This window comes from Anabrus simplex, chromosome 2, assembly GCF_040414725.1.
Source record: "Anabrus simplex isolate iqAnaSimp1 chromosome 2, ASM4041472v1, whole genome shotgun sequence".
Lineage (NCBI taxonomy): Eukaryota > Metazoa > Arthropoda > Insecta > Orthoptera > Tettigoniidae > Anabrus > Anabrus simplex.
Genome location: NC_090266.1, coordinates 1080281700 through 1081226699, shown reverse-complemented (window position 1 = coordinate 1081226699; position 945000 = coordinate 1080281700). Strand labels below are relative to the sequence as shown.

The window sequence follows — 945000 nt, the reverse complement described above, 5'->3', positions numbered from 1 at the left end:
GTTATAGTAAGCCAAGATCAGCTTACTAGTACATAATTCTCTGGAAGACATGGCGAAAAAGTCCATTAAATACGAAAGATAAAAGCTTATTCATTTGGATAAGAATCTATTTTAATAATACGCTTTCAATGACTCCGTTTCATCATTAGTAGCTTACAAGAGGCGATGGTGATAACAAAGATAAAATTAATTATGCACTTTGTGTCAAACCAACAATAACTGCCGAGAGGACACGTCGCACTGGACATGCGTCACCTCGTGATCTGCAGGACTTTAGGCTGAGCAGCAGTCGCTTGCTAGTCCTAGGCCCATCAGGGCTGTAGCATCATGGGATATGTTTTATTTTATTGGCTTGTTTATTTGTTTGTTTGTTTGTTTGTGTCAAAATGGTGACATACATACCCGGACTATAGCTCTTTGTTACTTTGAAACTAACAATGATTCGCTACTTTAAGTAAATACATTCCCTAACTGAAAAAAAGTGTTAGGCTGACATTTTTTAGGATTCTGGAATATAATTTAACACGCTACGTAAGGGGGCTACTATACTATAGTTGATATTCATATGTGGTTACGGTATAGTAGTGCTTTATAAACATAACAGCAAAACTCATTTTAACATACTGTTGCATTTTCCCCATATATATGGTTCTTATTATCTAAGAGTGTCAAACTTTTGTCCAGAAAATTGGTCGATTAACGTAAAAGTGCATCTCCTGGAATAGATCTCTCGTCTCTACTTACATTTAGATAATAACTAACTGTGTCAAAATCCGATTCCACAATCTTGACCACAAATTTTGTGAGCCTGACCAACTACAATTTTTTGCTAGTTGCTTTACGTCACACCGACACAGATAGGCCTTCTGGCGACGATAGGAGAGGAAAGGGCTAGGAGTGGGACGGAAGCGGACGGGGCTTAATTAAGGTACAGCTCCGGCATTTGCCTGGTGTGAAAATGGGAAACCACGGAAAACGATTTTCAGGGCTGCTGACAGTGGGGTTCGAATCCATTATCTCCCGAATACTGAATACTGGCCGCACTTAAGCAACTGCAGCTATCGAGCTCGGTGACCAACTACTAAACACCCAATTGCGAGCACGTCTAACAGGACATTGAAACAAAACTAATTTACTGAATGTATATATAGGCACAGGATGACCAAGGATGGGTATCACTTAGTGAATAAATATTTTCGTCATTCGCAAATTCAGCTCAATCTGGTGAAAACAGAGATACCTTCTGCCTCCTTCTGTCGTGTATGTTTTTATAGAATCTTTCAATTTTGTGACATAAAATTCACGTTCAATATTTAAAAGTTTAAAGAAGCTATTATAGTTTACATGCCCATCTTAGGGGACTCCTTTTAGGTATTCAGTGTGCCCGACGTATCACTAATCAGCTGTAATCTGTCAACATGACTGGGTTTCATCTTCCCTGGTAACACTTCCAAATTGTCGGGGTATTTCGTTCGAACCACACACCATGTACTTCAATGGCAACCCCTAAATTATCTGTGAAAGAGTCCAAGTGAACTTGCAGAAAATTATCCCTTAAAGATATGATACAGCCCATTTCACGGAAACACATAACATTCCTTCGAAATAATCTGCATAGTCGTCTGGTTTCCTTTTCCCTAAGAAATACTTTGTGAAGTTTTTAAAGTACCCCGAGACATGTTTTTCTTTTCCTTCTAAAACCGCATCGAATTCTCTATCCTTCATAGATTGGCGTATTTGGGAACCATAAGAATGGCATTTTTGATTTTCACCTCACTAACGTTCGTAATCTTCTCTTTTACGTGCAGAAATATGCTGGCGTTCCTGATAACACACTTCGCAAAAAATTTATTTAACCCTAGATTGATGTACAAGGGTAGGAACTAAATGTTGATTGATTCAAGTAAATTTATATTTCACTCTTTTGGTCCGCTTCCAATTGTCTTACAGGTCAGTCATAGACAATGAAATGTGCCATTCAAAAAATGAATAGTATTTTGTGTAACCCAGCTGCAGTTATAGAAGAATGGCACTTACTTTTGCGTTCCTATACTGTATATCTTCCAGCGGATGTACTGTAGTTTAATATGTATTTCATATTAACGAAGCTACCTTTAATGTGAGAGATTGGACCATTCGAACCGACGGGAATGTGTTATCTTTACACAGTGAAACAGCTTTCAAAATAACTTTTAAGGAATCGGTATACATTCACCATCCGTCAGTACTACGAATCAATCCGAGAATTTAGAGGCCCGTTGATACTCGGCGATAAATGGGAAGATACGATTTAACATCTTTCATACTGTCTTCGTAGAGAACGGATCAAGGAAAACCAGTTATGCGACCTAGGGACAGGAAAATATTATTATCGTGACATTCCACATAAGACTGAGTAAGCTCATTGCGCGGTTCAGGCCGCATAGTTCTTAGCTGCCAGTCGGGAGAAGGTGGATTCAAAGCTTACCTGGAAATGTTATTCCGTGGTTTCCCACATTCACACCAGGCACATTTTGATTATAAACCTTAATTACAGCTACGGTCGCTCCCTCCCCATCGCTTCCTTCCCGTCCGATCGTCGCTATAATCCTCTCTGTGTTAGGATTTAGTGTGACGTTAAAACAGTAGTAAAAAGAACCCACAGGCTAGGCGTCAGTAAGGACATCCGGCCGTAAAACTCGACCAAATCCACGCACACGCGCGCGCAGAGGGAATATGAATGAACAAAAAAGGAAAAATACTAAGGATGGGGGGTAGTGGCTAACATTACAGTGAATGATTGAATGTAAGGTTGGTGGCGGAAGTTATTCTTATTTTAAGAGGAAGATCAATTAGACAACCACCCCGTTCTTAACACTAACTTGAATGGGAAAACGAAGTAGAGGGATCCTTCGAAGAATGAAAAAAGGGAGGAGAATGGCCTCGAAAATTGTGAAAGTGAAAAATCTTTTGACCTTGTAAACCTACTAAGGTTGGGGTCGGAAAAGTACATTAGTTAAGCAAGAGAATTCGGATAGGAAACGAGATCCATCGCATATCCGGTTTTTCCATGATGTGTTTCCTCCGACGGTATCAATTATGGTAAATCATACATGTTATCATAGTGCACGTAAGGATGCAGTAAAGCAAATACCTAGGTGTCAGAAGAAGGGGGGAAGGAACCCTGTGTGGCAACAACTCATGCCTCATGGTACAATACGTAATTCGTATTTTGGTCAGCTGGTTTGTGATTGAGTAGAACAGGGCGTTCCATGACTGGCAAATCAAGCACGTTTGAATGTATCTCATTTTATCGAGAAATATTTGTTCGACTTTCAATATAGTCACAGCACTGAAATTGCAATGTGTGAATATTAGTAAGGGTAAGGCTAAGTGTAGAATGCAGTGTAGTCCCATCAAAACTAGTTAGTACTTGTATCTAAATAGATATTGACACCCAGGAAAACAATAGCAAGTTCGATTTTGAGCCCGTTGGTAAAATTACTGAAATTTAAAACAGACTGTACTGTAGACATTTTGAGTGGTCGACGAGCTATTTGATTGGATATTTTGGCTGAAAAACTCCGTGTATGAGTACTGTGTGTTATTCACTATATCGTCGTTGCGCCCAGAAAAAACCGCTATGTGACAATATTTCAGCTTAGAACTCGGACCAGAAAGGTTCTTTCATCCATGCTTCAGTACTGCATCAACAATGTTAACGAACGTTCGCTCTAAGTGTTGAGGGTCAGTGTTTCTCCCCTCAACATTGTCACATAACAGTATTCCAAGACGCGACGACGATATTGTGTACTGCATCAATCTCCACAGTAGTGTGAGCAATGGCAGTGAGAGGTGGTATGATTTTTACCACGAAGCACAATGACCTTCATCTGCAATCATGATTATTTTCCTCCAGATTTCTGTCGCACTTCTTTCTGGACAAATTATTGCTTGGATGAAATGAAATGTCCTATGGCTTTTAGTGCCGGGACATCCCAGGACGGGTTCGGCTCGCCAGGTGCAGGTCTTTCTATTTGACTCCCGTAGGCGACCTGCGCGTCGTGATGACGATGAAGACAACACATACACCCAGCCCCCGTGCCATTGGAATTAACCAGTTTAGGTTAAAATCCCTGACCCGGCCGGGAATCGAACTCGGGACCCTCTGAACCGAAGGCCAGTACGCTGACCGTTCAGCCAACGAGTCGGTCATTGCTGGAATGTTACTGTACTACTACTAAAATCGAAACATGCTGGCTAAAATCTGCTACATGTTTCCAAGTATTTTTCTAGTGACAAAAATTTAACCAGCATCATTTCACAAATGGTCTTTATATGAAATTCCAAGTAAGTGTGAAACATATTATTTAATTTGATTACAATATGAGTATTCTGCTAGGTATTTGTTCTGCCATTGTGGTTCCCTGAAGCTTGACTGTTAGCTGCTAACGATCAGTAACTTAACAACGGTGCTGTACCTAGCTCCCTTACTGGAAGCATTTCCATACCGAGGCAGCGAGAATGGAAGGAGACAAGAATGATTGGTCATTAAGATGCGTTCAGGTACACGCCTCCTCTGTTGGTTGAAAGCCGCATACATTATTCATGCCGTTTAGGACATCAATACCAATATGGCTTGTGGAAGTGTTTCATCGTATTCTTTGAAAGTGTTTATTATCCACCTTGGACGGAAGAATAATTTAGACCTAATTCACTATATACAGTTTCTATTAAGTACTATGGTACTATAAAAATCTAACATTGTAAACCATTGTGAAATGTAGATTCCTGTTGAATCGTCCTTCATATTTACTAAGCTAATCTCTATGAATTACTGCTTTAATTGACTTTAATCATTTACTATTTGTTTTCTTTTGCTAGTGGCTTAAGGTCGCAATGACACAGATAGGTCTTATGGCGACGATGGGATAGGAAAGGCCTAGGAGTTGGAAGGAAGCGGCCGTGGCCTTAATTAAGGTACAGCCGAAGCATTTCCCTGGTGTAAAAATGAGCAGTCACGGAAAACCCTCTTCAGGTCTGCCGACAGTGGGATTCGAACCCACTATCTCCCGGATACAAGATCACAGTCGTGCGCCCCTAATTGCACGGCCAACTCCCCCGGTGCCATTGGTTTAGACCTAATTCGAGATTTTAGATGTTGATTCATTTTGTGTTTAGGTTACCCTTTCATTACTTTCATATTTCTGTTTGGTACAATTTAGTTCGGTTTGAATGTTGTTATTTGAATTTTTTCTTGATTTTTGGGTTCTGTTTCGGTATTTGGTTGTTCAAGTTTCTAGTTAACTCGACCTAACCATATTAGCGTGGTAATTACGAGGAGCGATCGTTACGAATTTTCATTCGCTCCCACCCCCGCCCCGAAAGAAAAGGTCACAGGTTTTAAGAAACATTCTACCGATATTTTGTGTATTCGATCATTTTTTTAAACACGTGAAGAATTTTTAATGTAGTTTTGGGGTAAATAAAATTAATTTAAGTGAAGCCCGAATGCGTTTAGCTTTCTTTCGGTATTACTCGTGGAATTATTTGTTTTACTCCGTTAATTAGCTGCTTAGAATAATACTCTATTCCCTTTTTTGGGCTACTTGGGACTTAGTTCCCTTGATATTTTTCTTCCTTCGTTCTTTTGTTTTTACCATTATTATTATTATTATTATTATTATTATTATTATTATTATTATTTCTGTTATTGGACCACGCCCACCTTTTGATTTTTGGTGATAATAAATGGAGATTGATCTTTTGATTTGTGATGCTGGACTGGTATTGATTGCTTGGGTTTTAACTTAGGTGTTACCTTGGTGATTTTCTTGATAAAAATTAACAAATTTGTCTATGCTTTCCATTGGGATCCTTTATTAATTGTCTAGTTAATTTATCACCCTACTTACTTAAGGGTGATTTCTGTTCAAGTGCATTGTGATAGTACTTCTTATCGTCCGATTTCAAACATAAGTTTTCAGGAAAAGGAAGTTTAAAGGTGAAACTTTCAAGTTTAAACTTCAATTATGCATTTTCTTATTTCAGATGGTTTTTACTTCCTCGTGTAAGTAGACAATAATGAAACTGCTAATTAATGAGAATTTCCCATGGGAACTAGGTGGTGTTGTGAAGGTAATTTTAATGTATTGTAAACTGTTTTGGTTATTCAGTTGTTTATTTAATTGGTCACTTGTTTAATTGCGTTCTCCAAGATTGGTATCACTTAGTTTTTGATTGTTCCATTAATTCAGTTAGATATCCCTCCCCTCTTTTAGGCAGTTTTACTTCTTTATAGTACGTCTTGTCACACTTCAAGTGATTATCATACTGTAGTATGGCAAGTAACCTATTTATTTCTTGTGTTTGTAATTAAACTTTGTTGTTTTGTTGTTATTTTCTTAGTTGTTCGGCTACAAGGAGATAACATTCAAGTTAGAAATTAATTAAAATTAATTCGATGGATGAAGCAGTACGCATAAAGTGGCTTGTGTCGTGCGGTCATGTGAAGCGAATGGAGGAGGATAGGCTACCGACAAGAATAATGGACTCGGTCATTGAGGGAAAGGGGAGTAGAGCGTGACAAAAAACTACGCAATAGGCAGACTCATTTTTAAACAATTTAAAGATAAGAGGTATGTCTCTAATTGTTGCCTTGGAGCTAGTTACAAATAAAGAAATGTGGAGGCGTTTACTAAATTCACAGAGGCATGCAGGCTGAACGCTGAAAGTCATAAGGTCATAATAGTCTATTATTAAGATGTATGTATATATGTATGTATGTATGTATGTATGTATGTATGTATGTATGTAGCCTATGTCAACTCTGCTGTGGGTGAAAGAAGTAGGACAAGTGTGTGGATGGTGTCCTGGGGAATATCTCTTCAATCTCTCAATAATCTAATCTAAGTACAATGAGTGAGGATCGTTTTATCGTTTTAGATATGTCTTACAAGCAGTTGCCATAAAATCATGCGAGTTTTTCATTAATGAACGAAGATGCAATATTAGCGTGTAATGTGTGAATACTAAGTTGATTCTTAAACACGACGAACGCTTATTTTGTCACTAAGTCGCAACGTTTCCAGATACTTTATCCACACTAATGAGAACCTGAGCTGAAACTTATCCCATCGAAACTGGTATTAACATTTTGCAATTGAAACAGATTTAGGAGAATAATGTCCTTCTCTACTCCACAAAGATATACTCTAAAGTACTTATTTAATGATAACCTGAGAGAATAAGTAAATTGGAATCAGTGGGTGGTATTTCTGATTATCCAGTTAACAGACGCTTGACCAATACAGTGAATAAGGACTGGATGTGTTACCCAATTAACATCCTTTCTTTTGTAAGTTCAGTATTGAGGACACCGCGCCATTAATTAGCGAGATGTTCTAGGAACACGTTTTGTTAAAATTAGAACAGTTTGTAACCAATTTTCCTTTAGAAACATTGAAGCTATAGGCTGATTCGATATGTGTGATGATAACGAACTAAATTTTATGGAACAATATCATTACTTTCCTGTCTCATTTTAATTTCGAGGACCATAACTGATCAGCAAGCACTGAGAATAAGTGGGCTTCAGTAGAGTATTTGGGTAGACTCATGCTGTTGATAGTGTTATCATTATCCACGGGACATTTAGTTCTACGTAGAATCAGAGCCACGGGGATACGAAATTGAATTTCTAAAGCTCCACATTTATTGTCTGTGATTTGAACCGTGACTGCCTTGATGATATTGTTACTGTTACCCTGTATTAAAATTTAAGTTAGTATCTGGTTTACGTCTATGTGAAGGAATTGCTCATCAGCTCGATTGTGTCCCCATGTTCATCCATTTGTGTATTCATTCAGCTGAATATTCAGGCTTGAACATAAACTTGTGTGTATGTAGCTGTAACATATTCTGGGAGTGTAAGCTAAAAGCTGATACATGTTCTAACAACGTGAACTGTAACATTTTCCTCTATACACTACACAACTTGCATACACTGCCAATTAGGCTATTTGAAGAGCTCATTATACGTAAGTTACTAAATTTACCATAAGACATTTACAGAATATAGCTCTGAGATAGTAATACTGACGCTTGTGCGTAAATCCTTTAACTTACATATTGTGCGAACTGTCAGTAAGTAGCCAGCCCCGTGGTGTAGCGTGCTTGCCTCTTACTCGGAGGCCCCGGGTTCAATTCCCGGCCAGGTCATGGATTTTTACCTGGACATGAGAGCTGGTTCGAAGTCCACTCAGCCTACGTCTAGGAAGCTAAGAATAACGGCCGGGAGGATTCGTCGTGCTGACCACACTACACCTTGTAATCTGCAGGTCTTCTAGCTGAGCAGCGGTCGCTTGGTAGGCCAAGGCATTTCAAGGGCTGTAGTGCCATGGTAGGGGGCTCAATCAGTAAGTTACTGAGTTCAGAGTGAGCAGCCGGGATGAGTGGTTCAGAGTGGCTTCTAGCCCCAAGTTGGTGGGTTGGTGGGTTCAATCCTGGCTCATTCCGGTGGTATATGAAGGTGCACTTATACGTCAGCATCATTCATATCACGCAAAAGAACTTCTGCGGGACAACATTTCGGAACCTCGGCATCCCCAAAACCCATAGCAATAGTTAGTGGAATGTTAAACCAATAACATTATTAAGATCAGATTGAACAAGATATACATTGACTTACTAGCAATCGGTAAACATTGCGATAGTGAAAAATTAAAAATAGTTGGGTACCACCGATGTCTGTCAGAACCGCAAGTTTGATGGAAATATACATCGTCAGTCATTCTAACATAATTAGGAGAAGAGAGGTAGGCATAGAATTGATACTCACGAAGACAACAATCGATTTGCTAATCATTGTCCATTCATATTCATCCCTGTAACGCATTAAAAACACATTACCGGGCGAGTTGGCCATGTGGTTAGAGTCGCGCAGCTGTGAGCTTCCATCCGGGAGATATTGGGTTCGAAACCCACTGTCGGCAGCCCTGAAGATGGTTTTTCGTGGTTTCCCATTTTCTCACGAGGCAAATGCTGGGGCTGTACCTTAATTAAGGCCACGGCTGCTTCCTTCCCACTCCTAGGCCTTTCCTGTCTCATCGTCGCCATAAGACCTATCTGTGTCGGTGCGACGTAAAGCAAATACTGTAGCAAAAAATAACCAATTCCGTCATAAATACGTAAGTCAGCAGTGACGTTCAATTTTACTACAAGGGAATAGCAACATTTAAAAAAATGTGTTTACGACAAATAAACACGTATCATTACCGTGGTCTGGCTTTAATTACTTTCAGTATAACATCACTGCGATTACTGCGGACGAGCGACATATCCTTAAACAACGAGTTCGTCAATATTGTGGCATACTAACTTCGATCAACATTATTATTGCTGTTTTAATAATGTTTATCAACGTCTTCTTACACGTCCTTTATTGAAAGTTAAAAATGGACAACATATGAAAAACGATGAAGCTCGTAGCTAGTGCACGGAGTTCTCAGTTGCACTCAAACGTAAACTACTTAAGAATTAGTTCTTCATACTCGTATGTAACAGAAAGTAATCCTATGCTAATTAGCAGGCCCCTTCAACACTATTCTTGATCTTATAAAACGTGTTGGTGTGTAACATCCGCGCGCCTGAGTTCATCTGGTTTTTGCGACCACTCTCTTCCTCCACTTTTTCCTACCTACGGCTTATGAGTAGACTGCGCATGTTATAGCTTGTTAGCCCTCGTTGCATGTTGGCAGTCACACTCAGACACGCCTAGGTGACCTAAAACACATGGTTCAACCGACACGCGATGTCGCACTTGTCCAACAAGTGAGCCATTGCAAACCATTTTGAAGTCAAAGTCACGTATCACGGGTATGGTGGAAGAATCTGAAGACAAATTCAGTGTCTGCGTATAGTCCATCCTTACTTAACAGAAGCAGCTCAAGACTATTTCCTCGTGGTAAGTACCTGGAGGTGTCCGGAGGCCAGCGCCACATACTTCCATACTGATTTGCAACGGGCTTCGGAGAAACATGTTTCCACCGAGAATGCCATGAATCGTATGCATGTGGGGTCCGCACGCTCAAGCAGGTCCTTACAATTTGTCCCCTTTGAGCTGCCCGTTGAAGGTGAGCACAAAAACACTACAATAGAGGATATGCAGAGTGGAGTTTCATTACGTATACGGGCCGAAAATGGGTTACCATGCACATCAAGACAATTGACACAAAAGTGTACAGACGGTATGGACAATTTGCCAGGCTTCATAACGACCTAAGAGAGGACCAAACACATAACCCGCTGTGGGTGGGAGACGCAGACGAAGAATACGCCCACGGTATTCCCTGCTTGTCGTATGAGGCGACTAAAAGGGGCGACCAAGGGATGATAGAACTAGAACCATTAAACTACATCTGATTTGTACCATCACGCGGAGAACACCATGGGCTGCCTTTACTTGCGAGTAGTACCACTATGTTAGGTACACAATTGGTTTGTGTTTAGTAGCAGCTGAGAGCTGAGTACTGTGTTTACAGTACCTGTAATAACTACCACTATATGCGGAACATTACATGCTTATGTTGCCTGTGATTAGAATTGTTATATGAGTGACACCGTAAGTCTGCGTTGCCTGTGATTAGGACCCACTATGTGAGGAACACCAAGGGAATACCGGCGCCTGTGATTATTAGACCTATGTGGGGAACACCATGGGTTTGCGTTGCCCATGAGTAGCGCCATTTTGTGAGAAACACCATAGGTCTGCATTACCTGTGCGACCTAAAATACTTGGGAGTAGTACCGCAATGTGTGATATCACGTTACTTGTGATCAGTACCGGCACATGAGAAATACGATGGTTCTACTTTACTTGCGGTAAGTACCATTATGAGGGTCCTATGACCTGGATTTTGCATCCGCTTTAGACAACAAATATCATTGATTCAAGATTGTGCTTTGGAAGCAGTCCCTTGGTAAGAAATACTACTGTTTTAAGATATTTTCTGGGAAGGCGGGGCATTGCGGGTTGGATCTACTGATTGTTTTAAGTACATAATCATGGTTCATCGTCGTCTTTTTGAATTCTACTCAGTGAATCGATTTTTGAATTATTTTAACTTTTAGTATTGTGAGTTGGATCCGCTGATTATTTTAAATTCAAATTCGTCCATTCATTACGTTTTGAATTCTGATCAGTGGATGACATTTAGGCTTAAAAATTTATTACATTCCGTCTCATCTCGTACGGTTAGGGGCCGATGACCTAGATGTTAGGTCCTTTTAAACAACAAGAATCATCATCGTCTTTATTGGCTGTAGGTCTTTTCTTAAACTTAACCAGGATGGTAGAATAACTTCCAGACGGGAGTATTACTATCACGTTCAATTCGTAAGCTGGAGGTAAACGATACAGAAATTACACCTGGTAAGTCCGTTTTCTAATACTAAATAATAATAATAATAATAATAATAATAATAATAATAATAATAATAATAATAATAATAATAATAATAATAATAGCACCGGGCGAGTTGGCCGTGTGGTTAGGAGCGCGCAGCTGTAAGCTCACACCCGGGAGATAGTGGGTTCGAACTCCACTGTCGGCACCCCTGAAGATGGTTTTCCTTGGTTTCCCCATTTTCACACCAGGCAAATGCTGGGACTGTAACTTAATTAAGGCCACGGCCGCTTCCTTCCCACTCCCATCCCTTTCCTGTCCCATCGTCGCCATAAGACCCATATGTGTCGGTGCGACGTAAAAGCAACTAGCAAAAAATATAAAAATAGCTATGGTATTTGGAGGTGCACGTATATGCCATGATTTACGGTTTTCGTCGACTTGTCTACAATTTCTTGGCAAGCGGTGTAGTATTATGGGATAAGAAGGAAAAAATGTAGTAAAACACTTGCTTTGTTTCAAAATTTCTTGAAGAACAAAACGTGAAAGGCAATATCTGAAACCGTACTACTCTCTGAATGTCTGACCTTCTGACAGGCGCATGGCAGAGCAAAATCAAGAAACCAAACCCCATTCGCAACAGCCCCAAAGAGCCATGGACTATCAAGCGACCGCTGCTCAGCCCGAAGGCCTACAAATTACGACTTGTGTAGTCAGCACGGCGAACCCTCTCGGCCGTTATTCTTGGCTTTCAGGACCGAGGCCGCCATCTCACCGTCATATAGCTCCTTGTAATGACTCAGGCTGGATGGACCTCCAATCAGCTCTTAGATCCCGGTACAATTCCATGTCCTGGGCGGGAAGCGAATCCGGAGCCTCCGTGTAAGAGGTAGGCACGCTACTCCTACACCGTGGAGTATGACGTTGTAGATAGGTAGAATACTATGTCATCGTGCTGCATGCCCAGGTTCTTTCTTTCCTTCATTTTCTTCACTGTGACATTCTTAAGTTATTCTGCTCCTGAAGTGCCTTCTATCTGAGACCCACAATCACGTCCTTCACTTTTATAGACCAAGACCAGCGTTTCTTAAAGGATGAGAACTGTTCGTATTTCCCTTCTCTCACCGTAGGTAGGGGGCGGTTATCTACGCCTGTGTTAAATGCTGGATGTCTTAAGAGGTTACTACACTGACGACTGTAACTTGAATCCTTCGGAGAACAGTAGCGTCGGTGCGACGTAAAGCAACTAGCAAAAAAAAAGAACAGTAGCAAGAATCTTCAGAATCATAGATGTGAACTGGATCTAGCTTTCCGTATTACAGTTAACTCCATGTTATGATTCTTTGATAACATTTTTAGTTTCTCTGAGCCTTCTATATCTCGGAATTCGATACCCTCCTTCTTCGGTTATTGAGGGAAAATTTCTGAGCCTACTGCCCTTTTATCTTTGCAGAAATAACGATCAATTACTTTTTATAACTAAAACTCGAAAATCACAATTTAAGGCCTCTTAGAACAGTAATCAAAGTTGCTGCCGCTGCAAACACCACCAGCGTCCTCATCAACATTATTTTATTCTTCGTCGACCTGGTCTTACTTATCACTTGCATATGAAGCAACAATAGCTTCGGACTCCTTAAAAACATTTGCTGTAGCATCTGCCTCTAAAGTACATTGATATTCTCCAACTTTATATGCAACCATTTAGATTTCGTGGTTTCGTGATATTAAAAGGAAAGAAACGTTACAAGCAGTCTAGGTGGTGATGGTGATAATTACTGTTTAAGAGGAAGTACCAATGGGCAACCATCCTCCGTATAACAGTAATAAGAGAGTAAAGATGGAAGGGGTCCGGAAGTTCGAAAAATGGAGATATCGGCCAAAGAAGGACAAGGGCCACGAAGGGCGTGAATATGAAACACTCCCTTTCACAAACCTAATACCGTTGGGGTCGGGAAAGAACAAGAGTTGACCAACAGAAGTTAGAAAAGATAGAGGAAAGTCAGGAGCTCAGCACAAGTAAATGGGGGACCGATGTTAGGCCCCTTTAAACAACAAGCATCATCATCATCATCATCATCATCATCATCATCATCATCACAAGAAAGTGGAAGCATTCCCAGGACTAAGCTAAGGGTCCCTTAGGTGCCGGCCTACGCTCCCAAGTTTAGAGTCCCTGGGGCCCCTTTTAGTCGTCGCCTCCTACAACAGGAATGAGATATAGTGTGTGTTATTCTACCGCCACCATACACATGGGATCAAGTAGTCTAGTGGACAGTCTACAATTTTTAAAATATTTTGTTCCATTCAAACTTGGTAACAAATAAGAGAGATGGATATTTATTTATCGAGGGTTAGATGGAAATACCAAGGGCACACTTGTACAACTTTCTGTCATCAATGTGTTTACATAGAAGCTCCAACATAGAAAATAAAACAAGAGTCCACGTTATGTGGAATGGATAGAGGCTCCGTCATTGAGTGGGTCATTTCTGGATGTCGTTCGCACCAGGATAAGTTTTGTGCTCTCTTGCTTGCGTTGTCACGAACACAAACAAAGCAAGTTTATTCTTCCCGTTGTCTTTTTCTTGTTTGACTATCCCGATATGTTGTGGAGCACTTTATACTTGTCATCCGCACGTTTCCATGTGACAATGACGGACAAAGCGAAGAGGTTACAAATAACAAGATGGTAAAGTCTGAAGCAAGTAAACAGAAAGAGCCGCGATGCGCCAAATGTGTATAGGTAAGCACGTAATTATTCTCTCTAATCCAGAAATACATAAATTGAGAATGTACTTTAAATAGTTCCTCGCACAATATTGTTCATTCTATAAAGATTTGAAAACTTTCTTTTTTTTCGATACCGGTACTCATCGGAAACATTGTTAATATAAGACAAAATTCTTTGTGATCTCATATTACTTTGGTACATTTTCCTGCCTATATTATGTTTTATTTTGTTTCATTTTCTTCTACACTGTTATTCTGTCTTATAATATGGCACACGTTTTTGCTATAGAATAGTATTAGTTAAGAGGGGCTCACAGGTTGTGAGACATACATAAAAATTACTAGACTCGAGTTAAGTTTATCATTACTTTCACCTATTTGCATTAGATACCTCTGTTTCAACATGGTTAGGAACCATGGTCTGGCTAACTTATCGCTACCAGAACTCTGTATTCTTATTCTTATTAATGAGGACGGAAAATTCATTATTGCATTAAATACTTCTATGGTTATCGGTATGAGCGTACTTATAATGATTTCACAGTACCTGTAGGTATAATGCTTTTTGCGTTAATGATAATCTTGGTGTAAAGTAAAAGACGGCTTTAAAGTATGAACTACTCAAAGTAAGAAAAATCAATCAATCAATCAATCAATCAATCAATCAATCAATCAATCAATCAATCAATCAATCAATCAATCAATCAATCAATCAATCAATCAATCAATCAATCAATCAATCAATCAATCAATCAATCAATCAATCATTTTCTGATTACACTTAATATTTACTGAAATGTTATTTTGGTAAAAATATGATCAAGTTGTCTAACTCCATTAGTACTGTATATCTAACATCTGTCTTCGATGATTATGTTAACCTACAATACAGTGAATAACAAACAAGAATTTACGGCAAACTCAGGTGAGAAACGCATAACAAGCTGTATTCCCTCAGAACCCTACCAGCACTATTAGCTGGAGACAGCCGCTGTTCTCTTGAAGAGGGAAGTATTAGGAAACAACTATCAAGAAAAACGGGAAAAATTGAAAATCAGAGAATGATTTTTCCTTTTCTTAACTTAATTTGATATCAGTTGTTGAAAGTTATTTCCATTTTCGTTTATGTAGGCTAGGCACCTTCGAAGTAATTTTTGTGACACGCGTTGCAATTAGACTTCTGTTAATTCACTAATTTCGTTTTCCAGGGCCTCAGCTGTACGTGGATTGTTTCGATAGACTATCTGTATCAAATTGCCGTACATATAAAGGTCACAGTTAGAAGCTGCGATCTGAGTTTCTCGTCATTCACCTTATTTAAAAAAAGCCGTTTTCTTTTTAAGGCATATCCAGTTCCACTCCACTTTTCAAACAAAAGAGAGACATATGGTTTTGATGGTATAGAAATTTCCTCAAACCGTTTGTAATACTTACACACTTACCTATCATAATATTTTTAAAGATATGTTTCACCAACAGACACTCGTTGCTCAATGGTGTACTTAACCATGATGGATAATTGGTACTATGAGCTTTATAATCACAATGACTGAGCGCGTAAAGTAAATCACATGTCTCAATAAAACAAATACAGATCTCTACTATCGACCGAGCCTTACAGGACGGAGGATGGTACAAGAAAGCTGTTGTTTCCCCCCGGGTAGCTCCTTGCTCGTACCTTGAATGGGGGAATATTGCCTGCCCTTCACGTTAGCTAGCTCTGCCTGGCTTTCTTGAATTTGCAGTAAACTCTGCTTCGGTGGTCTTTATACCTCAGAGTATTTAGCAACACGTGTACTGGCTATATGGAAATTTCATAACATAACAACTCCCAGTAACTCTCAATAACTATTTTACACTAAATTATAATTTATTACAAATTTATCAAGTTGTAAAAGAAAAGTACATTTGTGTGGATAATGGGAATATATATTAAATGAATCCTTAACATTCCCAATTATTTGATGAAACTGATTTACCATTCTCCTATTAGAAGAGTGTTATGTGGTAACGGAATTAGAAGAGGATGAAAAATCTACAACCTGTTTTCCAGTCAGGGATGTAATGAATGAAGCCCCCATCTTGCGGCTAGGTTAGGAACTGTGCCGGCTGCCGAAGCCTGTCGCACTCCTCTGAGGCAGTGATTGATGGCTGGCTGATAAAATGAAATAATAGTGGAGAGTGTTGCAGGAATGGAAGATGACAGGGAAAACCGGAGTACCTGGAGGCAAACCTGTCCCGCCTCCGCTTTGTACAGCACAAATCTAACATGGAGTGACCAGGATTTGAACCACGGAACCAAGCGGGAGAGGGCGACGCGCTGCCGCCTGGGCCACGGAGTGTTGTGAATTAGAAGGGAATCTGTCATTAAATTTCAAGATCATACTGGTGATTATTCTGTTCTAAATATTCTTATGAATACAGGCTCTGACCTGAAGAATGAAGATGAGAGGGGCAGAGACATTTCAGGTGGTATCGACAAAGAGTTTGTAGCTATATATAGTAATTTTGTAACAAAATAGGTTCTAAAGTATCGTTTTCAATGTAGACGGGCTGTATACCTCGCTTTATAAGCATGTAGCGCTCTTATTCTGATAGGTATTCTAAATGACACAGAATAACATACTATATTTCGCGGTCATTGACTTCGCTCTTCACCTAGAAACTCAAACAGGGGTATATAGGTAGTAACCCTACACTTATTACGGTAAGTTAAGCAAAAGCAAGAGAAACAAAAGGGGCGATAAGAGAAGTAACTTCGAACTCACACTTCTTCAGGTAAATCAATTTCACATCGAGTGGTAAAGGAGATAAATGTCATTGATTAATTAATCCCTGTGACAAAGCTTTGCAAAATATTGCCAGAAAATTAACTCGTAAGTAAAGCTAATGCAGTGAGCTCGCAGTTGCATTCAACTGTATTCTGTAGGAAGTCAGCTCTCAGACGAAACTATCTTTATATCGGTCTGTTTTCAGACCAACTTTGATTTACAGGAGTGAAAGCTGGGTGGACTCAGGATATCTTATAATTTAGAAGTAACAGACATGAAAGTAGCGAGAATGCTTGCTGGTACAAACAGGTGTGAACAATGGCAGGAGGGTACTTGTAATGAGGAGATAAAGGCTAATTTAGGAATGAACTCAATGGATGAAGCTGTACGCATAAACCGGCTTCGGTGGTGGGGTCATGTGAGGAAAATGGAGGAGGATAGGTTACCTAGGAGAATAATGGACTCTGTTACGGAAGGTAAGAAAAGTAGAGGTAGACCAAGACGACGATGTTTAGACTCAGTTTCTAACGATTGAAAGATAAGAGGTATATAACTAAATGAGGCTACAGCACTAGTTGCAAACAGAGGATTGTGGCGATGTTTAGTAAATTCGCAGAGGCTTGCAGACTGAACGCTGAAAGGCATAACAGTCTATAATGATAATATATGTATGTATGTATGTATGTATGTACGTATTTATGTAACTCGTTTCAAATATTCACATAAAGAAACAGTAACTGATTTAGACAATGTACGTTGTATCTTAAGTGTCTGAGCACTGGACACACGTTTCTCAATCTATACGTATAAAATAACTTGTCCTGACTCACTGACTGACTGACTGACTGACTGACTGACTGACCGATTCATCATTGCCGAGCCAAAACTACTGGACATAATGAAATGAAATTTTTAGGATACATTCATATTAGCATGTAGGTGCTCGCTAAGGGAGGATTTTTGGATATTCCGTCACTAAGGGCTGTGAAAAGGGGGGGAGGTGAATATTTAAAATGAGGATACCTATATCTCAAAAATTTAAATGTTTACAGATGTATCAATTGGTGTTTGGAATCTCCTTTAAAAATAAAGGAACATGTATTTTTTGTTTGAGAATGTATATATATACATACCAAATAATGTAACGATGTTAAAAACGTGAAAGCTGGTATTTGAAATCTGCTTTTAAAATAAGGAAACACGCAAACACGCATTTGCGGTGGCGGGGAGAAATTAACTTTTTAGAGGGGGAGTGAGAACGGGGATGATTTCCTTTTACGAGGATACATATATCTAAAAAACTGAAGATGTTACAGAAGTGATAATTGGTATTCGGAAGCTCTTTTAAAGAAAGGAGTACTGTTTGTTTTGGATAATTCACTTGAGTGGGGAGTGTGTAAGGAAGTAAAAGAACTGAATACTATTTCTGGAGAAATTTATAGCCCAAAACGGAAGGTTACAGACGTGGAAATAGGTATTTGGAATCTCCTTTAAAAATAAATAAACGCGCATTTTTTGGGTGGGGTGAAAATAACTTAACGGACGGGGGTGGAGTGATAGGAGTTTAACTATTTTCATGAGGATATTTATATCTCAAAACCTGAAGATGTTACAGGCATGAAATTTTGCATATGGAATTTTCTTTCAAACTAAAGGAACACGTAATATTTTGTGTATGGAAAATCCACTTAAGGGGAGTGAATTAATTGAAAAATTAGTTGAATACTTCGTATGAGGATACTTATACCTCAAAAACTTAAGATGTTACAGACGTGAAAATTAGTATTTGAAATCTTCTTTAACAACAAAGAAACACGCATTTCTGATGGTGGTGGTGGGTGCATCAACTTGGTGGCCGGGTCGGTGAAAAAGGAGTTTTTATTCCTTTTTATGAGGATACATATATCTCAAAACTGAAGACGTTACAGTCGTGATAATTGGCATTTGGAAGCGCCTTTATAAACAAAGAAACACGTTCTTTTGGTTTTCGGAAAATTCACTAAGTGGGGGGGGGGGCGGGGGGCGGGAGGGTGAAAGGAAGTGAAAACAATTAAATCCTTTTATGGAGAAACTTATATCTCAAAAACTTAAGGTTGCACACGTGAAAATTTTTATTTTTAATCACCTTAAAGAGTAAAGTAACACGCATTTGGGAGGGGGGGTCAACTTAACGGGCAGAGGTGAAAAAAGTGTTGAATTCTTTTTATGAGTATACTAATATCTCAAGAACTGAAGATGTTAGAGGCATGAACATTTATATTTGGAATGTTCTTTCAAGGTAAAGAAACACGTGTTCTTTTGTCTATGGAAAATCCACTTAAGGGGGTGAATGAATTGAACAATTCGTTGAATCCTTTGTGTGAGGATACTTATATGTCAAAAAATGAAAAGTATTGTCCGGCTGCATGGCTAAATGGTTATCGTGCTGGCCTTTGGTCACGGGAGTCCCGGGTTCGATTCCCGGCAGGGTCGGGTATTCTAACCATCGTTGTTTAATTTACTTGACACGGGAGCTGGGTGTGTGTGTTGTCTTCATCATCACTTCATCCTCATCACGACACGCAGGTCGCCTACGGGGCTCAAATCAAAAGACCTGCACCTGGCAAACCGAACACATCCTGGGATCCCCCAGCAATAAAAGCCATACGCCATTTCATTTCAACTAAAAATTTTAAAAACGTGAACATTGGAATTTGGAATCGGATTTAAAAATAAAAACACATGCACTTTTGGGGAGGGGAATGAAATTAACGGCTAGGAAGGGGGTGGGGGTGAAAAAGGAGTTGCATTACTTTCATGAGTATAATTATATCTCGAAAACTGGAGATGTTACAGACGTGAGAATTAGTACTTGGAATCTCCTTTAAAAATAAAGAAACACGCGTTTGTTTGTTCCGGATAATCGAAATAAGAGGTGTGGGGTTGAAAATAAGTAAATAAAGAGTTGAAATACTTTTATGAGGATACTTTAAAACTGAAGCATTTACAGACGTGAAAATTGGTATTTTGAATTTCCTTTCAAAATAAAGGAACACATATTCTTTGTTTCCGGAAAGTCCACTTAAGGCGGGAGAGGGGTGGAAGGAAGTGAGGAAGAAGTTGAATAATTCTTATGAGTATACATTTATCTCAAAAACTGAAGGTGTTACTGACGTACAGGCATGAAAACTGGTATTTGAATATCCTTTAAAAATAATGAAACACATTTGTGGGCTTTTTCCGGAAAATCCAATTGAGAGGCTGAAAAGAATTGGAAAAGCGTGTGAAATTTTAAGATGAGTACTGGTATATTTACATTATACGTCGTTTCGCTCCATGGCTATATGGTTAGCGTGCTGGCCTTTGGTTACAGAGGTCCCGGGTTCGATTCTCGGCAGGGTCGGGAATTTTAACCATCATTGGTTAAAATCTCTGGCATGGAGGCTGGGTGTATGTGTTGTCTTCATCATCATTTCATCCTCATCACAACACGCAGGTTGCCTACGGGTGCCAAATCAAAAGACCTGCACCTGGCGAGCCGAACCCGTCCTGGGATCTCCCGGCACTAAAAGCCATACGCCATTATATTTTACATTATATGTCAAAAACTTAACATGCTTGAGATAAGGAACTTGGCATTTGGAAAGTCCTTTAAAATACAGGAACCTGCACATTTTTGTTTTCGGAGAGGGCACTTATCAGGAGGTGAAAGTAATGAAAAATTGTTGAATTACTTTTTATGAGGCTTCTCATACCTTAAAACCTGAAAATGTCACAGACGTGAAAACTGATATTTGGAATCTCCTTTAAAAATAAGAAAACATTTATTTTTGTTTTCGGAAAATACACGCAGATGCGTGTTGGGGAAGGATTAATGGAGGGGTTGAATTCTTTTTAAGGAGATACCTATGTATTTCTCTAAAACTGTATATGCCACAGATGTGGGAATAGGTATTTTGAATCTGCTTTAAAAATATAGAAATATTTATTTATTTTTTGACTTGAGTGTTTCTCGCATGAACAGTTCTATGTCGCATGGTCATCTTAGCCCCAAAAGTTAATACCACAAACATGGTTTACAAAGAATTTCTGGGGTAAATGAAACTCAATTTTTGGGTGAGATTTTTTTGCTAGTGATTTTACGTCGCACCGACACAGATATGTCTTATGGCGACGATGGGATAGGAAAGGCCTAGGAGTCGGAAGGAAGCGGCCGTGGCCTTAATTAATGTACAGCTTCAGCATATGCCTGGTGTAAAAATGGGAAACCACGGAAAACCATCTTCAGGGCTGCCGACAGTGGGGTTCGAACCCACTATATCCCGATTACTGGATACTGGCTGCCCTTAAGCGACTGCAGCTATCGAGCTCAGTAGGGTGAGTTCTTATACTTTAGGAAATTTCAGATGCTCTCTTAGTACAATGCCGAGTGCCGAGAAACGATTACTCTGATCAAATTACGAAATCCACGCAAGCGAAGCCACGGGAAATTGCTAGTATATATAATTCTTTTTTCTTCGAAAAATAAATAAGATACTCTGTCGTTGTACAGATTTCTCCTTACAAGTTTTGCTGAATGCTTGATAAATATTCCAGTAGGAGTATTTCTGTAATATTCATCGTGCGTTGATTAATACTTCTGAGAGGGATTTAAGATAGTTCATCTCACAAACAGAAATATAAGGTAGAAAAATACATCAACTCGCAAGTCATGTAGCACGTTCGAGGTCGGTGAATAGATTTTGTAATCGAATTGAGCAAACAGCAAATAATCTAATGAATACTTCACAAGTCTGGACTTAGAGTTTTCATGACGATGGTTCTACGTTTTCTTTTACTGTTTGTTTTACGTCACACCGACATACAGACAAGTCTTATGGCGACGATGGGATAGGAAATGTCTAGAACTGAGAAGAAATAAAGCACGGTCTTAATGAAGGTATATATCCAGCATTCGCTTAGTGTGAGAATAGCGAACTACGGAAATCCACCTTCAGGGCTGCCAGCAGTGGGGTTTAAACCCACCTCTCAAAATGCAATCTTCAATGCTATGCGATCCAAACCACGTAGCTGACTCACTCGGTATATGAGGGTAGAATTAGAAAACTAGGGTTAGTTTGTCACGCCGGCCCCGTGGTGTAGGGGTCGCTGAGCAGCGGTCGCTTGGCAGGCCAAGGCCCTTCAAGGGCTATAGTGCCATGGGGTTTGGTTTTGGTTTGGTTTAGGGTTAGTTTGTCATCTCCTTCGATATCAGATGCCATCCCGTCTTACCGCATCAACAACTTGCACTCGAAATAAGAAACTGCTTCTGATGGACACGCCCTGGTTTAGTATTTGAATGTAAATTAGAAATCACAAGTGAGTGCTAAAGGTTTCACTAGTATTTACAATTTCTTTCTCTTTGCAATATTTTACGTTGACCTGACATGTATATGCATACAATTACGTCAGCCGAGTCGTTTTCTGGGTCGAATTATATGATTCAAAATACTATAAGTTCGGCTTTGATGCCTGGTTAGTTATACGATCGGCGTGTATAATCAAGATTGTTGGAAAACTATCTGAGTCTGTTGGCGTTCAAGAGTGCTTCTCGTATTAAAGCCTCATGTCATTATACTCATTGGTAGGTAAAAGGAACCTTTCAATGCAAAATTCCAGCACTCCATTGTTCCTAGTTGTTTGAATTTAAGCACTTATGTCAATGAGATATATTTCGCCTATGGAGGGGTGAAACCTAACCTACCACAGTGGCGTTCAACTACCGAATTTACCTGAATTTCCAAAAAAATATTCTTATGTTGCATTTCCCGCTGTGAAAATGAACTGACATATACATTGACATAATATCAAGATCGTTGGCTGAAAGTAAAATTGTATCACTTAACTTTATGAGTTGGACTTACAAAACGAGTATTGCACTATTGAGAGGGCAAGTAATACAGATTATTGGACAATTAAAGAGGTGCATTTCCTTCCTAGAGAACTTCCCACTTTACATCCTACGCAGAATCGAAAGAAATAACGTGTAATTAATCATCACGACAAAAATATATTAATTGCAAAACTAAAAACTGTCAGTGAATGAATGAGTTATTTTATGTTGGTCGCCATAGATGCACTAAGTATGAACGATGAAGCTGTTGCTGTTACCTGTATTTATTTCAGAATGTCCAGCAATGTATTTGATAATATTTTCAGTATAATTTGTCCTTGTGTTAATATGAAATCACATTACACAGTTTATTCATAGGAAATAATTTGGAACTTAAATGAAGTGGTATTTATGAAATGTTTGGCATATCATAATTAGATTTCCTCGCCTGAAATTTTATATACAACCTCTTCACATATACTGAGGATGGTCATTACAACATCAGCGATAAGTTTCCTTGAGGTTATGGCCATTGATTTTACGTCACACCGATCTAGATAAGTCTTACGGAGACTATGAAGAGAATTGGGCTAGTGCTGGGAAGGAACTGACCGTTACCGTAATTAAGGAACTGAACCCATAATTCTACCTTGCTGAAATTTCATATACAAGATGAAGTGAATCCATATTTGTACTGCAAGCTCTTTTCGCGTTCTGTGCTGTGTCAACTCACAGCGGGAAGCGGCTCACCATATATCGAACGAGGTCGGAACATTTCGGAGGACCTCGGGTAATTAGTAATGAAATTCTGGATAATAACCCTCATTGCGAAATATACGACACTCTCATTAGCAAAGAAATAAGAAATTAAGAATTTTGGGAAATATTTGATGAAGCTAAAATCCACAGGGTGGAAATGTATTTATCTAGGTTCGGAGAGAAGATAGCACCTATCTTGGCCGAGAAGAACGTATGTGTCAAGGACATACAGACGAAATGTGCGGGAACCCTCATGCAAGAAATTAATGAATTACGCCCGTTAAAGAAACAGGAAAATCAGCAAACAACACCATCATGACTGGAAAAATAGATGGAATATCTGAGGTGTGTCTCGAAAAAATCGGCCAATTGGTCATCAAATGGAATGATTGCATAACAGTAGATAACGCCAAGCAAAGCGTCCCTAGGAAATGCATAAATACCCCCCTCCTCAACCAAAAGCGTCAGTCATCATTCAATTGTCCCAGAGGGAGAATGTGCGTCAGGAGACATTATGAAGAAGATTTAAAGTGTGCAAAATAAACTAGTAGAATCTCTAAAGCCAGGTGGCTTGAGGGATGAATGTTACCAAGTTGCAAATGGTGAATCGAGACAAATGAGATATTGACAGGTTGTATTCAAGATATCCATCCTGGTCGGGGAAGAAAATCGTTAGTTATATATTTGTAAGATTCCTGAACTTCTGCGTAAGGAGACCACAGATTCATAGATAGCTCTTGCGAATTCTTGTGGACGATAATATTTTGGTAATCGGTAAGGGAGGACTTTGGTAGTCTGGCGGAGATGAGCTTTTATCTCATGGTCAGTCACACCTGTGAAACACCTGGATAGAAAGGAATGGGAGGTCACTGCAAACTGTATTCGTAGAGTTCTCGACACGAAGCGCGGTGGTTTAACTTTTGTATAAGTGTACAGAAAAAAAATTTATTATAAAGTTTTATATAACAAATTTAATGTTTGTTGCTTCTAGCCGAGTACAGAATCAGTGTATTTATAAGGCAGTGTTTAAGCGAAAAATGTGTCCTGCAATTATGAGAGGACCAAGCTCGATAGCTGCAGTCGCTTAAGTGCGGCTAGAATCCAGTAATCTGGGGATAGTGGGTTTGAGCTCCACTGTCGGCAGCCCTGAAGATTTTTCCGTGGTTTCCCATTTTCACACCAGGTAAATGCTGGGGCGACGTAAAGCAAATAGCAAAAAAGAAAAATTATGAGAGGCTAAGTCCGAGGTGGCCAGCATAAAATGAATCCGAGATAACACACGCCAACGACGAAATTACTGGTCTGTCTAATGTAAATAACATTTTATGTAGTTATAAATGTAAACGCTTATGCCTTTAAGTTAATTAAATAATTAATCATAACATCGCGATGTATATGTAGCGTGTGTAAAATGTGAGTGTTGTGACGACGGGGATATGCCTTGTCGTTATTCTAGTGTGGAGGCAAATGGTATGTCAACGCGCAAGGCTACAAAATATGTTTAAATTTCATTAAAACACTGAAAAGTGAAGTTAAATATTGCAATGAAAATCAATGAAATAATATTCGGGCCGGTGAAGGTTACAATAATGGTAACGATAAAATATCCATGTATCCCATAATAATAATAATAATAATAACAATATTCACGCCAGGATAAAATTTCATATTATGGTAATAGTGCGTTCAGCAGTTAGGTAAGCGAGACATGCGGTTTATATCGAAATCCAGTGAAGTATGATAAAGTTGGCATTTTGGAAAACTTGAATTTTGTGACGCCGTTTATTTGTGATATAGAAAATCACGCTCTTCTATTTTGCTCCTGAGGTCAGTAAAAATTTCTAGAGGTTAATTGTCAGATCGTTATAACGTTGTTTGTTCATGGGATCGCTTGTATTTAAAAAAATCACGAAAGAAGGAAATGGATTGTAACGGAAATGGAATTTTATGAGAATAGTTAGGAAGATGTTAAAGGCAGAGTAATCCTGCATTTTATGAGTAATGTAGAATAAGCAGAATTCCGAGGATAATAGGCCCTATATCTCGACTGAAATAATTTTTTGTGACGTGGTGATAGGTTGAGGTGTAATATTTCTGAAACAGGCTGTATGAGAGGAGCGATGTCCTGTAGGATTCTAGAACGTTTGATGAATGTAAAGGTTGTCAAATCCAAGTGAGCACGTTGTGACGCCCTATTTTAAGTACAAGTTGATGTTCTCCCATGATTACTATATTACGTAAGACAGTAATCAACGGCAGTTATAGTTTGGGGCAAAACATGATGGCCTGAGTTACTGGAAGCGAGCTGGAAGCTAGCAGTCAATCACACCCTGCACCCTGCTGAGTTAACGAGTTCTAAGTGATCGCTGTTTGCTGTGGAGAGGTTGCAAACCACTTTCTTCAGTCTTTACCATTTCTTCATCACATCAATCAAACCAATACAGATCTGCATTTACAGCAGTCGTCGAGGTGGCAGATTCCCTATCTGTTGTCTTTCTAGCCTTTTCTTAAATGATTTCAATGACATTGGAAATTTATTGAACATCTCCCATGGTAAGTTATTCCAATCCCTAATTTCCCTTCCTGTAAATGAATATTTGCCCCAATTTGTCCTCTTGAATTCCAACTTTATCTTGATATTGTGATCTTTCCTACTTCTAAAGACGCCACTCAAACTTATTCGTCTACTAACGTCATTCCACGCCATCTCTTCATTTTGAGTGCAGTAGACGATTTGGCAGCTCCGGATACAGTAGACGTAGTAAATCCTATAAGCCGCTAATAGAGACAGGGCTTCCGCTGGAGAGAATGGTGTGAGGCGAGGTCATCATATATTGTCCCCGACTATAAGTGTAAGTGACGGTTCTATTTGATACCTGCGAAGTGCATTTTGTGATAGCCGACCTCACGAACAAATTATACTCTAATACACGGTCAGGATACTTCTTGATTTTTGAAAATTGAATTCCGTTTTTTTGCTAGGGGATTTACGTCGCACCGCTACAGATAGGTCTTATTGAGTCGATGGGAAAGGAAAGGCCTAGGAGTTGGAAGGAAGTGGCCGTGGTACAGCCCCAGCATTTGCCTGGTGTGAACATGGGAAACAACGGAAAATCATCTTCAGATCTGCCGACAGTCCGATCCGAACGTACTATCTCCCGGATGCAAAACTGAATTCTATTCTGTATCTTTAAGAGACGAAAAGATCGCTGACCGGAAACATTGCCGTTGTGGAAATGAATTTATTAGAATGAGAGTTTAGCTTGCGTAGACGGATGGGAATTTACTTCACTGGAGAGTTCACGATGAAACATGTTTGGAGTGGTGACATTGCAGTTCAGCTGGAGCCTCACACTCGAGTTATGCTGTGAACATCGTAATGGTAGGGAATATTGTTATAAGTGATATTACGTAATATCAAACGTGATTTGAGTTTATATTTGTTTAGCGAACTTCACTGCATGTGTTGAGATTTACTGAGAAACAGATTGAACTATTCGAACACGTTGCTTAATTTCGATTTCACGCTATATTTTAAGAAATAGACACAGTAATATTTCAAGGTTCGACTTAATTTTTTGTAGCGAATTTCACTTCATGTGTTATAGTTTAAACGAGGATCAGATTTAAATATCCGGACATTTTGTTAAAAGTTTCTATTACGCCTGGAAGTATGAATGATGTGTAGAACTGTGACGCTGGCTCAACGATAGATTTAGGATGCCGCTTGTATAATATAACTTAAGGGTGAGCAGACACTGTATGATAATGCCGTGTGTTGACACATAGTTGGTTTTTGTAGGATTTTCACTACGAATGCAGGATCGATTCGTCAGCTATTAATATGTTTTATTTTTGTTTTTCGTTATTCACATTATAAATGTGAGACGTTGATCTGCCGATCACATGTAGTTTGGTTTAATGGGACAAGTGTAGGTGGACAGATTTGTAATTGTAGTCGTACTTATAGAAAATTTCCTATTGTTTGTTTTATATTGTGGATTTGTATTTTAACGAATTTAACAACGTAATTGTTTCATAACTTGAACGTTGGTTTAGTAAGAATATTTTAAAGTGATTTATCACTTTTATTTAACTTCAGTGTTTGGCATTTCTTCTAAACGCATAATGAGTTAATGTTTTCCTGCATTTCGCAGTTTTTCTCCGTCAGAACCTTGTAACGTAAGATCCCATCCGATCAAGTATTTATTGTTGGTTCCTTTTGAGCATCTGTTTAGGGTGATGTATATTAGCATCGGGAATTTTATTTTTGATTGTGACAATTGCTGATAATTTGTAATGAACACAATGCTTTCAAGTAATATTTCGCAACCTCTCCAAAGCAACTGACAGTCGATTTGGTTAGATTAAGGATCCATTCGTGGGGTGTTTCAATATCCGATAGGATAGTCGACTGGTGGATAACATTAATTAAATATGAATCTGGGATTTTACTTGTTGAAGGTGAGATTTTCCACGGATCGTGAGAATTAACTCTCAGTTATCGTTTGGATCAATGGTTCCCGATTTTCATTTTTTCCCTCTTTTCTGGTTTTTACTGTCCGCTAATTTTACACTATGTTTTCATTCCTTGAAAGACAATAATAAACAATTTCAATAAAAATTTACCACTCACTTTATGCATGGTGACTGCGTTAAAATATATTGTTAAAATTTTAAGTAAGGTTTCCTGCCTATTTAATAAATAAATTATCGTGATTTACATCGAATATATATTTTAGTAAGCACATTTTTGCTCCTCATTTGAATTAGTTATGCTCTTCTCGGAACCCTATCGTTTGGTAGGTGAAATGAGAGAAAAAACTCGCAACGACCCTAAGATCCAAGTGTACGATATTGATCTACTGAAGCAGCGAAAACAGACAACCAACAATGGAACGTTAAATTCGAGGGTTAAGTACAGCATTACCACTTTTACTCTGTGTAAGGATGCCACAGTTTGGTTCGAACCGACCATCTCCCGAACGCAGAGCTGTGTGACTCGAACTGGGCAGTGTATTTCAGGGGATACTGACGTGAGATAATGGGTAAAATATACCACACTACTGCATATCCGTTGGGTTATTTTGCATTGTCATGTACATTAGGAGAATTAGGCTTCCTTTTTGGCCATCGTGAAGAGATGAAATGTGTCCAGTATACGAAGATATTTAGCAAATTCAAGCTTGAAAAGTTACTTTTTGTTCCACTTCTTTACCAACCCTATTGTGGAAATACAGCCTAAAAAATGTGCACCGAATCATTTGTGCTGTGCGTCTCTGACAAGATTCCTCTGAATTTCATTTCTAATGAAATGTTGTTTTCCTTGAACAATATTCCTGCATGATAGGAGAGTTGATATCCCGGAGATACTTTAAAGTTATGTTGTTTGTTAGGACAATTAAAGCATTGAGGCATAAAAGTGGCTAAGTGTCAAAATATTCGAAGTGAGATAATAGTAGGTCTATTACTACTATGATAATAACTCCATGATTTGTTACAGGTTACCACAACAAATATTAATTTGGCTCTGTATTAGGGAACATGTGTTTCTCTCTAAATTACAGTAAATAGATGTCTGTTACGTTATCCGTCACGAAACTGACTGAATTTCCGTATAGCACCACCGTCGATTATGCAGTAGTTAGGAAACTGTAAGATCTGGTGGGAACATTGTAATGAGGCGTTCTGGGTGTAATGAGTGAGGTGGTTTTCGTTTATTTTCCTAAGTGAGTCAGCATGCCAAACGACCTTAAATAGCATTTTATTTTATCAAATTTAACAACTTCTCGAATGTACTTGAAGCATAATCAGAAAACGTTTTTATGCAAAACATTCTTCCATATTCTACGAGTATGCAACAGATGATTACGTCGAATAATTTATACAAAATATTATTTTCTATGCATCTTTACACAGCCTGTATTTATAGTCTAGGTAAGACATCATTAACCAAAATCACTTCATTTTTCCTTAACTAGTATTTTTGTCCATTTGTCCATGTCTAAATTGTTCAGTTCGTCTGCTAAAGGATTTTTTTACCAGTCTACGGTTGTATTTCACTAGAAAACTATCTGGATAATCTGAACTTCCCTGCTCAGTGTAAGTAGACACTGGTCTCTTGAAAGATTTTACGGTAATTGGTAAACTAACACGTATTTTAGATACAGCTTCAGATATTTAGCGTTTTACTTCGGAAAAGAATCGTTTTCATTTCTTTGAATACTCAGAAAATTAAATTTATGTACTTTTATCACTTGGCGATGTTCAACTCCTGCAGTTTTATGAAATTCCTAAGTTCAACGGTAAAGATAGCTGTTTTTACCCTGCCCTTCTTCTCAATTTGTGCAAAAGCATGGCCACGTGAGAAAAATCTTTGACTCAAAAAGGAAAAAGAGCTCAATGTTATTCGCCAGTTACATGTTTTGCAACAACACTGCGCTCATAGCGCCTTTAGTGTTGGATGATATTTGAACATAAACCGACTGACATTTACTGCAACGCCCATCAACTGTTTCCCACTGAAATATATATTAATATTTTATGGACGTAAAGCCACAACAACATAACACCATTCGATGCTCCCAAAAGAGTTAATTATAACAGATGATAAAGGTTAAACACTTCAGTAATTCTTCAGTAATTCTTATTAAAGTAATATCATGCAGTTATTTCGTGCCTTGTTTCTCCATTGCAGTTATTCTTGTAACATTTTGTTCATAGATATGTATCATATTATCTATGGTATCATCCAGCCGTCTCTGCATGATATTATTTTTGTATCCATCGCGATTAATCAACAGTAGAAAAATTTACATAATGCAGCAATTCCGACTCTGAACCTATCTCGTTGTATATCGTCATTTTGTGGCAACGCTCGAAGAATGCAAATATCAATTGGAATAACACAATTAGTGAGCGCAAATCAAATCATTCCCAAACTGAATTGGTAATCCAAATATAGTCTACTTTCTAAGGTGACTGAGGACTTTCCGTTAAGAAAAACAAGAAGGGAAGTCATGTGACATAATCTTATTGGTTTTATGTGGAATAGTAACAGTGTAATAAATGTCATATCAGTACATGGTTTTTACCGACACATAAATTATATTGATGGAAAGAATCTAACATGAGGAGATAATTTCAAGAATAAATGGACATTTTTAATGGTAATGTTCATATTTTGATGATATGAAAGTTATCGGTATAATGATAACATACTATATTACCGTTAATACATTTGTCTGTAGCCGGCATCAATTTGACAGTATTTATAGCATCAAACTTTTAGCTCTATTTCATTTATCTACAAAAGACTCGAACTTGTTACACTGCAAGTGTCATTGAAAGATTGACGTAGCCAACACTGTATAACTACACCGGCGGAAAATGAAATCCCAATACCAAGAATGAGTTGTGCTGGATAAAACAAAATCTGGTGGCGTGTTTGATACCTAAAACATGATGCATATTCAAATTTGAGCGCTAGCCGACGAAGAGTGGTGCTAGTAGTCATCGTCTGGTGTTGACGTTGTGAGGTTGATGTGATTCCAACATGCATTTATAGCGATGAAGTAGGGAGTATCAGCAGCTTACTGAGTTTGAACGAGGCCGTATATTAGGGCTACCAGATGGTGGATGGTTATTCTGCGATATTGCAGAAAGACTTGGAGATATCCACAGTCCATCGGAGTTGGCAAGGAAGGTCACGGTAAGGCATTGTAAGAAGAAGACTGGAGTCTGGCCACACACGGGCCAATACGGAGAGGGAAGACCACCGTATTCTCCGCATGACTCTGGTGGATGTTACTGCATCTGTATCAAGAGATTCACTTGGCACCAGCGTGACGCAGTGAACTGTAATAAATTGACGACTTGTGGGACAGCTCCGATCTATATGCCCTTTAGCGTTCATGCCACTAACTCAGAATAATTGCCTTCTGGGACTTCGGAGGGATAGGTGGTATCCTCAAATGAAAGCGGTTCCTGTCCTGGTGCCAGTGAGGGCCGTAGTTTGGCAAGGAGGATGTCTGGTGAGCCTGGCGCCTTCACACTGGACCTACACTAGGAGGTATGGTTTTCGGAGCGATTTACTATGACAGCAGGAGCACACCCATCGTTAACCCGAGAAACTCGACAGCGGATTTTTACGTCAGACTGGTGATTGAAACGGTTGTGCTTCCATTCATTCGCAGTATTCAAAGGGATATTTTAAAACAGAATAACGTTCCTTCTCATACCGCTGCTGTCACCCAACCTGTTCTACAGAGTGTCGAACAGTTTCCCTGGTCTGCGAGATCACCAGGCCTTTCGCCCATTGAGCACGTATGGGACATAAATGGGGCGACAAATCCAGCGTCATCCAATACCTGCATTAACCATTCCTGATTTGACTGACCAAGTGCAACAGGCGTGGATCTCCGTCCCAAAAAGTGTCATACGGCACATGTGCGACATAAAGCATGTAAGATTGCATGCTTGCATTAAAAATCGTGGCAACTACAGCGGTTTTTAATGTACCAACATGTCGCAAGTGTTGTCGCGCATACTTGAACCTGTGATCTGGATACTTAATCATATACAGTATATGTATGTTACCTAAACAATTGTTCAGCATAAAATTCATTCCACTAAATAAATGTATTCTTGGTGTCGCGGTTTCATTTTTCGCCAGTGTATTTCAATGTAGTCGAAATTTTAAATGCACTATAAAGATAGATTCTCTGCTGCTGTTGTTGGGACTTCACGGTCAAGAGGGACGTATTTATGTCTTATCCGATCACCCGTTTGACTGTATTGTATATACATGTCCACAAAAATGTTCTTAATTAGAGTAGTTCTAGGGATATAATAATAATTTTGTGTGGCTATTTCTATGTGAGTGCAGCCCTTGTAAGGCAGACCCTCCGATGAGGGTGGGTGGCATCTGCCATGTGTAGGTAATTGCGTGTTATTGTGGTGGAGGATAGTGTTATGTGTCGTGTATGAGTTGCAGGGATGTTGAGGATAGCACAAACACCCAGCCCACTGGCAATTTGAATTAACCAATGAAGGTTAAAATCCCAGACCCGGCCGGGAATCGAACCACTCTCTGAACCGAAGGCCAGTACGCTGAACATTCAGCCAATGAGTCGGGCAGTTCTAGGAATGAAGCAGCCATAACCATGAAAAAATATAATCCCAATGCGTTTCGAGTGCTAAAGCGTAGAAACCACCACCAATCAATTATTCCTAGATCAACCGTAGTGGAAATATAACACTTCTAACGCATGACTCAATTTGTTTACACTTGAAAGTACTCACTGGCCTTGCTTTGTCCATATAGTAAGCAAATTTCATGTTTTCAATTTTTATTGTTATGTTTCCATGATAGTGGGTTTTATCCCGTCTGAGATTGGTGATATTTGAGAATGTTAAAATATAATTTCGTGCCTTTGGATTCCAGTACGTAAAGATCTCTTGCCGGAAGTGAATCAAGACAATCTCGCGTCGCTTAAAATCTATAGTAATTTTATGATATTTCATTAGGTTTGCTGTTACTCTGCGAGTATATCCAATTATATTGTCTGCTTCTTTATAATTTCAATGGAATACCTAAATGTTGTTAAAATCTTTATATATAAACTCAGCTTCGTTGGAACTACAGCCATACCGTCTGGCTTCGTCATACACAATGGAATCTCGTTTGAAACAGGTTTTATTCACATAATATTCAATATAGAAAATACAATACCCATTAGCAGAAGGATATATTGGCAAAATGTGGTTATACTTGAAAGCTGGTATATGAAAGACTACCTAGTGTCATTCTTCAACTTGGCACACAATTATTTTCACTCCAAGAATGATACGTTGTAGGCTGCTTGTCGTGTTGAGACGAATGTCACTTGAAATAAAATTATCTACTTATGGATTATATGGAAATATTACGATGATCTCGATATTATGTCACTGTCCATCCAGGTGCACCACTAGAGCAATGTGGATTGTACCAGCATTTTCTGACTGATAGTACAAAATAACAGCATACCATAGTATTGTCTGGTGGAAGATAGAGGTTAGGTTTGAAGGGGAACAAAACACATCAAGAGGTCAAATTAAGAATTTTACTGTTGGCACACAACCGTCCAAAAGCAATTGTGGAACAATTGTGAAATAGGGAAAGCCTCGCTCATAATTCGTCAAATATGAAATCCATGGCTTTGCTAACCACCTAAAACAATTATGATTAAGACTTCTTACATGCAAGCAACTTTGTTACTCTATTACCATTATTATAAATCCTTCAGAATGTCACGTTTTCAAGAGAGTATTCTTGAAGACAATAGATCAAATATACGATACTTAGAGTAGACAATAGTATTAGATGAGTATGTTAATGACAACGAAACTGAAGACACGTTCCTTGTACAGATATAATATAAAATATATAGCATATAAAAGCTAATATTTTTCTCATCGTTAGCGTTAGTCGCTGTTTTATTATTTCCTTATTAGGATGGCATTATTCGATAGAGTACACATTGGAATAAATCATTGTGTATGATAATGTTACGAACGACTACAGTATTCTGAGTGAGCGTTATGTATCTTAGTTTCTTCTTAATATCGTACAAAGTATTTCCGTAAATAAAATGAATCTTTAATTTCTAAACGATTTTTTTACTATTTGCTTTACGTCGCACCGACACAGATATGTCTTATGGCGACGATGGGATAGGAAAGGCCTAGGAATGGGAAGGAAGTGGCCGTGGCCTTAATTAAGGTACAGTCCCAGCATTTGCGTGGTGTGAAAATGGGAAACCACGCAAAACCATCTTCAGGGCTGCCGTCAGTGGGGTTCGAACCCACTATCTCCCGATTACTGGATACTGGCCGCACTTAAGCGGCCGTGGCATTAATTAAGGTACAGCCCCAGCATTTGTGTGGTGTGAAAATGGGAAACCACGCAAAACCATCTTCAGGGCTGCCGTCAGTGGGGTTCAAACCCACTATCTCCCGATTACTGGATACTGGCCGCACTTAAGCGACTGCAGCTATCGAGCTCGGTCTAAACGATTTAAGGTATTGTCTGGTTTCAGGACCTTCATTACATTTTGCGCGGTAAATACTCGACAGATCATGATCAAATTAACTGAACACTACTTGGGGCATAATAACAACAGATTATATAAGATCCACTTTTAGAAGCATAATTCGGAGGAGTGATTGTTATTCTTATATGTTGCATACGTAAGTCGTTCGGTTTTTAAGGTATCTGTAACAAATGTGAATCAGTCAAGAAATACATATCTGGAAACGGAGATATTTGTCGGAGGAACACCGTGGCTCGTTGAAGTTAGTTTATTCGATCCTTTCAATTAGCTTTTCCATAAGGTCAACTTCATACTGCACCATCTTCCTTCACCACTCCCCATCTGTTACCTGGAACAGTGCAAGTAGCCATATTACAGGACAGGAAGCCAGTGTAACAATAAACTTTTTTACGAGCTTTTCTAAAGAATGCCAAGATTCCCTCCTGTGACGGCTACTCTGACGCATGCAATATGTAGACGCTACTGTGTGGAAGGGGTAAGAGAGTTTACGCCCTCATAGCAGCCGGGTCTGCAAGCAGTAACCACTAGCCCTGTTCAGAGAACTGCTTTAGAACTTTCATAAGGGCTTACCCACACTGCCCTCTTTGATATTCTAATCCTTCGACTCCTTCACTTCGGTGATATTCCTGACATGAATCACTAGGATCCGGTACCTCTTCAGTATGATAAAATTCCTCCCCACCAACTTGTTGAAACATGATCTGATAATAAAACTAGAGCAAGAATATTTACAAACTAGTATTATATATATTGCGATGCTCTCCAAATAGGCTACACCTTAACAAAAAGGTCAGATTGTAAAATCATATGTCATAAGGATTTCAGCCTACCTTGAACAACGGTTATACAATTTCACCTGTTACCTCAAAGTCAGGAAACATATATTTGCAGTGTCGATAACATTCAGCATTGCTTTAGAAAATGACTGAAAATTTTTCAAGAACAGAACAAATCATTTCCCCAAACCTAATCAAGCATTTTACAGATACCTGATTTAAATCAGCCTATCTATGCACCATTCACGAGGCAGTAACTCTTCATTTGAAAAGTGAAAACAAGACAGTTAATAATAATAATAATAATAATAATAATAATAAGAAGAAGAAGAAGAAGAAGAAGAATATTAATAATAATTCACTTCGTCTTCCCTACCATTGTACAGTTTCACAAATGGTTATTGCTATGAAAGGAAAGAATTGCCTGCAAAATATGTAAAATTCATGTTGAACTCAAATTATAATAATACCAACTGAAATAACTTCATGACAACAAGAATAGTAAAATTAATGAGGTTTATGTGTACTTCACAAACACAGTGGTACTGTTTCGGAAACAACACCTTTGATAAAAAACATCAAATATCTTGCTCCGTTACTAAAACCTTTTTTTAGAACTAAGCTTTCCCTCTTCTATATTGATAAGTGAGATAAACGGAATACGGCGTGTGTGTTTTGTGCTATTTCTGACAATGAGGTATTATTTTACTTTCATCTGTATGATCGAATGTATAATTCACCTGGACAAAGAAACTTCACTATACTGCGCAAGGACGAATATTTGTATATATAAAATAATTACCTGTAGTTCTTCGAAATTTATGATTATCCTGGATAACATCAACTACAAACTTTCTAAATCCAAAATCGGGGAACGAGGAAGACCATCGCAAGACCCACGAAAGCAACTTCTGGTTGTAATTTGGCTCTTAGCACCTGATTCGTACAGATCCGTTTCGTGAGAGTTAAAAATGCACTGTATGGTAATTCTGATCATATAATTAAATAGTATCATTCAGATGGTCATCTAAAATAAAATAGTTACGTATTACACATTGAACAAGGAAATCTTAGACAGTTGAGGTAAATAAATCAGCTGATCATTCATAACATGAGTATTCTTATAAAAATTTAATCATGTTACTTCCGCCGATTATTAAAATTGGTACTTATTTTTCCTGTTTTAAACGAAAATATCTCCTTCCTTATTCAGTACATAACGTCCTTCTTTGTCAATAACTAGAAAATAATTTGAATTCATTGCCATGTCAATATATTCGCATTTTAATATTTTACACCGCCACCAATGAAAGCTTTACTGCGCATGTCGAGTTAAATCTACCCACCTATTTACGCGGAGTAAAAAGAGTATACACTGAGTTAACTCGAATGCATTTTCTGAACACCTTGTAGAGTTAACTCTTTACTTTTGTGAACAGATAGAGTGAACTCAGAGTTTACTCGGAGTTGGAGAGTAGTATTTTGTGAACGCAACCCAGGCATCCTGAGCCGTAGCTTATGTGTGTAGGGCGTCAAGGTTGCCTTCTGCTCTTTCTCCAGTCAACAGGGTGGTGCTTGATTTTAGAATGTTACTGGGATGCGATATTCCAGTAAGATTACCCCTTTAGTTGTCACAATATCATATGTTATTTAAAGGTTAAATGTTTATTTAGCTTTTCCTCTTGTTGTCATGAAATACAATTTAAGACACGATTCCATTCTGGTCCTGGTGATTGAATGGTTAGCGTGCTAGCTTCTTTTAACTAAGCTGGTGGGGTGAGTTCCAGCCGATGTCATTGGAATTTTGGAAACGGGAAAATGGATAACACGCCGTGTCTGTCATATCGCCATGTAAATTATTATCCCCCGTGAACACATTAGGCTAAATTTAATTAGAATTCTGCAGTGTCTGGGCATTTTATGGAAATAAATGTCTACTTTCTTTTCATCTAATTTTTAAAAGCACTTGGAAGACAGATTTTGTGAAAAAGGATTAATTAATTAATTTATTTATTTATTTATTTATTTATTTGCCCCTCTCCTTCGGTGAGGGGTCAGAGCTGAGCCCACTGGCTCAGAGGATCCTGGGTTTAATTCCCAGCCGGTTGGGGATTTTAATCACGTCTGGTTGATCCCGTTGTTCGTGCCAACACACTCCTCCTCGTGTACACACAACATACCGCACTACCAACCACCACAAGGATAAAGAGTAGTGAAAACGTCCTGCCACGTCGGGTTGGCATCAGGAGAGCACCTGACCGTAAAACAGTGCCAAATCCACATGTACGATATAGTTCGCACCCGCAACCCCCCATGAGAGTGGAGAACGTGATAGAAGAAAAAAAGAATAATATTTATTTATTTATTTATTTATTTATTTATTTATTTATTTATTTATTTATTTATTTATTTATTTATTTATTATGGAAAGCAATCCCAATTACTCCCTCCATTTTAACAGTTTCGATTAATTGCATGTAATCAACTTCATCTTGCATACCGATGTGTGGCGTCATTTAAAAATTGATAGTAATTATTATTCCACCTTATCGATAGAATACACTGTGTGCCTTAAGCAAGTTCACAGATTAGTAGTAGCAGTAGTAGTAGTAGTAGTAGTACATGTTTCGTTTCATTATAAATGTACCGGGCGGTACACCTCCACGCCGCTAATTTAAAATGTGCGCCAATTGAAACTCCTCTGCTGGAGGAAGTCTGAACTTTATCTACGGTATTAATTTTCTACTTTCTCAGAAGATGTCACTACCTGGAAATTTTGGAGTTTTTGAACTGTGTCATTTTCGACGTATTTTTGTTTTGCTTGTAATAAGAAGTGTGAACTTTCTCTTCTAGAGGACACTACTGAAGATCAACAATAGTGCACCCTAGTGCGGAGTGAAAGAACTGTTTTTTTGGAGAAAATTTAATTTCAAAAGTTTGTTCTTTGCTAAATTTCCTTCAGTCATTGTTTAAGTTGGCAATATTAACCCTTTTTTTCCCCTTGTTTTGAATTTAGCCAATCCCGAATTTCTTGAATTAATTTTCCACCAATTATGTGTTTCTTCTTCATATTGTGTAGGGGTTTTCTTGGTTAGCCAATAAAGTTTTTGTGGGAGGGTGTTCTCATTCCCCAAACGCCTCGAACTTTCCGCGAGAGTATATAAACTGCTGATTTTAGGGTCTCCGGGCCACTTCTGTTCCATCTTTTCGTGTGTAAAGTACATAACAGGGGGCGGGAAGCGCCTCTTTCTTCGGCGGCAGTCAACAACCAGGTAATGGCCGATTAATTACTTCTTTTCTTGCTTGCTCAGCAGTTTAACTCTCGGGGCGGGTCCGAAGTTTTTCCATTATGTAACCTTCCTTAAAATGTAAAGAAACTTGTATCTATTCTATCTTTTAAACTACATATTGGGATAGAGAGTGCTTAACCCTCTCGAGCTCCCACTCATATTGTTTTGAGGTGAACTTATTTTCTCAACCTATTCTTCCTTAACATTATGTAAATTTGTTTCTTTTCTAAAGTCACCTCCGTAGTATGGGATTAGCCCTTGCATCAGTGGCCTAGAGCCAAATTAGGTTTTGAAACAAATACATTAGGAGTGCAGATCGCCTCCTCTCAAATTGTTATTTTAGAGGTCATGTAATTACCCTTTTTCATTTAATAGACCTCAGTAGGTTGGGTATGTTACCCCTGTGTCTATGTCCTGAGAGGACAACTTGAAGGTGGAGTTTGGTGTGGCCTTTGAGAGGCTTAAAGTTTGAGAGCGTGTGGCTCTTTCTTGAAAATTAAGTGTTGTATGCCTCGAGGAGGCTTTTCTGTGTAATTTGGAGCAAGTGCTCCTGAGCATGAATGGGGTTTTCTGCCCCTCTGTTAATACTTATTTTGAAGTAAGGTTGGGCTGATTGCCCAAGCATTGTGAAGTCGGGGCGCGAAGCCCAAATCCAGTAAATATTGTAACTACATTTTGTTGACTTGCTACTCTGTACCTGCCATGCTTGTTATTTCTTTGTTTTGAAAAGAAAATATAACCTTGTTAAATTTTAAATTAATTTTACTTTCGTAGCTTGAGACCTGTTCATCACCCCGCACCTTCTTTCACCTCTAACTGCCACAAAAACACGGTAACAATAAACATTATTAGCTACATATATTTTTGTTTATGTAAATACATTAGACTATATGAGCAAAGACGTAGGCTTTTCAAGATGATCTTAAGAACATACTTTACTACTTTAAACATATTCTATAAAGGTAATGATTGGCTGAGGGGCAGGAAGTCAAAGAGGGTGCTTGAAATTAATTACTAACTACAAACTTAATTTAACTTCTCACTAACAGGAGGTGAAGAGAAAATGCTAGAACTAGATCTGCCATTTTCCTGGTGTGAAAATGGGAGGTCATAAAAGCGACATTTAGAGCAGCAGACATTGGGGTTCCCATCCATCATTTTATGAATGTATGGTTACAGCCACACGATCTGTAATGCCGAGTCAACTCCATTAGTAGTAATAATTAAAATTCAGTGTGTTATTGCCACAAAATATTGTGCAAACTAGCAAACCGCTGTTTTCTGTATCAAGTCACCACTTATACAATACGCTTAGTTACTTCTCCGTCGGAACATGCCTCTCTATCAACTGTGATGGTTTAAAACTAGTGACTTCCACAAGATAAATAGTCATCTTTTCAGCACTACTTAAAACAGTGACTTTTCTCAAAGATAGATAGCACGAAACGCAAGTACATATCAGGCTTTCTTGTGTTATATTAAGAAATATGTGGTAAGTAGCGAACTTTACGGATATACTGTGTTGCAAAGTACACTCCACTTGTAACACTAGACAGAATGACATAAAGTTGCTCTAGGTGCATGCAATAATGTACTCAAGTAATGTTATCTATCTGCGCACCGAATGACAGTGGTGCAACCTGTTAGTGAGAATAAAACATCGAAATTGACACACAAGACACCTAGGTGGGGCCAACATGGAAGAATTTCATTTTGGCAAGCGACATAATCCAATATTAATATTTTTATTGTTATTATTAATGTTATTGAACTTTTATCCCACGAATTAATTTTACGTTTTCGGGAGACGTCCAGGAGTAGGAAATTTGTCCCGCTATAGTTTCCTTACGTGTCAGTAAATCTACTGAAGCTAAGTTGGCGTATTTTATCACTTTGAAATACACATGACCGAAACCATCAACTTGGGCGTAGAAGACCAGCGCTCTAACATCCGAGTCAATCATTCCGCTTCGATGTCTTATTGCTATTAATTAATTAAGTAATTTATTTATTTATTTATTTATTTATTTAACTTCCCCCATGAGGAGGCTGCCACAAAGACAAAGTATATCAGCTATACGATATTATGTTTTCCAAGTCATTGGTGAATTTGCTAGAGTGTGCCAGATAGAAATAACAACAATTCAAAGTCTAAGAAATACATTTGGAATGTGGCATGATGTACGGTTGGTCAAATGCTATGTAGATGACTGCGGAGTATAGGTACGGAACCTCGTATTGCGGCGATATCTGTCGTGAAGTCGTGTTGGGATGAGACAGAGTGAATCCCACGACTGTGCAAGAAATTTAAGAATTGTGCCCCGAGCTCCGATCATGAGTCCATGTACAGAGATGTTGTCTAGGTGATATTTAATATTATAATAGCTTACGGTTGCCTGGTAAATTTTCTTCTTCTTGGCGTCCACCTCTTCGGCCTGGCCAATGTGCGACTCAAAGCGTACTGTGGAATGTGAGATCAGTCCTTGCTTGCTAGCTGACTTAAAGGCTATCATGTCAATACGCCTGTTACTCCCATCGGTAGCCAGGCCAGGAACCTCTTCGTACACTGTGAAACCGTGATCTCTCAGCGAGTTCGCCATCACTTTATGTCGTATCGAATGATGGCGGGAATTTCTGAATACCTCCCCCGAGACGACAGGCGCCTAGGACATGGGCAAGAGTTTCGTGCTCTCCAAGGCAATGTCGACAGAGGGTGTTGTCCTGGGACGTTCCCTGGACGGAGCGAACGGCGCACACATTCGCCATCATATTGAAAGCCTTTATCTATCCCGCAAAGGATAAGCTTGGGTGATATCTTATACATTTTTTCTCTGGCGTGCATTACTGGAAAAGCCCAATTGCCGTCTTTTTGAGCAGCTTCGTCCATGACTGAACTTCTCTGTCTGGTAATATCCGCTGGACTTTCCTTACATTGGGAAGACGGCTACTTTTGGACAAAACTTGATCATTCATTTCTATGCCTAGATCTTGCATACAAGTTAGACACTCTTGCTGCGAGTTCTTAGTTGCATTAATGTAGCCGTTATTTGCAAGCGTTAATTTATTACAGATGTTAATATGCTTCAGTTTGGCTTCCCAAGTGGTACGAAACAAACCGAGGGATTCAGACTTCCTTTCGCTGTACAGCATGTGATCCGAAACGTCTGCTTGTAGTTGTAATATTTCTTTAGTTCCACACTATAATAATTCATCCTCGTCTGTCAGAAAAGTTTGAAGTATGTTGTTTGGGGGAGTAAGTTGGAATGCGTGAATAAGGGTGGGATATATTGAACTATTCAATATTGAACATTTCTGGTCGGACTGCAGCGATCGTGACTATTATAGTATTCTACTTACGAAAATTATCCTCCTGATTTTGAGCACATTGAGAGCATGGCAATCAATATTATTCAGGGACGGCAAAAGGGTTCCACTCTACCTAGGATTGTTGAACCACGAAGTTATTTCAGTATAGTCCTCACTATTTATCACCCGTAGACATCTAATGTCTATGGAAAAGGTAATATGGTTACTTCATTATGTGTAATTATTGCACAGAAAAAACTGAACTGATAATTACTTTGTTCCTTGCTCTCTGAAACAACAACAACATGCTAGATTGGTTCCGTGGTCTCGTGCGATGCTCGTTTAGCCTGCGTGACTGGCGGATGTGTAGCCTATCTCACGACGAACACAACAGCACAGCACCGGATTTAACGCGGAATTCGATAGCCGATATGGAAGCGTTGTGGAAAATTGAATTGAAATTGTTTTAGAAACCATCTGCTGCAGCTACCGGTGCTCAAGCCCGTATGATTCATATTTTATAGGCGTCTCTGTCTATATATAGTGTACGGACAAGAGGCAACCGAGGATATATTACGTCCCACTGAGCTGCTGCGTGATACATTTTACTGGTATTAGTGATCAATAGTCCACTGTCACAGATAGAGGGACGACACATTTGGTATTTAAGCTTTTTGAGAAGCTTGCTTTAAATCCCATTATTATTGTCCAGAAAAGCTTAATCAATTAGACTGCAGCGAAATCGTTATTATATATCATGTAATTAAAATTATAAATGTGACTGGCCAATGAAATTCAAGGAGCTAATTAGCTAAGATTTTCTGCCAGAATAACTTGGGTAACTTTCGGTCTATACAACAAGGAAGATTACGAACTTAGGTGATCTATTAATTACTCTTACCTATTCATCAAGAAGTTGACTTGGCACACCACATTGACAGTTACGTCTAGATTTCCTGTGTAGTTCTAGAAGTCAGCTTTCTCTAGGAAACAGTGGAAATTAATTAGAATAGTATACGTTTTTAAATATGTTGCAGGGAACAAACCAGAATAATAATGGAATATAGGGTTTGTTTAGGGGTGCGTTCTTAATATAAATAATAACAATTGAATATTATCGTTTTATGAAAGGAGATTTAGGTGAGGGATATTTAAATATGAACATTTCATAGGAGATATCACTTATATGAGAGATAGGAGTGCACAGAGTGAATCAGACATTGCGTATGTATGGAATGAGTTACTTTTTTGGGAATGTGAGAGAGAAAAAATATTATACTGGCACGTCAAATGATGAAGCTATGAATTAGAAAAATGCGTGTGTTATCTTCTTCAAAATATTTATTACCAGCATTTTCTCTTCTCATGACATTTCGTAATTGTAGAAGCACTAACTGTTCACATAAATCTAATATTGATCATGTTTGGAATTCTCGGAATAAACCCCGTTATAGCAGCTGAAGGAAAATAGCGTGTGGCATCTTTCAAGATTTTATGGTGACGATGGTGTAGGAACATGATAGGAATGGGAAGGAGCTCGCCATGGCCTTAACTAACGTGTAGTCGCACCATTTGCTGAAGTGTGAAAATGGGAATCCACGATAAAACCATCTTCAGGGCTGGGGTTCGAACCCATTATCTCCCGAATGCAAACTCACAGCTGCCCGCCCCGAACCTGATTGCCAACTTGCTCGGTGAATAAATACTATTTTAGGATATATATATCCTCATAAATTGTATATAACACATGAAATTAATTTAACCCTTGATAAAAAAAACTATTTGTCATTTAAAACAGCTATTTCCTAGAAAATATTATTTCCTACTGTTATTGGTTCAGGGTTGAAAACCGGTCTAGTTTCTTTATCTTTCCTTGAGAGTTAGTTATGAAATGATTAAATGAATGAGTGGAGAGTATTTTTCTTGGGAAAACCCCTACGGTGATAATTTAAAACTCCCAGAAAATATTTTAATTATAGATTTCTAGGATTCCCGGCCAGGTCAGGGATTTTTTATCTGAGTTTGAGGGCAGGTTCGAGATCCACTCTGTCTACGTGATAAGAATTGGGGAGCTATCGGGCGGTGATACAGCGGTCCCGGTCCAGAAAGCCAAGAATAACGGCCTAGAGGATTCGTCGTGCTGAGCACACGACACCTCGTAATCTGCAATCATTCGGGATGAGCAGCGGTCGCTTAGTAGGTCAATGCCCTTCAGGGCTGTAGTCCCATGGTGTTAGTTTGGTTAGTTAGTTTATATACCCTAAAGGATGGGGGGTTTAAATTATTTAATTAAAGTAGGCCTATATAATAGTGACTATGTTTGTGAGTGCCTACAGAAGCATCTACGCTTCAAAATACCTCCCCAGTCACCTCAAACTCAGAGACTATATTAGAGTATTAAAACGATATGTTGTCTACGCCTCTGAGTGACTCGTGATGACCAGGAAAGGACATCTCAGGAAACTGCAACTCAAAGAGGGGAGGATCCTGTGAAGAATACTGGGACCCGTAACAGAAGAGGGAGGAAACTACAGAATTCGGCACAACGATAAGCTACACGAATATCAGAAAGACATCGTCATGTGTATATAAGAGAAACGTGGCAGGTCTTCTATGGGCACCTAAACCGCATGAATCCCTGCAACTTTACCAGAAGGATTTTCGCTGTGGCAGATAAAGGGAAGGCGTCCAGGAACAAGTGGATCTGTTCCGTCCAGTCGGACTTGGAACAAATGGGGATCCCGCATGTGTCCATAGACGATCGCCCACAGTTTCTAAAAGCCATCCAGCGGGGTATTTTTCCAACATCACTTACTAGTAGGGAGAATACAGGGACCAGCAAACTTATGTGGATGGAAGAAAGAAAGCTGACTTACGGCCAGAAAATGGAGTACTGGAAGAGGTGAAAACAGAAGGCGCAAGTGACGGAAAGGTACGAGTCCCGTGGTCCTCAGTAATCCCAAAGGACGAAGAAAGGAAGAAAGAGAGAAGGAATGAAGGAAAGAAAGAAAGTGATGTTAAACAAGAAAATATTTACAAAAATAACCATCAGATAGGAGCACTTATATACTGTATGTATTCGGATACTTATTTTTAATTTTTTTTAATAACTCTATGTTAAGGCTGGGTATTTTAATTCTTGCAGTTACCTATTCCAGATCTATTGCCGTACATTCCCCACGTTTGTGATTGTCGTGTTTTTCCGTATAAGTAATTGTGCAAAAACAATATGCTCTTGGAGGTTTTCTAAAGAAATACAGCTATACGTATCACAGTTTGAAAGCGAGCACTTCATTCGATCAGGATTTCTGAGTTAAGTGTATGAAGTGTGGTCCATTGAACATTGACCTATTAAATGGTCGTACATCCGAAAGCATCTCGAAAAATGTTCTTCCGTCTCAGGCGTTACATGAACTTTACTCGTACCAAACACGATTGAACATACACGTGTCTTCCAGGAACCGAGAGCCAAGCTATCTTCTTGAAACTTTTCAACTCTTTTACACGAGAATCATTAGAGAAATCTCGTGTATTTTAAAGAAATTTTATCCCGTACCTCTCCGAATTTAGTCCAAGCACAACTTGAAACTAATTTTCTATTTTTTGTACTGCTAGAGACTCTCCTAATTTAATTCATTTTAACCACATTTTATTGACATTTTTTCTTGCATAAGCAGAAACAGTGTACGACCTTTTACTTGAGGTCGACAGTGTTGTACAATCATTAGCATTCACCTTGACACAATCATTATAGGCTTACTGGTTAGAGCCACAGTTTACCTACTTGTACGAGAGAAGCATTCAATGAACACCGATCGCTCTCCTATGTCACGAGCGCTCTGCTATTTCCCCAACGCTCGTTAGCTACCTTATTTTTTCCCTTTATCATGACCTTCGTCCGTAGGACAGTTGGCTATCATCAATGTACAATGAAAAAAATGCTACAGAAAATAGAAAGAAAAAGGGGCAAGTTAAACGACATATACAATAACAGAAAGGACCTACAACTGAGCGAAAGAGAAAGCAAAAAGCTTGAAATAAATACACTTGTTTGTTTAGATATTTACACCAGTTTTTGTCAAGTATGTTTCAGTTGCACTTTACACACGTAAGTCTGCAGTTATCAGTAATAGCTTAATATGTGTGGGCAAGGGAACCCGGAGGTGCACAAGGATAGCGAACAACTCTATGCGAAAGGATACAGTTCTACTGCACTCGAAGACGATGTGGTTCACATCTCCTGCATTTCCTGCTCTGCATTTCCTGCTCTACATTGTGCTGATTGGAGGACTCCATTCCTGTTGAGGTGAGCGGGGAATGAAGCATGTTTAAATATCATCCTAATGATAGTAGTTACTTGGCCTCTGGCCCATCTGACGTCTTGATACCATGGTTTGTGTGAAATAGCTGGCTGAATGCAGGCGTAGTATCGTCCTTTGTTTTGAGTAGTCCTGTTCCATGGAGATGTCCATTCAACATTCTTTTTTCCTTCTGCTAGTTATATAAAATCAGTACAGGGGAGGCTTAATGAAAGAAATAAGCCAGTGCGTGCGCCTTGTCTTGCCAGACTGTCAACCAGATCATTGTATTTAAGTCCTGAGTGCCTTTTCATCCATAAAAATGACACACATTAGCGGATGATTTCATGGCAGACGATAATTCTAATATTTCATAGATGTAGGGTGTGTTCGTATGTTCCTTCGAGGATGTCCGTATTTCCTAATAGCACTTTGAGAATCTGAAATGATAAGTATCTCATGAAAATTTTTTGATTGTGAGTAATACAGTGCCTCCCGGATGGCGACACTTTCAGCAGTGTAGATGGATGCTTCAACGGGAATAGAAAAATTACCGTATTCCTGTGTTCGCACGCGAAAACAAAAAGAAAAAAACTGAATCTGTAAGCTGTGCACCGTCAGAATAAATGTGGATGTAGTCTAACCAGGTGGATTCAATCAAATCAATTACGTTATTACTTGAAGCAGGGTTTTCTGGTAGGTATCTCGGGACATATTATGTGGAAGTTGGAGATATCGAGCAGGCGTAGTTAAATTGGAATGCCGGCATTGTGTGGGACTTCAAAGCCAAGGGTACACAGAACTTCAGTTCTGTGAAACATTCGAGAAGTCGAGGTGGACGTTTTCTCCCTGCTGGTTATGCAGAAAGTGTAAGATCTTGAATAACGGGTGATTCTCCAGAGTAGAACATTGAAGGAGAAATTTTGTTGCCATTATTTTCCTTCTCATGTGCGTGGGTAATTCATGAGCTTCGACCTGTAGATCATTTGTAGGCGTTGACGACATAGCACTAAGACATATTTTGGTAGGACGAAATTGCAAGACATTTAATTTCTCCAGGACAAAATTCGGAGCGTTGCTGTACACCATACTGCCTTAGTCAATAACGGTTCGTATCAAGGAGCGGTAGAGAATTAGCAAAGAGGCGGGAGCTGCGCCCCACCAAGTGCGGGTTAGAAACGAAGGACGTTCAGTGCACGCAGTGCCCGTCTCCGCTCCAAGTTAGTTTGCTATCAAAGTGCATCCCCAAGAGGCGGACAGTAGAGTTCACAGGAAAATAATATGTTCCAAGTTGAATTGTAGGAGACTGAAGAACCATTTTCTTTTTGGCGAATATAGTTACTGATGATTTTGAAAGAGAAAGTGCAAATCCACTCTGTGTAGTCCATTCTTGTAGACACTGTGACGCTGTTTCCAGACGCTGAAGACTAATTGTCAAATTCATTTAAGATGTGTAAGTGCAGACGTAATTAGCATATTGAAAGACATGGATGGCGGGACTAAATATTGCTTTCAAGTCAAAGGTGTAGATAGGAAACAATAAGGGACTTAATACACTGCCATGTAGGAGGCCTTTAGTGGCTGTACACGGTCCAATAAAGGTAGGTCTGTTTCGAACGTATATAGTGCGTTCTTTAGTCAAAGTCGCAATCCCGAAGATAAGAGTGCTTGGTAGTTTCAATGCTGCCAACTTATGCAGCAGTAGAGATTGCCATAACCAGAACTAATGTCCAAGCAATGTGCGGCCAGATAAACCCGAGTAAGGAAAGTAGTGGTGAGTATGCTGAGATGATCCATAATTCCACGTCCTCTTCGAAATCCATGTTGAGATACAGGCAGTAATCTGTAGTGTCCCAGAAACCACTCTTAACCATCCTTTCTAGGGTTTTAACCACGCAAGAGGATAAAACTATTGGTCTGTAAGATGTTGCATCTTGAGGATCCTTGCCGGGCTTTAATATGCGTAGTCCAGTCTTCCTGTAGTGGACTATGTCCAAATGGAATTAAAAATCTGGACAACGAGAATTTCAGATGATAGACGCAATTTACTAAGCATGGAGCATTGCATATTGTATTTTCCCGGAGCAGTATTGGTACAGGCTTTAGGTGCCCACTGAAACACATGCAATGTAAATGGTCGTGTGAGGAAGTGATTGGGATCGTCGCCGACGTCATCCATTGTACCTGTGGGTTTAGGCACAAACTGAGGTGTAATAATGTCAACAAACTGTTCTCCCAGCTCTGCAATGTTCGACGGAAAGATGTAGTGTGGATATCTGTCACGAGGCCCCTGATTTGCGACCATATTGTAGTTAGAGGGGTATCCTTATTAATATGTTCACAAGAACTCCTCCAGCTTTGACGTATTCGTTGTTTCATGTAACGTTTCACTTTGGCATTCGTCTGTTGGTACAACACAAAATCATTCCAATTAGTTTGGTGTCGGTATTGGTTAAAAGCTTGCTTACGCTTTGCAATCATCAATGAATATCCTCGGTCCCGCAGAGGGGTGGGGGTCCTCTTTTAAAATTGTATGGGTGTTTTCAGGTATTGAAAGGTGGGCGGCAGAATTTATTAATTTCAGGAAAGCAGTATAGCCTTCTAACGGAGTTAACGGAGTCCACTATAACTGGAAATCGTTGACGATTTTAGAATTGTAGGCGTACCAGTATGCAAGTTTTGTATTCCACTTAGTGGATGGGTAAATAGTGCACGGTGAAAGATAAAGAGAATGCAACATTATTTCAATCACATAATGGTCTGAACCTATGGCATGTGTAAAGATTTCCAGGACACTGTGTTCAAGAGAGTAGAAGAGCACAATGTAACATCAACAGCAGAAGGACGCTGTCCAAGTCAAGGGACGAGAGTTAGAGATCCATCATTTAAAATGAACAAAATAAATTCGTCGAGGGCATTTAATAGGGCAGTACCCGAAAAATCGGTGAACGCACAACCCCAGGCTTCAAAATGTGCATTTAGATCACCAAATATTAAGTGTGACGGGTCGAGTTTTGATAGCAGAGTGTACTATTCGTTAAGCTCAATCACACATCGTGGAGGGCAATACATTGATAACAGCGTAAATGGCTTGGGAGGCAAGTCCATCCGTACAGCTACGGCCTGGAAAGACGGCACATGTCTAAAGTTCAGAAGGATCATCTTATGTCGTACTTGAGAGGAAATAATGAGAGCTGCTTCACCGCAACCATCCACACGATCATCATTGTACACTCCGAAAACTATAAACCGCACCTTCAAACCTGGAGATGTCCAACTTTCAGATATTCCAACGACAGAAATCTGCCTGTCGTGAATCTCCTTTAATAAACTGTCTTTGTTTGCTGTCGAAGAATGAGCATTCCACTGTAATATTTTAGATTAATTCCCATTGTTAATGCACCGAGAAATCATTTCACGTAATTCTTTAGACGTTTGAGGGCGTGTCGAAAATGAGGTTATTCCTTGTAAAGTATGTAAAATAAGATTGTGAACATTGGATATTAAGACATCCATCAAAAAAGGAGAATTAATCTTTGAAACAGAGTTATCCACGTTCATTTGGGCGGGAATACGATGAGGTCTAGGTGTGCTGGGGTTGTGCCTGATGGGCCCTTGTGGAATTTCACGAGGGGAATAAAACAGAGGTGGTTTCTTATAAGCACGCGAGAGACGTGGTGGGGCTAGGCGCGGTTATTTGAAGGTAGTGAATCTATTAGAGCGCTGCGTTGGGAGCGAGGGGAAGGTCAGTTCATCTTCTATGGGAAGGGTTGATCCCACTACCCCTGCGTAAGGTTGGTGTTTAAAAACGTTGATTGCGTCCTTGAAAGTAATATTCTTAGTAGCTGATATTTCGTTCACCTTCTGCTGTTTAGAATATTCTGGACAATCATTACTTGTGGCAATATGTGCACCATTACAATGTACACACAGTAATTGTAAGGATGAACACTGTGCTACTGGGTGCTGATTATCACACTTAGCCATCTTCCCGTTGAACGACAGTATAGCCGAGTGTGGCCATACCGTAAGCACTTAAAACATTGAAGTACATGAGCAACATATGGGGCGACCTCACATCTCATACCGTCAATACACACACTGTCCGGCAAAAACTGGGAATCGAATTGTACTACACATATTTGAAGAGGGATATTCTCTTCTGTGCTATTTTGATTGAGTTTCTTCATCGTATGGCTTACCCTAAGAATGCTAATGGGGGAACAAATGTTTTGTAAGAGCTCTTCCTCACCTAGACGGACATAAACGTTACGGATAACTCCTTGGCCAGTAATTCATGAGCTGGATCATTAGCTTGCAATTGTTTCTCAGCAAACAGGGGAGACTCTACAAGTAAGTTAGCAGCCCGAGCTGTTTTTAAGTCAATCTTGATTCAGTTCCACGCATTTGGGCTATTGTTCAAAATGCCAGACCTAATTGTTGGCATACTACTGTAAAGCAATTTTCCTAATCTCATGGGATGAAATTTTCCAATATTGTCTGCCGTGCCATCTTCGTAAATATAGAATGAGACAGGAGAATCGTCCTTTTATCTATTGTTCTTGTTGTTCGCATAGGGGGAAGGCGATCTTTAACTGTACTGGGAAGTTTCTCTGATGGCAGCCAAGATATATGTTTACCTTGTAATTCAGGAGTGGGTGTCCCAAACTTTTTTTCTTTGTTGTGTGACTAGTGATCCAGCGGACGCTTCGGGACTGTATTGCTTCCAAGCTCAACTTATACGTCGTAATGCTGGCCTTCACTGAGGGTGAGCAGAGCTGCCTTCACTGTAGAATGTAAAAGAATGGAATGGCATATGGTTTTTAGTGCCGGGATTGTCCGAGGATACGTTCGGCTCGCCAGATGCAGGTCTTTTGATTTGACTCCCGTAGGCGACCTGCGCGTCCTGATGAGGATGAAATGATGATGTAGACGACAAGAAAGAAGGCGTGGGAAGATCCTCTATAGCATTGATTAGTTGACTAGGGGGAGGGCCTCCCTCCCCGTATGATCCACTGTCCATCAGAAAAACACGTTTCACATAAGTATAAGACACTGTAGGAAATAACTGAAATAGTACTAGATTCGTAACACGATCAAACAAGACGCTTGCTACACTGTGTTCCGCTCGCCCGAGTCAAATACGTAACCACTTGCGGGGAGCTCAGCTGGTACGACCTACGCGGTGCGCTCACGAAAACAGACTGTTAGCTACCTTACTTCGTTATTCATTGGAAACATTCGGTAACTCTCACAAGAAAGCGATCCACCTCCGTGCATTCGTGAAGAAAATACAGTATGTTGCACTCTATTGCAGCTGACTAGTTTCTTGGTACATAAATTTGAAGTTAAACAGTGTTCTAGGCAGTGTGTAAACATGGCCGGTTGAACACCGGTTTTAGACAGATTCTATGTGATAAATAACGTTGTTGCAATGCGGCAGCCATACTTATACGTAAACATCTTCTAAATACCGTTTCGTCAGTAGGCCCTATTTGTCTATCTGTGCGTGTGTGTTTTTACGTTCTCATACTAGTAGTACATTCAGCATTCTGCATTGTATATTGGGGAAAGATATTTATCGAATTTTGTTATCAGGTTGTCAGTTAGTTATGAGAGAATTTACCTGACGTGAGCTGTAGACTACTTCGCGGAGATAGCCAGCGAGTGAAGGCAGTCCCTGCTGTCTTGCTATCCTGTGTTGCTACCACACAGTATTCGCCTTTAATCCAGAAATTTTTCTGGATGCTAAAAAAAAAAAAACCAAACCCCATGGCACTACAGCCCTTGAAGGGCCTTGGCCTACCAAGCGACCGCTGCTCAGCCCGAAGGCCTGCAGATTACGAGGTGTCGTGTGGTCAGCACGACGAATCCTCTCGGCCGTTATTCTTGGCTTTCTAGACCGGGGCCGCTATCTCACCGTCAGATAGCTCCTCAATTCTAATCACGTAGGCTGAGTGGACCTCGAACCAGCCCTCAGGTCCAGGTAAAAATCCTGACCTGGCCGGGAATCGAACCCGGGGCCTCCGGATGAGAGGCAGGCACGCTACCCCTACACCACGGGGCCGGCGTTTCTGGATGCTAATGAACTCAAAGCCCTGCGCCGTAAATGGAAATCATCATGGCTCTTTCTCATATGTAAGAAATAAAGCAATGCAAACACGGGTTTCATTTCGGGTTCTGGACACGCATATTATTATTATTATTATTCTTGTTTTCGAATGGGTCTACTATGGACCACGTTAAGCATCATTCATTTACGGTTCTTCCTCTTTCGATCGGCCCAGTACTTCTTCATCCTTTCGGAGTGGGCTTCTTTACGTTCTCGTGACCAGTTGTTGCCGGTCCGTTTTTTGCGACTTTGATCTTGGAATCCCTTAATTTTGTTGATGAATTATTATTATTATTATTATTATTATTATTATTATTATTATTATTATTATTATTATTATTATTATTACATCTACTTCACATAATTCACACACTACAGCAGTTGCACAAGGTGATGGACAATGTTATGTCGCCACTGTACTTCACAACGCGTGTCCGATTGGCCATATATAAAGGTATATGGCAACAATGGAACGCAATAAGCCCAAAAGGGCTGAAGTCTTCTATTAACCCTGGATCCTCCATAGTGAATATCTATCGCCAAATCAATACGGAAAAGCCTCTTCGAGAATAGTAATAGTAATTAGTGGCACTTAAAACCTGTAACATTATTATTACTGCATGTCCGAAATATAAAGAATTTCGGAAAGTAATGGACTATCCTCTAATAGGACACTAGTTTTCGATGAGCAAAACGTATTTAATTTAATATAGAAATTTATATGAATATCTATCGATAGCAGATTGTCCATTTTTAAGGTATTATAAGGGGCAGTCAAATAAAATGGGTCACTTGCAAAAAGTATAATGAAACAGTTTATACCACAAACGTAATTACACCGAGCGAGCTGGCTGTGCGGTTTGGGGTGCACAGCTATGAGCTTGCATTCAGGAGATAGCAGGTTCGAACCGTATTGTAATCAGCCCTGAATACGATTCTCCGTGGTTGTATATTTTTACACCAGGCCGCTTTCTTACCACCCCTAGCCCTTTCCTATCCCATCATGTCCATAAGATATATCTGTGTCGGTGCGATGTAAACCAAATTGTAAATAAAAAGTAATCACCAGAACTGTTAAAAGTGGAGGATGAAACGGTCAATCCTGTGCCACACCAAGTTTGCCTTGTGTTGCACCATTCTAACATCGCATTTTTTTGGCGACGTCACAGACATATAAAACAGTATTAATCCCGAATGTGACATGTAATTCCCTTCTATTAGATAGATGGCGCCTCTAGCCATCAGAGATTGATGAAGCATTTCTCTTTTGCTATTCTTTGCCTTTTGCACTCTGAAAGAGTCAACAATTGATTTACTATTTTGCCCTACACGACTCTCTATCTACAGTCAACGTTCATAACTGTATAGAATAGTCGGGTTCAATCCTACGAGCTTTAAGGTACACTGACTGACAGAGCAAATGCAACACCAAGAAGGAGTGGTTCGAAAGGGATGAAAGTTGGGGGGAAAACAGAGACGGCACGGACGAATAATTGATGTTTATTTCAAACCGATATGCAGGTTACACAATGCGCACGGCATCGACTCAGTAGGATGTAGGACCACCGCGAGCGGCGATGCACGCAGAAACACGTCGAGGTACAGTGTCAATAAGAGTGCGGATGGTGTCCTGAGGGATGGTTCTCCATTCTGTGTGAACCATTTGCCACAGTTGGTCGTCCGTACGAGGCTGGGGCAGAGTTTGCAAACGGCGTCCAATGAGATCCCACACGTGTTCGATTGGTGAGAGATCCGGAGAGTACGCTGGCCACGGAAGCACCTGTACACCTCGTAGAGCCCGTTGGGAGATGCGAGCAGTGTGTGGGTGGGCATTATCCTGCTGAAACAGAGCATTGGGCAGCCCCTGAACGTACGGGAGTGCCACCCGCCGCAGCACATGCTGCACGTAGCGGTGGGCATTTAACGTGCCTTGAATACGCACTAGAGGTGACGTGGAATCATACGCAATAGCGCCCCAAACCATGATGCCGCGTTGTCTAGCGGTAGGGCGCTCCACAGTTACTGCCGGATTTGACCTTTCTCCACGCCGACGCCACACTCGTCTGCGGTGACTATCACTGACAGAACAGAAGCGTGACTCATCGGAGAACACGACGTTCCGCCATTCCCTCATCCAAGTCGCTCTAGCCCGGCACCATGCCAGGCGTGTACGTCTATGCTGTGGAGTCAATGGTAGTCTTCTGAGCGGACGCCGGGAGTGCAGGCCTCCTTCAACCAATCGACGGGAAATTGTTCTGGTCGATATTGGAACAGCCAGGGTGTGTTGCACATGCTGAAGAATGTCGGTTGACGTGGCGTGCGGGGCTGCCACCGCTTGGCGGCGGATGCACCGATCCTCGCGTGCTGACGTCACTCGGGCTGCGCCTGGACCCCTCGCACGTGCCACATGTCCCTGCGTCAACCATCTTCGCCACAGGCGCTGCACCGTGGACACATCCCTATGGGTATCGGCTGCGATTTGACGAAGCGACCAACCTGCCCTTCTCAGCCCGATCACCATACCCCTCGTAAAGTCGTCTGTCTGCTGGAAATGCCTCCGTTGACGGCGGCCTGGCATTCTTAGCTATACACGTGTCCTGTGGCACACGACAACACGTTCTACAATGACTGTCGGCTGAGAAATCACGGTACGAAGTGGGCCATTCGCCAACGCCGTGTCCCATTTATCGTTCGCTACGTGCGCAGCACAGCGGCGCATTTCACATCATGAGCATACCTCAGTGACATCAGTCTACCCTGCAATTTGCATAAAGTTCTGACCACTCCTTCTTGGTGTTGCATTTGCTCTGTCAGTCGGTGTATTTATACCACTTTTTGGTGTGTCATATACCGAACTCGATAGCTGCAGTCGCTTAAGTGCGGCCAGTATCCAGTATTCGGGAGATAGTAGGTTCGAACCCCACTGTCGGCAGTCCTGAAAATGGTTTTTCTTGGTTTCCCATTTTCACACCAGGCAAATGCTGGGGCTGTACCTTAATTAAGGCCATGGCCGCTTCCTTCCCACTCCTTGCCCTTTCCTGTCCAATCGTCGCCATAAGACCTGTCTGTGTCGGTGCGACATAAAGCAACTAGCAAAAAAATGATGTGTCTTAGTTATGCTGACATTGTGTTCTGAGATTCTTGTCCTGCAGGCTTTTCATTATTCATTTGCTGCAGACCTTATATGTATTTCGTTTTTTGCGTCTGCTTTTCGTACATTTAATCATACGTGAGGGCGGAGGATAACATCGATCTGTGTGAATGAGGTGCTTGCCTGTGGTTTTGATTTGAGACTTATTATTTTTCTTCGTGTCTACTACTGTCTTAGCTTGTTTGGTGTTGATATTGTTTAACGCTCATGCTATGCATTTCCTGTTTGCCTTGGGCGAGGCGATATGAATATATCATGTAGCGTGTATACTGTTTGACGGTCACGGTTATAACTTGATGAGCCTGCTCTACTATGTGGCGAGCCAGCGTTACGATTTGGGTATTTGAGTCAAGCTCGCGAGCCTGCGATTTTGCTTGTCATGCTGTACGGATTGTCTCGTTACGTGTCGTGACAACCACTACCTATTTGGCATTGCACATTCTGGTCTCCACGCTGTGCGTGCGTGTGTTTGTGTGGATTGACTGGTTAGATTTATGTCATTTTTCAGCAACAAACGGGTGTTATTTTATCACACCAACATTATTCTTTTTATTACGTTTGTTCTTGGCTTTACACGCCGGATTACTTGTTTATTTTAATAGATTTTTATTTCTGTTTGATCTGTTTAATTGTTAGATATGCTTATTGATATCTTAACTATGGCAATCTCTCAGCTTCCTTGTTTTGTTTTTGTTTTCTTTGCCGGGCCTACTTCTCGGTGTTTTTGTACCTTGGGATGCTGTCTCTTTGGAGATAATTGTTGTGCTCGCGCCCTTGAATGTATTATTGGTGTTCAAGTCTAGCATTACCGAATGCTTTGATTGTGCGGCTTTTAAAGTTATATTTGTTTCTTTCAAGCGTGTCCAATTTCTGACTCTGGAGAAAGGAATGCTTTGTGTCAAGTGTTAATTTACTTTTCTTTGAAAGATCTATTTTGATCACAATTGTTATCACATTTCTTAATGCCTCGGTTTCATCCTCGTTGATGATTACAAAGCAGAATTCTGTGGTTGAAATGTAAATCATTACTGCGGGTACAAAACTCTTTATGTCTCTAAACGTGTGTACCTTTTCCTCTGTATCCCCTACTTCTTTTTATGTTTACATATCCATTTGAATTTCATGTTATGTTAATAAACCTTATCCTTGTGATCCCAATATTTTATTGTGGGTATATACCTTTTCTATTTCTTTCATAAGTTTAAGAGGCACGAATTCAGTTCCAGTCAGTCCCTAGCCTGTTCCGACAGGTCCACGAGGTAAGTATTTTGTGTGCATTAGGGCGGGGTGGTGGTGGAGAGTTAAATCCTATTGTTAGAAAAAAGTAGCTGGTTGATGACTAAATCATATTCTCATCCTGTCACACTTTTCCTCGTCCAATACAAACCAATGTAAATGAATGTCTTTTTTCAGCTTCACAAAGATTCTAAAATCGAATATTGAGAGATCTGGGCTGTAGGGAAGATCCTGAAGTGTATCCACAGCCAAATCTCTGAAGCGCATCCATCACAGAGTTGGCACTGTGCGGGCGGGTGTTATCTTGAAGAAGGATAATGTCGTTCGATAACATGACCGAGTGTTTTAACTTTATGGCCCGCCTCACTTTCTGCAACGTGTCCTCATAGCGCTGTGTGTTGCTAGGGGCCCCAAGCTCGAGCTGAAGAACGATTTCGGTTTGCATCGGAATAAAACGTGTGTGACTAGGTGCAGACGTGTTTCCTTAGGTAGCCCACCAGGCTTTTTAACAATGGGATTGATCTCCTCATCACCCAGTGGGATAAATATCCTAACAGTTCTGCTAACATTTTTTTCGTACGAAGTATTCAAATATACTAGTTGGCAGGTGACACTTTTCATACATTACATATATATGTACATGTCAGGTTGACTGAAAGACGATTTCATATGTACTGTACCAGTAAAAGAGCCCGACTTTAAGATTTATTTTCAATGCAAGCATGGAATAGTTCTCAGGGCTAAACTGGATGTATAATAGCTAGGGCTTGGTACAGGAGGCAGGGTCCTATCTACAAGAAAAATTTGAATCTGATTTGATAAGAGTTTATTCATGTAATGTATGTTAAATTGCACATCACCTCATGGTAGATAGGGGTTGTCTTCCACATTGTCCTTCAAATGGCCTGGGTCTACAGCTCACCAGGCCGCACCGGCCGTAACACGTTCCAGAAGATGCCCAAGTACTCCGTCAAGATGCGGACGGACCATCCAGGTTGGTTGCACGAAATACGCCTCAAGTTCCTGATGCTCGTGAAGACCTCCGTTGGTTCCTGACGATGTTGAGGGTAGTCGCATTACCCAATTACAATGAGGTTGGTAGAATCCATGCAAACTCCGAAAATGTGCTCTTCGTCACTCGCAGAATAAATCAAAGTTCATGAAAACCTTGAGTAATGAGTTTTCTCACCACTAGTAAAAATCACGAGACAATGTTCATAAAGACTTTCAAGAATCCAGTCTATAACACTCATGGAAGTGACAAGTCCGTGGTCATGAAGACTTTCAATAATGTTGTAGTTCATCAATGAAATAAATTACAAGTCTCTAAGTATTCACTGGCAAAGATCACAAGTCTAGGCTCACGGAAACTTCTAATAAATTTAGAGTTCATCACTCGTGAATATTAAAAGTCTCTGAATAATCACTGGCGAAATGTTAGAGTCCAACGCTGCTAAATATGACAAGTCTCTGAATAATCACTGGCGAAAAGTTAAAGTCCAACGCTGCTAAATATGACAAGTCCTTGAATAATCACTGGCGAAAAGTTAAAGTCCGACACTGGTAAATATTACAAGTCTTTGGGTAATAACTTGGCGAAAAGTTCGAGTCCAACACTGGTAAATATTACAAGTCTTATTGGCGAAAATTTAGAGTTCAACACTCGTAAATATTACAAGCCTTACTGGCGAAAAATTCAGAGTTCCTCAACACTCGTAAATATTGCAAGTCCCATTTATAAAGACTTAGAAAAATTCAGAGTTTCTCAACACACGTATATATAACGTGTATCGTTTATAAAGGCTTAGAAGAATTCAGTGTTCCTCAGTGATACTATAACCACACGATGATAGCTTCCGACGATAATGGCAGCGAGTAGGGCCACGTTGACTACTCGACTGTCACTGACTTACTGAGATATCAGGCTATATTGTGCCCTCCTTATATTTGTTTTGGGGACATTACGTCACATATGCCGTGAAGCTGGTTATCTCCTGAATCCCTCAACGGATTTTCTTGAAATGCTAGCATTGCGACGTTTATGTAATTTCCTTTAAGATGACAGGTTGATCAAGTCACTACGCCAATTATCATAGGAGTTTTGAATTTCTTCTCCATCGAATATTCCGGAAGGTGTGACGCTTGAATCTGGAACATACTAGTTCAGGCTAGCTGCTCGTGGCATGACAGGCGAGTGATCTAACTAGCCCCTGCGGCTACGTCACGCGTACAGCTGTTCTCAGCTTGCTCGCTCGTCTTGCTGAATGTAAACAAACCAGGCTTGCACGGAGTAATTCGCGTGGTGATAAAATACGATCAACTCTCAAAAAAATATGCATTTTACAGGTCATCACCGGTACATTCCCCCTCCTTCTCAGGGAAAAAGAAAATACTATGAGGATTTTCTTTTAGTCTCTTTTCACTCAAAGTATTTTTTGAGATTGGAAGCGTTGTAGATGCCTTCAAGGCCGCCATCTAGTCTTGTGATTTTATAGAAAGATAAATCCAGTGATGAGCCGGCTGTGTTCGTCCAGTACGATATGGAAGTAATATGATGTCATGTCCATGCCTAAAAATATTATTTTTCCAAAAAATCCCTTAATGACATCTTTAACACCTTAAGTGCCACATATGCAGTACAAAATAAATCCATCCAGGCCATTCTTTTTTTCTTACTATAGAGTATAAAATATTGCATCTCATTACAGAAATGTACCTTTTAGTCATCTTGGGCCAAAATTGTAGTCGTAACATTGTGTTGAAATTGTGGTGACACATTGGTCTCACGCGGCCACTGACACTACCTTCCGGCTGTATAGGCCGCGTGAGACCAATGTGTCACCACGTACTCTAGCACAGTTCTCACCTTCCTGACATGCTGGTATACATCTGTCTCATTAGCTCTTGAACTACTAAAGAATAATACTCATATCTTTGGAACATTTAAATCTAATCGGGAGTATAATTCAACCGATGTTGCTGAAAGGAAGTTAGCAAGAGGAGAGACAATAGCCCGTGAAAGTAACACTGGTGTGGTTGTTCAGAAATGGCATGATAAAAGAGACGTGTTAATTTTGACAACTAAACACACTGGTGAGATGGTCACTATTCAGAGGAAGGGATGGTGAAGTGCAAAAACCACGGAGTGTTATAGAGTATAACACATGCAAACCGTGCATTGATTTATCAGATCATAAAAAGAGCTATAGTAATTCCCTGAGACGTGAAGTAAAATGATACAGAAAAATAGCTATAGAGATATTGATCAGCACAAGTACAGTAAATGCCATCTATATTTCCAATCAACTTGGGTATGAGAGTATATCTGGTACCCAGTTCAAAGAGGACATTTTTGAACAGTTAACAGGTACCGGTATCAAAGATCTTCACACTCCCCCACAAGTACCAAAGAAGCAGGTATTACACCACCGACTGGAGGATGTAAGCCGGCAGGGAAGACGGAGATTCAGTAACTGTTATGAAGAGATCCATCGGGAATCAAGAAGGCAATATGCCATGAGAAAGACTGTACAGTCTAAGTTCAAATGACCAGCCTGTGAAAATTTCTTCTGTTTGGACTGTTTCTTCAAAGGGCACTAATTTGTAGTGTGATTGTGAAACACAGTTTGAATTATATTTCTTCAGAAAGTCTCATTTGTTATACTTTAAATTCATATGCAAAAAGTGTACCAATTTGCGGTGTGATTGCGAATGAGACAAAGTTACAAATATTTTTTCTAGAAAGTTTCATGTCCTATGTTTTCAATTCGTCTATAAACCCTGATATGAGACAATGAACAATGAGTACACTGTACAGTACAAGCTTTTGTTATTTGTACACATGACACGATCTGAAAACAAAAATAATGTCGTCATAATTTATTTATTTTGGTTGATATATTACAGTGACGTACAGGCTACGTGGTGTCACATCAGATTCACAAATGAACAGGCCAAGAATAGATTCATGACGTACTGGCCACCTACTTTCATTTAACATACGTTTACATGTCAAGTGTGATGACAGTATGGCACCACGGGGTCGGAGACTTGGAGAGTGCGCGTGAGTCCACAGCGGACTCACGCGGCCCGAATGGCATTAAGCTCTGTGAGTCAACGTTGGTCTCACGTGGCACTCAAGGTGTTAAGCGGAGGAGGGTGGTCGTACTCAAGGACCAGCGGTCATTCAAGGCACGAGCGTCCAAACATAGACGAAGATTACCATCGGGTTTCCTTACTATGGTGAGCGGATTAATATAGGGCGTAACGCACTTTGAGATAAATACGTCAGCCTCCATCTGACGAATTAGTGTCCTGGTTTCATCCATGTACTTCTCGGGCACCGGGTATGGTTGCATTTATAGGGCGAAGTATCCTTGACGTTGAAGTGGTGTTTAAAACTCTTAATCCCTCCGGGCTTCTCGTCGAAGACGTCCGGATAGGACTGATATATCTCTTCCTCCGCCGCTGCTATGTTAGGGTGGTAATCTGGGGCTTCAGTTACACTGGAGATGTAGGTGAGAAAATCAGGCCCTTTGTCATTCAAAATTTCATCGATGGGTCCCTCCTCATTGGGATCACCATCTTCCATTGACATGGGTCCCTCTTCATCTTCGGGATCACCCTCTTCTTTCAGTACCTGGTCGACTGGGGCAGCATCGCCAATCACACCATCGACTTGTGTACGGTGTACATCAATCCCTTGAAGTCTAAAATCTTCACCGTCAACCAGCTGTAACTCTACAGATCCAATCCTACATAGATGAATAGTGTTGGCAGAATAGTCAATGGTAGCCTTATATTTAGACAGAAAGTCTGAACCCAAGATAAGTTTGAACTTCATAGGCGAGACTATCAGGAAAATATGTTCACACACTTCTTCGTTGATAGCAAACTCAAGGAAGACTAGCTGCTTACATTTGACATTCCTGTGAGGAATAATGCCCTTAATCCTAACTTGTGCTAACGGCAAAATGAGAAGGTTACATCGATCCTTGATCAATGTTATCAACTTGTCAGAAATTAGGGAAACTTGCGCTCCGGAGTCCACTAGCGATGATACTTGGAATTCCCCAATGGTAATATTGATGATGGGTAAACTTCGTTGAACCTGTTGTCGAATGGGTAATTCGTCTTCAAATACTAAGTCGTCATCAGTGTGCTAATAATTTATTATGTCTACGTGAAATGAACCGACCTCATTTTCAGACAATCTTATTTCCGAAATTTTTTTTGGCTGTGGATTCTGGGTTTTGACCAAAGGTGTTTTTTCTTTTATGGTATTCTTGGTATTCAAGAGAAGTCGCTCCAGGTTGATGACACTCTTGTTTCTTCTGATGGAGGTAGTCCTGCGTTTCCTTCCATCGTTGGTGCAAGTCAGAATTGTTTGAGTCTCTACTCTCTTGTTTTTCTCTTGTTTTAACCAAGTAGGTTTGGTTTGGTAGGGCGTCTGGCCACGGTATGGGCGTCTCCTAAACCCTCTATACCGCGGAGGTGAAGATGGAGTATCTCTCTCTTCCCTTCTATCCGCTCGTTCAGGACTTTTTCGCGGCTGTTCAGAAGTATTAACCTGAACTAGATGGGCGGCTACGTCCTTACTTTTGCTCGGTCTCAAAGTTCCCTGCGCATGAGCTGTATCAAGACGTCGCAAAACGGCATGTAATTGATCCAAGTTCTGTATGTTCGCTGCTACTAAGATGTCTTGAATGTGAGAAGGATACTGTAACGTAATGACCTGTTTGAGTTCCTTCTCAGGCAAAGGAGGGTCTAAGTACTGAATCTTCTTCAACTGAGATAAAAAATCTGCGTATCGTGAGGTGTTAATGGAGGTGTTATACCTTCTCGAATATAGTTGAAGTTTGATAACGTGTTGAGTTTCTGCGTTCCAAAAACATTCAATTAAAGCTCTCTCAAAGTCAGAGTATGTCTTGAAATTAGATTTGAATACGGAATACCAGGAAAGAGCCTTGCCTTCTAATAATCGGGCAACTGTTCTTAGCTTTCTACCCTCACTAATCTTGTGCTTTTGAAAATATTCCGCTACATTGATCAGAAACTCTTTAGCCGTATAATCTCCTTTACCGGAGAATTTAGGAGGTTTTCCTCTTGAATTTTAACGATAGTTGTCTGGTATGATATCTCTCCGACTCCTTCTTTCGAACTATGAATAGGTCTGGACGTATCTCGAGATTCAAGATTAACGACCTTAGTGGCTAGTTGTTCGAGATTACTCTTGACATCCCCCAACTGGAGTTGGACTGTTCCTTCGACTTGTTTGACATCGTTCTTTAATTCAGTTTTAAGTTCACCAACATCTTTACAAAACCGAGCTCGATAGCTGCAGTCGCTTAAGTGCGGCCAGTATCCAGTATTCGGGAGATAGTAGGTTCGTACCCCACTATCGGCAGCCCTGAAAATGGTTTTCCGTGGTTTCCCATTTTCACACCAGGCAAATGCTGGGGCTGTACCTTAATTAAAGCCACGGCCGCTTCCTTCCCACTCCTAGCCCTTTCCTGTCCCATCGTCGCCATAAGACCTATCTGTGTCGGTGCGACGTAAAGCAACTAGCATCTTCACAAATACGACTAATTTGTGTGGTCGTATTATCGGCTTGGTGAGTGAACCGTTTGTCAAACTTGCCCTGCTTAGGTTTTAATAAAGCAACTTTGTTTCCAACTCTGGAAATGTCATTCTTAACCGTGTCTCTAAGAGTATCTTGGACAGAAACAATTTTAGCCTGCATTTGCGAGAGCTGACCATGTGACTCCTGGAATTCGGCCTTAAAATCCTCAATGTCTTGTGAAAGCTGTTGGACTGAAGGAAGAACCTTCTTCAAATCCTCCTTAATAATTTCTATGACTTGGTCTTTAACAGTATTTTTCATTTCTTCGACATTACGAGTTAGCTGAGAGTTGATTTCAGTGAATCGATCATCAATTTTCTTATGAGACTCTGTGAATCTTTCGTCTATCCTAACACTTGCTTGATTGAAACGCGATTCTAAGTTCGCATTCATTTCAGTAAAGCGTATATATAACCTGGTGTCAGCTTCAGCTAACCACCTGTCTAAGTTGGCAAGGGTGGCTTTAGTTTCGGCATTAGATTCAATCAATTGCTTATTCAAGTTAGCAAGGGTAGTTTTAGATTCGGCATTAGATTCAACATTTGCTTGGGCTAAGTTATTTAAAAGTTGGTCTACATTGGCAAGATTAGTATTAATTTGAACATTAGCCTCAGCTAAGCTTGATAGATTGCTATTATTTTCAGCGAGGCGTCGCTCTAAACTAGCACATGTCGCAGTAAGTCTAGTCCCTAAATTGGCGTTAGCCTCATTCATATTACGCTCTAAGTTAGCACATGTTGCAGTAAGCCTAGTCTCTAAATTGGCGTTAACCTCATTCATATTAAGCCTAAGGGATTAAATTGCTGCGAGTATATTATCCATTTTATGGCAATTTTAATACCTCAAAATATGACGCTTAGAAATTTTCAATCATAAATTGAAATACCAGTGACTTTAAAAGTTCAAAACTCTCAGTTCAGCATATATCAACACATAGAAAATCAACCATGTGACAAGAACACATAAAACTCAAATTGTTTGCCACGTCCAGGGCATAAGTTTCACTTTGTAAAAAGAAACACCACGTCCAGGGTGTTGTGATTGTCTATTACTTGATAGCACTCTTAACCTAGCTATCGTGCCCCAACGTATAGGATGCCACGTATATTACCCTTCTTTCTGTACCAGTAAAAGAGCCCGATTTTAAGATTTATTTTCAATGCAAGCATGGAATAGTTCTCAGGGCTAAACTGGATGAATAATAGCTAGGTCTTGGTACAGGAGGCAGGGTCCTATCTACAAGAAAAATTTGAATCTGATTTGATAAGAGTTTATTCATGTAATGCATGTTAAATTGCACATCACCTCATGGTAGACGGTGGTTGTCTTCCACATTGTCCTTTAAATGGCCCGGGTCTCCAGCTCACCAGGCCGCACCGGCCGGAACACGTTCCAGAAGATGCCCAAGTACTCCGTCAAGATGCGGAAGGATCATCCAGGTTCGTTGCACGGAATACGCCTCAAGTTCCCGATGCTCGTGATGACCTCCGTTGGCTCCTGACGATGTTGAGGGTAGTTACATTACCCAAGTACAATGAGGTTGGTGGAATCCATGCAAACTCCGAAAATGTGCCCTTCGTCACTCGCAGAATAAATCAAAGTTCATGAAAACCTTGAGTAATGATTTATCTCACCACTAGTAAAAATCACGAGACAATGTTCATAAAGACTTTCAAGAATCCAGTCTTTAACCCTCATGGAAGTGACAAGTCCGTGGTCTTGAAGACTTTCAATAATGTTGTAGTTCATCAATGAAAAAAAATTACAAGTCTTTAAGTAATCACTGGCAAAGATCACAAGTCTAGGCTCACGGAAACTTCTAATAAATTTAGAGTTCATCACTCGTGAATATTAAAAGTCTCTGAATAATCACAGGCGAAAAGTTAAAGTCCACCACTGCTAAATATGACAAGTCTTTGAATAATCACTGGCGAAAAGTTAAAGTCCAACACTGGTAAATATTACAAGTCTTTGGGTAATCACTTGGCGAAAAGTTAGAGTCCAACACTCGTAAATATTACATGTCTTACTGGCGAAAAATTCAGAGTTCCTCAACACTCGTAAATATTGCATGTCCCATTTATAAAGACATAGAAAAAATCAGAGTTTCTCAACACACGTAAATATTACGCGTCTCGCTTATAAAGACTTAGAAGAATTCAGAGTTCCTCAGTGGTACTATAACCACACGAAGATAGCTTCCGACGATAATGGCAGCGAGTAGGGCAACGTTGACTACTCGACTGTGACTGACTGATTGAGATATCAGGCTATATTGAGCCCTCGTTATATTTGGTTTGGGGACATTACGTCACATATGCCGTGAAGCTGGTTATCTCCTGAATCCCTCGACGGATTTTCTTGAAATTCAAGCATTGGACGTTTATGTAATTCCCTTTAAGATGACAGGTTGATCAATTCGCTACCCCAATTATCATGGGAGTTTTAAATTTTTTCTCCATCGAATGTTCCGGAAGGTGTGACGCTTGAATCTGGAACATACTAGTTCAGGCTAGCTGCTCGTGGCATGACAAGCGGGTGATCTAACTAGCCCCTGCGGCTACGTCACGCATACAGCTGTTCTCAGCTTGCTCGCTCGTCTTGCTGAATGTAAACAAACCAGGCTTGCACGGAGTAATTCGCGTGGTGATAAAATGCGATCAACTCTCAAAAAAATATGCATTTACAGGTCGTAACCGGTACAGTACGTAGGAATATTATCGGAGATTTGACTTCAAATTTATTGTGGCGAAGTTTATAAGCAGACATATTAGCGTATTAGGTTTTAATTGTAATGAAGGGGACACGGAACGAAAACAAATGCAATATAACCCTTTTTCATTATTTTGAATTTTGTATCTTTGACCATTTCCCTTTCCAGTGGTGTATGAATTATGATAAACCTCTTGCTCGAAGTATTTTTAATTATTCTTTTGTTATATGATGCATAGGCTCCATGCTCTCGCAAGACAGGTAATTTTATATGTAGACTGTAGACTGATGGAAGCAGTATTTTTGATATATGTGCCAAGAGATTGGTAAATTTAAGTAGATGAGGGGAATGTACTGATGGGGATTTTCAGTGTTGGCAGCATTGTCATGCTTTTGGTTGTTTACTGTCATTTGTTTGCTTTGTTTCTTGGTTGATGTGATTACATGTGTTTATGGTTACTTCGGTGTTCTTACTGTATTTAGATGATCCAGTATGGCTTGTATTAATACTAGAGTGTTCAAAAAGCGTGTTCATTGGACGAAGAAGGCCAGAATTGGAGTGAACTTTGTTGCTGACCGTTTAATAACCAGTCCTTCTACTAGTAATGTTTGCCATAACCTTGCAACCCAACCAGAGAACTCCAGTAGTGAACCCAGTGTACTTGTACGAGTAAGTTCTGATAGAAAGAAAGTAGGTGAAGGTAGGGAGAAATATGATAGTTTGAACACTGGAAATGAATGCTGTGAGATAATTGATATATCACTGTTATCAGATGTACTTGGAAAACATGTGTTGTGTAAACATTGTTTGAGAGAGGGGATGAGTCTGAATGTCAAGAAACACATGGGCTTAGCAGCTGAGCTAGAACTGTTTTGTAAATATTGTTCATATGGTACTACATTCTTCAGGTCCTCTTTTGGTTAAAATAGGTAACAGTGAAATCAACAGCAAGAACAGTGGCACATATTACAGTGTAAATTTAAGGTTAGTTTATGGACTAAGAGCAATTGGTAAAGGAAAAACTGCAGGTGACTTGCTGTGTGGTGTGATGAACCTACCAAGTCCTCCTTCAAAAGTTTACAAATATAATATTGTGATAGGGTCTGTTGTTGAGGATGTGGCACTGAAGTGCATGAAGGAAGCTGTAGAGGAAGCTGTTGTAGAGAACATCAATGTGCGTGATTTGACAGTTGCCTTTGACGGTTCCTGGCAAAAAAGGGGTCACACCTCATTGAATTGTGTTGTTTCAGCCACAAGTATAGACATAGAGAAGATTATTGACGTGGCTGTAACTTCCAAACATTCTAGTTGTACTGGTGTCAACAATGAGCATCCAGAAACCTGTATGGCTAATTATAGTGGATTTAGTGGGGGAATGGAGGTGGCTGGAGTGAAAACTATTTTTGAGCGCTCTGTGTCATGGTCTAATGTTAGATGTATAAATTATTTGGGAGATGGAGACTCAAAAGCTTTCAAAGTTGTTGAGGAACTAAAACCTTATGAGGATTCTGTAAATATTAGTATATTGGAGTGCGTGGGCCATGTCCAGAAGCGAATGGGGTCCAGACTGAGTCGACTGAAATCAACATGAAGGGGAAGAAGTTGAGTGATGGCAAAACATTGGATGGTAGGAAGAGACTGACAGATTCAGTTATTGACATTATACAAAATTATTATGGATTGGCCATTGGGCAGAACACTGACAGTGTTGATAGAATGAGAAGGGCTGTCTGGGCACTATTCTGTCACATGTCATCAACTGATAACAAACCCCAGCATGGACTGTGTCCACAGGGAGCAGGCAGTTGGTGTACGTTCAACAGAGGAATAGAGGCAGGAGAAACGTACAGTCATCCTCACAGCCTGCCATATGCTATTATGGAGGAAATAAAACCTATTTTCAGGGATCTGTCAGACATTAACCTTTTGAAAACATGACTCCATGGTCGAACACAGAATTCTAATGAATGTGTAAATAGCATTATATGGAGCCTTTTGCCAAAAACTGTGTTCGTGTCAATACGGACACTTCATTTTGGTGTATATGATGGTATGGCATCATTTAACCAGGGAAGTATTACAAAACGTGAAGTGCTGCAAAGACTGCGGCTGAGTATTGGTTCTCATACTCGTGATGCCATGCTGCGACTCGACATGGAAAGACTGAGAAATGCTGAAATAGCTGTTAAAACTTGAATAAGAAGGCCAGACAAGTCAGGAAATCTAGTAAGAGAAGGCTAGAAGATGAAATGGAAGAGGATACAGATAATCCGTGCTATGGAGCAGGCATGCACTAAAGCTGGGACTTTAAAGGTCATTTTCTGAAAGTAATTGTTGTTAATACATAAGGAACATTTCCTCAGGTTGTGTGAGATACACAGGATTCAAACAGGGTTCCTTTATAATATAGTTGTGCACATGCTGAAAGAATTATTATTGTTGTGGGTCAGATATTTAGTATTTTATTAGAGTAAAAATTGGCAAAATATTGCCAAAATTTGTAACTTCCAAATAATAATTCAAAAATCAGAAAGTATTTCATATCACTCAAAACCAGTTATTTCAATACCAAGCCAGGATATGTAGGTACATGCTGTGCAATTTTCAAATTGATAGCTGTAATAGGTTTTTAGAAAATGTACCTTTGTGGAGCATGATTTAACATTGTAAGCATAGGGCGTTCTGTCTCCCCTTAACAATGGGATTGATCTTGTCATCCCCCAGTGGGATAAATATCTTAACAATTCTGCCAACTTTTTAGCCATACGAAGTATTCAAATATACTGTACTTGTTGCCAGGTGACACTTTTTCGTATATTTTATATATATATATATATATGTATGTATATGTCAGGTTGACAGAAAGACGATTTCATATGTACGTAGGAATATTATCGGAGATTTTACTTCAAATATATTGAGGCGAAGTTTATAAGGAGACATATTAGCGTATTACATTCTAATTGTAATCAGGCCTTGCTCCCTGCACTCCTACCCATCCATACGAATCGAAAAATTCCTGTAAAAGCACGTGTCAAGGTAATATTAAAAGGTAGTCAGATGTACACTAGCCTACGTAAAAATCGTATAAAACGTGACCGGGATGAAGGTAACTCTCTATAGAGTTTCATAAAAATATTGGAAATGATACATATAGTTCGAAAACCCCTTATGTTATTCCAAATGGGACACATACATTCTTTTCTTTATAAAATTACTTCGTATTTTAAATGAACATATTTAGCGTATAAATGAAATAACGACTGGATTTGTGCTGCTAGAAGTATGGAAGATGTAAGGGGATAGTTAATAGACGCTAACCAGTTATTGCGATGACGAATTACTATTCCGTTCTTATTCCCGATCAATATATTTTTGGGCAAAACACAATCTAAAGGTCTTAATTTAAATAAATCAGAAATAAACTAGCGAAATAAGACCGTTTTATTACTTTTATAGATGTATTATGGTGCTGTATTAACAAACTTAGTGCTGAACATAGATTTTTCGAAATATGTTCAGAATGCCGATTTACAGCATTTTGCATATTTCCATTTCAAATGTGTAATATCTTTAACTGAGCTGTAATTTTCTCCTCATCTTAATAAAAGTACGAAACTACAAAACACCTAAATATTTAGGACCGAGCTCGATAGCTGTAGTCGCTTAAGTGCGGCCAGTATCCAGTATTCGGGAGATAGTAGGTTCGAATCCCACTGTCGGCAGCCCTGAAGATGATTTTCCGTGGTTTCCCATTTTCACACCAGGCAAATGCTGGGGCTGTACCTTAATTAAGGCCACGGCCGCTTCCTGCCCACTCCTAGACCATTCTTGTCCCATCGTCGCCATAAGACCTATCTGTGTCGGTGCGACGTAAAACAAATAGCAAAAAAAATATTTAGGAGAAATTTCCAAATTACTTTTTTGAAAAGAACAGAACTCTTACGATTTCAAAAGAAGAAATTATAATCAAACTAAGGACATAAACGATAAGGCAAAACTTTTAGTAGTTTAGACGTTATTCAATGTTTAACTAAGCACCGTCGTCACTGTCGCTAGCTATACAAAAACGCGGTAGCTTAATTATGTCGTATTCACGGTGTTTGTGTTCATCTTCAGATACAAGAATAAAGTTTACATATAATTCGAGATAATTCTCCCTATCACTTGTACTTTGAACAACTTCAGCCAAATCAACTTCAACGAAGTCACATCTGCTGGTTATCGCTCTGTTACAATACTGCAGAGAAACCTGTAAGTAGTATGATCGTTCCAGGAAAGACAGACAGGAACAAAGAATTTAAAATTTGTTGCGGAAAAATGAGTTAACGCAAGTGCCCCATAATTATGAACACACCAGCTTCTTTTTACCACTGAAGTAAAACGTTACATTTTTTGTTCGTTATATATAACAACGCGGACTGCTTAAGCGATGACACATCACTGACCGGCACAATCAAATTTGGGTTTTGTTGAGTTAATTAATCATAAAGGCCAACTGATTGCACTTTGATTCCCACCCACAAACTTGAAGAAACGATGCGAGTCATAAAACGTAGTGCCGAAACGCTGGTACAGAGGAGGGAATAGAGAATTGTATCACCCGTTAATATAGCTACAACCGATCTCAGCTGCAGTTGTCCTTCCCTTTCCAAGTAAGTGCGTTCCAACCCGGCTGGCATCGGTGGCATTTGAGGATGTAGAGTGAAAATTCTTTCAATTCAGGCCTCCTGCATGTCAAAGGATTCCTGCGAGAGAAATTTTATGTATTCTGATGTGTCTTAAAATCTACAGTAAATGACAGGTTTCTATTCAAAACACGTTATATTTTTGTAAATTATTTTCGTAACAGTAGTAATGAAAATGGGAACCAGTGATCAATTGTAATGTATATGCATCTGAAGCTAATTGGATCAGACGCTTTATACCATAACTAGCAGGATACCCGTGCTTCGCTACGGTATTATAATGACATTTATAATGAAATGCTTTACGTTTTATGTATAATCCGCCGAAATTCGCGATCTAACTCGTGTTCTGAGAGAATCCGCCAAAATTCGTTATCTGACCCGTTTTCTGAGAGATTACGACAACGTTCTCCCACTTTTCAATCTTTCTTTCAAGCAGTTGATTTCCTACTTCCCGGGCTATGTCCAGGTATTCCACCGGGCAGTTGGGTCCCTAAACCTTTGCCATCATTTCATATAAGCATTTCAACATGGATCAAATCCTTGAGGAGATCCGGCGTGGTGTCGTCTTGGGTGCCTTGGCGGTACTGAAGCCGCGGCCGGTCTGCAATCGTAGTTATTACCCGGCCAGGAGCCGTTTCCAGCGCGGCCCGCACATTTTGACGACGGTCCAGAATATTATTATTATTATTATACTTATTATTATTATTATTATTATTATCATTATTATTATTATTATTATTATTATTATTATTATTATTATTATTATTATTATTATTATTATTGATGCTCTAAAACCCACAGCAAGATGCAAGACCGCTACTTGGCGGTAAGATACATCCTCTGCCATTGTCATTGCTGATAATGTGACCAGCACCATCGTTGCGCGTAGGAAAGTGCGCGAGATTTCTGGCGACACGAATGATATACTTCCGTGAATTATTGAACTTATTATAGAGGTGAACAATTGCACGGTCAATATCATTCATATCGTTTATTTCAAATGTGTTTAAAGGAATTGAATATAATTTTTCAATATTTCACCTCCCCCCCCCTTCATTGCCTTTTCCGAGAATACATGTTTGTTTAATTTTAAAGCAGATTACAAATTCCATTTTCACGTCTGCAAAATCTTTCGTTTTGGAGGTAACAGTATCCTCAAACACTTAATTCTACTAATTTTTTTTTAATTTCCCTCCTCCCTTTAGGTGAATTTCCAAAAAAAGGCGTATTCCTTTATTTTAAAGGAAATTCCAAATACCCAATTTCACGTCTGTAACATCTTCAGCTTTTGAGATATCAGTATCCTAATTAAAAGAATTCAACTCCATTTTCAGTCCCTTTTACACCACCACCCAAGTAGTTTTTCAGAAAACAAAAAATACATGTTTCTTTATTCTCAATAGAGTTAAAAAAATACTAGTTTTCACTTCGGTAACATGTTAAGTTTTTGAGATATACTGTAGAAAGGCTCATTTTAAAATTTCACCCCTTTTTAGTTCCCCTTAAGAGGAGTTTTCAAAAACAAACCACCTAGTTTCTTCACTTTTACAGGCGATTCCAAATTCCAATTTTTACGTCTGTAATATTTTCTGAGATATACTGTAGATATAATCTTTCTAAAAATTCACCCCAATTTGTCACTCCTGTTTAACCCCCATTAATTAGATTTTCCAAAAACAAAAAATACGTGTTTCTTTATTTTCAAAGGAGATCCCAAATACCAATTTTCAGGTTCGTAATACCTTCAGTCTCTAAATACCAATTTTTACATCTATATACTTTAAACGTTTTGAGATATAGATACACTCATTTTAAAAATTCACCCACCTTTTTACCCTCCCATTAATAATAGGTTCTCCGAAGGAAAAGATGGCTGTTGGAAACGAACCCAGGAAAGATTAAAGATGATCGGTTTATGATCAGAATAAGTACATCGAAAATATACAGCCTGTTTCCAGTCATTCGACAGGGTCAGGAATGGAATGAATAAAGCCCCATCTAGCGGCGACAATAGGAATTGTGCCGGCTACCGAAGCACTCCTCTGGGGCAATAATCAATGAATGACAAATGAAATGAAATATTGGACAGTGTTGCTGGAATGAATGATGACAGGAAAAACCGGAGTATCCGGAGAAAAACCTGTCCCGCCTCCGTTTTTTTCAGCACGAATATCACATGGAGTGACCGGGATTTGAACCACGGAACCCAGCTGTGAGAGGCCGGCGCGCTGCCGCCTGAGCAACGGAGGCTCCTTATAAGTAAATTATGAACAGTAAAATCAATTGGTCTCAGCTCCTTTTACACCCCACTGCCGTTAAATTTATTTACGCCCCCCCCCCCAAAAAATTAAAAGAAAGTGCGTTTCTTTATGTTTAAAGGAGATTCCAAACACCAATGTTCACGTCTGTTACCTTCAGTTTTGAGATATAACTATACTTGTTTCTTTAATCTTCTAAATACCAATTATCACTACTCTAACTTCTTCAGTTTTTGATATATGTGTCCTCATGAAAGCAATTCAACTCCTTTTCACTCCCGCCCCCCAAGACAGTTTCCCCACTAAAACGCGTTTTTCTTTGTTTTAAAAGGAGATCCAAATACCAATTTTCACGTCTGTAACAACTTTAGTTTTTATTAGACGTATGTATTCTCATTAATTATGTCAATTAATTTTTCAATTCTTTCACCCCCCCCACCCACTTTCATTGGATTTTCCGGTAATACGTGTTTCTTTACCCTTAAAGCAGATTCCAAATATCAAATTTCACGTCCGTAACATCTTCATTTTTGAGATATCAGTGGCCTAATTAAAAGAATTCAACATTTTCAGTCACTTTTACCCCCCCCTCCACCCAAGTGGTATTTCCGTAAACTAAAAATACACGTTTCTTCATTTTTAATAGAGATAAAAAATTCCATTTTTCACTTATGTAACATGTTAAGTTTTTTTGAGATATACTGTAGAAATTATCATTTTAAAATTTCACCCCGTTTTTAGTTCCCCTTAAGTGGAGTTTCCAAAAACAAATCACCTATGTTTCTTTACATTTACAGTAGATTCCAAATGCCCACTTTTTACGTCTGTAACATTTTACGTTTGTCAGATATTCTGTAGATATAGTCTTTCAAACATTCACCCCAATTTGTCACTCCTGTTCAACCGCCATCAGTTGGATTTTCCATAAACAAAAAAGACGTGTTTCTTTATTTCTAAAGGAGATCCCATATACAAATTTTCACTTCTGTAATATCTTCAGTTTCTGAGATACATGTATCCTCATTAAAGGCATTCAACCGATTATTCACCCATTTACACCGGTCCTATTGGAATTTACAGAAAAAAAAAAAACGCGTTCCTTTATTCTTAAAGGATATTCTAAATACCAATTTTAACATCTGTAAACATTTAAAGTTTTAAGCTGTAGACAAACTCATTTTAAAAATTCACCCCCCTTTTCTCCCCCCATTATTTGGATTTTCCAGGAACCAAAAAATACCTGTTTATTTTAAAAGTAGATCCCAGATACCAATTTTCAGGTGTGTAACATCTTCAGGTTCTGAAATATAAGTAGCCTCATTAAAGGCATTCAACCCATTATTCACCCTTTTACACCCTTCCTATTGCGATTTTCCGAAAACAAAAAATACGTGTTTCTTTATTTTTAAAGGAGAGTCTACATAGCAATTTTTACATCTATAAACTTTAAACGTTTTGAGATATAGATACACTCATTTAAAAAATTCACTCCCTTTTCACCCCCCATTAATTGGATTTTCCAAAAACAAAAAAAGACGTTTCTTTATTTTTAAAGGAAATCCCATACACCAAGTTTCAGGTCTGTAATATTTTCAGTTTGTGAGATATAAATATCCTCACTAAAGGCATTCAATCCCCTTTTCACCCCTTTTCACCCCTTTTCACCCCTTTTCACCCCTCCTATAGGGATTTTCCGAAAACAAAAAATTCGTGTTTTTTATTTTTAAAGGAGAGTCTAAATACCAATTTTTACACATGTAAATTTTAAAAGTTTTGAGATATAGATGCACTCATTTTTAAAATTCACCCCCCCCTTTTCACCCTCCCATTAATTGGATTTTCCGGAAACAAAATATACGTTTTTCTTTATTTTAAAAAAGAGATCGAAAGTACCAATTTTCATGTCTGTAATATCTTTAGCTTCTGAGATATAAGTACCGGTATCCCGATTAAAGGCATGCAACCACTTTTTCACCCTTTTTCACCCCTTCTATTTTAATTTTCTGAAAACAAAAAGATACGTCGTTCCTTATTTTTAAAGATGATTCTAAATACCAATTTTTACATGTGTAAACTTTTAAAGTTTTGAGATATAGATGCACTAATTTTAAAATTTCACCCCCGTTTTCACCCCCTTAGCGACGGAATATCCAAAAATCCTCTCTTAGCGAGCACCTACATCTGAATATGAATATATTCCCAAAATTTCATGTATTTATGTCCAGGAGTTTTGGCTCGGCGATGATGAATCTTTCATTCATTTAGTCAGTCAGTCAGGACAAGTTATTTTATATATATAGACTAGCAAGATACCCGTGCTTCGCTACGGTATTATACTGAAATTTATAATTGAATGTTGTTTTAGATATATAATCAGCCGAAATTCGCGATCCGAATAGTTTTCTGCGAGAATCCGCCAAAATTCGCGATCTGACTCGTTTTCTAATAGATTATGGCAAGTTTCCTCCCATTTTTCAATCTTTATTTCCAGCAATCGATTTCGTACTCCCCAGGCTAGGTCCAGGTATTCCACCCTGTCAGTTGGGTCCCTAAATCTTTGCCATCTTTTCTTATAAGCATTTTTAATATGGAACAAATCCTTCAGGAGATCCGTCCAGGACCCGTTTCCACCGCGGTCCGCACATTTGACGACGGTCCAGAACATTATTATTATTATTATTATTATTATTATTATTATTATTATTATTATTATTATTATTATTATTATTATTATTATTATTATTATTATTATTATAGATGTTCTGGACCCCACAGCAAGATGCAAGACCGCTACTTGGCGGTAAATTACATCTGCTGCCATTGTTATTGTTGAGAATGTGACCAGCACCAATGTCGCGCGTAGGCAAGTGTGCGGGATTTCTGGCGATACGAATGACATACTTCCGTGCATTATTGACCTTATTATAGAGGTGAACAATTGGACGGTCAATCTCATTCCTATCGTTTATTTCAAATGTGTTTAAATTTTTATTCATATGCCAGGAGAATCTACTGTAATATAAGAACGTTCTCCGAAGGAAAAGTTGGCTGTTGAAAACGAACCCAGGAAAGATTAAAAAGATCGGTTTATGATCAGAATAAGTACATCGAAAATATACAGCCTGTTTCCAGTCATTCGACAGGGTCAGGAATGGAATGAATAAAGCCCCATCTAGCGGCGACAGTAGGAATTGTGCCGGCTGCCGAAGCACTCCTCTGGGGCAATGATCGATGAATGACAAATGAAATGAAATATTGGACAGTGTTGCTGGAATGAATGATGATAGGGAAAAGCGAAGTATCCCGAGAAAAACCTGTCCCGCCTCCGTTTTGTCCAGCACGAATGTCACATGGAGTGACCGGGATTTGAACCACGGAACCCAGCTGTGAGAGGCCGGCGCGCTGCCGCCTGAGCAACGGAGGCTCCTTATAAGTACATTATGAACAGCAAAATCAATTGGTCTCACTTCCTTTTACACCCCACCGCCGTTAAGTTTATTTACCCCCCCCCAAAAAAAAATTAAAAGAAGGAGTGTTTCTTTATGTTTAAAGGAGATTCCAAACCCCAATGTTCACGTCTATTACCTTGAGTTTTGAGATATAAGTATCCCCATAAAAATAATTCGCTTTTTTTACTTCCTTTCACACTTCTCCCCCCCCCCCCCCCCTTAAGTGAATTTTCCGGCAAAAAATACTTGTTTCTTTAATAGTAAAGGAATTCTAAATAGCAATTATCACGACTCTAACTTCTTCAGTTTTTGATTTATGTGTCCTCATGAAAGGAATTCAACTCCTTTCCACTCCCGTCCCCCAAGATGGTTTCCCCCATAAAACGCGTATTTCTTTGTTTTTAAAGGAGATCAAAATACCAATTTTCACGTCCGTAACAACTTTAGTTTTTATTAGATGTATGTATTCTCATACAATTAAGTCAATTAATTTTAGAATTCTTCCCCCCCACCCCCTTTCATTGGATTTTCCGAGAATACGCGTTTCTTTATTTTTAAAGGAGATCCCATATACAAATTTTTAGTTCTGTAATATATTCAGTTTCTGAGATATATGTATCCTCATTAAAGGCATTCAACCCACTATTCACCCTTTTACACCCCTCCTATTGGGATTTACAGAAAACGAAAAAATACTTATTCCTTTACTTTTAAAGGAGATTCTAAATACCAATTTTTACATCTGTAAACTTTTAAAGTTTTAAGATATAGACACATTCATTTTAAAAATTCACCCCCCTTTTCACCCCCCCCATTATCCGGATTTTTCAAAAACGAAAATATACGTGTTTCCTTATTTTTAAAGTGGATCCCCAATACCAATTTTCAGGTCTGTAATATCTTCAGGTTCTGAAATATAAGTAGCCTCGTTAAAGGCATTCAACCTCTTTTTCACCCTTTTCCACCCTTCCTATCGGGATTTTCCGAAAACAAAAAAAAACGTGTTTCTTTATTTTTAAAGGAGATTCAAAACACCATATTTTACATCTGTAAACTTTAAACGTTTTGAGATATAGATACACTAATTTTAAAAATTCACCCCCCTTTTCATCCCCATTATTTGGATTTTCCAAAAACAAAAAAATACGTGTTTCTTTATTTTTAAAAGAGATCAAAGGTACCAATTTTCAGGTCTGTAATATCTTCAGTTTCTGAGATATATGTATTCTCTTTAAAGGCATTCAACCCATTTTTCACCCCTTTTCACCCCTCCTATTGGGATTTTCCGAAAACCAAAAAATACGTGTTCCTTTATTTTTAATGAAGATTCTAAATACCAATTTTTACATCTCTAAACTTTAAAACTTTTGAGATATAGATGAACTCATTTTAAAAATTCACCCCCCTTTCCACCCTCGCATTAATTGGATTTTCCAAAAACAAAAAATGTGTGTTTCTTTATTTTTGAAAGCGATCAAAAGTACCAATTTTGAGGTCTGTAATATCTTCAGTTTCAGAGATATATGTATTCTCTTTAAAGGCATTCAACACATTTTTCACCCCTTTTCACCCCTCCTATTGGGATTTTCCAAAAACAAAAAAATACGTGTTCCTTTATTTTTAATGAAGATTCTAAATACTAATTTTTACATCTCTAAACTTTAAAACTTTTGAGATATAGATGCACTCATTTTAAAAATTCACCCCCCTTTCACCCTCGCATTAATTGGATTTTCCAAAAACAAAAAAATATGTGTTTCTTTATTTTTCACAGCGATTAAAAGTACCAATTTTGAGGTCTGTAATATCTTCAGTTTCTGAGATATAAGTAGCGTATCCGGATTAAAGGCATTCAACCCCTTTTTCACCCTTTTTCACCCTTTTTCACCCCTCCTATTGGGATTGTCTGAAAACAAAAAAATACGTGTTTCCTTATTTTTAAAGAAGATTCTAAATACCAATTTTTACATCTGTAAACTTTTAAAGTTTTGAGATATAGACACACTCATTTTAAAATTTCACCCCCCTTTTCACCCCCTTAGCGACGGAATATCCAAAAATCCTCTCTTAGCGAGCACCTACATCTTAATATGAATATATCCCCAAAATTTCATTTCTTTATGTCCAGTAGTTTTGGCTCGGCGATGATGAATCAGTCAGTCAGTCAGTCAGTCAGTCAGTCAGGACAAGCTACTTTATATATATAGATTAGTGAATTCATTAACTTATTAATTAATGTCCTCCTCTGCGAACCATGTGACCTTGCCGCGGTGGGGAGGCTTGCGTGTCCCAATGATGCAGATAGCCGAGCCGCAGGTGCAACCATATCGGATGGGTATCTGTTGAGAGACCAGACTAACGAATGGTTCATCGAAAGGGGGGTAGCAGCCTTTCGGTTGTTGCAAGGGCGGCAGTCTAGATGATTGACTGATACGGCCTGGTAATAATACTCAACATGGCTTAGCTGTGTTGATACTGCTACACGGCTGAAAGCAACGGGAAACTACAGCCGTAACCACCTCCCGAGGACATGCAGCTCTCTCTGTATGAAAGATGTACTGATGATGGCTTCCTCCCGGGTAAAATATTCCGGAGGTAAACTAGTCCCCCATTCGGATCTCCGGGTGGGGACTACACGAGAGGGGGCGATCATCAGGAAGATGGATACTGACATTCTGCGAGTCGGAGCGTGGAATGTTAGGAGTTTGAATCGTTGTGGTAGGTTAGAGAATCTGAAAAGGGAGATGGATAGGCTAAAGTTAGATGTAGTTGGTATAAGTGAAGTACGTTGGCAGGAAGAACAGGATTTTTGGTCAGGCGACTACCGAATTATCAACACGAAATCAAACAGGGGTAATGCAGGAGTTGGTTTAATAATGAATAAGAAAATAGGGCAGCGGATTAGCTACTACGACCAGCATAGTGAAAGAATTATTGTCGCCAAGATAGACACCAAACCAATGCCGACCACAATAGTGCAGGTCTATATGCCTACTAGTTCAGCGGATGATGAAGAATTTGAAAGAATATATGAGGAGATAGAAGATTTAATACAATATGTCAAAGGTGACGAGAATCTAATTGTGATGGGAGACTGGAACGCAGTGGTAGGCCAAGGAAGAGAAGGTAGCACAGTAGGAGAATTTGGATTGGGACAAAGGAACGAAAGAGGAAGTCGGCTGGTTGAATTCTGCACTGACCATAATTTAGTCCTCGCCAATACTTGGTTCAAACACCACAAACGACGGCTGTATACGTGGACGAGACCTGGAGACACTGGAAGGTATCAAATAGACTTCATTATGATTAGGCAGAGATTCAGAAACCAGGTGTTGGATTGCAAAACTTTCCCAGGAGCAGACGTGGACTCTGACCACAACTTGTTGGTCATGAAATGCCATCTGAAGTTGAAGAAATTGAAGAAAGGAAAGAATGCAAAAAGATGGGATCTAGACAAGTTGAAAGAAAAGAGTGTGATGGATCGTTTCAAGGAACATGTTGCACAAGGACTAAATGAAAAGGCTGAAAGAAACACAGTAGAGGAAGAGTGGAGAGTCATGAAAAATGAAGTCAGTAGGGCTGCTGAAGAAATGTTAGGAAGGAAGAAAAGATCAACTAAGAATCAGTGGATAACTCAGGAGATACTAGACCTGATTGATGAACGACGAAAATACAAGAATGATAGAAATGAAGTGGGCAGAAAAGAATACAGGCGATTAAAGAATCAAGTGGATAGAAAGTGCAAGGTAGCTAAGGAAGAATGGCTGAAGGAGAAGTGCAAGGATGTCGAAGGCTGTATGGTCCTGGGAAAGGTAGATGCTGCATACAGGAAAATCAAGGAAACCTTTGGAGAAAGGAAATCTAGGTGCATGAATATTAAGAGCTCAGATGGAAAGCCACTTCTAGGGAAAGAAGACAAAGCAGAAAGATGGCAGGAGCATATCCAACAGTTGTATCAAGGTAACGATGTAGATAATTTCGTTCTGGAACATGAAGAGGCTGTTGATGCTGATGAAATGGGAGACCCAATTTTGAGGTCAGAGTTTGACAGAGCTGTGAGTGACCTAAATAGGAACAAGGCACCTGGAATTGATGATATTCCCTCTGAATTACTGACTGCCTTAGGAGAAACCAGCATGGTAAGGTTATTTCATTTAGTGTGCAAGATGTATGAGACAGGAGAAGTCCCATCCGATTTTCAGCAGAATGTTGTTATACCTATTCCCAAGAAAGCCGGTGCTGACAGGTGTGAAAAATACCGCACTATTAGTTTAGTATCTCATGCCTGCAAAATTTTAACACGTATTATTTACAGAAGAATGGAAAAACAAGTTGAAGCTGAGTTGGGGGAAGATCAATTTGGCTTCAGAAGAAATGTAGGAACACGTGAAGCAATCCTGACTTTACGTCTGATCTTAGAGGATCGAATCAAGAAGGACAAGCCCACGTACATGGCATTCGTAGATCTAGAAAAGGCATTCGATAATGTTGATTGGACCAGGCTATTTATGATTCTGAAGATGATAGGGATCAGATACCGAGAACGAAGAATTATCTACAACCTGTATAAAAATCAGTCTGCAGTGATAAGAATCGAGGGCTTTGAAAAAGAAGCAGCAATCCAGAAAGGAGTGAGGCAAGGCTTCAGTTTGTCCCCTCTCCTTTTCAATGTTTACATAGAACAGGCAGTAAAGGAAATCAAAGAGAAATTTGGAAATGGAATCACAGTCCAAGGAGAGGAAATCAAAACCTTGAGATTTGCCGATGATATTGTTATTTTATCTGAGACTGCAGAAGATCTCGAGAAGTTGCTGAATGGTATGGATGAAGTCTTAGGTAAGGAGTACAAGATGAAAATAAATAAGTCCAAAACAAAAGTAATGGAGTGCAGTCGAACGAAGGCAGGTGATATAGGAAATATTAGATTAGGAAACGAAGTCTTAAAGGAAGTAGATGAATATTGTTACTTGGGTAGTAAAATAACCAACGATGGCAGAAGTAAGGAGGACATAAAATGCAGACTAGCACAAGCAAAGGAGAGCTTTCTTAAGAAAAGAAATTTGCTCACTTCAAACATTGATATCGGAATTAGAAAGATGTTTTTGAAGACTTTTGTGTGGAGCGTGGCATTGTATGGAAGTGAAACATGGACGATAACTAGCTCAGAAAGAAAGAGAATAGAAGCTTTTGAAATGTGGTGTTATAGAAGAATGCTGAAGGTGAGATGGATAGATCGAATCACGAATGAAGAGATACTGAATCGAATTGGTGAGAGGAGATCGATTTGGCTAAATTTGACGAGAAGAAGAGATAGAATGATAGGACACATCTTAAGACACCCAGGACTTGTTCAGTTGGTTTTTGAAGGAAGTGTAGGTGGCAAGAACGGTAGGGGTAGACCAAGGTATGAATATGACAAACAGATTAGAGCAGATGTAGGATGCAATAGTTACGTAGAAATGAAAAGGTTAGCACAGGATAGGGTGGCATGGAGGGCTGCATCAAACCAGTCTATGGACTGATGACTCAAACAACAACAACATTAATTAATGTATGTTGGAATGAATGAATGAATGAATGAATGAATGAATGAATGAATGAATGAATGAATGAATGAAATACATTTTTTCCCAATTGCTGATGACCGACAAATGGGGGGAATTCCGCTAAAAGTTATTTCAGGTAGAATAATTCCATGTTGTTCCAATGGCATACTATTATTGGGTTAGAACCTACATGATTCAGTATTTATTTAATAATTTACTTAGTTAGTTTGTTAGTTATTAATACATGCAGTCACTTGTATATATAAGAAGATACTAAAGATGTTCCACAAAAAAGTTTGCAAAAATAGAATATACTTATATAGTAAATCCTTATCGGGCGTACGTACTATTAAGGTAAATGTTTTAATGTCCCTCTACCTAATTTTGCGATTCTTGGATACGCCGAGGTGCCGGAATTTCTCCCATAGGAATTCTTTTACTTGTAAGTAAATCTACCTACTCGAAGCTGACGAATCTGAGCATCTTCAAATACCACCGGACTGCGACTGGATCGAACCCACCGACTTGTGCTTAGAAGACCAGCACTTTACCACCTGAACTACACAGCTAAGATTTTTGTGTATCTTTAGTAATTAGAAAAACATCAACTTTTGAGATATTTCTTGTCTTAACTAAGTTATGAAATCTTGGTTATCCGTAGTGCTAGTTGCATACATCTTCTCTCTAGATTTCGTTTCTCACATTCCTGTGATACTAATTCATAGTTTTTTCTTCTTCTTCATCTTCTTCTTCCTTTTCTTCTTCTTCCTCTTCTTCTTCTTCTTCTTCTTCCTCTTCTTCTACATACTGTATAATTTAACAAGAATATAAAGATCCAAGTTAATTTTCAATTTTAACTATCTCTTTCCCATCTATGCAGTTTTTTAGTAGGTGTGCCTTTTCCATATCACTATTGCGATAAAATACATTGAATTTCCTAATTTTCTTGTCCTATGACTTCGTTCTCATCTACTCCCATCGACCATTACACTATTACCCCCTCTTTTACCTCGCTGTGTACCAAATACATAATAAAATATCTTTTACTTTTATCTGGGTAGAGCAAGAGTATGTTGGCGATGTCAACGAAATAAGGTTAAAAATATGTTTACAGAGCAGTATACCTTATGTATTTTGTATGATATACATTCCATATAATTCCTCGGTTGTTATTAACTAATTATTAACCGTGTGATCAATCGTTTCATGTGGAATTTATACGCAAACATCAATGAAAATAATCTTCATATTCTGTAAGAACATGGTGTTGTCTGGACTGGTTAGAACTGCTAAAAATGTTATGCTTAGGGGTTCAGATGAGAAGCGCAGATTATTGAAAGAATTGTGATCAATGGCTAAAGCGTGTGGAGAAAATATTTATTGGGATTATATACATATATAAGTTGGGATGTGTTCATTCCCTTCGCTTTTGTCTTTGATGATGCTGGCCTTTTACCCTCAACATTTTCCGGCAAGTTGGTCACGGAATGAGAAATCCATCTTCTCAGATCCATATTTCATAACGAAGAAGATAAGATGTTGCATTAAGACATTTTCTCCTTTCTACCTCATGTCATATTCTCTCTCCTTCGTTTATCTCCTCGCGTTATATATTTTATGCTCGCCCATTTTCCACGCTTTAATCTCGACTTTCTCTCGTACCACACAGCAGAATTTCCAAGAGATCCCATTAACTACTTATTCCTAGAACATGTTCCTTCTACTACCACGTTCTCTGGCTTAGAGAACTAACTTCGTAGTCGATGTATTTCTAGATACATGTCCTACACGCGACTCTGTCATTAAGGGAGGCAAAATTGGAGATTTTCGCGTGCCATGTCATTTCGTGTCAACATCCTTACATCTTTACGGTTGTTAGTCGATCTACTGACGTTATTTAAGTTGTCCCTATTTCCTTGATTTCTAGTGTAAGTTGTCACACCGGTGTTATAGTCACGAAGTCAGCTCATTATTCAGCAGCGTGTAATGAAACACGGATTCGTAATTTTCGCCAAAAGAATGTCGTGTACAATAATGCCAATTTTTAAATTCAGGCGAAAATGATTTTGGGTTCAATAATTGCATAAGTGAATTATGCTAAAAGTTATTTCACGTAGAATAATTCCATGTTGTTCTAATGGCATAAAATGATTAGGTTAGGACCTACATGTTTCACAAGTGTCTACAATTGTTGATGTCGTAAACTTTGGTCTGGGTAGACGTGGAAGTAAGGAGACCAGCTGCTCGACTAAGCGAAATGTTTTCAGCTGTCAGTGGAAGGATGGCTTGAAATGACGTTAGTAGACGAATAAGGAGACTGAGGGTATAACTCTTTTATAACAAGAGGAATTAGGGATTGGAATAAATTTATCAAGGGAGATGTTTGATAAAATTCTAAGTCCTTTGAAATAATTTCAGAACAGTTTTGCTATAGAAATGACAGAGAATCTGCCACCTGGGTTTCTGCACTAAATATAGATTAGTGTTAATTGATTGATTGATTGATTGATTGATTGATTGATTGATTGTTTGATTGATTGATTGATTGATTGATTGATTGATTGATTGATTGATTGATTGATTGATTGATTGATTGATTGATTGATTGATTGATTGATGTCAGCTTAGTGTATGTGTATTTATTGAGCAGGGCTCTTCGTCTATTCCTAAGCAGAGGGGTAATCTTCATACTTCTTGCCTGCTTGTATACAATACGGGTCCTTTACAACAGAATAATGCTGTCCAGTTGTGATCGTAATAATAGTAAAATGGTGGGTGTTCACCTGTCAATTTCGACACCAGGAAAACTTGACGGTACTTGACGTTAGATAAAAACCCTTACACACGACACAGTCTGGTGGGCCCAACCTGCAGGGGCCCTGTATGCTTGTCGGGACCGGTCGGGTCGACATAACTCATGCCGGGTGGTTGGTCGAGGTAACCACACCGTCCTCCCATTCACTAGTGCGACATGAGACATGATATCGCAGAGCGAACCAGCCCAATGCTAAACTGGGTCGTGTGGAGAGGAACACCCGATTTACCGCACCTATCTATCCAGAAGATCGACTCTACAGATTGTGTCATGCCTTAAGTTCTTCATCTGCCCCTCACGGAATAATGTAAGTCCACATCAGAAGGACGAAATGTTTTAATAATTTCGCCACAGGATTTATGGTGCAAACATTGTAAACGCGTGGTGTGAAATTGGAAATACTGCAACGTCCCGCATGTGTCAATACTGTACTTCAGAATGGTTTGAGTTATTAGTTTCAAAATTGTGTCGGTTATTTCAAATAGGTGTTTAAGAATTCACACTCATTTACATTAATCAATGTCTAACATTACACTCAATGAAGAGACATCAACGAAATCTGTTAGACAACTGCGCGATATACTTAGAACACGCGAATTTGAAGCTTGGTGTGCATATCCACAAAAAGGAAGAGGTGTTGAGTTATTTGCTCAAGTTCCTGCTGCTAATTCTTGGGTTGCCAGAAGAGATGGTTTAACTTGTTCGGAATGGAGGGAGATGTTGAAGATGACCGCGATGGTTGCAGCAGTACGGTCTCTGCCGGGACGTTCTACCAGCACAGGCCACTGCAGACAATGCAGTGAGTATGAAACCTTACCACATATGCTGGGGAGTTGCCCTAAGGGAGAACTGCTTAGGATAAAACGCCATAACATCATCAGAAACCTGATTGCTAATGCTCTTCGCCTCAAGAATCTAGATGTGTACGAAGAAGTCCACTGCCTCACCGAAGGAGGCAGCACTCGCAGGATTGATATTATAGCGATTGACAGACGGAGGAACGAAATAGAAATTATTGATCCTACTGTACGCTTTGAATCTTCAGCCTCTCAGCCGACTGACGTAGACAATGAGAAAAAGGATATCTATAATCCAACCATCCCTTTCTTTCTTGCGTCGTATAACCTTAAAAAAATTATGGTGACTGGACTTTTCTTTGGCGCTAGGGGAACAATTCCCAAATCTTTCGTCAAATGGCGACAAAAATATAAACTAGCGAGAAGCCTACAAGATGAGATAGTCGTCTCACTCATCAAATACTCCGTTTCGATTCTTCGTCACCATTTATTTGGAGTTCATGCCATTTAACATGGTTAATTGTAACCTACCATTTTTTTAAACATTAATCATTTTTATCTTCCCTCAAAATTGTTATTGCGTATTATTCTGTGTCTTATTGCAAATCTAGGGTGTCCTCGATCAGACTAAATAAATAAAATAAATAAATAAAGCTGCAAGTTTATGAAATCATAATCACTGCCTGAATATGACCAAAATACTTCTTCCTCGGAAACTGACAGTTACGTACAAGTTTAGTTTTACAAGGTCGATATACTCACTATGCTTTGTTACGAATACCAGAAAATGTGTCTGTGTTAGTTAAGTTATTAATTCTGAATTTTTTAATAGTGGAAAAATTATAGTGAAATTTTATCCGACATTGTTGTGGTATTTATTGTAATTCGATAGAAAGTACTTAACGTAATTATACAGTTCTATCGAGTGAGTTGGTCGTAAAGTTATTGTCGCACAGCTGTGAGCTTGCAATCGGGAGAGTGTGTGTTCAAATCCCACCATCGGCAGCACTGAGGATGGTTTTCCATGGTTTCCCATTTTCACACGCTACCGGAAAACTTCAGTGTGTTAGTGTGACGTTAAAAATGTAGCAAAATGTTCTAGATCATGATATTTGTAAGCAAGCTTACGCTAGGAATGCAATATATTAACCTTACACAACTACCTAAGTTTGAGGGAACGGTACATAGGTTTCGATAGTATTCGTTTTTGGGAAATCAAAGAGAAGGCTATGATGATCTATGAAGTGTAACAGAAGTCTATTCCAGAGCAATAATCATTCCCGGCCTCATCCTTCCTCTTCTTAACATTGTTCTTTAATTCTTTGCCATGACCTGTTCTGGTCAAAAAAAGACTTGATTTACATGATACATTTTTCTTCCAAATCTCGCTCCATTTCCTCTAACATCTGCGTCCCTGCGATTATATCATTCATAAAATTTAAAACTGCCGTCATTACTCTTGTTTTCAAGTTTTTAAGCACTCAGATCAGTCTGCTGAGGGATTTTTTGGTACTCTGTGTCTTGCCGTGTAAGCGTCTCTTCAGCACGCTTGTTCGCGGCAGTTTCCCCATAACATTGTTATGTTCATGAGTTCTTCCTGCTTCAGTACACATTACACATTTACAACATGAATAAGGGAATTTGGACTAATTTTGTCGACTAATAGTCCATACTGATCAGAAAAATGGGGTAAACAACTGTAAATTTGCCTTGCTTAGACGATGCTAGACAAACTTTGGTATGTCTGCAAAAAATCCATTTTCCAAACCCTATGTTCTCCCCTTTGAATATCTCTGTTGTGCCTGTGTAGTCTGCAATCAAGCAGGTTTCGTAACGTGGCCTACACACTACTTTTTCTATTGCCACGCTATCCCCAAATTGTTACAATTCATTGACTTTTGTGAAATGTTTAGAGACAATTTTTATCAGTGTATCTGATATACAGGATGAATCACGTAAATCTTGCCAACCCCAAAATATTTCTGAAATGGAAGATGTATTGATGTGCTGTTTTCACGGAAAAAACTTCTAATCTAGGGCTCATAATTGTAGCCCATACAAAGGTTTTAATAATCATTAGAAAGTGTATTTTTTCCACAGAAAATTATTTATTTTCAATAGGATTAATGTCTATTGACATTATCAAAATAGAACTAAGGTAAATTAGAATGTCAACGGGGTTTTCTTCAGGATTCTAGTACAATAGTTTACGAGCAATCGTAGTAAGGAAACTGTAAATACCGGGTTGTTGTCTGCTCCATGTGTCACCACTAACATAATAAAAAGTGAACAAGCAAATTCTTCGGAAAGAGAATTGGCCTTAAAAAGTTGAATTTAAAACGACGACCACCAGCTTCTACAGAAACTTCCAGTCTGCCATGTCAAGATTTATGTACACGTTATAACATTTTATCAGAAGTTTCAGTGCCGGCAACAGTAGCATGTCGTTTCATATCACCTGGTGTAGTCGGTATGTTCTTCTAAAGAGCGTATTTTAGGTTTCCCCAGAAACATCTAAAGGGTGTCAAATATGATGAACGGGCCGGCCTAGGTAGAGGTCTCCTTCGTCCAATCCAACGATTTGGAAACGATTGGTGAAGACAAGCTATACTACGTCGTGCACTGCACTATGCGCTGGACAGCCATCATGCTGATACCACATGTTCCTAAAACATCTGTGGAAGTTCTCTTAGGATATTGAGATCTTTTTGAGAATATAGTGCTAATTATATGAAAAAGGGCCTATGAGGTGATGGTACATTATTCCACACCACACATTTAAACGTTACGGTCGCTGGCGTTGCACGTGATGAACCCAACGGGGATGGTTTATGGACAATTACTTCAGAACATTACCGTATATATAATGTGATTTGAACCCCTTCATTGTTCTTCACGTTTTCTTATAGATATCCATATAATGCTAAATATGTTTTAGTTCCATTTAGATGTACTGGAACTGTTTTCAGAAATATAACATAGAGATGTTGGATTAAAATGAACACTAACCCACTAATGACGTAAAAATGCATGGTTCAAACGTTACTTTCAAGATAATTATTTTAAAAGGAAACAAACGAACTTCGGTAAATTAATATAAAAAACTCGCGCTGAAGCAAAGACAAGAGCAAAGCAGGTAGCAGGGTAGTCAGCGTATGGATTTGAACATTACTAGGTGAGAAACCAAATGCTACAGACTCTTTGTCAGTACTGTGATTTCAAATGTGTTAAAGTGGATGTTGGTATGATATTTTCACTGTGTGCAGTTATAACTTCAAAATTCATTTTCAATCCTTCAACGCAATCATTTTTGAATAAATTGAACCTAGTTATTTTAAAAAGTACGTTTAATTTAATTATGTTAAGATGTTTAGTTTACTTGTTTATTTCAGCAGGTCCGGGGGCATTACGTGTAGAAGGCGTGTCAGTTTCCCTGGTCTTCCATAGACCCCGAATAGATCTCATGGTAAATAAATAATGAATGAATTAAACATGACTATTTTCATCATATTATACCACAAGTCACTAGAGATGGGAGTTACATATCGTAACGTGATACTGTATCCTAATCCATAAAAGTAAGCTGTTCCAGAAATATTATGTTCCTCCGGAGACCCTAATACAAAAGTAACTGTCTCAGCGAAACGAAGGGAAGGGTAAGGAGTTTCTGATTGGCTAACGGATATTGGGAAGCATAGTAGCTCGCTTTAAGCGTGCACTTTTGCGCAGGCGCAAACGATACTTTTGTAACAGGTTTAGTGGCAGTACTGATATTCCTATCTCGTTACTTGCTGGTCGGTTACAGATGTGCTTTGTATTAGGCTTACCGGTGGTAATACATACAGTAGCGTAGTTCCTCAGAACAGTTGCACGTGGTCTTCCTACCTTTCATCTCGAGTTTCACTCCGTGTTCTGGACAATGAGTGAGTGGGTTTATTGCATCCGATACGATTTATGTGGACAATAACTCAATTACAGCAAAACGGTTCTTAGAAACGCGTTGAAATAAGGTACCCAATAATAATAATAATAATAATAATAATAATAATAATAATAATAATAATAATAATAATAATAATAATAATTTTTAAAAATTAAGAATTCTGCCTGTTCATTTAGTTCTGATAATGTAGGCTACATGGCACTCAAATATCAGGTCCTGAAAAGCTATCGCAAGTCCCATCACGTGAATCTGTGCGTCCTGAAATTTCGTTATCGACTGCAACCTGTGAAGCAGTGCAGCAATAGCTGCCAGCATAATTTTACCAGCACAAAAGAGGAGTGATATAGGCCTACAGTGGGAAAAAGAGGACGCTGGACACTGTTGTTTACCACATAACCACAACCTTCTGTAAATGACAAAATACGATTTTGGAGCATTTTATACTGGATTTACGGAGCGAGTTGGCTACACGGTGTGTGTTACGTAGCTGTCTGCTTGTATTCGGTAGATAGTGGATTCGAACCACATCCCCAAGATGGTTTTCGGTGGTTTCCCATTTTCACATCAAGCAAATGCTGGGACTGTTCCTCAGTTAAGGCCACGGTTGACCCCAACCTAGTCCTGTCCTATCTTATCCCATCGTCACCATAAGATCGGTCTGTGTCGGTGCAACGTAAAAAAACAAATACAAAAGTACTGGATTAAACTCTGCTCACCTCTTGCCTGGTAGCGCTGTTTTCGCATGACCCAGTCAGGCGGCAATTGACGTGTTAATGACACTCGTTCATCAACATATTTTATAAAGTCTGGTCCTAATGTCTGTTTAACTACAGATCCTTGGACATCTACGAATGCGCATAGCAGTCACGGCGCTTTTGATACATGAAGGTTTCGAAGTATTGGTTCTCGGAATGTAAATGGGTAATTGCAAACATTCTTCTAGGAATAGTTAAGAATGTGAGTGACGAGCTAGCGAAAGGGACAGTGGGAGAGAACAAAGCGAGATGAAGATATAGTACTGCTATTTATAAGTACTTACTAAGGTGCGGTTAGGGGCTGCAAGAGACAGCAGGTATAAGGAATGTTACTTCCAAAAGTTGACCTGCAACTTGTATTATGTTACTTTTATATCCTAATACTCCAACCTAATACTACAGTGTAACGGATACACAGGAACATGATACTGGAAAGTAACCACTTGTCCCATCCTTACAAGTCACCCTAAACACAAATTAACAGATTATTTCGGAAACAACACAAGTCAATGAACAGTGACTTTTCAGTAATTAGGAAACCTCCTTACAAGAATGTCCTTATCATTAACATACTGACTAATATATTAGGAGTTCTGTGTCATATTTAAGATTAGTTTGTCTATTTACTTCATAAGAAACAAAATTCTAAGTTAATCCTTTACATTTATTAAAAACCGTTGACATACTTCTTTCTAAAATAGGCACATGGTTCAACTAAAATTTAAAGATTTTACAAATATTTAGGAATACATTTAAACCTATAAACCGAAGAAAATAGTAACTAAAAGGTTATGCTTAAATGAGAAATATAGTACATACAAAACTGAGGGATGTATTCTATTACTCTATTTTGAAAATGTCATCACATCAACTTTTTCTTTCTTTGTGATCAACAATATTTTTACGGAATATTATGACACCGTAGGCCTTCAATAATAACTACACCGCCATTACTTGAATTTGAAATCCTCTTTCTGATGCTCAAGGGATGTCACAGCCTTCTTGTAATATCGTCGCCACCACCACTTAAAGTCTATTATATCACAACAATCTGGGATCAGTACTTCCAGTAGGTTTTTACTTCCTCCATGTGTGGGACGTTTAGTGCAGGGACAATGACTTACGTGGTACCAGCCTTAAGAGTAACTTTCCATGATCATCTGAAAGTCTCAATAATAAGCTGAGTTGTGTTTTTTGTGCTTAAAATTGTGAACGTACATAATACGGTATAAGGTAACTTCACTGTTAACTCAAAATGGCCAAAAAAGTTACTCATGTTTTCTCGGAAATAAATTATTCAAATGTCTTCTACATTCGCCTTATGAAAGACAATTGCTGTATTCTGAAGCCGTGTGTAACAGTGAAACTGAACTTAACTTCAACCATGTTCTATAACTAACCGAATGGGATAATGCTTCCTTATGACATCTTCGAAGAATTTACCAGTATCATTGTGATATTTTTGTATTTACTGGAATTCGTTCCTAGAAGATAATAGAAAGCGATTCTATATTGAAAAAACTCCCGAAGCAATACGAATTTCCTAATCTAGCTTTTGGATTTCATTCGCTAGATTGTTGGTTCGAAACCCACTGCCGGCAGCTATGAAGATGATTGTCCGTGGTTTCCCATTAAACACCATGCACCTTAATTAATGCCACAGTCACTTCTGTCCTAATCCTAGTCCAGTCCTATCGCATTGTCGCCGTGATACCTGTCTGTGAAGGTGGAACGTAAAATAGATCGGAAAAGAAATGATCTAGAAGACTTATCAGGAAAGTAGGATAAAGGTTTCAATTTCATTCCTCCCCGACTGAAGAGATAGAGGGTGCTTCCTGTCACAATACTCTGCTCGAACTCTGTACAAAATCTCCTTTTTCGTAGGCACAGTAGTTTTTTTGTGTAACATGGCGTCTAACTCGACGCTAGTTGATTCGAATCATATCGCATGCAGTGTCTTAGGAGGAAATGTCAACAAGACTGTAGGTTTTAGTTTTGGTGATTTTTATCGAGCTGGTTTCAGACAGAATTGGAGCATAACAGGTGACAGTAATGAAAGTGTTAGAGTTAACGGTTAGTCTTTACTTTATGGGAGGAAGAAAGATTTTCAACCTGGTGACGATATTGTTATGCTAATGTGTGTTCGTTACTAACGGCATTTCCTAATGGGAAAATAACAATATAAAATGCAAAGAAACGTATTGCCGGGAAGAGTGGCTCAGGCGGTTGAGGCGCTTGGACCGGTGGTGTTTGAAGGTACTTAAATACCTCAGCCTCGTGTCGGTAGATTCACTGGCAAGTAAAAGAACTCCTGCAGGACTAAATTCCGGCACCTCGGCGTCTCCGAAAACCGTAAAAGTAGTGGAATGTAAAGCCAATATTATTATTTATTATTAAGAAACGTACTGGTAGCTCAGAGTTTAAAAAATTAAATTACTTAAAGTAAGTGAAGATGTCTCGTAGGGCATATCAAAATATTAGGAGTTGGTAATTGACGATTATACAGTAATTTAATAAATGCCAGATACAAGGCACTCGGTAGAATGGAGAAAAACAACAAAAGCCATCTCAAATCGCTAAAATGAGTACTGCCAGAACATTAAATTAGGACTACAATTATGGGTGTTCGAATTGAGGGATTTTCCTATTATCACATATTTGAAAAACCTTACAGAACAGAGTTCGAGGAATATCATATACACTAGCGGTACCCACAGCTTCGCTCGCATTGAATTCAGATATAGAACTGATATGGGTATCCACAGGGTTTACATCTATATGGGAGGGGAATTTATTTTGGTAATAATTAAACATAAATCCGATAAAGTATTAAATGCGATGAACATACTGTGCCATACGCGCATTGTCATTTTGAACGACTGTAGCCTATTTTTCTATGGCTTGCTGCACAATTTCTTTCATTGTCCACCGCTTCACACTTTTTGAAAGTTTCTCCCGCAGAGGGAACAAACATAATTGCTGGTTTGCACTACTAAAGGCTACCAGAATCCATTTTCACTCTCAACCGCCCAGCTGCACCACGCTCAACGTGCGAGTTCTACGGGCCGTAAGCTTGAAATTCTCATTTAATAAGTAAAACGTAAGTTCTAACAAACTGTTCGGGTTATGAAGAAAATCCATACGGCCATTTTTGTTGGAAATGCCATTCCAAATCCTGCATGGGTGTTCCTGTTGAGGTATGACTGGAGTACCCGTAATTTTTTTTATCGGATGTAGGATCCGCATAGAGATAGGTATTTCTTCCTGGAAAACTGCTTGAGTTAGAAAGAAAATACATATGAACTTTCTTGTAGACTTCGTGAACTCTATTTTTAATTGAACAAACATTTCAGGCAGCATATTCACTTTGAAGTGTCCCAGACACACAATTTTTCCGACTTGCTTTACTTCTTCTAAAACTACCTGCTCGCCTGATAAGCTAGCATAGTTACGTATATAACCTATAAGAATTTGGGAGAATCTGGCTCAATGGCTGAGCGGTTAGTATGCTCGCCTTTGTTTCTCCTTGCCTCGAGTATGATTTCCGGCTGGGTGGAGGGATTTTAATGCTAAGCGGTTGGTTCCCTTGAGTCGGGAACTAGCTGTGATGTGCTCAACATTCATACAGGACGCGTACCTCACACCTTAGAATGGCAGATACAGCCCACTAACGTCGGAGGGTTCGCCTTCCAAGGACTGCAACTAGGCTAGCAACAGCCACACGACATAATAATAATAATAATAATAATAGTATTTTTTCGACTCCTTGGCGGAGTGATCAGCGTCGAAGCCTTCGTTTCAGAGGGTCTCGGGTTCGATTCCCGGCCGGGTTGGGGATTTTAATCACGTCTGATAAATTCTTCTGCCTCTGGGACAGGGTGTTTGTATTTGTTCCAACACTTTCGTCCTCATATTCAGACAACATACACTAACAACCACCACAGAAACACGCAATATTGATTACATCCCTCCATATAGAGTTGGCGTCCGGAAGGGCATTCGATCGTAAAACATTACCAAATCCACATGTGCGACATAGTTCGCACCCACGAGCCCACAAGTGTGGGAAAAGAGGTAGAAGAAAAAACATTCTTAATGGCATATGGCCTCTTGAGAGGCTTCATGCGGATCTGTCAAGTTGGCGCATATAGGCGACCTTCTAGTCTATGAGGATGGGGCCCTACCTAAGGTGAATTCTAACGTAGAAGACGGCGCACATACCTACACCCCGAGCCATGCGAATTTACCAATGAAGGTTACAATCATCGACTCAGCAGTAAATCGACCCCTCAGCCCGACGTATTGGAAATTACAAGAACGAATTCCATTGGTTTATACGAACTTGATAATTATGACAAACCCGCGGCCATGGATTTACTGGCATTATGAAGAACCACTTTTCAGTGCAATATTTTAATACTGCCGTCTTTGAAATGTTAGCTGAACGATCTAAAGGCACATAGCATTAAAATGTTTTCATATTAATAAATGTTATGCGTTACATGTATAAAGCTCTTCGTCGTAACTTGTTAAGTATGGAATGTCCGACTCGTTGGCTGAATGGTCAGCATAATAGCCTTCGGTTCAGAAGGTCCCAGCTTCGATTCCCGCCGGCTAGAGTATTTCAACCTTAAATGGTTAATTGAAATGGATCGAGGGCTGGATGCGTGTGGCATATTAAGCATTAGAAATCATCCTAGGAAGGGCCCTCATCTTCACAGACATGCAGGTCGCCTAATAGGCCGTCTACGAGAAAAATACCAGCAACAGGCCTGTCCAGAGGCCATACGCCATTATTATTATTATTATTATAATTATGGAACGAGGGATATGGTATACGAAAAGCATATCTTCAGTGCAGAATTAACCGCCCAGTTGAACTTACCTTGGATGAATCGTCAGGCATCATTTGGGGTTAATTTGCTCCCGAAAAAATCGTTTTGTATTCCCTTTTTTTCCTCTCCACTCCACTCAGTTGCTGCACACGGTCATAAAGATGTTTCCGGGTACCGTAATGTATGTTATGGACTAGTGAAACTCATTTTAATGATCAAAATCGACAGGGTATTGTGGTATTATGGACAGTTGTGGAATAGCTAATGTTTAAAACATGGGTGTGAGGGGAGGCCAACGAAGTGTCGCACAGTGTTTTGTATCAGCCATTAACCGCAGTAAGTACACAAGGTAGAGCCTGCCTATAAAGCACCTTGAATTACAGGGCTTGTGGCTTTAATTTGGCTCCTTTCCGGCACCTGGTCTTCCCGCCCATAAAATGTTCCCCAAGCCTAATCAATTTTAACTTGCACATTTTTCTTTTGCAACGCACTGTGACGCTGTAATTTACTACCTATTCTTCTTAAGAAGCAATTCTCGTAAGAAAGTTAGAAACGTCGTAGAGTTAAATACTGAAGGGCGAGAGGAGGTGTGGGGGAGGGAGATGGAGGTTACATAACTTTCAAGGAAGCTTTTCTTAAGAAACGGGGAAGTTTAACTAGGAGATGAATCAAATAAGGCTTCGTTAGACCGCTTTACTCAAAACAAGAGCGCTTACAGGGGGATAGATTTTTACACAAAAGCATAACACAGCACTTAGCTGGTAGTTAATAATACAATTAAGTTATTTATGTCTTCCGAAAAGCAGTTAAGTTATCACAGCTGACGTAAATACTGTCTGCGATTTAAAGCTGGAAATCCAAGTTTGTAGTTTTACGTAGTGGTTGCTATCATTCCCCTAGCAAATGGACACCAATTATACATGGAATTCGAACCAAAGGGACTTGTTTTCTTCTTTTTGTGAATTCTACAGGCATTGGTCGAGATTCGAACTGCGAAAACATTCATGTGATGCCAGTGAAAATACTACTCAGCTACAAGCCCGAAATGTATGTGTGTCTACCCATTAGTCCCGTCTTCCTGATACTGGGTAGGGGTTGTGGTGAGGTGATACTATGAGCCGTGCTTTTTCGGTCAGATGCCCTTCCTATCGCAAACCTCAGTCGAGGAGCTAATGAAGGTGAAATGAACGAAGGTGAATGAAACTGGGTAAACCTCCCGTGGGTGGGGGGGGGGGGCCGCAGACGAATAAGACACCTTCTATATCCCTACATGTTGTAAGAGGCGACTAAAAGGGGCTACCTCGGCGCGGGTATGGATTGTGGCTACGGGGCCATAAAATGAACCCCTGTAGTTGAGAGGGTTTGAATATATCCACAGGTAATACCTGACTGTCATAGAAGACAACTAAAAGGATCATGTGCCCATCGATCCAGTCTTTTTCCTTTCATATATATAGGTTTGCTTGTAGACCGATCAAAATTTGATGGACGCGCTGTTTGGGGAAGGGCTTCTTACGTTCGCGACTGCGCTTGAAAGCTCAGACGGTATCCCTAGGCGGTCGGTGGGAGAGCCATTTATTCGGCAGTAGTATCCGCATGACAACGCGGGTCTCCGCAGAGCCGAATACCGAACACCATATTATTATCATTTTCTTACGTTTTAAATATGCTTATCACTCTGTATACGCTATGGGACATATGCAATTGCGGGTAATTTGACGAAGTTGTATGCGACGAACGGCCCCGGGTTCGATTCCCAGCCGGGTCGGGGAATTTAAACTAATTGATAATTTCCACTGGCTCGGGCACTGTGTCTTTGTGTCGTCCTTAAAACAGAAAATAAAAAAGGAAATCAAGGAAAAGAGAGAAATACTAAAAGCGTCAGTAATTAAAATAAATAGAAGGTACTTGAGAATCTGGAGAAAATGCGCACTGCTCTCCAAGCAGGTTATTCTATCAAGTCCGACAATATTGGCGAAATCCCCGTCAAAGTGGGAGAGCAAAAATCCTAGAAAGTGACCACGTCTTGAACACTGACGATGAGTTGATTGAAGACAAGAAGAATCGTGGCGTGACATACGTCCAGCGCAGTCAACGGTGAAGACGTTGCTACAGGTGCCTTCGTTGTCTCCTTTATGTTGCCAGCGTTACCAGGAAAAGTCAAGGTAACAACCTGCCGTTACGATGTTATACCGTACATCCCGCCTCCCGTGTGGTGCTATCAGTGTAAAGGATTCGGACACGTGTCATCTCCTTGTTCGAGTTAGTCTATGTGTGGTACATGTGGAAGAGATGCTCATGATGCGTAAGACTGCAAACATCCGAACAAGTGCACTAACTACCCTGGACTTCATTCCCCTCGAAATGGACACCATTCTTGTCATTCTCAGTGAGAAGAATATCCAGGAGATCAAGGCACTGGATGGTCTTTCCTACCAGCAAGCGTGCCATAAGTTTAATTCTATGAATGCACCTGTCAAGACACTAAATTTCAGTATGATAACACATAATGTACAAAGTTCGTCGTTTATTCAAGCAGCATCTGTGAAGATCGCTGCGCCCAAGCTGGCAGTTGCTCCTATGGGCACCGCCGTAGAGTGGGAAAGATCGAAGGCGGCGTCATCTTAGCCGTCGTCTAAAAACAAGCCTGGGCCTGCGACAGCGGCGCCTAAGCCGGTGGAGGCGGCATAGCCGATCGAGGGTGGGAATCCCTCTCCCAGCCCGTCCAAACATGAACGGGAATATATTCCCTCCCTCCGGAGAGTCTTTGTTAGCACCATCGGATACTCCAGCTGGAAAACCTCCGCGCTCCGGTCGTGGGAGGAAAACCCGCCGCCGGAAAAAGTCGAAGAATCTCAAGGAGTACATCACCTCGTCTAATAATGAGGTGATGGACGTCGAGCATCTATCTCCATCTTCAGAGTAAGATGTTACTGTAGGTTAAGTAACATCTCGCCACCTAATACATAACACACTTTTAAGAAGCCCAGCTCTGACAATTATGACAAGCATTTTACTGAGCTACTCCAGCTAATCAATCAGTTTACGGCGGGCATAGTCTGTCTTCAAGAAGCTAATCTCAGACCAGGTCATTATACGGTCTTGAGAAATTTTAGACTACATTCGACAGAACGGGGTTTTGCTAACTGGGCTTCTCTTGGCGTTGGTATTTTTACACATTCTGATACCTGCAGCGAATAGGTTCAACTAAGAACTCAGCTTGAGGCATTTGTTGTACGTGTTTCGTTGTCTGTAATAACTTCGGTTTATAATGTTTATTTCCACCAGACCAGCCTCTTAATATCAGTGATCTAATTGATCTTATAGATCAACTCCCACCTTCTTTACTGTTATTGGGTGATTTTGACGCCCATCACCCATTTAGGGGCTCTGAAATACCCTGCCCCAAGGGAGTTGGATTTATAAATTTTGAATACAAGGTAACCAACGTATTTCAGCTTAGTGCACGGTACCTTCTCCCACATTGACTTTAGCCTGTTCAGCCGTTTGATTGTTCCCCCGCTTCGGTTGGATGTACATGATGACCTCTGTGAAAGTAACCGCTTTCCCTTTATTCTTACTTTGTTGAAACAGAAATCCTTCGCGGCTCCTCCCGGGTGGATACTTAAAGGTGCTGATTTCCCAAAATTCACATCATTAGCTGTCTTAAACGACGCGAATAGCCGGGGCGTAAACGATCATATGTCATAGAAGTTATTCTTTCTGCAGCTGAGGAGTCCACTCCGTCGTTTTCTGGGACTTCTCGTTGAGAACTCGTTCCTTGTTGGAACGAATACATTGCAGCAGTTATAAGAGAACGACGTGGTGCTCATAAACGCTATTGTAGGCTGTCTACTGTGGCCAGCTTGGCAACGCTTAAAAACGTCGCACTAAGGCGCGAGTTCTAATTCGGCACAGTCAGAAAGCTTCGTGGGAAAGATGTGTGTCTTCCATGAGGTCACAACACACCATCTGAAGTGTGGTCTATACTTCGACGCATTTCGGTAGTACATCTTCAGCACAGGGAATTTCCATTATAAGTAGTATCGTCACTGATCAACCCACGGTTGCTAATCATCTAGCAAGTCATAACACCGATGTGCCTGATTCCAAGAACTACTATCCTGAGTTCATGGCTCTGAAGCGAGAGGCAGAACGCCATCATCCGAATTTTTCCATTCAAGTTTAGGAGGATTATTACGCGCTCTTTACGGAGTGAGATCTCTGAAGCGCTTACGTGCTTTGCAAGGATACGGCTCATGGACAAGATAAAGTCAGTAACTACATGCTGAAACACTTCATCAGGGATGTCCTATTAAATCTTCTTGGGGTGTTCAACCCAATCTGGATAGAGGGTGAGTTTCCGTCATAGTGGCGAGAGGGAATAGCAATTCCTGTCCCCGAGCCTGACAAACATAGTAATAATGCAGGAAGTTACAGACTTATTTGTCTCACTAACTGTCTGTGTAAACTATTTTAGCAGAGGCTGAATAGCCGACTTGTGTGGTGTCTGGAGAAACGAGGACTTTTGTCCGAGTATCAGTGAGGTTTTCAAGCTGACTGCTCCGCCACTGACCACTTGGTACGCCTGGATAGTTCCACCTAGGATGTATTTCTACGAAAACAGCGTTAGGTGGCGGTTGTTTTCGATTTAGGAAAGGCCTATAGCACCCTTTCGGTACCGGATCAATGGAAATACCGATGTAATTTGCCTTACTTTTTTCTTTTTTTGCGAATTGTTTCTCCCTCCGTCTATTCCGTGTCCGAGTAGAGAGGGCATATTCGCACTATCCTGATTAGGAAAATTGAGTCCCACAGGGATCGGTTCTCTGCTTGCGATCACCATAAACGATACTATCGCTGCTGTTGGTTCAGCAGTGGTACCGCCGCATTTTAGCTCACAAAATATGGCAGTCGCAGAGCGACAATTACAGCAAGCTACTAGGAGGGTCGTACAGTGAACTCTAGAACATGACTTTCGGTTTTCAACTGCAACGACCGAGATTGATAGCTGCAGTCGCTTAAGTGCGGCCCGTATCCAGTATTCGGGAGATAGTGGGTTCGAACCCCACTGTCGGCAGCCCTAAAGAATGTTTTACGTGGTTCCCCATTTTCACACCAGGCAAATGCTGGGGCTGTACATTAATCAAGGCCACGGACGCTTCATTCTCACTCCTAGCTCTTTCCCATCCCATCGCCGCAACAAGACCTATCTGTGTCGGTGCAACGTAAAGCAAATTGAAAAAAAGGTGTAAGGAGGTAGAAGGAATCGGCTGTGGCCTGTGAGTAAGAACTGTCCCGGCATTTACCTTGAAGATGAAATGGGAACCCACGGAAAACCATTCTCAGGACATCCGACGATGGGGTTCGAACCCATTCGCCTCCAGAATGCAGAGCTTGGCTCCATAGACTTAGCGTGTTAATACGTGCTGCTTTTCCGTTCGGAATTCAAGCTACCCCCTTCCCCACCACAACACATCCAGGTTTTACGGCTAGTACGATTTTAAAAACATTGATCGGTGTCGCTCAGTCGGTAATGACTCGAGCCGTACACAGTATGTCATACAGAGCACTGGAATGTTGCGGTTAACGACCTCAAAACGAAATAACTTCGCTAATTGCGCTCATAGACAAAAATTTTCAGTTTTTTATTATATATTAACGTGATTATTCTTGCCATGTCTTCCGTTTGTTTGCATCATCACACAAGCGGCCGTTACTTCTGTTAAGAGAAAAGCGTCATATAAGAAAAAACTGAATAGAAAAGACATGACCTTTGCGAAGATAAGTATAAGGGTCCGTCTCTAAAGTTGAAATTTTTCTGCTAGTTTAAGGTCACACCAAGTCATATTATTATGTTTTCGGCGACTGAGCGATCGGAAAACGCGAGGATTACGGAAGTGGCAGCTCTGGCTTTAATTAAGTTACATCCGCAGCATTCGCCTTGGTTGAAACAAGGAAACCGCAGAATGCCATCTTCAAGAGCTGAAAATGGTGGGATTCAAACGAATGCACACTCACAGCTACAGGCGTAAACTGCGCTGCCAACTCACTTGGCAGAGATGAAATAAGAAGCTATGTAAAGATCTTTTCTAAGGTGGCCGACGAAATGACGCGAACCCTTGTCTTTCGAATACGGGGCAAATGCACCTAATTCTCCACATTATATTAATGTTTCACGAAAGAATTTTAGAATATCAGTTTTCGTTCTACGTTCGTGTTATAACTTATTTATGGTTAATACTTTTGCCGATATACTGTACTATCTTCACTAGTGAGTGCTTTAATAATTAACTTAGACTCGGCTCACATAGCCCTGCCTCCACCAATGTCTTGGGTGTAATATTTTGTATTACCTTTCAACCAGCTGACCCAGCTTCAATTAGCAGCTCCGTGGTTTCCCATTTTCACACCAGGCAAATGCTGGGACTGCACCTTCAATAGGGCATGGCCGCTTCCTTCCCAGTCCTAGCCCTTTCCTGTTCTATCGTCGCCATAAGACATATCTGTGTCGGCGCGACGTAAAACCAATAGCAAATAAAATTAGCAGCTCCGGCCGATGACCTTAGATGTTAGGCCCCTTTAAACAGCAAGCATTATCATCATCATCAATTAGCAGCTCTGCCTCCAGTTTAAAACTAGCTTTTCTGGAACTGGATGCACTAAGTCCCAAGTACACACTGTAACTAAGTAGAGATGTGTATTAAAGGACTATTTTCCACCATCCTAGAAGCGATCTTCCCAACGTAAACTAGGATCAGGTATTATCCGCACACTTTATTTTGGTGCATTTGTGTACGGGTGTGAGGAGTAAAGAGGGAGCTGTCCCGGTATCGATAGTGCTGCCTGGTGCTGCCAACTGAATGAAAATTAAATCTGAATTGAATCGACAATATGATCGATCGACATGAAATTTCTAAACCGTTATCATTTTAAGCCAACAACTATGTCACATACACATTATATAACATTATAAAACATTTTTCTATGCGAATCTTGTTCCTAGCATGTGTTCTATACTTTGGCTTTGTTGTGTAAACAACAACAGTACTAGTACGTAAAGTGTACGCCAGATGTCGCACAACGATGCTTAAGCGATTCATAGTTTGTGTTTCAAAGGTTGCCAGTACGAATCTCGAAGATCGCGGAGGTCGACCGATTCAGCTCTAGGGTGTAAATGCACCAAGATAAAGTGTGCGGACAATACACAGTTTAGGCGATCGCCGCTTTCCTTTCAGTCCTAGCAATATTTGATAATATAATATATTCACTAATACAATTAATTGTACTTTTCAGTGCAATAATATTAAAAATAAATAAAGAAGTAATGAATATGTAATGAATGCATACAATCAATCACATCAGTTGTTCAGAATACTAATATGGAACCAAAATAAAGAATAAATGGCGTAAGAGGCTTTTAGAGTCAGAGACATACTCGTATATCGTCGCTGCCGGGACTAAACCTCCTATGTGAAATACCTTAGCTTAGAACTTTGGCCGGTAAGGTTCTGTCATCTAAGGTGCAATATTGTGTGATTATGGACAAGGCATTCTCGCTCTTCATAATGTATGTGCTGCGGGTCAGTATATCTCCAAAAATATTATCACATAGGAGGTTTTGTCCCGGCAACGACGATATACTCGTACTGTACTGTATACTGTATGCTGTAATCCTGCATGAAAGGGAAGAAAGAACCGCCGTTACATGTTTCGATCGTCGAACAATCATTTTCAGGCCAAAATGATATTAATTATTTTGTCAATTACGAAATAACTCGTCGAACCATTTTAAAGCTATTTATGGTATGCTTCGAAATTGAGTTGTTGTATTGTTGACTGAAAATACTCCTAACAGCTGAAAGTTTTTCAAGGAGATCTGGAGTTTCCAAAGGTAACATGTGACACTCAAAAGTCAGGAGATAAATTCAATACTCAACTGTGGTATGCCAGCGGGTTTTTAGAGTACTTCATCCATAATGCTTACGCATTAAACATTAATAGTTTGTAAACATTTCATCAGTTGAGTACCTGAAATCTATTGAAATTAAACATTGGTTTTATCATGCTATGGTCCGACTCATTGGCTGAATGGTCAGCGTACTGGCCTTCGGTTCAGAGGGTCCCGGGTTCGATTCCCGGCCGGCTCGGGGATTTTAACCTTCATTGGTTAATTCCAATAACCCGGGGGCTGGGTGTTTGTTCTGTCCCCAACATCCCTGCAACTCACACACCACACATAACACTATCCTCCACCACAATAACACGCAGTTACCCACACCTGGCAGGTGCCGCCCACCCTCATCGGAGGGTCTGCCGTACAAGGGCTGCACTCGGCTAGTAATAGCCACACGACATTATTAATCATGCTATGAATATGTACGGTATATCTTGATACTTTCGCTACCAAGAATAATAGGCATGATTTGTTTTGGGGTCAGACTGTGTGAAAGAAAGAACCTGCAAAGAAACTCACACGTTTCACTAAAACTTTGCTCAGCTTCTTCAGAAGTGAACTATGAGTGACCACAAACACAACATTACAGATCCTCTACACTTTATCCCTTTCACGCGGAATAAACCCAACGGATATATCTAATATTGTTTTCCTTATATGTTGCTTTAAGTCGCTCCGACACAGACAAGTCTTATGGCGACAATGGGATGGGAAATGCCTGGGAGTGGGAAGGAAGTGACTGTGGCTTTAATTAAGGTACAGCCGATCATTTGCTTGGCGTGAAAATGGGGAACCATGAAAAATCATCTTCAGGTCTGTCGACAGTGGGGTTAGAACCCACAATCTCCCGCATATAAGCTGACAACTATGTGACCATACAAGATAAGGACGGCAACACAAACCTAACTGCGTTTTAACAGAATGTGTTCAAAATATGCACCTTCACGTCTGACGCATTGTTCATGACGATCATGTAGATCAGCTGGGTGCCCGTTAAGGCTAGCCCAGTGCGGCCGGGCTGGCCTGACGTAAATGTGGGCAGATTAAGTAACATGCATACGTCACAGTGAAGCGAGAGAGAGAGAGAGAGAACACACTTTGCAGGGAAGTTCAGTTGCGACTACGAAGCTCTCCTCCACTACACGACGAAAGGTTGATTCGGGTACAGTATTAAACATTAAAAAATAAAAATATATTTTGATGACAAGAAAACCGTCCTTTCGACATATTCCGGTTTGATGTATACTGCTCTTGTTATAAACAGTCATTTTTCTTTTCTTATATTTATACATTCTAAGAAAACTGACGCGTTATAATTTTTGTTACAATTTACAAAGATACAGGGTTCAAGGGGACAAGCAACGTTTTAAAATTCCTTGGTTGGGAATGGCAGTAAAACTCCTATTTTTCATTTAGTAAAACGTAATATATTTAACTAATTCAAGAAATTAACTGCTTTATTTTGCACAGTGTTATAGTATTATGTGACTTTCCGTGTTCACTGAATTTCTGAAAGTAATATTTAAAACTTATCTGGCGTCCGATGTTAACAGCTAGCCTCTAAATGGCCGGGGAGTTTCATCACGAGTGAGTGAGATTAACCTACAAAAACAACAACAAAAACAATAATAATGTAAGTTTCTCTACCAAATAGATATACTGTATGCCTTCAAATAAGTAACCTGACTGATGTTATTTCCGCTAAGCATGATTGTATTGTTGGTGAATTTTTCAGATCATTTAAACACAAGCGACCAAAAGCCACAGCTTATCTATTTTAACCACGTATTATATTATAAATGTTTCTAAAACATATTTTAAAATATAATACTGAAAATTGTAATCCAATACGTACATTACAAAATTATTTGAGGTTGTTGGCCCAACTCTTTGTTGTATGCTGTCAAAATACATAAACTGCAATGAACGTAAATAACGTATTTCATGCAACGTAAATTGAAAACGACGTGGAATTCTGCCCCCTTTCTTACAAGCCACAGATAATCCACCTTCACTTCGTATTATATTAGAAGCTAGCAATTACCCGCGGCTTCGCTCGCGTGGATTTCTTAACTTGATCAAACTAATCCTTCCTCGGCATTGTACTAAGACATTATCTGAAAATTCCTAAGGTATATAAACTCACCCAAAAATTGAGTTTCATTTACCCCAGGCGTACTTTTTAAACCATATTTGTAGTATTAACTTTTCGGGCTAAGACGACCATGCAACATAGAATTGTACATGTGAGAAACAGTCTTCTCTCAAGTCGAAAAAATAAATGCATGTTTCTTTATTTTTAAAGGAGATTCCAAATACCTATTCCCACATTTGTAATATCTCCAGATTTTTATATATACATAAGTATCCGCATTAAAAGTATTCAACCCCATGATCAGTCCTTCCCCCGACCCCATCCTCACCTATGTGTATTTTCCGAAAACAAACATACATGTTTCTTTATTTTTAAAGGAGATTCCAAATACCAATGTTCACGTCCGTTACATCTTCATTTTTTGAGATATAAGTATCCTCATTAAAAGAATTCAACTAATTTTTCAAATCATTCAACCCTCTTAAGTGGATTCTCCGAGGACAAAAGAACACGTGTTCAATTAATTTGAAAGAAGATTCCAAATACAAATGTTCATGTCTCTAACATCTTCAGTGTTTTATATATAAGTATCCTCATAAAAAGAATTCAACTGCCTTTCCACCCCAGTAGTTAAGTTGATTCTCCCATCCCCTCCAAAAAAGGCACGTTTCTTTATTTTTAAGGGAGATTCCAAATACAAATGTTCACGTGTGCAACCTTAAGTTTCTGAGATATAATTTTCTCCATAAAAATAATTTTTTTCACTTCCTTTCATTCTCCCCCCTCCCTTATCTGAATTTCCGGAAAACCAAAAATACTTGTTCCGTTATTTATAAAGGAGCTTCCGAAGGCCAATTATCATGACTGTGTCATATTCAGTTTTGACATATATGTATCCTCATATGAATAAATTAAACTCCTTTTTCACCGCCCCCGCCCCCAAGTTGATTTCCCCAAAAATGCGTGTTCCTTTATTTTTAAAAGAGATTCCAAATACTAATTTTCACATTTGTAACATCTTTAGTTTTGATATATATGTATCCTCATACAAGGAATTCAACTAATGATTCAATTAACCCCCCTAAATGAATTTTCCAAAGGAAAAAGATTACGTGTTTCTTTACTTTGAAGGAAAATTCTAAATACCAATTTTCATGTCTGTAACATTTTCAGTTATTGAGATATAAGTCTCCTCATAAAAGGTGTTCAACCAGTTTCCCCCTTTTTCACCCCCTTAATGGGATTTTCCGAAAACAAAAAAATACATGTTTCTTTATTTTTAAGGAATATTCCAAATACCAATTTTTACGTCTGTAAACTTTTACGTTTTTGATATATGCATATCCTCATTTTTAAAATTCACCTCCCATTTTCACCCCCTTGGCGACGGAAAATACAAAAATTCTCCCTTAGTGAGCACCTACACCCTAATACGTAGTACAGTCATTAAGTTCTGAGACTTGACGCCTTGAGTATATGCAACCATACTAAACTATATATTTCGCACGATGGCGCACTACACGGCGTACTCCTACACAGTACCACATCCACCCTCAAAATAGTCGCCGTCGGCCGTTAGGCACGTTTGGCGACGTTGGTATAGCTGCTGGAAGCACCGCTGAAATGAAACACCATGTTTCGTCTCCAGTTATTATCTGGTTGAGAAACGTCGGATCATCGTCAGCACTATTGGTGAGGTCACCACAAATTGTCATGCGATCATCATGTTGGTCTTGCGACAGGATTCTTGGCACACTGTGCTAGGTAACACGAGAGATGTTGAGGTCTCCGTCAGAATTTTGTGGCAAGTACATGGCTGACCCCTATTGGTGCTGTGAGATCGTCTACCGATTGCGAGAAGTTAACACTCACCAGCGTTGCAACTTCTTGGATCTTGCGTTCCGTTCGAACTGATTGTGGCCGACCAGTACGCCCATCATCTTTCAAACTGTCGCGTCCTTGCACAAAACCTCGGTGCCACCTAAACACAGCAGCGGTGTTGCCTAATTTCTGGCAGAACTTGATGAAATGATGTATGGCGTTTAGTGCCGGGAGATCCCAGGAAGGGTTTGGCTCGTCAGGTGCAGGTCTTTTGATTTGACGCCCGTAGGTGTCCTGCGCGACGTGATGAGGATGAAAAGATGATGAAGACAACACATACACCCAGCCGCTGTGCCAGGGAAATCAACCAATGATGGTTCAAATTTCCGACCCTGCCGGGAATCGAATCCGGGACCCCTGTGACCAATGTCCAGCACGCTAATAATTTAGCCATAGTGCCGGACGTATAACTTGGTGTTTGCCCGTTACTAAAACTGTGACATATCAAGGTCCGACTGGCGCATTCAAATCACCGTCACAACAACGACCGTACACCTGCTTCCAGTGCATGCACTCAACAGTGTCTTGCAGGGAGGTGAGACTAACTGACATGGTAGCATACCACGGTGCCACCTATGCGCTATAGTGCACCACAGCGTCATCATAGGTCAGTCTCAGAACTTAATGACTTACTACGTATAAATGTATCCAAAAAATTTCATTCCTTTATGTCCCGTAATTTTGTCTTGGCGATGATGAATCAATCAGTCAGTCAGTCAGTCAGTCAGTCAGGATATGCTATTTTATACAACGTATATATAGATGTTTCTAAAGCACCTCTTAAAATTCAATATTGAAAATTGTAATCCATTACGTACAGTCGACATTTATTTTAGGGTGTTGGACTAACTCTTTATTGTATGCTGTAAAATTAAATAAACTGCAATGAAAATAAATAGCTTATTCGTGATAACGTAAATTGAAAATAACATGGAATTCTGCCTCCTTCCTTTCATTATTTTCAGCTTCATTTCAAACTGGGAGTATCAGCTCAGTGATCGAGAGTGACTAGGAGAACTTCCCTCAAACTTCATGGCCTGTGGCGTAACCATGTCACTGTGTCTGAATAGCATGCGCTCATCGCCTGCGTGCCCGCCCACTTACAGTGCTGTGTGCCCGCGGGACGAAATGCCCAGCGTGAGCACCTCTGCTGTATATTTTGGTACATGTTGGTGAAAACAGTTTGTCACAAGGACACGAGAAATGACTATATTCTCTATATTCATAGGAGGGTCACCTGACCTAGAAGCTGATACACCATGCCTCGAATTACGAGAGATGCAATAGTCATTTTTGTGTCCTTGAGGCAACTTGTGTTCATCAACATGTTAGCTAATCTACAGGAAAGTTATGAGCAACGCGTGAGATGTGTCGGTGCACATTTTAAATGCATGCTGTACGAATTCAGTAAGGTATATGTTGCCGTTCTCACCTTTAATGTTATAATGGCGTATATTCGTAATCACAGCATACATTTAATGTAAGTACTGATTGTTTCGCCGCATGTTGTATTAAATGAAGATAAGTAAAAGTTCATTTATCTTTTCGATCACTGAAGATAGAATTTAGAACATCTTAATAGGTGCTTTCATAATGTATCATTCGCTGTCTGAATTAAAAGTAAGTGCAGTGTTTGGTTTTAGTGAGATTTCTCTTCTTTTCTTAACCCTCAAGCACACGCGCCAGATCTTAGGACGCAGACACACGCGTAGGGGTGCTTTCCACCCCACATATCGTTGTATTGTAAAATATGAATTACTGTATTAATTGGAGATTTTAAGATAGGTTATGTAAGAATGACTCTTTCTGCGGGGATCCAGCCAGATAAGTACTGAGGGGGGCGAGCACAGAAAAGTTACCCGTACATTTTACTAGGAAATAAAATGACCTGGGGTGGATTCCACCACATTCGCGTGTGTTTGAGGGTTAACCATAAGATGTATGAGGAGAATAATATTATTTTAAAATATGTCCTAAGTAAAGAAGAAAGTGAAATTTTACTACAAGCTTAGTCCAGCGATTTACTGTGACTTTTATATAACATCTCCAGGAGTTGACTTATTATTAGTTTCGTAGTTCGCGTGATATAATGATATCATATTGACAATATCAAATGTTAGAAACTGAGATTAGAGAAATTGAAAACTCACAAAATCAATCCCGGAAGTAAACTCTTAATACTGATCTCCGGGTGGTCATATCTGTTTCGACAATATTTATGACTTGAGAAATGAAGAATTATCCATAAATTAGTGTAAACTACAGATAGTTTTATAAAGCAGGAGTTATTAATATGAGAATTTGGACTAATTTGAAGTCATTAATCGTGAAAACGAACTCATGATACTTCAAGGAATTTCTAAACAAAAGTACGCGATTTAATCAAGAAGTTCTTGCGAGCATATTCTAAAAATTTCAATATTCGAATTTAATCTTTCCAGCTCTTCTTACAGCTAAAGGCTTCCAACGTTGAAAGTTATGGACTCTGAAAAAACATCACGATCATCACTGCCACATGGGTTATGCTGTAGACAAGATATACCAAATGAAAGAATCTGTTTATAGCAATGCTCTAAACTTTCCGAATGAGGAGGAAGAAGTAGAAGCAGCAGCAGCAGCAAGAACAATATTGAAATGGAAAAGTTTCTAACCTTAAATGGGAAGGTCAGCAATGATATTCTATTTCGTCCTCTGAACGCTGAACACATTTAAAAAACATCAATTTATTATGTATACAATATTTTGCTGGCATGTGTGTCCATCGGTCAATCGCCGTTGACTGAGGCGTATATATTCTTGACACTTGATTGATATCCTGATTTCGGTTTACTCAGGCTTTGAAGTTTGATCAGCACAAACACTCGCTTGTTATTTATCGCCCCATTTTCATTTAAAGCATAGCTTAGTGGTTGTCGACAACTAGTGCAGGCATGTCAAAGTAGTCATTGCGGTAGCAAACCCTCGACAACGCTAGGGAAGCTCATACATTACTTTACTTAGTACGCTATCGAGGTCGATAAAGCCATGCATGCAAAGGACATTTCAATGAGGAGAAGCGAGGAGGGTGATAGGTAGAGCTTTGTGTGTGTAGCTTGGGAGTGATTTATATGATAACGGCTGTACCCCTAACCCTACGTAAAGCCGTCCCTACTTGCGGCAATAGAATGCGAGTCACGTAGAGATCGGAAGTTACTTATCTTCCTCCATGGATATTGTTTTCAATGAGGGCAACACTTGTTTACAATCTACACTTAGAATGACACTCATTACGACCTCTGTTGTCTAAACCTGCTTTAGGTCGTCTAATAATAGTAATAATAATAATAATAATAATAATAATAATAATAATAATAATAATAATAATAATAATAATCCAGAGTCTGTATCCAGTCATTTGACCGGGTCAGCAATGGAATGATTGAATGAATGAATGAATGAATGAATGAATGAATGAATGAATGAATGAATGAATGACGCCCCCTTCTAGCGGCAAGGATGGGAATTGTGCCGGCTTCCGAGGCCTGACGCACTCCTCTGGGGCAATGACTAATGAATGATTAATGATATGAAATAATATTGGAGAGTTTTGCTGGAATGAAAGATGACAGGTTAAACCAGAGAACTGGGAAAAAAACCTGTCCAGACTCCGCTTTGTCCAGCACAATTCTCACATGGAGTGACCGGGATTTGAATCACGGAACCCGGCGGAGGGAGGCCGGCGCGCTGCCGCCTGAGCTACGGAGTCTCCAATAATAATAATAATAATAATAATAATAATAATAATAATAATAATAATAGGCTAATAATAATAAAAATAATATTAATAATAATAAATTGAATACTCTTGTCTTCCAAACATGACAGTAACTGCGGATAGAGCATTCATTTATTATAATCATTACTAGTATATGCAGTTAGTTATTCATATTGCAGTCCGACTCCTGGGGCGAATGGTCAGTCAGGGTGGGTTCGATTCCCGGCCGGGTCGGGACTTTTAATCACGTCTTGTTAATTCTTCTGGCTCGGGGAATGGGTGTTTGTCTCAACACTCTCCTCTTCCTATTAAAGCAGATATCACACTACCAACCACGAAAGAAACACGCAATAGTAATTATATCCCTCATTATAATGGTAGCGTCAGGAAGGGCACCAGCCATAAAACAGGGCCAAATCCACATGAGCGACACCGTTCGCTCCCGCGGCACGACAGGTGTGGGAAAAGCGGTGGAGGAAAAAGAAGATTCATAATGGAAATAAAGTTATTCCAACCATCAGAATGTTATTTAAATAAATTATTATATACTGTACTTACATATGTCCTTTAAATCCCTCTTGGACATACGTTTAATAATTAGACAGACTTAGATTTTGTAGATATTTCCTCGACTTTAACTAAGGTGAGGGGTCTGGAATACCCCATCATATATAACATTGGCTATCTATATTTTTTTTTCTATTTTCACCTTATTTTCATTTCTTTTCCGTCATTCATGTGATAATATTATATAGTTCAGCTGTTCTCCGTGGTTGCTTAAGTTTTCTGATTAATTACTTAACAACAGTGTAATTTTCAAGTTCGCTGTCTATTGTATCTACCTCTTTCCAATCTACAGGGTTATTTGTCCCTACAGTCCGTTGATGTTTTCCATATTTTGTTTTCATATTCTTAAATGGTATTAAGGTACTCGTAAAATATTATGCTATGTTTTTCTGTGGGATTGTCAATAACAGTGATGAAAATGAAAACCTATAACCTGTTTTCCATTCATTGACCGGGTCAGGGATGGAATGAATGAAGCCCCTATCTTGCGGCGAGGTTAGGAATTGTGCCGGCTGCCGAGACCTGTCGCACTCCCCTGGGGCAACGATTAATGACTGACAGATGAAATGAAATGATAATGGAGAGTGTCGCTGGAATGAAAGATGACAGGGAAAACTGGAGTACCCGGAGAAAACCCTTTCTCGCCTCCGCTTTGTCCAGCACAAATCTCGCATTTGGAGACCGGGATTTGAACCATGGAACCCAGCAGTAAGAGGCCGATACGCTGCCGAGTGAGCTAAGGAGGCTTCAATAACGTTGATAATGGCTTCAATTTTTTCTTAAATAGAGGTATAGTACATTTTGACACTACCAGAAGAGTTTGTGTTGTTGCAACTGCAGGCACGTAACTTATTCATATATCGGTCAATTAATTTTTCGAAATATCAACAAAATTTCCACTGTCCTAGTGGCTCAAAACGGCCACTCGTATTGCCGTATCACACGGCGTTCTTTGGACCATGTTCATTCCCTTTTGTGACCCCAGCCACACAACTTGTACTCTACGGTATACACAAACATGTCCATCAAATACAATGTAATGTGGGGTCCCTTAAGTTCGCAACGTGTTTATGGTAGGTGAACTAAGGACGGTTAAGGAGGTTTATATTTTCAAAGAAATAAAATACAAGTGTTGGTTATAAAGGAACACAACTAATGCTTTATTGCCTCCGTTTATAGAATTCAGTACATACAAATTGAAAATTGAAAAACCGCAAAACTTTTAGAAAATCAAATGAATGATGTCCGAATTAAAGTTTATTGGTGCCGGACTGAGTGGCTCAGACAGCTGAGGCGCTGGCCTTCTGACTCTAACTTGGCAGGTTCGAGCCTTGCTCAGTGCGGTGGTATTTGAAGATGCTCAAATACGTCAGCCTCGTGTCGGTAGATTTACTGGCACATAAAGAACTCCTGCAGGACTAAATTCCGGAACCTCGGTGTCTCCGAAAACCGTTTGAGTACTTAGTGGGACGTAATGAAATTATTATTATTAGTATTATTATTATTATTATTATTATTATTATTATTATTATTATTATTATTATTAAACTTCTTTGGTAATGATAGAAGTGGACTGGGCTCGGAAACGTTGTAGAGTATCGTCTTTTTTTTAATTTGTTTTGCGTCGCACCGACACAGAGAGGTCTTACGTCAAAGAACTCCTGCGGACGATATTCCGGCACATCTGCGTCTCCGAAAACCATCAAAAGTAGTTACTGGGACGTAAAGAACAATACCATTATAATCAAACGACTAGGTAGAGAAAGCTAATTAATTTGCGTGAAAATAGCTATGTTTCTCTGCACTGACTATGTATTCGAGGTCACTGAACTCATCTCTTGCATTGTCCATAATGTTTTTTTTTTGCTAGGGGCTTTACGTCGCACCGACACAGATAGGTCTTATGGCGATGATGGGGTAGGAAAGGCCGAGGAGTTGGAACGAAACGGCCGTGGCCTTAATTAAGGTACAGCCCCAGCATTTGCCTGGTGTGAAAATAGGAAACAAAGGAAAACAATTTTTCAACACACAAGGAGAAATAAAATTTATATGACCTACAGTTCATCGAAACTGAATACAAAATAAAATAAAAGCAACTTACTCCGTTTGATCTAATTTCCTATCAAAGTAATGTTTTTCATAATTTACACAGTTAAGTGGGACACAAAGTGATTTCCAACATATTTAACAGTACTTCTCATTTAGCCGGGCAAATGGCTCAACTTCATTCATTAGCTAACTCCAGTGTAGAGTTGCGAACAGTTTTATGTTTTATTTATGGATATGTAAGTTTCGATGGTATCCAATTACTCGAGTGCCTTCAGACTGAGGCAATTGGCGGTTTCCTTAGGCAACTCCCCGTACTTATTTTTCAGTGGATTGGGAGTAACGAATCACATGATAAGCAAGTCCCTGTTCGTGAAACGTCGGAAATATTTACGTGGATGTATTCCTCTCTTCTTCTAGTCCTCTGCAACTTTTAGTTGATATAGTCGTACATTGTTTTAAAAATGAGCTTTTTGTGCATCCGTGAAACGTAAAACGTTGATTTTTCCGTTTTGTATTCGAAAAGGTTTTGGTCACGAGTGTTTTTCCCGAAAAACTTACACTTTATAAAAGCCTTGAGGCGTCCTTAAACAGGTACCGAACATGTCATGCACATTCATGCAAAACAAATTATTTGATATTCGTAATCTACATTAAATTTTCTATCTAATAGCGTAAACCCGAAAATCCGACTGAGTGTTTCTCCCTAAGTAAATCGCAAGTAAATTATAGGCCTACAAGCACTCAATTTCGGCTCAATATACACTGTTTATAACTCTGTTTATGTGGTTAAATTAATTAGCAAAGCTCAGTGGTGTGTAACGAGGAGCTTTAATGTGGTTAAGCAATAAGAAATTGACTTGCGAAACCTGTAAAAACGGTATGTACAAGCATATAATATTGAATACTCGAATATAAAATTAATGCATTTTTTACTTAAATTGTAGCTGGATTCCCCCACCACAATCACGGTTTTTGCAAAATCTTCTATGATAGTGTCATAAAACACTTAATGATGCTGAAGGTTTGTTTTATCAGTTCCCTCTCCAGTGCTATTAGTGATAGGTTGGTAAGTATTTCTTGGTAATGAGTGTTCCGTGCGTAGTTTAGAATGTTTGTCAGCTTTGAGAAATTGTGTTCCACAGAAGCACAACTTGCGGGAATTGTTAAAAGTAATTGACACACTTTCGTCACGTCGCTGTATGTCGTCTCTGGTTTATTGGTTTTAGCAAAATTCAGGAGGTCATTAACCGGTTAGTGATGCATTTCGTTCGACATATATGCTGCAGTTAGTTGCGATTTTAAAGCAGTAAAACTTCAGCCGCGCTGAGTGGCTCAGACGTTTCAGGCGCTGGCCTTCTGACCCCAACTTGGCAGGTTCGATCCTGGCTCAGTCCGGTGGTATTTGAAGGTACTCAAATACGTCAGCCTCTTGTCGATAGATTGACTGGAACGTAAATGATCTCCTGCGGGTTAAATTCCGGCACCTTGGCGTCTCTGAAAACCGTAAAATTAGTTAGAGGGACGTAAAAATTAACATTAATTATTATTAAAACAGTAAAATAAGCAGAAGTGTAAGTGTCTTTCAAGGATTGATTTGGAAAAATACCAGCAAACACTTCTAATAGAAAACTGAAACTGATGTATTCTACTGTATTCAGAATTTTACGAGCAGCTGTAAATGGGTCTTGATCCCAATTCTCAACTGAGCTAGAAATTAAAAAAGAACGATTGGCTACGCGGTTTGGATTACGTAGCTGCCCGATGGAAAAGCCAGCCGTGGACGGTAAACCACCTAATAAGAAAGAAAGAATTCATTAAGGAGAGTTTTGATAAATGCCCAACATCTTTGAAATCATTTAAGAAAACAGTAGGTAAACAACTGAGTGGTAATCTGCCACCAGGGCGACAACCCTAAATACAGATCAGTGACGACTGATTGATCGTACGCAGATATGGAGCCCTTCTTTTTGCAAATAATTCAGCGTAAATCGTAAATATCCGCAACTGCACGAGCACTCTGTCCTACTTCGCCGTAAATTAAATCATGTCCAAATATTTCCACGAAGTGAACTGTGCCAGGGCTAAGTGGTATGTATTCACTAACTACAATCTGCTCATGTCGAACGTTGTAAGCATGAAGCCACACACATCGCTCCTCCCCTCCCAGCGAGGCTGTCAACCTTCTGTACCGATCTCCACATCGTGACTGTTTTGCCACACGTTCTTTACTATCATTAAAGTCTTTTTTCGCTAAACGCATTGAGATACAAGACAAATAACCAATCAGCATTTGTTTTGACACTTATTCCTAGCTGTTTCTGTTCTCCATCGCTTTCGAGCCACTGACCCTTTATATCACAGATTTCATTGCGGTCTTATAGCGTCACGGTGCTAGCTATAGGCCTGAAGCTTGCAACATTGTGATACTTTCCCCCAAAATCTGTTACTTATGTTAATTTGGTGCATCAGTTACCTTCCATCCTGTATTTTACGCGCGAGTATTCGTTATACTGTACGCATAAAAATTGAAAAATTACAAAACCCAGCGGGGCAGGTTCATTTCTGGCTCTGTCTGGTGATATTTGAAGGTGGTCACATAAGTCAGTCTCGTATCGGTAGATTTACTGGCTCGCAAAAGAACTGCGGGACAGCATTTCGGCACCTCAGCGTCCCCGAAAACCGTTAAAAATGTAGTTAGAGACACAATATCACAATAACAGTACTATTAAAACTTTAAACTGTACCTACAATATGGCCTATATAGGAAATCGTATGGTATAGGCCTACCTATTATTAAGCTTTGAATATATTTATATAAACTTGGATGTTGGTATATTTGTAATTAATAGACTCAAAAAGTACTGGACCTATTTCGCTGAAATTTTCACAGTTTGTTCTTATTACATCTGGGAGGGATTATGAAGTGGTTTTGAAGGAAATCGGATGGGTAGTTTTATTATTATGAGAAATTTTATGTAATTTTATTAAAATGCAAAGCCGCACCAAGATTGAATCGACTTGATGGACAAATTGTTGCTAGTCGACAGCAGCTTATGCTATATCCTGATAGTCCGTTAAGAAATGCCGTATATAGGAGGGTGTGAACACGTCACGGTGGTTTATAAAGTACCATACCTTGCTAGGAGCTTCATGAACGACCGTGGCTGTTATTTGAAAATAGCAATCCAACATGCCGTGATCGAGACGTACTTTCAATATATAGGACCAACTTTGATAGGTCTGCCCAGTTTGAAGAATGTAGCTCTCTATTAGACGTGTAAAAGAAACTGTGAAGCATATAGAATATCAAGAGTGTAATGGCACGAGTTATCACCCACTACTAACGAACAGCAAGTGGGGGTTCCCAACGAGCAAAGGCGAGTCTATGTAATCTGTATATAGATCTATATACATCAATGTCATTGTATGTGGATATTTATGTATTACATCTCCTAAACCACTGGAGCGATTTCAACCAAACTTGGTACACTTGTATTTTAGTATAATATCTCAGCTAGTATTACATATATGTAAAAATAGAATAGTTAAGAACCACGCTCTTATTTGGAAACATCAGTCAGTAACACACATAACACCCCTGACCAGGTCCTATGACAACAGAATCCAGGACACATGGAAGAAACACCAGCTGACACGACTACTTCCGACCTCACGATGTTCCCACCCCAGAGTGCTGAATGCCGACCTGAGCGTGACAATAGACACGGACTGGAAGCTAGTAAACGTGTGCCCAGCAGTCAGAAACGTTGCCTAAATTATAGTACTTATGTTACAAATAAACTTTTGAAGACTCCTACTTTGTATTTCAATCGATATTTTCGGATAAGCACAACTTACCGTCCGCCTCTGTGGTTTAGTGGTCAGTGTGATTAGCTGTCACCCTCAGAAGGCCGGGTTAGATTCCTGGCTGTGCCACGAAATTTGAAAATTGGTACGAGGACTGGAACGGGGTTGGCTCAGCCTCGGGAGGTCAACTGAGTAGAGGGGCTCGATCCTCGAAGTGATTTTCTGTGGTTTCTCATTTCTCCACCAGGCAAAGGTCGGGATGGTACCTAACTTAAGACCACGACCGCTACCTTCCTCTTTCATGTCAATCCCTTCCAAACTTCACATCCACCCTACAAGACCCCTGTTCATAGCAGGTGAGGCCACCTGGGGGAGGTTCCGGTGCCCCTTCCCAGTTGTATCTCCAGACCCAAAGTCTCACGCTCCAGGACACTGCCCTTGAGGTGGTAGAGGTTGGATCCCTCACTGAGTCCGAGGGAGGAACCAAACCTGGAGGATAAGAAAGAAAGAAAGAAGAAAGAAAGAAAGAAAGAAAGCAGTACATACCCAGAGTACTTACAAGGCACGCCAGTTCTAAAGCTCATTTCGAGGGAACAAGCTTTAAAACGTACCTGGGGTAGGCGATTTCATTCAGATACGAGAGGTTTTCTTGTGCACTGAGCGCCTATCTTTGTACAAAACAGTCGCCTGAATTCTGTCCACCGAGACTGCAATAGAACGGAGCACTCTGCCTTATAGCGAGAGATACCAGAGAGAGAGAGAGAGAGAGAGAGAGAGTCAGTGTGTAAGTGAAGAGGATTAAAGGTTGTAAGACGGGGCTTGGTAACCCAGTCGCTTTATTACGGACGGTTTTCTCAACATGGCAAACGGGGTTCGAATCCAGGCCAACGAAAGTAGGATATTTGAAATGAAAAGTCATATAATTGTGATTGGAATTCGTCGTAAAATTAAATGTACTGTGTGTGTGATTACAATATCAATAGTCGCGTAAAACTACAAGCTTGCATGGTTTTGCTCAGACTGTGAAAATGTAAACGAAATACTATTGTCAGGTGTATGGTATCTTGCGAGTGGAGGATTGCGGTATTTATTCCAGATACAGCTGCTTGGCACTTAATAGCGTTAAAATACGATATACTGGTTAGCTAATGGCGGAATATTTTAGCCCATTCATATCCTATTTAAAACAGTGAAATAAGTTAATGTAAAATGCATTATTATTATTATTATTATTATTATTATTATTATTATTATTATTATTATTATTATTATTATTATTATTATTACTATTATTATTATTATTATTATTATTATTATTATCTTAGAACTAGCCATGAATCAGCATGGATTACCTGTAGGTAAACGTAATTATAATAGTCATTACCCATACCATAAAGAAATTTATTACGAATGCGTAGGTTGTGACAGTTATAGATCTCTATACTCTGCACAGTTAATTGAGAAGTATATAGGCCTATATCAACTTCGTCACCAGCTTCTCCTCACAGTTGCTTCAAACGAAGTTGCTTCTTCATTCAAGTGGACGGTTAATCCCTTGTGCTTCTTATTACAGGTGTTTTAATTTCCTTCATAATCTGCTTACCTTCCAGGGTTGGTTTTTCTCTCGGACTCAGCGAGGGATCCCACCTCCACTGCATCAAGAGCAGTCTAATTACACGTAAAATTCTAAATTCTATTACCCGTGTTCACAAGCTTTACTGTTAATGTTATATTTGATATGTTAAATCAATCTTCTGTTCAACAGTTGCCTTCTGTATCACAGAACTTTAAACACCAACAATACTGATGCACGATTTTGAATATGAGATCGTATAGTTCGAGTGTTCTAACGTCAACTACGAAGTAAAATAAACGTATGGAATAACCATTCTGAGCGAAGCTTCCTCATCCCATGTTTACCAACCACTTGCTGGTGACCATGGTCGATAAATTATCATGGACGATTTCTGTATTTGGTAACCATGGTTTTTGTCCTCGATCTGGTCAAGATTAGTTGGAGTAAGGTGGTTTGGAAAGAATTACACCAGTCCGTAAAACATAGTTTGGAACACATGGAAATGAATGGTAGCTTCAGTTGTGTTTATTTAGAGGTTAGGAGCATCGTGTAAACCACACGGCGTAATTTCTTCGTGTATGAAATCAATGAAATATACTGATGTTACTATGTCCACCTCCACAGCGTAACTATTAACACTATCAGCTTCCAACTTTGGAGGCTCGGGTGCGATTCCAGGTACTTCCCGACATTTATGAATGGCAAGAGGGCTGTTATGCGTTTGAAATGGTACATGTAGGTCACCTCCGTTGGAGGGTGTCGCTGGAAAGAGCTGCACCACCTCTGAATAAGGTCACAATCACTTCTGCTATGATATCGATGATGTGTATGTTTATATTTCAATATTCGTGGTTAAGATTCGACACAAAACTGTATTTACTCAATCAACGCTATCGTCCCAATACTTTCCTTATGTCAAATGGAGTAACTACAGAAATCATCTTTAAAGATTCGTTAATTTATTCACAGCTGCTTGCAAACTAAACAGTTTAGGGGAGCGCAGCAGTGACATTGCATCCGGGAGATAGTGTGTTCGAGCCCCACTGTCGGACGGACCTCTTGTAAACTGCGTGGTAATGTGGTGAACGGTAGTATTGTGAGAGTTGCAGAAATGTTACTGACATCACAAACGCCCTATCCCCGAGCTAATGAAATCAACCTTTCAAGATTAAAAACCTAGGATCGGAGACTTGGATGTCCGAAGACAGAAAATGTGTTAGTACATTTCTCTACAACCCTATGGGCCTACCATCCACAACATAAACGGAGTCTACAATAAAGATGTATGCAGGGTGGTCGGAAAAAACTTGAACCAGATGTGTAAGCGTTATAGGAGTGGTCATACTGAAATATAATTTAAACATTTAATTCTATGTTTAGCTCTGTTTTCGTTTATCAGCTGTTGAACTCACCCAATTATATCCTGCTATTTGCTTTATGTCGCACTGACACAGATAGATTTTATGGCGACGATGGGATACGAAATGCCTGGGAAATGGAAGGAAGCGGCTGGTGCCTTAATTAAGGTACAGCCCCGGAATTTTCCTGGTGTCAAAATGCGAAAACACGGAAAACCATCTTCAGGACTGACGACAGTGGGGCTCGAACCCACTATCTCCCGATTACTTGATACTGGCCACACTTAAGCGACTGCTGCTATCGAGCTCGGTCCAATCAGATCCCTTCGTCGGGGAATTAGTTAGATGAAGTTCTGCGGTCGCGTCGTACGGCACAGCGACTTCCTGCGCAACATTTGAGACTTACTCTGCATGACGTGTTGCAGATTTTACTCCGAGCTGAAAAGACCAGCTCAGGACGGAAACCCGTGGCTACAGCGGCAAGGCTTGGCCTTTAGTATGGCATTTGATTGATGATGGCTAGGGCACAGGGTGTTTTGTGTTCGTGTTAGTATACTTCACTACATCTATACAGGCCTACTGCACATCATGCTATACCAACCACGACATAAACGTGAATGATGAATATATTATTTCACATTGGATTGGCGTCATGAAGTGCATACGGCCGTAGAACTCGGCCAAATTCACTGGAAAAAGTTCGAGAAGACGAAGTTGCAGTGAGTTACTTGGTGGTCGTAAACATTGCTGTAATAAGGACAAACCTGAGATAATTCTTGTGTCCTGGCACAATATTGTAATTAGTCTATGTTTAGAGATGACATGAACGAAGTGAAAATAAATAGAAAAGTTAGCTAGCACCACAATATACTGTAGAATGTGGTCGAGTGAATAGTATCAGCCAATAAATGGACGATTTCAATTAATTAATTAATTAATTTAGTTAGTTCGTTCGTTCGTTCGTCAGTCAGTCAGTCAGTCAGTCAGTAAGTCAGTCAGTCAAGGGCATTACAAGCCACGGCTGGTAAATAAGAGGCAGTATACCTTACATACGAACACAGGTACTATACAATATAAGAAAATAAAATTGAAATTTATATTTTTACCAAGACTTTTCCCACAAATCACAAAAAAATACCCAAATTAAATAATGCAACCTGTCTTTACAAACACTGGAGCCTTATACTAGTATGAAATCATTGGAAATAACGGATATCAACTAATGTTAAGTATTAATACTGAAACTATAAATTCTAATTGGATGGCTCAAACATAGCCATGATTCATTTGCACGTCATCGATCCAGGTATTCTATTGGATAAAACTACTACCTTATGGAAAAATAATCTGAAGATCAAGATTCTTGTGGAATTGGAAATATCTTCCGAATGTACCCCATTCTATATCTGGTGAATAGTTCAGAGTACACTGGAGGATACCAACCTACATTTCAAAGAAAGCAATAAGTGAATTCCTCGCTGACACTGGTGAACTTATTTAATTGTGGAACTAATTTGAATACTTTACTCAAAGTTCCGATGCGCTATTTAATGTTGGAGGAAAATGAGGCCCTTTTTGTTGATGCGCCACTCTTCATATTAATGTGAAGTTAAAATGCACTTGTACTGCATTCGATATTATACATTAAGATTGAAGTGAACTAAGTGAATATTCTATGGAATAATTTAAGAATGTGGTCATCGGATTATGGATTAACGTGCAGTGTAACGCTCACTGAAATGCCCAAGTAGAGTAATAAAGATGTGTATTTGTGGATTTTGTTGTTGAATATATGAAGTTATTAGGGAGGTTAAGTTTCAACTCTACTTGTTCTACATCGATCAGTCCCTGTATCCTTCTTCGTCTCGTAGTGGAGTTATTCAAACACATGTCCAAAGAATTAAAACTTCTCTGTTACTCAGTATAATGCAGGAGATTCACTGAAATCTACTTTGCATGAATTAGTAATGTACAAGTGGATACGAGGGATGTTATCTTACCAGTTGCGAAGGAAGGAATTGAGGAAATAGTAATCCAACATTGGATACTCGATCCACGAGGCTAAATATGCAGTATGGCATGTTTTTCAACTAGAAGGCATGTCCAAAAGTAACGACATTTTTTAAAATATTTAAGTGAACTGGAGTTAATTTTTGTTAATTCGGGTTGTAGGAAAATGTGAGCTTGAGTCACATAAACGAATTGGCACTATTGCTTAAACAGTTCGTTACATGTAGTTTTCGCTGCACTTGCTACCAGTATCCCGGAAGAGTTCGGCTCACCAGATGTAAGTCGTTCGATTTGACTCCCGTAAGTGACCTGCGCGTCATGATAAGGATGAAATAATGATAAAGATGACAAAAACACCGAGCCCCCGTGCCAGCGAAATTAACCAAATTGTGGCTAATATTTCCGACCTTACCGGGAAAACGAACCCGAGACCCCTGTGACCAAAGGCTAGCGCGCTAACCATTTATCCACGATGCCCGATAGAAATATTAGAATTATTGCAGTAAAATTACAACGATTAACGCCTCCTTAGATGAGTGGCCAGCTTAGAGGCATTCGGTTCAGAGGTCGTGGATGTTAGTCGTGCCTGATTAATTCCTGTAGCTCAGCTGCTGTTCCTAATATTCATCTTCATGAATATATGACATGTCACACACCAACGACGACAGAAACACTCAATAGGGAATATATCCTTGTAAATAGCGCTGGGTTCAAGAATGCCGTCCGTCCATAAAACTGGGCTTAATCTACACATAATGCTGACCCCGGGTAGTAGGAAGAGCAGAAATTTTACAACATATGTTTTTCATAAGATCGTGTAGTTATTGATCACGATCAACCAAAAGTCACTGTACCGTACCACCCTGAAACCAATAAAATCGAATACACATCTTTTGTTGCAGTCTGAGTGAAGGCCTAACTCAAGTGCTTGAGCAGAATCTACGACAAATATCCCTCGATGTACCAGATCCAGTCTTTCGTTATCGCACGTTTTATTGCTCTCCGCTTTTCATTCTTAAAATTACAGGTCCCTTCATGTTTTCGAACCGTCCAAATTCTCCTACCTTTCCTCTGATTTGAGGTTTTGAATAACAGGTAAACTACCTTGAGTATATTAGAATATGCCTAGCGGACATTTTAGAATATATCACCTCTTTACGGACAACTCTAAAATAACGACGTAAGGACTTCATGTCCAGGAAATCATGGCCAGAATTCTCTATAAATGGTGAATATGATTCTTCTCTTCATTTCCACATTCACCTAGCTCTTATTTCTTCGGGTTGAGAGGCATGGTTGGTAGAAGCGCTGCCCTTCTCAGACCAAGTTGTCGGGTTCGATCCCGGCTTAGTCCAGTGGTATTTGAAAGTGTTCAAATATGTCAGCTTCGTGTCGGTAGATTTACTGGCATGTAATAGAACCCCCGAGGGACACAATTCTGGCAATTCCTTACCTACGAAAACCGTAAGTAGTTAAAGTGACGTAAAACAAAGAGCACTATTATTTTATTAATATTATTACTATTATTATATGATGTCTTGACAAAACATTGATTGTAAGTCTCTAAGTCCTAATTATTCCAGTGTTATGACCATAGTGCTGTATACCATTTTACTCATTCCGATACCCACAAAACACTTTGTTAGCAGGTAGACTAAACAGCACCAAATTTGGCCGCTACTAAAAATCGGAGGATTCGCCACACTAGTAACCCAACAATCAGGGAAATCCTATATAGTGCTGGCCATGAAACGGAAGCATATATAGTATCTAGATTGTAGACATCGGTGAAATTCGATTCGTTCACGGACGCATAACAAATAAACAACAAATTGAGGAGGAAATTGCTACGAGGTTGTAAAGGAGAAGCATCGTCGTCGTCCTTCTCGTTGTCATCGTTGAAGGTAAGATCTTTCCCAATCCTAGGCGCGAACTAATACAGATACGTTCATTACAACCACGTCCAAGTCGCAGGTTACCATGCACGTTCCGCGAACACAAGCATGCAGGACTTGCACGTCTTTGAGGATGAGGCCCTGTGTAAGATGCAATCTAATGCTGAAAACGTCACAAACACCCATACCTCGAGCCATAGTAATTTACGAATGCAAGTTAAAAATCCCTGAACCGATCGGAAATCGAATCCGAGACCCCTTGAACCAAAGGCCAGCATGCTAACCATTTTGCCATGGAGTCGGACATAATAATAACATAATAATAATACTGTTGCTAGTTTGATGTCCCACTAACCACGTTTATGGATTTCAGAGACACTGATGTGCCGGAATTTTGTCCCAAAGGAATTAATTTACGTACAAGTAAATCTGCTGACACGAGGCTGACATATTTGATCAGTCATATACAGCAGGACTGAGCCGGGATGGAACCCGACAACTTTGGCTGAACCACGTAGCCCAGCGATTATACTTTACTAATGTATGAAGTTCAGTGTAGAATATCCTAAACTCTTGCTAAACATTTATCTTTAACAATCGCAATACATTTTAGAAATTTAGAACCCAAAATGACAGATGATAAAGAATACCAACATGACAAAGGCAATGCCACACAAGGAAACTCATTTTCATATCCCCCGGAGTGTACTTACGAGCGCCAGTCACAAATGCGGTACTAGAATATTAATCGTTATTAAATGTGACAGTCGATGCGAAAAGGGACTATGAATTCCCTGAACTAATTTTAAAGAAGTAAAAGTATTCCACGGATCAAACACGTCTACCATTTAAGTTATTGGAAGAAAGGTTATACTGAGACTTTGGGAAGTGTTGGATCTCCTTCAGTGTTCTAACTGTAAAATTATCTTTGTATTTCAATGATTACGTCTCGTAACTTATTTAATTGTCCTGTCTAGTTAGGGAGCTATTCCATCAGCTGACTCACTATTATAATTCCCCTGACAACAATTGTGATCATAACACGGCTTACGACATGCAGGTAGAGTTTGGTTTGTTCAGCATCCGTTAATCCCAGTGAAGCCTAGTTTCAATACTTATGGTAATTTGGGATTTTCACTCGGTCGAAACATGGTGAGTTTTAAAAATAATTGCACGGATTATAAAACTTAGGAAACGAACGAGAACACGTAGAAGGGAAGGAAAACATAAAACTAATCACATCAGTTATAACAGAACAACAAATTTAAACATTTTGCCACGCACAAGAATGAAAATATTTATTTTTTAATTTGAAAGTGCTAATTTAGAATCTGAAGTCCATTTTTCTGTATTTCTTCAAACTTTATTCTCAGAACACACGATATTTTTTAAAAAATTCCGAGTTTCGGTCTATATTCAAACTTGATCCTTTTTCTGCAATAAATTTGCCGGATTCACTACGTACGAACTGACGTCACCCAAGTTCCATGGAAGGAATTCCAAGTCGGAATGAAGGAAGTGAAACTTAAGAGACATATTTCATCCCATTAATTTGTAACTCCTCAAGAAGTCTTCCACCAAATGTCTGTAATGTACATGTAGTTCCCCAGAAAATTCTCACGTGCCGATTTAAAGACAAGCCAAGCCGTTCTCTCAGCTCAAGCGAGAGTCCCCTCGAAGACAGTGTCGTCCACCAGTTTTTGTATTTGTGGCTGAATACAGTAAATATGCCTTCGTTAGTTTTGCCCCACTCATCCTTTGAAGTTTATTCCTAAATAATGGAATTCCCCTCCTGATTTGTTTATTGCTGCACAAAATTCTTCATTAATCTCAGTTTTATATGCAGCGGTGGTAGAACGATTTTAGCTACATAAAAAAGTTGTAGGACTTTCACAATTTCGTGGCTATTCTACTTGCAGTGGGAAACAGGAAAAATTCCTTTAACCCTAGTTATATTGCTCTTAGCAAACCTGTAACATTTAGATCTGCATAGATTTGGCAACCATGTTCTGGATAGTTCACAGTAGTCATCAAACCGACGTGATACTGAATAACAAACACTCCCCTTAGTCCAAACATAAACAATAGTGTTAAATAGTTCAGTAAGTCCTATTGGGATAACAGGTTCATTTAGTATTAACATATGGGGAGAGTTCTGTATCTAATAGTATATTACTTCAACAACAGACGAAGTATTTGAAAGCATTGCTGTGACTTCTTGTTTCAGACTGACGCAGAATGGGTCTCATTCGACTATGTATGCTGGGAGGCGCACTGCTATTGGCTGCAGCTGGTTTGGCAACGCCTCCTACCTGCCGCGTGTCTGAATTCTTTTGCGACACCGGTCAATGTGTCGCATTGGATCGTTTCTGCGATGGAGAAGATGACTGTGGAGACAAGTCTGACGAACCAAGATATTGTTCACGTGAGTACACTGCACCGTCATCACTCTTTACCGGACATGCTATTTTCTCTGGACAGATAACAAGATAGTGTTACCTTAAAATATCTAAACGTCGCTTAATATCACTTGACGTGGTATGAAAAAATGTTGAAACTTCCTGCTTCTGTTATTCAACCTATTATGTCTATTCCACCACACATATTAAAAACTGTCCTATTAAACTAAATTATGAACTGTATGTTGGGTATTCATCCCGAAGGCTGATTTGATCATCCACAGCTCCGCCAATAGCTGTCATAGATAGCCTAGGTGTTACTGAAGAGGCATGCTGGTGAAATGAGGAGTGATGTAGTTTTCCCGTTGCTTTCCTAAAGGGGCCATAAATTGCTATTACATATCAGTCAGCCAAGCCCACTGAAATGCACGCACCAACCAACTCTCTGAGCGATATTTTCACACCTTTCATAACAGGGACTGGCTGCATAAGGAATGATATTAGAATCGCCCACAACTCGGTCACTTTCATTATGTCAGTGCCAAGGATGAGACTGAGACAAGTCAATGAAAGCCAGAAAATATATTATGACCCATACCAGAATATATAGTGCACTGTAAACACTACATATCACAAGCAAAGACATAATTATGAACTAATCATTAGTAAATGTTAATATTCATAAATGTTCATCCTGTAGATGGATCATTTGCTGAAAGGTATAATATGGTAGGGAGGGATTTTATTGAATGTTTGGTCTATGTCGACTACTTGAACGAAACGATAAGCTCTGTTTCAGAAATTAAAGAAATACAGTACTGAATACGATATTAGCCTATAATTAATATTACTAAGTCCAAACTGCTGTCAGTTGAGAAGAAAGCTATCAAAACTGAATGCCATGTACTGTAGGTAATACAAAACTTGAACGGGTGGATCATTTCAAGTACCGGTACTTCAGATGTGCATTCGCCCACGATGGTAGGATTATGATTGAAGTACAATTAAGGGAAATTCTGCAAGAAGGAAGTTATTTTTTCCAAATGAAATAATCCGTACGTTACTCTTTTCTTCAGGCCAGTTTTCCTGTACGAGAGATGATGTTGGATGCACTTTGAGTAGGCCTATATTATTCATGAAGTGTAAGTAAAAGGCATGAAACTCGAGCGAACGATTGTCGGTGCAAACGATTGGGAAAAGTGGCAGGAAGGCACTCGCAGTGAGGAAATAAAAACTGTCAGGAATGAACTCGGCGGATGGCGTTGTGTATAAGCACCGGCCTTCTCTACGTTCGGGTCATATAAAAGGAATGGAGGAGGATACGTTACACAGGATAATAAGAATATCGGCCTTGGGGGGTAAAAGTAGAAGGAGACTGGAAGGTAAGAGATGTAGAACCAGATGAGGGTACTTTACAAATTGCAAGTAGAGGCTTGTGGATGGGCTGGTCCATTCACATGGGCTTGCAGATTGAACACTGAAAGATAAGGAAGTCCATGGTGGACATGTATGTATGTATTTATGTAAGGGCATCATAACGAAGGGTGTTTGAGTCTTCAGCAGTTCCCTTTACAGTTGATGTATGTATGTATATTTAGTCCTCAGCCCGAAGGCTGGTTGGATCCTCAACAGCTCCACCATCAGCAGTCATAGATGGCCTAGGCATCGCTGAAGAGGCGTACTAGGGAAATGAGGGGCGAGGTAGTTTCCCGTTGCTTTCCTCACCGAGCCGGAAGTTGCTATTACATATCAGTCTGCCAAGCCCACCGAAATGCATGCACCAAGCGACCCTATGAGCAATATTTTCACAGCATTCATAGTAGGGACTGGCTGCACGAGGAGTGGCATTACTAGCATCACTCATACCTCAGTCACTTTCATTTTGTCAAAGCCAAGGATAAAGCTAAGACAGATCAATTAATGTAACAAAATTGCTCTAGCCCATACCAGAAGGCATAGTCCACTGTAAACACTAGGTCCCCCCCCAGCAAAGGCACTTACAGTTGTTACTAACGGGTATAGTTGGAATTGAAGAGTGGGGTAGTTTTCCGTTGCTTTACTCATTGCGCCAGCAGATACCATTGAAGATCAGTCTGCCTTGCTTACTGAAATGTGTGTACCAACTAAGTGATGCTGAAAATTATCATTGCCTTTCATTCAAGACAGTAACGGGCTTTGTGAGGAATGGAGTTGCTATCGTCTCAATTACGTCAGTACATTCGTGGACAAAGACCAGTCTAAGAAAGGTGTTATCTAGAAATGCGTTTACGTCTTATTTTTAACAATTAAATAAAATGAAGAGGAAACAGGCTCAATAGTTTTTTGCTATGGATATGCTACTGTATGATTATATTGTTGACTAGAAGTTACTAGAAGTTACTAGAAGTTACTAGAAGTTCGCTCGCGTGGATTTCGTAATTTGATAAAAGCTAATCGTTCGTCGGGACAGTTCTAAGACACTATCTCAACATCCCTAAAGTATAAAACCTCACCGAAAAATTGAGTTTCATTTACTCCAGAAACTCTTTGTAAACCACGTTTGTGTTATTGCCTTTTGGGACTAAGATGACCATGTGACATAGAAATGTACACGCGAGAAACAGTCTTCCCTCAAGTAAAAAATAAAAATGTGTCTATTTTTAAAGGAGATACCAAATACCTATTTCCACATCTATAACATCTTCAGGTTTTGAGTTATAAGTACCCCCACAAAAATAATTCAAACCCTTGATCAGTCCTTCCCCCACCCAAAATCCCACCTAAGTGGATTTTCCCAAAGCAAAAAAGACATGTTTCTTTATTTTTAAAGGATATTCCATTCGGCAATTACAACGTCAGTAACATCTTTAGTTTTTTAGCTATAGGTATTCTCATTCAAATAATTCAACTAATTTTTCAATTCGTTCACCCCCTTTAGGTGGATTTTTCTAAAACAAAAGAAGACGCCTTTCTTTATTTTTACGGGCGATTCCAATACCAAATTTCACGCCTGTAACATCTTTAGTTGTTGACATATAAGTATCCTCGTACAAACAATTTAACTAATTTTTCTATTTATTCACTCCGCCCCCCCTCCAAGTGGATTTCCGAAAAATGTTATCTATGCTTCTTCACTTTCACAGGAGATTTCAAATGACAGTTTTGTTACGTTTATGAGATACTGTAGATATAATCTTTTTAAAAACTCAGCCCTTTTTTCACTCCTGTTCATATCCCAACCCATTAATTGAAATTTCTAAAAACAAGTGAATACGTATTTCTTTATTTTTAAAGGAGACTGCAAATTTTCATGTCTGTAACATCTTCAGATTTTTGAGATATGAGCATCTTCCTAAAATGTATTCAAACACTTTTACACCTTATCCACCCCTTACTCGTGTTTTCCAAATACAAAAATACGTGTTTCTTCATTTATATAGGATAATCCAAATGTCAAGTTTTACGTCTGTAAACGTTTATGTTTTTGAGAGAGATATATATATACTGATTTAAACAATTGACCCCCCTTTTCAGCCCCTTAGCGACGGTATATCGAAAAATCATCCCATAGTGAGCACATACATTCTAATATGTATCCCAAAAATTTCGTTTTTCTATGTCCAGTAGATTTTCCTCGGCGCTGATGAATCAGTCAGTCAGTCAGACAGTCAGTCAGACAGTCAGTCAGTCAGTCAGTCAGTCAGTCAGTCAGTCAGTCAGTCAGTGAGGAATTGTTATTTTATATATATATATACACCTTAGATTATCCTGCAGTTCCTGTCACGTGTCCTACTGTCGTTCCCTAGTCAACAAAACCGAAGTAGCTACGTAGCAGTCAACGATTTGTTCTTAGGAGTGCCACACGACCACTCCATATTATGACGCGTGTCGCCCACCGCGTGGTAATTTCGTAGTATGACTTGCGGAATAAATATCCAATAAATTGATAATGGTAAAGATATACCCAGTACCTATCCTTCATGCGATTCAATTACATATAGGTCCACACTCAATAAAGTAAAATGCTTTAATTTTGCCTTTATTTCAAATACACATTAGCTTCTAAAATATCCGATATACATGTTCCTATGAACACCGTAATCGAGATAATTGTGAAAAGGACTTTACACATAGGCAGCTAAATGAGGATGATGACGAATGTTGCGCCTAGTCCTGAAACTAAGCAGCAATAACAATATATAAAGAATAAGATAAATACTTCTGAAATTACACTGAAGGAATCCTGCAATTTTAATGTTAAAAGTATTAACCTCCTTTGCTGTGGTACTAAGAAGTAAACGTCATTATCCAAGAACACTAGGCTCATATTCTTTCATCCATCCGGATTGTTAATTTAAATATAATAGTGTTATCAGAGCGCTTCCAGTGTTCTCTAGGCAAGACACTCAGTTGGTGAATGTCGAATGAATACACTTCCTAGAATCTAAATTTCATAAATATCTCAATAACTGATGACGTGGATAGTTTCAAAATTTTGGAACGTGGTTCGAAGATCAGTTTGATTTTCTTCAGATTCGGACATTTATATTTCTACGCACAGATAAACCTCTATAATTTAATATACTTACACACTTCAATAACCAAAATACGCTAGAAGTATCCAACAAAAATCAAATACATAAATATATGATTGGAGTACTTATCTAGGTGATAGTTGTTGCGTCACATGCTGCTGGAATTAGCCGCTACCTCCCTGGCCTACAACACGCCATAATGAGCGGTTAGTGCATATTCTGCGTTAAATCAAATCTTCCTTTCAGGTTTCCATTATTATCATACTTCTCCATACGTATTACCTGCAGCTGCCAAAACATAATTAAGTACATTTCCAACAATATACGTGGCATAGGAATCTTCAAATAGCTCAATAAAGAGAAATACTGACCTTAACACGGGATATTACAAGCACATTTTACAATAAAGACACTTATTCTAGGTTTAAATCTACTATGAAACACTTTAGTTTTCAGAGGACATTCTTGTGCGGTGTACTAAGGAATGTTCAGAATTTTCACACTTTCAAATATGCGGATACGCAAGAATTATCACTTATCACCACACGAATTACGTTTCACTTCACAAATTGTGATCATTAGTACACTGCACTATTCATATCCTGGCTTGCTCTACAGTAAACTTAACATTTAAACTGGCGGTTTAATTTTATGAACACAGTTATAAATGCCCCCAATGTCACGGGCTTCTTGAATGTTTCCATTTTTAAGAATACGTATTTACTTTGAATGTTACCTTCAACACAACTTGTAAGTATGATTAATCACCAACATAGCTACTTTGTACGTAACTTGACGTACAAGAAACTTGTGGTGAACATATGCAGTCATTTTTATAATAGACTTCAGCAAGGCGGACAAGAATGTCTACCGTTTGCTACAAAGATAGTAATTTAAGTGTAAGCCGAACGGCTCCCATACGTTAGCCGTGGAGTGTTGAAATACACATCTGATGTAGTAATTGCTCCCGGGACCATAACCATACGACTAAATAGTTCAAATGTGAATTATGGAATAAAATCTTTCCATACAATGCCCATAAATTCGATATTCCAATTATATACCGTACTGACATTAAAATAGGTGTCTACTTGATGAAATTTTCAAGACTTTGCATAACTCCCATTTCAAAATTAGGTGGAATGTTATACAGGGTGAAACGAAATTCGCGCACTCGGGCGTCGCAGCGCGACTCCTCACATGCCAGCAATAAAAAAATGTCTCTCACAAAAGTTCGTCCTGCAAGTATATCCAGCAGAAAATGAACGTTGAAGAGTGGCAATCTGGCAACACTGTAACCACATGTGCGGTAACTACCTCTGTCAGCACATACTAGTCGTGCTGTACAGTTGGTGCAGTGGATAGAGTTTTGGGTTAGCATGCAGGAGGTCGAAGTTTCGATCCTGGGTTGAGGCACACTTTTTTATTTGCTAATTTCCATCGGACATTACATACTGTAATAAACTAAGACACCGTGTCTTAGGTCACATGTATCCTTCATTTACAAAATTTAGTAACACTGAAACCGTTGTAACGCATCTAGTAGATGAAGTGGTTCGAATAAGTTCACGCCCACGACGTGGAAAGGGCGTCTTTCAAAGCTGACTAATGAAAACGAATGTTCGTGCATTTCTACGAGCGTGGTATGTAAGTGCAAATGGTTTCTAGAGGACCCGTTGCAATCGCTGTTGACGATTAAGATGCCAGATACCATACCACCTGGATTACATTTACGAAATAAAAAACATACGCCTCAAACCAGGATCGAACCCCTCGACCTCCTGCATGCTAACCCAAAACTCTATCCACTGCACCAACTGTACAGCACGAGTATTATGTGCTGACAGAGGTAGTTTACCCTACATGTGGTTACAGTGTTGCCAGATTGCCACTCTTCAACGTCCTTTTTCTCCCGGATATACTCGCAGGACTAATTTTAATGAGGGACATATTTTTTGCTGGCATGTGAGGAGTCGCGCTGCGACGCCCGAGTGCGCGAATTTCGCTTCACCCTGTATATCTCGTTTTTCCATGAATGTCGATTAGTGATAGATCTTTGCTTAAGAAAGGCCACAGAAGAGAGTTCAGTGCGGTCCTTCTGCGGAGTAACTTTATGCACAGGTTATAATTGCTTTTTACGTGCAGGTGAATGAAATATTGTTAACCATTTATTCTTGGGATGGTGATGTGTACAGTGGTATTTCAGAGGAATTTATTTAAAATCATCATCATCATCTTCATCATCTGTTTACCCTCCAGGTTCGGCTTTTTCCCTCGGACTCAGCGAGGGATCCCACCTCTACCGCCTCAAGGGCAGTGTCCTGGAGCTTCAGACTCTTGGTCGGGGGATACAACTGGGGAGTATGACCAGTACCTCGCCCAGGCGGCCTCACCTGCTATGGTGAACAGGGGCCTTGTAGGGGGATGGGAAGATTGGAAGGGATAGACAAGGAAGAGGGAAGGAAGCGGCCGTGGCCTTAAGTTAGGTACCATCCCGGCATTCGCCTGGAGGTGAAGTGGGAAACCACGGAAAACCACTTCGAGGATGGCTGAGGTGGGAATCGAACCCACCTCTACTCAGTTGACCTCCCGAGGCTGAGTGGACCCCGTTCCAGCCCTCGTACCACTTTTCAAATTTCGTGGCAGAGCCGGGAATCGAACCCGGACCTCCGGGGGTGGCAGCTAATCACGCTAACCACTACACCACAGAGGCGTTATTTAAAATCTCAGTTCCAAAATAGTAAGTCACTTGAATAGTCTTATTATACGGGGCCTGAATGAGACAGATATCAATAACCTACTAACCATGGGCGGTCTTGAGGTTTCATAACGCTTGTAGACTATACCATTGTCCGGTTCCCTTGCTAATTGGTTACCATGCTGGCCTTCGGTCCAAGAGGTCACAGTTTCGATTTACAGCTGGGCCGGGAATTCAAACCGTAATTTGTGTTTCCTCTGTATCGGGGACAGGATATTTGTGCTCTCTTCAACATCAGATTTCATCCTCGGTAGGGTTATTCCGTACTGAGGGACAAATCGCCCAAGGGCGTAGGTCCATATACTCTCTCCTGTGGCCAAACACCATTAAAACTATACCCTTTACCTACTTTATAGAGATCTAGTCGAAGGGTAACTCAGAAAATGAATCAGTAAATCTGCCTTAAGTTTGCGAAAACCTTCCATCAAAAAGTTATATCCTTCCCGAGACTGGAATAAATCACATTGGCGTGTTCCCCTTTCGATGTAAAAATTAAGGAGAAAATTTTCAGATGTTTATGCACATTACTTTCATATTGGTTGTTTTTCTGTGCTAAGAACGAACATTCCTAGATTAGAATGCGCGAAATCGCATCGGGGTTCCGTTTCAGGTCCTTTACTTGTCTCTGAATGCTATGGTAAAATTCGTACTTCTTTAGAACACTGCAGTGGACTATTATACAGTACAAAAGCTACTTAGAAGATTATAGAGCCGATTTGCACGCAAAGAAATGCTGTTGACGTCTATAACTGCAATGCAAAATTGTCAGATTGTGCTTGTTTTCAAAGATTATTGCATGTGTTGACATTTTATCAAACGATGAGGGAAATAACCACTACCGAAAAAATGCGCAGTTGGTAAACATAATATCGGTACACTCATCGAATGTGCACTCACGAAGAACGGCACCGTTGAAAGCCACGTCGATGATAATATTGAACGTATGTGAGGAGTATAGTTTCAAACACGACCAAGTCCATCTTTTTCACGTTCTGATGTTTTGACTTCCATGGATTCCTCTTTACAAGGTGAATACAACGGGAACGAAAGTGGGTTTCAGATCCGGCCAGATCACATTTAAAATTGCAGCAAAGAATGAGGTTTCATATCAAAGTCGGCCAAGTCCCTGTTAACCTGAACGGGGCAATAATCCTGCGCTATCCAGTCACATGTTTTTTCCGGTAATATGGCGGCCTGACGTTTGTTTGAGTCACATGTGGTGGTTTTGTTTGCGTGTATTTTAATAAATATTTTATAAATAATAAATATATAAATAATTAATTGGTCGTTATTAATAGTATTTATACTGTATTTGCTGTGCAATAAATGGAGGAAATTAATAAACGCCATACCAGAAAGCGGCCACGTGATCTTTCCACCTGGAAGCGCACGAGGGAAAACCAGCTGAGATGAGTACAATCAACAACGTGTTGTTAGTGGTGATTTAATCAAGGCTCGGTGATATGTTTCGAAGGCGCGATGGTATTCAATAGGTATAATATGAAGAAAATACATTGAAGTAGCTACATGAATCCACATATTTGCAAAATATACACTATTTAAATGTTGATTAGCCTCTACATTGGTTACAATGTTGGGTAATTTTACACAAACGTAATGTTTAAAATAATAATCTTTAAAGATTTTTCACTAAATCTTATATCGTTTTTAGTCATATTTTTTCTAAATTAAGTCAAGATGAACACAGTTGGAAAATAGGCTTAATCTAGATTTCTTTTTTCTTTAGGTATTAGGCCAAATTTTCTAATCTAAGTTTCAAAGATGGCCAAGTCCTCTTACGTAAGTTTCAAAATCGGCCAAGTCCCAGAGTTAGTTTCAAACATGGTCAAGTCCAAAGTTTAAATACATTTTTCAATTCTTGTAGTATATTTAGACTGTAAAATTTGTATGGTAATGAATCAGAAGCCTCTGCTAAGTAACATAAAGATTAAAGTGTCTGAATATATATGAATTAATACCCTAAACAAGTTTTTTGCCTCTCCTGAAAAAAAAAAAAAAAAAACCAGCTCAACGGACTTGGCCATGTTTGAAACTATACGCCTCATGTGTAGGCTTTTCACTGTGGTATCCAGCTGAATGTCATGCGTAACGCAGCACCGATCGATATATTTCCGCAGAAAATTGATTGAGTATTATGGAATGCATTTGGAGAATCAATAGTCTACCGGGCGAGTTAGCCGTGCGGTTAGGGGCGCGCAATTGTGAGCTTGCATCCGGGAGATATTGGGTCCGAATTCCACTGTCGGCAGCCCTGAAAATGGTTTTCCGTGGTTTCCCATTTTCACACCAGGCAAATGCTGGGACTGTACCTTAATTAAAGCCACGGCCACTTCCTTCCAACTCCTAACCCTTTTTGTATACTATCGTCGCCATAGAACCTATCTGTGTCGGAGCGACGTAAAGCCACTAGCAAGAAAAAGAAGAACAAAAACAAAGAATGAATAGTCTTTCATATAGTTTGCACTGTGTCACGTTGAGACGTAGTTTTATGTTGTCCGTGATCCATTTAGTGTAAATTTTATACTCTGTGAAATAATTCACATCTAGGGGTAATAAAATGGCGAAATGGCTTATGGCTTTTAGTGCCGGGATGTGTCCAAGGACTTCGGCTCGCTAGGTGTAGGTCTTTTGATTTGACGCTGTACCTGCCCAAGGCTTCAGTACATAAACAAAATACCATGGCTCATAAATATGATATTAGAATGGAGCATCTCCTATGAGCTTCGAACTCATCCCGGTATCGAAGTCCCATCTCCCCTACTAGAATAGTACGCTAGCTAAATTGGTAGAACATTACGGGTCTGAATGGATCGCCCGGTGCTGCGAGAACCTCCTAATAATCTCTATAGTACGGGAATCTTAATTATGAGAGGAATACTATTTCATTACTAATGAGAAGATAAACTGTATCTTATATCACAACTTTACTATGCTAGTGAAACACATCTTATTCACATGGATATGCCATACAATACATTTAACAAAAATAATATTCAGATCAATCTTGACGTTTTAAATGTTTGGTAGTCTCTTTCTGCACCTCATTCTACATTCAGTTATTTCAATCTTAAAGAGGCGTTTCCTCGTGGATTATTTAAACTTTACACTTGCACTTATCACATTGCGCATTGGCTATCACGATTACACATATTTAATTAGTATGGGCATACCCTGCTATAATTCTGTTTATCTGTCGAGAATTAATATATTGAAAATATACCTAGTTACGATACCCTAACATCGAATGAACTGAAGTAAACCGTATGTTTCTATGACTACATTTCTAAATATTTGAAGGTCATATCACGCCATTTCCCCAAATTAATCATTGCTGACTATGCAATATAATATACATGCTTATTGCATTGAGAATTCAGCAAATATCCAACATGACGTTATATACAACGTTGTTATTCTGTGTACGAACAATAGAGCGACTTCAAACATCCAATATCTCATGAATATACAATTTTGCACTTCCTGTAATAAATAGACAAACATAGGCACTTTAAATACACTTGGTGAAGTTGCAGAGGGTTCATTTCATTTGTCGGTAATAAGAGTGAGCACCAACTTTCACTGTATCCTGGGAATGAGCCTTGAATCTCCTGAGACATGGAATATGTTAACCTGGAACCTTATAGGGCTTAAATGGTTAAAAAAGAAACTGGTGGGATCGCTGATCTCATAATACTGGAGTTTAATCAATGGCGTTAATAATAAATGGTACCTTGGAATCATTGTTTCGAGGGGAACACGACAGATACTACTACTACTTTAACCTTCACAAACATAGCGAGCGCTCGGCCCGTCTGGTCTTTGCCAGGTATCATAAATCTCAGCCAGCTGTGGCCTGATCGACTTTCAAGCATAACGGACCGTCCTTCAGGGTCCCTTCAGATTCTGTTTCTTCGCAGCAAAATACATCATTCCTTTCCTGGCTACTATCACGACTCATTACACCTTATATCTACCTCTGGCCTTAATGAACTTATCTATGGCGCTTCATGCACTTCGCGCTTTTCATTTTAAGACGAAAGGAGCTTCATTTACATTTCACAATACCACGCCCTAGCTACAGCCTGGACAATTAGCTGTCGTTGCCTCCGACGTCTTAAATTCTAAACGGAGGTTTTCCTATCTCATTACATGAAGCATCAAATCAACAAATTGAGAAAGCTTGTGATGACTCCTGTTAGCTAGTGAATCGGTGATGATCTGAATAATGTATACAGAATATTTGCGCCCTGTTATTTTACAACACTTCACCCTTACCTAATCCTAGGTCCTTAAGTCTACGTCACGCACCACGAACCCTTATAAATAAACAGAAATGAAATATGGTTGCCATGAAGTAATATCTCCTATAAAAACCCATCAAATAAAGTGCTGCCATCTCGCTGGAATAGCATACGGACGATCTACGTTATATCCACATGCAAATCTACTGTTTTAGTATTTACATTTGGATACGATATTCAAATAGTATCAATAGCTTGAAAATGTACTCAGCCTTCAGCAACAACGAACACAGCTTTACAGAAGGGCACACCCATATATTTGCTCGTTTCTCATGATGCCTTCAGCGATGTGAAGTCCTTGGAGGACCAACTGATGAGTCACGAACATGACGGCTTGATCACGTACGAAGTTCCGGACGATCTCTGCTATACAAAGCGTAATTCCGGCAGGCAGCTAGATGTCTCGTTCTCTCTGCTATACAAGGCTAAATTCCGGCAGACAGCTAGATATCTCGTTCACTTGGACGTTCTTGTGGACTCCTTATGTAAATGAGGGGAAGTTGTTTAATGTGAATGCGTTAGTTTATAACACACATCACACATTAAATATATGGCTGATCTGCTCAATTACACGAGCACCCCAGCCTAATGACGGTTATGTCTCTGAATCCAGACATCATTTTCTCCTCACCTACCTATCCTCCTTATTGATAGTTACTCTAGGCCCTTAAGTTTCACTGGTTTACTTAGAAATGTCACTGGATACGCTGCTAATATGTTAACACACTCGTATTACATAACAATAATTCAGACATACTCCACTGCACTTAGTCATACGTAGGTCGAGCTCTTCTTACTGTGTTAGGGATATATATGACGAGGCACTGCCCTTATACATTGCCGGCAATGGGCCATTCATTCACTTTCCTAAATATTTCACGTCCGGTTTCTGATACACTCGCTCCACGCACTTAGCTAAATACGTGCCGTTCTAGTTTAGCCATATCAATGGCTCGATGCACAACCTCCTCATCACACTGACAACGGTTATCACAGTTTCGTACCGTTTCTACTAGATTTGTTAGTGGCACACTGTACCTTACACTGTACACGCAAATCGCTTAATAATATAGTGGTTACTTCCACATAAAATCACAAACTTTAACACGTCACTGTAGTATACTGCTCACACTTCAGAAAGATTCGTTCAGAAAGAACTCACACACTAGTCACAACGAACTGGTAACGAACTGATAACGAACTGAAAATGAACTGATGATGCCTGTTTCGCAGCTCCGTAATATATAGGCAAGACACTCTGAAGCTGGTGGAGAGGGAAAACACGCCTCTTTCTCAAAATGTGCTCCGATAATACGTGACGTACAGTAACGAACGGGATATTAAATTGTAGCTTTGTACTCCAATTTTCACTGAGTGATTTTTTTAAAACTGCTTCGTGGATTCTCGAGCAATCTTAAAAGCGTCCTTTAGTCTCTGTGGATGGACGGTGACGAGTGCAAGGGGAATCCTTGAGCTCGCTACCGCGGTCATGACCCAACATCTGGTAACCATTAAGGCGCACCCTCGTTACGGTAAAATTACCGTTCTTTCAATTATTTAGAGCACATCTCTGCTTCACAATTATGTGTAAAATTGTCTGATTCAAATGAATGTTTACATGTGACTATCCGTTGAGTATTGTGCGATTAGTATTAAATGTCTTGTTAAAAAACAATTGAATTCGCTGATTTGGTAGTGGTGAATGGAGGAGGGAATTACGATATAATGCTAGTTCTTACGTTGGGTATCCTCAATGAGCCCTACTAGTGACCTAGATTCTCAGTCACGTCTCTCAGTCTCTTTTCATCTCGCTTGCGGTTGGAGTGAGTATACTTCAAGTACAAGCGCTCCTGCAATGCCTCGCTGCTAATTATTAGCAACTAGAGTTGGGTCGCGCGAATCAGCGTACTGTCATTCGTGTCCCGGAATGGGTGGAAAAATCCTAACATGGACAATTTTTATCGTAGAATGACGCGGAAAACGGCATATTTCATCTCCCGGGTATCATGACGTACCATTGGTGGCGTTGTGAACGGTCAAACACCCATAGGCGACCTGCGCTTCGTGATGTGGATTAAATTATGATGAAGACGACACATACACCTGGTCCCCGTGCCAGGGTAATAACCAATTATGGTTAAAATTCCAGACCCTGCCTGGAATCGAACCCGGGGCCCCTGTGGCCAAACGCCAGCACGCTAACCATGGAGCCTGACACATTTAGGGGTGAATATATAGAATAGTTTTCGATGGGATGAGCTTTAAAAGAAATCGTTTCTCCCCAGAAACCTTCTGAAGTGTGTATTCATTCTTGTATCCGGCCCAGAATTCGTGAAGGAAGACTTTTCTTTCTCAGACAGACAACCATTTAAAACAGACGAAGACATTTCTGCAGGTGTCGTTTTTTATATTGGCGCTTACACTGTTGTCCACAATGACACTTGCAGGAAATTGTTTTCAATTTTGCATGTCACACGAGTTCTAAATTTTTCATTTTGTTCCTAGAAGCATATATAGAGTTTCTTTGGTAACTTTTCATCCATTGAAATTGTAACGTCCACGGCGTAGTAGTCTGTAGCACTATGTAATGATACTGCCGTCCTTTCGGCATGTTTCTCGCATTTTGTGGTTAACGTTCTTTCATAAGCAGGCTCATAGTTGAATTGATTCTGGTCACAGTTCCGAACTGAATCCAATTTTATGTATTCACTTACAATAACATCACTGACGCCAGTAACAAATGTTTCTGTACGTTTGATTACTTCTTATACTTTTTCTCCTTCTCCAATATTCGCATTCTTTGTTATGACGCGAAGTTATTTGAAACTGACTTTTCAATTCAATTTATCAGTAAAATGTACTGAAGCTTTGAAGTTAAACAGTACGATGTTTTGGCAGGTTCAGAGACCGAATGCTGGGAATACAGTGGAACTTCAATATCTTGAATCACCTCGGGATCCAAATTTTATTTCGAGTATCGACATTTCGAGATATAGAGAATACGGGTTTGCCGGGCGAGTTGGCCGTCCGCGTAGAGGCCGCGGCTGTGAGCTTGCATCCGGGAGATAGTAGGTTCGAATCCCACTATCGGCAGCCCTGAAAATGGTTTTCCGTGGATTCCCATTTTCACACCAGGCAAATGCTGGGGCTGTACATTCATTAAGGCCACGGCCGCTTCCTTCCAACTCCTAGGCCTTTCCTATCCCATCGTCGCCATAAGACCTGTCTGTGTCGGTGCGACGTAAAGCCCCTAGCAAAAAAAGAATACGGGTTTGAGCATGCAGAGCACATAACTTAATTGAATCATATGTATCTACGGACTTACGATGAATATATTATTTTAACAGTATTTAAGAATATCCAAACTCTATTTTACAACATCACTTTAATTATAACCCTTATTATAGAAACTTTTTAAAGGCAGGGTTCAATACATACAGCAGTGAAACGAGAAATATGCCTCGGTTAACACCGTTGGAAATAATCCGTTAGTCTCTTCTGTCTGTTCGTGTTAACCTTTCCTCCCTTCACGTTGAAATTTCTCGTCAATACCACGCAGCCGAATTTCTCAAATGGAGCTCGTCATTCGTGATTTCGGGGCTTGTTTTCGCACGTGACAGGTAATTAATTCACACCCGAGAAACAGCGAGGCTTCACTGATTTTCCCATCTCTAGAAGATTTAGTTTTTCGGTTCCCGTCATATTATCTCCCAGCATCACTGTAAACCTTTCTTTAATTCTTAACTAATCCTCAATAACCACAAATACCGTATTGCACAGTTAATGTTGCTCAAAATTCGAGTTACAGAGTAATTTTTTGTTTCAAAGGAGGAAATCTTTTCTTCGAGAAATCGATAAATTCGTGTAACCAAATTTCGAATAATAGAGAAATAAATACACATGAAGAATAGCTCAAACGGCCGGAAAATTTATGTTACTTCGAGATACTGAAATTTCGAGTAATGAAGGTTCGAGATATCTAGATTCGACTCTATTTCAGTAATATACGCTATACCATTTTCCTCGTGACTATCAACCTTGGCTTTTATATATTATTTCATGAAATTTACTCATCGCGTGCAGTTTCCCTTGACCATAATTAAAACTTTTATTTTCTCTGCTTGATTTTACAATACCACTTTAATATTACCTTTCGTTTTCAGTTTCGGATTTCGCTTCAGTGGCTTTTTATTTGTGTTGTACCCTCGACAATGATAAATTCTCAAAAATCTTGTCTAATAATTTTTCATCAAATATTCTGACTTCACTAGACAATTTGCTCTTTATGGGATGTGAAAGTTCATATTCACTGCGGCTGTTCCCTTCTTCTCCCGTAGAACTGTAACTATCTCCACTGCATTCAATGTGCTTCTTCTGCACCTACTCCTTCTTCTTCTTCTTCTTCTTCTTCTTCTTCTTCTTCTTCGAACGCTTTTCCCACACCTGTGGGGTCATGGGTGCGAACTGTGTCGAATATGTTGATTTTGTATCGTTTTACGACTGGATGCCCTTCCTGACTTCATCCCTATTTGGAAGGTTGTAGTCATTATTGCGTGTTTGTGTGGTGGTTGGCAGTGTGAGATGTTTTCTGGATTTGAAGGGAAGAGTGTTGGAGTAAACACAAACACCTAGTCCCTGAGCCATAAAATTAATCAGACGTTATTAAAATCCACGATCCGGCCGTGATTGAACCCAGGACTCTCTGAACCGAAGGCGTCAACGCTGACCATTCAGCCAAGGAGTCGTGCATTCACTGTACTGCTTATGGTTAACATAATCGCGATCTAGCATTAGGACACTGCCACTTAATAAATGGTTTTCATATTTTTTTCATAATAAAGGACGTAAGAAAGCGTGCGAATAACTCATCTACCACTCCAATACAATTTTCATTGTGCAACTAAAGTCGTAGTTTTAGTTCCACCAATCGCAAAACATTAAAGGGATTGTTTTTAGATTGATGCTTTCACGATTCATAATTGTAGACATTATAATAAGATTTTGTGGTGTCAGAAAACACGGTGAAATTATTTACGAAACTTGACTCCGAGTCTTCGGAAGAAAATCTCATCAGTTTACGAGCAAGAATTGTTTAATAATGAAGGTTGGAATTTAAAAATGCTTACAGCTGGTCAATGTTAAGTGGTACTCACTGTGTGCTGTCCGACTCGTTGGCTGAACGGTCAGCGTACTGGTCTTCGGTTCAGAGGGACCCGGGCTCGATTCCCGGGCGGGTTGGGGATTTTAACCTTAATTGGTTAATTCCAATGGCACGGGGGCTGGATGTATGTGTTGTCTCCGTCATCATTTCATCCTCATCACGACGCGTAGGTCGCCTACAGGCGTCATATAGAAAGACCTGCACCTGGCGAGCTGAACCCGTCCTGGGATATCCCGGCACTAAAACCATACGACATTTCATTACTGTGTGCTAGCCGTCCAACTAGGTGATGATCCCATCTTGATTGGACTGATTTATATTTGTCAAACCATTGTGTATCGTCTGTCTAACGCACAGACAACAAGATGTGCGATAACACCACCGGCGCAGAGAACTGCACGCAAAACGTGATGCAACGGAGCCCTATAGAGCGTTCCTGCGGAGTTTTACAGTCGAAAGGCTGTCAGCACTGAAACGTAGGCCACGTACATGACCTCCAACTACATTCTGGTGTGATCCTTTTAGTTCAAATTCTGGGGTGTTCCTTGCATGTGAAATTCTACGACCTCTTTATTGTGTAACTGTTGTAGTTTATGCATCAGTACTGGTTCCGAATATGTGTACATTATGTTTGCTTATTTTTTCTTCTCCTATATATAGCAACTCCCGTAGGTTGTTGATCGCGCAATTCAATATTTTGGTGAAACAATTTAAAGGACTCGTATGAGATAGTGAAAAGGAGACGCTGTAGTTATGTTGACTGGAAACCCCACTGTCCCTATTCTAATTGTGATAGGAGTAATTACTTCCCGGAATCAAGGCTACTGGGTAGTAATGTGCATCGTTATTTGTGCCAGCAAGGGCCTTCAGAATTGGCTCTAATAAGCAATGGAAATCGATAGACAGACGGGAGATGTGATGGGCTCATTACACCTCATTTATCTGCCGTCTCACTGCATCTGCTCCCATTACTATTTAAGAGAAACTGCTCTCTCATTCCTTACGTAGCTACCGTTGCTTATGTCCAAACATATTATTCCATATATTCTGTTCATTTCTCGTAAGAAGAAAATATTTCAGTGGAAGCTAATACTTTTTCTTATAAGTCGTATATAAATGTATCAACACTCACGTTTTGGCAGTTGTTATTGTCCCTCTTCTTCTTCTTCTTTTCTACTGCTTTTCCCACACCTGTGGGTTCGCGGGTGCGAACCGAGTCGCACGTGTGGACTTGGCCCTGTTTTACGGCCGGATGACCTTCCTGACGCCAACGCTATATGGAGGGATATAATCACTATTGCGTGTTTCTGTGGTGGTTGGTAGTGTGGTATGTTGTCTGAATATGATGAGGAGAGTGTTAGGACGGACACATACACCCAGTCCGGAGCCAGAAGAATTAATCAGAAGCTATTAGAATCCCCGACTCTGCCGGGAATCGAACCAAACCTCTGAACCGAAGGCCAGTACGCTGACCATTCAGCCAACGAGACGGACTTGTTATTGTCTCTCTATTGAGGAAAGATGATGGATCGAATCATGTTAGTTGCAGAAATTCATCTTGTTGTTTCCTCCTATCCGAAATGTATAGTGCCAATCTGGCAGAAGTAAATGTTTGGGCGTTATGACTTTTTCCCCTTTTTAGAATTACGATGCTGTATGTTGTAATATGAATTTAAGAGTCCAAACTTGAAATAAGGCTCACTCCAAGTGTTCTCTTGGGATTAGTTGGTATTTACAGGTAATACATTTTGCTGTGCTTCCGGGATTAAAATCCTCCATCTCCGAATGGTGATGCAGGTTTAGCGTGTTTGCCTCTTGCCTAGACGCCTCAGAATCGACTCCCGGCGCATCTAAGGAAATTAATTCTGAGCTGAGAGTAAGAACGGTGTTCAATTTGCTTAGTTTGATCATCTTAGTAGCTGTCTGACATTAGAGGCAATGTATGCGATCAAGAAAGCCAAGCAATAGACTGGGGATTTCATTACACTGACAATTATTTTACAAATGCTTTACATCGCAACGACACAGATAGGCTTTATGGTGACGGATTTACACCGACTGCGTGCACTCCAACACCTGCTGGACTACACTTGTCATTCCTCGCCAAGGCTATAAAATAAATGTTCATGCCATATATGTACTTTAAATCACCGAAAGGTATAAATTGAGATGCATATCCGAGTGCGAGGGTTGTGTCTCATTTTATAAAAAGAAAAACTGTGCGATAATGGTTGAATGATTTTTCATCGTTGATGCCTTAAATAAAAACCGTGAGTTTTAATATCAGTTCTAAAGAATTATTTCAGAAAATTCAAAGTACTGGGGTATATATAATGAGCAGCTGTATGTGGCATTCAGACGGATGAATGTTGTCACAGATGTTCAGATAGTCAATAATAAAACAAGAGGGCAAAGCCAAAATGGCGGTTGTGCATATACAAAGAACATCGCATAAACAGAAATACTGTTATAGAACGACGCAACTATCCACGCTAATTAACTGATTTTATTGAAGATCAAATTTTAATAAATTGCTTTCAACGGAGCGAGTGGCTGCGTGGTTTAGGTCACGTATCTTTCAGCTTTGTGTTCGGTAGATAGTGGGTTCGGACATCACTGTCGCTGCCCTGCAGATGATAGTCCATGGTATGCTGTTTTCACACCAGGCAAATGTTGGGGCTGTATCTTAATTAGGGACGTAGTCGCTTCCTTCCCATCGCTAGCCCTTTCCTATCCCTATCCCGAGTGCGAGGTTTGTATCTCATTTTATAAAAAGAAAAACTGTGCGATAATGATTGAATGATTTTTTCATCGTTGATGCCTTAAATAAAAACCGTGAGTTTTAATATCAGTTCTAAAGAATTATTTCAGAAAACTCAAAATACTGGGATATATATAATGAGCAGCTGTATGTGTGTCACTGGCAGGCAAAGCAAATTTTAAAAAAAATTGAATACCTCCCCGAAATAAGGATGTAACCAACAATTTTTGGAAAAAAAGAGATTTTAATGCAAATAGCGTGCATATTACGCCTCTATGTTGTGGTGTCATCTTATGTCTTACATTGGAAATTCAAGCTGTTTTACAGCCAGCGGAACTTTGTTCTCTGTGGTGTAATGATGGAAAATCTGCCAAAATGATGCACAGTGCTTGTCTTGGTTCATCATCAGGTACAATAGATCATTTAAATATAGGCCATAGAAGAAATCGAATGTACACTGACTGACAGTGACAATGCAACACCAAGGAGGAGTGGTTCGAAAGGGATGAAAGTTGGGGAATAAACAGAGACGGCACGGACGAATAATTGATGTTTATTTCAAACCGATATGCAGGTTACACAATGCGCACGGCATCGACTCAGTAGGATGTAGGACCACCGCGAGCGGCGATACACGCAGAAACACGTCGAGGTACAGAGTCAATAAGAGTGCGGATGGTGTCCTGAGGGATGGTTCTCCATTCTCTGTCAACCATTTGCCACAGTTGGTCGTCCGTACGAGGCTGGGTCAGAGTTTGCAAACGGCGTCCAATGAGATCCCACACGTGTTCGATTGGTGAGAGATCCGGAGAGTACGCTGGCCACGGAAGCATCTGTACACCTCGTAGAGCCTGTTGGGAGATGCGAGCAGTGTGTGGGCGGGCATTATCCTGCTGAAACAGAGCATTGGGCAGCCCCTGAAGGTACGGGAGTGCCACCGGCCGCAGCACATGCTGCACGTAGCGGTGGGCATTTAACGTGCCTTGAATACGCACTAGAGGTGACGTGGAATCATACGCAATAGCGCCCAAAACCATGATGCCGCGTTGTCTAGCGGTAGGGCGCCGGATTTGACCTTTCTCCATGCCGACGCCACACTCGTCTGCGGTGACTATCACTGACAGAACAGAAGCGTGACTCATCGGAGAACACGAGGTTCCGCCATTCCCTCATCCAAGTCGCTCTAGCCCGGCACCATGCCAGGCGTGCACGTCTATGCTGTGGAGTCAATGGTAGTCTTCTGAGCGGCCGCCGGGAGTGCAGGCCTCCTTCAACCAATCGACGGGAAATTGTTCTGGTCGATATTGGAATAGCCAGGGTGTCTTGCACATGCTGAAGAATGGCGGTTGACGTGGCGTGCGGGGCTGCCACCGCTTGGCGGCGGATGCGCCGATCCTCGCGTGCTGACGTCACTCGGGCTGCGCCTGGACCCCTCGCACGTGCCACATGTCCCTGCGCCAACCATCTTCGCCACATGCGCTGCACCGTGGACATATCCCTATGGGTATCGGCTGCGATTTGACGAAGCGACCAACCTGCCCTTCTCAGCCCGATCACCATACCCCTCGTAAAGTCGTCTGTCTGCTGGAAATGCCTCCGTTGACGGCGGCCTGGCATTCTTAGCTATACACGTGTCCTGTGGCACACGACAACACGTTCTACAATGACTGTCGGCTGAGAAATCACGGTACGAAGTGGGCCATTCGCCAACGCCGTCTCCCATTTATCGTTCGCTACGTGCGCAGCACAGCGGCACATTTCACATCATGAGCATACCTCAGTGACGTCAGTCTACCCTGCAATTGGCATAACGTTCTGACCACACCTTCTTGGTGTTGCATTTGCTCTGTCAGTCAGTGTATATTTTGGAATATTTCCTTTACTCTCTTTATTCTTGCTTTTTTATTATTACTGTACCGGGCGGTACACCTCCACTCCGCTAATTTAAAATGTGCGCCTGTGGAAACTCCTCTGCTGGAGGAAGTCTGAACTTTATTTACCCTATTAATTTTCTAGTTTCTCAGAAGATGTCACCACCTGGAAATTTTTGAGTTTGTGAACTGTGTCATTTTCGACGTACTTTTGTTTTGCTTGAAGTAAGAAGTGTGAACTTTCTCTTCTAGAGGACACCACTGAAAAACTACAATAGTGCACCCTAGTGGGAAGAAAAATAACTGTTCTTTGGAGAAAATTTTATTTCAAAAGTTTGTTCTTTGTTAAATTTCTTTCTGTTATTGTTTAAGTTGGCTGTATACCCCTCTCTTTCCCCTTGTTTTGCATTTGACCAATCCCGAATTTCTGTTATTAATTTCTGACCAATCATTGGTATCTTCCCCCAACTTGAATATGTTTCTATACCCTAGCCAATAAAAAGTTTGTGGGAGGGTGTTTTCTTTCCCCTAACACCTAGAACCTTCCGCGAGAGGATATAAACTGCTGATTTTTGGGTCTCCGGGCCACTTCTGTTCCATCTTTCAGTGTATTAAGTACATAGCAGGAGGCGGGAAGCGCCTCTTTCTCCGGCAGCGGTCAACTATAAGGTAATGGCCGATTAATATATTCTTTCTTTGCTAGCTCAGCAGTTTAACTCTCGGGGCGGGTGCGAAGCGTTTCACCATGTAACCTTTTCCTAAAATGTAAATGTAACTACTCTTTTCATCTATTCTCTGGGAAAGCTACATTCTGGGATAGAGAGTGCTAACCCTCTCGAGCTCCCACTCATATTGTTTTGAGGTGAACTTATTTTTCTCAACCTATTCTTCGTTAATGTAAAACATATTGTTCCCTTCTTAAGTCACCTCTTTAGTATGGGATTAGCCCTTGTATTAACGGCCTAGCGCCAAGTAGGTCTTAATCTAGTGTATTAGGAGTGCAAGTTCGCCTCCTCTCAAATTGTTATTTTAGAGGTCATTTAATTAACATTCTTTTCGTTTAATAGACCTCAGTAGATTGGGTATTTTACCCCTGTGTTTATGTCCGTTGAGGACAGCTTGAAGGTGGAGTTTGGTGTGGCCTGGGAGAGGCTTAAATTTGAGAGCGAGTGGCTCTTTTGAAAATTGTATGTTGTATGCCTCGAGGAGGCTTTTCAGTGTAATTTGGAGCAAGGGCTCCTAGGTATGAATGGGGTTTTCTGCCCCTCTGTTAAAACTTGTGTTTGGGGTAAAACTGAGCTGATTGCCCAAGCATTGTGAACTCGGGGCGCGAAGCCCAAATTCTGTAAATATTGTAACTACCTTATTTTGACTTGCTATTCTGTACCTGCCATGCTTGTTACTTATTTATTTTGAAAAGAAAATATAACCGTATTAAATTTTAAATTTACTTTACAGGCACTATAATTTCGTAGCTTGAGATCCATTCACACCCGCACCTTCTTTCACCTCTACCTACCGCTAAAACACGGTAACAATTACATTAATATTATTTGCTATCATTTTTGTTCCAAGTGCATGTACATCATTTCTCTTCTGTTATATACAAGTTATATACAAACGTAAGACATCTGTCTCTCTGTCTGTTAGGTCATCAGCCCAGAGGCTGGTTTGATCCTCAAATAGTGCCACCAATAGCTATGCAGTTTCAGGTAAACCACCAAAGAAACATGACAGCACTTAAATGAGGCGTACAAAGCAAGACGAGGAGTGAGGTAGCTTGCCAGTGTTTTCCTCACTGCGCCAGAAAGTGCTATTACAGCACGGCTAACCCTATGAGCAACACCTTTTATAACACTCAGACACACTGGTTGCGCTCTAATGCCATTACTCAGAACCACACATACCCCAGCAGCTTCCATATTATCACAGCCATGGATGAGGCTGGGACTTGGGTGGAAGCTACACTTTGCTCTGGCTGCGTCCTGAGATGGATGCAAAAGTACTGTATCCATCAAGGAATGACAGCAGACAAAGGTAAGACATACTTTCAGATTATTTCCCATTGTATCAATTCCAGAACACACATTATTTTTAAAACCGTAAGTTATAAAAATAAAATATTGTTTATAACAGATGAACGCATTTGTACACTTGCATCCGCAATTGGTTCTACTAGTGCATACCATGAAATAAACCACCAAAATCATTTTCCTCTCTACGGACAAGTTACTGGTTTGTTGATTACATCCTAATTCCGGGGGGGTCGTAAAATGTTTTCTCACTTAAATAAAATACAGCACGTCTAAACATTTTCAGTAAAGCCTTTAGTTAACCATTAAGCCAGCATAGAGTGCTGGAGTGAATTTCTCTTCTGGGTAGAATTAGAGTAAGCGTATTCCGTTGAAATACACACTGAGATTAAAACATTACAGATTTTAACTTTTAAAACATCAAACATTATTTCCTGATGGAATTAACCCGATGGCAAATGGATGGCACTCAGCAAAATAAACCATAAAAAGAGGATATATTCCTTGAAATTTCACATTTAATCTTGTGATAACCCACTCTTTTACACCACTGAGCGAATTGACTACGTGGTTCACCCGAGGTGCTTATACACGGTACTGATTTACCATATATTGAACGATAATTTTATGTTTACAATCCCACATTACCTAGTCATTGATTTATTTGCAGTTCCGTTGATTTTCCATAGCTGATTGTGGGCTGTTTTCCTTTGTGTCTATTCCTCGGAATTATAGTTGAATACGCAAGACGCAGCCGGCGTAAAATGTTTTCGGAGGTAGTGATCGGCAAAAGTGAGAAGCGCTACAAGTTAACAGTTAAGCCTAAAGAAGAGCAGTCAGTCGACTCGGTCAAACAACTATCAAAGTCGAAAATAAATCACACGGAAATTAAAGTAGGATTAAGTTATTTCAAAATCTTAAGAGACTGGGGATGTTTAATTGAGACGGGAAGCATAAATGAATTAGAATCATTAAACACAAATATAAACAATGCAGGTGGGGAGCAATTAGAAGTTAATGTACACCATTTAAGGAATCCTAGATTATTAACACATGATGTTACGGAAGACGTAACGAGTGAAACAACAATATTACTCAAAATTCAGAGCCCAATCGAGCAGAGGGTAACATAAAGGCAAAGTTTATTTTCAAGACAAAAAGTAATGTACTAAACTTGGTGGATCCGAAGGTAGGAAAGTTTTGTTGAAGACCAAATTGAAAATAGGCTGGCTGATATGTAGTGTCGAAGAATACATAGCTGCTAACAAATGTTTTAACAGATGTATAATCACGGGTATAAGGATTGCAGAGGACAGGAAACTTGCCCCTTATGCGCTGGTAATCATAAGGTACGGGTGTGCACCACATCTGATTATGAATATAAATGCATACATTGTATTACGTATCATAAATATAGCAAGAGCAAAATTTCTGAATAGATGGCATCCGGGAGATAGTGGGTTCTAACCCCACTGTCGGAAGCCCTGAAGGTAGTTTTCCGTGGTTTCCCATTTTCACACCATGCAAGTGCTGGGGCTGTACCATAATTAAGGCCACGGCCGCTTCCTTCCCATTCCTAGGCCTTTCATGTCCCATCGTCACCATACGACGTATCTGTGTCGGTGCGACGTAAAACAACTAGCAAAAAACTTTCTGAATGTCATTCGTCACTTGACAAGAACTGTCCAAGTCTGCAAGCGGTTTTAGAAAAATACATTCGTAACACTGATTATTAAATGGAAAGTCAATATGGTTATAATAAAAGAGAAAAAAATACCTGTTAAAAACAGATAATCACTTTGATCAGTCAACTGCAGTCAAATAAACCTTTAGCACTAGCGGGTGGTGACTGACAATCTAATGCAGTTCACCAATGAAGACGGGTCTGATATCCTGATCATTCAAGAACCATATATAATTGAAAATAGGATAATTGTTATTGCAAAACGCTAGAGAGTATATACTGCAGGTGTTGGATGGAAAATCGCCGCCGTAATCGCCATAAATAATGTAATGGATGCTCTACTTATTACACAGTTATCAGACGAGGAAAACGTTGTAGAAATAGCTTATGGTAAAGTAAGGTTCTTCATGGTTACCATGTATTATGATATTACTCAACAGCTATATGAAGAACTTGTCAAGACTGATAACATACTTGCCGGGCTGAGTGGCTCAGACGGTTGAAGCGCTGGCCTTCTGACCCCAACTTGGCAGGTTCGATCCTGGCTCAGTCCGGTGGTATTTGAAGGTGATCAAATACGACAGCCTCGTGTCGGTAGATTTACTGGCACGTTAAAGAAATTCTGCGGGACTAAATTCCGGCACCTCGGCGTCTCCGAAGGCCGTAAAAGTAGTTAGTGGGACGTAAAGCAAATAACATTAAGAATTATTATTAAGATAACGTACTTAAATTTTCAAGAGGATTGGGGGTACTTATTGTTGTGGACAGTAACTCTAGATCTACTACATGGCACGACAGACTAACAAACTCAATAGGCAGAATGTTTGAAGAATATCCGATCAGTAAACAGCTTTATATAGTGAACTAGCAAGATACCCGTGCTTCGCTACGGTATTATACTGAAATTTATAATTGAATGCTTATTGTTTTAGATATATAATCCGCCGAAATTCGCGATCTGAATCGTTTTCGGCGAGAATCCACCAAAATTCCCGATCTGACTCGTTTTCTATTAGATTTCGGCATGTTTCCTCCCATTTTTCAATCTTCCTTTCCAGCAATCGATTTCGTACTTCCCGGGCCAGGCTCAGGTATTCCTCCCGGTCAGTTGGGTCCCTAAATCTTTGCCATATTTTCCTATAATCATTTTTAATATGGATAAAATCCTTCAGGAGAACCGGCGTGGTGTCATATTGGTGCCTTGGCGGCACTAAACCCGCGGCCGGACTGCATTCTTAGTCATTACCAGTCCAGGAGCCGTTTCCAGCGCAGTCCGCACATTTGACGACGGTCCGGAACATCATTATTATTATTATTATTATTATTATTATTATTATTATTATTATTATTATTATTATGTGTTGGTGGAATGGCTGATGACAGGGAAAACCGGAGTATCCGGAGAAAAACCTGTCCCGCCTCCGTTTAGTCCAGCACGAATGACACATGTAGTGACCGGGATTTGAACCACGGAACCCAGCTGTGAGAGGCCGGCGCGCTGCCGCCTGAGCAATGGAGGATCCTTATAAGTACATTAATAACAGTAAAATCAATAGGTTTCACCTCCTTCTACACCCCACCACCGTAAAGTTTATTTACCGCCACCCACTCCCCTCCCAAAAAAAATTAAAAGAAGGCTTGTTTCTTTATGTTTAAAGGAGATTCCAAACACCAATGTTCACGTCTATTACCTTCAGTTTTGAGATATAAGTATCCCCATAAAAAAATTTATTTTTTCACTTCATTTCACACTACTCCCCCCCCCCACTAAGTGAATATTCCCGCAAAAAATACGTGTTTCTTTAATAGTAAAGGATCTTCTAAATACCAATTATCACGACTCTAACTTCTTCAGTTTTTGATTTATGTGTCCTCATGAAAGGAATTCAACTCCTTTACACTCCCGCCCTCCAAGATGGTTTCCTCCCAAAAACGCGTTTTTCTTTGTTTTTAAAGGAGATCCAAATACGAATTTTCACGTCTGTAACAGCTTTAGTTTGTATTAGATGTATGTATTCTCATACAATTAAGTCAATTAAATTTTCAATTATTTCACACACACACACACACACACACACACACCCTCATTGGATTTTCCGAGAATACGTGTTTCTTTACTTTTAAAGCAGATTGCAAATATCAAATTTCACGTCTGTAATTCCTTCATTTTTGAGATATCAGTAGCGTAATTAAAAGAATTCAACACCATTTTCAGTCACATTTACCCCCCCTCCACCCAAGTGGCATTTCCGAAAACTAAAAATACATGTTTCTTTATGTTTAATAGAGATAAAAATACCATTTTTCTCTTCTGTAACATGCTAAGTTTTTTTAGATATACTGTAAAAATTCTCATTTTAAAATTTCTCCCCTTTTGAGTTCCCCTTAAGTGGAGTTTCCAAAAACAAATCACCTATGTTTCTTTACATTTACAGGAGATTCCAAACACCCACTTTTTCGTCTGTAACATTTTACGTTTCCAAGATATTGTGTAGATATAGTCTTTCAAAAAATTCACCCCAATTTGTCACTCCTGTTTAACCGCCATTAATTGGATTTTCCAAAAACTAAAAAAATACGTGTATCTTTATTTATAAAGGAGATCCCATATACAAATTTTCAGTTCTGTAATATCGTTCGTTTCTGAGATATATGTATCCTCATTAAATTAATTCAACCCATTTTTCACCCTTTTACACCCCACCTATTGCGATTTACAGCAAACAAAAAAATACGTGTTCCTTTATTTTTAGAGGAGATTCTAACTACCAATTTTTAAATTTGTAAATTTTAAAGTTCTAAGATGTAGACACACCCATTTTAAAAAATTCACTCCCCCCCTTTTCATCCTCCAATATTTGGAATTTTCAAAAACGAAAAAATACGTGTTTCTTTACTTTTAAAGTAGATCCCAAATACCAATTTTCTGGTCTGTAATATCTTCAGGTTCTGAAATATAAGTAGCCTCATTTAAGACATTCAACCCATTATTCACCCTTTTACACCCTTCCTATTGGGATTTTCCGAAAACAAAAGAATACGTGTTTCTTTATTTTTGAAAGAGATTCTAAATACTAATTTTTACATCTATAAACTTTAAAAGTTTTGAGATATAGATACACTCATTTAAAAAATCACCCCCCTTTTCATCCCCCCCCATTAATTGGATTTTCCAAAAACAAAAAATACGTGTTTCCTTATTTTAAAGGAGATCCCAAACACCAATTTTCAGATCTGTAATATATTCAGGTTCTGAAATATAAGTAGACTCATGAAAGGCGTAGGACAAATTTTTCAGACTTTTCCACCCTTCCTATTAGGATTTTCCGAAAACAAAATATACATGTTTCTTTATTTTTAAAGGAGATTCTAAATATAATTTTCACATCTATAACCGTTAAAAGTTTTGAGATATAGCTACTCATTTTAAAATATTACCCCCTTTTCACCCCCTCTTAATTGGATTTTCCAGAAACAAAAAATACATGTTTCTCTATTTTTAAAGGAGATCCCAAACACCAATTTTCAGGTCTGTAATATCTTCAGTTTCTGAGATATAAGTAGCCTCATTAAAGGCATTTAACCCTTTTTCACCCCTTTTCACTCCTCCTATTGCGATTTTCCGAAAACGAAAAAATACGTGTTTCTTTATTTTTAATGAAGATTCTAAATGCCAATTTTTACATCTGCAAACTTTAAAAGTTTGGAGATATAGATTCACTCATTTTAAAAATTCACCCCCTTTTCACCCTCCCATTTATTGGATTTTCCAAAAACAAAAAAAATACGTGTTTCTTTATTTTTAAAAGAGATCAAAAGTACCAATTTTCAGGTCTGTAATATATTCAGTTTCTGAGATATAAGTACCGGTATCCTGATTAAAGGCATTCAACCCATTTTTCCCCATTTTTCACCCTTTTCACCCCTCCTATTGGAATTTTCTGAAAACAAAAAAATACGTGTTTCCTTATTTTTAAAGAAGATTCTATATACCAATTTTTACATCTGTAAACCTTTAAAGTTTTGAGATATAGATACACTCATTTTAAAATTTCACCCCCCTTTTCACCCCCTTAGAGAAGGAATATCCAAAAATCCTCTCTTAGCGAGCACCTACATCTTAATATGAATATATCCCCAAAATTTCATTTCTTTATGTCCAGTAGTTTTCGCTCGGCGATGATGAATCAGTCAGTCAGTCAGGACAAGTTATTTTATATATATATAGATAGATGAAGAATAAACTCTGTACACATTCCAAAGTAGAAGAGGGTCCAGCAATATCGATTTGACACTTGTTAATAATCAAACTGCTTACTGCCGTAGCGGGTTGGAAAATCATTGTGGAAGAAAGATGTTGTGATCATAATATTATTAAATAAATTGTTAGACATAGTAGTTACAACAGGAGAGAATTTGAATATTGCAGTATCAGTTATGTAGAGAAAACTGAGAATTATAAAACATTTGATGATAAACTGACAGAAGCAATTTCAAGAGGTTTCCATTCTGATTTGGACGTTGAAAGGAAGATTTGGATGGAGTGCTATCTTCTTTAATATCAAATGAAGACGAAACTGAATGTGCTGTATATACATTTTATGCGTCTTTCCAAACAGCATGCAATCAGTCCTCCAGAATATTAAAAACACCAAGAAAAATGACACATAGCCACTCTGTTCCTTGGTGGGCAAAAGATCTTAACATTATGAGCAAAACTATTGCATTTAGAAGAATATGCCAAGGGACAAAATACAACGAAGAGCTGAGAGATGATCGTAATACTCAGTGCTATGAAGAAACGGCAAAATATCAGTCGAAAATTACAGAATAGGAAATGAATTCTTGGAAACAAAACTATATTATGACATCTTCACTCAATCCATGGAACGAGGTGTACAAACTTTCCTTCGGTAGGAAGAAGCAAGGTTTAATCCTGACTACTCTACAGAAGTCTGATGGAATTCTAACTAGAGGTCTAAGTGATACAGTAAAATATATGCTTGAATGCCTTTTGCCAGCCGACAACGACCAGAATGAAGAATGACTCACAGTAACATGTTCGAGCTCAGATTCAGATTCAAACACCTGATGACCGACATTTAATGCCAGAGGAAATTAGATATTCTATAGAAAGCATAGATCATAATAAAGCTCCGGGTGAAGATGGCATCAGTAGCAGGATTTTCCTACGATCCTTTGAACAGTTTACCAAGCTTGTAACAGCTTTGTATAACGGCTGTTTTAAAATAGGATGTTTCACGAAGAGATAAAAAAGAGCTATCATAAAACCAGGCAAACAAAGTAGCAAAGAAGTATCTAAATTCCGGTTAATAAGTTTGATAAATATAGGGGGAAATGTACTTGAGAAAATTCTCAATTAAGAAATAATGCATCATATTTATACTAACAATCTTATGAATCACAACAAATACGGGTTTACTCCAAGGAACAGCCCCCATATATGATTTGTGTGAAAATGGGAAATTACGAGAAATCATCTACAGGGCTGCCGACTGTGGGGTTCGAACCCACTACCTCCCAAATGCTAGTTGACAGCTGCGCGTCCGTAACCGCTCGGCAAACTCATTCGGTACTTTTATGTCTGTTACCCTGCATTCACTGTCGTAAAGCGATGTTGATCCACCATCCATGCGAAAAAGTAATTTCCTTGACTTCTACTAGTAGCTCTTCGATTATTCTTACGTAGACTGAGTGGACATCGAACCAGCTCTCATATCCAGATAAAACGCTCTGACCTGGCCAGGTATTGAACCCGGAGCCTCTGTGGAAGAGACTGCGGGGCGGGCGAAGAAACAACATAATTTGTTTGGTATTTCTCTGTTACTTATCTTGAGAATTAGAGGTAACTTTTTTACCATACTCATTTACCCGTGTGGGTGTAAAAGCTTCTTATAACTTTCCTCCATTGCTGTGTGTGTAGTAGTGTGTGTTGTGGCAAGGTTAGAAGCCATAACGTATTGTAAATATAGTTCAATTGAAGTTTTTTTCAGTTAAAGTGAAAAAATGTGTCAATGAATCAAGGGCTGGATCTAGCTTTGCGCATGATCAATCTGTTGGATGTTTCCTTCATAGCCTACATTGTATGCCACGGAACGTAACTTGAGTGCAACCCGTCTGTAAACGACCGGAATTGTTCTTAATATTATTTTACAATAATAATAATAATAATAATAATAATAATAATAATAATAATAATAATAATAATAATAATATGAACTTTTGCACCGTTAAACTTATTTTCATTATTTTGATTTCTTGTAGAGTTATTGCGCTATTACTTAGTGCATACTAATATTGTAAGTCGTGGATAATCACACTGTTTTTTATGGATGTATTTTAAGGATGAAAAAGGCAATGAAGTTTGTGTATATGTATGTGTGTCTCTGTGGGTGTGAATAAATGAATCTGAGGAAAACTTGCACTTTCCTGTCACAACTGAGCTACTACGCGACAGTTCGTTTATGTGTAATGGACTGAGACTCTGTTTACGAGTAGTGTTGTAAAACGTGATGTAATATTAAACAGTTACCTTGGCGTATGACGTATTGACATGCCTCTAAATATTGTACTCGTCAACCATGCGACGTGCAGCTTTGTGTTGGACCAGAATAACAGTAGCGTTACACACTATCTCAAAAATAGCACATGCACTAACCGATTATTACTGACTGTAGCCGCATTGGTGAAAAGCTAACAAAGTACATCACAGATTTATGACGGCCACTTGATGTAAAATATTTTGCCATTTTTCTGCATATTTTGAAAAACTGGGAGCGCCTACTTCGATTCTCAGCGTGTCTTCGGAAAGATCTTCCTAGCTATATGGAAGGTCAGGTGAATCTGATCTACGAGATGGTTAGTAGAATCTGAGAAACTACATTGGAATATTGGATTACATCGATGATACGTGAAGCACTGTTAGATATCCGTACATCTAATCTCAAAGTGGTGAAGACGTCACTTTTTCATAAATCAACCTCTTGTAAATGTAGTGAAGAGCAATCAATAGTTCACCTCATGGAGTGCAGTTCATGCCCCCTGTCAAATGCATGATGGAGGACGTCTAAAAGCCAATATCTAATAGGGCTATCCACTCACTCGACCAAATATTGGTCTTAAAAATATCTATATTAAATGTTTCCTGGCATGCGTTCGTCATGTTTAAAGAATGAGTGTTGACAAAATGAAATAGAGACTTTAGGACGAGCACCGTTACTCGAAGAAATAGATCACTGCGCATGTGTCTGTAGATGGCTATGTAGTCAGAAAGATACCTGGCGTCGTCGGAAGGAGTTTGTGTGCTGCTTCTTCGTGCATAAGCTAAGTGACTAGGTACGGTTTTGCCATGCTTTCTTCCGGAATTACTCAGCGTCGGTTATTCAATTTATGGTGGCAGGTGATGTTAACGGAATCAACATTTAGCTTTATATCAAGGATATACACGGTAATTAGTGTGTATTACGCTGAACAGTGTTCAGATGTTGATGAGGATTTCATCATGAACGAGTAAGGATGTAGCAAAACCCGATCAGACACAATGGGTAGCTTGCAAAAAAAAAAAAAAAAAAAAAAAAAAAAAAAAAAAAAAAATTCAATCAAGGGATGCCGGTTAGAAAGCAATGGTGAGTCCGAGGAGCCGTTGAAGAATGGTTCCACCCTTAACTACGGACGTTGGCCGCTCGTGGTATCCCATCAAATGAACAGCTGGTACACTTCATTGAAGTGAACTATATACAGGGTGTTAGGTGTATACGTGCAGATATTTATTGTAGCAATAGAGAACGATGTGACGAACCACTATATATCAAACTTTTAGTAATCCTCGGAAGTTATTTTCGAGAGCAAAGGGGTACGATGTTTTTAGAATAGGTAGTATGCCTTGTTCTTGTGAATGAATAGCTTTCCTTTGATAACAGGCAAGTCACGCGCCATCCCTGCCAAACTGGTTTCTGTTCTGTTTATGTTTAAGAGCAAATGGACTACTGTGACAGCTGAGCGCTCCCTATTCAATGCCACGAGATGTTACGTAATATACTTGCCAAACTGGTTTTATGTTTACGAGCAACTGACCTACGGTAACAGCTGAAGGCTACCAGTCTACAACATGTTACGTTACATTATCGCCAGACTGGTTTGATGTTGTTAGTATTCAATTTCCGTCTTAGGGGTTTCAGACAACACTAGTTATCGGTTTCGGACCCTGGAGATGTATTGAATTCTCAGCGTTAATACTGGTTCATTTGCTGTTACGTCCTTTAGGGGATAGGGATATCTGTGGTCGTCAGCCCTGTGGTCTAGTGAGTATGGAAATGACCTGAAAACCTGTGTCGGTGCGCGACCTGTACGAGCGTGTGATATAATTATTGGTTGGGATACGCACGCCGGGACGTGAAATGCGGTACGATCCCCGTTGTGCATTGCGTAAAGGTAGAAGAAGGAAGACAGTTCCTTGCGCCAACGAACAAATGCATGGCATAGGATATCCATATGAGTAGAATCAGAATTGAATTATCGAAGCACATCGAACGTTTTGTTTCAAACGAAAAATGGACATATTATACAACTAAGTAAATTAAACGTACCTACATTTCGTGCTTCCTGCCTGGTTGAGTGGCTAAAACGGTTGAGGTGCCAGCCTTTTGACTCCAACTTCGCATGTTCGAACCTGGCCCCGTTCAGTGGTATTTGAAGGTGCTCAAATACGTCAGCCTCGTGTCGGTACATTTACTGGTACACCGAGCTCGATAGCTGCAGTCGCTTAAGTGCTACCAGTATCCAGTATTCGGGAGATAGTGGGTTCGTACCCCACTGTCGGTAGCCCTGAAGATGGTTTTCCGTGGTTTCCAATTTTCACACGAGGCAAATGCTGGGGCTGTACCTTAATTAAGGCCATGGTTGCTTCCTTCCCACTCCTAACCCTTACCTGCCCCGTCATCGCTATAATACCTATCTGTGTCGGTGCGACGTAAAGCAACTTGTCATTCGAGCCAAGACACCACTGTGGTTCAGAATATCCTCTGGTGCTTAAACATACGTTCACGGAGGTCATCCGAAGTGGTTACCTCAGTTCGGTATACTTTGTTTCACATGTCCCCCCAGGCATAACAATCCACTGGAATAAGGGCTGGCCAATTGATAGTTCCACATCTTCCTGTCTACCGTTGAGGAAATATCTGCACCATCGTGTAAAATCCACGTGGTTCGGCGTAGTCGAAGCGACACTTCCTCTGAAAGCTCCAGTAACGTACTGTATCTACTGTACAGGAGCAAGATAACATTAATAAAAAGATGTAACCGACCTCCAACTACACCCATCCTGATATTAATTAGAACCGGTGCTGGAAACTGCCTTGTCCTATTGAATGGGGATATTCCACAGCTCATGAGTGGGATATAGTGGGTTCCAACCCCTCTGTCGGCAGCCCTAAAGGTGGTTTACCGTGGTTTACCATGTTCACACCAGGAAAATGCTGGGGCTGTAACGTCATGAATGCCACGATCGCTTCCTTTCCGATACTAGCCCTTTCCCGTCCCATCGTCACCATAAGGAAAGCTACACCGATCAAATTTATGCAAGTAAGGTGATTGGTACCGGTCTGAGGGTCTGAGACCGTTGAGGTCCTTATCTTCCGATCTCCAACTTGGCAGGTTCAATCTTGGCTCAGTCTGATGATATTTGATGGGGCACACATACGTCAGTCTCGTGTCGTAGAAATACTGGCACGTAAATGAACTCCTGCGATATGAAATTTCGTCACCTCAGCGTCTCAGAAAACGGTATAAATAGTATGTGGGACGTAAAGCAAAATAACGCTAATAAAAAGACGATTGGTTTAAGAGACAGACTTCTCACTGCATCCATCCAGATATTAATTGAGAGCCGGTGCTAGAGGTTGCCTTGGTATACTAAATATTAAACACTCTTTCTATAAAAATTGCCTTATGTGTCACTAATACACTTGACAGAAATTCTGGATTGAGTGCTTGATCAATTAACCAGCGGCAGAAATCCACTCTTAAATCATCACCGAGCTTGATAGTAGCAGTCGCTAAAGTTCGAACAGTATCCAATATTCGGGATGTACTGGCTTCGAATCCCTCTGTCGGCAGCTTTAAGGATGATTTTCCGTGGTTTTTCATGTTCACACCAGGCAAATGCTAGGGCTGTACCTTAATTAAGACCACGGTTGCTTCCTTCCCGATCCTAGTCCTTAGTTATATCTGTCGCCATAAAACCTATCTGTGTCGGTGCGACGCACCGATACAGATAGGTCTTATAGGACGATGGGATAGCAAAGGCCTAGGAGTTGGAAGGAGGCGGCCGTGGCCTTAATTTAGGTACAGCCCTAGCATTTGCCTGGTGTGAAAATGGGAAACCACGGAAAACCATCTTCTGGGCTGCCGACAGTGGGATTCGAACCCATTATCTCCGGGATGCAAGCTCTCAGCCCAGCGTCTCTAACCGCACGGCCAACTCGCCCGGTAATAATAATAATAATAATAATAATAATAATAATAATAATAATAATAATAATAATAATAATAATAATAATTTTTTGCTGCCGGGCAGAGTGGCTCAGACGGTTGAGGCGCTGGCCTTCTGACCCCTACTTGGCAGGCTCGATCTTGGCTCAGTCCGATGGTATTCGAAGATGCTCAAATAAGTCAGCCTCGTGTCGGTAGATTTACTGGCGCGTAAAAAGAACTCCTGCGAGACTATATTACAGCACCTCAGCGCCTCCAGAAACAGTAAGAGTAGTTAGTGGGACGTAAAGCAAATAACATTACCGGTATTATCAGGTCATTAGGAGCTGAAAGGCAGGGAAGAAAATAGTAAAATATGCGTGGTGTAGGAGGAAACAAGATGAAATGTACTTCACCCGTGCCTACATCGCTCGCAGTAGTTTACTACAGGATAGTATGCGTAAGACCAGAACCAGGTCTCTTTGCGATAGCACTAGAGGACAAAGTGTGACAAACAGGTTTTGTGTATAAACATCAAACATGCACACCAAGAGACACACACACGCAATGTACCCAAACCAGTACAGTGTAGAATGAAGAACTGCCATGCTGTGTTCAAGGTCAATATCTAGCGTTTTAACAAGCACGTCTTCCGTGTGTTGTGTTCAGCTTGCGCCACGTACAAGGCAATCGCGAACTGAAACTCTAGATTTATAATTTTTGTTACCGCTACTTCAATTTTTCTGCTCGGATTTATGAGAATATCGAACTATCGAGACTCAAAATACTACATCGATTGAGAACTGAACTCCCAACTCAATACGCTGCAGAAATGGTGTAACATCTGACATGCCAATGTGAAACACGTAGCAATTGTTCAAGTGACCTCCCTGGACTACTCTGCAGGCTTCACTTCTCCGTACCCGGCGAGTTGGCCATGCGGTTAGGAGCGCACAGCTGTGAACTCACATCCGGGAGATTGGGGCTTCGAACCCCAATGTCGGCAGCCCTGAAGATGGTTTTCCGTGGTTTCCCAAGTTCACACCAGGCATTGTGGGGGTTGAACCTTAATTAAGGCCACGACCACTTTCTTACCATTCCTAGGCCTTTCTTGTCCGATTGTCGCCATAAGACCTCTCTGTGTTGGTGCGACGTAAAGCAACTAACAAAAGAAAATCACTTCTCCGAATCCAGTCTTCCGTAATATCCATTGGAGATCTGGCGGGCCAATTGATGGGTCCATGTCGTCCTATTCGCCATAGACCAAAGGACTGATCCAAATGATCACGCAGTAAGCGGCTTATATCAGGTGGTGGACCATCGTGTAAAAACCACATGTTTCGGCGTAGTCGAAACGGAGCGTCCTCTGAAAGCTCTAATAACGTACCTATGAGGAACTCCAGGTAAGATACCCCTATGAACTGTGCAGCTAAGATGATGATAATAATGTCATTGGCTTTACGTCCCACTAACCACTTTTCACGGTTTTCGGAGACGCGGATTTGCAGGAATTTAGTACGATAGGAGTTCTTCACGTACCAGTAAATCTACTGACACAAGGCTGACGTATTTGAGCACCTTGTCAAGACTGGACTCAGAAGGCCAGTGCCTCAACCGTCTGAGCCACTCAGCCCGGCAAGATGATTGGTGCAGCACTGCGTAAAGTGCTGGTCTTCTGAACCCAACTTGGGAGGCTTGGTCTTGGCTCAGTCCGGTGGTATTTGAAGGTGCTCAAATACGTCAGTCTCGTGTCTGTAGATTTATTTGCATTAAAAAATACTGCGACAAAAAAAATATTCTGGCATTTCAGCATCTCCGAAAACCGTGAAAATTAGTTAGTGGAACGTAAAGATATTATTATTATTATTATTATTATTAGTAGTAGTAGTAGTAATATTATTTTTACGGAAGTTCTAATTAAACGGGTCCATTACAGTCATCATTTTACCTATCGGTACTTACTGTTCAGTAATAAGCCTTCCGTTCGCCTCTGTGGTGCAGTGGTTAGTGTGATTAGCTGCCACCCCCGAAGCTCGGGTTCGATTTCCAGCTCTGACAAGAAATTTGAAAAGTGGTACGAGGGCTGGAACGGGGTCCACTTAGCCTCGGGAGGTCAAATGAGTAGAGGTGGTCCGATTCCCACCTCAGCCATCCTGAAAGTTGTTTCCCGTAGTTCCCCCCTTCTCCAGGCAAATGCCGGGATGGTACCTAACTTAAGGCCACGGCCGCTTCCTTCCCTCTTCCTTGTCTATCCTTTACAATCTTCCCATACCCCCACAAGGCCCCTGTTCAGCATAGTAGGTGAGGACGCCTGGGTGAAGTACTGGTCATTTTCCCCAGTTGTATCCCCGATCCAATGTCTCACGCTCCAAGGCACTACCCTTGAGGCGGTAGAGGTGGGATCCCTTGTTGAGTCCCATGAAAAACCAACCCTGGAGGGTAAACAGATTAGGAAAAAGAAGAATAAGCCTTCTATTAGAAATGCCCGGCGGCAATTCCACAGCAGGTCTTTTTCCTTCGAGCAATGTTCACGATGGATGCAACTACGGTTTTTGAAATTTGACTCATTAATAACAATTTCACTGAATACTTATAGCCTTTTCTTTCAGTGTCCACCGTCCTTTCAATGACCTAAAAAGTTTATGAATAAGCATAGACAACCCGCATTGTCTATTGTCAGAAGTTCGTCGTAGACTGTCGCAATAACAGCACAGAAATGTTGCGCCCATATTTCATTTACTTATTAACCATTTCCTTTCATTTTGTCAGCTTGGATCACTGAGTAATGCCATTGACGTCTTAAAAATCGCACACAAATACACAACACTTGATTCGCACGTATGTGCTTGTACGGATCTTCGACGTCACTGTAAGGATTCTGTGTACTTTTCACACAGAGTACCCTACACCGGTTTTCGAGTACAGCAAGTGACCTGGCACGTGAGTCATCCTCTTCTACTTGCCAAGCCTTTAGGGGAAGTGCACAACAACATGTGTTGGCCTGCGATAAGAAACAGGTTCAACAAGCCCTATACTCGGCTACTGTACTTCCGCTACGCGTGGACAGAATGACATCACCGGCGTATCCTGCTACGGCCGTTCAAAACACATTAGGTCCTGAAATATTTGGCTCAGTTATGGGCAAACTAATAGGACAAGGTAAAAAGTACATAGCATATATTATGAGATGTATTTTTCTTAGCCGACTAGCTTAATATCTGCACGTATACACCTAACATCCTGTATACAATCGTTACTAACTTTGAAAACAATTAAACTTCGTTATAATTCTTCCAGGTTACATTCCTTACCACACGACTGTTTCTTGGAGTTTCTCTACCACATTTTGTGCATCCTAGAAGTCAGGAGTGTGACTTGAGTTGCACAGTTTAACGATCGGTCGCCCTTCCTTATGCCAACCCATTATTTAATTATTATGTGATTCTGTAGTGGCTCGTAATGTAGTTTCGTGTAGTGCGGTGTGTCTAAATGGACAGATGTATTTTAACACAAATACAAACACTTAAGCCTTGAATCAGAAGAATTAATTAGACGTTCTTCAATTCTTCGGCCCAGGCGAGAATCGAAACCTCTGAACCGAAGCCAGTATGCTGACATATACCCAAGAAGTTGAACTCTTGACTGCCCAAATACCCATGTCGCAATACGTACGTCAAGTTACCCCTCGCCTAAATTCAGGTCATGTAGCGGATATTAGGTTTAGTACGTTTGCTGCATGAAGCAGTACAAACTTATAACAGATTTTCTTCAGGCAAGAGCGGCAGCAAGTTCTTAGTTTCCCACTCTCTTCAAATTACAATTATAAATAAATAAATATAATTATAAATATAAGAAATAGAGTTTGGATTATTTTAATGAGGAGTAGATGCTAACGAATTAGTTGTGGGTTTTATATTAAGTTTTACACTTTCCTAAAAGGAGACTTATCAAAACGATTCCTTGCAATCGAAAGCGTACATGCAATTTCTGTTTACTTACTTTCTTGCTTGGACAGAATACGTATGGATGTGTACTTCATTATTCCTTAAACTAGAGTCGCAGGTCCCATAACCGGCATTTGAAGAGAACATCTCATCCATATTTTCTGGAAACACATCAAACTAAGGTAGATATTATAATTTATTTGTATGCCTGGGGCTCTCTTCATAAAATTAATTAAAAATAAGGATATGAATGAGATACTCGAAAAAAACATACACTCACGTACGCGCGTAGCGTGACATTTCGAAACGTGGGCAATAGATCCTTCAAAAAAGTAATCAAGTTAAAATTAAGGAAGAAAATGTTTAAGTGGCCTACCTTTGGAGTATTACTGAGTGGTTTTCCTCGGATTATTACGGTATCCATCCTAACTGTGTATTTATCCCGGGGATCTTCACAGCCACTTCAGTGAAGTGCTTGTAGGAAAGGTAATATTCACATATTTAGTCCGAACAAATTTCGTATTGCACCTGTCCAAGGTTCCAGAGCATAATTTATCTTAATTAGCTTATGAAATGGCTGAAAGGATTGCTTTCATGAGACCCTCGAACAGTCCCTGGAATCGAAGTCCGTCACTCCTACTTGAGTCTATACTCGGCTGGCTCAAGAGCTTGGGTATGTGGTATGTCCGGAAATGGGCTTATACTGTTTAATACGAGCTCGATAGCTGCAGTCGCTTAAGTGCGGCCAGTATCCAGTATTCGGGAGATAGTAGGTTCGAACCCCACTGTCGGCAGCCCTGAAAATGGTTTTCCGTGGTTTCCCATTTTCACACCAGGCAAATGCTGGGGCTGTACCTTAATTAAGGCCACAGCCGCTTCCTTTCCACTACTAGCCCTTTCCTGTCCCATCGCTGCCATATGACCTATCTGTGTCGGTGCGACGTAAAGCAACTAGCAAAAAGAACCTGTTTAATTCTAAGTAGGGGGAAAGAGTCTCGGATATCAGAGGAATACGAATATACTACTAAATGAGAAGGAAGATCATCTATTTTTGCATAGACATTTTTAATTAGCTAAGGAAACATTTGCATAATACGATACATAAAGATATGCCGAAGTATTTATATCTATGCAATACATTAAATTCATAAATTAGGTTTGAGCTTTGGATGTCTCTTTCTGTCCATCTCAGATACGCATCTATCACCTCATAACCTTCAAATCACTGAAAATTCATTGAAATGGGGTCCCCTTTCAGTTCTATTTAACACTCGGAAAACCTTATTATATATCCTATTACAACACTTTACACATATCTCCACAAAAGCATATCTCCTTCACGGCACGAATCATTTTACTCAATTTATCATTCATTTTATACATCGCGATGCCCTGAGATCATGTTAGCTGAGGTTTACCACAAAATTCCTGAGCGCATTCTAAACACACGATAGTTATGTCACATTGTCTATGTTAATGACCGTGTCTAACTTATCGTACGGAGTATTAACTCCTTCATAACGTCTGCTTCACTGGATTATCTATACACTAACATTAACACCGAGCTCGATAGCTGCAGTCGCTTAAGTGCGGCCAGTATCCAGTATTCGGAAGATAGTAGGTTCGAACCCCACTGTCGGCAGCCCTGAAGATGGTTTTCCGTGGTTTCCCATTTTCACACCAGGCAAATGCTGGGACTGTACCTTAATTAAGGCCACGGCCGATTCCATCCAACTCCTAGCCCTTCCCTGTCCCATCGTCGCCATAAGACCTATCTGTGTCGGTGCGACGTAAAGCAAATAGCAAAAACAAAAACAAAATACCTAACTTTAACACATGATATTTCAACGATGTTCTTATAAACATTCATCGAAGTCGTAACTCGAAATTATCCATCAAGTTTTTCTGAGTTATTACTGTTAATATCATCGAAACAGTTGAAAGCTACGCATTGGTACCACTAGATATTTAGGCGAATACATGAGGTGATATTGTCTCATATGTTGAGACGACTTCTTTCAGGCTGTTTCGTGACCTCACTTCTAAGTCACGTGACATCTTTCTCGTTCCAGCTCTTTCGATCAGAGAAAGCGCGATCTCCACTTACAAGCGCTTGTACTCCCTCTTTTTCCCAATTGCGGGCAACGATAGGAGGGGCGCGCGAATCTACGGCGAGCGGCTCGAGTCCCGGAGCCGTCAAGAATATCCTCGTTTAGCGGCTATTTAACGTAGAACTGCGCGGAAAACAGCATATTCTCTATGCAGGATGTCTCTATATACATATGACGATGTCATGAACGGTTACAGTGTACAGTGTATCAATGAATTACCGTCCACTCTGTTCGAACAGCAGAAAGGATGGGAGTAGCCGCTGTTATAAAGCCTTTAGGCTTTCACCATTCCAGTGAGTAGGACTACTTTTTCTGTTTCAGTTATGTTGTACGGAGACAATGTTTTGATACAGCGAAGTGTTTACCAGTGGACTAACAGTTCCAAAGGGGTCGCACGAGCGTGACGGATGAAGAAGTATCCGGGAGTCCATCTGCAGCCGTAACTGATGCCAATATTGAACAAGTGCGTTTTATGACCTTGTATAACATAAGCTACGAGTGACTTGTTGATGACGTGGCAAAGCCATATACACCATATGCATCGTTCTGCACATGAAATCATGCGTAACAGGCTTAACTTTCACAAAGTCTGTTCAAGATGGTTTCCAAAAGAACTCAATGAAGAGCAGAAGGGCAATCGTGTGAGAATCGTCAGTACCAACTGGCCCGTCATGCTAATGAAGGTGAAACGTTTCTGAAACGGATCATCACTATATATGAAAAAAGGGTTCAACACTTCGAACCAGAGAGCTAACGTCAGAGCATGGAATGGACGCATCCGTTGAGGCAAAACTTTGTACCCTTATTGTTCTGAGAGTCTTCTTTGAATGTCTGCTACTGGTACACCCTCAGACCACTAAAATCGGATTACGGAACGCTGTTCCTCCTTGGTGCAAACAGAGAGTGGCCCGACCATCTTCGCGTCGCAACAGTGCAAGCTGTACTGGGGCCTCTTCCACGAACGAACTTTGCAACTTTTCACTTTGCACTTTGTACTTTTCAGTTCCGATTTTGTTCCACCATCACTTTTCAGATTTAGCTTGCAAAAGTGAAAAGTGAAAAGTGAAAAGTTAGGAATCTTTTCACTTTACAAGCCTGTTGTGTTCCGCCATTGGTACAGAAATGCAGAGTGCAAAGAAATGAAGTGAAAAGTTTTCATAAATCTTGCAAAGAGATGATTCCCTTTTCATCTGTTAATTAACAAATATGTACAATAGATTCTCGGCGTAGAATTTAGTTTAGTGATATAAACACGTTACGAAGTGAGCTTTTGTTAGCATCAAGTGAGGACAGTGATGAAGAATACAATAAGAGAACGTACAAAGACAGGATTAATTTTCATAACCTCGCTTCGACGGAATTTCGCGAGTGATTTCGTATTACCCCAACACAGGCTGACTATATTCTTGAAATGATCGATCATTTATTGAAACATGCAACAAAAAGAAGTCAATTCCTTTCCGAAAAAGAACAAATTCTTACATGCTTACATTGGTCAGTAAATGGTGCCCAGCTGCACGGTGTAGCAGCAATGCATGGGACATCAGAATCAATTATTTGCAGATCTGTTATCAAAGTCGTAGGCGTTATAGTAAATGTAATATTTCTTAACAGTACGTTGGCCTTATAATCCACATAATATAGCGATGGAATTTCTAATGAAGGGTGAATTTCCTTCTGTGTGTAGATGTGTTGACTGTACTCTCGTTAACATTGATGTGTGTCATCATTTGAGAGGTTATCTTTAAAGCTGCCAAAAAGTATGTCACGTTTCTCCTAGACAACATCCAGCACAGCCAGCTTCTTGTAATAACCTTTTCTTACCTATGATAACAACTTTAACGGCACGACAATTATACCGTCAAGTTCGCGGCGAAAAGGAAAACATTAAAATCATAGAGTATTAGGCCTATACAGTTTGCTCATGGAATAAACTCGATCGGATTACACATCCGCAAAGACTTTTCACTTTGCGAAGAAATTGAAGAAAAGTACAACCTAGTTCATGGTGGAACAGAAAGATTTTGCACTTTGAAAGAAGTGAAAAGTGAGAAGTGCAAAGTTAAAAAGTTGCAAAGTTCGTTCGTGTAACAGGCCCCTGGTCTGATAACGCTGAAATCTACCACAGACGTAGCCAACGGTGCCATCTGGCGGCCAGGAAGCAAGCACAAAATGCCATAGAGCAAACCTTAAGACAATTAGAGCAAAAGTGCAGATAATTATTGATTTGTCCTCGTATGTAAAGTGGAAAAGGCTGACAGGTCTGTTCTAAGTTATTCGAGAGATAATGAGCATGGCAGCTGGTGATATATTTGTACTGTCACTTAAAGTGAATGGCTAGAACTGGCATGTCAATATTCTGATGCTGTTTGTTTGAAGACATATGTGTGGGACGCCATGTCAATGACACAAATGAAACGTAAACTGGTTATATATGTGCTTGATTACATACACTTCTATATTTAGGATTTTGAAGTCTCGTGTACTTGACATACAACAAGGTAAGAAGTATCACCAAATCAGCATCCCAAGTATTTTGCACTCTATTCCACATGCTTATAATGTGCATGTCCCTATTAATACTGGAAAAAGAGGAATGCTTTCTTAAGTCCCCTCCCACTTATTGATCCACACTTACTACTTGTAAGTGGTTAAGTTTGCCACTAGTCCGTGTACGTTCTGACTCATCAGAAGGGGATATTGATTAAAGTGATTCCTCCAAGTTTATTCCGCTCTATTCTTTGAAACTACCTTGGACTGAGGAAGCGAGACAGACAATAAACCGAAAGGGAAAAGAACAGCGGAAAAATAAATGCAGATGTGTAAGGCTCTGGACGGGAAACGTTCATCGACGTTGTATGTTATGTTCTTTTTATTGTACTTTTATTACATTGGTTATTGGGACGTTACTATTATTATTCAATTATCTATCAAACAGTGAGTGACAAGTTTGCAAATATGCTGTTTTCGCTTCCTATGTGCCAAGTCATCTCAAATTGCCTATGTTATTCTCCGTTTAATTCTAAAGGTTAATAGTGGCAAACCGAGCTCGATAGCTGCAGTCGCTTAATTGCGGCCAGTATCCAGTAATCGGGAGATAGTGGGTTCGAGCCCCACTGTCGGCAGCCCTGAAGATGGTTTTCTGTGTTTTCCCATTTTCACACCAGGCAAATGCCGGAGCTGTACCTTAATTAAGGCCACAGCCTCCTCCTTCCACTTCCTAGGCCTTTCCTATCCCCTCGTCGCCATAAGACCTATCTGTGTCGGTGCGACGTAAAGCAAATAACAAAAAATAGTGATAAAACATGATATAATCCAGATAATTAAACAACTCTTTTTTCACTCACTGCAATTTTTAACTTTCGTAAGTAGGTGCCTGAGAGAGCTGGAGGTAAGAATGAAAATACAGGTTCTATCCACCTATTTACATTGACTTTGTTTGATTGATTGTTTGATTTGTATTTATTTATTTATTTATTTATTTATTTATTTATTTATTTATTTATTTATTTATTTATTTATTTATTTATTTATTTACTTATTTATTTATTTATTCACTTTTTAACTCTTTACTCTGTCAGCTCTGCTGAAATTTATTATGTTGGTGCGACGTGAAACAGGCAGCATAAGAAAATGAGTTTACTCACGTAGGGTTGTATAATTTTTTAAGCTTATTTAAGTGTCTCTCATAGTCCTTTAGTTTTCTCCCTTGAAACAACTATCACCACTCCCATTATTACCATTATCTCTAAACGGGAAGAAATGAAAATAAATCGTACCTAACGTGTTTAATCCAATTCCCATCCAGTCTTCTTCACATGTTGGCTTTAAGTGTAAACACAAGTTTATGTATATGGTCTGCTTTCTCAAAACACAGTGTTGCTCCATGGCTAAATGGTTAACATGCTGGCCTTTGGTCACAGGTGTCCCGGGTTCGATTCCCGGCGGTGTCGGGAATTTTAACCATAAGTGGTTAATTTCTCTGGCTCATGGGCAGGGGTATGTGTCGTCTTCATCATCATTTCATCCTCATTACGACGCGCAGGTCGCCTACGGCGTCATATCAGAAGACCTGCATCTACCGAAATGAACTTGTCCTCGGACACTCCCGACACTAAAAGCCATACGCGACTTCATTTCATTTCTCAAAACGCATACGTCAATGAAAAAAGTCCCGAAAGCTATATTCCAGCATGAAGTATTATCCTATTTTTGATTCATATTTGTAAAGCAATTTATTTTCATTCTCACGTACATGTAACAAGATGCATTTCATTTGTGTATTGCGCATATCGCTGTGGCGCCTGCGAAAACCGCTATGCGATAATGTAATGGAGAAGTGCTTACCTGCAGTACATATGTCATCAAAAGCGAACATTCCTCGAAACTGTTCGCACAATATTGAACCTTAGATGACATAAATTTACCGGCCGAAGTTCTAAGCTGATATAATTCACATAGCAGTTTTCGCAGGCGCTATGACGATATGCTTGTAACTAACATGGGAACTATGGTGTCCACCTACGTTATGTCATGAGACTGTATTTCAATTTATCAATTTGTAACAGACTAGCTATATTACCAGGAATGCCCGGGCAATTTATTGATTGTTTACTTTATTACCTGTTAATTATGTGTGAAGCGAATTTTTGTAGATTTCGTTATTGTGACGTTGACTGATACTTCGCCCCTTTCCACTTCCGCCCAGAGGGGTGCACACATACATAAATCCATAATGTGGGCCATTTTGGACTTTTTTCACCACTTCTCACTCCAAGCCGATGGGGGCTGAACTTGGACATAGACAGCATGTGGAGTGTCACTGTTCATCTCAGCGACTCCGAAATTATGGATTCGACAATATTTTCGATTATTTTTATATACCACCCCTCCCCACCTGCACACATAGGAGTGACTTACCGCCACGGTGCCTATTTTCAGACAGCCATATGCATAGAAGAATCTCTCCTTGGTTTAGCCTACATTTGCGCACGTGCCTACTTCGAATAGCAGGCCTGTATCCTACTGTAGAATTCTTGAGCTGGTGTTACCACGGTTACGGCTGGTAATTTTGTTCATACGATTCCTCAACCTCACTAACGCTTGTTTTTAGGCCCTTAAAACATGATTTTCGGGGCCTGTAGTTCCTTACGGAGTTCTGTTCTTCGCTTCGTGAGGCTTAAATGAGCTTTTTCTCGCCCTTGTGCTACAAATTCGATATTTCGTCTATATTAGCCTATAATGACTTTCATAGGCAAATTGTTGATACCTTGGGTTACATTATTTCAATTCCCGTAGGGAACTCTAACTGTTTGAAAATAAAATACACAAGACGAGTTGGCCGTGCTGTTAGGGGCGCGCGGCTGTGAGCTTGCATCCGGGAGATAGTGGGTTCAAACTTCACTGTAGGTAGCCCTGAAGATGGTTTTCCGCAATTTCACATTTTCACAGCAGGCAATTTTTGTACTATTATTATACAATATTATTCCATGGATGTGAAATGTGACATTTGTCTACGAGTCATATTGGTGCGTAACTTATAGTCCACCGCGAGAAGTTTCTGTACCGAACGGCCCCTAATCCATTTATATGGACCGTGATTATCAGAAAGACTCACAGTAAAGAAATCTGTTCTCATGTACCATGTACATCAGGGCCTCTCAGGGTGCATGCGCTTGGTGCATGCACTGTGCACGGTGCAAAAGACGACTGCGCTTGGTTGACCAGAGTGCAGCCCCCCACTCCTCGATTTGGAGCAATAGCGCTGTCTCTCTCTTTCCCCACGCCTGTCTCGCTCGCTCTCCCTGTCTCCCTCTTCCTCACTTGCACCGTAGCGTTCCAAATCCGAGCCGAGTTGAGACGAGTTGAGCCGAGCTTAGCCGAGTAGATCAGAAACGAAGCGTTGGTCCGAGTCGAGCCGAACGGGAGCGATGCACAGTGCACGGAGCTCTTGCGCCTCCATTTGCACGCGTGAGATTTTGGGCGTTTGAGAGGCCCTGATGTACATGATTAATCAATTTATTTCAATGTATTGTTGGTATCTATAAGCAAATTTGTAATATATGCGCTTTGGCTCTCTGGGAAAAAGTGTTAAGTCGTCATTTCGATATCAACTGATACCGTTTATAAAATGAGAGATTTACATTGTTAGTTCTTAAAGACATGGTGTTATGTACTTATTTGTATCATGCCATGCAGTAAGTATACCGTCCGCCGAGAGAGCAACAGCGGAGTGCCGTCATACCTGTCACAAGCAGAACCATTTCGCATGAGACAAACTATAACCGCAATAAAAGGAGCATTAAGAACGAACACACTCTTTTCTGAAGTTATGCCCAGAAAGTCACATTCACAGTATGTAGGGACTTCAGTGTGATCTAACTCCATAGGATTAACCACTCGCGATAGATGCGTTAGAATCTGTTCGATATGTCGGAACAAAAATAACAGCTAATATAAATTGTCTTTAAATAATTGTAATAATGCGCTATTGTATTTCAATCCCGAGCGTAATGCACAGTTGCTAAAAAATGAATGAATGGAAATGGATGCATGGTATTGTATAAACTGGGCGAGTTGGCCGTGCGGTTAGAGCCGCGCAGCTTTGAGCTTGCATCCTGGAGATAGTGGGTTCGAATCCCACTGTCGGTAGCCCTGAAGATGATTTTCCGTGGTTTCCCATTTTAACACCTTAATTCAGGCCACGGCCGTTTCCTTCCAACTCCTAGGCCTTTCCTGTACCATCGTCGCCATAAGACATATCTGTGTCGGTGCGACGCAAGGCCACTAGCAAAAAAAAATATAATAATTCATACCTTGGTCACTAATTTTTTATTTGTAGCCGTCGAAATCCTTATTATAGGGACAATTCACAGAAGGAAAAAGGAGCGTGTCATTTAGGGGAATTGAAAAAAAAAATATTTGACGTGTTTACTGTGTATTGCTATTTTATTACTAGTTTGTGTATCTGTCATTCATTAGAATTTGAATTAGGAAAGATGCCTGAACATTGACATTTTGTATCCTCGCAGCATTCGCTTATCTGGAATGAATCCGAGAATATCTGGAAATGAACACTTAAAATCATCGTGTTGCGGTACTGACCTCGTAATTTAGTCTTCTGACTGTATTCAAATTGCACGAGCTCTAGGTCTATAGCTAAACTCTTAACTTTCTAAATATGGGATGAAAGTATATGTATGTCAAGTAATATTTTCGCAGTATTGTTAGCAATAACATGGTTATTGTGAATGATGAATATATATAAAAGGAATGCAAGACATGAAGTGTCCCTGTCTTGATGACCAGTTTCATAGCACGATCATTTATCAGAGGCTGAACGCACTAAAACAAGGTAATTTATATATCTTTAGAACGGAAGTGATGTAGGGAACATTCATTGTAATAGTCGTCAGTTAAAACGTTTGTTTATACCATACCTAGAAAACGGACATTCGACTTACATTACGTGATTTCCAAATTACATTCACGTTTATGTCAGGCATAAATAGCGATGTCATAAATAAACACAAGCAGTTTGAACCTTAATGCCAGTTGATAACCGTGATTTTCTAAGTGTCATAATTGAAATGAAACTTTTACGGATATACATATATGGATATCGAGCATACACATTACGTAACATAACATTCGGTCATCAAACCTCTCCCGCTGGGCTGAGAGGCTCTGAAGTCAAAACGCAGGACTTGTGAGCCCACGTTGACGGTTTCAATCCTAGCTCTGTCCAGTGGTAATTGATGGTGCTCAAATATTCCAGCCTCTTGTCGGTAGATAAGAAAGCTCATCTGGTACAAAATTGCAGCAACTCGACGCCTCTGGAAACCGGAAAGAATTGTTAGTTGGACGAAACTAGCAACATAACTTAAATTTTATCCCAGATATCTCGTTTCCTCAGAATGTTCCAACACACTCTCTTCTACTTCATCATCGTGGCAAGTAAAAGGTTACACCTGTGAAAGGATAATCCTGCAGTTAAACGAGCTTGCACACATTACAGCGTTCGGCTATACTTCTTGAACTGTTAAAACATTATGTGCCTCCAACGCCCTTCTTATAGGCTTGTTATGCGATTCTCCTGCTTATCAGGAGCGTTCAGAAATTCATTTCATTAAGAGGATTATTAATTTAATTCAGTGTGGGCTACGTAAAATGATTACCTGTGGCAGTTTTCAAGGTGCTGATGTGGGATCTATGGTACTGCATATATTTAGAATTATTTGGAAGTAAGGAAGAGACAGATACTCCGGAGTGTCAACATATGATGATGATGATGATGATGATGATGATGATGATGATAATTCTTGTGTTAAGGAGCTAAACAATAAGCAATAACTATCAACAAAGAGAGCGTAGTTCATTACCCTGAATTATGTTTGCTAATTTTGCAACGCAGTATGACGATACTGTCAACATTTTATATCCTCACAAATGTACACTCCGACACGAGACTGCTTACTTCATGATAAGCGTGACTTTAAATACATTAGATAAGGAAGTTTAGAGCCCCACAGACCTTTTATCAAGCACATAAGAAGATAAATTTACTTGTGAAGCTTAGTTGCCCACAATAACCATAATTAAATTAGTTCGTTCCGTATAATAATTATTTATGTGTGTAGATGTTTTAATAATGCACTTAATCATTATATAAAAACACTTTACGGCCACTCGGACTCATGATCAACGTAGTGGCCTTCGAATCAGAAGGTCCGATGACTTTCGCCACGTCTGGTTGATTACTGTAGCTCTGGGTGTGGGTGCTTGTGTTGCTTTAATTCACATCTTCATTTACATACAACACATCACACTAACAGCCACCAAAGAAACACGCAATAGTGAATATATCCCTCCACATGGGTTGTTTCAAGGTTAGGCACCCGGCCATAAAACTGGGCTTAATCCGTATATATATATAGGCATCGTTAAGTACAGTAACTGGAAAATGCCAAGAAGGAAAATATTAAACGTAAACAATATTCCAAGATGAAAATTGAACACAAACTGAAAATTTTCTTTTCTACTCCTCAGAAATTCGTTTAGTGAATGATGGACTTTTCTATTTGAAATGGAGATCGAAATTCATTCAATCCCTACATTGAGAGTAGTTGCAAAGTTCATTATAATGTATTGAAGAATTACTTGAGAGAAATTTTCAATCGAAATCACAGGGGAGATAATGATTTTAATAATTTATCTCTGAAATGCCTTCAAAGTAATAATAATGACCATATTAATAATAATACCAATATTATTGCATTAGAGTCGCTGTAACTACATATTGATGTGTTTTGGAGATGGCGAAGTGCTGGAATTTCGTCCCACTCGATATTTCTACGCGGCGACAAGGCTACCGACACGCTGTTGCCTATTTGTGCTGCTTCAATTGCCACCGTACTGAGCCGCGATCGAATCTGGAATCCAGGCCTCTTAAACCAAGCGTTCAAACATCTGAGCCATTCAGCTCGGTGCTTTGGAAAATAAACCTATTTTTGTTATAGCTCATGTATGATCTCACATATGATTAACTTATAATAATGCCTAACATGTGGAAATCTGACAACATTTTTCGTTTATTAAGGTATATTATGGGAGATTGGACAATAGCAGTATCGTTGTAATAAAAAAATTCCTGTGGCCCTCACTAGCCTCGTGCAGGGCTTATGAAGTTACCCTGATCATCCCCGATGAGGCTTGGTAGTGTTTGCAACTGTAGAAACCTATAAAACTCTGTGCTTTCGTGGCGGACGATAATGTTCTATGTGGTGTGAGTTGGAGTAATGTGGGGAAGATCACAAACGCCCAGTCGCAGTGACAGGGATATTAACAACTTTCGATTAAAATCTCCGAAATTGAATCCATGACCCCATGGCCGTAAGTCATCCGAGGAACAGTATAACACTCCACTCTCGTATTGTGTTTTGAAATGGACATGCTAGCCTCTTTAAGTAAGAGGCTGTTGTACCTAATCATACGTGTCTGGTAAAATATTAGTAGAATTGGGGTGCGTGTTCAAAAGGTTTATGAGGATTATGTTTTGAATGATAATGTGCAAAAAGATAAAGTTTCCACCGAGAAGATGTCGCGTACTAGCACCCGAATGGAAGTCACGGTATCTATTCTTCCAGGTTATAACCAAATTATTGATTCAGTGTGTTAGTGCCTTGAACTGTATTTCAGTCCTCATTTCGGCCAAACATTTTTCCACTGTTCTTTACTTCATACTTTGCCCATTAAATACTCTTAACGAAGCACTGAATACAATCAGAAGGGGCGTTCAACCGAAATAAAACTAAATAGTTCTTGCTGAGGTTACGGATGGTGGAAACATTTTATCTTCCACCCGTCAAAGGGCCTTCATGGCCTGAACAGAGTTGAATTTGCTTTGCTTTGCTAGTTCTTGCTGACAATGTAATACGGGAGGTTTGTATCAATTTAGCAATGTTGTGATGAAATAACTATTACCCAAGTGGGTTATACTGCCACATAGAACGTTCGTTAACAACTCCATACTTCTATTTATAAAAAAAAAACACAATGATTTCTATCATTGAGATTAAAAAAAATTACCTTCGTTATTCATCGCTATGAAATTTGACGCGCATTTACAGTCAGAGAAAATAATGTGAAAGCATGATCTGGTGCACAGAAATGAAGCGTGTGTGAAGGAAAAATGAAGTACTGGGAATAAACTCAGGGAGCAAAATAATTTGATGATTCGAGTAGCTGATATGATTCTGAGTGATTGGAAAATTCAAAATAACATATCTAACACAAAGCATATTTATTCGAGTTTCCTTGAAAGGAACGCTCAAATTCGAAACGAAAAAGAAGAAATATAGTGCAGCAGATAGGAAATTCGTGATCAAATTAGTGTTGAAGGAAATGTAGTTATCCAGTACCATGACTACATGAGATCAACTTTGATTTCGAGACAGACAGCCGTTTGTTACTCATATGTAGAACATGTCCAATAATAATATTAAGAGGTAGAAGGAGGAGAATAATAATAATAATAAGAAGAAGAAGAAGGATGTGTGTTTGATGTTATACATTTTACATATTTTGCCGAAGTTCCAGGATTTTGCCCCACATGCGTTCTTTTATGTGTCGGTAAATGTATTCACACGGTGTTGGTATATTCGAGCACCTTCAAATACCACCGACGTGAGCCAGGATCGAACCCGCGAACTTGGACTCAGAATGCAGAAACTAAAGCGCATGAAGCATTTACAGTTGTGAAGCAGTAAATCTATCAAGTTTGTAGTTATAAGTGACTGTTGATATCGTGATCATAGTTTTACGTGGAATGCAAGCCACAGGAAAGAGAGTATTCATTTCAAAAATCACAGCCACCTTGATGAGAATCAGTGAAGATGTCATTCAGCTACTACGCCCTGAACTAATGATGTTTATAATATTAGAACATCATTTGATGGGGGTGGTGGATAGAAAATATTCACGGATAATGAAGCAATGTAAATTTATAAACTTAGATAAAGTTTTGGTAAAAATGAATTTGTTCCTGTGTTCTGTCTTATCACCAAAATATTAAATGGTTTTTATGTACAATTTTAATTGTGCGTAGTGGATATTATGCTTTATTTTCATCCTCTTGGTATTATATTATCTTTGTAGTTTGTTGGAGTACAAGTCAGCATGAGTGGAATGAAATTCAGAATTCTAGTGAAGTTTTGTTTCTTGTTTTACTTGAGAGCATTGAATATAGTGATGCACATCTTCATGCGTATGATAAATGTTTTATGTAGGGGAAATCATACCGTACCGAGCGTCAAATCACCATTGCTCATATCTTGTTTCCGCTACCCGCTGTGAAATGACGAACATTTTAATCTATTTGGAGGGTTTATGTAGCCCAACGTTCTTGTTTTATGACTAAACAATCGATCGAATAAATATTTACGAACCTACAGTAGGTGAACTTACACATAATTTTGCGCGGAAATTATCGTTTGGACTGGCTGTAAAATTAGTGGTATTTCCACAAAGTGAACGTACTCACCGAGCAGCAGACACATACGAGGCATTTATAAATATTGTTTCAATGAACGCTGGTCATCTCTAATAACCAGTCGCATGTAATCTTGAAAATCAATTGCCATAAAAACATAAATACATATTATTCAGGCATGTACCTTTAGTGTAAGGCTAATTTATTCGTACAATATACGTAATGCATTCGGAATGCAAAATCTACATACAGCTATGATGCATGTACTACAACTATAATTTACACTGTAATTCTTGGTACTTCGTTCGATTTATAAATGTGATAGGACCGTTTTTCATCAATCTCTGTACATATGTGCGTGATTGTATGTCTACTAGTGTGTGTTATTGCGCCATTTACTTACTGTACATGCTGAGTGGAGGTCGCCAGATATTTGCTATAAATCACTATTCATGCTGTACTTTGGACTGACGAAACACAACATAGCCTAATGATTTGACCGTTTAACAGATAATAGAGCCGAATAACATAGGCTATTATAACAAAATATAATGCTGACGATTACAATTGTCTTGCTGAAGAATATCTTCAAGAGGTATCAGAAATATTCCTTACCCATAAATTAAGTGATTATTATTCTCTTTACTACTGGGCGAGTTGGTAGTGCGGTTTTGAGAGCGCAGCTGTGAGCCTGCATTCAGGACATAATGAGTTCGAACCCCACTGTCGGTAACCCTGAAGATGGTTTTCCGTGGTTTCCCATTTTCACACCAGGCAAATGCTGGGGACGTAAAGCAACTAGCATAATTTTCTTCTCGCTGCAAACACAACGAACTTAATAACAAACATCTCAGTAGAAAAAGTAGCATCAAATACTATTTTACAAGATAATAACAACGAAATGAAGTGAAAATGTAATTTACATCTGATAAGGCATTTTAAGCGGCTGATAATATGAAGAGTGTAGTAAGGTTAGGTTGAATGAAGAGTCCCACCTTCCAAAACTTATAAGTTTTTACTGCTTGTTTATGTAATTATAAAACATATTTCACGTTAAAATCTAGCTACGTTATTTAAAAAAGTACATGTTTCGTAATGTGGAATATCTTCCGCTAGAAAAGATACAAAAACTGACATAAATGAAATAAAAAAACTTATGATAGTGATAAGCTTTGGAAGGTGGGGTTCTTCCTTCAACCTAACCTTAGTTGAGTTGATGGCAACAGAGGACAAAAATAAGTTTAATAAGTTGTGAGTTGTAGTAATTTCAAACTTCTGAAGCAAGACAAATCTAAATTGGTATAGCATACCGCTGAGGTGTGACAATAAGAATTGGCTTATTATAGAACATACGAGTACACTGTAAAACACAAAATTACTAATATCTCGCCGTTGTTTCCAACACAATTTACTTCATACTGCAAAGACAACAAATTTAATAACATACAACTGAAAATCTGGAATAAGATACCACCTACTGCTGAAGAAATTAAAGAAGTAATTAACAATCTGAAAAATAATAAATCTAGTAGAGAAGACTCTATAACAGCTGAACTTTTGAAATGGTCTCAGTCAAAAATCATTGAAGAGCTGCAGTTAATATTTGAAGATATTTTGAGAACAGAGAGGATTCTTCCAGAAGAATGGAAAGTGGCTCTAATACACCCAATGCATAAAAAAGGGGACAAACAAAATGTTGATAACTATAGAGGTATCTCTCTTCTGCAAATTGCATAAAAGGTATTATAAAAATTATTGCTCAATAGAGTAGAAACATTACTTGAAAAGCAACTGGGTGAGTATCAAGCTGGATTTCGAAAAGGTAGATCTTGTTCAGAACAAATATTGAACTTAAAATCCATAATTCACCATAGGATATTGAATTCAAAAGATATTGTTGTGACTTTTGTAGATTTTAAAAAGGCCTTTGACTCGGTTGATAGAAAAACCATAGATAAAACAATTCGTGGATTTGGAGTGAAAACTAAATTGAAATTTATGGGTGAGATATCTAAACCTATTAAGATAAATACAGGGGTGCGGCAAGGTGACGGTCTGTCACCACTTCTATTCAACTGTGTTCTAGAGAAAATTGTAAGAATTTGGAACGTAAAGCTTAAAGAGCATAACATTTTGCCGGTAACTTTGGGGAGAAAAACCAAAGGCATTGAAATAAATTGCCTAGCATTTGCAGACGATTGTGTTACATTGTCAGAAACCCTAACAAGTGCAACAACACAAATCAATCTCTTGGAAGAAATAGCCAACAAGACAGGTTTGAGAATCTCCACAGAAAAAGCAATATGTATTACAAACATCAAGAATGCTCCAAAATTTTTGGCAACAGATATTAGTCCAGTGGAAAGGGTAACGAAATTCAAATATTTGGGAGAAAAAATTCAAGAAATTGGTTTAGACAAATCTGCAGTAGAAGAAAGGGTACAAAGTATGGAAAGAGCATATGGTCTAAAAGATCTAAAAATCTTAAAATAGGGCACTACACTACAGTGGTGAAACCGGAATGCATATATGCAAGTGAATGGCTGGTACTGAACTACAGATTAGATAAACTTGAGGTACTAGAAAGGAGAATCATGAGAAAAATCCTAGGCCCTGTGAGAACAACAGAAGTATGGAAATTAAGATCTAATTATGAAATATACAGGTACATAGAAAACACAACAGAAACCGTAAGAAAAAGGCGATTGCAATTTTTCGGACATATTTACAGAATGGATGATTCCAGATTAACAAAAAGGATTTTCAGGTACCTTTGGGACAAAAAGGCAACAACTAGCTGGATTCAAGGTGTAAGGAATGATTTAGAAAGAAATAATATAAGGGAAAAAGAAACTCTATACAGAGACATTTTTAGAAAGAGGATAGTAAATATGTAAGGATTCTAAGGAAGATTGAACAAGAAGCCTGGTGCGAAGTGCTTCGAGGAGAGAAGTAAACAGCATAGTGAAAGGATGAAAGAATATTGGAAGGTGCGGAAGAGAAAACAACAAAGTATGAAGAACTGAATTGAAATTTTCACGTGGTCCTTAGCAGGCCTCTTCGGAAATAATAATAATAATAATAATAATAATAATAATAATAATAATAATAATAATAATAATCATAATAATAATAATAATAATAATAATAATGATTAAGTACCTCGAATGGTCTTAGAAGGCATTGTGTATTCAGGACCTGAAATTGAATATAAGGGTTGATGTCTTTTGATGTCCCTGGGTTTGAGCACTGTTACACTGCGTCGCGGTTCAAGCAAAAAATATTTTAACCACGGGAGGCAAGCACGTGATCAGGTGCTCCGATTAGGCAAGCTAGACCTCTGTTAGATTTTGTTCAACTGGAGTCAAGTTTTAATATAACATACTGGCATATAACATATAATGTTGCTGGCCTCAATACGCAAATTCATCAGCTATTAGAGCAATACGGGAATTTGTTTCATCGCAACAAGATCTCGGGATCATGTGGAAGTAATTTCATTACTGAACTAATTATTACTCGCGTTTATTCCCACAATCTAGACATCTAAGTTTAGAAGTGAGGAAGAAATCTGTGTTCCCCATCTCTTCATCTCCTTCCAGGAGAAATCCTTGTGAAAAAATTTCTCTGCGGAATTCCAATGAAGGGTTAGGTTATTTCAAATTGCATCGCAAAGATATTGTAAATGGCCATTGAATCACTTCGTGGGTATAAAAGGATAAAATATTTCATAGTATAAAAACAAAGGTTTCCTTATTTTATGGAGCTATTTTAACTTGAAACGTGATATGCATCTATAAAGCCCTTCATCTGCTGTGTCATTTGTATTCAAACTGCGATGCTGTGGCAACTCGCTTCTTACCTTTGAGTACCATGTTACTCCCTTCGTCCCAAATTATATTTTCTATATTAAAAATTCTCTTTCCGTTTTTAATTACTGACTGTTCTTAGTGGCCTACGTGTAAGATCTCCACTATGTCTGGAGTAAAAATAAACTTCTTTTAAGTACCGAAGAGGGGATTTCAGCGAGTATACTGCAACCCAGTAATACTGTACATCTGCGATCAGACCGAGGAGAGGAACTCTCTATTAGGATCGGCTAAGACGAGTTTGGTGGATCCTTGAGGACGAGGGTTGGATTCCTCGGTAGATCGTCAAGAAGATTGTTTTCGAAGAAGCCCTGAAATCACGGCGCGGAGTAAACTTCACATTTATGGGAATGGTGCTCAAGATGACATCCCTTTTCTCCTCTTCATTTCGGAGTGTACACTTCACTAAACTTATATCAATGTTTCTCTTGTCTGCCTTCGTAGCGTAACGGTTAGTGAAATTAGCTGCCGTCCTCGGGGGCCCGGGTTCGATTCCCGGTACTGCCAGAAATTTAAGAATGGCAGGAAGGATGGTATGTGGTTGAACTGGTGCATGCAGCTCACCTCCATTGGGGAGTGTACCTGAAAATAGCTGCACTACGTCTGGATGAGGACACGAGTTTACTTACTAATATTTCTCTTACATATTGAATCTGTTTATTACGATCTTAGCGATCATATTTTTTATGCTTGGTATAATAAGTCGGTAACGAACGATTCGTGTCCTTGATTAAGGTATAATTTGATCTTTTAAAGCATTCATTTTCTCCAGCTACCTAGTGTTTACTACACAAATTCAAAACAACAATGGAAATATTGATCATTAATCAGAGGTGACATAATAATACAATCATTAATGCTGGAGAAGTAGGTAGACTTTCGTTGTTTATGATACTACTCAGACCAGTATTTTACATCTACGTCATATATTCAAGTACCTTGTAAAATCACGGATGAAACGAATATTTATGAGAAGTTTAAGTTCCAAATAGACTACATTCTCTGAACAAAAGCATGCATTTTGATTAATTGGTAAATAGGAACCAATATTGAATCCAAGTGGAATGGTTAAGCAGTTACTTAGTTGTAGTGGGGAAAGGCAAATAAGTTACAAATATTTCTCTACCCAGTGCAGTATCAACCAAATCCAACAGTACTAAAAATAGGGTATATTGAAGAATGGCTAGAAAAGTAAACTCGAAATCAGACGTGCAACTAAGGAACAAAATATGACATCATTTGTGACATATCGCGGGTTTGGAAACAACAGAACGTATATAACAATGCTCTTCCTATCCATTATCTTCCTTAGGACTGGTCACGCCTCCCAACCGCATATCCACACCCATCAGAACAATTTTCGTTGTGTTAATTTGCCTATGCCTATGTGTAAAGAAATAATTCCTGTGTTAAAATTCCAGTGTCACAGATAGTAATATTCAGTTACTCTAGTTAATTTCTTATTACATTAAAAGTATAAATAAGTATTGAGATGTTACAGTCCATGTCAGCCCTGCTCACGCAGCCTAATAGCTGCGTGGTAATCTGTTAACCAATAAGTGCACACCTGAATATGTATGACCAGTATGCAAATCTGTTAATAAGGTGAGGATCTCCTGATATCCCACAGACCCACACGGTGGTAACAAAATTGAATTTATTATATTAATCCAGATGTCCTGGCCGAGATTCTAGGTATTACTAAAGTAGTTTGATTTCCTTTAAATATCAACTCAGTAAGCCCCTAAGTTCTATGCTCGTACTCAGCGAACAGTTTATGTTTATTTAGGTAAAATTTCGTGGTCACAATCACCATAACGAACAATAGTCAGCGGAAATGTGTTGCTTGGTATAGTCATTAAATAATCTCGGAGTTATAATATTAATTTTGGGGATATTTATAATCTGCTGACGCGTTTCGATCCTGCGACCGGGATCGTCTTCAGAGCAATAACAAATAACGTATAGGCAAATGTCACTCATTAGTAACTAAACTCAAGATGAGAGACCCAGCTATAAATATAGTTCACTCCAGGGCCTCCAGAGTCAAGGAGAAAGATGTTGACGATTAGCCATGATCTACTCAGTATGTAGCCGTCACCTTTGTTAACATTATTCTGGTGTTTAGAAATTTCCATCGCCTCACGAATTATTCATTTTTTTTTGCTAGGGGCTTTACGTCGCACCGACACCGATAGGTCTTATGGCGACGATGGGATAGGAAAGGCCTGGGAGTTGGAGGGAAGCGGCCGTGGCCTTAATTAAGGTACAGCCCCAGCATTTGCCTGGTGTGAAAATGGGAAACCACGGAAAACCATTTTCAGGGCTGCCGATAGTGGGATTCGAAGCTACTATCTCCCGGATGCAAGCTCACAGCCGCACTCCTCTACACGCACGGCCAACTCGCCCGGTACGAATTATTCTAGGTATAAAATGATTCTCCTGATAAATGACAGAAGTTGCATCAAAAATGAGTTGGTGGTCATTATGTATGCATGTTCTGCTACAGCAGACTTCTCTGGCTGGCAAAGACGTAAGTGCCTGCGATGTACTTTAACCCTTGCTCCTACATTCCTATATGTTTGGCCAACTCAATGTAGATTCCAGGATATCATGGGACAAATGAAAGGCATATTTTAAAGATCGTCTGAACGTAAGAGGACGTTTTTCTGTTAAAGACACAAACAAACGAGTGCTTGGGTAGGGCAACTGTAATAATAGTAATATTACACTCAGGTAATTAGAATAGGAGGTAAAAAAGAACAGAGTTATAAAGCAACAGGAATAGATTTAAGTAGACCGAAAATGATTAAATGTAGAAAGAAGGCAGGGATGGAATGGTTTCATACAGTATTAATGTTGGGAAGGAATATTAGTAAGGTAACTTCCGATTGAATGAGGGATTTCAAGAACTATCGAGGTTTGTCATTGATCGGTATACCAGACAAGGTGTTCACAGACATTTTGGGAGAGTAAGATTAATATTTAGGAGTAAGTTGGACGAAAGCAGTGTGGTTTCAGACTACAGAGGTGATGTCACGAGCAGATTTCTAGTATGCACTAAGTACATGAAAATGCCACGCGAAGGATAAAGAAGTTATATTTACATTTCGTAGATTTAGGAAAGGCATATGAATGAACGAGGGATTATAGATTTATCTGTAGATTATTAAAAGCAATCAAAGGCATTTTTATTGGTAATTGACGTGTAGTGAGAAATGATACTGGTAAGAGTTCTTCATTCAAGGTACTTACAGCGGTTTGGAGAAGGATGTGATCTTTCACGAGTGCTGTTCATAGTTTTCATGGATCATTTACTGAAATATATAAATTGGCAGAGAGGATTCGGTTGGGTATAATCGAAGTAAGCAGTTTGGCCTTTGCCAACTATTTGTCAGTAACGGCAAACTGTGCTGAAGGCCTACAACGTAATTTCTGGGAACTTACATGTAGGTGCAGTGAGTATGATATGAATAGCTTGTAAGCATATCCAAGAAGAATATTTTGTCAAGAGGGAGGAAACCTGAGAGGATGGAGCGTTAGGTCGAGAATGTCAAAATTGGACAGGTAGACTGCTTCAAGTAACTGAGATGTGTATTATCCTAAGATGGTAGTATATAAAGTGAAATTGAATGAATATGCAGTAAAGTTACAGCAGTGAGCTCGTACTGTATATGCGATCAACTGCATTGTGTAAGAAATAAGTTAGCTCCCAGAGGGAACTATATTTAGAACGGTCTATTTTGAGATCGACTTAGGTGTACGGGAATAGAAGCTGGTGGTACTCAGCATATCGTGTTCATTAGTAAGATGTAACAAACATGGAAGTAGCAGGACTTGCTTCTGATGCCATTAGGTGGGAACATTGGTAGCAGAGTAATTGCAATAAAGAGATAAAGGCTAAATCTATATAAATAAAATTGTAGGGGGTCCGCTGTCTGTAATTTCTTTTGTTTTGCCAATTTTTCAGATATTTATCCGTTTTAGGTCAACTCAAGACCGAATCGGTGGTTTTTACGTTTCGTGTCTGTTTGTTTGTCTGTTTGTCTGTTTGTTTGTCTGTCTGTTTGTCTGTTTGTCTGTTCCACCATCACGTCGAAACGGCTGGATAGATCTCAACCAAACTTCATATTTAGAGTATACTCAACCCGGGGAAGGTTTCGATATGCATATCGTTTTAAAATCTTTGAATACACGGGGGGTTTATAGGAAAACCAGAATGGTTTTTCCACCATCACGTCGAAACGGCTGGTTAGATCACAACCAAACTTCATATTTAGAGTACACTCGTCCCGGGGAAGGTTTCGATATGCATATTATTTTAAAATCTTTCAACAGACGGGGAGTTCATACGAAAACCTGAATGGTTTTTCCACCATCACTTCGAAACGGCTGGATAGATCTCAACCAAGCTTCATATTTAGAGTATACTCATCACTGGGAAGGTTTAGTTATGCATATTATTTAAAAATCTTTGAATAGACGGGGATTGTATAGGAAAACCAGAATGGTTTTCCTCCATTTTCTCTTATACTATTGATTTTCTGTAAACTTAGTTTACCGTACGTGAAACGTCTCTTCATTATAAACAACTTTCGTTATGTTCATAATTTACCTTACTCTTCACATGACGGAGAAATTTACAATTTTCCGCTGGTATCATGCTCTGCATTGAGTGACCGACAGACCGACAACGAACCTACAGCTTACCATGGCAACGTCTCTGACTGCATGCCGGCAGGGAAGTAACGTATTGCCATTTTCCTCATCATGCTTTTAAATTCGTGGTTGTTCCTTGGCTAGAATGCAAGAGAGGCGTCAATCGGCCTATCTGCGGGATATTGGCGGAATATCGTTGGATGTTATGACCGCCCTCGAATAGATTAAGTAATAACACCATTAGTCATCTACTTATTATTTGTTTACCTAAGAATCACTGCGCCTAAATTTCTCCTCTGTTACCGCTGCCCAAAGGTAGGTTTTGAAAGCAAATAACATTTCATGTTCCGGAATGGACTGGCGGTTTATAGGAAACCGAAATGGTGATTTTACTCTTCCACAATATATACAGAACAAGACCAACCTGACTGGAAATCAACCAAACGTGATGGAATTCCACCTCTAAACCTTTTTTTCATGTGCATTTTTTCGTCAGGATGATTAATAATGGAGATATTATGAATGGTCACTTTTGCAGGTTAAGTCCAGCGGACATAGCCCAAAAGGTTTTACATGGAGCAGATTCCTTATCTATATAAATCAAATCGTAACGACTGTGTGCCTCTACACTGACTAGGCGAAATTTTCGTACAGCTTTCAGTTTAAGGGGTAATAATGACCATCTCCATAATTTTTGGTTAATTTCCTGAAAGTCCTAATTTTTACCCGCCTCGCCCAAAATCCACATTGCGGCATAATCTGCCAGAAGAAAAAGAATATAATTGAAATTTGACAAAATTATACGTTTTAGCCTGTAACGAACGGAAAACATCCTAGATCATTAAATTTTTCACTTTTTATCCCCGAAGAATATCGAAATATGCAGGCAATTTTAATGATGGTGCAGACCTTCAGAAATTCCTGTCACATAACGGATTGCACAATCTCCGTTCAATTTGGAATGATCTACAACCTTGGTCTTATGACTTTTTGCCGTATCTGTATCCCTTTTACGTTTGATTTTTCTGTATTAATCGATGTTAAGTCAATTTGGAATTTTCACATGCATAATTCATACTTTCAATTACTTATATGAAATACAAAATCATCAAACTCTTTACGAATATTGGCCCACCCAGTAGCCATATGTGAGCCAAATGCTATGTATGTAGCTGTCACATAAGTATCCGAAAAGTAATGTAATGCGAGATAATCTTACAAAACCTCTACCCTGTTCCACGTTTCTAACTCAATCTGACCGAAGAATAGATGACATATCATAGGACCAGCCATTTAGGCCACTAAATCCGGCGTGTCTTATGGTATAATCCTTTGTCGATATGACGTACGTTTAGTAGCAGTTAATCTGTAAATGAAGGTCTTCAATATTCTAAACACGCATATACTTTCGTATGTCGATCTATATATATTCACTGATGTCGATTTTTAGCGATCGAGAAATGGTTGGTCTGCTATTGTAATCAGTACTCCCCACACCGATTTTGACTGGCAGTAGGAAAGGGTTCCTCCTCCAACTCCTGTGTAACTGTCATTAGTAAGGATGTCCTACAATTGTAATGAATAGTTCCCTTCTCGATTTGACTTGCAGAAGGCAAGTGAGCATGCAGTTTTGTTTAAAACTCTCCTACCCGATTGTGTTTGGCAGTAGGCAAGGGCGCCCGCCATTATAAAGAAATGTCCTCATCTAAAATGTGACTGGCATTAGGCATAGTGGCCTGCTATTTTGATGGAAACTCACCAACTTGGTGTGACTGGCAGTAAGCTGGCTGGCAGTAGGAAAATGGGCCTGGCATTATAATGATAACTGCACAACTCAATTTCGAGTGATAGTAGGGTAATTGCCTGCCATTATAATAGAAACTCCTCAACTGTAATGTGTCTGGAAGTAGGAAAAAGGGGGCTGCAATTTTAACGAAAACTCCCCAAATCGATTCTGTCCGCGTAGTAGGCAATGGGGCCTGCAATTATAATATAAACTTCCCAACTCGATTGTGAATGGCAGTAGGCAAGTGAGCCTGCCGTTATAACTCAAATCCGTAACAAACACTTTACATTGGAAACAACGTATTGGGACCTCTCCATGCTCTTTCTCGGATAACGCTAAGAGACATGCAATTTTAAAACAATCTTATTTACTGCATGTACACTATTTACTTCGATATTCGAATACAATGTAGAATACCGTAGCGAAGCACGGGTACATTCGCTAGTGTGATAATATTTTTGGAGATATACTGACCCGCAGCACATACATTATGAAGGGCGAGAATGCCTTGGCGATATGCATACAATTGCACCTTACATGACAGAACATTACCGGCCAAAGTTCTAATCTAAAATATTTCACATAGGAGGTTTCGTCCCGGCAGCGACGATATATAATTTAATTTTCCTTACTCCAAAATGAATAGTTACACATATATAGATACCAAAATTAAATATGTACTTCATTTCATGATACACAAAAAATGTCAACTTGTGAATGTAATTACAATAATAGAAACGTGCCTGTTCATAAATATTCGGAAATGATTCTTTCCTTCCTGCGAAGCACTTCAGTCAGGCGTCTCGGCATGCTATCTACGAGTTTTGTTGTGGTGGAATGGGACAATTTTTCCCACTCCTCTTTTAGTCATCTCTTCACATCAACTTTGGAATTTATGGGAAATTTCCGGATGTTGTTTTCCAGTATATCCCATAGATTTTCTATGGGGTTAATGTCAGGACTTTGTAGGGGAGGATTCACAACTTTAGAACAGTTGTACAACAACCATAGCTGTACGTTATGGGTCATATGTTTCGGGTCGTTGTCGTGATAAAATTTAAAACAGTCCCCAACTCCCATATTTTCTGCACTTTTCTTCAGGTTGTTCTTTTAATCTGAAGGTACTGGCGGTGGTCCATATTTCCGTCTATATAAAGCAGCTCACCTACTCCTTGAGCCGACATACAGCCCCGAACCATAAGATGTCCCCCTCCATGTTTTACCGTTGCCTTCATATTTCTTCAAAATATTTATTGGACTGTGTCCAAACTATGATGCGCCCATCTGAGCCATAAACGTTGAATTTCGATTCATCGCAGAAAATTATAGTCTTCCACCAGTGCATGTCTTTTCTAAGATGCTCCTTAGCAAATGGTTTTCGCGTGATCCTATTTATTTTATTGATATAGGGCTTCCTTCTTGCAGTTCGTCCGTGATAATCACTTCTATATAACACCCTCCGGATTGTACTTGCACTGATCTTTCCAAACTCGTTCTCAGCTGCAGCAGCAATTATTGGTTGTAGTAAGACGTGGATTTCTTTTCACTTTTCTTACTACTGCACTCTTCTCTCCTAGTAAGGACCCTCGGGCGACCAGTCTGTGACAAAGTTTCAATTCCGTCTTGCAATTTGTACCTGTAGATAATATCATTCACAGTACTTTGCTTCATGTTCAGCCAATCTGCGGTTTGTCGACATGTTTTCCCTTCTTCATGATGGAATATTACTAATTGCCTTTGGTCAAATTTACTGTTCTTTCCTCTGCGTTCCACTTTACCCGTGAATCGTTGCGTCTGCTTTTTGCATAACTGGGATCTGCCTGCACAGTGCATAACAAGTGCAAAGCATGCCTTGAGTAGCTAAACATCTCCTATCCGAAAAATATTGACCAGCAAATTTTCGTATTCCAAATAAGTAGAAGGTATTATTACTTTGTAAACTCATTACAAATAGCAATTGGATAATTACTGTACAGTACCTACGAAGTACATTAAATTCAGAGTTTAGTAATTTCGAATTTATTACCCGTTATTTCTTTAATAATAGCGGTAATACATGTATAGAATATTCTGTCCGAAAAATTCTGGCTGTCACTGTATATATAAAGGAAAGATTACACTTTATTGACACCAGCGGCAGTCTAGCTGATTTGTGTTCTTCGATTCAATTATTGTGTTATACGTTATGTCACCATTGTCATTCTGGAAAATCAAAATTAAAATCCTGTATACATATTTAATATCCGATACTGACGTGGAAACGATTTATTTACCACGTAATTTTGTTACGATTTAAAATATTTAAGCTTAAGGTGTAGTACGTGCTATCGGAAACGTGAAATGTTGACACTGCAGTGCGCGGTGTGTGACTGTAAGCTCGAATTCGTGACAGAGCGAATTCTGAACCCACCCTTCAGCAACCACAAAATACTCGAGTCTCACTTTATACCAGTCGAATACCTGGTCTCTATTTCAGTTAAGACCGCGGCCACTATCTCCCCAATTATGTTTTTATACAATAGTGTCACTGAAATCCTAACGGTGTTAGTACGACATGAAACACCTAACAGTATTAAAACGTATAATGCCCAAGTTTATACTATTCCTTTCTCACTTAGAGTATCATTTTGTTTATAGTATTGCATAATTATTGATCTACACAATCTTCTGACCGCTGCTTGTTGTGAAATATCCTCGTTACCTTGTAAACAAAACTACAAAAATACCTAAGATAATAGGCTTATGTTTTGATTGAAATTTGGAAATGTATCATGGTATATCCGAAATTAAAAATACATTTCTCTTCTTTTTTCTAATGTTTCATTTTTCACACCCATCCATTTTGGAATTCCTTCCTGATGCCACTCGTCAACAATAATATTATATTTCAGAATATTACGTGTTGTATTTCATGATGTCCACAAAATACGTTGAGGACTCTAATCATTTTACTGTAAATATGAAACTATCAGCATGTTTATGTTACTCTACTTTCAATGATAAGACGTTTGTGTAATTTCTGTACTTCCATGGACAATTAAATAGTCCGAAGGATACAGTGAACGTGGTAAATAAATATAATTCGTGCCAGTGTTAATTCAGAATCCCCTTGCTAATACTCTCCTGTGCTATGAACACGCATTCAGTAACAAATATTTTACCTGCCTTAATCTTCATGACAATTAATTTACTTCTTTCGGTATAAAGAACACACGATGATTCATTAAATGCTTTTCTTTTTTTGCTAGATGCTTTACGTCGCACCGACACAGATAGGTCTTATGGCGACGATGGGACAAAGGGCTAGGAGTGGGAAGGAAGCGGCCGTGGCCTTAATTAAGGTACAGCCCCAGAATTTGCCTGGTGTGAAAATGGGAAACCACGGAAAACCATTTTCAGGGCTGCCCACAGTGGGGTTCGAACCGACTATCTCCCGAATACTGGATACTGGCCGCACTTAAGCGACTTAAATGCTTTTTAGGGCTTAGGAAATTACGTTCAAGGTACTCAGTTGTTCACTGCAGTATGTCTAGCATTAGTCCCATTTCTTGATAGAGGGTCGGGGTTGAGGTGTGATGAATGTACATGGCATGTTTTACGGAAGGATGCCCTTTCTTCGCCAACCACATTTGAGGAGCTAATGGAGATGAAATGAATGATCGTGAATGAAACTAGGCAACGAGGTGGAAGAAATCAGCTGTGGCCTGCGAATAAGAACTCTCCCGGCATTTGTCTGGAAGTGAAAATGGTAAACCGCAGAAAACAATTCTCAGGATAGCCGACGGTGGGGCTCGAATCTTCGCGTCTCCCGAATGCAGAGCTTGGCTCCATGGTGATAACGCTTTAACACTCGCGGCCACTCCACTCGGTCATTATTATTCACTGCAGTAGATTGTTGTTAATGGTTGGCGAAGAAATGTGCTTCATGCATTGATATTTTGAACTGATTACTCTTTTGCGATCCATCTTGAGGTTATTCAACATAGTAATCAATAGCTCTTGGTGGTTGTGCTAAGTATTGACTCCATTGTGCGCTTTTCTTATCTATCCAGGAAGATGCTGCATTGGTCTCGAGAACCCGTATCTTAAACAGTAACCAGCATATCACAGTTAAACACCCCAATAAAGACACGTTAGAAGAGATCGTTATCAGAATACTTCACACACACACACACACACACACACACACACACACACACACACACACACACACACACACACACACACACACACACACACACACACACACACACACATTAATCAAATTTGTCCCCAGCTGGTGAAATGAATGCGCTACATCAAGATCACTTGAACTAATCTTCGAAGTTGTCAGATTCTTTTTTTCCTCGAAAGGCCTGGGTTTCTAAACATTCCCGAGACCCTGCTTCAAAAATTGAATCTGACAGTAGTTATTTTGAATGCGATTTTCCCAACTTTATTCAATCCTGGAAACTAATAGCATAGTATCTTCTTTCGAGTCCCGGATCTCCTTCCTCATTCGCAGGACTCATGAAATTGTAATTACGCACACAAGAACAGACTTGAAGGTTACCAAGACGGAAGATCAAAAGTATCCCAATCCCTAATGTGAATCAACAACAAGAAGCACAACAACGACGAACACCACTTGGTGACTTGTTTCGACTAATTTATTGCCAATAGTTATATAAGACTTTAACAAATAAGCAATCAATAAATACCTATCAACACCAGCAAGTCATTCACACACATCCTGAGATTAGTGCTTTTTCTTCTTGCGAGTCTTTAGTCTAAGCAGCATGGCTGACATTCTCCAACAACGATTAAAGGGAGCTGCATAGTCCAACGTGGCCGCAATACGTTATTATAACGAGACTAACAACTCGTCGGCACGCAATCTCTAGCAGGCTACAGCAGCTGCATGCCAGTAACTGGTAAGTGGGTGCTAAAAATCGTGTCATATGAGTCTAAACCACTACAAATGAAACTTTATGTGTATCCATACCCTTCACTTACTTTTGACGGAAATAATCAACCAACAGGGAAGCAATATTGGTAAGTGCTTTACAGAAGGATGGAAGAAGAAATTAAATCTATATTTATTTGGTAAGTAACAAGTACAATTGACACAGTCATTAGAGATATTCTACCGTCATTAATTAATTCTAATATCCCCGAAATCCGAAGTTGTAGTAAATTTTCCGTATATCCCAATAATGTGTGTATATTCTATCAAATTTTACGTGTTCAGATACAAAAATATGTCTTATAATTGAAAATTCAAAATACAAAAGGGACTAAATGTTAAAATCACGAGATTGATAAATGATCAAAATTCAAATTTATATGTTCCACAGAGCACGGGTACAGCATAAAATCTCATTTTTTACAACTACTGAACCGGGATGTGTGCATTACAACTCATATGATTTCAACAGATACGTAGTAAAGAGGACGCTTCGTAATAACACATGTAAGCTTTAAAACAGGCTAAGTATACGAGGTATTTTTTTTTCATTTGATGATGTAAATTAATATTTATCCGAATTCAAGTGAAAATAATGCAAAAATAACAATGTGATGACAAACGTATTGCAAAATGTTTAGGAAAATCCGACGTTACTATCAATTCCTCACTTTAGAAGAATGCTGCTTCTTACAGGCTAACATTTTCTACAATTATATTAAAATAATAATGCTGTGAAAATGAGATTTGCGTGTGTACGCACTGATAACCTTATATAAATTCATAGGAAATGTATATGTTCCACACATAAATACAGCAGATAATCTTTCAAAATTCCAGAAAAGGATACTCAAATATTTCACCGCGCACAAACTAACACATGCCACGTATTAAGGAACGATATTTTCGAAACGGAAGTAAATGAATATAAATGAATATCTGAAAAAATAAATGAATAGCAAATGAATAGTAACATGGGGTGAATTTATCCTCGTATTCTTGTTTTGTGTCCTGAAATAGGCACTCTATTTTTCCTCTGAATTTCTATGGTGCAAACCACTTCTACGTTTTCTTTCTACTGCTTACCTTTTGAATTGGCTTCGCAGTGTGAGTCGTGGTAGCTGTAAACTTGTATTAGGGATATGATGGGTTTGAGTTCCACCGTCGGCAGTCTTCAAGACAGTTTTCCATTTAACAACATTTAACACTAACACCACCGGAAGCATCAAAATTACCGCTATACGTTTGTCAAACGCTGTTTAGACTGCAGTTATTTATTGTAGGATAATGAGCTGCAGTGACGGTTCCTCATTGGTGGAGAGGATCATCCACAATAAGTGTAATTAATTTTGCATCATTGGATAGGGTGTTTTTAACGAGTATATCTTCAACCACTTTATTAATTATCATAATAAAATGTATTATAACACATGTCTGCGTTGCTCCCGTTGAGATATAATCGTCTGCTTATAATATTATTCTATCAACAACGGTAATGTTCAAAAACAAAACGATGGAACTTGGATATATTACGAACTGTAGGAGCATTGTTTCCTCCGCTGTTGCATGATATTCCGAAAGGTATGTCTGATGAGGAGTGTGTTCCAAGTATAGAGAATTTAAGAGGAGAAACTGCAGCCAAAGCCTACTGCCAATCAAGCGATCACCTGGACATCAATGATTCAGATCACGCTGAAAACCGATTGTTCAGGCTGAAGTTAAGTTGTTTCAATTATAGCAATCAGTGCAACAATTTTGGTGAAGTTTCTTGACTTATACCGTATTCAAATCGTAATGATGCTTCACATAGGATAAGTACTGCTGAGTTTTCAGTTATTCTATTGCATCCATAGAAACTAAACCATTAAACACGGTATCAGTAGGGACGTATTAACCGACATAAGAGCCCCAAGGTCAGGTAATACGATACTAGGTACTGATGGCATCACGTGGTGGACTGTAGTAGACTTTGGGAAGACTGCATTTGGTAGGTTTATTCGCCATAATGTCACGAAAGAAAATCCATAAGCTACACCATATTGAAAGTTTATTTTTACAATTTGTTTTACGTCATACCGACACAGATAGGTCTTATGGTGACGATGGGATGGGAAGGGTCTAGGAGTGTGAAGGGAGTGTCTCAAAAGAGCTGCACCAACTCGGGATGAGGACACGAGTTTACTTTACTTAATGCCTTGACCACTACCTCGCCAGTCCTTTCCCTCTCGTATCGCACTGTCACTGAAAACTTACAAGAGTTAGTGCACCGTGAATCTCATTGAAAATATAAACTACCTTTGTTTGCAAATTGTTTTACGTCGCAGCGACACAGATAGGTCTTATGGCGACGATTGGAGAGGAAAGGCCTAGGAGTGGGAAGGAAGCGGCCGTGGCATCATCTGAGGTACAGCCCCCGCATTTGCCAGGTGTGAAAATGGGAAACCACGGAAAACCATCTTCAGGACTGCCGATAGTGGGGTTCGAACGCACTGTCTTCCGAATACTGGATATTGGCCGCACCTAAGCGACTGCAGCTATGGAGCTCGGTAAATAAACTCTGCATTACAATACACATCGTTGAGAGGTACAATATTCGTTTTGTAGGATAATGAACAACCGAAAAGTAGGAGAGTACTCAGTACTTAAAACATATTCTATACATTTTACAAACCCATTAGATGTACAATGGCTACATTTGAGCAGTCATATGAAGCTCACGTGAGCGTCTCTGGATTTAAAAACCTATTATAAGGCATTAGTCTTGGTATTTATCTCCTGCAGACCTGTTTTATTTTTTCGAATATTGCAGTTGGCCCATTTGGAATTTCAAATCATCAATTGTTAATTTTTATTCAAATTGTAACGAATAATGCCCATGTACAGAATAATATGATGAAATGAAATGTCGTATGGCTTTTAGTGCCGGGATATCCCAGGACGGGTTCGGCTCGCCAGGTGCAGGTCTTTCTATTTGACGGCCGTAGGCGACCTGCACGTCGTGATGAGGATGAAATGATGATGAAGACAACACACATACCCAGCCCCCGTGCCATTGGAATTAACAAATTAAGGTTAAAATCCCCGACCCGGCCGGGAATCGAACCCGGGACCCTCTGAACCGAAGGCCAGTACGCTGACCGTTCAGCCCAACGAGTCTAACAAATGATGATAAATTGATAGTGCATGGTGTATTATAGATCCTGAGTCATTTATGTTATTCAATGTAGTTTACTGCATAGTCCTCTTATTGCCTTGGAATAAATTTAATTGAGAGACTTTAAGAGTCCCCGACTCTTCTGTTGGATTTGCTCGAGAAGACCCAGATTTGTGGAGTGAGTTATTTTTACTCCCCATTTCTGTCCTTAGAGTATGGAATATCATTTTAGATTTGAGAGATAGCTCATCAGCTAAAGTATGTGTTTGGTTCTTTCAGCTACACAATTGTAAACTACCAGTTATTCTCAACGTGCTTTCATCTTTATCCCTATCATTGACGATGATTAATTCTTACTGAAGTTCACAGTCGAGACTCATTGCTACGACGCAAACTATTATCCAGAGTAAAATATTTAACTCGTGTCCTCGACCCGAGGTAGTGCCGCTCTTTTTAGTTACACCCCAAATAGATGTGACCCGCATGCGTCATTATAGTAACATACCATCCCTGCTACCATTATTAAATCTCTGGCAGTATCGCGCCGGCCTTGAAGGATAGGAGCTACTAGCACTAAACGTAACACTACCGAGGCCGACATATGCAGAGTAGTCGGCGTGTATGGCACAGGGAGCACCTAGATAGCCTGACAATGAATCCAAGAGGTGGTGGTTTGTTACACAGGTGTGCTACCTGTAGTGCATCTCGTAGCTGTTGGAGGGTGGTTGCTGGAGGGTCCATGAAGCGAACACGGCAATCGAGGTCGTCGTGAAGATTGGTTGGTTTGATGTCTGGGGAATTACGGGGCTACGGAATTATTTTGAAGTCTTAGTCGCGTTCTTCCTCCGACAGCCTTGTGACTTGTCCCACTGCCTTGCTGAAAGACACACTGCTCCCCGGAAAACAATCATCATGTACGTGTGTATATGATACGCAAATCGGCCAGGAGTGCCTCCTGAAATGCCAGTCGTTCGAAATTATATTGTATTCCCCTGGCTAAAAACGGTTGCCTCTGCAAGCTCGTATTCTTCATGCGGTAGTTACAGGATGTTTGTTCTCCGCTGGTTCTCACATGACATGTCAAAATCCATCCCTTGGATGAAGCAGAAAACGAGGCTGCTTTGCGAAGGCAGACTTGCGTAAATAAATGGAGTTCCTATTCCCATACTGCCGTGTAGATTGAATCCACTTACGTCGATATACCTACGTTAGCACAACTACAGTGGTTACCCATTTGCTTCGTGTCCCCATACACAGCACGGTTTGCTGAGTAATCGTTTTGGACTCCTGTCTGTTAGTTCGATGGTTAATTTGGACAGCATACATTTCTACTTTTACGTGTCGGTCTGCCTTTATTTATCTTCCTATCCTACTTTCACGTCTTACGCCAATGGCACGTGGTGCTTCGCAGTTTCGACGTCGGTTGTTGCAATGGTAATATTTGGCCACTCACGGTACACTTTCACCACAGCTGCTCGCGAACTGTTCCCAAACTACGCTGTTGCAGAAGTACTACCACCTTTGGCCCGAAAGCCAATAATCATCCCTTTCTGCAACTCGGACACATCACCAATTTTACCCATTACAGCAATGAATGACATGAGTGTAGACGGCCATTATCCAGTACGCCAAATAGCCACACATGATGATTGTCAACGTCAATGAATGTAGACGTTAATCATAATAATGTAGCGTGACACTGGATTATGGTACCCTTTCCTTTACTGAAACTTAGGCTTGGGTTTTCATATTATATGAGGTGAGATGAAATGGCGTATGGCTTTTAGTGCCGGGAGTGTCCGAGGATATGTTCGGCTCGCCAGGTGCAGGTCTTTCAATTTGACGTCCTTAGGCGACTTGCGCGTCGTGATGAGGATAAAATGATGATGTAAAAGACACATGCACTCAGCCCCCGTGCCAGATAAATTAACCAATGATGGTTAAATTTCCCGACCCTGCCGGGAATCGAACCAGTGACCCCCGTGACCAAAGGTCAGCACGCTAAACATTTAGCCATGGAGTCGGACATTATATGAGGTGCAGTCAAATGAAAAAAGAACACCCCGCCAAGACACGTTCCGCGCAAAAGGTGGCAACACTCTTGTTACATATGGATACTGCCATCGCTGTGGGAGGAGAACTGCATAGTGACAACACACAGGTTCGCGCAGTTGTTGGGTTACGGATTTGTAGATGCGTGGGCTGGTCTAGTTTGTCCGTCCAGCTGCAGAAATGGAGGCCAGCTAAGAAGAGCCAAGAAGTGCGGTTGGTTTTCTGGTGGCTTAGGGTGCTGGATTACGCGAAACTGATCGTCGAATGTCTGCTGTGTATGGCGAACACTGCATGTCCATGACTAGTGTGCACGAGTGGCTGGGAGGTTTCATGAAGAGCGCACATCACTGCAAGACGATGCGCGCCCAGGACTGGCCCATCGAGCCATTTCTCCTGATGTGGTAGGGCGGACTGGTGGTCTTATCCAGGGAAACCGACGAATCACGGAGGCAGAAAGGCATTCGAGGCCATCGGTTTGATTCGGACGAGGAAATACAGGAGTGTGTGCGGTTGTGGATCGGTCAGCGGCCTACCTCTGTCTATAAAACTGAAATTGATCGTCTCGTCTCCAAGTGGGATAAGTGTACTAACGCTTTTAGTAAATACTTTTGAATAAAGCCATTCCATGGTCACTTGGTAGAGGGTATTCGGTTTTCATTTGACTGACCCTTATACAGTCTTCCTTATTTAGTGTATAAAATTAAACAAAAATAAAATATTCTGTTTTATTTTGTAGTGTAATTGTGGTAGTTTATATCATTCATGGGTAGTAAAGAAAACTTGCGAATACTCTCAATCAGTTATTTCGCTTGTTACGTAATCACAAAAGAATGTTTAAAAGTTTGTTTATGAAATGAGAATTTTATGTTAATACAGGCTGGCATTATTGTTATGCAGTAAAACGACGATAGCCAGGAAATCATGACAAATGGATGTACAGTCCCATTATTTAGCAGAGAAAACAGAGGTAAGGCTGTTTACATCGAGGGTACACCATACAGGAACTCAAGGCAGTTTTAAGGATATTTCAAGCAAGTTTGCAGTTTTACTATTGATTTCCTGATGGCATGTATGGTAGCGTCATTATGTGGCGGAATAAGTACCACAAGCACAATTTTTCATTTACAAGTTTTGAAATGTATTGATCAGGCTTCCAACCGCACCCAACTCGGTGATAAACTATTTAAAATGTCAATTCGTTATCTCACCACCAGATTAAAAAAATATAGCATACACAGTGTACATATCTACGGTTACGTGTCGATTGGCCATTATTCACCTTCATAGCCGACTTTCGGATCTTAAACCAACGGCACGGGGTACTTCTCAGTTTCCGGAGGTGCCGAAATTTGGTCCCGCAGAAGTTCTTTTACGTGCCAGTAAATCCACCGACCAGAGGCTGACGTAGTTGAGCACCTTTAATATCACCGGACTGAGCCAGGATCGAACCTGCCAAGTTGAGGTCAGAAGGCCAGCACCACATCCGTCTGAGCCACTCAGTCCGGAGTTACCTGCTCAGCAGTTGATTAATTTAGCCTCGTCCGAACCCATGACCTTAGATTAAGTCGCAACTTCAAGAAACAGTATACATATTCAGGAACAACATCGGAAGAAATAACTTTTGATGAATTTAACTCTCCAGAATAATACTGTGAGAAGTTTAATACAGAGAAAAGTATTCTATGTTTAACATTTCAGTATCACAGGATATTATTACAGTCCGCAGTATCGTGAATTATGGCATTGAATTTGAACTAGACATACGCCTTCAACATTATTCAAAGTGCTGTATGAATATTGACAGAGCTGTGTCCATATACATGGCGGACATTCAGAGTGGTTCACGTCATCACGAGATGTACAGCAAAGGACAGATTTTTACCGGCAAAGTAATAACGAAATGTAAACTTCTCCAACCAATAAAACTTTCCAAACTACCACTGTTGTGTACGGTTTATTTACTTATTTATTTATTTACTTTGTGTCTTACGTGTGCTGTGATGTAGCTCAGGCTAACTGTAATGACATGCTAAAGCTATTCAATCTCATTGTACGCCACTCTAATTATGCAGTGTTTCCAGACGTAGTGACAATTGTAAATAAATAGAACTATGAATGGAACAAAACTGAAAACCGAAGGCTATTCCTTTCGTAAGCAATATGTTAAACAGGAGTAAAAGATTCTCCATATAGACACTGTAGCTATACGATCAAGTCAGGAGGATATCACTGGTCTAAGGAACAGGAAGATAGAACGTCTGGAAATTAAGTGTCGTATGACATGCACTTAAAACAGTCTACATACAAAAATATATACAAACACAGGTTAAGAGTTTGACCAATCAAATTATAGGTATAATGAATTTGAACGACAATAAGTAAAGTAGAGAGGCATCTAAATGTACAGGAGAAAGTACATAGTTTTCATGGAGTACACTCGTTTAGGCAGATTCATGAAAGTGTAAATTAATAATTATAATAACAAAGTATCCAACTTACCAATTTCAATGGCTCCTAATGCGGAATTAATATTTCAAGGTGCACGACGAACGCAACATCAAGAGGTCGTTAATATCACAATAATTATGATGATAATAATGTTATTGTTTTTACGTCCTAATAACTACTTTTAACGGTTTTCGGAGGCGCCGGGGTCCGGAAGGAGTTGTTCCACGTGCCAGTAAATCTACCGACCCAAGGCTGACGTATTTGAGCATCTTCAAATACCGCCGGTCTAATCCAAGATCGAATATGCCAAGTTTGGGTCTGAAGATCAGCACAGCAATCGTCTTAGCCACCCAGCTCGGTGTTACTGTCTTTCAGCAGGTGACTAATTTGGCCTGGGATTATGAATCAGACACATGACATTTGATATATCGAGCTAAATTTAATACACAGTTCAAAAAAACAATACTTCACACCCAGGTATATTACCAAGTGAACATTTATTCTTTACCGTTGAAGTATACAAAAGAACATCGATGGATTCGCGTTAATGTTCAGAACACAAACGGAAATGTCCAAATATGGTCGAAAACAAAGTGATAACAATCCTCCGGGGTAGATTTTTATCACAGTTGGAGAGCTTCAGTATGGTGTACATCCTCCACGAGCATTTATCTCAGCTTGGCACCTACGTGGCCAATACTCTATATAAGTCGACGGAGGTCACGTTGCGGTATCAAGTCCCATTCCTTAATGAGAGCCTGTTCGATGTCTTGGAGAGTCTGTGGTGGAACAGGACGCCCACGAACACTTCTGTCAAGCCTATCCCACATATGCTAGGTGGAATTAAGGTCGGGACACACTGCTGGCCATTCCATCTCATGAATGTCCAGTTCTCGCAAGATAGCTCTGGCGATGCGCGCTACATGAGTCCTGCCGTTGTCGTGTATGAGTACGAATTCAGGGCCAACACTGTATGCAGCAACCAACACATGCTGAAGCAGTATCTGTTCGATGTACCCCGAAGCGATAAGACTACCACGGACGACGACAATATCTGTATGGCCATCAATACGGATGCCACCCCAGAGCATCACAGAACCATGTCCGAATCGGTCGCCTTTCTGGACAGCATTTGGCATATAATGCTCACCACGGCTCATCATAGCCCTATTTCAAGAAGACTGTTTGCAGGAAGATCTTCTGGTGCGATACCAGCTCTATTCTCTTCTGGGATAACTCTGCACTCCGTTACGACTACTAATTTCGAGATAACTCTCTTGGCGTGTGTCTATACATCACTGCAATCCGAAACCCTGCGTACTAGGATATATACTTTCCTCGAACCAACCATGTCAGCATCGATACGCTGCTGATACTTCTCGTCCAACATGTTGCGCATTCCACCGTTACGCCAGGAATATTAAAGATTCTTCGTGTTATTTTCTTTTATGACTTGGGCCAGGTAAGGCCTAAGTCTAACCCACAGGTTGCTGGGCAAAATGCTTATCTATTTCTTGCCCACATTGTTAAAAGAACGACCTGTCTTTCCTCTACAAAATAAATAGAAGAAATGCGTAAAGCATAGCAAAGAGGCATCTAGAGGAATTTGTCCACATGCCATCGGCTTCCTGAGTTCTTTGAATTATCCATCAGGTTGCGGAAATAGTCCTCGTGCTCGGCAAGGTATTCCTAGTCCCTGAGAAAATGATTTCACAACTGGGCTGCATTCTTCAGTGTGTCATCTATTTATACATCGATTCTTCCTCGTTATAATATCACCTATACGTTTTCTATGGCGTTCAGGTCCGGCGAGTTCGTAGGTCACTTTAAAACCGTAATCTCCTGCCTGCTCCGAAACTAGGCCTGAACTACTTCAGCTTGGTGCGCCAGATGGCTACGCTACTGGAAAGTGAATCCTTGGGGATAACGTTCTGGGTCAAAAGGAAGCAACGCATTCTCCATATGGCTGTTTAACCAACAGTAGCTGCGATATTGCACATGAATAATCCAATCCAAGTATGGCATGATAAAGTGTCCGAAACTTTGACGCCAGTGCACATTGCTTGGATCGTACCCGGTACAATACTCACGATACACTCTGATAGGGCCTTGCCAGTCACCTGACATACTTGTCTCGACGGAGAGGACGACGCTTCCCGAAATGGTTTTCCGTGGTTTCCCATTTTCACACCAGGCAAATGCTGGGGCTGTACCTTAATTAAGGCCACGGCCGCTTCCTTCCAACTCCTAGGCCTTTCATATCCCATCGTCGCCATAAGACCTATCTGTGTCGGTGTGACGTAAAGCCCCTAGCAAAAAAAACGACGCTTCCCGGATTCATATTCACCCAACTAACGACAAAAGCTTCAAGATACTTCGCATGCTCCTGTGTTATGGCTTCCTTCCCTACATCCTCCCGATTACGACTCCTCAAACGGTTGGTCCCTCTGTGGGTAAGTGGTAGAATGTTGGCGTACGTATCCCAAGGTTGTGGGCTCAGACCCGTCAGTGGTAGTTGGATTTTTGAAAGGCGAAAGGAAGTCCAGTCGATGCCTTGTGTCGTACGATGTCGATCCCTGGTGACCCATTTGGTGTTTAACGGAGAAGAAATGAATAAGCCATAGATCACCGAGGAGAGATCCGATTTACTATGTCAACTGCGACAAATCGTCGCTCAGGCTGCTTAGTTGGCGTCAAATCTAAATACCTGCACATGGTAGCTGAGGCCGTACGTTTATTATTATTATTATTATTATTATTATTATTATTATTATTATTATTATTATCATTATTATTATTATTATTATTCGTATACGCATGCACGTGGAAAGAAGAGTGATGAAGTGATTCCATAACATCAGCGGCAAAATTGAGTTAAATTGTACGTGAAAAGACAATAAACAGTAGCCTACATAGAGTCAAGACGTGATTCACACCTTTGACCTAGGGGTTCGGTAGCGAGCATGCCACCACTGAGCCAACTGGACAATTAGTGTTAAGCAATACGTGTATCACTTTTGTCATTATCTCCGTCTGTAACCGGACGTTATTTTGATTACTTTCGACGAAATGTGATCTACAGTATTTAGCATTCAATCTGACGATAAAATTTCGTGTTTTACGCTCCGGCTCATGGATGCAATCAACTAACGGCGTGTAACCTCGGTAGAGGCCTCGTGTATGTCTCGCAATTTGACGCCGTTTAGGCGATCTGTGCGTCTGTGAGGATGGGGCCTGACCTGGGATGATTTATAATGTTGAAGACGGCACAAACACCCAGCTCCCGGGTCAGAAAAATTAGCTGATGAAAGTTAAAACCTCCGGCCGCGATTCGAACCCGGGACCTCTTGGACCAAAGGCAACCATGGTAGCAGATATAAAGGTAACAATGGGATACGTTGACGGTAGACTTACAGAGAAGAAAATACCAGGCCCTCGGTCTGCGCTAAACAGTGTTTTGCATCCTTCCGCATACACAAAGTGGACTATCCGGGACTTCGGCAATTCATATGTGCCATTACTTGCTTCTAGTAGGCCTACTGTACATGTATTGGGCGGATCACTAGAGGCATTTCACAAATGAATCGTCATCATCGTTATCCCAATAGCACCAGGACAAACAACATCACCAACTGTAATCGAATGCCGTTTTTCACTGTGGCTGACTAAAAACTAAACGTTATACGATATTTATGTTCTACGATTTTAGTCATTTGTATATTATTTATATATCATCGCTGATCCTTGAATTTTCTTCCCAGCAATGGACTGATCATTCATATACGTTGGATCGTCCCGTATAGTTCCCAGTTCATAAAATTCCTGTTAGGTAATCAACTCAGGCCAAGTTACAAATTATTATCAATGTAGGGCCTACATTATATACTCAGTACAGGTATTATATTATACGGGTATCATAAATTTTCTTTATTTTACTGTACACGTATACCTAGGTAAGTAAAATGCAGTATGCACTTTCCCAAGGATGACGGATGTCATCATTCAAACCCCCTCCCTTCTTTGTTGCGCTGTCGACCGACGTGGGTGAAAATATACTATAACTTAATCATGTATAGACCCATCAATGGCTGCCGGAAGTTTAGATTCATATTGCTGCTAGTTAAACAATATATCTTCTGGTGTCAGAAATGTGACCATAAGAGTATTAAAAATCATAGTCAATTAATATTAATCGTCTTTAAAAATGTCTGTCTTACCTCGTGTTGACACATACAAACGTTTGGGAACGATGGAATAGGAAGGAAGCTCTAAATAATATACAGCCCAAATATGTTCCTGGTTTGAAAATGCAATATCACGAAAAATCATCTTCAGGGTTGCTGATAGTGGGGTTCGAACCCACTATCTCCCGAATACAAGCTGAAAGCTACTGACCCAAACCACGCAGCAATGTGTCTCAGTGGTACACAACATTTTTTAACCTTCAACACAAGCGTAATAATTAATAGCGAATCATTTACTATTCATTTCCATACATAAAAATGCTTTCAACCATTGTACTAAAATGTAGAACTATTTAACATTTTATGAAATTTTCTATTATACTTATCTTCATGTTATTAGAACATCTAGTACAGTGTTACGCTTTATGTCTTATTTTCTTCGTTCCTGTGCCGTAACGAAGGCGATAATTGGGTCACGTGAGAAAGCATGATAAAACAAATGCGTTAATCTGATAGGCGTTACAATCTCTAGTGTTCATTGCCCTCACAATTTCAACTGCTAAATCTCAAAATGCGAGGTTTTAACGAGTTCTGCACACGCACGTCTAAGCCGCTTGATATCTTATCGCAATACTGTACCCGCCCCCTGCCCCTGTCGGGTGCAATACACTGCAACAAGACGGTTACAACTCTTTATGGGATGACATATCATTGTAGAACTGTAAGTTCTGAAGTAAAATTCTTTGCTCAATGGTGTTTATGGCTAACACAATGACAGAAACGTAGTGGCGAAACTATCACGCCAACCTGCTTCGTTGTTGCCAAGGGAAATTAAGCATAGAATTACCCACCAGGGTGCTTTCCATATGCTGTTCAGGCGAACCTGACATACATGAACAGCAGATCGCCCTGGGAAACAACTCAATGGGACCAATTACGAGTAAGATATCCGCTTAGTTAGGTTCTAATTAACGATGTACCCGGTTTTCCTTTAGCACCTTCCTTTGTTCAGAAGAGGCTAGGAAACAAACGCTTTTTCCTATGGTCCACGGATTATAACCACAAAAAATATAACAGGGCACTATCGAAACTCTGGAATCCAGTCAACAAAAGGAGCACTATTTCAAACCGGAAAAGTAATTGTAAACAAGGTGCAACTTAAAACGATAATATTACATTGATTTAATATTGTTGGCACTGTATCCTTTGTAACTACACATGAGTGCAACTATTCCTCAGCACAAGAACATTTTGGACTGTACAGAAATTCACCATAACAACCCTCATGCTTGAAAATACGTGTATAACGTCGCACAATAACCGATGTGACATGCTGTAGCGCAAACAATAATCAGTCAGATGATTCCAAAGGAGAATAATAAATCGGCCGGCCGGATATTCCACACATTTTTCCATGTAATATAAGTACGCGGCAAGATCTGCTTCTAATAAAATTGTGAACTGGGCACTATACAGGCTACCTTCAATTATTGCAACTGTGTGTTGTCTGTCATTATACACATTAACACAATGCATTATGAAATAATATCACACGAATTTATCAAAAGATCTGTATTGCTCTAAACCTCATACCATACGAGACACCATATTTAAGAATTTGATATCAACGATTGCCGAATTCGTCGTTGTTCGGGCAAAAAGTCATATCTGTCTAGGGTCTTTACGTCACACCGACACAGACAGGTCTTATGGCGACGATGGGATAGGGTAGGCCTAGGAGTTGGATGGAAGCGGCCGTGGCCTTAATTAAGGTACAGCCCCACCATTTGCCTGGTGTGAAAATGGGTAACCACTGAAAACCATCTTCAGGGCTGCCGACAGTGGGATTTGAACCCACGATCTCCCGGTTGCAAGCTCACAGCCGCGCGCATCTACGCACATGGCCAGCCCGCCCGGTAAAGGTCATATCTCGCAATGCTCTTCCTATCAATTATCTTGCTTAAGACTGGTCACGCCTCCCAACTACATATGGATATGCAGTCCATCAGAACAATTTTCGTTGTGTACATTTTCGTATGCTAACGTGTAAAGGAAAATGAACCTTAAGTACATTATACTGTCGAAGTGCGTAAATAAGTCATGCAAACATACGTTCCTAGGATGTGGTAGAGTAACGTTCACTTTCCTTTAAACGCATGCATAGAAAAGTGAACACAACGAGTATTGTTCTAATGGACTAAATATCCATATGTGGCTGGGAGGCGTGACCAGTCCTAAGGAAAACAATGGATAGGAAGAGCATTGGGAGATACGACCTTCTGCCCGAACGGCGAAGAATTAATGATTTAAACAGTTTTCTTCCAAATTCAAATTTGAACACTAAGTTGTTATAATAATAATAATAATAATAATAATAATAATAATTATGATGATAATGGTAATGAAGTCTGGTCTCCAGAGAGGCCTGGTGACCTGTGCGTCCGTGAGGATGTAGCCATACCTATAATTAGTTATAATGCTGAAGATGGAGCCCGCATCCAGCCACTGAGCCAGAGGAATTAAATAACCCGGCCGTGAATCGAACCCGGGACCTCTTGGAACAAAGGCCAGTATGCTAACCAATTAGCGGTGGAGCCGGGCATAATGAGAACTGATATGAACATTTCAGAACTCCCTTATTCTTGCTCTGTGAAGAAATGTTAAAGGATGAAAACGTTTTAAATCATGATTTCCAAAGGAAAATGTTTGTATATAAAATGTTCAAAGAATGAAATGATCGTTTTCCACTTGGTGCTGAACAGAGTACGCCTGACTAAGCAGTGATAAGACCATCTACTGTATCTTCACTCAGCTGCTGTCTTCGCTATGAACAAACTTTAACGGCTAGGATTATTTTATCCGTGTTGTTTGTTTACAAAATATGAAATTATCGTCGCCATAAGACCTATCTGTGTCGGTGCGACGTAAAGCAAAATAACAAAAAAAAATATGAAATTCAATAATACTGATAATATTCCCTCTTCAGCACTATCCACCTCCCACGCACCTTCACAGCTGACACTAGCCAACTGACTAATCTGTTCGTGGCACTAACTCTGACAAGATTGTGTTAACTTTAATGAAAGTACACTCTTGAGCAGGGCCTCTCAAACGCCCAAAATCTCACGCGTGCAGAGCGAGGCGCAAAAACTCCGTGCACTGTGCATCGGTGTTGCTCGGCATGACTCGGATCAACGCTTCGTCTCTGGGCTACTCGGCTAAGCTCGGCTCTACTCGGCTACACTCGGCTAAACTCAGCCCGGATTTGGAGCGCTACGGCGCAAGTGGGGCAGAGGGAGACAGGCGGAGCGAGCGAGACAGGCGTGAGGAAAGAGAGAGTAAGCGCTATTGCTCCAAATCGTGGAGTGGGGGGGTCTGCACTCTGGTCAACCAAGCGAAGTCGTCTTTTGCACCGTGCACAGTGCATGCACCACGCGCATGCACCCTGAGAGGCCCTGCTCTTGAGGAACGTAAACTTTGAACACTGGACTAATAATAGATCGTTAAATGTGTACACAACTTAACATTAATGATTAGGGTTCGGAAGTCAATGACCCAAAGAACTACACTTCACTTTCTTCTTCATCTACCGCTTTTCCCACACCAGTGGGGGCACGGGTGCGAACCGCGTCGCACAAATGGATTTGACTCTGTTTTACGTCCGGATGCCCTTCCTGTCGCCAACCCTCTTTGGAGGGATGTAATATCTAATGCGTGTTTCTGTGGTGGTCGGTAGTGTGGTGTGTTATCTGAATGTGAAGAGGAGAGTGTAGGGACAGACACATGTACCCAGTCCCCGAGCCAGGAGAATTAATCAGAAGCCCGGCCGGAAATCGAACCCAGGACCCTCTGAACCATAGGGCAGTATGCTGACCATTCAGCCAACTAGTCGGACACCGAAAGAACTACAATATATGACATAAGAACTACCTAAATATGACCAAAAAATGTACAAAAAATGACTTAAGCATTTTAGGGATAGGTATCAGGTATTAGATTTTTACTGACATTAAACGTGCCAAGACCTGATGAGCAATAATGCAGCAGACACATTTAATCATGCAAACTGTCAGAGCTACAGTAGGAGTGTTATCTCTTTATACACTCATTTAGTAACATAGCCCTGAGGCGGATTTCTTCCCGTTTTCTAACAAAATTTAAACATTTCGAAATATTGGCATGCATTTGGGCATCTTTCGGCGTAGGTTTGTACAGCATCTCTTTCTCGTAATCGTGTCTTGTAAACATGCCACCTATTTGTTTCGAGAAAATAAAGAAAAATATATCTACAACAGTGTCTGGAAATCCTGTGCTTGAAACTCGCCATTGGTAACATGTATCCTGCAAAACGCGATGCCTTAATTTAAACAAAAATGCTCGACATTTTACCAAATATGACCTTATGTCACTAAAATTAGCAAAATTTGTCCAACACAAAAAAACGGCCGAAATATATGCATTTATATGCAACACAATAAAATGGCCCAAATATATGCATTTATATGCAACACAAAATTGTTTTAAACGGGGTCAGGAACCTATCATTCAGTAATTTTTCAGTTTTTTGGGTAAAATGAGCTCACGAAAGAAATGCGACTTTTCCTTAATATCCGAACCTTATTAAGGGCATATATCCATTTCCAAGCCTTAACAGCCTACTCTGATCCACTGAACACTTTCGTCACGTATTTTTGCGCAAATCGGATTGAACAAGAAATGTACTTACTTTCAATGAGTGATCCTACAGTACAATATAGCGCGTCTTTACTGTGATAACAATAACCCTCACCACGCGTATGAACAACCAGGAAGAAAGTAGAAGGTAGTCGCACCGACACAGATAAATCTTCTGTCGATAGGAAAGGGATAGGAGTGAAAGGGAATCAACCTTGACCTTAATTTACAGCCCCAGCATTTTCCTTGTGTGAAATTAGGAAACCGCGTAGAAACAGATAACTTGCGAATGTTGTCGGCAACTTGTACATTTCGGGAAACATATGCTGTTTACAAATGTTTATATCTTCTATAGCACAATTTGGAATGCTTATTTCTTTGAAATTCAAGTGCCATCATTCGAATTTAATCTAAAATGTGGCTTTACGTTGCACGGATGCAGATAGGTTGTATAGCGACGATGGGAGAAGAAAGGGCTAGGATTGGGAAGGAAGCGGCTGTGGCCTTAATTAAGGAACAGTCCCAGCGTCTGCCTGGTGTGGAAATGGGAAAACAGGGAAAATCATCTTCAGGACTGCCACAGTGCGATTCTAACCGACTATCTCCCGATTGCAAGCTCACAGTTGCGCGCCCCTAACCGCACGGCCAACATGCTCGGTTTTCTAATTTCTCTCCGTCAGGATTTTTTAGGGTAAAAGTGTCAAACAATTCTTCAAAATACCTTTATGCTTCGGAATTTTCCAACATGCTATTTATATCGTGTTAGTATAAATACTTCACGCCTGTAGTACTCCTTGTTGCTACGCGATATATTAAAACGATTAAAATTATTAATCGAGTTTGTATCCGGCAGGCAATGTTGTTGTGCAAACGCAGTTGCCTCTTTGGTGAGTTAAGAAATACGTATTTTTCTTCATCTGTTCCAAAGCAATGCGTAATGAGCGATACTTCTGTTGATTTGTAAATGGTCATGTTAAAACTATGTGATATAGGCCCTATAATGAACATAAAGAGAAGTTTGATATTTCTTTGTAATATGCAGTAGGCATGTACTCCTGTAAATCTTCCACACATCGATATGACACAATCGCATCTTTGAGCGTGCAAAGGTTGTGTTTGTGATATTTACCCCCACCTTGAATTATATTCCCATCTAAGTGTGCACGGGGAATGAAATGAAATGAAATATCGTAAGCCTCTTAGTGCCGAGAGATCCCAGGACGGGTTCGGCTCGCCAGGTGCAGGTCTTTTGATTTGACGCCCCGTGCTAGGGAAATTAACCAATGATTGTTAAAATTCCCGACCCTGCCGAGAATCGAACCCGGGATCACTGTGACCAAAGGCCAGCACACTAACCATTTAGCCATGGAGCCGGACTGCATGGGTAATGAAATGACGTACGACTTTTAGGGCCGGGAGTGTCCGAGGGCAAGTAGGCGTAGGCGACCTGCGTGTCGTGATGAGTATGAAATGATTATGAAGGTGGCACATACACCCAGTCCCCTTGCCAGCAAAATTAAACAATTGTGGTTAAAATTCCCGATCCTGCCGGGAATCGAACCTGGGACCCGTATGACGAAAGGCCAGCACGCTAACCATTTAGCCAAGGAGCCGGACAGTGTGCATGTGTGATGGATTCCAGGGGCATAAACTAAAAGTCTTGTTCATAACTCTGACATTAGCTAGTGACTGCTTTTACTTCGACATAACGAACACATGGTAAAATTTGTTCCGAATTACGTACATATACAGTCTCGTCTGCTAATACAGCGAAATATGTAGTAGTTCAGCTATTCTGCATGTCGTTATGGAATCAAGAGAGCCAACAATTTCGTTCTGATTCGGCCAGCAGGTGTAAGTAACATGATCTGCAGTCTCCTCAGTTGTTGTCTGACTCGTTGGCAGAACGGTCAGCGTACCGGCCTTCGGTTCAGAGGTTCCCGGGTTCGATTCCCGGCAGGGTCGGGGATTTTAACCTCAATTGGTTAATTCCACTGGGACTGGGTGTATGTGTTGTCTTCATCATCATTTCATCCTCATCATGACGCGCAAGTCGCCTACGGGTGTCAAAAAGAAAGACCTGCACCCGGCGAGTCGAACCCTTCCTCATATGTTTTCAGAATGCGATCCACTGAGTTGATCCAGTCACGTAATAAAGCGCGGAAATTATCTTCATTTTTCAGATGATCTTCACTTACCTCAAATCTGCCTGGATCTCTGTGCTCTCGTACAGATATTTCCTGCCTGTCATGTAGTGTGTCTTCATATTAGGAGATACTTCCTCGGGATTATTTGCTGCTTGGTTCGTTGTGGCCTGATCAGGAAACTTGTCAATAGGCTCAGCGTCCCAGACTTTCCATTCAGAACAATTTTGAAATGTAACAAGGACTCTTTGCGGTACGGTACAGTAACATTCTGTTATTGTCAATGAGTTCAACAATGGTCTTATATTGCGTCAAGGAGACGCTCACAAGTTGGCCTGTTGACTGTGATGTGGCCATTCCAAATTGTTTAGTTGCAAATTACAAACAAAATTTACAGAGAACCCCATCCTTCACCTTTGAATATGAACATCAGTTGTATTTTGAAGGCCAGGAGTAACAACTTTTACTGTCTTGTTTCCCATATTTCATGATCGGAAAATTGAAGTTAACGTCTGGAACACGTACATATGATATTAATCTGGCTTTATGTTTATCCGATAAATGTTGTCCTTGAACAATGATATGCCCATCACGCTTTCTGCTTCACAGTATATATATATATTTTTTTTTTTGCTGGGGGCTTTACGTCGCACCGACACAGATAGGTCTTACGGCGACGATGGGATAGGAAAGGCCTAGGAGTTGGAAGGAAGCGGCCGTGGCCTTAATTAAGGTACAGCCCCAGCATTTGCCTGGTGTGAAAATGGGAAACCACGGAAAACCATCTTCAGGGCTGCCGATAGTGGGATTCGAACCTACTATCTCCCGGATGCAAGCTCACAGCCGCGCGCCTCTACGCGCACGGCCAACTCGCCCGGTACTTCACAGTCTAGGGATGCAGATTACTGTATTACAGTAGTGGATGTCAAGAATGTGGTTGGTGTAATTGCATTTCAATTAGACAAGTTCGTGTCGCAGTAGTAGTTAGATTACCAGTCCTTTTCTTCAACGGAATTAAGTAATCTTGAAAAGTTCCTTTTTCAGGACATTTCATTTTAAAGTCTGCGGCAGATGAATAACATGCTCTCAATATTGTCGGCGTCCGACTCGTTGGCTGTATGTTCAGCGTACTTGCCTTCGGTTCAGAGGGCCCCGGGTTCGATTTCCGGTCGGGTCGGGGATTTTAACCTTAATTAGTTAATTCCAGTGACTCGCGGCCTGGTTGTGTGTAGCGTATTCAACATTAGAAATCATCCTAGGTAGGGCCCTCATCTTCACAGGCATGCAGGTCGCCTCACAGGCCGTCTACTAGAAAAGGACCTGCACCAGGCTTCTCCGGTGGCCATACACCATTACTTAATTAATATTGTCGGCACTTATAATAAGCTGAGTTGTGTGCTGAGAGGCGACAGTATCATGCATTGCTACCAAACGTATCACCAGCTTCTTAAAATTATACTACACTAGCTGTTACCCACGGCTTCGCTCGCGAGAATTTGGTAAGTTGATAAAAATTAAATGTTCCTCGGTACTGCACGAAGATATTATCTGAAATTGCCTAAAGTACAAAAACTTACAGCAAATTTGCACTTAATTTACCCCAGAACCTTTTTGTAAACCACATTTGTGGCATTGCCTTTTGGAGCTAAGATGACCTGGCTGCTGGCAGAGCTAAATCTGGAATATGCAATATGGAACTCACATGTGAGAAAAAGTCCCCTTTAAAGTCGAAAAAAGGGTTTCTTTATTTCTAAAGGAGATTCCAAATACCTATTTTCACGTCTATAACATCTTAGTTTTTGAGATATAAGTACCCTCATAAAGAGAATTCAACTCCTTCACATATTTTCAATCTCCAACTTAAGTTGATTTTCCAAAACAAAAGTACGTGTTTCTTTGTTTTTAAAGGGGATTACAAATACCAATTTTGACGTTTGTAACTGCTTAAATATGAGATATACTTTAGATATTCTCATTTTAAAAACTGTCCCACTCTTTGTCTGAGTGGACACCGTTGAGGACTTAGGTTCACAGGGTTCCGGGTTCGATTCCGGGCTGGGTCGGGGATTTTAATCGCGTGTGATTAATTCATCTGGCTCGGAGACAGGTTGTTTGTGTTTGTCCCAACACTCTCCTCTTCATATTCACTGAACACACCACATTACCAACCACAACAGGAACACGCAATAGTAATTACATCCCTACACACGGGATTGGCGTCAGGAAGGGCATCCAGCCGTAAAACAGGGTCAAATCCGCATGTGCCACTCAGTTCGCACCCGCAACTGCACAGATGTGTTAAAAGCGATAGAAGAAGATAATAATTTTTAAAATTCACCCGCTTTTTATTATTTCACCCCTTTAAGTGGATTTAAAAATGTGTTCATTTATTTTTAAAAGAGATTCCAAGTACCAGTTTGAACGTCTGTAACATCTTCAGTTTCTGAGATATATGTATCCTCATATGAGGAATTCAGCTCCTTCCTAACTTCTATCCACCTCCCCACCCCAAATCACCCCTTAAATGGATTTCCTGAAAACAAAAGTTGGTGTTGTTTTATTTTTAAAGAAGGTTCCAAATACCAATTTTCATGTCTGTAATATGTTAGGTTTTTGTGATATATTGTAGATAATCTCGCTGCTATAAGAATACTGGAGCTGACGTTACCATGGTTACGGCAGTTCATTACTTTATCCGATTCCTTGAGCAGGGGTAGTGTGGTGCCATTATCTCCATAACGGTTAGTTGTAGGGCCTTAAAACATGGTTTCCGGGCCCGTAGAGCTTACCGATTTTTGTTCTTTGCGTCAAAAGTCTTAAAATGAACTTGTCTCGTTGTTGTATGACAAATTTGATTTCGCCTATACTAGCCTATTATTTTTATATTTTTATATCCCCTCCGTCGACCCCCTCCGCTAGAATTGTTTTGAAAATAAAATACAGCCCATGTTTCTCACTGGCAATGTAGCTTTCTATAGGGGAAGTAATTTTTTAAATCGGTTCAGTAGTTTTTGAGTCTATCCGTTACAAACATACAAATTTTTCCTCTTTATAATATAAGTAAAGATATATATATCGATATATTAGCTCCACCATCCAAGAGAACTAGTTTCCTGTACCCAAAATTGACATTCGCGTGAGGAAAAGGACATGCTTCCTAGTCGAGCAAGTACCGCAAATTCCCGTATTAGTAGTGTTAATTTGAAAACTGTAAAGCGTTTCTTTAAAAGCGAAAAGAACTTTCTAGTATTTGTCGTTAGTGAAAACTAGGCGTTTGTTGGAAATGGGAAAAACATCAACCTGTGGAGGAAACTAAAGTACCTTTAGCCCCTTGCGTAGCTGCAAAACTGCCACCGCTGAGGCGTGTCTGGACCGGGGATCACTATCTGAAACTTTACATGGAGCTTTCCCTTGCATTCCTGACAGTCTGTTCATCATCATAATCATCATCATCATTATCATTATCATTATCATCATCATCATCATTATGTGATATCCCTGTATCAGGAATTGTCACTTCGGAACTAAACGAACACATTCAGCAAGTGTGATCTAAAGAGAGCATGGTTAGACCACGAACTTTATGAACACGAAGGAGATATATTTTTCTTCTCGAAGTTCAACCACAACGATAAACTGTAGTCTAAGAGATCAGTTATAAATCACCTACATCATGATTACAGGTACTACTTACGTTCGTAACTAATTCATCCTTTTGTATTAGTCCCGATACGAACAATTTCAGATCAAGTGTGTGAGCATAACTTTTTACTTTAATAGTACTCCCGATGGAAGGCGAAATCCCAGCCTCTGCAATCAGCATTAAGATTAACTTTAGAACAAAAGAATGAAATGGCGTATGGCTTTTAGTACCGGGAGTGTCCGAGGACATGTTCGGCTCGCCAGGTGCAGAACTTGTTTTGATTGGACTCACAAAGGCGACCTACGCGACACATACACCCAGCCCCAGCGCCAGGGAAATTAACCAACGATAGTCAAATTTCCCGACCCTGCAGGGAATCGAACCTGGGACCCCTGGGACCCCTGGCACCCCTGGGACCCCTGTGACCAAAGGCCAGCACGCTAACCATTTAGCCATGGAGCCGGACAGTAACTTTAGAATAATCAAAGCAGATTACGGACGCCCTCTAGCGCTTTGGTGAAAGTCGTGTGTTTCCAACGGCTCATTAGAAATGCAGCAGCATCATGCTTCTATAAAGAAAGTTTTTAGCGCAGAACCGAAAACTATACAATATGAGATAATAGACTGCATCTATACCTTCATTAGAGATGCTGTGAAAGAAGAAATTTTAGAAACCTCTTTCTTTTCAGTTCAGGTCGAGGATACAACTGAGAACTGATATCACAAAGAAATCGCAGTGTTCGGTGATACTTCGGTATATTACCCACAACGGTGCGCTAGTTGAACGCTTTCATGTTTTTTTGACGTTAGTTCGGACCGTACGGCGATTACTTTATTCAGCTTGCTGCAGACTGTATTGAGTGAAAATTCCTACAAAACTAAATTGATTGCCCAGTGTTATGACGGAGCTAGTGACATGGCAGGTCATCTAAATGGTCTTCAAACTAAGGTCAAGGAAGATGCCCCTCAAACATTATTTGTACACTGTTTGGCACACCGATTAAATCTAGTGGTAAAGCAAAGTATTACCAACAAATCAGAGTGCCTTTTTTTTTGCGAGTCTTGGTGGTATTCCTTCATTTATTCATTCATCAGCCAAAATAACTTTCGTCGCTGATTCGGTAATTGCAAGGCGAATACCGTCTGCTGTGGATACACGTTGGTCGTCACATGGGAAACCTTTGAGCGTGGTTGTCGAAGAGTGGGTGGGATTGAAATAAATTTTTGAAAGACTCATGCACGATCCTCAGTCAGGCGAAAAAAATCATTCGCCAATCAGAGGGGTTGTTTGATAACTTCAGTAGCTTCCAGTTCACATTTTTATCAATAGTATTCAATGACGTTTTTGAACTTGCTAATATATTATTTAATGAGCTCCAAAAGAGTATCTGGATGTTTACTTCTGCCTCTCAGAAATAAGACCCACACGGCAACTGGTACTAGGTAAAAGGAATGAAGAAACATTTAAAACCTGTTTTCGTACCGCTGAGAAGAAAACCAAAATTGAACTAAAAAGACTTTCTGGTTTAAAAACAGAAAGTTAAATTTTTCCAAAGTATCGAGTGCTTTATTTTCAGATACTGGATTTAGTCTCCGTAGAGATTGATACAAGATTTCAAGATATGCAGAAGCTCCAATTTCCTTGCTTAGGAGATAGCTCTAAGTTTGAAGAATTTTCCAAAATCCTCCCTCTTGATGGTCTGGAAACTTAAAAATCTCTTATCCCACGATATTTGACACACACAGGTTAAAAAATGAACTTAAGTTTATCTATTCTGATTCCATCAACAAAAATACCAGTTTGGAGGAAATCATTCTGTCGCTCAATAAAAATGAACTCATGGACGTTTTCAAAGAAGCGTATAAATGACTTTGTTTAATACTTACCATACCGTCTACCAGCTCCTCAGCAGAAAGAAGCTTTTCGTGCCTTAAGCGGATAAAAACCTACTAAAGGAATTCAACATCGCAGGAGAGGTTGACTGCGCTGGCAACCATATCCCTGGAGAAGTCACTGCTCAGCGACTTGATGGATACAATGCTCTTTTACGATGACATCATTGACAAATTCGCTGCTTCAAAGGACCGACGAATAGATTTAACGTACAAGCAATAGACGTTACCGAATGTAATATTTGTTTTTTAGTTAATGTTATAGTTACATTGTGATATTTCAAGTAATTGCATGAAAATTATACAGCGGATATTTGTAGACCATTATCTTACCAAAAGATCACCCCGATCGTTTTTTCCTCCTAGAGATTACCCAACACACCTATTCAAAATGTACACGTTTGCTGCAGATGCGAGTGCTGGGCTGCACCAAACTTACAACCCACGAGCCGCCACTGCTACCTGATCACAATAAGCGGAACTAGTCTAGGCAGAATTGGGTAACTCGGAGACTGGGAATTTCAAGTGCCTCATTCGCTTGTGCACTGTTGACACATGCATTGGTTCTCGGCACTTCTTAATTCTTGTTTGCACCATCACTGCACATAACACTCGTAACGCATTCACGTGAAGCAGAAACATATCTACAACTTCCAGTATGTTTACCCGCTGAATGACTGAATAACTGAGTGGACTGGAATACCGAGCCTGTTATCGAGTTTTGAGTTAGGTTGGCGCATACAGTTCACTGTTCAAATATCGCCCCTTTCTCACTGAGCAGCAATGAGTCTCGTTCTAGTCTGTCCAGGCTTGATCCTTTATGAGTTTCTGTCTGTTCGTTCCAGTAGCAGGCTCGTTTCTTGATCATACTATCTGATTATTAGGAGCGGATGTGTATAATATGATGAAATGACCGAGTCCAAGCTCATTGTATGGTTCTAATATAAGGTAAGTATAACAGTTTTCTAATCTGCAAAGTACTCGAAGAATTAAGATGCAATATACTGTATTATGATATTTCTAAAAAGTGACAGTAAAGTGTGGTATTAAAGAAGGAATATGTTACTCCAAATAATTATTCGAAAGACATGCAATTGATATTATTCCTCGTTCAATGATTAGAAATTTTAATGGGATGTGAGACTTTGTCAGTGGGTAGACTTTATATATATAATAAAATCTAGACCAAAAACTTTAGAAATACAGGTTCGCTAGTTCGTCACTTTCGCTAGTTTGCAGTAGTGGGAACGATTTGATTCCAAAGTAAAATGTAAATTTTTAATGCTGGTCTTCAGACCAAGGATATGAGCCGTTTTACTTGCACTTTTTTTAAAGATAAATTCGTTCCTAATGACGCTGGATATCAGAGAATTATCTCTTTGCAGTCAATAGAAATGCACATTCTGTAATCATTCTCTCAATAATGCGGTGAATAAGGTACTTCTCCGCTTTAAAGTACAATTAAGTAGTTCAGGAAAACTCAAGACGTTAACGGATGCAACGGGATAAGACCAGGAAATCCCTTCTAAGTAATCCTTTCCCTTCTCCCTCTCCCCTACAGCACCAGGACGTGAAGCGATGAGCGGCTTAAAATCCCTCCTATTCAATCATTCGAGTTCCTTGCGCATCTTCTAAAACAGCAGTAGAAGGAGCTTGGTTATGTCTTCCATATCGCTAGGCAGCAAGGGGACAAAGCCATGTATGACAACCCTCAATCCACTGGAACATACATGTTTTGTCGGTCCCATGCTCATCTATTTCCTACGTTCCTGAGGTATACTCTGCATATGGGAGGGTGTGAACTTCCCCTTAACAACGGAAGTAATCAATCAATTGACACCTATTCTTAAATTTAATTCTCCATAATAATATTCGTAGAAAATGTTTTTTGAAAATTAGGATCATAATTAGTCCTATGTAGATTTGTGACATGAAATCAGCATTTCAAGGATGGTATTGAAGTTTATCGTCGGTCTAGAAGACTAAAGATAACGGCCGAGAAGATTCGCGTACTGACCACGCATCACCTCATAATCTTCAGGGCTTCAAGCTGAGCGGTGGTCGCTTGGTAGGCCAAGGCCCGTCAGAGCTCTAGTGCCATGAGTTTTGTTTAAATGTTTATAGAATTTTTGGAAAAAATATGCAAGGTAAAGAAGAGGAGAACCTTCGATTATACGTTACCTTCAGTAGTTTATGTATTTCAGCAGGATGACGGTACTATACCATAAATATCCTGCAGTTTAGGACATTTATGCGATATTTCTTTTCAGATGTAAATCACTGCGTTTTGAATTTATCATACCTTGTTTCCGCCTAACATTGCCAGATCGGAGTGAAATCCGAATAGGTTCCAGAAACTGACCATAAACCGGAGATAACCGATTTAATTCTACACGGGATGAATTGAAAGTCGGTTTTTACTATTTCAGGAGCCACATTCCGAAGACACCAAAGCAAAATAATTTTCATAAACACAGGTTCCATTCATAATACTTAAGATTTCCATCAAATTGAACATTATCGGTAATATACGAATATTTACTTTCTTCCAGTATTAAACGAAGAGTAGAAGGAAATATGTAAATATCAGAAAAATACCTTTTCATTAGCAAAATTAAGCTATGAATTTAAAAAATATTTGTACGAACATTGCTGTATAAAAACATTGTAATTTATATTTAACTTAAAAATATGCAATATTTATTAACTTCTTTGTCAAAATCAGTTATAATGAACGTAACCCGTAGAGAACAATATTGTATTCAAACGAACCGTATTGCAACATTTTGAGTCGCCGTCCGATTTAACACACTGGGCTACCATGTGGTATTAATAATGAAAGTCTGGATGATAAATTAATCACCTCAAAACACGTGTTAATATTTAGAACTCTAGCCAGTTAAGAATACGTCCATTTTTGAAACATTTGTAAATTCTGCAGCCGGGGTGAGTGGGTCGGACGTTCGATTCTGGCTCAGTCCGGTGGTATTTGGAAGTGCTCAAATACGTCAGCTTCCTGCCTGTAGATTTACTGGCTTGTAAAAGAACTCCTGCGGGACTAAATTTCGGCATCACATATTTTCCGAAAACCTTAAAAAATGTAGTTTTAAAAATACCAATGTCTGCAGTTTTTAACTGAAATACATTCTACAAAGAATATTGTCGGATCAAATTTTCATTAGGACTGAACTTCGTAATGTGTGGCAATTCATTGTGAATCACCACGTAAAATGTAGGCAGAAATATATGTGAGGCGCTTTCGTAATTTCAGAAAAGTGATTGTAAATGGACGATAAATATAATGCTCAGAATCCTTGGATGAAGAATCTCTGTGTTTACCGATAATGTTCAATTTGATGCAAAGTACTATCTGCGCACCTATTCTGGATAGATTTACACCCTAGTGCTGAATTGGTCGACCTCGGCAATCTTCGAGATTCGTACTGGCAACCTTTGAAACACAAACTATGAATCGCTTATGCATCGCTGTGCGACATTTGGCGTACACTTTACGTACTAGTACTGTTGTTATTTACACAGCAAAGCCAAACTATAGAATTCACTCTAGGAATAAGATTCGCATCGAGAAATGTTATATAATGTTATATAATGTGTGTGTGACACAGTTGTTGGCTTAAGATAACAAAGGTTTAGCAAAATTCATATCGATCGATCATATCGATTCGAATCAGATTTCATTTCCATTCAGTTGGCAGTACTGCTGGAACCGGAATTGCTCCCTCCTTACTCCTCGAACCCGTACACAATTCTATCGATAAAAAGTGCGTAGATAGTAGAGGTACATATAGGATCGAAGATCTTGGAATTGTTTCTGAAATTTACGAGCTGCATAACGAAGTTCTGACATGGTCGATCGTGAGATTTTCTAGTTCTTTGGAATAGGCCTTCAGACCTAACGCTAAAGGATGTAGAGGTGTAGATGATAAATTGCATATTCTAGTGATGCGCGAATGTAAATATTAGTAAGTGCCTGATTATTAGAACTGAATATAATAGTTAAAAAATCTAGAGCTCAAGAGGCAAATTCACGATAAATTTCCAATGGGGAACTTCCCTATTGAATATTACTCTAGCCATACGAGCAAATAAACTAGGTAGACGACCTCTTTGTGAAATATTATTATCAATTAACTGGAATTCATTTCTGATGTAAACCGAGTGAATTTCAAGGCCATGTGGTCCTCAAGAAGTAGAAGTATATGTTTTGAATTCCTTGATTTGCTGAATGAGAACTGAACCTTCGTCCTTCCAGGTATACATGTTTCGTATTTACCATTGGCAAGGCGTCCCGTAATGAATGTAACTGTGGAATTAATATAAGGTAAAACGGGGTATGTGCTTGCGCGAAACGTGAGTAGTCGCATTCCAGATGTTTCCTATCAATGTAGATATTTAAGTCTAAGTATTTGAGATTCTTTCCGGAGTATCTGAAAAACTGAGCCTTAAATTCGGCACCTGTACTTTTGCAGTTTTTGCACTTTTTATTTCTCTATGTATATTTAATGTACCTACATTATAATCTTAGAAAAGGTAAAGGGTACAGAAAAAAGCAATGTAGTCGGCTATGCAGTAGCAAGAGAAACGTAACAAAAGCACAAAGTATGTCATGTCTGATGCTGAACACGAAATTATCGTTCATTGTGTGGCAGCTCAATAACATGTATAGCCACCTCGGGCACTGAAGTATGCTTGAACACGACGAGGCTTGCTCAGCACCAAATAATCGAACATGTTTTGGTTCTAATTATCCCTCGCATGGATAGTAGCCTCAGTCAGTTGCTAAATGTTATTAGGGGACGGTGGGCAATTCATCTCTTCAGTTTAATCCATGCATGTTTAACACAGTTCACGCCCACAGAATATGCCGGCCACACCATTCGTTTTATGCCGTGTGACTCGATGGGGACGAGCATTATCATCCGCTAGTTTAAGGCCCTCGTCTGCAATAGACGTAAATCAAGTAACTGAAGGCTGGAGGATGTCTCAGTATACAAGACTAGTCACGTTATCCTGGATTGGAATTACAAAGCTACGTCAATCAATCATAATCCCACCTCTAAGTAGAGAGGAACCCCCTTGGTGTTGATGGCGATCCAGGATGAAGGGTTAGTTCCACCTCTCACTGAGCTCTAGGGTTTGTGTTGTATCGGTTCAAGCTTAGGGTGAAAATAGAAGAGCGTACACTTCCCCGGTTCCTGATGCCATGGGCTATGAGTTGTTGTCCTTCTCACACCAGCTGACCAATAATGTGATTTAACAGGAACTTCCGGCATATCTGTCGTCCGTCATGCAGCCATTTTCGCACTGATCTGACACATTCTCTGCGGTGGCCATCCAAAGACCCTGGTGGAACGTGCTGGCAGTAGCATGGGGCCTACGACGTGCTGAAAGCAACAAGTACATATCTTTCCTGAGTTGTTTTGCGTGCACTTCCCGTTCGTTGTCAATCAGCAAGCGTTTGCTTCTTCCTGAACATTTTTTAAAATTGTGGGGACATCACTATACATCACTCGAGAGGCGATATCCATTTGTTGCCATCCTTCTTGCATCAATTAAAAATTCAAATGCGGTCAGTGGCAGAAAAAATGGTAGTTTTGCTATGTTTACCTCAGTCCTACACGTGCTGTCTATACAAGTTGACCTTAGAAGTAATGTCGTTAAAATGGCCAACACGACAAAAGTCTCCTATCGGACATGTATCGAACCTGATCTGGGTTTAGCGTTACTATGTGTCACAAACATTGGTCTACAGTATATACTGTATACGTATTTGAGGTACTGTGACATATACCGTATGCAAACGCAAAATGCAAAACTTGCTTTGAGCATTGCATTTCTTATTTTCCTCTCTTCATTTCTACTTGAGAAACACCAGTTTTTCTATTCCAGGCCGATGAAGAAATATATATGCACATTCATGAACTAGTTTCTGTTTTTTGGTTCCTCTGACTGAGATCAACTAGGAACAGAATTAACGTGATAAAATTGATGAAGTTTTCATTCACCCACTCGTGCTCTCATTTTGGGAAGACGTAATTGCTGCAGTTTAATATCGGTGTATTAAGTTGGCTGCTGGTGAAATATAAATCTCAGTCTACCTGAAAATGACATTTTAACACCTATTTATGGTTGATGATGCCATTAGTAAAAATACGAGCACTTTAATTTCAGTGCAATCTAATTTCCAAGCGGCAAGAGTATCAGATGGTAAGCAGCAATGAAGTTGATGCTACGTACCCCACGAACATTTCTCGCACTCTCCAGCTCTGGAAGAGACAGCCCCTCAACATAAATATGTTCACGGTCTCCACCGTAAAAGGAAATGCAGTGTTTATTTCGAGAAGAGCAATAAACTTGGAATGGGTTGCAGTTCTCATTATAGCAACTGTTCCAGTGTGAAATATCTCACGCATTGCCAGAAGCATTCGACCATTACGGAGCTCTATTTCTTCTCAAATGTTATAAAACCAAAAGATTCTCTGCCATTTCTCATGGTGGGGAATCTATTTCATTTTTACCTGTCACAAGAAATACATCTCGCTCAGTGAAGAAAATTATATATATATATATATACTAGCAAGATACCCGTGCTTCGCTACGGTATTATACTGAAATTTATAATTGAATGCTTATTGTTTTAGATATATAATCCGCCAAAATTCGCGATCTGACTCGTTTTCTGCGAGAATCCACCAAAATTCCCGATCTGACACGTTTTCTATTATTTTACAGCACGTTTCCTCCCATTTTTCAATCTTCCTTTCCAGCAATCGATTTCGTACTTCCCGGGCTATGCTCAAGTATTCCTCCTGGTCAGTTGGGTCCGTAAATCTTTGCCATCTTTTCCTTTAATCATTTTTAATATGGATAAAATCCTTTAGGAGATCCGGCGTGGTGTCTTATTGGGTGCCTTGGCGACACTGAACCCACGGCCGGACTGCATTCTTAGTCATTACCCGTCCAGGAGCATTTACCAGCGCGGTCCGCACATTTGACGACGGTCCGGTACATTATTATTATTATTATTATTATTATTATTATTATTATTATTATTATTATTATTATTATTATTATTATAACTATTATGTCCTGCTGGAATGGCTGATGACAGGGAAAACCGGAGTATCCGGAGAAAAACCTGTCCCGCCTCCGTTTTGTCCAGCACGAATGTCACATGGAGTGACCGGGATTTGAACCACGGAACCCAGCTGTGAGAGACCGGCGCGCTGCCGCCTGAGCAACGGAGGATCCTTATGAGTACATTAATAACAATAAAATCAATTGGTCTCACCTCTTTTTACACCCCACCGCCGTTAAGTTTATTTACCGCCAACCCCCCTCCCAAAAAAAAAAATTAAAAGAAGGCTTGCTTCTGTATGTTTAAGGGAGATTCCAAACACCAATGTTCACGTCTATTACCATCCGTTTTGAGATATAAGTATCCCCATAAAAGTAATTTACTTTTTTCACCTCATTTCACACTACTCCCCCCCCCCCCTAAGTGAACTTTCCCGCAAAAAATACTCGTTTCTTTAATAGTAAAGGATCTTCTAAATACCAATTATCACGACTCTAACTTCTTCAGTTTTTGATTCATGTGTCCTCATGAAAGAAACTCAACTTCTTTACACTCCCGCCCTCCAAGATGGTTTCCCGCATAAACCTCGTTTTTCTTTGTTTTTAAAGGAGATCCAAATGCGAATTTTCACGTCTGTAACAACTTTAGCCTTTATTAGATGTATGTATTCTCATACAATTAAGCCAATTAATTTTTCAATTCTTTCACACACCATCCCCCCCTCCCCCGCTTCATAGGAATTTAAGAGAATACGTGTTTCTTTACTTTTAAAGCAGATTACAAATATCAAATTTCACGTCTGTAACATCTTCATTTTTGATATATCAGTAGCCTAATTAAAAGACTTCAACACCATTTTCAGTCACTTTTACCCCCCCACCTCCACCCAAGTAATATTTCCGAAAACTAAAAATACACGTTTCTTTATGTTTAATAGAGATAAAAAATACCATTCCTCACTTCTGTAACATGTTAAGTTTTTTAGATATACTGTAAAAATATTCATTTTAAAATTTCACCCCTTTTGAGTTCCCCTTAAGTGGAGTTTCCAAAAACAAATCATCTATGTTTCTTTATATTTACAGGAGATTCCAAACACCCACATTTTACGTCTGTAACATTTAACGTTTCCGAGATATTCTGTAGATATAGTCTTTCAAAAAATTCACCCCAATTTGTCACTCCTGTTTAACCGCCATTAATTGGATTTTCCAAAACTAAAAAATACGTGTTTATTTATTTTTAAAGGAGATCCCATATACAAATTTTCAGTTCTGTAATATCTTTCGTTTCTGACATATATGTATCCTCATTAAAGGCATGCAGTCGCCATAAGACCTATCTGTGTCGGTGCGACGTAAAGCCGCTAGCAAAAAAAAAAAAAAAAAAAAAAAAAAAAGGCATGCAACCCATTTTTCACCCTTTTACACCCCTCCTATTGGGATTTACAGGAAACAAAAAAATACGTGTTCCTTTATGTTTAGAGGAGATTCTAACTACCAATTTTTACATCTGTAAATTTTAAAGTTTTAAGATGTAGACACACTCATTTTAAAAAATTCACCCCCCTTTTCACCCCCCAATATTTGGATTTTCCAAAAACGAAAAAATACGCGTTTCTTTACTTGTAAAGTAGATCCAAAATACCAATTTTCAGGTCTGTAATATCTTCAGGTTCTGAAATATAAGTAGCCTCGTTAAAGGCATTCAACCCATTATTCACCCTTTTACACCCTTCCTATTGGGATTTTCCGAAAACAAAAAATAAGTGTTTCCTTATTTTTAAAGGAGAATTTAAATACCAATTTTCACATCTATAACCTTTAAAAGTTTTGAGATATAGATACACTCATTTTAAAATATTACCCCCTATTCACCCCCTTCCCTTTATTGGATTTTCCAGAAAAAAACGCGTTTCTTTACTTTTAAAGTAGATCCAAAATACCAATTTTCAGGTCTGTAATATCTTCAGGTTCTGAAATATAAGTAGCCTCTTTAAAGGCATTCAACCCATTTCCACCCCTTCTCACTCCTCCTATTGCGATTTTCCGAAAACAAAAAAATACGTGTTTATTTTTAATGAAGATACTAAATACCAGTTTTTAATCTGCAAACTTTTAAAATTTGGAGATATAGATTCACTCATTTTAAAAATTCACCCCCTTTTCACCCTCCCATTAATATGATTTTCCAAAAACAAAAAAATACGTGTTTCTTTATTTTTAAAAGAGATCAAAATTACCAATTTTCATGTCTGTAATATCTTCAGTTTCTGAGATATAAGTACCGGTATCCTGATTGAAGGCATTCAACCCATTTTTCCCCATTTTCACCCTTTTTCACACCTCCTATTGGGGTTTTCAGAAAACATGTATCCTTATTTTAAAAGAAGATTCTAAATACCAATTTTTACATCTGTAAACTTTTAAAGTTTTGAGATATAGATACACTCTTTTTAAAATTTCAACCCCCTTTTCACCACCTTAGCGACGGAATATCGAAAAATCCTCTCTTAGCGAGCACCTACATCCTAATATGAATGTATCTCCAAAATTTCATTTCTTTATGTCCAGTAGTTTTCGCTCGGCGATGATGAATCAGTCAGTCAGTCAGTCAGTCAGGACAAGTTATTTTATATATATATATAGATGAAGATGCTAAATATAATTTTTTACATCTGTAAACTTTAAATGTTATGAGATATAGATGCACTCATTTTCAAAATTCACCCCCTTTTCACCCCCATTAATTGGATTTTCCAAAAACAAAAAAGACGTGTTTCTTTATTTTTAAAGGAGATCAAAAGTACCAATTTTCAGGTCTGTAATATGTTCAGTTTCTGAGATATAAGTATCTCATTAAAGGCATTCAATCACTTTATCACCCCTTTTCACCCCTCCTATTGGGATTTTACGAAAACAAAAATACATGTTTCTTTATTATTAATGAAGATTCTAAAAACCATTTTTTACATCTGTAAACTTTAAAAGTTATGAGATATAGATGCACTCATTTTCAAAATTCACCCTCCTTTTCACCCCCATTAATTGGATTTTCCAAAAACAAAAAAATACGTGTTTCATTGTTTTTAAAAAAGATCCAAAGTACCAATTTTCAGGTCTGTAATATCTTCAGTTTCTGAGGTATAAGTACCGGTATTCTGATTAAAGGCATTCATCCCATTTTTCATCGTTTTTCACCCCTCCTATTGGGATTTTCTGAAAACAGGAAAATACGTGTTTCTTTATTTTTAATGAAGATTGTAAATACCTATTTTTACATCTGTAAACTTTAAAAGTTTTGAGATATGGATGCACTGTTTTTAAAATTTCACCCCCCCTTTTCACCCTCCCATTAATTGGATTTTCCAAAAACAAAAAAAATACGTGTTTCTTTATTTTTAAAAGAGATCAAAAGTACCAATTTTCAGGTCTGTAATATCTTCAGTTTCTGAGGTATAAGTACCGGTATTCTGATTAAAGGCATTCAACCCCTTTTTCATCGTTTTTCACCCCTCCTATTATTATTTTCTGAAAACCAAAAAATACCTGTTTTCTTATTTTTAAATGAGATTCTAATTACCAATTTTTACATCTGTAAACTTTCAAAGTTTTGAGATATAGATACACTCATTTTAAAATTTCAACCCCCTTTTCACCACCTTAGCGACGGAATATCCAAAAATCCTCTCTTAGCGAGCACCTACATCCTAATATGAATGTATCTCCAAAATTTCATTTCTTTATGTCCAGTAGTTTTCGCTCGGCGATGATGAATCAGTCAGTCAGTCAGTCAGTCAGGACAAGTTATTTTATATATATATATAGATGAAGATGCTAAATATAATTTTTTACATCTGTAAACTTTAAATGTTATGAGATATAGATGCACTCATTTTCAAAATTCACCCCCTTTTCACCCCCATTAATTGGATTTTCCAAAAACAAAAAAGACGTGTTTCTTTATTTTTAAAGGAGATCAAAAGTACCAATTTTCAGGTCTGTAATATGTTCAGTTTCTGAGATATAAGTATCTCATTAAAGGCATTCAATCACTTTATCACCCCTTTTCACCCCTCCTATTGGGATTTTACGAAAACAAAAATACATGTTTCTTTATTATTAATGAAGATTCTAAAAACCATTTTTTACATCTGTAAACTTTAAAAGTTATGAGATATAGATGCACTCATTTTCAAAATTCACCCTCCTTTTCACCCCCATTAATTGGATTTTCCCAAAACAAAAAAATACGTGTTTCTTTGTTTTTAAAAAAGATCCAAAGTACCAATTTTCAGGTCTGTAATATCTTCAGTTTCTGAGGTATAAGTACCGGTATTCTGATTAAAGGCATTCATCCCATTTTTCATCGTTTTTCACCCCTCCTATTGGGATTTTCTGAAAACAGGAAAATACGTGTTTCTTTATTTTTAATGAAGATTGTAAATACCTATTTTTACATCTGTAAACTTTAAAAGTTTTGAGATATGGATGCACTGTTTTTAAAATTTCACCCCCCCTTTTCACCCTCCCATTAATTGGATTTTCCAAAAACAAAAAAAATACGTGTTTCTTTATTTTTAAAAGAGATCAAAAGTACCAATTTTCAGGTCTGTAATATCTTCAGTTTCTGAGGTATAAGTACCGGTATTCTGATTAAAGGCATTCAACCTCTTTTTCATCGTTTTTCACCCCTCCTATTATGATTTTCTGAAAACCAAAAAATACCTGTTTTCTTATTTTTAAATGAGATTCTAATTACCAATTTTTACATCTGTAAACTTTCAAAGTTTTGAGATATAGATACACTCATTTTAAAATTTCAACCCCCTTTTCACCCCCTTAGCAAAGGAATATCCAAAAATCCTCTCTTAGCGAGCACCTACATCTTAATATGAATCTATGCCCAAAATTTCAGTCAGGACAAGTTATTTAATATATATATATATTAAATATATTAAACTACGACGATATATATACATATATATACACCATCGTAGTTTAATCGGGACACTTCCGTGTAAGATATTATTGACGTCCATAATCAAATAATATAATAGTGGCTATGCCTTTCGCAACAAGCCAAGCTATTTTCAGCGCACCGATGCCATATAAATAGTCAGAGCATCATCTGCATCATTGTATGGCTGAGAGAGAAAATCCTATACAGAGAGCCATCCTTATACCAGGGATACTACAAAGTTTTCTGCATCCCTTCACAATTACTACACGTCTGAAAGACATCGGTCCCTCTCCCTAAATCGGAGTAACATAACGAGATGTGTGTTTACGGGCTAGAAGATAGCACGATTCGTGAGCGTCACTATCACTTCATTATGGGTACCTCGAATGAACCCGTAAAACCAGTACGGATTCGTAAAACACGTACTTTAAAACAGGAGGAGGACGCACAGATCGGGAGCACGGTACTGTACAGGCTGGGAAGTGGGCGCCGTAGGTCAACTCTCGCAGTAGCTCACATGGCAAGCGGGCGGGGAGATATTTGATAGTGGACAGTGCTCGAGGTAAGAGGATCGAATCCCACATAACAATATTGTTTAACAGCCAGTTGCCTGAGATGTGATAAGGTTGAATACTTGATAGCTTCCATAGACTGATTTGTTTATTTGACCTTGTAAAAGACCGTATGTATCGATGCATTGGATACGGTGTCGGGTTGGACGAGGATGAGAAGATGATGGTCTGTGGCCAGTTAGTTACGTCGTACAAGTTTCAAGCTTCGTAGACCACAGGTAGGGCAAAGTATGCCCAATTGGAACTATAACAACATGCGATGCCAGCTAAATATGTGGCTGCGCAAATTCCCGTCCTTCGAAGCAATTCACAACACACAGTTTATTCACTGCCTTGAGATGTATTTCAGCGAGGAGTATGTGAATATATTACTTAACTATGGAGAATCTAGACAGAAGGCATACCAGGCACAACGTCTATACCAAGAACCCTATCCGTATAGACGACAACCGACAAGCATGGTATTCCGGAGTGTGGAAACCGCCTGTGGGATATTGCATCCCTGGGAAGGACGCGACCTGTTCGAGATCATCACGTGACGTCTGCTGACATTGAAGAGGTCGTGTTTGACGCTATCCGGCGTAACCCTCATTCTAGTACACGGGCCATTACACAGGAGACGAACATCAGCCGAGTGTCTGTTATGAGGTTATTGCATACCCACCGTTTTCACCCATACCATCTCCACTTACACCAGGAGCTCCATGGCCATGATTTCGATGCCTGGGTGGCGTTCTGTCAAGGATCCTACAGCATGTGGACACCGATCCTGCTTTTCTAGCGACTTTATATTTACGGACGAAGCACGTTTCCACAATAATGGAGCCTTTAATCGCCACAATATACATTACTGGTGTCTTGATAATCCCCACTGGCTGCGATAGACAGCTTTTCGAGTACAGTGAGGCGTGGATGTATGGTGTGGAATCATGGGTGATCACCTGATCGTCCACATTCCTTTGAGGGCCATCTGACCAGCCAGCGCTATGTGCGGTTTCTCCAAGGTGAACTACCACCGTTTTTGGAACATGTGCCCCTCCTTGGACGATGCAGGACGTGGTTTCAACAAGACGGAGCTCCACCGCAGGCGGCGGTGGTCGTCCGGAGCGATCTCCATGCGATGTATCCTGATAAGTGGATAGGAAGGGGAGAACCTGTGCCCTGGTCTGCCAGATCGCCCGATCTTACGCCCCTGGACCATGTAAAACTACTGATGTATGCACAGGAGCCGGCCAGTTATTTTCACCTTAGGCAGCTCATTACCGAGGCGTGCCGATCCCTTTCACCAGAGATGATGTAGCGGGCCAGACGGTCCTTTCAACATCGTGCTCAGCTCTGTAGCTAGCACGGAGGTCGTCACTTCATGCAGGTGCTGCGTTAAACGACGTGGATTGCTGACATTCTGCCAAATCATCCCTAGCCTCTATTAACCCAGCTCCATACCAACGGCCCTTTTCAGGTCCAAATAAACTAGTCAGTCTGTGAAAAATACCGGTACTAATTATACAACCTTGCCACATCCCAGTCAACTGGCTTAAAATACTTGCATGGGACTTGAACCTTTTAACACTCGAGCACTGTCAACTATCACACATCCTACCGCGTGCTGGCCTTTTTAGCTACTTCGGCACTTGACGTACGGTGCCCACTTCCTAGCCTATACTTGTCACAGATCATCATCTCCACATCCTCGTCCAACCCAGCACCATACCCTATGCAACGATAAATACTGTCTTTTACAGGTTCAAATAAACAAATCAGTCCTTGGAGGCTATCAAGTACGTAACCTTACCATATCCCAGGCAACTTGCTGTTTAAAAAGTATTGTTATGTGGGATTCGAGCCTCTTACCTCGAGCGCTGTCCACTATCACATATCTCCCCGCCCGCTTGCCATGCAAGCTACTGCGACAGTTGACATACGGCGCCCACTTCCCAGCCTATAGACTACCGTGATCTTGGTTTGTGCGTCCACCTCCTGTTTAAAAGTAGGTGTTCTATGTACCTGTACTCGTTTTACGGGTTCATTCGAGGCACCCATAATGAAGTAATAGTGGCGCTCACGATTCCTGATGTCTCCTAGCCCGTAAACACACATCTCGTTATATTGCTCCGTTTTAGGAAGGGGGACCGATGTCTTTCAGAATTTGAGTAAATGTTCAGGGATGCATAAAAATTGAATCGCAAGGGGCTGGTGGACCACTCGATATGTATGATTTTGTACAATTTGGAGGGAATCCTTAAAAATCGCAGTTGACATATCTTGCAAAACTTTAGTAGGGAGACAAAACTCTTCGAAAATTTTCACAGATAAACGTACCTTACGCACCAGAAATGTACCAATTACTTCATAGTTTTTAATTTCATATATGTGTCCCAAATCACAAAAGCAATGTTTATAGTGCCTCTTCTCTTCTGTATCATTCTCTATGGACTGCTTTTCATTTCGTTTAAATCTGACTGTTGGACGTATAATGATGGCTTTGTTGGTTTTCCTATCGATGAATACGATGTCCACTCGTTGACTGGAATCTTCAGTTCACTTATATGTTACTTCCTCATGTACTTAGAACTGTTTTGCATTTCTAAAGCAGTCAGCTATATTTCCCCTGAACCTATTTCACCCGTTGATTCATAAGGGTTCCCCTTTGCTGTAGAAACCAGTAACTTGAGGAAGGGTTTATTTTCAGCCGTGAACACTACGATCTGCGACAAGAATTATTTCCTTTCTATGACGATCGTCCATTGAGAGGAAGATAGTCCCTTCTTTGTCTATTTTTCAGGGATTCTGTGGAACGCAGAGGTGAAAAAAGGTGCGGGCATAAACGGGTCGATAAGGAGTAGTCAAAAGATCAATTTAAAACTTTAAAATTGGAGCTATATTTTCTTCTTTATATATTTTGGTTTTCTTTTCAATTTACATTTCAGGTACAGGATTTACCTCATAAGCTAGGGTCGCAATTTTAGAAAATCAAAATAATCAACTAATAACCAGTTGGAAACCTTGAGCTTGAAGCCACCTAATTACTTTTTTACATGAGCGCTGCAGCTCCCTTAAACCAACAGTCAGGGAGATGGCTCTCCCAATTTTCACATCAGAGCTAAGAGCATAATTGCTCTACAGATGTATACTTTAGGAGTCTACTTCAGAAAATTCACACTTTCCAGGCCTATCAAAGGCAAAACCTGCATTTAACAAATTCAAACAATATTCACTGCATTAATTGCTCAACAGTCTGATATCTTTAACATGAAATGAATGAAATAGAGTTTAACAGGGGTAACAAGTACCCAGTCTATATGGCGTTTGGTAGAAACAAAAGGCTGAAGTTACTGGTCGAAAATCAAAATGGTAAGAAGCGAGCACTTGCACTTCTTAAAGTTTACCAGATATGCATAAAACCCTATTTTACCGAGCTCGATAGCTGCAGTCGCTTAAGTGCGGCCAGTATCCACTATTCGGGAGGTAGTCGATTCGAACCCCACTGTCGGCAGCCCTGAAGCTAGTTTTCCGTCATTTCCCATTTTCACACCAGGCAAATGCTGGAGCTGTACCTTAACTAAGGCCACGGCCGCTTCCTTCCCAGTCCTAGCCCTTTCCTGCCCCATCGTCGCCGTAAGACCTATCTGTGCCGTTGCGACGTAAAGCCAATAGCAAAAAACCCTATTTGTGCTTATGGACCGACGTTACAGAGGCTAAGCCTGTACTACGGAAGTGAATAGATGGAAAAAATTATTTCAGTTACAGATTTTATAAGATAGATATTAAAGGCTACCTCCAGATCGAGTTGAGAGGAAAGAAAAGAGGGTACCTAACTTTCTATTCCCTGATTTCGGTTAAGTTCTTCAACTAGATTGAAATTTTAATTTAAAGTTTGAAATTTACATTTGAGAAGATAAAAGTTACATTACTAAAGTTACATTACAAAGACTATCACATAGTTAAGCCGAAACTGCCATTACCTTGAGCTGGTGGACCTCCTGTAGATGGATGAGGGACCTTTCCTCCTACCTCCGTTACATACACACTCTAGACTGGAGCGATGCCTAAGACAACATGTTCCGAAGAGTACCAGCTTTCATAGCAGAGGGGAAGGTTCCAGAAAATTCTGGGCCAAGGCCCTGACTCACCCCCAATTCTCTTAGGATAATCAAATAAATAACAAAATGTTATCAGTCGTGAATAAGTCAATGTACAATTTGATTGGCCAACGCCTTAAGTTGGCGGGAAGAGATAGATGTGTTTATAAATTTTTAACATTAAAACAAACACCAAACATTCCAGTTTAGGAAATCTTGGCATACCTAATTACTTGATAAATTAATAGTTCATCTTCACCCCAGGGGGCACAACATAAATAGTACAGATATCTGACGAAAAATGTCCAAACTTCTTGTACTTGTAGTGGCAAAATTTATGTTGGGTGTATCTCCGATACATTCTATATCAAGCTATTATTATTCTTCTACTCCGCTGAGAGCTAGTACTGGGTTTACAGTACCTGTAATAACTACCGCTATATGCCGAACACTACAGGCTTACGTACCCGTGATTAGTATCATTATGGTAAACACCATCGGTCTGGGAGTTGCCTGTGATTAGTACCCACTATATGAGGAACACCACGGGAATACCGGACCTCGTGATTGTACACCAAGGTGAGGAGCACCATGGTTTGCCTTGCCTATGAGTGCCGCCATTATGTGAGAAACACCATAGGTCCGCGTTACCTGCGCAACGTACAATACTTGTGAGTAGTACCATAATGTGTGGAACACCGTGAGATTACGCTACTTTTGATTAGTACCGCAACATGACAAATACCATGTTCTACTTTACAGTACTAGCCATAAGTACCAGTGTGAGGGGATGTTGACCTGGATTTTGGACCTCTTTAGACAACAAGCATCCACGTTTCAAGATTGTGCTAAAGAAGCAGTCCCTTGGTCAGTAATACTACTTTTCATGATAGTTTCTGGGTCGGATCCACTGACTGTTTTAAATTCATATCCATCCATTCATTCTTCATCACATTTTTTATTCTGGCCAGTGGATGATTTTGAACTTTTAAATTGTCACTACATTTCGTATCATTAGGGGCCGATGACCTAGATGTTAGGCCCTTTTAAACAACAAACATCATCATCACCATTTTTTGAAATTCCTCAAAATTTGTAAAACAAATTTAGAATCAACTTGAGGTGGTTGCGTATGTTAATGTGTTGAATAAATTCTTCCCAGGAAGCTTTAACAGCACCCAAACCATGGGAGACTTCGATACTGACTTGACAAACAAATCTACTGATACAAAACGATTGATTGAATTGTTTACGTTAATTAATATGGTAATCTTACCCCTAAACCCTACACATCATTTTGCCTACTCACACACGCTCCTCGGACCAATAATCACTAATAATACCAACCGTATCCTAACCCCCGTCCAGGTGCTCATTCCCGGTCGTTCCCGACATGACATGATTTACGCAGCATATTCCTAAAATTGTCCCAATTTCAGACCGAAATAAATCTAATAAAGGGATTTTAAGTTTTTAAATGAAAAAAGCATTTAAGTTTGCTCTTAACACATCATGACACAACACTCAGTACATAAATGGCATTGGCGAAAAGGTAAACCATTTTAACGAACTACTTACTTTTTACGACCGATGTGCAACACTACGTACGAATTGGTAAAGAAACGTTCAAACCCACAGCTTTCCCAAGAACTATGCGACCAGGTGGAAATCAGAGACGCAGTATATAATAATTGTCTGAAATATCCTACATCAAACAATTTCGGAAACTATAAATAAAGTCCGAAACAGAACAACACGATTGATTAGAAATGTTAAAATACGCCACTCTTACGACATTTTGAACACTCACAGTTCTACTCAGGTCTGCTAATCCCTTTGATAAATGGGATTAAGAAAATAAAAACACAAATATCGACTGTTATGCACCACTAAGTTAGTTTACTTAATTTCATATTTTAGTTCACAATCCACTCAGATGATGAACAGAGCAAGGCAACAATAATCAACAGAATATCCCCAAAAGTAGGACATACTGGAGATCAGTTCTACTTTGATCATGTGACCCCAAGTGACATTAGGACCATCTTCAGTGAAATAAAAAAGGGTCCATTGGCCATGACGGAATGAACCTGTCTTTTATAAAACGATTCCTAGATATCATACTTCCAACAATCACGCCATCATCCGACCCTTATTAAAAAATAGAACCGTAAGATTCCCAAAGATTATCGTCCTATTAGCCTCCGTCCTGCACTAGAAAAGTATTGGACAAAATAGTACATAAGAAAATGATTGGATATTTTATACGCTACAAATTACTTGACAAATCAATCAGGGTTCAGACCAAAATACAGTACTGCCATGTCATTAGTGAATGTGACAAATTACATTCTACTAGTGTGGGATAAAGGATAAATGACTACACTTATTCTCTTCGACTTAAGTAAAGCCTTCACTGTGTAGACAGATGCACGTTACTTGCTAAACTCAAGACGATGAAATTTCTTTACATAACTTTTTCTTGGGTACAGTGGTAGTCAGCAGTGTGCATCAGAGAGAAATGGGCATGGTACAGTGCATATTTTTTCTCGCCACTTTTGTTCTAATATGAGCAATATGAACAATTTATCTGAGATGGTAACCAAGTGTAAATATCACCTATGTGCATGTGATGATTCATTATACATTCGCAGCTATGAGCTCGCATGTGGGAGATAGTGGGTTCGAATCCTACTGTCGGGAACCCTGAAGGTGGTTTTCCGTGTTTCCCCATTTTCACACCAGGCACATTCCTATGCCTTTCGTGTCCCATCGTCACCATAAGAGCTATCTGTGTCGGTGTGATGTAAAGCAAATAGCAAAAAAAAAACTCACTTATACCTTTATACTTTCATGGAACACAATCCAACCTGAAATTAGATACATTGGCAATCCGAGGGTACTTCAGCGGAAAAGTTTAATGTGGTAAATAAAACTATAGAGAGTATATATCTAAAATATAACAAAAGTAATATTAAGATCGTAACGATCAATAAGGATGCAAGTTTGCAGAGGTTAAGTAAATTAATTTTGGTGATATTTTGAAAGTGATGTTTAATAATGGTTATATCTATTCTATTTTTTCACATGGAGCGAATGCTGGGCTGTACCTCAACTTCTAGCACTTTCCTGTCCCATTACTGCCATTAGACCTATCTGTGCCCGTACGATGAGAAAGCCAATTGTAAAGACAGCATTATATTTATATTATTTTATAATTTGTATAACGATGTTTCATGATATCATTTTGTACTTATAAATCACACGCTAATCTGCAGAACACATGTATACCCAATGCTAAACTAAATTAAGCAAAAGCACAGACTGTTCTAGACGAATACAACATAGAATTTGTTTTGTAGTTTGGTATTACAATTATTCCTTTTATTACAATTTTGATTAACTTATCAGTGTCTTACAGAAAGCCACTTCAGTTATTTGTTAAGGAAATGCACTCTAAGGGATACATCAAACTGGGACAAATTTACTAGTTTAATATATTCACTTTGATCGTGCTACTCCCAATGTGCTGAAGCCATAAAGTCTTAGCCATGGTTGAAAACCCCAGACTACAAAAGTGTGTACGGAATTTACAGAATTATGGATTATTTTATCAATATTATGGTAGGTATTAGAATTATAATGAAGGGGCATATTTCGTTAATCACCGTCAAGTTAGTGACTAAAATACGCAAGTGGTGCGGTGTCTACATTCAGGAAGCGAGATTAAGAAATGCATCATGAACAGACGGTGACTGCCTGAATTTGTCTCAGAAGGGAGAATTCCTTAACATGAGTTTCGACATTTAGCACCTCCACGGGTTCCACTCGGTTCTTCGGAAAATTTCGGAATACTCCGTCAGTGCCATTTTGAGGCAACAGCCATGGGCTACCGTTGCAGTCAATGTGATCAGCTACAGAGGAGAATTATAATTTATCATGGTATCTGTTCATAGCATCTGCAGCATGATGTTCATCAACCGTTCACAATGCTAATCGTACGAATTAGGGAAAATCGCACAATGAGAACGAATGGGCGATATTATCAACAGTTTTCTAGATGCTTGGAAACCTCTTGCATGACATCATAATTGCCATAAGTGATGACAACCCTGATCAGTGCACCAAATTTCTTAGCTTACCCGGTACTGTATGGGGTCTCGTCGTTTTTAACTTTACCAATTTTATGTCCCTGTACATCTGGAGCTTCTGGAAATATATCTTTTAAATTTGTACGTCTCTTGTAAATGGAGGAAATGAATATTGAGATATTATTATTATTATTATTATTATTATTATTATTATTATTATTATTATTATTATTATTATTATTATTATTATTATTATTATTATTATTATTATTATTATTATACATCATCATTATAGACCGTTATGACATTCAGCGTTCAGTCTGCAAGCCTCTGTGAATTTACTAAATGCTAAATATCGCCACATTCCTCTATTTGCAGCTAGTGCTGTGGCCTCATTTAGTTCTATACCTCTTATCCTTAAATCGTTTGAAACTGAGTCTAACCATCGTTGTCTTGGTCTCCCTCTACTTCTCTTACCCTCCATAACAGAGTCCATTATCCTCCTAGGTAACTATCCTCCTCCATTCGCCTCACATGACCCCACCACCGAAGCCGGTTTATGCGTACAGCTTCGTCCATCGAGTTTGTTCCTAACTTAGCCTTTATCTTCTCATTCCGAGTACCCGCCTGCTACTGTTACCACCTGTTTGTACCAGCAATCATTCTCGCTGCCTTTATGTCTGTTACTTCTAACTTGTGAATAAGACACCCTGAGTCTACCCAGCTTTCGCTGCCGTAAAGCAAAGTTGGTCTGAAAACAGAACGATGTAAAGATAATTTGTTCCGGGCGCTGACTTCCTTCTTACAGAATACTGATGATCGCAACTACGAGCACACTGCATTAGCTTTACTGCACCCTGATTCAGTCTCACTTACTACAGTATATTACCATCCTCGGGGAACACATATCGTAAATATTTGAAATTATCTACCTGTTCCAGCTTTGTATCACCAATCTGACATTCAGTTCTGATCAATTTCTTACCTACCAACATCAATTTAGACTTCGAAAGGCTAGTTTTCATACCGTGGTATGGTAAATAACCTCCATTGCCAAAATCAGCAGGAATAGATAAAATTAGACCTGGAATCGTGCAGTATAGTATTATTCAAAGAATAATAGGACTGGCATGGGGTGTTAGAAGGTACCTTTTGATTGGACAAAAGCGGTAGTTGCAACTATCTATAAGCAAGGGAACAGGAAGGATTGCGACAACTATCGAGGTATCTCGTTGATTATTGCATCAGGCAAAGTATTCACTGGCATCTTGGAAGAGAGGGTGCGATCAGTCGTTGAGAGGAAGTTGGATGAAAACGAGTGTGGTTTCAGACCACAGAGGGGCTGTGATGATCAGATTTTCAGTATGCGTCAGGAAAGTAAAAATTGCTACAAGAGGAATAGACAACTGTGTTTATGTTTCATAGATCTAGAGAAAGAATATGGCAGGGTACCGAGGGAAAAGATGTTCACCCTACTGGGGGACTTCGGGATTAAGTGTAGATTATTAAAATCAATCAAAGGCATTTATGTTGACAATTGGGCTTCAGTGAGAATTGATGGTGGAATGAGTTCTTGGTTCAGGGTACTTACAGGGGTTAGACAAGGCTGTAATCTTTCACCTTTTTTGTTCGTAGTTTACATGGATCATCTGCTGAAAGGTATAAAGTGGCAGGGAGGGATTCAGTAAGCAGTCTGGCCTATGCTGGCGACTTGATCATAATGTAAGATTATACCGAAAGCTTGCAGTCTAATATATAGGCACTTGAAAATAGGTGCAATGAGTATGGTATGAAAATTGGACTTTCGAAGACTAAATTGACGTGAGTGGAATATAAATCCAAGGGAACTGAATGTCATATTGCTGATACAAAGCTATAACAGACAGAAAATTTCAAGTATTTAAGATGTGTGTTCTCCATGGATGGTAATATAGTAAGGGAGATTGAATCAAGGTGCAGTAAAGCTAATGATGTGAGCTCGCAGGTGCGATCATCAGTGTTCTGTTAGAAGGAAGTCAAGTCCCGGACGAAACTATCTTTACATCGGTCTGTTTTCAGACCAACTTTGCTTTGCGCGGACGAAAGCTGTGTGGATTCGAGATATCTTACTCATAAGCTAGAAGTATCATACATGAAAGTAGCGAGGATGATTGCGGGTACAAAGAGGTGGGAACAATAGAAGGAAGATACTCGGAATGAGGAGATAAATCCTAAGTTAGGAATGAGCTCGATGGATGAAGCTGTACGCATTAACTGGCTTCTCTATGATCAGATCCGTCATCTCCGCAATTTTCCTTCTGAACACTGTTCTGTTTTTAATATCTCCCTCCTCAATGCTACATTTTTTCAAATCCTGATGAATTCTTTCAGCCATGGTCTTTCTTCTCTCCTGGAATGTGAGGATCGTATTTTCTAAACGTTCCGGTCCCATTCTTCTCAGGTGTCCATAGAATGTCAGACGCCTTTATCTTATCGAGGTTGAGATGTTTTCACATTTTCCATACAGCTCTTGATTTGATCGCAAACGGGAGGTAAACTCATTTCCTGTTGTTTTCCTCTGAAATGTACGCTCTTTCATTTCTATTTCGGTAATCCTCTTTCTGGCAATTGTCTCTGCTGCATAGAGGCATTCGGGTTCATGTTCATGTACTTAGTTTTCTCAAAGGATATTGAAGTCCTGCCTTTTCTGCTGTTTCTTGTGAAACCTCTATCTGTGTAGTGGCAGTCTCTAGATTTTCAGCAAAGAATACTAAGTCGTCTGCAAATGCAAGGCATTGAAATTTAAGTCCAGCCCTTTTGTGTCCTATATTGATATAATTCGGGATATTTTTCTGACTCATTACATTTCGCCATTCCCTTATTCCCTTATCAACTTCTCCAAGACACAGTTGAAACTGACTGGGAAGCGGCCATCTCCTTGCCTCACACCAGTCTTGATTTCACACTGTTCTGATAGCTTTCCAAGGAATTTTACTTGTGACGGCGTGTTTGTCAATATCTGTTAAGTTATATTAGTAGTTTTGTCATCGATTCCATGTTCTTTCAGCACTTTTATTAAAGTGTCCCTGTCGACAAAAGTCATATGCCTTTTTGAATTCTACAAACGTCATACTTACCTTCTTTTCTGCTGCTAAGGTTTTAGTTTTTATTTAAGTCCTGATGGATATCTGCTCTGCACAGGACCGTGCTTTTCTGATTCGTGCTTGGTATTCACCCGAATCTTTATCTATGTGATTCTGTATTCAATTCTGGAGCGCTTTAGACAATACCTTGTATGTGGCTGACAGGAGTGACATGCCTCTATAGTAGTTAACATTAGTTTTGTCTCCTTTCTTATGTAATGGGTGAATGATAGCATTCTTCCATTAATCTGGTATCTTTTCCGTTCCCAGATCTTTTGGAAAAGTCTTATTATTATTATTATTATTATTATTATTATTATTATTATTATTATTATTATTATTATTATTATTATTATTATTATTATTATTATTTATGTGACATAAAAATGTGACCTCTCCTGTATGTAGTCGACCCTTCCTGTTCTGAACCTGTGTGCCATATATAGTAACTTCTAGGAAATTGCTCTAGCTGCCACTTTCCCTGCAGTTTGCCTACCCTTCTTACACCTATTCTGCGTGCCATCGAGCTGTAACACTTGTAACCTTATTCAGTTACGATAAATTATATTTTTTGGTTTGGTACACACTTTTCCCCGACTGTTACGATGGCAGTGTGTCCAGTCAGCAGCCATCCTATAGGCAGCCTATAAAAGAGCGCGTCATTTCCATAGCGGACGTCTTCTCTACGTGTGTGGGTGACATAAACTTCCCGTGTGCTGGCTGGAGGCAATGTAAGTTACATATCCAACATGTGTTAAGTTAGGAAGTGGATGGGTTTCAGTAAAACGGTATGAAAGAAGGGATAATGTTTAACTATAAATGGTATAAGTCAGAACCTTGATTCTGGAACGAGCATATAAACAAAGGATACAGTAAATTTACCATACAATTTTAAATTATCTTGTATGATGAAAATTTGAATATATAACTTTCTGCTTTTGAATTCTGGCTCTATCTTTCCCTATAAATCATGCTACTCACGGCGTACAGAAAGCAGACAAACAGTCGGAACACCACTTTATCGCCTATCATATACCTTTAATACTATCATTGTCCTACCCTGTAAGTCAAGCTTCTTACATAATATTGAAACCATATAAACAGAACACCACCACATATAACTGACCAACATAGTTACCTGAGTCCTGACTTCTCATAACTACGTAAGTTACCTACGTATTGAAAAGCAAGTCATGAAGATGGATTTGCTATATAACTTCTAGGGTCATCGTAATTTTGACCCGAGTGAACACTCCAAGGTAATTGTAGTATCCCACACATAAACTTATCTTTAGCCAGGATGAAAAAAGATCAGATACACCGGTCAGCGCATATATCTCAAGTAAATTAGACTAAACATTTGGGAAGATGTGCAATTGTGGAGAAACAAGGAAGGAGTTCAAACAGCAAAAGGTTACGTCCTCTCAATTGTATTCAAACAATTCATAATATTAGCTCGGGGCGTCCCACTAACTGCTTTTTACGGTTTTCGAAGACGTCGAGGTGCTGGAATTTAGTCAGCAGGAGTCCTTTTACGTGCCAGTAAATCTACCGTCACTAGGTTGACGTATTTGAGCACCTGCAAATACCACTGGACTGAGTCAGAATCAAACCTGCCAAGTTGGGGTCATACGGCCAGGGCCACAACAGTCGGGGTGTTGAGAGAGACGTCTGAATTACTTTCCGCGTAACAGGTGCAGATTAAATGAAAATTGATAGAAAGGGAATCGGTGTAATTAATCAAATCTAAGACGTTCATGAACTCCTAGAAAGAATTTCGTCATTCCTGTTAGGGCGCATAAGTGTCGAAATACTGCGATATTCAGTCTTTATACCCAGGTGAAGAAATTGATCTATGCGTCAATCAATCAATCAATCAATCAATCAATCAATCAATCAATCAATCAATCAATCAATCAATCAATCAATCAATCAATCAATCAATCAATCAATCAATCAATACTGATCCGCATTTAGGGCAGTTGCCCATGTGCAGATTCCACATCTGTTGTTTTCCTAGGCTTTTCTTAAATGATTGCAAAGAAATTGGAAAGTTTTTTAACATCTCCCTTGGGAATTTATTTCCATCCCTAACTCCCCTTCCTATAAACGAATATTTGCCCCAATTTGTCCTCTTGAACTCCAACTTGATCCTCACATTGTCATCTTTCTTACTTTAAAAGACACCACTCAAAATTATTCGTCTACTAATATCATTCCATGCAATCTCTCCACTTACAGCTTGGAACATACCACTTAGTCGAATACAGAGCTCGATAGCTGCAGTCGCTTATGTGCGGCCAGTATCTAGTATTCGGGAGATAGTGGGTTCGAACCCCACTGTCGGCAGCCCTGAAGATGCCTTTCCGTGGTTTCCCGTTTTCATACAAGGCAAATAGCCCGCTCCTGTCCCATCGTCACCATAAGACCTATCTGTGTCGGTGCGACGCAAAACCAACTTGTAAAAGCCAAAAGAAAAAAAAGGAAACTTAGTCGAGGAGCTTGCCTCCTTACTCCCAAGTCTTCCCAGCCCAAACTTTGCGACATTTTTGTAACGCTTTTTTCGGAAATCACCTAGAACAAATCGAGCTGCTTTTCTTTAGATTTTTTTCCAGTTCTTGAATCATGCAATCCTGGTGAGGATCTCTCATACCCTGGAAAAATACTCTATTTGGGGTTTTACTAGAGCCTTATATGCCCTTTCCTTTACATGCTTACTATAACCCCTAAATACTCCCATAACCTTGTGCAGAGGTCTGTACCCTTTATTTACAATCGCATTTATGTGATTACCCCAATGAAGATTTTTCCTTATGTTAACACCTAGCTACTTACAATGATCCCCGAAAGGAACTTTCACGCCATCAAAGCAGAAATAGAACTGAGAGGACATTTCATCTTTTTGAAACTCACAACCAGATTTTTAACCCATTGCTTATTGTCCATCTCACAACATTATCGATCGCATTTTACAGTTGCTCACAATCTTGTAATTTATTTATTACTCTGTACAGAATAACATCATCCGCAAAAAGCCTTATCTCTGATTCCACTTCTTTACTCATATATGTATATATATAAGAAAACAAAGTTCCAATAATACTGCTTTGAGGAATTCCCCTCTTAATAATTACAGGGTCAGATAAAGCTTCGCCTACTCTAATTCTCTGAAATCTATTTTCTAAAGACAAAGCCGCCCATTCAGACACTCTTTTCTCCAGTCCAATTGCACTCACTTTTCCAGTATTCTTCCATGATCCGCGCTATCACGCCTTAGATAGGTCAATCGTGTTACAGTCCATTTGACCTCCTGAATCTAGGATATCTGTTATATCTTGCTGGAATCCTACACGTTGACCTTCAGTGGCATAACCTTTCCTAAACACAAACTGCCTTCTATCGAACCAATTATTAATTTCGCAACAATAGCAATACTTACTTGGTACTAGGATAACGATAGGTATAGCTTAACTTAGAAAAAGGTACACTACCATCATATCTTCGATTTAATTTTGGAGATATCTACATTAACACTAGCTAATGCGAGCAAATATCTATTTAATTCAGTCAGATAAACACTAATACATAATACACTATTTAGTTTTAGTGGAACAGTAGATATCTATCTTTACAGGAGTGGTGGTAATTTCACGAGAAGAATAACAGAGCGTATCATTATATCCACATACTTATGCAGGGCATTTACTGCCATCTTCTCTCCTTGATAATTTTTATTCTTTTCACTCCAACATTCTTGAGAATATCTGACGTTCATGGCTGATGGTACTTCATCTGCTGCACTCTTATTACACTCATTCTCACAGGTACTGGGTACTTTCCCTTTACTCTGGGGAATGATGACTATATATTACTGCCCTTAAACTTCAATCAGTCATTGTGATATTTGCTTCAATGAACTAGGTGTGATTTAAAGGTAGAAGCATATTTAAAGCGATTTATTTACTGTATAAATGCAGTGAATATGCCTATAAAATTTCTTTAATATTTCTGATAATTGACAATAGTTTGAAGTTATTTTCATCCACAAAATATACGTAATACTACGGAAAATGCAATTCGTGCTACATACATAAATTTAGTGTCTACATATAAACACATGAGTAGTACAGTGTAAAATGAAAGTAGTCAATTTAAAATAATGCATGCAAAATTGTACTCAAAGAAAATAAATAATAAATAATACGGTATAGAGTTTTAAGTAGAATAGCTTCAATTATTTGACTGGAATGTTTATCAAGGTAGAGGAATGAACAACCATGAACTGCTTGTAATCAGGCATTCCCTCCGGAGGAAGTTAACCGGATAAATCTCCGCTTTTGAGGTCAAGTCATTTTACTTAGATATTATCAGAATACTGTCTCCAAAATTCACAAAGTATAAAACTAAAGAACATCTGCTTTACTTACGTTTATAATAAATTGAATTCTAATCACACCTCTTGGTGAGAAGACATTACCAATATTTAATCAGTTAAGAGGTAATAATTAGTGATGCGGAACTTCCACACATACTGTTAGCTTCTATGAAGAATTAGTGAAGTATGTTGATACTTTTAAACAAATCTTTACGTGAAGTTCAATAACAAAGATTATTGGTTTACATCCGATAATATGAGAGTCCTGGACTAAAATATCCTGGGAATTTTTTAGGACATGTTGATCATCTCCATTAGAGTGTATTTTGGAGAATAACTTATTAGTCTATTCTACGTCAAGGATATGTTTTCACCGTATACTTTGGCCTCTGGATTTCACATACTCAGTTTGAACTTCTTGTCATAGAGATTTACTCTGAGCGGTTTTACTGCGTTGCACCGGTAAAGTTTAACACGTTCTTATGCTTAAGGTATACAGTACGGTTAAATTGGGAACTTAGTGGTAGAAGATTTAAATTCAAGTTGCTGTGAAGCTCCGTGGAAAACACAGTGAAGCTTTTCTCCCGATTTCTCCACTAGGGCTCATTAGAGGAGAATGTTGGCAAATGTTAGATATTATCTGATGGCCTTGAAAAAGTGGCATTTTAATATTCACCAGTACAGAATTTACTAATGAACTCACGTAATACACTAAACAATTGACCGGATCCCTCCCTTCCTTTCCAGTTGGAAGAAATCTGTTAAAATGAACAAAATAATGTACCCTGCTCAGTATTTTAAAACTGTCGCTCGTATATTTCAATTAAGTGTCAAGGAAGATGTTAGATTGATACCGACTGTGGATCTATTTTCTTACTGGAGGGAAATGATATACATTTATTCAATCATTTCATGTGTCGCCCCTATTATAGTCGAACTCGCTCGTGAATATTTCCCCATTGGTAAGGCGATCTTGGTTATAAATAACATGTCTCCCTTCTACAAGCAGATACACTGCACACATATTTCAACGAAAGAAATACGACTCTAAGGCATTTACGCCTGGAAATGGGGTGCATTTCGTAAATCACGTAAAAGCCCAACCACACATGCCTGAGTGGCAAGATGCGAGCAAATTGTATTCTCCCTCCAATAAAACGGAAAGAAGAGGGTGCGATTTTCAGACATTATTACAACTGAAGTTTGACTAAACGGACTGGGGAAAGGTTATATTTCTTTAAACACTACCTCTTTTTAAGATTGCAAATTCAGGTGCAGAAACTCTTTTTGATTGTTAAAAGCTAGGTCAAGAAAAAAAGTTCATCTTACGCCAGTCATCCTATCTTGGAGTCGTTAGAGCCACCCTGGCTCATTTTAGCTTTTCCCGGGGGGTCTAGGGTGTGATGCTTTACCTGTCTCCACGAGAACTTCAAGGCGAAAATCTCACCTCACGATCTATTGTGATTAGAACCTCAACATTCCAGGTGAGAAGCCAGCGGATAAGCTACTGAGCTAATCACGTCTCCATCGGGCGCGATGGCCGTGCGGTTAGGGGTGTGCAGCTGTGAGCTTGCATCCAGGAGTTATTGGGTTCGAACCCCACTGTTGGCAGCCCTGAAAATGCTTTTCCGTGGTTTCCTATTTCACACCATCAAATGCTGGGACTCTACCCTAATTAACTCCACAGCCACCTCCTTTCGACTCCTAGGCCTTTCCTATCCCATTGTCACCATAAGACCTATATGTGTCGGTGGGACGTAAAGCAACTTTAAAAAAGTACGCCTCCCTGGTCAAGGAAATAATAAACGAATATAAGAACTATCACAAAATTCTTTCAATTTCCCTGCTTAGAATACAAATAAACAATGTTGTGACTTATTTTATTCATAAAAGGTGTAGTTTTACTCTACGATTACTTTCGAGAATAAAAGGAATATATTTATCTAGGTTACAAACACAATTTTAAACAAAACATTAACAATGCCGCATTAAAACAACTAATAACAGAAACTGAATCAGCTATCCAAAAAGTCCCTGACAATAAAAAAGAAACTGTAAGACACTTAGTAGCAAATCAAATTGAAAACATCAAAAACAAACCTATTAAAGAAAATAAAGAAAGTAGTACACAACAAAAAGTAATAACTAATCTAAAAACTAAAATAAAAAATAACAACTTGATTGTAACTAAACCAGATAAGGGTAACGTCACAGTTATCATAAATAAAGACGACTACATCCAAAAAACAATTGATTTCATAGAAAAAAATGGCATAAAGGAAATAAAGAAGGACCTCACCAAGAACTTAAACACAAAAATAAAAGAAACTCTAAAGGACACACAGTTCATAATAAGCGAAAAAGAGAAACAAAAATTAGTCCCGATGAACCCAAGGTGCCCAACTTTAAAGTCTCTCCCAAAAATTCACAAAGAGAATTACCCTGTTAGACCTATAATTAATTGTCGTAACAGCCCCACATTTCAATTATCAAAATTTTTACTTAAACACTTACAAAACCACATCACACTAGAAAATAGTAATTCAATATCGAATTCTCTGGAAGCTATTTCCAAAATACAATCAACAGAAATAAACGAAGAAACTGTAATGGTATCATATGACGGGACAATTATTCCAATAATCCTATTAAAGAGACCATAGACTTAATAGAAGGAAACTTAAAGAATCAAGACAGACTAAGTCACATAGAAATTAATGAAACGATAAACTTATTAACTCTAATATTAGAAAATAATTACTTTACATTCAACGGGAAGTACTACCAGCAAAACACAGGTTTACCAATGGGGGGCCCACTATCAGGTTTCTTAGCCAATATTTATTTAAATAATCTTGAGAAAACCATTTTGAATACATATCAGAAAGAAATAAATTTATGGGTCCGTTTTGTTGACGACACGGTAGTGTTTTTAAATGGAGACCTCATTACTCCCAAAACATTTCTGGGTTGTTTGAATTTGCTTGACAGCAACATTAAATTCACTATGGAGAAAGAAATCGATAAAAAGTTAAATTTCTTGGACCTCACATTAACAAAAACCAACAATAGGATAGATTTCGATATTTTTAGGAAACCCACACAGGCCATCACTACCATCAATAAAGATTCCAACCACCCAGGAATTCACAAACAATCAGCTTACAACAGCTACATTAGTAGATTACTAAAACTTCCCTTGAGTAATGAAAACAAACTGAAATAAATTAGAATAATAAAACAAATTGCTAAAGCAAATGGCTACAACCCAGAAATGATAGACAATATTATACGTAAGAAAGAAAATGGAGAAAAAAAGAAAAACCATGAGAAAAGAAAGAAAATCCATGAACGTAATAAATTTGTGACATTTACATATTTTGGAAGTCAAGTTTTAAAAATCGCGAATATATTTAAGAAATTTCAACTAAAAACAGCTTTCCGAACCAGAAATAAAATATCAGAACATATATATAATGCACACAGTGTCAATAAAAAAGATTACAGGCTCACTTGTGACGACTGTAAAAACTTTTATATAGGAAGAACCGGGAGAATCTTAAATCAAAGATATCAAGAACATTTTAAGGCAATAAAGTACAAGAAGTGTTCAGCTTTTGCGGAACACATTTATAACAATAACCATAGCTTTTTAGGGATTGAAAAGGACATGAAGTTAATTTTTAAAGGTAATTATGGATTTGAATTAAATACACGTGAAAACATTGAGATATTTTTAGCGCAGACAAGGGATCCAGATAAAGTTTTAAATGAAACAGTCGCAAGCAACATCTTGTTTACAATCTTGAGTTGACGTAAACATCAGGTGCTTCCTACGTAACCTTGAGGTGACGCAACATCATGTGCTTGCAGTGCGGTTCCGTAGTTAAAGCTGAACGCTTGTTAGTACTCGACCAACAGCCTGAGCACGAAGGAAAGCCAGCCTTACCGTGGTATGTCCATAAATTTTTATAACAACATTGTAAGTTTACATGTATTGATTTCATAATTTTACACTTGTTTTCTTTTTTTCTCATTTTACAGTTGATGTCAACAGAGCTACAAATTTAAACTCCTTTTTAACTCATTTTGACGACACACTTATGTGAAATTAAATTTAAATATTAACACTGATGATGGACCTTAGTGTCCGAAAACCGGTTATGTTTTAACAACGTGTGTGCTGATACGACTGTATATACCAATTATAATAATAAAAAAAGATTTACCTATGTTATTGTTAGTTTTCACTCGAGAATTGTTAATCACGTGAGAATGTCTCATCGTCGGTTACCATGATCTAAGAGCTGGCGTTTTTAATGGTTATCCAGATGACATCAGGTAAGAATTGTAGCCCTACACAAGACTTAATCATAGGTATTCATTCGCAGTAGAATATAATAATTACTTTCCGAATGCGTCAGTGTTGCACATTGTGGGTTCTTATGGCTAAAGTGGCTAATGCTAGAACCACAGGCTATGTCGCAATCCTAGCACATCAGATCCTGCTTGTCGTAGATCCAGATCATAGTGGTCAGAACTCCGGCTTTCTCGTTCTTTTATATGACATCTCTTAATGGTACCTTCGATGCTAGTGGTACTGGCCTCTATCAAGATATTGTTGATTCTTCGACAGTCCTACCATTTAACTCTAAGTACGTGTTGTCATCGACAGAACCATAATACACTTTCCTTTTTTCGATCATTGACTGGTATTTCCAAACATTTTAATTTTCAGTAGGCACTCCAAATCTCGAATCCTTAAGTAAGTCTTGGTGTCACTATGGCATTGTAGACACACGATTCGGTCTGGATAATGGGATCATTGTTCCCGAAAAGTTTCAAAGATACGACCGAATGCCATATTTGAGGTGATTTTGTCTTTCAGCGTTCATATTATCATTTGTTGGTAGGTGGATGCCAAGATTAAGAGAGTGCAAGTAATTATTAGTGTACCTCCCGGATACTGACCTACCTTCGTTTGGAATGCTGGGAGACTATGATTTTAAATGTAACTTACATGGTCCTCAGGCCACACCACTAAACTAACAATACATCCTTTTCCTATACGTAGGCCACGAACTGAAGTACAACCACCATGAAGTCAAGGAGTATTGAGTTTATAGACAATCATCCTCAAGCGAGACATATGTTTCCCTCTTAGGACTATGGATCACTCATTGGCTCCGTTTAATCATTGTCAATTAGGCTACAACCTGCGATAAAATCTCAAAGTAAAACAATTAAATGTTTGTTTACTATTATGAAGGTAGTCGCCAATTTCTTGGCTCTTCTTGTGGCATTCTGGACGGTTCTGCTGAGGTATATGAATGCTATTTTACTTCTTGACCGGAGAAGGAAATACGTAATCTATATATATATATAAACATGTACTGACTGACTGACTGACTGACTGACTGACTCAACATCGCCGAGCTAAACTACTGGACATAAAGAAATTAAATTTTGGGGATACATTTATATTAGGGTGTAGGTGCTCACTAAGGGAGGATTTTTGGATATTCCGACGCTAAGAGGGTGAAAAGGGGGTGAAATTTTTAAATGAGGAAATCTATATCTCAAAACTTAAAAGTTTACAGACGTAAAAATTGGCATTTGGAATTTCCTTTAAAAATAAAGGAACACTAATTTTATGCTTTCGGAAAATCCGATGAGTAGGGGGTGAACAGGAATTACAAACGGGGTGAATTTAAAAAAGGACTATTTTAGCAAATTATCTCAGATACCTAACATATTACCGATTTGAAAACTGGTATTTGGAATTTCCTGTAAAAGTAAAGAAACATAAATGTTTTTTTCGGAAAATCCACTTAAGGGGAACTGAGAAAGGGAGTGAATATTTAAAATTAGCATATCTACAGTATTTCTCGTAAACTTAACATGTTGCGGACGTGAGAATTGGTATTTGGAATTTCATTTAAAATAAGGAAACACGTATTCTTTGCTTTTCGGAAAATGCCCTTGACGAGGGGTGTGGTTGTAGAATTAAAAAATTAGTCGAAATATTTGTATGTATATACCAAAAATTCTAAAGATGTTACAAACGTGAAAACTGGTATTTGGAATCTCCTTTGAAAATAAACAAGCATTTTGGGGGGGTGGAAACAACTTGGTAGGAGGGGATGAAAGCGGAGATGAATTCCTTTTACGAGGATACATATATCTCAAAAACTGAAGAAGTTACAGTCGTGATAATTGGTATTTGGAAACTCTTTTAAAGAAACGTGTAGTTTGTTTTCGGAAAATTCACCTAAGTGGGGAGTGTGAAAGGAAGTGAAAATAAAAATGAATTCTTTTTCTGGAGAAACTTTTGTCTCAAAACTGAAGGTTACATACGTGGAAATCGGTATTTGGAATCTCCTTTTAAAATAAAGAAACACGCACTTTTTGGGTAGAGGGAAATCAACTTAAGCGGTGAGGGTGGAGTGAAAAATGTGTTGAATGCTTTTTATGAGGCTACTTATATCTCAAAAACTGAAGATGTTACGGACAGGAAAATTAGTATTAATAATTTAACAATTTAATAATCTTCTGAGTTTGGGGTGAACCAATTGAAAAATTAGTTGAATTCTTTGTATGAGGATACTTATATCTCAAAAACTGAAAAAGTTACAGTTGTGATAATTGGTATTTGGAAGCTCTTTAAAGAAACGGGTATGTTCGTTTTCGGGAAATTCACTTGAGTTGGGAGTGTGAAAGGAATTGAAAAAAATAATTCTTTTTCTGGAGAAACTTATGTCTCAAAACTGAAGGTTAGATACGTGTAAATCGGTTTCTTGAATTTCCTTTAAAGATTTCAAAGTAAAGAAACACGTGTTCTTTTTTCTTCGGAAAATCCACTTAAGGGGGGGAAAGAATTGAAAAACTAGTTGAATTCTTTGTATGAGGATACTTACATCACAGTAGCTAGAGATGTTAAAGATGTGAAAAATTGTATTTGGAATCTCCTTTAAAAATAAAGAAGCACGCATTTGCTTTTTACGGAAAATCGACTTATGTAGTGTGGAGTTGAAAATTAATAAATAAGGAGTTGAAATATGTTCTTGAGGATACTTTATCTTAAAACTGAAGCTATTACAGACGTGTAAGTTGGTATTTTGAATTTACTTTCAAAATAAACACGTATTTTTTGTTTTCGGAAAGTCCACTTAAGGCGGGAGAGGGGTGGAGAGAAGTGAAGAAGAAGCGGAATTATTTTAATGAGTACACATTTATCTAAAAAACTGAAGGTGTTACAGATGTACAAACATGAAAACCGACAGGCCTATTTGCAATCTCCTTAAAAATAATGAAACAAGTATTTTTTGTTTTCGGAAAATCCAGTTAAGGGGCTGAAAAGAACTGGAAAAGCGGGTAAATGTTTAAAATGAGTACCCGTATATCTACATTCTATGTCAAAAGCTTAACCTGTTAGAAACAAGAAACTTCCTATTTGGAAAGTCCTTTAAAAATACAGGAACATGTACTTTTTTGTTTCCGGTGAAGGCACTTAACGGGGGGAGGGGGGGCGCAGGCGGTGAAAGGAAGTGAAAAATAATTGAATTACTTTTTATGTGGATACTTGTATCTTAAAAACTGAACATGTTACAGACGTGAAATTGGTATTTTGAATCTCCTTTCAAAATAAAGAAACATGTATTTTTGGTTTCGGAAAGTACACTTAGCAGGGGGTAGGGTGGGTGGGGGGGAAGGACTGATCAAGGGGTTGAATTCTTTTTATAGTGATACTTATGTATATCTCAAAAACTGGAGATGTTACAGATGTGGGAATAGGTATTTTGGAATCACCTTTAAAAATAAAGAAACATGATTGTATTTATTTTTTCGACTTCAGAGAAGACTCTTTCTCACATATACAGTATGTCGCATGGTCGTTTTAGCCCCAAAAGGTAATACCACAAGCGTGGCTTACAAGGAATTTCTGGGGTAAATGAAAATGAATTTTTGGGTGAGTTGTTATACTTTAGGAATTTTCAGATAATGTCTTAGTACAATGCCGAGGAACGATTATTTTGTTCAAGATACGAAATTCGCGCGAGCGAAGCCGCGGGTAATAGCTAGTATACGTATACAGTAGGAAATGTGATTTGTTTCATATACTCCTCACAAGGAAGCCTTTTATACAGTAGACTTCGTTGCTTCTGCTTTTGCCCATAACATACCAAATACACTAATATGGTTTAAGTAAAAATTTACGTCAACTATAGCTTGTGGACGTGGTTCAGTATGTACCAGATCTAGCAGTCCTAATCTTTTGAGTTAATGAATAAACAATTGTTATTTAATGTTATACAAGGGATATTCATATTGGCTGTAACTATTTTTTTTTTTGCTATTGGCTTTACGTCGCACCGACACAGATATGTCCTATGGCGACGATGGGACAGGAAAGGGCTAGGAGTTGGAAATAAGCGGCCGTGGCCTTAATTAAGGTACAGCCCCAGCATTTGCCTGGTGTGAAAATGGGAAACCACGGAAAACCATCGTCAGGGCTGCCGACAGTGGGGTTCGAACGGCTGTAACATAATCTTTGGTATATCGCATAGTCACTCGCAAATAAAATTGCCGAAGTGGCCATTCATTTCACCTTGTACATGATTATGGATTAACCATGTGTAAATAAAATTAAGGAAATATTTCTCTTCAATAATTCTGCTCAATATGTATAATTTCATGGGAAACAAAATTTTCATCTTGTTATGAAAAAGGAATCGGCTTTAAAAAGGCTAAGATGAAGTTGATGTTTCAGTATTTCACGAGGAACGTCTATCAGTTAGTGCAAAGCGTAATAACTAGTGGTATATAAGTCATTCCTCTGTAATATACCAATACAGGGTTTATCAAAATTAAATACTCCACATTCTAGGGATGATAGAAGCCACGTGAAGAAATCAGAAACTGTGCTGTAAGGGTATAAATAAATTATGAATCTTATGCTTCAAACTCACCAATATTGCATATTCGGTCGAACATGACAAGACATGTGACAACACACAGTATATTTTTGTTTGTTTAGAGCAGAGCGAGCGAGTGTATGCGACTCCAATTGAATCTAAAGAAGAGCTCGTCGGTAGCGTGCTTGCAGATTCTTACAATCTACAGCACAAGCCTGGGGTCCTTGAACTTGTGCTACAGGCAATGATTCGTCTCAGAGCGTGTATTGGAGGAGAGGGTACACTCTTGTGCGGTTTATTAATTTTTCAATTTTCTTTACGTCGCACCGACACAGAGAGTTCTTATGGCGACAATGGTATAGGAAAGGTCTAGGAGTTCGAAGGCAGCTGCTGTAGCCTTAAGTGAGATACAGCCCCAGCATTTGCCTGGTGTGAAATTGGCGAACCACGGGAAACCATCTTCAGGGCTGCCGACAGTGAGGTTCGAACCCACTATCTCCCTATTGGAAGCTCGCAGCGGCGCGTCCCTAACCGCATGGCCAACCAACTCGATAGTTTCTGTAAAATATAACAAGTAAATTGACATGTAATAATTTTGCTCTCTACTACCTTAATATATATTTCAACTATTGATTTCTGACCCATAAAATAGAAATGGTCTGTTTTTATATTCTGTCATCCCTAGAAGTTTGAGTATTGAATTTTTATACACCGAGTAGATGGCAACAACGGGCATCACGCTATGAGGAATACCATATCTATAGTTAATGCTGGTTCCCCTAACTCTCCATTATATTACCTACTTCTTCCATTGCTTGCATTGATTTCAGTTACTGCACCTAGAGTAGGAAATCCAGTAATTAATGATTTTCTTACGTTTGATGAAAGTGCAATCTATCTTTCCTCATACAATGAAGAATATATTTTGTTCAGTGTACATCGATTCCCCTGTCATGGTCCTCCCTTTCTAAAATGTTCCATACGACATTGTAAGCGGAGAATACTTAAAGTTCAAGAAACTACTGCAATGGTTTCATAATCTTAATTCTACAAATATCATAAACTGGAATGCCATGAATTGGCGCGGCGATTAATTTATTATTTGATGAGTCGATTATATTTCACTCGCCGTGGGTTGAACGAAGTGATGCGATAGTGGGACATCTCTATAGTTGATGAACGAAGAGCGTTTTGAAACTTTCCGGGATAAATGATAAAAATCACTACTTGACTTCGCAAGTAGAGCAAAGTAAAATGTAATCCTTTAGTGTTCATAAGCACAACAATGTGTGATGAGAGCAGAGAAGATGGTTCCTCTTCCCATGCCTCCGATGCAAAATATTCTTGACTTTAATTCCATCAGCCACTGCCACTATCTCAAGAAGCAATTAACATCTTGAAATGTTTCCCACCCGCTACAAAGTTCGCACTCGTTTAGCGTGCAGCTTTATTCAGTCTTCACACTGTCTCTTACAAGGTCTTAATACGTCTTCTTTGAAGCCAGGTGCGTATTATATATGTATATATACACGTAACACCCATATAGGGGTGTTCTCCTAAGAGCAAAGTAGGCAAACTTGGACGATAAATCTTAGGACACAGTACTTAATTCGTCGTAAGATATATGTCTCCTCAAGCCAGGAATTAAACAATGAATTACACTTTATATGTAAAGAGGAACGAAGTGCCAGAGAAAGAAAGAAGGACGAAGAAAGGCGGGTGGCGTTGGAAGTGGAGGTGGGGAAGAAGGACGGAATGACAAACACACCAAGATTAAACTAAAGTGAGGGCATCCATTACTCAAGCTACGTCAGGCGATTGAGCCAGGCAAGAAGGAACCAACATTGTAAGGCAAGTTACCTCCACTTGGTGAATTTTAGCACCACTGCTGGATCAGTATTAAAGGAGGGCGTGTGGAAGAAGATAAAGGAATTCCAAACGTCATTATATAGAATCAAGATGTGAACGGATGTCTGCCGGCGTGTTAGTCCACATTGAACGGCATCTTATTACCGGCTGAGCTTTCGTCTGACGAGAACTAAGATTTTATACTTGATTAAAAGGTGAAAATTATGAAGCATAGAGCTCGCGCGTTTAAGATAGTTTTGGGAAAATATTTTTCAAAATATCGAGTAATCATTTTCCGCAAAATGTCTGTGGTAAGAGGCTTTTGAGGAAAATTGATTGGAAATGTTATAAGCATGCTTCTTAATTACGAGAGTTTTCAGTTGATCCCTAACTCGGAACTGATAAGGATATTATATTACATACGAAAGAATGCCAAGTTTTCCTTTAAACGCCTGTTTCTTTCTCCCGCGGAATACTGTTTTGTGTTTACGTGTGCACTTAGCATTTGAACTTAAGTGAGAATTTTCGGTTTTGCGCCGCTCGGCACTCCTACTGGCGACAAACCGTCGGGTGCCGTACGGCACCGCTATGCGCTCCTGTAGTGAATAGACACAATGCTATTTTAGTTGCGGTTTTCGAAGAAATTTGCTGACATACTCTCAGTACAATATATTTATAGATAGAAAAGGTATTATTATTATTATGATTCTTTATAATTTGAATGGATATACTGCAAACTGATGAGTAATTTTTTTCAAAACACACACACTGAATCAATTTTATGCAGAAACTTTCCAGTACTATTCTAACATCCTAATATATTTAAAAAATTGGAGAGAGCAGTCTTAAATATGCACAACAAGGCAATGAGCTTTACTGATTGCAAACATGGAACCTGACAAAACATTGTTGATGGAATCCTACTTGACACATCAAACACTCGGTGCATGACTGGAAGTTACCATTCTCCATATGGACATTTCCATCTTCACTGTGAATTACACACGATGTCATCTAGTATTTTGATAATTCCAAGTTCTTCGAAATCATTTCAGAAAAGGCTAGACAAACAATTGATAAGGAATCTGCCAAATGGGCAACAGCCCTAAATGCAGATGATTGATTGATTGATTGATTGATTGATTGATTGATTGATTGATTGATTGATTGATTGATTGATTGATTGATTGATTGATTGATTGATTGATTGATTGATTGATTGATTGATTGATTGATTGATTGATTGATTGATTGATTGATTGATTGATTGATTGATTGATTGATTGATTGATTGATGGGAACCCTTCGTCCAGTTTTTAGGTACCCATGTAGCTACTTGTCGGCTTGCATTTCGGGATTAGCCTAGGGCCCGTCTCTCTCTCCCTTCAACCACGGCATCCTCGGATCCATTTCCACTATCGCAATAATCATGGATGTTTTGTTGAAGAACCATTCGTCCCTACACATTCGATGTAATATGGAGTTCATCCAGCCGCATACGATCTCTGATCTGTTCTCTGAGGCTTAAAAACAATCGTAATATTTATGATTCATATTTTATTTAACTAACTCCTAAAATTGACATTTAGATTTCTTGGAAGAAAATCATCTGATTTCTTATTGTGTGTGTGATCTGAAAATGCTGGTTTCATACATTTTGTGACACATCGTAATGACATTGTACGGCAAGTTACCTCCACTTGGTGAATTTTAGCACCACTGCTGGATCAGTATTAGAGGTGGGCGTGTGGAAAAAGATGAAAACCAAACGTCATTATATAGAATCAAGAGGCGAACGGATGTCTGTCGGCGTGTTAGCCTATATTGAATGGCGTCGCATTCCTGCCTGAGCATTCGTCTGACGAGAAATAATATTTTATACTTGATTAAGCGCTGAAAATTATGAAGCATAGAGCTCATGCAATTAAGATAGTTTCGGGAGAATAATTTTCAAAATATCGAGTAATCCTTTTCCGTAAGATGTCTGTGATAAGAGAGTTCTTAGGAAAATTGATTCGAAATGTTACAGTATATGTATGCTTCTTAATGCCAAGAGTTTTCAGTTGATCCCCAACTCGGAACTCGTAAGGATATTATATTACACACGAAAGAATGTCACGTTATCCTTTAAAATCCTGATATTTTCTCCCGCGGAATACTTATTTGTATTTACTTGTGTACTTAACAATTACACTTAAGTGATAATTTTCGGCTTTGCGTCGCTCGGCAACCCTACTGGCGACAAACCGTCGGGTGCCATACGGCACTGTTAGGCGCTTCTGTACTCAATAGATGCAATGCTCTTTTACTTGTTGCAGTTTTCGAAGAAATTTGCTGGCATTCACTCAAAGCAATATATCAGTAGGTAGGGGTATTATTGTTATTATTATAATTTTTAATTTGATTAAATTTACTACAGACTGATGACTACATTTTTTAAAACACACACAGATTCATTGTTATGCAGAAACTTGTCAGTACTATTCTAACACATTAATATATTAAATGAAATGGAGACAGCAGTCTGAGGTATCCACAAGTAGGCAATGAGCATTACTGATTGCAAACATGGAACCTGACCAAATATTACTCCTACTTGACACATCACACACTCGGTGCCTAGATACGTTCTTCATATGTAGAGCCCTGCACGAATGTGGGTATCCACGGCCTTGGCGGATACAAACTGAATGGCAGTGCGGAGAATTTTTCTGATAATTTCCAAATCATGAAATGTATTAATTTTCACTCAGGTATACTCTTATTTCTTGCCTGTGGTTAGCCGTTCCTTGTTAGTGGTATGGGGGAATGTTTATGTATAAAGAACCTGGAGACCACAAAGGCGAAAATCTGAACGTAGCCTAAGTGGCTCTTGCCCGTAATTAATGGAAGGAAGGATCAAAGGTCAATACGTCGGTAGTTGTTGCAAGAGAAAATCCTTCATAGACCTGTGATTTTGGGGGATCCTATGGCATGTATCATGCATATTGTATTTTGTTTGAAGATCTATCCGTTTCAATACCTTGGGTGTAATATATTGTAGTTAAATATTTACAATATACGCGAATAATCATTCGCGGATGAGGATAATCATTCGCGGATGCGGATGCGGGTGCGGATGAAGGAAGTGCGGATGCGGATAACATTTTTTACATCCGCGCAGGGCTCTATTCATATGGACATTTCCGTCTTAACTGTGAATTACACACAATGTCATCTAGTCACTCAAAAAATTCCCAAGTTCTTTGAAGTCATTTAAGAAAAGGATAGACAAGCAATTAATAAAGAGTCTGCCAAATGGCCAACAGCCCTAAATGTAGATCAATGATGATTCATTGAATGATTGTTGATTGAGTAATACGCCTGAGAGGAAATGGAAATCTCTTCGTCCAAATCTTCCAGGCACTCATGTAGTTTCTTGGCGGCTTTCTTTTCGTGATTAATTCTGGGTCCTTCTCTCCCTTCAACCACGGCATCCTCGGCTTCATCGACTGTAAGTTGTCACCTCAAAATCGTCATCTTCGAGCAGTTGGAGGGCTTCTTGTAGAGTAAGAGCACTGCGCAAACACGAGGGAAGTGTGTGGAATAGACCATAATTTAAATTGTTATATTGTGTAGGTACTGTTGGATATTAGTGAGAGTATTATTGTACAGTTTGAACACAAGCAGGAAAGTTGTGTAGAGCAAAATAATCCACATTTCTATCAGATAACAGGCAATTATAAAGGAACTAACACTAAGGACTCATTCCTACGACGAACCTAGTGGTGCCAAATGGTATGTGACAAATATTTTGCGTCTTAGAATCATTGAATGTGACTCATGTACAAATAATGGTAAAGTGTATTACAAGCTGATGCTAGGAGATACTACATACTCACTAATATATATAAATGAAGAAAAAACACATAAAACACTGTATTCCGTGAGTCATTGCGACGAGAAAGTACACTATTCAGTTAATTGTCACAATAATCAACCTTCTGTTGTAATGACAGGGAAACAATGACTCTGGCACTTTGGTGGCAATCTCAAACGTGAGTTGTAACCAGCACAGTAACTGTTTAATTCGTTTATCATAGCAGTTTGGGAAATATCATGAAGCAATACCCAACAGTCCCGTATGGCACCCGCAGTCGCGAACTTCGTGATTCACAAAATGTGCTGTACTGTGATAGTGTCCGCCGTTTTATTGTAAGGCCTTGGGAGGTGAAAATTAGTGCTGGATCGACTTAGTGCCCCAGTGCTGGCCACTGAACAACAAATCGGGATCGAGCCAAGTGCGTTATACCAGCACTCTTTTCCGTTATCTCACTGGAGACCTCCCGACGGTGAGAGAAAGACCTGGGATGTGAACCCAGAACATTCATATTCGAGGGGACTAGTGACTTCTCCTTTCTGGAAGAGGGGCCGGATGAGCTCGAGTGGTGAAATTAAAGTTCAGCCAGAGAACAAGTGCTGTTTAGTGAGTGATGTTCAGGAATTCTGCTGTGGAGTACTGGGTCAGTCAATGGAAGTGACGGTTCAGTTCGCGTTGAGATTCAGGGCAGCTAAACCGAGCAGCGCGACGAGTGCAGTTCTCTCCGTGCAGTGAGTGTTCGTTCTGTTCTGTCTGTCGTCCAGGAGTAGTCTCTCGTTTCAGGCTACTGTGGGAGAACGTGTGTGTTTCTGGATCAGTTGTGAGTATACGGATAGTATACGACATACAGGATTATGACAGTGTGTTGTGCACGGGCTGCGAATGAATAGCTGTGACAGTGTACAATGAGTAAAATCAAACTGACTCAGACTACAAGTGGCAGTTCCGGAAGAGTGTGTAGTGAGGTAGTGTTTGTTTGCAAGCGATTGAGTGAACAACTAGTGCGAATGAGCAGTGAGATCAGAGAGAGTGCAAACTAACGTAATGTGTATGGAATGTGCAGTGTAGGTTGAGGTCCTGGTGTGCCTATGTAGTGTGTCAGCATTTAGTAGTTACTTAATGAACCTTAGTCATAGAATGTTAACGTTACCAGTGTTGTGTGTTTATTTAGCTACCCGCCTTCACGTTACATTATTTACCGATATGCTCCATAAAACTCAGTATTGTGCTCACCCAAAACCGGGAGGAGTTTTAATACTAACATGTAAGTTTTGCACGCCAATCGGTTAAGGTATCTTGGCGCATCATGATCAGAATGAAGACGCAACATTATCCGGGCATGATGATTAGATGCTGTTCTGTGACATGCCGCAATTACTAACGAGGTTGCACGTGAACAAGCGACTCGTCAATGTGCTAGGGTAGCACACCGTTCAATGTTATCAAGCAAGATAGCTCAGCCGGCCACACGCTGCACAGGCTGACACAGAAGTTGCTCACAATTGAACTTGCATTTCTTTATCGAATTTCCGGCGAGCTTTCACTCGAAGGAAATAAACAACGCTGGACATCGATTTTTGGTTCAGAGTAGTATATCCTCTTACAATTTCCGTAATTTATTTCTAGACATCCTGCATAAATCCATAGAGCTTTATTCTCATACGTGACAGTAGTTCTCAGTAAATTATAACTACATATTTTTGCATGTTTTTCGTGAGTGAATGTTTAGGAAATTTCATGAATGATATTTTTCCTAGAAAAATAACCAACTAAGTGAAGTTTCTACACCAAATCTATTTTCTCTAAAATTACATTTCATTACATTACATTTCATATTTTCAAACACCATTCTTTAATACTTGTTCTTGTTTACAGGTGCAATGCTATGACTATTTCTACTGTCATCTGAATGTTAGCTACATGTATTCCTGTCATGATGTAGAGTTGCTGATTTAGGATACGTAAGGCCGTAAGAAGCCGTAAGATAAGTAACATTCATATTAGACTGTAGCATTGGCGTGGCGTAGCGTGAGAATATCTTGTGTGTTGCCGTTTCGAAACTGATAAATTTGAGGAGAGAAGTGAGTTCTTTCGAGCATTCTACTATCATCTTAAGGAGCAAAAACCTTCTTTTCCGAATAGAACATCCAATTCACAGAATTATAAGAATAACAGTAATAATAAATGTGGAAAGAACCTGAAAGATTCGCCAGAGGTTTTTCTACCTTACAATCTGCTACGTTGCACTGATACAGACAGATATTATGGCGACGACGGGGTAGGAATGCGCTACAGTAGGACGGAAGTGTCCGTAGCCTTAATTATAAGGTACAGCTCCAGTGTTTACTTGATGTGAAAATGCGAAACCATGCAAACCAAACGTTGTGTTGCGCCTACTTGTACTTCAATTCAGTTCATTGATGTGTCTCTTTTCTCATCTTCCTTGCAACTTCCATTGATTTTAAAATGACTCGCTTAAAGAGAAATCTATTCTCGTTTTACCAGAACGCGTTAGAGAAACAACCGTTGCAACGTTATATTTCAAATTTTCATGACGCTCGCATAGAACAAGAAAATATTCCATATTATGGATGCCATCTGTGGTCCAGGTGGTTTTTCTTCATATTAAACACGCGAGCAAAATAGTCTTGAACATTTTTCACCACCACACAGCCACAGCGATTCTGTATACCATGATACATTAAGATGTATTTAGAAACCTCCATGTGATATTGTCTGCATTTTTTTTATTAATGAGTTGGTCTGGGATTCGATATAACATTACTTTTCTCATTAAATGCGCGTGATCATAAAAAACAGTTCAGAAGGCTTTCTGTAAAACAACCGCATCCATAGGAGAATACCTCCCCGCTCACTTCAGAAGCCATACTTGGAGAGTGTAAGGAAAGAAAGAGAAAAACTATTCACTCTTGTGTCTAACCGGCAAGTAATGCACGACACATTCTCACCATGGCACTGAAGGTCACTGACCCCCACGCTGGGCGTGTTTGCCGTTCATGCGCTGCAGGAAACATGTGGCGTAAATCGGAAATATTAAGGAGGTTTTTTATAATTAAATTCATACATACTATGTATTAGTTCAATTCGTCGGCGCTAGATGACAATAGTATTTTCTCTGACATTTGTTACGGGCGTGTGTTGGAGTTAGATTGCTGAGAGAAAACAAAAATTATATAAATCAGAATATACCAAATTACTATTTTTCTCGTGTGGTTCGGGGGATGGTGGGATCGAACACCACTGTCGACTGCCCTGAAGATGGTTTTCTGTGGTTTCCCATTATCACATCAGGCAAATGCTTGGGCTGTTCCTTAATTAAGGCCGTGGCCACTTCGTTTCCAGTCCTAAGCCTTTCCTATCCCATCGTCGCTATAAGACCCGTCTGTGTCGGTGCGACGTAAAGTAAATTGTAAACATAAACTATTTTTCTGTATGTTGGAAAACAGGGATGCAGAGGTACCGGAACGCTCCGGAACGGAGTCAGAAACCTGCTTCCCTTCGAACTGACGGAAGTAGTTTTGTTTTACAAGATAAATCTCCCGTAAAATTTCAAGGTCAAAAGTGAAGAACTCCCGTAACTAGTTTGTATTGCCAACTGTATTTTCTGCTTACTCTGCTTCAACAATCTGTGGAATGTGTGATGTTGAATATTACTATAAACTTCCAAGCGTAGTAGAACTTTTCATACCGAGCTCGATAGCTGCAGTCGCTTAGGTGCGGCCAGTATCCAGTAATCGGGAGATAGTGGGTTTGAACCCCACTGTCGGCAGCTCTGAAGGTGGTTTCCCGTGGTTTCCCATGTTCACACTAGGCAAATACTGGGGGGGCTGTATCTTAATTAAGTCCACGGCCGCTTCCTTCCCATTCATAGGCCTTTCCCCTCCCGTCGTCGCCATAAGACCTATCTGTGTCGGTGCGACGTAAAGCAAATAGCAAAAAAAAAAAAAAAAAAAAGAAAAACTTTTCATTTCTAAGTCAAATGAAGAAATTACTAGCAGTTATGAGTTATATCGTCCCTTTGTTTATTTTTGTTGTGTAGCCTACCTTGGTCCTTCTTAGTCCGGTTTTTGCTTCTGGATGTCTTGCGTGCTTATCAGGGTTGTAAAATTTTAAGTTTAATAAGCAGCGAATGTTCTTTTTACGAATATGAAGGAGACCTTATTCAGTTAATTTAAGAAATGGACGGACTGTGTGGAATCCGGAAAATCTACTCATAAAAAAAAGTTAAATAGTAATGGCCACGTTAACGTAAGTCATTTGTTCAGTTGGCAGTATTAGTTCTGTGAATGTAATTATTCAGCAGTTGAAAGTGAATCTTTGTCTTCATATCTAAAATGCTGAACTACTCAACATCAGAAAGCTTATTGAATGGCTGCCCTTGGCTAGTCATCTAAGAGCAGAAAATTGATTGCAAGGTGTTTTAGAACGGCCTGGAAATGGGTTTGGGCGTAGAAAAATAATCAGGGTCCCATATCTCGAAACTGGGCGAACACTAGTGTTACAAATTACGGAATCAGGCGAACACCGGTGTTACCTATTATGGAATCATGAAAGTGGAACTGCAAACACCAGTGAGGAAGACAATTGTTTATCATAAAAATCAAAGGCACACAAAACAGTTTCAGATAAAGTTAAACTTTCAGAGAAGCAACAAATACCACATCTAATTGGTCAAAAACTTAGTAAGAAGCTTGCAAGAACCAATAAGCCTTTGGTACAGCACTCGTTGTAGCAGAAAATTTCATGTAATATAATAAATAAACTGATTTAATAGGTCTCCAGGTAGCTAATAGACTGGACATGGGTATGGACCTCCTGAGTCATACATCATCATCCAGTATTACAACTAATTTAACGCCGTTATTTTTCTGTTTCATTTGCGAAAAAAACCCTTCCAAATTAGGAAATATATGGATGTATATATTTAATCTGTCGTTTCACGAGTGAGCCTGAATCCTATTTTGGTTACCACTGCAACCCTGCTTGTAATATTGATGCCACGCCCATGTACTGCACTGTAAAGTAACAGACCAGACGTTGTTTAGCCAAATAGAATAACTGTATTGCGACTTATAGTTCAGGGAAAGAGTGAGGCTCTTTACAAATAGAGGAACACATTGAGAGCGATGCTACTCCACATTGTACGCATGAACTGAGCCATGTTTTATAATGCATTGTTTGATAGACTTGAACATGTACATTGTATCTCAGTGGCTACATTATTTCTAGCTGATATATTAGTATTTATATTTTATTGCAGTAAAGAGAACACTGGTGAAAGCACTTCCTCCAGAGTAGATATTGTAACGTGAATTATGGCACAGTTTCCTGTTAAAAGAATTGTGGGCATATATCACACAACCCAATCACTAACACAAATGCACGCCCCACACATTTGAGAAGACAGTATTACATTCAGAAGTGCTGCTGTTGTTTGCAGTGCTATTTGAGTAAGAATGAATACCATTTTTCAATCAAAAATATCGTTACTGAGGCGCTGAAAGCATGTTAGCCTTGTTAGTTAATGTAATTTTATAAAATTCCGTTCTGATATATGCTGACCTACAAACCTGTAACTAAAGGAGACCTTCAGGTAGGGATCAATTATTCTCCTCCTTCGTCTTCTCCTTATTATTATTATTATTATTATTATTATTATTATTATTATTATTATTATTATTATTATTATTATTATTATTATTATTATTGATATATGAATATGTTTGTCATGTCGGGGATGAGGTGAGAGTTTATTTATGGCATCTTTTCCGGCCGGATGCCCTTCCTGTCATCATAGCAAATGAACTCGAACAGTCGCAGCATTTACCTGGAAGTGAAAGCTGGAAACCACCGAAATCCATTCTCCGAACAGCTGGCGGTGGGATTCGAACACACGCGTCTACCGAATGCAGAGGTTGGCTCCAGAGCCGTAGCGCGTTTACTCGATCGGCTACTCCGCTCAGTAGTAATATATATGAAAATGAAGAGGGGGATTTCGGAAATCCATTTTGAGAATACTTGAAGCTAGGATTTTTTCACTCATCTTATCTCAGTCGTGATTCCGAAGCTTAGTGTACTCCGTTACAGGTATAACGAACATTTAAGTAGAAGCCACGTTTCGAATACTAGTGTGCTAGGTAAACAATAGACTACTTTGATGACTATTCAGTTGATTTCTGAAGGCATTCATTTTTTCCATCCCTCATAATTTTTATACACTACTGGTGAAACGTTTGTGACCACGTTCAGATACTGTGAAAAGTCACCTAGAATCTAAACGATTGCTCTAGAATCTCAATTTTTTCTCTGAACACTTGCATGTAGTTTCATATATTTCGTCGTACTCATTGAAATTGGTTAGGTATTGTAGAAATTATGAGTTTCTAAGTATAAGAAAACCACTCCGCATTATCGCCACTTTTACAAAAGTTACGTAAGTCTTTACACGTAGGCCTATTGCCACCAGGAATTTATTATCGGACATGGAATTAGATAAACCTCATGCTCTACCGACTTTTCGTTGAGAATTTGTATATTTAAAAAATAACCTTAAAATGGGCTACTTTCCCTCGTCCTTCTCATTAACCCTGAGGTCACTGATCGAGCTATCGGATTCAGCTCCTTCCCTATGGGTAGTTCTAATTTTATTGAAATAATTTTACGAAAACCTTCCTTCTGTAGCACTGGACCTACCTTCGGTTGTCAACAGCGCGTGACAACGGGAAAGTCATGAGTTCGTTGAGGGTAAGTTGGGAGCATTGAATGTCATTTCAAGAGACAAATCATCTCAGGGACCATTAAGGGATAACATAATAGTAAAATGTTAATACATCAAGCGTCAGAAACATGATAAGCAACTAATAATATTTCCGTGTGGCTATTGTGGTGGAGGATAGTGTTATGTGTGTTCTGCGAGTTGCAGGGATGTTGGGGACAGCACAAACACCCAGCCCCCGGGCCATGTATTTATTTATTTATTTATTTATTTATTTATTTATTTATTTATTTATTTATTTATTTATTTATTTATTTATTTATTTATTTATTTATTTATTTATTTATTTTTGCGCGTAAACTAATGCACACCTGGCCCCCTAGCTATCACCCCTCTGTGTTTGTGGGTGGTAGAATAACATCCACGGTATCCTCTGAATGTCGTGAGAGGTGACTAAAAGGGGCCCAGGGGCTCTTAACTTAACTTGGGAGCGTCAGTAGGCGACACCGGAGCCTTTAGCTGAATCCTACATTGCTTCCACTTATTTGTGACCGGCTCGTCACTTGCATATGTCCTACCGGACCTCCCTTGGTCTACTCCTATTCTTTTCCGACACCGACTGTATTAAGTTCGCAGCCTTTCAATTTCACGCCCTACCGGGCGAGTTGGCCGTGGGGTTAGGGTCGCGCAGGTGTGAGCTCGCATCCGGGAGATAGTGGGTTCGAACCCCACTGTCGACAGCCCTGAAGATGGTTTTCCGTGGTTTCCCATTTCCAAAATAGGCAAATACTGGGAATGTACCTTAATTAAGGCCAAGGCCGCATCCTTCCCATTCCTAGGTCTTTCCTGTCCAATCGTCGACATTAGGCCTATCTGTAAAGCAATTAGCCCATGTCTTACTTTGATCGATGTCTTCATTTTTCGAAGTGTCGGACCATTTAGTGTTAACAGAATATGGTCGCTCAGTTGTTGTTCCTCGTAAAATAACAATAACCGCCACCAGATATGTCGTATAACCCGATCCGGCCGGAAATTGAACCGTGGACCGCTTGGACCAAAGGCCAGCACGGATACCATTTATCCATTGAAACAGACAATCCTAAAATTAAGTTGTTGGAAATTATCGTATTGAATATTATGAAGATAAAATTTCTCTAATTTTACATGGTGGTCTGGAACTTCAGGTGCGTAGTGTACTCTGAATCAGAGTTAGGTGAGGTAACATATACTGTAATATTGCAATAATGGGGTTGTACGTAGATGTAACTACTCCACTTTTCAATGAGAATATTAAATTTCATTATGAAGAAGTTATATTTCTTTCGTACTTCTCTCTCTCTCTCTCCCACGTCTCATCATTTCCTCGTCTAATTTCATTCGCCTCCGTTTCGTTCATACAAGCATAGACTACCGACCGCACAAGTCTTATTGCATTCTTACTTGTCACAGTTGGAGACAGGGTGCGAATTTAATTTTCACTCAAAGTCACTCGCAAACAAATCAAAAGAATGTTAGCTTGGCTTCTTAGTGTACAAAGCTACAAAGAGAGAAAACGAAGTTCAGCGTGTGGAAACTTCTCGATAAATTTGAAGTATTTCTCAGACGTTTCTTGGTTAATGAGCGTTCTAGCTGTATGGCTGTAAGACATTCATATAGCAGGCAGTTCAGCCATGACTAATGGAATCACTGCAATAAACAAAAGATTCAACTTGATCCGGTAACGTCAAAAAAGTCAATATGAAGAAGAACACCTTCAGTTTTCTTTTTAAGTTCAAACGGAATTAGTTATCATTTAAGAATCAAGTGACTCAGTCGTTATTTTCCGGAGAAGTTGCCTATAATATTATGTAACTAATATTCAGAATCGGAATAACATTTGAAATATAGGCTACATGATAATGAAAGGAACCGCCACGATCAAATAATAATAATTTACAAAAGTATGAAACAAACTTGACGATGCGATTATTTTTTCATTTGAATTATTTGAATAACTGATTTAATTATAATTAAATATACCAACTGTTTTCATCACAAATTAAGTAGCATTTTAGTCATCCGAGACGATTTCCAAATTGCTTATAGATGACTAGCAATTACCCGCGGCTTCGCTCGCGTGGATTTCGTAATTTGATCAGAGTAATCGTTCCCCGGCATTGTTCTAAGAGACTATCTGAAAATTCATAAAGTATAAAAACTCACCCAAAAATTGACTTTCATTTACCCCAGAAATTCTTTGTAAACCATGTTTGTGGTATTAACTTCTGGGGCTAAGACGACCACGTGACATAGAACTGTACATGCGATAAACAGTCTTCTCTCAAGTCAAAATATAAATACATGTTTCTATATTTTTAAAGGAGATTCCAAATACCAATTCCCAAACCTGTAACATATTCAGTTTTGAGATATACATAAGTATCCCCATAAAAGGAATTCAACCCCTTGATCAGTCTTTACCCTACCCCCATCTAAATGTATTTTCCGAAAACAAAAATACATGTTTCTTTATGTTTAAAGCAGATTCCAAATATAAATTTTCCCGTCTGAAACATTTTCAGTCTATAGGATATGAGTACACTCATAAAAAATAATTCAACCATTTTTCACTCTTTTTCACCCACAAAAATGTACAGGTTTCTGTATTTTTAAAGGACTTTTCAACTACCAAGTTTTTTTTCTCTAGCATGTTAAGTTTTTGACATATAATGTAAAATGGAATGGCGTATGGCTTTTAGTGCCTGGAGGTCCCAGGACGGGTTCGGCTCGCCAGGTGCAGGTTTTTTGATTTGGCTCCTGGGGGCGACTTGCGCATCGTGATAAGGCTGAAATGTTGATGAAGACAACACATACACCCAGCCCCCGTGCCAGGGAAATTAACCAATGATGGTTAAAATTCACGACCCTGCCGGGAATCGAGCCCGGGACCCCGGTGACGAAAGGCCAGCACGCTAACAATTTAGCCATGGAGCCGGACGACATATAATGTAGATATATCGGTACTCATTTTAAAAATTCAACCGCTTTTCCAATTCTTTCCGGCCTCTCAAATGGATTTTCCGAAAGCAAAAAGAAATACGTGTTTCATTGTTTTTAAAGGATATTCAAATACCAGTTTTCATGCCTGTACATCTGTAACACATTCAGTTTCTGAGATAAATGTATACTCATAAGAATTATTCTGCTTCTTCTACCTCACTTCTTTCCACCCCTCTCCCGCCATAAGTGGATTTTCCGAAAACAAAAAGTACGTGTTTCTTTATTTTGACAGGAAATCCAAAATACCAACTTTCACGTCTGTTACAGCTTCAGTTTTCAAGATAAAGCATCCTCATAACCGTATATTAACTTTTTATCTACTTATTTTCAACCTCACACCCCTTACGTCGATTTTCCGAAAAAAGACAAATGCGTGTTTCTTTATTTTTAAAGGAGATTCCAAATACTAATTTTCACGTCTGTAACATCTTCAGTTTTTGAGATATAATTATACTCATGAAAGTAAATCAACTTCTTTTTCACCCCCCTTCCTACCCGTTAAGTTGTTTCCCCCTGCCCAGACGTGCGTGTTTCTTTATTTTATAAAGAGATTCCAAATACCAATGTTCACGTCTTTAACATTTTTAGTTGAAATGAAGTGCCGTATGGCTTTTAGTGCCGGGAAATCCTAGGACGGGTTCGGCTCGCCAGGTGCAGGTCCTTCGATTTGACGCCCGTAGGTTACCTGTGCGCCGTGATGAGGATGAAATGGTGATGTAGACAACACATTCACCCAGCCCCTGTGCCAGGGAAATTAACCAATGATGGCAAAATTTCCCGACCCTGCCAGCAATCGAACCCGGGATCCCTGTGACCAAAGGCCAGCACGCTAACTATTTAGCCATGAAGCCGGACGACATTTTTAATTTTTTGAGATATAAGTATCCTCACACAAAGAATTCAACTATTTTTTTTTAAATTCATTCACCCCCTTAAGTGGATTCTCATAGACAAAAGAACACGTGTTTCTTTACTTTGAAAGAAAATTCGAAATATAAATGTTCATGCCTCTAACATCTTCAGTTTTGTAGATATAAGTATCCTCATGAAAATAATTCAACTCCTTTTTCACCTCAGCCCGTATTTATTTTTTTAAGGTGATTCCAATTAAAAGTGCAGTAAATTTCTTTTCTTGAATTTTCATCTCAGATTTGTATTCATCACATTTGCTGCATGTATCAGATCTTGAGTAGCCAAATCCAATGTTGAAATGATCAGTAAAATTTGTCCTGTAATATTCGTACGGCACTTTAGGGTACCCATCCGTGATATATATTTCGTGCATTTTTTAATATTTAAATATTCTGGCAAAATTTTAAGATTTTCAAACTCCAGTGACTCTCTCTTCCCTTGAATAACCTAATGTGGTTCAATACAGCACTTTTAGTTTCAACAGACAATTCTCTATGAAATTGCCATGCTTATCCCTCATGTCCTTCGGAGATCTGCCTGCCTTCCTGAGAGGTTTTTCTAGTCCTTCGACTCTCTACTTCAAGATCCCCTGTGAGGAAAGAAACGCCTTGTAACATATTGGAATTTATATTGATGTGTCATCTCTTACGAACCTAGTCTTGTATGAATATGAGTTATCATGAAACATTGTCTCTTCCGCTACTTCTTGATTCCTCCTCTTTGCGATTCTATTAACTGATATTAAACTACATAACTAAGAGTCTTGTTGATCCTTAGAATTCATGTCATTGAAGTATACGATGGCAACCACTCGCTCACTCACCTCTTCAAAACATTTAAGTACTTTGCACTTACAATCTAAACCTATTTCATTAGTAGCCAGCCTCAACTTTTTCATTACGTCTTGAACTAGTCCTGTCTTCTTCCTCTTCTTGTTGGACATCGCACACGAATACATTTCAGACATTGTGAATTAATAAATAATAATTATGTTATTTGCTTTAATTAATTAATTAATTAATTAATTAATTTTACGGTTTTCAGAGATGCCGAGGTGAAAGTATTTAGTCCCGCAGGAGTTCTTTAACGTGCCAGTAAATCTACCGACACGAGGCTGACGTATTTGAGCACCTTCAAATACCACCGGACTGAGGCAGGAACGAATCTGCAACGTTGGGGTCAGAAGGCCATCTCCACAACCTCCTGACCCACTCAGCCGGGCACATTGTGAATTAGGCCTAATGAAAAACAGAGTAATATTGCCACAAAATAATATGCCGCTAAGAATAACTTACAGGCATAAACAATGTGACATGGTTTTTATATGTTTGTTACAGCAGTGCTGCCAAGAGTGTAACATGAACTCATTACATTGTCAATTGTTCAGCAATGATATTGCACCTTCTTTTGCTTTGTGATATGAACATTCCCCTTTATATTCCTGTACAGCAATATCTCGAATCAGTATATTGTAGTGACCGTGCACCTTTACTTATAATTTTCACCATTATCTCAATCTTCACCAAAAAACTGACATTCCCCCTTTTTTTCCTGTGGTCTTCATATATATATATATACCTGGGATGATGTGTTGTCCCACAGCAGACGCAGTAATATAACATTTACCTCCAGGTCGTCTTATATGAGTACGACTGTGGACGTCTGCCAAACAGAACCTGGATTAGTTGCTATGATACGGATCCAGGCCACAGCATTCTAAGATTTTCGTTCATGATACCGTTGCAAATTATAGCGTCAGTGGCCGGCTGTCAATGGGCGCCGTAACAATTGACTTCCTTCCGCTATGTGACAGATATGGTCCGGGAAGCGAGAGGTGTTTCTGGCGAAGGTGCCATATCTCTGTGGATGAAGGACAGGCGACATTCCAGGCACTGCTTGTTCTTCTTCGCAGATGAAGTGGTCCTCTCTCCTGATGGTATATCAAGGTCAATATTGTGCCCGGCCGAAATATTTCGCAACTGCTCATGTCCTTTGCTGTATTCACCACCTCACAGATCTGCACGGCGTATAATACGTCTAGGCTGATATAGAGGTATTCTCGACTAACGAGTTGCTGCAGGTATTTCATTTCCCGTTGTTATTGTTGCTGCTTCATGTGAAAGGCTTGGGATATTTCCACGCGATTAGCGTGCGTTAAGTGTCATCTGATAACATGTATCTATGTGGTGTATGCTCGGGTCTTCTCCAGATAACTAAGATCTGAGTCATAAAACCTTGTTATGTAAATTACGAAGCACTGTATACATGAATTTCACCTTCGTAACTTAGTACATTCTTGGGGAGGGGTAGGGTGGGGGTGAGGGGAGGATTGGTGCCAGCGTAGTAGGCTAGCTATTTTACTAACCTAAGTGTTCTGGGTTCGAATTCCGGCAAATTATATTAAGATTTTCGCTAGGACATCCGCCAAGATTTTAAGAGGCATTACACAATTATAGGCTGTGGATTGGAGGGCCACGTGATCGATTTCCACTTCTGACGGTTCTGAATCCAGAGAGGATAATATCTTTTGGAAACATGTTATACCCTAATGGCACATGAGAAATCCGATAAGTTGAGTGGGTGCGGGGTTATGTAACTCACGTACATATCGTTCCTGTCCTTTCTTCACCTGACTAGGTCGTCGGAGAGCGCGTGTACGATCCTCTGGCCATAATAAATATAACTAAAATGATCTTGAAGATGTAATTGGACAGGAAGCGTCGTTGTGTGAGTAAATGAGGAACAAAGTAAGATAAACAAATTTTAATGAGCGAAAGCACGAAACGAAACTGTAAAAAGAAGTTCAAAATTACACATTGCGATTGAAATAAGAACCAAGGTAAGTTATAGGCCATGAAGTGGCAATAAAACTACAAATTCAAGGAGTCCGCGTGATAATTGCTTTTTCTTAGAGGAAATACGATAATTTCGAACAGGCCCTTTGTATAGAACGCTTTTTCACAACGTTAATAATTTATGATGTTAGGAGTAGTAATACTTCCCACATTTATAAATTATCACTATCAGAAATTCCCTCACATACGGGATATATTTACACATGTACATGGAAACAGGACTAATTATTACCTCCAAAATCACAGAAGTTATATGTGAGCCCGAATCTCACTAAGTTACGAATGGGACTGAACCCACAACTACTCTGTGTCTTTTGTGCAACAACACTTTCTAACGACAACACACATGACAATATATTAAAATACAAACAACACAAATAAGAACACAATTATACAACGCACAGTAAAACAACACATTCTGAGGCACCTAAAATTGAAAACAAGCTAATTGGAAAGAGATTCATTACACACGCAGTCTTCTTAAAGAAAGGATAGCCCCTCTTCAGGGAGTGCTGGGCTGTGTCATCGACCGCACGCAGAGTGGGGTGGGCAAGGTCGTCTTGACCCAACAATAAACGTAAGCAGAACCTTCTGCTCGGCCTAGTTTCACACAGCTGACACTGTCTCGACAAAATGGGACATTTAATCTTCCCCTTCTCTAAAAGCAGGTATAATTTTTACTCTCTGGGCCTCTCCATAATTCACATGGGATCATTCTTTCCTCATTCGCATTAAGGCCTAAGTGCCTGACCTCTTCTCGGGTCTACGTCATAAAATGAAAACACTTTCATACATCAATTCCTCACAAAATCTACGGAGTAATGTAACTCTTTGTCCCTATGTCCCAGGTTCAGATCGAGTGCACAGTTGTGGAAATACTCTGCTGGTAAATCTAGAAAATCGTTTCTGATTCGGCGATGAAAATGCATGCACACTGCTTAGCCCCTTTCTCTGAAATTCATGCACACACATATGATCACGCCAATCCTATCTTAAGTTATCTAACACTTCGTAATAAATTCCCATTCGACAGTTTAAGATGGCAGAACATTCCATTTTGAAGACACTGACTGTACGATTAACTACATAAACATGCTTAAAAGAATAAAATAAAGTGTTTACATGGTAACAAACCTAAGTTAGGTCTATCTCCCTCATAACTCATAAAGCAAAACTATAAACACTGTCTACACATGCAATAGTCCTGTGAATAATAACTAGTTGCCAGAAGGGCTTAACCAACATCATATTTACGTTGAAAAGTTGCCAGAAGGGCTTAATCAATACCTCACATACATTGAAAATTTGCCAGAAGGGCTTAACCATCATCTTATTTACATTAAAAGGAAACTATCTGCGAAAATTACTATCCCAAACTCATGCAAAGCACCTGTTCAACTCATCTTATTGCTGGTGACCTCATGACGCCTCCAATGGGGAAAGGCTATTTTATTTAGCCCATAATCAGGCAGCCGTCATCCTGGGTTGACAGTCCTGGTTTCAGCTGCTTGGATGGCTTCATGTCGACGCCGACTACATGAGATAAATGTAGGAAGGTCTCGTGCTATGTCAGCTCTTGAAGTGGATTCCAAGTCCTAACTGAAATCAAACGCCTAATTAGCCGACTGCGACGCTCGTGGGGTGCTCCTACTCACTCTCATTGACATTAAAGCGGAAACTATCGGTTTTAAAGCCAAATGTAATTGATATCTCTCTACTGCTCAATCGCACGCGAACTCAATTTTGAAGTAACTTCAACTGAAGGTAGAATTGATAGCCTATTAATCTGGCAATGGTAATACTAGCTGCTCGAGTCTATTTCTCTAGCTACACTCCAAATTTACATATTTGCATGGTTTTCCCACAAAGCTCGTATGACGAAGGTTTTTGTGTACGGCACTATCATCGGTCATACGGTTACTCACTCACGACCGCAATGACAAAAGTTAGAACGGAATAGTTTAATCAACACCTGTTCTTCAATAAGTTCATCGCACAATTATTGGCCGAACTGGTACATTCGCGACCGCGCTGTTGAAAGTTAAGTCTTTGTTCTATACAGAGTTTATGGCGCAATTTCTCGATCAGACCGACATACTCATGACCGCACTGAAGCAAACCTTGAAAAAGAATGAAGTGCCTCCCTCCATATCTCACTCTCTTGTAGGGAGCAGCTGGGCACACCACGTCAGAAGTTCACTAAGATACACACTTGAGATTGGTATATGGCTAGTCTTCTTCTTCCCACGGTGCACACGTGAACGCTGTATTGTTGAATTTATTGTTTATTAATGTCTCAAGACATATCATGACGTTCGGAAATTTACGGGGTCATTGCTATGGGTTTATTTTCTCTAATGACCCTCTGGGAGAGTAGATATAGTCTGATTTCCTCGATGAGGTAAGCCTGCTTCTTGCCGCTTTAATATTTAGCAAGATGCTATGGCGTTTCCCCAAACAACATTCAAGTATCTCTGTCTTTGTGTAGCATAATTCTTCTCGCTCACTCTTGGTGCCACGCCCGTCTCGGTGAACTACACGCAAACTATACCTTCCAGCATGGCTTCGCGTCAATTGTGAATTGAGTCCAATGATGCAATACCATCACTGCGTTAAATATCAATCTTTCATACCATGAACGATACGGTTCAGTGTCTGATAGTTTGAGAGATGGCGGTGTGGAAGGAAACTGATTATAATACCATGCATTGTCTCCGAGCCCTGACTTTGGTCTAGTGACATTTAGAGTTTATAATCTGGTCTCCATCACCAGCCACGTGTATACAGTGGTCTGTGAGTCTATACAGTTTGTCCAGATATACATAGATGAAAGAAGTAAACAGCCTAACGACTAGCTGATCAAGGATTAGATTTTTCATTTGTGTTCAATATTTGGAGGGATGGACAGGGAAATGTTGAGTGAAAAGAACCCGTGTAGTAGTAGTAGTGGTGGCAGTAGTATTAATGGCGACGATGGATACGATAGTGTTACGAGTGGGAAGGGAGCGGCCATGGCCTTAATTAAGGAACAGTCCCAGGCAGCATTTGCCTGGTGTGAAAAGGGAAAACAACGGAAAACCCTTTTCAGGGCTACCGAAATTGGGGTTCGAACCCGCTATCTCCCGAATGCAAGCTCCCAGCTCCGCACCCCTAAAAGCACGACCAACACGCTCGTTACATTAATATTATTATTTTTACTACTATTATTATGATTATTGTTGTAGTTATTATTACTGTACCGTGGGTACACCTTCTTCGGTCAGTTAAACTGCACGTCTTCTATAAGGCCATCTGTAAACAAACGTGAACTGGTGTACTACAAGGTACTTTTGTATTCAACAGCCAGGTGTCTATATCATCGCTTTGATTACTCCCTCTAGCGGGATGAACTCTAAGTATTTTACAAGGGAATGCTCATTTTTGCAGTTGGCAAACCTTAGGTTTTGAGGATTGTTTCATTTACAATCAAATTTGTCAACACTTCAGCTTGTTCATTCTTCAGTAGCAATCAACCTATCAGAAACTTGTAAATCTTTTCTCTAGCCAATTAAAATGGGGGGCGTGTACTGAAGTGTATCATATCAGTAATGAACTGTGGAAGCTTCCCCGTAAAATACTATAAAAGCTGCGCGCTATGGGGTCATATGGTCTGAATTGCTCCAGTGTGAGGAGGGTGAATTGACGTGAACCAGGAAGCAGGGGCGCGGGCGGCGATAGAAAGGCCCAGCAACTCAAGGTAATGGTAGAGTTTTCATTGCAATGTGATAGCCCTGCACATATTTTAGGGGAATATTTCAACCCGTTTTATTTATGTAGAATTATAAATTGTGTGGTTTAAATGCAGAATTTTCGGCAAGTAGGCAAGTCGGAGGAATCTATGCTATTCCCTACTGGGAAATATGTAATGTAAGGGAACCAAGAGTGACTACCATTTGTCGGTTCCCATTCAACTTGGCATGGGGTGACTTCCGTTTTCAAAACATTTACATTTTTAATCACATTTGGATGTAATATTTCTTATTTAGTCACCCCGGTATAGAATAGGTTTAGCTTCTGCAAGTCTGCAACATTGGTCCATAAGCCCACTTCGGGTTTTAATTATTTATATAAAGGATGGCAAGTGTTTCCTATTCAACCTCTTCTTTTTATATTAATGCCATTTAGTATGGGCAATCATGCCCCTGTTTATAGTGTGATTGTTTCTGATGTTAGTTCCCTTTAGGAACAGTGTGTTATAAACTATTGGTAAGTTGGTCTAAACACTTTATGGAGGACAACCAATATGTTGTCAAGTAGAACATACGTTCGCAATAAGAATTTGATGCCTCTGTGAGCCTGAACTATGAAATAGTTGGAGCACAGACTCCTACGAGTGTACTTTCCCAGAGCAAAATATGCTCTTTGTAAAATAACGCTCTTGTCTATATAAATCATCCAAAGCTTTAACATTTGTAAATTTTTTGCCTAATTTTCTGACTTTTAAGTCCTTGTTAATGCTAGAGCTGACGAGCTCATTAATATTGCAGTTATTCATTCAGATTTACTATATATAAAATTTTAAACTAGAAAAAAGGAAAGAAATAATATATCAAAATTTGTTGAGTTAAGTTCTGCTCTAGTTAATTCCTTATCCACCCACTCACACCAGGCGATTCTTATCCCTCTGTGATCCACGAAAAACTCGGATCAATAATAATAATAATAATAATAATAATAATAATATATTATATTATATTATATTATATTATATTATATTATATTATATTATATTATATTATATTATATTTACGGGAATATAGTGGAATTCAGAGGTGTAATAAGGTGGCGGAGTGAATGGGCGGACAAGGAAATGACCAGAGCATAATTTAAAGCATTACATTGTGAACATTTATTTCTTTCCTTCCCTTTTTTAACATTTGATAGAAAATTTGAATGAACAACAACAATATAATAATTGATATCGTCAGCTCCAACAACAGTGACATAAATTCCAAAAACAAGTACAGGACTCGAGAGAATCATTAACACAATAAACTATAAGGAATGAGGATTATAGCTCTGAACAGGTACACTATCGTTAAGAGCATGTTTGCTCCACTAATTTACGTAGCCTAGGAGTCTGAGCTCCGAAAGTTAATATAGTCTAGCCTCTCAGAGGCACAAGTTTCTTACAACGCACAAAATTATGAATGACAAACTTCAAATAATGTATTTACAGTCACTTCTGCTCGACAGTTTTTTCACTTCCTGTTCGAGAAACATAAACAGGGACAATGAGTGCCCATATTAAATAGCCATAATGTAAAAAAAAAAAACTGTTGATAATGATCGGCCATAAACGAAGTGCAAGAAGCCGAAAAACCTCCACTCCTTCTAGAAAACACTTAAAACCTTATGTGAGCTTATGGCTCCAAGATATAGAGGCTAAGCATATTCTGCACCGAGGTGACTAAATGATAAACATTAATTACCAAACGAGTTTAAGAATTTTAGAGGATTAGAAACTTTAGTCACAGCATAACAAGTTGAATGGAAATGAACAGAGGGAAATCACTCTTTGTTCCCTTATATTTCCCAGTAGGGATTTCAATACAGTCCACAGACTTGCCACAAATCTACATTAAACCATGAAATTAGAAATTTACATGAATAAAAGGTGTTTGGAAACTTTCCCTCATGCTATCTGCCGGGGCTATCACATGTAAAGAAAATTCTGCCATTACATTGAGTTGTTGGGCCTTCCGAACGCCAACCTGCCATCCCTGCCTCCTTAGTACACGCAGAATTCAATAAACTGGAGCGATGAAGAAAATATCACAGCCCTAAGGTGCCTTTCTTTTATAGCATTTCGAGGGGTAGTTTCCAGAACTCTTTACAGATAGGCTGAATGCCTGTACACAACCCTAATTTTAATTGGCTAGAGAAAATATTCCCCAGGTCCAGGAGTTCGAGGGGGCAGAAGTGATGACAACCTTGACATAAGAACAAAACAATCTTCACAAACTTAAGGTTCGCCACCTGTCACTGTACAAATTTCTTAAAAAATTAGTTATCATTCGACCCGCTAGGGGGAGCAACAAAACTGATGATAGAGACAACTAGCGGTCGAAAATCAAAGTATCTTGTGTAACATTAGTTCAAGTTCAATTACATAGATATCCTTAAAGAAGGCGTGCAGTTTAACTGGACGGAGAAGATGGGACCCCGGTACAAACCTCCACCCACTAAGGTTTTACGACGTTCTGAACAGTTCTGAAATCCTGAATCTTGGAGCACATTGTTTTTGGAAATATTATGTATATGTTGAAGTATTACTTGATGAAGGATCCTTTCTTGTTTATTTGTTGTAGTAAAGCAGTTTAGATAGTGTTTGCGAAGTGTTAGAATTTCGGGCCGTTGCACCCGGAGTCGACGGCGAGAGCGGCCGCCGCTGCCGGTGCCAGGATGGCGTCGCCCGGACCCCCAAGGTACCCTGAGATACTATCCTCCCGTATGTTGAGAGGAGCAGCCTAGGCGAAGGTCACCACGGATCAAGTAAAATTGATCGGCCCAAGGATAGGGTGGGCGGTTGGAGTCCAGCTTCGAAGCCACTCACAAAGATGACAGTCACAAAGAAGGCAGTTTACACGGAGACTCGGCCGGAATGATGCGGACCAATACCCCGTGCCGGCATCTCTTGCAGGTTGACACGACGTGGCCTCAAATGAAAGTAGGGCACTGTAACATTGAATTTTGGGGCAACAGTAACTAATTCATTGCCAGTGTTACATGTATCGTAATCTATAATCTTCATTTCCGTATTGACGAATTACACAATTAGAAATAGGAAAGGATTTCCACCTATCAATACTTATTCATTGCATTTATCATGCTACAGGACCGGTTTCGACACCTTTACATATGGTCATCTGCAGCCGAACCATACATTTATATCTATATCATGAGACATCTACGTCATATACAATTATACCTCATGACATAGATATAAATATATGGTTCAGCTGAAGATGACCCTATATAAAGGGATAGAAACCGGTCCTGTAGCATGATAAATGCAATAAATAAGTATTGATAGGTGGAAGTCCTTTCCTATTTCTAAGTGTTACATGTGGTGCGGGTAAAGTCGGCGAACATGGAGGACGAGTGTACTGAGTTTTTGACTCAGGTTTGGACGCAGGGACTGTAATGACAGAAATGAAATGAAATGAAATGAAATTCTCGAAGGGAATGTTTTATCAAATGTATTCAAGTAAACAAATTAACGACACAAACAAACAGGCAAACAAATGAAAGTTAATTAAGGATATAACTTAAACATAAGTACAAATTCTGACAAGAAACAGGGGCAGAAGGCCTCCTTATTCTTACTTTATTTACATAAAACTTGAACTACGTAGGTGGATCAAAAGGTTAGTTGCACTAACGCGCCGCAGGAACGCGCTGCGTGTCGCAAACGTGGGCACAGGATAGAAAATGACAGACACTGCCCACACGTCTGTTAGGCAGTTCGCTGTGGTGTCTCGTCTAGTATTGTGTGAATAGCGACCAAATGCAATGGCGCGTCAACTGGACATTCACTCCAAATATGAGGTGCGAGCGACAATCCGATTCCTATGGGCCAAAAGGAAGAATTGCACGGACATTCATCGTGAAATTAGTGCTGTGTATGTAGAGCAGGCCCTTTCTCGGCAAAGCATCGTAAAGTGGTATCAGCAATTCGAAGCCGGAAGCACGGATATCAAGGACAACCATCGCGAAGGCAGGCCCGCAACGTCCAGGACCCGTGCAAAGGTCAACAGTGTGAATCATTAGACAAAACTGGCGCATTAAACTAAGAGAAATCGCGACGCAGCTGAACATGTATGGCAGTGTGTTCGCCATTGTTCACGAGGACCATGGGTATCGTAAGCTGTGTCAAAGATGGGTCCCACGTCTTCTCACCGATGAGCACAACGGACAACGTTTCCAATCCTCCCTGGCATTTTTGCAACGCTATGCCGCAGGCGGCAAGGGGTTTCTGCGGCGAATCTTCACAGGCGACGAAACGTGGGTCCACCACTTCACCCCCGAAACGAAGCGAACATCAATGGAATGGGTGCACCCCCCATCACCACAACGAAAGAAAGCCGAGGTTCAACCTTCAGCCGGCAAGGTTATGGCGACAGTGTTCTTTGATATGGAGGGTTTGCTGCATGTGGAATTCATGCCGAAAGGAACCACGATCAACGCGGCGTCGTATTGTCAAACGTTGCACTGGTTGCGTAAAGCGATTAAAGAGAAGCGCCGGGTGAAATCGAGCGCCGGTGTAATTTTGTTGCACGATAACGCAACACCTCACAAGGCCCGCCAAACGAGAGAACTGCTGCAGCATTTCAAGTGGGAGGTCTGGCAACATCCACCCTACAGTCCCGACCTAGCGCCATGTGACTTTAATCTGTTCGGTAAGCTCAAAACGGAGCTCGGTGGTCGACAATTCCTGACCGATGAGGAGGCGAAGGCCGCTGTCTCCGAGTGGTTGCAGAACGCTGGAGGAAATTTCTATGCATCCGCCTTCGACAAGTTGGTTGTGCGTTCGCAGAAATGTTTGGAGTCTCTTGCAAACTATGTGGAAAAGTGACGTTACAGTGTATGTCGTTATAGTCGTGTTGCTGTTGTATAGGTGCTGTAATAAATGGCCGTAATGGGAAGTGCAACTTATTTTCTGAAGATGCTTAGAAAATAAATGTAATTAATTCATCGACATCAACACGTATAATAATAATAATAATACTAATAATAATAATAATAATAATAATAATAATAATAATAATAATAATAATAATAATAATAATAATAATAATAATAATAATAATTATATTATATTATTATATTTTATATTATATTATTATGATACACTGACTGACAGAGCAAATGCAACACCAAGGAGGAGTGGTTCGAAAGGGATGAAAGTTGGGGAAAAAACAGAGTCGGCACGGAAGAATAATTGATGTTTATTTCAAACCGATATGCAGGTTACGCAATGCGCACGGCATCGACTCAGTAGGATGTAGGACCACCGCGAGCGGCGATGCACGCAGAAACACGTCGAGGTACAGAGTCAATAAGAGTGCGGATGGTGTCCTGAGGGATGGTTCTACATTCTCTGTCAACCATTTGCCACAGTTGGTCGTCCGTACGAGGCCGGGGCAGAGTTTGCAAACGGCGTCCAATGGGATCCCACACGTGTTCGATTGGTGAGAGATCCGGAGAGTACGCTGGCCACGGAAGCATCTGTACACCTCGTAGAGCCTGTTGGGAGATGCGAGCAGTGTGTGGGCGGCCATTATCCTGCTGAAACAGAGCATTGGGCAGCCCCTGAAGGTACGGGAGTGCCACCGGCCGCAGCACATGCTGCACGTAGCGGTGGGCATTTAACGTGCCTTGAATACGCACTAGAGGTGACGTGGAATCATACGCAACAGCGCCCCAAACCATGATGGCGCGTTGTCTAGCGGTAGGGCGCTCCACAGTTACTGCCGGATTTGACCTTTCTCCACGCCGACGCCACACTCGTCTGCGGTGACTATCACTGACAGAACAGAAGCGTGACTCATCGGAGAACACGACGTTCCGCCATTCCCTCATCCAAGTCGCTCTAGCCCGGCACCATGCCAGGCGTGCACGTCTATGCTGTGGAGTCAATGGTAGTCTTCTGAGCAGACGCCGGGAGTGCAGGCCTCCTTCAAGCAATCGACGGGAAATTGTTCTGGTCGATATTGGAACATCCAGGGTGTCTTGCACATGCTGCAGAATGGCGGTTGACGTGGCGTGCGGGGCTGCCACCGCTTGGCGGCGGATGCGCCGATCCTCGCGTGCTGACGTCACTCGGGCTGCGCCTGGACCCCTCGCACGTGCCACATGTCCCTGCGCCAACCATCTTCGCCACAGGCGGTGCACCGTGGACACATCCCTATGGGTATCGGCTGCGATTTGACGAAGCGACCAACCTGCCCTTCTCAGCCCGATCACCATACCCCTCGTAAAGTCGTCTGTCTGCTGGAAATGCCTCCGTTGACGGCGGCCTGGCATTCTTAGCTATACACGTGTCCTGTGGCACACGACAACACGTTCTACAATGACTGTCGGCTGAGAAATCACGGTACGAAGTGGGCCATTCGCCAACGCCGTGTCCCATTTATCGTTCGCTACGTGCGCAGCACAGCGGCGCATTTCACATCATAAGCAAACCTCAGTGACATCAGTCTACCCTGCAATTGGCATAAAGTTCTGACCACTCCTTCTTGGTGTTGCATTTGCTCTGTCAGTCAGTGTATTATTATTATTATTATTATTATTATTATTATTATTATTATTATTATTATTATTATTATTATTATTATAGAGATCTGGGCCAGACATTGTGAATTCCATTCTAGGAGATTCGTGACTTTTATAGTACTGACCTAGTTTATGTAATTAACATTACTCATTGCCAATGGAATTCAAAAGTGTAGAAGAGGATGAAGGGAGTGAGGCCATGGAAAATAAATAACTGTATACATCACCGAAGAAACTAAAGTTATGTTGACGATGCCCTCTCTTTTGACGTTACACTATGTGTCCGTAAACAAAATACTAATATTTTTGAGGAAGGAGTTCCTTCAGCCCAAGATGGATGGGCATTTTCTTGGAAAACCCTTCAATAAGTGTCGGTCAAATGATGCGTGCTGAAAGAAGTAAGATGATGTATACAGTAAGAGCTACTTACTCATTTCTCCAAATAATTTTATCACGCAGCCAGGTGAACTCAATGAAATAGAAAATACTACTGTGGAAGGAAATGTGAATTAGGTAAAGCACGTGGAAAACTCGAAACCTTCCTTCATTCGCTCTAACACCATAAACATTCTAAAAGCCTGCCATATGTATATGGGTTAAATTTTGAAATTGACTGGGATAGGAATGGGAATGTAGTCATAATTCTGGAAGTTAATGTGTAAATAAAATATCATAGCATAAAACATTGGTGATGGATGGAGATTAAAATGATTTAATCCTCTGTTCAAAACAGCAGAGGCAGAATGCGGTTAGAAAAAGGTATTATATTTAGTACACAACTAAAGTGGGTGCACTAATCGTGAAACAGGCTAATAACGAGTAGAGTTTTTCCATCTTAATATAGTAAAGTGACGGTTAGGAATTCATTTTCAGCGTACATAATAAAGCTGAGAATAAAGGTGCGTATTTTTCTTCGTCCAAAAGAAAATATGTAGTGCCATTCTAAAGGAAGGAATTTCTATTCTCCAGATGCATTGCTGTAAGTAGATAGAGAGAAAGAGAGATAGAGAGAATATTTACTTATAATGATATGTCTAGTTAAGGTCAGTTTCCTACAATAGTCTATAAAGGAATTAATTTTTCGGTCGAAGTACACTACTTTAAAGGATACGATAAGACTAGGAAGGATTTTCCAACATAAGGAAACTTCTGAACATTTTAAAAGCATTTTCATATTGGATAGAAGTACTGGCATTGTGAGAAATTAAATGATGGTGTATTATGGACCGTGGCATATACAACTCATATGGACCTTGGCTATCCAAGATGACTGGCCGGAAATCGAACCTGTGGCCTCCGAGCAAGGGCAGTCCGCACTAAACCTACACCCGTGGGGCTGACCAATTTATTATCAAGGAGTTTCGAAACAGTTTTCAAACGTGAATGAGATTAAGCTGAATGTAATAACAAGCGCTTCGTGCGAATAAACACATTTGATGAAGCAGGGCGTATTAGTTAGCTTCGACGAGGAAGGTACGTGTTCGAATGCGTACGAAGAAATAAGGTCGATTTATTGTATGCTGTTGAAAAATGAACTCGATATTTAACAAATAACTTGTGCACAATCACAAGGTGTTTGAGCTGTAGATGCGAATAAATGACTGACGAGACATTTCTATGAAACAAATAGAATTGCAAATTAACCTATGAAGACATAACAGCCTTTTCTTGGACGTAGGGTAGTTGAAATTAAACCCCTTATTTAGACCGTCTATTTCCCATAAAATGGTATAATTTCTTTCATGTATATGGCTTAAGGATGCGGACTTCTAATTCGCACGCCATGGGATTCAGTTCATGATCCCATACTATTTCACGATCAATTAAAATTCTGAAACTGGACGAACTCAGCCTGGTAAAGAATTTTGAGAAGTTATGTGTTATAATTGAAGAAACAAGTAACTATACTTTTAGCCTGTTCCCTGTACAAATAATATTCATTTCTACTCCGAAGGAGAGAAGACGTTTATTTGTGGTCCGGAACCGTTCATAACATTTAGTTTTGTATGACGTGTATCAGCTCATAAAGTTAGATTTATTTAAAGTTATGACAAATGAATTCCGAAAAAATATGGCTTTGAAAATTGCGTATGTCTTAGTTTATAAAATTACCTTTGAAGTGCAGAAGCATTTCCGAGGAACGGACACCCATCACGTGTCGATAGTATTAATCTTACCATCGCAAGTTAAGACAAAGAACATTTTGAAATCATGGTTTGTCATTTTACATCTCAGGATTTAACTTTATCATTTCCTTACAGGTTATCACCATGTCCGACTGGTTGCAAAGTGCAATACCCCATAAACTGGATAAATGTATCCCTTCTCCCTGTTCTCGTCCCCTCATTTTCTCTTAAATCCTCTAACTCTTTCTCTCCCCCCTCCGCTTCTGTCAGCTTGTAGGCTACCTTTAACTTCATCTACCCAATTTCTTTGATGCCTTTTCTTTTATATCTTATTTAAGTACATGGCTGAAAAAAGGGAAAGGAGGTGCCTGACTATCATCTGTTCCGGAGCGTTTAGTTCCCCGACACTTACACGCGACTCCGCCGAGAATCTCAATGACAATAATGCTGCTTCTGAGCCTGTGCCAGTTACAGTACTTCAACCGATGTGTGATATAGTCGTATAAATTCCACATTGGCTCCCACACACTTCTCCGTGTACTTCGTACAGTAACATTACGAAATATAACAGTAGATTCAGTTCCGTTTAGGGACCACAAATCTCTTTTTTCTTTCTTGGAGCTTTCTCTGTTAATCTTTCGGACGAGTGGGCAGAAGGAAGGGTCTTGAGCGGAGTTCGAGTTCGTTTTCTGTGCCATAAAAAGGCGACAGAGTATGGAGGTGCATGCAGAATGACAGAGGTGGGGCGGAGCTTGTTGTCGAGAAGTGCCAAGGCGGGGGATGAACACACGTGAGATGAATCGAGGTGCAGATGACGCAATTTGAGTCTCCTTCGAAAGCTCCACAACGGAAAGGGAAGAAATCACCATGATTTTTAGTGAGGAGATGTCTAAACGTTTACTGATGAAGACAACAATCCTGCGTCATGTCATCTTCAACGTAAGCCAATAAGTTGAAAATTCAATTCTGAATGTTAGTATACTGTCGAACATATGGGTAATAATTTGCTTTGATAAGAACATTAGAAGCTACATGATTACATTAAACGCATGATCTGTGGTCAATGGGTTATTAACGGCAGAGAATTTATTTCAGTAACAAAGTTTAGCAGACAATGAATAGTCTTGTTAGGAAACTGCCGCATTACCTTTATTGGAGACACCGTTAGTGTGGTGTCCACTCCTCATTATTCTTTCCGAGCTAAGTGGCTCAGATGTTTCAGGCACTGGCCTTCTGTCCGCAAATTGGCGGGTTCGATCCTGGCTCAAGTGCTCAAATACGTCAGCCTCCTGTCGGTAGATATACTGGCACGTAAAACAACTCTTGCGGGACTTATTTCCGGCATTTCGGCGTCTCCGAAAATCGTAAAAGTAGTTAGTAAAACGGAAATCCAATAACATTATTATTATTATTATTATTATTATTATTATTATTATTATTATTATTATTATTATTATTATTATTATTATTATTATTATTATTCATGGGCACCTGTCTTTCTTCCTGTCTTTGGCAGAATCAACACCATCTATATATAAAATAACTTGTCCTGACTGACTGATTCATCATCGCCGAGCCGAAACTACTGGACATACAGGAATGAAATATTGAGGATACATTTATATTAAAATGTAGGTGCTCGCTAAGGGAGGATTATTAGATATTCCGTCGCTAACGGGGTGAAAAGAGGGGTGAAGTTTTGAAATGCGTGTATCTATATCTCAAAACTTTAAATGTCCACCCATCTAAACATTGGTATTTAGAATATCCTTTAAAAATGAAGAAACACGTATTTTATTGTTTTCGGTAAAAACAATAGAGGGGTGAACAGGGTGAAATAGGGGTTGAATTCCTTTAATCAGGATACTTATAACTCAGAAACTGCAGTTATTTCAGACCTGAACATTTGTATTTGGGATCTCCTTTACAATAAAGAAAAACGGATGTTTTGTTTTTTTGTTTTTGGGAAATGCGATTAATGGGGGGTGAAAAGGGGAGTGAATTTTTGAAATGAGTGTATCATTATCTCAAAACTTTAAATGTGTACAGCTGTAAAATTTGGTATTTAGAATCTCCTTTAAAAATAAAGAAACACGTATTTCGTTGTTTTTGAAAAAAACAATAGAGGGGTGAACAGGGTGAAAAAGGGGTTGAATTCCTTTAATCAGGATACTTGTAAGTCAGAAACTGCAGATATTTCAGACCTGATAATTTGCATTAGGGATTTCCTATAAAAATTAAGAAACGCGTATTTTTGTTATCGGAAAATCCAATTATATGGGGTGAAAATGGGGGTGATTTTTTAAAATGAGTGTATCTATATTTCAAAACTTTAAAAGTTTACACATGTAAAAAATTGGTATTTAGAATCTCTTTTAAAAATAAAGAAACAAGTATTAATTGTTTTCGGAATATCCCAATAGGAGGGGTGAAAAAGGGTGAAGAAGCGGTTGAGTGGCTTTAATGAGGATACTTATATCTCAGAAACTGGAGATATTACACTCCTGAAAATAATTATTTGGGATCTCATTTAAAAACAAAGAAATTCGTATTTTTTGGTTTTAAGAAAATCCAGTTATTGGGGGTTAAACGGAAGTGACAAATCGGGGGGAATTTTTAGAAAGACTACAGTGTATCTGAGAAACATAAAATGTTACAGACATAAAAATTGGTATTTGAAATCTCCTTTAAAAATAAAGAAATATGTAGGTTTTGTTTTCGGAAATCCACTTAAATGCTGGAGGGAAATTGAAAAAATAATTGAAATATATGTATGAAGATACTATTATCTCAAACCGAAAGATTTTGCAGACGTGAACATTGTTATTTGGAATCTACTTTAAAAGTAGAGAAACACGTAATCTCGGAAAATCTAATGAAGGGGACGGAGGTGAAAGAATTGAAAAATTAATTGATTTAATTGGATGTGGATACGTACATCCAATAAAAGCTAAAATTGTTACAGATGTGAAAATTGTTATTTGTATCTCCTTTAAAAACAAAGAAAAGCGCGTTTTTGTGGGGGAAATCATCTTGGGAGGCGGTGATGAAAAGGAGATGAATTCGTTTTATGAGGACGCATATCTCAAAAATTGAAGATTTTAATAATTGTTATTTAGAATATCGTTTACTATTAATGGAACATGTACTTTTTGCCGAAAATTTCATTTCGGGGGGCGGGGAGAGAGTGAAAGGAAGAGAAAAAAGTGAATTATTTTTATTGGGATACTCATATCTCAAAACTGAAGGTAACAGGCGTGAACATTGGTATTTGGAATCTCCTTTAAACATAAAGAAACACGTCTTCTTTATTCTTGGCGGGGGGAGTTGGTTAATCAAATTAACGGCGTTGGGGTGAAAAATTAGATGAGACCAATTGATTTTACTGTTCATAATGCACTTATTCTGATCATAAACCGATCATTTTTAATCTTTCCTGGGTTCGTTTTCAAAAGCCATCTTTCCCGGTGGAGAACTTAAGGTTAGATTACAGTAGATTCTCCTACCATATAAATAAAAATGTGAACACATTTGTAATAAACGATAAGAATGACCGTGCAATTGTTGACATCTGTAACAATGTCAATAATGCACGTAAGTATATCGTTCGTATCGCCAGAAATCCCGCGCACTTGCCTACGCGCGACAATGGTGCTGGTCACATTGTCAGCTATGACAATGGCAGCAGATGTAATTTACCGCCAAATAGCGGTCTTGCATCCTGCTGTGGGGTCACGACCATCAATAATAATAATAATAATAATAATAATAATAATAATAATAATAATAATAATAATAATGTTCCGGACCATGGGCACCCCCAAGTGGGAGCTCGCCCCCCCTGGAATTCTAAAAAGTTTTATGTTAAATTATTTAATATCATACCAGATTATTTCATAAACTGAACTTACTGACAGTCATCTAGCATCTGTTATAACCGGAAATTTCTGTAAACAATTTAATGTTGCTGACGTTATATTGGTTTTTATATTCAAGAAAATTCTTAAAGTGCCCCCCCCCCTTGGAAAAGACTTTGCGGGCGCGCATGTTCTGGACCCTCGTCAAAATGTGCGGACCGCGCTGGAAAAGAGTCCTGGCCGGGTAATGAGTATGAATGCAGTCCGGCCGCGGGTTCAGTACGCCAAGGCACCCAAGACGACACCACGCCGGATCTCCTCAATGATTTGGTCCATATTAAAAATGCTTACAGGAAAAGATGGTAAAGATTTAGGGACCCAACTCACCGGGTGGAATACATGGACATAGCCCAGGAAGTACGAAATCGATTGCTGGAAAGAAAGATTGAAGAATGGGAGGAACATTGCCGTAATCTCCCAGAAAAGAGTCAGATCACGAATTTCGGCGGATTATATAAAAACGTTAAGCATTCAGTTATAAATTTCAGTATAATACCGTAGAGAAGCACGGGTATCTTGCATGTCTAAGATATAAAGACGTCCAATGTAGTATTTATCTATCATTATTTGTAGCTTAAATCAACATCGCGGTGTCCTGGGATCGTCGGAGTTTGTAACTTGAGTATAGAGTCTACTAAATACGTATTTAATCCAGCCTTCTCTAAGCCCGCACCAGAGTAATATTTCCACGGTACGTTATGCTTAGTCACCAGGTTTTCTTCCCAACTATTCACTCACGTGGGGTTGGAATAACGTTTTGAAGTCTTACTGAGAGGATCTGAGACTGAATCTTAGCCCTTCCAAGGATTTTGCTCCTCGAAGGAGAGCTGGAATGGGATTAACTCAGTTTCACTAGGTCAGCTGAGGCGCTGTCTGATATAAGAGGGAATGGATGTGGTAAATAAATCCATTGAATAGGCTGGAGCCGTCGTCACGCTGACCATGAGTCCTCCAATGTATGCCGGTCAACCGGTTGGGTAGCAGTCCCTTGGCAGACCAAGACATTCATTTGTCTGTATGTGACACTAATCTCTCTTCTTCCCAATCCCCAAACTAAACTGAATACAATTACCCGCTCCGGGTGTTCCCAAACATTCTCGTGTTACTAAAGAGGGTAGGATGCAGACCATTGATTTCCGTATCCTGAAGAAACATCCATTACAAAGTAAACTAAGAAGTACCCAATTCAGAATTAATTAAAAGGCCGGAAACTACAGTAAATAGCCAGCTACATTGCAGGAACAACAAAAATAGGAAAATCAATCCATGTCTGTTAACAGTAATAATACAATTTTCGGTCTGATACCAAATTCATTCCTGGTTTATAAAATTAACATAACAAAAGGCTATCAGTAAAAAAACTACTTCCATTATAAATAAGGGGAAATAACCGTGGCGGTACTTTAACAAGTACATGAAAACACTGGAATATGAATTGGATAAACATTATAAATTTTAATAAAAATGAAACATTGGTCTGTTTTCTGGTCAACTTTGCTTTACGAGTGTGAAAGCTGCTTGGACTCAGGATATTTTATTCATAAACTGAAAGTAACACACATGAGTGAATGCTTGTATGAATAGGAGGAAAAATGTCAGGAGTATTCGGAATGAAGAAACAAGGGTGAATGTAGGAATGAACTTGGTGAATACAGCTGTGGGGTCACTTGAGGCGAATGGAGTAGGATATGTTACCTAGGAAGAAACGAACTTGACCATGGAGGACGAGTAGTATAGGTCTCCCAAATGTCAATGGTTGGACTCATGTTTTAGTGAGATATTGTAAGAGGTGTGAATCTGAACGAGTTCACAGAGATGACTGCCAATAGAGGATTGCGGAAACGTGTAGTTTTTCACAGAGCCTTGCAGACCAATTAATAATGAGTATGGAAGTGAAACATGGACGATAACTAGCTCAGAAAGAAAGAGAATAGAAGCTTTTGAAATGTGGTGTTACAGAAGAATGCTGAAGGGGAGATGGATAGATCGAATCACGAATGAAGAGATACTGAATCTAATTGGTGAGACGAGATCGATTTGGCTAAATTTGACGAGAAGAAGAGATAGCATGATAGGACACATCTTAAGACACCCAGGACTTGTTCAGTTGGTTTTTGAATGAAGTGTAGGTGGTAAGAACGGTAGGGGTAGACCAAGGTATGAATATGACAAGCAGATTAGAGCAGATATAGGATGCAATAGTTACGTAGAAATGAAAAGGTTACCACAGGATAGGGTGGCATGGAAAGCTGCTTCAAACCAGTCTACGGACTGATGACTCAAACAACAACAATGTATTTATGAATGACTTTTTTAAAATTTTCTTTACATCTCACCAACATAGATAGATCTTACGGTGACGATGCCATAGGAAAGGGCTATGAATGGGAAGAAAGCGACCGTGGCCTTAATTAAGGTACAGCCCTTACGTTTTATAGGTGTGAAAATGGGAAACTACGGGAAACGATCTCCAGGACTGCCGACATTGGGGATCGAACACACTATCTCCCGATTGCAAGCTAATAGCTAAGTGACCTAAACCGAACGACCACTTGCTTGGTATTATGAATTAAAATACTTATCAAAAGAGTTCAGATGATGATCATCAATAATGAACGTAAAACATGTAAAATCATCTTCCATGTACCAAAGTAAGTAAATCTAAGCTTTCTTAGAAACAGAAAACGAGCTCCAGAGATTACGTTCCTAATCTGTGACAATGTAACGATAAACATGGAATCGAACAAGGGATTTCACAGAGACATGCCGCTTTCCATGATTTGTTAGGCACTTACCTCATATGTTCAAGGTAGCGGGTTTATATCCGTTCACGATCCGTTTGGCATTTAAGAGTTCTTAAATGCGAGAAGTTCGAATTGGTAAATATTGTCACGTTGAACTACCACGCTCTAGATCGAAATTCTGCATTCCGAGGTCCCTTAATATGGAAAGTGTAATCGAAGGGCCGTAAAGAACTTAACATAGCATATTTCCTCTTTTACTCCTACCACATTTTCGCACGCCTGTGGGGTCGCGGGTGCGAACTATGCCTCACATGTGGATGTGGCGCTGTTTCACGACAGGATGCCCTTTCTGATGCCGGGCATATGTGGGGGGGATGTTTCTGTGGTGATTGATAGGGGAGTGTATTGTCTGAATATGAAAATGAGAGTGTGTTGCGACAAACACAACCACCCTTTCTCCGATCCAGAATAATTAATCAGACGTGATTAAAAGCCCGGCATGGCTAGGAATCGAACCCGGGATCCCGTCAACCGATGAAGTCAACGCTGAACATTCATCCAAGGAGTCAGACACGCACTTATTATGATTATTATTATTATCATTATTATCAATAGTATTATTTCCGTCAGCAATTTCATGAGATCCTTTGGGGCTATTCTTTCGAGGAACGTTTATGTCTCATTGTTGTAATATTCAAAACTGCACTCATAACATAACTGAAACATAAGCTGCAGGTTGACGAAGGATAAAGTTAGATGAATGTCGCTGTACCAGACGGGTTGTTTAATGTGTGGTGTACATTCTGGCTCCCGAGTGTTCTTACGATGAGCGAGAACTGTGAGCTACTTTCGTTTAAAAACACGAGACCGTTAGTTCCGACGAAACAGTGAAATGGAGATCAAGAGACGGAAAGCAGCATATAAAGAACTGTAGAAGGACAGGGAATAGGAAGCGGAAGTTGGACATAAATATTCTCCCTTGCTGGGATATTTTGATATTTCTATCTCGGACTACAATTTATAGAGAAAGTCTGGAAGCAAATGTGGAGCATTAACCGGCGAGTGCTTGGCTATTAAGGATTGTTTATTTCATGATAGTATGTTGTGAACAAGAGGCGTGGATTCGGTCCAATGATGGCAGGAATGAAAACAAGATCACAAACACGTGCAGTGAATGGAAGAACTTCGGTAATGGTTAGTCAGCACGCAAGTCAGCGACTTATACTTTCTACTTTCGTAATATTTTTCAAACGTCCTGGAAGAATATTTTTTAGAGTTCCGCCCATGCGGCTGATGTTTGCTCTGCAGTTACTGCTAGGAGGAACAATCACTTAATAGTATTGGAATGTCAGAAAATATAGATGGATAAATTTGAATGTCTCTAGAACGGGTTCAGTCAGTTTTAAAGTGAATCATGATGAAGCATTCACGATAACTCAACGAGATGATAATAACACAGAATATTCTGAGTGTAGTGAGGAATTGTTCGGTGAAATAGCGAAGTTGCAGGACATGTCTTGATGCGGACGCATGTAATCCATTACATATACCTGAAATATACATCATTATTCGCTTAGTATTGCACCCGTCCACCTCCCGAGTCCCAGACTAGCATTTATCTCAGGGGTGTCGGTTCATTATTTAAGTCATCAAATATAAATATAGCGGCATAATAGAACACGGGAATGAACGGAGCAATTTAAAATTAAAATGGGGAAAGCTCGAGTGTAAACTTGAATTTAAGGACTCCATGATAGGACTAGGAAGTGACTGTTAACTTTAAAAAGGGCATCATCTAACTACAATAAAAAGATTATGAGAATGGTTTCCTTTGAAATAATTTGCCAGAAGGAGCAGTTTATTACGCCACCCGGCGTACGAAACTTTGATACATTTGGCAACGATATTTAAATTCCCACACATGTTACATAAATAAATCACTTGCTATACCGCAAGTGGTATCAATATGTTGCTGGGTTGCTTCTGAAAGAAATTACAAGTGGAGTATAACTTACGGATCGATTCCATTTGAATCGAACCGTTGTTCAAGGATATAGCTTCCTTTTATCGGGAGCCCGAGCATAACGCATGCTACGGTCGGCTTCTCGATTTAACTAAGATGATGTACTCCGGCTATATACATTTTTCCGAGACCGGTACTCGGACTGGGTAATGTTTCTCGTGAATTACGAAAAATGGATTACACGGACAGTTCCTACCTTACGGTGTCCAGCTGATGCCATACCACTGAATTAGCATTTATATTTTATTTACACATGATCTGAGATGGTACAAAGTAGCCTCAGTAGACTACTGCCACAGATGGGATAACGAGAAGCGGTGGGAAATACCGTGACAATGACCTCCACTCGCATCGCGGGCGAAGTAAACAAACACACCAAGTATTACTGTAACTCGTCCCGTGCGGAAACCGTACGATAACGAGGTAACAAATGACTATAATTATTTATCATTCTTATTATTCAACATACGAATAGAGGGATGTTGTCACCAATTAATTTAATCCACTATCGTCAGAATATTCATTTATCTATGAAATTATCATCCTTGAAATTATTATTATTATTATTATTATTATTATTATTATTATTATTATTATTATTATTATTATTATTATTATTAACGATTCCTGGCACTGTCACGTTTGATTAATATCGTCATTATAATGCGGGACGCAAACACAGATGGTTATTACTGTTATTATTATTAGTATATCCCTCTTGTGGTTATTATTATTATTATTAAATGGGTGACCCAAGATATTATTATTATTATTAACGTCACTCAAGATATTTTTATTATTAATGTTACTCAAGATTATTATTATTATTAATGAATCGGTCACTTCCGCCAAAAATGCATTAGGATATCGTTCGCGATCACAATCATTTCACTGATCAACCAACGTCATCATTACTGTTATTATTATCACAATTTATTATTAATTTGACCGCGGCGATTTGACATCGTCCTAACATTGTTACAATGATTATCGGTTGCATATTATCATTTAGATTCCCGTTTAACATCTTTATCAACGCTCAATTAATTAAGGCGGTCCAATCCTTTATCTGCAATATTTATTATTATTATTATCACGACATCATGATTGTCATCACTCGTCATTACAATGATTACACTATACGATCATTTATGTGGACTCTGAACTCTCATTATCCTTAGATCCGTAGTATCTGAACGAATAGCGGTGCAGTCTATTTATTTCGTACATGCTGTCACGGGTTCGAATTCTACCCGCTACGTAACTCAGTATTTCTCTGTGACACTGCCCGTACATTTTACACTCATTTCAATATCCTAAGTGTCTCTCGTACGGAATTTATTTCCTTTTCTATCTCAATATTCCTTGATTCATTTATTTCTCACAGAATTATCAACTGACTTATTTATTCCACTTCTGACATCGTACGACCTTTTATTATCTGACTGCAGATTCTTTAACATTTTCTATCTCATTTTGATCTACGCCTTAGTTCGTTCTCCACAAATAATCGTAACATTTTGAAATTATATTTACCAAAATTTGACAATCATGGTTTCGTAATATTTGTCCTACGTGTTCCGGCTACTGAATTGCAAATTTAAGGCACGACATTTATTCGTAAAGAAAAATATTGGACCGTAATTTAAACCACACGTTCATTAACATGTACGGATTATTAGCACCGATCTTAAATTTCAATATTATTAATTGATCAAATTAAATTACCACACTCTTTAATTCCGAATTAAAAACGACCTCCCGTCATTAAATGATTCCTGACAAACTCAACACCTGATCACTTAAATTTATTATTACGCACGGCTCACTAAAAATTCCAATATCACATGAATTATTATTATATCCAAATTATAAAAAAGTAATTTTCTTCTTAAAAAAGTAGTTTTATTATATTTATTATTAATATTAATTTAAAAAAATTAATTTTCGCCTGTTACACGGTAGTCTACGTTTACTGTGTTTAACGCATAACCCCTTTTACAATTTCGATCTATTCTGGCACTAATCAATCCAGATATGATTTACTTGGAATATTATTATTATTATCGCTTCTCCCAAATTTTTAACAACTTCACTTTGAAAATATGAACATACTAATCAACAACAAACACAACTGGTATGACGAGGCTGGACTTTCCTTCAATGTCATTACATAGCTCGTTAAAACGACAAACAGAAAAGCACATATCGGGTCTATTTAACTATAATAACCAAAATAAAATGTAAAGAAAATTATTCTTGACTACAAAGAAAATATGAATGCATGCATGACTTAACGTACTACTCTATATCTACAAAATTTACATCTCCAACAAACTGAATACATAAAAAGACCCGATTATTTACATTGTTATTATTTACTACTGTCCGTGCTACAAATTTAGGATGGGGTCGTTAAGCGACTCATCTTGTTACAGAAGGTAACCAAGTCTAATCAAATTATTCCCATTTTTCCCATCACGATAACATTTCCCAAATATTATTTATATTATGTACTCATCTTAGTTTCTCGGTATTCCATTACAGCTTTGCAGATGAGAGGCTCCTTTCGTCCCCTCTCTGCATTTTACTCCTCCATTCTTGATGGCGTAATTCCACAAAAGATTTCCTGGCACATTACCATTTTACACTAATACCTTAATTATCACAAAACTTCACCATTGACAACGTTAACACTGAACACTTTACTTTTATAAAACAAATTAATATCCTAGACCCAAAAATTTAATATTTACACTATTTTAATCTTCGTCCAATTACCGCACAATGGACCTGGACACGTACGACGAGGTGTCAAATTTTACGCCCGTCGCGATTTATGTCGTCCGACGCGATACGCCCGTTTCATACGGCCTTCTTGAAGTGTTCATGATAGCGGTTCGATATTGCAAAGTACAGGCTATTATTCCCTTAAAGTACTGTTCGTCACACAGTCTGTTATTTACGTACTTATTGCGGTGCAATTTATATTACTCTCTTACAGTGCAATTAATTTACTTCACTGATATTTATAACTGACAAACACTGTCCTACGTTAACTATTTCCAGTTCATGTTGCTTGAGCGCTCTCACATTTTCTAAACACTGGCGGATGCTCGCGCCATTAAATGTTGAGTTACTGTACGCCTGTAGAATTCTAAGTTAGCTGCGACCGACGGTTCAACTCCAGAGATTCATTTCAAGTGTGTTGGCGAGGATCCCTTGTCCCGTATATATGGATGAAGCTTTCCCTCGCGGATTCATTGACGTCATACCCCTGAGGGAGGGGGTGGATTTTTAATATCGGTACTTACACTCCGAATTGGACGTTAAAATTTATATCAAATTAATCCACTCCGCTAGCATATTTGCTGGATTAAATATGAACTCCTGGTGATCACAGATTTAGGAGATACGGGTGGATTTAGCTCCTCATATTTCGCGCCTTTGGAAGCGTCCCTTACAACGTGGTCTTCGTCCAGCCAATGACATTCAAGCTGTCTGGTTTCCAAGAAATCCAGCCTTCAATTTATTTAATTTGCCAATAATTATTGATTATTTTTCCATGCGTGACATCTAATAAATTCATTACATTGCTCCGTGTACTCACAATAATTTATTACTGATTACTTTTGAAGTTACGAGAATATCTCATCCATCATCTCTTAAGATGGTATCCCTGAGTCTTCCATCAAATTTTAGCGATTGGCCGGCAAGCGGTCACGTGATTTAAATCTCCACCTGCCCGAACCTAGGCTAGCGAATGTCCTCGCAACCGCTGTAGTTTTCCATGACGTCACGGAATCTCCGTCCTGCCAAAAATATCCCAGCGCATTACTCATGTTGCGAGCTTCCTTTGTGTCACCTATCCCTTTCTCTTTCTGACCAATACTTATTTGTGGACTTGTATTTCCCTGTTCGCCAACTAATGAGATCCCCTGCTGTGAAGTAGCTAAATGTTGTTGTGTCGAGCTAATCCGTCAGGCTCCAGCCTGTCGTCTTTCCTCGCTCATATTTCGACACTACACAGATGAAATATTTTCAACTACACTTCTGTATTTCAATAAATGTACCATATATTATTTTATCAATCAAATCATGACTGACTATGGACCTATGTCACTCGGGTTCAGTATGCAACATCATTCCTAAAATGAAAAGGAGCTGATAGAAGAGATTTTATACCACCAGTCGCTGTCTTACAGTAAGCTATTAAAACAATAATAAGTACAGTAATATAAAAAACTAATAATTATTCATCCTAGGCGTTTGACAAGCCAATCCCTTTTGATTATTTGTGTCTGTTTTATCTATGTAATTGATGTTTCTCGAGTAGTGCACTTGTAGTCTACTGGTATTTGAGAAAGTCACCCCTGGGCTGAAAGTAATTATGAAAAATGATGTAGGTAAAAATCCATCTTTCTGCGCCGAAATCTGAGACCACCATCCCAGAATATGTAAATCTTAATCCAATTCAATTATCACCCCATGTGCGGCAGTGGGTGACTACCATTATATCTGTCGTCATCTCCACATCTTAAAACCCTTTCTGGCGAACTAGGCAAAATTGTTCCGTGCGGGGATTGTCCCTGACGTTCTTGAAGGATGGATTCCCGCAGTATTCATAAAACAAGAAAATTCGTAAATTTATATGAATTCAAATAATTTTATCTTAAAACAAGACACTTGTATTTATAACAGAATCAGAATTAAAACTGACTGGCATTATATTGCACAAAATTCACGCGAATTTACTGCGATATGGACCGCGGACGATATTAATGAGTTACCATGTCGTATGACATAAACCCGTTTTCAACTCCACAATTTGTGTTTGTGTTTTGTTTCTTTTTCTTGCTGAGTGGGATAACGTTAAAACTCAGATACGGGGGGACATAAAAGTGGTAGGAGTGAAAAGAAAGCGATCTAATTAAGGAACAGCCTCAGCAATAGGCTAGTTCACAAGAAACAACTGGCAATGAGCCTTTGATAACTGATGGCATCTCTAATCTTTGTGTAGAAATGATTTTGATATTCATAATACTTGAAAATTGGTTCGTTTTGTCCTGACTTCAAGAAAAGCATTCCTTCAAGAAACGTAGTTGAAATCAATAACAACCCACGCTTCCTTCACTGGCGTGAAAGAAAAGATTTTGTAAGGAAATATCATAGCTCAGCCCTGGAAAGGTAGTCTTTACTCTGTCTTCTCGAGCCATTTATCATCGTTTTACAAACCTCTAGAGATCCCACTTGATAGTTCTAGAGTGGAGAGGATGCAGGAAATGCGTGATAGAGCTAGCGTGTTATTCCCACGTAAGCCAGGGTGTCGCGGTATGAAAAATGGAAACGAGAATAAGGGTATGACAATAGAAAGTTGAGCACACGTTCAGTGTGAATGGAGACCGAGTTTAGCGGGTAAGAATAAGACGGAAAATTTGAATCTGTAATTACTGGGCGAGGATCACAACAGAACAGTTTGAAGTAACCTTTAATTTCCTATAAAAGTTGGCTTTGATTGGTTTTGATTAACTATTTATTATCCTATCTAAGAAATTAATCTAATATTGCATTCGAAAAAATATTGAAGACTTACATGAACATTACAGTCCAGAATTACTGCTCATTACATTAACTGCTTAGAACATAATAGACAGATTATTATTGTTGTTATTTTTCTGCTAATAGAAATTAAAACTGCCCTCAATTGATGAAATAACAAATACAATGAAATATGTATAAAATTCAATAACTTCTCTTTTGCCTGAGATTTGAATTTGACGAAATATACGAATAAGCTTCTTTTCTTGACAATATTCCAAAAGCGGAATACTTGAATATGAAGAGTGGCAGTAATCAGAAGCAATGTAAAAACCAGTAACTATCTTGTCAGTGAAATGCCGTATATTCTCTTGGAGTAATTTTTGTTTTATTTTAGCTAAATTTCCAATGCTATTGGTATTGCATTGTTAAATTAAAGTGATTGCTTAGTTCAAGATAGGTTCAACATATCTTAAAAAGTGCTATACGAAATCTTTATAGCTTACAGTATGTGCCGGTAATCTGCTGAACACTAGCAGAACTACTCACAGTGGCCCCGTACACTAGTTAACAAGAAATTGTCTCGTATCATCTGTTACTCTATGGTGCAGAAAGTCAAACACGAAACAATCTCCGGACAAACCATAAAGGCCCCTGGAAGAGCGAAATTTACCCGTAACCCCAGCAGTAGCCTGTTCCCGGCAGTTAGCGGAGTTGAGTTTTTAGTTTTAAGTGTGTCCCCCTTTGCCCCCACGAATTAACCTGGTGCTCATTTCTTGTTTTAATTTGTGTGAACCTCCAGAACCTCCACAACTGGAAACCTCCTTTCAAAATTTATCGACATTTTGAAGCAAAACAGATACCACTTCCTTTCGAGTGAACCGAGCATGCCTTTAGTGCCTCGACTGGATTGCCCCTGTAGGGAAATGTGCATGACAAATTGGTGGACTTCGACACGGGACTTAATCCCCAGTACATGAGACTAAATAACAAAATAATACTTATTGATTTTTATGAATTTGGGAAATCTCAGTGAGCTCTCTATATCCGTTAACATGCTTCCGCTATGGAGACAAGCTCTGCATTCGGAATACGAGTAGATTCGAACGTCAACGTTGGCTGTCCTGAGAATGGTTTTTTGAGGTTTACCATTTTAACTTCCAGACAAATGCTAGGACAGTTACTATTCATAGGCTACAACCGTTTCCTTTCAGCTCCTTATCAAATTGCATTCAACATCATTCATTTCATCTTCATTAGCTCCTTACGAGGGATTGGCGTTTGGAAGGGCATCCGGCCGTAAAGACATGCCATGTAATTTCATTTCACCTCAGCTCCGACACCGTACCAGGAAGCAAGACAAAAAGGTACATATACGTAACTACATATGAGTTGTCCAGTTCCATGGATAAATTATAATCGTGCTGGCCTTTGGTTGCGGGTTCGATTCCCGGCAAGGCCGGGAATTTTAACCATAGTTGGTTAATTTCTCTGGCACGGGGACTGGGTGTACGTGTCGCCTTCATCATCATTTCATCCTCATCACGACATGCAGGTTGCCTACGGGCGTCAAATCGAAAGACCTGTATCTGGCAAGCCGAATTTGTCCTCGGACACTCCCGGAACTAAAAGCCATACGCCATTTCATTTCATTTCATTTCATTTCATTTCATTTCATTTCATTTCATTTCATTTCATTTCATTTGAGTTCTCTATATTTACAATGATTACTCTTCTGTATGTGTCACCGGGCGAGTTGGCCGTGCTGTCAGGGGCGCGCAGCTCTGAACTTGCGTCCGGTAGATAGTGGGTTCGAAATCCACTGTCGGCAGCCCTGAAAATGGTTTTACACTGTTTCCCATGTCCACACCAGGCAAAAATACTATGGCTGTACCTTAATTAAGGCCACGGCCGATTCCTTTCCTCCCTTTCTTATTCCGTCGTTGCCATAAGACCTATCTGTGTCGGTGTGACGTAAAACGAATTGTGAAAAAAATAGTGTATGTGTCAAAGTTCGATCCTCAGATCTCTGAACAATGCAGCTTCCCGTTTCTCTTCTGAAGGGTTAAATGCTTCCTTCCTTGTTTCGTCTGGAGTAAAATTTGTCAAATTATCTGTGTTACAGTGCTGTAATGGGGTCTATGTTTGGGTATCGATTTCGGTAAATCATTTTGAGGGTCGAATTTGAATATATTAATAGATGTCAGTAGGGACAGGTATGGTTTAAAGCTTTTTCACGAAAATTTTAAGAACGTGCATGTAACTTTCTGTATTAAAAGCATCATTTTCACCATTATAAATTCTTCAAATATTTAAACTTATAGGCCAAATATAACAGAATGCCTTCCTCTGTGGATCTGTGATAGAATGACGGCCTCTTAAAAACAAGTTGACAGGTTCAGACACAATCGTACACGTATTTTGGAAGGTCGGTAAAGAGTCCATGCGGCACTCCACGTCGTACGACATCGGCTTGTAAACAATCTCTGGTAACGAATTTGTCTGCTTATCGTACAATATTAATTAAAACTCTCTCATAGATCGGCCATCAGGCACCTGGTTCTCCGGTACATTGTAGAATTGGTCATAACGACGAAATTGACACGCAAGCAGCATAAACGGCATGAAACGGAAGTGTCAGAACACGGTAAGTGAGGCCGTGTGTCGCACATGTGGATTTGACGCTGTTTTGTGGTCGGATGCCCTTCCTGACGCAAACCCTGCACGGAATCACTATTGCGTGTTTCTGTGGTAATAATAATTTCGTGTGGATATTTCTGGCCGGGTGCAGCCCTTGTAAGGCAGATTCTCCGATAAGGGTTGGCGGCATCTGCCATGTGTAGGTAACTGCGTGTTATTGTGGTGGAGGGTAGTGCTATGTGTGGTGTGTGAGTTGCAGGGATGTTGGGGACAGCAAAAACACCCAGCCCCCGGGCCATTGGAATTAACCAATGAAGTTTAAAATCCCCGACCCAACCCGGCCGGGAATCGAACCCGAGACCCTCTGAACCGAAGTCCAGTACGCTGACCATTCAGCCAGCGAGTCGGACTGTTTCTGTGGTGGTTGGTAGTGTTGTATGTTGTCTGAATATGAAGAGGAAAGTTTTGGAACAGATACAATCACCCAGTACCCGTTTCAGAAGAATTAATCAGACGCGATTAAAATGCCCGACCCGGCCGGGAATCGAACCGGGACCCTATGAACCGAAGACCTCAACGCTGACAATTCAGCCAATGAGTCGGACGGTTTGAGGTTGACTGCGCCTATGTGAAAACAATTGAGGAGTTATCTGACGGTGACAAGACGGCTTCAGCCTAGGAAGCCGAGAATAACGGTTGAGAGGATTCATCACACGACCACGCGTCATCTCATAACCATTAGGCTGTTATTATTATTATTATTATTATTATTATTATTATTATTATTATTATTATTATTATTATTATTGAACATAATAGGCTTACGTCGAAACTACGGACCATTCTGAACAATTGAAATGGTCACTCACTTGCATACAGTGTGATTCGTAAGTCACTGTACAAACATTGTGGGTGCAATTCAGGGGTAAAATAAGCATACCATGTTACTTACAATATTTCCCTGAAGTGATTTATTTTCGAGTTGGGATGCATAATGTCGTATCTTGCAAGACATTATAGGTATGGCCTAGTAAAGCTTTCGGACGTATCATTATCACCTACATAGCTATTCAAATTTAAAGGAATGAAGAAGAAAATGCAAACTTTGCGTGGCTTGCGAAAGAGATTTCTTGCACGACCAGAATACTTGTGACATCAATTATAGTCCCGTAAATTTTTCTGCTGAGTTTTTCCTTTCCACTATGTGTAATTATTATTCTGTTCACCAGCGACTACAGTACTGTAGATGGTTGTCATTTATACTCACTACGTACTGTTGATTACGACAAGAAGGGACTTTGTTTACTGTAAGTAGGTCTGAACGGAATCTATGACATTCGAAGTGCATTACGACAAGCACGTCTCTGCCTAAACTTTCATAGTCGTCATTTTGATTATGCTTTGGCGTAAATGGAATGTTTTTTTACCGTACGTAGTTTGTGTTGAACATGTAATTCCTTTGTTTTGTTAAAGTGTGACAGGAATTAATTTTGTTTTGTTTATGTTGCACTGGGCGAAATTACACTCTCGTTGCCGGGCTGAGTGGCTCAGACGGTTGAGACGCTGGCCTTCTGACCCCAACTTGCCAGGTTCGATCCTGGCTCAGTCCGGTCGTATTTGAAGGCGCGCAAATACGTCAGGCTCGTGTCGGTAGATTTCCTGGCACGTAAAGAACTCCTGCAGGACTAAATTCCGGCACTTCGGCGTCTCCGAAAACCATAAAAAAGTAGTTAGTGGGACTTAAAGCCAATAACATTATTATTACACTCTCGGTAGAATGCATTTACTGTAAGTTTACACTATGTACAGTACCTTAGTAGAATTTGTGATTATTAAATTAATAAACTCAGGGAGGAATGTACTTTGTTTGAGTTGAAAACCTCTAAATTAAAGCAACTTCGGAAAAGTTTATCGTACTCACAAACACGCACACACGAGATCCTGTCAATAATTGTGTACACTGTTTTATTTGCAAATTATATACACATTATACACACACTTTGTTTACTGTAAGTAGGCCTGAATGAAATCTGTGACAATGAAGAGCATAACGACGAGCACGTCTCTGCCTAAACTTTCAAGGTCGTCACATTTAATATGCTTTGACGTAAATGGAATTACGTTACCGTACGTAGTTTGGCGTAAATGGAATGTATTTTACCGTATGTAGTTTATGCTGAATATGTGATTGCTTTGTTTTGTTAAATTACGGCAGGAATTAATTGTGTTTTGTTTATGTTTCACTGGGCTAAATTACACTCTAGGTGTAAGAAGAAGAAGAAGAAGACTGCCACATTAGCATGTCAACCAACTACCAACATTACATAATCACAACTTGAGTTCACGCAGTGAATTCTTTAATGACTCCTCACTAACAACTCGCACTCCACCCAAGACGGTCCTTTATATACATTGCCTGGCCAGGCTTCTAGAAAAATATGACACAACATGTTTTCTCGTATCTTCTCGTGTATCCAGGAACCTATGTACAAATGGATAGAACATTCTGTAAAACTCTAGTGGCAAAGGTGCGTTGTACTAGATTATAACCCTGTGTTCCACAACATTACATTAGATTTATACATCATATTTACGGGTAATAATAAGTTATATACTATTAATTACGTATTCTTACATTAAGTAAAGTCGCAGTAGACTATCGTGCATAACCTCACATGTTGTGTTACACAAGACAAATCGCACAACACACAAATAATACATGATTTGACTACGATTTATACTAAATAAAGTCCGTACTGACAACATTTCGTACATGACTACGAAGTAATAATAATAATAATAATAATAATAATAATAATAATAATAATAATAATAATAATAATAGACGTAAACAACTTCATGGCCACACCTCACAAGTCATAATATTAAAAACAACAAGACCTACTAATCTAGCTCGATATTTTCAGTATTACCCATGGATTTAGAGAATTGCTTCCAAGTTATACTAGTCCATTACACACTTGCATCAAGTTTAATATGAGATTGTAATTTTATTTTGACCTGTATATTAAACCCCAAAAAAATGGTTCAGTGACAATAAATCACGCTGTATTAAGTCCAATTGTTTGTTCGCGAAATATTAAAATAATTGGCATCAGTTCCTTTCAAACCGCTTGTCGACGTTTTGAAACTGTTCATTAAATAACAGGAGTTATTCTTAGTATTGTGAGACTACTATTCAAATTTTCTAACGATATGCCATCTCCATTCTCAATTTTGAAACTCAGCATTAAAGATAGAAGTCAATTTGTAAAATATAAAAGCTCATTTTCAACGTTCATAACACACATGAAAAGGATTATACCTCATTCATATAGTTTTCTACAAAGTAGCAACTTCTGCAGATTATTTCTATCACTTTATCTTTAATTGACAGTAAATGAACTCATGAGATTTCTTCTCCCACCTCAGATACTAAGTTGTTTCGAAAGAACCTGTTCGTATTTAGGCCATAGAAATACCTGTTTTTAGAGATACATCTTGCAATAGAAAAAGTTCATGGCATGATGATATAGTTAGAGAGCTAGCCTTCTATACTCAAGTTAGTGAGTTCGATCCCGGCTCAGTCCGGTGGTATTTGTAGTTGCTGACATACGTCAGCATCAAGTGGGTAGATTTACAGTCACGTTAAAGTACTCCTTTCGGGAAAATATCTGGCACTTTGGTGTCTCTGGAAACGACAAAGTAGTTAGTTTGACGTAGAGTCAATTATATTATAATTACTTTAATAATAATAATAACAATAATAATAATAATAATAATAATAATAATAATAATAATAATAATAATAATAATATCGTTATATGCACCCTTCTCTCTTCTACAGTGTACTGAATCTCAGAGTCGCTTTCTCCCACAAATTTTGTCCTGGAGTGGCCAGCTGGGCCTAGGACGAAGGAAGATATTTACGGTAAATAGTATTACTGAAGTGTCCACGTTTCCAAACGTGTGTTGTCAGAAGTTAATATACCGTATATGAAGAAGACAATGACGGCGTATACTTCGTTCTGATGTCACCAAAGAGCGTGAAGGTTATGTGAATGATATTGATCCACGAAATATAACTGTAATATTTGTCACAAATGGAAGGTAATAATTGCTTTTACTCAAAGTCTCAAATCGCTGGTTGATTAAGGAATAATCCGAAATAATATAATTTAGAGAATACATACTTTACTGCCTTACAACTACTATTGCTGGTACGTCGCAGCGCTTCCGTAAGTGTTTTGTTTGTCTAACACTGTCGTCTGATGTCTTTGAGCACTGAAGTTCTTTGGTGTCGTTTTATTGATTTTTCTCATTCGATGTAATTTGAAGGGCTGTCACATAATGTGCCCTAACTGATTCATTAAACGAATTTTTTGCTATTTGCTTTACATCGCACCGACACAGTTAGGTCTTATGGCGACGAGGGGGTAGGAAAGGCCTAGGAATGGGAAGGAAGCGTCTGTGGCCTTAATTAAGTTACATCCCCAGCATTTGCCTGGTGTGAAAATGGGAAACCACGGAAAACCAGGGCTGCCGACAGTGGGGCTCAAACCCACTATCTCCCGGATGCAAGCTCACAGCTGCGCGCTCCTAACCGCACGGCCAACTCGCCAGGTAAACGATGGTTCAAGTATCATGCTATTTTTCTTTCAACAAAATACCCGCGCTGGACATGTGGAAAAAAATAAGAGTATTCACAGACATAGCACTCCCATTCATCGGTGCCAGCCCTGGACCTGTATTTGCCTGGACCTCAAGAAAAAACAAAAGACGGCGCGAGCAGCAGAATGCAAGACGTATGGACAAAGATAATGATAATTCACAGACATAGCACTCCCATTCATCGGTGCCAGCCCTGGACCTCAAGAAAGAAACAAAAGACGGCGCGAGCAGCGGAATGCAACATAATGGAGTCCGTTTTACAGCTCGTAAGTACGTATACATATTTCTCGCTAGTAACGACGGTAGTTCTTAATCAACCTCCGATTGGAGACTTTATTTGAGTAAATCAATGATTACCTTCCATTTGTGACAAATATTACAGTGATATTTCGGGGGTTCAACATCATTGGATCAACATCATTCACGTAACCGAGCGTGAATATGCGAACATCACCTAACGCATTACCTTCACCATGTCTTCAACGTTCAGAATGTTGACGTCACATATGAAAACGATACTTCATTTCACGAGTACTACGTATCCGACTGTCGAAGTTTTAACGTGGCTGAATGTGGCTGCCTACGTTCAACCGTGTATGCGACAACATTTAATATAATTCCATTAAAAAAAATAAACTTAGTATCCCTGTCACGGTAGTTAGTAAGACACGGGAACAAATTGCTCGTAGTCTCATGAACCATTTATTGTTATTCATCCTGGGTGAAAACCACTTTCCGCAATCTTCGATTCGTCAGAATATACTGCATGTTGTGAAGTCAGCCTGAAGGCCGATTGGAACCTCAATAGCTCCACCGTCAGCTGCCATGGGTGACCTAGCCATCATGGAAGAAGTTTTCTAGGGAAATGATGAATGAGGTAGTTTCCCGCTGTTTTTCTCACCGAGCTGGAGATTGCTATTACATGTCAGTCTGACAAACCCACTAAAATGAACGCACCAACTGATCCTATGAGCAACATTTGCACACCATTCATAACAGAAACTGGCTGCGCAAGAACTGGCATCATACATCAGTTATTTTCATATTGTCAGAGCCAAGTTCAATGAAGAGTGACAAATTTATTCTAGCTCACACTAGGAGACTAACTACACTGTACACATTACGTCTGGGCAGTAAAGACATTCAGTATATATATTTGAAGTGAAAAACAAGTGAGTCACCCTGTACTGACCAAAAGATTTTAAAGACTCCACTTATCTTCAAATATACATTTTTTAAGTTTTAAAATTTAGTGCCGATGTTTTCCGAGTGAGTTGACTACAGGGTTTCAGCCACGTAGGTGTGAGACGGCTTCCCAGTCCTAGACCTATCCTGTCCCATCGTCGTCATACGATCTCTCTATGTCGAAGCGACATGAAACAAATACGTTTTATTAACATTACATATGTATTCCACATGTCCATACATGTACCCTTCATGGACGCCATATCATGTACACCATCCAATATAACCTTTAGGTAGCATAATTTGATATCGAGTAAGCTATACGTACGCGAAAATGGAAATAATTCATTTCATTTACTGCAAGATACTTTTATTTGTTTGGTTGCTTGAGCGCTAAACGTAGTACATGTGCATGTCTCTTTTATATTGATTACTGTCCCCCAATAAAACGTACATCCCGCTAACCATTCCCGGATTAAAAAACCACGTTGCCTGAAATATATCTTTAAGCCAACTTCATGTCAAGTTAATAACGACTATAAATTACACTAACCAAAGTTAACTCCACCGTATATTAGCTGGAATTCTTAGAATAGTTCATTTATCCAGCTCCACTGACCTGCTATAAATCACAGAGTTTAATTCCATGAATACATGCAGTACAATGGCAAATTTAGAAATGATTTATTGAAGAAAATAATACTTCGTTACCCTACTTTGCGACAAGTGGTAACCTTTTATTAGTGTTCTCCTCTCTCCCTCATTTTCATAAATATAATTCTAGTAAGAAAACAACTGATTATAAACTTTCATTCTCATCACTACACCAGCTCATTCCCTTTCTTATTGCTCATATTTAATTAAATGTTCATCGAGGCAATACGTATATTTCTCTGTATTCTCTTCTGGAACGTTGAGACGAATTATGTATGTTTAGTAAGTGAGGTACATTTAATAAAAGTGCCTTTATATGCATATCACGATTCATTTCTCCGAGCAGTAGTATTCGTCCAGACAAATGCCGTCATGTTACCTTAAGATATAGCCCTCCTCCATCGTAGATCCAGTTAATTAGAAAATCGTAAACGAGCATAAAATATCATCTACCTCACTTACACGAGGCTGGGGTATTGCACATCACCATCAATTTAAGCCACGAGATTCCAGTATCTAGGGACTTGTTTGACGTAGCCAGACAACAGTGAATACCAAAGGACGTGCAAATTTAGTCTAAAAACGAAATAACTAATTGGATTAATTAACACGTAAAGTAAATACTTGAGTACTTCAATGAGTTTATCAATATCAATTGAATCATTTGAAAATCGATTGATATTTATAAGAGTTAGTGCAAATCGTGTAAGATATTTTGTACAAATATGTATTGGATTTAGTGTCCAGCTCCTTAGCACAATTGACAGCGTACTGGCTTTCGGTGCAGGGGGCCCTGGATTCCATTTCCGGCTGGAATGAGGATTTTAACTACACCTAGCTAATTACTCTGGCTTGAGGACTGGGTGTGTGTGATCGCCTCAATACATATCACACTACCAGCCACCACAGTGTCACGTGATATAGAATACATCTATCCACATGGAGATGACGTCAGGAGGAGCATCGATCGTGAAACAGGGATGAATTCACGTTAGAGCCGACCTCAGTTCATAGAGCAAAGAAGTAAAGGAAGAGAAATAGTGTTATATCTATTGAACGTTAACTGGCTGTAAAAAGGTGCGCTTTTGAACGAAGCACATTACTCCAACCCTCTTATTAACTTGTGTGTTCGTAACTCAGACTCACCATCAACCTCATTATTCCTGCAGTACCACATACGGTACCTTGCGTCTTGTAATTCTTTCCTATACCATGTGAAACGTACGTAGAACCTGTCACAAATATACTGATAAAGTGCTGCTAATTGGTTGTAATTGTTACTAACCTTGATAATACCTGAGGTACCATATATGAAAGCTAAATTTCTCAAATACTGGGAAGTAAATATTTCGAACTAATGATTAAAATGCATATCGCAGACCGAGAAGATTCGTTGTAATTAATATTTTAGAAAAAAAATCTATTTTCCGAGGTTTCTTCCTGGGACTGAATAGGTTGTGGCAGAATATTTCCTGATAATTATATCGATGTCTAAAAGTTAAATATGATCTAAATTTGTTTCAAGCTGTTCAGCACGATGTTGGAATTATACCCTTCATTACTATGTTACTCTCCACCCTACTTGGTATGAGACTCCTGGATGCAAATCGTCTTGATTTCTTGGCACTACAAGAACACTTCTCCATAATCAGAGAGAGTATTTAAACAATCTGCACGTTATGAGTCGTTACTGACATAGCGTATCCCTTTATTAATTTCATTTTAACGTAGGGATTTTAGTGCAGGAAATGTCTGAGGGCGTGTTCGGCTCGCGAGTTCTGTAGTTGTTTTCCGCGATGCACTCCATAGGGGAGAGCTATAGGTACTGCTGTGAGAGCAAGTTGTTTGTTTGTGTAATTGTACGGGCTAAGAATGGGAAGGAATTAGCCGAGGTCTTGAGAAATGTACCATCTCAGCATTTTCCTGGAATTGAAATGGCAAACCACGGATAGTCACTCTTCGGGGGTGACCAACGGGGGGGGGGATTCGAACCCACCGGTCTCCCTAGTACAGAGCTAGCAGCCGCAGTTCAGATGATTCCCGTTACTTCGTAACCTTGGTCAGCGACCAGAGTAGGCTTTGTTTTAACAGCGGCATGCTCTGATTATTCCCGTTACTTAGTAACCTTGGTCAGCGATTATAGTAGGCTTTGGTTTAACAGTGGCTAGCTCTGATTATTCCCGTTACTTGGTAACCTTGGTCAGCGAGTAGAGGAGTTTTTGTTTTAACAGTGGCTAGCTCTGATTATTCATGTTACTTAGTAACCTTGGTCAGCGATTAGAGTAGGCTTTGGTTTAACAGTGGCTAGCTCTCATTATTCCCGTTACTTGGTAACCTTGGTCAGCGAGTAGAGGAGGTTTGGTTTAACAGCGGGTAGCTCTGATTATTCCCGGTTCTTGGTAACCTTGGTCAGCGAGTAGAGGAGACTTTGTTCTAACAGCGGCTAGCTCCGATCATTCCCGTTACTTGATAACCTTGGTCAGCGATTAGAGTAGGCCTTTGTTTAACAGTGGTTAGCTCCGATTATTCCCGTTACTTGCAACCTTGATCAGATAGTAGAGGAGGCTTTGGTTTAACAGTGCCTAGCTCCGATTATTCCCGTTACTTGGTAACCTTGGTCAGAGAGTAGAGGAGGCTTTGCAGTGTCTAGCTCCGATTATTCCCGTTACTTGGTAATCTTGGTCAGCAAGTAGAGGAGGCTTAGGCTCAAGAGCGGTCAGTTTTGGATAGCCGTGCAGCTGCACATTTGGAAGGCGGAGGAGCTGGTCCTCACCGCTGGCTGTCCTGAGAATGATTTTCTATGGTTTACAGTTCTCCTGCGCTAAAGCAAATGCCGGGACAAATCATTTTCTAGGCCACAGCCGCTATCCACCATTACCCAGCATCAACCTTCTCGGCATCATAAATCACTTATACCCTTCAGGTTACGGAATGAAAGCTTGATAAAAGTGGAAACCTTCGTCGTGGTAAGTACTTTGATAAATGACGCCGTTGGCTAGTATAAGAATAGAGAGGTCCGGGCCAGTCTGTTGTCAATTAAACTCGGCCTATGAATACCTAATTGAATATTTTCTAATTTAGCTCGAACATTAATGAAGCCACCGAACTGAAGTACCAATATCTCAACTGATAAAGGCCCCGAGTGAGGCAAAGTAAGTATGTCTAAAGAAGACACGTTTTAGAAAACTATCTTTATTTCAGACCAGGTTTATAGTTTCTCGGGGAAATCTACATTTCTAGACGAATTCTGGCGTAGTTCCGATATTAGAGACCATGACTACTTTCTTTTCCATCATTGTCCCAATTAATTATAAATACACACCCCAGTATAGGATATTATACAGACTTTATTGACACTAAATACTAAATAACCACGTTACCTCAAGCCACTTACAATTTCAAATATAACGAGAAAAGTCATCCATCTCTAAGCGTAACACACAAGAAATTGAGGGTGGTGATGAATAGTGACGCGCGCACGCGCGCGCGCGCGTGTGTGTGTATGTGTGTGTGTGTGTGTGTGGTCGTCTTCACCATTGTAAGTAATCATAGGTAGACACGTAGGTCGCGTAAGGACGTCAGTTCGAAAGTCCCTAGAGGCCATACGCCATTTTCACTAACGAGATGTAGTCCACACTGCAGGTCACATAAAATCGTGCTCGGTTAACCATGAAGAACATGGCTTCGATTCAACGCAGGAAGTAGAAAATGTAAGAAACGAGATTTCCACTTCTGGAGCGTCACATGGCCCTGAAGTTCACTCAACCACCACCAAAAATTAGTATCACGTTAATTCTTGGGAGCAAAGGTGGCCATTCATAGGCCTACCACTACATCCTACTAAGTGCCGAGGTTAAAGAAAGTGGAAGCCTTTATCTTCCACTCCGCTACGGGCATTTATGGCCTTTACGGAGACGGCTTTGTTTCTTATAATCTCATTATGGACTAATGCGGAAGACACTCGTGTGAGTTCATTGTGAGCTGACTCGTAAGACCTGTTGTGATAGCCAACAACGGAGATAACAGAACTCTACCCCGGCAAGGGGCTCGGAACGGAAGCGTGACGAATTGACCTGTCAAATAACATCTTCCCTGCTGGGTACTGTGTGAACACGTCAACGTCATTCCAAATCTAAAACCTGGACTTGAAGGGCCTGCGCAGGAACCATTGTGGACAGTGAGGTTGTTGTCCTTTTGAACTTTTCGTAAATTTCTCAAAATCTTGGTCATTTTAGTCCTACCCAGATAATTTCATCATTAACCCTACCTGAACAAATATGTACTATTTGCGGGTTGAGCAGGACCTTGGAGATAATTAGGATTTTTCAGTATAGTTCAGGAAAAAAATATTGCTATCGTTGTCTTGATTTCGCTTAACAATTTAAATTGTAAATTTTTCAGTGCTTTTGCAACGAGTTATAGATAACAGGCGAATTTAAAGGTTCAGGATAACTCAAGCACTATAATAATAATAATTTCGTGTGGCTATTTCTAGCCGGGTGCAGCCCTTGTAAGGAAGACCCTCCGATGAGGGTGGGCGGCATCTGCAATGTGTAGGTAACTGCGTGTTATTGTGGTGAAGGATAGTGTTATGTGTGGTGTGTGAGTTGCAGGGATGTTGAGGACAGCACAAACACCCAGCCCCCGGGCCATTGGAATTAATCAATTAACGTAAAAATCCCCGACCCGGGCGGGAATCGAACCCGGGACCCTCTGAACCGAAGGCCAGTACGTTGACCATTCAGCCAACGAGTCGGTCAACTAAAGCACTCAAGCACTCCTCCGCAGGTAAAAGAAGTGAGACGAAAATCCTTACACGGCTGTGCTATAAGTGGTCGTCTTCTGTCAAGGGGTACACAGCGAAGTTATCTAACGTAGAAGAAGATTTAACGTAAGTTCTGAGAAATAATTCCTGTACATTAACAGGGTGTAGCAATAAGCTACGAACAAGCTTTCAGGTGATATTACTCACAGGTAGATGAAGAAAACATGTTATGTGTACATGGGGCCGGGAACGCCTTATTTCTGTTCGAACTCATTTCCTATAATTCCTCTAGAATCTATAGAGATATTCTGGTAACTATGGTGACGATGTTAACATTGTAGGTGAAGTTGAATGAAATAACTGAAAGTGAGATGGCTGTGCCGTTAGGGGCGAGCAGGTGTGAGCTTGCATTCGGGAGATAATGAGTTCGAACCCCACTGTTGGCATTCCTGAAAATGGATTAAAATGGTTTCCCATTTTAGCACCAGGCAAATGCTGGGGCTGATTTTAATTAAGGCCACGGCCGCTTCCTTCAAATTTCTAGCCTTTTTCTCTCCTATCGTAACCATAAGACCTAACTGTGTCGGTGCGACGTAGAACAAATTGTAAAAAAAGAAAGTGTTGATTGTTGTTTCATGTGGTTGAGACATTTTACCCCTCACTGTGTTACACACAACGCTAGTCGGTATGCATACACACCAACAGTGACATCTAACTGACCCCACTTGTATCCTAGCAAAAAATAAACCACAGTAATGGAAAAGAAAAGTTAAATCTCAAGCAATTCCTCTTCTTCTATCACTTTTCACACACCTCTGGGGTAGCAGGTGTCGCACATGTGAATTTAACACTGTTTCACGGCCGGATGCCCTTTCCTACTCCAACCTTCTGAGGAGGGATATAATAAATATTGCATGTTTCTGTGGAGGTAGGTAGTGTGGTGTTGTGTGAATATGAAGACGAGAATGTTGCGACAAACACAAACAGCCAGTCACCGAGCCGGAAGTATTAATCATACGCGAGAAAATCCCCTAACCGGCCGGGAATCGAACTCAGGACTCCCTGAGCCGGAGGCCTCAAAGCTGACCATTCAGCCAGGGAGTCGGACAATTAAATCTCAAGAAAATTTTATAATATTTACAAGTCTTGAAATAACATGAAACCGAGTCAACATCCTATGTCCAACAGTTTAATAACATCCCATATCCCCACTGTCAGCAGCACTGAAGATGGTCCTCCATTGTTTCCCATTTTCACGCTAGGAAAATGCTGGGGCTGTATCTTATTTAGGGCCACGGTCGCTTCATTCTCACTTCTTGCCCTTTCCTATCCCATCGTCAACGTAAGACCTATCAGTGTCGGTGCAACGTAAAGCAAAATTGTCAATCAACATCCCATATGAGTGGTTGCATCACCTACACTATGGATGTTCATTAGCGAGGAATCAAACAACCTGCACTCAAAACACATTCTAATTAAATACAACATCGAAAAGAAACCCGACTGGATGCTGTAAGAAGTAACCTACGCCAGACTTCCTAGGGGTATCACTTCTCACACAGATATTTTAACAAGACATGACATTATTAAAACGAAATATTAACTCGGCATGTTGTTATAAAATGAACCTAACTTAACACAGAGTTCTAAAGAAAACGTTTCCCTTATTAATTCTCGAATTTGAATATCATTTAAACCAAAATAATACATAACACAGTTGGACACAGTGGGACTATATCTACCCCGAAACTTCTGGACTGTACCATCACAGAAATAATCGGAACTGTGGGATCATCATCGAACATCACTTCAGGAGTTAATAATCCTCAGGGGCATTCACAGTATCATCCTGGATAAGGCTCCAACTGCACATATCGCACAACAATATCTCAGGGGCTCATAAGATCCACCCTGTACAATCGTTGTGCACAATACATCAAATCTCAGGAGCTCCATTGGCTACTCCAGAGGCCATTTGCTCAGTGGAACAAACGCAAATAGCCTGACATAGCATCCCACAATCCAGAAATAGTACATTTCAGTCCAATGCTGATAAATATACTCTCCAGTAACGTTGCGCCTAGACTTGGGCCTCAACTTTGTTCTGAACCAGGTCAAATACTCCTATAGCACTCCTAAAATCTCAGAGTCTGTTACTATACCGAACTCCCATGAGTCACATTCATTTAAGGGGAAAAATTATTATTTTTATTATTGTTATTTTTATCTTTAAAATGTTGAACTATAATTGACACAACACTGTGGACAAAATAAAACTTCTTGGATATAGCTAAGTTCAGCCGTCAACTGCACTAGAAGGAACAGGCTGCCCCTAAATGCCCACGTGCATTTTATTTATAACACAAAGTAATCGAAAATTAACCTTAAAACATCATATTCTAGGAGGGGGTAAATATGTCATGCAATTATACATTCCTACATCAAGGTTCATTTTCTTTACACACATGCATAGGAAAGTAAACACAAGGAAAATTGTTCTGATGGACTGCATATCAATATCTGGCTGGGGGAGGCGCGACCAGTCTTAATAGAAATAAATGGATACGAAGTGCATTGTGACATGCGCGGTTTTGGCACAGCAGGGACGATACATCCTTCTAAACATTACTAGATTAAAACGCCCACATCGTAGGAATCATACCATAAAAACCAAATTAATGTTAAGATAAGACTACATTTTGCACTTGAGCGAATGTAACTGCACAATGTTCTGATGTATACTGGTGAAATTATTAATGTGTACAATGATACAATGTATGGAATAGCATTGAAATATTTCATAGAATTTCGTGTTCCGAGACAATGTTATTATAAGAATTGTCTAGGCTTCGTACAGGTTAGGAAGTACTGGAAGTACGCAATAGAACAATGAAAATCGAAAATATGCAAAGAAAATTACATAGTAATTGAATACAATTGTCTGTTTGGAAACAGGATGTAAAGGCAATTATGGCTCGATACATGCGGCATCCAGGAGTACAGATGTATTGAATGTGGGAAGCGGGAACTGCGCAATATCTAGCAAAGCAGAGCAATTTCTGAACTCCCAGAATATAGCAGAATATACGAATCAGTCGGGCGAAGAATAATTGCATTGTATAAAATATCGTAAAATAATCGCGTCTACTATGAAAGATTAAATGGAGAGATTAGGTAGTATGAGACTTTTTACCTTTACTTTTAAATTTCGTTCAACGGTACACGGATATTTTTACAGTTTTTGTCAGCGCAATAAATATATTATTTATTATTTTATTTTAATACATGAACTTAACTGTATCAAGAAGACGCTTCGCGTCGTCCAGCTCAGCGTCATTTATTCTCTTCCATCTTACTGAGTTTTTCTGTTCGTTCCAGGAACTCAGATGTAAAAAATATTAAGGAACTTAGGTATCATTCATTACGCGGATATGTAAAGTTGAATGTTTGCTTCCGACTCCCAAAACTCATGGGTTCTGATACTATGATGGATGTCGTTGAAAAGGATGGAAAGCAAGTCCATTCGAAACTCCATGTTGCAAGAGGTCGGTATGCAACAGACTTCTGATAAAACGTTTCACATCTGGTGTTTACTCAGCATAGTTCATTAAAACTCAGCAACAGATCCCGCAACAGTGTTCTTATTTCTCTGCCGTTTGATTGAGGAAAACGGAACGTTAAAATCGGTACAGAGGAAACCTAGATGAAGTCAAATCAAAATATCTGGAGTACGGTACCTGAGGCCGTACGATTGTTTTTCTTCTTCTCTCCAGATTATTATTATTATTATTATTATTATTATTATTATTATTATTATTATTATTATTATTATTATTATTTTGTTTCTTAATCTGGTTATCGTCCAGGGTTGATTTTCCCCTCGGACTTAGGGAGGGATCCAACCTCTACCACCTCAAAAGCAGCGTCCTTGAGCGAGATACTATGGGTCGAGATATACAACTGGGGAGGAGGGCCATTTCCTCGCCCAGGCGGCCTCAACTACTATGCTGAACAGTGGCCTTGTAGGGGATGGGAAGATTAGAAGGAATAGCAAGGAAGTAGACAGGAATCGGCCATGGCCTTAAGTTAGGTACCATCACGGCATTTGCCAGAAGAAAAAGTGGAAAACCTCGGAAAACCACTTCAAGGATGACTGAGGGGGAATTGAATCCCTCCCTCCTCTACTCAGTTGACCTCCCGGGGCTGACTGGACCCCGTTCCAGCCGTCGTACTACTTTTCTAATTTCGCGACAGAGCCGGAAAACGAATTCGGGCCTCAGGGGACGGCAGCTAATCACACTAACCACTACACAACAGAGACGGTTATTATTATTATTATTATTATTATTATTATTATTATTATTATTATTATTATTATTATTATTATTATTATTATTTGCCACCAGATGTGCTGGCTGGGTTTCCCAAATAAAGGAACTGCAAGAAAAATACTTTCGCCTCAGTAGCATAACGATTAGCACTATTAGCTGCCTTCCTGTGTGGTACTGGTTCTATTCCCGGCACTGCCAGAAATGTAGGATTGACAGGAGAGCTGCTTTGCAATCAAAATGGTGCATGCATCTCACCTGAAAAAACATGCACCACGTCGAGAGGAGGACACGAATTTACGATTTTTATCAAAAATATTACTTCATTAAATCAAGTAAAATAGACTTAGTTGAATCTTTGTCTTTGAAACATAAAACACAACAGACAAATTTTTCTCCTCAGAAAAAAGGGCGTTATCTATGCTGAGAATATCTTCTGCAAAAGACTCTTTCTTCTTGTAGAGTTATGGAAGTAACTGTGGGAACGCATTTCAATCAAATTCTTAATGCAGTATCCTCATTCTTTCTCCTTCTTATTAATTTTCTTCCTAGCCATTTCCCAGTATTCTGGAGTCTGCACGAATAAGTAATTTGCCCAGTTTTACGGCCGTATGCCTTTCCTCTTGCCAACCCCATATAGAGGAATGAATTTACTACTGCAGGTTTCTGTGGTGGTTGATAGTAAGGTGTGTTCCTTTTTTTTTTTTTTTTTTACAATTGGCTTTACGCCCCACCGACACAAATAGATCTTACGGCGACTATGGTGTCGGAAATGGCTAGGAGTCGAAACGAAGCGGTACCTGGTATGAAAATGTGTTTGTGTAAATGATGATGTGTATTAAGGCAATCACATACCCACGTCGCCGAGTTACAAGAATTTATCATACGCGTTTAAATTCTCCAGTCCTACTGGGAATCTAACCCGGGGCCCTATGAAATGAAGGCAACTACGCTGACCACGCATCCAAAGAGCCAGGCAGTATTCTTATCCTTTATCGTTTTTGAACCCAGGATTACATTCATTGAAGTTGGTTTACGTTTTTAACGTCGAGCGGTTAACAACCTTGCATTCTAACTGCATGCAACGTCTGATAATCTATTTACCTCTATACTTTCTTCTAGTGAGTGTAATCGTTAGTTATCTGGCTCCGGTTCAGAAGATCCTAGGTTCGATTACCGACCATTCCATGGATTTTAATCTTAAATGCATATTTTCAATGGCTTGGGAACCAGATGTTTGTGCTGTCCGCAATATCCCTGCAACTCATGCATCACACACAATACCATCCTCTACTACAATAACACTGTGTACACTGAAGATCCTGTCCTTCCTCATCGGAGGGTCAGCATTACAGTACACGAGCTGCACTATGCTACATGATAAAAAGCCACATGGTAAAACGATAATGTATCTAACTAAAATTTTACTGAGTAAGGTAATGAGCATGGTTTTAAGGGTTGGTATTATTCGAGAATTCATCCGGAATTGAACTAAAAGATCCGTAGAAATCCACTTCTAGGATAGCCTAGAGAGAAATCCTAGCCAAGTTCTCTGTTAAGTTAATCTCACCGCATTAGCTCCCGTCTGTTCCTTACATCATACAACGATGTAATTCCCCATGGCTGAGCTGGGAATCGAAGGCATGGCAGCCTATTGGGAAGCTCACATGGAAGTTCCCTGGCCATTGGGATAGCATTCAGTGACGGAAAAATGCAACCCCTCTAAAGAATCCAGGCTGATCATATGTATTGCGCCATCAATTATCCAGTCTAAGTACTTTATTAAAACTCGGTAGGGTTCTCAACGTCGATGGTCAGTCTGACATTCATTCGATGTTAGTGACATAGATTTAATGCTGTGTCACCAACGTAAAACTTGTCACCATGTGTGATCTACCAATTTAAAAGTCTACGGCAATAAATCATGCAGTGCGTTCTATTTACGTTGGACTAATTGACATTTGTCAAAAAAGTTCTGTTCAAAAGCGTTTAATTAGGAACTAAATTATGTTTTAATCAAAAAGTTGGAGGGCTGTAGGAACAGATTGGTAATTATTTTCCGCGTTGCTGAAAATTATGAGAGGAAATAAAACATCCTTCAATGGATATGCTTTTCAATATTATTTAGTTCAATGAAGTCAGTATTCACGGCAATAAGTAGACTTTGGTGGTTTCTTAATTCGTTTTGCACTTCGTACTAAACATTTGAGTTAACACAGATGGCAATCTGAGACAGTTTCTGACACACAGTAGAGATTCTAGTCTCTACAGACGATAGGAAGTGAAGTAATCGCAGCTAAGAATTGACGCACTCATTGATTAAGCCCGTAATTAAATGCAGTGCGCGGATTTGAATTGGACATCAGTGAAACAAGCAACCCTACTCGCTGTATTATAGTAGTTTGAGAATGAAGAAATTGAAGTTCATGTGAGCATAGCTTAAATAATCCATTCACTATCTTCATTCTCTTGTTGAAATTACAGTGATGGACATATGGGAGACTTTAATAACAAAATAATCTCTATTTATTGCTTATAGATTCTGAATTTCGTGGATTAATTTCTTGAGGAAGACGAATAGTCACCATCATATCATGCGTTATAAATTGTAACAAAATATCATTTTATTCATGTTAAAAGTTTAACGTTTGTGGGTCCTAATTCTACAAATGAGCATTGGTTATCGGTTGAACAAATAATCGCTTCTTTTCCCATTAAGAGAGATAAAATCATAATGATCCTCAAAGAGTAGGTAGTGATGTATCTAATGTAGGATATATATAATTTGCAGTATCCATGAAACAGTGTCAAGATAATTAAAGGGAGAGGTAAGGAATTCATTTCTTTTCAGAGTAAATTTAATTTTCTCTGCTTTCAGATCATTTGCACCCTTTAATAAGAACATGAAATTGCAATCAGACGTGAATTATGTTTTACTGCTACGTTAATCTACGTGAGATTGATAGAATCTAACTTTAGGATGAAGACGATAAATACAGAAAATCAAATTATAGCAATGGTTTTTCAGATGTATTTATTGAGAAGCGAAGACAAATCTATATATCATTTATATTGAATGAAGCAAGCAATACAATGAACAACTGGCGTCCTTGTTAAAGAGCTTTGTCTTCTTTTCTCACTCTCATTTACAAAGCCCTCAGTGGCATATGTGATAAGAAGAAAACTTGAAAAGTTGAAACCGCTGAATTCCACATTCATTATAAACTTAAAGATTGACATCTCACTCAGATCAGCTTAGAACACTACAAGAAAAGAAGGGAATATGAACTAATCGAGACAGAGAGTGTAACTGATATTAGAATTTTGCTTTAAATTACTACAGTTGGTTTTACGTCGCACCGACTTCTTAGTCTCTTCGATTCTCTGTTATAATATAGTGGGTTATTACCATTTCATACCACCTTTAAAGGTACAAAGATGTTTTCACATTCCTCAACAATTGCTTTAAACACACCTCAGAGTATGTTTAAATTTTTTACTGTGTTCCACAGATCATAGTTATTATTTTAAAACTCCCTTATAGCTGTTTCATCCGCCATATGGTACTGCCTAATAGTCCTACATTTAATGCCTTCCTTTCTATCACATGTACTTGTAATTACGACAAAAACAGCTTCGTGGTCACAGATACCATCTATTATCGGTTTTCCTATAGAGCTCATCCGGTTTTTACCAGCACCACGTCCTGAATATTCTTCTTTCTATTTGGTTCCATCACATTCTGAATCAGCTGTCCTTCCCATATTAACTTATTTGCCATTTGTTAGTCATGCATCCTGTCGTTCGCATTACCTACCCAATTGACATTTAGTAAACTGAAATCACCTTATCAAATAATTTGGAATCAGCACCAGCGTGTGGTGGACCCGCTCTTGCACCAAGGACGGTGCAACAATTGCTTTAAACACACCTCAGAGTATGTTTAAATTTTTTACTGTGTTCCACAGATCATAGTTATTATTTTAAAACTCCCTTATAGCTGTTTCATCCGCCATATGGTACTGCCTAATGGAACATATACCAATTACTACCTTGAAAGATATGATTAAGTGTGACGTGGCCATAAATCGCCACATTATAGAACATAGATTCAGATACTTCGAATTGAAAACCTACAACCTGTTTTCCAGTCATTGACCGGGTCAGGGATGTAATGAATGAAACTTATATATGCTGTTATTACAATGGGGTCGCCACTCCCAAGGTGATTTATTAATGAGTGATAAATGCTATGAAATTATAATGGAGAGTGTTGCTGGAATGAAAGATGACGGGGAAAACCGGAGTACCAGGAAAAAAACCTCTCCCGCCTCCGCTTTGTCCAGCACAAATCTCACATGGAGTCACCGGGATTTGAACCACGTTATCCAGCGGTGAGAGGCCGATGCGCTGCCGTCTGAGCCACGGAGGCTCCATACTTCGAATTATTACTTTGAATTAAAATAGTACCGTGGTTACTCATCCAAAATGTACATTACTTCTGTCTTGTAAGGTGACTGGGCGCCAGACCAGAACTGAAGGCTCTAGGTCAAAATTTATATTTTAAAAGTGACACAAGATAATCTCAGGTGTAGAGTGATAGGACACTACCCATTAAGTAATAACTTGAGGAGCAAGATAATTAATGTAATCTGAGTTAATGAAAAAGCAAAGAAAACAATTTATTTAGGTGAAAGTGAAATGCTGTTAAATTACCAAAAACTGAAAAGTTACTGATCGAAAAGTGAAAAGTTAACTCTGCAAATGCTTGCTGCATTTTAATGAAACACTCATCGATTGTAGGCTCGATTATTTGGACATCCTTCTGATATGGGATGGTTGCGTGGTTCTTACCTTCCTTCATTTGGGTTGCTCATCTCGTCATCTTAGTATTGGCTTTGCTGTTGTTTGCGTCAATCAAGAGTTGAAAGACGTCTTATCTAACGTTACCACTCCCTATTATGCCAATATCTATAAAGCAGATGTCAGTCCTACTGAAACAGACCACCATGGGTACATAGAGTGGAGAGAATTCCAAGATAGGAATTTTTCCAAATTGAAATTATGCTTTCCCTAGATATAAAAATATATCTATGCCTGGTTGAGACGTAGTAGTTCTCTTGTCCGTTCCGGACTGGAAAATATGACTACAAGTAGTCGGATGAAGATACTCGCCATGTACAATGTGCCAGAAATCAAAGTACAACAGCTCTGGCGCTGTACTGCAATAAGTCATTGCTACCGCAAGTCAGAAGTAAGTCTCTCCCCACTGATCTGATATCATGTGGCTCTGCCTACTGTAAGTTGCAATACCAAGTGTGACTCTCGAAATACCAATGCCAGCTGAGACCGAGGGGCCTTAATCTCTCGTATTTACCAACTAACTGGACTCCTCCGTTGATGTATTCATTCATACTGAAGTTTACTCTCCCTCTCATACATCAATCAATCCCTCCATCAAATCCATTCTAGTAGCTTCTTCTTAACAGGACGAGCCTTCCCTCTTGCATAGCGTTCCACGCTAACTGATTCAAGGGGTTTGCCGTATTCAAATTGAAGCGAACAGGGAATGTCTTAACCGTTGGCCTGTCTGAAATTCCAGGAAAAAGCTTCATACTCACCCTCTTACCTTTCCTATGCTTTCACTACGGTACATACTCCAGTTCCGCGAGAAAATTTCTGCATCCATTATATCATTTCTCAGCCATGATTCAAATCCTACTAAAATACCTGATAAGTATATATCTCTTAAATTACATAAATCTATTCCTTTCCTTACAACACGTATACAGTTCCACACTATCATTTTTGTCATCCCTACTTGACTTCCAGATCCCTGTACCATAATAGCAGCTTCGTAGACCACCCCGTTTTCCTATAACTCTTCTAAACAAATTTCCTAACTTATACGTACCACTGCGCTTTATGTGAAGGCTATCTGAGCGAATATCCCTATCTCCTACCCACCCATTAAGATCTAGAAACCTCACTCAGAGTTTCCCACATTCCCACTCCATAGTCTCATTTAAATCCCCAATCACATTCTAGTCAGTATCCCTCCTACACACTATTCCACTGACAACATCCTACGCTTCCTTTAACTTCACCCGTGCTGCATTTACCAGATCCCAAACATCCTCAACTATTTTGGAACATATACCTGCTTGCCTTATGTTGTTGGTTTCAACGTCAAACACTACCACCTTCTCCTTTCCTCCACCTTCTCTTCTACTTTCCTCAAGATCTGCCCTAACCTAATTTCTGGATAATACCCTACCCTGGTTCCCTTTCCTCCACACACTTTCCCCATGTCTACCAATGGAATCCCATGACCAGAGCCTCAACTCTAATAATAATAATAATAATAATAATAATAATAATAATAATAATAATAATAATAATAATAATAATAATAATAATAATAATAATAATGTTATTTGCTTTACGTCCCACTAACTACTTTTTAAGGTCTTCGGAGACGCCGAGGTGCCGGAATTTAGTCCCGCAGGAGTTCTTTTACGTGCCAGTAAATGTACCGACACGGGGTTGTCGTATTTGAGCACCTTCAAATACCACCGGACTGAGCCAGGATCGAACCTGCCAAGTTGGGGTTAGAAGGCCAGCGCCTTAACCGTCTGAGCCACTCAGCCCGGCGAGCCTCAACTCTACCCACCTCATTCGATACCCTCCCCTCCTGGTCAGCCCTGTTCTAATGGACATAATTATAACTAGCTTCCGGAGTTATTAAGATGTTTATGCTAATATGTTAACGACCGACAGGGTTGGCTCTGCGGTTCGGGTCATGTAGTTGTTAGCTTGAATTCAAGAGATGGTGGATTGGTACCCCATTGCCATCATTCCTGAAGATTGCTTTCCATGGTAACTAATTTTCACTCTAGTCAAATTCTGTATTTATACCTTAATTGATTCCACGCTCACTACTTTTCCAATCCTAGAACATTCCTGTCTTTCCGTCGCTGGAAACATTCAATGGGTTAGTTTAATATTAAACTACTCACGAAGAAAGTGAGACAATTCTCATTGACACTGAGGTATAAAGCATTATTTGATTAGAGATCAGTACGGCTTCTTGATAATGTCTGTGATTTCATAGTTCCGTTCCATTATAAACTGCAGTTATAAAATTGCATAATGAAATTACGCAGTAAAATAATAGGAGTGCCTCTATGCCACTATCGCACCATACATTCGCTCCTAAATATTTCGTGAATATGGAGAAACAGTATAATTCGTATCTGAGGATTTTCCAGTTTACGCTAATGGAACGTAAATTGTAGCATAAAATAAACTAAAGTCCAAAAGTTAAGCATAAGTTACGAGTAAGCAGGACAACAGGAAATAGACCATAAATTGCACAACACATGCACCTACCTACCTACCTACCTACCTACATGCCTTACGTGTTCGCTTAGTATAGGAAAGGACCGAGCTCGATAGCTGCAGTCGCTTAAGGGCGACCAGTATCCAGTATTCTGGAGGTAGTGGGTTCGAAGCCCACTGACGGCAGCCCTGAAGATGATTTCCGTGGTTTCCCATTTTCACACCAGGCAAACACTGGGGCTGTACCTTAATTAAGGCCACGGACCGCTTCCTTCCAATTCCTATCCCTTTCCTGTCCCATCGTCGCCATAAGACCTATCTGTGTCGGTGGGGCGTAAAGCAACTCCCAAAGAAAGTATAGGAAAGGAGTTTTCTCTGCTTCCTAGCGGCGTAACCACAAGGAAAACACAGACAGTGCCTGCTCCCCATATTTGCTCAGTCATGTTTGCCTTGTTATAATGTGCGGTGTATAGCCTCGTGGTGAACGTGACAACGTAATCGCACAACGACGCCATTTGCACCCCGTTTTGTAGGGTAGAATACTCGGCCGCCTGGAAGCAGGCCAGACTCGGAACGAAGTCGCCGTATCCTTGAATGTGCCACGAAGTGTTATTTCCAGGCTTTGGAGGCGATTTCGAGTCACATGAGGTGTTAGTTGTAGACCAGTACCAGGTCGACCAAGGTAACCACCTCACAGCAGGACCGATATCTGACCTTAACCGTCCGACGAAATGGGAGTGCACCTGCAAGCCAATTGTCGGCGGAGCTTGCAGCCGTCTCAGGGGTTGCCGTTTCCCAGCAAACTGTGTACCGGAGGCTCAGAATAGCAGGGCTGTTTGCCCGACGTTCGGCGGTGTGCATTCCGCTCACTCCAGCCCAGAGACGTGGCCGTTTACTGGAGGACCCATCAGCATCGAAACTGGACCATGAATGAATGGAGGCATGTGCTCTTCACAGATGAATCCCGCTTCAGTTTGCAGAACGATTCCCGTCGCACATTAATCTGGAGAGAAACGGGTAGCCGATACAACCACAGGAACATCGTGGAACGGGACCAGTATGGTTGTGGTGGCGTCATAGTGTGGAGCGCCATTATGTTGAATGGCCGTGCGGACCTACACATCTTCATGGGTGGTCCGAGGAACACTGTTAACGCTCGGAGATACAGGGATGATGTACTGAGACCACATGTTTGACTCTTCAGAGGTGCGGTTGGTCCACACTTCCTCTGAATGGACGATAATGCCCGACCGCACCGCGCTGCTCTGGTTAACTTTTGGACACTAGTGTGTATTGATTATGCTTAACTTTTGGACACTAGTGTATATGAAAGGTATATTCCATTTGTATCCGAACAGAGAAATCCTATATTTTTAAAAACATTGGGAGTCTACGTTTCAGACTTCGTAGCAGTGGTGATGGTTGTTGTCGTCTAAGCTATACCAGGTCTAAATTGAGACTAATGTTGACAAACATCTGAGAAGACACAATTCTAGAATTTTCCTGCATTACAACTGGAAACATTTATTGTGGAAGGCTTTTGTCTTATGTTTAGTAACCGTCCATGTAGCTACGGTTGCCACCGTTTGAACATTGTGAACTACCCTCATCATTAAGTTATGTGGGGTACACGGAAATAAACAGATAAGAAGTTTAGTTATTTAGGCTAAAAAGATCTATGATTAGGATTGGGAAATAGAATTCCGTGTAATCTCAGCGTAATTAATTAGTTTCCATTGAAGAGATCATAGATGCACGAGACACATGCTATGTTGAAGTACCAATTTTCAGGGAAAAATTACGGCATCACGTCGTCTCTGAAAATTGGTAACAATTTTGAAGGGGTGTTAATATACACCACTATTTAGTAGTGCAATAAATACACATGCAAATACAATTAAGCATGAAATTTGTTTCACCGGACATGCTTACGTTATCCGTTAAGTGAAATGCTTCTACAAGACGAACATCAGTCTTAAATAGTATTTAACCGAGCTCGATAGCTGCAGTCGCTTAAGCGCGGCCAGTATCCAGTATTCGGGAGATAGTAGGTTCGAACCCCACTGTCGGCAGCCCTGAAAATGGTTTTCCGTGCTTTCCCATTTTCACACCAGGAAAATGCTGGGGCTGTACCTTAATTAACGCTACGACCGCTTCCTTCCCACACCTAGCTCTTTCCTATCCCATCGTCGCCGTAAAACCTATCTGTGTCGGTGCGACGTAAAAAAACAAAAAAAACGAATAGTATTTAGCATATTTGTAGCTTTTTTACCTTTTTGACATAACGTTTCATCCATCTGCTTCTTGGGTGCTTACTCGTATTACGATTTGAAATTCTTAGTGACGAGTAATTAGGGATCAGAAATTCACACACATTCTGCACATTATTTGGAGATGACTAAAATATACACCCCAGCCGATAATCCGATGTTTACTTTCAGGGCCATATAGTCAAAGGACATGATCCGAAATTTACTACGGTATATTTTTATTATTTTGTCAGAGCTGAGTTGCTCCCATGCCAAACCGGTGGTTTTCTTATCCAACGTTGCCTATTTCTCTCCCGGCTGGGGTCTTTCAGATTTCACATCAGTTGAAAAATTAGTTGGAGGGAAGAATGTATCGATATTTCCAGTTCCTTGGCTGCATGGTCAGCGTATCGGCATTCGATTTAGAGGTCTCTTGTTTCGATTCCCGCTGAGACGGGGACTTTAACTTTGTCTGGTTAATTCTCTAGCTGGAGAGCTACAAGTTTGTGTTCTTAATACGCATCTTCATTTTTACATAGAACACATCACACTACAAACCTCCGCAGAAAAATATAATAGTCATTACATCCCTCCACATAGGTTCGGCGTCAGGAAAGCATCCCACTGTAACCCTGTAAACAAAGCGCCAATCCTTGGTAACTGGGAAAAGACTTTTGGAAGATGAAGATGAAATGAAATAGCGTATGGCTTTTAGTGCTGGGAGTGTCCGAGGACAATTTCGGCCCGCCAGATGCAAGTCTTTCGATTTGACTCCCGTGGGTGACCTGCGCGTCGTGATGAGGATGAAATGATGATGAAGACGACACATTCACCCAGTCCCCAAGCCAGAGGAATCAACCAATTCTGGTTACTAAAGTTCCCGTCCCTGCCGAGAATCGAACGCGGGACCCTTGTGGCAAAAGGTCAGGACGCTAACCATTTAGCTATAGAGGCGCACAAGATGAAGATATAGAGTATGTATATAGGCCTATGTATGTATGTTTGTATGTCTGTGTGTTGAGCCTTCATCCCAAAGACTGGTTGGATCCTCAACAGATTCGCCATCAGCTGTCATATACGCCCTAGGCGTCACTGAAGAGGAGAAAGAGAGGTGTGATATATTTCTAGTTGCTTTCCGCACTGCGCCAATCCGTAACGTTTTAGGGCAGCATGTAGCTACATTAAGGGAGCCATGTTGAATATATCTTCAAATAAGAGCATTATGAACAGTTCTGGTGTTTTTCACTGCTGTTTGTTGAAGGTAAATTATATTACTCGAGTCATACTCCTGACGGCAGTGATCTCATAAGATTGTCATTGATCCATTTAGATATGTACTTTTATATATGAATAGTATGATGTTTTAGCATTCGTCGATGAACGTAGGGATCTATTTCCCCGAATACCCTGCCAATTATACTAAAATGAGCTCCAAATGATCATACTAGTGTCATTCCGAATGCATTAGAACTGTAATATCAGCCTTCATCCACGTACATTTGAACACACGACGAAGCGGGTAGGAAATTGAGATTGAGAGGTTTGATTCCACATATGGGAATATTTATACGGATAGCGTGACTGAAATGGTATTTCGGGTAAGATACGGAGGATTTATCGGTCAGTTCATGGAACGGTCAACTAAAAAAATGGTGCCCTGGTAAGTCAAAAATACATTATTATTGGATTTGTCCCGAAGGCCAGATATTGGGAGTTCATCGGCTGATCGACACTCGCGTTGGGGAGCTGCTCATAAATCTTATCAATTTTTGAATAATATGTCGTTTATTAGAACCTTGAAAAAGTGAAGAGGAGTAAAAAATTCCATTGACTCGACGGAAGGATCTTAAAATAGAAAAAAGAGCTCTGAAATGGCGATGTCAGTATAAATGTCATCCCTATCACGTAGTTAAAAGGGCACTGTATATATGTATTGCAATTTGCTTTACGTCGCACACACGTAGGTCTTATGGCAACGATGTGGTGGGGAAGGGCAGTTGAAAGGAAGTGGACATGGTATTAACTACAGTGCAGCCCCAGCATTTGCCTGGTGTGAAAACAGGAAGTCACGGAAAAGACGTCAATAAATTTTGGAAACATGATTTATTTTCTTCGTTATTAAGGTGGAGTAACTCTTTTAAAATCTATCACGATAATTCTGCTGTAATTACAAAATCAGTCACCATGTTTATTTTGTTACGAATGGATGCAAAAAAATACTGTTATAAAAATTAAATGATGAAAAGATATGACATGGCAATTAAAAAGCTGCTGATGTGACTAGGCTGTTAGTTATGGCCGATTGCGGTTATCACTGTAGTTCAGTGAATAGTGTTGTGAAACATAGCGCTGGCCCTACCACGTAGCACGTGCGGAGCCTACAGTAGATAATAAAGGGAATGCAGCCCTGAATGGGGCTAACTATTGACCTTTGCGTAGAGATTTTAAAACTCAAATCTCCAGTCAATCTGACCCTTTCGAGTTGACCGTGTGGGTGAATTATCCCTCTAGTCTGACTTCCTCTAGTTGCTACTTGAAAGGTCTATGAACTGAATAGTACTAGAGCTGGTCAGTAGTTTGAAGATACTTTCACATACCAAAGGTAAATGTCAGAAACGTACTGTGGGGAAATCCCCAGGAACCTAATTCTCCTAATATTATGGTCATTAAACCTGATGTTCATAGTTCTAACTGATAACGTATACACACGTTTCACTCGTTATAAGAGATTGAACTGACTTCCAAACATGTTCTAGGACACATGTGATTACGGAAGGTAAATGCTTTAAATCATGCTACGAACGAGACCTTCCTTTGATAAAGAAGTCTAAAGTCTCTCGATAAAACTCGTCTCACTAATTAATGTTTTGCTTAGGATGGCCTTTGGGGACCGTGTATTAAGTACTTCTTCATTGCACAATATCCTGTTTTGCCAGGTGTGAGTGTACTAAAAGTTGCCAGCCATCCCGTTCTCGTCTTCTCTTCGTGTTGTTTACCTCTGGGAGACATTTAGCTTGTTCTCCCTTCCTTGCTTTAATTCCATCTTCCGGCCCGACGTATTCCCACACCTTGAGACGCCTACCGCAACGAGACAAGTCCTTTGATTACATTAGAGCGAATAACTAAAAACTCAATATTAATGCAGAGTGTAGCACTCTGCACGCTACGTCTTTCCTGGTAAATTGTACAAATCCCGCAGTGTGCGACACAAGCCGGAGACAGTATTTAATCGAACGTCAAGGTATTATTCTAACACTTAGAATTTCAAGGTGCTTTTCTGTGAAGGAGTTGTGCTTGGAAGGAAGGGAATATGTTCTTACGGCGTGTTCAGTCAATAGGTTTTAGCACAAAAGACGGCTGTTTTCTAAGCGTCAAGGATAATACTCCTTGCTAATTCTAGCTTCAGAAAGTAACACGTGATAGAATGGCCCGTTACCTTTCGCTTATCAGTCTAGTTCAACGTGGCGCCTTATCTCAGATATCTTCAGGAGGCTGATATATCCTGCTCCAGCCTATATAAAGACGTTTCGTGAACCGTAGGCAGAGCTGGAGAGAGAAATAGATGCCATTCGTTAAGTAATATTTTAATGTTAGTCCGAGTGAATGGCTGCGCGATTAGAGTTACGTATCTGTCAGCTTGTATTTGGAAGATCGTGGGTTCGATCCCCACTGTCGGCAGCCCTGAAAATGGCTTTTTCTGGTTTCCCGTTTCCACACCGGGAAAATGCTGAGGATGTACCTTAATTAAGGCCAAGGTGGCTTTCTTCCCACTCCTAGCCTTTTTCTATCCCACCGGCACGATAAGACATATCTTTGTCGATGCAACGTGAAGAAAAGGAATTACTGAAAGTTATAACACTAGATTATTGATTGGTGATTACCGATCTTAGCCATAATAGCCTTCTTTTCATATTCTATGGCCCGTATACACGTTCTTACAAGGTAGGTACAAAGAATATGGTAACACGAGCTCACACGGAGAAACTTTATGTTAAAGACAGATTTAAGGTTACACTGTAGTAGAGCTCTGATCCGCGTTATTATTCAACTTTGTCATCAGTCTTAACCAAGCATTTGTTTTAATTGTGGTCCAAGGCAAACATGCCGGCATGGAAGAAATTCTGGTCTCGAGTCTCTGAAGCCACGTCATAACAGCATTCTAAACAGTTGTATCACTGTTGAATCATTTACCACCAGGGTGCTTCTTCAACCGTCCGAAGAGATGGCAATCAATAGATGCCAGATCGGTGTGTGTGTGTGTGGGGGTGGGGGATGGCCCAGTATCTCCCATCGTAAGCGCCTTAAAAATTCACGCCTGCTTTTGGCTGCACTGTCGTGCAGTACCAGGATGCCTTTCGAGAGAAGTCCAGGACCTCTCCTGCGAACTGCTACTCACAAAGGATCCAATGTGCTATAGGAACTTACAGGATTCACTTTCATCCCCCTAGTAAGGAAATCAATAATGTGGACCATCCTCCCTACAGTCCTGATCTGGTGCCCACTCATGACCATCTTCTCGGAACGTTGGAGAAGCACATAAGTGGTAAGCGATTAAGCATGTCGTCATGACGTCATGACGTGGCTTCTGGGACTAGACGCAGATTTCTTCCGTGCCAGCATCGACGCATTATTACACCATTGGAACAAGTGCTTGGGCACAAGTGGTGACTATGTTGAATAGTAATGTATATCAGTGCCCTACTGCAGTGTTTCCTTGTATCTGCCTGAAAATTGAATTGCCGCCGTGAGAGCTCTTGTTACATAGTTTTTGAAACAACTTTTCATTTATTATTTGTTTATTTATTTATTCATCGTTTAGAAAGTTACAGACTATTGTAGATTGAAAGAATATTTGTTAATAAAGTAATGGAGACAGGCCATGAATTGTTGACTCACATATTGAAACATGTAGAAAAACAGAAGGAATGGAAGATACGGTATTCAGTTTCGAAAATTGAGACATTAATGTAAATCTCACTTGAATACAAGGTTTCAACAAAATTATCGCAGAATTGGAATCAATGTACCAAGCATTTTGTTGTGAAATATGTGAATTATAATACTTGAAAGCGACATTTAAAAGTAAGAGAATAACTTATTAGTGCTAAGCTTCTCATACAGCAATATGAATCAATATGGACTAGTTTTCTTCTACCTTCAGCAACACGGTAGATTTGTTCGACGGTTGTTATTCCAGTGCAGTCGTGAATGTTCTTGAGACATGACGTTCTTTTTTCTGCCTTCTGCTCGCTGTCCTTCAGTTTTGCCTTTTAAAATCATGTGCAATATTGCACATCCTTCATCACATGCCCCAGTATGCAAATTTTCTGCATTGATGGTAATCAGCAGCTCTCTTTAAGGGTTTGTTCATTAGAGATATCCTAAATCCAGGAGAAATTTATCATTCCTCTATGAACCACATTTCCGGAGCTTCCAGCCTTCTTATGTTCGACGATTTCAAATGTTAACTATATATAAATATCTAAACCAGGGAATAAAATAAAGTGAGCTAAAATAATAAACAAAAAAATATTATATAACAATAATATTGTTACAGGAAAATTGGGGATAAACTACCTTGAATACAAAGACAAATTAATGTTGCCATTGAAGCTTTCACGGCCCGTACTTACAGACATGATACTGTATAGGCTTTTGGGCTTATGCCGTGTCAAAAAAATAAAGTGAAATTATTTACGTTTCGCAGAGAACTGTGCTCTGCGTTCTCAGAAGAAATCTCGACTGTCCTTATTTTCTTGACACGGCATAGGCCCAACAGCCTAAACAGTATCATGTCTAAGAGAAATTAAGTTTGCAACATAAGAATGTCAACGATCAATGAAAAACATTAAAGAAATGGAGTACACACGGTGTGGAATTTCGAGATCCACATTACACAGTCAAAAAAGTACAGATGGGTACGTTTATGTACCATTAGGAGATTCGAGTATAATCTCTCAGAAACTCCTACAGGGAACTATGGAACGAGTTCTGGCAAATTCTAATTGGGAAATCGTCCCTCACATACAGGAGCTAAGCTCAAACTAAGCAAGTGGGCCTAGTAGAAATTAACTCCTCAGGAAGAAATAGTAGGTTTTAGGAAGGACCTGAGATAGCAGAATATTAGGGACACAACGTTACACAGGATCCCAACTACGACAGAATTAACATGGCAACTTACTTGGGCATCATTACCCAATTTCCGAAATTGAAAACTATATAAGCTCAACCTACTCTGCAACTAGGAGCAGGGAATCTACATTCCAAGAAAACCCACAAAGATTATATTTAGAATAAAACCTACCCGCTGTAAAAGAAAGGTGAGGAGGACACCAAGGGTAACACACTCGAAGAGCCGTATGAAAGAAATTACAATTAACATTATGTGCCTTTGACAGCCTCGCACGGTGAAATCACGTACGGTCGACCAACGCTAGCCCTAAATTATGAGAAATGGCACAGATATTCCCTACATAATTTTTGAAAAACCCGGCAGTCCTACCCTAACAGTTACATCACAATATAAAGCCTATAAAATATTACCATAACCACGAGATGAGTCACAAAGTTAGTTCAAATCGTTACATTTTGCATATCCCCCAACCTTGCCATCATTTATCACACGCAAAGTGTATAAGTCAGCAGCACACGCAAAGAAGACGTCCACTAAGGAGCCGACGCGCTCTTTTATACGCAGCTGGCTGACTTCTGATTGGTACACGGTTAATGCCATCTTGACAGTCCGGAAACAGTGTGTACCAACTCCGAAAGTGTAATTTATTACGGTGACAAAATCTTGGGGAATAAGGGCCATATGACGCACAATATAGTGTACGAACGATAGACCAATTACAGGCGAGGCCGTATTTTCATGTACCAAGCGGGTGGCTTCAGTCACGTAGCTGTCTGTTTGCATTCAGGAGATAGTGGGTTTGAACCCCACTGTCGGCAGTCCTGAAAATGGATTTCCGTTGTTTCCCATTTTCACACCAGGCAAATGCTGGGCCTGTACCTTATCTAAGGCTATGGCTGCTTCCTTCCTTGTCTTTCCTATCCCATCGTCAGCATGAGACCTATCTGTGCCAGTAACGCAATTTGTAATAGAAATATATATATAGATAGATAGATAGATAGATAGGTAGATAGATACATATTTTCATGGATAAACTACTTTTTATTAATTGCACTCCCTCAGTATGTCCTCGTATCTACTGTACTATCCTCTCTTTGTCCCTTCTTATCCTCCTCTTCATGTTCGTTCACTACACGCCCTCGATATATTTCACGAGCCAGGTACGCTTCTTCCAGAAGTTAAAATTGAACGTGGCTGTTTGGAATGTTAGAACACAAAAGAGACTTGATATTTTACCACCACTGTATTACAAAATGTGCTACGGGCAAAGAGGAACCATTTGTTAACATAAAATGTGAATGTATAAAGATAATTAACTGTCTTACTTTGTAAAAGTAGGAAAAAAAAGCAGCGCACTTGACGGCTATTCCAATTTCATACGCCACAGTTGTGTGTTATTTACAGTTTGTTTTAGACGTCTAGCAGCAGGATTATTACTTGGTATTACCAGCTTTGCTACCTTGCGAGGTAAATATCATACGTCAAAACGACTTTTGTAATGATATTTACTCAGGCTAGATGCTACCTCCCAGTTACAGGATGGAAACAGGTAGTAGATGGATAGTAGGTGTCATTGAGTTGTTTGTCAATACAGTATTTCGGTACGTTGTTTCGTTACGGATATAATTCATTAGATGATTGAAAGTATTACAAAGCAAACTCCATGTTGTAAGCTCGTGCATTATAAAAGAAGTAAATGTACCAAATACACTTTCACAAAGGCACACAAAGGAGGACCATAAGTAATAACAATCATTCATCTTTGTATTTGTCTTTGAATAGGTTTGCACAGTTGAATCGCATTCTAAGTTAGCGTATCCCATATTGTCTTCATTTCTATAAAATATTACATGAGTATCTGATGAATAAATGGTTGTCATAAAGAGCATTGGTCACTGTTAAATAAGAAAACCTGCATTTTCTAGGAAATGATTGACGTAAGGTACTCATCCCAAAGTGTATTTTCCCTCTGATACACAAACAGGAGAGCTTGGACGTACTTCATAGCGACTATTATACTTGCGACAATACTTTAAAGGCATAAAAACGTAAATGTACAAATGGAAACCTGTGCTTGGTTTTGTGGAATATGAACTATGCAGATTATGTCTGTCTGTCGTAGTATAGAGAAACAGAAACATGTCTATAACTGACGGAATTGTGCTAAATTTTTTTTCTCTTTTTCTTTACGTCGTAGCGACACAGATACGTCTTATGGCGACGACGGGACAGGAATGGGCAAGGAGTGGGAAGAAAGTGGCCGTGACATTTATTAAGGTACATACCGAGCTCGATAGCTGCAGTCGCTTAAGTGCGGCCAGTATCCAGTATTCGGGAGATAGTAGGTTCGAACCCCACTATCGGCAGCCCTGAAGATGGTTTTCCGTGGTTTCCCATTTTCACACCAGGCAAATGCTGGGGCTGTACCTTAATTGAGGCCACGGCCGCTTCCTTCCCACTCCTAGCCCTTTCCTATCCCATCGTCGCCATAAGACCTATCTGTGTCGGTGCGACGTAAAGCAACTAGCAAAAAAAATGTAAGGTACAGCCCCAGCATTTGCCTGGTGTGAAAATGGGAAACCATGGAAAACCATTTTCAGGGCTGCCGACAGTGGGGTTCGAACCTACTATCCCCCGAATACTGGATATACTGGCCGCACTTAAGCTACTGCAGCTATCGAGCTCGGTCTATTTATTATTAGGAAAACAAACATTTGCTTTTCACTGACAAAGGGAGCACACGCATTAACTCTTTGAGGTATCCATATATTACCTCAGCATTTCAGCAATGCAATCATACATTTACTTATATTAAAACGAATGGAATTGCAATGTCCTTTGCTTTCTATTTCGTTCAATAATACTTTGAAGTTTATAGCTGATGAAATAAAGTACGTTTTTACTTTCTGACTAACGACTCAGTCACAGCTATTGTCCGATCGGAATTCCATTTAACAAGCGAGTGGCTACGCGGTTTGGGACATGCAGTTGTCAGCTTGCACTCGGCAGATAGTGGGTTCGATCCTCAACATCGGCAGCCCTGAAGATGGTTTTCCGTGGTTTCCATTTATGCACGAGGTAATTGTTGGGGCTGTACCTTAACTAATTACATGGCCTCTTCCTTCCCAATCCAAGCCCTTTACTATCCTGTTGTTGACTTAATATCTGTCTCTGTTGGTGCGACGGAAATAATTAGTAGAACATGTGAAGTGTATGTTTCCAGTCTGCAAGAAGGAGATAGCCTATAGTTTGTTTACCGTGTCTAATTCGTACGTGAACGGATGCAACGAGTATGGTGAGAATTCCAAAACTTTCCGCTTCCATCGAATTGCAGCACTACCGCCGCCATGAGCCCTATCTGTGTCGGTGCAACGTAAAACAAATAGCAAAATAAAAAGGAATTGCAGCACTACGGATACAGAGGCAATCTCTGCTTTCGTGAGTCGAGTGGGTCCGAACCCAACCGTCGGCTGTCGTCAGAATAGTCTTCTGTGGTTTCCCATTTTCATTTCCAGGATAGTTCCCGTTCACAGTCCACAGTCCAATCCTTCTAATTTCTTACGCAATTTCCTTCACCATAATTCTTTTCCTGGGAATGGTTTTCTGTGTTTTCCCAATTTCTATTCCAGGAAAATGCGGGACAGTTCTTATTCATAGGCCGAATCCTTCTACCTTCCCAACCAAGCGCTGAAGGAGGTCCTGTACACAGTTTACCGTATGTGCCGTTCAGTTTTCATGGAGCTTGATGGCTTTGTTCAGAAGACTAGGACGTTTCAGTACAATTCGGGAGATAGTGAGTTTGAATCTCACTGTCGACAGCCCCGAAGATGGTTTTCGATGGCTTCCCATTTTACACACCTGTACCTTAATTTAAGCCACGGTCCATTCCTCGCCCTTCCCAGCCCTTTCCTATCCCATCGTCACCCTAGGACTTACCTGTGTCGGTGCGACGTATATAAAATTGAACAATATATCTATAGCACCATGCAGATGCTTAAAACATCACAACGCCCTGCAGCCATTTTGATTTCTACAGTTGAGATCCAGATAACTGCTTCAACTGCCACTCCATATTCGGCAGAGCAAAACTAAATTAACTAAACTAAGAAAGTATTCCTCCAGACTGTATACAGATAAAAATCGTAGTACGCGTTTCCAACCATCACCCAGATAACTGTGCAATGTGTCACATAAATTTAAACCACATATTTATCTGGTAGTCGTAGTACAAGTACTTACTACAGAATATATATATACTATTATCACGAGAGAAAGAAAGCGAGTTGGCCTTGCGGTTAGGGGCGCGGAGCAGTGAGCTTTTATTCGGGAGATAGTGGGTCTCATCCCCACTCTTGGCAGCCCTGAAGATGGTTTTCCGTGGTTTCCATTTTCACACCAGGCCTCCTTCCATCTCCTAGCCCTTTCTTATCCCATCATCGCCATATGACTTATCTGTGTCGGTGCGACGTAAATCCGATTTTTAAAAAATCCCGAAAAATACACAATCTAGGTGGCGTAAGGTGAGGTATGTTCGTGACAGAGGTAAGTTGGTGATAAATCTTTGAATATGGTAAGTATCATGTCTTCGCTAGAGTGCGATGAAGACCAATGCAAGTAGCTAGAGACATCTGTTGAGAACTAGTAGTAAAGTTGGAATTCTTAGTCTTCAGTAGGGAAGCCAATTAAACTTATTCAAAGATTTATCACGATCTCACCTGCATCACTGACATACTTCCCTCTACCCTACTTGAAGTGATCCAGTTGTGAAATGAAATGGCGTATGGCTTTTAGTGCTGGGAGTGTCCGATGACAGGTTCGGCTCGCCAGATGCAGGTGTTTTGATTTGACGCACGTAGGCGACCTGCGTGTTTTGATGTGGATGAAATGATGGTGAACTCGACACATACATCCAGCCCCCGTACTAGCGGAATAAACCAATTATGGTTAAAATTCCCGATCCTGTCGGGAATCGAACCCGAGACCCCTGTGGCCAGCACGCTAACCATTTAGCCATGGAGCCGGACGATCCATTGTTTTAGTTTTGTATTCCATACCTTACGTTGAATCCTCGTAAGTTTCTTCTCAATTGGTATCACATAAGTTTTGGAAATGATAACATTCATATCATACTCATTGCATTTCATTTTAGGCTACAAGATACTACATTGCTGTTACGACCATGCTGCTTGTAATTCGGTATTGAAATTAAATGGCGTATGGCTTTTAGTGCCGGGACTGTCCGAGGACAAGTTCGGCTCGCCAGATGCAGGTCTTTTAATTTGACACCTTTAGGCGACTTGCGTGTCGTGATGAGGATGAAATGATGATGAAGACGACACATACACCCAGCCCCCGTGCCAGCGAAATTAACCGATCATGGTTAAAATTCCCGACCCTGCCGGGAATCGAACCCGGGAACATTGTGACCAAAAGCCAGCACGCTAACCATTTATCCATGGAGCTGGACAATTCGGTATTTAATGTAATATTTAGGAGAAAACCAAACAAGTTTGTCACGCCGTATACCGATTGTGTAGGTGGAAGCTTGCATTCGGGAGATGTGGGCTCGAATACCACCATTTGTAGTCCTAAAATACTCTTGCGTGTTTTCTTATTTCCGTATCATGCAATAGCAGTAGCTATATCTTAATTAACACCACATGCACTAATTTCCCAATCCTAACCACTTCCCATCCCACCGTCACCGATACCTGTTAATGTACATGCCACTGCAGCCATAACTAAATAAATGAAGAGTACTTTCAGACCTCAGAATGTATATTTCTGTAGAACTCAATGGTATATTTCACATAAATGTACTGATGTTGAGTGAGATGTTGAGGAGTGAAATGAATCTATCAACTGCATTGTAATTTAATTTGCCGGGCTGAGTGGCTCAGACGGTTAAGGCGCTGGCCTTCTAACCCCAACTTGGCAGGTTCGATCTTGGCTCAGTCCGGTGGTATTTGAAGGTGCTCAAATACGACAGCCCCGTGTCGGTAAATTTACTGGCACGTAAAAGAACTCCTGCGGGACTAAATTCCGGCACCTCGGCGTCTCTGAAGACCTTAAAAAGTATTCAGTGGGACGTAAAACAAATAACATTATTATTATTGTGGTGGAGTCGTGATTGCTGAGTGCAATTTTCACTGGCTTCTCATCAAGAAACCCACTATTCGAGGACCGGCGAATTCATGCGGGAGTTTTGAAATGAAAGTATATTTTACAATAGGCTTTATGTGGCACCGACGGAGGTAGGTAAGTGCTAGGAGTGGAAAGGAAACTGCCACGTCCTTAATTAAGGTACAGCCACAGAATTTGCTTGGTGTGAAAACAGGAAATTACGGAAAGCCACCTTCAAGGCTTCCGACAGTGGGGTTCGAACCCACTAACACTGAAATGCAAGCTCAAAGCTGCGCACCCCTAACCGCACGGTCAACTTGCTCGGGGAAATGAAACGTCACGTCCCTGTTGTTTAGATTCCTCGTAAAACTTAGGTCCCGTTTCTATGATGACGATTAGACAGGTACATAGAACTTCAATTCTCCTGCAGTTTAATTTCAGATGTAGATTAGATTCAGGTTTCTGGCACTAATTAGGCTGGTCAAGGATGGTATTGTTATGCTAACCATTCGCCACTCTTGTACGTGTAGGCTAAATGACTATGCAGTACTCATGGAAGTTAGCCGGTAGTTCGCTACACACGACATACAACAAAAAGAACTTCCTCAGGCCCATCTAAACCTTTCTCAATGTCAAAAATTAATGCGAGTTACGGTTTTGCACTGTATCACTCCAGACCCAAGCTAGGAAAATGGGAATATATATTTATATACATTACGTTTATCCGGGGGCGAACCTATTCTGGGCACGATGTTTCAATCACTAGGCAGCAATGCGTCTTCTTGAAGCGCAGGCCATTACTTACCTGTCCTCTCCCACCGCCATACGTCACAGCAGTGCAGAACGCGCCACGCTGTGTCGTTATTAACGCGGCAAGCTATGAAACCGCTGCTCCCGATGTCACTTACCTCTCAGCTCACATGAAAATTTAATATCCCGGCCATTCTCATTTATAATAGAGGAATGCAGCATTCTGCCTACCGGAGGCGTACAAGCTGATGAGAGAAATCTTAGACTGAAATAACAATTATTCGTCCTCTGCAAAAACCACATACAGGAATAGGAAGTAAAGGCTTTCACTATCGTAAATCTCGACACTATACAGAGTGGTTGGAAACAATGTGAACCGGGTAAGTGTTAGAGTGTTCACCACACTGATGAATAATGTGAAAAATAAAATCTTGCGCCGTTATCATTTTATCGCCGACCACATGGTGTAGGGGTAGCGTGCTTGCCTCTTACCCGGAGGCCCCGGGTTCGATTCCCGGCCAGGTCAGGGATTTTTACCTGGAACTGAGGGCTGGTTCGAGGTCCACTCTGCCTACGTGATTAGAATTGAGGAGCTATCTGACGGCGAGATAGCGGCCTCGGTCTAGAAAGCCAAGAATAACGGCCGAGAGGATTCGTCATGCTGACCACACTACACCTCGTAATCTGCAGGCCTTCGATCTGAGGAGTGGTTTGGGTTCTCATTTTATCAGCTGCTGAAGTTAGTCAATCAGATCACTTCGCGAGCGAATTCAAATGGGCTTGGCGAGGAGGGGTTACTAAATCTTCGCATGGCTTAATACCGGCTTGAGAACACTTATCGAAGGAAGAAATTTCGCTTGCGGAACGTGGACCTCCGAGCACACTTTTGTTTACAAGCTGTTTGACGTAGCACCGACACTGATAGGTCTTATGGCGACGATGGGACAGGAAAGGGCTAGGAGTCGGAAGGAATCAGCCGTGTCCTTAATTAAGGTGCAGCCCCAGCATTTGCCTGGTGTGAAAATGGGAAACCACGGAAAACTATCTTCACCAACAGTGGGGTTCGAACACACTATCTCCCGGATGCTGGCCGCACTCAAGCGACTGCAACTCTCAAGCCGAGCTGACAGAATCGTGCCATAGGAAATACACTGTGGTGACACCAGCTGAAATCCAAGATGTGTTTGTGTTTGATGTCGATTTCTCGGCATAGTTCTCAAGCCGGTGTTTAAGCCACGTGCAGATTTAATAACACCACATTGCAAAACCCATTTCGATTCACCTCTCGAAGCGATCTAAATTAAATTGGCTAAATTTAGCAGCTGATAAAATGGCCACGGCGTGAGATACCGAATTTCCTTTTCAAATATTAATCAGTATGAACAGCCCTCTAATGCTCGTAGGCTATACTCGGTTCACGTTGTTTCCGACCACCCTGTACAGTGCCTCTATACTCGGTACCAAGAATTAAGGGACATTAGTACAATATGCCTTCTATACTGAGGCAGTTGCTTCGTTTCTCTATTTTGTCTTAGGTTCGACATCTTAACTGTTGTAAACCCTTCCATTATTATGATCAATATATATTAATTATATTTTATTAAATTCTAAATTATGTTGTATTAAATGTTAAATATGACTAATGCATGGTTTCCCTGTAAATATGAATTATACATTTGTACAACCTCAAATAGGTATTGTGTATAAGTTTAACCTCATAATCTATATAGTCGAAAGTTGTAGAAAACTGTATAATGTTCGTATATTACTCTACTTTTGCCTGCTGCCATTTCTTGATGGATACAGTACTTTTGTATCCATCTCTTGGCACAGGCCAGAGTAAAGTGTAGCTTTCACCGAAGTCCCAGTCTCATCCATGACTGTGACAATACGGAAGCTGCTGAGGTAAGGGTGGTGCTGAGTAATGGCATTCAGAGCACGACTAGTGCATCTGAGTGTTATGAAAGGTGTTGCTCATAGGGTCAGTCGTGCTGCAATAGCACTTTCTGACCCAGTGAGGAAAGCAATGGCAAACTACCTCACTCCTCGTCTTGCCTAGTACGCCTCATTTTGTTGCTGCCATTGGTTTTTGCGGTTTCCTTATAACCGCATAACCTTTGGTGGTGCTATTTGAGGATCCAACCATCCTCTGGGCTGATGACCTAACAGACACACAGATTACTCTACTGTGTAATTGAACCATACCAAAACAATTTCCATTTCCTTTCCGAATGCTTGCAATGAGCGCTTATTTTATTATCACTGGTCCATCGAAGGACAGTTCCTGAGGTGTAAATATGCTGCGTGCCAGACGAGTGCCAGTTAGCTCCGAGGAAGCGCATCCGCGTACGAAGTTCAGAATCAGCGATCGAGTGCTTTTCTACACGTTACTTATTTCTTCTTTCGTTTTAGAGGGTTGCGTTAATCAAACTTGTGTGTAATACTATATTTTGCGAAATGTGACATTGTGCTTTTAATTATGTTATTCCTGAAAGTACTGTTTTAAACATAACTCAATCCTTCGTTCAGAATCCATGCGCTTGAAGAACGTGTAGGTCCAACGTGGCGTTGGTTCAACAAGCTTCCTAAAATATTCTTTGTCGAGGGCGATCTCCTCCTTTGCATCCAACATAACACACCACGAAGCATCATGCGAACGGGGAGGTGGTTGAGGTCATTTCTTTATATGGAGTTTCCACCTCTCCCACACATGTTCAATGGGATCCAATTCCGGAGCTCGAGGGGCCCAATTGAGTAGTTCAATAGAGTCCTGTTCTGAAAACGGGCCCTGAACGCTACCGCCCCCGTGAATTAGGGAGATGTCTTGAAGGAACTGTATTACCTCATCTGGATAGCGTTCTTTCACATTCGGAGCCATAGTATTCTGCAGAATGTCCAAAAATTGTTTCGATGAGAGACGGTCATCTATCCGATGGATTATTCAAGCCCCATCAGAAGATATTAACACCCCCCCCCCCCTCAACACGATACAGATTGCGGCCACTGCGTGAACACTACGCTATAATATCTCTTGTCGTGTCTGGTTCATCGTGGCTTGTAAACATGAACCTGCCCGACCTCCGCCGGACTGCAAGAACTTTCGTCAGAGATAACATGATCTGAAATACGATTTAATTTCCCCTCAGCGAAGGCATCCCGATCGACCATCTCTTCATCGGAGGGATACTCATTGGTTGCAACTTTCCTGCTGTACAGTCCAGCTTCTCGTAATCGTTTAGGGACCGTGTATGGAGATACAGGAATATTGTTCGTTTGTATGAGCTCCACGGATTTTAAGATCGGGTTCTCTTGTGAAGTATCAACTAACCTGTTCTCCTCTTCCCTAGAAGAAACCAGCTTTAAACCAGTGCCCGGTAAACGTCTCGTGTCTCCTGACATCCCTCACTGCTGTATTCATCTCTGAGCGTCCCCCCTAAGTGAAACGCCACACAACGAATCGCTGCATCACGAATGCTAAAAATAGCCGTGTTGGACGAAAGCCAGCACTTGCTTTCTTAACGCGCGTGAAAAATATGCCGTGACGGAATGGAGTGAAGCATTTAGCATCGAAGTTAGCTCGGTCAAACTTGGCGTGTTCGTTAGTCGACGTCATCGCGGTGTATTCATTCGGGAACATAAATATAAATGATGACTTCGCGCTGGGATTCGAAACATAGCTGTTACGGTAGTCACGACTTTTGTAGCCTACAGCTAACCCACTGCGCTTCGCAGGAGCGTGTTATGTGCTTATTATATCGTAGTGATGTATGCAAGTTACATTCGAAGATGGATTGAGAGCGACTGATACAATGAGTGAAAACTACGAGCCGTGTTGCGAAACGTATCTAGCTCGCTGTACAAAGCCGAATATAGCCGAAGTGGACTTCCTTATATATCATGTTTGAAGAGACGCGACAGTTTTTGATTGCGTGACTGTACCTTAACTAAGGCCATGGTCACTTCTTTCCAAGTTCTGGCCATATCCTATCCCATCCCTTCGTCGCTATAATACCTCCACCGAGCTCGATAGCTGCAGTCGCTTAAGTGCGGCCAGTATCCAGTATTCGGGAGATAGTAGGTTCGAATCCCACTGTCGGCAGCCCTGAGAATGGTTTTCCGTGGTTTCCCATTTTCACACCAGGCAAATTCTGGGGATGTACCTTAATTAAGGCCACGGCCGCTTCCTTCCCACTCCTAGCCCTTCCCTGTCCCATGGTCGCCAGAAGACCTATCTGTGTCGGTGCGACGTAAAGCAACTAGCAAAAAAAAAATAAATATATAATACCTCCCTGAGCTTGTGCGACGTGAAGGAAATATCGAAAAGTTAATAATAATAATAATAATAATAATAATAATAATTTTCAGAAGTCCATAATGAAGCAAATTACTTTTGCAATCGCGCCTCATTACTGGCATGAAGGCCCCTGGTTTATTGATATTTTACGAATTCTTTAATAACGCTATTTGCTTTACGTCCCACTTACTACTTTTTCGGTCTTCGGAGACGCCTAGGTGCTGGAATTTAGTCCCGCAGGAGTTTGTTTACGTGCCGGTAAATGTACCGACACGAGGCTGACGTATTTGAGCACCTTCAAATACCACCGGACTGAGCCAGGATCGAACCTGCCAAGTTGGGGTAAGAAGGCCAGCGCCTCAACCGTCTGAGCCACTCAGCCCGGCACGAATTCTTTAATTATTAAACTTGACATTAAATAAATACAAGGTAACAATCTAAAATGAGCAATCGTATTGCTTAATAAGTCCAGTAATATCCGATAGGGAATGTAAAAATATACCTGTATTAAAATTTGCAGATGTTGAGCCCAAAGAGAGACCCAAGGGACATGCATGGATATTGTGGTATTAAATATCATTTGTTCATACCTGGATATGTAAAACGACATATAAAGCAAATCCAAACCCGCATGGAATATAACTCCAATGCTGAACCTTCTGCAGACTGTCAAAGCCATCAATGTACTTATCCCAGTATAATTAATTTGCTGTGTGATATGCTCTTCTACGAGTATAATAAGGATATACTTATTTATTCCTAGAAACAGTCAGTTCTCCTCAACTAAATCTGTGCCATGCTCACTGTTCTACCACTTCTCATAGCTTTCATGGGTCCAATTCATTCCTTCAAAAGCTAGGACTTTATTTGTGTATACACATAATTGAACTTCCCGTATTAAAGGTGATTGGTGTTATTTTGGAATTTCAGACCACATTTCAAACGGTTCCTTGGTAAGTATAAAATAATGATTATAATCTTACAGGATCTTAAAATATTCTGTAAAGTAAAGGGCAAGATCAACAACCACCATTACTACGGTGATACGCCCAACAATGTAAACGACTAAAAACACTGAAGGTGCTTAGGGTACTCTCTCATTAATGCGGTATGCATAAGATCCTGAGAACTATGTTTTATGTACAATATAATAATGATAATGATGATAATAATCATAATAATAAGAAGAAGATGAATAAGAATAAGAATTAATAATACAATTTTCCTAGACTCTTCCTCAATATAATCGGGTTGGCACCTGATGCAGATAGATTGAGCCCCATTTTATGGCCTGATGCTCTTCCTGGTGGAAGCCTTATGTGAAAGAATGTATTGTTTATTGCATTTTCCTGTGATGTTTGGCAGTGTGGTGTGTTGTCTGTAAATGAAGGGATGTGTTATAAAACAGACACAAACAGCCTCAGACGAATTAACCAGTCAAGTCTTAAATCACCCAACCGACCGGGAGACGAACCCAGAATTTCTAAACCGAAGACTGCGAAGCTGATCATTCAGTTAAGAAGCCGTTGATTATTATTATTATTATTATTATTATTATTATTATTATTATTATTATTATTATTATTATGTCCGTCTCTGTGGTGCAGTGGTTAGTGTGATTAGCTGCCACGTCTGGAGGCCCAGGTTCTATTCCCGGCTCTGCTACGAATTCCCTGGAGGAAAAAAAGATTAATAAGGAAAGAAATTACGCACAAGAACAGTTACATAATAATAATAATAATAATAATAATAATAATAATAATAATAATAATAATAATAATAATAATAATAACCTCACTTTCTTAATCCATTTACCCTCGAGTGTTGGATTTTCCTCGGACTCAGCGAAGGATCCCGCCCCTACAGCCTCAAGTGCAGTGTCCTGGAGCGTGAGAATTGGAGTCGGGGGATACAACTGGAGAAGAGGAACAGTATCACTCCCAGGTGGCATTTGCCTGGAGGAGAAGTGGGTAACCACGGAAAACCACTTTGAGGATGGCTGAGGTGGGAATCAAATCTCAATCTACTCAGTTGACCTCCCGAGGCTGAGTGGATCCCCTTCAACTCCTCGTACGACTTTTCAAATTTCTTGGCAGAGCCGGGAATTGAACCCGGGCCTCCGGGAGTGGCAGCTAAGCACACTAATCATTACACCACAGAGGCGGACCTTGTGCGTTATGTTGAGCTAATATTTCGTTTATATGTTTCATAGGGTTTATAATGATCAATTCCGCTTCCGGGTTTAGTTTCGTCTGGTTGTCTGGTAGTGGAAGTATCACGTAGGAGTGATCGACGCGAAGGTGGTATTTCATTACATGGCTTACCGGCAAGAAAACTTGCTTGGAAATTTCAGCTATATTCTTAAGTGTAGTGGGGAGTCTAAAGGGTTTACACAAGTATGTTGTGCACATACCCCCAAATTTTCTTCAAAAAAGGGAATATATCCGGTGAATCAGCTGCCCCTACTACTATTTTGTTCTACGGCCCAGGAACTAGTCGGATCATCGTATATTTCTCTGCTAGCAACCCATATGCTACTAATGCATTCAGGAGCGCTTTCTGACCTAATTGAAGGTTTGCGCAACCACCTCATATTTTCATATTATTTCAAGTACACAGATATTTCAAGGTTTTTTTCTTCTGAGCAGTGATTCCTTGCTTTACAGCTCTGTGCATCAACCTAAATACATCTACCGGGATGAGTTCGTCAGACGGTTAGGGCACTGGACTTCTGACCCCAACTTGTCATATTCGATCCTGGCTGAGTCCGGTGGTATTTGAAGGTGTTCAAATACGTCAGCTTCGTGTCGACAGATATACTGCCACGGAAAAGATCTCCTGTGGGACAAACTTCCGGCGCCTGGGCGTCTCCTAAAACCGTAAACCGTACAAGTAGTTAGGGGGATGTAAAGCAAATAGCAGTATTACTACACTCATATTCATAAATAAAAAAAAACAGAACATCTTGAAATACTAGTGATAGGAAGTTCATATTCACTGGACATGTTAATTAGTATGTTCTCGAGAAACCATTAGCATTTCAGTCACGTAAGTTCAGCATGTGTCCTGTAGCCTAGTAGGCAGTTGGTCCTCCATGGGCACTAAAATCTTGTTCCATGCGTGATGCCATCGACGCGTATAAGGCGCGAATGGCGTCCTGGAGTATAGAGCCATCCATGCTGCATTCACCTGGTTCCACAGTTCATCTTTGGTGGTTGGCATTGGGTCACAGTGCCGCACCTGTCGTTTCACCATATCCCACACATTTTTGATTGGCGACAAGTCCCGTGATCGGGCGGGACAGGGCAAGAGTCTGATATTCCTTGACAACAAGAAGGCACTTGTTCGTGCAGCAATATGTTATCGTCCATTGTCCTGATGAAATTTGCTGTCTGGGATGTCGTGCAGAAAGGGTATGGCGACGGGTCGCAGGATGTCATTAATGTAGGCCAAACTGGACATAGTGCCCTGGACACGCACCAACTGTGATTTGTGGCTGTACCCAATAGAACCTCACACCATAAAGCCTTGAGTTGGCACTGTATGTCTTGTGCGAATGCAGTGAATGTAATGCCTCACAACTGTCTGCGGCGAACAAAAATGCGGCCATCATTTGCAAACAAACAGAACCTGGGTTCGTCCGAATACACTATCTGCTGCTATTCCTGTCCCAAGTGACGTCGTTTCATACACCATTGCAGTCTAGCATGTTTACGCGCATTAGTAAAATGTAGGCGGAGAACTGGACGATGCTCCTGTAACCCAGACCATAATAAACGGACTGTCAACCTTAATAGTGAACGATGTGTTACACTGTTCCACTCTTGCACCTGAGGCGATGACGACGCAGATCTGCCGTGCAACGCCATTCGAATTAGGTGTTGATGTTCTCGGGGGTGGTCTGGGCAGTGCGACCAGACCCACCTCGTAGTGTTCTACGGCCTTCTGTGAACCATTCTGTACACACCCGTTGCACTGCCGACACACATCGTCGAACACGAGCAGCAATTTCCCGGATGGATGCATCACGTTTTCTCATGCCAATAATGCGCCCTCACTCAAACTCACTCTTTTGACGGCACAGTTCTAGCATACTTCTGCGAGGCATTCTGCACGTCTGCTCAAGTCACACTTATCCATTACCTTCGGTTTATTATAGTGACAACGAGACCCGCAGGCGTATTTTACCAGTCGTTGGTGGTGCGTCTATATATCGCTGTTGATCTTGAACCTGAGGGCTGACACGGTTCAAATGCTAATCCTTACTTCAGAATGTACACATGCACATGTATTGTGAACAGGAAGTTCCTATATCTAGTCTTCAAGGTGTTCTGGTTTTTTATGAACATGTGTGAGCATCTTGTCTCCTTGCTCCCAAGTCTTCCTAGCCGAAAGTTTGCAACTTATTAGTAAGACCACCTTTTGTCGGAAATCACCCAGAACAAATCGTGCCACTTTCTTTTGTTCTTTTTTACATTTCTCGTATAAAGTAGTCCTAATGAGTGTCCTATACACTGGAGCCATATACTACCGGTCTTGTAAATCTTTTTCCATGCGTGCGTGTCTCGCTAGCTTCTTCACTGCTGGTGTCCTAAAGCTTTGTCCGGAGAAAATGTTTCGCGGTTGACTTGTGGATAGCAGCCAGGAGTGCATAATACTGCTGTATTTTAATTCAACTGTGACGCAAGCTGTGCATTTTCACAATTAATTTATTGTCCAGTTCGCTGTTTTAAACCCTTCAACTTGTATTCAGCAGAAGGAAACCTAGAAATGGAGTATTTGAAACTCCCACACCGCTGCTAATCATAGAGAAGACGGTACAAAGGAAAAACAGACAGTTTACAAGTACAGTAAATTCAATTCATCTGTTTTTGAAAGAGATAATAGGATTTGTGGCTGTGAAAAGAACAATCCATTGTCTCTGCTCTACTGTTTTGCATGCTTCTCGTTTGTAGGGGGAGGGTAAATGACATATTTAAATCGTGTAGCAGACAGGATAATAAAGCACACAAAACTTCGAAGGCACGCATCAAATATGATTTAAGCCTATCATTGTTTGGTAAATTGAACATTGCTAAACAGTTTGACAATGAATACAGAAAATCAGTGCATATTCATTAAGGAAAAGATTTAAAGAAATTGTATTCACGATTTCACTGTAAAATGAAACATGCTTTATCTTTCTTCCTAATCAGGTAATCATCCAGGGTTGGTTTTCCCTCTGACTAAGCGACGGATCTCACCTCTACCGCATCAAGGGCAGTGACCTGGAGCGTGAGAATTTGGGTAGGGGGATACAACGTGGGAGGAGTAACAGTAACTAGCCCTGCCGGCCTCACTTCCGTGCTGAACAGGGGCTTTGTAGGGGGGGATAGGAAGATTAGAAAGGATAGACAAGGAAAAGGGAAGGAAGTGGCCTTGGCCTGAAAGTTAGGTACCATCCCAGCATTTGCCTGGAGAAAAAGAGGGAAACCTTGAAAAAGCACTTCGAGGATGGCTTAGGTTGGAATCGAACCCCCTGCTACTCAGTTAACCTCCCGAGGCTGAGTGGACTTAGTTCCAGCGCTCCTACCACTTTTCAACTGTCATGACAGAACCGGGAATCGATCCCGGTCCTCCTGTGGTGGCAGCTAATCACACTTACTACTACACCACAGAGACAGATATCCTTTATCTCATTTTTGGAATTTACAATGTTCACTTACACACTCAAAATAAAATGCAACCACTCAAAACTTATACAAACCGACACTGAATACACTGTAAACAATTCTGAACACTATTACCGTTAAGAAGATATGACATACTTTCCACCATTACCGTATGTTTGTCTACCATGTAACTATGTTAAGAAGACGTGCCATGTGACCTGGCATAGCAAAAATACGAAATCAACGCTTAAACCAACCTGGGGAATGCTCAAAACAGTGAACTGATGGAGTAACATACCCCAAAACGTTCATAATACAACGCGCACTCACAGTTATGGTCTAACGTTAGCTAACCGAGTAAAGGAACGTAGTGTTCGTAGTTCGAATCCTTCATCGCACATATTTTTTTATATCGATATGAAGTCTCAAGGATTAAACACATGCCAGTGTGTGCCAAAAGCAAGCAGGAGAACGCCGCTATTTTGATTATTGTGCGCTGCGCTCTTTGCACTGCTATACGGTCGAAATTAGTCTCTTCAGTCATTCGCCATGCATTACAAGAACGGATACATTGACAAGCACCTTATATCCCGGCGAGCAAGAGAGAATTCATTTCAGGCACTACGTGTGTAACAGGAAATTTATCAGGGTAGGCGACATCCGACCGAAAATACCTTCTTCAGTGTTGAATGACGTTTGCGAAAAACGGGGTACTTTAGCCGATGCCATCTGTCCGAGAGAAGACCGTAACGTCTGGTTACGTCTGTGTTCCGAACACAGCTCGCAGTAATCTACACACGAGTACAGGGACAATTGCACTGCAGGTGCACATCAGCCAGGATTCCGTACTGCTAGCATCCGCAGCTAAAACTAGGAGCTCCACCGGCAGGATTTCGAAGCTGGAATGAAGTTTACTCAGTGACTTTTAGAAAATCTGGAAAATAATGCAGTATTCCTATCGAAAATATGTTACTGGAAGAATCGCTCTTCCACAATAATGGTACCATCAACCACCACAACATGTTCCATTGGAGTGATGAAAATCTGCACTGGGTGCGACAGGCAGTCTATCAAGTCCAATGTGGAGTAAATGTATGGTGTGGAATATTGGGTGATCGGTCACCTTATTGGTCGATATTTCTTTGAGGGTCACTTAACAGTTTCACGCTACCTGCACTTTCTACGCCATGAACTCCCAATTTCATGGGAGAATGTGCCAGTTGGAGAACGTTTAATGTCTAGCATGATGGAGCTCCACCAGAGAGTACGTTACCCGTCCGTAAAAATCTGAATCACACACTGACACACATCCAGGAAAAAGGGCAGGAAGTGGTGGACCCACCGGGCGAGTTGGCCGTGCGCGTTGAGGCGCGCGGCTGTGAGCTTGCATCCGGGAGATAGTAGGTTCGAATCCCACTATCGGCAGCCCTGAAGATGGTTTTCCGTGGTTTCCCATTTTCACACCAGGCAAATGCTGGGGCTGTACCTTAATTAAGGCCACGGCCGCTTCCTTCCAACTCCTAGGCCTTTCCTATCCCATCGTCGCCATAAGACCTATCTGTGTCGGAGCGGCGTAAAGCCCCTAGCAAAAAAAAAGTGGTGGACCTGTTTCTTGGCCCACCAGGTTACTTGATTTAACGCCATTAAACTTCTTCCTGTGGAGTCATCTGAAAGAAACATTTTACATCCAGGAGCCACAAAATCCCGAGCGCCTTTAACAACTCTTCTCCGAAACCTACACATCGGAACACCGGCTATGCTACAGTGAACTAAAACGTCTTTTCGGTGGTGTGCCTAAATTTGCATAAACCAATGAGATCATCACCGATAGCACTTGCTAACATAACAAATCATTCTTAATGTGATTTAGTTCCCCCACTAGCTATCCCATTTTCGTCCAACGCTAATGATATATCGACCATTCTTAGGGCCACATACACTTTCAATCACTGAGACTGGGCATAAAATAGGATATTTCACGTACATTCACACAGGGTAAAAACAATTAAACCAACAATAAAAGATTATCCCTGCTAGAAACTCGAACATAACACATGTTAGACTGGCGCACTGTTCGGCTTGCTCTAGATATCACCGAGCTGGATAGCTGAAGTCGCTTAATTGCGGCCAGTATCCAGTATTCGGGAGATAGTGGGTTCGAACCCCACTGTCGGCAGCCCTGAAAATGGTTTTCCGTGGTTTCCCATTTTCACACCAGGCAAATGCTGGGTCTGTACCTTAACTAAGGCCACAGCCACTTCCTTCCAACTCCTAGCCCCTCTCTCTTCCATCGTCGCCATAAGACCTAACTGTGTCGGTGCGACTTAAAGCAAGTAGCAAAAAAGGCTCTTGGCATCTACGATGTACGATACATACAGCACGTGTGGATGACAGCGAATGTGATAGTTTTAACATGGTCGCAATGTCCACTTCGTATTTCACAGACGTTTCATTTAAATGTCAGACCATTTAGAAAACACACTCATGGTTTTTTGCATTATCCAGTAATATTCGTACATTTGTGTAGGATGTAAATAAAAATATATCCATTTAAGTGCGTTTTAGTTGTGTACTGGATGGACAGATGTCTTCAGGACGTAATTTTTATTGCAGTTTTCATAAAGTAATATTTTTAGGGGCAGCTATTGTCCTGGAATGGCAAAAACTGCGGCCACATTCCATTTGAACTTCTTTTGCTCAGTCCACATTCCGATTGGACGAACCATTTCTAATGTATCTTCAGAGCACTATTTATGATATTTTTCATACTGAATAATAATAATAATAATAATAATAATAATAATAATAATAATAATAATAATAATAATAATAAGAATAATAATAATAATAATAATAATAATAATAATAATAATAATAATAATAATACCTATAGCTGGAGTCTAGACCAGAGTGTATACAAAAATACTGGGTCATCCAATTTTCTTGGAAATGTAGTGGAGGCTGGGAGTGACTGTGCCCACAACTGCGTGGGAGGGAAGGGAGCCCGTGACGTTTACCGGTTCTGGGTTTGTTTGCTACGCATTTTTGTTCGTGTTTTAGTGAGAGCAAAAAGGGTGAAAATTGAAGTGAACATAATTGGTATATCATAGTAATAGTCCTAATTATTGAATTCAACATCGAGTGTTTATATATGATTCGTATGTCGTATAGAATCCACTGGTGCTTTTAGAAGATCATTTAAAGAGAAATTCCCAGGTGTTTGAGGTTGGTTCATAGACCCGTTAATAAATTTGGGGAAACGGGACAGTTAAATGATAAAAAATGACGAAGGTGATGTAGAGTACTAGCGGGAGAAAACATTGCAAACATTGGAAAATGCCTCAAAAATTCTCCTATAAAAATCTCAGCCACTCTAGCTTGCACTCGTAATGCCGGGTCGAGTTCGGTGGGAACCCTTACCTCGCCGGTCTCAGCCTCAGCCTCGCCTTAGCTGCAGTTCAGTTTTAATTGGATGACCTTCTATAAGAGTTTCTGCAGAGATAACTTATTAAGCGCCGAAAGGTTCTCGCGATATTAGAAGCGTTTCACCACTGCTTGCTTATCACGCGTAGGGCAAAGAGAAATCTTTAGAGTTTGATTTTTGATTGCAGTATTAAAATACGTTCTCTCTCATCCAGTTATCGACTATATCCAAAATTGTTTTGACGATCTCGAGGGATCCTTTGTTTACAGACGACTACGTAGTCGGCAAATAATCTTAGAGGCATTTCAAATGAAATTTCAACACGCTTTCATCATTCTTGGGACCTCATTCAAACAATGACGAAATGTGATTCAATCCGTTAACGGAATAAACTTCTTGTGGATGAATGATTTGTGAGGTACCGTGATCATGAGGACTTTCGCTGTATGTTTCACTAGCAGTTGTATGCTTGTCGTTCAGTGGTTAGGTTTGGTACCCGCAGCGGTAACATCATCCAGCGGAGGTGAGTGGCGGCATAAGGGACAAAGCATCCCGCAACTAACAACACAGCCACAGAGCCTCGATTTTTATGACCTAATAAATGTCGAAAAATTGCTTATAACATGCTCTAAAAATAGGATGATAGTGAGCCAAAATTTTCCCAGAATTATGAAGAAAAATATATTTTTTCCCAAAATCATAAATGTGTGCATTATCCGCATTACTTTCACCTCGTTATTGAGTCAATAAAATGAATATGTGTCGTCAAACACTAGTAATAAATACGGAGCGCCTGAGAAAAGAATATTTCATTTTTCAAAAATGCATTTCTTACAAACAATATTACTCAGCATCCGTATCCAGTCTTTATTAAAATTTCATGGAATCCCTGTAAACCACTGATATTCTGGATACTACGTGTTTGTCGCGAGCCACGCGTTTCTGAATGGTAAATAACTTATCGTATCTGTTGGTCCTTTCACTTGACATATTTCATAGAGAGATATCTGACCCTCTGTAGAACTCGCCGAATTCCGAAGTAATTTTCTACCAATCGACAGCTAAAACTTTATCATTGGCTGACTAACGCATGGAGTGAATCACGTAAGAGTAAATAAAACTTTCACTGCGTAAAAAGAGACTAAGAACGAATTAATTAAAATGGCAAAACAATGAGGAAAACCGAAAACTAAAGTACATAATGGCAAAGAATGTACACCTGAGAAAAGAATATTCCAGTCCTTCCTTTAAATGCATTTGTTATATCCGGTTCCACGGCTAAATGGATAGCGTGCTGGCTTTTGATCACAGGGGTCTCGGGTTCGATTCTCGGTAGGGTCGGGAATTTCAACCACCATCGGTTAATTTCTCTGGCATGCGGCTGGGTGTATGTGTCGGCTTCACCATCATTTTATCCTAATTATGAAGCGTAGGTCGCCTGCGGGCGTCAAATAGAAAGACCTGCGCCTGGCGAGCCGAACATGTCCTCGGACACTCTCGGCACTGAAAGCCATACGCCATTTCATTTTTACGAACACAATACTCAGCATCTATATGTCGTCTTTATTAAGTTATCATGCAATCCATATATACTTAAAAATACTAATTATTGCAATTAGGGGACCATGATCACGATTTACAGCGCGTCCAAAAAGTATTCGCCTATTTGCATTTTTGCGAAAGAAACATGTCTATAGGGCATGGGAAGACAAAAATAAGCAAATGAACGATCCACATGAGTAGCACATTTGTCTATTTATCAGTGCTATTACAAAACAAAAACATAAGTACATTCTGAGCGATAAAAAAATATAAAGAAACGTAAAAATGCACATTCACACCTGATCATAAAGTATTCGTCCATGCTGTATATAATGAGAGAAATTAATACTTTGTAGGGTTTCCCTTTCTAGCAATGACTGCTTGCAATCTTCGCGACATTGGGCGGACCAAATTAGCCGTGGTGGAGGATAAAATTTTGAAACATTCGTCTTGCAGGGCATGTTTCAAATCATTCCTGTTAGAAATTCGCCGTTTTATGATGTTATCTTCCAGCGCTTTCCACAGGTGTTCTGTTGGGTTCACATCGGGCCTCTGTGGGGGTATGTTAAGTTATTTTGTGGTGTTATATAACAGACACAGCTTAGTATTTGCAGCTGTGTGTTGTAAGATGTACGTGCCTTTCAGGCCCAAATTTTCGGCACTACTGTTCACATTTTTCTTTAAAATATGTATGTACCTCTTGTGATCCATTGTTCCTTCTATGACATGTAATTGTCCTGCACATGCTGCACTCACGCGCGCCCTTACCATGAGGGAATCCCCACCGTGTTTCACTGTGGGCGCCAAGGTTCTGAAGCTGCATCTCCATATTTTTCTTCCGTTAAACTATTCGCCTGCCATCTGACCCAAATATGTTTTATTTGATTTTGTTCGAAAATTTGACTTTATTCTTGAATTCCTCGTCCTTAAATATATGTTCTTTGGCGAAAGAAAGCCGTTTCTTGCCAATCGTTGCACTCACCCAACGTTTCTTATTATTATACCCATTTTGTTTGAAGGTATTCCTTATTGTGTTAACACATACCTCTGTGCCTCTTCAACAGCAACTTCGGTGCTCTAAGTTTTGGATTTTCCTTGATTTCTCACGTAATAACACTTTCGCCCTGATCGGTCAGTGTCCGAGGACGACAATTCCGGGATATATTTGGAATGTTTGTGTTGTCCAGGAGCGATCCAACACCGACTGAACCGTTGATCGAGGTACGCCCACTAGCTTAGCAATCACATAGGACGATTTGCACTGATTATGCAAGAGGAGGATGATTTTCCTATCCATTACGCTTGTCTCTTTACCTTTCCGATCCATTGTACAACCTACACGTCTCCAGAGCCGTTGACAACAACATGTTTGAGTGTGTTGCGTGCGTGAATCACGAGTGACGTTACACCTCTGATCTCGCGTTTTTTAAACAGCCATTCCGAGCATAGACAAATACTTTATGAACCAGCTAATAACTGGAGTTTTACGTTTAGCTATCCTAGTCATCGCTTCGATAATTTTTTTGGGTTTTGATTTCGTATAATAACGATGCACTGACCTATGCGCCATCCAACTACATTTGATTTTTGTTTATTATCGGCTTTTCACAGTCTATATACTGGTTTCATTCGCAAAACAGCAAGTAGACTAATACTTTTTGGACTGACTGTATATATAAGTCAACAATGTGTACGACGCACCAGCTAAAATATGGTATGTCATCAAAGTCCGTGCCCTGTAGGTAATTTTTGCAATGTTTGGACATTATAAGTCACGACAGTTGTATTTTCTTGCTGAGCGATATAATGACATCCGGACATGGAATCCCACAACCTCAAACACATTTTGAGATTTCATTATCCCACATTCCTCGAATGATCGTTCTACCGTGTTTTTCTTCTCATTTCGAAAGTCGCGTTCAAACTCTCTACTCCAATATGACTGATGACTATTATTATTACTGGAGACAGGCAGTTCCTCTTGAGAATAACACGGATTCGACTGGAAACTACTCGGATAATTCTAGCAGGACCGCTCTGTACGTGTATTTAGTTTCTATCTTCATTAAACTTATTATTGATGATATTAATAATAATAATAATAATAATAATAATAATAATAATAATAATAATAATAATAATAATAATAATGTTTGGGTCACGTAGTTGTCAGCTTACGTCGCGAGATAGTGGGCCCCACTGTCGGCAGATCTATGTGTGCTTCCGTACATGAGAGCTGAACCAACGTAAGTCACATTTTAGTCATTTTACAGGAGAGAGGATAAACATCAGCTGTACAGAATTTCTGCTGCATTGTCACTAAGGCAATAAAGGTTTATAATTTTTCTTGATATTTTTTTGTCATTTTGATCACTGAACACAATCACTAATCTAATTTACACTTAAAACGGTTAATTAGTTTATTGCCATAAAAATAAAATCACAGTGGAGTTACATTTATATGGGTCTATGTTTCATAAATGACTAAAATGTGACTTACGTTGGTTTAGCTCTCAGCTACAGAATATTGAGTAGGCGTAAAAATATTCCAGAAATATGTGAATATTAAATAACCATTGTTAGCGTTGGATTTTCTTCTAATTGTGTGGTTTTCCAGCCACATCGTGTGCATTGAGATCAATCTGACATTTCCAGTCTTTGTGCTTTCCCGTCTGGAAACTCATGAAATGAGAGGAATTGAACTTGCTTGAAGAAACGTAATGGTGTTTGCTTGTTCCTAAAGCGATACATTATCACAAAGAGGACTGCTGTATTTCATCGTTTGATACATCACAGAAAATGACACAGTACAGCAAAGTTCTCGTTTCCAAGAGAATTAATATTGAGGTGGGAAGGCGGTAGCAGCGGATGATAGATTGAAGTGCGACGTACGGAACGTGAAGATCCATGTACAGACGAGATGGGGATAAATAATGAAGTTACGGTAAAAAGGAGAACTGAAAACTGAAAAGTGGCATGACGTTGAGTAAAAATGATGGCAATTTCCTCCTACACACTAAGAGTAGGGGTATTGAGACTCATATCAGAATAAAATACCTTTATCACATTTAAACAGACTTCTCTAGTGCTGTCCAAATAGGAAATAGAGTGCCATGACAAGAAAGAAATAATTTACTTTCATTGTGTTTGACGATGCTGTTACTCACACCGAAAGTGATATTTCACCAAACTAAGTCTAGCGCCGTGCCCTTTTCCGAAGGCTAGTGACTTTGTTCTACGAGAGTTATCTCCTCTCACTTGAGCAAATGGTGTCACATGGAGCTGAACTGAGTACGAATCCTTTCTTCATACAATAATTATTAACCTGGACTGCGGGATTGCAGTTTCAAAAATTCCCGGCATGAGCTAAGATCGTGCAAGTCATTTGCAGATCTATGCTTTGAGCACAGAACTAGCAATGACTATCCTACGTAGTATATTTGCAAGTCTACTCGATGTCGATGACGGAGGAATGCCGTATTCGAGGTCCATTTTAAGCCCAAACAATACTTGAAGAATACAGTATTGTCATTAAGCTGCCTGGCTAACAGATATTTTCCTTAATTGATGTTAATTCGATTCACAGATTTCACCACATTTCATCTCATCTTGAATGACATTCCAATAATAATGAGAGTATGGTATAATTTCATTTGAAATTTTTCTCTATTATTGTTATCACTTGGAAAATTTGTAATTAACTAGTAACACGTCGATTCCGTGAGAGCCTGGATGCAAATCAATTCTGACTACAGTCAGTAATTTAATGTGAGAAAGAACGCATCTTAATATTATAGCCGACAATTAAACATCAACGTATCTTCTTAACTTCAGAATATTTCCTTTTTATTTCAATTTGCTTTATGTTGCACCGGCACAGCTGGTACTAGTCCGACTCGTTGGCTGAACGGTCAGCGTACTGGCCTTCGGTTTAGAAGGTCCCGGGTTCGATTCCCGGCCGGGTTGGGGATTTTAACTTTAATTGGTTAATTCCATTGGCACGGGGGCTGGGTGTACGTGTTGTCTTCATCATCATTTCATCCTCATCACGATGCACAGGTCGCCTACGGGTGTCAAATAGAAAGACCTGCACCTGGCGAACCGAACCCGTCCTGGGATGTCCCGGCACTAAAAGCCATACAACATTTCATTTCAGCTAGTACTTATGGTGACGATGGTACAGAAAAGGGCGATTATTGGGAAGGAAATGACCATGGACTTAATTAAGGTACAATCCCAGCATTTGCCACTTTTGAAAGTGGGAAGCCACGGAAAAACGTATTGATGGCTGCCGAGAGTGGGCTTTGAACCCACTACCTCCGGTATGCAAGGTGACAGCTTCGCGACACAAACCGCATAGCTACTCGCTTGGTATCTTCAGAACTACCGACGTCGAAATGCCAAAGTGCACTACAATGCATGTTTCGACTTATTAATTTTTAGAATGTTGTTGAAGAAACGATACATCACTATTAGCACTGCTGTTAAGGACAGCTGGTTGCAGTGATGTTATAATAACAGAGATTTCACCAGCCACCCAGTAATAGTCTTTGGAGCCAGAACTATTCTCTTAGTGTGTCAAAATGGCTGACTGCTAAGCACCGTTTCATTCGAGTTACACTGCAATTAAATATTTGAATAATCTGCGTTCTGATCGACTAATTGAACTGCACTGAAACCCAAAATCAGAAGATGATCTTAATGACCACCCCAGTGTCTCCAACACATACGAATTGGTTTAGGTGAACTACATGACTAGGTATTCTTATAGGACGAGGAAACTATTATATTGGCAATATAAATAAGTTCGTATGTTTGCTACATTCACACACAATACTGCAGTATAATGGTAGATGATTTTAATTGACCCAAAATCATGGCGAGGTAAACCGATGTGGAAATAATTCAGCACAGAATTGTCTGTTTATGTGAAAATTCTCAGCTCCCAGAAGGTTAATCGTTACCTCCTAACATCAATCTAAAACGATCTAAAGCACATACGTAAGTTTTATTTTGCATCACGTATGTTTTGCATTTTAATTGTAGTTTTATCTTCTCAATATGTTTAGTAAATATGCGTAAAATGTTCATTACGATTTCAGCAATTTAATGTCAATGTTATGGCGTATGTCATCGGTTACAGCATAAGAAGGATAAATTATTTCTTCCGCACACCCTATCTACTCAGAACTATGAAACTATGAAATTATTTTGAAAAATATGTTGTCATGACCTTTTATTTTGCAATTGGTTTTATGTCGCACCGACATTTGGACATTGACGACGTCGGGACAGGAAAGTGCTAGGAATGTGGAAGGAAGGGTTGTGATCTTAATTAAGGTACAGCCCCAGCATATGCCTGGTTTGAAAATGGGAAACCACGGAAAACCACCTTCAGGGCTTCCAACTGTAGACTTCGAACCCACTATCTCCCGAATGCGAGCTCACAGCCGCGCACCCCTAACCGCACGCCTAACTCGTTCGGTTGTCATGAACTGGGATGGAACGTACGATGCTTAATACTGATGCAAGCATGCATACACTAATGTATCTTCTGTGAATCGGAGGCGAAAAACTATGGTAATACCTACAAGGAAAATGAATAGGAACCTTCTCACATTTAAATTATAATATAATAACAGAGCATTCCAGAATTCGTAGTTCCTTGTTCATTATTTGGAGATGAACGTGTGATCTATTGTACCATTTCATCAATCTGACCGATTAGTAGTGGATCGCTCAGTAAATGAAAAATGATTGATTGATTGATTGATTGATTGATTGATTGATTGATTGATTGATTGATTGATTGATTGATTGATTGATTGATTGATTGAAAATAATGTTAAAACGAATAAAGATAACATTTCTTCATATATTATCAATTTGTCACTGTACGATTCACTAGTTAACCCCACCCTTACTGAACATAATAAAGCAAAGAGGTGACCTTGATAAAATCCGTCAACGAGTGTCCCGTCGATTTATTTCAAATAAATAGATAATGGGCTTAGACAGGACTGGATATTCAGCAAACACTACAGACACCATTGTACTTCAAATAGACTTTCACAGTATTATATCGTGCCAAGTAAGTTACATATAGAAAGAACTTGCCAAGGGGATGTTATGTACAGGACAAAGATGACCTAACGGATGCGGGTGGAAACCAAACCCACAACCATGAGGTTTAGCGTCCGATACTCTCTCCATTTAGCTATAGTGGCTTCGATCATTGTCATTTTGATAGCAACGATCCCAGTAATAGGTCTGGAACTACAGTATGCACAACTGTAGAGTGCGCACTTGTCGCACGCGTCAGGCAAATCGAAATAAACACTTAGCTTTCATGAACACGTTGTACTTGAAAATAGCTTTGTACATATAGACCAATGCCGAAGAGATATTATGTACCCAACAAAAATTCCGGTAGGAGCCGAATCCTCAATCTCCGAATTTATCGTCCGGTGATCCCCAGAATGAGATACGGCGGCTTCGTTCGTATTTTCTCCCTTCACTGGGATTTGAGCTGCAGGTCTGGCTCGAATGAAATGAATGTCTATTTCAAGTTGGATATAGATCTTTGGCTCCGAAGAGGAAGTTATTGATATCCCAACTCCTCTCGACGTGTGTTAAAATAAGAAATTCGTATAATTAAGACCAATTTTCCTTTCAAGTGTTCTTGTTTGTCTTCACTGAATTACGCTGTCCATTATTCCTCAATCTAATTAGACACCTTTCCAGCAATTTATTCCTCTGCATTTGAATCCTCTGAACTCCTTTACTCGGCAAATCAGGTCGTTCGATGTTTGTAATTCTTCCTACGGCACGGTTGAAACTCCAGTCATATCTATAGAATAAAAGCGTTGGATTCACCCCTATGTGTTTATGGCCCCTCCCCCAAACCCCCATGTCTTGCAGATTTAAACCGCAATGGTACAGCACAGGACAGATTATGTGCACAACCCATTCAGTTAGAAACGCCATAACCATCAAGTTTGTTGGCGCTACTAAAGCTTTTCAAGTTACTATATCATCCCAGAGTTTCTAGAAGATTCAAAAAAGTAAATATGAGTTCCGAGTGATCATACATAGTACAAAACAAAGTGATAAAGGAATGGTATGTAACAGTGATCCCTAACAACAGCTTGATTATTCATTTCAACAACTGGTGTCTTCACAATGCGTATATAGTTTCAGTTCCGTATACAACGATCAAACAGTGTCATACATGTTAACATTGTACAGTATATTCTAATTGGCTGTATGGTCCATTGGGAAAAACTCGAAATCACTTATTTTAAGTTTATCATTCTTCCGTCTAAAACCAAACCGTTCACTGTTGTGTTAACAGCCGAAATTTTTTATTCCAACATTCTGTTCGCGAACAGGAAGGTGATGCGATGCCGCGTAAGTAATTCTCAGCTCTAAGTAGTTTGTATAAGAGAGAGCAAAACCCATTCCATTGCTTATTTTAACCTGCCGTAGTTGAAGTATCATACTGAATTAGTTTCTGAACGAGTTAACTGACATACGCTGTCTTGTGGTAATGCATTGCGTTATATTACATCTCGAGGCCCTACTATTATTTTAAAGTAGTCTTTCATAGCTGAGTGCTCGCGGATGTATGGTCAGAGGAACTCAGCTTAGAGAGCAGTCTAGGAGCACATAGTGTTGCTTAGACTCGGCTAGCCTGCCGTGCGGTTACGTGTGCGCAGCTACGAGCTTGCATCCGGGAGATAGTGGGTTCGAACCCCACTGTTGACAGACCTGAATGTGGTTTTCGTGGTTTCCCATTTTCACACCAGGCAAAAACTAAGGCTGTTCCTTAAGTAAGGCCACGGCCGCTTCCATCCCACTCCTAGCCCTGTCCTATCCTATCGTCACCATAAAACCTATCTGTGGTGGTGCAACGCAAAGAAAAGTGTAAAAAGAAAAGTACTGCTTAGCAGCGAATGGTGCGAAAGAAGGTCGACGTGCTTAGTACAGCTGTGCAAAATTACGTGTAAACCCACTTAAACGTATTTACAAGAAATGGGTCCAGCTCAATTTAGAATCGTATAGAGCTTCCTGCTTGAACAGTTTGCTCAATGAGCGTTTGGAAGGACCAAACTCGAGAAGGCGCCCAATCTCACCGAACAAACGAGCCTACCGAATTGTCCATGCTGTGTGCTAACAATGAGCAAAAACGAGTTTGGACACATCGAACAGCACGGAAGTTCAAGTGATTCCCCAACTGGTACACTGTTGCTATATACTTTGATTTCCAACACATCTTCCTTGTATAGCCACTGCATATGACACTCGTGCACATGAAGCAGAAACATTGCAACTACTCGTAATTTGATCACCCACCGAGTAACTCAACAATTGAGTGGTCTGGTATTCCGAACCTCTTATCGAGTTTCAAGTTTAGGTTGACTCATACTGTTCGCTGTTCAAATATCGCTCATTCGGAGTGATTAGCAGTCTGGTTCGTGTCAGTCCAGGCGCGTTCATTTATGGTTCTGCCTATGCTCGATCTAGCACAAGGTTCGTTCTCTGACCATTCGAGCAGGGTAATAGAAGTTTCTAAGAAGTGAGCAGATTCGCTCAGTGCACTGTTCTAGAGCTTAGCACAGAGAAGAGGCAGGGCTGTAAAGCGTTGTTTATACAGCGTCTGTCATATAAACTCAGACCGAACGCACGGTGTTTGCACTCTGCGCTACGGCAGTTGCCTCGGCCGAAATTATGTCGCACGCTGCCGCCCTGTTGTATGAGTGTATAAAAAATCTTACCTTATAAAGGTTGTTGGAAGTGTCGTCCTTACTGAGTTATACAGGCATTGTATCTGGTAACCACTTTCTCGCCATAAGACTTGCCTTGAATAGATGAGACTTACAAACAATAGCAAAGTATAACTAAATACATAACAAGAATTATCAACCGATCACCAGTGGGAACAGACCCAGATGTATGATGTCCTCGGTCACATTTGCTCTGGTGGAAATTATCTGCGTACAGGACTGGCATGACTGCCAGCACGAAAACAGTATTCACTTCCCCACTGTCAGCCAATTCAAATATTTAGTTTCCCGACCATATTGTAGGTGAAATAAACATTCAACTAGCAAGTCTTGTTTAGTACATATAGTAGACCTACATTAGTAGCCTCCGTGGCTCAGGTGGCAGCGCGCCGGCCTCTCACCGCTGGTTCCGTGGTTCAAATCCCGGTCAATCCATTTGAGATTTGTGCTGGACAAAGCGGAGGCGGGACAGGTTTTTCTCCGGGTACTCCGGTTTTCCCTGTCATCTTTCATTCCAGCAACACTCTCCAATATCATTTCCTTTCATCTATTATTCATTAATCATTGCCCCAGAGGAGTGCGACAGGTTTCGGCAGCCGGCACAATTCCTATCCCCGCCGCAAGATGGGGGCTTCATTCATTCCATTCCTGACCCGGTCAAATGACTGGAAACAGGCTGTGGATTTTCATTTTCAGTAGACCTACATACCCAGCAGATCATTTCTTTCTTTAAAAATGAATAATATAAGTTTGTCTTATCGACCATGCAGCTAGCTAAAATTTTGTGCTTATATTATTATTAATTATGAATTCACTTGATGAACTGAACTGAACATTTGGAACTAACACAAGTTCCCAGTCCCCGAGCCAGGCAAAATTAAAAGTCCTCGATCCGTCCAGGAATGTTATTTACCTTGATTTGAGGGCTGGTTCGAGGTCAACTCAGCCTACATGATTATATTTTTTCTTACAATTTGCTTTACGTCACATAGACAATGATAGGTCTTATGGCGACGATAGGACAGCAGAGTGTTAGGAATGGGAAGGAAGCGACTTTGGTATTACCAGCATTCTTCTGGTGTAAAAATGGGAAACAACGGAACACCAACTACAGGGGTGCCGACGTGGGGTACAAACCCACTATCTCCCGAATGCAATTTGATAGGTACGTAACCGAAACTGCACAGAGACTTGCTCAGTATGAATACAATCGAGGAGCTATCTGACGTTGAGATAACGACCCTTGTCTAGAAAGCTAAGATTAAAGCCCGAGAGGATTCGTTACGCTAACCACGTACAAACTATTAATCTACAGACCTCTGGGGTGAGGGGCAGTAGCATGGTAGGGGAAATCCCATCATGGCTGTTTTTTTCTATAGCTATTTGCTTTACGTCGCACCAACGCAGATTGGCCTTACGGCGACGATGGGATGGGAAATGCCTAGGAATGGGAAGGAAGCGGCCGTGGCCTTCATTAAGGTACAGCCCCAGCATTTACCTGGTATGAACTTGGGAAACCACGGAAAACCATCTTCAGGGCTGCCGACAGTGGGGTTCGAACCCACTATCTCCCGGACGCAAGGTCACAGCCACGGGCCCCTAACCACGTGGCCAACTCGCCCGATGGGCTGTTTTTCACTGGGGTTTGGTTTGGTCTAGGGACATGGGTATTGAGAGAGATATAGCTAAAAACTTTCTCCGTCTTAACGGTGTACATCTATCCCTTCTTCCTTAAAAAATGGCTTTCGATATTATCCACGATGCAGCATGCTAAAATATTGTTTTAGTGCACTTGGCTACGTAGTTGGTAGGACATACATACATACACCTTCATTATATGTTGTTATACCTTTCAGCGTTCAGTCTGAAAACTTGCGTGAATTAACTACGTGCCTCCTCATTTAACAACTAATTTTGTGCTGTAATTCAGTTCCACACCTGTTATATTTAAATGATTAAAAACTTACTGTCGTCTCCTTGGTCTCTCTTTGCTTCCCTTACCCTCCATCTCCGAATCCATTATTCTTCTTCCAGGTAACCAATCCTCATCTCACTTGAACCGAAAACCGAAATCCGTACATGGAGAAAGATTCATCCATCTAATTTATTCTCAACATAGCCTGTACCTCGTTGCTCCGAAAAAAAAAGGAAAAAAAAAGGAGAATATTTATTCTTTTATACGGTTTGCTCCAAATAACTTCTCTATCTTCGCATACAGTGCTCGAGTTTTGTACTACAATGGGACTGATTTTGTCGCAGTCTTAAAAATAATTCGATTTTACCTGAAGCGGTCGACAGGAAAGCAGCAATGTTTGGATGTTTTACGCTAAACGCGTGGGGCGCTGAGTGAAATTGTATTTCCTTGTGTTCTCTTGTAGTAGCTTCACCAGGCGTTTAGCTGTACGATGGAACGCACTTAGAATCACCATGTAGCATTCACAATGCCGGTTATAATTGGAACCACATTTAGTTTAATTAAAATCAGGTGATTTTGAGCGGTGCGTTACCGGGAACGGTGTCCGCTGAATGGCCTTCGCATCTAGTAATTTCCCCAATAATCTCCTTAATGAACGCGATACGATGATAAAAATTAAATTAAAGATGTCCAATTCCGTAGCGTAATGTTTGGTGTTATTAGCTGCCGTCCTTGGGGGCCCGTGCTCGAATCCCGGCACTGCCACGAATTTAAGAATGGCAGGAGAGCTGGTAAGTGGTCGAAATCGTACATGCAGCTCACCTCTAATGGGAGTGTGGCTACAAATATCTGCACCACCTCAGGATGAGGACACGAGTTTACTTTTACCTCCATTGGGGTCGTGAAAAGAATTCCACCACCTCGTGACGAGGAAATAAATTTGTCCGGCTCCATGGCTGAATGGTTAGCATAGTTGGCCTTTGGTCAAAGGGGTCCTGGGTTCGGTCCTCGTCTGAGACAGGGTTTTAACCTCAAATGTGTAATTCCTCTTGCTCGGTGTATGGGTTTTAATGCAGTCTTCAGCATTCGAAATCATCTTAGGCTGAATTCCATTCTCACAACATACAGGTCGATTATAGTGTGTCATCTTAAAAGACCTGCATCAGTCCTCTGCGGTGGCCACATGCCATAATAATAATAATAATAATAATAATAATAATAATAATAATAATAATAATAATAATAATAATAATAATAATAATAATAATAAGGAGAAGAAGAAGAAGAAGAAGAAGAAGAAGAAGAATAAGATGATGATGATGATGATGATGATGATGATGATGATGATGATGATGATGATGATGATGATGATGATGATGATGATTCTAACTAACTTCGTAAAATAATAATGTACTCTCCTTAACAAATGTCCAACTAATGCCGGCTCGAAGAGCCTCAAGAGGGTTCGCTAGTGCTACAACCTGAAGGAAAGCGTCTCATCATTTTACGAAGTCAATGGACGTGGATTGCTCATATTCATTTCCAACAGATTGTGCCGTGATTCTGCACTGCTTACTTGAACACAAGTAGTTGAACACGCTACGTTTATGATGGATAACATTTTGGTTGATTTACATAGAAAAGAGCGTAATTGCCCCGGACGGAACAATATTTTACAAAGAGCATGATTTGCTTCAATCATTTACTAGCAGTTTCTCGCTGGCTCCGTCCGCAATGTACAAAGTACGGTGTTGTTCGTTATTATCCTCACGGATGTATTTGCCGAGTTTCGAGTTAATGAAATAAAGCACATGATCTGCTGTGGTAATAGAATGTAATATTATGTCAACAAAACACTTGAAAGTACATCACACAAAGAAATTGAATTAAATGTTCCTTGGAACAACACAACGCGCCGAACTGTTAAAAAGTCCTTCAAAGATCTTCATCATGGAGACAAATGTACTCATAACTTTTCTTAGAATGTACCAATTTAAGTAGTTATTATCTCAAAAGAAAGCGCTTGATCCACTGAGTGTTTTTAGTCCAAACTGAACTGCGTACCTCAATAAGAATGAAAGATATGCTTGCTTCAATGAGAAAAAATGTTGAAGAAATGAGACGTCAAATTGAATGTGCACTCATAACTTTCCTCAAAATAAACCAATGTGAATAGTTAAGAGCTGAAGTGTAAGAGCATGATCCACTGAGTGTTCTTAGGCCAAAACGAACTCCTTACCACAATTAGAACCAAAGATATGATTGCTTCAAAGAGACAAAAAATTGATAAAATAAAATAATTTGATGAAGGCGGAAGTTAAGTGAGTTATAGTACCTGATGACAAATCTGTGCATGAATACCTTTCAGTTAAAACAATAATGAAGGAAATCGACCGTATAGAACGGCCGGAATGACTGACTTTAGTTTTCATCAAATTTTTTAATATATAGATAGGACATACGTGTCTGCGTTCCAAAAATTACCGTAGTCCAGTCTCGCAGAGGCATCTATTTCTTACGGCGCACTTAAGTTACACCTGACAACCTATCGGTTGTCCTCAATTAAAGAATTATCGGGCGAGTTGGCCGTACGGTTAGGGGTGCGCGGCTGTGAGCTTGAATCCGGGAGATAGTGGGTTCGAATCACACTGTCGGCCGCCCTGAAAATGGTTTTCCGTGGTTTCCCATTTTCACACCAGGCAAATGCTGGGGATGTAAATTAATTGAAGTCACGGCCGCTTCCTTCCAATTCCTACGTCTTTCCTATCCCATCGTCACCATAAGACCTATATGCGACGTGCGGCGTAAAGCCACTAGCTAGCAATTAAAGTATTTACACCAAGATGCCCCGATGTGGGCTTATCTATTGCCCAACAGTATATAACTCACTGGTCCTAAGGGGAACTAACACCAGAAACAATTACCGAATAAACAGGGGCATGATTGTCCATACTAAATGGCCATAATATAAAAAGAAAAGGTTGAACATGACTGGCATAAACAACAGACTAGGAGGCGAAACAGTTGCCCTCCTTATAGAAATAGTTAAAACCCTAAGTGGGCTTATGGCCCAATGATAAATTGGCCAAACCTATTCTACACCTGGGTGACTAAGTAAGAAATATTTACAGCCAAATATGATTAAAGAAATTTAGACCGGGCGAGTTGGCCGTGCGTGTAGAGGCGCGCGGCTGTGAACTTGCATCCGGGAGATAGTAGGTTCGAATCCCACTATCGGCAGCCCTGAAAATGGTTTTCCGTGGTTTCCCATTTGCACACCAGGCAAATGCTGGGGCTGTACCTTAATTAAGGCCACGGCCGCTTCCTTCCAACTCCTAGGCCTTTCCTATCCCATCGTCGCCATAAGACCTATCTGTGTCGGTGCGACGTAAAGCCCCTAACAAAAAAAAAGAAATTTAGAAGTTTTGAAATCTGTAGTCACCCCATGCCATGTTGAATGGGAACCGACAGAGGATACTCACTCTTTGTTCCCTTACATTACATATTCCCCTGTAGGGAATAGGATAGAGTCCTCAGACTCGCCGAAAATTCTACATCTAAACCAAAAAGTTTAGGATTTTACATAAATAAAAGAGGGTGAAACCTTTCCTTCAAAATATGCGCAGGAGCTATGACATAGCTATGAACATTCTGGCATTACCTTGAGTGGCCCTGCCTTCCTTACGCCACCCACGCCCCTGCCTCCTGTATCAATATACCCCCCTTACACTTGAAATATCCGACCGTAAAACTGGGCGAAATCAACATGTAGTACCAAATCGGCTTTTGTTTCAATTTGCTTTACGTTGCACCGACGTAGATAGGTCTTATGGCGAAGATAGATTCGGAAAGGCCTAGGAGTAGGGAGGAAGCAGCCGTGGCCTTAATTAAGGTACAGCCCAAGCATTTGCCTGGTGTGAAAGTAGGAACCCACGGAAACCACATTCGAACCCACTACCTCCCGGATGCAAGCTCACAGGTGTGCGCCCTTATCGCACGGCCGGTAATACCGAATCGTAGTAACCTGCAAAGGCAAGGGAGATGACTGCTAATAGAATTATTGAACTGTGTCATATTGTAGAATGATGGTCATGCATTGGAATGCTCGGAAATTTAAACTGGACAATCTCACGTAATAATTCCGACCTTCCCGTTTCAATTTCCTAAGTATGTGTATTGATACAAAATTACATAAAATTTACTGAAAAATTGGAGGGAAATATTTATCAGAATTAATGTCTGGTGAATGTAGTACTCCGTATGGGAATCCAAACTCACTTTAACATCATGACACCTTACTTTTTCTAATCGATGAAGGTTATGACTCGACTGGGATGGGAGCTAGTTGCAGTAATGGAAAATAAATAGACACTTGGAGAGGTTTGGTTAAAGTAACTCTTTCGCTATAAAGTTAGAGAATTCTCACCGTGTGAAATACTTGGTGCTCTCACAGTCTGTATACGGTGGAGAGTTTTATATGTCCAAAATGGTTATTTGCTCTGATCTCCCGTGGGAGCGATGCTATACCAGATAAACCAATTTCTCGATATAAATAGGAAAATACGAAGGTTGCTTCGTATCGGGCAAACACATCGCTGGCGAGAAATAGGAGTAAGAAATCGATGTTCCCGTGGATGGGGTAGTAGAAGAGTAGAGAGCGCTAAGAAGTGAAACAGTGTGTACGACGTTGCAGGGAGTGGGAGTGTTAGTTTACAATAATAGCTACGCTTTGTTCAGGACGTTGACTTGGGATAAAAATTGATCTGGAAATTAAAAGGTAGGAAGAAGCTCCTTTATAAAAGCCCTGGTGCTTTATCTCGCGAAACAAAGAGACCGCTCCCTTCATGCGCTCAAATGACTTCAGAGTAGAACAAGAATTTGCGACTCGATCCTTCAGTCAACATTCTTGCACAAAGAGATTAATTCTTGTTCCCAAAGTTTTAAATCTACCTACATCACTATACTTTCTGTCATTACCGAAAGTTCCTTTTTTCTTTTTTGATCCTGTGTACTAACGTTAACTACGAGTAAAAGGTGGCGAGTGTCAGTGGAGTCGAGTATACATCCTTCCATCTGGCATTCTTGAATAATTGAAAGTTTACTTCGAGTACTACATATTCGTGAAAATTAAACATTCGTTGAATTATACCACGACGAGCGACAGTCGAGTTGGCAGGAATGCCAGACATGTAGTTTAGACCCTTTCCAACAGAACAAATATGACGTAGGCTACCATACCTCAATATGTAAGAGCATCCGACGCGATATTCCATCCCTCTAACGTCAGATTGGCAATTTTCGTTCTGCACTTAATATCTCCTCGATTTGTTGTAGTATATGTACAGAACACGACCTAATCGAGTTATGGTTATGTTTCTTACAACTAGAAAAGACATAATGACAGATAACCAAAGGAACGAATGGATTTCGTGTTGGGGGATTATTGGATTTGGGTACCGATCATGTTGGCCGCGCGGTAACAGACACGCGGAACCGTGAGCTTGCATTCGGGAGATAGTGGGTGCGAACCCCACTGTCGGCAGTTTTGTACATGATATTCCGTGGTTTTCCATTTTCACACCAGCCAAATTCTGGGGCTGTATATTAATTAACGCCACGGCCGTTTCCTTCCCAATCCTAACCGTGAATGAGTCATGAATTTGATTGACTAATTGTTTTGAATTCATGGTCATTTTTCACCATCATTCGTTTTTGATTTTAGTCAGTTTTAATTATCGTTTCATTAGTTGCACCTCTTAACATTATGGATCGATGATCTACGTGTTAGGCCCTTTCAAACACCAAACATCATTATCATCTCTTTGTAATCTTGCATTCCGGTGAGTAATATTGAAATTCATTAAGCCACTGATGAAATGGACAAGCGTTTCATGCTTTTATTTTCAACATTATGCACTTCAAGTTACGCACACAACTGATTCTGAATACTTGCAAGTTAAAAGACGAACTGGTTTCGCGTAGAGGAGATGTGACGTAGCTGTTTTTGTGAAAGCTGGAATTTTATGGTTGAATGAAAAGGGATGGGCTTCAGTTACTTCCCTCTTGTGTTGCTTATTGTTCGATTTCCCGATAGTATGGAATATAAATGGGGTTGTTATCCGTCTTGGTATGTGAACAGTAAAGACTGTCAGGAAAATAGTGATCGTCTTACTAAATCATCATTTACCTACAACGTATCACACTACCAACCACACAGTAACCTGGAATAGTGAATACCGTACTAACCACTTACAGATTATTGGTGAAGAGATGGACATCCAGTCGTAAAAACTGGCTTAATCCACATCGATGCCTTCCCCAGAAGTTTCTAATCAAGTTACTTCATGTTGTCTGTCATTAATAGTTGTTTTCAGGTACCAATTCACTGAAGTCAGTTTTCTGTTCCATTATAAGGCGTGCATTTTAATTTAGTCATTCCAGAAGTCACTAGATAGTTGCAGTCAACCCACATCGAGAGAAAGAAAACACAAATTCAGTCACAGAGCACTACGCTGCTCGTGTAACCCAGACTGAGTTGCTACCATTATGGAGCGCCATATGTCGAACTATATCAGTTTAGAGTATAAGCCTATACTATACACGCAGAGAAAATGACGTGCGCGCATTCAACACTCCTTACATTTGTGTCCTGAGAAAGTCGTTAATCTTATTCCTGTTCTGTCTCCACTGAATAACCTTACTTGCCAAAAATAAATGTAGTCTCCTGTTTGTTCAGTTGTCGTGAGTTTGGCTGCTTAATTATGCTAGAGCATACCGCTCCTCGTCTCCGGCCGGTTAGAGGAATATTTTAATTCATTTGGAAGAAAACGGTCTTATTCAAAGCGCTTCTTCTCGTAGTAGTGAAGGAAAGGGTGGAGTATGAGAAGAAATTTCCTGAATTTCAATGTAGGAATAAAGAGAGAATGAACGGCTCGACGAATTCCGTGCACGCACGCACGAGGCATCATGGTACTCTCGTCCCGTTGCACAACTACCGACCCAGAGGTCGCAATTCTGCGAGGGACAGAAACTCTTTTAATTTTTAACACAAGCCACATGGAGTAGAAAAAGCATTTTTAAGCGAAAAGTGAGCTCTGTGAATTATTTCTCTAGCTATGTAGAGAATGGAATATGCTCTGAAGTAGATGTTCCAGTCTGTCTTTAGCACCTAACTTCCACAGTTAAAGGTTATGAACAATTGATCTTGTAATCGCTTTCATGGAAGACAAATGATGGTGAGTTATTATTATCGTAATCCCATTGATCCTGTTTCTGTATAGCAGTCCGTGATATTTGAATATTAATGTATATTAAGACGATATTAATTTTTCGTTAGAATGATATTGTCTTGCATATCGGTGGGTTGTTTAAGAGAGTTCGATACCTGTGAAAATTACAAGAGCTATTCTGTAACATAGTTCATTATGCGCTCACGTTGAGACTCAAGAGGTCACTAAAAAGAACCTCAGCACAGCCGATGGCATGCCGATATAGAGGCTCATTCTGGGAAGAATATTGACACTTTCAAGAACACCTTTTTGAAATGCTGGGGTGAGTGACGCAGACGGTAGAAGCACTGATCTGTGCATATATTGGCACTTAGATCCCGGTTCTGTCCTACCATATTTGGAGAAACAAATGCATGGCAGCCCGCTGCTAAATACTACAGAAATCCCCCTAGTATGACAACCAAAGAAGGCCTACAGCAAAAACTTCTCAAACTAATTTTGAAAAAAGTGAGCAGCTAGGATAATTGGCCAGAATACAAACTGCCCAGTCTTAAAGCGCATTATAATTCCCTCTCAGACATTTTCTCAGCAGAGCTAAGGGCACTCCAACAAAGAATGGGACAGAAAACTATCCTCGCTCCAAACCGAAGATTGAAGTCCATGAGGGTAGCAGGATCTGAAATTCCTACCCTTCGTAAAGAAAATACAGAGGTGGTAACGAATAAATGTAATGCAGATCAACTAACCACCCGTTTAGAGGAGCACTTTAAACCGCACCAGACCCCAAGCAGTCAAGATTATGTAGAAGAAAAGGAGACACACCGGTACAATAATTTCTCTTGATCACAGAGGCCTACCAATGTACGTGAAGAAAGCAAAAATATCAACTCAAAAACTGAAAGGCACCAGGTCCTGACTGTATACCCAATAGAGCACCCAAAGAACCGTCAATAATTATCATTGATAACCTATATGAAGTATATTATGCTGCACTCCGTCAGGGGTATTTCCAAAACAGCTGGAAAACCGCACAGATAAAATCACTGTTTCTAAACCACAAATGAATCACCCTAATCTCAATGACAATATACCAATCAGTTTATTAGACAGCTTAGACAAAATCCTAGAAAATAATCATCCAAGATAGACTCCTTGAAACCAAAATCATACGTGATGCCATTTCAAATGAACTATTTGGATTCCGGCAACAGCGCTCCACAACTTAACAATGATTAAGAATAATTAATTCAGTCACAAAATCGTTCAACTACAGTCGAGCTAGAACTAATATCTAGAAGGTCCCAGCTGAAAATATCGAAGAAACTAATACTACAAAAAGCCTTAATCAAGATAACCAAGCTCTATTCCCCCCTCCCCCAATGTGGGGTATAGCAATGTCACTGAGGCCTTCGGACAGAGATTACTGTCTTACTGTACATACTCATAAAACTGCAAACTGACCACAGCTGTTTTAAAATAATAGATAGTTACTTGAAAGGCTTCTTTGGAACTCTATGTGGAGAAGGGTCTACATAGAGAAAAATTCACACTGGTGTTCCATAAGGTAGCATTATAGGCCCTCTCCTCTATTCGCCTCTGTTCATGCTATCCTGAACACAGAGGGCACAAAAATTGCAATATATGAAGACGATACTCTTATCACTGCTGACTATTCAAAGTAGATATACCAGTCTCAAAAATGCAAAATGCACTGCACACACTAAAACATGGCTCGAATAGTGGGGAATAAACGTCAAACCAAGAAAAAACTACATTCCTCTATAGCATAAGACGGATTCACAAGCCAATTAGTTTCATCCAGATAGACAGCACAGTAATCACCTGGTCCAATGAAGCTAAATAGCTCGGTTATATACTTGTAAAATGTAAAATTACGAAGCCACATAAACCACTTGCTAAACAAAAGCGACCTACAGAATATAAAATGCCCTAAAAGGGATTTAAGATTCGGCAGGCATGATATCTCAGGGTCGCTTCGGGTGTAAAAGGAGCTGGAATTGTGGTATAGCAAGACTAATATCACAGAGAGAAAAGACTAGTTGAAAATAAGCATCATCTCACCAATTTATTAATAAAAACAATAAGATGCCCAAAACTGAAACTTATTAAAATCAATCCACTTATCCACTTCTGGGATACGGAAATTACGGAAATTACGAATAACGGAAATTCACAACATGGATGAAACGGTCTTCTTCAAAAGAAGTAACCGAAAACCTCAATACTCAGCAATTGATAGAAAAATACCAGCATCATTAAGCATATACTGCTCCTAACAATATACAATATACCTGTACATATTTGTACACATAATTTTAAAAGGTACACACTATCCCTATTTGTACATACATAAATATCTCTGCTTCAATTAAAGTTACAATTTACCTCACTTTTAGGTACACATGATATCTAAAATTCGCTATTATTATCATTAATGACAAATTAGAATAATTAGACTAGAAACACATTACTAGCACAGTATAAATTCTGAGAATGATCCGGCGACTATCTGCTTTTCAATTCCTCACAGCGGGTTGCTGTCTCTAGTAATCACAAGAGCTAGTTACACACTAACCCTCAATACTATCTGTACTTAGCGGGCTACATGTAACTGAGGAGCAAAACGTCACCTAACGTCATCGGCGAAACCAAATGAAGCGAAAACAGGCAACCAGCAGCACAAGCAAACTAAGCAGGTTGCCTACCCAGCCCCTAAACACACACGTTCTCGACGGTTCAGGGCAATACTATCGTCAATAGTATTAATATTCCATTGAAGCAAATTAAAAATTTGTGTATTCCAGAAATCACCATGAGATTTATGGCAGTCACTGTTCTAGGCAGTACGGATAGCCATAAGTCCCCATTGTGATTTCCGTCGCACAAGGATGTTCCATACTCGACTGTGGTTGTGACGTATCGGAGTTCTATTGGCATATAAAAGAACATAATACAGATGTTGATTCCCATAGGGGAATTTAAAATATTTGTCCCGAATGAGTAAATTTATAATACCAATATAATGGTCCGTTATTGGACATTATAAATTTTCCAGCTAACTCATTCTTGGTTGCCTGCGTTTCGCCCTCGTGTGCTAAGTTAGGCTCATCAGTTGGGACTTAGCACACCACCCAAGACGCAAGGCTAGTGCATACCGTGGAGGCCACTGCATAGGCTACTTGAAGCCACCAGCAGTGCCAATGCACTATGAGAACCACGTCTCATTTCCAAAAATTGATGCCTGCCTGGCCATCAGATAATACAGATGTTGATTCCCATAGGGAATTTAAAATATTTGTCCCGAATGAGTAAATTTATAATACCAATATAATGGTCCGTTATTGGACATTATAAATTTTCCAGCTAACTCATTCTTGGTTGCCTGCGTTTCGCCCTCGTGTGCTAAGTTAGGCTCATCAGTTGGGACTTAGCACACCACCCAAGACGCAAGGCTAGTGCATACCGTGGAGGCTTTGCTTGCTTCAATGCTTTCATTCCCCACCCTGAAGGGGTGGGGCGGGCCACCTAGAGGGTGTCGCCCTCTCTCTGGCCAGGAGAGATGACGGGGTTGGGAAGAAGTGAGAAAAAGAGGGAGATGGGGAAAAAGGCGATGTGAGTAAGTAATGGAGAGGAGAAGAAAGGACGTGTCGGTTATCGATGGTTTTAATGACAGATTTACAAGGACAGATGGGCTAGGTACGAGGTGTGGAGGTTAGAGCGGTGTGCCTGGGTGGAGATGAAAGGTTAGAAGATTGAGGGTAGCGGTGAGATTACAAAGGGAGGTAGTGAGGAGACGAAGGAGTTCGTACGTCGGAAGGGGTGTAGCGAAGAAACTTGTCGGGGGAAGGGGCGGACAGACTGGTTGACGAGGTTCGAAGGATGGAGGGGCTGGCCGGGGGCGACGAGACGTGTTGGGAAGGGAATTACGAAGTTGTAGGGGCGATGAACGAGAGGGTTCCACTTTATACCGATGGCGGTAGATAGTTGCTCCGTTGTGAATAAGATGGTGTACATCGTTGGCAGTTGGAAGGTGTAGTCTGACCATGTATGTAGGACCGGAGTCGTTCTGGATCCTGGACGCACGGCGGGCGGGGACACCAGCTGCTTGAAGTTCCCGGAGTATTTCCTGTGATGAGATTGTAGGGTCGATGCCGCGAAGTACACAGCTAGGCATAGCTGTGGATGATGGTGGTAGTTGCGTTGGCGATGACAGAGACTCGGCGGTTGCTGCGGCGTCAGGGCATGGAGATAGTGGCGGTGGCGGTGCTGCGTGGGAATCCAAGACGTTCGTAGCGGGTTGCTGGGGGATAGATTGTGCGGGAAGTGAAGTAAGAGGAAGGGAGGATATCATTATTGACGAAGGATGACAGGTTGTTACAGTAGCGGGGGGAGTATTGGAAGGGGTAGAGACTGAAGTCGTAATGGTGGTGGTGGTAGTGGTGGTCGTGGAAGTGGGAAAAGGGGGCAGTGACTCTTCTTGCGGCGTCCTGGGTGGAGAATCAACTTCGGCGAGCAGGTTAGCAGGATCTGTGTTGAGTTGGGCGATGATGTTCGGAGGAGTAGGCTCCACTTGGTAAAAGCGTTGATAGATAGTAACGCCGGTGTCGAGGAGACGGGTCACATCGTCCACGCTGGGGAGATAAAGAAGAACCGTTGATGACCGTAATCCAGTAGTGCCATCCAACAGTCTGCAGGCATCGTAGACGGGGGCGCCGGTTGAGCGGAGTTCGTGATATATGTCAGTATCGGTGAGAGCGGGATCAACACCGCTGAGAAGACAGGTGTGCATGGTGGTGTTGGGAAGGCTGACCTCCAACTAGGTGCCAGCCTATATGTTTGAATTGAGGTCGGCTGGGTAGCGAATATAGATGAAGGCCACCCGGCCGAGCAAAAGATTTGAAGTTGCTGCGACGGGAAGTATGCGTCCGCTCCCCAAGAGAAGTGAAGTCGTCTCCTTCAGAGTGGGATGTGTCAGACCCTACCCACTGACGCTGGGGTGTATCCCGTGGAGGCCACTGCATAGGCTACTTGAAGCCACCAGCAGTGCCAATGCACTATGAGAACCACGTCTCATTTCCAAAAATTGATGCCTGCCTGGCCATCAGATAATACAGATGTTGATTCCCATAGGGAATTTAAAATATTTGTCCCGAATGAGTAAATTTATAATACCAATATAATGGTCCGTTATTGGACATTATAAATTTTCCAGCTAACTCATTCTTGGTTGCCTGCGTTTCGCCCTCGTGTGCTAAGTTAGGCTCATCAGTTGGGACTTAGCACACCACCCAAGACGCAAGGCTAGTGCATACCGTGGAGGCCACTGCATAGGCTACTTGAAGCCACCAGCAGTGCCAATGCACTATGAGAACCACGTCTCATTTCCAAAAATTGATGCCTGCCTGCCATAGGGAATGGGAATCAACATCTGTATTATCTGATGGCCAGGCAGGCATCAATTTTTGGAAATGAGACGTGGTTCTCATAGTGCATTGGCACTGCTGGTGGCTTCAAGTAGCCTATGCAGTGGCCTCCACGGTATGCACTAGCCTTGCGTCTTGGGTGGTGTGCTAAGTCCCAACTGATGAGCCTAACTTAGCACACGAGGGCGAAACGCAGGCAACCAAGAATGAGTTAGCTGGAAAATTTATAATGTCCAATAACGGACCATTATATTGGTATTATAAATTTACTCATTCGGGACAAATATTTTAAATTCCCTATGGGAATCAACATCTGTATTATCTGATGGCCAGGCAGGCATCAATTTTTGGAAATGAGACGTGGTTCTCATAGTGCATTGGCACTGCTGGTGGCTTCAAGTAGCCTATGCAGTGGCCTCCACGGTATGCACTAGCCTTGCGTCTTGGGTGGTGTGCTAAGTCCCAACTGATGAGCCTAACTTAGCACACGAGGGCGAAACGCAGGCAACCAAGAATGAGTTAGCTGGAAAATTTATAATGTCCAATAACGGACCATTATATTGGTAATATAAAAGAACACCTGCAAAACAATATTCAGACGCCTCCTAGTTTTCGGAAACCATAAATTTAGTTAGCGGAGCATAAAACCAATAACATGATTTTTTTTCAGTTTGCTTTACGTCGCACCGACACAGATAGGTCTTATGGCGACGATGGGACAGGAAAGGGTTAGGAGTGGGAAGGAAGCAGCCGTGGCCTTAATTAAGGTACAGACTCAGCATTTGCCTGGTGTGAAAATGGGAAACCACGGAAAACCATTTTCAGGGCTGCCGATGTGGGGTTCGAACACACTATCTCCCGAATACTGGATACTGGCCGCACTTAAGCGACTGCAGCTATCGAGTTCGGTAGCATGATTATTTCTTTTTGTGCTATTTGTTTTACGTCGCACCGACAAAGATAGTTCTTATGGCGACGATAGGATAGGAAAGGCCTAGGAATGGGAAGGAAGTGGCCTTAATTAAGGTACATTTGCCTGGTGTGAAAATAGGAAACCACGGAAAAACCATCTTCAGAGCTGCCGACGGTGTGGTTCGAACCCACTATCTCCCGATTACTGGTACTGGCTGCACTTAAGTGACTGCAGTTATGCAGCTCGGTGACTATTTCTTTTAGAGTCAATCTAAACTAGTAATCGCAGTTGAAACAGTCTCATAAGGAGGCAGATGTAATGGAAAACTGAAGCTTGTTTCCATTCAAGCGACCGGGTGTGGATTGGTATGAATGAAGACCCCATCTAGCACCGAAGATGGGAAATATTGGCTCCTTGCGATTCCAGTCACCCTACTCTGCGGCAATGATTGATGAATGACATATGGAATTATTGTGGAGAGAGTTGTTAGAATGAAGGATGCCAGCGGAAACTGGAGCACCTGGAGGATATCTGTACCACCTCCAATTTTTCCACCACAATTCTAACATGTAATGGCCGGAATTTAAACCATGGGCCTAGCGGTGAGAGGCCGACGGTCTGCCATCTCCGCCACGGATAGACAATTTTTTTTTAAATTACGCAAGGGCTAGAGAAAGTTAAGTGAAACGGGAGGAGGATTTAACCTTTCATTCTACGTCGATTTTGTAAAATATCTATTCTTCCTTACATTTTCTCAGTTACGAGGGATCGGCATTTTGAATGGATTGGAGCCATATTTTTAAATAGTAGTTCAACGTTGCACGAACACATGAAAGATTTCGGGATATAAGTCTGAGAAAGGGCTAGGATTGGGAAGGAATTGACGTTGACCTTAATTAAGGTATAACCCTCAACATTTGCCTGGTATGCAAATGGTAAAACATGGCTGCCTGTGGTGGGATGTGATTCTGAATACAAGCTCATAGCTACGTCACCCAAACCTCTCATTCAACTTGTTCCGTTGTACAGTTTTACCGTAGGATGCATTTCATGATGTGAACCCGCAGTGGAGTGATGTATTCACTATTGTGTGTTTCTATGGTAGTTTGAAGTGTGCTGTGTTGTACGTAAACGTGGATGTGTGTAGAAGGTAAGGTAAGGGTGAATTCCTCCCGAAGACGAACCTCCGCCTGAGCCGGAGTTTACTTACGGTAGGGTGGCCAGTTCCTTTCCGCTCCTCAATTCCCGTACCCCCACCAACAGCGCGTGGCAACCCATCCAAATCTTGTCCACGTCCAGTGTTGATTAACTTCGGAGATCTCACGGGAACTGGTGTTTCAACACGGCTACGGCCGTTGGCGATATCTGTAGAAAGGAACAAAAATAACTAGCCCCCATGCCAGGGCGGTTGGAGTCCCGGCCCAACCGGGAATCCAACGTGGACCCTCTGAATGGAAGGCCACTACGCTGACCAGTCAGCCAAGGAGAACGACGGTTGTGCATAATGTATATATAATTGAAATTCTCGGTTCGTTTATAAATGTTGACATTGTTACAACATAATGCAATATGCGTCTGCAAAGCTGAAAATCATCTTTACGGGCAGAATTTAATTTCTTCATTTTTATTCGGACACTTTGAATTTAGAGGTTTTCTCATATGCTTGGCATCTCCCTACTTCATTCTCTAAAACAGATTACTTTAAGAAATGTGAGTTACTCAAGAATAGAAACACGCTAATCCATTTGTCAATGGGAGAAACTTACCCACATTGATATAAGCGAATCTGAACTCAGAGCACTCGACATACCGTAAGCTAGTCAAGTGAATGCCAGCTCATTTCGTCTACTGCGCACCTGACGCCCTCGATTTTAAGAACGAAATGTTTAATAGTTATTCCTCAAGTTGTTCTTTTCCAGAATAATGCAGGTATGGGTTTTCGTGAATATATGGGGTTGCTAGGAGTCAGTCCAGTATCACTTCTCCATTGACTACAAAACTCGTAGTCGTTTGTTGTATTTCAACTTGCTTTCAGCTAAATGTTCCACGTTCATTACGTATCTCTAAGGAACATATTGACCATTATTTTAAAGTTTTAATATATCCTTTAAGATGTTAAGTCTGTCGAACACAAAGATACAAATTTATAGAAACACAAGTACGTACCTGAAAAATATAAAACCATTTAAAAGTACTACACGTTAATTTAGTACGCTCTCCGTCTTAAAAGTGATGGTTTTAGGCCAATGATGTCGATTCAGGCTCGTACGCACGGGAGCGGGAGTTCCCGAGGAGCTGGTCCGCAGGGAGAAGGTGGGTACGAATCCCACTATCGGCAGCCCTAAATATGGTTTTCCGCTGTCTCCTATTTTCACACCAGGTAAATACTGGAGCTGTACCTTAATTAAGGCTACAACCGCTTCCGTCCCACTCCTATCCCCTTCCTGTCCCATCGTAGCCATGAGACCAATCGGTGTCTTTGCGATAAGCCACTTGTAAGAAAAACCTAGTCCACAGGAAGAAGAGAGGCGATACTGTACAGGCAGAGCGAAAAAATGAGTTATTTCGACCAGGCAGGGTATTACAATGCTGTGGACAGGAACAAGAGAGCTTATGATGACTTCAGTGCAGAATGGAGTGTGCTGTTTTCAACCAAAGAGATATGTTTTCTGAAAAAGGAATGCATTATTAGTAAACAAAAAATCTAATATCAAATGGCATTACGAAAGCCATCTTGAAAATAAACCGGGCGAGTTGGCCGTGCGGTTAGAGGCACGCAGCTGTAAGCTTGCATCCGGGGGATAGTGGGTTCGAACTCCACGGTCGGCAGACCTGAAGATGGTTTTCCGTGGTTACCAATTTTCACACCAGGCAAATGCTGGGACTGTACCTTAATTAAGGCCACGGGCGCTTCCTTCTTACTCATGGGCTTTCCTATCCCGTCGTCGCTGTAAGACTTGTCTGTGCCGATGCTACGTAAAGCACATTAAAATCAAAAGTAAAATTAAAAATAAACATTGAAAATCGACAGTAATAGTTATTACTGTTGTAGGCTATCTTAATTTACAGCAGTGAAACGTGGATTCACTACTTGTGTTTCGTGTTTAGTTTCACAAATTTATGCATTTTTCATAGACCTTTTTATTTATTTTCCAGAACTATATTTATGATGTGATACATTATTCATGTATTGCGGTAACTTCAAAATATAATTTCACTACACGGTATCGTGATTGATCTTGTTTTATTGCAGTGGAAACCATGCAGACAATAATATGTTTGATTTGTCCATTTTCATTAGCTTGTACAAGACCGGTTCAAATTCGACGGAGTGGGTCAATCTGAGCTAAATAAATAAATAAATAAATAAATAAAAAATAAATAAATAAATGAAACAAGACATGTACAGAGAATGGAGATAATATTAAACGGTATTTGTATTATAGGAAAGTACCACACTCCAGTTCAAAGTTGATTTGATTCATGAAATGATACGTATTTAATTTATTATAAAATTTCAGAATTTTATTAAGAGGAGAATTCCTATGGGCTTCCGTGTGGCATTTCTTCACGTAACCCCTGTGATCAAAGGCCAGCACGCTAACCACTTAGAAATGGAGCAGGACTTTTCATTGGATTTTTTCCATTCCTCGAATCAAGTAATCCAGGTAATCAAGTAATAAACTGGAAACGTACTTTTACCAGAGACTTATATTCCCTCGCCTTTACATCTTTAAAACAACACATAATACCAGGACAAATATATTTTCAAGCCTTTATGACTTCAGTAATAATACCTTATTATTATAATATAATATAATATAATATAATATAATATAATATAATATAATATAATATAATATAATATAATATAATATAATATAGACCGGGCGAGTTGGCCGTGCGGTTAGGGGCGCGCAGCTGTGAGCTCGCATCCGGGAGATAGTGGGTTCGAACCCCACTGTCGGCAGCCCTGAAGATTTTTTCCATGGTTTCCCATTTTCACACCCGTCAAATGCTGGGGCTGTGCCTTAATTAAGGCCACGGCGGCTTCCTTCCCATTCCTAGACCTTTACTGTCCCATCGTCGCCATAAGACCTATCTGTGTCGGTGCGACGTGAAGCAAATAGCAAAAAAATATAATATAATATAATATAATATAATATAATATAATATAATATAATATAATATAATATAATATAATATAATATAATATAATATAATATAATATAATATTAACATAATATCATATAATATAATATAATTATTTTATGTTACTGATCTTAAGACCCACTTGGTACTTCCGACTGTTTATGGACATGCCGATGTGCCGGAATTTAGTCCAGCAGTTCTTTTATGGAAATCTACTGACATGAGGGTGACGTATTTGAGCACCTTCAAATACCGCCGAACTGAGCCAGGATGGAACCAACCAAGTTGGGGTGAGAAGGCCCAGGCCTCAACCGTCTGAGCCCTCAGTCCGGCATGTAATAAGGCCTAATTTGACATCTTTATGTATTCAGTGGCAAAGAGCACAATAGGAGATATTCGTTAAGTAATTAATAAATAAACCTTTTCTCTATCATATCTCCGTGCCATCCTGGCAACAAGGGTGATTCAACAGTGAATGCTAAGAATGACAAATGATGTATACTTGGTTTCTGTAAGCACAAGGAAGTATCGTGGGTGTTAAACCATGCATAAAGATCATACCTTCTTTTCTTGTGATGCCCGATTATTTCGGTCGCTATGCACTACTGAGTTGTGAATGCTGCCAACCCGAAAGCAGAAATTGAGGTATTACGTGGTTTGAGTGGCAGGTTGCCTAGCTTCGTTAATATGGTCACAGACTTTGATTTCAAGGAGATCCTTAGCCGACTCTGCTCCAGCTCTCAGACGGGATTATAATCTTAGGAATAGCAGTGTGATATACACGTGGTCTCCGTCTGACATAGCTCTGCTATTACAGATGTACATTATATATTAGGTGTTCTTTCATAGTAGGCCTATTTGTTTCATGTTGCATCGACTAAGACAGGTCTTATGGCAGTGATGGGATCAGACTGAACTAGAACCAGGAAGGAAACGAACATGCCTTAAATTAGGTATAGGGCCAACATTCGGCTGATGTGGAAATGGGACACCACGGATAAATATTTTCGGGGCTGCTGACAGTGGAATTCGAACCAACTAGCTCCCGAAACAAATCCTCGAACCTCTCAGCCACTTCGCTCTGCCAAACTTTCTTCACAAATCCTTCACAAATATTTAATTCGATTCTTTTATGGACTAGAGACTCGTTAGGTATCGCGTATATGAGGTTCAATTTGTATGGAAACTGTTATTATAGATTACTTCTTGAAATATGCGTAGCTCCAACTACCCTGATTTTATGTACGCTATGTCCCCAATTACATCTCACGCACCTACCTGACACTGAAGGGGGTGCCTAGTCGAGGTGGTAAAGGTGTTCTCGATTCATGAGGAATGTCATGTTTTCGATGTCCCGTCAGTAGGTCAAGACGTTTGGGAACAAGATTTTCACATTTCGGGAGGCCCTAATGTTCACTTGACCTACACCAAAAATAAATTCCAAGTAAATTCGTGAGAAGAAAGGTGGCCAGGCAAGGAACATCCCACTCCATTCAACTTACAATAAGCACCCTTGACCTCGAAGGCTCTGAAGCAAACGAAAAGACATGACTGCGGGTTTTGAGTGTAAATATTGTCACGTTGCATGTTTACTTGTGTGGATTTGGCTGTAAATTTGTTGTTATGGGGTCTAAATATCGGAATGTAAAAACAAGAAATGACGTACCATACTTCTTGTGGTAACCCTGTATACAAAACCCAGTAAAAACGAAAAATATGAAAAAGTCGTACGTACTGAACAAAGCTGTGCATCACAATCGAAGATCAGATCTACAGTGGATAGTAGTGTTTCAAGATGACTGTGACTAACCTGGTGATCATTTAAATATAATTATTGACACAGATTGCTTTCAGAATTTAATAAACGTTAAAGCATGTCCTAGTTGCTTTTAAAGCTCCTTCTTGAAGGTTAAGAACTTCAGAAATCAAAGATTTTGATGGCCTGTAGTTATTGATTGGTATGTGAATTGTTTGGTAATGAAAGTAAGATGTTTTTCTTCAAAATGGCAGGAAGACATTCCGTGACAGAATTAGTTTGGAACTGCTTTGCGTTCCAACTGCGGTTCCATAAAGGTACGACAGATGCCATGTGGGCAACATTGTACCACATGACTGCCAATAAAAACAGGTCTTCCCCTCATAGGTGCTCTATAAGAATAGACAGTTGGTGTTCCTGCCAACGACACAAAGCTGGCAATCAACTTGAGAGTTACAAACATAAAGCATGAATACAACTATACGTCCTACATGCAATGAAGCCTGTGTAATGAAGGGCCCAATTACACAGCGGGAGAAATGTAATACTTCCATGGAGGAAAAACGAAGTCTAATTATAATACAAAACTTCGAACTGAATTTATTCAAAACTAAGGATTGTATTTTATATAAGGTTCAAACATCGATAAGTCAAGTTATAATTCAGCTGTCTACCTGAAAGAGGTATCAAATTAAATATCATTAATTTGGAAATTTTCTGTACCAAAATTGAGAAAAGAAATATCCCCGTTCGAAAACTGAGTGCTAAGAAATTTTTTCTTGAAATTTTGCATTTTAGAAATAATGTTTTATAATTCTTTTTGTAATGCTGCTAAGTATTTAGTGGGGAACATCAAGAACACTAATTATAATAGTTCGGTGAAGGAAACATTAAACTTTTAGTAGTTGCTAGGTGGTCTAAAAACGGGCCATTTTTATAAAATATATTTGGACACCCCTAAAGCAATCTGATGGTATAACTCTCTTAATTTACCTTCCAGTTAACTTCCAACAAATATTTTAAAGTTTTGATATATAATTATTGAGTTTTTGAAACGTATTTGAATATATTAAGTCTTCTTATGAACAATCCACTAGAACTATTCAAACACACTTCAGAATGAGGAGGACTCCACAAAACTGAATGTGTCCTCTTTGAAAACGTGTATCATGAATACATACACCGAATTCGGCCATTGTTGAGCCATACGACTTGTCCACGTAGTAGAAGGAGTAGATACTGCAAAGAAATGCAAATTAAAAGACATCTGTATGGGAGGCCCGAAGATAATATTTTGACTATAGAGTTTCAGCATGGAGATGAATTTCAAAACATGCATTGCAGTACAGGATAACTATAGAATTGTATTATTGACCTGTAAAGAAGAATGTAATATTATGGATTTTTATAGTTATCGGACACAAAGTACGTGATGGATTTGGATATATCACCTACAATATACCACACAAAGTACGATAACGAAAAAAAATATATACTGCTGCTAAATTTTCATGGTTGGCCTGAATGCCAGATTGACCACAGCAATTGTGGTAAAATGTTCGAGATGTTGAAAGCTGCGGAGGGCTTTTGAGGGACATATCGAGTGTGACATATGCTTGAAGGAGATTAAAAATATGACTAGCATTCAGCACTTAGTTGGCTGTGTATAAATTGATTGCAGCTCACTATGGCAGTTTGTGAGCGTGTTGCATAAAAACAAAATCTCATATCTGTTCAAAGCATGTGAGTTAATGATGGTCATTATAAAAGTAGACTGTTTTGATTTCAATTAGTGCATGAACTTTGGAAACAAATTTTATCACACTGTGTATTTAAACCTCGCAAAGCGTTACGTGTGTATGTTTAACTCATGGAATAGAATTCAATGCCCTGTGGCAGAAACTAATATTAGTATTTAGGAGTCCTATTTAGAGATATTTGGTTAGTGTATATTATATACTAACAATAATACACATTTCAACTTTTAGCTAAGTTCTAATAATACTAACAATCAAAATGTTTCTACTAATGAACAGAAAACGTAGATATTAAGAAAAATGATGCATTTTTTTTAATAAAAATCTTACTATTAAATCTGATCAGAGTAGTTAAGTTGCTTTCATTGGCCACTCCCTGTTGAATTGTAAAACATATTTTAAAAAAATCTGAAATGGCTGTATCATTACATATAATTTCAATCTGAATTATTTCCCGTAGGTATTTCTTGCTCTATGTACAGCCCACCCTACGTTACGTCCAAGAACTAATCTCTTTACATTAATGCCAGAGCTACAATTCATCCTCCAAGTTCAGAATACTTCTCCGCGAATAATACCAGACGAAATAATTATTTGCATAGGAAATGGAATGTGATTCAAGAATCGAAGTATCGTGACTCTAAACATCAAATCATCATCATCATCATAATAATAAGCATCTAAATAATTTAACATTTATGAAACCAAATCATATCACCTCGTACTAAAACCATCGTGGTAGATCAAAATATAATTACAGTAGCCCGCGTGACCAACGTAATGCATCTCATCGCAGCGCCGGTAATATTTGTTTCCAAGACTGAATAGCAATATTCTGTATCAATCAAATCATCATAATTCCACATCTGGCGGAATTATCACAGGTCCAGACTCTTCATGCTAAAGCAAATACGCGGTAGAGCCAGGAATAACATTTGCGATAACTGGAAACCCAAAGCCAGCTACTAGTACGGTAGTTTCCAAGATGAAATATATGAATTTCATATCTTATGGAACTGACTTAGGTACTCGGTACACTGGCGCTGTTATCTATGAATTCACGAATAACTAATCACTCAAAGCTATGTTACGTTGTTCGCTGTACTGTGCTCTCCACTTTACTGGCACTGACTGAAATGGTTTCATACTATGATCTCTAGTATCCGTACAGCTACCATTAGGGATATAAGAGTAAAGTTAGTCTACTGGTTTGCAAAGTACCTTAGCTCTCGATTGGCCTGGGCCAATTTTTCATCTCCAACATGAATTTGAGGCAGGTTTGAAAGTTTGCAATGGAGTATATTAGGCATCAGATGACGAAACTTAGAATAGAAATAGGTTCAAATCTCTCATTAAACCATCCTAGAGGAGGTAATCTGGTTTTTTAATCTGTCTTCGGGCGAATGCCGGGATGGCAGCCAATATTCAGACTGCGGCTACTTTTTCCTTAATCCTATTCTTAAGGAAGAACAGATACATCATTCAGTTCTGACACAGCAACAATTGGTATTGTGACTGTGGCATGATTTCTATATGCGTGTATTAACTCAAAAATCTGCGCAAGATAAAGTATTGTTCATTTGGTGATGATATAAACATTTAGGTGTAATCTCCTCATAAAAACTCTCATGACACATTTTTGATGATTAAACCATATTATTCAAGTTGTTCCTACTTAGAAAGAAAGACTAGAAACTAATAAGCCTTCGAGCGAAGATCCTTGTAGAAGGACAAAATAGAAGACATTGTGCAGTCATTACAAAGGTTAAAGACAAGCAAACTAACCAAGTTGACTGCACAGTAGATGGCTCGTGTGTTGATCTTGTGGCAGTTACAAGCCAGCGAGGGGTCTGAACAAACAGCAGATCCCTGGAGACGTGCCCTCCCTCCAACCTCCCTGCTTCCCGACATGCGACGTAGCCACAGCAGAGTTCAGCGATTCTCCATTTACTTCTTCATCTGTGAATGCCTGCTATTATTTACAGTAAGACTTAGTTCAATCCTTGTCCTTAGAATAAGCATTTATGTACTTGTGAATACTTTTGCTCTATTTATCAATCAAAACTTTGCATTGAACTTCATATGTAATCTTCTTGTACAGCCTTGCTCTACGCTAACAAACTATTCCTTCAAATTTCCATATTAAACTATATGTCTTCCTTATGTGGTGGAAGTAATTTATTGGTACCTAGAATGTCTCCATATTTCTCTCTCTGAGAACATGTGGAGATGACTAAAGGTGTATAGATCTAGAGGATTCGCAATGAAGATGACAGAAGCCAACTAAGAAAATGCTTGTAATTTCAAACAAATGAAGAACGAACGATTCAGAAGATGTGGCAGACTGGATATTATAGTTGCCTTTGTTACCTTTATTTCCAATTCTAACCCAATAATCTTACTGCTAGACAACAGGAGATCAAAGTGCAGTTATTTATAACACATAACGCAGATTATTGGAATATCAACGCACCTTGAACAGTAATATTTCGACGTTAGTGAAAATGACACATACTATTTTGGTTCAGTTCTTCGTAGTCTTTTCCCACTCACAAAAGTTTTCTCATTCGATGTCTTAGCATATTTAAGCAACTACAAAACGATTACTTTAACGAATCACTACCACTTAAGACCTCTTAAATGAAATTACATACTGATTCAATACAACATAATGCTCGTATTGTCACCAGCTTTTCTTGTATGATGATAACTGTATTAAGACGAACACAATTACCCAGTCCCGGAGCTAGAGGAGTCAATCATTCGTAGTTAAAAACTCATACCCGGCCAATAAACTTGCCCGTGACTCATTGAACCGAAAATAAGTACGTTGAAAATTCAACCAAGTAGCCGGACTGAGATGATGAAACTGAAAACTATACTTAATACGGGGGAAACGCTGTGCAATTTTTGTAACTGTTATTCAATTGAAATACATCTAGACAATAAAGGAGTTGATTTCCTGTCTGTCCGTATGTATTTTTTTCGAAATTCGAAGATGCGGAGGAAACATAAGAAGTGACGGCAATACGCTAACGTCAAACTAAAAAAAGGCCATGTCAGTTGCATAGTTCAGTATGAACAAAGATTAAAGGCAGAACATCTTCTTCGTATCTCTTTACATCCCCCTTTACCTCTGACAAAAGATTTATTAATTTCATGTGGTGTAGGTTTTGATGGAACATTCAAATATTGTATTTGCACGAATCTTAAGTTTCTTGTGAATTCGCGGAAATGGTACTCTTTCACACCACTTACTGTGGAAGAGAATCATTTACCAGGAAAATCGTAACAACAGGATCCATCATAGTTCTCCAAATAAAGGAATAACCTTCACTGAAATATTTGAAACCTGCCGCCAACAACCTAGATTTCCAAGCTCTCAATTATACAATTAATCTAAAGAAATAAAATTATAATTTTGTCTGTACAATTGTAATGTTTGCGTCCTACTTGGATTTTTCCTGAGATAAGGTATCCAAAAGGTGAAAGTAGTTCAGTTCTGTTACTGTCCGTCTATTGGTGTACTCCATCATCGGAAAACGGCTAAAATATAATTTCTCGAAACTCTCCACTTAAGCTAATTGATTGCAGGGTTATGCACTAGGCTACATATCACTTGCTTAACACACAGTGGCGTACCATTCATAAGGAGGAAAAAACCCGGAAAATATAAAATTCATCCCTATATCGAAGGACTGTTCGTTATAAATGTTGTTGAGAATATACTTTTTGGCCGTTTATTAACTTGTGTTGTTGTTACTGAACGGGGAATAATTAATTATTTTTTTGCAAAAATCCAATATCTCCAAAATTATTAGTTAGATATAGAAAGTGCAGATAATTAAAATTACTGAAACCTCGATTTCCCATCTTTATATCTCATACTTCTCAACTTGACAGAATTCACTAATTTAAATATCTGCGCTAGATCCTTCAACGGTGAGCATTATTGACATGGGAATATTGCTCAGGTGTCATGGTAACGATGATTGTGGTTTATGTAGTTGGGAACATCTGTGTGTGCCGACAAACAAGCCTACTTTTGGAGTTGTTAAAACTATCTGACGGTTATTTTCCTACTTCGTTGCTTGACAAGAAATATACCATTTGGATGCAAGAAAAGAGCTTTCATATTAAGAGTGAGTGTGGTATACAGTTACGAGGGAGAATCAATATGCCATTGCTGGCGAGATGTAGTGTTTACAGTGCACTATGTCTTCTGGTATGGGCTATATCAAATTTGTTACTTTCATTGACCTGTCTCAGTCTCATCCTTGGCTTTGACAATATGAAAGTGACTGAGGTATGAGTGATGCTAGTAATACCATTGCTTACGCAGCCAGTCCCTGTTATGAATGGTGTGAAAATATCGCTCGTAGGGTCGGTTGGTGCATGCATTTCAGTGGGCTTGGCAGAATGATATGTAATAGGAACGGCTGGCTCGGTGAGGAAAGCAACGGGAAACTACCTCGCTCCTAATTTTCCTAGTACGCCTCTTCAGTGACGCCTAGGCTATTTATGACAGCCGTTGACGGAGCTGTAGAGGATCAAACCAGCCTTCGGGCTAAATACCCAACATACAACATACACATACAGGGAGAATCAAAAAGTAAGTTCCATTTCCAAGTTACGGCCATTTATGAAACAATCCAGACATAGGCAACACGGCTATGACATCACACAATTTAAGTTCACTTTTCAACATCGCCCCCAAGGGACTGTAAACATTTATCGGAACGGTCAAGTAACTTTTAGATTCCGGACGCGTAGAAATCGCCTCCAGCGCTTTAAAGCCACCTGGGGACAGCTGCTTTGACCTCCTCATCGTTTCGGATTCGTCGTCCACCGAGATCTGTTTTTTCAGCTTGCCGAACACATGATAATCGCATGGTGCTAAGTCTGGGTTGTACGGAGGATGTCGGACGTTTGGCGGGCCGTGTGAGGTGTTGCGTTATCGTGCAACAGATTAACACCGGCGCTCAATTTTCCGGGCCATTTTCTTTAATTGCCTTACGCAAACGGTTCAACGTTTGACAATACGAAGCCGAGTTGATAGTCGTGCCGTCCGTCATAAATTGCACGTGCACCACACATTCCATGTCAAAGAACACTATCATCATTACCTTTCCTTCTCAAGTTTGTAACTTATCCTTCTTTCGTGGTGGTGATGTGGTGTGTTCCATCGATATTCTCTTTGTTTCGGGAGGGGGGGGGGGGAGATTGTTGGAACCACGTTTCATCCCCTGTGATGATTCGCCGTAGAAATTCGTTGCCCTCCACAGAATACCGCTGAATAAATGCCAGTGACGATTGGAAACGTTGTCCCTTTTGAACATCATTGAGCAGAAGTAGGATCCATTTTTGACACAGTTTACAAAATCCAAGGTACTGCTGAACAAAAGAGAACACACTGCCATGCAAAATTTTCATCAGGCTGGCAATTTCCTGCAGTGTTACGTGCCGATTCGCTCTAATTATCTCATCCACACGGTCGACATTTGCAAAGGAACTGGACGTTGCGTGCCTGCCTTCGCGATATTCGTCCGTGAGATCCGTGCGTTCGGCGTCAAATTGCTTACACCACTTTCGAATACATGGGCGAGAAATTACACGCTCGCCATGTACAGCAGTGAATTCACGATGAATGTCCGTGCAATTGAGCTGTCTATTTCATAGAAATCTGATCGTTGCACGCACCTTCAATTTGGAGTGAACATCCAGTTGACGCGCCATTGAACCTAGCCCGCTCTGCGCACACAACAGGACGGGATACCACATCAAGCTTTCTATCCGACGTGTCAGCAGTCACTGTTTCTTGCTCTTCATTGGCCACGGTGACGGCACATAGGGTGCTCGCGCAGCGATCTAGTGTAACTTAATTTTCGATTCGCCCTCGTACATTCGAAGACTGTCCCTTTGCTTGTGAGTTGTTCAATAACCCGTTAAGGAGGGCAAGTAAACCTAATAATATAGATATATAGATAATAATATAGATATCTTAGTGAATAATTAACTGCCTCAAAAGGAATAGAAGGTGTAATAAAAGAGATCCTCGGAAGGTATCGACAATAGGTATCAGTTCGTTAGAAAATCTAGTGTACTGTACTGTGTATTATCATTGATATGGTTAGGGTATTTTAAACTGATATTGGATAGTAAAATATAATGATGTTCTTCTTGCATGGTTATCGAAATTTCAATTTATTGCTTTTCAGAAAAACTGAATGAAATTTATTTTACACTCCAAATCATCGTTCTTGTTTATAATTTTCCGTTTAGAAATAACCTCCAATGCAATAAAATTTTAAATTATTTATTTCAAATGCCAACAGCTTCTCAACGATTTAAGCTTCGTATAATGAATACAAACACATATTGTCGAGATATCAATTATTCCAGTGAAATACCTCATTGAGTAAGTAATCACTTTACTAGAGCACAGTCAGATAAATCTCGAGGGAACTATAAAACATTTTAACCTACTCATTCTAACTTTGCTTGCAGCCTTTTCTGTCGCCTCTTTAATTGGAGACGAGTGAATATGGAAGCGTTTCCTGTCCCCCCGTGTTCCAATAATCCCAGGCCATATAATAAAATAAAAATGCAATCGGTTTATTTACTATACGGGACACTGTATTGCTAGTTGTTATTTTGAAATTGGATTTGGGATTGGATTTTCACGTAATTGTGTCTCGTGTATTAAATAATTCTCGCTTTTTCTTTATTTGATTTCTCTCGGGAAAATGCGTTTTTAATTTCAGCTCAGTGAATTATTTTGCCTCCGGATTGGACTTCATGAATATCTTCCTGCGTAAAGAGGAACTGCAGAGTTACATCGAATGAAGAGACTATCAGACATTATCGTAAATCATGAACTAAGATATTTTAACACTTGGACTGAATGATTAAGAACAAAGTGAGAGAGTATTGATAATTACAAATTACTTAGATTAAAGCCGTCATTAGTATATTCAATCTCTAACCAGTGCTATATACAAGAGATGTACGTAGAACTGACCAAACTGTCTCTGGACTTAGGGTACCTCAATACTACTTCGTTTGATGTTTATACTATTCTAATCACCACATAAACTGAAATTTTCCATGTGTATGTTCCACGATTATAAGCACTAAATCGACATAACACTGTCAAAGAAGCCGTAGAACGCAGCTTCATGGCTACTGTGCAACAAAAAATGTAACGTATTGCAATGCCAAAATTGTATTTTTCATATCTTAAAAAGAACAAAGTCCCAGTGATGCAGGTAATGATGTAGGCTTCAGACTTCACTAAATACAAAATGTAGCTGGATTAAAACTTATACGATAAATAGATTATTATACAGCACACTTAGAATGAGTTGATACTCAGATCATATGGCCATTTAAACAGCTGTTTGTACGTTCTTAATAGACATCTACTCTATAGGAGGAAGACTAGCAACAGCCTATGGAGTGATGGGCTCAGTAGTTACATGCTGGAAGACTGCCATTCAATTGACGAACGTTTCGACGACACTGGCCAACATATGGCTTGATAGCATTAACTTCCTTGCGCCGTCTCTAGCCATGGGCCAGTGAATCAGGAAGGTTGCATGTTTTTTACGTGAGTAGCAGTCAAGCCATATCCATGCCTCAAAGACGGTTACGTGTTCGTCTTGTTCAATTACAGCCTTTTGAGAGGGGGTTTCATCGTGGGATTTCGCAGGTTTGGGTGGTTATATCAACGAATTTCGGCACACTTTGTTCATGATGCATCCGTGTGTGGCAATGTTATCAACGGAGATAAGTTGAACACTCCAGCACTCGCAGACCATGGTCGAGTGGTCATGATTGGGGTACTGTTAGGGCATTTCTGGCAGACCGTAACGCATCCACATTGAAGATTTGAGCAATTTTGTCACCAGGGCTGTGCGATAAGGGGCGCGCAGCTTTGAGCTTGAATTCGGGAGACAGTAGGTTAGAACCCCTTAGTCGGCAACCCTGAATATGGTTTTTCGTGGTTTTTAATTTTCACCAGGCAAATGCTGGAGCTGTACATTACTTAATGTCAAGTTTGCTTCTTCCCACTCGTAGCCCTTTCCTATCCAATCGTCACTATGAGACCTATCTGTGTTGTTGCTACGTAAAGCAAATTGTAAAAAATAAAATGATCTATGATAGGAGTGTACTCGCCAGTGAGGAGATGAAGGGTAAATTATTTTGGAACATGATGGACGAAATTGTGCGCATAAATCGGCTTCGGTGGTGAGGTCATGTGAGGAGAACTGTGGAAAGGTTGCATAGAACAATATAGATACGATATGGAGGGTAAGACAAACAGAGAACCGAGCGAGTTGGCCCTGGGGTTAAGACCGCGTAACTGTGATCTTGCTTTCGGGAGATGGTGAGTTTGAATCCCACAGTCGGCAGCGCTGAAGATGGTCTTCCGCGATTTCCCTCTAAACGAGGTCAGAGAGCTTGTTCAGACTGAGCGCTAGAATTTATTAAGACTGCGTAATTGCTCGTCTAGGCTTGAAAATAAATATCTGCATGTAGTAAAATGAAATCGCGTATGGTTTTTAGTGCCGGGAGTGTCCGAGGACATGTTCGGCTCGCCAGGTGCACGTCTTTTATTTTGACTTCCATAGGCGACCTTCACGTCGTAATGAGGACGAAATGATGATGAAGACTATACATACATCCAGCCCCCATGTTAGCGAAATTAACCAATGATGGTTAAAATACCTACCCTGCCGGGATTCGATCCAGGGACCCCTGTGACCAAAGGTCTGCCTGTAGTAAACCTTATATACAGCCAGAACTTTAAAGCCCGTGATCTGATTTTCTTTCTTTCGTGTACCTGCAACACTGAAGGCCTGAGATCATACTAATACAAATGCCTGCTTGTTATACACTTATTTTGTTTCGACATAAAAATACTTTTCTTTAAGTATTTCTCACATCTTCCAGGGGTATGCAATCTCTTTGTAGAGTGCACTGCAGTCCTCTACTACAGTTCAATATTTTTTATACAGAACTGTCATTATATGCAATAATTCATGACATTAGTCACATACAGCGGTTTTTGAGACAGACAAAGGACCTAGCGAAGACGTCTGTTATATTAAATATACTGTATTTATCATTAATTTTCTGCATCACAGTCCAACTAATAATGTTATATTAGCTAATCCTGCTTACCGATAATCGGTATTAAGGATCCTCTCACTCCCGTCTTATGAAATTCTGATGATAACTAAGCTCTATGCCATTGTTCATGCTAATATATTGAGTAAAGGTTTTAGTTGTGTTACTGCGAATAGGTTTGTTTTGTCTTATGATAGTAACATCACAGAAGGAGAATGAAGATTTTAAAATGGTCCAACACCGACTACAATATATCAGACTGTAATATCAATAGTAAAATGGTGAAGGTAGTGGGCGCAGTAGCTGCCGACTGATGAAGGTTAGGGTAGCACGCAATATCTTAATTTCGACAATAAACCAACTCACAGTTTTTGGAGATGCCGGAATTCAGTCCCGCAGGAGTTCTTTTACCTGCCAGTAAATCTAGCGACACGAGGCTGACGTATTTGAGCACCTTCAAATACTAACGGACAGAGCTGGGATCAAACCCGCCAAGTTGGGTTCATAACGCCATAGCTTCAACCGTCTGAGCCACTCAGCACGGCGTCATATTAAATTACTTTCGTTGATAACGCTGAAAGCGCTACACAATATTTGGTTCAGTCCGCTAGAAATTACGAAAAGGTCACGTAAATATTTTTTCCAACGGTGGTAATTTAACATGATAAATATAACATCATAGGGAAAATCACTGTTGCACATATGAAAACACTTCGCGAACAACAGCTCATCGCATATAATCAACTGGAATCACACATATTCTGCTAGAAAAGATGGAAAGCCCCACAGCAAAAAGGAACCATTTCACTTAGTTAAATAACGTTTTCTCTTAGATTTTACTTCGCTGGAAAAATGCAAATTCATTATAAAACTGTTAAAATTATATTTAAAACATCATTTTGAATGTTTAAAAATAATTTAAGGTGCGAAATTCCTCATTTATTTCACTCTCATGAGAACAATGCAACATATCGTGTTGCCTTAGTTTAGAAGTGGTGGTCAATTTCTAATGTTCAGCACTCGATGAAAGGGAAGTACACCTGAAATGATTACGCCAGCCCAACGAACGGCCCTGGTAATATTAAGCCTTCCTTACTGGAAACTCTTAACATATATGTTAACATATGGTATAGCAGCACTTCCAACAATGTTGGTAAACTTAGTAATGGAACGTTCAGACACTAAAGATATAATAGGATTTCCCCAATGAAGAACATGAGTACAAAAACTCTACTGACTCTAAGCAATGAAGTCCTTAACCTTCATGGACGAGCTTTAATTTGGTGTAGACTGCTTGATAACAGATATCCACAGCATTAATCGGAAGAAATTGGTGCAATTAAACGCCTGCGTTACAAACGAAACTAATTCCTGCAAGTCACTATTACTTCTGTGTAACAGGTTACAGATTGCCTCATCTGTCACATGATAAGTTTTGTTATATTCCAGGATCCAGACAAATTTTTCCTCTGGCAATCACACATTCTTGCAAAAACAATTGCATCTAAATAACGCGACACTTTGAAGCACATAGACACCGACGGAACATCACCATATCAATTATCATATATCTAAATTAATTGTTTTTCGAGGAATAAGAATAGGCGCACCATTTAGAATTAGAAAAAAAGTTTTCCCTAACCTCAAACATATTCTCAGATGACATATGCACACTACTGTTTTGTAGAAATATTCACGATGTATGTTCTTAATACACTTCTCTCTTAATGTTTTATTCCTTAGAAAACTTAAGAATAGTTGTATGAGGGGCATTGACATAGTTCGATTTAAATCCAGTTCACAACACGATCAAAACGAACACATTCTCACTTGACTGCGCATAGTTACAGATCCTACGTGACCACTTATCCATATGAATAAACTCACACAGTTATATTCTACAAAGAAACTAATATTTATCATCAACTTTCATGAAATTACTCCGACTCTGTAAGAAAACAAAAACGATTAGGCTCACCAGTTTTCGGTTGGAATGAAACCTTCCCTAACAACAAATTTTGGTTACACACATACGACAGTTTGGACTGACTTCCAAATTTTCCCGATGAATATTCCTTATCCATTTCTCCCTTAAAGATATATCTTCAATGAATTTAAAAAGTTTAGCAACGGTATAATTCGATCTACAACCACGAACGCAACAGGAACGACCCATTTTGTGAAATAGTGCAGCATGGCAATATAAACACTATTATACACTCAAAATACCACTATATACAGTCATAACAGTACACCATACTAATAAACCGTTATAGGTTACGACTTCACCAAATATATATTATATACTTCAATAACTCGGTCAAAATAATACTCTTTAACAGAATGTAAACACAGATATGAACCAAACACATGGCTCAAACATTCACTCACGGAGGTGCCATTTTCCTCCCAATCGATAGTAGCATTAAGGCCTGATATTTTGTAGGTGGTCTTGAATGATCGTACCTGTATAATCGAAATTCATCGATAATAAACATCTAGCCTTCTCATTCTTAACATTAATACCACTTATGTTTACCAGAACAATCTTCCACATCATTAACAAGCTAGGACAACCGCTCGTACTAAGCATGTCACACACGGCAATCATTCGCACCCGTAATGTCAGCTAGAACAACATCCCATACCTGTAATTATAACTAAGACAACCGAATGCACCAGTGAATCCAGATAGAACAGCCTTCCATACCAGTGACACCAGCTATAGATATCTTCCACACCAACTACAACTATCTTCCACACCAAAGACACCAGCTAAAACAATCTTCCAATCCATTGACACCAGCTACAGCAATCTTGCACATCAGTGACATCAGCTACAAACACCTTCTACACCAATGATACCATGAGAGTTGTTCAAATACGACTGAAATTAATGCTGTGAAGACTTTATTATCAAAACATCAATCAAATCACATTTTCTCCCTTCAATATGGTCAACATTAAGTGAGTTTCACTTGTGCCATCTTACCATCAAATTTCGAAAGACGTTCTTAAATCCATTTTTGAAAGACGCTTTTGAAATCGCCTCTAAAACCTTTACTGCTTCATTTTTGGACACGAAACGGCATTCTCTGAAATCGCACGGGGCGAGATCAGGGCTATACGAGGGATGAGGGACCGTGCAGATGCCCTCCTTGTCCAAGAAGATAGTAACAGCTGTTGCCACGTGAGGCCGCGTGTTGGCATAATTAAGTTTCCATGTTCAAATGGCCCTCTAAAACAGTGTGAGAACTTCAAACGGATATGTCCAGCAGATTTGCGATTCCTCTATAACGGTCACACGAGAATCCTCGGCCATGAGTACAGCAGCAGTGTTGATAATGATCTCAGTAAGGACTTTGGTGAAGGTGGAAGCTCCCCATCTAGCAGGTCACAACCCTAACTTCCATCTTTAAGAGCTTTATGCCAACTGAAACATGGAGCGCAAGACATTGCAAATTCACCATGAGCTCTACGATGATTTTGAAGCGTTCAACAGGATGCTAAACGTCATTGTCTAAGTTGATCTAAACATTTATGCCATTGTAAACTTAGAGGCACGTCAAGCTACAGCCATATTCAAGATGGTACATACGGAGAGCGGTTGAATTCTGACAGGTGGAGTGCCTGGTGCCAGTTAAGGAGGTAGTATAAATTCAGCCACCTAATTATACTGTTATATCCTGTTCAAGACTGTTTAACATTCGTCTCAGTCTTTATCGAACACCCTTCCTAGATAAGAAAACCTTCCCCACCAGTGATGCCTAGCAGAAGGACCTTCTACACCAGTGACACCAGCGAGAATAACCTTCCACATCGGTAATACGAAACAGAATAGCCTTCTGTGCCTCTAATATCAAATATGAGCTAGAACAGGCCTCTACAACTGAGATACCAAACAGAAAAATTTTCTACATCTGGAATGTCAGTCAAAATAGGCTTCCACACGAGCGATAAAAGATAGAACAACCAGAAATACCTGTTAGGACCACGCACTGTACAGCTGATTTCGGGTAGAATAGCGATAGAATGGGCCAGCTTTATTTGTAACCAAGTAAATACCTCGTATAAAGCCAACTGGAAACGAGTGAGGGAATTTAATTCTAACTGACGAATAGAACAAAGGTGGTATGAACCAGGATGTGGTCAAACATTTTATGACAGCTGGATGTGCCTCTCTAATAAATATATCAATCATTCATCACATTTGTATTTCGATAGCCCCTTTCGAACACACACCCTCAGAGAGATGGTTAATGAGAAGTCATAAAGAAGTACACTAATGTATATATAATTAACTAGAAAATTTACTATAAGGCATCATAGGTTGTACTTCTCACTTTTCTCTACCTACTACATATGTGGATATTTTCAATTTCGAGTATCTCCTCCGCTATGTGTGCTCTATGAGAACATGTAATATGGCCAGCAGACAGCAAGTTCTATCTATACTGTATATATAGGAATTACTGGAAGCACCATTGAAGATTTGTAGCTATTTAAATCCATAATTTCTGCTCGCACTATTAAACAACTCGTGTAAAAATGATCCCATTCTACAAACGCATGAGATTTTAAGTCTGTCAAGCACGAATATAACACTATAAAATACTTGTAAAAATGAGAGCAGTTATTTGATAGTCGAAACTGGAAGAGATTGGATTTACTTTTAACACACAATTCTACAATGCTCGTGACATTGTAGTGGTATCTCCGTTTTCCTGGAGGTTGTACGAAACCGAATAAAATATATAAACTCAATCAGGAATATCCAAGGAAAGCGCATTACTCCACTGATTCAGAGTCTAGTATCAAGGGCCATGACTGCTTTGTAAACAAGCCGTCCTATTTTCCGAGGTGACCTAACTGAATGCCGCTGGTGTTCAGCCAAGAGACGGGCCACTCTAGATCTTTGAATCGCCGCTTGTCTTTCAACTCATGTACTTGAAGCCGATCCACGTTTTGAACGCAATTATCTGGCTACTGCCCATTAATTCTAACTTGAGTAGGATGTGTACGTGTTGTCCATTTGCCTTACTACAGAAGTTACTCCTCTTATGAAAGCGAGAAAACTAGATTAAATGAACCTTATCAAGTCAGGTTCACTGTCCCAAATGATCTCTACTAGAGGAGCCTACTGGACTTTCGGAGTAGTTATTTGCGTACGCCTAGGTTGTCGCTGAGAAGGATCATAACTAGCTTCTCAGCAAGGCGGCCGCTTTTTAGATCGTAGCCAAAATATGCGAGATTTTTAAAATTAGAGTTAACGTTCCTGTGTTCATATTCAGCATAATACTGGAGGTCTTTTAACAATGTTCATGATATAGACTTTCACTTATAAGAACTGTTTCTCAATAGCCAGGTTATTCCAAGTTGGCCCTAGAGGTGTCAAGATGTATAATTGATTGAATTATCCCCTCTATGAATTCTGTACAGGGTTAATATCGGTCGAGGTGTATTGCTGATTGATCCCCGATCAACAGTGGCAAATAAAGGAATCGAGTATTAAACGTATACATTTGGAAGACGAAATGAGAAATATCACTTTTGAAGATCACGTACTTCACAAGACGATGGGTACAAGTATTATTATTATTATTATTATTATTATTATTATTATTATTATTATTATTATTATTATTATTATTATTATATTCACTTGCCGATGATGATATATCCAACTAGAAGTTCCAATGAACGATACTTCTCTGTGATCATTTTTTCCAGTTATCAGTTGGTGCTGATGTTACTGTCTATATAGAGATGTGAACATCTTTGTCAATAGCCAGATAGTCTGTCTGTCTTGAGTGCGAAATATTTCTAGTAAAATGTATGGTTGTTGTGTTGGAAATGGGGTGTGCGTATTCTCTACTGTGTACTTTATTTATCTGGTGAAGGCATATATTCCACGAATCGTTTTATTTTGTAGTCCGTAGGGAAGTTCCAAGTGTGAATGGAGATTGTCGCTTTCCTTCCATAAAGCTGAGTGCGGTTGGCAGCAAAGTAGGTGAGGCGGACGATTTACACTTTCCAACGGATTGTGTAACTGACTTGTTTGTAAAACCACTGAAGCATGAATGATGTTAATTATATAAGGAAACGAAACGTTTGCTGTAACTTGTGCAGTGGATCTCCAGAAAGGTGACATGCTTGTATTGGGTGGCAACATACAACGCCTCACTGCTAACTAAGCCATGCCCCTGTCAAAATAATTCCGTCTGTATAAGTTATTCACGGTGGATTGGGTGTAAATATAGAATTTCTGACTTCAGTCAAATTGTGTTCTCTAATGGTTAACCATTCAAGATCAAGGCAACCCTTACCGAACAATGTGGAAAATGCAGACACATACAAATATAACACAAGTCTAACCAATTAATCATAGTAATGACGATTACAATGAATTAACGAAAATGATAGTAACTAACTAAAGTCATCCTAAACTATATTCGTCCTTATTTATCAAAAGTGTACCACTAAACATCAGGAGTATTCAATCATTTGCTCTGTGTAGCCTAGAGGGCTAAATATAACAGCTCATATCAAGCAGCCTCAAATTTTTACAATATCTTCTGAAAGGGGCATGTTCGACCTATTCAGAAAAAAATGATGAAGTGGTACCTGAATCGTATTCCTAATGAAGTTCTCCAACATTCCATAATTCCAAAAGAACGACAAAACACTTGCATAAGTTGTTCAATTGTACCCTCAGGCTATTAAATACACTCTTTGACAACGAAAACGGACGGTAAATCAACCAAAATAGCGAAGCTGCTTCCTGTCTTCACGAAAAAATCAGCTCTTTGCTTAGAGTTCGTGGTCAACGTTTTAATAATGGCTTGTATACTGAATTTCAAATGCTCATGACGATTATGAATAAAGAGAGATATTTGCGCACAACAACAAATAGATGTTGGTTGCTGTTATTGTTAATTGTTTAGAGAATTCCTCTAAGTAAAGTCCACGCATGGTTAAACCGATTGGGGAGCTGAAGGGGTGAGCTTAAAGAGCCCAGATCGCTACTTTAATTTGAGCGATGCCATATAATGACTGTAGTATTACTGATGGGTCGAGAATGATACATTGCAGTAGCTAGTGGGTAGCGGATTGCGTGAGTTTTATCAGAGCGTGAAGATAACGCAACTGTGAAAGCGATACGAATCAATATCAACCAGCCATAGGGATAATGATGCAAAAATTTCCGTTAAGATGATGATAAGCGTATCAAAGTACAGTATCCTCAAGGAGTGCGCTGGCATGAAGCAGTCACATGGCTTCAACATTGGCTGAAATAAAGTCTCCAAGTTGAATTTCCACAGGGAAGTTTAGACAGTGAAATGGATGCTCAATATCTCGAGTTGCACTACAGTTACAGTTAGTATTTTGTGAATAACCTCATCTTTTAAGTGTAGCCTTGGTTGTTGATATTTCAGTTCTTATCCTTTTAATGGTCTCCCAGACAGGCCATGGTTGAGAAGTATGTGTTGGAGTTCCTTCTGTTGGCCGATTACATTCGGATAGTGCGGACTGTTGCTACCAGTGTTTGTCGTAAGAACTCTTAGTGTGGACGGAACTGCCCAGGTGACTTTAATGAATCTCGTGCGTGATCTAAGGCGTTGTTGTGCTATTTCGTGGCAATGGGGAGGATGCCGAACGCCCATCTCTTTTCAGAGATTCTCAGTTTCATTTACTACTTGCTGTGGAGCTATGTCACAAGTGTGCTGTAGACTTTTGACGTTCATTAGTATGAAGCAGCTAGAAAACGCATTGCATGTATCGTTCAAAGCAGAAACCAATTTCTTGGCACGGATCAGAATGGTCCTGTGAGCATGCGTAGTAAATTATTCCTGGCTTTGACCTTCATACTAGCAGAATGAGAGTAACTCGCCGATCAAACTGGACTCCAAGGTATTTGACAACAGTAATGAACTCAATTTGCCTTCAGTTCCTATTGTTATTTGTAGCATGATTACGCAGATGTTTGAGTGTAACCAGTGTTTTACTAGGATTTATCTTAAGGTAGTTTTCTCTGTAATACACGATCAATTTAATGATGCAGTTCTGCAGCTTGTATTCTACTTTCCAATATAATCTGGACCGAGTTCCAAGACCAAGATCAAGATTGACTCCACTGATCATTCCCGCTTTCCACCGAGCTCCTATGCCTAGTGACCTGTGCTACTGCATCTCAATACAACCCAGTCACTGCAAGGATCCCACCGTAGCCACAGAACGTGGTACATCTAACACAATATAAGGTAATAAAATTAATTTTAAAATATTTCTAGCGATTATGCGAATGTCATTAGTTGCACTCTACCTACAATCAGTCACTTGAAGTAAACTTTATAAAACGTATTCATTTACACGAATTCTGTAGAAAATAAGTAAATTCTGGATATTCTAATAATCATCCAAAATTCCTCCTTCGTGGTCAACTTTATTCGGTGCCGAATGGGAAGCTGTTTCCCGTGTGGAAGTTATTATGAGAGAAAAATAGTTTGGCCTGCCGCGAGTGATATTTAATGCGATTAAATACTTTGTGGAGCGCAGAGCATTGAGTGATTTGGATAACGTGGCAACCTAGCAGCGAATTACTTGGACAATTCTGAGTAGTGTCTCGAAGTCAAAATGTTTCCGATTTGGCATAGACTATATCGATAAGCGTATGCTTCACAATCTATTACGAGTCTTAACTTTTAGACATTGCAGTGTTCGTGTAATATTTAAAAGTAAGCGTTGGTTACGTGTTAAGGAGCGCATTATTCTGTATATGTGCTTAAATACATCACGCAAACATAAATTCCTACAGTACGGTACAGTAAACTCCATGTTCATTTAAAAATTGGCATAGGAAAGTGAACACAACAAAAATTGTTATGGTGGACTGCATATCCATATGTGACTGAGAGGAGTGACCAGTCTTGAGGAGAATAATGGATAGGAAGATCATTATGAGGTAGGATGTTTTGCTCATGCAACGACGATATAATTATGTAAAAGGCCAACAAAATTGTTCTTAGTACGTAGTAACTGAAATTCGTGTTAACGGAAAGACCTTTCATAAGAAATTGTAGATTCTCTTCCATGACCAAAATTTTCTTCATGTTAACCGAGTGTTCGCCTTAACCTAGTTCGTGTTCACGAGGTTTTATTATATATGTTTTCAATTTGTGGACCAAGTTCCTGTCTCTGCTTATACTTCCTTCAAAATAAGTGAACGATAAGGGGTTGTTAAAATGGATGAATTTTAGCTGCCAGAGCAATTACCATTGTTGGACATTTGTTAAACTGCATCATCATCATCATCATCATCATCATCATCATTGTAAAAATCTTCTCCCATTTCAGAGAGCCTTACGACACTGGACAGTTACGAAGACTAAGACATTATTATTATTATTATTATTATTATTATTATTATTATCATTATTATTATTATTATTATTATTATTATTATTATTATTATTATTATTAAGATGATATGGAGTATCGAATTCAGCAAACTCATGAACTCACTGGGTATTACACCGAGCTAGTGGGATGAGTGCTTCGGTTACGTATCTGTGAGCTTGTAGACGAAAAACGATGGGTTCGAATTCCACCACCGGCAGCCCTGAAGATGGTTTTCCGTGGTTACAATTTCCAAACAAGAGAAATACTGGGAATTTACCTTAATTAATATCTTTGCCGCTACCCTATCAGAAAATAGTCATTTTGTGTGAAATTTGTCTGCAGTAGTCGATAAAGTATAACAACATAATGGAATAACACGTTCCGAATTGTGTAGCGATGTGTAGATATGGCAGGCATTATACACTTGGTTCAAGCGATGCCACATCTCTCGTCACTGACAGGAGAGAGGGGACTATCGCGGACCGTAAATACAAATATCTGCATTAATGAGCGCTACCATATTACACCTAATGTAATTTTTGCTTACAATGGAGCAGAGAGAGAGAGAGAGAGAGAGAGAGAGAGAGAGAGAGAGAGAGAGAGAGAGAAAGAGATAGAGGGAGAAATGCATAAAACATACGCCTATATGCTCAACCATTTAAGGCATAATGCTTGCATCATGGTTATCCTGTTATGTGCTTCCAACACGTTAAGTTACGAACAGGAAGAACTTAAATTGGTGAGTACGCTAATATTGATTACTACTCTAACAAATATATTAAGGTTAAGCATAGTGTATTTTTAAATAACTGAGCGGGAAGTTTACTTTTCATTTATATTTCTGAGAACTCAGACAGCAAAGTGACATGGCTCGTTAAACACACTAACTGAAATCACAATGTTGGCTGTCTGATTTTGTCTCTTACATGATTTAGATGAGTTATATTCCACAATGTATCTCCTTCTCCCTGTTCAGAGAGCCTTGCGGTACTGGACAGTTACGAAAACTAAGACATTATTATTATTATTATTATTATTATTATTATTATTATTATTATTATTATTATTATTATTAAGTTGTTATGGAGTATCGAATTCATCAAACCCATGAACTCGCTGGGTATTATACCGAGCGAGTGGGCTGCCTGCTTCGGTTACGTAGCTGTGAGCTTGTAGACGAAAAATGATCTGTTCGAATTCTATCATCGGCAGCCCTGAAGATGGTTTTCGGTGTTTCCCAATTTCAAACCAGGGAAATACTGGGAATTTGCCTTAATTAATGTCATGGCCGCTACCTTATCAGCCCTAGCCCTTTGCCATCCCTCATCTGTGAAAGCCTTCTTTGAGTTAGTGCAACTTTCAACTGCTAGCAGAAGAAAGTAGTGCGTATTACGTTCTTCTTTCGTGCCTGTTGTTACTGGTACATACGTCATGTACAAGTTGCTGATGATTCGAGTACGCTAAAGTATTCCTTATCAAAGCGGTAGGTCCACCTTGACTATGTTTGGGGGAATTAGACCCCTTAAGCAGTAGAGACCGAAATGAGTACCGGTACAGTGGGTTTTTGTATAGCATCAGAAATGTATGCTGACGGATCAGCTCAACAGATTGAACTAACTTGTTATGTTGTTATGTCTTTCAAACTTTAAATAGACTTATTAATGCCAAGGTTAGCATTATTTCAACAATGATAAAAAAGCCTAAGTACGAATTAATACTAATAATAATAATGATAATAATAATAATAATAATAATAATAATACATTTGTGTGGCTATTGCAGCTGGATTCATCCCATGTAAGGTAGGTCCTCCGATGAGGGTAGGCAGTGACTGCTGTGTACGGTAAACTGTGTCTTATTCTGGTGGAGGATAGTGTTGTGTACGGTATATTAGTTCCAGCAAAAACACTCAGTCACCACGCCAAGAGAATTCACAATTTACGAGTACAATTCCATGACCAAGCAGTAAATTGACCCCGGTGCCCCATGTTCGGAAGGCCACGATATTGACTACTGAACCATGAAGTCAATGTGAAATGGTATGGGAATGTTACCTGCAAGTCATCCAATAATCCTTCTAAACTTGACCTGATGTCTGAAACTCTGACCAATTGTCGGTTCCTATATAGCATAACTACAAGCATCATAATGGCATATATCACTGCAAGTAGACACGTGATTATGTGAGCAATATTGACGATTTATACATTATTGTTTTTGAACTGATGTTAAGGTAATCTTCTTGAGAGTTTGTAGTAAGTAAATTGCAGACTGCCTACATCCCACACAGCGGCAATTTTTCTGCCTTCCACAGCAATCGAATGTTAGGTCCAGAGCTGCCCAAACCGACGAGAGCTATGAACATCCTCTACAGTCACCAGAAGAAAACAGACAATCACACTGAATTCAGAAATAACACAGGGATGATTGTGTCCAACACAATATACTGCAATATACGATCACAAAATGAGCTGGTTGATGGACTGAGACTCAGTTACAAGACAGACACCCCACATCATATCTTATGATCCTATACTCTCAAGCTTGTTTCAAGCAGAAGTGGATACTGTTATCCTCTTGGGTGTAGGGAGTTTTGAGTTATAGCTATTTGACGTTCTGTGTTTTCCATCTTCCTCTCTGCTGGGGCGTGTAGCATCTTGCTAGAATATGAAGAAAAAAGGTATTGATCCTACTTTCAGAAGACTTTTAAACAGACAGCTATAACCATGCTCCAAATATAGGAACATCGCTTACATGTTGATAAATCCATAGCCCATAATAAATACCAAACACAGTATTGCATCCTAGAGTATTCACCACATCAGTAATCAGGGAACGCAGTGGCGCTGACAATTTTGAATACCATCCATTTTCTACGCAGTTTCCAAAATGAAGTTTTATTCAGAGTTTGTATTACGTAGTGGTTGGATAAGTGGTATTTTCAACGAACAAAATTTCAATTTATGACTCATGAACGGAGTTATAAGGAATATCTGATATGATGTGTTAGGGCCAGTAAACTATAATAGTATGACCGTTACTTTCTGGGGGGTTTCAGACATCTAAGATGTATAGTATGTACTTCCAAAATCAGTAAGCATCTTTCTGAAGGATCTTCTTACACGATGAGAGGATGCCATCTCATTACATTTTGGCAGCAAGAGGCACGGGTGGACGCGCGCTTAAAACAAAGTTTGATTGAAGTGATGTGAGGCCCTCGTTTAGCCAATAATATCATTAGTAACACAACATTAGACTTTCCCTAATAAGAACAACTTAAGGAAATGGTCCACCGAAAGGTCTAAATGTATTCATAACGAGTTCATGCTATGATTGCCACCGCCGTGAAGTGCAGTTCTACTGCGAACAGGATACTTGGGAATGTTCTGCCATGAACGGAGGACACTTTCGTATGGAATGCGTCTAAGGAATCAACATCGTCTTACCCTCTCTCCATTGTCCATATAAGTATGTATTTTCAAGTAATATAATTCGAATACATAATCAATGTGATGAAGGTCAGTAGTAACATGTACTGGTTATGTTTCTGAAGTTTTCAGTATACAGTATTTATCAGAAATACTTGTGTCCATGAAGCATTCACTACTTTCTATTTTAATTACTTAAGTGTAAATAATCATAATTCCTATCTCACACTGGGATTTTTCATGATATTCTGTCCTCTTTTAGAGTCCGAATAGATTGGATCGTATGTTCACAGGTTTTCTGTGACTGGGCGAGTTGGCCGTGCGGTTACGGGTGCACAGCTGTGAGCTTGCATCCGCGAGATATTCGGCTCGAACCCTAGTGTCAGCAGCCCTGAAGATGGCTTTCCATAGTTTCCCATTTTCATACCAGGCAAATGCTGGGACTGTACATTAATTAAGGCCATGGCCGCTTCCTATCCCATCATAACCGTAAAACCTATGTGTGTCAGTGCGACGTAAAGAAAACTGTGGAAAAACGGAGGTTTTCTGTCTCGTTCGTACAATTGTAATTTGTACTGGATAGTGCCTTGCCGCTGGATTGGATTAAGTAGAGTCGTGGTTCATGGCTTAAGAAGTTGTAGATTGAGGACAAAAAAAAATCGAAGCAGGTCAAAGTAAATATTTCAAAAGCAGTGTTCTCTTTGTTTCGATATTAAGATTATTTACATTATTTGACTAGGAAAATTCTTTCCTCATCGTCCCTTCATTTTCTCGTGCGGGAGAATCGAACTATGGATATAACTGAGTGATGATGTAAGTAACGAAAAGGTTTGAGATCCGTTGGATCCCATTGTGGATGTGATTGTCCTTCAATAAGAGTCTCATCTCTGTACATAATCGAACACATACCGGTAATGAATTTTAGGTGGAAAATTCCAAAATACAGATATGCTACAAAGAATACATTCACACTCAGCATTATTATTATTATTATTATTATTATTATTATTATTATTATTATTATTATTATTATTATTATTATTATTATGTCTTATTTTTCGATGATCAGTTATTGATTGTGTTTGTTTATTTGAGAACAGTCTTATGATTTGTTTATGCCCTGCTTCGAAAGCGCTTGTACAAGTCGAGGATACTGAGTGAATACAAATGTGGAACGGAGTACAGGTTTCTCATTTTCTACGTCGCAAGTGCGCTACGTAGATGGATAGTTCCCCTGACCGTTGGTGGAATAAGGACTAATTAACTAACTAACGATACACTGGGGGGTGATATGATGATAGCACACACCTTTCCTCTTTCCACCCCGTAGACACCGTCCAATGATTACAGCGTTGCGTCTTTTTCTTCCGTTTGCTGTATCTGTTAATCTGGGGATGGAGTTGTGCAAACAAAGCCATCGATTTTGCGTCAGATAAAATTCTACACTAAACTACAGAGTAAAGGGAGATCTTTAGTATTATATATTTTCTGTCATACTTTGCTAATTAACTCGTGTTTTATGTACTGCAAGAATATATTACGGTTTTATTTGAAGACGAGGAACCTCGAACACATTGTTCAAAGAATTAATATGTCGTTTATTCTGCACTTGAGTATTCATTTGTAGCTGTACTTTGATAATTGGTGCTATACTATAGCAGTTATGGGAAAATTGATCACCATACGTATATGCCCGTATGTTATGAATGACAGTCGTCTGTCGGCCAGTCCCAGATGGACCTCGATCAAATTTCTTGTGAATCAAGAGGGCAGAGCGTAAAAATATGATATGATTAAAAGTCGATGCTGAAAGCATACCAAATATACGTGACTAATTACTATGCTGCCGTATTTTCATCCTATTATTTTCTATTCTGAGATCATAAATCGAAATAGGAGTGACTTACATACTCAAGAGATTTAAAACCATCAGTTTTTGGATTTACATTACCTTTGGTTTTCCTTTCGTAACTAGTACTTTGTACGGTAGAATGACATATAAATTAAAATTGTTATTGTTAATACTAGAGTATAAAATTTTCAATGACATTCGTCCATCTCTCTTCAAGCATTCGAAATTACTGATAAAATTTCTTACATTTCAGATTGGGAAAGCCTTGAGAGGTATTTCTGCGGTAATGTTCTTCCAGGAGACAATATCATGGACTCCCACAAACCTCTGTCAGTGAAAACTGACAGATGATCTGGCACGAAGCGTATTTTCCAGAAACTGACTTAATTGGCTACGTGGTTTGCGTTACGTAGCTCTGAGCTTACATTCGGGAGTTGGTAGATTCGCACCACACTGTTAGCAGCCAAGAAAGTGGGTATCTGTGGTTTTCGTTCTTTTCACACCAGGCAAATGCTGGGGCTGTACATTAGTTAAGGCCACAGACGATTCCTTCAAAGTTCTGTTCTTGCCCTATATGATCATTTCCATAAGACGTGTGTGTATCAGTGTGACGTAAAGTAAATGTTAAAAGAAAACCACCGAGTTGGATAGCTGCAGTCGCTTAAGTGCGGCCAGTATCCAGTATTCGGGAGATAGTGGGTTCGAACCCCACTGTCGGCAGCCCTGAAGAAGGTTTTCCGTGGTTTCCCATTTTCACACCAGGCAAATGCTGGGGCTGTACCTTAATTAAGGCCACGGCCGCTTCCTTCCCACTTCCAGCCCTCTACCGTCCCATCGTCGCCATAAGACCTATCTGTGTCGGTGTGACGCAAAACAAATAGAAAAAATCTATAAAAAATAAACCCACATTTTCCTGGAACTTTCGAGAAATAACCTTGAGTAGGGCAAATTTCTAAAATCACTACTGCCCAGAAGAGACGAATTCAACTTAAGCTTTTTAATTTTACAGATAAGGATCTCGATTCACCAACAAACGAGTATATGTCTGTTTAATCTCTAGTTGATTTATCTTAGTGAATTGGCATGCGAAAATGACAGCATACAAATATAAAAACAAACATATTAGAGTGTAAATTTTTTCTGCAGCTGTCCGACTGGAAGGTCAGAGAGTTTGGGATTTTAAAGCTAGCTTCTAATTATCAGTAACTGGGAAAAACCTTGTCATTCTGACTAATTCTAAAATATATCGTTACCTGAGAACATCATTGAGAACCCTTCCTACTGACTTCAGTTGTAAAACAATAGAATGGAATAGGATTCGAACCTCCGACTTCGTCCTTACTGCATCTTAATTCAGAAATTCATCAAAACTTGAAATTATGACTTTCGCTGGTTTTGCTTCTTACTTGAACGGGCTTAACATCTACGTCATCGGCTCTTATTGAATAATGGAGCTGTAGTTCTTCATTCTAAAGCAGTGAACATAGTTAAAACCAACTAAACTGTTTTATCCCCTCCCCGGCGAAATATCGAGTTCCTAACGTCGTAGGTCATTGATCGGAGAGTGTCGAAATTGAATTCTTGTGAGATTCAAAGGTCTCATTGCAGCCCTGATAATTTTATTGTTCTCATCTGATTCATGTGAAAGGCTTCGAGCATGGTGGTTAACAAACTCATGTACTTAATAGTAATTAAGGTGGAATATACATATGAACTTTTTAACGGATATAGAACATGCAACATTATTATTATTATTATTATTATTATTATTATTATTATTATTATTATTATTATTATTATTATTATTATTATTATTTCAATGAGGCCTGCTAAGGACCACGTGCGAATTTCAATTCAATTCTTCATACTTTTTTGTTTTCTCATCCGTTCCTTCCAATAATCTATCATCTCTTCACTATGCTGTTTCTTTCTGTCCTCGGACCATTTCGCACCAGGTTTCTTGTTCAATCTTCCTTGAAATCATTCCATACTTACTACCCTCTTTCTAAAAATCTCCCTGTCCATAGTTTCTTCTTTCCTTACATAATTTCTTTCTAAATCTTTCATTACTTCTTGTTTTTTTTTTGTCCCAAAAGTACTTGAAAATACTTTTTGTTCATCTGCAATCACCCATTCTGTAAATATGTCCGAAAAATTCCAAACTCCCTTTTCTTGTGGTTTCTGTTATATTTTCTGTTTCTGTATGTTTTACCATTAGATCTTAATTTCCATACTTCTGTTGTTTTCACAGGGCCTAAGATTTTTCTCATGGTGCTCCTTTCTAGTACCTCAAGTTTTACATAATCTATAGTTTAGTACCAGACATTCACTTGCATGTAGGCATTCCGGTTTCACCACTCTAATGCAGTGCCGTATTTTTAGTTTTTTAGATAGACACTATTTGTTATAAAAATTCCTTGTAATACCACACGTTCTTTCCATTCTTTGTACCCTTTCTTATACTGCAGATTTGTCTAAACCATTTTCTTGAATTATTTCTCCCAGATATTTGAATTTCGTTAATCTTTCCACTGGACCAATATCTGATGTCGAGAATTTTGGAGTGTTCTTGATGTTTGTAAAAAATTGTGTTTTTATATGGAGATTCTCAAACCTGTCTTGTTGGCTATTTCTTCCAAGAGATTGATTTGTGTTGTTGCACTTGTTAAGTTTCCTGACAATATATCAAAATCGTCTGCAAATGCTAGGCAATTTGTTTCAATGTGTTAGTTTTTTCGCCCCAAAATTTACCGGCAAAACGTTATGTTCACTTTACATTCCAAATTCTTACAATTTTCCCTAGAATACAGTTGAACAGAATGGGTGAAAAACCGTCATCTTGCCGTGCCTATGTATTTATATTTGTGGGTTTTGATATCTCACCCATAAATTTCACCTTTGAAATTGTGTCACTAAGTGTTTCACGTATTAGGATTGCCAATTTCGTTTTCACTCCAAATTCACGAATTGTTTTATCTATGGTTTCTCTATCAACCGAGTCAAATGCTTTTTTAATATCTACAAAAGTCACAACAGTGTCCTTTGAATTCCATATCCTACGGCGAATTATGTATTTATGATAGTATTATTATTATTATTATTATTATTATTATTATTATTATTATTATTATTATTATTATTATTATTACGAACGGCTGTTGTACCGTTTAACTTTGTAGCATTTTAATCAAATCCATACAGTTCTACCAATCTGAACCAAATTCTGTATACATACTTTTAGGACCCCACGGTAGCAGTCCACTCCATCCCCTAGATTTAGGCCTTTTGGCATATTATCATGGGCTAATTTAGGCGAAATATCGAATTCGTCGTGCAAATACGAGACAAAGCTCATTTTAAGCCTCAGGACGCGAATAAAAAACTCGGAAAGTCCCTCCCGCATCAAAAACCATGTGCGTCCATCCCCTTCGATTTGTCTACTGCTACAGCAGAATAAAGGTGTGATAATCCCTTCGGTATATTTTCCTAACCCTAGTCTGAATCAACTTGAAGTCGCTGGTAATGCAGGAACCAAGCCAAACATTATTTGTACTGGAAAGGTTATGAACCTATGTCGGTCTAGTTAGATGCTAAAACTAGAGAAGAAGAAAAATAAATTAAAAGGTAGAGCGAGAGAGTGAAAGAGAGAGAGAGAAGAGGGATATGGATATGAATTTTTATTTGAGTAGCGGAAGAGAATACAATTTCTATAAACCAGGGGAGAATCAAAACAGAATTTAAGAGCAGATTACTGAAAATATACAATGAGATAATTCGCATTAATTGTGATTGTTGTATAGGTATTAGATTTTTAGATAATCTCCATTAAATTGAATGATTGCATTGATCAATTTGTGTAATTCACACTGAGCCTTTAATACGCTTACTTCTGCAGATATATTTCTCTCTTTGCTATGTGAAATGGAGGGATAAATATCACCGTAGATGAAAGATGATGTTTGGGTTGTAATAGGAAAAAATATATCATCACTAGGTTTCATGACACCTAACATTAGGCCTAGAAAATCAGGTGATTCTTTCTGCAGTGAGAGAGTATTACTTCTAATTGACTTTAGGCACGGAAGTTGTTAGTTGTTTTACGTCGCACCGACACAGATAGGTCTTACGGCAACGATGGGACAGGAAAGACCTAGGAGTGGGAAGGAAGCGGCCGTGGACTTAATTAAGGTACAGCCCCAGCATTTGCCTGGTGTGAACATGGGAAACCACGGAAAACCATTTTCAGGGCTGCCGACAAACTTGGAAGTTGTCTATTCAGTGTGTTCAGTGTGTGTGTGTGTGTGTGTGTGTGTTATAGGAAGAAGATAGTTTTGCGGTGGCTGATATTCTAGTGATTGTAGCGGTGTCCCATTTCCAGGATTTACAATTAAGACGGATGCCTAGGCACTTTAAACAAACCATTATCTTTTTTATCTGAATATGAATCAGGAAAATGTTATATGGAATTATATAATGGGCTTGTATTACGAAACAGCAAAATCAGAGTCTGAGGGACGTAAAATTATTATTATTATTATTATTATTATTATTATTATTATTATTATTATTATTATTATTATTATTATTATTATTATTATTATTACAGCAAGAACTCACACACAGGCCTACTGTAAATTGCCAGCGGTAAGGATCGAGTTCATGAATTAGCCTAGGCAACTTACTTATGAACTATAAAATTGAAACAAATGCTTCGCACTTCTGTGGGATTAGTAGGCCTATTACTCGTACATGTCATTGGGAAAGCCACATATACCGAGATCGATAGCTGCTGTCGCTTATGTGCGGCCAGTATCCAGTATTCGGGAGATAGTGGGTTCCAACCCTACTGCCGGCAGCCATGAAAGTGGTTTTCCGTGGTTTCCCATTTTCACACAAGGCAAATGCTCCGCTTATATCTTAATTAAGGCCACGGCCGCTTCCTCCCCGTTCCTAGCCCTTTCCTGTTCCATCGTCGCCGGAATACCAATCTGTGTCAGTGCGACGTAAAACAACTTGCAAAAAAAGAAAAAAAGAAATAAAGCTGCATACTCGTATCTCTTAAGACAATGTGATTTAAAATGCAACAAAACAATCAAATTTAAGAATATAATCAAAATTTTACAGAATCAGCATTGCTCTTCTGTCTGACAAATACAATAGGTTATTTGATTTTCTAAGACAGTTATTGTATTAATTTTGTTTATCATTTTACACTTAATCCGTTTGCTGATACACGACTCGTTTTGTCTTGTATTCATTGCGTCACGGTTCCTGGTGACAGACAACCAAACAAAAATCATATGTTTACTTACCGCAACAATTGAACTCACACATATGCACTCAACAGCGTGCACCTCTCTGTATATTCAGTACTGCAACAGGCACATTTTTTTAGTTGGGCTTTACGTCGCACCAACACAGATAAATTTTATGGCGACTATTTGATAGGGAAGGCCTAAGAAAGGGAAAGAATCGGCCGTGGCTTAAATTAAGGTACAGTCCCAGCATTTTTGTGATGTAGAAATGGGAAACTACGGAAAACCATCTTCTGGGCTGCCGACAGTGTGGTTCGAACCCATTATCTCCCGGATGCAATTTTACAGCTGCGCGCTCCCAACCGCATGGCCAAGTCTCCCGGTAGGCAAGTTTTGTGACGCGTCCTTTAGCTTCTAACTTCAAAAAAGTTATATCTATAGCGAGACCCGTAAATACATACAATTATAACTTACTTTCATTATTTGCTTGAAAGAATCAACTGCTTCTCAGAAAACGTGTGGTGTCACAAGGAAATAGTTTAACGCGAATCTAACTAATCTGGAATTTAAACTTAAAATTTCGCATATAAATACTTTTAAAAGCAAAAAAAATAGAGTTCGTAAAGTATCAATCAACGTCACAATAAATAAATCTAAGAAAATCACTTCGTACAGGCAATGAAATGAAAATACACAGCCTGTTTCCAGTCATTCGACCGGGTCAGGAATGGAATGAATGAAGTCCCCCGTCTAGCGGCGAGGACAGGAATTGTGCCGGCTGCCGAAGCCCAGACAGACAATACAAATGCTAAAAGAAAATATAAAGAAAAATACCCGAGCAGAGCCGGGCATTAAGGTTTACTTTTATGATAAATACAATAAAATTTGAACATTTATAATAGCTCTGAAACTAATCCCAGTACATAATTATAATCTAAGAATAACAAAATTTGACCATTCTGTCACACATCCCAAAAGTCAGTTTGATAAAGCAAGCAAATACATTTGGTTATCCGTCGTAAATTACATAGCGGAAATCACGTCCCTAACCTCAGAATGAAGGCAATTCCGTAATCCGGCAGCTGAAATTGCGAAAGTGCCGTTTAGAGGAGGCCCTGTACTGTGATGATGGCAGGATTAGAGGAATTTAATATGTGGAGAAAGGTAATTTTCTTTCCGTATTTGGTAGAGAGGGGCTAATGAATGCAGTATACCACGATAGTATAAAACGGTCTTATTTAACAGTCATAACGTAGATTACAAATAAATATAATGCGGCTATTTAAAATCCGGCCTAGTCTGTTACCACTGTCCTTCGACTTTAATTATGTCTATTAATATACTGTCACAGCAGATGAGGTAGTATGGTAGGTAAGATGAGCGAGGGAACAAGTTATATTTTAAGGCGTATTGGGAAGGTAGTTGAGCAGCGTTTCAGTGGATAGGGAGATTTGTGAATTTTACTGCAGTTGGTTGTTACATGTTCGTCAGTAAAATTATATTTCTTTCTTTCTTAATCTGCTTACCCTCCAGGGTTGGTTTTTCCTTCAGACTCAGCGAGGGATGCCACCTCTACCGCCTCAAAGGCAGTGTCCTGGAGCTTCAGACTCTGGTCGGATGGTACAACTGGGGAGGATGACCAGTACCTCGCCCAGGCGGCCTCACCTGCTATGCCGAACAGGGGCTTTGGCGGGGGATGGGAAGATTGGAAGGGTAGACAAGGAAGAGGGAAGGAAGCGTCCGTGGCCTTAAGATAGGTACCATCCCGGCATTTGCCTGGAGGAGAAGTGGGAAACCAGGGAAAACCACTTCCAGGATGTCTGAGGTGGGAATCGAACCCACCTCTACTCAGTTGACCTCCCTAGGCTGAGTGAACCCCGTTCCAGCCTTCGTACCACTTTTTAAATTTCGTGGCAGAGCCGGGAATCGAACACGGGCCTCCGGGGGTGGCAGCTAATGACACTAACCACTACACCACAGAGGCGGACATTAAAATGATCACCTGAATAAACAGCTTATGTTACATTATATGAACGTTTATAAATGAACAGGAGTGAATTTCGGAAATTATATTAATTTCCTCATGGTGGTAACACACGTGTGATAATTCACTTATTTACTAATGCTTCTCGATAAAGAACGGCGTATGGCTTTTTGTGCCGGGATGTGTCCGAGGATTTCGGCTCGCCAGGTGCAGGTCTTTTGATTTGACTCCCGTGGGCGACCTGCTCGTCGTGATGAGGATGAAATGATGATGGATACGACACATACCCCCATTCCCCGTGCCAGGGGAGTTAACCAATTATGGTTAAAATTCCCGACCCTTCCGGGAATCGAACAGGGGCCCCTGTGACCAAAGGCCAGCACCCTAACTATTTAGCCATGGAGCCGGACATACTTCTCGATAATCCCATAGTAACGATGACTCCTGAGTGTATTGAACTTTGTATGCTTCCTTGGCCTACGTCTAGATGACAGACGCTTTTATAGACTAGGGAAATGTGTATCCCACAGCCTTGTGTAGCAAACTTTTCTGAAGAATGGTGTTTTGTTGGAGGGTAATAAATATCTACAGGGGTTGGAACACTTGCACGGAGTGACATTTGCGCAGAGTGACACTTGCACGGAAGCGCGATTTTCATGTACTGTGGTATTAATAGACTCTGTACAGTACGTACATCTTGTTTTTCTTTGTAATCACGAGAGTGAATTTGGATGTAATTTATAAGTAACTGTTAATTTTATGAATTGTAAGAGACATTTAGCTGATCACCACGGGGAGGCAGTCTCTTTGCGTTCCCCACAGATATATATGAATCGATCGGTCTTTTGTAGGTCCCATTCTTTTCCGTCGGATGAGATGTAATGATTGTTTTGCACCGTTATCTGGTGGCGGCGATGTCGCAATATCATAGCCTTGATTGAAGAGCTGCCTACACATACTGTATAAATTGTAGAAATCATACTTTCTCTTTCCCTTGCACGGTTGTTTGCACTTCTTCTCACTTCTTTCACATCTTCATCTCGAATGGAAACATGACTTTCTTTATCTAAAGCTGTATTATTTGTCGTCATTCTTCCTTTACATTTACTCTTCTTCAAATCTACGAACCGTCAATGAAAAAATGAAATGGCCTATGGTTTTAGTGCCGGGAGTGTCCGAGGACAAGTTTGGCTCGCCAGATGCAGGTCTTTCGATTTGACACCCGTAGGCGACCTGCGTGTCGTGATTAGGATGAAATGATGATGAAGACGACACATACACCCAGTCCCCGTGCCAGCGATATTAAACAATTATGGTTAAAATTCCTTACCCTGCCGGGAGTCAAACCCGGGAACCCTGTGACCAAAGGCCAGCACGCTACCCATTTAGCCATGGAGCCGGACACCGACAATAAGTCAGCTGATCCTTATTGCTGTAGTCCACAATATACTGATGTCCGTTGTAAATAAACAATTACTTCCCCTTTGTGGTCTCGGTAAACTCCATAGCTGCAGAACAATCACCAGTTCCAACCTGGAACACTAGTTGTTATCAGGTATCAACTGTAGTAATGGACTCCGTTCTCCGGGTGAGCTTTCCCTCCTGTGCTTCTGCATTCCCACCTTCCTTGGGCCTTCCTGCAAGTGTCATTGTTTGAAATAACCAATGCTTAGTAATTTCCTGGAATGTTTGGCGTTCTGTGCAAATGTCAACAAATTCCATCTCCGTGCAAGTATCACAACTTCTACGCACATGCACAATGTGCTTACATAAATACAAATATACATCTACATTACAGACTGGTACGCTTTTCATATTTCAGTCTGGAAGCCTCTGAATTACTAACTAGCTCTGTGGCCTCGTTATTTCCATACCTCTTATCTTCAAATCATTAGAAACTGAGTCTATCCATCGTCGTTTTGGTCTTCCTCTACTTATCTTACCCTCCATGGCCGAGCCCTTTATTCTCCTAGATAACCTGTCCTCCTCCATTCGCCTCTCATGACCACACCACCGAAGCCGGTTTATGTGTACTGTTTCATGCAATGAGTTCATTCCTAACCTAAACTTCTGCTCCTCATTCCTAGTACACTCCTCTCATTACTCTCATTTGTTCATTCCAGAGATAATTCTCGCTACTTTTAAAACTGTAATTTCCATATTATAAATAAGATATTCTGAATTCACCCAGCTTTCACTTCCGTACAGCAAAGTTGGTCTGGAAGCACACCGGTGTAAAGACAGCGTTGTGCGGGAGCTGACCTCTTTTCTACAGAATACTGTTGATCGCAACTGCGAGCTTGCTGCCCCATGATTCAATCTCGCCTTATCCTGAGAGAATACGCATCCTAAATACTTGAAAAGATATACTTGTTCCAGTTTTGTATTTCCGTAATACGTAATAGGTTGCCCTGAATAACAGATCAGGTTCTATCCACGCGTTAACGTGGAGTAACTAATAACAGTCTTGGGAAAATATCAAAATCAAGATACTCTACGACTTTTCTGTGGTTCAGAATTAAGAGTAAGTTTTGGCTACAACGTTAGATATCATTGTCAGTAGATCTTCAATCATGCCATGAAATGACAAACTTTGATGAAGAGCTCTAAAGTCGTTGCTGGGATGTTCATTGAAATATGATTCGTGTAAAATGAACTAATCTAAGATAACAGAAAAGAGGTGTTAAAATACCGTCAATAGAATCCTATTTACAGCAATCACTTGAAAACAAATGTAGAAGTATGCGTTTTAATAGGCATAAGTTTCACTTCGTAAACTGTAACTCATATCGACTAGCCATTCATAGAACAGACTGCTACCGAGCGGAATGGTCGCGCTTGTTAACACGCTACGGCTATGTAGCCGAGCTCTGGATTCGGGACATGAGGTGAGTCGGTTATCCTGAGAATTGTTTTCTGTGGTTTCCCATTTTCATTTCCATGCAAATTCCAGGACAGTTCCTGTTCATAGGCCACAGCTCATTCCTTCCACATCCTTACACAAATTCATCCATCATCATTATTTTAATTTTCGTTAGCTTCCCAATTGAGGTTGTCGACAGGAGGGGCATCCGTGCGTAAAACATGCTGTGTAATTTTTTGCCGCACCTCTTCCTCGATCCCGTATCAGGACACAGGACTAAGGAGTAGACGTACATACATTCATTGAATTCAGCGCTGGGAGAATTTTAACATCGGATATAAAAAAACTGGAACGCCTGTCGGACCATCATCCTGTGGCAGAAAAAACCTTTCAAATGTTATTAAGTGCGATTGGTTAAATTACGTCCGTTCTGGCAGAATTCAAAAGACACAATATTGGATAATCCGTACAAGTTCCGTCACGTTTCTAAAGTTATTGATCGTTCAACACCTTGCACAATTTTGCAAAACCTGACTTCAAATGAAAGGTGAACTGTTGTATGATATTACTATGTTTCTCATCGTACAAGACCGTCATAAATGCGATAAAATATTTAAACGTTATGGGGTGAGAATATCGTCCTTTTGTCTTGGATCACTTACACCTGGCTGCCGTGATGTTCCTTACTTGGAAAAGGAAAATACGAAGTGTACGGTAACTTACGGTTTAGCCACATCATTCTTTGTCAGATCAGCTCAGCCATTAGAGAATTTAGATTTGAAACACTATAAGTCCATTCATTTATCGAAATATCCACTCATCAAGACATGAATTTACAGACAGAGATATTCGTAGGAAGACCGATATCGTATTTAACGAAGATAAATGACAGTAATTTTATTGGATCTGCAAATTGAGCAGGAGAAAACATTTCCATCCCTTAAGGTTTCGAACATATTTTACCTTTGTTTGGCATAAATTATGTCCCTAGAACTCATAAATCAGTACTAATAATCATCAGAGTGGAATATTTCGTTTGAACGGAAGTTACTTTTACACCATGGAAGGCACTGTAAACAAATTGGTTTCTGATTTTCTTGTTTTTTCTTCACTATTGAAACCCTTCCAACTCTGAAAAACACATTGTATCTGCGGGAAATAGGATTCTCGTGTTTACCCTGCTCTAATAGCACCATTTTTGCCTCCAAATTGCACGTTAGAATCAATGGCGCTCTGGATTGCAATGCAAATTCGAACTTATCTTACCAATCTGCTGCGACAGCTTCTCAAACTCCCCCTACACTTCGGTTGCGCTCGATATTTGCCATTGCACTCTCTCTTCCTATTACCTCACCAGCTAGCTTTACTTCTCGGAGCGTGTAAATGTGGTTGAGATAAGGAAGTGAATGAAAACAGTGAATTGGTATTATTCTAAATAATTGCATTTTGATCGAGGTTTCAGACAATCACTCCATTTGATATTTAAGTATTATAAAAGTGTATAGTCCTTCTATACAGTGCGGAATACATTCTGTGCTGCTTACATAGGAATCACTAATTATAGAAGGGGAAAATGTCCACTTTTTCACGTAAACGACTTCCAAACATACGAGGATTTGGGCAAAAGTGTTGTTTATTTTATATTTGAATGACATCTCTTCTAAGTTGAAAAACTGCAACTACCATCTCTATGCCGACGACCTTCAAATTTACACTCACACAAAAGTGAATGACATAAATGCAGCTATTGAAAATATGAACCGAAACTTAGAACAGATCAGCTGTTATGCAGCTGAGAATTCTCTCTCCATCAACCCAACGAAAACACAAGCTATTATACTAGGCCAGAGAAAACTGCTTGCCCATCTACACAGTCTACAAATTCCAGTCATTCAACTAAATGGCGTTGCTATCCCATTCTGTAAATCAGTAAAACTCCTTGGAGTCACTATAAATGAAACTTTAAACTGGGATGAGCATGTCACTAACGTATGCAGGAAAGTTCCTCATCACTTCATCCCCTTAAGATTCACCAGACAGTATTACCTCTCAACTTAAAAATAAAACTGGTTCAAACATTGATACTTCCAATTTTTAACTATTGTGATGTTGTGTTGCTGGATGCTACCAGTGAACAAAATAGGAAATTTCAGAGTGCTTTAAACTCCTGCATTAGATTTATTTCTTCATTGAATTTTGCCTCGCATGTATCCCCTTTTTATGCACAACTTTCTTGGTTAAAAGTAGAGCAGCAGAGGAATCACCATGTATCAACCCTTATCTATCGACTCTTGACCGAAAATATACCTGAATATCTCTCCAGTAATTTCCGTTTCCTATCCTCCTTTCATGACCGTGACACGCGATCTGGGTCAACAATTGCAATACCTCCACATCATACATCTGCCTTCAGTAATTCTTTCCTTGTGTCGGGCGCTAGAATATGGAATGCTTTACCCCCTGAAATTAGAAATTGTTCCTCATTAATTACCTTCAAAAGACAGTCTAAAGATTTCCTCTTGAATACGTAGGCTATATCATGTAGTTATGTGTGAATGTGAGAGTGAATGTCTGGAGTAAATAGTTCCCAAAAGTTTACATAAATTACTGTTATATTTTATGATTTCCACCTAGAGTAGTTAATATTGAATTTATTTTTCTAAATTTAGACTTAGGATGTAATCTTTTAGTTTTAGAGTTTATTAAGTTATATTACTATTATATTATATACACTGTGTTAAGTTTGGATTCAGTATTAAGCCGCATAATGTGGTTAAGTGTAAGAGAGGGCCAAGAGCCCTAACTTCGCCACAAATAAAGACATCAATAAATAAATAAATAAAAGTCATGGCAAGTATTTCTTTCCCCACGAATACAGAATCTACCAGACAAATGGAAATGTACGGATGGGAATTGGGAGCGTAAGGTGCTGTGCAATTTATGAATAATGTCGAGTAGGTTCACAAGTTGTGGGACAGAAAGCGAGGGAACTGCAGCCATGAAATTCTTGTGTTACATAATGTTTATTCTCAGTGAATAAAGAACCCTGTTCAGAAAACCCTCAACGTAGTCCCCTAGATTGTTCACAACATGCTGCCAACGACACTGTGGCTACACCGACCACTACTCTTATACCTTCATATCTTCCACATAATATAAATAACATTTGTTTGAGCGCCAGTTGCTTTTTTAAGAAAAACAACAAAATTCGGTAGAGCATACCTCTTATATCAATTATCTCAAGGCGTGAGGTGATAAACGCACATATCTGGCAATATACAGGGATATGGATCAGGACAATATTAAATTACTGTTGCATTTCCACAGTTGAGGATTGTACATGGAACTGGAATCACTTATTATAATTAAAAATAAAACTGAGTTTATGACTAAATTTACGTCACAATGAACAATCATTGACGTCTTTTAATTTAACAAAAGAAATATATCGTGAGATTTGCGGTACTAAATAAAAGGAAAATTTAATCTAAACAAAAAAAACTATTGGCATGAACTTGAAGTGAGATGTGATATCGCCGCTGATTACACTCTTCTTCATGTTATGAATGCATAACATGTCTGATGCTTTAATTACCTGTTGTCTGCATACACCGCTGTTGAACTTGAAAATTCTTGGGAAAACCTGTGAGCTGAAGTCGGGAGCCGTCTGTTGTTATCTTCTTATATAACAAGGAGTTGGCCTACATACCATGTACGCGTGTAGGGAGCTCCAATGTAATTACGTCCACTCAATATATTTTAAATAATTGGAAAATATTATTGAGACATCTTGTGAAGTCCATCCTCACAAGAAGATGATGTTTCTTTATCAGCATAGTACCCGTCTCTGCTCGGATACAAGCACCACTTGTAGACTTCCTCGATGATTACCTCTTCAAACACAACTCTTAGCTCTGACCATCACACTAAGACCACTTCTTCCATTTGATACATCTGACTGTTACATATGATCTGCACGATATGAACTGCTTATGAACTGAGTAAGAACAGAATACCTCTCCCCACCGTCGCCTTGACTTTATATCACCTCTCGATGACGACTCATCTCCCCACTCACTGTTCATACCTTCCACTTGAACATACAGTAGCTGGCGAATACTGACACTTGGTCGCAATCACGTGTCCACGCACTGATGTCATCAGTCATGTGTCGTCTAAGCGTACCCAAGCGGTTCAAGAATGACTATACCGAATGCGTCACCGGGAAATCTCCTTGTACACAACATTCCCAGTTAAACATAGCCTCGATTGCAAAATACTATGCCAGCTCATCTAGCCAAAGTTACAAGCCACAGCATGACAATATGAAACCAACAAATCTCACTTACTACAATACAGAATAATTACAAACATATTCACTTAACCTATGATTAAATCCAATAATATACGCGATACCTAATTATTACAGTCTAAATGATGAGAAACAGAATATATAAAATCTAATGAATCAGGTTAATAATGATAATAATAATAATAATAATAATAATAATAATAATGATAATAATAATAATAATAAATACAGAATGGAGTCTGTAACCCTGTTGTACGGTTACAGAACGCCTCCCTCATGAAATAATCGATTAAATGAATCGATTGATTCATGAAATATCTACACAATCACCTGAAATCGAGTACACCATAGATACATGTATAAAAATGCCCTTTACAAATTTGGGTACATAGTATCATCCATCTGGATGTTCGTTGTTACACATATAAAACATTGATCAATTATCATTTTCACTTTGATTCTACAGTATTATTTACATACAGAGATTACATTTCTTTCTCACTACTGTCGTTTCAAACGTTCATTGAGTGTTCAAAAGTAATTCTCGAAGACATTTCATTATATACACTGTCTCCAAGCACTGGAGTTTATTGCACTGCCATGCTTCACTTAATATCACAACACACGCTAATTTCACTGAAGTCCTGTTCGCAATGCCAGCTTCATAAAATATGGTGAATTAACATAATAATGAGAATTAATCAACAAACTCACATGATATATTTCTTAAGATTTCTTATATTGTATGTGCCTACGATATTTCCTTCCTTGTCTTCTAATGAATAAGCACATTTCCCAATCCGTTTCACTACGGTGAAGTATCCCTGATATAACAAGAAAAACTTAGAAAATTGACCAGCTTCTGCTGATGACGGGAGTGGCACTCTGAGTAAAACCTTGTCACCAAGTTCAAATTCATCCAATATAGTCTTACAAAAATTATCATGCACAATCTTACCGTGTTATCCTTCTTAGGTAAAATAACAAGTGGATTCAAATTAGGACTACATGATGGTTCGATTATATTATAATCTAGCATAATGTCAATCTGCTCTTCAACAGCGCTAGCGTATTTTAACGGGATGGGATATTTCGGTCCTACAAAAGTTGAGTTATCAATAACATTAAATTTGTGTTCGTAAAGATGTGTTCTACCAGGCCGATCGCTAAAAACATCACTATGTGATATCAATAATTCACACAATTCGTCCTTCTGACTTTCCGCTAAATTACATTTCTCCACTGTCTCATACAATTCATCTCTAGAATCTCTCTGTATGGACACATGGCAGACATCAATATTTTTCCTAATATTAGGAATTTCACAAGATCCTTCCGTACTAGAACACACTTTATTCGCACTAATTTCTGACAAAACATCATATGGTAAACTGACTTCCCTGCTACTCTTTCCCCAAATAAGATTGACATTACACAGATCAAAATTTAATTTAGCCTTGTGACACGTTAACCAGTCGGTACCTAAAATAACGGCATAAACTAAATTAGGCACAACTAAGCATGGTTGGAAAATACATTCTCCACTTACGCTAATGGGGACAGCTATTTGTTTATTCACTCTTTGAGACTTGTTTCCAACAGCTGTTACGATGAACGTATTCCTCACTGGAATTTCCGCTACCTCATACTTCTCTCTCAAAACTTCCTCATACAGCTTGGAATTTACACATGACTTCTCACTACCAGAGTCCAACAAAATCTTAACTTTTCTGCCCCATATCAGCAGTTCAATCGTCGGTGTAACAGTACCACTACTTAAATTATCCTCATTACTTAATATATGATCACTTAACAAATCTTGCCTTATATCAAAATTTAAATTACACTTATAAAATTTATTGTCTACGATTAAGTCGTCACTTAAAATATTTGAATTATTGCTACTTAGGTCACAATCATGTTCACTTACAACTATAGGCTGGTCGACATTAACATACTTATCTACCTTATACGTGAACTCACCATTTACGGACTGTCTCAGTGACCTGTTTATACAGTCCGTTGCTCGTTTAAAGTACTTGGTTCGGTTACGACTTGTTGGTTACACACCTCAGTCGGCCTCCCCTGTTGCCTATTTCCTCTAGCGTCATTATTATTATTATTATGGCATGTATTCTCCCGCCTCCCAGCTTCTGGTTGATTACCATAATCACGCCTCCCAGTCCTGAAATTTTCCGAACTATTCTGATAATTTCTCTCCCTGTGGAAATTATTATTAGGTCTCTCCTGATATTCTCTTCTGTAGTTACGATTATTCATAGTCCTGTCCTGATTATTAGATTGGTTACCCCTTCCTTCTACATTCCTATTTAGTGTCCTACTATTATTCAAGCTACTACCTAAAGCATCAAAACTTTCCAACAAAATCTCCATTTCCTTAATAGTCTCCACTCTTTGCATACAAACAGCTTCTCTTATTCTATCGGGATAGTGCTTAGCCATAAGTCTAACTATATCAGCCTCAGGTCCAATACATTCTAAATTTCTCCACACCAAAACATGAGCTAAAAAATATTCTGTCATTCTTACACCCTCGTTAGAATTATACCTGCCAAACATTACTCTCTCTCTCTCTCTACTCTGAACACCTTCACTCCAAAATTTAGCCATGAATTTCTCCTTAAATTCAGTTAGACTAGACATCGAGCTTTTATATACTTGAAACCAAGACTTAGTCTCTCCTACGAAAGCATTAGATAAGATCTCCAATACAGTTTCCCAGCTAATAATATTGTCTCTTAATTGAACAGCAAATTTCTTCTCTACTACTCTCATAAATTCCATCGGGTTAAATTCTTTCCCAGAAAACTTAGGTAAATCATGATCTCTAGTGATTAAACCATTATTTACAATTATCTCACGTACATTCTTACTATCACGCACTTCTTGCTGGAGTACTCTCTGGCAACTCAGAAATTTTTCTTCCACTGTTTCCTCAGTCTTTTCTTGAATTTTTCTTAATTCCTCCAACTTTTTTTCCGATTCTCTCACCTTCTGTGATAATGATTTCTGCTCACTCCCTAGATCACCTACTTCTCCAAGTTTTCTTTCCACCTGTTCTACCCTACTAATACATTTCCTAGTTTCTTGCCCCACTGTATTGGTTATCTTTTCAAACCTTTCTTCTACTAACTCATTGATTTCTCCTTTATTGGACTCGATCTTGGCGCCTAATTCATCAATCTGTTTGATGCATGTCTCACTAATTTGCTCTATTTCCGTATGGAGATTGCTCCGACCCAATTCCATCTCAGCTCTGATATCACTACACTCCTTATTTACTTTACTTTCTAAATTATTAATTTGCTTACTTATTTCTAACACCTTATGATCTATCTTATTACTAACATCATCAATCTTCTTATTAATACTATTTATGGCATTACTCTGAGCTTCAATTTTTTTACTAATAATATTATTCTGAGATTCAATTTTCTCACTCATAATATTATTCTGAGATTCAATTTTCTCACTAATAACCGTTTCAATTTTCTCACTCATAATATTATTCTGAGATTCAATTTTCTCACTAATGATATTATTCTGCTCAGTCATTTTGGACATCAGCAAATTAAATAAACCCAGGTCAATCACCCCTTTACTTTGATCTTGTGTGACAGCGTTTTCCTCACTTTCTACTATTTTCTGACTTTCAGCAGGTCCCAACTTAGTCACCAACTTCCTATTTATGTTACCACCTTGGATTTCCTTGGACACAATAACCTCAGCCTCATCACCTGACTGCATATTGCTATCCTTGTCCATCTTCGGTTTCCTACTAATTTTTCGCGATCTCAAAGCTATTTCCCCTTGCACTTCCTCTGACATTACCCCTTAAATACAAACTTCAACAAAATGACCTTCCTAACATTACTCGGTGAATTTAACATGTGCGTACTCATTAAAAGAACTGATCCATGTATATTGCCATTCAGAAACACTTTTTCTGAACCTTTCGAGTCCCACGTTGCTGGCGACACTTTGTGGCTACACCGACCACTACTCTTATACCTTCATATCTTCCACATAATATAAATAACATTTGTTTGAGCGCCAGTTGCTTTTTTAAGAAAAACAACAAAATTCGGTAGAGCATACCTCTTATATCAATTATCTCAAGGCGTGAGGTGATAAACTCACATATCTGGCAATATACAGGGATATGGATCAGGACAATATTAAATTACTGTTGCATTTCCACAATTGAGGATTGTACATGGAACTGGAATCACTTATTATAATTAAAAATAAAACTGAGTTTATGACTAAATTTACGTCACAATGAACAATCATTGACGTCTTTTAATTTAACAAAAGAAATATATCGTGAGATTTGCGGTACTAAATAAAAGGAAAATTTAATCTAAACAAAAAAAACTATTGGCATGAACTTGAAGTGAGATGTGATATCGCCGCTGATTACACTCTTCTTCATGTTATGAATGCATAACATGTCTGATGCTTTAATTACCTGTTGTCTGCATACACCGCTGTTGAACTTGAAAATTCTTGGGAAAACCTGTGAGCTGAAGTCGGGAGCCGTCTGTTGTTATCTTCTTATATAACAAGGAGTTGGCCTACATACCATGTACGCGTGTAGGGAGCTCCAATGTAATTACGTCCACTCAATATATTTTAAATAATTGGAAAATATTATTGAGACATCTTGTGAAGTCCATCCTCACAAGAAGATGATGTTTCTTTATCAGCATAGTACCCGTCTCTGCTCGGATACAAGCACCACTTGTAGACTTCCTCGATGATTACCTCTTCAAACACAACTCTTAGCTCTGACCATCACACTAAGACCACTTCTTCCATTTGATACATCTGACTGTTACATATGATCTGCACGATATGAACTGCTTATGAACTGAGTAAGAACAGAATACCTCTCCCCACCGTCGCCTTGACTTTATATCACCTCTCGATGACGACTCATCTCCCCACTCACTGTTCATCCCTTCCACTTGAACATACAGTAGCTGGCGAATACTGACACTTGGTCGCAATCACGTGTCCACGCACTGATGTCATCAGTCATGTGTCGTCTAAGCGTACCCAAGCGGTTCAAGAATGACTATACCGAATGCGTCACCGGGAAATCTCCTTGTACACAACATTCCCAGTTAAACATAGCCTCGATTGCAAAATACTATGCCAGCTCATCTAGCCAAAGTTACAAGCCACAGCATGACAATATGAAACCAACAAATCTCACTTACTACAATACAGAATAATTACAAACATATTCACTTAACCTATGATTAAATCCAATAATATACGCGATACCTAATTATTACAGTCTAAATGATGAGAAACAGAATATATAAAATCTAATGAATCAGGTTAATAATGATAATAATAATAATAATAATAATAATAATAATAATAATAATAATAAATACAGAATGGAGTCTGTAACCCTGTTGTACGGTTACAACACGTGAGACGTAAGATACCAGTCGCCTCGCCATGTGTGAATTCTGCTATTTCATGTTTCATAGCATTGGCAATGTCCTCTTGTGTCCCAAATCGTTTCCCACGCAATGTTTTTTCACTTTAGGGATGAGGTCGAAGTCTTTTAGGAACAGACCGGGTGAGTATGGCTGGTGTTCCAATAATTCCCCCTCGTTGCCTCGTCGCATCCGTTCTGCACGGAGCTTAACTCACTATTGCACTCGCATCGCCCTGTACGTTGTACCTGTCCAGTGCACTACCATGTCGTGCGGTGTCCATATACTATAAATGTCATGTTGTCCGGCTCCATGGCTAAATGGTTAGCGTGCTAGCCTTTGGCCACAGGGGTCCCTGGTTCGATTCCCGGTAGGGTCGGGAATTTTAACCATCGTTGGTTAATTTCGCTGGCACGAGGTCTGGGTTATGTGCCGTCTGCATCATCATTTCATCTTCACGATGACGCGCAGGTCGCCTACGAGTGTCAAATCAAAAGACCTGCATCTGGCGAGCCGAACATGTCCTCGGACACTCCCGGCACTAAAAAAGCCATACGCCATTTCATTTCAATGTCATGTTTTCCGGGATATAAGTCCGTTGTTTGGTACCACCATATAAGTGTTAGTAAGAAAAAGTTGCCATGTCTTTTGCCTCAACCCTCGTAGATGTAACCTTCGGACCTAGCCTCATAGATCTCTACAGAAAGGGAATGTTTGTCATAGTAAGAAATGTATGGAATGTGCACGAGAATTATGCATTTGTTGCATGGAGGGAACACGTTTTGCTGTTAGACTGGATTATACAACAGTAACAAATCTTACTCCTGAGATTTCCCCCCAAATTTTGGGATCGGTATTGCGTGTGGATACGGCCGGATATCCTTCCTGTCACCAGCCCTAAGTGAAGGGACGTATTCAATACTCTGTGTTTCAGTAGTGGTTAGTAGTGTGATGACATTATATGAAGAGGTGTGTATGTATTAAGACGAACGCAAACTCACAGACCCCGAGTCAGGGGAATCAACCACACGCGGCCGAAATCCTTGAACTGACCAAGAATCGAACAGGGGCCTTCTGGTCTTAAAGACGCTACGCAGACTATTCAGTCAAGGCACGGGACATTGTTAAAGCAAGTAAGTTATGAACTTATTTGTTCAGCCAAGGCATTTGTATGCGGTCACTGGTGGAATCATAGTTTAACGTACACAGCGTAAATACTTTATTACGTGTTCCTTCTTTACTGTTCAGTCTTTAATATGATATGTTAAACAGGTATAAGTGAAAACAGAGAACATTTCCAAAAATGTATGTTACTGATACTTCGAATGTATCTAAAATTACATGTTAGAAGTTCTAGCTAGAAACGTTACAAATATCTTAGCACCATGAAGTGTAAATACGTGTACTGGGCGAATGAAAATAATTTCCAGTCATTTCCCTTTAGTTTGGCAAACTGGACAGATTTCGCTGCTCCATTTTTGCTGGTTAACACAAGATCTGTCTAATTTCACTTCCACTGGTAATGTTTTCCTCTGACCCGCATGTTGAGATCGAAATGCAGTCGCTGAATGATTACTTTTGATTTGACAGGAAAGCCTGGAGGTCCTTTCAGATTGAAAACGAAGACATTCTTTGAGTGTGAATAAATAGCATTGTTTGTCAAGGTGTGATTCATTTTGTTCCATGACCTTAGTCCACCTTTCTGGATGTCAAAATGCTTAAGTTTATTCTGTTTTTTGCCCATGACTGAGCTGTACCTAGCACAAGTGAACTAGCTCGTACTGCCATTCAAGATCGATCACATTCTCACTGTTGATGTTCCAACACCGAAAATGATGATTGCTCACCATTCTGATTCCGTAGACCACCGGTTCATTAATATCCCTCTCGATGTACACTCAGTGAATCTTTTTTATTGAGTTTTCATCCCCTTTTATATACAGTACGTAATATGCCAATACTTGTAATGTTAGGACCCAATGGTCCCCGAGCTTATACTACTAACGCAGTAATCAACAGTAGCGCGCGGATTCTACAGATCACGTCAAAACATCGCCCAGATAAATTTTAAGACGTTACCTCCAAGTAATTACAACACGGTGTATTTGGTTCCCTAAATATACACGGTGCAATTTTGAAAATTTTCTAGCTCCCAAATGTTCAAAATGTTAAGAATATTCTAGTATGATACTCCCCTAGGGCCCGGTTTCATCAACACATGTTAGTACTTAACAAGGTGTTAAATCATTTTAACATACGATTTAAGAAAATTTGCGTTTCATCAACAAATGTTAACATTAACAAATGTTAAACAGCGTATTAAAGTTAACATCAGCCATTTCCAAAGTTAAATGGCTAACATTAGCATTTAGCAACCTGTTCCAAAATGGCTGCTGTGAATCTCGCTTTCGAGGCGGAATTGCTCTATTTAGATCTTTTACAAAACAATCCTGATCGAAGAAGAGTTTAGCGACGTAATGACTTTGAAAATTTGACGGATCCGAAATTTCTTCATAGATACAGGTTATCGAAAACAGTCGTTGCTAAGGTTGTTGACGAAATTCAAGTGAGGTTAGAATATCCTACGAAGAGAAACTTACCTCTTTCTCCAATGTTGCAGGTACTGATAATATTACGAGTTTTTGCTACTGGTTATTTTCACATAATGGCCGGAGACAATGCTGAAATTTCTAAAGCCACTGTTAATAGAGTTGTTTGTCGAGTGTCTGCAGCAGTAGCATCCGTGAGAAGGAGGTATATAACATGCCCTTCAGTAGAAGAGCGTCAGCAAATTATCCGCGACTTCTATGAAATAAGCCGTTTTCCTGGTGTTTGTTCTACGTGCAATAGATTGCACACATGTAAGAATCCAATCACCTGGAGGCAATTGGGCCGAAATATATAGTAATCAAAGGGATATTTCTCTGTTAATGTTAATGTTCAGGTGATTAGTGAGCCTAATCTCCAAATCAGGGACATACTTGCTAGGTGGTCTGGTTCTGCACACGACAATACGATATTTAATAACTCCCATATCGGAGCACAGTTTGAAGTGGGACAATTAACGAAGTGATTTTGTTAAGTGACAGTGGATACCCGCTAAAAATGTATCTGTTTACCCCATTGAAACCCTCGCGGACTTTTCCCGCGCCTCGTCCTTTTCTTTTGTCAAGCCATCTGTGCGCTTGCACTCAATAACTTATATATATTTACTAACTAATTCAATTAACAACTCTTTTTCGAAGGAGGAAAAATTAGAACTACGATTCCGTTTCACTTCACGCGCCATATTTGACAGCTGTGCTCAAACAAAAGCGCATCGGAGCGCGCTGTAAAACAGCATGTTCGTACCACTGCCTCCTTGATTCGCACAATTTCGCAATATTGGGAGAGTTAACAGTCTATTAGTTAACATTTCACAAGAAAAGTTTGATGAAACGCAAGAAACCTAACAAGATGTTAAATTTCTAACTCCGTATTAACTAACTACTTGTTAGTATATATTTAACATGTGTTGATGAAACCGGGCCTAGATGGGACCAATAAACACAGAATAGTCAATTTGGTATTTAGAGTATGCATCCCACACAGTGCTTGCAGTGCGCTTTTTGAATGAAATAGGAAATATGTCTTATCAAACATATAAATACAGAAGTAAGAAATATGAATATTCCCAGATTGGTTGCTAGTACTAACAGGCTAAGACAATTGCATTAGAATGCAACTACAACACAGTATGTAAGAAATACGTCTTGTATTGGCATTCTAGTTTGGGGTTAACTCTCCTAGATACACATTTTAAAACCTAAGAGGCACTAGGCCGATTACACAGGGACTAATCCCAATCTTAAATTAACACATTAAGAAGGAAGAGAAAAACAGTTACGAGAACATAGTCACCTCAAATTCAAAAATGAAGGGCAGCTCAAGAGGGTAAATCACTCTCTATCCCCGATTTACAGTTGAAGAAATTTGTAGTTTTTACATAGACTGAAAAGGGATTTATATTTTAAAGAGACGGGTTACATATTAAAGGTTTCGAACCTTCCCCGCGAGTTAAACTGCTGAGCTAGCAAGAAAAGATGTTAAATGGCCATTACCTTGTTGAAGATCTGTTGCCCGAAGAAAGAGGCGCTTCCCGCCCCCTGCTACATATCCACACGCTAACCTAGATGTTATTGAAGTGGCGCGGAGACAAGAAAATCAGCAGTTTTTATACCCTCGCGGAAAATTCGAGACCTTTCATGAATGATTAAGACCCGCCCACAAACGTTTATTGGCTAACAGCAAAAGTTACACACAAATCGATGAAGAAACACCTTATTGGTGGGAAATTAATTACAGAAATGTAGGAATGGTTAAATTCAAAACAGGCGGAAAGAATGCTTAATATTGCCAACCACCAAATGAAAAACAAAATTTAGTAAAGACAAAACTTATGAATACAAAATTTCGCCAATAAAGTTTATTCCTTCGCACCAGAGTGCATTATCATATTTTTTAGTAGAGACATCTGTTAGAGAATATCCACACTTCTTGATCAACGAAAGCAAATCGAAAACAGCCAGTGAAATCTTCTGATAAACAGTAGAGTTGATTCAGTTGTTATAGTTCAGGGTTTCTCCTGTAGAGAGGTACTTTAACGCGGAATATTCAAATTTGCAGCGTAGAGGTGTACCAACCGGTACAATAATCATACATTTACAGAGAATGGAGTAGTAAATGTCCACTTAATCGGAATTATACATGGAATGGTTTTTTTACGATATCACTCCTTTCTATAAAAAAGAGCATTATTCAGATACGGATCCTCAGCATGTTCACCTATTCAGCTCATCTGGTTTAAGAATGAGGAATCTGTTTCAAACCAATTACAAATGTGCATATAACCATTATGCTTCTACGACAGAGCATTGTGCCATTTGAAAAATAAATGTTCTGTAATATGTTTTAAACAGACGCTCCATCATCAAACAAATGTTAAATGAATTATGAATATAAAAATGTTATTTGTTCAATTTTCGCTGCCTTTGGTTGAGTATCATTACTCTCACTCTACAGCGGGACTGGAAAATTGAATTTCATATTCAGAGGCCCGACATTCATAATATGGCGACCGTGCCCTGCACAGAATTTCTACACTGACTCCATGAAGAGGCCTAATAGTTGATGTTACTGTTAGACCCACTACCACAGGTTTCAAAAGAACAAATGAGATCAGACAGTGTACATCCATAGTAGTGCACGAGGTTAATGATTAATAGTACCCTAATCCCTGAATACTAATCCATATTCATAATAATAATAATAATAATAATAATAATAATAATAATAATAATAATAATAATAATAATAATAGTAATAATAATGTTCGACTCGTTGGCTGAATGGTCAGCGTACTGGCCTTCGGTTCAGAGGGTCCTCGGTTCGATTCCCGGCCGGGTCGGGGATTTTAACCTTCATTGGTTAATTCCAATGGCCCGGGCCTGGGTGTTTGTACTGTCCCCAACATCCCTGCAACTTTCACACCACACATAACACTATCCTCCACCACAATATCACGCAGTTACCTACACATGGCAGACGCCGCCCTCCCTCATCGGAGGGTCTGCCTTCAAGGGCTGCACTCGGCTAGAAATAGCCACACGATATTAACAAAAGTAATAATAATAATAATCATAATAGAAATAAATACTATGTATGTGGCCATTTATGTTACCTGTAGGGTAATTTTCTACCCAGAAAATTCCTTGAAGCAGATCGAAGGGACATACGGGTTTTTTCATTGCGTAATTTATTTAACAGAAGTCAAAATACAAAAGTAATCGAGGTCATATCTACTGCTCAGCGACACCTTCTACTTGGGTACTTGTGAGATAAGGACCTCTCAATAAAGAACCAGCACGTAGATTATTACGATGTTCTATTCTGGAATCCGTAATTTATTCACTGTGGAAAGCTGATTTATTACTGGATGGATGAATAATTTTTGATGAAGTTGGCTTTCTACATTAAGAGCACTCGAGTTAAATGATCCGAAATCAGTTGTCTCGAAAGTATTCATGGGAGTGTTATGAACATAAACACTGATTTACGTTTCAGTGTAAACATGCACATAATTATTCCTCTCTTCCAATTCTTCCTCTTGTCTAGCATTTGTTCCATTGCAAGGAATCTGTTTTTCGGCTACATCTCTTCCACAGGGCTTTGTTATGGACGAATTCGGCGTTGAGCGTCGAGCATGTCATTACTGACGTTATCCATCCATCGCCTTAGCGGTTTACCGCGGGGTTGACATCTTGCAGGATCGAGCTGGAGTGCTGTTTTGGCCACAGAATCGTCGTATTTTCTTATAACTTCACCGCAACTTCGGAGTCAGGCCTCTTTTGCCTTGTCCACATTTGCGGCTACATCAAACCTTTGACGCACATTGTCATTTGTAGCATGGTCATAGCGAGTCCATCCAATGGACCATCGCAGCATTTTCATCTCCATCGTATGGGGAACTTGTCCATGATTCTTTTGGACAAAGGTCAGCATTCAACCATTTAGGGCTACTTGGCGCACCACTGTTTTATAAAATTTTGTCGTTATATATTGAAGCTTGTTTTTGTCGCAGAGAACATCATTGATATGTCTTCACTTTGTCCATCATGCATTGACATTCATCCTGGTGTCCACTGTGGAATATTTCGAGGATGTTAATAATGATCCAAAGTATTTGAACTCTGCGGATTTCTTCAAATCCCGGTCATCGATGCTGATGGTACCGCTGGTCTGAGGCCACTTTCCAGTTGTTTCGTCTTTTGCACATTGAGACGAATGTCATTCTCTGTTAATCTGACCTTACATGTTTGCGTCTGATTTCGAAGTTCCAGACGGGTGTCCTGAGTAACTAAATTCTACGTACAGAAAAATGGGGAGTATATATCGGCCCTTACTGTGTCCATGCAAACGATGAACAGTAGTCGGGAGATGGCTGAAACGTGATGGACGACAACAGTTAATTTGTAAGGTGAAGAGATCTTTGTGTACAGGCTTTCCCTTTCTTGCGTGCTTCTCTAACGTCAAACGTACGGCGTGTATTGCATCTGTGGTGCCACAGCCCTTGAAAAACTCGCATTGGTTAGGAGATATAGAAACAACCCTGTGCTTACTACAAATAACCCGTTCAAATATTTTCATGATGTGACTAAGAAAACGTATCGGTCTGTAGTAGCTGCATTTGATGACATCTCCTTTTACTTTACAGATGGGCAAGGTTGTCTTCGTGGTTTATACTTGTGGGGGACCGGGCGAGTTGGCCGTGCGCGTAGAGGCGCGCGGCTGTGAGCTTGCATCCGGGAGATAGTAGGTTCGAATCCTACAATCGGCAGCCCTGAAGATGGTTTTCCGTGGTTTCCCATTTTCACACCAGGCAAATGCTGGGGCTGTACCTTAATTAAGGCCACGGCCGCTTCCTTCCAACTCCTAGGTCTTACCTATCCCATCGTCGCCATAAGACCTATCTCTGTCGGTGCGACGTAAAGCCCCTAGCAAAAAAAATATACTTGTGGAGGTTTATTGGTGGTTACAGTTTTGAGGAATGGGAAAGCAAAAATTTCTCCTCCGTAATTTCCCAGTATTTTCAAGATTTCTGCAGTTATTTCATCTGGATCAGTTATCCTTCTTTCTTCTTGTTGTTGATGGCGATGATTATCTCTGACACTTTCCGGTGGGTTTCCTTAGAAATTAGTAGTGGTGATTGTTGGAATCCTTCATTGCAAATAGTAGTCAGACCATCATTGAAGGATAGATAGTGAGTCCCTAAGAATCTTGTTATCTATTCCCTTAACATTCATGACATGTCCAATGTCTTGCGATGCACGAATGCAGGACTTAGCGGTATATTGTTTTTGTTCTACCTGACTGGTCAAGCTTCTCATATAGGTCGCAATCGTGATCAGCTTTAGCAGCTGCCACTGCTCTCTTGGCATGTCTTTTCAGTGATCGGTGCCGATCGATGTCTGCTCAAGTCGTGTATGCCACCAAGGCATATACACATACAGTACACTTTTGTCGATATTTCCACTTATTATGAGAAGGAGGAAGTTTAAAGTGTAACAGACACTGTCAAATGCTTAAAGTGTTGACCGATGCGTTCTTCAATAGTAAGAATGAAGTGGATATAAAGGGTGATGCTACTTATAATATATTGAACGAATTTGCATGTTGAATTCAAGTTAGTGGGAACGAAACTCTAGCCGTTATTGATCAAATGTACAGTAACTTTCGCGGTCGTACCAACTCTCTGACATGCAGAAACGGCAACTTCTGTTATTAAAGCTCTTTGGGTGAGGAGTTCCTTGACCATAAAAGCACTGTATCTCTTACGGTCTGATGTGGAATGATCCATGGAGTCATCCTATATTCTCCGCTGTAAACTGTTCGAGCAAATAATATTTATACACCGAAAGTTACTCCATCACGACGTCTTCTCTGCTCTTTTGCGGTACCCTCATATTTTAGTAATGCAAGGCTTTAATGGGAGAGGCCATTCGTTTGTGAGGCCCTTTATGATGTCGCTCTGACAAACAAGGCTTCGAAACCAGAGAAGGAAAAAGATAAACTTGCCATAAGAAACAATCATTCAACGAGCGTGTGAAGAAAGGAAAATGAAACGCTCTAATGGTGATTCCTTTGAATGTATCTTATGCGGATTATTTTTTTTTCTTTACCATATATCTAGAACAGTACAGTAGTTATTATATAATGCGTTGAGACCGCCCTGGGGCGAGGGGTTCGCAGTTATTGTGTAACAGGATCGCCGAGTATTTCCTTTTAAGCCTTTCCTTATGAATTATATCGATAATTTACAAATAACTTAATATGAACTTTATTATCTTAAAATATTACACCAATTATGAAGCCACACTTTCAACAAACTACTTAAAGGATGTTTAATGAGAACTAGGATATTTAAACTAAACTTTTTAGTCTCTGTACTTCGTGTCACACGTGGCGCTTGTCTATTTGAACTATTGTTTGATTATATCGTTCTGCTATTGTGTTACATGGATTAAGATAATTTTTGAAGTGATAACTTTTTTAGCCAGTCCTGTAGTATTTAGGTAGGATTACTTCATCTTACCCGCAGGCCTTATGTTTTATTCTAATTCGGAACTAAAGTTTGGAGAGTCTCGTGGGACTAGGTGTCTGATACGAAGGGTAAGCGATATGGCTAAGTACACTGAATGGCTAAAAGTTACGGGAAGAGCTGTCCCATTAGAAATAAGAAATTTCTCATTATATCTTGTTCAGTTGTTTTGAAATCATCTGAGCTTCAGAAGAAAATGGAATTACTCGTTTTGGATCTGAATTCAAATTTAATTCTCATTCCAATATTGTACAAGTCATGCTTTGGGAAATAAAGAGATTCCTATAGGTAACAATCTTTTAGTACAACGGCGCGCACAGTTTGTCACAGGAAGTTAATGGGTATCACCTTTACACAGTTGGTTGAGGCCAAGATGGCGGCAGAGAAGACACGCGTAAGTGTAATGCTGCTGCACTCCGCATTGTTTGTATGGTAATAATCATAGTTATTGCGCTTTGCAGTTCTCTGTATGGTTCTATTCGAGTTAAGAATTCAGTGTGTGCAAGTGAAAAAGTGAGTTCTTCTTTTACAAGGCTACTAGCAGAGAGAAACTGTTACATTCCGACGATCTATCTGACTGGATGCGCCATTTTCCTGACTTATAGGCGCCTCCCTAGCCTGCTCGCTCAGCGATTAAGGGCTTGTTTCACCTCCTTCTACTGGCGGGAGATATGCATTTAAACCCCGGTCCCACCACTTGTGAAATGAAAACAGATCTATACAGCTACTTTCAGAACGTGCAAAGCCTAAATTATAAGCTGTCTGATTGTGAACTACCTTTGCCAGATTTAAGAGAAGTTGATGTGATCAGACTTACCGAAACATGGCTCTCGTGGTCTAGTGACAGTGGACTACTATTCAGCGCTAATTACAGCGTATTTTGCCAAGATCGCGCTACTCTGGATGGTGGAGTGATGCTAGCAGTGAACAGTGAGTATCCGTGTAAACGAAGGATAGACCTCGAACTTAACTATGGGTTAGTGTGGTTGGAACTACTCTTTCCTCGACGCCCTATACTTATGGGATGTTACTATTGGCCACCAAACAGCCCATTCTGTGACCTTGAACAATGCCTGTACTCTCTCATCGCATCCCTCCCTTATGGTGAAGTATTATAAATGGACGACTTTAACGTGTCTATAAAGTGGTCCTTTGCATCTACAGGACTGTCAGCTAACAACTGTGACACATAATTTACAGACAGCTTCATTAGTGGCCTCGGACTGAAACAGTTTAATATGTACCCAAACCGTGGACCCTGCACGCTGAATATAATGCACTCCTCATAAGACGTTAAAACAATAACCTCAGGCAGAAACCTTTTCCTCTGTGATCACCAGTCCCTCGACGCTATATTAATCCTACCCAACCCATCTTCAAAGCGTCCCAGAAGGACACCCTGCCGCCCTGCCTATATCTGGCGCCGTGCCGACTGGCCTGCAATTTGTCTTGCCCTGGAATGCCTTACCTGGAGCCTTCTCGAAATAGCTGATATCGAATCGGCTCTTGACCTGCTGTACGAATGGCTGCAAGCTGCAATTAAAGACTTCGCACATGCCCAACGGACTACTACCAGCAAATATCAACACTGGAAATCACAAGAGAGCAGACTGATACTAAATAATAAGAAGAGAGCTTGGGGCCAGTGGAAGGACAACACCCCTAAACCACACACTCAGAATACATTCGTTAACATTGGCCGCCACACGAGGTTTATGGTTAGATGTGACCACAAGACACACATAGATACAGTCACTGAAAACCTCCGGAGCAATCCCAAGCTCTACTAGAGTCTCATCAACACACGGAGAAAGACGGAGCGAATTCCTGCCAGTGTGAAGCACAACGGCGGCGATCGCAATGAACTGTTCAGGTATTTATTATCCAACTTCTCCCCTCCCTCTAAAACAACCGCTCCCTCCCATGCGTACAGTTTCAAACAGAACACTATCAAGTACGGCATAACAATCACACCAAAAGTTCATATCCTGCTTAAAACTCTTCGTACCAATGAAGCTACCGGTCCCGGAACTATAGGTGCTCTTTTCTTTATAAATACTGCCAGCATTCTTTGCGCCAGTCTCTCTAAATTATTTAACAATGTATCGCCGCGGGCTATTTCCCTATGACCTGCAAACAGGCAAATATTGTCCCACTTCTCAAATCAGGCAACAAATTTTATGTTTCATCTTGCCGACCAATTAATATTATTCCCACGTATCCTTTACCTTTGAAAACATCGTGTGTGTGTATGTGTGTGCTAGTGGCTTTACGTAGCACCGACACCGATAGGACTTATGGCGACGATGGGATAGGTAAAGCCTAGGAGATGGAAGGTAGCGGCCGTGGCCTTAATTAAGGTACAGCCCCAGCATTTGCCTGATGTGAAAATGGGAAACCACGGAAAATCATCTTCAGGGATGTCGCTGTGGGATTCAAACCCACTATATCCCGGATGCAAGCTCACAGCCGCTTGCCCCTAACCGCACAGCCAACTCCCCCACCACTCGTACACTAGCGTCTCCTCACATTCCCTTGCCCCATATATCAATCAATCAGCACGGTTTTCTACCAGGTGGCTCTTGTCTAACAAACCTGGCCACTCTGCATAGTTTTGCATCACAAGCCATTGGAGCTAAATCACAGCAGGATATCTGCTACGTAGACATTCCGAAAGCTGCCGATTTTGTAGACCACACTCTGCTGGTATACATTGCAGTCTTCTGACCCTTCTTTCTGGCTCCCTACATAACCGTTGGCAGAGAACGGTAATATCACGTACGTCATCCTGATGGTTACCAGTCACCTCCTGTGTTCCACGAGGCAGTACTCTTGGCCTCTTAATATTTTCCTTATTTATGGATGATCTGCCGTCCAAACTCAACGAAACAGCAAATACCCTACATTTTTGCTGTCGACTACAAGATATTTAGTGAGATCAGGAATCCAGCAGATGCAGCTCTTCTACAGTCCTCGCGTAACGTCCTTTCGAACTGGTGCCGTACTTGGAAACTTACCCAGTCCACAAAAATGCAGCCACATGACCATAACATAACGTAAATCTCAACACCCGACATCATATTTCCTACTCGACAAGCCTATCGCCGTAGTTACACAACAGCGTGACTTAGGTGTAATATTACATACAAAATTACAATTCAAGAACCACATAGGAACATGTACAACGAAGGCTATGAAATTACCAAGCATTCTCTACCGTTTCACAGAAATGTCTGATCCCAGAGCTCTTCGTCACTTCTTCCTTACGATCATTCAACCTCTTCTGAACTACTGCTCTCCGATTTGGACAATAGCCTCCCCCTCCAATATTAACCAGTTAGACAGAGCAGTATCTTTCTTTGCTGTAATTGTTGGGAACAGAAACCCCTATCTCATTAATGTGTCTGCGCAGCAGTATGAAGGGCGATAAGCGTGTCACCGCTGCACATCAGGCGACAGGTAGCCGACCTGAGCTCCTCCATGGGATCTTAAATGGGCATTACCGCTCGCAACATCTTGTCTCACACTACTCTCTCCGCGCCCTTCCCGCTCCACCAGATTCAAAGACCTTCTCCACATTCCCTACACTCAGCACTCAATACTTCAACGATATTTCGTATTCCGCTTCCCAACTCTGCTTAACACTATTAATAGGAGACAAGAGCTGTGTATAGCATCAAATAAAATTATACTCGAGAGGGGTGTAAATAGTCTCTTAAGGATATGTTACCGAGCTCGACAGCTGCAGTCGCTTAAGTTCGACCAGTACCCAGTATTCGGGAGATAGTGGGTTCGAACCCCATTGTCGGCAGCCCTGAAGATGGTTTTCCGTGGTTTACCATTTTCACACCATCCATATGCTGGGGCTGTACCTTCATTAAGGCCATAGCCATTTCCTTCCCACTCCTAGCCCCATCCTGCCCCATCGTCGCCATAAGATCTATCTGTGTCGGTGCAACGTAAAGCAACTTGCCATGAAGGGTAAGTTGATGTGAAGTGGTTATACCGCAATCTTGACCCACAGTAACTTGGCTATGGATATTGTCAATCTCATGTTTTTCGATTTGGAGAGTGTTGTTACGCTGTGTACCTGTTCTTGTTACCTTTGGTTATGTTTGTTATATTTTATCATGAAATTTTACAATTTTTAATTAGTCCGTTGACAGTTAAACTGAAATTTGCTCAGTGTAGCTGTATATTTTGCTTCGTGAATAAATAAATAAATAAATAAATAAATAAATAAATAAATAAATAAATAAATAAATAAATAAATAAAAGGGGGCTATTCTCCTCGAATTGTTGAGAACCTTTGCTCCATATTCTACAGAAATATAGTATGAAAATCTACAGCCTGTTTCTAGTCATTCGACCGGATCAGAAATGGAATGAATGAAGCTTCCATTTAGCGGCGAGGATAGGAACTGTGCCGGCTGCCGAAGCCTGTCGCACTCCTTTGGGGCAATGATTAATGAATGATAGATGAAATGAAATTATATTGGAGAGTGTTGCTGGAATGAAATATGACAGGGAAAACCGGAGTTCCCGGAGAAAACCTGTCCCGCTTCAGCTTTGTCCAGCACAAGTCTCACATGGAGTGACCGGGACTTGAACCACGGAACCCAGCGGTGAGAGGCTGGCGCGCAGCCACCTGAGCCACAGAGGCTCTTACAGAAATATAGTATAGTAGCTAATAATTAGCTAATGCAATTATTGCAAGTCCTTGAACACCTCTGTAATCATATCGTCAAGATACTTTTTACGTTAATACTCACTCCGATCGGTAAAGGGCAGAGTTGCTCAGTTGGGCGCCCGTTTGAGGCTAACCCAGTGAGGCCGGGATCGCTTGTCTGAAATGCGGGCAGCTTACGTGCCAAGCGAATGTCAAAGTCAATCGAGAAACCGAACACACCTAGTAGTGACGTTCGGTTGTGACTACGAAGAGCTATTTGCACTATTCGACGAAACTTGATTGGAGGACAATATTTGCATAGAAATACGCTCTAATCGCAAGAAAAAAATGACCTTTTAAAAGTATTCACGTTTTATTTATACTGGAATCGATAATAATAGATATGGTGTTTGATTTTCGTAAGCATACATATTCAGAGATACTGACACATTATAGGTTTCGAATTACAATGTACAAATATGCGGGTTTCAATCGTGCAAGCTACGATTAACTACCTCTTTGATGAGAATGAAGGAATTTTCACTAAGAAAAATAAACTTCCTTTTTTTAATTCAGTAAAATGTAACATATTTACATACTTCAACAAGTGTAGTGCTTAATTTTGTGCAGTGTTGTAATGCTCTGTGACTTTCCCTATTTATTGATTTTCTGAAAATACTATTAAAACTTGATAATGGCTAGCCTCTAAATAGCGACTAAGTTTCATCACTAGTTAAAAGACAGATATTTGCTATCTAAGTAGAACACCAATAAATAATATAACTAGTGTTATTTCCGTTAAACCTGATTAGATTACTGGTGAGTTTATGAGATCATTTAATCACCAACAACAAGACATCTTATCCGCTTTACTACTTGTTATATTAGGATTGATTCTAAAGCATATCGCACTTGAAATAAAACAGTGAAAATTTTACTTGATTTCGTAGAGTACAGACATATTTCAAAGTACCTGTAAACTCTTTACTATACCCGGCCAATATACGCAGATAACATAAATAACCTATTTCTTAAAACGTAGGTTATATTCAAGATTACTTGAATTCCTGTCCACTGAAAAAAAGAAACCACTATTCCCTAAATACTCAAATTGACGTTCACCGTTCATTAATATTCACGGCCCGTAACGTAACCGCAACCTTGCGTTCGCTGAAGCGCGCACGCTGATTGCCTGCCCGGTCACCTGTCCACTTGTATGATGTGTGCCCGCGGGCCGAAAAGCCCAGCGTGAGCACCTCTCTTGTACCCCGCAAAAGCCCATGGTGCAAAATTCCAAAGGGCCTTTCCTTACCAATCGACCGCTTCTTAACCCGAAAGTCTAAAGATTACAATGTGTCATATGGTCGGTACGATGAATACTCTCGGCCGTTCTTCTCGGCTTTCCAGACCAGGGTCGAATAGATCGTCAATTGTAATCACATCAGCTGAGTGGACCTCGAACAAGCCCTCAGATCCAGGTAAAAAAACCATGACCTGGACGGGAGTCAATCCCGAACTTCCGGGTAAGAGGCAGGCTCAAAGGTTCTCATTCAGTTGTTTATCATTATTCTCCTTTAACACTCTGTAACCTCCCCCACGGTTAATTCCACGACGATATCAAAGAGGAAAGATGATATCTGAAATAGTCCTACTGTAGTATAATTAATTCTCACACAACGTTTACTGGAATGATGACCACAATATCCATGTCCCCTCGATGTAATTTCAAAAAAAACATTCATTACTAAAGGAAGTTTATGAAATCATAATTATTTAAAGAACATGGCAAGGGTCCATTCACAAGGTAGCCATCGGGTGATCGAAATTTGTGTTTCGACTTATGATAGTGAGACGTTTCACATGATAAGTCATGTTCCTGTAGCTCAAATAATTTTAAAAAATTTATCCTCTACGTATTATGATTAACAAGGGTAAATGATATGTTCATATTCTATCCTGCCATTTAGTGTGCATGGCAAAGTATACGTTATAATATTCCGAAACGATCTGAAAGTAAAAACATTAGTACCTTGAAATCAGCTCAACGTCTGACTCAAATAGAAATATCAAATCTTGATGAGATTCATGAGGTTTCGTAATCCTGGGAAAGCAACCGTCTACTGTTGTGCGTTGAATAAGTGCAACGGAATTGGCCATCTTAGTGCCTGTAAATTTCGGAGACTTCTCTAATATTTTCGCTTAACTTGAATTGGAAATAGGGCAGATCGCAAATATCTTGAAATTGAATACATCATTATAGATAATTATGGGCATATTCGAAAACAGTTTTGACGAAAATATTGACTACAACCATTAGTAAAATAAGTAGTCGTCTCTTCTTTAAAATAACTGCTATGGACTGTGGGAATAAACGAAATGTTTATCATGTATCGTGTTTATTCAATTAGCTCAAAATATAACCAGGGAAGCTCCCAACACCTATAGCCTTTGAGCCTTCCTATCGTACTAGTGATTTAGACAAATTGGGTGCGTACAATGTATTCTTCGCCGACTGAAGACCTAAAAATGGCAACAGTACAGCGTGCATCTGAATCGTGTATTAACTTTGAATATTACTAACACGTACTTATTTCACTTATTGTAACTTGTATTCTTCCGTGTAACACTATAATACTGTAAACACATGTTCATTTTTACAGGTATCGCAGTTTTATATTTTGTGTTTCAACTGATTAAGAAACTATGTTTCATTAACTGATTCGACAATGAACGAAAGAATGGCTTCGTTCTTAACAAACAAACAAACAAACAAACAAACAAACAAACAAACAAACAAAAGACAAACAAACAAACAGAATGATCACCAGGTAAAATGTCCTAAACTTCGTGTAAAGTCTGGAAAATAGATATGGCATACATATCGTAACCATTTTAGTTTTGTCTTCGATTTACTCGCTTAAGGTTGACATCGCAGTACTTGCGAATGCGAGATTATATAAACTTCACCTGAAAGAAGAGGGCAATGCATAATAATTGCATGTTTATTGATTTTCTACTGTCTGTATTAAAGAGTACTAATACTTCCGCTGATCATTACATGTTATTCACATAGTTGGATACATATGTCCTGCTGGTGATATACCATAGCAGAACGTACTGATTAGCCGGTACTATGTCACTGACTTATGTATCAACAATTAGGTTTACCTTGCCTTGTTTCGAGGCAAGGATCGCCACAGTCATTTTAGTACGTTCTGTGGTCAGGAACGGAAAAATGGGATGGGACAATGCGTAGGGTAATATGACGATAATATCGCGCTGAACAAAACTTGAGAATAATACTTTAATCTTTTTATTCGACAGCGTTTGTTCATAAGTATAATATCAATCTCCCATCAGATCAAGGGATTTTGAAAGAATATGTAACTATAAAACGTATCTGTGAATTCGTACATTGCATGCGCCATATCAAGTTAATTTCTAATCCTACTCCTTTTCTGGCGGTATTTTGTTAATGAAGAACCTAATTCTATGGGTTTACCTACCGAGTAATCGATCTCTGATGAGTACAATGATTATTTTACGTCAGTCCATCTTAGTCGGGTTTTATTGCGACGATGGGATGGGACAGGGCTAAGGCTGGAAATAAAGAGACCATCACATTAAATAAGGCATAGCCTTGCCAATTATGAAAATAGGAAACACACAAAATAATCTTCAGGGCTGCCGATAGTGGGGTCGAACACACCATCTCTAGAATGCAGACTAATAGCTACACGATAAAAACCGCCCAGCCAAAGCACTCTGGGTATTGATATACTTAGGCAACAAAGATTTTGAAGATTGTTTAATATACCCAGCTAGTTGGTAGTGCGACTAGGATCGCGCAGCTGTGAGCTTGCTTTCGGGAGACAGTGGACTTGAACACCACTGTCGGCAGCTCTGAATATGGTTTTCCATGGTTTCCCATCTTCACACCAGGCAGATGCTGGGTCTGGGCCTTAACTAAGGCCACGGCCGCTTCCTTCCCACTCTTGGCCTTTCCCTATCCCATCGTCACCATAAGACCTCTCTGTGCCGGTGTGACTTAAATGAGATGGTAAAGTATGTTTGGTGTTAGCGCTTCTTGAAGATCTGATGTTCACATAAGGATGAATTGAAAAGCTGACCAGCCTTGGGAATAGAACCTCACACGTCATGGATTCCTTCGGGTTCACAGCCATGTCGACAGAAGGACACATTTCAGATTATCAAGTTATCACTTTCTTTTCGATTTTTATTTTGTAGAGAACGTTATAAATGTGTATTAGTGTTATATTACATATTAGCCATAGTACTGTATTACGAGAGAGGGAATTCATAGAAAGAGATTTCCACCGAACGAATAAGAAGAAATCATTAAAATGCATTGTGGAACGGAACACTTAATTTGTGATGTTATATAATTCCCGTAATGTCGACTCTTGCTTAATGCTGTGATGTGCCCGGACTCGGGGTATGATGGTTTAATTAAATTTCTGACTTGTGTCAACGGATATAAAATTCATTTCTCCAGTGTCACGTCCATGTTTTCCCCCTACTCCTTCTACCTCTTCGTACGTATTTCCATGCATTTCTTCAAATTACATATTTCCTTCCATTCCTTGGACCTAATATGTTTCACGTTTTAAATGTCGTCCAAGTAGCGAGCAGTGACAGCTCGTACGTTCTGGGGATGACAGGCTCAACACTCGCCAATATTTGGACCTTGCGGGAGGTCTTCCCTACCTCCTCACACAACACGTAAGCCATTTCTAAGCTTCGCACCAACACACACCAATATACCACTACATAATTACAAGAAAAAGGAAAAAATCGTTCGCTTTAATCGCCGTAAACCAATCAAAGTTGAACTGTTAAACTGCGTGTGAATTTGTTAAACGGACAAAATTCCCGTGGTCCCTAAAGCTAATTTACTTTCACCGCGGTTATTTGTTATTATCGAGACACTTTCTCATAGGTTGACTGCCTAGTCCGTGATAAGGGTTTGCAAGTGAACAATTAAACCACTTTAACTCTTTCCCTGGGATGAGAATTACGTTGGTTATTCCAGATAATAAATTAAATTAATGCATAATCTTATTAATTACGAAGTCGTAGACTTTCTAACGTTTAGCCAACGTAGGTTACTTACACAGTTTTTCTACTATTCAATCAAAACCGTAACGCTGTATTCTCAATATAATCTTCGTTCTGGTCTGTATTTTGATAGAAAATCATATTTTTGGAATAATTAGAAACTGTGCAGATTTACATTAAGGTATGCACCAACTAAATGCAGCTTCTAAGGTCACATCTTACATGTTACATTTTAATACTTTTAGGTTATTTCCTATAATTTCTGGATTTATAAATATCAACTTTTAGTTTCCTATGGTTAAATAATATTTTCTAAATGTTCTTTCTTCATCTGAACTAGCCATTAGTAGTTACTTCCTATAATTCAAGTCTGTGTTCTCCTTTACTGACCGTTCATAGATTTCCTTCTCCCTACCTGTATAGCGAATATTTAACTTCACTCTAATTTGTATGGCGATAATTTCTAGCTTATAGTTGAGTTGCAGGAACCACAGTTAATCTTATTTGTATAATTTTTTTTGGTTTACAGGAGTGTAAGGCTGTTTTGGCGTATCATATCATTTTGCATAACATTTCTACCAAAATCTATAATCTTTTCGCCAATGATTTTTACTAACACATCGAAGGTTTTCTGTGTCGCAAGGATGAGAAAGGGATTCGATTGGAAGGAAAGAGCCATGGCCTGAATTATGGTACAGCCCAAGCATATGCCTGGTGTTAAAATAAGAAACACAGGAAGTCATCTTCAGAATCGCCGATGGTGGTATTTGAACCCACAATCTCCGGAACACAACTTCACAGATACGTGACGCGAACCACGTAGACTCCTCGCTCAGTTTTAGGACACATACTTATAAAATGAATAAGCATTAGACTTGCTGAAGATTGTATCCAAACTGTAAAGGATGAAAATCGGGACGCAGTTAGACAGGAAACAATATATGTGTTAGATAACAATCAAGGCCATAGTGCAGTTCGTGAAAATACTAGCTCTTTACTCAGTAGTAGAGTTCAAGATTTACATTTTTAAATGAAGCTGGGGGTGTAATATTTAAAATATTCTCCTACCACGTCTGTGGAATTGGCAGAAAATTAGCCAGGGTTAGCTATTAACCACAGAGCCTTTACATCTGACAATTTCGAGCTGACCATCGTGATGTATCGCAGTGTTTCTAAGGTATGTTTAGATGCTGTATTAATTTCTGTACATTGTTTTAATTTAATTATTATTATAATAATAATTATTATTATTTGCCATACTACTAAAAACCATTATTATTATTATTATTATTATTATTATTATTATTATTATTATTATTATTATTATTATTATTATTATTATTATTATTATTATTATTATTATTATTATTATTATTATTATTATTATTGCTATACGTTACAGTTTCTCGTAAATTCAGTGTGTTTTGTCTCAGGACGATAATATGAAGTTTATTGATTATCTTATTTAAGTCCTGTTTTACTACCTTAGACCATATATAGAGAATAATAAGCATATTGAAGATTTCTAATAGGCCATTATTAGAATGCTTGTACGTCATAACGGTGTGGACGATTGTTATTCATACAATCATACCACAATGCTAACTTCAGTAGGTATTTAATTCATGCTACCGTAAACGTAACTCTAATAACGCAATATTTAGGCATTTAAAATCATACCTATTTTCCCATTAAATTCACCTCTAAATTTCGGATTTCATAACTCAAGGTATTTAAATTAATATAAACATTTTATAACTACCCTAATCGTTCCAATAAGTGAAAGTACTACGCCCTAGTGAGCATGCACTAAGTAGATAGACAGTATTTACTCTTCACGAAATCTGAGACTCTGTGGAAATATTAGTCTACGTGAAAGGCATGATTATAGGATATTTGGAAGTTAGTCACGTTTGTACAATTCTCCTTGCAAAATCTTTAAGCATGTAGGAAATATCCTACCTCCATAAGTTACATCTAAAGTAATAAAGGCCACGAATACAAGGCTGACGGCAGCTACAATGACGACGAAACGGCAACAATGTATGCGGGGCTACTAGCAAGCAAAACAATATTGCTGGCGAATTGTTGAAGCCCGCGGTAAGAAACTGAGGAGAAGCTGGAGGATGACTGATAATAGAGAATGCACCCAGAATGATCTGGAATTGGAAACTACTGACAACTTCTGCGGGCATTAATCAACAGCGATGCTGAGAGCGCAAATGGGTGTTGATTGCGTCAGTCTTGCGTTAATCGCGAGTGAGTTACGCGACGATCACGATTCCTGACGAGTCATTCAAGTCGGTGCGTCAGAAAGTACTGTAGCAAATGGGGAGGACTTTGTTACGCGACATGCGATGAACTGTGAAATGAACTGTTTCGGAGTCACACTGCGCTGGAGAAGCCGTGTTAGAGATATGGAGTTCTACATGCTAACAGACTGTGTCTTCGATTAAATCTCTGAGAAAAAAAGACCCCGTAGAGTTGAAAACTCGAACGCGAGTGAACTTGTGAATAACTTGAAATAGTTGTTTAATAAATTTTTAGATAGTAAAACGTGATACCTCACTGTGTAGTTATTTTAATGTTAAACACCCTGGTGAACCGCTAAAGTAAGATATTCAATTTGTTATAAAGCAGCTCATTTCTGTGTCTGACACTGTAAAGAGAAGAAGTCAATCGTGCAGTTATAAAACTGAGATAGTTTACCGGCAAAGAAATTTCTGATCATGGTGCCATTTACTAATATTGTGAACGTTCTACAATAAGTGGCAATATGAAATTGGAGCAAAAGTGTGGCTGTCTATCATAAGCCTCCTTCTGAAAAGTGTGTACTGCATTAAAAGTCTATAGGCCTGCAGGGTGTTCGGAAACAACGTGAACTAAGTAGATGAGCATTAAAGCGTTGGTAATACTAATACGTAATTTGAAAGAAATACGTCGATATCTCGCAGCATTGTCATTTATCAGCTGCTGAAGTTAGCCAATCAGAACGCTTTGCCGTCGAATTCAAATGGGCTTTACGAACCGGTGTTGCTAAATCTGCACGCGGCTTGGTCGGGCTTGAGAGCCATACGGAGAAATGAACATCGAACTTTAACTCACTGTGGGTTTCAGCCATTGCCACCATAGCGTGTTAGCTATGGACCGAGCCTATCAGGAGGGAGGTTGTAGTTCAAGTACCTCCCCTGGAGAAGTTTATTCCTTCAATTGGCGCTCTAAACCCGGTCATAAGCCACGTGCAGAATTAGCAACACAGTCTCGCAAAGCCCATCTGAATTAGCCCGGAAAGCGATCTGATTGACTAACTTCAGCACCTAATAAATTACAACGGCGGGAGTTGTCGAAATTACCTATTAGTACGACCAACACCGTAACGCTTATATACCCGATTCACGTTGTTTCCGACCAGCCTGTGTATCCATTTGCAGAACAGAAACAATACTTGGTATATCCAACGTGTAGTCACTCCAAAAAATACTGAATAAATGCATTGGTAATATACGTCTGAGCATCGAATAGCGTATTAAAACGAACATAATTCTTTTCCGTCTATTCTGATGACTTTTGTTTTATCTTTGAGTATTCCTACATTTTCCTCATTTTCACGTTTTCAACCACACTTATATTCCTTCTGATCGAGTATTTGGGAGAAATAAGAAAGTTGTATGGGAGAGAACACTATCATTGAGCCTCTAATGTGCTGTGACATTTTCAGCCAGTGCTTTTTGGTCACGATTTGGACAACACCGATTGGAAATAATCACTTCCTTAAGTTATCAAACTTCCAAGAATATGGCAAGTAAAATGTTCCCGTACTGAAATAATCATTATTACAAGATCCAACTTGTGTAATGCAGTGGTTACAGGAGAAGTTCACTCCACCAATAGTATCAGTACTGGATAGGGAAAAGGAATTTGTAAACAAGGAAATAATTACAACATATTCCAATAGACGCCTCCAAATTCCAATTTCCTTCCAGTCTGTGCAAAAATGTTTTTGTAATAACGAATTGTCCCATTTTGGTTTCGATCGTCTGTCTGTGCTGATGACTAAGAGCTAAAATGATTATTGAGTTAGTCCAGTGGTGTTATATTAATGGTTACTGCGACCTACTAACTCCTTTTACGGTTTTCGGAGACGCCAAGGTGCCAGGATTTAGACCCCCAGGAGTATTTTTACGTGCCAGTAAATCTAACGACACGGGCCTGACGTATGTGAGCACCTTCAAATACCACCGGACTGAGCCAGGATCGAACCTGTCAAGTTGGGGTCAGAAGGCCAGCGCCTCAACCGTCTCAGCCGCTCAGACCAGCAGTCTATTTTTAAAATACTCCCTTTGTTTCTACACATGTCAAAGCTGCGGAGAGACTTCCGCACGTTGGTTGAGTTGTTGCTTTTCGGGATTTTGTGCGTTTATCGTATTTTTGCATTTCGGATCACTTGAGCTGTTGTATTGCGTAGCTTTTAATGTTTCAACATTTTTAGCTATCAGATATTTCATGTAGTGCTTGTACTCTGCGTCTCTTTTAGCCATTTTTGTCTGATATCTTGTGTCACACAAGGTGCTCGTTTTCATGTTTTTTCTAGCTGTCCGAATAATGGCGCGTTTGTGGTGGAGTTTCGAACGTAATTTGCTGAAGAGTGCAACTTTATTTTTTATGTAACGTAAGTATCGAGTGTTTAGTGCGTCTTAAAACTCGTCCATATTTATGTTTTCAATATGCCTCTGTATCAGGGCCATCCAAACAGCGCTCCCCGAGCGCTAGCGCTCTGGCCGCGCTCCAAGCCAGTGCTCCGAGCGCTTTGGGGAAGGTAGTGGTGGGAGAAGCTTGGCTGGCTGAGTGAGCGGTCTGCCCGCCCCGCGAAGAGAGCAGTCGATCCATCAGTCGTAGTCTAGTCTACAGTGACTATACATATAGTGCCACTGTAGTCTAGTCCAATGCGCTTTGTTGACAGCGTGTAACTAAATAACTAAATCAGTTTCGCAGTTGTCATGAATGAACATCATACCAAAAAAAAAAAGGAGTGGTGAAGCAGCAGCCTTTAAAGCAGAATGGGAAATTTCATTTTTCTGTGCAGCTTATAAAGGGCATGCCAAATTTTTAGTGTGCCACCGAGATTTAATGTGTTAAAAAAAAAAAAAAAGCACAATTCGGAACGGCAATACAGTGCCAACCATAGGGATGATTACCGTGATTTGACAGACGCCAGTCGCCAATCGAAGTTGGAAGAATCGAAAGAAAATTTCAAGCAGCACTGTTCTGTAAATATTATTGTTTTAATTTTTAAATGCTTGTTTACAAACGGGAATGAAGAAATGATTGAATTATCTGAAGAATACTAAAATTGTGACTTGCCGTATTTTTGTCTGACAGGTGATTGAGGAGAGTGAGTTGGTGGACCCATTTTACGAATAAGCTATAACTGTTCGCCGCGAACTGCCAAAGCTGGGAAACCCTTCACAGAAGGGAATGTAATCAACGAGTGCCTAATGGATGCGGCGGCATGTATTTGTCCTATGGAGCTAGTTGAGAAATTTGATAAAATCTCTCTTTCTCAAACTGTGGCTCGCAGAATAGACGATATGGCCGTTGATAAGGAACAACAATTAATGGAGAAGGCAGAAAATTTTGTATCCTTTTCCATCGCCCTCGACGAATCAACTGACATTGCGGACAAAGCTCAGCTCGTTATTTTCATTCGAGGGGTGGATGACGATCTTCGGGTCACCGAGGATTTCCTAGACTTGGTAGCTCTCAAAGACACCACTACCGGTTTCGATATTTTCCAAGCAGTGGAGGGTGTTTTTGAGTCAATGGGATTAAAATGGGAACGGTTGACTAGTGTAACGACGGATGGAGATCCTGCTTTACGTGGTCTACGCACGGGGTTCCTCAGCTATGTTAAATTAAACATGGCTGAGAGCGGTTGTACCCTAATGGCGGCAATCCAGTGCTTTATACACCAGGAGGCAATCTGTGCAAAAGTCGTCAAGCTTAAAGACGTAATGGAAACAGTTGTGCGAATGGTAAGTTTTCTTCACTCCCATGGACTCCCGCACCGTCAATTCAAAGAGTACCGGGCGAGTTGGCCGTGCGGTTAGGGCGCGCAGCTGTGAGCTCGCACTCGCGAGATAGTGGGTTCGAACCACACTGTCGGCAGCCCTGAAGATGGTTTTTCGTGGTTTCCCCATTTTCACACCAGGTAAATGCTGGGGTTGTACCTTAATTAATACCTTAATTAAGGCCACGGCCGCTTCCTTCCCATTCCTGGGCCTTTCTTGTCCCATCGTCGCCATATGACCTATCTGTGTCGGTGCGACGTAAAGCAAGTAGGAAAAGAAAAGAAAAACAGAGTTCTTGGATGACATCGAAGCGGAGTATCCGGATATCCCGTACCATGCAGAAGTAAGATGGCTGAGCAACGCGAAGTGCTTCATCGAGTTTTTTTGCTTGCGGAATGCAATAGATACCTTTTATGACATGAAAGGGTGGCCCGAGTTTCTTTTACGTGATACTAAGTGGGTGGCGGACTTGGCCCCTTTAAGTGACTTTACTGCCCATCTGAATACTTTGAACACTTCGCTTCAGGGCGAAAAGCACATTATCTCCGATTTGGTGGAAAAAATTCAAGCGTTCAAAAGAAAATTAATTTTGTGGGAAAACCAGCTGCGTGCAAGGAACCCAGGACATTTTCCATTGCTTGAAACAGTGAAATAAGATGTCGACTTTGATGAGTATTTTCAGGTAATTCTCCAATTACAAGAAGAGTTTGAAAAGAGATTTTCAGATTACAGAACTCCAAGCGGTGTTAGATGTATTTGTTCGACCATTTTCTCTTAGTGCAGACAGTGCTCCACAGCTATTTCAATTAGAGTTGCTTGAACTGCAGTGCAATGTTCGTCTTAAAGACCGCTTTCTAAAGTCACGAAGTTTAGAAGAATTTTACAGCGGTTTTCCGCAAGAAGAATATCCCCTTTTGTATAAACATGCATGTAAAGTTCTGTCAATGTTCGGCTCAACGTACATTTGTAAGCGTTTCTTTTCGGTTCTTAAGCTTAACAAAAGTAAACATCGTGCAACGATAAGCGATAGAAACTTGCGCAATTGTTTAAGAATAGCTGTGTCCAGAAATATTGTAGGCCTACTCAATTTGGAGATGATTGTTTGCTCCAAAAGTAAAAGCTCGTAAAAACGACTGACCAAAAGTCACTCGATGTCTGTACTATCTGTTCATATCGGTAAAACGTTGTTGAATTTTCCTCGCAGATATGTTCAAATTTCAGTTTTGAATAAATTGCATTACTGTATTCTTAACTTAGCACTTGATCGTTCCCTGCATATTCCATACGTCGGAGTATCTTTCGATTTGTAGATGCGGTATATTTTTATGGCAAAACAGCCCTATCAATATTATGTTAACAAACCCACAAAAGCCGTCGGACGCACGATTGTACGTACGTATCTCGTCAGCGCGGTCCGAACATCGTCTGTCTCAGGTCTCCTCGCTGCCACACTGTAGTGGTGGTAGGGGAAGGAGCGCTAGTCTGACTGCCCAGTGCTCCCCGAGCGCGGGCGCGCTCTCGGAGCGCAATGGCTGGATGGCCCTGTTCTGTATAATCAATTTAGTTTCGTATTTAGGCACATGAGGCATTAGGCCGCCTAAATGATGTCTGCGTGTGATAATTCCTTGGTCTGTATTCTGTCTGTGTTGCTGGTAATGTTCAGGTCTAACAGAGAGTGAGAAATTGCTTAGTGATGAGTACTTAGGGGTAGCATTGCCGTAGTAAGGGAAGTAAACATATTTTTATATCACTTTGTCTCCCGGCAGTCACGATTTGTGAGATTGGTATTAAAGTCTCCTACTAAAATCACATATTCGCACCTGGATAGTAGATCGTAATAGGTTCTGAAGTGTTCCTTCCAGCTCCGGTATTCGGCGCACGATACACTATCGACAACACTAACCATACTCTTCACACTATGAACTTGTATTTCAGTGAACAGAAATTTCGGGCTATTGCTGAGCTCATTCGGCTTTTTAAGCATTATTTTAAACTTGATGCCATTCCGTATGGCCATTGCCGCACCTCCCCTTCTCTCACCCATTCTGCCATTCCTGATAAATGTGTAGCCTTCCATACGGGCAAATGACGAAAGGATGTAGGCCTAATCTTTATGCCAGGACCCAGATAACATTATTATGTGCAGGCGATTTCAGGTGAACATTTCGGGGAGAATTCGGTAATATGCGAAGTATAATTTGTGGGTTGACATGGATAACGAACAGGGAAGCAGGCAGGTTAGATTCAATGTCTGCTTGGCAATTAACAGTATCTAAATTGGGGGTGGGGGCTAGTGACGGGTTTTGTTCTGTCTGGAGTTTGCTAACTGAAATAGAGGCATTTGTTTGGGTACAACTTTAACTTGCCAAATTAATGTTTACAAAGCTAGCCTAAACTTAAAGAATACAAAAGTGAATTTTAGTGTAAAATAAACAACTTTATTAATAACAACGATACTATTGTTCTATACCTAGGCTTATAATATTCGTTCCCGGAGTTCTTATCAAGCACAAAGCTCTAGCAAGTGGTCAGTGAATATTTTTCTTCTTGGTTTGTAATACGCCCTTCCCGCGTCCAGGATGGGTCACGTAAAAAACATCCCGACCACTCTCTCAGGTTTCATAATTATTTTTTTTTACTCGGATTCAAAGATAGACCGAAACGCCAAGTAATATTTCATCTATCACCTGAGTTGATGGACGTATTATTGGATTGCAAGAATATTCGATAATTCGACGTCTTAACTCTAAATTAGCTCACACTATAGCAGAAATTTTAAACAATACCTCATGTAAATCTTAACTACTATTATTTGTTTAAAAATAGAAATGCTGGTAAATGAAAATGAAATCTCGAAATTAAGATTAAAAAATGATTTATTAATATTTGATATGATGGCTTTATTTTCATCATTTCGTCACGACTGAAAGGTGCTATTGTTTCATATTTATACAATAATCTTAAAGAAAACTGTAGAAATGTGCAAAATCTGCATGGGAAATCAGTGGTTACTTTAATGTAATATTTATCTATACATATCAGTTTCTGTTACTGTTAACATTATTAGCTGTTCTTAGGACAATCTTTTAAAATAAGATTTATTGATCTCTGGTTGGCTTATCTAAAGATGTCGTTGGAATATCCCACGTTAATCATTCGGAAAAGCGATAACTTTCTTATTTACTAGCAAAAGGTTGCTTCTGCTCAATTTTTACTTTATTATCCAGTACCATGTCTTATATTAACTTCATTTTGCAACATAAATTAATCATTGAGTATAACAAGGTACTGAGTTCCTTAAATGTGCTTAAATATAAACATGTAACTTGGCGCGAATCAAATAAAATATCTAGGAAACATCATTTTCGAAGATATTGTGCGATATCAATTCAGTTACACCTCTACACAAACTAGCAATAACCATCCATATTAATCAAAGTATGCCATCATTAGTTGAAGAGAATGCGATTTTCAGTGGAAGTTCTAAGTTAACAAATGTCCAATTAAACGACTACTCAATCTTATAGGTATGTTCTTGATTATTTTATCTATCATGATATTCAATGAAAGTCAATACACATCATCGTTATCATAATATATGGTTTTTCGGTGAAGTATAATGTGATTAAATCATGAACATATGTGATCATAATTTGTGTCAATCATCTCACCTCTCTCTTCAAATATTTCATTTCCATATATCATTTCATCGTAGCACCACATATCCTTTCAATTCATCTTTCATTTCTTTCATGAACAACAACTCATTTAATATCAGATCTCTTCTTCTTATTCCACATATTTCACGTATTTACCTTTCTTGACACACAAATAACCTTATACTTGTATATTTATATCATTGGATCACTATTTTCTTAAATTATGTCTACATTACTTCTATCTGCTGCCATTTCCGTATCTAGTGCTATTGTAACTCATTATGATAACGTATCAACTAAATACGCATTAACATATCATTTGGCATACTATTAAAATCTCAAAATATTCTCCTCATAAGAACTTCAAATAGGATATGGCATAATATGTTTCCATTCTTTGCTTTCACTGAAATACTGTTATCATATTACTATATCGCACTTCCTAACTTGGGTTAGTTATTTTTCTTAAGAAAACTACCTATTCCCCTCTATTCCATTTATATCGATATAATAAAAAATCACTCGCGAGAATCAAGCGAAATTTAGGTTTTTTGAAGACAATGACGGGTACAACATATCATTCTTTGACTACAAATCATCAATTCATATTAATATCTACCAAGCTTCCGGAAGTAAATGATTGCTCGTTCATCTTCCGCAATCGTGGCGATGTTCAACTTGCGTGGCTGGTCATCCCTGTATCATCTGCGGTGTTGGTCCAGCTCAGGTTTGTCCAAGTAGCCCGTCTCATGTCTTCTTAAAGAGCCATGTTGAACTTGAATTGCTCAATTACATAGATAAAATACGTTGTACATTGATGAAATCAGCTGTAGCATATGAATGATATCAAAGCCTTCTGACATACTGAAACAATTAGATTTCGTATGATATTGCATTGCATCATTCTAATTTCTATCAGACTTCCAAGATGTCTGCAATTATCTCAGTTTATGTGTCGTTTAGAATTACTTTGTGAATGGTACAATGATGATATTGCGTTATATGAACTGCTTATTTCTCAGGTCAAAGCCTTTCCTTCGTCTATAGTATGGTTGATAACAGAGTCTTGTCACGTATCTTATATATATATATATATATAACGCGTTTTATATTAATATTCTTCTCTGTTTTGCGTTATTTTGTTATTTTATCGGCGGTAGTAACTTCTTTTTCTTAAATAATCTTCTTTCGTGATATTTTAAGGTTCAATTTGCTTCTCAGTCACAATACGTCTGCTTCCTAAGCTTGCTTCTTCATTTGTGTCATTTGTACAGTGTTGGTTCTTTAACAATTCTTATTCATACTATGTCTTTCACATTACGATCCTATATATATTTCGACATTGCGTTACTCTGAACTTCCATCACCTTTTATAATGTCATTCATTATGTATAATTCCGTTGTCATTAATCACGTTCAATGCAACTTGATTGCTTTTTATTTCTGGAATAGTGAAAAGGCACATAAATATAAAACTTCCTTTCATCATATTTCAATATTATGGTTCCATCACTGGCCCACGTCTGTCATATTCCAAATTTGGAGATGGCCTCCTGAAGAAGCTGCGAGCGTGCCTGAATGAGGTCTTCGAAGATATTTTCATTCGTTTCTTTCAATTTTTCTTGTTTTTTAGTGATTCATTCCTATTTCTGTAGGATATGAACTTCACTACGATGGGTTTCGGCTGGACTAGTTTACCTCTTCTCACCGTATGAGACCTATCTATATCCTCCAGACTAAGGTTAACTCATATTTCCCTGGCCAAGTTTATAACTGCGTCGTTTGTGTTTCCTTGATCGGATTCGGGCACTCTGAAAACTCGGATACACTGCCGCCTTCAATACTTCTTGCAAATTATCCGTCCTCACTTGCAGCCGATTCTGGAGGTTCTTGATAGGTGTACCCTCTCAGCTAACGCTCCCTTCAATTATTCTTCAATCACTTTTATATTGAATTCTATTAATGAAGTTGTTCCACTACTCCATATGTCACCTGCTCCAGAATCACGTTCGCAAACTTCTTAGCGTTTCCTTATCTCTGAGCGCCTCCTGCATGACCTGCTTTATCAAGGTCTCTATGGGAACTTGTTACATTTTGGGTGTCACATTATTTATCTAGTTACTTGGGAATGACTGCTTAGTACACTTCACTAACACTTATGTAACTCATCACAGTTTAAGAAATTATTTCGTACGTTCTTTTGTTTTCCACACTTCAAGAATACACCTGCGTTTTCCACTTCTACCACGAGCTATATATTTGCGTGACAATAGAAATGTCACATATAACTTCACCAGTTGGACACTAGTCCTATCCTCGGCAAAATAAGTCTCTCCCTTCGTTTGGTATTTAGGTAGGCCTACATGCTGTGGTTATGGCAGTTCATGACGGACTATATTCCCTCTAAGTATCTATAACTCCACTAGAATCCGGTTCCATTTCTGAAAGTTTAGCGTGCTGGCCTTTGGTCACAGGAGTCCCGGGCTCGAATCCCAGCAGGGTCGGGAATTTTAACCAACACTGGTTAATTTCGCTGACTCGGGGGCTGTGGTATATGTCGTCTTCATCATCATTCCATCCTCATCACGGCGCGCGGGTCGCCTACAGGCGTCAAATCAAAAATCAAAAGACCTGCACCTGACGAGCCGAACATGTCCTTGGACAGTCCCGGCACTAAGAGACATACACAATTTTTTTACTCGGCTAGAACGGAAAAATGCTTTTTATGACTTACAAATAAGTCCCATCATTCATTCACAACTACTCGGAGAATCTTTATAACAAAATCAGGCACTGAAGTTTATCAAATCTCTGAGTTGAACCAATCAATTCCTGCCCTCAGCCCTACAGTGAATTTTATATATCAATTCACTTGGTTACTAATAATGTGTCTGATTGGACATTGATGTGTGACAGTACGTTTTAGTAGTATTTAATTATCAATCGTATCTTAAATGAAATGCTCAACACTGTGCTCGACAATAGTATAACACTAAGCCGTTTTTATAAGTATTTATAACTGTGATTTTTGATTTTAGTATTTCATGGGAAGAACGAATCGGAAGTGGCACTTTCTCTTTAAAGCTCTTGCTTGGATAACCCGGAGAAGGAGTTAAAATGAACAGCCATTCAGAAAATTCAAGTACCACACATTTGACAGACATTACTTACATTGGCATTAGACTTAGGTATGGTATGTGGAATTTCTGTCTTCATTATTGCAGCTTAGTGTGCCTGAGTGTGATTAAATACATACATACTGAACACTTTAAGGTCCATAAAGGATACCTACCTTCCTTACCTATTAGCAATCGGCATGCGATCTTTCTCTTGGGTCGTTTACCGGTCCTTCATCACTTGCTTAGGTAAGAGGCGGGTTTCAGTAACTTAAGCAATCTACTAAATGAGAGGAATCGAATTTAAGAAACGGATGTTTATTCAGGTAATTTAAATGAAGTTGAAAGGACACATATCATTTTGCAACGAACTTAACCTTGTTCGTTAAACAAAAAAACAATGACAATCATAACGCGGATGATGAGATAATGCCTTTGGAGACCTTAACTCAACTGCACGACGGGCATCCTTACTAGAAATCACTGTCATAAGTTAAAAGTAAAATAAAGAATGTCTGGACATCCCTAAAATCAGCTTCCATGTAAGACTGCATGTACCATCATAATGATTCGTGATGACCAGCCCCCGTAGCACGAGCTCTGGACTCCTGTATAATTTAAGCAGTCCAATCAGTATGTGCCACACAGTAGTTGTACGGCATGGACACTTAATTGAATCGATGTGACCTGCGACAATATCATGGACCGACATATGATTTGTGATCAATGTTAAAGTCATTGTTGATAATGATGCTATAATGGCAGATGGCCTTAATCTAAGTCACCTAGGTTGATGACCTCATGACCATCCATATTCCTAAGCTGATGGCTGAACACAAGTTACATTAGTTGATGACCAAGGTTTCCATTTTAATAAATCCCCAACACATATAATGCTCAACAAATCCAACAAATAAAAAATGATAACAACAACAACAAACGCTCACAAGACTTGTGGCAGTAAAGTCCTTCGTCATCGGACAGGTTCCCTTAATCGTTACTTAACAAGTTAAAATTTTCCCAGCAAATAGAAACTAAGAATACCAGAATACATTTTCAAGTTAGTCACTTAGTTTTAAGTTCATTCTCTAATAAGATTTCACTGAATTTAATAAATTGAAATAATGTCATAATCCTAATTAACAACAAATTCTGTCTGCCTGGACGAATGGTTCCTTTAAAGGTCTCGGATTGTTTCAATTACATAATTTGATTTGTTTATTTATTGTTCACATTCTCCGTTAATGCTGGAAACGCGATACATTTATTGTTTCCAGTCATATTTATTTATTTATTTCATGACGTCACCCAACAAGCATACATTAACACTAACAGTTTATTAATAAACTAGCATCGATAATCCTAACGTTAAATAACACAGTCTGCACAAATTAACACACAACGCAAAAATAACCAAATCCCTGTCACATCGCATCGTGACATCTAAAATAAGGCTTGGTGCAACGCTCTAATAACGTCAAACAACATTACTACCAATTCCCTAATTTTGACATCCCTGAAGAGGTTAAATCCAACATTAATGTCACATTTCCGTCGCTTCAGTAATAAATTCAAATCTCTATTAAACGAGTCTAAAAAATGAAAACCCACAACCTGTTTTCCATTCATTGACTGGGTCAGGGATGGAATGAATGAAACATATATACGCTGTTATTACAAATGGGGTCGCTACTCCCAAGGTGATTTATTAATGAGTGATAAATGCTGTGAAATGATAATGGCGAGTGTAGCTGGAATGAAAGATGACAGTGAAAACCGGAGTACCCGGAGAAAAACGTGTCCCGCCTCCGCTTTTTCCAGCACAAATCTCACATGGAGTGACCGGGATTTAAACCACGGTGTCCAGCGGTGAGAGGCCGACGTGCTGCCGTCTGAGCCACGGAGGCTCTATTAAACGAGTCTATTCTAAAGAAATGAAATCTGATTGCAAAAGATTTACTATCAATGACAAATACAGGTTCTAGTTAGGTGATTCTAATAGCGAGCTCCCTCGACTACCTGCTGGTTGAATAATAGGACAACAAATTTTCCCCTCGCTTCTGTTATCGCTCGACGACACCCGCATGGCTAAATGTCACGTCTTAACTGGCATTTAATGAAACAACAAATTTCGGTCTCGCTGGCAATTCACAAAGATATCATTCTTACCACACATAGATTATCTGAAGATATTTACCTTAAGACGTCACTCAAAGATTCATTATCCATCCTGTCCTACGGTTTCACGTGGAATCCTAATTATGGTCTAAACCTATTCCCATCTCAATAACTTACACGAAGTAACTCCTAGGGTTTCTACACTGAACATCCCGGCATCAACACTATAGGCTTTCAACAACCTGATTCACAATCCTTCATTACCTTCCATCTCACAATACTTGAGCACTTGCTAACACAACAAATCTCGGCACGACATTAATATGGAAATCTCTCTCGGGTGACCCACGACGCTGTTATTCAAACACTCCCTGAAAATTAACCACCTCTCCTCGCATATCTTGATCTAATATTTCCAAAACCGGAATTCGCAACTTGACTTACACAAATATTTACATTTATTTCCTCTCGACAAAAACACAGTTTTAACGGACATTGGAATAGCAATCCCCTGTAAAGAAATTTGTCGATCTCGCTCCGTAACATTCTTTCAATAAAATTTTACATTGTTTAACACGACGGTTTTCCTTTACGCTAGGTTTAAATGAATAACCACGGGTTTCTCTTACATAAATTTCGTCATTACGTCGAAGATAATTTTATGATAAATTAATCTCTTAACTTACAAGTCACAAATACAGCAAATAAACGCACGGAAATTATACTCTACTTTTAGGCATTATATCGTTTCTCAACCATCAAATTCATTATTCTACAACTCTTCACACGTTAATTTCGCGATTTCCCGATTATCCAAGAAAATAAAACAAATTACCTCTTCTCATATTCCTCTGATATTTTCACGAAATAGAAATGGGTGACAAAATTGCATCACAAATACACACACAATGATAACGGTGACATCATGAAACAAATAAGGGCATGATATAACGGCGATAATTCACCTACCTTTGAATTGTACGGCTCCTGCCATCGGACATATTCACCAGCTTTCTCAATCGTTTTATGTAGCCATCTCGTCAGCTAGAGGCTTTACAAAAAATTTCCTTTATTTTGTTCACCTAAAAATAATGACTTAAACAAAAATACCCTTCACACGCTTTCTTCTTTGCGCGCACCGAATACGTCTGTCGAATACCAACCACACACGCAATTATTTACGACAAATATTATTTATGACTTCAATTACAGGATCGCAGCATTAAAATGGCCGTCTATTACCTGTTCCTGAAAAAATAATGCGATACTTAAAAACCAATCTCCACTTGGAGATGATACAACAGCCACCTAGGCCAAAACCCATCTTCCTTTTTTGACTTTGTTTTACATGCACTGGTTATAGAGTTACTCGGAAATGCGTGGTCTCTCCTCGAATTCAGTTGACACAATGAGTTATTTCAAGATGGCGCACGGTTCTTTTTATAGTTTTCTCGCCCACTCCCATGCCGTTTTCATTTGCCGCCAAGAATTTTACACACACTTTCCTACCCCATAAAAATGTGTTGAAGGCAGGTTTCACTGTAACACATAATTGCTAATTTAGTAGTAATATTACTGATGGGCATTTAAGAATTTTTTCTCAACGAATTGAGTTGTTAAATTACCTCATACGATAGGCACTATATTTTGTTGATGTAACAGATGTTAAATGACTGACTTCTTCTGTAGCTATTAAGCGATCCAAAATCTGTCTTTAATGACCGAATTGTTTCACTTACAATTTCCTGACATTTATTACGGTAGATCCGTTGCCAATCCTTTTAAAATGTGCATTTATTAAAACCAATACCCTGCTGTATCTATGCTCCTTTTCCAGGTGCGGGTGACGTCATTTGTTTAGCGTGAGTATGAAGACTACCACCTTTCCCCCACGTACCGTCTCTGGTCAGAGATAAAAATGTAGTCAAAGCTCCTGACTCGCAATTTATATGGGACCTTATGTAATTACTTTAGAACTCTGATTCCTTATGACACAAAGGTCATGCGTTCAATACATACATACATACATACATACATACATACATACATACATACATGTCCGAGGTGCAGGTCTTTTGATAAAAAACATAAAATATTCTTCTCTGGAAACAGAAAATGTAGGGCTGTTATTGTCGTGCTAAACTATTCAGTCATTGCTCTGATCATCACAACGTTATCTGATGAAGATGCAACCGTTGTTGAAATCTGAAGAGAGTCCTTAATCCTGATTGCAGCAAGTTTTTACTTTGATATTAAGCGAAATATTGAAACCGGTATGATTAAAACACAGAAGATTTTGTATTTTGCTGAAGGGAGTGGTGTAGTAGCAACAATAAATTGCAACTCGAGGTCATGTCTTCGGTGTGACGTGGTAACTAACAGCAGAGCGAGAACACTAGATGTTTTTCTGATAGATAAGCAACTTTATATTATATATGAAGACAATGGTTCACCAATCTTTCAGTCTAGCAGAGGTTCCAGCAATTCTGACTTAACAATATATAATGAATATAACTTATTATGAAAGAATTACGGAATTGGGATTGCACCAAAGAAGAGAGTTTCTCCGACCATAGTATCATTACATTTACAATAAGTCTATCAGAATCTAAAATAAATTTCACTAATCAAGAAATCATGTATGTGGTAACGAAAGACGATTACGAATGTTTCAATGAACGTTTCATAAACGCAGTAAGGGAACCGTACAAATGCAGGGCATAAGATTTCGCTCAGCTGAACGAGGAATTACAGGGCTTAGATTTCGAAAAGCCAATCACAGAAGATAGCATCAAAAATTGCAATTCATCGTTACAAAAACTTGCAATAAATGTTTTAAAATTCGCATACCTTCAACGAGATTAATTAATGGCAAATCAGTTTTCTGGTGGACTATGGAATTGGCAGTAATTAGGATGAAAGTTAATGCTCAACGAAGAGGATTCCAGAGAACATCAAGAAATTACGAATTGCGCTGACAGAGGAAATTACAATATCATTAAACAAAACGGCAATATCAGAATGCCATTAGACAGGAGAAAACGAAATCTTGGAAAGTGTTCTATAGTATTACCACATTTTCTAATCAATGGAATGATGTGTTCAAATTAGCAGTCAGAAAAATCAGACACACCTACACTTTGCCCACACTTAGGAGATCAGATGGGACCTATACAACAGGTCTAGCTGACACAGTGAATTATATTATGAATCACTTTACACCTGAACATAATGATAAAACCGACACTGAAAACCACAGAAGCATAATATTTAAAATAATGGAACCACATAACACACATTATGACAGCTCTTTTACAAAAGAAGAAAGAAGAAATAAGAACAATAATTGAGAGTATGGGTTGCAAAAAGGCTCCAGGAGAGGACGGGGTGACAAGCGATATGTTGCTATATATTTTCACAATAGTAGCCTTGTATATAACTGCATTGTACAACAAATGCCTAAAAACAGGAATATTTCCTAAAAATAAAAAAGCCAAAATCATCCCAATAATTAAGCCATTCAATGAAAACTCAAACGATGTAAGCAAATATCGACTACTTTGCTTATTAAATATAATGGCGAAGGTTTTAGAGAAACAGTTCATAATGGATTAATGCATCGCTTATTTTCGAATAATATGCTACATGACAATCAGTTCGGGTTCAGGCCTCAACTCAGCAAAGTGGACGCAGTTATGGCCGTCAAGGACTACATAGTGAAGTGACTGAAAAGTAAGAGCAGTGTCGCTATGATCAGCTTGGACGTAGAAGGCGCCTTGGATAGTGCATGGCGGCCTTGGGATTCTTAACGCCATAAAGGCATTTCGTTGTCCTAAGAACACCTACTGCTTGATCAAAAGTTACTTAAATGAGAGAAGATGTACATTAACTATTAACATCTTAGAGATAGAAATAATTGTAAGAAGAGGATGCCCGAGAGTATCTTGCTGCGGACCTGGTCTATGGAATGTTAAGTACGACTCATTATTAAAACTAAACTACAAGAAGGGCACTAAAGTGATAACTTTTGTAGATGATGTCTTGGTCCTGATTAGAGGCGAAAACGCACTGCAAATTGAAAACAAGGTCAATATTGAAATGTTGAAAATTTCCAATTGGGCCAATGTAAATTAATTATCTTTCAACATAAATAAAACTCAAGTAATGCTAGTGTCTAGAAAGAAGCCAGAAAAACCGCAGATTTTAAGCATATATCACAACAAATTAAAACAAACTTATTTAATGAAATATTTCGGGATATTAATCGACAGCAGGTTCAGATTCAAATGAGCTGAAAAGTCTATGAAAGTTATGCGCGTCTTGTCAAAGTCAGGTAAAATAAATTGGGGATTGCGTTCTGACATTACGAGTATCATTTAGAAAGGAGCAATACTTCCATTACTCCCATATGGAGTTCCCGTTTGGTTAGATGCCTTAAATACAGGCTAATACAGACACAATACAAACTAAAACGAGTACAGAGGGTAGTAAAAATTAAAATAACGAAAGCCTTCAGAACGATGTGACATGAAGCATTATGCATACTACCTGGAATTACTCCAATTAATATTAAACTTTTGCAAATTGCAAATTAATACAATATAATTCAAGGAATAATTAAACAGATGAAAGATGCCACTGAAATTGAATCTACAGAGAATTACAAAAATTGGCCTCACCCAGCTGAATACATAATAATACAAGACAAAAAGGAAGAAGTAAATTATGCAGCCCAGATGTACACAGACGTTAGCAAAACCGAGTATTGTGTCGTGTTTGGATTAGTTATATGTATAAACTCTGAATTAACTCACCAACTTGGGTTCAAACTATGAAGTAGATGCTCAAACAATCAGGCTGAGCAAGTTGTGGTACTGAAGATCCTTGAGAAGTTACAAGGCATACACAGTATACATGAAACATCTGGTATAATACATATTGACATTAAAATAACTTTGGGTCTTTTACGAAACAACCGCCAGCACAATACATTGATAGAATAAATACAAAGAATTTTACGATATCTGCAGCAAGGAAACTGGATCATACATTTTACATGGTTCGAGGCTCATGTTGGCAATGAGGAAACGATCTTGCAGACCATCTGGCCAACCAAGCAGTAAATAATCTGGACTTAGAAGTGGTTTACAATCAAACAAGACCTGAGGGAGTAAACAGTCGATTGTGGGAGTGCGAGTGGGAAAACACTACAAACGGAAGCATAAGAAAAGCATACTTTCCTAATGTACGGAGTAGGCTAAAATTAAATTAATCCTAAGTAATAATGTGACAAATATGACAAGAGGCCACTGAGAATTTGGTGCATACTTATTTAGGTTTAAAATAACAAATGTCAGTCGTTGAGAGGAAGTAGGATGAAAACCAATGTGGTTTCAGACCACAGAGAGGCTGTCAGGATCAGATTTTCAGTATGCGCCAGGTAATTGAAAAATGCTACGAGAGGAATAGGCAGTTGTGTTTATGTTTCGTAGATCTAGAGAAAGCATATGACAGGGTACCGCGGGAAAAGTGGTTCACTATACTGGGGGACTATGGAATTAAAGGTAGATTAATAAAATCAATCAAAGGCATTTATGTTGACAATTGGGCTTCAGTGAGAATTGATGGTAGAATGAGTTCTTGGTTCAGAGTACTTACAGGGGTTATACAAGGTTGTAACCTTTCACCTTTGCTGTTCGTAATTTACATGGATCATCTGCTGAAAGATATAAAAAGGGCAGGGAGGGATTCAGTTAGATGGAAATGTAGTAAGCACTCTGGCCTGTGCTGACGACTTGGTCTTAATGGCAGACTGTGCCGAAAGCCTGCAGTCTAATATCTTGGAACTTGAAAATAGGTGCAATGAGTATGGTATGAAAATTAGCCTCTCGAAGACTAAATTGATGTCAGTAGGTAAGAAATTCAACAGAATTGAATGTCAGATTGGTGATACAAAGCTAGAACAGGTCGATAATTTCAAGTATTTAGGTTGTGTGCTCTCCCAGGATGGTAATATATTAAGTGAAATTGAATCAAGGTGTAGGAAAGCTAATGCAGTGAGCTCGCAGTTGCGATCAGCGGTATTCTGTACGAAGGAAGTCAGCTCCCAGACGAAACTATCTTTACATCGATCTGTTTTCAGACCAACTTTGCTTTACGGGAGCGAAAGCTGGGTGGACTCAGGATATCTTATTCATAACTTAGAAGTAACAGACATGAAAGTAGCAAGAATGATTGAGGGTACAAACAGGTGGGAACAATGGCAGGAGGGTACTCGGAATGAGGAGATGAAGGCTAATTTAGGAATTAACTCGATGGATGAAGCTGTACGCATAAACCGCCTTCGGTGTTGGGGGTCATGTGTGGCGAATGGAGGAGGATAACTTACGTAGGAGAATAATGGACTCTACTATGGAGGGTAAGAGAAGTAGGGGAAGACCAAGACGACGATGGTTAGACTCGGTTTCTAACGATTTAAAGATAAGAGGTAGAGAACTAAATGAGGCCACAACACTAGTTGCAAATCGAGGATTGTGGCGACGTTTAGTAAATTCACAGAGGCTTGCAGAATGAACGCTGAAAGGCATAACTGTCTATAATGATAATATATATATGTAATGTATGTATGAATCTACATGTGTGTGTGGTGGAATAAATCATCAGACAGTCGAATATATTCTTTGGGAATGTAAATTACTCAACTCCGGGAGAGATTAACTTTGTAGGAGTGTTACAAAGTAAGTGGATCACTGGCCAATGAAGAAATTCGAACACGTGGACAAAAACCTAAAGGATTTATATAAATCTATATATATAAAATAGCTTGTCCTGACTGACTGACTGACTGACTGATTCATCATCGCCGAGCAAAAACTACTGGATATAATAAAATGAAATTTTGGGGATACATTCCTATTAAGATGTAGGTGCTCGCTAAGAGAGGATTTTTGGATATTCCGTCGCTAAGGAGGTGAAAAGGGGGGTGAAATTTTAAAATGAGTGTATCTATATCTCAAAACTTTAAAAGTTTACAAATGTGAAAATTGGTATTTAGAATCTTCTTTACAAATAAGGAAACACTTTTTTTTTTTTCAGAAAATCCCAATAGGACGGGTGAAAAGGGGGCGAAAAAGGGGTTGAATGCTTTTAATCAGGATACCGGTACTTATATCTCAGAAACTGAAGATATTACAGACCTGGAAATTGGTACTTTTGATCTCTTATAAAAATAAAGAAACACATATTTTTTTGTTTTTGGAAAATCCAATTAGTGAGAGGGTGAAAAGGGGGGGTGAATTTTTAAAATGGGTGTATCTATATCTCAACACTTTGAAAGTTTACGGATGTAAAAATTGGTATTTAGAATCTTCATTAAAAATAAAGAAACACGTAAATTTTTGTTTTCGGAAAATCCCAACAGGAGGTGTGAAAAGGGGTGAAAAATGGGTTGAATGCATTTAATGAGGATACTTATATCTCAGAAAGTGAAGATATTACATATCTGAAAATTGGTGATTGGGATCTCCTTTAAAAATAAAGAAACGCGTATTTTTTGTTTTTGGAAAATCCAATTAATGGCTGTTAAACAGGAGTGACATATTGGGGTGAATTACTTGAAAGACTGTATCTACCGAATATCTGGGAAACGTAGAATGTTACAGACGTAAAAGGTGGTATTTGGAATCTCCTGTAAATGTAAAGAAACATAGGTGATCACTCCATGTGAGATTTGTGCTGGACAAACGAAGGCGGGACAGCTTTCTCTGGGTACTCCGACTTTCCCTGTCATCTTTTATTCCAGCAATACTCTCTATTAACATTTCATCTGTCAGTCATTAATGAAAGGAAATGGCTTATGGCTTTTAATGCCTGGAATGCCCAAGGACAAGTTCGGATCACCAGGTGCAGGTCATTGCCCCAGAAGAGTGTGACAGGCTTCGGATTCCATAAATTAATCCTTTGATTTTTGTAGGTCGTTACGAAGGGAAACATTGAACTCATTGATCTCGGAACGTTTTCTTTTTTGAGTTGTGCGTCACCTTTAGTCCCTGAGCGATATAGATAATTTTTGGAATGAAAAGACACTTTCCTGTGACCGAATTTCCATGCAACGTCGAAGATCCCATGGCTGTCATTAAGACATTACCCATCGTGAGAAACTAGAACGTTGATATCAATTGAAAATGAACGAGCTCGATAGCTGCAGTCGCGTAAGTGCGGCCAGTATCCAGTATTCGGGAGATAGTAGGTTCGAACCCCACTGTCGGCAACCCTGAAGATAGTTTTCCGTGGTTTTCCATTTTCACACCAGGCAAATGCTGGGGCTGTACCTTAATTAAGGCTACGGCCGCTTCCTTCCCATTCCCAGACTTTCCCTGTCCCATCGTCGCCATAAGACCTATCTGTGTCGGTGCGACGTAAAGCAAATAGCAACTGAAAATGTATCATTGGAATATAATATATTCCCACTCATACATTTGCGTTGTGCTCATTCAAAGACAATTTTGTTCTTTATCTTCCAGAACGGTATAAACCATTGATTTTATCAGAGTTAGTGATTAGTTAGTTGATTGATAATGTATATGGAATTAGTGATTACACTTTGGAAGAATGTAGTGATGTTACGCCTGCCAAAATATAAATTTATATACAGTGTGGAAATCAATATACTTGATATACTGTAGGAAAGTAACATCAGAAATTAATTTTTCTCGAACGTTCTCTCCCTGTTTATTTTAAAGAAATATTTAAAAAGTCCTTCATATTAAAAGTTAAATGTGAATCAGATTACAACGATAACTCATTTGTTTACTTATTTATTCCTTGTTATTTATTTATTAGAGAAAAATTATACACCAGTGAGTCATAACTGAAATAAGTTCTTAGAGCATGGAAGAACAGATAACATTTTTGAAACGGTGTTGTGGTGTCAATTCCACACAGAAAGTAAGAGTTATGTTTTCAGTTACGTCTACCGAAAGCCATGTGACTCAAATTAAACTATCAGTAACACAAAAAAATCATTTGAAGAAAGTTGAAGGGTAAATAAACCATGTAAATGTCTCTAACGGAGACAATGTGACTGTACTGAATGTAATCTTACATAATTCCTAAAACGGAATACTATGGTGGACCAGTGTGTAGAGTATCGGTAGTTATCAGGAGTTATGTATGATCCAGAGGAATTACACGATAAGGAAGACATTCATCGAGCTCACCGCCTCCTCCCCGGTAGTATTCAGGAAGGTGACATTCCAGTGGACGAGGTAAATTTCCTAGAGCGCTCGTCATGCTTTTGCACAGACAATATACTCAAGTATCGGGTTCAGTAACTCTTTGACTACGATAAAAATGTATGAAGCATGGAAGATCAGAATTTACTAGCCCGTCTTCTCTTGTTACAAAGGATTGTTCGGTAATATCAATATTAACGGTAAAATATAGGAAATTAAAAATGCATAATATCGTAAATATTTCTCCTGTAATTTGTAGTAGTATTAAATCGTACTGCGCATAAGACAGGCAACACATTAACATAGCATTTTTCGATGATACCTGCATTGACGGAGATACTTTGAAATTAATTTTAAGACCTTCTCATAAACTACTATTTCTCCCAGCGCGAATTCAATTACTGTATTTATATCCTAGATTGTAGTGCCTTCCCTTTTGACCATTAATACTAATTTTCATTAAACACTATTCAGCCATTTTATGGTGATAACATACATAACTTACGTACATACATGGCAGAAATTCAAAAATTGCATTCCCTTATTATTATTAAATATTATTACCAATGTTTTAAAGTTCTGGACAAAGTACAGACAAGAAACTTACTTTACTTACATTATAAATAACAAAGTTTGAAATAAAATAGGAATTGATTGTACAACATTGATTGAGAAAAGGTATATCTTCTGTTGAGGCTTTTTATGATTTATCGGTGTCTAACCATTCAGATTGTAAATTATCTTGGTTGAGCACTGTGCGTTGGTATGGATTTGTAAAATACTAATAAAAATAAAAATATTGGATTTACGTCCCACTAGTTACTTTTACGATTTCCGGAGACACCAAGATGCCGGAATTTAGTTCCGCAGGAGTTCTTTTACTTGACAATAAATCTACCGACACGAGGCTGACGTATTTTAGCACCTTCAAATACTAGCGGTCTGAGCCAGGATCGATCCTGCCAAGTTGGGGTCAGAACGCCAGCGCCTCAACCGTTTGAGCCACTCAGACCGGTTTAAAATTCTAGAGAGTTTCACTCACTCCAATTTCTTCAGATGACGCTTTACCAGTTTACCGATTTATCATGTTTTAGTATGTAGAAAAAAGGTATCACATAGACGCCAGTTGCTGTGAGAATATGTTATTCCGTGCACGAGGATCTGTCACAAATTCTTCAGTTCATTTCTTCCTTTGTTTTAGTATTTCTGTTTCGTTTAAAAAAATGTATTTGTTTAGATGCTTTACGTCGTTCAGTGCCTATTGTCAATCACCATTTGCACGGTATTTACAAGAAAAATGAAAATTACATTGAATTACTGTTACTTTATTCTGTTAGCATACGGTACCCCTATTTCTAGGGCAGCTATCCCTTGTGGATTTCCTCTCTTAGTAAGATTTTAGAACAAAAATACTTATTTTATCTTAAATTAATTATAGAAAACCCCTGTTTCAATTGCTTCTTACTTCGTACATGAGACTGAAAATATTCTTGTTAAAACCAGGTATTGCTCACATTTCCTCCTCTTATAAAGAGATCAGGGAGTCAATATTGAGCATATAAAACTTGATCCACATTCCAGGGTGATATAAGTTGGTTGAAATAAGTGAGACAAACTCTCTCTTTCTGGAGATAAGTAATTAATAAAGCAAATTATTCTGGAGCATGCATTCCAGTCCTACTTCAAAATCTGTATAATATACGATCTATTCACAATTATAACAGGTAACGCAGACATCCATGTTACCTTAACTTTTAGAAGTGTAGATAGCTCCAATACATAAATTGTGTTGAGAATGTAATCCTCTGTAGTTCCTAAAATGGAATACTATGACGGAGCAGTGTGTCGAGTACCAGCAGTTATCAGAATATGTATGATCCAGAGGAATTACAAGATGAGGAAGAAATAATTTATGCTGCCTCAAACACAAATAAACAGAGACATTTGAATACTTTGAATTGCAATATTGTGCTTAGATTTACAGAACATCAAGGGTACTTTTTTATTTGAAAACATACACGCACCTGTTTGTCGATCGCAAAAAAGTTGACAATGCAGTATAGCCTATATGGATTTCTCTGCTTGATGTTTTTCTGTCTTGAATATTCAATAGTAACTTTTACTCAAATGGTATAAATATGATATAATAATGACAAACGCTACTGTGGACATGCATTAAGTCTAAAGTACCAATTAGACTAGTTTATTTGAACTATACATACTAGTAGTATGCATTGTTTTAGTTTCCCTTAAAATTTGACTGCCCTAACATTCATTTAGTACAATGAAAAAGATTGCGATATTCTTTCATTGATAGTGGGATTTCCTTTCACCTAACGTAATTCAATACAAAAGCGGTAGAAATGAATTAATTTTTCATGCATTTCTGTGCGAGAATATACATTCATCATAACACGTATTGAAATTATTCTTGTTAGTATGAATAATTTAGTATAACTCAAGTTTCCGATCATTACCAGGAATCTACATGTAGTAACCGATTATCCTTGTATCCTTAATCTGACAATACTCATCTAAATTTTACAACAATGAACTGTCGCATGTGTACCTAGAACAACTGCGCTTTTAATTTGGTATATGAAGTTTGCTTAAGAAGACTGAATGAAGCAGTTCAAGAGTGCAAAATTAAGACAGACATTTATCAATGGATTTATGACAATGGTATTTCTTAAGAGCATAAAATATATTGTATTTTTAACAGTGCTATATTAACCATTTTCGTCAGTTATATCATTCTATGTGTTTCTCTGCATAATTAAATTTCCAGTCATAACTGTCATATTATGTACGAGTATATTCCTGGTAATGATAATGAGGCTGGGGAAACCAACCTTTTCTTAATACCCGTTTTAAACTGTAGAAATGTGTGCAACTATCCATACACAATATATAATAGGCTTATTTTATTCAGTTTTTTGTCCACCTCCAACACACAACCGATTTCGGTGGCTATGCATTAAGAGTGAAGTTGAGGCAAGGTTTCTAGTTCGAATCATAGGAATAAATTACTTCCTCCTTAAGCCTTTCAATGTGAACACGTTTAGTTGATTTTTCCGGTAAAAATGCATTTGGTGGTAGGTGCAATGCCTGGAAGAGATAAAAAAGTACTTTAAAAATCGCTCTGCCGTACCGAGCAACTGGCTGTGTGGCTGGGTCGCGCAGCTGTGAGCTTGCATTCGGGAGATAGTGGGTTCGAACCACACTGTTGGCAGCCCTGAGGATGGTTTCCCGTGGTTTCCCATTTTCGCACCAGGTAAATTCTGGGGCTGTACGTTAATTAGGGACACGGCCGTTTCCTTCCCACTCCTAACCCTTCCTTATCCCATGGTCACCATAATACCTATCTGTGTCGGTGCGACGCAAAGCCAATTTTAAATCTTTCTGCCATACGTGTTGGTAAGGCATTTTTGACCTCGTCTTATCCATTATTTGACACAGACTAACGATCAGAGGGAAGTATTTAAATGGCTAATTATTTAAAGAGGAAATTCCAAATAATGAAAATTAATTACACAACTGTCAACTTCTAACGTAAATATAGCATTTTATATGGAAACGATTCAGTCAGACATTCCAATAAAATTGTTTCTATGAGATTATTTCTGAACCTTATGAACATGTGTGGAAAGTTTTAAAACAGGTTTCTTTGTTTGGACAACCACAGGCAAACTTTACACTGCAAGTTTTGGTTCTACTTTTGCTTCGACAAATTCTAGGTCTGGCTACTACTGGCAAACCACAACAGAAAATATAGAAGCAAACTTTACGGGACCCATACAATCATTACTGTACAAGCTGATGCGGAAATATTGACCTTTTAGCGCCTTTATTTTAAAACCTGATCTTCACACACGTGTGGGTTAACTGGTGAAGGTAGTACTTGCACAGGTATTTTCATTTTAAATATAATTGTTAACAAACATTATGTCCAACAATGCATATTTCACATGTTGGAATAAAAGACAAAAGACTCGTTGTTGAAATGACATTTTTTTTTTTGCTAGGTGCTTTACGTCGCACCGACACAGATAGGTCTTATGGCGACGATGGGATAGGAAAGGCATAGGAGTTGGAAGGAAGCGGTCGTGGCCTTAATTAAGGTACAGCCCCAGCATTTGCCTGGTGTGAAAATGGGAAACCACGGAAAACCATCTGCAGGGTTGCCGATAGTGGGATTCGAACCTACTATCTCCCGGATGCAAGCTCACAGCCACGCGCCTCTACGCGCACGGCCAACTCGCCCGGTATGAGATAATTAAACAATATATTAATTCCACATAAGATCATTAAACAATTACACCTCCAGCTCCACTCCAGCTAATAAGCCTGGAACTAGAGCGATTTACTACAGTGAAAAGAGAAAATAATGTACTGTAACGGTTCAAATCCCGTTACAAGATGATATCTGTATTTTTATTATTATTATTATTATTATTATTGTTACCGTGTTTTTGGTGGTAGTTATGCGTGAAAGAAGGTGCGGGGGTGGTGAACGGGTCTCAGGCTACTGAAGTGAAATTAATTTTAAAATCTAACAAGGTTATATTTTCTTTTCAAAATTAGGTAACAACAAATAGAACAGGTACTTAGTAGCCGAAACACGATTTACAAATACATTTACATAGGTACCCCATTTGGGGCTTCAAAAGTCAGAAACCTATTTCTTGAGCAATGAGCCCAACCTTACAATGACCACCATACAACAAAGGGGCCGAAAACCCCCAAACATGCCAGAAACATCTGCTTCCAATTACATCCAAAAGCCTCCTTGAGGCAGAAACACAATTTTCAAAAAGGGCAACTTTCCCCTAAAATACAAGCCTATCATAGGCCACTCCGAACTCCACCTTTAAGCCGTCCTCAAAGGACATATACACAGGGGCAAAATACCCAACCTACTGGGGTCTGTTAAATAACAAGAAGATTAATACATGACCTCTAAAATACAATTTGAGAGGAGGCGAACTTGCACTCCTAGTACACTTTGCTTAAGACCTACTTGGCACTAGGCCGTTAATACAAGGGCTAATCCCATACTACAGAGGTGACTTAATAGCAATTTACATTATATTACGGAAGAATTGGTTGAGAAAAATAAGTTCACCTCAAGACGATGTGAGTGGGAGCTCGAGAGGGTTAAGCACTCTCTATCCCGATATGTCGTTTGAAAATAGAATAGATACCAGTTGTTTTTACATTTTAGGAAAAGGTTACATGGTTGAACGCTTAGAACCCGCCCCGAAAGTTAAACTGCTGAGCTAGCCAAGAAAGAAGTTATTAATCGGCCATTACCTTGTTGTTGACCGCTGCCGAAGAAAGAGGCGCTTCCCGCCCCCTGCTATGTACTTAACACACTGAAAGATGGAACAGAAGTGGCCCGGAGACCCAAAAATCAGCAGTTTATAACCTCTCGTGGAAGGTTCTAGGCGTTAGGGGAATGAAAACACCCGCCCACAACGTTTTTATTGGATAGGACCCCGCAACAGATTCAAGTTGGGGGGAGATACCCCTGATTGGTTACATTCATAACAAGGGGAAGAAAGGGGTAAATATTGCCAACTTAAACAATGACAGAAAGAAATTTAACAAAGAACAAACTCTTGAAATTAAATTTTCTCCAAAAAAATAGTTCTTTGACTCCTCACTAGGTTGCACTATTGTTGATCTTCAGTAGAGTCCTCTAGAAGAGAAGGTTCACACTTCTTACTTCAAGCGAAACAAAAACACATCAAAAGTGACACAGTTCTAAAACTCAAAATTTTCCACGTGGTGACATCTTCTGAGAAGGTAGAGAATTAATAGCGTAGATAAAGTTCAGAGTTCCTCCAGCAGAGGAGTTTCAAAAGGCGCTCATTTTAAATTAGCGGCGTGGAGGTGTACCACACGGTACAATTATTATTATTATTATTATTATTATTATTATTATTATTATTATGTCAGTATTATTATTATTTTATCTGTGATATTGTTACTATTATTGTAATTATCCGTTTTATTCAATTTTGCAATTGCCTGTTGCTTGTAAGATTGCACTTAGATGTATGCATATATACGTATGTGTAGATTATCATTAAACACCTGTACAGTGAGAATTGTTGTATATATCAGAGATTGAGTGTGACGTTGATGCATTGTGCAATATTGGTGGCGATTCTGCCAAGTCATCGCCACTCCATGGCTATGTCATCGTATTTATTTAGCAATGCGCGCACGGAGTTAGTCGCCGCGGGGCTATTTCACCACGGTGTGTAATATCTGTCGCGTAGGTGGGAGTATGTCATTGTTATTTCTGGAGATTACGTAGTTGTGTCAACCAACGTCTATATAAGGTGGATGCACATTGTAGCGTCAGTCATTAGTTATACGGATGCAGTACAGTGAAGTAGTCTACTAGATCAAGAGGCCTTAGTTGGACAGTCAACCAGTGTGAACGAGAGATGGTGAAGACTCAGTGAGCCATTATTGGTCATTGAGAGAGTGAGATCAAATGGTTGGTCCGTCACTTAGTGGAAGACGCGGACGCAAGGCTTACCAAGGAGTCAGAGAGGGCAACCCTGGACCTGCCAAGAGGTCATACCATATTGACTTACAAAGAAGTCAGATGATATGGAGAAGAAGCAGTCGCGAGGATGTATCACCACGTTAGGCGTGACACATCTACAGTAAACACCAGAGCAATGGATTACGTCGTAATTACAATAAAAGTGTTGAAGGTACAGTCAAGTGAATCAGTGAGGGAAATATTTCGTATAAATTGTTAAATGTCCGGTCAAGAAGAATTTAAATTCATGCCTAGTTTCTTTCTGTTGCAATGTCATAATTTCATATTTTCATCTGTTTTATCGCAACAAGACTCACTATTTTTTGATATATTATTTAAAGAATATATATTGTTCTATCAAACGAATTCAGAGTTTCATTTCATTGACAGTAAAATATCTTAACCTCAAAATTAATGGGGAAACCGAACGCCAATCTCCTTTTCCCAGAACTTATATGGTATGTTGTCAAAAGTAAGCTTATTACCCCACACCCTAGAGATAGTCAAGAGTCTCATTCTATTATTGCTGTACTGAGTGACAGCTGGCGCCCTTCAAATAACGTATGTGTAAGTAAGCAGGTAACAAGTAAGTGTGAGTACAAGGTTCGACGAGTGTGTATTTTATTTAATGAATATTAATTTTCATAATTTCCATTTTAAATGCAGATATTCAGATTTTTCAAGCTAAATGCTGTTTTAAATATGTTTGTAAAGTTAGTCGGTATTAGGCAGCAAGATAAGAAAATTTCAAAGTGTCGACGCAACGTGGGACTCGAATAAATTCAGAATCTGTTCTGAATGACAGCATATCATAGGTTCATTTGGGAAGAGTATGCACATTTAAGCCAACGGAATTATTACCGGTAAATGTTAAGAGTGTAATTTTGTGATATATATTTGTATTTTGGGGATATGTCAAGGGATTTGAAGAGGGAAATTAATTTGAGATCGCGGACTATTACTAGTGAACCAAAGATGGACACGGAAGACAGTAACAAGTCATGTAACGACGAGGTCATTGCTTCTGTGGACATCCAAGGTGAAATTCAGAGTAGGGAGCAGGTGAATACGATGGGAGCTTCTGAGGAAATTCAGAAAAGCGCAGAAATTGAGAAGCACACTGAAACTCAAAAGGAAATCGCGGGGGGAATGAACCAAGATTTTATAAATTTAATGATGGCCAAATTTACCGAGATCAGTAATGAAAACTGTAAAAAACTGAGTGAAAATAGTAATAAACAGATTAACTCTCTAAGTAGTAAAATGGAACAAATAATTAGTAGTAACGAAAATAGTAAGAAAGAGATAAGTAAGAAAATGGAAGAAATGATTGGTATTAGTAATGAAAATAATAAGAAACAGATGGAAGAATTAATTGGCAGTAATAAAGAAAATTTTAATGTGACCAATGAGAAAATAGATGCTTTAAGTGAATCACTAAATTATAAAATAGATACTAAGATAGTAGAGGTAACTAGTCAAATATCTAAGTTAGAAAATAAGGTAAATAAAGAGTGTGTTGACCTTAGAGGTGAAATGGAGTTGAATCGGAGCGATCTTCATACTCAAATTGAACATGTCAAAGGAACTTGTACAGAGAATATCAAAGAGTTAAGTAATAAGATTTCTAGTAATCAGGAAGAAATTCACGAGATCATAGATAAAAGACTAGACAAGATCCATAATGCAGTGGGGCAAGATATGAAGGAATGTGTCAGTAAGGTAGAAACGTTTGAAAAAGAGCTTGGGCAGGTCAGAGAACTAAAGAATAAACAAGAAACTTTGTCGCAGAAGGTTACCGAGAAAGAGGAAAAATTACAGGAAGAATTGAGAATAATGAAAGAGAATGCGGAGAAAGTGGCGGAAGAAAAAGTTTTGAATTGCCAGAGGGTACTACGGCAAGAAATGAGAGAAGGTCAGATTACAAGATAAATAGTAGTAACGAGTGGTTTATACAATAGGGACCAAGATTTGCCTAAGTTTACTGGAAAACAATTTAATCCTATGGAATTTCTAACATTAGTTGAGAAAAGATTTGCAAGTAAGTTGAGGAATAATGTTATTGAATGGGAATGCGTGTTAGAGATCTTGTCTAATTCCTTCATCGGTGAAAGTAAAACCTGGTTTCAAGTGTACCGTAATAATATGTCTAATTTGGAAGAATTTAAAGAGAAGTTTATTAATAAGTTTTGGGATGAGAATGTCCAGGGTCGTGAAAGAGAACGGATTATGTTTGGTAAATATAGACAACAGGAGGGGGTGTCTATGGCAGAATACTTTCTGGCACACGTGCTTATCTGGAAAAATCTTAATAGTATTGGGTCAGAAGTCGATATCGTAAGGATTATGTTAAAACATTATTCTGATAGGATTAGGGAAGCTGCGTGTATGCAAAAAGTCAGTACTATCAAAGAAATGGAGGTATTGCTAGATAGTTTTGAGGCTCTGAATAGTAGCATAGGTGGCAATCGACCACAAAGTAGAAATGTAGAGGGAGCGGGAAACAGGTCAGATAATTATCAGAGGAGAGTAAACAATTATGATCAGACGAGGGCTAATAGGAATTTTAATAGTGATAGAGGTCAGCAGAGTTACCCGAGACAATCCGACAATGGGAGGCGTGGGGATTTGAGTCATAGAGATGAAAATAGGCCTAACACGAGTGTTATTCAGGATCCATCATTGAGCCAGCGCACTTTAAACTCTCAGCGGACTGCATAAACAGGTCACGTGAACAGTCCGAAGGTAAAAGTTGTCAAAAACAGGTAGGTAGTGTAGATAATTGTGTAGTAAAAGTAGATTTAAGAGAACAACGTGATTGTGACCTAAGTAGTGATAAGTCAAATGTTTTAAGTGATGACGTAGTCATAGGTAATAAAGTAAGAAATAGTAGTATTAATTTAGATATCAGGAGTGATTTGTTAAGCGATGTAAGTAGTTATAATACTGAGGATATAAGTAGTGAGGTAGTGACTCCGACGATAGAGATTATTATATGGAGAAGAAAAGTGAAGGTATTATTAGACTCTGGTAGTGAAAGGTCATGTATTAGCTCCAAGCTTTACGAGGAAATTCTGAAAGAAAGTCAGAATATAACAGAGATTCCTGTGAGGCAAACCTTCATTATAACAGCGGTGGGTAGCAAGTCACAGAGAGTAAATAAAATGATAGCGGTACCAATTACGATTGAAAATGAATGTAACTTTCAACCATGCCTTGTTGTGCCAAATCTGGTGTATTCAGTTATTTTAGGAGCTGACTGGCTTACAAATCATGGAGCTAGATTAGACTTTGATTCGGGTAGTGTGTGTTTGTCCTGGGGGAAAACTAGCAAACAAGTATGTGTGAATTATGAAGGATCTGAGGTACGTGTTGATAACATGTGTTCTGGTAAAGGTATTCGGGAGGTGAGTGAAGGTGTTCTTAGTGAGAGGAGATGTTTTGACGTGTGTCACTTGTGCATAAGACAGGATCCAAGGGATAGTCTGTATGAGACAGTGGCGAGAAGTAATTTGAGTGAATTACAGGAGGAACAGTTGTGTTCGATGTTAGGTGACCATCGAGATGTATTTAGTGATAAGCCAGGAAGAACACATGTATATGAACACAAGTTTGTGGTACATGACCATTCATCGTTTGTGGGACCTAAGTACCCAATTCCACTTAAATATGCTAGTGCTGTCGAAGAACAGATAAACGTTATGCTGGATTACGGAATAATTGAACCATCTTGTAGCCATAGTATTAATCCTTTAATTATCGTTGCCAAGAAGGATGGGTCAGTTAGGCTGTGTATTGACGCCAGGCTTATGAATCAGAGGATTGAGGCAGACCAACAGAGGCCTGAAACAGTGGAAGAACTCATTCAGCGTTTTGAAGGGAGAACATGGTTTTCTATCATGGATTTGTCTTCTTCATTTTGGCAAATTCCCCTCAGAAGAGAGGATAGACCTCTTACTGCTTTCGCATATAAGAACTGTTTGTATCAATTTGCAAGAGTCCCGTTTGGTACAAAAACGTCTTCGGCAGCGTTGATTCGCCCTATGTCTAGAGTTTTAGGTCGGGATACAGGGGATTTTGTTACCATGTACATTGATGACGTAGTAATAGCATCTCACACTTTTGAAGAACACATGGAACATTTGAACATAGTCTTACAGAAAGTTAGAGAGGGAGGCTTCACATTAAAACTGGATAAGTCAACATTTTGCACACAACAGATTACATTTTTGGGGCACACTGTATCTGCACAGGGGGTAAAACCAGAACAAACGAGATTAGAGAAGATTAACAACACGAGCACTCCACGTAATAGTAAACAGTTAAAATCATTTTTAGGGGTTTGTAATTATTTTAGACGTTTTGTCATCCAATATGCAGCGTTGTTAGAGCCATTCAGAGGCTTATTGAAAGGTGGAGCTAAATGGAAGTCGACAGTTGAACATGATGAGGCATTTCTTAGGCTGAAGGAAGGTTTTAATGATGCCGTTATGTTAAAATACCCTATGCCTAATCGCGAGTTTGTACTCATGACCGATGCGTCAGAAAAGGGCATTTCCGGATGTTTGTGTCAGAGGGATGACGAAGGAAATTTGGGTATTGTTTCTTTGGCGAGTCGGGGACTCAGCTTGACTGAAAAAAGGTATACCATCACGGAAATTGAGTTCTTGGCTATTATTTATTCATTAAGCAAATTTAGGATGTATGTATTAGGAAATAAGTTTGAGATATGGACAGATCATCAGGCATTAGTATTTATTAAGACATGTAAGTTAACAAGTAATAGAATGACAAGGTGGATTTTAGCTATCAGTGAATATGACTTCACTATTCGACATATTAAAGGTAAAGATAATGTCTTAGCCGATTTCCTCAGCAGGAATTTATCAGGTAATACGGAGTCCAGGTATGTAGATATCAGAGAAGGAATACTGGTATGTGTGGGTAATGTGACGGACAACATGACAGAACGAGATCGATTACGTCATCTCATGGTGGAACAGGAAAGGGACGATGAGATGAATGTTATCCTGACCTGGTTAAGAGATAAGGAGGCAGATGTTCTTGTGAAGAAAGGTAAACATGAATACAAACTAAGTAGTGGTTTCCTGTCAAGGAAGTGTCATTCTGGAGAATTTAAAGTTTGTGTACCAAAGGCATTACAGGAAGACATGATTTGGTATTATCACAAAGAACTCGGTCATTTTGGGGCAAACAAGGTTCTTTATGCTATTCAAGGGAATTTTGTGTGGAAGAATATGGGAAGGAGTATTAGGAAATTACTTGCGACCTGTGATCTATGTCAACGTAGTAAGCATCCTAACAGGACGTTAGAGGTTCCACGGCAAGCAGTCATTGTAGACAAGCCAGGCCAACTTATATGCGTAGATCTGTTCGGGCAACTAGTAAAATCTCGGTATGGATACCGGTATGTGTTCGTTTTGATTGATGCCTTCAGCAAATATGTCAAAATGTATCCCCTGAGAAAAGCTACGGGAAGGGGTTGCCTAAAGCAGGTTATTGACAAATATATTCCTGAGTTTGGATGTCCACTCAGAATATTATCAGATCACGGCAGTCAGTTCAGTTCAAAGATATGGACTACCAAGTTGAATGAACTGGGTGTTAAGGCCATATATTCGTCTATTCGATACCCACAAGGTAATATGGTTGAGCGGGTCATGAGAGAGATCGGGAGAATATTCAGAGCATACGTACATGATAAGCACAGTTCGTGGTTTTCACGACTGGGTGATGTAGAACGATGGTGTAACACTACGTTACACGAGTCTACGGGATGTACGCCGTATGAAATTCATTTTGGTAAGAAGCCAACCGATCATATTGCAAGTATGCTAGGCTTAGACTTGGGAGAGGGAAAATCTAAGGATTATTATATCCAGCTGGCTAGGGAAAATTTAATCAAAGCAGGCAATAAACGCATTCGCCAGCAGAAAAGGGCAAAATTGGACGAATTCAGTTTGGGTGACAAGGTGCTACTTAGAGTTCCATTCCCATCATCTGCAGAGGCGGGAAATATGTCTAAATTCTTTCTTTTGTATCAGGGGTATTTCACTATTGTGAGCCGTATCGGGAAGTGTGCATATTCCTTAAAAGATCAGGAAGGGAAGATTGTCGGTACTTACAATATTAAGAACTTAAAGAAGTATTTCACATGAGATTTGTTGAAATAAGAGTAAGATGATTAAATTTTGTGTGAAACTGGCAAAATAAAAGTAACATCTGCGATATGCGTGTGAACCAAGTGTCGTATTGGTGTATTGGAAGAATAAGTGCTACATTGTCATGTACTGTGTGACAAAAAAAACGGAGAACAGGACATTGGACAGTTATCTGCGATAACAATATGCGAGAACAGTTCTCATATAAGTGATATTTCACAAAAAGTTTTGATATGTTAAAAAAAAAGAAGAATGTAGTGTAATCATTTAAAATTATTTGTATGTGTTAAATTGAGTGCTGTACTCTTGTGATTTGTATGAGAGAAAAAGAGAATGGGACACTGAACAGTTATCTACGATGGCAATGTGCGAGAAAAATTCTCATATGTGATGTATTATAAAATGTATGGATGCTGAAAAAGAAAATTATTGTTGTATACTCATTTAAAGTGTTTATATGTGTCAGTGTTATATTTATATTATGTTGTTCATAAATCAATCGATTCTTTGTTCTTCGATTTATTTATGAGGGAGGCGAATTGTAACGGTTCAAATCCCGTTACAAGATGATATCTGTATTTTTATTATTATTATTATTATTATTATTATTATTATTATTATTATTATTATTATTATTATGTCAGTATTATTATTATTTTATCTGTGATACTGTTACTATTATTGTAATTATCCGTTTTATTCAATTTTGCAATTGCCTGTTGCTTGCAAGATTGCACTTAGATGTATGCATATATACGTATGTGTAGATTATCATTAAACACCTGTACAGTGAGAATTGTTGTATATATCAGAGATTGAGTGTGACGTTGATGCATTGTGCAATATTGGTGGCGATTCTGCCAAGTCATCGCCACTCCATGGCTATGTCATCGTATTTATTTAGCAATGCGCGCACGGAGTTAGTCGCCGCGGGGCTATTTCACCACGGTGTGTAATATCTGTCGCGTAGGTGGGAGTATGTCATTGTTATTTCTGGAGATTACGTAGTTGTGTCAACCAACGTCTATATAAGGAGGATGCACATTGTAGCGTCAGTCATTAGTTATACGGATGCAGTACAGTGAAGTAGTCTACTAGATCAAGAGGCCTTAGTTGGACAGTCAACCAGTGTGAACGAGAGATGGTGAAGACTCAGTGAGCCATTATTGGTCATTGAGAGAGTGAGATCAAATGGTTGGTCCGTCACTTAGTGGAAGACGCGGACGCAAGGCTTACCAAGGAGTCAGAGAGGGCAACCCTGGACCTGCCAAGAGGTCATACCATATTGACTTACAAAGAAGTCAGATGATATGGAGAAGAAGCAGTCGCGAGGATGTATCACCACGTTAGGCGTGACACATCTACAGTAAACACCAGAGCAATGGATTACGTCGTAATTACAATAAAAGTGTTGAAGGTACAGTCAAGTGAATCAGTGAGGGAAATATTTCGTATAAATTGTTAAATGTCCGGTCAAGAAGAATTTAAATTCATGCCTAGTTTCTTTCTGTTGCAATGTCATAATTTCATATTTTCATCTGTTTTATCGCAACAAGACTCACTATTTTTTGATATATTATTTAAAGAATATATATTGTTCTATCAAACGAATTCAGAGTTTCATTTCATTGACAGTAAAATATCTTAACCTCAAAATTAATGGGGAAACCGAACGCCAATCTCCTTTTCCCAGAACTTATATGGTATGTTGTCAAAAGTAAGCTTATTACCCCACACCCTAGAGATAGTCAAGAGTCTCATTCTATTATTGCTGTACTGAGTGACAGCTGGCGCCCTTCAAATAACGTATGTGTAAGTAAGCAGGTAACAAGTAAGTGTGAGTACAAGGTTCGACGAGTGTGTATTTTATTTAATGAATATTAATTTTCATAATTTCCATTTTAAATGCAGATATTCAGATTTTTCAAGCTAAATGCTGTTTTAAATATGTTTGTAAAGTTAGTCAGCGATCTAAGAAAATTTCAGTACATTCCCTTCATTGAGCTTCAATCAGACTTATATAAAATTTAAGGTTATATTACAGGAAGAGTTAAACTTTCTAAATAAATTAAAAATCGTTCCTAGTAAATCTTGCTGTATTTCATATTAGTTCCTCTCATGAGATGAGTAGAAATATGACCTAGGAATTACATAAACGACATAACCGTGCTCGTAATGTTCGCACAAGGTAGGCCTATACCTCCAATCTGTGACACTCTGTACAATAACATGTAACTATTGTTCATGGCAGAAACGAAAACACTATCACATTTGTTTACTTTACGGGATGATCGTGACAAAATCCTGATCCTAACTCTCCGGACATATAAAAATTTACTTCACTTGTCATCACAGGACCGGCGGTTTGAGTCACGTAGCTGTGAGCTTGCGTTTGGGAAACAGTGGGTTGGAACCCCGTTGTCGGAAGCCTTGAAGATGCTTCTCCGTTGTTTCCCGATTGTAACGTGATGAAAATGCTGGGACTCTGGTTTAATTAGGCTACGGTCGCTTCCTTTCCAGTTCTAGCCTGTCCTATCCCGTCGTCGCGATATACCTCCTTGTGTCGATGTGACAAAGAATAAGCAGCAAAGATAATCATAACAGAAGTAATATTATACCTATAGTATCTTCCGAAAATTAAAAAGAACCGTTCTTATAAGCTTACTCAAAGTATCTTCAATACCATAGTAAAGACAGTCAGTGAGTAGTATTAAGTAAGTCCGTACCTTGAGGGCGTGCTATTTTTTAGCCAAAACCAGAAGTGGACTCAACAGTATAGTGCTGACAGATAGTTTCATTAAGTATTCTAAATATAACCTACACACAGGACACAAAATTTACCGTAATAATACCAGAATTTTATTCGCCAATATTTCCAGATACCTGCAGGTAAGCTGTAGGGTATGGGAAATATTCTTTCAATGATTGGATTGCATTCCTTCAGATTTCGGTAAGTGAATCGAAAAATGCCGTAGACTAAACGTGACGTGCTGTCATAAAGTCGGTTTAGTGCTTTAGTTCCTCTGTTATTTCTCTTTTTCATTTTGAATCCTTCCAATTATTGTTAAAATCAAAGACATAATTCTGTTAATACATACGCAATGAAGCAGTGAATCAAAATCCATTATGTATCCCGGTTACTTCTCAGTGCACTGAGATATATGGATGAAGGAGGTATCTATAAAAATTTAATTTTCAAGACAGCATTCTACATGAAATAAACCTTGAACGTATTATTCTTAACAAATGGATCGCAATTGGGAAATATCCCAGTGGCAGTGATCACGTACAGCAGTGTGATAATAAAGTTAAAACTTAATTAACCAACAAGAACAACATCAAGAGTACAAGGTCAATTCCGTGGAAATAAAATATTACAAGAAATACTACTAGTTTAACGTTCGAAACCCAGCATCATCATATACAAATTCACACACAACTTAAGTATTTCCAGTGCTTAACACTACGGCTTACAATACTACAGGTTGGGCTAACTATTAGCTTAATATTTATTACAAGTGATAATAAAGTAGAGTTAAAACATAATTACCCAACAACAACAACAACTACATCAACAAGAGTAATACAAGTAATTCCATAGAAAGAAAATATTACAAGAAATAGTACTAGTTTAACATTCTATATCCAGCATTTTCATCATCATATAAGGTTGTGTACAGTAAATACTGAAGAGATTTAAAATACCGAACAGAAATGGCCAACCGTATACCACTGGGATTCGAACCTACAACCTCCCTACTTGGTCACTTTTGTTCTCCATAACATCTATTGAATATATACTGAACACGACCTAATTCGTTGAAAGTTTATTTCAAGTAAAGACATATCTGCTAATAATGGAAGGAGAATTGCACAGATTCGGAACAATTCCAATTCCTCAGCTACATGGTAGACTTTAAAAGATATTGAAGTTGAGGAAGTACATCGCTTGACAGCCGCAGGGATACATAACCTTCTCGCTATAGTCATGCAACAGTATCGAAACAGGCGGGATTTGTGATGGGGGGGGGGGCGGTGGTGGGGAGTGAAGTTATTTGGAGAGAAAGATCTCCAGACAGGGAGGAGGGTGACAGTGTGTATAGAAAGTTAGACGCCTAACGCAGACGTTCAGTAGAATCAATTTTGTTCGTCTCAACCCACCCCACACTTCTCCTTACTACTTCTCCACCAATCTCTCCCACAACATTCCTCCAGGCATTCAGAGCGCGAACAATGCACACGTCATTTCCGGTTGCTAGAGCCCCTTGTTGCTGTTGTGTTGTTGTAGTAGTTGCTGTTGACGTTGTTGCTGCTCGTTCGTATTCATGAGTAGAGATTGGGAAGTGCCAGTAAAGAAGGATCGAGGGAGAGAGAGAGAGAGAGAGAGAGAAAGACACGCTAGAGAGAATCAACAAACGTGTTGGCTTGGATATAAGGTACATACCCTTCATTAGTAGGGTAAGAAATGAACAAGGCCGACGGACTTGTAATTATAGACATTTCCCTTGGAGCGAGTTCGTGCTGTAGGTTTGTGATTGTAGGGAAGAGAGATAATGACTTAGAGACGGAGTGATACACAGAAAAGATTAAATTACGCACTGGTGGAGACGTAAGCAATGACACCGTTCCACGCGCTTGATGAGACAATACTGTAAACCTAAGTGTAATGTATCCACAGCAAGTGTAATTATTAGCTGTGATTCTATCCTTAGGGGTACACAAATGCTTGAGTATTCCTCCTAGCAGAACTGAAATCCTTGCATTAGAGACTTCGTCTCTGTACCTTCTACCAAGGACCAGAGCTAAGATGTTACAATGAATTGACAATAAAAATACAGAGCAGTTCATCTGCCGATTTGTGTCGGTAAGTAAATTTAACGACGCGCAGTGAATGCCTTAAGGAATCTAGTTCTCAAACCACCAATGAGGCCTCTGTTTGGCTTACGGTGTGAGAATACTACGGTAAATTACTTCTTAATTATATGAGTATTGTTTTACGTCTAAATGTATGTAAACTAGAACCAAACATTTACTCCGAAAACCACAACGATACTTTCTGAATTTGCTAACCAATAATAGGTTAGAACGTCCAACAAAATTCTAATGACGTACTATAATTTTCCTTCGTGGAGGAAAGATTGCGAACAATAGTTGACGTATTTTTTCAAACTTTATTGACGCCATAATAGCTCTAGCGTACGATCACGGACTTATTGTAGCAGTCTTCATCAAAATTAATAGGATCCCAGGAAGACAAACAATCAAGAAAAGGAGAGTGGTTTTCTCTTGTCTCACCTTGACGATTTGTTGTTTGAATCGTTATACCATCATGGAAATCATAGAAAACCATTTCAAGTATAAATCACGGTTATACATAAACCCATTGTTCTTCCGAGATTATGTGTATGTATGACAGTAACCGAAACGTAAAACGCGCTGAACTCTTAATGTTGTTAAATATTAATTTCTCTCGAGGCCTTATACATGACACATTCTTCTAGGATTGTTTTACAACACCTTGCGAAGATGATTACATGAACATTAGAATACTTTTACTACCCGAATTATCAACTGTATCAAACCGTGTTCGGGTTCTCTCTGCGAACGAAAGGAATATCCTCATAAAATAACTTGTTTATCTGTTTATAAATCGGTAAGTATGCGTGGATACCTCGAGAAACCTTAACCAATACGCCGATATGATGAATACGAGATCATTCAGGATTCAAACATTAGCTCACCTAGTTTGATATCTGTAAATATATGTACAGCTAAGTGCAAGGATAGTTCATGCTTGTTCAACTGCACCAAAATTAGCCAGCAGAGATGTATGTATTTTTTTACATTCTCGAAGCGCAAGGATATTCGTAAACTTTGGATAAACGGAGACAGAAGAAATGATACATGGAATACAGTACTGTCAGCTGCAGATTATGTTCACCCTGTCGTAAACAAGAAGATTTTGAACGAAAATTATATTGTGCGGCGGCCATTTTTTGTTCGGACGTGTGTATTTCCGAGGAGTGAAGAAATATGTTAATTGCACCTCGTACTAGCATATTTCAACAGCACATCAGAAGGCATCAAGAACCGAATATTATCCAAGAGTCGACTGATTGTATCAGATATCAGCAAACCACACCCCGTGTAACATGACTCAATCCTTAACGTGGTAGAGAGTACATATAAGTAGTGGTTACAAGGACATACAGACACTCGTAATGAGAACAAGATTATTCAGTAGTTCTTGGTATTTGTAGTCTTATAAAGTTACCCGATACTCCAGAATGGTTCACATGTTGCCCGATTGCATCTCAAGAACAGCGTGCTTAACCCTGGACTGGTCGCATGGGTTTTGTCAATACTGATGGTCGCACCGGGTCTCTCAGACCCATTTTTTCTCAGTATTTTACTACTAGATTTTTATACTTCATTTCGAATTACAGTATTATAGGAAATTATATTGTTTATTTTAATGCAGTTTACATGACTACAATATTTAACTATCACGTTTCTTAACCAAAAACTGTCTTTTTATAATTACACTGAAAAACTGATTGTTTTCTGTTAACTTGTGAAAGATAAAACATGGTAACGGTAAAATGTATTTTACATATTTTTTCACTTTTTCCTGCATCTACATGCACAAATGCAACACTTTCATCTATTTTCTACACAGTCTTAATAAAACATATTTTTGATAATTTGACACTTGAACTATTGGTACAAAAATATGGATTTTTTTAGGTATCTGTGAATTATGTGTCATAATTCCTATAATAAAAATCAAATTAGTTTTAGTAATACATTCAAGTACAGGGAAACATCACCGTAATCAATTTCTATGCACATCCTGCAGACAAGTTGTCCATGTTCTCCGCAAATGAAATTTTAGCACTTGGGGCAGATGAAGGATGTCTTCCTGCCTTTGTTTGTTGGGTAGAAATGACCAAAAGCTTATTCATCTTCAGATTCCTCCAATATGAAACGAATCCATATAGAATTAGCTTCATCCATTATTACACAGAAGAAAAAGTGTACTAAACGAACAATGCGAAGTTCGACAATAAAGACCAACGTTAACAGTCGCACCGGAACTGCGAGACCCTGAACAGCCTGTACGCGCAAAATTTCCAAGGCAACTGAGAGCGGGCTACTGTGTTCGTTTGAAGGTCGGGAGCCAAGAGGCTACTAGTATGTCCGTCCGGGTCTCGCGACTACTCCAGGGTTAATAGGGTTGACTTCGGAGGCAACATCAAAATGACTGTGCCAGTAGGCGTTCTCAATGAAAATAAGAATTAATGAAAAACCTATGCCTGCCGCCTCTTTGAAAGATTAGTAGCGGGGCTCTTTGATATACAGTACACTGATCACCTGTCCAAGCTTGACTTACTTTGTGACATATTAATTAAGTGGTTTTGCGAACATTGGCTATGGATATGCAAACATAGATCTCCGGACCACTTCACACACGCGTCGGAATACAAGAATAGGAATGATTGTCCGGGTGTCATTTCCTTTGTCCCCAGCTAAGTCGACTACCGTACTCCAAACCTGTCGTCAGATTTTAGGACCAGATAACGTTATCCTTCAGTTGTACTCCTTAGATGCCATTGCTGGAAGATCGAGTGGCATTTCCATTTAGTCAGCAACTCTCCCAGCCCGTAGCCCATAAGTCTCTGTCGAATGTCCAGGAAATGAATCATTAAGAATTTCAACTAACACGAATTGATCGAAGTTTTCTCTTGCATAATATCGGCAATTCTTTGATCCATAGTGGTAGATTACATATACTGCAGACGCAAGTTAAGATAACGCGCAGTAAACTGTTCGTTCTGCTGGAGCGATGATGTGATAACTATAGCCTCTCTCTGACCTTTCGCCCAATTGTGGCACATACGAACATTTGTTGTAAAGACAAGAGTAGGATCAGAAAATATAATGTTCTAACATAATACATGGGACAGGATTATCTAGTCACTATGGTAATGTTTTATATCTGCTTGTTATCTATAATATTTTGCACGTGATTTTCTATGTGATTAAGGCTATCAATCAGAACATTTTTTTCGCACCATAACACTCATTGTCAGAGCTTGCCTTAGAATTTATGCACAGTCCCGCGTGTTCAACTTACTTCATTATAAAAGTCATTATCATCACTATTATCCGCTCCTACTTGGCTGAATAGTCAGGGTAGTGGCCTTCGGTTCAGAAAACCCGGGTTCGAATCCTGGCCGGGTCGGGGAATTTGATCACAAATATTTAGTTTGATTGGCTTCGGGTATGAGTGTTTTTGTTGTTCCTACCATCACTGCAACTCATACACCACAGGAAACACAACACTATCTTCCACCACAATAACACAGAGTTGACCGCACACGGCAGATGCCGCCCAACGTCTTCGGACGGTCTGACTTACAAAGCTGCACCATGCTAGCGAAATTCGCACGAAAGAGAGGAAAAGATCGTCATTATCATCAAAAATGATGATGGTGATGATAATGATATACCGAGCAAGTGGCAATGATGTTTGGGTCACCTAGCTGTCAGCTTGCGTTCAGCAGATAGTGTGTTCGAAATCCACTGTCGGCAACCCTGAAGATGTTTTCCGTGGTTTCCCGTTTTCACATAGGAAAATTCTGGGGATGTACTTTAATTAAAGCCACGGTCGCTTCTTTCTCTCTCATCATTTTCTTGTTACGGATAAGCCACATAACATCTCGCACTCGATTTTCGAATTCTTCGAATTAGTGAAAAAATGGCATTAGACTTTAGGAATGAAATCGCTGGACCATAACACGCTCATTGATGTCTGATATCGGATGAAAAGGAAACTTGAACTTATTCAACGGGTATCTGACCAGTCACACCAAGGCGAGGTACACATGTGAGCATCCAATTCTTTCATAGCCTACATGGCAGAGCTTAGTTAGTCAATAGTGATGAACGATTCTTACTATGCCATACAGTATACGGATAATGCAAACAAGCATACCCTTCAAGAATGGCAAGAATGCGTGCGGTCTGAGGGCGTTGGCAGAACCCTGGAACTTATATATCACAAGATATCTCATACAAAATCCAGAAGAAATCTGCACATGCGATGTAGGCTCTTGCGATTTTATCATCCCAGGCATTTTTTAAAAAATTTCTTTAATTTAATGCAGAATATATCCACAAACCACTGTTATAAGTTATGTAATTAAAAGGTTAAGATCTAGGAAGTAGAGATGGACCAAATATCCCTTATGCTCGCCCTCGACTCGCACGGCCGGCGAGTACAGCGATCTTATCCCGTCATCATCGATGTAAGCAACTCCCACTTGCTCATTCAATCCGCATGGAGTTTCCTGAGAGATGTGCAGTATCGCTTAGTGGATTACATCCAAGTAACATGGTAATAAATAGAGAGCGAAGACTAGAATATATATTTATTTATTTTTTTGCTAGTTGCTTTACGTCGCACCGACACAGATAGGTCTTATGGCGACGATGGGACAGGAAAGGGCTAGGAGTGGGAAGGAAGCGGCCGTGGCCTTAATTAAGGTACAGCCCCAGCATTTGCCTGGTGTGAAAATGGGAAACCACGGAAAACCATTTTCAGGGCTGCCGACAGTGGGGTTCTCCCGAATACTGGATACTGGCCGCACTTAAGCGACTGCAGCTATCGAGTTCGGTAGAATATATTATCAGCATAGTCTGAGAAGAATGTATATTCATATATTAACTATATACTTCATAATATTTAAACATATTGGTGATGAATTTTTATTTTACTGAGATATAAACGTATTTCGAACAGGAAAGATGGGATTCAGCAATGTCTTCTTAGGCGATCACGTCACTTATTTCTTAAACTAGCTCGTCTCCTTAATTTAATCCAACGCACACACTAAAGGAAATGATGTGGATATCGTTAGTTGCAGCTGTTGTAGGAGACTCATTTCACAGGCCTGGAAGACGATAACTTCTTACGAAAAGGCTAGTTATATATTCATTTTCCTGCAATTTAATTTGAGACTTGTTTGTGATTCTCTCATTTTCCTTGTACAATATTGTTCAAATCGTTTTAAGATTTAGTTTGATTGATGGCAAGTGTATGAAGTCGGGGATGATGTTCTGCAAATATGTAGCTGTCTGAAGGGACTTGTTGGGTGCATGACGTCAGAAGAGACTAATGCGTCAGAGGATACTCATATGTCTCTAATATATTTGATAATTAGGCCAGCAAAGAATTCTTCGTAAGAATATCATTGAAATGCTTCTCGGGTGGTGCAGAAACAACATAGCGGATGTGAAGAGGGGCAGAAATAACCGTACATGAGATTGTACTTCAGGGTCAATAGCTGAGGAATGATGTCAATTACCTAACGTTGTTTTCAATAGCGCATCATTAGCAGACAGGATGGGGAGATACTGGCGTGATGGGAAAAAAGTAACCCCGTGGTACGCATCAAATATTTCGCTCGAATTAAATATTGATGAAAATCATTTAGGCCTTCGTGTGATGAAACGAATTATGATTGACAATGATGTGCATCTTTGTAGAGGACCAAAGTTATACATCCGAATACTAGCAGTACCCTGCGCAGATTAATTCGGTAAGCTGTTACGATCAGTTCATACGGAGATTGACTCAAATTCCTTCCATGCATCATTTTTAAATTTTTTTATTGCAGTACTTGAAAACCTACAACCTGCTTTCCAGTCATTGACCGGGTCAGGGATGTAATGAATGATCCATATATAGGCTATTAGTACGGTGGGGTCGCCACTCCCAAAGTGATTTATTAATGACTGATAAATGCTATGAAATGATAAGGGAGAGTGTTGCTGGAATGAAAGATGACAGGGAAAACCGGAGTACCCGGAGAAAAACCTGCCCCACCTCCGCTTTGTCCAGCACAAATCTCACATGGAGTGACCGGGATTTGAACCACGGTGTCCAGAGGTGAGAGGCCGACGCGCTACCGTCTGAGCCACGGAGGCTGTTGCAGTACTTATCCTACATAATTACAATTTTTTGGCAGTAACCGATCATCCCATCCGCTCATAGTGTGATAGGATGGAGAAGATGGCTATGGGATAATGTAACATTCTCTATAAGATGCAAATTATTGAATTTTCAATAGTATCTACTGATGACTAGAGAAATCAATCGGGGCAAGCACAGAATTTGTAACTGGTTTATAAAATACGTTACGCCGTAGTCATTAAGAAGTAAAAGATTCCAGTAGGTCACTTGCTGATAGGATTTCTGTGTGGGTCAGTGGTAGAATATCTGCATCCATATCCTAATGCAACTACTTAAACCTGGATTTATCAAGAGCGTAAACTTGTCATTCGATCCTCAGTGTCGTACGATGTCAACATGCAAAATCTTCGATGACACATTTATTGATTACAGGAAAAATTAATTGAAACTCAGTCGTAGTTCACTCCACAAACCTCACTTCCTCTACAATCCTGTAGAGTAAAACGAAACGTCGTAATTGACTCGCAGGCAACGTAAATGTCACCAAATCAAAATGTTTGTATATGGTAGCTGAGGTGATATTATTATTATTATTATTATTATTATTATTATTATTATTATTATTATTATTATTATTATTATTATTATTATTATTACTACTTGCTGAAAACGTCAAAGTTAAATTATCTCCTGCATCAGGTTACCTTAAGAACTTCAGAGTTTGCTTGTGTTCTGTGTACTAGTGTAGGAGCAGAAATGTGTTGATCACCCTACCGTAAGATAACAGCATCTCAAGCCACCATTTCAACTACCTGTTGGTTGGCCATCTTCCAGGGACTTGAACGTCGCGCCTAGCATGAGCTCCTTTGTTAATAATAAGGATATCGCATAAGTATATCGTGGTTTTTTCCGTAGCGTGTTAACTTCTCACCTCAGTTCAAACTGTGGTCACGCAAGTGGGAGATTTGAAATGGAAAGTTACGTAACCATAATTTGGATCCATATTAAATTTGTCACTCATATGGCTTGTAACCACAAGGTTAAGACTCACGTAAATCTTCTTACTCGTATTTAGCGAGTTGTTCAAATGTATTAGTGGAAGAAATGACAGTTCATATGATCTCCGGCCACACAGGAAGAGCAAGGCGTTTATTTCCTTCATTCTTTCAATTGGCCTCTCAGACGTATCCTTCCCTGTTTCAATAACCTGATTTATGTTTATAAACCAATTAACTCTTGATGTGCCCTTCACACTTCCTACTAAAATTACACAAAATACTTCAGTAAGGATTTCTTTATTTCCTTAAAATATATAAACACATTTCTATCTCAAAGAACAATTTTTCTTGGTATGATCACCGGAGTGAAATCCTAGGGCCTAATTAAGTACAGTAGAATCGATAGATCAGTGACGTAAATAAATGCAGTAATGGGTTCAAATACTTTCTGGTGTGAAATTAAGGAAGTTGAGTGTTACATCTCTCGTGGTTCAGAGTTCACTGGAACTGTCTATTTTATGGCTTACAACGTAAAATTTAGAGGCACTTAAATCAGTTTACTTGCTCGCCTTCATTGAAATTAATTGCAGTCCATGCTGGATACTACAACAGACCCTACAATAACATATGTTATGGGACTTTTTCCACACAGTTGTCCATGAGGTTGAATTGAACACTTCATCTTTGGATCAAAAATAATGAAAGAATTTTAGTTCAGTCGCACTTTCGTTCGAGTATGAATAAATATTGTCCGATCTAAGTTAAAGAGGGCTGCATAATAAAATATTCGCCGGTGCTTTCCATTTCAATGTGAATGACTACATCATGGTAATTGCACTTCTCACTCGCAAATACTTCAAAAAATTTGCAAACAATTCCGTGCCTTTTATACAAATGTCCGTACAATGCGTACGAACATATTTTATCAGCAGACATGAAAAGTACTGAATACGTTAGGATTTGTGGACTTATTTATGAAAGAAACACGCTGTGACGTTCTTCGCTGAGATATTAGCTGAACGTTTGTATGCTTCCTCGAGTGAAGCGGTACTCCTTGTTTCTCTACATAATTCAAGCAGGCAGAAAGAAGTTATTCCCACTGCGATATGTAGCTTGTGATGTTTTCTTTAACTTGAAAGTTCACTGAAGGGTGATATAACTTCAGGTTCCAGTAGCAAGTTTACTATCATCACTGGGAATAAAGAAAACCGACCGAAAGAAAAAAATATGGTGAAGTAAAAGGGAGAAAGTAAAATAAGCAAGGGAAAGAGAGAAACGAAGTAAATGAAAAGGAAACTCCGCTTTAGAAACACTGGCGCCTGCAGCTGCATCATACTACTCTTTTATAACTTGTCATGCAATGCAAACTCACAACAGCTTATCACATAATTTGATAATGTATCACTTAACTTAAACTTTCTATAAACTGTCCAGCTCCATGGGTAAATGGTTAGCGTGCTGGCCTTTGGCCACAGGGGGCCCGGGCTCGATTCCCGGCAGGGTCGGGAATTTTAACCTTAATTTATTAATTTCGCTGGCACGGGGGCTGGGTGTATGTGTCGTCTTCATCACCATTCCATTCTCATCACGACACGCAGGTCGCCTACGGGTGTCAAATCAGAAGACCTGCGTCTGGCGTGCCGAACTTTTCCTCGGACATTCCCGACACTAAAAGCCATACGCCATTTTTTTCTATAAACTATTCTTCTATAACTGTTCTATAACTGTCACAAATTTCAGACCCACTAAAAGTTACCATGAAATAATTTTTCACTCATTTCAAAGTCACTGAATAACTTGTCACATAATTTATTTGCACTTTAAAATATCCTCGTCTTCTTCGGCCGCTTTTCTCACACACTGGAGATATCACTGCGAAATACTACGGCTATATGAGGATTTGATGCTGTTTGACGATTGGATGCCGTTTCTGATGCCTACCTGTTCTGGAAGGATGTATTCACTGTTTACTTGTTTCTGTGGTGGTTCGTTGCGTGGTGTTTATATGCATATGAGTGTATTCATACTAACACAAACACCGAGTCCAGGACTCAGAAGGATTCACTAGACGCGGCTAAAATCCCTGACGTGGCAGGAAATCGAACCTCTGACTCTCTAAACCGAATGCCACGACGTTGACCAGTCAGCCAAGGAGTCCGTCATCACTATAAACTATCACACAATAGAAATCACTATAAACTACTCCGTAATAATTATCACATAATAATAATAATAATAATAATAATAATAATAATGACACGTGGCCTCCGGAGAGTTAGAGATGTCACAGAGGAAAAGAGTGGGCGTGAGCTACTTCCACATTTCTACCCACTCCTGGAGATTGACTCCGTGACTCAGGCGGCAGCGTGCTGGCCTATCACGGCTGGGTTCCGTAGTTAAAATTTCGGTCTATTCATGTGAGATTTGTGCTGGGCAAAGCGGAGTCGGGACAGGATTTTCTACGGGTGCAGCGATTTTCCACGTCATCTTTCATTCCAGGAACATTTTCCAATATCATTTCATCTGTCAGCCATTAATCATTGCCCCAGAGGAGTGCGAAAGTCTTGGCCGCTGGAGAGCGGCTTCATTCATTTCATTCCCGACCCAGTCGATTGACTGGAAACACGATGTGGATTACATTAATTGGGGATATGTCACACAAAAAATCTGCATGCAGTTTGGATTCGGTGCCGAAATACTTTTGGTTAGCGATAAAACAACACAAAGAAATCAAATTTATCTCAAAACATCAATATTTTTGAGGCTCAACCGAATTTGTGCAGACCGTGCAGCCCCTTGGAGGAGTGGAATGTAAATGATTTCTTTATGCGTAATCGCGGTATTAAGTGGCTAGTTCTATGCCCTGACATTTGACCCCCAGGAATTAACCTCACACTCATGTTTGAGCCTGAGGGACATGTACTGTACCTTTCTGAGGTTTTCTGAATGTTTGGACTTACTGGCGGGGAAATGAGCCCACATCCTTCTTAGCGAACGAGTACGCTCTTATCTTTTCGGCCAGGTAGACTTTCAGAATTTCTCGGTGAGCTGACAGAATTCACATATCCTACCCTATACGGCCATATCATACTGAAAATCCAGTTTAAACATAATGGATAGAATACCTAATGTGTCGTGCCCCGGGGTTTATGATTCTGAGGGAGAACACATCTTCGCCGCGGAATGAACTCCAACCAGTGAATTTAATTTCCCACAAAAATGTGTAATGCCTATATTTCAAATAGCTTTCGTAACAAACGAGAGTTTAAGGATATACAAGTGGGTTAATAACAGGCATTTGCTTTACAGGTAGCTAAACTTACATTAGGTACCGGTAAGATATATTTTGAAAGCAAAAGGTGATCTGGAGTATTGAATCTTTTTTTTTTCTATTTGCTTTACGTCGCACCGACACAGATATATTTTACGGCGACGATGGGATAGGAAAGGCCTAGGACTTGGAAGGAAGCGGCCGTGGCCTTAATTAAGGTACAGCCACGGCATTTGCGTGGTGAAAATGGGAAACCACGAAAAATCATCTTCAGGGCTGCCGACAGTGGAGCTCAAACCCACTATCTCCCGATTACTGGATACTGGCCGCACTTAAGTGACTGCAGCTATCGATCTCGGTGAGTATTGAATCCTGAAGTCTTCAACCTCGTTTGAATCTGATGTGGACAGTTAATAAGACGTGATGAACCGAAGGAAGAATGTGCCAAACTAGGAATCGAAATGACATAGCCCGTTTCCATTTCCCCTACTTCAATAATGAAGTACTAATGAGAAACATGCTCGCGTTCTCAGTGCTTAGTTTAGAGTTAGCAACATTTTAACGACCCAGACAACTGACGGGAAACTAAGAGGTAATTTTAGAAATTCTAGGCCTATTCTGAAAGTGCATACGTAACTTTCCGTCTCACTCTGAGGCAGGCAAAATTATGTTTCCATAAGTAATCCTTAGTACGTCATGCATACGTAAATATGTTGTATACTACGATTTCCATTTCCCAAAAATGTACAATTAAAAGTTTAGAACCGAGCTCGATAGCTGCAGTCGCTTAAGTGCGGTCAGTATCCAGTATTCGGGAGATAGTTGGTTCGAACCCCACAGTCGGCAGCCCTGAAAATGGTTTTCCGTGGTTTCCCATTTTCACACCAGGCAAATGCTAGGGCTGTACCTTAATTAAGGCCACGGCCGCTTCCTTCCCACTCCTAGCCCTTCCCTGTCCCATCGTCGCCATACGACCTATCTGTGTCGGTGTGACGTAAATCAACTAGCAAAAAAATATATAAATAAAAGTTTAGAATATAAACAATGGAACATTTCGAAACCTGATATGAAAAGAACTAATCCGAATGAAACTGAATGAACCAACCTGCGATATATGATTCATATAACTAACCTTCCGAAGCAAACTAAACTTCAGAAAATTTTACAATAATGGAATAAAGAAATATAGACTTGCAAACTGCCTTCAGGTAATGTTAGCTGGAACGACAACATTACAATGGTTTAATGATACGTGTAAAATAAGCAGAGGTCAGTTGAATGGGATGAGCGATTCCAGCTATATATACGCCTATAGTTAGATGAGCTAACAGTATTCGGGAAATAGTTGGTTCGAACCCCACTGTCGGCAGCGCTGAAGATGGTTTACCGTGGTTTCCCATTTTCACACCAGGCAAATGCTGGGACTGTACCTTAATTAAGGCCACGGCCGCTTCCTTCCAACTCCTTGCCCTTTCCTATCCCATCGTCGCCATAAGATCTATCTGTGTCGGTGCGACGTAAAACAACTAGCAAAAAAAACTTCATACATATTGTGTCTTGCTTTATGACCAGCGTGGGCTTTCAAAAGTTCGTCGGATCCTTTTGAATGCTTGTAGTCAAGTGAGGGAAGTACACTCCTATTAATCATCTTTGCGCACTCTTCATTAAAAACGTGTGTTACATTTGACATTCTTCTTTCATCTATCATATTCAACCCTCCTACCGTGTCTCTATTAGACAACATAATGAGAAAACCTGCTAACGTAGACTTACATAGAAAGTGGACTCTTTATTATCGTGTATATCGTGACTGACATGTGAGCTCGCAACACGCTTACAAAATTCTCTTTCAGACATATAATTTAACATAACAATGATACTTCATCTATATCTTTTATGTACGCAGATTAATACGTTTTTTTAAAATCCAGGAACAATGGCTGTGCATTTCTCAATTATACATTAATGGAAAATAATTTGAATAGTTGTTTATTTAGTTTTTACAAAACACCGCTATTATTTACTAAAAGAGAAGGACGTAATGAGCTATACTTTTTTCAGCATTTGAACATTAAACCTGAACAGCTGCATGTGGAAAAACAAATGACAACGAATGAAACATATTACATGTTAGGTATTTGCGTTGGTACAGTATGTGCACCATCACATGCCACACGTTGTTCATAACGTCCCTGGAGGTTATTGAACAATTTTATGAACAAAGGTTTCTGTATGGGCACAAGAAATTATGTTAACTTCTCGCGTATTTCAGGAAATTTGTGGGTGGACTATCTGTCATTAAAAAGTGATACTTTCTTTATGTACCATACGTACCATTGAGAGTGGTGAGATACGGACAGCAGGAAGGGTACGGGGATGAATTTCCACCTGAAATTAGGCTATACCGAAGTGTCGTTGCAGAAGGTTATGACAACCCATGCGGTGTAGGCTGTAGCACGATCTTGCTGCATCCACTGTGATTGGAGGGGTAAGTATCTGGTGCGACTAAAACGGCGCCAATCTCACACGAATGGTGGTAATAATAAGGCCACTATAGACTATCTGGTCCACTAATTTTCGGTCCTATCCATTATCTGTGACTAAATAAGGGCCCAAAATTCAATGACCGGACATGATGCACCAAATCGTAACCTACATACTGTGTAGATATTTTGTATGACGATATAAGGCCGTTCGAACGCTAATAAACAAGTTGTTTGTCGACTGATGTAGCCATCAAGTTGAAAGTTGCTTTCTTCTGCAAACCACGTGTTGGAGAAGAAATATGAATCCTCATACATCATAGGCAACAATCGGCTGCAATAATGTAATCGGCCTCGCCTATTCATTTCTGTTAGGTGCTGAGCAAATTGAGTGCGTTATGAATATCTACTCAGCTCTTTGAACATCCGCCGATTTGAGCTATCGCTCAAATCGATTTTCAGAGAGTTTCGGCATAGACTACGCTTTGGGGATTAATACCTGTTGGGGAATTCGTCAACGATACTCGAATATGGTAACGGTTCTTGGGCACCCTGTTATCCCTCTTTATCAAACCGCTCCTCGTACTGTTCTTCAACGTGAAGCAAGCTTGGTTCATTCTCAGCCCCATTCTTTACGACCAGAAATAAATTATAGGAAAGCAACTTTTCTTCTGATGTGAGAACCATAATTGCAGAAATCAACACAACACTGAAGTCACTACTCCAAACTATTTTATGGCCTACAACGAATAAATCGTTATTATTGAAACGTGGATAGCAGATGAGTAATAATTTTAGTGTCGTTTGTTTTGCCGCATACGGCATAGTTTCAGAGTATGTATGTATGTATGTATGTATGTATGTATGTATGTATGTATGTATGTATGTATGTATGTATGTATGTATGTATGTATGCATGTGTATATATCTATGTAAGTATGGCTTCTCCTTACAACATATGGGGAAAAGACGAACACATAACACTCTAGTGAATACCTGTTGCCTTCGTCTCTACTAGGAAACTTCTGCACTCTCATAATATTTGCCTTCAATTGTCCAAATAACAAAACAATTTACGTGGATCTGATTTAACGACAATGATAAATCATGTTCAGAACGTATTCTATGATAATTTTCACTCATGAATTTTGCATTTATTAGAGAGACATAAGCTAAGAATGGAAGCTAGGCGAAGGTAACAGCTAATAAATCCACAGATATTTAATCACGAATTTCCATCTTTTTTACAAATCCCAACGAATGATCCTTATAAGCCGACATTTTGTTTCTATACGAATTAGGAAATGAAAATTCCAATTTATGGCAGAAATAGTTTATTGAATATCTCACAAATTTGACGGGCACTGTGATTATTTTCCTGTACTACATTTCAGAACGTCACAACTAAGACAATGGATCATATATGAACGTTTATCTTCTTAGCAACGGAATATTCATGTTAAATTTGACACATATCTTATGTTAACTTAGGTTAACTACAGAAAACTCTCTCAAAGTTACTAAGGTGATAGTGCAGGACCACGATAATCATCATTTGTCTCACTTGTTTATAACATCACCAATTCATACTCACTGGCTAGCTCATGCAACGCTAGCAATATTGTGAATATACAGTAAACGCATGATTTAAAGTGATTTGCTAGAATCTGAGGATGTTTTTGTAGAACGAAACAAGTCATTCTTTGTTCATTGATGTGTGAATTTTCATATTTTATTATAGTGTTTTGTGTGTTATAATTAGTGTTTTCGACAAATAAGAAGGCTTTAAAGTTACGATTTCACGACAGGTTTCATGCTGTCCTTTTGGCCTTCTGATAAATGACCAGTAATAATGTCAAATCATATTTTAGTTAATGTATCGTCCTGGATCTTGAAGTTGGACTTCATGTAGTTGAAAAGTTAGTCAGGAAGTGTGTTCGTCACTAAATACCAACATGCATTGGAACATCCTTCGGTTTGGTCAAATGGATATATTTTCTATATAATGATGAAGATTATTGTCATGAGTAAGAGAACCAGATTAAATCCAGTGTCTAAGTAGGCGTGTTTCGTTTAAGCCTAAAAGCTTGCCGTACTCGATCCATTCAGAGAACTTGGATGAACATGTGACATGGAGCTCCCGTTTACCACATTATATTCAGCTCACACTGCAATACAAATTATGCTCCTGTTGGGATTATTATCCTGTGAATTATCATCAGAAATTTTACGACGTTATAAGAGGTCAAAGGGAATTAATTTCCTCCATTTCCTATTTATTTTAGCTTAATTATAATTAGAGTAATACGCATTAATATAAGCGCCCCAAAGGTAGATTTCAAAAACATACTGCAATCATTCAATATTTTATTGAGCACTCCCGTGCAGTTCTGAACCAATGATGAATACATAGTTATAGAGCATTACAAGGAGGAAAGGTTACCACTGGGTAAAGTGGAGAGTGAACTGTTCGGGTCGGAATCACGTAAGCTGTAATTTTTTAAACTGTGTACTTAATTTACAGAAGTGACTTCCAAGGGTAGGTAGTATTACCAAATCATGTTTCCTCAATAAGCTGAAGTAACGAGCTAGAGTCATCAAATCAGTCGGAATATTTCTGCCTTTCCTCAGTAGATCCCTAATCAAACATTTAAACTAATATTAAGGTGACCTGTCCTCCTGAAGCGGTGTGCATCGTTGCCATATCGATGATAAGCGATGACAGGCATATTTTTCACCCTTGAACTCGCAGTACAAAGCAACCAATTAAATATATCTCCGTAGAAAGCATGAAGGTCCTTGGAGGAGTGGAAAGTAAGGGCCTTCACAATCCGCACCCTCTGTAAAGTGGGGCAGAGTATTTAGCCTTATGCACTGCCACCTTTTCCACCATGAATTAACTCAGCACTATTTCTTCCTTTTGTGGGCTGCATGAACCTATCCAGAAAGTGAAACCGTGTTTAAATATCTCTTGACTTTATGACAAGTAATTAAACCTACGTATTTCAGGGTAAATCGAGCACACATTTGCCACATTGGCTAGGTGAACCCCTGTTCAATGCAAGGTATCAATGTATTTGTGAAATTATAGGCTTCATTTCATCTTTGAGTAATCCTTTTCCAGCATCTCTTTTCATAAGAGGGCGACAAATGCAAATGCAACTTTGCAATTTACGGAATCGCAAATTATTTAAAATTTTAATACTATCTAATTTTACTTGACTAACTAGGACAGATTGTAATATTTTCCCAGTAGTGAGGATGCGAAAATGTTCTTACGGTCTAATATGTTATAATGAAAAACGGTAAATTATATACACGGCTTAAAAGCACAAAAATGAATACGTTAGTAAGCACATAATGACATATTTCGTTCGACCATGAGGACATCTTCAGATTTCTCATACCACGTACACACATCTTCATTACAGACTCTTATGCTTTTTAGCGTTCAGTCAGCAAGCCTTCAAAACACTCTGTTTCCAATTGTTTACTTCCACATCTCTCATCCTTCAATCATTAAAATATTAGTCTGACCATTGTCGTCATGGTCTTCCTGTGCTTCCCTTACCGTCCAGGACTGAATCCAATACATCCTCTTCCATTCAACCTATGGACCACGCCACCGATACTCACAGCTTCATCTATAGAGTTTATTCTAAACTTAGCTTTTACCAGCCCATTATGAGTGCTCTGCTGTCAGTGTTCGTACGTATTCTACCTGCAAACATTCCTGGCACTTTGATGTATGTCATTCCAGCTTATGCACAAAATAGCCCGAGATCACCAGAACAAGGTCAGAGTGAAATCAGGGCGATGTAAAGGTAATTTGGCTTGAGAGCTACGATCTCCTTACAGAATGTCGACAGTGAGCTCGCTGCACTAGCCTTTTGTTTCTTTTTGATAGTGGCTTTACGTCGCACCGACACAGATAGATCTCATGGCGACAATGGGATAGGAAATGCCTAGGAGTTGGAAGGAAGCGGCCGTGGCCTTAATTAAGGTACAGTCCCAGCATCTGCCTGGTGTGAAAATGGGAAACCACGGAAAACCATCTTCAGGGCTGCCGACAGTGGGATTGTCTCCCGGATGCAAGCTCACAGCCGCGCGCTCCTAACCGCACGGCCAACTCACCCGGTGCATTAGCCTTGCTACTCCCGGACTTCATAAAATCTATTGCACTACCACCCTGGGGGAACAAACAGAAAAAAGAATCCCATGGCTCCAGAGCCATGATAGACCTTGGCCTACTAAGTGACTGCTGCTCAATTTGTGAAAGTGACACGTGGTCTGCGTGACGAATCCCCTTGGCCATTATTCGTGGTTTTCTAGATCGGGGCCGCTATCTCACCATCAGATTGCTCTTTATTATTCTCACGCAGAATAAGTGGACCTCGAATTAGCCCTCAGATCCATGTGAAAGTACTTCACTTGGACAGGAATCGAGCCTGGGACCTATGGGTGAGGGGCAGTCTCACTGCACCTACACTGTGGGGCTAGCTCCTGCGAGAACACATATAGTAAATTCTTGAAATTATCCACCAGATTCAGTTTCGTATTGCCTATCAGACATACAATCCTCTTAGATTTTTTTCCAACTGATAGACTTGCTGCAGTGACTGCATGTACCCAAGCGGTACAAACTAGCTGAACTGAACTATGTGGAGTACTGCGAGCAGACACACAACAGAAATTTTAGAATGAGTCAAGTATAACAAATGTTCGAGTAGCTGGATTATTTTGTCGCTTTCACTGTTGATAAGTCCGCAATAAATACAGAGATTCTTGCAAATCCGATCCTACAACCAGCTCTCATGCTCCTATTGCCAGAACAACGATACTTAAGGATGTTTTCCATAAGTGTTAGATTCCTGGAAAGTCTGGGTCTAAGAAAATCTTCTTACAGAACCACAGTGCTGGCTGTTCATTCTCATAACATTTAAATCTCCAAGTGCATAATAAATTACAAACTATCAAATTAATAGGACATACAATATTGTAACTTTATACGTGTAAATTAATTGAAATGAACGAGGGAAATTGAAAGCTTTAGTATTTTTCCTTATGAGACTTTGGAATGTCCCATTTTTATTTAAATCCATAGTAACGATCTCTCTCAGCTGAAATTCATGTTTTACCGAGCTCGATAGCTGCAGTCGCTTAAGTGCGGCCAGTATCCAGTATTCGGGAGATAGTAGGTTCGAACCCCACTGTCGGCAGCCCTGAAAATGGTTTTCCGTGGTTTCCCATTTTCACACCAGGCAAATGCTGGGGCTGTACCTTAATTAAGGCCACGGCCGCTTCCTTCCCACTCCTAGCCCTTCCCTGTCCCATCGTCGCCATAAGACCTATCTGTGTCGGTGCGACGTAAAGCAACTAGCAAAAAAAAGAAATTCATGTTTCTCGATCTACTACAGTCAGTTTCTGCCGATCACCCGTCCTGCATATGCAATACACTGCCGAGTTTCTTAGGAAGATGTCTGAATACGAATATAAGAAGCAAATTTACTGTTATATATAACGTTCTGTATTTTGGTATTTGCTCGGCAATAGCTGTAGTAAGTTGTTCTGGCTTCCCTTCCTGAATTCACCTAAAGTAACTTTGACAACAACTGCAGAATTTTCTCCTGCGCTAATTGGATCTATACTATTGCCGGGATGCCATTGTGGTTATACTTCGTACATCAAATAATAAACGATATTTTAATTTAGTATTACACTGTTATGAGTAATGTGTCCTGTGCAGATGTGCAGTCGTTTCACCAATTTTAGTTTAAATATTCACAAAAGTTATTTTCATGTCCCACATATATATGCAATAATTTTTCGTTAGGAACTTGCTTTGTGAACTCGAGCATGATGTAGGAGTAATTATACGTTAGAGACTCATATGAGTATATTATCTGACAATATGAGGAACATTTTCTTCAGCATTCCAACGTTCGTTAATGGGGAGAGTATTCGAAGCGACGTTAAACATCTGGAATTATTACAATTTATCACGAGCACAGTGAAGGAAGGAACATTGTTTCACTTCTAACTGCCGAAAGATGTTATGAATTGTGATCACTTGAACATAATCTTCTTAAGCAAGGCAGTTCTTTAATACATAATGTTGCTCCGCAGACGTGAAGAGCACTAGAATTTAATAATCATACTGTACAACCCAAGAAACATAATTTACATACTTCGAAGTAGCCATGAAGTATTATGGTGACATTTCCATCAAAATATTCTCCTGTTTTTGTAAATTTCCTTCACTGTCCGTTAATGAAACTTTGTTCACAGAAAATTGTTTACGGTGTATTTCATGTATTTCAGGATATTTTATCACGCCCATTTTTGAAGAATCCAGGATCGAATGCGAGCGGTACCTAACCGAGGGAGCAAGGGTGAGCTCGGTTCATCCAGAAGCAATTTGGGTGTTATTCTATGTTACGAAGTCAATAAATTTAGAAACGACATTTCTACTTCAGAAAAAGTACATGGCCCTGGCTATATTCAGCCTACACCAAATTTGACTACAAGAATAATTTCAGGCTGCAAAACTGAACGAGTATAGTGATAACAACTCTGACACACGTAGCGCAGATGTTATGAATGCAATAGTGGAAGATTACAAGCCTACATTTCAGTTCTCCAGAGATCTTTATAATCATGGCTTTGATTTCCTTTCATTTCGTTTTTTCTATTAGCAATCGTCGAATATAAGGCTACTTTAAGGGAACATCATATTAGGGTAAATGAAAATAAACCGAGAATACCAGCCGTATACATTACAACGATGGTGAATAAGGACAAGGATCGTCCTAGACATTTAAATCTACTCTCGGTAAATAGTGTAGTTCGTGTAATTATTTCTATAAATCTTTATTTTACTCGTGTTTCCTTCTCAATTGCCAACAGCCGTAGCCGTGTTGAAACACCGGATCCCGTGAGATCTCCGAAGTTAAGCAACATTGGGCGTGGTCAGGAGTTGGATGGGTTGCCACGCGCTGTTGGTGGGGGGTAAGGGAATGGAGGAGCGGAAAGGAACTGGCCACCCTACCGCACGTAAACTCCGGCTGAGGAACACCTCTGCGGAGGTTCGGACCTGCCTTCGGGCAGAATAACCCTTACCTTACCTTCTTAATTTGACTCATAGTAGTTGGTAGTAACTTCTTTGCTGTCATAATTGTATTGTGGAATAATTTATACTATTTGTGTGGTAAATGATCACTGTACGATACAGTAGGTAATGAGGAGTTGTCCATAGTGACTTTGGATTATGTGACAAGTTAACACGGGTTGCTTCAATATTACTTTGAAATAAAGCACATACTCTCATGGACTAGTTCGCAGTGATATTGAATTGTATGATATCCATAATAAAATTGCTTACAATGAGTTCCATATATGCGGCATGTTTTCATTGTATAAGTATTATCGGCACACTTTATCTGGATGCACTTGTGTACGGGTTTGAGGAGTAAGGAGGGAGATGTCACGGTTCCGGTAGTGCTGCCAATTTAATGAAAATGAAATCTGAATTGAAGCGAGAATATGATCGATCGATATGGAGTTTCTTAACCGTTATTATCTTAAGCCAACAACTGTATCACATACACATTATATAACATTATATAACATTTCTCGATGCGATTCTTGTTCCTGGCATGAATTCTATAGTTTGGCTCTGCTGTATAAACAACAACAGCACTAGTATGTAAAGTGTACGCCAGATGTCGCACAACGATGCTTAAGCGATTCATACTTTGTGTTTCAACGGTTGCCAGTACGAATCTCGAAGATTGCCGAGGTCGACCGATTCAGCACTAGGGTGTAAATGCATCCAGAGTGTGCCGAAAATATTGCAGAGTGGTCCATAGTGACTGTAGATAATGTGAAATGTTATCATTGTGTGATGGTCTGGCTCCATGGCTAAATGTTAGTACGCTGGCCTTTGGTCCAAAGGGTCCCGGGTTCAATTTCCGGCCGGGTCGGGAATTTTTACCGCCATCGTTTAATTGCGATGTTTCGGGGATTGGGTGTGTGTGTGCCTCCTTCAGCATTAGAATTGATCATATACAGAGTCCAATTCTCAGAGGCGCTGGCCACCTATCAGTCGTCAACTTGAATGACAAACTTTGTACTGTATCCTGTCTTAAATTTCGGCCTAGCTCAGGGATAGAAGCGCGTGGTGCGTCCGGATGTGGGCAATAAACATATCTAATTAATAAAATACACCGAAGTAAATGGGCAGGTAATATGTACATATGAATCTAGTGAATGAGAACTCAGATAATAGGGTAAAATGGATTTATTAAACTAACAACATGTGATGAAACCATACTAAAACAGATAAAATGGTTGTTAAAATCGAAGAAAAGTTACACGTGCATTACAAAATCAACATTATAAAACGAAAAGTTGCAAACAAAGCGCGTATCAAACCCGAGATATTAAACTCACATCTTTTGTGACACGAAATATCTGAATTACATTTTATTAAGTCGTGTTGCTTGCCGCGTCCCCAGTTCTTTGGCCGAAGGCTTGATTTCTAACCGGTCACGAGGTGGGATAGTAATATCTGATACACTAGTAATTGGGCTAAATCACATATGTACATTCCAATCACTCGTACACAAACATATAAAACACTTATTCAGGGCTGCGTCTGAATTTCCACTCAAAAATAATCACTGATTATACTCATAAGGGTCCGAACCCTTGATCATGGATAATGACAGAACTTTTCTTCCCGTAAATAGCCATCGGGCTAGGTCTACCCGTTAACAAACAAAGGACATCACAATACAAAAGTACATTGGACACAATAATATAATGTATATCACAGGATGAATAAATCACATCTGTGAATAAAACACACAGAAATATATACACTGAAGTTGATAGGGCTGTCGGGTCGAGAACCCAACATATCCGGCAGCGGATACGGCATATCTCACACTTAGATACAGAAGTGTAGCAGCATTTGACCTGCCAGGGAAATCAGCTGAATGAAAACGAACACAACAAAATAACCGGGCTCCGTGGTCGGGTAATTCACAGGGTAACGGGATCATATGTGACAACTTTCACCTCCTTCTCTTCGCACTTAGTCGGCAGCTGATTCAAAGGAGGCTTTTATCTGGCGAGGAAACAATAGCACGTCGGCCCTCGCCCACATTCTCAAGGCTTCTAATTATCACGCACTTCTGACAAGCAAAATACAGTTCAGAGCCTGACGTAAATCTCGCACAAAATCGGCTGGCTTAATTAACTCATATATATCGTAGCTCCAAATATAACAAAATGGCTTTCATTGCCTAACTCTTGTCATCTCAGCCCCGTAAATATCTATCGGCAAATCTCTACCCACATATATAAACAATCCTCGGTTCGACAGCCGATACATTCGTGAATTTTCCTGCCACCACATTTAAAGACCCTATTCTATCTTCGACGTTGAACCAGACCTTAGGTTTTTATGAAGAGACTGACCATACAACTCTATCTAAAATGAACACACAATGGAATTAAATGCAAATAACTATAACACACACCAACATCTAATCTGTTTTCTTCCTTATTCCCATCTAAATTATATACAACACAAGGCTCGGGACGTGGCATGCAGACCGTCTTGAACGTATTTAACTTTATTGAAATAAGCAACGTGAATGCCATTTGGCTTACACTTAAAGATTGGTTTACTTGTTTAAACCGGCCCTAAACTAGTGCATACAGATATCACATCACATGCTTAGAGAACAAAAGACTTAACTTGACAGCAACCTCTCCATCAGCGGCGACTCACATACCCGCTATGACATGTGTACTTAGCTCATGACGACGGCACACGTCACAGGTATGAAGGTCCTATTGTCGACTCCTGGATACTTCATGGTTTCTGTCTCCTTGATGTCAGCCGTCACCATCTACTTCACCGTTTAGCGTCCTGAAATTCCACGATTACAACCTTAGCACTGGCTACTATTTGACTATAGCCTCCGACGGATATGAGTCCGATCTCTGCAGCACTAAATTAAGGGAACTGGCTCGGTTGCAATCAGTACTTGTCAGCGGTTATATTTTAAACTGCTCTCACACGTTAATAATACCGTTCGCGTACGCGTTAAATAATACTTGTAAATTTAAATCGTAACTAGCTCTTGTTAGCTAACTCACGGCGATTGTACTTCAGTTTAAAGAAAACTTCACAAAAATGTCTTTTTGCCTCGAGAATTAGGACATGTTACATTCGGTGTTTCAAAACAGAAGGAGAGCCCTTCCCTTGTCAGCGCAGATTTTATAGCCTCTCGAGGACGCCAGTTCCTAGGGAAACCAACACACAATCATTCATTCTTTGTAGGAGCTCGCCGGATGTCAACGGCCGCTCCCGTCAATACGCACATCTCTCAGTTCAGCATAAGTAAATAGGATTATCTGTTCCTCTTACTCTATAATTCTAATTTTAATTATGTTCCGTATCAAATCTGTTTAATTTAGCATAGTGGCGGATTAATTGATTGGAATTCAGGTGATTCTAGCCCTGGAAAAGAGAAATTTGTCAAGTTGTGACAATTGTTCGTTGCATCCCCTCGTTTAAATCTTACCCCCTTCAGATTTGCTGTTCACTGGGGTGCACCGGTATTGGGATGCACATGACTGAAATCATGGCTAGCGGCTCAAGTTCAATTAGATGAATTCGTTCTTACCGGATCACTACGGGGTTCTCACAACCTACGGCACGGCCATCCAGGGTTCCTTCCTTCGCTCACCGCGACTATAGTGATCAGTTAAATAATATTATGCCACAGTGTTATAATAAATAAATGGAAGCATATTACGACATGATTCAGTATCATACTGACGTACAGAATAGTCGTCATCGACGTAGCCCTCCGCTGTACATGATCAAGGTGACCATTCAACCTTGCACATCTAGATATCCGTGCGGTATTACGACGGAGAAAATAAATTTGATGACACAGTATTACTTCAAGGACACCTTCTTCAAATGTGACTGCTTGCACTGCGCTTGCTTGTAAGCATCGTTTTTCTGAATTCTCCCATCAGACTTCTACATGATATACAGCAAAAGGATTCTTCATTCCAAATCACAAGCTCCAATTGTTCATTGCCCGTGGTGTCGTTCATTCACCACATTAGGCGGAGCGTAGCGTTCGCTGGAAAACGCTCGATGTATTATCAGCTGCTTGACCATGTAACCTCATTCCTATTAACTCTCATGGCTGGACAACTGACAACAGTACGAAGCATACTTGTGTCTTTCTAACTCGATGCCCGGCAACATTGGTAAACCATCTTCTTCAACGCTTCAACGCTCCATGTCCCCGTGGCTCACACGATCGCGGATCAGTTGTGATTTTATCTTCACGTTTCCGCTTCAAAATCTCGCCGCCAAGCTCAATCGGGTTGTACATCAAGTAATATCAGAGTGCTAAGGATGTGTTCTTTATAACATATGATGAACTTTGGTGATGGCGTTAATATCTGGGTGTTCGCGTTCTATGTCTTTGGAAAGCCGGTCTGAGCAGCTCGGACGGTAGAGTGCTGGCCTTCTGAGCCCAGTTTGGCAGGTTCAATACTTGCTCAGTACGGTGGTATTTGAAGGTGCTCAAATTCGTCAGCCCGTGTCGGCAATAGATCTCATGCGGGACAAAATTCCGCCATCTCGGCGTCTTCGAAATCCGTAAAAGTAGTTAGTGAGACGTAAAATATTATTATTATTAAAAGATGATAAATGTACATTTCTTGGTCTCTTTGAGTACTGTTTTGAACCTGTTTAATATGAACGATCTGTTTGGAGGATCGTATCTTAATATTTATTACCTGATTTTGATAAAAGTAATTAAATGAAATGAATAGTGGATAGCGCTCTTTTCTGCGTTGCTCATAGGTTGCCTCTCTCCCTCTATTACTCGTTTTGTTCCGAAATTTTCTTTGCTAACACATCCTGCTGGGTATCACACACATATAATATAATTATTATTATTTATTACGATTTACTTTATGTCGCACCGATGGGATAGTAAAAGGATGGAAGTGAGGAGGAAACGGTCGTGGCCTTAATTAAGTTGCAGCCCCGGAATTTGCCGTGTGTGAAAATGGGAAACCACGGAAAACCATATTCAGGGCTACCGAGAGTGGGGTTAGAACCCGTTATCTCCCGAATGCATGCTCACATTTGAGCGCCTCAAACCACGCGGCCATCACGCTCGGTTTATGCTAGTGAGGGTACACTGTGATGCACATGTTTTAGTGATATAACGTGTTCTTTGGAATCTGATACGTTCAATGACCTTAGTGTTCCGAATCCTCTTCCTACATAATAACGATAAACTTAAGTTATCAAAAATTAAACAGCTGGTTGTGCACGATATGAAGCACAATACTATATCACATTAATCAAAATTTCATGACCCCCACATCCACCGATTACTGATTTCCCATGCATCTGAACAACATTCCCAAACAGTAAGAAATTCAGATATAGTCAGGATGTAGGACCTGTGATCTGGAGTGACTGTAAGAGGTGAAGGATTCAGCATTGTTAGGATTAAAGTTTGATGAGAATGACAAGATTTAGAATCCTTCTCATTATTAACCCTGTAATGGCAACGCGGGGTGCTGCTAGACCCCCACGGTCAGTTCTCGAACTACTGCGTTTATGTTTAGTTGGCTGAACTGCTAATGCTTTGTCTACCTTCATTCACATGTTCGCTTTACACGATACTGCATGTGCTTCGAGTGTTCTCCGTCTTGGAAGATGTAAGCAGCTAGTTAAAGTGAGTGGGGTGCTCGTGGATCCCTACGTTACCGTTTGTGGAACATTTTTGTGTACATAATTTTACATAGCTGTGCATTGTTTTGCATTTGTTTGTGGGTAAGTAATATTCCCACTACTAAATAATGCACAGAAAAGAACACCTAATTCCTCACTATTTGTGTTCCGGCAAAATATGACACTTATGTCTTACGCCCCAATGAAAAATAAGGCTGTGCTAATGTTGTCAACAATGCACTTGGAAGATGATAGCATAGTTTTGTCTACAGCTGGCCACAAAAAACCGAATATAACTACCTTTTTCAACCTCACCAAGTGTGGTGTGGATGTCGTTGACGAGTTAAGCACCTCCTACACCACGTCCAAAAAATGTAAACGCTGGCCATTGGTGATCTTCTTCAGAGTTCTGGATATTGCGGGAATAAATAGCAATGTAATTTACAACTGTAATATGCCAGTTAAGAAGATGAAGAGCAGTAAATTTCTGGTAGAAATTGGTATCAAACTTGTTGAAGATCAACTCAGAAAAAGGGCACTGAAACCCGAAATACCTAGGAATATCCGCAAGAAAGCAGCCAAGCGAGTGAAGATTGAAGTGATGGTTCACAAGTAGAGCCAGGTCCCAGTGGCAATTCAAGATGCACTATTTGTCCCAGGAGTAGGGGCGTAAAGACTAGGTCATTCTGCAGTAAGTGTTGACGATATACGTGTATAAAGCACATGAAAAATGTTTGTGAAACTTGCATTGATGTTGGTGAACACACGACTAGTGAATCTGAATGAGACTTACAATGATAGGAATTGCAATAGAAATTAATACGAATTAATTAATACGAATTAACGTTGCATCAGTGATTTGCTTCTGTTTGTTGATGTGCCAATAATATATCTTACACTATACTGTAGTTTTATTCTCTTTTAAAACCTATCTTACTGTTTAATTATAAAAATATAACTTTGCGTTATTTGCAGCAACACAGATGACAGGAAACTGCTGGGGATCCGAGGACACCCCCGTTACTATTAACGTTACAAAAATCCACGTTTCCACTCCCGGGTTAATCCCAGTCCTTCAATTAGGTGGAAAGTTAATGAGAACGCTTTCTGACACTGTACCTCCTCTCATACATTCAAACGTCATTATTTTGACACTTTGGAAATAGAAAATGGAATATTGTATCAATCTGAAACAGAGAAGGTATCTGATATAATATGCAAGTAACTGTTCTGAATTTGTGCAATATTCTATTCCATACTGTTAAATTGAAAAATTACTTTTAAAGTTCGGAAGTTTGAATTTTTCAAATAATTTAAAGTACTGTCTAAGGAATATGAAGTGTTGAAATATTCCCTTATAAATAGTTGACGTATAATAATTGACGTTTATGATTTAATGAGAATCGGTTAAATAAATTCTAAGTTGAATAAATTAGTAATGCCACACATCTGGAAACCTGGCTTTGTTTAGAACGCGGCCCCTATGAATAATACTTGAATGACTATAGTGATTTCGTAAGGAAGTTTGTATGATTGAAGATTTGATTGTATAATTCATCTTTTGTTCGGTTGAGTTGAATAACTGCCAACTTTTCTCTGTCCGCAATTAAAAGGACACAACTCTCCTGGATTACATTTTAGTGGTTTCTTTGTAAAGGATTATCAGGTCGTCCATGAATTAGTAACCAACTAGAAAAAAAATACGAAATAACCTCAATACCGTAAAATGCAGTGTAGTATAAGAAGAAAATACTTAATTCCGCACTCTAAAATTTCCTTCACCTCTTCCAGTCACTCCAGATTACAGTTCCTACATCCTGGCTATATCTGAATTTCTTATGGTTTGGGAATGTTTTTAAGATAAAGGGAAAAATCAGTAATCGGTGGATGTGGAGGTCATGAAATATTGATTAATATTGTATAGTATTGTGCTTGAGATCGTGCAAACCAGCTGTTTAATTTTTGATAACTGAAGTTTCTCGTTATTATGTAAAAAGGTTTGATTGGTACCTCAATGTAGGTGTTGAGCTCTAGTCTATTCTACGAAGGTGTGTGCGTGTGATAATACTTAAATTAGCAATTCTCAGACCTGCTGGGTATGAGACAAACAAGTCTATGGATTATGGATACATTTAATTCAGGATTCTGTCTCGATTCTTCACTGTAGTTGAGGCACTATCCACATCACTTCTGTTTGTCGTAAACTACACTCTCACTATCACAGACTTTCATGATGAAATGGGGTGAGCCACGAGGTAGCAGAAAATCTAAGTGTAATGTAATTTTTTTAATTCTTGGTCAATTTGGTGATGATTTTCAGAAATCATGGACATCGTCATAATATGTTGATTTTCGAGTTTTTAGATAGGTATGTAAGGTTTATCCTCTGCAGCTGCCTTCAGTATTTCGATGTTCAGTTTAGAAAGGTCTCTTTTGGCTGTTATTATGTTATAAGTTCTCTTGTTTCTGAAATAACCTGTGAACTTTTCTACCGGTATTTCCCCCACATTGTTACCATGGTAAGTTACTTCATGATGCACTTTACATTGCTGGGACACCTTATCCAGCACTTCAGGACATTCATTTGACTACCAATAACTGCATCTATATGTTAATATTAATGTTAATCGTTGAATAATGTAAACTATTGACATTCGGTGCTATTTATCGGATGGATTTTTGGTTCTACATTTCTAAATCATTTTTCTAACTGATTCTTGATTTCAGTGCACAATGAACATTCCAGTTGATATATAAATTTATTTCATTTTGTATTATTTTACACAAAATCGAAATTAATTATTTATTGTATATTCTCTTTTCAGCCTGCAATAGAACATATTTTGGTGATGTGGGCAGAACATATGATTTGGAGATTCGAAGACCTCGTGAAGACAGACTTCCATTTTTATGCCACCTCAACTTCACAGCTGGTGGAAAAGATCTGGGTGATCTTGTGCAGGTGAGGGTAGAGTTCTTCTTGTTGCCAATCATCTTATATCTCGCTATTTTCGCCTTAATAAACATGCTTAGTGTTGTAAGTGAGATAAACTGCCTTACGTTCCGTTCTGAATTTTTACAAAATTCAATTCCATATTCTCAGACTGACACATTAAATTTGTTTAAGAGAGGAAATTTCCTGACACAGGGCTTGTTGGCCATGCGGTTAGGGGCGCGCAGCTGTGAGCTTGCATCTGGGAGGTAGTGGGTTCGAAACCCACTGTCGGTAGCACTGAAAATTGTTTTCCTATCCCATCGTCGAGATGAGAATATCCCTGACAGAAAACTGGGCCTACCCATGTACAGAAGAATTATTATCAAACTTGTCGCGTGCTATAAGCTATCTTAACATAATTCGTAACTTATTATTTAATATAAATGTATTCATTACGCACTTTTCCAATGCATTTATATTGTTGTACGAGTATTATGTTAGGAGTCTAGAGAAACCTGTAGTGAATAATATAATTTAAACTCGATAAAAAAGCGCAAAGGGCATCCTGTTATTTGGAATGTACAAGGTGTTATCCCATCGTCGCCATAAGACCTAGAAGTTTCGGGTCGACCCCAGCGGATCACCAGCGTGGAGGATAGCTTCGTTGTGCGACATGCTGTAAGCATTTCAAAGGCGTCGCTGCGCAACATACAGAGATCACGGCAGATGGGGTATAACTGTGTCCGCCAGTACCATATTTTTACAAAATTTTGCTCTTTCCTATCTGTCGTGTTTGTGTTCGAGTAAGTAATTTTTTCGAATCACTTTTATCAGGATGTCCACTTTATACGTCATAATTATTTGTTGTGCCTCTTATACTGCGTTGATAGTTAAACAAGTAAGGTAATAAGACCTCTAAAATGTGTATTGCTCTCTAATACATATCAGTTTACCCTTAGACCACAACTAGAAATGCAACACTTCACCTCGCGGCTATTAGAGAGCAACTCAATTCAGTCGTAAAGTTCCAACATTAGCTGTTATATGACAGGGTTTATGAAAATGCTACAGACAGTTGAGGTGCCTCATGTCATTAGATCTATGCTTTTAAAAGATATACTAACTGCGAAAGAAAAACAGTGAATTGCTCTGAATATTTATAACTATTAGGTCCTTCAGTCCGTCCAAACTGCTCTATGAACAAATCAATACAGTAACTAACTAAAAAAGAAACAACTTAATTAAAAATAAAATGACATTTTTTTCCTGAAAGAACGTCATCATATTCTGTCAAATCGCACTCGAAAATACTTAGAAATATTTATGTTTAAATACTTAAACACTTGAAATTTGGAGTTTATCTTAATGAAGTCCTCGCTGCTCTCCAGTCTAGTATCGATTGCAAGGTGGTGTAATACTCTGCCGTTGGCGTGAATCCATCTTGCTAGTTGGTCAGTTAACATTCTATTACGTCATGTTCCGTTTAGGCCAGTAACACGCTGAATTGTACAATACTTATAGGTTTAATTACTATTATTCTTACTACTCCCATTATTATCGTTATTATTACTATTAATATTACCTATTATAATTTTTGCAAATTATGTAAGGGTTCATTAATGTGCATTTAATGGATTACCGGTAATTTCCCTTTGTCATATTCCGTTTGCTCTACGCTCTCTTCTTGGACTTTATTTGTAGTATTTTATTTTTATTTTTATTTTCATTATCGAAAATGTAATTTATTACTAAATGTTTTGAAATTAAATTTCGATATCTTCTTGATGCCTACCGGTAGGCATTTGCTCTTATAATCAATGTGTAAATTTTTAGATCTGTGATGATATCTTTGACCCGGTGTGATTTGTCGTGTACGTGCTTTACGAAGGGAGAATGCCGACTGTATCTAACACCATACGTGTGTATTATCCGCACACTTTATGTTGGTGCATTTACACCCTAGTGCTGAATCGGTCGACCTCGGCGATCTTCGAGATTCGTACTGGCAACCTTTGAAACACAAACTATGAATCGCTTAAGCATCGTTGTGCGACATCTGGCGTACACTTTACGTACTAGTACTGTTGTTGTTTACACAACAAAGCCAAAGTATAGAATTCATGCTAGGAACAAGATTCGCATCGAGAAATGTTTTATAATGTTATATAATGTGTATGTGACATAGTTGTTGCCTTAAGATGATAACGGTTTAGAAACTTCGTACCGATCGATCATATTCTCGATTCAATTCGGATTTCATTTTCCTTTGGTTGGTAGCACTATCGATACCGGGACACCTCCCTCCTTACTCCTCACCCCCGTACACAAATGCACCAACATAAAGTGTGCGGACTATACTTTGTATCTGGAGCGGAAATTAAGTTTTCTTTATCCTATATATGCAGCACTGCAGTACGTTTGTTGAGTTCCTTCAAATTATGCTACTATTTATGTTGTTATATTATTGTCCTATTTTAATTGTTTTGAAAATTAGAAAATTATTAATTTGATGAGCTTTTAATTGGCTGGCTATTTTTCCTGTACTTTTCTGTTATGTCACATTCGGTTACGAGAAGCCTTGCGTGGAACTATGATCGTAGTTTCATGATTATTAATATTATTATTCTTTGTATTATTATTGTTATTATCATTACTCGGTATTTGAGAGTAAATTTAAGTAAAATATTTCATGGAACAAGTTATGCATTGAATTGAAGAGCATCTTGTCAGACATAATTTTTATTGATAAATGATATCGTAGCAGCCTCCGTGGCTCAAGTGGCAGCGCGCTGGTCTCTCACTGCTGGGCTCCGTGGTTCAAATCCCGGTCACTCTATTTGAGATTTGTGCTGGACAAACCGGAGGCGGGTTTTTCTGCGGGTACTCTGGATTTCCCCGTTATATTTCATTCCCGCAACATTCTCCCATATAATCTAATTTCATCTGTCATTCATTAATCACTGCCCCAGGGGAGTACGACAGGCTTCGGCAGCAGGCAAAATTCCTTTCCTTGCCGCTAGATGGGGGCTTCAGTCATTCCATTCCTCACCCGATCGAATGACTGGAAAAAGGCTGTGGAATTTCATTCAAATGATTTCCTAACTGTTGAAATTATTTTTGAAAGTTAGGCGTAAAATTAAAAGTATGAAGGGAAAGTTTTACGAATATGCGTTAGGTGAAAGGAATTCTCAATTACACCCATTTGCAAAACCCTTGCACACAATAAAAGATTCGCGCGAGAACAATGAAGTCTGCCACGCAGTATCGCCATAGGCTGACGCGTGTCCCAATAATGTTTAGTACTGAATGCTTGCCCGGAAGTGACACTATACCGGGTGGTACACCAACCCCTTGCGATCCAGTTTTAGGCATCCTTTCACGTTTACCACAATTCTGAAAAACATCGGTCCCTCTCCTTAAACCGGGGTTGTATAACGGGATGTGTGTTTACGGGCTAGAAGACAGCAGGAGTTGTGAGCGCCACTTTTACTTCATTACGGGTACTTCGAATGAACCCGTAAAACGAGTACAAATACGCAGAACACGTGCTTTAAAATAGGAGGTGGACGCACCGACCGGGAGCACGGTACTGTATAGACTGGCAAGTGCGCGCCTTAGGTGAAGTGTCGCAGTGGCTCACATGGCAAGCGGGCGGATAGAGATGTGATAGCGGACAGTGCTCGAGGTAGGAGGATCGAATCCCACATACGTTTTTTCTAACAGCCAGTTGCCTGGGATTTGGTAAGGTTGCATACTTGATAGCTTCCAAGGACTGATTTGTTTATTTGACCCTGTAAGAGACTGTATGTATCGTTGCATTGGGTATGGTGCTGGGTTGGACGAGGATGAGGAGATGATTGTCTGTGGTCAGTTAGCTACGTCGTACATGTTCCAAGCTTCGTAGACTACAGGTAGGGCAAAGTATGACCCACTGGAACGATATCAACATGCGATGGCAGGTATGTAGCAGTGCGTACTCCCCTCCTTCGAAACAATTCACAACACAAATTTTATTCACTGCCTCGAGATGTATTCCAGCGACAAGTATATGGATATGTCACTTATCTATGGAGAAGCCAGACAGAATGCATACCAGGCACAACGCCTGTACCAAGAACGCTATCCGGATAGACGACATCGGGCAGGCATGACTTTCTAGAGTGTGGAAAGACGCCTGCGGGATACTGAATGCCTGTTCGAGGTCATCCCATGACGTCTGCTAATAATGGAGAGGTCGTGTTTGACGCTATCCGGCGTAACCCACGTACTAGCACACGGGCCATTGCACAGGAGATGAACATCAGCCGAGCGTCTGTTATGCGGATATTGCGTACCCACCGGTTTCACCCGTACCATTTGCACGTACACCAGGAGCTCCATGGTCATGGTTTCGATGCCCGGGTGTCGTTCTGTTGATGGATCCTACAGCATGTGGAAACTGATTCTGTTTTTCTAGCGACTTTATATTTACGGACGAAGAACGATTCTACAAAAGTGGAACAGTTAATCGCCATAATATGCATTACTGGAATGTGGATAATCCCCATTGGGTGTGGCAGACAGCTTTTCAGGTACAGGGGGTCGTGCATGTATGGTGTGGAATCATGGGTGATAACCTCATCGATCCCCATTTCTTTGAGGGCCATCTGACCAGCGAAAGCTATCTGTGGTTTCTCCAAGATGAACTACCACCGTTTTATGAGCATGTGCCAGTCCTTGATCGCTGCAGGATGTGGTTTCTACATGACGGAGCTCCACCGCACGCGGCGGTTTTCGTCCGGAACCATCTCATTGCGACATATCCCGATAAATGGATATGAAAGGGAGGACCTGTCTCCCAACTCACCAGATCGCCCGATATTATGTGGGGCCATGTAGAACAACTGGTGTATGCACAGGAGCCGGTCAGTCCTTGTCACCTTAGGCGGCTCATCACCGAGGCGTGCCGTTCCGTTTTGCTAGAGATGTTGCCACTGTCCAGACGGCTCTTCAACTTCGCGAGCAGCTCTGTATCGACCACGGAGGTCGTCAGTTCGGGCAGGTGCCCTGTTAAACGACGTTGATAACTGAAATCCTGTCACATGTTTCCTAGCTTCTATCAACCCAGCTCCATACCAACGGCTCTATTCAGGGCCAAATATACAAATCAGTCTGTGAATAATACCGGTATTAAGTATACAACAATGCCACATCCCAGGCAACTGTCTTAAAAAATACTTGCATGGGACTTGAACCTTCTAACCCTCCAGCACTCTCAACGTTCACACATCTTAACGCGCGCTAGCCTTGTGAGCTACTGCGACAGCTGCTCTACGGCGCCCACTTCCCAGCCTATACAGTACCGTGCTCCCGGTCTGTGCGTCCACCTCCTGTTTTAAATTATGTGTTCTTGCTTGTTGTTTAAAGTTGCCTAACATCGAAGGTCGTCGGCCCAAAGTACGTGTTCTGTGTATCTGTACTCGTTTTCCTGGTTCATTCGAGGTACCCATAATGAATTAATAGTGGCGCTCGCGATTCCTGCTGCCTTCTAGCCCGTAAACACAAAGCTCGTTATACTACCCCGGTTTATGATGATGATGATGATGATGATGATGCTTGTTGCTTTAAGGGGCCTAACATCTAGGTCATCGGCCCCTCTACCCCGGTTTAGGGAGAGGGACCGATGTCTTTCAGAATTGTAGTAAATGTGGAGGGCTGCATAAAACTGGATCGCAAGGGGCTGGTGGACCACCCTGGTATACAGGGGACGTTTATGTTGCTCCTTCATTCATAGGTGCAAGACACAGAATACGATCTTAGTAGCAGTATCAGCAGTGTGAGACACATAACGACGTTAAGTGAACACGCAACAGGCCCCGACGGCACTTTCGACTAGACTTTGACCAGGTAAATGAGTTTGAAAGAGGCCACATCGTCGAGCTATGGGAGAAAGGTTGTACGTTTAGGTGCATTTCTTGCCACTTGAACAGTTCTGTCTACAGTATGCATCGGTGCTTTTAGTGGGAACGGGGGGTACACACACGCATCTATAAGCGACAGGATGTAAGCACTTCAAGATCGTCTCTGCCCACCATCTAGAGACAAATCACTTCAGATATGGTGTGGCTAGCAGGCGGCTAGCAGAGCAGAATCTGTCGTCGTGGTGTCCCACACGACGTCTAACATTACGACATAATCATCACCGAGTATGTTTGAACTTCTGCCTGGATCCAGCGGCATGGCAGCTTCCGGATTGGCGACGAGGGGTGTTCATCGTAGAATTACGGTCCCTCTGGTTATAGAAGGTCACCGAATTGTCGAGTGATTCATCGCCCCAAAAAGAGGTGTCCAGGTGTTTAGTGCCTTTTCCTACGATCCGCTTCACAGCACGGGTATCTCTAGCTCACCCTCTAGATGTCAAAATGCTTCCTTGGCCATCAATTCCTCCAAGCCTCTCACCCATCAAGAACGTTTGGGACCAGACTGGACGGCAACTTCGGCCAGCGGTGACTGCGGCAGATTCCGAGGATCAGCCGCACAGGCTGTGGTAGGACCTTTCTCAGGAGGACATTCGAAGTCTGTATGCCTCCACACCCGACCGCATCACCACCTGTCTCCGTGCTGCGGGTAGTCTAACACCGTATTAAGTCCATCATGCAAGTAATGGATACCATGCAATGAATGCTTGAAACAGTACTATATTTAGATATTTCCTTTATAGTTCCATGTCCTGTGCCTGCACAGACTTACGTGCCCCTGCGACTGCTCCTTCAAGGTGCGCAATTTCTATTCTTTTTCTACAAACGTATGCATTGTGAATATATATTGTTTTTTCCTAATTTGTTTTATCCGAACTGAAGCATTGAACAGTTTATTAGTTCAGGAAATATAAGTACGTTTATGCCCTCAAAAAAGGAATAATATACTTCAGTAGGGGGGTTGGGGGGATTTAATGAATCTCTTTCCTGTCGTCAGCCATTTGAAAATATATTCGCATTTCCTTAAATAATTCTGAACGCCATAAAAATGTAATAGTAATATCTATTGATTTTTAAATGAACAGCACAATCTCTGTATATATATTACAAGTTGTGTTACGTCGCACCGACACAGATAGGTCTTATGGCGACGATGGGACAGGAAAAGGCTTAAGCGGATAAGCCAAGTAAGCATGTAATATGCTGAGCAATCTTGTATTCCAAAACAGTAACTTCTTAATGTACAGGCTCACTATGACAATTTTTTACAATCTGCTTCACGTCGGACAGATCTTACGACGACGATGGGAAACGAAAAGGCTAGGAGTGGGAAGGAAGCGGCCGTTGCCTTATGGGAAACTACGGAAAACCATCTTCAAGGCTGCCGACAGTGGGATTCAAACCCACTATCTCCCGGATGCCAGCTCACAGCTGTGCGCCCCTAACCGCACGGCCAACTCGCCCGGTATCAATATTACTGCCAAGACATCTTTTTTGTGTTATAATAGATGAAGTTATCATGACCGATTCCGGTCGCAAATTATATTCGGCTATATGAAACAATAAGAGTATTGATTATTGGAGTTCACAAAAATCGTACTCGAAGCTGATCTGCAAAATATAGGCTACTGATGCATGTGTCAACGAAAACTTATCGTGAAGGTAGTAAAATACATCCCGAATGGAATTATAGACCTCATTCAATAATATTGAAGAAGAGAGTCTTCAACGGTAACGTTTTACTGTCTTAAATAGTGCATGTTGCGATGTTATTATTGTACCAGAAGTACTAATGAACTACGCTAACGAAGTCTTTAAAGCTCCTCTTCGTAGAGCCGGATTTTGGGATTTGACCATGGAAGGTGGCCATATTTTGAACACAGATAACAAGTACTAGCTAGTGAAACGTTTAAGCGTACATTTACTTCATTATCGATCTCAAGTGGAAAATATTTAGTCGTGGTAGCTGTCAAATGGCCATCTTGGTATTTGGGGAGAGTGATAACCTGAGATCGAGTAGGAAAGTTAGCTGGATAAAGAATACGGCGATATATTCGAAACTTCACCAACCTGTACATAATGTGCATAAAACAACAACACGGTCCAACCCGGAATATAAACTTTCAAGTAACTAAGCTAAATTACGTGACTATATGGAGGTCATATGGCACACTACGGTTAGTTTTACGAAGTATTCTAACCAAGGCGAAGTAACTTAGCATTTTTTATATATAACGTTCTTCAACAGTAAACGGAACTAAAAAGAAAATAATTAGAGTAAGTTAGCGCTGGAACTCTATCATATTGGTTTCCGTCTGGTTGTACAAAACGTGAGAGTTTCTATCCCCAATCTATTCCGCTAGAAACACTGGTGTATAAAGATGCTGTGATTTTTAGATCATGAGCGCTCGTGATTATAATCTTCATGTTGTGTAAGTTTATAATGGTTGCAGTATTTGGGAGATGATTGTTCTACTGTAATATGCTAGATTTCTGTCATCTGCTGATGATACTTTTGTATGAATGGTCATTGATTGATTTAATTATCGAATGTTCAATTACATTGTTTTAAAATAAGCACTAATATGAAATACATCATATTACTTACCTCATTAGAGAGTCAGGAACATAGCTACTAAATTTCCTTTCATTCATTTAATTTCTCTTACAAAACATTGCATGAAGTACAGACGCCGAAAGTATTTTCAATAACACAACATTGGTGTTAATTGACATAAAGCGTCTATTTGCGTTTCTTCGTCTTTTGGTAGTATATATTCTATGGGAATGTGGTTGTAGAGTATGCTTTGTGAATAAATAAATAAATAAATAAATAAATAAATAAATAAATAAATAAATAAATAAATAAATAAATAAATAAATAAATAAATAAATAAATACTAAGAAATAAATACATAAATAAATACTAAGAAATAAATACATAAACAAATAAATGAAAATCATCATTTAACTAGAGTGTAGGTGGAGAAACGCCAGAAAAAACATTCTTAGGACAACCCCTGGAAAGAATCTCCAGCTCTGTTTTCTCTCCACCTCGGTTCTTGAAGAAGAGTGTAGCCTGTTCAAGACCACAAGACTAGCATACAATACTAATAGGGGTAGTAAAGTGATTGAAATCCAGCCATTTTCATACAATTTCTGTGATTTATTAATGTCTACAGCAAACATGAATTAAAAACAGGCCTGTTTCTTTAACAGTTGCCTCTCGGCTTAATACAAAGTAGTCAGTGGTCTACTAGGTAAATGCCTAGCTGGTCCTGGTTTGGCACCCCGGTATGTATACACTATATGCACTCAGCTTCAGGAAATATAATTAAGTAGAGAAATGAGTTCCATTCTTGAATAATCAAGAAAAATTCGTATAATTTTATGTTTCAACATATGGCAAATGCCGGCTTGAATAACGTATATTGAGGGCCACGGCTCCTACGTTTTCAATCCCAGACCCACTTCATTCGTGCACATACATTTACTACTTCCAGTATGTCATCGATACAAGGTTTTGAAACATAACTTCAAGTTATATACTAAACTCGTTACCGAGCTCGATAGCTGCAGTCGCTTAAGTGCGGCCAGTATCCAGTAATCGGGAGATAGTGGGTTCGAGCCCCACTGTCGGCAGCCCTGAAGATGGTTTTCCGTGGTTTCCCATTTTCACTCCAGGCAAATGCTGGGGCTGTACCTTAATTAAGGCCACGGCCGCTCCCTTCCAATTCCTAGGCGTTTCCTATTCCATCGTCGCCGTAAGACCTATCTGTGTCGGTGCGACGTAAAACAAATAGCAAAAAAAACTAAACTCGTTACGTGAAGTAACAACGGTAGGAACATCAATACTAACAATTGAAATAGGGAACTAGGGTATTCCAAGATTTACATGAAAATAATTATGCTGTATCACATTTGAGACAATCGATGTAAAATACCATTGCGTGGGAAGGAACCGCTCAACGTTGACAGACATATCATCTCATGGTAAACGGTAATGTGTGCACTGTTTTGGAAGAAACGGCGCCTCTTGAAATTAAACTACGTAGTTAAATACATACATTACAATTGATCCACCGCAAAGTAGTGTAAGAAAACTTATTTCAGTACTAATGATGTCATGCGACGAAGTAGCGACTGTAAAAGAGAGCGTAATATACTGCCTTCTCACAGGAATTTTATTTTCAGTGTCATAAAAGCAAACATATAACATGTCGATTGCCGAGACATGAGTCTTTATAATTCACCATTGAACTTATGATCATGGTAATAAAGAATCCAATATGTCACAGGTGTTCTCTAGCGTGAAACACGGCTGCAAATAGCGTGCTGTAACTAGAGCAGTACGCTACAAAGGTTCAGACCACACCTGTAATTTGTGTGTTAACTGGAGCCCATTCCTCTCTGACAAGCGTCAACTGCGCACACCCATATAATGGGAAAGAGGAGTGCAGAATGAAATAACGTTGCCCAAAAGGTTCCCGTAAATACATTTGCTGTTTTGTTCATACGCCGGTGAAATTTTAGCAAGCGGCAAAATGAAACTAAATATTAAACGGGCAGGTATATAGTGCAATAGTTCATTCTAAAACAGAAGTATCATAATTCATAAGACTATAGTATTTAAAAAGTTACGAATCAATGATAAACAACGTATAAAATTGTTACATCAAAGAGTTAAGGACACCGAAATTCTCTTTGCTCTCAGAAAATCATAAATATTCCAGATAAGAACTGAGACCATTAAATCTGAGTATCACGTAACTACCGAATTTGGTATTACTATCAATACTGGAATATACACTGGTATAAAATGTACCCGCACATACATTACAATCAACTATGAGATGAAGGAATGTTCATACGGACAGTGGTAATATTTGGGTTGGACCAGACCGATTGCAGCTAAACTTCAGTAAATGATCAGTTAATATATGGACACCTAGAATATAAATGTCGTGTGTCCGATTTAACTAGGTGTCCGATTTAACTAGTTTTACAGGAGAAGCAAAAATATGTTTTTTTTATTCTTAGATTTCAAAGTCTCTCACCTTAGAAAATTGCTTGTTTTAACAGCGTACAAGATGTTTACATAATAAACCTGTTAGTTGACATAGGACTTTCTCATACTTTCGCTGTTAAAGAGTTGTAGTAAAACTCACAGTGCACGAAAGCCAGAACAACTTAACTCTTACTTGGAAATGTTTCTTAATTTACGTGTTTAACAATTTAGTCTTTCATTAGTTCTTTTATTTTGTTAAATAATCTTTTTTTTTGTTAAAGACCACTGACTCTAAAAGGTCTAACGAATATCAACAGTCAACTGGTAGTTCACACTAAATTCTGCTTGCTACGGTAGACTGTACAGTACGTGCTTTACTAACTTGTCACTGAAGAGCGGTATAATCAAGTTTTCCTATATTTTGTCTCTGAGCAGCTTCACATACGAGGACTTTCAATTGTTGGGTCCAAACACCACAATTTCAGAAAAATCTAACATATGAGGATTTCAATCTTGGATGCCGATATCCTAAAATTAATCGTAATACCGGTTTTGCTGTAAAATCAAGCCTTGCTTTATAATTAATCAGCTGCTAGCTGATGATGACATAGTCATATTCACTTCAGAAAATACCAATAGTTCTACTTTAAAATTACATACAACACTTTATACTGAAAATGATACGTTTTACACTGAGAACATATTTCAGTTCCAAGCGTACAGTAAATGGATATACCACAATACTTCGGTTTTAATACTTCTATACCGTCTAGGTATATCGTTCAGCTAAAATATTTTGTAGAATGTAATCTTGGTCACCTGAACATGAACGTCTGTTCTATTATAGAGTAATGTAAGCGAAAATAAGGACACTTCCAGATTTCTCTTCAGAATCATTCATTATTTCTTGATGCGCTCTTTTTGCTAGTGGATTTACGTCGCAACGTCACAGATAGGTCTTTTGGCGACGATGGGATAGGAAAGGCCTGGGAGTTGGAAGGAAGCGGCCGTGACCTTATTTAAGGTAGAGCCCCAGCATTTGCCTGGTGTGAAAATGGGAAACAACGGAAAACCATCTTCAGGGCTGCCGACAGCGGGATTCGAACTCACTATCTCCCGCATGCAAGCTCACAGCTGCGCGCCCCTATCCGCACGACCAACTCGCCCAGTGTAGTATACACTGACTGACAGAGCAAATGCAACACCAAGAAGGAGTGGTCAGAACTTTATGCCAATTGCAGGGTAGACTGACGTCACTGAGGTATGCTCATGATGTGAAATGCGCCGCTGTGCTGCGCACGTAGCGAACGATAAATGGGACACGGCGTTGGCGAATGGCCCACTTCGTACCGTGATTTCTCAGCCGACAGTCATTGTAGAACGTGTTGTCGTGTGCCACAGGACACGTGTATAGCTAAGAATGCCAGGCCGCCGTCAACGGAGGCATTTCCAGCAGACAGACTACTTTACGAGGGGTATGGTGATCGGGCTGAGAAGGGCAGGTTGGTCGCTTCGTCAAATCGCAGCCGATACCCATAGGGATGTGTCCACGGTGCAGCGCCTGTGGCGAAGATGGTTGGTGCAGGGACATGTGGTACGTGCGAGGGGTCCAGGCGCAGCCCGAGTGACGTCAGCACGCGAGGATCGGCGCATCCGCCGCCAAGCGGTGGCAGCCCCGCACGCCAAGTCAACCGCCATTCTTCAGCATGTGCAAGACACCCTGGCTGTTCCAATATCGACCAGAACAATTTCCCGTCGATTGGTTGAAGGAGGCCTGCACTCCCGGCGTCCGCTCAGAAGACTACCATTGACTCCACAGCATAGACGTGCACGCCTGGCATGGTGCCGGGCTAGAGCGACTTGGATGAGGGAATGGCGGAACGTCGTGTTCTCCGATGAGTCACGCTTCTGTTCTGTCAGTGATAGTCACCGCAGACGAGTGTGGCGTCGGCGTGGAGAAAGGTCAAATCCGGCAGTAACTGTGGAGCGCCCTACCGCTAGACAACGCGGCATCATGGTTTGGGGCGCTACTGCGTATGATTCCACGTCACCTCTAGTGCGTATTCAAGGCACGTTAAATGCCCACCGCTACGTGCAGCATGTGCTGCGGCCGGTGGCACTCCCGTACCTTCAGGGGCTGCCCAATGCTCTGTTTCAGCAGGATAATGCCCGCCCACACACTGCTCGCATCGCCCAACAGGCTCTACGAGGTGTACAGATGCTTCCGTGGCCAGCGTACTCTCCGGATCTCTCACCAATCGAACACGTGTGGGATCTACTTGGACGGCGTTTGCAAACTCTGCCCCAGCCTCGTACGGACGACCAACTGTGGCAAAAGGTTGACAGAGAATGGAGAACCATCCCTCAGGACACCATCCGCACTCTTATTGACTCTGTACCTCGACGTGTTTCTGCGTGCATCGCCGCTCGCGGTGGTCCTACATCCTACTGAGTCGATGCCGTGCGCATTGTGTAACCTGCATATCGGTTTGAAATAAACATCAATTATTCGTCCGTGCCGTCTCTGTTTTTTCCCCAACCTTCATCCCTTTCGAACCACTCCTCCTTGGTGTTGCATTTGCTCTGTCAGTCAGTGTATATCGATAGTACCACTAATAACGTATAATATATTTTTAGGCCTCCCTGTAACGTACCATTTTACTTAGCATGAATAAAATTACTTTTAGCCTAGATTGTGATGCCTTACTTTCCGACTTTACCTAGTTTTATTAAAATTCTGTTCAGCCATTTTCTCGTGATTCACTTACTTACATACGTACATACATACATACATACATACATACATACACACATACATGCATACAAACATACATAGCCTACATACAGACAGATAGATTATGGAAAATGAAAAGTGAATTTCCGTGTTACTTTAGGTACAACCGAAAAAGAAATATCATTCCTTTGTTAAATTTTATTTAACCATTAGGTTTGCGTCAAAGTGACACAGGTAGGTCGTAAGGCAGCGATAGGAGAGGAAAGGGCTAAGGGTGGGAAGGAAGGGACCCTGGCATTAATTAAGGTACAGCACCAGCATTTGCATGATATGAAAACGGGAAACCACGGAAAACCATCTTGAGGGCTACCAACAGTGGGTTTCGAACCCACTATCTCCCGGATGCAAGCTCACAGCTGCGTTCCCCTAACCGCACGGACAACTCGCTCGGCATAGTTCTTTTCAAATTCTGAGCAATGTATGCACAAATCTCTTAGTTTTGATATATAGTAGCTGATGAACCCGTGCTTCGCTACGGAATTCTGCATTGCATACAGAATTCTAGGTTAGGTAGTGTACACGTTTGGTTTTTTTGCTGGGGGCTTTACGTCGCACCGACACAGATAGGTCTTATGGCGACGATGGGATAGGAAAGGCCTAGGAGTTGGAAGGAAGCGGCCGTGGCGTGACAATGGGAAACCACAGAAAACCATCTTCAGGGCTGCCGATAGTGAGATTCGAACCTACTATGTCCCGGATGCAAGTTCACAGCCGCGCGCCACTACACGCACGGCCAACTCGCCCGGTGTACACGTTGTGAGTACGATTATAATAAATTGCATAGCTTTTGACGTTATCCTAGAAAGGCGATAGAGAAGTCACCAAACGTCTATTTTTAATGTGAAGACTGGGTTAGGGAATTCTCGGTGTAATGTTAGATTCTCTGGCCTACAATCCGTCAAATCAAGTTATGGCATTTTCATTATAATGGCAGGCTCTCACTCTCCGCGTGCCTTCTTACATCCTCAGAATGACAGCCTTAGTGGTTTTCCCAACTGAAATCAACATACGTCATTACAATGACGCCAGTAGGAATGCCGCGATTAAAAGCAATGCTATCATATTATGAAATAATCAATACTGTAAAATAAAAAATACCACACATTTCCTCACTTTTAACGAACAGCAGTACGCTGCCGATCTAACAGTCCAAAGTTTCAGAGCTGGAATATCCATGCCGCAGACAGCCGTGAGCCGCGAACACTCTTTAATTTTATGGCAAGGGGAGGGTGGGCGATGGGGGGGGTGGGTGTCGAAGAGTGGAGAGAATCAGGGCAAAAACTATGCCCTTTTACTCTCTGTTTCCTAGGAGTGCCCGATGAGTTGGAAAATCTCAATTCATTACACTGGCAGGGGCAAATCTATCTGACGTGGAGGCAAATTTTTCCTCCAAGTCAGAGGAGAAACCCCCTCTAGGTTGCTAATTTGGAATAAAATTAATGTACAGTTAAATAAATGTGAAAGTGAAGAACCTTTTCATAAAAAACGGCTCATTTTAGTGTTGAATTCTGAGTTATTTAGTGAATTATGGTGCTACAATTTTGAATAGCCCGAAATTGTAATTCTAGACCAGGTTATAAGTGAGCCTCTGCCATTTTGCCGTTAATTGTGCACACTGATCAATCCAATCAGCGCGTCAGGGTAGGTATGGAATAGCTGGAATACAATGATGAACCAGCATGTTACGTACCAGCGGTATCAGAAAATGTACGAACCAGAGGAATGGTATGCTGGAGAAGAAACGTATCTATCTCCCCTGCTGTAAATATGTAAATTTAATAATAATAATAATAATAATAATAATAATAATAATAATAATAATAATAATAATAATAATATTCAGACAGCCTCTTACACTCGGTACGCAGCAGTAATCCCCTCTATCGGAGATGAGCGGCAGCATAAGAGAAAAAGAACATCACAACAAACAAAGGTCAACGTAATGTTATTGTTCCTATGTCCAGATTGCATATCGTGCCATCCTAGACGCTCACTAAATTTTTGAGAGCACACCTCTATTGATTCCACCCTAGTGTTACATCTTCAAATAAAGGGACCGATAATCTAAATGTGAACGCCCCTTTGATCGATATTGTACGCCTTCACATTTAGTTTTCTTCCGATCTCAAATACCACTATTATCATAGTTGGAACGGTAAAAGTGTACAAAACGTAAATAAACGAATTTTGTATTCATTATAAATTATATGAAGTACTTTTCGATAGGACCAATAACAGAGGTATGAATTAAATTTTAGGCGCTTTCTCCTAAACTACCATTTCATCCAGGTTGAACAAAAGTGTTTATATCTTAGACTGTAGTTCCTTATTCCCCGACTATATACACCGATTTTCATTAAAATCTGTTTATCCATTTTCTCGTGGCCTGGCGTTGATATGGATTTAGCAACAAAAATACACATTCACAAATATCTCTGTTATCATAGCCAGTACGGTAAAAATGTTTAAGACATTCATGATCGGAAATTTAATTTATATAACTTTGGTTATGTAGTACTTATCGTTAGGTCCACTAATAACATAAATATTTGAGAATTTTTTAAGCCTTTCCCTAAACTACCATTTCGTTCAGCGTGAATAAAATTATTTATAACGTAGATTGTAGTGGCTTATTCCTCGAATTTACATACCGATTTTCATTAAATTCTCTTCAGTCGTTTTGTCGTGATGCGTGTACATACATACAGACAAACAGAAATTATGGAAATTAAATAGTGCATGTCCTTGGTACTGTGGACACGACCTATAGAGAAATACAATTTTTTAAAAAATTCTGAACAATGTACAGACAAAACTCTTCTTTTATATATCTAATTCCAGTCTTTTCTGACGAGGCACCACACACCGTTGTTTATTCCGATCAGCTACAAGTGGATATCCTAAACACAATTATGTTAATGGGATAAATAAATAATAATGTAGAATCTGTGAGTTCTTAACCTACACACCAATGGCTGCCAACCTGGAAGCTAGTGTGAGTATACTGCTGTAGATTTGAAGATGTCACCACCATTGAGGTCTGCATATTTATCTGGGGCCAATACATTCAATTTCAGTTAACTTTTTAATTATGTTCACAAAGATTAGTGAAGATCGTTTATGACCTCGAAACAATTGCTAAATTTGTAATAGATCCTAGATTGAAATCGGCGACTTCCATGTAGTAGTTTGGCACTGAATGCAAACTGTTAGATTGCTACAAAGAGCGTTTCTAAAATAATTTCTCAAAGCGTGTGTACAAACTCCTAGGATCAATGCATGGCCATGCGCTTAGTGGGGCGCGGCTGTGAGTTTGCATCCGGCAGATAGTGGGTTCGATTCCCACTGTGGGCAGCCCTGAAGAAGTATTCCCGTGGTTTCCGATTTTTATACCAGGCAAATGCTGGGGATGTACCTTAATTAAGGCCAGGGCCGCTACCTTCCAACTTACAGGCCTTTCCTATCCCATCGTCGCCATAAGACCTATCTGTGTCGGTGCGATTTAAAGCCACTAGCAGAAAAAAAGGAGGGATCAATGCATTTGTTTGAAACATTGACTGAGGTGTCACCTTCATGTTTGGACCACATGAATTTGATTACGGCACGCACGTCGAGCAACTTCCCATGTTGACCATCATTCCTGACATAATGTGATTAAGCATACACGTTCCTATGTCCAGACTGCACTTCGTGCCATCGTAGACGCTCACTAAATTTTTGAGAGCACACCTCTATTGATTCCGCCCTAGAGTTACAACTTGAAATAAAGGGACCGATGATCTAAATGTGTACGCCCCTTTGATCGAGTATCATCAACGTGAACTGAAATTCTACCTCCCATTTGAACATGGCGTTTTGAGTGTGGATTGGGGTACGTGTAGTTGAGGGTATGTTTATCACCATCGTAAGGGTCGTCTTTCCGGTCTGCATACAGCAGGCCAAGATAGCAATTAAATGCCACACAGCGGTGATGAAAACCTATTTTGATATGTGTATTTACACAGTTGCTGAGGCATGGGAAGAAACGAAAGCATCAACATTTGAAAAATCCTGGCTTACACTTTGGTTGACAGTCGCAGTTGAAATTTATCAAAATGTCAAAATGACGGTTAGAATAAAGATGAAAATGCGCAGAGAATCGCAGAAGATTGGCATATATTTAAATCTGATGTTCAAACCAACGACGTTGTTGAGCGGCTCTCTGAAACTGAGTGCCCAACGGAAGACGTACTATGCGACTATCATATCATATCGTCGCTGCACCGGCAAAACCTCCTATCCCCCAATGCTCTTCCTATCCATTATTCTCCTTAATACTGGTCACGCCTCCAGGTTACATATGGATACACAGTACATCAGAACAATTGTTGTTGTGCTCGTTTTCCTATGCTGACTTGCAAAGGAAAATGAACTTTAAATGCATTATACTGTAGGAGTGCATCAGGGTCATGCAAACATACCTTCCTACAGTACGGCAGAGTAAGGTTAATTTTCTTTTACACATTGGCATACGAAAATTAACACAACAAAAATTGTTCTGATGGACTCTATATCCATACGTGGCTGGGAGGCGTGACCAGTCTTAAGGAGAATAATGAATAGGAAGGATATTGTGGGATACGAGGTTTATGCCGTTGCAGCGACGATATGATCAGATGATAACTACGAAACCCGTAGTCGAGTATTCCACGCAGACGTCAAGTAGGCTTCCGAATTACTCTTCTGTACACTGAACAGAAGTCTTGTTCAGCTCCTATAGACTTTTTGTGGATAAGAAGATGAAAAAAATGGATTTAGCAACAAAATCTTGAATGTTATCTGCTTGACAAACGAGCATTACAAACATACTTGCATTCTTAAGTGTTTATAGTATGCTTAGTCCTGTTTGTTGTTGTATTTTACGCAATTATTATACTTTTATTAGAATATACAGTATTGCACTAAATGCTATAGCTCCTCTAATAATCCGGCCTTTCTTGCGTCTGATCATGCCCTCAGCCCCGAAGTTGCCAGATTAACGAGATAACACTCAATGTCTTTATTCTGGTTTTGAGGTGAATTCATTCGTACAGAAGATGAAAATAATGATATTCAAATTCCCCTCATGTGAAACAGAGACTCCTAGCCCAGTAGCTCTGGTGGTACAGCTGTGTGACCTCCTGAGTTGAAGTTGGCCGGTTCGATCCCGGATCAATGTGGTGGCATTTGAAGATCTTAAAATATATCAGCCTGAGTTCATAGATTACATTACGAAAAAGAAACTCCTGAGGAACGGAATCCCGGCATCTACGCGTCTCCAGAAAAGCCGCAAAAAATAACATTAATCTTTGAAATTATGTATTTATTTATTTATCTATTTATCTATTTATTTATTTATTTATTTATTTATTTATTTATTTATTTATTTATTTATTTATTAAAGCAGGCAACAACAACAACATGATTTGTTGGTGATTTTAAAATAATTTGACATCATAACATGTAGGTCTAGTTGTTGACATCTTATGTGCAAACTTTATTCACATTTAATATCTTCCACATTACGTTGTTAAACTGGTCGCACAAATGCAAACACGCACAGATAGAGAACCGATGATTAAGGAAATATTCCGAAATCTCAAATAAATTTTCATCAATGTTAAGTTAGTCCTATTCTCGCTACTCTCTGTATGTTATAGGTTCTCAGGTATGGAAATGAAGAGCTCAGACACTGTTTGGGGATAAATAATCATCGTTATTACCACCCTGATGTTAAAGTGGCTGAGAGCCAGTACACAGGCATATATTCCCATTATAACTTTCATTGAATTACATAATGTTACAACGACTAAGGTAACTAAGCGCTGAAGTTTCCATCTTATTCAACTAGTTTGTGAAAGACCATTTTTTATTAGCTTAGTTGCAATTTATCCACCAGTTATTAGGAAACATATACAAAGAAGAAACTCTGCTTCCTAAATTTCGGGGTCTACATCTCCGACGATGCAGTTAACCTCAGTTCGTAATTAACAAAGATGGTTAAGTTGCTCCTTGGAGTTGTGGGCACTTGCCTGAAGTTTGTGATGAACAGAGGAAGGTTCCTTAAGAAGCCTTAGTGGCGTACACTCGTGATTGGGGACATCTTGTAACGGGTGATAAGCTTGTCTTAACATATGTTCTACTCTTCTTACAGCCAGGGATGCCCAGATAACCCAACATTAATAAATTCAAATTCAAATTTTCTTTCACTACCGGTGGTACTGAGGGAATTCCTTTGACTCACTTCTAGTCCTGTCAAAGGAAGACACGTAACTGCGGCATTTACAGGAAACTGTTTTCTTTCACAAATCAAACTTACGGAGGTAACCTTAAATTTGCCTAGTAATTGAATCTTTTCGTATATAATTTATTTCAAGTGAATTGATTTGAAATATAATAATGAGATATGTAGAATTCTCCGACTCATTGGCTCAATGGTTAGTGTTGAGGCCTTCGTTTCAGAAAATCCCGGGTTCGTTTCCCGGCCGGTTTGGGGATTTTAATAGCATCCAATTCATTATTCTGGCTGGAGGACTGTTTTTTGTGTTTTTTCCAACGCATATTCAGACAACACACTACACTACCAACCACCACAGAAACACTCAATTGTTATTACACCCCTCCATGAAGAGTTAGCGTCAGGAAGGGCATCCGGCCAAATCCACATGTGCAACGTAGTTCGCACCCACAACCCACAGATATGGAAAAAGCGGTATGAGAATAAGAATAAGAATAAGAATAAGAATAAGAATAAGAATAAGAATAAGAATAAGAATAAGAATAAGAATAAGAATAAGAATAAGAATAAGAATAAGAATAAGAATAAAAATAAGAATAAGAATAAGAATAAGAATAATAAGAACCAAAATCAGATATGCAGGATTAGGGTCAGGATTTACATGGTTACAGTTCATACCGTCCCTTTTCTTCGACATCACTACATGTGTTGTTTATAGCACATTCGATGCTGTGGATAAAGGAATATGAGGACACTCATTTAAAAATAGCTTTATTTTTCTCTATTAGCTATTCTACTATTCCTTGTGCTCATAAAATACAATAATCTGCGTTTTGTTTTGTAGGAGTAAGGCATTTCCTACTAGTTTCGCTTTCTTATGAAAGGCTTCTGATAATACCTGTGAAAAATCTGATTTGTAAATACGATATTTAATAATATTTTTTCTATATTTCATGGCGTTTCACTTGTCAAGACGTTCCTAAGATTGCAATGGAATTCAAATCGAAAGTCAAAACCAATTAGGAACACTCACGTTGATTCTTCCGTTAGGAGTGTTATCAAGAAGTGTGTTACAAAATTCTATTTAAGATGAACGTGTGTAAATATATTAAGATCATTTGACGTTTATTTTCAACAAGTTCCTTTCCAAGAACAACTTGGTGTAACATTAAGTTGATATACACTAAAACTAAGGTATCTGACCTCGTCTATATGCAGCTCATGAGATTTCTACCAATTTTTTATACAATTTTAAACATGTAAACTCGAAACATGAATACACATTGTACACGTAAAGTATTCACTAGTACAACGAGCGATAATGTGTGCGGCTGAGGAATTAGAATAGAGGTTTCCCTTTGGATTTCTTAATATAAGTTTTATCCAAGGCAATTTTACTTTCATTTGCAACACATCGGATTTCATTGAGACGATCTGATGCGTAAGCCTTATCGCTCGACAGACAAAGAAGAGTAGACTGCGAACGATGTTCGTACGGACGAAACATTAGTGGGAAGATATAGTTGAGACTCACGTTTTTGCAGTAAGTTTGGATTTTTTACATAAACCAGGAAATCAATATTTCCCCAGAGTTGATTATTCGTCATATTTATGTTTATTTATTTACTTAAGTATGTGTGTACTTTTCCTAATTTAGGCTAAAATGCCTTCCCATACTCCTAGAGATATGAAAATAGAATCTCAATTCGTAACTCTTAGTATTTCACGTATTCCAGATAGACAAGTTTAGCAAATCCTATTTTCTATTCTCACTGTGTCGCAGTCTTCTCACAGTTCTCTAGCATATCTACGTTATAACTGAACAAAATCCTGGAGGTTTTGGCCTTCTTCACCGCCTTCTACTCTGGAAGATATTAACTTAAAATACAATAAATTAAATAGACGTCGAAGTATTGACACAAGTTTTACGTTATTTTTAAACGTAAAACGTTATTAATGCCATGATTTTAACGGTTAATTAATTGCGATGCATTTTATACCGAGTCAGAGAGTGGAAATTTTGCCAGTAAATTGACTCGTGCAGACCTCTCACATTTGAACGCTCATACATTCCGATCGATTGCGCTGTAATTGAATCTTACAATCTTGTAAATGGATAATAGCACCTATCAAAGTATACAAGTTAGTTTACTGTGGGAGATCGGTACTTTTTCAAGAATGGTTTCATGCATTTTGTATTTATGTCATTACATTAGTTAACGAATACGCAGAGTAAGAAGGGAAGCACTAAAAAATTAAAAGTAATATTTTGAAAAAATATAACCAGAAAATTATGCAAAATCAGTTTACCCGAATTACATGTTATCTGTGAAGCAATCGTATATCTGGTAGTCAAGTGTAAGAGATACATGCAGACGTAAAATCTACGATAAGATCTATAAAATAAATACGTATTACAAAGAAGAGTTCATATCAAATGAAGTATTATAAATTAGCCCTAATTTTGCACATTCTCTGAAGGTATATTTCTTCTCAGTATACGTATATTTACGTCGTGTTAATTTGATATGTAAGCAGGTTATCCCTTCATCCCAGTTACTTTTCAGGTCCGAACGAGATTAGACCTGTGATGGAACTGAAATCCCGAATTACGGAATACGCTACTAAATTTGATTGAGACTACCTTAATTTCATTTCTTGACTTACTGTATCATTAATTGAATTTTTATCTTCCTGTCATTCAGCATTCATTTTTTTGTGCGCACACTTTGAGCGTAGGATTAAATTTTTTTTATGTAATATAATAGTATGCCTTTTCCTTCTCAGTTAAGTGTCAGACATTTGATACATCTAGTCTTATTTAGGTTTCGTGTTTAATGTGTTTATAAAATGTAAATTAGCTAACTGATTAAGTTATTCATTTATATTACGTTTTTCGAAAAATTAAAAGCAAGATTCCTGAAGAAGGCCTTGTGTATTTCAAAGTATACACCCTCACGTCTGGCATATGTTCTCTCCAGAGAATCCTTCTACATTGAGGATTTAAGATACGACCTATGCCTGCCATCAACAGAAGCATACCAGAGTGTACTCCGTGAACTACAGGGAAAAAGAGAAGAAACATTTCCTGAATTTTACGCTACAGATGCTATGGTCAACAGAGAATGGATAAAAGCCAATTACGCATTGAGACACTTCATGACGCGTTTTACTGTTCATGGTTTTCACCTCGGTATCTGCACGAGAGATATCTACCACCAACCGGATGAACTATGCGTGTGCAAACTTTGTGATAACCCATGTGACAGATATAACGTAATGACATGTAAGCGCAAAGAAATATCCCTGACAAAATTGCGTGAAAATGCTTAAGAGTATGTCCTCTAATTATGCACACTGTGCGAAGTTAAATTAAATTGATTAATTATGTTTTTCATTCTTTACATTGTTCAAACTGTAGAATTCAACTGACATTAATTGGCAAATTTACCACGTGTTGATCGAATTAAACAGATTTCATAACAAAAATTAAGTTAATCGGAAATATTTATAGATATGGTAGCTAGAAGTCGCTTTTTCCAGGTAATAAATTAAACAAATGTGCTTGAAAAGCAGGAATAGGCAGATAAACTTGCTTAATTCTGAAAGCTTGTACATATTAATTATTGTTGAAAAAATCACGTGCTTCTCGTTTCATTAAGTAGCTGTACCACTTATGAGATGTAGGCACATTCGCTTGAAATATTTTCTTGTCCGTTACTTGTAACTTCCTCCACAGCCGACACAATTTCAATTCATTCGAGAGAAGAGATGAAGAACTCGGAGAAAGAATTTCATATGCAGTACTTTCTACCGCCGTAAGCTTACGAGTTCGTGAACAATACCAAACATGTTTTTCTAAATTCAAAATAGAAGTGGATCTTTATGACAGCTTAAATTTAAGAGGCCGTATGAGTTAAGTCATTAGCATTTTAAAGAACCTCCTTCGGAGTAAAAGTACAACACTGCAAAGTATATTAAAAGCACGGGCAGTTTGAGGAACGGTGATTAAATGAATTACTACCTCAATATAATTCTGAACACGAGCTATGTGTTCAGAATGTGGAACGAGGAAGATGCAATCCACAGCTTCATGAGTAGAAGGCTTCAATTTCATTACCATTTTGATATTTGGCATGAGTAATTTTGCCCCCATCCCTCAGTGATGGCAATAGCTCAGCTCGCATCACGTTTAATTCAGGTGGTTGTGATAGCCTTGTTAACTCTGGAACACTCGCATAAGTATCGGTTACATGAATCCTCGCGTGGAGTAAATGTGACTCCACTCGATAATTTCATTCCTCTATGAAAACCTACAACCTGTTTTCCAGTCAATGACCGGGTCAGGGATGGGATGAATGAAGCCCCCAACTTGCGGCGAGGGTTTCATTCCTCTACGCAAATGAAACAATATTAATAACATATGTTGTGCAACTGTACAAATATATTGTTTGCTCATCTGGATACTAAAATTGTATAAGACTCCTTGGCTGAATAGTCAGCATGAGGCCTTTGGTTCAGATGGTCCCGGGTTCGATTTTCCGCCTGGTCAGACATTTTAATCGCGTCTGATTAATTATTCTGGCTCGGGGACTGGGTGTTTGTACTTGTTCCAACACTTTCCTCTTTATATTCAGACAACACACTACACTACCAACCACACAAAACACGCCATAGTGATTACAGCCTTCCATATAGGGTTGGGGTCAGAAAGGGCATCCGGCCGTAAAACAGGGCCATATCCATACGTGCTACACAGTTAGCACCCACGACCCCACAGATGTGGGAAAAGCGGTAGAAGAAAAAGAAATAAAAATTATGACTAAAGTTTTCGGATTCTCCTGTTGATGCCGACCCTACATGGAGGGGTGTATTGGAGGTATGAATTAAGACGATATTACACCCAGCTCTCAAGCTAGAGGGATTAAGGATACAAGGTTAAATTAAATTCACCGGTCTGGTCGGGAATTAAAACCATGGCCTTATGAAACAGAGATCACTGCGTTAACTATTGGGACAATGAGCGGGACAGTAGCAACAGCCCCACAAATGCCCATCACTCTGTTCAGTATCACTGTTTGTTGCTTGAATTTCTAAGTGGTCCTCAGTTTCGGACCTACTGACGCCTAAATCTTTATCTTCGTCAGTTTCATTAGAACAGATCCGACTCGTTTTACAAATAGACTCTGTTGTTATCCATACGCCATACTACAGCCACTATTTCCGATAAGCCTGCCTGGAGACCTTGACCGTTAAGGCGTCAAGTCTCCATGGTCTGACATCGTGGTTCGCCGGTTCTAGTCCATTTGGTGGAAAAGAATTCACACGTAGGTTTATTGGCCGCCAGGTAGGAGGAGTGGTAGTTCACAATTTGAAATCACTAAATTGCGTGCCAAAACACTGGATTCAATTCAAAACCTCTCCACAATGTTCGTATGGAGTGAGAGTATATGACCCTGTAAATGATGACTCGTCCGTCGGATGGGGACGTTAAGCCGTGAGCAGAACACTTCGTGCTATTCGAAAACATCAAGCTGTATGCCGGCACCGGGTTTCACTCTCTCCCTTCCTTTTTTACAGTCTTATTTACATCGCTCCGACACAGATAGGTCTTATGACGACGTTGGATTAGGAGTGGGAAGGAATCACCGTGCTCTTCATTAAGATACAGTCCCAGCATTTGCCTGGCGTGGAAATGGGAAACCACGGAATACCATCTTCAGGGATCTCGAGAGTTCGGCACGAACGCACTCTAGCTGATAGCTACGTGACCCAAACCCCACAGCCACTTGCTCGGTTCTCCCTTCCTGCTATCATGCATCACGCCATTCATTTGATCCCATTAACTCCTCTGATGAGGTTGACCTCAGGAAGGGCATCTGGTCGTAAAAACTCGCTACGAAGGTTCATCTCACTCTGCGCCCAACCCCGTAGAGAAGCGGGATAAGGGTTAGACACACAACGATTCGCTCTTTCCGTACCTCATATCACCATCATCGTATCACACCTAGACGCGCAAGTCGCGCAAGAGGGTCAGATGGAAAGACCTGTACAAGGCGAACCTAATTATCCTCGGATACTTTCAGCTCTAAGAGCCATACGCTGAAAGAACAAAAGCTTGTTTTTATATAAACACTGATCAGCTGTTTGTTATATTGCTGCCGTATCTGACGGATACAATGCCTATGTTTAAACAATTACAAAAATCGTTAATCACACACTCTTCCGCAATACAGGTAGCACAAACATTCCCGTGGAGTAAATGTGGCCCCAAGACAAGAAATGCCACATTACTTCTGACACCTGCTAGCGGAAGCGAATAAACAATGCGCGTCCAGACGAGGAGACTGAAATGGCAAGCTACCTGAAACGGGGGCAGAGTAGTACAAAATTCTACTGCGGTGTAGCCAAAAGATTCCGCCTGTGACTATAATCACCCCGTGTGAGTGTTCCATGTTTTAATAGAGTTGAAGTTAAATGCTCGAGGAATCTCACAGTTGACGGTATAGGCCTATGCCATGAGAGGATCACATATTAATTCACGTTTATTATAATTATAATAATACTAATTATTATTATTATTATTATTATTATTATTATTATTATTATTATTATTATTATTATTATTATTATTTACGCATCATTTATCACCTAATTTTTTCCGTTACGTAGTAAGTGGAATAGTATCAGAAATGAAATGTTTAGCCTGTTACGCAAATATTTACGTTTTAGTATTATTGTAATAGGATAGGAAATTTCATTGTGACCAGATATTTACTCCGGAAGACTTGAAGGTTTTATCACACGGTCTCCTATTGTTGAAATGTTTAACCATATTTTCTACTTTTACCGCCTTTTCCCACCATACGCCGTCCAGGGCGCCATGTTACACATATGAATTTTGGCTCTGTTTTACGCCTGGCTGCCCTTCCTGACGCCAACTCGATGTGGATGGATTCAGTCACTATTGCCTGTTCCTGTGCTGGCTCTTAGTGTGGTGCGTTGTCTGAATGTGCAGTAGAGAAGAGTCCGAACAAACACAAACAACTAGTCCCCGAGCCAGGATAATTAATCACACGCGAGTGAAATCCCCAACCCGACCGGGAATGGAACCCTGGAACCCTCTGAACCGATGCCCTCGACGCTGACCGTTCAGTCAAGGAATCGGACTGTTGAGATATTTGACCGATATTTCTTATTTAATTTCCAGGGAAATCCGTTTTTAAGATTAAGATCACCGCCCCTCCCGATCCCCTAAATAACCAGAAGAACTTAAGAAACACGTTTATTATTATTATTATTATTATTATTATTATTATTATTATTATTATTATTATTATTATTATTTACGCATTATTTATCACCTAATTTCTTCCGTAACGTAGTAAGTGGAATAGTATCAGAAATGAAATGTTTAGCCTGTTACGCAAATATTTACGTTTTAGTATTATTGTAATAAGATAGGAAATTGCATTGTGACCAGATATTTACTCCGGAAGACTTGAGGGTTTTATCACACGGTCTCCTATTGTTGAAATGTTTAACCATATTTTCTACTTTTACCGCCTTTTACCACCATACGCTGTGTGATTCTTATCTGTTATAGGTATAATAAATAGGAGAGCATAAGATTAATTATCCCTAGCGATCAACCGTCACCCTTGAGGGGAAGGTAGAAAGTGTTCTCGTTAGCAAAAGCTATCATGCTCTTCCGAAATACTGAATTCCAAACTCACGTATTCGGAAGGGCACTTCATTCGTTGGAACATAATGAATTAGCAGGAAACTGCATAATAAATAATCAAAAGTCATCATTTATTTGCCACATTTGCAGCAGTCTCATTGCTAATGTCTTATCATGATGTGAGGAGAAGTGAAAGACATGCATTAATGCTCTAATTCAAAGATCCATCATATAAGGTACAATATAATGCGAATAGCCTCAAAGAATTATATTTCTTAATAGGATATGCGCTGCGGGTCAGTATATCTTCAATATCATCGTCATATAGCGGTTTTCGCAGGCGCAACGACCATAACACAACTTTGAAATAATTCCATAGTCGGAGTGTGGCTGTTCAGCTCTCAAAATGTGCATCTTGAAAACCTTCAACGTGAGTGCCAATAAGTTCAAATTACACTCCTACCCGCTCAGAACCTCCCCCACACTATGTTACAATTATATGATATCATAACTAAAAGTACTGTAATTTTAGCTGAAAGCCACCACTTCAGCTGGAATGGAATCGCGTTACTACTATTACTACTAGGAGTGGTTTACGATCTAGTTAATGCAGCTCACAATGTATCCTGGTAAGATATTTTCTTCGTATTTTAAACTCGACACTGGAAGTAGGAAGGTATCACGTCAAGAAGCCACTTCTATCGAAACAAAAATGATCATATAATTGCCGATTCAGGTTAGATCAGTTGTTCAAATGTTGGCTCTTTATCTGTGGAGATTCGTTTGTGTTCAATGATATTGTTAAAGTCTGTTAAGAAGGAAGCCATTCTTTTCATTGCTGACTGAGTTAATGTAGGTAACTTCTATTTTCTTCCAGTCTGTCGACGACAAATATGCACTCATGCACAGCTCAGATGACTAATCAACCATTACAAGTAATTACAGTGTATTTTACTGAGCGAATTAGCATTACAACACGGGACGTGAAGATGCATGCTGGTGAGATGGCGAGTTCGAACCCAACCGTTGGCTGACTTGAACATGGATTTCTGTTGTTTCTTATTTTCACACCAGGCAAATTGATTGAAGCAATGAATTATGACCAGGGTTGTTACTTTACCATTCCTAGCTCTTTTCTGTCCCGCAGACGCTGACAACCTGTATCAGTTTCTGCACCATTAAGTGAGTTGCGTAAGGATATAGCCTAAGTAGACGTAGAATAAATTATTTTTCACAATTTATAAATTTCACCTTCAAGTTGAACAAAATAAAAACTAATCGTTGAACACTAGAAAATACCTGGAAATGAAAACATTTCATGTATTCCTGTATCTTGTTCATCTGTGTCTTGTTGCTGTTCCTTTGTGTCTTATTTAACTTTCTTTCATTGCTCTTGATTTCATCTTTCATTTATAACTTTCTCCTTTTTTTCTAACTCACGTTCGATAAAACTTCATCCATGGTGCAATAACGGCAACATGAAGTGTTTATCGAAACATAATAGCGCGTAGTGTGCCACTTGGTGACAACGGACGGTATCGTTCCATCAATAGAGCAACGGTTGCTCGAGTTCAAACCTTTCGCTATTGTCATAGATGTGATCAGTCGAGTTTCTCTTCTACAGTACATGGAGTCAAGTATTTGCTAAACATAAAGATTCCCTGTAGTTTCCAAACAGCAAAATCTCAAAAGATTTATTTATTTATTTATTTATTTATTTATTTATTTATTTATTTATTTATTTATTTATTTATTTATTTATTTATTTATTTATTAAAGCATTCTTGCGAACATTACAGGTTTCCCCAAATACACTTTTCACTACTTTTTAAATATTATTAGCAAGCAATATAGTAACTCAATGGTATGAACTAACATAAATTAATTACGAAACTATGATGTGGAGGAAGAGGCAATAATATTAATACTGGATGCCTTCAGTTTCACCAATAAGCCATTTATCTTACAAAGACTGTTGCATTTTATCACAGGAAGTATCAAACTGGTTTTTCGACATGCTAAATAAGTCTATATAATGATGGTGTACTAGATTATGTTGATTCATAATTCTGTATAAAGGGGAGTTATGTGAGTCTGTGTTAAATTTCGGTATGAAGAAAATATTCCGGAATCTTCTGGGAGTTACATTTGGAAGATTCTTTCGCTGATTTTGCTATCGTCAATTTTGTTATTGATTACTTTATGAAGGAAGCATATACCCTGACAATGTATTCTGTGAGATAGTTCCCTACTATCAACAGCTTTGTGTATTAGGGCATACGATTCGTAGCAGGGATCATAACCTAACCTCTTGTAATAAATATATCTGAGACATTTTCTTTGGACTTTCTCAATTAGATCGACATATTTGGCGGCGTACGGGTTCCAAATAATCTAGGAAAATTCTAGTCTTGAACTTACAAGACCATTATACAGTATTATCAATGTCATAGAAGAAAAACTTCAGGAATTCCTGACAACACATCCCGTATATTTGTGAGCTTTGCTGACAATATTTTCTACATTGACTCTAGCAACGGTCGGTGGATATTAACATAACAGTAGCAATTTGGTCTTATAATACATCAAAAACCAATAAGGTGTTGATTGATTCCTTATTTTTGATGAAGTTATCGCCGAGTACCAAGGTGGCTCCATTAATATTTAACCCTCCCCCTGTTTCAGTGGTCTTCTTTAGGCTACCTTATTTAAACGTTCTTCGGTAGTGCACATAATACCGAATTTTATTTTAACGTGGGGAACATAAGCCGTCTATTAAAATCAACAATTATCATCATCACCATCATCATCATCATCATTGTCATCACTAATATAGAATAGTTCAGCTCTGCACTTGACTGTTCTGCATTATTATATACAATGACATACGTACTATCCTTTATTTAGGTACAAAAGGAATTAGAGAGAATTCTCGAAACTGAAACAAGAAATAGTAATAAAACCTTTATTCCCTTTATATTAATTGTATTCCCGTTATGTTTCCTGTGATGGGTTTATTACAGTATTAGTACTGATGTTGCGATTGAAGGATAATGACACAGAAGCTGTAATTGGCCCTCTTTTTGTATCAATAAGCCTCTGGGGTTTGATCTGAATTTCGTGATGAAGTTTTCGGTCAATGTATTTTGAGCACAGCAATTAAGCGGACTCACACGGAGAGCTAATTACAGAAACAATTACGACAGAAAGCATGACATTTTCCACATTACAGTATGACTAATGACATTGGTTCTTTATACTTACAGGGGTTAGCCACATCTCTCGTTACACGACTAGTTTGATACGGAAAATCGTGACACAGCTACACCGTAAAGTATATGCCACATGAAACTCCTGTCTGTAAAAACAAACACTGATATTTTTATATTTAATTTATTCATCAATGCTAGTATCTTTTATTAGTAATTTACGGCTAATTATGTACTATAATTTATCAATAAACAATGTAACACGGAGTGGTTCAAGTTCAATCAGTTACCTCAAACATAATATTTCCTTGCTAATAAGGAAAGTTTTAATAAGTAAATTAATATACGCCTATACTCCTCTTCAATCAGAAAACAAGTAAAGTCTTTATTGCATATGGTGTTCATTTCACGGAAGATCGATTTGCAGTAATGGAGAATTCATACATATGATGGTTAGTTTACGAGAACTTCAGATTCTTTTTTTTTTCTTTTGCTTTACATCGCACCGACACAGATAGGTCTTATGGCGACGATGGGATAGAAAAGGCCTAGCAGTTGGAAGGAAGTGGCCGTGGCCTTAATTATGGTACAGCCCCGGCATTTGCCTGGTGTGAAAATGGGAAACCACGGAAAACCATCTTCAAGGCTGCCGACAGTGGGACTCGAACCCACTATCTCCCGATTACTGGATACTGGCCGCACTTAAGCGACTGCAGTTATCGAGCTCGGTCTTCAGATTCCTCTTAGAGTTAAACTTCATCTAAATTCCAGAATCTTCCACATGAAATTGAATATTATTTCCATGTAAATTAGCAATTTATCACTAAATACCGTCAGGGTCCGTGGCTAAATGGTTAGCGTGCTGGCCTTTGGTCACCGGTTTCCCGGGTTCGATTCCCGACAGGGTCGGGAATTTTAACTATGATTGGTTAATTTTGCCGGCTCGAGGGCTGGGTGTATATGTCGTCTTCGTCTTCATCATAATTTCATCATCACAACGCGCAAGTCGCCTACGTGCGTCAATTCAAAAGACCTTCATCTGGCGAGCCGAACTTGTCCTCGGACACTCCCAGCACTAAAAGCCATACGCCATTTCATTTCATTCACTAAATACCGAACACAAATGTTCAGTAGGATCACAAGTATACTTATCCCGTAAAAAAAATTCGATGATCAAGAATATGGCAACTATACACTTAACGTACAATATTATCTCTAATTTATAAGATGGCATTTTCTTACTTTGATTAGCCCGAGGGGATGAAGTGAAAGCAATCGATATCTGACCTATCTTCTTGGCATGTCCGGAGCAAGCTACGAGAGCTGTAAATAAAGTAGTTTCACTATTGATAGAACGCAATATTTAACGACCTAACAAGTACAATTCCTTCAATAGTCACCCGCAAAGTTTATTACCGTTCGCCAAATGTCGGTAAACCGTTGGCAAGACGTTCTCTGTTGATGACAGCGACGGAGCGCCATACTGCTCGGAGTACAGATGCCACGTCAGGAAATCGGCGGTCTCGGAGGGATTCCTTCAACTTTGCAAACAGGTCGAAGTCACAAGAACTCATGTCTGGTGTGTACGGAGGGTGTTCCAGGACCTCCCAATGCCACCGTTGCAATATGAGCTTGACATTGTTTGTGACAGGATAGGGTGATCGTCTCGCAATAAACATGGACGTTTGCACCAGAAAGACGGCGCAAATGCCGCTCCAGAAATCGGCAATAGTATTCACTGTTGACGGTTTGTTCTTCGGGCACAGCGTGCGTAGGAATTATACCCTCGTAGTCGCATGCCACAATCAGCATAAGCTTCACCCGACTTGGTTCCTGTCGAAATATCTGTGGACGTGGTGAACTTGTGTGACGCCATTCATTCGATTGACGCTTTAATTCAGGCTCGTACGCTCGTGTCCACGTCTCATCAATGACGACAATACGAGTACGCTGCAGAAATACGTCTCCCTCGGTGCGATTTACGTTTTTTTTTTCGCGTCAGAGAGTGCAGAGTGGTCATGATTGCTAAATTAGGTTCATTATCAGCTCTGAAATAATACTAACTACCACAAATAAAACAATGGGTAACTTGGTTCGATTGGTGCTTTCACGGCCTGTAATTGATAATAAGGTTTTGGGCTTTTGTCGTGTCGAGAATACAAGGTGAAATTCTTTACGTTTCACAGAGAACATTGTTCCGTGTTTTCGGAAGAAAATCTTGGTTGTTTCAATAATGAAGCTTTGAATTTAAGAAAGCTTTATTGTTGATTTATAATTACTGTTACTCTCATTCGTCAGAAGATAGATCACTGTATGCTAGCCTTTCAAGTGGGAGCTGACGGCACCATCCAAGCTCCAACTATGATGTTTATTGTTACACCGCATGTGCATTGCGACGTAACAACAAGTTCATCAAATGAATCAGAGACGAATGCGGTATAAGAAAAAATAATAAATTAAATTAAAGTGCAACGAAAGACTCACGTTAATTTTTGAACGATTATTTATCTGTGCAAATTTTCAGAGTTACGCAAGTATATCTGCCTCTTCCTGCTTTTCATACACTTTGTTTTAATTTATAACATGTAAAAAGTGACTTCATGCTACCTTATGTACAAATATCTGCCGATTAAATTAATTTTTATTATGAAATCTTCTGTTGTAATTTGATCAACACATGGTAAATTTGACAATTAATGTTGGTTGAATGAACAATTTGAACAACGTGAAGCATGAAAAACATAATATAAGTGAATAAATTAATCACTTAATTAACTAAATTATTTTTAATTTAAGTATTAATAACGAAACTGAACTACACTATAGATATGAAATGAGTGTCACTAAAATGACAAGCACCTGGAAGGAAACGACATATAAGTATATCACTTAATATAAAACGTAATCGTACGCTAAATGCGATAGAAAAATAGAATAGGGCTGAAGAATGGAAATAAAATGTGTGTAAAAAAAGCAGGGGATAATTAATGTGAGTCGACTCAGTATTGACCGTTTGTAACTGTGAGGTCACCGGGCGAGTTGGCCGTGCGGTTAGGGGCGCGCAGCTGTGAGCTCACATCCAGGATATAGTGGGTTCGAACCCCACTGTCGGCAGCATTGAAAGTGGTTTTCCGTGGTTCCCCATTTTCACACCAGTGAAATGTTGGGGCTGTACCTTAATTAAGGCCACGGCCGCTTCTTTCCCATTCCTAGGCCTTTCCTGTCCCATCGTTGCCATAAGAGCCATTTGTGCCGGTGCGAAGTAAAACAAATAGCAGAAAAAAAACAGTGAGGTCATCCATCAATTATGATACCGTTCCTAAGAAGTTATCTGATTACAGTGATGGTTTACATTTTGCGTCGATATTCTTTCAAGATTTAGGATGGAGGTAAATGTTCACGTTGTTTTATTTTTCTTGGTTGTCAATAGTGATGGTTGTTGTGGATAGTTGGTCGTGAATAGGGTTGTCATTGGGTAATGTCTGCGTTCAGTGGTCGAGTTATGTCTAAGGGATATCTGTAGTGGAGTACATTCATGTCATGGTAGTTGCGATTACCGATAGAGCTAGGATACGAACTCTGATTCAGTGCTGGGTAACCTAACTGACGTAGAATGGTCGTAATAACATGAAATTAAGCGTAACATCTGGGTATCCCTATACTTAACCATGGATATTTCGATTTTGTTGTACATGTTTGTAAAGTTAGTGTTGATGTTAATATAGGATATTGGCGTATTCATGGGACTGATATTACGAATTACCGAATGCGGATTGCCTCTGTCAGTGGAAATATTTATTTAAGGAAAACCCATACATTCATAAGGTTGATTATTTATAGTTGTGATTTCGTTAACGTGATGGAACATTATCATGATAAGATTTAGCGATCACGCACAATTTCTTACTGACACATCATTGAAGACAACTGTATTTTCTTCAACCAACCCAACCAACTTAACCAATTTGTAAAAAATTGGAGTTGACGCATTTAGATGTTAACCATTTCGACCAAAACCATCTTCGATATTTGAACGGTATTTTTGTCAGTCGTCTAGTGTTGACTTCCGACAATTCTCGCTCACTTAGTTAAAATCACATCTGATTATTCAAATAAGCTCTAGTGATGATATTAACCTGAAATTCAGTGATTTGCTTTGCTTAATATTGCCTTCATTTTTTAAAAATAAACTTATGCCATTCTGTTCTTGGAACATAGTCATTGTGTTATATTCGTTGTTGAGCATTTTCGTTTTTTAACATTTTCATGATGTCAACTTATGACCCAAGTGGTGCAGTTGTAATTCAATGGTTTTCACATTCTTTTGATTTAAACTGTTGAGTGCTCTTTATTCCCGTTAGCTAAATTAATTTCTTTAAATATTACTCAACAGTTAGGAATAGGTCTAAAATAGATCTCGAGGTTACTCCGATTCAATTAAGGGTCCAGGTGACGGAGTGTACAGTACCCTACGTTGGTATTACGTTGGTGGATAACCTTAATTTTAACGAAAGTGTGGAGCTCGGTCCTAGAGAAATAAACTTTCACGAATCAAATCGGTTAACTCATAGATACATATCGAATCCGTATGTGAGTAATTCTTGACGGAACCTTACAGATAACTCCCATGGACCACCAGAAGGGAGAACTGTCCAATTGTCAAAGCGACACAGACAGATCCAATGACTTCCTTCCCAAATTTCCAGTGGATTTTATGACAACTTACTTATGAAAAGTTCTCTCTTAGCAGAAGTATTTACAGAAGCCTATCACTGGCATCCCTGGAATTTCACCGATTTCTTTATGTTTTCTGCCATTAATTAATTTCCTTTAATATCAACAAAGAGTAATTATTTGAAATGCTACGGAATGCATATATGTTGTCCTGAGGAATGAAAAATATTCCTTGATAGCGTAAAGGATCCGTGTAGGAATTTAAAGGATTGCATATGTGTGCTTCAAGTCCCGTTATACTGGCGTGATAATCAGTGAAGGTCTTTATAAGTATATGTACTTACATGTACTGATGTAAAAGAGAATGGACCTTAAAGACATTATATTGTAGGAGTGCGTAAATACGTCATGCAAACGGACATTCCTACAGTGTGGTACTGTAAGGTTCATTTGCGCATAGGAAAATGAACGGAATGAAAATTATTCTGATGGACTACATATTCATATGTGGTAGCGAGGCATGACCAATGTTAAGGGAAATAATGGTTAAGAAGAGCAATGTTCGATAACGTGGTATTGTTCGCGCAGCGACGATATCATTATTTTCAGAGAAGGCTTTCTGTTCAGTTTAATCGGAAACGTGGCTATTTTTATGGCAAACTTTAAGATATCATCTTGTCCCTCACAATTTTATTTGAGATTTTACATCATTCATTTTACAATTCGTTTGTTCGGAACACTTTAATTTTGCTTCGTTATGTGGTTAGTTCCATACCGGCCGCCTTAGCCCCCAGGAACGAACTTGCTGCTCGATACTGTTGTAGGCTGAGTGAACCTCCTGGACCATGTGCTTCTACAGAATTCGAAATTTTGTTTCTAATTTTTTCAACATTTTGATTGAGAATTGAACCCACATACTTCTGGATGTATCGGGGTCTTATTTACAATCGGGACTAGTCAGCCGTTAACGCAAGAAGGAACAACTGTCTTTCTATATCATATTACGGTAGGTACATAGCAATAAATCAATAAATCTTCATGGCCAGTTATATCCATTTAAGCGGTGATATTTACTGCAATCCTCATTACCATTGATTATATTATTTATCTCTAAGGTAAACAAGTCGTTAGTGAATTTTTGAACAATAGCTTATAAATCTCCCATGCGAATGAGAGTGTAACTCTCCTATAATGTGTTCGCTCACGGATTACTTTATCTCTATTTGATGATGAATGAGGGATGTGTCGTAATATCGGTATGATTATCATAACTGTAATCCTGACATGTCTGATACAATCAATGAATTTGTGGTGATAAAGGTTCTATAGTAATTGCGCAGATATACTAATGATCGTGCGGTTCGAAGAAAAAAGATAATTAGCTGCTGTATTACCTATTGACCGATAATGTTATGTCCATATAACTTATGAAATAAACTAACTTAAGTCAAACGTTAAAAGAAGTGGTTGCAAAAACCAGAACTATTCATAAAACAGGGTAATAAGTTACCACTGGGAAAATGGTTTCTTCCTGATGAAATGTACAGTATGTCACTGACAGTTAGTGGAGACATTCAAGTAAAGTTTGTTTATTGTAACGAGCCAAGCGCCAAATTTGGGAATAACAAGAATACAAATATTTGATCATTTCTAAGCACGTTATACAAGAATGCTCCCTTTGAACGAAATTCAAATAATTTTTAGTTCCCAAAATAGAGACCAAGACGACGATGGTTAGACTCGGTTTCTAACGATTTAAAGATAAGACGTATAGAACTAAATGAGGCCACAACACTAGTTGCAAATCGAGGATTGTGGCGACGTTTAGTAAATTCTCAGAAGCTTGCAGACTGAACACTGAAAGGAATAACAGTCTATAATGATAATGTATCTATGTATGTATATAACAGAACGTAAATAAGAAAGTAAACTTGTAATCGTGATTCTAATAGTTTTTCTCAAAATGTTAGCTTTATAAATCCAGTTGATTACAAGTGTAACATCGTTCGTGTTTAGTGAGTGAATACAAGGAAAAAGTGTATTAAATTTAGCTCTCAGATCCCAACATATAACTAAACTTGTGTTGGAAGGAAAACAGGGAAACAGGTCATGCACTTGACCATATTAACTGAACTCGTAAGTCACACCAAGTCTCGTTCATAAAGGAATAGGTCAATGTAAAATTGTATAGCCATAATATGAACTACATATCATTGATTGTGTGGTACACAGAGACAACATAATGGAAATTTATTTAATATTCAATCAGTCTTTATCTGACGTAAGTCTGTTCGTGAAATTTAGTTGCTGTGTAACAACACGACAAAATAGGCTTTCACACGACAACTAGCATAAAGGAGACTCTCAAAGACATTACAAAAGAGAAATGTTCCACCTAGGCGTGCGTTCTTATTTATACATCCTGTATTCAGTTTATACTTAAAAAGGGCACAGATTATTACTCCCGGAAGCAATCTACGAATTTATTCACTAGTCGCATTGGTACTTTTATGAATGTAAGAATATTAAATATTATTAACGTCTTGCCCCTTTCTAAAAAATGGTACGTTAAACCAAATTGGTTAATGGTGTAACAACGTTGATGTTCAGTGGTAAATATAAAGACACTGGATATCAAATTGTCAGGCATACTAAGTATCAGAATCTGATAATAGTTAAGATTCTAACATTTAAATAAGTATAAATGATTAGGCCTAAGGCATTTCTTGATGTGTGAAGTAGTAAAGAACACTGTGAAATAAAACTGACAATGAATGTTGAGATATTACATAAACAGGTCAATGCTAGAATGCGAATAAGCCAGGAGGAGTGGCCCAGATGGTTATAGGGCTGGATTTCTGAGACCATGTTGGCAATTTCAATCCTGATTCAGTCCGCTGGCATATGATGATTCTCAAATACGTTCTTCCCGTGCCGGTAAAAGAGCTCCTGCGGTGCAACATTCTGGCAGCCCAACGTCTCAGAAAAACTGTGGGACGCGAAACCAACGACGTTAGAAAGGGAAAATATTTAGAAGTGGTAATGCGTGGGGACCTGACCTGTGTATACTAATAGCATAAGCAGCTATCGCTCTGAACGGCCTTTCTGGATTTTGAGGCATGGGCGACCATATGACAGTTTGTAGAGGGGGCCCTACACTAGGGCGTATGTAGAATTTTTAAAATTTTGGAAGATGAATGACGACTTGTATTCCACAGTAGAATAACGCCCATACTATCCTCTTCCTGTTGGTGAGGTCGGTACTACAACTACGTAATGCCGACTTTTAAATCATTTTATTGAAAGAAAACACCTGACTATATTACATTTTTGCCTTTCCCTGAGAGCTAGAGGGGGTCCGCGGTCCCCCCTTGCCCCCGAGCATGGGCGCCCTTGCCTTGAGGCACACACAACGAGCCCGTGGAAACAATTATTGAATCACTAAGTTATATATTTCATGACTAATAGTACGCTGGCGGGAAAAAAATACAAGGCCGTGATTGTGTGTCACATTATTCACGATTCAACCTAGAGATAATACATAGCTTGATGTCAACATTACATGATCAACAATACAGGTCAAACAAAGCATTAGGTGCCAGGAACTGAAGGTGCTTAGCACCACATCAATATCCATTGTCCACCCCTTCCCCCAATCACTACCCAGACGAGCATCCTTGTATACCAGCGCGTAGACGCTCCTAGAAGTGACGGATACCATCCTGCAATATAGTGTTAGAAGCCTCTTCCGTCTGTTGTCACAATTATGCAAGGTTAGTAGCTGGCCATACACACTGGTTCAAACGTCATTCCCGTACGTCCCAACGCGCTCATTGGGAGAGATATCTGAGAATCGTGCTAGTCAGAGCAGTTGTCAACACCACGAAGAGCACGTCGAGCAGTATGTGGACGAGCATTGTTCCACAGCAACTTTTCGTCACCGTCTTGTTGTAGGAATGGCCGCATGACTGGCAGTGAGACGTAGCGGGCACTGTTTAGCGGACCAACTAGAAACACTAGTGGTAATTGCAGCTTATTACGTCGCAGTAAACGAACACAACGCTCCTGTGGCAGAAGGAGAAGCCAGGCCGAAGACATATAGTGGCACGTAACCGTCTTCGAGGACTGGCTATAGCTGCTGCGGCCATAAACGGCTGGGCTGAGTGGCTCAGATGGTTGAGGCGCTGGCCTTTTGACCGAAACTTGAGAGGTTCGATCCTGCCTTAGTCTGATGGTAGTTGGAGCTGCTAAAAGACGTCAGCATCTTGTCGGTAGATTTACTGGCACGTGAAAGGAATTCTGCGGGACTAAATTCCGGCACCCCGGCTTCTACAAAAACCGTAAAAGTAATTAGTGGGACGTAAAGCTAATAACATTATTAAGTTCGAAAACAACGTTCAATCTTCCAGCCACACGCGATATAATCTCGTACATAGTTGGAAACGGCGCAGCGAAGTAAATGATACAACGCCATATGTCAGCCGATGTCTTTAAACGTTCATATGTATAACTACTATCTTCTAGCATGCAAGTATTGTACTCACGCTCAGCCTTAAAAGGAAGACATAACAGGTAGATTGTAATCTAAAGTGTTATAATATCCTCATTCAAAATCATTTGAGATGACACACATAACGTTGTATGGGTCCATGCATAGCGTTTACAACAGCGTCATAACATACGAATCCTAACGAAGTTATTCGAAAAATTGTTTATAACGTTAGGAAGCAATTTTCTGACATATTCTGCTAAATTTTATATTGTGGAACCATTCACGAATCGGTGCTTAGGTATATTTTAATCGAATAGTCCGCCATAACGTGGTATGAATGGAACTTCATAAGTGAAATATGTGGCTTACTTTGCACTGATATAAAATTATCCGGATATATTTATTATATATAGGATCGAGAAATTTCTTCGAGGTATCGTCAACCTATACCGATAGTATAAGTTTGGAAAACCTGGAACGAAACATAATCTGCAGTTTCAAAAACTAAAAGTTATAAGCCAGGTCACAGAGTAAACACCAACACCGCATTAACTATCTATCGCATTAAGGGAGCAGCCTATTTTCTCCTGTGCGCTCTGATAGTCAGAAACTATGTGATGCTTCTAGTAGTTCAAGGTAAAATCAGCTCCTCCGCTTGCCATAGTAGCTCATGAATGGGTATCTGGTAAACGGTTTGATTATTCATAAGCTCCGTGTACTACAGTTGTGATGCAGCGAACATTCACATTTATTCCCACGAATTAATAATATACTCATTTCTACTGTTGGCTGTGTGAATCCCAGGGCTATGGAAATCATGAGGAATAGAGGCCCCGTTACTACATCCCTAGTTTTTCGTAAAAGAAAGTCGAGCCCATGTCTTCTACCATCTTAGATAATCAGCCATTTAGCATTTTTTCGTGAACAGTCTATGATATCTTCCTTTACAACATAAACTCAATAAGTCATGAATGGCAGGACAGAGTTCACTATAACTGAATATTGCCTAACTGGCCATACTCTCGTTACCACCTAGACTGTACGTAAAGAACAGCCTTGAAAATACGATCATGACTAACAGCTTATAGTCCCTTCATTATAACAAATTCTAGGTTTTAATGTTCTTGCATGTAAGAATCCAGAAATTCTTACACAGATCTCAGTGAAAACACATGACATATATTGTCTATCACAAGAAGGTGAAATATTGTTTTATATGTACGGATAAATAAATGAAATAAATTAATAAAATAATTGAAATAAAACAATTAATCCAAATGTCTGTAGTATGGGCGCCAGAGTTTACCAGATTGGATCACTCAAATTTTAATAGAGCATGATCATTCTCTCTCCCAGGGCGTGTAAATAAAGCTGCGTACTGGTACATCTACTTCAGGCCTTAACTAAACTTCTGAAAATGACTAAATAGGTGACTCCACTGATTTTAAAATCATTAACTATATTCTGAATAATATCCGTGCATGAGCACCTGATCCGCACACCGAAATAAACATAAAATACACACACAATAGAGTGCTGGAAGACTCCATATTTACAAAATTATCCAACAACAATAACAAAAACATTGGGAAACGAAAAGCGAACATCAAGCTACCATTTGTAGTCAGCCCGATGAACATTAATTACAAAAAAATATATATGTGTAGATAAATACACTTCACTGTATCTGTGTATCAACACAACTTGCACATTTTCATTACTGGCACTTCTTATAGCACATTGATACTGTGCTTTTATAATTCTGTGTTCACTGATACTAACACTTGCTTTAAAGATACTTTCACTTGAGCAATACACGCTTCTTCCAGAACATACATTTTTAAAAGTCTGAGACACAGTAACCCATAGCTTTCACCAACATATAAGACACCAAGCCGCCACAAGTGATATAATATCAAGTGCCTAAGCACTCCACAGTTTGTAGGCCAGTACCACACTTCAGAGTCTACAATAATTTCACGTCTACCACGTTCCACAAACGTTTTGAGGCAAGTCCGTATAGTATAGTCATCGGACTCCGGGCTATTCCACATGACTCACAGAAACTTTCCGAGATTTAGATAGCACTGTTTCCCATCCGCCTGTACAAAACAAATTACTCACATCACATATGGAGACTTTCCAGCTTAAAATATTACGAATAATAAATATAAATGCAATAATAATAATAATAATAATAATAATAATAATAATAATTGTAGGCCTAATACGAGTGATGACAATAATATATCTTCTGAATACAGTGCGAGGTTGTGATATATGTACTATCACATAACACCTCCTTGTTGAATCGATAATATGTCGCAAGGAACTTATCGTCAGAGGTTTGACGCCGATAAGAACACTTGCCTATTCTATTGTCCACATATTATTTCCATAGTCTTCCCAGATATAAGAGATAGGATCTGCGCCTTGGATGTAAATCTTACCAATCTTATCAAGTCCGACTATACTTAAACTAATATCAACATCGAAAAATGCAATCAAGCATGCATAATAAAACGTGGCTACTTCTAGAATCCAATCCTACCTCACACACAAACATTCATCCCATCCAGTCACCCAAGAAAATTTCATTCGGAACATTCATAACAAAGTTCAAGTTCAAAAAATTTCTGTTTTTGAAATGCGCAAGAACCTCGCTATGTTTTCTTTTTCACAAACCCGTAGCTAATTCAGGCAAATAGATCACATTCTTTTTCCTCACATCTCACATCGATATCATTAAAAACGCCATTCAAATCATTCCCACAACTCACAGTGTTAATTAGAACATTACGCACTCGCTAGAATAGACTTTCCTTCATCTCTTGCACAATTTCGTTCTCACGTTCCTTTAACATTCCCAACACATCCACAAAATCTCTCACAAAACAATCTCTGAAAAAATCGTCCAACCCTGAATCACCATACGTTTTACCACCCTTCCGATGATCCCCTTAAGCACAAAATATGACCTACAATCCGCTTCAAACAACCCTTTACGAACAACGGTCATAGTTAACTCACTCGTACCAAACGTACGTACTTCAATTACCTCAAGATCTTTCACACCACTCTTAGCACACGTTCACTCACTCACGCTCACCCTGTTACAGAAATCACTACCATAATTCATCTCGAGATTCCCATGATTCCTAAATAATGCCCGAAAAATTAATCCATCTTCACGAACTTATATATCAGCTCCTACTTTCACTACCTTCATGCCAACAACCCTGCTACTCTCAATCTTCTTACCAGAAGTTTCATTAATCTCAAAGTCACCATTTTCACACACAATCGACCTAACCTTAACTTTCTCACGTACACAAGGGTGGGCCGAAAAAATTCGAGTGTTTTTCCCAGTCATAATACCGTGGAAAATTTGCGAATTGGGGAGAATAAAGAGGTTAACAAATTAATAAAATCGGTTCATATTTTCCGGTCACGCATGTGCTCTCATGTTTGCCGAAATTTGGAAAAAGTAACTTTTTGCGATAAGTGTTAACATTTTAAAAAATAGCCTCTTCCCGAATGCAATAGCTCAAATTCTTGTTTATTAGAACCACACAGAATAATGTTTAAGTATTATTTAAATCCATCAACATCTTCTGGTCGAGCATTTCCTTCAAAGTTAATGAAAATTTGAAAAAAAAACTATGTAAAAATATAGTAGATCACAGTTCAAGGAGAAAGAAATACAAAAAAGTTCCGCGTTTATTTTTGTATTCTTTATTGCATACAAGCTTAAATGTTCAATAACAAATTACATTAGACCATCATTAGTATTTAGATATACTTTTTAATTTTTAAAACAAGTTTTAGTGCGAAGAATTGTAAGTCCAAGGAACTCATGTAGAACAATTGAACATCACCGCTTTCACTCATTCCTAGCTGAAGATAATTCCTCTTCTGATTTATGGGCGAAGGTAGGCATGGTTGACCTTGACAGCAGAGTAGTTCTGAATAAACCATCCCTAGACTCAGCTCCACAAACTTTTCTTGAGGCTTCTGTCACAAGTTTCACACATTGTTCAACTGCCTGTGTGTGAACTGGGAATATCTTGAATGTTATATCCAAATTAGGGACTGAGTCACTTTGAATATATGATCTAATCTCATCATCACCGATATCTTTTAATAGTGCGGGAAACGATAAATCACAGTCCATCCAGTTAATTATTTCCGTGAAGTCTTGAGCCTTGCAATTGAGTTTTGGCGGCAGTAATGCTCTGATAGTTGTTCTCTTTCCATCTGACTGTGTCTCCTTTAGAATTCGTCGAAGTCCGAGCTCTCTAACATGTTTTGTTTTATTTTGGGTCATGGCTAACATTAAATGTTCTTGATGAGCGAAAGTGCCATTTCGTTCTATCACACGGTCAACAATATTACGTACATTTTCAGGCAGGTACCTTGAAGATTGTACTGATTGGTACACAAGTTTTGGTCCTTCTGTAAAACATTTACTTGTTTTGATACTAAACCACATTGGCATGTATGACTTCAAAATAAATACAACTATTTCTTGATGTTCAGGTGTTGGACATTCTTCACTTAAGTACAATTTGAGAGTTCGATTTGCTGTTGTCAACCACCTTGAGTGTAACAAGGGACCAGGATCTCGTACAGCCGAATACTCTTTACAGTTTTCCAACTTTATTGCCATGAAAATAACCAGTAGATATTGCTGATCCTTACTTAGTATACTTCTGTTTGTTGTGGGGATTTGACAGTCAATACTCCTGAAGCCAATCACTGGACGTTCTTCACAGCCACTTAGCCTTTCACCGATTGGTCCTTTCACCTATTTCGGACCCGTTGATTTACCATCTAGGTACTGAAACAGATGCCGGAATGGCAGTTCATTGAAATGGAGAAGGCAAACTTTCCATTGTAACGGTTTCCCCAAATGTATTTCAATTCGGCGAACCAGACCATTTTTACAACATTTATTAATAGCAGTGCCACATCCTACGACAACTAACTTTTCAAGGGAAATACCACGACCAGACAGATACGGAATAACAGAAGTGATAATATCTTCAGAACGTCCAGTAGTTGGAGTAACAATGCCGATATTGACTGAACCAGGCTCTTGAACTAGCGAGCAATGCTCTTCCACTTATACTCTACGGAACCTTTTCGAATGAGTTTTATCTAGCACCAACGTGTCGTCATTCCTCCCATCGAAATAGAGACCTTGTAATTGAAACTCTTCAGAATTAATGCGCAATTCAGCTCTAACATTTCGTTTTCCTCTTCTTATTTTGTTTTTGTCTATAACATGGGAGACGTCAGAATCGGTAATTAATCGTACGTCGTACAAAACACTTGACAGATTGCAGCGATAGCATGATCGAAAACTCCATAGCGATCGCTCTGTAATGCAGTAGATTTTAACTGAATTCTCATCTCCCAATTATCAGAGGAAATATTTTTTGGAACTTTAAAATCTTGGTCGCTATCACTACCTTTACTAGAAGGATATTACTCTTCATCATCAGTTTCAACACTACATTTGAATGCGTGCACGAGGGTTTCAGATGAGATTGAAATTCATCATCCAAAGTTAAATGGCTCTCACGCGATCTCCTTTCCAATTATTTAATATGTTTCTTTGTTTCAGACACGTCCAACCCTCCAATTTTTCCTCTTCCGTGTGCTCGTAATAAGTAAACAAAGCTTAGATCAATAGCAGGTATTTCATTTGATTTTGCACAAACACAGTGGACATATCGCATTTATATAAATCAGGGGTTCTCTTACAAATGCAAATAACAACAATGGGGCATTTACAAGCCACTACGTCAAAAAGCAATGAGCATTTCTGTATAAAATCGTCAATTTTCTGCTTAAACGAATCTTTAATCTTATCCCATGTATATGATTGTTGAATGCTGTAATATTCATCATGCAACGCATTCATAAGTTACACAATTCTATTATCTGTAACCGTTGGGATGGATGCTTTCTGATACAAAAGAATTATTTTGTTAGGTACTCTACTGGCAACGTGTGAAAAACTGACGCTTTTATTATTATTATTATTATTATTATTATTATTATTATTATTATTATTATTGTACCGGGCGGTACACATCCACTCCGCTAATTTAAAATGTGCGCCTGTTGAAACTCCTCTGCTGGAGGAAGTCTGAACTTTATTGATGGTATTAATTTTCTACCTTCTCAGAAGATGTCACTACCTGTAAATTTTGGAGTTTTAGAACTGTGTCATTTTTGATGTGTTTTTGTTTCGCTTGAAGTAAGAAGTGTGAACTTTCTCTTCTAGAGGACACTACTGAAGATTTACAATAGTGCAACCTAGTGCGGAGTCAAAGAACTATTTTGTTGGAGAAAATTCAATTTCAAGAGTTTGTTCTTTGTTAAATTTCTTTCTGTCATTGTTTAAGTTGGCAATATTTACCCCTTTCTTCCCCTTGTTATGAATGTATCCAATCCCGAAATTCCTCTATTAATTTCTGACCAATCTGGTGTATCTTCCCCCAACTTGTATCGGTTGCGGGTTCCTACCCAATAAAGAATTTGTGGGAGGGTGTTTTCTTTCCCCTAACACCTAGAACCTTCCGCGAGAGGATATAAACTGCTGATTTTTGGGTCTCCGGGCCACTTCTGTTCCATCTTTCAGTGTGTTAAGTACATAGCAGGGGGCGGGAAGCGCCTCATTCTTCGGCAGCGGTCAACAACAAGGTAATGGCCGATTAATAACTTCTTTCTTTGCTAGCTCAGCAGTTTAACTTTCGGGGCGGGTTCTAAGCGTTCAACCATGTAACCTTTTCCTAAAATGTAAAAACAACTGGTATCTATTCTATTTTCAAACGACATATCGGGATAGAGAGTGCTTAACCCTCTCGAGCTCCCACTCACATCGTCTTGAGGTGAACTTATTTTTCTCAACCAATTCTTCCGTAATGTAATGTAAATTGCTATTAAGTCACCTCTGTAGTATGGGATTAGCCCTTGTATTAATGGCCTAGTGCCAAGTAGGTCTTAAGCAAAGTGTATTAGGAGTGCAAGTTCGCCTCCTCTCAAATTGTAATTTAGAGGTCATGTATTAACCTTCTTGTCATTTAACAGACCTCAGCAGGTTGGGTATTTTACCCCTGTGTATATGTCCTTTGAGGACAGCTTAAAGGTGGAGTTCGGAGTGGCCTATGATAGGCTTGTATTTTAGGGGGAAGTTGCCCTTTCTTGAAAATTGTGTTTCTGCCTCAAGGAGGCTTTTGGGTGTAATTGGAAGCAAATGTTTCTGGCATGTTTGGGGGTTTTCGGCCCCTTTGTTGTATGGTGTTCATTGTAAGGTTGGGCTCATTGCTCAAGAATTATGTTTCTGACTTTTGAAGCCCCATGTAAATGTATTTTTCAATCGTGTTTCGGCTACTAAGTACCTGTTCTATTTGTTGTTACCTAATTTTGAAAAGAAAATATAACCTTGTTAAATTTTAAAATTAATTTCACTTTAGTAGCTTGAGACCTATTCACCACCCAGCACCTTCTTTCATGCATAACTACCACAAAAACACGGTAACAAGTGGTAGCAGAGCGTGGTTGAATGGGTCTCAATTTAGCCCCTTTTGACGGCTAAACATTGTTTTGTTCCGAACTCTAACTATTTTCCCAGTTGCTGGAATCTTTTGAGTTTTTCTAAATTGTTCTGTCACCATGCCCGGCCCTCGCGATGTTCTCCATCTTAACTATTTGCGCAAGGAGGAGTTGATCTATGAATTGACTATTAGAAATGTACAATCTGGAGGCACGGTTGCAGTAGACACAAACAAGCTTAGAGAGTCCCTAGATTTGCCAATTTCCATCCCCAATTTGGGAGAGAAAGAAATTGACGACTCTCTTTCCACGATCACGGAGAATATTACTGGTCTAGCTTCTGTAGTTAGTTTTTTTGATGAAAATGATCCTTCTCCTAATCAAATTAAGCGTGTGCAAGCTAGGCTATATCACTTTTCAAATAGAGTTAACGATCTGTTGTCTCTAAAACTGAATGACGTTCAGAGGAAGGAAGCTAGTACGCTGCTTGAAAATATGTCTGAATTATCTAACAAGGTCACTCAATTGTTAACGGGGGAGGTTCCTCCCAAAACTGATCAACCCGTCACGGTGAATGTAGGTAGTGAGGAAGAACCTCCTAAGGGAGAAGTAAATAGGAAAACCATTGCTGCTCAAACTATCCCTGCCCCATTGGACAACGAATCTGAACGTCGTGCATCATGGAGTAACATCCGTTCTGAATTAACTTCCTTGCCATTGAAACCTTTACCTACTATGTCACCCGGGTTTAGCAGCTTGCCTCATCCATTGGCAATGTTGCTCAGAGGTATCTCTAAGTTTTCGGTTAATACCACCAGTGAAGTAATTTCATTTTTAAGATTTCTGGTTGAATTTCAGGATCATGCCCTCGTGTTTTCTCTTTCTCCATGTCAAATTTTGCAAATCATCTATCCTTATGCTATTGGTATTCTCTCTGATAAAATCGTAAGAGCCATTGCCGAGCAATCATCTATTGAGGATTTCCATGCCCATTTGCTAGCTAATTTCATCCCGGCTAGGGCCAGGTCCTCCCTTATTCAGAAGTACTATTATCGTGTACAGCGCTTGGATGAAAAGTTGGCTGATTTCATACAGGACATTAAGTTTTACACTAGGGTGTTTGCCCTTCATTTTCCTGAAGATCAGATTGTACAGGCTATTGTCGAGGGAATTTCACCTCCCTATAGGTCATATTTGTGTTTCGCGGCGTGCCCGCAAAGTTTCTCTGAACTTGAAGCATTGGCCGTCTCAGCGGAAGGAGTTAGGTACGCCGATTCCTTGCGTGTGGCAAAAGAACCCCCTCCTTCGTTTAGTAATACTCGGCCTCCACCTCGCCGACCAGTCACACCCCGTAAATGTTATGCTTGCGGGTCGCCTGACCATCTTCGCAATAAATGTCCATTGGTCAAAAGTAGTAGGGCAAATAATGGAGCTGGTTCAGCACAAGGCTGTTTTAAGTGTGGGGCCTTCTCACATATCGCCAAGAATTGCCCAAACTCAAATAGCACCCCCTCCTGCTCAACTTCTGGTGCAAATTCCACCTATGCCAATAATAAAAAGTGACTAGGGCCTTCGGCTGAGTCGTATAATCCACCTTCCCGAGACTCAGCCCCGGGTAAACAGGTTGTAACTTCAGGCAACGAGCAATTTTCAAATTCATCTTTTGAAGGTCCCAAAGAGTGTTTTAGGATTGCGGCGGATACCCCCGCACCTGTTCCTTTTCTTAAGATTGAGTTAAATAACGAGCCTATAACAGCTCTCTTAGATTCAGGAAGTGTTTGTTCGATTATTTCGGCGGAATGGTATTCTAAATTGAAATCTGTTTGTAAACTACCTGCCTATGTCTCATCTCCTGTTCAATATGTTTCGGCTAATTCATCCCCATTAGAAATTCTAGGTTCCTCATTGGTTAAAATTCGTATTTTTAAATTCACTTGGAGAGTTAAATTGTTTGTGGCCAAGCTCTTGTCTTGCCCCACTATATTGGGAGCGGACTTTATTTCTCACACTGGTCTTGTGCTCGATCTTCAGAGTAGGTCTTGCACTTTCAAATTTGCCTCTAATTGTAACATCCCTTTATTAAAGTGTAACTCTGCATCATGTTCTTCTATTTCGCCTACCCAGGATGAGATGTTGTTAGACCTTAGACATCTACCTGAGGAGCAGGCTGATAGTATTCGCAAATTGTGTCAGTCGTTTCCCGAGGTGTTCTCTGATACTCATGGTGTTACTGACCTGATCGAATACAAAATTGAGGTCACGGATTCGATTCCTGTCCGTTTTCCACCGTATAGGCTATCTCCACCTAAAATGAAGGCTCTAAAAGAAATTATCGATCAGATGTTGAAGGATGGTATTATTAGGCCCTCTAAGTCGGCGTATTCTTCGCCTATTTTTCTAGTTCCGAAACCCCAAGGAGGCTTCAGGCCTGTCATTGATTATAGGGCTCTCAATCGGAAGGTGGTGTTGCAATCTGTGCCCCTTCCTGTCCTTCATTCTTGTTTTTCATGGTTTCATAAGGCCAAGTTCTTTACTATCTTGGACTTAAATCAGGCCTACAATCAAATTCCCCTTGCCGAAGAGTCTAAACATCTTACAGCGTTTGCCACGGACTGGAATTTATACGAATACAACCGCGTGCCTTTCGGGCTCCCCACCGGAGCAGCTGTACTCACTAGGCTACTAGATAGGGTCTTCTCCGACATCAAATTTGAGTAGTTATATCACTACTTGGATGATGTCGTCGTATTTTCAGAGACGTTTGAAGAACATCTAGATCATCTGCGAGAAGTTCTCGATCGCCTTCGTAAGGCTGGGTTAACTGTTAAGTTGTCCAAGGTTGCCTTCGCTAAGCCCTCTATGTCCTTCCTAGGGCATATTGTGTCACCTGATGGTGTAGCAGTCGATCATTCTAGAACACAGGCCATCCGTGATTTCAAACCTCCCAAGGACATTAAAGGTATCGCCAGGTTCATTGGTATGGTGAATTTCTTCAGGAAGTTCATTCCTAACTTCGCTAATAGAGCGGCGCCCTTAAACCTTCTTCGTAGGAAAGGCATCAAATTCGAGTGGGGACCTTCTCAACAAGCCGCTTTTGAAGACCTTAAATTAGCTCTCTGTAATGCCCCTGTACTTGCTATGCCTGATTTCTCGAAGAAATTCATCGTCCAAACCGACGCGTCGTCGTCAGCAGTAGCGGCAGTCCTTCTTCAAGAGACTGAACTAGGGAGGCGACCCATCGCCTATGCATCTAGGACTTTGTCGGCTCAAGAAGCCAAGTACTCCATATATGAGCTTGAAGGTTTGGCAGTCTTATTCGCCTTAGAAAAGTTCCGTCTCTATCTGGAACACGTCAAATTCGACCTGGAGACAGATAATCAAGCCCTAAGCTGGGTCTTAGGTAGGCCGCGTCGTACTGGTCGTATAGCCCGCTGGGCCATCCGTATTTCTGCCTTCCAGTTTGATGTTAGACATATCAGAGGTACCGAAAATGTTGTTGCTGATGGACTCAGTCGTATGTTTTCAAACGACGTTGAGAACCATGAACCGGTCGACCGCTCATCACCTCCCGAGTCCACACTATTTGATGTTAATGCCATCTTAACTGATGCCCCCATGCTCTTTAGGGATATCGAGAAATACCAACATGAAGATCCGACGCTGGCTCCGATAATGGAAACCCTTTCTTCTGGGGAACATGTTGTCCCTTATGTTCTGAGGAATGGTGTTTTATGTTGCCCTTCGAGGCATGACAAGATGATGAAGGTTGTCGTTCCAGCTGTTCTTGTGCCTATGATCTTCAAGTACTATCATGAGACCCCATTAGGGGGGCATCTTGGAATTTTTAAAACTCGTGAAAAGATTCGTGAAATGCTCATCTGGAAAGGTATGGACGGTGAAATCCGTGAACTAGTAAAGGCTTGTAAATCCTGTTTGATTAGTAAACCCACCATGTCCACCAAGGTAGGCCTTTTGTCTTCGCATCAAGCATCGCGCCCCATGGAACGCCTGTATATTGATTATGTAGGACCCTTCCCCCAGTCGAAGGGAAATGCCAACAAATTCATCTTTGTATGTGTAGATGGTTTTACCAGATTTTCCTGGTTATTTCCGACTAAGCTGGCTACCGCTCAGTCCACCATTACTTGCCTAAATTCTATTTTTGCTTCTTTTGGTCCGTGCCAATATATTGTATCTGATAATGCTAAGGCTTTTACATCTAATTTATTTCGTAAATTCTGTTTTGACTTATCCATCTCTCATGTAACTACTTCTGCGTATTACCCTCAACCATCTCTGGCTGAACGGGTTAATCGTAATCTCAGGTCCGCACTGATTGCCTATCATCATGATGATCATTCCAGGTGGGACACGTCCCTGCATTGGTTAGCTTTTGCTTTGAATTCGGCGGTTCATGAATCACATAAATTCACTCCAGCTTCTTTGATGTTCAAGTTTGTTCCCAACTCGCCGCTCTCTAACCTCTGGTCTCTGAGTGACATTCTACCCGAGACAATAGATCCGGATAATATTAAAGATCTTTGGAAGAAGGCTAAAGCCAATCTTAAGGTATCTCATGAAAAGGTCAGGGAAAGGTATGATCGTGGACGGAGACCCACCACTTTGAATGTAGGTGACCAGGTAATGGTCAAGAATTTTGTTCCCGCGGGCAAGCTTGCCCCCAGATTTCATGGGCCATGCATTATTCTTGATTTCCTTACGCCGGTTACGTTGTTAGTAAGCAATCCAGCCACCGAGAGGATATTTAGGGTTCACCTGTCACAGGTGAAACCAGTGTAAATTTTGTGTCAACTTGCTTCATATAATTTGAAAGGAATATGAAGGTTATATTTTTTTTTTGAGTTCAACTTTTAAGGCTTTCTGCCCCTTCTATAATATTTTGTCTTATATGTAAGCCTCTTGTAAAACCTTCCCCGATCCGTTAAACTGCCATTCTGTCCTTGCCTCGGCCATTACCACGCTCCCGTCTCCTGCTTCAATACACACTGTGGCTTGATTTGAGTAAATGCCATGGATATCTACACGCCGCTGACCCCTCAACCTCCTCACCAAGCCTGTGCCCTCAAAAAAATGATGATGGTCCAACAATATTCTGCCGCCTAGCTTTATGTTTCAGTGCCCCCGCAGCCGCGCGGCGCCGTGCGGCAACTGGGCCCGAGGACGGGCCCCCTCGGCCCCAGCGAGGACGACGTGTGCACGGCGAGCCGGAGCTCTCCTCCCGGCCAAGGCTGATGTGCGGCGCACGACCTGCTACTTGCCCGCAGCCTGTATATCTTCACCGCGGGCGCGGCGTGTTTCAACACCACTGCTCCCCTCATAGTGCGGGCGAGCGGTATCTCAGGGTACTTGAGGGGTCCGAGCGGCCTCCTTTGGACGCAAGCTGCAACGGCCGGTCTGGCCATCCAACTTCATCAACATCAACTACATGGACAGTTACGATAAGCAATGACTACACTTGGGAATTCAACAGCAATATTTGGTGGACATTGCAAAATTTTCCTGCACTTTTAAGTATTAAAAGTTTATCCTCAGAATTCAACTACTACAAACAGAAAGACTTTACTTCACTTGCAACAACAAATTTTGAAACTGAAACAAACCAAATTAAGAAAATCTCATAAATGCTTCTGCAATCTATCTTCATATTCACATCATAACTTGGAACTTGTTTCAACTGACTTCATGTGTCATCCCTGGAGGAACTTTTTGGGGGGGGAGGTCTGTACCGGGCGGTACACCTCCACTCCGCTAATTTAAAATGTGCGCCTGTTGAAACTCCTCTGCTGGAGGAAGTCTGAACTTTATTGATGGTATTAATTTTCTACCTTCTCAGAAGATGTCACTACCTGTAAATTTTGGAGTTTTAGAACTGTGTCATTTTTGATGTGTTTTTGTTTCGCTTGAAGTAAGAAGTGTGAACTTTCTCTTCTAGAGGACACTACTGAAGATTTACAATAGTGCAACCTAGTGCGGAGTCAAAGAACTATTTTGTTGGAGAAAATTTAATTTCAAGAGTTTGTTCTTTGTTAAATTTCTTTCTGTCATTGTTTAAGTTGGCAATATTTACCCCTTTCTTCCCCTTGTTATGAATGTATCCAATCCCGAAATTCCTCTATTAATTTCTGACCAATCTGGTGTATCTTCCCCCAACTTGTATCGGTTGCGGGTTCCTACCCAATAAAGAATTTGTGGGAGGGTGTTTTCTTTCCCCTAACACCTAGAACCTTCCGCGAGAGGATATAAACTGCTGATTTTTGGGTCTCCGGGCCACTTCTGTTCCATCTTTCAGTGTGTTAAGTACATAGCAGGGGGCGGGAAGCGCCTCTTTCTTCGGCAGCGGTCAACAACAAGGTAATGGCCGATTAATAACTTCTTTCTTTGCTAGCTCAGCAGTTTAACTTTCGGGGCGGGTTCTAAGCGTTCAACCATGTAACCTTTTCCTAAAATGTAAAAACAACTGGTATCTATTCTATTTTCAAACGACATATCGGGATAGAGAGTGCTTAACCCTCTCGAGCTCCCACTCACATCGTCTTGAGGTGAACTTATTTTTCTCAACCAATTCTTCCGTAATGTAATGTAAATTGCTATTAAGTCACCTCTGTAGTATGGGATTAGCCCTTGTATTAATGGCCTAGTGCCAAGTAGGTCTTAAGCAAAGTGTATTAGGAGTGCAAGTTCGCCTCCTCTCAAATTGTAATTTAGAGGTCATGTATTAACCTTCTTGTCATTTAACAGACCTCAGTAGGTTGGGTATTTTACCCCTGTGTATATGTCCTTTGAGGACAGCTTAAAGGTGGAGTTCGGAGTGGCCTATGATAGGCTTGTATTTTAGGGGGAAGTTGCCCTTTCTTGAAAATTGTGTTTCTGCCTCAAGGAGGCTTTTGGGTGTAATTGGAAGCAAATGTTTCTGGCATGTTTGGGGGTTTTCGGCCCCTTTGTTGTATGGTGTTCATTGTAAGGTTGGGCTCATTGCTCAAGAATTATGTTTCTGACTTTTGAAGCCCCATGTAAATGTATTTTTCAATCGTGTTTCGGCTACTAAGTACCTGTTCTATTTGTTGTTACCTAATTTTGAAAAGAAAATATAACCTTGTTAAATTTTAAAATTAATTTCACTTTAGTAGCTTGAGACCTATTCACCACCCAGCACCTTCTTTCATGCATAACTACCACAAAAACACGGTAACAATTATTATTATTATTATTATTATTATTATTATTATTATTATTATTATTATTATTATTATTATTATTATTAACTTAAAGCGCCAAGTGGTAGGTATCTCTCCTGTGAACAACACCGAATCACGTCCTCACCAGTAGGAAGCTTGTTTGATGAAAAATCTTTAGGTGCACCAATTATAGGGCAATCAAATACCTGTCTTGTGATGATTTTCTTAGGTACAGCAATAGTATATAAACGTTAAGTCTCAAAGTTGCACATAAATGTCATAACACAAAACTAACATTGAAATACAGTAAATGCAAATGCCACAATAGTAACTTAAACAGCGAATGAAACACACACTAAACACGAGGGAAAAGTGCAGACTGACAAAACAATGGCGCGGCATGATGGCGAGAGTGGTAGGTGGGCGGAACGTCAAGGTATTTGACCCAAGCGAGTTACGACGAGCACGGGAATTTGTTAAATTTGGCGGCTGTTGGGCGAGCGAAAGGCCTTAAACGATTTAAACCATCCTTTTGGTAAATCATTGTTGTTTCGACTAAGAGTCGAGTAGAGCTATTAAATAGAAATATTGACAAGTAAGATAGAAAATTATCTTAAAATATACATTTTTTCCGAATTTCGGAAAAATTTAGAGCACGTGCACGACCGGAAGTAATGAACCGATTATGATTCGGTTTTTACCTCGTTTTATTCTTCATTATTCGAAACTTACCCGTGGTATTGCGACTTAAAAAATAATTCGAATGTTTTCGGCCCACACTAACGTACACTTAAATAAACAAAAATATCCTCATTCTGATGTATACTCCGTAAACTCTTCACTCACTGAACAACGTTCATCACCTTCACGAAAAGCCTCATTTCCAATTTCATAAATTTCTGTAAGAAAATCAATCGTAATTATGCTATTACCATCACCACTACCACAAAGTAAGTCATCCGAAACATCTTCCTTATTTTCATCACACCCCCTATTCTCAAAACCTAGCTGATCAACGGCTTTCCTCCCCACTTCATCAATTGCTTTACATTCCTACCTCAATAATTTACCCCTCTCATCGATCTTACTGGAAAATCCATCTGTTGTACCACTCACAGCACTACTTAAACTATAAATATACTAGACGATGCAACACTCACTGGATTTAACTCCTTACTCTGACTATCAATCTTACTGGATAATTCCGTACTATATTAATTTAATTCACTAATAATACTACATATGTCATTACTTAAAAAAATCAATTCACTCTTTACTCTGACTATAAATCTTGTTATAGATATTACTGGACAACTGATTAAATAGCTATTTAAGCATACTAGGAGTTAAAGCCTCCCCTTGATCCCCTACATGCTGAGTCTGAGACGGGTTACTCTAATCCTCACATATCGTTGTCGATTGGTCTTTTACTACTATTAGCCTTTTCGCTACTCTCACTTAAATTGGATAAACTCGATGTGGTGGAATTCGTTTGACCTCTCTTAAAATGATTCATAGTACCAAACACTTTAACAACATCTCTATTCCTCGTTTTTATAATACTCGAATCGCAAAAGCATTTCTTCATACTCCAAAATACATATCACGTACATATAAAACAATTGAATGATCTTTCTTTAGAATTCCATCCACACGTAACAAGTGCACGTACGCGTCTAAGGCTAACAGATGTACCAATCATTCACCCTCTTGTTGGGCGGCCAATTTGTAAGTTAATCCTTCTAAATAACAATGAATAAACCCTGCCACAGTGTTGGCTGCCAATGAAATATGATTAAAAATAAAAATTATAAATAAAACAAAATACGTAATCGCCTCACGCCTGGGCGTCATTTGAAATAGTTTTATTATATATACTGTATATGGATAAGTAACTGAAAGAAATTAATAAAATAATTAATCGAAATATCCGTAGTATAGGCGCCAGAGTTCACCAGAACGGATCCTTCACATTTTAATTGGGCATGGTGATTCTCTCTCCCAGGGCGTGTACATAAAGCTGCGTACATTTATATATGCTTCAGGCCTTAACTTAACTTCACAAAACGACTAAATAGGTAACTCTACTGATTTTAAAATCATTAACTATATTCTGAATAATATCCGTGCATGAGCACCTCATCAACACACGGAAATAAACATAAAATACACTCATAAAATAGTGCTGGAAGACTCCATATTTACACTATTATCCAGCAACAACAACAACAAAAACATTGGGAAACGAAAAGCGTGGACCAGGCTTACCATTTGTAGTCACCCCGATGAACATTAATTACAAAGCATACATATGCAGATGAATACACTCCACTGTCTCCATGTATCAACAACACTTGCATATTCTCATAAATGGAACATGTTATATCACATTGATACTATACCTTCATAATTCTGTTCTCACTGATTCTAACACTTGGTTTAAAGGTACTTTCACTTGAGCAACACACGCTTGTTGTTCCAGAACATAAATGATGAAAAGTCTGAGATACAGTACCTCATAGCTTTCGTCAAGATATAAGACACCAAGCCCCCACAAGTGATATAATATTAAGTGCCTAGGCACTCCAAAGTTTGTAGGCCAGTACCACACTTCACATTCCACAATAATTCCACGTCTACCACGTTCCACAAAAGGTTAAGGGAAAGTCTGCTACACGAACGTTTTAAGTCAACTTCCATTCTACCAAAGTTTTAAGGCAAGTCCGCTCCGTTGTTTTCTCACATGCGTCAATAGGACTCAGCTTCCCTCTGCTGTCACATGGCATATCTAAATTGGTCCTGGACATCCAATAACGAGTGGACGATCCTCTTGCCATACCAAGACCACGCCCGAACCTCTTCGGGTTCCTAAGATAATAACAAACAACCAGGCCGCGTCGTCGGACTCTGGGCTGTTCCACAGGACTCATGGAAACTTTCCGAGTTGTAAATAGCACTGTTTTCTCATCTGCTTGTACAAAACCAATTACTTATATCACATATTGAGACCTTACACCTTAAAATATTACGAATAAATATACAAATGAAATAACAATAATAATACGAATAATGACAATGAAATCTCTTACTTCTGAATACAGTGCGATGGTATGATATTTGTACTATTACAAAGGGAATCGCCCATTTTTTCCGTGTAGCCTACAATGACAGTGTGAAATTATCCGATAACCTTAAGTGTAAGAATCTCGTAGTCGTGTGTATATAAGCTCAAGGTGAATCCAGCTCCTTTACTCCAAAGAAATTATGCAATATTACCTATCTGATCATTCTGACCTGGCCAAGTACGTCCCGTTATCCCCATGATTGAACGTAAAAACGTCTTACGTACCCATAATTATTTAAGTATAAAATTATGATTTTCATTCATGTAAACCTAGCCCTTTAAATGTTTTAGGATATTGGGAAACCTCTTATCTGCCTGGTTCATGTGTGAGTCTGGAACTAGATTGATAACCAGGAAAGTTGTGGTCCCATTAAGCAGTTACTAATTGTATCAACGGTTTTTAACATATTCCCTGTTAATCGAGGAACAGAAGTTCGTCTAAATTAACCTGGAGCAAGTTATACATCTCTAGCCTTTAACGCTAGGTGATGCATTGAAGATTTTCCTATTTAGTCGTCTCGTAGAACATATTACATACCTAGCATCACATTCAGCTTAACATTTCGACGTCATTGTTATGCTACCTGCTGAATAACTCATGGGTTGATCCTTGCTCAGTCCTGTGATAAGCCCAGTCCCACTCTTTAAATGTCACGTGTTATACTGTGTGTTGCCAAATAAATAGTTTAACATGTTAACTCTATTCCAAATTATTTCTCTTGGCATTTTCAGTTAATATTAGCATTCAGTTTCATCGAATTGGGGAATAATAACTGCGTTAAATGTTTGGAAATTAATGAAGTTTGTTGGCTAAGAACGTACCTCAAATATACGTAATCAAGCAATGAAATTTAAATACTGTTTTAAATAAAGGTATTTGATTAAATGGCGAATTTTACATTACTTATACACTGTCGTAAGTACTGTTTAGTCTCTTGGAAGCAACCTACGTTCCAAAGATTATCAACGCCCAAGGAGGACAACACATACTTGAGCGCCAAAAGTGCGACGAAGTGCGAACTGAGAGTGGACAGAAAGAAACACAGGACATCTGCAGATCTTGATTTCGGAACGTAGTCCAGTAAAATGCCAACATATGTCACACGAAACCATAGAAAATTTGTATAAATAAACGTTGAATATTTCGACAATTGGACTACAAGAGAGTCACAACTATTGAAAGTATGGACTCCTAAAATTGTTGGCTTAAGGTATTCAATTATGGCAGCCTCTTGTTAAGTATTCAGGGAGACACAAAACTAATAATACTTCATATATCAACATGGTTCCGTCAGGTGTGTATTATTGCCATACCACCTAGAGTATACCCCGCGTAGATCAGTGCATGTCTAGGTAACTGCGTGTTATTGTGGTGGAGGATAGTGTTATGTGTGGTGTGTGAGTTGCAGGGATGTTGGGGACAGCACAAACACCCAGCCCCCGGGCCATTGGAATTAACCAATGAAGGTTAAAATCCCCGACCAGACCGGGAATCGAACCCGGACCCTCTGAAACGAAGGCCAGTACGCTGAACATTCAGCCAACAAGTCGGACATAATAATAATAAAATAATACCAAACGAGTTGGCTGCACGGTTCTGGTGACGACGCTGTCACCTTGCATTCTGGAGATCGTGGACTCAAACACCCAGTTGACGGTCCTAAAATTGCTTTCCGTGATTTTCTATTTTCACACCGGTCTACACATTAATGACGGTCACGGCCTCATCTGTCCCTTATCTAGCCCTGTTCAATACCATCGTTTCTACAAGAGCTCTCTGTGCCAGTGCAACGTAAAATAAATAAATAAATAAATAAATAAATAAATAAATAAATAAATAAATAAATAAATAAATAAATAAATAAATAAATCTGTGTTTTAAAGTATCAGCGGTCTTAAACGATACCACAGGTTTACGAATACAATAATTCATATCACTAATAATATCCCACTATTTGCTCGATATTCAGCTAATTCTCAATTTTATGTTTATTCCTATCTTTTATAACCAGGTGGAGTCGCAATTACGATCCGTACCCAGCTCGATAGCTGCAGTCGCTTAAGTTCGGCCAGTATCCAGTAATCGGGAGATAGTAGGTTCGAACCCCACTGTCGGCAGCCCTGAAAATGGTTTCCCGTGGTTTCACATTTTCACACCAGACAAATGCTGGGTCTGTACCTTAATTAAGGCCACGACCGCTTCCTTCCCATTCCTAAACATTTCCTATCCCATCGTCGCCATAAGATCTGTCTGTGTCAGTGCGACGTAAAGCAAAAAAAAAAAAAGTAACTTACGATCCGTATCACACGTGGGGACTGGGGCGAGTTTTATGGCCACATGGCCTCCTGGACTCAAGTTCCGTATTTTATTCTATGAATGCATATTTCTGTGATGGTTGGTGGTGTGGTGGGTTGAACGTAAATGATTCAGTTCAAATGGCAGTGCCATTAGGATTTCTCATATCGGCTCTTCATAAAATATGTTCAGTCAAGCGTAATCAGAACGCCGTTTGTAAGTTCATCGTTGAGAGAATATCTTGTGATGTAGTTTACCACAGTGAAAGTTATACACCCCCTGTGGGTGAGGGCAAAGGTAATACCTACGGTATCCCCTGTCCGGCAAATGAGGCGAGTAAAAGTGGCGACCTTGGTGCGGAAATAGGTTACGGTATTAGTTTCGTGAAATTGACCCCCTGTGTGTTGGGTTGAGTAAATACACAGGTAATCCCTGCCTGTCGTAGAAGGCGACTAAAAGTAACATGTGTACATCGGTCCCCTCCCGAGGGTTTGTTTTTAACAGATTTCATAATTTAATGTGCGTGCTGCTTGGGGAAGGACCGCTTACGAATGTGACTACGCCCAAAAGCCCACACGGTTTCCGCACACCGTCAGGTGGGTACGTCATGTACACCTGAGCAGTATCCGCCTTAAAACAAGGACCCTGATGAGCCTAATGCCCAAGCAGTAATGCGCAACGTTTAATATAGGATCCAGGGCAATACCTGCCTTTCCAGGCGGGCATTGTCCAGGCTGCGTTGCGGCTGCTGACTCTGCTTATGATCAGAGAGGGTGGCTTTCGGGTAGAATAATTTCGGCCATGGCTGCGAAAAAGTCATTTCCTACTCAAGGTGGATCGCCAACAAAGTCTCCAATATTTGATTCTAAACGGGGCAGAACCCATAGGAACATGCGTAGTTTGAAAAGATGAGATTAACCCTCCCTAAGTTCTTGGTACCTAACCGAGCCGACTGATATGATTTCAAGTTGATTAAACTGATCCTTTTCAGTATAAGACTAGAAGGTGTCTACGAACATATCGCAATTGCTCTTTACTTTTCAAGACGCACACCGCGATTCAGGCTGATCGGTTGCTCATTTGCGACCACTTTTGCGAATTCTCCATTAACATGGAGCAGTACAAATCTTTCAGAGCTACCAGTTCTTGAACGCTAACGAGTAGCTGATGGAGGGCCTGATGAACCATTCCGTGACACACGTCAGGCGCATTACCCGCAAAATCAACGGTGAAGACGTTGCCTCCGGCGCATTCACTGTCTCTTCAATTGTTCTGTGTTACCGAAGAAAGTCAAGGTAACAACATATAGATGCGATATGAGAATGCATGTTCTACCTCTTCTGCGGTGCTGGATAGCCTTCAATACAAGGAAGTGAACCGAAAGTGTAATTCCTTGAATGCTCTTGCCAAAACACTTGGCTTTAGCGTTATAACACAGAGCCTATCAAGTTGGTCGGTTCTTTCAACAACACCTGTGAAGATCAGTGCACCCGAGGTAGCAGTTGCACCTGTCATCAACGTCATAAAGAGGTAATGTCTGAAGGTGGGGACCATTTACCCTTCGGCCATGAAGAAGCCTCTGGCGGTAAATGCAAAAAAAGAAAAACTGGCACATCAGGCGAGGAAGGCCTAGCCTTCGTCCCCGAAGAGGTGCATCGAGTGCCTTTCCCAGCCTGTCTAAATTCGAACAAAAGACGGGGTAAAAGGGAGCACTTCCTAAGCCCTTCCTTTTACCAATTATGAAGGAGAAAACAGATTCTCCATCCGGAGGATACGTGCCAGTATCAGCAGGAGTAACTGCCGCAAAACCAGCGTGTTTCCCTCCTAAGAGGACTCTCCGCCGCCAAAAGACTTTTTTAAGCATTCCGGTGGCCCTCCACTCCTCCAAAATCTCGTCCGGTGACGAGGTGTGGACGTTGTGTGTTCACCTCCATATTGGGAAGGAGGTGGAAGCAGTGCTATGGTTAGAAAGTTGCTCGCCGCTTATAACCTAACACAATCAAGCAAGAGTCCACATTATGGCGCTGTTACAGTGGAAGTTCAACGGTTATGACAGGCAAATTTTTGAGCTGCGCTAGCTATTCAATCAGTTGACAGCAAGAAACACATCTCAGAGCAGATCATAATGCAGTCTTGAGAAATCTTAAACTATACTTGAAAGAACATGACTATGCCAACTGGTCTTCCGGTGTCATTGGTATTTTCACCCGTTCTGGTACCTAAAATGAACTGGTTCTATTCTGGTGGCAGTAGTCGTACGTCTTGCGTTGCCTGACATGTCTACAGTTGCCCGACTCGTGGGCTGAATGGTCAGCGTACTGGCCTTCGGTTAAGAGGGCCCCGAGTTCGATTCCCGGCCGGGTCGGAGAATTTAACTTTCATTCGTTAATTCCAATGGCTCGGGGACTTGATATTTGTGCTGTCTCCAACATCCCTGCAGATCACACACCCCACATAACGCTATATACATAACAGTAACACGCAGATACCTACAGATGGCAGATGCCATCCACACTCATCGGAGGGTGTGCCTTACAAGGGCTGCACTCGACGAGAAATAGCCGCACGAAATTATTATTATTATTATTATTATTATTATTATTATTATTATTATTATTATTATTATTATTATTATTATTATTATTATTATTATTATTGCTAGAGTTGGTAATGCATATTTCCCTGGCGGACCGCCTTTGAATATTAATTATGTAATTTATATCATATATTAGCTCTCACCACCTTTCCATCATTAGGTAATTTTAACGCTCATCACTCAATTTGGTGCTCTGAAATGGATTCAAATATCCGTGCCTGGGGAATTGAATTTCCTGCTAAAAGCACTATGTTTCCCTGCTGAGTATGTAGTTTTAAATATCTCCCCAAATTCCGGGAGACATTTGGGTCTCCATCGAATACACAAGTAAATGGGAGAAGCGAAATACACGGTCATTATAGCTAAAATTTAGTAATTCTGTAATACTCTATTTCTCTGAAATTTATTAGACGTTTGAAATATTTATCTATATAAATAAAATTGTAGGGTGTCCGCTGTCTGTAATCTCTTTTGTTTTGCCAATTTTTCAGATATTTCAGATATTTATCCGTTTTAGGTCAACTCAAGACCGAATCGGTGGTTTTTACGTTTCGTGTCTGTTTGTCTGTTTGTCTGTTCCACCATCACGTCGAAACGGCCGGATAGATCTCAACCAAACTTCATATTTAGAGTATACTCATCCCGGGGAAGATTTCGATATGCATATCGTTTTAAAATCTTTGAATACACGGGGTGTTTATAGGAAAACAGGAATGGTTTTTCCACCATCACGTCGAAACGGCTGGATAGATCGCAACCAAACTTCATATTTAGAGTATACTCATCCCGTAGAAGGTTTCGATATGCATATCATTTTAAAATCTTTGAATAGACGGGGGGTTTATAGGAAAACCTGAATGGTTTTTCCAGCATCACTTCGAAACGGCTGGATAGATCTCAACCAAACTTCATATTTAGAGTATACTCATCCCGGGGAAGGTTGCGATATGCATATTATTTTAAAACCTTTGAATAGACGGGGGTTTTATAGGAAAACCAGAATGGTTTTCCTCCATTTTCTCTTATACTATTGATTTTCTCTAAACTTAGTTTACCGTACGTGAAACGTCTCTTCAATATAAACAACTTTCGTTATGTTCATAATTTATCTTACTCTTCACATGACGGAGAAATTTACAATTTTCCGCTGGTATCATGCTCTGCATTGAGTGACCGACAGACCGACAACGAACCTACAGGTTACCATGGCAACGTCTCTGACTGCATGCCAGCAGGGAAGTAACGTATTGCCATTTTCCTCATCATGCTTTTAAATTCGTGGTTGTTCCTTGGGTAGAAGGCAAGAGAGGCGTCAATCGGCCTATCTGCGGGATATTGGCGGAATATCGTTGGATGTTATAACCGCCCTCGAATAGATTAAGTAATAACACCATTAGTCATCTTCTTATTATTTGTTTACCTAAGAATCACTGGACCTAAATTTCTCCTCTGTTACCGCTTTATTATATCCGTAACTCACACTAGCATAATTTATTGAGGGGCATTTGACTTTCCAATACATTCACTTGGCATTTACATATTTGTCGTTATCCGGCTGTCCTCAGTTATAATCCATTTTCTATTACTTTCAACTTTCTTAACTGTATTATTTTCTTCCTTAATTACGCCGTATGTACGCGAGTGCTACAAACTACTGGATGTATTTCCACCAAGACTCATATTTAGAATACACCTGTCCTTGATAGGTTTTAGGGCAAATATTGTTCCTAAATCCCTGAACTGACTGGGGGTTTATATGAAACCGAAACAGTGATTTTGCACTTCCACAAAGTATACACAACCAAACTTATTGGAAATCTACCTACCTTGGTAGAAATTAATTTCTAAACCTTTTTTCTCATGTGCATCATTTCGATACGAGGATTAATAAGGGAGATGTCATTAACGGGCCGTTTTTCTGTACAAGTCCCATCGGACTTAACTCACGAGCGGGTGCGTGTAAAGCGTATTCCTTACAACTTGAAAACTACTGAAGATATTCGAACCAAAATTTATATTTAGCATCCACCTGTCCAAAGGTAGGTTTTAAACGTAAATAACATTTCATGTTCCGGAATGGACTGGCGGTTTATAGGGAACCGAAATGGTGATTTTACTCTTCCACAATATATACAGAACAAGACCAACCTGACTGGAAATCGACCAAACGTTATGAAATTCCACCTCTAAACGTTTTTTCATGTGCATATTTTCGTCAGGAGGATTAATAAGGTAGATTTCTTGAATGGTCACTTTTGCAGGTTAAGTCCAGCGGACATAGCCCAAAAGGTGTTTTACATGGAGCAGATTCCTTATCTATATAAATCAAATCGTAACGACTGTGTGCCTCTACACTGACTATTTTGGCGAAATTTTCGTACAGCTTTCCGTTTAAGGGGTAATAATGACCATCTCCATAATTTTTGGTTTAGTTTCCTGAAAGTCCTAATTTTTACCCGACTCGCCCAAAATCCACATTGCGACATAATCTGCCAGAAGAAAAAGAAGATAATTAAAATTTGACAAAATTATACGTTTTAGTCTGTAACGAACGGAAAACATCATTAAATTTTTTACTTTTTATCCCCGAAGAATATCGAAATATGCAGGCAATTTTAATGATGGTGCAGACCTTCGGAAATTCCTATCACATAACGGGTTGCACAATCTCCGTTCAATTTGGAATGATCTACAACCTTGGTCTTATGACTTTTTGCCGTATCTGTATCCCTTTTACGTTTGATTTTTCTCTATTAATCGATGTTAATTTGGAATTTTCACAAGCATAATTCATACCTTCAATTACTTATATGAAATACAGAATCATCAAACTCTTCACGAAAATTGGCCCACCCAGTAGCCATATATGAGCCAAATGCTATGTATGTAGCTGTCACATAATTATCCGAAAAGTAATGTAATGTGAGATAATCTTACAAAAACGTTACGGTACCCTGTTCCACGTTTCTAACTCAGTCTGACCCAAGAATTGATGACATATCATAGGACCAGCCATTTAGGCCACTAAATCCGGCGTGTCTTATGGTATAATCCTTTGTCGATATGACGTACGTTTAGTAGCAGTTAATCTGTAAATGAAGATCTTCAATATTGTAAACACGCATATAATTTCGTATGTCGATCTATATATATTCACTGATGTCGATTTTTAGCGATCGAGAAAGGGTGGGTCTGCTATTGTAATCAGTACTCCCCACACCTTGACTGGCAGTAGGAAAGGGTTCCTTCTCCAACTCCTGTGTCATTAGTAAGGAAGGCCTACAATTGTAATGAATAGTTCCCTTCTCGATTTGACTTGCAGAAGGCAAGTGAGCATGCAGTTTTGTTTAAAACTCCCCTACCCGATTGTGTTTGGCTGTAGGCAAGGGTGCCCGCCATTATAAAGAAATGTCCTCATCTAAAATGTGACTGGCATTAGGCATAGTGGCCTGCTATTTTGATGGAAACTCACTAACTTGGTGTGACTGGCAGTAAGCTGGCTGGCAGTAGGAAAATGGGCCTGGCAGTATAATGATAACTGCACAACTCAATTTCGAGTGATATTAGGGTAATTGCCTGCCATTATAATAGAAACTCCTCAACTGTAATTTGTCTGGAAGTAGGAAAGGGAGCTGCCATTTTAACGAAAACTCCCCAAATCGATTCTGTCCGCGTAGTAGGCAATGGGGCCTGCAATTATAATATAAACTTCCCAACTCGATTGTGAATGCCAGTAGGCAAGTGAGCCTGCCGTTATATCGCAAATCCGTAACAAACACTTTACATTGGAAACAACGTACGGGGACCTCCCCATGCTCTTTCTCGGATAACGCTAAGAGACATGCAATTTTAAAACAATCTTATTTACTGCATGTACACTATTTACTTCGATATTCGAATACAATGTAGAATACCGTAGCGAAACACGGGTACATTCGCTAGTAAAGTATAAAACGGACTATTAACTGTATGGCAGTATGGATATTACCATCTATAGAATCCATATAAATGTATCTCCATGGATCATTCTATAGATATTAACGACGAATGCCGCTTCTGTTTGGAGCATCATGGTCACTCTACCCCGGTATACTGGCCTAATCCTGCATTCTCCTTCAATTCACCGATGTAACATATGGCGTTAATGTATGATATGCCACTGGATATGTGTCTTTCCTGTCTTTAGTACGTTTTCTCGATTTGTTGACTATTTATTATGACATCTGTGAGGCAGTTAAGCATGTTGTTGTCCCTTACTTTCAAATACTGTATCCGGCAGTTTACAGGACTATACGCAGCTGCACGTGACGCATGACGTTCGAAAAATCGGGCTTGAGCTCGTCGACCCATTTCCTATTAGTCCTGCATTTTCTCTGCATCTTTCCTTATGGAACACGTCTTATTCAATGTCATATAATAAGAAACACACCACAGATCATCCTGAGGTCAAGCAAGTGAACTGCGACAACGTATATAAATAGTATATAATTATGTACGTAAAATATATGCCAAGCATCCTCTCCTCTGTGCCAATACTGGAGCAACAACTGTAGCTCATCGCCTTTCTCCCTGACACTCGTTACCATTCAGATGGTAGTGATTTTTATACGTATAGCATTTTGGACCTGGTTATAAGTTAAATCATTTCACCATAGTAGGCTTCTCATTAGTACAATTTTATAAATATGGCTTTGATTATTCCTGAATTTCGTAATGTTCCACCCTTAATGTCCAGCAATGTGTAATCCCTTTTTCTCAAAGCGTCGAATTGTACGAATTCTAACCAATCAGATCATAACTATATGTTTATGATAGAACCACTTGCTTTCGTCATGAACTTCTATGTTATGGAACAAATATGTTTTCTTTTGCCGTATTTCATCCCTAATTATTATATGAGTCGAGTAGAAGTTCACTAGAGACTCAATAATCCATTAGGGCCTACCGTAATAAAAACTGTTACTAGCTAATTCCATCACAATGCGTCAACAATCTTTTACTACAGGACAGAAGACCACCTGCGTTTTTAACTCACTGGTATGTTGTATTTTCGTGATTAAAGTCAGCAGCTGTGGATTTTAGGAGTTATGTTCATGTATCTATTTCATCAGTTTTGAAGTCCCAACGGGACACAATGGTTTCACGTAAATAATGTTAAAATTATATTACTAGCATTGGAGGAGATAAATTTCCGTATGAGAGTGTGTGGGTCAGAGGAGGCCCTCCTTGTTATTCCAAGAATTGTACATGTTTTACCTTGTCCGAGTACAAGAGCAGAGGAGGAAATGCCAACTACTTTAATTTGAGTATTTCGTCTGCCGAAAAATATGAACTGAATACTTCATAAGACCCCCCAGTATCCAAGTGAATATTGTTTATATATTACTCATAGACGTTACGAACATCTTTGAGTATCCCCTTACATCTTTTAATAGTTATTTAATCTTCCTAGAAGTCTGAACCGGCGTGGTAAAAATAAGCTAATTAGTTATCATGAATTATATTTTAGTGTATGTACACAAATCCGAGAATCGATACACGACACAACAGAGATGAGAACGAAAAAAATGTTGAACGAAAATTACAATGAAATTATTCATTTTTTTTCACTTTTAGCAGAAATGAAGTACTTCTTTACAAAGAACGTATTAAAGAACCAGTGATACACATGCGCATCGACGCACGTAAAACTCGCAGTGACATTTAAGAAAGGAGAGGTAAAAGGGTACTATTACAGGAACTGACCCGCAGAAGGGAGTTAAGCCTCTGCATGAACTAAAGCTGTGCTTCTTCATTTCGAACATGGCCAGTTATTCTGTCGAATGAACACATCGCCACTGGCCCGCCTGTTCGTTGTTGGGTGATTTATTTACTAAGTGTTTTCGGAGGCGATAACTCGAAACAATTCATATGAAATACCTTCCATGCAAAAAATATTTTACCGCCATTAAATTTACTTGTTTCTTCAGTAATCTTGTGAAAATTTGGCTGTTATGTGAACCGTGAAGATGGAAACTACATAAACACTTATTCTGAACTATCGGTTGGAGATAGAAATATGCTGTCCGTCACCATTTTATAGATCTACTTAATATCTAAAAAGTAATTTTCATTTAGGAATGCTAGGTATTTTTATTGTCAAGGTCAAAGACTTTTCCCAACTTTTTCTTAACATATGTGCCTCTTCTGAGTATTCTGTACTGTATTCAGCCTTAAATTTAAGATAGAAATGTACATAAACGTACACCAAACTTCATTGAAGTATTTCCAGCCATTTCCGGAATAGACATAAGGACAAACATCGCTCCATATGTATTTTATGGACAGGTTAAAAATATCTCAGCGATCAGCGAGTGCAGTACATGAATAAGTAATCCTGTGTCTTCGCTTTCAGTTAAAGCATTTTATGTGTTGCTGACCGTAAGTTACATGTTATGAGATTCAAGATTTTGTAATCTCATGACTAATTAACAGATATATGATTTATAATAATTAGTTAATTTTCAGAACACCGAATGCTTCAATCTGGTTACTTAAAATATCAGTCAATGCAAGGGGTGGCATGATTACAAACAATAAACCACTTCGCTGACGTAGCATGTGAACACTTGACATTGTAACAATACATATTGTTAGTCCAGATTTCGTTCTAAACTTCAAAAATCAATTTATTTCTCAAATTTAACCTTATTTAAACGCATCACCTGAGTGCCAGTTGACAATATGAACGTGTTTGTCCTTTTCATTTCATCAATGACTTGATCCTCTTGCTGGCTTAGTCGGTTGTGAAATGCACCTGAAAGACGTTCTTCTTTTACGCACAGGTTCTAAAAATGTACCGCGGCTCTGTGATCTCTCTTACGTCCTATTATTTTTCATAGTATTATTATAAGCAAATATGGAGAAATAACATAATTATCATTAAATAATTATCATACGAATAAAATAATTTTTTCCGAAGTCTGAATGCAGTATTTTGTTACCTGCTGATACCCTTTAGAAATAGTATCGCAGTGAAACCTACGCGTAGTTGGTCAGCCCTTGTGAGATCGAGGCTGATATTGTCTTCGCCATGAACAAAAGACGATCACGCAGCAAACTACCACCTAGCAGGAAACGTGATAAGCAGACAAGAGTAACTTGTTAAGAGCATTCAGAAATAATTCAGTGGGAGGGAAATACAAGGAATTTCTCTGAGGGAAGGGTAGGGAAGGTGTGAATAAGGGTGGAGCGTAGGGTCAGGAATAAAGACATTGTCGTCCTCTATAAAGTACTTGAATGGAAAAAGAAGAGAATACAAATACAGAGAAAATACCTGCATAGACATCTCTGGGGAAAGTATTAAGTTGAAAATACTTTATTCCACAACTATAAATGGGTTTTATGAAAGGAGACTAATTCAGAACACTTTAAAATTTCAAGGGTGGAGAAATCGGTATTATTCAATTTACTTTCGTTTATGATTTTTGCTTTATGAAACGGATTTCGATGTCGTATTGAAGAGTTCCAAGTATTACAATTTGAGAGACCGTATAAAAACGTGCATGACTGTGTTATGTCTGTAGGAAATTACTTCACGAGGATGAATGCATATAGCTTCTTTATAACGTCTGCATTTTCTTCGACTTTCTGATTACTAAATTTAATGTCTTCACCTAAATTAATAATCGGTTCTAAAATATCGGTTTTATCGTTTTCTCCCCTTATTTTAACATCCACAATTAATTGAGTTAACTCTACGATGTCGGCTTGATTTCCACGCACATCTTTTCTAATGCCACTAATGTCCGTTTCTATTTGCGTTTGAACTTATTTAAGGTACACTGCCAACTCTTGTTTAACTTCCTGAATTTTCTCGGCCATGTACTTCTTCATAGAATCCATTTCATTCCTCACAGATTCCATAGTAGTTTTAATTATCGCCACATCGCTGTGCAAAGCGGTTACTTTTCCTGTAATTACCTTATTTTCTTCTTGCAACTGTGTGGTCAAGTTTCCAACCTTATCTAGCGTTTTCTTTTGGTACTCTCGACATTCTAAAGCAATGTTGTCGATCCTACATTGCGCTTCCACGATTTCAGCTGTTAATTCATCTCGTCCCTTCTTGGACTTTTCCCGAAGTACTGTCCCTACTATATTTATTCGTTGCTCTAACTGCTCCAACGTTCTCTTACTTCTTTCATTAATTCTTTGTTCTAAATGCTCCACAGTTTTCTTACTTTCTTCATTGATTCTTTGTCCTAACTGCTCCAGAGTTTTCTTGCTTTCTTCATTGATTCTTTGCTCTAATTGCCTACTTTCTTCGTTGATTCTTTGTCCTAACTGCTCCATGTTCCTCGTATGCTCTTGCAATGCTTTCTTATTATCTTCCAACGCCGAAATAAAATCATTTCGTCCTCTCCTGGACTCCTCCCGCATGTCCTCAAGCATCGCTCGCCATACGTCTACATCCATGATTATCATATCACTTGCCAACTGACCTACGCTAACAGGGGTCAAGGTTTCGAGTCCGCCACATATAATTGCACTATTGAAATTAAAGCATAAATTATGTACCTAAACCAGATCTTTCGCTATCACAAGCCTCAAAATCGGTTAAATATTAAACTAATTGCCAAAATACGGGATATTTGTTAGGACCCTACCTACACAGGATGACACGGTCACAAATATGTAAATTCATGCCAGCATATGCCACATAATGCCACAGTTAAACGAAATCAAATTAGACCATCTAAAATCCGGCTAAATCAGGCTTATAGAACGTCCTATGCTTGGGAAAGCTATGATCGAGCCCCACGCTTGTAAAGCCGTTAATGTACCCGTTAATACTAGTCAACAGCCGGAGAACACTGAGGCACCTCAGGGGTGCTCAGTTCGCAAATAGGGCGCCCAAGTAAAATAACCAAGGATGTGCATGCATAGGAAAATGAACTTAAATTGTGGCATATAATAAAGAAAATACAGAGTAAAATTCATATATGGCATGGTTTATTAAAAACAAAAATCTCAGATTGTCATCCTTCAATAATTATGATTATGGAAATGATCTCTAATAAAATTAAAAATGCAGCTCTTGACGTACAAACAAAATAATCAAATGGGGTGGTACAGGATTTTTCGCCCTATCTTGCCGTAACAAATCACAATTACATATTAATTTCGATAATTTTTTCAAGGAAACCGATTTCATTTAATTCGCGGAAAGATCTGGGTTCTGATGATACACTCTGAAATATTAGAAAGAATAGATTAAATTAATTTTTGTACGATAATCATATTAAGTTTTCAATTATTAATACCAAATTTTACATTTTTACCATTACATAATTTGATGCTATAATTTCTCTTTAAACTTAATCGACTCAACGAAATAAGTATCTGTTCAGTTACCAGTCACTGACTGGATTAGCGAAATTAAATAAATAACTAAAGTCTGGCAATATCGTGATAGTCATTTCAAATGGTCTGCCTAACACGAAATCTAACTTCTGAAACGCCACATCATAAATCCCGGATGCAAATATCAAAGGAAGTAACACTGCCCACATAGTATAACAACATCTGAGACAATAAGATGAAAGGTGAACTCAAAAATACCCTAACCGTGATTACAATACTAAGAGACACTAATATTTACAAAATATTTTACAATATCTACACATTTGGCTACACGGAAGATGATCGTAGCATCAGAATACCATCGAATAATTCTAGGATAGCTAAGTGTACGTCAAGGTTTCTAATATTCAAGCAGATGACCTGGATGAAAGTCCTCGAACATTCGGGAAAGGTCTCGAATTCGGCAAAGTCTCGAATATTGTTCCAGAACCACTGCGAGTTAACGCGAACATTGCAGTTACAAATTACGGAGAACGCGGGATAGAACCTAATTACATACAACTCATCGAATACATAATCAAACTCAAATATACGCAGATTCAACATCAAAAATCACGCAAATATTCACCATATTACAATACTTAATTAGTACATAATATGGTATTTACAGTGGGCCAGTGGGGATGAAATATCATTGATATGCAGGCTGAATAGTAAAGGTCCCAGCACAGATCCTTGTGGTGGCCAGGTAATCTGATAGCCCATTTGGACTAACATCGTTTACTGAGACACACTAACGACGATTTGTGAGGTGGGATATAAAGAAATTGAGCGCACTCCGGTCGACTCCAAGGGAGCGCAATTTTGAAACGAGGAGTTCTATGTTGACTGTATCAAATGCACTGCCAAAAATCAAGGAGCGTGAGTACCGTCACCTGTTTTTTATCCATAGCGATCCTGATATCATCTGTTACACAAAGAAGTGCTGTCGTTGTACTGTGGCTCTTCCGGAAGCCCACTAACTACTTTTACGGTTTTCGGGGACGCCAAGGTGCCGGAATTTAGTTCCGCAGGAGTTCGTTTCCGTTCCAGTAAATATACCGACACGAGGCTGACGTATTTAGGCACCTTCAAATTCCACCGGAGTGAACCAGGTTCGAATTTGCCAAGTTGGGTTCAGAAGGCCAGCGCCTCAAACATGTGGACCACCAACTCGGTGATGTCATTATTCATAGATAAGGAGATATAATACGATGAATCACTTTGTAGTAAAGAAACACGTATAAACGTTGCTTCCTCATATATTTCTAATCACTTACATACTACTGTAGTGCCTCTCTTCTCTTAGGGATCACAACCATTACAAAGGAAATTCAAGTCCTCTTTTTAAACATTGAGGTTTCCTTCTTAAGTAATACTCCACCCGCCCCATTCGTTCAATAAATACGAAGAACTAATGATACGTTCCTATTTATTATTAGACTGTACTATGCATAGTTATAAATACTGATAACTTATTTAACTAATACAGGCCTTGCAATATAAAACCACACTTAACCTATGACAGGCCACCGATATAATGGGAAATTGCAATAAGTGTTTAAATCTTTCAAAGCGAGAATACGAGAGCAAACCCGGACCTGGCAACATTTTACTTTACATTTTAAAATTGCTGGACGTACATTATTCCAGGTGAACTTGATGAAGAGTTGGGAAATTGAAATTATTGTAATTAGATCTGCAGCATTCGAAAATTAATAAAAGTGTCAGAATGCAACACATCTCAAATATATTATGGCTGCTGACGTTAATTACTCTAATATGGTATTGCGTGCTGTTCACCACCACAAATGGCCGATGTGTATTAACACATCCAATCACCAGGCGGTACAAACTACTGCTATCCATATTAGTAAACCCACACTTCCAATAATTCATTGAGTATTTCATTCAGTTAACACAATGAGAAAATTACATCGAAAGCAATTCTGAGTAAATTAAGAATGATTTGCCATCTTCATTAGCGTTATTATTAACATAATGGCCGGTATGAGTAGCTCAGACAGTAGAGTGCTGAGCATCCGATCTGAGTTCAAGTTTGCAATTTCAATTCCGGCTCAGTCCGGTTGAATTATAAAATGTTAAAATATGTCAGCCTTGTGTCAGTAATTTTACTGGCTCATAAAATAAATCCTGTCGAAGAGATTATGCCCCCTCCTGCGTTCCCGAAAACTGTGATATTAGTTAGTAGGACTCGATGCCAATAATATTATTTTCGTTTTGATAACATAATGACTATAATTTTCGTGATGAGAATTTCTTCAGCAGTTTCATATTTGTCACTAAAACAAATGCAAGTTTATTATAAGCCTAACATAAATTGTTGTGATGTAAGAAAATAAATAAATAGGAATATCACTATGCCGATGGTGATTTAACTTTGAGACAAGGAATAGACTAATTGGCTTTTTTCCCACTACAGGATGAATAATTAAGTTCTACTTTGATATGTCCTTTTTCGCTTTTGATTGAATTTCTCATATTTAGGTCTTTTTTTATCTTGGTGAACCTTATCCATAAGGGAGTTTGATGGAAGGATTGAAAAAAACAAGCATAGTCTCCCCGATGCGTATTCCGACCGACTATGAGTGATGATTTGCGCATCAGTTGCACATTACTTGCAAATCAACTGTGATATGAAATCAAGTATCTCGGAACATTATATACTGTAGATAGACTAGTGTACTGTAACATTATAAGTGTACTGACATATTGGTTACAGTTAGAGAAAGATTATTGCCTGATGGTTAATAGATTCAAAATATGCATTCATGTTCAAATTTACTTTAATAAATGCCGTCTTATATACTAAAAACAAAGATTCGAAATATATTAAATGACCGAATCACAAGATAACAAGTTAGGGAGTATCAATAGTACCTTTTCTTCAGAAGTAAGAAATATACATATATGAAAATGAAGGCCACTATAATTTTATGGATTTTATTGAGGTTTTCCTATTGCTCTGGCAAGCGGCGCGTCTATCAAATATCAAGGTATGAATTCGTAGGCCTTAATACTCACAATTATACGCAAAATTTTCATGTTAACACAGTTCATTACATGTATTTCACATTCACCAAAGTATAATGGACCTTTGGCCAAGAATGTCCCAAAAATCTAAGGAGCATCAAAAATAACTACAAATAAAGCAACAATTGATTCGAAGGCTGACACTGTACCACTAGTCAATGGAGGAAGCATAAATGTTTGTGTGTATGCACGATTGTCTTGTCCACGGAGAAACATATTCATTACTCTAACGAAATAAGTAGAACAAATGCTACCCGCTATTTTTAGGTAACGGAGATATAGCATAGCATAGATTGGCGAGAATAAATGCACTATGAGCATATCAGTGACAAACTAATAATAATAATAATAATAATAATAATAATAATAATAATAATAATAATAATAATAATAATAATAATAATAATGTCGGGCTCCTTGCCTGAATGGTCAGCATTGTGGCCTTCGTCAAAAGGGCCCCTGGTTCGTTTCTCGGCCGGGTTGATGATTTTAATTTTGTCTGGTTAATTCCTCTTGCTCGGGGACTGGGTATTTGTGTTCGCCTTAATACATACCTTACTTTATATACAATGCACCACTCTACAAACCACCACAGAAACACGCATTATTAAATATCTCCCTCGATATAACGTTGGCGCCAGGAAAGTTATCCGGCTGTGATGACTTTATACAAACTACCGATCCCAGGTATTTGAGAAGAGGCCAATAATAATAATAATAATAATAATAATAATAATAATAATAATAATAATAATAATAATAATAATAATAATAATAATAATAATAAATATTAATAATTATTAATTAATTAATATTAATATATTAATATTATTATTATTATTAATTAATTAATATTAATATATTAATATTAATAATTATTAATATTTATTATTATTATTATTATTATTATTATTATTATTATTATTATTATTATTATTATTATTATTATTATTATTATTATTATTATTATTATTATTATTATTGTAATCCAGTATGAATATGCTGATAATTTATGGACAGATTTCGTGATGGGTGGGATGTTGTTGGATTTAGTAAGTGACTTCAGACCGGGTGCTTGGACTCGTTGAGGCACTCTTGTATGCTCCCAATTACACGATCTAACTACGATCCAGTTGGTTAACATGCAGTAACCATTTCGAATCGGTCGATTAGTGTATGTAATTGGAAGACAGAGGAATTAGATAAAACCGGAGATCACAGTCACATAATTTATTTGAATAGCCTATACTAGAATTTAAGCTGGTTACATCACCTGGTAGGGGATAAGTCGAATGTAGTTTCAGGATTTGAAAAAAATTGAAAGTCCACAGCCTGTTTCCAGTCATTCGACCGGGTCAGGAATGGAATGAATGAAGCCCCCATCTAGAAGTGAGGATAGCAATTGTGCTGGCTGCCGAAGCCTGTCGCACTCTCCTCAGGCAATGATCAATGACTGACAGATGAAATGAAATGATGTTGGAGAGTGTTGCTGGAATGAAAGATGATAAGATAAACCGGAGTTCCCGGAGAAAAAGTTTCGGGATATGCTTGTAGTATTTTTTCATTTTATTTATACTTGAAGAAAATAAGTATTTATATAGCCTGAAGAGTAGAAAGATATTAGGCTATGAAACATGTATGGTGAAGTCTGTAGAACAAAAATGAAAAAAAAAATATTGCCGTTAAAATTAAAGCGTGTAGGTGGTTGCAGCAGTGTAGTATATTGCGGTGTAGAGGGGTGGGAGGCAAGCCGCAGGACGGTCTAATTCATTGCGTGGTGTCTCCATGGCTAGACCAGAGTGTAGTGAAATTGTTACCAATTTTTAAAAGCACCACATTTATGAACAACATTTTCCATTAGAGTAACCGCAAATTTTCAATAGCAAGTGGCGAAATTGCGACATTAATCGGGCAATTAAAGCTCACGCCGCAGCGACTTTTTATAAATGGTTGTTGATAGAAATAATACTCCTCCACTGGGACAGTTACAAGTGTTCTGAATTACTCATTTAACTCAATCATACGACCCGACTTCATAAAAAGTACCTATATTAATTTTTAATATGTATTGTTCTCACCTCGCACCGTCGCTAGCACCACAGTCACTTTCCCGCTCACTTGTATTATTATTAGTGTATTTTAATAACGTACCTTATTGTGGTATCTACATTAGTGCTTGTATCTGTAATTCATATTAAAATTAGAATTGGGAAGTTTTGCCATTGTGCCAGATGAACTACCTGCATTTTATTTGTCTAGAATGAATACCTATGGACCTTAGGATTAATCTTATTCGAAACGTCAACTGACGGACGTCGGCATTTTTGGCATTTCAGTGATCAGAATGTTCGTTTCACAGCATACATCGGTTTGAAGGGATTTCAGTATTTGTACAACATACCCAAACTTCCTATGTGCTGTTCCGCATACGTTAGTTCTTCCTGAATTTCTCACATAATGGGCCATCGTAAGAGAATTATGGAACTCCATCTTTTGTACTGGCTAGATAAATGAACGCCATTTATCCATAAACTTTAATATTACCTTCAACAACGATTCGGATAAAAAAATACAGCTTTAATTTTCTTCATTAGTTTACAATACTTCTTAAAAATTTAGTGTACTACAACATGAAAATTACACACATCAATAAGCTAATCAGTGCAAACAACGTCCTGTATGACGGTTAAAAACAAATCAAGTTCAAATTGATATTTTCTCATTTATTCGCTTCGTTAAGAATGTTTTTCTTAGAACTCGATTGAACATACTCCGCAACAGAAGGAATGAGGACCGAGCTCGATAGCTGCAGTCGCTTAAGTGCGGTCAGTATCCAGTATTCGGGAGATAGTGGGTTCGAATCCCACTGTCGGCAGTCCTGAAGATGGTTTTCCGTGGTTTCCCATTTTCACAACAGACAAATGCTGGGGCTGTAACTTAATTAAGGACACGGCCGCTTTCTTCCTGCTCCCAGCCCTTTCCTATTCCATCGTCGCCATAAGACCTATCTGTGTTGGTACGACGTAAAGCCACTAGCAAAAAAACTTTAAAATACTTTTATTTTTCATAATATGTATTGAAATTACTTTTAGAGAACCGGTTTCAATATTTATGATTGATGGGCTATTCATGAAAAGTAGCAAGATCTAGTGTGTATTAGGAATAAGGTTTCTAGTATTTTAACTTACATTCCAGACCATTCATGATTTATCCAGATAGCCGTAACAAGCCTGTTGGATTAGAAGGCAAAACCTTTTCGATTATCTTTTACGAAACATATTGATAATTACCAATTTTTTAAATCTTCGGCTGAATGATCAGCATAGTGGCCTTCCATTCCAGGACTCCAGTATTACCAGCCGGGCCGTAGATTTTAGTCGCGTTTGTTTCATTCCCGTGGTTCGGGAGCGAGGTACTTGTATTCATCTTAATATACACACACACCGAGCTCGATAGCTGCAGTCGCTTAAGTGCGGCCAGTATCCAGTATTCGGGAGATAGTAGGTTCGAACCCCACTGTCGGCAGCCCTGAAAATGGTTTTCTGTGGTTTCCCAATTTCACACCAAGCAAATGCTGGGGCTGTACCTTAATTAAGGCCACGGCTGCTTCCTTCCCACTCCTAGCCCTTCCCTGTCCCATCATCGCCGTAAGACCTATCTGTGTCGGTGCGACGTAAAACAACTAGCAAAAAAAATATATATACACACATATTAATTTCAAATGCAGCACATTGAATGCGTATGTTTGGCGCCAGGAAAGTCACCCAGCCGTAAAACAGGGCTCAGGTCACTTATAGTTCCGACCTAATAAATTGCTAAGAAGCCAGGGAGGAGAACGAAATAATAATAATAATAATAATAATAATAATAATAATAATAATAATAATAATAATAATAATAATAATTGTATGGGTTTGAGTGTACATTATATCTATCTTGACCTACGTATTAAATCGCTTTTTCTGAATAGTTACATATACCACAAGGATGAATTCACATGTTGCGCTGACCCCAAATATTCGGTTAAATACCATGAGGAGGAGCAGGGGGAGGAGTAGTTACAAATTCCAATTTAGACGTGATACTGATCAAATATTCCCACATTCTGCACCATAGTTATTATACATATATAAAAACGTAATCTTTATTATTATTCTTTGACTTCACTATATTTACCTTGGTTTAAGTTGTTAAATCGTTTGTTCTCAATACTTATATCCCAGCTTAAATCTGAGGAGGTGTATTTGAATTTGCACTCATGACATCAATCGAATGAACATGTTGATTGGTAGAAACTTCCAATTGCGTTGTCATTGTAGCCTCCTTAAAACTTACTTTCTGTGTGTTAAATGTTCACAGAAGCGTGTTTAAAAATTATATATTGCTATATGGTTTTCATGATCTGTGTCGTAGATATCTGAGCGCTTGCATTTTTCTGCTGTTGCCTTAAACCGCAGCCTACAACGTTACACATGTAGAGGCAATAGCAGACAAAAGCTTTTCATAATGTTCTGCCACACTTCGTTGCATATGAGTAATGCCCAGGAACATTTCCTCCTGGAGGGAGGCTTTACTCTAAAAATATTATTCTCTGTTCCCCTTTCGCTGTGGGCTCCACAACGTCGTACAGGTTACGCCGCCACGTTAGCTTGCTCCCAGACCATATAATATTTTATTTTTGTTTTAAAAAAGACGACTGCGGCCGACACCGCAAGAATATTCCCAAGCGTAAGTACATTGTACAGGAAGCCCACAAAGGACAGCTTGAGACAGGGGAAATATATAATCGTGTGGTTAACACTTTATCATACTCGTCTTTTTTCTAACAAGTACTAAGTTATATGGTTTAATCTGGATGATCGTCCTTATATTACATTTTACATTAATGTTATTTTGCAGTTCAGTACGTTATGCGTAGCCTACCTTTATTTGAAGTCACTGTCATATTTTACTGGTGTTTTGTTTATCCCGTCTGCATCCAGGTGATAGGGGTTCGAACCCCACTGTCGGCAGCCCTGAAAATGATTTTCCGTGGTTTCCCATTTTCACACCAGGCAAATTCTGGGGCTGTACCTTAATTAAGGCCACGGCCGCTTCCTTCCCACTCTTTGCCCTTTCCTATCACATCCTCGCCATAAGACCTATCTGTGACGGTGCGACGTTAAGCAACTAGCAGAAGAAAGTTTATCCTTTTAACACGTAATTAGTTGATGCTACACTGCTTTCCATTCACTTAGAAACATTTCATGAGATACATCCAACAATGAAAAATTCTTTGCACGTAAGATTTTCAAACAGTGCACTCTTGGTTTCCTGTTTCCTTGAATTCATTATGATTCAGTGTTGAGAGACAAGGCTAGTTGGGATACTATTCTTATGTGTGTGTGTTTTTTTTTTTTTTTTTTAGCAACGTGTTATACTAGTTATTGTTTATTCTCTCTATAGTTCCCCCTGCCTTTGTTCAGTTATTACTCAGTTATATAGAATGCAATTCCCGTGGAGTAAGGTTATCCAAAAGAATATGTCCTATACTTTCAGTAATGAAATACTGAATCTATCAAATTATGAGAGTTTAAGAAGCATTCATTTTGATTTTTTTCTTTCATCCATTCAATAACTTCTTTTCTTCAGTCTTATATATTGTTATGTTACTCGTAAAGACAGGGGATACTAACTTGAGATACATAATCCAGTAAGAGCGAGAAATTTTCCATATAGTCTGAACAATATCCAACCTGAACTGGCAAGGAATTCCCGGCTAGAATTACAGGCGTTTGTATTTCCCATGGTGGTTTCTACGTGTGCAATGATAAAATACTGTGCTATTATAAAGCATGTTAGATATCTTAAGTTTCTTGGACACCGTAATTCTGAAATTTTAATCTGATATGGGGGGGCAGTAAAACAGTTTTCCAGCACTTAAGCACACTGAGGAGCCAATCGGAATTCGTCTTAGATAATTTCTGAGTACAGGAAGCAATTGTTAAAAAGGCAGAATCCCGAGGATAATCACCACTGTGATGTCTACGTTTAGTTCTAAATATTTTGTATATATAATGGGAAAATATACACATCTGCAAGATACGCAACGCACCATGAATCAATTATATGCACATATTCACTCGAAAACCGAAAGCACCACAATTCGGTGTTCGTATCTGAACCGGAACTGGATATTAGATTCGGTATATGATCAACATCATCATCATACTCAATGAAAAAATATGGGGGGACAAGGTATCAAAGTGGTATTGTCACTGGCTGCTCATTAAAGCAGCCATGTTACGATTCCCGACCAATGCACAAAGAATTCTTAAAATGAAAATTTACTACCAGTGGTTGAGATGCCACGTAAGACAAGAGTTTTGATGGCTGTGATTGCGATATCAAAGGTTATGTAAAACTATATGCTTGATTATTTTTGAAATCCCATACATTATATGACCACATACGTAAACTCGTTTATGAATACTACTGTTGGTAAAGAACACAAGAAAACAAGTGTTCCTGTCACGAAAGTCCATTGATGAGGTTTAAAGCACTCCGTTGAAGTTATAATTAACATCAAAAACAAAAGTGAAATTTGTAGATCTCAATATAAAATACATATTAAAATATTTATTAGTCGGCCCTCACCGTATCCGCCGAAAAGAAAGGACATTTCATACGTTTTTTCTGCTATTTGTTTTACGTCTCACCGACATAGATAGGTTTTATAGCGACGATGGGATAGGAAAGGCCTAAGTTGGGAAGGAGGCGGCCGTGGCCTTAATTAAGGTACAGCCCCAGCACTTGTCTGGTGTGAAAATGGGAAAATACGGAAAAACCATTTTCAGGGCTGCTGACAGGGGGGTTCTAACGAACTATCTCACGGATGCGAGCTCACAGCTGCGCGCCTCTAACCACATGGCCAACTCGGCCGGTACCTTTCATACTAATAACCGATAATTATTATTAAGTAATTATAAATAGAAAGTATCATTTCCACCTGGTTATATTTATCTAACGCTGAATTTCAGTTTACCTTAATTATGATTGTACTGTACATAGCACGTGATCACCATGTTCAACTGTATTTTAAAAATATGAAACTTCCTTATGTTAAAAGTGAATGATCTTATTCTATTAATCACAAAATTCTTGTTAATACTTTCATACTAACAATGGACTTATTGTAGTTCAGCTTGCTATTTTAGTTCCTCAACAATTAATGTTTATCCTATATGTAAGATCTATTCATTATAGAGAAGATTACAGCTGTCCATTACATTACATTACCCACCATGTAACATGCATTTCATGAAATATGATTCACGTAACCAGTAGGACAGTTTGGATTGGAGAGAAAGCTCGATTCTCAGCTGTGTAGAGCCGACCCATACTTGTTCTTAAGTCCTATTAATACAATATGTTTCGGGCATTTGAACGGAAAAAAATAATTGTACAATTAGCTATTGGTATCATCAATAACTTCAAATAAAGTCAGCCTGGTTTGAACCCCAGCCAGTGCTTGTGGGATATTTTAAATGAAGATTCACCTGCTTAAGTTTCGGATTCCACGCGAATAATTATTATTTATCTGGATTTAAATCCTACATTGGATTTTTGAAAATTAATCATTTGAGTTGCTTGGGGACATTCTACAGTCACCTTCACAGACTTTCAAGCCTTTTATGAATGTATCATTCTAACAATGGCCAATTAGGTCCAAGAGTGTGAGACGTAGATTAATACACTGGGAGTATCAACATCGACATAAGGCACATTTCTTGTGCCCTCAATGATTAATGATGTCCGACTCGTTGGCTGAAAGGTCAGCGTACTGGCCTTCGGTTCAGAGGGTCCCGAGTTCGAATCCCGGCTGGGTCGGGGATTTTAACCTTCATTGGTTAATTCCAATAGCCCGGGGGCTGGGTGTTTGTGCTGTCCCCTACATCCCTGCAACTCACACACCACACATAACACTATCCTCCACCACAATAACACGCAGTTACCTACAAATGGCAGATGCCGCCCACCCTCATCGGAGGGTCTGCCTTACAAGGGCTGCACTCGGCTAGAAATAGCCACACGAAATTATTATTATTATTATTATTGTTATTATTATTATTATTATTATTATTATTATTATTATTATTATTATTATTATTATCATTAATGATTAACGATAATTTGATTAATAATAATAATACCCCAATTGAGGGCGAGCGGGAGGTTATGTCCATTCATTTCGACCGTTGTACTGTATATAATTTAAGTGATTTCGGTAATTTAACTGTCATGGCAGTGAATTACTGTAAAAATAGGAAATTAAATGGTACCGGTAATGCATATTTCTTAAAACATTTTCACTTTGTACGTAGTCCTAAGTATTGAGGCGAAAACCTGTACGGGCACTTTCTCATTCTCCTTCGGAGGAGACCTGATACCATTACGTTACATGAAACTAAATTCAGTTCATATTAATATCCTTATCACGTAATATGAAAGTAGTACTTGAATGGTGTGACTGTGTTTGATGTGTGTAGTGGTCTCTCCACATATGAGCGCTCTTCTCGCCACAGCTATGCTGGACTTTGGACGATAAAGACTCCCACAGCGAGAGTGGGTTCCGTTTGATTTGGCGAAAATCAGCTTTGATGTTGTTACAGTCATTTACATGTGGTGTGAAATGTCAAAGTTTGTCTGTTATAATTGTACTCCAATCGTTGTAGAGGTGAGAGTGTTTCTGAACGTTAGAATATAGCACACAACCTTGTCCCAATCATTCAAAAAGATTAGAGTGTGACCGGGCGAGTTGGCCGTGCGTGTAGAGGCGCGCGGCTGTGAGCTTGCATCCGGGAGATAGTAGGTTCGAATCCCACTATCGGCAGCCCTGAAAATGGTTTTCCGTGGTTTCCCATTTTCACACCAGGCAAATGCTGGGGCTGTACCTTAATTAAGGCCACGGCCGCTTCCTTCCAACTCCTAGGCCTTTCCTATCCCATCGTCGCCATAAGACCTATCTGTGTCGGTGCGACGTAAAGCCCCTAGCAAAAAAATGATTAGAGTGTATGAGTTAATAAACAGGCTAGAGTTATAAGTGAGGACATTATTTATTTATTCGAATGAAGTGAGTCATATCAGTGACATCACTTTAAGAAGTTCTCTGAAGGCAGGAAGCAACTGGCCAATCAAGGTGGCATACAATTTTGCACGCCTGATAGGTTTTCGTCATATGTTTTACGCGCATCTAAACAGAAATGTGCATGACTCTTCACTTTTACATCTACTCTTTTATTTGCTAGCAATCGGCCCATGGTCTCTTAAATGAACAGATTGTAACATTGTAGCACTATCTGAATTATTTTGATCAGAGATATTAAACAATTTTCCTGAAAGAAGCTGTGAAATGATGTGATGTTATATGGTGACTCAAAATCAAATACAGTAATATAATGAAGGAAAAAATTGAATGAGTATTCGTTTATTCACTTCACATGATTACAGAATAAATACAAATTTGATTAAATTTCAGATCAGTGTAATACAGTTATTTCTTATGATCCACAATTATGGTATTTTCTTTACCAGTTACGTAGTCCGACAAAGTGGCTAACTACTTGGCCAAAGGGGTCTCGAGTTCGATTCCCGAATGGTTTGGGGATTTTAAGGTTCAATGGTTAATTCGACTGACTCGGCGTCTGAATGTTCGTGCCATCTTTAACATTACACTTTATCCTAGCTAGAGCCTCATCCTCGTAGACGCACAGGTTGCCAATGGTCATCAACTCCACAGGTAGCGCATAGGGTCTCTACCGTACCATAGCTCCGCTCAGAATGAGCAAGCTGCAGGCAGCGTTCCCAACTCCTAAGTTCAAATTCTTCCCCCGATCACTTCTAGAATCACTCTCAATGAGGCAATAGCCCCCCAAATAATAATAAAAATAATAATAATAATAATAATAATAATAATAATAATAATAATAATAATGATAATAATAATAATTGAACTGCCTTTATTCCCGAAAATAATATATCATTCCACAGAATTATTCACACATCTCAGATATCACCTTCCTTTGTCAACACACCACGCAAATAGCCTCACAACTGCATGAACTACACACTCACAGTGAAAAATGTACCGAGTTAGACTATCAGACAGCTTCATTCACGTACTGCGGAGATGTTCCTCCTACATGACGTTGAAAACTAGTGACGTTTACTCCACAAGCGGACCAATGCACTATGTGTTTGACTGGAAGTGTGCGATTCCCCTTAACATCTACCAGAAAGAACACATGCTGCTGAGGTTACCGAGATGGAGGAGGGACAGAGAGAGAAGGTGAGAGATATGCAATTCATGTTTAGAATGTTTTGATGTATCGGTAGTTTTTAATTTTTATTACTTAAAAATCAGTAGGTTTAATATATACACCCATCCGCTCGTAGTCAATAAAAAATATAAAGAATAACGAGGCGGAAGTATTCGTAAAAGAGATGAGAAGAGGGAAACTAAAGGCGCGTGAATGGATCGTACGTACGTTAAGAGCTGCTAGAAGAGAAAAACATTACGTAGCATAATTAATTGCAGTGCCTGAGATAAGCAGGCTGCCCAACAGAAAAATTTAAAGTTGAAGATAAAACAAACAACCCAGCGGAACCAATCATGCTACTGCAATGAAATAAATAAATAATTATGTCACCCCCGTAGCCCCCCAAAACTTCCTCAAAAAATAATTTCCCCCTAACATTCCCCTGACTCTTCTATTCTCCAACTTTCCCTCAGAGACGATTAAATTCCCCTAAATGTAGGGGAAAATGCCCTAAGTTTGTACTACCGGCTGCAACTTGCTCACGCTTATATAGACGCACCCCGCGCATGAGCTGTAGGACTGATAAGGAACTTACAAATCGGTTGTGCAAGTCTTACACCAGTACCCGCCGTGGTACTATTATAGACGGGTGCCCTGTTAGCCGCGCGTGATGGCAAAGCGTTCAAGGTTATTCAGTGGTTTCTGTGTACTTATACGTATAAGATAGAAACAGCCTCGTGAATTTACAGTGTGAACAACTAAAATGATAGGTGCAGAAACCAGTATAGTTCCATTTAAAAGTGACAAGCATATAGAGGTAGTAATCGACGCCCTGCACACTTACTGATTTCATTGTGATTTAATTATCTGAAACAGTCTATTTTGGGAATTTCAACGCGTATCATGGTATGAGTTACAAAACTGTACCAAGATTTGGAGATGGACATATACATGGACTGCCTCTCATCATCCGTCCTTGATACGACCTTTTCAATTACTTTCCCCGTTGATCATAGTTTTGGAAAAGGGAACATATTGCTCAACATTCACATCACTCCTTTTGGGGCATGTTTTGGTATCGCCGTAGCGGAATATAGCCTATGTGCAAGACACATTTGAACAGTAACGTTGAAGAATCGTGCTTGCAGAATATTCGATTTACAATGCTATGCAACGAAGTGTAACTGTTCAATGTGGCCTTAGTTTAATACGGTGCATATTGTACGTTACTTCAAATATGGTACTGTTCTAAAGCTTTCAAATTCCCTTCTTATTCCTGTTGTCATTTTTGCGATCGAAATACTCTACGTTGGCTACTTAATTTCGGCTAGTACAATGGCAGTAGTTATTCATCAAACGTTTATTAGTGTTCAAACGTGAAATATTGAATAATATTTGCAATAAAATGGTAAATTATATGAACATATATTCCATTTACCTATGTAAGTTGTTCACATTCCGAACTTCACTTTTAACCAAAGGTTGCAAAACCGTTTCCACAAAATATGTGCGGAAGAATTTTTCGTACAGTAAGTGAGAAAACAAACAGTACTGAAATTACAAATATTCTCTGACCATCGAACGGTACTCATTGACGCCAGAAAATTTCCACTACCTCGAAAATGGATGAGGAAAGATGGAGATAAAGCCCAGTTCACAAGGAAGTCATATGGCCTTATGCAACATCACTTCAGAAATCGTTTATATTCCCGTGTCCGTACCACTCCTCGGATCTCACGGACCTAGATGCCTACGCATGGGGTATGCTGAAATAATTCACTTCATGATCAGATGACCCACCTAGAAATACTACTGAATTACGAGAGAAGATGCAGTCGTTTATTATGTTCTTGAGGCAACCTGCATTCTTGAACATGTCGGACAATCTACAGGACCACGAGCAATGCATGAGACATGAAGATGCACATTTTTAACTATGCTGTACCGACGTAGTTAGTTATGTGCTGCCGTCGTCAACCTTAATGTTATGTCATCCCTGGATGTTCAGATCATATTTATAATGTCAGTATTGTTTGTTTTATTGGATATTGCACATTCGACCCTTAGTACATCGATTGTCAACCATGCTTTATTATACTGTCTGCAGGGCACACCAAAGAATGAGGGACACCGACTGCAGATTTTATATTCAGCTTATAAAAATGAAATATTTTTAATGGTACGGTCAGTAAGTTACGTAGGTTTTTAGTGTCCAGTCCTCAATGTTGCTACACGTATATGCTGGTTGTTGCATTACTCGATACAACGTTATTCCCAAAGCTCTTCTCATCTGATACTGATCTAACATAGTTACCGAAAGTTATGGTCAGTCACCGAGGACATTTAATGTAGGCCTACTCCCAAAGAAAGAAGGTCTCTCTTACGTCCTTTGCTTGGGGTGTAGAAAGGTGAATCAACCAGTACAATAGAGTTCACGTCAGTTCAGAATTTGCTAGCCTATTTATTGCAGAATATTTGAAATTATGACATTTGTGGTTCCTTCCGACCGCAATCTTGTGGTTTAAATGAACGAATCTGCTACTAATATTGAATCGTTTCAAAATTCAACTGAAATGAGGAACATTTTCAATGCTTGTTGATGGGAATCATATTCATATTTCATACTTACTTTCCTCCAGATCCTACAGTGTACAACCTAATCGATTTTTGTAACGAAGGAAATTAAGATCATATCCACAACCAAGCACACTAGGGTTTTTACAAGGTAAATAAAATATAAATTAAAATTAAACAATAACACAATCAAATCAAAACAAGGATTGTTCCCCTGCTCGGAGAGAAGATGTCAAAATGAACAAGAATATAGAATACCTTACGGCATAATACAAAGTTGTTCACCTATTCGGCAACTCGGCAACACAGTACTTGCTTCAAGCAGTGATAACTGCGAGATGGAGTCTGGTGCTAACCAGATTGGCAACACGGCACCTCAAATTAGAGGCTAACAACCTGCCTCTTCTGACCTGATTCAGTAAGCAAGACTTGAATTTCATACATTAAATACTCACCCGTGACCTATCCCACTATACCAAGACTTGCTGTCTCAATCTTAATATTTCATCAGTCTGCTGAGTTTGTGCCCTCATTCCTCTTGCGGTTTAACTTACTGCCTTCGCAGTTTATGCCATTACATACACTGTCCTACTTCTCCATTTAAATTCATGTCCACTTGTAAATCTTCAAGTCCACTTGTGAGTCTACACAACCATTTCTTATACTTTTAATACATCACTTATGAATTTATATGACCACATCATTCAATTTATTTTCACATATTTTTAACAGCACATAAAAACCGATTCAAGTTCCCTCTCCTATTCCATTCTTTAATCACCTACTCTATAATTTTTGTTCATCTCACTGCTCTTATATTTCTTGTTGACTTGAACTCAAAAGCTTCCCTCTTACCTTTTCTGTTTTTTACATTGACCTACCAATTGTAAGTCTACGATCGTTTTCCCACATGATATACACACTGCCTTATCTTTATTCTTGGTCCACCCCTTATTTTTGTACAATCCCATAAGTCACCACTATACACCTCCTCTAATCATTCTATCCCCGTTCCTAATATTTATCTCTGAGACTTGTATTACCTTACTAAACAAGCTAAGCGATGCTCTATTTCTACTTTCCTCTAACTGCCTTTGCGTTTGTATGTCCTTGATCCTTATTATAATCGAACTCTGGCTTCTATTGCAATTTCTATTCCAGATCTCCTGCCAAATTTAGCCCATACGCACCATCTCCACACAGATTTTAATTTTTGATAGCCAGCTCTCAGCATACAAATTTTTCAGTTGTGGTTGGTAAGCCGCTTGCAGCATTTAACCCCCTCCCCTCTTTTTAAACGCATCCAATAGTTGAGTACTCTCATTACACATTCCACTTCTATATACTCTCCATACATTAATATCGCCCCGGCGTTCGCTGTGCACTGTGGGAGTCGCATTACCGTCTTACTAAATTTACTATAATTTGAATTAGTATATCTCTTTTTTCCTCAAGACCCCATAATTCAGCCCCATACAGTACTCAACGTTACATCATTGCCCTCAGCACTAACCTTAATATTTCATCATTTATACCCGGGAACTTTGTCTCTAGAATTTTAACAACTGAGAGAGCCGCCGGCCCCTTCTATTTCGCTCTCTTTATTTGATCTTCCCACCCACCTCTTCTTTTTATAATCACTCCTAAATATTGTAGCTTTTCTACGTCATCAATCCTCTCCCCCTGAACAACCCATTTCCTTTCGTTCTTTCTTCCCCTATTCTTACGCATTACTACCACCTATTTCCGTTCATTTTCAGGGAACACTTCGTCGCATATTCCGAAACCGCATTCAGACTTCTCTGCATAACCCCCCCTCTTATCTGTTCAGGTATTTTTCTAGGATAATCTTCACTGTCATCATATTATCTCTCGTCCTTCTACCCTTCCCAAAACCACTCTGAAAAAATGATAATATCGAATTCTCATCGGCCCAGTCCCTCAGTCTATTTGCTAGTAGTCCTGTGTAAATCTTGCTCAAGGAGTCCAGTAAAGTTATCCCTCTATAATTACTCGGCATATTTTTGTTCCCTTCTCCTCATAGATTGGACATATAATCCCCGTTTCTCACTCTTTGAAAATGTACCGCCATCGAAGTTCCTGTCAAATAATTTTTCGATGCCCTCTATCATCTGTCTGTATTAACCTATTTCTTTCCAAAAGAAGTTGCGGGTACCAATACTACCCCCGCCGACCTGCACTTAGGTTTACCCACCCCCTCCATTACTTCCTCTTTTGAAATTTCTCTATCATGTTCATATATCGTTACCCCTATATCTCTCCATATGACCTTTTTCCCCTTTCCATAGTACTATTTGCCCGTCCCTCTTAATAATTCGCGCAAGTAGCTCACGCACTGATCGTAATCAATGCTCGGTTTATCGAACCTGTTCCCTCCCTTATTAATTTTGTTTATTCTGTCCCATACTCTCTCGGGTTGATTCATACCACACTCCCTATTTATTAACTCTGCTTGTTTCTGCATCCTTAATTTCTTCCTCTCAATATTTTTAATTTTGCATTCTTTCCTTAATTTACAGAAAACTTCTCTTTCTGCACTCCCTCCGTTTTATCTATGTTCTTTTAGCGACTTCATGACAATTGTCCTTAATTCATCGCACTCCTTGTTATACCACCCTTCCTCTTCTCTTTCTTCCCTTGTCTCTGTTTACCTGAGCTACCCTTTTAATTGGGCATTCAATTAATGTCAACGTTCTGTCAGTATTGTCTTCCCTGAAAGCTACTTCCCAGCCATATCTAATTAATTGTGGCTCGTTTTCTGTAAGAACATCTAATTATCATTCTGCACTTTCTGTCCATTTATATTTCATGTAACTTTTACCGTTCTCAATACTCCTCTTTTTCTCTCCATTCCTTACCTCACCCGCACTTCTTTCCATCAACACGCGGACCGGTGCATGGTGGGTTTCAACCCAGTTATCTACCTCCAACCTTTTGATTCTCCCTAACATGCCTTCCGAGCTAATTATTAAATCAATAGCACTTCCAACCTGAGCTGTAATATACGTCAGTTTCCTTTCTCTCCCCCTATCCCACCAACCATTCAGAATGTAGAATTTTTCTGCTGTGTTCAATTCTAGGAGTTTTGCTTCGTAACTATTCCTTTCTTGGTCTTCACTTCTTCCTCCTCTCATTTTCATCTCATCCACTTTGCTGAACATTGGGCACTGCTCACTTATCTAAGCATTTCAGTCGCCAAATAGCAACATTCCATCTTCTTTAAATTTCTCACTTATAATACTAATGTCCAATAATAAATCATCAATAAATTCACCTTTCGCGTGTAATGAGCTCTTGGGATGGCAGTATGTAAAAGCCAAACATACATTCTTTACTCTCCCTTTCTTCGTCCCCATATTAAACCTAAGCCTGACCACTTCTTCTAACTCGTTCCCAGTGTTCTCTATTGATTCACTATTATCTTCCTTTATTAACACCACTGTTCCCCCGGCGTTCTACCCTTATTGCGCTCTTTTCTCTTCGAATTATACTTGACCACAAACCCCCATGTTATCTCCTTTCCTTTTTATAACCACGTCTCTGTGAGTGCCACAGTGTCAAAGCTTTCCACTACTATTTTGATCTCCTTACTACCTAATTTACTTAACCATCCTTCGATTTTTACCAACCCTATCTTCCAATCTAGTTATAATTCTCCCCTCCCTTCCTTCCCCATTTCCACCCTTACTTTTACTTCTCGTTACTATGGTCCTCCCTCCTTCTACCTCCATTCCCTCTTTTCTTAACATTTTGGGGGTAATTTGCCCTCATTGTCGTCTGCACCTTTAGTTTTGTTACCCCACAGGTCTCTTAAACTCGGACTTCTCCCTTTGTTCATAATTTATTTTCCTTTCATTTCGTCCCTTTAACCTTCACCTTTGTTGTGCACGTGTCCACTGCAAACTGTACTTGCCGTTTCTTGAAATTATCCCTCCACCACCACTTCCTGAATCCTTGCTTCAGTTCCCGCAAAGCATTTCCCACTGACCCCTGCTTTTGGGTCGACTCTTACCTTGTCTCGTCCCACCGCTCGATCTGCGACATGCCTTCCATCTTGATTTGCCACAATGTTTTCTTCCTGCTTGAGCTTCTCTTCCATTATATGCAGTTTCGTCACATGCCACACTCGTACCCATCTGCCATTGGAAACCACTTGCTGCTGTACCCTTATGTGCGCCCTCAGTCCTTGATGTCTGGCTTTCATTAAATGCCTCTTTAAAATGTTCAAATTCCCTCTCCTTTTTCTTCCCACGTCTCTTCTAACTCAAATTTTCTCACCTTATAAATTTCCCGCGTTTCTTAATTCTATGTCAGCCATCAAGGTAGATAACAGCTTCACCTTAATTGGTCTGTGACCTCTCACGTTTCCTACACTTTCTGTATTATCGATGCCCAATTCAGTGAAGTTAATTCATTTTATTCTGGATAGCGTCCACCACTTTATAAATTACATCCAAGTTATTTTTTCTCTCACTTATTGCCGCACACCATATATAAATATGCATTTCTTCGTACGTTCCTGACTGCTGGTTTTTACTTCTTTCTTCAGTTTCGACACCTCTTTTTCTAGATATTTTACTTTCTCTCTCAGTATCACAATTTCTTTCTCATTGCTTCCCGCCTTGGCCATTCATTCCTCCGTTTTTTCTTGAACCCACCTCCTCATATTTTCGAACTCCTTAGATTGGTCTTGTGTCATCTATTTGATCTGGTCAAATGGGCGGGATCCTTTCACTACATGCTTCACCGACTTAATCACTTCGACGTCATCCCAGCTAATGTTGCCACTAGTATTCGGGACGGAGTTTAATTCCAGGCCCCCGATAACCAGTAGCATAGTTATCACAGCTGCCCCCAAAACCGTTCCTCCCACCTTTCCCATATCTTCTGTACACCCCATTCGTTTAGTTGTTACTTCATTTTCCACTGCCATCTCCCGATCGTAGCCGATATTGCACTACTCCTACCATACTTCTCGGCACTCACCACTCAGCAGGTCCGCACCGGTTGCTTGCTTATGCTAGCCTGTTGATGAGAATCCAATCTTGATTATGCAACTCACTTAATACTTTGTGAAGAAATAAATGGATGAAATATCCACATTTTCATTAATACAGAAGAATTCCATGAATGTACGGTATGTTATTACTTGTGGGGCACTTGAACTTTCTGAAATATCTCCATTTATTGTACGAAAATATTATTATGATTAATAATAATAATAATAATAATAATAATAATAATAATAATAATAATAATAATAATGTTGGTTTTACTTTCCATTAACTACGTTTAAGGTTTCCAATGACGCCCAAGTAACGTACGTTTGTGCCACAAGAGTTCCTTTACGATCCGATAAATCTATCGACACGAAGCTGCTGTATTTCAGCCCCTTCAAATACCGCTAAAGGGAGCTGGGATCAAACCCATAAATTTGGTCCCTGAAGGCCAGCTCTCTAATCTCTGAGCCACTTACCTCGGTGTGGAAATATTCCCGTAACATTTAGTCTTGTACGAGTATCGTCCGATTTGAATGATACAATTTAGAATTCAGGATGTCTAATAATTTCTGCAGTACAATTTACGTGTGTTCGAAATTTGTTAGTCTATGCATCTCAGAATATTTAGAAATTTTTGTTGAAATGATGGCGTTTATAGTCTTCTTTATCCTAAACATGTGATTAATATGACCAAACATAGACTGTTTCTTAAAAAAAATCACCCAAGCCATAATTCTGTAGAAGGAATTCGTGATGTTGGTCTAAGTAGGAGGAACATTAAAATTACTGTACCTCTTGCCTTCGCACTTTCCATGCTAATTCGTGGTTTATATTATTCGTCTACATTTCATTAGATGTACTTTAATCTGCAAATTATCTTATACATTCCTTTATCAGATAATTCGCTCGTGTCAATTCTATGGTTGAAAGCATGAGTATTAATCGTTGTCCTGTGCTTGTCCCACCAGTCGTAACCAGCTACCGGAAGAAAGAAGCACAGAATCGAGATTTCAATGAGCTTCCCGCTGAGCTACCCTGAATACCTAACATCACGTTGAAAGTGCACTGCAAACATCTCCCAGATCCAGTGGGACGATACCAATGTGAATCAATCTGTTCGCTTGGAAACGTATCTCTGACCTGGAAAGGCATATATAAAATACATAAGGCGATGATCCGAGACATAGGGAGAAATTACTCACCAGTGTAAGTTTGCTTGCTGGTGTTCCTTTAAATAGGAATACAAATAAAATAATTATCACGACATTTAAATACTAAGTTCGGCTTATGGGAGCATATCATCCGTTGTATAATCCGTGAGTATGTACGTGGAATGCAAACGTAGACTAAATATCAACCTCGAACACTGGAAAATATAATTTATGAATAATAATAATAATAATAATAATAATAATAATAATAATAATAATAATAATAATAATAATAATAATAATAATAATAATAATAATAATAATAATAGCGTAGCTGTCACCTTCCCACTAAGATTATTTCCATTTAATCCTACCGCTTTTGTTTGAATTCCACGCACTGATAACGGCTACATTGGCTTGAAGATCAGCAGTAGACCTACTTATTCCTTCTATTTCTGTGCCCGCATTTCCCACGAGGTGATAAAACCTATTTTATAGCTCTTGTTTCCTTATTTTAAAGATACGGAAAATTATTGTTCATGTTAATTTACTTTGATGTTCATATACGATCGATAAACTTTTCTATTCATGTTTCAGTAGAGTAGTATATAATTTAAATGTAATTATTTTTGAAATAATTGATTCAGTAATCACGGCACTAACAAAATATATTTTCTGAGTGGCTCAGGCGGTTGAGGCCCGTCCTTCTGACCCCAACTTGGCAGGTTCGACCTTGACTCAGTCTGGTGGTATTTTAAGGTGTTCAAATACCTCAGCCTCGTGTCGGTAGATTTATAGGCACGTGACGGAATTACTACGGGACAAACTTCTAGCACCTCGGCATCTCCGAAAACCATAAAAGTAGTTAATGGTGGCGTAAATTAAAGGACCATATAACATTATTAAAATGTTGTGTTTGACTAAGTGCAGGAGCCATACTTACAATAATCGGCGTGGACTAAAATTGACGGACTCGGTACCAATACGCTGATCGTTTCGTGGTATATCTCAATGCACGTAGATTTCAAAGTAATTTCGGCGGAATAATCTTGAATCTAACACAATATTTCATTTCACTGTGTTAACACTCCATGAATTATTTCATAATATAATTCATGCACTTCATACTGGAAATAATGACCACGTTATCACCAGCGCAAATTTTAACGCGTAAAGATTTGTGTTTCATTGGCTTACGCTCACCTGCTGAAAATAACGCTGCCATCCCACCCCCACGTCTTGCTCTTTTCTATCTGGATCATCCAATCAAGGGTTTACTTTTAATAACAATGCTATTGGCTTTACGTCCCGATAACTAATTTTACGGTATTCGGACACGCCCGTTTCCTTTAATTCGGTGTTTAAAATATTTAATGTTGTAGCGTAACTCTTATTAAATTGGAATGGTTACAGCAACATTCCTTCTACTATTTATTTATAATATGTTCACTCATTTTGACTACTGTTTCACCGAAATTTATTATCTGTACACGCATGCACAGAAATGGTGTTCCGATTTAAAAAATACAAAGCGTGACGTGCCTCCACCTCCACTTTTAATGAATTGCTGTAGGTAGACAGCCCGCTACAGTACTTTGTTGTGATTGAAATGGCTACAGTGGCTGATGTATTGAAGTACAATAGTAGGAAACCACCGGGATCAATTACAGTATATAGATGTAAAGGAAGGTTTTAACCGAAAAGTATCGGTTACTACTGAGAAATAGTTGCTAGCTGCGACATTACGTGTCGTGATTTGAAAATACCTTTCACTGGTTCGTAATTTGTTTCTAGATTTTATAGAAGTTATTTAGTCGTAATATTTATGAACTCGGATGTAGAACTACGATAAATTACATATATAGAATATTAATGTAATGTCTGATGTAAAAATAATTATAACTCTTTAATTCTTGCTGTACCGATGGAGATGGCCGTGCGATTAGGGGCGTGAAGTTGTGAGCTTGAATTTCGGAGATAATGCATTTCAGCCCCACTGTCGGCAGCCCTGAGGATGGTTTTCAGTGGTTTCCCATTTTCTCATTAGCCAGATGCTGGGGCTGGAACTTAATTGCAGCCAAGGCCGCTTCCTCCCCAGTCCGAAACCTTTCCCATCCTTGAACCGAAAAATTTTCCGATGTGTTAGTGCAACGTTTAACCACTACCAAAAAAGAAAGAACGTGAAGTAATACCTGATAGAAAGAAGAGGAAATTTTGGTACAAGATATTGAAAAAGATATATAATTAATACTAGAAAAGGTCTTGTGACAATTTCGTGTTAGGAGATAACGTAATAGAGGACAAAATGGGAACGTAGGACAACTCCATAGATTGAATATTTAGGTTACACTTTTCGATTTGGTTCCATTCCTGTGCCAACTTTGCGGTAATGCGAGGGTATCAAAAGTATGATGTGGATTTGTTCGATTTTCGGTCATAATTACAATTCGAATCTACCTTTAGATGCTAAGCATGTTCACCTTGAAATTCTGAAACTGCATGGTGACTTGTGTAGTGTATAACCAAATTGTTCCATATACAGAAAGTCGTAGATTTATACAAACCACAGTGGTAAATAAGATAGAAAATCATTAGAAAGTTTCAGCTTATAAGAACCTTTGAAGATTAACATATTTCTGAAATCCCTCGTGAAACAACACTAGTTACTTATTCTCGGGATACACAAGATTCAACTAAAATATATATTATATCATACATTATATCACTTCGGAAATATGCCAGTGTGTCCACTTACTATGTGAGAGAGCAATAATATAATGTCAAATGTACATTAAAATACTGCACTCACTCACTCACTCACTCACTCACTCATTTACTGTTACAGTTTTCGAAGGGCCATGGTTTCCTTGTCAGCTACTACACAAATTTTTCTAACCCTGGAGTTAGTTATTCTAATTCCAATCGTTCTCAAGTTCTCCTATCCAAAATCCGTCATCATTCATTAGATCATACATTCTTTTGAGTACTTTCCTCTCCCATTTTCCTAGCACTTCAGGTCCGTGCGTGTTATTGCCGAGGTCTCTGAACTATATAGCACTACATGTCTCACCACAGTATAATGTAATGCATTATTAACTATTATTCCCCATTGCTCATGTAAGACAATCAACTAGTGTCTTAGAAACATACAGATGGTTCTGACTAACTTAATAGTAATAATAATAATGCTACTTGCTTTACGTCCCACTAACAAATTTTACGGTTTTCGGAGACGCCGAGGTGCCGGAATTTTGTCCCGCAGGAGTTCTTTTACGTCCCAGTAAATCTACCGATACGAGGCGGACATATTTGAGCACCTTCAAATATCACAGGACTGAGCCAGGATCGAACCTGCCAAGTTGGGGTCAGAAGGCCAGCGCCTCAACCGTCTGAGCCACTCAGCCCGGCTGACTAACTTCATAGACATAAATGTTATTGAATGTGATTCATGATACGGCAGTGGGTTAGGAGAAGTCAAACTTGTGTTTATCTGAGTTACATTCATATTTATATGTCAGCCGGCCCCGTGGTGTAGGGGTAGAGTGCCTGCCTCTCGCCCGGGGGCCCCGGGTTCGATTGCCGGCCAGGACAGGGATTTTCTCTGGACCTGAGGGCTGGTTCGAGGTCCACTCAGCCTACGTGATTAAAATTGAGGAGCTATCTGACGGTGAGATGGCGGCCCCGGTCTCGAAAGCCCAGAATAACGGCCGAGAGGATGCGTCGTGCTGACCACACGACCCCTCGTAAATCTGCTGGCCTTGGGGCTGAGCAGCGGTCGCTGGGAAGGTCAAATCCCTTTCAAGGGCGTTAAGTGCCGTGGTTTTTTTATCTGTATGTCAAGAAATATGTATTGCAGGGAAAAGATGCTAATATTTTAAAATCTTTACCGTGAAATCCACTGACAGGAATTAAGATAATGGTACCATAAGGTACTAATGTGACGGTAGGTCAATACTTCCTTATTCATATAAAGAAGTTCGGTATGTAAAGTTTGTATTCGAAGATATATTCGACATATTTAGAGTGGAACTCAATTATTAAGTTACGATACTTGTTCGGGAATATATTTAGTTATTTTCTGTAAATTTCGGGTGAATTACTTTGCCATTCCGTATAATCATTATAATTTCTTGCTTCAAAGTACCGGTAATTATTATGTAATATTTTATTTTGTTTTTTATCCACGTAAATATTTGTAATTATCTTTGATCTGCGTGCATTTTGTTCCGTTGCACCGTAAACTGACTGCCATATGGATCTCTAAATTGGTATGTATTTGTGAATAATATTAATTATATTAACATACCGAGCAAGTGGCTGCACGGTTTGTGCCACGTATCTAATAGTTTGGATTTGGGAGATATTTGGTTCGAAACCCACTGTTAGCAGCCCTAAATATGGTTCACCGTGATTTCCTATCTTCAAACCAGGCTGTACCTTAATTAAGGCCATGGTCGCTTCCTTCCCACACCTAGTCCCGCCCTATGCGATCGTCGCCATAAGACCTATCTTTGTCGGTGCGACGTAAAGCAAATTGTAACAATACTACTACTACTAATAATAATAGTAGTAATAATCGAAGAAGTTGTCTGCGAGGTACGAGGCGTGTAACTGTAAGCCTGAATTCAAGAGATGATGGTTTCGAACACCGCTGTTGGCAGCCCTGCGAATGTTTTTCCATGTTGTCCCCATTTACGCTCTTGGCGTACTTTCACTGTATCATAATTAAGGCCACGGCCGCTTCCTTCTCAATTCTAGGTCTTTCCTATCCTTCCGTCGCCGTTGAACAAGCAGCAAAAGAAAACTTATTGTAAAGATAATGTATTTAACTGTACAGTGTACCAAAATGCAATCCTCCCACTTGTATGGATGACAGAAGAAACTGAACCAAACGTGTTTTGATAAATAACCCTTGGTCTGAAAATAATTATTGACTGAAAAAAATAGGAATCGAACACCAGCAGCCGGGTACGCTCTGCCGTCGGCACCTCAGATTGCTTACCTGTTAAAGTCTGTGTTCAGCAGGAATTAGCCTGCAGAGTGACTGCGGAATTAACAATTAAGTTGAGTTTGGAATAAACGCGACTTGGATGCGGTGGACGGTGAAAAAGAGTGCCTCTTCACCTTAAGTCGAAGATAAACATTGCGGTTTAGTTACTCTACATGGAGTTGAATTCCGACCATCTAACAGAAGCAATGAACGCCAATTTCACGCCAAGGAGACGAGAATGCTGCACATGTTGACGGACATTTCCTTAATCCAGCACTTCAGGAATGAAACATTTCGGCGGTAAATAGTCAGTTATGGAGTTATGGAGAAAATCGTGGCTGCGCCTTGAAATACCGCTATGTGACAATGTTGAGGGGAAAAATACAGACCTGGAGCTCATGTATAACTCAGAACGAAAATTCCTTGATATAGCTCACGCAGTACTTATCCTGATCTGAGTTCTAAGCTGAAGTATTATCATACAGCGGTTTTCCTAGGAGCAACAACGAAATGAAAGAAAGCTGCCTCCGATGGTATGGTCATGTTCTACGTGCATCACCCAGCACAGTCGCCAACGTCACCATCTTCTTTGCCATCAAAAGTGTCCACCGACCTGGATGGCCAAAGAAAGTACTGGCAAGATATATATATTAAAAGCTGATATGTAAGACGTTGCTTTGACAAGCGACGTCCACGACCACGCAAAATGGCGTTTAAGGACTCGAAGAGCGTATCCTGCACTCTTGGGAGAACGCCAATTATAATAATAACAATAATAATAATTCCTTTTCAACATATGAAATTCACGAGGCAGTCAGGAGGAGAGGAAACATTATTTTGATTATTATTATTATTATTATTATTATTATTATTATTATTATTATTATTATTATTATTATTATTATTATTATTACTATTATTATTAAGGTCGCAAGAAACAGTAAGCTTCATAGCCTGAATCTGGCCTTGTAAAATAAGCATTTAATACATTAATATTTATATTGTATTAAATAAAAAATTAAACGACGGTGAGTTGGTACAGTCTAGATTTATTGAATGTTATATTTTGCATATTATTGACGTTTTATTTTTCAATTTGTATTTATATTATCTAAACTGTAGCGCAGAAACAAAGCAAAGTCATCTTCTTACTGGCCATGAAGGGTTTTAGAGGATTGTGAGGTAAAATCTTCCACTTGATATTAAACGGGATAGAGTAGTTAACTCCATGCTCGGCCACCTTTGTTCCAGAAATTAACCAGGAACTTACTTTTGTTTTAGGCTGAGTTAAACGCAGCGCCATATTCTTCTTCAGAAGTGGAAATCTCGTATGAAATCCTTTCGGCTTCCCGTGGAGGAATCAAACCCTCGTCCTCCCTTGTTGAACGAAGCACGAATTTACTACCTCGGCAAGGTATCCCTTGAGATTCACGCGCCATATGGCCATGTTGATGAATTCCTTGAATGTAAAGATACCAATGCGTAAGAGGTTATATCTGAATAACCGAAACACATTGCCAAGAGAAAATCCATCCATACTTTTTCTCACAAAACTATTGCTAATGTCAAAGCTAGTGAACCAGTGTCACCGACTTTGGTGTTCTGCCCCCACCCCACCCACAAATGATCTTAGAGGGTAGAGTGCCATTCTGCCTCTCCAAAAATTCTCCTCCTAGATGTCAAGTACGCTTAAAATGCGGAGTTTGATAGTCTTGAGAGGCTGCTAAGGCGTTAAATCTGGAGGTGGTAGATGGATTTATATTAAGAAATGTGATCAGAAAGCGGACATTCCTTCAGTGAACTACATTTCCAAGTCGAAACCGTTCAGGCGGTACATGTGATGGCAGAGCTTTTTAGATTTTGTATCGTGAAATGAAGAATATAATGTAATAGTACGTTTACTCAGAAAATGGATTTATGAAGTAAAGTCTACTTTTTTATTTATGACTAGCAAGATACCCGTGCTTCGCTACGGTATTATATTGAAATTTATAATTGAATTCTTATTGTTTTAGATATATAATCTGCCGAAATTCGCGATCTGACTCGTTTTTTGCGAGAATCCACCAAAATTCCCGATCTGACTCGTTTTCTATTAGATTACGGCACGTTTACTCCCATTTTTCAATCTTCCTTTCCAGCAATCGATTTCATACTTCCCGGGCTAGGCTCAGGTATTCCTCCTGGTCAGTTGGGTCCGTAAATCTTTGCCATCTCTTCCTATAATCATTTTTAATATGGATAAAATCCTTCAGAAGATACGGCGTGGTGTCATATTGGGTGCCTTGGCGGCACTGAACCCGCGACTGGACTTCATTCTTAGTCATTACCCATCCAGGAGCCGTTTCTAGCGCGGTCCGCACATTTGACGACGGTTCGGTACATTCTTCTTCTTCTTCTTCTGCTTCTTCTTCTCCTTATTATTATTATTATTATTATGTGTTGCTGGAATGAATGATGACAGGGAAAACGGGAGTATCCGGAAAAAAACCTGTCCCGCCTCCGTTTTGTCCAGCACGAATGTCACATGGAGTGACCGGGATTTGAACCACGGAACCCAGCTGTGAGAGGCCGGCGCGCTGCCGCCTGAGCAACGGAGGATCCTTGTAAGTACATTAAGGACAGTAAAATCAATTGGTCTCACCTCCTTTTACACCCCACCGCCGTTAAGTTTATTTACAGCCAATTTCCCCCCCCCCCCAAGAAAAAAAATTAAAAGAAGGCGTGTTTCTTTAAGTTTAAAGGAGATTCCAAACACCAATGTTCACGTCTATTACCTCCAGTTTTGAGATATATGTATCCCCATAAAAATAATTCACTTTTTTCACTTCATTTCACACTGCTCCCCCCTCCCCCTAAGTGAATATTCCCGCATAAAATACTTGTTTGTTTAATAGTAAAGGATCTTCTAAATACCAATTATCGCGACTTTAACTTCTTCAGTTTTTGATTTATGTGTCCACATGAAAGGAATTCAACTCCTTTACACTCCCGCCCCCAAAAATGGTTTCCCACCAAAACACGTTTTTCTTTGTTTTTAAAGGAGATCCAAATACGAATTTTCACGTCTGTAACAACTTAATTTTTTATTAGATGTATGTATTCTCATACAATTAAGTCAATTAATTTTTCAATTCTTTCAGCCACCCCCCCACTTCATTGGATTTTCCGAGAACACGTGTTTCTTTACTTTTAAAGCAGATTGCAAATATCAAATTTCACGTCTGTAACATCTTCATTTTTGAGATATCAGTAGCCTAATTAAAAGGATTCAACACCATTTTCAGTCACTTTTACCCCCCCTCCACCCAAGTGGTATTTCCGAAAACTAAAAATACACGTTTCTTTATGTTTAATAGAGATAAAAAATACCATTTTCACTTCTGTAACATGTTCAGTTTTTTTAGATTTACCGTAAAAGTTCTCATTTAAAAATTTCACCCCTTTTGAGTTCCCCTTAAGTGGAGTTTCCAAAAACAAATCACCTATGTTTCTTTACATTTACAGGAGATTCCAAACACCCACTTTTTACGTCTGTAACATTTTAAGTTTCCAAGATATTCTGTAGATATAGTCTTTCAAAAAATTCACCCCAATTTGTCACTCCTACTTAACCGCCATTAATTGGATTTTCCAAAAACTAAAAAATACGTGTTTCTTTATTTTTAAAGGAGATCCCTTATACAAATTTTCAGTTCTGTAATATCTTCCGTTTCTGAGATATATGTATCCCCACTAAAAGCATTCAACCCATTTTTCACCCTTTTACACCCCTCCTATTGGGATTTACAGGAAACAAAAAAATACGCGTTTCTTTATTTTTAGAGGAGATTCTAACTACCAATTGTTACATCTGTAAATTTTAAAGTTTTAAGATGTAGACACACTCATTTCAAAAAATCTACTCCCTTTTCACCCCCCCAATATTTGGATTTTCCAAAAACGAAAAAATATGTGTTGCTTTACTTTTAAAGTAGATCCCAAATACCAATTTTCAGGTCTGTAATATCTTCAGGTTCTGAAATATAAGCAGCCTCATTAAAGGCATTCAACCCATTATTCACCCTTTTACAGCCCTCCTATTGGGATTTTCCGAAAACAAAAAAATACGTGTTTCTTTATTTTTAAAGGAGATTATAAATACCAATTTTCACATCTGTAAACTTTTAAAATTTTCATATGTAGATACACTCATTTTAAAAATTCACACCCCTTTTCACCCCCCCCCCCCAATTACTTGGATTTTCCAAAAACGAAAAATACCTGTTTCTTTATTATTTTTAAGTAGATCTCAAATACCAATTTTCAGGTCTGTAATATCTTCAGGTTCTGAAATATAATTAGCCTCATTAAAGGTATTTATCATATTTTCACCCTTTTCCACCCTTCCTATTGGGATTTTCCGAAAAGAAAAATATACGTGTTTCTTTATTTTTAAAGGAGATTCTAAGTACTAATTTTTACATTTATAAACTTTAAAAGTTTCGTGATATGTATAGATACTCTAATTTTAGAAATCACCCTCTTCTCACCCCCCATTAATTGGATTTTCAAAAAAAAAAATACGTGGTTCTTTATTATTAAAGGAGATACAAAACACCAATTTTCAGGTCTGTGATATCTTCAGTTTCTGAGATATAAGTATCCTCATTAAATGCATTCAACCCCTTTTCACCCCTTTCCTCCTTTCCTATTAGGATTTTCCGAAAACAAAAAAAATACGTGTTTCTTTATTTTTAATGAAGATTCTAAATACCAATTTTTACATCTGTAAACTTTCAACTTTTTGTGATATAGATACACTGATTTTAAAAATTCACCCCCCTTTTCACCCTCCCATTTACTGGATTTACCAAAAACAAAAAATACGTGTTTCTTTATTTTTAAAAGAGATCAAAAGTACCAATTTTCAGGTCTGTAAAACCTTTAGTTTCTGAGACATAAGTACCGGTATCCTGATTAAAGGCATTCAACCCCTTTTCACCCTTTTTCGCCCCTCCTATTGGGATTTTCTGAAAACAAAAAAATACTTGTTACCTTATTTTTAATGAAGAGTCTAAATACCAATTTTTACATTTGTAAACTTTAAAAGTTTTGAGATATAGATACACTCATTTTAAAATTTCACCCCCCTTTTCACCCCCTTTGCGACGGAATATCCAAAAATCCTCTCTTAGCGAGCACCTACATCTTAATATGAATGTATATCCAAAATTTCATTTCATTATGTCCAGTGGTTTTGGCTCGGCGATGATGAATCAGTCAGTCAGTCAGTCAGGACAAGCTATTTTATATATATAGATTATTTTTCGTACATTCGTACATTCGTACATAAAACATTCCTTCAAAATATTTATTTATGTATGAAGTTATATTTTCCTGTTTACTTGTGGATATTATTGAAAACTCCGTACACAAGTCTCGTTCCAAACTGTATTCGAGAAATAAGCTCCATTATTGTTCTGCTTTTCTTTCTCCTTGTTTGTGAATATTATTATAATATGGAAATGTTTGCATTAATAGTTGGTCATCATTTAACATACCTGTGTTCATGTTAATCATGCCCCTAAAATAATTATCTGAAGTCGGCGCGTCTGTAGAGAACCATAAGTTAATAATTATTTCAAGTGTTGTTCAGTTTGTATATTTTCTTTCGCATGAAAAATGTTCATTATATTATACCCTGTATTTAACACAAATGGCATATTGTATGTGACAACGAGCTAGAGTAATACTATCGTTTCTATGAGTTGCAGCCCTATCGTTGGATGAGATGAGATACACCATAATGTACTGCTTTCACAGCTAGTGTTTGTAATGACCGTAATGACGGCTCTCCAATGTTTATTCTTTTCTGTCTTACAGCTGACATTCGACACATTCACAGTGGGCAAATTCGTGTCGTTCACTTCAGATGGCTGCCCTGACGGTCATATGACCATCAAGGAGCTGGACCGTCCATCCACCGGTGGTCAGTGGTGCGGAAGCGCCTGGGGTTATACAGTGTACTACAGCGAGACAACGTCATTAAATCTCACCCTTCAACTCTACCGACTCTCTGAACAGGTTCGTATAACTAGTTTAAATTCAGCATGAATAATTTCAGAAAAATAGGTGGTTTCCCAGAAATGTCGCATTTTGAAACTGCGTTTGTTAATCAGCAGAATTTTGAAAATATTTGCCTTACATTCTAAGAGTGCCCGGTAGATTTCTGTCAAGAAAGAGGTTAGCCTTACTCATAGTTATGTCAATGTTCCGATGATCTGGAAAAGTCAAATGGCAGTGTACAAAAGGAACACACGTTAGCCGTACTTTCACCTTTAATCATAACAATGTTATAAAGGTAGTTTATACACTTGTCCCACTGTTTAAAATGCGAATTACACCACGTTTATAAAAGTAGTTTGGCAGCTGCATGAGAGTTATAGTGACTGCCATCCGTTCACACCGGAAGTAAATTTGAAATCTTTTAGTTCATTCTCTAGTGAAGGGTCCACTTCAGTGTCACATGGTGGAAGGACCGGACAGTATAGAAGGTGCTGCAGGCTGGACCACAGGACTCTCTAAAGGGTTCCCACGTTCACAGTAGCCGTATGTAATCTGCCATTATCCTGCAACAAGACGTACATTAATGAGACAATGTACCATGCTACATGTTCTGGATAGCTTAGTGCAAATATTTTGCGTTGGAAAGAATGTTGCACGTTGATATTAACGTGTTCGGGGAACTAATGAGTAAAGGTCCTTCTACGAATGCCAGGAAAATTAATGATATTAGCATGTATCACAGGGAAATAGCAGTCTTGAATTTCTTAAGGGTTGGTTACCGCCAGTAATGGACTTGCAGGTTTTGACGTGTTCCAGGTGGCACCAGATTTCATCGGTGGCTCTGATGAGAAACAGAACCACAATGCCTTCCTAGTGAAAATGCTATACGTCGGTGAATGTGACGCCTACCGTTGAACACTGTTAAGATATTTGTGAGTAATCGCGTCCAACGGACTATGTATAAACTTTAGGCCAAGTATCCAATACTGGAACTGCATCTGATTACACGGTGTACTACTCTTTTTCATGTCTAAAGTTTGGTCTGTAGTTGTTACGTTGCATTTATATTGCTACTACACGGGGGTCATTGACATAAAATGCTCGCTGTATGTTGCGGATGTACTGTGATGCAGCTCTTTTCTATCACTTGTCGTTAGCTTTAATGAATCACCAAAGCCCTTTCCTTCCCTGGGGAAGCTTCTATTACAACACGATCCAAATTGCAACACACATTCGCAGAAATTTCTAAAGCGTTCCCACATTCACATTAGCTATATGGAACTTATCATATTCCTGCAACAAGACGTATGGTAATGAGACAGTGCACCATGCTGCATGGAGCAGTGGCTCACCGCACGACGATGCGCAAAATGCTGACGTGGGGTAAACTGCTCCATTTTCACGGATCGGCACGACAATATACTTCTTTTTATTTCCAATTGATTTAGAGTTGATTTAGTATCCCAGCTCTGAGCGTGAGTTCGGAATAGTTAAAAGAAATAACGACGATACAATTGAAGCATTAACGACTCTCTGAGGGGAACTCACAGGTGGTAATCTAATTGCCCAATATGGTCCTCTAAGAAGACTGCACTGTTTCAATTTTAATGTGATGAACATAAGTTATGCAATTAAATAATTATTTACCCGTCCTCCATCACATGTTGGGAAACTATATTAACGGAGGTCACACGTCGTATAACTTTGCCTTTCGTAGTTCGGGTTAATTTAACGCGCTGTAGGTTTTCCTAAATTGAAAGGCTCTGTCCCTGGTTAACTGCCTATTCATCTGCTCGAAAGGAAACGCATTTAAGGAAAAGGAAGAATTAGAGAAAAGATCATCGTTACCACAAGTATTTAAGTCAAAAGAAGAATACAATATTTTGTGATATAATATAGCAACACCAAACAAGCAAAGGTCATAAAGGGCATAAAGGCACTTAGATGTGTGTAAGATGCAAGTTTCCACTGTCCGTAACCTCGGCACTAAATGGGGCCTTTGCTCCGCAAATTAAGCGCACTCTCATTTTTGAAGCAGGCTGATAAAAACTTAGGGCCGTGCGCCTCTCCAGAAGTTTACGCCTAGATATATCAGTGTACGTCATAGTAATTTCTATCATTGTAAATCACTTGAGAATGTCCGGCTCCATGGATTAAGGGTTAGCGTGTTGGCCTTTGGTTACAGGGGTCCAGGGTTCGATTCCCAGCAGGGTCGGGAATTTTAACCATCGTTGGTTAATTTCGCTGGCACGTGGGCTGGATGTATGTGTGGTTTTCATCATCATTTAATCCTGATCACGACGCGCAGGTCGCCTACGGGAGTCAAATCAAAAGACCTGCACCTGGCGAGCCGAACATGTCCTCGGACACTTCCGTCACTAAAAGCCATATGCCATTTCATTTTTCAGATGAGAATGAATCCTATTATCGAAATTTCCGCTTGTTTTAGTCACCATTATTTCATTGTCATCCTCTACATTCAATATAACATAATTTTAGAGTTGATGGTACATTTTTCTAAACCCAAAACGCTCACATTATTAAGTATGTACTTTGAAGGGGTCAATATATTATGACTAATTGGAAGTATTTGTTGCCAATTAGACAATCTATAATACACTGACTGACAGAGCAAATGCAACACCAAGAAGGAGTGGTTCGAAAGGGATGAAAGTTGGGGAAAAAACAGAGACGGCACGGACGAATAATTGATGTTTATTTCAAACCGATATGCAGGTTACACAATGCGCACGGCATCGACTCAGTAGGATGTAGGACCACCGCGAGCGGCGATGCACGCAGAAACACGTCGAGGTACAGAGTCAATAAGAGTGCGGATGGTGTCCTGAGGGATGGTTCTCCATTCTCTGTCAACCATTTGCCACAGTTGGTCGTCCGTACGAGGCTGGGGCAGAGTTTGCAAACGGCGTCCAATGAGATCCCACACGTGTTCGATTGGTGAGAGATCCGGAGAGTACGCTGGCCACGGAAGCATCTGTACACCTCGTAGAGCCTGTTGGGAGATGCGAGCAGTGTGTGGGCGGGCATTATCCTGCTGAAACAGAGCATTGGGCAGCCCCTGAAGGTACGGGAGTGCCACCGGCCGCAGCACATGCTGCACGTAGCGGTGGGCATTTAACGTGCCTTGAATACGCACTAGAGGTGACGTGGAATCATACGCAATAGCGCCCCAATCCATGATGCCGCGTTGTCTAGCGGTAGGGCGCTCCACAGTTACTGCCGGATGTGACCTTTCTCCACGCCGACGCCACACTCGTCTGCGGTGACTATCACTGACAGAACAGAAGCGTGACTCATCGGAGAACACGACGTTCCGCCATTCCCTCATCCAAGTCGCTCTAGCCCGGCACCATGCCATGCGTGCACGTCTATGCTGTGGAGTCAATGGTAGTCTTCTGAGCGGACGCCGGGAGTGCAGGCCTCCTTCAACCAATCGACGGGAAATTATTCTGGTCGATATTGGAACAGCCAGGGTGTCTTGCACATGCTGAAGAATGGCGGTTGACGTGGCGTGCGGGGCTGCCACCGCTTGGCGGCGGATGCGCCGATCCTCGCGTGCTGACGTCACGCCGGCTGCGCCTGGACCCCTCGCACGTGCCACATGTCCCTGCGCCAACCATCTAGGCCACAGGCGCTGCACCGTGGACACATCCCTATGGGTATCGGCTGCGATTTGACGAAGCGACCAACCTGCCCTTCTCAGCCCGATCACCATACCCCTCGTAAAGTCGTCTGTCTGCTGGAAATGCCTCCGTTGACGGCGGCCTGGCATTCTTAGCTATACACGTGTCCTGTGGCACACGACAACACGTTCTACAATGACTGTCGGCTGAGAAATCACGGTACGAAGTGGGCCATTCGCCAACGCCGTGTCCCATTTATCGTTCGCTACGTGCGCAGCACAGCGGCGCATTTCACATCGTGAGCATACCTCAGTGACGTCAGTCTACCCTGCAATTGGCATAAAGTTCTGACCACTCCTTCTTGGTGTTGCATTTGCTCTGTCAGTCAGTGTATAAGCATAACATTTTTATCCCAAAATTGGAAGATGGTAGCTGGGAATATTCATACGTTATGGGAAATACTTTCCCTGCGAACCATATCTTGCCGTGGTGGGGAGGCTTGCGCCTCTGAATGAAGCAGATAACCGAGCCAAGGTGCAACCGTATCGGATTGGTATCGGTCGAGAGACCGGACGAACAAATGGTTCATCGAAAGGGGGGTAGCATCCTTTCATAAGTTGCAAGGGCAGCAGACTAGACGATTGACTGATATGGTCTTGTAATAATACTCAACATGGATTAGCTGTGTTGATACTCCTACATAACTGAAAGCAACGGGAAACTACAGCCGTAACTAACTCCTGACGACATGCATCTCTCTCTGTCTCTCTGTATGAGTGATGTACTGATGATGGCTTCCCCCCGGTTAAAATATTCCGGGGGTAAAATAGTCCCCCATTCGGATCTCCGGGTGGGGGCAACACGATAGTGGGCTACCAGCAAGAAGATGGATACAGACATTCTGCGATTCGGAACGTGAAATGTTAGAAGTTTGAATCGTTGTGGTAGCTAAGAGAATCTGAAAAAGGGGATGGATAGACTAAAGTTAGATGTAGTTGGTTTAAGTGAACTACATTGGCACGAAGAGCACGATGTTTGGTCAAGCGACTATAGAATTATGAACACACAATCAAACAGTGGAAATGCAGGAGTTGGTTTAATAATATATGAGAAAATAATGCAACGGGTAAGCTACTACGACCAGAATAGTGAAAGGATTATTGTTCTCAAGATAGATATCGAACCAATGTCCACCACAATAGTGCAGGTCTCTATGCCTACTAGTTCAACGGATGATGAGGAAACCGAAATAATATGTGAAGAGATAGAAGATTTAATACAATATCTAAAAGGTGACGAGAATCAAATTGTGAGGGGAGATTGGAATGAACTAGTAGGCTAAGGTAAAGAAGGTGCTACATTAGGAGAATTCGGATTCGGACAAAGGAATGAAAGAGGGATTCGGACAAAGGAATGAAAGAGGAATTCCGTTGGCTGAATACTGCAGCGATCATAATTTAGTCCTTTCTAATACTTCGTTCAAACACCACAAAAACGGCTGCATAAGTGGACGAGTCCTGGAGATACTGGAAGGTATCAAGTAGAGTTCATTATTATTAGGCAGAGATTTAGAAACCAGGTGTCGGATTTCAAAACTTTCCAGGAGCAGAAGTTGACTCAGATCACAATTTGTTGGTCATGAAATGCCATCTGAAATTCGAGTAGAAAAGGAAGGAAAGTAAGGAAATGGTTTCTAGACAGTTTGAGGGATTGTTTCAAGGAACATGTTGCACAAAGACTAAATGGTTAGGCTAAAGGAAACACAACAGAAGAAGAATGGACAGTTGCGAAGACTGAGGTCAGAAGGGATGCTCAAGAAATGTTAGGAAGAAAGGAAAGATCAAGTAAGAATAAATGGATAACTCAGGAGACACTAGACCTTATCGATGAACGACGAAAATACAAGAATGCAAAAAATGAAGAGGGCAGAAAGGAATACAGGCGTCTAAAGAATGAAGTAGATAGAAAGTTCAGAATAGCTAAGGAAGAATGGTTGATGGAGAAATGCAACTTGAAAGGTAGATGCTGCATACAGGAAAATCAAGGAAACCTTTTGAGAAAGGAAAAGTAGGTGTAAGAATTTTAAGTGCTCTGATGGAAAACTTTACTAGGGAAAGAAGACAGAGCATAAAGAACGCAGGAACATATCCAACAGTTACATCAATGTAGGGACCTAGATGATTTGGGCCTGGAACAAGAAGAGGCTGTTGATGCTGTTGAAATGCGAAACCCAATTTTGAGGTCAGAATTCGGCAGAGCTTCTAGAGACCTAAACAGGAACAAGTCACCTGGAATTGATGACATTCCCTCTGAATTACTGACTGCCTTAGGAGAAACCAGCATGGCGAGGATACTCCATTTAATGTGTAAGATATATGAGACAGGAGATATGCCATCCGATTATCGGTAGAATGTTGTCATACCTATTCCCAAGAAAGCCGGTACTGACAAGTGTGAAAACTACCGCGCCATTAGTTTAGTATCTCACGCCTGCAAAATTTTAAGACGTATCGTTGACAGAAGAATGGAAAGACAATTTGAAACTTAGTTGGGAGAAGATCAATTTGGCTTCATAAGAAATGTGGGGACACGTGAAGCAAATCAGACTTTACGTCTGATCTTAGAGGATCGAATTAAGAAGGACAAGCCTACGTATATGGCATTTGTAGTTCTAGGAAAGGCATTCGATAATGTTGGTTGGACCAAGCTCTTTAATATTCTCAAGGTCATTGTGGTCAGATACCGAGAACAAGAATTATCTGCAGTCTGTATAAATATCAGCCTGCAGCGATAAGAATCGAGGGCTTTGAAGAATAAGCTGCAATCCAAAAAGGAGTGGGGCAAGGCTGCATCACCCCCTCCTTTTCATTGTCTATATAGAACAGGCTGTAAAGGAAATCAAAGAGGAATTTGGAAAGGGAATCAGAATCCAAGGGATCTGTGACTGCAGAGGATCTGGAGAAATAGTTCAATGGTATCGATGGAGTCTTGAGTAAATAAAGAGTACTAGATGATAACAAATCCAAATCGAAAACAAAGGTAATGGAATGCGTTTGAACGAAGTCGTGTGATGCAGGTAATATTAGATTAGGAAATTAAGTCTTAAAGGAAGTAGATTAATATTGTTACTTGGGTAATAAAATAACGATCGATGGCGGAAGTAAGGAGAATATACAAATTCAGGCTAGCACAACAGAGGCCTTTCTTCAGGAAAGAAATTTGCTCACTTCGAACACTGAATGTTGTTTTTGAAGAAATTCGTGTTGAGTGTGGCGCTGTATGGAAGTGAATAATGGATGATTACTAGTTTAGAAAGAAAGAGAACAGAAGCTTTTGAGATGTGGTGTTACAAAAGAATGCTGAAGGTGAGATTGATAGATTGAAACACGATTGGACAGATAATGAATCGAATTGGTGAGAGGAGGTCGTTTTGGCTAAATTTGACGAGGATTCATAGAATGATAGGACACACCTTAAGAAACCCATGACTTATTCAGTTGGTATTTCGGTGGAAGTGCTCGGGATAAGAACGACAAGGTCTCCGAAGACCTTAAAAAGTAGTTAGTGGGACGTAAAACAAATAACATTATTATTATTATTAGAACGGTAGGGGTAGACCATGGTATGAATATGGCAAGCAGATTAGAGCAGATGTAGGATGCAGAAGTTACGTAGCAATGAAAAGGTTAGCACAGGATAGGGTGGCATGGAGGGATGCATCAAACCAGTCTATGGCCTGATGATTCATACAATAACATCAACGCGTGGGGATACCCAAATTACCCTAACTCACAGTAATTTGGCTCTGTACTTGCAGTTCCATTGTCTTATATTCAGGGCTATATAAGATGTAGGGGAGTTCGCTGTACTTAAGCTGTACTTCTAAAAAAATTTGTAAGCTCTTTATTTCTGAATTACATTAAATTAACTTGAGTTCTACTGATTCACTTCTTATTCTAAATTAAATCAGAGCACTAGTTTGACATTTCTTAAATCAAACTCTACCAATGTAGTAAACATTGAGCAGAGTTGCCTCGCTACGACTATGGAGGGAAACTCTTCATTCAGGATACGAGTGGGTTCGAACACCACTGTTGGCATTCCTCAAAATGGTTTTCTGTTGTTCCCCGTTTTCACTTGAGGGCATTTCTGGATGCTCGGGAAGTGTCAATGTCACTTGGAAGGTACGAGTGCCTCAATTCAATGTGTTTACAAAGTTTGGTCTGTATGGAATGTAGTGTTTACAAGTTATGGGTATATATATAATTTCGTGTGGCTATTTCTAGCCGAGTGCAGCCCTTGTAAGGCAGACCCTCCGATGAGGGTGGGCGGCATCTGCCACATGTAGGTAACTGCGTGTTATTGTGGTGGAGGATAGTGTTATGTGTGGTGTGTGAGTTGCAGGGATGTTGGGGACAGCACAAACGCCCAGCCCCCGGGCCATTGGAATTAACCTATTAAGGTTAAAATCCCTGACCCGGCCGGGAATCGAACCCGGGACCCTCTGAACCGAAGGCCAGTACGCTGACCATTCAGCCAACGAGTCGGACAAGTTATGGGTGAAATCCATCGTCCTGCGGCATGTTTATGAGGCGTCTCACTAAGTTGAGCGATTAATTCAAGTCATTTCGGAAGAAAATGATGCAGGACGTACGACACCTCCTTCAGCACATTGCCATTTCAGAAAATAGTCACATTCTATGATGCTTTGTATGCATCATATAAGATGCTACATGACTCAGCTATTGAGAATGAATGATACTGTGCATATATTGCTGATGTATCATAGAAGCAGTTGTTCCTCATGTTCTGCAGTTTCCGTGCAAAATATTGTTAAATCCCCAGTTAGAAAATTAGTGATACTGTGCACATATAATACTGGTAAATAAATGATCATAGTAGCGGCATTGTCTAAATTTCCTATGTTCCGTAGTTTCCATGCTAAGAGGTGATAAGTCCTTTTTAACTATAATTTATCTTTCCATCGCAAAAAATAATAGGAATGTATCATGTTGTACTTGCACATGAAACACCATTACACTAAAATATATATTCCACTACCTGCAAATAAACCCTTATTTATGATGTTTTGAAACTTTCAAGTGCTTCTCCTGAAACAAGAATAATCTTCACCCAAGGAAGCGTGTATTTGGTCAGGGTGAAAGTTTTACAATTTCTTTAATTATGATCACCTAATGATCGGTGAATTGATAGTTTACAGCTCAGGACCACATTTGGACTCTTGTCACAGTAATACTCATCATATACGACCATGGTAGCCTTACCGGTTTTCCAAGACCATGATTCCTAAATTGCCCAGCCGCAATTGGCGTTTGTAAAACTACTGCCCAATATTAGTAAATGGTAGCGCAAGTTATTGTCGAAGTCGAAGCATATTCCTGCTGCCTCTCAATCACTCTCCAATAGGCCATCTACCCCCAGCAGCTGTGAGAATTGTGTAACAGATATAACAAGGAGCACAGAGCAGATAGATCGAGAGCTTATGATCAAGAAGGAACAACATCTGGCTCATGCGGAACTTTAATTCATTATTTATGTGTTTTCCTTTTCTTAACGATAAAGGCCATGATAATAGACGAATGGTATCATTTTTTGACTAATCCAGTCTACTCCTGTGAAACTAATATATATCGTAAACCCACACCCTAGGATCGAGCACGCTTGCGGACATGAATTTGCCATTGATTGGGATGAGATTTTCGTTTTGCTTTTCTTTAAAGTAGAATTTTGGGTTTGCTGCCCGCAGAGGATATTACTGATTGTTGATTATCCGTAATGCATTCCCTATCCATATATGTTATACTGTAGTTATATGAGCGTCTTAAGTGAACACAATCACTGCCAGCCTGTGGAGAATCTACTAGATTGTCACTCTTTGTTAGTTCCGAATGCCGAATCTGTTCTTGTGTACATCGTAAGCACGTACATAAATATTTTCCACTGCCGATGGCAGAGTGGCTACCTCGAAAGTGTACAATTCGGATGAAAGAAAGAGAAGCAATTGGCATGCGCAAATAACCAATATGGACTTATTAATATATGACTCAGAGAATGTTGACTTATAAAATTATGGCCCTCACAATTATATGAATGCTTGATTCAAGGCAGCGTCAAATATAGACTTGCTAATTCCGCACTATGAACGAAACAGTCCGTTGCACTGATTATCCGGAATTTGCCTAATGAACTTTTGGCTCTCACTGGTTCAATTTATCTTAACTACTCTTACAATTTTGTCTATAAAATGTTAAACGTATAGTAACATTTCGAATATTGATCTTCTGTTATGGTGTTTAAAGTTGTTTGTTTAAAGGAGGCAATCATTGACAGAGATCAAATAATTAGAAAAGTCAGCTGTACCCTCTAACCTGTAATCACAGTGCTAATATTTGCCTTCATGCGTGTGAGGTTATCCACACATATTATAGAGTGACGAAGCTCAGTCCCCCAGAGAATTTGAGAATTTTTTCGTTTAATACCTCTTTAATAGTAGATGGTCTGGTGAATACAATATATTAATATTGAATCGAATTTTGTAATTATTGTGCTAAATAATTTTAAATCATGCAAAATGATGCATGAATAAACGGTGAGCATTTTGCAAGGATAATTTAATTTTGTGAATGTATTGCTAGTCTGGTGCAGGCCTGAAACTTTGGGTGAATTGTTAACATTTAGGCCTTCGATTTGGACGGTCCCGGGTTCAATTCTCTGACCGGGTCGGCGATTTTAATCGTGTCTGATTAATTCTTCTAGCCCGGACTGGGTGTCCGTGTTTGTCTCAACACTCTCCTCTTCATATTCAGACAACACACCATACTAACAACCACCACACAAACATTCAATAGTGTTTACATTCCTCCACATAGGGTTGGCCTCAGGAAGGGCATCCAGCAGTAAAACAGGACAAAATACACCTGTGCGACAAGGTTCTCACCCGCGACTCTGTAGGAAAAGCGGTATAAGAAGAATTGCTAGTTTGGTGCTGCCGTTAAGGCAGACCCTCCGATGAGGTTGGGTGGCGTGTGCCGTGAATGGGGAAGTACGTGTTTGTGTGGTGGTATGTACTATTGTATGTGAATTGTGAATTTCAGGAATGTTTGATACAGCATTAATACCCAGTCCCCCATCCATGGGAATTAACCTCCTAAGAGTAAACTCCCTCGACCCGGTGGAGAATGAAACCACGTACTCCTAGGTCCGAAGGCCTAGACACTGACTTCACGCCCATGGATTCGGATATTTTGCAGTCATTTATATACAAATACGTTATTTTTAAAACACTACCGAAGCTGTTATATGTGACACAACCTATTTTAATAAGTGTCGCCTGAGTAATTCAAAAATCAACTAGGCTTAAACGATTGCTGTAGTTTTACTACATACGTTATTTGTACTGAAAATCTCTTTTATTTACATTGATATGTTTACTGTTTATGGTGTATTTTACATAGAACATCAAACTGAGACTAAAACTGCACCTATACCACCATTCGTTAAGAACTTCTATGGAAGGCATTGTAGTAAGGCTATAGATGAAACCTGAGTTGATTATCCGGCTGTCTTTGCTACCAGCGGAAATTTCTCATTAGAATAAAGTCCTGAAAATTACCAACCAAGGAAGCAGGGGTAGAAGAGTGTACTGACATGGAATACATACTCAACGCTAAATCACTACTAATCTCAACAACGCCGTAAGCTTTCCAATTTGGAGATAGCAACGAACTTGTTGTCTGTAGTAGTTAAGAAAGAACGACCAAGCTCGGAAACTAATCGGGGCACGAGTCCAACAATCCTCGAGCTAATCAGACAGCACGGCCAATGAGACCATCAGTTGCTTCTGGAGGACAGCTATTTCACCCCATCCAGTGCTTCTAAGTGCATAGCAGGGGCATTTCGCCCGATGGAAGATTGAATTAATTAATATATCTCTCAGGACCTTCCGTCAGTTAAAATGTATTAAAAGTTCTTGTGGACTCATCATAAAACAGGCAGCTTCACAGGTGTGTTAACCAGTCGTTGTTTCATATTGGGAATTTTGGGCCTCGAATACCGAGTGCGAGTGTTTCCGTTTACAGTTCTGTCTTCTAATGAATATGTACGATATGCAACTACCTAGAGCTGCGTGAGGGAAAGACGTGTAGACATTGGTTATAAACGTACCATTCCGAAATTTTACTGCATTAGTTTTTGAGAAACCGTGTTACCCACGTGGTTTGAGGCGAAACATAGAGTCTTCGCACCTGGTTAGCTTGGGTTCGATTACTTGCTCTGTCAAAAAAGTAATATTGTGTTGAATATCAGAAGCGGGCTGTACGTGAAGTAGAAGAAGAACGTCGCTCTTTTGTTTCTTGACCAACAGATAACCATGTATTCTCCCTAGAAATCGTGACCAAACTTAATAATGCTTAACTGCAAATATATCCTGGGCCCCGATAGCAAATTGTAACAAAGCGGTAACTTGTTTACAGGGCTAAGATATTATTGTTCCCTCATTTATGCAAGGAATAATTTTAATGGGAGCTTCTTCCAGCTCCGGTATACTTCGTAAAACTATACCAAAATACAGAATATACTTGAAATAGACTTTTAGCTTATTAGATTGTTTGTAGTACGTACTGTACATGCCGAACAGATTTTAGCTCAGGACCTTGCCAACAGAACAAGTTTCACCTAGGCCATAGTACTTCAAACTGGAGAAAAATGGACGTGTAATCTGAAGGTTGAGGGATTTATCTTCATCCAGTGTTTGTTTGGCTATTATTGTTCTGAACATTGCTTTAAGTAAAATGCGGTCATTAAAGAGAAATATTAAAGAAAGGAAGATGACACTTAGTAATACAGACCTCCTAAAATACCCGCTCAATGAATGGAATAATTTCCCAGTAAATGATGAACCGTAAGTTTAGTCAGACTCATTGGCTGAATGTTCAGCGTTGAGGCCTTCGGTTCAGTGTCGTGGCTTCGATTCACGGCTAGGTCGGGGATTTTAATCACGTCTGATTAATTCTTCTGCCGCGCGGACTGGGTGTTTGCGTTCCAACACTTTCCTGTTTATATTCAGACAACGCAATACACTACCAACCATCACAGGAACACGTAATAGAGATTACATTCTTCCGTACAGCGTTGGCGTCAGGAAGGGCATCCGGCCGTAAAGCAGTGCCATATCCACATGTGCGACACGGTTCGCACTTGCGAACCCATTTATGATAAAAAGGTAGTAGAAAAAGCAGAAGAAGAACCGTAAGCATAGAATTCACAATTATTTCTACTATCATATCTTCTGCCAAGATGTTGCCTTCTATGTTCTGGGAAACAACTCAGTTATGCGACACGAACATTCGCATGTTAAATACCCATAAAAGTGAATTGCATCAAAATAATATCACGACACATTTTCCTTTGTTTTCTTTCGTGATTCAGTTTTGCAGTCATTTCAACTTTTTCACTTACACATCATGAAAAATACAGCAAAATAATTTAATTGTAATCATGCGCGCAATTATTCCGCCATCGCAACTATTTTCCGCTCGCGTGCTTCGTTGGAGCTCTGTACCTCACATTACGAATGTGATAGAGTTTTCCAGTTAGCCTCCATCCATATCCACATGAGAACACTTACAAGTACAACGTACCGTACATACCCCTCTGCACATTAATTTCCACCTTGATATAGGCATGAACGACACCTCACTATGAACTACGACGACAGCTATTTGAACAAATTTCCGTCAATGTTGTTGTTGTTGTTTGAGTCATCAGTCCATAGACTGGTTTGATGCAACTTTCCATGCCACCCTATCTTGCCCTAACCTTTTCATTTCTACTTAACTATTGCATCCTACATCTGCTCTAATCTGCTTGTCATATTCATACCTTGGTCTACCCCTACCGTTCATACCACCTACACTTCCTTCAAAAACCAACTGGACAAGTCCTGGGTGTCTTAAGATGTGTCCTATCATTCTATCTCTTCTTCTCGTCAAATTTAGCCAAATCGATCTCCTCTCACCAATTCGATTCAGTATCTCTTCATTCGTGATTCGATCTATCCATCTCACCTTCAGCATTCTTCTGTAACACCACATTTCAAAAGCTTCTATTCTCTTTCTTTCTGTCCTAGTTATCGTCCATGTTTCACTTCCATTCAATGCCAAGCTCCACACGAAAGTCTTCAAAAACATCTTTCTAATTCCGATATCAATATTTGAAGTGAGCAAATTTCTTTTCTTAAGAAAGCTCTTCCTTGCTTGTGCTAGTCTGCATTTTATGTCCTCCTTACTTCTGCCATCGTTAGTTATTTTACTACCCAAGACACAATATTCATCTACTTCCTTTAAGACTTAATTTCCTAATCTATGTTTCCTTTATTTCTCCCGAATATTTCTTAGGGGAAATTTACATTATTTGCACTAAAGTAAAGTAAACTCTTGTCCTCATTCGGAGTTAGTCTCTTTTACGGCACACCCTTAATGGAGGTTTGTTGCATGCACCATTTTGATCACATACCAGCCCTCCCACCATTCTTATATATCCGGTAGTACCGGGAATCGGAACCGGGCCTCCGACAATGGCAGCTATTAGGGCTAATCGTTACATAGTGTGTACCTGGCGTTCCTAATATATATCGTGCATACAATTTAAAAAATGATATCTTTGTTATACAGTTCTGTTTCTTATTCCTGATTCCATTGTTTACGACTTTTACCCATCTTAATAATGTGGGAAGCAAGGGCTTCAAACGAGACTTTCTAAACATAACCGTTATAATGAGTAAAGCAATGGAATTAAATAAGGAAATTAAGGGGGAAGTACTTAGTGAGTGGTTCGTGCGGTTTGGGTCACGTAGCTGTGAGCTTGCGTTCGGAAGATGGTGGGTTATAATCCCACCGTCTACAGCCCTGAAGACGGTTTTCTGTGAAATTCTATTTTCACACCAGGCAAATGCTAGGGCTGTATCTTAACCAGGGCAACGGCCACTACCTTTCCTATGACAGCCCTTGCCCATCCTTCTGTCACCGAAAACAGTCGATGTGTTAATGTGACGTTAAATCACTAGCACCTTATACTGAAAACGGTGCATTAAATACAGGTACAGTACACCAAATGCAAACATTTCCCCATTCAAAAAATGATCTGTCTTCATGTTGCGTGCATTTTAATGTGTCAGTTTCAAGTTTGACTGTAGAGGATTGTGTCCGCCTGTGAACACTCGGGATCCTATTAAGGGGGAATGTCACACGTCTGGGATCATTATGACCTTCACAATTTCATTTAGTGTGAGCTTCAAAGCAATTGGCATCTTACCTTTTGTGAGGAAAATATTTCTGGTTTTGAACACTTTTTTTACGTAAGATAACAATATTGTCTATACTTTGATCGTAATTAAAAAACAATTTGTATTTGTGTATCAGATATGAAAAAAGGCAGATTTAAGTTTCCGTCATGTTGGTCTGTCTGTCTACACATATGTACGTGCGTTCACTACGAGAAGATGGAATAATATGATTTTATGAAAATAAATATTGAAAGTCAATGTAGAAGGAACTACAAATTGGGTCATAAGAAGTATTCCCTCTGTGGATGAAACAGTAGATATTTTAGGTCGAAAACGTATTCTCAAATATATTCGTTAATGCCGGTCCTATATATACTATAGTGGTGTACTGTGGTTTTTTTTTTGCTAGTTGCTTTACGTCGCACCGACACAGGTCTTATGGCGACGATGGGACAGGAAAGGGCTAGGAGTGGGAAGGAAGCGGCCGTGGCCTTGATTAAGGTACAGCCTGGTTTGAAAATGGGAAACCACGGAAAACCATTTTCAGGGCTGCCGACCGTGGGGTTCGAACCTACTATCTCCCGAACACTGGATACTGGCCGCACTTAAGCGACTGCAGCTATCGAGCTCGGTGTACTGTGGTTTGGAAAATATAATTTCCTGTCTCATGCGCAGTAAAGGTGTACCCTAGAACGAATAATATGGGAAATATTTACGAAGACTTTCTTATTTCGTTCATTCCACTATTGTCAATGTTACGAAATAATCCATTTTAACGGAGAGGAGGAATAATACATTATTACTGTATTTTCAAATGACTCTGCTACTTTTATCACAGTAGACACTTTACGGGTCCCGATACTTGAAAGTATTCTTAGCCAAAACGAGCCATACGCAGAAATTTTTCTGTAAAACGATCTAGGGATGTTACCTCCTGAGTGGCATAGCCTTACTATGAATTTTGACGGGTAGGAGCTGGGAAGTTAGGCAACTTTCTTCATTATCCTGCCATTCCGATAGCTTATACATATTTGGGTAACTACTGGTACTGACGTTCTGGTGCGTTATAATAGTTGACTTCTTCGATCCTTGCTATGAAGATGCTGATAGGAATGGGGAGCTCACAGCCGTGAATCATATTACTTTTCTCCGCTTACTTGAACCACCTACATGGCCAAACTGCCTAAGAAAGATACGATACCTCGTCAATACTATCGTAAAACTCATGTAAATGGGACAGTTAGCTTCGTCACTCTTCGAAAGGTTAAGCAATTTGAGACGCTCCCTTGAAGAACTAATCTGATCTACCATAAGTGATTTTTTCATAAAAACATGTAATTTTTGAAATATAAGTCTCAATTATTTTATTGTATTACAATGCATTCAAGTATAAGGTCAGAGGTCATCTAATTGAGTAATTATAAATATAATTAGTATAATATCTATAAACTGAATTTGTATATTGGTTAAGACGAGTTTTGGACAATACAGTGAGAAAATATTTTACCTTGCGCAGCTTATTTAAAAAAAAGAAAGAGAAATATGTTAGTATAATGTTATAATATGAACACTAGTAAAGTAATACACTCTCCTCTTATCATTATATTGATATTCACTAATAAATTAAATTCTCCTGTGTATTTATCATATTTTCATCCTGTCGATCGACGCTCAGTACTCGGAGGAAACTACTCCTTTGGAGGTTACACTGGCCTCACAATAGAACCAAACTCAACAATAAAACATGATTTCCTTGTTTTAATCATGTTAATAATGTATTACACTTTCAAATCTGATCACTCCTCTTGAGGCCCATTACAAAGGACTTCTGTTTATTCAACAAGATTGTTTACTTCTACGTCGGTACGGGTGAAATTTGCGAGATAACAAGTAGCTCGACATTCGTGCTCGTCGAATTTGCTAATACTGTAACCTTTGTAATAAAAAGTAGTAATTTTATTGGTTTTACGTCTCACTAACTATGTTTACAATTTCCGGAGACGCCGAGGTGCCGTAAAATTTGTCGCGCAGGAGTTTTCTAACGTGCCGGTAAATCTACCGACAAAAGACTGATGTATTTGAGCACTTTCAAATACCACCGGACTGAGCCAGGATCGAACCCAATATATTGAATTCAGAAGGCAAGCGTTCTACCGCCAGAGCAACTCAATTCTAACCCTTTTGTGCCTATGGTTTTGTGTATTCAACGTTCTGGTGTGAATCTTCAGATGTAGAAAAAATACTAAACCGTTAACTAATCAAAACAAAACGGAAATACTTCAAGTAGAGACTATAAAATTGTCCCCAGCAGAAACGTATTAATGAGTTTTCACGGTATTTTAAAAGTGGCAACTCTCGATTAAAATATTAGGATATAACATTTATAAACCACTCTGTCTGTTCTCTTTAGTTTTTCTCCAGATGTCAGCACCACTCTTCGTTCTTCAAACTTTACCTTCCGCAACTGGACTAATATTCTCCGTCATCCTACTACACTCTTCAGAGCAAAAAACTACATGAAATATTAACGTTGTTCAAGAATAACTGACAGAAACAGCTGATAAATTGTTGTGTGAAATCACGTGCTGAAATTTTCCTTTACTATTGGTTGATTCTATAAGGCGAGTTTTAGAACAGCAAGCGCCATTGGTAAGGCGAATTATGGAGCAAGAGCCTAACATTGGTAACATAAATATGTGGGGAAATTGCAAATTTTGACGCATAATTTCATGATAGAATTACCACAAACCTAACCAAGGAGGCAATTCAACCTGTAGCTCAGGTTTTGTTTTCAAAATTTAGTAAGACGAGTTTTTTTACGAACCGCCCCTCGTACAAGTTAGAACAGAAAATAAAGGCAGAAAACTCCGCGTGCATTCCAACACACACAAGTACGCACACTACTATGTATCAGTGTGTAATCAAGTAGGCTTTCAGTCTTTTATGACTATAGATATCTTGATTGTAGCTACAGGATCACCAGTTTAACGTGGAATCCAAACCACAGGTAGGTGACTCTTCATTTCAAAAATTCCACATGTTTCGTCTAGTGTTCAATCCATAGCTGAAATTATTTAAGCTAGTGATGATGCCACTAGCTAATTATATAGATACATACATACATACATACATACATACATACATACATACATACATGCATACATACATACATACATACACACACACACATACATACATACATACATACATACATACATACATACATATATTATCATTATAGACTGTTATGCCTTTCAGCGTTCAGTCTGCAAGACTCTGTGAATTTACTAAACGTCGCCACAATCCTCGATTTGCAACTAGTGTTGTGGCCTTATTTAGTTCTATACCTCTCATCCTTAAATCGTTAGAAACTGAGTCTAACCATTGTCGCCTTGGTCTACCTCTACTTCTCTTACCCTCGATAACAGAGTCCATTATTCTCCTAGGTAACCTATCCTCCTCCATTCGTCTCACATGGCCCCACCACCGAAGCCAGTTTATGCCTACAGCTTCATTCATCGAGTTCATTCCTAAATTAGCCTTCATCTCCTCATTCCGAGTACCCTCCTGATATTGTTCCCACCTGTTTGTACCAGCAATCATTCTTGCTACTTTCATGTCTGTTACTTCTAACTTATGAATAATATATCCTGAATCCACCCAGATTTCGCTCCCGTAAAGCAAAGTTGGTCTGAAAACAGACCGATGTAAAGATAGTTTCGTCAGGGAGCTGACTTCCTTCTTACAGAATACTGTTGATCGTAACTGCGAGCTCACTGCATTATTTTTACGATACCTTGATTCAATCTCACTTACTATATTACCAACCTGGGAGAACACACAACCTAAATACTTGAAATTATCGACTTGTTCTAGCTTTGTATCACCAATCTGACATTCAATTCTGTTGAATTTCTTACCTACCGTCATCAATTTAGTCTTCGAGAGGCTAATTTTCATACCATACTCATTGCACGTATTTTCAAGTTCCAAGATATTAGACTGCAGGCTTTCGGCACAATCTGCCATTACAACCAAGTCGTCAGCATAGGCCAGACTGCTTACTATATTTCCACCTAAATGAATCCCTCCCTGCCATTTTATATCTTTCAGCACATGATCCATGTAAATTACGAACAGCAAAGGTGAAAGACTGCAGCCTTGTCTAACTCCTGTAAGTACCCTGAACCAAGAACTCATTCTACCATCAATTCTCACTGAAGCCCAGTTGTCAACATAAATGCCTTTGATTGATTTTAATAATCTACCTTTAATTCCATAGTCCCCCAGTATAGAGAACATATTTTCCCTCAGTAGCCTGTCATATGCTTTCTCTAGATCTACGAAACATGAACACAACTGCCTATTCCTCTCGTAGTATTTTTCAAATACCTGGCGCATTCTGAAAAATCTGATCCTGACAGCCACTCTGTGGTCTGAAACCACACTGGGTTTTTTTTTTTTTGCTAGTTGTTTTACGTCGCACCGACACAGATAGGTCTTACTGCGACGATGGGACAGGAAAGGGCTAGGAGTGGGAAGGAAGCGGCCGTGGCCTTAATTAAGGTACAGCCCCAGCATTTGCCTGGTGTGAAAATGGGAAACCACGGAAAACCATTTTCAGGGCTGCCGACAGTGGGGTTCGAACCTACTATCTCCCGAATACTTGATACTGGCCGCACTTAAGCGACTGCAGCTATCGAGCTCGGTCACACTGGTTTTTATCCAACTTCCTCTCATCAACTGATCGCACACTACCTTCCAATATGCCAGTGAATACTTTGCCTGGTATACTAATCAATGAGATACCTCGATAGTTGTTGCAATCCTTCCTGTTCCCTTGCTTATTGATAGGTGCAATTACTGCTTTTGTCCAATCTGAAGGTACCTTACCAGCACTCCACGCTAATTTTACTACTCTATGAAGCCATTTCTTTCCTGCCTTTCCACTATACTTCACCATTTCAGGTCTAATTTCATCTATTCCTGCTGCTTTAAATGTAATCAATTTTTTTAAATTACTAAACTTCATGTTTCACGAAAAACATTGAGATCCATTCCTTAGTAGTTAGCCTCGACCAACGAAATCTGTTTAAATAATGTGTAAGGATTTAAATTCAATTGAACGTTGCTCAATCAATAGGAAACTTGGTCTCGCCTCGCGCAGTATAACCTAAAATTAATATCACATATAATTACAAATTATCATGAAATCACATTCCATCCGACATATTTTAGTACTAACGAACTTGCAGGCTTGTGAGGTATTGTCCGTGTAGCTCAAAATTTGCGTTTAGGAGAGATGGATTTTATCTTCAACGACCGTACCTCTGAAGATAGTGTACTGTGGTTTCCTGTCTTAATTTAGGCCAAAATCTCTTCCTAATCCATCGTTGCTGAAAACCAAGAAATTTTAGTGAGATGTTAAACTTGTAGCAAAGACAGAGTAAAAAGTAATACATTATGACCGGCTACGTAGCTTAGTGGACTAAGCTCCCATCTTCTACGATCAAGATTGTGGGTTCGTATCCCAGAGCAGGCTGTCCATATGCGAAAGACTCGTTAAGATCTCAAAAATGATATCACTTCAGGGCATAATTCCTGCACTGCATCATCTTTTGAAATTCATTGGTATAGTAGACATGTTATTTACGTAACGTTATTATTATTATTATTATTATTATTATTATTATTATTATTATTATTATTATTATTATTATTATTAAAATACTTATATATATTGTGTATTTCACACACAATAAGTACATGAGTGTATAAACAACAATATCACAAGGGTCTACAATTAACTGGGAACAATAAAACGACCCTGTTTTTGGTTTGAAATTCGCTTTACGTCGCACCGACACAGATAGGTCTTTTGGGGACGATGGAACAGGAAGGAGCTAGGAGTAGGAAGGAAGCGGCCGTAGCGTTAACTAAGGTACAACTCCAGCATTTTCCTGGTGTGAAAATTGGAAACCACAGAAAACCATCTTCAGGGCTGCTGACAGTGTGGCTCGAACCCACTGTCTTCCGAATACTGGATACTGGCTGCACTTTAGCGACTGCAAGACGATACTGTAGTAAACAAGCAGTACTTGTGATAAATGCTGTAATTTAGGGACTCCGGAATGCTAGAATTTTGCTCTCAAAAAGAATTCTTTCACGAGTTCGAAAATACGTTCCTGCTACGCGTCCCTCGTACTTAACCCTTTCCGGGTCACGGCGCAATATATTGCGTCCCGCGGGAAGTGCCCCAGCAGTTATGGCGCAATATATTGCGTGTCGAACTTCCGAGCATCATATCTTCGCTTCTCTTTGACTTACAGCAATGATTGAAGAATTTGTCGTATCTGCCATCTATCGGCTATATTACGGAAGCTTGCGCTAATTTGTATTCTCTTTGGGAGCACTGTTAACATTTTTTTCATGTGAATGTCTATCACACTTGCGAGTCATTGCGATCAGATAAACATGGCTGCTCGCAGGCATGCGGAAGTTTTGAGAGGTGATGAAAAAGTGTTTGAAATATTAATGAATGATGAAAGTGAGGGTAGAGATTTGTGTGAATGTGATTTGGAAAGTGTTGACGATATTGTACCCGAAGTTTGAACTGTTGTCGATGAAGGTGTAAGTGACAATGATGAAGAATTACAACCAGCTACCGCGAAGAGGCAGAAACGAAATGTATCAACTGATCACCGGGTCTTGGAAAAATAAACGGGTAATAATAAATGTTTACCTACTGATTTCCGCTATAAGCCTGATCTTGCCGGAATCTTTGACTGAAAACTCTCCAGAACTAGACATTTTCAAAGTATTTTTCCGCGTACCTTAGTGGAAAAAATAGTCATAGAAACGAACTAGTATCACTCGCAATACGTTGAGAATAATTAGGTCATTTCTCCCACATCCCGAGCGTCAAAATGGACCGATGTTACTGTCAAAGAAATGTATTTATTTTTAGCAATAAGTATTAATGGGTCATGTAAACAAACATAGCTTAAAAGAATATTGGTTTGTGCCCTGCCCCATGCTTTGAGGAATATCATACAAAAAAGGTTTTAAGCAGGTAAATTGTGTGATAATGTTGTTTTTCATTTCATTCATCTGCATTCTATCCATTTTTGTGAATATAATTACCAATGAGTGTGTTTTGCTATTTGTAGAGAGCTTTATTTACGTGCCTGTAAAAACCTAAATTGTGGGGTATGTCGGCATTTGGAAAACCTGACTTGTGATAAATGCTGTAATTTAGGGACTCCGGAATGCTAGAATTTTGCTGTGAAAAAGAATTCTTTCACGAGTTCGAAAATACATTCCTGCTACGTGTCCCTCGTACTTGAGCACTCTGAAGCGTTAACCTCACTAATATGCACCCAGTATCGAACTCGCTATCTTTTTCCATACGCATACAACATTCAAACATTCACTGCGCTGCTTTGCCTGATCGCAGTGCTCTGTGTAACTTAACACCAACGTCATGATCTTACTGGTAAAATTAGTAAATCATTCATACATGGCCTCAGCTGCCAACGTAATCTTGCTTTCGTTGTTCTTAGAATTCTTGAAGCATAAAATGTACTACATACACTAGCACACTTACCTTCGACTCTGTTTTAAGTTATAAGTTATGAGCATTTTGTAATAAATAAATAAATAAATAAATAAATAAATAAATAAATAAATAAATAAATAAATAAATAAATAAATAAATAAATAAATAAATAAATAAATAAATAAATAAATAAATAAATAAATAAATAAATAAATAAATAAATAAATAAATAAATAAATAAATGTGGCGTAGAGACGTGGCGCCCCCATCGCCCAGTGGGAAACCACTGCAATCAGCCATTCGAGTACCGGCGGGAGAACCGAAGCATGGGGTATGGAGGAAATGCCATCCCGAGTCGAACATCAGGCTCTCTCCAAGGCTTACAACCTTGGAAGTAACTTGGTAGATGTAAAACTACACCGACCCCAAACTACAAGTTTTCAACTGCAAAGCATGGAGGAAAATTCAACAGGAAATTGTATCCCAGGTGGTAACCAATCCACCGTCGACTTGAGGGACGCAGGCAGGCCTTCGGATTCTGGGGAGCCTGCACCTACATGCAAGGAGGTATCGGAGACTCTTAGGAACAAAATCAGCCACAAAGAACGAAATATTTTTGCTACCTTCAATGCCAACTCCCTCTTGAAAGTTGGTAAACTCAAACATCTTACGGATGTCCTCTCCCATCATGAAATCCTAATTACAGCAATTCAAGAGTCAAGGTTTACTGATGAACATGCGTTTGAATCACAAGGTTATAGAATCTTCAAAGGGAAAACTGGCAAACGTGTGATGAAAACTGTTCCACACCTCGGCACAGGATTTATTGTCAGCAGGAAAATTATTGATTCAGTCACCGATTTCAGCTCTGCTAACAGCAGGGTCTCGATGCTTAGCTTTCGGAGTATGAACAACGTACACACGCTTGTGAACGTACATGCACCAATTAACCAGGCAAAGAAGAAAGACCCAGAAGGAACAGACAAATTCTGGGAGGACCTGGAAGATGTTATATAAAAAATTCCTGACAAACACACAATCATTTTGCTTGGAGACTTCAATGCCCAGATTGGCAAAGAAAGGAAATTCCAAAATATCGTTGGAAACTATCCAGTCCATAGACGAACCAACCGAAATGGGGAAAGGCTTATAGAGCTTTGTAAGGCATTCAATCTTGTTCTTAAGTCAACAGCCTTCAAACATCTACCAAGAAAACAAAAGACATGGATATCACCAAATCCTCACTTGGGAGAATTTCAAATAGATCATGTTGCCATTGCACGAAAAGCAACACAAGAGATCCAAAATGTCAGACCACTATCTATCCAAGATCAAAATTAAGCTTCATCCAAGAAACACCAAAAGAGTTAAGATAAAGAAAACTAGCAAATTTGATACAGAAAAGCAGAAAACCAGCGAAAAATTCACTCAGAAACTTCAGACTTTGGACACAGAAAATTGGGAACAACTGAAAAATGCCATTGTTGAAACGGCTGAGGAGACAGTATTGCTAAAGAAACCAAAGAAGCATCCGTGGTGGACTCAAGAATGTGATGAAGCCATAACACAAAGACAAATCGCTTGGCAAAGATGGAATTCCCTGAAGAATTCAGAAAGATATGAAGACTTTCTGGAGGCTAGGAAACATGCAGCGAAAGTGATCCGCCAAGTAAAGCGCGCATTTGGCAAAAACCAACTGACACAGATCGAGAAGGACTTCAATAAGAATAATACTAGGGATTTCTATAGAACCTTCAAACACAACCTCACCAAGTACACCCCACCAAGTCTACACTTCCGAGATCGAAATGGAGAAGTTGCCTACAACGACAAGGATAACTGCCAAATCTTGGCTAAATATTTTGAATCTCTTCTTAACTGCGAAGAACCAGAATCAGAATTCACCTTTGAAGAATCCAGACATCCCAACCCAGACTCTTCTCCCCCCACAAAAGAGGAAATCAAACAGATAATTACATCATTAAAGAACAACAAAGCACCTGGAGAAGATGCGATCATTGCTGAACTCTGGAAGGCTGCAGGTGAAAAGGCGATCGATAAACTAACTGAGATCATTCGCGAGATCTGGGAAAGAGAGAAGATCCCAAATGATTGGACAGCAGCCCTGATTCATCCCCTACATAAGAAAGGTGACAAATCAGATGTAAACAACTATCGCGGCATCTCCCTTCTCGCAGTAACATACAAAATTCACTCCAAAGCCCTTCAAACTCGGGCAGAAGAGCAACTTGATTCACAGTTGGGTGAATACCAAGGAGGCTTTAGAAAAGGACGATCTTGTGCAGAGCAGATCATGAACCTTAAGTCTGTCCTGTCGTACATAAAATCCAGGAATAAGAATTTTGTAGTTACTTTTGTTGACTTCCAAAAAGCCTATGACTCCATAGACCGACACACACTCCTCCGCATTCTGAAGGAAATGGGCTTAGACAACAAAACGAGAGCTATCATTCAACAGACCTTAACCAGCACTACGTCCAGGGTGAAATTCAGGGGAGAAATTTCGAACGTCTTTGAAATCAAGGCTGGTGTTAGGCAAGGGGATGGACTATCACCGCTTCTCTTCAACTGCGCTCTGGAGAAAATCATTCGGGAATGGCGCAAGGAGATGTGAAAGGAAGAGGTTGAGAATGGCCTTAGAATAGGATATAAGAAAGATGATTTTATCATAGACTGCCTAGCTTTTGCAGATGACCTAGCGATCTATTCTGATTCCTTAGATACTGCTGAAAAACAAATTAACCAACTGAGAATCCAAGCAGCAAAAGCTGGCGTCCAAATCTCTTTCCAAAAAAACAGAGTTTATAACCAACATCAAGCCAGCCCCCAGAGAGCTCATTGTGGAACAGGGAAAAATCAAGCACGTGGAAAAGTTTAAGTACTTAGGCGAGTGGATAGTTCCTAACAACTCTGAGAAAGAAGCAATCATGTGCAGAATCAACAAGATGGAGGTGGCATATCAGCTGTCTAGGAATGTCTACAACAAAAGATCAGTGTCCATCAACGCCAAGCTTAGGCATTATTGCTCGGTTGTACGCCCGGAAGCACTGTACGCAGCAGAATGCCTTGCAATGAACAGAAAAGGTCTGATGGAGAAGCTAGAAGCTAAAGAAAGAAAAATCCTGAGAAAGATTCTTGGACCAATCAAAGAAAATGGTGAGTACAGGAGACGACACAACAGCGATCTGTACCAGCATATGGAGGAAATAACGGACACGATTCGGAAAAGGAGGATTAATTTTTATGGCCATATAGCACGCATGAGCACACAGAGACAAACCAATAGGATCTTTTCCTACTTTCTTAACAAGAAAACCAAGGGACCCTGGTTTATCGAAGTTGAAAAAGACATTCAAGAAATAGGAATCACACTCGAAGACATCCAGAAACGTGCTCCTTTCCAGAAAAAGCTCCAGGGGTACAAGAGGTTCCAAGAAAGGCCAACGTTGAAAACAGGCAAGAAGTGGACTGATGAAAGGAAGGAGGCTCACAGAACGAGAATGCGTGAGTTCTGGGGAAGAATTAAAGCTCAAGGATGCAAACGGTTGAAATAACGTGGTCCACAGCAGGCCGAATCGAAGAAATAAATAAATAAATAAATAAATAAATAAATAAATAAATAAATAAATAAATAAATAAATAAACAATAAAATCAATCTAGAAACCGTCTTAAAACCCCTTTAAAATATGATAGTTTTGGATTATAATTCCTACCCTCGCTGTAGCGTCATGTTTTTCAAAGAGAAGTTGACGTGATCGGACTTACTGAAGCATGGCTCTCGTGGGCTAGTGACAGTGAACTACCACTCAGCGCTAAGTACAGCATATTCCGTCGTGATCGCGCTACTCTAGGTGGTGGAGTGTTGCTAGCAGTGAACAGTGTGTTACCGTGTAAACGAAGGACAGATCTCGAACGGAACTGTGAGTTACTGTGGGTGGAGCTACACTTTCCTCGACACCCTGTACTTGTGGGATGTTACTACAGACCACCAAACAGCCCATTCTGTGACCTTGAACAGTGTCTGGACCCAGTCATTGTAGCTCTCCCTCATGGTGAAGTAGTTTTAATGGGCGACTTTAACTTGTCTGTAAAGTGGTCTTCTCCATCTACCGGACTGTCAGCTAACAACGGTGACACATATTTTATAGACAGTTTTATTAATGGCCTTGAACTGAAACAGTTTAATATGCACCCAACCCGTGGACCCAGCACTCTGGACCTCATGCTATTCTCATCAGAACTTGAAACAATAACGCCAGGCAGAAACCTTTTCCTGTGCGACCACCAGTCTCTCGATGCTACATTCCTCCTACCACACCCCTCCTCAAAGCCTCACAGCATGACATCATACAGCCCTACCTACATCTAGCGCCGTGCCGACTGGCCTGCAATTTGTCTTGTCCTGGAATGCCTTCCCTGGAGCCTCCTCGAAATAGCTGATATCGAATCGGCTCTTGACCTGCTGTACGACTGGCTGCAAGCTGCAATTAAAGACTTCGTACCTGCACAACGGACAACTACCAGCAAATATCAACACCGGATGTCACAAGAGACCAGACTGATACTATTTAATAAGAAGAGAGCTTGGCACCTGTGGAAAGACTTCCCTAACCCACACACTCACGATACCTTCGTTAAAATCCGCCGCCACGCGAGGCTTATGGTCAGAAGAGACTAAAAAACACAAGTAGACACTGTTACTGAAAACGTCCGCAGCAATCCCAAGCGCTGCTGGAGTCTTACCACCACACGGAGAAAGACGGAGCGGATTCCTGTCAGCGTGAACCACAACGATGCAACAGCAGACGGCGTAGATAGCCGTGAACTGTTCAACAGGTATTTCTTCTCCAACTACTCCCGTCCCTTACAAAACGAACGCTCCCTACCGTAGGTACAGTTTCAAACAGAACCTTATCAAGCATAACTACCACACCAAGTGAAGTTCATAACCTTCTTCAAACTCTTCGTACCAACAAAGCTACCGGAACCAACACTATAGGTCCTCTTTTCCTAAAAAATGCTGCCAGCACCCTTTGCGTCCCTCTCTATAAATGATTAAATAGATATTTTGCCGCGGGCTATTTTCCTATTACCTGGAAACAGGCAAATATTGTTCCACTTCTCAAATGAGATTATAAGATCTGCGGCCGTGAAAGCCTTTTTTGATAACAATTTTAATGTTTCATATTACCGACCAATTTCTCTTCTCCCCACAATATCCTTTACCTTTGATAAAATTATACCTGCGTCTTCTTCATCCTCATGGTTACCAGTCACCTCCGGTGTCGCACAAGGCAGTACTCATGGCCCCTTGCTGTTTTCTTTGTTTATGGGCGATCTGCCGTTCGAACTGAACGAAACAGCGAATACCCTACTCCTTGCTGATGATTACATGATATTTAGGGAGATCAGGAAACCAGCAGATACAGATCTGCTACAGTCCTCACTTAAGGCCCTCTCGAACTGGTGCCGTAATTGGAAACTTATCCCCAATCCACAAAAATGCAGCCACATGACCATAACACTACGTAAATCTCCTCTACCGACATCATATTACCTACTCGACAAGCCCATCACTGTAGTTACGCAACAGCGTTGCCTAGGTGTAATATTCGATACAAAATTTCAATTTAAGGCCCACATAGGAACACATACAACCAAGGCTATGAAATTACTGGGCATTCTCCACTGCTTCACAGAAATTTCCGACCCAATTGCACTTCGTCACTTCTTCCTCACGATAATTCAACTTCTCTTAAGCTACAGCTCTCCAATTTGGACAACAGCCTCCCCCTCCACTACTAACCAGTTTGACAGAGCAGTGTCCTTCTTTGCCGCAACTGCAAGGAATAGAAACCCCAAGCTCAGAAATCTGCATACGCAGCAGGTATTAAAGGCAATAAATATGTCACCGCTGCACATCAGGCGACAGGTAGCTGACCTCAGTTTCATCCACGGGATCTTAAATGGGCATTACAGATGGAACATCCTGTTTCACTCTTCTCTCTCCGTGTTCCTTCCCGCTCCACCAGAACCAAAGGCTTCTCCACATTCCCCACACTCAGCACTCAATTCTTCAACGATTTTTCCTAATCCTCCTCCCAACACGCTTCGACAATATTAATAGGAGACAAGAGCTTGATATAGCATCAAATAAATGCTTATTCGAGAGGGGTGTAAATAGTCTCTTAAAGATAAATAGATGTCATCTTGACCCACGACGACTTGGCTGTGAAGATGGACATTCTCATGGTTTCCGATTTGGACAGTTGTTATTAGTAGGCTGTGTACCTGATGTTGTTTAATTTTGTTATGTTTGTTATATTTTATTATGAAAGTTTACATTTGTTAATTAGTCTGTTGACAGTGAAAGTGAAATTTGCTCAGTGTAGCTGTATCTTGTGCTTCGTGAATAAATAAATAAATAAATAAATAAATAAATAAATAAATAAATAAATAAATGAATGAATAAATGAATAAATAAATTATGTTACCTAAGTCATTGAATATCTCTTGATAAATACTTATTTTGTTACAAGGAAGCAAGCTAAAGATGTTGCATTGTACAATTACGATATTTCAAATGACATTTATATTAATTATTTTCATTTCCGTATATTTCAGTATGACTAAGTACTTCCGGTAGCCGAGTATCATCTGAAAGCACCCCTTCTCCCACACACTATTCGTTTGCAAAAATCACATAGAATAGATGACTTAGTTATGATGTCGATTAGTGTCACGGTATGTGTGATTGTCTTACATACACTACTATCGATTTTATTGCACCAGATTCCTAACGTAAATATTGTTGCAGAGTCACTTTGACGGGTTAGGTTAGAACGTAATCTGTCCTTTGTACGTATGCATGCCGGAATCTGTCAATAGTTGTTACTGTTATGTCTGATATAATGAAACGGTAACCGATGAGCCTGGGACTTTCCAGACATTAAACGTGGGAATATCACTGCACTTCTTTGAAGTGAGAGGAAATATCCAAGGAATGACTTCCAAGATAGCTGTGGAATGCCGCTGTTGTCCGTGATCAAATCAATTACACTCAGCTATAATCGAAAACATTTGAACTTGCTTGGCTTCGAAAAATAGATATGAAACTTGTACTGGAAGTGCTTTTAAGTGTTGCTCATGTGACCGCAGATAGTTTTAATTTGTAGGCTAGAGCTAAGAATGGTACTTCAGATCTACGAAGAAAATGTCATCTCCTTATCTTTAGACCACTTAAAACAAGTGACTAAATACACATAACTATATCCGCCCGTTGATAATGTACTTTTTGATGCTTTCTTTTTCTGCTTCATAACTCGCACTTTATATGGGCTTAGCCCTCGTTGACGGACAGCACAGCGAGGCTATTGACTTTCTAAGTGCAGCTGGCTGGTTCATGTCAACGCTACTCCATCTTACCTCTCCTCATCTCATCACGTCTTGTTTAATTAATCACCTCGGCCAGGATGAACACTTTCCTTAATGATATTGTCAAATTCTTGCTTCTATAATACGCACTAGAAGAGCAGACTTGTCAGCGAAAAAAATGCTTTCCTTTAAGCAAACTGTATCTTCAATACTGTCCTTGGTTTATCATTATAAACTGATACTGGTATAATTTTTATCCTCTTCAGATTATTATAACGGAAAATTTATTGGGAAACACACTGTGCCGTAACACTGCAAAACGCGAATATATTGGAAAAACGTAATGTTGTATTAGAATGTATTACTTCACTATCGTCATTTTCTTGAATACAGGATTGTCTCAAATATTTTTACGTTCTTAAAACCATTTCATCTTTGTCGCATTTGATATTACTGTTTATTTATTTATAGTTATTTTACACTTTATGAGAAATAGTAGTTCACAGACGAACGAGTTAAGGAAGGGTGATTAGCACAGTGGTTTAGTTACCGTTTTTCAACTCGAAAGACTGAGATTCGAATCCTGGCGTATACGGATTTTCGAATTGTCTTATGAAATATCACGTGATGACAACAGCATCCGGCCTAAAACTCCTAGCCTAAATTCTAATAAGTCTAATGACTCGAATGATCCTGGAAGTAAGTGGGATAAGGTGGAATTACTTTGTGGGAGGAGGGAGGGGGTGATATATAGAGCCCGGTTGTTCAGGCTGTAATAGGTTCAAATGCAAACTTACTGAAGCAGGTAGCATGTATGCTCTAGCTTGCACAACGTTTCTGCTATGAGCGTTGCATAAACATTAGGGGTACGGTCTATCAGAACACCTAAATTTTTGGTTGCTCTTACTACATCATGAAGGAGCAGGTTTGGGTTATCATGTAAACTGAGTTGTAAATAAATGGTGCAGATCTCTGCACATGGTTATGAGGGTATTTAGTGGTTAGAGTAAGGATGTAAAGGAGATGAATTATAAGTCCCTGGTAAGACCGAACTGGAGTAAGAATTTTTTATTAGGGGTTATAGTAGGGATGTAAAGGAGAAGGCATATAAGTCTCTGGTAGGACCGAACTGGAGTAAGAATTACTTGATTCGGGAACTGGAAGAAATCTAAAGCAAAGCAGCTCGATTTGTTCCCCTGGGGTGATTTCCGACGAAAGAGTAACGTTACAAAATTCTTGCAAAATTTGGGCTGCAAAAACTTGCGAGGAAGGAGACGAGCTGCTCGACTAAGTGGTATATTCCGAGCTGTTAGTTGAGAGATGGTGTGGAATGACATTAGTAGACGAATGAGTTTTAGTGGTGTTTTCAAAAGTAGAAAAGATCACAATATGAAGATGAAGTTGGAATTGAAGAGGACGAGTTGGGCCAAATATTCATTTGTAGGAAGTGGAGGTAGGGATTGGAATAATTTACCAAGGGAGATGTTCAATAAATTTCCAAGTTCATTGCAATTATTTAAGAAAAGATAGGTAAATAAACAGGTTGGCGATTGGGCGACTGCCCTAAATAAAGATCAGTGGTGATTGATTGATTGATTGATTGATTGATTGATTGATTGATTGATTGATTGATTGATTGATTGATTGATTGATTGATTGATTGATTGATTGATTGATTGATTGGTTGGTTGGTTGATTGATTGATTGATTGATTGGACGACACGTCCTAGTAACCACATGATTACTACCTGAAATCCGAGGTCTAGTTATGAGGAAATATTTACGGACCTACGCACAGTCTGGGGATAACATTATATACACTGCAGTGTTTATTTATGATAACCTAGTGCATTTTAGAAAACCTCAATGTCCTTTGATGAAATAACACAAGAATTATTTAGAAGCCACCAAAAATTAAAGGTTGTTTTACGTCGCACCGACACAGATAGGTCTTATGGCGACGATGGGATAGGAAAGGGAGCGGCCATGGTATTAATTAAGGTACAGCCCCCAGCGTTTGCCGTGGTGTGAAAATAGGAAGCCACAGAAAACCATTTTCTAGTCCTCCGACAGTGGGGTTCGAACCCACTACCTACCTAATGCAAGATCACAGCTGCGCGCTCCTAACCGCACGGCCAACTCGCTCGGTGGGAGAAATAGTTACATTTTGTTCGATTATTCTCTGATTTTGCCTCTTAATGACATTTTCAGTGTCTTGCTTGAAAAGAGAATAGAACGAACGTACTTTCATTTACAGATTAAGAATATTTCTGGATTTCACACGCCTTAAATCGTTATTGACAGCTTTAGGATCGTTTATGACGATGTATGCAATATGAATGTGACTTTTAGAACTGGTATTGTGTACATTAACGCTCGCTTTGGCGACAAATTATAGTTTGTAACAGTGCTTAGGAATGCTCTACATTGCTCGATTGCTAATAATAATAATAATATTGGATTTACGTCCCACTAACTACTTTTACGGTTTTTGGGGACTGTTCGATTGCTTCTGCACTCTCTTCTCTTATTGTATGCACGACGAGTGAACAAGAGGTGCATGTGCATATTGCACAACGCAGTGTTTAGTGTTGAAGATGTGTGAACTCTAGAGTATATTGCGTTCGCAATTCGATACTGATGCACGTTACATGGCTCAGGAATATATGTGGCACAAGTTATTCCTTGAAGGTCCGACCTGACTTACGCGTATCGTCCCGAAACCAACTTTACTCTGTGGATAATTTTGACAGCTGAAGACATTCTCCACGACGACACATGAATAACCGGTCTTGAAATTAGTTCAGCAAATGGGATAAGTTATGGAACTGTGCAGACAGTTACTAAACGGGAGAGGAGTTTACGGCAGGTCACTTCAAGGTGGGTGGCTAGAGTTTTGAATGTAAGGCAGAAAAGTGTAGGAGCTGAAATTTCTCACAAGGTTTTGGATTGTTTTGAAGCTGAAGAAGAATAACGTCTGTTGCGAAATCTGCCTCTAATGGAACAGGAACTAACAGGTCAACCATGGAGTGGGGAACAAAAGGGGAGATAGCTCTGGTGAAGGTGAAATTTGTTTGTCTGACAGGAAGGTTTTAATGAATGGTTATTCGGATGGTAAAATCGATTTTCTATTTTAAAGGCAACTTGCCAATGGTTTGTTGCATAGAAAAATTTTGGACAATGTTGGGAGGTCTATCGTTCAAACGATATTATATTTCGATCCGCAGCATCCTGCTTATTCACGATAATGCCAGGCCCCACACTGCTCATGCTATTAAAGCATAACTGGAAGTCCAGATTTGTCATCATGTAACTCCCGTCAGTTTGCGGAAGAAATAATTAGTTGGAAACGAATTTTCCAGCTACGAAGAAGTTCAAAACTTAATGTATAATTGGTTTCGTACCCGTGTAACACTTATTCATGAAGAAGGATGCAAGAAACTGTCGGTGTGATAGAAAGAATGTTTTCACTTTAGTTGAGTCTATTTAAAACAGTTTTTGTATATATCTTGAACTAATTAATCTAAAAGTTCATTAAAATTCTTATTCATATTTGATCCAGTCTCGTACACGTATCTTCCCTGTTGAAATGAAAATGATCAGTACATCCTAAATATAATTACAGCTTGTAGAATGTATAAATTCGGCTATAAAGTTTTCCTAATTATTTAGATTTAAATTACACCTTTATTCATAATATGAGGACGGGGGAGCTTTAAATGTCTCGCAGTAAACGACCAATTCAGTCAAGTACCCATATAGCTTTTTTCCAGGAGGTAGAATCTGGATGAAAAGAATATGAACACTGTTTCAATCTAATAGTGAAGTGTATAAAACAACGTTTAAATATATGGTGGTAAATAATGTGTCATGAAGTAATTGGTCCATATACCGTACCGAGACTGCTTAGTGTTCATTCCGACTCATAAATTTCTGCTTCACACATATAATGCTCTAAAGACGAAACCCCATGGCACAACAGCTCCAGAGGGCCATGGTCTACGAAGCGACCGCTGCCCTGCTCGAAGGCCTGCACATTGTGGCGTGTCGTGTGGACAGCAAGACGAATCCTCTAGGCCCATATTTTTGGCATCGTAGACCGGGGCCGCCATTTCCCCGTCAGACAGCACCTCAATTGTAATCAGGCAGGCTGAATGATCTCGAACCAGCCCTCAGATCAAGGTAAATATTCTTGAGCTGGCCGGCAAACGAACCCAGGACTTTTGGGTAAGAGGCAGGCACGCTACCGCTACACCGTGGGGCCGGCAGGTCTACTAATTTTTGCATATACGTATCTGTAGCAGTGCACCAATTTGTTGCATCCGACGTCCTCTTCTTGAAATGGAAGTTGAAAAAGGACCACATAAAAGGGTTCAAAAGTGGAAAAACCAAGTGATCGACGTTTCTTAATACAGTATATAAATACAGTATACAAGAAAATGACTTACATCGACAGGGACGTAGCAGTTCAGAATACCTCTTTAATTTATAGAGCCCAAGTCACTGTCCTTAAAATGTGCAAGTGTTCTCAGGAGTTTTGGGAAAACGTTTTGAGCAGATTACCATGGCACGAAGATGATGGCTCCTTTGTGCAATGAAATGATTTCGAAACTGTTGGAAAGAGCACAGTGAGAAATAAGGACAATGCATCGGTGTTCTCTGAGATGAAGGGTCAGAGGTGAATACACATGGAAACTGCTGTAGGTTTAGGACAAACATGTGGAACCACAGAAAGTAGGAAAGTGTTCAGTATCGCACTGCCATAGGAGGATAATGTTGGGCTTTGTCTGGACTTGGATTTTATTTTATTTTTATTTTTTACAACTTGCTTTACGTCGCACCGACACATGTAGGTCTTATGGCGACGATGGGAGAGAAAAGGTCTCTGAGTGGGAAGAGAGATACCGTGGCTTTAGTTAAGGTACAGCCCAAGCACTTGCCTTGTGTGAAAATGGGAAACCACAGAAAACTATTTTCAGGGCTGTCGACAGTGGGGCTCGAACCCACTATCTCCCAAATGAAAGCCGAGGACTTGGATGATTTGTCCCAATATTTATCAGAGTTCATTTCCTAGAGAAATGTCTTCGGTAACCCGTTAATATGGGTTGACTATCACTCACCCCTGTCTATTGCTGTGCACACCTACAATTTTATTGACAACGTGGTGGTTAAATAAACGTTTGGCACTCAGTGACAGCCAGTGTTGAAAACTGCTTTTGCCTGGACATTAACAGATGACGGGTCGAGCGCAGGCCTGGAAACAACGTAGTGTACTAATGATCATATTTCAGTAGATTTAGATTAATCGGGATGCTTTCTATCAGCTCTAACGTGCATGGACGTAAATAAATATACCTGTTCCGATCTCATACTTACAGGTCCCTGAGAACACGTGGTGCTAGGAACCACATGCTGGTTCATACACATAGAAAGATGAAATGTACTTAAGTTTATTACACTATATACACATCGTGATACATTTGTTTAACCTGTCGCTCACGCGATGGTTTAGATATTTACAGACAGAACTTGTCCGCATAGCAAATTTTAATATAGTCCGGCAGCAATGTTGCTTTCTCTCGTCACTCACTCACCCGATTGCACGCGAAGGTGCCCGACCACTTCCGACATAAAAACAACCCCAGAAGTGGCGCAGCGCCAGTACAGTGGCGCTTTGGTCAATCACAAACATACCGCCACACCTAAATGTATAACGTTTAACAATTACAAGAAATGTTGAATTTAAATTGAACACATAGTCATATTATGAAGTTCTTTCACCATCAATACATATGCCGATACGAGACACGCACAACTTCAACCAAATTAACTGAGCAAAAATGTAAACAGATATTCAAATAATGAAACCTAAATTAACAAATTCAAATCCTACAATAAAAGGTACAGCACTGGACACAAACAATAAAGGACACTGATCATAATTAAAATATTACAAGAGCAAGGAATTTAACACCAACACGAAATGAGACACGGAATGTATTTGTAAGTATCAGTTTTGAGGTGGCATTGGACATAACTTATGTACAGTACGCTTCAAAATTCCATTGCTGGTGCGAATTGTAACTGTGCGCACTCGTCCGTCCTTCCCAGGATGAGTTTCCTCGACCGTTGCAAGTCACCAAGAGAGAGGAGGAATGTTGTTGTCCTTAACTAAGACGATAGTTCCAGGCTGAAGGTTAGGCTGACTCGTCAACCATGTCTGCCGCTGTTGTAAGCTATTAAGAAAGTCATTAGACCACTGTCTCCAAATGTTCTGCTGCAGCGCCTGAATGTAGCGCCATCTGGAAGTATAACAGTGCACACCATCACAAAGGTCAGGTTCAGGGAAGATAGCAGGGGAGCTCCGATCAGCAAGCAGCCAGGAGTCAGGTATGAGGGTACATCAGGGTCTTCTGAGAGTCTAACGAGCGGTCTAGAGTTTAGGCATGCCTCTATTCGGCAAAGCAGGGTATACATCTCGTTATACGTCAAGCAGACATTGCCAGCAGTTCTTCGCAAATGATGTTTCATGGATTTCACTCCACCTTCCCAGAGTCCCCCGAAGTGAGGCGAATCAGAAGGAATGAAATGCCAAGTGAATCCCTCTTGCGCTGTGTTGTTCAGCATTTATGCCTTCCACTGTTCCGGCTGGTGCAACTTAAACAATTCATTTCTAGCTCCTACAAAGTTAGTAGCATTGTCACTGTAAAGTTTGTATACCTCACCCTCCTGGCTGCGAATCTTCGTAAGATAGCAATAAAGGCCTGTGTGGGCAAGTCACGAACTAATTCCAAGTGTATTGCCTTGGTGCAAAGGCAAACGAACAATGCTACGTAGTATTTTACCTTGACCTTGCTCCTGGTTGCACCCAGTTTAATATACAACGGGCCAGCGTAGTCAACTCCCGAATTCAAGAATGGCCGCGATTGAGTCACGCGAGGAGAAGGTAGCTGCCCCATGAGTGCGTTGCTGTTGAGGCTCGTAGTCGGAAACACTTCACACATTGGTTAATGAAAGTCCGTACCACTTTCTTTATGCTCACTACCCAATATTTGGACCTAAGAGAAGCTGCTGCATGATTTGCACCAGCATGTAGTAGCCGAATATGCTCGTCAGCCACAATCAATTTGGTTACATTATGACGCTGAGGCAATATGATTTGATGCCTTTCTGCAAATGGTTTCAAAGAGTTTTATGCGTCCACCTACTCGTAATACATCGTTCCCATCTAGAAATGGGTTCAGATTCCTTATTGAACCTTGCGGTGAATCTGATAAGTTCGACTTCAACTCGCCTATTTCCCTTGCGAATGTCACACTTTGAGCAAGTTTGGTACATATCTGAAGTCCCATTGCTAGCTCTTCTGCAGATAGTGGTCCAGTTCTTCTTACGTTGTGTCTTCTGGAATTGAAAACAAATCTGTTGCAATAAGCCATCACCCTCTGTAGACGACGGAGGGATGAGAACCGTGTCGTGACTATTTCAGAGGGAGTGGCACTAACTAAACATTGTACCGTATCCCTTCTTTCTGGAAGTTCGTCTGCAGAATCGTTTGAATCTTTTACTGGACCAGGTACTTGCGTCTTGCACTAACCATGCCGGTCCATGCCACCATTGTTCATTATGTTGTAGGCTGAGTGGTCATTCTCCCCTAGAAAGAACACCGGACGGGTTGTCTTCTGACATAAAATGACCCCACTCGGCTCTTCCAGTCAACTGCTGTATCTCAGAGACACGATTTGCGACGAACGTTTTCCATCTTGTCGGTTCAGCTGCAAGTCACGAGAGTACTATTGTCGAGTCAGTCCACAAGAAAGTGTTGTCAATTTTCAGATTGGTAGTCTTATCCACCAGACGTGCCAGCAGAGGAGCCCCACACAGTTCTAATCTAGGTAGAGACTGTTGTTTCAGAGGAGCAACTCTGAATTTCGAACATACCAAATATACCGAAACTTAACTGTGTTGATTGGTACTGCGGATATACACACACGCTGCGTAGGCCCATTCAGAAGCGTCTGAGAAGCCATGAACCTGTATTTGGACGACTCTTCCCGTTCAAAGCATCAACCTGTCGACGTGAATGTTGTTCAGTGCTGGAAGATCAGTAAAGATTTTAATCCAGCCCTCAAGTAAAGGAAATGGTAGTGGTTCATCCCATCCTAGTTTTTCTTGCCACAACTGCTGCATGAAAATTTTACACATTACGATTACTGGTCCTACGAGCCCTAGTGGATCAAATATAGAGGCTATAATTGAAAGCACCTTCCGTTTCGTATGGCCTCCATTGTTCTCCTTGATGTGAATCTCAAACTGGAACTTGTCAAGAAAGGGATGCCACAGCAATCCTAGCGTTTTAGTATTGTCTTCCTTCTCAAATCGTAGAGGTAACTGTGATTCTCTCAGTTCTTCTGGTATCGTCTCAAGTACAGCGCAGTGATCCGAAGTCCATTTTCGGAGCGGGAAGCCTCCGCTTTGCAGCAACTGTTGTTGTTCTTCACGCAGCTGTATAGCATTTTTCACTGTATCGCTACCACACAATACATCTCCCATGTAGAACTCCCGCTTCAACATGCGAGATGCTGTAGAAAACACGTGGGCTTCTACTTCAGCCAGTTGAGTTAGACACCTTGTGGCTAGGAAGGACGCTGGGGATGTACCGTACGTTACAGTCTTCAGTTGGTAGGTGCGTAGAGGCTCCGATGGATGTTTTCGCCAGATTATGGGTTGTAAGTTAACAGCCTTGTCGTCTGCTCTGATCTGACGGTACATTTTTTAATGTCTGCCGTCATCTCAATCTGATGTGTGCGAAACTTTGTCACAATTGATGGTAGATCTTGTTGAACAGTAGGTCCCACCCCGAGAGTGTCATTGAGGGATACGCCATTGTCAGTTTTGCAGGACGCGTCGAATACAACCCGTGTCTTTGTAGTGGTAGTCTCTGCCTTCAAAACTGCATGGTGTGAGAGATAGCAGAATGCCTCTTCATCCTTGCATATATTTGGGGCCAGCTTGATATGACCCAGGGTCTCATTATCCTCCATGAAGTTCATGTAATCAGCTCCCAGACAAGGTCTCTTCTCAAGCTTCTGTTCCAGTAATCTGAATCGTTTCTTCGCTATTTTGTAAGAGTTTCCCAGTTGCAGACCTTCCGCCTTCGTAGGCAACCTCACAATGAAACGTCTGGTGTTGTACCGTTTGGTGAGAGTTATAAAATGCTCCACGCAGTACTGCTCCTCCTTGGTTGGGGGCACTTTTCTAATTGTCACTTCTTCTATTGAGCAGAATTTTTCTATCCTCATGTTGAGGTCATCGTCCTCTCTGAGGAAAAATGATGACGTGGGTGGAGTTTCTGCTTTCTCACTAGTACGAGCCCTGGACTTTATTGGGCCTGATGGTATCCATCCTAACACCGTATTCTTCAAGATGGGTAACTCGTCACAGTTTTTCCACCACCCTTCTTGCAACAGCTGCATAAAAATCTCTGCACCGATGAGCATATGCACTGGTCTTGGCTAGTTGAAGTGAGGATCCGCCAATGTGATATCCTCAGGCAGGTTCCAAGATTTACAATCAATATGGGTTGCTGGAATATCGCCTGTTACGTGAGGGAGTATACAACATGTTATAGCAGTTTCAAATCTGGACATATTAGGAATAATGCGAACGTCGACACTTTGAGATGCGGTGACAGCAGTGTTATTTATACCACTAATTGGAATACAGTTTCTATGTCGCTGCAGCCTCAGCTTACTTGCAAGCGACACGGTTGTGAAATGTGATTGCGATCTATTGTCAAGGAGAATTCGGCACTGGTGAATTCGACCATTGTTGTCTACAAATCCTACTATTACAGTGGACAGCATTACTTCAGCATTACTTGAGACTGTGGCTTGAATTTTAGAGTGCAGTAACTAGCATTACTCTGACCTTGTTCGTCGTCTCTAATACTGGCACCTCTACTAGCTTGGGTATCATTGTTCGTAGTCGTTTGATTGTGTGTGGCACTATCGAAGTGAATCAAAGTGTGATGTCTACGTTGGCAAGTCTTACAGCTGTCAGATTTGCACACGTTGACACTATGATGCCTGAAATAGCTAAAGCATAAACCCTTCCTTTTGACATGATCATACCGTTGTCTTGTGTTAGCTTGCAGAAATCCTTCGCACCGATATAACGGATGATCTAAGTCACAAAAGTCACACTTCCTCCTTGTAGATATGTATGAGTTAACTCGAATTGGGCTTTTATTGTTTCTCACATACTGGTGCTTAGCTGGATTTGCCGCGCTCCCCCTCTGTTCCCGTGTTACCAGCATCTATCCCAACACTTGTGCCCTCTCTTCCAAAAAGGTGGATACCTCAGCGAGTCTCGGAAAATCGTTGCTGGGGTCTTTCATTTCGAAGTCTTTACGGGTAGCGGGATCTAACTTGTCTAACATCATCTGCTGTAGTAGGGCTTCGTGTAAAGAATACTGAAAGGTTGAGGTTCTGAATAGCGTTTAAATTGCTTACTAAGTGGTTGTTCAACTTCCTAAGGTATGATGCTGTATCTTTGTGACATGTAGGTAATGACAATAGATCCTTGAAATGTTGTGTTGCTATCACTTTTCTGTTGTTGTACCACTTACATACGATTTCCCAAGCTACTAAAAAGTTAGAGTTAGAAACAGGAATGTTCTGAATTAATTGATGAGGCACGCCCTTGAGTACCGAAAGTAGATAATGAAAACGCTGAATGTTTGATAGTTTTAAATTGTCAACAATTAAAGCCTGAAAAGTTTCTTGAAAATGAGTCCAAGTCCCATACTGCCCATGAAATGTAGCGAGATCAATGACGGTCAATCGTATTTCCATGGAATTCTGTTGGGAATTACCGCAAGAATGCTGAGATAACTGATCGATATTCTGCTCGGGGGTTGTTTTATTTCTATCAGTGTAGTCATCCTCGCCTCCAAATCGTAATAGTTTTTTTCGAACTGTTCACTATCCCGTTCATGATTTTGGTAGTTATCGTCGTCATTAATCTCGAGTTTACAATGTACATGCTTATATTCTTACCAGAGTGAAGGCAGTTGTTTCAATCTGCTACGTAATGCATTAATATCGGAGCCCGCCACAAACTTGTCTACATATTTACTGATATGTGTCAGTGACCCTTTAATGGCCGCTCATTGCTTCACTAACAGGTTTTTATCATTAGACTCCATGATATGAGCTAGGAAAGAGAGGAAAAAGGAAAGGAATGACTGACCTCTGGTATACTGCTCTGATGTGCACTTATCATTTGTCCGCCTCGTCTAGTTCAGCTGCCGCAGGGATGATGATACACGTGCTCCAAAATTCTCTCCACAGGTTGTCAGCACTAGAAACATACACTCACAAACACCGGAGGACAACGTAATATTATAGCAATACGACACTTTCAAGAATCCTGCCCGGTATGACCATATTCCGACCTCATACGGACAGGTCCCTGAGAACACGTGCTGTTAGGAACCACATGCTGGTTCATACACATAGAAAATTGAAATGTACTTAATTATACATATACTAGGTTTTTTAAACTATATACACATCGTGATACATATATTTAACCTGTCGCTCACGCGATGGTTTAGATATTTTCAGAACTTGTCCGCATAGTACATTATAATATAGTCCGGCAGCAATGTTGCTTTCTCTCGTCACTCACTCACCCGATTGCATGCGAAGGTGTCCGACCACTTCCGACATAATAACAACCTCAGGAATTGGCGCAGCGCCAATACAGTGGCGCTCTGGTCAATCACAAACAATGCCGTTGACAGTGTTATTGCGGTTTTTGTGTAATGAGTGGTTATTATGGGACAGAGGTGAATTTGCACAATTAGCGCCTTTCATGTCTCTGCCAGGTCATCGGGTAAGCTATGAGTTGAATCCAGAAGACGGGGAAATCGTGTACCGAACAGTAGTAAGTTAAGTGTAATAGCTTTTAGTAGAGTCAGAAAGTTTAACCTAATTCGTAAAGTGAGCATTCAATCTATATAAATAAAATTGTAGGGGGTCCGCTGTCTGTAATTTCTTTTGTTTTGCCAATTTTTCAGATATTTATCCGTTTTAGGTCAACTCAAGACCGAACCGGTGGTTTTTACGTTTCGTGTCTGTTTGTTTGTCTGTTTGTCTGTTTGTCTGTTTGTCTGTTTGTCTGTCTGTTTGTTTGTCTGTTCCAACATCACGTCGAAACGGCTGGATAGATTTCAACCAAACTTCATATTTAGAGCATACCCATCCCGGGGAAGGTTTCGATATGCATATCATTTTAAAATCTTTGAATAGACGGGGGGTTTATAGGAAAACCAGAATGGTTTTTCCACCATCACGTCGAAACGGCTGGATAGATCTCGACCAAACTTAATATTTAGAGTATACTCATCCCGGGGAAGGTTTTGATATGCATACCATTTTAAAATCTTTGAATATACGGGGGGTTTATAGGAAAACCAGAGTGGTTTTTCCACCATCACGTCGAAACGGCTAGATAGATCTCAACCAAACTTCATATTTAGAGTATACTCATCCCGGGGAAGGTTTCGATATGCATATCATTTTAAAATCTTTGAAAAGACGGGGGGTTTATAGGAAAACCAGAATGGTTTTCCTCCATTGTCTCTTATACTATTGATTTTCTGTAAACTTCGTTCACCGTACGGGAAACGTCTCTTCATTATAAACAACTTTCGTTATGTTCATAATTTACCTTACTCTTCACATGACGGAGAAATTTACAATTGTCCGCTGGTATCATGCTCTGCATTGAGTGACAGACAGACCGACAACGAACCTACAGGTTACCATGGCAAAGTTTCTGACTGCATGCCAGCAGGGAAGTAACGTATTGCCATTTTTCTCATCATGCTTTTAAATTCGTGGTTGTTCCTTGGGTAGAAGACAAAATAGGCGTCAATCGGCCTACCTGCGGGATATTGGCGGAATATCGTTGGTTGTTATAACCGCCCTCGAATAGATTAAGTAATAACACCATTAGTCATCTTATTATTATTTGTTTACCTGGGAATCACTGGACCTAAATTTCTCCCCTGTCACCGCTTTATTATATCCATAACTCACACTAGCATAATTTATTGAGGGGCATTTGATTTTCCAATACATTCACTTGGCATTTACATATTTGTCGTTATCCGGCTGTCCTCAGTTATAATACTTTTTCTATTAGTTTCAACTTTCTTAACTGTATTATTTTCTTCCTTAATTACGCCGTATGTACGCGAGTGCTACAAACTACTGGATGTATTTCCACCAACACTCATATTTAGAATACGCCTGTCCTTGACAGGTTTTAGGGCAAATATTGTTTCTAAATCCCTGAACTGACTGGGGGTTTATACGAAACAGAAACTGGATTTTGCACTTCCACAAAATATACACAACCAACGTTAATTTAAATCTACCTGCCTTGGTAGAAATTAATTTCTAAACCTTTTTTCTCATGTGCATCATTTCGATACAAGGATTAATAAGGGAGATATCATTAACGGACCGTTTTTCTGTACAAGTCCCATCGGACTTAACTCACGACCGGGTGCGTGTAAAGCGTATTCCTTACAACTGGAAAACTACTGAAGACATTCGAACCAAAATTTATATTTAGCATCCACCTGTCCAAAGGTAGGTATTAAACGTAAATAACATTTCATGTTCCGGAATGGACTGGCGGTTTATAGGGAACCGAAATGGTGATTTTACTCTTCCACAATATATACAGAACAAGACCAACCTGACTGGAAATCGACCAAACGTGATGGAATTCGACCTCTAAACCATTTTTTCATGTGCATTTTTTCGTCAGGAGGATTAATAAGGGAGATACCATGAATGGTCAGTTTTGCAGGTTAAGTCCAGCGGACATAGCCACAAAGGTGTTTTACATGGAGCAGATTCCTTATTTATATAAATCAAATCGTAACGACTGTGTGCCACTACACTGACTATTTTGGCGAAATTTTCGTACAGCTTTCCATTAAAGGGGTAATAATGACCATCTGCACAATTATTTGTTTAGTTTCCTGAAAGTCCTAATTTTTAACCGCCTTGCCCAAAATCCAGATTGCGGCATAATCTGCCAGAAGAAAAAAAGAAGATAATTGAAATTTGACAAAATTATACGTTTTAGCCTGTAACGAACGGAAAACATCCTAGATTATTACATTTTTCACTTTTTATCCCCGAAGAATATCAAAATATGCAGGCAATTTTAATGATGGTGCAGACCTTCGGAAATTCCTATCACATAACAGATTGCACAATCTCCGTTCAATTTGGAATGATCTACAACCTTGGTCTTATGACTTTTTGCCATATCTGTATCCCTTTTACGCTTGATTTTTCTCTATTAATCGATGTTAAGTCAGTTTGGAATTTTCACAAGCATAATTCATACTTTCGATTACTTACATGAAATACAGAATCTTCAAACTCTTCACGAAAATTGGCCCACCCAGTAGCCATATGTGAGCCAAATGCTATGTATGTAGCTGTCACATAATTATCCGAAAAGTAATGTAATGTGAGATAATCTTACAAAAACGTTACCCTGTTCCACGTTTCTAACTCAGTCTGACCCTAGAATAGATGACATATCATAGGACCAGCCATTTAGGGCACTAAATCCGGCGTGTCTTATAGTATAATTCTTTGTCGATATGACGTACGTTTAGTAGCAGTTAATCTGTAAATCAAGGTCTTCAATATTGTAAACACGCATATACTTTCGTATGTCGATCTATATATATTCACTGATGTCGATTTGTAGCGATCGAGAAAGGGTGGGTCTGCTAATGTAATCAGTACCTCCCACACCGACTTTGACTGGCTGTATAAAAGGGCCCTTCTCCAATTCCTGTGTAACTGTCATTAGTAAGGAAGGTCTACAATTGTAATGAATAGTTCGCTTCTCGATTTGACTTGCAGAATAGTTCGCTTCTCGATTTGACTTGCAGAAGGCAAGTGAGCATGCAGTTTTGTGTAAAACTTCCCTACCCGATTGTGTTTGGCAGAAGGCAAGGTTGCCCGCCATTATAAACAAATGTCCTCATCTAAAATGTGACTAGCATTAGGCATAGTGGCCTGCTATTTTGATGGAAACTCACCAACTTGGTGTGACTGGCAGTAAGCTGGCTGGCAGTAGGAAAATCGGCCTGACATTATAATGATAACGGCACAACTCAATTTTGAATGGTGGTAGGGAATTTGCCTGCCATTATAATAAAATCTCCTCGACTGTAATCTGTTTGGGAGTAGGAAATGGGGCCTGCCATTGTAACGAACACTCCCAACTTGATTGTGACCGCGCAGTAGGCAATGGGGCCTCCAATTATAATGTAAACTTCCCAACTCGATTGTGAATGGCAGTAGGCAAGTGAGCCTGCCGTTATATCACAAATCCGTAACAAACACTTTACACTGGAAACAACGTATGGGGACATCCCCATGCTCTTTCTCGCATAACGCTAAGAGAGATGCAATTTTAAAACAATCTTATTTACTGCATGTACACTGTTTACTTCGATATTCGAATACAATGTTGAACGCCGTAGCGAAGCACGGGTACATTTGCTAGTGTAAAATATATGAACATAGATTTTTCCTTCTGTCAGGATTTTTTGAACGTATGTGTCATGATTATTTTAGCAGCTTGAAGTAATGATTTTCCCAATGGTTTGTACGAGTCTCTGATAATTACTTCAATTTTGTGAGTGTCAGTTAGATACATATTGGGAGGGAGTGCTACTCTCACAGTAAATACGATTAGAAAAAGGAAAGCCGTGCCAGACTGCCACTCTGAAATTATATTCACTTCAGCTAAATCTGAGTGATCCGAGGCTACTATAACCATAAAACAGCCAAGTAAAACGTATAGCTGGCTTGCTTTGCATCGAAGTGTTGTATGTTGAGTATTCAGCCCGAAGGCTGGTTTGATCCTCCCCCAGCTCTACCAACAGCTGTCTTAAATAGCCTAGGTGTCACAGAAGAGGTATACTAGGAAAATGAGAAGTGATGTAGTCTTCCGTTGCTTTCCTCACTGGGCTAGAAGTTGCTATTAGATATCAATTTGCCAAGCCCACTGAAGTAAATGGACCAACCGACCCTATGAGCAATATTTTCACACCACTCATAACAGGGACTGGCTGCATAAGGAATGGTATTACTAGCATCACTCATACCTCGGTCACTTTCATATTTTCAAAGCCAAGGATGAGACAGGTCAGCGAAAGTAGCAAATTTATTCTAGGCCATAACAGAAGACATAGTGCACTGTTAACACCACATCTCGCCAACAAAGGCTTATGAAGTGGAGAAAATAAATCTAGAAGAATATTACCTTATTTAGAAGCTGAAGCAAATCGTCACTGTATAAGAGAGCATAATCACGAACGTTATCATGTGTTTTAACTCATCTTTCGTAAGCGGACTGGAAACAAGCAGGTTGAATCTTCTTCATATTTGCCAAATGCTTGGTATGGATATCATATAGGCAACACTTACCACATTTCGTACACAAGTAATTACAGATGTTTTCCAATCCGAGCAAATTCAGACATACTTCCTTTATGGCCAAATGTGATTCATCGATCCTACTGCACTGCACTACTTACTGCACTGGACCACTGTGAATCCTGTCTAATTTCTCTTGATTTTGGACTTCATCGCGTATAGCAAAATTATACATGAATCTGAAATACTTGATTTTAGTTTGGTACACACGGTAATCGACCAAGGACATGAAATAGGTAAGTCCACTAATGTGCATAGAGTTAATTCTCATCCTACTTACGGACGATTTGTTGATACCTCGTATAATGATATTGAACGTGGTTGACAAAACATAGTGAGAATTACTGACAAGCTGCAATACAGAATGTTTAGGGAAACTAATGATTCCATTTAAGTGATTCATTCTGTTGTGGTCACACAGGTGGCAGGGAATCGCTGAGTAAAAGTCCTAGATCCCAAAAATGGTTTTAGATTAGTATTCATAGATAGAGTTATTAAATATAAAGATTTAACTATTAGAAATTCTCAAAGGAAATCGAAAAATCTAGGTTTGTTCATTATTGTAACATCCCTGTCTGGTTGAAGCCCAAGCGGGAGAACTAAATGACATACTGCAACAGTCAAAATGTACACATATTTGTATTCTTACAGAGAACGTCGATCTTTTTAGTTGTGGTGTTAAATTGAGGTAATGCATTGAATGGAATTCTCCCCCTTTCCCACGTCGTTGCGGACTCACGTGTGTGATTTATTGTGTTGTGCGTCAACACAGTTATGTACAATTCTATTTCTTTTAATGGGGTGCATCAAGTTTCGAATACACATTGCCATTCTGTTATTATTTAATAAATTTATTTATTTACTGACTTATTTACTTAACGAATTAATTATTTAATTATTTATTTACGTATAGGTACAAAAGTACAAACGGCAATTTCAATAACTCACCTATTGCCGACCTGAGTCGCCGAGTGTGGTTACGCGTTACGGCTATGGAGCCAAGCTCTGAATTCGGGAGACGCGTGTTTTCGAACTCCACCGTCGACAGCCCTGAGAGATTTCTTTTGGTTTCACACTTTCACTTCTGCCGGGCTTAGTGGCTCAGACGGTTAAGGCGCTGGCCTTCTAACCCCAACTTGGCAGGTTCGATCCTGGCTCAGTCCGGTGATATTTGAAGGTGCTCAAATACGACAGCCTCGTGTCGGTAGATTTACTGGCACGTAAAAAAACTCCTGCGGGACTATATTCCGGCACCTCGGCGTCTCCGAAAACCGTAAAAGGAATTAGTGGGACGTAAACAAATAACATTATTATCACACTTTCACTTCTAGGCAATTGCTGTTACATCTCCTAGTGATAGGCAACAGACGATTCCTTCCACCTTCTTATACAGTTTCATTTACCGGCATGCATTTCATCTTCATTAGTTCCTTAACTGACGTTGGCGTCAGGAAGGGCATCTGGCCTAAAACATGTCATAAATTCATCTCACTCATTCCCAACCGGTATCAGGATACGGGACTAAGTGGTAGACAAACATCCAGATAAATATTATAGCGCATCTATTAACAATATGTTTCATTAAGAACGTAGTCTGTGCCCTTCGAGTTGCTTATACATTTTTTAATTACGTATTATTTCGCTTTACAATGTGGGGCGAACCTTGTTGGAACAGTGCACAATATAATATGTAATGTAAATTCTATTCTTTAACATATCCAACCTGCTATAAGTTAAATGTCTGTTGGGTGCATCTTACGCGGCATCTTAGAGAATTGTTTCGTACATATAGTCTGATACAGGCTTCTCCGTACAATGAAAACACCATGAAAGTGGCAGTAAGTGGGGGCATCTAAGAAACCTCGTACCATGTTATAATAAAGCGGATTCCACTTTTCCAATCATTTTCATGAAGTGTTACTGTTCTGTATAAAGTATATACATTCCTACTGCTTTCGCTGGAGAAATGCGTATCTAATAGATCCAGAAGCCATTCCATTTTGAGAGTAAAGGGTGCTTGCGTTATCATAGAAGACGTTCTAAGTTAGAATAAGTTACAGACATGTCACTTCACGAACATTTTGTACAGTCTCATCACTTCGACATTGATTAAAAAGGGTTTTCTACAAATTATGATATGGCACGTTAATGTTATACGACAGGTGTAGTGCACACCATGCAAGTACTACTGTTACAGCGTTCAAAGAACACTTAAAACGGGGACACAAGGCTGTAAAATACAGTTTTCCGAAGTCAGAACTTAGTCGCGTCGTGAATACTGAGTTATAACGCGTTAACCTGCACGCTTTAGATATCGGAGTGGAATTATGCACGAGGCAATGAAGGTTCCAATGGTCCATCAGTTGTGACATTTTCTTTTATATTTATTCTTGGGTACCCATCCTTTGTAAGGTTTCGACATTCCTGAAATGTCAGATATTCTTATAACAAAGTTGAAATATGTAATGTTGACTTAATAGATGTTGACTGCGGACAAACGCAAATGTGTACACCATGTTAAGCATTGTTCGGCATCCATTCAATCAATAATAGCTTCATATTTCGTTAATCGGGATTGGTTGCAACTACGAGGGCTTAAGAGTGACATGGTTAAAGACACTGTGGTCGTTGCAGCAAGGGAAATATTTATATACATAGTCTTTTACGTTTTATTGCGTTTAACGTCGAACTTTCACGTCAAACATTTTCGACGCCACTTGAATGAGAAAGGGATAGGCTAGTACTTGCAAAGGTAAACGCTGTGCGTAAGGTGGTGAGTACGCGAATAGATTAAACTACGGATGAGCAGGACGTAACGCATAAGAAGTACGGTACGTATTCCAAGAATGATTTACTGCACGGAAACTATCGGGTTCGGAAAAGTTTTGAAGATTGAAAAACGGCTCATGAGATGATAGCTTTTGGAATGACTTAGTAACATCCGATAATAACGAAGACGCTGTGAATAATGCAATTCAAAGCAAGCAACCCGCACACCAGCTCGTAAGTCACAACATAATCATCTGAATTTCAGCAGCGCATATTATACCGCAAGAAGTGGTGCACGTCGAAGTTCGAACCCCACTGTCTTCAGCCCTGAAAATGGTCTTCCATGGTCTCCCAATTTCACACCAGGTACATGCTGGGGCTATACCTTAATTAAGGCCGCAATCGCTCTTTCCAGCCCTTTCCTATCCCATCGTCGCCATATGACATACCTGTGTCGGTGAAACGTAAAGCAAATCTATATATATAAAATAGCTTGTCCTGACTGACTGACTGACTGACTGACTGATTCATCATCGCCGAGCCAAAACTACTGGACATAAAGAAATGAAATTTTGAGCATAGATTTATATTAAGATGTAGGTGCTCGCTAAGAAAGGATTTTTGGATATTCCTTCGCTAAGGGGGTGAAAAGGGGGTTGGAATTTTAAAATGAGTGTATCTATATCTCAAAACTTTGAAAGTTTACAGATGTAAAAATTGGTATTTAGAATCTCCTTTAAATATAATGAAATACGTATTTTTTTGTTTTCAGAAAATCCCAATAGGAGGGGTGAAAAACGGTAAAAAAGGGGGTTGGATGCCTTTAATCAGAATACCGGTACTTATATCTCAGAAACTGAAGATATTACAGACCTGAGAATTGGTACTTTTGATCTCTTTTAAAAATAAAGAAACACGTATTTTTTGTTTTTGAAAAATCCAATTAATGGGAGGGTGAAAAGGGGGGTGAATTTTTAAAAACAGTGCATCTATATCTCAAAACTTTTAAAATTTACAGATGTAAAAATAGGTATTTAGAATCTTCATTAAAAATAAAGAAACACGTATTTTTTTTGTTTTCGGAAAATCCCAATAGGAGGGGTGAAAAGGGGTGAAAATGGATTGAATGCCTTTAATGAGGATGCTTATATCTCAGAAACTGAAGATATTACAGACCTGATAATTGGTACCTTTGATCTCTTTTAAAAATAAAGAAACACGTATTTTTTTGTTTTTGGAAAATCCAAATAATGGGGGTGAAAAGGGGGGTGAATTTTTAAAATGAGTGTATATATATCTCAAAACTTTTAAAGTTTATAGATGTAAAATATGGTATTTAGAATCTCCTTTAAAAATAAAGAAACACGTTTTTTTGTTTTCGGAAAATCCCGATAGGAAGGGTGGAAAAGGGTGAAAAAGAGGTTGAATGCCTTTAACGAGGCTACTTATATTTCAGAACCTGAAGATATTACAGACCTGAAAATTGGTATTGGGGATCCACTTTAAAAATAAGGAAACACGTATATTTTCGTTTTTGAAAAATCCGGATAATGGAGGGTGAAAAGGGGGGTGAATTTTTAAAATGATTGTGTCTATATCTTAAAACTTTAAAAGTTTACAGATGTAAAAATTGGTATTTAGAATCTCCTTTAAAAGTAAAGGAATAAGTATTTTTTCGTTTTCTGTAAATCCCAATAGGAGGGGTGTAAAAGGGTGAATAGTGGGTTGAATGCCTTTAATGAGGATACATATATCTCAGAAACTGAATATATTACAGAACTAAAAATTTGTATATGGGATCTCCTTTAAAAATAAAGAAACGCGTATTCTCGGAAAATCCAATGAAAGGGGGGGGGGGAAGAATTCTAAAATTAATTGACTTAATTGTATGAGAATACATACATCTAATAAAAACTAAAGTTGTTACGGACGTGAAAATTGGTATTTTGATCTCCTTTAAAAACAAAGAAATACGCGTTTTGTGGGGGAAACCATCTTGGGGGGCGGGAGTGGAAAGGAGTTGAATTCCTTTCATGAGGACTCATAAATCAAAAACTGAAGAAGTTAAGAGTCGTGATAATTGCTATTTAGAAGATCCTTTACTATTAAAGAAACAAGTATTTTTTGCCGGAAAATTCACTTAAGGGGGGGGGGGAGAAGTGTGAAAGGAAGTAAAAAAAGCGAATTATTTTTATGGGGATACTTATATCTCAAAACTCAAGGTAATAGACGTGAACATTGGGGTTTGGAATCTCCTTCAAACATAAAGAAACACTCCTTCTTTTAATTTTATTTTTGGGGGGGGGGGTAAATAAACTTAACGGCGGTGGGGTGTAAAAGGAGGTGAGACCAATTGATTTTGCTGTTCATAATGTACTTATAAGGAGCCTCCGTTGCTCAGGCGGCAGCGCGCCGGCCTCTCACAGCTGGGTTCCGTGGTTCAAATCCCGGTCACTCCATGTGACATTCGTGCTGGACAAAACGGAGGCGGGACAGGATTTTCTCGGGATACTTCGCTTTTCCCTGTCATCATTCATTCCAGCAACACTGTCCAATATTTCATTTCATTTGTCATTCATCGATCATTGCCCAGAGGAGTGCTTCGGCAGCCGGCACAATTCCTACTGTCGCCGCTAGATGGGGCTTTATTCATTCCATTCCTGACCCTGTTGAATGACTGGAAACAGGCTGTATATTTTCGATGTACTTATTCTGATCATAAACCGATCTTTTTAAGCTTTCCTAGGGTTCGTTTTCAACAGCCAACTTTTCCTTCGGAGAACGTTCTTATATTACAGTAGATTCTCCTGGCATATGAATAAAAATTTAAACACATTTGAAATAAACGATAGGAATGAGATTGACCGTCCAATTGTTCACCTCTATAATAAGGTCAATAATGCACGGAAGTATGTCATTCGTATCGCCAGAAATCCCGCACACTTGCCTACGCGCGTCATTGGTGCTGGTCACATTCTCAACAATAACAATGGCAGCAGATGTAATTTACCGCCAAGTAGCGGTCTTGCATCTTGCTGTTGGGTCCAGAACATCTATAATAATAATAATAATAATAATAATAATAATAATAATAATAATAATAATAATAATAATAATAATAATAATAATAATAATAATAATAATGTTCTGGACCGTCGTCAAATGTGCGGACCGCAGTGGAAACGGGTCCTGGACGGGTAATGACTAAGAATGCAGTCTGGCCGCGGGTTCAGTACCGCCAAGGCACCCAAGACGACACCACGCCGTATCTCCTGAAGGATTTGTTCCATATTAAAAATGCTTATAAGAAAAGATGGCAAAGATTTAGGGACCCAACTGACAGGGTGGAATACCTGGACCTAGCCTGGGAAGTACGAAATCGATTGCTGGAAATAAAGATTGAAAAATGGGAGGAAACTTGCCATAATCTATTAGAAAACGAGTCAGATCGCGAATTTTGGCGGATTCTCTCAGAAAACGATTCAGATCGCGAATTTCGGCTGATTATATATCTAAAACAACATTCAATTATAAATTTCAGTATAATACCGTAGCGAAGCACGGGTATCTTGCTAGTCTATATATATATAAAATAGCTTGTCCTGACTGACTGACTGATTCATCATCGCCGAGCCAAAACTACTGGATATAATGAAATGAAATTTTGGGGATACATTCATATGAAGATGTAGGTGCTCGCTAAGAGAGGATTTTTGGATATTCCGTTCCTAAGGGGGTGAAAAGGGGGGGTGAAATTTTAAAATGAGTGCACCTATATCTCAAAACTTTAAAAGTTTACAAATGTAAAAATGGGTATTTAGAATCTTCTTTGAAAATAAGGAAACACGTATTTTTTAGTTTTCAGAAAATCCCAATAGGAGGGGTGAAAAAGGGTGAAAATGGGGGAAAACGTGTTGAATGCCTTTAATCAGGATACCGGTACTTATATCTCAGACTCTGAAGATATTACAGACCTGAAAATTGGTACTTTTGATCTCTTTTAAAAATAAAGAAACACGTATTTTTTTGTTTTTGGAAAATCTAATTAATGGGAGGGTGAAAAGGGGGTGAATTTTTAAAATTAGTGAATCTATATCTCCAAACTTTTAAAGTTTGCAGATGTAAAAATTGGTATTTAGAATCTTCATTAAAAATAAAGAAACACGTATTTTTTTGTTTTCGGAAAATCGCAATAGGAGGTGTGAAAAGGGGTAAAAAAGGGTTTGAATGCCTTTAATGAGGCTACTTATATCTCAGAAACTGAAGATATTATAGACCTGAAAATTGGTGTTTGGGATCTCCTTTAAAGAAACACGTATTTTTTTGTTTCTGGAAAACCCAATTAAGGGGGGTAAAAAGGGGTACTATTTTAAAATGAGTGTATCTATATCTCAAAACTTTTAAAGGTTATAGGTGTAAAAATAGGTATTTAGAATCTCCATTAAAGATAAAGGAACACGTATATTTTGTTTTCGGAAAATCCTAATAGGAAGGGTGGAAAAGGTTGAAAAAGGGGTCGAATGCATTTCATGAGTCTACATATATTTCAGAACCTGAAGATATTACAGACCTGAAAACTGGTGTTTGGGATCTCCTTTAAAAATAAATAAACATGTATTTTTTTTGTGGAAAATACAATTAATGGGGGGGTGTAAAGGGGGTGATTTTTTAAAATGAGTGTATCTATATCTCAAAACTTTTTAAGTTTATAGATGTAAAAATTGGTATTTAGAATCTCCTTTAAAAATAAAGAAACATGTATTCTTTTGTTTTAGGAAAATCCCAATAGGAAGGGTGTAAAAGGGTGAATAATGGGTTGAATGCCTTTCATGAGGATACTTATATTTCAGAACCTGAAGATATTACAGACCTGAAAATTGGTATTTTGGATCTACTTTAAAAGTAAAGAAACAGGTTTTTTTTCGTTTTTGGAAAATCCAAATATTGGGGGGTGAAAACGGGGGTGAATTTTTTAAAATGAGTGTGTCTACATCTTAAAACTTTAAAATTTACAGATGTAAAAATTGGTGGTTAGAATCTCCTCTAAAAACAAAGGAACACGTATTTTTTTTGTTTCCAGTAAGTCCTAATAGGAGGGGTGTAAAAGGGTGAAAAATGGGTTGAATGCCTTTAATGAGGATACACATATCTCAGAAACGAAAGATATTACAGAACTGATAATTCGCATATGTGATCTCCTTTAAAAATAAAGAAACACGTATTTTTTAGTTTTTGGAAAAGCCAATTAATGGCGGTTAAACAGGAGTGACAAATTGGGGTGAATTTTTTGAAAGACTATATCTACAGAATATCTTGGAATCGTAAAATGTTACAGACGTAAAAAGTGGGTGTAAATCTCCTGTAAATGTAAAGAAATATAGGTTATTTGTTTTTGGAAACTCTACTTAAGGGGAACCCAAAAGGGGTGAAATTTTAAAATGAGAATTTTTACGGATATCTAAAAAACTTAACATGTTACAGAAGTGAAAAATGGTATTTTTATCTCTATTAAACATAAAGAAAAGTGTATTTTTAGTTTTCGGAAATACCACTTGGGTGGAGGGGGGGGGGTAAAAGTGACTGAAAATGGTGATGAATTCTTTTAATTAGGCTACTGATATCTCAAAAATGAAGATGTTACAGATGTGAAATTTGATATTTGCAATCTGCTTTAAAAGTAAAGAAACACGTATTCTCGGAAAATCCAATGAAGGGGGCGGGGGGGGGGGTGAAAAATTGAAACATTAGTTGACTTAATTGTATGAGAATACATACATCTAATACTAAAGTTGTTACAGACGTGAAAATTCGTATTTGGATCTCCTTTAAAAACAGAGAAAAAGGCGTTTTGGTGGGGAAACTATCTTGGAGGGCGGGAGTGTAAAGGAGTTGAATTCCTTTCATGAGGACACATAAATCAAAAACTGAAGAAGTTAGAGTCGTGATAATTGGTATTTAGAAAATCCTTTACTATTAAAGAAAGAAGTATTTTTTTGCGGGAAAATTCATTTAGGGGGAGGAGAGATTATTGTGAAATGAAGTGAAAAAAAGTAAATTATTTTTATGTGGATACTTATATCTCAAAACTGAAGTTAATAGACGTGAACATTGGTGTTTGGAATCTCCCTTAAACATAAAGAAACAAGCATCCTTTTAATTCTTCTTCGGGGGGGGGGGCTGTAAATAAACTTAACGGCGGTGGGGTGTAGAAGGAGGTGAGACCAATTGATTTTACTGTTATTAATGTACTTATAAGGATCCTCCGTTGCTCAGGCGGCAGCGCGCCGGCCTCTCACAGCTGGGTTCCGTGGTTCAAATCCCGGTCACTCCATGTGGCATTCGTGCTGGACAAAACGGAGGCGGGACAGGTATTTCTCCGGATACTCCGGTTTTCCCTGTCATCAGCCATTCCAGCAACACATAATAGTAATAATAATAATAATAATAATAATAATAATAATAATAATAATAATAATAATAATAATCCGGACCGTCGTCAAATTGCGGACCGCGATGGAAACGGCTCCTGGACGGGTAATGACTAAGAATGCAGTCCGGTCGCGGGTTCAATGCCGCCAAGGCACCCAGTATGACAGCACGCCGGATCTCCTGAAGGATTATATCCGTATTAAAAATATCATAGGAAAAGATGGCAAAGATTTACGGACCCAACTGACCTGGAGGAATACCTGAGCCTAACTCGGGAAGTACGAAATCGATTGCTGGAAAGGAAGATTTAAAAATGGGAGGAAACGTGCCGTAAAATAATAGATCGGGAATTTTGGTGGATTCTCGCAGAGAACGAGTCAGATCGCGAATTTCGGCGGATTATATATCTAAAACAATAAGCATTCAATTATAAATTTTAGTATAATACCGTAGCGAAGCACGGGTATCTTGCTAGTCTATATATATAAAGTAACTTGTCCTGACTGACTGACTGACTGACTGACAGATTCATCATCGCCGAGCCAAAACTACTAGACATAAAGAAATGAAATTTTGGGCATATATTCATATTAAGATGTAGGTGCTCGCTAAGAGAGGATTTTTGGATATTCCTTCGCTAAGGGGGTGAAAAGGGGGGTGAAATTTTAAAATGAGTGTATCTATATCTCAAAACTTTAAAAGTTTACAGATGTAAAAATTGGTATTTAGAATCTTCTTTAAAAATAAGGAAACACGTATTTTTTGTTTTCAGATAATCCCAATAGGAGGGGTGAAAAAGGGTGAAAATGGGGAAAAAAGGTTGAATACCTTTAATCAGGATACCGGTACTTATATCTCAGAAACTGAAGATATTACGGACCTGAAAATTGATACTCTTGATCTCTTTTAAAAATAAAGAAACACGTATTTTTTTACATACATACATACATTATCATTATAGACTGTTATGCCTTTCAGCGTTCAGTCTGCAAGCCTCTGAGAATTTACTAAACGTCGCCACAATCCTCGAATTGCAACTAGTGTTGTGGCCTCACTTAGTTCTATACCTCTTATCTTTAAATCGTTAGAAACAGAGTCTAACCATCGTCGTCTTGGTCTCCCTCTACTTCTCTTACCCTCCATAACAGAGTCCATTATTCTCCTAGGTAACCTATCCTCCTCCATTCGCCTCACATGACCCCACCACCGAAGCCGGTTTATGCGTACAGCTTCATCCATCGAGTTCATTCCTAAATTAGCCTTTATCTCCTCATTCCGAGTTCCCTCCTGCCATTGTTCCCACCTGTTTGTACCACCAATCATTCTTGCTACTTTCATGTCTGTTACTTCTAACTTATGAATAAGATATCCTGAGTCCACCCAGCTTTCGCTCCCATAAAGCAAAGTTGGTCTGAAAACAGACCGATGTAAAGATAGTTTCGTCTGGGAGCTGACTTCCTTCTTACAGAATACTGCTGATCGCAACTGCGAGCTCACTGCATTAGCTTTAATACACCTTGATTCAATCTCACTTACTATATTACCATCCTGGGAAAACACACAACCTAAATACTTGAAATTATCGACCTGTTCTAGCTTTGTATCACCAATCTGACATTCAATTCTGTTGGATTTCTTACCTACTGACATCAATTTAGTCTTCGAGAGGCTAATTTTCATACCATACTCATTGCACCTATTTTCAAGTTCCAAGATGTTAGACTGCAGGCTTTCGGCACAGTCTGCCATTAAGACCAAGTCGTCAGCATAGGCCAGGCTGCTTACTACATTTCCACCTAACTGAATCCCTCCCTGCCATTTTATACCTTTCAGCATATGATCCATATAAACTACAAACAGCAAAGGTGAAAGATTACAGCCTTGTCTAACTCCTGTAAGTACCCTGAACCATGAACTCATTCTACCATCAATTCTCACTGAAGCCCAATTGTCAACATAAATGCCTTTGATTGATTTTAATAATGTACCTTTAATTCCATAGTCCCCCAGTATAGCGAACATCTTTTCCCTCGGTACCCTGTCATATGCTTTCTCTAGATCTACGAAACATAAACACAACTGCCTATTCCTCTCGTAGCATTTTTCAATTACCTGGCGCATACTGAAAATCTGATCCTGACAGCCTCTCTGTGGTCTGAAAGCACACTGGTTTTCATCCAACTTCCTCTCAACGACTGATCGCACCCTCCCTTCCAAGATGCCTGTGAATACTTTGCCTGGTATACTAATCAATGAGATACCTCAATAGTTGTTGCAATCCTTCCTGTTCCCTTGCTTATAGATAGGTGCAATTACTGCTTTTGTCCAATCTGAAGGTACCTTATCAACACTCCACGCTAATTTGACTACTCTATGAAGCCATTTCATCCCTGCCTTCCCACTATACTTCACTATTTCAGGTCTAATTTCATCTATTCCTGCTGCCTTATGACAATGGAGTTTATTTACTATCCTTTCCACTTCCTCAAGCATAATTTCACCAACATAATTTTCCTCCTCCCCATGAGCTTGACTGTTTGCAACACCACCATGATGATTTCCTTTTACATTGAGAAGATGTTCAAAATATTCCCTCCACCTCTCCAGTGATTCCCTGGGATCTGTTATGAGTTCACCTGAATTACTCAAAACACTGTTCATTTCTTTTTTCCCTCCCTTCCTAAGATTCTTTATTACTGTCCAGAAAGGTTTCCCTGCTGCTTGACCTAGCCTTTCCAGGTTATTACCAAAATCTTCCCATGACTTCTTTTTGGATTCAACAACTATTTGTTTTGCTCTGTTTCTTTCATCTACGTACAAATCCCTGTCTGCCTCGGCCCTTGTTTGGAGCCATTTCTGATAAGCCTTCTTTTTACGTTTACAGGCTGCTCTCACTTCATCATTCCACCAAGATGTTCGCCTTTTCCCATCTTTACACACAGTTGTTCCTAGGCATTCCCTTGCTGTTTCTACTACAGCATCCCTGTATGCCACCCATTCACTTTCTATATCCTGAACCTGCTTACTGTCTACTGTTCGAAACTTCTCACTAATCATATCCATGTACTTCTGTCTAATTTCCTCGTCCTGGAGATTTTCTACCCTTATTCGTTTGCAGACAGATTTCACTTTCTCTACCCTAGGCCTAGAGATACTTAGTTCACTACAGATCAGATAATGGTCTGTATCATCGAAAAATCCCCGAAAAACTCGTACATTCCTAAAAGATTTCCTGAATTCAAAGTCTGTTAAGATATAGCCTATTATGGATCTGGTACCCCTAGCCTCCCATGTGTAGCGGTGAATAGCCTTATGCTTGAAGAATGTATTCGTAACAGCTAAACCCATACTAGCACAGAAGTCAAGCAAACGCTTCCCATTCCCATTAGCTTCCATATCTTCCCCACATTTACCAATCACCCTTTCGTATCCTTCAGTTCTATTCCCAACTCTCGCATTGAAATCGCCCATTAGCACTATTCTATCCTTGCTGCTGTTCCTGACCACGATGTCACTCAATGCTTCATAAAACTTGTCAACTTCATCCTCATCTGCACCCTCACATGGTGAATACACGGACACAATTCTTGTCCTAATTCCTCCCACTGACAAATCTACCCACATCATTCGCTCACTTACGTGCCTAACAGAAACTATGTTGCGTGCAATGGTATTCCTGATAAAGAGCCCTACCCCACACTCTGCCCTTCCCTTTCTAACACCCGTCAAGTACACTTTATAATCTCTTATCTCTTCCTCCTTATCTCCCCTTACCCGAATATCACTTACTCCTAGCACATCCAGATGCATCCTCTTTGCTGACTCAGCAAGTTCTACCTTCTTTCTTCCATAAGCCCCATTAATATTGATAGCTCCCCATCGAATTCCATTTCGTTCGCCAAGTTGTTTCCAAGGAGTCCCTCGCCTGTCAAATGGGAGTGGGACTCCATTACTCCCATAGGTCCGAGGCTTGCTTAAAGTGTTCTGAGCTCGGTAAATTCATGAAGCAGGATGCTGCCCTACTTGCACATAGTCCAAGTGAGGATCTCTCCTCTAACGGGTTATGGACCACCGGTGAATTGTGTAGTCCTAGCCGCCTGACCACAAAGAGGGCCACGACTCAGAATATGTCCGAGATGCCCACTCCCATTCCATAGCAACTGGTATCCCGACTCTCAGGACCACTTACTAGGCCACTCAGCCGTTGCCCATGGTTCACGAACTAGGACGTGACTACAGTAAAATCCAATTAATGAGAGGGTGAAAGGGGGGTGAAATTTTAAAATGAGTGAATCTATATCTCCAAACTTTTAAAGTTTGCAGATGTAAAAATTGGTATTTAGAATCGTCATTAAATATAAAGAAACGTGTATTTTTTGTTTTCGGAAAATCGCAATAGGAGGAGTGAAAAGGGGTGAAAAGGGGGTTGATTGCCATTAATGAGACTACTTATATCTCAGAAACTGAAGATATTACAGAACTGAAAATTGGTGTTTGGGATCTCATTTAAAAATTAAGAAAAACAATTTTTTTGTTTCTGGAAAATCCAATTAAGTGGGGTTGAAAAGGGGGTAATACTTTAAAATGAATGTATCTATATCTCAAAACTTTTAAAGGTTATAGATGTGAAAATTGGTATTCAGAATCCCCTTTAAAAATAAAGAAACAAGTATTCTTTTGTTTTCGGAAAATTCCAATAGGAAGGGTGTAAAAGGGTGAATAATGGGTTGAATGCCTTTAGTGAGGCTACTTATATTTCAGAACCTGAAGGTATTACAGACCTGAAAATTGGTATTTGGGATCTATTTAAAAGTAAAGAAACACGTATTTTTTCGTTTTTGGAAAATTCAAATATTGGGGGGTGAAAAGGGGGGTGAATTTTTTAAAATGAGTGTGTCTACATCTGAAAACTTTAAAATTTACAGATGTAAAAATTGGTAGTTAGAATCTTCTCTAAAAATAAAGGAATACGTATTTTTTGTTTCCTGTAAATCCCAATAGGAGGGGTGTAAAAGGGTGAAAAATGGGTTGAATACCTTTAATGAGGATACGTATATCTCAGAAACGAAAGATATTACAGAACTGAAAATTTGTATGTGGGATCTCCTTTAAAAATAAATAATTTTTTTTTTTTTTGCTTTTGGAAAATCCAAATAGTGGGGGGGGGGGGAATGGGTTGGATTTTTAAAATGAGTGTATATACATCGCAAAACTTTAAAAGTTTGCACATGTGAAAATTGATATTTAGAATCTGCTTTAAAAATAAAGGAACACATTTTTTTTCTGTAAATCCCAAGAGGAGGGGTTAAAAGGATGAATAATGGGTTGAATGCCTTTAATGAGAATACATATATCTCAGAAACTGAAGATATTACAAAATTGAAAATTCGTATATGGGATCTCCTTTAAAAATAATGAAACACGTATATTTTTTGTTTTTGGAAAATCCAATTAATGGCGGTTAAACAGGAGTGACAAAATGGGTTAATTTTTTGAAAGACTACATCTACAGAATATCTGAGAAACGTAGAATGTTACAAACGTAAAATGACGCTTTTGTAATCTCCTGTAAATGTAATGAAACATAGGTGATTTGTTTTTGGAAACTCCTCTTAAGGGGAACTAAAAAGGGGGTGAAATTTTTAAATGAGAATTTATACAGTATATCTAAAAAAACTTAACATGTTACAGAAGTGAAAAATGGTATTTTTATCTGTATTAAAAATAGAGAAACGTGTATTTTTAGTTTTCGGAAATACCACTTGGATGGGGGGGGGTAAAAGTGCCTGAAAATGGTGTTGAAAACTTAGGCTACTGTTATCTCAAAAATGAAGATGTTACAGACGTGAAATGTGATATTTGGAATCTGCTTTAAAAGTAATGAAACACCTATTCTCGGAAAATCCAATGAATTGGGGGGGAGGTGAAAGAATTTAAAATTAATTGACTTAATTGTATGAGAATACTTACATCTAATAAAAACTAAAGTTTTAGGTCGTACGGACGTGAAAATTGGTATTTGGTTCTCCTTCAAAAACAAAGAAAAACCCGTTTTAGGGGGGGGGTTATCATCTTGGGGGCGGGAGTGAAAAGGAATTGAATTGAATTTCATTTCATGAGGACACAAAAATCTAAAACTGAAGAAGTGAGAGCCGTGATATTTGGTATTTAGAAGATCCTTTACTATTAAGGAAACACGTATTTTTTGCCGGAAAATTCACAGGGGGGGGGAGGTGAAAGGAAGTGAAAAGTAAGTGAAATATTTTTATGGGGATACTTATATCTCAAAACTGAAGGTAATAGACGTGGACATTGGTGTTTGGAATCTCCTTTAAGCATAAAGGAACACGCCTTCTTTTAGTTTATTTTCGAGGTGGGGTAAATAAACTTTAATGGCGGTGGGGTGTTAAAGGAAGCGAGACCAATTGATTTTACTGTTCATAATGTATTTATAAGGAGCCTCCGTTGCTCAGGCGGCAGCGCCCCGGCCTCTCACAGCTGGGTTCCGTGGTTCCAATCCCGGTCTCTCCATGCGACATTCGTGCTGGACAAAACGGAGGCGGAACAGGTTTTTCTCCGGATACTCCGGTTTTCGCTCTCATCATTCATTCCAGCAATACTGTCCAATATAATTTCATTTCATTTGTCATTCATTAATCATTGCCTCAGAGGAGTGCGACAGGTTTCGGCAACCGGCACAATTCCTATTGTCGCCGCGAGATGGGGACTTTATTCATTCCATTCCTGACCCTGTCGAGTGACTGGAAACAGGCTGTAGATTTTCGATGTTCTTATTCTGATCATAAACCGATATTTTTTAATCTTTCCTGGGTTCGATTTCAACAGCCATCTTTTCCTTCGGAGAACGTTCTTAGATTACAGTAGACTCTCCTGGCATATAAATAAAAATGTAAACACATTTGAAATAAACGATAGGAATGAGATTGGCCGTCAAATTGTTCACCTCTATAATAAGGTCAATAATGCACGGAAGTATGTCATTCGTATCGCCAGAGATCCCGCACACTTGCCTACGCGCTACAATGATGCTGGTCACATTGTCAACAATGACAATGGCGGCAGATGTAATTTACCGCCAAGTAGCGGTCTTGCATCTTGATGTGTGGTCCAGATCTCTATAATAATAATAATAATAATAATAATAATAATAATAATAATAATAATAATAATAATAATAATAATAATAATAATAATATGGACCGTCGTCAAATGTGCGGACCGGGCTGGAAACGGGTCCTGGACGGGTAATGACTAAGAATGCAGTCCGGCCGCGGGTTCAGTATCGCCAAGGCACCCAAGACGACACCACGCTGGATCTCCTGAAGGATTTGATACATATTAAAAATGCTTATAGGAAAAGATGGCTGAGAATTAGGGACCCAACTGACCGGGTGAAATACCTGGACCCAGCCCGGGAAGTACGAAATCGATTCCTGGAATGAAAGATTGAAAAATGGGAGGAAGCTTGCCATAATCTATTAGAAAACAAATCAGATCGCGAATTTTGGCGGATTCTCTCAAAAAACGAGTCAGATCGCGAATTTCGGCGGATTATATATTAAAAAATAAGCATTCAATTCTAAATTTCAGTATAAGACCGTAGCGAAGCACGGGTAACTTGCTAGTTATGTATATATATCTAAGTGTACGTCGAATGTGATACGTGATCTTAATTAATATTCGTCTTAATTATTGCGGCTCACGTAGGATTGAAATAACTTAATAAAAATATTCTTCTAGCATCGGATTTGAACTTCCGAATACAAAACCTAGCGCTGTCCGTTAACCACCACCGCCAAGGAGAAGTATGTTGAACTTGTCTCTATACTATAATATTTCGGTATCATCCCAGTTCCCGGCCAGTGTAGAGTCAGCGTTTTATACGCGTAGCATGGTCTGAAGCGATATGTCTGTCAGAAACAAGTATACAGGTATTTTAGGGCATGCATCTGCACAAGAACTTATAAGGCGGCAGCAGGAGAAATGTTTTCATGTTACGTTGTGATAAAATCCGAAGAAATAGGAGTGGCTGATTCACCGGGTAGTTTTTATAGACTGTGGAACAGTGTTTAACTCAACCTGCCTAACTTGTCTTTTTCAGAACAGCAAAAATTTCACAATGGTAGACGGTGAACTGATTTTTGTATGTGGTGAATCTGCTACCCCTACTTCTTCAAATATATGCAACATGGAGTTGATAACGTGATAACATCTTCTCTGCCGTCTTACAGTAAATTCTTGTGCGGTACAGGATTTGGAATACGTGAATCCATGGATGACAAACCAGCAATGAGAAGGTAATAATGAATGATCGTATAGAACCGCGCTACACGTGTTGATCAAAAAACTAGGTGACAATAAAATGGTACGGTACTGGGACAACTGCAGTAGACTTCTCCATGGCGTTGGTGTTTAACGGCCTGCACCTTGTTTTGTGTTAGGAGGGTTAAGTCCGGTGCTGAAAGAATATTTTATTCATTTATTTCAATCCCATGTGAGCTGCATTATCTGAAAATAATGTTTATTCCATGCTTATTTCCAACAAAGGATGCCAAGGAGAGACCATACAAAACAACGGACAGATACACCATCGCAAGAAATGAAGCTCTGGCAGTCTGCTTAAAATACTTAAAATTTCAGTAACAGTCCCACAAAGCGGTATATCATGTATTTAGATACACAGAACATTAATTTTTTTAAACAATTATGATCATAGTATTCATTCCTTATGGTGGTGTCGATAATGTAGGCGTATATTTGACCTGGAGTGAACTGTTTGTAGAGGCTGACATCTTTACCTATTTGAGGTACGGCAAATCACTTATAGGAAAGTATTTCTTAAAGTACAGAAATCGAATCCTCTGGTACTCATACCTTTCACGTCGCTTCTCTCGTTCTGTTTTGTTCGACTGCTGATAGACTCGTTGTTTTTTTTAACTTTTTCTTTTTCCGTTATGCTCCATAGAAACGCACAGCAGAGTGTTTAGGTCCAGGGAGAAGGGGAAAATCTCCGGAGAGAATTACAGTGAAGTATTTGACATTGTTAAAGAGTATACATGTCGTACCTCTGCTCTCAAACACTGTTTTACTTTCATGATTTTTTTGGGATCATACAGAGGTTCAGCATCACTTTCGGTGATTCTGAAGATAGCGTTAATGTATCGGGCTTAGATTCTACAGAGGATAAGTTTTATTTGCCTGCATTTCGACTGTTTTGCTAGAATTGATGTTCTGTGTTCACTTGGGTTTGCTCCACAAGTACGAAGAGCTACACCACGCTTCCCTTTATAATTAAGATCATATTTCACTTTATGCATACTATATTATGATTTCATATTAGGTAGACCTTAAAACGGAAGTTTATAGCGGAAGCACTCGTACAACCGGGGCACGATTGAATCCAATACATTGCCCCACAATGATCTGATTAATGAAGCAAATGCTAGACGTGGCTGGTACGCGGGTTGTTCTTAATGTTATGATATTGAACCCTTGACTTACTAGAATTATGGGTTCAATATATAGCTTCTTTGTTATCACCCGACATGACTGCAATTTCTGAAGGACGTGGATCCCTTCCAACGGACATCATTCTACTCAGTCATCTTTCAACCCTTTGAAACGTATCCGCAGTCGGTAGCCTTTGTCCACGAAGTCGTTATTGGTATATGCATCGTGCTTCCAACGCATTACGTAGGATAGCATCATATGCTGGAACTCTTCACCTAAATATATGACGGTTGGATGCATATTAACTACGAGTCGAATGTCCAGACGGGTTTTCCTTGCTCCGAACTTCATAGTGTGTTGAAGAATCATGCCTCTTTTAAGCTGTTCCCAACATACCTACAGTATTACTTGGTTAAATGGGTTAGCGTAATGTGGACAATGGTATACAAAACGCATTCCTCCGTAGTCGTTGTGTTCGTGGTGATATTTACTATGTCGATTTTAATTATTATTACATTCTTATAAGGATATCAGGGGCAGTAGCAAAGGATAAAAACCCGAGTAAAAATTGAAATAAATAAATGCTTAAGTGAAGAAGCTTTAGAACACTCACTGCTCTAAGAGGTCAGTTATCTACTCTACACAACTCCACGCAACTAATTGAAATGTACAGCTTGCAAACACCGCGGAGACCGTTGTTACCACTTGAAAAATTGTTTGTATGTTAAAACCTTATCACGCTGGTTTAAACCTTAATTGAATGCCTGAAAAGAATTAATTGCATGGCGTAAGCTATTACGACTGGTGTATACCATTTACGTGCCACAATTTATACCATAATTTGAAAAAAAAATGAAATCAATTTTGCTGTGACGATATTATATGTCCTTAATTCATCCTAGCCTATCACGTTTCTTACAATACCACGTCCACCCATTATTCGCAAAAATGAATGCTCTCTTGGAGCACTAAGATCCGCATTCTCCGTTGGCAACTATAGGGGTGGACATAGTGTGCTCAGTACAGTAACATTTCATAAAAGTGTTCGGAAAAGCTAATTTCACACCAGGTACATAAAAGTTTAGTGTTTTTAACATGGGCCTCGCTTACGGTTTTTAAGTTTTACAGGGAAGCTTGTATAAGGCAATATGTACATAAAATAGCTGTAAAATATTGCTTAACATACGGCTAAGAGAATTTTAATTTATAGCAGGTTTCATATGGTCAAGAGAAGAATGACGCAGATGGTTCTCCTGGTTTGGTAATTGTGTGGGTTTACAAGGTGGTTATATTTTGTTTGGTATGTTTTGATGGATCTGAAAATATTCACCTAATTGGAAAAGTTAAATTTTTCTTCGTTTAATAATGCGTTCGGCATAGTATTCTTTCGCGTTAAATAAAATATCATAAATCGCGCTATGCGCTGGAACATTTTCACATTACAGCTTTTGACAGGTAGGCACCTAAAGGATTTGTTTAACCAGTTCGATGCTCGACGTTAAATATGGTCCCAATTAATGATTGTTGGAACAAATAGGAATTGCGTTGTACTAATACACTCTTCCTATCATTTTGGCCTAATTTAGAGTGGAATTAAGATGTGAAGAGTAACTTCTGAATTGTCTGAGAGAAAATCTCGCACCCGAATCACGTATCTCACCGAGGACGTTTTCAGAAGAATGTCCTAACCTACCAGTTGTTCGCGTCCTTCCAAATAGCTGAGTGCTGATCGCTTGCCTCAGCTGAATTTCAATATAACTGCGCTAGGAATTAAATACAGCACTTCTGGCTATAAAAAAGATTATATTACAAATTCAGCTCACATGCGCGTGTCTGCTATGCAAATTATTGAGGAGAACATCGATTGGTGGTACCTTTGTGGGGCAACGCGCTTGTTCGATTTTCGTGATCGACTGCGAGCGTGCTTGCAGGACTCCCCTTGCGCTGAAGGGACTCATTAGAGTGCCACGGTCGTCCCTATGGAATAGGCTTTGGTTCGTCAAAGACGCCCAATACAACAGATCCGTACGAATTTTCCTATAGTCAATTGTTTCCTGAGGAGCAAAAGTATATAATCAAGTCACAATTTACCATTATTGAAGTGGTGAACTTATTGCTTACATGTTATCAGTCTTCACAATAATGATTTTAAATATGCATATCAGTTCAACAGTAAAGAATCCAATTTGTAGGACTTTTTTGATAGACCTTTAACTACTAAGGCTGCTCTAAGACTGGTCTGGTGTTTTCAATCATACATTCTTAGTACATTCCAGACATTCATCCCAGCTTCAAATGAGTACAATTACACAGGATACTGTAGATACTACAACGACGTAGAGTTCAAAGACAGATTTCACACAAAAAAGTACGTGGCACTGATGGAAAATGACCTCTATAGCCCTAAGCTGTGACAACAAAACGAGCAAGAGTGAGAGATTGCGATAAATAAAGATAGTAGGAAATTGAAGAAGAGGAAAGAAGAAAATGAAATATGTTTATTAGAGGTGTTTAGTTCACGCATGGGTTCTGGGAATTCCATATTGTTACTTTTCAAATTAAACCTAAATTTTCAGTGTACTTGTAATGTAGTACGTTCACTCAGACCCAACGAGAGAACCAGGAATCGTTATCATTTACGATGTCGACTATTCTGTAAATATTTTCACAATCACAGCAAAAAACAAAAAATGCGAGAGGATATACTGGTGTCCGCTTCAGTTCTAGGAACAAACAATGATTGTACTCGCTATTACCAGTGGACGAATGACGGATATTATCTCTCAATCTTAAACTTACTATACGCTACCTGCCTCAAAGGAGATTTAAGAAATACAAGATAATGATAGATAGGCTTAAGAGTATGCGCTTAACCACTTTTCAATTGTGATAGCTATTAACTGATGTTGGGATTCTGGAATATTTCCCTCAAAGGGGTTCATTATCGTGACAGTAAATCGACTGACAGCCTACTGACTGAAGATAGCTTTGCGTCAAAATGTGGAGTGTCACTTTCACCACATTTATCACCAGTCAATGTAATTGGTTTCGCTGATGCCACTGTCTTTATTGGTAATAGTCAAGAGGCTGCTCTTGAACTGATACGCATTGCTATAAAAATTCGTCTTGAAGTACATATACAAAAATATTTCGGAATAGTGTTGAAAATTCAGAACTGATCGACGATACCCCAGTAAAACTGCGAAATTTCGGTGGTCATACTTTGCGAGGAATTTAGTTATCTTGACGTATCTTTCACGTAAAACATCAGTTTTGATGCTGTTTCGATCATGAGAAATCTATTTAAATATTGGGCTTAGTAACAACTTCACCGTTGCTTAAATCTGATGAAGAGTAATTAATGCTCTTATTTGTATATTTTAAACTGGTGTGGAGACTCATTACCAAGTTACTTCCTTAATGGAGAGAATAAGATCATCAAAAGCTTTGAAGGAAATATTACAACTATCCATCGGCACTCCCGATTGTAACCTCTACTCTGATAGGGACTATACATCTCGACGGTACATCGTGGGAAGCAGATCCTAACAATTCAGAATTTTACGCCTGAAATATTCTAATTAAGACAACCAATGCTTGTCTTTGTTAATCGGGAACCTTCATTTAAAATTTTGAAGAATGCCTGCCTTCTCATAATGTTACCAACAGCAGTCGGGTGACAACCCAGCGAAGTGCATTAACTAAAACGGGCAATGTCCGTCTGGAACCTACAGAAGGCGAAATGACATACTGATTCTCATTACAGTAAATTTAATTTCAGTACATTCCGCATCGGTGCGGAGTTCCGTAAGGAATATATACATGTCAATAGCAATATCAGATATCACAGATTGTCATGAAGTAATATGAAAATGACAGATAACATCATCGCAGTCAGAACTGATCCAGGCATATTTTTGGTCGACATCCTCCGTCGACGATGTCGCAGGGACAATTAAACACTGACTCACGTCTTTGTACGGTGAAGTACTGAGGAACAACCGTCTCCACTAAATCCGATCTTTAATTGCCAATGAACCGCAGAGGAAACATTTTGACGTGTAGAAGTACCCGGTACATTATCTACCGACACCGAAAGGTGCATTGAATTAATAGCTTTCGATAACAAGAAAGGCTACGTAATTGAACCAACCATTTAATTGGAAAAAGGCTAGCCTGAAGATGTGAACACTGATAAGAGGAACGTTTGTATTCCTACAGTTCCACCTGGAGGAGATCGAAGTTATTAGGTTAAAGCTAAGGGCACGCGGTGGAGCACCGTCCTTCTTCATGCAGTTTTGTAAACGGTTCAACTTACCCAGAAGGGCATCTCAGAAACCGTGATTGCTGTCAAACGAGGATCAGTGGGAATAGCATGGGTCCACTTGCATTCTTAGTGAGTCCCGCGTAGATGTGTATCTGATAATTGCATTCGGAAGCCTCGAGAGTCATCTACTGAAAATAATATTACATTTATTTTTCCATTTTTAATTTTTTAATTCCGTAACAGTTCTAAATTTCTTAAGATTTTGGTTTATTTTTTTGTTTATTGTTCTCAACCCTTGCATTCGGGAAGCTGATGTTTATTATTTCTGGTAATAAATCACCCCCCCCATCTTTTATGTGAATAGTAATCTGATGGTTGACTATAAAGTGCTGCTTGATTCGACTTTTAAATATACATATAATAATTCTTAGCGGTCAGTTATCTTTTCATCCAGGAGCCCTACATGTACGTAATTTCATTATACAAAGAACACTTGCTGAAAACCGACGGGAAGAATTGAAAAAAAATATTTGCGTCGGTAAAACTGTACTTAATTCTAGGATCAGAATGTTGGTTAACTCACGTGACCAGCAGCCACTTGGTTCAACTCCCTGGATACACTCTAATACAAAAATATCGCAAATGTAAACGCGGAGGAGAAGTAGTAGTAGCCTCCGTCGTCAAGTAATACGTAAACTGAAACGAGAATGTCCTCAAACAGGTGTATATGTTTATTGCGATAGTACTTCGTGAGGCACAATGCTTGATCGGCGTAATTTACAAACGCCGCAAATTGCTTATTTACGTAAGGCAGATGAAGAACTTCAGCGAATACTACCTAATTATTCGCATGCCATAATGTTGGCTGATATGAACACACATCTATTAGACTGTAATTCATCCCAGTCTAAATAAATCTTAACATCCTTTACCATTTGTAACCTAACAATACTCCCGCTCATACGTATCATATAGCCACTGCTGATCTTGTTTTCACCAACTGTCCTGACTGCTCGTTAATCATGGACAGATTTCAGTTCCAGGTGTCTCTGCCCATGATTTAATGTATGTCTTACTCTCTGAATTGCCCAAAGCTCGAACTTAGATCAGCTACATACCGAGTTTTAAGGCGTATTGACAGAGACAAGCTACTCGAAGACGCTGCGAAACTACGATGGTACGACGCATTCGAACACAGAGGCATGAACTATAATTTGGCACAGTTCAAGTAGCAGGTGACCAAGGTATTTGACAAACTCACCCCTCCAAGTAAAGCTCGTGTGTCGAAGGCGTTGGCCCCATCGCTCAGAGGCAAAATACCTACCCTTTAAGCGACTTTTATGGCTTTATACAGAGATAGTCTTGAATTATTTTTATGTACTCTGGGATAAACTAACAGGGTGACGATTTCAACCTTAAAGCATGGTATATTGAACGTTCCGAGCACCACATGGAGTTCCGATATTGTAAGCAGAATGGGTCCAGTGTTTCTAAAAGGACGATTCATTTATTCTACTAAAAGGTTTATGTGATGTTCTCTAGTTCAATTATTTGGATTTAGAGGACACTGAGTTACAATGCTCACATAACCTCAAGCTAGAAATCTGTTTCCTGGCCAAAACCCGGCGGCTGATGGAAGTTCCGCTTATAGAAGTCAATATATCGAACTCCGAATGACAATATCCTCCACACATCTCTTCGAAATGTTATTTACCGTCCTTATTGAAACACCCAATTTTGGAATTACCTCGCTATTCCGATTAACCGCTCTTCCAGGATCAATATATTTTCCAAGTGACTGGCTCCTCACGTTGGAATTCACTTCATGCAGATGTGAGAAACTCTAAGCCCCCATGGCTCTACAGCCCTTGAAAGGCCTTGGCCTACCAAGTGACCGCTGCCCCCCGAAGACCTGCAGATTACGAGGTATCGTGTGGTCAGCATGACCAACCATCTCGGCCGTTATTCTTGGCTTTCGAGACCGGGGCCGCTATCTCACCGTCAGATAGCTCCTCAATTCTAATCACGTAGGCTGAGTGGACCTCGAACCAGCCCTCAGGTCCAGGTAAAATTCCCTGACCTGACCGGGAATCAAACCCAGGGTCTCCTGGTAAGAGGCAGGAACGCTACCTCCACACCACGGGGCCGGCGAGAAACTCTAACGTGAACTAAAATTTATATGACTACGTGCAGATATTACCCGACGAATACAACTGGCGCTTTCGTGTGACTGAAGTTTAACATTATATCCCAACGAATGATAGAGTAGTTATGGATAATGGAAGCCCGAGGATGCGTTATTGTGATGATATGGGGCATAATAACATCGACATCTTACAATAAAATGCGTTATTTATTCATATATTAATAATAATAATAATAATAATAATAATAATAATAATAATAATAATAATAATAATAATAATTGCTTTATCGCATGTACAAAGAGTTTAAGAAATGTAATTGTTTAACGCCGCAATTATTTCTCTTTTGTTATTGTTTAACTGAGATTGCATCTATGCGTATAACATTTAGTTCCTATCTCTCCGGATACATGGTTCTATGTTCAGAGTAGTTGCCCTGGGTTCCGATGGTCTCAAGTTCGATTCCCGGCTGGGTTGGGGTTTTGGCATCGTCTGGTGAATTTCTGTGGCACGAGGGCTGGGTTATCGTGTTTGTCTTCAACAAATCTTCGTTTGCATTCAACACATCATATTACCGACCACCACAGCAACACGTAATAGTGAATACATTCCTCCCCATAGGGTTAGCATCAGGAAAGGCATTCAGATGTAAAATATATAGTTTTTATTCCATAGGCAAAGAGTTTTCGAGTCATTGTTTAACGCCACAACTGTTTTTCTCTCTTCGCTAATATGCATTGTGCACCGCGAATGAAGTGGTTTGTGTTTTAATAGTCTCTCTTCATTATTTTCATTAGAATGCCTTTTTTTACTTTTATCTATTCCACTTCAATTTTATTTTTGTTTTTTGTGCATTGATTTAATTCCGTATTATGCAACTTTAATCAATTATTGTCCTTTGATTATCTTGTCATTTACGTGGTTAAGTGTTCGGAGAGAATTTCAGGCTCTAACATCGTCACTTACAAAGTAATAAATAAATAAATAAATAAATAAATAAATAAATAAATAAATAAATAACAGATTGCCAGCTTATATGCTGAATTGACATTAATTTCCGGTAGGTGATTCAGGAATTTCCAGAGAATAGAAATCTCACTAGTTCAGTTGTTTCACTGCGTGGATATGAATATTGACTAAAGTGAGTTACATCCGCTTCCCAAGTACGTTTTGAAACACCTAACGCGTTTGTTAAAGGGATGAAATTTGGATATTGCGCAGTTATCTGACCAAGAAATGTAACAGATATTTTGACGTAGTTGCCTGCTTTAGTTATACTCTATGAAATAATTTCTAGGCAATGAATAATACTGTTAATGTGCCACATACTGGCCATTTACTAAACGAAGCTGTTCAAGTTGATGTTATCATAAAATAATCATATTCAAAAAAACGGCCCGAAACCAACAAAATGGTGGTTTACTGGATACGAGAATTTTCTATAGACAACATGGAATGTGTATATGTGGGAAGTAAACACTCTGAGGAATTTGATAATTTTTGGGATTCGTCCAAGGCAGTGTTATCAAACCATTTCTATTCACGCCATTATTCGACCATCTATAGAACGAAACCCAAAGTTACTGCAGATCGTTTCTGAAATATGTTATAATTAAGAAAATATTATGATGGTCTGATGTTTGTTGTTTAAAGGGGCCTAACGTCTAGGTCATTGGCCCTAAATAATCTGAAATAATCTGAATAATCGGAAACTCTGGAGGTAATATGTCATATGGAGCAAATATAGACAATAGGGTCTTGGATCGTACTTTGTTGTGGAGAGTAACTCAAGAAAATACCTAAGTGTACACGTAAAAATGTTTAATCTCAAATCGGACATTAATATATGAAACTATGAAATGTAATTAATAAAACTTGCAACTAGTTACATTTCGTGACGTCAGTGTTAAACGGCAGCAGTTCACAGGCAGGGAAACAAGGTTATGTATCACTCGTTGAGGCCAATCCTGGAGTGAGGAGCATGCGTAAGTGATCCGCACAAAGCAGGGCTCATAAATTAACTAGAGTGGTACAGCGAAATTTTCGGGCTTATTCATTTCAATCCTACATGTAGTGTGACGAGAATACAAAGGAAACTTGGATGAGGACGCAGGAAACTTGAAATGATAATGGAGGACGATTGTCTGCCATGTACGACGCCAGCTTGGGGAGGTTTGAACAGTTGAATGAAAAAGCGCTGTAGCATTAGAAGGGCCGATCATTCGCGTAATGTAAAAGGAAGACTGCAGAAAACGAATTATGATAAATATTAGATTGTAAACCGGGGAATATATTTGCAGCATTCCTAAAGCATTTTCCCCAAATCATTCCATGTTTCAAGAAAATTCTTCAAAATCCTGATAATTTGGTAGAAATTTCCAAGTGATGGCGGTGTAAATATGATAATAAGCTGGTTGTATATCATAGTATCGTTCAATCTTCTGAAAATCATAATGTTATAGTATTTGAATTATCAAAATTATCAGTGAATTTCTATGCGGTCTCATTATAATTATTATGGAAAACTATTTACAATAGAATAGTTGTAATTATATTCTGTAAAACGTGTGTGAATTATTCAATAATAATTTTAACCCATTTTTCCTTCTTTTAATATAAACATATTCGTCCTTTTATTTCATTATCATGTATTTCTTTTTGTATTTTTTTATTATCTAAAGGAAGTTTTAAATAATGTCACTGTGTCATTGTAAGCAAGCACTGAGACCGGTATATCTTCCAATTCCAGTTTATTTCTTACTACCACCACTAATGTAGAGACGCTCATGACTCGAAGTCACCCATTCCTGATGGTATAATTATTCATGAGTACGTGTGCGTTTTCTAGCATTCATATTTTTGGACGTGGGCTTATTCCATGGTACTATATCGCATGGCCTGAGTAGAAATCAGTGAGATTATCCTCCCTTACACAACCTCCCACAGCACAAGTAAAACCGAGGCCATTAATACAAGGTGATCTTGATATATTATACAACCTGTAGTTCATTCAATGATGTCAGAACGGTCGATCCGGCAACATTGGCGACACACAACGCTGCACCTGCGTAGCAGCAGGTTTTGACCACCTGCTCCCAACGTTGTTTAGTTGAGCATCGTGTGTGTGCCGTGTAAGAACTGTTTGACACAGTGCGTGTTTAGTGCGTTGGTTCTGAACTGCGAACAGGAACATGAACGACCAAAATATTTTTTTGCTATTTGTTTTACGTCGCACCGACACAGATATGTCTTACGGCGACGATGGGACAGGAAAGACCTAGGAATGGGAAGGAAGCGTCCGTGGCCTTAGTTAAGGTACATGCCCAGCATTTGCCTGGTGTGAAAATGGGAAACCACACAGAACCATCTTCAGGGCTGCCGATAGTGGGGTTCGAACCCTCTATCTCCCGAATACTGGATACTGGCCGCATTTAAGCAACTGCAGCTATCGAGCTCGGTACCAAAAGATTAATGTACAGTTTTGTTTTAAGCTTGGCAAGACACCGAAAGAAACACATGCGATGCTGGTACATGTTTGTGGAGATCAAGCACTGTCCTTGGCGTGTGTGTACGAATGGTTCTTCCGGTTTCAAGGAGGCCGGCAAAGTGTTTCTGAAAACCCCCGTAGCGGAAGATCGGTGACCGGCCTTAGTGACAAAAACGTTGACAATGTTAGGACATTACTCATGAATGATCGGCGATTAACTGTGCGCATGATAGCGGATGAACTGCTGGAAAAGGAGCCCCATTGAAATCGGCCAGGTAATTGGTGGAAGATTTTGCCGCATATGTCGTTTCATAACACCTACCGCCAAACTACAACTCATAAAGGAAAGTTCTACGAAGGAACATTTATGGGTCTAATATTGGCACAGTTAACAGGTATATGGAGAAGGTAATCACATTGTACCCCACATCCTACTGTAAAATACCTAGACTAAGGAAAGGTGCCTGAAGTGAACCTCGAGAAGAAGTCCATCTTCGAACTTGGTTTGATGTAACTCACTGACGGCAACCACTTACCTTTAAGGTAACTAGGCCTTAACAGTGCTACTCACAGTTTGGAAATTTAGGTGCTTTCCTGTGAAGAACTGAGAATTTATAAACGGTCTTGGAATGTATTTTAATTGTTTAAACCATACTTTTATTAATATTGTTACGAATTCGCTGGGAATAATTCACCATCTTTATATTTTTACAGGATGATCCATGTAACTATTGCCAATTGTAGCAGAGCAGGTCATTGTCGATTCATGTTTTGACCTCTATGTACACGTGGGACATGTAGGATGATATTTCTTGGGCAATATGTACAAAATAGACCATTAATATGATTCGTTTCCCTATAATTAAATAAATACCTCATAATCATCGTTTCAAGTTATGATGGATGAGACGAAAATCGATTTTCCCAACGTCAGCTGATATCGATGGTTTACTGTGAAAAGGTGGTAGGTCCACTTTTGGGATAAATGGAGTCATTAGCAAAAATCTTCTAAGAAATGAGTTATATATTACAGTAAATCATTGATAACTCCATTCAGAGAGAACAAATAGTTATAACTAACCGTGAGATTCACAATTATAGCTCCTGAAATAGGAATGATTACCATACGAGTTTCCACTGCACTGAAAACATGGATAATAATCCTTATCTGAGGAATAATATACTCTATAACAAAATTCCTAAGGACATACAAAAATCTGAATTCTAAATTGTTTCAAGAGTCCTTAAAAGATAATTTAATTAACAGGTTACTGTACTCCGTAAATGGAATGTCAATCAGAATGTGCGGTTTTAATTTTTATATAAATTAGAATATATATTTCTCGTTGTAAGCTATGTAGGGTATGGACTGATGCTGGCTGATAACTGTAAAGATCTATAGAAAATAAATAAAAGTAAATATATAAATATTTAAAACACTGTAAGGTTACTTGTTTTTCTAAGTCCATATTATCTTAAATGTAGGCTGTAAAAGGAAGGTCAATTTACTTACGAATTTCTTGCTGTAAACTTTTCTCCTCCTTGTGTTTCAGTTCTGTATGGAACAATTTAGTAATTGATAGTAATTATGACTTCATTACTATGAAGGCCATTGTTCATTAGGCGGGTGTAGTGTTACCTAACATTTACTCCTAAGAGCGAAAGCGTGGGAGCTCTGAACATGGCAACGCTTTGCTTCAGTGGTTTAATCAGGTTCCAGAATCACTTACAGACATCTGTCTGTAGCCTATTCTGACACTTATTCTCTCCAGAACAATGACAGGAATAGTGGTGCATTTATTCATATTTTTGGTTCAGAATTCTCACATCAATGTCGTAGATCACAGTTGTTGAGAATCTGGACATTCGTACATGGAAGTCGATCCTGTCCGTGTAGTGCTATGTAGCATCAAAAGAAAAATGCCGCGGTATATTCCGTGATGGATTGGCTAATTATCTTCCGGATGGTAAGGTCTCAAAGAGGTAGAAAGAATGTGAGGCGTTACATTGTGAAAGAACTTTCGAATAAGGACATGGAAGACTTGAAAGAATTATAAGTAGTACTATGATGAATTGCAGTGTAGATGAGAATGGGAATGCTTTCAGTTGCTTGAAAATAATGTGTGTGAAGTTTAAAACATTAAGTCTCAAATTATCCAGTATCACTATCAGTATGATGGTCCCTACGTTAAAATTAACACCCGCTTTCAGTGGAAAGCTTGCCCAGAGAGAATTCCTAAGGAACTTACCACACATCTTACAATTTCAAAAGGAATGAAACAGGTTCTTGAAAATCTGTACAGGACCGCTGTAAGCAAAATCACAGCCCTGGTACAAGAGCTTGCCAATTCAACCAGTGTGCGCACTTCTGCTCCCGGGTCAAGATTGTCAGATTGTGAGATTGAATTTAGTTAGTAGTTTACTTGGACCAGCAGATCCAGGGAATTGTATGTAAACAATATTAGTTTGAAGAATTAATAATTAGTAAGAATGCTAACATTATTGTCAAAGTAATTTAGGGATGTGCTCTTGCTTTTATTAATTAATACATGACGTGGGCTATATTGGCATCCAACTAATCATGTCTAAAAAATATCTTTGTCACACTCTAGAAGTTCCTAACATTTTAATTATTTTTTGTGTTTCTTTTTTCAGGGTATCGGCTATAATTTCGACTTCAAATTGGCCTACAAGTTTCTTCGGCGAAGTGAGGCCCGCCTACGTTATGGAAATAGCAGTGTTGTGACGTGGCGAGGTGAACTTGTTCCTGGTACCTATTGTGACCGAGTATTAGACCGCTGTGATACGCGACCCTGCCGTATCCAGTCTCCTAACTACCCTGGGGTATACCCCCGTAATGTGACCTGTTATTACCGCCTGGAGCACCGCCAGGTCCCTCGAGGGAAACATGCGCTCTTGGCCGTCAGGCAGCGTAACAGTCATAAGATTCACATTAAGGACCAGATCGTGAAATATGACCGCAGTCAACGTGTACTCAGGTAAGCTGGAAGTCATTACTAAGTTGAGCTTTATGTAGCGTGTGTAGAACTACTTAAATGAAAAGTAATTGTGAGATTAAAACCCTAATGAATAATCAATTGAGGAGAGCAACCTAAAATGAATTTTGACGAAGAAGAGGAACTTTATTATGGCAATAATAATATAGCTTTTAGAAGATAAAGTGAAGTAATAACGTGCTGGAAAGCGAATATCCTCCCTCTTGATATCTATACGATGGTAGTTCATGGACACTTTGAATTATTCAATGTTAAACTCATATCTGTGGAATAGAAATAAGTAAACGCGTGAGTTGGTTATGTGGTTTAAGTCATGAAGTTGTATACTTGAATTCTTGAGATAGTGAGTTGGATCCTCAACATCGGCAGCCTGAAGATCATTTTTCTTAGTTTCCATTTTCTCATTAGGCTTCACTTTAATTAAATCCATGTATCTACCTGCATTCCCAGTGATAACCATTTCATATCTCAACATCGCCAAAATCCTACAGTATTATGTATTAGTGTGTCGCTCAATACCTAGAAAAAAGCCCAATACTCTTGGCTAAGTTCTCACATTTCTCTTATCGTCTTTTCTGCGATAAAACTTCCTATGTGATAATAAATTTGGAGATATACTGACCCGCAGCACACACATTATGAAGAGCGAGAATGCCTTGACAATATTTACACAATATTGCACCTTAGATGACAGAACATTGCCGGCCAAGGTTCTAAGCTAAAATATTTCACATAGGAGGTTTTGTCCCGGCATCGACGTTATTCCTTGTAGTATTGATATATCACCCATCGGTCAAGTAGTAGCGAACGCATAATAGGTAAAACAGTAACATCGGTGTGCTTCATATTTGAATTCCCTCTTTGGACACTGGAGTCTTCAGGAACGTCGCATGCAGGAAGTTACGATTTTCACTCCTACATAATTAATTTTTCAATATACTTTCCCACGTTAACTTGGTGGAAAATGGGTTAATGAAGAAACGTTTGGGTTTTCTAAGACTTAAAATCCGTATTCAGTTAATACGTACAAATAAGTGAGTCATAGAGCACACCGTTGAAAGCCACTTGTCAACATTCTCTCCCTACCATTAGTTTCGTTGTCAGGAACACAAATTCTATTGTTGAATTAAGTGGAATTTCGTATAAAAGGATGATTCCATGCCAATCGACTAGTCAGTGTCAATTTAAAAGATATTCATTCAATTACTAAGGGCATAATATTCCTCCTCTTCTTTTTATTATTATTCCTTAGGGACACATTGACGCAGTGATTCTGGCGACCTATTATGAAGTTTTCAATAAGGATGTCGTGCAGTGGCAGTAGTGCGCCCAGTCCTGTGTCTTCAACAAACTCTGAAACCAAAATAAGACTATTTTATGAATAGATCAGAGGCCACTACCTAAATAACTTATGAAAGATGTAATATTCAGCGTCTACATCATTACTCAGTATGTGGTCTATACGTTGCTTTAGGAAAACAAATAATATACGTTTTTCTTTGTGTTAGTGTTTAATTTCGAATTTCGTGATAGTTAATATACCCGTGTTGGTTTGTATCTTCATAATTAAGCTCGTTCTTGTCCTCTCGGTGGTGACGTGTGTTGTCTGTTATTATTTGGCTGTAGGATTACAATAGCCGCCCTAGGCTTCCTGGTATTATTATGTTATCCAGCAGACCTTATATTATTTCTACAGATGTAGTTGACAGAATCACGTTTTCTTCATGAATGACAGAACACTGTTGTAAATGTTTATGGTGAATGTGAAATTCCATTCATATAAATAGGGAATTATCCAGAAAAATAATGCCTCCACCGAGCAAGGTTACTGCGTGATTTGAGTCACGTTATTGTAAGCTGGCATACGGGAGGCATTGGGTTCGATACTCCCAGTCGGCAGACTTCAAGATGACCTTCCATGCTATCCCATGTTCATTAATTAAGGCCACGGTCACTTACTATCCAATCGTCACCATCACACCTCTGTCTGTCATTGCGACGTAAAACAAATAGTTAAAGAAGGATACTCCGTCTTGCTTGGTTGCTTAGAAGTAATAACCTGAATATTAGCATAGTATTTTTTATAGTACAGTACACTTTGTTTACGAAGGAAATTTTTGGGCTCCATTTTTTTATGCAGGGGTTACCATTTCACCAATTTGTTTACTGAAATGTCGAAAACTCCGTGCATTGGCAGACCTCACGTGCACTATCGAAACTCGTTCAGCCAGTGTTCTTGAACTACTGTTTACAGTAATTCCTTGTTAACTTATATATTTTGGCATCATAATATACAGAGCACCTTTCGTTTATTCACTTTAAGATATTCCCCATGCTCTTTTAGACACAGAAAAGGTAAAACAGTAAAATCGGTGTGCTTTATATTTGCATTCCTTTTTTGGAAACTGGAGACTTCAGGAACGTCGTATACAGGAAGTTACGATTTTCACTCTTTCATAATTAATTTGTTAATAAGCTCTCCCAGATAAGGTATGATCATTACCTAGAACTGAAGCATGAAAACCCTTTTAATGTACTCCTAATTACAGGCTAATTTCTGAGATGGAATATTACTTGAATTTATTTAAAGGTGAGATTTCATGCGGCGTTCCGTACTTAATGTATTATTATTATTATTATTATTATTATTATTATTATTATTATTATTATTATTATTATTATTATTATTCTAACGCGTTTACTTGTAACTATGAGGTACACTGCTGAAAATAAATGTTAATTTAATGCATTTTCGTTTTCTTGCACAATTCTCCACATTGGTACTTACGTATCTACCGGCTGTAAAGTATTTATCATTATTATTATTATTATTATTATTATTATTATTATTATTATTATTATTATTATTATTCCTCACACCTGTAGCTGAATGACCAGCGTTCTGGTCGTCGGAGTGCAAGATTCTGGGTGCGATTTCTGAGTGAGTTGTGAGATTGTAGCCGTGAATGGTGAATTCCCGTGGTTTTGGGGTTGGATGGTTACTGTGCCCCTACTACTATTTCACATACCACACATTACACTTCCCTGTATTACGTGGACCCTCAGTGTTTTGCTTCCCACAGAAGACGCCTTTTTCCCTCATCGGAGGGTCTGCCTTACGAGGGTTGCACTAGGCTATGATAGCCATACCGATTTATAACGTACTGTTATGCATAACAATGGTATTACTAATAATATTACTGCTACTACTTTTACTAAAGATAAATTAACTGTACCGTACTGTAAGAATGTATGTTTGCATGACGTATTTACTTACTCCTGAAATATTCTGTATTTAAGGTTCACTTTTATTTTTACAATCACATTGGAAAATGAATACAACGAACATTGTTCTGAAGGACTACATAACCATATGCGGCTGGGAGGCATGACTAGTCTCAATGAAAATAATGGATAGGAAAAGCATTGTGATATACGATGTATTGTTTCATCAACGGCAATATTCACTGCAATCAACAACACTCACCGTAGTAAAACTAATACAAAATTAAAATGATCGTATTGGTAAAACATAGGAGTTTACTGATTAGAACTTCGTTACTTTTTCACGCGTTCTATACTCTGAGAATTTCAACATCATCTACATACCTTGTGGACACTGTAACGCAGATCATTAAAAGAGTAATTGATGAAACATTACCATAGCTCTTGTATTTACTGTAGTATTACACCAATATTTTATACACTTCGTGGTGTTACATCGTGGCGTTATAGTAGCTTAGGTTTTAAGTAGCGACGTATGGAATATCTGCCATGAAAAAACAAACACACCCCACGGCACAACAGCACTTGACGGGCCTTGGCCAACCAAGCGACCGCTGCTCAGCCCGAAAGCCTGGAGTTTGCGAGGTGTCGTGTGGTCAGCACGACGAATCCCTATGCCGTTATTCTTGGCTTTCGAGACCGGGGCCGCTATCTCACCGCCAGATAGCTCCTCAATTCTAATCACGTAGGCTGAGTGGACCTCGAACCAGTCCTCAGTTCATATAAAAATCCCTGACCTGGCCAGGAATCGATCCCGGGCCTCCGGGTAAGAGTCACCTCACCTCATTACCTGAAATATTATTTTCCGGATCCTTCAGGCCATAGCTTATGTTAAAGCTGTACATTATTTATGTATTATTTAATTGACCTTATACTTTCTCGTCTGTCATTCATTTGAATTTTATTGCTGTGTCGTTTTCATACTGGAAGATGCGGTATTTCACAACCTAAAACAATGTTCAATATGCATATTAAGTCCTTTATCCTAATAAACACATTTCTTAGGGTATCAAGTACGGCATTAGTAAACACAATTTCACTTCAAAGCATATTTGAATAACACACATATGGTATATGGCCATGTTGTTTAAAATGAAAATGTATGATGTAAGATAGTGTTGTCTCGTGGCGTTATAATATCTTACATTCTTAGCACCGACGTATAGAATATGTAGTTGATAACCGCCACTACCTACTGCCTATTGCGGTGAGGAGAATTTTACTTTACTGTAATTGAGTGAAATGAGTTGAAAACAATGTACGTAGGAGAATGATACGAAAACATTTGCAGATAAAAGTTAGGGGAAATTATGCGCAGCGTGTCATGGGAAACCCTGATTTTATTACCCTTTTAACAAAATAACGCTAGGAATGCATAGCGACAGAGCCCTACTGAGGGGCATTGCCCTCCAGTATCTCTCCTGATTGGGAATGACTTCCTCAGGTAGCTTCTTGAGAATATATGATTTGTATACTAAAGGGAGACTGCAGATATCTATGGAATTTACAAATATATTCTCAAAATTTAAACTGACCTGAACAATGAATTCCTTATTTTGTAAGAATATTTCCTTCTTGAAATGCATTCCCGGAGGTTAGGCAAAGTATTTAGATACAGGGTGATAAGAAATTCTGAATGCCATCCCTATCACTTGCGAAATGCGTCGTGGGGATGAAATTAAAATCGCCGATGTCCTAAATCGTGGCTGTATATACATCTCATAACGCCGGGCTGATGAGTGGCTCAGACATTTGAGGTGCGAGTCTTCAGTCCACAACTTGGCAGGTTCGTTCCTGGCTCAGTCCAGCGGGATTTGAAGGTGCTCAAATACGTCAGTCTCCTGTCGCTAGATTTACTGGCAAGTAATAGAACTCATGGTGGACTAAATTCCGGCACCTCGGAGTCTCCATAAACCTTAAATGTAGTTACTTGGAACGTAAAGCCAAGAACATCAAATACGTCCCATAACATCAGCAGTCGTTAAGCTTACAACCCAACGTTCTCATCCTCTTAGGTCAATTAAAACCGTCTCATTTCGTTCACTTGTAGTTAACGTGAGTATAACACTCCCTATCCCCACTCAAGTAAACAACATGCTTTTAAATGCGTTTTGTTGGATTTGTTCTACTTTATCATGGAAGTACCAGCCCTGAGGTGTAGAGATAGCGTCTATACTTCCTATCCGAAGGCCCGAGTGCAGTTTATGACTTCTGCAAGGATTTTAGCCATAGCGTGAGGATTAGTACTGTGCGAGGTCAACGGATCAGTTGATAATTTGAACTGCAGACTACGTGACGTTCAAAAAATTTCTTCAAAAATAACCAGCTCCCGTTGAAAGATCTACTCTCTGAAACTCATCCTAAGTGATTAAATGCGGTATTTTCAAAATAAAATTCTGGTACACTTGCTTAATATTAATTTCCAGGTAAATAGAGCAATTTAATTCAATATTAATGTATTAAAAGACAGCAGTTACATATAGTTGTACATCTGTTGAATTCGGAATCTATTATTTATCGCTAATTGGGTAAAATTGTCTTATTCAAAATGACAGTTTCTAAAACATTATAATTATACTTTTCTAGTGTTACTGGCAAAGTGGACCGCATTTTCATCATCATCATCATGATGAGTTTTATTTTCTTTAATTCTTATGCCATGGTGAACGTGTGAAGTCAAGATGAACACATAAGTCTCATAAACAGAATGCCAACTACACTTTGTTTGTAGTATCGGATAATCGGTTGCCACATAGGTCCAGAAGAAATTCTTGCCAGTTAAATGACACCAGCGGTACTTGTAACCAGCCAAAATTCCCTTCATATCTATTCTGTACACATTCACTTTGTTCTTAATGAAACACTTGGTCTTACAATTAACGCACTGATGCTCGGACTGAAAGGTATTTAAGGCACAGGTATGAGTGAATTGCTGCTTTACGTTTTTGTTCAAACAAAATAACATTTTGGGAAACCTTTCCAATCCACGGATCAATTAAACGAAACTTTATTGGTTACGGGAAAACCTAGCTTAGCAGCATACCAAGTAATATTTTTGTTCCTAATTCCGTTTTCTTCACTAAATACGAGTACTTTCCATTATATTCAGGCCCGTTATTAACATAAATGTTTCAGTTGTTCCTTTTTATAACTCTGTACTAAACTTCTATCCTTCCTCTACTTCTTCCTCTTCACTTCCTCTGTCCACTTCTCGTAAGATCAATAAATTGAGAACATTGGAATATGATACAGTACGTTGTAGCTCCCTGATAGTTCTGGGTTGCCTTACCAGCTTACTAGCTCAGAGATGAATTATCAGCCGTTTACTAGTTCAAGCCCGCAGTTCACACTTCAACTCACTGAAGTCTGGGCTATCCATTCATGAGCAGACCACCTAAGTTGCCTGAGCGGTTCGTGCGTTAGATTGCATTCCATAGATGGTAGATTTGAACCGCACCAGTGGCAGCCCTGAAGGGGGTTTCCTACGGTTTCCTATTTTCATACCTGTAAAAATGCTGAGGCTGTACATTAACTAAGATTACGGCCACTTCCTTTCCTAGCTTAACTACACAGTTCAAAAACATTACGGGAACATGTTTTTGAACGTATACCATGCTCCACAAAACAATATCTCACACCCAGGTATATTACCAACTAAACTTTATTCTTTACCGTTGAAGTACAAAAAAGAACATCGATGGATTCATGTTAATTTTCAGAACACAAACGGAAAAGTCCAAATAGGGGCGAAAGCAAAGTGATAACAGTCCTCGAGGGTGGGTTTATATCACAGTTGGAAGGCTTCGGTGTGGTGTATGTCCTCCACGAGCATTTATCTCAGCTTAGCGCCTACGTGGCATGCTCCGTATAAGTCGACGGGGATCACGTTGCGGTATTAGTTTCCTTTTTCAATGAGAGTCTGTTCGATGTCTTGGAGTCTGTGGTGGAACAGGACACACACGAACACTTCCGTCAAGCCTATCCCACACATGCTCGATGGGAATAAGGTCGGGACTCACTGCTGGCCATTCTATCTCTTGAATGTCCAGTTCTCGCACGACATGAGCGCTACATGAACCCTGGAATTGTCGTGCATGAGTACGAATTCAGGGCCAACACTGTATACAGCAACCTGCACATGCTGTAGCAGTATCTGCTAGATGTACCTCGCAGCGGTAAAATTACCACGGTCGACGACAAGACCCGTACGACTTTCAATATTGATGCCACCCCACACCATCACAGAATATTTTCCGAATCGGCCGCCTTCCTGGACAATATTTGGCATCTATTGCTCATCACGGCGTCTCCATACACGTCCATCACGCTGTGTCAGGGCAAATATGGACTCGTCTGTGAACAACACCGTTTTCCATCGGCGAAGTTGCCAGTTGACGTGGGTACGGGCAAGCAGAAGACGAGCTGCGCGATGTTGCTGCGTTAAACGGGGCACTCGAACAGGACGTTGAGTCGTAAGGACACTCCTCTAAACCTGTTCCGTACTGTCTAGTCAGACACCGTGACTCCAGTGACCCCCCTGAGGTCTTGTTGCAGTTCTCTGACAGTTGCTGAACGACGCCGCAACGCACAGTTGGTCAGATATCTGTCATCCTGTGGGGTTGTCATGCGTCCACGACCTTGTCCAACACTCCTTGTGAATTGGCCTACCTTACTGTAGCGATTCCACAAGCGGTGAATAACTGACGGTGAGACATTGAGATACACATCAACACGAGGAAAAGTCTATCCTTCCTGAATCAAAGTGACGGCCCTTGCGAATTGAACCTCGCTAAGATGTCCCATGGGATATGCTGGTTGACGTACAATGTGCTCAAATGGCCGCAATAGTCTGTGTACCTCACAACGACACACGGACGCACCGCTATTCACTTTATTTTGGGGGGTCACCTGACATTTCAATACGTGGTTACGCCTAGAGGTGGAGTACAACTTCGATTTGACATACCCTGAGTAGGTAAGGTCTGAAGGTTTGCTGTACGACCACTGGAACTTCATCTTCTAAATTAACCTTCACATACCAGACGTTACAAAATATGTTCCCCAAATTTTTTGAACTGTGTATTTCCTAACCCATCGTCGCCCGTAACATATGTGAGCGGGTGTGAATTTAAACCACTAGCAAAAATGAAATATCAGTATTTCTGTGAGTTCTATGTTGTCATATAGAGTTAAATATTCCTCTTTAATAAAATAATAGATTCCGTTGCAAGTTGTATACAGAAATGGGCAATTAAAGCACACGCATTTCACTACCTACTTTTTCTTATACGATTACTACGCACTGTCTCTCAGTTCCTATACCTAAATATCTTTAAATTGCTTGACACGCCCACAGAATATCACACCAAACTACCTACATTCCTTTCATGACGTTCGGAACTGTATTTCTTTTACGTTTCTTCCTAGACGTCCCGAAATACATATGAAGCCTTAATGTTATTTCACCGCATTCATTTCGGAACTGTCAAGGCACAGAGATTATTTCGCATTATGCTTCTAAGTCTCAACAGTGCTCTTCGACGATGAACAGGAATATAATGTAACTAACGTAAGCCTGTTAAATCATCTGTAGATTTAAGCAATCATACACGCAGTCCAGCTTACAGGAAGCTAAACAAGGCCAAACGTCGTGGAGTTGCGAGCTCCAGTCGTACTGTCGTACTACGATAAAAGAAGAGGTGGTGTCCTGTTAGCAATACTATGTTGCAGTGAATCTATAGAATTTATGCCAGTGTTCGATTTTTTGTGTGAATTTGGCGGATTATTTAAGTCAGAAAGATATGACTGAAGGTAATAGACGTGTAAGAGTGATTCAAAACGAAGAGGTTCGTACATGTTATATTAAGATGTGAGTACAGGTAGTGTTAACATCTACCTCACATTGGTCACCCAAAGCCACAACTGCAACCAATGATTGTTATTAATAATGTCATTATTACGCCGTTCCCGCGTCCAGGTCGAGTCGCATGAGATCCAGGCTAGCTCGAATATTTCTTAAATTCTCGCTTCTCAAAATTTATGGGCTATGGGTTGCGCATTCGAGAAAAGATCGCCGGCTTATGCTTGCAGGAAAAACGTAATCCACGTTGTGGACGTTTCCTACCCGTAATTTGATTAGTTTCCGCATTTGGCTCATGAAAATATAAAATAATCATCACTTACATCTAATACTTATTCTAAGAAGTCATTGAAATAGTGCTTAAGTTTTACAATGAAATATTTGTTTGAAAATGAAAATAAAACTTGAGGAGAATAATTAAATGTTGAATTCTTCGTCGAGAAAATAGATAAGAAATAACTGACTTGATGTCATATAAATTAAACTAAAAAATAAATATATAATATCTCGGAAATGCCTTGGAAATCTTAGACTGAAAATATTAGATGCGTCTAATTGAATGAAGGGAATATATCAGATTAAATTATTTACAACATCGTCGATTGAGAGTTCTCAAATGCATTGGACGCAGATTTTTACGACTGAACTACAAACAAAAATTAGAATCACATCTTTCATCTTATTAACTCTTGTGCGAAATGTTCCTACAATCTATCTCGCCTTCATCAAACACTTGCTAATTCTATCACAGTGCAACGATTTCGCTTGTTTGTAACTGTTCATGTTCAATTACGGACAACAGGTTATTCATGAGAAAATGTTTTCAGACACCATAAAAATGTTCAACATGTATTACACTTTTCTAACATTCTTTCAAGATTCTTAGCGCTTCCTTCTTATAGAGAAAGATAATCCATTTAGTTATTATATCCTTCAGAAAAATATGATCAAATATAATGCCTAAAAATTACTCAAATTCTTCTCTTAGTTATAAGTCTTAATTAATTTAAGTGCTTATCTATGTCAAAATATGGTAGTATTATCTATATCTGACAGTCATTCAACCAGATCATGTTGTTTTCAGGTGATCTAGCTTGTACGAAGACTCTATCGATTATTAACAATCCTCAATTGTGAAGAAAAATTACTAATGATATTGGGTAATGCAGTAAAATAAGCTTCCTAGCTTTGCTAACCTAAGAATTCTTGTGGTTAGAAGAAACACATGAAAATAGGCTATTTCTATGTTATCCCTCTTATTAAGAATTGTTCGATGATCTACCGACTGAATATCAACATAAGAACGTTACTGAAATCATATTATACGCTATAAGTGGCTTATTCCAGTGTCAACGGTCGATTGAGAACAAATTGTAATCGTCCATTATCTCAAAAATACGCAAATTGAAACAATATAATCGCTAAAATAAACTAAAACTTCACTTGCGATTAAACAATAAATATGACCAACATTATTCATCATAATCTCTTACCATTACTCGCATATAAAACCATCACTTCACATTATTCATCTCACATTGTCATCACATGTCTCGGTGGCTAGACATGCAGGCTTGGTTCACGGCATTTCCCTCATCTATTTGGGAACTCCTGGGACAGTCTCGGTCGGTTACCGGTCATCATGGGTCGGATCCGTCATCTCGTGTCGCCATAATCTAGGTAGCTGTGCCTCCTCTTCCTTAGTGCATGATGTTCTTGGTCTCTTGCGCAATCCAAACAGAACAATACGTCAGCATGGTTAATTTCGTCATCTTACACATATAGCCTCCTATCTATATATATAAAACATTTGTCCTGACTGACTGACTGACTGACTGACTGATTCATCATCGCCGAGCCAAAACTACTGGGCATAATGAAATGAAATTTTGGGGATGCATTCATATTAAGATGTAGGTGCTCGCTAAGAGAGGATTTTTGGATATTCCGTCGCTAAGGGGGTGAAAAGGGGGGTGAAATTTTAAAATGAGTGAATCTATATCTCAAAACTTTAAAAGTTTACAAATGTAAAAATTGGTATTTAGAATCTTCTTTAAAAATAAGGAAACACGAATTTTTTTGTTTTCAGAAAATCCCAATAGGAGGGGTGAAAAAGGGTGAAAAAGGGGTTGAATGACTTTAATCAGGATACCGGTACTTATATCTCAGAAACTGAAGGTATTACAGACCTGAAAATTGGTACTTTTGATCTATTTTAAAAATAAAGAAACACGTATTTTTTTGTTTTTGGAAAATCCAATTAATGGGAGTGTGAAAAGGGGGGTGAATTTTTAAAATCAGTGTATCTATATCTCAGAACTTTGAAAGTTTACAGATGTAAAAAATGGTACTTAAATTCTTCATTAAAAATAAAGAAACACGTATTTTTTTGTTTTCGGAAAATCCCAATAGGAAAGATGGAAAGGGGTGAAAAATGGGTTGACTGCATTTAATGAGGATACTGATATCTCAGAAACTGAATACATTACAGACCTGAAAATTGGTGTTTAGGATCTCCTTTAAAAATAAAGAAACACGTATTTTTCTGTTTTTGGAAAATCCAGTTAATGGGAGGGTGACAAGGGGGGTGAATTTTTAAAATGAGCGTATCTATATCTCAAAACTTTGAAAGTTTACAGATGTAAAAATTGGTATTTAGAATCTTCATTAAAAATAAAGAAACACGTTTTTTTTGTTTTCGGAAAATCCCAATAGGAGGGGTGAAAAGGGGTGAAAAAACGGTTGAATGCCTTTAATGAGGATACTTATATCTCAGAAACTGAAGATATTACAGACCTGAAAATTGATGTTTGGGATCTCCTTTAAAAATAAAGAAACACGTATTTTTCTGTTTTTGGAAATTCCAATTAATGAGGGTGGTGGAAAGGAGGGGGGGAATTTTTAAAATGAGTGTATCTATATTTCAAAACTTTTAGAGTTTACAGATGTAAAAATTGGTATTTAGAATCTCTTTTAAAAATAAAGAAAAATGTATTTTTTGTTTTCGGAAAATCCCAATAGGAGGGGTGAAAGAGAGGTGAAGAGAGGGTTAAATGCCTTTAATGAGGATACTTCAATCTCAGAACCTGAAGATATTACAGACCTGAAAATTGGTATTTGGGATCTCCTTTAAAAATAAATAATTACTTTTTTTGCTTTTGGAAAATCCAAATAGTGGGGGGGGGAATGGGTTGGATTTTTAAAATGAGTGTATATACATCTCAAAACTTTAAAAGTTTGCACATGTGAAAATTGATATTTAGAATCTGCTTTAAAAATTAAGGAACACATTTTTTTTCTGTAAATCCCAAGAGGAGGGGTTAAAAGGATGAATAATGGGTTGAATGCCTTTAATGAGAATACATATATCTCAGAAACTGAAGATATTACAAAATTGAAAATTCGTATATGGGATCTCCTTTAAAAATAATGAAACACGTATATTTTTTGTTTTTGGAAAATCCAATTAATGGCGGTTAAACAGGAGTGACAAATTGGGTTAATTTTTTGAAAGACTACATCTACAGAATATCTGAGAAACGTAGAATGTTACAAACGTAAAATGACGCTTTTGTAATCTCCTGTAAATGTAATGAAACATAGGTGATTTGTTTTTGGAAACTCCTCTTAAGGGGAACTAAAAAGGGGGTGAAATTTTTAAATTAGAATTTATACAGTATATCTCAAAAAACTTAACATGTTACAGAAGTGAAAAATGGTATTTTTATCTGTATTAAAAATAGAGAAACGTGTATTTTTAGTTTTCGGAAATACCACTTGGATTGGGGGGGGGTAAAAGTGCCTGAAAATGGTGTTGAATACTTAGGCTACTGTTATCTCAAAAATGAAGATGTTACAGACGTGAAATTTGATATTTGGAATCTGCTTTAAAAGTAATGAAACACCTATTCTCGGAAAATCCAATGAATTGTGGGGGAGGTGAAAGAATTTAAAATTAATTGACTTAATTGTATGAGAATACTTACATCTAATAAAAACTAAAGTTGTTAGGTCGTACGGACGTGAAAATTGGTATTTGGTTCTCCTTCAAAAACAAAGAAAAACCCGTTTTAGTGGGGGGGGGGGGTATCATCTTGGGGGCGGGAGTGAAAAGGAATTGAATTGAATTTCATTTCATGAGGACACAAAAATCTAAAACTGAAGAAGTTAGAGCCGTGATACTTGGTATTTAGAAGATCATTTACTATTAAGGAAACAAGTATTTTTTGCCGGAAAATTCACTTGGGGGGGGGGTGGAGGTGAAAGGAAGTGAAAAGTAAGTGAAATATTTTTATGGGGATACTTATATCTCAAAACTGAAGGTAATAGACGTGAACATTGGTGTTTGGAATCTCCTTTAAGCATAAAGGAACACGCCTTCTTTTAGTTTATTTTCGAGGTGGGGTAAATAAACTTTAATGGCGGTGGGGTGTTAAAGGAAGCGAGACCAATTGATTTTACTGTTCATAATGTATTTATAAGGAGCCTCCGTTGCTCAGGCGGCAGCGCCCCGGCCTCTCACAGCTGGGTTCCGTGGTTCCAATCCCGATCTCTCCATGCGACATTCGTGCTGGACAAAACGGAGGTGGGACAGGTTTTTCTCCGGATACTCCGGTTTTCCCTCTCATCATTCATTCCAGCAATACTGTCCAATATAATTTCATTTCATTTGTCATTCATTAATCATTGCCCCAGAGGAGTGCGACAGGTTTCGGCAACCGGCACAATTCCTATTGCCGCCGCGAGATGGGGACTTTATTCATTCCATTCCTGAACCTGTCGAGTGACTGGAAACAGGCTGTAGATTTTCGATGTACTTATTCTGATCATAAACCGATATTTTTTAATCTTTCCTGGGTTCGATTTCAACAGCCATCTTTTCCTTCGGAGAACGTTCTTAGATTACAGTAGACTCTCCTGGCATATAAATAAAAATGTAAACACATTTGAAATAAACGATAGGAATGAGATTGGCCGTCAAATTGTTCACCTCTATAATGAGGTCAATAATGCACGGAGGTATGTCATTCGTATCGCCAGAGATCCCGCACACTTGCCTACGCGCTACAATGATGCTGGTCACATTGTCAACAATGACAATGGCGGCAGATGTAATTTACCGCCAAGTAGCGGTCTTGCATCATGATGTATGGTCCAGATCTCTATAATAATCCTGACTGACTGACTGATTCATCATCGCCGAGCCAAAACTACTGGACATAATGAAATTAAATTTTGGGGATACATTCATATTAAGATGTAGGTGCTCGCTAAGAGAGGATTTTTGGATATTCCGTTGCCAAGGGGGTGAAAAGGGGGGGTGAAGTTTTAAAATGAGTGCACCTATATCTCAAAACTTTAAAAGTTTACAAATGTAAAAATTGGTATTTAGAATCTTCTTTGAAAATAAGGAAACACGTATTTTTTAGTTTTCAGAAAATCCCAATAGGAGCGGTGAAAAGGGGTGAAAAAGGGGTTGAATGCCTTTAATCAGGATACCGGTACTTATATCTCAGAAACTGAAGAAATTACAGACCTGAAAATTGGTACTTTTGATCTCTTTTAAAAATAAAGGAACACGTATTTTTTTGTTTTTGCAAAAGCCAATTAATGGGAGGGTGAAAAGGGGGTGAATTTTTAAAATGAGTGAATCTATATCTCCAAACTTTTAAAGTTTACAGATGTAAAAACTGGTATTTAGAATCTTCATTAAAAATAAAGAAACACGTATTTTTTTTGTTTTCGGAAAATCGCAATAAGAGGAGTGAAAAGGGGTGGAAAAAGGGTTGAATGCCTTTAATGAGGCTACTTATATCTTAGAAACTGAAGATATTACAGACCTGAAAATCGGTGTTTGTGATCTCCTTTAAAAATAAAGAAACACGTATTTTTTTGTTTCTGGAAAATCCAATTAAGGGAGGGGGGAAAAGGGGGTAATATTTTAAAATGAGTGTATCTATATCTCAAAACTTTTAAAAGTTATAGATGTGAAAATTGGTATTTAGAATCTCCTTTAAAAATAAAGAAACACGTATATTTTGTTTTCGGAAAATCCTAATAGGAAGGGTGGAAAAGGTTGAAGAAGGGGTCGAATGCCTTTCATGAGTCTACTTATATTTCAGAACCTGAAGATATTACAGACATGAAAATTGGTGTTTGGGATCTCCTTTAAAAATAAAGAAACACGTATTTTTTTGTTTTTGGAAAATCCAATTAATTGGGGGGGTGAAAAGGGGGTGATTTTTAAAAATTTGTGTATCTATATCTCAAAATATTTAAAGTTTATAGATGTAAAAATTGGTATTTAGAATCTCCTTTAAAAATAAAGAAACACGTATTCTTTTGTTTTCGGAAAATCCCAATAAGAAGGGTGTAAAAGGGTGAATAATGGGTTGAATGCCTTTAACGAGGCTACTTATATTTCAGAACCTGAAGATATTACAGACCTTAAAATTGGTATTTGTAATCTACTTTAAAAGTAAAGAAACACGTATTTATTCGTTTTTTGAAAATCCAAGTATTGGGGGGTGAAAAGGGGGGATGAATTTTTTAAAATGAGTGTGTCCACATCTTAAAACTTTAAAATTTACAGATGTAAAAATTGGTAGTTGGAATCTCCTCTAAAAATAAAGGAACACGTATTTTTTTTGTTTCCTGTAAATCCCAATAGGAGGGGTGTAAAAGGGTGAAAAATGGGTTGAATGCCTTTAATGAGAATACATATATATCAGAAACGAAAGATATTACAGAACTGAAAATTTGTATATGGGATCTCCTTTAAAAATAAAGAAACACGTATTTTTTAGTTTTTGGAAAATCCAATTAATGGCGGTTAAACAGGAGTGAAATTGGGGTGAATTTTTAGAATCTACAGAATATCTTGGAAACGTAAAATGTTACAGACGTAAAAAGTGGGTGTTTGGAATCTCCTGTAAATGTAAAGAAACATAGGTGATTTGTTTTTGGAAACTCCACTTAAGGGGAATTCAAAAGGGGTGAAATTTTAAAATGAGAATTTTTACAGTATATCAAAAAAAAACTTAACATGTTACAGAAGTGAAAAATGGTATTTTTTATCTCTATTAAACATAAAGAAACGTGTATTTTTAATTTTCGGAAATATCACTTTGGCGGAGGGGGGGGGGGCGGTAAAAGTGACTGAAAATGGTGTTGAATTATTTTATTTAGGCTACTGATATATCAAAAATGAAGATGTTACAGACGTGAAATTTGATATTTTCAATCTGCTTTAAAGGTAATGAAACACGTATTCTCTTAAAAACCAATGAAGCGGGGGGGGGGGGGGGGATGAAAGAATTGAATAATTAATTGGCTTAATTGTATGAGAATACATACATCTAATAAAAACTAAAGTTGTTACAGACGTGAAAATTCGTATTTGGACCTCCTTTAAAAACAAAGAAAAACGCGTTTTGGGCGGGAAACCATCTTGGAGGGCGGGAGTGTAAAGGAGTCGATTTCCTTTCATGAGGACACATAAATAAAAAACTGAGGAATTTAGAGTCGTGATAATTGGTATTTAGAAGATCCTTTACTATTAAAGAAACAAGTATTTTTGCGGGAAAGTTCACTTAGGTGGGGGGGGGGGGAGTAGTGTGAAATGAAATGAAAAAAGTAAATTACTTTTATGGGGATACTTACACCTCAAAACTAAAGGTAATAGACGTGAACATTGGTGTTTGGAATCTTACTTAAACATAAAGAAACAAGCATTCTTTTATTTTTCTTTGGGGGGGGGGTGGCGGTAAATAAACTTAACGGCGGTGGGGTGTAGAAGGAGGTGAGACCAATTGATTTTACTGTTATTAATGTACTTATAAGGATCCTCCGTGGCTCAGGCGGCAGCGCGCCGGCCTCTCACAGCTGGGTTCCGTGGTTCAAATCCCGGTCACTCCATGTGACATTCGTGCTGGACAAAACGGAGGCGGGACAGGTTTTTCTCCGGATACTCCGGTTTTCCCTGTCATCAACCATTCCAGCTACACATAATAATAATAATAATAATAATAATAATAATAATAATAATGTTCCGGACCGTCGTCAAATGTGCTGACGCGCTGGAAACGGCTCCTGGACGGCTAATGACTAAGAATGCAGTCCGGCCGCGTGTTCAGTGCCGCCAAGGCACCCAATATGACACCACGCCGTATCTTCTGAAGGATTTTATCCATATTAAAAATGATTATAGGAAAAGATGGCAAAGATTTACGGACCCAACTGACCGGGAGGAATACCTGAGCCTAGCCCGGGAAGTACAAAATCGATTGCTGGAAAGGAAGATTGAAAAATGGGAGGAGACACGCCGTAATCTAATAGAAAACGAGTCAGATCGGGAATTTTGGTGGATTCTCGCCGAAAACGAGTCAGATCACAAATTTCGGCGGATTATATATCTAAAACAATAAGCATTCAATTATAAATTTCAGTATAATACCGTAGCGAAGCACGGGTATCTTGCTAGTCTATATATATAAAATAGCTTGTCCTGACTGACTGACTGATTCATCATCGCCGAGCCAAAACTACTGGACATAAATAAATGAAATTTTGGGGATATATTCATATTATGATGTAGGTGCTCGCTAAGAGAGGATTTTTGGATATTCCTTCGGTAAGGGGGTGAAAATGGGGGTGAAATTTTAAAATGAGTGTATCTATATCTCAAAACTTTAAAAGTTTACAGATGTAAAAATTGGTATCTAGAATCTTCTTTACAAATAAGGAAACACGTATTTTTTTGTTTTCAGAAAATCCAAATATGAGGGATGAAAAAGGGTGAAAATGGGGGAAAATGGGTTGAATGCCTTTAATCAGGATACCGGTACTTATATCTCAGAAACTGAAGATATTACAGACCTGAAAATTGGTACTTTTGATCTCTTTTAAAAATAAAGAAGCACGTATTTTTTTGTTTTTGTAAAATCCAATTAATGGGAGGGTGAAACGGGGGTGAATTTTTAAAATTAGTGAATCTATATCTCCAAACTTTTAAAGTTTGCAGATGTAAAAATTGGTATTTAGAATCTTCATTAAAAATAAAGAAACACGTATTTCTTTGTTTTCGGAAAATCGCAATAGGAGGAGTGAAAAGGGGTGAAAAATGGGTTGAATGCCTTTAATGAGGATACTTATGTCTCAGAAACTGAAGATATTATAGACCTGAAAATTGGTGTTTGGGATCTCCTTTAAAAATAAAGAAACACGTATTTTTCTTTTTGTGGAAAATCCAATTAATGGGGGGGGGTGAAAAGGGGGTGATTTTTAAAATGAGTGTATCTATATCTCAAAACTTTTAAAGTTTATAGATGTAAAAATTGGTATTTGGAATCTCCTTTAAAAATAAAGAAACACGTATTCTTTTGTTTTCGGAAAATCCCAATAGGAAGGGTGTAAAAGGGTGAATAATGAGTTGAATGCCTTTCATGAGGCTACTTATATTTCAGAACCTGAAGATACTACAGACCTGAAAATTGGTATTTTGGATCTACTTTAAAAGTAAAGAAACACGTATTTTTTCGTTTTTGGAAAATCCAAATATTGAGGGGTGAAAAGGGGGGGTGAATTTTTTAAAATGAGTGTGTCTACATCTTAAAACTTTAAAGTTTATAGATGTAAAAATTGGTAGTTAGAATCTCCTCTAAAAATAAAGGAACACGTTTTTTTTGTTTTCTGTAAATCCTAATAGGAGGGGTGTAAAAGGGTGAAGAATGGGTTGAATGCCTTAATTGAGGATACACATATCTCAGAAACTAAAGGTATTACAGAACTGATAATTTGCATATGGGATCTCCTTTAAAAATTAAGAAAGACGTATTTTTTAGTTTTTGGAAAATCCAATTAATGGCGGTTAAACAGGAGTGACAAATTGGGGTGAATTTTTTGAAAGACTATATCTACAGAATATCTTGGAAACGTAAAATGTTACGGACGTAAAGAGTGGGTGTAAATCTCCTGTAAATGTAAAGAAATATAGGTGATTTGTTTTTGGAAACTCCACTTAAGGGGAACTTAAAAGGGGTGAAATTTTAAAATGAGAATATTTACAGTATATCTAAAAAACATAACATGTTACAGAAGTGAAAAATGGTATTTTTTATCTCTATTAAACATAAAGAAACGTGTACTTTTAGTTTTCGAAAATACCACTTGGGTGGAAAGGGGGGGGGGTGCGGGTAAAAGTGACTGAAAATGGTGATGAATTCTTTTAATTAGGCTACTGATATCTCAAAAATGAAGATGTTACAGACGTGAAATTTGATATTTGCAATCTGCTTTAAAAGTAAAGAAACACGTATTCTCGGAAAATCCAATGAAGGGGGGGGGGGTGAAAGAATTGAAAAATTAATTGACTGAATTGTATGAGAATACATACATCTAATAAAAACTAAAGTTGTTATAGACGTGAAAATTCTTATTTGGACCTCCTTTAAAAACAAAGAAGAACGCCTTTTGGTGGGGAAACCATCTTGGAGGGCGGGAGTGTTTGAATTCCTTTCATGAGGACACATAAACCGAAAACTGAAGAAGTTAGAGTCGTGATAATTGGTATTTAGAAGATCCTTTACTATTAAAGAAACAAGTATTATTTGCGGGAAAATTCACTATTGTGAAATGAAGTGAAGAAAAGTGAATTATTTTTATGGGGATACTTATATCTCAAAACTGAAGGTAATAGACGTGAACATTTGTGTTTGGAATCTCCCTTAAACATAAAGAAACAAGCATTCTTTTAATTTTTTATGGTGGGGGGGGAGGTAAATAAACTTAACTTCGGTGGGGTGTAGAAGGAGGTGAGACCAATTGATTTTACTGTTATTAATGTACTTATAAGGATCCTCCGTTGCTCAGGCGGCAGCGCGCTGGCCTCTCACAGCTGGGTTCCGTGGTTCAAATCCCGGTCACTCCATGTGACATTCATGCTGGACAAAACGGAGGCGGGACAGGTTTTTCTCCGGATACTCCGGTTTTCCCTGTCATCAGCTATTCCAGCAACACATAATAATAATAATAATAATAATAATAATAATAATATTCCGGACCGTCGTCAAATGTGCGGACCACGCTGGAAACGGCTCCTGGACGGGTAATGACTAAGAATGCAGTCCGGCCGCGGGTTCAGTGCCGCCGGCAAGGCACCCAATATGACACCACGCCGGATCTCCTGAAGGATTTTATCCATATTAAAAGTATTATAGGAAAAGATGGCAAAGATTTACGGACCCAACTCACCGGCAGAAATACCTGGGCCTAGCCCGGGAAGTACGAAATCGATTGCTGGAATGGAAGATTTAAAATTGGGAGGAAACGTGCCGTTAAATCATAGAAAACCAGTCAGATCGGGAATTTTGGTGGATTCTCGCAGCAAACGAGTCAGATCGCGAATTTCGGCGGATTATATATCAACTACAATAAGCATTCAATTATACATTTCAGTATAATACCGTAGCGAAGCACGGGTATCTTGCTAGTAATAATAATAATAATATTAATAATAATAATAATAATAATAATAATAATAATAATAATAATAATAATAATAATAATAATAATAATAATAATAATAATAATAATATGGACCGTCGTCAAATGTGCGGACCGGGCTGGAAACGGGTCCTGGACGGGTAATGATTAAGAATGCAGTCCGGCCGCGGGTTCAGTATCGCCAAGGCACCCAAGACGACACCGCGCTGGATCTCCTGAAGGATTTGATACATATTAAAAATGCTTATAGGAAAAGATGGCTGAGATTTAGGGACCCAACTGACCGGGTGAAATACCTGGACCCAGCCCGGGAAGTACGAAATCGATTCCTGGAAAGAAAGATTGAAAAATGGGAGGAAACTTGCCATAATCTATTAGAAAACAAATCAGATCGCGAATTTTGGCGGATTCTCTCAAGAAACGAGTCAGATCGCGAATTTCGGCGGATTATATATTAAAAAATAAGCATTCAATTCTAAATTTCAGTATAATACCGTAGCGAAGCACGGGTATCTTGCTAGTAATCTATATATCATATGGGAATGTCCGGCCCCATGGCCAAATGGTTAGCGTGCTGGCCTTTGGTCACAAAGGTCCCGGGTTCGATTCCCGGCAGGGTTGGGAATTTTAACCATCATTGGTTAATTTCGCTGGCACGGGGGCTGGGTGTATGTGTCGTCTTCATCACCATTTCATCCTCATCATGACGCGCAGGTCGCCGACGGGCGTCAAATCAAAATTTCAATTACTGTATTTCAATTGAGCTCTGGTATTAAAAGTCTTTCTATTCTCTTTCGCTATGCTGATATCACTGCTATGTGGCTTCTCAAAGTCAATTATACCGGCTAACACGTCGTTTTATAAAGATATCGTGACGTAGTAGTACGGAAGTCTTTTTATTCTGTAGGGACAATTTCAATTTTCGAAGTGAAATATTATTCAGCGCCGATATCTCGCAAAATAGTTCGTGGACAGTAACCCTTATCTATCTAATGTCTTAAATTTCGTCTAGACGATATTGTTCTTCCCCTCGAGTAGTTCTGAATGAGGTTCTTCTTCTGTACCTTCAGTGCGAATCGAATGTTTTATTCCAATAATAAATTTTAACAATCTTCTTGCATCTTTCTTTACCACCGCCTTCTATGCCCCTTTCTCATCAAGTACCTGACGAAAAGAGTACTCCTTTGACATGTAGGAATATTCTGACGCTTTACCAATGACGTTCTCATGGCTAAAACTCCATTTTTGTTCCAATTAGACCTGCTTGGGAACAGTGAAATGGCACATTATGTTGTTGCTTTTACGTCTGACTAACTACTCTTTGGCAGTTTTCGGAGCCACCGTGGTGCAAGAATTTCGTCCCGCAGGAATTCTTTTAGGTTCCACTAAATATACTGATGCGATGCTGATGCATGCGAGCACCTTAACATGAAAACGGACTGCGCCAGGATCGAGCATGCCATGTTGGATTCAGAAGGCAAACGCCTCAAACGTGTGAGCCACTCAATCCGGCCAATTACTGTTATTGTTATTATTATTATTATTATTATTATTATTATTATTATTATTATTATTATTATTATTATTATTATTATTTCCTTTTAAAAATTGTGGATACAATTTAGGGGTGGTGAATGGAGACAGGGCATCGCCACATAAAATTAAAAAATTTAATAATTACAATTATAGTCTACATAATGTGTTTACGTATTTATATAGACGCATTATTTACATAATATTAATTGGACCTGTTCAACATCCAAGTAATTATACTCTCTCTCTATTTCTCTCTCTCTCACACACACGACACACACACTTCAGCTACTTAAGTTAGGCTGGCTCATTCATACCCACGTAGGGTCTCACTCACTCGGGATCATATGAACTTTCATACGTCCTACAACGCATACTGAACATTCAGGCAGTAGAAATTATATTATGTAGAGACATTATTTTTACCTCTTTACAAACTTTTTCAGTAGGCAGTTCTTTTGTCTGTGGTAAGAGATCATTCCTTAACCGAGCAGAACGAATAAAGAAGCCACTTTGATATGATGCTGTTCTTGCAAGTGGAGGGAAAAGCGACACACCTCGACCTCTTTGAGCGGAACGTTAGTTCCGTTATAAACGATTGAACGGGTTGATGTGAATGTTACCTGCACGGGATTTTCTCAGAAAAGCAATATCTGTTTGTTTGCAGAGATCTGTTTTGGGATACAGTGACCTAGCTGTTATTAAATGACCGTGTTGAGCAATTAGTAGTTCTGCTCGGCGTTGAACTATCTCTAATTTCTTCATGTTTAGAGATTTAGAGATTTTTTTTGATAGTTGCTTTACGTCGCACCGACACAGATATGTCTTATGGCGACGATGGGACAGGGAAGGGCTAGGAGTGGGAAGGAAGCGGCCGTGGCCTTAATTAACGTACAGCCCCAGCATTTGCCTGGTGTGAAAATGGGAACCCACGGTAAACCATTTTCAGGGCTGCTGACAGTGGGGTTCGAACCTACTATCTCACGAATACTGGATACTGGCCCCACATAAGCGACTGCAGCTATCGAGCTATCGAGCTATCGGCTAAATCCCAAGACTCTGTATGCTTTGCATCTTATTTCTTCAACATGTTTGTTCCATTTTAAATTGCTGCAAACATGAATGCCAAGTAATTTTATTCATGTGCAAGGTATCAGGTTTTACCAAACAGAGAAATTTAGTGATGTAACGGTGATGTTGCTGCAGTCGAACGGATATATTTACGTTTCTGTACATTTATAGATATTAATTTTGCACCACAGAGCCACATGTTGACTGAGCGGTAGGCACATAGAAACTCCGATTAAAAAATTCCGTCTTGCTGAATGCTGTTTATATGGTACTGACTTTCACTTCCGAAGGTCGTCTAGTTACGGCTCTGAACCTGTCGAGGGCATGGAACACGTTACATGTAGATACAACATCATGGGGATTTGCTTGTTCAGGTTTGCACATGACTTTGTTTACCAATAAATGTCACAAACCGTATGTACACGAATACTCCGCGTATATTTTTCCGGGATTTCTTTGAAAAAATGGTTTGCGCCTATTATTTTGAACTGGCATTTGTACCCGTTCATCGCACGGGAATTTGCAGTGGATTACACGTTGCCTTCAGGAATTTATGCGAAGTAACATGGTTCTATGCACACGTTCATTGCGACATGATAAAATGATATTTTCGTGCGAACGCGCGTGACAGTAACGTGAAATATGATGAAGCTGAACAAAGTCGAGAGGGAATGATGACGATTTCCGAATTTATTGTACGGTACAGTTCCTGTCCGAAGTTGTGCAAAATTCTCCATGGTTCTCAGGTTTCACATTGTATCTCTGAACACTGACGTGGCATCCTGACATTGATGGTACCTCCATTAATATTTGTCCTATCTAAAATGGTAAAATTGATTTTAGTTTTTCCCGTTTCAAACCTTGAAGTGACATGCAAATGTTCCACTGAACGTGGAGTCAAGATCCAATTTTTCGCAATTATCTGCGTTATTATCCGTCTTACGGTAAATACGTACATGGCATAATGGAATGAAAATAACATATGCTTAAACGTATGTTGTATACAATCCCTTGATAGGCCTAATGAAAAAATGGGAATAACTTTCCAATAAAAACCAACTCCATGATATTACAGCATATGCACCTGACGACACAGTCCTGAGTGAGTAAATTCCAAATAGAGTAAAGCCCCTCATTTTGGGCACCATATAACTCGGACACCCCTTATTACTAGACATATATTGAATGCACCATTCAATTCCCTATACTCTTACATGTTAAAAATCCTCTATACACTGGAAACTCCTTACCTCTGGATATTTGACAGCCCTTAAAGGACAGTTTGGACAGATTTCAAATTTTATTTTGTTTTGCTGTTTGGTAATGGTTTAGTGCAAGTAGTATTAGCATTCCACCTGTCCAAGAGCATCTGGATATAATAATGTTAAGACAGTCTTCCTGTATTTTGGTGCCTTGGATGACAGGTGATATATTCGGTGATTGGTTAAGGGAAATGAATCTAAACATTAAGAAGGATAACCACAAAATACAGTTGTTTGACGATAATGCTACAAGCCGTGTGACCTAAATCTATCAAATGTCACAGTTAAATTTATTAACCCAACATTACTAGTGAAGTACAAGCACGAGACAGAAGGATAATTCAAGATGTAAAATTAGTGTACACGAGCAGTTATTGCGGGACCTCATCAACGCAGCAGGTACGTGTAAAAATGCCATCAAATTTACATGTAGTATGACGGTCCCCAAGGCAATCCAAGGTGCTTGGATGGACGTAAAATTGTGAAACGTTTCCATCATGCAGAATTTGTGCCCCAATCAACTGAAGAGACGAACCATGTCACATAGTAAAACCTCGTTAACTGAGGAAGCGATTTCTTCAGAAGAAAGATTGTCTTCAGAAGAAGAACAACAACAAAAAGAAGATTAAGAAATAGTTTCTGTCCGCAAGGAGTCACCTACTCATAACAAATGTGTGCAGTGTATTAATGAGTTGGAACGTTATGTGATATTATACAACCAACCAAACATGATTAAAACTCTGTTTGGATTACGTCGAGAAACTAAATCAGAATGGGCACGTTCAAAAATCGAAAAATCAATAGGAAGTCTTGTGGCTGACTTTTTCACTAAACAGTAAAGGGTGAGTACTATACACTACAATGTGCAAAATATAGTACCATACCGTAGGTTTTCTTCAGTTTTAGTAGGCGTGAAATGCAGTGTACGGCATATAGGCCCAAATTAAAATAACTATTCCATTGTTTGTTTTATGTGTATGCAGTACACTCTAACTCAGAGTTTTCCTTTCCCGCGCTGATAGTGTACTTTTGAAATACTATACACCCACCCTGTAGACTGGACACCCTACAACATTGGACACGTGTTTAACGAACCGTAGGTGTCCAACTTAGAGGGGTTTTGCTGTACGTAGTTTGGTTGCAATAATTACAGCAGTTTTCCTCTTTTAGGAATATACGGACAGATAGATAAATAACTGTAGGTCTGTGAGGGTGTCCATCACTGCCTGCAGAGCATGAAGCCTGAAGGAAATAGTAATTTTCTCCATCATTTGAAGAGTAAGCGAAATTATGTGCATAGCAAAGTTATTTAAAATGAAGGGGCGGTTCTCATATAGTGTACAGATTTTTCATATAATAAATAATGTAAGAAAAAATTGAAAACTATTCTGGTCTTCTTTTAAACCCCACCCTATTTAGCGATTTTTAAATGATATGCATGTTGAATCCTGCTCCTGGATGTGTAGATAAAACATATGAGGTTTGGTCGACATCTATTCAAGCCGTTTACCCGTGATGGTGGTAGAAACAATCAAACAGACAGACAAACAAACAGACACGAAAGCTAAAAAGTACTGATACGATCTTGACAGGGCAAGTTGGCCGTGCGGTTAGGGGCGCGCAGTTGAGAGCTCGCATCCGAGAGATAGAGGGTTCAAATCCCACCGTCGGCAGCCCTTAAGATAGTTTTCCGTGGTTTCTCATTTTCACACCAGGTAAAAGCTGGGGTTGTACCTTCATTAAGACGGCTTTCTTCCCATTCCTGGCCTTTTCTGTCCCATCGTCGATGTAAGACTTATCTGTGTCGGTGCAACGTAAAGCAAATAGAAAAAAATACGACCTTGAATTGACCTGAAAATGATAAATATATCAAAATTTGGCTAAATAAATGACATTACAGACAACGGACCCCTCCTAGACACGGCTCGATCTCAAACGAAGTCCCCCTTATACCATCAGTTGGGTAGGCAACCCGCTTATCAGAATTGATATGCGGTTTGCTTACCTGTCCGCGATATTTGTAATGTGCTCGGTTCGCGTAGGCCTATGTGTCGTAAATAATGTACTGACTAGTGGGCCACGCAGACCAAAGCCGGACAGTTCCGTCAACTGATGATAACATTCAATGCAAAGATAACGACGACAAATACGATTTCTCCGGTGATGACCATGAGAGTGATGATGAATAGAAGCGCGGGAGCAGGCATTTACTGTATTGACTTAAATATTTTATTGCACAAGTTAAATTGATAAAAGTTCACATCAGTGTTTTGCTATTGTAGATACAGTAGAGTCCCAGACGCTTTGCACGTGGGAATTATGACGCGTTTCTTAAAACAAATGTATGTTTTATTAAGTTTTAGTACATAATTACGTAGAATAAAAGTAAAGTAAAGAAGTAAGTAAGTAAGTAAGTAAGTAAGTAAGTAAGTAGGTAAGTAAGTAAATAACTAAGTAAATAAAACCAATTGAAGCCAATTTCCTTTAAATTTTCTCTCTTAAAATTAGTGTGCGTGAATTATTCGATGACACGAGTATTCGCATATATACGGCATAACCTTCCCCCTGACTATATTCACAACATATTATGGAACGAATTGTGAATTTATACTCATCCGAGAATACAGCCAGTACAGTGAATTAGAATATTAGTAATCCTTGGCGTGTTATGATAAGGGGCCACTGTGTGCCTATGTGGCCATTGAGGTCCAGCACAGGATTCTTTAACAGCAGTAAATATATCCTAAAAGTCAATTTAGAACCGTCTCATTTGAGAGAATTCAATTTTTATGAATGACAACACTTAGATCCTTCGGACGGTCATCGTAAGTATCTTTACTCGCAACAAGAACATCGCCCGAAGGGAAATGCCTCCTTCCTAAAGAGACAAATTCTATTGATCATGACTTGAGGCCAAGTAATTCGAGCCAGGTTTTGGACATGTTAATATACCATGCCAAGACTCCGCAAAAAAGCAATGGGAATTGAGGATAAATCTTCCTTTTTATCATTCATTCCGTACTCTGAAGGGGTACGGTGAGCTTCTCTCAGGCCAGGAGTTGTGTGGTGACTTGTTGTGAAGTGAAGTACCCAAGAGAAGCGATCAACGTGGCTTATAAGCAGGAACTGTTCCGGAAATTGTCTGTAAGTGAAAATCAGAATCAACGGAAAACCATTCTCAAGACAACCGACGGTGTCGTTTGAGCCCACTCCCCTATGGAATGCAGAGTAGCACCATAGCGAGTCCCTTCTTTGCTTCACAGTGCATAGGTGTCACAGAATATATTATCGTGTTAAGGGACCAAGTCATCGTTTATTAGAAGTGACACAGGGTAGATTTCAAAAATGCACAGATCTAGCCATCAGGCAAGAAAATCAAAGTTGAGTACCTCCTAGGGATATGACCTATGACTTTTAGGTAAATAAAATGTGATAAAATATGAGAATGGTACTGTACTTATGTATTCCTAAAAGTTACAATCATTTTCTTAATCATCGTTGTCCGGTCGATTACAGTGGCAGTTTGCCTTTCTTACCACTGCGAGCGCTAATGTGTGCAGAGTTTCACTTAAGCCCTAATAACTACATTCGATGGGGAAGATTTTCAAAATATCAAAAAACACCTGAGGGTGTTGAACCAAGGAACACATTACATAAATTATAATGTAAATAAGTTAATTTGGCTAGGATTTGAATCCAAAAGGAGACGAGTAAGGAAACAAGCGATTTTAGGCTGCTTTTCCGGAACTGCATTTAGGCTGAAAGTGATATTTGAAATGGGTTGTATTTAGTTTGATAGCTCTAACCAAGGCTCAGAATTTGAAACATTTTCGGGCTCTTTATCCCTTCAACTTTCGGCACAATTGAGTAAATTGTTCAATTTTACGCTTTTCCTAAAAACACTTTGTCTGCTACGAAGAACATTAAAACGGGATTTCGGAAGATAGTTGTGGTTCAATACTGGGGAGTAAATGTCACGAATTTCTGCTCATTATGAAATTTACCAAAGATTGTAATGTTCAGTTTCATAGCAGATGATAGATTATGAACTTTTCATACTAATTCATACGGAAATATTCCTGAAATTGTGATGGTATTCAAAATTCAAAATAATGACGTGAGAATTCATGGTGGTATAACAAGAATCGTTAAAAAATGCAAATGAACATAAGCAGAAAGATAAGTACTACCTCGCGGTCCAGGAGTAGCGAGCCTACCAAGTGTGCGGGTAATGGAGGAGGACAGGTTATCTAAGAGAATGGATGGACTCGGCCATGAAGGTAAGAAATGCGAAGCGAGGAAACGCTATGATGCTTAAACTAAGCTTTAAATATTTTTGTTGTGGAAGTAAATGAGGGCACGGAGCAGTTGTGTTAAATCACGGAGATTTTAGACTGAACGCTAAAAGGAATCACAGTCTATGATGAAAATTGAGTGCTACAATGCGAGAGGGAGCTAACCCACACAGACATGGAACTGAGACATGTTGAGTTTGGCGTTCGTCTTTATTGCGTGAAATTGAGCACATTAACAGTTATGACTGCTGAAGGTGTAACGCGTTGTCAACTCGTTACTCGTGAACAATCCGCACAGCTCAAATCGGGTGAGGAGGTGCGGGGGTAAGGCGTTAGCTGGCTCAGCGTTCATGAGCGTGTGTGTTATCTCTCAGGATGCATGTCATTATCCATAATAGAATTTTTGCTATTATCACTATGTTAAGAGTAACGTAAAATTACAATCCAATAAACAATTACAAAACTTGTTTTTCGTGTGGAACATAATGTTGACATTGACATTAATAAATTGAAATGTGGAATTGATCTTCATTTAATCAGAATGTGCTTGTAAGGAATAGTAACACGCGGTCTTATAGTACTCCCATTAGGAATGAGTTATTTTACCTGGCAATACGGAGAGGAAATGCACGAAGAAGTTCAAGTTGGTAACTGGTATAGTAGTCTCTCTTGATTTAGATGGCGAACAGCAATTAGGACACAATAGCAGCACGACTCAAAGTGGCCATCATTAAGCTCGCTAACAATATGCAGCCGTCGTTCCATTATTCAGCGCGCGCTGAGCGGTGTTCTCAACCTACTGATGCCCCGTAAAAGGCATTCTGTTCTCTCACAGATAAGATATACAATGTTGAAGCTTTCAGTGGAGAAGGATGTAAGGAAATATGTAACGATATGTTTTAACTGATTACAATTTTTAGGGATACTAGTTGAAGCCTAACAGGCATTTTGTGGGCAAATCGCCTTATTTCTTAGGATGAATAAATTTAAAGTTATTTGTATTGAGTGATTTTCATCTCAAGAAAGAAAATGTGTATGAAATTGATTCTAGATTCTGACGGGGGCAGCCACGTTTCGATTTTCAGTCAATATATGTGCGGGATTTAAAATGAAATTTTGGTTCGGATTCTGCATAAAACTGGCGACGTAAAACTTATAATATTAATTGTATCCTGGAAATCTACTATAATCCTGGAGTTCAGAATTCATAGATGCTAACTTGTAGAAAATGCTGGTGGGGTTCTGGTCTTCATTGTATCGCCTACATCCTACACTATAAACTACTGTATTATGGGCATACAAATTTGAAACTACCACTCTGTCCGTGACATGAACCACACCAACTAAGACAACATTCGAGGATCATATGCTTCGAATAGTGATAAAATGAATACATTATTTAAGAGTAACTGTTATGAATATTCTGTGAATTTAAGTGATTAACTGTCTATAGAAAATACACAGCAACTTCAGAGAGAAAATATCTGGGGAGCTCTGCATCTTGTCTGTATCCTTAAGACCACGGTCTGAATTGCAAATATCAACCACAAGCACAGCACTCGTGTCTATGATTGATGCTATATCAAAACTTTGACAACGTTTGAACTCAAACGGAGGTAAATTATCCCCATTAGTACATACTGAGGAATGCAAAATACCTCGTCTAGTCCTGGCTGTACTAGTAAGGGTGTGTGGCCTCTGTAATAATAATAATAATAATAATAATAATAATAATAATAATAATAATAATAATAATAATAATAATAATAATAATAATAATAATAATAATAATAATAATAATAATAATAATAATAATAATAATAATAATAATAATAATAATAATAATAATGTTATTTGCTTTACGTCCCACTAACTACTTTTACGATCTTCGGAGACGCCGAGGTGCCGGAATTTAGTCCCGCAGGAGTTCTTTTATGTGCCAGTAAATCTACCGACACAATGCTGTCGTATTTGAGCACCTTCAAATACCACCGGACTGAGCCAGGATCGAACCTGCCAAGTTGGGGTTAGAAAGCCAGCGCCTTAACCGTCTGAGCCACTCAGCCCGGCAGTGGCCTCTGTATGAGCCTGGTGCAAGTGTTTCGAGTTGACGCCATATAGATGACCTGCACGTCTGTGAGGATAGGGCCTACTTGAAATGAAATTCTGATAGTGAAGACGGCACAAATACACAGACCGCGAACCACGGGAAAGTTAAAACACCCGACCCCACCGGAATCAAACCCGGGACCCCCTAGACCTAAGGTCAGAATGCCTTTAGCCACACTGTAACACTAGGAAACATTATCGTGCTTTACAGGATGCGTAATTCGTGTGCCAGTGGATAAATTCGAGGTATTCAGTCTGTGACCATGGTGAAGGTCAGAAGTTGTTCTGTATGAGTTTTATTCATATTCATACCAACTAAGTAATTTCATCCAAGTCGTACTTCATGTCCCAAGGCCACAGGCCACCCTCCAACTTTTAACCGTATTAAATGAATGGTGGACGTATTTTATGAGATACACGTAACAATGTCCCTTACAACTAAGTGGGTTTTTATGAAGGATTCCAAAAAATTAGAAATTCGAAATGTCTTGTGTCGTAAGACTCGTGTATAAGCGTATGCTAAAACTGACAGCATCTCGCCCTATTTTTTTTGTTTATTTTATGTTAAATTTATGCCGGACTGCGAGTATCTATTTATTTATTTATTTATTTATTTATTTATTTATTTATTTATTTATTTATTTATTTATTTGTGGCGAAGTTAGGGTTCTTGGCCCTCTCTTACACTTAACCACATTATGCGGCTTAATACTGAATCCAAACTTAACAAAGTGCATATAGTATAATAGTAATATAACTTAATATAGTCTAAAACTAAAAGATTACATCCTAAGTCTAAAATTAGAGAAATAAATTAAATATTAACTACTCTAGGTGGAATTCATAAAATATAACAGTAATTTATGTAAACTTTTGGGAACTATTTAGTCCAGACATTCACTCACACATTCACATATAACTACATGATATAGCCTACGTATTCAAGAGGAAATCTTTAGACTGTCTTTTGAAGGTAATTAATGAGGAACAATTTCTAATTTCAGGGGGTAAAGCATTCCATATTCTAGCGCCCGACACAAGGAAAGAATTAATGAAGGCAGATGTATGATGTGGAGGTATTGCAACGAGACCCCAGGTTGGATTCCCGTCCAGGTCGGAGGTTTTACCTGAATCTGACGGCTGGTACTATCTGATGGTGGGATGGCTGTTCTGGTGTAGAAGGCCAGAAATCTGATAGAATTTGTTGCACTGAAAATATGACTCATCTCTTAATCTGCAGGTCTTCGGGCTGAGCAAAGGTCACTTGGTAGACGAAGAACATATCTAAGTGAATGCGTTTCATCTGATTTAACCATCGTTACAGGTAGTTTTCTGGTGTGAGTATTTCTGAATCACTGGAAAAGTAACAGTGAGGGGGACGGCAACGCTTGTCCAGAGCACTTAACGATAGTATACTCGTGATCACAAGAATTTCGAGTGGAAAGGAAAACAGGTAACGTTAGGGCATATATTTTGGCCAACCCTGATGATGAAGGGGAAGTAAGCCAGGCAACGTCACATGTGTTCGTCTTCCAGGACATTTGGCCTGTAACTTTACGCACTCAGAGGTCACTGCCTACACAATTTACTCGGAAAATGATCAAACAACTGTAATTGAATAGTGAAGAAATGTGCACGATGTAATCACGCTCCAACACGTATGGCATTTAAGTGTTTGATCAGCGCTGACAATAACTCCATAGGAACGGTTTTCCAAACACCCTTACTTCTCTGATGATCATAATTATTTAATGACAGGTTCCTTTTACTTTCGTTGTTGAGGAAAAAATATATCATCGTTATTATTATTATTATTATTATTATTATTATTATTATTATTATTATTATTATTATTATTATTATTATTATTATTATTACACCGTATGAAAATAAACTCAGCAGTTCTTTAAAATTGAACGGCTTTATAAAGGTAGTAAAGAATGGTCATAATAAGAAGGAATTTTTTTATACTGTATGGCAGTGGTACTTAGCAAGTTTTCCCCAGTTAAAATGGACCTGTAATGTTTTTTCGGCAATATGGAACAGCACACAGCACCTCGACCCATTCGAATGCTGACCATGGTCATGCTCGCATGAATACGGATATCTCATGTAATTCAGTGTTTCCAAACAACTGTAATTTAATAGCGAAGAAATGTGCACGATATAATCACGCCCCAACACGTATAGCATGTAAGTGTGTGCCTGATAGCTGGAAAATTATTGTTTTTTGCGAAAAAGTAGTGCACACTTTAGATTACACTGTACTTTTCATTTTATACACACCGGGCGAGTTGCCCGTGCGCGTAGAGGCGCGCGGCTGTGAGCTTGCATCCGGGAGATAGTAGGTTCGAATCCCACTATCGGCAGCCCTGAAAATGGTTTTCCGTGGTTTCCCATTTTCACACCAGGCAAATGCTGGGGATGTACCTTAATTAAGGCCACGGCCGCTTCCTTCCAACTCCTAGGCCTTTCCTATCCCATCGTCGCCATAAGACCTATCTGTGTCGGTGCGACGTAAAGCCCCTAGCAAAAAAAAAAAATCAAAAATCATTTTATACAAATACAATGGAGTTGCATGCAGAAGTTAAAATGCTTCAGTAGACAGTGACTGTTAAAAGACTTCTGTGCTTTTACTCTTCCTTCTTACTAGAACACACAGTGTGAGCTTGCATCCGGGAGATAGTAGGTTCGAATCCCACTATCGGCAGCCCTGAAAATGGTTTTCCGTGGTTTCCCATTTTCACACCAGGCAAATGCTGGGGCTGTACCTTAATTAAGGCCACGGCCGCTTCCTTCCAACTCCTAGGCCTTTCCTATCCCATCGTCGCCATAAGACCTATCTGTGTCGGGGCGACGTAAAGCCCCTAGCAAAAAAAAATAAAATAAAAAAAAAAGAACACACAGTTTGGTTTTAGATAAGATGATACCGGGAAGAGGGCACGGAGGTCCTTAAAACTCGCAGAACATCTGGGTAACTTGACAAGGCAACTAGCGGGCAAGACAGTTCCTTTAGAAGTCAGAAATAAAAATCCTTTCCTATTAACAAAGTAATGAAGGAACATTGTTTCCGTTATTACCTTATTAGTTTCCTCCAAACATGTGAAAATCTGGAAAATTATTATTTTCGCGAAACACTAGTGCACCCTTAATATTACACTCTACTTTTCATTTTATACAAATACAATTTTTTGTGTGCTGGAAATATTCATTTTATATATATTCTTTTTTTTCCTTACAAAATGCAGCACTTTGCTTCTTTAAGACATTTTACTAAGACGTTATTTTTATTTATTACAAGACACCTATCATTATTCCCCTTGTTTGGTTGTGAATTATATTCTTCATTTGCAAGTGTACTAAATGTAATTATTGTCTCTGTCTTTTATCTTTATACATCATTTTATCCCATTTAATTTCTCTCCCATTTCGCATAATTATATTAAGAAAAAGCATGGTATGATATTTCAGTAAAAGAGTATATCTTTAACTGAAATACGAATCGCCTTAGTAAGTTCTTAGTGAAGGTAACCTTCTTCCACAATAATTTCTTGCGTCCAAATTTGATATCTGTTCATATTTTACTGCAAAATGTATCAGTTCTTCATTTTAAAATGCTTATTAATGTAGAGTAGTATAATAGGACCTACATTCACGAAAGTAAGGATCATTCTTTCTTACAATGGTCAGATGCGATGCTATTTGACACTAAGGTCATTGTCAAGAGCACTAACATTTCAGCCAGTCTTTGCATAAAAGAATTACAAAGAAACATGACAATTTGACCCTCAATGACGTGACATGTGAGCCTGGGTGTTTCCTCCCTTCATTCCCGTCTCTACCGCGTATCCAAGGTCGGGACGGGGGGGGGGGGGGGCGTGTGGGCAGGGTGGGAAACAAGTACCTTCACCTCTGTGGGTGTTTGGTTCATGTTAGATCTCCTCTCATTCGCTCTTTCCATATCCCCCTCGCACTTCAGGAGTGTTCATGTGTTGTGCTTCCACATAAATGTGACGTATAAAAGATCGAGTGTAAGCTGGCAGTGGGCGTTTCTGAGGGCAGTACCGATTTCCGTGACTGAAATGAATATTTCTGGCCCGAGATTTAAATGAACAATAGTGTACAGGTTCCAAGTGAAGTGTGAACTCATGTTCATAAAAACAGAACACTTTGATGGACTAGAGATAGGAATTACATATTCACAGGATATGTTCCTTAGTATGTTCTTCAGAAACGATTAGCATTAGGTTCAGTATGCGTCATGTTGCCTAGTAGGCACTGGGGCATCCATGGGCACTGATAACTTGTTCTTTGTGTCATGGCATCCATGCGTATAAGGCGTCCTGGGGTATAGGCATCCATGCTGCATTCACCTGGTTGCACAGTTCATCATTGGTGGTTGGCATTGGGTCACAGCGCCGCACCAGTCGTTTAACCATATCCCGCATATAGTTGATTAGTGACGAGTCCGGCGGTGTGGCAGGCCAGTGCAACGTTCTGACATCGTGTGACAACAAGAAGGCACGTGTTCGGGCAGCAAAATATGGTCGCGCATGGTCCTGCTGAAATATGGCTTTTGGGGTGTCGTGTAGAAGGGGTATGGCTGCGGGTCGCAGGATGTCATTAACGTCACATGTGTTCGTCTTCCAGAACATGTGGTCTGTAACATTGAGGCCTCGAGTTAGCGAATGTCTTGTACGAATGCAGTTAATGTGATGCCTTTTCCCCTGTCTGCTGCGAACCGAAATGCAGCCATCATCTTCAAACTAACAGAGCCTGAATTCGTCCCAAAACACTATCTGCTGCCATTTCTGTCCCCAGTGACCTCGTTCCATACACCATTGCAGTCTGTAATGTTTATGCACATTAGTCAAAGGTAGGCAGAGAAGTGGACGACGCTCCAGTAACTCAGATCGTAATAAACGTCGACGGACTGTCACTCCTGATAGTGTAAGATGTGTTACACTGTTCCACTGTTGCGCAAGAGTCGCTGAGGATGCAGATGTCTCCTGCAATGCCATTCGGATGAGGTGTCGATCTTCTCGGGGAAGAGGGGCATCTGGATGACGCGACCTTCTGTGAACCATTCTGTACACAGGAGCTCGAAATCCTAGACGATGTAAGGGAGTGGAGCAAACATGCTCTTGTGAAAATGTACCTCTTCAGAGTTATAATGACATCCCTTGTATATTATCGTTTTGATAATTCTCTCTAGTTATTGTACCTGATTTTGGGACTTACAGTCCGTTGTTGTTATTTGAGCTGACGAGCTCATTTATTATTCCATTTAAGTGTTATTTGTTTCAAATCGTCTATTTATCAAATTTGTAAAATAAAAAAAGGAAGGAAAGAAATGAAATTTCATAATGTAGTACTTTAACTTATGCTCTGGTCATTTGCTTATCTGCCCATTCGCCCCGGCACCTTCTTACACCTTTCTGTTCCACGTTATTCCCGTATCAACAAAAACAATAATATAAATAATGATCATAATGTCACGCCTCGCTAACTACTTCTCTAGTTTTCAGAATCGTTGTGGTGCTAGAATTTTGTCCCTGGCAACAGAAAACCAGCACATTTCCCGCGTGAGCCACTCAACTCGGTAAATATTTGCATCGTTGGCGCATTATGTGCCCGAGGTTAATACTCTTTATTTTTTAAAATAAAAAAATCCGTGGCACAACGGCCCTGAAGAGCCATAGCCTTCCTAGCGACCGCTGCTCAGCCCGAAGGCCTGACGATTACGAGATGTCGTGTAGTCAGCACGGCGAATCATCTCGGCCGTTATTCTTGGCTTTCTAGACCGGGATCACCATCTCACCGATAGGTAGCTCCTCAGTTGTAGTCACGTAGGCTGAGTGGACGTCAAACCGGTCCTCAGATCCAGATAAAAATCCCTGATCTGGCCGGCTATCGAGCCCGGATCCTCCAGGTAAGACGGAGGCACGCTACCCCTAAACCGTGGGGCTGGCTATATTTTAAATAGGTGATATAATATTATATAAATAGTCGATATTGTTGGTGGTGTATTCGAAACATCAATGTGGGTGATATGGCAATGTTAGCAGAATGACTGCTGATATTAACAACATTTAAGTCACCACCGCCAGTAATTACATCAGTCATAGCCTGCGTAAAAACAGGAATCATCGTGATAAGACTGTTATTCCTTTCAGCGTTCAGTTTGAAAGCCTCTGTGAAGTAACTAAGCACCTCCTCTGTGATTTCCTTCTGCAACACACCTCTTAACATTAAATAATCGAAAATTGAGGTTAACCATCACCACCCTTGTCTCTTTCTGCTTCTGTTAGATACCATGTCCGTCTCCATGGGTGGTTGATGAGCATCGTGACCTTCAGTCCTCGGTATGATAGGTTCAATTCTTGGCCGTGGTGAGGCGTTTTAATCGTTAACACTGAATTCTCTTGCTCTGGGCTGGATGTTTGTACTCTCCCCAACATCCCTGCTGCTAACATTCACTGCTGCTTCCCATCACATTATCATTCAGTTTTTACATGTGGCATATGACGATCATCCTCATCCGAGTGTCTGCCTTACAAGGACTGCTCCAGGCTAGCAATAGCCTCGGAACTATTTACCTACCATGGCTAAGTCCATCATTCCACTACGTAACATTTCCTCCGTCATTCACCTCACATGGCCTCACTAACGAAGTAAGCATATTCGCACAACTCCATCCATAAAGTTCATTCATGACTCATTCCGAGCACCCTCCTGCCATTGTAACACATTGTTCGTACTAACATTATCACCGGAATGTTTAAGTCTCTAAATTTGGTTTTGCATTTAAGTATCTAAATTCTGTTTATCCTCACATATAGGTGCTGCTGGAATCAATACAAATGGGGAGGCACTTTACATAAAGGGCACTAAGTGAAATATTCATGAATGCACGTTCTTTTCTTATTTCTACTTTATCTTACTTCTTGATCAATTATTTGATTATTATCTTACACGAGAGATACAGACAATTTGCAACGTGGCATTTGTAGAGTTTCTTGCTGCTGGACGGTATTTTGACTTCTAAACAATGCTGCAATAAATCAGATTGGCAGCTTATTTCTCTCCAAGATAATATCTCACTGTCATGGATTTTTACAAACGGGAGACGCAGACGAATTTATTTTCCTCGTTACAAATGGTCATTTTGAACACCTATCCTATTCTGTTGGAAAGAAAATCTCCGAACTCTTGTACAACCTCACGTACAGTTATATTTTATCCGCTCTTTGAATTGATTGTTCTGACAGTTTCTCGAGTTCCTTTCTCCTTCCTTTCGGGTGTGGGTATGGTAATTCATCATGATTTGTAACAATAAAGCTATGACGCTGCAAGAGTAACAGTAGAGAAATAACTCGCTGTTTCTTTCTCAGTAAATTCGCCAGAGCACATGTTCCACTAAATATGTAAGAATTTCCCCGTTGTAAACATTCTGATGGCCAGCTGGATGTCGTACGTTGTTGCTGGAGTTATGTCGAACTAGCTCTTGCTTATGGGTTAGGTTTTTGTAATTACAGTATTAGTGTCACCTGGTGGAGATGAGTAACAGCAGATGAGACAGGCCATATTATTTCAAACAATAATAATAGCCAATCAGTGTTGATAACTAGAGCTTAACACATTGTGAACCATCATTTATTTATTTTATTTATTTATTTATTTATTTATTTATTTATTTATTTATTTATTTATTTATTTATTTATTTATTTATTTATTTATTTATTTATTTATTTATTGAGGCACCTGAGCTAAAGCTCACTGTGGTGCAGGACATTCTAATATTATCTTAGCTACAGAGTATTCATAAAGTAAATTAATACACTCCAGTAATACAAGGTTGTTACATCAAATTAGTTAATAATAATGTTGGTTACATGAATAGACCTAAGTACGACATATCACACATAAGTTACGTTAGTATCATAAAATATTAATATATCTGATATTAAGGCATTTGAGGTCTAGGTTTTCAAACCTCCCCCTCTCCTGCGTCTATGATCCATTTTCCCCCATTCATAAGGTGAATGTTCATTCTTACTTTCCTCCTCATTTCAGTGGTCATTTTCGCTATCTTTGTGATCACTAGGAGTTAATGACTGTGTGGTTTTGCATCTTATAAAATTCTTCACGGCAACAACCGCTGCTATCGCCAGATAGTTACAGTACGGTGATGACTGAACAATATTTCCACGTCAGCGATGCTCACCGTTGATGCACATGCCAATATACATTTAAATTCGTGAATATCTCCGTAACTGTAGCACGTATAGTTAAACTGTAACAGATAAAAAGAGTGGAAATTCAGATTTTCTATAATATTCTATAATATTTTTGTTTACGCTATTTAGATAGAACTAATAACTAATAAGACTCTGTAGTTGGTCCTCTTCTTTTCGCACTCGTTGTGTATGACATATCATCCAATTTAACACACTGCAAATACCATATGTACGCTGACGATCTTCAACTCTACACAGACTCTACAGCACGAGACCTCCAGGAAAATATCGACTTACTAAATATTGACTTACAGACTGTTTGTGATTGGTCTGCTGCGCACGACCTGAAATTGAACCCTACAAAGTCACGAGCAGTTCTTCTTGGCCATCAAAGTCAAATAACAAGTATAACTAAACGTCCGTTGCCAAGAGTAATCCTGCAGGATGTTCCAATTCCTTTTGTATCACAAGTGTTATCGGTGTTATCTGGACAAACGCATGACTTGGTCTGCACATGTCTTACATAACTGTCAAAAATTTACTCAGCTTTACATTATTTATATAAATATAAACATATATTTCCAATAAAGCCTAAAACAATAATTGAAGCCCTTGTAATGCCACATTTTGACTATTGTGATGTTGTTTTCAATGACGTCAGGCCGCAATTTTCCCTAAGGATACAACGCGCTCAAAATGCATGTGTGAGATATATATGCAATTTAAGAAAATATGACCACGTTTCACCATCTCTCCTAAAATTATGGTGGTCGCGACTCCATGTTTGTCGTAACCATCATACTTTGTCTCTCCTCCATCGTGTTCTTACTACATCTTCCCCATCTTACCTTACTTCGCGTTTCCATTACTTCTGAAATGTTCATGACAGACATACAAGGGCGCAAACATCCAACTTGCTCATCATCCCTCACCATCGAACTGCCGCATATAACAGCTCATTCTCGGTGTTTGCCGCACAAGAATGGAATCATTTACCGGACGACATCAGAGGAATACCAACTACAGTGTCACTTAAAAGAGCGTTAAGAGGTACGACAGGATGCGAGTGACCTGTGAATTTCTGGCCCTTCAGTGGTCGTGCTACTACAATATCATTACTAGCTATTATTATTGTTATAATAATCATTATTATTATTATTAATAATATTGCTGTTGTATGTATGTCCTAGTGTGGTGGATTTTTATTTCAGTTGTACTTTGATTGTGTTTTAATTGTGTCTTCTAGTATGAATTCGGTAGTATTACTTATGAATTTAATGTATACTAATTGATTGAGTGTAAGAGAAGGCCTAATGGTCTTAACTACGCCAATAAAGATATCTATCTATCTATCTATCTATCTATCTATCTATCTATCTATCTATCTATCTATCTATCTATCTATCTATCTATCTATCATTGTTATTTCTCGTAAGGTAGGTAGAAACGTATGAAAAAAATGGACCAAGAATTATAATTTGCACAGCGTCATTATGTACAGTGTTTCGATATAGCTAGTACAAAGTGAGAAATTTTTGAACTTCGAATTAGATTCCCTTAATATTGAATTCATGACGTCTACTAATAATGTGATCTACTTTATAGCCGAGTGCACAGAACGGCTATCCGTGAACTCAGACATCGAGTATGGAGAAGTACTGTTGTGCCGTAACAAACAAACAAACAAAGGGGCAAGCAAATAAACAGAAATCAAATGGACAGATAATAATTGAAATTAAATTATTTTCTACTTTTGTTTACCTAATTGGAGAAAATACGAAGTATGGGGCTAATATTTGAAGCGTACCGAGAAATTAATTATTTCAGTTAAAAAGTTTTTGGAGTGAAGCCTTCCTGAGTACAATTTTCCTTTTTCATCTCTGCAGGATATGGGTAGTTTCAGTTTACAATTTAGGCGCCTATATTAAAATTATTGTAGTTTACAGCTTCATACTACACATGCAGTACAACTAATAACTGACAACATTTGTTACATTTCACTGCCGTACATAAAAACCTCAGTACTCATTGATGATGTTTCTTTGTATACTGTACTCTAGTGAGCCCATAATTCTACATTGCTGAAATGTCAACTTCAAGATGGAATGCATCCATATTTTTATTGCAAGCTCACCTCCTGTATTTAGATGTTCTCCAAGCCTACTTCGCCCACTTTGATGACAAATTTCCAAATTCTTTGAAATCATTAAAAAAGAGTAGGTAAACAACTGATAGGCAATCTGCTACCTGGACGACAGTCCTAAATGTAGATCAGTAGTGATTGGTCGATCGTACGCCAATATGGAACTCTTCTTTGTGGAAATCCTTCACCATACGTCACTGCAGCTGCACGAACATTCTGTCTTACATCGCCGTAAATTAAAAGTCATGTCCAAATATTCCCTTGATGTGAATTGTGCCATTGATAAATGGAAAACATTTGTTCACTAGCTACACACTTGTTATATCCGGAATGTAAACATCACATCACATGTCGCTGATGCCCATTTATTATAGCACCTATTTCTAGGCAACTGAACACTCCATGTTCTAGCATTTCGAGCCATTACCCCTTTATACTACTGAATTCATTTCAATATTATAGCATAACTGCGCAAGTTACAGACTTGAAACTTGTGGCATTATGATCCTCCTCCCAAGATCAATCGCTTGTGTTAATTTGATGCCTCAGCTACCTTCCATTCAGTATGCGGCTTTACAGTTTTTTCCTCCACTTTTGAGTTTATAAATTCCTGATTTGGGGAAATATATTTTTGTGTATAATACATTTGCTGATGTGTCGTTGTACTGTGTTGTTCGTTCCCAAGGTTACTTGTGTACCTGTCTTTTGAAAATGTTATCTCTTTTGTACACATTCTTTTCAATTAATTGAGGACAATATATTTGTTGTTTTATGGTGTGGAATTTTTGATAATTTTCCTTTCATTCCGTAATAATCTATCCAGAATGCCATGTGGTGTGTTTGCGATTTGTTTTACTGTCTGTACTTCGTATTTTAAATATGTTGTACTCAACGGTCGCACACACCAGAAAAGTCCCACTTTTCGCACTTTTAAATTAATTCAAAACGACATTTCACATTATTTTCATTAGCGCTTAATGGATCTCACTGGTGTTTACTCTGGTGAAATGTACGTTTAGAATGTAGGTTAGGTTATAATTAAATAAACCAAATTATATAAATTGAAGCAACAGTTTGCTACTCAAGACCGTTATCGCTAAAATTCAAATCAAACAATATACACTTTCATTACCAATTTATTTCTTACAATCCTGATCATGAATTCATTTTACAATTCATCTAAATACAAATAAACGATACCTATGTACTAATTCTCCCCTCTCTGTCCCCCGTAACAGAGTTCCCCCCGCCTTTCTCTTTACCATCCGTACAGATATGTTTGTGTTATCAATAGCACAAGCCGGTGACATCTCTCCAGCTGAGACAGTTGGAAGTAAAGGACGTGAAGCCAAGCGGGTACACAAAATGTTTCGAGATATACGAAAGTCTCAGTAACGGACTACTACATTCGTATAATTCTTCAAACTTCTTCATGATATAAGAAAGTTTGCAAAACGTAGTAAACAATATAGTATATACAGAAATTCATTTTGAAAGGTGATGTGATGGAATCTGAGAATATTCTTGTAGATCGATACATGTCATTCATTAATTAATAAGTGTGCCTTACAGGTATGCTATCTTATTCTAATTGTTAAGTGTATCAGCCGACTAAACAACTTAATAGTTATATGTTGTAGAAATGTAAGTACATTATATTTAATTATTTGAAAACTATATTCAGAGTGCACATTGATGATGTTCCAACAAGTCCATTGATAACATTTGAAGTTCGTATTGTTCGACAATGCAGCTGTGTTCTAATTGTGTACGTTTTTCCGTACACTGAAATGACAAGCATGCTTGGATTTTTACGTCACCATTAATATCGTGATCATATTCACAGTACTTTCAGCTTTAGGTGGTATCAGAACCACAGGAGCATTACTTTTATTTTACGAAACCGTATGCATTGGCCACTCACTTACTTATTGGTGGTCCGAGAGACATGCGTATATATTGTAAGGGATGCATTCTAAACACTGGAAATCATCGTGGAAATACCAAGTTGTTGTTGAAATTAATAATTCTGCTTTTGCAATTTTTGTCAGGATAACTTTGAATGGCATATTTTCTCATGACACAGAAAGAATTGCTGACAGCGAGTGGCTTGACAACTTAGGACACCGTATATGCCTTCAGCAGAAATTGTAAAATATTTACAGTGCATTTCTGGTCGCGAATCAGAACTCCTCTGAAACATTCTGTCTCGATCCGAAACTTTTGGTGTATTCTCTTTGAGCTAGCATATTTTGTTAACAAATAAGAACTTGCCGTTAATTAAAAAGCATACTTAGTTCACTTCCCTTAATATAGAAGTAAATGTTGAAGAAAAATCAAGTTCTCCTTCTACCTTTGTGGCCATTAGGATGTGCAGAGTAAAATTGTATTAAACTTTTAAAATCATGATGACAACACGATTAGTACACGAGAACATCATTCCTTTGAGTTCTGAAGAAAAAACTTTTCTCTTTTAGCTACGGTAGCTCCTAATAGAATGCTGAATTAAATATTTCGCTTTTAATATATGAGTTCCAATACTTTGCTAGTGGTGAATTTACAATCGATCTAAATTTCAACGAAGTGTTATGTGAAGTCCACAATATACCACTTAAAATGTAACATACATCTGATCACAAAACACAGAATTCAGCAATTACTGAGCATTGTGAAGGTAGGACAGTGTGATCGGACTGCTGAGTTAGTATTACTAATGAACAGGGTCAAGCCAAGAGTGAAACGATGTAAATAAATTACGTATACATTATTTTCTATTAGGTGTTGCGTAGGGTAAACGATTAACTAAGGGAATGCCTCATTGCGTAAAAGGCACAGTGGCTTATAGTTTAGTTAGTACTGAAATATTTCGCATATTTAGCCTCTGAAGAGGCTTATCAGAATGAAGTTATCAAGCACAACGAGGTATTAAATCACTTCGTAGTGAAAGTAAATTTAAAAGTCAGTGTAGGGTTGATGGATACTTTTAGTCGTAAGTTCGTGAAAAGAGCAGAAACGAATAATAAATTAATCGATACATTTGGAGATGAAGTAGAAAAAACTCTAAAATGTCCGTACAATATTGTGATTAGACTGTAAAAACTGTTGCGCATTAAATTTTTATGAACATATTAGTTAAGAAAAATGTGTGACCTAATTACAGAGAGAGAAACGATTTCAGAAAGTGAAGAAAATAAACTTAAGCAGGACATAACGTTATCTCAGGAAACATCAAAGTGTGAGAAGTTAGTGAGAGACGTTAAAAGAAGACACACAGAATTTATTTAGCAGTAAAACATTTTAGGTAATCAGGTAGAAAATCATTACTAATATGTGAGATACCCTTCTTAACTGATCCAAGTAATTGAATATATTTAAATTGATGGTATACTACGAATGATTGTAATAAATAAGATACCCATTTGATGTGTTGTAGCATATCCCAAGGAAGTTATTAAAGCAGTCACACACTTCCACAGACATTACGACCAGGTGATGTCTTTGGATGATAGAGTGAACCCATTTTGTTTTGCATTAATTGTACAACTTGCTGTCTTGAGCCTAATACAACTTTTTCGATTCTGAAACGCATGATTGTGGTTCCTTAAGTTCCAAATATTTGTATACGAGTATATTGACTAGGATTGAACTCACGGCCAACTAAGGGAGAAGTTTATATCACACGGCTGTAAGGGAAAGGCCTACACTGGATGAGTAAGATAGAATGTACAAATGTATGTATGTATGTATGTATGTATGTATGTATGTATGTATGTATGTATGTATGTATGTATGTATTTATGTATGTAATGTATGTATGTATGTATGTACGTATGTATGTATGTATGTATTGTAACGGACTCTTCACTTCATCGGCAACTACTGTAATGAAATTCGCCACGCACATAACCTTTTTTCTACGATTAGTATGGACTTACCTTCATCATGATATAACTGCATTTTTTCTCCAACTGGAACTTGCATACTTCTGTGAACTTGCATACTTCATACTTTGCATGAACTCTACTCTATTCATCTTCACCATCTTCGATAAACTAACTTCCTTTTTGCCGGCTGACGTCACGTGACCGCCTGGTATATTCGCGCATGCTTCACTAATCTCTGGAATCTTCCAGATATATTTCTCATTCTACTCCACACTATAAATACCTGGCCTTCCTCTGGAAATATTGAGATGGACTTAGGCCTGTGTGGAGGGAGCAACATCCTACGTCAACTTCGTCCTTAATTACATGTGCCCAGATATCTTCATTTGCGGGCAGTTCAATTTGCTTCATGATGAGGTATGACAAACTGATTTCTTTACTGTAAATATTTTAAATTGCATTGGGACAGACTTTCCCTGCAAAATTAAACTGGGAGCATGGCATTTCCAGGCCGAAATTTCACTTGCCCCTTTTGTATTTAAAACTTTTCATTGACGACCTTCGTAACAACTTTCTTTTGAAGTGTGCGTGTGGTGTATTGGCAACTGTGCGACTTCTACTGTATACACACTTCTATTCGTTCAGTGCTTCGGGATATTGTGAAAACTGGTTTAATGGAACTACATTGTGGTTATTTGGCTGTAGAACTACGTCACCTAGTGTTAATCTGTGTGATAACGGTTGTGGTGGTGACCTGCATATAGTATTTGCATTTTGCTCAGATAATTTTTCTGCTGGTATACTTGAATTTGCTAACTGAACATCTTCCTTTTCTTGTCGTTCTGGGTTTCTCTTCTTATTGCAGTATTCATCCTTTCCTTGTTTGTCCCTTTCCTTTCCTGTGGCATTCTTTCTCTTGGATATCTTATCTCTTTTTTTATATAATGAATTTGTAATCCGTGTAAGTGGTTGGGAAAATATTATATTTGTATAGTCCTCCTTTCATGTAAATTGTCAGAGGTTTGATTTATTATTTCAATATATATATATATATATATATATATATATATATATATATATATATTTATTTCTAAATTTTATATTGGTTTCTGATCTATTTTCACTTATCATGTCCCTTATTCCTCCTTACATTTTTCTTTAACTTTCCAGGTTATGTATCATCCTTTCCTTTGCCCAATATCTTGTTACTCAGCAATGCTTGTTGGAGATTTCTAAGACCACGGCCTCCATTCTTAATTGGATAGTTACTTCATTGCATAAATCTTACTACTTGAGGGGAAACTATTCTTAGCTTTTCCCTTAGCACTATTATACATAATATATGTATATTACTCCCATGGGCCCAGTTACAGTATGTATGTATGTATGTATGTATGTATGTATGTATGTATGTATGTATGTATGTATGTATGTATGTATGTATGTATGTATGTATGTATGTATGTATGTATTGCACCAATACGTTGAGGGCACGTTGTTACTTCAATCATGCTCAATTAACGGGTTATTTATTTATTTATTTATTTATTTATTTATTTATTTATTTATTTATTTATTTATTTATTTATTTACGAAGCACAAGATACAGCTACACTGAGCAAATTTCACTTGCACTGTCAACAGACTATTTAACAAACATAAACTTTCATAATAAAATATAACAAACATAACAAAATATAACAAGATCAGGTACACATCCTACTAATAGCTGTCCAAATCGAAAACCATGAGAATGTCCATGTTCATAGCCAAGTCGTCGTGGGTCAAGATGGCGGTATAATCCCATCACATCAACTTATCTTTAAGATACTATTTACACACCTCTCGAATACACTTTTATTTGATGCTATATCAAGCTCTTGCCTCCTATTAATATTGTTAAAGAGTGTTGGGAGGCGGATTAGGAAAGATCGTTGAAGTATTGAGGGCTGAGTGTGGGGAATGTGGAGAAGGTCTTTGGTTCTGGTGGAGCGGGAAGGGCGCGGAGAGAGTAGTGTGAGACAAGATGTTCCGAGCGGTAATGTCCATTTAAGATCTCGTGGAGGAAACTCAGGTCAGCTACCTGTCGCCTGATGTACAGCGGTGACACATTAATTGCCATTAATACCTGCTGCGTAGACAGATTTCTGAGCTTGGTGTTTCTGTTCCTTACAATTGCAGCAAAGAAGGACACTGCTCTGTCTAACTGCTTAGTATTGGAGGGGGCGGCTGTTGTCCAAATCGGAGAGCAGTAGTTTAAGAGAGGTTGAACGATCGTGAGGAAGAAGTGACGAAGAGCAACCATTTCAACGGGCGTCAAATGAGAAGACCTGCACCTGACGAGCCGAAGTCCTCGAACACATACCGGCACTAAAAGCCATACGCCATTTCATATCAACCGGTTCTATTCACATAATATGCGGACAACTAAATATTTGATGAAATGAAATGGTTTACTTATGGCTTTTAGTGACGGGAGTGTCCGAGGACATGTTCGGTTGGCCACGTGCAGGTCTTTTTGATTTGACTCCCGTAGGCGACCTGCGCGTAGTGATGAGCATGAAATTATGATGACGACGACACATACACCGAGTCCTCGTGCCAGCGAAATTAACCGATGTTGGTTAAAATTCCCGACCCTGCCGGCAATCTAACCTGAGACCCCTGTGACCAAAGGCCAGCACGCTAATCTTTTAGTCATGGAGCCGGACAATATTTGATGATAATAATAATGGCGTAAGGTCTCCGGAGAGGCCTGGTGCGGGTCTTTTTCTCGTAGGCGGCCTATTAGGCGACCTGCATGTCTATGAAGATGAGGGCCCTACCTGGGATGATTTCTAATGCTGAATGCGCCACACACACCCATCCCCGAGCCATTAGAATTAGCCAATTAAGGTTAAAATCCGCGAACCGGTCGGGAATCGAACCCGGAACCCGCTTTACCAAAGGCCAGCACGTTAACCATTTAGCCATGGAGCCGGACGTATTTGATGATGTGATAAGCGTTTCCAGATTAGGATAGCATTTGGGACATTGATATTGTGAACAGTTCTCCTGAATTACTGTTACAAGACCTGAAGGCATTCTGAGGTAAAATATGTTTCTAGAATCTTATTCGCTGCCCAAATTATTCGCTACTGCAATGTTGTATATTTTTCGTTCAAGAGTCAGTCAGCTCTTTGTATTTTTGTCCGATTTTTGCCATATATGAAATAGTAGAATGACCGCAAGGTGACCAACCCCAGCGTAAAGAATCATAACAAAATTTATCAATAAAATATGGAAACATCTCTTCATATTATGAATATCCATGCAAGGATTTGTGGTACATTGATACCGTCCATTTTTCCGAAGACAATGGAACATGATAATGAACGCGCGCGTTGGAGACGATGTTACCCGACGATGTTTCCATTAATTACCTTGATGTACGGGACGAAACTAAAAATGTGTTCACTACTTCCCCGCCCTTACATGGTGTAAGTTTAATTGCATTGTTAAGTATACTTGCGATGTTGATGTGTGCGTGCCTTCATACAGCTAACCTTATTCATCGCTTTGCACGACGAGAGTATTATAATTACTGTTATATAGTATAAAATACATTTTGGAACTCATTGTAGGGGCTGTAATTATGGAAAGGGCAGCATTCAAATGAAACTCAGCGTCAGTGAATGGGTCGTGAAAGCAAGCGGCATCCCTTGGGAAGGAAAAATAAGTCTATTCATACTTCGCGAGGTAATTAGGCGAAATCTTCGTTTCAATATCTTCCTTTCTATTCAGACTACAACAATAGAAAGCTTCAGATATATTTGTGCTTCTGTAAATGACGAAGTCCTTGTGACACAAAATGAAAGTGGTTCTATAGAAATTTTTCTGCCTCGTTCATGATAAATTTCCGTCTCAAAAGTCAGTCTGTTCTCTGATACATATTATGTGATACCGGAGTTACTGAAACTTGCATTTAATTTTGAACATACTGGTGCATGACATAAAATTTTTCTACAGAGTGTTAAGGGCTGTCGAAAATTGACATAGACTGAATGTTTCCTAGTCTCAGGAAGTCTTGGCGTTTACTCGTGCTTGTGCTTGAGCTCATAGGTACGTCGTTATAACCATTGCTACCGAACGAGTTGGTTACAGGGTATGGGCAGCGTAGCTGCATGTTTTTATTCGGGAGATGATGGGCTCGAATCTAACCACCGGGATTTCTGAAAATGGTTTTCCGTAGGTTTTGATTTTTAAACCAAGGAAATGCTCCAGGAGTACCTTCATTAATGAAAGCTACGGCCGCTTCCTCCCCAGTCCTAACTCTTTCTTGCCTTGTCGCCGGATACCTATCTGAGTTACTGTGACCTTCGACTGCTAGCAAAAGGAAATCTTGTCTAAATCATCCTGCATTTACAATGTAAGCTAACGTATACTCAGATCAGATGATGTAACGTTTTCCCACAAATTTAAGGTATGTATTTCCTTCATTTTTCATACTGTATTTAAGCAGTGTTCAAGGTCTATGTACCCATGCTTTCTGAAAAAGAGTTTCTGATAATGTTCTCCATCCTGCTTGTTTTAACACAGTTTTGTGTTGATAGACGAAGAGCTTTGTATTCTTCTTTCCCCACACGCCGAAAATTATAGAGGACGCATAGGGTATCTAGATCCTTGGAATAATTCTATGATATCCTTCAATAGGTATTGACTGATTACTTATACATCCAAGGATTCTGTTATGTATAAAGCCCTGTCTGTAGATTCATTAGTGCAAGCTAAATAATACGATTTCAGGCCAAAAGTTTCGGTTTCTGCTGTGAACAAAGACCAGACGTTATTATTATTATTATTATTATTATTATTATTATTATTATTATTATTATTATTATTATTATTATTATTATTATTATTATTATTATTATTATAGATAAATAATGTATATATAAATATAGTTAGATAACGCCTTTATTCACGGTTCATGTCCTTTATTACACTTTACCACAACGTTAAAATTATACAATTTTATAATAGAAATAGTAAAAGTTACAACGAACCATGAAGAAATATATTAGTACAAATACCAAACATGGATAGAGTAATGACAGATATAATTATAAAGTGTGCAACATGACAATTTAAATGAAGAAAACAACAATTGAAAGTAACAACAGTAACAGACCTAATAAATATAAATATCTAATTAGCATAAATTAATCTCCTGCATCCCGCCTGTCTGTGATGGCTCATTTCAAGAATCACTAATGTGCTTTTCACCATTCTATTACGCATTTCTCGAGAAAGGTTCATGTTTAAAAACATTCATATATGACCTAGGAAGCCTAGCAGTAATGATTTCAGTGAAGAAAGTCGAATTAAAAACCGTTCGTGCGACATTTTAGCTTATGCTGATTAAACCATTAATGGTACCTAGGGCATATACTATGAGGATAAGAATAGTTAAGCATAATAAGTTCTACATAAATGTCTGAGACAGTATATATCTATCTTTAACGCATATCCCACTATCACTATTAACGTTACAGTAACGATTTAAGTGAAGTTAATCGAAGAAAAACAGGTCTTCCTTGCGCTTTCTGTAACTTGCGCTAGCTAAACCGTTAAACATGCATCCGTACTACGAGGGTAAAGCTTATTTAGCACTGGCTGATGTACCCGTGCTTCGCTACGGAATTCTACCTTGTATACAGAATTCTAGGTTATGTAGTGTACACGTTGTGAGAAAGATTGCATTAAATTGCATAGCTCTTAACGTTACCCTAGAAATGCGGCGGGGAATTCACCAAATGTCTTTTCTCACATGAAAACTGGGTTAGGGCATTTTCGTTGTAAATGTTGGCCCACTTGCCTGCCATCCATCACGATCAGGTTGGGGAGTTTTCTTTATAATGTCAGGCACTCACACTCCACCTGTCTATTTACAACCTCAGAAAGACTGTCTTAGTGGTTTTCCCAACTGAAATGAACATAGGCCATTACAATGACGTCAGTAGGAATGGCGCGATGAAAAGCAATGCTTTCATATGAAATAGTCTATCAAATGGAAAAACGCACATTTTCTCACTATTAACGAACGCTGCCGATCCAGCAGTGTTATCATAGCCGGTACGGTAAAAATCTATAAACATAAATGATCGGAAATGTATTTCTATTTAACTTTAGTTATGTATTATTTATCGATAGGACCACTAATAATATAAATATTTGAGAATTAAATTTTGGGCCTTCCCTTTAACTACCATTTCACTCAGGGTTAATAAAATATTTTATAGCCTAGATTGTAGTGGTTCATACCACGACTTTACATACCGATTTTCATTATATTATCTTCAGCCGTTTTCTCGTGATGCGTGTACATACGTACAGACAGACAGACAGACAGACAGACAGACAGACAGACAGACATTACGGAAAAGTAAAAAAGTGCATTTCCTGGTTACAGTCGACATGAATGATACAGAAATACTATTCTCTTCAAATTCTGAGCAATGTCAGACAAAACTCTTATTTTATATATGGAGATAATCGGTTCTTCAAAAAGTCCGTTACAGTATATATCTATCTTTAACACATAACATACTATAACAGTTTTTATGTTAGTGTTTGCATTAAAGAAAAGTCAAATTTTAAAAACAAATTTTAAATTAATTAGTTAATCCTTATCAAAATGAAGTGTTTTCCCCTCAGGTAAATGATGTAGATTAACATGTAATTTACATAACGTTATTTTCATCTACACTTTCGTAGATATCGTCGATTTCATATTTTCGCGCGTTCAGCATTCTGAAAAACGGAAATTAAAATGACCAGCTTCAGAGTGACTGAGTCGATTGCGAGCCAGCGCGCGAGCTATCAACGGCTTCGGCCAGAATTCGTTACACATGGTTCGATAATTAATATTTTTCGAGTGATTTTTCGTTATGCAACCCGCAAAATTAATACCGTCCTGAAAACATCTGCCCTGCCGGTACGCTCAGATACAACTAGATATCTTGGTACTTACGGCCTCACCATGATAGGACGCCGTAATACAGTAGTAATGGTCTTCCTATGTTGCTGAACACTTCAATATCATGTTTCAAAACTTCATTGTTGGTTTTGCCTTTTGAGATCCCGTAGATGGAGCAGGAAAAAGGAATGTCAAATTTTACCTGAAGATTATTATACAACTGTAATAACATCGGTGTTGTGAGGGTGAAACAGTAGTTCAAGTTGTGAGAAGAGCCAATTAATGATACCGACAATCAGGAGAAATGATTCTCAGCTCTCTCGGTGGTCTTTCAGAGAATCTGGAAGACGATGATGATGATAATGGTTATAATAGTAATAATAATAATAATATTATAGAGTACTGAGCGTTTTTGACAAGCGAGTACTTCCATTCTTGTCAAGATGGAATATGAAATCGCTAGAGTTGCATGGTTTTGTTCCGTGATGATCTTAACGAACAGAAAAGGAAATCGTTACCACTCAGATTTATAAAAACACCTGCGAGCTGGTGGTGGCAAATCAATGATCCAGAGTGATTTGCTATTATATCTATGGCATTAAAATTCAGTCTGTGTCTGGTAGGGTTTCAAGTATATTCTTTACAATGCAATACTCCGGCACAGTCTGCTGATCAGCTCGGATGGACTGCAAAGACTTGTAGAAATGATTTATCAATCGTCAGAAGAGGAAAAACCTGTGAACGGAAGTCTGTAGTATTAAATAATAACTGGATTCATAATTCCAGGTCGGAATTATACCACATAATTTCAAATTATGAGAAGAATTGTTGCTGCCATCTCTTAGAAAATATCCATTACAGAAGTTTTGATTACTCCTCACAGTTTCAAGTTAACAATGACATTACCTTATGTACACTTAAGGGCAGATTTTATTGTTTTCTTTAGCATTAACATTACTCTATTAAATTTTAAGCAATATTCACGTTTCTGTTCTTAATATTGTAGTATCCATCTAAATATGCCTGTATAATACATCTCTCTCTCTCTCTCTCTCTATCTATCTCTATCTTTCTCTCACTTTACCGATCACGTGTTCTATTTCTTTACTTCTGGCCTTAGCAGTGATTGCATTTACAGTGCAAGTACTTGGGAGGAGCTAAGAAGAGGTTGCCTTAACAAATGCCTTGGTAACTTTCAAATACTCTGAACAGAACTGACTTCTTGTATGCCTTATATTGGTAATCTATTGTATGAATATTTTTACTGTACTAGGTCTGCACGAAAGTGAAATAAACTCGTTACGATTACGTTCTTACGTTGTATTCTTTTGAGTGATATCGTCAGCAGTTTAACGTTAAATATCTTGTGAAATTTGAAACTAAAATACTAGTCAACAAAATAGCTGTTTGCGAAAATATTCAGATTGATGATTGTCTTTTTCCAGGTAAGTTCATAACGGAGGACCTTTTTTATTGTACTCGTCACCTGTCCTTTTTTTAAATTTTAAAAATGCTATTTGCTCGGGGCAACGACCTATAGAGATATTTGCACGCACTTGCACCATGTGATATGAACCTGCGTGTATTTGGAATGGAGGAAGTGTAGAGTGTTGAATGTGAGGAGAGGTACGTTAAGGTCGACACAAATACCCATACCCTAGGCCAGGGATATTAATCATTTACAATTAAAAACCACTGACCCAGCCGCGAATTGAACCCGGGGCTGCCGGGTGACAGACGGACGCTTTGTCCCCTACACCGCGGGGCCACTCGTCCACTTTAATCGGCTATTACTCAATTTTTTTGCATAGTTTTTTCAATTTACTTCTAAAATATAATAAACCTCCAAAGTGTAAACTTAAAAAGTTATGAATATTTTACGGATTGTATGGTGAAATGTGGTGCGCTTTTTTAAGTCGAACGATGGTGTAAGCATTTTAAGTTGGACAATCACCGGATTAGCGTATCTCAAAGTCAGATTGGCATGGAAGGAAATACACTAAATAAAAATAAATGGTATTTGCCAACTAAACCCTGATATTTCATTCTCTAAAAATGGACAACAGCAGTATTAACGGGCTTACATTTGTGAATAGCGCGTAGCCAAATACAGGTCTTTTTAATGGATGGCAGGGGCTATGTGTAGTGGAAGATATATTCGTTATTTTGCAATGGTAGTTTTGATGCTGGTATTTACCGTAAAATGTTTCCTTTGGTTATTGGGAATCCTGGCTTTATGACGAATAAAACGCATTCTGTTTACTTATCCCTGTTCAATAGAGTTCCACTTCAACTCAAAGCTTCAGTGACTGGTTCGAAAACATGGGAGACTGTGCATATTTAGTCAAGGAAACATACAGTACAAGTTTGTTTATGGGCGAGAGACGTATATGGAATCCTTTGGCTGTAGCAAATTTCCTAATACTAAATTTCGCATGAATTTATTGGTAGTACATAGCCATAAGACGCATGATGAAGACACAAGATCAATTAATGGTGCTGAAGCTCAAATAAACTTGTGTACTCAATTTCAGCAAGCACATGCATGAAATATACAGAGGGTTATCTGTATGCAGATGTGAAGGAAATGTAGTATTTTGTACACCCGGAGTTCACTCAGTATAAGAGTATATCGCTATCAGGACCTCACAAGAAAGGTAAATGTATATGGCTCCTCCGAACATCTTCGTGCAAAGCGATATAAATTTAGGTTAGCCCCATCAAAAACTCTCTTACCTAGAAGAAATGGGATACTAAGGGAGGATATGTAAGAGGGACTGATGAAAATGAATACAATATCCTTGATCTGGTATTGCTCAAATCTTTTCCAGTTCTTGAAGATCTAATATTGCTTTCGTAATATGCTACTGAAACATATTTAAGGGAACACGTTTCCAATTCTAATTTAGGAGTAGTGTTGAAACCTTTGTCCTAGCAATTTAGATGAGTGAAAAACTTTCGGTTGAGTCTTCTGTAACACAAGTCTCTTTCCCTTCCTAAGAATACGTCCTTATAGAATTATCATTTTCGTCATCGCTTTCAGTCAGATATATAAATGATTTTACCTGTGTTGTTAGTCTATTGGTATTTTCATCCACTCATTTCTAGTGTCATTCTCGTGCATTTTTTGATAATAGTACTGGTTTTGCAAACCTCTATCTACAATTTTATTGTTTTCCGGGAGGCCAACGTGCCAGAATTTTGTCCCAATGGAGTACCCTTACCTGCCAGTACACGTACCGACAGGAGGCTGTCATATTTCAGCACCTTCAAATACCAACGGACTCAGCCAGAACCGAACCTGCCAAGTTAAACTCAGAAGGCTAGCGCTCTATCGCCATTATTATTATTATTATTATTATTATTATTATTATTATTATTATTATTATTATTATTATCATTATTATTATTATTATTAACTGTTGTACCAGTCTTCGGAGCATAGCGAGCAGTTTCTTTTGGGGAAATAACCGTTTAATCATACAGATTTACGAGTACGTAGCTATAAGTAGACAGGCAGGCAGTTTTTTTTTGGGGGGGTCCGGTCAGTCGTTAAGGGGAGGTATGAGTGAATTTTTCAACTTCCACAGTTTTCATAAGTACTCGCATAGACTTTTGCAGGCATCTAATTTTATAATTTATGATTTAGTAGCGTTATTAGTTATTGAGTAATTGCCATCTTTTGTATTTATAACGTAGTGGTATAAAAGTCCCTTGCTACAAAGGTTTTGTTTGATCAAGCTGATTTTTAAAACACATATATTTAAGATGTATAGAAACAATAATTTTAATTGGTTTTGGTGTTAGATGGATTCTGTTCTTTCTAGAAATGTTTAAACTCTCATTTTATATATTTGTAAAAATTCAGGATTTAATGTTTGGATCTACCTATTAAAATTCATATTAAAAATAAAAGCAGTTCAAAACCCAGAACTAGTTTACATAGCTGTACACTTAGCAGCAATATTAATAAGTTACAACAGTATCTGACAAGAATCGCATCGCAAGGAGCATTTTGTACACAGCAAAACTTTGAAAAAGAGCAATGCGAGAAAAAGGTATGTTAATATTTACTCACTCAGAACTGCCCTACTCCATATGTTTCCCCCTCACATCTCCTTGTGGTTTCTTCCTTAGAAATATTCTTAAATTTTACATGTGTCCTAGCCATTTTCTCCTGATCACGGCCCCTCTTCTGCGCCCGAGCAATACCTCGAACATCTTGTATCTTGCATAGAGAAACTCAGGTCATAGGGATGGTCGAAATTATGATAGAGTGAAGGGTTTCCAGAGTTGTGTAATACCCCATATTGAATTCTGAGACAGCCCTGAGTATACCAAGTACAAGTTTTTCTTGAAAATTAATGTCTCGTTGGGGCATTTACTCCACACTACATTATGGAGGACTTGTTATCATTCTGAGTGCTCCCCGCTGTACAACGCTGCAATATCTGATTTGAGACCAGTCGTAAATACACAGCTGCTATCTTCTCTACAACAGAAGGACTAAGCTTACAACTCATTTTACTGTGGCTATTACTTGGTTTTCCTTCTGCATGTTCTCGGTTGCAGAAACACTAAGAGTCGGCACCTTTAGGACAAGTCAAATGCTGAGGTTTGCGGTCAGTTGACGAACAGTGTCTAGGGGTTGCAAAAACTGTTCTCTTCACCTTCCATAAATCAGGAATAATTATTATTTTATATGGCATGCCTATAATGATGTGTCAATTTAATTATAGTGCTCTCTTTAAAATTGCCCTCGTTTCGCCTACCCAGTGTCACACCCTTCGCCCTCCATTGACAACTTGATGTGTAACGGAAAGCATTCTCGATGGATCTCTTCTACAGGGCCTCTACAATGTCGTTTTCCATTGCATTAATGGATGTGTGGGTGTGGCTCTGTGCTTTTAAATGCCCCGCGGGCTCATATTAAATGGCTTCTACAAGCATTAAGAAGGCCGGAATGACTAAAATATAATCATTTTCTGAAAGAGGGTGAACTGAGGTACTTTTGCATGAATAAAGAGGAAAACCAAGTTTTGGCTCAAAATACGAAAAATTCTGTCATACCTCCCCTTAAATTCATTATTGGGGCTACATGATCCATCAGTGGAGATCTCTTGCGCACACTGTGTCCAGTGTACTTCCACTTGGAGCACTAACTTACATTAGGGAGGCCACATGGGACTCACCGTTGTAGAAATATTCCGCCCATGTGACTTGGTGACAGTCATGACGAAACATTCACTATTCAGGAATTGGAAGAGCTAGAATTGAAGAATACGTGGTATGATAACAGACCCCTCAGTGCCACATTCGGTGAGAATAACCGTCTCTATTAAAACCTATACAAGGTGCGCACTCGGAACCACGTGCTATTCGACAGTTCAGAGGCGTGTAATTTCCCCATCAGTATGATCGAAGCTCCGATCTTGAGAATGAACAGTCAGTGAATGCAGCTAATATTCGTCAAGGTTGGAAATCATAATTACAATTAATAGCCCCAGAAATCCTCTTTCTCACCGTAATGCATTCTTTCCTAACGTGTGATCCACATTTTTTTTTACTTTGCTTTACGTTTCAACTAGTACAAGATTCAAGTAATAAATGATTGTAATTAACCAACCGTCTAATGGGTTACTATTAGAAAAAGTAGAAATAATATTCTAACTCTATTATGGAGCGCCGCCATGCTTGATATGGTACATGAATGAGAGAAGGAACATCTCAACTGGGCATATTATCCATATTATCGGGCATATAAATCTGTTGGTCACAATCTTGGAGGGTTATGACGAGGGAAGTTACAGAGGCAGGCCAAGACTGAAGTACATTGGGCAGCTAATGGAGGAGCTACGTGGAGCTATTGGCACATGACCGGGGCTCTTTTATAACAGCTGCCAAGCAACCTCTTGGTTGACAACATTAGAGGAAGAATGTAGCCAATAGAAGTAAGCCATTCCTTATATTACCAGAAGATTTTTATCACGTCGGAAAACTAACGAAAACATTCTAGGTACTATTCCAGAGACTAAGAAAAAAGGAACAGTGTATATCAGTACAGTATGTAGCAATGATTGAGGATGTATTGAAGATGAAAGCAATTAATTACAAGAATCAGTTATTCAGTCAATACAGTACCCGTTTCATTGTGAATGAGAAACACCTTCGGCCACCAGACCACCGCGTTCGATTAGAAATCGGACGGTGGCTTCTAATACAGTGAGCTGTAGAGTTTCTTTTCGAAGTACACATAATGTTTGCGAACGACATGACTGCAAAAATTACCTAATATCGCTGATCAGCCTGATCAGCAACTTTATCAGTTCATACAGAACAGTAAATATGGCAATGTTTTTTTTGTTCTATTGTTATTTTTCTAGCAAGCCTGTTCATATCTAGTATCAAAGGTGAGGATTATCTGTTGAATTTTATATCCCCTATGTTACTGAAATGTTATGCATTTTACGTAAACTGGCATGTCGTGGAATACAGGTAACATCTGACAATTAATAACATGTGTTTTAGCACCGGGTCCGCTATAGACGGGATGGTGGATTCAGGTGATTTAAATCTTCCTTTAGAAGTCCAGAGTTTCTTTAAGTATAGTCCGTCTCGCACCTATCACCAGACCGACCACCTCCCACTTTTGTATTCTGTATCTGTTTATGAGGTCCTTACATCCTGGTTTGTAGAAGGCTTTTTTCACTTGAGAGATTGTTTTTTCCTTTTCTCTGCCAGTGGTTTAACGTCGCACTAACACAACGAAGGTTTTCAGCGATGCAAGGATGGGAATTGGTTAGGAATTGGAAGATGACGGCCGTGGCCTTAATTAATTGCCTAGTGTGAAAAAGGGAAACCACGGTAAGTCGTCTTCATTGCTGCCGACAGGGGATTCCAACCCACCACATCCCGAATGCAAGTTTACAGCTACGCGACCTCAACCGAATGGCCAAGTTGCTAGGCACAGATGTTCTATGGCTGGTGTTACTTGTCCTCAAGTCTCACAGTTGGGTCGATCACCGCAGTCACTCCTTTAGTTCGGTCGATTGCTGTGATGTCAGCTCAACGTGTTGATCCATCTTTGGAGCGCATCCGACTTCTTCAAAGGTTTCCAGCGGTCGTAGAACGCATTGCGTTGCGGCGGTTTTTATTCTAATTAGCTCTCTCTTGGGACTGAACTCTAATAAGTGAGGAAGGGTTTCGAAATCGTCACATCTTGTGCAATGGTATATAGCCTATTAAGGCTCCTTCTAGGAAGAGTTTGAACAGGGATTGTATTACAACTAAATTTATTTCGCTCCGTCCATTGCCTACATGACATTCCTTTCTTATTGCTTACCCAGGAGTTGCATTTCTTCCAATGAGTAAACTACATTACTCCTATTCATTCAGATGAGAGCGAGGTCCAGTTTTTGAAAGAAACTTCACGAAGCACTTTTCGGATATTATGAGCATTAGAGTTTCGAAATTGTTCAGTTTGTCCTTCGGTGAATGTATAGCGTTTGAGAGAACAATTCATTTCAGATTGAAGCCCTCGGGACGCCCTATGTTTCTAAGCCATCAGCCTATTTTATATATTTATATGTTGAACAAGCAGCTACCCGCGGCTTCGCTCGCGTCTTTTTAGTTATTTTTTAAAAGTAAGTATTCCACGGTATTCCACTGAAACATTATCTGGAAATCCATAAAGTATAAAAACTCACCGAAGAATTACGTTTCATTTACCCCAGAAACTCTTTGTAGACCACGGATGTGGTATTGCCTTTTGGGGCTAAGATGACTATGCGACATAGAACTGTATATCTGAGAAACAGTCTTTTTTCAAGCCGGAAAAGAAGAAAAAGAAAAAGTTTCTTTATTTCTATAAGAGATTACACATACCTTTTTCCACGTCTGTAACATCTTTACCTTCTGAGATATAAGTATCGCCATAAAAAGAATTCAAACCCTTTATCAGCCCTTCCCCCACCCCCACATAAATGGATTCTCCGAAAACAAAAAAAGTATATGTTTCTTCATTTCTACAGGAGATTCCAATTACCAATTTTCACGTCTGTAACATCGTCAATTTTTTAGAAATAAGTATCATCATAAAATAATTCAATTTTTTCCCATCTTTTCACCCACGTTAAGTGCTTTTCCAGAAAACAAAAATGCATGTTCCTGCATTTTTAAAGGACTTTCCAAATACCAAGTTTCACGTCTGTAACATATTAAGTTTCGATATATACTGTAGATATACCGGTACTCATTTTAAAAATTCACACGATTTTCAATTATTTTCACCCACTTAAGTGGATTTCTGAAAACAAAAAAAATACGCATTTCTCTATTTATAAAGGAGCTTCCAAATATCAGTTATCACGACTGTAACCTCTTCAGTTTTTGAGATAGGTAGATCCTCATAAAAATAATTCAACACCTTTTTCACCCTCCACCAAGTTGATCCTCCAGCCCCCACGCAAAATATGTGTTCCATTATTTGTAAAGGAGGTTCCAACTATCATTTTCCACATCTGTAACCTTCAGTTTTTGAGATTATCCGACTCGTTGGCTGAATGGTCAGCTTACTGGCCTTCGGTTCAGAGGGTCCCGGGTTTGATTCCCGGCCGTTACGGGGATTTCAACCTTCATTGGTTAATTCCAATGACCCGGGGGCTGGGTGTTTGTGCTGTCCCCAACATCCCTGCAACTCACACACCACACAAAACACTATCCTCCACCACAATAACACGCAGCTACCTACAAATGGCAGATGCCGCCCACCCTCATCGGAGGGTCTGCCTTACAACAGCTGCACTCGGCTAGAAATAGCCACACGAAATTAATTAAAAGTTTTTGAGATATAAGTATCCTCATAAAAAATAATTCAACTTCTTCTTCACTTCTTTCCACCCATCTCCCCACTCAAGCGGACTTACCGAAAACAATCAATATGTGTTTCTTTATTTTTAAAGGAGATTCAAAATACCAAATTTCACGTCTGTCTGTCGTCTTCGTCACCACTTCATCCTCATCACGACGCGCAGGTCGCCTACGGGAGTCAAATAAAAACCTGCATCTGGCGAGCCGAACATGTCTTCGGACACGCCCGGCACTAAAAGCCATACGCGATTTCATTCTTTTTACCCCCATTATTTGAATTTTCCAAAAACAAAAACATGTGTTCCTTTATTTTTAAAGGATATTCCAATTACCAATTTTCATATCTGTATCAACTTTAGTTTTTGAGATATGTTTATCCTCATAAAAGGTATTCAATCACTTTTCACATTTTTTTCACCCGTTAAGGGGGATTTTCCGAAAAAAATACGTGTTTCTTTATTTTTAAAGGAGATTTCAAATACCAGTTTTTACGTCTGTAATCTGTAAGTTTTTGAAATAAAGATGTGCTCGTTTAAACACTCCCCCCCCCTCATTTTTCAATCCCTTAGTGATTGAATATCCAAAAATTCCTCCCTTAGTGGGCACCTGCATACTAATATAAATGTATCCCCAAAGTTTCATTTCTTTATGTCCAGTAGTTTAGGCTCGGCGATGATGAGTCAGTCAGTCAGTCAGTCAGTCAGTCAGTCAGTCAGTCAGTCAGTCAGTCAGGACATGTTATTTTGTATATACAGATGAGTGCTTCCCATTGTGCTTTGACGATCCAAAGTCCTTTTAACCTCCGTGGTGAACAGATCATGGCATCCGGCACGTCTGTTGGTAATCCAATCATTTCCTTAGCAAAGCTCTTTATGGCATTGTCAATGTCACTGAAAATTGATGCATTCAGGTTGTTATGAGATGCGCACTAGGGCGAGTATGTCAGCTTTTTTCAAAAATACTGGTTGAGTATATTTAATTTTTTATCAGGAATGAGAATAGGTGAGCTAGCCAATTGGTTTCTATTCTTCGAGAGCTGGTCCATGAAAGGAAAGGTATTGAATTTAATGTTGCCTTGAAAAGTTACGCCAATGTATATTATTGGTCTCATTTGTAAAAATGCACGTAACTTTGTTTCCGTCTAGAATAGTAAGAGCAGTAGGACACTACTGACCTGTACAAATACTGCAAAACAGCTTTACTTTCACTAGTATGTGTTTGAAGCCCAATTTTAGCTGGGAAATTTGTTGCCGCGTCTCCAAAGCGCTTGGCGGAAGTTTTGTTCTTACATAGAAGAATCAGATCACCTACAAACGCAAATACTGTCAAATTTTCTGCTTCGGGAATGATCGCGTAGCCGTATTCCTGCAAAATGTATCTCTCGCTTAATTCTCTCAGAACGTTGTTAATCGCTAAATTGGACAGTATAGGGGAAAGAGGAGTATATTCTGCCACCCCTCTCTTTATGGGGATAGTACCTGTTCTGGTTGTCTTATTTACCGGCATGCTAGTTGAATTATCCGTCCGAAGATTTACGAACAATATACAAAGTTTACTTGATATAGGAATGGTGCTAAGTGTTCGCTCTACATGCTCATGTGGTATGTTGTGGAAGCCCTTAGAAATATCGAGAAATACAATATAGCAGTCTATCTTCTTACTGTTCGAGTCATTCTTGCAGCCACATAGATCTGATATATTAATGAAGGTCTCTGGATATCACATGAAACCATTTTGATTTGAAATGTGTTGAACAGCTTTCTAAGCATTTTATGCTTCACGCGTTCGATTATCCACCGCTGAATTGAGTAAATTGTCAATGAATATCATCTGGGTCAGGCCCTTTACGCTAGAAATCGGTTGGGACAAACCACCAGCGATACGTGTAAGTATATAAAAAAAGAATGCTTTCATGGCCGTCAAGCTCCTTTATGTTTGTCAGCTCCTGTATAACAGCCTCTCCAGAAGCGGCATCAAGACGGATTCCGTGACCTGCGTTAAAAATATCATCCTTTGTAATAATATTTTCTATTTAAAAGGCTGCAGCCCTGAAAGATGGTTTTCCGTATCTTCCCCGTTTTCACACCTTAATTAAGACCACGGCCACTTCCTTCCCGTTCCTATCCCTTTCCTATACCACCGTCGCCATAAAACCTATGTGTGTCGATGCGACTTGAAGCAAATTGTAAAAAAATATATCTTTGGAATGTCTGTCACTCTTAAACGGTTGACCATGGGACGTGTGTCCACTGGGGCATTTTGTGTTATTCTAATGTATACTATCCACGCCTCCTTTACTTCCCACTTTTTTGGAACACCCGTATAAATGTTTTTGATAATGTATTGTTAATGGAAAGATTATACAATGCACCTATTTCCTTTCCAGGGTCTGGGATCAATGTAACGTAGTTCAGGACTACTTGACTGTATATGATGGTAGCACAGCTTCTGATCCTGTACTCGTTCGTCTGTGCGGAGGTGATGTTGTGCCAGATATAGTCAGCAGTGGACCTCACATGCTTCTTGAATTCCACACGTCACCGTTTGATAATCCGTTTCACCCAGTTCCACTTAGCTATCTTCCAGGTTTCGAACTCGAAGTTCAGGTAAGGAAATTCAATTAAAATATCATTGCTCACATAAGAACAATAAAATTGTACACCTTTTGATCTTTCGTCTCTTTTAATACTGGTATTTTCTTCAAACCTCCTTCCAGTAACTTTAAATATTAGTGCATTTCATCTGAAATGCTGATATTACGTGCTTCATGTGCTGAAGCCTTGGCCCGCCATTCATTTCTAAGCAATTCTAAAATTTCTTGTTGTGACTAATAACAACCCTGTTTCTTCAGTACCGTGATTGCTGAACATTGAAACTGCCATTGTATGGTAGTATCCATTGCTCAACAAATAACTGGTAGCACAGAACTAATTCAGTCTTTGAAATTCTTCCTTTATAATAAGTAGGGAACAGAATTTTTGTGCTTAAAGTCTGGAAAATATTAATTTTCTTACGCATTAAAATGTAACAATGAAACGTAATTAAAATATGTCGTTTCAGTATTGCACAATTTTAACAATTAACGATGTTAATAATTAACGATTAATTATTAGTAAATATTTTTTATTCAATATTACACAATTTTAAGCATGCATTTTAAAATTAATTTACCAATCATGTTGAAACAATGATTGTTCAAAAAACCACGGTATTGCAGTGAACAATGAAGTCATTCGCTAAGTTTTCCATCACAGACTGTTGTAGTTTGTCTCAGAACAGTGCACTGTACGAGGAGCAGGGATCATTCAATATCACAGTAAGGTAGTCTTGCAAATTTCATCAAAAGAATGTCACTGATGCATAAATTCTCCATTTCGCCAACGTTTTCTTTCCCTTCCAAAATTTTGGAATATTCGCACATAGTACGAAAACCACATTTTTAAACTCCCTTCTTATTTTCTTGTTAATAGCTTATACTCTGGTGTCTTTGCCTGAACGAATGGTCTTGTCATTGCCTTGCAACTAATTAACTGTCACAGTGATTATGTTGGTTGATGTTTCTAATTTCCTTGTAGAGTGACATAAAAAATTAAATTTGAAATTATGTTAGATAGCTCACTTTTAGTTAATTGTCCTTGAGTAATTTCTGAATAATTTTTATTGATTGAAGGTCATCTGTATTTAGTTAATTTGTAACTGATACAAAATTTTCAAAATTTCCTGCATCTAGCCATGTCTGCCAAAGAGTAAGTATGAGTTTAGGTGAAAGCATAAGACCTGGATTTTTGGCACTTAGCAAATCTCTTGCTGGGGTTTTCTTGAGCACTTTCTTGCCATTTAAAATTCACTCGTAATATGTGTCTGTTTTTTTCTAAGAAGCTTCGTAAGCTCTCGATTTTTCATTTCATACATCAGATTTAAGGAAACCTTTGCATGATATTCAGAGGTTTATAAAATCAGGGAGCATCCGTGGCTCAGGCGGCAGCGCGTCGGCCTCTCACTTCTGGGTTCCGTGTTTCAAATCCCGGTCACTCATTGTGAGATTTGTACCAGACAAAGCGGAGGCGGGAGAGATAATTCACCGGGTACTCCGGTTTTCCCCTGTCATATTTCATTCCAGCAACACTCTCCAATATTTTTCATTGCATCTGTCATTCATTAATCATTGCCCCAGAGGAGTGCGACGGGCTTCGGCAACAGGCACAATTGCTATCCTAGCCGCTAGATGGTGGCTTCATTCATTCCACTCCTGGCCCGGTCGAATGACTGGATACCAGGCTGTGGATTTTCACTTTCTTTCTTTCATAAAATTAGGGAACATAAAGTGGCAGTTGCTTCGCCTAAAAGAACTTTTTCCAGACGTTGCACGTGAAGCGACAATTCTGTGTATAGTCCCTGTTAAATGCTGCAAGACTTGAGATCGCTGATCCACATTTTCAGATTTCCCACAAGTTTGAAAGAATAGAAAATTTACATCACTTGGAAAAATTAAACTAAATTCAAAAACATATGTTTGCAAACGACTGTGAAAACTGGATTTCACTGTCGGAATTATAATACCAGTAACTTCACTCATGTACCAGTATTGTATAGTCAGGTGGAGACAATCAAGGCAACACCAATAAGTGAAGAACATTTGGGTCAAACATACTGCTTCATTTCACATAATAACGGATTGGCCTGGATAAGGTGATGCCTTTTGGGTGGCCTACCCAATCCCAACCGGGTGGGGAATGACAGCTTAAAAAATGGGTTCTCCTTTGAACGGAGAGCGAACGAGCTAGCACGAGCAGTCACATTCAAGATGAAATCAGAAAGAAATTCATTGACAGCGTGTCTTCATTAATATATAAAGAATTTGAAATGAGTTTGTGGGTTGATTTGAAAAACCAGAATTTAAGGAAATAAGTATTCATCACATAACTATTAAAAATATGTATTTATAGCAGAATTATTGAAAATATGTAGTTACATATAAGTATATTTATATATCTAAAATTCGTGGCCCAGTAATAACCTTTTGTCACAACTTATTAACATCAAATATGTCCGGCTCTGTGGCTAAATGGTCAGCGTGATGGTCTTTGGTAACAGGGGTCCCGAGGTCGATTCCCGGCAGGGTCGGGAATTTTAACCATCAATCGTTAATTTCGTTGTCACAGGGACTAGGTGTATGTGTCGTCCTCATCATAATTTCACCCTCATCAAGACGCGCAGGTCACCTACGGGAGTCACATCAAAAGACCTGCACCTGGCGAGCCGAACATGTCCTCGGTCACTCCCCGCACTAAAAGCCATACGCTATTTCAACATTTAATATTCGTAGGCTGCCCTTTATCATACACAACCAGCTGTGTAGCGTGAGGATAGCGTGCCTTTCTCTTACCCGCAAGCTGTAATTCTGCACTGAGGGAAGAAATGGGGTTATTGTGTGATACGTGAGATAGCGGATTTGGTTGGGGAAGCCAAGCAATGAAGCAGAGAATGCCGTTACGCTGACCAGGTGACACTCTGATATATATAGGCTGGGCATCAGTCGCCTTTCCATTATCATTACCAATGTGATTATCTGTAAATTATATATTTATGCTCAGGATGAATTCAAAATATTCTCAGCCAGTTTAAGGTATTTCAGCTTAAGTACTCCTTTCCTATACATAGTTTCTAGCAAAAATAATTCATTTCGCAGTTTCACAAGCCATTTAATTTTTCATGTAATTTGAAAGTAAGGGTACACCTTTTACTTCATAACTGACTGGGCTAGTTGGCCGTTCGGTTAGGGGCGCACAGCTGTGAGCCTGCATCCGAGAGACAGTGGGTTCGAACCCCACTATCGGCAGCCCTGAATATGGTTTTCTGTGGTTTCACATTTTCACACCAGACAAATGCTGGGGCTGTACCTTAATTAAGGTCACGGCCGCTTCCTTCCCATTCCTAGGCCTTTCCTATCCCATCGTCGCCATAAGACCTATCTGTGTCCATGCGACATAAAACAAATAGCAAAAAAACTTCATAACTGCATCATATCACGTAGTGACGATTATCTGATACGTATTATATTTTAATGATAGGATTTATAGGATTGATCTCTCTCTGGCGGCTCCTATGTCATCCTATTATCTTCCATGAAGTTCAGATTTCTAGAGTTAGAAACTTACCTAGCGGTTTAGTTTCTTGTGAAATATTAACGTAAATGAATAATGTAATTCATCGATTTAATATATTCCTCTGTCGGTCATATGCCGTTAAGTAACTTGCAAAAATGGTGCTCATGAAATATTTCCTATTAATTCAGGTGTTTCTTGATTGTGTTAGTTCGTTCGCATATTGTATTCTGCTCTATAATTCCATTAATGATTTAATAGTATAATTTTCCTGTTTGGTCTACAGTATTATGAATGCATATATCGGGATATTGTATTATTCCTTCTGGCCTGATCATTTCTGAAACATTTACCCGTTAAACAGCAGTATATTATTTGTATATTTACGAATTTTACTTTACTTATTCCATACCTTACTTTATATCACATGTTTACGGAAACTCGACCTGTTGGATGTATGTCAGTATTTTACATCGTATGACATGTTAATTATAACCTCTTCAATTTGCTTACCATAAATTCAGTCAGTAATATCTTACATATTTCAGTAATATCTTACACTACGTATTACTTCTGCAATTGTGTGTTTTAGCTGTAGTTGAAGGTCAATCGTTTAATATTTCATCATATTAAACTCCGTATGAAATGTAACATGCACTTTTAGAGCACAGTTCGTTTCGTTATAAACCTGGGTGGTTCAAGTGTTAAGGTAACAGACCCTTCCATTAAGTGTATTGTTCCCTATAGCATTTCAAAATCCCTCCAAATCTGGTAAAGTACACAACTTCCTCCCCTTACAGCAAATCGACTACACACTGTGTCAGCCATATTATCTCAACACCAGAGGAGTTCGCAGGAAAATGGACAAACATTGAAGTGCGTGAAGTTATACGATTTCTACGTGTGCATGATACATAACTACCGGAGTAAGTCATAAAATACGATCCGAGTTTCTTTTCATAGTCATCATATTGTTGTATAATAGCACCAGGATAACCTCAACCAACTACTCGTAAATGCGGTCATTACTAGCATTACAGAATTAGGAGGTACGAAGATACCGGCCATGAACTAGCACCGATAGTTATCCACCTGTTAGACCCCCGATGAAACATCTAGGTGGCAGATGATATAAAAACGGGTGATGTTGTTATAAATACGGAATTTCTTTGAAATAATATCAAATCCAGGTGTCTTGTTAATACCTAGGTCTCTCAATGTTCCATCAAACCAATCCCAAACTCCATGGCACTACAGCCTCGAAAGGCCATGGCCTACAAGCGGTCGTTACTCAGCCCGAAGGCCTGCATATCATGAGGTGTCGTGTGGTCAGCACGACGAACACTTTCGGTCGTTATTCTTGGCTTTATTTATAAAAGTTTCTGTCAATTTATGACCCCCGTTGATATAATATGATGAATACATACCTGCCATATTGCCATCTGGTGGTTTTTCATCCGAAGTCGTAACCTAGCATTCCTTTCTTCAAAAGATTCTTTGATTTTGAATTATGTCGTATCCTCCTTTCCTGCAACCATACTGCCTTCAAGATCTCACAGTTCTCCTTCAGATTTTCACCCTTTAGTTATTTTGCAATTTCTGTCTCCTCCATTCCGCAGTCATTTGTACTTCTACTTTGCTCTCTTCATTTTCCGCATTTTTGTACTTTTGCCATTCATTACTCGAGTCTGATATCTTATGAGTAGTACACAGATTCCTACTTGCTCTTTAAATCCTATCTGCCTTTTGGTAAGCTGTCCTGAAAGATCTCATTCATCAGGACTCTCCACTATTCATCTATTGAGTTTGTATCATCTTATGCATTTAGTCTTTTTTCAGCAAATTCATTGGAACATTCCCTCCCTTCCTTTTCCTTCAAATGTTCTATATTCCATTTCTGTGCATTCCAGCCTTTCTTTTTTTAATTACAATCGGCATTTATTAATCTCCAAGTTATGGTAAGAATCCACGTCTCCTAATGGAAAGGACTTCCAATCCTACAACTATTTTCTGAATCACTTCCTAATGAAGTTCCTTTGAGATAGTCCAGTGTCCTTAGGTCTTTTAGACGTTCGCAGTCGCCTTTTGTAATTCTGAACTAAGAGTTACCAAGGACAAAACTGTGATCACCACGAAATTCTATCAGCTGGCTCCTACTTTCCTCTGCACCAGTGCTTGTTCTCCTACCAAAATTATCTCCTCTTCCTTGGTCTACTACTACATTCCAGTCTCTCAATCATTAAGTTTCCTTATCAAACAAGAAGTAAGGAAACTTGCAGTTTCACATGACTCTGATATCATCATTAACATTCTTACGGGGAATACGAATCATAGGGACGTGACTTTTCTTTAAAAATCTCACATACATTTGCTGATATTCGATTCGCGCCACTTTTGTGAGAAACTAGTGATTACGCTAATTGCTTATCACACTCCAGGTTTCCTTTTGCTTATAAATAGTACTAATCTTTTCCATTCTCAACATTATTTCTATATATTTATTATCTGCTGAACTACCGAAGTTTCGATTATCTTTTCTTTCGTCTAATCTCGCACGATACCCGTTCGATTTGGTTGTACATACGACTCGGCTGCCTGTCTCATTTGAACAAACAAACCTCTCCAACGTTTCAGGGTGGGACAAAATTAATATTTGAGGGATACCTAGAGTAAATTAATTCAGCTTGTGCCAGTAAATAGGGCGGGTCTCCAATGTCTGTATGAGCTGACATTCCATATTCGATAATGTGAACCTATACAATTATACCTACAACACTAAGTGTTCTTCTTCTTCTTCTTCATTTATTCTTCTTATTTTGTTTGAAATTATACTGTATTTTATGTCCTGATAACTACTTTTAGGTTTCCGGTCACACTTAGATGGGAAACTTTTGTCCCGCAGGAGTAGGTACTTTTACTTACCGGTAAAACTAGTAACATGAGACTAGCGTATTTGAGCAACTTCAAATACCAACGGACTGAGGTCGGGAGGAAAATGGACCCAGTAAGCCAGGGCTATACATTCTATGCCATCAATACTGACTTACTATTCTTCTTCTCCTCCTTCCTCTTCCTCTACTTCATAATTTTCTTATCATCATCATCATCATCATCATCATCATCAACGTTATCCGAACATTTTGGTGTTACAGAGTTATATCTTTTTATACTGCTGACGCAGGATATTGATTTGATAGTTAATACCGATGTTAATATTTCAACTCTACTTGTAATTCATAGTCAGTTACGATGAAATCATCATTTGGTTCATATAAGAACGTGGTTCCAGCAACCTGGTGTGTACATACGTTAGTAAACTTGTACTACAAGAAGAATCAACCTACTCGATTCATCAGTTGAAAAATGTATCTATTAACATGCATAAAGTAATGTACTGAGTCTCCCCTTCAAATGCATTCGGTGTCAGGAGAGACTGAAGAGGCGAAATTTTTCCCTGGATATGGATCCAGAACGTGTCAATAGATTTACTGACTGTCGCATACAAGCACTCTAAATACCAATGCCGCGAAGCAGAAGATGAAGCGTAACCAGCTACGCTAAGCAGCCCGTTAAGAGGTACTTGAACTTCACACTGTGCATTCAGGAGCGCATCGCACTGATTCACAGGGCGCCGGATGCTGTCTGCAAAGGAGAGCCGTGGTTGCTACTTGAACCACTCCAGCACCATATCATCGAGCTCATCGTTAGTGTGGAAGAAATTACTTGTGAGATCCAAACAAATGGCATTCACCAGACAACAGGCCATGACTGCATTGTACGAGGTCAAGAACCTTCAACCGTTTCTTCAATAACGCCTCCTCGACGCGCTTCATCATAAAGAGTTATGACACCATAAAACAAACTTTCTCTGTCAAAAAGTGAATAACTGCACAATTTACCTGATTTGTCGGGCTCAGAACCACCACTATGATACCCACTGCCCACACAGCCAAACGAGGCGCTCCAACTTCTAACTCTTGCTGGAAAATGAAGATATTTAAGTACCATTTCCCCCCTTTCCTCCTGCGACAGCTCATTGATACGTGCGCAGAGGATTGAACAAGGGTTCCCTGGCCGGTTTCATTCGATCCCACCTGGTAATTGTCTACCCTGTACGTTTGTTTACTGTCAGGAAACAAACATGAAGACTGGAGAGTGGTACGCACATGATTAATTTGCCATATTAAAAGAACTAGGTGCACACAGAAAAATACGTTTGTGTAGGCATGATCGAGAAAAGTGACGGGTGACAAGGACCTTTTCCGAAGTGCTTCGAGGGTATTTATCTCATATATTGTAAATAGGCATAAATTATCCACTGGATGGAAGTAACGCAAGATTTAGGTGCCATTACTGACTCGTTCGTTACACATATGGAGTTAAAAGCAAACTGTGCGTGCAGCAGCATATTGTCGTCGCGGTGTATTAGAACTCTCTTTTGTCTGACTCCCAAGTTCGTGAGTGTATACTGTGATCTGTACTTAGTAAATATTTACGGTTGTGCATTTCTGTTTTTATCTTGTACGACGAGAATTTACTCAAATAATGTGTTAGATGTTTACACTAGACTGAATTATCGTATTCATCGCATGGATTACACGAGGAAGAAGGATAAATTGCAAACACTAGTTTCAGTTCGATCAAGAAATTTGAAGACACTGCCGTTCCCAAGCTTGTTAGTCACAAAGTTAAAAAGTTTGTAAGTTGTGACTTAAGAACATGCTCAATTGCTATAAAATATTCAGAATTCTGCGATTGTGTTTTGTATTGAATTCACTGACAAAGTTCGTTCCTAATTATTCGTCGGCTTAAATTCTTAATACTGACTGATCTGGATTTAATTATGAAATTTACAGGGACCACACGCTATCTAACATCAATGAAAGAGACACGATTGTCGGAGTGACATCAGCGTGTGGAATATTACACTCGTATACAATAATTTAGCCCTTTGTTTCCATAGAAGTTAAACTTCTCCTCCACTTGTTATATATATTTTTACGTGAACTAAGTGTCACACTTGGTCCCTTGCGCAACAGAACATCATCCGACCTCCAAACATAATTATATATAACTTGTTCAAAATCAGACAAGGTGGACAATAGTATTCCTGAACAATAGTGGGCTCTCTCTCACCCAATGTAGGAACGAAATATAGTCTGGATGTACAATGATTTTCGCTAAATCAACAAAATTTATTCGTAATTTCGGATAGTCACATAGAGGTAGCAATTATTTCACCAGGTGCAACTTAACTTGTTCAGCTTTTGGACATGTACTTTTCTACGTCAGTGGGAAAAGTTCGCCATTTTTTGTTAAGCTGGTTTATAGTCGTTTGAACCCTAAGGTCTTATCGCAATGTCTAATTCTAGATTTTACTTTAAATTACTATAACAATTGGGTACAGAGTGAAGAACAAGGGGAATATAAGTGATTACGGTATTTTAAACTGAAGAGTTATATTTTGTAATACAGTCCAGTGTCTTTAAGGAACTTAATAATTTGATTGTACAGTGAAGAAGGTGAGAGTGCCTCCTAAAACTTCTTAAGTACTAGCGCCATTGATTGTACAGTGAACAGTCTGTGATGATGTGCTTCACAGTCAGCACACTATTGCATGTTGTGCAGTTGGTAGGCTGTTTCTTATCAAAGAGGTATCTGTGACTTATTTTGGAGTGACCAATCCTTATTCTAGGTATTAGGACCTCATCTTGGCTGTGGAGGTTGTGGAAACATTATTGTACTGTAGATTCCGTTGTTATTCCACGGCGTTTACTGTTTGAAGTTTTAAGCCAGTATCTCTTCCACTTTTGGTATAATTTGAACATAGGTAATAATGTCATTGTGGGTAGGTAGCTATTGTTAGATCGCTGAACGGCAGATATGTAGCTTCCTTAACAGTCTGATCAGCTGACTCATTGCGATGAATATCCCGTGTGAGGGTATCCACACTACGATAGCTCGTTTGCCTTCGTACATGAGTTTGTTAAACAACGATTGTATTTCTTATACAAGAATGTTTTCCCATTATGGACACTCTGCTGTTTTAATGCACTTTTTGAAACAGAAAAATTAGGAAGGAGCTTTTCAAGTGTTGGTTTTGAAAATGTGTAACGTGACTTCATTTACTGCATAGAGCTCATCATAGAAGACTGTATAGTAAACACTTTTTGTGAGCGAGGTTTACTCGACAACATATTCAATAACATGATAAATCACGCTTGGCAATAAGCTACATATCCAGTTGAACGTGACGGCTTTGATATTTCCGACAATATTATCAGGGAATTTGAAGTTTCGATTTGCTCAACTTTAAGCTGCACAAATGTCGTCCAATGTGCTTATTGTCGTTTACATTTTTGCTTAATGTATTTCAGCATCAAGACCGATAAGACTGTTTAAGCGTATGTAAGGGTACCTAAAATTGGTAAAATAATCATTCATTATTTATATCTGAGTTTCTTGCCGTATTCATTATTATACGAATATCTGTCCAGGGTCATGATCTGTATGATTAGCGTTATTGGCAGCTAAAATTGGTACAATAGGCGTTGATTACTCATCGAAACATTCTAATAAATTTAATATTATACCATTATCAGTCAGGCACATCGCGAATTTACCTTGTGAGGATCATAAAGTGAACGTCTACATGGTCCTCAGTCCATATATAAATTCTATAACAATTCCGTCAAATTGATAAACCTGTAGAATTAAACGCATGGCGGGATATGATTCTACTGACGTCAAGATTATTTTATTTGATATAATTTACTGCTGTGTATAATAAAGTACAATCATTGACACGGAGATTTGCAGATGCGTCTACTTTTCGATCATTTATCTAATGTAGAGAGAAACTCCTTATCATTTCCTGGCCACACCGGTCACTTGACGAATCAGTCTCTTATTGGTTTGATGTCAACTCCGGCACAAAGGCACTATGAGGAGAGGTCATTCATCTCTAGGTGAAAAGTAAATAGAGTGGAATTAAAAGAGTGAACTTGAGTGGTAGAAACGCACTGCCTGGTAAGATGTGTCTGGACGAGGTCTGTTGAACGGCGTTCCGAAGGCGCGAAAAAAATAGCCCCTACAGTAGCTTAGTGACACACACACACACACACAGAGAGAGAGAGAGAGAGGGAGAGAGAGAGAGAGAGAAGCACGCATGGAGCAACGTTGACCGTACCAGTGATAGGATAGGTCATGGAATCATACCAGTTATGCACATTTCCTTTAGGCATGATTAAATTATAGTGATTCATTATACCGTTAGTTTTATTACCATTCCATCCACAGCATAGAGTTCCTAGCGAACAGTTATAATTAACCAAATTTAATGAAAATATATTTACTTGTGTTTGCAGTCATACAACCGAATAAAATTGTTGCAAGTGATGTTTAATTTTATACCCAATTTATTTAAACTGTTTGATCTCACTGAAAAGCAGACGAACTATTTTACAGTACATGAGAGGGTTCAAATATTCATTTTCCACTTCATTTCTAGCTACTCATTAGGCATAGGGGTGTCCCCGAATCGCCGTCCATTCCTTGGAAGTTATATTTCGTAGCTGTAGCCTACATAGCGTGCCGTTAATGTTGGTTGCATGTTACAGGGGCTTTAGGGGTGGGGAAATTATTTTCAGTTACCAATCGTGGCTATGTAAATTGATGCGATGCACCGAAAAGGTATCTAACCGACATTTTTTCCAAAAGTGAGCCTTCATCGGAATAAGGATCTTAATGGACGTTTCTGCATATTGGCGTAGTCATGTAGAACATTTTGGAACTTCTTGCTGTGCTATAGGGAAGAGAACTTCTGTCTCACGCGGAAAAGGGATATAACTCCAGTCCAAGATGGCGTTTTTCGCAATTAACTCATAATAGACGTTTTGGAGGTTAGACCCCTATTGTGTATTCGGCACAATAAGTTGAGACGATCCGGACTAACGAAAGTACGTTAAATTCCGTAGAATTCAATTTAGTGTATACTACATTCAGTGGAATTGGCGTTTAGTATAGGGCATTTCATGGAATTAATAGTGTCACATCCCTAACGTTAATCATCATTTCAGTTATTAATAAGAAAAATATAAAATCCAGGTAACCTACTAGTAGAGTTCTCTTGATTATAATACCATAGAACATTCCTGCACCCAGATCTTGTGTCTGAGATGTTAAAACTCCAATAGTCTGGTGATATTCGTGGACGCTCTCGTCGTCCCCTAGCATTGATATGGATGGGAGTTCTCACACAACTATCGTGTAGTAAAAAGTTAAGACATCCACCAATAAGTCCGCCAATGTTGCATAACTGTTTTAAGTGTTTTACCTCGTAAAAGTGAATCATTATGAAAAGCTGCACCCACTTCGGTTTTCCGCTAATTTCCAGTGCAGCAGAAAGGTTTCCTCTAGTCTCTACAACTACTTGTACAAACGATGTGTATTCTTCAAATGTGTAAATCCTCATTACGTTATACCTGAAGATGCCCTCTTGCAAGAGAACAATCGCTTTTGTACCCGACGGGAATACACTGGAAATGCATCCCTTTAGATTAATAAAACATTGTTTCTCGACATGCCCTAAAATAGGACATAATTATGCAGGTATGTGCAGGTATTCCAGGTGTAAAAATTTATTTAGCTAGAATGGTATTCGAACCCAGCACCTCTCCATCAGAAATCCACAACCCTGACCGCTCGTACACAAAGCACAACTGAAGGTATGTAGATCAACGTCGTTACGTAACAGTTAAAGTTGATGTTTCAGAATCATAACGCTTGAGATATATTATTATTATTATTATTATTATTATTATTATTATTATTATTTATTATTATTATTGAATGAAAACCTACAACCTGTTTTCCAGTCATTAATCGGGTCAGGGATGTACTTAATGAAACATATATAGGCTGTTATTACAATGGGGTCGTCACTCCCAAGGTGATTTTTATTAATGTGCGATAAATGCTATGAAATGATAATGGCGACTGTTGCTGGAATGAAAGATGACAGGGAAAACCGGAGTACCCGGAGAAAAACCTGTCCCGCCTCCGCTTTGTCCAGCACAAATCTCACATGGAGTCACCGGGATTTGAACCACGGTATCCAGTGGTGAGAGGCCGACGCGCTGCCGTCTGAGCCACGGAGGCTTATTATTATTATTATTATTATTATTATTATTATTACTGAACACTTAATTTATTCGTATTATTAAATTGTAGCACTATAAGAATCAGCAGTAATAAACATCCGTTGGTTTGATCGATGTAGCAATCAAAGTACACCAAATACACTTGCCGTGTACACGGTGACACTGTTAGTAATACCAGAATGCCAGTTTCAAGTAAAAGATTTGACACGAAAGCAATTAGTCCTACTTAATGTAATAATAATAAATTCGTGTGGCTGTTTCTGGCCGGGTGCAGCGCTTGTAAGGCAGACCCTCCGATGGTGGTGGGTGGCATCTGCCATGTGTAGGTAACTGTGTGTTATTGTGGTGGAGGATAGTGTTATGTGTGGTGTATGAGTTGCAGGGATGTTGGGGACAGCACAAACACCCAGTACTCGAGTCGTTGGATTTAACCAATGAAGGATAAAATCCCCGATCAGGCCGGGAATCGAACCCGGGACCCTCTAAATCAAAGCCTAGTACGCTGACCATTCATCCAACGAGCCGGATACTTATATAATGGCAAATCAGTTGTTTTACACCAGCGGCTTTTTCCATCCCTCATGCTGTCTTTCAGTTGCCTATTCGAACAATGAGGGCAGCGATTCAAGGACACTCTGAATAACTGAACATAGACATAAGAATAATTCTGAATAACGGTTAATATTTCCAGTCTATGAAATTGTTATAACTTGTTCGACCAGCTATATTGACCTCATTAGAATCATTGTGCGTAGCGTAACGGTTAGCTCAATTAGCTGCCGTACTCGATGGCTCGGGTTTGATTTCTGGTACTGCCAGAAATTTAAGGATGGCAGTTGGCAGGAAGGCTGAAATATGGTTAAAATGGTATATGCAGCTAATCACCATTTGGGATTTGCCGATAATGAGCTGCACCACCTCGAAGTGAAGACATGAGTTTGCATTAGGTTCTTCAACTTTTATCTGCCGAACACGAACCAAAGGTTCCATTCAAATCAAAGCAATTGCAAGAATAAGATAAAGATTGGCCATTCTGAGATCGGAGGCTTTGAAACAATCCATTAAACCCCTGTTTATCTTCTTTCTTTCTTTCTTTCTTTCTTTCTTTCTTCCTTTCTTAATCTGCTTAATCTCCAGGGTTGGTTTTTCCCTCGGACTCAGCGAGGGATCCCACATCTACCGCCTCAAGGGCAGTGTCCTGAAGCGCGAGACATTGGGTCGGGGGATACAACTGGGGAGGATGACCAGTACCACGCCCAGGTAACCTCACCTGCTATGCTAAACAGGGGCCTTGAGGGTGGATGGAAAGATTGGAAGGGATAGACAAGGAAGAGGGAAGGAAGCGGCAGTGGCCTTAAGTTAGGTACCATCCCGGCATTTGCCTGGAGGAGAAGTGGGAAACCACGGGAAACCACTTCCAGGATGGCTGAAGTGGGAATCGAACCCATCTCTACTCAGTTGACCTCCCGAGGCTGAGTGGACCCCGTTCCAGCCCTCGGACCACTTTTCAAATTTTCGTGGCAGAGCCGGGAATCGAACCCGTGCCTCCGGGGATGGCAGTTAATCACACTAACCACTACACCACAGAGGTGGACAAACCACTGTTTATACTAGAGGAAAGTGAATGTCGTACGGAGATAATACGGGGTAGCATAGAATGATGTTTGCAAGACATTCGTAGAAACCATTTTAATATTTCGGGTATACTGTAGATATTGTGATGCTACAGGCATGTCGTTTTAAAACACAATGCATTTATGTAATGTAGTACAATAGGTAAGGACACGCGCAAACAGTAAAGTGGCTTGCTTGTGTATGCTGTGAGTCACCCCACTCGCAAGGCCAACCGAATATTTTTTGACAAATACAACACATCTATATGGAGGTCAAAAAAACACACACACACGCGTGTCATTTAACTGTGTTGCTAACTGGGACCATTCTTTGCAGAGCGTAAACACGTACCTTTGACCCTTAGGATGTTTGTAGACATATTCACAACTGCATGTACCCCAAACTACAAGCAGGAGCACACACTCAATCGGGAGGCAATATTCCCGTTGACGTTCTAGCGCTAGTGTGGAAGCGTTAGAACTGAGTTGTAAGCAGTATCAACATGTGAACGTGTACGTATAATAACATGATGTCAAAAAAAGGATGGTCAACAAGGCCAGTTGCTCCACCTTTGGGCCATAATCACAGGTGAAGTGGTTCGAACATACAACTCGTACAGGGAAATTGGGACTGGTGTTGAACTGACTCACACAGATCGTTCAAGGGTTAAGACTGCACCCGGTGACCGCTACCTTCAAATCTCAGCTCGGAAGCACCCTGGACGCAATGCCACCATGCAGCCACAGGTCTCTGCGCTTCACTCAAACTTTGAGAAACAGGTTTCTGGAGGCACAAGGCTGCTCTCGGCATCCATGATGATATCCAGCTCTCAGACCTAGACATCATTAGACACGGTACAAACGGATCCAATGTTATGCTGAATTACCTTCTGAATTGGCATAAAGTCCTTTCCAACGATGAGAGTCGCATTAGACATACACCTGACGATGGTCGGCAAAGTGTTTGGAAGCTATCTGATCAGGCTTCATGATTCAATCACATTGTCCAGCACGTGCAGCAAGGTGGTGGTTCCCAGATATTTTTGGGTGGCACTATGTGGGGCCATCGTACACCACTCCAAGTCATACATGGTAATACCACGGTAGCACGATACAGGAATTACTTCCTCCGACCCATAGTGACATTGTATCACTAGGACTTGTCTTAATGGACGATAATACGCCCATCCATCGTGCTGTTCTCGTTAATGATCTCCTTCGTGAACATGATATCATTTACCTATCGTGGCTGCCATGTTACCCGGGGCACGAACCCTATCTATCATGCCTCGGGTAATTAAAGAAGGCTGATTATGGACTAACGTCCCCCCAACAACTTTACGAGTTCTACGTCGAATCATCACTGAGTACTGGGAGTATTTGGATCAACAGTACCTTGACGAACTAATGAACTAGATTTCAAGACGAATTCAGGCATGGATCAATGAATGTGGCACGTGTTTCCCGGTACTAATGTAATGGTGTGTGCTGTATTCAGTAACTCAAACTGATAAAGCATGAGTATTGTTTTGATTGTTGTGGAGGTTCTCATTTGTCATTTTATGGGACAATATATAACTCTGATATGGCACCCCATTTTTTAAAAATGTGTTAAGAACTCTTCGGTCCGATTTGATGCAAAATTATGTTTTATGTGTGTAGTGAAATGAATCACAAGCGTACGAATTGGTTTTTGGTGGACTGCTTACGCACGTGGTCCATCTGTGGACAACAACCACAGTAAGAACGTAGTCTGTTTTAATGGAAATATAGAGTTGTACGGAGAATAATTTTCTGATTGCCACACGCTCAGTAGGTGAACATTCGTTGCTGCGTATCAGCAAGTATGCGAAACTGGTGATGTGTTCCCATCTTATCGAGATTATGATTGGTTGAGATCGTAGCAAGTGTTAGCAGTTGAAGCCGACATTCTGGACATGATTGAATGCCACCCGAAGAATAGCACACGAAGCATTGCGCGCACAATGTTGGTGTAGCCAAATTAACTGTACCTTGAGTCCAGTGGAAAAACAACTGCGACAGTAGCATGTGAAACGCGAACAATACTGGCAAGGCGACGATTTTGAAGGGTTTTACTACGTGGTTTCTGTAACGTGCTCCCGATATATATGTTTTATTACCTCGAGCATATTCATCGCTAGTGACATTGGACTGCAACGTTTACCACCCATCTGTTGCCTTGTCTGCCTCACGACTGTGTGTGTGCTTGCTTTCCTCTCCCCGCCACCCCCTGACGTCATCATTTTTCCCGCACATTCCACGCCTGGCTCTCCGGCCTATATAAACTTGCCGTTTTGCCTTGATCAGCGATCAGGTGTGTGCATTATGCTTTTGTAAGCAGTGGGAGTTTTATATCGTCCGCGGCTGGTCCGTGCTGACTTATTTAACCTGTGTGGGAACCTTCTACGTCTCGCTGGGTGAGCAGACTAGTGTTTTATTCTACATATGCATGTAGATATTCTTTCTAGCGCCTCACAGACTTTGTTACAAATATCAAGCTTCGAAAATTTCGGTCCCTTTTGGACTTTACTTACACTATGGAGCACTTCCTTCTTTTCTGTGAACATTGACAATTGTGATTGGGGAGTTTTCCTTGGCGGACCAATAAGCGAGCTCGAACCTTACATCGTGTGTTGAAATGAACTTAACGTTCAACGGGGTTTTGCAGCCTGATCCCTGCCTGTTCCTTTAATGCCCTTACCTGTGTTTTGTTTTTCCATTATCCATTTTCCCTACCTCTCCTTCTACCGGTGTATGCCGTTGTTGCTTCCTATTCTTCTTATTCTATGAGAAATTAATAATGCACTAAAAGATTATTAATGGTGCGAATTTTCATAACTGTTCTTCTATTTAATGGTTTTAAAATTAATGTGACCTTGTTCTTCTAGTTAAATGAAATTCGTTTTCGGGGGCTTAAATATTGTGAAATATCGATGTGGTGGTTTCTTCGCATTGCTATTCCAGAGTTTACTGAATGTATCATTCCACTAGTAATATTTTTTGAAATATATTCAGGGTACGTCCTTGCTACGATATTGATACCATTGTAACCATTTGAATCTTGTCATCTGTTTATAATTCTCACAAAGCACTTGTACATACGCCTTCTTTTCTTAACTTAATCTTCTAACATGTCAACTATTCCAGTACTTGACCTATACCAAACATTTATGAGTTTTAATTGCTATGTATCGTGTTTATAAGCTTTCTTTTGATGTTGTTTCAATATATGCCATGATTCTTAAAACATGATCCCTTGGGCTTATTATTTGTTTGGTGTCCCCTTTTCATTCCTATGCTCCTACTACGGATACCTCTGGGGAAGGGCCTTGATTTGTGTTCTGCGCGACTGACTGCGCACTGCCTCGTGCACGTTTCCAGTTACTCTGCTTGGCCTGACACGTAAACATTGTGCTCTGTCATATGATTAAGGGAGACACTTCCCTCCATTTTTTTTGAGAAAACGTGTTTTAGAACTGATCTATGTTAAAGATTATAAAATCGTAACATTTCTAAAGGAAACAGGATAAGAGCCACTCTTCCCCTGCCATGTACTAGCAAAGGATGAAGCCTGTTTGACGAGGAATGGGATGTTAAATTTCCGTAATGCCCATGCATGCCCTTTACCCACATAATATTCCATAGCGACGTTTTCACCGGCGATGTACAGCATCATTGGTAATTACCTAGTTTCGTCCCAAGTATTATCCACACCTCCGACAGGAGCAAACTACCTAACAATCCTCAGATATCAACTACCGGCTTATCTTGAGAATATAGGCTCGGTTGCTGATGCGCATGAACATGTACTTATTTCACGATGGTGAACCATCTTACGTGAACCTCGGTGTACATGAATACCTCGAACATACATTTCCACATTGTTGGATAGGGCACAATATTCTAATTACGGAGGCAGTGCGATCTCATGATTGAAATCCACCGGATTTTACCCGTAGGTGCCATATCAAAAAGCGGGTGCGTGCAAGTGAACTCAATACGGAAGGTGAGCTCCGTGAACACACTTTTCTTGCAGGGGAATCCGTACGGGTGGACTCACAATTGTTTGCGTGAGTTTGAGAATCATGGAGTCGTCGCAGTGAAGCATTGCTACGAGGAAATGGTGGACATATAAAGCACATACTTTAGCACTTTTGGCAACCTCGGTGTCCATTCAGAAGTGTCTCCACCTTTTTCACCATCGTGTATCATGTTGCTTTGTTCGAAGTTGAACGACCACACTATATAACTTTACATCTTCAAAAACACGCTATGTGCCATAGACACAGATACCAGATACCAGTGCCATCGTTATTTGGCAGTCATGCCTGAGTAATATATACAAATGTGTTTACAAATTCTCGCGAAGCGTGCGACGTAAAGCAGAACGGAGAGCAATGACGTTTATCTTTCTGGACAATAACAGACGTTGACAGATGTACCATATTGCAGCAAGTGCACTTCCTATACACATCTCACATTTCTGGAATAACTTTCCCTTACACCCTGTATATTGGCAAGATCCCGAGCACTTGACTGTGTATAGGCCTATGCGACTGTCTGATTGTTAATGAAATGTAAATTTCACACACAAAGTATATCAAAAATAATTACTCCCATTTCTGGGGGCGGTAGAAGGAAACTAAACAAATGTTTACTGGTAAATTACCATGGGTCTAAAAATAATTATTGACTGACATAATCAGGAACTGTACTGTAGGCCTAAGGGTATAAATTATTTATGACTCTCATTATTCAAAACCATCAATATTACATATTCTGAAGAAACATTCCATTATGTAAGAATACAATTTCTGTGCTGAGACAACAGGCTGTAGGTTTCCATTCGTTTAGAGCAGATCAAGAACTAATAATGAGTAGAGGGGTGGATGTAAGCTATGTTCACTCTGCAATAGGTCCTTGTCCAGTAGTATAGAAATTCACTCTACAATATAACGAAGGGTAACAACAGGTTATTACTTCGCATTGTATTCCATTTTATGCCGATTTGTGATAATTAGTAGTTATTTCAAATTTCAAGATGGTTACACATCATTTTGAATAATTTTAGATCATTATACAGTATATATATATATTATTTATTGTCAGACTGGTAAAATTCCACAAGTGACATGGAAAATTTTTCTTACATATGGGTAAAGTTGCTAGATATCTTTCATGAGCAAACAAACTGACCAACAGTTTTTAGTGACTAAGAAAGTGTAAGGAAACAATTAATATCTTTTGTTTCCGAGATATGTGCAGGAACACAATACAGAACGTATTTTCTAACGTGTCTCCAGCACAAGGAATGCTCCAGCTTTCGCACCCACCTCTACAGCCAATCATGTATTCCCGCGTACCTCAAGGCCAGGAACAAGTGGAAACGAGAAGAGATTGAATATAACAGTTTATATATTTCCGCTTCAGTTAGGAATTATCCTCCCAAGTATCTCTGTGAAAAAAATGTCAAAAGTGAAAACAACACAAAATGTATTTTTAATTTAGCTGATGAATGGGTTTGGAAGAGACTTACTTACGAAAGATGGACGTGTTTCATTTTGTAAATTGTGCCGTGCTAAAGTGAGTGTGGAAAGATCATTTGTTGTACAGCAGCACATTAATCGAGAAAAACATCTGAAACATGTAACACGTGCGCATACAGCAAGTGTTCCCAGGATTTTCGGGGTATCTAGCAAATCATTATGTCCATATTTATATAAATCTTAATTTACTTACATTAAGAGATAGTTATATCTGTAAAACCAAGAGCTGCGCAGTGAATCGAACAGGGATATAATAAAACCACTGTTACACAGTCACAGAAATTCAGTATGGTCAAATATTATAAAGACATTTTACTTATTTTATAGCATTTACCCATACATTTAAGGCCATTTTATTAATAATTTTTAGTGGTCCTTTAGGTCATCAACATCCGCCCCCTAATTACATGTATGAGTCCGTTTCTTGGGTGTTAGCATCTGAATACTCTTTGCAACGTGTTCTTGGGGTCTTTGAAAGTGTACCATAGGAAATAGCACGTCGTCGTGGAGAGTGTATTGCAGCTGGATGTGTACTCTTAAACAGTTTTTGTAAAATAATACAATTGAGTTAACATAAAAATTCCACCGGAGAATGTACTTCAACTTTTGGTTTCTCACATATGGTTTTATGATACAAACATATTTTTTTCTTCTCCTCTATCATCTCTAGATATTTGAGTATTCAATTTTGATATTTTAATTTCGTGTGGCTATTTCTATCCGAGTGCAGCCCTTGTAAGGCAGACCAATTAAGTTTAAAATCCCCGACCCGGCCGGGAATCGAACCCCGGACCCTCTGAACCGAAGGCCAGTACGCTGACCATTCAGCCAACGGGTCGGACTTCAATTTTGATACACCGTGTATGTATAAAATGAATAAGAGGATCAGGAAATCTTCGAATAATCCTGTGATCGGTCCGGTTGCTTGGATACTTTCAATAATAAATGTTATGTCGTTCTCCCCTTGCACTTACACAAATTGCTTTGTCAAGAAATGACTTACCTCACGCATTGGGGTTCAAGAATCCCGTCATTAACATTTTCTCCGCTCGTTGAGACACGAAAATGTGGGTTGACGGCTATAGTGCATTGTTCTTGGAAAACATCGGCCTTGATAAGTATGTTCTGTATTTACTTATCACTAGTGTCCGGCTCCAAGGCTAAGTACTTAGCGTGCCGGCATTTGGTCACAGGGGTCCCGCGTTCGATTCCCGGCAAGGCTGGTAATTTTAACTATCATTGGCCAATTCCACGGCACGGGGGCTGGGGGGGATGTAGTCTTCATAATCATTTTATCCTAATCACGACGCGCAGGTCGATTAAGGGCGTCATTTCAAAGGAACCTCTCTACGGACACTCCTGGCACTAAACACCATACGCCATTCCATAGAAGGTCAGTACCGTTACGCTCAATGTAGATCGTAACATACATGTGAAAAATATAAAGCTTTGTTCATTTTATCAGTATTTCTGTCATGTCATTTATATTATTGAACGGGTTCCTTAAATGGTTTTTGCTCATAATGGTGTATCCTGTTACGTATTTTAGGAAGTAATGCATTATATTTAATGTAATTTTCTCACATAATAATAATAATGTCGTATGGCTTTGAGTGCCGGGATATCCCAGGACGGGTTCGGCTCGCCAGGTGCAGGTCTTTCTATTTGACACCCGTAGGTGACCTGCGCGTCGTGATGAGGATGAAATGGTGATGCAGATAACACATACACCCAGCCCCCGTGCCATTGGAATTAACCAATTAAGGTTAAAATCACCGACCCGGCCGGGAATCGAACCCGGGACCCTCTGAACCGAAGGCCAGTACGCTGACCGTTCAGCCAACGAGTCGGACAATTTTCTCACAGTCAATGATATACCGAGTGTAATATAATTTCAGTGTAACAATTACCATCATCTCATACACAAGGTAGGAAATGTTTGTAAATATTCGTTGAGAAACACTTAATTTCAAATGTATTCTTTATTCAAGAATGGCTACAGTGTACTGAAATAAGTTTATTAGTTGGAATTCTGTAACAGTCTGTTGTCAATTCCTTAAATTAAAAGATAGAATTGTCCTTGTCCACTCCCGTTTGAATATAGGCCACAGTTCAACTCACTGAGTCGTCAAGTGACTCCAAAGTTCTTGGTGTTGGGAATACATTCTCCCACCTGGCGAGTTGGCCGTGCGCGTAGAGGCGCGCGGCTGTTAGCTTGCATCCGGGAGATAGTAGGTTCGAATCCCACTATCGGCAGCCTTGAAAATGGTTTTCCGTGGTTCCCATTTTCACACCAGGCAAATGCTGGGGCTGTACCTTAATTAAGGCCACGGCCGCTTCCTTCCAACTCCTAGGCCTTTCCTATCCCATCGTCGCCATAAGACCTATCTGTGTCGGCTCGACGTAAAGCCCCTAGCAAGAAAGAAGAAGAAAGGGATACATTCTGACAAGCTTCACAATCAGCTCAGGAATACCTGCTGCAACATTGTAATATACTTTCAAGAGATGACACTTTATACATAGCACAGGTCGCCCAATCCATAGCCGGTCAGTACCGTTGCGCTCAATGTAGATCGTAACATACATGTGAAAAATATAAAACTTTGTTCATTTTATCAGTACTTCACTAATGACATTTATATTATTGAATGGGGTCTATAAATGGTATTGCTTATAACGGTGTCCCCTATTACGTATTTCAGGAGACCCTGGTGACCAAAGTCCAGCACGCTAACTACTTAGCCATGACGCCGGACACTAGTGATAAGTAAACACAGACCATACTTATCAAGGCCAATGTTTTCCAGGAACAACACACTACGGCGTCAACCCATATTTTAGTGTCTCCACGAGCGGAGAAAATATTAAACGACGGGATTCTTGAACCGAAATGCGTTTAGTAAGCCATTTGTTGACAAAGCAATTGGCTAGTGAACGTTTCCGAATCCAAATAAATATTACTTATTACTTATTACTTATTTTCTCTGCCACGGACCATGAATCAAGTCATGAAATTTCACATGGTATTTTATTACACTCTAAATATATTTTATACGCCAACCAAACCCATGGCGCAACAGCTCCGAAGGATCTTGGCGTGCCAAACGACTGCTACTCATCCCGAAGGCCTACAGACTACGAGGTGTCATGTGGTCGGCTCGACGAATCCCCTTGGCCGTTATTCTTGGCTTTCTAGATTGCGTCCGCTATCTCACCGTTAGATATCTTCTCAGCTGTAATCACGTAGGCTGAATGGACTTCGAACCAGCCTTCTTCAGGTATAATTCGCTGACCTGGCCGGGAATAGAACCCTGGCCTCCGGGTATGATAAAGGCATGCTACCGCTGCATCATAAGCCGGCATCATATATTCTAAAAATAATTAGTAACATACTTATGGCAAAACAACTGCACGAATATAATCTGGATATAGCAATGTGCAGATGTGCAATAGTTTTAGTCACTTTCTGAACACCACCGGAATTCTGTGCTTCTGGCTGAAGTGCGATAAAAGATTCTTCATTAAGATCTATGTTTTGTCTGAAATACCAAAGAATGGCGTTTATTCTCGTCACATACTGTACAGGCGAACACTCGTACAATCAGAGAAGAAGTGCACGTGAGTCAGTTATCAGGAGCCAATCTACGACGCCTTTATCGGGTTCCTCCACCCCTCGCATCATTACCAGCAGCCACACGGGCCCTTCTCACGCCTATGGATGTGATCCGCAAGACAGGACGTCAATACCTCCCTACCCGCTCTCTCTATTCAGCCTGTCAGAGAAACTTTACAATTTGAACGCCTGTCACAATTGGGCCATTATGCGCTCGCCTTTCGCACGTAGCGCCTCATCACATCAGAACTGTGATCGAGTGAACTGCTTACCGGTGATATAAATAACATGACTATTCTGGACTTGAAGAAAGCCTATGATCTACTTCAATAGTTACTCGACGGATACTAGTCCGTTATTTCAGAAATTTGGAGAAAGCATGTTTAGTATTCGGGCAAAAGTGCGTAAGTGCAAAGTAAAGAAAATTTGAATTTGTACGTGCACATAGTTAAGTATACCTCTATAATATACTTCATTAAATACTTTTTGCTATTTGCTTTACGTCGCACCGACACAGACAGGTCTTATGGCTACTCATTAAATACTTGAATGTCCAAGTTGATAATAAACATTTTATATTCCGACATATGTTGTTGTTTTTGTTTATAAGTTTCTATTACATATTTGTATCACATTGCAAATCCCTGCTTTGTTTGGAATACTTGGAAATGAAATACTCTCTTAAACATGTATCTCTTGAGACTTAAACTACGTCCACAGATACATTCCAGCAATTTGAACACCAAACACTTAAGACATTCGTACATTTATGGTATGAAATCTTCGTAACCTGATTTTAACCACTTGCAATGTCCGAAGAATGGGAACATGCTGGCTGCCAAAGACTGTCACGTAATATAGTTTTATTGAATTAGAACAATCAGCGTGAACCGGAGATCCCGGAGAGTGCCTGTCTCGACATTATTAATAAAATTATGAAATTTATTTCACTTTCTTTTATAACTCACTCGGGAATACACGAATTTCGTCCCGCAAGGGTTCTTTAACAGCTCCAGTTTTGAGCGGGTTCATGAGTCACTATTCGCTAATATTATAGTACGTAGTCTACATGGCCAATGGCACGTGGTTTAATTTTATCCGAAATGTCCACATGTTGGTAATTCTCACTAACCGAACAAGATGGAGAAGCGGTTAGGTTCACGTAGATATAATCTTGCATTCAGGAGATGGTTGGGTTCAACCCCACCGTTGGCAGCCCTGAAGGTAGAATCCCGTGGGTCCCAATTTTCACACATGGCACAGATTGGGGCTCTACCTTAATTAATACCATGGTCGCTTCCTTCCCACTCTGCGTTCTTTCCTATCCCACCGTCGCCATAAAACCTGATTGTGCCGGTGTTAAACAAACCAAGTAGAAATAATAATTCTCGCTATAGTTATACGATACATCAGAACTACGAAAAATGTTAGCTCAATGCGATGCGGCACGGCCAATTATGGCCGCAAGCTCTGAACCAAGGTGACACGCGGGTTCGAATTCCCCGTCGACCATCTTCAAAATGTTTTTCCGTAGTTTGGTAACTTTCCCAAGGTCATGGTGGTGTCCTTTCCATTTCTAACTCGTACAATTACACCTACACCACAAACAACACCCTTACATGTAGTTCACCCCCATGGCATGTCCTGGGAATGGCAGCTACATGACGGACGAGCCATACGTGTCCTAAGACACCCCCGGCATAAAATGTTTGCACGAACACATCGAAGGTTTTCGTTGTCGCAAGGATGGGAAAGGGCCAAGGTTGGGAATGTAGCGGATATGGCCTTAATTGAGGAACACTCCCAGCATTTGCCTGACGTGAAAATGGGAAATCACTGTACACCCTCTTCAGGGCTGCTGACGGAGAATTTGGACCCATCATCTCCCGATTGCAAGCTCACAGCTACGTGACACTACCCACGCGGCCAACTCACTCAGTCTGACAAAACGTCATGCGCTAACAAAGCCCTCAAAATTGCTCTAAGAAGGGAACTCTTTGTTTTGCAGCAGACCAATTTCAATGAAACTTAGGATTATCAGTTGAGACGACATAAACTTTTTGCTGATTGTACTGAGTGGAGTGGTCGTTCATGTTAACGCGGAGCCAAGCTGTGCGTGGGTTTGAACCCCACCGTCGGCTGTTCCGATAATAGTTTCTTGTTGTTTCCGAGACAGTCCCTTTTTATATGTCACAGCCGGTTCCTTCCATCTCCTTATCCAGTTTCACTCATCTTCATTCATTTTACCTCTATTAGCTCCTCAACTGAGATTGGCGTCAGGTAGGGCACCCGGCCGTAAAAAACATGGCATTTTCATTCTTCTCACCTCATTTCCCACCGCGCATAAAGAAACGGGACAAAGAGGCAGACGTACAAACTTATTGCTAATAAACATTGTGCCTAAAATAATACCAACTTAATTTAAAAATTAGTCGTTTGTTGCTGTAGCCTTAAATTGCAATGAAACATGGTACGATGGTCAGTTAAAACATTAATCACGCCTACCTTTGTTGCATAGGATGCTCTCAGAATGACACAATGAGTGGTCCTGGACAGATATCAGGTAGTTTACTCGCTTTGCTAATATAACAACACACTGTAATACAGTACAAAGAACGTCCGGCTCCTCGGCTGAATAATCAGCTTGCTAGTCTTCAGTTCAGAGGATCCAGGGTTCGATTCCCCACTGGGTCGAGGATTTTAACTATGTTTGATTCATTCCTCTAGTTCGGGGACTGAGTGCTTGTGCTAATCTAAGTACACTTACCTTTATGTACAAACAGTACACTACACTACCAACCATCAGATAAACGTGCAATATTGAATTCCTTCCATAGGGTTCTCGTCAAGAAGGCCGTATTGTACCCGTAAAATGTGTTCATATCTTTAAGGCGCTTGATATTAAATGAACGAGCACGATTCTTAACCTAGGGATTGGCTTTATCATTGGAGCTGGTACAGAGAGAGGTATAGTCATCAATTTGAGAGATTATTTTGATAAATTGAGTTTATTGATCATCAAAAGCAAGTTCATATCACCTTCGTACAGCAGCGTGGAAGTGTCGTGGCTGGTTGGTACCTCCAAGTCCTGGGATGGTGCTGGACATCGACTGGGCAGGGACCACACCTGCTCGGATGAGGAGTTCTGGAATGTCTGGAGGTTCTGGAAATGTCTCGACGTTCTGGAAGTCTCGACGTTCTGGAATGTCCCGACGTTCTGGAATGTCTCGAAGATTGGCACACGTTCCTGGGTTCGATTCGAGACGTAATTCACACCTGAATTTCCTGCACGGCACTCCACACATTCAGGGCACTGTCTGAACAGATATGACCCTTTAATTATGGTTACTGCACTCTAGATATTAAATCAAAACGTTCTGGAATAATCACTCGAAAAACAAGTACTGGTAGAAATGCAAGTTCATAATGCAAGCTCACTATAAGTCAGAATGTTCTAGAGGATTACTGTCACTGCAGTCCTAAATGAATAATTCTGAAGATTTAAAACATATTGGCAATGAACTGAATAAGTAGCACTCGGAAACTGTCCTGTTGCATTAATAGGCGAAGTGAGTAGCCATTAAAGAAAATAATATTTGAAAGAAAAAGTCTGACTTCATAAATTATGGATCACTCAAAATACTGGAAAGTTCTATGCTTTCTGGTAATGCGATATGCGTAATCTGAATTGTCACAGTCTTTAAGAATCAAAACATAAGTCCCTGTGCAGCGCTTGGAAAGCATTGCATATTTCGCAATTAAACGTAATGTTGAATGTCCCCTAAGTTCAATGTTCCAGAAATTGATTCAAAAATATAAGTTCGAATGAGTTCGAAACGTAAGTTCTATGTGGTACACAACACTCGTGAAAATTCAAAGCCCTTTCTATCGTCGTTGAATAAGTAAGTCCTTATGTGGCACTTCAAAAAAAAAACAAAGTTCCAATGTGTAGAAATAACAAAGTTCCAATGTGCCAAAATGTTAAAGTCCCAACACGACACTCGAAGGAAATAAAGTTCCAACGTGTCGAAATATTAAAGTCCCAACACGACACTCGAAGAAAATAAAGTTTCGATGACAATGTTCCAGTACGTCACCTTAAGAAAATAATAAAGTCTTATCGCGACACTTGGCGAAAATAACTAAGTTCCAATGAGACGCTTCAGAAAAAAACAAAGTTCTTATATGGCACTTTAAGAAAATATCAGAGTCCAATCACGACACACGAAAAAAACAAAGTTCCAATACGATGCTCTCAAAAATAAAGTCCCATTCAGGCACTTCAAGAATATGACAAAGTCTTGATACAACACTTAGAGAAAATACCGAATTTGGATTTCGCAGACTGTCGACTAGAAGTTCGACACGCACAACACTTCTCTTGTCACCCGTGTCACAGAGACAGCGGAGTGACAGACACTGAATTCGTAGGTCGGGTGGCCTCCTTTTATACACGTTCGCATGGAAGTGTCTAGAACTTGGGTACTATCTACCCTTATAACTTCTATAATACTCGGCGGATTTTCTTGAAATCTTAAAATATGATGTCCATTGTAAAGGCTTTTAAGTTGGCAGTGTCAAAATAGCGATAAATTAGCTCAAAATGTACCTTTGAGGACGAGCTGGATCATTACCATATATGGTAGCGGATAGCTGGCTTACGGCGGCCACGTCACTCGCTGGGTACGTCACTGCGTTCGGCGGGCTGCCTACCTTCCACCTCGCGCGAAGTTCAACAAACATACTTCGGACTTCTGTCGTAGCGGTGTTCCCGGTAGAGTATGATTATCCCAAATCCACAAAACGTGCCGGTCCCAATAAACAGGAATTAATCTGTATATAGATGGCCAAGATTTCATACTAAATAATGTTTTAGCTTTCATTTTAAACGATGCGTAAGTATTAAAACCCTAAAGTGTTGATATATTCATATACAACGTTCTTGTTTTTTTTACGTCGCACCGACTCAGATAGGTCTTATGGTGACGATGGGCCGGGAAAGGCCTAGGAATTAGAAGGAAGCGGCCGTGGCCTTAATTAAGGTACAGCCCCAGCATTTGCCTGGTGTGAAAATGGGAAACCACGGAGAACCATCTCCAGGGCTGCCGATAGTGGGATTCGAACCCACTATCTCCCAGATGCAAGTTCACAGCTGCGCGCTCCTAACCGCACGGCCAACTCCCCCGGTGCGTTCTTGTTAGTAAAATAGGTTTGTATAGAGGGAAATTGTGCTCGTGTTACCAAAATCTCATTTTCATTATAAATTGTTCATGTAAATTTAAAATATAATTTTCGGCGTCAGCTAAATGCTCCGAATGACTCAGCCATTTGTCAACAGTTTATTATAATTCTGGTGTTCATTTTGCGGCAAAATGGTTATCAGCCTTAAAGTTTAGATATATGTTATTCATAATTTACCCAAGCTTCATTTAAATTTGTCAGATCCAACCCAAACAGTTTTCTTGCTAAAATATATCTGAGCCTGATGAACTACAGTGACCGTTTGTTCAATAGAAGGGTGGATGGATGAGATTTACAAGCTTTTAACTGAAATCACCATAGCATTATTCAGTGATGACGCTTGTGTGACGACAGTCCATCATAGCAACTAACGTTGTCACTGAATACTCTTGAACATAGCCATGGACGTACTAGGTAAGGGTTTTTCTGCCCAAAGGCAGGTCCGTACCTCCGCAGAGGTGTTCCTGAGCCTGAGTTTACGTGTGGTAGGGTGGCCAGTTCCTTTCCGCTCCTCCATTCCCGTACCCCCCACCAACAGCGCGTGGCAATCCATCCATCTCCTGACCACGCCCAATGTTGCTTAACTTCGGAGATCTCACGGGATCCGGTGTTTCAACACGGCTACGGCCGTTGGCGTGGACGTACTATGTTTTGCTTATAGATAAGCAATCGTTGTTGAACTGCACAAGATGCAATGCTGAAATGGAAGCTTATTCATGGGTTTTCGTGCGAAGTTTTAACAATGATCTTCAAATAGAAAGAATTTTATGAGCCGTTATATCAAATGCTTAGGTTTGCTAAAAAAAAATAGCCTAATAGTGGGTTCATTCATACTAAATAAGGTAGCTTCTCGGCCATGGTGAAACCTAATTAAGTCCTAATTAAGTTACAGCCCTAGCATTTGATTGATGTGATAAAGCGAAAATCACAGAAAATGATTTCTGGACTGCCGATGGTGGGGTTCAAACCCATTACCTACCGAATGTAAGCTCTCAGCTTTGAGACTCGTACCACACAGCCAGCTTGCTCAGTGAATACTTTCATTGTCCTTTGTTTGCTGGTGGCAAGACTAAAAGAGAAAAGTCGGTAAGTAGAGAAGAAAATTATTTTGATCCATATTTCAGGTAGGCAAATTTTATTTGAAAATGAAGCAGCCATTAAACAGTTACTCATTGAAACGTGAAAAATGCATTTAGTCCAATTGGTATACATGTATTCTTATTAGTAGTACCAAAAATATACCAACAATGGAAGAGGTAAATTGAAGTTGTTCTGTCGTAAAATAAGGTTCAATTCTCTGCTGTTTGCTTTTAGTTGCCAAGAAGTGCAGACGTCAGATGTAAGGTAAACATACTTTCAAGACAAACCTTTTAATACCACCCAAGTAATAGGTAAGTGAGAGGATAGACGTACGCATTATGACCTCATAACGTTGTTTCTTGATTGTTTCGAAAGGTTGGTTTAAATGAAACACAATTTACTTATATTCGTGAAATTTTCGACATATTGTATGCAAAAATGAGTCGTAAATTCCGTGTAAGTAATTCTTCGTCATTTATGATAAATATCAGTGTCAGGCCTGTGTTCTGAGAAGGCTTGAATCTATTTCCACCCATGAGCTCAGTAATTAATTTCTATGATCACCTCAGTTCGTCTCGCCTCTTTGCTTCCAGCTACTCTGTTTATCTGTGGCTATTTGGCTTATCAGTACATTCCGTAATCCGATAATTTGCATGGCCAGAGCGTGTAAGTTTCTAGTGTGCCAGAACACATTAGTGCCCGAGGGGTTAGAGGGGGATGTGCTGTACCTCGACTGGCCAGCCAAGGGCTCACTTACCCATCTACGCCTTGGCTGAGGTCTGCCTGCAAATTACACAAACTACCAGAACTTTCAGTTGAGTTGTCCAGGATTTACTTACGTCGTTGTCGTGCAATAAGCACTCAAGGATTGTTCTACAGTACAAACTTTACTAAACTAGCTTAATTCGTATTCAAATGAAGATAAACCATGTGATAATAGAGACCCTGATATTCAGTACTATAAAAGAAGACAGCTGATATGCTTGAATTAAACATCTATATGACATACATAACGTCTAACTCATGATACAATAATATATTTGTTCTATCAAAGCAAACTGCAATATAATGAACTTAGGTTGATTCAAGACAGGATTCTTTTAAACGAATTTTTATACCAGGTGCTTCACAAGCCCCTTATTTTTTCGGAGGTACGTAACCCAATTAACGCGTGCATCGTAGTCATACGAGAAACATTAATACCCCCTCTTTTACGGCCTTAGTATAACTATACCGTTTATACAATGCTCGCGAATATGGTAGAAATTATCAGAGGCAGTGTTATTTCTATTATCTAAACTGTAATGAATATGTAAAACGATCACTGCTGCGAATAACACTATCGTACGTTTGGACAGGAAGTGTCTACAAGGACTACAACGTGCTAGCTTTGCACCACGGCGCTCGGAAGCTAAGGTCGCTAAATAACCCATCACTGCTATTGTGTCGGCCAAACTGTCTGGTATTAAGTTCGATTCACAGACTGGTATATAATTATTTCGTTTAAGGCCGTTTACAGTGACTGATATGGCCACATGCCATCCTCTTCCAAAGAGTGAATTTTTATTTGGTCCTGAAAAGGTCCGTTTCTATGCGATGTTACGTAGCCAGGTTGGACTACGGTATGATGGTCTGCAGATAGGAAGTAGGGTATGCTGCATATTCAGTGTAAAAAGTATTAGAAATGTTGACCACCTTGGTTTGTGCAGATTTCAGCACGACCACAATATCATCACTAAAATGTGAGAATACTACAGCTTGCCTTAGCTGTAATCTTTCTGTCAACAGCTGTTTCTGTCAGACGAAGTTGTGACACAAGGGAGATGGCTACGGTTGGCATACGGGGAATCCCACGGCAGCTGCCCGTGAGAGAAAAGTCTTAAATTAATCGTTCTGTTTAACTCCAAAGATGGTGGATGCAGATTGGGTCTCAGCCCGCAAGTGGCCACGGCTGGTTCGTGGTCCGAGAGCTATGCACTCCGACCGAACAACCAAGCAGAGGAAGGGTGGCCGCGGATGTGCCCTGCCTCTACCCCTCTGCATCCGGGAGACTGGGAGGGGCTGGTCTTCACCGTCGGCTGTCCTGGGAATGGTTTTCCGTGGTTTTCCATTCTCCTGCCCTAAGGCGAATACCGGGGCAGTTCTTAGCATAGACCACATCCGACAATCCCCTCACCTAGTCCGAACATCTCCCTGACCTGAGAGACTGCGTAACCGTATGGGAGGTCCGCCGTCCCCTTCAGGGACCCATTAAAAACGTTTTTCATAGTAGTAGTAATAGTAACACCAGGAGCCTCCATGGCTCAAGTGGCAGCGCGCCGGCCTCTCATCGCTGGATACCGTGGTTCAAATCCCGGTCACTTCATGTGAGATTTGTTTTGGACAAAGCGGAGGTGGGACAGGTTTTTCTCCGGGTACTCCGGTTTTCCCTGTCATATTTCATTCCAGAAACACTCTCCATTAACATTTCATCTCATTTGTCAGTCATTTATCATTGGCGCAGAGGAGTGCGACAGGCTTCGGCAACCGGCACATTTCCCATCCTCGCCGCTGGATTGGGGCATCATTCATTACATTTCTGACCCGGTCGAATGACTGGAAACAGGCTGTGGATTTTCGTTTTCAGTAGTAACACCAAGGCAGTCTATCGTGGATATTCCAGCCAGTACACACCCGTTAAAACCAAGACAGGCAATATTCTTATCGTATATTTGTGTAATAAGTGCCACTCATTTGAATCTGATGCGTTGTTATAAGTAAACAATGTTGACGAAGAGTGTTAAAGCGTATTTTTAACGTAGAGGAGATGAAGGGTATCAAATGTGATGCAAAAGCAAGTAGTAGAAGAAGCAATTTGCTTTCTTTCGAAATTGTGCTGACAGGAGACAGCGACAGCTGTTATAAATCAGTTAGCCATCACATATTTTCCTTATTACTACTAATGGCGTTCGGCATCAGGAGACCATGCGGCCAGCATTTACAGAGTGAGAGAGAATACATTCATGGATCTTCGTGGTTGAAAAAGAGTCATAACTTATAACTTAATAATACAGTCTGATAAATATTGACACGTTTCAGCGCATAATTGTGGAATTAGGTTTGGTAATATGATGACAATTATTGAGGTTGGTAGTGGAGTATTTCCGAGAGGATTCGTCGTGCTGACCACACAACACCTCGTAATCTGCAGGCCTTCGGGCTGAACAGCGGTCGCTCGGTAGGCCAAGGCCCTTCAAGGGCTGTAGTGGAGTATTTAACTTCACTAGAAAAGAGTACAGATGTTTCTGATTTTGGGAGTACCTCTTACATGAGAGTAGGATGTGATTCAAGTCGGCTTTATCCTCAGGGCCTTATGGACAGTGAGGGGTGCCCAATACCTTGATCCTGTGGAGACGACACGGATAATATTCATGACTCAGACGCATTCTTTTTAAAGATGAAAGGTGTCTTCGTGTTAATTTCATTATCTTGAACTCATATTTGTCCGTGCAACCGTTTCCTATGTTAAGAGTAGGTGAGTCCAGATACTTGGAGCCCTGCACGGATGCGGATATCCGCGAAGTTAGTGTCTTGTCGGATTCAAACTGTATGGCAGTGCGGATAATTTTGCTGATAATTTCTAATAATTGTTATGTTTATTGCTTTTCACTCAGGTATACTCTTAATTGCGCTTGTGGTTGGGCGACCCTTGACTTTCGTACGGAGGAATGGTGATATATAGAGCCTAGAGACCATAAATCCGTAAATCTGACCTCAGCCTAACTGGCTCTTGCCCGCAATTAGTGGTAGGAAAGAACAGAGGTCAATACGTCGGTAGTTATCGCAAGATAAAATCCCTCATAAACCTATGACTGTAGGGATTCTGGTGCCAGGTGTCAGGCATATGGTATTATGTTAACAGATCTATCAGTTTCAATATCTTGGGTGTAATATACTGTACGTAAATATTTATAATATGCGCGGAAAACCATGAAGGAAGTACGGATGCGGATATCATTTTGTATATCCGCGCAGGACTCTACAGGTACTGAGGATAGTAGGTACACGTTTTCAAGTCATTTGGGATATTCATCAACGCAGTGGCTTAGATGGCAGTGCTGCCAATCGTAGGAACATGTCCCTACGCAGAGGGACTTCCTTCCTTCCTTCCTTCCTTCCTTCCTTCCTTCCTTCCTTCCTTCCTTCCTTCCTTCCTTCCTTCCTTCCTTCCCTCTTTGTTAACTGTAGGGACGTAGGAACGAATTTCATAAAATGATAGAAATTGAGGGATCTTCTAAAATGTAATGAATAATAAATACATTAATCTAATTCATGGCTAGTACTAGTAACAACAAACTGTACATTAACTGCAGAGAATTGCTATCATTTTATCAACAACTGCAACTCTTCGTCTATTTCTGCCACTACAGCATCTTGCCCGTTCACTCTCGACTTTTTTTTTTGTTTTCATAGTGGGCGCTTCACCCCACACCCTCCAAATCTATAGTTAGGAACATCAATACATGTACGTCAGTCGAGTTCTCTGCCCTTGCCTTGACCAAGGCAAGGATTTCCTATGTGTGACCAGAATTAGATTCCTAAACAAACTGCATTTGCCAAATGTGTTTCATTTACATAAAATATATATTTTTTAAATTACGTACGTAACAATGAATACAATGAGTCCTATGTTTCAAATTTGGAACAGCTGCCAGCTTAGTTCATCTCTGCTCTACACTTTCAAAACTGTTTGTTTCTCTTTCTTTTTCAAGTGCAGATATATAGTGACATTTTTCTGTGCTGAGTGATACGAAAACTACTAAAAAGGAATAGAATGAGACCTAAACTTATGTTATTAATTCCTCCCAGAAGGTGTCGGACAAAGATTCTAAACCTGACATCACCTGTCTCTCCACAACCAAACTATGTATGCCTTCAGGACGATATGATTAAATTCGTCTCCTGAGTTGAAAATAATTATATATCTAAGCAAGAGTAAAAATTATTTATAATATAATTTTGATCAAAGAAAATATATTCTGTTTTAATGCCTCGAGAATTTTTTTTGACTTCAGGTAAAATGTAGGGGCATTCTGGGTTATTTGAAAGGACACGACCAAAAAGAGTAAGCAACACTGCTGGAAGCTTCACCAAAAATATAAATTCACAAACGAAAACAAGCTTTTGTAAATCAAAATAAGTATGTAATTTTGTAAAAGGCGCTTAATATTTAATAAAAGAAATTTAGTTACGTATACAGTATTAAAAGGGAGGTTGAGCTACTTGAAAGGATTTTCCAAGTTCTCTTAATATGATTTAAGTTATCAGCCATTGTTACCTACCGTATTCAATGTTTTTTACTTGCAACATCACCTAAAATATTCTGATATCGGCAACAGAGAGGACCCGTGTACCCAGGAGAAATATTTAATCTTGTCTCCCCCCCCCCCCCCGTTACACAGTAGTTATTACACACCGACAAGATAGCACATACACGGATTCATGTCCACCGAGACACGAATGCGGTATAGTTATATACATTACTACAGACAACAAGGTAAAATAGGTTATTAAACAGTAACTAGGGCCTAGAAGTGCATGCACACCACATCTGATGACTAAGGAGGTCTAGATATTCTCATGTGGACCAGGAAAAGTAGGAATAGATGAATCAATAACTTAAAGTGCTGCTATATTAAGGACATATTCTAGCATTCAGGTTAAATTATGGGGCTCTATACTTAGCATAAGAATGTTGTGAGTAATCAGTCAGCATGTAACTCTCTGCCTCCGTACCGTAACGGTTAGCGCTCTTAGTTACTGTCTTCGGAGGCCCGGGTTCGAATCACGGTGCCTAAAAAGAACTGCACCAGACAAGGACACGAGTTTTCTTTACCTCTTTCTACATAACACACGCATCTTCCTAGCAGACTACAAGAAAGGGAGCTTGCAGTTTTATGCGAATACTGATATCATGATAATATGCATGGGACGTGGAATACGAACTGCAGGAGCGTGATTTTTAATTCGAAAATCTCACATACATTAACTATAATACGAACCACAGCTTCCTTGGTGGGAAACGAGTGACAGAGCCCCTCGCCTATCACGCCCTCAAAGTCCGAGGGAAGGATCGAGGAAAATCTGACACTGTTCCAATTTACAATCAAATATTAATCATCCGGCGAGCGCGCGGCCGCACTCGGTGCGACAAAATAGTTCTTCACTTTGCTGATGAACGTAGTTAGTTCCCATCTTGAGAGCCAAGGTATGCTATGTTTCTAGGTTTCAACTCAGTTGTTCACTTATCTGCCTCTTGCCTGTCTTCTATGTGATGTTGAATTTGACAAGTACCATAACGCCGCACTGAGCAATAGTGCGCCCACTCCCGTAACAGTTCCTTTCGCACTTGGTGTAGGACGTGTTCGCTCCTTGTGTGCTTGTTTTACAGTTCGTGCATCTCATCAGATGTGATATAACTATTATTTGTATAACTTTTCACGCTGAAAACGTTCCAATATTATTTTTCACATAGGCAAATATGTTTCAGATCGATTTCTTCTCAGTAACGATAGGAGATTATAGGCAAATATGTTTCAGATCGATTTCATTTCTGTAACGATAGGAGATTATAGGCAAATATGTTTCAGATCGATTTCTTTTCAGTAACGATAGGAGATTATAGGCAAATATGTTTCAGATCGATTTCTTTTCAGTAACGATAGGAGATTATAGGCAAATATGTTTCAGATCGATTTCATTTCAGTAACGATAGGAGATTACAGGCAAATATGTTTCAGATCGATTTCATTTCAGTAACGATAGGAGATTATAGGCAAATATGTTTCAGATCGATTTCTTTTCAGTAACGATAGGAGATTATAGGCAAATATGTTTTAGATCGATTTCTTTTCAGTAACGATAGGAGATTATAGGCAAATATGTTTCAGATCGATTTCTTTTCAGTAACGATAGGAGATTATAGGCAAATATGTTTTAGATCGATTTCTTTTCAGTAACGATAGGAGATTATAGGCAAATATGTTTCAGATCGATTTCTTTTCAGTAACGATAGGAGATTATAGGCAAATATGTTTCAGATCGATTTCATTTCAGTAACGATAGGAGATTACAGGCAAATATGTTTCAGATCGATTTCATTTCAGTAACGATAGGAGATTCCTTTTGTTTTGTGCGTGAATTGTTTCTTGACCTAAATAAACGTTCAGAAGGTTACGTGTCCATTTCTTTTCAAAGGGCTGAAAGATTGTCAACCGTGAAGTGCATTCTCCTTTTAGAGCTTTCCGAAGATGATCGAGATCTTCAACCTGAATTCAGCGAGGAAGGGAACGGAGACGAGGACGGCGATCACGGACACCTAGATGTGGTGGAGGAAAACAAGGATACTGATACGGATCAGTCAGTAGATTCAGAAGCAAATGAACCTTAAAACGACGAAGATGATTTCAGAATTTATTTGGTAAGGACTTAGGCACAATCTGGTGTAGGAAACCGGTTATTGAAGCAAGCAAAAGTAGGTCGAAAAATGTAATAACAATTTATCCCTGTCCAAGACGAGTTGCAAGGGACAGTAGAACCGAAAGTGACGCGTTTCTAAAATTCTATGATGAACTAATACGGTCAGTTGTCAATTGAATTATTAGCATAGTGATTTCATCCCATTTGACAAAATGCTCATACGATTTTGAGGGCGCTGGGGTTTCGTGCAGTTTTAGACCAACAAAGCGGCCAAATATGGCTTTAGATATACGCACTTTATGACAGAAAATCATATTGCATATCTAATTTTGAGGTGTATTCTGGAATTCTGAAATTAGGTTCTTTTGTGACGTCAAATAAACGATTTGACATTGTAGAAAGATTGACTGTTTCGATATAAAATTCGAACCGAAACTTTACCACCGACAACTAGTATTCCAGTTATGAGTTGGCAACATATCTTCATGAAAATGGCCTCATTTTATTACATTTTTCCGTGCAATTTCTCACGGCGCGCCCGCCGGAGGGTTAAGGTTTGTGAACGGTATGATTTTTAAGCTATCAGCCTACAGGTTGTCCGACCCGTTGGCTGAACGGTCAGCGTACTGGCCTTTGGTTCAGAGGGTCCCGGGTTCGATTCCCGGCCGGGTCGGGGATTTTAACCTTAATTGGTTAATTCCAATGGCTCGGGGGCTGGGTGTGTGGCGTATTCAACATTAGAAATCATCCTAGGTAGGGCCCTAATCTTCACAGATATGCAGGTCGCCTAATATGCCGTCTCCGGAGGCCATACACCATTAATTAATTATTAGCCTACAGGTTGACTGGATCGTCAAAATGCACCACTGTAGATTGCAGTAAGTATGTGATTACAGTGGAAAACCTGAAACTCATGGTAGTGTTGTAACTGGAGATAGTTGGCAAGGTAGAGTGTGTGTTAGTTTGCTATTGTTTTCCTTCTCTGTAACGAGATAAAGCTATCGAAGCACCTCTAACCTTGTGTTAGCACACAATTTGGACAACTTCCACTAATAATTACTGCGCCCTGATTTCAATTACTCTGCACGATTCACACCGCAACATCCCACATACTGATAAAGCCATATACGAGATCGCTATATCATTGAACTAGTTATGGAAGTTCCTCCACTACTGACAGCCAACATCATGTACGAAGAGCAACTCAGTGTGAACGACATATGGTGTACATACTTTACAAGTAATTCTTGTAAGCTGATGACCCTGAATATTGTGGCGATAGGTGTTAGTTCCTTATAGTGGTTAAGGAAGCCAAGATATAGTAGTAGGTAAACCTTTATAATGTGGGTATATGAAGTGTTCAAGTAGCTGCAGATAGCATTTTTTCTGACATACATCATCCATGCAAGTCTAGGAGGATTTTTGGAAGAAACTGATATATTTGCCGTGAACTACAGTATTCCCAGTCTGTCCGATAAAATCGAAAAAAAAAATCGTCGCCATAAGACCTATCTGTGTCGGTGCGCCGTAAAGCCTCTAGCAGCAGCAAAATCGAAAAATACCACAGGTGACTAATAAATAGAATAAATAGAAAGGAGAAAGCTCATGAACACTGAAGGGGCGAGCAAGTGTCTGTGTGGTTTGGTTCCCGTAGCTATCAGGTTGCATCATTGCTCCACTGTCGGCAGCACTGAAGATGGATATCCGTGGTTTCCCAATTACGCCAGACCAATGTCTGTATCTTAACTAAGGCCATGGTCGCACATCGAGCCCTTTCCTATCCCATCGTCGCCATAAGACCTTATATGTCGGTGCGACGTAAAGCAAATTGTAAACAAAGGAACATAAATAAAAGGAAGCACTGAAGGACCATAACGAGGTGAGAAATTATCTTCAGTCAGTGTGCAGAACAGAGAGGAATACCCGTGACCGTGCGTTCTAAATATGACACTTCTTCCACACAAATAATCTGAGAATGATTTTGTTCTTCGTCGGATGGTAGCATAACACAAGCAACTTTGTTGAACACACAAGTATGTGTGCTTAAATTATCAATACGGACAATGAAGCTGATAGATTATAGTAACTTTGTTGAAGGTTGAAAGGAGTTACAATCATAACAGAACTAACGCTTAAGGGATGAAAATGCAATTCAATTCAATAAAGGTGGACAACAGACTCATATGCATATGCATATATACCATTACCATTACTTTTCATGCTTGCAAAAAGCAAGTCTCCCCAAGGACAAAAGGTACCAATACCTACAGTAAACAGTAAACCGACGGCATTAATATATACGTATACTGAACATCTGTGACAAGACTACCGGCCGTAGACATGGTTCATGAAGATGTTATATGAACCCTTTATTGTTCATAAAACAGTGTATAATATAGTGTTCTTCATCAACCCAAATCTCTGAGGAAATTCGACGAAGAAACTTGGGATAGTTGCTTTACTACGATCAGAAGATCAATGTTGTTAATGGACTTCAGGTTGTCTTCGTCATCGTATAAATGGTTCGTGCATACGTTTCGATACTTTGATCACTTTTCAGGCTGACTTCAGTTTGACTCAAACGGGATGTTTTGGTCTATTATATACCTCCTGAAGATCCAGGCTTGAAAAGTACAATGTTAGACCTCCGATTGCTGCCTTTGGTTGCAGTGCCATGCATCTCTTCATAGACTGTGTGGCCTATACGCTAGATACAGAATATTTTATATTCATTTCAGATACCTAACGTTGTAGGACTTCTGGAAATCTGACCTGAATTCATGACATCTATAAAGGAGGTAATATAATCCAACGAGGAACTAAATAAAAACGATGATCTGAAGTGGAACGGTAGTAGATAGAGTCCACCTGAGCTAAAGTAACAGTGCGTACTGAAATAATTCTTAAATCAGTGTACCACAGATAGGTACGCAAATATAAACATTAAGATGGCACAGGTTATGAGAAATGGAAAAGTGCAGAAAACAAGGCAGTTATCAGTGAAAATCTACAAATTGGAAAATACTACTTCCAGTATATGTTTCATCTAACTGTTAAAATAATAAACTAATAATGTCTTGAAGGGATACAGCTATTTTATGCTCCCTTATATCGCTGTATTTCGTACCCAAAGCATTCATTTCGAACGTAGACAGGATGAATGGACTGACTTCATGAATTCTGCAGCCTGAGTCAGCCACGATGTTCCAACGCATTAAATAATGTATTAGGTGGAACCGGCACCTCATGGGAGAACACGTTACACTCAAACTTCCAATAGATTTTACTACCCCCAGTGAACTGACGTCTCATGGTTAAGCTGAGACGTGCTCCTGAAACTCTAAAGGTGATACAAACAACAGTTCGTTAGTAATTTCAGTATAAGGAATGTACCTTGGTAAATACATCCTATAACATGCAGAAGAACTTTATTTTCTTAAAGCCTTATTGGGTGATGCAAAACATAACCATTTTTAAGCCGGTATTTCGTTGGCACTTTCTCTCAGAAATAAATTTTAATCTAATATAGAAGTGGCAAAAAATTGACGAGAAAATATCTCTGAACAAGTTAACAGAAAAACAGAAAGGCAAGTCATTTATTATTTCATTTTTTATTATGTGGATCTTGAATGTCCTGTCTCTCCAGGGTTGAAATTGCCAGGTTTATGATCCAGCATCTCTGAAATCACTATAACTGGAATTTCAAAATATTCAGGTCGGTTAATTTATTTCAAGTTCACTGAACAAAATTGAATGATATGTGTAGTTTCTAACAAAATTTATGACTTCCTTTACATAAAACTAATTTTAGGGAGGTAAATTTTAGGCTATGTGAAAATGTTTAATTCAGAAGTGAGAAACAGATTTTGATTCCCATACGGAACCTGAAATATTTATCAGAATGAATAAACTTATAATTCCAATATAAAATTTTGGTTACCTACTGCAAAATTATAAATTTTCCAGCGAACTCATTCTTGGTTGGCAGCGTTTCTCCTCAATGCGCCATTTTGGGCTCATCAGGTAGTAACTAGAACAGTTACCAAGACGCATGGCTAGAGCATGTAATGGAGGCCACTGCGTAGTCTACTCGGAGCTACAGGTAGAGCCAACGCACTGGGACTCCTTAACTAACAATGATTTCTTCTAGGCCATCAGATGATATTGATTTTGATTCCCATATAAACCTGAAATATTTGTCCTGAATGATTAAATTTATAATTTAAATACAAATGGTCCTTTATTAGAATTAAAAGTTAGAATTTTTTCTAAATTCAATGCCAGAGTTAGATAGCGTGCATGGAGCAATTATGTATGTCGTATAAAATAACATGTGATTTAAAAGAAGTAGGCTCCTTTATCGCACTGAATGGAATAGTTATGAAAAGCTAACATTTCACGTGAGATATATTACAAGTAACAATGGTAAGTCTCGATTTTACTGCAGGTTTCTGAAGCCAACTTACTCCAATGGAGTGCCTTGTTTACAATAAAATAGATTGTTTCTTTCTACCTCTCAGTTGTAACCTAACGTCATTGTTGAAAAATACAAAAACTGTTATATAGGTGGCAAATTTAGTAAACGGAGTAACCGAGCAAGTGGCTTTGCGGCTTTTGTTACATAGATATCAGGTTGCATTCGGGAGATAGTGGGGTCGAACCCCTTTGTCGGCAGCCCTGAATATTTTTTCCGTGGTTTCCCATTCTCACACCAGGGCTAGGGTTGTATCATAATTAAGGCCACGGTCGCTTCCTTCCCACTCCTAAAAACTTTCCTATACCATCGTCGCCATCGTACAACGTAAAACAGTTTGTAAGAGAAAATGTAAACGGAGTTACTAACTACACGAGGGCAATGATTAATATACGTTAATCTCGATTTCCAAAAGACAGTATTAAAATGGCTCTGGATATGTACAATGAATTGAACTGTGTATTATCTTTGAAGTTTAGCGAAGTACTGTGCTATTATTGCCCTATACTGAACCGGATGAACATTTAGCCAGGTATCATATGTAGAGATATTTAATGTGCGGTATCGTTTTAGGATGTAATCGTTAGCTCGCCGCACTTACCTTTGCGATTGCTGGAGCAACTATACATCATCTCGGGTCTTGACTGTAGATATATGGCCCAATGCCGTATGCTGTACGCCTCCTCTTCAAATTTTCAAGTGAGATGTTTCTCTCACAGTGACTGTGAGCCAGAATGTATCACGATGTGGACAAATACAGATATTTCGTACTACACTAGTCGTTTATAAATTCTTAGTCTTAAATGCGTGAAACTGATTTGAAATTTGTAATGTTTATCGACATTTTCCTTGAACGTAGGCCTAAGGAATGCGACTTTATTGGAAAACTACAATCAGATAGCTCTATAATTGAAATGAGATGGAAAAGCAGTGTATTGTTTCGCAAGGAAGAAATCGGTCTGTTTTACTCAATGTATAATGTTGTCGGAGATCAATCCATATTTATTCAGGAGAAATGTTGGAATAATATCTTGTCCGACTCGTTGGCTGAATGGTCTGCGTACTGGCCTTCGGCTCAGATAGTTCCGGGTTCGATTCCCGGCCGAGTCGGGGATTTTAATCGCTTCTGATTAATTGTGCTCTCTCGGGGACTGGGTGTATGTGCCGTCCCAACACTTTCCTCAACATATTGAGACATCACACTACACTAGCAACAACCACAGAAATACGCAATAGGAATTACATCCCTCCATATTGGGTTAGCGTCAGAAAGGGCATCCGGCCGTAAAACAGGGCCAAATCCACATGTTCGACGTAATTCGCACACGCGACCTCACAGGTGTAGAAAAAAGCAGTAGCGAAAGAAGAAGAAGAAGAAGTTTGAAATAATGTCTTATTTCAAGCCGCCTACTGTCCTGTTCGTAGATTGTAATAATATACTGCACACACATTCCATTTTATACTTTAATGCATTACAGGTTCCCAAACAGAAATCCACGAGACCTAGGCCTGAAGATTCATTGTGTGCCAATGATCAAGGCATCTTTAACGAAAATGTATTCATTAACATTTTTTTTTTTGCTAATTGCTTTACGTCGCACCGACACAGATAGGTCTTATGGCGACGACGGGACAGGGAAGGACTAGGAGTGGGAGGAAAGCGGCCGTGGCCTTAATTTGTCTTTAATATTTAAATGATGTACCAAGAAGTTGCCACAGCAAAGTTCTTTCGGGACAAGCGAATTTAGAAAGGGAACCGGGAGAGTTATTCAGGCTTATTGAATTTAACCCTGTCTTCATAGCTCCGTTGCTAACGTACATTTTATGTTTTTACTGGGAAGTTGTATCAGTGGTACATTTAAGGTTTCAATGCCTCCATAGATGGCGGCAATCTTGATGACTTCATCGGAATTTTGCTTCGATTCTAATGTAAACCACAAGAAAGAGCAATAACTTACTAAATTAACTCAATTAAACACGCAAGATAAATGACAGAGGCCGAGTAAGTTGGCTACACGGTTTGCATCATGTAGTGTTTGAGGTACAGCAGGATACGAATTAGCTGTGCACTTCCGGGCTTTCATTGATCGTGTTATTACATTATTATCACCGGCTACTATTAGTATTATAATAATAATAATAATAATAATAATAATAATAATAATAATTATTATTATTATTATTATTATTATTATTATTATTATTATTATTATTATTTTTATTATTATTATTATTATTATTATTATTATTATTATTATTATTATTATTATTATAAATAGGCCTATATATATATCTCATTGGGATGGAATTTTATTTCGGTTACAATATACTCTGATTGTGTTTAACTGTGCTTTATTTAGTGTCAATTACGGTGGTGTTAATATTAAAATGTTAATGTATAACAATTGGTTTAGTGTAATATAAGGCCTAATGGCCTTAACTACGCAAATAAAGATATCTATCTATCTATCTATCTATCTATCTATCTACCTATCTATCTTATGTGATGGTTTCGTGGGATAGTGAGTTTGAACCACACTGTCGGCAAATCTGAAGATGGTTTTCTGTGGTTTCCCACTTTCAGACTAGGAAATATTGGGTCAGTACCTTAGTAACTTTCACGAGCCCTTGCTTCCCAGTCCTATCCCATTGTCGCTATAACACCTGTCTGAATCAGTGTGACGTAAAACCAATAGAAAAGCCCAAATCCAATCCCTTACCTTAGAAGGTGAAATAGGCTATGGACTGTGTTGGGGCGATTTTTACACAACCTGCAATTTGGGATCTCCCTGCAGTAAGCAGTGTAGTCCACACTCCTGATTGCTACGCATCCCTGGCGAAAAGTTGGGCGTTCACGCTTGGGGGCGGATTCACGACGTGTAGCATTCTGTTATATCATCCGTACGCGTATTTATTTCGTATGTGAATGCAAGTAAAATGAGTTTTTCATGAGTGTCAACACACAAAAATTGAAAATCACACACCCAAGTACACACAAAGTGCTCCTGTGTGTTCCCTGTCCCCTCATCAAACCACGTCCGGTTTCCCATCTAGCCCTGGGATAATAACATTTAGAGACAATCCCACGATATAATAACCGGTTTCTAAATCCTTTGTTCATGTCTCTCCAGCGGAGTGCAGAAGTTTTGTCCCGGAAGTAATTACGTGTACAGTCCTCGCTAAAGCCAACTTATCTCTGGGTCTTAACAAATCCCTTGTTACACGTTATAAAGAGTCAAGAGTGGTGATAATTGTGAACGTTGAGGATAAAACTGGACAAAGTGGAACACTTAGATTACAAAACAGAGAGTTCAAAATAAATATCCTTGTTATTATATTGTGGGTTATTTATTCTTCTATTAGTTGTTGTTGCTTTGTTTTAAATTGTCGGATGTTCATATTTGGATATGACCTTTGATATCGTGTAATACTCTATCAGGCCGGGCTGAGTGGCTCAGACGGTTAAGGCGCTGGCTTTCTAACCCCAACTTGGCAGGTTCGATCCTGGCTCAGACCGGTGGTATTTGAAGGTGCTCAAATACGACAGCCCCGTGTCCGTAGATTTACTGGCACGTAAAAGAACTCCTGCGGGACTAAATTCCGGCACCTCGGCGTCTCCGAAGACCTTAAAAAGTAGTTAGTGGGACGTAAAAACAAATAACATTATTATACTCTATCATAACATAGAAAATCCCATTTCAGTATTTACTACACATGTACCGAGAAAGGAAATAAGAGTATTTGCACTGAAGTAAAAGTTTCCATTCAAGAAGAAATCTTTGCGGAAAAGTATGTGTAAAGACTTGATGTAACATAACCTATTGTTTATGACCTGCCTTTACTATATAGCGAGGCCTACGGGTACGGGCTAAAATAAATGTGTTACTTTCATTGATCTGCCTTAGTCTCATCCTTGCCAAGAGGATAAATTGGGGCAAATATTCATTTAGAGGAAGGGGAGTTAGGAATTGGAATATATTACCAAGGGGTATGTTCAATAAATTTCCAATTCATTTGAAATCATTTTTAAAAAGGGCTAGGAAAACAACAGATAGGGAATCTACCACCTGGGCGACTGCCCTAAATGCAGATCAGTACGGTATTGATTGATTGATTGATTGATTGATTGATTGATTGATTGATTGATTGATTGATTGATTGATTGATTGATTGATTGATTGATTGATTGATTGATTGATTGATTGATTGATTTGATATTATGAAAGTAACTTTAGTACGGGCAAAGCTAGTAATAGCATTCTTTATGCAGTCAGACCCTGTGGTGGGAAAATGTTACTCACAGCGTCAGCTGGTGTACGTATTTCACAGGGCTTCGCAGATTGATATGTAATAGCAACTTCCGAGTGGGTGAGGAAAGCAACAGGAAACTGCCCAATCCTCATTTCCCATACAAGCCTCTTCAGCGACTACTAGGTAATCTATCACAGCTGATGGCAAAGCTATTGAGGATCGAACTAGCCTTCGCGTTGAATACTAAATGTTCGTAGCTTATGACTTGAAAATGAGCAGGATGTCTCAAAACTATCTTGTGATTAAAAAAATTACTAATCGTCGTCCTACCGGGCGAGTTGGCCGTGCGCGTTGAGGCGCGCGGCTGTGAGCTCGCATCCGGGAGATAGTAGGTTCGAATCCCACTATCGGCAGCCCTGAAGATGGTTTTCCGTGGTTTCCTATTTTCACACCAGGCAAATGCTGGGGCTGTACCTTAATTAAGGCCACGGCCGCTTCCTTCCAACTCCTTTCCTTTCCTATCCCATCGTCGCCATAAGACCTATCTGTGTCGGAGCGACGTAAAGCCCCTAGCAAAAAAAAAAAAAATCGTCGTCCTGTGTACTTCTTCAATCGTATTTTACTCCAACAATAATTCCGTTTATATTAAATAGTACTCAAAACTATCCGCAGTTGCAATGCAAACCAGAAGTAAAATTATTTATACGCATTTTGAAATCTGAGACCATATTTATTAGGGTTCATAACAAATTATCGTAAGTACGGGGTAGGCTGTCCAAAAATAAAGAATTTCACGTCCATTCACATAGATTTTTCCCCTTGACTTAATTAAAATTACTACGAGTATAATTAAAGTCTGCAGTATTCTCATCACATGCATATTATGCGAACAGTGAAAATACACGTGCTGATTTTTTTACACCAATTTTCGTATTCTTCCCTATCAAAGTATGAACCACTGACTGTTATATTTGAACCCTTTTATCAAAGCTAAATGAACCGTCCGAACAATTTAAAGCATCACGCAAATGCATTCTACTGTGGAAGATTGTTTACTTGTTTTCCCATTTTCACTCTGGGCAAGTGTGGACGCTGTACGTTAATTAAGGCCACGGCCGCTACCTTCCCAATCCTAACCATTTCCTATCCTTGCATCGCCGCCGTAAGCCTTCAATGTGTTAGTGCGACGTTAAACCACTAGCAGAAAATTCTACCTTAAGTTGCGTTTATTATTCCGCAGTGTACTGAAACCACACCAATATCTGTGCAAGTAATTCGTTAAATTCTGATGTTCCATTGACATAAATTTGTTAGCCTACTTCAAGTCGTACTTTTGGCAAATTATTCCTCTCTTTGACATACGCATTTCATGACCAATTGCAGTTACTCCAAATAAAAATAGTTCGTGACAAATTGTTTCTAACAATTATAAAGGAACGTCTATATGTAAAGCCTAGACTGCCAAAGGTTTCCGTTTCATTCCTTACTGCGCTAAATAATATAGTTAAGTTTGCCAATCCAACTGAAATGCACACAGCAACTGATCCTAGGAGCGACACATTCGCACCATCCATAAGCGAGACTGGCTGACCTCAGTAACCTTCATGTTGTCAAAGACAAGGATGAGACTTTCTTTTTTTGCTACGGGCTTTACGTCGCACCGACACAGGTAGGTCTTATGGCGACGATGGGATAGGGAAGGCCTAGGAGTTGGAAGGAAGCGGCCGTGGGCTTAATTAAGGTACAGCCTCAGCATTTGCCTGGTGTGAAAATGGGAAACCACGGAAAACCATCTTCAGGGCTGCCGACAGTGGGATTCGAACCCACGATCTCCCGGATGCAAGCTCACAAGGATGAGACTCACAGAGGCCGATCAAAGTAAGAAATGTGTTCTAATCCACTCCAAAAGCCACCGAGTACTGTAAACGCTAAGGGACCTTACAAAATTCCTGCATGGAGGAAAACTGACCAACCGGGTAGCAAAACATAAAATTCATCATGAACTCATTATACCTGCCTTTTTATATCTACTATGTGAAGATCTGAGTATATAATGTGATGGTACTAATTTCTGAAGATGAACATTAAAGTATAATTCAAGTTGAGTGAATACCGTGCTAACGCATCCATTTCGAAGTGACCTACCTCGTTATATTTAGAGTGGAAAGTATACAAAACGAAACTTTAGAAAAACTGATTTCTTCAAGATATTGTTTTGAAATATTTTGCATTTTCACTTCCATTCGTTTCTTCAAACACATTCATTTTATCAAATGATCAAAGTAACAGATAGCAAAGTTAAATAGACAGCCGATAAAATTAGTTTGGAACGGTATATTTACATTCATGATGTATATAAATGAAATGTATATCCATTTCATATTTCTTATTTTGAAGGATTCCTTCGTTCACAATACTGCAACTCATCTCATCCACGATAATTACTGTACTATTTTATTTACAACAATTCTGATAACATAAATATTAACTGATTTGTGAATGAAGACTAGCTCCACATACATAGAGAACTGCTTGCCCGGAATTAACGTAATGTGATGACTGGAAAATACTGAAGGTATAAAACTTTCGCCTTAAAATGCAATCATAAATATCACGAACGTTACTAAAGTTAATAAATTATTGTTAAATGCCGTAAAGGGATATGTTTCAAAATGTATAAGATTATTACTAATAGTATTTGTAATGCGTTTAGTGCCGGGAGTGTCCGAGGACAAGTTCGGCTCGCCAGATGCAGATCTTTTGGTTTGACTCCCGTAGGCAACCTGCGCGTCGTGATGAGGATGAAATGATGATGAAGATGGCACATACACCCAGTCCCCGTGCCAGCGGAATAACCAAGTATGGTCAAAATTCCCGACCCTGCCGTGAATCAAACCCGGTATCCCTGTGACCAAAGGCCAGCACGCTAAATATTTAGCCATGGAGCCGGACAATATCCAGTAAAGAGAATCGAGTGCATGTGTACTGAAATTGTAAGTAGTTAGGAAAACATGAAGACCCCAGACTGGAAAGTTGATGGCCTGTGTTTATCCAAGCAATTGATTAGGAAAACTTGGAGTGACATTGAACAGGACGGAAATTTCGGGTGTTGTCGAATTGGTCCGATGGTTATAAGAATTTGGAGAAGAACCAATTAGTGAGGTCGAACTGGTCCGATGGTTAGCATAGGCGGTGGGGTCGAACCGGTGGGACGCTAAAATATGAAAACCAAGGATCGAAGAAGCCTTGTCGTCCGCTAATATATTATACCAACCGTCCCAATAAGATTAAGCTGGACAATGTATGTAGTGGCCTTTCGGTTTGGTTAGGATCGCCACTTTTGACCCGATTGTGTCTCGTCATTTTAAAAATATTTAATTCCCTAAAAAACGACTTAAAGCTCCTTTCAACTAAAATGAAAATATTGTACACTAATAGTAGTACTACACTGCTCTGAGACTGTCGGAGAGATGGCACTGTGTCTAGAGAAATGAGGCAGTAGTTGAAGGGTGGCGGGTTAGGTTAGTAACCTACTCTGGAATTCCTGCTCCTACCTGCCAACTACCCATCGGACTTATTCAAACATGGCCTTTCGTTACAGAACAAAAATATCTTTGGAATGTTTTATCGTCGGATTAGTTCGGTACTACCCCAAAATTTCTATTTAAGTCGAAAAGGCTAGTAACGATAGCATACAAACGTAGGAAGTTTTAATCTGATGCTGACTGCTTATTCGGTCGAAAAGGCGAATAACGAGAAGATAAACAAACTATGAAATGTTAATAATAATAATAATAATAATAATAATAATAATAATAATAATAATGTTATTTGCTTTAAGTCCCAATAACTACATTTACAGTTTTCAGAGACGCCAAGGTGCCGTAATTTAGTCCCACAGGAGTTTTTGCGTGCCAGTAAATCTGCCGACACGTGGCTGGCGTATTTCAGCACCTTCGAATACCTCTGGACTGAGCCAGGTTCGAACCTGCCAAGATGGGGTCCGAACGCCAGCGCCTTAACAGTTTGAGCCACTCAGCCCGGCCATGATGTGTTAGTCTGGGGGTGATTTCTTATTGTTATTCAGAGGACTCATGGCATTACTTATTTGCTTATGCAATCTGTGTTTACTTATTATGATTGAGAGTCTCATTCTGTATTTATTCACTCTGGAGCATGACTGTTGTCAGTGTTCGTTTTGGCCAGTCCTATATTTGTGAAGTTTGTATGATTATATTTTATTGTGACAGTATTATAAGCAGCGATGGTAAAAATACACGATAAAAGTAACTGGGCTCAATTACATTTACCTAACAAAAAGTTTGCTCAGTTACAATTACTTTTTCAACAAGCAAGCAGTTAAAATTACAATTACAATTACTTCATAGAACGCGAGTCTTTAGGGAATGACTGACTTTTCTTTTCACAGGTGAATGGAATGATACCAAAGTTTGAAAGGAAAAATACATTGCTTTATTTTGTGTGGTTTAGCATACAGGCATAAAGTAGCTTTCATCATTCAGTGAGCCTAAACAAACTTTCAACATTTTTGCAAATTTGCAAGCCACATTCGTGTTTTCATTACATTCAGCACAACTAATTCAAAATATTTATTCAAATAGGGGAATGGGAATTCCTTGACCCTTCGCCACCTCTTCTTCATTCCGGCTTCATTCTCGATCACGTAACCCCAATGGGTGGTGTTGGTAAAATGACATGCACAGTATCCCCTCCCTATATTAAGAGGTGACAAAAAGACGGCCGGATTTTCTCAAATTTGGAGCGTGGGATTGCAACCACTGTTCCGCTAGCTGCTTCTCCTTAACTGTGTGTCAGGCTCCTCGGTTTCATCATTCCTATGTGACCTCACTTGGTCAACACTTGTTCTTTCCCGACCCCAACAGTAATAGGTTATTGAGGCCTAGTGAGTCCATCCTTTTTCTTTCTTGACAATACCTTCATTTATTGAAGTGTCAGTCCTCTACCATTTCCCTTCTCTTTAGTGATAATAGATGATTGTTGCCTAGTTGTATTTCCTCTTAGAACAATAATCACCACCACCACGACCGTCTAGAAGACGTATTACACGAATATCTAATTCTCAACCTGTAACCACAAGAACCTGCGAGTAAATGAACGAGCGCGCGTCGTATCTTGGAAATAAACACATGGCGCGACGCCTTGCGTGTGCTGGGACTCCAAAGTTACCAAGATCTCGATGACCTGTGTCGATTACTGGAATGTAACGATTACATAAACAAAACGATTACAATTTTGTTTTTAGAAGTAAATTATGAGTAAAAGTTAGGCTACATTTTTTGAAAAGTAAGTATTATGAGTAAAAATTACTAAAAAGTGATCTTTACAAGTAAATCAATTACTTTCACTCAATTACTTCTCGACTCTGGTTATAAGTCAAGGATGGACTGAGGCAGTGAAAAGTGTTACCACACTCCTTCTGAGAGTATATTGTCGCTCGCACCACAGCATTTTTATGAGCAATACAGATGTCATTTCATAAAAGTGAAAGACTTGATAATTGAAATTACTTTTGTGTAACATCATTTGAATATGATGAAATGGCACATAATATATCGAACACTAGTGAGCAACAACAACATAGAAACTAGCAGTCTCGATCATGCACTAATTGAAAATAGTTCACATCATGAAAAACGTATGGCAGGCTACTCATGCAGTCATAAATTTAAATTTTAAAATTAATTTAACGGACCTTCAAGGCTTACTACAGTATTTCCTACTTGTTCTTCTGGTCGATACGATGGTATGTTGTGGCATCAAAATTATCTCTCACAGCATCGTAGAACTTAGGCCTCTTCATTAAGTCACTCAGAAATTTCTTCTCAATCGCAGTGAATGAAAGTGCAGAGAGCCTCTCCGGTACTTGTGAATTACCTTGGAAGGTGTGTATCCTGTTTAAGGTCGAGAAGCTTCTTTCTTCGGAAGGGCTAGTTGCCGGAGTGGTGAGAATCAGACCAATCAATTTCGTTGCTTCTGGATATGGTTTTTTAAGACCATTGTTGTTCAAATATTGGTAGAGGACATATGCATTATTTTTCACAAAGTCCGGCTTCGTGTAGAGGAGAGACAGTTCACTTTTAAGTTCCATGCAGTCAAAATTTCGTCCATAGGTCTTCACTAGCGACTGATAGGCACTGTTCGGGAACTCCTTCGCGAAATTGTTAAACTGGTCAATATCAATTAACTGAAGGAACTCCAGATTGTTAATATCAGATAATCTATCTGATAGTTGCATGGATATGATGTCAATTATTTCCAAATACAATCGGAAATGCGATATTTTCTTGGTTCCTATAAATTCAATTATCCGGCGCATTTGAGGGTAACTTGCCTCCCTTCATTGTCTTGTAACTCTGGCCACATAGTTTCAAAATTACTTCTGGTTGTCTGCAAAACTCCTTAAATTGCGGGATCTCTTTGGAGCAGAAGGCAATATCACATATTTTCTTCTGAAAGATCTAATACAGAACATCAGAGTGGCGAAGCACTTCAGCAAATAAATTTAGTAGGAAATAGAAATTGAAATCTTGCAGGGTAACATAGCAATACTCAGCTTGAATTCTCGTTACACCGTCCCATTCGTCTGCCTTATCGTTCATTTCTCTGAAGAATTCAATGAGATCTGTATAGAGAGAGTGCACAACTTCAACGAGCCTACAAGCATATATCCATGGGGTAGGCGCTACTCTTGTTAATCGTCTCTAGTATTACTTTGTCAAGAGCAGCGGCCCTTTTAGGGGATGATGAAAAATCTGCTAACCTGGACAAGGTCTGAAAAATACTTTGCATTCTTTGATGTGGTGAACAGATTGCTTTAATACTAAGTTGAGACTATGACCGTAGCAGAGAACAAATATAGTCTGGTCATATTTATCCCGAACTAACTTCTGCAACCCACTGTGCTGTCCTGCCATCACTGCTGCGCCATCAAATGTTTCTGCTACTAACCTTTCACCACACTGAAATTCTTGTAACCCTCCAGAGAAAAGTTTAGAGAGAGAAACAGCAGAACGGTCACCGCAGACATCACTGAATCTCAAAAATCTCTCTTGAATTTCGCCTTCGGGACTAACATATCTAAATACCGTCGAGAGTTGTACTCTGTTAGAAACGTCTGTACCTTCATCCAAAATAACGGAAATAAAGTTTGCTTTCTTAACCTCGTCTTTAATTTCGCTTGTCATGAACTAGCCATGGCTTTAATAATATCATTTTGTATATAAGATGAAAGTCATGAGAAAACTGTTCATATTTCTAAGTGGTGCCGAAATACGTCATTTTTCTTAGCAGTTAATGCTAGTAACTCCCTGTAATTACCTCTGTTATCGGATTCTTCAGTTTCTGGATGACCCGTAAAAGGTAATCCTTGCTTTGAAAGAAAACATACAGTATCTATTAAAGTGCTGACATTATATCTGTTACTTTTACTAGCTTATTATGCTCGTCAGATTTTTTTCTGTAAGCTGTACTCGGACAGAACTGTATTCTGGACCTTTCGAACTGAATCATGTCAGCAACAGCGTTGATGTGTGCTTGAGACACCTCACGGCTTCTCTTCAACACTCTGAAACTATCTAAATTGTCCATGCCGTCTTTATTCCAAGCATTATTTTCTGAGAAGAATAGAATACACGGCCAATAGTACAGTTTATTCATTTTTGCACAACCATATTACCAGTCCATATTTATGTAACACGAGTAATGGAAAGATCGTACTGTTCTTTTCGATTCCTTGAATACATTTTTAAGAGAAAGCGTGGGTCTATCGTTTTCAATTATGTTTTCCTTTTCTTCAAATGTTCTTAACGAAAATGGCGTTTTCATTAAGCTTCCCATTATAGACTGCATGAACATTCTGGGCCCCAACTGAGACAACAGAGTACCAGTTTTTCAGCTTCTATGAACGCGGCGTTATAGGAATATTTTATGTTTTTCCATTAATTATTAGCATTATCATTATTAATTTTCTAAATTGAGAGATCCTATGGTGACCTCTGGCACCCATTTTCCTGCATTTTCGTCAAATTAGAAAATATTATTTTTACCATGTATTTATATATATATATATATATTTATATTTATATTTATATTTATTTATTTATTTATTGGAAGTCACCACGTGGTAATTAAAGCCAGTTGTGGTGCAAGAACTGATATAATTAATATTAATATCAAATTTTTAACTTACAATTTGCACACAGCGGTGGGCCTTGTTATGTGTTGAGTTACAATTAACGCCCAAGCGTGAGACATGTATTATTTTTAAGTTACGATATTGGCGCACCAAAGTGGAGAAGAATAAAGATAGTTAACTGTCGATGGACCTGTTCGTATGCAGACGTTCATAGGATATAAGGTAGAATATACAGTAGGCCTACTATAGGGCCGTCCGAGTCTCTTCAAACAAGCCCGAGCGTGAGGCGAGTCCTACGATACTGAGTGTCAAACTTGTATTAGTCTATCAAAATCCCGACTAACTATGGCTGGTTCGAACCCGTGAACATGAAATCCTAAGGCTCTACCAGTGATCCACAGAGGGACCTGCTTGTCATTGCAAGAGCGATCAAGATATTTTCCATAAAATTGCTAGAAATGATTGGGCCAATCATTACCCTTCGACACAATTCGTAGTGCAGCAGATTAGAGTCTAATGTTAAAAATATTTTACCAACTATACCAACTTCTAAATGTTGTATTCTCATGTTCACCTCCACCTAACCATCAATGTACTCTTCATTGGAATTTCAACATCCTACCATATACAGTCTTGTGTGAAATATTCGTACGTAATTACTTGAAAGAGAACCGCTACACCGTGCGTTAAAATGAACTGGTAACTTGTGAGCTATGGACGTAGTTTTCATGTCAGATTGGCTTTACAATTTTAATTTTCTGTCCTTTTTCTTTTTTTCTTACCCTGTTATCTTTCTTCTCTTTCCAACCCAGCCTATTCGCTCTGTTCTGTTTGCTCTTTTTCTCATTCCTTTGTCTGTAAGTCTTCTCATTAAGAACCTTTTGATCCTTTCCAACCTCCCCTCATTACTCTTTCATTAAGCCAGCGCAACGCCGTCATAGTTCTTCAGTCTGAATGCGACTACCTGCGAGGACAAACGCGTCTATATTATATACACCTGCAAGTCTTCCAGTTAAAAGTGTTATATACAATTGTAGAGATTTGTGAAGGTGTAGTGATCACATAATAGTATGCTATGACGTTATATCCTGCAGTTAAGTAGATTACCACTTCTTTTCACATTACCTTCAAACACCATCTTGACTGCCCCGTATGCTCTCCCATTCATTACTGAAGTTAACCAAAATAGTTCATTAAATCTTCCAACCGATTCAGAATTAACTCCTACATCCATTGGAGAAAATATTAACTTTCATTATTTCCATCATACGGATTCTTAGATGATTTATACAAATTTCCCAAGTTGTAGGTAATTAGCTCTTCTATTAAGTAGTAACGATCACGTGAGGAGATATAACTGAAATTATAGAAATGTACGAAAAATCTTTGATAACAGAAGGATATAGACTATATGATTACTTCGCGTGAGTTTCAACAGAACTGGAACGAGACACACATTTAACAGAGGAAACATATTGTTCTTTAGTATATGTAAAGTTATTTCAAGCATACAAAGATAAACAACTTTCCTAAAACTTGAGCATTAATACATTGAGTGGCCGAAAGTCGTGTGAAGACATGGAATGTGATGTTAATAAGGAGTTCCTCCTCCGAGATCCTTCAGAACGGCAGCAATACGGCGAGGCATCGACTCTACAAGGTGTTGAAATCGTTCCGGAGGGATCTGGACCCACACATCTTGCACCTCAACCCACAATTGGTCTTGCGTATTTTGTGCGGGGTTCATGGAGCGTAAACCAGCATCGACAGCATCCCATAAATGCTCGATTGGATTAAGGTCAGGGGATCTGGAGGGCCAATGCATGGTCGTAACTTCATTGGAAGCTCCTCCAACCACCTGATTGCCACCACAGAGCAGTGACATGGCGCACTGTCCTCTTGAAACATGGCATCTCAATCAGGGAACTCCAGGGCTAGAAAGGGATGCAGATGGTCTGAAAGAATTTTCACATAGCGTGCACCTGTCAGCGCTCCCTGCAGCCATACAATGGGACTAATTGCGACCATGTGAACGCCCTCCAGACCAGGACTGAGTCACCAGCCGCCTGGACACAACCTTGTTCATGGGGCATACGTCAAACTCTCACGCGCCCATCAGCTCGATACAACTGGAACCGAGATTCATCGGACCATACCATATTCCGCCACTGTTCCATAGACCATTGCCGATGTTGGCGGGCCCGTGTGCGTCGTTGAGCTCTGTGTCCGAGTGTCAGCAAAGGGACTCCAGTTAGTCGTCGGGTAGTGAAGCCTATGCAGTGCACTTACCTATGTACAGTCCAGGTAGAAATGGATTCCTAACTCCCAACATTCAACTGGGCGGTGATCTAACTCACAGAAGCCCGTCGAGCACCTAGTAGGTGTCTGCGGTGGCAATGTTTTGTCCGTTCGTTAAACACCTCTTGTCTTCCCGTGCCGTGCTGCGGTTTAAGCGGGTGGTAACATTCTCTCTGTGATATTGAAGATCAACCCTCGACACTGTTGACCTCGGAAACCCGAATTCACGTGTAATCTCCGCAATGCTATGATCTATGCGTCGTGCTCCGTTGATCAAGCCGCGTTCAAATTTGGTGTTAACTCGCGACGTGCTGCCATCTCAGCGACACTGGTGTCTGTAACAGACTGCCCAGCTACGCCGCAACCAGAACACATTCTACCAGCAATTCTCATTTCATTCTCATTCTCAATCTCATTCTCATTCTCTCCATATAGCAATTTCATCCTTGTCATCCCACTATATTACACCCTTCCGGGCCTCGAATGGACGACCCGCGCATAAGAATGCCTCCACATAACAGGGCAAACACCCACGAATGAGACTAGAGTGAAGAGCGGCTCGAATTGCCTAACGAGCTTCGAACCGCTCCCCTTCGTACTTTCTGTGCTGGCCTCGGCAGCTCGAGTACTTGGGGGGTTGTACGTTCGAAAGAAAAGAAAAAATATTTAAGATCGAGCCTTATGTAATCTGATAGTAGGATTCTCTGGGTTCAACTATCTGCTGGATACTGCTTAGCACTACTACAAATGACAAGAATCATATAATGGGGGTTACGAAGACTAATTTATTCAAAATATGACATGGTAAAAAAGATACAACCCTATACAATGAATTCTCCACATACGGGAAGAAAAGAAAATAATTAACACTCAAAATATTAAAAGGCGTCGTCTGCACGACGGAGTGATTGGGGTTTTGCGATCACTATCGTCCATCTTTCCCTCATTAGTTCAAACCGTTCGTTACATTTTTATATTCTGTCGATCACACCGTGAGATGAGCTGATGTCCCTCTACATAGTACCTTCTGTTCTTAGCACGTAATTAACCAATTCCTGCACTACATGATTACCATATTAAAAGAGATATTTACATAATACATAGACAAACACACATACCATTTAGCAAAAACCTCCGGACTTCCCTTATCTGTCACCAGACCAAACGACATTGAACGTCGGTTCTGTTTGAGCTCAAAATAAATGCACATTAAATACTAAACACACACACATATATATACATCATGCATAAAGAGGGCTATTCCTGTAAGAAAAAACATGGTTATCAGTATCTCCTGCCCCAGCCCATCTGACCTGGGCTCGAACTAGATGACTCCGACTGAGAGGTACATTCCTGAAAAATCTCAACACTAGTTACGGTCTCATATTACCGGATATTGGGGGAGATCCCTACTCATTTACTATTTACCTTCTAAATCACCGTGATATTATCATTGACAGAAGTGCTCTCAGCTGAACCATTTGAAACAACACGCAGTCACGGTGGAGATCCAGAGCCTCAAGCCTTAACTATAATAGCACTGCGGGACCACTCTTTCGCGAAGGGCGTGGAGCGAACACTCACAAAAAGGGAAGGTCATTCGTTTAGTACTATCATTACTCAATCCTGGGCTACGCCGGACTCTTCTCTCAATTACAACGGCCAGCCCTCCGTTCTCGGAGACACATATTTATGGCCTACTTCATTTGTTTATTCATCTTACCACAGAATTCCCAAGAAATACTAATTTATTCTATACCTTCTCATTCTTCTCGTAGAGCGCCGACTGTGGGCACCATCACTTCCGAATCATCTCATCGTAAAACTATCTGGGCATTCGGCCCTCTCATTACGTCTCATATCGCATATCTTCTTTCCTTGGGCATAGGACTCTCATGATTCCTTATTTCCACGCTTCCTTTTCGCTCACCGCCCAAGGTTATGCGTACATTTATATTTTTACCATACATCAGACTCTGGCCTCCCCGGATCTCAGCCGGTTGCAGCCAAAAAACTCCATACATTTCTGGATAAAATAATCGAGAATCACGGGGAACTCACGAACTGTCTCTCACAATTATACCTAAATAACACCTTTATGTACCTCTCTCGGTCAGGATCTCTTCTCTCTTGCTGCATGCAATTATTATACGTATAAGTTCGCATGCATCGTCTGACTGACCCATGAGTTTCCCCAGCATATACGATAGCCTTATTGGACATTAACTAACAACATTTTGGACTTAGTTTTCCCTGCTCATCCACTATTGTTCCTGCCACCCCTAGGGGAACTCAAATATTCTCCTTGCTAGGATATTCTTTATATTACTAAGAATAACCCCTCACGATAATCTAATCATTAAGAAAAAAACAAATGGGTCGTCCGGGGAGTTAGCTCCCTTGAATTTTACGTTAACATGATAAAAAACAATACAATTTCCATATGAGGACATGCATTATTTTACAACATTTAGGTATTACAAAGGAAAGCTCATCCTACTACCGGTTATACATTAACTTGCTAAGAAAATTATATTTGACATCACTCATCTGTTTGGTGGCCGTGGCTTTTCCTTCCACGGGAGACCCATGGCGTTGCTTACCGCTGCATGGCCTCGGCGCTGGAAACGGGCGTGCTGTCCTTCAACCCTGGTCCACACAAGTCCGACATCCTGGATAGCTCGTCCACTGCTGAAATCTTAGAGTAATCCAAAGGGGTAACACTCCACCACTTGTCACACGGTCCTCTGTTTACCGCGACACACACACAGAGTTTACACCATGAATAAGCAGGTCATTCTAATCACAGCGGGCGCGTTCACAGCATGAATCGGGTGAATCACGACACTTGAGAACCCTGACTTAGAGTAGCAATTCGGGTGATACCAATTTATTCATATCACTGACTCATTTAGGTCGGCATTGTCCATAGCGGACTTCCGATACTCGTTTATAAATTATGCTCGCAGCTTAATTAATTTGACATGCGGCACAGAGACATTTACCTAGGTCCGCTTGGCTTCCCGCCTACACTTCGCTAAGGCCTTCTACTTCATGGCCGCGACGGACACAATAACACTGTCTTAGTATGCGGTCACTATGTTTTGGACTGTAAAACTGGAGCACAACGGGACACACTGTCCCGTCCCGGCGACCCGCTAAGAACTGTCTCCAGCGAGGGCCAGCTCAGCTTTTATGGTCTACACACCGGAAGACAATGGGCGTAAACGATTCACGGTTCATTAAGGATAGCAGCTCCTTTCATCCCAGGAATTCAAGACATTTAAATGGTGCATATTGTAACCCTCTCATTCCTCTCTTATTGAACCAGGCGTGCTCTACCAACGATCGGCAGTTTTCACGTAATTTGCTTCCCGATTTTAATTATTCCATTAGCGTCATCTGGGGGTGGAGCCATCTTTGAGCGCGATTCTTAGCTTGGGGGACGCTTCACATCTACACGTGTTTGCAATGTGTTAAATCTGGACATCTGGTGACCTCCTTCCGTCCCCTGAATAAAGTATTCCATATTTTTAGTCTGGGATGAGCAGAAAATTCAGCTCTATTCATTGGCGTGCCTCCCATAATTTTCCCATGTCTGGATCAAATATCCTATAATTTTTACATCCCAAAATTCGACGTTGGTACCCGTGAAACGTGCATAAAAACCCGGAAGTTCCTTCTGTTAGTTTGGATCCCTGGGAAAATAGGCCACACCTCGGGGCGTGTTTGACTACGGTAGCGCCGCGTCATATCTCCAACTCTGTCTGCGAGTTGAGAGGGCCTTTTAGCCGGGGCTTGGCTCCTGTTCAACCTTCCCTTTGTTTTCCAGGCGCTCTTTCGCGGATTACGTTCTGGCCGGACGCTGCTCGATCCCCATCTCCCATAATCCTACCAATGACGCGACCTTTAGAAGTGATTTTTATAAGGTAGAAAGGCACCTATGATTCCATTGAAACGGTACAGTACACTGTACGGTTTCAATATGTCACCATTTCAGGTCTAATTTTATGTATTCTTGGTGCTTTATCACCATAGAGTTTATTTACCACCCTTTCTACTTCCTCGAGCGTAATTTTAACAATGACCTTGGTTGTTCCCGACGTCAAGAGGAAGATTTCCTTTTACGTCCAGAAGCTTTTCAAAATAGCCCTTCTACCTGTTTAATTTCCTTTTACACTCCCTTTCTTTCTATATTAACGTCCGAAAGGATCTTCCTGCTGCTTGACGTAGCTTTTCCATATTTTTTACCAAAATCTTCCCACGACTTCTTCTTGGATTCAGTGAATGTTTGTTTCGATCAGTTTCTTTCATCTACGTACAATTCCCTGATGTATCAGTCCTTGTTTGGAACCGTTTCTGATATACCTTCTTCTTACATTTACAAGCTGCTCTCGGTTTGTCATTCAACGAAGATTCTCGCTTATTCCCATCATCACACATAGTTGTTCCTAGGCATTCCCTTGCTGTTTCTAATATAGCATATCTGTATGCCATCCATTCACTTTCGATATGCTGAACCTGCTCATTTGCTCACTGTCCATTGTTTGGAACTTTTAACTAATATCCATGTACTTCTGTCTAAATTCCACGTCCTGAAGATTGTTTTACCATTATTCGTCTGTAGACAGATTTCACTTTGTCTATCCTAGGCCTAGATGTACATAGTTCACTACTGATGAGATAGAGGACTGTATCATCGAAAAGTACCCGAAAAACTCGCACATTCCTAGCATATTTCCTGAATTAAAAGTAGGTTAAGATTCAGTCTGTTATGGATCTGGTGCCTTAGCCTTATGCTTGAAGAATGTATTCGTAACTGGTAATCCCATACTAGCACAGAAGTTCAGCAAACGTTTCCAATTCCTATCAGCTTTCATATCTTCCCCACATTTACCAGTTACCGTTCCGTATCCTTAAGTTCTATTCCCAACTATCGCATTAAAATCGCCCAATAGCACTATCCTATACTTGCTGTTTTCCCTGACCACGATGTCCCTCACTGCTTTATAAAACTTGTCAACTTCATCCTTGTCTGTGCCATCACATGATGAATACACTGAGACAATTCTCGTCCAAATTATTAAATGAATATTGTCCGGCTCCATGGCTAAATGGTGAGCGTGCTAGCCTTTGGTCAGAGGGGTCCCGGGTTCGACTCCCAGCAGGGTCGGGAATTTTAACCATCATTGGTCAATTTCGCTGTTGCGGGGGCTGGGTGTATGTGTCGTCTTCATCATCATTTCATCCTCATCGCAACGCGTAGGTCGCCCACGGGGGTCAAATCAAATGGCCTGCAGCTGGCGAGCCGAACATGTCGTCGGACGCTCCCGGCAATAAAAGCCATACGCCATTGCATTTTTGGTCCAATGAAAAGTCTTGCCATGCGCTACGGCTATTTGCCATGGTAGCCATGTTCATGGCGTCATAGTTCACAGTCAGTACATCTTTTAAAATAACATTTAAATTTGCATAAAATCACAAACTAAGCACACCATGGGTTACAGCAGAAAATGATCACTTCAAATCACAAATTCACGATAGAAATCACAATGAACCAGCAAATCAAGAGATCGCTTCCATTCCGCTTGAGCGTCCCATCATGAGGGAGCAATTTACGAAAGCAGGTGCATGTATACGAATGAGAGAAGCATGTACGAACGATATGAAGCGATACCTGAAGCAGCAGTGAGGAGATCCTTCATTTATGCTTGCCAGGGACCCACCGATTCACCTCAAGCAGTTTTGTTACTTACATAGAGTATTTGAAGCGGAGACTACTTTATATTGCAAGTTCACACAGTAGGAAGAGTGGGAAGTAGTGTGTTCATATGGTACTCACAGGTTATTATAGAAGGTTATTTTGACACCCATTTCACGCACTGCCCAAGTCATCTACGGAGCCGGCATACTTGAATGTCAAGTCATTCGAGAGGTTCGTTTTATCGCACTTCGATCCTCAACTGAACAACACAACACTTAAAATAACTCACACAAATCTACTTTGAATATACAAGGTGTATCAGAACTATACCGACAAAAAATCAAGGATGCTCTTCTTGTTATGTTAAGAACAATTGTGCAATCAGGTTGACGGAGAAAATGTTTCTTTTCGAGAAAATGTGGTTACTTTGTTACTACCTGGCGCGCGATTCAAATCGACCAACTTGCCGTATTTGCTATGTCTGAGAGCCAGACGCTGTCTGTCGCTGTGCGTCAGAGGAGGGAAGGGAAGGGAGGGGATGTGGTAAGGGTAAGACAGCGGTAATGCTCGGTGCGAACGCATGAGTTCATCGTTCGTTGCGCATAATCGCTTAACAGCCCCAGTAGGCAGTGTACAGTCTGTTCCGCACAAATCGACTACTATGCGAACCCCGCAGAAAGAGAAGATGAACTTGTACCAAAAATACAGGCAGCTGTTCTGGTTGTTTGCGACACACCACGCATCCTGAACAAAGTCCAAAGGTTTCCACTACACAATCGTGAACTGTGCATCGAAGTAGGTGGGGGGGGGACATCTACTGCAATCAAACCATTGGGCATATTGTTTCCTTCGTTCAGCATTCCATTGCGTTTACAATGTTGTGAGTGAAGGAATACACAATTGTGGAGCGGCAGCGTTGCATCATCTAGCATATTAAATAATAACGAACGTTACTGCGACCAACGGACGAGAGGGGAAAGGATCCGGTGTATTTCTTGACTTACAAGTGTGTCTTAATTACTGTGTGTACTGTGTGTGCAGTTACGTCTGTTTAATAAACGAACTGTGGATGTTGCCTGTAATATACAAGCACAATCCTGTGCGAGTCGAACGAGAGAACTTTTGCATTCGCGCGGAGCATTAACTTCTTTCTCCATCATACAACCCACTTCCCCTACCTCCCCTTCTCTTCCCTGAACACGGCAGTAGCTTGTGCTCTCGTACAGCAAATACGGAGAGTTCGTCAGTTAGAATCGCGCGCCCGGAAGTAAAAAGAAAAGTTTTCTCCGCCAATCCAATTGCATCCTGCCTTTCGCGAGAAAGGGTTGGCTGCCGTGACTTACGTCACATTCTCGCAGATTTGCCACATGTGACGTCTACAGAAGGAAAGGGGGATAGTCTGACGTCATATTATGACGTCACGAACATTTCCTTATCGATGGTGAAAGGTTAAGTTATTGAATTTTCGCACATGCGCACTAGCAAAAATTTGGACTTGGCATGAAGTCATCACCCCTCAACCACCAGGTAAAGATGGTCGCCATGTGCCTCCTGGTCATGTATAGTGTTCAATAATGTATATATCATGTAATTGTTCAAAAACACGGCATTTTCGCACCTTGTTCCTTTTACCCTAATGAATATATCCAATCGTTTTTTACGGCGCCTACAAGTTAATTGGCGATGGTCGGCTTCTTTACCGTAACCACTCCGCAAATAAGTGATCATTTTAGAGTGAATATTTATGTAGTTTTATCTTAATATAGAGCAGCCTGTGCACCAAATTTATTTGGTAACATCTCTCAAGCAAATACGAATGGACTACAGTCAGACAAATATTCGATTGCCTTCCACAGAATTTTATATTTTGGAAATAAATCGAGTACAAACGTTGCCTGGGGCTGTACCGTAATTAAGGCCACCGTCACTTCCTTCCAACTCCTTGCCCTTTCCTATCCCATCAGCGCTATAAGGCCTTTCTGTGTCGGTGCGAAGTATAGGATTTAAAATAATAATAATAATAATAATAATAATAATAATAATAATAATAATAATAATAATAATAATAATAATAATAATAATAATAATAACAGGGCAATGGAATCTCATCTCGGATCACATACATAACCTGGAAATCTGGTATTCCTTTGGTGGGCTTTACCTAGAACCCTCTGAGAACTATAGAATGTCTAGGAACATGCAACTGTGCTTCTTATACGTAAGAACGACCAACAGACTTAAAAATATATTTATTAATATTTTTTATGAAACAATTGTAAATTAACCATTTCCATGGAGCATCTGATGAGAACAGCCATGCTTCATTACCCTAACCAAAATAACACATTGTGTACACACTTTAAACATCATCTTCTTTTTCTTCTACCGCTTTCCCACACATGTGGAGTCGTGGGTGCGAACTGTGTCAGCCTGGGTGGATTAGGCTCTGTTTTATGGCTGGATGACCTTCCTGACACCAACCCTATATGGACGGATGTAATCGCTATTGCGTGTTTCCGTGGCGGTTGGTAGTGTATGTACATACTTTGTACATCCGTACCACTTTTCATTTCTTCCTTCCTTCCTTCCTTCCTTCCTTCCTTCCTTCCTTCCTTCCTTCCTTCCTTCCTTCCTTCCTTCCTTTCTTCCATTCGATTACCTTTATTGCCGCGTAAACATTATTAGTAAGCCTGAGAGATAGCTTCCCTAGGATCATCTACAACGTTGTGATGCCGCTGCTCCCACGTCGTTATGTCCTCTTGCGCTAACACGCACAAGAGGGAATTTCTCTCCTTCCGATGATATACACGGTGAGCTCGACCAGGCCCATGTGTTAGCTCACAGCGAGCTTCCCGTCCGTTGGTCCACGTCGAGTCTGTGCAGGAATGAACAATCACTACGTAAACCTGCATTAACTGCATGCTATTTACTTGACTTCAGCTTGTTCAAAGTTACGAGTTTTGAAGAAATTAATATACATCCGTGGAATAAACACCACTTGCGACATGTTCACTTGAAGTATTCGACACACCGTAGACAGAACCACCTACGGTAATTATCACGTGGACTAACCCACCACCTCCGACTGGCAAACTGATGAAAATTTTTATATCTGTTTTCGTTCGCCACGCGTAATGTATCACTTCGTTAACGTTCACGCGCTTTTCCCTAGGGACATCCGGGAGAGTCTCGACTCAGTGATTTCATTCGAGAGAACTACACTTTAAACTGGACGCGGAGTTCAGGTCTACCTCTGAATCATTCGGATAGTCCAGCGCTAGGGATCTTTCTAGTACTAAAATACAAATGTACGCAACTCTTGCCCATTGCTCTAACCCTTCATAATATTTTAAATAATAGGATTTTTACTTAATTAAGGCTCACTTCTAGACCTTTCCTATCACATCGTCGTCGTAATACCCATCTTTACTACACACATTCTAACATGTAATTAGTCTAAACTATGTGCAATTCACCACTTTATTATTACTAATTTAACTTATTCCTTGTAAATGTACAGCTCTCCTGCTGAAGAACTAATAGGGTTCATGGTAGTCATTTATTGCACAAAAGCAGTTAGCTGTAAATTCATTGCACAAGCAGATAGCTATAAATTCTTTGCCGGTGGATTGTGTTATGATCAACACTTGACAGGGTTAAATAACTTACATTTAACAGAAAATATTTTTATGTAATGAATTCATGTTCCTAGCACAAGTTACTGTAATGTATGTCTGTAACGGGTACCGTGAGAATGACATACACAGTTCAAAAATTTAGGGGAACATATTTTGTAACGTCTGGTATGTGAACGTTAATTTGGTAGATGGGGTTCCACTGGTCGTACGGCATACCTTGAGACCTTAGCTACTCAGGGTATGCCAAATCGAAGTTATGCTCCATCAGTAGGCGTAGCCATGCATTAAAATGTCAGGGGACCCTTCAAAACAAAGTGAATAGCGGTGCGTCCGTGTGTCGTTGTGAGGTACACAGGCTACTGAGGTCATCTGAGCACGTTTAACGTAAACCAGCACATCCCATGAGACATCTTAACGAGGTTCAAGTCGCTAGGGCCGTTACTTTTATCCAGGAAGGATGGACTTATCGTCTTGCTGCTGTGGATCTCAATGTCACTCCGTCAGTTCTTCAACGCTTGTGGAATCCCTACAACGAGACAGCCAGTTTACAAGGAGGGTTGGACAAGGTCGTGGACGCATGACAACCCCAGAGGATGACCAATATCTGACCATCTGTGCGATGCCGCGTCGTTCATCAACTGCCAGAGAACTGGAACAAGACCCCAGGTGGGTCACTGGAGTCACAGTGTCTGACCAGACAGTAAGGAACAGGTTAAAGGAAGTGTCCTTATGACTCAGACGTCCTCTTCGAGTGCCACGTGCAGCAACATCGCGCAGCTCGCCTTCTGTTTGCCCGTACACACGTCAACTGGCAACTTTGACAATGGAGACCTGTGTTGTTCACAGACGAGTCCAGTCTTCCTCTGACACAGCGTGATGGACGTCAACGTGTATGGACGCGCCGTGGTGATCAATACATATGAAATACTAGCTGATGTACCCGTGCTTCGCTACGGGATTCTCGGAAAGACTGACTTTGTGACTTTCCTAACTGAAGTCAACATAGGTCATTACAAAAACGTCAGGAGCAATGTAGCGATTAAAAGCAATGCTATCATGTAAAATACTCGATCAAATGAAAAACCGCGTATTTTATCACTTTCAACGAACAGTACTACGGTGCTAATCTAATAGTCCAACGTCCCAGGACGCAGACTGCCGTGAACACTCATCTACCATTATTCCGTTAAATATGCACACTACTCATTCCAACCAGTACCTAAGAGTAGGAATTGAATAGCTTGAATGCTATGCTGAACCAGTGTGTTAGAAAATTTATGAACCAGAGGAATGACATGTTAAAGAAGAAAGTTATCCAACTCCCCAGCTACTTCCCATCAATATTCAGGCAGGCTGTTACACCCTGTACGACTGGGCGAATTGGCCGTGTGGTTAGGGGTACGCAACTGTGAGCTTGCATCAGGGAGATAGTGGATTCGAACCCCACTGCCCTTTTTCCCCACTCTCACACCAGTCAAATGCTGGGGCTGTACCTTAATTAAGGCCGAACCGCTTCCTTCACACTCCTAGCCTTTTCCTATCCCATCGTCGCCATAAGACATATCTGTGTCGGTGCGTTGTAAAGCAAATAAAAGAAACTCGGTACGCGGCAGTAATCCTATCTACCGGAGATGAGTGGCAACAGAAGACACAAAGCACATCACAATAAACAATGGTCAATGTTATGTTATTGTTGATCAATGTTATGAGCTTTATATATTGTAGGCCTTCACATTTAGTTTTCTTTCGAATGTGTGATTTGTAAAACATTTTTAGCGTAGACTGTAGTTCCTTGTTCTCCGATTTTACATACCGATTTTCATTAAATTCTGTTTACCAATTTTCTGGTGACTCGGTGCTGACATGGACTTAGAGACAAAAATCCAAATTCATGAATATCTTTGTGATCACAGCCGGTACGGTAACAATGTATAAGGCATGAATGATAGGAAATATAATACTATATAACCATAGTTATGTAGTATTTATCGTTTACATCTCTAAAAGCAAATATTTGAGAAAACAATTTCAGGCCTTCCCCTAAACTACCATTTCACTCAGCGTGAATAAAATTATTTACGGCCTATATTTTAGTAACTTATTCCCCGACTTTGTATACCGATTTTTATTATGATAGGACCAATAATAACATAAATATTTGAGAATTAAATTTTAGGTCTTCAACTGAACTATCATTTTCCTCAGCGTGAATAAAATTATTTATAGCTTAGATTGTAGTAACTTATTTTTCGACTGTGCATACCGATTTTCATTAAAATACGACCACTAGTAACATAAAAATTTGAGAATTAAATTTTAGACCTTCCCCTAAACTACGATTTCGCTCCGCGTGAATACAATTATTTACGGCCTAGATTGTAGTGGCTTAGTCTCCAAATTTGTATACCGGTTTTCATTAAATTCTCTTCAGCCGTTTTCTCGTGATGCGTGTACAGACAGACAGACAGACAGACAGACAGACAGACAGACAGACAGACAGACAGACAGACAGACAGACAGACAGATATGACGGAAAATTAAAAAGTGCATTTCCTTGTTACTGTGGACATGACTGATACAGAAATATCGTCCTTTTTAAATTCTGAACAATGTAGAGGCTAAACTCTTATTATATATATATATATAGATTGTCCAGGAATGCGACCGATTCGGACAAGGTTCTGTGATGGTGTGGGGTGGCGTCAATATTCATGGTCGTATGGATCTTGTCGTCGTTCTTGGTAATCTTAACGCTGCGGGGTACATCGAGCAGATACTCCTGCAGCATGTGTTGGTTGCTGAATACGGTGTTGGCCCTCTATTCGCACTCATGCACGACAATGCCACGGCTCATTTAGCGCGCATCACCGGAGCTGTCTTGCGAGAACTGGACATTCAAGAGATGGAATGGCCGCCAGTGAGTCCCGGCCTTATTCCCATCAAGCATGTATGTGATAGGCTTGACAGAATTGTTCGTGGGCGTCCTGTTCCACCACAGACTCTCCAAGACGTCGAACAAGCTCTCATTGAAGAACGGGTCCTAATACCGCAACGTAACCTCCATCGACTTATACGGAGCATGCCACGTAGGTGCCAAGCTGTGAAAAATGCTAGTGGAGGACATAAATCATACTGAAGTTTTCCAACTGTGATGAAAATACACCCTGGAGGACTGTTACCACTTTGTTTTGGCCCTATTTGGACATTTCCGTTTGTGTCCTGAAAATGAACGCGAATCAATCGATGTTTTTTGTATACTTCAACGGCAAAGAATAGACCCAAAGGTTTAGTTGGTAATATACCTCGGTGTGAGGTATTGTTTTGTGGAGCATTGCATACGTTCAAAAATGTGCTTCCCTAAATTATTGAACTGTGTATATTCAATCCAAATATTAGAGAGGTATTTCAAAACACATAGTCGTATAATTTGAGATGAGCTCGTGTTCAACAACTCCATGCATAAAATTATACACAGTTCACTCCCTTCGATTCCTTATAATTTTATTCGTGCAAAAATGTTCATGGAGTTTTAATAAATTAGCCAGCGATTAAGAGTCCAGAAGGACGTAAGTTATTTCGTTACAGTGAGGTGATCCAACTTCCTGGAGTTTCGACCTAAGGAATGAACCAAATGCTACCAGACGGAAAGAACAATAGTGCATTCCCCTTTCCTTCTAGCTCTAGCTCTATCCATGTGTCATTCAACGGCACAAGTGTACTCTAGGGTAACAACTTCCTTGTTTTCACCTGTGATAAATTTTCGAGTGAAATCCTGTAACTTTCCTTTACAAAAGTTAGAAGAGTATAGGTCTACGGCTACTTAATTACGACTGTCATTCGTAGCTTCATTGTAACGTACAGACAGGTAGGAGCTATGGTGAATATAATATATATGATATATTATTTTAAAAATAGGCCTATATTTTATGACCGATAGGTTGCATTTTCCAGTACCCACCCGTGACGTACGTTCTCAGAGCGCAAATATATCAGTTTGAAAATAATAATAATAATAAGATACCCTAGATAATACTTTAATTAGGTGAAAAGTATTAAATGATCATTGCAACTTTTCTTCCATTGTCCGTCCCAGGGTATACGGCTTAATCTCATCTTAGGTCAGGCGAGAAATTATCGAGGTCGTTAGCGAGAAAATATTGTATTCACTGTGCATTTTATTCTATTTTATGCAAATCCTTAGGATGTGAACAGTTACCTACATGCCGAGCAAGCTGGCCGTGCGACTATGGGGGCGCGGTTGTGAGCTTGCATTCGGGAGATTGTGGATTTGATCCCCATATTCGGCAGCTCTGAGAATGTTTTTCCATGGTTTCCAATTTTAACATCAGCCAAATGTACCTTAATTAAGACGATAGCCGCTTCCTTCCCACACCTTGCCCTTTCCTATCCCATGTCGCCATAAGACTTATCTGTGTCGGTAAGACGTAAAGAAACATGTAAACAAGTAATTTAAAAATACCTGCATAGGTTAATGATGTATTTTGCCCAGTCACCAGGATGCAGTTTAAAAATTATCCTAATTATAATTGGTTGTGAAACTTTGTCGTACAAATGTACTATGTCGGTACCATACGTTTCTTCCGGAAACTGCCACGTAGGTAACCACGGGCTAAATATAATTTGCTCATCATTTCATCAACATAATAATGTACAATATATGTCACTTAACTTGTTTACTGAGTTATGATATATTGCAACCCTGTATATCATAAATAAGAGTAAACCATTTCAACTGCTCCCCAAAAGTTTATTAGGATATTGCGAAATTATGTTAGAATATATGTGAGCTATTTTATCATTGAAATATGTAACGATCAAATAATGATTATGTACAGCTTGATTAAAAAAATGTGGTCTATTGATGAGTTTATGGCAATGTAGCTGACAGAAATAAAGTTACTCGTGATATGGAGGGTACTAAGATCAAAACTTTTTTTAAATTGGGCAATTTCTTTCTGACTTGAGAATTATAGTCTATTAGCGGTAAATCGTAAGCTGCCTGGCGCAACGTAATTCCCTTATCGTATTACTGCATAAGTGTGTTACTTCCTCATGCAGCACATGTGAGGTCAACGGCAGAAGTCATTAAGTTATTGTTGAAGTTTAATATTGGAGAGACTGGCATTGCGGAGTTACATATTCACAGCTGCAATTTCGTAGAAGGTTAGGTATAACTGAATAATGTAAAGACAGATATTCTGTGTTGCCACCTCGATTTACCTACCATGAGGAGACGACCACCTGTCGTGAACATCGACTAATAAATGTTGCTTCACCCCACCGGAATTTAGGGAGTGCCTCGTTCTTCATCATCCTGGACTAAAAGCCACTGTCTACTGATACGGGGAGGTAAAATGTAAACTCGTGTCCTCGTGCGGGGGGGGGGGGCAGCTCTTTTAAGGCACACCCCCGAGTGAGGTGAGCTGCATGTACCATTTCAACCATATACCATTCATAAATTTCTGGCAGTACCGGGAATCGAACCAGGGCCCCCGAGCACCACAGCTAATGACACTAACCGTTACGCTACGAAGGCGAAAATACGAGGAGGTGAGATGTTGCTACGTACAAGTAGCCACTGGACTCGGCTGGAAAGCTGCGTGCAAGAGCGTATGAGCTTTATGTGTTCTAGTATTACGTCAACATATCGGCAATGCGAACTGTTGAACCACTCACCTGCACAGTTACAGAGAATAACGAGAATAAATTGAGGCCGAAGCAATGTCCTTAATGAGTTAACTTCAGTACCACAATGTTCCATCTAGCCTGGTTGCTCAACATATTATTACTGCTCTTTAATTTGGCATCCGTTTCCTTCAGTGTGGCCTTGACAGTTCATAGAAGCAGAGGATACGCTGGTTTAAGACCTGCAGGAGATGGACGTCTTTAATCGAAAGTAGCTACTTCAGCTAAGTTCACCTAAATCTGAAGTAGCCACGCTTCGCCTCAGCAAGTTACAGGCAATTTGCCAGCTTCGGAGTTGAGTTTAGTAACCACTACCTTTTAAGCATAATAGAACTCCTAAGTACTTATGTGTGAAACTGGACAGGTCTCCGTACAATATCATGAAATGTATGTTATGTTATGTTATGTTATGTTATGTTATGTTATGTTATGTTATGTTATGTTATGTTATGTTATGTTATGTTATGTTATGTTATGTTATTTACATTTTACACAATTTTTGGCTCGTTTTCGTTTAAGGTACAAAGTAAGGTATAAAATGAACTTAATTATCAGTTACCAGAAGAAAACTATGCAGAGGTCATTAATTTTTGCTAACATTAATCACGGGCTGGTACAAAAAAGAAAAGGAAAACGTGAGAATTATAAAGGACAGATCACAATGCTACATATCAGTTAGTAAAGTGGAAAATATGTGAGGGCGCGGCAAGAGCTTTGTGAGTACTGTTTTACCGTTAAAAGCTTCATACTCTTCAAACATTTTTTACATCATTGTGTTGTGCCTATATCTCCTACAGTGCGTTGTTCTAGACACGATTATAGCTCCCTTAGTGGTTTTGGTTTATATGTATTCCACCCCGAAGCTTTTTATTCTATTTCCTTGTAAACTCTCCCAATTATTCTTTGTGATCCATTCTCTCTTTCTCTCTCTCCTTTCGTTTTCCATCTTCCTACCTCTCCGTCTTTCTTCTTTACTCTAAGATGTGCCCTCCCTATCTCCCCTTTTGGCTTGCAATCCTTCTTAAGAAGGCACATCGGAAGAGGCTCCACGCATCAAGAACAAGAAAGGGAGTCCAATTTCTTGGTTGACACCCTCGCTAACGGGCCCGTCGAAGACAAAAGAAACGAGCCGGACGCCTAAAGGGGAGCTGTCGTGCTTCCAGTTACATCACGGGTTCCTTGACCACCTGCTCTCTGGAGTTTCTTTAAATTATACTTCTCCCTGGACAGTTAAATTTCGGCAATTCTTGAATCTTACCCATTATAAGTGATTTGTGATCTTGTTAGGAAATTGAAAGAGCTGTAACGTCAGCCTGTTGTGAGTTAAGGTCTATAAATGTAAATCAAATTCTGTTAATATATCGTTGAATACCAGGATTATATAGTGGAATAGACAGCGAAGGGAAATCCTACCGAATTTTATAGTTTCGTAGCCAAACTGAATGTAACTGGCCTTTGGTACTTGGACCCCATCCACAGAACAGGATGCAATTACTTACCTTACGTTGTTATATAGGTACGTTTTGAACATCCCTTTACCTCCGCCATTAATATTCCACTTATTTTAGTCTCTCATCGTGTCGCTGTTCGAATTTCTATAGTTGATTATATGCTAGACATACGTTAAAGGAACTCTATATATCTAATACTGTATATCTAAGTGAGATTGACGTTTAGAACAAATTAACTACTTTCGCAACAAGTGACACTAATGCACATAAAAGTCTCAGTACCAGGATGGAACTATCCAATTACAATGCTGTTTGGTGGTGAGAAACATTTGACGTAAGGTATGACGGTGATTAAGTGTGGTAATCGCAGGTAAACATTTCTCTAACTTATTTAAAATATAGGGTAAAATGTTAAGTGGGAGAAGATCGATGAGTAGGGTGACGTCTGCATCATATATCAAATTTGAATGTATTACCTTATACTTACCGAAAGCGAAGTTAGTTGGTTGTGTCACTTCTTTTCCTAGCAGGCGTTGCATTTGAATATGACAATGGTGTGATGTTAAAGTGAATGAGGGCAGCCCTAGAAGTCTAAAAGGGGAAGATCCACAGGGAAAATGCATGGAACGGAAGTTAATTTCTGCAGCGATTCGAAAGCAAGTAGGACACACCGCAATTTCTTGAGTCATACGTAATACTCACCACTCACGGTAATTTTTAGAAATGGAGTGCTAGTCCCACTTATCCTTTCGTCGTTTCCAATTAAATTAAATACCAGTGTTCTATTTTAATGACGACATCTGAATGAATTATAAAAAAATACCAAATTAGCAAAGTTGATATTTAATCTGTAATGTACTATGTGAGGATGCTATACTTGCTAAAAATGTATTTGTGAGGAAAATCGCTGCATTCGAAATTCAGTAACCAACAATTAAACAACAAATACTTTTCCCTCTAACAATATTCTGCTACATCTTCCAAACAAACAGCTGTACACATACAGTTGTCCTCATACATGCCTCACACTTTCCCCTTTCATGCTATTATATATAAATAGTTGCATGGACAATATGACTGGAGCTTGCTAACACGAACAGAAGTGTACTCCAAAGAAACGATGTTATTGTTACAGATGGATATATATTTCCATACCAAGTAAAATGCATATTGCTACACTTAAGGTTTAGCTTGAATAGCTTGAAGTTTGCATATTGCTACACTTATGCCCGGTTTCTGGAACGGTGAGATATCTTTTCGATAGCTATTGCTTTGTTAGAGCTGTCGATTCGATAAATCTTCGCTGCGTTGCACAGCGGAACAACAGCTAACTTATCGAACTGTCAACTATTGGCTCGTTGATCAAGTGTCATAAATACACACTAGATGCCACCCCTCGTACTGCTTTGTTTTTGTGTATTAGGTGTGTTCCCTAGATTGTCAGGCGCATGCGCACAAGTAATGCATCTCATTTGAGCTTTCTGTGCAGCTCATATTATCCCATCTTTGCCATGCAGCGAGAAATGGGTATTCAACTAGTTCTTGTAGACGTGGGTATCAGTTTTGTGGTATTTAAGGACTGTCAGAAGAATTTGACATTGTTTGAGGATTTGTAATGAAATATGCACACGAGTGACACATGTCACGCGCAATTCAGTTTGCACTGAGCCTTATAAGTATACCGTATATCTTCCCTGTTATTACAAAATGATCACAGCATAACGATATATATCGGGTAATTAACATAATTACATTACCTGTTAGTTCCTTGTAATGTAATATCGTTAATTAAAAACAATCCCACGATAAAAGTATATGCCCACTGCCAATGAAAGTAGGCCTGCAGTAGGCCTACTACGATAAATGTTCAATTATCGGTTATACTCATTTAGTAGTACCAATGCTTTCATGGACACGAATGCAGTCACAGATACAAATATGATAAGACTCAGTAGTACTGAATCTTAAAGGGTATCGTAATTAATAATTGATCAACAGGGGCAATGGAAAATTATTTTTCACAGGACGCAAATTGTCGCCTGTAACCTCTACCAAACCTATGACAGTAATTTGTTTAGCCTCAATCTGTCTTTGAATTCATTTTCCCTACTGTATACTTCATTACAACATTAGGCTGGCGATGATATAATCGTGGTCGTTCTAGAATGTTGACCATTTCTATAACTTCTTGGTCGGAAGAAGATGAGGAAGCCATAGAAAATTTTAACAAACACAATGTTAGCTGCTGACACTGAAGTACTACGCACGCGCCCAGCAAGTTAACAAATAGATATCTCCTGCTCAGGGCCCTCTAAGTTAGCAAGCGATTTATCGAACCGATAGATTTATCTTACGTTCGTGCAACGCCAAAACACAAGTTAACCATTCGATGCCGCTATAGGTTCGATATCTCACGTTCCGGAAACCGGGCATTAAGGTTTAGCTTGAATAAGCTTGAAGTTTTGCCACATGTTGTAAGATGAGACATCGTGTTCCATGAAGAATTTTAATCGTACAAATCGAAGACGAGAGATGACAAAAGCGGATGTGATTTTCTTCCATTATTAATTGACAAGGAATTGCCTTTCCTGACACTAAGGTGTGGAGGCCCCTTTGTTATGATGACGAACTCTCTTTTCCTTCCGTAAAAGGTATCAGTTAGTGCACAGAGATAGTATAGGTCTACGCAAAAGGCGTACTAAAATGTCCTGTTTTGCTCGCGGTCTCGTGGCACTCAAGGGACGAGTTTCCACAACACTGATCAAGTATTCATGAGGTTCCTGCATAATGTTGTGTTGGTCCCTTGCAGGACAAATTATCGCCATCTCTCTGAAATCGAGAACTTGTACGATCATCCTGGACGTAACCCATGAACCTTCGGGAATCCAACCATTTAATAAATCATTCACTCGATGATGTTCGAAGTGCAAAACTGTGGTATCAACAGCATTTGATTAATATAATTACCAAGTACAAAAGTTAAACAATTCTCACTTGCATGTCACTAAAAATGAAATGGCGTATGGCTTTTATTGCCGGGAGTGTCCGAGGACATGTTCGGCTCGCCAAGTGTAGGTCTTTCGATTTGACTCCCGTAGGCGACCTACGCATCATGATGAGGATTAAATGATGATGAAGACGATACATACACCCAGTCCCCGTGCCAGAGAAATTAGCCAATGATGGTTAAATTTCACGACCCTGCCGGGAATCGAACCCGGGACCCTGTGACCAAAGGCCAGCACGCTAACCATTTAGCCATGGAGCCGGACTGCATGTCACTGAAACCCACTATGGGTCGCCATGACCCTGTCGTCCTTAGACCATTTCCATACAAGCGCCAACCGCTATTAGCGTGCTGTTATTCACTCTCCCTTCAGTGTTTGGACGTATTTCTTTATTTTCTCTGAGTCACATGTGCCTTTGGATCACATACAACCCCAGTGTGTGGTCTGTGTATCAACGATCACATAAATGCCATATTTAACGGGATAACTATTTAAAATATAACGGTACGTTATTTGAAAGTAACATGAGATATCGAAATGCAGAGGTGGCGTGTTCAAATCGTGGTCTTTCGGAGGATAAAATTTCCAAATTAATGAATAGTGAAGTAGATAATGAAAACACAGTGTAGAGTGAGTTGTGTGATTTTTTGAATACAGTAACGAAGAAGGTTATAGTGATGGTGAAGATGAGCCGGCAACAGTTGAAGATGTCGCGGGAAAGTTGAAGGAGAAACCACTGATGACGAAAAACCTTATTTCTTGGAAGTAGTCTATGGTAGGAATGGTCACAAATGGTCTACAAACATTTTTCATTAAATATACAAGGAAATAAATATGATATACCGCTATCGAGGTGCCAATAATCAAGAATATACAATTCATTGATGATATTAATCTGTAAGAAAAGTTTTTTTTTGCTAGTTGCTTTACGTCGCACCGACATAGATAGGTCTTATGGCGACGATGGGACAGGGAAGGGATAGGAGTGGGAAGAAAGCGGCCGTGGCCTTAATTAAGGTACAGCCCCAGCATTTGCCTGGTGTGAAAGTGGGAAACCACGGAAAACCAACTTCAGGGCTGCCGACAGTGGGGTTCGAACCTGTAAGAAAAGTAATTTGAAGTACATTTATTCATAAAACAATTGTAATGTTTAACAGGGTAATTGTGAAACCTATATCACGAGAAAGTTAATTACCAAAAATATTGTACAAAGTGATATTTGACACGATAAAACTATTTTAATGATATACTTCAGATCGTTAAAGAAGATAAATAACGTAACATTTCAAAAAAACATTTTTAATAAGTTGCCTAAATTGTAGTTGCTGCGTGAGTCATTTGCGACACCAAAGGGTGGTTTGTGTCCTTAAAGTGACATGGTGTAGTTATGCAGTTAGCAGTTAAGACAACGTTTATTTAAAGCGAAAGTTATTGTATCTCCGGAATGTAATAATTAGGTAGCTGTATTGGAACTCAGTGTTCTTTGAACTGTGGCTTTGTTTGTATGTCTGTATTCTTTGATGAGTTACAAAATTTACTTCAGAGAGTTTTCAAAAGTCACACTCAGTGGTCTTGAAGAGACGGCCTATTGTTGCTGGTATGATATTTTCTTTAGTGTGCTGTTGAGATTTCTTTGAATTATGATTCGTTAATATTTTCGCTGTAATTTATCTGTTTGTTGTCCGACTCGTTGGCTGAACGGTCAGCGTACTGCCCTACGGTTCAGAGGGTCCCGGGTTCGATTCCCGGCCGGGTCGGGGATTTTAACCTTAATTGGTTAATTCCTATGGCACGGGGGCTGGGTGTATGTGTCGTCTTCATCATCACTTCATCCTCATCACGAGGCGCAGGTCGCCTACGGGAGTCAAATAGAAAGATCTGCACCTGGCGAGCCGAACCCGGCCTGCGATATCCCGGCACTAAAAGCCATACGACATTTCATTTTTTTTTCATCTATTTGTTTCTTAGGATTCCTACTCTATTGCCAATACTCAGAAAGTATAAAAAGGCTTTGTTTATCAATAATGTTGACATATATACCTCTGAATGGTAACTTTTGACAGCACACTTTTCTCTGCTGAATTCATTCTGAGTACAAGGGAATATATTTTTTGTAGGTATGGAACTTTGCTTCGAATATATTATGTGATCAAGTACTTGTTCTAATTTCCATGTAGGTTCTTAAGAAATATTTTTGTAGGAGTACTCAAACAAATAATCAGATCATTTTCATTCGATGCGTTATTTAAGAGTGTTTTTATTTTAAATGGATTGAAGAATACGTCATAATTACAACTTTCTCTACAAAAGAAATGTATGGCCTCTATCAATGAAACGCTTTCAAACTTCAATAGAGATCTTAAAAATTTGAGAATTGAAGAGTATAAGAGTTACAGTAATTTTTAAAAGGAATATTCTGGATAATCGAATTTCGTGGTAGGACTGAATCTAGGCCTACATTGACAATTGAAGTTTGATAATATACTGGTTTATATTACAGCAACTAAGAAATATATCAACTGTTTCACTTTCATCAGCCGGGCTGACGGGCTCAGACGGTTGAGGCGCTGGCCTTCTGACCCCAACTTGGCATGTTCGATCCTGGCTCAGTCCGGTCTTATTTGAAGTTGCTAAAGTACGTCACCCTCGTGTCGGTACACTTACTGGCACATACAATAACTCCTGCGGGACAAAATTCAGGCATCTCCGCGTCTCTGAAACCCGTATAAGTAGTTAGTGGGACATTATTATTTCACTTTCATCGCTTTATTATTGTCTGCATATAAACTGACTCTGTTATACACAAACAGACAATAGCTAAATTAAAATTTTATCATTATATATTCCAACTAACTTAAGATGAACATTGTCCAAAATAACACTAAGTGATTTTTTAAATAAATGCCTGCCTCTTACCCGGAGGCCCTGAGTTCGATTTCCGGCCAGGACAGGGAATTTTACGGGGACCTGAGGGCTGGTTCGAGGTCCACTCTGCCTACGTGATTAGAATTTAGGAGCTATCTGACCGTGAGATGGCGGCCCCGGTCTCGAAAGCCATGAATAGCGGCTGAGAGGAACCGTCGTGCTGACCGCACGGCACCTCGTAATTTGCAGGCCTTCGGGCTGAGCAGCGGTCACTTGGCAGGCCAAGGCCCTTCAAGGGCTGTAGTGCCATGGGGTTTGGTTTGGTTTGGTTTAAATAAATAAATATTTGGCCTAATTAAGGTGATGTGCTGCATTATGTATCATTATCTAGTTCTTTCTTGACATCTAAAGTTTGTAGTTAAGGAACATTGCTTCGAGTATATTATGTGATCAAGTACTTGTTCTATTTTCAAGTATGTTCTTTGGAAAGATTATATTAGGTCTACTCGGGCAAATAATAAGGTAATTTTCATTAGACGCGCTATTTAAGTGTGTATATGCGTAGTGAATGCTTAGTTCCCAGATTACCACATCTTACTTTATTTCACTAATAAGTCTCAGTAAATAGGCTGACAAATAAAACAGTACGCTATCAATTAGTAGACTGGCTTCCCTGATCTATATACGTTTCCTGACGCCATGTGAAAACCATTCTTTCCACATAGTATACAGGGTTAGTGAGTTGAGTTGTTCATCTCAAATATATATTGATGCGTTAGAGATATAGGCATATTGTTGTACTAATATTCTCGTAAAATACAGTCCAATTCATCCCCATCAGCTAAGTAATTACCGAGAAACCGGTAGCAACTTCATTTTTCTTAACTAGGACTTTAGTAATTTCACCCAAAGGAACAACTGAGAATCGAGCGATAAGTTATTTTGCAAATCCGACGAGTAATTTTCGAGATATTTAAGGATTTCCTATTCTACTTGTCGGCATTAGACAGCAAAAAGTGATGCGCCACTCGCTGTGATGTTCAGCGCATAATTCTCCTGCGTGACTCACGCCTTGCTGATGAACACATATACCTCGCCCTTATCTTGAGGGGGTACGGAGATATAAAGTTTTGGTTTCATAGACATTAAATCGGAAAGATGCAACATGACAGAGTGAAATGTTAATGCTTCGAATGCTTTATTGTCCTTCCCGTGAGTACACTGTACATGAAATGAAATCGACAGCTTCAAAGTCCAATGAGTGACATAGTCATTGGAAAGTATATACGCAAAAATTAAAGAACCTTTTTTTGGGCTTTTTGGTCATCCAGAAAGGGAATAAATTACAGCTGGTATGCTCACATACACCATTTTATGTTATTGTTTGGAAAAAAATTATGGTTATGGTATTATCATTTTCGAAAGCATTGTTTCATTCTCCCTCTTTTCAACCACTTCCACCGCGCAGAGAAGTATACAGTCACTCAAGAAGTAGTAAAGTGCATGGTGTTATTTAAGTCTCTCCCCAGGCACAAACTGTTTTGCTTGGTTTGCATGTTCCTCAGAATACAATGCATGTTCAAATAAACAGAATAACATGGTGTAACCGAAGCGGAGATGTGCTGAAGAAGATCGATACCCTTTGATGGCAGCAGTGAGAGGCTTCACGGATTTAACAGAAGAGATTCTAGACAATGTCGTACTGGAATTAGAATTATTCACACACACCGAACATATACCCTTCTGACATTCGTTCTACTTGTACCTAAGCACCATCTCGCACGTCGCAGTGTTGTCACTACGATTGTACTCTGTAGTGTTCAACGATGGCAGCACGTTTTGCAGCGATGGCTGATTACATGTGCGATATAGACAGCGGAACGGCAGTATCCAGGCCCTAGCCCTGAGGGTCATTGTGAGGGATTCGGTCGATTACAGCAGTCGTTTGCATTTGCTATCCGTGAAGGAAGCACAAAACGGCACACGTCACATCTGGGGTATGTTTTCATTCTCTTCTGCCATTCAGGATAATACATATGTGAATGCCTACTGCACTCGTACACTTCTCTACTCTTACGACCGCCGGACCGGTCTCTTACATTAAATATGTAAGGGACAAGATGACTTGTCCCTGATACGTTTTCTCTGACCTTCTAAGGCACTTTCATAACCATACAGTCAGGTTGAAGAGGTGGACGGCAGTATGCCTCAAGGTGATTCTCACCATTTATATGATAGTTAGCTTCCAAAAATGGAGGCATGTTGTGATACTTAAGAAGGCAGGCCTACACAATAAATTAGCATGATATCTAAATATGAATACGAATATGCATAATATTATTATAATATGAATGAATATGAATTCAGTTTTGCTTAACAACTTATTTATTGATTGGTGCAAACTCCATATTGAATCATGGTCTCAAAATGTTGAATTTTCTGATATTAAACAGTGATTCTGGTTATTAACTTTTGAAATTCGTTGGTAATTAAAATATGATCTATAAATTATAACTATAAAATTATTGTCTAAATTTTACGTCTTGCCAAACATAATATGTATTGAATTACTATCCTCAGATTAGTATTCAGTACCTACGATTGCTCTCCGGTGAGAGGTTGCCAACATTGTTGCTGGGAAAGCTACCCGAAGTTCTGAAACGGCTTTTCGACACAACTATCAGGCTCAATTCACACACATAATGCCTCACAGGAATGGCATTTTGTTCGAATTAATGAATTTTCCATCTTCTTGGTCAGTACCTTACAAGAATACAGAAACCTCTGGAATGTGTAAGATTTGGACCAGAATGTTACCTAATATTCTTCCCAAATATATAAAATTGATATACGGGGGTTGCTATTTTTTATCCAATTTATGATCAGTCACTGAGTAATAATTGCTTCATTGGACCTACATTTATACAGAAACCAGACTGATCTTCTCCTGGTTCGGTTTAAAATTTTCCTTCTATTCTTGAGTAAATAATTCGTGCCAATATGTTACAGGAATGGAAATTAATTGTGTTAATTTTCAAACTTAGCTGACACTTCTTCTGAATCGTACATCATACGCACTGAATGGGATAACATTGTTTCGGTTCCTTCTCCTAAAGCAACCTTAAATTTAGCGGAGAGAGTTCTAGGAGAATTGAAAAATGAAATTATTTTGTTGTATAATATAAATGAACACTACAGTATGATTATTAGCCAAATACATTCAGTAGTCGTGGGAAACATTCATTATAGTCTGTGTTGATCCAACTCCTAATGTTGTATGTGACTCGGAATAGCCATCCCCGTAGTGTAGGGGTAGAGAATTTTTGCCCTACATGGAGGCCTTGGTTTCGATTTTCGGCTTGTACACGGTTTGTAATGCTTGTCTGGAGGTTTTATTTATATATATATATATATGCTAGTTGCTTTACGTCGCACCGACACAGATAGGTCTTATGGCGACGATGGGATGGGAAAGGCCTAGGAGTTGGAAGGAAGCGGCCGTGGCCTTAATTAAGGTACAGCCCCAGCATTTGCGTGGTGTGAAAATGGGAAACCACCGAAAACCATCTTCAGGGCTGCCGACAGTGGGGCTTGAACCCACGATCTCCCGGATGCGCCTCTACGCGCACGGCCAACTCGCCCGGTGTCTGGAGGTTGTAGCATGAATGTTATCTGAAGCGCAGCCTCATATGAGGGACAGCGGACCCGGTCAAGAAAGGAACACTATATATGTTTGATTTTAGTCAAAGATCCCTAATGGGATGTATTTTCTACGCATCCATAGTATTTCGATTGAATTTCTGTGGAGCAATTACGAAAAATTACAATGGTGGTCGTTTACAAAATTTGTGTTGATCCATCATTGGTTTCAGAGTCGTCTCATAATACACATCTTATTGCGCATTTGTTATGGAAATGTTTGGCAACAGGTGTGAGATGAATCCAAAGAGACTGAGGTATGGTTAGCTCTCATAATGCCACACTACCGCTCAGAGAGGAACTGCTGTAATATTTACTTATATAAGCTGACTTGAATGACCGGTAATAGAAACATGAAATAGAAGACGAGTACGTTTACACCATTCGAGATGCATTAGTTTTCTTGAAGGTTTCTTTCAAATCTAAGTCAAGTCATTTTCAAATCTACGTCGTGTCCATCCATGCATCTTCTCTGCATAGCTGGTGTTTCGTGGTGAAAGCTACAATATCACCTGTATGCTAATCGAGCACATCCAAGCAAATAATCCACAATTAAGTTGGATCAATCCCTGATAGTTAATTTACATTATGAATGGTAAGTGTGGCCTGCAGCTGGTAGCAGGTAACGGCTGCAAACCCTGTGGAGTGTTCATCAATCCGTAAGCAACCATTCACTCTTCAGTTTACTCATGCCAACAGGTTCCATATTTCAGTACCCTACAGGCTACCGTTAAGCTCAATAGCGATATCACACTGAATAATTGTAGACAATTTGCATTGTGTCGTACCGATGATACACAAATCACTTATAAAATCCAGCCGTGAGTTCTTGCCCAAGATACACAACTTTTGAAAAATTCGTTGTTGACCTCAACGCCAATACCTCTATCGTTTAGCAATTACCGCAGAGGACGTTTATCTTAATGTCCACATCGTTCATGCCATATTTGAAGAGTATCTGCAACTTCATTTACAACAAAATACTTATCTTGGCGAATTACTCTTACTACCGAACATTAGAGTTCATCTCCATTCACAGATGAAGCAACAGAATTTGGTACGTCATTTCTGTAAAATAAATGAGTAAGTAAATAAATAATAACAATTTGGTCAATACATTTCTCTCCAGCCTTTTTTACGGAAATTAAATTGCATGTGTCATCTGGACAATACAATACATCTTTGAAATACCGCTGTCTCCACTTTTGCCTTCGAAAGACTTGACATCAATGCGACCGGGTTCAAATGCTTCGGTTCGAATGCTATTGTTAGCGCTGTCCTTCTGCTATGGTGTTTCAAACTGCTTGTAGAAAATACACCAATCTCTATGATTTAGAGCACGATTTGTTGTTGTTGTTGTTAATTATACATGTGCCTTTTATTCTTCCACATAAAACAAACTAGGTCCTTTTACAATTCCTGGAAATTTGCTCGCGGTTTACAAAATAATAATGCTTCTCCAATAGTGCCGGAAATTTGCCTTTTTATTCTCAGGCAGTTTTATATTTCAACTGTTTCTTTCTTCGTTAATGCATTCATTTTCAACTTCGCCATCATCACGATTTTAGAATTTGCTTAGGGTTTACCAGTCATTCGCTGCTCATAATTAGCGAGTGATATTAATTTACTGAATGCTAGATGGGAAGGTAATGGAAATGACGGAGAGGGTGACGAACGAGTGGTGAATAAGTTCATCTGCGAACTACAACCGAATCAGAAAGAATTCTAACCGGTTACGTCGCGCATTCCTATCTACGAAATGTCACTGTAAAATTTGTCACAAATGGAACATAATAATAGCTCTTACTAAGTTGAAGTCTAAAATCTGCGGTAAATTAAGAAATATTTTATTTTTGGTGAATATTATGTATACCTACTTTACTACTTTACAAGTACTTTTGGTGCTACGCTCACAGTAACACGCGAATGTCTTTTGTTTGTTTTACACTTTCAACAATTTCGTGTGTGATGTCTGTGTTCACTGAAGTTCTTTGCTTTCGTTTTATTGCTTCAGGTGTCAATGACATCATTTCCTGAATTATATCGCGATATGCAAGATTTAATAGGCGACAAAAAGCAATGGCCCATGTACGTAAGAAGAATTCTGTGGACTAGTGATTTATTGGTCCAGGGGTCATGCTATTTTCGTTCTAACAAAAAAAAAAATTTTGGTCCAGGGATCATGCTATTTTTCTCATCGTGAATGCTATTGACCTCCATTTTGCTGTTTCAACTGGCCGCTCTAGTCATATGGACAAAGATAATGAGAGCCCACAGACATAGCACTCCCATTTTCTGGACCTCAAGAAATTAACAAAAGACGGCACCAGCAGCAAAATACGACATAAAGGTGTCCAGTATACAGGCCTTAAGTATGTACTCATATTTATCTAATAACGACATTATTTCTTAATTTACCGCAGATTCTTCACTTCATTTAAGTAAAAACAATTATTATGTTCCATTTGTGACAAAATTTACAGTGACATTTGGTAGATAGGAATGCGCGATGTAACCTTGGAACCAACTAGAGTGAAGAATATTGTACTCGTATATGTTTGTTTATCCAATCCTTGTCCCGTTTTTCCACGGAGCAGGGTATGAGGTGAAACGAATCTGCCGTGGCGGCTTTTTATGACTGGATGCCCTTTCTGGCGTCAACCTAATCAGAGGAGTTAATGAAGTGAAATGACTGACGTGATATATGATAGTAGGAAGGGAGAGGATGAAATCCGATACCGGGATATAGCCTATACCTGTTGAATAGCACCAAGAGGCCTGCTAAAGGCTTAACGTCACCACCCGACGGACGAGTCACCATGAACAGCGTCATATACCCTCATTCCATATGAGCACTGCGCAGCGGTTCGGAACTAAATCCAGGCTTTTGTCACGCAATCTAGTGATTAGAAATTGTACGCCACCACCTCCCCTACCCTGCCGGCCACCATTCTAATGGTGACATTTTTTCGACCAATGGTACCCGAACCGGCTAACCACGGTGTCAGAACACTTAGACTTCAATGCCTTAACGATCATGGCCACATATTCTATATGTGGTGCTCATAATACACACTGTTAGAAGGTGTAATTAATCACATAGCTGTCTTTATCGTAGTTAAAAATAAATGCGATTGAAAGGAAGGGTGTGAAAGTAGGAATGTTATGCATTACCGTATGTTTGATAAAACGGACATTAGAAAGTTATAAGAAGTAATTACGATCTGTGGAAAATTATAAATTATACTGTAAATAGTCTACGGGTTGGGTATATAGCAATTGAAGAGGGGTGTACAAAGAGGTATGTATCTGTAAAAAGTGGTAAGGAATGGTAAAGACGCATTATAGTACAACAGAGAAATGATGATATTAAGGAGGAGGTGCAAGCATCTACTTTTCACTTTAATTCATTCAATTGAATTTATTGAAAAACGTCAGCTGAGGAACAAGCATAATTGGCAGTCATATGAATTAAAGTGAAAAGTAGATGGGTATGTGTAGGTAATTTAAGGCAGAATCAGATTCCAGGAAGGACATTACCGGAAACCCAGCGGGAAGAAGTGTTTAGTCAGCAGTTTGTTAATATATTTTTGGACATAAGGGTAATGTCCAGGTGGAGAAGATGACTAATATTAGCGACGTACTGAAATATAGCCATGATAATAAATAAATTTACGAAAATGTACACAAGTTAAAAGCTATAAATGCATCTTAAATTGATAAGATTTCTGGGGAAGTACTAAACGCTTTTAGTTTGATAACCTTTTCGCAGGATCTATATGAAATGAGTTGAGAGTAACTGTATTATCTCCAATATCCCAAGGAAATGGTGTTAAAGAAAAACTAAAGACCAGTCAGCTTGATATGTATTGCTTGTAAGATGTGAAGAAAGCAAATTTTCTGATCATATTAGACACGTTTATGAAATTACTAACTGGTTTGGAAGAAGGCACTTCGGATTTTGGAGACATTATTCCAGTGAGGCTTAACTTGCAAATATCTTAATTAACAGCAAGTTATAAAATATATTTTAGATTCAGTTGGCCTAATGGACTGTAACGCTATCATTGGGGACTACTGATGCAAATGAGAGCTATTATTAGACTAGACGAAAGTGAGATTGAATGATTGAGACGGGTGAGGAGGTCCAGATAGGTAGTATTATTTTACCTTTGTATATGTATGATATGGTCCGCCTCTGTGGTGTAGTGGTTAGTGGCTTTCCATGGTTTTCCACTTCTCTTCCAGGCAAATGCCGGGATGGTACCTAAGTTAAGGCCACGGCCGCTTCCTTCCCTCTTCTTGTCTATCCCTTCCAATCTTCCCATCCCCACCCAGGCCCCTGTTCAGAGTAGCAGGTGAGACCGCCTGGGCGAGGTACTGGTCATACTCCCCAGTTGTATCGCCGACCCAGAGTCTGAAGCTCCAGGACACTGCCGTTGAAGCGTTAGAGGTGGGATCCCTCGCTGAGTCCGAGGGAAAAACCAACCCTGGAGGGTAAACAGATTACAAACGAACGAATATGTATGATACGAGTTTAGAACTCTGATCACACATAAGTTTGTTTGCAGATGGTGTTGCACTGTATACGTTATTAAATACGTCACAGGATGGTGAGCGACTGCAAAAGGCCATGACGAACTTGTGACGTGGACGGCAGGCAACGGTGTGGTGATAAACGGGGTGAAAAGTCTGCTAGACAGTTTTACCAAGAGGAAAGGTCCTCCGAGTTTAATTAATTTGTTGATGGGGTGAAAGTACCTCATGGGGATCAATGTAAGTTATTTGGTGTAAAAATAATGGAATATCTTCATTGGGGTTATCGCTCTATTGAGTTTCTAAATACTGTTTACCGATTTCTTAGTGTGGTTATGAGAGTATTTGGAGGTTGTAATAAAGATGTAAAGGAGAGGCCGTATACGTCGTTGTTGAGACCCAATCAGAGTACGGCTTGAGTGTATTGGACTCTTACATGTATTTTTTTTTATTCAAGCGCTGGAGGAGATTCAAAGGAAAGCAGCACGAGTTAGTGTTGGTGATTTCAGACAAAATAGCAATGTTACAAAACAAATTCCCCCTTTGGACTGGGAAGACTTAAAATTATGGTGACTAAGTTGTATGTTTCGAGCTGTCAGTAGAGAAATGGCGTGGAATTTCATTAGTAAAAGAATGGGCTTGACGGCTGTTTTTAAAAGTAAGGAAGGGTCGTAATATGAAGATAAATTTGGAATTTAAGAGGACAAAATGGGAAATATACTTGTTTATAGAGCAAAGAATTAGAGATTGGAATAATTTTTCACGGGGGAGGATCGATAGATTTCCTACTTCCATGAAATTATTTAAGCGATTAGGTAAACTTTATGGGGAATCTGCCGTCTGGACGACAGTGCTAAATGAAGGTCAGCGGTGACCAATCAGGTGGGAGATGCACGATAAGGAGGATAATCTGTTCAGTTTATTATCACAGATAAAAGCTGTTGTCACATGATGGGGATCGCTGGATGTTGGGCGAAGCTTGACACATTTGGAGTTTCATTGTTTCTCCACCGGGATGAAGTTGGCTTCGAACCTGACTGAACTCACAAAGTAGACATTCTATCCCAATTTTTGGCTAATTGCTGTACTATTTATTGAAATTTGTATCATGAAGATTATTCAGTACTTGCACATTATTAACTCCTGACTGTTAGGGAATGCACATTCATGTAGATTCGCATGCCTGAATGAAGGTAAGATAAGGTCAGCCTGCACTCGAAGGTACGGAATTATCATGTTTCATGTCACATTATTTCTGTAATTATACTCTTAGACAGTCCAAAAGAACCACGAAATCCTGTGAAAAAGGGGCAGAAGTCATTATATCTATTACCAAAATTTTATTGCAGCATATCTCAAACTGTAACACGTAATTATTCCTCCAAAGTGGTAAACGTGTTTTAGTTTACGCCAGTCAGTAATACAGTATCAGCATTCTTTCTTCGAGCAAAGTATTTCATGATGGTTTTTAACATCAAGGTGTTATTGTTAAAGAAAAATCCACAATAAGCATTTCATTGTTGTTATTCATTAGTTCGCCATACGTACTGTTCCATAGAAGCTTCCGTAACCAATAATATGACGATAGCTTATAAATATAGTGCGTATTTATTGCAGTAAATGACAATGTTTAATTGAAAAATGTGATCAATCCCGTAAGAGCCTCCAAACAGTGGAAAAAAAATGTTATCGTTCCTTCTACCATCTTGCTAATGTAGATCCAGCCCAGTACTTCTATATTTATTGAGATTATCCGGATAATAAATAGATGTATTCGAAGGGTGTAAACACGAACTTAGAACTTTAAGATCACAGCAGGTTTAGCACTGTACGGAAATGTTTAGTAACTTTAAATATGATTTTCTTTGTGCAGGTACTCTTCGTTGACTCCCGCTCTCACAGTTTTGTCCGTGACGGAGGTCACTGTGAGTTCTTACTTACGAGCTTCGATTCTTCATGGGGAGTTTTGGAGAATCCTCGCCACTCCCTACCGCCCAACACTACCTGTCGCTATCATTTCCAAGGTAGACGACACGAGACTGTTTGGTTGTCGTTTGTTAAGTACCACGCTGCTAGTGCAGATCCTGCAGCCTACGACTTGGGAGCTGAATGCAATGCACGCCTAAGGATTTGGGACGGGCGCATCTCCAGCACTGGATCACCAAGACAGGTTGGATTATTCGCACTATGACCTAGCATAAAATCATTAACTATGTTGATATGATGATATCTTAAATATAGTACCCGCTAGCTTATCTATGCAAGAACTAAAAGTAAAAATTTCTATAAATCCCAAATTACGTCATTTTTAAACCAATACTTAAGATATAATCTGATCATTTTCTGGATTTTCAACTGTGAACTCATCTTCTATTAATGATTTGAAGTATACAGTAGCAAATTACACACTTTTAGGAGATCTTAACAGAAACTATCGCATTTGATACGTTAGGTTTGTTTATATTCATCCAACATTAGTTCTGCAAATTGACAATTCAGTTTCTGGATAACTCTCGTAAATGTTTTCTGAATACGCGACTCTGGTTTCAGGGCAGAGACAACACGGAATTATTAGGTTTTAACTCAACTGAATAGCATTTTCTGAGGTTTGAAATGTTCAATATTTATTATGACTGACGTCGATAATATAGGCCTACACAAGTTTTCACTGTACATAGAAAGGGATTAATTGGACTTCGGTTCTAGTAAGCGGTGTGATATGGTCACTCCCATATGTAGTTTTCAATAACAATTCTGGAAATTCATTATCTTCAATCTTCCATTGCAAAAGTTATTGAGAATATTACACGCATCAGTTTATTATTTCACGTTAGTTTCCGACATTTACCAACATTATAATTGCGCAAGTTCAACAAGATGTTAATTACTCGATGACTGTTGAACGATGAAACTTAAAGTTATGTTACATAATGTTCATCTCAAACATAAAATGACATCCAAATATCTTACCCACTTTAAGAGTTTGATACAACAGTGAGTAAGAGAAATGGCCTAATTAATCATTCGATTTTTCAATCAAACCTTCAATTAATTTTTCCAAAGCGTTATAGGCATATCTATCTAGTCATTCATGAATATACTTTAAATAAACAATCAATTAGATACAGAAGAAAAGAATATACATTTGGTAAACACTGGGAATTTATTGATGAAATACAAAATATTACAAATTTCCACTGAAATATTGCAAATCGAAATCCAACACTCATCACAGGAAAGTTTCGAATTTACACATCACAGATGGCAATGAGGAATAACAAAATAGTCTGTTATTTTCATGGCATTTTCTTGAAAATGGATGACACAAATACAGGATATTTCAAGGCTTAACTAGCTTATTTTGTGACCGTTATATGTGTTCATTCTTTATGTTGTATTCCTCTTTAGATTTTCACAACAAGTATCATTACATTGCTCCTATTCTAGATGTTCCTCTCTCACTTAGTTTAGCTTAGAGCCTATAACACAGGCTTTGTCCGTAGCAAAAATGTCGTGTTGTTGATGTGCATCTTTATAATAGATAGTATCTTCCATACCATTGTCAGCTTGCCTGGTAAACTGAATTTAATTACTCTTCATCATTTTAGAAAAATGTTCCAAAAGTGGATGTTTTTTGTATTTATTTTGAATACTTAACACTTGTATTCACATAATTATTCTTGACTTGATTTCAGGTGAATGTAAGCCTGTTGGGAGAGTTCTGCAAAGACGAAGTTCCACGCCTTTGTGATCATAGTCTGTTGAGCAACAGCTCTCGGTTTACTCGCCCATGTTCATTAGCAGAAAGTTACGTGTCTACAGGTTCAGAACTTACACTGGAACAGTTCCTACGTCAAGGTAGTGCTCTATACCCTGTTAGCTTCGTCCTTCGCTACGAGTTTGTTGATACCTCACTGGAAGGTGCTCCTATCAAAGATTCTGACAATCCCTGCGATAGAGTGTTTACATCGTCGCCTTTGGCACCTGCTTCTGGTCGATTCCAGTCACCTAGAAGTGTATTTTTCTATGGTCGTGGAGGAGCACAAAATCTTAGCTGTATACTTCGTTTTGAATCAGGTCCAGGAGAAAGAGTAAAATTGACCTTCACTCGTGCCAGGTTTGGTGACCGTCCATGTCTCTCCAGGTTAGATTCAAGAACAGGACGATATAAATGCTCTCTCCTCAGATCAAAATTCGCCATGTCCCGTTACCTTGGTAACACTGCAGGGGTGTCAGAACTTTGGGTGTCTGAATATCCATGGCCTGGAGTACAACTACCTCGAGATTGTCTTTGCTCTAGACTCTCAGAACCTCTTGTTATAACAACATTGAGTTCTTCTGTGGTGGAAGTCAATTTTACCGTCACGCTTATGAATATAACGCAAGATTTTAGTGACTTTTATTTTGAAGGAGAATATCAGTTCTTAAGTGGATCTGAAATGGACGGAAGTATGTGCTCAACATCTAGAGAGGAAAGAAGACTACGTGGGTCAAGTGGTGAAATTGCCCTTCGTAGCCCTATAAATAGAAAAGCAGTCCTTCATTCCACACAGCACACTACGGTTGAAGACATACGGGAAGAGTCAAGTATTAGTGAGAAAGAATCTTCCAGTGTTCGGTGTGTAAACCATCCTTGGCTTATAGAACCAGAGGATACGGCTAACAATTTCCTGTACCTAAAAATACGAGGGTTTGAACTTCCAACCTCATCAAGCTCAACGTCTAAGGCTGTAAATAAGCGATGCCCAACACTGAATAGAATTGTTGTTTATTCTGGAGTGGACACAAGAGATCCTAAAGTGGTTTGTCCTGCTGAAAGTGTGGATGGGGAAGGATCAAACAAGTTACAAGTGGTGGAGGTGTTCTCTGATGGATGGAACCGCAGTAACAACAGCAATACATCTACAAATAAATTATTACTTTTGTCGCCACATGCACGCAGTTTCGTCGTAGAATTCTTGGAGAGAGAGCCCGGCAGTTATGCTGTGACTTGGATGGAGGTGTCCAAGAGGCCATTACTGACTTCATCCAGCTCATTTGTGATGTCATCTTCCACCAACATGCCAGATTGCCCTTACAGGTAGGAATAAATTTATATTTACCTTTCAGTAAATTTAGTTTTAGTTTAATTGGGGCCTTACATTCAGCATTCAGGAAAATGGGAGGGGTGCTATGGTACATAGTTTAATTAGATGGTTAGGGGCAAATGCCCAAGCCATTTCCTGGTAGAGGCAAATGGAATCGAGATGATGCAATCGTTCAGAATTAGTTTTAATCTGCTCTTTATTTAAGTTACTTTAAAATTTTAGCAACCCCGCTCGGTTTGGTCTTCCTACTTATGGGTGAAGATGTTTCATGTATCACAACGTTGAAATCATGTGTTACATTAAAACAGATCGAATACGTAGCATGAAGAAATGACACAAATTGAAAATTCGAAATGAACTTGGAAAGAAACAGAGCACTGTTTCAGTTGAAGAATTGTGAAGCGACAAGGTGTTACATCAAGAAATTAGAAGAAAATGCAGTGTAAATTAAAGGCATAACAAGTATTAGTGTGCAACAGAATTATTAAGTACATCTGTATGGAGAAATCGTCAGAGTATTGACTGGTCGCCTGATGCTGAAAATAATATTAACTATTCACTACTATTTAATATGAGTATATTCTAAATGAAGACACTGAAAATAAATTTCCACTGTACCAAAATATGAGCAAAAAAATAATCCATCCTTTCTGTGATAATTGAGAAAACATAAGTATTTTTACCTCTATTTAACTATAAAAATAGTTGTTCTTATTTTCAATTTAGATGGGGTTTAATGTAAAATAGTTAAGGTGATTATTCCTGATATTGTCACCGACGGTAGTAATAAACCTTCAAGTCATTTTTAGCAAGACGATATATTAGTATTAAGCCAAAAGGGTATGTGAATTATCCACAAAAGAAGTGCAGACAAGTAACTGAGGAATGAAGAAGCTTTATAAGTCTATGCATTGGATGAATAATGTATTCCTTAGTAACATCAAGGAAATACTAAGCATTGAACAAATCTGAATACAATAACATTTCCTATATATGACCATTCTTAGTAAAATGCCCTTATTTGGTCAAATTAATTGATATCTTCAGTCTGGAATCTTACAGGGTAAAATTAGCTCGTGGGTTGGTCAATATTGGAAAAGTGTTTTTACATATTTACAGACCATTATAATCGGCTTGTGAACTGAGGATGGTTGGCTTATATACAATACTCAAATATTTCGACTGACCACAACATAAATTCAAATTGTCGTAATTATTCCTCTTTGGAGGGGGAAGAGTTCGACCACGGGGACAATTTTACAACAGTACAGGAATTTATTACGATTTAATTGAGGAAAAACATCTAATTAAAGTGACAGCTGTATAAAGAGTGTATGGGCGATAAATCAGTGTGCGTAAATAGTCATTTAGACAGAAGATTCTATAAGTCCAACTTGTTTGGTGAATGCGATGGGACAACATTTTTACAGGACGGTATATTGTAAGGATTAGTGATCAGTAGATCATAAATTCATATTTCTATCTGATTGTGTGCAGAACAACACGGACCTCATGGGTAGCATTTCGGAGAAAAGAAAAAAATAATATGAATATAATATTAAACAATCCCTTACGTTACTTACGAAAATGTGGAGTCTTTATTTTACGCAAGGATGAAATGGTTAATGCCGAACTATGAAATGTTCCATGAAGCTTAATACCGGCGGGTCGATCTTCGATACTAATTGCTGAACTGACGTTATCATTATTTTACGAAGGAGCACTGTTTTTCTCTCTACTTATCCTTGCAGCAACTACACCTGCAAAATAAATAGTGAGATGTTCTGCAGAAAATACTCCTTCATAAGCAAAGTGGATGGTTCTAAAGACAATTTTTCCCGAGGCTGAACATATACTGTAGTGGCATAGTCAAGCTTACCATACAAATATTTAATAATTTTTAAACATGGTTATCTCATTTATCTCTGATTCTGGAATGTACATTCATTTGTATTTTGAAGGAAATAGGAAGACAAGCGAGCGAGGATGCAGGAGAGGAAAATTTTAGACGTGTGGAATTCAAATTTACACTGGGATATGTTGAAATACTGTATATACTTACCTTATAAATATCATTATCCTTCATTCTGAGTATACAGCCTTTAAAGTCTAAGAGTCTTCCGATGTGCTAACGTGCTACAAAATATTTTAGGAAGTAACGAATTTACGTACTTTGTACTCAAAGCAACGTGAGAATTTCCTTTGTAGTAACATTAAGTAATTTTAATACTCTTAAATCGTATTGCAGTTTACCAATATTTACATATAGAAGTATTGTCTTACATGGTGTACAAAAAGTTTTCTTACTCTTGTATTCAGATCCTTTTTCCACGTAATTAATCTGAAATGTTAACTGTAAAGTAATCCAGGCAAAACAATTGAATCATGAAACCTATTTCAGTTATTGAAAAATAATCTATAATGAATCCAAGAATTATACTGGTAATCATTCCAATATAATATATTACACGTAGTTTGAACGTGCGTGAACTCTCCTGTTGTACACTCTTTCACACGTGCTCATGTTTTCTGTTAGCAATTTTGTTGGCCTCACGAAATTATAAATATGACATTTATCGTAAACTTTGTTTCCATCGAATACTTTTACGAACCAGGAGCATGAACTTACATTTGAAATATAATTTATTGAATCATGCTTCTTTGGTGAAGAACTTCATGTTCTACCCAAATCATGTAAGAAGTCATAAATTCCTCTCCATGCAATATCATTGAAGAAGTAATCAAAACTTGCCTCAATTTCATCATAGGAAAGATGTACATTTAAGTTAAACAAGTCACTATTGCATATAAGTGAACTGAAGGAAATAATTAAATTGGGCTAATGTACTCCCGCTTATTTAGTTAATTACTAATTGAAAACATTCATTTACAATGTTCTAAAGAAGAAAAATGGAATATACAGTCGATAAAGTGAAACTCAAATTTAATGAAATAAAATTTATTTTATAATCTTTTAACAATATTTGGTATAAAACGTTCACTACTTACCTGTGCAATTCAAGATGATGCTTGAAGACTGAAGAAACTTTAAATATTTAACAATCTTTGGTGGTTATGCATTTGTATACCTCTTGTGATATTGGACAGCGTACATGTTGCTTTAACTGTGCAAATATGGACCATCGACGGCCTACAACACTAGTATCAGCAGTAGTTGCTGTTACAACAGCAACGAAGTGAAGTTCTTGCGGATTAGTATATTAAAACTAAGATAATCGGACATAATCTCAAATTTCATTCACCATCATTATTAACATCACCACCGTCATCATCATTGTACTGCTTAACGTGGAGGAAACCTGAATGGATCTATGAACTGCAGTGTATACTTTTAAAGAACAAAGAAGACTTAAAAGTATTCCTAGGATTTGACTTCAAAATCTGTCTCTTCTCTACATGTCCTGGTAATATGTATGGAATGAAAATTATCCCTTCAGAACAACGATATAATTTTACGAATACATTCACTTAAATCAACGTCATTCATGTTATGATCTACACAACCACAGCATATGTGAACTCAATAATCTGCAAGTTACAAGAAACCTGGAAGCAGCTCATAATATGAATTTTTGACGTAATGGTACTTGATTCATCTTCTACCTTACTATGAATCCCTTCTGGTGATGGAGAGGAAGGCCAAATTAATGCAGAGTATGGACACCTCATCGTTGATTTTGCATTTCGATAAATTTTTGCCTCTAGTTCCTGCGATGATTTATTATAGTATACTTGATTTTGCAGTAAATATAACTTCAGAATAAGATATTTTGTAAGCTTTCTGAAGAGTTACGACAATCGATGCTTTACGTCTTTTTACAAATCTGTCATCATGCTCCACACACTGTCTTTTCTCATATTAGTTAAAATTTAACTCATCTGCAGTTTCCTGGGTTTGTTGTAAATAAGTTGAACTTGCCTTTTAAATGCATAACATTGTTTAATATTTCATGAACAGATGACAAAGAAACTTCCGATCATAGATTACGCGTTTTATAAGTTATTCCATTGAAGTTATTAACCGGAAGGGAACCATGTAAATTTATCTATTTTTGGAGGCACGTAAATGTAAAAATGAAATGGTTGCATTTCTGATGTGGTCTTTCACTCAACAGAATTAAAACTTGATTGTACTTGTATTCCTAAAAGCCCAAACCATTATATAATGTGATTACAATTAATGCATTGAAAATTAACTCACGAGGCATCAATTCAGAAAATATGTCCTTTTGAGCTTCTAACATCTGAATGATGAATTCTATTAGCATTAACGATCCAAATCATTGCCATCTGTTATGATAATATTCAGTCCAGAGTAAAATGTGTGAGGTGTGCCAATGAGGGTGAGTAAGTGTGCATGGATGTGACTCTGAAATTCCAAGGTTTAAACAGAACTGAGTAAGGCCTTTATCAAGTCCCCAGATATTTCTGTAATTATTAATTCCCAAAAGTGAGACACGCTGAAAGAGAACACTGGCTGTTATTACAGGTGTCCCGAGTTGAACGCCTGTATCAGCGCAGCTCTATGGTGTGATGGATCCAGGCACTGCCCATCAGGGTTCGACGAAGAAGAGACGAACTGCGCCTACCAGTTCGGTATTCCTCTGCTGTACGTAGCCATTGGTGCAGGGGCATTAGGTGTTCTTGCCCTACTGATTGCAGTGACAGCAGTTATAAAATTCCGTCAGCATCGTCGCAACGAGCGGAAAAAGAAGAGCTCAAGCAGTAACAATACAAATCATCTCCACATCAATCATCTGCACAATAATGGTGACAGTGTCGGCAGTGTTGCTAAACGTTACCCTACCTCAGCTGAGGAAATGTTTTTAGACGGTAAAGATAGCCTGTGTTGACAAAACGTGGTCACTATGGAAACGACCGTGTGACGTTCACCATTTTATAGAGCCAATTATTATTACGAACATGAACATAAGTCTTCTATATTTATGAGTTACATGAACAACCCCGCAATTAATGAATGAAAACAGTATTTGTTCATCAAATTATTCTGATAATTCGCGGTCACTTCGATGTCCAAACTTCGCAGATGTTTTTCTTTTTTCACAATTCTGAAGAATAATAGTCCGAATAACATTGGATGGAGGATACTGAATAAGTTGCTTTGCAACCTAAAGCATACCAACATATGCATTTGAAATTATCATCTGTAGCTGTTTTCTATGTTAACAGGCATCATCACACTACCGATTGTACATATGAAGAGTTTTGCATCCATGGAACTTTGCTTTAAATGATATAAGATGTGTGAGCAGTTGAATTAACTAGGAAAGTTTAATGCAGCGTCCTCAGTACATGTTTATTTATTTACGAGTGAAATATAATATTTTGTAAAAGAAAACGGAAGATAAGGAACGTTTACTGTTTTGTGAATTTTTGGTCTGGGATATTGGTGTAGGCATACTGGGCTGTTTAGGCCAACATTAGTGTATGAAATTGCCAGTAGTACAGCAGTTAAATTGGATTGACAATACGAACGGTTGAACATAATTGTTAGAGTGTGAAATTTCAGTGAAAAACTCACAAAACGAGCGATATCAATGAGTGAATGTGCGTACTATGCAAATTGTATAACAATTCAGTATGAACTTTAAAGGTCAGTCGTTAAGTATGATAGGTTGGAAGAGTCAATACCGAAACCACATCTCTGCCATGCATTATTTTAGTTCGTATTTGTATGCAGCAAATTTACGCAGCTGAGGGCAAGAGGAACGCATTGTCGCGGAGTATCTTACCATCATAATGTGTGCTGAATGTCAGCAATTAGTGTTATTTTTAATAAGTTTTATTTACATAAATTCGCCTCAGTGAATATCATTTAATATGAAGACTGCAAGACGTCAGTGACCTGAAGTTCGACGACTATTATTGAGAAAAAGGGGTATTTTTCACTGGTGCTTGATTTTTTAGCAAGGATAAGTGTAAGAACATCTCCTTACAAAACGTGCTTGTGATTTAGATGTGACGTACAGTAATAAGCGGAATATTTACGTAACACGTAAGCAGAGAATTGTTTCAGGTATGGACACACAAAGTGGGACCATCTAATGAGAAACTGAATCCCAGAAATTTCACAAGTGCGACAAATCATATTTATAAACGATAATTTATATCCGTGAATTTTTAATACCACTGCTCTTGAAAACTAAGGGCAAATTGGATATATGTTACATGTGATACCTACAAGATGATAATATCTTAATGTAATATACATACGTCCCCTTAAATATCAGACTATTCAGAAGACTTTGATATGATATTTGATGTTGAAAGGCGACAGTGTTAATGGATTCCTACTAAAATAATGTACAGTTAAATGCCATGCATTATATGAGACTTCTTTTCTGAAAATAGGGGAGTAGTTTCCACGGAGGTGTAGTCTTGCTCAAGACTTGAATGGGGAACGTTATCAATTATTTCAGATTTTTTTTTGTGTCATGGCAAATTCTTTAAGGAAAGAAAATGTATTCATTGTAATATGTGGGTATATAATTTTATGTAAAAATGTATAAGATAAAGTAAATATTTTATGTTTTGATGTTTTGTTCTACTTATCATGGTATATCATAAATATGAAGCTGATGATGTGGATTAATTACCATATTAATTGCGCATTCGTTTTAAATGACAGGTTTGTATAGTAATTTGAAATGTGATTTGAATGACGTACCATGGGACAGGATTTGCAGTATATGTTGATATAATTTATTTTACTGTATTTTAACATTCCTTATTTTATCGTTGTAATTTTGTTTGTCGTATCTATTCTGCAATAATTTATATTATTACCGGTATGTTAAAACATTAATTCACGTACTCTAAAATGGTCGTATTGCACCGTTACAAGACAAACGTCAAGCATTGGGTAAATTTCTAAGAAAGTGCAATGAAAATTGAAGTATATTTATTGTTTCAACACATACAAACCAAATTAACTTCATTGACGTAGAAACTCATCATGAAGTCTGAGCCCTAAATATTTGAGTTTGGGCAGAATGACCTACCTGGGCAGCAGTGAGCAATATTTTATTTCCGCTTTTCATTTGAATATCGTCGTTGCGCCTAGAAAAACCGCTATGTGATAATATTTTAGCTTGGAACTCTGACCAGAAAAAGGTTTGTCATCTAAGGTTCAGTATTTCCTGATCTATTTCATCGAACTTTCCTGCTTCGGGTCAGTATTTATCCGCACAACATTGTCGCATAACGGTATTTGGAGGCGCATCTACGATGTGTAATATTAGGCGTCGGTTGGGAAGTTAATTTACTACCGAAATCTATTCTTGATATCTTTATTGCGTGTTCGATTTAGGATAAATGGATTGAAGATTGAAAAATTAGTTACGAGATACGAAAGAGAACCACTCTATACTGAAGTGGAATGAAAAAAAGTGGACATTTATAAGTATATTGAAATATTACTTACCGAGCTAGATAGCTGCAGTCGCTTAAGTGCGGCCAGTATCCAGTAATCGGGTGATAGTGTGTTCGAGCCCCACTGTCGGCAGCCCTCTAGATGGTTTTTCGTGGTTTCCCATTTTCACACAGGCAAATGCTGGGCTGTACCTTAATTAAGGCCACGGCCGCTTCCTTACACTTCCTAGCCCTTTCCTATCCCATCGTCGCCATAAGAGATATCTGTGTCGGTGCGACGTAAAGCAAATAGCAAAAAGAAAAATTACTTTGAACTTGTCTACTGGTAAGCATTATGATTAACAGGGTGGTTAGCTTCCTTTTTTAACTGTTATAATTTTAGAATGACAGTGTGGTATACGTGGCCATACACTCTATGACTGCAAGGACTTTATAGTGAGCCTTAGCTTGGATATCCCGTTACGTGTGTTCAGCACTATCGGAATCGCATGCAAAGAATAATGACTCTTGTATTATTGCGCAATGTAACTGCGGAATATTACAGGATATTGATCATATTAGTATTAATGTTCCTTGAGCAAAGATGATGAATAATTTATTGTGCAAGATATCTAAGATATATCCATAGATTAACATCAGGTCTGTTACAAATATCTTGTACGCTTTTTCTCTTAAGGCTGGTTGTTGATTTTACAATATACTAAATCTTTGTTTGTTTTCTGATACCGGGCGAGTTGGCCGTGCGCGTAGAGGCGCGCGGCTGTGAGCTTGCATCCGGGAGATAGTAGGTTCGAATCCCACTATCGGCAGCCCTGAAAATGGTTTTCCGTGGTTTCCCATTTTCACACCAGGCAGATGCTGGAGCCGTACCTTAATTAAGGCCACGGCCGCTTCCTTCCAACTCCTAGGCCTTTCCTACCCCATCGTCGCCATAAGACCTATCTGTGTCAGCGCGACGTAAAGCCCCTAGCAAAAAAAAATTGTTTTCTGATATTAAACCTGATTCCACATAATTCGGAAGTGGATATCGAATCTGATCCATAAATATCTCCGCTAAATATTTCAGAACCAATGAGGCGTTCAAGGTTCTAAATATATTCATGTTCAGAGGCTAACTACCATTTCAGCACAGAGTAAATCAAATAAGAAATCATTGAAGAACCAATTTTCTTACTGTAAGGACTTGCATTCTTGATTTCTTCAGTCATGGATGTGCAGTGTTTCTTCACGAAAGACTTGCAAAATACGAAAACAAGCTGGTAAGGAAGACCAAGCCCATCTACGGCAGTGTACTGTCACGAGAAATGGATTTAGAATGTATGAATAGGAGTATTTTTCTTATAATGCAGTATTTTCTGCTGATTTTAAGATGCACCACAGATACCTGGCTTAAGTATTCATTCATAATATCTACGAAAATAGAATGCTTACCTTATATTTCCTCGTGAAGTAAAGTTAAAATTGAATGATGAGGACCCTGAGAGGTTAATACGACTAGAGTAAATGATGATAAGATAATTTTTATTCAGAAAGACAACTTTCGAGATATATGAGTGGTGGAAATCATTTACTAACTAGGGTAATATTGGAGTAGGTTTTAAATGTACATTGTAGCAAGAAAATGAAGGTAAATCAGACTTATATTACAAAATATCCATTCATAAATTAATGAATTAGCGTTTTCTTTCATACGTTCTAAAGTTGAAGATGCGTGTACCTGTATTTCGTCGTGGAGTAAAGTTAAGATTGAATGATTAGGACACTGAGGGGTTAATATAACTTCACACAGACAGGCGCGGGGTAACTTAAATTAAATATATTTTACAAATACTTGACCTGGTATTCAAATACCTATATCTATGTTCTAGAGAGTAATATCAAACATTTTGGAAAATTAAGAGCGTTTGTACATTTCTTCTTGAATAGAGACTTTTACCTAATATCATTAATAAACGATCAAAATAAAGTGAAATTTACCGCTGTGTGTATTCTGAATATTTATCAAAGTTCGGATGGATTCAGTTAATATTAAAATTTCAATATTTTTATATTTATCGTTGATTGGATATCTACTGGGCCATTCGGGCTACGATTTTATTTGGTTGTAAGTGAAGAGAGTGTAAATTTTTTCCTTGTTTTCGAAAAAGATCCCTATTCCGATTCTATTGTGAACTCAATGCAGTTTCCGTATACACACAAAGAACGTTGTGCAGACCACATGACAGAAATTGAATAGTGACTGAAGCAAAAGTTGAAAAGCATGTGAAGTCAGCATGACATGACAGACATTACTCATTAACTCCACGGCTCGATGATTAGGCCTTTGCGCTATCTCCAACGTTCCTTTAACGTATATACCACACACATCACTATCCTCCACTACTGAAACAGGCAGTTTCCATATACGGCAGACCCCGCCCACCGCCGTCAGAATGTTTGAGTTACAAGGGCTGCACATGGCTAGTAATCCCCACACGAAATTATTATTATTATTATTATTATTATTATTATTATTATTATTATTATTATTATTATTATTATTATTATTATTATTATTATTATTATTATTATTATTTTATGAAATAAATTCCTCACAACATTTCGAAACAACATGTTTAGAGCACTGTGAATAATTGTATCTTCAGAAGTATATATGATCTGAGTATCGCTTACTTGTCATAAAATGGGCATAAGGTGTAGGTATGAAAAAATGCATACCAGTAGATTTTTATATAATTTGACGGTTATTGTAATGAAATTACATGTGACAAAGCATGGAGAAACAGGAAAAGTATTCGGTTAGTTTGAACATTCAATGAAGATATGGAAAGAAGCATTTTCCTCTTCTAACGAACATAAATTTTATTTTTACAATTTCGTATTATGGACGGTAACTGACAACCACTAGCTGCCACCCATCAATTCAGTCGCTCCTTTCTACATGCTCACATCATACTTACAGTTTTGAGGACATGAATCAAATTTAATTCTTACTTCTTCACTTACTTCTTTGCCTCCCAAGATTCTCTGGACAAGCAAAGAAATGCTTGGTCGTAATCGTCATTATTGAATGCTGAGCTAACTCTAATCTGAACGCGAGTAAATTATACGTCATTTATGGTGAAGGAGTAAAGCTAGCTGCTGTTCCAGGTAATGGGGGTGAGTTGGTTCCCTTACTCGTATTTGGTAACACAAATCATATAATACTCTAAACATAACCAGAAGCCCATGCCTTCAGTGTTCGGCTCCTTTAAGTGATCATCATATTGACCACCACAAAGAATTGTCTGTACTATCGTAAGCACATGTTTGGAGTTGGCTAAAACAACTGCCTATAAATTAGAGTACAATTGTACAATACTTGATACAAATACAAGATGAGAGGTTTCTCTTAATTTATATACATTCACACTTCTATCACCTTGTGTCAGAGCCGTTGTGGCTCATAATAGCAAAGGTAATTATGATAAATGACTATTTTAACTTTACGAAAAGGACATTGATAAAGGAATGTCGAAGATGTAAACAGATACTTCATTGTGAGCACTCAAGTTAAACGTTTTCTCGTGCTTATATTGAATAACGACATATTTATAAGATTCTCTCTCTTACGACGTATTTATGAGAACCAAACCCTTCTGCTTTCTGTATTCCGTTTTCACTCATAACATTATATCTTTGAAATTGTTCTGTAATCAGATTAAGAAGCTGTGCTATTGTGTACTGCTTAATAACTTTAAAGTGTGCTTGTAATCGGAGCGTTTTAGAACAAACTTGCTAAGCCTCTAAAGTTAATTCCTAAAACAAACTACGTATAAATTCAAGTTAGTAGCTACATCATATAAACTCAAAAACCCAATGCTTCACGTTTGAAACATGCTGAGTAGACGGGATAGACAGTGGTTCACTTGCTTTCATTAGGCACTGCTATATTTTTTTCCAGTTTTTCTTATACCTTGTAATTTCCCAATATGTTCAAGTCCTTTATATATCGTGAATGAAATGAATAAGACTGGGTGTACTGATTCTTCCCCCTCAATAAATTATTTTGTAAAAATTGTTCAAGTATTTTATTTACCTTTAAAATCATGTTCCTACACACATAAACAAACTGAGCTTCCTGGTCAACAAATCTGGAGGAGTAACACCTGAAAGAAGCACAATTACTAAAGAATCTCTCATTGTCTCGCTTCCACGGAAAGACACATTTAAGTACTTTAGGCAAAGTGAGGAAACTATGCAGATAGTTTCTGAACTATGCACGAAACGATTTACATAGGAATATCAAACTCGTTTTCAGTATTGAGCACACAGAATGATAGAAATGTATTAATTATTATATAGGGATAATTTATGAAACAGTGTTTATTAGTTACTTTTCTTAGTACAACATACGAAATACCCATCATCAAGTGATGTTAGGAGACATATTAGCGATATCCATGACCAATGCAGTCAGTTTCTTTGATTGACTAGAGAAGAAAGTCTGTATTTAAAATGTAATAAGTGAGTGCAGGACTTCAAGTTTGTAGGTGAAGTAATTGTGTAAGTGACATTCAGATATCATTTAAATATAATTTACATCGTTTAGGGTTCGGCTGCTTCGAAAACGAATGGCTTCGATGCCCAGGATGTATATCAAAACGATGTGAAATACACTGACTTCTTTAGTTAGATCTAAATATTAAAATATGAAGAAAGCTGGAAATAAAGTATATGCTACATTTTACGGCGTGAGTCACATGTTAACGGAAGAAGATAATGCACTCATCTTAAGGTAAGTGGTTTACTTAATCATTATATAGTTGCAAATCTTTTCTACACCTTAAGCATTGAATTTTGGAGGGAATCATTATGGAGAGCAGATATTTAAAGAACCAGTTTGTAATCGTGCACCGTGGAGTATGTAAACGGCATTTACTCCAGGGGTCTGGTACATGGTTATTTTTACCTGAAACGAAACAATTTCAATTCCAGAGACTACTAAGTAGAAATAAAATCAATCAATCAATCAATCAATCAATCAATCAATCAATCAATCAATCAATCAATCAATCAATCAATCAATCAATCAATCAATCAATCAATCAATCAATCAATCAATCAATCAATCAATCAATCAATCAATCAATCAATCAATCAATCAATCAATCAATCAATTCGTAACTAACTGAAATAGAATACATTGCTGAGAGGAGGTCTGTAAATGAGTAATCGGCTTAGTTTTGAATTATTGGGAAATATATCTTTACTGTGTATGTACAGTGTTTATATTTACTTAGCTTAAATCATAAAACTTGCATGAGATTGCAATATTTGAAATTACTACTTTTTAAGGCGATAATTATTTTGCTTATTTCCAAAACGTCTCTCGTACACCAGCCAAAACTATCCGCAAATCAAGTAAGCATTTTTGAGTGTTATTTCCTTATTCTTCCTGTGGTTACGTACTGAACGTCCGAAGGACAAGATGCATTTTTAAAGCAAATTAGTGTTACTTTCAAGCACGTCCTTGTGCAGTATAAGGGCTGCGTTTAGAATAATGTTCTTCCGTGTAGAGTAACCTGCCGTGAGCAACGAGGAACCTATAACTCAAATTCGATTGTCGATGGACAATGCATGTTTTGGAAATAGGAACCTCAGTTAGAGTGTTATCATAGTAGGTCTGAACGTTTAACAGGCGTGTATCGTTGTGTTCTGTGTGCAGTCCTTCTGTTCATCAACACATTTTGAGCTGTAATCACACGTTAAGTGATTGAGATTCTCAGTAAAATTCGGTTGCATTCACCAGGAGATCAGAGTACGATAGTTATTTACGTCACAGCATAGGTGAATAACAATTGTAGATTTGGAATGTTGTGCAAACACTCCATAAACTGGAGTGAACGTTGAACGAACGAGTAAAGTGGATTGTGAAGTGATCCCAAGCCTGTAAATCAATTAGAAAACAAATTTTGATTTTTACTGCAGCCAATTCTGCCCCTGTGGTGTAGTGGTTAGTGTGATTAGGTGTAACACCCAGAGGCCGGGATTCGATTCCCGGCTCTGCCACGAAATTTGGAAAGTGGTACGAGGGATGGAACATGGTCCACTCAGCCTCGGAAGGTCAACTGAGTAGAGGTGGGTCGATTCCCACCTCAGCCATCCTGGAAATGGTTTTCCGTGGTTTCCCACTTCTCCTCCAGGTAAATGCCGGGATGGTACCTAACTTAAGGCCACGGCCGCTTCCTTCCCTCTTCCTTGTCTATCCCTTTCTATCTTCCCATCCTCCACCAAGGCCCCTGTTCAGCATAGCAGGTGAGGCCGCCTGTGCGAGGTACTGGTCATTCTCCCCAGTTGTATCCCCCGTCTCAATGTCTCACGCTCCAGGACACTGCCCTTGAGGCGGAAGAGGTAGGATCCCTCGCTTAGTCCGAGGAAGAGAACAACCCTGGAGGGTAAGCAGATTAAGAAAGAACTGCAGCCAACATGAGTACTGATAATTACTCTGAATTATAATTCAGAGGGAGGGCGGGAGATAGCAGGCTTAAATTGTCTTGACTTCCGTCACTAACAACACGAGATTAGTCGTGTATTCCGTCATCCACAAGAAGTTGCATGATATAGACTGAAATCTCACTTCACGTCTTCTATATTGGCCGAATATTGGACCATCTGGTTATATTAATCCGGACTGACGGACTGATTCATCATCGCCGAGCCAAAACTACTGGACATAAAAGAATGAAATTTTGGAGATACATTCATATTACAATGTAGGTGCTCGTTAAGGGAGGATTTTTGGATATTCTGTCGCTAATGGGGTGAAAAGGGAGTCGCATTTTTAAAATGAGTGTATCTATATCACAAAACTTTAAAAGATTACAGATTTTAAAATTGTCATTTAGAATCTACTTTATAAATAAGGAAACACGCATTTTGTTGTTTTCGGAAAATCCAGTTAAGGGGCTAAAATGAATTGGAAAAGCGGTAGAATTTTTATTGACATTGTATGTCAAAAACTTAACATGATAGATACAAGAAACTGGGTATTTAGAAAGTCCTTTAAAAGTGCAGGAACATGTACCTTTTTGTTTTCTGAGAAGGCACTTAACGGGGGGTGAAAAGAAGTGAAAAATAATTCAATTATTTATATGAGGATCCTTATGAATATGTTACAGACCAGAAAATTGGTATTTGGAATCTCCTTTAAAAATCAACATGTAATTTTGTTTTCGGAAATACACTTAAATGTGGTGGTTGTGGGGGTCGGGGTGGTGGTGTGGTGGGGCGGGGGTTGGGGGGGTGTGGGGTGGGGTGGGGTGGTTTGGGGGAAGGACTGATAAAGGGGTTGAATTCTTTTCATGGGGATATGAAGATTTTGCAGATGTGGGAATAGGGGGTGTATTTATGTATTTATTTTTTCGACTTGAGACGAGACTGTTTCTCACATGTACAGTTCTGTGTCGCATAGTCGCCTTAGCCCCAAAAGGTAATACCGCAACCATGGTTTACAAAGAATTTCCGGGGTAAATGAAACTCAATTTTTGGGTGAGTTTTCATACTTTAGGAATTGTCAGCTAATGTGTCAGTAGAATGCCGAGGAACGTTACTTTGATCACATTACGAAATCCACGCGAGCAAACCCGAGGGTAATTGCTGGTATATATATATAAAATAACTTGTCCAGACTGACTGACTGAGTGACTGACTGACTGACTGACTGACTGATTCATCATCGCCGAGCCAAAACTACTAGACATAAAGGAATGAAATTTTGGGATTACATTCATATTACAATGTAGGTGCTCACTAAGGGAGGATTTTTGGATATTCCATCGCTAAGGGGGTAAAAAGAGGGGTGAATTTTTAAAATTAGCGTATCTATCTCAAAACTTTAAAAGTTTACAGATGTAAAAATTGGTATTTCGAATGTCCTTTTAAAATATAGAAACACGTATTTATTGTTTGCGGAAAATCCCATTAAAGATGCGGGAAATGGGGGAAAAGTGGTTGAACACCTTTTATGAGGAGACTTATATCTCGAACACTGAAGATGTTACAGACGTGAAAATTGGAATTTGGAATCTCCCTTGAAAATAAAGAAACATACATTTTTGTGTTTTTGGATAATCCGATGAATAGGGGTGAACAGGACTGACAAGCGGGGTGAATTTTTAAAAGGACTATATAAGAAAATCATCTCACACAGGTAACATATTATAGATTTGAAAACAGGTCATTGGAATTTCCTGTAAAAGTAAAGAAACAACTTTTTTCGTAAAATCCACTTAAGGAGAACTGAATTAGCATATCTACAGTATATCTCAAAAACTATAACATGTTGCAGATGTGAAAACTGGTATTTGGAATCTCCTTGAAATATAAAGAAACACGCATTTTTTGGGTGGGGTGAAACCAATTTTACGGGCGGGGTGGAGTGAGAAAGGAGTTGAATTCTTTTCATGAGGATACTTATATCTCAAAAACTAACGATGTTAAAGACGTGAAAATTGTTATTTGGAATCTCGTTTAAAAATAATGGGTAGGAAGGGGGTGAGAAAGGAATTACGTTTATGAGGATACTTATTTCTCAAAAACTGAAGATGTTACAGACATGAAAATCAGTATTTGGAACCTCCACAGATATACAGAAACACGCATTTGTTTTTCAGAAAATGTACGTAAGGGGTGTGGGGTTGAAAATAAATAAAAATAAATAAATAAGCTGTTGAAATATGTTTATGAGGATACTTGGTCATAAAAACTGAAGCTGTTACACACGTGAAAGTTGGTATTTTGAATTTCCTTTCATAATAAAGAAACACGTGTTTATTTTTTTGTATGTCCACTTAAGGTGGGAGAGGGGTGGAAAGAAGAAGAATAATAATAAGAAGAAGTTGAATTAATTTTATGAGTATACATTTATCTCAAAAACTGAAGGTGTTACAGACGTACAGACATGAAAACTGGAATTTTGAATGTCCTTTAAAAATAAGGAAACACGTATTTTTTTGTTTTCGGAAAATCCAGTTAAGGGGCTGAAAGGAATTTCAAAATCGGTTGAATTTTTAAAATGAGTACCACTATACCTACATTATATGTCAAAATTTAACATGTTAGAGACAATGAACTTGGTGTTTGGAAAGTCCTTTAAAAATGCAGGAACATGTACTTTTTGTTTTCGAAGAAGGCACTTAACGGGGGGTGAATAAAAGTGAGAAATAAGTTAATTATTTTTTATGAGGATGCTTATTTCTTAAAAACCGAATATGTTGCACACATGAAATTTGGTATTTGGGATCGCCTTTAAAAATAAAGGAACATGTATTTTTGTTTCCGGAAATACACTTAAATGGGGTGGGGATGGGCGAAGGACTGATCAAGGGGTTGGATTCTTTTTATGGGCATACTTATGTATATCTGAAAAACTGAAGATGTTACAGATGTGGCAACAGGGGTGTGTATTTATGTATTTATTTTTTCGACTTGAGAGAATAATTTTTCTCACATGTACAGTTCTATGTCGCATGGTCGCCTTAGCCCCAAAAGGTAATACCACAAACATGGTTTACAAAGAATTTCTGAGGTAAATGAAACTCAACTTTTGGCTGAGCTTTATACTTTAGGAATTTTCAGATAATGTCTTAGCACAATGCCGAGGAACGATTACTTTGATTAAATTACGAAATCCACGCGAGCGAAGCGGCGGGTAATTGCTAGTTTGTATATATGTTGGTAACATTGAGCTAAATGTTTCGTCAAAACCTCTTGAAAGAGCACTTTCAAAGTTTGAAAGTTTGACAGACGGATGTATTAAATCACCAAATTCTATTCAATAATTTGATATTTTTCTCAAAAAATACTATGTTACTACTTTCTCTACAAATTTAAAACGTGCTGAACAGAACATATTTCCTTAAGGTGCGTGAATAAAATATATCTATACTCTCCGATGGAAGATATATTTTCCCAGTTCAGAAAGTCTTACTTCCTTTCTTTCTTAATCTGCTTACCCTCCAGGGTTGGTTTTTCCCTCGGACTCAGCGAGGATCCCATCTCTACCGCCTCAAGGGCAGTGTCCTGGAGCGTGAGACATTGGGTCGCGGGATACAACTGGGGAGAATGACCAGTACCTTGCCCAGGAGGCCTCACCTGCTATGTTGAACAGGGTCCTTGTGGGGGGTGGGAAGATTGGAAGGAATAGACAAGGAAGAGGGAAGGAAGCGGCCGTGGCCTTAAGTTAGATACCATCCCGGCATTTCCTGGAGGAGGAGTGGGAAACCACGGAAAACAACTTCCAGGATGGGTGAGGTGGGAATCGAACCCATCTCTACTCAGTTGACCTCCAGAGGCTGAGTGGACCCCGTTCCAGCCCTCGTACCACTTTTCAAATTTCGTGGCAGAGCCGGGAATCCAACCCGGGCCTCAGTTGATGGCAGCTAACCACTCTAACCACTACACCACAGAGGCGGACGGAAAGTCTTACTTGCTTGGCTGAATGTTAATGAGTGTTTCCGGCTTCTTAGAGCAGTGGTTGCCAAAGCGTACCTCACAGAACCCTCAGGGATACGCCAACAGTTATAAGGGGGTTCGCACGTTGGTCATATACGCTTCAAATGAATAATATACGGGGTGAACTGAAATTCGCGCGACTCCTCACATGCCAGCAATAAAAAAAGTCTCTCATAAATGTTCGTCCTGCGAGTATATCCGGCAGAAAAAGGACGTTGAAGAGTGACAATCTGACAAAAATGTAACCACAAGTAAGGTAACTACCTATGTTAGCACATATTAATTGTGCTTTACAGTTGGTGCAGTGGACAAAGTTTTGGGTTAGCATGCAGGAGGTCGATGGGTTGATCCTGGGTTGAGGGTTATGTTTTGTATTTCGTAAATGTAGTCCAGGTGGTATGGTATCTGGCATCTCAATTGTCAACAGCGATTGCAGCGGGTCCTCTAGAAACCATTTGCAGTTACATACTGCCTTCCTTTCTTAATCTCAAGGGCAGTGTCCTGGATCGTGAGATAATGGGTCGGGGATACAACTGGGGAGAATGAGCAGTACCTCGCCCAGGCGGCCTCACCTGCTACGCTGAACAGGGTCCTTGGTGGGGGATGGGAAGATTGGAAAGGGTAGGGAAGGAAGCGACCGTGGCCTTAAGTTAGGTACCATCCTAGCATTTACCTGGAGGAGAAGTGGGGAAACCACGGAAAACCACTTCCTGGATGGCTGAGGTGGTAATCGAACCCACCTCTACTCAGTTGACCTCCCGAGGCTGAGTGGACCCCGTTCCAGCCCTCGTACAATTTTTCAAATTTCGTGACAGAGCCGGGAATCGAACCCGGACCTCGGGATTTGGCAGCTAATCACACCAACCACTTCACCACAGAGACGGACTGGACTACATTTACGAAATAAAAACACACGCCTCAACCAAGGATCGATCCCTCGACCTCCTGCATGCTACCCCAAACCTCCATCCACTGCACCACCTGTAAAGCACGACTAGTACGTGCTTACAGAGGTTGTTACCCTACATGTGGTTAAGTGTTGCCAGATTACAACTCTTCAACATCCTTTTTCTGCCGGATATACTCGCAAGGACGAAATTTGTGAGAGATACTCTTTTATGCTGGCATGAGAGGAGTCGCGCTGTGACGCCCGAGTGGGCGAATTTCGGTTTACACTGTATTAATAGATCTACAACGTTGTACGTTGGCGCACCTGTATAGTATGTCTTTGATGGATAAAACTAGTATATCGGCAAGCGTATAAGACCTGATCTCACAAAATGGTATGAGCTGTCCTCTAAGCTTTTTTAAAGCAGCACTGCTTTTTCACTTATGGTCGTTGATTCTGTTGGAGTCCGCCTCTGTGGTGTAGTGGTTAGCGTGATTAGCTGCCACTCCCAGAGGCCCGGGTTCGATTCCCGGCTCTGCCACGAAATTTGAAAAGTGGTATGAGGGCTGGAACGGGGTCCACTCAGCCTCAGGAGGTCAACTGAGTAGAGGTGGGTTCGATTCCCACCTCAGCCATCCTGGAAGTGGTTTTCCGTGGTTTCCCACTTCTCCTCCAGGCGAATCCCGGGATGGTACCTAACATAAGGCCACGGCCGCTTCCTTCCCTCTTCCTTGTCTATCCCTTCCAATCTTCCCATCCCTCCACAAGGCCCCTGTTCAGCATAGCAGGTGAGGCCGCCTGGGCGAAGTACTGGTCATTCTCCCCAGTTGTATCCCCAACCAAGAGTCTGAAGCTCCAGGACACTGCCCTTGAGGCGGTAGAGGTGGGATCCCTCGCTGTGTCCGAGGGAAAAGCCGACCCTGGAGGGTAAACAGATGATGATGATGATGATTCTGTTGGAATTTCTCGTCGGGTGAGGAAGAAGTGTGGAACAACTGATTGTAGCTCTAAAGAGTTAGTGCATATCTGCTTGGTGTCAGTGGTTGTTACAGTTTGTTGCTCTCGAGACCACAGTGTATGTTGTATGTTTGGAGGCTTTAATTTCGTTGGTCATGATTTCTGCTGAAAACTTATATCTGCAATGTGTCTTAATTAGACTTCCTTCATTGTTGTAAACCCTTCCTACTTCAAGTATTTCTATTAAGAAGTTAGTTTTCAATATTCATTTAATAAGAACTTGATTATGTCAGTTGTCCGTGTTAAACTATGTGAAGATTTTCTTTACTTGTGCATGACATGTGTCGTTCATGAAATCTTCATCTTATTCTTCTCCTACCGCTTTTCCCACACCTGTGGGGTCGCGGGTGCGATTTGGATTTGGCCCTGTTTTACGGCCGAATGCCCTTCCTGACACCAACCCTACATGGAGGGATGTAATCACGATTGCGTGTTTCTGCGGTGGTTGGTAGTGTGATATGTTGTCTGAATATGAAGGGGAGAGTGTAGGGACGGCACATACACCCAGTCCCCGAGAGAGCACAATTAATCAGAAGCGATTAAAATCCCCGACTCGGCCGGGAATCGAACCCGGGACCATCTGAACTGAAGGCCAGTACGCTGACCATGCAGCCAATGAGTCAGACTCCGTTAATCCAGTTTATTACAGGGAATATCCCTTACTGAATATCACAAGGTTCTTCCACAATTCCTGCATACACCGGGCGAGTTGGCCATGCGGTTAGGGGTGCGCGGCTGTGAGCTTGCATCCGGGAGATAGTAGGTTCGAATTCCACAATCGGCAGCCCTGAAGATGGTTTTCCGTGGTTTCCCATTTTCACACTAGGCAAATGCTGGGGCTGTACCTTAATTAAGGCCACGGTCGCTTCCGTCCAACTCCTAGGCTTGTACTCTCCCATCGTCGCCATAAGACCTATCTGTGTCGGTGTGACGTAAAGCAACTAGCAAAAAATATTCCTACGTGGTTTTCATATTACAATTGACATTTTTTAATTATAGAAGAGTAATCCATCGGCGTGAGAATTTACTCTTTTTCTTACATAACTTAAATATTTGCCATGGAAATACGTTGGTAATAGCAATTCTTCATTGTGATTCAAGTAGTATTGGAGGCAAAGTTTGAAGGTTATTAATAATTGTTGTTGTTTGTTTAATGTAACTCCATTTGATCGAGATTTTAGGAAGCGTACTATTATTTATCCCAAATGAATTCTATCATGTTATGTTTTCGGGCAGCGCGGAATCTCATAAGATATCCATAGGGGCTTGGTGCAGGTCTTTCGAACTGACTCCTAACGGCTACCTGCAAGTCTGTGAGTTTGCGACCCTACCTATGGTGAAATGAAATGTTGAAGACGGCAAACACCTGCAGTTCCCGAACCGCAAGAATTAAGCAATGAATTTTAAAATCCCCGACCAGCCCGGGAATTGACCCTGGGTTCTCTTGAACCAAAGGCCAGAAAGCTAACCACTTAACCGTGGAGCTGGACTGTTATTCCATTTAAATACCCTCAAATGCCACCTATCTCAGGCTGGATGATACAATCTAATAACGGCACAGCGGCTAATTCAAGTGACATTAACATGTGCTGTCGTAAAGTGCTACACACTTCGAAGTTTATAACTGTGCAGATCATTAGTAGGGGTCTATATGTTACTTACCAGTGTGTAGTCGATTGTCTCTTCCGATCAATTCGGGTGGAGATCTGTTACAGGCATCTCCCTCCTGGGCTACGGAACAGCTACCGGCCACGAATCAAGTTGATGTCCAGCTCAGTTAAATTTTCTAGAGTAGCCTAGAGCCTAAAAATTCATGGGGTATGTCCTCAGACCTGGTGCCTTTCAGGGCCTTCTATAGCGGACATTTCCTGTGGGTTTTTCCAGACTCCCTTGAGAGAAATGCTAAATTTGCTAACTTTCTCTTCACCTTCTTCGTTCTGAATACCCCAAAGGTATAACGTTCAACATTATGCTTCATCTCAACTAGTCAATCTGCCTATTTAGAAAAAGTTAATTTTAGAATCTTTCACTTCATCACTTTAAAACAGACTGCGTGGAATGAAACGAATCAATAATGTCTCTGATCAGGTTACCAGGGGCCCTGGAATAGTGAGAAGTATAAAATGTAATTATGCATAACTCCGACTTTGAGTGGGCCGAGTTAACATCAAGCCCTTACGACTCGTCAGAAGTGAAAGTTATGTTTCCACCTTAGCTTCTCAGAGTTTCCATTGCTATATGGATACACGTTCTTCCACAATAATCAATCACGCCATTGTAGTCTAGGCAAGCAGCTCCTAGGGAATATGCAGAATTCAAATTCAAAGGTGGATCAAGTGTAAGGTAACAAAAGTTCACATGGATAAATGTTATTTTACATGCAGATATAAGAATGCACAGTAAAACGCCATTACTATTCAGTATAGTCACCATTCTTGCCCAAGTACTTGTTCGGATGGTACACCTAGACGTCAATGCTTCCAGTTCCGAGAGACACGTCATGACTTTATGCTGAACGGCTGTATCGTTCCTGAATCATGTACCACCCGATGTGATCGTAATCTGAAGGTTAATTTCTCTCCAGGTGAGTGCTAGTGAATGGTGCCATTTGCTATGAGACGCTGTAGAGTTTACGGGTATCAGTTCGCAGAAAACGTCCTGGACTTCTTTCAACAGGCATCGTGTTACTGCACGACAACGCCAGGCCTCACGCAGCCTACAGCACGCATGAGTTCCGGTGATAGTGAATGTCAATGGGCTGTTGGTCAAAATATGTGGGCTGATCAACAAAGAATGCGAACTTCTATTCCACAGATGGTCATTATTCTGTTCGAAGGGTAACAATGTTTTTCGAAGAACTCCCCGCGACTTCCTATAACCTTTCTACGACGTTTCTTCCCGTCCTCAAATCGATGGCCCAGTAGTTTTGACTTAACTAAAAGGAATAGAAAATGTCACAGGCATTAATTCGGAGCTATAAGAATAATGTTGAATTTAGTTAAATTTTCCAGGACATGATAAGCCACTTTGTTACGACGAATTTGTGTCCTACTCAGTGTATGCTGGCTGCAACTGTTGTGTGTAGGGGAACTATATACTGGTAAAATATTCCCTTAGAGTCAAAATTATCAACATCCTTTTACAGCAAAATGGGACAAATTTCACAGTTTTCGATGTTCGTGAACTTGCCAGTTTCAATTTTATGCTTTTTTGCCTTCTTGATCAAAGTGACGCGCCAATAAATTATCACCGGGTATAACTTAGTCCTGTGTAATATATTCCCTTCATCATCACTATATGTCTCCACTTGAACAACCTTTCGCTCAGGAGTCAATAGATGTGAGACTCAATGCATGCGAAAGACTGTTCGAATGGAAATGATCATACATATCAAATTTTCGATATTTCACTGTCTATACGTAAGATTATCCACCGATCGTCACTAACAAACACAGCAGCTGTAGTGGTGTAGAATTCTGTGAGAGCAGATGCTGAAACATCAGTGCCACCTTGTCCAACACAGGAAAGTTTTGTTACTGAAATTCGTAGAACCACCTAACTACTACGGCATGAAGTATTGCATATTCGTTGTGAGCTCTCTCCTGCTTTTGAATCATTTCTGAGGCTGCAAACTGGAAACGAAAACCGACTTTCATTACATAATACTATACTTTCAGTCAATTACCTCGTTTTTCTGGTATGTGAAAGTCACTCAGTGTCAACAGCAACAGGGAGCACTATGGCCCACTAAAAGATAAGACGCTGCTGGTAATTCTTAGTATTGTGCATTAATACCATCACTTTTCAATCAAATACGTTTACAAACACGCAACTATAAAGGAAATTATGAAAAGAATCTGTCTTATACCTTGTTGATCAGCCTTCGTAGAAGTAGCTTCCTGTGCTTTCCACTTTCCCTTCACCTGAATTCTGGGGTAATACACCACGTATGCTTCCTTTCTAATGCTAGGCCCAGTTAACTACAAACATACACATCTGTTACTGACATCACAGTCATACTGGTCATAAGAAGATGCTTCACGTAAAACAAGTATACAAGACTGTTGACCACCTTGTTTCAGATCTCTTACATGTAGCATCAATAGTAACGATGTGTTTTAATTCACTGAAGCATATATCATTTGGGATGCTTTCATTGAATCTGTCAGATGTTTGAGTATACACCTCTCTTTGCATCTGCCATGAAGATCAACTGGGTAGCATTGGATCCAGAGCTGAGACAACGACCAACATTACCATCTACATTGTAGATTTATCAGGTACGTGTCAATATTATTTCATGTATATTTTGTCTTCATGATAACTATTTCCACCTGAAACCTTGTAAATATTTCCATTTAAATTATGTGCTACTTCTGTAAAACACAGTTTCGTCACTAAGTATTATCTTATCAAGTTTGATTATGGGTACTCCATTCAGTGAGCTTCATCTGTGCTCCTGCCTAGTTCTACCGATATGTAATCTAACTTGCAACCACGTTGGATGCCATTTTCAGCAATACAGAAATACTTGCCTCATGTCCCATATTATGACATAACCATCAACATTGCATGAATACGTCATGAACACACAATAAATATGCAATATGTACACTCAAAAAAGAAATTAACAAATGCTGGAAGATTCTCGCTATACACAACAAAACAGAGCGAGGTCTGAACCACCATTTGTAGTGATCCAGATGGCCAATAAATGCAGATATACTGTATGATGTAATTCGCTGGTTTTGTGCATAAACACAAGTTTCAGAATCTCACCATCGACACGTGGTAGTACTTTTTAAAAAAATAACTTTACGTCGCACCGACACAGATAGGTCTTATGGCGACGAAGGGACGGGAAAGGGCTAGGAGTGGGAAGGAAGCGGCCGTGGCCTTAATTAAGGTACAGCCCCAGCATTTGCCTGGTGTGAAAATGGGAAACCACGGAAAACCATTTTCAGGGCTGCCGACAGTGGGGTTCGAGCCTACTATCTCCCGAATACTGGATACTGGTCGCACTTAAGCGACTGCAGCTATCGAGCTCGGTAGACACTTTACCTGCTGTAGAAAGTCTGAAATAAAGCATATAACATAGGCAGAAATACAGAAGCACGAGGATAACCCGTATTATCAATATAACAACGACGATAAATACTGACTATTGACTCAGTCATATTACAGGAACAGAATAAGAACAAGCCATTGCAACCACACCAGAATAAGAACCAAACACTGGAATAAGAACGCAATCGTATAATATTGCTTCCATCTCCACTTTATATAGAGATTCACCTCCCCCAAACTTACTCGTCGTGGAGTATCCCGCTCGGGATATATTTTGTCCCATCAGGAGGAACGGAGAGGGAGTTTTGCCTCACTCAGTCTCCGGTATATCCATTCCACGAGCATATCTACAACTATAACTTTCATCAGCTCCATAGTTACCATGTTGTTTCGTCATTCTAGCAGCCTTGTCAGCGCATACGTGACTCGTATAACGTTTACAGGGATATTTTTCCAACTCTGTAAATAGCTCTGTATTTCCCAATTACTGTAAAAATTAAATGACCAGGATCCAGTATGGATACCTTCCAGATTCTAATGCAACCATATTAACACACGAATAATAATAATAGTACCTGGTAATACACATTGCAGAGGTAAGAAGTATGTACACCGGGCGAGTTGGCCGTGCGGTTAGGAGCGCACAGCTGTGAGCTCGCATCCGGGAGATAGTGGGTTCGAACCCCACTGTCGGCAGCCCTGAATATGGTTTTCCGTGGTTTTCCATTTTTACACCAGGCAAATGCAGGGGCTGTACCCTAATTAAGGCCACGGCCGCTTCCTTCCCATTCCTAGACCTTTGCTGTCCCATCGTCACCATAAGACCTATCTGTGTCGGTGCGACGTAAAGCAACTAGCAAAGAAAGAAGTATGAACTATCACTGAGAGCTTTATTTCATTTTGTCACGGGAACAAAATTACTTTTGTAGTTTCTGCTGACACGAAACATCTGACAGCTTGAAGGCCATTGAGGTTTTAATCCTCGCTGACCATTCCAGAGATCAGGCCTGGTGCGCTGTAGAGTCATTAAACTGTTACTCAAAATAAATGTCATTGCAAAGCCCATATTGTCGTTCGTATACTTTTTCAAAAGGTATAGTCAAAGGTTCCACCTTTACAATGCTAGTATTGAAAAGGTGAAACCTTTGACTATTCCTTTTGAAAAAGGCATTGAACCGTCCATATTTCTAACTGATAACATTTATCTGTTTTGTGCCGATTATTGTTAATGATTCAAAATAAGAAATGAACCTTTACAGGTAAATTATGTATGTTTGGTTCCATTTATTGCTTCTCCTAATCGCGAATTCTTGTGATATCACTAAGAAATTCAGATTTTTTGCTGCAGCTGTACAATGTCTTCGAGGATAAAATAAGGAGAGTACGGCATGTATACTATGGCTTCTACACGGCTACAGAGATTCTACTTCACCTGACACAACTGTGAATAACCTCTTGTGGCTCATTTGGGAAGTGAAAAGTTAAAAGACAACCAACATTGTTTAAAGAGGGGAAAATGGAATCAACATAATGGTCAGCTTATGTCATGTTTTAAGCAAAATTATCAAAGTCATATGAATCTACTGTTGTTGTATCCTTGGGAATGGACAGGCTGGGCACATTGGTTCGAATGTCGGATTGACCTTGACTTTACATAATTCACTGACACCTTTAAAATCACACTCTAATTTGTTAATAACAAAGATAGGATATTTCACTCACACATTAACACCTTACAGCTCTCTTCTCCCTCTCAAGTAACTTACACCACTACACTTCTTTAAATGTATTTGCTTTGCACTTCTAATTCATTGAAATCCTTACAGACACGCAAGACTATAGTCCCTTTAGTGACTCGTTTGTGGACTCACAACGTACTGTCTTAGTGCTCTACCCTTTGGGCCCACTGGCCGGTGCCACTAACGACCAGGTCTCCGAAACTAACTGACGAAGCATCTCCCAATGGACTCTCCGCTGTGCGGCTGCTGCTTAGTTTTATTGCCCTTCCCAGAGCTTCAAAATGATCCCCTCTATTACCGAAAGGTGACACAATTCACTCGTATGACTAGTTTGCTGAGTTCTCATGGGTCACGTCCAAGCAGACCTGGTGCATGTTTCAAGTCTCAGCACACGTGTAATTAACTTTCCATTTCTGATATGTTCTGGAAGTATGTTATTACTTACTGATGTCACCCTACTTCGTTCTACAACTGTGCCTGCGTGACCATAGTCAGTGTATTTCTGTGAATTATTCTGTAAGTGGAGACCCTCCAAAAATTTTCAAGCAATAACAAGTTGTCTTGTCTGTTAAGTTAGTAAATACACACATTGCACTGACTTGAATCACCACTGGGATCGTTCTCCACTAAATGCTTCTCTCTGAAGATTTATTCCCAATATACTCAAATGAATTCATGAACCGCTTATTATTATTATTGTTATTATTATCACTATCACTGTATCACAGCATTGGAGTCTTGGGTTCACTTACATTAGCTTCCCTTACATTATACTAGGCTGAATACAATGTAAAGTCCTGGGATTTTTACTCCGAACGTCTAGGATCGAACAGCTGGTAACTCTCTGTCTTAAGCGGAAGGGCGCGTTGAAGGTTCTGGTGTCGCGACACTATAAGGCATGTTAGAAATTATTGCATAACAAGTCCTTTCATATGCAAGCTCAGATTGGAAAATTCCTGGTCTAGCTCTGTAGTGGATCAACAGAAGGCGCTAGAGAGTTATGCTAGAAGCTGTAGTGACTTTCACCCCGTGAAGATTTAGCAACACCACCTCGTTATATCCATTTGAAGTCGCCCGCGAAGCAATCTCACTGGCTAACTTCAGCAGCTGATAAATGACTACAGCGCGAGTTATCGACGTATTTTTTTCAAATTATTTATCAGTGTGACCAACTCCCTAACACTTATATGCTCGGTTCACGTTGTTTCCAACCACCCTGTATATCAATGAAATAAGGAAATATAATTCGAAATATACCGAAGACAGAATGTCAAGAATACTACCGTCACAAACTAAAATGTGACCGATGCATTTTCGTTAGCGTAAATCTAGAGTTTGCGTCTGAGATTATTAGAAATAATGTTATTTTACCAATTGTAGGGACAGACAATCCCAATTTTACTTCACCACTGCGTGATATGAGGCAAGGAAGAGGAGTAGTTTAAATAAGAATCAGAGCTATTGTTGGAGAGCTTCTCGTTGTAAGGACGCGGACGTTTTGACGGCGGGTTCAGGGAGTACATTAGCATTTATTAGCATGTCACAGGAGTCCCTGCGTACCAGTCTCACCTTGTTATCGCTGTTCGCACATTTTTAGAAACGTTAAGGGCTTAAAATGAGAGGGTTATATGAATCGTCCCCTTTTCACTTTCTTAACTCCGCAGTAGCGCTAATCCTGCTTCACAACGTGGTGTTGATATGACTTTAAAATAATTGATATTCCATTCTTCTATATTTTCTTCGGTGGAACTGGCCATACATATCTTCAACAAGAATTCCAATAGCTATCGCTCTACAGCCGTTGAAGATAAAGCCTTTTATCATTCGTAAAATAGGCACTAATTGTGGAAACCTGAAAAAATCAAAACATACCTTTTTGGTACGGAGTAATATTGTTCATGAAGATTAGCCTAAATTCAATTACTTATACAAAAATAAAATAGCTTTAACTGATTAAAATGGAAAATGTCCTGAATCTATATCTTATAGTACATACGGACTGTCTAGCCGAGGATTTAAAGGCGTGGTCGATTAACCGGGAAGGTCATGGATTCCAGTTCCCTTCAAGAAGTCGAAGAATTTAGAACCAAGATTTTCACTCCTGAAGAGACACGTAGCACTGATGTTCAATTAGCCTATACCTAAATTGGGTACCAGGTTAATTCCTGGGGAAATAGATGGGCATGCACAGGTCTAACCACTATATTATACTTAGTGCCGATGTTACAAATAATGGAAGCCTTTTTCTTCAAATTCTCCGAGGGACTTCATGGGATGTACTGGGATGGCTTTGGAATAACATACGTAAGTTACAGATGTCTTACTTTAGAATTCTTGAGAAACATGAAGAAAAGTGACTTAAGAAAGTGTATGAGATGGTTATATTACGATCCAAAGTAGCAAATGGATTTGTCATCCATATTTTCATCATTTAGTAAAAGCAATCTTCGTAGACAGTCACCATTACACGAAATTAACGAAAGTCAAGACTTCGATTGTGCTGCTCATAATTATTGACCGTTTTAAGTTACTGTTTGAAGTACCTAATTCCTAGATTCTAATTTCGATGGCCATCTGAATGATAATTTTCACCATATTATCATTTGTATCCTTTATGGTGAGAATACTGCCACAGCGGGTTTGTTAAAAGTTCAGATAACTTATATTGATGGGTAATGGCATTTTGTACATTGGTATGAATCTGATGCACATTGCTATGACATATTCATACAAAATACTACTGTAAGTAACTAAAATAAGTTAAATATATCTACGTCACTGGTTCTGGTGTTTCAGCCATTCAGTCTCATTCGGACTGAAACTGTGGAGTGCCGGGCTGAGTGGCTCAGACGGTTGAGGCGTTGGCCTTCTGACCCCAACTTGGCAGGTTCAATCCTGGCTCAGTCCGATGGTATTTGAAGGTGCTGAAATACGTCAGCCTCGCGTCGATAGATTTACTGGCACGTAAAAGAACTCCTGCGGGACAAAATTCCGTCACTTGTGCGTCTCCGAAAACCGTAAAATTAGTTAGTGGGACGTTAAGCAAATAACATTATTATTATTATTATTATTATTATTATTATTATTATTATTATTATTATTATTATTATTATTATTATTATTATTATTATTATTAAACTGTGGAGTTGTTGTAGGGAACCTTTTAGAAACTGGCAAGAAATTCCAGGGCTATGTGTGCGATAGTTTACACTTCAGCACTGCATTTATTAAATGCAGGATTTTTAACCAATTTTCATTGGTTCACACTCCATGACCATAACGGATTACGTTAATGTATCATTCTCTTCTCGAAAGATTCAAACCATAAACCCTTAGTTGTGCGTCTTAAATCAGACTGATGTGTCGAATTTATTATTTTAAAACATATATTACGGGTTTTATATAACACTGACTATTGACGTCAATGTACCAGAATTTTGTCCAGCAGAAGTTCTTCTACGTACTAGTAAATCTACCGACACGAGACTGGCGTATTTGTTCACCTTCAAATACCACCGAATTGAACCGGGATCGAACTATCCAAATTGGGATAACTATTATCCGCACACTTTATCTTGGTGCATTTACACCCTAGTGCTGAATCGGTCGACCTCGGCGATCTTCGAGATTCGTACTGGCAACCTTTGAAACACAAACTATGAATCGCTTAAGCATCGTTGTGCGACATCTGGCGTACACTTTACGTACTAGTACTGTTGTTGTTTACACAACAAAGCCAAAGTATAGAATTCATGCTAGGAACAAGATTCACATCTAGAAATGTTTTATAATGTTATATAATGTGTATGTGACATAGTTGTTGGCTTAAGATGATAACGGTTTAGAAATTTCATATCGATCGATCATATTCTCGATTCAATTCAGATTTCATTTTCACTCAGTTGGCAGCCCAGGCAGCACTATCGATACCGGGACAGCTCCCTCCTTACTCCTCACCCCCGTACACAAATGCACCAACATAAAGTGTGCGGATAGTACTTCGCCACTCATCTGGCCGCTTCATATTCCCTTCAATGCGTGTTCCGGTGGTCATTCGCTCCAGAGTCATTCAACTCACTGGGAGTGACTATAGTTTCAGTCGTCCGTTGGTTAAGAACATAGCGATAGTGATCATCAAAAGAGTAGGATTCACTTTTTCAACTGTGATTTATATTCATAAATGAGTCTAATTTAAAGTGGAACTAAGTTGCTAAGGACAGGTAATCCCACAAACTATGCCCATGCCACTTTGTATTTTGTTGTGTCTGATCACTGGAAACTTGCCCGACTCGCTGGCTGAATGGTCAGCATACTGGCCTTCTGTCCGGAGGGTCCCGGGTTCGATTTCCGGCCGGATCGGTGATTTTAATCTTCATTGGTTAATTCCAATGGCCCGGGGGCTGGGTGTTTTTGCTGTCCTCAACATTCCTGCAACTCACACACCACATATAACACTATCCTCCACCACAATAACACGCAGCTATCTACACATGGCAGATGCCGCCCACCCTCATCGGAGGGTCTGCCTTACAAGGGCTGCACTCGGCTAGAAATAGCCACACGAAATTAAAAACTGGAAACTTTATTTTCATGTCTGAATCTTGTAGAAACTATACGATAATTGAGTAAACCTTCTGGTTGAAAGGAGTAAATGCACCAACGAGCCTGTTTGTTATGGCATTCCCGAATGAGTTGTGTACATAATCCGTCTAGTACTTGTTTTTCTTTCCATAACTTCGTTCAGCTTTGCGTCAATGAAGTCAGAGGGTTGGCGGTTAACACTTTAACGCATTTCTTTATATTTTGACGTATGACACTTATTTTCGAACACTCTGGAAGTTGATTTTGATTTTGAAAATGTATGTGTTTCGAACCAGTATCCTCTGCCCGGAGCTATACGTCTTGGAGCGTGGTTTGGCAACCACGGTTCTCCTAGCTGAGTCTGACATTGCTTCCAATTACTGGTGTCAGTCTCCACAGTTTTATCTTTCCTATCCGACCACACTTGGTCAACTCTTGTCCTCTTCTTCGCCGACGTTATTTGGTTTGCAAGACTTAGGGACTTTTCAATTCTCACCACTTCCAGGCCTTTCACATTCTTTTGCCGATATCTTCGTTCTTCGATGGTAGGGCATTTTCCACATTTCCTCCGACCAGTATTAATGGGGACTGGTAACACAATAAATAATAATAATAATAATAATAATAATAATAATAATAATAATAATAATAATAATAATAATAATAATAATAATTGTTACGGGGTTACCCATGGATGCAGAGGTGAAAGAATGTGCCGGGGTAAACGAGTCTAACTACAAAGTCGAGAATGGAATTTTAAAATTTTAACCAAGGTTATATTTACTTTTCTTTTTTAGCATTTCCAACATAACAATCTTTCACTAAGTGAACGCAATAATATATCAGGTACAATGACAAACTAGAAACAAGACAAGAAAGATCCCAATTTTAGTGATTTTTACACTCTTGGGCTACACGCCCCTAGTTTTACAATTTTGAGCTCTTAGCCGAATTTTACCAAAGCACACATTTCAATGCAAGGGCAGAAAATCCCCAATACATGGAGCACTAGCTAGAACAATGACAATTTCAGGCCTCCCAGAGGCATTAATACAACACTTGAAAAAGAGCTAACGTGCTCTCAGTTCACAAGCCTACTCAAGGCAATATCAGACTTTACAATTACTTGCCATCAAGGCACAACTTACACAAATGAAACGGGGTATCTTGTACCCAACCTACTGGGCCTTAGCAGAAAAAGAACAGGTTAAGTAAATGGCACGGAACACCAAGTTAAATGGAGGCGTGTACTTGCACTCCTAAATATGCATTCTTGAAACCTAAAAGGCACTAGGCCGATGAAACAGGGGCTATTCCCAAACTACGGAGGTGACTCTTATAAGAATAATTTAAGACATTACAGAAAGGAAGAAAACCAGTTACAAAACGTAGTTACCTCAAACCAATATGAAGGGGAGCTCGAGAGGGGAAATCATTCTCTATCCCGGAATTACAGTTGCAGATTTTATGAAGTTTTTACAAAAGCCGGCAGAAAATTACATTTTTAGAAAAGTAGGTTACATGGTAAAAGATCCGGGCCTTTCCCGGGGGTTAAACTGCTGAGCCAGCAAGAAATAAAGATGTTAAATGGCCATTACCTTGCTGAAAACCTGCTGTCTGATGAAAGAGGCACCTCCCGCCTCCTGCTTCACATACACACACTTAGTTAGATGTTGATCAAGTGGCCAAGAGCCGTGAAAATCCGCAGTTTATAAACCCAAGACACACCCACGGAATTTTATTGGAGGATACAAAATTTACACTCAAAATCGAAGCAGAAATACGTGATTGGTTGGAAATTAATTACAGAAATTCTTGATTGGTTAAACTCAAAACAGACGGAAAGAAAGGATAAATATTGCCAACCCAAAAAATGAATGAACGAAATTTAGGAACGAACAATCTTATGAATACAAAATTTCTTCAAATAAGGTTCCTTCAGTTCGCGCCAGTGTGCATGATCATAGTTTTTTGTAGTGACCTCTATGAGAGAATGTCCAAATTTCTTGATGAACGGAAAACAAAAACAAGTTGAAATACACACAGTACTGGAAACTTCACCATCACAAAATTAAGGAGGTGGCATCTTCTGAGGAAAAGTTTAAGTAGATTTAGTAGTAGTTTAAATAGATTTTGTTCCAAATTCTGTGTTTCTCCTGTAGAGAAGTTTTAATTGGCGCAAGATTTAAATGTGCGGCGTAGAGGTGTACCTCCCGGTACAATAATAATAATAATAATAATAATAATAATAATAATAATAATAATAATGTTGGCCGTGCGGTTAGGGCTGCGCAGCTGTGAGCGTGCATCTGGGAGATAGTGGGTTTGAACCCCACTGTCGGCAACACTGAATATGGTTTTCCGTTGTTTATCATTTTCACATCAGGCAAATGCTGGGGCTGTACCGTAATTAAGGCCATGACCACTTCCTTGCAAGTCCGAGGCCTTTCCTCTCCCATCGTCGCCATAAGACCTGTCTGTGTCGGTGCGACGTAAAGCTAATTTTTAAAAAAGTATTAAAAAATAAAAAAATAATAAAAGCCCGTGCTGTCCGACATGCCTGGTGCAGGCCATTCGAGATGACGCCCCATATGACACTGGTCTGTGAGAATGGCGCCCTACATAAAATTAATTCTAATGCTGAAGACGGTACAAACACCCAGCCCCCGGAACAGGAGAATCAAGCAGTAAAGATTAAAAGCCCTGAAAGGCCGGGAATAGAACTCTGAACGCCTTGGATCAAAGGCCAGCATGCTAACCATTTAGCCATGGAGCGGGACAAATCTTCTGTGCTCGTATTAATGCGGTACAGCGCCTTCCAGAATCGTCCCCTGTGTAGAGGTGAGCTGCATGTGCAATTTTAGCCTAGTAGTCCTACCAGCCCTCCTGTCATTCTAAAATCTCTGGCAGTATTGAGAATCGAACCCGGGGCTTCCGATGACAGCAGCTAAGAGCGGTAACTGTTACGCTGGGAAGACAGACGTTACGAAGTTTAACCGACACTTGAAGCAACAATCACCACTATTAGAAAAAGAACCACCGGGCGAGTTGGCCGTGCGCGTAGAGGCGCGCGGCTGTGAGCTTGCATCCGGGAGATAGTAGGTTCGAATCCCACTATCGGCAGCCCTGAAAATGGTTTTCCGTGGTTTCCCATTTTCACACCAGGCAAATGCTGGGGCTGTACCTTAATTAAGGCCACGGCCGCTTCCTTCCAACTCCTAGGCCTCTCCTATCCCATCGTCGCCATAAGACCTATCTGTGTCGGTGCGACGTAAAGCAACTAGCAAAAAAAAAAAAAAAAAGAAAAAGAACCGCTGAAATTTTGGTTATGGATATATTTAATCGAATAAGAAATGCTCAGACATATTTTTAGAACTCTACGGGTTAAATTGAAAGTTAATGTAACAGCGGAATAGTGGGTAGCGCACGTCATACCGCAGGCGTGCAGCGCGAGAAAAAACGTTTTTGTCATTTGCTCATATTGGAGGAAACCAATTTCTTCTTCATAATTATAAAATATTTAAAAGTTTGATAATTATTTTTGATATCTTATAATGACCCTATATTATGGTAATATTTCTATATGTTCCCAAAGTATTTATTTATATATAAAATAATGGCAATTGTGTGTCATATTTAATAGTTTGTTCTAGTTTATATATTATACGCGAATTTCTTTCATTTATAGCTTGCATTTACAGATTTATGAATTTTTAAATATTGCAAGAAAATGAATTTGTTTACAGTTTTCATAATACACTGACTGACAGAGCAAATGCAACACCAAGAAAGAGTGGTCAGAACTTTATGCCAATTGCAGGGTAGACTGACGTCACTGAGGTATGCTCATGATGTAAAATGCGCCGCTGTGCTGCGCACGTAGCGAACGATAAATGGGACACTGCGTTGGCGAATGGCCCACTTCGTACCGTGATTTCTCAGCCGACAGTCATTGTAGAACGTGTTGTCGTGTGCCACAGGACACGTGTGTAGCTAAGAATGCCAGGCCGCCATCAACGGAGGCATTTCCAGCAGACAGACGACTTTACGAGGGGTATGGTGATCGGGCTGAGAAGGGCAGGTTGGTCGCTTCGTCAAATCGCAGCCGATACCCATAGGGATGTGTCCACGGTGCAGCGCCTGTGGCGAAGATGGTTGGCGCAGGGACATGTGGCACGTGCGAGGGGTTCAGGCGCAGTCCGAGTGACGTCAGCACGCGAGGATCGGCGCATCCGCCGCCAAGCGGTGGCAGCCCCGCACGCCACGTCAACCGCCATTCTTCAGCATGTGCAAGACACCCTGGCTGTTCCAATATCAACCGTCGATTGGTTGAAGGAGGCCTGCACTCCCGGCGTCCGCTCAGAAGACTACCATTGACTCCACAGCATAGACGTGCACGCCTGGCATGGTGCCGGGCTAGAGCGACTTGGATGAGGGAATGGCGGAACGTCGTGTTCTCTGATGAGTCACGCTTCTGTTCTGTCAGTGATAGTCACCGCAGACGAGTGTGGCGTCGGCGTGGAGAAAGGTCAAATCCGGCAGTAACTGTGGAGCGCCCTACCGCTAGACAACGCGGCATCATGGTTTGGGGCGCTATTGCGTATGATTCCACGTCACCTCTAGTGCGTATTCAAGGCACGTTAAATGCCCACCGCTACGTGCAGCATGTGCTGCGGCCGGTGGCACTCCCGTACCTTCAGGGGCTGCCCAATGCTCTGTTTCAGCAGGATAATGCCCGCCCACACACTGCTCGCATCTCCCAACAGGCTCTACGAGGTGTACAGATCTTCCGTGGCCAGCGTACTCTCCGGATCTCTCACCAATCGAACACGTGTGGGATCTCATTGGACGCCGTTTGCAAACTCTGCCCCAGCCTCGTACGAACGACCAACTGTGGCAAATGGTTGACAGAGAATGGAGAACCATCCCTCAGGACACCATCCGCACTCTTATTGACTCTGTACCTCGGCGTGTTTCTGCGTGCATCGCCGCTCGCGGTGGTCCTACATCCTACTGTGTCGATGCCGTGCGCATTGTGTAACCTGCATATCGGTTTGAAATAAACATCAATTATTCATCCGTGCCGTCTCTGTTTTTCCCCAACTTTCATCCCTTTCGAACCACTCCTCCTTGGTGTTGTATTTTCACTGTCAGTCAGTGTATTTTGAATTTGCAAAGTTACCTACAGCCAAAATACCGTTTGGGCAAAAAAACCGGGCCCAGAAAATATTTATTATGATACTGACGCGGGATTGACCCTTGTGAATAAACATCACAGAGGATACTGTAAATGGCCTCATAGGTAGAAATGAAAAACTGAGGATACAAAAGTCCTGACTCTAACTCAAACAGAAACCACCGGCAGAACTCAACACGCGTAGGTACGCCTGGTCGCTTTAAAGCATGCACAACAGTACATTTGTAAGGATAGAGATGTCCTTTTTGATAACATTTCGACACGGCAATCTTTTAATTCCCACTCGTGAAATGTTTTCTGGTGTTTGAAATCTGTTCGGATAGTTACGGTTTTATTCGCTACAGAGCCCGTTTCACGGCATTTGGCAAGAAAGTTTTGCATTGCAGACTTTGCTGGAGGTTTTGTTAAAACATCTCCAGTCTTTAACTCTTGCGCTAACAATTTCGCACAGGTTTTCCAAGAATCGTGCTTCCCATAACACTCGACAATGAACACACACAATTTTATCGTGAGCACCATTTTGTGTTGCATTCAACTGATCAGTATACACGCCTGCTCCTCTCACTCACTCAGACGTGATGACACAGTGGCGTTCTCGAGAGATCCGAATGTTTCGCAAGTGCAAACAAATAACAGAAACCGATTGGTGCATCGAAGTCACGGTTTCCAGCATTTCCTGTGATGGGCAGTTCTTCTGTTTATTAACAAGGATCAATTCTGCATCAGTCTAATAAATGTTTACCGGGAAAGTTTTGTTTTTCCAGAACTTTACATTTAATTTAATATCATTGAAGTACATAATACTTGCATTTGTGTAATGTTGGTGAAATACAGGGCCACTTCACGTATTTCGACATTTATATTATCATTTTCAGTTCATTCTTCAACTCCGTATGTCACGAATTAATTTTTCAAATAATGTGTAAATGAGAACAAATCCTTTTCATTTTTTATTTTATTTTTCGTAAAAGCCAAATGTTCCCTTTTGGTGTAATTTTGTAACTGTTAATTTTTTCATATCAATTTTGATATTTAAGTGTAAATATATTCATTAATACGTATTTTTCAAATGGAAAATATTATACTTTCTGCCCATGTAGAAAAAATTCAGTAAGAAAAGATTAACATTTCATCAATCGTGTACACAAATAAATGTATAAATATTCTTATGCAGCAAATGAAACTACTATTTCCTAACGTCTACTTCATATGTACTGTATATTGCTTCATACAATTAGTTTAATCAATTCACTCCCACATTCCAATAAAGTGCAGTATAAAAGCTTCACGCAAATAAATGTAAATTATAACACCGTTAATTTTAGCAACATATGTAGTTCAATATATATTTCCATACAACGTACGGGTATGTTGTAATGTGGGAGTATGTAACTCGTGAGATTGTGATCAAACTATAACGACAGTATTAACAAATTAAATGGTAGTCGAAACGATAACATGGTGAGACCTGTGATGTCTGAATACGATTGTAGATGAACAAATTTCGCTTCGTTTGTTCATTTATTTACTGACATTGTAAGCTGTTTCGGTTGGTATATCAAAACATAACTGAAATATTTATGCCATGAAATACATGACCCCACATCTTTTGTGTATTTCCTCCAATATCTACTGCTATAGATCGGTACTAAAACTCTGGGTTTCCCTCATGCTATACGTTTCCTTTGCGGGCTTTTATATTTGTGCTTCTGAGTCAGTGATTGGACTCCTGTTAATCGATTGACTCAATTATTCTATGAAAAATCCAAAATTATGAAATTTCTTAGTGACCTTCACGAACTGTTTGAAAATATTTTTTTTACATTAATGGGCGGCAGCTGAAGTCTTGCAGGACTCTAAATAATTTTAGACTAAGAACTTAATATTGTGTTAAAGAAATAAATCGGTTACTTCAATTTTCTGCTTTAATGTATACCAAATTTTCATAAGAATGTTAATCTTATGCCCTTAAGTAAATCTAAAAGACCGCCTCCCTTGATGAATGGCCAGCGTACTGGCGTAGAGCCCGGGATTTGTTTCACTACACATCTTAGTAATGCTATTTGTTTTACGTCCCACTAACTACTCCTTTACGGTTTTCGGAGATGCCGAGGTGCCGGAATTTAGTCCCGCAGGATTTCTTGTACGTGCCAGTAAATCTACCGACACGAGACTGACGTATTTGAGCACCTTTAAATACCACCGGACTGAGCCAGGATCGAACCTGCCAAGTTGGGGGTCAGAAGGCCAGCCCTTAACCGTCTGAGCCACTCAGCCCGGCCCACTACACATCTTTACCTAAACACAAGAGATTACACTACAGTACTAATCACCATAGAATCACGCAGTAATGAATACATCTTCCAGCACACGGCTGGCGTCAGGTAGGGCACCCGGCGTCTGTTAAACAGGGACCAATCTTTATTAGTGCTGATCCCAGATAGCTGGGAAAATACCACGAAAGTAGAAGCATCTCTTAAATATTTCTGAAACATGATCCACATGGACTGATAACAAATATGTCAAAAACTGAACATAAAATGTTTAATAACCAGTAAAATACTCTATAGACGTATTTCAACACTTGTAATATCGGCGTTCAGGAATCAAAACCTCGTATCCCACAAACTCTTCCTATCCACAATGTTCCCTACGACAGGCCACGCCTTCCAGCCATTTGTGAATATACAGTCACTCAAAACAGTTTATGTTGTGTTCATTTTCCTTTGGTTACGTGCTTACCATAGACTAATTTCAGAGATTTATGTTTGCATGACATATTTACGCACTCCTACAGTACAGCATTTTCCTTTATACACACACATACCAAAGTAACCACAACGGACATAGTTCTGATAGAGTGCATATCCTTACGGGGTTGAGAGGCGTGACCAGTCTTAAGGAAGACACGAAGAGCATTTTGACATATTAGGAAATGCTTCTTAGACACCGATATACTTTACACGACGCTAACAAAAGGCCCAGGCGAGACATTTTATGCATGAATAACTCGGCCCAGAGTGTAAATCATCATCATCATCATCATCTGTTTACCCTCCAGGTTCGGTTTTTCCCTCGGACTCAGCGAGGGATCCCACCTCTACCGCCTCAAGGGCAGTGTCCTGGAGCTTCAGACTTTTGGCCGGGGGTACAACTGGGGAGAATGACCAGTACCTCGCCCAGGCGGCCTCACCTGCTATGCTGAACAGGGGCCTTGCGGGGGTTGGGGAAGATTGGAAGGGATAGACAAGGAAGAGGGAAGGAAGCGGCCGTGGCCTTATGTTAGGTACCATCCCGGCATTTGCCTGGAGGAGAAGTGGGAAACCACGGAAAACCACTTCCAGGATGGCTGAGGTGGGAATCGAACCCACCTCTACTCAGTTGACCTCCCGAGGCTGAGTGGACCCCGTTCCAGCCCTCGTACCACTTTTCAAATTTCGTGGCAGAGCCGGGAATCGAACCCGGACCTCCGGGGGTGGCAGCTAATCACGCTAACCACTACACCACAGAGGCGGCCCAGAGTGTAAATAATTGAATGATAATGGTAAATTCCTCTTTTATAATTAAAAACGTGCAAATCTCACGAAAATTAAAATTCTCAATAATGTTTAAGTTAACTTATTAAATATATTCGTATTCATATTAAAGACTGCACAGTCTTATAGGTTAAATTCAATGGTGGTATCTTCCAAATTCTTAATTTCATAGTAGTTTTGATTTAATTAGCTGAATTTTTGGAATCCCGTAGGTTGTGTTTAAGTTTGTCCACTTCATTCCGGGGTGGGGATTTTGAGCCCCACTAACACCTCTCCCACCACCAATGGGCATGGCCTTGGTGTGTCTATTTATGGACAAAGCTGTAGCTGAACCCACAATTCAGAACACCTTATTGTTTTCAGTTCCTCTCAGCATTTCTCTGACGTCAGAAGAAACAAATGCTGAATTAATTACTCCAGGCAACCGGTGTAAACCTGCCTGAAAGTTTTTGTCTTTGACAAAACAAAGGAACAAATTACACTCTTTCTAAAAACCAATATGAGCCCTGTGCATTCGGCAAATTTGCATCACTTCATGTGGTGTTCAACTTAGACTAGCGATTAATAATTGAGTCTCGAGTCTTCATAAATGATCTTTAGTGAGGCAAAATGAGTTGCAATATCCAAGTCATTGCAGCGTGATGCAAAATATTCTCGCTGATCAATATAAGCCATTGTGAATCCACTGTGCAGCCGTCCAATGAGTAGCCAATGTAAAATTTATTTTATTACCAACAGCGTACTTTAATCCCTTGCTGCAGAAAGGCTACACCATGCATTTATAATGGCTAAGCCACACATAGGCGCGCACAGTACTCAAAAGTGATGTAAGCTAGGTCAATAACACTGGTTGTCAAAACGTTTTCCTACAGTTTTGAAGATGTGTTTTTATTACTGCCGATAAACTTTCAAAAATGGTCTCTGTATGTCGAAATTATCTCTAGAGTAACTCTGTGTTGTTCTGGGAAGTGAATATATCTTTGTGTTATTCGGTTGTAAGTTGCTAGTATCCCTTATAGTTATTCAAGTCCGTATCTGTTCTTGCCTTTGACACATGAGCTCCAGGGTGGAGCTAAACTGTTACTTCAGAACTGTGAAACTGTCTCTCTGATCGCTTGCTCAGGACATTGTGATTCAATATATGGAAACGGAATACATCAGAAACAGTTATTCTCCTCAGACCAACCGATGAGGGGTCTGATCATCCGAGTATCCAAAATTAACACTGAAAGCCTCAGAAGAGGAAGGAGTGAATGAGTATATTATCCAATTTGCTATAAATTATACAGAAGACGACACTCACCCTAGAAATAATGGAAAGATCAGTGAATTAATTCTTCTTCAAAATAAATGCCTTAATACCGAAGTTTTATAGAAAATACATGGGTGACAACATGTGGCAGAAGGGAAGAACATACATACACACATCATCATTTCAGATCGTCATGCCTTTCAGCGTTCAGTCTGCAATCCTCTGTGAATTTACTAAACGTCGCCACAATCCTCTATTTGCAACTAGTGCTGTGACCTCATTTATTTCTATACCTCTTATCTTTAAATCGTTATTAACTGAGTCTAAACATCATCGTCTTGGTCTCCTTCTACTTACCTTACCCTCCATAAAAGAGTCCATTATTTACCTAGGTAGCCTATCCTCCGCCATTCGCCTCACATGACCCCACCACCGAAGCCGGTTTATGTGCACACCTTCATCCATCGAGTTAATTCCTATCTTAGCCCTTATATCCGCATTCCGTATACCCCCTGCCATTGTTCCCACCTGTTTGTACCAGCAATCATTCTCGCTACTTTCATGTATGTTACTTCTAACTTATGAATAAGATATCCTGAGTCCACCCAGTTTTCGCTCCCGTTAAGCAAAGTTGGCCTAAATGCAGACCGATGTAAAGATTTCGTCGGGGAGTTGACTTCCTCCTCGAAGAATACTGTTGATCGCAACTGAGAGCTCACTGCATTAGCATTACTGCACCTTGATTCAATCTCACTTACTATATTACCATCCTGGGAAAACACACCTCCTAAGTAATTGAAATTATCTACGTGTTCCAGCTTTGTATCACCAATCTGTCATTCAATTCTCTTGGATTCCTTACTTACTGACTTCAATTTAGTATTTGAAAGGCAAATTTCCATACCATACTCATAGCACCTATGTTCAAGTTCCGAGATATTAGACTTCAGGCTTTCGGCACAGTCTGCCAATAAGACCAAGTCGTCAGCTTAGGCCAGACTACTTACTACATTTCCATCTGCCTGAATCCCTCCCTGTCACTTTACACATTTCAGCAGATGATCCATGTAAACTACGAACAACAAGGGTGTCTTGTCTAACCCCTGTAAGTAGCCTGAACCAAGAACTCATTCTGCAATCAATTATCACCGCCGCCCAGTTGTCAACATAAATGCTTTCACTGATTTTAATAAACTACCCATAATCCCATAGTCCCTCAGTATGGCGATCAACTTTTTCATCGGTACCCTGTCATATGCTTTCTCAAAATCTACGGAACATAAGCTTAACTGTCTATTCCTCTGGTATAATTTTTCAATTACCTGGCACATACTGAAAATCTGGTCCTGACAGCCCCTCTGTGGCCTGAAAACACACTGGTTTCCATCCAACTTCTTCTCAACCACTGATCGCGTCCCCCCTTACAAGATGGCAGTGAATAATTTGCCTAGTATACTAATCGATGAAATACCTCGATAGTTGTTGCAATCCTTCCTGTTCCCTTGCTTATAAATGGGCCCAATTACTGCCTTTGTCCAATCTGAAGGTACCTTACCAACACTAATCTTATTACGCATTCCATGCAGCTAGACCTAGCCTTTCAAGGTTATTACAAAAGTCTTCCCACGACGTCTTTTTGGATTGAACAACTATTTGTTTCGCTCTGTTTCTTTCATTTACGTACAATTCCTAGCCTGCATCAGCCCTTGATTCGAGCCACTTCTGATAAGCCTTCTTTTCAGGGTTACAAAATTCCCTCACTTCATCATTCCACTAAGATGGCCGATTTTTCCCGTCTTTACACACAGTTGTTCCTAGGCATTCCCTTGCTGTTTGTACTACAGAAACCCAGTATGTCACCCATTCTCTTTCTATATCCTGAACCTGCTTACTGTCCATTGTTCTGAACTTCTCACTAAGCATATCCATGTACTTCTGTCCATGTTCCTCGACCTGGAGATTTTCTGCCCTTATTCGTTTGCAGACAGATTTCACTTTCGCTATCCTAAACCTAGAGATACTTAGCTCACTACAGATCAGATGATGGCCTGTATCATCAAAATATCTCCGGAAAACCCGTACATTCTTAACAGATTTCCTCAATTCGAAGTCGGTTAAGATACAATCTATTATGGATCTGGTACCCCTACCCTCCCATGTGGAGGGGTGAATAGCCTTATGCTTGAAGAATATATTCGTAACTGCTAAACCCATACTAATGCAGAAGTCCAGAAAATGCTTCACCTTTCTATTAGCTTCCATATCTTCCCCAGATATACCAATCACCCTTTCGTATCTCTCACTTCTATTTACAACTCTCGCATTGAAATCGCCATTAACACTATCCTATCCTTGCTCTTGATCGTAACTACGATGTCACTCAATGCTTCATGAAACTTGACAACTTCATCCTCATCTGCACCCTCACATGGTTAATACACTGAGACAATTCTCGTCCTAATTCCTCCAACTGTCAAATCTACCCATATCATTGGATCATTTATGTGCCTAACAGAAACTACGTTGTGTGCAATAGTATTCCTGATAAACAGTCCTACCCCATACTCTGTCCTTCCCTTTTTAACAACAGTCAAGTACACTTTATAATATCCTATCTCTTTCTCGTTATCTTCCCTTACCCGAATATTACTTACTCCTAGCACATACAGATGCGTCCTCTTTGCTGACACAGCCAGTTCTACTTTCTGTCTTCCATAAGCCCCACTATTATTGATAGCTCCCCGTTAAATTCCATTTCGTTCGCCAAGTTGTTTCCAGGGAGTCCTTCACCTGTCAAATGTGAGTGGAACTCTGTTACTCCCATAGGTCCGCGTCTTGATTAATATGTTCTGAGGTCGGTAAATTCTTGAAGCAGGATGCTACCCAACTTACGAATAGTCCAAGTGAGGATCCATCCTCTAACGGGTTAGGGACCACCGGTGGATTGTATAGTACTAGCCACCTGAGCACAAGGCGGGCCATGCCGAGATGCCCATTCCGCAGCAACTCTTATAGCGACTCTCAGGATCACTTACTAGGCCACTCACTCGTTGGCCATGGTTCACAAACTAGGACATGAATTCATTAACCCACACCATGAACCACTGGAAAGGACAATTTTCCTCATTTATAATTATTGAAGCATTACTCCTCTCTTACACATTTTTAGCTGTGAAAAAATGAATGTAATGATTAACTGAGTTCCTAGCCACGATTACCATAATATTCGAGAAATTCAACGGTATTGCCGAAATATATATTTTTAGTGTATGAGCATGACTTCACCGGATGAATATCAGAATCATAGGCTCTCAACACATGAGACAGTGATGTGACATAACTTATCAGGTGTGTAATCTGTAAAATACGTAGCCTATTAATATAAGTAAAATGGTAATAATATAGGTACTGGAAAGTAAGAGTCTCGATAAGACTCTAGCCAGTCTTATGCCCTGGTAAAGCTCCTATCACCGGGCGAGTTGGCCGTGTGGTTAGGGGCGCGCAGCTGTGAGCTCGCATCCGGGAGATAGTGGGTTCGAATCCGAATGTCGGCAGCCCTGAAGATGGTTTTCCGAGGTTTCCTATTTTCACACCAGGCAAATGCTGTGGCTGTACCCTAATTAAGGCCACGGCCGCTTCCTTCCCACTCATAGGCCGTTCCTGTCCAATCGTCGCTATAAGATCTAACAGTGTCGGTGCGACATAAAGCAAATAACAAAAAAAGCTCCTATCAGCTGGTACATTTTAACCGCAACGCTGTGGCTCCATGCGTACGCATTCATCGTACTTAAAAATGTCAGTTAAGTGATAAGTGACCTTCTTTCAACGTCTCGCACCTCTATTCGTATATTTCTACAAATAATCAGCCAGTTAAGATGCAAACATATATTTGCCATATACGTTACCACTGCTATGTACGTAATTACTGACTTAGTTGCTGTTCTTTCACTTAAAATGGTGATAAATAATTATTTTCTACCGCATATGCTTCATGTTCTTCACGACTCATTCTATAAACTATTTCGTTCAGTATCTACCTGTAAATTTCTTAAGGATATAGTCAGAGATAAAGAGATTAACAGATTTCTTATAATTTGACGGGAATTGAAATGGAACGCTAGCTTTGTGAAATTTAATCCTGTTTGTCTTTAAAAACCCAAGGTTAGAATACACCAAGTCCAGTTCCTAAAAATTTCAAAGATTAATGTACGCTAGTCAGTCGAAACTATTATATTTAAGGCCCTGGTGGTCGGGAGACATCCTCACTAGATTCTTATCAAGAAGGACGTGGTTCGAAACACAGCCTATGTATATTAGGATTTGAAATAAAAAAGTCATATCCCTGTGGTACGTAATCCACGTAAAATTTGAGGTCCCATGGCTCTGATCACTAAATCTCAAATTATATAAAAGTAGAAGCTTACTTAAACTGCTGTATTTGTGCAAAACTTTTAAGAAATAAGGAACATCAACAAATCTCCTTATGGACTTATGGCATTATTTCTATATACAATAATATAATTAGTTAGTTCGAGACTGGAACACGACCCACGGATTACAAGATATCCGTGGTCATCGTAACAGGTTATGAGTCGTTTACACTAGCAATACCAACGGGGCACACGAATATATTTATATTTATGAGTTTTGTATACAGTGTGATTTCCACAGAGAGCTGGAAACAATAGTTATCCTCATGTTCGTTTAATTTAGGCGTGGTGTAAGTCAGTAAAAGTTTCGTCTGACGTCCAGTAATTGTAATATAACTGGCTGTAGGGCTGTGAACCACTCACGACCTTGGACATTCTGAGTACAAACCATAATTCATCCTCGTGTTATCTAGTATTTCTCTTCAGTTTTCAACACTTAGTTCAGTACTTTAACATTAGGTGTTACTGAAAATTTATGTTTATACGTTTTATATTTAATACCCTCCCATTTGAAGTTCCAGCAGTTTTGTCACGGATGATATTGTGATTTGTATAAAGATATGTTAAGGGAAATTATATGTGAGAATTCACTTGAAGATGTGACTGCCGACGTTTTAGATGAGTGATATCCTGATACAAGTGAAATAGAAAATACGCCTGGGCGTATTTACGTTACAAAGTAAGCAAAATTTTCATGTCAAAATGTACATAATATTGTGCGGGAGAAAGTAGCATTGCGTGCGAAAGGCTAACGTCCATCACAGAAGATACGGAGTTTTGTTTTGACTCAAATTTAATATTATCTATTTGCAATGAAATGTACAACCTTCTCGCCTGGGTATTTCAAACGCACATTACACTAATATATTTTGTTACTTTGACTTACTGATTTTTATGGATAAACATCACGACATAAGCATGCCAATGTATGATTCATGGTCTCAGCTACGTCTCTAACAGATCTATTTCGGGGCAGTGAGTCGTTCTAGGCTTTTCGAGCTAACAAGAATTATCAGGTTAGATTACTATAATACCAGAGAAATTCGCCATCAGTCTGACTAGTTTGGTCCGAGGAGAGAACTGTATTAAAATATACATTTATTAATTTTTAAATATTTTATTCAAAGTTCACGCACTGCAGTGGATGAAATACTGTGTTTGTTTAGAGGGAAATTCCCCATCAGTCTTTTCATGAAGGACAATACCTGCCAAATATGGAATTCTGATACGAAAACTGACTGAATCTGAAACCTGCTATGATGTTAGTGCGGACGTGTATGCTGGGAAGATACGCAGTTTACAAGACCAGAGGGGATGTACAGAAAATATAACGATATTAGTGGAGCTTATCTAGAACGTAGGACACTATGTGACTATAGATACACATTACTCTTCAGTAGAACTGGAAGAAACTCTTCACCCTTTGACCATTGTTGTTTAAAGGATGCATTTATTGTTATAGGCTATATCATGATAATTGTAGATGATTACCTACACTACAGGCTATCATTGAGGAGGTGAATGGCTAGCCTTTCGTTATTCGGGCCCACGAACTTCTTAACAGCTAGAATGCATACAAACGTAGCCCTCAAAGTACGCTCGGAGCCACTGTGTGATACGGAGCATAGTACGGAGCTGCCTTATCCGCAAAGCGGGCAGGATGGCCATTGAATAGTCCACTGTAATACATTTACGTATTTAGGGCGGTGTCAATGTACGATGGTGATAACGGACAGGTGTGAAGCTCGTGTTTAAAGCAATGATATTTGTACGTTTACGTTTATTTACATGACGTTACGTGATTAATACAATATTTCAGTATTCAAGTTATAAACAAAGTAGGTAAGTTTGACAAGTACCATTCCTGCACCTTTCCCTTATCAGCCGACGTTCTATTGCAAAATATCGCACAATTTCTGCTGAAGAAATAAAAAGGGAACCAATATCAGAATAATAACCGAACTAATTTTTACGTTTTCACTACTGGTACGCTAAATGGGAAAGATAACGGACTAGATTTCTGGGTTTAAATTTTAACCTCTTTCTTCACTTTACTTATCTTTATGTTTCAACGTCTAATGTGAAAGAGTTTGAACATACCACAAGAAAAGCTTTAAAGGTAATTCAGAATTGTTTGTTCTTAGTCGATGCTTAGTGAGTTTCATTCGGGAAAATACACTTCCGCAGGCGAAGATTGCGACAGCAAACAAGCAGCAGTACAGAAAATGTGTGGCCATTATATTCAAGGAGGTTACCTTGTCTACCATAGCACATGTCTCCGATTCCTAAAATACGATATAGCCGAAGTACAATAGCGTACAAGAGGAATCATCGGATTTTGTTTCATGTGTAGCACATAAAGGCCCTTTTGTGTTTAGAACACTTTCAACATGAAATCTCAATGATACACACTTCATTTTATCTGATTTTCATTATATCATTATCATGCATTACTCTATAATAATTTCATAAATGTATTACATATGTATTCCTAAAGTTTTATTACAATGCATTGTACTATATGATCTTCGTTCCCTCTACTCTTTTACATCATTAACACGCGTGCCTTTTGACGTGACGTTAACCTCATTTACCTAACCACACAGCGAATCATGATAATGCATTTCAATGCTGTAATAAAAAAAAAAAACATTGATATAAACTGGTGCAATACAAAACAGCTGATATGACGCCTAACATGCTGCCAGCATGCTCGGGCACGTTGTAACTGATACGTCAGTGCACGATATGATGGAAAAGCAGGCTGTGACTCTCGTTCAAGATTACTTATAAATGTAATCAGAGACTTTACAAATAACGTGTTAGCTACTAAACTCACGTCAGATAACTCGTAATTAATCATAGATACCGAAATTCTCCTTCCCTGAGAACCACGTGACTTACGTGTCTCAATGATGCGTAGTCGTAGGTGCAATAATATCGGATTCGTATATGTCGGGCGACCAGGCTAACGAATTGTTCATTGAAAGGGGGGAGGTGTGTAAAGGGTAGCAGCCTTTCGGAAACTGCAAAGTGATGCGGTTTGGATATGTGATTGACATGGCCTTGTAATAATACTAATACTAACGTGGTTTAGCAATGCTGATAGTGCTACGCGGCTGAATGCAACTGGAAAATACAGCCGTAACTAACTCCTCAGGATATAAAACTCTCTATGTGAATGAATGATGTACTGATGATGGCTTCCTATCTGGTAAAATATTTCGGAGATGAAATGTTCCCCAACTCAGATCTCCGGGTTGGGGCCTACGCGAGAGGGGGCAATTAGCAGGAATATGTATGTGGAATGTTGTGAGTCAGAGCGTGGTATGAAAGAAATTTGAATAGTTGTGGTAGGTTGGAGAATGTAAAAAAGAAGTATATTCTGATGATATCGTGACGGTCTCTGGAAACATTAGAAGTATAAATGATAGTGAAGAAATAAAATATTTAGGGGCAACTTTCAGACAGACTTTAGTCTTCAATGAACATCAGGTACTTGAAAAATTGAAAGCTAACTTAGATCAGATTACCAGGACTCACTTACTCCAACCGCATCAAGCCGACAACATGATCAGAAGCGCACTTAAAGAAATTCTACAACTTCCGAGTGACACACCGACAAGTATGATCTATTCGAGCCACAAATATAAAGGGTTAGCACTAATGCGCGCTACTTGGGAAGCGTACCTTCAACAGCTGAACATCAATCTTAAGCTAGAAGCTGTGAATGATTCGCACGTAAATGCTGTTCGAAATTTCACAGCAATAAAAACTCGCTGCCTATCTGAACTTCAACTCAATGAAGAGACATCAACGAAATCTGTTAGACAACTGCGCGATATACTTTGAACACGCGAATTTGAAGCTTGGTGTGCATATCCACAAAAAGGAAGAGGTGTTGAGTTATTTGCTCAAGTTCCTGCTGCTAATTCTTGGGTTACCAGAAGAGATGGTTTAACTTGTTCGGAATGGAGGGAGATGTTGAAGATGACCGCGATGGTTGCACCAGTACGTACTCTGCCGGGATGTTCTACCAGCACAGGCTACTGCAGACACTGCAGTGAGTATGAAACCTTACCACATGTGCTGGGGAGTTGCCCTCAAGGAGAACTGCTTAGGATAAAACGCCATAACATCATCAGAAACCTGATTGCTAATGCTCTTCGTCTCAAAAATCTAGAAGTGTTCGAAGAAGTCCACTGCCTCGCCGAAGGAGGCAGCACCCGCAGGATTGATATTATAGCGATTGACAAACGGAGGAACGAAGCAGAAATTATTGATCCTACGGTACGCTTTGAATCTTCAGCCTCTCAGCCGACTGACGTAGACAATGAGAAAAAGGATATCTATAATCCAACCATCCCTTTCTTTCTTGAGTCGTATAACCTTAAAAGAATTACGGTGACTGGACTTTTCTTTGGCGCGAGGTGAACAATTCCCAAATCTTTCGTCACATGGCGACAAAAATATAAACTAGCGAGAAGCCTACAAGATGAGATAGTCGTCTCACTCATCAAATACTCCGTTTCGATTCTTCGTCACCATTTATATGGAGTTCATGTCATTTAACATGGTTAATTGTAACCTATCATTTTTTAAACATTAATCTTTTTTATCTTCCCTCAAAATTGTTATTGTGTATTATTCTGTGTCTTATGGCAAATCTAGGGTGTCCTGGATCAGACTAAATAAATAAATAATATTTATTTATTTATTTATTTATTTATTTATTTATTTATTTATTTATTTATTTATTTATTTATTTATTTATTTATTTGATGAAATGAAATGTCGTATGGCTTTTAGTGCCGGGATATCCCAGGACGGGTTCGGCTCGCCAGGTGCAGGTCTTTCTATTTGACTCCCGTAGGCGACCTGCGCATCGTGATGAGAATGAAATGATGATGAAGACAACACATATACCCAGCCCCCGAGCCATTGGAAATAACCAATTAAGGTTAAAATCCCCGACCAGGCCGGGAATCGAACCCGGGACCCTCTGAACCGAAGGCCAGTACGCTGACCGTTCAGCCAACGAGTCGAACATTTATTTGATAATACGAAGGTACACAGGCTGAGCCCAAATTTACATTCCTTCATGACATATTAATTTAAACTTTAAATGCACCAAACAAAAACAATAACAATAGTAACAATAATAGCAAGAAGTAAAAGAAGAACACTAATAAGCAGAGCACAATTTAAAAATCATTACTAAAAATGAAAAATAACAATACAAGCTATACATCAACCATAGAAAATTTCTAAAAAATTTAAGAAGAACCCAAACAAAAAAATTCTGAGTACCTAGCATTCCAGCAAAAAGGAATTTAATAACTGTTAGCGGGATTTCGTGGATCACAGAGAGGTAAAGGATGGTGCGGGCTTGAATGGGTCTAACTATAATATCAGAATTTAGTTTAAAACTTTAAAATAAAGGTTAAATTTCTTTTCAGAATCTCAAACGTAACAACATTCTTCACTTCGTGAAAACAACAATGTATCAGGTACAATGACAATTTCGATATACGAATAGAAAACCCCAGAATATAACACATTTGGGCTTCCAGCCCCTAATTTGCAAATTTACAATGTCGCCAATGTAGCGTTTACTTCGACACAAAGTTCCAGAGCACTTTGCTCCAACCGTTACAATTTACAGCCTTGCATAGGCACCCCTCAATATTAAATCAGTCTCAGAAAAGAACTTACTTGCTCTCCAACTTCAACCAATGAGGCCGTGCTCCCAAATTCTTAAAGCCTACTCAAGACGAATGTTACACAAAACAATTACAATTTCTGGCCTCTCTAGGCCCAACTTACAAGTAACAATTTTGGTACACAGGGGTATCTATTACCCAAACTACTGGGCCTTCGTGGAAAACAAGAACAGGTTAAATTACTGGCCCAAACACAAAATGTATGGAGGCGTACACAAGCGCTCCTTGAAAACCAAGTATAAAACACTAATTGGGCTCGCGGCCCGATGAATCTGAGGCTAATCCCAAGCTATTGAGGTGACTAGAATGAAAGGTTAATTTAATGATTTACCGGAAAACAAACAGTTACAAAATCGTAGTCATATGAAGATAAATTGAAGGGGAATTGGAGAGGGTAACGCACACTCTATCCTCGATTTACAGTTTAAGACTGTATGAAATTTTACATGAAGAGGAAGAAGTTTACCTTTTAGAAATCAAACGGTTACATAGTTAAAGCTTAGAACCTTCACCTCGGATAAGTTTGCGGAGTAGATACAGAGATAGAAAACTGGTGGTCATTACCAGGGCTGATGTTCTGCCTGCCTAAGAATGAGGCACCCCGCCCCCTGTCTTAACACACACACTCTCAGAAATTCGGCGATCTCTAAGACAAGGTAGCTTGAAAAACCGCAGGGGATGCTTCTAGAAGGCTCTTGACTAAATTCGGACACACTCTATCATTTTTATTGGCCGCATAAAAAGCTACAAGAAGCCTGTGATGGGCTGAAAAATAAATAAAAAAATTTATAACTGGCCTTATTCGAAAGCTGGCGGAATGAGAAGGAAGTGTTGCAAACCTTAAAAAAATGAACGTTGATTTAGTTATGAAAACCTCGAAACACAAAACTTCTTTAAAAAAAAATTATTTCACCTTGCACTAGAGTTTTTTGTAAGGGCATCTATGGAGAAAAGTTTAGACTACTTGCTGTACACCAAAACAAAACAAATAAATCCAGTCGGTTTAGGAAACTTTGAAATAACACAATACTCTTTTTTATGATTGACATCTTCTGATTAATATCCCAACTTCACGCAGTAGCTGTTTCACGTTTTGTATGATAGAGTTCCTTAAAACGCTTCTATTAAATATTCGGGGTTGAGGTGTACCTCCCGGTACAATAACGATTTAGTTTAAACATATCGTTTATTTGCTCATTGAACAACCTAGCGCCAACAAATAAATCAACGGTGTGCACTAATTGAATTATAAACTGATAATGTTTAAATAGTAGTGAATTAGAGTGATGAACGCTTCTAGATCTTGGGATGTGAAATAATACTTGCTGTCGTGATGTTACTTGTGGTACATGAAATGGGATGAAGGTAAATAATTCTTGACAGTCAATTTTTCCATTCGGAATTTTCTTCAATATATGTAACGAAATTTATGTTCTCCTGTTTTTCAAAGATATGAATTTGAACAAACTCCTTAAATAGTGGGGTGAAATGTTAAATGGACAAAATACATTGAACATTTAATGATACAAATATCTTAGAAATTCATTTTGTACAGTCTCAATGTGACGTGTTTGGTCCTTATAAAGGGGGTCCCAGATTCCCGATGAATATTCTAACTTGCTTCGTACTAAACTTACATACAACTCAACAATAACTTCAGGTTGAGTAAATCATTTGGAATTTCTAATAATAAAACCAAGCATCTTGTTAGATAGACTCATTAGTTTTGCAATTATGCTATTAAAAGTCAATTTTCTGTCTACAATAATTCATAAATCATTAATAGACGGTACAAATTCAATTTTTGTTTCACCAATATAATATGTCGGAGTTATATATATTATTCTTTCCTGGTAAATACCAACACTTTACATTTCATAACATTTAGGAATGCTTTGTTGCAATCACACCGTAATATAATATTATTAATATCCTGTTGCAAATTATTCACGTCACTGCATTTTTATATAGTCTTATTTCCAGAAAATAACAAACCATCAGAGGAACGAATCATTCCACGCAAATCATTAACCATAATGAGAAATAGGAGAGGACCGAGATTGAACCTTTGTGGCACACCAGAAGAACTAACAAAATTATGTGAAATTTCAATTTTTGAAACAAACAGATTGCTGCCTATATTTTAAATAGGAACTTAATAGTTATCGAAGGCCTTTTCTAGATCATGTATATTACATCGGTTCTTCTATTTGTGTCTAATGCATCGTAAATCTTTTGAGTAAAACCCAGCAATTTAGTAATGACAAATATGCCGGGCATAAGCCATGCTGACACTGTGATAGCTCTACCTTAATATGGTCGTAAATCCTAGAATACTGTATGTGCTCATATATCTTTGCTATAATATTAATTACTGAAACAGGGCGATAGTTTGCTATCATCTTTGAGTTCCCTCCCTTTAAGATTGGAGTACTTTTTGCCATTTTCCACTTTTCCGGGCAACAGGGTGTCTTTAAAGAAAGATTGAACATGAAGGTTAACTGAGCAACCAGTACGTCAGCAGAGCCGTTGGTAATATATGGTAGAATGCCATCAGATCCGCTGGATTTCTGAGATTTAAACGTTTTATTAACGAATGTTCTTACTTCATCTACCAGTATGTGAGTGATGTTCAGTTTATCGACCCTGGGAAGAACTAAAACTTCATTCAAAGAAAGATGTTCCACATTATAAGTAAAATACGTGTTCACATACACCGAAAAGAAATACTCGGCAAAACCGTCTGCAATATTTCCAGGTGTATAACAATTTTCATTCAGTAGAAATGAGTTGTCACATGAAAGTGATTTCCGCTTACTTTTAACATACATCCAAAACTGACTAATATTATTCTTAACTCCATCTTCTAAATTATGAATATAAAAAGCATAAGCCACATGTAATTTCATTTTCATTTCCGACCGGATCTGTCTTAATCTCGCACCGTAATATTTCGAAAATCTCCTTTTCTTAGCACATTTCGTCTTTATTTTTATGGACTGGATAATATCACGCGTGAACCAAACTGGATATTTGGGTTTTCGAATGACTTTCTGCTTTGGAACTCACTTTTCGAAACATTTGTACAGCGATGTATAAAAGAAATCAACAGCAAGATCAATGTTTTTGAAGGAATACAATAAACTCCAATCGAAATCTCGTATGTTACAATACAGCCGCGAAAAATCTTATAGGCAGTGATTATGATGTAAATGTACTGACAGAGAGTTTTTAGTTCAAGATATCATGGATAGTGAGTTCTGCGATGATTGCTATGTAGTGTTCAGAAATGACAGGGAACTGTTTTAACTGGATAGACTAAAGATAGATGTAGATGGTATAAGTGAAAGACGTAGTCAGGAAGAGAAGGATTTCTGGTCAGGCGACTACAGAGTTATCAGCACAAAATCAAACAGGGGAAAATGCAGGGGTTAGTTTAATAATGAATAGGAAAATAGAGTAACAAGTACATTTAAACGACCAGCACATTGAACGGATTACTGTTATCAAGATATACACGAAGCTAATACCCACCAAAATTGTAAAGGTCTATATGCCTACTATTTCAGCTGATGATGAAGAAATTAAATTAATACGCGAATAAATGAAATATTTAATGCAATATTCATAAGGAGATAAATATCCAATTGTGGTGGGAGACTGGAAAGCAATAGTAGACCAAGGAAGAGAATGTAATGCAATAGGAGTATATGGATGAGTGCAGAGAAATGAAAGAGTAAGTCATCTGGTAAAATTATACACTGATCGTAATTAATCCTTGTTAATACTTGGTTAAAATAACATAAGCGACTGCTGTACACCTGAACAAGGCCTAGAGAATCTGGACGGTATGAAATAGACTTCATTTTGATTGGGAAGGGATTCATAAATCACGCTTTGGATTGAGAGAGCTGCACAAGAACAGACGTGGAAATTGACCACAACATGGTTACCTCGAAATGCCCTCTGAATTTGAAGAAATTGAACAAAGAATGGAGAAAATGCTATGAGATGGTATGTAGACAAGTTGAAATAGAATATAGTGAAGGATAGTTTCAAGGAAACACACCGAGCTCGATAGCTGCAGTCGCTTAAGTGCGGCCAGTGTCCAGTATTCGGGAGATAGTAAGTTCGAATCCCACTGTCGGCAGCCCTGAAAATGGTTTTCCGTGGTTTCCCATTTTCACACCAGGCAAATGCTGGGGTTGTACCTTAATGAAGGCCACGGCCGCTTCCTTCCCACTCCTAGCCCTTCCCTGTCCCATCGTCGCCATAAGACCTATCTGTGTCGGTGCAACGTAAAACAACTAACAACAAGGAAACACAGGGACAGTATGAAAAGGCAGAGAGAAACACAATGGATGTATAGGGGACAGTCCTGAAGTATGAGATTAGTAGCGTTGTGGAAGAAAAGTTTGGAAGAAAGGCATGATTGAGAAAGGATTAATGGATTGCGCAGATGATACTGGACCTGACTGACGAACGGCGAAAGTACAGGAATGCAAACGTGAAAAGGGAAGGAAAAATACTGGTGACTGAAGAAGAAAGGAGACAGGAAGTGCAGGATAGCTAAGGAATAATGTCTGAAAGAGAAAGGTAATCTTTTTATTGCTGCATGAATGCATGTAAGGTCAAAGTTCCATACTGTAAAATCAAGGAAATTCTTGGAGAAAGAAAAACAGTCATATTATTAGTAGGGAATATGAATGCAAAACACTTCTAGGGAAAGAAGGTAAGGCAAAGGTGGCAGGAACATATTCGAGAATTGTATTAAGGGAGAGAAGTAAATGATATCGTTCTGGAGGAATAAGATACTGTCGATGCTGACGAAATTGGGGAACCAATTTTGTAGTCAATATTCCGGAGTGCACTGAGGGACCTAAATAGGATCAAGGCATCTAGGATTCATGATAGACCCTCAGAGTTACCGACTGTCATACACTATGTTATTCCATTTTGTGTGTAGCATGTAGTGTATGATAGAGAATAAGTGCCATCCGGTTTCAGAAATGATGTTGTAATATATATACAAAAATAGTACGTGCTGATTAGTGAGAAAACTACCGCAGCATTAGTTAAGTATATCGCACTTCAAACATTTTAGCATATGGTATGTAGAGAAGCATGGAGAAAGAGGATGAATAGACTATGTGTCGGAACGCGATCAGTTTGGCTTCAGAAGAAATCTAATGACACGCAAAGCAAATTCGATTTTACGTCTGATCTTACAGGATGGAATTAAGGAAGGCTAGATCATGTTCATGGCATTCGTAGGTTTAGAAATAGCATTCCTTAACGTTGATTGCGCCAAGCTGCTTGAAATTCTGACGGTAATTGTCATCAGATATCGATACGGAAGGATGATCTACTGTCTGTACAAAAATCAGTCAGCATTGATACAAATCGAGGTCTATGAAAACGAATAAGCAGTCCGGCAAGAAGTGAGGAACGGCTGGAGTTCGTCCTCTCTTCTCTCCAATGAATGTATAGAATATGGGAAAAATAAAATTATAGTATTATTAGGAGAATTAATCACAATCTTAGGAGATGAAATTAAAACTTTGAGATCTGTCTATGATCCCGTTGGCGAGACCTAGAATTTTCAGTGCACTTAGTTTTCTGGTGTAGACTAGCGCAATTTTGTTACTTCCATTGATCTATCTCAGTCTTATCCTTGACATTGAGAATATGGAAGTGAGTGAGGTATGAGCGATGCTAGTAATTCCATTCCTTATGCAGCCAGTCCCTGCCATGAATCGTGTGAAAATGTTGCTCATAAGGTCGGTTGAAAGATTTCGTCTAAATAACTGGTTGATATATATGTTGCACTCATTTATTGCAGTTATTATACGTATACCTTTATAAAAGCTTTGTAAAATGGCAGGCCGTATTATATTTGATTGGTTTCTGGATGACTTCATACTGAAATCATTAGTGAATAAGTTATCCTTCGGAATGTTGTTTCAGGCTAATATTTCTAAAATTATTATGCTAAACCCCCCTCCCCACTTAAATAATGTTCCTTAGGCAGCCGAAATATCTTCGTGGAAAAGAATATATGTTGACCACAATTCAGAAATTAGCCATGTAGATGTAGCGGAAATCCGAAGTGACAGTGAACCTTTGATATGATATACAATGTCTTGCTTACCAGTGATTTCACTGTGTAACCATACCTTTTGAGGGTGGATGAAAAGTAATGGAAATTAAAATGATACTATTTTTCCATTTTGAACCATCTGAATCACTAATAAACAAGCAATCGCTTTGGCAGTTAAATGGAATAAATTAGGTAGTATAACAATTATCGTTGGAAGAAGTAAGGACGAAAGTGCAGACTAGCACGAGAAGAAAGGCATTTCTTAAGAAAATAACCTGCTTATTTCAAAGAGTGACATACCAGTTATGACTTTTGTCTGTAGCGTAGCACTATAATAAATGACGTTGCAAATCCAGGAAAGTGATTATTTTCAAAATCTAACCGGTGCTTCTCGAAAATATTGAATGCCTTCTAACGTGCTTTGTGCACCAGACATGATCCTCCCCTCAATCGAATGTCTCACTAATCTGGCGGGCAAGCTACGCACAATGTGTGAATCATGATATACCAAGTTCCTTCTCCTTCCTTTGAAAGCTAGATATTAGAACTTGTCTGGCCGTAAATCCCTATAAAACTATGATATGTATTATTTAAAGCCCTTAATATCGTCATAGGAAACAGGCTAACGAAATATAGATACAAGATTGCCTCTAATGCGATGACATATCGTTAAACCAATGTTTTACTTAATTTATGAACGCATGGCATATTTTGTTAGATTTCCAACCAAAATAAACTCTTGACCAAGCAGCTATGGCTTCAAACAGAACTCAGCATTCGGGAAATGGTGGGGTGGTCCCTTGGTTGGCTGTTCAGATAAAGGCTTTCTGTGGATTTCAGTTTTCTTTACTATGGCAAGTGTTGGGATAGTTCCTTTCTGTTGGCCACGGCCGCGCCCTTCGCACCCACATCTGCATGTAAAATCACCGCAACACATTTCCTCACCAGTTGGAGGCCATCTGTATCTAATCAGGGTACGGATGGAAACATTTGAGGAGGAAGGTAATTAACTCGTCTCCCTTCTTTCGATCCTTATAGACAACATGATAGGCCCCTTCTCAGCAACATGCCAATATTTTTACGTTCTCGCATCAAGAATTCTTACCACCTGTTTAAAATATTTCAATTAAACGACGCAGTTTTAAGGGTTTCTGCTTCTCTGAGTGAATGATAATGATGATGATAACAACTATAATAATAATAATAATAATAATAATAATAATAATAATAATAATAATAATAATAATAATAATAATAATAATAATAATAATAATAATAATAATAATAATAATTGTTACAATTTGTTTTACATCGCATCGACACAGATATGCCATATGTCGACGATGGGATAGGAAAGGGCTAGGAGTGGGAAGGAAGCAGCAGTGACTTTAATCAATGTACGGCCGCAGAACTTGCTTGGTGTGAAAATGGAATTCCGCGGAAAACCATATTCCGTGGCTGCCGACAGTGGGGCTCGAACCCGCTATCTCCCGAATGCAAGCTCACAGCTGTGCGACCTTAACTGCTGCTACTACTACTACTACTACTACTACTACTACTACTACTACTACTACTACTACTACTACTACTACTACTACTACTACTAATAATAATAATAATAATAATAATAATAATAATAATAATAATAATACATATTTTAACTACTTGTACATTTTTAGGGGAAGCCTAGGTACCGAAATCTTACCCTGCTGGAATTCCTTTAAAAGCTAGTAAATCTACTTAAACTAGGCTGGACTATTTGAGCACATTCACATACCACCAGACTGTGCCAGGATCGAACCGGCGAACTTAGGCTCAGAAAGCCAGCACTGTACTCTCTGAGCTACTCATCCTGGTGTTAATGATGATGACGATGATAACAATAATAATAAATATCTTACGGGATTATTATTATTATTATTATTATTATTATTATTATTATTATTATTATTATCATTATTATTATTATTATTATTATTATTATTATTATTATAACGCCAAGCTGAGTGGCACAGACGATTGAGACGCTGGCCTTCTGACCTCAACTTCGCAGGTTTGATCCAGGCTCAGCCTGGTGGTATTTGAATGTGCTCAAATACGTCAGCCTATTGTTGGTAGATACAGTCGTCAGTCCATAGATTGGTTTGATGCAGCACTCCATGCCACCCTATCCTGTACTAAACTTTTCACTTCTACATAACTGCTGCATCCTAGATCTGCTCTAATCCGCTTTTCATATTCATACCTTGATCCGTCCCTACCGTTCTTACGCAGAACACTTCCCTCAAAGATCAACCGCACAAGTCCTGGGAGTCTTAACATGGGTCCTACCATTCGATCTCTTCTTCTGTTCAAATTTAGCCAAATTGGTCCCTTTCCCCAATCCGATTCACTATCTCTTCATTCGTGATTCTACATATCCATCTCACATTCAGCATTGTTCTGTAACCACACATTCTTTCTGAATGAGTCATCGTCCACATTTCACTTCCATACAATGTCACGCTCCAAGAGAAAGTCTTCAACAATATTTTTCTAATTCATATATCAATGTTCGAAATGAGCATATTTATTTTCTTCAGAAAGGCCTTCCTTGCTTTGTGCTAGCCTGCATTTTATATCCTCCTTACTTCTGCCATCGTATGTTATTTTACTACACAAGTAACAATATTCATCCACTTCCTTTAAGACTTCATTTCCTAATCTAATATTTCCTGCATCACCTGACTTCGTACGACTGCACTCCTTTACTTTTGCTTTGGACTTATTTTCATCTTGTACTCCTGCGGTTGTCTCATTAATTAAAAAATGAAACAGAATTTAAATATTCATGAAATCAAATACCCAATCATCGGACTATGTACTCTCACTTAGTACTTACCTGATTACTTAGACAAATCATTGTTGATGGGCGCCAGCTACAAACAAATGGAACGATAATAGAATGATAATATTGAATATCTGTAGGGTGTGAGGTAATCAGCTTACTCTGTGAGCAAAATATATAGGTTCTTGGAAAGGGACATCGAAATTTGTTTCTCAATTAAAATTTGAGGTTATCTTACCTATCATATGAATAAAACAATTAATTGTATTTGATACTTAACAAAATATATTATTTAAATTTATAATCTAAATGGCGCGGTTTGCTGCGCTAATTCTAATGATAATATAAAGTTCTAACATTACAATTGAAAGAAACTCTAGGCATTCAATTTGAAATCCTCTTGACCAGACATTAAATGTTGTACAAGAAATTTATCCCTCACTATATCACTTGACAGTACCTTAAACACTTTGGGTGTTATTACGACCTATTCCTTTGAATTGGTATCAGCTGTAGGTATCTCAAACCTAATTTGGCGAATTATTCTTTTAGTTTCACAGTCGAGATATAGCATGGCTTGAAAATATAAAAACACTCCACAATCAACTTTACAAGTAATTCACTGATAACTGTTAGTCTGCATTACGACGACTCAATATTCGGCTGTCACCGAACTGACACAAGAACTCGACCGAACAGATACACAAAACACACTCCGAACATATAATCCAATTGGTCACTGACGATTACGTATCCATGTCACTGCTCTATCTTCAACTGTCTGACTGACCAGCTGTGGCCTCACTCTCCGTACGACTGACTATCTCACTGTTCACCATCCGTCTCCTTCCAATTGACTCCAATTGACTGTTCACCATCAGTCTCACTGACCGACTCAATGAGAGTCCACTTCCGTCTGACTACAACACTCCATGGCAAGTCTCTACCTCCAACTCCTGGCCGCTATAGGATGCTGCTGATTGTATAGACACTAGTTGTCACACCCACGTCATCTCTAAAATAGTACGTGACATCACTCCCACCCAGCTCCATAGTGTTACAGACTGTGATGAAATAGCCTCAGGCAAAGTAGGAACTCCTTAATATTATCTCATAGTCTAAATGTATACAATGACAGAGCGATGACTCGACAGTTACTGTAACAGTATTACACCATAAGTTGTAATATCTTAAAAGTTTAACAAAATATATCGATATCTGATATTAGGCACCAACTCACTCTACATTATTTCAATAATAACATGCATCACACATATATACACAATACATTAAATACAGTGAAGCAGACGATAATTAACTAATACAAAGCGAAATCAGATTATAGAATTGAATCAAACAATAATAATAGTTACAATAATAGTCAACATAGCAATAATAATAAAAATACAGATATAATAATAATAGTAATATTAATACAGATAAAATAATAATAATAATAATAATAATACGAATAATAATAATACGGAAAAAATAATAACAATACAGATAAAAGCTCGTAAAGAGATTTGAACCGTTACACTCCTCACCCAAGACTCCGTCCATACCGTGCAGCAACTTCTCCAGGTCTTCTGCAGTCTCAGATAAAATGACAATATTATCGGCAAATCTCAGGGTTTTTGATTTACTCTCCTTGGATTTTGATTCCCTTTCCAAATTCTTCTATGATATCTTTTACACTCAGTTCTATATAGACATTGAAAAGAACGGGTGGAGAGAACTGCAGCCTTGGCTCAAAGGAGCTTAAAAACCTCCTGCGGGACAATATTCCGGTACCTCGGCGTCTCCGAAAACAGTGAAAAGTAGTCAGTGGGACGTAAAAAACAATAACATTAATAATAATAATAAAAATATTAATAAGAGTAATTGTTTAATGTTCCTTAAAGAGTAACCTAGATGAGACACAGTGCTGTCAGGATAATATAATGCGTGTTAATTTACTTGCCGGAAACCAGTGATACAGAGATGTCTCGTTTATATACCCTCAAATGCCACCGACGCAGATGGGATTGAATCCGCTATCCCAGGAACAGAAGAACTACGACTAGTCGACTGCGTCACCAAGGTACGCACTTTTATTGATTAGAGCATATGAAGAAATACTCGATACAAAATAATTTCACGAATGCCATCTACATAATTTGCATGACTGACTCCTTGCGGAAAGATCAGCGCTGACAGAGAGCACTGGGTTATAATCATGGTCGAGTCGAGAAAAGTATCCACATCCGGTTAATTCCTCAGAATTGGGGCTGAGTACTTGTGTTCGTCTTCATATTAAACCTCATTTATATACATCACAATGTCATGGAAAAATGCAACGATGATTTCATCCACACACAGGGTTTGTGCCAGGAAGGCGTTCGACCATAATTCTGGGGTTAATACACCTGTATTGCTGAACGCAGAGGGATGGGGAAGAGTCCAGAAAAAACAAAAAGGTGGATCTCATTTGCATATGTGATGATGTGTAATTTTCCATAAAGGCTAGTTTCGTATGAGCAACTTTTTAGGAATTCATTCCTCCATGCGATGTTCTAATAGGTAACAAAATATTAACTTGTTCTTCATTTTCTACTACTAGTTTCACTCCTAAGTAAATGAACTGAAAATGGAACTAGCGCTGTTACTAGAAACCGAACTTTTCTGCCGAGAGGTATATTAACTGCTTCCACAAAATGATCTGAACTGTATCATTGTTTCATTTTGATTTATTTCCCCTCCTTAGAACAGAACTTTACGTTCTCATCTTGTTATCCTTCATATTATACCTATTCCTCATAGCCTTCCCTTCCCTGCTTCTTAGTAAGGTTCTGTAGGATTTCAAGCATCTCTGAAAAGAGTAAAAGTAGCCAGTGGGACCTAAAACGGTATTATTATTATTATTTGTTTTATTTTCGAGGAGAGACTACGTGAAGAAATTCTTGAGACGTGGCACGGTGAACTCCCTTATAGTTGAGCGGAAAAATGAGAAATTGGAAAAAAAGTTTGTCTTATAATATTTTAAGAATAGAAAAGAGTTTAAAGAAAGGATACATGATAAGGGGGTGAAATGATCACCCACCGAGGGGCCACTATTCTAATTCTATCGGAATTTTTCATGCAGGACTTTCAAAATTATAACTCATAGTGCTGCGGTTCGCATTCCACGTAAATGTTGAGGTCCGATGACTTAACATAACAATAGCAGCAATTCCGTAACACAGCAAACTGGTTTGAACGTTTGTTTCTTCTCAAAGCCGATCTTGGTCTGTCAAGTAACTATACTCAGCCTCAGATTACGAGGGGTGACACGTGGTCAACGCGATGAATCTTCTCGGCTGTTATTCATGTTTTCTAGACCGGGTACGAAATCTCATGCTCAGCTAGCACTTTAATTGTTGTCACCTAGTGGACCTCGAACCACTCGGATTCAGACAAAACTCCCTTATCTGGCCGGAAATCGAAACCCGAGGACCCGTGGTAAGTGACAGGTACATTATCTCTAGACCGTGAGGCCAGCCCAAGGGCACGTAACATGATGTGGTAATTTACTTTCAAAATTTCCTGAAGTGGTCTTTAAAGCCTTGATCATAGAGGTATGTGTTGTCTTTCAGACAAAAATATTTTTTTCACGTATGCATCTGAAGATTTGTATTTTTAACTTATAAATGACAGGAACCTCTAAAACATACGGGCAGACACTTAAAAAAACCGCAATGAATTAAGACAAATGACAGCACTGTCTGAAACCAGGTATCACTTCCCAATTCTTTCTCGGTCAACCACTACACAGAATTCACCATAATCAACAACATTACGGGATAGTAGCAGTTCTAATGATCTATGTTCTACGTGAGTTAAGACCTTGCAATGTTGAGCTTTAGTTAATTGCTATTGGCTTTTCAACAAGGCGGGGAATTCCATCTACTAGATATAGGAATTTCTAAATGACGATTCATGTTACAGCATTGTGATTTGTATTTTACTTATAACTAGAATTTCGTTGGTTGTGATCACGATACCTAAATCCGAGCAGAGTGAAATGTTACTTTTAGACTAGTATTTAGTCCTCATACTGTGAAACTTGAAGGAAGCCGTCTCTCCTACCGAATGATTCATGTATTCGATTATATGACGTGATTTTCCATACAAAGTATTCACGTGCATGCTGCTATAAAGTTATAGCCATTTTAAATCAAGTTCTTTGCTAGATGTTGGTGGCTAACTGGCCAGCTTTTAACAGTGCCCCTAATCGTCAACGGTGTGAAGCAATTAGATGCTTAATGGCGTGAGACTGCTATCCCATTACACCGGGAATCGAACCGTGCATTGCAGCGCGCTCTACAGAATCTATAGTCCGGGTTCAATACCTACATCGGAAATGGCTGTAAGCTGGTACTTGCAGTATGAATAGCATAACGATATCCCAATATTAGTTCTCTTTCCCGCACGTTCTACCACACTGTTGTAACACGAAAGCTGGCAGCAACAAAGCCACATTCATGAACGTTAGTTTACGTGACGACAGCGAAGGAAAGATCTCACACATAAAAACGCTTAAATAATAAGAATTGCTAAAATATTCTATTTATTACTTTTCCATAGACTTGTCATACCTTCTTGTGTACTCTGGTAAAAGTTGCGCTCCACATTTCGTTATACTGATAATACTGTTGGCATGGCATTGTTTTAGGGGATACATTTTACCTTATGTGATATCATCCAATAAATTACACATACAGTGATGTACATTATTAATATGGTCCCAGTGCGTCATGGTGAAAGATGGTGCACATTGGCGTTAAGTTTTATCCTAATATAAATAGAAGGCTCTTCTAATAACTGAATTCACTGCAAAACTACTACTAGAACTACTACTAACACTACTATTCCATGCTACTTTCCCACGGTTATATTGGCTCAGAGGATCCGATCGCCCAAGTCTTGGCTGAGGTTCTCAGACGGCTAAAACTCAAATCTCTTTCGAGAACACTAGCATTAAAGCTAAATCACTGCACAACCTTGTCGCTAATTAAAATAACAATACCGTGGTTTGAGTCACGTAGCTGTCAGCTTGCATTAGGGAGATTGTGGGCTCGAACCCCAATGCCGGAAGCCCTGATGATGTTTATTCCGTGGTTTCCCATTTTCACACCAGGCATATGCTGGGGCTGTACCTTATTTAAGTCCACGGTCACTTCCTTCCCATTCTTAGCCCTATCCTATCCCGTCTTCGCCAACAGACCCATCGGTGTCAGTACGACGTAAAGCAAATATAATAATAATAATAATAATAATAATAATAATAATAATAATAATAATAATAATAATAATAATAATAATAATTTAATAATAATAATAATAATAATAATAATAAAATAATAATAATTACATACATACACCTTCATTATAGTTTGTTATGTATTTCAGCGCTCAGTCTGAAAGCCTCTGTGAATTTACTAAACGCCGCCACAATCTTATAACTAGTTCCGTGGCCTCGTTTAGTTCTACACCTCTTATCTTTAAATCATTAGAAACTGAGACTAACCATCGTCGTCTTGGTATCACTCTACTTCTGTTACCCTCCATGACAGAGTCCATTATTCTCCTAGTTAACTTATCCTCCTCCATTCGCCTAATATGAGCCCACCACTGAAGCCCGTTTATGAGAACAGCTTCATTAATCGAGTTCATTATTCCCACCTATTAGTGCCAGCGAAAATTCTCGCTACTTTCATGTCTGTTACATCTAACGTATGAAAAATATATCGTGATTCCGCCCAAATCTCACTCCCATAGAGCAAAGTCTGTTTGAAAACAGACCGGTGCAAAGATAATTTCGTCCGGGAGCTGACTTCCTTCTTACACACTACTGTAAATCGCAACCGCAAACTCACTGCATTAACTCTGCTGCACCTTGATCCCATCTCACTTACTATACTACTATCCTGGGCGAATATACATCCTAAATACTTGAAATTAACTCCCTGTTCCAGCTTCCTATTCCAACCATGTCATTCAATTTTCTTAAATTTCTTACTTACTAACATCACTTTAGTCTTGGGAAGGCTAAATTTCATATCATACTGATTGCATCTGTTTTCAACTTCCAAGATATTAGATAGCTAGCTTTCAGAACAGTGTGCCATTAAGAGCAAGACGTCCGCATATGCCAAACTGCTTACTACGTTCCCACATAACTGAAACCCTTTCGGCCAATTTATACATTTCAGTAAATAATATTTGTACCGGGTGGTACACCTCCACGCCGCTAATTCAGATATTGCGCCAGTGGAAACTCCTCTATAGGAGAAAGCCTGAACTTTAACAAACTGAATTAACTCAACGGTTTTTCGGAAGATGTCACTACTGTAAATTTGGTGATTTTGAAGTGTTCTGAACTGTGTCTATTTTGATTTGTGTTTGTTTGCTCCGTATCAAGAAGTTTGGACATTCTCTAACAGATGTCTCTGCCAAAACTTTGATAACGCACTCTGGTGTAAAAGAATGAACTTTCTTGAAGAAATTTAGCATTCATAAGTTTTGTTTTTAGTAAATTTTTTTCTGTGGTTTGGGGGTTGGAATCAGTTATCCTTCTTTCCGCCTGTTTTGAATTTAACCAATAACTAATTTTTGTAATTAAATTTTTACCAATAGTGTCTTTCCTTCTCGATGCTGATGTGTAACTTTTAGCGACCCAATAAAATTGAGGGGGTGTGTCTACTCATTCTTGAAAGGTCTCAAATTCTCTACGAGGGTATAAAAACTGCTGATTTTCTTGTCTCGGTGCCACTTCAATAACATCTTTCTTAGTGTGTGGATAGGTAGCAGGGGGCGGGAAGCGCCTCTTTCTCCAAGGCAGCAGTTCATCTACAAGGTAATGGCCTGTTAACATCTTCATTTCTTGCTAGCTCAGCAGTTTAACTCTCGGGGAGGGTTCGAAACCTTTAGTATGTAACCTACCCTTTTAAAATGTAAATCATTTTCTGTCTATCTACAAATTACAAATCTGTAAAGCGCGGATAGAGAGTGCTTCACCCTCTCGAACTCCCCTTCATTTTGAATTTGAGGTGACTATGTTTTCGTAACCGTTTTTCTCTTCCTTCTTAAAGTCTTAAACTTATTTTGCCGACTAGTCACCTCCATAGATTGGGATTAGCCCTTGTATCATCGGCCTAGCGCCACACAGGTTTTTAGACAAAAACTTGGTGTAGGAGTGCAAGTTATCGCCTCCATTCATTTTGTATTTAGGGCCATTTTTCTTCACGTGTTTGTTTTCTTCATGCGAAGGCCCCGTAGGTTGGGTATTAATTACCCCTGTTTCCTTGTGTGCATTAAGGGCAGATAGAAATGAAGTTTGTGGTAGCCTTTGATAGGCTTGTAAAATCGAGAGCGGGACAGCTCTTTATAGTGTTGTGGTAATAGTGCCTCAGAGAGGCTTGAGATGTAAAATTGGGAGCTAATGCTCCATGTAATTAAGGGTGTTCTGCCCTTTGGTATCTTGTTATTGTGAGTTGAGAGCTCAGAAATTATTTTTGGGGCTCGAAGCCCAGATCTTGTAATTACCCCCTAAATCTTGTGATTTCTTTGTATGTAATTTTGGCTTGTTGTTGACTTGTTAAGTTTACAAATTCTATGTCATCATTGTTAAGTTTTGAAAATATAACCTTTGTTAAAGTTTTAAATTAACTTTAATTTTGTAGTTGAGACCTATTCCCGCCCGCACCATCTTTCACCTCTAACTACCACGGATAAGTCCGTAACAATATTAATAATACTAATACTAATTAATAATAATAATAATAATAATAATAATAATAATAATAATAATAATAATAATAATAATAATAATAATAATAATAATAATAATAATAATAATACCTGGACGAATAGTTCGGACTGTACAATGCTGGTACTTCTGAGCCGAACTTAGCAGGTGTGATCCTAGCTCAGCCCAGTGGCATTTGTAGCAGCTCAAATATGTCGGCCTCGTGTCGGTAGAATTACTGGCACGTAAAAGAATTCTACACGACAAAATTACGGCACCTCGACGTCTGCAAAAATTGTAAAAGTGCTGTAGTTAGTGGGACTTAAAACCAATATAATAATAATAATAATAATAATAATAATAATAATAATAATAATAATAATAATAATAATAATAATAATAATAATAATAATAATAATAAACCCCATGGCACTACAGCCCTTGATGTGCCTTGTCAAGCGACCGCTGCTCTGCCCGAAGGCCTGCAGATTACGAAGTGTCGTGTGATCAGCACGACGAATCCTCTCGACCGTTATACTTGGCTTTCTAGACCGGGAATAATAACAATAATAATAATATAAACACGCTGGTGAAGCAAATGCTCATCAAGGGCCTTGGCCTGCAAAGACGTCTGTTGCCCTGCCAGATAACTTGCAGATACTTGATCGCCGAGTGATCAGCTTGACGATATTCTCAGCCATTCTTTAGTTCCTCAGTAGGTCTCACGAACTCCGTTCCAGCCTTCAGTGCAGAATAAAGATCGCTGGACTGTCTAAGGATCGAACATAGGACACATAAGATCGGAATACCAGTTTCTTAATCATTTCTTGTTCACCAAGCAAGTGTCAGCTGTGGAGTATCTTTGTAAAGTATCTAACAACTGTAGAATCAGCACTTAAATTAGTGGGAAAAAGTCTCTGGTTTAGTACTAGAAGTAATAATAAAAAATAATAATAAAAATAATGTGATGGGTTTTCATGTTCCTTAAACTAATAATCATTTCTCAATTCAGCAGAGCCGGGCTGAGTGGCTCAGACGGTTAAGGCGCTGGCCTTCTAACCCCAACTTGGCAGGTTCGATCCTGGCTCAGTCCGGTGGTATTTGAAGGTGCTCAAATACGACAGCCCCGTGTCAGTAGATTTACTGGCACGTAAAAGAACTCCTGCGGGACCAAATTCCGGCACCTCGGCGTCTCCGAAGACCTTAAAAAGTAGTTAGTGGGACGTAAAACAAATAACATTATTATTATTATCAATTCAGCAAACCCCCCACCCTCATGCACCTCCCCGTGATCGAACGGGCCAAAAAGCACCGGAATTCCTCCACGGATCCTTTATTTTTCTCTGAATACTATAGTAAATCTCGTAGAAATCTAGACCCATAGGGGTGCTGTTGATGTACATAATTGGATGGCAAATAGTCAGAGCGTGCATGTGTTAATATAAAATGAATAGAAGGGCATTCTCTAAAATAACGAAGGCAATTTTCATTACCGAAAAACGCGCAGGTAATAAATGCAACATCGGTACACTCATCAAACGCGCACTCACGAAGAACGTTAGTGTTCAAGTCCACGTCAATGGCATTCCTGAACGTCTGCATAGGACTATCCCTATGGTATCCAGCTGAATGACTGCGTAACGCATCATCGTCGATAGATCTGCCCAGACTGTTGAACGTATATTAAGGAATACATTTTGAAAGTGGACAGTCTCTCATGTAGTTTGGACTGTGGCATACTGAAGCGTAGTTTTACATAGTCCGTGATTCTTTTGGAGTGAATTTTTTTTCTATCTGAATAGAACCACGACTACGGGTTGAATGCATTTCTTTGTTTTCGGTGAGATGAGTTTTAAAATAATTTATTTTGCCCCGGTGTAGCACCTGAAGTGTGCGATCATTCTCATGTATAGCCTAGGAATCACGGAGAAAGAGCGACTTGCCTTTGTCAGATACGTGTCTATTTGAAACGGATTCAAAATCCTCCTGCGGGTGTTGTTTTGTCATCTGTGCGCTCAAATTGACGTCCACAACAACATTTTAAGGACTGTAGCACAATTTTCTGTAATTGTTCGCGCCACATGGGATCTAAAATCTCTATGCTGTTCCTAGAAGCATTTATACAGTTTGCTTGCTGAATACGTTGGTATCGCAAAGTCTATTGTGCAGCTTTGTGTTGCGCTATGAATTGGCACCTGTACCCCTTTCGTATGTTTCTCACTTTTGTAGACCACATTCTTTCGTATGCATGCTCGAACATGAACAGACTCTGGTCGCAATTTCAAACGTACTCCAGTTGTATATATTTACTTGCACTAAGAACTGAAGTCAGTAGAAGTCGTTTCTGCACGTTGGGTTATTTATTCTTCATCCTGATTCATTGAAGATTAGTTACATGGTGGAAGTCATTCTTCATTAACTTTTCAAGTTATCAATAGAATATGTTGGATATTTGAAGTTCAAAAGCCGTGCTCATCTTGAATTCATGGCAACATACCACGCTGCCTACCAGTTTGATGTGTTAGGCTACTTTTATCGATCATGCGAAAAGAGAGTTTGTTCTGATTTTATCTTTCCATGGGATGTCAAAAATATTGATAAGCATGAGCATATAGTAATTTAATTACTGTGATTTATTACTGCTTGTATTAAGTCATAGGGACTTCACTGGTAGTCATGTCTGTGAGAAAAAAGTGTATGTTAATCGTGGAAAATAGAAAAATCATTGTCACTTATGATTGATTTTCCCAATTATGTTTCCTAATTCATTCTCTATGCATCTTCTCCAGCACACTCATATGAAGGAGCGTACGATCTCGTGCACTCGGCATATGCAGCTGCAGCTGCAGAAATCGCAGTTGAATTTGCAGCGAACCAATTATATCACAAGTCATGCCCTACTTTGGAGATATACAAAAAAAAACATAGTGCATACTGCTTCTTACGACACATGCTGATACATGGGACCAAAATCTCTGAATGATTGAATCTCTTGCAATATTTTTATTCATAGTAAACTCCACTATGTCAATACTGCTACACGACTGAAAGCAATGGGAAACTACAGCAATAACTAAATCCGAGGATATGCAGCTCTCTCTGTACGAATGAATGATGAATGGCAATTGGAGTGGACCAACACAGCTCCAGATGAATGGCAGACCCTCTTTAGTCTTCAACACCCATCACCTAGTTTTAATCTCCCCAGAAGAACTTGGGTTCTTCTCAACAGAGTCCGTACCAATCATGGACGACGTGGGTCATTGTTGCATATGTAGGATATGCGCTCCTCCCCTGAGTGCGACTGCGGTGAGAAGAAACAGACCATCCTCATATTGTCACTGAATGTCCTAGGAGGTCATACTCCGGTCAGCTGAAGGAGTTTGTGTGTGCTTCTGACGGGGTTGTACAATGGTTGGACAGCTTAGATTTGAGTTTATGAACCGTTTTTGAGTTTGGTTGTATGTTTAAAGTGTTATATTGTTTCTTATATTTTTGAATATTTGTATGTAGATTTATGTACTAGCCATAAGCTAAATAAATAAATAATATGTTAATCATGTGTGTGTGTGTGTGTGTGTTAGCATCAAAGTCATGCAGAGTGAGACTGCCTAATATCAGGTGTTGATATATTATTTGTGATACTACTTTTAAAACATTGCAGCGTATGGTGCAATACTGTTACAGTAACCGTCGAGTCTTCGCTGTGTCATTGTATTCTTTTAGCGATGAAATAATATTTAGGGAGTTCCTAATTTGCCTGAGGCTATTTCAACACAATATGTAACATTTGTAGCTGGGTGGGAGTGACATAATCTCTGTTTCAACCTCTGACGTGGGTGTAATACCATGTGACAGCCAATGTCTATATAATGGGCTTTATCCTATAGCAGGTAATCAGTTGGTCGGAAGGAGAGTGAGGCCACAGTCGGTTGGAAGGAGTTGAATGGAGAGGCTTGCCATGAAGTGTTGTAGTCAGATGGATGGAGCCTTGGTCGATGGATAGTCATTTGGAGAGTGAGGCCACAGTTGGTCTGTCAGTCAGCTGAAGATAGGACAGTGACATTGATACGTAGTCGTCAGTGACCAAATGGGTTATATGTTCGGAGTGTGTTTCGTGTATCTGTTAGGTCGGGTTCTTGTGTTAGTTCGGTGACAGCCGAATATTGAGCCATCGTAATGCAGACTAACAGTTATCAGTGAATTACTTGTAAAGTTGATGTTGAAGTGTGAATCTAATTTCAAGCCATGCCATATCTCATTTGTGAAATTAAAAGGATACATCACCAAATTAGGTTTGAGATACCTACAGCTGATACCAATTCAATGGAGTACGTTGTAATAACACTGAATGTTTTGGAGGTACTGTTAAGTGAATCAATGAGGGATAAATTTCTTGTACTACTTTTAAATGTCCGGTCAAGAGGATTTCAAATTCAATGCCTAGAGTTTCTTTGAGCAGTAATTTCAGAATTTTATATTATTATCTATATTATTGCAACTCGTCTTGCCATTTCAATTATAAACTTAAAGAATATATTTTGTTTAGTGTCAAGTACAATTAATTTTTTTTTTCAATAGTAGATCAGATAACCTCAAATGTTAATGGGGAACCAAACTTCAATGTCCTTTTCCTAGAACCTGTATGTTATGCTGTCATAGTAAACTTATTACCTCACACGCTAGAGATATTCAAGTCTCTTATTCTATTATCGTTACATTTATTTTTAGCTTACGCCCATCAACAATTGTATGTGTAAGTAATCAGGTAAGAACTTAGTGTGAGAACATAGTCCGACGATTGAATATTTTATATCGTGAATATTTTAATTCAATGACATCCATACATTGTTTCATCTATTTGTGAATATTCACAGCAGGAAGAGCAGGGTTTCTGGTCAGGTGACTACAGAACAAGCAAAAGAAAATCAAACAGGTGATATGCAGTAGTTAGATCGATAATTCATAAGAAAATTGGAGAGCTGTTAAGCAACTATAACTAGCAAAGTGAACGGATTCTTGTTGTCATGTCACACACTATACCAATGCCCACCAGAGTTGTGGAGGCCTGTGTGCCTTCTATTTCAGTGGACGATAGAGAAATCGAAAAAAATTATGAAGTGATAGAAGATTTAACAGAATATGTCAAATAAAATGAGAATCTAATTGTGATGGGAAACTGGAATGCTGTTGTAGGCCAAGGGCGAGAAGTTAATGTAATAGAAAAATTTTGTCTGAGGCAAATACATGAAAATGGAAATCAGAAGGCAGATTTCTGCACCGATCATAATTTATACCTTCCTAATACTTGGTTCAAATACCACCAACGACCACTGTACACTTGAAAAAGTCATGGAGAAACTAGAATTTATAAAACATACTTTATAATGATTACATATTCAGGAACCATTGGATTCCAAGGCCCTTCCAGAAGCAAACCTGGTCTCTGATCACAGCTTAGTAGTCATGAAATGCCCTTTAAATATGAAGAAGTTCAAGAAAGGAAGAATGATAAGCTAAAAATGACATGTAGATAAGTTGAAGAGAAATAGAGTGAGACATGGTTTTAAGGAAAATGTTTCACAGGGACTGTATGAAAAGTCTGAAAGAAACACAATGGATGTATTGGGGACAGTCTTCATGAATGAGATCAGTAGAGCTGCTGAAGAAAATATAGGGAGAACGGGAGGATCAAGTAAGGATTAATGGATAACTCAGGAGATACTGGACCTGATTGTCGAACGGCAGAAGTACAAGAACGCAAAATATGATGTGGGTATAAAAAGTATAGGTGACTGAAGAATGAAGTAGACCGAATGTGCAGGACAGTTAAGGAATAATGGCCGAAAGGGAAGTGTACATTTTTGAAGGTTACATAGTTCCAAGAAAAATATATGCTACAGACAAAAAATCAGGGAAACCTTTTAAGGAAGGAAAACAGGTGTATTAATATTAAGAGCTCAGGTGGAAGACCACTTCTAAGGAAAAGAGACAAGGCAGAAAAATGGCAGGAATATAGTCAAGAATAGTATTAAGTGAGAGAAGGAGATGATGAGTTTCTAGGATAAGAGGGTGCTGTTAATGCTGATGAAATTTGGGATCCCATATTAGATCAATATTCAGGAAGGCAATGAGAGACCTAAATAGGAGCCAGGCACCTGGAATTGATGACAGACCATGAGAGATACTGACTGCCAGAGAAGAAACCGGCATGGCGAATTTATTCCATTTACTGTGTAAGATTTGATGCATGAGAATTGGCGTCCTGTTTTAGAAATAATGTTGTTACACATATTCGCAAGAAAATAGGTGCCGATAAGCCTGAAAAGTACCACAATTTTAGTTAAGTATATCAGACTTCCGAAACTGTAACACGTATTATTTACAGAAGAATGGAGAGACAGTTTGAAATTGAGTTGAGGTAAGATTAGTTTGGCTTCACATTGAATGCGAGGACATGCGAAGCAATTTTGATTTGACGTCTGATCTTAGAGGGTTGAATTTAGAAATACAAGGCCACACATCTGCATTCGAAGATTTATAAGAGACATTCGATAATGTTGATTGGACCATGTAAATGACGTAGGTGATAGGAATCAGATACCAAGAAAGGAGGATTGTAAAGAATGTGTACAAAAATCAGTCTGCAGTTTTAAAAATCGAGTTCTGTGAAAAACAAGCTAAACCGAAACCAAAATTCATGGCGCAACAGCCCCGAAGGGCCTTGGCCTGCCAAGCGACCGCTGCCCAGCACGAAGTTGTGCAGATTACGAGGTGTTGTCTGGTCGGCACGACGAATCCTCTCGGCCCTTATTCTCGGCTTTTTAGACCAGGGCCGCCATCTCGCCGCAGGCTGAGTGACCATAAGTCACCCCTCATATCCAGATAAAAATCCCTGACCTGACCGCAAATCGAACGCGGGGCATCCGGGTAAGAGGCAGCTTGCCACACCTACACCATGCATCCGCCGTAACAACACAAAACAATCCAGAAAAGAGTGAGCAAAGTTCTTCTTTTCAATGTTTGTATAGAACGGTCTCTACTGGATATCGAAGGGTAAAACTGAAAGTGAGTAACAATCCAAGGAGAGAAAATCAAAACGCTGATTTTTTAGGATGATATCTTATCTGAGTCTGCAGAATATGTTGAGAAATTTCTCTGTCGTATGAACACGGTCTTGGAGAAGGGGTTATAAGTACAGGTGAGGAATGTGGAGGATTGTTTACCGCAGTGATTTGTTTCATGTGCCCTACAATAATAGCTTAAGATTTTGACGGATTGATAAAAATATAATATTCATGAGCGTATGCGCAGATATTATTTCAGCTGGCTCGATATCAGAGTTCATAAACCTGTTGCTTGATTGAAGTCTGAAATGTTGGAGTGATAATATATTTGTCGATCGTCAGCATACAAGTGGTATTTACTGTGTCTTAGCCATGCCGAGATATCATTGATATAGATAACAAGGTGAAGTAATCCAAGTACTGAGCCTTTATGTACCACAGAACATTTCATTACCCAATCAGATGACCTATTCTGAAGAAGTACGCGTTGTTTTCGTTCCGTAAGATACGAGAGAAAGAATTCTAGAGCTGTGCGTCCAAGGTGAAGTGATTTCAATTTAGCAACCAGTACTCTATATTTACTGTGTCAAAGGCGCTGATAAAATCAAAAAAGTTTATGTAACGTCAGCTGCCTTTCGTCTATCGCACGTCTCATGTCGTCTGTAACCTTCAGCAGGGCAGTGGCCGTACTAGGTCCCTTTCTGAAACCCGGCTGTTACGGGTCAAATAGTTTACATTTATTTAAATAATCGGTTAATTTCATGTGTAAAATGCGTTCAAGAGGCTTGGAGAAAGTATGCAAAACGGGTCGATAATCTGTTAGAAACACAGGTGAGGGAATTTTGGGAACAGGTTTATAATGGCATTTTTCCACATTTTTGGAAAGGGACCATTTGTTAGGCACGTGTTGCATATATATATGAGTAATGACGGGAAGAATGTCAATGATGTGTTTTATTATGAGTATGGGTATTTCATCAGGTCCTACAGCAGATGATGTGATTGATAATACCTCACGTTTCACGTCGATCTCTGTGACTTTGCAAAATTCGAAGAATGGTCTATTTGGTGATGACTGGTTCGGAAGAGAATTTATTAGTCTGAGATATTGTTTGCATTTCCGGTTTAATTTCAGAAAAATGAGCATGTAATCTCTCCAGTGAGATGTCTGGATTACATGGTAGGGGCAAAGCTTTCCCAATTCAAATGGAATGAAGTTGTTTCCAAGTGTCTGACACATTTAAATTTCCAACCAGGTGATTGTAAAAATACAATTTCTTATTTCTGATTATTACTTTAATTCTATTCCGAAGTTTCCGATATTGTTCAAGCACACGGAAAGGAGGTCGGGAGACGTTGGCAGAACGCTTAGCTGCATGTTTATCAAGGAGGCCAAGTATAAGTGAACTAAATGTTTACTTTCTTATCGACATTGTTTATATTTTTTACGTCATCCCAAGGACTATTCAAGGCATCAACTCTCAGATGATCAAAGTTCATATGTTTAATGTCCCTGAATGTGATATATCTCGACTTATACTTGGGTACTTTGAGCGAGTAAGACAAATATATTAAGTAATGTGTTGATATGCTAGGGGTAGGGATTTGTCCATGTGATATTATTTTCTGTGGGTTGTTAGTGATCATTAAGTCAATTATTTTATGTGAAGATGAGGTATGATTTGTCCGTTTTAGTGGAAGTATTGTCATGTCACTCGTGTGGAAAATACTTAACAGTCGTCTTGTACCTCCAATCTGTTCGTTTAAGTTAGTATTGAAGACTATCGCCTGCTTATGGACATATTTTAATATTTGGAGACTTCAATACTCTAACTTAGAAAATCAGTCAAAATCAATTAGCTCGGTAAATTCATTACTCACTCCTAAAATGAGTATAAGAAAGTTGTTCGTGTTCAGTTACTTTAAACTTGTGATCAGAAGCAACGACATCAACAGTTTTCAACGTGTAATTCAAGCCTTGGAGATTACATTTTAAATTACAATTTTTCCGCACACATTGTTGAGTTTACGGAACGACATCACAGTGCTATCATATTCCCGTCTGTCGCTGTTGCTGTGTGAGCTCGTGGAGATCTACTGAACAGAATAACATTATTTTGGGAACATATATAAACCAGAGATTAAAGTACTCGATATGGCTAGGGCACTGCGCCTAATGTGTTGTCTGGTAAACATCTAGGTGTCTTCAGTCTTATAAGTGCATGGCGATTTACGGCTTGTACGGGAAGGATCTCGTAAAGCCTTTACGTCAGTCAAGAGATCCACTTATTTCTAGGGCATAAGATGAAAACCAGAATATTCTTAATTCTATTTGTGTTATGAATTGTTCCTCAAACTTCAGTTAAGCATATATCTATATTTGTACAATTTACCTCAACAGTCATCATCACCAAATGTTTGTTTAAATGATGATCAGCAAAAGATATAGCACTACTCACGATCTGAAAGCAGACTTGAAATCTCATATAGATTATGGCCTTAGACAGATGTTCGGCATTTATTTTTAGTTAATCCGAAAGATATATTGGAAGACGAAATGTGCACCGTTAATCTAGACCGCTTTATCTGATTTCATCCAAGAATTTTACACGTTTCTTGGCCATTATTCTTCACGGAAACCCTGTCCTCTTAAGATGCTATGTTAATTAGACAAATGATCTGAATGCTCGTTTGAATCGATGCCTCTTTGTCTGCTAACGACTTTGAGAAACATTGGAGATAAATGGAAAGTTTGCAGAATTCATACGGCGGGGTTCGGTTAATGAGCAATCCAACTTCACATTCACCGGAGGCAAATGAATCCTACAAACAGTCGTTCAGAACTAGAAAGACGGATTTCTTGAAAACTAGCGCGTATTTTTGACGGAAACCTTATCAATTTTACCACGGTAAACCAAGAACACGGTGGTATTATGGAATTCTGTTTTATAGCTCAGCACCCTCTGACACATCTCAAGAGTTTAGTATATATATATATATATATATCCTAAACAAAACGGACCCTCGATCGTTTTCATAAACATTGTTAATTTCCGTGTGCTTCCCCATTCATTCGAGAGAAAATTTGAGAAAATACCGAGAGATGTTAGCCTCAGTCCTATACTCAAATTATTACAGCTAAAATCTCTGTGAATAACACTTCAGTTGCAAGAGTTATGGAATAAGTGAACGTCAGATGCTCGAAGTTAGCCAATGTGATAAAAATAACTGAAAGTGAAAAATAATGATAATATCGCTGTCTGGATGCATATATGTATGTCACTCCTGTCAAATCGGTACGATGTGATTATAAATATCAGCATTTGATATTGGTTACTTTTATATACAATCATGTTTATGTGCATGTGAATTCTTGTTCAACAGTTCCATGTTGAAATAATCTAATGCTACATGGTCAACGCCCTTTCAATTTCCATGAATTTAAGTTGCAATATTTCTCCATAATGTGGTTTCTTAATGAATATATCATCGCATCCAGATTAGATGTCACAATCATGGTTAATGGAATCCGAACATCTAATAAACTATATCTCGCATTTGATTCCCCCTCCTCATTATTACTGTGTTAAGGCTGCATGCTATCCTGTGTATTTAGATAGTTTCTACTGATGAACATGCTTAAATAACTACTGAAAAGGAAGTAACTGTGACTTGTGTGCATGATGTTTTTATCAAGTTACAGTGGAGTTAAATATCATTGATTTACGACCAACTAACTACTTTTGAACTTTTCTCGGAGTCGCAGAGGTGCCGGAATTTTGTCCCACAGGAGTTCATTTACGTGCCAGTAAAACTACTGACACGGGGCTGACGTATTTGAAGACCCTCAAATACCACTCAGACTGGCGTTAGAGTGGAAGATCACTTACTCCGGGATGATGAGTTTCGAAACCATTTGTCTTTCTATTTGTCCTCACTAGACTGAATAATTTACAGGAGGGTGCAAGACCCACAGGCCGCTATTAAAATATTAAATGACATCCGCGGCATTCGAAAGAGATGGTTGAATGCAAATTCCTGGACCACGATGCTGGCCGATGAACCCTTCAGGGAATCGAATAAAATTATTTATTCGGCAAACTGCGTCAGAATTGATATCAAATATAATCGTGTTTCTTAGATTACGTACCCAGAGAAGACTCCAAAGCTAATGAAAATAAAGTTTAAGAATAGAACGAGAGTTTATTTTTTTGTTCTTCGATTAAATTTAATTCTCGATAACCTTGAACATGAGGACCTACAACAAACAACCAAGCAACCAATGAGGCTTGGATATTTACGTGAAAGTGGATATCGTGGTTTGGGTAGAGTTAAAATCACAGGGATGTAACATTGAATTTCCAAATTCTGACAAGCATTGGCCGAGATTCAAACCAGAATCATCTTGTCCATATATCAGTGACTAAATTACTAAGACTTCACTCCTCAAACAGCAACAATTACAACATTAACAACATCTTGGTATGTAGATCTTTGCAAGCAGTGTCATTATTATCTAATAGACTATTCCGTGTTACCTTACTGGCAGTCTTATCCTTTGGCACTATATAATTGTATTAGTTCAATGTCTAACATTGTAAACATGTCCTTTTTTATTTATCCTCCTAGTCGATCTTGGTTCTTCTGCTGTTCATTAATATTAATGTTATTTGTTTAATATCCTTCCTTTCCCAAAAGGGTGCTGAGCTTTTGTCCTGCAGGGGATTTTCAATGAACTGTAGCCAACGATACGGTTTTATAGCTTTTGAACCCCCTCAGTTGCCACCGGTCTAAAGCAGGATCGAACCTGCTATTTAGGGAACAGAAGGACAACGAATGGCCGACTGTGCCACTTTGTGACGAGTTCGCATAGCAGTATAGACACTACATTTAGGCCCATGTAGTTTAATATTCAATTACCATCTGGGTTCAGTCAATCCTATCGGAATCACCTCCTCACCGCCATCAGGCAGTGTCCCGGATCTGGATACATTCAATCTTAGCGAACCTAGTGACGATAGACCTTTACTCAGGTTTTTAGTACCGTTTGGACTGAGTGTAGAACTCTTAGAAGTGATCAATTAAAATTTGTTGAGAAGCGGCCGTGTCCTTAATTTAAGCATCTTTTCCCACTTTCCTACAACTGAAATTGAAAGGCATGGAAGGGCACTTCGAGGCTAATTGAGGAATAGGATTTCAACCCATCTCTATTCATCTCTCTAGGTACCCCGAAATTATGAAGGTCAGGCTTGACATATCTCTGCTGCTTCGTCCCCTTCCTGGCTTTCCCAATTATTTCGGGTCAACATACTTGTGGATTTAGCCCAGTTTTACGACCAGACGCCCTATCTGAGTCTGATCCTATTTGGATGGATGTATTCACTAATTTATTGCGTACCTCTGTGACGGTGTTCTGTATTTACGAGGAGGTATCCAATCATCCCATCTATCCCCAACAAGGCCCATGTTATTTCAAACATGGCACCTAGTTCTCGAGCCAGAGGATTAATTCAGACGCGGCCCGACCGAGAATCGAACTCCAGAACTGAAGCCAACTAAGCTGGACATTTTGCCAAGAAAGTGGACCCACACATGACGTTGTACGTACTCTAAAACTCTTTCTGAGTTCCACACCCAAGAAATGTTCAATAGCAACAACTGTTCACTCATTACTCTAGTTCACGCATTAGCTGCTACGGTACCATCCTTCAGATTTCAGTTCCTGTAAGTCATGCCTGTGGAATTGTACTGGACACGGGGAAGTCTTCACTTGTACTTTGTCCTGGCAGCAAACACGTAGGGCGATGTATGGGCCTGACATGGGGTATATTATGTGTGTGGTTAGCCGGTTTAACCCTTAAACTCGTCCCAAGAGAGCAAGTTTGCCGCTCGACCCCGCCTGGCACTCACACATAAAGTTAGTTAATTCACTACTACAGCGCACGCCTGCAATGGCCACTTTAAAGCCAGCAAGGGGGACGGGTGTGGGGAGGCGCGTCGCCTACCCTATGCACCAACTTGCTATCACAAATCCCGTATTAAGCTTACATAAGTAGAGTTCTCAAAACTACTGGACAGCATGACGAAAGAGGTCACATGTGCGCGCGGCTAACACTTTCACTAATATGCTTATATATTGCGCTCTTGTACGTCTGCTTAATGAAACATTCAGTTCTTTAAGTTCAAAACTTAAAATAACTTGCACGAGTGTGTCTTGGGGAGCTACAATTGGGAATTGAGGTAACATCTAGAATTCTATAACTGGGAATTAAACCGAGCGAGTTGTCCTTGCAGTTAGGGTCGCGTAGTTGTGAGCCTGCATTCGGGCGAAGATGGGTTCAAATTCCGCCACTGGCAGCCCTGAAGCTGGCTTTCGGTGGTTTCCTATTTTCTCACAAGGCAAATGTTGGGGCTACACCGTAATACAGGTCATAGTCGCTACCTTCACAGTCCTAGCCCTTTCTCATCCATGCATCGCCGAAAACCTTCGATGTGTTAGTGTGATGTTAAACCACTAACAAAACGAACAAATATACAAATTAATAAATAAATTTATATAGCAAATTGTAGTGCTGAGGGGGCATGACTGCAAAATGACGTCCGCACTGCCTTCTCACCGGGAAGGTACGGCTTGCATCCCGACAAATAAACATACAGTTTATGAACGGCTAATTTACGCTCGTAGGGTTTGGATGCCACGTAAGAAAACTAGAGGTACCATAGCTTGAAAACATGCCATCAACAGTGACGAACAGCAGCATTAAATGAATCAACATGACCTTCTCATTCTTACGATAGCGAGTTCGTTTACGACTGACATGGATGGCATTTCAGGGTGTTTAAATGTGATAATATCGTGTCGTTGGCATCCGGCAAGTAAAATAGATCATGCGGGACAAAATTCGGACAACAAGGCGTCTCTTAAAAAATATGGTCATTAAAAGTACATTAACAATATTATTATTATTATTATTATTATTATTATTATTATTATTATTATATGCAAATTTCTTTACGTCTTATGGCGATGATGGGACAGGGAACGGCTATTTGAGCTATTTGTGTTGGGGCGTAGTAAAGCAAATTTGTTAAAGATAACGATGGCATCACAAATCAAACTGCGTCGGTTCAGCATGTGTTCAAGATGTGCACCCTCACGTCGTACGCATTGTTCATACCGTTCCTGCAGATTGTGGAATAAGTCGATGAACACTGATTTTCGCAAGTGTGCACAAATGGCTGCGTCTTCTTTCGTGAACCAGGTATTTCTGAAAGAGTCCGTTTTTCGTCCTGGTGACTCACCTAGAAATGTTCCGAATTACTC

The 945000-nt window shown here is 39.3% G+C and overlaps 1 protein-coding gene across 1 annotated transcript; it reads left to right on the top strand.

Moving 5' to 3' along the window:
- Nucleotides 1-126374: 126374 nt before the first annotated feature.
- LOC136863779 (uncharacterized) lies at nucleotides 126375-869094 on the top strand. The gene is made up of 8 exons (XM_067140131.2): nucleotides 126375-126561; nucleotides 523323-523459; nucleotides 628619-628819; nucleotides 706474-706817; nucleotides 770233-770452; nucleotides 859363-859659; nucleotides 861185-862569; nucleotides 867087-869094. Exons 1-8 carry the CDS (start codon nucleotides 126375-126377, stop codon nucleotides 867448-867450), a joined length of 3135 nt encoding a protein of 1044 aa, XP_066996232.2. The 3' UTR covers nucleotides 867451-869094.
- The last annotated feature ends 75906 nt before the right edge of the window (nucleotides 869095-945000 follow it).

Excerpts from the sequence above, each read along its gene's own strand:
- LOC136863779 (XM_067140131.2), top strand. The coding sequence starts at position 126,375 with ATGGGTCTCATTCGACTATGTATGCTGGGAGGCGCACTGCTATTGGCT. Across the intron at positions 706,818-770,232 it reads CGCAGTCAACGTGTACTCAG|GGTCTGGGATCAATGTAACG; the intron begins GTAAGCTGGAAG and ends TTTCCTTTCCAG. Across the intron at positions 770,453-859,362 it reads GTTTCGAACTCGAAGTTCAG|GTACTCTTCGTTGACTCCCG; the intron begins GTAAGGAAATTC and ends TTCTTTGTGCAG.